The sequence below is a fragment of the Pleurodeles waltl genome, chromosome 9 (genome assembly GCF_031143425.1).
Source record: "Pleurodeles waltl isolate 20211129_DDA chromosome 9, aPleWal1.hap1.20221129, whole genome shotgun sequence".
NCBI classification, from domain to species: Eukaryota; Metazoa; Chordata; class Amphibia; order Caudata; family Salamandridae; genus Pleurodeles; species Pleurodeles waltl.
In genome coordinates, this window is record NC_090448.1 from 153430556 (window position 1) to 154583988 (window position 1153433).

The 1153433-nt window shown below is 46.5% G+C and overlaps 1 protein-coding gene across 2 annotated transcripts; it reads right to left on the minus strand.

Moving 5' to 3' along the window:
• Window positions 1-57321: 57321 nt before the first annotated feature.
• Window positions 57322-830989, minus strand: TASOR (transcription activation suppressor). 2 transcript variants are annotated; one of them, XM_069206459.1, is made up of 24 exons: window positions 830508-830981; window positions 821295-821440; window positions 796310-796402; window positions 742031-742103; window positions 710206-710297; window positions 709940-710098; window positions 671166-671293; window positions 630376-630407; window positions 619847-619952; window positions 598855-598958; window positions 571182-571285; window positions 538587-538659; window positions 475104-475178; window positions 429918-430607; window positions 380502-380935; window positions 322004-322145; window positions 305717-305776; window positions 293542-294482; window positions 242910-243032; window positions 176532-176691; window positions 141715-141823; window positions 99144-99322; window positions 98896-99057; window positions 57322-58392 (listed from the first exon to the last, which is right to left on the minus strand). In XM_069206459.1, the coding sequence occupies exons 1-24, from the start codon at window positions 830800-830802 to the stop codon at window positions 58004-58006; spliced, it is 4869 nt and encodes a 1622-aa protein (XP_069062560.1). In that variant the 5' UTR covers window positions 830803-830981; the 3' UTR covers window positions 57322-58003. The 2 variants fall into 2 exon arrangements, with proteins under 2 accessions (XP_069062560.1, XP_069062561.1); XM_069206460.1 differs by lacking the exon at window positions 305717-305776 and having other exon boundaries at window positions 830508-830989.
• Between the last annotated feature and the right edge of the window lie 322444 nt (window positions 830990-1153433).

Sequence of the window (1153433 nt, forward strand, 5' to 3'; positions counted from 1 at the left end):
GCTCTTATTCTAGTGCTCAAACATACTGAGCCAGGATGCCGGACTTTAATAGTCTGTGACTCTTATTACTGCGTTCAGTCCTACAATGAATATCTCAATCATTGGAAACTGAACAGGTTTAGCGATTCTAAAGGAATCACCAATAAACACAAAATATTGTGGGGGAGGGTGGCTGATCTTAAGGATAAGCTTCCGTGTGTCCATGTAGTACATACATTGGGACACCAACATGTAGGAGTACAGGTTACTGGTAATACATTGGCTGATGAAGCAGCCAAAGCAGCAGTAGCTACGGCTTCTGTGGCTGCAGTGACTCGTTCACAGACGAGATTGGATAATGAAATATTGACTGCCGTTAAAGCTTCGGCTGCAGGCAAGCCCCTTCCGAAAGGTTACCCTACAAACTATACTTATCATATCAGTGTGCAGAATGTTGCTTACACAACAATTCCTGGGTTGGAGATCGAGTGATCCCCAATGAAGATCAGAGATTAGACCTAATTAAAGCAGCGCATGAGGGTGGCGCTTCTGCACATGCTGGTATATCGGCCATGATAACACTCCTACAGAAACGCTTCTGGTGGCCTGGTCTATGCAGACGAACAAAACAGTATGTCCTTTGCTGTGACATTTGCAAGCAGATAAAGGGCTCTAATATCAAACGCCCACCGCAGACATCCCACTTGGTGTCCAACAGGCCACTATAGTGTGTGTACCTGGACCATTGTGGTTCCTTACAGCCTGATGGTGCATACAAATACATTTTAGTCGCTGTAGATTCTTCTTCTAGATTCCTGTGGGTATGGCCACAGCGGTCGGCTGACGCCTGGACTGTTATAAAAGACTTGCTGATCTTTATCGGTACATATGCGGTTGCAGCATTCCCTTCTGACCAGGGAGCTGCATTTGCCACTAAGGCATTCAGGGACACCATGGGGACGATGGGTGTTGAACTCCATTACTCCTCACCATACCATCCCGAGGGAAATTCGGTCGTGGAGAGGCGGAATCGTGATCTAAAGCAGTCCTTAACAGCTTGAATATTAGGTTCAGGCTGCAGCTGGTTACATCACCTATAGGGGGTCCAGAGAGCACTGAACAATCTGCCAAGATGGTCCTTAGGGGGATGCACTCCATATGAGGTTCTCTTTGGGATACCTATGTATGTCCCAGATCTTGATGCCCCTGGTACGGTGGTAGCAGATACACCAATTGACATAAATGAACGTCTCACTGTTTTACAGGAGCTTCAGCAATTTTGTGATGATAAATCATCTGCAAGTGCTGCCACCTTAGGAATAAGGGATTTAGTGAAAACTTCGACTGGCTGGATTCCTAAAGTTGGAGATCTGGTTCATGAGAAGATCGCAGTGAAGAAGGAGTTTGGTCCATCATACAAAGCACCAGTACCGGTCTTGGGAATTCAAGGCACCAGGACTGTCATCTTACCACCGCTGTCTGGCTCTAGAACGAACAGATTCATCTCCATTGATGACATCAAACTACACCATGTGGCCGATCCTTCACAGTAGACCAAAAGGTCTCTTGGGTGGTTCCCGATCCCCTCTCACTACCCAACAGGACATACATCTACACAGCAGGATGCACAACATTACTGCATACTATGCAATAATGTCCAACACTGTTCCCGTTACCTCCTGGACCCTGGGGAGGGCAGAACATGAGCTGTTGTTAGTTCCTGTCACCGCTTCAGTAACAACTCCAGTCCCAGATTTAGCTGTTTTGTACACAACCACATCACAGACTAATGAAACTGTCTACCAAGAGCCTCCACGTGAAGTGGACTAAAGTACAGATGGTACACTGGCTCCCGTGTTTGCAGAGACTGCCTCAGGCTATTTCATTGACATTGATGATTTTTCTTCAGACTCATCCACTACTGTGATTGACAATGTTTCCAAAAGAAGTAAGCTGTATCAATGGCTTAAAAAGAACTATTTGAAATACCCATGGAACTATTTATGGTTCTGTGTGACATTGTTTGCATTATTTTTATGGATTGGTTTTGTGACTTTTTGCTTATAAATGGTCACTATATTCCTGATCGCTCCTCTGTGGAGCCTGTTGATGAAGTTTTAACTCCATATAATTTCTCACATAAGGTCTGAAGAGACTTGTCCCCTGTAAATGTTACAGCAATACCGATTTCTGATGGGATTGTGTGGAACAAAGTTCCATTAGATATATACGGGCCTACAGAAATTATTCAAATACCATACGTGCTCAAAATTTCTATGACAGTTGATTCTATGCTAACTGAAATGAAGGACTATTCCGCTTTTGAAAGTGATGATGTATATGAACATAAAATGAATTATGGGGAAATGTTCTGCTATAACAATTGGGGACATTACTACCTACACTGTGCCACTAGATACAAGCCAGTATTAAACTACACACAGTAGGAACACTGTTCTACACCACCGGTGGGGAGCCCAAAGTACTATAGTGATAAATATACATACTTTTCTGGGCATGACACAAAAAAAAAGCAGAGTCGTATTATTTTAAAATACCCCTGGCACAAATTAGGAAACTTTTGCTAACTGATACAAAACTGATTTATTCAGATCCCTTTGTTTCCCAGCTCGCAGTTGAAGGTTACGAATACTGGAAGAGCACTATTGATTTGAAAAGTGTATGGGGAACACAAGCTTGGCAGATACAGGGTAGGGAAGCTTTATTTCGAGCATTCCTGATCCCTGTGCAAATGATTTTCCTAAATGACACAATTCAGCAGACATCCTGTCTGGGGTTAGCAAAAATTAAAGACTTGAACACAACCAATATCCCTACTCCGGCAAGGTTTAAAGATTGGCAATACTTCCTTAATATCACCGAGGATAGGCTAGATGCAATGGTTATGGCTGGTACCTAAAATTCTTTGTTTTCCAGTCCCGGCGGGTGGTTAATATGGCCCACAGACACAAATGAGTGTCAAGCGCGTTTTTTGAACTCTTCAGGGTTTTTTTCAATTAACAGGCCAGACCCTCGCTTTATATTGGGTCAACTTACAGGTATAGTTACAACATACAGTGTGGGTAAGCTGTGCCAGCAATGGGTACAGACCAATACATTAGCCGCAGTTAGGCAACACCTGAACACCCTTTCCGAAGATATAGATTTTCAGGATTTTCTGCTGGGTCCTAGAAAAAAGCACTCAAAACGGTTTTTATATGCTATGTATAATGAAATTTGGAAACTTTCACAGATTGAGGATGCTGCATTTTTAAGGCAATTAGATAAGGAAAATTTAGAAAAGGCTTTTAGCGGTTGTTGACAACGGCATGAACACTCTGTCCAACAGGATTTATTCACTATCAAATATAGTGTCGTCTGCTATTGATATCACTCAGACAGACTTGTCCCGGTTATATCATGGGCAAACACAGCTACGTTCCATCATGCAGCTGGGTTGGACTTTGCAGACACTGAAAAATGGCCGCATTCCATGGTAGTATATTAACGGGAGTGAATTCTTCACTGCTTTTAATATTTCCAGAGAACAACAGACAATGGCTAAAAGGGAGGCTAGTTTCACCATGCTTCATGTAGAAAAGTTAGATAAGTTGCCCTTCACGGTAGCAGAAAGTCCTTCAACTATCTGGCTCTTACATGGCATAATTAATTTGCCAAGCTCTCCAGGGTGGGATGTATTGTGGGGAAACTGAGGTCCCCGGGGGTGGGACGATGGCAGTGGGTAATCAATGCTTGTATAGGAGCCCTTGTGCTTGGACCAGGCCACAAGTAGGACATCCATTAGGGCTTTGTTAAATGGGAGAAGCGGTTCGGATTGAGTGACTACCATCTGAAGCGCCTCAGTCAAGACATTTGTCTGGACAGCCATGCAGGACAGCTGAAGGTTCAGGACCTCAGCACCATAGCAAATGAGGCCCCCTTCTCCGTAGCCATCGTAGGAGAGATAAAGCCAGTATCTGGGAAGGTGTCCAGTCTACAGATCCCCATACTAGATGTCCTCGTAAATATCAAGGGGCTTGTATTCATCAGGGTCCTTTAGCCCTTCACAGTCATCCTTAACCCCTTAGCTGCTGGGCCTTTTCCTCCCCCAGTGCTGAGCCCTTTTTTGGCTATTTGAAGTAGTTTGTGCTTATGCCTTCAAAACAGTTTGTCCACATAAGCTATCCACGCCAAATTTGCATCCTTTGTGTCCAACGTCCTAGGGATTCTAAAGGTACCCAGAGTCTGTAGGTTTCCCTGAAGGAGACAAAGAAATTAGCCAAAATACAGCTAAAAGTTGGTTTTTTTCAGAAAAATGGGAAAAAGGGATGCAGAAGAAAGCATATGTTTTTGTCCCTGAAAATGGCATCAACAAAGGGATTGTGGTGCTAAAATCACCATCTTCCCAGCTTACAGGAACAGGCAGACTTGAATCAGAAAACCACATTTTTCAACACAATTTTGGCATTTTACTTAGACATACCCCATTTTTACTATTTTTGTGCTTTCAGCCTCCTTCTAGTTAGTGACAGAAATGGGTGTGAAACCAATGCTGGATCCCGGACAGCTAAACATTTCTGAAAAGTAGACAAAACTCTAAATTCAGCAAGGGGTCATTTGTGTAGATCCTTCAAGGTTTTTCTACAGAAAGTAACAGCTAAAATAAAAATATATTGAACTTGGGGTGAAAAAAAAGAGGCATTTTCGGGCGTTTTCTTCTATAACTTTTTCCAGCTATGGCAGATTTTTAAAAACAATATACCGTTACGTCTGCTGGACTCTTCTGGTTGCGGCGATCTATAGGGCTTGTAGGTTCATCAAGAACCCTAGGTACCCAGAGCCAATAAATGAGCTGCACTTTGCAATGGCACAACAATTAATTTGGTGACATATACAAAGTGAAAATAGGTTTCAAGGAAACCTTTGTATTTCCAAAATGGGCACAAGTTAAGGTGTTGAGAAGCAGTGGTTATTTGCACATCTCTGAATTCCGGGGTCCCCATACTAGCATGTGAATTATAAGGCATTTCTCAAATAGACTTCTTTTTTACACACTGTCTTACATTTGGAAGGAAAAAATGTTGAGAAAGACAAGGGTCAATAACACTTCAAGTCTCCCGATAAAAATGGTGCGACAGGAAACGCCACATGGAAACATCACATTTTTACATTGAAATCTGACGTGTTTTTTGGAAAGTACCTATCTATGGATTTTGGCCTCTAGCTCAGCCGGCAAATAGGAAACCTACCAAACCTGTGCATTTTTTTAACTAGAGGAATCCATGATGGGGTGACTTGTGGGGCTTTTACCAGGTTCGATTACACAGAATCCTTTGCAAACCTCTACATTTGGCAAAAAAACACTTTACCCTCACATTTCGGTGACAGAAAGTTCTGGAATCTGAGAGGAGCCACACATTTCCTTCCACCCAGCATTCCCCCAAGTCTTCCGATAAAAATGGTACCTCACTTGTGTTGGTAGGCCTAGTGCCCGCAACAGGAAACGCCCCGAAATGCAACATGGACACATCAAATTTTTACATTGAAAACGGATGTGTTTTTTGGAAAGTGCCTAGCTGTGGATTTTGGTCTTTAGCTCAGCCGGTACCCAGGAAAACCTACCAAACCTGTGCATTTTTGAAAACTAGACACCTAGGGGAACCCAGGGTGGGGTAAGCTGTGGCGCTCTCACCAGGTTCTGTTACCTAGAATCCTTTGCAAACCTCACAATTTGACAAAAAAAACACATTTTCCTCACATTTCGGTGATAGAAAGTTCTGGAATCTGAGAGGAGCCACAAATTTCCTTCCACCTAGCATTCTACCAAATCTCCAGATAAAAATGGTAGCTCACTTGTGTGAGTAGGCCTAGTGCCCGTGTCAGGAATGGATCACACAATGGCCAATGTTAGTCCTTACATGAGGGTAACTGTTGACCCTGGGGTGATCCATTCCTGATGCAGGCACTAGGTGCAGGCACTCAAGTGGGGTAGCGTTTTTATCAGGACAGGTGGGCAAGAGTTTTGTGGATTCCAGCATATTCCTGTAGTTTGTGACAGAAGTTCAAGAAAAAATAGAGTTTTTATTCAACATTTCACATTTGCAGGGTATTTTGGGTAAGAAAACTTTGGGGAATCCACACAAGCCACACCTCTGTGGACTCCCCCGAGTGTCTAGTTTCCAGAAATGTCTCACTTTGGTAGGTTTCCCTACATGATCGCCGAGCCCAGTACCAAAAACGCAGGTCCTGCCTTACAAAGCCAGGTTGTTTTGTGATAGATAATTTTGATGTCTTCACAATACGATTTGGGCAGTGTAATTTGGGTCTGAACTAAATTGGGGAGCTCCCAAGAGAGCACTCTCTCTGTGCTTGCCTCCACATGCACCTGCTCTCTGGGTTGGGCTAACCCACTATTGTCCCGCTGCACAGATTGTGAAGGACTGTCCTCATCACCTCCCTCAGAATCACTGGAAGAATTATTGCCGGAAAAATCACTCCCAGAGTCTGCACCTTTGTCCTATCCCTCAGATGATGTCTCAGTCTCTGATCCTACATCAGAGCTGTTCGCTATAACCCAAGATAGGGCTTGAGCAGCAGTCATCTAACGAGACGCCATCTCTGCCACAGGCTAAACTCTCGCTCTAAAACACTACCCTATGTAAACAGTCACAACATGGGGGGGGGGGGGTGTATCCGCAAGCACTAGTCCCTGCCACATGGCCAACTATTACCAAGGTCCTGCGCTTTGTAACTTGCCAGTTTTGCAACAACTCTACTTAATGACTGTTCTGCTTACCACTGTATATGTTGTCAGCCTGCCCAGTGATTGTCTCTCTCCTACTCATTGGCAAATCCTGTCCCTCTGCACTGTCTGAAACATCAACCACAGCATGTCAAAAGCATTTCCGTAACCCCTGGTGTAGGATCACAATGTAAGATGTCACTATAATGGACTCACAATCATGGACAATGTACAGATAGCACTACAGCGCTTTTCAATAAATAGCACTTACACAACAAATCTGTCTCTGGGTAATGTGACATATCAACTGTGCAGTAGATAACTGAAATGTGCCTACTGTCAAATTACGTAGCTTGTCAATACAACTGTCCTGATATTATGTAGTCAGATAAATCTGCACAGTGCCCATGATTGCATCATACTCTGCCCATCCTGAGGGACATATCTGATGAAGTGAGAAATCATACACCATTATGCTGTGTTGGACAGAAGAATGCTTCCTCAAGGGATATCCAAGGGGGGGGGGGGGGGGGGGGGGGGGGGGGGGGTGTGTGTGTGTGTGTGTGTGTGTGTGTGTGTGTGTGTGTGTGTGTGTGTGTGTGTGTGTGAGAGAGAGAGAGAGAGAGAGAGAGAGAGAGAGAGAGAGAGAGAGAGAGAGAGATGCGTGCAACAGTAAAGGTCAGTCACCTTACCTTTAGCTTCTTCCATCAATTGGCACGTTTTCTCAAGACACTCAAAAAAACAAAAAAGACACACTATTACTTCACCTTGTCACATAGCAATTTTCACAGTCTTTATCGCCTCTGGCGCCCAGTCCAACAATCATTGTTGGTGCTCCCACGACCTCAGATTCCCTCAATACCACCCAGCAAAAATGCCCTTCATCTCTCCAAAGCGCCCCTCGCACATACATTTAATTTGTATTATAGCGCAGGTAATGGCTGGCCTTACTAATCCATTCAGCTATTTACATAAAATACATATTTGATCCTTGCAGTAGGCATATAAACCTTCTCTGCTACTTTATGGAATCAGAACTGCCACTAGACAAAAAAAAAAAAAATATATATATATATATATTAATAGCTGTATGGTTTTCAGCTGGACCATGTGATCCTGCCAGTTGGCGCTAAAGACAGCAATATCATCTAGATATGCTGCATTAAAGGACTCCAAGCCAGCAAGGACTTGATTCACCAACATTTGGAAGGTGGCAGGGGCATTCTTTAAGCTAGTGGTTCCCAACCTTTTGACTTCTGTGGACCCCCACTTTATCATTACTGAAACCCAGGGACCCCTACTGAATCATTATTGGGATCCGGGGACCCCCCTCTGAATCATTATCGAAAGCAGGGGGCCTAATCTGTTACTATTATTTCATTTTCTAAGCAGTCGCGGACCCCCTCAAGAGGTTTTATGCACCACTAGGGGTCCCCAGACCACAGGTTGGGAATCACTGCTTTAAGCCAAAGGGCATAACAGTAAACTGATAATGCCCATCAGGTGTTGAGAATGCTGTTTTCTCTTTTGCTCCAGGTGTCCTCCTAATTTGTTAGTACCCTGCAGTTACATCAAAGATACTCAGAAATTTGGCTGCACCTAACTTGTCAATCAGCTCTTCTGCTCTGGGTATGGGGTGAGCATCTGTCTTGGTGACAGAATTGAGTCCTCTGTAGTCCACACAAACCCTAATTTCTCTCTTTCCATCTTTTGTGTGAGGTTTGGAGACCAAGACAACTGGGCTAGCCCTGGGACTGTCAGAGTGCTCTATTACCCCTAACTCCAGCATCTTGTGGACTTCCACTGTGATGCATACTTTGACTTGGTCAGACTGACTGAATATTTTGTTTTTGACAGGTAGACTGTCTCATGTGTACACATTGTGGGTACTCAGGTGGGTCTGACCAGGGGTCAAAGAAAAGAGCTCAGCATATTGTTGCAGGACTTACCTACAGTCAGCTTGCTGTTGGGCAGAGAGGGTGTCTGAATATACCACATCATCTACCTTCCCATCTTTAGGGTCAGTTGAGAGGAGGTCAGGGAGAGGTTCACTCTCTGCTTCCTGATCCTCATCAGTAACCATCAACATTGTTATATCAGGTAAGTGACCTTACTCTTTTTCTCAAGCACTGGGTAAGGTTCACTCCATCTGTCCTGAAGTAACATGGGAGCCAGAGGTTCCAGAACACCTTCTGGAGTTGTTGGCTAGCCTGAAGGTTTTTGGATGCCTTTTCTATGTACTCAGCCATCCTTGAGCGGACGCCAAGCACATAGTCCACCACATCTTGTTTAGGCTCGGGAGAGGTCTCTTTTACAAGTGCTAGTGGTCCACTTACAGGATGGCCAAAAAGAAGCTCAAAGGGGGAAAACCCTACTCCCTTCTTTGGCACCTCTCTGTAGGCGAAAAGCAGGCATGGCAAGAGGACATCCCATTTCCTTTTGAGTGTTTCAGGGAGCCTCATGATCATGCCCTTCAATCTCTTGTTAAACCTTTCAACAAGGCCATTGGTTTGTGGGTAATAAGGTGTGATGGACTTCTAAGTCACCCCACACGCATTCCACATGTGCTTGAGGTAAGCTGACATGAAGTTGGTACCTCTGTCAGAAACCACCCCCTTAGGGAAACCCACTCTGGTAAAGATACCAATTCGGACCTTGGCTACTGCAGGGGCAATAGCTGACCTAAGGGGAATTGCTTCAGGGTATCTGGTAGCATGATCCACTACTACCAGTATGTACTGGTTCCCTAAGGCTGTGGGAGGTTCAAGTGGACCTACAATGTCCACACCAAACCTTTCAAAGTGGACCCCCACCACTGGAAGTGGAATAAGGGGGGCCTTTGGATGGCTACCTGTCTTGCCACTTGCTTGACAGGTGACACAGGATCTACAAAACTCTCTTACTTTCTGGGACATATTAGGCCAATAGAAATGGTTCACGAATCTGTCCCTTATCTTGGCTTGCCCCAAAGGCCCAGCTAGTGGGATGTCATGGGCTAAAGTGAGGATAAACTCTCTAAACTCCTGAGGCACTACCACTCTCCTAGTGGCACCAGGTTTGGGATCTCTTGCCTCAGTGTAAAGGAGTCCATCCTCCCAATAGACCCTGTGAGAGCCACTGACATCTCCTTTCTCCTGTTCAGCAGCTTGCTGTCTGAGGCCTATAAGGGTGGGACAAGTCTTTTGTCCCTGGCACAACTGTTCCCTTGATGGCCCCTCTGGGCCCAAGAGCTCTACCTGGTAAGGTTCCAGCTCCATGGACTCAGTTCCCTCAGGGGATATGACATCTTCCTGGGAAGAGAGGAGCTGTTTCTTGTGCTGCACAGAGGCTGGTCCCCCAGTCCTTTTACCTTTTCTCTTGGAGGGTGGGCCATTATTCCAGGGTCCAACACTTTTTCACCCTGTGCTCTGCGCTCTTGTTTTTACACACACCAGTTCAGGGATACCCAGCATGGCTGCATGGGTTTTGAGTTCTACCTCAGCTCATGCTGAGGACTCCAAATCATTCCCTAGCAAACATTCTACTGGGATTGCGGAAGAGACCACTACCTGTTTCAGGCCAGTAACCGCTCCCAATTTTAAAGCCACCATTGCCATGGGATGGACTTTAGTCACATTATCAGCACTAGTAACTGGATAACTTGTTCAGCCAAATACTGTCCTTGGGAAACCAGTTTCTCTGTCACCATGGTGACACTGGCACCTGTATCCCTCAGGGCTTCTACCTTTGTCCCATTTATCAAGAGCTGCTGCCTGTATTTTTGCATGTTAGCCGGCCAGGCAGCTAGTGTGGCTACATCCACCCCACCCTCAGAGACTAAAGTAGCTTCAGTATGAACCCTGATTTGCTCCGGGCACACTGTTGATCCCACTTGGAGACTGGCTATTCCAGTGCTAACTGGAGTAGAAGTTGAGGGACTTTTCTTGGGACAGGCCTTGTCTCCAGTTTGGTGTCCATGCTGTCTACAGGTGTGACACCAGGCCTTCTTGGGATCAAAGTTTTTACCCTTATACCCATTTGTGTACTGTGAAGATGCTCGGGGCCCACCCTCCTTGTCTTGGTCATCCTTGTCTTGACCCAGTGGTCTGCCTTCTTTCCCAATTCTTGGGGAGAAAGGACCTAGGTCTACCAGATGTTGATGCAACTTGTCATTGAAGCAGTTACTTGACAGATATTCTTTCATAAATAAATTATACAGCCCATCATAGTCACGCACTCCACTGCTAGTTATCCAACCATGTAGTGTTTTAACTGAGTAGAGTAGTCAACAAAATCTACCCTGGACTGGCTCGAGGTTTTGTGAGCCCCTCTGAATCTAATTCTGTACTCAGTTGAGAATCCAAAGCACTCAATCAGGGTAGCCTTCATGAGGTCATAGGATTCTGCGTCTTTACCAGCGAGTGTGAGGAGTCTATCCCTACACTTACCAGTAAACAGTTCCCAAAGGAGAGCTCCACCATGAGATCTGTTTAGCTTTCTGGTTGTACAAGCCCTCTCAAAAGCTGTGAACCATTTGGTGATATCATCATCTTCTTCATATATTGAAACAATCCCTTTGGGGATTTTTAGGATGTCAGTATTCTCTCTGACCCTATTTATGTTGCTGCCACCATTTATGGGTGCTAAACCAATTTCTGCTGTCTCCCTTTCTATAGCTAGGAGCTGTTTCTTCAAAGCTCATCTTTTGGCTATCCTTGCTAAAAGGATGTCCCCCTCATTGAGGCTGTCCTTAATGTTCCCAGAGGGATTGGACTCCCCTGTAGAAGAACCAGAATCTCAGAGTCTTATTTGTGGAGACAGGAGTCTTGGAACCCTGGTCTCCCTAGAAAGGGTAGGAGGGGGGAGTTCTATCTCCTGATTCCCAACTTCTTCCCCATCTGAAGGGAGGTCTTCCCCTTCAGTAGTGTGGTCCCTGCTGTACTCTGCCAAGAGCTCCTACAGCTTGACCTTGGTAGGGTTGGACCCAGTTTGAATCTTTCTTAGATTACAGAGGGACCTTAGCTCTGTCATCCCTAGATGAAGGTAAGAGGTGAGGTTGAGTTCCATCACCATATCCTCTGAGCTACTCATTATGGCCCTCCTTATGACAGTGGCGGTAAATGCCGCTTACCTCCGCACTGACAGCCGCCAACTTACCGCCACGCTGGTGAATATTTGTCCACCATATAATGACACACACACACACACACACACACACCAATCCGACAGAATACAGCCACGTACACAAATCCACCAGACCAAAGGTCAGTGATAAACTGGCAGTCCCAAAACCCACAATGTTACGCCAACAGAATAATGCCCATCACATTATGACCCACGAATCACCACTGTGGACATTCAACGGCGGTAAACCATTGGTGGTACATACCGCCGCGCTCACAATGGACACCCACATACAAAAAAACACTACATTGTCCATTCCCAAAATCACACACCTGACACTCATACGCACACCACACCCACACACTATCAAACACACACCCACATTACTCACAACCCTTTACCAACAGTTATTACCACCATGAGAGTGAGAAGAAGAGCAGAGAGACAACTAGACACACACGCCACTCACACCCATACACCCCTCACGCACTCCACATCACACACCCCACCACATTACCCAACACACCCTCACCAAAAAATATCACACAACAACCATGGCACCACAAAGGCACCCCCATTTCACCGAGGAGGAGTTATTGGTCATGGTGGAGGAAATCGTCAGGGTATAGCCACAGTCCTTTGTAGCACAGGTGCAGCAGATATCAATGGCAAGGAAGATGGAGCTATAGAGGAGAATCGTGGACAGGGTCAACGGTGTGGGACAGCACCCAAGAACAAGGGACGACATCAGGAAGAGGTGGAACGACCTATGGGTAAAGGTACGTTCCATTGCAGCAAGACACCAGCTCGCCATACAGAGGACTGGCGGTGGACCCCGACCTCCTCCCTCACAACTCACAGCATGGGAGGAGCAGGTGCTGGCAATACTGCATCTTTAGGAACTCGCCAGAGTTGGCGGAGGACAGGACACTGGTAAGTCAACTTTTAACAGTTATCACCCCTCATACCTGCATGCCATCACACACCCTCACCCTCACCCTATCATTCCACCAAATCCCACACACTCCACCAACACATCTCACTAATCCCATTGCCAGGCCCTGCATGCTGAACCAATGCATGGACACACCTCCCAGCCCTGCATGGACACCCATCACTAAAGTATGCACACCATAGCGAAACTAACAAACCCCGAATACACCAACATACACAAGCAAAAGCTTGCAGGAGAACAACCACCATAGAGTGGAAGCTACAGAAATACAAATGACACTTGAAGCATAATACATCATTTACATCCCCACACGTACCCCAGCCAATGTCACTGGAGAAGAGGTGCCACCACCATCCAGTCCCCCAACAGAAGAGGCCCACAGTGAGGACTAACTCTGGACTTCTAGATCTGGACAATCTACCTGGCCCATCAGGGACCACTGGACAGCTGGTCACCCAAGCCCACTCACAGACCATCACAGAGCCTCTCCCATCAGGAACCAATACCACACCACCCACCCAGCGTACCCACACCTCTGTCCCCAGGACACGTCAATCAGCAGTGTGCCCACCTGTACAGGGCCCCCAGGCCACACCTCGCACACAAGACAATCATGGACCTGGGGTCAGTGGCAGTGGGCACAATGTTCAGGGGACAGAGGCACAGGCCAACAGGTACACTGGAAGGACTGCTGTGCGCCAGGGGGAGGACAGGAGCAGGGAACCAACTCTCGAGGAGGCACTCTCCGAGATCCTGGGAGCCTACCAACATTCCCAGGACACAATGGGCCAGATCCTAGACAACGTGCAGGAGAGACAGTATCAGGAGACCAGGAAGGACTTGCAGGCCATTAACAGAACCCTGATCCCCATAGCAGGAGTGCTGGCAGACATGGCTAACATCATGAGAGAGGCAACAGCACCCCAGCGGGCCCCCGCTACTAGCCAGTCATCTGAACAGCCCTCCATTTCTGCTAGTGGTCAGGAGGCTCTGCCACAGGACCAACTGGCCACCAGCACCCCTCCCCCTGCAGAAGGTGAACCACCCCGCAAACGTTCCCTGCAAATCAGACAGAAACCAGAGACACTTGCCAAGACCACCGCCAAGAAATGAGACTCTCCTGATTGTTCCCCTTGTGTCCACACTGTCACATTGTCCACTTTGAACTGCCATAGCTCCCCTTCCTATGTCCCCATGGACAATGCACCTGTGCTACAAACAGACTGGAATAATACACCCTGGACTTTCCATCATCATCTCCCCATTCCACTGCACTTTCCCCTCTATATTTTAGCACAACGATAAACACCCTTGGATAAAACTCGACTACTAGTATTTTATGTATTGCAAATTTGTATTGATTGAAACAGCTACAAACATTACAAATTAACTGTAAATAGCATGAGCATAGAAAGAATGACCTGTGGCTGTTGTGATCACATCAGGCAAATGTTGTCATATCACCAACATCTGTAAAATGAATATCCATTGGCAACAGTAAATAGGGGAAAGAAGTGGGTAATGCCAGCATGCCAATGCCACACAGAATACACCAATACTCCTAGAAATGTGAAGCTGCACTGTCTCACCTGTGTGTCATTGGAAGTACTGACGTATCACCAATGTTCTGTTGTCCACATCCTCATCCTCACTGTCCTCAGGGTCCACTGCTGCCATTGGAGCATCTCCAGTCTCCTCCTCCTGCAGAAAAGGTACATAGAGTCTGAGGGCCAGGTTGTGCAACATGTAGCATGCCACAACTATCTGGCAGACCTTCTCGGGTTAGTAGCACAGGGATCCACCTGTCAGATGCAGGCCCTGAACCTGGTCTTCAGGAAGCCAATGATCCTTCTGGTTTGCCCATGTGCCTCATTATAACGTTCTTCAGCCCTTGTCCTGGCATTCCGCACAGGGGTCAGCAGCCATGATAGATTTGGGTAACCAGAGTCACCTGCAAATATTGAGGGACAGCATTTAGTCACACACTATCCTATATGGCCCACACCATAGGCATACACCAACATATACTGGGTGGGGACCAGGGCTCACCTATTAGCCACACCCTGAGCCTCTGTAGTTGGGACATTACATTTGGGATGCTGCTATTCCTTAGGACAAAGGCATCATGCACCGATCCAGGATACTTAGCATTGACGTGGGAGATGTACTGGTCAGCCAGGCACACCATCTCCACATTCATGGAGTAGAAACTCTTACGATTCCTGTACACCTGTTCATTCTGCCAGGGGTGGGTTGGGGGGGATGGGACAAATGCAATATGTGTTTCGTCAATCGCTCCAATAATATTGGGGATATGTCCCATGGCATAAAACCCGTCCTTCACAGTGGCCAAATCCTCCGCCTGGGGGGAAAGCAATGTAGCTGCACATGTGTTTTATCAGGGCAGACAAGACTCTTGCTAGCACAATTAAGAAGAACATTGGCTGTGACATTCCTGCTGCCAAGCCCACTGTCACTTGGAAAGAACCAGTTGCCAGGAAATGGAGCACTGGTAGAACCTGCACAAGAGGGGGGATTCCCAGTTGGATGACAGATACCTGGTCAGGTTCCAACTGGGCACACAGCTCTGTGATTGTGGCCCTGTCCAGTCTATAGGTGAGTATAATGTGCCTGGCCTCTAGTGTATCCATGTCCACCAGGGGTCTGTACACTGAGGTATGTCTCCATCTCCTATTCATCTGCAACAGTAGGTATCTAAGGTACACAAGAGTGAGTAAGCTGTCACAATTTGAACAACTATACCCCAACAGCAGTCCACACCGTGCAAACATGCTTTGGGACAGTGTGATTCATAATGTATGTGCCCATCTATCCTGTGACGCAGCAATTATCAATAGGCCTGTTCACCCCCCATGAAATGGCAACCTCCTGTACTGTGTGGAGGGACAGGTGGAAGTGAGGTAATTCCGCAGATGTTGTGGCCATGGCAGTAGGCGGTTGTGAGCCGCTGTGCAATTCCTCGTTGGTTTATCTTGGGCCCTATGGGGTACAGTGGCCAATGGGAATCTACACCGGAGGTGACGGTATGTACCACCGTGGACATGACTGCCATTTTCTATCTCAATCCTCACTTGTTTCCTGATCTTCCAGAGGAGAGGACCTACACTGCGTGTGCTGCTGTGACCTGTGTCTGGAACCTACCATGGCCTGTGTGACCGGGGAAAGGGCCCCAGCCTTCACTTCTGAGGAGTTGGAGCGACTGGTGGATGGGGTCCTACCCCAGTACAGACTGCTGTACGGGCCTCCAGACCAGTAGGTGAGTACACTGTGGGCATAATGCATGTGGCATGAATGCATGGAGTTGTGTGTGAAGGCATCGTGTAAGGAGGGTGGGTGGATATCCTCTTGGCGGTGTACATGTTATGCGCTGTGCTATGTGTGTGCCAGCGGTGATGAGATCGGGTATGTGGGGCCATTTGTGTGACAGGCTGGACTGTTTGTCTAATGGTGTTCTGTACTTATTGCCTCTGCGGGTCAGCGCCCATCATAAGAAGGGAATATGGCGTGCCATCGCCAAGGAACTGCGGAACCTGGGGGTCTATGGCAGGTGAAGCACCCACTGTCTGAAACGATGGGAAGACCCGAGACGCTGGGCACGGAAGACAGCGGAGGCACAGCTGGGGATGGCCTCCTAACAAGGAAGAGGTGCCCGTCAGACCCTGACCCCCCTGATGGACCTCATACTTGCTGTGGGCTACCCAGAGCTGGATGGGCGCTTGAGGGCATCACAGCAGCCACAAGGGGGTGAGTACAGTGACTATCATTACAACTTGCGGCTGGTGGGGTGGTATCTGGGTGGTGGTTGTGTGTCTTTGGGTGCCCCTAGGCTAGGCCAGGCCAGGCCAGGCCAGACATAGCAATTTAGATCCTCTGGTGGCAAAGGGTTTAACTGCAAAATACTGCTTACCCTACTTGTTAGTATTAACTTCTGGGCAGGGCTGCGTGGGTCCCAGATGTGCTGCAGTTGGCGGTGTATGTCCCTCATACCTTAGTGACTAGCCATTTCACTGGTAGTGCAATGCATAGTGCGTAGGCCTGTTGCATGTGTGTGAGGGGGCTGTGTATGCCAACTGTGGTATTGTTGCAGTCATTGACCCAATGTATCCTGTATGTCTCCCCCCCTTTCTTGTTTTGTCATCCTGCCCTTATGTGCATTAGCATCATCTGGCGGAGGAGTAGAGGCACCGGCCCTGGAGGCAGAGTCCACCGATGCTGACTAAACCAGTGAGACGGAGGGCAAGGGGAGCACCACAGTGGAGACTGGAGGGGACAACACAGACTCTGATACCTCCTCCCATGGGAGCTCCATGGTGGTGGTGGACACCTCTCTGGACACCCCAGCTGGAGGCACACCCCGTACCAGCACCACCCTCCCAATAGCCCCTCAGCGAGTTGCCCATGCCTGCTCACCCAGGCACCTCAGGCCCTGCCCCAGTGAGCCCTGCTGCCCTGAGTGAGGAGGCTATTGACCTCTGTAGGGCAGTCAACCATGATGCAAAGCATTCCTGGAGGGCATTCATTTTGAATTGGCGGCCCAACAGAGATCGATTCAGGCTCTGGCCTCCTCTCTGATGGCAGCCATTGTCCCTGTTTTTACCGCCCCCCCCCTCCAACTTCCACTTCCCAGTCCCATTCTCCTCAACCTCAACCCATCCCAAGCACACAGACAGATGCGCATGCACACAAGACAACACCCAAGAGTGGCACAGGCAAACACAAGCACCACACTTCATCCCATAGGCACTCACACAAACACCATTCAGTTGCAGGCACAACAACATCCACTGTCTCCCCCTCCTCCTCCACATCTCACCCAGTTACATCAACACTGACACCTGCATGCACTACATCAATATCCACTACCAGCATCATCACCACACCCAGCAGAACACATACCTCACTGCCAGACACCTCCACAACATCCATGCACCCGTCCCCTGTGTCCTCTCCCACTGTGTCTGTACCCCACTCCTAAAGTACACAAATGCAAGCACTCAGACACCAAACAGTCATCCACCTCACAACAGCATACAACCCAGGCACCTGCACCCAAATCCAGCAGACATACACCTCCGACACACACTCCCTTATCCTCCACTCCCATTACTCCTCCCTTCTCCCGCCCCAACATCCCTAAAAAGCTTTTCCTTGCCAACTTGACCTCCTCCCTACCCCTCCCCCGTCCTACACGTATGGGTAGGGTAGGGTAGCAAGCACACAGCCCAGCACCTCAGCCAAAACGTCAACGGGGAGAGTGGTAGCACCACCTACTCGTGGTGGTAGGGATACCAGAACCACAACACTGAAGGAGAAGGAGGCAGCACGGCCTGGGATGAAAGGGAGGAGTCCGGCACCAGCTGTGAGAAAGGGGAAGGAGCCTGCACCACCAGGCAGAGGGGGGGGAAGAGCCCATCCACCCTTGCCAGGAAGAGTAAGGGAGCTCCCACACTTGACCAGGAGGAGAAGAGGCACTCTACGCCAACAGAATCTGTCATCCAAACACCGCCACAACCAGCAGCTGTCACAGGGCCACCAGCACCAGCCATGGATGTGCTGCCATCACAGAGTGCAGGGGCTGCCCAGGAGCCTCCGACAACCTCCACCACCATGCAGCCATCACAGAGTGCAGGGGCTGCCCAGGAGCCTCCCACAACCACCACTAGCATGCAGCCATCACTGCTGGCGGATGCCATGTAGTCCACCCTCCAGGGGCTACTGTGCGGGCTACCCCCTCCAGAACCAGTGGGGATGACATCCACTCGAGAGACTGTGGCCTTGCACTTCCCAGGACAAAGAGCAATGGGCATGTTGTCCCCTCCAGAACCAGTAGGCTCGTTCCCGCATCTGGCTGAGGTGCCCTCCCCCTTCCCCCTTGAGGTGCCTGCCTATTTGACAACTGATGCCCCTGCAGTGTTCTATCCGGATTGGTGCAGGATTCGAGTTGGGCCTTGGACTGTGCCCTGTGGCCCCTTTGGACTGTGGACTGGGCAATGTCCCTTTCTTATACAAGTGTACATATCTGTTTCATGGCCAAATCGGATTATAGATTTTGATGTTGAACTGATTACAATCACTTCCGTAAATTCCTGTTGTCCTTGCATTAATCTACAGATTTTCGGGGTCAAATTATTTTTATAATGCAGCTGGTTGTGTGTATGGTTTGGGGTGCTAACCCCATAGCCCAGTATTTATCCCCCATGTTAAAATGACGCACAGGTGGGAGGAGGGGCTAAATAATGGTGCTAAGCTTGCTTGGCACGATTATTTCATGCCTGGGTCAGACCAGGCATTACGGGACCTGTGGACCCATTTCCATGGTTAAACACCATAGAATGGGTCCATACTTCAAGCCCCAGGAACACCCACACCAGAGGGACACTGGAGGATGGGGGACCCCATCCCGGGTAAGTAGGGTAAGTATTTAATTTTTTTAATTAAAGTACCATCGGGTGCCCAACCCTGCATGGCAGAGGGTGCAATGGCTATGCCCAGGGGACACTGGTCCTCTGTGCTGGCCATTGGGGTGGTGGGCATGACTCCTGTCTTTTCTAGGGCAGGAGTCATCTGGTATGAATGATTTTGTGTCAGAATAGGACGCTAGGCTGGTTTGAGACATTTGTTTTGCCTCTAACTAGCATAACGTCATTTTTTGGTGGAAAACCCCGTTCTCCTATACTGTCACCCCACCTGGCTAACGTCATTTTTTTACGTTAGCCCACCCTTTGCACCGGCTTGCGCAATTCCATAAATATAACGTCCGGCTGGCACTCAGGAATAGCGCAAGCTGGTGCTAAACTTTTTGATGCAAAACTGCATTATTGCAGTTTTGCATCAAAAAGTATAAATTTGCCCCTATATCTAGCTGCAGACTCCTTACCTTAGAATTATCCCTGGTGTCAGATTGGATCCGGATTTTTTATGAGCAGTACCCCTGCATGCTGGTAAGTGGCATCATTTGGCTACACTTGCATCATCGGTGTTGACCACGCAGTAAGTGACATCAGAAGTCCCTATTTAGGCACCACCCAGGCACGCTGCTGCCAGTTTCTTTTCACAAATTTCCACATCAGAAGCGCACAGCTTTGAAGAACACTGACCACTGTTGTGGATAACTAGAGCCCTGAAAGGAATACAGCCCTGTTTCTAGAAATCCATCCACAGAGTGGGGAGGATGGGTGGGCCAGTAAGGAATATGCAGCTAGATATTGGCCCTCATTATGGCATTGGCAGTAAAAAACGAATACCGCTGCGGTGACTGCCACCAACATACCGCTGCAGAGGCGAACATCCATCTGCCAGATTATGACACACACACACACAAAAGCAACAGAAAACAGCCACAACCACAAATCCGCCAGATCCACTGAACATGATAAACTGTTGGTACTACCACCCATACCGTTACGCCACCAAAACAAAGTCCTCCAAATAATGGCCCACCAATCACCATAGAGGACATTCAACGGAGGTAAACCATTGGTCAAGCCAAGGCGAATATGGCTATCCCCAAAACAAAACAACACAACATTGGCTAGAACCATACACCCACATCTGACATAAATACACACACCCACCAACGGCACTATAAAACGCCCTCCACATAACCCAAAATCCTTGGCAAACACGAAAAGACTGCTACACTTTGCCACGCCAATCCCAGAGAGAACTGCACACACATAGCACAACTACCCATTCATCCGTCACACACCCCACCACTTCGCACATCACACACTGCACAACACACTCCACACAACACCCATGTCCCCACAAAGGCACCCCCAGTTCACTGATAAGAAGATGGAGGAAATAGATAGGGTAGAGCCCCAGCTGACTGGAGCATAGGTACAGCAGATCTCCATTGCCAGGAAGATGACTCCCTCCTCCTCCCCCACAGCTGACAGCATGGGAGGAGCAAGTCTTAGCAATGCTGCATCCTGAAGGACTCACTGGAGTAGCTGGAGGACTGGACACTGGTGAGTCAACATTAACTACCTATCACCCCTCCATACCTGCATGCCACCACGACCCCTCACCCTGACTCCCATCACCCCACTCCATCCCACACAGTGCACCACCCCAATTAACAAACCAAAATGCCAAGCCCTGCATGCCTTACCCACTGCATGCACATCCCTTTCAGCTCTGCATGCACACCCACCATGACTGCATGCCCAGCATGGAGAACTAACAATTCCACACTCCATCACCATACTCAACCAAAGTTGGGAGGACAACAGCAATAACATTGGGAAAGCTTGCAATTTAGAATATGTCACTGACATGTAGCATAATACATCACTTACATCCCCACAGGTGCCCCAGCCAATGTAGGCGGTGAGGAGGTGCCGCGGCTACTCAGTCCCCCATCAGAAGATGCCCCCTGTGATGACAGCAACTCAGGAGCTCTGGATCTGGATGTACTCCTTGGCCCATGTGGGACCACTGGTTAGTCAGCTACCCCATCCCACAGCCAGTCCACCACCAAGCCCCCACTCACCCCCCCCAGAATCTAACACCACAGCAGCCGGCCAACACCCACACACCTCTGTCCCCAGGACACGTCAATCAGTAGTGTGCCCACGTGTACAGGGACCCGAGTCCATACCACACAAGCAAGACAATGAGGGTCCTGTATGTCAGTGGGCGTGGGCATACCGTTCAGGGCACACAGGCACAAGGGGCCAGGGACACTCGGAGGACAGGACCCAGGAACCGACTGCCCAGGAAGCACTTAAAAATGTCCTGGGGGCATACCAACAATCCCAGGACAGGATGGGTCAGGTGATCACCATCATGCAGGAAAACCAGCGGCTGCAGGGGGTACACCACCAGGAGGTCATGCAGCAGTTGCAGGGCCTAAATGCCAACATGGCCTCCATTGTAGGAGTGATGGGTGACATGGCCAACACCATGCAAGAGGACAGATCACACCAGCGGGCCACTTCCACTAGCCACTCCAACCAGAAGCCCTCCACATCTGCTACAGCAAGTGGACAGGAGGCCCTGCCACAGGACCCACAGGCCACGAGCACCCCTCCCCCTGCAGAAGGTGAACCACCCCGCAAAGGTTCCCTGCGACCCAGACCACCACCAGGAAATGAGCCCCTCCTGAATCAATCAATCAGAAATTTGTAAAGCGCACTACTCACCCATGAGGGTCTCAAGGCACTGAATGTCCTCCTTGTGTTCCACTGTGCCACCTTGTCCACTTTGAACTGCCATTGCTCCCCTTCCTATGGCCCCTTGGACACTGGACCTATGCTACAAACAAACTGGCCCACTACACAGGACTATTCCCAACCATTACCCCACTCTATTGCACTTTGCATAGTGTTAGAAATGGGTTCTTTGGTTGGTAGTCAGTTTACCCCCTGTCCAAGCACGGACCCTCACTCTAGTCAGGGTAAGTCACACACAATCCAAATAATCCTGTGCCCACCGTCTCGTAGATTGGCACTGAGCAGTCAGGCTTAACGTAAAAGGCAATGTGTAAAGTATTTGTGCAATAAATCATACAATAACACCACAAAAATACACCACACAGTGTTTAGAAAAATATGTAATATTTATCTGGTAAGATGCAGGTCAAAACGATTGAAATGCAATAAGTATATGTTCAGATATCACTGTAAAAGTGATATAAAGTGTCTTAAGTCTTTTAAAAGCAAACAAGGTCTCTCTCTCAAGCACAAAGCACCTGGTTTGCGTGAAAAATCTCCGCAAAGAACCACAGAGGAGGAGATGCATGGAAACAAAGGGGTGTGCATCGATTTCTCGGGCTACACACGGTGATGCATCGTTTAGTTTTCATGCAGGGACAGCTGTGCGTCGATTTACGGTGCTCGGTCATGGATCCTCTTCGGGTTGTGGGGTTTTCAGACACCCCGGGGACGATGCATGGGTTTCCTTCACTGGCAGGACGAAGTCACAGGAGCTGCGTTGATTCGGTGGGTGTTGCATTGAATTTTCTACCTCACAGCAGGCGCTGCGTCGATTCCTCTCTTGAAGTCGGGCTGCGTCGTTCCGGCTCATCTGTGTGTCGAATATCCGGTCGCTACACTGGCGCTGTGTTGATATTCTCGATGCGAAGTCGGGCTGCGTTGTTCCGGTTCGGCGTGCAGTGAAATTTTCACCACGGTGCAGGCTGTGCGTCGTTTCTGACAGGCTGTGCGCCGTACAAGGGCTCCTTCTTGTAGAGGTGAAGTCTTATTGGTCCTGAGACTTCAGGGAACAGGAGGCAAGCTGTAGCCAAGCCCTTGGAGAGCACTTCTTCACCACAGCCAGAGAGCAACAATGCAGCATGGCAACAGCAAGTCAGCAATCCTTCACAGAAAGCAGACAGGTGAGTCCTTTGGGCAGCCAGGCAGTTCTTCTTGGCAGGATGCAGGTTCTGGTTCCAGTTTCTTCTCCAGGAAGTGTCTGAGTTGGTAGGCCCTGTTTAAATTCCAAAATGTGCCTTTGAAATGGGGGAGACTTCAAAGAGTGGCTTAGAAGTGCACAAGGTTCCCTTTCAGTTCAATTCTGTCTGCCAGGGTCCTAGTAGGGGGTGTGGCAATCCTTTGTGTGAGGGCAAGCTACTGTTCTTTGACGTGCAAGTGTCAGGCCTTCCACCCTCCCAGCCTAGGAAGACTTATTCAAAATGCAGATGTATGCAAGTAAGGCCGAGTATCCTGTGTTTGGGGTGTGTCTGAGTGAATGCACAAAGGAGCTGTCAACTAAACCCAGCCAGACGTGGATTGTAAGGCACAGAAAGATTTAAGAGCAGAGAAATGCTCACTTTCTAAAAGTGGCATTTCTAAAATAGTAATTTTATATCTAACTTTACCAGTCAGCAGGATTTTGTGTCACCATTCTGGCCATACTAAATATGATCTTCCTACTCCTTTCAGATCAACAGCTACCACTCAAACAATGTTTGAGGGCAGCCCCAATGTAAACCTATGAAGGGAGCAGACCTCACAGCAGTGTAAAGACGAATTTAGGAGTTTTACACTACCAGGACGTGTAAACTACACAGGTACATGTCCTGCCTTTTTCCTACAGAGCACCCAGCCCCATGGGTTACCTAGGGCATACCTTAGGGGTGTCTTATATGTAGAAAAGGGGGAGTTTTAGGTTTGGCAAGTACTTTTAAATGCCAAGTCGAATTGGCAGTGAAACGGCACACACAGGCCTTGCAATGGCAGGCCTGAGACAAGGTTAAGGGGCTACATAAGTGGGTGGCACAATCAGTGCTGCAGTCCCACTAGTAGCATTTAATCCACAGGCCCTGGGCACATATAGTGCACTCTACTAGGGACTTATAAGTAAATTGAATAGTCCTATTGGGTATGTTACCATGTTTAAAGGGACAGAGAATATGCACTTTGGGCACTGGTTAGCAGTGGTAAAGTGCGCAGAGTCTTAAAACCAGCAAAAACACTATTTAAAAAGTGGAGGGAGGCAGGCAAAAAGTTAGGGGTGACCAACCTAAGGCTGTCAGGTCTAACACATAGTATACCAAATTTTTAAATAAACACCTTTGGATACAACTTGAGTAATAGTGCTTTATCTGAAGGAAATGTACAATGTATTGTACTGTTATTGAGCTGGTGCTACTAGATGCACCTGCGACTGTGTCAGTGATAAAGAGTTCCTCCAGTAGAGCTTCCCTATTGTCATCAAAACTAGACATATTGGAACATATAGATATAATCAAAGCAATTGATAATACTAGACTGATATAGTGCAGATAATGTGACTATTCCAGCGGAGGAGTGCGTCTCCCTACACAATTCGTAAACATAGAGATAGCCAGTGGCTGTGTACTAAGATGGTGCGCACTTTCCAAAAACAATTCTTCTTTGCTGGTATTAAAATCCAAAAAAGTACATATTATTGACAGTTAGACATATATAATATACGGAGTGCCAGAGTGGCTCCACACCCAGCCACAAGGTGTGTAGATTGTGATCCCGAAGGTCCACAATGAGTGAATTAAGTTGAAAGAACCACGGCACATCCAAGCATTCCAAATGTAAGTCCTTTATTCTTCTTGGGTATTCAATTAAAACAGCAAACGTTGTACCAATCCATGTATATACAGCCGACACATGTTTTGTCGTGAAAACGACTTTTTAAAGGCTGTGAAACAATATCCAAAACATATCATGGTCAGCCAATAGTTCCAATGTCTAGTGTACGATCTTTGCCATCACCAAAAAAATGTACCCCTCCTTTTGTGTTAGGTGGGTTAGCAAATAACCGATTGGTGCTCGCCTAGATTGCTAGAGAAAGGAATAATAGGCATGCTGAATGGATATAGCCCATAGATAAGAATTTTATAAAGTGAGTCGTTATATCACCCAGTGTACAAGATTACAAAAATGCATATCAGTGACCCTAGTGGTGAACAAACGAGAGGAAGAGAGAAGATATCTATATAGAAGCAATAAAAGAACCACCAAGGATTACACTAAAGAATCATACCTCATTAAAGACTGTAAGTTATTTGATCTGTGTCACAATATGGTCGTCTTGTAATATTCGGTGTAGAAGTTGCTTATCACAGGTGTGGATATATCAATATATATTTGAAGGTACACCTTGGTAATGAATCAAGGTTTGTACCAGGACCATGATAAGTCCAACTGAGAAAAGAAAATAATCAAAAGAAAAGCTCAGTGCCATATACTAGTAAGATGAGTAATGAAAATAGTGACATCATATACAGTAACGATCTAGAGGTGAGTGATATGTCCTTCTATATCTAGGGAAAAGGTATGTGTGTTCATACTACAAAAACATCCATCTCCTGATATGGTGGTAAAAATAAAGTAGACAATTTGCACTATCAGGATTCGATCTTTAAATGCAGCATAGCATATTGGTCCTATCTCCCAACTAGGGAATATTCAAAACAGATTGCCAAAGTGGAGAAAATCTCCTTCAGAACTCTGGATAGAAGTGGTATGGGCGGAAAGGCGTACAGGAGGCCTGAATTCCACTCGCGATGAAAAGCATCGCCGAGCGAGTGCCACCTTGGAAACTCCAACGCGCAAAACAGCTGACATTGCGCATTCTCAATGAAGGCGAACAAGTCCAACCAAGGTTCTCCCCACTGAAGGAAGAGACTTTGCGCCACCTCTTGATGGAGAAGCCATTCGTGATCGACCACGCATCATCAGCTGAGTTCGTCTGCTCTGGCATTCAAGGAGCCCGCCAGGTTTTGAACCACCAGGGAAGTGCCCTGATGTTCCAGCCAAGTCAAGAGGTGAGGAGCCTCTTGACAAAGGGTCCACAACCTCACTCTGCCTTGTTTGTTGCAATACCACATGGCGGTGGTGTTGTCTGTGAACACCTGCGCTGCTTTCCCCTTGAGCGAGGGAAGGAATGCTTTCAATGCTAGTCAAATCGCTCGGAGCTCCACATGATGGAGCCCGGTTTCCACCGGAGACCAGAGGCCTCTGATCTCCGCCTCACCCATGTGGCTGCCCCATCCCAGGAGTGACGCATCTGTCATGACTATAAGACGAAAGGAGAGGGATCTGCCCTTGATCCAATCCTGATTTGTTAGCCACCACTGCAGGTCTCTCAGTTCCTTCCGAGATCTGGACCTTGTCGGAGAGATTCCCCTGATGCTGCGCCCACTGGAACTTCAGGTCCCACTGCAGAGCCCGCATATGCCATCTGGAATTATGAACGAGCAGGATGCAGGAGACCATGAGGCCCAGCAGCCTCAGAGTCATTCTCACCGAAATCCAGGGCAGAGGCTGAAACATCAGTATCATAGCCCAAATATCCTGGACTCGCTTTTCGGGAGGATATGCCTGGAACTGCACTGTATCCAGAACAGCTCTGATGAAAGGGAGCGTCTGAGAAGGAGCCAGGTGTGACTTTGGCACGTTGATAGTCATGGGAAAAAGTCAGGAAAACACGGAGCTGACCCAGATGAAGGCTCCGATGACTGAGGCCTAGAGTGTTGACGCTCTTCCTGAATCACGTCGTCTGTGTGACAGGGTCAAGTCGAAGAACGCTTATCCTTCTTTGACTTCTTCTTCTTGTGACCCGAATGTCCCGATGAGGAGTGGTGATGACTCTGTGGCTGATCTCGAGACCTTCCTCTCAAACGAGAACCGGAGTGCCGCGGAGTCGAGTGGCCATGAGTTTAAGGGACTGCTCCCTTAAAGCTTTCGGGTTCATGGTCTGACAGTCTGAGCACGACTTTGGGTCGTGATCGCGCTCCAGGCAGCAAAGACACACAAGGTGCAGGTCCGTCACCAACATAGATTGGTGACCGGAGTCGCAGGGCTTGAATCCGGTCTTGCAGGAAATCCCTCGACGTATCAACAAACTTCAAAAATGTAGACAAAAGTGTTGACGTAGTCAAAAAATGACTGAGGTAGCTCTTCTCTGCGCGTAGGCTGGCGCGGAAAGAAAAGAACTGACGTCAGTGTGCCGGGGTGGTGCCTATATACGACCGCGACGTCATCACAGAGAATACGACGCTGCCAGCGACACCCGCGGAGTTGACCGACGCCTCCTGACGGCGCGCAGAGGTACTGCTCAAAGAAAAATCTCTGGATCCAGTCTGACTCCTGGGGAAATTCAAAGGTAAGGAATATGCAACTAGAAGTCTCAATCAGATCAAGATAATAAGGCGAATTGAGCTAAACGGTCACTAAAGTGGCAAGGGAAGCAAAATCAGTCATAGTTATTAAGTGCAAAGTCAAAAGGCTGTCTATGCATAAAAAACCTCAATATCAGCCCACTGGTGCGGAACGAAATGGGGAAAACCATCATAGGTCTCTACCAATCGGGTGGGCAACTTTTTAACATGCATTAGAAATTTGGTAGCCCTAGCCACCTAGTATGATATGTCCATTTAAGAGTGCCATCACGGCTGTGCAACAGGATCTAATTCGTAGAGCTTTTAATGAGGGACATAGCAATTTATTTTTCATGGGCACAACCGTTGGACAAATACACAAGACATGTAGAACGCTTTCGGTAGACAAACCACAAAGGCGTCGGGAAGGATCTGGCCAAGCTTGCTTCCACAATGGGACCAGATCCTTAGACACGAAAACTCTCATGCGGATTTGGAGAACAAAATGTTAGATGGTGCCTGCAAGGTGAGTCGTGAGATAAGGCTGGGGATGCCAGGAAGAGTAAGTCTAGCGGTCTGTGATGTTGTTGCCCCATGTCTGCTTTATCTGATGACCAAGATTAAAGTTTAGAAGCCTTGTTAATGATTTTGTTTTAGCAAAGGGAAAGCAATATCAGTGACCCATGCTTCATGTAAGTTTAGGTTGGTCAAAGCTTGCCAAAGTACTGATAACCAACATGATCTATCATCTGGTTGCAGCACCATTTCCATCCAACAGAGCGGCCAATGTGCCAGCAGTAGCGGCTCTTAATTTCTAGCACATTTTTATTATGGCCCCCGCAACAAATTGGAGCTTGCTAGAACAACCCAAATTCCAGCCTCACTTGAGCATGAGACAAGTGCTTCAGTAGATGGAAAATAGACTTAAACAGAACTGACTGAAGCCGGTTAAGCAGTGGGGCATCATGCCCTTTAAGTAACTCCAAGGCATAGGTGAGAGATGGAAGGAATTTAGCTCTGATAACCTGCAAAAGATAACTGATGTGCTGCCTAACTTTTTTCATAGGTGTAAAAAGGTAAAGCATAGTTTGTGAGCCACCCCTTGTGTTTGCAATAAGTGCTCTTTATATGATAAACTTGCATCCAGTGTTACTCCAAGATGTTTGTAGTACTTTATTTGTGCTATCAATTTGCCAGCAGCCTCCCATTTGAACTTAATGTGACTGGTGTTTTGTTTGCCCGAAAACCAGATCACTTTGTTTTTATTGTGATTTAGCTCAAGGCCCCACGTGGTGATATATTCCACCAATTTGGAATTTAAGTGCTGGAGATCCAGCTGCGTCTGGCTGAAGAGCACAATATCGTCTGCATATTGTAACACACACCAGTTTATTCGCTAATTTTGGGGGGTCACATGCCACTTCCATTAATCTAGAGTCAAGGTCTGCTGTACAGATGTTAAATAAAGTTGCAGCAAGCACGCACCCCTATTTTATTCCATTGTGCGTAGGGATCTTCTGAGTGATTCTATAGCCATTTCCAATTTTAACCTGAACCCAAGTATCTCTGTGTAGGTTTATAATCACATCTAGCAGTTTTGGGGGTATACCCCAGCAGGCTATTTTTGCCCATAATTTCTGATGTGCCACCTTATCAAAGGAAGCTTTTAAATCAACGATACAGGCATAAAGTGAAGTGTTTTCTCTTGGCTTTTTCAGCAAGAAGTGAGACCGCTAGAAGATAGATTGTGGTGTTCATTCCTGCCCTGAAGCCCGTCTGTGTTTTTGGAATTATGTTAGTTGCAGAAGTCCAAGCTTCCAAGTCCAATAATAAATGGGAGGAAAAAATCTTAGCTTCCACATCCATCAAGGCAATTAAACGCTAATTTGCTGGATCTGTTCTTGAACCAGCTTTATACATGGGATGCATGATACTGCCTTTCCATGATGGTGGTATAACATTGGTAATAAAGGCCTGATTGAACAATGGAGTAAGGATTGATGCCCAGAAAGGTTGGGCTTCGTTAAATAAACGGCTGGGGAGACCGTTGGCTCCAGGAGCCCCATCAGGTCTCGACTGCTTAAGGGTTAACCGAAGTTGTGCGTTGGACAGCAATTGGGTTTCCACAGAGGATTGCGGTTGGAGAGCTGAAAGAGAACATTTCACTTTAGGCGGAGCGGACAGGATGTTCATTACTTCCTGATCCCCTGAAAACACTGCCATAATGAAGGCTGACCATTCCGCTTCAGAAATTCCTGTGGTGGCTGATTCTCCAGTTTGCAAAGGAGTTAATTTCAGCCCAAAGGCGATGAATATTTTTCAATTTGCTTGCATGCAGAAGCTTCAACCAAACTTAGGTGTGATATGACCTCTTGCCAGACCAAATGTTGTTCTTGTATTGTTGCCTAGAATCAAAGCCGGCCATTGGGTCCTATAGCCGAAGCTTTCAAACGACCCTATTTAGTTTTCTTTTTTCCAACCGAAGTGAGTTGTTGAACCATGTGACCCCTTTCTAGTCGGTTGTAAATTTCTTAACGCCACTTGCAGCAAAGCGACCCAGGAGCGTTGTAGTCAGAGACTCCCAAAAGCACATCAGATGTATACCGTTTATAAGGCTGTACTGACGTACAAGTTTAGATATAAAAAGGATTATGGGCTCAATTTCCACTCCCTTCCATTTTAGACGCCTAACATTGTAAGCACTTGGTGTAATCAACAAATCATTCGCATAAGGTGCTTGAGGAGGGTTTCACACCAATTCAATGTGTTGGCTGAAACGGTCACTCTCCACTCTGTCACGAATACTGTAGTAGCTCCAAGTCAATAAATGTATCATTCAGGATGGAAGACAATTTGTTTGTGACTCTAGTAAAGGTTGCAGGTTGATCTTGTGGTAAACAGCAGTTTCCAAAGCCATGACACATTCCTTCCCGAGCCGGTCATTTTTATGGTAAGATGTTATTACCGGGGGAATTTATTTTATCCACACTTGACAGTGAAGGTTGTTTTTGGCCAGTATAGTTTCCTAATAGGTGCATGTTAAAATCCCCCGATACGATCAGCTATGCTTGGGGAAATGTATATTGTAAGGATTTAACTAATTCATTTAAGACTTCAAAGCTTCCCTGCTTTGCCTTTTTATTCGGGTGAATGTAGACATTACACAATAAGAGGCAGGACTCTTAATGTAAGGTAGTTGGAGCTGAAAATTTACCACACTGGGCCCATGAGAGGCACAAGTCAATCAGAGCATGTTGCCAAAGCAGATACGATCCAATGTATATTAATACTCCACCTGCTACTCTGCAAGTCTTTGTAATTTTCGTGGTAGCTAAGTGATATTCCTTAAAGCCAGTAATTGCGGTCTGCTTCTCCGACCATGTTCCTGCAACAACAAAATGTTGTATTTTGACAGGTGATTGATGAAATCTTCCTCTCCTACCTTGCTACTAAGGCAAATTACATTCCAGGAACACAAGGATAAGATGCTGGATCTATGGCTGCTTGAAATTCCCCCTACTGTATTATCCCCTCGCATGGCATGAGATTGAATGGCAAGAGATACTTGTCTCATATAACTGGGTGCACCAGAGGCCGTGGTTTGTTGAATCCTGAAAATCACAGGAGTTAAGGTGGCAGTTCGGGAGGGCCAATCGCGTCCCTTAGCATCTGTAGGAAAGTACCCTTTTTTGCCATGGTTATCTCCATTTTCTGCCTGATGTCAGTATGCTTGGCTGTGTTCACTGGGATCCTGCTAAGCAGGACCCCAGTGATTATGCTCTCTCTCCTCTAAATGTTGTTGCTGCATACTGTTAACTGTTTCACCCAAAATTGGCATTCTGGTGCCCTCTTATAAGTTTCTAGTATATGGTACCTAGGTACCCAGGGCTTTGGGGTTCCAGGGGATCCCTATGGGCTGCAGCATATCTTTTGCCACCCATAGGGAGCCCATGCAAAGGCTTTTACAGGACTGCCATTGCAGCCTGTGTGAAAAGGTGCATGCACCCTTTCACTGCCATTTACACTGCACCAGGTCACTTATAAGTCAACCCTAGAGCAGGCCCTCCAGCCCTGAGGGCAGGGTCAGAGTACCTGTGGGTGAGGGCACCCCTGCACTAGCAGAGGTGCCCCCACGACCATTTTACCCGACTTCATGAGTGCGGGAACACTGTTTTGCGCGTGTACTGGACATAGGTCACTATTTATGTCCAGCTACATAATGGTAACTCCGAACCTAGGCATGTTTGGAATCAAACATGTCGGAATCATACCCCAATACTGTTGCCAGTATTGGATGTATGATTCCATGCACCCTGGGGTCTCCTTAGAGGACCCTCAGCATTGCTCCTACCAGCCTTCTAGGGTTTTCCAGGCAGCCAATAGTGCTGCCACCCCTCAGACGGGTTTCTGTCCTCCTCCTGCTTGCACAGCTTAAGCCCAGGAAGGCAGAACACAGGATTTGCTTTGGGAGAGGGGGTAACACCCTTTCCCTTTAGAAATAGGTGTTACATGGCTTGGGATGGGTAGCCTCCCCAAGCCACTGGTATGCTTTGAAGGGCACATTTGGTGCGCTCTATGCATAAACCAGTCTACACCGGTTTAGGTACCCCAGGCCCTGCTCGGGTGCAAAACTGGAAAATGGTAAGGAGGGTGCCCACTCACCTGTCCATCACCACCCCAGTGGTGGTGCTCAGAGATCCTCCAGAGGGTCCCTGGATTCTGCCATCTTGAACCCAAGGTTAGCAGGGACCTCTGGGAGCATCTGAGTGGCCAGGCAGGTGACATCAGAGCCCCCTCCTGATAGGTGGTCACCTGGCTAGGTAACCAATCCCACTTTCAGGGCTATTTAGGGTCTTCCTCTGAGGTGGGTCCTGAGATTCATCTTGCAAGATTCCAGCAGGACTCCTTTGCAATCTCTACTTTGACTTCTATAAACTGGAACCTCAACTGGACCCTTCAGAAACCGACAATTGACAAAGACTGCTTGCAACTTTGTTTCCACGGCTCCTTCCAGCTTCTCCAACATTCCCCCATCTGTGCATCCTCTGAGAGCAACGAGTCTTATTTCTGCCCAAGAAGTAAGAAGGAACCACCCTTGGAGTGAAGGAGTCACTCCCCTCCATCCGCACGCACCAACTGCAACAATGACCGGCTGCATGGATCTCCTCTCATCCTGAGCTGCGTGGATCCTGCATCACGGGTGGTGGTCTGGAGTGGTTCCCTCAGTCCTCTCTACCAGCTGTCCAACTTTGGTGAAGGTAAGCCCTTACCTCCCCACGCAGGATACTACCCCCGTGCACCACGTCTCTTGCAGCTACCAAGGCTTGTTGGCAACTCCTCCAACATCTTCAGGCTCTGTGTAGTCCCAGCACTCCTTCCTGTGATGCACAGCCCTCTGTGTGGTTCTCATGCGGCGTGGAACTCTTCTCCAGTTGAGCTGCGTGGACTTCTCTGTGGCTCCTGTTTCCTCGTCCAGTGGGTCTCCTGTGGGGGCGGCCTTTTCTTCTGTGGACTCTATGCCTTGCTGAAGGTCCCCCCAGGATTGTCCCCATGGGTTGAGTCCTCCTCGACCTTGCTGGTCCCCGGCAGCTCCACTTTTGCTTCATTGGAACTTCTGCCTTTGCCAACGCTTGTGGGGTTTTTCCACACCTGTAACCAACTGAAATCTTCCATCTGGCATGGGACATCGACTGCATCCTTCAGGAACTCTTCTCCGGCTCCAATTCTGCCATCAACCAACTCCTGCAACCAGTCAGGTGGGTAGTGGCTCCTGACCCCACTAGACACTTCTGTGACTTCTGAACTTGGTCCCCTTCTTCCACAGGTCTTCCTCTCCAGGAATCCACTGCTGTCTCTTGTCTGGGTGTTGCAATATCTTTTTAGTCCTTTTGGGTGGTTTGGGGAAAATCCAGTAACTTACTCCTTTCTTCTTGGTGCTGGGGGGCACTGTGGTACTTACCTTTGGTGTTTCCTAGTTCCCCCTGCTCCCCTCTACACATTAACTTACCTAGGTGGGGGTCCTGTATTCGCATTCCATTTTTTTAGTACATGGTTTGGGCTCCCCCTAGGGTCACTATTTTCTATTGCTATATGCAGTTTTCTATTGTTTTTTTTATGCCTATTTCTGATTACTAGTGTACATATTTATTGTGTTACTTACCTCCTATTGGAGAGTTGCATCTCTGGTACGTTTGGGTAAATGTGTCACTGTAGGGAAATGCCTCCTTTGCAAGGTTACCCCCTAACCTTTTGCTTTTTGTGGATGCCAATTATGATTGAAAGTGTGCTGGGACCCTGCTAACCAGGCCCCAGCGTTCTTTCCCTAAACTGTACCTTTGTTCCCACAACTGGCACAGCCCTGACACACAGATAAGTCCCTTGTAAATGGTAGCCCTAGTACCCAGGGTCTTGTGGCCAGGGAAGGTACTTAAGGGCTGCAGCATGCATTATGCCACCCTGGGGACCCCTCACTCAGCACATGCACACTGCCTCACAGCTTGTGTGTGCAGGTGGGGTGGCTAAGTCGACATGGCATGCCCACATCCCACTGCCTGTGGCGTAGGTAAGTCACCCCTCTAGCAGGCCTTACAGCCCTTAGGCAGGGTGCACTATACCACAGGTGAGGGCATAGTTGCATGAGCACTATACCACTACAGTGTCTAAGCAAAACCTTAGACATTGTAAGTACAGGGTAGCCATAAAGAGTATATGGTCTGGAGTATGTCAATTACGAACTCCACAGTTCCATAACGCTACACTGAAATCTGGGAAGTTTGGTATCAAACTTCTCAGCACAATAAATGCACACTGATGCCAATGTGAGATTTATTGTAAAATAGACCCAGAGGGCATCTTAGAGATGCCCCCTGAATACCAGTCCGACTCCTAGTGCTAGGTTGACCAGCTTCTGCCAGCCTGCCACAACCAGATGTGTTTCTGGCCACATAGGGTGAGCGCCTTTGTCACTCTGTGGCCAGGAACAAAGCCTGTACTGGGTGGAGGTGCTTCTCCCCTCCCCCTGCAGAAACTGTAACACCTGGCGGTGAGCTTCAAAGGCTTCTGCCTGTTACAGCACCCCAGGATATCCCAGCTAGTAAAGCTGCCCGCCCCTCCGGACACATCCCCCACTTTTGGAGGATGTGTCCGGAGGAGATAATGAGAAAAACAAGGAAGATTTACCTACCAGTCAGGATAGCCCCTAAGGTGCCCTGAGCTGAGGTGACCCCTGCCTTTAGAAATCCTTCATCTCAAGTTTGGAGGATTCCCCCAATAGGAATAGGGATATGCCCCCCTCTCCTCTGGGAGGAGGCACAAGGAGGGTGTAGCCTCCCTCAAGGACAGTAGCCATTGGCTACTGCCCCCCTGACCTAAACACACCTGTAAATTTAGTATTTAGGGGTGACCCTGAACCGAGGAAAGGAGATTCCTGCAACCTGAAGAAAGAACAAGGACTGCTGACCTGAAAGCCCCACAGAGATGACGGAGACACCAACTGACTTGGCCCCAGCCCTACCGGCCTGTCTCCAGACTCAAAGAACTTGCACAGCGACGCAGCCAGTGGGACCAGCGACCTCTGAGGACTCAGGGGACTGCCCTGCACCTAGAGGACCAAGAAACTCCAGAGAACAGCAGCACTGTTCAGAAACTGCAACAACTTTGCAACTTTTAAGCAACTTTTAAAGAGACTCTCCCTTCTCGCCGGAAGCATGAGACTTCACACTCTGCACCCGATGCCTCCAGCTCGAGTCCAGAACAACAAACACCGCAGAGAGGACTCCCAGGTGACTCCAACAATGAAGACACCGAGTTAACCTCTGTGCACCCCCACAGCAATGCCTGCATAGAGGATCCAGAGGCTCCCCCGGACTGCGACTGCCTGGTAACAAAGGAACCCGACACCTGGGCCAAGCACTGCACCCGCAGCCCCCAGGACCGAGAGGAACCACCTACCAGTGCAGGAGTGACCAGCAGGCGGCCCTCATCCTAGCCCAGTCAGTGGCTGGCCCGAGAAGCCCCACTGTGCCCTGCCTGCATCGCCTAAGTGACCCCCCCGGTTCCTCCATTGCTTTCAATAGCAAACCCGACGCCTACTTTGACTACTGCACCTGGCCGCCCCTGTGCCACTGAGGGTGTGTTTTGTAGTCTTGTGTGTCCCCCCTCTACCTCCTCCCCCCCCCCCAGTGCTCTACAAAACCCCTCTGGTCTGCTCCCTAAAGACGCAGGTACTTATCTGTAAGCAGACTAGGACCGGAGCACCCCAGTTCTTCATAGGCACCTATGTGTTTTGGGCCCTCCTTTGACTTCTGCACCTGACCGGTCCTGAGTTGCTGGTGCTGTGGCTCTGGGGTTGCCGTGAACCCCCAATGTGGGCTGCCTGTGCCCAGGAGACTGACTGTGTAAGTGCTTTACTCACCTGAGGAAACTAACCAAACTTACCTTCCCCCAAGGAACTGTTGATTTTTGCAGTGTGCACTTTTAAAATAGCTTATTGCCATTTTAACCAAAACTGTGTGTACTACTGTTTTAAATCAAAGTTCTATACTTACCTGTGTGAAGTACCTTGCATATTATGTACTTACCTCAAATCTTGAATCTTGTGATTCTAAAATAAATTAAGAAAATATATTTTTCTATATAAAAACTATTAATCTGGAGTTAAGTCTTTGAGTGTGTGCTCCTCATTTATTACCTGTGTGTGTACAACAAATGTTTAACACTACCCTCTGATAAGCTTACTGCTCGACCACACTAACACAAAATAGAGCATTAGAATTATCTAATTTTGCCACTATCAACCTCTAAGGGGAACCCTTGGACTCTGTGCACACAATCTCATTTTAAGATAGTATATACAGAGCCAACTTCCTACAGTCACTATAATAAAGTACCTTTATTTTTGTAACACTGAGTGATTTATTTCATGTGTTTAAGTGCTGTGTGACTACAGTGGTATTGCATGAGCTTTGGATGTCTCCTAGATAAGCCTTGGCTGCTCTTCCAAAGCTACATTAAGAGAGCCTGGCTTCTAGACACTGCCTACACTTCACTAATAGGGGATACCTGGACCTGGTATAAGGTGTAAGTACCTTAGGTACCCACCACACACCAGGCCAGATTCCTCCAGGGATCAAAATGGGGATGGTGGCGCTGGCAGCCTCACAACCGGCACCAGGGACGGTCGAGGTGGCACGACTAGAGTAGGTCTAGATACAGAAGTGGATCCTTGGTACCCCACTGGGGCCGGAGCCCCAAGTGCAGAACCAGCAGTCGAAAAGTTCAGTCAAAAATTAATTGACCTCAGTGCGTCTTGGTGGCACCTATATTAATGCCGCTGCCGTCACTTTTGGCGTAGACGCTGCTGACCACACACAGAGCCGAACAACGCCATCTACCAGCACACAGGGCAACTGCTCACAAAAAATCTTTTGGATCCAGTTTGATGCCTGGGATAATTCTAAGGTAAGGAATCAGCAGCTATATAAGTCTATCAGATAATCAAATCACTAACTCATAGCAGAGGAGGGATGGCAGTGAAGAATCTATAGGAAGATCATGTATCTACCAGAAATATTGGTCCCAAAGCTAATTAACATTTTCTTCTGATCGATACATACTCCTTCAGATTCCTCACTCTATGAATGAACCCCAGAACAATACTTCCCAGAGAGGTGGTATTAAGTAGTACTGATTAACCAAGGAAGTCATGCAACACAGCCCAGGTAGAATACCCATTACTGCATACCCAAGACGTGAGGCAGTCATATTTGGCACATGTATGCAAGGATGATAACATGGCTGCCTAGCACGTGTCTGGAACGTTGTAATGCACCTGGGGAATTCCGCAGAGGCAGCCATAGCTTCAGTGGAATGAACATAACAGCCCTTCAGAAGATCTTACTTGGCCAAGACATAGCAGATCTTGAAAGGGGATGACCCATCACAAAATGATGTGTTTGGTCACTACCTTGCACTTCTATTCTATTCAATTGGATTGATTTCCTCCTTCTTGCAGAATCACTCCTTTCAGGTCCAGGATCAGTAATGTCTTTCAGCCAGCCTTCCATCTTGCTGTGGAGTGCTCTAGGATTTGTGTCTGAGCCCTACTTTGTTTAATCTTCATCCACGTCCCCTCACTGATATAGTTTGATCACATGGGTTAACATTAGTTTCTTATGCCAAAGACACCCAGATGGTATTGTGAATTTCCCCCGATTCAAGCTCTGCCCATCTATCTTTGACGCCCTGTCTTCAGGAAGTAGCCAGCTGGATGGCTGATTGCAAATTAAAACTCAGTGAAGACAAAACTTAAGTCATGCTGTTGGGCAACAATCTCTGCAACTCTGTTCTAAGTCCTCTCCCAGATAGTCCAGGAAAATTGCCCACTCCCAAAAATTCAATTAAGAATCGCTGGATTTGGCTTGAATCTGGCCTTACTATGGATCTTCAAACTAAAAAAACTTGCCTCCATCTGTTGCAGTATTCTGAGATTGCTGCAGAAGGTTGTTTTTACCTCCTTCCCTTTACCGCCAGAAGAGTGATAGTTCAGGCCCTCATGCTATCCTGTCTTGATTATGGGAATGCTTATTCTTAAGCTCACCCTGTTATGTCAGGAGGCTGCAGGTTGTGCAGAATGATGCCGCACATCTCCTGATGAACATTCCTAAATATCATTCAGCCATCAAGGCTTTGAGGGACCTAGACTGGCTTCCTGTGGAGTGTAGAGTGCAATTTAAGTCTCTGAAGCATGCATAGGGCAATTGGCAATATGGGCAAAAGCCTCCCCATATCTCCCTGGAAGAGCCCTCTGATTATAGTCAGCCCACCTACTGAGGGTTCCCAGGATTCACAGAGCCTGCTGGAGTGGCTGATCCAAGTCCTTTCTGTCCCCTAGACTCTATAACACTCTTCCACTGGAACTGCATCTTCTGGAGCATGAGCTTCCCTTCCAGAAGGCCTGGCTTTTTGGTGTCTGAATCTCCGTGTGAGCACTATTCTTACCACCCATTGTGTCTATGGCAGCACTGGGAGGTCTTCGGGTAGCCATGCACTACATAAGACCGCAATAATATAATATAATAGAAAGCAGACATAGGCCATAAGAACGAGTTACTTACCTTCGGTAACGCCGTTTCTGGTGGATACACTAGCTACCTGTAGATTCCTCACTCATTGAATTTTCCCCCTGGGCCAGCTTTCAACAGACATTTTTTTCCTAGCTTCTGCACGTTGACGAGGACGTCACAATTGCCCACGCGACGCCGTCTGACGTCATACAGGCAATAAGAGGTCCTCGCCGACGTCAGTACCAACATTTTTTACGTGCCTCTGAGACGAACAGGCAATTGAAACAAATATTTATACAACAATATTTAATTATACTAAATAGATAAAAACATCAGCTCAAAATGTAAATACGCAAAATTATATACATACATACTATGTATAGCAATCTCACAAATTCTTTTCGCTCTTTTTTTTTTAAACATGTACTTATATACATAAATATATACACTATATATGAAAGCCATAACTACCAAGAGGAACTCACCCAAGGATAACTTGGTAAGACCAGACAGGCAACGGGGAGGCGGGAGGGACCGTGAGGAATCCACAGGTAGCTAGTGTATCCACCAGAAAAGGCATACCGAAGGTAAGAAACTCGTTCTTCTGATGAATACAACTACCTGTGGATTCCTCACTCATTGAATAGAGTCCCAAAGCAGTACGCACTCGGTGGAGGGTGCCTGATTGGTCAAACCATGAAATCCTGCAGCACCGACCGTGCAAAATGGCCATCCCTCCTAACCTCCGAATCCAAGCAGTAATGCTTTGCAAAAGTGTGGAGGGATGACCAAGTTGCGGCCTTGCAGATGTCAACCACAGGAACACCCCTAGCCAAGGCCGAAGAGGTCGACTTAGCTCTGGTGGAATGAGCTCTTATTCCATCAGGGGGTTCTTTCTTTGCCAGAGAACAACACAGCTTAATGCAAAGAATGACCCACCTGGAGAGTGTTCTCTTGTGGACTCCCCTTCCTCTCCTCTTTCCCACGTACCCGATGAAGAGCTGATCCTCCAATCTAAACTCCTTAGTTCTGTCTATGAAGAAGCTCAGCACTCTTCACGGGTCCAAACGATGTAGTCTTTCTTCCTCTTTAGAAGGATGAGGTGGAGGATAAAAAGAGGAGAGAGTAATAGTCTGACCCATATGGAAGGGTGAAACAACCTTTGGCAAGAAAGCAGCCTTGGTCCTCAACACCAACTTATCTACATAGAAGGATGTATACGGGGGCTTAACAGAAAGAGCCTGCAGCTCACTCACTCTTCTAGCAGAAGTGGTCGCAACAAGGAAAACAGTCTAACACCAACAACCTTATGGGGCAAGAATGCATGGGCTCAAAAGGAGAACCCATAAGAAACGTTAAGACTAGGTTCAAATCCCACTGAGGCATAATGAAAGGCGTGGGAGGAAACTTATTAATGAGGCCTTTTAAAAATCTTAATGCTAAAGGAGATTTAAATAAAGAAGGTTGGTCTGGAAGACACAGAAAGGCTGACAGTGCCTACAAATAGCCCTTGACTGTAGCCACTGCACAACCCCTCTGTGCAAGGGACAACGCAACAGACAAGACATATGATAAGTGGGCACGTAAGGGATCAATTTGCCTCTCTCCAGACCAACACACAAATTTAGCCCATCTGCTAGCATAGATAGATTTAGTGGAGTGTCGCCTGGCCGATAAAATAACATCCACTACCTCAGGTGGGAGAGAAAAGGAACTCGGGTTGCCCCGTTCAATCTCCAGGCATGAAGGTGCAGGCTCTGGAGGTGAGGGTGTAAAACCTGCCCCTGCGATTGCGAGAGAAGGTCTGCCCTGAGAGGGAGACGGAGCGGGGGGCACAGAGAGAGTTGGAGAAGATCCGAATACCATACCCTCCTTGGCCAATCCAGAGCTATTAAGATGACTTGGGCCCGGTCTTGGCGAATTTTCCTCAGAACCCGAGAAATCAAAGGTATGGGGGGAAACGCGTAAAGCAACTGGCCGCACCAGGACATCTGAAACACGTCCCCCAACGTTCCTTGCACCGGATACTGGAGGCTGCAGAACAACGGGCAGTGCGAGTTCTCCCGAGTGGCAAAAAGATCTATCCGAGGGATTCCCCACATCTGGAAGATTTGACGGACTAGATCTGGATGAAGACACCACTCGTGATCGGTCGAGAAGTGCTGACTGAGACTGTCCGCACGCACGTTCAAGACTCCGGCCAGATGGTTTTCTACCAAGCAAATCCGATGGTCCCTTGCCCAGGACCATAGTCGCAGAGCTTCTCTGCAGAGAAGGTACGACCCTACTCCTCCCTGTTTGTTTATATACCACATCGCAGTAGTATTGTCCGTCAAGACCTGAACCGACTGACCGCGAAGGGAAGGGAGGAAGGCCTTGAGAGCCAGACGTATTGCCCGCAACTCTAACATATTTATGTGAAACATCTGTTCCACTGGAGACCAATGACCTTTGATCTCCAGGTCCCCCAGATGAGCTCCCCACCCTAGAGTGGAAGCATCCGTTATTACTGTGGTCACCTGCGAAGGGTGCGAGAACTGCCTTCCTTGGGAAAGATTGCCGTCCGCAATCCACCATCATAGATCCACTGCAGCGTCCATGGAGATCTTTACCGATCCCTCGAGATCTCCTTTGTGCTGAGACCATTGCTTTCGGAGGCACCACTGAAGAGCCCTCATGTGCCAGCGAGCGTGAGTGACCAACAGAATGCAAGAAGCAAACAGACCGAGCAGACGTAGGACCTTAAGGACTGGAATGACCGCTCCACTTTGAAACATTGGAACCAACGCCTGAATGTCCTGAATCCGCTGAGGCGGAGGGAAGGCGCGATTCAATGTTGTATCCAGTACTGCCCCTATGAACAGGAGGCGCTGAGAGGGCTCCAGGTGAGATTTGGGCACGTTCACCAAAAAACCAGGTCGAACAACAACTGGGTTGTCGACTGCAGGTGACGTAGCAGGAGCTCCGGAGACTTGGCTTTGATCAACCAATCGTCCAGGTAAGGAAATACCACTATCCCCTTCCTTCTGAGCTCTGCTGCAACCACCGCCATCACCTTTGTGAAGACTCGAGGTGCTGAAGTAAGACCAAACGGAAGGACCGCAAACTGATAGTGCTGCGATCCCACCACAAACAGGAGATACTTCCTGTGCGACTTGAGTATCGGGATATGAAAGTAAGCATCCTGCAAGTCAACAGACACCATCCAATTTCCTTTGTTCAACGCCAAAAGCACCTGAGCCAAGGTCAGCATCTTGAACTTTTCCTGTTTGAGGAACCAATTCAAAATCCTCAGGTCCAGGATTGGCCTTAACCGACCATCCTTCTTGGGGATCAGGAAGTATCTTGAGTAACAATCCTGACCCCTCTCCTGCTCCTGAACCAACTCCACTGCACCCTTTGAAAGGAAGACTAGAACCTCCTGTTCTAGTAACAGGAGATGCTCTTCTGAACAGTAGGACGGGCGGGGCGGGATGGGAGGAGGAAACTCCTGAAAGGGAAGGGCATAGCCTTTCCCCACAATGCTGGTGACCCAGGAGTCTGATGTTATATCCTCCCACTTGTGGAGAAAGTTCAATAACCTCCCCCCTACAGGAGTGGTATGTGAAGGAATTGGTGGAAGACTAAGGCTGCTTCCCATGCTGCACCCCTCCAGAGGAAGAGGCAGAGTGCTGCTGGGCGGCTCCTCTGGTTCAGACCCTACCCCTCCCCTGTATGATCTATAGGAGAGAGCAGTGGCGGGTTGCTGTTGAAATCTGCCTCGAAAGGAGGAGGATGAACCACGACCAAACCCCCTAAATCTTCTGAACAGTCTCGAAGAAGCAGAAGAGGAGGCCTGCAAGCCTAATGACTTCGCCGTGGCCCTACTCTCCCTAAATCTCTCAAAGGCAGAGTCCGCCTTGGATCCAAAAAGTTTATCTCCATCAAAGGGAAGATCCAGCAGGGCTGACTGGACATCAGATGACAATCCAGAGGAACGAAGCCAGGCCTGTCTCCTCGTAGCAACAGCAGTGCCCATAGCCCTGGCCACAGAATCAGTAGTGTCCAGTCCCGACTGGATTACTTGGGTTGCCGCAGCTTGGGCATCTGAAACCAGACTCAAAACCTCCTGAGGCACCTCCGTATGGGACGACTTTATCTCTTCCTTTAGGGCGTGGATGTATCTGCCTAAAATGCATGTGGCATTAGTAGACTTGAGAGCCATACTGCATGATGAGAAAGCTTTCTTGGAAGATTGGTCCATTTTCTTTAGGTCTCTGTCCAAAGGCACCCCCGGAAAAGAGCCTGGGGCAGTCCGAGATGAACATGAAGCCTGAACCACCAGGCTCTCTGGGGTCGGGTGCCTAGACAAAAAGCCTGGATCTGCAGGAGCCACACAATACCTGCGTGCCACGGATCTATTAACGGCCGAAGATGACACCGGCTTCTTCCAGATCTCCAAAATTGGTTCTAACAGAGCCTCATTAAATGGCAGAAGTGGCTCCACAAACGTCGAAGCAGGATGTAACACCTCAGTCAATATATTGGGTTTAGATTCAGACACCGGCAAGGGAAGGTCCAAAAAGTCAGCTGCTTTCCTTATTACAGAATGGAATGAAGCAGCCTCCTCTGTATATTCTCCAGGAGATGTTAAGTCCCATTCTGGAGAGGTCTCTAAGCCACTTGCCGTATCCAAACCCTGGAGATCTCCCAGAGGTTCTTCAATCTCCCCTTCCTCCAGGGCCTGCTTCCCATACTCCTGCCCCTCAAGGAGGCGAAGAGCAAGCCTTCTTGAATGTAGCCTAGCTTCAATCCTTGGCGTCGCCAGGGCGTCAGCCGACGTCGATGCCCGACGCCGATCCTTGGATCCGGCGTCAGACGGATCCATCGGTGCTGTGGACTTCTTCAGCACTGTATGAGGCAAAGGATGAACAGGAGAACTCTCCGGCGCCGGACCAGCAGATCTACTCGGCGTCACAGGCTGTGAAGTTGACGCCAAAGGAACCAGCGCCGAGCCAGCACCTCCCATTGGAAGGAAGGGCATGAAAGGTGCCGGTCGTAAAGGAGCCGGAGCACCCATATTGAAGGCCAATGGCCCCGAAGGACCAGCCGGCCCACCACCTGGAGGCATTTGTTGAAAAATGGCAAACATCGCATTTAAAAATGCAGAACTGTAAGCACCTGGGGCCGGGAAAGCCGGATACTGCGGAGCCTGAGCTCGAGGTGACATCGGCGCCAGCCCCGGCGTCTGAGAAGCCGGTGAGAACTCCTGACGTTTAGGAACCTCAAAAACAGATGGTGGATTCAAAGGCGAAGCCGGTGATGCAGGAGGCGTCTGCGGAGTGATGGTGGGACTAACCTCCCATGTCGTTCGGCGTCGAACCGAAGGCGACCTCAAGCGCGACCGCTCCCTACTCGACTGGCGGCGAGATTCGCGATGACGCCGGGAGTCACGATGACGCCGATGGGACTTAGGAGAAGATGACTTGAGTCGATGCCGCTTCTCCCTCTTCTTGGATTTCGCCAAAAAGAGTTTTGCCTCACGCTCCTTCAACGCCTTCGGGTTCATCCGTTGACAGGAGTCACATTTCTTCACGTCGTGGTCGGTGCTGAGACACCACAAGCAGTCTACATGTGGGTCTGTCACCGACATTTTGCCTCCTCACTCCCTGCAAGGCTTAAAACCCGACTTTCATTGCGACATGCTTTCTTTTCGAAGAAAGAAACAGTAACAGTAACTGTAACTACGCAGAGTAGAAACAGTAGCTCCCTCGAAGAATAACCGTCATTAGAAGGCACGGAAAAAAGGGAACTGACGTCGGCACGTCAGCGAGGACCTCTTATTGCCTGTATGACGTCAGACGGCGTCGCATGGGCAATTGTGACGTCCTTGTCGACGTGCAGAAGCTAGGAAGAAAATTTCCGTCGAAAGCTGGCGCAGGGGGGAAATTCAATGAGTGAGGAATCCACAGGTAGTTGTATCCATCAGAATACCTTCAGACTTGCACATGATGAATTTGTTCCAATGAACCTTGTGACTGAGTTTGATAGCAGGCTGTCGTTTGCAGACGCATCAGGAAGATGAATGCATTTTCCCTGCCACTGGTCAATCTAGATTCATGAATTTGTACCTTTTGAGGATAAGAGAGGAGGGCCCTACCATCTTACTATGAAAACTGGTCCCCCTGTACGGCAGAGGAAGAGACCGCCAAATGCTGAGTAACCATCTCCCAAATATCCTCGATCCTCTGAGGAGAAGTGGAGAAGCTTTCATGCAGTTCATGTCCAAACCCCCCCCCCCGAGGATAGTTAACCTCTGAGTGGGAGAGAAGTTGGACTTTTGAGCTTTGGCGGTAAAGCCAAAGTTGTGGAGGAGTGCATCATTCTACTCAATATGCTCCTTGACCAGCGATGGAGACTCCACTTTCATCATCCAGTCAATCTAGTAAGAAAATACAGAGAATGCTGATGCAAGGAAGTGAAGCAGCCACAGCTTTCATAAACTTGGGAGGAGCGACCGTCAGTCTGAACAATAAAATCATAGTGCTGACACCTCCCCATGAATCACAGATTTTGCCTTGAGTGGCGAGCATAGGAAGATAAAAGTAGGCATCCTTCAAGTCCACGGATGCCAACCAATCTCAATCATTCAAGGGCATCAAAATGTGGCTCAGGGATAGCATTCTGAACATAAGCGATCTTGAACGACTCAGAAGTTGAAGATCCAGGATAGGTCTCAGGCCTCTGTCTCAGCTGGAATCCAAGAAGTACCAGGAACAGCATCCCATACCCACTTCTCTCAGAGGCACCACCTCTATAGTCCCTTTGCTCCACATCGTAAGGAATCCTGCCTCAAAAAACTCATCATGTACCAGTAGTCACATCCTGGGGGAAGGAGGCTAATCCAGGGGAGTAACAGGAAAGATAGGGCGTACCAGCTGGAGTACCCAGCCACTCATTGTGATCTGGTGGCTTAAGGAGAAGTCTGAGGAAGGTGGGGGGATTAAGAGGTTCTGAGGCAGTATAACAAGTGAAACATGGTGGGGATGTGATCTGCTGCTTTGCTGACTGCTTTTGATATCCTCTAAATCTTCCATTCACCCCAAACGAGCGATACAGCTGCTGATGTGTCAACCAGCTGGGACTGCTGTCTTTAGTGAGACTGAATTACCCTGGACTATACTTGGAGCTTCCTCATTGTTGGTGAAATCGCTAAACTGGAGAGGTCCAGCACCTGCCGTGTCATGCTATTGTCTTTCAGCGCTCCAGCTAGGAGTTGGCTTTGTTCCCAAAATGCCTCTTGCCATCGAATGGCATCTCCATGAGTATGGCTTGACTCACTGATTAGAAGTCAGTGGAGTGTGTCCAAGCGTAGGGAAGAAATATATCAGCCTTGCCCATAGAGCGAGCAACAGTTACTTCAGAATCCAGACCACATTCAAAATCTCTTTTGACGCATTCAACCCCTCATTCACCAAGTCAGAAAAAGTGTTTTTTTTTCTCAAGTGGTCAGGCAAGCTGATCAAAGTGAGTTTTATGTTTGTGGGCATGGACTGGGCAGGGGATGATAGTTTTTAAAAACAGCTGGTACCACAGGTCAGGACTGAGGTGTAGTGGAGGAGTAGTTTTCTGGGACAGCAGGGGGTTGATACAGGTCAGGATTAAGGTATTTTAGCAAACTACATTTGGCACAAAACAACTATCCTAATAATTCACCAGAACAAAGTTAGAAAAAAGACATTCTATCTCATATGGAAATAAACTGACTATGAAGGATTTTCAGGAGGAAATGATCACAAATACATATATAATCAATTTAACAGTCCAAGTGTATCTCCTGCAGAATCCAGCTGTATTATTAAACACTGACGCTTCACGGCTGGTCTAGCAAGCAATGAGGCAGGTCAGAAGTGAGCTGCAAATGTGACCAAGTGAAGGATATAAAGGGGTTCCCGATACTGGTAAAGCAGGCAGGTAATGTGCTGCATGTCAAGGTTATGTGCATTAATCAGACTGTGTGGGTTCTAATACCAGAAACGCATGGAGTGTTGTGCTCAAGGTTTAGGGTGAAGATCACTGGAGGAGATCTGTGCCTTTCACAGCACACAAATTACTCAGAAATGACTTGAGTACAGCCCAGTAATGGAAACTCTGGAGGTGTTGCAAGTTATGAAGTCTGAATTTAGGTGCACTGGTTGGGGGAGCAGTGAGAGAAAAGATGAGTGATTTTAAGTCTTAAAGGGTCGTCTTCAAAGAATGGGTGGAGGTGGCAAAGCAGGGGAGCCTTAAGTGCAGAAAGAAAACAAGCATTGGCAATGGCACTAGGTCTCGCTTATACAAGAGCTATTGGCTTTGGCAATGTATTTTGACACGTTGTACACCAGTGTAGCTACGGTTCAGCATGGCTAAAAGTTACTGGTGTAGAGTGCCAGAGAGGAGTGGGGGAGTACAGTGTCAGAATGGATTTCTCGGAGTGTCTTAGAATGGAGAAGGGGAGTAGACTGTCGCAGAGTTGAGTAGAGTTCAGTGGCAAAGAGTGTTGTAGAGTGGAGAGGGGTGAAATGTGGTGGTGTGCAGTGCAATGGAAAAGGGTGGAGTGAGTTGGAGTGGACTGAGGTAGTGAAGTAGATTGTGGTGGAGTAGAGAGTGGTGGATTGGAGTCGAGTGGGGTAGACTGACTGGAGTGGGGTGGACTTAAATGGGGTGAGGTAGATTGGATTGGGGTGTATTCGAGTTGGGTGGATTAGACTGGGTTGGGGTGGGTTGAGTGGAGTAGAGTGGAAGGGTTGGGATGGACTGGAGTAAGATGGATTGGATTGGAGTAGGGTAGATTGGATTGGAATGGGGAGGGCTGGATTGGACTGGAGTGGACAGAGTTGGGTGAACTGAACTGGGATGCACTAGGTGGATTGGATTTGGAAAGAGTACAGTGGATTGGAGGAGAATGTGGTAGTTTGGAGTGAGTGGGTAGGATTGGAGTGAGTGGGTAGATTGGAGTGGTGAGGGGGATGGATTGGATTGCGTCACTGTGGGCTGCAGTGGGATGGATTGGAGTGAGGTGGATTGGGGTGGAGTGTGTTGGATTGAATTGTGGTTTGGAGGAGGGTGTGTTAGATTGGAGTGGATTGGAGTAGAGTGTAGTGAACTGGAGTAGTGTAATGAATTGGAGTGGGTGGACTGGAGTGGGGATGGGTGGACTGGATTGGGGTGTGGTGGGCTGTAGTGGAGCGATGGGGATTGGGGTGTGTTGGACAGAGGTGGATTGGAGTGGGGTAGATTGCAATGAGGTGGGGTAGATAGGAGTGGGGAGGATTGATTGGGGTGGGATCGACTGGAGTGGTTGGAGTGGGGTGGGAGTGGACTGGAGTGGTGTGTATTGGATGGAAGGGGGTTAGATTGTACTGGGGTGGATTAGATTAGTGTGAAGTGGATTGGAGTGGTGCAGGGTGAATTGTGGTGGGTTAAAATGGGATGAATTGGGATTAAGTGGGACAAATTGGAGTGGCACAGATTGTTTTGGATTGGAATGGGGGATTGGGATTGGAGTGGGGGAGGTTGTTTGGGATTGAAGTTGGGCAGATTAGAGAAGGGCAGATTGTTTTGGATTGGAGATGAGCAGGTTGGAGTGGGGCAGATTTTTTTGGACTGGAGTGAGGCATATTGTTTTGTATTGGAGTGGGGCACAGTATTTTGGACTAGACTGGGACAGATTGTTTTGGATTGGAGTGGGCAGACTGGCGTGGGGCAGATTGTATTAGGGTGGATTTGAGTGTGGTGGACTGGATGGGGTGGGCTGGACTGGAGGAGAGTCAGGTGGATTGGAGTGGGGAAAAGTGGAACAGAGTTGGGTGGAATGGATTGGGGCAGTTTGTTTCGGATTGGAGTGGGGCATATTGTTTTGGATTGGAGTGGGGCAGATTGGAATGGGGTAGATGGGAGTGGGGCATATTGTTTTGGACTGGAGTGAGGCATATTGTTTTGAATTAGGGTGGAGCAGACTGGAGTGGTACAGATTACTCTGAAGGGGGGCAGATTGTTTTGGATTTGAGAGTGGGGCAGACTGGAGTGGAGCAGATTGGATTGGGGTGGGTTGGAGTGGATTATGGTGAGTGGTTTGGACTGAAGTGGGGTCAGGATCGGTGTGGGGGTAGTGAGGCAGGATTGTAGTGGGGTGGATTGGGGTGTACTACATGATTATGGGGGTCATTACAACATTGGCAGTAAAAGCCCCTTACCTCCGTGCAGAAGACCGGCAACACACTGCCGCAGCCGCGGAATTCTACCACGGTCATTATGACCCACAGCTCGGAATCCGCCAAAATCCAGACACCCACACAAGTCCGCCACACCAAAGGTTAGTGATAAACTGCCGATAACAAAACCTCCACCGTCACGCCAACAGGAATACGGCCACACTATCACGACCCACCAATCCACGCGGTATTCCATTGGCGGTACACACCGCCGCGCTCAAAATACACACACTCTTACAAAACACTACCACATTGGACAAATCGAAATACACACACCTGAGACACATACACATACCACTCCCACACACCCAATACAATATAAAACACACACCCACACCACCCACAAACCCTTACGTCAACAATTGCAACAGAAGGCCAGAGAGAGACACCACCAGAAAGAACAATAGCATCCACAGGCACCCTACACCATCACTCACACAACATTCAAGCACCTCACACAACACACCTCTAAATATCACCCTACAATTCACAACACACACCACCCCACACATCACCCACACCACCCCATGGCCCTGCAAAGACAGCCCAGGGTCTCTGAGGAGGAGCTCAGGGTCATGGTGGAGGAAATCATCCGGATAGAGCCACAGCTATTCGGATCACAGGTGCAGCACACCACCATACCTAGGAAGGTGGAGCTATGGCGAAGAACAGTGGACAGGGTCAACGCATTGGGACAGCACCCGAGAACTAGGGATGACATCAGGAAGAGGTGGAACGACCTACGGGGGGAAGGTGCGTTCTGTGGTCTCAAGACACCACATCGCGGTTCAGAGGACTGGCGGCGGACCCCCACCTCCTCTCCCAGAACTAACAACATGGGAGGAGCAGGTCTTGGCTATACTGCATCCTGAGGGCCTCCCAGGAGTAGCTGGAGGAATGGACTCTGGTAAGGCAAATCTTTCACTACTTCATCCCCCACCCACCTGCATGCTATCACATACCCCCACCCTCGTCCTCACCCTCACCCCCATCACTCCAACACCTCATGTATGTCCCAATATCACAAACCACACATCCCAAACCCAAGCCCTGCGTGTAACACCAAAGCATGGACACCCATCACCAAAGCATGTCCACTGCACATACCTATACACCACCTTAAACGATTATCACACAAGGTCCTACACAGGAATGCAAGCACTGGGGTACAGGGTCACCCACCCATTGCACACCATGGCACACACAGATGCAATAATCATGCCTTTACACCCCTGCAGGACCCCTACCCAACGTCACTGGACAGGAGGGTCCAGACATGTCCACTCCACCCACAGAAGAGGCCCACAGTGATGACAGCAGCTCTGTCCAACTAGATCTAGATGACCAGCCCGGCCCATCTGGGACCTCGGGACAGTCGGTTCCCCTCACACTGGCACAGGCCACTACAGAGCTTCCCCCTCTGGAAACACCAGCACAGCACCCACCCAGCGGGCCCATACCTCTGTCCCCAGGACACGTCAATCAGCAGTGTGTCCACCACTACAGGGTACCCAGGCTAACCAACCACCCCAACACAGGGACCTGGGGGCAGTGGGCACACGGTTCATGGGACAGAGGCCCAGGAACACAAGGGAACTGAGAGGGCTGTTGTTCGACAGTAGGACGACAGGCCCAGGGAACCCATTCTCCACGAGGCCCTCTCCAACATCATGGGAGCCTACCACCATTCCCAGGAGACAATGACAATGGTACTGGCCAAGTTTCAGGAGGCCCAGCGGCTGCAGGAGGATCAGTATTTAGGGTTCAGGAAAGGAACTCAAATCCATCAATTCCACCCCGGGCACCATTGTAGGGGTGCTGAAGAAACTCGTCAACACCAGGAGGGACACTGTGGCACAACAAGGGGCCCCGGACACTAGCCTGGACGATGAACTGCCCACCACCTCCGCCGGCGCTAGTGGACAGGAGGCACCGCCACACGACCACAACACCAGCACCCCACCCACTGCAGATGGAGAACCATCCCACAAGCGGTCCCTGAGATCCAGGACAAAGACAGAGAACAATGCCAAGACCCCCGCCAAGAAATGAGACCACCCTGATTGTCATCCTTCTGTCCCACTTTGTCACCCTGTCCATCCTTAAACTGCCCTAGCTCCACTTCCTATGCCCCTTTGGACAATGCACCTGTGAGACTAAGACTGGGCTGTGCCATGGATATTCCTCCACTATCACCCCTGACCATTTTACAATCCCCTCCACTATTTAGCACTTAAATAAACACCCTTAAATCACAAAACAATCTGGAGTCAGTCTGTGCTTTCGAAAATGTGTATTAGCAATAACAGTGGCAAAATGCTATATCCAGTGTAATGTTAACATACCTATGTCACACAGCTCTAGTCCATGTGGAAACAAAGCAGATGTCGCACAGTGGGACCCACATCTGTGAAATCGTAAGAGAAAGTGACAACTCAGTGACCATACAGTGGGTGTAAATGACAGACAGATGAGAGGTAGTAGAATTAAATCAGATATAGCAGGCAGTGTTGTCTTCTTACCTGTGTCTCACTGGACGTATTGGTGGATCACTGTGTTCCTGTGGTCTATGTCCTCTTCTTCTGCTTCCTCGTCTTCACTGTCAACAGGCTCCACAGCTGCCACAACACCTCCATCTGGACCATCCTCCTGCAGAAAAGGCACCTGTCGTCGCAAAGCCAAGTTGTGAAGCATACAGCAGGCCACGATGATCTGGCACACCTTCTTTGGTGAGTAGTTTAGGGAACCACCTGTCATATGGAGGCACCGGAAGCTGGCCTTCAGGAGGCCGAAGGTTCGCTCTATAATCCGACTAGTTCGCCCATGGGCCTCACTGGAGCGTTCCTCTGCCCTTGTCCTGGGATTCCTCACAGGGGTCAGTAGTCATGACAGGGTGGGGTAACCAGCGTCACCTGCAAATGGCGAGTGACAACTGTTAGACACACACTAACTCATAGGGACATCCCCAGACCCACACACCTAGTTCACACTGTATTGGGTCCATGTCTTCACTTAATAGCCACACACGGTGCCTCTGGAGTTGCCCCATCACATAAGGGATGCTGCTATTCCGCAGAATATAAGCGTCATGCACCGAGCCAGGAAATTTGGCATTCACATGGGAGATGTACTGGTTGGCCAAACACACCATCTGCACATTCATAGAATGGTAACGCTTCCGGTTTCTGTACACCTGTTCACTCCTGCAGGGGGACCAAGGCCACATGTGTCCCATCAATGGCACCTATGATGTTGGGGATATGTCCCAGGGAATAGAAGTCACCTTTCATTGTAGGCAAATTCTCCACTTGAGGGAAAACGATGTAGCTCCGCATGTGTTTCAGCAGGGCAGACAACACTCTGGACAACACGTTGGAAAACATAGGCCGGGACATCCCTGATGCTATGGCCACTGTTTGAAAAGACCCACTTGCTAGGAAATGGAGTACTGACAGCACCTGCACTTGAGGGGGGATTCCTGTGGGATGGCGAATAGCTGACATCAGGTCTGGCTCCAACTGGGCACACAGTTTCAGGATTGTGGTACGATCAAGTCTGTAGGTGATGATCACATGTCACTCCTCCACTGTCAACAGGTCCACCAGAGGATGCCGCCATCTCCTCACTTGCCCCAGCGAACGTTGCCTATGGAGGAGAACAGCGAGCAGAGAGTCAACCAACTCTGAGGTACGTAAACACAACTTAATCGGAAAATGTTAGAAAATTGACATATGGCTGTATTAGTGTTTAAGCAAGGCATAGATATGTATGACGCAGTCCAAAATAATGCCATGTGGGCCCTGAAATGGCAGCTGCCTGACCTGTAAAGTGGGACAAGGGGATATGAGGTAACTGCGCTGGCTTTGTACACCGTCGCGGTAGGAGACCGCAGCGCAATCCTAGGGGTCCCAGGAGCCAATGACGATGTATCTGGGCGGTGACGGTACGCACCGCCGCGGACGTGACCGCCAATTCCTCTCTTTTCAATCACTTGATACCTGATCTTCGACAGGAGAGGACCTACACTGCAAGTGCTGCTGTGACCTCAGTCTGGAAGAGATAATGGCTCGTGCGTCTGGGGAAAGGGCCCCTGCCTTCAACACGGAGAAGCAAGTGGATGGGGTCCTCCCCCAGTACACGCTACTCCACGGTCCTCCAGACAAACAGGTGAGTACACTGTGAGCATGCTGTATGGGAAATGCCTATTTGGAGTGGTGTGGACGAAAGATAGGGGGGAGGGGTAGAATGAGGCATGCATGAAACGACGGTGAGTGCATGTGCGTCATTGCAAGGGTAGGGATGCAGGCCAATGACTGTGACGGTGTGGACGGTTATATCTTCTCCTTTTCCCCTGTACTATTCCTGTAGGTAGGCGCCCACCAGAAGAAGGATATTTGGCGTGCCATCGCCAAGGAAGTCCGGACCCTGGGGGTCTACCACAGACTGAGCACCCACTGCCGGAAAAGATGGGAGGACATTCGCCGCTGGAGCAAGACGACGGCGGAGACCCAGATAGGGATGGCCTCCCAACGTGGGAGGGGTGCCCGTCGCACCATGACCCCCCTGATGTTCAGGATCCTGGCGCTGGCGTACCCGGAGTTGGATGGGCACTTGAGGGCATCACAGCAGCCACAAGGGGGTGAGTACACTTTCATTCAGCTGATTCAGCGCGCATTGTAGGTGTCTGGGTGGGGGAGGTGGGCTGTGGGTTCCCCTAGGCCAAGGAGAGTTTAGTAGGCAAGGTCCCTTCTTAAGGCAGGCCCTGTGGCACCCCACCCCACCTGTGTACAGAGCCAACTACACCTAGCCAGGCTCCTGTGACATCCATGTGTGCAGCAATCGGGCATAGCCTTGTAACCCATGTCCCTGTGATTGATTAGGGAATTCCAAGTGCACGGCGTAGTGCAGGGGGCTTCTGTGTCTGTAGTGTCCGCCAACAGTAGCGGTATTGCATACACTCAACATGTCTTTCTTCTGCCCCCCCCCCCTTTTTGTGGTCTCACTGTTCTTGTGTGCATTTGCATCATCAGGCGGAGGAGCAGTGGCACAAGGGAGTCTGAATTCACCAGTGGGACGGAGGGCGAGGGGAGCTCCACGGCGGGGACAGGAGCTGAGACCAGCGATATTGACTCCTCTGATGGGAGCTCCCTTGCGGTGGTGGGCCCATCTGTGCCCCCCGCATCTATAGGTACAGCCGCCACCCCCCTACCAGCAGCCCCTCAGCGTTTGCCCTGTGCCCTCTCACCCAGGAGGGTGGGCATCTCCTTCGCCCCAGGCACACCAGGCCCTGCCCCTGTCACCCCTGCTGCCGTCAGTGAGGAGGCCATTGACCTCCTCAGGTCCCTCACTGTTGGGCAGTATACCATTTTGAATGCCATCCAGGGTGTAGAGAGGCAGTTACAACAAACCAATGCATACCTGGAGGGCATTCATTCTGGTCAGGCAGCCCAACATTGAGCTTTTCAGACTCTGGCCTCAGCACTGATGGCAACCATTGTCCCGGTCTCTAGCCTCCCCCCTCCAACTTCCTCCACCCAGACCCAAACCCCTGTACCTCAGCCTATCCCAAGCACACCATCAGACCAGCATGCACACACGTCAACACACAAGGGAAGCTCAGGCAAACATAAGCACCACACATCCCACAGGCACTCACACAAGCATCATACACATGCAGACATACCAACAGCCACTGCCACCACTGTGTCCCCCTCCTCCTCGTCTCCCTCCTCCCACCCTGTCTCGTCTCCACTCACATCTGCATGCACTACATCTTCATCCACTACCTCCATCACCAGCACACCCACCACCACACCCCACTCACCACCCCCACTACCATTCACACATCCCCTGTGTCCTCTACCAGTGTGTCTGTGAGCCCTCCTCCCAAGGTACACAAATGCAGCCACACATCCACCCAACAGCCATCCACCTCACGACAGCCTCCAGCCCATGCACCTTCACCGAAAGTCAGCAAACGTACACCTCCTATAACCACTACCTCTTCCTCCACTCCCAAACCCCCTCCATGAGGGAGACATCTGCGCCACCATCCAAGGTGGGGAAGGGGAACAGTAAAACTGGCAAGTCTGGGAAAACCTGCACCGTGGACAAGACCGCCACCAGCACTGCTGCCAAGGACACCGCCGCCACCAGCACCGCTGCCCAGGACACCGCCGCCACCAGCACCGCTGCCCAGTACACCGCCGCCACCAGCACCGCTGCCCAGGACACTGCTGCCACCAGCACTGCTGCCCAGGATACCGCTGCCATCAGCACTGCTGAACAGGACATTGCCGCAACAAGCACCGCAGGCCAGTGAGCGCCAAAGATTCTGACGCTACTGAGGCCGCCACGAGCAGGATGAAGCACTCTGGGCACCAAGCCCCTCCAGAACCAGTGGTGAATGACATCCACTACCTCTGTCCTTGGCAGGATGAAGCACTCCGGGCACAAAGCCCCCTCCAGAACCAGTGGAGAATGACATCCACTACCTCTGTCCTTGCAGGATGAAGCACTCTGGGCACCAAGCCCCTCCTGAACCAGTGGAGAATGACATCCACTATCGCTGTCCTTGGCAGGATGAAGCACTCTGGGCACAAAGCCCCCTCCAGAACCAGTGGAGAAATCCATCCACAACCTCTGTCCTTGACAGGATGAAGCACTCTGGGCACCAAGCCCCCTTCAGAACCAGTGGAGACTGTTATCCACTTGAGAGACTGTGGCTTTGCACTCCCCAGGATTGAACAGTGGGCAAACCACCCACTGGAGAGACTTGAGACTGTGGCTTTGCACTCCCCAGGATAAATCAGTGGGCAAACCACCCACTGTAGAGACATGAGACTGTTGCTTTGCACTCCCCAGGATAAAGCAGTGGGCAAACCACCCACTGTAGAGACTTGAGAGACTGTGGCTTTGCACTCCCCAGGATTAAACAGTGGGCAAACCACCCACTGGAGAGACTTGAGAGACTGTGGCTTTGAACTCCCCAGGATTAAACAGTGGGCAAACCACCCACTGGAGAGACTTGAGAGACTGTGGCTTTGCACTCCGCAGGATAAAGCAGTGGGCTTGGAGCCCCCTTGTGGATCTGGTGTCGTGCACTCATCCGGCTGAGGTGCCCCCCTTCCCTTCCCCCTGAGGTGCCTGTTTTATTTCTATCTGATGCCCCAGCAGTGTTCTTTCCGTCTTGTTCGGGTATTGAGTGTGGGCCTCGCCCATGCATTTTGGGCCCAGTGGTCCCTGGACTATGATGCTAGAATCCATTGGACTTGTATTCTTGGTGTATATATTTTTTTATAGTGTGAATATATTTATATATGTATATATATTTTTGATTCATGTCTTTGAATATATTACAATCATTCGACTCATTTCCTTTTGTCCTTGCATTCTTACAGGGGGGCTTGGGGGGTGTAACTGTAATGCATCATGATGTATTGGTGTGTGTGTTGTCGTGGGTGAGGGTGGGGGTGTTGCGTGTTGCATGTGTGTGTCACTCTTTTCCCTCCCCCCTCTCCTGTGTCGTAGGTGCAGTACTCACCGTGGTCTTCGCCGCCGGCATTCGTGCTCCTGGTAGAGGAGCAGGAAGATAAAGGCTGGAAGAATCTGGAGCTCGGGTTCCATGGCGTCCTGGTTCCTCGTGGGGTGTGTAGAGGTGAGCGTTTTCCCTTCCAAGTCCTGTTTCCGCCGTGTTTTTGTTTGCGGTGAATCCGCCCCGGAAAAGGTGCGGGTTGGACTGTTGTAATTCTTTGGGCGGTACATTGTCCTCTGCCTGTCTATTGGCGGTTACCGCCGCAGTGTTTGTTTGTACCGCCTTGGAGGTCGGAGTGTTAAAGCGGCTGTCTATGTTGCCGGTTTCCGCCACGGTCGTGAGTCCATTTTTTTTTTCTGCCGGGCTGTTGGCGATTTTACCACCGCTTTAACACCAACCGCCAGGTTTGTATTGAGGGCCTATGTGTTAAAGCATCATTTCAGAAATGACACATAAGAAAGAAACACTGTTGCTTTGCAATATTTAGAACAAGATAATCGTCATCCTTTGAAAACATTGCCCAAGAGCAGAAACAAAAGAAAACATGAGTGCAAAGTGAGAAAAGATGACATGGCAAAATAAATAAAGTTAGCTATAGAAAATACAACTTTGCAATGTTATTTGCCTTGCAGGGCCCATGTGCCACAATCCTTCTGTTTGCAGGGCACTAGCAAATAAAAATAACAAAATAGTGCCTCAATCACGTCGGGGACAGCGGACGGGCACTGATTAAATTGAATCAATCAGTGCTTGGTTCCTGGTCCACAGAGAGGGATGGAAATGATGCTTGGCCTGCAGTGATGAATTCCAAGGCTGTAACGAAGAGTGTCAGGCACACCAACAAACGGCAAGCAACGGGCGGGCTTTAAGCCCTTTCCTATACACAACAGAGTCTTGCAAGTGAAACGCATGCGCTAGCATATGCAGTTGCAGGCTCGACCGTAAAAACATAGCAGAGCTCATTGAGCATATGGTTGTCATGTTGCCAAACAGACCAGCAGTAGTCCTTTTCTTACAATTTATTTCCTGTCTATGTACAAACATGCAAGCTTTGCTTCCAGCTTTCGGATTTATCAGTCGGTCAAAAAAACAAACTACTAAGCTGTATGTGCAAGAACTGTTTATTTTTGCAATAAAGTATCTGCACTGTGGGTTTTTTCTAATTGTTCGAATAAGCCAAAATTGAGCAAATATTTAACATACCTACACTGAAATATTTACATTGATAAAGAAAAACACATTGTACAAATCTGCAGGTTTCAAATATAAACAATGTGATATTCTTTCATAGAACATCTGTGGTATTGACGGCAACAGTTTACTTAAAACAAATATGAAGGCCTAGCCTTGCACAATTCTGGAATACATTTAGATTTAGTTTCATATAAAAACACATTTCTGGATAGAGCGAATGCTAAAGTACAATTCATTTACAAATGCATAATAAAAGTGCCAAGGAAATATATTTTTTCAAATACAATACAACTTAAGAAATTGTGTGTGTATACACACACACAATATATACACACACACGCTTCAAATGTTACAGACCATCATGATTTACACAAGTTAGGAAGCAAGTTGAGAACGAAACGGCAACTATTCAATTTGGTGACTATGGTACAAATTGTTAATTAACGTATTTTAGAAAAGAAAGTAATGCATTCAGAAAATAACTCACAGAACTATTTTTATGTTTGGAACCTGACTGTGAACAATAAATTTTACACGTAATCCAAGCAGTAAAGTGTTGTTTATCCTTTTCGCTCTAGATCATAAGAGGACTTTTAATGATTGGCATCTTGGTTATTCTGGCTAGCTGTCACAGGATATGATGTTCCCAGAAAAGTCTGATGAGTAAGAACATTAAATTTACTTTCCTGGACACTGCTACAAGAAACTTGATCTGGAACAGCCGTCTGCTTTGCACTGTTGCCAAAGGTGGTGAGAACAGATTTCAACTCCTCTGAATGGTTCGGTGGCTCAGATTTCAAACCACTATTTGCCTTTGAGGTTAGTTGTTCATTTTCAGAAGTTAGTTTCAAATCTGATCTGTGAGTATGACTGCTCTCATTCGCCAATGCTTCATTTGTTGGAGGCTTGCTGCAAACCTCAATGTGAGGCATTTCATCACCAGAATCCAAAGACATGTCTTCTTCATCTTTCTGGTCGTTTCCTAAAGGAAATATATGGAAAAGAAATGAAAATTTTAAAGCAAATTATTCACACGAAAAAATGATTTGAAAGTCTGCAAATCTGACATAATATCAGGCCGAGGCTTGTCTTCTACCATTCCTGTTCCCCCCAGTCACACATTACAGTGAAAGTCAGGATTTTCAAATGCTAAAATCTTCTGCAAAATGAATATGTGCTTAGGTATGAGAGATCCCAAACTTCCAGTTTCTAATGAGATTGTATGAAAACAACCCGCAAGCTCTACTAACTCAGCTGTGCCTTCGATAAGGTAAATCGGTCCTTATTGTGGGAAAGGTTAAGTCAGTTAGGGATGGATCCTGATATTGTGGAGCTCCACTCAGGATCGGTTGCCAACGTGAGAGTGGGGGCAAATGGGGAATGTTCAGAGACTTTTGGGCTCACCAAGGGTGTTCGCCAGGGGTGTGTTGTTGGCCCCTACTCTGTTTCTCTTATATACTAATGGACTGTCTGATTTATTGGTGGAACACTGTAGGGATGTCCCAAAGGTGAATGGCACTAGTGTCCCGGTACTGACATATGCGGATGATGCGGTCCTTATGGGCCGCACTATGAACAGTCTCCGTAAAGCTGTTAGAGCCTATGCATCTTATATGTCAGGCTAGGGCCTAGAGATTAATTATAAGAAATCACATTTTATGGGATGTGGTAAATCTCTGAGCAGGGCTGGGGAGCTAAAGGTTGATGATCAAACTATCAGCAGGGTCAATGAATTCCCATATTTAGGGGTAATCTTTGACGATAAAGGCTCATGGAAACCTTCTATTGCTAGAAGAAGTATGCTCTTCCATGCCTCAATTGGTGCTACCTTTGATTTTGCTGTAAGAGTAGGAAGCAAACCCATTAAGCCCCTGCTTGAAATCTATAGGCGAAAATGTCTCCCTGTTCTGTTGTATGGTGCAGCACTTTGGGGGTATATGGATACTCGAGTGCCCATTATTGAAGAAAATCGTTTTTGCAGAAGACTATTGGGCGTTGGCTTCCCTTTTGCTATGGATTTCGATTTGGAGAAATGATTTTGCTATTTTTAATAGAGAGATTTTAAGGAATTGTTTGGCCTGTGATAATGTAAAATGCATTCCCTGGCTGATGTATATAAGAAAAGTAGCACAGGAGTTGGGGCGGCTGCATTTGTTTCACTCGCCCGAGGGTCTGACCAGCCAGGATAAGAATTGGGTGAAGGAGAATTCTTTAAGAATGCGGAGGGCTGAAAGAGAGGGAAAGGAATTAGGGAAACAATCGGTCAGGGATTTTATTATGTTAAAGATGGGGGTAGGTCCTGAGCCCTATCTTTTAGCAATAAATGACCTGAGGGAAAGGACTCTTATTACTCGATTCCGTTTGGGGGTCATTATGAATAACCTCTGCTTCCCGTTAGGTCAGTATGGTGTAAAATCTATTAGACCGTGTCCCTGTGACAGGGTGTCCCTGCAGACCTTGCCCCACTTTACTTTATTTTGTGTTTTTTATGCACCTTTTAGAAGACTTTTTTTTATTACCCCTGCTGAGGCCAAAGGGATTTGTGCAATTTCGCCCTGCTGTTATGTGGCTGCAAATGGCCTCAGATGCATTGGTATGGAGGGGTTTGGGATTGTTTTTGAGGGGAGCCATTACCTGGCGCAATAACCTAGAGTTTTTTTAAGGGATGTATTAGATTATTGTTCTTGAAAATTACGTTTGACCTGCTTTTAAATTATGATTATGCTGATATTACTGTTGTATTGATATTATGGTTATTTATTGTTGTCTATGTAAATCAAGGGTTAAATTATTTCAGACCGAATAAAGTTCTCTCTCTACTAACAATGTTTAAAAATACTTCGGTAACATTTATATGACTATTGTGTCCGTGGCACTTGGCAGTCTTAAAATCTATCAGGACGAACTCTCTCTGAAATTTTGAAGTGAACGCAAATTTTCTCCTTTCAATTTTCAAAACAATCAAGTTACCTATCTGTGGATCCACAATCCAACTGCAAAGTCCTCACCTTTTTCATTTCCTCAGGAACCAAACTGGATCCAGAGCATTTTATAGCAATAACTCCTGCGCATCAGCAGGTGGGGTGCCACTGAACTCTGTAATGGCATTGAACTATGTAGCAATCTCTCTCTGCCTCTGGAAGTGACGGTGCACCGCCGTTCTAACGCAATTACGTCAGTTTACCTTTTAACTATTTCGTGCATCAAAGATCATCCATGACAAACTGAAATAATGACAATGTGCACCATCTAATTTGGAAGCTTTTAATTATGTTGAAGGCCCACTCCATAGCATAGGTGTGAGGCAAATACACCCATCAGAAAAAGCGTTACCAAAGCTAAGTAATGTTCTTCTGAGAGACACTTGCAACTGCAGAGTCCTCACTTTGTGAACAGATACCAAACCAATACATCACAAAAGGTGGCGTATCTGAGGAGTAGACTTCTATCAGGAAATCGAGCAAGATCAAGTGGGCTAAATCACCTTCCCTGCAGAATTGATTTGAGAAACTGTACTGCCTGGTGAAGGTGTGTGTTCGGACATCCATGTGGAATCCTGACCGATGTACAACACCAGAATGCCTCTTGCTAATGCCGTCATGGCAGCCTTGGCTCTGAGGTAATGAGCCCGAAAGCTCTCAGGAGGTTTCTTTCTGGCCAGGACATACTATCCACCTGGACAATGTTGCTTCTGGACCACCACCTCCTTAGCACTGGCAATGCCATAAAAAGCGTTTTTGTGTTCGATGTGTGTGTACGGAGGTTGCACTGAAAGAACATTAACCTTACCATACAGTGTGCAGAAGCACATTCATTAAGAAATACTGTCTCATTGGCCAGTAATCTCGGGGAACAACTGTGCATGTTGTTGGATGGCATGCACATTAGGAATGAAAGGATCAAAATAAGGTCCCACTGAGACATAATGAAGAGCGCAGGAGAAAACATGCATGTGAACCCCTTCAAATAAACACATCACAACTGGTTGCTTGAATAATGTAGCTTGATCAGGCAAATACAAAAAGGTCAAAAGGGCCACACAAATAACCTAACCGTGCACATTGCAAAACCTTGCTGAGCCAGAGAGAACAAATACCAAAATATCTAACACTTTGGCCTTGGAAGTCTCATCACCAGGCCACAACACAGGCCACAATCTTCCCCCAACAACCATAATAACCAGATTTCGTGGGTGGGCACCTAGCCACCAAGGTAGCATCCTCTAGTTCAGCAGGCAAATAAAACCTGCTTAGCTGTTACCATTCAAATTTCACACATGGAGGTGTGAGGTGTAGGTTGTAGAGATTCAGGTGTAGGACACTGCCTTGTTGCACAGACAAGATGTTCTCCTGAAGAGGTAGTTAATCACAGAGGGAGGCAATAAATACTCAGGTTCAACAAATCAGGATACCAGACTCTTCTGACCGAAGCCAGAGCTACTTGGATGACCTAAGCCCAGTCTGTCCTGATCATCTTCAGAATTCCACGCAGGGGCATAGATAGGAAAGCATAGCGCAGGCTTCCTTCCCAATGCCTGCAGAATGCATCTCCAAGGGAACCACTTGGCTGAGTATGTAGTGTACAATAATGTAGACAGAGCAATTCCTCGTGGTGGTGAAAAGATACAATTAAAATTCAATGAGCCACTTGGGCTGAAAATGCCATAAGTGATCCATCAGGTGAGGTTTCTTGCGCTTGTCCGCACTGATGCTTCACAAATCTACCACATTTTTGGCCATCAGGGAGAGCCAGTGAAGGTCCAAGCATTTTCAGAGACAAAGTGTGTCCCAGCACAGTATCCATGACCTCATGCCACCCTGTTTGTTGCAGTACCACATGGCTGTTATGCTGTCAATTAAGACCTGAACTGGCTTCCCCTTGAAGGGAGGAAGGCCTTAAGACCTAATAGAATGGCAAAAAGCTCCAGCAGGTTGATCTGGCTAATCTGGTGTCACTACCTTTGCCCAGCTACATAATGATAGGTTCGAACCTAGGCATGTTTGGTATCAAACATGTTGGAATCATACCCCAATACTGTTGACAGCATTGGTTGTATGATTCCATGCACTCTGGGGGCTCCTTAGAGGGCCCCCAGCGTTGCTCCTACCAGTTTGCAGAGTTTATCCGGGCAGCCCGCGCTGCTGTCATCCTACAGATGGGTTTCTGCCCTCTTGCTGTTTGTTCTGCCTTCCTGGGCTTGAGCTGCTCAAAGGATTTCCTTTGGGAGAGGGAGGTAACACCCTCTCCCTTAGGAAATAAGTGCTACATGGCTTGGAGGGGTAGCCACCCAAGCCACGGGTATGCTTTTAAGGGCACATTTGGTGTCCTCTTTGCATAAACAAACCAGTCTTCACCAGTTCAGGGACCTCCAGTCCCTGCTCTGGCACGAAACTGGACAAAGGGAAGTGATCACTCCCCTGCCCATCACCACCGCCATCCTGAATCCAAAGTGGGCAGAGGCCCGGGGAGCATCTGAGTGGCCAGGACAGGCAGGTGAGGTCACAGTCCCCTCCTAATAGGTGGGCACCCCTGCTAGGTGACCAATACCCCTTTTAGGGCTATATAGGGTCACCCTCTTGGGTGGGTCCTTAGATTGGACGTACAAGATTCCAGCAAGACTCCTCTGCAACGTTTACTTCAACTTCTGCCCTGAGAAACCACAACTGGACTTCAAAGAAACCTACAATTTGCAGTTCCTGCGATGACTTCACTCTGCAGCATTGTTTCTCGGGCTCCTTCCAGCAACAGCAACTGCAACATTTCCCTGGCTGTGCATACTCTGTGGGTGGCAAGTCTTCACTCTGCATCAAGAAGCAAGAAGGAATCTCTCTTGGCATGAAGGAGTCACTCCCCTGCATCCGCAGGTACCAACTGCAATGACGGCCGGCAGCGTGGATTCTCTCTCCTGAAACTCTGTGTGAATCCTGTAACACAGGTTGTGGTCTTGAGTGGTCCCCTTGGTCCCCTCTACCAGGTGTCCAACTTTGGAGGTAGTGAGTCTTTGCCTCTCCTTGCAGGACAGTACCCCTGTGCACCGCAACTCTTGCAGCTACCAAAGTTTGTTGGGTCTTCTTCCAAGGGATCGTCACTTAGTGTAGCCCCTGTCTCCAGCACTCTTCCCTGCAATGTGTGGTCTCCTGCTTGCTGCTCCAGCAACTTCTTTCCAGGTGTGCTGAGTGGGCCTCACTGAGACTCCTGTGCTTGCTGCCTGTGAGTTGTCTGTGGGGGCTGCATACACAACTTCTTGCTCTTCTGATGCTGGGGGTAGCCTGGGACTCCGCTCCTTGGGTTGAGTCTCCCCCGTTCATTCCTGGTCCACAGCAGCTCTGCAACTTCACTTCTACTGCTCTTTTGCCTTTGCCATGGGTTGTTGGTGGTTTTTCCACACCACCGACAGAGTGCAACTCTTCTTCCAACTTGGGACATCGACTGCATCACTTCTGGATAACTTCCTCTGCTTCTGTGCTGCATAACCGACTCCTGGTCTTCAACGTCGACCTGGTCCTGCATCTCCAAAAGGGTGGGTAGTGGCTCCTGCCCCAACCGTACACTCCAACTCGAACTGGGCTTGGTCCCCTTCATTTGCAGGTCCTCTTCTGTCTCGATCCATCTCCTGTTTCTTGCAGTCTTGCTTGGGTCCTGCACAGCCCTTTCACAAACTTTCTCTGTGGGTTTGGGAAAAAACAGGTACTTACCTTTTCTCTCCTTGTCGCTGGGGGGCACCCTGGTACTTACCTTTTGGGGTTCCTACTTCATCCAGCTCCCCACTACAGATTGCACTTACCTGGGTGGGGGGGTCCATCATTCACATTCCATTTTTTTAGTATATGGTTTGGGCTCCCTCTGGGGTCACCACTGTTGTAAGGAAATGCCTCCTTGGCATGATTACCCCCTGACGTTTTGCCTTTGCTGATGCTAAGTTTTAATTGAAAGTGTGCTGGGACCCTGCTAACGAGGCCCCAGCACCAGTGTTCTTTCCCTAAACTATACCTTTGGTTCCACAACTGGCACAGCCCTGGCACTCAGATAAGTCCCTTGTAACTGGTACCCCTGAGAGAGAGTACTTAGAGATGCCCCCTGAATACCAATCCGACTACTAGTGTTAGGCTGACCAGTTCCTGCCAGCCTGCAACAAACCAGATGAGTTGCTGGCCACATGGGGAGAATGCCTTTGTCACTCTGTGGCCAGGAACAAAGCCCGTACTGGGTGGAGGTGCTTCTCACCTCCCCCTGCAGGAACTGTAACACCTGGCGGTGATCCTCAAAGGCTCAACCCTTTTGTTACAGCGCCCCAGGGCATCCCAGCTAGTAGAGATGCCCACCCCTTCGGCCACTGCCCCCACTTTTGGCAGCAAGGCTGGAGGAGATAATTAGAAAAACAAGGAGGAGTCACCCACCAGTCAGGACAGCCCCTAAGGTGCCCTGAGCTGAGGTGACCCCTGCCTTTAGAAATCCTCCATTTTAGTTTTGGAGGATTCCCCCAACAGATTAGGGATGTGCCCCCCTTCCCACAGGGAGGAGGCACAAAGAGGGTGTAGCCACCCTCCAGGACAGTAGCCATTGGCTACTGCCATCCCAGACCTGAACACCCCCCTAAATCTAGTATTTAGGGGCACCCCAGAACCCAGGAAATCAGATTCCTGCAACCTGAACTACAAAGAAGGACTGCTGGCCTACAAGCCTGCGACGGACTGTCTCCAGAGTCAAAAACCTGCAATCAGCGACGCATCCAACAGGGACCAGCGACCTTTGAAGCCTTAGAGACTGCCCTGAATCCCAGGACCAAGAAACTCCTGTGTGCAGCGGCTCTGCTCAAAAACAGCTACATCTCTGCAACAAAGAAGCAACTTTCAAAGAACTCACTCTTCCCGGCGGAACCAAAAGACTTCACACACTGCACCTGACGCCCCCGGCTCGAGATCCAGAGAACCAACATCACAGGGAGGACTCCAAGGCAACTGCGACCCCGTGAGTAGCCCGAGACGACCCCCCCCTGGGCCCCCACAGCAACGCCTGCAGAGAGAATCCAGAGGCTCCCCCTGGCCGTGACTCCCTGTAACAAGGGACCCGACCCCTGGACCAAACACTGCACCCGCAGCCCCCAGGACCTGAAGGAACCGAACCTCAGTGAAGGAGTGAATCCCAGGCGACCCTCTGCCTAGCCCAGGTGGTGGCTGTCCCGAGAAACCCCCCCCTGTGCCTGCCTGCACCGCTAGAGTGACCCCTGGGTCCCTCCATTGAATCCTATCTAAAACCCGACGCCTGCTTTGCACACTGCACCCGGCCGCCCCTGTGCCACTGAGGGTTTGTTTTGTGTGCCTACTTGTGTCCCCCCTCCCCCCCCCCCCCAGTGCTCTACAAAACCCCCTTGGTCTGCTCCCTGAGGACGCGGTTACTTACCTGCTAGCAGACTGGAACCGGAGCACCCCTGTTCTCCATAGGCGCCTATGTGTTTTGGGCACCTCTTTGACCTCTGCACCTGACCGGCCCGGAGCTGCTGGTGTGGTAACTTTGGGGTTGCCTTGAACCCCCAATGGTGGGCTGCCTATGCCCAGGAACTGAGACTTGGGTGTCTTACTTACCTCACAAACTAACCATTACCCATATCACCCAGGAACTGTTGATTTTTGCACTGTGTCCATTTTTAAAATAGCTTATTGCCATTTTAACAAAGACTGTATATGATATTGCTCTAATTCAAAGTTCCTAACTTACCTGTGAGGAGTACCTTGCATTTTATGCATTTACTTCAAATCTTGAACTTGTGGTTCTTAAAATAAACTAAGAAAATTTATTTTTCTATATAAAAACCTATTGGCCTTGAATATGTCTGAGTGTGTATTCCTCATTTATTGCCTGTGTGTACAACAAATGCTTAACATTACCCTCTGATAAGCCTACTGCTCGACCACACTACCACAAAATAGAGCATTAGAATTATCTAATTTTGCCACTATCTTACCTCTAAGGGGAACCCTTGGACTCTCTGCACACTATCTCTTACTTTGAGATAGTATATACAGAGCCAACGCCCTACAACTGTGTATTGTTATAGCACTGTTTTCTATTACTTTCTATGCACATTTCTGACAATTAAGGTGTATATAATAGTGTTTACTCACCTGCTAGTAGAGTATTGCCTATATGGTATTTTAGTATCTTTGTCACTAAAATAAAGTACTTTTTTTTGTACTGAGTGGTTCTTTCATGTGTATAAGTGCTGTGTGACTACAGTGGTATTGCATGAGCTTTGCATGTCTCCTAGATAAGCGTTGGCTGCTAATCCACAGCTACCTCTAGAGAGCCTGTTTTCCTGGACACCGACTACACCTCACTAATAGGGGATACCTGGACCTAGTATAGGGTGATAAAACCACAGGTGCTCACCACACACCACAGGCCAGCTTCCTACAACCACTTCACCCCAGACATGATGCATCTGTCACTACTGTGATCCCTGGGTTGGGAAGGTCAGAAGGTTGTTTAATCGCCACCACAGAAGGGCTTTGGCTGCCTCCTCTGACATGTGGCTGCTATCCATAAGGCAGACCAAATGCTGAACCAACTGCAGACAGAGGTTTGTAAAGCCTGGATGTGCCAGTGGGCATGTGGGACCAGCAACATGCACAAGGCTAAGAAGCCTCAGTACTGTACACACAGGAACAAACGAGTGTGCCCAAAACATTGGGATCACAGCCTGAATGTCCCAGTCTCGCTCTGCAGATGGAAAGGCCATCAACGCCACCATATGTAGGATGGCTTTGATAAAGGGGATCCTCTGAACATACTGCAAATGGAATTTCGGCTAGTTGATGGAAAAACCCAGGGATGACAGAAAGGTAACTATTGTCTGTAAGTGTTCCTGCTGTGGCAAGCCTGCGTTCTGCAGCCAGTGGGCGAGGTATGAGAATAAATATATCACTGACCTGCAAAGATAAGCCAGGGGCACCAACATCACCTTTATAAAGAAGGGTAGGGGTGAGGCTGAGGGGTAGAACGGCAAACTGGAAATGCCTGGACCCCACCATGAACCACAGAAAGCACCTATGCCCTGCAAGAAATGCACATGGAAGTATAAATCCTGCAAGTCAAAGGACCCCATTACCTGGATAAAGGGAAGACAGAAACTCGGCCAAAGACACCATCCTAAACAAGTCCTTCAAAGGAAGGTGTTCAAAGGTTTAGTATCAGCATGAGCTCTGTACCTTTTAAGAGCACCAAGGAATAATGGGTGTAGCACCAAATGCCTTTCTCTGCCTTAGGGACTATTTCTATGGCCCATTTCAACTTTGGATTCTACCCATCCTGCACAAGGATAGAGACATGATCAGCTGAAGTCTTCACAAAAAACAGGTGAGGGCGTGAATTTGAAGGGGACAGTGTAACAATTAGCAGCACCCACTGTATATGAGGAATGCCTATACGTCCCAAGACAAATGTGTGGCATGCATCCAGGCATAATGCCTGATCGTGACACTGGTACCCATGGTGCAGCCCAAACAGTCCATCATGTCTAGGCCAGCCTGCAAGACTTACTTGGCTGCATCCTGTCCATCCCGATTAGTCTGAGCAAAGGCATTCCTGAATTCATCAGGGATAGCCAGTAAGATCTCAATGGCCATATCCCACAGAGCATGCATGCAGTGTCCCAGAAGGCAGAATTTGTTCAGGACTTCAGTGTCACACTGGTGGAGGAAAAGAAGGTTTTGCAAAAAGCATCAATGTACTTCACCTCTGTCAGGAGGTACCGTCTGGAACACATTTGGATTTACGTTGCTGGGTGAAGACTGAATCACTAAACTCTTGGGAGTTGTGTGTCGAGTCAAAAAAACTGGATCTCCAGAGGCAGGCCTATGACATGTTTACATTGTAGAACATATTGACTGCAATGCAGGAAGTGTGAGGTCAAGGGATTAGGCGCACAAGGGTTATCGAAGTGCAGACAGTGAGGCCCACAGTAAAAGACTGTCCTTCAGTCAGAAGTCTGTCTTGTAAAAGCAAGGGCACGTACTGACTGCCTTTACCATACACTCTGGAAGAGGTGAAGCTTAGCCTTCTTTAAGGCAGCACAGTTGGCCCTTAGTGTGTACTAATGTTTAAGAAGGTGTTTCAGACAGCTTATCCAGCTCTCAGATTACACAGGTGTCAAACCTGCCTTCAAACTAGGTTGCAAATGCTGTCATTAGAAAGCATATATATCCCTTAAATAGACAGATATTACAGATGTGCACCTCAGGACAATACACTCTGGGTGCAGAGATGCTGCACGTGCATACATATGGTATTTCTAAAAGACAAACCTAGACAAAAGACAGTGCTGCGGTGTACATGGCCAAAGACAAAAGTCAACATATGTACAACTCAAATACTACGGATGTTACAGGTATGTTTGATGCCTGGAACCAAGTGAAGAGCATGAGTATGTAAACTGGGCTTCTCCAGAAGCTTGTCATTCTCTCTGCTTTTAAGACCCCGGGGTACTGGTAAGCTTCCCTCACAAGATCTGTGATCTCTGAGTCAGCCCCTCTCCTGAGTAATGAAACCCTGATACAATTGTGAGCTCCTATCATGAGCCTTATTAACTCCTACTTTGCCCCCTCTTTCTATGCACTTAAGCGCATACTACAAAAGTGAACTCACATGAGGACGGTGATCTGTCAATCACCTGCTCCCCAGTGCCTAGAAGTCCCAGAGTGCACGTGAGGTCTTTCACTCGGTTAACTCTCTTGTTCCTTGAAGACTCTAATGCAGTGGGGAGTTCCCCTTACACGGCCTCTGATTTCCCACTCAGCTCTCTCTCCTATGCCTTGAAGCCCCACAGTGCATATGCGAGAAACACTCAGTAGACGTGCAATTTCCCTTGCCTCGGACTCCCAGACCACTAGTGGATTCCACTAAGGAAGCATAAGATTTCCCACGTAGCCCTGTGGTGTCGTGTGGAATGAGGCTCTGCATGAACAAGTGAACTTCCCACACTTCACATGACTCCATTGGTGACTGCTAATTTCCACTCCTTTCACTCACAATGCGGTCACAGGCACTGTGCATGAAGGGAAAAAGCAGCACCATTGTGTCACCATACAGAAACATAACCAATGACCTTGTGGCCTTAAAATAAAGCCACACAGCCATTGGTAATGTCTTTAATTTTCCCTCCACTGTCCTCCCTTGAAAGCATGGACCCAGGGGGAGAAGCCCAAACCAATCCAGGCTTTGCTCTCATGATGATTATTCTTAAAACTGCATGACATCAAAGCAAGGATTGGCTGGGTAGGGTGTACCCAGCGCTCCAAGGGGAGACCAGGGGGGCTGTGCTGAGTTCCCCCGGACTCTGTAAAAAAAGCACTGGTATGTGTCCTGAAGTGCACGTCAAGTTGGCCACAGTCAGAAACCTGTCCAGTTTGACATGCACACTGGACTTCAGCTGATGCCAATCATTGCAATCACTTGGTTTAGCTCTCCCTCTCTGCCTTGTTACAACACCTCAACATCTCACATCATTAACCTTCGGTCGGAGCAAGCACTAGCAGGACTTGTAAGTTTCAAAATGATGCACTTGTGCCTCACACTGGCTGGTTGGCAGGTCAAATCCCCAACGCCCTAGAAAACAAACTGCCCCTGGGTGTGCACCGTGTCTATATAGATACTACTCCAGTGTGCTAACATCAATTACTTTTCGCAATCTTTCCATACCAGAAGCATGGAGCCACTAAGTTTGCTGATGTACCAATGTACAGACACTAAGGACATCAGAGATGGAAGGATGGGAGAGTAGGAAATATATCTAAAACTAGATACAGTCTCTACCAGAAAAGGCTTTAAGAAGGTCTTTAACTTGTTCATGTGATAGAGACTACTAGCAGCAGATTCCTTACCTTAGAATGGATACCCAAGCAGTATCTCCCTAGAGATGGGCACGCAAACAGATTGGACAAAAAATTCCTGCAGGACCCAGTGGGCAAAGTGGCCATAATGATGAAAGGACCCTCCAGGCAGTTGTGCTTGTATGAACGTGTGCAAAGATGCCCACGTTGTCCAGGACAGGGACTCTGTGAGATAACACCATGGCTGCAGCTTTGGCTCTGGTAGAATGAGCTCCCAAGCCATCAAGGGTTTGCTTCTTGGCCAGTGCTTAGCAGATTTTAGTGCAAAACACGATCCACAGTGATTTTGACAACTTCTGCACCGCCTTTTGATCCTTTGCCCCAACTTACCTAATGAAGAGTTTATCATCCACCTTGAACTCACTGGTACGATCAATGTAGACCGACAACACTCTTTTTGGGCTCAGACGGTAGAGTTTTTCCTCTTTCTCTAAGGATGAAGAGGAGCAAAGAAGGAAGGCAAGGTGATGGTCTGGCCTACGTGAAAAGGTGCAAAAACTTTGGATGAATGGAAGAACACCAGTTTGTCTCTGTAAAATGTTGTATAACGAGGCTGTACAGAAGAGTGCTTGCATTTCACGAACTCTACTTGCCGAATTAATGCCCATTGGAAAAGCTGTTTTGATGGTTAATAAGCATAGAGGACAATTGTGTAAGGGCTCAAAAGGTGCATACATCTGGATAGTTATAACCAGGTTCCAGACTCATTGAGGCATGATAAATGTTCTAGTCACAGGTGACTTGAAAGAGATTGTTGGTCCAGCAACTGCAAGAAAGCTAATATGGTTTGCTGGGCTAATGAATAACCAACCTCAGACAGGGGTGCAGAAAGGGGATCAACATCTTTGGAAGCACACTAAGCTATAAATTTGTCCCAGTGGAAGGCATATACTACTGTCTTGTGGGGTGCGGGATGCCTGGCTGCCAGAATGACATCGCAGACTTCGGCAGGGAGGGTGAAAACCATCAATTGCTACTGCTCAATCTCCAAGCATGAAGGCGGAGCGTGCACAGGTTCAGGTGCAGGGCCTTGCCCTAGTTCTATGACAGACGATCCTCTCTGAAGAGACAGCCTGATCTGAGGACTGGTGCTCAAGCTCAGGAGTTCAGGACACCAGACTTTCTTTGCCCAATCCAGAGCCACTAAGATGACATGGGCTCAGTCGTTCCTAATTTGCTTAAGAACTTTTGGCAGGAGTGGTATCCGAGGAAAGGCAAACAGGAGATCTGAGTTCGACTTGCGATGAAGAGCAAGTTATTTACCTTTTGTAACAATTTATCTGGTAGAGACATATTCTAGTTGAGGATTCCTTACCTTAGAATTTCCCCCAGGCGTCAGACTGGATCCGAAGATTTTTCTTTCACCAGTACCCTTCTGTGCAGTCAGGTGGCATCGGTCGACTTCGCGTCCGTCATTGGTGTCATGGTCGCCGTGATGATGTCGGGGGTCGTACACAGGCGTCGCCTTTGAGCAGTGACATCAGTTCTTTTCTTTCCATGCTACATGCTGATCCAGGGAGAGCTACCATGGTTGTTTTTTGACCAATTTCAACACTTTTGTCGAGTCTTTTGGTGACTTTTTGGTGCATCGAGGATGTCCCCGAAGACCGGTTTCAAACCATGCGAGGACAGTCACCGCATGCTGTTGGTGATGGATCCGCACCGGATCTGTTTGTGGTGTTTGGAGTGCGACCAAGACCTGAAGTCATGCTCCAAGTGCCGGGCCATGCACCGGAAGGCTTTGAGGGAGTGGTCCCTAAAGTTCATGGCGGCCCAGCGCTCGAATTTGCATCGCTCCTGGTCTTGCTCAAGAGGAAGGTCTTGAGATGGCTTGCGGAGTCACCACCACTGGTCGTCCTCCAAGCCTTCGGGTCACTTTGGTAAGACAAAGAAGAAGTCGAAGAAGGCTAGGCATTCTTAGACTTCACTGTGCCGCTCGGCTGATGCGACACGGGAGGAGCGTCAAACTCCAGGCCTCTGTCGGCACAGCCTAGTTCTGGGTCCGCTCCACACCTCGCCGAGTTTTCTGGAACCAGAGCGACCCCAAGCCAATTAAAAGAATTTCATGAGGCCATGTCCCATATTTGGGCATTCTGAACCCCCTGCGCGCCTTCAGATCATGGAGGTTTGGATGGGGGCCCTTTGGCTTTGGAGGACCCCTCAGGATCCGCTACCGGATCTGTGCAGACAACGGCTAGGTCGATGCTCCCAAAGTCAGTTGTGCCCACGACTGACGTCAACCCAATCCTGATCCCCGATGACTTAGAACGGCATCGGCCAACACCACTTTCGACTTCAATGGGCCTACTCACCCCCATGTCGAATCCAGACCCTTTCTCCAATGGGCACGAAAACAAGGAAGGATTGGAGGGGACGCTAGACGCTTATGAATACCAGCTGGACGGCCCTAACATGGACTGGGCACAGGAATTGGGCAAGGCCAATGGTCTGGATACTTCTCCAGACGCTGGCATGCTTTCTCATCCTACCGTGGCTACGGCAGAGGGAGCCTCCTACTCAATGGTGGTCAGTAGGGTGGCTGAGGTCCTTGGCCTCCAACTGCCCATTGTAGCAGTCAGGACTAATCTCCTGACGGAGGTGCTTCAGCCTAGGGCTTCCGCTTCTGAGCCTCTCCTACCTTTCAATGAAACCCTCACTGATGTCCTTCTGGGTATGTGGTCCAGACCCAGCACAGGGGCTCTTGTGAATAGGACAATCACTTGCTGCCATTGGCCCGCCTCGAACGACCCTAAATTCCTGTCCCAATACCCCATGCCTGAGAGCCTAGTTATCCAGGCATTCTCATTATCTTGCGCATTCCCTTCTGCCCCCCCGGATAGGGAATCAAAGAGGCTGGACCAAATTGGGAAGAAGATGGTTTCTTCTTCCAGTCTGGCACTGTGGTCAGTGAGCACCACATGCCTTTTGGGCCGTTTTAGCCATTCCTTGAGGATACAGTCAAGCAAGTCTTAGTGCGGATCCTGGAGGAGGGCAGAGCTATCGTCTTCCAAGCTGTTGCTGATGGGAGAGACTCAGTGAAGTTCACTATTCGATGTGGGCTGGGCACGACCGACTCTGTGTAGATCGGTTGTGCAGACAGTGGCCTTGAGGCGCCAAGCTTGGTTGAGGACATCTGGTTTTTCAACAGACCTTTATGGACATGCCTTTTGATGGCACCCATCTCTTCGGAGACAAGGTGGACTTGGCACTTAAGAGGTTCGAGTCCTGGGTTACGACTCGGTCCCTCTGCATTTCGACTGCCCTTCGCCCTAACAGTCCACCTTTTGTGGCCTCAGAAGGGGCTCCCAGTTGCGTCCCTTTCCCACCATGCCACTCTGGCTACTCAGCCCCTGCCTGTCCGGGGATGCAGAATCCCATGGGCTTGTGGGACAGGGAACCAGAGATCTGCTTCCCCTACCCCTGCTGCAGCCTCCAAACCTTCCTAGTTAATTGACCCATCTCAGACCAGTTGGCAGCAGGATTCGCCATCACCTGCCCCAATGGGAATCCATCACTACGGACAGGTGGGTTTTGCAGATCGTCTGAAGATGCTACTCCTTCCCCTTTGAGACTGCCCCTCTGGCCATGCCTCTATCCTACGGTTGCTTACCGGAGGATCATCTGCCACTTCTCCACGTGGAAGACGTGACTGTCTTGGTCAATGAGCCAGAAGTAGGTTGTGGTTGTTATTCCCGCTACTTTCTGGTGTCCAAAAAGGACAAGAGCTTACGTTCTATCCTAGACCTTTGGGCTCTCAATCTCTTCCTCAAGAAGGAGAAGTTCAAAATGCTCACTCTGGCTCAGGTTCTGTCTACCTTAGACCCTGGACGCTGGATGGTGGCGATGGACTTGCAGGCCACTTATTTCCATATCCTGTCTTGCCTGCCCACAGACGCTCCCTGGGATTCGTGGCAGGTCACGAGCACTTTCAATTTACCTTGCTCCCCTTCGGCCTTACCAGGCCCCTCGGGTGTTCGGGTAATGGCGGTGGTTGCAGCTCATCTATGCAGGTTAGGGGTTTCAGTCTTCCCCTACCTTGATGACTGGCTGTTGAAGGCGGACATGGCCCAAAAAGTCGTCTCCCACCTTTAGACTACGGCAAATTTTCTGCACACCCTGGTATCCACTAGAAACATGTCAAAATCACACCTGACTCCCTCTCAGACACTCTCTTTCATTGGAGCTGTTATGGACACAGTGCAGTTTTGGGCCTATCTTCCCAAAAAGCGAGTCCAGGATATTCAGGCTATGATTCAGATGTTTCAACCTCTATCCTGGGTGTCGGCGAGAATGACTGAGGCTGCTGGGCCTCATGGCCTCCTGCATCCTGCTAGTGGCACATGCCAGATGACATTTGTGGCCTCTGCAGTGGGACTTGGGGTTCCTGTGGGCGCAGCATCAGGGGAATCTCTCCGACATGGTCCAGATCTCGGATGGGACTGAGAAAGATCAGCAGTGGTGGCTTTCGAATCAGGACTGGGTCAACAGCAGATCCCTCTCCCTTCCCCAACCAGACAATGACAGTAGTGACAGACGCCACACTCCTGGGATGGGGCGGTCACACGGTAGAGGTGGAGATCAGAGCTTTCTGGCCGAGTCTGGACTCCACATCAATCTTCTGGAGCCCTAGTCAATCAGGCTTGCATTGAAAGCATTCCTTCCCTCTCTCAAAGGGAGAGTGGTGCAGGTGTTCACAGACAATAGTACAGCCATGTGGTACTGCAACAAACAGGGCGGAGTAGGGTCCTGGACCCTTTCTCAAGAGGCTATGCGCCTCTGGACATGGCTGGCACATCAGGGCATTACCCTGGTGGTTCAACATCTGGCGGGCTCTCTCAACGCCAGAGCAGACGAACTCACCCGTCGATGCTTAGCTGATCATGAATGGCTTCTCTATCTGGAAGTGGGGCAAAATCTCTTTCAGCAGTGGGGAGACCCTTGGTTAGATCTGTACGCCTCCACAGAGAACTTGCAATGTCAGCTGTTTTGCACTTTGGAGTTTCCAAGGCGGCACTCGCTCAGCGATGCTTTTCATCTCGAGTGGAACTCAGGCCTCCTTCTTTACGCCTTCCTGCCTATACCAGTTCTAGCCAGAGTTCTGAAGAAGATCAGGAACGACCGTTCCCAAGTAATCCTTATGGTTCCGGACTGGACACAGAGGTTATGGTATCCAGAGATACTGAGCATGAACACGATCTTCCAGTCAGACTGCCCCTTCGGAGGAGCTTCTGTCGCAGCAACAGGGGACGGTCCTTCACCCAAACCTATCTTCACCTTCATGCTTGGAGATTGAGTGGCAGCACTTGACAACATTTGACCTTCTGCCCGAAGTCTGTGATGTTATTTTGGCAGCCAGGCGTCCCTCCAACAAAAAGGTATACACTTGTAGTTGACATACATTGGGGGCATGGTGTTCCAACAAGTCTGTTAATCCCCTCTCTGCTCTTCTCTCTGAGGTTCTTTTGTTCATCCTTTATTTAGCCCAGCAGAGCTCTGCTTTGGGCACCCTCAAAGGTTACTTATCGGCTATCTGAGCCTTTCTTAGATTGCCAGAACAACCTTCCCTTTTTAAGTCTCCTATTGTTGGTAGATTCCTTAAGGGGTTCACCAATTTGTTTCCTCCCACTCCATTTATCATGCCTCAGTGGGACCTCAATCTTGTCCTTACTTACTTGATGTGTGCTCCTTTTGAGTCATTACACAATTGTCCTTTGCGGTTCCTTACTCTCAAAACTGCATTCCTTGTTGCCATCATCTCTGCTAGCAGAGTGAGTGAGCTTCAGGCTTTTTCTTCAAAGCCCCCATTTTTGTCTGTTTACCCTGACAAAGTGGTGCTATGTACGAGGGCCTTCTTCCTTCCCAAAGTAGTTACACCTTTTCATGTAGGCCAGTCCATCACTTCTGCCTACTTCTTACGCACCTCCACATCCTTCTCATGAAGAGGACAGACTTCATGGTCTAAATCCAAAAAGAGCGTTGGTGTTCGACTGCAATCGTACCAAAGATTTCTGGGTGGACAATCAACCCTTTGTTGGATATATGGCTGAGAAGAAAGGGAAGGTGGTGTACAAGCGTACCATCTCACAATGGTTACTACTTTGCATCAAAATGTTCTACGCCTTGGCAAAGAAGCAACCCCCTGAGGGCTTGCGCGCTCACTCCACCAGAGCAACTGCTGCAACCACAGCGTTAGCAAACGGAGTTCCTGTCCTGGATATCTGCCAGGCAGCAACGTGGGCATCCCTGCACACATTTACAAAGCATTACTACCTGGACAGTCATGTCCGAAGAGACGGCTACTTTGGTCGTTTGGTCCTGCAGGTCTTCCTATATGATCTTGGTTCACAGCCCACCACTGAGGATGGTATTGCTTGGGTATCTATTCCAAGGTAAGGAATCTGCAACTAGAAGTCTTTGTCAGATGAACAAGTTACTTACCTTTGGTAGCGATTTATCTGGTAGAGACATATTCTAGTTGCAGATTCCTTACGACCCCCCTATCCTCCCTGTTTGCAAACTGATTTCTAAGGGAAGTGATTCCCTTTACAGGGCCTTAGTTCTAGCATACCATTTTCAGTGTTCTTCAGGGCTCCGTCTGCGTGGAAAGTCATGAAAAGAAACTAACGTCTCTCTGCCGAAGCAGCACCTATGTACAACCCCAACATCATCACCGCAACCATGACGCCAACGACAGACGCAGAGTCTACCGACACCCACCTGATGGCGCGCAACGGTTCTGCTTGAAGAAAAATCTCTATATCCAGTCTGATGCCTGGGGGAAATTCTAAGGTAAGAAATCTGCAAATAGAAGTCTCTATCAAATAAGATTCTCCAAGCGAGAGTCGCCTTGGAAACTCTAACGTACAAAAGTGCTGACATTGTGCGTTCTCAGCAGTGGCAAGAAGATCTCACAAGGGGTCTCCCCAGTCTGTGAAGAGAGTTGAAGCACCTCCAGATGGAGACACCATTTGTGATCCATTAGGCTTTGACGGATAAATCAGTCTGCTCTTCTTTTTATAGAACTCCCTCAGATGTTGAACCACCAGGGAAACGTCCTAACGTTGCAGTTATGTCCGGAGGCGCAGGGCCTCTTGACACAGTCAACAACCCCACCCACCCTGCTTGTTGCAATACCCCATGCCAGTCGTGTTGTCCATGAACACCTGAATGAGCCTTCCCTTTCTAAAGGCTTTCTTTGCTAGCTGGATTGCTCTGAGCTCCAGCAAGATGATATAGGGCTGAGACTCCGCCAGAGAACAGTCTCTTCTGATCCCCACCTCTCCCACGTGGCTGCCCCAGTCCAGGAGTGATGCATCAGTCACAACAGTCCCCTCTGGTCGGGGGACAGGGTCTGCCGCAGATTCAATCGTAGTCCGTGGGCCACCATTGCAGTTCTCTCCGAGATCTGGACCAGGTCAGAGGGATTACCCATATGCCACTGCAGAGCCTGCATATACCAACAGGGATGCATCACCAACAGTAAGGACTTGCAGTAAGCAGGAGGCCATGAGGTCCAGCAACCTCAGAGTCAGTCTCACCGAAATTCCAGGATAGAGGCTGAAACATCAGCATCATAGCCTGGAATGTCCGAACTCGCCATTTGGAAGGATAGGCCTGAAGCTGCCCTGTATCCAGAAAAGCTCCAATGAAAGAGTGTCTGTTAGCGAGTCAGGTGTGACTTCAGCCAGCTGATAAAAAAAAGAATAAAAAACAGCAAATGCAGGAGGACAGCATAGTCTGGTGGTGGGAGATGATCACTTGGGGAAAGTTTACCTTTAACCACCAGTTATCGAGGTAGGAGAAGACTGGAACCCCCAACCTCTGCAGGTGTGCTGCAACCATCGCTATAACCTTGATTAACACTCAATGGGTGCTGGTGAGGCCAAAGGGGAGAACAGCAAACTGATGATGCTCATGGCCAAACATGAACCAGAGGTAAAGCCTTTGGGCAGGCAGGACTAGGATGTGTAGGTAGGCGTCCTGCAAGTCCAGCACTAACATTCAGTCTCCAGGGTCGAGGGCAGACAGAAACTTACAAAAACATGAGCATCTTGAACTTCTCTGTCTTGAGGAACAAGTTGAGAGGGTGCAGGTCTAGGGCAGAATAGGACTAGAATCTATCCTTTTTGGGCACCAGAGAGTGACAGGAATAGCAACCACAACCTGTAGGAAAGCACCCCTTTTGGCATGGTTACCCCACCACATTTTGCTTGATATTGATGCTGACTTGAGTGAGTGTGCTGGAATCCTCCTAACCAGGCCCCAGCATCTGTGTTCTTTCCCTAAACTGTACAGTTGTTCCCACAATTGTCACACACCTGGCACAATTGTATAAAGTACAGGTGGTACCAAGGGGTCTGTGACCAGGGCTGCAGCATGTATTGTGCCACCCTAAGGGACTGAGGTGCTTGGTGAGGACCAAGTACGGGCACACTGCCATTGCAGATTATGGCCCTGATTTTAACCTTGGCGGACGGCGGAGGCCGTCCGCCAAGGTTCCGCCGCCAAATGACCGCACCGCGGTCACAAGACTGCGGCGGCCAGTCCAACATTTCCTCTGGGCCGGCGGGCGCTCTCCAAAAGAGCGCCCGCCGGCCCAGAGGAAATGCCCCTGCAACGAGGACGCCGGCTCAGAATTGAGCCGGCGTAGTTGCAGGGGTGCGACGGGTGCAGTTTGCACCCGTCGCGTATTTCAGTGTCTGCATGGCAGACACTGAAATACTTTGCGGGCCCTCTTACGGGGGCCCCTGCCGTGCCCATGCCATTGGCATGGGCACGGCAGGGGCCCCCAGGGGCCCCGCGGCACCCCCTACCGCCATCCTGTTCATGGCGGGTTTCCCACCATGAACAGGATGGCGGTAGGGGCTGTCAGAATCCTCATGGCGGCGGAGCGCGCTCCGCCGCCATGAAGGATTCCCCCGAGCAGCGGTAAGTCGGCGGGAGCCCGCCGACTTGCCGCTTCTGACCGCGGCTGAACCGCCGCGGTCAGAATGCTCGTGGGAGCACCGCCAGCCTGTTGGCGGTGCTCCCGTGGTCGGTGGCCTGTGCTGGTGGGGAGAAAAAGGTAACGTTGACATGGCATCCCTCTCAGGGTGCCATGCCCACCAACCACTGCCTGTGGCATAGGTAAGACACCCCTCTAGCAAGGCCTTACAGTCGTAAGGCACGGTGCACTACACCATAGGTGAGGGAATGGCTGAATGAGCAATGGGGCCATACAGTGTCCAAGTTAATTCTTACACATTTTAAGTGCAGTGTGGCCATGTTAAGTACATGGGCTGGGAGGTTTCCATTACAAACACCACAGCTCATGATGGCTTCGCTGAAAGCTGGGAAGTTTGGTATTAAACGTCTCAGCACAATAAACCCACACTGATGCCAGTGTTGGATTTATTGTACAATGCACCTAGAGGGCATCTTAGAGATGCCCCCTGTATTTTAAGCAACTCTTTAGTGTAAGGCTGACCAGTCTGTGCCAGCCTGCCATTAAAAGACAAGTGTCTGACCCCATGGCATGAGAGCCTTTGTGCTCTCCGGAGTCAGAAACAAAGCCTGCTCTGGGTGGAGGTGCTTCACACCTCCTCCCTGCAGGAACTGAAACACTTGGGGGTGAGCCTCAAAGGCTCAGGCCTCCTGTTACAGTGCCCCAGTGCACTCCAGCTAGTGGAGATGCCCACCCCCGGACAAAGCCCCACTTTTGGCACCAAGTCCAGCAGGAAAATTAGGTTAAACAGGGAGGAGTGACCACTCCAGCTACGACCATTCCTTAGATGTCAAGAGCAGAAGTGACCCCCTCCCCCGCAGAATACTCTATCTTGGTTTGGAGAACAGGGACCAATAGGTTTAGGAATGTGCCCCCCTCCCAAAAGGGAGTGGGCACAGGAAGGGTGTAGCCACCCTCTGGGACAGTAGCCATTGGTTACTGCCCTTAGACACCTGTAACGCCCCTAAACGTAGAATTTAAGGGCACCCCAGAACCTAGCTCACCAGATTCCTGGCGACCTCAAGAAGAAAAGAAGAAAGAAGCAAGAAGGCGGACTAATAAGCCGACCCCAGCAGAGAAGACTCCTTCACCAAACTGACTTTGCCCCAGCCCTCCCGGCATGTCTCTAGCTTCAAAGACTCCACCAAAAAGGTGACATCCTGCAGGCCCAGCAACCTCTACAAGCCCCCCGTGGTCTGCCTGCCCAGCAGAGGGCCAAGAACTCCTGAGGACAACGGCCTTGTCCACAAGAATCTCCAAAAAGGACTCCAGAACCGCCCGAGATCCCTGAGCCCTGCCCACTGTGCACCAGACGCTCATGGCCCACTGGTCCAGAGCAGGTCCCCAGGCGATCCTGACCTTGTGTGCACCTGGACTGACCTCTGCTGGCCAACATTCTGACTCCTGCAGCCTGAAACCAGAAGACCTTCCTGACCGTGACCAGATCCGACAAAGATTCCTGACACCTAAATGTACCCCTGCACCGCGCCTTGGGGAATCCGACAGACGGTCCAGCAACATTCAGCAGGGAGCCGCCCTCCTTCTCCAGCCTGTGATTTCCGGATACAACCTCATGGACCCAGCCTGCAGCATCTTTTCTGACCACTTGGATCCCCCTATTGAAACCTGGCTGCCCCTGTGCCACTGAGGTTGTGTGATTGGTGGCTACCTGTGACTCCCTCGGTGCTCACCTAAACCTGCAGGTCTACTCTTCAAAGACACGGGTACTTACCTGCAAGCAGATCTTTTCCAAGCATGCCCAAACCTCATAGGATTCTGCTGCAAACCAGATGCTAAATTTGACCTCTGCACCCAGCCGGGGTGTGTTACTGGTGGTGCACTTTTGAGGCCATCCTAAACTTCGACCTATGGACATCCTAACCTCCGAAGTCAGAAGTTGTAGGTTTTGTACTTATCTGTTAACTATACTAATACTCCCCTCCCTCCACCCCCCAAGACTCCTATGGAAAATTGCACTGACAACTTTTGAAATAGAAAAATGCTACTTACTTCTAAACTGCTTTATCTGCTAAAACCAACCAAAGTACATTTCATACATATGCTTGATACCTACTTACAAATGTATTTACCTGCAACAAAGTTCTTCTGGTTCTAGTAATAAAGTAATGAACTATATGTTTGCTACATAAAACAATTGGCCTGGAGTTAGTCATTGAGTGTCTGCCTCATTTCCTGACTGTGTGTATGTACAACAAATGCTTTGCACTACCCTCTGGTAAGCCTTACTCAACCACACTACCACAAAAGAGAGCATTAGTATTATCTACTTTAGGCTCTGTTAAGCCTCTGGGGAACACCTGGGCTCTGTACACATGTAGGAAGCTGGCCTGGTGTGTGGTGGGTACCCAAGGTACTTACAACTGATACCAGGTCCCCGTATCCCCTATTAGTGTAGTGTAGTCAGTGTCTAGAAGCCACGCTCTCTAGAGGTAGCTGTGGATGACATGCAAACCTCATGCAATACCACTGTAGTCACACAGCACTTACACACATGAAAGAAAACACTCACTCAGTGTTACAAGAATAAAGGTACTTTATTTTAGTGACACAATATCAAAAAGTACTAGAGAGGCAATCCTCCAATAGGAGGTAAGTAACACACTACATAAATACACTAGTTATCAGCAATAGGCATAGAAAGTAATAGAAAACAGTGCAAATGAAATTAGACAATATTGACCCTAGGGGGAGACCAAACCATATACTTAAAAAATGGAATGCGAACACAGGACCCCCACCTAGGTAAGTGGAATGTGTAGAGGAAAGCTGGGGGTACTATGAAATCCCAAAGCTAAGTACCACAGTGCCCCATAGCGACCAGGAGAAAAGGAGTAAGTTAGTGGATTTTCCACAAACCACCCAAAAGGAAGGAAAATAAGAAAATGCAACACCCAGACAAGACTGCAAGAAACCAGTGGTGGATTCCCGAAGAAGGGGACCAAGTCCAGAAGTCACATAAGAGTCCAGGAGGAGTAGGAGCTACTACCCACACAGATGTGGATGCAGGAGTTGGTCGACAGTGATGTGAAGAAGGTCAGCACTGCAAACCTGGAGTTGGGGAAGAGTTCGTGAGGGATGTAGTCGACGTCCCACGCCAGAAGAAGTATTGCAGTCAGGTATTGGTGCAGTAATTCCACCAACAAGCCCTGGCAAAGGCAAATTTTGCGGCTGGGTAAAAGTGGAGCTGTCTGGGACCAGCAAGGCCCAGGAGGACTTAACCCAGGAGGGGGAGTAAGAGGGGACCCTCAGCGACACAGAGAGTCCACAGAAGCAAAGGCAGCACCCATAGGAGGGGAACACAGGAGTCACAGAAAAGCCCACGAAGCACACCGGAAGAAGGCCCCACACCGCAAGAGAACCACGCAGAGGGCTGTGTGTCGCAGAAAGGAGTGCTGGTGACTGGAGCTACACATAGCCTGAAGATCCCTTAGAGGAGATGCAAACAAGCCTTGGCAGCTGCAATAGACTCAGTGCACGGGGTACTGTCCTGCGTGGGACAAAGTTGGACAGCTGTCAGAGAGGACCAACGGGACTACACCAGACTACCACCCGTGATGAAGGATCCACACAGCTCAGGATGAGAGGAGATCCACGCAGTCGGTCGTCGCTGCAGTAGGTGCCTGTAAATGCAGGAGAGTGACTTCTTCACTCCAAGGGAGATTCCTTCTACCTTCTTGTGCACACTGAAGCCTTGCCAGCCTCAGAGGATGCACAGCCAGGGAAATGTTGCAGAAACTGGAAGGAGCCATGGAAACAATGCTGCAAGAAGAGTCTTCTTTGTGGAAGCAGATTGCCAGTTCCCGGAGGGTCCAATCGCAGTTCTAGTGGCTAGAAGTCAAAGTATGGTCACAGAGGAGTCCTGCTGGAATCTTGCAAGCCGAATCGGAGGACCCACCCAAGAGAGAAAACCTAAATAGCCCTGAAAGGGGGACCACTTATCAGGAGGGGGCTCCGACGTCACCTGCCTGGCCACTCAGATGCTCCCAGAGGTCCCTGCTAACCTTGGATTCAAGATGGCAGAACCCAGGGACCCTCGGGAGAAGCTCGGAGCACCACCCCTGGGGGTGGTGATGGACAGGGGAGTGGTCACTCCCCTTTCCATTGTCCAGTTTCGCGCCAGAGCAAGGACTGGAGGTCCCTGAACCAGTGTTGACTGGTTTATGCACTGAGGGCACCAAATGTGCCCTTCAAAGCATACCAGTGGCTTGGGGAGGCTACCCCTCCCAAGCCATGTAATACCCATTTCCAAAGGGAGAGGGTTTTATCTCCCTCTCTCAAAGGAAACCTTTTGTTTTGCCTTCCTGAGCTTGAGCTGTTCAAGCAGCAGGAGGGCAGAAACCTGCCTGATGGGTGACAGCAGCTTGGGTTGCCTGGAAAACCCTGGAAGACTGGTAGGAGAAATGCTGTGGGTCCTCTAAGGAGCTCCCAGAGTGCATGGAATCATATTTCCAATACTGGCAACAGTATTGGGGTATAATTCCAACATGTTTGATACTATGGTTTGGAGTTACCATTATGTAGCTGGACCTAGGTAGTGACCTATGTCCAGAACACACATAAAATGTCGTCCCCGCACTCACGAAGTCCAAGAAAATCACACTGGAATTCGTGGGAGCATCTCTGCTAGTGTAGGGGTGCCCTCACACACAGGTACTTGCACCCTGCCCTCTGCGCTAGGAGGGCCTGCCATAAGGGTGGCTTACGGTAACCTGGTGCAGTGACGTCTGGTGAAAAAGGGTGCATGCACCCTTTCACACAGGCTGCAATGGCAGGCCTGCAGAACACTTTGCATGGGGCTCCCCACGTGTGGCATAATACATGCTGCAGTCCATGAGGATTCCCCTGGTACCCCAATGCCCTGGGTACCTGTGTACCATATACTAGGGACTTACAAGGGGGCATCAGTATGCCAAATGTGGGGTGAAAATGGTACAAGTTACCAAGTTAGACAGGAGAGGGCATACTCACTGGGGTCCTGGTTAGCAGGATCCCAGTGAACACACAAACTGACGAGAGGCAGAAAATGAAAATGTCACTTACCCAGTGTACATCTGTTCGTGGCATCAGTCGCAGTAGATTCGCATGTTTTGCAATAGCTCGCCATCTGGTGTTGGGCCGGAGTGTTACAAGTTGTTTTTCTTCGAAGAAGTCTTTCGAGTCACGGGACCGAGTGACTCCTCCTTTTGTCTCCATTGCGCATGGGCGTCGACTCCATCTTCGATTGTTTTTCCCCGCAGAGGGTGAGGTAGGAGTTGAATTGTAGTAATAGTGCCCATGCAATGGAGTGACTAAGTATGCACCTATTTAAGGTTGAGATGATACATACATAAATAATTGAAGGTAACTTCCAAACTGCTACAGGCTCCCGGGGAGGCGGGTGGGCACATGCGAATCTACTGCGACTGATGCCACGAACAGATGTACACTGGGTAAGTGACATTTTCAGTTCGATGGCATCTGTCGCTGTAGATACGCATGTTTTGCATAGACTAGTAAGCAGTTATCTCCCCAAAAGCGGTGGATCAGCCTGTAGGAGTGGAAGTAGTCTGAAATAATGTTCTTAATACGGCTTGACCTACTGTGGCTTGTTGTGTGGATAACACATCTACACAGTAGTGCTTGGTGAATGTGTGAGGCGTAGACCATGTGGCTGCCTTACATATTTCTTGCATTGGGATGTTTCCTAGAAAGGCCATGGTAGCACCCTTCTTTCTGGTTGAGTGTGCCCTTGGTGTAATGGGCAGCTGTCGTTTAGCTTTAAGGTAGCAGATTTGGATGCATTTAACTATCCATCTGGCTATACCTTCTTTTGATATTGGGTTTCCTGCATGAGGTTTTTGAAATGCAATAAATAGTTGTTTAGTCTTTCTGATGTTTTTTGTTCTGTCAATGTAATACATCAATGCTCTTTTGACATCTAATGTATGTAGTGCCCTTTCAGCTACGGTATCTGGCTGTGGAAAGAACACTGGAAGTTCCACTGTTTGATTTAGATGGAACGGTGAAATAACCTTTGGCAAAAATTTAGGATTGGTCCTTAGGACGACCTTATTCTTGTGTAGTTGTATAAAAGGTTCCTGTATTGTAAACGCCTGAATCTCGCTTACTCTTCTTAGGGAAGTAATGGCGATGAGAAATGCCACCTTGCAGGTTAGGAACTGTATGTCGCAGGAGTGCATGGGTTCAAAAGGTGGACCCATAAGTCTAGTTAGGACAACATTTAGGTTCCATGAAGGAACAGGTGGTGTTCTTGGTGGTATAATTCTCCTAAGGCCCTCCATGAATGCTTTAATGACTGGTATCTTATATAGGGAAGTTGAATAGGTAGTCTGCAGGTATGCAGATATTGCTGCAAGGTGTATTTTAATGGAAGAGAAAGCCAGGTTAGATTTTTGTAAGTGAAGCAAGTAACCCACTACATGTTCTGGAGTTGTGTGTAATGGTTGTATTTGATTAATATGGCAGTAGCAAACAAACCTCTTCCATTTACTTGCATAGCAGTGCCTGGTGGATGGCCTTCTGGCTTGTTTTATGACTTCCATACATTCTTGGGTAAGTTGTAAGTGCCCGAATTCTAGGATTTCAGGAGCCAGATTGCTAGATTCAGCGATGCTGGATCTGGGTGTCTGATCTTTTGGTTGTGCTGTGTCAACAGATCTGGCCTGTTGGGCAATTTGATGCAGGGTACTACTGATAGGTCTAGTAGCGTTGTGTACCAGGGTTGCCTTGCCCAAGTTGGTGCTATCAATATGAGTTTGAGTTTGTTTTGACTGAGTTTGTTTACCAGGTAAGGAAGGAGAGGGAGAGGAGGAAAAGCGTAAGCAAATATCCCTGACCAGTTCATCCATAGGGCATTGCCTTGGGACTGTTTGTGTGGGTATCTGGATGCGAAGTTTTGGCATTTTGCGTTCTCCCTTGTCGCAAACAAGTCTATCTGAGGTGTTCCCCAGAGTTTGAAATAAGTGTTCAGAATTTGGGGGTGAATTTCCCATTCGTGGACCTGTTGGTGATCTCGAGAGAGATTGTCTGCGAGTTGATTTTGGATCCCTGGTATAAATTGTGCTATTAGGCGAATTTGGTTGTGAATTGCCCAACGCCAAATCTTTTGTGCTAGCAGGCTTAACTGCATGGAGTGCGTCCCCCCTTGCTTGTTTAGATAATACATTGTTGTCATGTTGTCTGTTTTGACGAGGATGTATTTGTGAACTATTATTGGTTGGAATGCTTTTAGTGCTTGAAAAACTGCTAGAAGTTCTAGGTGATTTATATGCAGTTTTGTTTGATGTATGTTCCATTGTCCTTGTATGCTGTGTTGATCGAGGTGTGCTCCCCACCCTGTCATGGAAGCATCTGTTGTTATTACGTATTGTGGCACTGGGTCTTGGAAAGGCCGCCCTTTGTTTAAATTTATGTTGTTCCACCACAGAAGCGAGAGGTAAGTTTGGCGGTCTATTAACACCAGACCTAGAAGGTGACCCTGTGCTTGCGACCATTGTGATGCTAGGCACTGTTGTAAGGGCCTCATGTGCAGTCTTGCGTTTGGGACAATGGCTATGCATGAAGACATCATGCCTAGGAGTTGTAGTACCATCTTTGCGTGTATCCTTTGTGTTGGATACATGCGTTGTATGATGGTGTTGAAATTTAGAATTCTTTGTGGACTTGGAGTGGCTACTCCTTTTGATGTGTCTATTATGGCTCCCAGGTATTGTTGTACCTTGCGCGGCAGAATTTTGGATTTTGTGAAATTGACGGTGAACCCTAGTTTGAAGAGGGTTTGTATGATATGATTTGTGTGATTTGAGCACTGTATTAACGAATGGGCCTTGATTAGCCAGTCGTCTAGATATGGGAACACATGTATTTGCTGCCTTCTTATGTGTGCAGCGACTACCGCTAGACATTTGGTAAAGACTCTTGGTGCGGTTGTTAATCCGAAAGGCAGTACCCTGAATTGGTAATGTATTCCCTTGAATACAAACCTTAGGTATTTCCTGTGCGATGGGTGTATTGGTATATGGAAATAAGCATCCTTGAGGTCTAAAGTTGCCATGTAGTCGTGTAGTTTTAGCAATGGCAATACTTCTTGTAGTGTGACCATGTGAAAGTGGTCTGATTTGATGAAAGTGTTAACTACTCTGAGGTCTAGGATTGGTCTCAGCGTTTTGTCCTTCTTTGGTATCAGAAAGTACAGTGAGTAAACTCCTGTGTTTATTTGTGTGTTTGGCACTAATTCGATTGCATTCTTTTTCAATAGTGCCTGCACTTCTATCTCCAGGAGATTGGAATGGTGTGTTGTCAAATTTTGTGCTTTTGGTGGTATGTTTGGAGGGAATTGTAGAAATTCTATGCAATAACCATGTTGGATAATTGCTAGAACCCAAGTGTCTGTAGTGATTTCCTCCCATGCTTTGTAATAATGACTTATTCTTCCCCCCACTGGTGTTGTGTGGAGGGGGTGAGTGACATGTGAGTCACTGTTTAGTAGTAGGGGTTTTGGGGCTCTGAAATCTTCCTCTATTTCTAGGGAATTGCCCTCCTCTATATTGTCCCCTAAAACCTCCTCTATACTGTCCCTGGTAACTGGACGGTGTTGCTTGTGAGGTGCTGGCTTGTGTGCTCTGACCCCGAAACCCCCCTCGAAAGGGTGTTTTACGGAATGTGCTGAAATTCCCTCTGCTCTGCGGGGAGTAGAGTGCGCCCATGGCTTTGGCAGTGTCCGTATCTTTTTTGAGTTTCTCAATCGCTGTGTCCACTTCTGGACCGAACAGTTCTTTTTCATTAAAAGGCATATTGAGAACTGCTTGTTGAATCTCTGGTTTAAATCCAGACGTTCGGAGCCATGCATGCCTTCTGATAGTTACGGATGTATTAATTGTCCGTGCAGCTGTATCTGCAGCTTTCATGGAGGAGCGGATCTGGTTGTTGGAAATGGTCTGTCCCTCCTCAACCACTTGTTTTGCCCTATTTTGTAAGTCCTTGGGCAGATGTTCAATGAGATGTTGCATCTCGTCCCAGTGGGCTCTGTCATAGCGCGCAAGTAGTGCCTGGGAGTTCGCGATGCGCCACTGGTTTGCAGCTTGTGCTGCGACTCTTTTACCAGCTGCATCGAACTTGCGGCTTTCTTTATCTGGGGGTGGTGCATCTCCAGATGTGTGAGAGTTGGCCCTTTTCCTAGCTGCTCCTACAACGACAGAGTCTGGTGGCAGCTGTGTAGTGATGAAAACCGGGTCTGTAGGAGGCGCCTTATACTTTTTTTCCACCCTTGGTGTGATTGCCCTACTTTTGACCGGCTCCTTAAAGATTTCTTTCGCGTGCCGGAGCATACCAGGGAGCATAGGCAGGCTTTGGTATGAGCTGTGGGTGGAGGAGAGTGTGTTGAATAAAAAATCATCCTCGACCTGTTCTGAGTGGAGGCTTACGTTGTGAAATTGTGCTGCTCTAGCCACCACTTGAGAATACGCGGTGCTGTCTTCTGGTGGAGATGGCTTCGTAGGGTATGCCTCCGGACTGTTATCTGACACTGGGGCGTCGTATAGGTCCCATGCGTCTTGATCCTGGTCACCCTGGCTTATGGTGGTGTGAGCTGGGGAGTGTGATGGAGTTCGTGCTGGTGAGACGTTAATCACGGGCGGAGGAGAGGGTGGTGGGGTAACACTTTTTACCACTTTTGGTTGTGGTGTCTCTTCAGTTTGGAACTCCAACCTTCTCTTTCTTCTAATGGGGGGAAGGGTGCTTATTTTTCCTGTCCCCTGCTGTATGAAGATACGCTTTTGCGTATGGTCCACATCAGTTGATTGTAGCTCTTCCTCAAACCTATGCTTTTGCATTTGGGAGGTTAGCGAGTGCTCTTCTGTATAAGAGCCTGAAGCTGGGTCGCTTGCAGTTTGTTTCGGCACCGAAACCCTGTCTGCGTGTTTTTTCGGCTCCGAGGTGACTTTTTTCTTTTTCGGGGCCGAAACCTCTCGGCGTCGATCTTCTTCGGTGCCGCTGTCTCGGCGTCGAGCCGTGTCCACACCGGCATCTCGGTGTCGAGGCTTGTCTCCAGCACTTTCTCGGTCCCGAGAAGGCTGCGTGCCGGTGTCTCGACCGGAGTCGGACGATCTCGGCACTGTTTGGGCCTTTTTCGGTGCCGACGGTCGGTCACCGAATTTATGGGTGGAGCCATGGCCTGATGGCAGTGGCATCCCCTGGGCCTTGTAAATTTTCCTCTGTGTGGTTTTCGACGTCCTACTCACGGTTTGTGTATCGTCGAATCCTTCGGAGTCCGATTCTTGGATCGAGAAGGTACCTTCCTCTTCCTGCTCCTCGAACTCTCGGTGGGCTGTCGGCGCGGACGCCATCTGAAGTCTTCTGGCTCGACGGTCTCGGAGTGTCTTTCGGGACCGGAACGCACGACAGGCCTCACACAGGTGTCTTCACTGTGCTCAGGTGACAGGCACAGGTTACAGACCAAGTGTAGGTCTGTATAGGGGTATTTATTGTGGCATTTGGGGCAGAAACGGAACGGGGTCCGTTCCATCGGCGTTCTTCAGCACGCGGTCGGGCCGACCAGGCCCCGACGGGGGATCGAAAAAACTACCCCGAAGGGCACCGGAGCTCTTCGATCTTCGATGCGGTGTTGAATCTAAGTACGCCGATCCCGAACGCAACAATACCGGCGAAAATCTTCCGAAATTAGCTAATTTTCCGTTCCGAAACTCGGAGCGACAGGAACACGTCCGAACCCGATGGCGGAAAAAAAAACAATCGAAGATGGAGTCGACGCCCATGCGCAATGGAGACAAAAGGAGGAGTCACTCGGTCCCGTGACTCGAAAGACTTCTTCGAAGAAAAACAACTTGTAACACTCCGGCCCAACACCAGATGGCGAGCTATTGCAAAACATGCGTATCTACAGCGACAGATGCCATCGAACTGGGGTTAACCATGCCAGGAAAGGGGGTACTTTTGTACATCACACCATACCTCATTTTGGTATAGTAAATACACAGCCAGCTTCCTACACAACCTACTTCTGATGCTCACACCCTCTTGATGACACCTTTGGCCAAAAGAGCCTGTACTTCCTAACAGAGCAAGGAGAGGTAGTCCTTTGTCAGCCAGTAGGAAGATGGTGGCATTGTTGGCAGAGCCTTCAGAAAGGGGATGGAGTAACCTCGCTGAACAACCAGTAATCCCCACTCGTTCAATGTTATAGACTGTCAGTAGAGCAGACGATGGCGTAACCTGCTACCAACTGGGTGCCAGTGATGGTTTAAGTGTATGTCACACTACGTCACACTGTTTGCGATTCCCACCAATGAGGTCACAAATGACTTACCTCATTATTATTCATGAGGTAGGTCGCAATTTGCGACCCCATTGGGAATGGCTGCCCTCACAGGGATGGTGACCCGGGGGGGACAGCACATCACCATGTCTGTGACCGCTTTTAAATAAAGCAGTTATTTTTTTTTTTAATGCATCCCATTTTCCAGAAAGGAAAACGGGATGTATTTCAAAGCAAAAAAAACTTTTTTCCCCCATTTTATTTTTTATTTTTCCACCCATTCATAAAAGGGAAATGGGTGGTAACTACGATTGTTTTGGGACCGCAATTGCAGCCGCAAAACAATCATACATCCCCCAGCGACTCGCAATTAGGAAGGGACAGCCCTTCCTAATTGTGAGTCACAAATCCCTATTTTGCGGGTCAGTAATTGTGACCGACTCGCAAAATAGGGGCGATACATCGTACCTGTCAATTTTATGGTTACGAACTGCGATTTTTGCAGTTTGTGTGAGAAACTGGCACCTTGCTGCAGGACCCACCCACTTTTTGCCTGGTTTCTGAATGCAAATTGGACTGGAGTGCACTGGGATCCTGCTAACCAGGTTCCCACTGGCAGGGTTCTTTTCTTAACACATTGTAAAGGTAATTAGATACACCTTTTGTTACCACTATAAGTCCATAGTAAAAGGTACTTAGATACCCAGGACACGGGGTACTATGGGTAGCAGCACTGATTGTGCCACCCTCTAGGGCCATGCATCCAGATGCACCCAGAACTGCCACAGCAGGCTGAGTGTCCTGGTGCAAACCTAACACGCAAGGTCGACTTGGCATACTACCTCTGTGCCCTGTCCACCATACAGTGCATTTACTGACACCCCTATAGCCTTAAAGCAGAGTGCTCCATAGTATATGTGAGGGCATAGCTGCATGAGTAATATGCCCCTACTGTGTCCCTGCCAAGCCTGGGACATAGTGAGTGAACAGAGCAGCCGTTTTAATTTATGTGCTGGACACTGGTCAACACAAGTTTCCCAGCTACATAATGGCTACTCTGAACTCTGGGTTGTTTGGTATCAAACAACTCAGAATTATATTTCCAAATTGGTACCAGTACTGGGGTTTCCAGCCAGCCTGCCACATCCAGACAGCCAACATATGATTTGTAAAACAATGCCCTTCCTGGGTGGAGGAGCTAACACCCCCCCCCCCTCAAGAATGTGCACTGCCCTGGCAGTGAGCTTCAAAGGGCTACCGCCTCTGAAACTAGATCCCCAGGCCTGCTGCTAGCAGCAGATGGCCTCTCCCTTAGCAAACCCCCACTTCTAGAGGGAGCAAAGGCGGGAAACCCACACAAAGGGTAGGAGGAGTGGCCTCACCTAGCCTGCACCACCCCTAAGGTGCTGCCTTTGAAGTGCTCCTCAAATTAAGTTTCCTCCATCTTGGAATGGAGGAAAATAGCCAATCAGGTTTAGGGTAGTGACCATTCCCACAGGAAGTGGTCATTGTAGTGGGTGTAGCCACCAAAAGGTAAGTGTCCCATTGGACAATACCAGGTTCCCCCTAAAATGCCCACTAAATTTAGTATTTAGTGGGCTCCCCTATACCAAGAAATCAGATTCATCTGGAAGAAAAGAAGACAGCACCAAAGAACCCGACAGGACAAGAACAGAGGACCTGCTGCACCAGATGAGGCTCCAAGACCCCTGCTTGCTGCACCAGAGTCCCGACAATTGCTGCTGTGGAGGAGGCCATCTGTATCCACTCTTGGAGGAGAGACAAATCCAGTGTCTGGTGAGGAATCCAGACCACTGGCATCTTCCAGTTCCTCATACCATTTGTCTTTGGCCTCCTAAAAGGGGTTAATAACATTAGAGATCCTCAGATGACCCCAATACCACTCCTCTCAAAGCCTGTCAAAGAATGGAGGCACTGGCTCTAACTCGGAGGGCCTACATCCAGGATCAGCTTTGGGCAACGCCACTCTGGCTCTGCATCGGAGTTGGGTATGATGATGGAGTCGTAGCTGCCCAGAACGACATTGCTGGAATGGGCTCCAGGCAAATTTTTGGTCTCACTGGCAGAGCCATTCTGGATCCAACACAGGATCCAAGGGGCCCAACTGATGCCAAAGACAGACTCACTGGTGAATATCCAGTAGGACCAACCGCCTGAACATAAGAGCACAAAGGCACAGCAGAGGGGTTAGCCCAGCCAAAAAAGTGGTGCATGGCCTCATAAAATTAACAGAGTAGGGTGAATGTCACTCCAACTCCAGGGAGGTGTGGAGCGGGCCCAAACACAAGCTGTGTAGGAAAGCAGGGCCTAGCGCCTGTCATACCCATGCCTCTTTCAATGACTTGGACCGGCACAGTTAAGTCGAAGAATCCTTTGACTTCTTCGATTTTTTGTGGGACTTAACCAACAAAATTTTGAGAGTGATGACGAGCACCTGCACCAATTCTGCGAATGGGCCTGGGATCGTCTGCGCGACCAGGACCTGGAGTGCTTCAGAGGCAACTGGCATCAAGCAACAAGGAGCTTCAGGGAGTCCCTCTCAGTGACTTTGGACTCATGGCATGGCAGCCATCTCAGGTCTTGGAGTAGTGGTCAAGTTACAAGCACCAAGGCAGACCAGATGTGGGTCTGTCAGAGGCATTTGCATTACCAAAGGTAAGTAACTTGTACTTCTGGTGGATACTTCAAATCACAAATTCCTCACCATTAAAATATACGCCAAAGGTGAAAGGTCTTTGGGGTGGATTCAATCTAAAACGTCCTGCAAAACTGCAGTTTGGGCTGGATTGTTCCCATTGGAGTAGGGTCAAAACTGATTTGCATAAGTCTGGGTCCAATGTTTAATGGCACGGTGTGAAAAATAACGACAGACTGAAATGTGGCCTGATGAGATAAATTTAAGCATTCCATCCCTCACTTTTTTGGATACTTCAGTGGAACGCCCTAAGCGGGGTTGGTATGCCCAGACGCAAGTCCAATAAACACTGTCACTGGAACCACGCTATATCCAAACTGATGAGCCCTAATAAGGGTGAAACTGGTCATGAGTTGCCTGTGTTCCATTTCAGGAAGGAACTAGCATGGCAGTTCAGCCTAAATTGTTCCTATCAGAAAAGGGTCATGACTGAGTTGTATATGAATGGATCCAAACTGAGGCAGCACGGCGACCAAAAGAACAATGTGTTAGAATGCTACACCTAGCGATTGTCTGTGATTAGACTTATTGCAAGCATTCCTTTCATCCATCACCTTTTCTGTGTGTTGATACTTTCCTAATACAGCATTATCAAAGGTGTTGTCCACAATTGCTTTGGTGATGGAGGTGTCTTACTGTCTTCAAAAGGGTATTTATGTGCCTTTTTCACCTCATGAGTTGGGATTTTGTTTGGACTTCACATCTGAGGAGGCCTGCTCACTGACTGTAGGAAGCTGGCTCTGTATACACTATCTCAAAGTGAGAGAGAGCGTGCATAGAGTCCAAGGGCTCCCCAAATTAGATAATTCTAATGCTCTATTTTGTGATAGTGTGGTCGAGCAGTAGGCTTATCAGAGGGTAGTGTTAAGCATTTGTTGTACACACACAGGCAATAAATGAGGAACACACACTCAAAGACTTAACTCCAGGCCAATTGGTTTTTATATAAAAAAATATATTTTCTTAACTTATTTTAGAACCACATGAGTCAAGATTTGAAGCAAATACATAAAATGCAAGGTACCCCACACAGGTAAGTAGGGAACTTTGAAATTAAGCAGTAATATACACAGTATAGGTTAAAATTGTAATAAGCTATTTGAAAAGTGGACACTGCACAAATAAACAGTTCCTGGGGAGGTAAGTTTGGTTAGGTTTTGCAGGTAAGTAAAAGCACTTACACAGTCAGTCTCCTGGGCATAGGCAGCCCACCGTTGGGGGTTCAAGGCAACCCCAAAGTCACTGCACCAGCAACACAGGTGCAGAGGTCAAAGGAGGGCCCAAAACAATATGGAGAACAGGGGTGCTCCGGTTCCTGTCTGCTGGTAGGTAAGTACCTGCGTCCGGGTGGAGCAAACCAGGGGGGTTTTGTAGAGCACTTGGGGGGTGGGGGGGGGGGTTGGGGGGGATGAGACACAAACAGGCACACAAAACACCCCCCAGCGGCACAGGGGCGGCCGGGTGCAGTGTGCAAAGTTGGCGTTGGGTTTGCTATAGGAAGCAATGGAGGGACCTGGGGTCACTTAGGCGATGCAGGCGGAGCACAGGGGGGCTTCTCGGGCCAGCCACCAACTGGGCTAGGAAGAGGGCTGCCTGCTGGTCACTCCTGCGCTGGAAGTTGGTTCCTCTCGGTCTTAGGGGCTGCGGGTACAGTGCTTGGTCTTGGCGTCAGGTTCCTTGTTACCAGGCAGTCGCGGTCAGGGGGAGCCTCTCGATCCTCTGCAGGCGTTGCTGTGAGGGTGCAGGGGGGTCAACTCAGGTTACTCACGTCATCGCAATCGCCTCGGAGTCCTCTCTGCAGTGTTAGTTTTCTGGAGCTCGAGCTGCGGGCGTCAGGTGCAGAGTGAGAAGTCTCACGCTTCCGGCAGGAAGGGAGAATTATTTCAAAGTTGTTTCAAAGTTGCAAAAATGTTGCAGGTTGTGTACAGTGCCACTGTTTTCGGGTACTCTTGGTCCTTTGGTTTCAGGGCAGTCCTCTGAGTCCTCAGAGGTCGCTGGTCCCTGTCGGATGCGTTGCTGTGCAGGTTCTTTGAGTCTGGAGACAGGCCGGTAGGGCTGGGGCCAAGTCAGTTGATGTCTCTGTCGTCTCTGCGGGGTATCCAGGTCAGCAGTCCTTCTTCTTTGTGTAGGTTGAAGGAATCTGATTTCCTGGGTTCTGGGTCACCCCTAAAAACTAAATTTAGGGGTGTGTTTAGGTCTGGGGGGCAGCAGCCAATGGCTTCTGTCCTGGAGGGTGGCTACACCCTCTTTGTGCCTCCTCCCTGAGGGGAAGGGGGGCACATCCCTAATCCTATTGGGGGAATCCTCCAATCTCAAGATGGAGGATATCTAAAGGCAGGAGTCACCTCAGCTTGGGGCACCTTAGGGGCTCCTGGTTTTTCTCATTATCCTCTCCTGCCTTGCTGCCAAAAGTGGGGGCAATGATCGGAGGGGCTGGCATCTCCACTAGTTTGGATGCCCTGGGGTGCTGTAACAAAAGGCATGAGCCTTTGAGTCTCACTGCCAGGTGTTACAGTTCCTGCAGGAGGAGGTGAAAAGCACCTCCACCCAGTGCAGGCTTTGTTTCTGTCCTCAGAGAGCACAAAGGCTCTCACCCCAGGGAGGCAGAAACTCATCTCAGTGGCAGTCTGGCACAGACCAGTCAGTCCTGCACTGAAGGATTGGGTAATATACAGGGGGCATCTTCTAAGATGTCCTCTGTGTGCATTTTGTAATAAATCCAACACTGGCATCAGTGTGGGTATATTATTCTGAGAAGTTTGAAACCAAACCTCCCAGTATTCAGTGTAGCCATTATGGAGCTTGTTTTGAAAAACTCCCAGACCATATACTTAATATGGCCGCAATGTCTAAGAATAGACTTAGACACTGTAGGGGCATATTGCTCATGCAGCTATGCCCTCACCTGTGGTATGGTGCACCATGCTAGAGGGGTGGCTTACCTATGCCACAGGCAGTATTTTATGTGCATGGCATCCTGAGGGGGATGCCATGTCGACTTTGCCTTTTTCTCCCCACCAGCACACACAATCTGCAATGGCAGTGTGCATGTGTTAAGTGAGGGGCACAACACATGATGCAGCCATTAGGGGCCTTCCCTGGTCACAAGCGAATTATCTGTGTGCCAGGGGTGTGTCAATTGTGGAAACAATGGTACATTTTTAGTGAAAAAATACTGGTGCTGGGGCCTGGTTAGCAGGGTCCCAGCACACTTCTCAGTCAAGTCAGCATCAATATCAGGCAAAAAGTGGGGGGTTAACTGCAACAGGGAACCATTTTCCTACCCTGACCCTTTCCTTCTGGAGTCATCTCAGGAGGAGGCAGTCATTTATGGTCTGGGAAGAAAATATCCAGCAGATAAACAGCAGCTAAGCTCCAAAGGCAACAATCATCTGCACGAAAAAGGCAAAGAAGATGGATGATTCAGGGAAGATAACAAGAGAAATCATGTTTGCGTAATAATGAGAAGGCCCCTAGAAAAGCTCTGACAAGCCACATTCCACATGTGGTGGAAATATGAAGTATGATGGCTTCTAGAGGAGATGACGTTCAGAGCACTGCAACCTAGCTGGCTGGAGTTTGGATATTTATCAATGAAGTTGTTGTGCTATTAAGTGAAGCCTATTTAGGTCTTCTTCCTGCTATTTGTATTTACAGTGGGGACTTTCAGCGAGATGATGGAGAAATGATTCAAGCATGTGAAACTATAAAAGAACCAGTGCTGGAGAAATTATGAGATGCTCAGCTCAGAGGCCTGCAAGGGGAACTGGCAGGGGAGGACATCAGAGCAGTATATTGTGGGTGCATGGGATGCCAAGAAGGCATGTGGATCACGGACAGGCTTTCTCTAATCTTGAGTATGCAGCTAATGTGTAGTACGCTGCAGTGTAGAAGCAAAAGACATCTAGAATTGTGTGTGAAAAAAAGAAGTGGTGTGAGCCGTGTTTCAATGACGAAGAATCCCTCAAGCAGGTGCATGGTCTTAGCTTCTGGAAAGAAGGCAACATGCCCTACTAAAACTTGAGCGTTGATGAGTAGTGGGTAAATGGGATATGGTTGGACTCAAATCACATATAAATACCCTGCTGTATTACCGGATTCTGAAGCAATGTATTCATTTTGCCCAAGGAAAAGGTTCTGGTCTAGGACTTTGAGATTAAGTGATAATATATGCCTGTATCGGGTAGGTAACAGTCTTACTAATTAAGGAGGATTACGACTGCCCAGGTATATGGCACATTTTTTCAAAAACACTGAAATGGAAATATTTTATTTGTACAATTGATTAAAATCCATTGCAAACAACTACTAAAAAGAAGTAAAAAAATATAGTTAGTACTGCAACAATAGAAAGAGAGAAAAGTTATAGAGTTAAGATCGTAAAAGTGGACAAAAAAAGGTCCTGGACTAAAATAAAAAGAGTGCTGCAGTGTCATGCTTCCACTTGAGATGGTATGCAATGGAGGGGTGTATGCTACTAAGACCAATCGGTAAGCGTTCTAAAATCGCCCCTTAGTTTTTTTGCAATGCCCAAAGTGCATATTCTTTGACATGCTTAATGTACGATGAGTTGTTAAAGTGCAGTGCATTTTGGCATTTGTAACGTTTTGATTCAGTAATAAATAGGGATGGGAAGTCAGCCAGTCATAAAAGTGGGTTACATGCGTGCTCCGTTCTGATGCCCTCGGATATGGTTGTGGACTGTTTGATTAGAGTCTGCCTTTGAAAGAAATTTGCAAAGCATGCCATGGTTTGTGGTGTTGGACCATTTATGCAGAACAAAATTGCTTGGCATCAAGATCTGATGGTGTTTAAATTGAAGGTGTTTTGAAGATAGATTTTGCGCCGTGGTAATAAAACTGTGCAGATGCATAGTATGTGCTAGAAGTCTTCTCGAGTATATTGGCAAAGCCTACATTCAGTCATCTATAGGTTGGCGTCATTTTGGAAGGCCATCGAGTGAAGGTAGAAGCCCGAATCCTGAGCACATTTATTTGTACATGCTTATGTTGGCATTCACGTAAGGCTGCACAGTTGATGCCTAGTATGTATTGATGGTCATCCATGCAAGACTGTGCAGTTTAAACTTCGCTTTGTCTTTGTGCAGGAGAGCTGCTTGATTTGTTTGTTCGGTGCTAGCTTGAAAGCCTGGTGAGGTAGTTTTTTTTTGCCAAAGTTGTTCCGCCAACGGGTGTTTAACTGACTGCGTTATTTTCTCATACCAAGAATTTAGATTTGGGGGCATGTTTAATGAAATTTCTTGCCATAACACTGCTCTTAGTGAGTTTGGGTGTGCCTGTCTCAGCACTTCAAGGCCCCTTAAAGATTCACATATTTTCTGAATGTTAGGTGCGAACAGCATGTGACTTCTAGCTTGGAATTGTTTTCTACCAAGACATAGTCATCAATTTCCAAAACAATACTAAGCCAGCTTAATATTTTACAACACTTGAAGGGGCCAAATGATTCATGTTCTCAGCAAAATAAACAAGCTTGGAACAGCATGAAGCTATACATATTTGGATTTTACATGACTTATCAGATCCGCACACATGCCTTAACTAACTGCAAATCACCAAAAATATGAAGAACACCTAATCTTGCATTACCTGAATGAGTCTCCTGTCCTGCTGCTAACTGAGTGAGGCAGTTTTCTTCTGTAGCTGAGTTGTAGTGGCCAACAAGGGTTTCAAAATTCTTCATAAACTCTTCAACTGTTGTGACAATTACTCCATTATCATTATAGCTATAGAACATTTTGACATTCTTTTCTGTAGGAATGATAAACATTATTAGGAGCTGCAGATGTTAAGTACACATTGCCTGCTTTACCACAGACGTTGAAGGGTCATTTTACCTGTCAAGAAAACAACATGCCTCTGGTGTATATTTTGAACCTGAAGTCTAATAAGACAATCCAGTTCCGGAGCATTTCGTGTTTGCGAGTCACAGCTATGATATGACAGAATCTCAACCAAGTGCTTCTTCTGATAGGTATTCAGAAGTGTAAGTACACTTAGGGCTTTGGCATTCATCCTAAAAAAGAAAGAAAAAATAAAGATGGACAAACTGAACTAAAAGGTTGACAATATATTGGGATAAACTAGAAATGTCAAACAAATCAACTGTAATTCTACATCTACTCTTTGGACATCACCAGACGAATAAATAAGGAAAGAACAAAGCGTGTGTGTTATGGGGGGCTGAATCAACACAATTTTGTAAATTAAAGCAGGTTAAAAAAAAATATATATATCCACTGACGGTTCTGCCTTCCTGATGTCATAAAACAAAACATTTCACTGACCTGTAACTCTAAATTCCCAGGGTGTACAATTGTTAACAAATGGTCCTCTCTGAAGGGTCACCGCAAGCTTTTTATCTGCTTACCTCCTCTTTTTGCCAGCTTTAGGACTCTGTGCACTTTACCACTGATAAACAGTGCTAAAATGCTCGTGCTCTCTCCTTAAAACGTGGTGACACTGGCCTATCCACAAATATCATTTAATTTACTTATTAGTCCCTAGGAAAATGGTATACCATATACCTAAGGCCTGTAAATTAAAGGCTACTGGTAAACCTGCAACACTGATAGTGCCACCCATCGAAGTAGTCATTTAAACATGTGTCAGGCCTGCCACTGCAGAGCCTGTGTGTAAAGTTTGACTGCCACTTCAACTTGGCATTAAAAACCCTTTGCCTATCCTTAAACTCCCATTTTATTACACATAAGTAACTCTTAAGGTAGGCCCAAAGACAGTGTGCTGTGGAAGTAAAAAGTGAAAAAATGCAAAAAGAACAAGTGATGGACAAAAGGCTGAACAATTTCAAACATTCACCCCCAGTACAGAGATCTGGACCTAAATCCATCGTTTTTTTTGCTACCCATGCCGTTCCAGTTTGGACCCAGCCATATGCAAATCAGTCTTGACCTTGTTCCCCATGGGAACACTCCAGCCCGAACTGCCAAGCCAGGTCCTCCCTGGACTGGAAACAAGCATCCTAGGGCCGGTTTCAGGGTATCACCCTTTATCAGCCAGGCTAGCTTGATTCCAGTGGCATGGGAAGAACAGGAGTGTTTGCATTGTTCAGCACTCCGTCCATCATCTTTTTGTGTTGCTGAAGTAAAAAGTGGGACACGTACTTTTTAGTTTTGCACGCCCTGGTAGCAAAAAACACCTACATTTGTTTTTCACCAGTACTGTGAGGCCTACTCCTCTCATAGGATTACAGTTTGAATTCCTTAACACATCTTTAAACTGTAATTCCTGATTAGAAAGGATTAGCTGTATCATATCTTTGGAATGGTAATGATAAATTCTCTTTACTGGTAAAGTCTGAATTGAACTTACTATTTTAGAAATGCCACTTTTAGAAAGTGGACATTTCTCTGCTTTACAGCTCTGTGTGCCTGCAGCCTGTCTAAAATACACGTCTGGGGTGGGTGACAACTACACTTTGTGCATTCACTCTAGACAGCCACAAACACAGGAAAGTTAGGGGAGCCTGGGTGCTCATCTGCATTCATCTGAATTTTGATGGCTCTTCCTGGGTAGGAGGGAGTGACACTTACAACTGAATAGGCAATGCATGTCCCCACACAAAGGGCTGATTACCCCTACAGATAATCTGAAGACAAGGCTGGGAAGAAAAGGCCTCTGTGCACTTCAAAGACCCTTCTTAGAAGGCATCCCAACTTCAAAGGCACAACTGGGTGTCCAACCACACCAGATTAGACACTTCTAGACCGATAACTGGACTCTGTCAGAAGAAGTGCTGTGCTGCTGACCAGGAGGACCGCTTTCGTTCTGTGCTGCCCTGCTGTCTACTGCTCTGACCTTGCTGAGGGACACCTGGAGTCTGCACTGCACCTCAAAGTGATATCCAAGGGCTCGTTGGCTTGCCTCCTGCTGCTATAGACTCAGGGATATCTAAGTCTCAACCCCTGCTCCTATGCATTGTTCACTGGAAGTGGACCCAGATACTTGGACGAGCGAAATCAATGCATATCCTGCCTGATGGAAGCGGCAACCGATGCATCAATCCTGTTGCAGAAGTAAAACCGCCACATCTCACTTGGGGCTCGAGCAGCACCTCTGGAATCGATGCATCGACCAATGCATTCATTGCCTGCTGGAAGCAACACCTGGCACATTAGCATCAACACAGCACTGAAGCCACCACATTGCCACCATTTGGAGTTTTTTTTAATCCCACTAAACTGACAGACATTTGGAGGTTATTTAATCCACAGGCAGCAAGTTTACATTCTACTCCCACTAAAGGACAGACTACATTTCAGCCAACAAACACCCTTACTCCATCCTGTCCCAATCCCAAGACAGAGCCAATTACCATCTTGGACCATGCTTGTATTTCTTCAGATATTAACCTATCAGTTCAGTTCATAATCTTTATTCGGCTATACCATTAGTAAGCCATAAACGTACATGATGTATACAATAAAAAACATAAAACAATAAACACACAAGAATAAAATCAGTTTGAGTAATTAAAAAATGACTGGTACTTAAAGCCAGATTTTAGGGTGTGATAAAACTTTTCCTAATATACACGGCTTTTATGATAAAATTTGCTACCCTATTGCATATAAGCAGGGAGTCTAAGGCCAACAGGAGTTTCAGTGCTTCCTGATGTGATCTTATATTGAATAGGTGAAAAACAGGTTTAAGATAATTGGCTCTGATATAATCATAAAATCTACAGAATATAATGAAGTGTAAAGTGCTTTGCATGCTCACTGTGTCACAGGGGCATCTATCTGACTCTAAAGGGCAATGCCTAATGAGGGGGTATGCAACTAGGTGGTGAGCTATGCCCAGCCTAAGTCTGGTTAGGACAAACCTGTGTTGCAGGTTGGTGACCATGGAAAGATAGCCAAATCTACCTACATTCGTAGAAAAGGATAGGTAAAAACCAACAGTGGTTTTGGTAGATTCATCTAGCTTCCTTGAGTCTGCCTTGGCTTTCATAAAGGTGTCTTTGATGGATTTTTTAAGGGAAATGACAGTGCGTCCTCTGGATTGTGTATAATAGATTTATTAAAAACGGTTTTAAAAGAGGATTCAATAAAAGCTATCCAGGGTATGCACATGGCATTGTCCATTTCCAAACAGTCCAGTATAAGGTCTTTCGTGAAACCAGTCACTTCCTTAGACCATATACTATGCCATAAGAGCAGGGGTCTCACCTGTAGCACATCTTCCAGGTATTGGAGGCCCACTTCTTGGTGCGTAGGCCAATTAGAGGCTGAAGTGGGTAGACAAAGCATATGTTTTAGGAAGCAATTCTCTTCTATTTGTAGGGGGGTCATTTTAGTGTGGCTCCATACCCCAGCTTCATATGCAACTGTCGAGATTACTCTGGCCTTGTAGATTTCCAACATGGTGTCTATGGGGAGACTCCCCAGTTTGCTCGCAAATCTAAATATAGCTCCTGAGCTATTTCTAAGTTTGTTTTTACCTGAACATATCTGTTGGTCCCGTTACTAGCGAATAACACTCCCAGATAGTTAAAACAGTCAACTGTACTAATCTCCATATTCTGGATGGGGAAGCTTTTGCATTTCTTAAGTTTCTTGCCACAGACCATAGTGAATGTTTTGGATTTGTTAATAATCATACCTTAGCTGACAAACTGTTCAAAACCACTCATTAACTTTTGGAGCCCCACGGGGGTTCTGGAGATCATGACAACATCGTCTGCATAGAGTAGGGCGGGTACTGGGCGACCGGTCACATATGGGGTGTCCGCCTGTTGGCTCTGCAGTTGTTTGCCTACCCCATTGATGTATAGGGAAAACAGTAACAGGGCAAGGACGCAGGCTTGGCGGATGCCACCACCTATCTTAAAAGAGGGGGTACATTCGCCAAGTTGGCAGAATCAAACTCTACATTTCAGATCGCTATATTGATCAGCCAAAAAGTTAATATCCATAGGGGCACCTATCTCTATTAGGGTGGACCACTGAAGTGCATGTTCGACAGGGTCAAAGGCACTACTAAGGTCTGCAAAGCACAGGTATAGAGCGCCTTGCTTAGCCTTGGTATATTTTCCTATAATTAGGTCCAGGTTAACACACTGCTCTATAGTTCCTAGGCCTTTCCTAAAACCATACTGAACTGGTGACAGGATGTTATTTTCCTCCACCCAGTCAGTTAATCTTTCCAGAATTATTCTGCTACATGTTTTTAAGGAGGGGTCCAGCAGTGAGATTGTTCGATAGTTTTTTGGGTCTGACTTATCCCCCTTCTTATAAATAGGTATTATAATGGATGTATACCAAGATGGCGCAAAGTTGCCAGATGGGGCCAGATTGAAGATTCTAGTCAAAACTGGTGCCCACAGGGGAGTATTATGTTTAAAGACATCCAAAGGGACACCGTCTTGTCCTGGCGCTTTGCCTTCTGCACCTGCATGGATAGCAGAACGGACCTCATCAATCGTGATCTCTGGAAAGTTAGGTTGGCCCTGGTTGTTCTGCCTGGCTAGATCTAGTGGCCCAATCCCTTCCCTAAAGAACTCTGAGAAATGGGCCACCCAAGAAGCGCAGTCTACACTACTACCCAAATCTGAGGGCATCCATTCTGAGAGAAAGGGGGCATTAATTGTTTCCCAAAACAATTTAGTATGGTTAGCCTCTGTCGCCTGGGCTAGTTTAGACCATGTGTCTTCCCTTAATTCCTGTTTCCTACGTTCTAGTGTCTTCTTATAGTTTAATCTCAGAGACTTAATACCTGCCGGGTCTCTAGGTGATGACAGCAAAGCCAATTTAAGGTTCCTCCTTGCTTTTGTGCAGGCCTGCTCGAACCACCCCTTTTTATGCAAGGATTGTTTATGAGGTGGTCTATATGTCAACAGCCCCTGTATATAGGCGGTAATAGTCCCAAAACATTTTAATAACCTGCTGACTTCAATCTCCTCTTTTAGACAATAACCTACTTCCTGATGGCAACCACATATAACGTCCCGTAGGATATCAGCAGACACGATGTCCTCCCATTTCCATCTCACCCCCATGGATCTATATACTTCAATCTGGTTCGGGATAGTATAGTATATATCCCTTGGGCCCCAAAAGGATAAAGGAAGAACAATTGTGTCATGATCACTAGGGAGGGACAACACCTTATATGGTGTGTCTATGCTAATAAGTGCAAAGGATGACAGGATATTGTGGTCAATGACTGAGGTAGAATTTGGGCCCCTGTGAGTTGGGATGATTTCATCGGAAGCACTGGTCTTGCGTTCCAGGAGCGTTAGATTATAGGTAGACAACATCAAATTAAGGGCTTCTCCATACTCATTATGTGATAAATTATAATAACCTGTCCCATAAGGGTTAGTAAACCTGCAGCACCTGGGGAAGGTGCGGGTGCAGGGCTGGATATTGAAATCCCCGGCCCAAATGATAATGGGATTGGGGCCGACGGTTCTTAAAAACTTAGCCAGACTTTGTTTCAGGGCGCGGACAACCCTATATCTGGTGGTGTCAAAGACGTTATTGTAAAAGTTAATAATGACCATATCAGCCTTATTCTTGGACCTCACCCACAAGAGTTGAAAATGTGTGGTCTCCATTGAGATCTTGTTAACCACTACTGGGAGTTTATTAGAAATAAGCACCATGATCCACCCCTTAGCCCCCCCAGATGGAGATGGTGTAGCTAGCAATGAGTATGAGGTAAATGCATGTACATGGGTAGGTGTAGTGCACCATGTTTCTTGGATGCAAAGCACATCCAGCTTATTAAGAAGTGAGCCCCACTCTTCTGCCACGCTTTTGCCCCATAGACCCTGTACATTCCATGTAGCAAAATAATGACGGCCAGTTGGGTTCCTGACAGGGTCCTGGGCCCGCAAGTCTTCCCTATCAAGACTACCTACAAATGGGGTGGCCCCCCAACCCCCTTCCAATGGTGTATTATAATCCTGGCCTCCATCTCATCCCGATACTAAGGGACTAATATTAGCCTATCACATTTCCAGAGTACCAATAAGATTTGGCATCTAAATGACGAAACAATCAATGACCCATTATGGAGGGAAGAAATTGCTAATATAATCGCAAATTATTTTGCCGAAAACTCATCTGTGTCACTTTCACCAGAAACAATTTGGGAAGCGATGAAAGCCACAATCACAGACCGTGTCACTAGCATTATGTTGAATAAAAATAGGAAATCCAACATGAGACTGGGAGATCTGGAGTGCGATGTAAAACATTATGAGCCCTTCCTAACCTCAAACCCATCCTTAAAACCCAAACTTAAAACCCTGAAATACAATTAAAATAGGCTAGTCAGCGAGCAGGCACGTCTGGTTAAACGCAAATAAAGCCAGCCAGGAAGATCTATGAGTTCAATAAGGCAGGCTAATTCCTGACTAATTACTGAATTAAAAATATATATATATATCTTGACTACTGAAATCAAAAAGAAACTAGGGAAAATAGAGACTGATATTAAACGAATACCCGATGCTTCTCTTAACACTACAAAGAACTCTAAAACCCCATCATACGAACTGATAATACAGACTGCGAAAACTACTTTAAAGACATCAAACTCTCACAGATAAGTGACAGAGACCAACTCCTACTAAATAAACCAATCGACAAACAAGAAATAGAGATAGCTATCGTAACACTTAAAAGAGGGAAAGCACCAGGACCCAACGGGTTCTCAACAAACTTTTACAAAATAGTTGTACCCCAAAACAGTCACCAATTTAAAAGCCCTGTTTGATCTCTACTCTACACTAGGTAAGACAGACCCAAATTTTACGAAGGAAACAATCATAAATATCCCTCTAGAGACAAACAATTACAGGTCCATTTCTCTACTGAACATAGACATCAAAGTCTATGCAAACATCTTAGCATCAAGACTAGAAAAGCTGCTTCTCCTGAACATTCATCCCTCCCAAACGGGCTTCATGAAGGAGAAACTGGCTTAGGATAGCATAAGGCTCTGCACATCTAATGGAGAAAGCCCTCCTCCTGTAATCAGCATCTATGACTGTGACCCTAGACTGGGTCAAGGCCTTTGATAAGGTGTCCTTGCCCTTTCTTAGGTCTGTTCACAATTTCAATCTGGGGCCTTCCTTTGAATGTATGGTATGGTCTTTATCCTATATAATAACCCATTTGCTAGAGTTAGAGTAAATAGTTCACTCAGAAAAATGTAAGCTCTTCCAAGGAACCAGGCAGGGCTGCCCCTTATCTCCATTATTGTACCTCCTTGCCACTGAACCCCTATTTCTTGACCTATGCCAGAACAAAAATATCAAAGGTATTTCCTTCAACTCTAAACCCCAGAATGTTGCTGCCTATGTGGACAATGTTCTCATCTTCTCAGAAGAAGCAGACAACGCTGCATCTTAAATTTTCAATCTGATCAACTGCTATGCAAAGTCCCCCAACAAAGAGAGACAAAGAGAAAACAGAGATCTTCCTCTTAAATCCTCTTTGTACCCCTTCAATTCTCAACAATAGCAATTTCAAATGGCAAACTCTCAATTGTACTTATTTGGGGCTACATTTCAGTGGGACTCCATACAAATCGAGTTCACAAGTACAGGACCTCCTTGACACAAGGTCACCAAAAACAGATGATGTGGTAGGGAAGGCCAGAATGCACTAAAATGATAGCCACCCAAGTAAATTTCATCATAAGCATGTTCCCTATATACCCCTCTACACATTTCTTACAGCACTTAACAAGCTTATTATACAATTCATATGGCGTAATAACAAAATCTAGGATACCTACCAAAACATTAGACTAAATAAAGAGAAAGATGGGGTTGGACTTTATGACTTTAGCAAATACAAATCAGCATACTTCATAAAACAATACATGCATTGGACACAGTCCAACACAAAGTCTCCCCTCCCATAGGAGCAGACATAAACAACGGCCTTACACAACCCTTCACACCACTTGCCATTATCTCTATGAAAAAATTCAGAGTCCTACACTTCTCAAACATCATTAAAGATACAATAGAGGCCATCAAACAATTAGACAACAAAAAGCACAGTTATATTACAGTTCTCCTCCTACTCTTCATTATGGCACAACCCTCATTAAAATTAATGGCAAAACACTAGATTGTCCGACATGGACGAACCACAACATATTCTATATAAAAGATCTAAAAAACAGAGACAACCCTGTCTCCTTTGCATCAATACAACAAAAATTCACTATCCGCAGCGGGGAGTTCTATAACTTCCACAAACTCAGAATGGCCTTTGAAAGAAAGTGTTTTCTCAAATCCGCTCCACTCAGGTGTTGTGGACACGCTGAAACTAATATCTTCGCAAGACCATCAAGTCTCAAAATTATACAATCCTCTACAGAGAGATGACCTAAAAATTAACCTCCAAATTCAGGCAAATGATCCGTATCTTGCTTCACACTAGTCACTGACAACCCACCGATAGTAGCTTGACTCTCATAGAAATTCATTACCAAATGAAAAATTTCACCCACCATTGCACAATGCAAATATTGCTGATGCACATGCTTCTGGGTCCCTGAGAAACTCTGTAAATCAGGTGTGATGGAATGAGATAAAAGTTGGAATTGTTGAGATGAAACTGTAAATCTAGATCTTCGTCCATTATAAGAAGGAATCCAGGGGCCCATCAATGCTATCTTTCACTGCAACATGAACCTAAATCCAGACCTCATTGCACTGGGCCCTTGGATTTTTACCCTTCCTTTCCGATAAGTTGCGCGCAGCACCTTTTACTACACATACTACTCGTGCTGGGTGCAAAAATGATATGACTGGAAGAATAAAAAAATCTATTACCAAACTTGTTGGCTTTAGGTATATTTCCTTAGACAAGTGTCTCCATCAAGTAGCTCATGAGCTACCAGTAGCTCTCCAGCTTCCTGTGAGTAGCTCTCCGGTGTACAGCTGGCCTACTTCGAAAGAGGCTTTTGCTTGGTTGAATTATTATTTGTATGCCAAAATTAAAAAGTATATATTCAAATTGAAAAATGTGTGTATTTTCAGTACTCACAAGATAGTGTTTGGAGAGAAATGGCTGAATTTTTCAAAATGTATTTAACTCTCTTATTTGAGTTGGAGAGATTTATTATTCACATTAATACTTTGGTGCCAGGGAGCTGCAGCTATGGCTGTTATGTAATACGTATTTAGAAGCATTCAACCTTTCCTAATACACTGATGTGGTCACTACTTCATCACTAATAGTAGCTAAGGATGATTTTCACTGAACATAAGTAGCTCTTGTTACAGGACAACATGGAGACGCTCAGACAATATCACCTTCACCAGATAACATATTCTTAATGCCTCCAGACAGCTGTAATCATCCATACTACAGAAATTAAACCCCCCATGGTCCTCAACTATGCAGCACATAAACAATGACATCCCCTGCCCAGTCCCTTTCCCCCCATGATGGATCACCTCTCAAACCCAGAGACTCACCGCTCTCACACCCTTTTACCATGGACTATCCAGGCTAGACCCTCCCTTCCTCCCTCCCTCTACCTCATCTCTGTCCTCCCCACCTCTCCTTTATACCCTGCTTCTTAATCCTAGTCCTCTTCCTCTTTTCTTTCTCTCACACAGCAGAGTTCATACTTATTACTGGGAGCTCGCTTTGGCAACACTTTCACAACAGCTCCCTTGGAAACAAAGCTCAAATTATCGTGTAGCTTGATAGAGCTGTGCACTTTTCAATGCTTCCAACCCAACACAATGTATAATGTCACTACACGTTTGTTGTGGCTCATGCTGTCCCTAAAGCTGTACTTTACTGCTGAAAATCCTTAATAAAACATTTGAAAATAAAAAAAATACTATAAAATGAGTCGGAGCTCTATGTCAATGGAATATCAATTCAACCAAAATTGAAAGGTATGGTAGAAGTAAGCAGGAAAATAGAGTTTGGTCACGTATATTTACAACTTACTAAGCAGATTCTTATAATATGCATGGTAGTATTTTGTAAAGTGGTTGTTGACATTCCACATGGCTGAATGGCAGATCTCTGAATATAGATCTGCTAGTGAGACTGGTTTCTAATAAAGAAACTAGTACAATGATATCTCAAACCTTGGGGTGATGGATCTCAAACCTTAAGGGACTGAAAACGTGCCATCTGTACAGAAAAATTTACCTGTCTTTAAAAAACATCCATTATAGCACCACAGTAATTTCTAACTTGTACACTTACCCAAACAAAGCTGTAGTCCTTGTGAAACAATCTGGAAGAGAACAGAAGTGTCCACAGACTTATGGGCCCTATTTATATTTTGAATCAGAATGCGTAGGGTAAATTATGCCAAATGAAATCATTGAAATCATGCAATTGATGGTTTACTTTGGAGCTCAAAAAACTTTTTAAAAAATCTACAAAACTGTCAAAATGTGTAGCAAACAAATCCTTCTGAGCCCACTCAAATAGGAGCAAGGAGAGTGGGGAGACACTTGCTTTTCCCTCTATGCAAATAAAGTATATATTTCTGAGAAAAGGCATGTCAGCACACTGTTCTATGGAGTGTTTAAGCACTCAAATGTTTGACTGATCTTACTGTAGGACCTCACTCTGCAGAGATTTGATGCACTCAGATACAGGGGACGGCCTCATCAAGAAGGTGAATTTTACAGAAAAAGAAGACTGAGCTTGCTGAACTACACTTCAACAGTCCAGGCACAGAGGACATAACCTACATATATACAACATAGCACCTATTCGAGTTTCAATTCATGTCAGAGGATTATGCTCAATCTATGGTTTTGTTTGTTAGAGACACACAACAGCATCGCCCTACCATTACTGCTTTTGTAAAGAACAAGTTACTTACCATTGGTAACGCCTTAGCTGGTAGAGATGCTATCAAGCTGCAGATTCCTTACCAAAAATTAGTCCCCAGTCATCAGACTGGATCCATAAATTTCATGCCGGAAGCAGGACTGCTAGGCTCCACAATGGGGTCATCTGTGCTGAATGTCAGTTCTTTTTCATGACTTTCCAAACCAGGAGCGGGGAGCCAGGAGGAACACTGACAAACAAGTTACTTACCTTCGGTAACACGTTAACTGGTAAAGATATATTCTAGAAGCAGATTCCTTACCTTAGAATTCCCCCAGGGTGTGTGTTTGGTGCTGACCTGTGGCTCCCCTGGTGCTCCTCTAAACCCCCCAAGCCTGCCCTCCGAAGACGCAGGTACTTACCAGCAAGAAGGTCTGATTCTGAGTGTCTCCGGTCTCCTTAGGAGCCCATGTTAAATCGACCTCAACTTTGACCTTTGCACCCAGCCGGTCCCGTGTTGCTGGTGGTGGGTGTTTGGCGTTAACCTGTACCCAAACCTGTGGACCTCCTAACCTCCAGAGAGTGAAACTGAAAGTCTTGTACTTACCTTGAAAGTGTGCTAACGTTTCTTCTGGCAATTTGCACTGTTTGGTTTATGTGAAAAGGTGATACAACCTTTGACAGAAATTTAGGATTAGTTCTAAGTACAACTTTATGTTTGTGTACTTGGAAAAAAGGTTCCTCAAGAGGGAATGCTTGTATTTCACTAACTCGTCTTAATGAAGTAATCGCTGCTAGGAAAGCACCTATCCAGGTTAAAAATTGAATCTCACAGGAATGCATGGGTTCCAAAGGTGGGCCTACTACTCTTGTGAGTATAATATTGATATTCCAAGCAGGAACAGGTGGTGTTCTAGGTGGAATAATACATTTTAGCCCATCCATGAATGCTTTCATAACTGGGACTCTTAAGAGAGAAGTACGCTGATATTACAGTAAGATGAATTCTAATAGATGAGAAAGCGAAGTTTGATTTTTGTAAATGAAGTAGGTAGCATACAATATCTTGTATTGATGCTGTAAGTGGGTTAGTATGTTTAGATTGACAATAATAAACAAATTCTTCTCATTTGTTAGCATAGCATTGTCTAGCTGTAGGCTTGCGTGCTTGTTTGAGAACTTCCATGCATTCTAATGGGAGTTGCAAGTATCCAAATTCTATGACTTCAGGAGCCAAATCGCTAAGTTGAGAGCACTGGGGTTTGGGTGGCTGATTTGTCCTTTGTTTTGTGTTAGCAAATCCGGTCTGTTTGGAAGTTTGTAGTGAGGTACTACTGACAGATCTAGGAGTGTTGTGTACCAATGTTGTCGTGCCCACATGGGGGCTATGAGTATCATGGTGGGAGAGGTCTGACATAGTTTGTTGACCAGAAATGGAAGTAGTGGGAGAGAGGGGAAAAGCGTAAGCAAACATCCCTGACCAGTTGATCCGTAGAGCATTGCCCTTGGACAGAGGGTGTGGGTGTCTGGATGCGAAGTTTTGCCATTTTGCATTTTCACTTGTTGTGAATAGGTCTATTTCTGGTGTTCCCCACTTTTGAAAGTACTGATGAAGTACCTGAGAATGAATCTCCCATTCGTGTATCTGTTGGTGTGTTCTGCTTAGGAGATCAGCCAGCTGATTGTGTATTCCTGGGATTTATTCTGCTAGTAGATAAATGTGATTATGAATTGCCCATTTCCATATTGTTTGGGCTAGAAGGGACAGTTGAGATGAATGTGTCCGCCTTGTTTCTTTAGGTAATACGTGGTCGTCATATTGCCTGTCTTTTACAAGACAGTCTTGTGTTTGAGAAGTGGTTGAAACACTTTTAGGGCAAGGAACACAGCTAATAATTCTAAATGGTTTATGTTATAATTTAGCTTCTTTGAATCCCATTTCCCTTGAATGGTAAGGTTGTTGAGATGAGCTCCCCAACCTATCATGGATGCATCTGTTGTTAATGTGGTCTGAGGCACAGGGTCCTCAAATGACCGCCCTTTGATTAAATTGCTGTGATTCCACGACTGAAGGGACATGTGTTTGGAGGTCTATCAACACTAGATCTTGAAGTTGACCGTGGGTCTGTGACCATTGTTGTGCAAGGCACTGTTGTAAGGCCTCATGTTTAATCTTGCGTGTGGAACTATTGCAATGCAAGATGCCATCATTCCTAGGATTTTCATGACAAATCTTACAGTGTATTGTTGATTTGGTTGCATAAGTGGAATTAGATTTTGGAAAGCTTGCATCCTTTGTGTATTTGGATACGCTAGAGCTAGTTTAGTTTTTAGGATAGCACCTAAATACGGTTGTACTTGTGCTGGTTGAAGGTGTGACTTTTGGTAGAAAAACCTAGGGTGTGCAGGGTTTCTATTACATAATGTGTATGATTTTAGCATTGTGTACGACTTCATTTTATTAGCCATTCGTCTAGATATCGAAAGACATGGATATGTTGTCTTCTTGGGTATGCTGCTACTACTGCTAAGCACTTTGTGAATACCCTTGGTGCTGAAAGGTAACACTTTGAACTGGTAGTACTTTCCTTGTATCACAAACCTGAGGTATTTTTTGTGAGCTGGATGGGTGGGTATGTGGAAATACGCATCCTTGAGGTCCAAGGCTGTCATAAAATCTTGTTTTTGTAGCAGTGGGATAACATCTTGCAGAGTTACCATGTGAAAATGTTCTGATAGGATGTAAAAATTGAGGGGTCTGAGATCTAATATTGGTCTGAGGGTGCCATATTTCTTGGGAATTAGAAAGTATAGTGAATAAACTCCTGTTCCTAGTTGAGACTGTGGAATTAACTCTATTGCTTGTTTGAGTAGTGGAGATTGAACCTCCTGTAAAAATTGTATGTTCTGGGGTTAACTTGTGATACCTTGGTGGAATATTTGGAGGAGGGTTTATCAATTCTAGGCAATAACCATTGCGGATAATTGATAACACCCAGTTGTCTGTGGTGATATTTTTGTAATGTGTGTGGAACTGCTGTAGTCTTCCCCCACAGGAGATTTGTGGAGTGGAAGGGAGTGAGGGAAGTCACTGTTCTGGCTGTGTTGCAGGCTGTTTGGAGGTTTGGAATTTACCTCTATTTCTAGAGTATTGCCCTCTATATGTGCCTCTAAACCCACCTTGCTGGTACTGGATTTGGTAAGTTGGTTTTGCTTGGGAAGTTGATGCCGCTGAAGGTTGTGGGTCTGAAACCTCCTCGAAACGTAGGCTTACGAAATGAACCTCTATATGGTGTTGAATAGAGAGCACCTATTGCCTTGGCTGTGTCTGAGTCTTTTCGTAGTTTTTCTATTGTTGTGTCTACCTATGGCCCAAAAACATGTTTCTTATCAAAGGGCATGTTTAATACAGCCTGTTGTATTTCTGGTTTAAAACCAGTGGAGCACAGCCATGCATGTCTACGGATAGTGACTGCTGTGTTCACACTCCTTGCAGTGGAATCAGCTGCATCAAGGGCAGACCTTATTTGGTTGTTACTAATAGCTTGCCCTTCCTCTACAACCGGTTGCACCCTCTTCTGGTGCTCCTTTGGGAGATGCTGTATGATATCTCATCCCAATGGGCTCTATTGTAACGAGCTAGCAGTGCCTGGGAATTAGCTATCCTCCATTGGTTTGCTGCTTGGGACGCAACTCTCTTTCTGCAGCATAACATTTTCTGCTCTCCTTATCAAGAGGGGGTGCATCTCCTGAGGACTGACTATTTGCTCTTTTTCTTGCAGCACTAACCACTACTGAATCGGGTGGAACCTGATGGGTGATGTAATCAGGGTCGGAAGGTGCAGGTTTATATTTTTTCTCTATTTTAGCCGTTATTATTCTTGCTTTCACAGGCTCATTCAAAATTTGGTCTGCGTGCTTCACCATGCCTGGTAGCATTGGGAGGCATTGGTACCTAGAATGAGTTGAGGATAATGTATTAAACAAAAAGTCTTCCTCTAGTGGTTCTGTGTGCATGGTAACCCCATGATAGGCTGCAACCCTGGCTATCACCTGATTATATACTGTAGTATCTTCAGGTGGAAATGGTTTAGAGGGGTAGGTGTCTGGGTAGTTGCTTGGGATGGGTTCAGGGTCGTAAAGGTACCATGGATCAACAGTGTCTTGTTGTGAGTCAAAAGAATGTGTTGGAGAATGCATTGGTGTAGGACTTGTTTGAGGAGAGGTAGGCAGGTGCGGAGAATGAGGAGGAGAAGACTGAGGAGGTGCCGGCTTTTCTTTTTGTTTTGGCACTTTAGCTGGTGGCTGTGCAGTGTCCAATTCCTCCTGAAATGCCAGCTTTCTCTTTGTTTTCAAAGGAGGTGCTGTGATGATTCTTCTTGTTTCTTTATGGATGTGTATCCTAGTCTGCCTCTCATCCATAATTTGAAGGATTGGTTCAATTTCTGTCTCTTCCTCAGAGGTTTTAACGCTTTCTCGCGGTCTTTTGGAAAGTCCTTGTTCCTCTGGATAACCTGCCTTTTTCGGTTCCGAAGTTTGATGTTTTTTTCGGGATCAAAAATGATGAGGAAGGTCTCAGCTCCGAAACGGTTCTTCTTATTTTCGGCTCCGAAAATGTTTGTTTCCTATTGGAGTCTGACATGGAGCTTTTAATAGTTTTTGTCAACTCCAAAGTCGTTGGAGGTGTGGCCTTTTTTGATGCCGAACCCGAGGGTCGTCACCGACAGCCTTTTTTCGGGCCGAACAATGGCCTTCCGGCAGTGGTGTACCCATGGCCTTCTGTTTTTTATGTGGGGGTGCAAGGGCATTCTGGCCGGCTGTTATGGGTCTGTCTTCCTCCGATTCCTGCTCCGACTCTGTGTCTCAGATAGAGACTGCTGTTTGCATCTGTTCCTCCTCTGTAACGTCGAAATGTTCTCCGCTCTTTGACGCCATTTCCAACCTTCTTCCTCTTCGGCCTCAAAGTTTTTTTCGGTCAGAACAATCAACAGGCCTTGCAGTTTTCCTCCCGATGGTCTGGTGAAAGGCAGAGGTTGCAAACTAGATGTTGATCTGTGTAAGGATAATTAGCGTGGCACCGAGGGCAGAATCGGAATGGAGTCTGATCCATGAGGCTCTCTACTCGGTCGGCCAGAGTAGGCCCGAGTTGGGTGTGCACGCCCGAAGGGCGAACAAAGTTTTTTCCCGACGGTACTGCTGCTTCGACGTTAGATGAATAACGCAATCGATACAATACCGACGAAAAAGAAAAAAAAATTTAAACGTTTTCCGAACCGAAATCTCGGAGCGAGAGAAAACACGTCTGAACCCGACAGCAAAAAGAAAACAATCTAACAATGGAGTCGATGACCATGTGCAATTGAACCGAAGAGGAGGAAGAGTCACTCAATCCTGTGACTCAAAGACTTCTTCGAAGAAAAACAAACTGTAACACTCCGAGCCCAACAGTAGATGTCGGAATCGATATGCGTAGCATGTGTATCTTCTAATACACTGTGTTACTATAATAAAATACCTTTAGTTTTGTGATAAGTTGCTGTGTGACTATTGTGGTACTGCATAAGCTTTGCATGTCTCCTAGATATGTCCAGGCTGCTCATCCACAGCTACCTCTAGAGAGCTGTGGCTTCCTAGAAACTGCCAACATACACTAACAGGGGTCACCTGGATCTGGTATAAGGTGCCAACACCATAGGGGTCTACCACACACCAGGCCATCTTCCTACATTGGTGGTGCAGCGGGGGGATAAGACACTTGCAATTGCCTTAACAATTTCTCACTAGTCACTTTCCACAGAAATGTCCATTACTAGTCTTTAGGACACACTGCACTTAGTGATTAGGATCACTAGCCTCTTAGTGTGGGTAAGTTGGGGGTCTGGTATAGCTCCTTTTCCAAACGTTTTAGGGAGTCTAGTTACTTAGAGTAGATAGGTGCACCCACACTACTCTAGGTAGAATGTTGTCAGTGGAAAACACCTCAGGTCCCAAACTCTCAATACGAGAGCTGCACTTTTCAGGAGTCGAGGGAGATGTGTGCTTCCAGGAAGCTGAAGGCAGGGAGAAATCCCAACAAGAATCTACTTCTGGGATTACTACTCCAAGCTGACCAGGAAAACTCAGGCAGCCAGGAGGAGAAGGAAGTAAAGACTGACCCTCCAATCTTAGACAGGGTAGATTGAGGCTACACTGAGGAGGGTCTGAAAGAAACTGAGGAACACCACAGCCCTGTTAGGAACACTGCAGGTAGTGACAAGGGGGGTCACTCAATCAGGCCCACTTTTACTCCTAGAAGTTTGGTACAGAGGGTCTCCAGGAGGAGGGACAGGTCCTCCTCATCTGTCAATTCCCATGTCTGATCAGTATCTGATGTGACACATCACTCTAATTCAGGGGGGAAGTCCCTAGATAAGGAATTCCATAGATTAAAATTAGATCAAGACAGACTGCAACAGCAGCAGTTAGTCCTAGAAAGGGAGGCTCTGGCAGTGGACAGGTTTTGGGACTAGCTCCCCATGGTTGCAACAACAGTAACTTTAGGGAGACCAGGGTCAGGGAGGGCTCCAATGACTCAAGGAACCTGAATAAGATAGTCCCACCTTACAAGGTGGGAGATGATATACACAAGTGGTTCACTGCCTTGGAGAGGACCTGTAAAGTACAAAGGGTCCCTCAAAGACAGTGGACAACAATCTTGTGGCTCTCCTTCTCTGACAAAAGCAGAGACAAACTCATCACTGTCAGAGAGAAAGATGCAGATGATTACTGTAGGAAGTTGGCTCTGTATGTACTGTTTCAAAGTAAGAAATAGCATGCACAGCCCAAGGATTCCCCTTAGAGGTAAGATAGTGGCAAAAAGAGATAATTCTAATGCTCTATTTTGTGGTAGTGTGGTCGAGCAGTAGGCTTATCAGAGGGTAGTGTTAAGCATTTGTTGGACACACACAGGCAATAAATGAGGAACACACACTCAAAGACAATTCCAGGCCAATAGGTTTTTATATAGAAAAATATATTTTCTTAGTTTATTTTAAGAACCACAGGTTCAAGATTTACAAACAATACTGTAAATGAAAGGTATTTCACTCAGGTATCTTATGAACTTTGAATCAACACAATAGCATGTACAGTTTTGGCAAAAATTGCAATAAGCTATTTTAGAATTTGGACAGTGCAAAAATCAACAGTTCCTGGGGGAGGTAAGTATGTGTTAGTTTCACAGGTAAGTAAAGCACTTACAGGGTTCAAAGTTGGGTCCAAGGTAGCCCACTGTTGGGGGTTCAGGGCAACCCCAAAGTTACCACACCAGCAGCTCAGGGCCAGTCAGGTGCAGAGGTCAAAGTGGTGCCCAAAACACATAGGCTTCAATGGTGGTAGGGGTGCCCCGGTTCTAGTCTGCCAGCAGGTAAGTACCCGCGACTTCGGAGGGCAGACCAGGAGGGTTTTGTAGGGCAAACGGGGGGGACACAAGCAGGCACAGAAAGTACACCTTCAGCGGCACATGGGCGGACGGGTGCAGTGTGCAAACAGGAGCCGGGTTTGCAATAGGTTTCAATGGGAGACCCAGGGGTTTCTTCAGCGATGCAGGCAGGCAAGGGTGGGGGGGCTCCTTGGGGTAGCCACCACCTGGGCTAGGGAGAGGGCCTCCTGGGGGTCACTCCTGCACTGGAAGTTAGATCCTTCAGGTCCTAAAGGCTGCTGGTGCAGTGTGTTTACCAGGCGTCAGGTTCTTTGAACCAGGCAGTCGCGGTCAGGGGGAGCCTCTGGATTTCCTCTGCAGGCGTCGCTGTGGGGGTTCAGGGGGGTCAACTCTGGCTACTCACTGGCTCACAGTCGCTGGGGAGTCCTCCCTGTAGAGTTCGTTTTCCACAGGTCGAGCCGAGGGTGTCAGGTGCAGAGTGGAAAGTCTCACGCTTCAGGCGGGAAACGTGTGGTCTTTAAAAGTTGCTTCTTTGTTGCAAAGTTGCAGGTTTGTTGAACAGGGCCGTTGTTCTTGGGAGCTTCTTGGTCCTTTTAGATGCAGGGTAGTCCTCTGAGGCTTCAGAGGTCGCTGGACCCTGTGGGATGAGTCGCTGTTGCAGTTTTTCTCGAAGTGGGGAGACAGGCCGGTAGGGCTGGGGCCAAAGCAGTTGGTGTCTCCTTCTTCTCTGCAGGGCTTCAGGTCAGCAGTCCTTCATCTTCAGGTTGCAGGAATCTAGTTTCCTAGGTTCTGGGGAGCCCCTAAATACTGAATTTAGGGGTGTGTTTAGGTCTGTGAGGGCAGTAGCCAATGGCTACTGTCCTTGTGCCTCCTTCCCTGAGCGGAGGGGGGGCACATCCCTATTCCTATTGGGGGAATCCTCCAAAAACAAGATGGACGATTTCTAAAGGCAGGGGTCACCTCAGCTCAGGACACCTTAGGGGCTGTCCTGACTGGTGGGTGACTCCTTGTTTTTCTCATTATCTCCCCTGGACTTGCCGCCAAAAGTGGGGGCTGTGTCCAGGGGGTGACCATCTCCACTAGCTGGAGTGCCCTGGGGCATTGTAACACGAAGCCTGAGCCTTTGAGGCTCACTGCTAGGTGTTACAGTACCTGCAGGGGGGAGGTGTGAAGCACTTCCACCCAGAGCAGGCTTTTGTTTCTGTCCTCAGAGAGCACAAAGGCCCTCACCACATGGGGTCAGAAACTCATCTCTCAGCAGCAGGCTGGCACAGACCAGTCAGTCCTGCACTGAACAATTGGGTAAAATGCAGGGAGCATCTCTAAGAGGCCCTCTGTGTGCATTTTTTAATAAATCCAACACTGGCATCAGTGTGGGTTTATTATTCTGAGAACTTTGATACCAAACTTCCCAATATTCAGTGTAGCCATTATGGAGCTGTGGAGTTCATTTATGACAAACTCCCAGACCATATATTTAATATGGCCACAACTGTACTTACAATGTCTAAGAATAGACTTAGACACTGTAGGGGCATATTGCTCAAGCAGCAATGCCCTCACCTGTGGTATAGTGCACCCTGCCTTAGGGCTGTAAGGCCTGCTAGAGGGGTGACTTACCTGTGCCACAGGCAGCATTTTGTGTGCATGGCATCCTGAGGGGGATGCCATGTTGACTTTGCCTTTTTCTCCCCACCAACACCCACAATATGCAATGGCAGTGTGCATGTGTTAGTTGAGGGGTCCCTTAGGGTGGCACAACATATGCTGCAGCCCTTAGGGGCCTTCCCTGGTCACAGGGCCCTTGGTACCACTGGTACCTTTTACAAGGGACTTATATGTGTGCCAGGGGTGTGCCAATTGTGGAACAATGGTACATTGTAGGTGAAAGAACACTGGTGCTGGGGCCTGGTTAGCAGGGTCCCAGCACACTTCTCAGTCAAGTCAGCATCAGTATCAGGCAAAAAGTGGGGGGTTACTGCAACAGGGAGCCATTTCCTTACACAAGCCCCCCCCCCAGCCCACAGGCCAGGAGACTCAGCCAAAGCTGGGAGAGTCTTCCTAGTCTGTCAGGCGAGGAAGAGTAGAGGAAATAGGCTGGTTTGTTGCAGGACCTACTCTGCCTTACATCCTACTGTTTAGGTCATTCCCTCTGGGGAACTGACCCACTTCCACAGTGATAGGACCTAGTCTGAATTGCCTCTTGTCTGTGCTTTTAACGTCTTCACCCATTCTCTCTATTTTGGTGTTAGAGGTATCCACCTCTGCTAATCTTATCTTAGCCAGGGTCACCCCTAGTTTACCCAAAGAGGTTACCCAGAGCTGAAGTAACCCCACCATGACGATCAGGGTCAGGGGGCCTAACTTTCTATTTGGCATGGGGTCAGACCACCATGCCAAGGATAGTGCAGCCATAAAGGCTAACACCCAGCAGAGGCCACTGACAGCTGTCAGTGCCCAGAACCACACCTTTAGCTCTTCACCTGCAAGGGAAGGAGCTAAGTTACAGGCTTCTTTGGGTTCAGGGTGTCTGTCTGCTGTGTAAGAGTGGTGGGTTACTACATCTTGTAGCAAACACCCTTCTTCCACTCTTTCTTCAGTTAACTGAGGAGCCACACACTCAGGTTTAACAGTTGCCTGACTAGCCAGGACTTCTTGTGGGTCAGGTTGGACTTTACCAGTGCTATTTTGGAGTTCTCCCCTACTGGAGCAGAATTCTTCTTGGCTTTCTGGAACCTTGGCTAAAAGGTTGTCCACCTTTCCTACTCTGTTTTAATGTCTTTTTCTTTTGGGGCCTACTTGCAGTTACTGCAGGGGTAGCACCTCCAGAATCCTTGGGAGAGGACTGGCACGGGATTAGTTCCTCTCTTGGGCTCTGACTAACCTCTGGGTAGTCATTTCCAAGGAGACAATCAAGGGGGAGGTCTGTACTGACTACCACCCTTCTCCAGCTAAACGTCCCACCCACTTCTATGGGCATAAAAGCCACAGGCCTATCAGTGACCCTGTCTGGGCTAACTCTTACTCTGGCAGTCTCACCTGGGATGTACTGGTTTGAGAACACCAGCCTGTCATGCACAATAGTGTGGCTGGCACAAGTGTCTCATGTCAGTGGCTGGGATTTCATTCACCAGTAGGTGGTGGAAGTGTCTACTTCCCTCTGGAATCTCCAACTCACCTGTTGGACCCTTTTTCCAGTTGAAGGCTATGAAGACCTCCTCATCTGAGGAGTCATCCCCAATGGCTACACTGGCCACCCCTGGGATTTTGCTAGGGGGTTTGTTTTTGGGACAAGAAGTGTCCTTGGTGTGGTGCCCTGTCTGTCTACAGTTTCGGCACCATGCCTTAGTGGCATCCCAGTTCTTACCCTGGTACCCACCTTTGTTTTGGGTTGCGTCTTGGGGCCCCACCCACCTGGTCTGGTTTTTGGGGGCCTACAGAGGACTCTTTTTCTTTATTTCTAGTGTCACCCACTTTCTCCTGGGGAGGCTTTGTAACCCCTTACTTTTGGGCACCCCCAGTGGAAGTTTTGGTTAGCCTAGCCTTGACACAGTGGTCTGCCTTCTTTCCCAATTCTTGGGGAGAAATTGGACCTAGGTCTACCAGATACTGATGCAACTTTTCATTGAAGCAGTTACTTAAAATGTGTTCTTTCATAAACAAATTATAAAGCCCAACATAGCCATGCACTTCATTTCCAGTTACCCAACCATCCAGTGTTTTCTCTGAGTAGTCTACAAAATCATCCCAGGTCTGGCTCGAGGATATTTGAGCCCCCCTGAACCTAATCCTGTACTCATCAGTGGAGAATCCAAAGCCCTCAATCAGGGTAGCCTTCATGAGGTCATAGGATTCTGCATCTTTACCAGAGAGTGTGAGGAGTCTATCTCTACACTTTCCAGTGAACATTTCCCAAAGGAGAGCTCCCAAGTGAGATCTGTTTACTTTTCTGGTTGCACAAGCCCTCTCAAAAGCTGTGAACCATTTGGTGATGTCATCACCAGCTTCATATTGTGTTACGATCCCTTTGGGGATTTTTAGCATGTCAGTAGTTTCTCTGACCCTATTTAAGTTGCTGCCACCATTGATGGGAGCTAAACCCATCTCTTTTCTTTCCCTTTCTATGGCTAGGAGCTGTTTCTACAAAGCCAATCTTTTGGCAATCCTGGCTAACAGGAGGTCATCTTCATTGAGACTGCTCTCAATGCTTCTAGAGCTGTTGGACTCTCCTGTGAGAGAAGCAACATCTCTGACTATCACTTCTGGAGTCAGGGTTGGAGAAACCCTGGGCTCCCTATCTAGGACTGGAGGTGGGAAGTCCTCCAAATTACTAGTGTCCCCCTCTGAAAGGGTATCTTCAGAGGGGTTGTCTCTAGCAATCTCTGCCAAAAGCTCCTGGAGCTGTACTTTGGTAGGGTTTGATCCAGTTTTTATCTTTTTGATTTTGCAGAGAGTCCTTAGCTCTGACATCCTAAGATGCAGGTAAGGGGTGAGGCTAAGCTCCACCACTATCTCTTCTGCAGTAGACATTATTTCTCTAAAAGTTGGGATACTTTTTAAGAATCTAAAACTATCTCTAGAACTTAATCCAAAGTTTTACAAAACTTGTAAACTCTAAAAGAAATGCTAACAGGGACTAACACAAGGCCCTAGCAGGACTTTTAAAAAATTTAGAAAAATAGCTCAAATTTCAAAAATCTGTTTCTAATGACAATTTTTGGAATGTACTTGTGTGATCAAGTATTGGCTGAGTAGTCCAGCAAATGCAAAGTCTTGTACCCCACCGCTGATCCACCAGCGTAGGAAGTTGGCTCTGTATGTACTATTTCAAAGTAAGAAATAGCATGCACAGAGTCCAAGGGTTCCCCTTAGAAGTAATATAGTGGCAAAAAGAGATAATTCTAATGCTCTATTTTGTGGTAGTGTGGTCGAGCAGCAGGCTTATCAGTGGGTAGTGTTAAGCATTTGTTGTACACACACAGGCAATAAATGAGGAACACACACTCAGACAATTCCAGGCCAATAGGTTTTTATATAGAAAATGAAAATGTCACTTACCCAGTGTACATCTGTTCGTGGCATCAGTCGCAGTAGATTCGCATGTTCTGCAATAGCTCGCCATCTGGTGTTGGGCCGGAGTGTTTCAAGTTGTTTTTCTTCGAAGAAGTCTTTCGAGTCACGGGACCGAGTGACTCCTCCTTTTGTCTCCATTGCGCATGGGCGTCGACTCCATCTTCGATTGTTTTTCCCCGCAGAGGGTGAGGTAGGAGTTGAATTGTAGTAATAGTGCCCATGCAATGGAGTGACTAAGTATGCACCTATTTAAGGTTGAGATGATACATATATAAATAATTGAAGGTAACTTCCGAACTGCTACAGGCTCCCGGGGAGGCGGGTGGGCACATGCGAATCTACTGCGACTGATGCCACGAACAGATGTACACTGGGTAAGTGACATTTTCAGTTCGATGGCATCTGTCGCTGTAGATACGCATGTTCTGCATAGACTAGTAAGCAGTTATCTCCCCAAAAGCGGTGGATCAGCCTGTAGGAGTGGAAGTAGTTTGAAATAATGTTCTTAATACGGCTTGACCTACTGTGGCTTGTTGTGCGGATAACACGTCTACACAGTAGTGCTTGGTGAATGTGTGAGGCGTAGACCATGTGGCTGCCTTACATATTTCTTGCATTGGGATGTTTCCTAGAAAGGCCATGGTAGCACCTTTCTTTCTGGTTGAGTGTGCCCTTGGTGTAATGGGCAGCTGTCGTTTAGCTTTAAGGTAGCAGATTTGGATGCATTTAACTATCCATCTGGCTATACCTTGTTTTGATATTGGGTTTCCTGCATGAGGTTTTTGAAATGCAATAAATAGTTGTTTAGTCTTTCTGATGTTTTTTGTTCTGTCAATGTAATACATCAATGCTCTTTTGACATCTAATGTATGTAGTGCCCTTTCAGCTACGGTATCTGGCTGTGGAAAGAACACTGGAAGTTCCACTGTTTGATTTAGATGGAACGGTGAAATAACCTTTGGCAAAAATTTAGGATTGGTCCTTAGGACGACCTTATTCTTGTGTAGTTGTATAAAAGGTTCCTGTATTGTAAACGCCTGAATCTCGCTTACTCTTCTTAGGGAAGTAATGGCGATGAGAAATGCCACCTTCCAGGTTAGGAACTGTATGTCGCAGGAGTGCATGGGTTCAAAAGGTGGACCCATAAGTCTAGTTAGGACAACATTTAGGTTCCATGAAGGAACAGGTGGTGTTCTTGGTGGTATAATTCTCCTAAGGCCCTCCATGAATGCTTTAATGACTGGTATCTTATATAGGGAAGTTGAATAGGTAGTCTGCAGGTATGCAGATATTGCTGCAAGGTGTATTTTAATGGAAGAGAAAGCCAGGTTAGATTTTTGTAAGTGAAGCAAGTAACCCACTACATGTTCTGGAGTTGTGTGTAATGGTTGTATTTGATTAATATGGCAGTAGCAAACAAACCTCTTCCATTTACTTGCATAGCAGTGCCTGGTGGATGGCCTTCTGGCTTGTTTTATGACTTCCATACATTCTTGGGTAAGTTGTAAGTGCCCGAATTCTAGGATTTCAGGAGCCAGATTGCTAGATTCAGCGATGCTGGATCTGGGTGTCTGATCTTTTGGTTGTGCTGTGTCAACAGATCTGGCCTGTTGGGCAATTTGATGCAGGGTACTACTGATAGGTCTAGTAGCGTTGTGTACCAGGGTTGCCTTGCCCAAGTTGGTGCTATCAATATGAGTTTGAGTTTGCTTTGACTGAGTTTGTTTACCAGGTAAGGAAGGAGAGGGAGAGGAGGAAAAGCGTAAGCAAATATCCCTGACCAGTTCATCCATAGGGCATTGCCTTGGGATTGTTCGTGTGGGTATCTGGATGCGAAGTTTTGGCATTTTGCGTTCTCCCTTGTCGCAAACAAGTCTATCTGAGGTGTTCCCCAGAGTTTGAAATAAGTGTTCAGAATTTGGGGGTGAATTTCCCATTCGTGGACCTGTTGGTGATCTCGAGAGAGATTGTCTGCGAGTTGATTTTGGATCCCTGGTATAAATTGTGCTATTAGGCGAATTTGGTTGTGAATTGCCCAACGCCAAATCTTTTGTGCTAGCAGGCTTAACTGCGTGGAGTGCGTCCCCCCCTGCTTGTTTAGATAATACATTGTTGTCATGTTGTCTGTTTTGACGAGAATGTATTTGTGAACTATTATTGGTTGGAAAGCTTTTAGTGCTTGAAAAACTGCTAGAAGTTCTAGGTGATTTATATGCAGTTTTGTTTGATGTACGTTCCATTGTCCTTGTATGCTGTGTTGATCGAGGTGTGCTCCCCACCCTGTCATGGAAGCATCTGTTGTTATTACGTATTGTGGCACTGGGTCTTGGAAAGGCCGCCCTTTGATTAAATTTATGTTGTTCCACCATAGAAGCGAGAGGTAAGTTTGGCGGTCTATTAACACCAGATCTAGAAGGTGACCCTGTGCTTGTGACCATTGTGATGCTAGGCACTGTTGTAAGGGCCTCATGTGCAGTCTTGCGTTTGGGACAATGGCTATGCATGAAGACATCATGCCTAGGAGTTGTAGTACCATCTTTGCGTGTATCCTTTGTGTTGGATACATGCGTTGTATGATGGTGTTGAAATTTCGAATTCTTTGTGGACTTGGAGTGGCTACTCCTTTTGATGTGTCTATTATGGCTCCTAGGTATTGTTGTACCTTGCGCGGCAGAATTTTGGATTTTGTGAAATTGACGGTGAACCCTAGTTTGAAGAGGGTTTGTATGATATGGTTTGTGTGATTTGAGCACTGTATTAACGAATGGGCCTTGATTAGCCAGTCGTCTAGATATGGGAACACATGTATTTGCTGCCTTCTTATGTGTGCAGCGACTACCGCTAGGCATTTGGTAAAGACTCTTGGTGCGGTTGTTAATCCGAAAGGCAGTACCTTGAATTGGTAATGTATTCCTTTGAATACAAACCTTAGGTATTTCCTGTGCGATGGGTGTATTGGTATATGGAAATAAGCATCCTTGAGGTCTAAAGTTGCCATGTAGTCGTGTAGTTTTAGCAATGGCAATACTTCTTGTAGTGTGACCATGTGAAAGTGGTCTGATTTGATGAAAGTGTTCACTACTCTGAGGTCTAGGATTGGTCTCAGCGTTTTGTCCTTCTTTGGTATCAGAAAGTACAGTGAGTAAACTCCTGTGTTTATCTGTGTGTTTGGCACTAATTCGATTGCATTCTTTTGCAATAGTGCCTGCACTTCTATCTCCAGGAGATTGGAATGGTGTGTTGTCAAATTTTGTGCTTTTGGTGGTATGTTTGGAGGGAATTGTAGAAATTCTATGCAATAACCATGTTGGATAATTGCTAGAACCCAAGTGTCTGTAGTGATTTCCTCCCATGCTTTGTAATAATGACTTATTCTTCCCCCCACTGGTGTTGTGTGGAGGGGGTGAGTGACATGTGAGTCACTGTTTAGTAGTAGGGGTTTTGGGGCTCTGAAATCTTCCTCTATTTCTAGGGAATTGCCCTCCTCTATATTGTCCCCGAAAACCTCCTCTATACTGTCCCTGGTAACTGGACGGTGTTGCTTGTGAGGTGCTGGCTTGTGTGCTTTGACCCCGAAACCCCCCTCGAAAGGGCGTTTTACGGAATGTGCTGTAATTCCCTCTGCTCTGCGGGGAGTAGAGTGCGCCCATGGCTTTGGCAGTGTCCGTATCTTTTTTGAGTTTCTCAATCGCTGTGTCCACTTCTGGACCGAACAGTTCTTTTTCATTAAAAGGCATATTGAGAACTGCTTGTTGAATCTCTGGTTTAAATCCAGACGTTCGGAGCCATGCATGCCTTCTGATAGTTACAGATGTATTAATTGTCCGTGCAGCTGTATCTGCAGCGTCCATGGAGGAGCGGATCTGGTTGTTGGAAATGGTCTGTCCCTCCTCAACCACTTGTTTTGCCCTATTTTGTAAGTCCTTGGGCAGATGTTCAATGAGATGTTGCATCTCGTCCCAGTGGGCTCTGTCATAGCGCGCAAGTAGTGCCTGGGAGTTCGCGATGCGCCACTGGTTTGCAGCTTGTGCTGCGACTCTTTTACCAGCTGCATCGAACTTGCGGCTTTCTTTATCTGGGGGTGGTGCATCTCCGGATGTGTGGGAATTGGCCCTTTTCCTAGCTGCTCCTACAACGACAGAGTCTGGTGGCAGCTGTGTAGTGATGAAAACCGGGTCTGTAGGAGGCGCCTTATACTTTTTTTCCACCCTTGGTGTGATTGCCCTACTTTTGACCAGCTCCTTAAAGATTTCTTTCGCGTGCCGGAGCATACCAGGGAGCATAGGCAGGCTTTGGTATGAGCTGTGGGTGGAGGAGAGTGTGTTGAATAAAAAATCATCCTCGACCTGTTCTGAGTGGAGGCTTACGTTGTGAAATTGTGCTGCTCTAGCCACCACTTGAGAATACGCGGTGCTGTCTTCTGGTGGAGATGGCTTCGTAGGGTATGCCTCCGGACTGTTATCTGACACTGGGGCGTCGTATAGGTCCCATGCGTCTTGATCTTGGTCACCCTGGCTCATGGTGGTGTGAGCTGGGGAATGTGAAGGAGTTTGTGCTGGTGAGACGTTAATCACAGGTGGAGGAGAGGGTGGTGGGGTATCTCTTTTCACCACTTTTGGTTGTGGTGTCTGTTCAGTCTGGAACTCCAACCTTCTCTTTCTCCTAATGGGGGGAAGGGTGCTTATTTTTCCTGTCCCCTGCTGTATGAAGATACGCTTTTGCGTATGGTCCACATCAGTTGCTTGTAGCTCTTCCTCAAACCTATGCTTTTGCATCTGGGAGGTTAGCGAGTGCTCTTCTGTATAAGAGCCTGAAGCTGGGTCGCTTGCAGTTTGTTTCGGCATCGAAACCCTGTCTGCGTGTTTTTTCGGCTCCGAGGTGACTTTTTTCTTTTTCGGGGCCGAAACCTCTCGGCGTCGATCTTCTTCGGTGCCGCTGTCTCGGCGTCGAGCCGTGTCCACACCGGTAACTCGGTGTCGAGGCTTGTCTCCAGCACTTTCTCGGTCCCGAGAAGGCTGCGTGCCGGTGTCTCGACCGGAGTCGGACGACCTCGGCGCTGTTTGGGCCTTTTTCGGTGCCGACGGTCGGTCACCGAATTTATGGGTGGAGCCATGGCCGGATGGCAGTGGCGTCCCCTGGGCCTTGTAAATGTTTTTCTGTGTGGTTTTCGACGTCTTACTCACGGTTTGTGTATCGTCGAATCCTTCGGAGTCCGATTCTTGGATCGAGAAGGTACCTTCCTCTTCCTGCTCCTCGAACTCTCGGTGGGCTGTCGGCGCGGACGCCATCTGAAGTCTTCTGGCTCGACGGTCTCGGAGTGTCTTTCGGGACCGGAACGCACGACAGGCCTCACAGGTGTCTTCACTGTGCTCAGGTGACAGGCACAGGTTACAGACCAAGTGTTGGTCTGTATAGGGGTATTTATTGTGGCATTTGGGGCAGAAACGGAACGGGGTCCGTTCCATCGGCGTTCTTCAGCACGCGGTCGGGCCGACCAGGCCCCGACGGGGGATCGAAAAAACTACCCCAAAGGGCACCGGAGCTCTTCGATCTTCGATGCGGTGTGGAATCGAAGTACGCCGATCCCGAACGCAACAATACCGACGAAAATCTTCCGAAATTAGCTAATTTTCCGTTCCGAAACTCCACCATTGATGCGACAGGAACACGTCCGAACCCGATGGCGGAAAAAAAACAATCGAAGATGGAGTCGACGCCCATGCGCAATGGAGACAAAAGGAGGAGTCACTCGGTCCCGTGACTCGAAAGACTTCTTCGAAGAAAAACAACTTGTAACACTCCGGCCCAACACCAGATGGCGAGCTATTGCAGAACATGCGTATCGACAGCGACAGATGCCATCGAACATATATTTTCTTAGTTTATTTTAAGAACCACAGGTCCAAGATTTACAAACATTACTTTAAATGAAAGGTATTTCACTCAGGTATCTTAGGAACTTTGAATCAACAAAATAGCATGTACAGTTTTGTCAAAAATGACAATAAGCTATTTTAAAATTGGACACTGCAAAAATCAACAGTTCCTGGGGGAGGTAAGTATTTGTTAGTTTCACAGGTAAGTAAAGCACTTACAGGGTTCAAAGTTGGGTCCAAGGTAGCCCACCTTTGGGGGTTCAGGGCAACCCCAAAGTTACCACACCAGCAGCTTAGGGCCGGTCAGGTGCAGAGGTCAAAGTGGTGCCCAAAAACGCATAGGCTACAATGGAGAGAGGGGTGCCCCGGTTCTAGTCTGCCAGCAGGTAAGTACCCGCAACTTCGGAGGGCAGACCGGGGGGGTTTTGTTGGGCCCAGGGTTAGTTGGGGAGGCCACTGAGGCTGTCTTGGTCTCTGAGAGTGTTATTGACCTTGCCACTCTAGCTGCTTGTCCCCTTATTATGCATAAGTACAGGCAGCATCCACTGTTAAATGGTGTTGAGGCCGAGGCCTACAGGGACACAGGTGCCAGGGACACAGGTGCCAGTGTCACAACGGTGACTGAAAAACTAGTGTCACCTGACCAAGACGTACTTGGTTCGCCGTACCAAGTGACTGATGCTCACACCTACACTCATGCCACCCAAAGGCAGTTGCTGACTTTAATTGGAGGAGGGTAAAGGGGGTTACTGGCCCAAAGAAAGTTGTAGTGTCCTCTGATCTACCTGTAGGATGTCTGCTAGGCAATGACTTGGAGACTTCAGCTTGGGCTTAAGTGGAGTTGGAGGCCCATGCAGCAATGCTTTGCATCCCTGGGCCACAGCACATGCCCAAAAGCAAAGAGAACAGGAAGCCCTGGAGCCTGGAACAATGGCTCTGGAGGCTCCTAAAAAGAAGAGCAGACAGGGTAAAAGGTTACCCCCTGCTCCAGCTTAAAGTGATGATTCTACTCCTGAGGGAGATGAATCTACTCTTTGGGTGGAATCTACACCAGGGGAGCTCATAGCTGACACAGCTGAGTTCTTGGGAGCAGAGGGGTAACTCAGTACGGATCAGAAAACCTGTCCCACACTGGAAAGCTTAAGGCAGCAAGCTGCAGCACAAGAGACAGGGAATGTCAGTGGCACCCATAAGGTGTACTAGGATAACAGCTTCTGTTACTCAGAAGCAAGGTACCCTAAACCTGGTGCCACCAGGAGACTGGTCATCCCTCTGACCAGAGCACGGACTAAAAAGCAAAGGGAGCAAGGAACACTGAAGTCTGGAACAATATCCCAGGAGGCTCCTAAAAAGAGAGGTAGGCAGGGTAAAATGTTTCACCCTGTTCAAACTAATAGTGAGGATCCCACTCCTGAGGGAGAGGAACCCACTCCTTGGGTGAAACCTACACCAGAAGAGCTTAAAGCTGACACAGTTGAGGTCTTGGGTGCAGGAGGCCAACCAGGGAAGAACTCTGTTTAGAACAGCAAGCCTGCCCTACTTTGGAAAGTTTGAGACAGCAAGCTGCAGCACAAGAAGCAGGGAATATGAGTGGACTCCATAGGGTCTACTGGGACAACAGCCTCCTCTATTCAGAAGCAAGGAGCCCTAAACCTGGTGCCACCTGGCAATTGGTCATCCTTCTGAAATTTAGTGCGTTCCTGTTAACATTGGCCCATGACATTCCCCTTGCAGGCCATTTGGGGCAAAGCAAAAAACTTAGGCCAGACTTGTCTCACTTTCACTGGCCCCACATGTCTGAAGACACAAAGGTGTTTTGTCACTCCTGTGTGTCCTGTCAAGCCAGTGGCAAGACATGTGGCACCCAAAAAGCCCCTTAATTCCACTACCAGTGGTTTAGGTACCCACTGAGAGGGCTGGGGTGGATATTGTTGGCCTCCTGGTCCTTCCAAAAGCCTTTGGGAACAGGTTTATACTGGTGGTGGTGGACCATTCCACCAGGGCCCCAGAAGCCATCCCTCTTAGGACCACTACAGCCCCTCCTGGGAATCTTCTCCAGGGTGGGTTTTCCTAAAGAGGTGGAATCAGACAAAAGGGCAAACTTCATGTCTGCATATCTTAAAGCCATGTGGAATGAGTGTGGTGTCCCTTACAAATTCAACACCCCTTACACCCCACAAACAAATGGACTAGTTGAAAGATTCAACAAAATCCTCAAAGGCATTATCATGGGACTCTCAGAAAAAAAAAAAAATCAGAATGCGGTGGGATGTCCTATTACCTTGCCTCCTCTTCGCCTACAGAGAGGTTCCTTAAAAGTGAGCCCGCTACAGTCCCTCTGAACTTTTGTTTGGACACCCTGTGAGGGGTCCCCTTGCCCTTGGTAAGGAAATATTGGAGCAACCTCTTAAGCCTCTCAAACAGGACATTGTGGATTATGTATTGGGCCTAAGATTCAGAATGGCCGAATACATGAAGAGGGCATCAAAAAAATCTTCAGGCCAGCCAAGAAATGCAGAAGCAGTGGCATGACCAGAAGGCTGTACTGACTGCGTACCAGCTAGGACAGAAGGTGTGGGTCCTGGAGTCTGTGGCTCCCAGGGCACTCCAAGATAAATGGAGTGGTTCCCACACTATTGTAGAGGGAAAGGTGAAGTCACCTCTCTGGTTGACCTGGGCACTGCCAGAAGTCCCCACAGGGTGCTTCATGTGAAATGTCTGAAGGCTTACTGTAAGGAAATGCCTCCTTGGCATGGTTACCCCCTGACTTTTTGCCTTTGCTGATGCCAAGTTATGATTTGAAAGTGTGCTGAGGCCTGCTAACCAGGCCCCAGCACCAGTGTTCTTTCCCTAACCTGTACCTTTGTCTCCACAATTGGCACAGTCCCTTGTAACTGGTACAACTGGTACCAAGGGCCCTGATGCCAGGGAAGGTCTCTAAGGGCTGCAGCATGTCTTATGCCACCCTGGGGACCCCTCACTCAGCACATGCATACTGCCTCACAGCTTGTGTTTGCTGATGGGGAGAAAATTACTAAGTCGACATGGCACTCCCCTCAGGGTGCCATGCCAAACTCACACTACCCATGGCATAGATAAGTCACCCCTCTAGCAGGCCTTACAGCCCTAAGGCAGGGTGCACTATACCATAGGTGAGGGCATAGGTGCATGAGCACTATGCCCCTACAGAGTCTAAGCAAAACCTTAGACATTGTAAGTGCAGGGTAGCCAAAAGAGTATATGGTCTGGGAGTCTGTCAGTCACGAACTCCACAGAACCACAATGGCTACACTGAAAACTGGGAAGTTTGGTATCAAACTTCTCAGCACAATAAATGCACACTGATGCCAGTGTACATTTTATTGTGAAATACACCCAGAGGGCATCTTAGAGATGCCCCCTGAAAACATACCGACTTCCAGTGTGGGCTGACTAGTTTTACCAGCCTGCCACACACCAGACATGTTGCTGGCCACATGGGGAGAGTGCCTTTGTCACTCTGTTGCCAGGAACAAAGCCTGTACTGGGTGGAGGTGCTTCTCACCTCCCCCTGCAGGAGCTGTAACACCTCAAAGGCTCACCCCCTTTGTTACAGCGCCACAGGGCATTCCAGCTAGTGGAGATGCCCACCCCCTCCGGCCACGGCCCCACTTTTGGCGGCAAGGCCGGAGGAGATAATGAGAAAAACAAGGAGGAGTCACTGGCCAGTCAGGACAACCCCTAAGGTGTCCTGAGCTGAGGTGACTCTGACTTTTAGAAATCCTCCATCTTGCAGATGGAGGATTCCCCCAATAGGATTAGGATGTGCCCCTCTCCCCTCAGGGAGGAGGCACAAAGAGGGTGTAGCCACCCTCAGGGATAGTAGCCATTGGCTACTAACCCCCCAGACCTAAACACACCCCTAAATTGAGTATTTGGGGGCTCCCAGAACCGAGGAAGATAGATTCCTGCAACCTAAGACGAAGAAGGACTGCTGACCTGAAGCCCTGCAGAGAAGTCGTAGACACCAACTGCTTTGGCCCCAGCCCTACCGGCCTGTCTCCCCACTTCGAGAGAAACTGCAACAGCGACGCACTCCCCAGGGTCCAGCAACCTCTGAAGCCTCAGAGGACTACCCTGCATCTAAAAGGACCAAGAACTCCAGAGGACAGCGGCCCTGTTCCAAAGAAACCAAAACGTGAGACTTTCCACTCTGCACCCGACGCCCCCGGCTCGACCTGCAGAGAAACAACACTACAGGGAGGACTCCTCGGCGACTGCAAGCCCGTGAGTAGCCAGAGTTGACCCCCCTGAGCCCCCACAGCGACGCCTGCAGAGTGAATCCAGAGGCTCCCCCTGACCGCTACTGCCTGCTTCAAAGAACCAGACGCCTGGTAAAGACACTGCACCCGCAGCCCCCAGGACCTGAAGGATCCGACCTCCAGTACAGAAGCGACCCCCAGGTGGCCCTCTCCCTTGCCCAGGTGGTGGCTACCCAGAGGAGCCCCCCCCCTTGCCTGCCTGCTTCGCTGAAGAGACCCCTGGGTCTCCACTGAAACCTATTGCAAACCTGACGCCTGTTTGCACTCTGCACCCGGCCGCCCCCGTGCCACTGAGGGTGTACTTTTTGTGCTGACTTGTGTCCCCCCCGGTGCCCTACAAAACCCCCCTGGTCTGCCCTCCGAAGTCGCGGGTACTTACCTGCTGGCAGACTGGAAATGGGGCGCCCCCTTCTCCATTGAAGCCTATGCGTTTTGGGCACCACTTTGACCTCTGCACCTGACTGGCCCTGAGCTGCTGGTGTGGTAACTTTGGGGTTTCCCTGAACCCCCAACAGTGGGCTACCTTGGACCCAACTTTGAACCCTGTAGGTGGTTTACTTACCTGTAAAACTAACAAATACTTACCTCCCCCAGGAACTGTTGAAATTTGCACTGTCTAGTTTTAAAATAGCTTATTGCCATTTTTGCCCAAACTGTACATGCTATTTTGCTGATTCAAAGTTCCTATGATACCTAAGTGAAGTACCTTTCATTTGAAGTATTGATTGTAAATCTTGAACCTGTGGTTCTTAAAATAACCTAAGAAAATATATTTTTCTATATAAAAACCTATTGGCCTGGAGTAAGTCTTTGAGTGTGTGTTCCTCATTTATTGCCTGTGTGTGTACAACAAATGCTTAACACTACCCTCTGATAAGCCTACTGCTCGACCACACTACCACAAAATAGAGCATTAGAATTATCTCTTTTTGCCACTATCTTACCTCTAAGGGGAACCCTTGGACTCTGGGCATGCTATTTCTTACTTTGAAATAGTACATACAGAGCCAACTTCCTACACTTACTATCACAGGGCTAACATGACTGTGCTCCTAGCTACTGATCAAGGTCAGGAGGAAGAGTGACCCTCTTTCTGACCTTTTCTCTCACAATACAGTGGGGATGGTTCAGTAGAGGGAGTTGTTCTTGCTGACTGCCTCTCCAACCAACAGAAAGATGATTGCAAACATTTCCTTGGTCAGGTCTCTGAACTGTTCTCTTTGACCCTGGTCAAAGAACATGGTGTGAACACACCACTGACATTGGTGACAGCCTGCCAGTCAAAAGTAAAATATATAGGCAGCCTGAACATTAGGGAATGCATCAAGGTAGAAGTGCAGAATAGGCTTGACCTAGGTGTTACTGATCTTTCAGACAGGCCCTGGGCTACTCCTGTAGTCCTAGTACCAAAACTTGTCTCTCAAATGGCAAAAGGGAAATTAAGTTCTGTGTGGATTACAGAGGCCTCAATACCGTAACAAAAATTGATGGTCATCCAATCGCTAGGGCAGATGAGCTAATAGACACTCTAGCTGCTGCCAAGTATCTTAGTACCTTTGACTTAACTGCTGAATACTGGCAGATCAAATTATCTGAGGATGCTGAACCCAAAACAGCATTCTCCACTCCTAGTGGCCACTATCACTTTACAGTAATGCCCTTTGGATTGAAGAATGCCCCAGCCACATTTTGAAGGTTGGTAAACAGAGTTCTCTAAGGCCTGGAAAGCGTAATTGCAGCTTATCTTGATGACATAGGTGTATTTAGCTCCACCTGGAAGGATCACCTGGTCCACCTTGGAAATATATTGGAGGCTCTGCAAAAAGCAGGCCTCACTATCAAGGCATCAAAATGCCAGGTAGGGCAGGGAAAAGTGGTTTATCTGGCCACCTGGTGGGTGGAGGTCAGATCCAGCCACTCCAGGGCAAAATCCAAACCATCATGTAGTCGACTGCCCCTACAACTCAGACCCAAGCCAGAGCGCCTTTCTAGGCCTGACTGGGTACTATAGGAGGATCATTAAGAACTATGGCTCCATTGCAGCCCACTTAAATGTCCTCACATCCAAAAGGATGCCCAAGAAAGTTTTATGGACAGCTAGCTGCCAAAACGCTATTGATGACCTAAAACAGACAATGTGTTCTGCTCCCGTACTAAGAAGACCTGACTACGCCAAGCAGTTAATTGTACAAACAGATGCTTCTGAGGTAGGGATAGGGGCAGTACTCTCTCAACTAAATGATCAGGGCCAGGACCAACCTGTAGCTTTCATAAGCAGGAGATTGAGCCCCCCAGGGAAAACCGTTGGTCCGTCATTGAGAGGGAAGCCTTTGCTGTGGTCTGGGCCTTGAAGAAGCTGGGGCCATATTTATTTGGCACTCACTTCCTTGTTCAGACAGACCACAAGCCTGAGGAGCCCACTAAACCCAGGATTAAGGTGCAAAACGGCTGCCTCCGGATGGAAGAAGCTGAAGATTCTGCAACAACGGAAGGTACTAGGAACTTCTCCTTCATGCAGAAGATGTCCCACAGAGTGCTGGAGGATGCAGAGTTCTTTCTTTGACAAAAGACCGCAAACAAGCCTTGCTAGCTGCAAGAGTAGCGGTTGAAGAAAAAGGGTGCTGCCCGGGCCCAGGAAGGACCAGGATGTCACCACTTGGGATAGGAGACAGAGAGGGCACTCAGCAACGTAGAGAGCCCACGCACAAGAAGGTAGCACCCGCAGAAGTACTTGAACACGGGTTCAAGAAGTCTGAACATGGCGGTCGTCTCAACACTACAAAAGAGAGTTCCATGAAGCCGGAGATCAACTCAGGGAGCTGAGCATCGCAGGACAGAGTGCTGGGGACCTAGGCTTGGCTGTGCTTGAAGGTTTTTGTGGAAATGTGCACAGAAGACCTAGTAGCAGCAGTTCACGCGGTGCACAGGATTACTGTCAGGAGAGGGGAGGCAAGAACTTACCTCCTCCAAATTTGGACAGTTGGTCCACTGGACAGTCTGGGTCACTTGGGTCCACCACCTGTGTTCCAGGGGCCACGCTCATCAGGATGAGAGGGGTCCCAGAGTACCGGTGACACTGAAGTTTGGTGCCTGCTGAAGCAGGGGGAACATTCCGTCAACCCACAGGAGATTTCTTTGTGGCTTCCAGTGCAGGATGAAGGCAGGCAGCCCCCAAAGCATGCACCACCAGGAAACAGTCGAGAAAGCCGGCAGGATTAGGTGCTACAATGTCGCTGGTAGTCTTCTTGCTAGTTTGTTGCAGTTTTGCAGGCGTCCTGGAGCAGTCAGCGGTCGACCCTTGGCAGAAGTCGAAGAGAGAGGTGCAGAGGAACTCTGGTGAATTCTTGCAAGTCATTATCTGAGGAAAAGCCCACTGGAGAGACCCTAAATAGCCCTCAGAGGAGGATTGGCCACCTAGTCAGGTAAGCATCTATCAGGAGGGGTCTCTGACGTCACCTGTTGGCACTGGCCACTCAGAGGCCTCCAGAGTGCCCTCACACCTCTGGATCCAAGATGGCAGAGGTCTGGGACACACTGGAGGAGCTCTAGGTACCACCCCTGGGGTGGTGATGGACAGGGGAGTGGTCACTCCCCTTTCCTTTGTCCAGTTTCGCACCAGAGCAGGGACTGGGGGTTCCCTAAACCGGTGTAGCTTATGCAAGGAGGGCACCATTTGTGCCCTTCAAAGCATTTCCAGAGGCTGGGAGAGGCTACCCCCCCCAGCCTTTAACACCTATTCCCAAAGGGAGAAGGTGTAACACCCTCTCTCAGAGGAAATTCTTTGTCTGCCTTCCTGAGACAGGGCTGCCCAGACCACAGGAAGGCAGAACCCGGTTAGTGGAGTGGCAGCAGCGGTAGCTGCAGAGAAAACCCCAGAAAGCGGATTTGGCAGTACCCGGGGTCCATAGTGGAGCCCCGGGGATGCATGGGATTGGCACCCCAATTTGGCATGGGGGGGAAAATTCTTAGACATGTTACATGGCCATATTCGGAGTTACCACTGTGAAGCTACATATAGGTATTGACCTATATGGAGTGCACGCATGTAATGGTGTCCCCGCACTCACAAAATCCGGGAAAATTGCCCTGAGCTATGTGGGGGCACCTTTGCTAGTGCAAGAGAGCCCTCACACTTAGTAACTTTGCACCTAACCTTCAGCAAGTGAAGGTTAGACATATAGGTGACTTATAAGTTACTTAAGTGCAGTGAAAATGGCTGTGAAATAACGTGTGTGTTATTTCACTCAGGCTGCAGTGGCAGTCCTGTGTCTGAGCTCCCTAAAGAAACTGTCTGAGGGCTAGGAGGGCCTACGATAGGGGTGACTTACAGTGATCTGGTGCACTGCCCTGTTGTGAAAGGGTGCCTGCACCTTTTCACGCAGGCTGAAATGGCAGGCCTGCAGACACATTTTGCATGGGCTCCCCTGGGTGGTGCAATACATGCTGCAGCCCATGGGGAACCCCTGGTGCCCCAATGCCCTGGGTACCTAAGTACCATATACTAGGGACATATCTGGGGGCACCAGTATGCCAATTGTCGGATGTGCAAAGTCTTAAGCAACCAAATTCAGAGGGAGAGAGCACAAACTCTGGGGTCCTGGTTAGCAGGATTCCAGTGAAAACGGGCCAAGGATACTGCAAGCAGGCAAAAAGTGGGGGTAACGAGGACAAAAAGAGGGTACTATCCTACAACGATGACTTTCCCTTTAAAGATAAAGACAGTGATGGAAATGTCATTATAGATTGCTTTGTTTTTGGATCTGCGTGTTGCATCATTGGAGGTTTCTTCAACAGCAAGTAGTATTGTCAACAGTAGTTTAGTTGACAGTTCCATTGTTGGAGTCATCGTCAACGGTATCATTGTCGACTAGTTCGTCGATGGTATGGTCGTCAATGGGTTTGTCGTCGACGGGGACATCGACGGTATCATCGCCAACAAGCTTTTCATAGTTGATAGTATCATCGGTGATGAGTCCTTCAATGGTGTCATCGAGGAGTCCATCGTTGGTGAGTATTGTGACGTCAACAGGATCTTCCCCACTGATAGAAAGTTGTGAAAGGGTGTTGTCGACAGTGTCTCCGTCGACTGGCATTTCAGGATCCTGGCAGTTACAATCGCCATGGATGACATTGGTGATGATGAGACGATCCTCGGCGACACTGCAATGGTAAAGGTGTATGTTGCTGTCGTTGTTACCGTCTAGGCGGTTGTCAATGAGCACATCATCAATGGGGTCTTCGTCAACGATGGTACAGTCTTCTTGGATTTTGTTGTTGATGGCACAGATTGTGAAGCACGCTTTGGCAGTGCTTCTTTCAGGGAAGGAGTAGTAGGCTCAGATTGAGTCATTTGTGAGGTATATTTATCCTTTTTAGAGGCTGAAGGACGGTCCTTCTGTTTCCTCTCGTGCCCAATGTCAGCCGCAGGTGATAATTTTTATCTCCTGCTTTAGATCTTTTGATAGTAGATGACGTCTGCAACAAACCATCACTCTCTTCTCAGATAAAGAGCATTTTCATTTTTGGAGCCACAGTAAAAGTCTGCCTTCCTTTTCCTTTAGAGTTTTTTGGGAAAAGGTGCAACATATTTTAAGTGTCTCACCTTCTGCTCTGGATAAATGCAACATATGCATTTTTTGTGTGGGTCCTTTTGTAGGAAGTTGGCTCTGATTATACTATTTCAAAGTAAGAAATAGTGTGCACAGAGTCCAAGGGTTCCTCTTGGAGGTAAGATAGTGGCAAAAATAGATAATTCTAATGCTCTATTTTGTGGTAGTGTGGTCGAGCAGTAGGCTTATCAGTGGGTCGTGTTAAGCATTTGTTGTACACACACAGGCAATAAATGAGGAAAACACACTCAAAGACTTATTCCAGGCCAATAGGTTTTTATATTGAAAAATATCTTTCTTAGTTTATTTTAAGAACCACAGGTTCAAGATTTACATTAAACACTTTAAACGTAAGGTCCTTCACTTAGATACTTAAGAAACTTTGAATAAAAGCAATATCATATACAGTCTTTGTAAAAATGGCAATAAGCTATTTTCAAAGTGGACACTGTGCAAAAATCAACAGTTCCTGGGGGTGGTAAGTAAAGGTTAGTTTTGAAGGTAAGTAAAACACTTACAAGTCTCAAGTTTGGGGCATAGGCAGCCCACCGTTGGGGATTCAAGGCAACCCCAAAGTTACCACACCAGCAGCTCAGGGCCTGTCAGGTGCAGAGGTCAAAGAGGTACCCAAAACACATAGGTGCCTATGGGGAACAGGGGTGCTCCGGTTCCAGTCTGCCAGCAGGTAAGTACTTGCATCCTCGGGGGGAAGACCTGGGAGGGTGAGGGGACACAAGAAGGCATAGAAATTATACCTTCAGCCGCACAGGTTGTAGTATGCAAACAGGGGTCGGGTTTTAGATTGAAAACAATGGAGAGACCCGGGGGTCACTTCCGCGATGCAGGCAGGAACAGGGGGGGGGGGGGGGGGGGGGGGGGGGGGGGGGTGCTCCTTGGGGCAGCCACCACCTGGGCTAGGCAGAGGGTCGCCTGGGGGTCGCTCTTGCACTGGAGTTCGGTTCCTTCAGGTCCTGGGGGCTGCGGATGCAGTGTTGGTTCCAGGCGTCGGGTCCCTTGTTACAGGCAGTCGCGGTCAGGGGGAGCCTCTGGATTCTCCCTGCAGGCGTCGCTGTGGGGGCTCAGGGGGGGTCGTCTCTGGTTACTCACAGGCTTGCAGTCGCCGGGGAGTCCTCCCTGAGGTGTTGGTTTTCTGCAGGTCAAGCCGGGGGCGTCGAGTGTCGAGTCTCACGCTTCCGGCGGGAAATGTGAAGTCCTTGGAAGTTGCTTTTTTGTTGCAAAGAAGTAGCTGGTTTTGAACAGGGCTGCTGTTCACGGGAGTTTCTTGGTCCTGTAGTCCAGGGCAGTCCTCTCAGGCTACAGAGGTCGCTGGTCCCTGTCGGATGCATCGCTAGAGCAGGTTTTCGAAGTTGGAGACAGGCCGGTAGGGCTGGGTCAATTCAGTTGTCGTCTTCCTCCTTCTCTGCAGGCTTGTAGTCAGCAGTCCTCCTTCTTTCTTCAGGTTGCAGGAATCTGATTTCCGGGGATCTGGGGAGCCCCTAAATACTGAATTTAGGGGTGTGTTTAGGTCTGGGAGGGCAGTAGCCAATGGCTACTGTCCTTGAGGGTGGCTACACCCTCTTTGTGCCTCCTCCCTGTGGGGCAGGGGGCACATCCCTAATCCTATTGGGGGAAGCCTCCAAACTCAAGATGGAGGATTTCTCAAGGCAGGGGTCACCTCAGCTCAGGACACCTTAGGGGCTGTCCTGACTGGTGGGTGACTCCTCCTTGTTTTTCTCATTATCTCATCCAGCCTTGCAGCCAAAAGTGGGGGCAGTGGCCGGAGGGCCGGGCATCTCCACTAGCAGGGATGCCCTGGGGTGCTGTAACAAAAGGGGTGAGCCTTTGAGGCTCACCACCAGGTGTTACAGTTCCTGCAGGGGGAGGAGAGAAGCACCTCCACCCAGTACAGGCTTTGTTCCTGGCCACAGAGTGACAAAGGCACTCTCCCCATGTGGCCAGCAACATGTCTGGTGTGTGGCAGGCTGGCAGGAACTGGTCAGCCTACACTAGAAGTCAGGTATGTTTTCAGGGGGCATCTCTAAGATGCCCTCTGGGTGTATTTTACAATAAATAGCACACTGGCATCAGTGTAGCCATTATGGAACTGTGGAGTTCGTTTTTGACAAACTCCCAGACCATATACTCTTATGGCTACCCTGCACTCTGCACTTACAATGTCTAAGGTTTTGCTGAGACACTGTAGGGGCATAGTGCACATGCACATGCACATATGCCCTCATCTGTGGGATAGTGCACCCTGCCTTGGGGCTGTAAGGCCTGCTAGAGGGGTGACTTACCCATGCCACAAGCAGTGTGAGGTTGGCATGGCACTCTGAGGGGAGTGCCATGTCGACCTAGTCATATTCTCCCCACCAGCACACACAAGCTGTGAGGCAGTGTGCATGTGCTAAGAGAGGGGTCCCTAAGGTGGCATAAGACATGCTGCAGCCCTTAGAGACCTTCCCTGGCATCAGGGCCCATGGTACCAGTTACAAGGGACTTACCTGAGTGCCAGGGTTGTGCCAATTGTGGAGACAAAAGTACAGTTTAGGGAAAGAACACTGGTGCTGGGGCCTGGTTTGCAGGGTCCCAGCACACTTTCAAATCATAACTTAGCATCAGCAAAGGCAAAAAGTTAGGGGGCAACCATGCCAAGGAGGCATTTCCTTACACCTTTGAATTCAGTCTTTTCTTCCCACATGTCACAGGCTCTGAAAAGTCCTTTCTTGGAGATATGGGACACAGGGTCCAGTCAAAAATCAATATGCAGAAGAAAAGATGACATGCTGAAAGTAACTTCCTTTGATTAAACTGGGAGGAAACAGGTAGTATGAGCAGAGATCAAGGAGACTCCTACCACATGAAGTGCTGTAGAAAATGTGAGAAAATCAGCCTCTGCTGGGAATGTTCTAGAGGGTGCGGTCGTCTGACTGGTTATAGTTCAAGTTTGGTCCTTTTAAAAAAAGGACATAGATAGGTTGTTAAATTGACTTTTTCACTGCCATTATAGCCTATGATAGTGATATATACTGCTTTATTAAGGTACCGTGGGACTCACACTTCGACGTCTGGGAATGATTCAAGCATGTGAATCTATGAACGATCCAATGATGGAGAAATTCCCATCCATTGAGGACATTTCTTCTCTAATTTTCAGACACAAACCCCAATTGTAGGGTTTCTTGCTGAATGTGCAGCCTTGTACATGGGAGACAGGGCCTCTGCCACTCCACCAGCATGGCTGCCAACCTACTATAAGCTAAATGAGAATGTCAACACCAAACAAAACCCTAAAACATTTAAGTTTGAGTTTGTGGGAAATCTTACCTGGCCAGTTCTTTGAGCTTCTTTTGCATTTTACAGTGGATTTTCCACTGCCACTTTCCTTCTGGAGAGCTCAGTTCTTCAAGGAACTTGAGGAAGTGTTTCAATTTGTCTGTTGTAAAAGAAATAGAACATTATTTTCTATAAAAATAAACTGCCTTACCATAACAAAACAGTGTTCAACCATGAAGTTTGTTATCTTAAATATTAAGACTTCAATGATGTCCCAATGTAGCAATTTAGCTTAAAAGAGACAATGAAAATTCCAACCAGTCACCCAAAACCAGTCTCAACCATAAGTGAATTTGCTTAACTTAATTAAGGAAAGAAAACTGGTATTATGCTCTCCCAAAAAGCAGATGAAAAATCAATGAAGAAACTACTACTGCAAGACTTACAAACAATCATCAGCTGTTTCAACAAAACAGCAAAGGGAATCTAGACTCCACAAATCACAGCTGGAAGTCAGCAGGGCTGTAATGCCTTCCATGTTTCCAAGATGTAAATATGTTGAATTGTAAACTCAAAGGGAAAAGCAGCTATTGGAAAATAAGGGAGCAATACCCATTAGTACCTAAACAAGCTAAAATACAGTACTAGGGACTGCAGAATATTCTACATCTTTTCACACAAGTATCTGTACTGCAAAACGAGGACTAATACTTCCCCTGATTTACAATCAATGCACTTTTTACAAGATTGAGCATGCACTTGTGTACAGAGACTGGACAGCTTTCTCACAGAAAGCACTTTAAATTAAAGACAGTCTACATTAGAGTAAGGAAAGCACATGCTCTACTATCTATTGTTGGATTTAGGGCCCAATGTGCAAACGATTTGTGAATTGCTAACCAATTGCAAACTATTTAGCAGACGCAAAAACATCACATCCAAATGTACCAAGAACAAGAAATAGTCAGCTCGGGAAAACTGCACAACAAACCCATAAATAAAAAAAAGAAATCACAAAAAAGTTAAAGATGTGCCAATTGTCAAGCTGTAATTACCTAACTGCAATTCACTAATGCAATACAGGAAAACATTTGGCATTTGTGACTATTTCTGAGGAATAAGTTACTCACCGTCAGTAACAAATTATCTGGTAGAGACATATTCTAGTTGCAGATTACTTACCTTAGAATTTCCCCAGACGTCAGACTGGATCTAGAGATTTTTTTGAGCAGTACTCTTGCACGCTGTCAGGTGGCGTTGGTCGACTACACGTCTTTCACTGGCATTGTGGATGTTGCAATGACGTCACAGCCCTATATAGGTGTCACCACAGCAAACTGACATCAGCTTTTTTTCACAACTTTCAACGCCAGAAGCGCGGAGCCATGAAGAACACTGAGATTGGTGCACCAGAACTAGGGCCATGAAGGGGAGTCGTCGACCCTAAAAATCAGTTCGCAGAGCAGGGAGGATGGGTGGGTCGGTAAGGAATTATGAAGAGGCTCAAAAGGAGCACACATGAGGAAGTACCAGGTTTAAATCCCACTGGGGCGTTATGAACGGGGTAGGCGGGGACATGTGGGTAAGCCCTCAAAGGAATCTCACCACAATGGTAAATTTAAACAAGGAGGGTTGATCATGAAGTCGGAGGAAAGCATATTGCAGACAGATAACCCCTAAGGGTGCCCAAAGCAGAGCCCTGCTGGGCAAGAGAGAGAATAAACAAGAGGACCTCAGACAAAGGTGCAGAAAGGGGATCAACGGTTTTGTTGGTACACCATGCCACAAATTTATGCAGACAGGCATATACCATTTTCGTGGAGGGATACCTGGCTGCCAAGATAACACCACAGACTTCAGGCGGAAGGTTGAAAGCTGTCAACTGCTGCCGCTCAGTCTCCACGCAAGAAAACGGAGACTGGACAGGTGCGGGTTGTAAGGAAATGCCTCCTTGGCATGGTTACCCCCTGACTTTTTGCCTTTGCTGATGCTATGTTTTGAATTGAAAGTGTGCTGAGGCCTGCTAACCAGGCCCCAGCACCAGTGTTCTTTCCCTAACCTGTACTTTTGTATCCACAATTGGCACACCCTGGCATCCAGGTAAGTCCCTTACAACTGGTACCCGTGGTACCAAGGGCCCTGATGCCAGGGAAGGTCTCTAAGGGCTGCAGCATGTCTTATGCCACCCTGGAGACCCCTCACTCAGCACAGACACACTGCTTGCCAGCTTGTGTGTGCTGGTGAGAACAAAATGAGTAAGTCGACATGGCACTCCCCTCAGGGTGCCATGCCAGCCTCTCACTGCCTATGCAAGTATAGATAAGTCACCCCTCTAGCAGGCCTTACAACCCTAAGGCAGGGTGCACTATACCATAGGTGAGGGCACCAGTGCATGAACACTGTGCCCCTACAGTGTCTAAGCCAAACCTTAGACATTGTAAGTGCAGGGTAGCCATAAGAGTATATGGTCTGGGAGTTTGTCAAACACGAACTCCACAGGACCATAATGGCTACACTGAAAACTGGGAAGTTTGGTATCAAACTTCTCAGCACAATAAATGCACACTGATGCCAGTGTACATTTTATTGTAAAATACACCCCAGAGGGCACCTTACAGGTGCCCCCTGAAACCTTAACCGACTATCTGTGTAGGCGGACTGGTTCCAGCAGCCAGCCACACTAGAGACATGTTGCTGGCCCCATGGGGAGAGTGCCTTGAGGCCAGTAACAAAGCCTGCACTGGGTGGAGATGCTAACACCTCCCCCAGGCAGGAGCTGTAACACCTGGAGGCTTTGTTCCAGCACCGCAGGACACTCCAGCTAGTGGAGTTGCCCGCCCCCTCCGGCCACGGCCCCCACTTTTGGTGGCAAGGCCGGAGAAAATAATGAGAAAAACAAGGAGGAGTCACTGGCCAGTCAGGACAGCCCCTAAGGTGTCCTGAGCTGAAGTGACTCCAACATTTAGAAATCCTCCATCTTGCAGATGGAGGATTCCCCCAATAGGATTAGGGATGTGCCCCCCTCCCCTTGGGAGGAGGCACAAAGAGGGTGTACCCACCCTCAGGGCTAGTAGCCATTGGCTACTAACCCCCCAGACCTAAACACGCCCTTAAATTTAGTATTTAAGGGCTTCCCTGAACCTAGGAAAACAGATTCCTGAAACTACAAGAAGAAGAGGACTGCTGAGCTGAAAAACCCCTGCAGAGGAAGAACAGAAGACACCAACTGCTTTGGCCCCAGACTTACCGGCCTGTCTCCTGCCTTCCAAAGAAACCTGCTCCAGCGACGCTTTCCAAGGGACCAGCGACCTCTGAATCCTCGGAGGACTGCCCTGCTTCACGAAAGACAAGAAACTCCAGAGGACAGCGGCACTGCTCCAAAAGAACTGCAACTTTGTTTCAAGAAGCAGATTTAAAGACCCCTGCAACTCCCCGCAAGAAGCGTGTGAGACTTGCAACACTGCACCCGGCGACCCCGACTCGACTGGTGGAGAACCAACACCTCAGGGAGGACCCTCCGGCGACTCCAAGACCGTGAGTAACCAAAGTTGTCCCCCCTGAGCCCCCACAGCGACGCCTGCAGAGGGAATCCCGAGGCTCCCCCTGACCGCGACTGCCTGAACTCTATTTCCCGACGGCTGGAAAAGACCCTGCACCCGCAGCCCCCAGCACCTGAAGGAACGGAACTTCTGTGCAGGAGTGACCCCCAGGAGGCCCTCTCCCTTGCCCAGGTGGTGGCTACCCCGAGGAGCCCCCCCCCCTTGCCTGCATCGCTGAAGAGACCCCTTGGTCTCCCATAGGAAACTATTGAAAACCCGACGCGTGTTTACACACTGCACCCGGCCGCCCCCGCGCTGCTGAGGGTGTACTTTTTGTGCTGACTCGTGTCCCCCCCGGTGCCCTACAAAACCCCCCAGGGTCTGCCTTCTGAAGACACGGGTACTTACCTGCTGGCAGACTGGAACCGGGGCACCCCCTTCTCTCCATTGAAGCCTATGTGTTTTGGGCACCTCTTTGACCTTTGCACCTGACCGGCCCTGAGCTGCTGGTGTGATAACTTTGGGGTTGCTCTGAACCCCCAACGGTGGGCTACCTTGGACCCAAAACTGAGACCTGTAAGTGATTTACTTACCTGCTAAAAATAACAATACTTTACCTCCCCCAGGAACTGTGAAAATTGCACTGTGTCCACTTTTAAAACAGCTATTTGTGTTTTATGTGAAAAGTATATATGCTACTGTAATTATTAAAAGTTCCTAAAGTACTTACCTGCAATACCCTTCAAATGAGATATTACATGTAGAATTTGAACCTGTGGCTCTTAAAATAAACTAAGAAAATATATTTTTCTATAACAAAACCTATTGGCTGGATTTGTCTCTGAGTGTGTGTTCCTCATTTATTGCCTGTGTGTATGTACAACAAGTGCTTAACACTACTCCTTTGATAAGTCTACTGCTCGACCACACTACCACAAAATAGAGCATTGGTATTCTCTCTTTTTGCCACTATCTTACCTCTAAGGGGAACCCTTGGACTCTGTGCATGCTATTCCTTACTTTGAAATAGCACATACAGAGCCAACTTCCTACACGGGTGAAAAACCCTCCCTTGCTGCTGCTACAAAAGATACTCCTGAAGAGGTAGTCTGAGTGGAGGATCAATGGCCATGCTCAGAAGCTCCGAACACCATACTCTCGGTGCCCTGTCCGGAGCCACAAGAATTACCTGGGCCCGATCATTCTTGATAACTCTGGGTAGAAGTGGTAATGGCAGAAAGGTATACAGGAGGCCTGAGTTCCAGCCGAGATGAAAAGCATTGCCGAGCGAGTGCCATCTTGGAAACTCCAACGTGCAAAATGGCTGACACTGCGCGTTCTCTGCAGAGGCGAACAGATCTTACCAAAGCTCCCCCCACTGCTGAAAGAGACATTGTGCCACCTTTGGATTTAGACGCCATTCATGATTGACCACGCATTGACCACGCATCGACAGCTGAGTTTGTCTGCTCTGGCGTTCAGAGAGTCTGCCAGATTTTGAGCCACCAGGGATATCTCCCGATGTTCAGCCATGTCCAGAGGTGCCTCATGACAAAAGACCACCCCGCCTTGCTTGTTGCAGTACCACTCGGCTGTGGTGTTGTCCGTGAACACCTGCACTACTTTCCCTTTGAGAGAAGGAAGGAATGCTTTCAATGCAAGCCCGATCGCCCTGAGCTCCAGCAGGCTGATGTAGAGCCCGGATTCCGCCGGAGACCAGATGCCTCTGATCTACGTGTCTCCCATGTGGCTGATGTAGGAGGCTGGCTCAGTTTGTTGTAGTACACCTATGGTCTGGCACCCTATACTGAGTCAAGACAACCCATGGTGATAGCGAATAGATGCCCAGATAGCAAAAGTTCTCTAGGGGTAGCAGATGCAAGCAGCTAAAGCTTATCCAGGAGGAATGTAAAGCACTTGCAATACCACAGTAGCCAGACAGTAACTCACTCACAAGAAGGAACAACACAAGTGTTGCAAAAATAAAGGATACTTTATCACACCACTAAAACTAGACTAGCATTGGTATATCGTCCTTTGGAGATATCTACACACAATATATACACACACCAAACCACAAGTAGAAATAGCATGAAATGTAGGGGGCTCCAGACCATATACTAAGTAATTGGAATGAGAAATAATGAACCCAACCAAGTTAAGTGTCGTATTTAGCTAGAGGTTGGGGAAGGACGAAAATACCAGAGGTAAGTACATCAAGTGTCCCCTGTGACTGGGTGAAGAGTGGTTACCTACCTGGTCATCCCATAGGCTAACAAGGAAGTTGCAGTTGAAATTCTTGAGTTTCAGATCCCTTCCCAGTGGACCCAGAGGAAACCCCAAATCAGGAGGGAGGTTAGACAGTGTCCCTACCCAAGGCTGCCCAGAAGACCAGAGTACCTACAACACGGAGCCCGGGCGCAAAGGGTTGAAAGGACGTCGGAAACCCTCGCTGAAGTCAATAGAGGCCTCGGTTGCCCAGCTGATGTCGCGGCCCGTGGACCAGGCCAGTGGAATCCAAGGACAGATTCCAAATGTGGAAGTCCTGAAAAGGAAAGGAACAGAGTCCAACACCCTCAGAGGTGCCCAGGTGGTTCAGGTGGCAATGCCCACCCTCCTGTAGGTGAAGTTCCTGCAGGTTGGTGAAGGAAGAAGTCAAGCTGCGGGGTCCAGGAGCTGCAGAAGATCCTAGGAGTTGCCTACGAGCTGTCCCATGTTGGTCACCTGATTGCAGGAGGGTCAGTGACCAGAAGGCCACCAACAAGCACTGGCAAATGCAAGCAGACGCTGAAGATGGATTTGCAAGGGTTTGGGGACCAGCAATGTCTGAGCCGGAGTCAGACCTGGCCCTCAGCACACAGGGGGGCCAGCTGAAAACATTGGAGCCCCCACAACTGACCCACAGACAATGGACACAGTGAGTCACAAGAAGGCCTCAGCAGCACAACAAAACAGAAATCCCACGTCACAGGGTCTGCAGAATGGAGGCTGATATTCGAGATGCGTGGTGCTGGAGGCTGGGCTTCTTGAATCTTGAAGATATCCTGTAGGAAGCGTCAACAAGCCTTGGCAAGAGAAACAGTTGCGGTGCACAGGGTTTGCGGTCCAGTGGCAGGAGGAGGGGCACACCGTCTCTCAAGTAGGTCAGAAGACAAGCAGGACCCAGAAGGGGCCACAGATCTACCACTTGAGATCCAGAGCCTTTCGATGCCCGTGGGACAGCAGGACCCTCCATATGGTCGACGTTGTCCTGAGGTGAGTGACTCCTTCACTCCAAGGGAGATTCCTTCATGCTTCCAGGTGCAAACAGAGTCCTTGTGGCCCTGGAGGGTGCACAGCCTTCGGTGTTGCAGAATTCTTGCAGGATCTGGCAAAACCATTTTGCAGTGGGTAGCTTCCACCAGAAGCACACTTGTGTTGGTTCCAAAGCAGACCAGCAGCACTTCCGGAGGCCAGGAGCAGAAGATGTCTTGCAGATAGCTCCTTGTAGAGCCTTGTTCGACTAATATGAGGACACACCCACGGTGGAGCCATTAAGTAACCATAAAAGGGGGTTGGTCAATCATTGTAGTGACCCACCTATAAGAGGGGTAGTCAGGGTCATCAAATACCTGGCTTAATCAGTCAGATGCTCCCAGGGCCTCTGCACAAATATATTTCCAAGATGGCAGAGTCAACCGGCCAAGTGGCAGAGCTTCGTGTACCTCCCTAGGGGAGGAGCTGGACAGGGGAGTGGGTACTCCCCTGTCCTTTGTGTAGTTTTGCATCAGAGCAGGAACCAAGGGTCCCTGCACTGGTGGAAACCGGTTTATGCATGATGGGCACAAAATGTGCCCTTCAAAGCAGTCTGGAGGCGTGGAGAGGTCACCCCACCTCAGCCTAGCTCTAAAGAAGAGGAAGTCACACCTCCCTCCTACAGGAAACCCTTTGTTGTGCCTCCCCCCTGCTTGAGCTCGATGAGCAACAGGAAGGAAGAACAGTGTCTGGGGGTCTGCATCAGCGTGGGCTGTGAGGCAGACCCTGCAAGGTTTTACAGGCAGATCTGGGGATCCTCTAAGGAACCCCCAGAGTACATGTATCATTCAACTAACACTGGAATTGGTGTTGTTGCATGATTCCGTCATGTTTGATACCAAACACCCCTAGGTTCGGAGAAACCATTATGTACCTGGGCTACTAGTACTGAGTAGTGTCCACTGCATGTCTTAAAATGGCTTCCCCCCCTCAACTTACAAAGCACAGAGAATGGAGTATGGGATTTGTAGGGGCACTCTGCTCATGGAGGAATGCCCTCACGCTTAGGGACATGCACCCTGCCCTTGGGCTGAAGGGCCTTCCAGAGGGGTGACTTTCAGTGCTTAAGTACAGTAAAAGCGATGTCGGGCAAGGCTTACATCGGGAATGAAAGGGTGTTTGCACCATTTAACGCAGGCTGGAATTGCAGTCCTGCAGACACAGTTTGCAAGGTCTTCCATGGGTGACAATACATGCTGCACCCCATGGGAAACCTGCTGTACCAATGCCCGGGTTACCTAAGTACCATATACTAGGTACTTATATGGGTGCACCAGTATGCAAATGTGGAGCAAGAAAGTTACCAGGCAACCAAATTTAGAGGTGAGAGCACAGACACCAGGGTGCTGTTTAGTAGGACCCCAGTGAACTATAATATAAACATACTGACATCAGGCAAACAGTGGGGGTAACTATGCTAGAAGTACAAGTTACTTACCTTCGGTAACAAAATATCTGGTAGAGACATTCTAGTTGTAGATTCCTTACCTTAGAATTCCCCCAGGCATCAGACTGGATCTGGAGATTTTTCTTCGAGCAATACCCTTGCACGTCGGTAGGTGGCGTTGGTCGACTACGCAGGCGTCGTAGTCGCCGTGATGATGTCGGGAGTAGTACATAGACGCCGCCCTCGTGCAGTGACATCAATTTCTTTTAACGACTTTCCAAGCCAGAGCGCAGAGCCGCTAAGAACACTGAGATTGGTGCGCCAGAGCTAAGGACCTGAAAGGGGGTAATCCCTGTTCCTAGAAATCAGTTTGCAAGCGGGGAGGATGGGTGGGCGGTAAGGAATCTGCAACTAGAATATGTCTCTACCAGATATTTTGTTACCGAAGGTAAGTAACTTGTACCTCTGATAGAGACTTCTAGTTGCAGATTCCTTACCTTAGAATAGATACCGAAGCAATGCCATCCTCGGTGGTGGGCTGCAAACTAAGATCATACTAGAAAGTCCTGCAGGACCGAACAACCAAAGTAGCCGTCCTGACGGACCTGACTATCTAGGCAGTAATGCTTAGCAAACGTGTGCAGGGATGCCCACGTAGCTGCCTGACAGATATCCAGGACAGGAACTCCGCGTGCTAACGCAGTGAATGAAGCAGTGGCTCTGGTAGAATGAGCCCGCAAGCCGTCAGGAGGTTGCTTTTTTGCCAAAGCGTAGCACATTTTGATGCAAAGAAGCACCCATCGAGAGATGGTACGCTTCTGCACCGCCTTCCTTTTCTTTGCACCCACATAGCCAACGAAGAGTTGATCGTCCACCCGGAAATCTTTAGTACGATTGAGATAGAACGCCAATGCTCTTTTTATGTCCAGACAATGGAGTCTCTCCTCCTCATGGGAAGGATGTGGGGGGTGCGTAGAAGGTAGGCAAAATGATGGACTGGCCTACATGAAATGGTGTAACCACCATAGGAAGGAAGGAAGGAAGGAAGCTCTAGTACGCAAACACCACTTTATCAGGGTGCACAGACAAGCATGGAGGCTTTGAAGAAAGGGCCTGAAGCTCACTCACCCTGCGAGCAGAGGTGATAGCGATGAGAAAGACAGTTTTGAATGTGAGGAGCCGCAAGGGACAATTAATTATGCATTGGCTCAAAGGGGGTACACATCAAGTAAGCAAGTACAAGATTAAGATCCCACTGAGGCATGATGAAGGGAGTGGGAGAAAATAAGTGGGTGAGCCCCTTTAAGAACCTACTCACAAGAGGAGATTTTAAAGAGTGAGGGCTGATCAGGAAGCCTAAGAAAGGCGGAAATGGCAGACAGATACCCTTTAAGGGTGCCCAATGCAGAGCCCTGCTGGGCTAAAGAAAGAATGAACAGAAGAACCTCTGAAAGAGGGACAGAAAGGGGGTCAATAGATTTGTTGGTGCACAATGCCACAAATTTATTCCGACAGCGTGTACAGTTTTAGTCAATGGACGCCTGGCTGCCAAGTTAACATTGCAGACTTCGGGTGGAAGGGCAAATACCGTCAACTGTTGCCGCTTAATCTCCACGCATAAAGGCGGAGGTTGGACAGGTTCGGGTGGAGGACCGTCCGCTGCTGCTGCGACAGAAGATCCACCCGAAGAGGCAGTCTGAGTGGAGGATCGATGGACATGCTCAATAGCTCTGGATACCACACTCTTTGAGCCCAGTCCGGAGCCACCAAGATAACTTGGGCCCGGTCGCACTTGATTTTCTTGAGAACTCTGGGCAGAAGAGGGATAGGCGGGAAGGCGTAAAGGAGGCCGGAGTTCCACTCAAAACGAATAGCGTCTCCGATCGAGTGCCACCTTGGAAACTCCAACGTGCAACATAGCTGACATTGCGCGTTCTCTGCGGAGGCAAACAGATCTAACCACGGCTCTCCCCACTTGAGAAAGAGACCTTGCGCCACCTCCGGATGGAGATGACATTCGTGGTCGACAGTGCGTCGGCGGCTGAGTTTGTCTGCTCTGGCGTTGAGAGCGCCTGCCAGATGTTGAACCATCAGGGTAATGCTCTGATGTTCCAGCCATGTCCAGAGGCGTAGTGACTCCTGACAAAGGGTCCAGGACCCTACCCCGCCTTGTTTGTTGGAGTACCACATGGTGGTAGTGTTGTCCGTAAACACCTGCACCACTTTCCCTTTGAGAGAGGGAAGAAATGCTTTCAATGCAAGTCTGATTGCTCGGAGCTCCAGCATATTTATGTGGAGTCCCGACTCCACCGGAGACCAGAGGCCTCTGATCTCCGCCTCTCCCATGTGGCAGTCCCAACCCAGAAGCGACTCAGCTGTCACGATAGAGAGATCTGGGTGGGGAAGGGAGAGGGATCTGCCATTGACTCAATTGGGATTTGAAAGCCATCACTGCATTCTGGACCTTGTCGGAGAGATTCCACTGATGCTACGCCCACTGGAACTTCAAGTCCCACTGCAGAGCCTGCATATGCCACCTGGCATGTGTTACTAGCAGGATGCAGGAGGCCATGAGGTCCAGCAGCCCAGAGTCTGTCTCACCGAAACCCAAGACCATGGCTGAAAGATTGGAATCATAGCCTGAATGTCTTGGACTCGCTTTTTGGGAGGATAAGCCCAAAACAGCACTGTGTCCAGAACAGCTCCTATGAAAGGAAGCATCTGAGAGGGAGTCAGGTGACTTCGCCACGTTGATAGTGAACCCCAGCTGGCGCAGGAGGTCCGCCGTAGTCTGAAGGTGGGAGATCACTGTCAGGGACTAAGACGCCTTCAACAGCCAGTCGTCTAGGTAGGGGAAGACTGAGACCCCTAACCTGCGCAGATGAGCTGCAACCACCGCCATCCCTTTTGTGAACACCCGAGGGGCACTGATAAGGCCGAATGGGAGCACGGTAAACTGAAAGTGCTCGTGACCTACCACGAATCGTAGGTAACGTCTGTGGGCAGGCATGATGGGGATGTGGAATTAAGCGTCCTGCAAGTCCAACGCTACCATCCAGTCTCCTGGGTCCAACGCAGACAGAACCTGAGCCAGGGTGAGCATTTTGAACTTCTCCTTCTTGAGGAAGTAGTTCAGGTCCCGAAGATCTAGGATAGGACGCAAGCCTTTGTCCTTCTCTGGTATCAGAAAGTAGCGGGAATAACAACCACAACCTACTTCTGGCACAGGGACCTTTTTTCTATAGCTCCCTTGGCCAAGAGAGCCGCGCCTTCCTGGCAGAGAAGCACCAAATGATCCTCCGGAAGGTGATGGAAGGATGGTGGCATGTGTGGTGGTGCAGACTCGAAAGGGAGGGAGTAGCCCTTGCGAATTATTTGCAAAACCCACCCGTCCGTGGTTATATGTTCCCAGTGGGGCAGGTGACACCAGATTCTGCCACCAACTGGGCAGGAGTGAGGGGATGGACTAGGAAGGTTTGGAGGCTGCAGCAGGGGCAGAGGTGGACTGGACAGGCCTCTGGTTCCCTGTCCTACGGCCACGTGGGATTCCGCGCTCACGGCCACGCATAGGCTGTCCAGCGTGCATGGCGCGATGGCTGGGTTGAGAACACAACAGAGTTCCCCTTCATGGCCACGAAAGGGACGAAAAGCGTACTGTGGGGGGCGTGTGACGGAGGAAAGGCCAAGGGACCGAGCCATAGCCCAGGAATCCTTGAACCTCTCCAAGGCAGAGTCAGCTTTGTCTCCGAAGAGATGGGTGCCATCAAAGGGCATGTCCATGAGTGACTGTTGGACATCCCCGAGAAGCCAGAAGTACGTAACCAGGCATGGCGCCATAAGGCCACTGTCGTCGCAACCAATCTGCCCAGAGAGTCGGTCGTATCCAGCCCACGTCTCTCCCATCTTTCATTGCTTGGGAGACGATAGCACGGGCCTCCTCCAGTATCTGCGGCAGGACTTGCGCAACCGTATCCCACAGTAAGTGGGAATAACGTGCCAAAAGACATGCGGTGTTCACGGACCGCAGTGCGAGGCTGGAGGAAGAAAACAACTTCTTACCAAATTGTTCAAGCCTTTTGGATTCCCTATCCAGAGGTGCGGAAGGGAAAGCGCCAGAAGAAGAGGACGCCTGGATTACAAGACTCAGTGTAGGATGTTGGGACAGGAACTTTGGGTCATTCGGCGTGGGCCGATGGCGGCGAGCGATAGTCCTGTTCACAGGAGCCTCTGTGTTGGGTTTGGACCATGTACCCAAAAGGACATCAGTGAGGGCCTCATTAAATGGGAGAAGGGGTTCTGACGTAGAAGCCCCAGGCTGAAGCACCTCCGTCAGGAGATTAGACCTGACTTCAACAGTAGGTAGCTAAAGGCCAAGGACCTCAGCTGCCCTACTAACCACCATACTATAGGTAGCTCCCTCCGCCTTAGCCACAGTAGGAGGAGACAGCATGCCAGCGTCAGGAGAAGTATCCAGACCACTGGCTTTGTCCAAGTCCTGCGCCCAGTCCATAGTATGGTCTTTCTGGTATTCATAAGGGTCCAGGGACCCCTCCAATTCCTCCCTGTATTCGTACCCATAGGAAAATGGGTCAGAATCTGACCTCGGGTGAATAGGGCCCATCGAAGCCGTTGGCAGCGTCTCCCGACACGCTCCGACACCGAGTCGTCGGGTATGAGAATTGGGTCGACATCGATTGTGGGCACTACCAACGTCGGGAGCGTTGATAATCGACCCGGCGCCGTGGAAGGTCTCGATTGTGCGACCGGTGTCGGGCGGATCCGCGCACAGATTCGGAGGCGACCTCGGTGGCCGGGGCCGAAGCCGCCGGCGCAGAACCCGAAGGCACCTCAGCCAAGCCCTTTGGGCCCGAAGGCGCCGTATCGGGGTCGGCACGCCCAAAGATGAGGCGCATGGCCTCGTAAAACTCTGAGTTAGGCGGGGGTCGCTCAGGCTGTGGGAAACTCGGGGATGGGCTGAGTCAACCCAGACGTAGGCTCTGAGGACAGAGGCCTAGTGCGTGGACGCTCGTTCCGCGTCGGCCGAGCGACGGGGTGAAGTCGGAGAGCGATGGGACTTCTTCGACTTCTTCTTACCTTGACCCGAGGACTTCGAAGAAGACGAGTAGTGATGGCTCCGCGACCGAGCTCGAGACCTTCCTCTTGAGCGAGTCTGGGACCTACCGGGAGTCGAGTGCCAGGCCGTTATCAGCTTTAGGGACCGCTCCCTCAAAGCCTTCGTATGCATTGCCCGACACTCAGGGCACGACTTTAGGTCGTGGTCGCACTCGAGGCACCACAGGCAAACACGATGAGGATCCGTCACCAACATCATCCGATGACAGTCCTCCCACGGCTTGAACCCAGTCTTTGGGGACATCCTCGATGCACCAAGTGTCGCACCAAAAAAGTTCGACAAAACGGTCGAATTCGGCCAAAAAATAGCCTAAGGTAGCTCTCTACGGAACAGCGCGTGGCGCGGAAAGAAAAGAACTGTCACTGCGCGAGGGCGGCGTCTATGTACTACTCATGACGTCATCACGGCGACCATGACGCCTACGGAGTCGACCGACGCCACCTACCGACACGCAAGGGTATTTGTAGGAAGTTGGCTCTGTATATACTATTTCAAAGTAAGAAATAGTGTGCACAGAGTCCAAGGGTTCCCCTTAGAGGTAAGATAGTGGCAAAAGTAGATATTTCTAATGCTCTATTTTGTGGTAGTATGGTCGAGCAGTAGGCTTATCAGAGGGTAGTGTTAAGCATTTGTTGTACACACACTGGCAATAAATGAGGAACACACACTCAAAGACTTACTCCAGACCAATAGGTTTTTATTTTGAAAACTATCTTTTTTTAGTTTATTTTAAGAACCACAGGTTCCAGATTTACATTAAACACTTTAAATGTAAGGTCCTTCACTTAGATACTTTAGGAACTTTGAATGAACACAATATCATGTACAGTCTTTGTAAAAATGGCAATAAGCTATTTTCAAAGTGGACACTGCAAAAATCAACAGTTCCTGGGGGAGGTAAGTAAAGGTTAGATTAGGAGGTAAGTAAAACACTTACAAGTCTCAGTCCTGGGGCATAGGCAGCCCACCGTTGGGGGTTCAAGGCAACCCCAAAGTTACCGCACCAGCATCTCAGGGCCGGTCAGGTGTAGAGGTCAAAGAGGTGCCCAAAACACATAGGCGCCTATGGAGAACATGGGTGCTCCAGTTAAAGTCTGCCAGCAGGTAAGTACCTGCGTCCTCAGGGGGCAGACCAGGGGGGTTTTGTAGAGCACTGGGGGGACACAAGTAGGCACACAAAACACACCCTCCACAGGTGTGGCCGGGTGCAGTGTGCAGAGCAGGCGTCGGGTTTCAGGTAGGAAACAATGGAGGGACCTGGGGGTCACTCTAGTTGTGCAGGCAGATGCGGGGGGGGGTCTTCTCGGGACAGCCACCACCTGGGCAAGGCAGATGGTCACCTGGGGCTCACTCCTGCGTTGAAGTTCAATTCCTTCAGGTCCTGGGGGCTGCGGGTGCAGTGTTGGTTCCAGGCGTCGGGTCCCTTGTTACAGGCAGTCGCGGTCAGGGGGAGCCTCTGGATTCTCTCTGCAGGCGTCGCTGCGGGGGCTCGTCTCTGGTTACTCACGGGCTCGCAGTCGCCAGAGAGTCCTCCCTGAGGTGTTTGTTCTCTGGATCTCGAGCTGGGGGCGTCAGGTGCAGAGTGTGAAGTCTCACGCTTCTGGCGGGAAACGTGCAGTCTTTGAAAGTTGCTTCTTTGTTGCAAAGAAGTAGCTGGTTTTAAACAGGGCCGCTGTTCACTGGAGTTTCTTGGTCCTTTAGTCCAGGGCAGTCCTCTGAGGCTTCAGAGGTCGCTGGTCCCTGTCGGATGCGTCACTGGAGCAGGTTTTCGAAGTTGGAGACAGGCCGGTAGGGCTGGTGCCAAAGCAGTTGTCGTTTCCTCCTTCACTGCAGGCTTGTAGGTCAGCAGTGGTCCTTGTTTCTTCAGGTTGCAGGAATCTCCTTTCCTGGGTTCAGCGTCGCCCCTAAATAGTCAATTTAGGGGTGTGTTTAGGTCTGGGAGGGTAGTAGCCAATGGCTACTGTCCTTGAGGGTGGCTACACCCTCTTTGTGCCTCCTACCTGAGGGGAGGGGGGCACATCCCTATTCCTATTGGGGAATCCTCCAAAATCAAGATGGAGGATTTCTAAAGGCAGGGGTCACCTCAGCTCAGGACACCTTAGGGGCTGTCCTGACTGGTGGGTGACTACTCCTTGTTTTTCTCATTATCTCCCGTGGACTTGCCGCTAAAAGTGGGGCTGAGTCCAGGGGGCGGGCAGCTCCACTAGCTGGAGTGCCCTGGGGCATTGAAACACAAAGCCTGAGCCTTTGTGAGGCGCACTGCTACGTGTTACAGTTCCTGCAGGGAGTAGGTGTGAAGCATCTCCACCCAGAGCAGGCTTTGTTTCTGGCCCCAGAGGGCACAAAGGCCCTCACCGCAGGGGGTCAGAAACACATCTCTTAGCAGCAGGCTGGCACAGAAAAGTTAGTTTGATACAAACTTCCCAGTATTCAGTGTAGCCATTGTGGAGCTGTGGAGTTCGTTTTTGACAAACTCCCAGACCATATACTTAATATGGCCACACTGTACTTACAATGTCTAAGAATAGACTTGGACACTGTAGGGGCATATTGCTCATGCAGCTATGCCCTCACCTGTGGTATAGTGCACCCTGCCTTAGGGCTGCAAGGCCTCCTAGAGGGGTGACTTCCCAATGCCACAGGCAGTATTTTGTGTGCATAGCATCCTGAGGTGGATGCCATGTCGACTTTGCCTTTTTCTCCCCACCAACACACACAATCTGCAATGGCAGTGTGCATGTGTTAGGGGAGGGGTCCCTTAGGGTGGCACAACATATGCTTCAGCCCTTAGGGACCTTCTCTGGTCACAGGGCCCTTGGTACCACTGGTACCTTTTACAAGGGACTTATCTGTGTGCCAGGTGTGTGCCAATTGTGGAAACAATGGTACATTTTAGGTGAAAACACTGGTGCTGGGGCCTGGTTAGCAGGGTCCCAGCACACGTCTCAGTCAAGTCAGCATAAGTATCAGGCAAAAAGTGGGGGGGGTAACTGCAACAGGGAGCCATTTTCTTACACTTCCTCTTAAGTTTGTTTAAAGAATATAAGGTGGGGGGAAGCTTGACAGCTGAAACAGAAGAAACTCATCTCTGGGAATGGATGCATTGCCCAGAAAATAATCCCATTGAGAATGGTCTCCTTTGTACCGGTTGTGAAGGGTCCCACAACCGGACGTTGGCAGGCAAAGGATGATGCTGGATTCAAGCCCGACGGTGATGCATTTTGAATTCTTAATATTTCGCATTGCTGTGTCGATGCATGAATACGTTGTCACTGCATATATAGATATATATTCTTTGTTTGTTGATGTACTGCATATTTGTTTATCATTATTATTCTACTGCTGTGATTATTTTAAGAGTTGCACCTGTATGGCTGCATTCACAGTAAGTGCTCACGCTAATATCTTAGTGTAACCTGGTAAGTGCCTTAATAAATTAATTACTTTTGCTAAGAGTGCTGCATTCTTTGCATTCCTTTCACTTCGTTTCCTCTAAGTCTGAAGCAGAGCAGAACAAATTGGCATAGTCAGGCAGAAAGTTTTAAAGGTGAAAAATATTTGGCAAGAAGTCAAAAGCAGCGACTCAGGCAGCTTCCCACGTTTCACAAGAGATTCCCGGGTGGAATAAAGAGCCTTATGATGTTATTGTGAACAAATGGGTTTCGGGTGCTGGTCTGTGTGAGAGCTGGGATGGATGCTGAACCAAAAAATGTTTTATTGTGTTCACAAAAAGTACCTTTGGAACGGGGATGTGATTTATCTATTTTAGGCCAAAGAGGCTGGATTCTGATAACTGCTAGTAGAAAAATGCATGAAACATGTAAGCAACAGGAACAGGAAAACCAGCAATTAGAGAGGCAGCAGGTTGAAACTAAAATTAATGTAATCATGCTGTCTTGTCAGAATACGTTATTGCAAGATAAGGCAGATATGTATCAGTCTGTCGCAGAAAAGGCAGTTGTCAAAGTCGCTCAACACAGGTATCGGAAACGAAGGGGTAAAGTCAATCAAAAGAAAGTTCATTTAGCTATTGCTAAAGCAGGGTTGGATTGGGACCCCAAAAAATGGGGAATCAACATTTGGGAGACTACTGATTTTTTAAATTCCAGTGATGAAGAAGATAAAAAAGGTGGGGGCCGGTTTGAGCCAGACAAGCCGAAAGTGGTTGGCACACAGCTAATATTTAGACAGACGATCCAGGGCACTCCACAGAACCCGTGAGGAATTGCGATGCACTCCCTGGAAGATTACACCCAGCAAGAAGTTAATGATATTATAGACAGATACAAACAGAAATCTGGGGAAGCATTACTTACGTGGATGGTGAGGTTGTTTGACACAGGTACCTCTGGTGTGGCACTTGATGGGGATGATTCAAGAAAGTCTGGTACTTTTAGCACTGACCCCATAATACAGGAACAATTTAAAAGTTATGGGAATCAAGGAACAACTAATTTATTACAATTGGCAGTTATGGGATGTAGTCAGAAATATCAGACTGGCCGCCAATTGATGAGCCTTGGTATGCGTTGAGAGATGCTATATAAAGTATTAAAGAAGAAAGTATAAAAACTGCTATTCTCGTAGATTGGTGCAAAAGCCAAGAAAAACTGGTGTACGAATCTAGGGGTTGCCCTCGAAAATATAAGAAGGTATGGGGACGGTGGCTGGGAACGTTGCCATAGGCCAGGGCAGGGTTCTGACTCTCAATGTGATGTCAAGAATTGAAACAAAGTTTGTCTCCTGGAATGCTTTACTGTCAATTGTTAATGATGTTTTGGAGTTGGATCTCACTGTGCTATCTGTGCCAACTGTCTTGCACTTCTTCTTTGAAAATAATACAAATGTGTTTATAAAAAAATAAATAAAAATAAATACTATTCTCTTGGATGAAGCTCACAATTTGTTGGATGCTCCACTGACAATTTCAGTACAAAATAAAATAATTTGCCTTGCTCCTCCAGCTTACAAGCAAGTAATAATGACTCTCCTAATTAATCAGACAGGACAGGCATTGAAAGACATGCTGGAGGCAGTTGGCAAGCTAGGAGAGTTTGGTGACTGGACAAAACCTGAGAGAGCCTCAAGGTCTGAGGGTCGCACAGATAATGGAGTATCTAGGTGAGACATTTTTATGGCATTACTGAAGGATGGTGTCAACAAGGAGCAGATTGATGGGATAGATCTTAAAAGCTTGTGGGACATGTACCATAATAGTGTTGGACCGAAAGGAAGGTGGCAGGAAGGTTAACAAGCAAGATAATAAACGTGTGAATCTGGGCCAGCCACAGATGCAGGAGGACAAAACAGAGAGGGAAAAAAAAATTTCTTCACGAAGGGAAAGAGGAGGAAGATTTGGAAAGAGAGTGGTTAACTGCAGAGAACAGGGAACAAGAGGAATCTGCTCGCAAATATGAAAACATATATCCAGACTGACCTGGGCAAACGTTGACAGGTTTAAATCAGATTAGGAAATAGGCCAAGTTCCGGTACAGGGATGGGCCAGACCCCATGTTGAAAATGTTCAAAGGGCCCGGGCATTAGTCGACATCGGAGCGGAGACCTCTTTAATTTATGGAAATCCCAAAAAGTTTACCTGTCAGCACTACACCATCACAGGGTTGGGTGGAAAACAACCCCCTGTGGTGCAGACTACTGTTCAAATGAAAATAGTAAGAACACCAAAAAGAGAATATACTCTTGATTGTGCCCCTCCTAGAATATACACTGGAAATTGACATTCTAAAGGGGATGACTTTGTACTTGGATGATGGTTGTTATCAATTTGGATCAAAGAGATACATTTCAGTGGCAGCCATGAGGGTGGGCCATCTAAAGATACCCCCAGTGAAGGTGCTCCGGCAACCAAGGTATTCTGCTTAAAGGAATACCACATTCCAGGAGGGCATGAGGAATTAAGTAAAAATATACAAGAATTGATTGAGGCTGGTATGATAGCTCCAACCACCACTGAATGGTGGCCTGTTCGTCGACCTGATGGGCGCAATAGAATGACTGTTGATTAACGCGAGCTGAATAAATACACACCCCCTTTGACGGTCACGGTCCCCGACACCATCAGTTTGATTGAAAGAATACAGAAACATAAGGGGACATGGTATGCAACCATTGATATTGCCAATACCTTCTTTTCTATACTATTGGCCCCCGATTGTCAAGAGCAAGCTGCTTTCTCACATTGCAACAGACAATTTAAGATGTTATCTTTGCCTTTGGAGTATATACATAGACCCACCACCTGTCACCAGCTGGTGGCAGAACACCTGGATGAAGTATCTGTCATTCCAGGGGTGCAATTGACCTATTATATTGATGATGTGATGATTCAGGGAGAGACACAAGAACAAGTGTAGACTCAGTTGGAGCGGGTTGTGGAACTCTTGCAGAGTAAAGGGTGGATCCAGACAAGACACACGGTCCCTTTCAAAATGTGAAGGTTTCTAGGAATTCGGTGGAATCAGGGACATAAAGAGGTGTTGCCGCAGGCAAAACAAAAGATCTTAGAATTTGGCACTCCCCTCACGAAGCAGGAGACGCAGCGATTCATGGGATTGTTTGGTTTTTGGAGACAGCATATCCCTCACTTGAGTCAAATTTTGGCCCCTTTGTACAAAGTGACACGAAAGAAACATGAGTTTGAAAGGGGAAAACAACAGCAGTGTGTGTGTTTGACTTGGCAAAGGAGGCGATTCAACAGGCTTTAGATTTATGGCCAGAACAGGAAGGAGACATTGAGTTGCATGTAACTTTTCAGGGGCAATATGCAAATTGAAGCATGTGGAAAAAACAGAGAAGAACGAGGGTGCCCCTGGGTTTCTGGACTAAAAAGCTACCTGATGCTGGAGAGCGATGTCCTTCCTTTGAGAAACAGTTACTTGCTTGTTACTGGGCTGTAGTGGATACTGAGCAAATTACCCTAGGTCATAATGTGATTCTGAGACTAGAGATTCTTATAACGCAGTAGGTAATGAGTTCACCTAAAACTCAGTGAATCAGACACGCACAATGAGCTAGTATTATATGTTGGAAATGATACATACAAGATAGGGCCAGAGTGGGACCAGCAGCTCTACATGAACAGGCGTCACAAGCCCCTGTGTAGGATGATGAGAGGGTGCAGGTGGTGCCACAAATAAAAGACACCAGTGAGATGGGGTGAGCCATTTGAATCCGTGTCCCCTGAGGGTAGGAAGCACGCATGCTTTACCGATGGTTCAACCAAGTATGTGGGGGGGCCAAAAGACACTGGAAAGCAGGTCCATATAACCCAATCATCAAGACGTTAGCCACTACAAGAGAAGGGAAGAGTAGTCAATATGCAGAATAGTACACTGTGTATCAGACAATGGTTAGCCACTTGGTTTTCCACCTGGCATGCACATAACTGGAAAATACATTCAAAGGAGGTGTGGGGCAAAGAGTTATGGCAAGAAATGCTAGCGCAAAGTACTGTTACAGTGTATCATGTAGATGCCCACATTCCCACCAATTCACTGGAATGATGGTTCAATTCCATTGCAGACGACAAAGCCAAAATCTCAGAGGCAGAAGTGGTGACACAGGATTCTGACTTGGTGGGGATAGCTAAATGGGTGCACCAAAAATGTGAACATCTGGGTAAGAAAGCCACTTACAGGTGGGCATAGATTAGAGGGATGCACATTCCTCTAGACTTGATAAAAACTGTGATCATGCAATGTCGCACTTGTCAACACACACAACAGAAATCTGTCCCAAAAAATATTCAAAGGCCAGTTGGGTACAGGGAAATTACTGGGGCAGATATGGCAAATTGATTACACTGGGCCACTACCAACTAGTGGCGGGTGTCAAAATGCTTACACAGTAGTGGACACATATACTGGTTATCTGACTGCCATCCCTTGCAAACGTGCCACCCAACATAACACCATAAAGACTCTGTACTTGTTATTGCTATATTATGGAGTCCCACTCCAAGTCCAGAGTGATAACAGATCACATTTCAAAGGAAAATTGGTACAAGACTATTGTTTACAACCCAATATTGAGTGGATTTACCACATTCCATATTATCCACAAGTGGCAGGAGTGATTGAGAGAATGAACTGCATGCTAAAAGCCCAATTACAGAAACTATCAGATCGAACCTTGAAAAACTGGAGAGAGCATTCAAATGAAGCCCTTCAAATTTTGAATAACAGACCACTGACAAATGCAGAGAATTCTCTGATGAGTATGTTAACCCCAGCATTACAAATTCAACCCCATGTAGCGACCAACACCATCATATATTGATAAATAAAACCAGGAGCCTTAGCTCCTTACCGAGCCACACCAAAATCTGCAGGTCTTGATCTACATGCCTTAAAGGCTTACACACTGAAACCAAGAGACATGGCACTCTGTGAAACAGGTGTTCAAATACAGATTCCCCTGCAGCATTTCAGATTGATTGTTCCTTGATCTGGGTTGGCAATCAAAGGTATTCAGGTCTGGGGGGTGATCAATGCACACTATCAAGGAGAAATCAAAACCATTCTCCTGAATAGGGGAGACACTGACTTAATACAATCTGGAGACCGAATTGCTCAGATTGTGATTATACCAGTGTATTGAGGAATAGAGAAAAAGGGGTCTGCCCCAGCCCTTCTTACAGTGCGTGGAGAGGGAGGTTTTGGCTCAAATGACAAAAACACCTGGTGCTAAGGTGTAGGTAGAATCCCCCAATCATCCTCCAGAACCAGCAGAGATCATTGCCAAGGCAAATGATAATATTTTACTGATCATGAAACCTGGGAAGGAGAGATGGGAGCCTCTACCAGCTTATAAATGTTATTTGCGAGAACAATCATACTTGTCTCTTTTACAGATCATACCTCATGGTGTCTGTGTGCTAGCTGTGCTACGTGGTCTCCTTTAGGGCGGGTGTGTATGTGTGGGGGGTTGGGCCCCCAGCTCCGAAATGACTGACTGAACACGCCGATCTACACCTTTACTACACTTGACCGAAAATATTTGGACACATCTGGCGCAAGTCGTGCTTAACTGGTCGGATTTTTGCATGGCCCCCATGCAAAGTATGGTGGATGTTATATCCAACTGTCTGGTGGCCATTCCGACGCCCGCAAAGGTTTTACTTCTCATTTTTAATGTCACTAACAAAGATGGGGACGTTCAAGAAAGTGATGTGTTATCCCATTTTAGTCCTTACGAGTACTGTAGACCTTGCCAAGAAGTACTGGATAAAAAATGGGACAACTTGACTCTAGTGATTACTTACAATATTACCACCGGCAATGTATGCTACCAAATGACCTGTAATTCCCACAAAATAGGAAAATGTGTTTACCTACCCCTAGAGGCAACAACGGGGTCTCCGCAAGAGATCCTGTGGGAACAACAAACTCTGTTACTACTGAACCGATAAACATTGTAAAACGAATGGACAATGACATGTCTTGTCTTCACATGGTGTCTGCTACTAGTCACATCAAGCATGTCAAACCACCTGTGGGATGGTTATTCTCTTGTGGAAATACCACTTTTACATACATTCCTGCTAATATAACTGGTGGACTGTGTACCTTTACACGATTAGGACTCTTGATGTTTGCATTTCATTCTGTATATATTCGCTATCCAAGGGAAACAGTTCAATATACGAGGATTGTGATTCTGAAATTCAATTATTGTCTAAATCACAATATATGAGCTTGAGTCTTTCTATTGTAGGAGTTCGAGGATTAGCGGTTTATAATATTCAAGTTATTAACAAGTTAGCATGTTTAATGGTGAAGAACATCAACCATACTTCCATTGTTTAGTTATTTCTAGATATACAAGATACTAGAAAAGCTGCATTGCAGAACAAGGACGCTACTGATTAGTTACTGTTAAAGCTCGATCATGGTTGCTCAGAATTTGAAGGCCTATGCTGTTTTAATCTATCAGGCCACTCTAAATCCATCCAGGCACATAATGACACTTTACATGAATTGGTGACATGAGTAAAAGACTTAGACAAAGGATGGTGGGACTGGTCATTTTTTTTTTGCCCAATTTTAGGCCATTACACAATATTTTAGGCAAGATATTTGTAGTAATTACTATTTTAACAATGCTATGTTGCTGTGTACAATGCATACAAAACCTGCTTACAATGTTTAGACCAAAAAGGGTTACTTTTAGACCAGTATGTTATGAGAGTCACTGGTCAAAGGGTGGAGTGTAATGCTATCAGAATATAACCACCGGCTCCATCTTGACCGGAGTCTCCATTTTGTGCTTAACCTAGCTACAAATGCCATCACATTGGTGGCGCAGGTATGTTTTCATGCACACTTTGTTAACCAGTTTTTGCTCTTCTCACCACGGAAAGGAACAAAACGTGGGAAACATGTATATAACAAGGTACCAGGCTAAGAATGTTTATGGTAGAGCAGGGTACAGCTTGGTCTTGGAAAAGCACTGTGAGATTTGGCCAGTCTGATGCGTGTTTTCTCAACACTGACCTGATACAGTCAATGCATGAAATGCACAACTTACTCAAAGGACGGGGGGTTTCTAAAACCTTTCTCTTAAGTTTGTTTAAAGACTGTAAGGTGGGGAAGCTTGACAGCTGAAACAGAAGGAACTCAACTCTGAGAATGGATGCATTGCCCATAAAATAGTCCCATTGAGGGTGGTCTCCTTTGTTCCAGTTGTGAAGGATCCCACAACCTGACTTTGACAAGCAAAGGATGTTGTTGGATTCAAGCCCCATGGTGATGCATTTTTAATTCTTACTATTTCGTTTTGCTGTGTGCATGCATGAATACGTAGTCACTGCATATATAAAGATATTCATTGTTTGCTGTTGTATTGCATAGTTTTTGATCATTATTATTCTACTGGTGTGATTATTTTAAGAGTTGCACATGTATTGCTGCATTCACAGTAAGTGCTCACATTATCTTCGTGTAACCTGGGAAGTGCCTTAATAAATACATTACTCAGACTAAGAGTGCTGAATTCTTTGCATTCCTTTCACCTTATCCCTCTCAGTCTGAAGCAGAGCAGAACGCTGATGTGCAAATGGATGGATGTCTAGCACCAATACAATACTGTGACCTGATGCTGCCTCATGTTCATCATACTTGTAAAGTCTGCTGGTCTTCAAGGGCTGTCGTGACTTGCACTACAACTTATGCAACATTCTGGCTACATTGAGCCATTTCTGTCTATATGCTGATTGGATTTACTGAAAGGACATGTCACATTGACCAATTGCTCTACGGCCTTCACATGCTGGCCTATCCTTTCACGCTTGTGACAATAATGCCATTTTGAGTAGGACTATCTACGTGTATTGAAGGACAATGTTGTGACAGTTTCTCTCTGGGATTCTAAATAATGTGGCAAAGATTGGAAGTCCTACTGAACATATGTGATCAACACATCAGTCTTAGCCCTCCAAGGGATTGCATTGCCATAGCTTGCTGGCACCGTACAGACAGCATTGCTCCCTTCGAGCTGGCACATCCACCACAAACAACCAAAGATTGGCCTAGGTCCGACACCAAGTCTGCAGAGCATTATAGTGTTTGTTGATACAATTGTGACCTTGAAGTGTGATGGGTAAATGGTTGTGATCATGTCTCAGTAGGTGAATCATGTGGAGTTCTTGTAGGAGGCACTTTACAACATCTCACAGTTGGCTCAGTGGAAGAGGTGCTGGTGGTGGGGAATGTCACTGTGACCTATTGTATATTTAACAATGACCTCATCCTCATCTCCAGCCAGTTTTGTTTCCTGTGTTTTTACATCCATGGATTAAATGTATATAAACCTGTAATTTGTATATAGGGAGTTATAATTTTTACATAAATTTCATCACTATTTTTGTACGTTGTAACTTGTGAATAGATGTATGACTGTTATTGTAAGTTTCAAGTCTACATCTACAGTTGTAAAGGTTTTTTGTCCCGGTTTGACATATTAAAAGTCCAAGCATGCAATATCCTGAAATAAAGTGCTGCATGGACATGAATAGCACAGCTTTGATGTTTCTCATAAAATGTTTATTTGCCTTGACTTGGATCATTGTTATCAAATGCCTTCACATTAAATATTCTGTGACTCACCTGGTGGCTGTGTACACATGGACACATCAATATTGGACACTCTCGATATTGCTTCAGACAACATGGTACTTTCTTTGGTCTACTAATTTTGATTGGCATGTGGTGCAATGGACGGTCTCTTCCAGTAAGCATTCTAGTCATCTTTTCTTGAGTCAGAAGCATAGGTCTTTTCAATTTACCTTATTGAATTGGTGCTCTTGAAGTCACACCTATTGCACTGACGTATTCGGAATCATATTTCGCTTTGAGTGAAGTCTTGCTAAAAAATGCTGGTCAATGTGTGGCACACTTTTCCACTAATAAGGCACATTCTTATTCTTGCTCCCTTAACCTGGGTTTGCTCTTGGGTTGTTGTTTCGGGTGTTCTTCAAATTCTCTGACACTCAGCATCTTCACTCTGTTGCTTTCTGGACTAAAAAGTATGTTAGGACTGTCTTTCTGCTAGTTAGGTCATCAGGTTGCCACCCTGACATTCCCTTTTTACTGACTCAAAAATTGTGATTCGGTAAAGAGAGAAAGGTGATTTGGAAATGTTAATTGGAAATCAGTAAAGTCTGACTGACACAAATAACTTCAATTTGTTCTTTGTACATTGTGATTTACAATTCAGTAATTGAGATTTGTTACAATTTGCAAGTCACAATGATGGTACAGTGACCCTAGTTTGGGCTGCAATACATATTACACATAGATAATTTTAAGTGTGCTACTGTGGATATGCATGTGCCTCAATGGAGTAAAAGGTCATTTGTTTTCTTATGGCTGTGATAAGGCTATTGTTTACTCCTGCACAGAGATTGTTCCCTCAAAATATCATCCTGTGTGCATAATGGAGTGAATACCCAATAGTTTTCTTAAGCAATAAAAAGGCCTCTCCTATAAGCCTACTGTTTTCATAAACACAGAAATAGTTTCCTCAAAAAACTCTTCCAATGTACTTATCACATTGGAACCGGTTAAGCTCACAGGCTATCCAGCCATCCTATGAGTGATGGAAAAGTTTATAACCTTTGGTAACAATCGTTCTTCTGAACATCTCCAGGTGCAAGACTGGACCTGGAAAGGAAAATTTTACTTACCCTGTAAGCATCTGTTTGTGGCATGTAGTACTGTAGATTCACATGCTGTGCATACTCCTGCCATCTAGTGTTGGGCCCAGATGTGTGAAAATTGTTTTTTTTTTAAAGAAGACTTTTGAGTCACAAGGTAGTGTGACTCGTACTCTTGCTGGTAATACGCATTGTCATCGGCTGCCTTGTTAGAGTGTTTTACCGCATGGCGGGTGAGGATGGAATGAGAAGCGAAGTAATGAACAGAGAGATGTTGATACAAAAGAGGAAGAGAAGATAGCAAAGGTGACTGCATTAGCCACAGGTGTCCAGGGAGGGGGGTGGGCACATGTTTATCAACAGGACTACATGCCACAGACAGATACTTACAGGTTAAGTAACATTGTACATTCGAGGCATGTGTGGTTGTAGATGTACATGCTGTGCATAGACCGTAAAGCTGTTCTCCAAGAAGGGGTGGCTAGCCTGTAGGTGTTGCAGCATACTGAAAGAGTGTACAAAGTACTGCCTGTCTAACATTAGCTTGTTGGTTTGCTAGTACATCCACACAGTAATGCTTTGTGAAAGTATGTGGTGAGGCCCAAGTAGCTGCTTCGCATAATGTCAGCTATTGGGATGTTGCCCAGGAAGCCATAGAGGTTCCTTTCTTCTGCGTGGAGTGGGCTTTAGGAAAAGTTGGTAGAGTCCTTTCAGCTTTGCCATATGATGTCTGGATGCATTTGACGATCCATCTAGCAAGACCTGACTTGGATACAGCCTTTCCTTTGTGGGGTTTGGAGAAAGCAACACCATGATGCTGTGCCTTTCTAAATGGTTTAGTTCTGTCAATGTAGTGCAAAGGGTTTGCTTTATGTCCAAAGTACGGAGAGCCTGTTCTGCAACAGAATCAGGTTGCAGGAAAAACACAGGAATTTCAAAATGGAATGACCATTTTGACACCCTCCATGAAAACTTTAATGACTGGAATCTTGAAGAGAGAGATGTGCCATCTATTCTGAAGGTAGGTGGCCACGGAAGAAAGTGTAGAAGTATGGAGGCGAAGGCTAGACCAGAAACCTGGAGGTATAGTAGGAAATAAATAATGGCCTGCACTGTGCATTCAAAAGGATCTATGTGTTTTGAGTGACAGTAGCACACTGATATTTTCCCCTCTGCTGCATAGCAGGCCCAGGTGATAGGTTTGCATGCTTCTTTAAAAATTCTCATGCATTGCGGAGGAAAGTTGAGGTATCCAAATTCTGCCTGATTTCTCCATGGTTCTTAGTGAGAAGGTCAGGCCTGCTGAGGACCCTCTCATGTGGAACCAGAGAGAGTTCTGCAGGTTTGTGAAAGATGGTTGGCAAGCCCATTTGGAAGCCACCAGGATGAACGACATCTGCCGAAGCCTCCCTACTACAAATGGAAGGAGAGGGAGAATCAGAAAAGCATAGGCAAATAACCCTGACCAGTTCATCCATAGTGCACTGCTCATGGACTGTGTATGTAGGAACCTGGAGGCAAAGTTTGGGCAATTGGTGTTTTCTGCAGTTGCGAGCAGGTCCATTTCTGGAGAGCCCCAAATGCAGAAGTAGCAGAGAAGGACTTACGGATAGAGTTTCCACTTGTCGACTTGTTGCAGCATCCTGCTGAAGTCAGCAAAGTTGTTGTCAGTCCCCAGAAGGTACCCGGGCAGAAAATAAATTTTGCGACAGACAGCCTATCGCTTAGTGCTCTGGGATAACTGCAAGAGTTGTGAAGAGCATGTGCCACCCGTTTCTGAAGGTAATACATGGCTGTCCTATTATCAGTGTGGACAAGAAAACCCTGCCTATCAGGTGAGGTAGGAAAGCCTTCAATGGTAGAGAGATGCCTAGAAGTTCCAAGTAGTTGACATGGAGACTCTGTTGTGAGACTGCTTTCCCCGGGTGCGCTGGCAAGACAAGGAGTATTCAGGGGAGGTGGCCTTTGAGCCCCCATTCTTCTTGGTCCAGTGAAAGGAGCCACCACGAGGAGAAGGTGTCTGAAGTGCACCCATCACTTTAGCCTTCTATGTATCCTTTTTCATTTTTAATAACATTTGGTCTACTTTTGGGCCAAAGAGGTGCTGCCCATCAAAGGGCATGTTCAGCAAATGCTGTTGAACGTCTGGTTTGAAGTTGGAGAAACGGAGCCAGGTGTGTGTGTGTAAAAAAACACTAAAATTAACTCCCTTGGCAGCAGTGTCTGCAGCATCTAGGGCATAGCATTATGGTAGTGTTAAATATCTGCTCTCCCTCAGAGAGTATCTCATGTATCCGCTTCCTGCGTCCCTTTGGAATGTATTGGAGGAGCTCCACCATTTCTTCCTAGTGGGTCATACCGCAAGAAAAGACCGATTGAATTGGCAATGTGTCAGTGGTTGGCAGATTGCACGCCTACCCTTTTCCCTGAGGCCTCTATGCGCTTGCTACCTTTTTCCGCAGGCAGAGCAGCCCCACTTGCCTGGGAGGTGGACCGTTTAAGAGCAGCAGTGATTGCTACAGTCAGGCAAGAGTTGGTCTACCCTGAGTATTAAGACCCAGGCTTGGATGGGGCTCTTAAAGTTATCAGGCAGGTGCCATAGCATATCCTTAGGCACAGGGAGGTATTGAGTAAAGCGCTGAGTGGAGGAGAGGGCTTCAAAGTGGAAGTACTCCTCTAAGGGCTCTGTATGAAGGTCCACCTTGTGGAATAGGACCACTCTACCAGCATGCTCCAGATATGGTGTAGAATTGTCCGGAGGAGATGGCCTGGCAGGGTACAGCTTAGGGTCTGTGTCTCTGGGGGGCCTGCATCACAAGAGTCCCATGCATCACCCTGTGGAGGGATGTCATACTTATCGTCCCTCCACCCTGCCACCCAATGTCAGAATAAGGAAAACCTCAGGGTGTGATATCAAGGGGGTCCCCCTGGAGGAGTAGGTGTGGAAGGTGAAGGCTGACAAACAAGGTAAGGGGATGGTTGAGAGTGGGGCAAAGGGCTGGTCGCCCTATCCATCTACTTGCACTGCTTTGCTGCAACCGGAACATCCAAAGCATCCTCGATGGACAGCTCAGGTGCTTGGAAGCTGGGGCAGTTGAAGACCCCAGAGAACGGGCAAGGATCCGGCCCGTGTGGGGATGAGTGACCAGTTATTTCTTTCTGGAGTCTGTAGGAAAGTAGTACCATTCTGGCATAGTTACCCCCACTTTTTGGCTGGTGTCAGTGTGTTTAGACTGCCTGCACTTAGGAAAGCAAGAAGTAATCTCCCTTCGAATGAAGGAGTCACTCCCCTGCATTGGCAGGCACGTCAACACTGACAACCGGTTTGAGGATCCTGCTGTGTCACAGACTCTCTTTGGCGCTACAACACACGTGGTGGTTCTGTGGCTAAGAGGACTGACCTGTCTTCTTAGCAACTGAGAAGTCTGTGGACCCTCACTGGAGCTGCCTGGCTAGACCACCTGTGCAACGCATCTGTTCGTCATTGCCAAGCCTTGTTGGCTCTTCAGCCAGAGGACCTCCTAGCTCCAAGAAGTCCCAGCCTCCAGCACTACACAGTACCAAGAAGTAAGTCCTCTCTGCAACTCCTGCGACCTGGGCACCCCCCTCCTGGCTGTTTTGCAGAGGCCTCACTGTGACTCCCTGTGCCTGCTGTCAGAGGGTCCTTCTGGGAAGTCCAGTGATTCCTCCTGGCTTTCCTGCTTGCTGAGGGCTGGCCCTCTCTAACCTGCAATAGCTGAGTCTCCTAGGCCTTGCTGGCCCCTACAAATCCTGCAAAATCTGTGCAAAGCTTTCCTGCATTTGCCAAGGAATGTTGGTGGACCCGCTAACCACTGATCCCCCTGCAACTCGACAACCGGCTTAGGAGAGTTCGTGGACTACTCCCAAGATCCTACTGCATCGCCTGGACTCCACAGCTTTACTTCTTCGACCACAGTTCTACTGGAAAGCATCTCCTGCACCACTTGTCCCCTCTCTCCTTAGGTCCTCTTCTTCTGGAATCCACGCCTGGGTTCCACTGACCTGGTCCATGGGTTGCGACAGCAGCTGGACAACCAAGATCCCCAATGACTTCACAGGGAGGTTCTGACACAAATTCACCCCTATGCATCTGGGCACTCTGGTGTAGGTAGCCCACTGTTCTGGGTATCCACGGGTAGGGGCATTATGCAATTTCCCTTGTCCCAACCGGGTTTCTATGGGGTCCTCTGGGAAGGGTCCTAGAACATGAAAACTCCAACTGCGACTTTCCCATGTTAGCTTATAGACACTGACTGACTGACCGCCTGGGGATTCCTACCTACTTACCTTTGGAAATTCAGTACTTCCCCAGTCCTAAGGGTCCTTGGGTGGTAGTGTGGGTTGGGAGTGATTTAGTATTCCATTTTTTTTAGTATTTGGTTTGGTCCTCCCCTTACAGGGGCCATGTTATGTTATGCCTTTACTTACATTTTGCTAAGTATATCTTTGTGTGGCTATATCTTCGGTTAGTTCTGGAGTGTGTGTTATAATAAATCTGACATATTTTTCTAACACTGGTGTGGTTCTTTCCTGTGTGCACTACACTGGCTGATCTGTGTGGTATCTGCAACCGCTTAACACCCTCCTGGATAAGCCTTATCTGCTCTCCACAGCTACATCTAAGAGAGCTCTGGTTATCTAGCTAAGCCTAACTATCACTAAGGGGGTGCCTGGACTCGGTGTAGGGTGTCTCACCTATAGGTGTACACCTTATACTAAGCCAGCTTCCTACAGTGTCGATCGCCGCTTGTGGAGATTCGGTTTGGATCTGCTGGTCGATGCTGAAGGTCTCAGCTCCAAGGGAGTCTTCAGTTTTGGCGCTGAGAGTCTGGTAAGTGCAGAGGCAGAAGCAGTTAGTGCCGAAGGTCGTCTTAGTGCTGGCATCAGAATAGCCAGAGCTGAAGCGGTCGGCTTTGATGTTTTCTTCAGTGCTGTGTTAGAGCTGGGCAGAGCGTCCAAAGTATTTTGTTAGGGCCGACCATGGCGCAAAGGAAGTGGCGGTCCGTAGGCCTGACTGGTACACCAGAGTGGCTGTGTGCACTTTGGTGGCAGGCTGCTCAGTTTGAAAGCAGTGTCTAGGAGGAGAAGGTGCTGTACTCACAGACTGCAGGGCTGGTAGAAGATCTTAGATTTTCAGCACCGAGCTGGAGCTTTCCTCGGGGGCAGAAAGCTTCTTTATCGGTAGCTGAAGGTTATGGATGATGCTCCCCCTTCGATGTCCTCGGGACAGAAGATGTCTGAGGTGTCATTGCCACTTCTGCACAACATTTCTAGTCGACAAGCTCAACGGTCACGAACAGACTTCTTGCAACAGAATGAGTGACAGGCATTGCAGGCAGTCGCGTTGTGATCAGGTGAAATTCCAGACCTGGTCAAGGTCGCTTTTTGGATATTTCAAGTGCCAGTGAGGACAGTATCTGAATGGTGTCTGTTCCATCCCCGACGAGCCATGGTGGAGAGTCGTGGATGAGACGGAGGTAGGCCCTGAAGGGCAAGGCCCATCTGGAGTCATGGTCGATCTCAAACCCACTTAAGCGAATTAACAATCATTGACCCAACACTAAGAGTAAGGGGGAAGAGTTTGAAGAACAATAATGATGGAGGGGAGGAATCTGTGTAGGCTGAAATAAGCACCGCAGAGGTTTCAACCCAGAGCACTGAAGCACACATCCAATGCCGATAGCAGAAAGAAAACAATCTAAAAACTGAGCCGATGACCATGTGCATTACCAGCACAAGGAGGAGTCACACCAACTTGTGAATCAAAAAACTTCATCGAACAAAAACAACTTGCACACATCTGGACCCAACACTATATGGCAAAAGTATGCACAGCATATATATCTACACTCACACGTCTTAAACATATTGTTATAGTTCTCCTCTGCTGGTAGGTGGATTTGGATACACCTCTACTCAAAATGCAACCCGAGTGTGAAGTCTGCTGAGCCATAAAACACCATCCTGGTTCACAAAGTCAATTCTTCATCCATTTTTTTCAGAGAGCTTTGAGCTAGAGATGAGAACAGATTCAGACTGAATGTGAGTGCCTAGTGCAATAAACTATGTTAAAACGTTATCAATTTCAGAAGTCTATGACTATTCTTCAGAATGCGGCAGTGAATAGGCGAGGAAACTGCTAGTAGAGTATGCACCAAAAAGATTGCTAGCAAAAATAAGTAACTTTGTCTTCTGATGGATCCTTCTACCTCCATATTCCTAACTTTTTTAAATAGATACTGCTAGAGTACCCTGTCCTAGGTGGTGGGCCTTAAATAGAGCAGCCAGACAAGCAATCCTGTAGAAGGGAATGAGCGAAGTAGCCATTCCTTTGCACTACAGAGTCAAAGTAATAGTGCCCTGTAAAAGTGCAAAGGGAAGCCTATGCTGCTGCACGTCAAATCTCAGGCATGGTTACACCCATGGCTACTGCAGACGTTGAAGCCTAGTGAAGATTATGGATTCACTCTGGTGGTTCCTTCTTATCTCTTAGCAAATGTACAACAGATTTTATTATAGAATATAATCCACTGTGACAAGGTCCTCTCCCTTTCTGCAGCCTACATACGCAACAAAGAGTTGGCAATTAGACTTGATCTCCTTCGTCTGATCAGTGTGAAAACTGACTGCGTTACAAGGGTCCAGTCGAAGTTGTCTCTCCTCCTCCTTGTCAAGTTTGGGGGTGGGGGGATTGTAGGTGTGACAGTAGTGAATTGCCCCATCTGGAATTGGGCAACTACCTTGTACAGGCAAGACACTTTAGTTTAGGAACCAGTTTGGTTAGAAACAAGTAAAGGGTGAACAAAAACACAGCGCCTGCAACTTGCTTAATTTATGTGCTCAAGTGATGGCCACCGTTTTCAGGGTCAACTGGCAACTGAAGGGGTTCAAAGGAGGGTCCCATCAAGAAAATCAAAACCAGATTTAGGTACTACTGGAGCATGATGAAGGAAAAAACTCAATGGGCTGACCAGGGAGGCAGAGGAACATCAAAAAGGATGAAATGTAACCTTGATCTTTGCCCAGTGCAGAACCTTCCTGGGCTAGAGAAAGAGATAAACATAATAAATCTGAGAGGTGTGCTTTCAAAGGATGTACGTTTTCACTGGCACACTGTTGTATAATGAGCTACTCAAATGTTATGAAGACATTCTATTTCAGAAAGTGTACAAATGTAAAGTGTGGACAGTTAATAGGCAACTTTGGGCAAATCTGCGGCTGTGGTGAGTGGAATAAAACTTGGCCTACATACAGCGTGAAGTTCCAGTGGCCATTTTTCACAATTGTGACAAGTGTGTTGACAAGTCACCAAAACATGACATTTGTGAGTTGTTGTCGGCAGGCCATAGTACAGCTCAGGAGGTATATAGGGCAGTGAGGATTGCTGTTGGACAAAAACACAACAGCGATGGAAGGAGTCTGTTGAGAAGGACCACATTAGTGCACAGAAACTGACCTGGAGTCTTTTGAGAAGGACAAGTTAGTATGATGACTTTGCAAGTGTGTTGGTGCACTGCTGAGACTTAATCATCAAGATAGGAGTACGTCACAAGATGTCTATTTCTTCCATTTTGAAGCCTCACACAAGAGAAACGGAGATCTCTTTACAGTTGGCATATTAGTGATGGGGGTCAAGTGTGAATAAGCTTGTACATCATCATGTAGGTCATCCATCTTGATACCTTACGCAAGTGGAATGGATACCACTTTGAAGTTGGCATACTAGCGTTGGAGGCTATACATGAGTAAACTTGTAAGTCCTCATATAGGTGGTAGCTATTGTGTACTGCTGAGTTCCAGCTTTTTGTCATCACTGATGTGGGTATTTTGTCAGCACATTCAGTGAAGACGTTTGTATGACTCACTGTGATGCTGACTTCACTAGTGTGTCACAGTCTATTGGATAAAAAGCTTTGAGCTGCGGCAGCTTCAACATTTGGTAGTAAATTATAAATGATTTGGTTGGGAGGTAAGCATCGGAATGAAGCATGTCTATTGTGCGCATTCAAATGCACAATTGAGACCTTACTTAATTTTTTTGTTATTAAAGAAAATTGCATATCCACACAATGCAACTTCATTTTTTCTATAATCTTGAATATCTTAAAAGCATAGAGTAACTCAAGCAAAGATTGAACATTATGCAAGTTAAAAAACACAGGGCTATGACTGAGTAATGCATGTGTAAAATCCCCTTCTGCACAGATAGTGAGCATATTGGTTTAGATACTGGCATCGTTATCACTTTAGAAAAAGAAATAGAATACACTGTTAAATTTCAATCTTAAATTATTATGAGAAAATTAAAGAATGTCTCACCCGCTGGTACAGATTCAGGATCAAGTACTGATTCATCAGAAACAACAAAGCCACCAGACACAAACAGTTCATTATATGTGTGGTTCTTTACATCATCAAGGCTATCAACACCAGCAAAACTGACACACGAAAGCTTCTTTAAATTCACTAATCCAGTTATCTAGAAATAAAAAACAATATAAACTACTAAAGATCTAATCATTTTGATAAGATTAAAATACATAAAAATAAACTTACCACATTTTTATAAAATTAATATATTCTTATGCCATGATAGTAAAAATTAACCTGGCCCAATAACATGCTATTTAGGACATCTGTAACAAAAGTGTATTGACACATTTACTCGAACTACGGTTTATTATCACAATAGAGTGGAGGTGGCATAAGAAAAGACTGTTTACTGCCTCTGAGATCCCCTTACAATAATGTTGCACTGGGAAACTACTCTGTTAATAGTGATAGTTCCTCTTCAAAGTGATTGTAGGAAAGCACCCTTTTTGACATGGTTAGGCCCCCCATTTGCCTGGTTCCTCATGTGGCTTTGACTCTTTGCTAGATTTCTTTCCTCAAAACTGCATAGTAGTTTTGCACAATTGACAGACTCATTACGCCCTAGACGATGGTATCCCTGGTACCCAGGGCCTGGGGTACTAAGGTAGGTCTCTGAGAGCTGCAGCACTAATTGCCATTGCAGACTGCGTGTGTTGTGCAGGCTATTGTTGTGCAGGCTAAATGGAAAATACGACAGGTCCCCTATCACTGCATGTGCTAGGAGTAAGTCACCCCTAAAGCTGGATGCATCCAGACTCATGATGGCATATATGCATGAACAGATATGCCCATGCTGTGTCAATTCTGAGACATAGCAAGTGCACAGAGAAGCCATTTTAAATGCATCTGCGGGACATTGGTCATTACGATTTACAAAGATAATCGATGGCTTCTCTGAAACCTGGGATGTTTGGTATCAAACACATCATAATAATAAACCCCCACTGACCTCAGTGATGGGTTTAGTAATAAATGCACACAGAGGGCACCACCTACCCAGCTACTGGCGTGTTCATTGACTAGTGCAGCCACCCTAGACTGACCTCGTCCAGAGCTGGATGGAAGGCCTTGCCGCCTTTGAAATGCAACCCAGGTCTCTCTAGATGGCAGAGATGACCGACCCCCTGGTCCTGACCCACTTTTAGGAGGGAGCACAGGCGGGAAAATTTGTTAAGTACGGAGGAGTGCCCACTGCATGCCAGTTACACCCCCTAAGGTGGACAAGATAAAGAAAATAAGTTACTTACCTGTAACTATAGTTCTCCAGTATTGGAATCTTTCATAGATTCACATGCTTGAATCATTCCCCGTCGTCGAGATGGGATTCCCCTGTGCCTTAGAAAAGACAATGTCCCCAAAGACATAACAGCAATAACATAAGAAAACTCTACATTTTAGTAATCTAGCCAAGTCCTTATGTAAAAAGGACCAAACTTGAGCCTCAGCCAATCAGACTGCCCCACCCTCTAGCACTCTCCTGAGAGAAGCTCCTGTACCTCAGATTTTCTAAGTACTAGAGCGTATCTTAAAGGTTGATAAAGAAAATAATGAAGGTGAGTTTCCCCCGGGAGGTGGATGGGTCGCATGTGAATCTATGAAAGATTCCAATACTGGAGAACTATAGTTACAGGTAAGTAACTTATTTTCTTACTCCAGTATTGGAACGTTCATAGATTCACATGCTTGAATCAGACCATAAAGCAGTACTCTGAGCACACTGCATTGACTATATATCATTTGAATTAGTGACAGATCGCTGAGTTATCTGTAAAGACATGATAGCATTATATTCTATAAAGATACTGTAACCTACTAGCATACCTATTTAAGTGAGATCAGAACTATATGCAAATGGAAAACAATAATTAAACCATGCAATGTGCGTATCAGAGAAGAAGGATGGTGGTAGGTAAAATGAGCTTACCTTTACTGAAACAGATGTCGCAGGACCGCCTGACCAACCGCTACATCTCCTTTATGGATTACATCCAGACAGTAGTACTTCATTAACGTGTGAGTACTTTTCCAGGTGGCTGCTCTGCAGATGTCCCTGCAGGGGTACACCTGCAAACAGTGCCATGGACGCTGATACAGATCTCGTGGAGTGTGCCCTTACTGAAGAATGTAAAGGCTTACCAGCTGCTTGGTTACAAACGTTTATAGCAGCTACTATCCACCTGGCTATACTCTGCTTGGAAAGGGCCTGTCCCTTCCACAGGGCACTCTATGTGACAAACAATTGTGTAGTCTTTCGAAAATGTCTGGTTCTCACCAAATACAATTTGAGATTCCTTTTGATGTCCGAGTGAAGAGCTCTTTCCACCAGAGATGACGGATTCGGAAAGAAAGATCTGAAAATCAAAGGTTCATTAGTATGGAAGTCTGATGGCACCTTTGGAACAAATTTCGGGTTAGTACGAAGTATCACTCTATCATGTTTAACTTGAAGGAAAGGCTCTTGAATGGTCAATGCCTGGGTCTCGCTGACCCGTCTAGAAGAATTAAGGGCTAGCAAAAGAGCTACTTTCCATGATAAGTGCTTCAAATCCGCTCTGTGAATTGGTTCAAATGGGTGTCTCATAAGCTGAGAGAGAACCGTGTTGAGCTGCCAAGACGGAGAATGAGGCCTTACTGGTGGAAAAACTCGGAAGAGCCCTTTGAGAAATTGTTTGACCAATCTAGAAGACCAGAGAGATGGCGATGTCGGCGAACATATGAAGCGAGATATGGCCGCCAAGTGAACCCTTATCGATACAAGCGCCAAGCCCGTGGACGCTAGATGGAGGAGATAGGGCAATATTCGCTCTGGTGGCAACAGCAGTGCATCAATCTGCTCCTTAAGACACCACAAACAAAATCTTTTCCATTTTAAAAGAGTATGATTTGTTGGTGCTATCTGCTCTGGCTTTTGAAAGAATATCCCGACATTTGGGGTGAATATTTAAATGGGCAAACTCTTTGTGTTCAGGAGCCAAGCTGATAACTTTAGTGATTTGGAGTCCTGATGCAAAACTTGACCCTCGTTCCTTGTCAAGAGCTGTGGTGAAACTTTCAGCTGAATGTGGTCTGTCTCTGAGAGCAGCAGGAGTTCTGAAAACCAATGTTGGCGAGGCCAATACGGAGCTATCAGGATCTGTCTGCAATGTTCACTTTTGATCTTTGCAAGTACTCTTCAGATCTGGGGAATGGGTGGAAAAGTGTAGGCAAATATTCCACACCATGCCATCGAAAATGCATTCCCCCCATGAGCCCGGATGGTGAACCCAACTTGCATAAGAGCGGCATTTGGTGTTCTGTGGAGTTGCAAAGAGATCCAGTTTGGGTTTCTCCCACCTCCTGAAAACTTGGTCGACCACCTCTGCGTTCAGCTCCCATTCGTGACATGAGGACGTCAGCCTGCTGAGGGTGTCTGCTGTTTCGTTCTGTCTTCCTGGCAGTTCCGCTCGTAAACTGATGCCATTTTAAATGGCCCAGTTCCAAATAGTGTGCGATTCTCGAGATAGAAGAAGAGATTTCGTTCCCCCTTGTTTGTTTAAATAATGCATTGTTGCAGTATTGTCTGTTCTCATGAGAACCGCCGAGTGCCTTATCCTGGGAAGGAAAGCCTGCCGGGCCAGGAAAACCGCTCTCAACTCCAGGAAAATGATGTGATATTTCCGGAAAGAGTTGCTCCACCTTGCGCTGATCTGAAAGTCCTGAAGATATGCTCCCCATCCCTTCAGAGAGGCATCCGTGGTAATGACCAGCAGAGGTCGAGGAGGCAGAAAAGGAAGACCAACTGTGATGTTTAGTTGGTCTGCCCACCAATGGAGTGTTTCGATCATTCGAGGAGTTATTGTGATTAAGTCGTTGAATGAGCCTTCTTTCTGAATCCATTGAAGATCTAGTTTCTCTTACAGGGGATTTATTCTCAGTCGACAAAAAGGGACTAGCTGAATGCAAGAAGACGTCATCCCCAGAAGCGACTTGTAGCTGCGCACTGAAAGAGACTTGCTTCTTTGTACTCTGTTAGATAAATGAGCCTCTATTGTCTCTCGACCGAAGGAAACGATTTGCCTGATGGTGTTGATTTTCGCCCCTAAGAAGGTCGTCACTCTTGTTGGCAATATCTTTGACTTGTTCCAATTTAGAGTGAGGCCCAGATCGTCAAATAATCCCATGCAAGCCCTCGTTGAGTCGTGAACGTCCTGATACGACCATGCTTTAATTAGCCAATCGTCTAACTAGGGAAAAATTTGAAGTTTTTTCTTTCTTAGAGAAGCAGCTACCGGAGCTAGACATAATTTGTAAAGATTCTTGGGGTGGATTTCAGGTCAAATGGAAGAACCGTGAATTGGAAATGGCTGCCGGCTACCTTGAAATGCAGATATTTTCTGTGAGCAGGTGAAATCCGAATATGAAAGTAAGCATCCTTCAGATCCACGGTGGTCATAAAATCTCTGTGATTCATGCGGAGAAGAATGTCTTGCAATGTGACCATGCAAAAGGTTTGACGTTTGAGGTATTTGTTTAAGTCCCTGAGATCGAGGATGGGACGCCAAGACTCCCAGTTTTTGCACACCAGAAAGAAACAGGAGTAAAAACCTCTGCCTTGTTACGAAGAAGGAACTCTCTTGATCACTCCCTTCTTGAGCATGGTCACCACCTCCAGCCTGAGTTGTTTTAGATCCTTTTGAAAGAAGTTATAAGGAGGGCGAGAAGGTGGGTGCTGAATGAACTCTAAAGTATGGCCAAATTGAACAATCTTTAAAACCCACTGATCAGACGTTATTTGTTGCCACTTCCGAATAAAGTGTGATATCCTTCCTCCTATCCTTTGAAATTGTGGTTGGGTTGAAGCCCGAGCCTGAATCTTGTCATTGGCGTCTAACCGCCTCTTTAGAGGTCTAGAATAGGACGCCTGAGGTGGTTGCCTCTGAGAATATTGAGGTCGGAACTGCTGCGAAGTATAGGAGGGGTAACAAAAGGTTTGATGGAACTCCTCGACCCCTGGAGGCACGAAAAAGCATCTTTTTGAATTGAAGGGTTCCTAAGGACCTTGCAGTGTCTGTATCTGTTTTGATGGCTTGCAGGGCTTCAGCCACGTGCTTACCGAAAAGAGCCTCCCCATCAAACGGGAGGTCCAATACTTTATTCTGGACTTCTGGACGAAAGGAAGTCGCTCTAAGTCAGCCCAGACGTCGCAGCACCGCCCCACCAACTAACTGCTGAATAGAAGTGGTGACAATATACAATGCGCAATCTATTGATCTTCTTCACTTCACCTTAAAGTCTTCCGAAAGGTGCTCCAGATAAGGAGCAATATTTTTTAACACCTCTGCGCTGCCTGGGTTATGATCAAGTCTGGCTTTGGGTGACCAATGAGACAGGCTGGGGCGCCTTCTGGGCCTTACATTTTTGGTCTAACTTAGGTAAGACTGCTGTCCCCGTAGTTGGATTCCTCATTACCTTGAGACCTTTCTCCAAAATGTAGCCCACTATGGGTATTAAGCGGATACTCTTTTGAAAAGGCTCCTTGAAGTCGTATAAAAAACAATCCATCTGCTTAGATGGCATAAGCAATGCAAATCTCTTTGCTCTTCAAACTGATTATGGAAACACCCAATGTCTCCTGGGGGAGAATCCACGGGGTAGGCGATGGTGATGAAGGGGTCGGCAATATATAGTTGTCCCAATCCGAATGCGCACCCTGCAGCTCTCCTTCCTCCCTCTCCTCATCCGAGGAGTTAGTAACCTGCATGAAAGTCCTTCGCAGGGTACTTCTCGCCGATCTAGGAGACAACCTAGGCTGTGGCACTGGAGTGGCAGGCACAGAGGGAGGAGGCGATGTTTGTATGCCCGATTATGGCGCCAATGGAAACCTCTTTTTATATTCTGATAACATCAGTTGTAAATCAGGGATAAGGGAACTCGGTATACAGACCATATCCTCTGGCACATTTGGTTGCTGTCCTTGAGGAGAATAATACTGGTGATAATATTCTTCTTCATCCTCCTGACATTAAACATGAAGCTGGGAAGGACTATGGGCTGCCCCAAACGGCCCATCATCATCAGAATCTTCTTCCAAAATATGAGTTGGAATTAAAGGGGTGACCTTACTTGGGGATGTGGCTCTCGGAGTTATATCTCCTCTCCCAGTCAGGGCCTGTATTTTTCTCCGTCAACAAAGTCGTCTCCAATTGCCAAGTCGCACAAGTCCCCGTCAACGGTGCCGCCACTGATAGCGTAGTCATCAGAATCCTTGTCGTTGACGGTGCTGTCAACAGTGTCATCGTCAGAATCATCATCAACGACAACATTTTTATCTTCAACATCGACGGTCTAGATTTCGACGCAGGTGTTGTCAACGAACAGGAAGCCATAGTCGAGAGGCTGATAACTGTCACCGTCGATGCAGCTGCTGTATATGTTATTGTTGATGACCGAGTCGTCGTCGACGGTCTGTTGTCAGGAGCTGAGGAAGGCTTTCTGAACGTAGTTAGAACCTTTTGGTGGAGGTGTAGAAGGTTTAGACACCTCCTTTGACGTTGAAGATCTTTTCTCTTGAGGCGATGAGACAGCGGCCTTCACCAGCCCCCTGTGAGGTCTTTTTGAAAGTTTTTGAGGGTTGTTTTGAACCCTTTTCAGAGTGAGGCGATCTTTGCCTGTTTTGGGATCTTTTAGAAGACCATGAAGACTCCTCACTGTCTGAAACAGGGTTTTTCCTTGATTTAAGCTTCTGGAGCCATACTAACAGTCTTCCCTCTCTATCCTTCAAAGTTTTTGAAGAAAAGGTACAACGCACCTTACAATCAGTAGCAGAATGGTCAGGATAGATGCAATATATGCAATCTCTATGAGGATCCTCAGAATGGAGCCTTTTCTTCCCACAAGTACTGCAGGCTCTAAAGAGACTTTTCCTCTTTCTGTAAGACATTGTGCTGGTAAAGCCAGGCTCCAGAAAAGTGGGAGGGTAAATCAGAAATACTCAATAACAAAGAAGAAATTAAGATGCAGTGAACAAATCTTCTCCAACAGGAACAAAATGAGCAAAGCTCAGAGGAGACTCCCTAGCACGATGTGCAGTAGAAAATCACAGGTACTGGAGCTTCTCTCAGGAGGGTTCTAGAGGGTGGGGCAGTCTGATTGGCCGAGGCTCAAGTTTGGTCCTTTTTACATAAGGACTTGGATAGATTACTAAAATGTAGAGTTTTTTATGTTACTGCTGTTATGTCTTTGGGGACATTGTCTTTTCTAAGGTACCGGTGACTCCCATCTCGACGACGGGGAATGATTTAAGCATGTGAATCTATGAAAGTTCCAATACTGGAGTAAGAGGACACTACTTTTCAAATTTCTCCCTGTAAGGAAATGCCTCCTGACCTTTTGCCTTTGCTGATGCTAAGTTTTGATTGAAGTGTGCTGGGACCTTGCTAACCAGGCCCCAGCACCAGTGTTCTTTCCCTAAACTGTACATTTGCTTCCACAATTGGCACAACCCTGGCAATCAGATAAGTCCCTTGTAACTGGTACCCCTGGTACCAAGGGCCCTGATGCCAGGGAAGTTATCTAAGGGCTGCAGCATGTCTTATGCCACTCTGGGGACCCCTCACTCAGCACATGCACACCGCCTCTCAGCTTGTGTGTGCTGGTGGGGAGGAAAAGACTAAGTCGACATGGCACTCCCCTCAGAGTGCCATGCCAACCTCACACTGCCTGTGGCATAGGTAAGTCACCCCTCTAGCAGGCCTTACAACCCTATGGCAGGGTGCACTATACCACAGGTGAGAGCATGTGTGCATGAGCACTATGCTCCTACAGTGTCTAAGCAAAACCTTAGACATTATAAGTGCAGGGTATCCATAAGAGTATATGGCCTGGGAGTTTGTCAAACACGAACTCCACAGTTCCATAATGGCTACACTGAAAATCTGGGAAGTTTGGTATCAAACTTCTCAGCACAATAAATGCACACTGATGCCAGTGTGCAATTTATTGTAACACACAAGCAGAGGCCATCTTAGAGATGCCCCCTGAATACCAACCCGACTTCTAGTGTGGGGCTGACCAATTTCTGCCAGCCTGCCACAACCAGACGAGTTGCTAGCAACATGGGGAGAGTTCCTTTGTCACTCTGTGGCCAGGAACAAAGCCTGCACTGGGTGGAGGTGCTTCACATCTCCCACTGCAGGAACTGTAACACCTGGCGGTGAGCCTAAAAAAAAGCCTCAAAGGCTCACCCCCTTTGTTACAGCACCCCAGGGCATCCCAGCTAGTGGAGATGCCCGCCCCTCCTGCCACTGCCCCCACTTTTGGCGGCAAGGCTGGAGGAGATAATTATAAAAACAAAGAGGAATCACCCAGCCCCTAAGGTGCCCTGAGCTGAGGTGACCCCTGCCTTCAGAAATCCTCCATCTTAGTTTTGGAAGATTCCCCCAATAGGATTAGGGATGTGTCCCCCTCCACGCAGGGAGGAGGCACAAAGAGGGTGTAACCACCCTCCAGGACAGTAGCCATTGGCACTGCCCTCCCAGACCTAAACACCCCCCTAAATTTAGTATTTAGGGGCAACCCAGAACGCAGGAAATCAGATTCCTACAACCTGAACTACAAAGAAGGACTGCTGACCTACAAGCCTGCAGAGACGACGAACTACGACAACTGCTTTGGCCCCAGCCCTACCGGCCTGTTTCCTGAGTCGAAAACCTGCAACGAGTGATGCATCCAACACGGACCAGATACCTCTGAAGCCTCAGAGGACTGCCCTGACAATCAGGACCAAGAAACTCCAGTGAGCAGCGGCTCTGCTCAACAACAGCAACATCTTTGCAACAAAGAAGCAACTTTCCAAGAACTCACTCTTCCGGCCGGAGGCGTGAGACTTCACTCTCTGCACCCAACGCCCCGGGCTCGAGATCCAGAGAACCAACACCACAGAGAGGACTCCCTGGCGACTGCGACCCCGTGAGTAGCCCGAGACGACCCTCCTGGACCCCAACAGCTAAGCCTGCAGGGAGAATCCAGAGGCTCCCACAGAACGCGACTACCTGTAACAAGGGACCCGACGCCTGGACCAAGCACAGCACCTGCAGCCCCCCGGACCAGAAGGAACCAAACCTCAGTGCAGGAGGGTCCCCCAGGCGACCCTCTCCCTAGCCCAGGTGGTGGCTGTCCCGAGAAGCCCCCGTGCCTGCCTGCACCGCTAGAGTGATCCCCGGGTCCCTCCATTGAAACTTATACAAAACACGACACCTGCTTTGCACACTGCACCCAGCCGCCCCTGTGCTGCTGAGGGTGTGTTTTGTGTGCCTACTTGTGTCCCCCCCAGTGCTCTACAAAACCCCCCTGGTCTGCCCCCCGAGGACGCGGGTACTTACCTGCTGGCAGACTGGAACCGAAGCCCCCAGGACCACAAGGAACCGAACCTCAGTGCAGGAGTGACCATCAGGCGACCCTCTGCCTAGCCCAGTTGGTGGCTGGCCCAAGAAGCCCCCCCTGTGCCCTTCCTCCACCGCTAGATTGACCCCCGGGTCCCTCCATTGATTCTAATAGAAAACCAGACGCCTGCTTTGCACACTGCACCCCTGTCCTGCTGAGGGTGTGTGCTTAGTTGTGTCCCCCGAGTGCTCTACAAAACCCCCCTGGTCTGCCCTCTGAGGACTCGGGTAGTTACCTGCTGGCAGACTGGAACCAGAGCACCCCTGTTCTTCATAGGTGCCTATGTGTTTTGGGCACCTCTTTGACCTCTGCACCTGACCGGACCTGAGCTGCTGGTGTGGTAACTTTGGGGTTGCCCTGAACCCCCTACGGTGGGCTGCCTATGCCCAGGAACTGAGACTTGTAAGTGTCTTACTTACCTCACAATCTAACCAATACTTACCTCCCCCAGGAACTGTTAATTTTTGCATTGTGTCCACTTTTAAAATAGCTTATTGCCATTTTAACAAAAACTGTATATGTTATTGCTCTAATTCAAAGTTCCTAACTTACCTGTGTGGAATACCTTGCATTTTATGAATTTACTTCAAATCTTGAACTTGTGGTCCTAAAAATAAATTAAGAAAAGATATTTTTCTATATAAAAACCTATTGGCCTAAAGTAAGTCTTTGAGTGTGTGTTCCTCATTTATTGCCTGTGTGTGTGCAACAAATGCTTACCACCACCCTCTGATAAGCCTACTGCTCGACCACACTACCACAAAATAGAGCATTAGAAGTATCTAATTTTGCCACTATCTTACCTCTAAGGGGAACCCTTGGACTTTGTGCACACTATCTCTTACTTTGAGATAGCATATACAGAGCCCAACTTCCTATTGCTTGGAAGGAATTAGGCCACTAGGATCAGGGTTATGCCCACTTCCCAGCAGAAGTGGTCATAAGAAGGGCTTAGCCACCCTAAAGGTGGTCCGCCCATTGGCTATCGGCTGGCACTCCCTACAACTCCCCTAAATTGAGAATTTAGGTGGCACCCCTGAACCCTAGAACTCAGATCCTGACTACCTACGAAGAAGGACAAAGAAGAGTTGACCCCGCAGAAGAAGAGGAAGAAGAAGCAGCTGACCCAGTACCAGTCCTTCCGGCCTGCCTGCTAACCTCACCGGCCTCTGCACAAATAGACTCGCCCTGCAGCTGCACCTTCAAAAACACCAGGAAGCCTGCCAGCCTGCTACAAAAGACTTAGATTCCCGGGAGCAGCGGACCTGCTCAGCAACAAAGTATTCAACAAGAACTCCGCAGTCTGGAAACCTGACACCTTAAATGACCTCTGCACCTGATGTCCTCGATCTGGTGTGAAGCTGACTAACAGTACCAGCAGGGCTCCCCAGCTGTCTTGAACACAAGTCGACCCAAGTGTCATCCTTCCTGGGCTCATCCAAATCGACAGCAGCTCTTGCATGCAGGCCCCCTCCCTTCTTGCCTAGTGGTGAGAGAAAACCCAACACCTACAGCAACCACTGCACCAATTACCCCAGCTGAGGTCAGTTATCAGTGCTAAGAGCTCGAGTCCATCCTGGGTCTACCCCTGCCAGACTTCCCCACAACGCCTGCAGCCTTAAATCACAGGACCCCCTAACGCGAGTGCTCCAGAACGAGAAAGGCTGTTGCCAAAAGACACCTCTGCATCCGTAGCCCCTGGTAAGAAGAGTACCAAAGGTGAACCTACGTCCTGAGCACCCCAAGTCTACCACCTACCAGTTTGTTGTCCCTGACTGGCTTTCCAGTCAGAGCCTGCAGCCTTTTTTTCACTGGGCCAATCTCCCACAGAAAACAATTGGACACCCAGTCCCTTACTGCACCATGTGCACCCGGCCGCCCCAGTGCCCCCTGTTGTGACCTGTTGGTGAGGTTCTGATCAGTGCCTGGTACTTACTGTAGCTCCCGGAGATTGGCCTTGTAAGTCGTTTTGAGCCCTGTGTTTGCTGGACATTGTTTTTACTCCATGGGATAACATTGAGAGAACTTTGAAAATAGCTCTGTCTATTTTTGAAGCTGCAAAGAATTTATGCTTGAAAGTCTACTCACCTGATTTTGTAGCTCTTGGGTTTAAAACATAAATAAAAAGAATTGCTAGTTTTCTAAATTGGTCTTGGTTTTATCCTTTGAGTGTTTTATTTATTGCCTCTGTGAGTCAATAGCACTACCCACTGATAAGCCTAATTGATCACCCACGCTACCACAAACACAGCATTAGTCCTATCTACTTTTGCCTCTGCAATACCAATTGGGGATCCAGGCACACTCTGCACAGTGTACTTCATTTTTGTACACTATATAGAGAACCAGTATCAAACAGTAACTTTACCTCAGTACACAAATTTAGGTCCTTGCGTCATAGTGCGAGTTAAGTATCTTTTTTAAAACATTTACATATTTACTATATATTAAGAATGTAACGTCCTATTGGATGGACTATCCGAGGATGACAGTTGTGAAATGGATGCTGGATTTCGGGCTAGTAGACCCAAGACACCAGAAAGGCAGCATACTCTTGATTTAATGATATTTATGTAGGAAGCCGGTCTGGTGTGTGGTCAGCACCTATGGTGTTATCACCTAATATCAGGGCCAGGTATCCCCTGTTAGTGAAGTGTAGACAGTGTCTATGAAGCCAGGGTTCTCTAGAGGTAGCTGTGGATGAGCAGCCAATACTTATCTAGGAGACATGCAAAGCTTAAGCAAAACCACTACATTCACACAGCTCTTACACACATGAAAGAACCACACAGTGTTACTATAATAAAGTCTTTATTTTTGTAACACTATACAGGCAATAACCCAACTAGAGGTAAGTAAACACACTTTGATATGCACAGTAGCAGTCAGTAAATAGCATAGAAAGCAATAGGCACTGGTAAAAGCAATAGCAAACAGTCAGGGTCCTAAGGGAGGGCCAAACCCTACACTAAAAAGGTGGAATGTGAAAGACAGTCCCCCACCCAAGAAAGTGGAATCAGTAGAAGGAAGCTTGAGGAACTAGGAACCCCAAGAGGTGAGTACCAGAGTGACCGCCAGCGACCAGGAGAGCAGAAGTAAGTACCTGGTTTTCCCCAAAACCAACACAATCACTTTGGAAGAATGTTGTGCAAGACCCAGACAAGACTGGAAGAACCAAAAGGTGGATCCTGACAGAAGAGGACTTGCAACGGAAGGGGGCCAAGTCCAGTTCAAAATGGAGTGTCCGGTTGTGGCAGGAGCCACTACCCACCCTTCTGTGGATGCTGGACCAGGTCGAAGATGGATGAAGAAAGGTCAGCAGTGCAGCACAGAAGCAGAAGAGGAGTTCCAGAAGAGATGCAGGTGATGTCCCAGGCTGGCAGTCGTGATGCAGTCGGTCAGTGGTGCTGGAAAACCACCAACAAGCCATGGTAAATGCAAGAGTTGGAGAAGAAGGTTTTGCGAGGCTGAAGAGGACCAGCAAGGTCCAGGGGATTCAACCCAAGGAGGGGAGTCTGGGATGACCCTCAGCAACAGAGAGTCACAAAAAGAGGAGGCAGCCCCCACAGGCAGCAGGCACAGAAGTCGCAGTGAGTTCCACTTGAAGTGTTCCACGTCGTTGGTGCAGCAGGCAGGAGGCTGTTCATTGCAGGAAGAGTTGCTGGGGGCTGGGACTAAACGGAGCCTGAAGATCCCTTGGAGGAAGAACCAGCAAGCCTTGGTAGCTGCACGAGTTGCGGTGCACAGGGGTACTGTCCTGCAAGGAGAGGCAAGGGCTTATGTCTCCCAAGTTAGACAGCTGGTAGAGAGGACCAAGGAGTCCACTCCAGACCACCTCCTATGATGCAGGATCCACGCAGCTCCGGAGGAGAGAAGATCCACGCAGCCGGTCGCTGTTGCAGTTGGTGCCTGCAGATGCAGGGGAGAGCTGCCTTCACTCCAAGGGAGATTCCTTTTTACTTCTTGGGCAGACATAAGACTCGTCGCTCTCAGAGGATGCACAGACAGGGGAAATGTTGCAGTTGCTGGAAGGAGCCAAAGAAACAATGTTGCATAGCGGAGTCATCGCTGAAGTTGCAGATTGTCAGTTCCTGGAGGGTCCAGTTGCAGTCCAGAAGATGAAGTAAATGATGCAGAGGAGTCCTGCTGGAATCCTACATGTCGAATCTGAGGACCCCACCCAAGAGGGAGATCCTAAAAAGCCCAGGAAGGGGGATTTGTCACCTAGCAGGGTGACCACCTATAAGGAGGGGGCTGTGACATCACTGGCCTGACCTGGCCACTCAGATGCTCCCAGGGACCTCTGCTCACCTTGGACTCAAGATGGCAGAATCTAGTGGCCACCTGGAGGAGCTCTGGGCATCCCCCTGGGGTGGTGATGGACCGTGGAGCGGTCACTCCACTTTCCTTTGTCCAGTTTCACGCCAGAGCAGGGACCTGCGACCTGTGTCCAGTACACGGGTAAAATAGCTTCCCCGCACTTACGAAGTCCAGAGCAATGGAGCTGGAGTTTGTAGGGGCACCTCTGCTCATACAGCGGTACCCTCACACACAGGTACCTGCACCCTGTCCTCTGGGCTAGTAGGGTCTACCACAGGGGTGACATAGTGACCTGGGGCAGTGACCTGTAGTGAAAGGGTGTATGCACCTCTTCATGAAGGCTGCAATGGCAGGCCTGTAGACACATTTTGCATGGGCTCCAATGGGTGGCATAATAAATGCTGCAAACCCTGGTGCCCCAATGCTCTGGGTACCGAAGTATCATACACCAGGGACTTATATGGGGGTGCCACTATGCAAACTGTGGGGTGTGCAAAGTCCTAAGCAACCAAATATAGAATGCAAGAGCACAATCACTGGAGTTCTGGTTAGCAAGATCCCAGTGAAAACAGTCAAAACACACTGACAGCAGGCAAAAACTGGAGGTAACCCTGCCAAAAAGAGCGTACTTTCCTACAAGGGGTAGTTGTGGTGAGCAACTGAAGCTTATCTAAGAGGAGTGTAAAGCACTTGCAATACCACAATAGTAAGTCAGTAACTAATCACAAGAAAGAACCACAACAGGTGTTGCAAAATTAAAGTTTTCTTTATTACAACACTTTAGCTAAACTAACATTGGTATATATCCAACGGGAGACATCAAACAAAAATATACGCTTAGTAACAGTCAGCAAAGGCATAAAAATACATGGAGCCCTATTGGGATTGGATAAGGAATGGTGGTGCCTAACCAAGGTAGCTGTGTTAGGATCCCAGCGGCTGGGGGAGTAGGAAATCACCAGAGGTAACTACTACAAATCCCACAGGAGCACGGATGCAGAGCTGTTATTGAGTTGAGTGCCCCATAGGCTAACACAGGACCGTCGCTGTTGGATTTTCATAGATTCAGGACCCTTACCAGTGGACCCCGAGGAAACCAGTTGGCACAAAGAAGATTGGAGAGTGCCCCCACTCGTGGATACCCAGAAGACAGGAGTACCTACACCAGGGAGTCCAGGTGCATAGGGGTGAAGTGGCATCAGAAACCCTCACTGGGGTCAAAGGAAGCCTCCGTTGTCCAGCTGCTGTCGCAACCCGTGGACCAGGCCAGTGGAACCATGTAGGAAAGTAGCCTCTTTCTAGCTTGGTTACCCCCACTTTTTGCCTGTTTGTCAGTGTGTTTGACTGTGTTCACTGGGGTCCTGCTAACCAGGACTCCAGTGACTGGGCTCTCTTCTCTAAATTTGGTTGCTGGTAACTTTTTCTTCCCACAATTGGCATACTAGTCCCCCCATGTAAGTCCCTAGTATATGGTACCTAGGGCACTGGGGTTCCAGGGGATCCCTATGGGCTGCAGCAATGATTCTGCCACCCATAGGGAGCCCATGCAAAAGGTTCTGCAGGCCTGCCATTGCAGCCCGCGTGAAACGGCTGCATGCACACATTTTCACTACAGGTCACTGCACCAGCTCCCTATAAGTCACCCCTATGGTAGCCCTTCTCAGCCAAGAGGGCAGGGTGCAGGTACCTGTGTTTGAGGGCACCCCTGCACTAGCAGAGGTGCCCCACAAACTCCACATCCATTTTCCTGGACTTTGTGAACTCGAGGATGCCATTTTAAGCATGTACTGGACATAGGTCACTACCTATGTCCAGCTACATAATGGTAACTTCGAACCAGGGAATGTTTGGTATCAAACATGTAAGAATCATGCCTCAATGATGTTGCAAGTATTAGAAGTATGATTCCATGCACTCTGAGGGCTCCTTAGAGGACCTGCAGCATTGCTTCCGGGCAGTCCAGCTGCTGCCACCCCTGTGACAGGTTTCTGCCCTCCTGCTGCTTGATCTGATCAAGCCCAGTAAGGCAGAAGAAAGGATTTCCTTTGTGAGAGGGAGCTAACACTCTATCCCTTTGGAAATAGGTGTAACTGGCTTGGGAGGGGTAGCCTCCCTAAGCCAATGGTTTGCTTTGAAGGGCACATTTGGTGCCCTCCATGTGTAAACCAGTCTACACCCATTCAGGGCCCCCTAGACCCGGCTCTGGACAATGGAAAGAGATTGACCACTCCCCTGTCCATCACCACCCCAGGGGTGGTGCCCAGAGCTCCTCCAAAGGGTCCCTAGGTTCTGCCACCCTGTTTCAGAAGTTGGCAGGGAACTCTGGGAGCATCTGAGTGGCCAGGCCAGGCAGGTGACATCAGTCCAACTTTGGTGGAGGTAAGCCTTTGCCTTCCTACGCAGGACAGTAGCCCCATGCAACACGTCTCTTGCAGCTGCCAAAGCTCGTTTGCATCTCCTCCAAGGGATCCTCAGGCGATGTGTAGCTCCATCCCCCAGCACTCAACCCTGCAAAGCACAGCCTTCTGCGTGGTTCTCCTGCGGCGGTGGATCCACATTTGTACTGCTGCGTCAGCCTCTTCTGTGGCTCTTGTGTCCCCGTCCTGTGGATCTCCTGTGGGTGCTGCCTCTTCTCCTGTGGGCTCTCTGCGATGCTGAGGGGCCCTTGTGAATCCCCCTCCGGGGTTGAGTCCTCCTGGGCCTTGCTGGTCCCTGGCAGCACCTCTTTTCCACAAACCACAAGTTTGCCTTTGCCAAGGCTTGTTGGTGGAAATCCTACACCAACACCTCTCTGTAATTTTCCTTCCGGTGTGGGACATCTTCTGCATCCATTAGGAACTCTTTTCCAGCTCCAGGGCTGCAGTGCTGACCTGTTTTTCAGTACCATCGACCGACTCCTGAATCCACAGCTGTGTAGATAGTGCCTCCTACTCCTCTTTGACTCTTGGACTTGGTTCCCTCTCTCCACAGGTATTCTTTCTTCAGGAATCCACCGCTGGTTTCCTTACAGTCTTATCTAGGTGTCCTCTTTTTCTTCCTTTCCCCCCTTTGGGTGGTTTGGGGAAAATCCAGTGTTTTACCCCTGCATTCCTGTTCGCTGTGGGCCAGTGTTACTTACCTCTGTGGTTTTCTAGTACTCCCAGCTCCCCTCAACACATTTTACTTATGTAGGTAGGGTACCTTGTTCGCATTCCATTTTTTTTTAGTATATGGTTTGTGCTCCCCCTAGGGTCACTATTGGTTATGACTATTTTCACTGTATTCTAACCTTTTCTATGTCTATTTCTGATTACTAGTGTATATATTTAGTGTATTACTTACCTCCCAAGGGTGGGTTAACTGTCTAGTATTTTGTGGTGAGTTGTGCCAAAAGTAAAGTACCTTTATTTTTGTACAACTGAGTATTTTCTTTCATGTGCTGTGTGACTTCAGTGGTATTGCATGAGTTTAGCATGTCTCCTAGATAAGCCTTGGCTGCTCATCCACAGCTACCTCTAGAAAGCCTGGCTTCTAGACACTGTCTACACTACAGTAAGAGGGGATACCTGGACCTGGAATAAGGCGTAAGTACCATAGGTACCCACCACACACCAGGCCAGCTTCCTACAAACCAAAAGATGGAGTTTGGACGGAAGAACCTGAAAAAGAATGGGACAGTGGCCAGACCACTCGGAGATGTCCAGGCAGTGCAGGCAGGCAAGGCCCACTCACTTGGAGGTGAAGTTCCTGCAGGACAGTGAAAGGAGAAGTGCAGCTGTGGAGTACAGGGGGATGCAGGAGGTCCTTAGAGTCGCTCATGAGCTATCACACGTTAGTTGCCGGATTGCAGAGGAGTCAGTAACCAGCAGGACGACCACAAACAAGCTATGGCAATTGCAAATTGCTGTTGGGTGGAAGTTTGCAGATTTTGGAGGACCAGCAAGGTCCTAGTGACTCGGCCTGTGGTGGGGAGTCAAGGTAGGCCTTCAGCAGGAAGGAAGGAAGTTGGAGGAGCTCCCACGAGTAACCCACTGGCAGTAGGCAAAGGCATTCGCAAGGAGACCTCCGCAGCACAACAGGAGTCCCACGTTGCATGGGCTGCTGAGTGGAAGCTGAATCTGGAGTTGCAGAGCGCTGGATGCTGGGGCTTCTAGGAGCTTCAAGATCTTCTTGGAGGAAGAGCCAACAAGTCTTGGCAAGTGCAACAGTTGCAGCGTGCAGGGGTTCCGTTCCAGCAGCTTCAGCAAGGGTCCACAGTCTCCCAAGTTGATTAGAAGACAAGTTGGACCCCGGAGAGAATCACCACCTGTGAGCAGAGCCCTTACAGTGTCCATGGTACAGCAGGATCCACCAGGCTATCGTTGTTGTCTTGAGATGCCTGCGGATGCAGGGGAGTGACTCCTTCACTCCATAGGAGATTCCTTCTTGCTTCTTGGATGCAGGCAGAGTACCTGTGACTCTGGAGGATGCACAGCCATAGACATTGCAGAAATCTTGCAGCAGCCAGAGAAATAATGTTGCAGTTGGATCCCTCCTAACTGGATAGTCTTGTTTTAGTTCCAAAAGCAGAACAGCAGCAGTTCTAGAGGCCAGGAGCAGATGATGTCTTTCGGAGAGTTCCTTGAAGAGTCTTACTCAATGAATCTGAGGACTCACCCTCGGTGGAGCCCTTCAGTAACCCTAAAAGGAGGTTGGTCACTCTCTGTAGTGACCTACCTGTCAGAGAGGGACAGAGACGTCATCCACCAGTCAGATGCTACCAGGGGCCTCTGCACATCTTATTTTTTCAAGATGGCAGAATCAAGTGGCGACCTTGGCATCTCCCTTGGGGAGGAGCTGGACAAGGGGTGGTCACTCTCCTGTCCTATGTGTGGTTTTGCCCAATAGTGAATACCAGGGGTTCCTGAACTGGTGCAAACCAGATTATGCAAGGACAGAACCAAATGTGCCCTACAAAGCAGTCTAGTGGCGCTCAGAGGCCACCCCATCCCAGCCCAGACACCTAATTCAAAGGAAGAGGTGGTCTACCTTGCAGGAAACCCATTGTTCTGCCTTTCCCACTTGAGCTAGGCTCACCAGCAGGAGGGCAGAACAGTGTCTGGGGTCGGCAGCAGCATGGGCAGGCAGCCAGCTCCTGTAAGGATGCACAGGAGGAACTGGGCTATCTTCTAAGTGATCACACATCTGTCAATGAAATCGGTGTAGTTGCATGATTCTAACATGTTTGATACCAACAATGCCTAGGTTTAAAGAACTCATACAGCTGGACCACACGTGTTGACTAGTGTCCACTACATACCATCAAGATGGCTCCCCCCCACTTACAAAGCCCAGCGATTGGAGTCTGTTTTTTTTTTAGGGACATGCACCCTGCCCTTGTGCTGACTGGCCTACCAGAGGGGTGACTTACAGTGTCTAAGTGCAGTGACCATTATATAAGGCAAGCCTTATATGTGAAGTGAAAGATGCATGCACCATTTCACACATGCTGCAATAGCAAGCCTGCAGGCACAGTTAGCATGGGCAGCCATGGGAGACAATGCATGCTGCAGCCCATGGGGGTCTCCTGGCGTACCAGTGCCCTGGGTACCTAAGTACCATATACTAGGGACTTACCTGAGTGCACCAGTTTGCCAACTGTGGGTGTAAAAACTTTACCAGCAACCAAATTTAGAGGAAAGAGCACAGACACTGGGGTCCTGATTAGCAGGATCCCAGTGCACTACAGTCTAAACACTCTGACACCACCAGGCACAAAGTGGTGGTAACTATGTCAGAAAGATGCTACTTACTTTCCTACAGGAGGGAGTAGCCCTTCAGACTATTTACAAAACCCACCTCTGTGATGTGGTGGACTGCCAGAGGGGCAGGTAATGGCAAATCCTGCCTCTGACCAGTCCCTGGTGTGGAAGCGGCAGACTAGGAAGGTTTGGAGTCTGCAGAGGCGGGGCGGTGGATTGGCTAGACCGCTGTCTCCCTGATCCATGCAGACACTGGATCCCACGTCCCCGGCCACGAAGAGGCTGGGCAGCATGCACAGCAGCATGGTGGCTGGAAGAGAACCGACGTGATTGGGTGCCCCTTCTGCAGCCACAAAAGGAGCAAAAAGCAGACTGAGGGGGCAAGGGGCAGCTGCAAGCCCTAAGGACCTGGCCGTAGCCCAGGACTCCTTAATGCGCTCGAGCTCAGTCTGCTTTGTCTCCAATGAGACAGGTGCCACCAAAGAGTGAGTCTATAAGGGTGGATTGGACATCCCCCTGAACAGCCGCATGTCCTCAATCAGGCGTGGTGCTTCAAGGCCATAATCGATGTGACCGATCTGCCTAGTGAGTCAGTCATATCAGCTTGGGGGTGAATGGGCCGGACCTGTGGCAGCACCTGCACAACCATGCCCCATAAAGTATGGGTGTAACAGCCAAAAAGGCAAGTTGTGTTTACAGAACATATTCAGCCTCTTGGATTCTCTAATCGGGGGTGCAGAAGGGAATGCACCCAGGGACATGGAGGCTTGGATAACTAAGTTCTCTAGGGTGGGGTGTTAGGAGTACTGGGTCATTTGGAGCAGTTCTACGGCGGCAGACAATTGTCCTGTTCACAGGAGCCAGTCTCCTGGGTTTGGACCACGTCCTCAGCAGAACACCAGTGAGGGCTTCATTAAAGGGCAAAAGGGACTCAGAAGTAGAAGCCCCAGGCTGACGAACCTCTGTCAGAATGTTAGTCCTGACTGCCAGAGAAGGCAGTTTGAGGCCCAGGACCTTGGCCGCACTCTGCACCACCATTGAGTAGGACGCTCCATCCTCCATAGCCACACTAGGGGAAGAAAGCATGACAGTGTCAGGGAAGTGTCCAGACCACTGGCCTCACCCACGTCTGCCAGTGCATGGGATTTTGTAGCTGGTATTCAATGGGTCCAACGACACCTCCCACTTCTCACCGTTCCCCAACCCAAAAGAATACGGGTCAAGATTCGAACTAGGGTGTTCTGACTCTGCTCCGACTCCCGTGCCAGGGTCGACGCCGACCGTGGGCACGGGCGCGTCAACGTTGGAACCATCATTGGGGAAGTTGAGATGGTACGACCAATGCCGGTCTGGATCCAGGAATGGATCCATGGGTGCTACCCGGAGCGGAGACCAAAGCTGCCAGCTCAGAATCTGAGGGGCCCCCTGCCGACTCCACAGGGCCCAAAGGTGCTCGGGTGAAGTCAGACTGCCCAAATATGAGACCAATGGCCTCATAAAATTAGCCTACTTGGGCAGGGGCTCGCTCTGGCTCCTGGAAATTCAGGGCCGCATGGAATCGACCCAGATGCAGGCTCCGAGGACAGAAGCCTGGAACAACAACGCTCCTTGTCCCTCGTCAAGTCGGCCGACGGACAGGGTAAAGTTGAAGAACATTTGTTCTTCCTCAACTGCTTTTTGTGCCTCAACTTACTCGACCGTGCAGAGGACCTGGTGTTGGACGATGGAGAATGGGGGCACCGCAGCCATTCTCAGATCCTTCCTCTGGACAGAGATCAGGAGCGTCACAGAGCTGAGCACAAGGCCGCAATGAGTTTTACGGACCACTCTCACAAAGCTTTTTGATTCATGGCCTAACACTCAGAGCATGACATTTGTTTGTGGTTGCGCTTTAAACACCACAAGCGCACGATGTGCGGATCCGTCACAGATATCGTCCGATGAGAGGATCCACAGGGCTTGAACCAGGTCTTGCATGACAACATCCTTGATGCACCAGGAGAGTAGACACTTACAATCTTCTACAAAAAGTTGAAAAAAGTGACTGAGGGGTAGCTCTTCTTCAGATCTGTGCTGACTTGTGCGGAAAGAAAAGAACGGAAAATATAGCGTGGCACCTATATAGGCTTTGCGACGTCCTATCTGGCACGCCCGACGAGGACGATGGATGTGGAGACAGCCGACGACACCTGACGGAATGCAGGGGTACTACTTGAGAAAACTCTCCGGATCCTGAGGGAAAATCAAAGGAAAGGAATCTGCAACCAGAAATCTCTATCAGATTGCTTTTTTATGGTCCAAGAGTTGTCTCTCCTTTTCAGAGGGGTGAGGTAGATAAAAGAACAGTGAAAGAGTGATAGACTGTTCAACGCAGAGTTACAACTTTCAGAAGAAAGGCTACTATTGTCAGCAGCAGCATTTTGTACATATAGAAGGTGTAGTCAGAAGGCCGTTCTGTCGAAGCTCGCTAATGTAAAGGGCTGAGGTGATATTGATGAGAAGAAAGTCTTCAGGATTAGGATACAGTTCTGGTCAAACAGGGAACACACAGAAAAGTGTGGACCAAATTAAGGACCCACTGTGATAGTACGCAAGGCTTTGTGAATGAACCATTGAGAAAAAACAAGACATCACAACAGATGATTTCAACAAGGGCTGCTGGTCTAGTAAATGAAAAAGGCCAAAAGGGCAGACAGGTAACCTTTAACTGTGTCCACTGCAAGTCCTTGCGGGGCCAAAGACAAAATAAATAGTAATACATCAAAAAGACTGGCTGCAACAGTTCTGTGCTACCATGCGACACCAAGCCACAACTTGTTCCATCGCCTTTTTTAAATAGGCTGGCCATCAGGATCACATCCACTACTTTTGGAGGGAGAACGAATGTAGTCAACTGCTACCGCTCAATATCCACACATGGAGTTGCAGGTATGAATTCTTCTCACACGGCAGGCTGATCAGAGGACATGTTCATGCAGAGAAGCTCCAGGTGCCACGCTTTCCTGGTGCCATCTAAAGCCACTAGCAAGACTTAGGCATAGTCGTTCCCAACCTTCTTCAGAACTCCGGGGCAAGAGAGGTTGCAATGGGAAGGCATAAAGAAGTCCTGTACTCCACTCTAGGTGGAAACTGCTGATGTGAGAGCACCTACTTGGGGACTTTAACTTGCAAAAGCGTTGGCACTGCAAATTCTCAGCAGTGCTAAATAGATCAAGAAAAGGCTATCCCCATTGCTGGTAGACACTCTGCACCATCTCCATGTGTAGCTGCTGTTCGCTATCCATCAGGAGTTGGGGGCAGGGTTTGTCAACCCCCGAGTTTAAAGATATCACCAGATGGTATATGATCAAGGAAACACTGCCAAATCACCAAGGTCCAGAGGCACAGGGCCTCCCGATACAGAGTCCAGGCCCCACCTAACCCTGCTTGTTTCAATACTACCTGGTGATGGTATTGTCCAAGAGGACCTCGATGGACGACAAGAAGGTGTTCAACACGCCAAGGAAATGGCCCACAATCTCAATCAATTGATGTGGAGGTGGAGCACGACTAGAGACCAGAGTCTTCTAATCACCTCCCCATAGGACTTCACCTGTCCAGCAGTGAGGCTTCCGTCAGCTGTCGAGGGGTAGGAAGAGGGGTCTGTTGCTGGTCTAATTCCAACCGAGTAGCAACCACTGCAGATGTTTTAGAGTTTCCTTCAAAACCTAGAAGGAAACTGAAATATTCCCTTAGTGCTGAATGCATTGATTCTTCAGATCCCACTGCACAGACTGCATACGCCATCTGGCAAGCAAGAGGAGCACAATGCACAATGACAGCAGACCAAGAAGCCTCAGAACCGTTCTCACACTGAGGTTAAACCACTGGAATCAGTTGATCTGAAGAGAGGGCCCAAAAGTGTACCATACCCCGGGTGGCTCCTGTAGGAAAGTGGATTATTATTTTTGGTGGACAACTGTCCACCTTAAAGAATAAGACTACCACCTGCTTCATGTCACAGAAGAAAATAAGTTAGTTACCTGTAACTGTAGTTCTTCAGTATTGGAATCTTTCATAGATTCACATGCTTGAATCCTTCCCCGTCGTCGAGATGGGAGTCCCCGGTACATTATAACAGCAATATATATAAGCTATTGCAATGAAAAAAGGCCCAAAGGCTTTCATTTTAGTAGCCTATCTATCTCTATGAGTAAAAAGGACCAAAGCAAGCCCCAGCCAATCAGGCTTCCCCTCCCTCTAGAACCCTCCTGAGAGAAGCTCCATTCCCTCAGATTTTCTCAAGCACAATTGTCAGAGTAAATGAAGAAAAACAGGAAACGGTGAGCTTCCCAGGACAGGAGGGAGGGTTGCATGTGAATCTATGAAATATTCCAATACTGGAGAACTACAGTTACAGGTAAGTAACTTATTTTCTTACTCCAGTATTGGAACTTTCATAGATTCACATGCTTCAATCAGAATAGCAAACAATAATGGAGCACATTGTATAGCATCAATCCATACCTGTACATGTACTTATATACATATATGCATAAAGTCCCAGAAAATACATATTAGCAGAATCATTGAAAAAGATCATGTAGGAAAAATACAATATTAGATAAGCAGTAAATTAGATAAAAGAACGTCACCTTGCCTAGAAAAATAAGAAATATCACAACCTTAAAGGAAGAGACAAACCTATACAATGTGCGCAAAGTAAACTGGACTGGCGAGATAAAGGGAATAAAGAAATACATAAGCTCACTGTTACTGGAAAAGATATTGTAAAACCGCTTGTCCTACCGCCATATCACCTTGCTGAGTTTCTTCTAAACAGTAGTCTTGCAAAAGTATGCGTTGACTTCCACGTGGCTGCCCTGCAGATGTCCTGGTTGGGCACTCCTGCAAAAAGCACCATGGATGCAGCAATTTTCCTTGTTGAATGTGCACACGCTGAATTCTGCAAGGGTTTTCCTGCCTCTGTATGACAATAGTTAATCGCAGAGGCTATCCACCTTGCAATCCCCTGCTTGGATAATGCTCGGCCTTTACGCAGAGCACTAAATGCAACAAAAAGCTGGTTCGATTGTCTCAATTGCTTAGTTCTATCGAGATAGAACTTCAGGCACCTCTGAACGTCCAATGAATGCAAGGCTTGCGCAGCTGGCGTCGATGGATTTGGAAAGTATGACTTCAGTACCACAGGCTGGTTTATATGAAAATACGACATTCGTAAAATCACCTTGTCTCTCTTGAACTGCAAGAAAGGATCTTGCATAGTGAATGCCTGAATCTCGCTCATTCTTCTGGCTGAGGTACGAGCGAGAAGGAGAGAGACCTTCCAGGATAGAAACTTCAAATCCGCCTTGTAAATTGGCTCAAACGGAGGTTTCATTAATTGAGAAAAGACCAAATTAAGGTGCCACGATGGAGGAGGAGGCCGAACTGGAGGGAAAGACCTGAACAGACCCTTAAGAAACAGCTTTATAACCCTTGCAGACCACAAAGGAGGTACGTTCTCTGTACGCCTATGGCGGGAAATCACTGCTAAGTGGACCTTAATCGAGGAAATGGCCACACCTGATCTGGCCAGGAGGAGAGGATAAGGCAGTATCTGCTGTGGCGATGAATAAAAAGGATGCACCTGAGCTTGTGCACACCATGAGCAAAAACTCCTCCACTTCAGATGATAACATTTGCTGGAACTCTCAGCAGCAGCTCTGGCGAAGATGACTCCACAATCTGAAGGTATATCTAAATGCGCAAACTCATGATGTTCAGGAGCCAGGCTGTCAAGTGAAGTGAAGTCGGATCCGGGTGGAGAACCTGGCCCTGGTTCATTGTTAGCAGGGAGGGCAACACTGGTAGAGGGATGTTGTGGTTCTGTGAGAGGTGAAGGAGCTCTGTATAGCACAACTGGCGAGACAATGCCGGAGCAATCAGAAGGAGCTTGCAGCGTTCGATCTTGATCTTCGCCAGAACTCTTATTAGGGGAATGGGAGGAAAAGCGTAAGCATAAATTCCTGACCATGCCATGGAAAATGCATTCCCCCAAGAGCCCCGATGGTGACCCTGACTTGCGAAGAATCGGCATTTCGCAGTCTGCGGGGTGGCAAAGAGATCCAGGTTTGGTTTTCCCCATAGGGAGAAGACTTGATTCAAGACTCCTTGATCCAACTCCTATTCGTGGTTGGACGATCGGGACCTGCTCAGAGAATCCACAATGATGTTCTGTACGCCCGGGACATGTTCCGCTCGAAGGTTTATCTGGTGGCTGATAGACCATTCCCAAATGCGCTGAGATTCTCTCGATAAGAGCAAAGACCTGGTTCCTCCCTGCTTGTTGATATAATGCATCGTTGTAGTGTTGGCCGTCCAAATGAGTACTGATGAACCTTTTATTTTTGGAAGAAAAGCACAAAGCGCCAATCGAACAGCTTTCAATTTGAGGTAATTGATGTGAATGACCTGAGGAGGTTTCCATTTGCCCCCGACTCCTAGGTGCTGGAGGAAGGCACCCCAACCCTTGAGAGAATCGTCTGTAGTTATCACCCATGGAGCTTTTTGGGGGGAGAAAAGAAAGTCCCCTCGATATGTGAGACTCCTCAGTCCACCAAGCTAGAGGTGATATCATGGGCTTCGTTGTTCTGATGACATCGTCAGAAGACCCCCTGGATTGTGTCCACTGAAGATCTAGCTGCTCCTGTAGGGGCCTCATTCGGAGACGACAGAAAGGTACCAGTGGAATGCAGGAGGACATCATCCCTAACAGGGACTTGAAGAGGCGAACTGAAATATACTTTCTTTTTTGTAAGCGCCTCGCGAGGGATATGAGCTTTCTCCGGTTGTCCTCTGTAGGAGTTGCATCATTGGTGGCAGTGTCCAATATTGCCCCTAAAAAAGTTCTCCTTTTTAAGGGCTGGAAGGCTAACTTCTTGCGGTTCACTGTTGAGCCCAGGTTTGTGAATAACTCTATGCAAGCGCATATGGACTTCTGTGCCGGAGACCTGGATCTGGCCTTGACCAGACAATCATCCAGATACAGGAAGATTCTGCCTCCTGAGGAAGGCTGCTACTGGAGCCAAGCACTTGTTAAAGATTATGGGGGCTTATTTCAGACCGAAGGATAACACTTTGAACTGGAAATGGTCTCCGGCTACTACAAATCTGAGGTACTTCCTGAGGGAAGGGTGTATAGGGATATGGAAATATGCGTCATGAAAATCGAGGGTGGACATGTAATCTCCCGGGTTTAGTAGGTACAGGATGTCTGTTAGGGTGATCATACGGAATTATTGTTTCTTGAGATAAGTATTGAGATCCCACCAACTTTTCCGATTCTTTCGAACCAGGAAGAATCAACAGTAGTAACCCTTTGTTTTGTCCTGATTTGGCACTCTCTCTATAGCGCCCTTGAGGAGCATCGGCTCGACTTCCTGCTTGAGCAGATGCAAGTGCTTTACCCTTCGAGGGAGGGGAGGTCTTGTACGAGGGTACTGCAAAAATTCCAAAGTATTGGCAAATTGAATGAGGTTTAGGACTCACTGGTCTGATGTTATCTTTTGCCAATTGTGAAAGTAAAGGGAAATCCTTTCCCCTATCTGTTGGAACTGGGAACGAAAGGACTGAGAAGCCGCAGAGACAGGGGGGTCTCTATACTGTTGGAAGCCACCTCTATATGATGAATACCCCGACCTCAAGCTCCCCGAAAGGGCTGTCTTTTAAACTGTAGCGTGCCAAAGGACATGGCTGTGTCAGTACCCGTCTTTATTGACTAAAGCGCATAATCAATGTGCTTCCCGAATAGGGCTTCACCATCAAAAGAAAGGTCCAGAATTTTGTTTTGAACTTCGCGTCTAAATGAAGTCGCCCGGAGCCAACCCTGCCTTCTGAGAACCGCAGCACCTTCCATTTGTCGGAATGCCGAGGTGGCGATATTCATCGCACAGTCTATGACTTCGGCAGAAAACCTCTCCCCTTCTTGCAAGACTTTCTTGGCTTCCAATTTAGAGTCCTCTGGCAGCTGATCCAGATAGGGCGCAACGTCCACCCATAGCGGTCTATCATATCTGCCTATGAGAGCCAAAGAATTAGAAGCTCTTATTATAAGCAAAGCTATCAAAGAAAAACGCTTCCCTATATTATCAAGCCTCCTACCCTCCTTGTCCAGCGGAGTAGAGATTGGTGCTGAAGGGTTCCTGGATCTACGTTGCGCCACCTGGGCAATGACTGAGTCTGTTTTGGGATGGCCCATGAGGCAGGCCGGAGAGTCTTCAGGGGCCTTATATTTCTTGTCGAGGTGAGGCAGAACCGGGGTGACGGTTGTCGGGTTCTTCATTACCATGATGCCCTCATCCCAAATATAGTCTACAATTGGCATGTATTTCACACTTTTCTAAATGGTTCCTTGAATTCATACAAGAAGCAGTCCATCTGCTTCGTGGGCATTGGCAGCTCAAATCTCTTCGCAGCTCTTTCCAGCAAGCTGTGAAAACCTCTGATGTCACCAGGAGGGGATCTGGGGAAGGTGAGGACGGAGTAGGAATCTGATAATCCTCCCACTCTGTTATGGCTTCCGGCAACTCTCCCTCCTCTCTGTCATCATCAGAGGAGGAGATATCCTGCGTGGAGAGTGAAGCTGGCGTCTGTGGTGGTGCATACAATGGCTGAACCCCTGGATGAACCGGAGTAGAAGGAAGTGGCACAGAGGGTGTCATAGAAGGTTGTTGTACTTCCGAGCCAGATGGTGGAAACCGCCTTCTATAGTCATCCAACATCAGCTGCAAGTCAGGTATGAGTGATCCTGGCTAAGAAATCATCTGTTCTTGATAAGGATACTGGTGCAGTTGTGGATAAAATGAGTGTGGATCATGCTGTATGTCCTCCTCTAGATCCTGGCACCTGACATGCAATTCTGATGGGCTATGAGCAATCCCAAAAAGGCCTTCGTCTTCCGAATCTTCTTGTTCCAAGAGATGTGTAGGTACCAACGTTGATACCCTACTTGGAGATGTCACCAAAGGGGAAAGAAAATCAGACTTCCTATGTCTTAACTTCCGTCAACGTGGATGGCATCATCAACGGCATCGCCATCATCGACGGGCAGTGCCTATGGGATCGCTGACAGACAGCACTGACGACGGAGAAACTCTCGTCGACGAGGAAACCGACGACAGTAGCATCATCGTAGACGGTCTCACTGGCAGCATCGTCGACAGAGGAGAGGCGATGGGTGAAGTGACCACAAACGCCGTCGACAAGGACGTTGTTGAAATGAGCGCTATTGAAGAGGAAGCAGCTGTAGAGACAGTAGATGTTGTCGTAGTCAACGACCAGGCTGTAAAGACACCTTTAGACACTGCCGTCGACGGTGCTCTCGTAGAGTTTTCAGACGGCTTCTTAAAGACATGTTTTACCACAGGAGAAGGCGTTGGAGGCTCAGAAAAGGCTCTTTTGCTGCGTTCTGAGGAGACAGAACGTTCTTTAGAGCGTCTTTTAGATGAAACAGAACTCCTGTGTGGAGAACTGGAAGGACTGCCAGCTTTAGAAGACACCTGTTTGGTCTTTTTATGAGCTTTTCTAGGCGGATCCTCAGAATGGTGGGCTTGAGGAGATCTGCCTCTTTTTTGTAACTCTCTTGAGAAGGAGTAGGACTCCTCACTGTCAGAACCAGACACTGGGTTTGATCTGGATTTCAACTTCTGGAGCCAAATCAGTAGCCTACCCTCTCTGTCCTTGAGGGTTTTGTTGGAAACAGTCCTACAAACCTTGCAGCCTTTGGCTACATGATAAGGATAGAGACAATAAATGCAGTCCTTGTGTGGGTCTTCAAAGTGAAGTCTTTTCTTCCCACAGGTTTTACAGGCTCTAAAGAGACCTTTCTTTTCCTTATCTGATATGCTGAATTTTGTCAAAATAAAACTCCTTTAGAAATCCACTTTCTTTGAAGAAAAAACAGTAGAGATAGACTTCTCTGGAGATTTGACTGAGCAGAGCTCAATGGAGACTCCCTAGCACGACGTGCAGTAGAAAATCTGAGGGAATGGATCTTCTCTCAGGAGGGTTCTAGAGGGAGGGGAAGTCTGATTGTCTGGGGCTTGCTTTGGTCCTTTTTACTCATAGAGATAAAGATAGGCTACTAAAGTCAAAGCATTTGGGCCTTTTTTCATTGCAGTAGCTTATATATATTGCTGTTTTAATGTACCGGGGGCTCCCATCTCGACGCTGGGGAAGGATTCAAGCATGTGAATCTCAAAGTTCCAATACTGGAGTAAAGTAAATAAAATAAATGTGTGTTCAATCCCTGGTAATGTGACATAAAACATTCAGCCCTAAATCAAGGGCAATGTGTAAAGTTATTGAGCAGTGCATAAACAGTAGAAAACCACATAAAACAACAACAAATTATGAAATAAAGGGAGAAAATGTATGAGTAAAATAAGATCATGACAACAATAATCCAACAAGTGAAAGCAAAGATCTGAATTATTAAAGCTTTAGGATGAAAAAGTGCTAAGAAAAATAAAGCACCCAATTTAAATCAATGGTCATGGTAGACCAGGACCAAGGTGCAATTTTCAGCTGACCACGATGGAGCACAGGTTGGATACACCAAGTGGACTAGTCCCGGTGAAACTCAAAGTCAAAAAGTCCCACTTCAGAAAGTGATTTTGAAGAAATGTTTTTCTTTAGAAAAGTGATAAAGTCCCATCACAAAAATTAATGTCCCGTTTTGCATGCAAGCTGCTATGGCTGCTAAAAGACAGTGGCACCAAAAGGAAGAGCCAGAACTACCGTCATGTAGCCGGCAGGAAAGTATAAAGTAAGTGCTAGGACTGGAATCCTGCGCACAAAATGCTGAAACACAGAGAAAAGACGACCAAGGTCACACAAAAAGAAAGGAAGGGGGTAGAAACAGTCCGAGAGGGCAGGTCCAGAAGACTTTAATAAAAACAAAAACCCATACTCAGAGAAATGAAGCCCCTAACCTTTGCAGAACAGGGTAAGGTGAAGAAAGGTGTAAGCATGCTGACCTCGTTGTACAACTGGAGCAGCAAGGTAAGAAAATACCTTCAGAACACACACACACACACATATATATATATACACATATGGAAAATGTCACTTACCCAGTGTACATCTGTTCGTGGCATTAGTCGCTGCAGATTCACATGCTGTGCACATCCCGCCATCTGGTGTTGGGCTCGGAGTGTTACAAGTTGTTTTTCTTCGAAGAAGTCTTTTCGAGTCACGAGACCGAGGGACTCCTCCCATTTCGACTCCATTGCGCATGGGCGTCGACTCCATCTTAGATTGTTTTCCCCGCAGAGGGTGAGGTAGGAGTTGTGTATGCTAGTAATAGTGCCCATGCAATGAAGTGAATACGTATGTACATAATGAAGTTTAAAGTAATATATTTACAAATTTACAAATGTTCAAGATCAACTTCTAAACGGCTATAGGCTCCCGGGGAGGCGTGTGGGCGCATGTGAATCTGCAGCGACTAATGCCATGAACAGATGTACACTGGGTAAGTGACATTTTCCGTTCGATGGCATGTGTAGCTGCAGATACACATGCTGTGCATAGACTAGTAAGCAGTTATCTCCCCAAAAGCGGTGGTTCAGCCTGTAGGAGTTGAAGTTGTTTGAAACAATGTTCGTAGTACCGCTTGACCTACTGTGGCTTGTTGTGATGTTAACACATCTACACAGTAGTGCTTGGTAAATGTATGAGGCGTAGACCATGTTGCTGCCTTACATATTTCGTTCATTGGAATATTTCCTAGAAAGGCCATGGTAGCACCTTTCTTTCTGGTTGAGTGTGCCTTTGGTGTAATAGGCAGCTCTCTTTTAGCTTTAAGATAGCAGGTTTGAATGCACTTAACTATCCATCTAGCAATGGCTTGTTTTGAAATAGGATTTCCTGTATGAGGTTTTTGAAAGGCAATAAATAGTTGTTTTGTTTTTCGAATTAGTTTTGTTCTGTCAATGTAGTACATTAGTGCTCTTTTGATGTCTAATGTATGTAGTGCTCTTTCAGCTACAGAATCTGGCTGTGGGAAGAACACTGGTAATTCTACTGTTTGATTCAAGTGGAACGGTGAGATTACTTTGGGTAAAAATTTAGGATTTGTCCGTAGAACTACTTTATTTTTGTGTATTTGAATAAATGGTTCTTGTATGGTAAATGCTTGAATTTTACTCACTCTTCTTAGAGATGTGATGGCAATTAAAAATGCAACTTTCCACATTAAGTATTGCATTTCACAAGAGTGCATGGGCTCAAAAGGTGGAACCATGAGTCGTGTTAAGACAATGTTGAGGTTCCATGAAGGAACTGGTGGTGTTCTTGGTGGTATAATTCTCTTTAGGCCTTCCATAAATGCTTTTATGACTGGTATCCTAAATAATGAAGTTGAGTGCTTAATTTGCAGGTAAGCTGAAATTGCAGTAAGATGTATTTTTATGGAAGAGAAAGCTAGTTTTGACTTTTGCAAATGTAGTAAGTATCCTACTATATCTTTTGCAGATGCCTGTAAGGGTTGAATTTGATTATTATGGCAGTAATAAGCAAATCTTTTCCACTTATTTGCATAGCAGTGTCTAGTGGTTGGCTTTCTAGCTTGTCTTATGACTTCCATACATTCTTGTGTGGTCTAAGTGTCCGAATTCTAGGATTTCAGGAGCCAAATTGCTAGATTCAGCGATGCTGGATTTGGATGTCTGATTTGTCGTTTGTGTTGTGTTAACAGAGCTGGTCTGTTTGGTAGTTTGACATGAGGTACTACTGAAAGGTCTAGTAGTGTTGTGTACCAAGGTTGTCTTGCCCATGTTGGTGCTATTAGTATGAGTTTGAGTTTGTTTTGACTCAACTTGTTTACTAGATATGGAAGGAGTGGGAGAGGGGGAAAAGCGTACGCAAATATCCCTGACCAGTTCATCCATAGCACATTGCCCTGAGACTGATGTTGTGGGTACCTGGATGCGAAGTTTTGGCATTTTGAAATTTCCTTTGTTGCAAATAGATCTATTTGTGGTGTTCCCCAAACTCGGAAGTAAGTGTTTAGTATTTGGGAGTGAATCTCCCATTCGTGGATCTGTTGGTGATCCCGAGAGAGATTGTCTGCTAACTGATTCTGAATTCCTGGAATAAATTGTGCTATTAGGCGAATGTGGTTGTGAATCGCCCAATGCCATATTTTCTGTGTCAGGAGACACAACTGTGTCGAGCGTGTCCCGCCCTGTTTGTTTACGTAATACATTGTTGTCATGTTGTCTGTTTTGACAAGAATGTATTTGCGGGTTATTATGGGTTGAAATGCTTTCAGCGCTAGAAATACCGCTAACAGTTCTAAGTGATTTATGTGAAACTGTTTTTGCTGTATGTCCCATTGTCCTTGGATGCTGTGCTGATTGAGGTGTGCTCCCCACCCTGTCATGGATGCCTCTGTCGTTATCACGTATTGTGGCACTGGGTCTTGGAAAGGCCGCCCTTGGTTTAAATTTATACTGTTCCACCATTGAAGCGAGATGTATGTTTGGCGGTCTATCAACACCAGATCTAGAAGCTGACCCTGTGCTTGTGACCATTGTGATGCTAGGCACTGTTGTAAGGGCCACATGTGCAACTTTGCATTTGAGACAATGGCTATGCATGAAGACATCATGCCTAGTAGTTTCATTACTATTTTGACTTGTATCCTTTGTTTTGGATACATGGCCTGTATTACATTGTGAAATGTTTGAACTCTTTGTGGACTTGGAGTGGCAATCCCTTTTGCTGTGTTGATTGTTGCTCCCAAGTATTGCTGTGTTTGACACGGCAGAAGGTGTGACTTTGTGTAGTTGATTGAGAAACCTAGTTTGTGTAGGGTTTCTATGACATATTTTGTGTGTTGTGAACACCGTTTTAGCGTGTTGGTTTTGATTAACCAATCGTCCAGGTACGGGAACACATGTATTTGCTGCCTTCTGATATGTGCAGCTACTACTGCCACGCATTTTGTAAAAACTCTTGGCGCAGTTGTTATTCCGAATGGCAACACTTTGAATTGGTAATGTATCCCTTGGAATACAAACCTTAGGTACTTTCTGTGTGAAGGATGTATTGGTATATGGAAATATGCATCCTTTAAGTCTAGTGTTGTCATGTAGTCTTGTTGTTTGAGCAGTGGGATTACGTCTTGTAAAGTAACCATGTGAAAGTGGTCTGATTTGATGTAGGTATTTAATGTTCTGAGATCTAGTATAGGTCTGAGAGTTTTGTCTTTTTTGGGTATCAGAAAGTACAGTGAGTAAACTCCTGTGTTTAATTGTTGTTTTGGTACTAATTCTATTGCTTCTTTCTGTAGCAATGCTTTAACTTCTAGACCTAGAAGATCTATATGTTGTTTTGACATACTGTGTGTTTTCGGTGGGACGTTTGGAGGGAATTTGAGAAATTCTATGCAATAACCATGCTGGATAATTGCTAAGACCCAAGTGTCTGTTGTTATTTCCTCCCAATGTGTGTAAAACCTGGTTAGTCTCCCCCCCACAGGTGTTATGTGTTGGGGATTTGTGACCTTGAAGTCACTGTTTGTTTGGAGGAGTTTTGGGACTTTGGAATTTTCCTCTATTTTTTTGAAATTGTCCTCCTCTATATGGTCCCCGAAAACCTCCCCGCTGATACTGGCTCTGGTAAGTGGGCTTTGTTTGTGAGGTTGTGGCTTCTGTGGTCTGCCCTCGAAACCCCCCTCGAAATTGTGTCTTTCTAAATGTGCCTCTGCTCTGCGGGGAGTAGAGTGCGCCCATGGCTTTGGCCGTCTCAGTGTCTTTCTTAAGTTTTTCTATTGCAGTGTCCACCTCCGGCCCAAACAACTGCTGTCCGTTGAATGGCATATTTAGCACAGCTTGCTGCATCTCTGGTTTAAATCCTGATGTACGCAGCCATGCATGTCTCCTTATTGTTACTGCTGTGTTGACAGTTCTAGCAGCTGTGTCTGCAGCATCCATTGCTGACCGTATCTGATTATTAGAGATACTCTGTCCCTCTTCTACCACTTGCTGCGCTCTTTTTTGGAACTCTTTTGGTAAATGTTCAATAAAGTGTTGCATCTCATCCCAATGGGCCCTATCATATCTGGCTAACAAAACTTGGGAATTTGCAATGCGCCACTGGTTTGCTGCCTGTGCCGCCACCCTTTTGCCTGCAGCATCGAATATTCTACTTTCTTTATCTGGAGGTGGTGCATCTCCTGAAGAATGTGAGTTGGCTCTTTTGCGCGCTGCTCCCACTACTACAGAGTCTGGTGTTAGCTGTTGTGTGATGTACACTGGGTCTGTTGGTGGCGGTATATATTTTTTATCTACTCTTGGAGTAATGGCTCTCCCCTTGACAGGCTCTTCAAACACTTGTTTGGAGTGTTTGAGCATTCCGGGTAACATCGGAAGACTTTGATACTGACTGTGTGTAGACAGTGTATTAAAAAGAAAGTCGTCTTCAATGGGTTCTGAATGAAGGCTGACATTGTGAAATGCTGCAGCTCTCGATACCACTTGAGCGTAGCCTGTACTATCCTCTGGTGGCGATGGTCTTGCTGGATAGCATTCAGGGCTATTATCTGACACTGGTGCGTCATAAAGGTCCCATGCGTCAGGGTCATCTTGACTCATTCCTGTATGAGTTGGGGATTGCATCATTGGTGTAGTGGCTACAGGTGATGGTGGCGGAGAGTGATGTGGGGATGGTGGTGGTGTTACTTGTTTAGCCACGTTTGCGTGTGGCTGTTTGTCCTTGTCTTGGAAGGCAAGTTTACGTTTCATTTTGATTGGAGGAAGAGTGCTGATCTTCCCCGTATCTTTTTGAATAAAGAGCCGCCTTTGTGTGTGATCTGGCTCTATTGTCTCTATTGTCTCCAATTCTTGTTCAAATCTGTGTGTCTTCATTTGTGAGGACAGTCCTTGTTCCTCTGAATAGGAACTTCTTTTCGGTTCCGAGGCCGGATGTTTCGGTACCGAAACTTTTTCGGCTGCCTTTTTTGGCTCGGACGAAACCTTTTTTACTTTCGCGTCGTGCCTTCTCGATGCCGACCCATTTCGATGCCGCTGTCTTGATGCCGAATCTTCTCGGAGCCACTATCTCGGGCCCGAGATTGCTGTGTGCCGGTATCTCGACCGGGGTCGGATGACTTCGACACCAGCTCGCCCTTTTTCGGTGCCGATGGACGGTCAACTATTTTTCGGGTTAAGCCATGGCCTGTTGGCGGTGGCGTCCCCTGGGCTTTAGCGGTCTTCTCGTGAGTTCTCTGCTTCGACGTCTTACTCACGGTTTTCAGCGTTTCTTCGGTATCGATCTCCTCTGAGTCCGATTCCTGGGTGGAGAATGTTTCTTCCTCCTCCTCGAAACGCCCTTGTCCTGTCGGCGCCGACGCCATTTGCAGTCTTCTGGCCCTTCGGTCCCTGAGTGTCTTCCTGGACCGAAACGCTCGACAGGCCTCACAAGTATCCTCCTTGTGTTCTGGTGACAAACACAAGTTACAAACCAGGTGTTGATCTGTATATGGAAGCTTGTTATGGCATTTTGGACAGAAGCGGAATGGGGTCCGTTCCATCAGCCTTGAAGAGACACGTGGCCGGGCCGACCATGCCCCGACGGGGATCGAAAAAAAAAAAACCCGAAGGGCCACCGGAGCTCTTCTTAATTCGGTGTCGATCTGTTGTAACTAACCCGATACCGAACACAAACAATACCGACGATTTTTCCGAGATTCTAACTAACTTTCCGACCCGAAATCCGGAGCGAAAAGGAACACGTCCGAACCCGATGGCGGAATAAAAACAATCTAAGATGGAGTTGACGCCCATGCGCAATGGAGTCGAAATGGGAGGAGTCCCTCGGTCTTGTGACTCGAAAAGACTTCTTCGAAGAAAAACAACTTGTAACACTCCGAGCCCAACACCAGATGGCGGGATGTGCACAGCATGTGTATCTGCAGCTTCACATGCCATCGAACATATATATACATATACACACACACACACACACACGAAGGAGGAATATATAGACTGAGGACTACTATCTCCATGTGACATAGGGTCAAGCAAAAATAATATTTCAGTCCGTGAGAAAATCTGAAATGGAATAGGTGCACCATAAGGGTGACATAGTGTACCTTCTGCATAGTAGAAAAGCATAAAGGACGTAATAACAAGGAATAATAATGTGGGGCACTTCCTATGGTTGATGTACCATGAATTTGAAAGCAGAACACCTGCTGGCAGCCATTGGGAAAGGATAGGACCCAAAACAGAGGTTTCCCCCCTTTACCTCTAAAAATTATGGGGAAGACCAAACATACCAGCTGAGTCCTTACTTATGCAAGGACCCATAGAGTAACTACTCCCAAGAGAAGTACCTAACAAGGTCCCTATAGGGAACAGCCAACATAAAAAGATGACCAAAAGCCTACAGTAATTACTCTCAAGTACAGGGAACTGAAAGCTACTCTCACACGAGGAAGGACCCAGTAGACAGCAAATCTTAGGGGAAAGGCCCTTAAGCAGAGACAACAGAAAACCCCTCTCTAAGAGGAATGAGACCAAAACAGGCTCAGTAGAAATAATGGAATATCTCAACAAGTAGAAAAAGAGCGTACACCTGCAGGAACACAAACTAGGGCCCTAGGTAGTTCATAATATAATAATAAGAAAAAGTACCTGCGAGGAGCAGGAACACCACACCAGGTGTCACACCGGAAGCATGAAGCACACCACTCATAAAGGTGTCAGAAACACACAACAAGGGCATCAAACTGCCCCTAAACAAGGAAAGAAACCAATATGGAGGAGGACCCTGTACCACCAGAAGGCTTTAAGACTGAGTGCCACCATGAGTGTCTCTAAAGCAGTGTAAAGCCAAGTTAGCATGTTCACCAAAAAATGAGGTGCCAACAAAAGGCATGTCAAGTAAAGATGCCTGCACAGCTTCCGGAAAATTGGAATGCCTGCCGACGCAGAGCCACGGAAGTGGAATGGTGTAAAAAATGAGAGGCTGACATTCCAAACCATGCCCCTCCATTTGAGGAATTGGAGGGTTGTTCCCAGAAGACATGGGGCAAGAATTGGATATAATCTACTCCATCGGCGCCGCACCCAGCATTGGGGTCGACCAACGTTGAGACTGTGAGACCTCAATATTGAAAGGTTCAACTCCAGCGACATGACAATAGGGGTGTTGAGCAAAGTCGAGGGTGCCACCATCACCGGAGACAGCAAATCAGAACTCAATGCTGATAATGGAGCAGGTAGAGAAGAATCAGGAACAGAAGGTGGAAGCCACAGGAGGCAGTGCATTGGCGCCGAACCGACTCCGTAGACAGAGCCAGGGCCCAACGCGCACCGAGGAGGAAGCCGCCAGTGAAGATCCCATCAGGGCACCCTCCACCTCCTTAGGGGCTGAAGGCACTCCAGAGGGAGGGGTAGGCCCAAAAAAGGCATGCAGGGATGAATAATAGTCCCGCACCTGGGCCAGAGTTGCACCAGCGCCAGGAAAAACCAAGAGACATGGGGAGGTCTTCTGCGCAGACTCGCCCTCAGAAGAATGGGAGGAGCCACGTAGGGGCAGTGAAGCCGGGGGAGGATGCGACTCCGACCATGGACAGCGATTATCTTGAGATGTTGATGGAGCCAAACGTGAATGATTCCTAGAGCATGGGCGGGCTTTGGAAGGAGAAGGACTACGGGAGTTCTGGGAACACTGTGACAACAGTGCCAGCAGGACCTTCATTTACCACTCCCTCAACATTTTAGGCCTCAACTGTTGACAGGCATCACAGTCTTTGTTGTGGGTGACTAAACACCAATACAGACAGAATGGGGGTACATGACCGACATCTGTCAAGCAAAGAGCCCACAAGGCTGAAAAAGCCAGAAGGCATACACACTTTCCAACCGATGATAAACTGTCGAAACAAAGAGGCCCAAAAATGGCCAGAGGAACCGGTTTTCCAGATCTGCGTTGCAAGGCGGAAAAGAAGATACCAACAGCGCGTTAGAGGAGGGATTATATGGACTCCGTTGACATTATATCCAGTGGACGCCATTGATATGGGGTCGCATGGCGCCCTCTACCGACGCATAGTGGTACTGCTGAAAAGTTTTTCCGGATCTAGTCTGGGGGGGAACTCAAAGGTAAAGAAGATGCGGCTAGTTGTCTCTATCAGATAAGCACATTTAGCAGCCCTGCTGTGCAGGATGCCCCTGAACAAAGACTGGGCTAACAGCCGTCCCATCTGCAGCCCGAGAAGGTTGCACTGGGCCACTCCCTGTGGTCTTCCTAGTTTATTTTAAGTATTATCCACGGCAAAAGGGAAGCTTCCAGGGGGGCAGTTAAACAAGCCAAGACAAACGATTGAAGGTTTTCTAAATTGTGCAGTTCGGGTGATTTCTAAGGAACAAGCAGTTGCTGAATGAAATCCATTCAGTTAAAACATCTGACTCTATTGTCTCAGTTGCTTCACATGTGCTAACAACAAATGCAGATTCACTATGCTACTTCCACTGAAGCACTAGCCAACCCTCAATCTTCACCTGAGTCCTCCAATTTGGGGCCTGCCCTGTAGTGGTAGAAAAGGCAGAGAAGACAGAAGACACAGGTAGAAAGACCAAAAGTATTTTACCTGAACAAGCAGATAATGCGTCTGTGCTGCTTTTGTGCGTTACAAATGCCCTGACAGACATGTTGTGGTGCACAATAAAATCTCTTTGAGAGATCCTACAGCCTTTATATGAATGCCTGAGAACCACTGATGTAGCGCTTGGTAAAGTGAGAACTAAAACTGTTGAATCTCATACTGGGTCAATTGGTTCAGACGTACATGAAGTACCACTGTTGGCCCCTACCGTTTAACCTTCCTGGGACTCCTCCTGTCCTAGTAAGGCTGCAAGCTTTAATTAGAATATCTAGCCAGGGGATGTTCAACCTTATTTGCAAAACAGAGTCTATGGGTCTTCTCTTATTATCGAGGGGAAAGCCAATTTGAAGGCACATGTGCCAATTACAGGTTTCGCTGCTGTTGGTCGTCTCCCCTCCTCCTGCCCTTATGTGATAATATTAACTGATGCCCCTCTCTAGCCCCTCGGGTTCTGGAATCATCAGAACAATTAAAGAACAGAGTTTTTCATTAGCTGAGGTGCTCAGTTAAATGTAGTTATTATGATTATAGAGACTGTAGGAAAGTGCCCCCAACCTGCTTTATACCTGGTACTGATGCAAACTTGACGTATGTGTGCTGGGATCCTGTTAACCAGGCCCAAGCACCAGTGTTATTTCCCTAAACTGTACTATTGGTCCCACAACTGGTACAACCCTGGCTCACAGCTACGTTCCTTGTAAAAGTTAGCAGTGGTACCAAGGGCTCTGTAACCAGGGAGGGTCTCTAGGGGCTTGTACTGTGCCACCCTAAGGCGCCCCTCACCAAGCACATGCACACTGCCATTGCAGGCTGTGTGTGATGGTGGGGAGAAAAAGGGAAAGTCAACATGGCATCCCTCTCAGGGTGTCATGTCCACAAACCACTGCTTGTGGCATAGGTAAGTCACACCTCTAGCAGGCCATAGAGCCCTAAGGCAGGGTGCACTATACCACAGATGAAGGAATAGCCGCATGAGCAAGATGCCCCTACAGTGTCTAAGTCCATTCTTTGACATTGTAAGTGCAGTGTGGCCCTATTGAGTACATAGGTCTGTGAGTTTGTCATTACGAACTCCACAGCTCCATGATGGCTTCACTGAAGGCTGGGAAGTTTGGTATCAAACCTCTCAGCACAATAAACCCACACTGATGCCAATGTTGGATTTATTGTACAATGAACCCAGAGGGCATCTTAGAGATGCCCCCTGTACTTTAAGCAACTATTTAATGTAAGGTTGACCAGTCTGTGCCAGCCTGACAATAAAAGATTTCTGGCCCTATGGGGTGAGAGCCTGTAAGGAAATGCCTCCTTGGCATGGTTATCCCCTGACTTTTTTCCTTTGCTGATGCTAAGTTATGAGTTGAAAGTGTGCTGGGACCCTGCTAACCAAGCCCCAGCACCAGTGTTCTTTCCCTAAACTGTACCTTTTTCTACACAATTGGCACAACCCTGGCACTCAGGTAAGTCCTTTGTAACTGGTACCCCTGGTACCAAGGGCCCTGATGCCAGGGAAGGTCTCTAAGGGCTGCAGCATGTCTTATGCCACCCTGGGGACCCTATCTCAGCACATGCACACTGCCTCTCAGCTTGTGTGTGCTGGTGGGGAGAAAATTACTAAGTCGACATGGTACTCCCCTCAGAGTGCCATGCCAACCTCACACTGGCATAGGTAAGTCACCCCTCTAGCAGGCCTTACAGCCCTAAGGCAGGGTGCACTATACCACAGGTGAGGGCATATGTGCATGAGCACTATGCCCCTACAGTGTCTAAGCAAAACCTTAGACATTGTAAGTGGAGGGTAGCCATAAGAGTATATGGTCTGGGAGTTTGTCAAACACAATCTCCACAGTGCCATAATGGCTACACTGAAAACGGGGAAGTTTGGTATCAAACTTCTCAGCATAATAAATGTACACTGATGCCAGTGTGGAATTTATTGTAACATACACCCAGAAGGCATCTTAGAGATGCCCCCTGAATACCTACCCGACTTCTAGTGTAGGCTGACCAGTTTCTGCCAGCCTGCCACACACCAGACATGTTGCTGGCCACATGGGGAGAGTGCCTTTGTCACTCTGTGGCCAGGAACAAAGCCTGTACTGGGTGGAGGTGCTTCTCACCGCCCCCTGCAGGAACTGTAACACCTGGCGGTGAGCCTCAAAGGCTCACCCCTTTTGTTACAGCGCCCCAGGGCATCCCAGCTAGTGGAGATGCCCACCCCTCCGGCCACAGCCCCCACTTTTGGAGGCAAGGATGGAGGAGATGATGAGAAAAACAAGGAGGAGTCACCCACCAGTCAGGACAGCCCCTAAGGTGTCCTGAGCTGAGGTGACCCCTGCCTTGAGAAATCCTCCATCTTGAGTTTGGAGGATTCCCCCAGTAAGATTAGGTATATGCTCCCCTCCCCAAAGGGAGGAGGCACAAAGAGGGTGTAGCCACCCTCAAGGACAGTAGCCATTGGCTACTGCCCTCCCAGACCTAAACACACCCCTAAATTCAGTATTTAGGGGCTCCCCTGATCCCAGGAAATCAGATTCCTGCAACCTGAAGAAACAAGAAGGACTGCTGACCTACAAGCCTGAGGAGAAGGAGGAAGACGACAACTGCTTTGGCCCCAGCCCTACCGGCCTGTCTCCAACTTCAAAAACCTGCTCCAGCGACGCATTGGACAGGGACCAGCGACCTCTGAAGCCTCAGAGGACTGCCCTGGACTAAAGGACCAAGAAACTCCCGTGAACAGCGGCCCTGTTCAAAACTAGCTACTTCTTTGCAACAAAGAAGCAACTTTCAAAGACTGCACGTTTCCTGCCGGAAGCGTGAGACTTCACACTCTGCACCAGATGCCCCGGCTCGGGATCCAGAGAACAAACACCTCAGGGAGGACTCCCCGGCGACTGCGAGCCCGTGAGTAACAAGAGACAACTCCCCTGAGCCCCCACAGCGACGCCTGCAGAGAAAATCCAGAAGCTCCCCCTGACCGCGACTGCTTGTAACAAGGGACCCGACTCCTGGAACCAACACTGCACCCGCAGCCCCCAGGACCTGAAGGAACCGAACTTCGACGCAGGAGTGACCCCCAGGTGCCCCTCTGCCTTGTCCAAGTGGTGGCTGTCCCGAGAAGCCCCCCCTGTGCCTGCCTGCACCACTAGAGTGACCTATGGGTCCCTCCTTTGTTTCCTTCCTAAAACCCGACACCTGCTTTGCACACTGCACCCGGCCGCCCCTGTGCCGCTTTGGGTGTGTTTTGTGTGCCTACTTGTGTCCCCCAAGTGCTTTACAAAACACCCCTGGTCTGCCGCCGAGGACGCAGGTACTTACCTACTGGCAGACTGGAACCGGAGCACCCCTGTTCTCCATAGGCACCTATGTGTTTTGGGCACCTCTTTGACCTCTGCACCTGACCAGCCCTGAGCTGCTGGTGTGGTAACTTTGGGGTTGCCTTGAACCCCCAACGGTGGGCTGCCTATGCCCTAGGACTGATATTTGTAAGTGTTTTACTTACCTCCTAATCTAACCTTTACTTACCTCCCCCAAGAACTGTTGATTTTTGCACAGTGTCCACTTCGAAAATAGCTTATTGCCATTTTTACAAAGACTGTACATGATATTGTTTCCCTTCCAAGTTCCTAAAGTATCTAAGTGAAGTACCTTAAATTTCAAGTGTTTAATGTAAATCTTGAATCTGTGGTTCTTAAAATAAACTAAGAAAATATATTTTTCAATATAAAAATCTATTGGCCTGGAGTAAGTCTTTGAGTGTGTATCCCTCATTTATTGCCTGTGTGTGTGTATACAAAAAATGCTTAACACTACCCTCTGATAAGCCTACTGCTCGACCACACTTCCACAAAATAGAGCATTAGAATTATCTACTTTTGCCACTATCTTACCTCTAAGGGGAACCCTTGGACTCCGTGCACACTATTTCTTACTTTGAAATAGTATATACAGAGCCAACTTCCTACAGAGCCTTTCTGGAGTCAGAAACAAAGCCTGGTCTGGGTGGGTGTGTTTCACGCCTCCCCCTTCAGGAAATGCAACACTTGGCGGTGAGCCTCAAAGGGTCAGGCATCATGTTACAGTGTCCCAGGGCACTCCAGCTAGTGGAGATGCCCGCCCCCCCAGACAAAGTCCCACTTTCGGCCACAAGTCCAGCAGGAAAATTAGGTAAAACAGGGAGGAGTGACCACTCCGGCTAGGATGACCCCTAAAGTGTCCAGAGCTGAAGTGAAACCCACTCTGCAGAATCCTCCATCTTGGTTTGGAGGACAGGGACCAATAGGGTTAGGAGTGGGCATAGGAGGGTGTAGCCACCCTCAGGGACAGTAGCCATTGGCTACTGCCCTCTGACCCCAGTAATGCCCCTAAATCTAGAATTTAAGGGCTCCCCTGAACCTAGCTCACCAGACTCCTGGGGATCTCAAGAAGAGAAGAAGAAAGAAGGAGGACTGCTAAGCAGACTGCAGCAGAGAAGACTCCAGACACCAAATAACTTGGCCCCAGCCCTACCGGCCACTTTGCAGCTTTAGAAGCCCTGCTACCAGAAGGCAACGCATCCTGCAGGACATGCGACCTCTCCAAACCCCAGAGGACTACCTGCCCCCCAGAGGACCAAGAACTCCTGAGGACAGCGGCTTTGTCCACAAAAAACTTCAAGAAGGACTCCAGAACTGCCAGAATCTGCAAGTCTTGCCCACTCTGCACCCGACGCCTAAGGCCCGTGTCTAGGTGGCCCACTGGTCATGAGCAGGTCCCTCAGGCGATTCTGACCTTGTGTCCACCCCCTGTGTGACCCCTCCTGGCCAACATGACGACGGCTGCAGCCTAAATCCGGAGGGCCACCCTGACCGCGAGAAAACTGGACAAAGATTCCAGATGCCTAAAGGTACCCCTGCACCTGCAGCCCCCTGGCCTTGGGGAATCCAGCTCTCACTGGCTCCTTAAAGATTTTATCAGCATGCTGGAGCATGGGAAGAAATTGACTGTATTGTGCCAAGGGTATCAAATAGAAAGTCTTTCTCAGTAGGATCAGTATACATGTGTACATTATGGAATGCTGCTGCCTTAGCTATGACTTGTTGATATGAGGTGGAATTCTCAGGTGGTGATGGTCTAGCTGGGCAGAGATCCGGATAATTTGGTATAATAGGATCCTGATCATATGTGTCCCTGGGTCTGGGTCATCCAATGTGTCTTTTAAGTCCTGAGCCCCACTTGTGGGTGAATTTAGTGGTGTAAACCCCAACGGTAGGGGGAGATGCTGGTGGAGGAGAAGGAGAGAAGAGGATTGAGGAGAAGGCTGTGGAAGAGATGGAGCCTTGGCCTTGATGGGCTTCTTTGGAGGCAGTGAGGAATCAAGCGCCTCTTGAAAGTTCAATTTCCTCTTTAAAGGGATAGGGGATGATGTTATAATATGCCCTGTTCCCTCCTGAATGTGAAGTAGATTGTGTTGAGTGTCCATTATTTGCAAAATTGGATCCAACGGTGAAGGAGTGGTCGAAGACTGTTTAGAATCCAATAGAGTCTTTTTCAAAGTTTTCAGTTCTGAAGTCTTTGTCGTGTGAGATAGTTTCGGCACAGAAACAGAGGATGAAAGTTTTTTTTCCTAAGCCCTGAAATGGTCGGTATCAAAGTATCAGTGCTGAGCCCGAGGGCGGGACATCCAAAGCAGTTTCTCGGCTCCGACCATGGCCAGAAGTCAGGGGTCTTTTTACTCACAGTCGGCGCGAACTGCAAAGGTTGGCTTTCGGACTGCACATCCAAGTCGGATACTCCGAAGGAAAAGGCCTGTTCTTGGTGTGACTCTTCTTGTGCGACCTCATTACTGAAGATGTGCTGTGTGTCACCTGGAGTCCGAGACGCCATTTCCATTCGACGATCTCTTTTGTCTCGTGTGTTTTCTTCGACCGAAACGTTTGACACGCGTCGTATGTTTTCTGGTTGTGGTCAGGGAAAAGACACAAATTACACACCTGGCGGTGATCGGTGTGTGGAAATTTGGAATGGCATCAAGATAAAAGCAAAATTGAGTCAGTTCCATCAGGTCTGCGTAGTTGGATGCCACACAGTAGGGTATATGCCCGAAGAGGGTCGCAGATACCCCAAAGGGCAGAGAGTAGACTTCGGGTTGAGAGTTGGTACTGAAGACCGATTGTGAGAAAGAAAATGCGATCAAGACAATACCAATGCAGAAAGAAGACTGTTTTAGACTGTACTGAGCAGAGAACTCAGAGCCAGAGGAACACACGTCCGAACCAGACAGCGGAGAGAAAGAATCTAACAAAGGACTTGATGCCCATGCGCAGTATTACCGAGAGGAGGAGTCACTCGATCCCGTGACTAAAAAAGCTTCTTCGAAGAAAAACAAGTTGTACCACTCCAAACCCAACACTAGGTGGCGAGGTTATACATAACCTGTATTTACAGCCACACATGCCATTGAACGTCTTTACTCCTCACTGCAAGCAACAGCAGGCATTGCAGCATCAAGTAGAAGTAGGAAGAATTAAGAGATAGCAAAGCTGGACCATGTGGTTAAAAGCCACAATGTTTAGAAGGCAGGTGACAGGGTCCACACTGGCTGGCAATAGAAGGGAGAAAAATGTCATCTTTAGAGGCTTTTGACAAGGTACACTGAGGTGCTTTGGCATATAAAAGCCACCTCAGGGAATTGGACAGGACCTTGAAGGCCTGAGGGAGATAGCATTTTCACTGTACATATGGAGCAGTCTGGCATTCTGGTGGAAGCAAGCTTCAAGATAGCAAGGTTACCCAGGGTGCGCCACAGATCAGAACACCCTCTTGAGAACAAGAGGCAGTGCTGGGATGTGGCCTCTTTTAGAAGCAAGCAGTAGTGCTGCTAGAAATATTTCCCCTACAAGGTGCCTGTCCCCTGGTATTCTTGATCTTGGAATGTGCACACTGGCTGTGAATTCACTGGAATCTGCAGCACTCTGATGCCCTAGAGAGTGTGGTGTCTGACACATTATGTGGTGAGTCACTGGTGGTGAGGTCAGCCCAACCACCCATCTCCCTTGTCCTTGACAGTCCTCATATGGGTCCTCAGAGGCACCCTGGGAAGAACAACGTTTGTGGTGTTTAGGACAGACTAGTGAAGGACGACACCACACAGAAAGTACTTATTCATGGCACTCTTTATTTAGCCCATATCCAGTATTTGCTCTGGGCTAGAATATGATATGGACAGCCTGTGAAAACTGTCAGTGTGTGCTGTGCCTAGAGACTGGCTAGCTGGACCCTGTCCCCTACTGTTAGGATGATGGAAGAAGAAACAGCCTGAGCAGACATGAAGGCAACGGGAAAGAAGAAACACTATTTAGAATGGAGGAAAATAAATAGGGGAAGAAGGACATAGGGAAGGGAGATAAGAAGTAGCATGTGGGGGAGTAAAGTCTAAGAGCAAATGAATGGGGTGTGTGAAGAGAAGACTGACTGGCAGGGGAAAGGAGAGCTTGAATCCAAACAGAGAGAATGGACAATGCCGGACAGGAAAAAAGAACAAGAGAGAGGTTGTGATCGACAGAGAGCGGAAGAGAGACAGCTAGCCTTTGGTGATGTAACAGCTGATGCAGAGTATACTTGTGAGTTACGAAAGACCAGATTAATAGAAGGCGCAGAAACCATGTGAAAAAGGTGGTGTGATGGGGGAGGAGGCGCAGAGGCTTCTCCGGGGTAGTGCAACAGACACTGAGATCTGGTAGATGAGGCAGCAGGAGGGGTGTGGCATGTTGAAAGTGAGTAAAGGAGCATAGGCATCTGGAAAAGTGAGTGAGCCCACTTTACCCATGCACTATTAGTAACTGCACAAAGCCCATGCACACTGTTCACATTTGCCTAACAATCTAATTCTTAAGTATGTAAATGCGATTAAAGGTAATTTTCAAAAGAACTGTATGCTATGTGTTGCATACTTCTCTCAACACATTACAGTTTCGCACACATTTAGGAGTACTACAAATTAATGCAGAGTACGACCCATCTAGAGATGGTTTTTGTAGGAGGCTGGCTCAGTTTATGGTGTACAGCTATGGATGGTGTGGCACCCTATACTGAGCCCAGGCAAACTTTAGTTATAGTGTTTACGTGTCCAGACAGAAAAAGGAGTAGCTGTGGTGAGCAGCTAAAGCTCATCTAGGAGGAGTGTAAAACACTTGTAATACCACAATAGTCAGTCAGTAACCGTTCACAACAAAGAACCACACCAGATTTTGCAAAGATAAAGGTTTCTTTATTACAACACTAAAGCTATTATAACATTGGTATGTCTCCACCTGGAGATATCAACACAAAAATATACACTTGGTAATAATCAGTAAAAACATAAAAATACATGGGCTGGGGGGGGGGGGGATGGGAGGCTGAAGGGTAGGCAAACCATATCCTAAGAAAGAGGTATAGGAATGGAGGTGCCCAACCAAGTTAAGTTTGTTAGGATCCCAGGGGCTGGAGGAGTAGGAAATCACCAGAGGCAAGTACTAGAAATCCCCAAAGGCACCTGGGTGCAGTGTTGTTATTGAGTTGTGTGTACCATAGGCTAACACAGGACTGTTGTGGTTGGATTTTTATGGTTTCAGGGTCCTTCCCAGTGGATCCGAAGGAAACTAGTTGGAACAAAGGAGGTTAGCGAGTGACCCCACTTGCGGATACCCAGAAGACTGGAGTACCTACACCAGGGAGCCCAGGTACAGAGGGGTGAAGTGGCGTTAGAAACTCTCGCTAAAATCAATGGAAGCCTTGGTTGTCCAGCTGCTGTTCCGACCTGTGGACCAGGCCGGTGGAATCAAAAGGGGGATTCTACATGTAAAAAAAACAGAAATAGAAGGGGACAGTGTCCAGATCACTCAGAGATGCCCAGGCGGAACAGGTAGGCAATGCCCAACTTTTTGGAGGTGAAGTTCCTGCAGGACAGTAAAGGAAGAAGTCCAGCTGCGGAGTCCAGAGGGATAGAGGAGATCACTGGAGTCACACACCAACAGTTCCACTTCGGTCACTGGATTGCAGAAGAGTCAGTGGCCAGCAGGACCACCAACACGCCTCGGCAAATGCAGGTAGCTGATGCAAGAAGATGGCAGGTTTTGGAGGACCAGCAAGGGCTTAGTGACTCGACCCTTGGAGGGGAGTCAGACCAGGTCTTCAGCAGAAAGGAAAGCCAGCCCGAGTCGGAGAAGCCCCCACGAAAGACCTACTGGCAGCAGGCACAGGGAGTCACAGGGGGGCCTCAGCAGCACAACAAAACAAGAGTCCTATGTCGGAGGAGCTGCAGAGTGGAAGATAAATCTTGAGTCTCAGAGTGCTGGAGGTTGGCACTTCTAGGAGCTCGAAGATCTTTTGTAAAAAGAGCCAACAAGCCTTGGCAACAGCACATGTCGCGGTGCACAGGGGTTCCATTCCAGTGGCTGCAGCAAGAGCCCACCGGCTCCCAAGTTGGTCAGAAGACAAGCTGGGCCCGGAGAAAACCACAGAACCACCACCTGTAAGCAGAGCCTTTACGTTGTCCCTGAGACAGCAGAATCCACCAACCAGTCGTTATGGTCTTGAGGTGCCTGTGAATGCAGGGGCTTTCACTCCAAGGGGGGATTCCTTCTTGATTCTTCAATACAGGCAGAGTCCTTGTAACCCTGCAGGATGCACAGCCACGGATGTTGCTGTAATCTTGCAGGAGCTGGAGAAATAATGTTGCAGTGGGATCCTCCCAAACCGATACAATCTTGTTTCAGTTCCCAAAGCAGACCAGCATAGGTTCTGAAGGCCAGGAGAAGAAGGTGTCTTGCAGAGAGTTTCTTGTAGAGTCTTGCTTGATGAATCTGAGGACCCACTCTCCGGGGAGCACTTACATAACCCTAAAAGAGGGTTGGTCACTCTCTGAAGCGACCCACCTATCAGAGGGAGTCAAGGACGTCATCTATCTGGCCTAACCAGATGCTACCAGGTGACTCTGCACATCTTATTTTCAAGGTGGAAGAATCAAGTGGCCACCTGGCAGAGCTCTGTGCACCTCCCTAGGGGAGGAGCTAGACAGGAGAGTGGCCGCTCTACTGTCCTTTGTGTTGTTTCGTGGCAGAGCAGGAACCAGGGGTTCCTGAACTGGTGCAAACTGTATAATGCAAGGGCACCAAATATGACCTGGTGGTGCTCAGAGGCCACCCCACCTCAGCCCAAAGACATATATTTCAAAAGGGAGAGGTGGAACAAATCCTTTGTTCTGCCTTCCTCTGCTTGAGTTAGGCTCAACAGCAGGAGGGCAGAACAGTGTTTTGGGCCGGCAGCAGCGTGGGCTGGCAGCCAGACCCTAAAAAGTAGACAGCAGAACTGGGGGATCCTTTAAGTATTCTCCAGAGTACATGGGATCATGCAACTAGCACTGGAATTGGTGTAGTTGCAGGATTCCAACATGTTTGATACCAAACATACCTAGGTTTGGAGAAGCCATTATGTAGTTGGACCACTCGTGTTGACCAGTGTCCACTACATACCTTAAGATGGCTTCCCCACACTTACAAAGCCCAGGAAATGGAGTCTGAGGTTTGAAGGGGCACCTCCACTCATGCAGGGGTGCCCTCACACTTAGAACCATGCACCCTGCCCTTGGGCTAAGGGGCCTACCTTAGGGGTGACTTACAGGGTCAGAGTGCAGTGGCCGTGATGTAGGGCAAACCTTATATCTGGAGTGAAAGGTGCATGCATTATTTCGCACAGGCTGCAGTGGCAGGCCTGTAGTCACAGTTTACATAGGCCCTCATGGGTGGCACAATACATGGCACAGCCCATGGGAGACCCTTGTTGTACCAGTGCCCTTAGTATCTAAGTACCATATACTAGGGACTTATATAGGCGCACCAGTATGCCAATTGCTGGGTGTAAAAGTTACCTTACAACTAAATTTAGGGAAGAGAGCACTGACAACAGAATCCCAGTGTACTACAGCCTAAACACACTGACACCAGGCAAGGTGCTACTTTCCTTCATAACCTCCCTTCCCCAAACGAAAGAGGATAAAACTAGCCTTACCCAGCTGAGTCTTCATTTTCTAAGTGGAAATATCTGGAAAGTCCATCCGGGCTGGCACAGCTACTCCCAGGTCTATGTTCCACTGAAAAGTCCATCCCCTGTAGGTAAATCGACCACCTCAAAAATTTTGGATTTTCACTCTTCATCTGTTTAAGCCACACGAGGAGCTTGTGGTCTGTCTGAACAATGAAGTGAGTGCCAAACAGGTATGGCCTCAACTTCTCCAGGGCCCAGACCACAGCAAAGGCTTCCCTCTCTATAGCTGACCAACGTTTCTCTCTAGGGGTCAACCTTCTGCTGATGAAAGCTACTGGTTGATCCTGGCCCTCTTCATTAAGTTGAGATAGTACTGCTCCTATTCCTAATTCTGAAGATCTGTCTGAACAATTAATTGTTTGGAGCAGTCGGGGATTTTAAGAACTAGAGCTGAGCACGCCCCTTTTCAGGACATCAACGGCCTCTTGACAGCTAACGGACCTTTGGACCTTTTTTGGCATCTTCTGGAGTATGAGATCATTCAAGGGGGTCACAATGGAGCCATACCCTTTTACAAATCTTCTGTAATACCCAGCCTTCCTGAAAAAGCTCTGACCTGAGTCAGAGTAGCTGGAGCAACCCAATCCACAATGGATTGGATTTTGCTCTTTAAAGGTTGAACGTGGCGTCCTGCTACTAGGTGGACCTAGTAACCAACTTTGTTATGCCCTATCTAGCATTTGGTAGCCTTGATAGTGAGGCCTGTCTTCTTTAAGGCCTCCAAGTACACGTGTGAGGTGGACCAGGTGATACTTTCAGGTAAAGTTAAAGACAACAATGTCATCTAGATATGCTGCACTAAAGTCTTCCAGGCCTGCCAGAATTTGATTCACCAAACTCTGGAATGTGGCAGGTGCATTCTTCAAACCAAATTGCATCACAGTGAAGTGATAATGCACACCAGGAGTGGAAAATGTTGTTTTAGGTTTGGCAGCGTCAGTTAATTTAATCTGCCAAAAGCCTGCAGTCAAATCAAAAGTTCTGAGATACTTGGCTGCAGCCACAGCATCAATCAACTCATCTGCCCTGGGGAAAGGATGTGCATACGTTTTAGTGACTGCATTGTGGCCTCTGTAGTCTACGCAAAACCTCATTTCTTTCTTTCTGCCCTGGGAATGAGGTTTGGGCACAAGTACTACAGGACTAGCCCAAGGACTGTCTAAAGGCTCAATAACCCCCAACTCAAGCATTTTTTGGACCTTTGCCCTGATGCAATCTCTGACATGGACAGGCTGCCTGTAAATTGTGCTCTTAACAGGCAGACTATCACCTGTGTCCACATCATGGGCACACCAGGTGGTCTGACTGGGTGTCAAGGAAAAGAGTTCTGAAAACTGACTAAGAACTTGTCTGCAGTCAGCTTGTTGTTGCTCAGAGAGGCAATCAGCAAGGAATACACCACCCACTGAATCATCAACAGGGTTGTCAGGGAAAGGGTCACTCTCTTCTTCTTGTCCCACATCAGTGGCCATGAGCAAGCTAATGTCAGCCCTGTTGAAATAATTCTTTAGGCAATTCACATGGAGCGCCCTGTGGTGGCTTCTTGGAGTGCCCAGGTCAACTAAATAGGTGACCTCACCCTTCCCCTCCACAACAGTGTAGGGGCCACTCCACTTGTCTAGGAGTGCTCATGGGGCCAAAAGCTCCAAAATCCACACTTTCCGCCCTGGCTGGTAAACAGTCAGCACAACCTTGAGGTCATGCCAACTCTTTAGCAGCCACTAGCTGGCCTCAAAGTTTTTAGTGGCCATCTGCATATATTCAGCCATACGTGACAGTAGGCCTAGTACATAATCTACAATGTCCTGTTTGGAGGATTTCAAAGGTTGCTCTCATCCCTCCTTCACAAGGCAAAGAGGACCCCTAACTGGGTGCCCAAACAAAAGCTCGAATGGGCTGTAACCCACTCCCTTCTGTGGAACCTCTCTGTAGGCAAAAAGAAGGCAAGGTAGAAGGACATCCCATCTCCTCCTGAGTTTTTCTAGAGGCCCATGATCATACATGTAATTGTTTGTTGAACCTCTCAGCTAACCCATTTCAACTATGGAAGGTAAGGGGTGGTGAATCTGTAAGTTACACCACACTCCTTCCACATTGCTTTCAGGTAGCCAGACATGATGTTTGTACCCAAACAACCCCAAAGGTAAGTAGGTAGGATTCCCCAGGTGCCGAGTAGAAATCTCGGGTCAGTGTCCATAGGCTATTGTGGAGGAAGTAAGGGTTGGAGTTTTCGTGTTCTAGGTCGCTTCCCAAAGGACCAAAAGGGCACCCAGTGGGACAATGGAGGTGGGATAGTGTCCCCACCCATGGATACCCAGAACAGTGGAGTACTTACTGCAGGGAGCCCAGGTGCATGGGGTGAAGTTGTGTTGGAACCTCCTGCTGAAGTCAATGGGGACCTCGGTTGTCCAGGTATTGTCACAACCACTGGACCAGGTCGGTTGGACCCAGGCGTGGATTCTAGAATAACAGGACACCAGGAGTAAGGAGACAGAGTCCAGACTACCCAGAGGTGCAGTAGGGCTTTGCTCACCCTTCTCGGTGATGCTTCCTGAAAGATGGTGATTTAAGAAGTGCAGCTGTGGAGTCCAGACGATGTAGGAGGATCCCAGGAGTCGTCCACGAGCTGTCCCACGTCACTCATCGAATTGCAGAGGGGTCAGCAGGACCACCAACAAGCCTTGCCAAATTCAGAGAAGTGTTGCAAGGAGTTTGCAGGAGTTGTGGGGACTAGCAAGGGCCAGATGGCCAAATCATGGCAGGTAGGTCAGACCCAGCCCTCAGCAAGCAGAAGAGCCAGCAGGAGTAATTGGAGGCCCCAGCACGACCCTCATGCAGCAGTCACTGGGAGGCCTCAGCAACACAGCAAAGAGGGATTCTCACGTCACAGGAGTTGCAGAGAAGACGTCGTTCTTGGAGCTAGAGAGTGCTGAAGGCTGGGGCTTCGTTGAGCTAGGAGGTCTTTGGACTGAAGAGCCAACAAGTCTTGGCAACGACAAGCAGACACAGTGCACAGGGATTCCAGATAAGCAGCTCCTGCAAGGGACCACAAACTAGTTGCAAGGAAGATAGGTCAGACGTCTGGAGAGTGACAGAACCAACCCTTATATTGCAGAGTCTTGGAGGGACCGTGGGGCAGCAGAATCCACAAGACGGTTTTTGTCGTTGAGGTGCCTGTGGATGTAGGGGAGCGACTCCTTCACTCCAAGGGAGATTCCTTCTTGCTTTCCTAAGTGCAGAGCCCGAGTGACTCTGGAGGATGCACGACCGTGGGGTTGCATAAGTCTTTGCAGAACAGTAGGAGCCCTCCTACTTCTTACATTCTTGCTTCTGGTTCAAGCAAAGAGCAGCAGCGGTTCTGCTGTCGAAGTTGCAGAAGTGCCTTGCAAAGAGGACTTGCAGATGAATCTAGGGTTCCACCCTCAGGGTGGTCCTAAAGTAATGCAGGAAGGGGGTTGGACACTTACTGCAGTGACCCACTTATAAGAGGGGGGTCAAGGACATCACCCAGCTGGACTAACCAGTCAGATGCTCCCAGGGGCCTCTGCTCATCTTATTTCCAAGATTCCAAGATGGCAGAATCCCATGGCCACCTGGCAGTGCTCTGGGCACCTCCCGAGGGGAGGAGCTGGAGAGGGGGGTGTCACTCCCCTGTCCTTTGTTTGGTTTCACGCTAGAGCAGGAACTGCGGATTTCTGCACTGGTACAAACCGGTTTATGCAATGAGGGCAACAAATGTGCCCTTCAAAGCTTTCTGGTGGCGCTCTGAGACAGAGGTCCTGCCGTCCAATGCCCGAGTTAGGCTCAGCATCAGTAGGGCAGAACAGAGTGGGTTGGATCGGCAGCAGCACAGGCTGGCATGCAGACCTGGCATGGCTGAACAAGGCAGACATGGGGCACCCCTAGGGAACCCCCCAGAGTACATGGTATCATGCAACTAGCACTGGAACCGGTATAGTTGCATGATTCCAACATGTTTGATATCCAAAATTGCCTATGTTTAGGGAAGAGATTATGTTGTTGGACCACTTGTGTTGACCAGTGTCCACTACATACCTTAGGATGGCTTCCCCGCACTTACAAAGCCCAGGGAATGGAGTCTGCATCACAAAGGCTGTTTGCAGGAACATGTTGATCAGCCCCGTCAAGAAACGCACCACAACCAGTGGTTTGAAAAGAGATGGCTGATCAGGCAACCATAGGAAGGGCGAAAGGGCCAGAAGAGAGCCTTAACTGTTGCCACAGCAAGGCCTTGCTAGGTTAGAAAGAGACAAAACAATAAAATGTCAAATGTATGAAGGCTGAATCTCACAGGAGGAATATCAGACAACAAACGTTTCCCAGCATTCTGCATATATACTTCTGGTGGAAGGACAACTGTCTGTCTGGCTGCCGGGTTGATACCAAGTAATTTGGGAGGGAGTTCGAGAGCCATCAACTGTCACTGTTAGTCTCCGCACATTAAATGTGTAGGCTGCGTAGACTCGGGTGAAAGACCAGGCCCCACTTTTGCGACAGAGGGCCCACCCAAACAGGCAGCCAAATCGGAGGACATATGCTCATGGTCAGAAGTTACATGTATGCTCTCCTCAACCAGCCTGAAACCATTAGCACGACCCAGTTGGGCCTTGGCCCAGTTTTTCATGCTCTTTTTCAATACTCTGGGCAGAAGCGGAACTGTGTATAGGAGTCACAAGCCCCAGTCCAGCAAAAGGTGTCTCAGACAAGGGAAAGCCGCTTTGAGAATTTCAGTGTGTAAAAGCTAGAACACTGTACTTTTCTGCAAATACTTCAAATACCAGAGCCTTCCCACTGTTGAAAGACATCTTGTGCCACATCAGAGTAGAACTGCAATTCCAACAACGCTGGCTGATTTAGTTCCTTCTGGCGTTTAGAGATCCTGCTAAGTGTTGTGTGTTCAGGGAGATGCCCAGAGCTTTAAGCCACTTCCACAGAATTAGAGCCACTTAGCACAGCACCTATGCCCCAACACTGCCCGGTTTGTTGCAGTACCATATGGTGGGCATACTGCCTGTCAGAACCTGCACCATTCCTGCCCGATGATCAGAAGAAACACCTTCAGTGCCAAGTGAACTGTCTGCAACTCCAACAAATGAATATGGAGGTGGGTCTCTGCCAGAGAGTCCTCTGATTTCCACTTCTCCCAAATGTCCTCCCCAAACCAGAAGCAATGCATCCATCATGACTGTTAGTTCTGGATGGGGTAGAGAGATAGGTCTGCCATTGGTCCAATTGCGGTTGAGCAGCCACCACTGTAGGTCTTTGGCAGTCTTCTCCTATACCTGCATGGAATCTGAAAGATTCACATGGTTCTGATTCTGGTTCTGATCGGAATGAGACTTCAGATATTACCGCATAGCCTGCATGTGCGCCTGACTCATTGAGGTGGAGGGAGGGCTCGGAAAAGCACTAACACAGAATGGCTGTAATGAAGGGGGGCTGTTGGGTAGGAGTCATGCATGACTTCGGGCCACACTGATGGAAAATTGCAACAATATCAGCACAACAACTGTTGTATGGAGGTGGTTTATGACTGTTTGAGGCAAGGCTGCCATCAGCAACCAGTCACCGAGGTATGGTAAGACTGATATGCCCGTACATGGGCTGCAACCACTGCCATCACCTATGTGAACACTAGAGGTGCACTAGTAAAACCAAAGAGGAGAAACAAGAACCGAACGTGCTCTTGGTCCACCTAAAACCGATGATAATGTCTGTGGAACTACAGGATAGGAATGCAGAAATAGGCCTCCTGCAGATCCAATGCAACCATCCAGTCTCTTCGCTCTAGGGCAGACAGAACTTGACAGGGTGTGCATTTTGAACTTGTCCTTCCAAAGCGAAAGTTTCAGAGGGTGAAGGATCTAGGATGGGACAAAGGTCTCTGTTCTTTTTCAGCAAGACTAACTAATGGGAATAACAGCCAGTTTCAATCGTTGATGCCGGCACACTCTCTGTGCTCCCTTAGCCAATAGGTGTTGTGGTGTGGCTGGCATATCGGAGGGATGTGACAGGGAGGGTAGGGAATAACCATGCTCCACAACCTTGAGCACCCATTTGCCAAATGTGATGCTCCTCCACCAAGAGGGATCAAAGGTGATGAAATCTTCCAATGGGAGAACATGTGCTGTTTAGGATGACAAAACGATTCATGGCATCTGTGGAGGAGGGGCCTCAAAAGAGGAGAAATTTTTGGGGGAACTGGCAAACTGACGGAGCAAGCCCAAGATGACGTGACATTACCTTGCTATCCCTATGCATGAGTGACTGCTGAGAATCACTGGAAAATCTGGTGGAGTGCCAACTAAGCACCACACTGTTGCCGACACTTCTATTCAGCTTTTCGGTCTTTTCCAGGACAGATCTAATAGAGTATTTTGCTGTGTCTTGTCTATATTGAATAAGGCAGTAGAAGTTTGGCTTAAAATCATCTGGGACAGTGGGCAAGATATCTACCACCATGTCCCACAAAGCGTGAATCTGAGCACAAGGCTTTGAGAGCAAGGCTTGCCAAAGAGAATATCTTTTTGGTAAATGTCTCATTTCCGCTCTGTGTCTGGCTGGGTGGTTCGAAACGCATTAGGGATCAGACAGCCTGTGGAGGCCTGTACCACGAGGCTTTCTGGTTACAGATGTGGAATGAAGAAGGCAGGGTCCGCCGGGGCAGGTCTCTATTGCCTCGCAATCTGTCTATGAACTGGTTTGGAATAGCAATAGAGGCTTCCTTTTTGGTTTGTCAGTGATGAAGCGCCTCTGTTAACACATTAGTCTTAACCTCTGTGGCGGGTAGTACGAGGATCAGGTTAATTCAAGCATTCCATCCATCACTCTTTTATATATTTCAGTGCGACATCCTAAGGAGGATGGGTACGCCCTGGATGTGGGTCCCTTGCACGCTGGAACCAAGCCTCCAAGTGTGTGATCTCAGACATGTTTTCTGTGGGTATAGTTGGGACACCATAGTGGAGAGGTTTCAATGCCACTGTCTGTAGCCGGTGGGAAAAGACTACATTCATAATTCATTATATTCCATTTTTTCCCATCCATTCCACTGTTGAACCAATGAGCGGATAAAATGGCGTGATAAAATAGTATATAACCCTTTTTATTTTTTGCATAAAACCTTTCTTTACTTAGCAGAGTTGTGCGCTTCTTCTTGTAAGTGACTAAAACTGTAAACAATCCTTATTCCCTTAACAAATAAACAAAGCACACCCATAGCTGTTTCGTGGGAAAAATTCAATATGTTCTTTTCAAATAGGATGACTTAAATCTTTTTATCAACAGTAAGTGTACATTTACTCTGCTAATTTACGCAATAACCGTGGCAGAGAGTAAACCAAAAAATAAACCCTCCTAGTCCATGAATGAACAAATCATTAATATGGAGACAATGTACTCTGATGAGCCATCAGTGTCAGGAAAGGTGAAGGAGAAAGAAGGAATGGTTTCTTACCTGTAACTCCAGTTCTCTCGTAGGGGTATTTCCATGATGGTCATAAGCACTGAATAGTTCTGCGCGCCTGCGGGGACCCCGGAGCACTGATGTGAAGTATATTCTTAAGTGCAAACACCAGCCGTTTGAAGAAAAGGTCTGTCAAAAAAACACTTAAGAATAACATTGTGCAGCCTATGTGAACAGCTACACAGGCCAAATTGTTGAAAAGAAAATCAATAGTAGTGTAAATTCATGTTCAAACACCTATTTATTCTAGAAATGTAATAACAAATACATTCTCATACTTTATTTACACCTCTGATGAGAATAAAACAATGCAGGGCAGTGTAGCCCATAGGCTGCCATTATACAGAATGTAAATAGAGCTGTGCCTTTAAGAAAGCAAAGTCTTCCTGTATCCCATCATGCACAGCAACAGGCAGTTGCCTTAGTTCTTTTTTAAGGCTTTTAACCTGGAACAAGCTTTGTTGGAGTACCAACATCAACCATATTTATGGCAACTTTTTCTATGTGAAACTCCACCGGGGAGGAGGGAGGGTTGCTTATGACTATCATGGAAATACCCCTACGAGAGAACTGGAGTTACAGGTAAGAAACCATTCCTTCTCTCGTAGGGGATTTCCATGTATAGTCATAAGCACTGAATAGAGTAGCAAGCCCATCCCCATAACCGCGGTGGAGCAGACAGAAAAAATAGTGCCAAAACACTAAAGTTATGCAAATAAGTTCTTAAGCAAGGCCTGTCCAACCTGTGCATCCGCCCTAGCGTCTGTATCAAGGCAGTAATGCTGAGTAAAGGTATGGACAGACTTCCAAGTGGCAGCCTTGCATATTTCTGCCAAAGGTATATTTCTCATTAAGGCTGTAGTAGCTGCCTTCCCTCTAGTAGAGTGGGCTTTTGGCCTACCACCGAGGGACTTGTTCGCTAACTGATAACATAACATTATACATGAAACAATCCACCTGGATAGTGATTGCTTAGACGTGCCCAACCCTGTTCTAAGTGGGCCATAGTTAACAAAAAGCTGTTGTGATTTACGTAAGCATTTTGTCCTGTCCAAGTAAAATTTCAAAACCCTCTTTACATCCAGAGAGTGCAGCGTTCTCTCAGCAGGAGTAGCTGGATTTTGAAAGAAAGTTGGAAGTGAAATGGTTTGATTCACATGAAAATCGGAGACGACTTTCGGTAAAAATTTTGGATGAGTTCTCATTACCACTTTCGCAGAATGAAAAACCGTGTAGGGTTCCTGAGAGCAAAGGGCTTGGATTTCACTGACCCTACGCGCTGAAGTGATTGCCACCAGAAAAGCAGTTTTCCATGTGAGATGTTGAAGCGATGCCTTATGTATTGGCTCGAATGGAGGTAGCATCAGGCGCGATAGGACAACATTCAATTCCCATGGAGGAGACGGCCTTCTAATGGGGGGAAAAACCTTTTTTAAACCCTCCAGGAAGTCTTTAATAATTGGGATTCGAAAAAAGGAAGGTTGTGATGGGCTCTTCCTGTATGCTGTTAGAGCCGCCAAATGTACCTTTATTGATGATAATTGTAAGCCCGATTTTGCCAATGTTAGGAGGTATGGCAGAATATACTCTTCTCCACAGGATATCGGGTCAATGTTATTGTCTAAACACCACACACAAAATCTCTTCCACTTGCTTGCATAAGTGGATCGTGTGGAAGGGCGCTTAGCTTCTCTCAGGATCTCCATACAGTCCTGAGGTAAGTTCAAGTGTCCATATTGCACTAGCTCAGGAGCCATGCTGCCAAACTCAGTGATGAGAGGTTGGGATGAGATATCTGCCCTCCGAACTTCGTGAGCAGGTCCGGACGATAAGGGAGCCTGATGTGTGGTTTGAGTGACCGGTGAAGAAGGTCTGGGAACCACCATTGTCGTGGCCATTCCGGAGCAATCAGGATCATTTTGGACTGAGCATTAGATAACTTCTGGAGGACCGCCGGAATCAGGGGAAGCGGTGGAAAGGCGTAAAGAAATGCTCCTGACCAGCTTATCCACAGGGCATTCCCCAGTGTCCCTGGATGGTAATATCTGGAGGCGAAGTTTTGGCATTTTTTGTTTTCTGGGGTTGCGAACAGGTCTATAGAGGGGGAACCCCATAGTGCGAAAATGGAATGAACGACGTCGTCGTGTAGAACCCACTCGTGGTTCTCGTCCATTACTCGGCTGAGAGCATCCGCTTGCACATTCTGGATGCCCGGCAGGTGAGTTGCTACTAGCGACATGTTCCTGGCTAGAAGCCAATGCCAGATTGTCTGAGCCTCCCTGGATAAAATCCTGGACCTGGTGCCTCCTTGTTTGTTTACATAGTACATGGTGGCCACGTTGTCCGTCTGAAGAAGGAGAGTTTCCGCTCTCAGAGAGGGAAGGAAAGCTTTGAGCGCAAGGTGGACCGCTCGAAGTTCCAGCAGGTTGATGTGATAGAGACTCTCTTTCTGTGACCACTTGCCTTGGACTCGAAGATGTCCCATGTGCGCTCCCCATCCGAGCAGTGACGCATCCGTTACGATGGTTTGAGCTGGAGGCTGTCGTTGGAACGGAATCCCCACCAAGAGATTGGCGGGTAGACACCACCACTTGAGGGACTGTAAGGCGTGGGGAGAAAGGAGGACTTTGTTCTCCCATTCGTTCATTAGTTGACTCCATTGATCCTCCAGGTTTTCCTGTAATGGTCTCATATGGAGGCGAGCATTGGGAACGAGATGGATACAAGACGCCATCGAGCCCAGTAGGGAAGCTATTACTCTTGCAGTGGTCTGTGGAGCCTCTTGCAGTTGTTTGCACTTTTGGAGAATCGATAATCGTCGTTCCTCCGAAGGAAACACCTTTCCTAGATTTGTATCTATAATGGCTCCTAAGTAATGCAACCTCTGAACCGGTGTTGCTGTGGATTTCAGGAGATTTACTTGAAGACCGAGTTTCTGTAACAGCTGTAGAGTCCATTTGAAATGTTGTTGCGTCTCTAGATAACTGGAGGCCTTTATGAGCCAATCGTCTAGATAGGGGTAGACAAAAATTCGATGCTTCCTCAAATGGGCGGCTACCACCGCCATGCATTTGGAAAAAGTCCTCGGCGCTGATTTTAGGCCGAAGGGCAGAACCGCAAATTGGTAATGATGTTTTCCGACGGTGAACCTTAAGAATTTTCGATGTTTCTTGGCCACCGGAATATGAAAATAAGCGTCGCAAAGGTCTACTGCACAGAGCCAGTCGCCCTGACGAAGATGTGGGTAAATTTGGTGCAAGGATAGTATCCTGAATTTCTCTTTGCGAATCCACTTGTTTGCTGTCCTTAGGTCTAAAATGGGACGAAACTCTTGCTTGTCTTTTTTTGGCACAAGGAAATACCTCGAATAAATCCCCTTCCCTTGCTGGCTGATCGTGACGGGTTCTATGGCTCTTTTTTGCAATAGGATGGTGACTTCTAACTGAAGAGCTTCGAGGTGTCGGTTGGTTGTTTTGGGTGGAACAGATGGTATAGGACTGGTGAATCTGAGAACGTAACCATGTCTCACAATATTCAAAACCCAGGCGTCTGATGTGATGCGTAGCCACTCGTCCAGATGATTTGAGATATTTCCCCCTACCGGAGTGGGTAACGGAGGAGGGGGAAGCGAAGATTCAGGGCTTAGACGCGGGCACCTGTCGAGGTGTCTGGGTCTGAGGTGTTGAACGACCCCTTGTCGACCTTCTGGAGAAGCCCCTCTGATGCTGCTGCTGCTGCTGTTGCTGAGGGCGTGAAGACGTCCAATGTGGAGTCTGATACCTGTGGGTGAACAGTCTTCTTTGATATGGGCGGAATCCTTTTCGCTGTTCTTTAGGTCGCTCCATGCCTACCGCTTTCAGGGTATCCAGCTCCGACTTCATTCTGGCCATCTCGTCATCGGCATGAGAGCCGAACAAAGTGGAGCCTGAGAAAGGTAGGTTCTGTATCCTCTGCTGTGCTTCGGGTTTAAGCGATGTAAGCCGCAGCCATGCATGTCTCCTGAGCGCTATACCATGAGCATAGTTATGTGCGGATAGTGTTGAAGAATCCGCCGCAGCACTTATAATCTGGTTAGAAACCATAGCTCCCTCGCTCACGACCTCTAGGAAATCTTCCCTTTTGTCCCTAGGGAGATGCTCCGCGAACTGCAGTATAGAGTCCCAGAGGGATCGATCATATCTCCCTAATAAAGCAGTGGCACTGGCTGCTTTCATGGTGATGGATGCCGTCGAGCATACTTTTCTTCCTGCAGCATCGATCTTTCTGATCTCTCTGTCAGGAGGAGCAGAGGAAGACGGTGACGTCGAATGCGATTTCTTCGCTGCCACTATAACTACCGAGTCTGGTACTGGGTCCGACCTCAAGAATAGAGGATCTTGCTCTGGTGGACGGTACTTTTTAATGAGTCTGGAAGGAGCAGACTTTGTTGTAGCCGGCGTGAGAAAAATGTCCATTGCTGGCTCAATAAGACCCGGAACCAGTGGAAGTAAAGGTCGTGAAGATGTCTTTTGATGCAAGGTCTCAAAGATCACTGATGTCGATGGGGCCGGAGCTGCTAGCGGGATATTCAGCTTGGTTGCCCCTCTCACTAAGACCTCCTGAAATGTGTTGACATCATCTATGGGGGACACTCTTGGGGACGGTGAGTCCGATAAGGTTGGAGAGTAGTCCCGTGTGGACGATGAAGAATGTCCATGATGTGATTCCTGACGACGGTGCCTAGAGGTAGATGTACGCCTCGACGAATATCCAGAACGCCCTGCAGATCGCGTTGGAGTCCTCGGAACAGGCTCTGGAGGAGGCGCCGGAAGAGGAGCCGTAGGTGTTACCGGCGACTGCCTTTGCGAGAGCTGTGGCGATGCTGGAAGTAGGATAAGCGAGGCCGAGGATTCCGAGGTTGTATAAATCCTTCTAGGCCTCTTAGATGGTCTTCTCGACGTCGAAGCACTCCTCGACGTCGAACTGCGGTGACGGCGAGTGCCTCTAGACGTCGACTCGTCTCGCCACTGAGAACCTCTCGACGACGACCCTCGACGTCGGTGCAGTGACGGTGAACGCCTCCGACGGCGAACACTCTCTCTCGACGGCGATCTCCCTCGCCGTGTCGACGGCGAGCCCGACTCGGATCTCCTTGGCGTGGACTGTGTTCGCCGTGTCGACGGCGACCCAGATCCTCTCGACGTCGGGTGTCTTCGCCGCCTCGACGGCGAAATAGCTGTCGACGGCGAACGATGTCTTTTTCTCGCCGGCGAACCACTCCTCGACGGCGAACATGTTGGCGCCGTTCCATGCTTCGACGTCGACGCTCTCGACGTCGTCGGAGATCTATGTCGTTTTTCAGCAGGTCTGGAAGGAGTCATGGAGGAAACAGGTTGAGCCCTGGTAGAAGCCTGACCTTCTCCTCGCTCTGTAGTGGAATGGCCACTTTTTCTCCTGTCCTCTCTCGCCTGAAGTCGGATCTTCTCTCTATCACGAAGGGTTCTTCTAGAGAAGGTTTTACAAATGTCACACAACTCCAGTTTGTGGCTGGATGGAAGACAAATTATACAGACCCTATGTGGATCTGTTTTAGCCTTCTTTCTGCCACAAGAAGGACATTTATCAAAAAGTGAAGGCATTTCTAACTAGAAAACCTCAAAATTCTGTCAGAATTTAACAGAAATCAGTAGAAAATGATCACTCAAAGGTAAAAACGTCGAGTGAAAATGAAATTCAGAAGATATTTCAATGAATTTCTGTCACAAAAAGCTTTGTGAGGTAGAGCTCAATGCTTCAGGGTCCTGTCAGCAGGAGCCGGAAAAAAGAACTGAGGCAACTGCCTGTTGCTGTGCATGATGGGATACAGGAAGACTTTGCTTTCTTAAAGGCACAGCTCTATTTACATTCTGTATAATGGCAGCCTATGGGCTACACTGCCCTGCATTGTTTTATTCTCATCAGAGGTGTAAATAAAGTATGAGAATGTATTTGTTATTACATTTCTAGAATAAATAGGTGTTTGAACATGAATTTACACTACTATTGATTTTCTTTTCAACAATTTGGCCTGTGTAGCTGTTCACATAGGCTGCACAATGTTATTCTTAAGTGTTTTTTTGACAGACCTTTTCTTCAAACGGCTGGTGTTTGCACTTAAGAATATACTTCACATCAGTGCTCCGGGGTCCCCGCAGGCGCGCGGAACTATTCAGTGCTTATGACTATACATGGAAATCCCCTACGAGAGAAGAGAGGCAACGAACACCATGCACATGCTGTTCTATTACTAAATCACACTGCAAATTCTGCAACACGTCTAGAGTACAACCATTTCTAGTGTCAAACGAAAGCGCCCACATTGCTCTCCATAGCGAAATAAAACAGTGCAGACTTTTACATTGTTTTATTGGTACTTTGTTACTTCTAGTCCTTGGGCTCCTTTTCGGAACAATATTCATGGGTGCCCTGTATATTGTGGTGTTAACTTAGAGTTGTGTGGTGATACTATGCATGTCTGAGTGTGTCATTAGAGGTATCTCCTCTCTTCTGCATGTACGAGTGTCCTCATAAAGAGGTTTGCAGAAGGGCGCCAATAATGGGAAAAGGGCAACAGATCAAGAGTAGCAATGTCATGAAGATGATGATATCCATTTTCTCTCTCTCGTTCCTTCTCATTCTCAAATTCGAAGACAGATTCCACAGCATCTGGGAAGGACAGGAGCTGGAAAAGCTGAAGGCAGAATGAAGCAGCTTATGCCTAGGCAGTATTTCTTTGTGAAACATAACTTTTGCTCTGAGGAATCCTCAGAACCAGAGTGTCTGTAGTAAGCATGAGGGGTAGTCCGCGCTGCCATCCAACATATGACTCTGCAAGGAGCATGCCTTGAGAGAGCCACCAAAGGCAACTTTAATTCACAGAAGCAAGCCTGGAAACTAGAGCATGCTTGAGCTCCAGGCAAAGTGTAGCAGTGAGTAATTGATTATGTAATCCGTCTGGTACTGGTGGCCTCAGAAGCAGATTGGCTGCTGGTCAATAGAAGGCAAGTACTTTGCTCAATCCTTGTGAAAACTCAGTGTCTGATGCAAAGGTTGCAAAGAATTTGCTTTGTCAAGGGAGGCATGGTTGACGTGGAAAAATGTTGTTAAAATCAACAGCCCCATTTAAAGGTGCTTCAAAAACACCTTTGGAACAAAGTTGAGATTAATCCTCAGAGCCACCTTGTCTTCTTGGTCTATGGTGAAAGGTTGAGATTTTTTTTTTTTTAAAAGCTCAATTATGCACCTGGAAAATGTTATGCACACCAACAACATATTCTTCAGCAAACAAAGCTTTGGATCACAAAGGTCAATTTGCTTAAAAGTATTTTTTTTATCAACCTCACTAAGAGCAGGATGAGAACAAAAAAACAATAAGGCGCCGGGCTGAGAACCAAAAAACAATAAGGCACCAAACAGGAGGGAAGTTACGCACTATGCACGTCTTTTGCCTTTCCCACCGTATGTGTAGATAGACTCTCAAGCATGTCCCAATAAACCCCAAAGGCCACAACTGAAGTGTTATAGTTATCCACTCACACCTTTTTCAGAGAGTTGTCACAGCAAGGACAAATCCACTGAGCAAATAAGCGGGTTGATATTCTCCACCAATGCCACACAGTAGATTCCCAACCTTTTGCTCTTGGGCAGAGGTGTGGTGGAACTCTTCCAAGCAGCCAAAGTGAAATTCAAGCATTAGAATGAGAGGTCTAGGTGCACAAAGGCTGGCTCTTTATTAACTATGCACTCAAATACAGCAAGTAAATTGGGCAGTAACCTACCTTGAACTGTGGACAGGTCTCCCCTTCTCTGGAATGGGGATGTGGTCTTTCTACAGAGGGTGAGTAGAAGCAAGAGCCACATACAGCATTCCAACAGGACTTAACAGTATAACTGAGCATGTTATTGCTCTCCATGAGGAGTAAGCGTTACGATATGCATGAATTCGCTGCCCAATCCAACATCAGGCTATCCCCAAAGAGTCAGGACTCCTTGTCACATTAGGAGGTGAACCAGTCTCTTTCCATGATATCAACGCACATGGCAAACATTTATATGTGTGTGTGGATCCACTCGTCACTTCTGGAGCGGAACATCATCAGTGCTGAGCTACACCATGCCACCTATTGGAATGCAGGTGTACTTCTTTAAAGTTTCCAGATTCAGTCTGACGGCTATGGAATATCGACAAGGTGAGGACTCGACTATGAGGTTGGCAGTACCCATCACAAGAGCCATGCATTCTGTAAAGTACCTAGCATGCATAGCACAGGTAAGGCAAAAGGCAGCAAAATACTGAGGGAGTGCGCAAAGAGAATAAAGGATCAGCGGATTAACATTGTCAACTTATTATATTTAACATTATGTATTAGACAGGCTGAATGTAAAGAAATGAAAGCTATCAGGGCATTTTGGCTTTCAAAACCTGACAGTATATTAATATCCTGAGGTCTAAAAAACACTTATTCAGCTTTTTACTTAGTAAAGAGACAAGCACACATAAATTAAGTAAATTACTATAAATACGTTTTTATCAAACAAAATATCAATATTGGAAGAAATGGTTTAATAGACAGTGTCGCCTATGTAAAGGAAGAAACAGCTTTCATGTGAGTCAAATATCAACGTTTACCGTATACCTTATGAATGGAGCTGTCGATATCTTCGTTTTGGATAATAATAAGGAGTTTATCTAAAGTTGCTTTTGTTTCCAAAAACTGCTTGGGGTTGCACTCTGTATTCCCCAATTTTGTAAGATATTCCTATAAAGAAAAATAGTTAAGTTGAAGCTCAGTCACCACACAAGGAAATCAAAGTAAAGAGTGTGTGTGTGTATATGCATGTTTCTGTACATGAGTTATATGTATGCCATACCAGTGCAAATAAATGTGGACCAATAAGATATTTAGAGCAACTATACTAATAAAAGATTTTCGCATATTTAGAATTACAGTGAAAAGATCATCGTTCATACTATTAGTGTACTACTGCGTATGCCAGATGATGAATGCACAAGTTACTATTTCATGTAATACTCTTTCTGACGGACACCTATCTAACCATAGATTCATCATCTTGTGAATACCCTCAGTATGTAGACCATACAACCAGGGAGTTTTCTCTCAATTCCTTTGCTCATTAATAGGTGGAGTCGTGTAGCTCTCTATTCCCCCCCGCAACTTTCCCCCCGGTATGACATCAGCAGCTACCTTTGCGCGCTGGTATCAGTTCCTTTCTAATATTGATGCGTGCCAACTGACATGGAGCCTGCAATCATCATTTCACAGAGCGGGGAGGTTGGTGGCTAGGTGAGGAATCTGATGTTAGAGAACCCACCAGAAAGAGAGTTACCGAAGGCAGGTAACTTGTTCTTCTTAGTTATATTTCTAATCGCAAAGTCCTCACCTTGTGAATAGATACCAAAGCAGTATCCTTCCCTCCCCTATCAAAAGAGGTAGTGAGTCTGTGGAAAGGCTCAGATCAGAAAATGCTACAGGCCAAAATGCTCTTCCTGCTGGACCTGGCTATCCAGCCAGTAGTGTGGAGGTGTGGAGTGATGTCCACTTAGCAGCCTAGCAAATATCCAATATTGGCACATAGTGCCAGCACGGTGGGAGCAGCCTTTTCTCTTGTGGAATGAGCACACAGACCTACTAGAGGCTGTTTCTTGGCCAGCTCATAACAGATCTTGATCATCTTCTTCACCCCAGAGAATCCTACATACAGCTGATAATCAATCCAATGTTCTTTGGTGTGACTGATGTTAAAGCTTTGGGCTCTCTTTGGGTCAAGGCGACAAAATCTTTCTTCCTCTTTAGATAAGGTGGAGCAAAGAGGGTTGGCGGGTGGTAGACTATCTGATGCAGAAAGACATTGAAACCTTTGGGAAAAATGCTGTTTTGCCCTGAACAAGGGTGTGTACTGCTGCTGGACCGACAGTGCTTGTAATTCACTCATGCAACGGACTGAGGTGATCGCAATGAAGAATTTTCTTTTCTGTGTGAGTAGGTGCAGAGAACGGCTGTGTATTGGTTCAAATGGGGCACACCTAAGGAAAGGGAGGACAAGAAAGGTGAAGGAGAATTAAGATTCTATTCAGGCACCACAAACGTCACTGGTAGAAACATGTGGGTAAACCTTTTCAAAAATATGTATCACAACAAGTGATTTGAATAAAGATGGTTGATTTAGTAAATGTAGAAAGGCAGAAGGGGCCAATAGATTAACTTTAACTGTTGCCACAGCAAGACCTTGCTGGGCTAGTGAAAATAAAATAATATCTTAGACGACTCTGCCAGAAAAGGCCAGATATTTCCGCAGGAACACCAGACAACAAACTCCACCCAGGATGGCAAGATGACACCTACTTCTTTAGGAGGAAGACCAAACACCATTAATTGTCACTGCTCAACTTCCATGCATGGAGGTTCTGCGACAGGAAGCCCTCCCGAAGAGGGATCCTGATCGGAAGACAGATGTTCATAACCAGAGGTTCCAGGGACAACACTCCTTGCCCAGTCTAGAGCCAGTAGGATGACTCTGGATCAGTCTTTCCCAATCTTCTACAGAACTGTGGGTAAGAAAGGTAGAGAGGGAAGGGGTAAAGGATTCCTGAGCTCCAATTGCAGGGAAAAGCTGCTTGAGAACTCCAGTGCACAAACGTTTGGACACTACAAGCTCTCTGTGGTGAAGAAAAGATTAAGTCAGGGTTTTCCCTGGAAGACCCCCTTTTGTCACTACAGAGTGTAGATGCCATTCGTGATCCCGTAGGCAATATTGGCTGAGCTAGTCCCCGTTGGAGTTTAAAGATCTTGCCAAGTGTTGTACGACCAGAGACATATCCTCATGATTCAACCACTTCCAAAAGCACAAAGCATCTGGGCACACACAACCTCTCTCTTCCCTGTTTGTAGTCAGATAATCAGAGGGATTCCGACCAGAGGACATCACCACCTTCAGTGATATCAGTGCTGCACGTCGTCTTGATGCTGACTCAGTCTTCGTGTCCCTGCGGAGTCTGAGATAGAGACCTCATTCCAAGGTAACGAGGGTTGGGGGTTCCTCTCATGGACATGGCATTGGCAAATTAGGTTTAACATACCCAGCTCTCCTTTAGGCAGGAGGTTAGGCCTATCGTGATAGGGTATCAGGACATATTACACACTTTATTTCTTTTCATGTTATCGCAAGATGGTGGGGGTATTTGTAATAATGACTCTTGTCTTTACAATTTTGTTCCTTGCACTGTTCATCATCCTAATCATTGCAGCCCATACGACTTATCGCAGATTGCAGTTGTGTTAAATAAAAACTATTGAAACTTCACTGCATCTTCGTTATTGTCTGTGTTTGGATGAGACATGATGTATCTGTGAGAAAGGGGTAATCTCCGTTTCGCCACAACACTTCCTGAGATTTCATAATCTCGAGTCCAAGCGTAAAGGCTGCCACAAATCACCTTTTACTATTGGGTTTTTGGTGAGGTGCTGCTAGTGAACCAGAAGAGTTGGGACAACAGCTGCGACTTGTTTAAGGATAGGCATAGTCGCCTACAAACATAAGTACTGTCATCCTTACACCAGCAGTCTTGCCTAGAGCAAGAGTCCAAGCTACGAAAGTGCCAAGCTTATCACTCATGGCTCCAACAAAGTGATGTGGAGACAGGTTTCTGCTGGAGACCAGAGTCCTCTGATCTCCTCTCCCAGGTGACCTCCTCAACCCAGCAACAAAGCATCCTTTGCAAACAGGTGGGGTAGGAACAGGGGTCTGCCACTGGTCCAAATGTGGTCTAGCAGCCTCCACTGCAAGTCTTTTGCAGTCTCCTCTGACACATGGATGGAATCAGCAAGGTCCCCTAGGTACTAAGCGTTGAGATCTCACTGCAGAGCCGGCATGTGCCACCTAGTGTGCTCTACGCATTAGGATGCAGAAGACCTAAAGAGCAAGAAACCTCAGAGCTGCTCTCACTAAGACCCAGATCAAAGGCTGAAACCTTGGCATCCGGCCCGAATGTCCCATACTCGTTGAGGCAGAGGTAAGGTTCAGAAGAGCAACATCTCCAAGATGGAACCCACTTTATGGGAGCCATTGTGGATGACTCAGGGGTGACTTTGGCACATTGATGGAAAATTCAACAGGTTTGCTGTCATCCAGAGTTGGTTTACAACTATGTCAAGCCAACATTAGCAGCCTGTCGAGGTGTGGGAGGGATTGGTAGAGTCCCTTCCCATCACTTGCGTGAACACCTGAAGTGCACTGGTGATGCCAAAGTGGATCACCGTCAAGTGAAAATCCTCGCTGCCTACCCAAATCCACAGGTAGCGTCTGTGGGACTGCAGAACAGGGATATGGAAGTAGGTGCCCTGCAAATCCAACACCACTATCCAGTCTTCTTGGTCCAACGCAGAAAAAACCCAGGCCAAGGTGAGCATTTGGAACTTGTCCTTCCAGAGGAAGATGATCAGGTGGCGAAGATGGAGTATAAGAAAGAGACCACCATTCATTTGTGGCACCAAAATGAAAACAACAAACAGTCCAGATTTCTATTGTTGGTACCCTCGCTATGGCTCCCTTGGCCAAATGAACTTGAACATCTCCTCGGAGTTGGCCATGTAATCCTCTGGGAGGCAATGTGGTATTAAGGCATGTCAGAGGAGTTGTCAGAAAGGGCAGGGAATAATCATTCTGGCCAATTTGCAGCACCCACTGGTCGGATGTGATGCTCCTCCACTCAGGATGACGCGACTTCCTACTAGGTGGTGGTGTGCTGTCAAGTTAAAACTAAAGCAGTTTTGTGGAGGCTGTTAAGGGAGGGGCTGGGGTTGGGCAGTTCGCAGCGCCTGGGAGCATAGACGCTGACAGTGGATCCCCAGTCTCTGCCTCGAAAGGCTTGGGAAGCCTCTTGCTGTTGAGACAAAGTGCGATGCCGACTCTGTTGGAACTCCCTTCGAAAGCCTTGAAAGGGGTGAAACAGCTGGAGAAACTGCACCTAAGATAACATGTTGCCACTTTCCTTTCACTAAAGCACTCCAGGGATGAATCTGCATTCTCCCAAGAGACGAGTCTGCCACTGCATAGTATGTCCATGAGGGAATGTTGGACATTGCTCAAAACACCTGTGCAGCGAATGCCAGCATTGCACCGAAACACCACGCTGGTCCAAACTGTTCTACCCATGCAGTCAGTAGTGTTCAGGTCTGAGCTGACGGAGTACTTTGTTACATCCTGGCCATCCTCAATAATGCACTGGAGATTAGGCCTAATATCACCTGAGATGGTTGTCAAGATGTCCTTCCCCCTGTCCAACAATGCATGAGCATATCTCCTTAGGAATCAGGTGGCAGTTACCGATCTAAGTGCAAGGCTAGCTGAGGAGAACACCTGTTTTGCAAATTCTTCTATGCATTTCGAATCTGTCAGGTGGCGTGCTCAGAAACATGTGGATGTACTCTACTTGTGGAGGCCTGGACCAGAGTAGGGTGATGGAGGAGGAAGGCAGGGTCCCTTAAAGCAGACGTGTTGCTTTGCAACCTGCCTATTAACTGAGAACATGATCCTGGCTTTGCCCAGGTGCTCAGCAGTGTACCTGTTAGAACTTCATTAAAAAGAAGCAGAGGCTCTTCAGGTGTCTGTCCTGGATGAAGAACATCTTAAAGATGTTAGTCTTTACCTCAGCAGTCGGCAGTGTAAGATCTAGTGCTTCTGCTACTCTCCTTATAACAGTGGCAAGGAAGGCACAGTCCTTTGTAACCAAAGCTGGTAGGGTGATAGGAGGCTCGTGTCAGGGGATGGGTCAATCCCAATGACATCTTGCAGGTCAAACATTGGTTCTCATTATCATAGATAAGGTTTTTTATTGTCACCAAGCATTTTGTATTTGTGCAGCAATGTCTCGTAAACAGAATGAGGATGTGGTAGTTGTTCTGGGTGCAACCTCGGTTAACGCTGGAGCTGCTGTTCCTCTGAGTCTGAATGGGCTAACGACTTCACTTCCAGCATTGCCTTTGTCAGCATCAACACTCAGGGTTCTGGCATCGGTCACGGCAAAGTAAACAGCATCAGGCTTGGTGTTGTGCCTGGAGACAGAATAGGCTCAGTAGTGGGGTCGAGTGGCATAGTCTTTGTTTGGGACTCCTCAGAATTTGAGCATTCCAGTTTCTCTACCATTTGCAGAATATATATCAAAACTATACACCAGAACATTATCAACTGCATTTCCTAGATAGAGAGGTGTGTGTGTGTCTGTGTGTGTGTGTGTGTGTGAGTGTGCGCAGCATGTGATATGCAAGAAAGGACAAAGGAGGACAGTAGCACACACAAAGTTACAAATATCAAACAGACCAATGGTATACTGACTTTCCATTGCATGCAACAATTGGATGCAACAAGACACTAAAGGATAGGTCAACTAACTGGGACTCCTCACCCTGCAAAATGCTTGGAGCCATGAAACCCCTGTTACACTTTGCAACTGGTCAAAAAAAAGACACCACCTGAATTATGCTTTAAACTGTTTCAATGAACTGAAACTGTAGCAATGGCACTCAAGATTTCAGTACATTGATCGAAAACACTATCTTGCATAGCAGGCTGCACATCACCTGCAAATATGGTGACATCCGGGAGTGAAAGCCCACCATTAGAGCAGTTCATGAGATGAGGTTGTACAGGCCATCCCTAGCTTGACAAATTTTGTGGAACTACCACCATCATCATCTTTAACACTCTTGGTGCAGAGCAGGTGTCATGGCAAAAGTAACTGCTATAACTGGTTGTGCTTCAGCAACAATTAAACTAGGGAAGTGAAAGAGACATCATCCTCTGGGTATACCTGACATAGGTACCCCAGAGATCCTAGGACATCAAGGCAATCCTGAAAGACATCGGCCAAAGTCACCATTTTCAACTTGTCCTTGAACAGGAGCTTGATAAGAAGCACAAGTTTAGGATGACATGGATGCTTCTTTGCTTTTCTTCTCCACCAGGAAGTACCTTGTTTAGCAACTTAAACACGTTTCTTCGGAAGGCAACATGTCAGTTTAATCGCCCATTTCTCAGGCAGAAGGAACAGGAGGAGGGTTACGACGGGAGGAGTAATGTAATTGAACAATCTGTACGATCTACCAAAGGGGTGCAGGTTGAGAAAGGTGGTGTTGTCTTTAAACTAGACTCAAGGAATTGCCCTTTTCATTTTTTGTATCAGTGGGAAAATTGTTTAGCTGGTGTCAATAGCACCAAAGATTGTGCTGTGAATGTTGTTGAATTGTTCTAGCACAGAATCAGCTTTTTCTCCAAGTAGCCTAGAGCCTTTAAAAGGCATGTCCATTAAGGGCACTTGCACATCTCCAGAAAACCCAGTTGATTGATCCAAGTGTGACTTGAGTATGACATGGGTGCCAATGGCTCTGCCGATGCAGTTTGAAGTGTTCAGGCCAGCTTGGAGTACATACATGGCTGTTTCCTGCCTACGATATAATGTTTTGGTTAGCGAGGCCCGAGGTTTTTTATCATGGTCAGCAAGACATTGCTTACAGTGTCCCCTTAGCGCATGGGTGTACCTCCCCAGAAGGCAAACTGTGTTAACAGTTCTGAGGTCCAAATTGGCTGAAGAAGAGATTCTCATAACAAAGGCATAACTTCTTTACAGATACCAATTGGGAGGATTTTTCAGAAAGGAATTTGGATTTACTTTGTTTTTTGAGGCTTGAACAATCAGGCTTTATGAGATAGGGTGCCTGGTGAGGAAGCAGGTAGTTGTCACCTAGCTACAGGCTGACCTACCGACGGTAAAACATGGCTTAGACCACGTATCCAGAAGGGTATGAGGAAAGGCTTTCATTATTAAGGGCTCTAATCAAGCGGACCATGGTTGATAAACCCCCACCTATATATTTGTTTTCATCTATATAGTGGGCTACTGCAAATCTAGTGCCCAGACTGCTCCCCTAGCTAACACTGTGATTGAAGCACTTTCCTCTGTTGGTGGCTCAGGTGGCGGGTTTAGATGTGCTTCAGGAGATGTGTCTAGACCATATGAATTTTGTATGTCAACATACACTGAATTATCAGCGCAATGATGGGGGAGAAATCCGTTTCCTTCCTCTTCGCCATGAGTGTCCTGAAAGATACACCATGTTTCTTACACCACGTCCAAACTTCAGACCAAAACAGTGTGAATCCTCTGCTTGTAACGAAATCAGGGCAGAGGAATTAGATATTGTAGGAAATTAGGTTGTTGATTGACCCAGCTTGGAGGCAATGTGTAAAGCATTTGTGCAACACATCGAACATCGAGACTATCCTGCCAGTGATGGCCTATCCAGGCACACCTAATTGTGTGTGGCTGTCTAGGAAGAATCAATAAAACACAACTATCAACTACACGTGACCAGGAGACAGTCTGCACGCACCAAACGACTAAAGCAGGAAAATGCCAACTTTGATGCTTTCAATACTGTAATTTAATCTGACTTCACCATAAGTTTCGATTTTTCATTATTAATCCAAAGACACCAATATGAACTGTTTACCTGCTCAGAGCTAAATTACAGCTTATTAAATGTAATAATGAACTTCCAATGTAGTCCTGTGGGAAAGGTAGGCCTTGCAATAGTGAAAAACAAATGTGGAGCTTTTCAGTGCCAAGACGTGTAAAACTTAAAAGTACATGTCCAACTTTTCAAATATACTACCCCGGAGGTGGCATATACATTAAAAACGAAAGGTTTTGGCCTGGCAAGGTTTATTTTGCCAGGTCGAAATGGTAGTTTAAAACTGTACACAGCCTGCAATAGCACGCCTGAGACATATGTGCACGGCTACTAAACTGAGTGGCACAATTGGTGGGGCAGGCTCACCAGTAGCGTTTAACTTACAGGCCTTGGGCACGGGTAGTGCCACTTTTCTAGGGGCTTACAAGTAAATTAAATACACCAATTGGGTTTAAGCCAAATCTACCATGTTTTAGGAGAGTGCACAAGCACTTTAGCACTATTAAATTGCACAGATTCCTAAAGTCAGCAAAAATGAACTCAGGAAAACAGGAGAGTTGAAGTCAAAACGTTAGGGCGAAAACTACACCAAGGATGCCAGGGGTAACAGATATGAATCTGTTTAAAAGACTACTAGTTGCGATTTTGTAATTTCATAGCACAACCTAGGCTTGAATCAGGTCGACATGTTTGGGGTCAGAGATTGGTATCAGTACTGGGTCTTTGACTGGCACTGAAGGAGTTGATGCTGGCATGGAAGGAACGGTGTGAACCTTAGCACCACAGTGAAGTCAGTACTGGGGTCGGCACAAGCCTGTTATCAGGCTTGGCAGTGGAATTCGTTGTCTGGGACAGCCCCACCTACAAGCATTGGTACACCCAATAGGTCTCGCCTTTGGGACTTTGTAAGTATTTAGCCACGCAGCACATTATCCTGGGTGCTCCACCATCTACAGTTCATGTTATTTTTGTACAACTGGTATTCTGAACTCGCATATCTGAAAGAGCATTAATATATGAAGATACCAGGCCGTGTGGAAGCGCTGCTGTTTGTAATCAATGGGGTGGGAGGACATGGTTGCTGATAAGGGGGCTGGCACTTGTTCATGATACATTCTCTGCAAATCTGAGCTCTTGCATTCTGAAAGCTGAGGGGAGCGAGAAGGTGAGAGAGAAAGAGGGAAGAAAGGAGGCTGCACAAGTACTGTAATGGCAGCCCGCGGTGGAGAATGAATAGCCTGGTTGAGTAGGTGGGGGGGGGAGAAAGGGGGTGGCTGGCTAAAAACAACTGAATAGTGGGAGTAGGGCAGGAATGAAGAAAACACCCCAAAAACGGGGATTTTATCATAACGGAGATGGAACTGGTGGGTTTAAAAACAACTAAGAGTTGAGGGTGGGTGGGCATGAAGAAAACAGGCCGCAAACTAAAACTAATAAAATATTGGCAGCTGAGGTGGCCGCTGCAGCCAATAATCTCGCTGGGACACAAGATAAACAAGTGGAAAAGAAAGTGAAATACCTGTTGCACCATACTGCTGCCTCTCCCCTCCATAAAATTAGCAGATGCTCCCCGGTCCGACCTATATGCCCAAAGCAGGTATCAATTATGGATGTGCATGCGCAAGGGCCAGCGGAACGGGAGGGCGGAGGGGCGGCGCTGCAGCGTAAAAAATGTATTTGCTCGCTTCTCAGCCTGCTGCCTGCCAAACTCACAGCTTTGAGGTGTCAACTGTGACAGCAGAGCATACGTGAGCAACAGCACACAGGCAGAGTGCTTACAGAAAACTGTTCAAATGAAACAGTTGGAAAGTGAATGAAGTTGTGTAAAGAAACGTGAAACACGAATTAGGAGTAACATTATGCAAGGAGAAAGCGGAAAGAAAAAAGTAGTGCGCCAAAACTAAAACATATGGCCAACAGCTAAAGGTTCTGTGTAGCAGGGGCAGTCTCCAGGGTGGAACAAAACAGCCAAAATGCGGGACAAATGTAACCTGATTACCAAAAAAACAACAAGAATTTTGAAAGGCAAGAGCTTGAACGAATGATCAGGGATGGGCGTGGTCAAAGCCCACAGTGGTTACAGCATGTTGACAGAGTGCATGCGCGCTACCTAGGCTTGACCTAAAAATCTGGCTGGAGACTCTTGCAGCTCCTCTGGGCTTGAAAGCATGCCAGAGGGAGCCGGAATCCCACCTAAGAATTGCAGCATGGCCTGTTTGAAGGCTGCTAATTTCTGATAGGTAGAGGATAGTCTAGGGAATTTGGGTCGAGCCAGGACCCACTGTAGGACTGGATCAGACTCAAGTGACATGGGAGGAATGCCATCTTTACCTTGACGCCTTCTTGCAAGACTTCTAGTGGCGGCATGGGGTTGAGTTTGCTGATTGGGGCTGGCGAAAGACCTGTGCATTGACTGCGACTGCTTCTTATATTCAACAATGTTTCTATTCCCTGTCACAGGCCTTTGGGTGCTTAAAGACACACTTGCCACACGACTTTGAAGCCCAAGAACCACAGGCATAAATAGCTCATGCGGGTCCATGACCGGTACCTGCTTTCTGAAGTCTCAGCACAGCTTGAATCTTATCATTTTCATTTCCTAGTATACTGTGCAAATTATTTGAAAGACCAGGGAAGGCTGTAATAGAGCTCATAATTCATGTTGAACGGTGCAGAAAGAAAGGAACGGACATCAGAGCACAGAGTGACACATATATGCTACGCTCTGCCACTTCTGAACCAGTATGGAGCCAACAAGGAATCACAAAGCCACCACTTACAACATGCAAGGGCATTGCTGAAGAATTCTCCAGATCCAGTCTGACTATAAATGAGGCTTACAAGCTTTATTCCATAGATTTATTTTAACATTTCTGCAGATTCTGCTGATGGATACGTTTAACTACAAATTCTACAATAAGGAATAACTACCAAAGCAGTACCTCCCCAAAGTGGCAGAATGGTGGAATGGGTTCAAACTAAAGTCTTGCAAGATTGAGCAGGTAAACCTGGGTATCATGACAGTACTGCTTTGTGAACAGTTACACAGACTGCAACATTGCAATTTGGCAGATGTTATGGACAGGCACTGCCCCTGCCAACAAAGTAATAGCAACTTTAGTCCTCGGGAGAGGGCTCTCAAACCTTTCTCAGGCCACTTCTCTGCCAGTGTGCATCAGATCTTAATGCAGAGGACTAGCCACCTTGACAAGGCCCTTTTTAGCATTGTCTTCTCTTTCTTTGCTCTAGAATAACCCACAACAAGCCGATAATACACTTTACGATCCTTAGTATGATCAATGTACCCATTTTATCCAGGAAACAGCGCTTAGGGAGGTTGCACTTAATGTGCCTGAAGTTCACTCACGTAATAAGCTGATGTAATCAAAGTGAGGAAGGCAGTCTTTAAGGTCGGGAGCGAGAATCTATGCATTTTCTCAAAGGGTGTACAGGCCATGTCAAGACCAAGTTAAGATCCCACTGTGGCAGCAGAGACTGCTTGGGAGGAATCGTGTGTCAGAGTACCTTAGTTCATTTTCCTCAGGAGCAGAAGATAAATCCTCAGTCCCAACCAAGATTACTCGCAACAAATTGAATCTCCGTTTTGAGCATCCTGGAGGGGGAAAGGGGAATGGGATTTAGAGAGACTGCCTCAGAGATGGTGTTTCTTCTAATACTCAGTCTGCCATTCACTTCTTCTCTTAACTGGATAACAGCACCTGCAAAATACCAATACCAGGGACACACTATGGTAACTACATCATTCATTTACATTTGCTAATAATTAGGTGCGCTTAACAATCATTTCTCACTCTCTTACCCTGAGGTACCTGAGGATTTTGCCTCTCTCATTCTCTATTACTGTTGAATAATAGAAGTTTTTAGCATACAGTTTTCTTAGAAGTTGTTCTCCATTTTCTGAAAGTGAAAATTAGCTTACTTCTCAACCTTCTTGCTGATATATAGATATTTTTGAGTTTGTTTGATTGCACATTCTTAAATAATTTTGAGTAGTTGCTATATATATATAAATATATTCTCCTGTAAACCTTTCAAACTTTGATAGATCATATTTTCATATTCTGTGAATGTTCACAAGAAATGTTTCCAGACGGAAACTCATTCATAAGCTGCGAAAACCTTCTGTCACTGCCTCTGCTTCTAAGCAATTAAAAATTATCTGTGGTTACTCAAATAGTCCGTGAAATGCATGAGAAGCCAAGTTTGCCTCAGAAAATGTTTCCCTCACAATGAGCGCTCTCTCAAAAAATCTGGATTCCTGTCAGGTCACAGTTGAAGTGCGAAGCTCTCTAGCGGCGCGCACGTATCATAGCAACAAAACTGAGTGCAACACTAGAATGACAACTTAATGTTTGAACTTCTCATCGGCCTTCCTTTCTTCTGCATTTTCCTTGCAACATGCGTAGCACGACTCAACAAACCTTTCTCATGTAAGGACATCGCTTTTTATACTGTGGATACTTCATTACCAGCATTCCTATAGCTTTTCCTGTAGGTTTTGCTGTTATTACATGGCAAGTCTGAGGGTTCTTGACAATGTGTCAAACTGTTACTAACGCGCGGGTGCTGGTAATTGCTGGGGCTGGAGGGTCCTCCCCTGCTGCTGGTGGCCTTGCACACCGCGGTCAGAGTTGCTCCAGATGCCTGAGCGGCAAAAATACTAGCGGGGTCTATGGGCCTCGCTGACGGACGTACTGCCTATCATCCGCAGCTGGGCCTGGTAGGCGGCTTAATCAGGCCACAGGCCCTTGCAGGGATGCCGGTCTGCCTGGGCTCCTCGGCTGGGGGCCTTGTTTTGGAAAGCTGCAGTGCTGCGAATTGCCTGATCGGGCTGCTGTGGATCTTGGGGTGCTGAAACCCCTGGGGACCCATTGCCTGTGTGGATCCCCTGGTGTGCAGCTTCTTCCTCCTGGTACAGCCTTTCACACTCCTCCTGGATCTCTACTTCTGCTGTGCGAACTACCGATGCCAATACTGCTACTGCGTGGCCTGTGCTTGGCGGGCCTGATGTGCTCGGACCCCTTAGGCTGGTTTATGTGACTGTAACCGGTTGCGTGCCACTCTCTGTAGGCCTGGCCTTGCTCCTTGCTCCCTCTCATCCTCCTCCTGTCTTGATACGGGGTGGGCTGCTGGCCGGGGAATGAGCCCCGCACGGGGCTTCTGTCTTCGTTGGGAGGATATGTGGGCCTGCATGTGCCGCTGGCTTAAGTGGTGGTGGGGAGAATGGGGATGGCCGATCAGAAGCAGGCTAAGTTAACTTTTGACAGTGGGAAAAAGAAGAGCGGCTCGACCAGCAGGCTGGTGGAGGACTCGCCACCCGTGGAGGAGCCACCTGTGTCATCTGTCAAAGCTATGTTCTTAGACCTTAAGTATACCCTGGCCAATAATGATGCCAAGCTTGACCATCTAACTGTACAGATGGATCGTTTGAAGGAAAGGGTGGAGACGGTCACGATTTGCGCTTTGTGCAGCTGGAGTCCTAAACTTCGGAGTTGGAGGACAATTGTCGTGGCAATGGGAACAAGTTGCTACCATGGAGCGTGTGCTAGAGATCATCAGGAACAAAAACGAGGACCTAGAGGCCCGGTCTCATCACAATAATGTCTGCATTTTGGGCCTCCCAGAGTTGATGGATATGGGGCGTATGGAGGACTACGTCGAGACTAGGCTCTCTGCGCTCTTTCCTTGGGAGCTCTCCCCGGATGTTGGTGGTGGAGAGGGTCCCTGGGGCCGCGGCCTCCACCAGGGGCTCCTGCGCACCCCATTACTGTAAGTTTACTTAATTACAGGGACAAAGACACTATACTTCGACTAGCCAGGGAATGCAGGCCGGTGGTATACAACATGGAACTGAACTTTTTCCCCGATTACACTCTGGGGGTACAGGCGCCCGCAAGGCCTTCCTGCCGGTGAAAGGCGTTTTAAGTCAGACTGAAGTGAAATATTCGCTCACCTATTCGGCAAAGCTGTGCGTACAATATAAGGGCAAGTTGCTATTTTTTTTAGAGACCCAAAACTGCCAGCAAAGTATGCTAAGTCTGTCCCCAGGAAGGCACTGTTGACCGGCCCGCGTTCCGCTGATGATGACGATGGCCCTCTAAGTGATGATGTCTCAATATGTTCTTCTACTCAGCCTCATGTGATCCTGTTTGAAGCCGCATGACCTTGACGTTGCGGCTGCTTTGTTTCTTGGGGTGGGCTGTTTTGCAATACTCCCCTTCAAAGTTGGTCCCCTTCCCCCTCATCCCATCTGGGATGAGTTTTGGTCAGCCTCGTTGACACTCCACTGGATGAGTCCTTTTCAATGTTTGCTATCATGTTGTGGGATTTGTTTTTGGGGAGGGGTGGGTTTAAGGCTCTGACCTGGTTGGGGGGGGGGGGGGGGGGGTCAGAGTGGGTGCGGTACGTTCTGTGTCTGGTTTGTCCCCTCTCTCTCTTCCTTTCTGCTCCTATCCCTTTTCCTGCATGCCGCGGACGCCTCTTCTGTGCTGCCTGGGGGATTTGTATGGTTGGTCGCAAGAAGCTATGGCGCAAAATAGTGTGACGCAGGTGCGCTGTCTCACCTGGAATGTGCGTGGGCTGTATGATGGGTGGATGATATCAGCGTATGTTCAGTGTCATACGGTAGACATTTGCATGCTTCAGGAGACCAATCTGGTGGAGGCCACCAACATCGGCTGAAGGCTGGTTGGATTGGCGAATAGCACGCTGTGATGTACTCGCGCTACTTGCGTGGCATGGCGCTTTTGATTAGGAGGGGGCTGCAGTGGAACAACGAGAAGGTCCTGGCAAATCCAAATGGTCGCTATGCCATGTTGTGGGGAACACTGCTTGATAGGCCGTGCAGATTGGTATTGCTGTATGGCCCAAATACGGATGATCCTGAATTTTTTTCAGAAGTGGGGAGATTGATAGACTTGTTGGTCCTGGGACTTTGCTGTGGGGGGCGATTTTAACGTGGTGCTGGACTTTGAGGCGGATCGCAAAAGCCAGGCTAGACCACGGCATGTAGTGGCCGCACGGGCTCGGTCTCGGGTAATGGCGGATGGGGCCGTGGTGGACTTATGGATAGAAAAGCATGGCGCTACTAGGGAAGTCACTTGCGTCAACTATGTGCTTGGTAGCTGGTCCCGCATTGATCGCTGGTTTGGTACACGGGATGTGGCACTTTGGGTGTGGTCCATTGAGCATAAGGCCCGCATTCGCCGATCCGGCTGGAACTGGGGGCCCGGGTCATGCTTTTACGTGGAGGCTTCCTTCTGGTGCACTGAAGGGCCAAGTATTCAGAGATGAGGTCTGTAACGCCATTGTGCAATACTCTGCAGGGAATCGGGGGTCGGTGGGCTCTGCCAGTACCGTGTGGGAGGCCTTCATGGTAGTGATATGTGGGGTTTGCCTCTCTAAACAGCATGGCGTGCTGAGGGTGCTGCAGCAGGAGTTGGTGGAGTTAGAGGCTCAGATTGCTGCTCTTGAACGACGCTTGGCCTCGGGCTAGTCGGCTAACCTGCTGGCGACCTTGAGGGAGAGGATGACACAGTTTGAGGAGGCTGCCCTCCAGGAGGTCTTCTTCCTAGGGAAACACGCTACGGCAAGGAGATATGGCGAGGGCAACAGAGCTGGCCACACACTTGCTGCTATGCTCTGCAAGCCGTGGGCAAGCAACTATATTGTGGTGCTGACTGACTCGTCTGGCACACGACACTCTGGTACTGGTGAGATCAAGAGTATCCTTACTGACTTTTACTCAACTCTCTATTCTGAACCTCCTGGGGCGAGCTTGCCAGCTGCAGCTAGCTATTTTGCTGATATCAGTCTTTTGCGGTATGAGAGTGCGCACAGACAATATTTAGATGCCCCCTTTTCGGTAGATGATATAGTTCAGGCAACAAGAGATCTACCTGGGGATAAAGCCCCCAGGTTGGATGGTCTGACGCTGGCCTTGTATTAGAAGTATGCTTCCATATTAGCTCCCCACCTCCTGGAGATGTCTGTGGAGGCTCTTGAGTCTGGGATCCTTCCACCCTCGCTGCGAAAGGCCCTCATTGTGATCATCTTGCTGCGAAAGGCCCTCATTGTGATCATCTTAAAACCTGGGAAGGATCCGTGCTCTTGCGATTCCTGTAGGCATCTCTCATTAATTAATACTCACAATAAGATCCTGACAAAACTCATCACGGCATGTCTGGAGCCCCTGCTTCCTACTCTGGTGCTACTGGATCAGTCAGGCTGTGTGCCAGGCCACTCCACCCTATATAACCTCCAGCTGTACTTTGCAATATCTCATATGGTTGATCCTGAGGACTGTGCGGCGGCGGTGTTCTTGGACGCCACTAAGGCCTCTGATTCTCTGACATGGTAACATATGTTTGCTTTGCTGGATCGGGTAGGGCTGAGCTCAAGATTCATTCAGCTGATTCGCCTGCTATATACGCAACAACAAGGCTGCAAGTTAATGGTACTATATCCGACCCTTTTCCGATTGCCAGAGGCACTCGTCGGGGATGCCCACTCTCTCCGCTATTGTTTGCTGTGGTGATGGAGCCACTGGCAGCTCACCTGCGCCAGCATGATAATCACAGGGGCTTGGCCCTTCGGCGATATCCATGCATGTGGATGCCGTCGCTCTCTATGTTCAAAACCCGCAGCTGCACCTCGATGCTCTGCTGGATGAGATAGTTGGATTTGGACAGATATCTGGGATCTCCATCAACTGGTCTAAATCTGTAGTGATGCCTCTCTCTGCGGCTACAGCACCATTCCCATCTAAATACCCCCTCTGTTGGACTGAGGGACTGGTGCAATATCTGGGTGTATGGCTGAGCAGAGACACAGACATGCTCTGGTTGGCTCATTAGGGCAAGGCCATTACTTGGTTTGAAGAGAAGATAGAGAGGTGGCGCTCTCTGCCACTTTCGCTGATGGGCCGCATAGCAATAGCGAAAATGGTTGTGCTGCCCATGTTTCTGTATCTTTTTTCTCAACCTATCGCTGTTTTTTACCGCTAGTTTTTTAAACGGCTTCGATCTGCTCTTAAAACCTTGGCCTCGGCAGGCAGGCGCCCCAGAGTATCCTGGGAAACATTAACTCTCCTGTTTGAGCGGGGCGGGCTGGCTGCCCCAGACTTGGCACTATATCACCAATGTGTCCAAGCCCACTTTGCGCATTATTGGATACACCCTATCCAATACTTACCTCACTTGGCACCTGAAAATGATGCTGTGTGGCCAGATAGGCTACCGAGGGTGCTGGTTGGACCGCCCCGGCCCAGACCTTGTGGGATTGACCGTGGCATGCACGGCGAGAGCTTTGATGGCGCTTCTGTGATGTGCAGTTGGGTGTGGGGTGATCTTCGCCCCCTCGATACCGCTGCTGGACATGGGTGACATGCGACTGTCAGAGGATGCTCGAATTTGTGAGTTCCTCCATGAGTTCAGTTTGACCAACCTGGGATCTTAGTTTCCGGACGGGAGATTTATCTTCTTGGTCGCCGCGTTTGGCGGCGAGACTGAATGCGCTGCACCAATTATTCTTCCTTAGGATTCGCGCTTTGCTATGCATGCACTACCCTGGCTTTCCTGCAATACCGGCGACATGTGAGAGGCTAGAGCTTCTGAATCAACTGGATTCCCTGCGTAGGCTCATCACCAGGTTATATGTCTGCATGCAGCACGAAGCGGCGGGGACAGAGTCAAATGTTAAAGCCAAATGGGAGGAGGAAATAGGGGAAACCGTCCCTGATTAAGGGTGGCGTCGCTGCTGCGTGCATATGCAAGAGCTGACCCCAAATTACAGGCTGCACCTCATACATTTCAACTTCCTACATCACTTGTATTACACACCTCTTAGGTTGAATGATATGGGCGTTCGGGCAGAAGCGCATTGTATACGTTGCATGGCCCCTGATGCTGACTTCTTGCATCCGGTGTGGAGCTGCCCGGCGTTGTGTGGTTATTGGACGGAGGTGCTGCGGGCGACTGAGGAGATGACGGAGGTTCGGCTGCCTCGCACCCCTAAGCTTGCCCTACTGGGATACGATGAGAAACTCCCGGCTGCGCATCGGCGATTGATAGGACTGCTGCTGGCCAAGCATAGAGTTGCGATGTGCTGGGGGTGTCGTCGAATTCCCCGCTGTACTGATTGGTTGAGTGATGCCTCGTATTGTCAGGAGCAGCTGATGATCTTTTCGGACCTTAGGCCGGAGTGATCTCGACCGCAGGATATATGTCCCGCCTTCACTCCTTTCTGGAGAACTGACCACTGACCAACACTCAGTAATTTCATACCCCAGGGGCTTGCACATAAGTCATACTCCCATAACATATTTGTACTATTGCATATCATCATATCACTGCTTGCATTTAGGTGTACGTCTTGACGGCTGCAATGTTCCTCTTTCCTCCCCTTCGGCTACATGTTTCCCTTTTTCCTCTCGACTTTCGGTTGCTTCTTTTTCTGATCCCTGTTTCTAGTATGTGATGGTCTCTTATGGCTCGCCTGCATCTCATTCCGGGAGGCGTGTTAATGAGAATTGGACTTTGAATTGAGCTCCATGTCTGTTGGATACTAGCTCTTAATGCTCCCTAATTAATATTGTATCGCTAGAGTGAATGGTTGACCTCACTGGATTGTATGTTTGTTGTAACTCTTTCTAAATGAAAATAAATAAATAAATAAAAAGATTCAGCCAGGGTCTTCCCACCTGTCTGAAGATGTCCTGCTCCACCTAGAGACTTAGACCCCACTTGTGATCCATGAGACACCACCTGCTAGGTTCATCTGCTCTGGGATTTAGGGGCCCTGCCAGGTTCCGGCCCTGCACTTTAATAACCTCCTGAGACACAAAGCCTTCTTGCACAGGACCCAAGACCCTGCTCTGCCTTTCCTGTTGCAGTACCACATGGTAGTGGTGTTGTCAGTGAGAACTTGCACCAGCCTACCCCTGGCAATTGGTGCCACACAAATAGCCTGCAGCACCAGCAGAACTATGTGTGGGCAGCCCTCCGTTGGATACCAGAGTCATCTGATCTCAACCCCTAAAGATGACCTCCACAGCCCAGCAGTGAGGCGTTTGTCACCACCATCAGCTCTGGGTGGGGAAGAAAGAGGGGTCTGCTGCTGGACCAATTGTGTATAAGGATCCATCAAAACAAACCCTGAGCAGTCTTCCTTCGAGACTAATTTGGTGTTGACAAGATTGCTTTGATGCTAGGCACACTGTAATCTTCAAGTTTGATTGCAGAGCAGGATTGTGTCACCCGACGATGAGGATGCTGCGGCCGCTGAAGGAAACTCAGAGCTGCTTTTACCATGATCCAGGACCAAGGGTGAAATTTGGAAATCAAAGCTCGAAACTCCTGGACCTTCCTTTGATGAAGGAAACACCCAAAACTCCACTAAATCAATAAACCACACCGATGTATGGAAGCCTCTGCAAAGGAATAAAGTGAGATTTCCATTCCTTTATAAGGAACCTCAATAATGTTAGGATGTGCGCCCTCGTCCAGAGGTGGTCCATGAATAACTGCAGTAAGTGCACCTTTTAAATCCAGTTATGGAAGTATGTGAATACAGGCATCCCCTACCTGTGAGGGTGGGCAGGGATGAACACCATCACTTCCGTGAACACCTAGGGAGAACTAGTGAGGCCGAAAGAGAGCACAGCAGGCTGAAAGTTGTTCTGGCCTACTTCGTACCACAGAAAATGTGTGAAAGTGCCAGACACCATCCAGCTACCTGGGTCCAGATCAGATACGGTATGGACCAAAGTGAGCACTCTAAATTTGACCTTTTTTTGCAACATGAAAACAGCAAGATTAACCCGCCTCTTATCAACTATTGTACTCTGTGGAAGTAACTCTAGGCCAGCAACAGGTGCACCTCCTGTAAGAGGATGAACATGTGCTCGTCAGAAATTCGTTCTGATGTGGGATAAAACGTGGACGGGGAAGAGAGAAAAGGCATGGGGCAGCCATATTGACCAGTCAGTACAATCCATCTGTTGGATGCAAGGAATCATGAACCTGGGACAAAATGTAAAATTCTGTTCCCACTGGCACTGCATGTGCCACTAAGAGAAAACAAAAGTGATTTGCTGGCTACTGTTCCAGGGGAGGAGGAATTGGGAGATGGATACCACTGTTGGCCTGCATGCTACCTGTCAGACCTGCCTACATAGCCTCAAAAGGAATGGTGGGTCTTCTGAATTACTGGCTGGGAAAGCTGTCTCTCTCAAGACACCAGTCCTCGAATAGCCTTTTAACTTCTGAAACTGATGCAAAAATTGTTAAGCAGCTGCCCCAAAAAGCAGGCTGTAGCCCTGCTGTCTTTAAAACATTCCAACACAGAGTCAGGCTTCTCTCCAAAGAGGGGGGAAACCATGAATGGACATGTCCATTTGGGAGGCCTGTATGTAACTGGAGAATCTCATGAAGCTCACCCACACACATCTACGAAGGACAACACTAGCACCAGCCACTGTACCCAAGCAAATAACAGAATCCAGACCTTTCCAGATAACATATTTGGATGTGTCCTGTACATTATATATCATACGAGACAAAGAGGCCTAAGATCTTCCAGGACCGCTCACAAGATCTCCCTGACCAGGTCTCAAAGGGCATGTGTGTAGTGGCCCAGCACGACAGATTGCATTTACGGACTGCAGTGCTAGACTGGTCGAAAACATGCCAAAAGCATCAATTTTCTTGGATTCCCTAATGAGAAGAATAGTGGGAAAAGATCCTGGATTCACTTTACTGATAAAGGCCAGCACAATAAGACTCTCTAGGTGAAGGTGCTTGGTGAGGTGGCAGTCTGTGATATTTGGCCACCTGCCTATTCAAACGTAGGCAAAAACAAGGCTTCAACCAAGTAGCCATCATGAAAGCTTCATTAAAAAGAAGTCAGGCCTTAGAGGTCTCTGCAATAAGCTAAATAATTTGTGAGAATATATGTTTTTGATCTCAGTGGAGGGTAGCTATAATTCTGATGCCTCAGCTGCCCTCGGAACTGCCATTGCAAATGGGGCACACACTTCTGTTGGTGGCCCAGTAGACAAGTTGAGCTCTATCTCAGGAGAAGTACCAAGCTCAAGGGTGTATATGGCATCATAGACATTATGAGGAGGAGCAAGCGATCATCATCAATATCCTGGGGTGCCTCTGGCATAGGATCAGAATCAAAACCAAAAAAGCAGAGAGACTCTTGCTGGTACTTGTAATGTGACAGAGGCACTGGGAGGGAATCAGGCTCCATGTTGACTGGGTAAGCTTTTGTAATTTAGTAGCGCAATATGACATAGGTTTGGCTCTAGCCTAGGGGTGGTTCTAGGTCTAACATTGGTGTCAGCATAGGATCATTTCTTGCACCTGGCTGTCAGCAGCAGCCTCAGGGTGGCAGAGACCAGCATGGACCTTGGGGCCGGAATAGAAGTCTGTAGTGGCTTAAGTACAGGTCGGGTAACAGATTTCAAAAGGACAGATAATGCCAGGGAGGGACCCATCAGCAGTTACCCACCTCAAGGACATTACCATTCCAAGGGGCCTGAATATGCTTCAGAGGGAGCCAGAAACACAAACAAATTTGCAGCATAGTCTCTGAAGGCCTCGACCTGCTGCATGGTCATACTTATCAAAGTACATAAAAGTTGTGCCTTCAGCGCAGACACCAAAGACAAACTTCAGGTCCCACTGTACAGCCCACATATGCCACCTAGCTTTCAGGTCAAGTAGGATGCTCAAGGCTAGGACTCCAAGAACCCTCCGAGCCAGACTCGCGGGTAAACAGGAAATATCTAGGTCACATCTTGAATGTCCAGGATTCCTGCAGCAGTGGAAAGGTCTTTAATGTCACCATGACCATTACAGCCCCAATGAAGGGAATGCTCTGTATTAGGCCAAGGTGGAACTTTGGCTTGTTAATGGAAAACAATATGTCCTCCAAAGGTGGCCCATGACTGACTACGGTGAACATGCCTTGAGCAACCAGTAGAGGCAATGCGGGAACACGTGTATCCCTGATCTCAGAAGATGGGCATGAACTGCCACCATGACTTTTGTAAACGCCCAAGCTGCTGAAGTAAGGCTGAAGGGGAGCACAGAAAATTGGAAGTGCTCTGACCCTAAAGTGAACCACAGAAAACACCTAGGGGACTGCAGGAAAGCTATATGAAAGATACACCATCTAGATTACTGGTACCAGAGCAGAAATAATTTGAGACAGTGTGACCATTTTCAATTTGTCTTTGTTCAAAAAGGCACTCATTGGAAAGAGGTCTAGAATAGGCCAGAGTCTTCGGTATGAGGAAATTACACAAAAAACAGCCCTCTTCTCTATTTCAGACTATGACATTCCCTTGATGGCACTGTTGGCATGCAGAAGAGTTGCTTTTTGTAGCAAGATTGTGGAATGGGAGAGAGAGAGAGTGTGTGTGTGTGTGGGGGGGGAGGGAGGGAGGGTGACAGGGCAGAAAGGAAATTAAAGGCTACTCTGAATGATAAGCAAGAGCCTTCTGATTGACTTAATGGAATTTCAGTTGGGGAAGAAATGTTATACACTGCCTCCTAATGTAAAGTTAAAGCAGCTTGGCAACTGCAACAGAAAGGAAGGAAGAGTTAGATGAGACTAATCCTTGCTGTCCACTGTCACTACTGCTGTCCTGAATGGACTGTCCGTTGTTGCTGAACAGGTTAAGAGAGTTGGCGTTGTTTGTAAGGCATCCTCTGGAATAATCTTTGAATTGTATGTACAGTTGGTGGAACTGCTTGGTTGGAGACAAGAGTTCCAGGGATCATGCTGTGGATGGACTGTTCTTAAATCATTTGAGCTTCGAATCAGCCTTCTCTCCAACAATCATGACAACCACTTACTGTACAGCTAAGGATTTCATAAGGAGTTTCGGAATTTGGGCCTCAGATACCTTTTTTCTTTTTTCATATTCAATTCTTAAAACGTGTTACAGGGTCTAAACAGTAATGCAGATCCCCCTTCCATAAAAACGTTCACCTATACAGTAGTTCATGTACAATTTGAAATGTTTATGGGGAAATAAATAGAATTGAATCATCATTATACCACTGCAGCACTGAAAATCTAAGTTGCAAAGTGGGAGAAGGATGTGTGACTAGAGCAGCTACTCACTGACAGCAGCTCAAGGCTTCAAATTACTGCAAACATTTATGAACAGACCCTAGGGAGTGAAGCAATAGAAGCATGTGTAAATCACTTATTAGCCAAAGCATTAGCAGAAAGGGGCACGGAGTGGAGTCAGGTGGATAGAAGATCATGTTGAGACCACACTCCGTTCTTTCTCAAGCACCATAAAGAATGGGCTAGCTCAAGCATGAGCCAACTCTGCCCATTCTCAGTTAGTATGTGTGCTTGTGCCTAATGCCTGGTTCCTCCTAAGTGCATCTCAGCTACTGGGCTACGAGGCTCAATAACCACTAACAGCCAAGTGGCTAATGTGACCAAATGGAACCAGCCTATTATGTTGCGTCTTTCACAGGTGCATCACAAGCGAGCCTGCTCCTCCAGAGCCCCACTATCTCTCTCTATCTCTCTCTCTCTCTCTCTCTCTCAATCACAGCATCTTTTTTCCTGACTCCCCACACGAACCACCTTCCCTTAACTCTACAGTCTGTATCTTTCTCTGTCTCTAGTCCCTCACCCATCCTCTTTTTTAACTCTCCCTTCACCCAATCTGCTTACTCTTGGCCTGCCTCCACAGCCTCTCCTGATCGCATAGATAGACCACTTGTTAGTTTTGCTCTTCAGCTTGACCGGACTGGCCAGCCTATATATTTTACCCTGTACCTATCCGTTAATTCCAACATTTTTGCCAGACTCGCAAATCTAACCCAGTTTCCTTGACTATCCACTCCAGCTTCATGCTCCCCTGTCTCCCAAGCATGTTTTCAACCTTTATGTTCGCTGTGTTAATCCCAAACACTTCTCTCTCTATCACTATGTCCATTTCACAGAAATCTCTTTTTATTTGTCCATCTCACCCCGTTTTCTGTGCCGTTCTCCTACCTCCCATCTCTGTCCATCCTCCTCCAGTGTCCAAATACGTCTGTGTGGGTAACTCTCAATAATAAATGCTCTACACGTACTAATCTTGCTCCTTTGAATATGTTTCTGATTTATCTTTTCAATCTGTTACCACACCTTCCCATTTTCTTTATTCCTTTGTGTATGGGGATCCATATTCTTCTGCTGCCCACATTTGTGCACATCACTTCTCTTGTCTCCCCATTTACACCAGTATCTCTAAGTTAAGTCTATACCACTCAACTGCCACTCCTGTCATCATTCCTCTTTTTCCATGTTTTCCCTAATTTTGGGTTCCTGTCTCGGTAGGTGTCATTCCCCATTCTTTTGACCTTTTCTGCAGAATAGTGTATGAAAAAGGCCATAACCAGTAATACTCATTCAAGATTGTTATCTTTGATTTCCTTGAAAAACAAACGAAAATTGGCACCAATTGAAACACTAGTTCTGGTATGCAAATTTAACACCACACTTTTCAAAATTCGTAGGATAACTATCGGAACCCATATACAGATGCAAAAGCAAGCATTTGACTTGTAAAGTGGCTTTCCTGATTACAACAGATGCAAGACTGGCAAATTAGTTTAGAAGCTACACTCTTCTTTTTGAGTAAAACAATGCCAGATTTAATATCAAGCAGTTTATCAATTTTCCTCCTGTATTACAAAGTCCATCAGTTCTAGCAGAACATAGCCTATACACACTTGATGTGCATGTAGGGTTGCGGTCCAAGGCATTATGTACTCAGACATTCTAAACAACTTTTACTGTGAAAAAAATATCACTCAACAATTCATGTAAATGGATACAGTTCTATTAACAAAGTTCCAATACCCTCCTCACAGAGTGTCAAAATACCACTCTACAAGATTTAATTGTGCGACTGCAGTTCTCATTCAAAGTGTTCCATCATTTGATAAATGTAGAAATGCTACACAGACTTTGGTCCATACACTTTGCCCTCATTACTGTTTTGTCAAGCATAATCAATTTGGCTACAACACTGTCAATTCCTACTTATCTATGGCAGGAGGTAGTACTTTTGTGATATTTAGTCTATAGTTAAGAATCTGTGAAATGGGGCACAAAGCTGAAAAAGAAAAATATCTCCATCAATGTGATCCTACCTAGAATCTTAACGCAATTTTTAATCTAAACCTCACTGGAGACTTACCCCCCAAACTTCTCCTCAGCTGACAGGTTAATTGCTGGGAGTTTCTCCTTGCATTTTTCATGTGCTTATCAGCAAAGTAAATCGGCGGGTGCTGAGGAAATGATTGCACATGTCATTTTGTTTACAACCTCCTCAGCAATGCCTTAGTAATGCTTACTTGTCAACTCTGACTGCTGCCGTTTTTGCTTCAAAGGAATTGATTAGCGCTGAAGACATAATCCCAATGGTAATTTGTGATTCAATAATCCAGTACACATCTTAATGCAGTATTACACGCTTTCCAGGGCGCTGTATATAATATAAAGAATAACCAGTGTTTTTCCAACATATTTGTTCACCTTGACCTATGACTTCATTGTACTACACATGGGAAGGTCCAGAGCTTTCCAGGTCTATAATAATAAATTACAAAATAAAGTTCTAACCAAAGTTCCTATATAATTTGTTTTCAGTACTGACAGACATGGAGAACATAGGGGATGCTTGTCGGAATGTAATTTCATCTTCTCCTACTTTATCAGACGCTACTATACCCGCTAATAATAAGCTGACCTCAAAACTCACTACAGCCTCCTCTATATCCAGTAATGAGAGCCAAAAAGACCCTCTGTCACCCATTAAAAATACTGCAGCAATTTCAATGGAAATGCTTCTTGAGGAAATATGAGCACTCAAACCATATGTGGAAGGAACTAATAAACAATTGCAAATACTAGATTATAAATGGTCACATGTGGAAGACAGGGTAAAAGCAGGTGGTAAGGAGAGTTGAGGTGCTTAAAAAATCTTCACTATCTGTTAAAATGTTACAATCTGAAGTGGCATCATTAAAAAAACATGTTAGGGACATGGAGAATCGCAATAGAAGGAACAATCTATATAGTTACATCATCGTTGAAGGAAGAGAAGGATCGGATCTTGTGTCATTCTTTCAAAATTTTTACCCAAAGTCCTGGCACCCCTTTAGAACAAACAAAGGGCTAACAGACTTGGCCTTCCTTCACATTTCTCTTCTTCTTCTCAGAAACCTAGCGGCATAACCAATTATTTTCTACAATATCTTGACCTTCTCAAAGGTCTTGAGCTGCTAAAGCCAGAGTTAATTTTTCCTGGTCTGGATCCAATCTCTTCCTCACACAAGATTTTGACAAATGTACAGCGGACATCGAAGAAATTCCTGGATATGCACCCAGCGCCTTGATCGCTAAATGCTAGATATGATCTTTTCCACCAATGCTTATTCAAGGTGACTTATAAAAATAATCCTTTTCTTTTGCAGAAATGTATTGACAACTGCAGGGATCAGACGATGGACAGCTCCAAAGGTCCTGCTGTTTGTTCTTCCTAAATTAAGGATTGTCAGCTGTTACAGTATTCCTGATGTGTTCATATGTTTTTAGCTCTCTCTTACATATGTCGTAATACATTTAGAATATTTATCAAATGAGTAAATGTTAATTTTGGTCATTTCTCACCCTCTTAGATGCGATCCAAGTACACACTCATCTATTGGATAATGTACTGTATGGTCTGGGCCTCCCTCTTGTGTCGGCTGCTTTAGAGTTTTAGATGTGTCATCTCCTTCATGTGGTTTCACCATCCTCACATTTGTGTTTGTTCCATAGGTATGTTTCCATTATTTGTTGCGTTCTTCCACATATCTATCTTTCTACCCTTAATGTTTCCGTATGTTTCTCCTCTACCTCTTCTTCTCTTCCTTCCTCCTGATATACTCTCATTCTTACTGTATTATTCTTGTATTACATCTCATCATTGCTTCTCTTATACAAATTTTCACTGTCTATGTCCTATCAATTTTTGAATTTCATTTGTATATACATGTTATAGATTTCTTATTACATTTTGGATGACATTAAGAATTGTTTCCTGGAATGTCAAAGGTGTGGGTTCTCCTATAAAACGTAAAGGAGTTTTAATGCATTTATCTACACCAAAAGGCAATATTGTTTTATTGCAAGTGACTCGTGTAACTGATACTGAAATAGTTAAACTTAAAAAAACAATGGGTTTAGCAGACCATTTCGCCGCCAGGTACAGGAAAATAGAATGCGGTAGCATACTCTGTCATAAATACTTAGATATTCAAGTTATTTCTCCAGATTCAAACACTATGGGTTGATGGCTGTCTCTCTTAATATTAAAAATATGTCTGTAACAATGTTTAATGTGTATGCACCCAGACAGTTAGATAAATCCTTTTGGCCTGAGATTTTATCTAATAAATCTTACTAATAACTATTTAATATTTGGGGGTGACTGCAACATGATTATGGATCCCTTTATCAACCGTAATTCCAAGACTAAATTTATCCCATCACCCATGTACTCACAATGTACTTCAACTATCAAACAAAGAAAACTGACGGATGCTTTGTAACCCTACCTTACATGAATATACATTTTTCTCGCCTGCTCAAGCCTCTAAATCACAACTCGATTATTTGTATCACATCTTGTACAACAGATTTTGATCCTATCAATTTCTGACCATGCTCCAGTTATTGTAGATTTAGACCTTTTACCCCATAACCCGTGAAACAGGAGATGAAGGTTCAATAATTGGTTACTTCTTGATTCTTATTTCAATCGCCTTTTTAAAACATCCACAACTCAATTATTTTAGAGATAATGATACGCCTGATGTGTCGACCCAGACTATTTGGGATACATTTAACACAGCAACCAGAGATTTCACCATTTCATATGTGGCTAATAATAAGTCAGCTTCCAAAAATTACTTCAAACCATGAATAATATTAAACAACTGGGTCACTTATACTATGCTTATAAATCTAAAGCTTGTCCTAGTGAACTAATTCAAGGCAAATGTACTTTCAATAGGAATTCAGCAGAAATTGCTAATTCTTACCTCCTTAAATGCAGTGCTAAATATTATGGAGGGCAAAAAAAAAATCAGGGAAACTTCTTGTAAATGATTTTAAAAATTAAAAAAGATTACATTAAAGCAGTCTATTTTTGATGTGTCTAATACTGTTATTCATAAAAATGAAGACATTTCTACATGAGTTTGCTTGGTTCTTCACTGAGCTTCCTACTCCTGAATCCCAAGCTACTCAGGAACATATTCTTCAATATTTAGCTCCCATCAAACCACCCCAGCATTAAGATATTAACTTTTCTTCTGTAGATAAAGATATTGAAATTAATGCTATCCTTATTGCAATGCATCGGATCAAAAAAGGCAGGGCCCCAGGTCTGGATGGATTTACTACAGAATTTTACATACACTTCTCTAAACTCTTAACTCTGAAATGACATCAATTTTCATATTTTATTTCATCTAACGGTGCCGGTGGTTCTTTTCAAGACGTGTTACTATGTCTTATACCCAAAGACAATAAAAATATAAAATAGTGTAAAAATTATAGCCTTATTTCACTTGTTAATTTAGATGATAAAATATTTGACAAAGTTTTAGCTCTTCGACTTGAGCCATTAGTTCCTCAATTAATAGAAAGAGTGCAATCTGGTTTTATTAAAGGGTGATTACTCTTGGATAACACTAGACTATTTGTTAATGTTCTGTGTAAATCCCAGACGTATGAACACTCCTTAGCAGCCATTGCACTGGATGCAGAAAAGCATTTGATCAAGTAGCTTGGCCTTTTACTTTCTCCACCATTTCTTGGTTTGGGTTTGTTAAGAAATTTGTAAAACTAATCTCTTTACTCTACTGTTAACCTGGAGGATCTGTTTTTGTAAATGGCTTTATATACTCCCCCTTTGCACTTCGCTGGGAAGTCCAACAAGGATGTCCTTTGTCACCCCTCCTATTTATTCTTGCTTTGGAGCCTTTTCTAATGAAACTTCATTTGAACCCTAATATTCATGGTTTATAGTATAGGAATGATCAAGTAAAATGTTCTGCTTATGCAGATATCATCTTGCTTTTCATGTCCAAACCACAAGATCCATTACCAGCTTTCCTGACAGAAGTCACTAATTTTGCTTCAGTCTTTGGAAAGAAAAATGAGAAAGTTTTCATTTACATAAACTTGTTACAACACTGTCGTCCCACTTCTAGGGGGTGCTGTAAGAGAACTGTCAGTAGCCTGGGAATCACCATCAACACTTATCTAGAGTCCCTTGCTGACTCCCGTTTGTTTCTCTTTTCGCCATGGTATGCTTTTGTAGTATTACATTTGCTTCCTGGGACTGCAAATCCCATAATGCACAGCCTGGTAGTCAGGAAAGCCTGGATTCTGTTTTACATTGTTTTCTATGGAAGAAGTCCAGTTGCTCCTCTTTACTGGATCCTCTCCTCCAGGACCTGCGAGTGTCTGAAACTACACACACCCGAGACCTCTCCTTGCAGCCCAGTCATGTGATTCCACCTGGGGTTTTCTGCAGCTTGGAACTGCTTATAAGCAACCATTTCCTCAAGATCCTCGTCGTGCATTGGAGTTCAATTCCTTTGAGTTAGAGACCCCTTATCGGACAGTGTTCCAGTCTTGTTCTGTTCCAGCTTGAACCCGTTTCCTGTTTCTCTGCCCCGCTCCTGATTGTTCCAGCCAGAGTCTGCTCCCGGTCTCTTAGCCTTGTACCGTTTGTTTCTTTCAGAGCCTGCTCCCTGTTTCTCTGTTCTGTTCCTGCCTTGTTTCAGCCTGAACCTGCTCTCTGTTTCCCAGTCCTGTTAACTGCTTATTCCTACTCCCTGTATTCCAGCCATGTCCTTGCTTGTTCCAGTCAGAGCCTGCTCTCTGTTTCCCATTCCTGTCTCTGTTTGTTCTAGCCAGAAGTTTGCGCACTGTTTTCCAGTCCTATTCCTGCCTTTGCTTCAGCCTGAGCCTGTTCCCAGTCCTTGCCTCTGTCTCTTAGTTTGTTCCTTCTGTTTCTGTTTCCTCTCGGGTATTTGTGTCTGGTAAGTGTTCTATCAGTCTTCACCAGTGTTTAAGTGCCTTCCTTTGTACTGGGGTTGGCTCCTGGTTTCCAGGAGGCAATTCCAGCCCCCATCCTTTGCCCAGTGTTCTACGTTGTTGTAAGGAAATGCCTCCTTGGCATGGTTGCCCCCTGACTTTTTGCCTTTGCTGATGCTATGTTTACAATTGAAAGTGTGCTGAGGCCTGCTAACCAGGCCCCAGCACCAGTGTTCTTTCCCTAACCTGTACTTTTGTATCCACAATTGGCAGACCCTGGCATCCAGATAAGTCCCTTGTAACTGGTACTTCTAGTACCAAGGGCCCTGATGCCAAGGAAGGTCTCTAAGGGCTGCAGCATGTCTTATGCCACCCTGGAGACCTCTCACTCAGCACAGACACACTGCTTGCCAGCTTGTGTGTGCTAGTGAGGACAAAACGAGTAAGTCGACATGGCACTCCCCTCAGGGTGCCTTGCCAGCCTCTCACTGCCTATGCAGTATAGGTAAGACACCCCTCTAGTAGGCCTTACAGCCCTAAGGCAGGGTGCACTATACCATAGGTGAGGGTACCAGTGCATGAGCATGGTACCCCTACAGTGTCTAAACAAAACCTTAGACATTGTAAGTGCAGGGTAGCCATAAGAGTATATGGTCTGGGAGTCTGTCAAACACGAACTCCACAGCACCATAATGGCTACACTGAAAACTGGGAAGTTTGGTATCAAACTTCTCAGCACAATAAATGCACACTGATGACAGTGTACATTTTATTGTAAAACACACCACAGAGGGCACCTTAGAGGTGCCCCCTGAAACTTAACCGACTGTCTGTGTAGGCTGACTAGTTCCAGCAGCCTGCCACACCAGAGACATGTTGCTGGCCCCATGGGGAGAGTGCCTTTGTCACTCTGAGGCCAGTAACAAAGCCTGCACTGGGTGGAGATGCTAACACCTCCCCCAGGCAGGAGCTGTGACACCTGGCGGTGAGCCTCAAAGGCTCACCCCTTTGTCACAGCCCAGCAGGGCACTCCAGCTTAGTGGAGTTGCCCGCCCCCTCCGGCCACGGCCCCCACTTTTGGCGGCAAGGCTGGAGGGAACAAAGAAAGCAACAAGGAGGAGTCACTGGCCAGTCAGGACAGCCCCTAAGGTGTCCTGAGCTGAGGTGACTCTGACTTTTAGAAATCCTCCATCTTGCAGATGGAGGATTCCCCCAATAGGGTTAGGATTGTGACCCCCTCCCCTTGGGAGGAGGCACAAAGAGGGTGTACCCACCCTCAGGGCTAGTAGCCATTGGCTACTAACCCCCCAGACCTAAACACGCCCTTAAATTTAGTATTTAAGGGCTGCCCTGAACCCTAGAAAATTAGATTCCTGCAACTACAAGAAGAAGGACTGCCTAGCTGAAAACCCCTGCAGAGGAAGACCAGAAGACGACAACTGCCTTGGCTCCAGAAACTCACCGGCCTGTCTCCTGCCTTCCAAAGATCCTGCTCCAGCGACGCCTTCCAAAGGGACCAGCGACCTCGACATCCTCTGAGGACTGCCCCTGCTTCGAAAAGACAAGAAACTCCCGAGGACAGCGGACCTGCTCCAAGAAAAGCTGCAACTTTGTTTCCAGCAGCTTTAAAGAACCCTGCAAGCTCCCCGCAAGAAGCGTGAGACTTGCAACACTGCACCCGGCGACCCCGACTCGGCTGGTGGCGATCCAACACTTCAGGAGGGACCCCAGGACTACTCTAAGACTGTGAGTACAAAAACCTGTCCCCCCTGAGCCCCCACAGCGCCGCCTGCAGAGGGAATCCCGAGGCTTCCCCTGACCGCGACTCTTTGAATCCTAAGTCCCGACGCCTGGGAGAGACCCTGCACCCGCAGCCCCCAGGACCTGAAGGACCGGACTTTCACTGGAGGAGTGACCCCCAGGAGTCCCTCTCCCTCGACCAAGTGGAGGTTTCCCCGAGGAACCCCCCCCTTGCCTGCCTGCAGCGCTGAAGAGATCCCTAGATCTCCCATTGACTTCCATTACAAACCCGACGCTTGTTTCTACACTGCACCCGGCCGCCCCCGCGCTGCTGAGGGTGAAATTTCTGTGTGGGCTTGTGTCCCCCCCGGTGCCCTACAAAACCCCCCTGGTCTGCCCTCCGAAGACGCGGGTACTTACCTGCAAGCAGACCGGAACCGGGACACCCCCTTCTCTCCATTCTAGCCTATGTGTTTTGGGCACCACTTTGAACTCTGCACCTGACCGGCCCTGAGCTGCTGGTGTGGTAACTTTGGGGTTGCTCTGAACCCCCAACGGTGGGCTACCTTGGACCAAGAACTAAGCCCTGTAAGTGTCTTACTTACCTGGTTAACCTAACAAATACTTACCTCCCCTAGGAACTGTGAAAATTGCACTAAGTGTCCACTTTAAAACAGCTATTTGTGAATAACTTGGAAAGTATACATGCAATTTTGATGATTTGAAGTTCCTAAAGTACTTACCTGCAATACCTTTCGAATGAGATATTACATGTAGAATTTGAACCTGTGGTTCTTAAAATAAACTAAGAAAAGATATTTTTCTATATAAAAACCTATTGGCTGGATTTGTCTCTGAGTGTGTGTACCTCATTTATTGTCTAGGTGTATGTACAACAAATGCTTAACACTACTCCTTGGATAAGCCTACTGCTCGACCACACTACCACAAAATAGAGCATTAGCATTATCTCTTTTTGCCACTATCTTACCTCTAAGGGGAACCCTTGGACTCTGTGCATGCTATTCCTTACTTTGAAATAGCACATACAGAGCCAACTTCCTACATTGGTGGATCAGCGGTGGGGTACAAGACTTTGCATTTGCTGGACTACTCAGCCAATACCTGATCACACGACAAATTCCAAAATTGTCATTAGAAATTCATTTTTGCAATTTGAAATTTTTCTAAATTCTTAAAAGTCCTGCTAGGGCCTTGTGTGTTAAGTCCCTGTTTAGCATTGTCTTTTAGAGTTTAAAAGTTTGTTAAAAGTTTGAAATTAGATTCTAGAAACAGTTTTAGATTCTTTAAAAAGTCTTCCAACTCTTAGCAAAATAATGTCTGATACAGAGATGAATGTGGTGGAACTCGACACCACACCTTACCTCCATCTTAAGATGAGGGAGCTAAGGTCTCTCTGTAATATCAAAAAAATAACCATTGGCTCCAGACCTACCAAAATTCAGCTCCAGGAGCTGTTGGCAGAGTTTGAAAAAGCCAACCCCTCTGATGATGACCTCACAGAGGAAGAAATTAGTGACTTGGAGGCCAATGTCCCTCCTCCAGTCCTAAATAGGGAGAACAGGACCCCTCAAGTCCTGGCTCCAACTGTGTTAGTCAGAAATAGTGAGTCCCTCACAGGAGGGTCCCACATTTCTGAAATCACTGAGGATGCTCTCAGTGAAGATGACCTCCTGTTAGCCAGGATGGCCAAAAGATTGGCTTTAGAGAGACAGCTCCTAGCCATAGAAAGGGAAAGACAAGAGATGGGCCTAGGACCCATCAATGGTGGCAGCAATATAAATAGGGTCAGAGATTCTCCTGACATGTTAAAAATCCCCAAAGGGATTGTGACAAAATTTGAAGATGGTGATGACATCACCAAGTGGTTCACAGCTTTTGAGAGGGCTTGTGTAACCAGAAAAGTGAACAGATCTCACTGGGGTGCTCTCCTTTGGGAAATGTTCACTGGAAAGTGTAGGGATAGACTCCTCACACTCTCTGGAAAAGATGCAGAATCTTATGACCTCATGAAGGGTACCCTGATTGAGGGCTTTGGATTCTCCACTGAGGAGTACAGGATTAGGTTCAGGGGGGCTCAAAAATCCTCGAGCCAGACCTGGGTTGACTTTGTTGACTACTCAGTGAAAACACTAGATGGTTGGATTCAAGGCAGTGGTGTAAGTAATTATGATGGGCTGTACAATTTATTTGTGAAAGAACACCTGTTAAGTAATTGTTTCAATGATAAACTGCATCAGCATCTGGTAGACCTAGGACCAATTTCTCCCCAAGAATTGGGAAAGAAGGCGGACCATTGGGTCAAGACAAGGGTGTCCAAGACTTCAACAGGGGGTGACCAAAAGAAAGGGGTCACAAAGACTCCCCAGGGGAAGGGTGATGAGACAACCAAAACTAAAAATAGTAAAGAGTCTTCTACAGGCCCCCAAAAACCTGCACAGGAGGGTGGGCCCAGAGCCTCTTCACAAAACAATGGGTACAAGGGTAAAAACTTTGATCCCAAAAAGGCCTGGTGTCATAGCTGTAAACAGCATGGACACCAAACTGGAGACAAGGCCTGTCCCAAGAAAGGTTCCACTCCAAACTCCCATCCAGGTAACACTGGTATGGCTAGTCTCCAAGTGGGATCAACAGTGTGCCCAGAGCAAATCAGGGTCCACACTGAAGCTACTCTAGTTTCTGAGGGTGGGGTGGATTTAGCCACACTAGCTGTCTGGCCGCCTAACATGCAAAAATACAGACAGCAACTCTTAATTAATGGGACTAGAATAGAGGGCCTGAGGGATACAGGTGCCAGTGTCACCATGGTGACAGAGAAACTGGTTTCCCCTGGCCAATACCTGACTGGAAAAACTTACACAGTCACCAACGCTGACAATCAGAGAAAAGTACATCCCATGGCAATGGTTACTTTAGAATGGGGAGGGGTCAATGGCCTGAAACAGGTGGTGGTCTCCTCAAATATCCCAGTGGACTGTCTGCTTGGAAATGACCTGGAGTCCTCAGCATGGGCTGAGGTAGAACTAAAAACCCATGCAGCAATGCTGGGTATCCCTGAACTGGTGTGTGTGAAAACAAGAGCACAGTGCAAGGCACAGGGTGAACAAGTAGAGCTGGAGTCTGGAAGAATGGCCCAGCCTACCAAGAGAACAGGAAAGTCAGTTGGGAAACCAACTGCAACACAGCAAAAGAAAGGGAACCTCTCTTCTCAGGAAGAAGTTCTGCCCTCTGAGGGAACTGAGCCTTTGGAGCTTGAACCTTATCAGGTTGAGCTCTTAGGCCCAGGGGGACCCTCAAGGGAGGAGCTGTGTAAGGGACAAGAAACCTGTCCCTCTCTTGAAGGCCTTAGGCAGCAAGCTGCTGAAGAGTCCAAAGGCAAGAAAAATGGAACGCATAGGGTCTATTGGGAAGATGGACTCCTGTACACTGAGGCCAGAGACCCCAAACCTGGTGCCACTAGGAGAGTGGTAGTGCCTCAGCTGTTCAGGAAGTTCATCCTAACATTGGCCCATGACATTCCCCTTGCTGGACATTTGGGACAAACCAAGACGTGGGAGAGGTTAGTCAACCACTTCTACTGGCCCAATATGTCCAACATGGTCAAGGAGTTTTGCCTCTCCTGCCCCACCTGTCAAGCCAGTGGTAAGACAGGTGGGCATCCAAAGGCCCCCCTCATTCCACTTCCAGTGGTGGGGGTTCCCTTTGAAAGAGTGGGTGTGGACATAGTTGGTCCACTGGAACCTCCCACAGCCTCAGGAAATATGTATATCCTGGTAGTAGTGGACCATGCTACCAGGTATCCTGAAGCTATTCCCCTTAGGTCGACTACTGCCCCTGCAGTAGCCAAGGCCCTCATTGGTATCTTTACCAGAGTGGGTTTCCCTAAGGAGGTGGTGTCTGACAGAGGTACCAACTTCATGTCAGCATACCTAAAGCACATGTGGAATGAGTGTGGGGTGACTTATAAATTCACTACACCATACCATCCACAAACTAATGGCTTAGTTGAGAGATTCAACAAGACATTAAAGGGCATGATCATGGGGCTCCCAGAAAAACTCAAAAGGAGATGGGATGTCCTCTTGCCATGTCTGCTTTTCGCTTACAGAGAGGTGCCACAGAAGGGAGTAGGATTCTCACCCTTTGAACTTCTGTTTGGTCATCCTGTAAGGGGACCACTTGCCCTTGTTAAAGAAGGCTGGGAGAGACCTCTCCATGAGCCTAAACAGGACATAGTGGACTATGTACTTGGCCTTCGCTCTAGAATGGCAGAGTACATGGAAAAGGCAACCAAAAACCTTGAGGCCAGCCAACAGCTCCAGAAGTTTTGGTATGACCAAAAGGCTGCACTGGTTGAGTTCCAACCAGGGCAGAAAGTCTGGGTTCTGGAGCCTGTGGCTCCCAGGGCACTCCAGGACAAATGGAGTGGCCCTTACCCAGTACTAGAGAGGAAGAGTCAGGTCACCTACTTGGTGGACCTGGGCACAAGCAGGAGCCCCAAGAGGGTGATCCATGTGAACCGCCTTAAGCTCTTCCACGACAGGGCTGATGTGAATCTGTTGATGGTAACAGATGAGGATCAGGAGGCAGAGAGTGAACCTCTCCCTGATCTTCTGTCATCAGACCCAAAAGATGGCACAGTAGATGGAGTGATCTACTCAGACACCCTCTCTGGCCAACAGCAAGCTGATTGTAGGAGAGTCCTACAACAGTTTCCTGAACTCTTCTCCTTAACCCCTGGTCAGACACACCTGTGTACCCATGATGTGGACACAGGAGACAGCATGCCTGTCAAGAACAAAATCTTTAGACAATCTGACCATGTTAAGGAAAGCATCAAGGTGGAAGTCCACAAGATGCTGGAATTGGGAGTAATTGAGCGCTCTGACAGCCCCTGGGCTAGCCCAGTGGTCTTAGTCCCCAAACCTCACACCAAAGATGGAAAGAAAGAGATGAGGTTTTGTGTGGACTACAGAGGGCTCAATTCTGTCACCAAGACAGATGCTCATCCAATTCCAAGAGCTGATGAGCTCATAGATAAATTAGGTGCTGCCAAATTCCTAAGTACCTTTGACTTGACAGCAGGGTACTGGCAAATAAAAATGGCACCTGGAGCAAAAGAGAAAACAGCATTCTCCACACCTGATGGGCATTATCAGTTTACTGTTATGCCCTTTGGTTTAAAGAATGCCCCTGCCACCTTCCAAAGGTTGGTGAATCAAGTCCTTGCTGGCTTGGAGTCCTTTAGCACAGCTTATCTTGATGATATTGCTGTCTTTAGCTCCACCTGGCAGGATCACCTGGTCCACCTGAAGAAGGTTTTGAAGGCTCTGCAATCTGCAGGCCTCTCTATCAAGGCATCCAAATGCCAGATAGGGCAGGGAACTGTGGTTTTTCTTGGGACACCTTGTAGGTGGAGGCCAAGTTCAGCCACTCCAACCCAAGATCCAGACTATTCTGGACTGGGTAGCTCCAAAAACCCAGACTCAAGTCAGGGCATTCCTTGGCTTGACTGGGTATTACAGGAGGTTTGTGAAGGGATATGGATCCATTGTGACAGCCCTCACTGAACTCACCTCCAAGAAAATGCCCAAGAAAGTGAACTGGACTGTGGAATGCCAACAGGCCTTTGACACCCTGAAACAAGCAATGTGCTCAGCACCAGTTCTAAAAGCTCCAGATTATTCTAAGCAGTTCATTGTGCAGACAGATGCCTCTGAACATGGGATAGGGGCAGTTTTGTCCCAAACAAATGATGATGGCCTTGACCAGCCTGTTGCTTTCATTAGCAGGAGGTTACTCCCCAGGGAGCAGCGTTGGAGTGCCATTGAGAGGGAGGCCTTTGCTGTGGTTTGGTCCCTGAAGAAGCTGAGACCATACCTCTTTGGGACTCACTTCCTAGTTCAAACTGACCACAGACCTCTCAAATGGCTGATGCAAATGAAAGGTGAAAATCCTAAACTGTTGAGGTGGTCCATCTCCCTACAGGGAATGGACTTTATAGTGGAACACAGACCTGGGACTGCCCATGCCAATGCAGATGGCCTTTCCAGGTTCTTCCACTTAGAAAATGAAGACTCTCTTGGGAAAGGTTAGTCTCATCCTCTTTCGTTTGGGGGGGGGGGTTGTGTAAGGAAATGCCTCCTTGGCATGGTTGCCCCCTGACTTTTTGCCTTTGCTGATGCTATGTTTACAATTGAAAGTGTGCTGAGGCCTGCTAACCAGGCCCCAGCACCAGTGTTCTTTCCCTAACCTGTACTTTTGTATCCACAATTGGCAGACCCTGGCATCCAGATAAGTCCCTTGTAACTGGTACTTCTAGTACCAAGGGCCCTGATGCCAAGGAAGGTCTCTAAGGGCTGCAGCATGTCTTATGCCACCCTGGAGACCTCTCACTCAGCACAGACACACTGCTTGCCAGCTTGTGTGTGCTAGTGAGGACAAAACGAGTAAGTCGACATGGCACTCCCCTCAGGGTGCCTTGCCAGCCTCTCACTGCGCCTTGCCAGCCTCTCACTGCCTATGCAGTATAGGTAAGACACCCCTCTAGCAGGCCTTACAGCCCTAAGGCAGGGTGCACTATACCATAGGTGAGGGTACCAGTGCATGAGCATGGTACCCCTACAGTGTCTAAACAAAACCTTAGACATTGTAAGTGCAGGGTAGCCATAAGAGTATATGGTCTGGGAGTCTGTCAAACACGAACTCCACAGCACCATAATGGCTACACTGAAAACTGGGAAGTTTGGTATCAAACTTCTCAGCACAATAAATGCACACTGATGACAGTGTACATTTTATTGTAAAACACACCACAGAGGGCACCTTAGAGGTGCCCCCTGAAACTTAACCGACTGTCTGTGTAGGCTGACTAGTTCCAGCAGCCTGCCACACCAGAGACATGTTGCTGGCCCCATGGGGAGAGTGCCTTTGTCACTCTGAGGCCAGTAACAAAGCCTGCACTGGGTGGAGATGCTAACACCTCCCCCAGGCAGGAGCTGTGACACCTGGCGGTGAGCCTCAAAGGCTCACCCCTTTGTCACAGCCCAGCAGGGCACTCCAGCTTAGTGGAGTTGCCCGCCCCCTCCGGCCACGGCCCCCACTTTTGGCGGCAAGGCTGGAGGGAACAAAGAAAGCAACAAGGAGGAGTCACTGGCCAGTCAGGACAGCCCCTAAGGTGTCCTGAGCTGAGGTGACTCTGACTTTTAGAAATCCTCCATCTTGCAGATGGAGGATTCCCCCAATAGGGTTAGGATTGTGACCCCCTCCCCTTGGGAGGAGGCACAAAGAGGGTGTACCCACCCTCAGGGCTAGTAGCCATTGGCTACTAACCCCCCAGACCTAAACACGCCCTTAAATTTAGTATTTAAGGGCTGCCCTGAACCCTAGAAAATTAGATTCCTGCAACTACAAGAAGAAGGACTGCCTAGCTGAAAACCCCTGCAGAGGAAGACCAGAAGACGACAACTGCCTTGGCTCCAGAAACTCACCGGCCTGTCTCCTGCCTTCCAAAGATCCTGCTCCAGCGACGCCTTCCAAAGGGACCAGCGACCTCGACATCCTCTGAGGACTGCCCCTGCTTCGAAAAGACAAGAAACTCCCGAGGACAGCAGACCTGCTCCAAGAAAAGCTGCAACTTTGTTTCCAGCAGCTTTAAAGAACCCTGCAAGCTCCCCGCAAGAAGCGTGAGACTTGCAACACTGCACCCGGCGACCCCGACTCGGCTGGTGGCGATCCAACACTTCAGGAGGGACCCCAGGACTACTCTAAGACTGTGAGTACAAAAACCTGTCCCCCCTGAGCCCCCACAGCGCCGCCTGCAGAGGGAATCCCGAGGCTTCCCCTGACCGCGACTCTTTGAATCCTAAGTCCCGACGCCTGGGAGAGACCCTGCACCCGCAGCCCCCAGGACCTGAAGGACCGGACTTTCACTGGAGGAGTGACCCCCAGGAGTCCCTCTCCCTCGACCAAGTGGAGGTTTCCCCGAGGAACCCCCCCCTTGCCTGCCTGCAGCGCTGAAGAGATCCCTAGATCTCCCATTGACTTCCATTACAAACCCGACGCTTGTTTCTACACTGCACCCGGCCGCCCCCGCGCTGCTGAGGGTGAAATTTCTGTGTGGGCTTGTGTCCCCCCCGGTGCCCTACAAAACCCCCCTGGTCTGCCCTCCGAAGACACGGGTACTTACCTGCAAGCAGACCGGAACCGGGACACCCCCTTCTCTCCATTCTAGCCTATGTGTTTTGGGCACCACTTTGAACTCTGCACCTGACCGGCCCTGAGCTGCTGGTGTGGTAACTTTGGGGTTGCTCTGAACCCCCAACGGTGGGCTACCTTGGACCAAGAACTAAGCCCTGTAAGTGTCTTACTTACCTGGTTAACCTAACAAATACTTACCTCCCCTAGGAACTGTGAAAATTGCACTAAGTGTCCACTTTAAAACAGCTATTTGTGAATAACTTGGAAAGTATACATGCAATTTTGATGATTTGAAGTTCCTAAAGTACTTACCTGCAATACCTTTCGAATGAGATATTACATGTAGAATTTGAACCTGTGGTTCTTAAAATAAACTAAGAAAAGATATTTTTCTATATAAAAACCTATTGGCTGGATTTGTCTCTGAGTGTGTGTACCTCATTTATTGTCTAGGTGTATGTACAACAAATGCTTAACACTACTCCTTGGATAAGCCTACTGCTCGACCACACTACCACAAAATAGAGCATTAGTATTATCTCTTTTTGCCACTATCTTACCTCTAAGGGGAACCCTTGGACTCTGTGCATGCTATTCCTTACTTTGAAATAGCACATACAGAGCCAACTTCCTACAGTTGTCTTTAGTGCCAGTGTGTTATTGCTGTTGTTCCAGGAATTGCCACTGTGTTTCCAGCTGGACCCACAAGAGCTTGTCTTGTGTATGTAAGTGCTATCCTTGTTTGTGCTCTAAGGGTCCAGAGACAGAATCACTTCTGCTACCTCCTTTCTATGGGGCCGGAGGGGTGACTATCTGTAAGAGCAAACTGCACAGAGGCATTGACATTCCCTGTTGCTGTGGAAGGTTCTGCGCCCTACCCTGTGTACAACCCCAGTGTGTTTGTCCATTAGTAATCCGCTTCCTATTGTTCACACAAGGGTTGCTCTGCTTTTACTTTCCTGTTTTCTGTGCCTGTTCATAGCTGTCCTTTTCCGTGTATTCCTTTAGCTGCCTTTCTGCCTCAGTACACTACCTCTTTGGGGTATTCTATTACCTCAAAGAGTGCCCCAACCAGAGTCCTGATCAGACCTGCCTGAAACCGTGACAAAACTATGTCTTCATGCTGATTTTAGTGCCTCCCACTTTCACTGGAATTATGACAATACTAAATACTTGGGTCTTTGGTTTAAAGCCTCCACCAAAGAAACAGTTTCCTCAAATATGATACAGGTTCTTACCACTATTACTTCTTTCATATCCAAATAGAATCTTCTCTTCTTATCCTGGTGGGGTAGATTAGACACCCTAAATATATGTGTACAATATTCCTATAAACATTCCTTGTCAATATTAAAAAATTAAAACAATTCAGTTCTATCTAAGTTCTTATGTAATAATAAACCTTGTATGTTCCTTCAGAAACTCAAAAGACCTAAACATCTAGGGGGAGTACATTTCCCATTTGTACCATACTGCACTTTTCCTCAAACAAGCTTCCTTTTCATTAAATGAAGATATCTCTATCACCTCACCCCTCTGGGTGGACAATGAAAATACTTTTCTTCATCTGTTCTCTCTCAGTGAATTTCTTACTTTTACACAAAAACCTCTCTATCTCTACCTATTTAAAAAAAAAGATTAGATTCTCTGTTCCATTTATACTATACATAAAAATATTAAGGATGTGTTCTTAAATTCTTCAGTTTGGGTACAATAAGTATATTAAGATCAATAATAAAACTATTTTTTTTTAGAAATCATGGCATACAAAATGTATAATTGGGTTAATCAACTTTTTGAAAATTATAATTTTCTTTCCTTTGAGCAAGCTCAACAATATTTACCCTTTCCCTCCTTGTTTTCAACTAAATACCTCACACTTATAAATATCATACAAACAGCTTTTGAAAAGTTTACACTTGACACTTCCCAATTGCAGACTTTATCCTTTCCTTCAGAATCTCACATTTACCACACAATCACATCTCCAGAGGCTAGAGATAAATATGAGGTGGAATTACAATGGGAACATGACTTAGATACATATTTCCCAATCTCATTATTGAATAAGAAATGGACCAAGATTTGAAAATCCTCAAGAGTGGCTACTGCAATTCAAACTCTATTTTTGTTTATAATAGGCTATTAATTACACCAAGCACCCTGCAAAAAATAAATTCATCATCCTCATCATCTTGTTGGTCTTGTAACGTTTCACCTGCAGACCGTAAACACATGCTTCTGATGGATACAAATACTTGTGGATTCCTCACCTTATGAATTTTCCCAATGCGCCAGCATTCAACAGAAATTTTCTTCCTAGCTCTTCACATCTACGAGGGCGTCACAATTGCATGGGTCCGCATGCGACTCCGTTTTACGTCATTGTAGCAATAAGAAGTCCTCGTTGGCGTGCTGACGTCAGTTCCCTTTCTTCTTCGCCTCCGACGCTAACGGTTTTTCCTGGTTCTTGAACAGATACTATTTTGAAGGTGGTGGTGTTGTTGTTGAGTTACGTCTCCACCGAAAAAAATCGGGCTTTAAGCCTTGTCATGAGTGCGGGGGTCGCATGACAATTCCAGATCCTCAAGCGGACTTGCTTGTGGTGCTTAAGCTCGGACCACGACATGGAGGGATGAGTGTCCTGCCAGCGGATGAACCCGAAGGCCTTGAAAGAGAGAGAGGCTAGGCTCTTCTTGGCAAAAGTTAAAAAGGAGCATAAGGGTCATCAAAGATCTAAGGCGAGGAACTTTTCTTCACATAAGTCCTCGAGGTCACATAAGAAGCGGCGCCAGCACGATTCTCGACACTGTTCTTCCAAGGACTGGTCTCGGTCCCCTCCGAGACAGCGCCATACGGCGTGGGAGGTCAGTCCAACAGTCACTCCTCAGAGTCAACAGGCTTCTCCAGCGCCATCGTTGATAGAGGTCTTCGAGTCATCCGGTTCACTTTTCTCCGGTGTCAACTCATGGCCAGGAGATGGTGGTAGAAGCTTTGGATTCGGATCAAGCGCCTCAGGACGAGCAAAGGTTTCCTGCCTTCCCGACTCCGGGGGCGGATCCAGCAGCGTTCCTTAATGCTATGTTTAGCATTTTCAACAGAGCTATGGCCCCTGCTGGTGCACCGGCTAGTCCCACAGGTCGTTTAGCTTTCACGCTGGGATCGCCGGCGCCGTGCAAACAGGCCCTGTTTGTACCCTTCTATCCAGCTGAAGGTGCTGGTTCGGCGCCAATGACGTCGTCATCCCAGATGATGTTGCCGACAGCACCGATGGAGTCGATGCCGGAGCTGGATGGGTCCCAATCGGGACGCAGTGTCTCTCCACCCTCTCCTCCGCCAGAGCGTTCATCTGCTTTGAAACCGTCATTGTCTACGTCGGCTAATTCTCTGTCGACTCTGCTGTTGGAGGCCAGACTGAGGTCAAAAAGGAGGGTCTTGAGGATCTTAGAGGAGCAGGAGTATTGGCAACAGGTGTTGGGGGAATGGGAGATTCCAGTGCCTATGGGTGAATTTCAGGGCCTGGATTCTGCAAGTGGCCTAGATAAATCCCTTGAGTGGGATCTTTCTGGCGAGCTCACAAAGGAGGCAGCATCTTACCACAGTGTGATAGGAAAGGCTGCTGAGTTCTTGGGGAACTTCCTTTATTAGCATCGGAGGTGAAGACGAACATACTGACTGAGGTGTTGCATCCTTCCTCTATGTTTTCTGAGTCCCTTCTTCTTTTTAATGATGCCCTTACTGAGCCCATTCTAGACATTTGGAGGAAACCGGTCACAACTCCAGCGGTTTCCAGGACTGTGGCTAGGAGGTACAGAGTTGCTCCATGGGATCTACAGTTTTTGTCTCCGCATCCAACACCTGAGAGCTTGGTAGTGCAAGCCTCTTGTTCTGCCCAGTCTGCACCTGGTTCGTTCCCTGCTACTCCATCAGATAGAGAGTCTAAGCGAACGGAGAAAACAGCAAAGAAGGGTTTCTCCTCGTGCAGTATGGCCTTGAAGTCCGTCAATGCTACCTTTGTGCTGGGGAGGAATATTCATGCCCTGATGGACAAGGCAAAAGCTGTGGTGCCAAGCTTGCCTCAGGATATGCAGGGGCAGATTGGTGAACTCCTGTTAGACACTTAATGGGTCGCCAAGCAGGTTATCCAGTCTGGTTGTATATGGCTGATTCAGTTGCCAGGGCAATGGGCACTTCGATGGTGACCAGGAGGCATGCGTGGCTTAGGTTTTTTGGCTTTTTTCACGGATGTTCAGACAACTTTGTTGGACCTTCCGTTTGATGGTGAGAAGATGTTTGGATCCAAGGCCGACTCAGCTTTGGAGCGTCTTAAAGACGGTAGGGTTACTGCAAAGTCCTTGGGACTCCAGGCTTCAGCGTCCACACCCTTTAGATCTTTTCGCAGATTCAGGGGTTTTGGCCGTGGGTTCTCTTTCCGTGGGAGGCCACAGTCCAGCATGCAGCAGCCTGCCAACCCTCTGGGCAGAGGAGGGTTAGAACGTGAGGAGCCACTCAGCAGCCTCCCGTCTCACCTTCTTCCTCTGGGGGAACCCATCAAGGAAAGCAGCCCTAGTTTTCTCTCCTCCTTGCATCAAACCTCTCCCATAGGGGGGAGGCTAATTCATTTTCGGACTCTTGGGTGCTGTATATTGTGGGGAAAGGTTATGCCCTTCCTTTTCGTGAGTTTCTTCCTCCCATACCTCCCTGTCATTCATTTTGCACGGAAGATCATCTCCTGTTGCTGCAGCAGGAGGTGCAAGTCCTTTTGTTAGAGGGTGCAGTGGAGTTGGTCCCAGAGCAGGAAAAGGGTCAGGGATGCTATTCGAGGTATTTCCTGATTCCCAAGAAGGATGGTCGATTGAGGCCTATCATGGACCTGAGGATTTTGAATAGGTTCCTCAAACAGGAGAAATTAAAAATGCAGATCCTAGCACAGGTGCCTATGGCGTTGAACAAGGAAGAATGGATGGTGTCTGTCGACTTGCAGGATGCTTATTTTCATATCCCCATTCTGAAGTCACACAGGAAGTATCTCCGGTTTGTGGTAGAGTCGCAACACTACCAGTTTGCGGTCCTTTCTTTTGGTCTTACATCCGCACCTCGAGTCTTCACGAAGGTGATGGTCATGGTTGCAGTGGACCTCAGAAAGAAGGGAGTATCTGTATTCCCTTACCTGGACAATTGGCTGATCAAAGCCAGGTCCCCAGAGCTTGTGCTGCATCACTTGCAAATGGCAACACAGTTGTTTTTCAAACTGGGCTTTACGGTAAACGTGCCCAAGTCTCACCTGGAGCCCTCTCAGTGCCTCCTGTTCATAGGGGGAGTACTGGATACAACATTGAATCGGGCCTACCCTCCACCTCAGAGGATTCAGGACATTCAGGCATTGATTCCAATGTTTCAAAAGGGAGTGGCTGTTCGGGTCCTCGAGGTCCTATGTCTGCTCGGTCTGTTTGCTTCCTGAATTCTGTTGGTTACTCATGCACGTTGGCACATGAAGGCTCTCCAGTGGTGCCTCCGCAAGCAGTGGTTTCAACACAAAGGGGATCTGGAGGAGTTGATAACGATCTCCAGAGACGCTGCAGTAGATCTAAGATGGTGGGCTGTGGATGGCAACCTTCCCCAAGGAAGGCTGTTTTGCCTCCCACCTCTGGTGGCCACGCTCATAACGGATGCTTTCACTCTAGGGTGGGGAGCTCATCAGGGGACTTGGAGATGAGGGGCCATTGGTCTCCAGCGGAACAGATATGCCACATCAATTTGTTAGAATTACGGGCAATACGTCTGGCTCTCAAGGCCTTCCTCCCATCCCTTCGCGGTCAGTCAGTTCAAGTCCTGACGGACAACACTACTGCGATGTGGTACGTCAACAAGAAAGGAGGTGTAGGGTCATACCTTCTCTGCAGAGATGCTCTGCGGCTCTAGTCCTGGGCGCAGGACCATCGGATTTGCATAGTTGCAAACCATCTGGCCGGAGTTCTCAACATACTTGCGGACAGTCTCAGTCGGCATTTCTCGCTGATCATGAGTGACGTCTCCATACAGACCTGGTTCTTCACATCTTCCGGATGTGGGGATTTTAACAGATAGACTTGTTTGCCACTCAGGAGAACGCACACTGCCCCTTGTTCTGCAGCATCCAGTATCCGGTGCAGGGAGTGTTAGGGGATGCGTTTCAGATGTCTTGGTGCGACCTGTTGCTTTATGCTTTTCCCCCCATACCCTTGATTCCTCAGGTTCTGAGGAAGATTCGCCAAGATCGGGCCCATGTCATTTTAATAGCTCCGGATTGGCCAAGAAGGGTGTGGTACTCAGACCATCTCCAACTCTCACTGTGCCCTCAGCTCCATCTCCCTCACGGGGAGACCTCCTCTCAGCAGGGGCAGGTTCTACACCCCACCTCCAGAGTCTGCACCTACATGCCTGGCGATTGAACGGGGCAATCTGAGTTCCTTTTCTCTCCCTCCAGAAGAGGTGGATGTTACCTTATTGGCTAGGCAACACTCCACCAAAACTATCTATGCTAACAGATGGGCAAAATTTGTTGCTTGGTGTGTAGAGAGGCAAATTGATCCCTTAAAGGCCCATTCGTCTGATGTTTTGCTTTTTGCCCTTTCCTTGGCACAGAAGGGATGTGCAATTGCGACTGTGAAGGGTTGTTGATCAGCCTTCCTTATTTAATTCCCCTATAGTTATTAGATTCCTGAAAGGTTTGACTAACAAGTTTCCTCCCACTCCATTTGTCATGCCTCAGTGGGATTTTAAGTTGGTTCTCATTTTCTTGATGGGTTCACCGTTTGAGCCTATGCATTCTTGCCCGTTGAGGCTTTTAGTTTTAAAAACAGTTTTCTTAACGGCTATCACGTCAGCCAGGCGTGTGAGTGAATTTCAAGCTCTCAGTGTGAAACCTCCTTTAACAACCTTTAATGCTGACAAGGTGGTGCTGAGAACCAGGGTGGCTTTCCTTCCTAAAGAAGTCACTCCCTTTCATATGGATCAGTCTTTAACACTCTCATCCTTTTACCCTCCTCCTCATCCATCAAAGGAGGAGGAAATACTTCATCGCTTGGAACCAAAAAGGGCTCTCAGATTCTATATTGAGAGGACAAGAGACTTTCAAGTTGATTATCAACTCTACATTGGATATGTGGGCAAGATGAGGGGCAAGGCCATGCACAAGAGAACCCTTGCCCGGTGGGTCATTCTTTCCATAAAGATTTTTATACACTGGCAAAGAAGTTTCCTTCTGAAGGTATTAGGGCCCATTCCACCAGGGCTAAGTCTGCTACTTCGGCCTTGGCTAGAAGTGTCCCAGTTGCTGAAATTTGTAAAGCCGCAACTTGGGCTTCCCTCCACACTTTCGTGAAGCATTACTGCTTAGACTCGGAAGTTAGGAGGGACAGCCATTTTGCACGCTCTGGTTTGCAGGATTTCTTGGTTTGAACGGTAAGGCACCCACCTCTGAGTGGGGGACTGCTTTGGGATTCTATTCATAAGGTGAGGAATCCACAGGTAGTTGTATCCATCAGAAGAACAAGTTACTTACCTTCGGTAACGCTTTTTCTGGTGGATCCAATAGCTACATGTGGATTCCTCACAGTCCCACCGACTCCCCGTTGCCTGTCTGGTCATACTAAGACTTATTTTATTATAAATGTATATGCGTTTTTGTTGTTTTTATATAAACAAATAGGTCGGTATTCAGCTGCTAGCCTCGAAGGCACGTAAAAAATTGTGAAACTGACGTCAGCACGCTGGTGAGGACTTCTTATTGCCACGATGATGACAGACGGAGTTGTGTGCGGAGCAGTGCAATTGTGTCGTCCTCGTTGACGTGAAGAGCTAGGAAGAAACGTTCAATCGAATGCTGGCGCATTGGGAGAATTCGTAAGGTGAGGAATCCACAGGCAGTTACTGTATCCACCAGAAAAAGTGTTACTGCAGGTAAGTTGTTCTTTTTGAATGCTCAGCCACACATCAATTTTGGGAAAGAGTCTGGCAACAAATAAATAATATGTTTAACACAAATGCTCCTTTTACTTTTACAAATTTGCTCTGAGATAGTCTTGCTGATGATTGGTCACCCCATCACAATCAAATCATTGTTTTGGATCTACTACTCACTGTTGCGTTTCAGCAGATCACCAAATCTTGGAAAGATTCTTATAAACCAGGCTTGTTGGTATGTTGTTTTCTACAGCCACAGATTGGACAAAGCTTATGTCACTCCATTATCTCTTGCTATCAAGACAGAAATTCTTTGGCTGCCTACCACACATTTCCTGGACTCTTCAGTACCCTCTACATTTACACATGATGTTATATCTTAGTAATTCTTACTGATGTACTTTAACTCTCTTACCTTTCTTTTCCATCCGTTATTGAGAAATTTTACATTTTTGTTTTTTATAATATTATGCTTGTTGAATGTATATTTGTTGATTGTTCTATTTTAAAAATGTTAATAAATTACCTTTAAACTTTAAAAAATCAATTTTTAACGGCAAAAAGTTGAAAATGTACCTTCAATGAAAAATGAAGGGTTGGGTATTACCAATGTCTTGTCTGATGGCGAGGAATCCTTTTAAGGTTATAAATCTGGGAAATTCTTGCTATAGAACTAGTAATAAAAGTAACTAACCTTTCATTACCAAGTATAAAGAGTGTTGTTGAAGATAAGATACAAAAAAAGAGAACCACTGGTGTCATCTGTGATTGAATCTTGAGAGCGCAATTGAGCCAACTGTGTTCATTTGCAGGCTGTACTTCAAAGTGGCTGATGCTGAGCATACTGAAGCCATTCAAATTTGCATGCCTTATAACATCCGCCCTTCTTTACTCAAGGAACGCAATAAACAAAAGTATGTTACCATAAAGTTACTAATATTCATTTTAAAGGGTGTTTGGATAATCGCGCAGAATAGTAGGCTCCACTGTTAGAGACAATCCTTTCAGCAGCCCATCTAATCCCCCAGATCAATTTGACTGAGTAACGCTTAGCAAACTGTGCAAAGTTGTAAAGTATATGGACTAAGGATAGCTGTTTGAAAAGTCTTCAACTTTCCCAACCTTGATTTAGCCTCACAAAAAGCACACCCCTCAGACAAATATACCAGGTGAGTAGCGCGCTTAAGAAATTTTAATTTGATATATCATGCTGTAGTATCATGGAATAGGGCATGATAGTCGGCAAACTGAAAGTGGCTATAGCTGTTGCTGCCATTCTATTGTAAGGTGAAGCAGGGAAAAGGGGAGCGCAGGAACACAAAAGGGACAAGGTTGAATTAGAAAAGGTGGATCTATAGACAGACTGATTTGAAGACAGCATTTTTTTTCCTTTTTTTAATTTCTGATCAAAATGCCCAAAACCACTCCTTGTTATACGATAAAGATGATGTCGGCAACAGTGAGTTAAAATACAGACAGCTAAAGTACTGCAACAAATGGAACGGCTTGGAAGATAGAATAGATGACAGTCCATTTGAGTTTGGAAGAAAATGATGCAAAAAAGTGATGAATATATGCTTGAATTAATATCAACCACTGGTAATTACTCGAGGCCGCCCATCCCAGCCCTTCATTATTTTGCACACCATGCCACCTCAGTTTGGACCAAGCCATATGCAAATCAGTCTTGTCCCAGCTTCAATGGGAACATCACAGCTCGAACATCCAGCTCCTCCCTGAACCAGAACACAAGCAAGGGCTCATTAGACAGGTACAGCTTGATTCTAGTGACACAGTATGCAAAAGACCCAGGTTTGGGCACACCTGTCCCATTTAGGGTGACGCACTAAGTTATACAAAAAAAGTGATGGTTGGAATGCTTGCATAAATCTTAGTCACTAGTAATTACTTTGAGCTGCAACCCAGACCATCATTACTTTGCACACCATGGCACCTCAGTGTGTACCCAACCATATGGAAATCATTTTTGACCCTGCTCCAATGGTAACAGTCCATCCCAAACTGCCAGACCCTCCATGACCCAGAACACAAGCAACCCAGGACTGGTTTTGCCCTTGTTAGGGCTCATCGGCAAGGTACATTTTGTCTCCAGTGACACAGTGTTAACAGGACAGACATCTGGGCATACCCGTTCCACTCACTATTGAAGAATTCCATCCATCACGTTTTTGCATACTTATATATTTAAAGTAAATGAGACCTAACCAAACTTAGCAGCCAAGAAACCAGAGGTAGGAGCCATACTAATCTTCCTTTATTTTAAGTTACTGGGACTGTTACTTGTGCTGCTTAATAGTTTGCAGAATATATATTCCATAGTGGTCAACAAGACATCTATTCTTTCACTTTGTCTCCATTTCATGTACTAAGAGTAGAATTTGGTCCCAGGCAATGACTTTTGAAACGCTGGTAAGTACCCACCAAACTTCAACTGGTGTATCAGTTTAAAGATGAAACTCCTTCTTACAGACAGGAAACAAGTCTCTTCTCTCGCCAGTTTTTACCTCAAGCTCAATGGAACACTGCATGGAACATAAACCCACTCCACAAATCACCAAGAATACCATGCAATTCCCTTAGCACAACAGATAACACACTCACCTGTAAAGGCAGTACCTAACTAACATATTAAACTTGTTTTAAATAAGCACACCAGAAACAATTATACAAAACACATGCAGTGAAACATCACTGCTGCAATTAATACGTTTACCTTAATTTCTCTGCAGACTGTGTTTTCTTCTTCTGTATGGATATAGAACTTGACAGTATTTTTCTGTACATCTTTAATAATCTTTACCAAACTATTAAAGACTTCTGGCTTTAACTGGTTAATAAAATCTGATAGGGCCGGCTGAGTCGATGAAATATTGAGGTTAGTTGCTGGGTTTGGGTTGGTCTGTGATAGGTCTTGTTGCTTGTCCATGTGCAATGTTTGATCTAATGGCAATACTGCTTCTTTGTTATTGATACCTAAACCAGTTTTATAACAGTCAGATACTATTAAAGATTGTTTCTCATTGCAAGAGCCATATGTTGCTTCCACCTCGCGGGGCAGTCCATGTCCATATGATGCATCCCTATTACCAGAACTCTCAGATAACGGAATGCTTATCATAGTCTCAATGTGGGAAACATCTTTGAGGGGAGTTACTGGACTGTGACGTTGAGACTGCACATGGTAATAAGGTAAGGAGGAAACAATACTGTTGAGCTTTTCACGAAGGGCATCGACGTAATGCTGGACTTGAATTTCTGAAGTTTGAATATGCAAATGGTGAGAAAGTTTTGCCACTCTTTCTTGTGTAGATAAAAGGGGAGTGGATGTTTGGCTAATATAGAGAATGTTATTTTGTTTTAAAAGCTGTTGAATCCTTTTTGAAAAATTACTGTATTCATCCAGCACAGTACTCTCTATAATTCCACCATGCGAATGTCTAGTTGCAAACATATGATGCCCTTCAAAGAGACTTTGGTGTTCAAATTGCTCTCCTGTATCATTAAATAATTTACTTTTACTAATTTTTTGCAGATCTAAAACAGGAGAGTAAGGAAAGTCGGGATCTATGCTCCGAAGTCTTGTCATTATCCGTGGATCATTAGGAAGTGCGTCTGCAGGCGGTAAATAAACCAGGTCTTCTGATGATTTCATGCCTGCACAAGACAAATGTATTACATTTTTGTTTAATGAGATGCAATCAGTACATTTTTAAACAGTAACATTCAATAAATGTAAAACTCATTGAAAAGTCACAGCTGCTAAATGAACAGGTTACTTACCTTCCATAAAGCTCTTTCTAGCGGTTATGCCATCTAACCACAGATTCCTCACCTTGAGAATATTCCCCAGTTGCCAGACTATGGGGCTCAGTATGAACCCGGCGGTTCAGAACACCATGCAGGTGGCGGCGGAAAAAAGCACCACCGGCATGGCGGTCTGAACCGCCATATTATAAACACTGGGAGGGCCGCCTGTGGCGGCCCCCGACCACTGCTAGGCTACCGCCAACAGGCAGCCTGACGATCAGCGCTGCCCTCCGGATAATGAACCCTGTTTGCCCCAGGCTTTCCCTGGCGGGTACCCTGCCAAAGAAAGGCTGGCGAAAGGGGTGCTCCGGGGCCCCTGCACTGCCCATGCACCTAGCATGGGCAGTGCAGGGGCCCCCCATGCAGTGCCCGTCGCGCAGGTTGGCAGTGCACCCGCCGCACTAAGGCTTTGACGACGGCTCCATGTGGAGCCGTCTGCAATGTCTGGGCCCAGCAGAATGTTTGTAATGAGGCCGGCGGGGTCTCAAGGGGGATGGCAGTCTATGAAAAGACCGCCAGCATGAATACGGCGGGGTTTCCCGCTGTGTTCATAATGAGCCCCTGTATCTGGAAGTTTTCACAGTGTGCTCCTGCGTGCCACTAGGTGGTGACATATGGCTCTGCAATCGCCTTGTTATGCCCCGGAAGTGACGGAGCACAGCCACACATAGGTGTCATTCCTGTGATCCCCACCTCAAAGAACGGGGAAGAGATGGGCAATGATAAATCTACAGTTAGAGCCACCAGAAGGAGCTTTAGAGAGGGTAAATAACTTTTTCTTCTGATGGATACTTCGAACTACAGATTCCTCACCTTTAGAACAGATACCAAAACAATACCTTTCAATGTGGAGGATCTGTGGTGCAGACTCAGACCAAAAAGTCCTGCGGGTACAAATGCCCATAATTCCCTTTCCGTTGGACCTGGATGTTAAGGCACTAGTGCTTCATCAACATGCACTGACAGGCTTGCGGAGAGCTGGCAGATGTCAAGAACAGGCACTCTGTGTGCCAATGCCGTGGTAGCAGACCTTTTTGGGTCCAGTCGATGGAGTCTCCGCCCTCTTTCAAGGGGTGAAGTACTGCAAAGAATGTTGGAAGGGTGACAGATTGTCCAACCTGAAAAAGCATCATGAGTTTAGGTAAAAAGCTGCCCTTGCCCTCAACACCACTTTGTCTGGAAAAAAAAAAAGTGGTGTGAGGCAGCTGCATCAAGGTAGCCTGGAGCTCACTTATGAAAAGAGCTGACGTGATTTCAATGAGGAAGATTACTGAGAGTCAAAAGATGCAAAATGCCTGTGTGTATTGGCTAAAAGAAGGTACACATAAGGAAAGTAAGGACTAAAATAAGATCCCACTGTTTTGGGAGGGAACATGTTTGTCCGATATTTAATAAACATCATCACAGCTGGTGATTTAAACGAGGGCGGTTGACCCTGCAAACGTAAAAAGGCCAAATGAACCAGCAAATAACCTTTAATTGAGCCAACTGCAAGACCATCCTGGGCCAGATTTAAAACCAAGAAAACATTGGACACTTTGGCTTATAAGGGATCTGTGTTGCAGACTCCACAGCAGGCTATAAATCTGTCCTAGTGTTTGGCGTAAGTAGTCTATAGGGACACCTGGCTGCAAGGATGAAATCAACCAAATAAGTAGGCGGATGAAACGCAGTCAACTGCCGCAATTAAATCTCTATTAATGGAGGTATAGACTGTGCAGGGGTAAGTGCAGAACAGTGTTGGCTGCTGCAACGTAAAATCCTTCTAAAGGGAAGCCTGATGAGAGAATACATGCTCATGCCCAAAAGATCCAGTTAGAACGCTCCACTGGCCCACACTGGAGCTACTAGGATGGCATGGGCCTGGTTGTTCCCATTTTTCTTCACGACTCTGGGCAGGAGAGACAGGGGAGGAAAGAAGTACAGGAGTTCCATGATCCACTCTAACCTGAATAAATCTCCTAGAGAGAACGTTCTTGAGAATTGCAATGCGCAGCAGTTTTGAAACTGCACATTCAACTGACTCGAAAAGATCCGGACACTGCTCTCTCCTTTGCCACAATGTGTCCAACTTCACCTTGGGATGTAACCATCATTTGTGATCCGCAAGATGTTGGCAGCTGAGCTCTTCCATCCTGGTGTTTAAAGATCCTGCCATGTAGTTCACAACTACGGAAACGCCTGACTCTCCAGTCAACTCCCGAGGCGTAACCTCTCTTGGCACAGGACCCAGAACTCCACCCTGCCCTACTTGCCATAATACCACCTGGCGGTGGAATTATCAATGAGAACCAATGTTGGATAGCAGGAAGGCCTTCAAAAATAGGTGGATGGCCGGCAACTCCAACAGATTTATGTGGAGCTGGAATTCTGCCACAGAACAAAGTCCTCTGATCTCCACCTTGCCTAGATGACCTCCACAGTCCATCGTCCGTCAACACCGTCAGCTCTGGGCAGGGAAAGGAATAGAGGTCTGCTACTGGTCAGGCTGTTGTCGAGCAGCATTGACTGCGGATCTTGTGCAGGCTCCTCTGAAACCTGGATGATACCCGACAGCTTCCTTGGTGCTGTGCAACCTGATTTTAGATCCCACTGCAGAGCCCACATATGCCCATTACTGAAGTGGATAAACAGGATGCATGAAGCCAATCGACCTAGAAGCCGCAGAGCCACTCTCACTGAGAGCCAGCACTGTCCTGGAACTGCACTCTGTCCAGAAAAGGCCTAGTTAAAGGAAGATTTTGTGAAGTAGTCCGGTGTGACTTCAGCTCGTTGATCCAGAGCCACAAAGAGGTCAAAAGTTTGCTGACTAAAGGTTGTCTTTGACAGACTGTGGCGAGCTCGCCCTCAACCGCCAGTCATCATGGTAGGGGAAATTGGTAACCCCCAACCTCTGAAGATGGACGCTGGTAGAAAAAGGGAGCAGGGCGAACTGAAAATGCTCCTCTCCTATCTTGAAACACAAGTAAAGTCTGTGGGACAGCATGACAGGCACATGAAAGTAAGCTTCCTGAAGGTCCAGGGTAACCATCAGATACACTTCCAAGGCCGGAACCCTCCCAATAGTCACTTTGGCCAGTAAGGCCTTCACCTCTTAGAGGAAGATGATAAGATGCTACTCTGAAAGCCGCTTTGATCTGGAAGGAAAGTGTGTTTAGCCAGAGAGAAATAGAAGGGCAACCCTGCTATATGATAGATCTGAAGGACCCATCATCTGTCAGATGTGATGGACTGCAACCATGGGAGTAAATGTCTGTTTCTGCCTCTCATCAGGTTGCTTTGTGCCGCTAAGAGCACACTAAAGAGATTTGGAGGCTGATGCCACAGGGGTGAGGGACTGAGAAGAGTGTGGCCTCTGGTAACCTGCATGATGCCTGCTTGATCCCTGCCCCGGGAACGAAAGGACACGGGTAGCGGGCCTGATGTGTTTACGCTAGACCCCTGGAGGAACCCCTGAAAGAGTGGGACTCACAGGGAAACTAAAGAGTAGGGCTGGAAAGTCCCAAGGAACGTGCAGTGGGCTCTACTTTCCTTAAAGAAGAAGGAGCCAGCCTTCTTGCTAAATAGCTGGAACCCATCAAAAGGCATGCAGAAGGGATGCCTGCATATTTCCAGAGAAGCCAGTGGGCTGGATGTCGGCGAACCACCACACTAGTGCCCATCACTTGCCCCAAGCAATCTGTAGAGTGAAAGCCAGCCCTATTTACATAATTGACAGCATCCTGAACAGTTTGAGCCAAAGAGGCCTTAACAGCCACTGAAACAGCCAAGATGTCCCAGAGGGCAAGCACATAACAGCCAACCAGCAGGCCACAATGATCAATCGTACTGGTAAGCTCGCCACAGAGAACATTCGCTTCGAAAACCTCAATCCTTTTTGGCTCACTGTTGGAATCAACAAATTAGAATTTACTGTGCTGGTAGTCCTGGGCCTCCAAACATTTAGTAGTAGGATGCTGTGTAAGAAAATATGGTTTGCCGGATGCCAGTCTGTGGCATCTTGCCTCTTCACTAGTGGCCAAGAAAGAGGCTTAATCAAAGTTCATTACATGAGTGTAAGGGCTTATATTAGGCTGGACCAGGGTGCAAAACATCAGTGAAGACTTTGACCTGAGTTCAACAGAAGGCAGCTGTAGGTCTAGGACCTCAGCTGCATATCTAAACACAATGGGAAACAAAACACTCTCCTTAGTTTGGAGTCAAAGGGGCAAAATCAACCCAGTATCAGGGGAAGTCTGTGCCCACTGGCTTCCTGCAAATCCCTGAGGAGGGGGGTGAAGGAGGTGGCAGATATTCCTCAGTATTAATGTAAGGTGGTGGCAAACTTTAGTCAGAGTCCGAGCCAAAAACATTATGGAGCTTCTGAGTAAGGCTCCACTGGAGAGGAAGCGTTTTGCATGAGCCAGAACATATAGGAAAACTGGATGTGTTGGAGTCGAGTCACAGCATTAACTCGGTCGGGGTCGAAACTGAATCGGTTCAGGGTCAGACACTGGGATCAGCTGGGACTCTATCTCCAGCCCATGCAATGTTGGGACTGGCATCAGTGAAGAAAGAACCAGCACATGGATTTGAGGTGGAGTGGAAGTTAGCTTCAGAGTCAGTGCGAAACCTGAGGCAGGTTTGAGGGACACAGATGGTGCAAGACTGGTAACCTGACTGGAGGTCCCTGCAGATCCTTGGGGCATAAAGGCACCCAAAAGGGAGCCAGGAAGAGTGCCAGAAATATGCAACATGGCCTCCTTAAAGGCTTCGACTTTCTGAGGCATCGCTGATGGCTCTAAAAATTTGTGGTAAGGTGGGACACTCTGTAGAATCGGTTATTGAGGGGGGAATCAGGAGGAACATCAATTTGCATCTTGATAACCCCCAGACTTCTCTTTAGACCAGGAGTGATGGGGTGAGGTTGAGTCCTATTTCAACTTCTTTTGCTTCTTTTTGATTTTGATTTTAATTTACTGGTCGTCTTCAACCAGGAAGAAGACCTGTTGCGGGAGTAGCCTCGAGAGTGGGAATAGGTCTGTGCTCTCAACATGGAATGAGAGCGTGTTTCCCAAAAGATCCGTGACTTATTTCAGTGTTGCTCAACCTACAGCTTCGCCTCACAGTCTAAGATCACTCTTGGGTGCATTATAGTACATTCTTTGCACGTCATGGTGATATGCCCTGATCCAAAGCTCCAGCGGCAGACTTCGTGCCAACTGGTCACGGACATCTATTTCCAACAGTCACAGCACGGTTTGAACCCTGTAGTCTTCAGCAGGGACATTGTTCCCTTGCATACTGAAAAAGAGAATTTGAAAGGATTTGTCAACTGATGAAAAAAGGGTGTGGGACTCCAGATCTGTGTACAAAGGCAAGGAAAGAAAGGAACTGACATCACTGCACAGGGGTGGCGCCTATATGCAGCTCTGCCACTTTCATAGTGGAGCCGGGCCAACACAGACTCATTACGTCACCTAGCAGCACATGGAGCACTACTGTGAAAACATCCAGATCTAGTCTGGCTCATGGGGAAGAAGTATCCATCAGAACTGACACTACTGCTGTGGACTTGTGCATTTTGTAGCTAGCATATGTGAAAATCTGAAATTCGAGATCCAACAATTCATCTCTCAGACTGTGTGACTTGAAAATTGTATCAACGGCCAGGATTTATTTAACAACATTTCATTCTACAACTGTCAATGTGAGGGAGTAAATGGGAGAATAAAAAATATTATGACTATCCTCACAAACATTACTGTGGAAACAGAAGTATTTAAAGGGTTTGTGGATTGCTTAGAGAAGAGGAAAAAATCAGACTGAAAAAGAACGTGAATCCATCAACATGGCGATCCTGAATGAATAATAATGGTAAGGCCACACTGGTCAACAGGGGAGTCTCAACTCAACTATCAGCCAGGGTGAAATAGATGCGCCAGATGAGGCAGTTGCTGTCAGATAAATCTAAATTTGAGTATGTATGACCAGGGATAACAAGAACCAGTTCCAGACAGACTATTTCAGGAATGTGTACTAATGACTGGATGAGATGTGTAGCTTATGTCTGGAGTCACTGGAAAATGATGTAGTCTGATCAAATAAGTTACTTACCTGCGGCAACACACTTTCTGGTGTATACTCTATCTAATCGCAGATTCCTCACCATTGGAATATTCCCCAAAAGTCAGACTGGATCTGGAAATACTTTAGCAGCATCCCACCACGGAGTTAGGTGGCTTTGTACTGCCCCTCGCCGTCGTTGTTCCACTCCAGAAGAGACATGCAGCATTAAGCACCACCCACACGTGCAGTTTAATTTCTATGCTGTCTGCGTCCCCAGTTGCATAGCTTAAAAGCAGACAGGCTGTGACCAGAATGCAGAACTCTAGACTTGGGACTTTTTAGATGGTGTAAAGAGACCAGTTCACACAATGAAGAGGATGGGATGATCAGTGAGGAATCTGCAGTTAGACATGGTATCCACCAGAAAGAGCATTACGGAAGATAAGTAACTTGTTATTCTGATGGATGCTTCTAACCACAGATTCCTCACCTACCGAATAGATACCAAAGCTGTACCTTTCAGGTGGTGGGAGGGTGGTATTTTGCCTAACATGAAAAGGAGTTATCACTTTTAGAAGAAAAGAGGCCTTAGTCATCAAGACCAATTTGTCTGGAAAGAAGGTTGTGCATGGAGGATGACAGAGAGGGTTTGCAGCTCATTCACATGTCACGCCGATGTTTTGACAAAAAGTAAAGCTGTCTTTAAGGTAAGAAGCTGTAATGGGCAGTTGGGTTCAAACAGTGTGCGAATGAGAAAAGCAAGGACTTTATTCAGGTCCCACTAATGAATAATGAAAGGAGTAGGCAGAGACGTATGTTGCAAACCTTGAGAAAAAGGAAAAAGGCATCACAATAGGTAATTTAAATAAAGAGGGCTGAACCAGCAACCAAAAGTGTAGACAAATAAAATGTAACTGTGCCAAAGAAAAGTCCTTGCTTGGCTGGGAACAACTCAAAAAGAAACACTTCAGAGAGTTTGGCCTGAAGTGGGTACATCTGCTCAACTGATAGGCATATATTGGATTTAGAGGAGGGATGCCTGGCTGCCAAGACAACATCAATAACTTCGGCAGGCTGATCAAATTGTGCTGACTATTACTGCGCACCCTCCAACCATGGAAGTAGATATTGTGCAGGCTTGGATGCAAGACCCTGTCCTGCTGTTGCGCAGAAGATCCTCCCAAAGCAGCAGCCTGACAGGAGGACAAATACTCATGCTCAGGAGTTCCAGGTACCACATATCCTGGTCCAAGCCGGCACTACTAGAATGACTGTGGTCTGATTGTTTCTGATATTCCTCAGAACTCTGGACAGGAGAGGTAGTGGCAGAAAGGCATACAGGAGGCTCGAGCTCCACTCTAAAGGGGAATATGCCCCCGAGAAAGGGCAGTCTGGGAAACTTCAACATGCAAATATGCTGAAATTGTACATACTCAGTGGTGGCGAAAAGACTGAGTTAGGCTGAGTTTGTCAGACCTGGCATTTAGAGATTCTGCCAGGTAGTGTACCAAAAGAAAGTCTCCTGGTGTTTTAGCCACTTCCTGAAGAATAGTGCCTCATGATAACAGATTCACAACCCCACCCCGCCTTGCTTGTTGCTGTACCAGTGTTCAGTGGTGTCATCTGTAAGCCCTGCACTAGCCTTCCAAGTGGATAGCCCACAACTCCAGGAGGTTGATAAGGATTCGGGCCTCCATGGAGACCAGATTTCTCTAACCTACACCTCTCCCAGATGGCTTTCCCAACCCAGAAGCAATGCATTGGTCACCATTGTGAGCTCTAGTTCGGGTAAGGGCAGAGTCCTGTTGCTGACCCAATATCTGTCCAGCAGCCACCACTAAGTCATTTGCAGTCTCCTCTGAAATCTGAAAAAACGCTGACAGACTTCCCTGATGCTATGTCCACTGGGACTTCAGATCCCACTACAGAGCCTGTATATGCACCCTAGAATGGTTGGCCAACAGGATGCAGCAGACTATCAGTCCCACCAGTCTCTAAGTCGACCTCACTGAGATACAGGACAGAGGCTGAAACATCCCACTCATAGCCCAAATGTCCTGGGCTCTCCGCTCCTAGGTGAAAGTCCAGAATGGATCTGATGAAAGGGAATCTCTGTGAAAGAGTCAGGTGTGAGTTTGGTACATTGATAGTGAACCCACAAGAGGTTCACCATAGTCTGGAGTCGGATGACGACTGCCTGGGTCAAGCCTGCCTTCAGCAGCCAGTTATTGAGGTAGAGTGAAACTGGCACCTCTCACTTCCATAAATGTGCTTTAACTACCACTAACATTTTTGTGAATACCAGAGGGCAGTGATGAGGCCAAAGGGGGCCAATGAGGCCTTGTGTCTTTTAAATACTCAAAAGCAGAGTCTGCTTCTCATCAAATCGTCGAGATTTGTCGAAGGGCATGTCCATTAGGGAATACAAGATATCTTCAGAGAAGCCCGTAGACCTTATCCAGGCCTCTCTTTTAAGTGTTACACTGATGCCCATTACCAGGCCATAGAACGAAGAATAGTTCCACTTGATATAAAGTTCACAAGCCAACCCTGCCCTGCTTGCTGCAATACCACCGGGAAGTGGTGTCATACGTAAGCACCTGTAGCAGCCTTCCTAGCAGATATCCCACAGCTTCAAGAGGATGATCTGCAGCTTTGTAGTCTGGCACCAAAGGCGCTGGCACTGCTGCTCCAGGGTCTGGTGTGGATTGTGGTGCAAAGTCCGACATAAGCACCGAAGCAGGTGCAGGCCCATTGTGGGTTTAACGTTTCCCACTGGTGTCTAGGGCAGACCAGCCTGCAGAGTTCTAGGTGTTGGTCTTTGCAGTTACTTCAGGCCCACAGGGTAAGTAGAGGTAGCTGACAGTGTGGCAAAGAAATGCAGCATAGCTCTGCAAAACTCATGACTTTGCTGCAGCATCGCAGAGTGGTGTAGAAATACAGACTGCCCTCACACAAGAGTCTATATTGACTCCCATGGAGATAGATTTCAGGAGCAATACCAAAAGACACATTTATGCCCTTCTCTGGAGTTCAAGAATCCACTTGGATTGCTTGTGCTTCTTTCTTGACTTTCCCGAGGACTTCAAGGACGAAGATCTGCTATGGTAATGACTTCAGTATCCAGAAATGAAACCATCCCTTCGATTAGGACCGTTCACGGGGTGGAGTCTTCTGGTGCTTAGCCATGTACAGATTTGCCTTGTGGTCCTGAAAGGCCTTGGAATATATCAAGGCTCGGTCACTACATGTCTTGGGCAGGTACTGACAGAGAGCACCAAAGAAAAATCTGATGAGGATTTGAGCCTTAGTTTTAGGGGGTGACACTTCCCTTGCAAACTGGCAGATTTCAGTAATTTTTGTACAAATGGCTTTATGATGGAGACTAGGGGTAGCTCTGGATCCACATCCGGTTGCACATAAATAAAGGAACTGAACTTTGCACACATGGGTGGCACTTAAATGAGGCTGCAGTCTTCTCTTGTGGAAAAGAACGGCATTAGTGTGGAGCTTCATGACTCCACATACCAGAGTGCAGGAGTGCTGCTAAAGATTTTCCGGGTCCACTTTGATGCCCAGGGAGTATTCAAGTAGGCGAGTAATCTGTGGTTTGAAGTATCCATCAGAAACAGAGGAACAGAAACGAAAGGCCTGTGAAATTCAGCGAGGGTGGAAATAGACAGCAAAAGTGAGGAAAACGTATGTCCTTGGGCAATTTCTGTTGGACCATTACCCAACGGGTTTTGAACAAGCAGGTGAAGAGGGATAAAGGTATGTCTTTTTGAGGCATATGCAGATCTTACAGGACAGATTCAGAGAGGAACACAGTGGATATTAGAGCCACACGGTGATATAGCTCCATTCAAGATCCTGCTTATACCAAGTCACTGGGCTGTAGCAAACAATTATTTAGATTCAACTGGAACAATCATTGTGATCGTGCTGCATCTAGGTCCATATGATTAAACTAATAGACCTTTACACATTTAATTGCACAAGTGGTACGACCATTGCCATGACCAGGGCATGAAATGACTAATGGTTGGTGGCAGCTGAATGGAAGTCATTTGGTAAATGCTTTTTCTCCTGCAAACAAGGGCAGAAATTGCTTACTGGGTCTTAATATGTATAGTCTGTTAAGACTGTGAATCCATGTTGACTGAGTGTGAGTAATATTTGGAGATAAGAGAAGAGGGTTTTGAGCTCTCAGTTTGCAGTCCCCTGTATGTAGGTAGCCACTAAGGCTATAGTGTGTTTTATAAAGGTATAGGTAGTCAGAGTTGCTTTTGCCCATTCCCTGCATGTCCCTGCAGACCAAGCTGCTCCATGTAGGTGTTAATTACATGTAACGAGATACAAAAAATGCATGGTCATTCTGGTTTCCTTGAGGATTGCAGGTAACCTATAATGCCCACTGAGTTTTATATACAGGAGTCAGACGAACAACTGGACAATCAGGGGCTTTAGTACTTGCATCTCTAGCAGCTCAGGACACAGGATGTGAGGGTGGGGCAGGTAGCAATTAGTGGAGCAGTGGGCTTTCCCTTGGCCACAGACAGTTGCACACTTTGGGAGAACTCTAAAATAGAAATTCATCAGCCTTTCCTCAATTTTTTATTTGTGGTACTTGTACTCTTGGGATAGCTTCTCACAAAATAGTGTAGAAAGTATTTATATTCATTTTATATGTAAACGTTATTTTAATTTTCCCTTGTAGAACTACAAAGTGGAGCCAATTCTACATTTTCACGCACACATTATGAAGCCCACGACATACAATTTAATCTAAACCCCAAATAATTTGGGAAATAACTCAACTAAATGATTTGCATCATTAATGGCAACTCATGCCAGAGTGCACCTGGAGAGTCTGGCTGAGAGAATTCATATTGAATATTTTGTGAATAAGGGATTTAGGGTGGCTGCAAAGCCTTGACCAAGTTCTGAAATTTCAGTTTAATTTATATCAGAAGCAAACTGTTTTGGTGAAACCACTGCGACTCCAGGATCAAATGACAAAAACTCCTCCTCACCTGCTGCTTCACCATCTCTAAGGTTTCCATAATGATCCTCAGGAACACGTCCATCCCCTCCTGAGGGAGAGTATCAGTTAGCAATTGTGGTTCTTTCACCAAATACTTTATATTTTAATGGCAGAGCAATAAGCATTACACAGTTCTCAGTAAGATTTCTAAAGCTCTGCTATATTTAATATTAGAGGTCTGAAGATTGATGAGGATTTATCTCCTTAATCTAAGAAGAAAGGTGCCAACCCACAATTTTCAGAAACGCTCCTAATCTCTTCTGTACTCAAGATATATATATATATATATATATATATATATATATATATATATACCTAAGGAATTTATAAGGCAATAGCAGCATAAAGAAATGATAAATTCCGAGAACATTAAAGCATAATAAGATTAATGCCAAACTCTAAATCGGGCCCTAAGTGTGTTCTTTTACTAAGCTAATGAATGTTGCTGTAAAATATGTGCGCCACCTCTTCAGCAATCATAGCAATTGTTGCAAGTTTATTGTATCTTATTACCAGTTTTGAAATTGTGTTGTGATACCTAAACAGTAGAGAATTGTTGGGTTGAACACTCAAAGGAAAAAAGAACACTTTCTAACGAGGAATGTATTTTTAGAGCCTGCATGTAAAAAACGAAAAGATAATAGGGAGACCCTTCATTCTGGCTGTCATTCCTTGCCCAGCATTGTAGTAAGGACTGCTTGTTCGCTTTTCCCCTGTATCAAGCCTCCAACGGATAGTCCAGCTACTGCACCACCTTCAGGACTGCCCTCAACCAGTACCACTGCCTCCTGAAAGAAACCAAGAAGAGCGCAATAGCAGACCGCATCAAAACCACTATTGAGAAGGAGTACCCCAATCCCGCAGCCACAGAGAACGACATAATTCCCTTCCAGGAACTGTGCGACAACCTCACAAACAGGATCAACCAGCTCATATGCACAAACAGGAACCCCAAACATCTTCTCACCCACTAGGAAGTCCTCAACACGCAAGACACTATCTCCATCATGAACTCCATACATTTGTAAGCATCCACAGATCCTTGCCCCACCCCATCGTTAACCTCAGAAGCAAGACAATCTGGTGACAAACTCAGGAAGGTCTTGAATACCTCCATCAGTGCAGTTTCCTTTCTGGAGGTCAGGAAACACAGTGAAGTGAGACAACTGCTGAAAAAAACATCAGCCAACCAAGCCGAATTGAAGAACCTCCGGTCCACCTCTCTGCTCTCCTAACCAGCAAAAATCCTTGAGAAAGCGATCAACCAGCAACTCACCCAACACCAAGAAAACCACAACCTCCTGGACACCTCCCAATCTGAATTTCAAGCTAACCACAGCACCAAGACAACCCTGATCGCAGCCACAGATGACATCAGAGCCCTCCTGGACCGTAGGGAAAAAGCAGCCCTAATCCTCCTGGACCTGTCCGCCGCGTTTGACACTCTCTCCCACCATATCCTGATCAACAGACTCCACCCATCGGGAATCAAGAAAAAGCCTTCAAATGGATCAACTCATACCTCACCAGCAGCAACCAAAAGATTAGTCTCCCACTGTTCACCTCAGAGCCCAAGAAGATCGTCTGTGGAGTCCCCCAGGGATTGTCCCTCAGCCCGACCCTCCTCAGCACCTACATGACCCCCTGGCTGTCACTGTAAGATCACACAGACTCAACATCATATCCTATGCCAACAACACACAAATCGTCCTCTCACTGTCCGAAGATCCAACCATCACAAAAGCTAACTTCCACAGATGCACGATGAACGTAGCAGTGAAGGACAACAGCCTCAAACTCAGCACCGAAAAACAGAAGTCTTCACCTTTGGGAACAACACTTGGCCATTGACTGAACATGGTGACCCCCTGAGCTTGGCACACCCCCAACCCCAACAGACCACACCCACAACCTCAGCATCATCCTGGATAGCAAGCTATCCAAGAAGAAACAAGTCAATGCAGTCTCATCCCCCTGCTTCCACACCCTTCGCATTCTCTGCAATATCTTCACGTGGCTCCCAGCAGACACCAGAAGGAGCATCACGCATACCCTCAACACCAGCAGACTGGACTACGGAAACACCCTACATGTAGAAATCATGGTAAGCCTCCTAAAGAGACTTCAGACAATACATAACTCAGCCGCAAGACTCGTAATCCACCTTCCCAGAAGGACCCATATCACACCCCAACTCAAAGAACTACACTGGCTCCCGATTCAGGAGAGATGCAAGTTCAAGGTGCTGACCTACTCCTATAAGGCCCTGCATAACGAAGGACCAGCATATATCAACAAATGCCTGACCTTCCACCAACCAATCAGACACCTCTGATCAGCTTCCCTCTCCCTCGTAGACATCCCACAGAGCCATCGAGCCAACACCAGAGGACGTTCCTTCTAACACCTGGCAACCAAGGCTTGGAACAAGCTCCCTCTGGACCTCAGCACTGTCCAACTCACTGCAGTTATCACTGATATGCTCAACAAGGACAGGGCTAAGTAGCTGCAAGAATGTAACACTGTTGCTGTAGATAGCATAATATAATATTCAAGTGAGCCATGTTGTCAAGGACAAATGTCTTTATAATATAGGGCAACATACAAGGGAAATATATAAACACACATCTTTATTGCACAAAGCTCTCTAAACGGTTCATTCTACTTAGGGTTTGCAACTGGGCAGAGATAAGGTGTTAAGCCCTAAGCCTGGGGGACATAAAAATTGTAAAGTGCAAGACAGGTGATATGGAACTCCTTTCTATCCAACTAGTACTGACCACAGGCTCCAGTTCTGTGGCTCTAATACAATATCTAGATTTTGCAGCCATTTTTTCCCTCAGGGGTTTATGTCTTTTTAAAGTCTATATAATATATGCAAAGTAAAATGGTGCTTCTGTGTCTGAACTTTCATTTCCATTTCCACAGACCAACTACATTATGACACTGCTATTGGGTGAAGACCAAAAAATGATAAACTTTGTTAAAATTATTTAATAGGAATGCATGACCAGGTTTGATCGTAAACCATTCCCTTCACCCCGATGCTCTTTCTCAGTCTTTAGATGCTTCAGTCACATGATGTGAGAAGCTGTCTGATTTGTCTGAGCGTAAGATCACTGGTATTGTTGATCATCTTAGGAAATTTGCCACTGATTGTAACTCTGATATCAACAACAATGAGATGTTACCAAAGTCCGTATTAAATCCCTGATTAATCATCTTCGGGAGTCTGCCACGTTTCTTTAGAAGTATCGGAACAGGCCATCCATGAGTGTAATTATGCCTAACCAGATGACATCTGACCCCCTCAAATTCTGGCCACCAGCCTGAAGGTTACCAGTCCTTTCCTGAACAATCCATTCAATAGCTCAATTCAATCTAGTACCGCACCTACCTGCTATAAACAGGCCAGTTTAGTGCCTCTTTCAAAAAGCCCTTGTCGGATAGATCTGTAGAGCAATTTCAGGCTCATCTCATTGTTAACAGCCCTGTCGGAGAAACTTATTAGTGGGCAGCATTCCAAAGTTTTGGAACAAGGTCAGTCTTTGCATCAATCCCAGTCAGGCTGCTGCCCTCCTTTTACTTCCGAATCAGCTCTAGTTGAGGGAACTAATTCCATCAATCTGGCTGTGGATCAAGGGACACAGAATGAGTTGATATTACTCAATCTGTCAACGGCCTTCGATATGGTGTCCCACTCTATGCTTCTCCAGGGAGCCAGTGGCTTCCCGCAGGCATGGATTAGCTCCTTTCTTGCTGACAGAAGTCATTCTGTTTGGGTGGCACCATTAGCACCTGACCCTTAACAGATGAAGTTTGGGGTCCCACAGGGCTCCGCCAAGCCAACCCTTGTAATATCTGCATGACCCCTCTGGCCTCACTTGTGGAGTCTTTTGGGTTTTTGATAGTGTCAGATGCTGGTGACACACAGCTTCTCCTCACTATGGATAACAGCTCAATTTACCAAACGCTTTAGGATGTTTAAGAACTGTCTGATTGCTGTCTTTCAGTGGATGCAGTTTAGCAATTTACAAAGCAATGCTAGCAAAACATATTCTGCAACTCAGCTCACCTCCTACTATTTAGGATAGGAAACGCTGGCCAAGTTATCTATCTCCAGCAACAGTAGTTCGTAATTTAGGAGTCAAGGTCAGAAAATAAGTTACTTACCTGTAACTATAGTTCTCCAGTATTGGAATCTTTCATAGATTCACATGCTTGAATCATTTCCTATCGTCAAGATGGGAGTCCCTGGTACCTTAGAAAAGACAATGTCCCCAAACACAACAACAATAACATATAGCTCTACTTTTAGTAATCTATTCGAGTCCTTATGTAAAAAAAAGGACCAAACTGCAGCATTAACCAATCAGATAGCTCCAGTACCTCAGATTTTCTAAGCACTAGTGCGTATTGTAACAGTTGATCGAGAAAGTTAAAAAGGTGAGCTTCCCCTGCGAGGTGGGTGGGTCGCATGTGAATCTATGAAAGATTCCAATACAGGAGAACTATAGTTACAGGTAAGTAACTTAGGGCCAGATGTAGGTAGCCTTTTGCACGTCGCAAACTGCGAAAAACGCAGTTTGCGACGTGCAAAAGGCCAAACGCGACGCACAACCGCAAATTGCGAGTCGGTACCGACTCACAAATTGAGGCTGCGACTTGCAAATAGGAAGGGGTGTTCCCTTCCTATTTGCGACCGCATCGCCATGCTGAGTTGCTTTGTGACCGCGAATGCGGTCGCAAACCAACTCGCAGTTACCATCCACTTGAAGTGGGTGGTAACTCATTCGCAAAAGGGAAGGGGTCCCCATGGGACCCCTTCCCCTTTGTGAATGCCAAAAAAAAGTATTTTTTCAGAGCAGGCAGTGGTCCTATGGACCAAATGGTCCAAATGACTGACTTCACAGGAGACCTCAACCTGCATCGTGATCAGTGTCAACTCACGCTCGTTGCGGACCATAGTTTGGTTTCATACTCTTTGATAGCCTTGAGTATATGAGACACCATTAGTCATGACCCTAATTTGTGCTTTGACCCCATGAATCACAGAGAAATCATGAGGGTCTGATGTGGACATATGTCTATTTCCGGCATGACAGGGTTTCACGCCTGATTTTCTTGGTGTTGAGATTTTCCTAGCACTTCACTTAATTCTTTTGAGGAGGAGAAAAAATACTGAAGGGAAGCAGCTAGTTTTGGATTCATGTTGAAGGGAGCACAAAAAGGAGAACTGATATCAGTGCAATCAGAAGGGTGCTGTAAAGCTCAGGAAAGTTATGGATAGGCATCAGAGCTGTAAATAGCCCCAATATGACACCAGGGGATATTCAGCACGTGAGGAATCGACATAAAAGGAATCTGCAAGTAAAAGTATTCATCAAAAAGAATACTTCAGTTCAACCAATGTGGAAGGTGAGGCCTGTTTAGTATCAAGTACGTGCCACCCCACCTCATCCATAGCGCATTTTCAAAAACAGCTTGCTTAGAAAAACTAAGTATAGAGAAACAAAGTATATGGAGACTTCACCTGCATTGCCTGAAGGTCAACTTTAACTACAACAAAAATTGTCGTTAATGTAAGAAGTGGCAAAGAACACAAATATATTGTTCCAAAATGCGATCTCATTACACAACGCAGTACCTGTTTTAAATTCTGTGATGGCATTATGAAAGGCAACAGAGGAAAAAGTCCCAATCACTTAGAAAAATGAGCTTATAATGATATTTAAAAAGGCAATTGACGGAGGAAAACAAAGCAATGCTGAGATTACTGCTAAATAAACTTTGACCATTCCTATGTTAAGTCTGTCTTTGACCAGGGCTAAAGCAAACTGAAATACAGCACTCACTCCTGGCACATGACGCCTGAAAGGCTGCACGTTTCAGCGAAAAAACTTCCATCCCTGTTGCAAGAAGAAATCCTTTAGGGATGAGTTTCAACAAATTTGCACACTAAATTCTTTTTGAAGTATGTAGTAATACAAGACTTACTTCTTCCTTGTTCAACTTGGTCTACTGGGGAATCTTGTAAAAAAACAAGTTACTAACTTTTGGTAATGCCCCTTATGGTAGAAACATTACCGTAATGGATTCCTTACCTTTCGAATGTTCCCTAGGTGCCAGACTGGATCTGGAAAGTTTTTTGCAGTATCACAAGTTGATGCCTTGCAGCTCCGCACAGATACTGTTTTGCTCCAGAAATGGCATGGAGAGCCTACGTAAGTGTCACTCCCACGCAATGATGTCAGTTGCTTTCAAGACTGTCTGCACCCCCAGATTCAGAGCCCCAAAAGCAAACTGATGTGACAAGCGTGCAGATTCCTTGACCTGGCATATTAATAATGGACAGTCAAATCACAGAATGGGGGCGTTGAAAGGGTCTCTGAGGAATCCGTGGCTAGAGTCTACCAGAAAGAGCATTACATTGGTAAGTAATGTATTCTTATGATAGAGACATATAGCTGCAGATTTCTCATCTTCTGAATAGATATCAAAGCAGGAAAACCGGCACCGGCACTGCATCAATAATGTGATACAATCGGTGTATATTGTAGTGTGCAGCTCTCTGAGGTATGAAACCACATTGGTCTGGGTGTACAAGTATTCCTAAAATCAGAAGCAGTCTGTTGGCAAGAATCCTGCTCAGTATCTTAAACTCAATGTTCAACACTGATAGTAGCCAGTATGAGCTTTCTTTAAGTGGATCACTACCTCGTTTGGGCAACACTACTATGAGGGCCTCACACAGGGAGCTAGGTAGTTCACTCCGGCGATGTGCACCGTTATACATTTCCAGCAGATGAGGAGCTAGGCTAGTCCGATAAATGGCATAGTAGTCCACCGGAAACCCATCTGTGCCGTTTTTTTTTTTTGCCACCAGCCATGTGACAGATCACTGTGTTGATCTCTATTTGAACAGGTTGCTCCAGGTCCAATATTTGGAGTGGAGTCAATCCAGGGAGTGTTAAATCCTCTAGGAATGCTCGGAGTCGCTCTGGGTCAAGTTCAGGAGATAGAGAGTACAATGCCTCATAGTAACAGGTGAAGACTTTGTTAATTCCTCATTGAGTGTTTATGACTTGGGTTGTGTCAGGCTGTATTGTTCAGATAATGGTTTAACGTGTTTCCTATCTCATAAGCCACACCAGTATACGTTCCGTTTTTTCACCCTCCATGTGCTGCACAGCAAGATGAGACTTATAGTCTAACTCGCAAAGGTGTTTCAGGGCATCACAATACTGGTGTTAAGTGGCAAGCAGGAGGGGTCGTGCCTCTGCTCTAAGTCTCCATGTCGGTATTGGGGTCTTATCTCTACCCCATTGAAACGTAAATTTAAGGGGATTATGATCCAATAAAGTCCTGCCCCGGAATTCAGAACTCTGCATGAAGTTCCAACAGTCTGTAGGGCAAAAAAAATAATTCTAGACATGTATGTCCCTGGTGCACAGTAGGAGTACTCCCTTTCCCCAGGATGGCCCAAGTGTCGGACATCATGAAGATTCAATGCTCTTGACCAAAGCTGGAACTGTTGAGTGGCATGTATGCCGGGGGTACTGGGAGAGGAGGTATCTATCGGTCCAGGTCCGTGTCCAGCATACAATTAGAATCCCCTCCCCAGATTCCGGGGGCTTGTGGATTATATAAAAGGGTAGGTGAAGGCGAATTCAGGAACGTGCTTTGAGCCAAATTGGTGGTGTATAATGAAATTAGTGTTAAGGGGCAACCATCCAGCGTGCCCTGTAGTAGGTCATAATGACCTTCCGTGTCAATCTGGGTCTTTAGTTTAATAAAGGGAACCTCTGGGGCAACCCAAATTAGGATTCCCCTGGCTCTGCCGAATAACCTATCCCCTATATCTGCACACTCCATTGTTTATTCAGCCTACTAAGTTCTCCGGATGTGAAGCGGATTTCCTGAAGACATGCAAAATGTACATGTCACTTCCTAGGAAAGAATATAACCTGTGTCCCTTTGCAGGGGTTGCCATACCCCAAATGTTCCAAGTTAAAGCGGTATACACAGTAGCCAAATTAGTCATATGTGAACCATCAGGCACTTTCGAGAAACCTTAGAGGATTCTGAGGTACCAGCGTCCGAGCCAGAGTCTGATAAGTGAGATTGCAGTGTCTGAGGAGAGGAGTGCCAAGTCAGCTATGATGTTTTGATTACTGCCTTGGCCTGTTCCGCAGTTACCCGAGCCTGAGAAGGTCTAGTCGTGGAGGCTTTATGCTTGTGCCGCAGTGTGTGAGGTGTCAGCAAGGCGTCCCCCGAAGGCAGATCCAGCAAACAAGTCCACATGTCTTCTGGACTAGAAAATACATGAACCATTTCGCCATCAGTCACATGAAGCTTAGCTGAAAATAAGAGTGCATATTTATAGCTTAAGTTTCTGAGGCGTTTCTTGACCATGCTGTAGAAGCTGGTAGTGTCTGTTTTTCTGCCGTGAAGTCTGGGTAGCTGGTAATCACAGTATCTTTAAACTGCCACGAGCCTTTCAAGTTTAACAACTGAAGTACTGGATAGCGGTCTCGAAAATCAAGAAGCTGTGCGATGATGAGTTGCTGCGGAGCACCCGGATTTGGTGGTTGCCTTGAATCCAGTGAGCTCATTCAACAGAAAAGACCTTGGTGGGTTCGCCTGATAGCACAGTATTTATCAGGCAGTTTGACAGAGCTCCACACTGGGGCCCTCCACTCGATCTGGGAATCCCAGCAGTCTGATATTGTTGATCCCTTAGGCATCCTCCACCCTCTTGTGCAGTGAGGCCACGTCCGTCTGGAGGTGTTGCATCTGTGATTGGAGTTCCTGCACAGTTAGGTCAAGAGAAGTGAGGGAGAATTCTGTAGTTTCTATCCGTTCTGTAAGGCTGCAACGATCAGCACCCAGTAGATTTACAGCAATAGAAATGGTGTCTAACCTGGAGTCCCGGGAGTTTTGGTTTCTGAAATAACCTGGAGGATCCTGTCGAACTGGGCCAAATGAGTCAGGAGAGTGGTTTAGAAGGGCCTTAAGGTCTCAGTGGTTCGATCTGGTAGGTCAACGTGCGTGTAATCCTATGGTAAGGACTTGGTAGATCAAGACTTTCCCATCATGGCAGGACAGTAGGGAACCAGGCCACAGGCTGTGGGTCCAAAAGTGTCTTCGGATGCACCAGCAACACACGGGGCTACGAGACAAACAGGTAGTCTGTAACAAATGGAGTGAGTCCGAGATGCCCTGGGAGTGGGACTGAAGTACCAGGTAAGACAGAGGGAGCATGTTAATATTGTGAGCAAGTGACACTGGATGGGAGAGTTCCATGTAGAATTCCTCTAAACAGAAGGGACAGTTCATTAACGTAAGTGCCCAGGCATGCTGTTACATCCAGATTCACAAAGGTTGTCTTGCAAGACAGGAGGTCCACAACCAGGGCAAAAAGAAGCTGAGACTTAGGAGGAGCTAGAACTTTCTTTAGCAAAGCACTGCTATGTAGGCAACAAACACTGTGAAAGTAATGCATGATCGTATATCAGGCAAGTGCTGGGAGTCCCTGAAAGAAAAGCAGATGGTGCGAGACTGCAGTTCCAGACTCTAATGTGGGTTCACAGCACAGGGCCGTTATTAAGGGTGGGTTCCTTCTTTGGTCTCACCTGCCCACCTGTCCAATCTCCTCACAGGGGGGCCAAGGGCAAAGTAGCACCATCCAGCGCAGGTATGTGACTCGATACTCCTATGGGCACTGTAATCGTGTCTCAGGAATCCCATCTTCTAGCAACTTTAGGCCCCTACCAGGAGCTATGCACGGTCTGCTGGCAAGTACACCCCTCGCCCGGTCCTCTCCCGGATACCAGCTTGCGCCAGGGAACCTCTCCGCACCGCCGTCCTGGGTCGTGGCACGCTGTAATCTTTCTTGTCGTGGTGCAGGTTCCTCTCGATTGCACAATCAAGTCCCCCTGGGTCCAATGCACGCTGTTGGGTCCTCCCGCGCCAGCCAGGACAGTGAACCTACTATGCATGCCGCTGTGTTCACTGGTGGTCTCTTCCTCCGGTGCAGGCCGGCCCCACCTCGGCTGCGGGCCAGGCCCCATGCTGCTCCAGAGTGCTCCCACCCATCCGGGGGCAGATCTCCAGCACCAGGTCAGGTGTCACAGGTTCCACTGGCCAACCAGTGCGTCTCCGCAGGTTAGGCTCCCCCATCACCCGGGTGTCACCAGCTTAGGCACAGCCACTACAGCGGTTAGCGAGGGCCACCTGGTTGAAAGGGCATGCCAGTCTCACCAGGTCATTCAGCGGCTTGCTCTGGCTATTTCAAAGTAGCCAGCAGCTATGCAAAGCACTCCCTCCACAGCTATCGGGAGGACAGGGGGACCTATGCCCCCACAGGGCTCCTGACGTGCATTATAAATGCAGGATTAATCACAGGCCTGCCCGGAGCACTCCCCTACACGTCTGGTCCAGTCGCCACCTTGGCTCTGCCCCTGGCTGAAAGATAACCCTTAAACTGTGCCCAGAAAAGAGTCCTACTGGGCCAAAGAAAGAATGAATAATAGGACCTGAGAAAGAGGAACAGATAAGGGAATCAATGCTTTTTCATACATTCCATGACACAATCTTTCCCCAGCAGCAGGCACATAGTGAGTTGATGAAGGGATGCTTGGCTACAAGAATAACATACTCTGGGAGGAAGGTCGAAGGCTATCGCATGTTGGTGCTCAATCTCCATGCATGAAGGAGGGTGTGCAGGTTCAGGTGAAGAACCCTCCTCTGTTGCTGCCTCCTCGGCAGACAGAACTTGAGAGAGCGTGAGCATTTTGATTTTCTCCTGTCTGAGGAAGAGAGGGTGCAGGTTTAGTATAGGACAAAGACCCATGTCCTTCTTGGACACCAAAAAGAAGCGGGAATAGCAACCCCAACCTACTTCTGATGCCAGCATCCTCTCTACAGCTCCCTTGGCCAACAGAGCCAACAGTTCCTGGTGGGGTATGGAAAGGTGGTCCTGCGTCAACTGATCCTAACTGGGTGGCATGGGTGGAGGGGCGCCATGAAGGGGTTTGAGTAGCACCTTTGTACAATATGTAGTACCCAACAGTCTGATGTTACTGACATCGAGTGAGGCAGGTGATAGTGTATCCTGCACCCCAATGGATGCCCATAATGATAGGAGGACAAACTAAAGGGGTTGTATGGCTGCTGGAGGAGTGGTAGAAGGGCCCGACCTCTGGCTACCAGACCCATGAGGTCTGTGAGAATCATGTCCTCGGACACGAAAAGCATGGAAGCTTGCTGGTCATGGTGGCTGGAAGGTAATGCTGTATTTGGAAATCCCTTCCAAGGCCATGAGAGGGGCGAAAGGTGGACTAGGGGAGGGTAGGGACCATAGAGAGGCCTAAGACCTGGAGTCCTTAAATTGTTCTAACACTGAGTCTGCCTTGCCTACGCAGAGACGGGAGCCATCAAAGGGCATGTCCAAAAGAGGTGCCTGGACATCCCCGGAAAAGCCAGTATTCCTCAGCTATGCACAGTGCCAAAGGCCCACCAATGAAGAAATCGCTCTGCCCAGTGAGTTGGTTGTGTCCAGATGACAACGAATGGCGAACTTTGCCCCTTCTCTCCCGTCATCAGTAGCCTGACAGAGTACGGTTCGGGCCTCCTGCGAGGCAACTGGCAGGACTTGTGCAACCAAGTCCCAGAATGTGTGGGAGTAACAGCCCAAAAGACTTGCGGTGTTTCCAGACCACAGTGCTAGGCTGCCGGAAGAGAACATTCTCTTTCCAAAGGTGTCCAGCCTCTTGCATTACCTATACAGTGGAGTAGATAGGAATGCGCTAAGGTTAATTCTGAAGGGGGAAGCCTGTACCACCAAGATTCGTGGAGCATCGGGAGAGAAAACTGGGGTCCCCTGAAGCGGGGCAGTGGGCAATCGTCCTTGGACCAGGCCTTGCAAAGATTATGGTGAGGGCTTCATTCAGGGGGTGCAAGAGTTCAAAGAAGGTAGTTTTCAGTTGAAGCATCTCCGTCACGATGTCAGTTGTGACTGCCACTGAGGGCAGCTGAGGGTATAAGACCTCACACCACCATAGCAAAAGAGGCTCCCTCCTCTGCAGGAGGGGAGACCAAGCCAGTGTCAGTCAAGGTGCTGAAACCACTGACATCCTACAGATCCTAATAGATGCCCTCAATACTATCCAAAAGGTGGCAATATTTATCAGGGTCACCATACCCTTCCCATTCATCTCCTGTACCAGACCTGTCATAGACAAAAGATGCTTGCTCCAACCCGGAAGCATGGCATGGCTCCGGATGGTGCCAGAACTGGTGTTGTGACACGCTGGTCCTGCTCCATGTCAGAGTTGAGGACGATGGGGATGGCAGTGTTGATGGTATTGTGGGCAACGGGCATGGGAGCTAATGCTGGAGGTGGTTTCGGTCTTCCTGGGAGCGCCACTCTGGATCCAGCACTGGAATCATTGGGCCCAACTGGCACCGAAGTCTCTAACTGAAGTGATGGCCACAACAAAACCAGTTTCAAAACTCAACTGGCATGAGTGATGGAGTTCACATGAAGAGCTCATGAGAGAGTCAAAAGTAAGTTTGCATCCCACTGGGGCATCACAAATGGTGTAAAATAAAACTGCAAATGACAATTGTAGATTTAGATAAAGACTGGCTAAGAAGGCAAATAAATGCTAAACTAGCAGCAATGGAACCTTTAGCATGCCCACCTCAAAACCCTGCTGACAGTGAAAGAGCATAGTGCAGAATACCTGACAGATGTACCGTCAGAGGATCCAAGTTATGCTCTCTATACCACAGAATAAAGACATTTCTTCTTCCCCAGTTGCTATAGTTTGAGGAGGGGGAACAAACTCCCACTAGGACGCCAACCTCCTCTGATGGCAGATAAAAGGAACTCAAGTTCCTTCAATCCCTAGACAGGAAGGTGTAGGCTTTGGAGGTTGTGGTGCAGACCCTGATCTTCCAACTGTGAGAAGAGGTCTACCCTGAGGGACAGCTGAGCAGAGGACAGTGTGTCTCGAGAGGTCTGCATACCACACCCTTGTTGGCTAGTTAGGGGCAATCAGAACGGTGGGAAATCATGCAGATCGTCTGCACGTGCTCAAGCTCAGAGTCTCAGAGCATCTGGGCAGAGAAGAGAAAACCACTTGCTTGTTGATATGTCACACTGCGGCTGTGATGTCTGTTAAGATCGTCCACAAAGAGTATGCAGGAAGGTCTTCATGGCCAGGCAAATTGCCCACAGTTTGAGGATGATGATGTCCAGGATCTGCTCTTTGTTGGAATGATCTCCAGTTGCTTCAGGTGAGCAAAGCTGATATATGCGTGGAGGCCTGTGCTGAAGGGAGAAAGAAGGGCAATCCTTATGTAAGGTGCTCCTCTAATGACCACCAGCCCATGTTGAGTCTAGTACTGCTCCTACGAAAAAGGATGTTCTCAGAGGGCTCTTGGAGAGACCAGGGACTGTTGATGAAAAAGCCCAAACTGAACAACCAGGATCTTGTTGCTCGTAGGTGGTGTGACAGCATCACTTGAGCAGACAATCGTCGAGGAAGGGGAACATTTGAACCCTGATCTACGAAGACGTGCCACAACCATCATCAATACTTTTATGAAGACTCCACTGCCTCTTTCACCAACAAGGCCACCACTTCCTGCTGCATGATTCAAGGGCAATCTTTCGACTAAAGGGACTGAGAGCGAGGGATCTGGGGAGGTACCTGTCGTAAAGAACCTTCTTTCTTTTCTTTGTATGATCTGTTAGTCTGCTGTATGGATTCCAGGCCTATAGGAAGGAGGACCCCCTCCCTCCAACTGGTTGAACATGGCTCCAAAAAGGGTGAGCTAAACTTTCTTTCCAGGTGGTGCTGGAGAACATGAGGACGGTTGCTGGGCTTGTCTGCTTCTTTCTTTATTGCTGCTGCCGAAATAGGTTCAAGCTGTTAGACAGAATAGGAGGGCTAATGCTGGTGAAAGGCAAACCCCTTTGAGAAACCACAAAGCTTCTGAAACTGTGTATAGTCCAGTACTGGGGATTGCAGCCACAAAAAATTAGGTAGTAGGTTTAGCTGCCCAGAACCTCTCCAGGACTAAGTAGACTGTCTCCAAACAGGCATGTACATGTCCTACCTTTAAAATACACTGCACCCTGCCCATTGGGCTGCCTTGGGACTACCTTAGGGGTGGCTTACCTGTAGCAGAAGGGAAGGTTTGGGCCTGGCAAGTGGGTACACAGGTCGAACTGGCAGTTCCAAACTGCCCACACAGACACTGCAGTGGCAGATCTGAGACATGTTTACAGGGCTACTCGTGGGTGGGACTTACTAGTAAATCAAATATGCCAATCATGGACAAACCAATTACCAATCCAATTTATAAAGGCAGCACTTGCACATTAGCACTGGCCAGCAATAGTAAAATACCCAGAGTCCTAACGCCAGCAAAAACTAGATTCAGTACAAGATCAAAACAGGTCAGAAGCCAAAAAGTCAGGGGAAACCATGCCAAGAGCTGACAGTCTAACATGAGCCATGCCTCCCCAATAATTAATTCCTTCTAATAACTAAAGAAATATTCTTGACAATGTGTGCCAGGGCTTAGAGGAACGCATGAGTGTAAACACAAAGGCCCTCATTTCAACCTCAGCGGTCTTTTCGTAAGACCGCCGAGGTTCCGCCAGGCCGAAGACCGCCAGTGTTGGCGGTCTTCGGCCAACCATATTATGACTGCTGGCAACCCTCCGCCCTTTTTTGGATGGAGAGCCACCAGCAGCCATACTGGCGGTCGGCGGTGTAGTGGAAGCTGCTCCACCATCACCGCCACGTCATCAGAACACCGCCCACCGAATTAAGTCTCACTATTCGGCGTGGCGGTGTTCTGGTGATGGGATGCTGGTGGCGGAGCAGCCCCCATGGATCCCGTTCCCTCCCAGAGGATCCCCGGAACAGGTAAGGTGATCATCCGTTAGGGGAGGGGGGTGGGGGGAGTGTTGTGTGGTGTGTGTGTGTGCATGAGGGTGTGCATGTGAGTGTGTAGAGGGGTTGTGAGAGTGCGTGTATGTATGCAGGGGTGTAATATATGTAGGGGAAATGTAACGTGTATGCATGTGTGCATGTATGTGCACGTGCATGTGTGTGAGTGGTGTGAGCGTGTGTGTGTAAGGGGTATGTTTGGGGGTTTCGATAGGGTTGGGGGTCCTACCACCTTTGGAGGGTGGTAGGGAGGGTTGTGGGTGTTGGGGGAGGACACGGGGAGACCCCTATCAGTGCCAGGGAACGTATTCCTTGGCACTGATGGTGCATACCGCCATGTTTTATGTGGCGGTTGAAATCCCCCCGAAATCCATGGCGATATGCAGGGTCCTGATACCTCCGGAAGACTAGTGACGGCTGCCAGGCTGGACACCGTTGTCTCCAGCCTGGCAGTCGTTACGGCTGTGGTGGACGGAGCAGGACACTGGCTGTTTGGCACATGCCAAACCGCCAATGTCACAATGGGGCGGTAATGACCGGCAGCCTGTTTGCGGTCTTACTACCCTTTTTGCAGTGACAGTCCTGCTTCAAATATTAACATGAACGTGTAAAAAAGCTTGCACACCTAGGTCAACAATGAAAGTGATTATTATTATTGTTGTATTAAAACACTTCATCGCATTTCTTTCATATCAAGTCTTAGTATAAGAAAAGACAGACGGTGAATGCCACCCTTATAATGTTGCTGAGTAAATATCTTTAGCTACAAAAGGAATTTCAAAACTGGACAGACATATAAGGGATGCAAAAACATGTCTAAGATTTGGCTGCATGGGGGGTTGTATATTAGAGATCTACTCTTTCTCAAAGAGACAAGGCAGCCTTGGGAAGTATATGAGGTGGCTTTTCAGCCGTATTCAGAATATATTAATTGCTACATGAAATAACATGATTGAACATCAGAGATGTGACAAGAGACATACTTCGAGAGCTACTTTTTTTATATAACTTTCTCAAATGATTCATGTTGATACTCTATGCAATTCCCCCTTTAAAAGATAAAATCAATAAATGTTTAAAATAAAGTTGTATCTCCCACAATGTACTTAACATTCTTTTTTATTTTCATGGAATCTTTTTACTATAAGTTAATATGTCATAAATTCCACAATCCCGCTGATTTTCCATTAAAAAAGGGTGCACTTAAAGTACTTACCTGCAGTAAACTAAAAACATATGAGTACATTTTTCAATTAAACTCAAATACATACATAAACTATTTGTTCAATTAAAATAACCTTTACCTGTAATTGGAATAAGCTTCCAACCTATTTCCAGATCACAATTGGCGGGGTTGGAATACTGTCTATGATATGGATGTTCAATTGGGGTGCTGGGACAGGGGCTAGAGTCATCAAAGCTACATATGCTGTCAGCCCTTTGTTCCTGGGTTAAAAAGTGTGCAGTTAGTGAATATTAAAGCTTTACAAAAGTTTTTGACTTTACAATATAAGCTGCTATTACAAGCAATTAAAATAATTCTTTGAAAAGGTTAACAAAATATAAAGACGGTATATGAAAACATTATATGAACCAATTAACTCTCCAGCCACATTTTAAATCACACTATTCTTACAAAATTTGTAACAGTTAAACACAATTTCTTTTTAGAATAAGCAACTCCTCACTTAAAAAACGAGTTCAGATTAGTACTGTGCCTTAAATCTGGGATACAGAAAAAAGTATTGGAAAGTATCCCTCATGTCAGTGGGCATACCATGGGCAATTAGCAACATTACCAGATTCAGTAACACCAAGGTTTAAATAGCACTCCCACAAGCATGCTCCTCAGTTCACATATACTTTAACACTAAAAGGAAGAAACAAATTACATACTTGTCACTACAGTTCTCCGGCGTTTGTATCTTTCATAGAATCACAAGCTTGAATCATTCCTTGAAGTCGATTTGGGAGTCCTGCATTTATAGTATAATAGCAGTAAAGCCATCTTCCACAGAAATACATACAAAAGCCATTCACTTAAGCACCCACTTCACATCATTAGAAATGACCTAAAGTTCACCCAATGAGGTGAAGGCACATTGATCTCCACTCCCTTTTTATGTCATTTTGGAAACACAGATTCTGCTCTTTAATAGTGAACGTCTGGACTTGTCTCTTGACCAATGTTCAGGCCAGTAACAGCCCCACGTTCCACTTAATATATTTAACCCCTGCCCTATATGTGTATGTTTCAAGTACACTTTCATCTGCTGCACAAGCACTGTGTTCATTTCCCATGTTGGTGTGGGCTGCATAGACAGAAATGCTCTGAAAAGCCCTCCAATTAACTGTTTGATGACTAGATGCTTATAATGAAGTGAATTATAAGCAGCACCAAAATCTTCATATGGACACAAAATAAACATGAAGGGAAGTAAATGTGAATCTAGATTTAGTTCACTCCAACAAGTAAGGATGTATCTTGTGTGGGTCCAAAGTCAACAGTTGCAAACATATACTGCAGCATCAGAAACAAAAACCTCAAATGTTTAGCCTAAACATTTTTGAATGTTGAGGGTGCTCCTTTTAGATATGAGATAGCACAGTGATCTAAACTAAATTCTCAAAAGGGGAAGTACAAGATTTCAGGATCTATGTTGTCAATTTTAGCGGATCACACGTTCTGATGGAAAATATGATATCTCTCTCTCTCCCTCTCCCTCTCCCTCTCCCTCTCTCTTCGAGATAAAAGGTCCCGATGGTTGCCAAAGTGAATACAAGGAGCAGCCAACAAATGAAAGAGATAAGTAAAGCAATACTGGGGAGTCCATGGAACAGAAACGAGGATCATATAGCATGGTTCCCTCTCGGTCTTCAGTACTATCCGCATGACGAGGGGAAGAGGTGGAAAGATCTATGGAAAAATCTTCGGCCATGACATTGAAAGTGCCTCTCCCTGGACTGAGATGGCACCATCTGCTTGCAAAGAACTCACATTTCTTTCTGTGGTTTTGCTAATAAACACCATGTTGAGTGCCACCCTGATGGAAAACCGTATTTACCAGTTCATGGTTAAACTCCCTCTCATGAGTGACAACAGGTGTCCTTCTGAGCGCACTCCTGGCAAATGCTCTGTTGTCAGGGAAAGGCTGTGATGTCCTAGTTCCAGAGATGTTGAAACTCTTCTGCAAGTTCTGGGGCTTCCATCTTTCCATCTTGCTTGGGTACATAGGACAGTTGGACAAGTTACTTACTTTCGGTAAAGCCTTATCTGGTAGAGACAATACATGGTTGCACATTTCTTAACTATTAATTTCCCCAGTCATCAGTCTGGATCCGGAGATTTTTCTCGAGCAGTACCCCTGTGTGCCGTTAGGTGGCGTAGATTGTCTCGGTTTGTCGCCACCCATGCCAGAAATTACTTCGCGGGTCCTGTTTAGGTGCCACCCCGGCATGCTTATGTCAGTTTCTTTTCTCAAAGTTCCACACCAGAAAAACAGAGCCATGGAGAACATTGACCACTGGTGCATCAAAACTAGGGCTCTGAAAGGGAGTCCCTGTCCCTAGAAATCAGTTTGCAGACTGGGGAGGACGGGTAGGTTGGTAAGAAATATGAAACTAAATATGGTCTCTACCAGATATGGCATTACCGAAGGTAAGAAACGTGTCCATCTGATGGAGATATCTAGTTGCAGATTCTTTCCCTTAGAATAGATGCCAAAGCAATACCATCCCCAGAGGTGGGTCTGTGAACTACGATCACACCAGAAAGTCCTGCAGGACCAACAGGGCCAAACACCAATTCCTAGGACCTGACTGTCCAGGTAGTAGTGCTTGGTAAATGTGTGCAGAGATGCCCACAACACTGCCTGACAGATTTCATGGATGGAACTCTGCATGCTAATGCAGTGGTCACACCTTTACCTCTGGTATAATCAACATGCAAACCCTTTGGGGTTGCTTCTTAGCCAGTGCATAGCATATTTTAATGCAGAGTGTGACCCATCAGGAGATGGTTCTTTTCATCACTGCCCACTTTTCTTCGCACCCAAATAACCAACAGAGTGCATCACCCACCCAGAACTCTTCTGTATAATAAAGATGGAACGCAATGCTCTTTTTGGGTCCAGGCGGTGGAGTCTCTCCTCTTTTGCAGAAGGATGCAAAGGTGCTTAAAAAGTAGGCAAGGTGATGGATTGACCTACATGGAAGGATGTAGCCACTTTTTGCAGAAAGGAGGCCTGAGTGCAAAGCACCACTTTGTCAGGATAGATGGGAAGAAAGGGAGGCTTAAATGACAATGCCTCAGCTCACTCAACCTGCGAGCAGGTGTTATGACCACGACAACGGCTGTTTTCAAAGTGAGAAGCCTGACAGGACAATTGTTGAGAGGCACAATCAGAAATGTCAAGACCAAATTCAAGTCCCATTGGGGCATAATGAATGGGAACGAAGGAAACATGCAAGTGAGGCCTTTACAGAATCTATTTCCAATAGGAGATTTAAACAAGGAAGGTTGATTAGGCAACCTTAAAAAGCAGAGATTGCAGACAAACAACCTTTGAGAGTGCCCACAAAGGAGCCTGCTAGGCAAAAGAAGGTATAACAACAGAACCTCAGAGAGAGAGACAGAAAGGGGGTCAACAGACTTGTCTGTACACCATGCCACATACTTCTTCCAACGACAGGCATCAACGGTTTTGGTGGAGGGACGCCTAGCTGCCAAGATCACGTTACAGACTTCGAAGGTCAAAAGCTGTCAACTACGGACGCTCAATCTCCATGCAAGGAGGCAGAGACTGGACAGGTTAGAGTGGAGCACCTTCCACATGCTACTCCAACAGAAGATCCTCCATAAGAGGGAGTATGATCGGAGGATCGATAGCCATGCTCAATAGCTCGAGATACCAAATCCTTCATGCCCAGTCAGGAGCCACAAGGATTACTTGGGCCCGGTTGTTCTTGATCTTCTTGAGAACTCTGGGCAGAAGTGGTATGGACGGAAAGGCGTACAGAAGGCCTGAGTTCCACTCGAGAAGAAAAACATTGCTGGCAATTGCTGCCTTGGAAACTCCAATGTGCAATACTGCTGACGTGTTCTCTGTGGAGGCGAGCAGATCTAACCAAGGCTCTCCCTACTGCTGATAGAGACCTTGCATCACCTCCGGATGGAGACGTCATTTGTGTTCAACTAAGCATTGTCAGCTGAGTTTGTCCGCTCTGGCGTTAAGAGAGCACGCCGGAAGTTGAACCGCCAGGGAAATGCCCTGTTGTTCCTGGAGTTCAAATAGGTTGATGTGGAGCCTTTACTCCACCGGAGACCAGATGCCTCTAATCTCCAGCCTCTCCCATATGGCCCCTGTAAGAAAGTGCCTCTTTTGACATGGTCACATCCCCCGCCCCACCCCCTCCCACTTTTTGCCTGGTTTCTGGTGTCATTTTGACTGTTAGAGCACTGGGTCTCTGATAACCAGGTCCCCATTGCCAGATCTCTTTCTCCAAAACTGCACAGTTGTTTTGCACAATTGGCAAATTATTTAGCTACCACTGTAAGTCCCAGGAAAATGGTACCACTGGTACCTAGGGTATTGGGTACTAAGGAAGGTCTCTGTCTGCTGCAGCACCAGTTGTGTTACCCCATGGACCCCTCACCAAAACCACACTGTGCTGCCATTGCAGACTGCGTGTGTTGAAGTAGGCTAAATTGACAATACAACCTGTTCCTGTTAGAAATGGGGTCTCTAGTTGGCTGTCAGTTTATACCCTGTCCAAGTAGGGACCATTACTCTAGTCAGGGTAAGGGAGTCACACTACTAAGATAACCCCAGCTCACCAACTTGGTAGCTTGGCACAAGCTGTCAGGCTTATCTGAGAGGCAATGCTTTAAGTATATGTACTCACACACAGAAACACAGTGAAAAGACTACAAATGGACACCACACCAGTTTAGAAAAATAGCTACATACATAAGCAAACATATGAATTTAAAAAAATTAAATCCCAGAAAAGCGCTTAGAAACACAATAGCTCCAACTGGTGCTATCACGGCGTTGTGAAGGAGTCGTCCAATGCCACTCGCGAGGGAGTGCAGTACCGGTCACGGAGTCACACGAACCCCAGACACACTACCTTAGAAACATGGCAGAGTCAAAGACGTGGCACGAAGTCAGGGAACTGAGGCATCACTGGAGCCAGTGCAGAGGCTGTTCCATACTGCTAGGCAAGAGGTGCGGTCTTGGTTCCTTACTGCTATAGAGGGGAGGTAAGGCGTTGCTTCCGTACGGAGGCAGCGGCGGCGAGATGGCAGTTCCTTACAATCCTGCAGAATCGATGAGTCCAGCGGGTCAAGACGTAATAGGGCGACCTCTTTGGGTCACGGTCACACCATGGGGCCACAGTTGCCAGAGCGGAGTTGAGGGTCACAGCTGTTGGTGGTACGGCACTTGGGACTAACGATGTTGCCAGACTTCAGAGGTGCTGCGGCGGCATCAGGCCAGCGGGGCTGGTCAAGGTCATCACACTTCAGCAGGGACCATGGCTTTGGATGCAGGCAGCGGAGTGGAGTAAGGCAGTGGCGCCCGTTCTGGAGTCGTCCAGAGTCAATGTGCCTGCTTCTTCATGTTTTATGTCAGATTTCACTCCAGAGGGCCCAGAAACTGGAGTGGGCACCTCTTGGCAAGTCAGGGTCCTCTGCAAGAGAACCCAGGGGCTGAAAGACCATTCTTTGTCCTCTCTAAAGCAGAAGCAGCACCTCTAGGTCAATACAGAAAAGCACACTCAGCAAAGTGGCAGTACTCCTTACAGCTCTTCAGTTTGTCTCTTTGGCAGAGTTTCCTCTTGATCCAGAAGTGCTTTAAAAGTCTGAGGTTTTGGGTCCAATACTTATACTCATTTCTGCCTATGAAGTAGGCAAGCATCAAAGGAAAGTCTTGTAAGTGCACAAGACCCTTCTTTTCCTGCCCTGGTGCCAGGCACTCTCTAGGATGTTGGATACCGCAGTGTGTAAGGACAGGCATAGCCCTATTCAGGTGTAACTGTCAGCTTCTAATACCACTCTAGCCCAGGAAGATCCATAAGGATATGCAGGGCACACCTCAGCTTCCTTTGTGTGACTGTCTAAAGGGAATTCACAACCAGCCCAACTGTCATCCTGACCCAGACATGTATTCCACAGCCAGGTGGAGGCATAGAAAGGTTATGCTGGAAAATGCCTACTTTCTAAAAGTGCAAAAACAACAGATGATGGACAGAATGCAGAGCAAATCAAACAGTTTTTTTTTTTTATATAGGCAAAAAGTCCAGCCCGAACTGCCAAACCAGGTCCTCGCTGGACCAAAAAAAAAAGCATCCTGGGACCGGTTTCACGGTATTACCCTTTATCAGCCAGGCTAGCTTGAATCTGGTGGCATAGCAAGCATGGGACCTACTTCTGTGCATACCCTTCCCACTTGGGGTGACAAATGCAAAAACTACAGATGATGGTCAAGACTGATTTGCATATGGCTGGGTCCAAACTGGGGTGACGTGGCGAGCGAAATAATGATGGATTAAACCCAGATCTGTGACTGGGGGTGAGTTTTTGAAAAGTTTCAAAACTCAGTCTATCATTTTATTTTGTTTTGTGATGTTGCATTTTGCGCCCTAAGTGGCAGGGGTATGCCCAGACGTGGGTCCCTTGCTCGCTGTGCCACTGGATTCAAGCTAGCCTGGCTGATGAAGGGTGATACCCGGAAACCGGTCCCAGGATGCTCGTTTCCTGTCCAGGGAGGACCTGGCCTAGCAGTTCAGGCTGGACTGTTCCTATGGGGAACAGAGTCAAGACTGATTTGCATATGGCTGGGTACAAACTGGGGTGACATGGCGAGAAAAATAACGATGGATTAAACCAAGATCTGTGACTGGGGTTGGGTGTTTTAAATGTTTCAACATGCCGTCCATCATTTTATTTTGTTTTGTGATGTTACTTTCTAAAAGTGGCATTTTCAAACACAAGTGAAAAACCACCTGCACTAAAAGATGTATTTTTAAATTTAGAGTTCAGAGATCCCAAACTACACATCTCTATCTGCTAATTACACTTAAAATATATTTCAAGGCAATCCCCATATGTTAAGCAATGGAAGGGATAGGTCTTGCAATAATGAAAAACAAATTTGGCAGTATTTCACTATCAGGACATGTATACACACACACACACCAATAGATGTCCTACCTTTTAAATACAATGCACCCTGCGCATGAGGCTACCTTAGGGGTGCCTTACATGCACTAGAAGGGAAGGTTTGGGCCTGGCAAAAGGGTGCAATTGCCAAATTGACATGGCAGTTTAAAACTAAACACACAGACACTGCAATGGCAGTTCTGAGACATGTTTACAGGGCTACTCATGTGGTTGGCACAATCACTGCTGCCGGAGCACTAGTAGCATTCAACTTACACGCCTAGGGCACACAGGGTGCACTATACTAGGGACCATCTAGTGAATCAAATAAGTCAATCATGGATAACCAATTACAATCCAATTTACGAAGGGAGTGTAAGGAAATGCCTCCTTGGCATGGTTACCCCCTGACTTTTTGCCTTTGCTGATGCCAAGTTATGATTTGAAAGTGTGCTGAGGCCTGCTAACCAGGCCCCAGCACCAGTGTTCTTTCCCTAACCTGTACTTTTGTTTCCACTTTTGGCACACCCTGGCATCCAGGTAAGTCCCTTGTAACTGGTACCCCTGGTACCAAGGGCCCTGATGCCAGGGAAGGTCTCTAAGGGCTGCAGCATATCTTGTGCCACCCTGGGGACCCATCACTCATCACAGACACACTGCTTGCCAGCTTGTGTGTGATAGTGGGGATAAAATGACTAAGTCGACATGGCACTCCCCTCAGGGTGCCATGCCAACCTCACACTGCCTATAGGTGGTATAGATAAGTCACCCCTCTAGCAGGCCTTACAGCCCTAAGGCAGGGTGCACTATACCATAGGTGAGGGCATAAGTGCATGAGCACTATGCCCCTACAGTGTCTAAGCAAAACCTTAGACATTGTAATTGCAGGGTAGCCATAAGAGTATATGGTCTGGGAGTCTGTCATGCACGAACTCCACAGCACCATAATGGCTACACTGAAAACTGTGAAGTTTGGTATCAAACTTCTCAGCACAATAATTGCACACTGATGCCAGTGTACATTTTAATGTAACATACATCTTAGAGATGCCCCCTGAAACCTTAACCGACTACCAGTGTGGGCTGACTAGTTTTAGCAGCCTGCCACACACCAGACATGTTGCTGGCCACATGTGGAGAGTGCCTTTGTCACTCTGTGGCTAGTAACAAAGCCTGTACTGGGTGGAGGTGCTTCTCACCTCCCCCTGCAGGCACTGTAACACCTGGCGGTGAGTCTCAAAGGCTCACCCCCTTTGTTACAGAACCTCAGGGCACTCCAGCTAGTGGAGTTGCCCGCCCCCAGCCCCACTTTTAGTGGCAAGGCCGGAGGAGATAATGAGAAAAACAAGGAGGGGTCACTGGCCAGTCAGGACAGCCCCTAAGGTGTCCTGAGCTGAGGTGACTGACTTTTAGAAATCCTCCATCTTGCAGATGGAGGATTCCCCCAATAGGGATAGGAATGTGCCCCCCTCCCCTCAGGGATGAGGCACAAAGAGGGTGTAGCCACCCTCAGGGCTAGTAGCCATTGGCTACTAACCCCCCAGACCTAAACACACCCCTAAATCGAGTATTTAGGGGATCCCAGAACACAGCAAGAGAGATTCCTGCAACCTAAGACGAAGAAGGACTGCTGAGCTGAAAAACCTGCAGAGAAGACGGAGACACCAACTGCCTTGGCCCCAGCTCTACCGGCCTATCTCCCCACTTCTAAAGAACTGCTCCAGTGACGCGTTCCACAGAGTCAGGCGACAAATGAAAGGTGAAAATCCAAAACTGTTGAGGTGGTCCATCTCCTTACAGGGAATGGAGTTTATAGTGGAACGCAGACCTGGGACTGCCCATGCCAATGCAGATGGCCTTTCCAGGTTCTTCCACTTAGAAAATGAAGACTCTCTTTGGAAAGGTTAGTCCCATCCTCTTTCGTTTGAGAGGGGGGAGGGGGGGGGGGGTTGTGTAAGGAAATGCCTCCTTGGCATGGTTACCCCCTGACCTTTTGCCTTTGCTGATGGCAAGTTATGATTTGAAAGTGTGCTGAGGCCTGCTAACCAGGCCCCAGCACCAGTGTTCTTTCCCTAACCTGTACTTTTGTTTCCATAATTGACACACCCTGGCATCCAGGTAAGTCTCTTGTAACTGGTACCCCTGGTACCAAGGGTCCTGATGCCAGGGAAGGTCTCTAAGGGCTGCAGCATATCTTATGCCACCCTGGGGACCCCTCACTCAGCACAGACACACTGATTGCCAGCTTGTGTGTGCTAGTGGGGATAAAATGACTAAGCCGACATGGCACTCCCCTCAGGGTGCCATGCCAACCTCACACTGCCTATAGGTATAGATAAGTCACCCCTCTAGCAGGCCTTACAGCCCTAAGGCAGGGTGCACTATACCATAGGTGAGGGCATAAGTGCATGAGCACTATGCCCCTACAGTGTCTAAGCAAAACCTTAGACATTGTAAGTGTAGGGTAGCCATAAGAGTATATGGTCTGGGAGTCTGTCATGCACGAACTCCACAGCACCATAATGGCTACACTGAAAACTGTGAAGTTTGGTATCCAACTTCTCAGCACAATAAATGCACACTGATGCCAGTGTACATTTTAATGTAACACACACCCCAGAGGGCATCTTAGAGATGCCCCCTGAAACCTTCACCGACTACCAGACATGTTGCTGGCCACATGGGGAGAGTGCCTTTGTCACTCTGTGGCTAGTAACAAAGCCTGTACTGGGTGGAGGTGCTTCTCACATCCCCCTGCAGACACTAACACCTGGCGGTGTGCCTCAAAGGCTCACCCCCCTTTGCTACAGCACCCCAGGGCACTCCAGCTAGTGGAGTTGCCCGCCCCCTCCGGCCACGGACCCACTTTTGGCGGCAAGGCCGGAGGAGATAATGAGAAAAACAAGGAGGGGTCACTGGTCAGTCAGGACAGCCCCTAAGGTGTCCTGAGCTGAGGTGACTCTGACTTTTAGAAATCCTCCATCTTGCAGATGGAGGATTCCCCCAATAGGGATAGGAATGTGCCCCACTCCCCTCAGGGAGGAGGCACAAAGAGGGTGTAGCCACCCTCAGGGCTAGTAGCCAATGGCTACTAACCCCCCAGACCTAAACACACCCCTAAATCAAGTATTTAGGGGCTCCCAGAACAAGGCAAGAGAGATTCCTGCAACCTAAGACGAAGAAGGACTGCTGAGCTGAAAAACCTGCAGAGAAGACGGAGACACCAACTGCCTTGGCCCCAGCTCTACCGGCCTGTCTCCCCACTTCTAAAGAACTGCTCCAGCGACGCGTTCCACAGGGTCCAGCGACCTCTGAAGCCTCAGAGGACTACCCTGCATGTAAAAGGACCAAGAACTCCAGAGGACAGCGGCTCTGCTCCACAAAGACTGCAACTTTGCAACAAAGAAGCAACTTTGAAAGAACACACATTTCCCGCCGGAAGCGTGAAACTTTGCACTCTGCACCCGACACCCTTGGCTCGACTTGTGGAGAACAAACACTATAGGGAGGACTCCCCGGCGACTGCGAGCCCGTGAGTAGCCCCAGTTGACCCCCCTGAGCCCCCACAGCGATGCCTGCAGAGGGAATCCAGAGGCTCCCCCTGACCGCGACTGCCTGCTTCAAAGACCCGACGCCTGGTAAGGACACTGCACCCGCAGCCCCCAGGACCTGAAGGATTCGACCTCCAGTGCAGGAGCGAACCCCAGGTGGCCCTCTCCCTTGCCCAGGTGGTGGCTACCCCGAAGAGCCACCCCCTTGCCTACATAGCTGAAGAGACCCCTTGGTCTCCTATTGGATTACATTGCGAACCAGACGCCTGTTTGCACATTGCACCCGGCCGCCCCTGTGCCGCTGAGGGTGTACTTTTTATGCTGACTTGTGTCCCCCCCGGTGCCCTACAAAACCCCCCTGGTCTGCCCTCCGAAGACGCAGGTACTTACCTGCTGGCAGACTGGAACCGGGGCACCCCCTTCTCCATTGAAGCCTATTCGTTTTGGGCACCACTTTGACCTCTGCACTTGACCGGCCCTGAGCTGCTGGTGTGGTAACTTTGAGGTTGCCCTGAACCCCCAACGGTGGGCTACCTTGGACCCAACTTTGAACCCTGCAGGTGGTTTACTTACCTGCAAAACTAACAAACACTTACCTCCCCCAGGAACTGTTGAAAATTGCACTGTTTAGTTTTAAAATAGCTTATTGCCATTTGTATGAAAACTGTATATGCTATTTTGCTAATTCAAAGTTCCTAAAGTTCCTAAGTGAAATACCTTTCATTTAAAGTATTGTTTGTAAATCTTGAACCTGTGGTTCTTAAAATAAACTAAGAAAATATATTTTTCTACATAAAAACCTATTGGCCTGGAATTGTCTTTGAGTGTGTGTTCCTCATGTATTGCCTGTGTGTGTACAACAAATGCTTAACACTACCCTCTGATAAGTCTACTGCTCGACCACACTACCACAAAATAGAGCATTAGAATTATCTCTTTTTGCCACTAGCTTACCTCTAAGGGGAACCCTTGGACTCTGTGCATGCTATTTCTTACTTTGAAATAGTACATACAGAGCCAACTTCCTACAGGGAGCACTTGCACTCTAGCAGTGATCAGCAGTGGTAAAGTGCCTAGAGTACCAAAACCAGGAAAAACGAAATCCAGTAAGTCAAAAATAGAGGAGGCAGAGGGAAAAAGGCAGGAGAAACCACACCAAGGATGCCAGATCTAACAGTCGCACAACACTGAATGCCAGGCCCCATAACATTGCATGTGCCAGGTGCAAGCCATCCCTAAGGCTGGCTGCATCCAGGTACAAGTGAGGACATATACGCATGAGCAAATATGCCCTTACTATGTCTGTCAATTCTGAGACATAGTAACTGTACAGAGATGCCATTTTAAATGAATATGTTGGACACTGGTCATTGCGAGTTCCCCAGCTATATGATGGCTTCTCTGAATCCTGGGATCAACCACCTCAGAATAATATACCCTCACTGACCCCACTGATGGAATTATTTTTCAAAATCCACACTGAGGTCACCTTAGAGGTGACCTATGAAAACCTAACCAGCTACTGATGTGTGTTCACTTACTAGTCTAAACCAGTGCAGCCACCCTAGACCGCGTTTTGGCCCCCTGAGGTCAGAGCCAGCACTCTCAGAGGCCAAGAAGAAAGGCCTTCTCTAGGCGGAGGTGATAATATCTCATCCAGAGCATGATGGATATTCCAGGGCGGGGAGCTGCGATGGCCTTGCCTCCTTTGAAATGCAACCCAGGTATTTCCAAATGGCAGAGAATACCAACCCCCCTGCCCTGACCCCACTTGTGGTGACAGCAAAGGTGGGAAAATTAGTTAAAGTAGGAGGTGTGCCCACTCCATGCGAGTCCCACCCCTAAGGTGGATGAGATGATTTGGACACTACTTTATAAATTCCTCTAGTTTGGAAGGAATTAGGTCACTAGGGTTAGGGTTGTGCTCACTTCCCCAGCGTAAGTGGTCACAGAGAGGGTGTAGTCACCCTAAAAGTGGGCAGCTCATTGGCTACCACCTGGCACTCCCTCTAATGCCCCTAAATTGAGCATTTAGGTGGCACCCCGAACCCTTGAACTCAGATCTGCTCAGAAAGAAAGTATCCAACAAGGACTCTGCAGCCTGGAAACCAGACACCTGAAGTGACCTCTGCACATGACGACCTCGGCCTGGTGAGAAGCCCACCAATGGTGCCAGCAGGGCTCCCCAGCTGTCCTGAGCCTGAGACCACCTGTGTCACCCCTCCTGGACTCAACCAGGTCACCAGCAGCCTCTGCACGCAGGCCCCCTCACTCCCAGCCTGGTGGTGAGAGGAAAACCCGGTGCCTACAGCAACCACAGACCTGTGACCCCAGCTGAGGTGGGTCATCGGTGCCAACGACGACCCCAGATCCTGAGAGCTCAAGTCCATCCTGGGTCCACCCCTGCCTGCAACCTCAAACTCACAGGACCTGCAGACAGCAAGTGCTCCCGGATGAGAAAACACAAGCCCAAAAGACTACCCCTGCACTCATTGCTCCTGGGCACAGGAGAAGAGGACCAAAGGTGCACCAACATCCCCGCACACCCCAGGTCTACCACCTACCTGTTTTGTTGTCCCCGACTGGCTTTCCAGCCAGAGCCTACAGCCAGTTTTACACGGGGTTCAATCTCCCATAGGAAACCATTGGGCACCCAAAGCCTTACTGCACCTGTGCACCCGGGCATCCCGATTCCTGGTGGCTCTCCTGCTTGCTAAGGCCCGGCCCTGACTCCCCTCCAAGGGACGAGTCATTTCAACTTTGCTGGTCCCCAAAATCCTGCAGAATTCCCTGTAGCTACTTCCTGCTTTTGCCAGGGCTTGTTAGTGGCTCTGCTGACTGCTGACCTTTCTGCAATCTGACAACCGACGTGGGACAGCTCGTGGGCGACTCCAAGGATCTTCCTGCATCACCTGGACTCTGCAGCTGTGCTCCTTCCATCACCATCCTGCAGGAACTTCTTCCCAAGAAGGGTGGCATTGCCCACCTGCACCGTCTGCACTGCCTGGACATTTCCAAGTGGTCTGGACTCTTTCCCCTTCTTTTTCAGGTTCTGCATGTCCGGAATCCACCCTTTGGTTCCATCGACGTGGTACATGGGTCATGACAGCAGCTGGGCAACCGAGGCCCCCCTGACTCCAACGAAGGTTTCCGACGTCACTTCCTGTCTTCTAGGTATCCTTGGGTGGGGACGCTCTCCAACCTTCCTCCTGTCTTTGGGTCTCCTTGGGGTCCACTGGAAAGGGTCCTGAATCTCGCAAATTTCAACTGCGACTGCCCTGTGTTAGTCTATGGGACGACCAGGTAGGTAACCACTCTGCACCCAGCCACTGGGGACACTTGATGTACTTACCTCTGGTGCTTTCATTCTTCCCTAGTCCCTAGCAAACTACCACACTTACCTTGGTTGGGTTCACTATTTCGCATTCCACTTAGTATATGGTTTGGCCCCCATATAGGGCCCTGTACATTTTATGCTATATCTGCGTGATCTTTGGTGTATATGTTGTGTGTTGATATCTCCAAAGAGATATACCAATGCTAGTCTAGTATTTAGTGCTGTAATAAATAATCTTTTATTTTTGCAACACTTGTGTGGTTATTTTTTGAGTGGGGGTTACTATCCGACTACTGTGGTATTGCAAGTGCTTTACATTCCTCCTGGATAAGCTTCAGCTGCTTGCCTCAGCTACCCCTAGAGAACATTTTCTATCCTGACATCTAAACATTATCACTAAGGATTGCCTAGACTTAGTATAGGGTGTCACAACATAAGTGTACACCATAAACTGAGTAGCCACCTACACCCTACGCTCCCTTAAACAGCCTTACATTTAGTATTTAGGCGGCCCCCAGACACGCCTTTCAGAGGTATCAGACCCAAAATGGGTCACAAGAATAATGAAACCTGTCCACGATAATAAAAAAATAAATGCCACACCTGCAACCGCAGGGACGCCCTCTTGGGTGCTAGGCAATGTGAACATAAGAAGAAAAACCACCTGCAGCGAAGAGGAACACCACACCGAGTGTCGCGCTGGAAGAAAAAAGCACTCTAATCCTAGAGGCAGGGAAAAAGCAACAGGGGAATAAAAATCCCCCTTGAACTATGGTAGGAAACTAATACAGAATGAGACCCTGTATTACCAGGAGGTGTTAAGACTGTGTACCATTAGCATCTCTAAATCGGCATAAAGCCGAGGTGACATGCACAGCAAAAAGTGAGGTGCCATCAAAATGCATTTCTTTTAAAGTTGCCTGCAAAGCCTCCAGAAAAGTGGAGGGACGTAACCACTGAAGAGGCCATAACACTTCCAACAGAATTGGTGGTATCCATACCACATCGGATTCTAAGCTTGGAGGCTTGTGACAAGGGAACAAGATTATTCCGAGCCTCCTCAGGGAGAGAAGGCAAAATGTGTTCTATCGAGTCCACAAGACATGGGGGAAGCGATCAGGATACAAGAAGTGTTGATTGAACGCAGGGCAGAGCTAGATAAAGTGAAAATATGCCTACCAGAAGCATCAAGCTGCCTGGCTTCTCGCTCTGGACGGACAGGAGGGACATGAGTAAGAGACTGTTCAGCCAAAGCAGCCTGCATCACAAAGCTTTGACTAGTTGGATGCTGATGGAAGCAATATGGGTCCTCGGGGTGGTCTATGTAAAATAGAGCATTCCACAGGAGGGCCAGATTCCGGCTGGTGCCAAACACTCAAGAGGAAATTGCAAAGAGTCCCACAATAAGGAAGGACAGGCTCAACAGAAGACTGGTCAGGATAAAACACATCAAGCAAAGGGTCCGTTGATAATTGAACAGTAGGAAGTTTAAATTCAACACTTCCGAAACACATTTCAATATATCTGCTAGAGCAGAACTTGCCTCTGTAACCAACTCAGGGGGCGACAGGAGGCTAGAGGCCAGGGAGGAATCCAGGCCACTAGCATTGCCCAATTCAAATACCCAATCTGATTGTGTATTTGGAATGGTGTCGGAAAGAAGAGGTCGATAATATAAACCATGCCCCTCCAATTGGGGAACTGGAGAATGGCCTCCAGAAGACATAAGGCAAGAATCAGAGAAAGCCCACTTCGTCAGCACCACTCCCGCGTCTGGATCAATATCGACCAACGTCTTGAGGGTGAGACCTCATCATCAGAAGGTGCGTCGGTCAACTTCGGTGAGACCACAACCGGAGCATTCAGCGACGTCGACAGCACCACCGGAGTTGGCAAAGCAAAGCTTGATGCTGACAATGGAGCCTGCAGGGAAGAGTCAGGAACGGGATGTGGAAGCCGCAGAGGGCTGTGCCCCAGCGCCGAAACTACTCTGGAGACAGAGTCACGGGGCCCAAAAGACACCGAAGGCAAACCTGCCAGTGAAGATCCCATCAGGACACCCTCCACCTCCTTGGGCCCCATAGGTGTTCCAGGGGAAGGTGTAGGCTTAAAAATAGCAAGCAGGGAAAAGTAGTAGTCCCAAATCTAGGCCAGAGTCGCCCAGATGCCAGGAAAAGAAGGAAGGCATGGGTCGGACTCCTGCAATGTCTCTTCCTCAGAAGAACGAGAAGAGCCACATGGAGGCGGTGGAGATGGAGGATGGCGCAACTTCGACCACAGACAACGCTTACCTTGAAATGTTGATGGAGCCACATGCTAAAGGCTCCTGGAGCGTTTGCATCGCGGAACCTTGGATGGAGAAGGACTCCAACGCCTACATGAGTCCTGGGGAGACCGCAACAACAGCACTGCCAGGAGCTTTATCCGCACTCCCTCAACGTTTTGGACTTTGGATGTTGGCTGGTGTCGCAATCCTCTAAGTCGTGGTGGGCACCTAAGCACCATATACATACAGAACGAGGGTCCGTTACCAACATCTGTCGAGCACAGGACCCACAAGGCTTAAAGCCAGAAGGCATACACACTGTTCCAAACAAAGGAAACCTGTTGAAAAATTAAGCTAAAAAACGGCCAGAGGAACCACTGCTCTGGATTCGCATTGGAGCATGGAATACTGACTTCAGCGCGTCAGAGTAGAGATTATATGGACTCCCTCAACATCATATCTGTTGGATAAGGAGTCGCCCAGCACCCTCTACGACACGCAGAGGTACTGCTGAAAAGTCTTTCCGGATCTAGTCTGGTGTCTGGGGAGAATTCTAAGGTAAGTAATCTGTGGCTAGTTGTCTCTATTAGATGAACAGATTCTTCTGATCCAAGAAGTAGATGACAAAGAGCAGAAGGAGTAAGAACTGCGAACTGCTGGTAGACTTTTGTCACGAAACCCTGGCTGGCCTGTCCTGCCCTGACAATTGCAACATCCCGACTCTCCCTGCAGCTGTGCATCCTCCAAAATCCTTGGAGGGCCTCCAGCACTTCGCCAAGTCCTCAGCATCTCCCATAAAGCGAAGCAGCCACTTCCCTGGAGCCTGCAGGCACCAACCGCAATGTCCAGCACTCCATTCTGCTGACCATCGGGCTCCACCAATTCAGCAGTTGCCCAGGAGGAGGTCAAAGTGATCCAGGAGGTTGAACTTGGCTCCCCACCAAGTGTGAAGACCCTAGGGCCCACCATAGCCGTCCTGCAGATACCCAGGGTACAGGACCTCTTAGCAGCAACCAGAGCTTGTTTGCAGTCCAAACCAGACTCCAACGACCTAACCCAGTACTAGCCATCGAGGAATGTCAGCAACACAGAGGACATCACAGTGATTAAACTAGCTGTCCCATTCTGTCCCTCTCTTGTCAGTCCAACAAAGTACCATGGGTGCCTTGACGCAGGAGCGCCCGAAGACCAAAATCCACTGCATCCAAGCTCCATGGCCTGGGTTCACAACAACTGACAGTGTTCCCTTGCTCCCAGGACCCGCACACTTGTCCTCAAGTCACCTTTTGCAGTCTCTTTCTAGGTGGCCTGCCTTGTCGACAACTATGCAGTGCACAAAGCACCTGACCAGCTCCACTGCACCCGGAGGCCCCAGTGCAAGTAAAACTGTATTGCTGGTGTTTTTAGTGATCCTGTTCCCCTAGCACCCTACAAACTTCAGTGGACACTCAAGAGCAGTCTGCAAAGACCCTTTTGCAGTAAAAGCACTTTCAAGTCTTTACTGCATGAAAGCACACCTGAGTAAAAATGTAAATACCTGCAAAACACAAACACTGCACTGTACTTACCTTCTTTGACATTTTCTGGTGTTGAAACATCTTCTAAACAACAAATCTATTTTTCTAAACAATGGTCTTGAGTTTCTTCTTGAGTGTGTGTCTTATTTGTTGACTGTGTGTTTTCAACAAATGCTTAGCACTACCCTCTGATGAGCCTAAACTGCTTGCTCACTGTACTACAAAAGAGAGCATCTGGGATTATTACTTTTAACCCCTGTAAACTAATAAGGGTCACCTACACTACCTGCAGTGTCCCCTTACGATGGTACAATACATAGTCAGTCTGCTTCCTATACCTCTGAGATTTGGACCATGTTAGAGAGATTCCCCTGATGCTGCACCCCTTGCAACTTCAGGTCCCACTACTGAGCCCTCCAGGAGGGAGGCTGAAACATAGGTATCATAACCTAAATATCCTGGACTTGCCGTTTTGGAGGAGAAGCCCAAAACTGCTCTGTGTCGGAAACAGCTCAGATGAAAGGGAGCATTAGAGAGGGAGTTGGTTGTTAATTCATTAAGTTGATAGTGACCCCCAGCAAACGCAGGAAGTCCGCCGCAGTCTGGACGTGGGAGACGACAGACTGGTGAGAGCCCGCCTTCAACAACCTGTCATCTAGTTAGGGGAAACCTGGCAGGCCTGATCTCTCCAGATGAGCTGCAAACACCGCCATCACCTTTGTGAACACCCGAGGAGCACTGGTAAAGCCAAAGGGGAGCACAACAAACCGATATTATTCTTGTCCCACAGTGAAACGCTGGCAAAATCTGTGGTCAGGCAGAATGGGGATGTGAAAATAGGCACCCTGTAAGTCCAACACTACCATGCAGTCTCCAGGGTGGAGGGCAGAGAGAATCTGAGCCAGTATGAGCATCTTGAATTTCTCTTTTTTTCAAAAGGAAATTGACAGGGAGCAGATCTTATATCGAATTGAGACCTCCAGCTTTCTGTGGCACCAGAAAGTAGCGGGACTGGCAACCATGACCTACATCTGAGCTGGCACCCTCTCAATGACTCCTATGGCAAGAAGGGATAGAATTTCCTATTGCAAGGGCATAAAGTAGTTGTCTGTCAGTCGACCTGTGAATGGAGGCTGTGGTATTTTTATGAAAGGGGAGGGCATAACCCCGGTGGACAATCTTTAGCAGTCTGTCATGATATTCTGCCATCGGGCACATGGTGTGGGATTTTGCTGCCAACCAAGTGTTCATGCTGTATTAAGGGCATGCTAAATGCGCCTGACTGTGTGGATGCCTGTGGAGTTGAGGGGGTTTGAGGGTGAGGATTGGGCAGGCCTCTAGCTTTTGGCCAACAAGGCTTGGGGAGCCATATCTGCAGCCACAAAAAGGCTGAGACTGCTTGCCACGGGGGCAAGGGGAAATGGACACAGACAAATTCAGAACGGCCATGTTAACAAGCACTGGCAAAGCCAATAGGTCATGCTTATGCAAGCGCTATTAGCATTTTCAATATGTTTTAGCCATGCTGTACACCAGGGTGGCTGCTGTTCAGCATGGCTAAAAGTAAGTGGCATGGAGAAGATTCAAGGGAAGTGCTGTAGAATGGAATGGCAAAGAGTAGAGTACAGTGAAGTGACAGTGTTGTGTATTGGTGTTGCATTGAGTAGAGTGGACTGGTGTAGAGTGCATTTGCGTAGAGTGTTGGAGAGTATAGTGGCGTAGAGTGCAGTGGCATTGAATTCAGCGGCATACAATGCAGTGTCGTAGAATGCAGTGGCGTAGATTAGAGTGCTGCATAGTACAGTGGAGTGGTGCAAAGTGGAGTGGCACAGAGTGGAATGGAACAGAGTGGAGACTAGAATTTAGTGGCTGAGTGCAGTGGTTTAGAGTGGCGTAGAGCAGCACAGAGTGGTGCAGAGTACAGTACAATGACGTAGATTAGTGACAGAATGCAGAGGCATACAGTGAAGTGGTGTAGAGTGGAGCAATGCAGATTAGAGTAGCGTAGAGTTCAGTGGCAGGCAGTGTTGCAGAGTAGAGTGTCAGAGCGCAGTGGTGTAGAGTGGAGTGTCAGACTAGAGTGGTGCAGAGTAGAGTGGCGTAGAGAGCAGTGTTGTACAGTAGATTGCTTCACAGTAAAGTGAAGTACAGTGCAGTTGTGCAGAATCACAGAGTACAATGGTGTAGAGTAAAGTGGTGTGGAGTAAAGTGGTGTGGAGTAAAGTGGTGTGGAGTAAAGTGGTGTGGAGTGCAGATTAGAGCGGCTTACAGTGGAGTGGCCTAAAGTGCAAGGACATATAGATGAGTGTCACAGAGTAAGGTGCATTAGTGTAGAGTGCATTGGGACAGAGTGGAGTGCCTCAGAGTGCCGAGTTGCATAGTGCACAATGGCATAGGGTGGAGTTATGCAGAGTAGACTGGTGTGGCCTAGATTGGAGAGGTGTAGAAAAGTGTAGCAAAGAGTGTACTGGCATAGAGTACAGTGGTACAGGATAAAGAAGACCGGCTTAGCGTGAAGTGGCATAAAGTGCAGTCACTGAGTGGTGCAGAGTGCAGTGACATGAAGTGGTGTAAAGTGGAGTGGTGCACAGTAGAATGCAGTGGTGTGGAGTGGTGCAGAGCGGTGTATGAAAGATACGATAGCGCGCTGCCATTACAGAAAACACATTTTCAATTGACACTACCATTACATTTGCAAATAAAGTTTTACTAATAAAACCTAAAGTGCACAACAAAAATGTGTGGAAACTGCATCACCTAGTGTAATGATTTGTTTTGATCATATTAAATTATTTGATTCTAACACACATCAGAAATAACAAAAAATTGTTTTATTTGTGTTCCTAATTCGGATATATTCTGAAATACTTACACAGTTCATTTAAATGTTGTTGCACAGTTCATTTAAATGTTGTTGCAGGCTAGAAAAAAAACTCTTTTCTACTCCCAGTATCCAGCAAGATTGTCACATAAATTCTCTCACTTTGAAGTTCTAGAAAGAAAAGTAAACAAGAGCCCTCGGAAGACAGAGCCTGACATTTGATCTGTGTTTGAATGCACAGCAAATGTAACAAGATGAGATCAAGGTTTAAAGGCTTGTTTATAGAAAGGGAGTGTGTGGAAGAATACAGTGAATGCTGTTTAGGCAACAAGATGGGAGAACTGAACCTGGAGAGCCTAACAAACAAAGCCAGCAAACTGAAAGCCAGACAATGTGAGCTACAAACCCAGTGGTAATCAACGGGGTGAATGCATTCCCAGGTCAATTTTTGAAAGTCCCCAGGGTGCCTGGTAGGCTGTGACCTAAAAAATGGTCAAGGTATAATGGGTATTTCTATGCGGCCATTATGGAAGAAGACAGTCGAAAGCACCACAGAGGATTAGAAGTAATGAAGACGACCAAAACCTAAGCACCAAGAATGGAAGGACATCACCTCCAAATAAATGAAATAAGAAATTAATGTTTATACCTATTCCATTTATTACATGGCTGCTGTAAATTTGTCTATGTTATATTTCTATGGACATGACATGTACTCCCTTTGTGCGTCTATTTACGGTGTCAGATTTTCAGAAGGGTATACTGCTCCCACACACTCTACTCGAATACGGACAGATTTTATGGAAATATCATAGCCCACTTTTCTGCCAATACACATATCAGAAAAGGTTGGAGCTATCTAACTTGAAGCATTCCTACATACATCTATTGGTCTGAAAATCAGCAACAAGCCTCTTTTCAATTTTGTTTTGGATCTAGTGTATTTGCAGGACTTCATGGCCATGGATGCACAGAACTAGTATGAGTAACGGTGTCTTACAGAGACAGGAGCCATATGAAGGCATATTGAACTGATGATTTACCAGTAAGTTGTGGCAGTGACTGCTACCCTCTTGTCAGCTGCGTCAATACGCTTACTCTCCATCTCAGGAGAAGGGGCGTCGCCAGTGGTTTGTGCTGCCGCTCTTTTCTGGGCAGTGAAAACTACCAGGGAGCCTAGTGGGACGTGGCTCCTGATGTACAGTGTCTCTAAGGGTGTCAGCTTGAACTTCTTTTTCACACTGGGTGTTACCACCCGGGATCTGACTGGATCAAAGGTTTCAGGGCCAGATTTTACTATCCCATTAAGCATGGGCAAATACAGGAGAAAGCACTCAGTACTGGATAGCGTCTTCACCAACTAGTCATCCTATAAGGTGATCTATATAGGTGATCTATATAACCACCTTGTGATAGGCAGCTGTGCTGGATAACACTGCAATGTCGTCTGGAGGGGAGCGCCTAACGTGGACATTGCAAAAGTCTAAGACCCCGGGAAGATTCACGTCATAATCCTCCAAAGGATTACGAGGATCATCAGTGGGGTGCGAGCAGGCTGGTGCACCCCAGTTCTCTGCCTTGGACTGCCTGGGTCTAAGTACAACTCCTGAGGGGACATTGTAGGAATGGAGTTAGGATGTGGTGGTGCGGTTGGAGGTGGCAGAGGGGGGAAGAGGATGGAGGAGGAGTATGGTGATGGTCACAGTGAAATGTCCGAAGATGCAGCTTCCACCAAGGAGAGTGTGGTTCTTAGGCAAAGACTTTTCAGAGGCAGAGAACTTGCCTGTGCGTCAAAGGGTGATGATACACCCCTGCCTTACATTCAACTCCTGATGGAGCTTTATGAGGCTTGACCCAGCCTCAGAGTTCGCTATTGATGGCCTCATAGCCACTGGAGTTTGTGTTGACACCTGGGCTCAGACTTGTAGGCCACTGGGGCTTGAGGTGCGAGGCTAGATCCCGTTACGGCTTTGACACCTTGCTTCACTGTTGACCAGAGCCCAAGGGCTATGGCACACTTGAGATGGCAATGGCTTATGCATGGGGCTTGACTTTGATTTGCAGTTGCTTATGTGTTTTAGAAGAGATTTCAGTGCTGACCGTGCTCCCGCATTTCAGCGTATTGTTCAGATGAAATCAGGGGAAGATGGGACGTTCCTAGGCACCTCTTCCTCCTCTTAACCTTCTTCCTCCGTGGGCTCCAAGTTGTCAGAGCCGATGATCTCAGCACTGGGTTGGTGGGCCGGAAGATCATATGCCTCGCCAGATTCTTCGTCTTTGGTGCCTAGTAAGTCGGCCTCGCCAAAGATATCCGCGTCTCCGAGGATGACCGATACACTTTGTTGTGGGCAAAATGCTTCTATCAAAGGTACAGGATAATGACAACATGGAAGTTGGCTCAAAGGTACTTTGAGTGGCACTGGGGACATATTTTCAAAGGCATCCGTGCCATTATTTTTTGTACGTCCTCTAACTCCCGCACTTGTCTCACTCCCGTCCTTTTACATAGACCATGTTTTGAGGACATCTTTTCAAGGGCATCCGTTCCATTATCTTTTGTAAGTCCTCATGCTCCGCATCAGTAAGGAAGATGCACTTCCCTGAAGGACAACAGTGCCCTGGGGATATATGACGACGACTTCGTCAGCTGGAGCCGAGGAGGTCAAAGGAACAATAGACACGTTGATAAGTCTTCTCGGTAACAAGAAAACAAATGGCTGTAGGGCTGCGACGGTCAAGGTTAAACACGTCACGACCAGAAACCAATGGCAGAGAAAAACAATGGCCTTGGTGCGAATGTAGTCTCTTCCGAAGCAATAGTCACCAACATTGTAAGGCGTCGTCTTTGAAGAAAAATAAGTTGCAACAGTCAGAGCCCATCACTAGACGGCAGGAGTACGCAGAGCATGAGTATCTACCGGAACATGCTGTAAGGTAAGGGACTTGCTCTTCAGAGCCTGAGACAGAAGCCATTCCAGCAACAGGATATCACCAATCTATATTTTATTATATTTTGCCATACTTCAATCATTTGCTTTTTGATGCGCTGTCCCCTGGGAGTGGACAAGCCTGAAGACGTGCGTCATTGCTTGAGAATAGTTGGCAGTTTTCCTGCAGATGCTAAAGACAGCTGTTCTCCTCTTCCTCTCAAAAGCGTCCGATGGTCCGATGGAGGAATGTGTGTATTTACTAAATAACTTGTAAAGCGCGGACCAAATCACATGGGCAAGGAATTGGTAGGGTGCCTTTGGTGCTGCTCTTAATGTTATTGGGGTGCCTGCAGCCAAGAAGTCTGGTAAATCTGTTGATAGTGATGACAGTTCTACAACATGTAGTGCCTTTAATACTCTCCTAGACTTCCTAAGCCAACAAGGTTTGAAACATTTGCTTCTGTTTTCAAGCAGTACATTTCCTCTCCGTCATGTCTGTTAGGAATCCGACTTTAAACTCATTAGGATTAATGATAATGTCTTCACAGATATAAAGGATTATAGAAGCCATGAGTTGCCAAACGTGTTGTCTCCGAAGGTGAACTGATTATCTGGTTTGCAACCACCAAACCCTCGTTCATTACTTTTTTCTTTGCAGAGGTGTTCCACAAACCTACCGATTCGCTCCCATCATGAGCATTCGTAATAACCCAATAATGCCTCTATCAGAATACTGCGAAGTCTCAAATCCTGAGAGTGGGAGATATTAGTCTTATGTTTCGCTAGCTGAGTGTTTTGGCCTCTACAACAACTCTTTCTTAAGTGATACACCTACGTGCATGGGTCAAAGTTATCATTCTTTTGATGACAGCATCTTTGAGGTAGTTAAAACAACAGTTTCTACAATATATGAAGGATATTAAGATGATCCTTCCACTGATGCAGGCAGTTCACTGAACTAAACTGACCTTAGCTCTACTGTTACTGAAACATGACTACTGAAAAATATTTATGCCATGGCCCACGAGAAAGTGATTGCAAACTTATAGTCTATAAAATCAAGCAGCCAGACGCTGCCTGAGCCTAAAGAAAGCAAGCCAGATTTCATCAGCCCACAAATAACAGAATTGGCTTCCAGTAATAGAGGAAATATAACTCCAATTTCTTTTTACTGTCTTAAGATCACTGGAGGGTCAAGGTCCCAAATATTTACTGTATTTTACCCCACTATGCACACTAAACTAAAACCTGAGATTGAATAAGGCGAACATGATTGCAAAAGCCAGTTACAATTACATAAAACACAGGGAACAATCCATCTAGGTAGCAGGTATTTATCTCTGGAACATACTGAGCCAACAACATAGCATCCTCCTTAACCTGGCTGTGTTCAAGACTGATAACTCATCTATTCAAAGAGTATTTCCCAACCTTCCACGAAGCTTCCAAGGCATCCACATTCTCCTTTGTCAAGGGGCAGGGCACAAACCACTACAAAATTATCACAGCTGAGCTATCCAGTGGTGACTTGGAACACTCCACAATCACTACTCATCATTCTCTGAAGTACGGTGCAGGGCTACTCAAGACCTCATCTACCTTCAACAGCGCTATGAAGAGACTCCACTTACAAGTCAGCATATAAAAAATGTTTAAAAAAAGCTGTAAAAGTTTCCCAAGTAGTAATGCTCTAAAGAGTCTATCTTCTTGTTTTCTTTGTGCGATGGAAATGAGGAAATACGGCTATGATAACTTCTCTTCACAGCAGAGTCCAATGGAGCATTCGCTGTCTGGAGTAATCCGCTTCCATGTAGGTGATTTAAAAGTATGCTTTAATCCAAGTTACATGGTAAATACAAGCTCCATCCCAGCCAGCAGATCAGCACCCTCTCATCCTACAATGTCGTCTAATAAACTGTCATGCCGCACACTCTAGTATGATTTCTCAGTATGCTATAGACACTTCATCAATTGGAACACATCTATAATGGAAACAGAAACTTACATTTAAATGCTGTACCTTAGTTACCACATTACCTCCATCGCCCAACATAACAACAACATAACTTTTAAATAAGAAACCATGCTATAAAATAAACAATTCTAGAAGATTAAACTATAATTATTTACATTAAAATGATTACAACATTTTCCAACGTCCAGATTTGTGCTTTATCACTGCTGATGTTTCATAAAAGCTCTGAGAACGTAACTTACACATAGCCTTGTAGATGAGCTGGCTTCATTACGTTTCGTTTTGGTCTCACATTCACATTGTGTCCAACTTTTAATTCTGAGTGACCCTCTCCTTTGGGGAAACCAGGGTAACATTTAGCAACTCTATCATGGTTCCAGATCCTGTGATCATTTGTTTTTACTGCATTTGTTAGGTAATTTTATGACCTTATAAGGCCCTTTGTATTTTGACAACCTTCCTTCTTTTCTAGGAAACTTGATGTTAATCCAGTCACCCACTTTCACTGACGTATTTTTCACAGCTTTAAGTTCATCATAAATTGCTTTCCTTTTCTCTTTCTGTAGCCTTTTTTTTCTCTCCAACCCACTATATCTTCCACATGATAATTTGTAACTTTTCTTTTTTCCTGTACCCATTTAGGAGCAACTTCACAATTAGGTAATCTACACCTGAATAGCTGGAAAGGCGAAAACGCTGTGTTAGAATGTGGTGTCAAATGATATTCACGAACCTTTTTTCTCATACCTTCTTCCCATCTCATACCATGCATTGAAGACAACTGTAAACATCCCTTGAGGACTTTGATAAAACGCTCAACACCATTATTAGATTCTGGATGGTACAATGCAGCTTTTTTGTGTTTGATACCTCTGCCTCTCAAAAACATCTCCACTAACTCCGAGGTTAGTTGGACTCCACTGTCTGTGAGGATAGAGGAAGAAAAACTTTCCCTCTCAAACAGCTCTTCCAGGAAACATATAACATCTTTAGATTCCACAGAATTCACTACTTTCATCTCAGACCATCTTGAATACATTTCAATGCAGACAATAACATACTGATCATGTGACTTCATTCTCCCTGGACCAATTATATCGAATGCTATATACATCCATGGCCCTGCAGTTTCTTCCCTTATGATCATTGGTTGTATCCTATATTTTAATACTTTATCAGATCTTGAACATTCATGACAATTTCTGACCTTCTTTCCACTAACCTATCCATCGCAGGCCACCAGTAGTTAGCCCTTACTCTCTTCTTAGTCTTGGAAATTCCCATATGACTAGCAGGGGCATGACTGACTAGTTTGTTTCTCAATGCAAACGGAGGAATCAGCTTACTGCCCCTTACTAAGACCCCATCATCTGCTAATAAGCCAACATATTGTTACTACCCTCCTGTTTTGTACACCACTCATCTTGTGTTAACTAGATCACCTTTTGGAAAACTTCATCAGCCAGAAATTCATTTCTCCAGTCTGATTCATGTATCACTTCATTTGTAACCAAACACGCCTTTATTTCCTCATCGAAGTCTTCTCCAGCAAAATACTCTCCACTTTCTATAACCTCTCCCTCATGTGGTTCACAATCTAAAGAAACAATGAGCTTACACATTTAAAACACCAGGCATGTAGGATACTTCAAATTCAACCTCTTGTAGGGCCACCACCCACTTCCTGATCTGATGTGAAACCATATCAATGCCCTTCTTCATAAATACTTCCTTGAGAGGCGTGTGATCCGTTACTTTAAATTTGTGCCCCCACAGAAATTTCCTTAATTTTCTCACAGCCCAGTATACGCTTAGAGCCTCTTTCTCTACAACTGAATCGTTATATTCCGCTCCTCTCAGTCCGCTTGAAATGAAAAATATAGTCTATAACTGCACCTAACCCTTTAGGACTTGCATCAGACATTATTATAGTTTCATCTTTTGAATTGAAACTTCCTAATTCCAATGTTTTTTCCAAGCTCTCTTTGATGTCATGAAATTCATTGTCACAGTCTACACCCCAATTATATTCTTTAACTTTACACAATAGACTTATCATTCGCTGTTCTTTCAGCAAACCTAGGAATAAACCTATTGTACAACTGTGCCATCCCTAAAAACTTTATCAGCTCTTCTTTATTCTGAGGAACCCGAAGATTTTTAATAGTGTTCACTAACTCCCCTTTTGGTCGAATACCCTTTTCTGAGATTTAATGACCCAGGTACTCAATATTACCAACATCAATTTTAACATTTTCTAACTTCAATGTTAAGCCATTTTCTTGTACAGACGTCAATACCTCCATCAATGTTAGATCATGCTGTTGCAAATTAGATCCAAATACCAGAAGATCGTCTTGATACACCTTTACTCCTTTTATACCTTTCAACACATTTTACATAGCTCTCTGAAACACAGAGGCAGCAGATATTAAACCGAACAGCATTCTAAGAATTGTTTACGTAACAAAAGGGGTGATAAATGTTGTGAGAGCCTGAGATGAGGGGCTCAACATTATCTGATGGTACGCTGATGTCCGGTCAAGTGTTGAAAAGTGTTTAGCTCCATCAAAAGAACTTTGCATTTTATTTATGTTAGAAAGGGGATAATGACAGACTTATTAAGTTATCTTACATCAATGCACAATCTTGCATCACCATTGGTCTTGTGTGCCATCACAACGGGCGCCACCCATTCTGAGGCCTCTACTCTTCTATGATGCAATTCTTAATTAGTTTGTCAATCTCTTTCTCCATTTTCTCTTTTACTACTAATGGGACCCCTCATGTCTTAGCAACTTTAGGTTGAACATTTGGTTTGAGCCTGATTTCATGCACACAATTCCTTAGACAACCTAATTCTTCCTTGAATACTTCCAGAAATCCGTCAACCCAGCGACTGGTGCTCTCTGTTACTCTCTCTACCTTTGGAAATTCTCTAAGCCTGACTGGCGAACAGTCATTCGGATCAAGGAAAACATACAAATCGCGTTGGTGAAACCAATGGATCAATGAATAACCTTTTATTAAAATATAAACTTTTGCAGGTACTTTAAATTCAGTAGTTCCCCAGAAATAACCCAACAGTTTGACTGGTTCATACCCATACCCCCTTGGGCTTTATATGTGGTTTCATTAACTTAACATTCCCTTTTAAGTGATGTTCATTAAATGTTTTTGTAATGAGTGTAATCTTTGCCCCAGAATCAAACATAATTTTTACTGCTTCTCCATTTACCAATATACTTTCAATTGGACCGCTAGTGGAGCCATAACTAGTTTGAAAAATCTCAATTTTGCCTACTAAATCTACATCACATTCCTCGTATTCACATTGAACGTCCCTTACTTTCTTTGTGTCACTTCTTGATCTACAGCACTTGGCTAGATGACCTTTCTTCCCACAATTTTTACAATTTACCCCCATATGGGCAGTTTTCCTACAACAAAAGCATTTTCCAGTAAATATTTTACTAGACTCCAAAGAACTCTTGTTTCTTGTTCTAATAATATCTGTAGACTCATTAAATACTCTTTATCTCAATATTTTCATCCTGGTCTTCTCCGGTATGCTGATCTCCAACTGTGCTGGCACTGCGAAAGACTTCTACACATTTTCTCGAGAGATCATTCATTTTCGTAATCAGTAATACCTCATCTAGTGAAGGATGTTCTTTTTGCCACAAGTTCCCTTTAGCCTTTTCAAGGGAACACCCTAACATGAATGACCAAATATACAAGTAGAATCACGTCTACGTAACTCAGTTATGTATTGTTCTACTGATTCACCTTGGCATTGTATTCTTTTGCCAAATTGATACCTCTCCAACACCATGCTGATTTTGGGAAGATAATGCAGGTCTGAAATTTTTATAATGCAAACTTCATATTAATTTAAACCCACTGCTTCATTATCAGAAAGATCTGGAAGAATTGCAAACATTTCTTGCCCTTCGGTACCAAGGCAGTACATTAGTAAGGACATTTTTCTTTCTGCACTGAAAGATGTACCACAGACCTTGGCATTAATGATGAAAACCTTCTTCCATTTCTGCCAACAAACGGGTGGATCACCTGGTAAAACTAGAAAGAACGGTGCTGCCGGTACGTTCTGCATCACACCTTTAAATCTGTTTCAACTTAGGTACCTGAAGATCAATTTTGTAAGTGTTGTGTACTCCCTCATTTACTGCTGTATAGACCAGCGAAAATACGAACTCATTACAGTGGGAGCGATGCACACCTATGTAGCTGTGCGCATCAGCGATGAGCATAGTGTTGATTTTATGTGAACCCAGTTTTGTTTCTCTGTGAGCTTTTGTTTCTCGGTGTGATGAGTACTTGTATTAGCTTGTCAGAATGAGAGCAAGTGATTCACTCCTCTGTAGCTGTGCGCCTCAGGGACGAGTATGGTACTGTTTCTACGGTGCGCACTGCCCTCTTGCAGCCTTACGTACGACGCAATGCCTTGAGCTGCTAAGTAACTGATGCGTTTGCGCATGGACACTAAGTTGCTAAGCAACTGACGTGTTAACGTGAAGATGATGTGGACGCTCAGCTTGCTCGGAACATAGAATGCCTGCTTCGACAAAATTCCACAGGTGGGCTCAAGCTTATGAATCTTCTTTCAGTAAACTATATTTAAAATGTATTTTTGATGTTTGAGATGAAATAGTAATTTAGAGTCTCTCACAAGACTTTACCTTCTGTCTTTTAAAAGCTGAGTTGCTGTGTTAGAGTTTGTGTTGTATACTCTGTTTTACACCTCATTGAATTTCACTTTCCGTACCTCATAAACGCATGGCACCTCACTCATCGTCAAAATGGAGTAATCTGCTTCCACGTAGGTGATTTAAAAGTATGCTTTAATCCAAGTTGCACAGTTAATACAAGCTCCATCCCAGCCAGCAGATCAGCACCCTCTCATCCTACAATGTTGTCTCTCCAACTGTCACTCCGCACATTCTAGTGATGATGTCTCAGTATTCTATTTACGCATGTTCACTTGGAACACATGTATAACGGGAACAGAAACTTACTTTTAGTTGCTATAATACCTTAGTTACCACACTTTCACAAAGGTTCAATCCTGTTCAGGCATTTTGTAAATTAATTTTGCACCCCTGATGTTTGTCATCTTGCTGATGAGGTTTGAAAAAGTTTTATTAAATCTAAGGTCAATGAAAACATCTTGGCTAAATCTCTGTTCTTCAACATGTTGACGATTATGAAGGACTACGTGTGTATCATTTCCTAGGGAATGTAGAACCTGGTGGCACGCCTTGCAACAATCTGTAGGAAAGTCACAATGTTATCATTAGCAATACGAGATATTTTGTTGGTGAGGTAGATGTAAGCAACAAATTACTGGTCCACATAGATGTTATCCCTTTAGCTGTGATGCCCTCTTGATAGAATGGGTGTTGTACTATCAGATGAACACTGCGAAACAAAACCAGTTTCCCTTTTGTTGGAGCCTGAAGGATGGGGTGGTTATGCATTGTCTTTTGGATGTCACATGAGAAGGGGGATGAGGAGCCTTGAACTTTCTTTGTTACTGTTTTCTGAGGTGGTAGGTCCCTATGACAATGTTCTCCTCTTGCCAGATATAAGAAGAAATGCCTTTCTTCTAGTGGGCCTTTTCCAAGTGTTCCAATAAGACAGACACTGATCCAATTGATGTTGCATATCTAATATGTGTCATTTGTCTTGAAAGAGAGCCTTTTAACTTTAGAAACCACTTCTGTGGTACTGACTATCTAACTGCAGATTAGTCACCCTTTGAATTTTCCCAGGCATCAGAACGGATCTGGAAGCTTTTGCACAGCAATTCTCCCTCACGTCAACAGGCGGTGCAGAGTGGCATCAGTCTATCTTATGCAGCATCATTCTATCTTATGCGGCTTAATCCAGCGTATATGCGAGTCAGGACTAGCATGGAAAATGTCACTTACCCAGTGTACATCTGTTTGTGGCATGTAGTGCTGCAGATTCACAAGCTATGCATAGCTCTCCCGACATCTAGTGTTGGACTCTGAGTGTTACAAGCTGTTTTTCTTCGAATAAGTCTTTTCAGAGTCACTTGATCAAGTGACTCCTCCTCTCGGTTACAGTGCGCATGGGCATCGACTCAATTGTTAGATTGTTTTCCCGCAAAGGGTGAAGGAAGGAGTGACAGGGTATAAGAATACAAAGAGATGTCCATGCAAATGTAAATGTATATACATATGTACAAATAATAAACTTAAACAACTACAGGCTTCCAGGGGAGGAGGGAGGGTGCATGTGAATCTGCAGGACTACATGCCACAAACAGATGTACACAAGGTAAGTGACATTTTCCATTCAATGGCAAGTGTAGCTGCAGATACACATGCTATGCTTAGACTACAAAGCAGTTAGTCCTCCCAAAAAAGTGGTGGCTAGTCTGTAGGAGTTGAAGTTGTTTGATAGTGTTCTTAAGGTAAGGCCTGGCCTACAGTGGCTTGTTGCGTGAAAAAACATCAACACAGCAGTGTTTTGTAAATATATGAGGAGTTGACCATGTGGCTGCTTCACATATATCAACCATTGGTATGTTCCCTAAGAATGCCATTGACACTTTTCTTTCTTGTAGAATGTGATCCAGGAGTGATCAAAAGTTGTTTTTTTTTGCTTTGATGTAGCATGTTTGTATGCTTGTAACAATCCATCTTGCTAAACCTTGTTTTGACATGGGATTGCCTTTATGTGGTTGTTGGAAAGCAACAAAAAGTTGTTTTGTTTTCCTAAAATCTTTGGTTCTGTCTAAAAAGTAGATAAGAGCTCTTTTGAGATCTAGGGTATGAAGAGCTCTTTCTACCACAGTCTGGCTGTGGAAAAAAACCTGGCAAGTCCACTGTTTGGTTGATGTGAAAAGGAGACTTTTGCAAATGAAGTAAATAGCATACAATATAATGTACGGATGCTGTAAGAGGGTCAGTGTTTTTAGATTGACAGTAGTATACAAATCTTTTCCACTTGTTTGCATAGCATTGTCTAGGAGTAGGTTTACGTGCTTGTTTAATTACTTCCATACATTCTGTTGGACGTTTTAGGGAACCAAATTATATCACTTCAGGAGCAAAATCGCTAGATTGAGAGCATTGGGATTTGGATGCCTGATTTAACCTTTGTTCTGGGTTAACAAATCTGGTCTGTTTGGGAGTTTGTAATGGGGTACTACAGGCAGATCTAGGAGTGCTGTGTACCAATGCTCACATGCCCATGTTGGTGCTATTAGAATCATGGTGAGTGATGTTTGACGTAGTTTGCTGACCAGAAAGGGAAGGAGTGGGTGAGGGGGAAAAGAGTAAACATATATCCCTGACCAATTGATCCCTAGAGCACTGCCCTTGGATAGAGGATGTGGGTGTCTGGATGCGAAGTTTAGGCATTTTGCGTTTTCGCTTGTTGCGAATAGATCTATTTCTGGAGTTCCCCACTTTTGAAGTACTTGGGAATGAATCTCCCATTCGTGTGTTTGTGGTGATTTCTGCGTAGGAGATCTGCCAGCTGATTGTCTATCCCTGGAATGTACTGTGCTAATAGATAAATGTGATTGTGAATTGCCCAGTTCCATATTGTTTGGGCTAGCAGGGACAGTTGAGATGAGTGTGTCTCGCCCTGTTTGTTGAGGTAAAACATGGTTGTCATGTTGTCTGTTTTTATGAGAACAGTCTTCTGTTTGAGAAGAGGTTGAAATGCTTTTAGAGCAAGAAATACAGCTAATAGTTCTAGGTGGTTTATATGAAACTGTTTCTGTTGGGCATCCCATTGCCCTTGAATGGTCTGATTGTTGAGGTGAGCTCCCCAACCGATCACTGATGCGTCTGTTGTGATTATGGTCTGAGACACAGGGTCTTGGAAAGACCGCCCCTTCATTAGATTGCTGTGATTCCACCATTGAAGGGACATATGTGTTTGGCGGTCTATCAACACTAGATCTTGAAGTTGACCGTGTGCCTGAGACCATTGTCGTGAAAGGCACTACTGTAAGGGCCTCATGTTTAGTCTTGCATGTGGAACTATGGCTATGCAAGATGCCATCATTCCTAGAATCTTCATGATAAATTTTACAGTATATTGTTGATATGGCTGTATGTGTGGTATGAGATTTTGGAAAGCTTGTATCCTATGTGCATTTGGACAAGCTAGGGCTTTTTGAGTATTTAGGATAGCACTTAGCTAAGGTTGTACTTGTGCTGGTTGAAGATGTGATTTTTGATAATTGAAAATGAACCCTAGTGTATGCAAGGTTTCTATCACATAACAAGTGTGTTGTTGGCATTGTGTAAAATTGCTTGATTTTATTAGCCAATTGTCTTGATATGGAAAGACATGGATGTGTTGTCTTCTTAAGTAGGCTGCTACTACTGCCAGACATTTTGTGAACACTTTTGGAGCTGTTGTTATGTCGAATGGCAACACCTTGAACTGGTAATGTTTTCCTGCTATGACAACCCTGAGGTATGTTCTGTGGGCTGGATGGATGGGTATGTGGAAATACGCATCCTTGAGGTCTAAAGCAGGCATGTAATCTTGTTTTTGTAGTGGTGGAATGACATCTTTAAGAGTTACCATGTGAAAATGTTCTGACAGGATGCATAGATTGAGGGGCTGGAGGTCCAAGATCGGCCTGAGAGAGACGTCTTTTTTGGGAATGAGGAAGTATATTGAGTATACTCCTGTTCCCTGTTGAGAATGTGGAACCGATTCTATTGCTTGTTTTAATAGTAGAGACTGTACCTCTTGTTGCAACAGAACGGTGTGTTCTGGGGACAACTTGTGGTATCGTGGTGGATTGTTTGGAGGGGTGGAGATTAATTCTAGGCAATAGCCATTGTGGATAATTGATAATACCCAATTGTCTGTGGTGATATTTTGCTGTAGTCTTCCCCCCCACAGGAGAAGTGTGGAGTGGAAGGATAGGAAGGAAGTCACTGTTTAGGTTGTGTTGTGGTTTGCTTTGAGGTTTGGAATTTACCTCCGCTCCTGAAATATTGTCCTCCATAGGACCTGCTAAACCCCCTTCTTTGATATTGGGTTTGTTGTCCCTGCTTTGTTTGGGATGTGGAAGCATCAGAGGATTGCGGCTCAAAACCTCCTCTAAACTGGGGTCTGCGAAAGGAGACCCTATATGGTGTGGTGTGTAAAGCCCCCATTGCTTTCGCAGTATCTGAGTCTTTTCTCAGTTTCTCAATAGTGGTGTCTGGGCCAAATAGATGTTTCTTGTCAAAAGGCATATTAAGAATTGCCTGTTGAATTTCTTGTTTAAACCTAGAGGAGCACATCCATGCATGTCTCCTAATTGTGATGGCAGTATGGACAATCCTTGAGGCTGTATCAGCAGCATCAAGGGCAGACCTTGTCTGGTTATTGTTGATAGCTTGTCCCTCTTCCACAACCTGTTGTGCTCTCTTTTGATGCTCCTTTGGGAGGGCCTGTATAAGATCTTGCATCTTGTCCCAATGGGCCCTGTCATATCTAGCTAGAAGTGCCTGAGAATTGGCAATTCTCCATTGGTTAGCTGCTTATGTGGCAACTTTTTCCCTCATCCATAACCTCTAGTATTGGCTCAATCTCAGTCTCTTCTACAGATATTTTATGAGATTGCAGTATGGGCTTTGAGATTTGCTTTAATTTCCTCGAAAGTCCCTGTTCCTCTGTGTATGAGGATTTTTTCGGCTCCGAAGTGTGTATCTTTTTCGGTCCCGAAAAAGTAGTTGGTTGTCTCAGCTCCGAAACCGACTTCCGAATTTTCGACTCCGAGGAATGAGGTCTTCTATCGGAGTTTGAAGTTGAGGTTTTAGCTGATTTACTCTACTCTACTCTGAGGTGGACAGAGAAGTGGCCTTTTTCGGCGCCGACCCCTAAGGTCGGTTGCCAACAGTCTTTTTTTGGGCCAAACCATGGCCTTCCGACAGTGGTGTACAAAGGCCTTCGAATGTTTTTTCTGTAGGGTAGTAGGGGCAGACGTACTCACATACTGGCCAGCTGTGATGGGTCTATCGTCTTCAGATTCTTGTTTCGGAGTCGGTGTCTCGGATGTAGACTGCTGTCTGCGCCTGCTCTTCCTCAATGACGTCGAGATGTTTGGTGCTTTTCAACGCCATTTCAAGTCTTTGGGCTCTGCGATCTCTCAGAGTCTTCTTTGATCGAAATGATCAACAGGCCTCACAATCTTCCTCCCGATGGTCTGGAGAAAGGCACAAATTACAAACCAGGTGTTGGTCTGTATAGGGGTAATTCGCATGGCACCGAGAGCAGAATCGGAATGGCGTCCGATCCATCAGGCTTTCCACTCAGTAGGCCCGAACAGGCCAGAGTTGCGCGTACACGCGTGCCCCGAAGGGTGAGATGAAGGTTTCAACGGTGCTACCGGTTCGGTACGTGATGGGAAATGCAATCGAAACAATACCGACGAATAAGTACATTTTCTGAAGTTTTCCAATTCGAAATCTAGGAGTGAGAGGAAACACATCTGAACCCGACCGCGAAAGGAAACAAACTAACAATGGAGTCGATGCCTATGCGCACTGTAACCGAGAGGAGGAGTCACTTGATCCCGTGACTCCGAAAAGACTTGTAACACTCCAAGCCCAACACTAGATGTCGGAAGACCTATACATAGTATGGGTATCTGCAGCTACACATGCCATTGAACATATATAATATATATATATATATATGTAGATAGATATATATATATAGATATATATGGTGTCGATGTGCTAGCACTAACCCGGTACCAAGCGCAAACAATACCGTCAAATTTTCCGATGGATAACTATCTTTTCCGAACCGAAACACGGAGTGAAGAGGAACACGTCCGAACCCTATGGCGGAAAGAAAACAATCTAAGATGGAGTCGACGCCCATGCACAATAGAGCCGAAAGGGAGGAGTCCATCGGTCTCGTGACTCGAAAAGACTTCTTAGAAGAAAAACAACTTGTAACACTCCGAGCCCAACACTAGATGGCAAGATAATGCACAGCATGTGTATCTGCAGCTACACATGCCATCAAACACATATATATATATATATATATATAGAAAATGTTACTTACCCAGTGCACATTTGTTTGTGGCATGTTCCGCTGCAGATTCACATGCTGTGCACTGTTTCTGCCATCTAGTGTTGGGCTTGGAGTGTTACAAGTTGTTTTTCTTCTAAGAAGTCTTTTTGAGTCACGGGACCGAGTGACTCCTCCCTTTCGGCTCCATTGCGCATGGGCATCGACTCCATCTTAGATTGTTTTCCCGCAGAGGGTAAGGTAGGAGTCGTAGAGTGAGAATAGTAAAGATGTCCATGCAATGGAATAGATATGTATGTACAAAGTTTGAGGTAAAGGAATGTTTATTTACATATGTACAATTTCTAATAGCAACTTAAACGGCTACAGGCTTCCGGGGAGGTGGGAGGGCGCATGTGAATCTGCAGCGGAACATGCCACGAACAGATGTACACTGGGTAAGTGACATTTTCCGTTCGGTGGCATGTGTAGCTGCAGATACATATGCTGTGCATAGACTACAAAGCAGTAATCCTCCCCAAAGCGGTGGTCAGCCTGTAGGAGTTGAAGTTGTTTGAAATAACGTTCTTAGTACAGCCTGTCCTACTGTGGCTTGTTGTGTTGCTAACACATATACACAGTAGTGTTTGGTAAAAGTATGAGGTGTGGAAAATCTCTTTCTCTGGTATGTTACCTAGAAAGGCAATTGCTGCTCCTTTCTTTCTAGTGGAGTGTGCCTTTGGTGTAATGAGTAGTTCTCTTTTAGCTTTTAGGTAGCAAGTTTGTATATATTTAACTATCCATCTGCCTATGCCTTGTTTGGATATAGGGTTACCAGCATGGGGTTTATGGAATGCGACAAACAATTGTTTAGTTTTACGAAATGGTTTTGTTCTGTCTATATAGTACATTAGAGCTCTTTTTATATCTAATGTATGCAGTGCTCTTTCTGCAACTGAGTCTGGCTGTGGGAAGAAGACTGGGAGTTCCACTGTTTGGTTTAAATGAAACAGTGAATTGACTTTTGGTAGAAATCTTGGATTTGTACGGAGAACAACTTTATGTTTGTGTACTTGTATAAAGGGTTCCTCAATAGTGAAAGCCTGTATTTCACGAACTCTTTGTAATGAAGTGATAGCTACTAGAAATGCCACTTTCCAAGTTAAGAATTGGATCTGACAAGAATGTATGGGTTCAAAAGGTGGACCCATGAGTTGTGCAAGTACAATATTAATATTCCACGAGGGTACTTGTGGAGTTCTTGGAGGTATGATCCGCTTTAGTCATTCCATGAAGGCTTTAATGATTGGTATTCTGAATAGGGATTTTGTGTGTTTAGTTTGCAAATAAGCCGAAATTGCAGTGAGGTGTATTTTGATGGATGAAAAGGAAAGATTTGCTTTTTGTAGGTGTAGTAAATAACCTGTATGGACGCATCCAACGGTGTGATGTGTTTTGTTTGGCATTAGAAGACAAATCTTTTCCATTTGTTAGCCTAACAATGCCTGGTGGTAGGTTTTCTTGCCTGTTTAATGACTTCCCTACACTCGTATGGCAGATTTAGATAGCCAAACTCTAGGATTTCAGGAGCCAGATTGCTAGATTGAGCATTGCTGGATTGGGGTGTATGATCTGTTGTTTGTGTTGCGTTAACAGGTCTGGTCTGTTTAGAAGTCCGATGTGAGGTACTACTGAGAGGTCCAACAGTGTGGTGTACCACGGTTGACGTGCCCATGTTGGTGCTATAAGTATTAGTTTGAGTTTGTTTTGACGCAGTTTGTTGACTAGAAAAGGAATGAGTGGGAGAGGGGGAAAAGAGTAAGCAAATATCCTTGACCAATTGATCCACAGAGCATTGCCCTTGGACTGAGGGTGTGGGTACCTGGACGCGAAGTTTGGGCATTTTGCGTTTTGGTTTGTGGCGAACAGATCTATGTCTGGTGTCCCCCACTGGCAAAAGCATTTTTGTAGTACCTGGGGATGTATTTCCCACTCGTGAGTTTGCTGGTGATTCCGACTAAGATTGTCAGCTAATTGATTGTGAATGACTGGGATGTATTGCGCTGAGGCGAATATTGTTGTGAATTGCCCAATGCCAAATTTTTTGTGCTAGGAGGCAAAATTGTGATGACTGTGTCCCCCCCTGTTTGTTTAAATAGTACATTGTTGTCATATTGTCTGTTTTGACAAGAATGTGTTTATGAGCTAGAAGAGGTTGAAAAGCTTTTAGTGCTAGAAAGACTGCTAGCAGCTCTAAGTGTTTTATGTGTAGCTGTTTTTGCTTGTTGTCCCAAGGTTTTGCTTAGACACTGTAGGGGCATAGTGCTCATGCATCTATGCCCTCACCTATGGTATAGTGCACCCTGCCTTAGGGCTGTAAGGCCTGCTAGAGGGGTGACTTATCTATGCAATAGGCAGTGTGAGGTTGGCATGGCACCCTGAGGGGAGTGCCATGTCGCCTTAGTCATTTTCTCCCCACCAGCACACACAAGCTGGCAAGCAGTGTGTCTGTGCTGTGTGAGGGGTCTCCAGGGTGGCATAAGACATGCTGCAGCCCTTAGAGACCTTCCCTGGCATCAGGGCCCTTGGTACCAGTTACAAGGGACTTACCTGGACGCCAGGGTGTGCCAATTGTGGAAACAAAGGTACAGGTTAGGGAAAGAACACTGGTGCTGGGGCCTGGATAGCAGGCCTCAGCACACTTTCAAATCATAACTTGGCATCAGCAAAGGCAAAAAGTCAGGGGGTAACCATACCAAGGAGGCATTTCCTTACAATGGGTATATGAAAATACGCGTCTTTCAAGTCCAGTGTTGGCATGTATTCTCCCTGTTTTAGTAATGGGACTACGTCTTGTAGTGTCACCATGTGAAAGTGTTCTGATTTGATGTAGAAGTTGAGAGTCCTGAGATCTAATATTGGTCTTAGTGTTTTGTCCTTTTTGGGAATAAAGAAGTACAGGGAATAGACCCCTGTTCCTTTTTGTTGATGAGGTACTAGTTCTATAGCCTGTTTTGTTAATAGTGCCTGCACCTCTGTTTGTAACAATGTTAGATGTTGCGACGATAGTTTGTGTGCTCTTTGGGGAATATTTGGAGGAAAATGTGTGAATTCTATGCAGTAACCATGTTGGATAATTGATAGAACCCATGTGTCCGTTGTTATGTTTGACTACTGATTGTGGATCATTTTTAGTCTTCCTCCCACAGGGGATGTGTGTTGGGGGAAGGTGATGGCAAAGTCACTGCTTGGTGTTAGTGCCTTGCTTTGTAGGCTGGAATTTCCCTTGGATCTTGGAAATTGCCCTCTGAAGGACCCCTGAAACCTCCCTCTCTGATATGGTATGAGGGCTTTGTCTGTGAGGTGGATGTTTCGGATGGCTGTGGCCTGAAACCCCCCCAATACTGCGGTTTTCTAAATGTCCCTCTGTATTGGGATGAGTAAATCGCTCCCATCGCTTTGGCTGTATCAGTGTCCTTCTTCATCTTCTCTATGGCCAAGTCCACTTGTGTGCCAAATAGCTGTTGCTGGTTGAATGGCATGTTGAGGACCGCCTGCTGAATCTCCGGTTTGAAACCTGACGATCTAAGCCATGCATGGCGTCTAATTGTCACTGCAGTGTTTACTGTTCTTGCAGCAGTATCGGCTGAATCCAATACAGGCCTGATTTGATTACTGGTTATTGCTTGTCCCTCCTCTACCACTTGCTGAGCTCTTTTTTGGTACTCTTTGGGGAGATGTTGAATGATGTCGCTCATCTCGTCCCAATGAGCTCTGTCATATCTTGCGAGGAGGGCCTGGGAGTTTGCTATGCACCACTGATTGGATGCTTGTACCGCAACTCTCTTTCCTGCCGCGTCAAACTTTTTACTCTCCTTATCTGGAGAGGGTGCATCTCCAGATGACTGGGAGTTGGCCCGTTTTCTCGCTGCGCTGACCACTACCGAGTCAGGGGGCAGCTGCTGGGTGATAAATACTGGGCCTGATGGTGGTGCTTTATATTTCTTCTCCACCCTTGGCGTTAAGGGCCTTCCCTTCACGGGCTCCTGAAAAATCTGTTGGGCATGTTTAAGCATGCCTGGGAGCATGGGTATGGTTTGATACGATGTATGCGTAGAGGACAAGGTATTAAAAAGAAAGTCCTCCTCCAGTGGTTCGGTGTGCATACTCACATTATGGTAAGCAGCAGCCCTAGCCAAGACCACCTGTGTGTAGGAGGTGCCATCTTCAGGTGGAGAGGGTTTAGAAGGATAGCACTCCAGGCTATTGTCCGACACAGGGTCATCATAAATGTCCCACGGGTCTGTATCGTGTTGCGACTGCACAGTGTGTGTGGGTGACTGTGCAGTGGTTGTGGCAAGAGGAGAAACAGTTCTTTGAGGAGAATGCAGAGGAGAATGTGCTGGGGAAAACTGGTGTGGCGGAGACTGTTTTCTGGGCACTTTAGCCTTTGGCTGCTCAGTGTCTGAACATCCTTGGAAAGCCAGTTTCCTTTTAAATTTGAGAGGTGCTGCTGTTTGGATTTTTCCAGTATCCTTGTGGATCTGTATCCTTGCTTGCGTCTCATCAAACTCTTCCATTTGGTGAAGTTCCTCCGCAAATCTGTGTCTTTCTTTCATTTGGTCTGAAAGTCCATGTTCCTCAGTATATGAGGCTTTTTTCGGCTCCGAAGCTGGTTTTTTCGGCACCGAAATGCCCATGCTGATAGTAGGCCTCGGTTACGAAAGACTCTTTCGAGGTTTCGACTTGATGATTCGATGTCGAGTTTTCTCAGACACGGTTTCTCGGCTCGAGTCCGAAGACTTTGGCACGGATTTGGCCTTTTTCGGTGCCGAAGGTGTTGCTTGGTCACCGCTTGATTTCTTGTGGGTTGAGCCATGGCCTTCCGGCAGTGGCACCCCTGAGGCCTTTTGTTTTGTCTTGGACTGACCCTGGGCTTGGGTAGGGGCAGGCGTATTCACGTGTTGGCCTGCTGTGGGTGGTCGGTCTGCGACAGAGTCGTCTGAATCGGAACCTTGGATGGAGATGGCCATCTCCTCTTCTTCGACGTCGAGGTGCTCGGTACTCTTCGACGCCATCTGCAGTCGTCTCGCCCTTCGATCCCTCAAGGTCTTCTTCGAACGGAAGGACCTGCAGGCCTCACAAGTATCCTCTCGGTGGTCCGGTGACAAACAGAGATTACAGACCCGGTGCTGACCTGTGTAGGGATACTTGGCATGGCACTGTGGGCAAAATCGGAATGGGGTCCGGTCCATGAGGCTTAGACGCTTCCTGTGATCGGGCCGACCAGGCCTTGGATGGGTGCGGGAGCCCCGAAAGGCAACCGAAATTTTCGGTGAATTTAGTCTTTTTCCGAATCGAATAACTGGAGCGAAGAGGAACACGTCCGAACCCGACAGTGGAAAGAAAACAATCTAAGATGAAGTTGATGCCCATGCGCAATGGAGCCAAAAGGGAGGAGTCACTCGGTCCCGTGACTCGAAAAGACTTCTTCGAAGAAAGACAACTTGTAACACTCCAAGCCCAACAACACTAGATGGCAGGAACAGTGCACAGCATGTGTATCTGCAGCTACACATGCCACCGAACACATTTATATATATATATATATATCTGCACACCCTGGAGTCAGTTTCTCTCTGAACTCCGTCTGTGTCAACAGACATGGAAACTACTGAAATCAATATTCAACAGTGTGAAGAACCATTTGAGATTTGATCTTTATTAATATCGGACTGAACGTGAATATTTGACAGAACAGGAACGAGAGAGGGCAGGTGAGGAACCTGCAGGTAAATAGAGTCTCTACCAGGAAAGGCGTTATCAAAGGTAAGTAACTTGTTCTTCTGATTGAGACTTCTAACTACAGATTCCCCACCTTTTGAAAAGATACCCAATCAGTACCTTTCAGGTAGTGGGTCTGCGGAATAACTCAGATTATGACGGTATATGGAAGAAATCAGGCAAAATGCCCTTCCCTCTGGACCTGGCTATCTAGACATTAGTGCTGGGTAAACGTGTGTAGCAGCCTGGCAAATGTCTAAGGTTGGCACATGGTATGCTCACCCCACAGAAGAAGTCTTTGACTTAGTGAAGTGAGCATGCAAACCCCCTAGTGGTTAATTTTGGCTAGTCTATATACAATTTTAATACACAAGATAACCCATATAAACATGTGTAAGGAAATGCCTCCTTGGCATGGTTACCCCCTAACCTTTTGCCTTTGCTGATGCTAGGTTTTGATTGAAAGTGTGCTGGGACCCTGCTAACCAGGCCCCAGCACCAGTGTTCTTTCCCTAAACTGTACCTTTGTCTCCACAATTGGCACAACCCTGGCATCCAGGCAAGTCCCTTGTAACTGGTACCCCTGGTACCAAGGGCCCTGATGCCAGGGAAGGTCTCAAAGGGCTGCAGCATGTCTTATGCCAACCTGGGGACCCCTCACTCAGCATGGACACACTGCTTGCCAGCTTGTGTGTGCTGGTGGGGAGAAAATGACTAAGTTGACATGGCACTCCCCTCAGAGTGCCATGCCAACCTCACACTGCCTATGGCAGGGTGCACTATACCACAGATGAGGGCATAGGTGCATGAACACTATGCCCCTACAGTGTCTAAGCAAAACCTTAGACATTGTAAGTGCAGGGTAGCCATAAGAGTATATGGTCTGGGAGTTTGTCAAACACAAATTCCACAGCACGATAACGGCTATACTGAAAACTGGGAAGTTTGGTATCAAACTTCTCAGCACAATAAATGCACACTGAAGCCAGAGTACATTTTATTGTGAAATACACCCAGAGGGCATCTTAGAGATGCCCCCTGAAAACATACCCGACTTCCAGTGTGGGCTGACTAGTTTTGCCAGCCTGCCACACACCAGACATGTTGCTGGCCACACGGGGAGAGTGCCTTTGTCACTCTGTGGCTAGTAACAAAACCTGTACTGGGTGGAGGTGCTTCTTACCTCCCCCTGCAGGAACTGTAACACCTGGCGGTGAGCCTCAAAGGCTCACCCCCATTGTTACAGTGCCACAGGGCTCCCAGCTAGTGGAGATGCCCGCTCCCTCCGGCCACGGCCCCACTTTTGGCGGCAAGGCCGGAGGAGATAATGAGAGTCACTGGCCAGTCAGGACTTTTAGAAACCCTCCATCTTGAAGATGGAGGATTCCCCCAATAGGATTGGGGATGTGCCCCCCTTCTCTCAGGGAGGAGGCACAAAGAGGGTGTAGCCACCCTCAGGGCTAGTAGCCATTGGCTATTAACCTCCCAGACCTAAACACACCCCTAAATTGAGTATTTAGGGACCCCCAGAACCTAGGAATATAGATTCCTGCATCCTGAAGACGAAGAAGGACTACTGACCTGAAGCCCTGCAGAGAAGACGGAGACACCAACTGCTTTGGCCCCAGCCCTACCGGCCTGTCTCCCCACTTCAAGAAAACCTGCAACAGCGACGCGTCCCCCTAGGGTCCAGCGACCTCTGAAGCCTCAGAGGACTACCCTGCATCTAAAAGGACCAAGAACTCCCAAGGACAGCAGCCCTGTTCCAAAGAAACTGCAACTTTGCAACAAAGAAGCAACTTTTAAAGACCACGCGTTTCCCGCCGGAAGCGTGAGACTTTCCACTCCCCAGCGACTGCGAGCCCGTGAGTAGCCAGAGTTGACCCCCCCTGAGCCCCCACAGCGATGCCTGCAGAGGGAATCCAGAGGCTCCCCCTCACCTCGACTGGCTGCTTCAAGGAACCCGACTCCTGGTAAAACCACTGCACCCGCAGGCCCCAGGACCCGAAGGATCCAACTTCTAGTGCAGGAGTGACCCCCAGGAGGCCCTCTCCCTAGCCCAGGTGGTGGCTACACCGAGGAGCCCCCCCCCTTGCCTGCATCGCTGAAGAGACCCCCGGGTCTCCCATTCAAACCTATTGCAAACCCGACACCTGTTTGCACTCTGCACCTGGCCGCTGAGGGTGTACTTTCTGTGCTGACTTGTGTCCCCCCCGGTGCCCTACAAAACCCCCCTGGGCTGCCCTTCGAAGTCGCGGGTACTTACCTGCTGGCAGACTGGAACCGGGGCACCCCTATTTCCATTGAAGCCTATGCGTTCTGGGCACCACTTTGACCTCTGCACCTGACCGGCCCTGAGCTGCTGGTGTGGTAACTTTGGGGTTGCCCTGAACCCCCAATGGTGGGCTACCTTGGACCAAACTTAGAACTCTGTAAGTGCTTTACTTACTTTTGAAACTAACAAATACTTACCTCCCCCAGGAACTGTTGAATTTTGCAGTGTCCAATTTTAAAATAGCTTATTGCCATTTTTGCCAAAACTGTACATGCTATTGTGATGATTCTAAGATACCTGAGTGAAATACATTTCATTTAAAGTATTGTTTGTAAATCTTGAACCTGTGGATCTTAAAATAAACTAAGAAAATATATTTTTCAATATAAAAACCTATTGGCCTGGAGTAAGTCTTTGAGTGTGTGTTCCTCATTTATTGCCTGTGTGTGTACAACAAATGCTTAACACTACTCTCTGATAAGCCTACTGCTCGACCATACTACCACAAAATAGAGCATTAGAATTTTGCCACTATCTTACCTCTAAGGGGAACCCTTGGACTCTGTGCACACTATTTCTTACTTTGAAATAGTATATACACAGAGCCACCTTCCTACAACATTTTTTTTTTTTTTGTTGTTTTTTTTTTTTTAACTATCCTGTCCTTCTTTGTTCCACAAAATCCCACAAACAGTTGGTCATCCAGCCTATGAGGAAATGGTGTGTGTTATACAATGTGGTTGTGGAACCTCACCGTGTAATATGCTTAGCAATCGCTCTGCACCCGACGCCCCCGGCTTGACTTGTGGAGAACAAACCCCACAGGGAGGACTCCCCGGCGACTAAGAGACCGTGAGTAGCCAGAGTTGACCCCCTGAGCCCCCACAGCGACGCCTGCAGAGGGACTCCCTCTGCGGAAAACCAACACTACAGGGAGGCCTCCCCGCCCACTGCGAGCCCGTGAGTAGCCAGAGACGACCCCCCTGAGCCTCCACAGCGACGCCTGCAGAGGAAATCCAGACGCTCCCCCTGACCGCGACTGCCTGTAACAAGGGACCCGACGCCTGGAACCAACACTGCACCCGCCGCCCCCAGGACCTGACGGAACTAAACTCCAGTGCAGGAGCGACCCCCAGGCGACCCTCTGCCTAGCCCAGGTGGTGGCTACCCCGAAGTGCCTCCCCTGTGCCTGCCTGCATTGTTGAAGAGACCCCTGGGTCTCCCCATTACTTCCTATACGAAACCCGACACCTGTTTGCACTCTGCACCCGGCCGCCCCAGTGCCGCTGAGGGTGTACTTTCTGTGCCTGCTTGGGTCCCCCCTGGTGCCCTACAAAACCCCCCTGGTCTGCCCCCCCCGAGGACGTGGGTACTTACCTGCTGGCAGACTGGAACCGGGGCCCCCCTGTTCTCCATTGAAGCCTATGTGTTTTGGGCACCTCTTTGACCTCTGCACCTGACTGGCCCTGAGCTGCTGGTGTGGTAACTTTGGGGTTGCCTTGAACCCCCAACGGTGGGCTACCTATGCCCCAACTTTGAGACTTGGAAGTGTTTTACTTACCTGCAAAACTAACCTTTACTTACCTCCCCCAGGAACTGTTGATTTTTGCAGTGTCCACTTTTAAAATAGCTTATTGCCATTTTTTCAAAGACTGTACATGATATTGTGATTATTCAAGGTTTCTAGAGTACCTAAGTGAAATACCTTTCATTTGAAATATTACTTGTAAATCTTGAACCTGTGGTTCTTAAAATAAACTAAGAAAATATATTTTGCTATATAAAAACCTATTGGCCTGGAGTAAGTCTTTGAGTGTGTGTTCCTCATTTATTGCCTGTGTGTGTACAACAAATGCTTAACACTACTCTCTGATAAGCCTACTGCTCGACCATACTACCACAAAATAGAGCATTCGAATTTTGCCACTATCTTACCTCTAAGGGGAACCCTTGGACTTTGTGCACACTATTTCTTACTTTGAAATAGTATATACAGAGCCACCTTCCTACAACATTTTTTTTTTTTTTTAAACTATCCTGTCCTTCTTTGTTCCACAAAATCCCACAAACAGTTGGTCATCCAGCCTATGAGGAAATGGTGTGTGTTATACAATGTGGTTGTGGAACCTCACCGTGTAATATGCTTAGCAATCGCTTGAGGCCCCTTAGGTTTCTTTTGTCAAACTTTCTGCTCAACCCTGGTTGGCTGTGACTCTGTGCAGCAAGGGTTATACAAAGGAACAAGTGTAAAACATTTAAACAGCACCATAACATTTGAAGAAGAAATCAACACGACACTCAAGAAATCCGACACCAATTTATAAAAACAGACTGCGTTTTTATAAGAATTTAGACATCAAAATAAAAAAGATCCATCAGAGTGTCCTGGAGACATGGAATTTACAAGTAATAATAACTTAGGTCTTTTCACTCAATTCTGAACACGCACTGTCAAATTCAACTAATTTGACACTTAGAAACCTTTTCAGGGAAAACTTAGGCAAGTTTCAGTGCGGCTGGGTAGTCCCTTAGGGCAATCAACTCCAGCAGGGAGCTAGTCAGGGGGACCAGCCAGGTCCTTAGAAACAGTTATATCCATAGAAGAAGCAGTTTTCAAGCAGTTCCAGGCACTTTATCCATGTTGCAATGGATTCATATTGAGTGGTCATGATGCAAGGGATGAAGGATGCTTAAGATGCTCCAGACCTACTGTGGATGCGAAGAGGTCGATAGGGGTCTTTCTGCAGGCCCACAAAGATGGTGAGGGGGTCCTGGTTGCACGGTTGTACCACAAGGTCCTCTCCAGCCTGGCCGAAGTCCAAGCGCCACTGGACTATCAGGCGCCTGGTGTTGTGCTCACAGGCCAATGCTTCCTGGATCAAAAACTCATCCTCTGAGGGTCCCAGCAGCTCTCCCACAGCACTCCCACAGCACTCCCGAGCTCAAGGAACTCTGGTTCACCTCTGTAAGTCAGGTCTTGGGCCATGGTGCAGCATGGCAATGGTGGCAGTGGTTTTAAGACTTTGGACTACCAGCTTGCCCCAACAGTCTTCTTCAGCTGTTGTGTTCCTATGCTGAGAACAGGAAGCCAGTCTGCTGGCCTTTGGAGTCACTTGGCTTTGCTAGGCTCTGGAGGCATTCTCCTTCAGCAGGATAGTGCAAGCACAGTCTTCATTTGCTAGGTAGCAGGTGCAGTTCTCGATGTTCCAGCCTCTCTTTGCTGGGCCCTTGGTGCAGCAGGGCAATCTTCCTTTGGTCATCATTCCAGTTGGTAGATATCGGAGGTCTAGGTGCTAGGGGTGCCCACTTTAAGCTCAGAAAATGCCCCCAGGCCTGGATTCAGTTGGAAGCCAAACAGCTACAGGTTCCCTCACAACTGGTGACCACTTCCTGGATTGTGTGGCATCTAGCTATCCCACAATGCCCACTTCTGCCCACTGCCAAGATGGCGAGACCTCTCTGTTGTTGCTCAGATCTTACTAGCCCACCCCTGGGGTGCGGCCAAATCAAGCTACACGCCCCTAGGGAAACGTGTGGCAACTGGTTTACCATCTCTCAGCCTGTTTGCCTGAACAATGGGGGAGCTCTCCTCCCTAGTATTACACATCTGCCCTTCAAAGGTGGCTTCTCCTTTGAAGCCCGCCTTTTGAAGTTTACACCCAAGTGGCTTCTCTGCAGGAATGAGGCAAAACCTCTACCCTGTAATCAATCACTGTTTCCCTTCCTGAAAGCCTCTGACACGTCTCCCTAGAAGAGCAGAAAGCTTTCTCGTGGAATAAGCTGCATGTGTGCCCGTGAAAGGACAGGAGTTTTAAAGGCACCAAGTAGCAGCTTTGTAAGAGCTGCACACTACAACAAGTTACATTAATTTCGAACTGAGATTCAAGTTGCGCTCAATGTAGCAAGTTCTTTGATACCTTAGAGTGCCCTCTTTCGTCGAACCGTTCAGGAGTTAGCTCAGCTTCGGGGTCAGGTGTAGTCCTGTACTTGCTAACTGGGTGACCAAGTCCTTCCACAGTAAAAACAGTAGTTTTGAGTGTTTACTGCCACAACATGTACAAAAACATGTCCTGCCCATGTCATGACCATCCTTAAAAACACGGTAAGCCTGCCAGATGGGTGACTTACACAGATTTACCGGGGAAGTAGTGGCTTTGCCATTGCTTTTAATGGCAAAGTCAGGCTAGCAGTGCATGACTGCTCTTCCAGTTTTCAATGGTGGACTGGGGAATTCACTTTACATGGTGAACCTCCAAGGTGGCACAAACAGTGCTAAAAGCCCAAGGACACCCCTCTAACTTATATGCCACGGGCATCAGGATACCATATACTCAGGATTTGCAGGTAAGTCAGCCATTTCCCTTTGCGTACAGCCAATCGACATAAATTTTGGGGTCAGGGCACTGAGGACTGGTTAGAAGACCTCAGTGCACTCTGATTCGAAAAGACCAGCAGCATCAATTGAAAAAACTTGGCGGAGCCAATGCAAAAAGGGGCATTTCCTTACACTGCAGCAATTCCTTTGTCCTCTGTAAGAAGTTGGCTCTGTATATACTATTTCAAAGTGAGAAATAGTGTGCACAGAGTCCAAGGGTTTCCCTTAGAGGTAAGATGGTGGCAAAAAGAGATAATTCTAATGCTCTGTTTTGTGGTAGTGTGGTCGAGCAGTAGGCTTATCAGAGGGTGGTGTTAAGCATTTGTTATACACACACACAGGCAATAAATGAGGGACACACACTCAAGGACTTACTCCAGGCCAATAGGTTTTTATATAGAAAAATATATTTTCTTAGTTTATTTTAAGAACCACAGGTTCAAGATTTACAAGTAATATTTCAAATGAAAGGTATTTCACTTAGGTACTCTAGAAACCTTGAATAATCACAATATCATGTACAGTCTTTGTAAAAATGGCAATAAGCTATTTTAAAAGTGAACACTGCAAAAATCAACAGTTCCTGGGGGAGGTAAGTAAAGGTTAGTTTTGCAGGTAAGTAAAACACTTCCAAGTCTCAAAGTTGGGGCATAGGTAGCCCACCGTTGGGGGTTCAAGGCAACCCCAAAGTTACCACACCAGCAGCTCAGGGCCAGTCAGGTGCAGAGGTCAAAGAGGTGCCCAAAACACATAGGCTTCAATGGAGAACAGGGGGTCCCCGGTTCCAGTCTGCCAGCAGGTAAGTACCCACGTCCTCGGGGGGGCAGACCAGGGGGGTTTTGTAGGGCACCAGGGGGGACCCAAGCAGGCACAGAAAGTACACCCTCAGTGGCACTGGGGCGGCCGGGTGCAGAGTGCAAACAGGTGTCGGGTTTCGTATAGGAAGTAATGGGGAGACCCAGGGGTCTCTTCAACAATGCAGGCAGGAACAGGGGAGGCACTTCGGGGTAGCCACCACCTGGGCTAGGCAGAGGGTCGCCTGGGGGTCGCTCCTGCACTGGAGTTCAGTTCCGTCAGGTCGTGGGGGCTGCGGGTGCAGTGTTGGTTCCAGGCGTCGGGTCCCTTGTTACAGGCAGTCGCGGTCAGGGGGAGCGTCTGGATTTCCTCTGCAGGCGTCGCTGTGGAGGCTCAGGGGGGTCGTCTCTGGCTACTCACGGGCTCGCAGTGGGCGGGGAGGCCTCCCTGTAGTGTTGGTTTTCCGCAGAGGGAGTCCCTCTGCAGGCGTCGCTGTGGGGGCTCAGGGGGTCAACTCTGGCTACTCACGGTCTCGTAGTCGCCGGGGAGTCCTCCCTGTGGGGTTTGTTCTCCAAAAGTCAAGCCGGGGGCGTTGGGTGCAGAGTGAAAAGTCTCACGCTTTCGGCGGGAAACGTGTGTTCTTTCAAAGTTGCTTCTTTGTTGCAAAGTTGCAGTCTTTGTGGAGCAGAGCCGCTGTCCTCTGGAGTTCTTGGTCCTTTTAGATGCAGGGTAGTCCTCTGAGGCTTCAGAGGTCGCTGGACCCTGTGGAACGCGTCCCTGGAGCAGTTCTTTAGAAGTGGGGAGACAGGCCGGTAGAGCTGGGGCCAAAGCAGTTGGTGTCTCCATCTTCTCTGCAGGTTTTTCAGCTCAGCAGTCCTTCTTCGTCTTAGGTTGCAGGAATCTATCTTGGTGTGTTCTGGGAGCCCGTAAATACTCGATTTAGGGGTGTGTTTAGGTCTGGGGGATTAGTAGCCAATGGCTACTAGCCCTGAGGGTGGCTACACCCTCTTTGTGCCTCCTCCCTGAGGGGAGGGGGGCACATCCCTAATTCTATTGGGGGAATCCTCCATCTGCAAGATGGAGGATTTCGAAAAGTCAGAGTCACCTCAGCTCAGGACACCTTAGGGGCTGTCCTGACTGGCCAGTGACTCCTCCTTGTTTTTCTCATTATCTCCTCCAGCCTTGCCGCCAAAAGTGGGGCTGTGGCCGGAGGGGGCGGGCAACTCCACTAGCTGGAGTGCCCTGGGGTGCTGTAACAAAGGGGATGAGCCTTTGAGGCTCACCGCCAGGTGTTACAGTTCCTGCAGGGGGAGGTGAGAAGCACCTCCACCCAGTACAGGCTTTGTTACTAGCCACAGAGTGACAAAGGCAACTCTCCCCATGTGGCCAGCAACATGTCTGGTGTGTGGTAGGCTGCTAAAACTAGTCAGCCCACACTGGTAGTCGGTAAAGGTTTCAGGGGGCACCTCTAAGGTGCCCTCTGGCGTTTATGTTACAATAAAATGTACACTGGCATCAGTGTGCATTTATTGTGCTGAGAAGTTTGATACCAAACTTCACAGTTTTCAGTGGAGGCATTATGGTGCTGTGGAGTTCGTGCATGACAGACTCCCAGACCATATACTCTTATGGCTACCCTGCACTTACAATGTCTAAGATTTTGCTTAGACACTGTAGGGGCATAGTGCTCATGCACTTATGCCCTCACCTATGGTATAGTGCGCCCTGCCTTAGGGCTGTAAGGCCTGCTAGGGGGGTGACTTATCTATACCTTTAGGCAGTGTGAGGTTGGCATGGCACCCTGAGGGGAGTGCCATGTCGACTTAGTCTTCTTATCCTCACTAGCACACCCAAGCTGGCAAGCAGTGTTTCTGTGCTGAGAGAGGGGTCCCCAGGGTGGCATAAGACATGCTGCAGCCCTTAGAGACCTTCCCTGGCACCAGGGCCCTTGGTACCAGGGGTACCAGTTACAAGGGAAATACCTGGATGCCAAGGTGTGCCAATTGTGGAAACAAAGGTACAGGTTAGGGAAAGAACATTGGTGCTGGGGCCTGGTTAGCAGGCCTCAGCACACTTTCAAATCATAACTTGGCACCAGCAAAGGCAAAAAGTCAGGGGGTAACCATGCCAAGGAGTCATTTCCTTACATCCTGCACTTACAATGTCTAAGGTTTTGCTCAGATACTGTAGGGGCATTGTGCTCATGCACATATGCCCTCATCTGTGGTATAGTGCGCCCTGCCTTAGGGCTGTAAGGCCTGCTATAGGGGTGACTTACCTATGCCACAGGCAGTGTGAGGTTGGCATGGCACTCTGAGGGGAGTGCCATGTCGACAGTCATTTTCTCCCCACCAGCACACACAAGCTGTGAGGCAGTGTGCATGTGCTGAGTGAGGGTCCTGAGGGTGGCAAAAGACATGCTGTAGCCCTTAGCGACCTTCCCTGGCATCAGAGCACTTGGTACCAGGGGTACCAGTTACAAGGGACTTACCTGAGTGCCAGGGTTGTGCCAATTGTGGAGACAAAGGTACAGTTTATGGAAAGAAAACTGGTGCTGGGGCCTGGTTAGCAGGGTCCCAGCACACTTTCAAGTCATAACTTAGCATCAGCAAAGGCAAAAAGTCAGGGGGTAACCATGCCAAGGAGTCATTTCCTTACATCCTCTCAATGTAAAAACTAGGGGCCCTCTGGGGATCAAGTCAATGTAACCGTTTATCCTCTTTAGATCAATGAGATGGTGCATAAAATGTTGACAATATGATGGACTAACCTACATAAGGGTGTAACAATTTTTGGCAAAAATGCTGTCTTTTTTCAAAGGACTTGTTTGTGCAGAAAAAAATGAAAGGAATAGTGGAACAGAAGACAAGGCCTGAAGTTCACTCAACCATTCGGTAGATGTTATGGCTATGAGGAACACCAATACCGGTTTAAGCAGGAGTGGGCTTAAAGGACAAGTGTGCATGGGCTCAAAGGGCAAGCACATCAGGTAGATCAATACAAGATTTAGATTCTACTGTGGCATTATAAAATGACTAGCTGGAGATATGTGTCAGCCTGTTGAAAAACATATCACAACAGGTGACCTGAAGAGGTATGGTTGATCTGGTCAAAAAAAGGCCAAATGGGTAGAAAAGTAACTTTTAACTGTGGTTACAGCAAGGACTTACGTGCCAGTGATAAAATATCAAAATATCTGCTAGACCATTGTAGGAAGTTGGCTCTGTATATACTATCTCAAAGTGAGAGATAGAGTCCAAGGGTTACGCTTAGAGGTTGATAGTGGCAAAATTAGATAATACTAATGCTGTATTTTGTGGTACTGTGGTTCAGCAGTAGGCTTACCAGAGGGTAGTGTTAACTATTTGTTGTACACACACAGGCAATACATGAGGAACACACACTCAAAGACTTAACTCCAGACCAAAGGTTTTTATATAGAAAAATATATTTTCTTAATTTCTATTAGAACCACAATATTCAAGATTTGAGGTAAGTAGTACACACAGTTTAGGTTAAAATGGCAACAAGCAATTTAAAAGTAGACAGTGCAAAAATCAACAGTTCCTGGGGGAGGTAAGTAGGTTAGGTTTCTCAGGTAAGTAAAGCACTTACATAGTCAGTCTCCTGGGCATAGGCAGCCCACCGTTGGAGGTTCAAGGAAACCCCAAAGTCACTGCACCAGCAACACAGGGCCGGTCAGGTGCAGAGGTCAAAGGAGGGCCCAAAAACACATAGGCGCCCATGGAGAACAGGGGTGCTCCGGTTCCAATCTGCTAGCAGGTAAGTACCTGCGTCCTCAGGGAGCAGACCAGGGGGGTTTTGTAAAGCACGGGGGACATACACAAGCCAACAAAACACACCCTCAGCGGCAGAGGGGCGGCCGGGTGCAGTAGGCAAAGTAGGTGTCGGGTTTGCTATTGAAAGCAATGGAGGGTCCCGGGGGTCACTTAGGTGAGACAGGTAGGGCACAGGGGGCTTCTCGGGCCAGCCACCAACTGGGCTAGGAAGAGGGCCGCCTGCTGGTCACACCTGCACTGGAAGGTGGTTCCTCTCAGTCCTGGGGGCTGCGGGTGCAGTGCTTGTTCCAGGCGTCGGGTTCCTTGTTACCAGACAGTCGCAGTCAGGGGGAGCCTTTGGATCCTCTGTCACGGTGCAGGGGGGGTCGACACAGGGTACCCATCTTATGTCGTCGTAGTCACCTGGGAGTCCTCTCTGCGGTGTTGGTTCTCTGGAGCTCGAGCCGGGGCGTCGGGTGCAGAGTGTGAAGTCTCACGCTTTAGGCGGTTAGAAAGAGTTCTTTGAAAGTTGCTTTAAAGTTGCAAAGTTGTTGCAGTTTTTGAATAGTGCAGCTGTTCTCGGGAGTTTCTTGGTCCTTCAGATCAGGGCAATCCTCTGAGTCCTCAGAGGTCGCTGGTCCTTGTCGGAAGGGTCGCTGTGCAGGTTCTTTGAGTCTGGAGGCAGGCTGGTAGGGCTGGGCCAAGTCAATTGTCTCAGTCGTCTCTGTGGGGCTTTCAGGTCAGCAGTCCTTCTTGTTGTAGGTTGCAGGAATCTGATTTCCTGGGTTCAGGGTTGCCCCTAAATACTACATTTAGAGGTATGTTTAGGTCTGGGGGGGGGGCAGTAGCCAATGGCTACGGTCCTGGAGGGTGGCTACACCCTCTTTGTGCCTCCTCCCTGAGGGCAGGGGGGGCACATCCCTATTCCTATTGGGGGAATCCTCCAAACTCAAGATGGAGGATTTCTAAAGGCAGGGGTCATCTTAGCTCAGGGCACCTTAGGGGCTGTCCTGACTGGTAGGTGACTCATCCTTGTTTTCCTCATTATCTCCTCCAGCCTTGCCGCCAAAAGTGGGGGCAGTGGCCGGAGGGGTGGGCATCTCCACTAGATGGGGTGCCCAGGGGGGCTGTAACAAAAAGGCATGAGCCTTTGAGGCTCACTGCGAGGTATCACAGTTCCTGCATGGGGAGGTGAGAAGCACCTCCACCCAGTACAGGCTTTGTTCCTGGCCACAGAGTGACAAAGGCACTCTCCCCATGTGGCCAGAAACTCATCTGGTTGTGGCAGGCTGGCAGAAACTGGTCAGCCTAGAACTAGGAGTCGGACTGGTATTCAGGGGGCATCTCTAAGATGCCCTCTGGGTTTATTTTTACAATAAAGTGCACACTGGCATCAGTGTGCATATATTGTGCTGAGAAGGTTGATACCAAACTTCCCAGATTTCAGTGTAGCCATTATGGAACTGTGGAGTTCGTATCTGACAGACTACCAGACCATATACTCTTTATGGCTAGCCTGCACTTACAATGTCTAAGGTTTTGCTTAGACACTGTAGGGGCATAGTGCTCATGCATGTATGCCCTCATCTGTGGTATAGTGCACCCTGCCTTAGGGCTGTAAAGCCTGATAGAGAGGTGACTTACCTATGCCACAGGCAGTGAGAGGATGGCATGGCACTCGGAGGGGAGTGCCATGTCAACTTAGTCATTTTCTTCCTACTAGCACACACAAGCTGGCAAGCAGTGTGTATGTGCTGAGTGAGGGGTCCCCAGGGTGGCATAAGACATGCTGCAGCCTTTAGAGACCTTCCCTGGCATCAGGGACTTTGGTACCAGGGATACCAGTTACAAGGGACTTACCTGGGTGCCAGGGTTGTTCCAATTGTGGAGACAAAGGTACAGTTTAGGGAAAGAACACTGATGCTGGTGCCTGGTTAGCAGGGTTCCAGCACACTTTAAAATCATAACTTGGCATCAGCAAAGGCAAAAAGTCAGGGGGTAACCATGCCAAGGAGGCATTCCCTTACACTGAGCACCTCCAGTATCCCACCATGCCTCAGGGGTGAGAGTGAGGTGACAGTGGGTTCACAGTTGGGTCAGTTTTTTTCCCCGGCTTCTTCTGTGAGGATCCTGGAGCATTGAGCTTTCATTTGTCTGGTTATTTGCCCAGAAAAATTACCTAGACTGTGTTTTCCTCTGATTTATTCGACGATTTTACATTTTTCCTCAGTGAGAGACAAGTTTTTTCTCACAAAAATGCCTTCATTGTTCGTGAAATGTCCTTCCTGTGGGAAGAACATGGCCCAGTCAGACCCACACTCTGTGTGCATAGTCTGTTTGCTTCAGAGTCACTCTCCTGACACCTACAGACATTGCAAAAATCTGTCCAAAAGGACTCTCAAGGACAGAGAGAGGATTCAATTTCATGGTCTGCATAAAAGAGAGGAAGTTTCCAAGGAATCTACACAACGGCGAGCCAGATCGACGTCGGCAGGTCCCTGTCTGTTCACCGCCGACGCACCACTAGGTCTCAAAGAGCACACCGCCGTCTACTGCAACTCAAGCGACGTTGAAAGAAAAGACGTCAGAGCTTTTACCTACTAATCGGGGTAGTTCTCCGTCAACGGTCACACACTGATCGACGTCGAGCAAGTACATCAGCACTCACACACCGTCAAAGACTAGTTATCAGCCGATGACGACGAGGCATCTGCCGTCGAAGCCGACCTCAAGAACTAGGTCGAGGTCCCCCCGCATCGTGCGACGTCGAGGCACTCGTCTCCGTCAGCGCACCGCTCAATGTCAAGGCATTCAATGTCGAGGCACATTGCTGCTGCGGATCACCACTCGTCGTTGAAGCATACAGCATCAGCGTCGAGACCTGAGAAGACCGGAAGGTCTCGTTCGACGGCGACAACCCAGGGATCCCTGTCGACAGCAACACAACAGCGATTGACGTCCAGACAACCATCTCCTGCACCATCTGTCTCGCACAGGGTTTCTCTGCATACCAGCCCTCATCAAAGGTCTCCTACAAATCCTGAGACGGGTTTTCTACACCAAGACCCAGTAGTCCCGGTTCAGAGTGATTCTTCAGTGGCATCTAGAGCTTCATCAGCACTTATATCGCCTATAAACCTGTCTCCAAGGTGGTTAGAAAGCCTGAATAAAACACCGGCTTCTCCAAATTCTCAGTACTCAAAACTCTACTCACCCTTGGCTTCTTTGCCCCGTACACCCTCGCCAACAGCTCTATTTGAATGTGTAAGACCTGCTGCTGGCCAGCCCGCTCCTAGACGTCAACGCAGTCAGTCAAGGGCATCCACAAGAAGTAGGACACGGATCCAGAAGAAGGTATAGATCTAGATCCTCTAGATCAAGGCAAAGACGACAAAGATCTCCTTCATGGTCTACAGCTTCTGAGTCCTCCATAAGAGACTATTCACCTACTTTGACTAACTCCCCTCCAGCAAGAGTTTCACCAATTGATGATATTACTACCTTCAATGAGGATTTGGTCAGAGGGGCCCAAAAACTGAACACATAAATTCCACAGCCGACTACGTCATCGTCAGTGATCTTTGAAACCCTACATCAATGTGCCTCCTCCAGACAATTACTGCCTCTGGTTCCTGGTCTTTTACAAAGGGCTATGGACACATTTCTTACTCCAGCTAGCCTTCGTTCAGCTCCGGCTCGGATACTAAAAAAATATAAAGCCCCAGACCAGGTTCCTTAGAGTTGATCCTCCTTCCGACTCTGTAATTTTGGCTGCTGCCCGTAAGACTCTCAGTGGCGTCGACATCTACGGTCCCTCCGGACAAGGAGAGTAAACCTTTAGACTCTTTGGGCAGGAAAATGTGTGGCACTTCAGCAGCATGCATGAAGGTCTCCAGTGCCTCTGCGCTGCTGGGGAGATACAACTGTTCCTTGTGGGACTCCTCAAACAGATTTGTTGACAAGTTGCCTAGGGAGGATAGGCAAGATTTTAAGGAGATCATAGAAGAGGGGAGTTTGGTATCCAACCAGGTGATTAGTGCTGCTGCAGACAGAGTGGGTTTTGCTGCTCATGGCTATGCACATGGTATTTGTGCAAGGAGGTCCTCATGGGGTCTGACGGTACCACAACCACATCCTGTTCCGGGATGCTGTGAAGCTGGAGGACAGTGGCTGAATTGTGGCTGGCATGGTACCGCGCTCCTTCCGAAGCCTCGAAAGGGATGGAAGACAGACTGCTGTCGAGCTGGTGCGGAGAGGTCCAAGGATCTGGCCATAGCTCGAGAATCCTTGAACCTCTCAAGCAGTAAGTCTGCCTTTTCACCAAAAAGGCGAAAGCCATCAAATGGCATGTCCATCAAACTCGACTGGACATCCCCTAAAAAGCCAGTCGAACGTAGCCAGGAGTGGCAACGTAGGGTCGAAGAAAAAGGGTAGATCTTTCCGGATCTGCGCTTAACTGCCGCAGAAGGAAAAGAACTGACGTACGCGTGCTGGGGTGGTGCCTATATAGAAGCCCCTGATGTCACTTGGGTACATGGGTTTAAGTACCTCACACTTTCTACCCACTTCATGGGGGACGTTTTGAGGAAAAAAAAAATCTGTTTGGGATCGGCAGAAAAAGCTTGGTAGTCCTGAACAGAAAACACCCCCACCCCAATTCCCCTCTCCTGGGACTAAATGTCTAGGGCGCCAGGGTCATTCATTTTTTTGTTTTATAAAAGTAAACTCCAAATTTAGGAGTTAGTTTTGTTGTTAAAGATAAAAGTTTGCTGAGTGGCCCCATGAACAATGGCTCAACAAACGTTCAGTGGCTTCAGAGGAGCTGTATTGCCACCAGCTCCTCTGAAGGCATTGAGATCTGTCACGCAGGCGGAGGTCTTTCAATATGGTGGGCTGTACGACTACATCCCTCTGCTTCCTTGGCAGAGTGGAGGACAGCCTGCCAGGGTCTAAATGAACCCCTAAGTCAGAATTATAAATTAACAGCCCTAGAAGCACACAGCTTATTATCTGTCTGCTAGAAAGATTTAAGAAACTAAGACACTGACAATATGGGTTAGAAGTAGTGATACACTTTTCTCTGTGCAGTTAACTGTAAAGTCGCAGTTTGATCTGTAAACATTAAACTTCTACATATGGTTTGAAACAATACTTGTAAAACATTTTGTAAAAAGACAAGGTATTTAATAATATACTTACTTCATGCAGGCGTACAGTGTTCTCAGTAACTACGGTAGGTCTAACTCTGAAGTCATTATCAATAGGATAAGACAAGCATGAAATCTCGCTCCCCAAATTATGTGGGGCTGGTGGTTCCTTAAAAGAAACAAAATCATCCTGTGAAGGATGCTCATTTTCTAATAGATCCCGTCCAGGAATTTCACCATAGTCTTGGATTTGCCTTAAATCCTCATCAGTGGTATTGGATTGCAGTCCTAATGCACTGTTTACAGATTGAGCCAATGAAGCATCCAAATGTCCAGCACCAGCTAATGTTTCTAAAAGCAATTTTATCAAGCCATGTGAATCAGGAGCTGTAGGAGTGGATAACTCATGCTGTCGCAAATCAGAGTCTTGCCCACCGAGTCCACTGATAAGTGACAAAACTGAATTGGAATCTGTCAAATTTCCCCCTTTAAAAAAGAAAAAAAAAAAAAGCAGTAAGCACAAAGCATGAAAGAAATACAACATGAATACTGATATCTAAACTAATATCCATTATTTCATAATTACTTCACATATTATTGTGATGGTGCTGTTTGTGCCAGGAACATTTGGTGAGTGTGCCGGGAAGGATATGTTACTTACCTGTAAATCCTAGTTCTCTTCCAGGGGTATCCTCATCAAAGTCATAAACATTGAATATTCCCGCCCTTGTGCAGGGACCCCGGAGCATATATAAAAATACAAACATATAAAGTATGAAATATGCACAAAAAAATATATATAGCATTTTTAGTAGACAAATTGTTCATACTCAACTCATATATACATGTGTAAAACAGCAATGCAGGCTATAATCATAAACGGGCTAAAATGCTTTATTTCTATGGAGTTTTTTTAAAAAAATCTTTACAAAATGACAATAAGGGAATAAATATCTACCAAAGCCCCAAAACTGGGCTTAGGGAAATAAGCAGCAGTAATCATTAGAGAAAAAAAAAGGAGAAAAAACTACATTGAGAAACAGTGGAGCATTCTTAGCCAATAGGCTGCATGCAGCTTAACACAGGAGAACCATAAAAACTTTGGCATCGTGCCTTTAAGACCCTGAGCACCTCCAGTGTCCCACCATGCCTCAGGGGTGAAGGAGAGGCGACAGTTGGTTCAGTTAGGTCAGTACTTTTTTACGGTGACAATCTGTGTAGCCGATTCGAAAGATAGTCTGTCCTGCACTTCTAGGAGACGTGCGTCCGGGGAGGAGGGTGGGTTGTTTATGACTTTGATGAGGATACCCCTGGAAGAGAACTAGGATTTACAGGTAAGTAACTTATCCTTCTCTTCTAGGGGACCTTCATCAATAGTCATAAACATTGAATAGATTAGCAAGCCCATCCCTTCACTCTACGGACTTTCAATAGAAGTGCAGGAATAGATATGTATCATGCAAACAAATTTCTTAGAGAGGCTTGCCCAACTTGGGCGTCTGCTCTTGCATCTGATTCCAAACAGTAATGTCTAGTAAATGTATGTACAGACTTCCATGTAGCAGCCTTACAAATTTCAGATATTGGAACATTATTGAGGAGGGCAGCAGTAGCCGCTTTTCCTCTTGTGGAATGCGCTTTAGGTCTAGCAAGTAGTTGTTTGTTAGCCAACTGGCATGCATTAACAATACAAGAAACTATCCATCTTGATATAGTTCGTTTAGATGCTGCCTCTCCTGTTCTCAAATGACCATAATTTATAAACAAGTGGTTGGAATGTCTAATCAATTTTGTTTTATCCAAATAAAATTTGAGCACTCTTTTCAGATCTAGGGAGTGCAACGCTTTCTCCGCCGGAGTCTCCGGATTAGGGAAGAAAGTTTGTAGAGAAATAGTCTGATTGATGTAAAAGTCTGACACCACCTTCGGTAGGAATGATGGGTGAGTTCGCAGAACTACTCTATTGTCATGAAAGACTGTGTACGGTTCTTTGGAGGACAAAGCCTGAATTTCACTGACCCTCCTTGCGGAAGTAATGGCTACCAAAAAAGCCGTCTTCCACGTAAGGTGTTGCAAAGAGGCTTTGTGTATGGGTTCGAAAGGAGGGCCCATAAGTTTTGACAGCACTATGTTCAGTTCCCATGGAGGGGAGGGTTTCTGAATGGGCGGAAAAACTTTTCTCAAACCTTCCAAGAAATCCTTGACTACTGGTTTCGTAAAGAAGGATTCCTGAGAAGGTGACTTACGATAGGCTGTAATGGCAGACAAATGTACCTTAATAGATGATACCTGCAGACCGGACTTTGCCAGATGGAGTAAGACAGACAGTATGACGTCCTCTTGAGACCGTATAGGATTCTGACCTTGCTGACAGCACCATATGTAGAATCTCTTCCACTTAAACGCGCAAGAACGCAACGTGGAAGGTCGTCTTGACTCTTTCAAGATGTTCATGCACTCCTGCGAGAGTCCTAGATGCCCATACTGCAGGAATTCAGGAGCCATGCTGTCAAGCTCAGAGAGGGTAGGTTGGGGTGCAGGACCCTGCCCTCCATCCTGCTCAGAAGATCCGGTCTGCACGGCAGCCTCCTGTGAGGTTGTTCCGATAGGTTGAGGAGATCTGTGTACTAGAATTGACGGGCCATTGTGGAGCTATGAGAATCATTCTGGTGCTGGACCTGTAAAGTTTGTTGATCACTGCCGGTATGAGGGGAATCGGTGGAAAGGCGTAGAGAAATATCCCTGACCAGTCGATCAACAGGGCATTCCCTCGAGATCCCAGATGGTAGAACCTGGATGCGAAGTCTGGGCATTTCTTGTTTACCTCGTCTGCGAAGAGATCCAATTGAGGCCGACCCCATTGAGCGAAGATGTCTTCGACGACTTCGCCGTGTAGGACCCAATCGTGGGTGTCCTCTAGTTGTCTGCTCAGAAAATCTGCTTCCACGTTTTGTTGACCTGGTAGGTGAATCGCTGTAAGCGACATTCCTCTGGCCAGGAGCCAATGCAAGATTGTTTGGGACTCCTGAGATAGGGGTAGGGATCTCGTTCCCCCTTGTCTGTTCAAGTAATACATTGTGGTTGTATTGTCCGTTTGTATTAGGAGAGATTTCCCCTGAATCGATGGAGCAAAAGACTTGAGAGCCAGATGGACCGCTCTGAGCTCCAGCAGATTGATGTGGTACTTCCTTTCGTTGTCGGACCACAGGCCCTGAGCTTGAAGGGGACCTAGATGAGCCCCCCATCCTTGAAGAGACGCATCCGTTACCAGAGTGTCAGATGGAATTGCCTGGTGAAATGGAGCCCCTACTGATAGGTGAGGTTTGTGCATCCACCATTGCAATGACTGACGTGCTGCTATCGGTAATCGCACTCTGTCCTCCCAGCGACCTGTCCTTTGGTTCCAGTTGTTTTCCAACGCCTCTTGGAGGGGCCTCATATGGAGCCTGGTATTCGGGACAATGAAAATGCATGATGCCATGGAGCCCAGCAGAGATGTCACCTGACGGGCCGTAGGTGTGTCGGCTCTTAACAGGTCTTGACACTTTTTCTTTATTGAGAATTGTCGTTCCTCCGAAGGATACACTCTTTGGAGCTCTGTGTCTAGTATTGCTCCCAGGTAGTGGAGGTTCTGCGTTGGAATCAAGGTGGACTTTTGGTAGTTGACTTGAAGACCTAGAGACTCGAAAACCTTGAGCACAATGTCCCGATGGGTTCTCGCCTGCTCCGGAGAGAAGGCTATCAGTAGCTAGTCGTCTAGGTATGGGTAAATGAAGATTTTTTGTTTTCGAAGATGTGCTGCTACCACTGCCACGCATTTCGAGAAGACGCGGGGGGCAGATTTCAGGCCGAATGGTAGCACTTTGAACTGATAGTGCTGCGAGGCTATCTGGAAGCGCAGGAATTTCCGATGCTTGGGAACTATCGGGATGTGAAAGTATGCATCCTGCAGGTCGATGGAGCACATCCAGTCTCCTTGATGTAGCTGAGGGAAAATCTGGTGAAGAGCCAGCATCCTGAACTTTTGCTTTCTTATGTACTTGTTCAGAAGCCGTAAGTCCAGAATCGGTCTGAAAACACCCTCTCGGCCTTTTTTCGCCACCAGAAAATAACGGGAGTAAACCCCCTTTCCTCCGTGCGCAAGTGGAACTTTTTCTATTGCCTTCTTTCGTAAAAGGGCGAGAGCCTCTTTGCGCAATAGGCTGACGTGAGACGGATTGCATTTGGTTGGTGGCAAGTGTGGTGGAGGTTGCCGGAAAAGAAGAGAGTAGCCATTTTCGACAATGTTGAGAACCCATTTGTCTTTTGTGATAGAGCGCCACTCGTGAAGAAAATCTGTGATACTTCCCCCCACCGGAGTGGTGCACAGTATTGAGGGAAGCGAGTTTTCATTGCTTGGCCGGCGCTTTGGGAGTGGACTGTTGTGGTCTACTTGACCTTTGTTCCCTTGTGGCCTTACGAGCCTGAAAAAGAGGGCGTCCCTGTCTTTGCTGTGGCCTCTGGGACCAGTGAGGGTTTTGAACCCTCTGCTGGAAAGGGCGCCTGTCATAAGGCCTATACCTCCGTCTGAAATCCTTCTTTCTTTCCAGGCCTACTGCCCTCATGGTGTCCACTTCAGTTTTCATGCGCGCCATTTCTTCGTCCGTATGGGTACCAAACAGCGGGTTCCCATTGAATGGAAGATTTAGGATGCGCTGTTGTGCTTCCTGTTTCAAACCAGTTAACCTCAACCAGGAAGACCTTCTTGCACAGATTCCATGTGCGTACCCATGTGCAGCTAAGTCTGCCCCATCTGCCGCTGCGCTGATGACTTGGTTGGATACCAGACATCCCTCTTGAAGGATCTCTTGGAAGTCCTGTCTGTCTTCCCTAGGTAATTGTTCTGTGAACCTGTTGAGAGAGTCCCACAGAGAACGGTCATATCTGCCTAGGAGTGCAGACGCGCTGGAGACCTTCATCATAGATGCCGCCGTGCCGCACATTTTTCTCCCCAGAGAGTCTAGATGTCTGCTCTCTTTGTCCGGCGGGACCGTGGAGGATGATGCCACTGAGTGAGTTTTTCGGGCTGCGGCCAATATGACAGAGTCCGGCGGCGGATCCGTTCTTAGGAATAAAGGATCTTGTTCAGGCGCTTTATATTTTTTCAAAATCCTAGCAGGAGCAAATTTGAGGGTGGCTGGTGCCAAAAAGGTGTCCATGGTTGGCTGCAACAGACCAGGCACTAGCAGCAGTAGCTTTTTCGAAACTGCTCTATGCTGTAGAGTCTCAAAAATGACTGATGAGGAGGTTGATGGTTCTGGAACCTCTATATTTAACTTCTGTGCTCCCCTGAAAAGCACCTCATTAAAAGTAGTGATGTCATCCACCGGTGAAACTCTAGCTGGTGGAGATTCTATTAAGGTGGGGGAGTATCGTCTGACGGATGACCCTGACGATGACCAAGAGGGCCATCTTCTGTGTCTTGATCGTGACCTAGATCGTCGCTGGGAACGTGACCTGCTGCGAGACGCTGTAACAGAGCGCCCAGGCCTCGTGGTCGGTAGCCGAGAAGCAGAACGAGCCCGTCCTGCCCGGCCTGTTGGTGATGGCGTTCTCGGGAGAGAGGCAGTAGGAGAGTACATCCAAGAATACTACGAATCCGGGGAGGCCTTTGGTCTGTGAAGGCTCTCCAACCATCTTGGTGACAAATTGATGGGTGAGACATGCCCCGACGATGCCGCTCTCGAACGAGATGAACCACTCCGTATGGAGACCACTGGAGATGGAGCAGCCTTATCTGCTGGCGGAAGCCAATGTTCTGCTCCCTGCAAGACAGGTAAAACCTGTGTCGACGTCGACAACCGTAATGACGTCGAAGGGAGCGCCGCTGGTTGTTCCTGCCTCAACGTTGAGCGCCTCGACGTTGAGTGCCTCGACGTTGAATGTCTTGACGTCGAACGGCGATCTCTGGACCTCGACCTGCTCGCCGTCGTGTGTCTCGACGTGGAGCGGTGGGCGCCCGACAGCGGATGTCCTCGCTCTCACCGCTGTGGCGATTTCGACGTCGTCTCTCTTGACATCGAGGAGTGTGAGGCCTTCGGCGGCGAATGGGCGCGCCGGTGATGGCTCAACGTCGATCGGCGGGCTGCCGTCGACGGAGCTATGCCCCTGCGATGGCCATGTTCTCTCGACGCCGTATCCTTCGACGACGGTCGGGTCGCCGTCGATCCATGGCGGTGAGATGGTGGTAGCGACGACGTCGACGGTGAACAAACAGGTACTTTCCTACCTGTTGATGTCGACCTAGCCACTCTCTTCTGAGAGTGGCTTGTTGGCTGCCTGGGAAGCGAAGAGGTTGATGTTTTCTGCCTCTCGTGAAGCCCATGAAGCCTGATCTTTTCTCTGTCCTTCAGAGTCCTCTTTGACATCTTCTTGCAGTGTTTGCAAGTGTCAGGGCAGTGACTCTGAGGCAGGCACACAATACAAATAGTGTGTGGATCTGACTGGGCCTTCTTCTTCCCACAGGAAGGGCATTTCACAAAAAGTGAAGGCATTTTTCTGTCAGGAAAAAACTTCCAAACTCAGACAATGATGTTAGATGTCGAGTAAAGTAGGAAAAAACGCTGTTCTAAAGTATTTTTCTGAGAAAAACCCAGAAAAACTGAGAACTCAATGCTCCAGGATCCTCCAGAAGAAGCCGGAAAAAAGAACTGACCTAACTGTGAACCAACTGTCACCTCTCCTTCACCCGAGGCATGGTGGGATACTGGAGGTGCTCAGGGTCTTAAAGGCACGGTGCCAAAGTTTTTAAGGTTCTCCTGTGTTAACCTGCATGCAGCCTATTGGCTAAGAATGCTCCATTGTTTTTCAATGTAGTTTTTTCTCCTTTTTTTTCTCTAATGATTACTGCTGCTTATTTCCCTAAGCCCAGTTCTGGGGCTTTGGTAGATATTTATTCCCTTATTGTAATTTTGTAAAGATTTAAAAAAAAAAAAAAAAAAAAAACTCCATAGAAATAACGCATTTTTGCCTGTTTATGATTATAGCCTGCATTGCTGTTTTACACATGTATATATGAGTTGAGTATGAAAAATCTACCTACTAAAAATGCTATATATATATATTTTTCATGCATATTTCATACTTTATATGTGTGTATTTTTATATATGCTCCGGGGTCCCCGCACAAGGACGGGAATATTCAATGTTTATGACTTTGATGAGGATCCCCTGGAAGAGAACATTTGGTTACTATTAAAGGTATCTTAGAAGGGGACATCAACGCTATATAGCAGATTTAACAACTGATGGCTGCCACCTTAATCTATGCCTTAAGGAGTGTTACAAGTAATTCCGGTAAATTTAAACCATGCCAATCAATCTAGTATTATATGTAAAATGTAAAAAATAGATTTTATCCTTAATGGCATTTTTCCTTTAGATACCTTTTGGAGGAGAATGCAACACAAATCAATAAGAATAACATTTCCAATGCAAGCAAAAGTTAATTCTCAATACATTTGAGGCATTTCTTTACAGAGCTTCCAAGGTATGAAATACTAACCAACTAAAAATTCTTTGAGTTTTAATTTATTTTTTCAAAATGACTGGCTTAATAGTTTTGATGTATTTTTGATAGACTTGGACAACGTTAGTGTGACAGAGATCGTATGACCAAACTGGAAGGAGTTTCCGATTTTTCTACTTGTTATGTTTGTAGAAATCACAAATTATTTTTTAACCAGAGGTGTGCCTATATTAGATACAACTTTACGCTATTTTGGAATTAGAAGCTAACTCTTGGTGATCCTTTACTTGTTTAATTGTGGCAGTGAGATTAACAAGTCTTGATATTCATATGATGTGAAACGAAAAGGTGAAAGGTTAAGCAGTGATTGACCTCAATTTATTTAAAATATTAGAATCTGTTAATTTTGCATGGAGAGATGGTCACTAAATACCTAACGAAAATATTGCATGAAGTTTCGTTATTTGGGTGTTCGATTCTGATCATGTAAATTCTATTGGAAAAGCTCTGAGAGTTCATGAAGGATAAGTTAATTACCTGCAAATCCTAGTTCTTTTCCAGGGGAATCCTCATCAAAGTCAAACACTGAATATTCCAGCCCACGTGTGGGGACTCTGGAGCATATATAAACACTCATGTATATACCTTAAATGTATATGTAAAAGTACAATTGTGTAGAAAATTTTGGTATATATATATATATATATATATATATATATATATATATATATATATATATATATATATATATATATATATATATGGAAAATGTCACTTACTCAGTGTACACCTGTACGTGGCATTAGTCGCTGCAGATTCACATGCTGTGCACATCCCGCCATCTGGTGTTGGGCTCGGAGTGTTACAAGTTGTTTTTCTTCGAAGAAGTCTTTTCGAGTCACGAGACCGAGGGACTCCTACCATTTCGACTCCATTACGCATGGGCATCGACTCCATCTTAGATTGTTTTCCCCGCAGAGGGTGAGATAGGAGTTGTGTATGCTAGTAATAGTAATGGAGTGAATATGTATGTACATAATGAAGTTTAAAGTAATATATTTACAAATTTACAAATGTTCAAGATCAACTTCTAAACGGCTACAGGCTCCCGGGGAGGCGGGTGGGCGCATGTGAATCTGCAGCGACTAATGCCACGAACAGATGTACACTGGGTAAGTTAAATTTTCCGTTCAATGGCATGTGTAGCTGCAGATACACATGCTGTGCATTGACTAGTAAGCAGTTATCTCCCCAAAAGCGGTGGTTCAGCCTGTAGGAGTTGAAGTTGTTTGAAACAATGTTCGTAGTACAGCTTGACCTACTGTGGCTTGTTGTGAAGTTAACACATCTACACAGTAGTGTTTGGTAAATGTATGAGGCGAAGACCATGTTGCTGCCTTACATATTTCGTTCATTGGAATATTTCGTAGAAAGGCCATGGTAGCACCTTTCTTTCTGGTTGAGTGTGCCTTTGGTGTAATAGGCAGCTCTCTCTTTGCTTTAAGATAGCAGGTTTGAATACACTTAACTATCCATCTAGCAATGCCTTGTTTTGAAATTGGATTTCCTGTATGAGACTTTTGAAAGGCAATAAATAGTTGTTTTGTTTTTCGAATTAGTTTTGTTCTGTCAATGTAGTACATTAGCGCTCTTTTGATGTCTAATGTATGTAGTGCTCTTTCAGCTACAGAATCTGGCTGTGGGAAGAACACTGGTAATTCTACTGTTTGATTCAAGTGGAACGGTGAGATTACTTTTGGTAAAAATTTTGGATTTGTCCGTAGAACTACTTTATTCTTGTGTATTTGAATAAATGGTTCTTGTATGGTAAATGCTTGAATTTCACTCACCCTTCTTAGAGATGTGATGGCAATCAAAAATGCAACTTTCCACGTTAAGTATTGCATTTCACAAGAATGCATGGGCTCGAAAGGCGGACCCATGAGTCGTGTTAAGACAATGTTGAGGTTCCACGAAGGAACTGGTGGTGTTCTTGGTGGTATAATACTCTTTAGGCCTTCCATAAATGCTTTTATGACTGGTATCCTAAATAATGAAGTTGAGTGCGTAATTTGCAGATAAGCTAAAATTGCAGTAAGATGTATCTTTATGGAAGAGAAAGCTAGTTTTGACTTTTGCAAATGTAGTAAGTATCCTACTATATCTTTTGCAGATGCGTGTAAGGGTTGAATTTGATTATTATGGCAGTAATAAACAAATCTTTTCCACTTATTTGCATAGCAGTGTCTGGTGGTAGGCTTCCTAGCTTGTCTTATGACCTCCATACATTCTTGTGTGAGGTCTAAGTGTCCGAATTCTAGGATTTCAGGAGCCAAATTGCTAGATTCAGCGATGCTGGATTTGGATGTCTGATTTGTTGTTTGTGTTGTGTTAACAGATCTGGTCTGTTTGGTAGTTTGACATGAGGTACTACTGAAAGGTCTAGTAGTGTTGTGTACCAAGGTTGTCTTGCCCATGTTGGTGCTATTAGTAGGAGTTTGAGTTTGTTTTGACTCAACTTGTTTACTAGATATGGAAGGAGTGGGAGAGGGGGAAAAGCGTACGCAAATATCCCTGACCAGTTCATACATAGCGCATTGCCCTGAGACTGATGTTGTGGGTACCTGGATGCGAAGTTTTGGCATTTTGACTTTTCCTTTGTTGCAAATAGATCTATTTGTGGTGTTCCCCAAATTTGGAAGTAAGTGTTCAGTATTTGGGGGTGAATCTCCCATTCGTGGATCTGTTGGTGATCCCGAGAGAGATTGTCTGCTAACTGATTCTGAATTCCTGGAATAAATTGTGCTATTAGGCGAATGTGGTTGTAAATCGCCCAATGCCATATTTTCTGTGTCAGGAGACACAACTGTGTCGAGTGTGTTCCTCCCTGTTTGTTTAGGTAATACATTGTTGTCATGTTGTCTGTTTTGACAAGAATGTATTTGTGGGTTATTATGGGTTGAATTGCTTTCAGCGCTAGAAATACCGCTAACAGTTCCAAGTGATTTATGTGAAACTGTCTTTGCTGTATGTCCCATTGTCCTTGGATGCTGTGTTGATTGAGGTGTGCACCCCACCCTGTCATGGAAGCATTTGTCGTTATCACGTATTGTGGCACTGGGTCTTGGAAAGGCCGCCCTTGGTTTAAATTTATACTGTTCCACCATTGAAGCGAGATGTATGTTTGGCGGTCTATCAACACCAGATCTAGAAGCTGACCCTGTGCTTGTGACCATTGTGATGCTAGGCACTGTTGTAAGGGCCGCATGTGCAACCTTGCATTTGGGACAATGGCTATGCATGAAGACATCATTCCTAGTAGTTTCATTACCATTTTGACTTGTATCCTTTGTTTTGGATACATGGCCTGTATTACATTGTAAAATGTTTGAACTCTTTGTGGACTTGGAGTGGCAATCCCTTTTGCTGTGTTGATTGTTGCTCCTAAGTATTGCTGTGTTTGACACGGCAGAAGGTGTGACTTTGCGTAGTTGATTGAGAAACCTAGTTTGTGTAGGATTTCTATGACATATTTTGTGTGTTGTGAACACCGTTTTAGCGTGTTGGTTTTGATTAACCAATCGTCCAGGTACGGGAACACATGTATTTGCTGCCTTCTGATATGTGCAGCTATTACTGCCAGGCATTTTGTAAAAACTCTTGGCGCAGTTGTTATTCCGAATGGCAACACTTTGAATTGGTAATGTATCCCTTGGAATACAAACCTTAGGTACTTTCTGTGTGAAGGATGTATTGGTATATGGAAATATGCATCCTTTAAGTCTAGTGTTGTCATGTAGTCTTGTTGTTTGAGCAGTGGGATTACGTCTTGTAAAGTAACCATGTGAAAGTGGTCTGATTTGATGTAGGTATTTAATGTTCTGAGATCTAGTATAGGTCTGAGACTATTGTCTTTTTTGGGGATCAGAAAGTACAGTGAGTAAACTCCTGTGTTTAATTGTTGTCTTGGTACTAATTCTATTGCTTCTTTTTGTAGCAATGCCTGAACTTCTAGTCCTAGAAGATCTATATGTTGTTTTGACATACTGTGTGTTTTCGGTGGGACGTTTGGAGGGAATTTGAGAAAATCTATGCAATAACCATGCTGGATAATTGCTAAGACCCAAGTGTCTGTTGTTATTTCCTCCCAATGTGTGTAAAACTTGGTTAGTCTCCCCCCCACAGGTGATATGTGTTGGGGATTTGTGACCTTGAAGTCACTGTTTGTTTTGAGGAGTTTTGGGACTTTGGAACTTTCCTCTATTTTTTTGAAATTGTCCTCCTCTATTTTGTCCCCGAAAACCTCCCCGCTGATACTGGCTCTGGTAAGTGGGCTTTGTTTGTGAGGTTGTGGCTTCTGTGGTCTGCCCTCGAAACCCCCCTCGAAATTGTGTCTTTCGAAATGTGCCTCTGCTCTGCGGGGAGTAGAGTGCGCCCATGGCTTTGGCCGTCTGTGTCTTTTTTAAGTTTTTCTACCGCGGTGTCCACCTCCGGCCCAAACAACTGCTGTCCGTTGAATGGCATATTCAGCACAGCTTGCTGTATCTCTGGTTTAAATCCTGATGTACGCAGCCATGCATGTCTCCTTATTGTTACTGCTGTGTTGACAGTTCTAGTAGCTGTGTCTGCAGCATCCATTGCTGAACGTATCTGATTATTAGAGATACTCTGTCCCTCTTCTACCACTTGCTGCGCTCTTTTTTGGAACTCCTTTGGTAAATGTTCAATAAAGTGTTGCATCTGATCCCAATGGGCCCTATCATATCTGGCTAACAAAGCTTGCGAATTTGCAATGCGCCACTGGTTTGCTGCCTGTGCCGCCACCCTTTTGCCTGCAGCATCGAATTTTCTACTTTCTTTATCTGGAGGTGGTGCATCTCCTGAAGTATGTGAATTGGCTCTTTTGCGCGCTTCTCCCACTACAACAGTCTGGTGTTAGCTGTTGTGTGATGTACACTGGGTCTGTTGGTGGCGGTTTATATTTTTTATCTACTCTTGGAGTAATGGCTCTCCCTTTGACAGGTTCCTCAAACACTTGTTTGGAGTGTTTGAGCATTCCGGGTAACATCGGAAGACTCTGATATTGACTGTGTGTAGACGACAGTGTATTAAAAAGAAAGTCGTCTTCAATGGGTTCTGAATGAAGGCTGACATTGTGAAATGCCGCAGCTCTCGATACCACTTGAGCGTAGCCTGTACTATCCTCTGGTGGCGATGGTCTTGCTGGATAGCATTCAGGGCTATTATCTGACACTGGTGCGTCATAAAGGTCCCATGCGTCAGGGTCATCTTGACTCATTCCCGTATGAGTTGGGGATTGCATCATTGGTGGAGTGGCTACAGGTGATGGTTGCGGAGAGTGATGTGGGGATGGTGGTGGTGTTACTTGTTTAGCCACCTTTGCGTGTGGCTGTTTGTCCTTGTCTTGGAAGGCAAGTTTACGTTTCATTTTGATTGGAGGAAGAGTGCTGATCTTCCCCGTATCTTTTTGAATAAAGAGCCGCCTTTGTGTGTGATCTGGCTCTATTGTCTCTAATTCTTGTTCAAATCTGTGTGTCTTCAGTTGTTTGGACAGTCCTTGTTCCTCTGAATAGGAACTTATTTTCGGTTCCGATGCCGGATGTTTCGGTACCGAAACCTTTTTGGCTGCTTTTTTCGGCTCGGACAAAACCTTCTTTACTTTCGGCGTTGTGCCCTCTCGGTGCTGACCCATTTCGGTGCGCTGTCTCGATGCTGAATCTTCTCGGAGCCACTATTTCGGGCCCGAGATTGCTGTGTGCCGGTATCTCGACCGGGGTCGGATGACTTCGACACCAGCTCGCCCTTTTTCGGTGCCGATGGACGGTCACCTATTTTTCGGGTTAAGCCATGGCCTGTTGGCGGTGGCGTCCCTTGGGCTTTAGCGGTCTTCTCGTGAGTTCTTTGCTTCGACATCTTACTCACGGTTTTCGGCGTTTTTTCGGGATCGATCTCCTCCGAGTCCGATTCCTGGGTGGAGAATGTTTCTTCCTCCTCCTCTAAACGCCCTTGTCCTGTCGGCGCCGACGCCATTTGCAGTTTTCTTGCTCTTCGGTCCCTGAGTGTCTTCCTGGACCGAAACGCTCGAAAGGCCTCACAAGTATCCTCCTTGTGTTCTGGTGACAAACACAAGTTACAGACCAGGTGTTGATCTGTATATGGATACTTGTTTTGGCATTTTGGACAGAAGCGGAATGGGGTCCGTTCCATCAGCCTTGAAGAGACACGTGGCCGGGCCGACCAGGCCCCGACGGGGATCGAAAAAAAACCCTGAAGGGCCACCGGAGCTCTTCTTAATTCGGTGTCGATCTGTTGTAACTAACCCAATACCGAACGCAAACAATACCGACGATTTTTCCGAGATTCTAACTAACTTTCCGACCCGAAACTCGGAGCGAAAAGGAACACGTCCGAACCCGATGGCGGAAAAAAAACAATCTAAGATGGAGTCGACGCCCATGCGCAATGGAGTCGAAATGGGAGGAGTCCATCGGTCTCGTGACTCGAAAAGACTTCTTCGAAGAAAAACAACTTGTAACACTCCGAGCCCAACACCAGATGGCGGGATGTGCACAGCATGTGTATCTGCAGCTACACATGCCATCGAACATATATATATATACACACCATATGCATGTGTAAGCAATCATTGACAAACAGGCCAAAAATGTCTTAATGTTGTGAAGTTTTTCCTTTAATAAAACTCTTCAACTAGAGTTAGCAGCTTTCATCCCATCCTTCCCTCGCTGAGCTTGACAGCATGGCTCCTGAATTCCTGCAGTATGGCCATCTTGGCCTCTCACAGGAATGCATCAATAGCCTAAAGGAGTCCAAAATCCACTCAACACAGTGCTCTTATTCATTCAAGTCAAAAAGATTCTACATGACTACTGATGAGGATCCCCCGGAAGAGAAATTTAAATGCATTATAATTTAGTCTACTTCTACTATTCTGTACAACCCTGGGCCTATTTTTAGCTTATTTCCATAGAGATGTATTCCAAAGAGGCATACCATTTGAACTGCATATGTAAAAAGCTAACCATTTTTTGATATTAAGCCCACACACTCAGACAGGAATATCCTTATATTAAGTCAACTGAAATAGGACCAGACTAAAAAGATTAATAGGATCTGGCTAAGAGGGAGATGTGGATGTATTTTATACAGTGTTTTAACTGTTTCCAATATGTACATAAGCAATTTTTGTACAGAAGTGACAATATTTTTGCTGTCATGTTTGCAACCCCAGGTGAAGCGAGTCGCCACAAAACATTTGTTGGCTGCGTTTGGCTACAAATGTTGGACACTTTGTTGAAAACTGATCAATACAAAAACTGAAGCTATTTGGATACATTTATATTGATTGACTTTTGCAAAAAGAATTAAGAAGATTAGGAAAAGGGTTTGGGATTTTTATTTATTTTTTAAATGAGTGCAGATTTGAATGGATGACATTTTTGAGCTTCCCCAAGCATTTTTTGCGTTTTAGAAATTACTGATATCGAGGGGTGTTGACGTCTTTTGATGTAGTAGCGCTGGGCTTTTTCTTAGATACCCATTTGTTTGACATACAGAACAGCAATGTAGATTGTATATTCCTTTAGTGAATAACTGACTATGATGCATTTATATTCACAGTTTACAACCCTGCTTAACACTGTATTTTCCATTGCAATGAACTGCTCCAGGAGAGTGCATGGGTAATATCAGACAGAGAAATGTAGACTGGAAACCTCAATAGGGAAGAAGAGAAATAAATAAAGGATTCTGACCACACAATAAGAGTACTTCAGGGTTAAAGTTTTATTTGGAACGTATAACAAGTACTTTTTAGTGTTTATCAAAAATTCACAGGTTCAGGTGGCTAGATTCAAGTGTTTGCTACAACTGCAAGTAGGACAAGGGTTCTTTGAAATGTGTGTCTTTAGAAGAGAGAGTAAAACAATGTAAGTGATTCTGGGCAAGCACACAAAGACAAATATGTGCTTAGCTATTTTAGGATGTACAGGTAAGTTCTTAGATGAGAAATGAGATGCTGAGTGCAGTGGCACAAACCTGAACAAAACATCTTAGGCACTGGAAATCCATTAATCCATAACTACCCTGATAATATCAGACATATAAGAAAATGAATTACACTGAAGATGGACTGATCCAAACTCAGAGTGCAACTAAACATCTCACTGGAATAGAAACAAAAATGACCTGTGTTTTGGGCGGCAGCTGTACCAATGTCTGAAGAAAAGACTACCAATATTATCTCTTGTGTGCTAAGCAGCATGCAAGCACACATTACTCCCAACAGGACACTACAATAAGACACTACGAGAGAGCTCCATATTGCTTGACAAATTAAATTATTCTTTTCAGAGCAAGCATAAATGAAAATTTGCTAGAAGCAAGTAGGAGCACTCTAGAGCAGCGGTTCCAAACTGCAGAGGAATGAACTTCACCAGCTGGGGCCTCTGACAAACATGTGCCTATTTTTATATGTATTACTTCCTTTGTAAAGCAGTTTTAAAAGTACTGCAAAGTTTCTTCTATATCCAGCAGCTTTCAGGCAAAAATAAAAGTGTCAATTTAACTCTAGTGATTAATATATCTGCTGGAGAGAGATGGGAGTTTTGTCTAGTGGCAGTTTTGACTCAAAGATCGTGCACATGGTTAATACGCCTGCTGCAAAGAACGACTATCATGCGCATAGCACAGTGGGTTACTGCTTTTGTCACAGAGATTAATTTGTTACTGTGCAGTTCACAAGTTACAATAGTAATCTAGCACCCTGTGCTATGAACTGCCATTAAAAAGCTGCATGCAAACTGCCTGGCACAAATTAGAAAGTTTTTCTTTTTCTTCCCAGTCTTTTATTTTCATTATGCTGTTAAAAAATGTTGCTTGTGTCCAAATACATTCTTATTGTACAAGTTACTAACCTTCGGTAATTAAATATCTGGTAGAGACATATTCTAGTTGCAGATTCCTTACCTTAGAATTTCCCCCCAGGCGTCAGACTGGATCCAGAGATTTTTTCTCTTCAAGCAATACCCTTGTGCTTCGGTAGGTGGCATCGGTTGACTCCGCAGGCGTCGTAGTCGTCCCAATGACATCGGGAGTAGTACATAGATGCCGCCCTCGCGCAGTGACATCAGTTTCTTTTAACGACTTTACACGTCAGAGACGCTAAGAACACGTGATTGGTGCGCCAGATCTACGGACCTGAAAGGTGGAATCCCTGTCCCTAGAAATCAGTTCCAAGCAGGGAGGATAGATGGGCGGTAAGGAATCTGCAACTAGAATATGTCTCTACCAGATATTTCGTTACCGAAAGTAAGTAACTTGTACATCTGATAGAGACTTCTAGTTGCAGATTCCTTACCATAGAATAGATACCCAAGCAATGCCATCAGTGGTGGGCTGCAAACTAAGATCATACTATAAAGTCCTGCAGGATCAAAAGACCAAAGTAATCGTCTCGACGGACCTGACTATCCAGGCAGTAATGCTTAGCAAACGTGTGCAGGGATGCCCACGTAACTGCCTGACAGATATCCAGGAAAGGAACTCCGCATGCTAACGCAGTGGAACCAGCAGTAGCTCTGGTGGAATGAGCATGCAAGCCTTCAAGAGGTTGCTTCTTGGTCAAAGCGTAGCAGATTTTGATGCAAAGAAGCACCCATCGAGAGATGGTACGCTTTTGCACCGCCTTCCCTTTTGTCGCACCCACATAGACAACGAAGAGTTGATCGCCCACCCGGAAATCTTTAGTACGACTGAAGTGGAGTCTCTCTTCCTCATGGGAAGGGTGTGGAGGTGCGTAGAAGGTAGGCAAAGTAATGGACTGGCCTACATGAAATGGTGTAACCATCTTAGGAAGGAAGGAAGCTCTAGTGCGTAGCACTACTTTGTCAGGGTGTACAGACAAGTATGGAGGTTTTGAAGAAAGTGCCTGAAGCTCACTCACCCTGCGAGCAGAGGTGAAAGCGACCAGAAAGACAGTTTTGAAGGTGAGGAGCAGCAAGGGACAATTATGCATTGGCTCAAAGGTGGTACACATCAAATAAGTAAGTACAAGATTAAGATCCCACTGAGGCATGATAAATGGAGTGGGAGGAAATAAGTGGGTGAGCCCTTTTAGGAACCTACTCACAATACAAGATTTAAAGAGTGAGGGCTGATCCGGTAGCCTAAGAAAGGCGGAAATGGCAGATAAATACCCTGTAAGGGTGCCCAAAGCAGAGCTACGCTGGGCTAAAGAAAGAATGAACAGAAGAACCTCTGACAAAGGGGATCAACAGATTTGTTGGTACACCATGCCACAAATTTATTCCAACGACAGGCGTATAGTTTTAGTCAATGGACGCCTGTCTGCCAAGATAACATTGCAGACTTCGGGTGGAAGGGCAAAAGCCGTCTACTGTTGCCGCTCAATCTCCATGCATGAAGACGGAGGTTGGACAGGTTTGGGTGGAGAACCGTTCCCTGTTGCTGTGACAGAAGATCTGCCCGAAGAGGCAGTATGAGTGAAGGATCGAGGGACATGCTCAACAGCTCTGGATACCACACTCTTCGAGCCCAGTCCGGAGCCACCAAGATGACTTGGGCCCGGTCGTTTCCCATTTTCTTGAGAACTCTGGGCAGAAGAGGGATAGGCGGGAAGGCATACAGGAGGCCGGATCTCCACTCGAGACGAAAAGCGTCTCAGAGCGAGTGCCGCCTTGGAAACTCCAATGCGCAAAACAGCTGACATTTGCGTTCTTTGCAGAGGCAAACAGATCTAACCATGCTCTCCCCACTTGTGAAAGAGACCTTGTGCCACCTCTGGATGGAGACGCCATTCGTGATCGACTGTGCATTGACGGCTGAGTTTGTTCGCTCTGGCGTTGAGAGAGCCCGCCAGATGTTGAACCATCAGGGTAATGCCCTGATATTCCAGCCATGTTCAGAGGCGTAGTGCCTTCAGCCAAAGGGTCCAGGACCCTACCCGCCCTGTTTGTTGGGAGTACCACATGGCAGTAGTATTGTTCATGAACACCTGCACCACTTTCCCTTTGAGAGAGGGAAGGAATGCTTTCAACGCAAGCATAATCGCCCGGAGCACCTGCAGATTTATATGGAGCCCGACTCCGCCAGAGACCAGAGGCCTCTGATCTCCGCCTCTCCCATGTGGCTGCCCCAACCCAGAAGTGACGCATCTATCACTATAGAGAAATCTGATTGGGGAAGGGAGAGAGATCTGGTTGGAGAAGGGAGAGGGATCTGCCGTTGACCCAATTTGGATTCGAAAGCCACCAATGCAAGTCTTTCGCAGTCCCCTCTGAGATCTGGACCATGTCAAAGCGATTCTCCTGATGCTGCGCCCATTGGAACTTCAGGTCCCACTGCAGAGCCCGCATATGCCATCTAGCATGTGTTACTAGCAGGATGCAGGAGGGCATGAGGCCCAGCAGCCTCAGAGTCAGTCTCACTGAAACCAAAGACCGAGGCTGAAAGATCGGAATCATAGCCTGAATGTAAGGAAATGCCTCCTTGGCATGGTTGCCCCCTGACTTTTTGCCTTTGCTGATGCTATGTTTACAATTGAAAGTGTGCTGAGGCCTGCTAACCAGGCCCCAGCACCAGTGTTCTTTCCCTAACCTGTACTTTTGTATCCACAATTGGCAGACCCTGGCATCCAGATAAGTCCCTTGTAACTGGTACTTCTAGTACCAAGGGCCCTGATGCCAAGGAAGGTCTCTAAGGGCTGCAGCATGTCTTATGCCACCCTGGAGACCTCTCACTCAGCACAGACACCCTGCTTGCCAGCTTGTGTGTGCTAGTGAGGACAAAACGAGTAAGTCGACATGGCACTCCCCTCAGGGTGCCATGCCAGCCTCTCACTGCCTATGCAGTATAGGTAAGACACCCCTCTAGCAGGCCTTACAGCCCTAAGGCAGGGTGCACTATACCATAGGTGAGGGTACCAGTGCATGAGCATGGTACCCCTACAGTGTCTAAAACAAAACCTTAGACATTGTAAGTGCAGGGTAGCCATAAGAGTATATGGTCTGGGAGTTTGTCAAACACGAACTCCACAGCACCATAATGGCTACACTGAAAACTGGGAAGTTTGGTATCAAACTTCTCAGCACAATAAATGCACACTGATGCCAGTGTACATTTTATTGTCAAATACACCCCAGAGGGCACCTTAGAGGTGCCCCCTGAAACTTAACCGACTATCTGTGTAGGCTGACTAGTTTTAGCAGCCTGCCACAAACCGAGACATGTTGCTGGCCCCATGGGGAGAGTGCCTTTGTCACTCTGAGGCCAGTAACAAAGCCTGCACTGGGTGGAGATGCTAACACCTCCCCCAGGCAGGAATTGTCACACCTGGCGGTGAGCCTCAAAGGCTCACCTCCTTTGTGCCAACCCAGCAGGACACTCCAGCTAGTGGAGTTGCCCGCCCCCTCCGGCCAGGCCCCACTTTTGGCGGCAAGGCCGGAGAAAATAATGAGAAAAACAAGGAGGAGTCACTGGCCAGTCAGGACAGCCCCTAAGGTGTCCTGAGCTGAAGTGACTCTAACTTTTAGAAATCCTCCATCTTGCAGATGGAGGATTCCCCCAATAGGGTTAGGATTGTGACCCCCTCCCCTTGGGAGGAGGCACAAAGAGGGTGTACCCACCCTCAGGGCTAGTAGCCATTGGCTACTAACCCCCCAGACCTAAACACGCCCTTAAATTTAGTATTTAAGGGCTACCCTGAACCCTAGAAAATTAGATTCCTGCAACTACAAGAAGAAGGACTGCCCAGCTGAAAACCCCTGCAGCGGAAGACCAGAAGACGACAACTGCCTTGGCTCCAGAAACTCACCGGCCTGTCTCCTGCCTTCCAAAGATCCTGCTCCAGCGACGCCTTCCAAAGGGACCAGCGACCTCGACATCCTCTGAGGACTGCCCCTGCTTCGAAAAGACAAGAAACTCCTGAGGACAGCGGACCTGCTCCAAGAAAAGCTGCAACTTTGTTTCCAGCAGCTTTAAAGAACCCTGCAAGCTCCCCGCAAGAAGCGTGAGACTTGCAACACTGCACCCGGCGACCCCGACTCGGCTGGTGGCGATCCAACACCTCAGGAGGGACCCCAGGACTACTCTGATACTGTGAGTACCAAAACCTGTCCCCCCTGAGCCCCCACAGCGCCGCCTGCAGAGGGAATCCCGAGGCTTCCCCTGACCGCGACTCTTTGAACCTAAAGTCCCGACGCCTGGGAGAGACCCTGCACCCGCAGCCCCCAGGACCTGAAGGACCGGACTTTCACTGGAGAAGTGACCCCCAGGAGTCCCTCTCCCTTGCCCAAGTGGAGGTTTCCCCGAGGAATCCCCCCCTTGCCTGCCTGCAGCGCTGAAGAGATCCCGAGATCTCTCATAGACTAACATTGCGAACCCGACGCTTGTTTCTACACTGCACCCGGCCGCCCCCGCGCCGCTGAGGGTGAAATTTCTGTGTGGACTTGTGTCCCCCCCGGTGCCCTACAAAACCCCCCTGGTCTGCCCTCCGAAGACGCGGGTACTTACCTGCAAGCAGACCGGAACCGGGGCACCCCCTTCTCTCCATTCTAGCCTATGTGTTTTGGGCACCACTTTGAACTCTGCACCTGACCGGCCCTGAGCTGCTGGTGTGGTGACTTTGGGGTTGCTCTGAACCCCCAACGGTGGGCTACCTTGGACCAAGAACTAAGCCCTGTAAGTGTCTTACTTACCTGGTTAACCTAACAAATACTTACCTCCCCTAGGAACTGTGAAAATTGCACTGTGTCCACTTTTAAAACAGCTATTTGCGAATAACTTGAAAAGTATACATGCAATTTTGATGATTTGAAGTTCCTAAAGTACTTACCTGCAATACCTTTCGAATGAGATATTACATGTAGAATTTGAACCTGTGGTTCCTAAAATAAACTAAGAAAAGATATTTTTCTATATAAAAACCTATTGGCTGGATTTGTCTCTGAGTGTGTGTACCTCATTTATTGTCTATGTGTATGTACAACAAATGCTTAACACTACTCCTTGGATAAGCCTACTGCTCGACCACACTACCACAAAATAGAGCATTAGTATTATCTATTTTTACCACTATTTTACCTCTAAGGGGAACCCTTGGACTCTGTGCATGCTATTCCTTACTTTGAAATAGCACATACAGAGCCAACTTCCTACATTGGTGGATCAGCGGTGGGGTACAAGACTTTGCATTTGCTGGACTACTCAGCCAATACCTGATCACACGACAAATTCCAAAATTGTCATTAGAAATTCATTTTTGCAATTTGAAATTTTTCTAAATTCTTAAAAGTCCTGCTAGGGCCTTGTGTGTTAAGTCCCTGTTTAGCATTTTCTTTTAGAGTTTAAAAATTTGTTAAAAGTTTGAAATTAGATTCTAGAAACAGTTTTAGATTCTTTAAAAAGTCTTCCAACTTTTAGCAAAATAATGTCTGATACAGAGATGAATGTGGTGGAACTCGACACCACACCTTACCTCCATCTTAAGATGAGGGAGCTAAGGTCTCTCTGTAATATCAAAAAAATAACCATTGGCTCCAGACCTACCAAAATTCAGCTCCAGGAGCTGTTGGCAGAGTTTGAAAAAGCCAACCCCTCTGATGATGACATCACAGAGGAAGAAATTAGTGACTTGGAGGCCAATGTCCCTCCTCCAGTCCTAAATAGGGAGAACAGGACCCCTCAAGTCCTGTCTCCAACTGTGTTAGTCAGAAATGGTGAGTCCCTCACAGGAGGGTCCCACATTTCTGAAATCACTGAGGATGCTCTCAGTGAAGATGACCTCCTGTTAGCCAGGATGGCCAAAAGATTGGCTTTAGAGAGACAGCTCCTAGCCATAGAAAGGGAAAGACAAGAGATGGGCCTAGGACCCATCAATGGTGGCAGCAATATAAATAGGGTCAGAGATTCTCCTGACATGTTAAAAATCCCCAAAGGGATTGTGACAAAATATGAAGATGGTGATGACATCACCAAATGGTTCACAGCTTTTGAGAGGGCTTGTGTAACCAGAAAAGTGAACAGATCTCACTGGGGTGCTCTCCTTTGGGAAATGTTCACTGGAAAGTGTAGGGATAGACTCCTCACACTCTCTGGAAAAGATGCAGAATCTTATGACCTCATGAAGGGTACCCTGATTGAGGGCTTTGGATTCTCCACTGAGGAGTACAGGATTAGGTTCAGGGGGGCTCAAAAATCCTCGAGCCAGACCTGGGTTGACTTTGTTGACTACTCAGTGAAAACACTAGATGGTTGGATTCAAGGCAGTGGTGTAAGTAATTATGATGGGCTGTACAATTTATTTGTGAAAGAACACCTATTGAGTAATTGTTTCAATGATAAACTGCATCAGCATCTGGTAGACCTAGGACCAATTTCTCCCCAAGAATTGGGAAAGAAGGCGGACCATTGGGTCAAGACAAGGGTGTCCAAGACTTCAACAGGGGGTGACCAAAAGAAAGGGGTCACAAAGACTCCCCAGGGGAAGGGTGATGAGACAACCAAAACTAAAAATAGTAAAGAGTCTTCTACAGGCCCCCAAAAACCTGCACAGGAGGGTGGGCCCAGAGCCTCTTCACAAAACAATGGGTACAAGGGTAAGAACTTTGATCCCAAAAAGGCCTGGTGTCATAGCTGTAAACAGCATGGACACCAAACTGGAGACAAGGCCTGTCCCAAGAAAGGTTCCACTCCAAACTCCCATCCAGGTAACACTGGTATGGCTAGTCTCCAAGTGGGATCAACAGTGTGCCCAGAGCAAATCAGGGTCCACACTGAAGCTACTCTAGTTTCTGAGGGTGGGGTGGATTTAGCCACACTAGCTGTCTGGCCGCCTAACATGCAAAAATACAGACAGCAACTCTTAATTAATGGGACTAGAATAGAGGGCCTGAGGGATACAGGTGCCAGTGTCACCATGGTGACAGAGAAACTGGTTTCCCCTGGCCAATACCTGACTGGAAAAACTTACACAGTCACCAACGCTGACAATCAGAGAAAAGTACATCCCATGGCAATGGTTACTTTAGAATGGGGAGGGGTCAATGGCCTGAAACAGGTGGTGGTCTCCTCAAATATCCCAGTGGACTGTCTGCTTGGAAATGACCTGGAGTCCTCAGCATGGGCTGAGGTAGAACTAAAAACCCATGCAGCAATGCTGGGTATCCCTGAACTGGTGTGTGTGAAAACAAGAGCACAGTGCAAGGCACAGGGTGAACAAGTAGAGCTGGAGTCTGGAAGAATGGCCCAGCCTACCAAGAGAACAGGAAAGTCAGTTGGGAAACCAACTGCAACACAGCAAAAGAAAGGGAACCTCTCTTCTCAGGAAGAAGTTCTGCCCTCTGAGGGAACTGAGCCTTTGGAGCTTGAACCTTATCAGGTTGAGCTCTTAGGCCCAGGGGGACCCTCAAGGGAGGAGCTGTGTAAGGGACAAGAAACCTGTCCCTCTCTTGAAGGCCTTAGGCAGCAAGCTGCTGAAGAGTCCAAAGGCAAGAAAAATGGAACGCATAGGGTCTATTGGGAAGATGGACTCCTGTACACTGAGGCCAGAGACCCCAAACCTGGTGCCACTAGGAGAGTGGTAGTGCCTCAGCTGTTCAGGAAGTTCATCCTAACATTGGCCCATGACATTCCCCTTGCTGGACATTTGGGACAAACCAAGACGTGGGAGAGGTTAGTCAACCACTTCTACTGGCCCAATATGTCCAACATGGTTAAGGAGTTTTGCCTCTCCTGCCCCACCTGTCAAGCCAGTGGTAAGACAGGTGGACATCCAAAGGCCCCCCTCATTCCACTTCCAGTGGTGGGGGTCCCCTTTGAAAGAGTGGGTGTGGACATAGTTGGTCCACTGGAACCTCCCACAGCCTCAGGAAATATGTATATCCTGGTAGTAGTGGATCATGCTACCAGGTATCCTGAAGCTATTCCCCTTAGGTCGACTACTGCCCCTGCAGTAGCCAAGGCCCTCATTGGTATCTTTACCAGAGTGGGTTTCCCTAAGGAGGTGGTGTCTGACAGAGGTACCAACTTCATGTCAGCATACCTAAAGCACATGTGGAATGAGTGTGGAGTGACTTATAAATTCACTACACCATACCATCCACAAACTAATGGCTTGGTTGAGAGATTCAACAAGACATTAAAAGGCATGATCATGGGGCTCCCAGAAAAACTCAAAAGGAGATGGGATGTCCTCTTGCCATGTCTGCTTTTCGCTTACAGAGAGGTGCCACAGAAGGGAGTAGGATTCTCACCCTTTGAACTTCTGTTTGGTCATCCTGTAAGGGGACCACTTGCCCTTGTTAAAGAAGGCTGGGAGAGACCTCTCCATGAGCCTAAACAGGACATAGTGGACTATGTACTTGGCCTTCGCTCTAGAATGGCAGAGTACATGGAAAAGGCAACCAAAAACCTTGAGGCCAGCCAACAGCTCCAGAAGTTTTGGTATGACCAAAAGGCTGCACTGGTTGAGTTCCAACCAGGGCAGAAAGTCTGGGTTCTGGAGCCTGTGGCTCCCAGGGCACTCCAGGACAAATGGAGTGGCCCTTACCCAGTACTAGAAAGGAAGAGTCAGGTCACCTACCTGGTGGACCTGGGCACAAGCAGGAGCCCCAAGAGGGTGATCCATGTGAACCGCCTTAAGCTCTTCCATGACAGGGCTGATGTCAATCTGTTGATGGTAACAGATGAGGATCAGGAGGCAGAGAGTGAACCTCTCCCTGATCTTCTGTCATCAGACCCAAAGGATGGCACAGTAGATGGAGTGATCTACTCAGACACCCTCTCTGGCCAACAGCAAGCTGATTGTAGGAGAGTCCTACAACAGTTTCCTGAACTCTTCTCCTTAACCCCTGGTCAGACACACCTGTGTACCCATGATGTGGACACAGGAGACAGCATGCCTGTCAAAAACAAAATCTTTAGACAGTCTGACCATGTTAAGGAAAGCATCAAGGTGGTAGTCCACAAGATGCTGGAATTGGGAGTAATTGAGCGCTCTGACAGCCCCTGGGCTAGCCCAGTGGTCTTAGTCCCCAAACCTCACACCAAAGATGGAAAGAAAGAGATGAGGTTTTGTGTGGACTACAGAGGGCTCAATTCTGTCACCAAGACAGATGCCCATCCAATTCCAAGAGCTGATGAGCTCATTGATAAATTAGGTGCTGCCAAATTTCTAAGTACCTTTGACTTGACAGCAGGGTACTGGCAAATAAAAATGGCACCTGGAGCAAAAGAAAAGACAGCATTCTCCACACCTGATGGGCATTATCAGTTTACTGTTATGCCCTTTGGTTTAAAGAATGCCCCTGCCACCTTCCAAAGGTTGGTGAATCAAGTCCTTGCTGGCTTGGAGTCCTTTAGCACAGCTTATCTTGATGATATTGCTGTCTTTAGCTCCACCTGGCAGGATCACCTGGTCCACCTGAAGAAGGTTTTGAAGGCTCTGCAATCTGCAGGCCTCTCTATCAAGGCATCCAAATGCCAGATAGGGCAGGGAACTGTGGTTTACTTGGGCCACCTTGTAGGTGGAGGCCAAGTTCAGCCACTCCAACCCAAGATCCAGACTATTCTGGACTGGGTAGCTCCAAAAACCCAGACTCAAGTCAGGGCATTCCTTGGCTTGACTGGGTACTATAGGAGGTTTGTGAAGGGATATGGATCCATTGTGACAGCCCTCACTGAACTCACCTCCAAGAAAATGCCCAAGAAAGTGAACTGGACTGTGGAATGCCAACAGGCCTTTGACACCCTGAAACAAGCAATGTGCTCAGCACCAGTTCTAAAAGCTCCAGATTATTCTAAGCAGTTCATTGTGCAGACTGATGCCTCTGAACATGGGATAGGGGGGCAGTTTTGTCCCAAACAAATGATGATGGCCTTGACCAGCCTGTTGCTTTCATTAGCAGGAGGTTACTCCCCAGGGAGCAGCGTTGGAGTGCCATTGAGAGGGAGGCCTTTGCTGTGGTTTGGTCCCTGAAGAAGCTGAGACCATACCTCTTTGGGACTCACTTCCTAGTTCAAACTGACCACAGACCTCTCAAATGGCTGATGCAAATGAAAGGTGAAAATCCTAAACTGTTGAGGTGGTCCATCTCCCTACAGGGAATGGACTTTATAGTGGAACACAGACCTGGGACTGCCCATGCCAATGCAGATGGCCTTTCCAGGTTCTTCCACTTAGAAAATGAAGACTCTCTTGGGAAAGGTTAGTCTCATCCTCTTTCGTTTGGGGGGGGGTTGTGTAAGGAAATGCCTCCTTGGCATGGTTGCCCCCTGACTTTTTGCCTTTGCTGATGCTATGTTTACAATTGAAAGTGTGCTGAGGCCTGCTAACCAGGCCCCAGCACCAGTGTTCTTTCCCTAACCTGTACTTTTGTATCCACAATTGGCAGACCCTGGCATCCAGATAAGTCCCTTGTAAGTGGTACTTCTAGTACCAAGGGCCCTGATGCCAAGGAAGGTCTCTAAGGGCTGCAGCATGTCTTATGCCACCCTGGAGACCTCTCACTCAGCACAGACACCCTGCTTGCCAGCTTGTGTGTGCTAGTGAGGACAAAACGAGTAAGTCGACATGGCACTCCCCTCAGGGTGCCATGCCAGCCTCTCACTGCCTATGCAGTATAGGTAAGACACCCCTCTAGCAGGCCTTACAGCCCTAAGGCAGGGTGCACTATACCATAGGTGAGGGTACCAGTGCATGAGCATGGTACCCCTACAGTGTCTAAAACAAAACCTTAGACATTGTAAGTGCAGGGTAGCCATAAGAGTATATGGTCTGGGAGTTTGTCAAACACGAACTCCACAGCACCATAATGGCTACACTGAAAACTGGGAAGTTTGGTATCAAACTTCTCAGCACAATAAATGCACACTGATGCCAGTGTACATTTTATTGTCAAATACACCCCAGAGGGCACCTTAGAGGTGCCCCCTGAAACTTAACCGACTATCTGTGTAGGCTGACTAGTTTTAGCAGCCTGCCACAAACCGAGACATGTTGCTGGCCCCATGGGGAGAGTGCCTTTGTCACTCTGAGGCCAGTAACAAAGCCTGCACTGGGTGGAGATGCTAACACCTCCCCCAGGCAGGAATTGTCACACCTGGCGGTGAGCCTCAAAGGCTCACCTCCTTTGTGCCAACCCAGCAGGACACTCCAGCTAGTGGAGTTGCCCGCCCCCTCCGGCCAGGCCCCACTTTTGGCGGCAAGGCCGGAGAAAATAATGAGAAAAACAAGGAGGAGTCACTGGCCAGTCAGGACAGCCCCTAAGGTGTCCTGAGCTGAAGTGACTCTAACTTTTAGAAATCCTCCATCTTGCAGATGGAGGATTCCCCCAATAGGGTTAGGATTGTGACCCCCTCCCCTTGGGAGGAGGCACAAAGAGGGTGTACCCACCCTCAGGGCTAGTAGCCATTGGCTACTAACCCCCCAGACCTAAACACGCCCTTAAATTTAGTATTTAAGGGCTACCCTGAACCCTAGAAAATTAGATTCCTGCAACTACAAGAAGAAGGACTGCCCAGCTGAAAACCCCTGCAGCGGAAGACCAGAAGACGACAACTGCCTTGGCTCCAGAAACTCACCGGCCTGTCTCCTGCCTTCCAAAGATCCTGCTCCAGCGACGCCTTCCAAAGGGACCAGCGACCTCGACATCCTCTGAGGACTGCCCCTGCTTCGAAAAGACAAGAAACTCCCGAGGACAGCGGACCTGCTCCAAGAAAAGCTGCAACTTTGTTTCCAGCAGCTTTAAAGAACCCTGCAAGCTCCCCGCAAGAAGCGTGAGACTTGCAACACTGCACCCGGCGACCCCGACTCGGCTGGTGGCGATCCAACACCTCAGGAGGGACCCCAGGACTACTCTGATACTGTGAGTACCAAAACCTGTCCCCCCTGAGCCCCCACAGCGCCGCCTGCAGAGGGAATCCCGAGGCTTCCCCTGACCGCGACTCTTTGAACCTAAAGTCCCGACGCCTGGGAGAGACCCTGCACCCGCAGCCCCCAGGACCTGAAGGACCGGACTTTCACTGGAGAAGTGACCCCCAGGAGTCCCTCTCCCTTGCCCAAGTGGAGGTTTCCCCGAGGAATCCCCCCCTTGCCTGCCTGCAGCGCTGAAGAGATCCCGAGATCTCTCATAGACTAACATTGCGAACCCGACGCTTGTTTCTACACTGCACCCGGCCGCCCCCGCGCCGCTGAGGGTGAAATTTCTGTGTGGACTTGTGTCCCCCCCGGTGCCCTACAAAACCCCCCTGGTCTGCCCTCCGAAGACGCGGGTACTTACCTGCAAGCAGACCGGAACCGGGCCACCCCCTTCTCTCCATTCTAGCCTATGTGTTTTGGGCACCACTTTGAACTCTGCACCTGACCGGCCCTGAGCTGCTGGTGTGGTGACTTTGGGGTTGCTCTGAACCCCCAACGGTGGGCTACCTTGGACCAAGAACTAAGCCCTGTAAGTGTCTTACTTACCTGGTTAACCTAACAAATACTTACCTCCCCTAGGAACTGTGAAAATTGCACTAAGTGTCCACTTTTAAAACAGCTATTTGCGAATAACTTGAAAAGTATACATGCAATTTTGATGATTTGAAGTTCCTAAAGTACTTACCTGCAATACCTTTCGAATGAGATATTACATGTAGAATTTGAACCTGTGGTTCCTAAAATAAACTAAGAAAAGATATTTTTCTATAACAAAACCTATTGGCTGGATTTGTCTCTGAGTGTGTGTACCTCATTTATTGTCTATGTGTATGTACAACAAATGCTTAACACTACTCCTTGGATAAGCCTACTGCTCGACCACACTACCACAAAATAGAGCATTAGTATTATCTATTTTTACCACTATTTTACCTTTAAGGGGAACCCTTGGACTCTGTGCATGCTATTCCTTACTTTGAAATAGCACATACAGAGCCAACTTCCTACACTGAATGTCTTGGACTTGCTTTTCAGGAAGATAAGCCCAAAACTGTACTGTGTCCAGAACAGCTCCAATGAAATGGAGCGTCTTAAAGGGAGTCAGGTGTGACTTCAGCACGTTTATAGAGAACCCCAGCGTATGCAGGAGGATCGCCATAGTCTGAAGGTGGGAGACGACTGTCAGCCAGTCGTCAAGGTAGGGGAAGACTGAGACCCCTAACCGGTGCAGATGAGCTGCAACCACCGCCATCACTTTCGTGAACACCTGAGGGATGTTGGTAAGGCCGAAGGGGAGCACGGTAAACTGAAAGTGCTCGTGACCTACCACGAATCGTAGGTAACGTCTGTGGGCAGGGAGGATGGGGATGTGGAAATAAGCGCCCTGCAAGTCCAGTGCTACCATCCAGTCTCCTGGGTCTAAGGCAGACAGAACCTCAGCCAGGGTAAGCATCTTGAATTTCTTCTTCTTGAGGAAGTAGTTCAGGTCCTAAAGGCCTGGGATAGGACGTAAGCCCTTGTCCTTTGATATCAGAAAGTAGCGGGAATAACAACCACGACCTACTTCTGCCACAGGGACCTTTTCTATAGCTCCCTTGGCCAAGAGAGCCGTGACTTCCTGACAGAGGAGAGCCAAATATTCCTCCTAATGGAAGGATGGTGGCATGTGTGGTGGAGTACATTCGAAAGGGATGGAGTAGCCCTTCTGAATGATCTGCAAAACGCACCTGTCCGTGGTGATATGTTCCCAGTGGGGCAGGTGATGGCGAATCCTGCCACCAACTGGGTGGGAGCGAGGGGACAGACTGGGAGGGTTTGGAGGCAGCAGCGGGGGCAGAGGAGGACTGGACAGACCTCTGGTTCCCTGTCCCACGGCCACAGCCACGCATAGGCTGACCAGCGTGCGTGGCACGGTGGCTGTGTGGAGGATGCGACAGGGCGTCCCTTCTGTGGCCACGAAAGGGGTGAAAAGCAGACTGTGGTGGGCGAGGGGCCGAGGAAAGACCGAGGGACCGAGCCGTAGCCTGGGAATCCTTGAATCTCTCCAAGGCCGAGTCCGCTTTGTCTCCGAAAAGACGGGTGCCATCAAAGGACACGTCCATGAGTGACTGTTGGACATCACCCGAGAAACCAGAAGTGCGTAACCAGGAGTGGCGCCATAAGGCCACTGTCGTTGCAACTGATCTGGCCAGAGACTTTGCAGCGTCTCTCCCATCGTTCACTGCTTGGGAGACAATAGCACGGGCCTCCTCCGGTATCTGCGGCAGGACTTGCGCAACTGTATCCCAGAGGGAGTGGGTATAGCGGCCCAAAAGGCATGCAGTGTTCACAGACCGCAGCACTAGACTGAAGGAAGAAAACAACTTCTTGCCAAACTGTTCCAGCCTTTTGGATTCCCTATCCGGAGGTGCAGAAGGGAAAGCGCCTGAAGAAGAGGAACCCTGGATAACTAGACTCTCAGGCGTGGGGTGTTGGGATAGGAATTTAGGGTTATTCAGAGTGGGCCAATGGCATGTGCGATAGTCCTATTCACAGGAGCCCTTGTGTTGGGTTTGGACCATGTACCCAAGGGACATCGGTGAGGGACTCATTGAATGGTAAAAGGGGTTCTGAAGTAGAAGCCCCAGGCTGAAGCACCTCCGTCAGGAGATTAGACCTGATCTCTACAGTAGGAAGCTCAAGGCCGAGGACCTCAGGAGCCCTACTGACCACCATACCATAGGTTGCTCCCTCCGCCGTAGCCACGGTAGGAGGAGACAGCATGCCAGCGTCAGGAGAAGTATCCAGACCACTGACTTCGCCTAAACCCTGTGCCCAGTCCACAGCAGGGTCATCCTGGTATTCATAAGGGTCCAGGGACCCCTCCACTTCCTCCCCATATTCGTAACCATAGGAAAAAGGGTCCGAATCTGAACTGGGGCGAATAGGCCCCACCGAAGCCGCAGGCACCGTCGGCCGACACCGCTCTGACTCCGAGTTGTCGGGGATAAGAATTGGGTCGACGTCGATAGTGGGCACCACTGACGTCGGGAGTGTCGATAATCGACCGCCGCTGGGGAAGGTCTCGAGGGTGCGACCAGCGCCGGTGCAGATCTGCACACGGATCCGGAGGCAACCTCGGTGGCCGGGGCCAAAGCCGCCGGCACGGAACCCAAAGGCCTCTCTGCTGAACCCCTTGGGCCCGAAATCACCGTATCTGGGTCAACCAGCCCAAATATGAGGCGCATGGCCTCGTAAAACTCTTAGTTGGGCGGGGGTCGCTCTGGGAAACTCGGGGAAGAGTGGAGCTGACCCAGACGCAGGCTCCGAGGAACGGAGCCTTAGTGCATGGACACTCTTCCCGCGTCGGGGCGAAGTCGGAGAGCGATGGGACTTCTTTGACTTCTTCTTACCTCGACCCGAGGATTTAGAAAAAGAGTGGTGATGACGTTGCAACTGATCTCGAGACCTTCCTCTCGAGCGAGACCGGGACCTATGCGTAGTCGAGTGCCGGGCCGCCATTAGCTTTTAGGGACCACTCCTTCAAAGCCTTCGGGTGCATGGTCCGACACTCGAAGCATGACTTGGGGTTCTGGTCGCTCTCGAGGCACCACAGACAAACCCGATGAGGATCCGTCACCGACATCGTCCGATGGCAGTCCTCACAAGGCTTCAACCCAGTCTTCGGGGACATCCTCAACGCACCAAAAACTCAACAAAACGGTCGAATTCGGCGACAGTAGCTCTTCTCCGGATCAGCGCATGGCGCGGAAAGAAAAGAACTGACGTCACTGCAGGAGGGCGGCGTCCATGTACTACTCCCGACATCATCAACGTGACCACAACACCTGTGGAGTTGACCGACACCACCTACCGACGTGCAAGGGTATTGCTCGAAGAGAAAAAAATCTCCGGATCCAGTCTGATGCTTGGGGGAAAATTCTAAAGTAAGGAATCTGCAACTAGAAGTCTCTATCAGATATTAAAGTCAACGCTAACTATTTTGTTGTGAATCCTGAGTTTGTGCGTCTCCAGACCAAGCACTGTAGGAAAATACCTACCAGTGTGGAAGACATGTGAATCCTACACCTTGGAGTCCCCTGTAAATGCTCTGACACCCTACAGTGGTACGAGAGGTGCTATAAAACAAATTCATTACATGTGACAGACAGGCTATGGAGAAGATGAGTGGCCCTTATGGATTTATTTCCTTTCTCCACCACACATGTATGTGAAAAAGCTTTCTGAGATCTTATGTACCTACAAAATAAAAACAGAAATTGCTTGGGAAATGTAAAATCTGACCTAAGGATTCAACTTTCCTAAATAAAATCAAACATTGAAAAGTTAGTCGCTGAGATGTATCACCAATCTTCCCATTAATTTTTTTTTGATTTTTGCATATTTTTCAATATAAAATAATCATATCTTCAGTAATTTGAGTATTTGTTTGATGTGTACTTGTTTGTGTATTTTTGTTTTGTGCTAATTACACTTTTAATCTTTGAAATTCAAATGGTACAAATTGCTTTGGAGTCCCCAGCTTCCAGTAATGATTCATTAGGGGTCCTAAGGAGTAAAAATGTTGTGAACCACAGTTCTAGAGAACTAACATAGGTGGGCCATCAATATGAGTGACCTATTAATTCGATGGGGCTGAAACAAACCTTACCATCTCCTTTGGAATGAGATCCACAGGAAACCATTCTTGGTAAGGAATACTCCTCTGCATTTGTGGACATTTGTGGGATTTACTTCTGGTATTTTTCAGTAATCTTTTATACCAACAGAAAGATGTTTCTTTTAATCCATTACCCCATTAAAATAAAACTGAGGCTTTGAGGCAAACTGGCAGTACAGTGCATCCTGGGAAAGAAAGCTGCTGGTTTCTTAAAGTAACATTGTATTTTCCTTGCAATCTTGACATGAAGCTGCTTTTTTCTTTCATTTTTTAGGTTCAGCATGCAAGCGCTCTGACGTGTTGTAATCCATCTGTGGGCTTTTAACCACGCCCACCGCACGCCCATCACTATCACTCCTTCATGGGCTTGCCTTTAAAAAATCCCCTGTTATCTTTGGTAAATGCTTTACGTTTGTCGCTCCTTGGGGCAGTTTTGTTACCGCCTTGGCCACCAACCCTGTTACATGGATCACTGCACGTCTGCCAATACGTTTGACTGCAGGCTAATGTCTTTCTTTCCTTTTGTGCTTCTCTTTCATGCTCATGGCGGCAGTGGCGCTTCGAATTGGCTTGCTTATGCCAACTGTTTTACGTTTCCTTTTCAAATTTAGCAACAAGGAAAGTCCAGTTAGGAATTTACAAACCTAATAGCTCTAACTCAAGCAAACGCGAGACCCATAGCATTGCAAATGCTTCTCTTTTTTGCTCAACAGGTTTTTTATAACTAAACTTGGGGCTGTCTCTTGTCAGATGCTATAACATGGTCAAATTATATTGATTTGATGTCTTTATAAGGTCCAGAAAATTCAGAAAAAAGCAGGCCAGGAATGTTTTTTTTTTTTTTTTAAACGGAGGTAACCCTTATCTATGGACAATGCTTTGGTTACCTCAATGTTATGACTGACTTTCAATAATTTACAAAACGTGTTCCAGGGTCCTGGGTCCAAAGACAGCTGGCTTAGCAAGCACAAAGGTCAAGAGGGATGACACACAACCCTTAATTGTGTGTGAGTGTGTGTGTCTGTGGGGGTGAGGATGGCCTGCCAAGATGGCCGCCTAGATGTGATTCTCTGCTGCTCCCGCTGTGAAGCTCGCAATCTTTCATCATCCTGTGTACCCTACCCGACACTGCTTACCCAGGGGGTGGCAGAGTGGCCCTGAAGTCACTGGCATTCAGTGGCGCTAAAAACACGGGCAGAGCTGTTGAGACGCAGGGTTGAGCTGACGAGACTGCGCCCGAAGACTGCTGCGTGGTGGCCACAGGGATGAAGGAGCAGCAGAGCCAAGCTATGATACTAAAACTAGGGGCCCCGGGTTGAGAGCAGCCCCCGTAGACACCAAGTAAGAGGAGCTTAGCGGCACGGGGAATGAGCAGAGCCCAGCAGTGATGCTGACCTGACAACTCTGAGGCCGGACCGGACAGGCAGCCGAATGAGAAAGTAGCAGCCGGCACCGACTGGGCAGTGCAACACTGGGGGACAGTCTCCTCCCCAGAGGTGGAGGCGACTTCGAAATTGAGACCCTGGAAGATGCATGACCAGGTGCCCCTGTGGCTCGTGGAGACGCCCTGCTACGCGGAGAGGCCCTTGGCCCAGCGCCCACACAGCAGCGCTCCTGGTGGCCATCTAGGACTACCATTCGGTGTTGGAGGGAAAAATGGATTCAATGGTTTTTAAAATGAATGACTTCTAAATGGACTTGTGGAAGGTAGCAGATGGTACTACAGCTGTAAACAGAAATTTAAGTCACTAAGGGCCACGCTTGCTGGACTGAAATGTAGTACCATGAAAAGGGAGGAGCGTCTAGAGGGTGCCAAGGGGTGATTGAGAGGGAAGAACATGAGCATGGTGGAGTTCCCTGAGCAAATGTAGGGCCCCTTGGTGGAACTCTTTTTGGAGGACTGGATCATAAACGCTCAACCCTCCGCACCTAACGAACATTTTCATGATTGAGAGGACACATAGGACATTAGTGGCAGCTCGACTATTCATTTACTGCAACCGTGACGCCATCCTGCAGCATGTGCGCACAGACATAGCCTCACACCCACCTGGATTTGAAGACAAGCAAACATTTATGTATTCTGACTATACCTTTAGGGTTCAAGACTTGTGCAAAAACAAAGAAAAAATTGAGAGATTGCAATATCAAGTATAGTCTACTGTTTCCCGCTAAATTAAGAATTCAATATAATAGCAGCATACACTTTTATGAGTCCCCTCAGGAGGTCTTGGACTGGCTTGACAACCTGGGACAGGAACGCACTACTGATCCACGGGGTCGGGGAAGGCCCATGTTCATCTTGTGCAACGATCCGGCAGGAACAGAAAGACAGAGCTGAGGACCTCTAGGGAACCAGAGACTTGTGAAGAAAAATGCATTCTGGTGTGCCTGGATGGAATTGTGGGGTCACAAATCCTGTGGTCAATGGAACAAAGTGCTTTTTCACAAATCAGACAAGTGTCAGACATTATGAGTGACAGTACACACGCTGGTTATGCACCTCAGGCCTTCTTAAAAGGCCGGGTGCAGTTCCAGAAGGTCCAGCTGAAGGCACCTGTAGGAAGTTGGCTCTGTATATACTATCTCAAAGTGAGAGATAGTGTGCACAGAGTCCAAGGGTTCCCCTTAGAGGTTGATAGTGGCAAAATTAGATAATACCAATGCTCTATTTTGTGGTAGTGGGGTCGAGCAGCAGGCTTATCAGAGGGTAGTGTTAAGCATGTGTTGTACACACACAGGCAATAAATGAGAACACACACTCAAAGACTTAACTCCAGGCCAATGGGTTTTTATATAGAAAAATATTATTTTCTTGATTTATTTTAGAATCACAAGATTCAGAATTCAAATAAGTACATAAATTGTAAGGTACTTGGCATAGGTAAATATGGAACTTTGAATTAAAACAGTAATGTACACTTTTTTGGCAAAAATGGCAATAAGCTATTTTAAAAGTGGACATAGTGTAAAAATCAACAGTTCCTGTGGGAGGTAAGTATTGGTTAGTTTTTCAGGTAAGTAAAGTTCAATCTCTGGGACATAGGCAGCCCACTGTTGGGGGTTCAAGTTAACCCCAAACACTCAACACCAGCAACACAGGGCCGGTTGGGTGCAGAGGTCAAAGTAGCGCCCAATAGCATAGGCACCTATGGAGACCAGGGGTGCTCTGGTTCCAGTCGGCTAGCCAGATAAGTACCTGCGTCCTCAGGGAGCAGACCAGGGGGGTTTTGTAGAGCACTTGGGGGTTGGGAGTCACAAACAGGCAAACAAAATGAAACCTCAACGGCACAGGGGTGGCCGGGTGCAATGTGTGAAGTAGGTGTTGGGTTTTAGGTAGAAATCAACGGACAGACCCGAGGGTCACTCTGGCGATGCAGGCAGGGCACAGGGGGGCTTCTCGGGCCAGCCACCGACTGGGCTAGGATGAGGGCTGCCTGTGGGTCACTCTTGCACTGGTAGGTGGTTTCTCTCGGGCCTAGGGGCTGCGGGTGCAGTGCCTCTTCCAGGAGTCGGTGTGAGGAAATGCCTCCTTGGCATGGTTACCCCCTAACTTTTTGCCTTTGCTGATGCTAAGTTATGATTTGAAAGTGTGCTGGGACCCTGCTAACCAGGCCCCAGCGTTCTTTCCCTAAACTGTACCTTTGTCTCCACAATTGGCACAACCCTGGCACTCAGGTAAGTCCCTTGTAACTGGTACTCCTGGTACCAAGGGCCCTGATGCCAGGGATGGTCTCTAAGGGCTGCAGCATGTTTTATGCCTCCCTAGGGACACCTCACTCGGCACATGCACACTGCTTCACAGCTTGTGTGTGCTGGTGGGGACAAAACGAGTAAGTCGACATGGCACTCCCCTCAGGGTGCCATGCCAACCTCACACTGCCTATGCAGTATAGATAAGTCAGCCCTCTAGCAGGCCTTACAGCCCTAAGGCAGGGTGCACTATACCATAGGTGAGGGCACCAGTGCATGAGCACTGTGTCCCTACAGTGTCTAAACCAAACCTTAGACAGTGCAGGGTAGCCATAAGAGTATATGGCCTGGGAGTCTGTCAAACACGAACTCCACAGCACCAAGTTTGGTAACAAACTTCTCAGCACAATAAATGCATACTGATGCCAGTGTACATTTTATTGTGAAATACACCCCAGAGGGCACCTTAGAGGTGCCCCCTGAAACCTTAACCAACTACCTGTGTAGGCTGACTGGTTTTAGCAGTCTGCCACACTCGAGACATGTTGCTGGCCACTTGGGGAGAGTGCCTTTGTCACTCTGTGGCCAGTAACAAAGCCTGCACTGGGTGGAGATGCTATCACCTCCCCCAGGCAGGAGCTGAAACACCTGGCGGTGAGCCTCAAAGGCTCACCCCCTTTGTTCCAGCACCACAGTGCACTCCAGCTAGTGGAGTTGCCCGCCCCCTCCGGCCACGGCCCCACTTTTGGCGGCAAGGCCGGAGGAAAATAAAGAGAATAACAAGGAGTCACTGGCGAGTCAGGATAGCCCCTAAGGTGTCCTGGGCTGAAGTGACTCTAACTTTTAGAAATCCTCCATCTTGCAGATGGAGGATTCCCCCAATAGGGATAGGAATGTGACCCCCTCCCCTTGGGAGGAGGCACAAAGAGGGTGTACCCACCCTCAGGGCTAGTAGCCATTGGCTACTAACCCCCCAGACCTAATCACGCCCTTAAATTTAGTATTTAAGGGCTCCCCTGAACCTAAGAATTTAGATTCCTGCAACTTACGAAGAAGAGGACTGTTGAGCTGAAAAACCCCTGCAGAGAAGACGGAGACACCAACTGCTTTGGCCCCAGCCCTACCAGCCTGTCTCCCTCCTTCAGAAGAAAACTGCTCCAGCGACGCTTTCCCCAGGACCAGCTACCTCTGAATCCTCAGAGGACTGCCCTGCTTCCAAAAGACCAAGAAACTCCAGAGGACAGCGGCCCTGTTCAACAAAGACTGCAACTTTGTTTCCAGAGGAGCCGATTTAAAGACCCCTGCAATCCCCGCAAGAAGTGTGAGACTTGCAACACTGCACCCGGCGACCCGACTCGACTGGAAGAAACAACACTACAGGGAGGACCCCCCCCGCGACTCCGAGACTGTGAGTAACCAAAGTTGTCCCCCCTGAGCCCCCACAGCGACGCCTGCAGAGGGAATCCCGAGGCTCCCCCTGACCGCGACTGCCTGACTCTGAAATCCCGACACCTGGAAAAGACCCTGCACCCGCAGCCCCCAGGACCTGAAGGATCGGAACTCCAGTGCAGGAGTGACCCCCAGGAGGCCCTCTCTCTTGCCCAGGTGGTGGCTACTCCGAGGAGCCCCCCCTTGCCTGCCTGCAACGCTGAAGAGACCCCTTGGTCTCTCATTGAAACCTATTGAAAACCCGACGCATGTTTGCACACTGCACCCGGCCGCCCCCGCGCTGCTGAGGGTGTACTTTTTGTGCTGACTTGTGTCCCCCCCGGTGCCCTACAAAACCCCCCTGGTCTGCCCTCCGAAGACGCGGGTACTTACCTGCTGGCAGACTGGAACCGGGGCACCCCCTTCTCCATTGAAGCCTATGTGTTTTGGGCACCTCTTTGACCTCTGCACCTGACCGGCCCTGAGCTGCTTGTGTGGTGACTTTGGGGTTGCTCTGAACCCCCAACGGTGGGCTACCTTGGACCCCAATTTGAACCCCGTAGGTGGTTTACTTACCTGCAAGAACTAACAATAACTTACTTCCCCCAGGAACTGTTGAAAATTGCACTGTGTCCACTTTTAAAATAGCTATATGTGTTTTATGTGAAAAGTATATATGCTATTGTGATTATTCAAAGTTCCTAAAGTACTTACCTGCAATACCTTTCAAATGAGATATGACATGTAGAATTTGAACCTGTGGTTCTTAAAATAAACTAAGAAAATATATTTTTCTATACAAAAACCTATTGGCCTGGAATTGTCTTTGAGTGTGTGTTCCTCATTTATTGCCTGTGTGTATGTACAACAAATGCTTAACACTACTCCTTTGATAAGCCTACTGCTCGACCACACTACCACAAAATGGAGCATTAGTATTATCTCTTTTTGCCACTATCTTACCTCTAAGGGGAACCCTTGGACTCTGTGCATGCTATTCCTTACTTTGAAATAGCACATACAGAGCCAATTTCCTACACATGGATAAAGATATTGTACGTAAGACTGATGGCGCAAGTATGAACTGAGAACCTTGTGCCTGCGGAGTTCCAATTGCAGAGGGGTATACAGCAGGGGTGCCCATAGTTTCCCTTGCTGTTCACCCTGGCAATGGAATCAGTGGCGTGTCAACTACACCAGATGTCGAAGAGATGGGGGATACCGGTGGGTCAGATGACACACAGGGTCACTGTATGCGGATGATGCAATGATTTACTTGTGCCGACCGGCCACTTCAGTTCAGATCCTTTTAAATGTCATGAGAGTTTGGGGAGCTGTCAGGACTTCATGCTAAACTGTCAAAGTCTGCGCTGTTCCAGGTGAGACAGCTGAAGGGAGTAGATGTGGCTTTGCTAACAGAGAAAGGGATATCCTGAAAAACAGACTGTGTCCTATACCTTGGAATGCATGTCGCACACGGGGACAGCAGTATTATACGCTGAACATGGGACTAGTGGTTGCAAACCACTGTCCTATCAAATTATGGAATACTTTGAAGCTATCCCTGATGGGGAAAATAGCTCTGATCAAATTGGTGGTGCAGCCCGCTGCTTTTATACAGTACAAGGAACCATGTATGAGATACCCAAGAGTATTTTCAGGGAACTAGACTAACTCTTGGTTTAACTACTGTGGGCTGAGAAAAGATGTAGAGTGGAACTTACCATGCTCAAGCTAGACTGGGATAAAGGGGGATGGAGGTGCCAGACCTTGAATTGTGTTGTCCTGTGGCTCAGCTGCAGTCCATTCGTTTTAATGAGGAAAACAACTGGGAGAAGTCCCTGCTGGCAGACACTTATGGGGATTATGAGCTGGGGGCTCTGTTGCTGTGTGGCAACAGAGTACCTGGGACTCTGCCACATGTGATATGCAGACTTTGGGAGAGAGCAGTATGCAGAGTGACCAGTAGGGTTTCATATGTGCCAGAATTCAGGATCTGGAAGGTTCGACCATTTGCGCAGCTAGCTCAGTACATGGCCAAAGACCAGTGGCGTGCTGGGGGATAGTTATATTGAGCAAGCTATATATATGCAGAAGCTTGAATTATTACAATGCAGAGTGCTTTTGAGACAATCGGCCTGGGACAGGGATAGTTCTTTTAATATGCAAAATAGCTGCCACTGCAATAGAAATATGGCCTACGTTTCCTGGGCCCCAGCACTCACACAGACACTGGTAACACTATTCTCCATGGTGGGAGGCCAGAGACTCATCACACACTTGTACCGGGCCCTAAGGACTGATACACAAAAGCCACCATTGAAGACTGAGAAAACTTAGCAGCAGGCAAGAAAGGTCCTTATTTAAGCCCCAGAGTGGACTAGGGTATATAGAGGAGTGTGAACGGTATCAGTTAATGTGAGGTTTAAACTCATTCAATTTAACATTGTCCACTTTGCTTATCTCTCCCCCAAACAGCTGCACGTAAACACCACTCTAGGGACCTGGGGTTGCACATGCTGTGCGAGCACACTAGCAGATTTATTCCATGTGGTGTGGAGATGCCCTCGAATAGTGCACTATTGGGAGGAGGCACTGGAGCACCTCCATCAGGTTACAGGCTTGGTGATCCCCAGAGAGATGTAGTGCCCCCTCTTGGGTCTGGTGCCTGAAAGGAAAGATAGGAAAGATAGCAGGAAATCTGCATTGCTCAGCATGATCCTGGCTAAGTGGTGCATAGCCATTATATTATCGAGCCAAAGACCCCCTAGCGTCTGACTGGCAGAGGGACTTGATGAACAAGTAACTTACCTTTGGTAACAAATTATCTGGTAGAGACTATCTAGCTGCAGATTCCTTACATCAGAATTCCCTGGCATCCGCTTCGAATCCGGAATTTTTCTGCTGAGCAGCACCTTGTGTGCACCATCGGGTGGTGGTGTTCAGATCCGATTGCATCGTCCGGCTCCACGTGGCGACGGCTGCGTGGTTGGAGCAGTCTCAGACGTCACGGTCTTCTATATAGGCACCACCCCGGGATGCGTACATCAGTTCTTTTACACAACTTCCCACGCCAGAAGCGCAGTCATGGAAGACCCAACTTTTTTTTTTTTAATTGTCTGAGCAAAATGACATGTCCTGGAGAAAGGGTAAAAATCTGAAAAGACATAGAATATATCCACAGAGTGGGGAGGCCTGGTTGGGTGCAAGGAATCTGCAGCTAGATAGAGTCTCTACCAGATAATTTGTTACCGAAGGTAAGTACTTTGTTCATCTGATAGAGACTTCTAGCTGCAGATTCCTTACCTTAGAATAGACACCCAAGTCATAACCCCCTTGCGGTGGGATGCAAACATACTTTACACAAGGAAGTCCTGCAGGACCGAGCGAGCAAAATGTCCCTTCTTCTAACCTGGCTATCCAGGCAGTAGTGTCTTGCAAACGTGTGCAAGGAAGCCTACGTTGCTGCCTTGCAGATCTCTAGAACCAGCACACCTCGAGCTAACGCCGTGGTAGCAACTTTCCCCCTTGTAGAGTGAGCTCTCAAGCCCTCAGGAGGCTGCTTCTTAGCCAATGTGTAGCAGATTTTAATACAGAGAATGACCCAGCGAGAAATGATTTGTTTCTGGACTGCCCGACCCTTCTTTGCTCCAAAGTACCCCACAAAGAGTTGGTCATCCACCCAGAACTCTCTTGTGCGGTCAAGGTAGAACAACAACGCTCTTTTTGGGATCAGACGGTGGAGACGCTCCTCTTCTTCAGAGGGATGCGGCAGAGCAAAGAAGGTGGGCAGGGTGATGTTCTGACCCAGATGGAAAGGGGTCACCACCTTGGGGAGGAAAGAGGCACAAGTTCTGAGGACTACCTAATCAGGATATATCGTGAGATACAGCGGTTTTTGATGATAAAGCCTGCATCTCACTTACTCTTCTGGCAGATGTGATCGCCACTAAGAAGGCTGTTTTCATAGTGAGCAGCCGGAGAGCACAATTATGTAACTGCTCAAAAGGAGCACACATAAGAAAAGTGAGCACCGGATTAAGGTCCCACTGGGTCAAAACAAAATGCATAGGTGGAAACATATGTACAAGCCCTTTCAAGAATCTCTGTACAATAGGAGACTTAAACAAATACTGTTGATCAGGCAATCGAAGAAAAGCAGATAAGGCAGAAAGATAGCCCTTAAGGGCACTCTAAGGAGGAACCCTGCTGGGCGAGTGTCGGAATGAAAAGGAGGATATGAGAAAGAGAAGAAGAAAGAGGAACAATAGACCTCTCTGTACAATATAATACAAAATATTTCCAATGGCAGGCATAAACCATACTAGTAGAGGGACGCCTGGCTGCCAGAATGACAATTCACACTTCCGGAGGGAGGTCATAAACCATCAAATGTCGCCGCTCAATCTCCACGCATGAAGCCGCAGAGTTGACAAGTATCGGGTGGAGAACCTTCCCCTGCTGCTGCGACAGAAGATCCTCCAGAAGAGGCAACCTGATTAAGGGATTGATGCTCTTTTTTAGAAGCTCTGGATACCAGACTCTTCGTGCCCAATCCGGAGCCAATAGGATTACTTGGCCCCAGTCGTTCTTGATTTTTTTGACAACTCTGGGCAGAACTCCAATGCGCAATACTGCTGACATTGCGTGTTCTCTTCGGAGGCAAATTGATCTAATCAAGGCTCTCCCCACTGCTGAGAGAGTCCTTGCGCCACCTCCGAATGGAGACACCATTCCTGATCCGCTAAGCATTGCCAGCTGAGTTAGTCTGTTCTAGCGTTCAGAGAACCTGTCAGGTGTTAAACCACCAGGGTTATGCCCTAGTGTTCCAGCCAAGTCTACAGACAGAGCCTCTTGACAAGGGGGCCACGACCCCACACCGCCCTGTTTGTTGCAGTACCACAACGCAGTAGTATCATCCGTGAACAGCTGCACTATCTTTGCTTTCACAACAGGAAGAAATGTCTGTAATGCTAGCCGGTTCTACCGGAGCTCCAATAGGTTGATATGGAGGCCAGATTCCGCAGGAGACCAGGGGCCTCTGATCTCCACCTCTCCCAGATGGCCGCACCATCCCAAAAGTGATTCATCTGTCAATACTGTAAGATCTGATTGGGGAAGGGAGAGGAGTCTGCCTTTGACCCAACTGCAGTTCACTAACCACCACTTCAGATCCTTTGCAGTTCCCTCCGAGATCTCCATGTCTGTAAGATTTCCCTGATGCTGTGCGCATTGGGACTTCAGGTCCCACTGCAGAGCCCTAATATGCCATCTGGCATGTTTGACCAATAGGATGCAGGAAGCCATGAGTCCCAACAGCCTCAGAGTCTGTCTCACCGAAATCCAGGATAGAGGCATAAACATTGGTATCATAACCTGAATATCCTGGACTCGCTGTTCGGGAGGACAGGCCCAAAACTGCACTGTGTCCATACCAGCCTGATGAAAGGGACTGTAGGGAAATGGCTCCTTGTTGCAGTTACCCCCCCCCACTTTTTGCCTGATATTGATGCTGACTTGACAGTGTGCGCTGGGACCATGCTAACCAGGCCCCATAACCAGTGTTCTTTCACTAAAAATTTATCATTGTTTCCACAATTGGCACACCCCTGGCACGCAGATAAGTCCCTTGTAAAAGGTACCAGTTTAACAAAGTGCCCTGTGACCAGGGAAGGACCCTAAGGGCTGCAGCATGTGTTGTGCCACCCTAAGGGACTCCTCACCTAACACATGCACACTGCCACTGCAGATTGTGTGTGTTGATGGGGAGAGAAAGGAAAAGTCGACATAGCATCCCCTCTGGATGCCATGCAAACAAAATACTGTCTGTGGGATAGGTAAGTCACCCTTCTAGCAGGCCTTAAAGCCCTAAGGCAGGGTGCACTATACCACAGGTGAGGGCATAGCTGCCGCGGTGTCTAAGTCCATTCTTAGACATTGTAAATTCAGGGTGGCCATATTAAGTATATGGTCTGGGAGTTTGTCAAAACGAACTCCATAGCTCCATAATGGCTACAATGAATACTGGGAAGTTTGGTATCAAACTTCTCAGAATAATAAAACCAAACTGATGCCAGTGCTGGATTTATAAAAGAAAAATGCACACAGAGGTTTACCAATCCTTCAGTGCAGGACTGACTTGACTGTGCTAGCCTGCTACTGAGACGAGTTTCTGACCCCATGGGGTGAGAGCCATTGTGCTCAGAGGCCAGAAACAAAGCCTGCACTGGGTGGAAGTGCGTAACACCTTTCCCCTGCAGGAACTGTAACACTTAATAGTGAGCATCAAAGGCTCAGGCATCGTGTTACAATGCCACCAGAGCACTCCATCTAGAGGAGATGCCTACCCACTGGACACAGCCCCCACTTTTGGCAGCAAGTCCAGAGGAGATAATGAGAAAAACAAGGAGGTGTCACCTACCAGTCAGGACAGCCCCTAAGGTGCCCTGAGCTGAGGTGACCCCTGCCTTTAGAAATCCTCCATCTTGGTTTTGGAAGATTCCCCCAACAGGAATAGGGATGTGCTCCCCTCCTCTCGCGACCATGAACCCAGGAAATCAGATTCCTGCAACCTGAAGAAAGAAGGACTGCTGACCTGAAAGCCCCGCAGAGACGACGGAGAAACCAACTGACTTGGCCCCAGCCCTACTGGCCTGTCTCCAAACTCCAAGAACCTGCACAGCGATGCATCCAGCAGGACTCAAAGGACTCAGAGGACTGCCCTGCACTTAAAGGACCAAGAAACTCCAGAGAACAGAGGCACTGTTCAGAAACTGCAACAACTTTGCAACTCTGAAACAACTTTAAAGAGACTCTCACTTCTGCCAGAAGCATGAATTTACACACACTGCACCCAAATCCTCCGGCTCGAGTCCAGGACAACCAACACCGCAGAGAGGACTCCCAGGCGACCCCAACGATGTGGACACCCTGAGTCGACCTCCCTGCACCCCTACAGCGACACCTGCAGATAGGATCCAGAGGCTCGCCCTGACCGCGACTGCCTGGTAACAAAGGAACTCAACGCCTGGACCAAGCGCTGCACCAGTAGCCCCCAGGACCGAGAGGCACCACCTACCAGTGCAGGAGTGATCCCTCATCCTAGCCCAGTCGGTGGCTGACCCAAGAAGCCCCCCTGTGCCCTGCCTGCATCGCCTAAGTGACCCCCGGGTCCCTCCATTGCTTTCTATAGCAAACCCAACACCTACTTTGCCTACTGCACCCAGCCGCCCCGTGCCGCTAAGGGTGTGTTTTGTGTGCTTGTGTGTCTCCCCCAGTGCTCTACAAAACCCCCCTGGTCTGCTCCCCGAGGACGCAGGTACTTACTTGTAAGCAGACTAGGACCGGGGCACCCCTGTTAATCATAGGCACCTATGCGTTTAGGGCTCTGCTTTGACCTCTGCACCTGACCGGCCCTGTGTTGCTGGTGCTGTGGCTTTGGGCTTGCCTTGAACCACCAACAGTGGGCTGCCTATGCCCAGGAGACTGACTGTGTAAGTGCTTTACTTACCTGAGAAACCTAACCAAAGTTACTTCCCCCAGGAACTGTTGATTTTTGCAGTGTCCACTTTTAAAATAGCTTATTGACATTTTAGCCAAAACTGTTGTACTACTGTTTTAAATCAAAGTTCTATACTTACCTGTGTGAAGTACCTTGCATTTTATGTACTTACCTCAAATCTTGAATCTTGTGGTTCTAAAATAAATTAAGAAAATATATTTTTCTATATAAAACCTATTGGCCTGGAGTTAAGTCTGTGAGTGTGTAGTTCCTCATTTATTGCTTGTGTGTACAACAAATTCTTAACTCTACCCTCTGATAAGCCCACTGCTCGACCACACTGCCCCAAAATAGAGCATTAGTATTATCTAATTTTGCCACTATCAACCTCTAAGGGGAACCCTTGGACTCTGTGCACACTATCTCTCACTTTGCGATAGTATATACAGAGCCAACTTCCTACACTGAGCCTACTGAGACTTCAAATCCTACTACAGAGTCTGCCTGTGAACCTGGCGTGGTCCACCAACAAAATATAGGAGGCGAAGAGGCCAAGACGTCTCAGAGCCGCTCTCACAGAGACCCAGGACTGGGGACGAAGCATCATGATTACATCCCAAATGTCCTGGACTTGCTAAACATGACAGAAGGCTTGAACTGCACCCTATCCAGCACAGCTCACATGAATTGGAGCCTCTGTGAAGGAGTCAAGTGTGACTGTCACGTTGACTGAGAAACCCAAAGATGTCAGAAGGTTTCGCTCTCCACTGTTTGGATGTCATATATGATGGACTGTGGCAAGCTTGTCTTCAACAGTCAGTTGTCAAGGTAGGGAAAGGCTGGTATCTCCAACCTTCGAGAAAGTGTTGCAAACACTGCAATCTCCTTTTGGAAACACCCGATGAGCACCGCAGGTTCAGTGTTGCACAGAATCTTCTGGATCCAGGGCAAATTGAACTTGGGTCAATGTGTACATCTTGAATTTGTCCTTTCTCAGTAAGAAATTAAGAGGGTGAAGATCTAAAACAGGATGAAAGACTCCGCCCTTTTTCAATATCAGAAAATAGCGAGAGTGAAAGTCAGTCCATATTTTCGATGGCAGGACAGTCTCTATGTCTCCTTTGTCCAGGACTTCCTTCCACAAAATCGACAAATGGTCCTCTGTTAACCACTATGATGTAGGTGGAATATACAGCGTACTGGGGAGGAATTGCATCCTTGTTGGTCTATCTGAAGTACCCATCTGACAGATGAAATGGTCTGCCACCCATGGAGGCAATAAACCTTATCCTGCCTCTAACGGAATAGCCATGCGTCACCGAGGACAAGCTAAAATAGCTTGGTGGTGCTACTGAGGGAGAGAGGGGATGGGGTGTGGGGTGTGGCGCAGTGAGCTACCACCCTACCCCATAGCCCAAGGGCCTGGACATTGTCAGCTGCATTCCCAACCCAGGAAGGACTGGGTGTGTCTTGTCGTTGTCTTTGAGCCTAGCCCCTTCCAAAACCTCAAAAGTAGTGAAACTGGCGGCGGTGCTGCCACACAGGTGCAGAAAGGCAGAGGGAGCATACTGTAGTCCTGCTTTATTTGAAGCACTTTAGGGCCGACCATGCTCCAAAGAGATGGATGACATTAAATGCCACGTCCATTAGTGGAACCTGAATTTCACCCAAGAAGCTTGTGGCTCTCATCCATGCCTAGGGTGGAAAAACTCTGCTGGTACTGATTACCCTGCCTCAGGAGTGTTCAGCCCACAACAGACACACTTCATTATGTCCTGACGATCGTGAATGGTCTGAGCTAGATTACCTCTGAACTTATCAGGGACTGCCATAAAATTTCAGTGACAAAGTCGTATTAATCATGGGAGTGCATCCTCTTGTGTTTTTTTAGTATTGAAAAGCAGTCTTTCGGCAAAAGCATTCATTGTATTTTTCAAATCAGAAGGAATGGCAGCTGGGTGCTTAGGGACTGAACTTGCATGCAGCTTTATTTGATTTCAGTATTAGGTAGAACTATGGATTAGGTGTCCTCCTCCAGGATCAGCGATGTTGGTGCTGGAGTCCACATGGCAGGCCTGGGATTGGACCATGGCTCCCGGAATGGAATCTGCTTCGGAGTTAGAACTGATATATATATATATATATATATATATATATAGTGCTAAAGGTTGACCCAGCTGTGGCAAGGTCTTTATGGATTCTAAAGGCACACCAGGGTTTAAAGGCACACCAGGAGGAACTGGCAAAGTGCAGAAGCTTTGAAGCATCTTCAAACCTCTAAATTTGCAGCAGCGTCACTGATGGACCCTAAAACTCAGAAGCATCGTAATTACCTGCAAAATCGGTTCCTCAGCAGGGGACCAAGAACAAGGACTTGGGGCACCTTGACATCCTTGCAACTTCTAAGAAGAATGGCTAGGCAGGGGATGATGCCCACTTAGCCTTGTGCTTCTTCTTCGATTCAAACTTACCTTAAGACTTAGAGTGCGACAAGGAGCTGTCAGGAACCGGCCTCAAGAATGGGAAATGGGTCTGAGCCCTTAAGTTCAAGTGGGAGTAGCCTTTTCATGTTTCACAATGATGGTCGATGACATACAGCTTAGCTTTGTGGTTCTGGGTTAGCTTCAGGTTTATCAGGATATACTCGCTGGCTTACCAGGAGTTGTGACCCGACTATAGATACCAGTGGTATGTTGTGGGGATCCTTTACAGACATTTGTTTGTGGCAATCCTGCAAGGTTTAAAGCCTGTGGTTTTAGATGGTGACATTTCCCTTGTGCACTGGACAAAGAATTTGAGGAAAAAAACAACTGATCTAAGAAGAGCTAGTTCCACATCAGTGTAGGAAAGTGCATAAGGAAAGGAACTAAGCATGCTAGAGTGGTGCTTATATGGGGCCTTGACATCACTTCTGGGGTGGGATTAAGTTAAGGTGGAGCTGTATGACACCACCTGCTGATAACTGGGGGTGCTCACAGGGGGAGGAAACTGGGATTAGAAGGATCCAGAGACAAGAGTATGACAGGGTGGAGATGTGGTCCACTGGCAAAGGTGCTATTAGGATTGTGATAGTGCTGTCGGCACACATACATGTGTGTTTACATATGCTTCGGGATCCTCGCACATGGGCGGGAATATTCAATGTTTATGACTATTGATGAGGATTCCCTGGAAGAGAATTAAAAGATACATCCTTTCTCCGGACCTTGCGTTGTTTCCCAACACCCCCATAATATACAGCATTCCGTAGCTCCCCAGCATTATTAAGGACACATGTATGGTCCTTAAAACAAGTAAATGGTATTTAAGCACCCGTCCTTAGAAGAGCTGCCTTTCGTAGTACAGAAGAGCATGTATTTTAGCTTGTTCATAAATATTTTTTTCTGCTATAGACCCATTGTTAACATAAGGTTTGCGCCACATAAATACCTATATACATAAAAAGAACACAGAACTGTCAAAGAAAGCAGAGAGAAAGAAAAACAAATTACTAAATCATATTTCAAAACATGGCCTTATTCAAGGCCAGTGTTCACGGTTCACACCCATGAGAAGTGAGAAAGTAGAAACAATATGGTCCCATGCAGGCACTGCAATAGAGTGAGGTCCTTAAATGTGCAGCATCTGAGCTTCCTATTGAAGGCATTATCGTGTTAAGAGCATTAACATTTAATTCAATAATTTTATAACCAAAATCTTCCTTACCTTCGTAATGACCACCTTCTGTATATTCACTCCTTAGATGTTTATGTACATTTTCTGAGTCACTTTCCAGTTTTCTTTTCAGTCCAGTATTGTTTGTACTGCTGCCAGTCTCAGGTTCCTCATCAACTTGCTTCCTGCTCTGAATTAAGTCAATCAGATCTTTCACCTTAACTGGGTCGTAGTCTGCATTCTGGAACGGTTTTCGCTGTACCGCAGGAGTACTATCAAGCATTGTGGGAATTTCATTGCTAGCACCATTATTTTTGTCAGTGATTGAGTTTTCGGCTTCCTCTTCTAAGACTTCATAATCAGAAACTGGACTAAACTGTTGAGGCTTATGATTTTCTGTAATAAATTCTTTGGCTTTTTGTACTTCCACTGCATATGCATTAGGACCAAATACATAACTCTGTAAGGAACTATGTATATTCTGTCTGTTCCTTGGAGTAGAATATAGGTATTTTTTCTCATCTAAACGGGATTCGTATGGGTACAGGACAAATTCTCGAAATTTTGCACAATTGGTTGCACGACGCTTGAGGTATTCACGTGCATGCTTTTCTACAACAACATTGAAGTCTCCTGTGGTGTCTTTACGGGACTGAATTATTCCAAAGTGAAGAGAGGGGATAAAGGTCATAATGTCTGGCATGATCTCATGATTTTCCTGAATCGCTGTACATTTATGTGCTAAAAGGAAAGGGAAAATTATACTTTATTAAACATTTCTCACATATCTACAGCCAGCAATAACAAACATCACAATGTATTAAGCACATGAGAGGCTAACAAAGATTAAACATATAAATTAGTTTGACAATGTATCATTAATTGCAAAGAGACTAGAAACATATTACTCACTGGAATGTCAACATCCTTATTTTCCCTTCTTCTTTCATATAAACTATGTGGTGAAATCGCTCAGTGAGTCAAGGCCTCATTGTGAAAATCCAGACAGAAGCAACACAGGCCTTTATCATCTTGAAGTTGATATACTGAATTTGTAAACTGAGTAATAAAAAATTATACATAAACAGAATCTGAAAAGGCATCTGCATATCCAGGAGCACCACAAAGAAATCTCATTGTCTCCTCATCTTATTCCTCGTCCCATTCCTTACATGATGAGATTTATCTCATGCATTCTAAATACCCATCAGGGGCGACTCCTCTCTTAGGGTGGAGGAGCGCCACCACCCCCACCAGCAGCGGCAGCTGCAAAACCTTTAAAATAAACTGATAATAAACTTAGTTTATTATTGTTTTCTTTTAGAGGGGGGTATGGGTGTGACAAGTGTGAGGGGGAGTACTCAGCACTCCCCCTCAAAGCGAATGTGTGTCTGGACGGCCATCTCCGGCCAGCCAAACACACACGTGCACAGGGCTCTCTCTAGCCCAGCAACACAGCTGCCGGGCTGGAGAGAGCCTGCACAGGCTCCCAGTCTGCCTGGGAGTGCCCTGGCTGGGTGCTCCTAGCTAAACCTGACGCCAACCTGAGTAGCATGAGGATTGGCCGTAGGGCAGGCTGGTTTATTTTTTTATTGTATTAATATCCCCCGCCGCCCCTCCCTGCTGTCCCCCCGCGCTCCACGCCATCCCGCCCCATGTAAGACCTGCAAGCCGTGACCGACATCCACAAACCCCAAAGCTGATTTCTATTTTTACTGACTACTCCCATAAATGCTACCTTCTCCCTCTGCACTTCCTATTCTTCAATGTGCAGCTCGTTCACAATCTACGGTTAATTAAAGTTGCTTTGGCACTCTTTTACTTCTCTTTTTAATTATATTTTACATGCATGCTAACCCTCCCAATTTAGGCCGGAAACTACTGATATCAAGGCTAGTCTCCCACCTCCCAATGCTTGCATGTAAAACCCTTTTGCTCTCTGGGCTTCAGATGACAGGTCCTGGTCTTGTGTGACTCAGAGTATGCACGGACAATGACCTTCTACTTCAGGCCGGTACACAGCCCCCTGTTTGCCATAGCGCTTTCTCCGTGCTCATGAAAGGCAAGGAAAAAAAACCTTGCATTTGCATATCTAATGTCCAATCCGCAGCAGCAGACTTGCAAATCCCATACATAACAGTAACCCGATTCAGGGCCAAATAGAAGTCAATGGGGGAAATATATTCTCCTGATTATTTTCTAGAAATCTTCCACTTTTCTCTTCTGAAATGTTGGCATGTGTGTTTTAGTAACTAGTTTTGATGTCTGATGCCTGGGCTCAGGTTCTTTATCACAACTTTATTTTTCGAAAAAGAGTGTGTCACATGGGCACTCGTTCCCCGGGCTCACTGAATCGCCCAATTTCCTGCGCATGCAGGAGAGGCATCGCTCTTCTAAAGAAATCAGGGGGTTCTTTTGTTTAGACGTGACATAACCCTAATGCTGTGCAGGAAGCCCATGTTCAGTTGATAAAGGCGGTTACTGAATCGAGTATGTGGCGGAGCTGCTCTACTCAAAGGATTAAAAGCCACCTTATTAATTGGTGTGTTTGCCCAATTTACAATTAACGTTTATTACAGTTCTAATTTAGATTATCGCTATTGTCCTTTGCATAATTGTAATGGGACTAAAGGTTAAAAAATACGTTTTAATGCTTCCATACTCACATGTCTGTCTGCAGCGTACTGTGGGACCTGTGGTCCTTGATCCTTCAAACAAAACAAAAAAAAAAAAAAAAAAAAAACACAAAAGTGACCTTATCTTTTTTCATCTGTTTGAGGGTGTCCTCTTTTCTGCCAGGAAAACTGCTAAGGAAGTGGAGATTTCTTTTTTTACTTTTTTTTTAAAATAATCAACTAGGGCAGTATATGATTTCTCGTCTCTAAATATTTATTACTTATGTCTTAAGTTGTAAATTGTGATGAATACTTGTATATTACTCACCCTCAGAGCAATCCAAGGCATCAGCATGTATGAGAAAACTACAAAGCTCTCTCTTTGCTGGGAGGGGTGCTGGCTTCGGTCGATGCTGGAAGTGATGTTAGATGATGACAACGAAGCTATATAGCCCCCACCCTAGCACAATGATGTCAGTTCCCTTCTTTTCAATGTAGCTTCCTCTCTCCTGGGAGTATACCTCATACAAGATTTTTTTCTTTGTTTTAGTGCCAGCTCTCCATTCAAGCGTTCAGGCTTCAAACCCTTTAGGAACTGGGAGGGACAGATGTCCATCACTGACCCTCACATTATTTGTTTTAGGTACTTAGGTTCTGATCAGTATTCTAGTCGCTGCAACTCCTGTCTCAGTATGAATCCAAAGGCCATCAAGAAGAGCGAGGCCAATCTCTTTATGGTGAGAGGTCATGAAGACAGAAGTCACCACTGATCTCAACTCCACTCAAGATCCCTTTCCTCTTCCAAGACTAGAAGAAAAAAACAGAAGAAGTGCTTGGAGAGAGGTAAGTCTCCCTGACGGCTCTTGGCTCACACAGGATCTTCATTCTCTGAGTTGAGGTTACATCCAGTGGAGTGCAACAAATCCAGGACATCTTTGTCCAGTGTCAGGTGGACTTGTTTGACACCTCAGAAAAAGCTAAATGCCGGCAGTTCCACACCCTTCATTGTCCATTAGGAAGAGCCTTGGGAGACATGTTTCAGTTGAGGTGGAACTTTCAGCTGCATTACTCATTTCTTTCCATACCTTTGATTCCGAATGTTCTGAACAAGCTTCCCATGACTAAGCCAAAGCCATTCTCATCACCCTGGATTTGCAAGAAGGGTGTAGTATGCAGACCTTATGCGCTACTCCATATACCCCACCAGCTTTGACTTCCATCCGGGCCGGATCTCCTCTCCAAGTCGGGAGGAAATGATTCACCACCCCAATCTCAGAAGCATCCATTTACATGCTTGGAAACTGTGCAGGGATATCTGAATTCCTTTCAGCTGCCACCAGAGGCGGTAGATGTTATCTTGTCAGAGCGATGCCCCTCCACCAAATCTGCCAGGATGTCTCAGGTCCTGCAATGCGCACTTTCTCTTGCCCAGAGGGGCACTGTCAGGGGCTATTTAACAGACTTGCCTGCGTTCATCTGTCTGTCACAGCAGCCACCTGTTCTCAAATCTCCCATTGTTATGTGTTTTCAAAGGGGATGACGAATATGAATCCTCCAACTACCTTTGTTGTGTCTCAGTGGGATTTTAACTTAGTCTTGAATTTTCTTATGGGGACTCCATTTGAGCCCTTATATAGCTGTCACTTGAAAATGTTAACTCTCTAAACTATGTTTTGGTGGCTTTTACCTCTGCCAGACAGGTAAACAAGTGGCAAGCTCTCAGTTCTCATCCTTTTATCTATTTGTAGCCCACCAACAAATTGGTATTGAGAAGTAAGGCTGCTTTTCTGCCAAACGTGATGCCTCATTTCCGTCTAAGTCCATCGGCCTCCCAACCTTTTACCCCATCCCTCATGGGAGGAAGAGCAGCTGAACTGGTTGGTTTGTAGGCGGGTGGTCAACTTCTATCTGGACAGGACCAAGAATGGTCAGCTCTTCGTACAATACTGTGGTGCTAAGAAGGGTAAAGCAGGGCGGAAAAAGACTCAAGATGGATCATCCTTTGTATTAAAACCTGGTATGCTTAGCTAAGAAAGTCCCCCTAGAATGCTCAATGACTTCTACACTTGTCAGAGGTGTCCCTATCTTAGAAATCTGCAAGGCAGTGACCTGGGCATCCCTACATACTTTTGCCAAACATTACTGCCTGTATTCTGAGGCCCATAGGGACAGACACCTGACCAGGTCATTTCAACAGGATTTCCTTGTCTAATCATCGATGAACCCACATCCAGGAGCAGAGTATTGCTCTGAAAACCGTTCTATATGTGAGGAATCCACAGGTATAAGTATCAATCAGAAGAAAAAGTTAATTACATGCAGTAACAATTTTTTGGGTGGATACTCTGCCTGGTGATTCCTCACTGACTTGCCCGCATTCCCATTTGAAGGATGAGTTATTCGGAATGTTAGTAAGATCCCAATTTGTCTTTTGGTAATGCAGTACTCTGTTGATGTCAAATCTGTTGTCTTGCCTCAGCAGCTTTGTAAAAAAAAGGATAGAAACCAATGCATTGCGCCGGGGCAGGAGCTATATGGCTTCCAGCACTCATCGAAGCGAGAGCCCTCTACTGGCAACGTGAGAGCTTTGAAGTTTCCAGATCAAGTCTGACATCTGATATCATTCTAAAAGTGAGGAATCTGTAGATAGATGGAGTATCCACCAGAAAGATTGTTACAGTAGGTAAGGAACTTTTTTTCCCAGTGGCACCAATGATTCAGGTTTTGTTAAGGCCATCTATTTAATGACCCTGTATACTTATTTAACCTCTCTCAGTATGGTGTTCAGTATGCTTTTGGCTGCTTTGGTTGCTATGGTATCATGATGGGTACGCATTCAGAATAGAAACATCATCATTCCCCTCTTCAGTATCCAGTGTAAAACATTTAGCAAGAGGTTAGAGTCCATTCACATGACAGGTCTTGTGCTTTCACAGTTGCAGATAAGAAGTTGCAGGAGATGGTCCGCTCGCTCACAGAAGCTAATGAGCAATACATAGGAACAGCGGTCCCTCAATCACCACCTTCTTCGGTATCTGCTCAGTTTTGTGTTTCCTTGTCATCATCAGCTTCTTTCTGGGCTTCTCCGGAATATGAAATAGTGGACCTGTCGGTTTCCTGATAGCACATCTGCCCTCACAGGAAAGTATATCCAAAAGGATGAGATGAAGCCTATTATTTCTTCTCTTTTCTAATCATCATCTGCCAGTGGATTCTGAGCAGCCTCCACCTGTAGTGATTGATTTGGCAGTGCCAGTGTTCAGCTGTGCCTAAGCTTCCTGTTCTTTTGGCTATTTAGTGTTTCTTACTAAGAGAATGGAGAAAATTGAGTAGACTATATTTAGCAATAGGCAACTTGGAACTTCCACAGTCTTTATCTACTGATGTTCTCCTGGCTAATCTGGTAGACCAGCATTCACTTTTAATCAAGGGCACTTCTGTATCAGACATTGTGCATAAAAGGCCGACGGTGCTCTAAAAAGTGCTTATGCAGGGCTGAATCATTCTATGCGATCCAAAATCTATTCAGTCTATACATCTCCCAATCTTTAGATTTCCACAGCTAATCGGAAGGGGTGGAGGGTTTTTTCTGAGCTGCTGACATGCATGGACATACAGGATAAATGTTTGTTAGACCAGTTTTTTTGACAGTCTCAGAGCTCTGCTGTGGCATCAGCTAGGGTGGCTAGATCACACTTACACTCGAGGGGATGGAAGGCAAATTCATCGCAAGTGGACTGTTTGATTTGTATGCCCTTTTCAGGCAACAAGCTACTTGAAGAGGAATTACAAGAAGATTTATGCACATCTTTTAAAAACCCTTTAAATATAGAAATGAGGATACTGACAGTGAAAAAATGGTTTCACAAGTACAAGAATAAGACCTAATTTCCCCTTTAACATTTTGAGATTTTAGCTTAAATCTTGGGGTACGGATTCATCTCATCAACCCTCTGGAGGGAAGGGTAGCTCCAAACAACACTCATGGGTGTTTTGAAAGCCTTGGTCCAGGAGGTAACAGGCTTTTGTAAACAAAAAAAAACAATGGGTCACCATGATACAGGACAAAAGGGCTAACAGATTGTCTCCATATGATATCAAATATTTTTTCTCCCATAGCGCCCAACCCCAGGTTTGTGTGTACTTTTTTACCTTCAAGCCTAAAAAAAGATGAAGACATTGATGGACAGTGTTTTCGAATTTGTTCTAAAAAATGCAATAATTAATGTTCCCACAGAACAACAGAGGTCGGGTGGTACTCAAGAGTTTTTCTGGTGCAGAAGTTGTCAGGGGAGTTCAGGATGATTAAAGATTTAAAGGAGCTCAAATACTGCACTTTATTTCAAGATTAGTTCTCTACACTCGGTAATCTCCTTGATGCCTCAAGGAGATTTCCTGAGCAAAATAGACTTGCAGGATACCTACCTATAAATCGAGGTTGTTCTGTCACGCTAACTATTTTCCAGATTCTGTGTGGGAGAATAACATTGGCAATTTTGGGTTCTTCTTTTTGGGTTGAAAAATGTTGTAAGAGTGCTTGTGAAAGTCCTGCTCATGTGATTACTACCTTCCACAACAGGGGAATCACAATTTACCCTTATCTTGGCAAACTGTTCATTCAGGCACAATCACACTGTCAGTCAATAACCATACACAGGAGGTCTACTGAGATTCTGAGAAATTTAAGTGCCTAATCGACATGAAGAAATATCTCCCTACATTCAGGACAGATGTGGGGAAAGGGTTCCTTCCAAAGAGAATTAAGTTATGCAGCCACTTGGAACAATCCTGAGTAAACAGGCAGCTCTGTTGAGAGAATGGCGGAGTCCGGGAAGATATAGTAAGTATTATATATGGTTACATTCCTTGTATTCAAGCATAAGTAGAGGGAATTACTTGATGTATATTCTCTTTTCTTGCACTCAGTGAAAGTGGTCTTCATACCTGGGCATGGTTTTACCTGGTCAGGTGGTTGTTCACATTCTAGAACACTGGTATCGGACTTTAGGTGATTATGAAATCGGCATTCCTGTGACTCCAGATATAACTGCCCTTGTGGATAGACATGTTGGCACCATCTCAGAGGATAATTTTTGTTCTCCCAAAACCAAAAGTTTCCACCACAGAGGCCAGAAGCTTGGTTCTGGAGCAGTTATGGATAATATATCAGCGCAGGGTCTTTGGTCAAACTGAGAGTCAAAACAGTCATCAAATTGGAGAGAGGTGACTGTGGTGTAGAGGGCCTTACATGCCTTTCCTCCACTGATCAAGCTTGAGCCCTAGTAATCAGGACGAACAATCTAACAGCAGAAGTTTATATGAAACTCCAGTCTGGGACAAAATGGCAGTCTCTAAACCACACGGCTCTAGATGTAATGTCCTGGAAAGAGAGGAATCTTTTATCCTTAAGAGCAGACCATAGCCTTGGATGTCACACCTGTCCAATTTATCAGGCTTTCATTCTCAATCCTTCTGCCTTTAAGTCTCAATGTTCAGAAGGAAAGGATAGGTGTCATCCTAGATGTTCCATTCTGGCAGAGAAAAACTTAGTTTTCGTTGCTTCGATTGATGATGATAGAGTAATGTCCCCATTTCACTAGTGCTTCAGGTTTTAACCTTCCTGGCCCATCTTCGTCTGTTGGCTTGAAAGCTGAAATGAAGGGCCTTCTGAAAAAAGACCTCTCATTACCAGTCCCTCAATCATTTCAGATTCCAGGAAGGGAATCCTCTGAGGAAAACAAAAATACAACCACCATTGGGCCTCTCTTAGAAAATGATGTAAATTAAATGCATTTTCTCTTTTAGCAAAACTCTGAAAGCAAATCTAGAAATTTTGCAAGACGGCTTTGATAAGAATTGATTTATCTCTTCTTTAAAGGTTCAATGGTTAGCTAGCAGAGCTTTCAGGGCTCCTTTTAGTTGTATTTCAACATTTGAAGATTTGGTATCCACACTTTTTAAAGGGGTTCTTTTGATTAGGCCAAGGCTGACAAAGGTTTAACCACTTGGGACCTTTCAAACTGGTACCTTCTGCTAGGAGGTTAGGATAGTTGGGTTCAATGCAATGTTATCCGTACTTGAAAATAAAAATAAAAGATAGGACAGCCTCGTCTTTGGTCTCAATTTCCTTCCCAAGATAAATACTACTTTTCTGAAGAATCAGGAAATAGTTCTTACGTCCTTCTAGGGTTCTTATTCTACAAATTCCTGTCTGTCTTCTTTAGATGTAGTAACATTTATTACCATTCACCTAATGCAAGCTTATGATTTCAGGAAGTCAGAGTGTTTGTTCAATAATTCTGGTCACACACAGAGGTTGCATGCCTTTTAAATCTACTCTAGCTAGATGGATTAAGTTAGTGATATATTTAGTCTATCAACATGCATATAGAGTTTTCCCAGGACAGTTGTAGGAAGTTGGATCTGTATATACTATCTCAAAGTGAGAGAGAGTGTGCAGAGTCCAAGGGTTCCGCTTAGAGGTTGATCGTGGCAAAATTAGATAATACTAATGCTCTATTTGTGGTAGTGTGGTCGAGCAGTACGCTTATCAGAGGGTAGTGTTAAGCATTTGTTGTACACACACAGAGAATAAATGAGAACACACACTCAAAGACTTAACTCCAGGCCAATAGGTTTTTATATAGAAAAATATATTTTCTTTATTTTTAGAACCACAAGATTCAAATTTGAGCTAAGTACAAAACATGCAAGGTACTTCATGCAAGTAAGTATAGAACTCGAATTTAAAACAGTAGTACACACAGTTTTGGTTAAAATAGCAATAAGCTATTTTAAAAGTGGACACTGCAAATATCAACAGTTTCTAGGGTAGGTAAGTAAAGGTTAGTTTGGCAGGTAAGTAAAGCACTTACAAGTTCAGTCTCCAGGCGTACGTTCAGGTCAACCCCAACACCCAACACCAGCAACACAGGGCCGGTCAGGTGCAGAGGTCAAAGGGGGGCCCAAATAGCATAGGCGCCTATAGAGACTAGGGGTGCTCTGGTTCCACTCTGCTAGCAGGTAAGAACATGCGTCCTCGGGGAGCAGACCAGGTGGGTTTTGTAGAGCACTGGGGGGTCACAAACAGGCACACACAATACACCCTCAGTGGCACAGGGGCGGCCGGGAGCAGTGTGCAAAGTAGATGTCGGATTTTAGATCGGAATCAATGGAGGGACCTGGGGGTCACTCTGGCGATGCAGGCAGGGCACAGGGAGGCTTCTCAGGCCAGCAACCGACTGGGCAACGATGAGGGCCGCCTGCTGGTCACTACTGCACCAGTAGTTGGTTTCTCTCAGGCCTGGCTTCTTCCAGGCGTCAGGTTCTTTGTTACCAGGAAGTCGCGGTCAGGGGGAGCCTCTGGATTCTCTCTGCAGGAGTCGCCATGGGGGTGCAGGAAGGTCGCCTCGGGGTGTCCATGTAGGAAGTTGGCTCTGTATATAATATCTAAAAGTAAGAGATAGTGTGCACAGAGTCCAAGGGTTCCCCTTAGAGGTAAGATAGTGGCAAAATGATATCATTCTAATGCTCTCTTTTGTGGTAGCGGGGTCGAGCAGTAAGCTTATCAGAAGGTAGTGTTAAGCGCTTGTTGTACACACACAGGCAATAAATGAGGAACACACACTCAAAGACTTAACTCCAGGCCAACAGTTTTTATATAGAAAAATATATTTTCATAATTTATTTTTAGAACCACAAGTTCAAGATTTGAAGTAAATACATAAAATGCAAGGTACTCCACACAGGTAAGTTAGGAACTTTGAATCAGAGCAACACCGTACACAGTTTTGGTTAAAATGGCAATAACCTATTAGTGGACACAGTGCAAAAATCAACAGTTCCCAGGGGAGGTAAGTAATGGTTAGTTTGTCAAGTAAGTAAAACACTTACAAGTTCAAGTTCCTGGGCATAGGCAGCCCACCGTTGGGGGTTCAAGGCAACCCCAAAGTTACCACACCAACAGCACACGGCCGGTCAGGTGCAGAGGTCAAACAGGTGCCCAAAACACACATGCACCTATGAAGAACAGGGGTGCTCTGGTTCCAGTCTGCCAGCAGGTAACTACCCGAGTCCTCAGAGGGCAGACCGGGGGGGGTTTTGTAGAGCACTCGGGGGACACAACTAAGCACACAAAACACACCCTCAGCAGGACAGGGGTGCAGTGTGCAAAGCAGGCGTCTGGGGGGAGGGGTTGTCTCTGGTTACTCACGAGGTCTCAGTCACCTGGGAGTCCTTCCTGTAGTGTTGGTTCTCTGGAGCTCGAGCCGGGGGCGTCGGGTGCAGAGGGTGAAGTCTCACGCTTCCAGCAGGAAGAGTGAGTTCTTGGAAAGTTGCAAAAATGTTGCTGTAGGTGAACAGTGCCACTATTCTCAGGAGTTTCTTGGTCCTTTGGTTCAGGGTAGTCCTCTGAGGCTTCAGAGGTCGCTGGTCCCTGTCGGGTGCGTCGCTGTTGCAGTTTTCTTCTAGTCAAAAGACAGGCCGGTAGGGCTGGGGCCAAAGCAGTTGTCGTCTCCGTCATTTCTGCAGGGCTTTCAGGTCAGCAGTCCTCCTTCTTGTTTCAGGTTGCAGGAATATGATTTTCTGGGTTCTGGGGTGCCCCTAAATACTAAATATAGGGGGGTGTTTAGGTCTGGGGGCCAGTAGCCAATGGCTACTGTCCTGGAGGGTGGCTACACCCTCTTTGTGCCTCCTCCCTGAGGGGAGGGAGGCACATCTCTAATCCTATTGGGGAAATCCTCCAATCTCAAGATGGAGGATTTCTAAAGGCAGGGGTCACCTCAGCTCAGGACTTTTTCTCATTATCTCATTATCTCCTCCAGCCTTGACGCCAAAAGTGGGGGCAGTGGCCGGAGGGGTGGGCATCTCCACTAGCTGGGATGCCCTGGGGTGCTGTAACAAAAGGCATGAGCCTTTGAGGCTCACCGCCAGGTGTTACAGTTTCTGCAGGGGGAGGTGAGAAGCACCTCCACCCAGTACAGGCTTTGTTCCTGGCCACAGAGTGACAAAGGCACTCTCCCCATGTGGCCAGCAACTCGTCTGGTTGTGGCAGGCTGGCAAAAACTGGTCAGCCTAGCACTAGGAGTCTGACCTGTATTCAGTGGGCATCTCTAAGATGCCCTCTGGGTGCATTTTACAATAAATTCCACATTGGCTTCAGTGTGCATTTATTGTGCTGAGAAGTTTGATACCAAACCTCCCAGATTTCAGTGTAGCCATTATGGAACTGTGGAGTTCGTCTTTGAAAAACTCCTAGACCATATACTCTTTATGGCTACCCTACACTTACAATGTCTAAGGTTTTGCTTAGACACTGTAGGGGTATAGTGCTCATGCACATATGCCCTCACCTGTGGTATAGTGCACCCTGCCTTAGGGCTGTAAGGCCTGCTAGAGGGGTGACTTACCTATGCCACAGGCAGTGTGAGGTTGGCATGGCACTCTGAGGGGAGTGCCATGTCGACTTAGTCATTTTCTCCCCACCAGAACACACAAGCTGTAAGGCAGTGTGCATGTGCTGAGTGAGGGGTCCCCAGGGTGGCATAAGACATGCTGCAGCCCTTAGAGACCTTCCCTGGCATCAGGGCACTTGGTACCAGGGGTACCATTTACAAGGGACTTATCTGGGTGCAGGACTGTGCCAATTGTGGAAGCAAAGGTACAGTTTAGGGAAAGAACACTGGTGCTGGGGCCTGGTTAGCAGGGTCCCAGCACACTTTCAATCATAACTGGCATCAGCAAAAGGCAAAAAGTCAGGGGGTAACCATGCCAAGGAGGCATTTCCTTACAGTCCACGTCCTGGGAGTCGCATGGGGGTCCTCGCTGCAGTGTTGGTTCCTCTGGACACGAGCCCGGGGCGTCAGGTGCATAGTATTGGGGACTCATATTTCTGGAGTGAGGCTGGAGTCCCTTTAAAGATGTTTTTTTTCTTGGATGTTCAGACAGAGCCGCTGTCCTCAGGAGTTTCTTGGTCCTTAGGGCTGCAGGGAAGTCCTCTGAGTAAGCAGATGTTGCTGGTCCCGCTGGGAGCGTCGCTGTTGCAGTTTCTTTGAGTCTGGAGACAAGCTGGTAGGGCTGGGGCCAAGTCAGTTGTTGTCTCCGTCATCTCTGCTGGGCTTTCAGGTCAGCAGTCCTTTTTCAGGTTGTCAGGAAATCTGTTTTCCTCGGTTCAGGGTTGCTCCTAAATACTCAATTTAGGGGTGTGTTTAGGGCTGGAGGGCAGTAGTCAATGGCTAGTGTCCCCGACGGTAGTTATACCCTCCTTGTGCCTCCTCACTTTGGGGAGAGGGGCACATCCCTAATCCTATTGGAGGAAATCCTCCAAAGCAAGATGGAAGATTTTCTAAGGCAGGGGTCGTCTCAGCTCAGAACACCTTAGAGGCTGTCCTAGCTGGAAAGTGACTCCTACTTGTTTTTCTCATTTCCTCCTCTGGACTTGCCGCCAAAAGTGGGGGCTGTGTCTGGGGGCAGGCATCTCCACTAGCTGGAGTGCCCTGGGGCGCTGTAAAACCAGGCTTGAGCCTTTGAGGCTCACCACCAGTTGTTAAAGTTCCTGCAGGGGGAGGTGTGATGCCCCTCTACCCAGTACAGGCTTTGTTCCTGGTCAAAGAGTGCACAAAGACACTCACTCCATGTGGCCAGAAACCCGTCTGGATGTGGCAGGCTGGCAGAAACCGGTCAGCCTATCACTAGTAGTTGGGCTGTTATGCAAGGGGCATCTCTAAGATGCCCCAAGTGTGCATTTCTTAATAAATCCCACACTGGCATCAGTGTGGATTTATTGTGCTGAGAAGTTTGATACCCAACTTTCCAGTATTCAGTGTAGCCATTACGGAACTGTGGAGTTAGTGTTTGACAAACTCCCGACCATGTACTCTAAATGGCTACCATGCACTTACAATGTCTAAGAATTGTCTTAGACACTGTAGGGGCATAGTGCTTATGCAGCTATGCCCTCACCTGTGGTATAGTGCACCATACCTTAGGGCTGTAAGGCCTGCTAGAGGGGTGACTTACCCATACCACAGGCAGTGGGTTGTGGGTATATCACTCTGAGGGGAGTGCCATGTTGACTTAGTCATTTTCTCCCCACCAGCACACACAAGCTGTGAGGCAGTGTGCATGTGCTGAGTGAGGGGTCACCAGGGTGGCATAATACATGCTGCAGCCCTTAGAGACCTTCCCTGGTCACAGGGCCCTTGGTACAGGGGTACCATTTACAAGGGACTTATCTGTGTGCCAGGGCTGTGCCAATTGTGGAGACAAAGGCACAGTTTTAGGGAAAGGACACTGGTGCTGGGGCCTGGTTAGCAGGGTCCCAGCACACTTTCAATCATAACTAGCATCAACAAAAGGCAAACAGTTAGTGGGTAACCATCCCAACAGTGGCATTTTCCTACAACAATGTTCTAGCTAATTCCACTGGGGGCATGGCTACATCTTGGGCTGAGTGGGCTGGGCATTCTGCTGGGGAAATCAGTTCTGTAGCAACATGGACCTGTCCATCCACATTTATTTCCCATTAAAGGCTCTCTGTGGCTCAGAATACTGAGATTAATTTCGGCTCTACTGTACTTTGCCAAGCCGTTTCCTAAAACCTAGTGTCATTATTAGGGCTATTATCATGATAGTCTTCCCCTTTATTTTTGAATAAAACACCAAGGTGTTTTTTTTTTTTAACAAAAAGAAGAAGTTTCTTACCTGTATCTCCAGTTCTCTTGTAGGGTTATTTTCAGATAGTCATAAGTGCTGAATAGTTCCGCCCGCCTGCAGGGACCCCGGAGCACTTTTCTGAAAATGTCTTGTTAGGTGTTTATGTTCTTCAGGAAGGCCTGCAAAGTCACTTAAGAATGTCATTATGCAGCCTAAAGGAGAGGCTACAAGGGCCAAAATTCTTCATCCTGATTGGTTGAAAAAAGTCCTGTAAGGTAGCTATGCATTCTAATGCAGAAATATTTTGAATATGTCACAGTAAAAAATCTTTCACAAACCTTTTTGCAATATTATATAAGGATGAAGGAGTGCAGGGCATAGTAGCCCATAGGCTGCCATTATATAGACTAAAAAGTAAAGCTGTGCCTTTAAGAGCAGGTGGTCCTTTCATATCCCATCATGCTCAGCAAGAGGCAGTTACCTCAGTTCTTTTGTAGGCTTTGCTAGGTGAGATGGAAATGACTTTGAACTATTATTCTATCTACTCCACTGGGGAGGAGGGAGGGATGCTTATGACTATCATGGAAATACCCCTACAAAAGAACTGGAGTTACAGGTAAGAAACTATTCCTTCTCTCGTAGGGGATTTCAATGTATGGTCATAAGCACTGAATAGAGTAACAAGCCCATCCCGAGAGCCGTGGAGTAGACACAACAATAGAGTGATCTGTATTTATGCAAAGAGATTTCTAAGAGAAGCCTGTCCTATTTGAGCATCTGTCCTAGCATCAGAATCAAGACAGTAGTTTTTAGTAAAGGTGTGAACAGACCTCCATGTAGCAGCTTTGCAAATATCTGCTAAGGGAATGTTTCTCATCAAAACAGTCGTGGCTGCTTTGCCCTTGGTAGAATGTGCTTTAGGTCTGCCAACAAGGGACTTATTGGCTAGCTGGTAACAGCTAAATGCACGAAACAATCCACCTGGAAAGAGATTGCTAGGAGGTTGCAAGGCCTGTTCGAGCTGGACCATAGTTAATGAACAGTTGCTGTGACTTGTGAAATGATTTAGTTTTGTCTAAGTAACATTTTAAAACCCGCTTCACATCTAGAGAGTGAAGTGTTCTCTCTGCAGGAGTAGATGGGTTTTGAAAAAGGCTTGCAAAGAAATAGTCTGGTTTACATGAAAGTCAGAGATAACTTTTGGTAGGAATTTTGGATGTGTTCTCATTACAACATTGGAAGAATGAAAAACAGTGTATGGTTCCTGAGCACAAAGGGTCTGGATCTCACTGACCCTGCAAGCTGATGTAATTGCTATAAGGAAGGCAGTTTTCCAAGTGAGATGTTGAAGAGATGCCTTGTGTATGGGCTGAAAAGGATGCTGCATTAGACGTGAGAGGACTACATTAAGCTCCAATGGCGGAGATGGACACCTAGTAGGAGGAAAAACCTTCTTAACCCTTCTAGGAAATCTTTAATGACTGGAATTTTAAAGAAAGAGGTTTGTGATTGACTTTTCCTATATGCAGTGAGAGCTGCCAGGTGTACTTTGATGGTTGAGAATTGCAAGCCAGATTTTGCTAGCTGCAATAGGTATGGAAGAATAACATCTTCTCCACATGCTGTGGGATCTATGTTCTTGTCCAAACATCAAATACAGAATCTTTTCCATTTTAAGGCATATTCTGATTTGGTAGATGGTCATTCTGTTTCTCTTAGAACATCCATGCAATCTTGCGGCAAGTTAAGGTGACCATACTGCACTAGCTCAGGAGCCATGCTGCCAAATTCAACGACGAGAGGTTGAATGTCTCATCTGCCGTCCGAATTTCATCAGGTCTGGCCTGCATGGCAGCCCGAGATGTGGACTGAGTGACCGGTGAAGAAGGTCTGGAAACAACCATTGTCGGGCCATTCCTGAGCAATGAGGATCATCCTCGTTTTGGAGCTGGACAGTTTCATCATTACTGCTGGGATCAGGGGAAGTGGAGGAAAGGCGAAAGAAATTTGTTTGAGCACTCTATCCTTAGGGCATTCCCGTTTTGTCCCTGGATAGGAGTACCTGGAGGCTAAGTTTAGGCATTAGTTGTCTGCGTTGCGAACAGATCTATAGAAGAGGTGCCCCACATGGAGAAGATGTATTGTACGATGTCGTCGTGCAGCACCCACTCATGATTTTCATCTAACGCTCTGCTGAAAGCGTCTGAGGGAACATTCTCTATGCCAGGGAGGTGAGTCACTGTTACTGTTAGGTTCCTGGCCAGACGCCAGTTCCATATTGTTTGTGCCTCCAGTGACAGAGTTCGGGATGTGGTGCCCCCTGCTCGTTCAGGTAATACATGGTGACTGTACTGCCTTTCTGAACAAGTAGAGTGTTTGTGGTGAATGCTGGGAAAAAGGCTTTGAGTGCCAGATGAACTGCCCGTAACTCTAGGAGATTGATGTAACATGATTTCTCCTTCTGAGACCAAGAGCCTTGAATCTGCAGATGATCGATATGGGCACCCCATCCTTGCAACAATGCGTTTGTGACTATTGTCTGTGTGGGGACTTGCAGGTGGAAGGGCATCCCTTTCAGAAGATTGTTCGGAGACCACCACCACTTAAGGGACCGTGTTGCATGTGGGGAGAGAGTAATCCTGCCCTCCCAATTGTTTATCATCTGATTTCATTGATTTTCTAGACACTCCTGCAAGGGTCTCATGTGGAGGCGAGGGTTGAGAGTGAGGTGGATGCATGAAGCCATCGATCCTAGGAGAGATGAGACTATTCTTGCTGTTGAATGAGACGCTTTCTCAAGAGCGTGACATTTCAGAAGGATCGATAAACGTCGCTCCGCCAAAGAAAACACCTTTGCTTGAATGGTGTCGATTGCAGCGACTAAGTAGTGCAGCCTCTGGACAGGTGATGACGTTGACTTGACGAGGTTGACCTGGAGCCCTAACTGTTGAAGTTGGTAAGTCCAATTGAAATGTGGTTGGGCTTCTTAAGATGTGGATGCCTTTATGAGCCAATCGCCTAGATAGGGATACACAAAGATTCAATGCTTTCTTAGATGGGCTGCCACCACAGCCACACAGTTGGAGAACGTTCTGGGTGCTGACTTGAGGCGGAATGGGAGCACTGCAAATCGGTAATGGTCTTGTCCCACAAGAAACCTTAAGAACTTTGAAGGCTTCCTGGCAATGGGAATGTGGACGTATGCATTGTGAAGATCGATAGAACAGAGCCAATCTCCCTGCTGAAGCTTGGGATATATCTAATGCAAAGCCAGCATTCAGAATCAAGATTGAGAATAGGTCTTTCTTTGGTCCCAGGAAATACCTTGAGTAAATTCCTTTTCCACGTTGATCGGTAGGAACTGGTTCTATCACCTTCTTTTGCAATATTATGTTGACCTCTGCCCTGAGAGAATCAGGATGGGACATGTAAGGCTTCGGTGGAATAGAAGGAGGAGGGTTGGTAAACCTGAGACAATAACCATTTTGAATAATAATCAGAACCCAGGCGTCTGATGTGATGGGTTGCCACTCTGTCAGGTAAGGCAAGAAACTTCCCCCTAACGGAGTGGTTAATGGAAGAGGGGGAAGGAAAGGCTCAGGGTTTAGAAGCAGATGGTTGATGTCTTCCTTGGGCGGTTTGTTGAGGGGAACGACCACACATTTGTTTGTGCTGAGATTGGTATCATCTCTGGTGGTGTTGTTGAGATGTAGGTGGCACCCACTGCGGAGTTTGGAATCTCTGTGAAAAAAACATGCAGTGATAAGGACGGAACCACTTATGCTGTTCTCTAGGTTTTTCAATGCCTACAGCTTTAAGAGTGTTTGGTTCTGATTTCTTTCTAGACATCTCATTATCAGTGTGAGAAAAAAAACAGAGTAGAACCCGAAAATGGATGGTTCTGTATTCTTTGTTGTGCTTCTGGCTTCAGAGAGGTAAGAAGGAGCTATGAGTGCCTTCTCAGGAATTCAATGACAATATCCATTCGCTGCTAAAAAGAATTGCATGCTGCGCTAATTATGTGATTAGAAACCATAGCACCTTCATTGATGATTTCAAGGAAATCTTTTTTTATCTTTGGGAAGATGATCAACAAATTGTAGAATGGAATCCCAACGAGCATGGTCATATCTGCCCAAGAGGGCTGTGGCACTGGCTGTCTTCATGGAAATGTCAGATGTTGAGCAAACTTTGCAGCCTGCTGTGTCTAGCTTTTTGTTCTCCTGGTCTGGTGGAGGAGGGTGAAGGAGAAGTAGCATGCACCTTCTTAGTGGCTACAATAACCACAGAATCTGGTGATGGGTCTGCCCTAGAAATAAAGGATCCTGCTCTGGAGGACGATATTTCTTTTGGAGCATAGAAGGCATGGGCTTTTCTTGTGTCAGAAATAAGTCCATCGCCACTTCTAGGAGACCTGGAAGCAAGGGCCTTGCGAAAGAACGTTGGTGTAAGGTCTCAAAGATTACAAATGTTGTCGTTGTAGGTGCTGCCATGGGAATATTACGTTTTGTAGCACCTCGGACAAGAACTTCCTGAAAGGTGTTTACGTCATCAATTGGAGAGACTCAGGTGTTGGAGGGTCAGACAAAGTTGGAGTATAGTCTCTGGTAGACAAGGAGGAATGACATAGATGGGATCAAGATCTTGATCTATTGGTAGAGCCATGACGGTGGTGATGTCTCGAACTAGAAGAACCATGATGCAAATGTCTTGAGGAGCCGATACGAGTCATAGGAGCCGGTTCAGAGGGTGGTACCGGAGGAGGTGCTACTTGAGGGAGAGGATCCGGTGGAGGCGGTGAAAGCGATGAAGGCATTGTCATATGTGGAGGAGGAGATGGTTGAGAAGTTGATGGAACCATCACGAGAGAAGGAGAAGATTCAGATGTGGAGTAAATCCTCCTCCTCTGTGACCTCCTCGACAAGCTCTTGGACGTCGATTTGTTCCTCTCAACGTCGATCCTTCATGACGATGACAGAGAAGTACTTCTCAACATCGGATGTCCATGTCTCCTCGACAGCGTGTTAACGTTAGACATCGAGAAGCGTTGAGATGCCACGACGGCGAACATGTCGGCCCTGTTGCTTTCCTGCCCCAGGACCTGCGTAGTTTCTGGCCAGAACTACGTTTCTGGGACGTTCCTGGTCCACTGGCCGATGAAGTGAGAGCCCTGGTGGAAGACTGGCCTTTCCCTCGCTCTAAGGTCCTAGTGGTAGGCTGCTTTCTTCTTCTGCTGTCCTCTCTGGCCTAGAGACTAATTTTCTCTCTGTCATGCAGTGTGTGCCTGGATACGTTTTTACATATATCACAGGCATCAGGTATATGAGTAGACGGAAGGCAGATAATACAGACCTCATGTGGGTTTGTTTTAGCCTTCTTCCTGCCACAACGAAAGCACATGTCAAAAAGTGAACATATTTGGATGGAAAAATACCTTAAATTTCTGTCAGTATTTTACAAAAAAAATGACGGAAAATTGTCAGGCAAGACCTCTAAATAGGTGGAGCTCAATGCTTCAGGGTCCTGTCAGCAGGAGCCTTAAAAATAAACTGAGGTAACTGCCTCTTGCTGAGCATGATGGGATAGGGGAGGACCAGCTGCTCTTAAAGGCACAGCTTTACTTTTTAGTCTGTATAATGGCAGCATATGGGCTACTCTGCCCTGCACGCCTTCATCCTTATATAATACTGCAAAAAGGTTTGTGAAAGATTTTTTCTGTGAAATCTTAAAAATATTCATGCATTTGAATGCATATCTGCCTTACAGGACCTTTTTCAACAAAACAGGATGAACAATTTTGGCCTTTGTAGCCTCGCCCTTAGGCTGCATAATGACATTCTTAAGTGACTTTGAAGGCCTTCCTGAAGAAAAGCGAATATCAACACTTATGAAGACATTTTCAGAAAAAGTGCTCCAGGGTCCCCCCGCAGGCGAGCAGAACTATTGAGAGCTTATGACTATACATGGAAATGAGAGAACCTAGGTTACACTTCCTTTTTGTTCACTGCTTTCTTTCTTTTTTATGATAAGACATGCTCAAGCATATCCTCATAAGGAATGAGACAAGGAAGGAGATGATGATGAGGTAATGCTATTACTACTTTCTGAAAATCTCAAATTCATTGATTATTCCTTGTTCCAGTACTTATAAATCTCCCAACCTCCCTCCGTTCTTCCGGGTATTCTTATAGTTTGAAAGGGCTTTGGTAAATGGTGAGGAAGTGCGAAGGGAGGTTTCAAGGGAGTGGCCAGAGGTCAATGGGGTAAAAAGGGAAAACAGCTTTGGAGGCTGTGTAATAGGGGTGCATGAGATAAACTTTACAATGTCAGCACTGGGATGAGGAAGAGAATAGGAGTGATGAATATTACCGATAAATAACTCAGGCATTGTTTACTATCAAGTACCTGGAAGTTCACCTCTTGCATTGGAAGAGATAAGAGCTACTAGCGTTGAAGTGGTGATAGACCTTGTGTATCAAAGCCCTGCAAACAGCCAATTTCCCAAATGACATACTCGGAGGACAAACGTTATGACAACTTTAGAACAGGCAGGTTCTAAGGAAAGGCCAAGAAGTACATAGAGAAGGACTTGATTAGCGCATAGAGGAAACAGAATCTACTGCTGCTAGAACGTAAAGATAATTAAAAAACTCTAACAGGGACACATCAACCATTATGATGAGTGCCTTTGAATATATGGAATAATATAATCATGTAACAATTAATTATGGCCTCTAGTGAAGGTAAGCGATGCACATTCTAGTACAAGGCTGTGTTGCACCAGGCCTCTGTGTGTAATCTACTCTCAAGGTATCGGAGAGGAGTCAGAGGGAGTATGAGGATGGCTAAGATGCATACGTTTGAGCGTGTCCTGGAAATACTGCATCATGTAGTAGGGCCAGAATCAGGGCCCTAAAAAATGCTGCATACCAGAAGAGTAAAACTATGATGTGCAAAAATGGCCAATATTTAATTAGCTCATATGTGACACATACTGGTTTACATCCCTTGTAGTTGTTCAAATACTAAAGAGACTGGTTTATAGATGAAAAATACTGCATGTGTCTTGGTATACACTGCACTGGCTCACACAAGTTGTATTGGTTTACATGCACTGTACTGGTTGAGGAATCAGTATGCTTGTTAATACATAGGTAAACTACTGCTATGCTAATTAAGCACATTTGTTTGCATTACAAAGCAGATGGTTAATGGTGTACATGTTTTATTTAAACACAACATATTTGTTTATGTTCTCAATACACCAGCTTATATCACCAGCACACTGCAGTGTCTGGTTAGTGCATTAGTGTATTCACAGTAAATACTGGACTACTTAGAACACAAAGGGTTGCATGCACAATATACCAATTTGCAGGCATACTGAGTGTGTTTGCCTTCATAATGAACTGGTTTATAGGCATAATTCTGCAGTTTCCATGCATACTCTAGTGTTGTGCATGGGTAACACAATGATCCACATGTTTAACATATTAGCTGAGATGCATAATATATTCATTGTCTTCATATTGTACTGGTAGTATTCATAGCACCCCGACGTGCATATCATGTTGACCTGGGAGAGTAACACATGGGTGTCAATGTTTAATGTAGGGAGGATTCATATATATATTTATTTACACACACTATACTGCTTTACTCCTGTAAGGTTTTGGCTTGCAAGTGCAATTTTCTACCAACTTTGGAGGTAGACTTGCATTGCAGCATGGTTTGTACACATAATACATTGCTTCATAAATTGTGATTGATTGGTTGATTTGTGCATGTAAGATTCTGGGAGTAATGTACAATATATTGGTTTGAAACCATTAGGTGTTGGTTGGCATGCATGTCATACTAGTTCCCATGCATGAATAGTGGTTTGTATAAACACCACACTTATTTGCATGTGTAATTTACTAGTTGACACACAGTTCTATGGCTCTTATACAGTATACGTTGGTTCATTCTTGTAATGTTCTCGTTGTGTGTCATATATTGGTTAAAATGTTAAACCATTTGTTGTAAAGCATTACATGCTGATTTGCTTGCATGATGGTACTAGTGCTCAAAAGTAACCTATGGGTTTGCAGGTTTACCATGTAAGCTGTCATGTGTAAATTACTGGTAGGCATGTATCACTGTATAGTTCACATGAATAACACCGTGGTTTGCAAGTACGATTTATGTGCATGTAAAAACAAGGCCCTATTTTCTAAAATAACAGTAATTTGTGTGCACTATGTAAATGAAAAACTTTTGATGTGCCCTCTACATATCATATATCTGCACTACACCTCTGCTTGGATGGCTCTTACATTGAAGCCTGTGCTTCATGAATTGGCTTGACTCAGCAGATTAGAGGGGACAGACAATGAGAAGAGTCACAAGGAGTTGGGAAGCTGGAGACTCCGTATTCTCAAGTTCTGGGAGAAGCCACTTCTTGTGAGGCTGAGAAAAACTTGCTGTTATTCCACAGAAGTAAATGCTTTGCTTCTTTTGTTCATGTTCACTATTCACAACTGCAAGGCTATGCTTTTAAAAGTAATATTTAACATTTTAAACTGTGTTGGATTTTTTTCCATTTTAATTTTTATTCAGCAGATTATCAAAAACATTTGAACGTTATTTTAAAGGGTGTGCTCATAGCTGACATGTTTTCAGTTTTCTCATGTATGACATGCCCATGTTACCGTTGTGTTTGAATGTGGGATTTCAATCCTGTGACCTTTTTTCAAGAGTGAAACAAGGCAGTTATATCTGTTATTAACTGACCACTTTTTCTGAAATGTAATAGACTCAAAGAAACTTTAAAAAGCTGTAGTAGCCTGGGGCAGTTGGGATTAAAAGGACTTTGAGGGTCATTATGACCCTGCAGGTCACCAAACCGCCAGGGTCACGGTGGCAGTCAGACCGCCGCAGTCGTGGCGGTTCAACTGTCGCATTATGACAGTGACGGAGCCGCCACGGTCAAACCACCGACACCACCGGCTGCCGCCAGCCTGCAGCCTGGGGGCTGTAATCACCAGGTCAGTGCTGCAAGCATTGTTGCCCTGGGGAATACGAGTCCCCATTTGCCAGCCTGTCCATGGTGGTTTACACTGCCATGAAAGGCTCGTGGAATGGGGGGACTCGGGGTCCCTGCACTTGGCATGGGCAGTGCAGGGGCCCCCATGCACAGACATATTGCACATTCCACTTCCCGAATTACGGGCAGTGGAATGCACGACGAGTGCTGCTGCACCCGCTTCACAGCTACATTGCCGCTGGCTCCATTAGAAGCCGGCTGCAATGTTAAGGCCCTGTTCCCTGCTGGGTTGGCGGGCAAAAACACTGTTTCTACTTGCCGGCCAAGCGGGGAACTCAAATTAGGGCTGGCGGGGTTCAGGCCGCCCGTGTGGCCTGATGGTGATAGGACACTGGTGGCAATGAAGGCCTATACTGGCACACCAGACCTCTGTCATGAGCTAGACCCTGCTATTCACAGGCAGAGTATGTACAAGCTTAAATCTGCAGCTTTTGCTGCAGCATCTCAAGTGTGTCAAATGTGCCATACGGAAAGTGCACAGAGGCAGTGCAGAGCACCAGGGCTCAACAGTCTGACTCCTAACACCATGGGCAGTCAAAGGCTGACACAGACTTCACTGGTAGTATTGTCTCCATGAAAATAGTCCTGTGGGAAAGAAATCCACCAGTGAAGTCACTAACATTGCAGCCTGCTTCCAGAAATTGTAGGACACTCTATGACAATCCATCTTTAGGATCAAGTGCCTAGACTTCTGTACCACAAGAAAACTAAGGTGCTAGCCATCATGCACTACCCATCCTTCACTTATCACTCATCAGGAAACGCCTACCATCCTTCCTCTTCTTCCTGTGCAGTTCAATATTCCCTTTCTCTTCTCCTTCCTCTGCAGTTTTGCTGGTCATCCTTTTATTCTCAGTCTCTGCCCCACCATGGTCTTCTCAGTGTCTCACCCTGTCCCAATTGTTCCACGTTTGTTTTAATAACTGTTACTAACCTTCGTCTTTCCTCCATATGCTCCATTGTATCACTCATCTACCAGTCATTCTTTTTTCTCCCTCATGTCTCTGCTTCTCTAAATATCTTCCCCTCCTTTTATGTTTTCTTTCTCTTACCTTTCCAGCTCTTTCTGTATCCCTTGTCTCACTTTCCCAGCACACACTTCCTGTTAGTTTACCCTCTGTTCTCCCCATTTCCTTTTGTCTATTATCACCTTTAGTTTCACCACATATCACCTCTCTTTATCCTACCTTCACTCTCCCATACCCTGTCTTTCACTACTCTTTCTCTCTCTCTCTCCTCACACGTCCTCCTCATTTCATCTCACCACTTTCTCGTCCTCCTCCCCTACTGGTTAGGCCCCTTTCCTTACTTTTTCAAACACTCTCCTCGACACTCCCTGGAAATGGTGTTTCAATATCCTGTAAAGTGAAAGGGGCTCTGTCATGCAGTCTGTCATACAGTGTTTCGTTTCCATGTGACTCTTTACATTGTAACACATTCTCTTATGACTTTCTATACAACATCATGCTGCATTCTGGCTGTTGTAATTAGAATCTTTAGATTACCAGTCTATATGCTCAATGGGCAAGTGCTGCTGTCTAAAATGGTATGCTTATGACTAACAAAAGGTCTCAGACTTGACAAAACCACTTAGCAGCTACGATAGCTCACTAGTATTGTGGAAACTCCCTACAGGTGCAAGAGGTCAGAGTTCCTTGCAGGTACAAGACAGGTCAGTGGATTGTTGACTGATAACGTAGTTCAGTGTTCTGGACACCTAACCTAGACCTGCAAGACAGCATGTTTGAATTTTAAACTAACAAAGTGACTGGAGAAACTTTGACTTTAATAGGTTCTCTAGAATATATCTGTCAGCCATGATCCTCAGAGTGCATATTCTCCACATAGCACCAACTTCACAGGCAATGAGCTGCTGTGAAAGTGTAAGAAAATAAGTTACTTACCTGTAACTGTAGTTCTCCAGTATTGGAATCTTTCATAGATTCACATGCTTGAATCCTTCCCCGTCGTCGAGATGGAAGCCCCCGGTACATCAAAACATCTATACATACAGGTTACTGCAATGAAAAAAGGTCCAAGGCCTTCACTTTAGCAGCCCATCCTCATCATTATGAGAAAAATGTCCAAAGTAAGGCCCTGCCAATCAGGCTTCCTCTCCCTCTAGAACCCACAGGATTGGAGCTCCCTTCCCTCAGATTTTCTACCGCATGTCATGCTAGGGAGTATCCATTGAGCTCTGCCCAGTCAACACTTCAGAAAACTTCATTTTTGCTATTTTTCCTCAGAAAAAGGATTTCCTACAGCAAGTAAGGTGTCTTCTTCTTACTTTACTAAAGGAAACTCTATTTTGGAACGAATTCACCATGTCAGATAAAGAGAAGAAACGCCTTTTCAGAGCCTGTAAGACCTGTGGGAAGAAGAGGTGGCACTCTGAGGACCCACACAGAGACTGTATTTACTGCCTCTACCCTGACCATGTGGCCATAGACTGCAAGGTTTGCAGGACCTTTTCTAATAAAACACTTAATCAGGAGCAGATGGTTTCTTTGCCAGGATCACTTATAGCTGATCTACAGCTTTTGTTGGACGATTACTGAAGGTGGTTTCCACCAGCTGGCTTGGAAGTTCAGCAGCCTGTTGCGCCCTCTATACCTTCTATTCCTGTCCATCCAGGAATCCAACCATCCCATGTACCGCCACAGACACCGATTTCCATCCCTACACAAGATTTGTCCTTGTCTGAATATGATGATGACAGAGAGAAGGGAGAATTACCGGACACAATAACAGAATGGGATGACTATCAAATTCCTACTCCGTCTTCTCCCTCTCCGTTTCCTGTAGATTCCCCTCCGGGTGACATCAGCGGTTTCCACAACCTGCTTGAAAGAGCTGCTAAACGATTTGAGTTGCCCATGCCCACAAAGCAGATGGACTGCTTTTTGTATGATTTTAAGGAGCCTTTTCAGAAGAGTGTTAGATCTATGCCGATTGTGGACTATATATGGAATAAGGGCATTAAAGTTATGAAGTACCCGGCCACGGTCACCCCGGTTCTACCTCGCTTTGACAAACGCCTCTGAGGATAACCTTACAGAGGGGGAAACTAGTGACCTGGAGGATAATTCCCTCCCTCCTGTCATAGTTAGGGAGGCCAGTATCCCTTAAACCCTGACTCCACAAGTGATAGTCAGAGATGCTCGTTCTCCCACAGGGGATTCCAGTAACTCTGGAAGCATTGAGGGCAGCCTCAATGAAGGTGACCTCCTGTTAGCCAGGCTGGCCAAAATATTGGCTTTGGAGAGACAGCTCCTAGCCATAGAGAGGGAAAGACAAGAGATGGGTCTAGCTCCCATCAATGGTGGCAGCAACTTAAATAGGGTCAGAGAAAATACTGACATGCTAAAAATCCCCAAAGGGATTGTAACAAAATATGAAGATGGTGATGACATCACCAAATGGTTCACAGCTTTTGAGAGGGCTTGTGCAACCAGAAAAGTAAACCGATCTCACTGGGGTGCTCTCCTTTGGGAAATGTTCACTGGAAAGTGTAGGGATAGACTCCTCACACTCTCTGGTAAAGATGCAGAATCCTATGATCTCATGAAGGCTACCCTGATTGAGGGCTTTGGATTCTCAACTGAGGAGTACAGGATTAAGTTCAGGGGGGCTCAAAAATCCTCGAGCCAGACCTGGGTTGATTTTGTTGTCTTCTCAGTCAAAACACTAGATGGGTGGATTAATGGCAGTGGTGTAAATGATTATGAAGGGCTGTATAATGTTTATGAAGGAACACCTTTTCAGTAATTGTTTCAATGATAAACTGCATCAGCATCTGGTAGACCTAGGTCCAATTTCTCCCCAAGAACTGGGAAAGAAGGCAGACCACTGAGTCAGGACAAGGGTGACCAAGACTTCCACAGGGGGTGACCAAAAGAAAAGGGTCACAAAGCCTCCCCAGGGGAAGAGTGTTGAGACATCCAAGGGAAAAAGTAAAGAGTCTTCTACAGGGCTCCAAAAACTTGCAGAGGAGGGTGGGTTCAAAGCCTCTTCACAACCCTCATTTGGGTACAAGGGTAAAAACGTTGATCCCAAAAAGGCCTGGTGTCACAGCTGTAGACAGCATGTACACTAAACTGGAGACAAGTCCTGTCCCAAGAAAGGTTCCACTTCAACTACTACTCCAGTTAGCACTGGAATAGCCAGTCTCCCGGTGGGATCAACAGTGTGCCCAGAACAAATCAGCGTCCACACTAAAGCTACATTAGTCTCTGAGGGTGGGGTGGACTTAACCACACTAGCTGCCTGGCTGCCTAACATGCAAAAATACAGGCAGCAGCTCTTTATTAATGGGACTAGAGTAGAGGGCCTGAGGGATACAGGTGCCAGTGTCACTATGGTGACAGACAAACTGGTTTCCCCAGGACAATACCTGAATGGACAAACTTATCCAGTCCCCAATGCTGACAATCAGACTAAAGTACATCCCATGGCTATGGTAACTTTAGAATGGGGAGGGGTCACTGGCCTGAAACAGGTGGTAGTCTCTTCTGCTATACTAGTAGAATGTCTGCTTGCAAATTATATGGAGTCCTCAGCATGGGCTGAGGTAGAACTCAAAACCCATGCAGCCATGCTGGGTATCCCTGAACTGGTGAGTGTCAAGACTTGGGCACAGTGCAGAGCTCAGGGTGAAAAAGAAGTGCAGGAGCCTGGAATAATGGCCCAACCTTCCAAGAGAAAAGGAAAGAAGACTGGGGAACCAGCTTCAGCACAGAAAAAGAAACAGAACCTCTCTTCTCAGGAAGAAGTTCTATCCTCTGAGGGAACTGAGCCTATGGAGTTAGAACCTTACAACGTTGAGCTCTTGGGCCCAGGGGGACCCACAAGGGAACAGCTGTGCAAGGGGCAAGAAACTTGTCCATCTCTTGAAGACCTAAGGCAGCAAGCTGCTGAACAAGAAAAAGGAATTGTCAGTGGAACACACAGAGTCTTATGGGAAGATGGACTCCTTTACACTGAGGCAAGATATCCCGAACATGGTGCCATTAGGAGAGTGGCAGTGCCTCAGGAGTTTAGGAAGTTCATTCTGATCTTAGCCCATGACATTCCCCTTGCTGGGCATTTGGGACAAACCAAGACATGGGAGAGGTTAGTCAACCATTTCTATTGGCCCAATATGTCCCAGAAGGTAAAGGAGTTTTGTGCCTCCTGTGCCACCTGTCAAGCCAGTGGTAAGACAGGTGGCCATTCAAAGGCCCCCCTCGTTCCACTTCCAATGGTGGGGGTCCCCTTTGAAAGAGTGGGAGTGGATATAGTGGGTCCACTTGAACCCCCCACAGCATCAGGGAATCAGTATATCCTAGTAGTAGTAAATCATGCTACTAGGTACCCTGAAGCAATTCCCCTTAGGTCCTCTACTGCCCCTGCAGTAGCCAAAGCGCTCATTGGTATTTTTTACCAGAGTGGGATTTCCTAAGGAGGTGGTTTCTGACAGAGGTACCAACTTCATATCAGCTTACCTAAAACATGTGTGGAATGAGTGTGGGGTGACTTACAAATTCACCACACCATACCATCCACAAACCAATGGTCTTGTTGAGAGATTTAACAAGACATTGAAGGGCATGATCAGGGGGCTCCCTGAAAAACTCAAAAGGAGATGGGATGTCCTCCTGCCATGCCTGCTTTTCACCTACAAAGAGGTGCCTCAGAAGGGAGTAGGGTTTTCCCCCTTTGAAATTCTGTTTGGCCATCCTGTTAGGGGACCACTAGCTCTTGTGAAAGAAGGCTGGGAGAGACCTCTCCATGAGCCTAAGCAAGATATAGTGGACTATGTACTAGGCCTACCTTCCAGGATGGCAGAGTACATGGAAAAGGCAAGTAAAAACCTTGAGGCCAGCCAACAGCTCCAGAGGATGTGGTATGACCAAAAGGCTGCTATGGTTGAGTTTCAGGCAGGGCAGAAAGTCTGGGTTCTGGAGCCTGTGGCTCCCAGGGCACTTCACGACAAATGGAGTCGCCCTTACCCAGTACTAGAGAAAAAGAGTCCGGTCACCTACCTGGTGGACCTAGGCACTAACAGGACCCCCAAAAGGGTGATCCATGTTGACCTCCTAAAATTCTTCCATGACAGGGAAGATGTAAACATGTTAATGGTTACAGATGAGGACCAGGAAGCAGAGAGTGAACGTCTCCCTGATCTCCTCTCCACTGACCCTAAAGATGGCACAGTAGATGGAGTGCTCTATTCAGACACCCTCTCTGGCCAACAGCAAGCTGACTGCAGGCAACTTCTCCAGAAGTTTGCCGAGCTCTTTTCCCTAACCCCTGGTAAGACACACCTCTGTACCCATGATGTGGACACAGGAGACAGCATGCCTGTCAAAAACAAAATATTCAGACAGTCTGACCAAGTTAAGGAAAGCATCAAAGTGGAAGTCCACAAGATGCTGGGGTTAGTCCCTGGGCTAGCCCAGTGGTCTTGATCCCCAAACCTCACACAAAAGATGGCAAGAGAGAGATGAGGTTCTGTGTGGAGTACAGAGGGCTTAATTTTGTCACCAAGACAGATGCTCACCCCATTCCAAGGGCAGATGAGCTGATTGATAAATTGGGTGCTGCCAAATACCTGAGTACCTTTGACTTGACAGCAGGGTACTGGCAAATAAGAATGGCACCAGGAAAGAGAAAACAGCACTCTCTACACCTGATGGGCACTACCAGTTTACTGTGATGCCCTTTGGCTTAAAGAATGCCCCTGCCACCTTCCAAAGGTTGGTGAATCAAGTCCTTGCTGGCTTGGAGTCCTTTAGTGCAGCTTATCTTGATGATATTGCTGTCTTTAGCTCCAGCTGGAAGGATCATCTGGTCCACCTGAAGAAGGTTTTGCAGGCCCTGCAAGCAGCAGGCCTCCCTATCAAGGCATCTAAATGTCAGATAGGGCAGGGTACTGTGGTTTACTTGGGACACCTTGTAGGTGGAGGCCAAGTTCAGCCACTCCAACCCAAGATCCAGACTATTCTGGACTGGGTAGCTCTAAAAGACCAGACTCAAGGCTTGACTGGTTACTATAGGAGGTTTGTGAAGGATTATGGATCAATAGTGACACCTCACACAGAACTTACCTCCATGAAAATGCCCAAGAACGTTAACTGGACCTTGGACTGTCAAAAGGCCTTTGACACCCTGAAGCAAGCAATGTGCACAGCACTAGTTTTGAAAGCTCCAGATTACTCTAAGCAGTTCATTGTGCCGACAGATGCCTCTGAACATGGGATAGGAGCAGTCCTGTCCCAAACAAATGAGGATGGCCTTGACCAGCCTGTTGCTTTTATTAGCAGGAGGTTACTCCCCAGGGAGCAGCGTTAGAGTGCCATTGAGAGGGAGGCCTTTGCTGTGGTCTGGTCCCTGAAGAAGTTGAGCATACCTTTTTGGTACTCACTTCATAGTTCAAACTGACCACAGACCTCAGAGATGGCTAATGCAAATGAAAGGAGATCCCTACAGGGAATGGACTTTATGGTGGAACACAGACCTGGGACTGCCCATGCCAATGCAGATGGCCTTTCCAGGTTCTTCCACTTAGAAAATAAAGACTCTCTTGGAAAAGGTTAGTCTCATCCTCTTTTGTTTTTTTTTGGGGGGGGGGGGAGGGGGGGAAACGGGGGGACAGGGTGGAGGTTGTGTAAGGAGGAGGCACAAAGAGGGTATAGCCACACTCCAGGACAGTAGCCATTGGCTACTGCCCTCCTGATCTAAACACACCCCTAAATCTAGTATTTAGGGGCGACCCAGGAAATCAGATTCCTGCAACCTACACAAAGAAGGACTGCTGACCTGAAAGCCCTGCAGAGACGACAACTGACGTGGGCCCAGCTCTATCGGCCTGTCTCCAGACTTAAAGAACCTGCACAGCGACACACCCGACAGGGACCAGGGGACTGCCCTGAACCGAAGGAGCAAAAAACTCCAGAGAACAGCGGCACTGTTCAAAAACAGCAACAACTTTCTTTCAACTTTCAAAGACTTCACTCTTCCCGCCGGAAACGTGAGACTTCACACACTGCACCAGACGCCCCCGGGCTCAAGCTCCAGAGAAGAACAAGTTACTTACCTTCGGTAACGAAGTATCCGGTAGAGACTATCTAGCTGCAGATTCCTTACCTTAGAATTCCCTGGCGTCAGCTTCGAATTCGGAGTTTTTTGTGAGTAGTACCCTGCGCGCGCGCCGTCGGACGGCGTCGTTCGGATCTGCGTGCGTCGATCAGCTCCGCGTGCGTCGTCAGCGTCGTTGGAGTCGTCTATGATGTCACGGTTGTCTATACAGGTGCCGTATCGGCGCGCGTACATCAGTGCTTTTCCACAACTTCCCGCGCCAGAAGCACAGAGTCATGGAAGAACCAACTAATACACTTTTAACCTCTTGGACTGTTTGGAGAAAAACACTATCATGCCTGTAAGAAAGGCAAAAGTTGCCAAAATGATACATATATATATATATATATATATATACACATATATATATATACACACACATATGCACATGAGAAAAAATTTCCCCAGAGCGGGGAGGCTTGGGTGGGTGTTAGGAATCTGCAGCTAGATAGAGTCTCAACCAGATACTTAGTTACCGAAGGTAAGTAACTTGTTCATCTGATAGACTTCTAGCTGCAGCTTCCTTACCTTAGAATAGATACCCAAGCTAAAACCCATGGTGGTGGGTCTGAAGGAATTTTTTTTTTTTTATATATTTTTTTTAATATAAGGAAGTCCTGCAAGACAGAACAGGCAAAATGCCCCTCTCTCCTCACCTGGCTATCCAGGCAATAGTGCTTCGCAAACGTGTGTAAAGAAGCCCACGTTGCAGCCTGACATATGTCCACCACCGGTACGCCACGTGCTAACGCAGTGGTAGCAGTTTTCCCCCTAGTGGAATGAGCTCTCAAGCCCTTGGGAGGCTGCTTCTTTGCCAAAGCGTAGCAGATCTTTATACAGAGAACGACCCAGCGCGAAATGGATTGTTTCTGTACTGCCCGACCCTTCTTTTCACCAACGTACCCCACAAAGAGTTGGTCGTCCACCCGGAACTCTTTAGTGCGGTCAAGGTAGAACGATAATGCTCTTTTTGGGTCCAGTCGATGGAGACGCTCCTCTTCCTTAGAGGGATGCGGTGGTGCAAAGAAGGTGGGCAGGGTGATACTTTGACCCAGATGGAAAGGGGTCACCACCTTGGGGAGAAAAGAGGCACGAGTTCTTAACACCACCTTGTCAAGTTATATCAATAGATAAGGAGGTTTAGAAGATAAAGCCTGCAGCTCGCTCACTCACTCTCCTGGCAGATGTAATTGCCACCAAAAAGGCTGTCGTAATAGTGAGCAGCCGGAGAGGACAGTTATGCAAGGGCTCGAAAGGAGCACACATAAGGAAGGTAGGAACCAGATTAAGATCCCACAGGGGCATAACGAAAGGCACAGGCGGGAACAGATGTACAAGCCCTTTCAAAAATCTCTGTACTATAGGTGATTTAAACAGAGATGGTTGATCAGGCAACTGAAGAAAAGCCGATAAGGCTGCAAGATAGCCCTTGAGAGTGCCCAAGGAGGAACCCTGCTGGGCTAGAGACAAAATAAACAAAAGGATGTTAGACAGAGAAGAAGAAAGAGGATCAACAGACCTCTCTGAACAATAAGAAACAAAACGTTTCCAACGGCAGGCGTATATTGACTTAGTAGAGGGACGCCTGGCTGCCAGAATGACATCACAGACCTCTGGAGGGAGGTCATAAACCATCAACTGTCGCCGCTCCATCTCCACGCATGAAGGCGCAGAGTTGACAGGTTCGGGTGGAGAACCTTCCCCTGCTGCTGCGACAGAAGATCCTCCAGAAGAGGCAGCCTCATTGGAGGACCAATGCTCATTTTGAGAAGCTCTGGATACCAAACTCTCCGTGCCCAATCTGGAGCCACAAGGATTTCTTGGGCCCGGTAGTTCTTGATTTTCTTGAGAACTCTGGGCAGAAGTGGTATAGGCGGAAAAGCGTACATGAGGCCTGAACTTCACTTGCGACGAAAAGCGTCACCTAGCGATAGCCCCCTTGGAAACTCCAACGCGCAAAACTGCTGACATTGCGCATTCTCTGCAGAGGCGAACAGATCTAACCAAGGCTCTCCCCACTGCTGAAAGAGTCCTTGCGCCACCTCCGGATGAAGACGCCATTCGTGATCCTCTAAGCATTTTCGGTTGAGTTCGTCTGCTCTGGCGTTCAGAGAACGTGCCAGGTGTTGAACCACCAGGGTCATGCCCTGCTGTTCCAGCCATGTCCAGAGGCGTAAAGCCTCTTGACAAAGGGTCCATGACCCCACACCGCCCTGCTTGTTGTAGTACCACATTGCGGTAGTGTTGTCCGTGAACACCTGCACCACATTCCCTTTCACAACAGGAAGAAATGCTTTTAATGCTAGCCGGATCGCCTGAAGCACCAACAAGTTGATGTGGAGCCCGGATTCCGCCGGAGACCAATGACCTCTGATCTCCACCTCCCCCAGATGGCCGCCCCATCCCAGAAGTGACGCATCTGTCACTACCTTTAGATCTGGTTGGGGAAGGGAGAGGGGTCTGCCCTTGACCCACTCGCAGTTCACTAACCACCACTGCAGATCTTCCGCAGTCCTCTCCGAGATCTGAACCACGTCGGTAAGATTTCCCTGATGCTGTGCCCATTGGAACTTCAGGTCCCACTGCAGAGCCCTCATGCGCCATCTGGTATGCTTGACCAACAGGATGCAGGAAGCCATGAGTCCCAGCAGCCTCAGAGTCTGTCTCACCAAGATCCAGGATAGAGGCCGAAACATCGGAATCATAACCTGAATATCCTGAACCCACTGAGCCGGAGGATAAGCCCGATACTGCACTGTGTCCAGAACAGCTCCGATGAAAGAGCTTCTGAGAGGGAGTCAGGTGTGACTTCGGCACATTTATAGTGAACCCCAGCGAATGCAAGAGGTCCGCCGTCGTCTGGAGGTGGGTGACGAGAGCCTGGGGCGTAGGAGCCTTCAATAGCCAATCGTCCAGGTAGGGGAAGACTGAAATCCCTGACCTGCGCAAATGAGCTGCCACCACTGCCATCACCTTTGTGAACACCCCAGGGGCACTGGTGAGACCGAAAGGAAGCACGGTAAACTGAAAGTGCTCGTGGCCCACCTTGAACCGCAGGTAACGCCTGTGGCTTGGCAGGATAGGAATATGAAAATACGCATCCTGCAAATCCAACGCTACCATCCAGCCTCCTTGGTCTAGGGCAGACAAAACCTGAGCAAGAGTGAGCATCTTGAATTTCTCCTTCTTGAGGAAGAGATTGACGTCCCTTAAATCCAAAATAGGGCGAAGGCCTTTTTTCTTTTTGGGAATCAGAAAGTAGCGGGAATAACAACCACTGTCTACTTCTGATATCGGGACTCTTTCTATGGCTCCCTTGGCCAAAAGAGCCGAAACTTCCTTGCGGAGCAAAGCTAAATGGTCCTCCATCAGCCATTCCTTTGTCGGAGGGATAGAAGGAGGGGAAGACTGGAAGGGAAGGGAGTAGCCATTCCGTATGATCTGCAGGACCCACTTGTCCGTGGTGATGGAAAGCCAGTGAGGGAGATGAAAACGAATCCTCCCTCCAACTGGACGGACGTGATCCTGCAGAACCACACAAGGAGGGCTTGGGCGCAGTGGAGGGGGGCTGTGTGGCGGTCGACCTCTGGCCAGACCCTCTGGGTCTGATGGTACCACGACCTCTTCCGGGATGCTGTGAAGCCTGAGGACGGTGGCTAAATTGTGGCTGGCGTGGCACCACGCCCCTCCCGAAGCCTCGGAAGGGGCGAAAGACAGACTGCTGTTGTGCCGGCGTTGAAAGGCCCAAGGATCTGGCCGTGGCTCGAGAATCCTTGAACCTCTCAAGCGCGGAGTCTTCCTTTTCACCAAAAAGGCGAGAGCCATCAAAGGGCATGTCCATCAAGCTGGACTGGACATCCCCTGAAAAACCAGTAGAACGTAGCCAGGCGTGGCGACGAAGGGCCACTGACTATGAAATCGCTCTGCCCAGTGAGTCGGTCGTATCCAAGCCACACCGGATTGTAAACTCGGCTGCATCTCTCCCATCCTTTACAGCCTGGGTGAGACTGTCCCGTACGCCCTACAGGACCTGGGGCAGCACTTGCGCCACCGTATCCCATAAAGTATGGGAATAACGGCCCAATAGGCAAGAGGTGTTTACAGACCTCAATGCCAGGCTGGAGGAAGAAAACATCTTCTTCCCAAGCTGATCCAGCCTCTTGGATTCCCTATCCGGGGGAGCGGAAGGGAAGGCACCACGTAAAGTAGAGGCTTGGACAACCAAGCTCTCAGGAGTGGGGTGTTGTGTCAGGAAACTAGGGTCGCTGGGAGTGGGTCTATGGCGGCGGCCGACCATCCTATTCACAGGAGCCCCTGTGCTGGGTTTGGACCACGTACCCAGAAGGACGTCTGTAAGAGCCTCATTGAAGGGCAACAACGGTTCCGATGTTGACACCCCCGGCTGAAGCACTTCTGTCAGGATATTTGTCCTGACTGGCACCGTAGGCAAATCTAGGCCCAAGACCTCAGCTGCCCTACGCACCACCAGAGCGAAAGAAGCCCCCTCCTCCGTAGCCACATTAGGAGGAGAGAGCATACCAGTATCTGGAGATGTGTCCAGTTCACTGGCTTCCCCGAGATCCACATACCAGTCCTGCTGCAATCCTGATTCTAAAGGGTCCTCAGACCCCTCCCATTCCTCTCCTGCGTCTGGCTGTTCCAAATAATGCTCAGACAATGATCTGGGCTGAATCGGCTCCGTCAGAGTCAACATCGTACGACGTCGCTCAGGATTATCCGGAATAACGATGGGGCTGCCACCGGTGAGCGCCGGTGGCCGAATCGTCGATGAATCCGAAGGGGCCGCTGCTGACCCCGCGGGGCCCAAAGACCCACCGAGGGTACAGCCCGCTCAAGGACGAGACGCATGGCCTCGTAAAATTCTTTAATTTGAGCGGGGGTCGATCCGGTCCCCGGAAAGGGGGGAAGACGCGGAGTCGACCCTGGCGACGGCTCCGCAGAACCGTGCTCGGAACGTCAACGTTCCCTAGACGCCTCGTCGGCCGACGGGCATGGTGAAGACGAAGTCCGCTTGGACTTCTTCTTCTTCTTGTGCCTTTTACCTTCCGATGACCTCGAATGCGAGGAAGAGGACTTGGGGCTCCGGGAGAGGTGCCACGACCTCCTCCTACTGCGAGACCGTGACCTCCGCGGAGTCGCGCCGACCGAAGACGAATGTCGGGGCGCAAGAAGCTTAAGGGATCTCTCCCTCAAGGCCTTCGGCGCCATGGCCCGACAATCGGAGCACGAGGTGAAATTGTGGTCCTTGTCCAAGCACCAAAGACAAACTCGGTGCGGATCCGTCACCGACATGGTGCGATGACACGCACCACACGGCTTGAATCCTGTCTTTCTCAAAGACATGACTCCAAACAGTCAAAAAAGCATCGACAAACCGTCGAAGCAGGGTAGCTCTTTCCAAAACAGCGCTTAACCGGCGCGGAAGGAAATTAACTGACGTACGCGCACCGTGACGGCGTCTATATAGACAACCGTGACATCATAGACGACTCCAATGACGCCGACGACGCACGCCGAGCTGGTCGACGAACTGGATCCGAACGACACCGTCCGACGGCGCGCGCGCAGGGTACTGCTCACAAAAAACTCCGGATTCGAAGCTTACGCCAGGGAATTCTAAGGTAAGGAAGCTGCAGCTAGAAGTCTCTATCAGATTCAACATTGCAGGGAGGACTTCCAGGCAACTGCAACCTCTTGAGTAACCTGAGACGACCCCCTGGAAGCCCACAGCGACACATGCAGAGAGGATCCAGAGGCTCCCCCCGACTGTGACTGCCTGGAACAAAGAACCCGTCCAATGCCTGGACCGAGCACTGCACCCGCAGCCCCCAGGACCAGAGGGAATCGAACTCCAGTGCAGGAGTGACCATCAGGCAACCCTCTGCCTAGCCCAGTCGTGGCTGGCCGGAGAAGCCCCCCAGTGCCCTGCCTGCACTGCTAGAGTGACCCCCGGGTCCCTCCATTGATTCCTACTGAAAACCCGATGCCTGCTAAGCACACTGCACCCAGGCGCCCCTATGCCGCTGAGGGTGTGTTTTGTGTGCCTTCTTGTGTCCCCCCAGTACTCTACAAAACCCCCTTGGCCAGCCTTCCGAAGACACAGGTACTTACCTGTTGGCAGACTGGAACCTGAGCACCCCTGTTCTCCATAGGCACCTATGTGTTTTGGGCCCTCCTTTGACCTCTGCACCTGACCAGCCCTGTGTTGCTGGTGCAGTGACTTTGGGGTTGCCTTGAACCCCCCAACGGTGGGCTGCCTATGCCCAGGAACTTGAACTTTTAAGTGCCTACTTACCTGAAAAATTAACCAATACTTACCTCCCCCAGGAACTGTTGATTTTTGCAGTGTCCACTTTTAAAAAAGCTTATTGCCATTTTAACTAAAACTGTATGTTACTGCTCTAATTCAAAGTTCCTTACTTACCTCTGTGGAGTACCTTGCAAATTATGTATGTACTTCAAATCTTGAATCTTGTAGTTCTAAAATAAATTAAGAAAATATATTTTTCTATACATAAACTATTGGCCTGGAGCTAAGCCTTTGAGTGTGTGTTCTTCATTTATTGCCTGTGTGTGTACAACAAATGCTTAACACTACCCTCTGATAAGGCTACTGCTCGACCACACTACCACACAATAGAGCATTAGAATTATTTAATTTTGCCACTATCTTACCTCTAAGGGGAACCCTTGGACTCTATGCACACTACTTTGAGGTAGTATATACAGAGCCAACTACCTACAGGTATTTACTGATGTACTGAATGAATCTGAATCGTCATTGCCCCGTCATCATGAATATATGCTCCTGTGACCCCACAGTCTAAAATAACCTGGAATATATACAGCTTTTTCATCACTGGAAAGAACAGTGACTTGAGATAGGAACAAGTGCAAATTAGAGTCTTTGGAAGATAATCCAACATATGGAAGCCAATGATTACCCATCTCTTTCTACATTGGAACAAATAGGCTGTGGTGTTTCCTGAATTCCTGATAGGATGAATGAGGCACAGGCTAACTACATGTATATCAAGACCATATAATAGACAGAAAGCTAGCTTTATGCCTGTGGTCATTTTCAGCCTCATACCAAATACCCTTTTACGGTACCTATTTCCACAAGCTTATCCTGCTAAAATGTGGAATCAGTGGAGTTAGTCTCAGTATTTTGGCGAGTGTATATCTGAGACTTATGAGGAAATCAAAAATTACGCTCAAGTTCAAAATGTGAAACTTTCCTGTAGATTATGATTGATATGAAGAGCGGATTCTAATCCAAAAGGGATGTAGATTGAAGGACGGTACAAATTTGTCTTTAATGCCCTCTTCTGAACCTCTCCTGAATAATTCAATTGCGTTCTCTCCGAGGTAATGTCAGATGGCGAAATGAGTAACATAATACAGAATATAATATAGCAAATAAAGCTTTTTCTGTTGAAAATACACAAGCCGGTCTTTCAAACATACTAAACAATATTTGGAAATGTACAATGCCATTCAGAAAGGAACTTGATTCAGACATCAAAGGAGATGCTAAAGCCAAAGCAAGCTCCTTATAAAAAGATGATCAGATAGCTCATCTTAGAGCGAGGTGAAAAGCAAAACGAACTGACAAGGTGTCAAGAAATTTGTTTAGCTTAGGTGAGTCAGAATGGCGAAGAGCACTGGGGCTAACTAACAGAAGGTCTAAAGCAGCAAATTTTTGTCTGGGCACACCACTGCTACTACATAATTGTTTAATTCTTGAGCTTGCTGCCAAAGTTCTGTAGCCAGGCCCTACGATAGATATATTGCAGAATAAGTGCTAAAAAAAAGTTGTTGGTGTCGCCATCAGCCACCTGATGTTCGCTATAGTTGCACTTTTTTCACTTGTCGAAGCTGTCGGAAGTTTGGGCAACTCCTTCCTGTAGCCAGTAGGTTGACTAACAATTTTGAAAAACAAATGGAATTAAAACATGTCCCTTTGAGGAGTTACTAACTGGAGGAAAAAGACAAGCAGCATAAAAAATCATCTCAGGGTAGTCAGAAAAGTTTGAGAACTTTAGAGGAGCGTTGCACTCACAAACTCAAAACAACAGAAGGCGAGGAACAATCCTACATATGTAGAATTTCAGAAGAAGGAACAAAAGAACAGATTTAAAATTAAGGAAAAAGTTCAGTGGCAAAAATGTGTAGCTAGGGAGAGGCGTAGTGTCCATTGACCAAACGTTGCCAGTGCACCATGCATGGTGCTGATGGTTCAAAACAAGTCACATCCTGTTGTGAAAGAACAAGAAAAATGAGAGACTGGAAAATATACCATCTTGGACAAGGCCTGTTGACTCTTAAAGGGATCAGGAATTATGTAAGGGTAAGTAAGTTAACAACTGCCCACCGGACCCCCAAACGATTCACTTGCAGAACATGATGAATATAAGGGCCTAACTAAGCACAAGACTGGACTTGCACATCAGTGTCCCTTTCCAGAAAGTCGTGCAGGAAGGAACATGGGCTCTCTCTTCTGAAAGGATGTGCAGGTGAGGAGACAAGGCACAGAGCAGCTAGGAACCCAGACACGACAGATGCACCTCGGAGAGGTAGGTCCACACACCAACAAGCTGTCTGAGCAGCACAATATGGAAGGGGATAACCTACTTTGACAATCTTAACAACCCAGTGATCAGACAGTGTCAGAAGGCAATCAATGTTGAATTCAGCTCCCTACTTGACCCAGATTCGTGTTTGAGAGCACACTAACAATACTTGAAAGTGGTGCCTGAAGAAGACGAGAAGGTGATTCATGATGCTGCTGGAGTCCTCGTCCTTTGACACCACCCCTACCCTATTGTCATAAAAAAGCTGTGGAATGGGTGGAGTAGGCAGACACAGGTGGAAAACGAGGCCCACAGTTATTTTCCTGCTGGAGCGCAAGAAGCTGCTCTGCTCTTTTTAAAATGCTCCAAGGCCACATCAGGCGCCTTGCCAAGGAGTTTGGCCCCAATAAAAGGCATGTAAATCGAAGAAGCTTGGAATTCAGCAGAAAATCTAGTGAAGCTTATCAAGAATTGTACAAGCAGCTACTTCAGTGATGTAGTGCAGCGGTCAGAGAAACCGCCTCGAGAGCTAGAGATCCGGGTTCGATTCTCGGTGTCGGCAAACTGTCCTGTGACATTGGGCAAATCACTTAATCTCCTCATGCTCATGGACAGCGCCTTCAGACCGTCACAGGTGATAAGTTGCACTATATAAATCTACATTATATTTACAACCACTATTTGAGAGTATCATGCTAGAGATGAAGATTCAAATTACAAACTTTATGGATGCTTTTGGATAGAAACTCGATTTTCAAATTGAAAATGGCTTGAAACTGGTCTTCTTGGATGACATCCTGCCACACTAGGAGAAAATCCACAAAAACATCTCGACAAAGCGTCAAAAAAGCTCAGTCAAAAAGTGACTGAAGGGGTAGTTCCTCCCAGACCTGCACTGGCTGGCGTGGAAAGAAAAGAACTGACGCCTGGGTGATGCCTATATAGGTGCCACAGATGTCACTTCGAAAGCAGAAAATGTCAAGGATGCATGCGGAGCCACCTACTGGCGCACAGTGGTACCACTCAAAAAATCTTCCAGATCCAGTCTGACGCCTGGGATCATTCTAAGGTAAGGAATCTGCAGGTAGATGTAGGTCCTGATTTGGAAGAATGAATACTCTGCCACAAATGTGATGGATATCCCATTCATCGTGTTATGATCCCCACAGGATAGAATAGGATCGTATTATGGGGAATGGGATATCTGTCATGTTTGTGAAAGAGTATTTCCCTCCGCCGACTTCTAAATCAGGCCCTCAGTCTCTACCAGATAAGGCATTACTGAAGGTAAGCAACTAGTTCTTCAATTATTACAATATTCCAAGTGTAATAAGGGAGATTCAGTATTGGTCTGGGCAAACTTGATTGTCTCAACAATGAGGAATGTCTCCTGCAAATTCTTTTTTTTATTTTATTTACTTTATGTGAATACAAAATAAAAAAAACAAGAAAGTTAACTTAAAAGGGCGTAACAGCAAATCTACCATACATGTGTAAACCCTATTTTTTATTTTCTAACATTGTTTCTAATATGTTCTCAAACAGCTCTTTAAAAAACATACCATAAAAATCAACAACATTTTGTCTTTACTTCTAAATTGTTTTGCTTATATTAAATGGAAAAGCTTCTTCTCTTGTTTTTAAAAGTGAACAGGGTTCTTACGCATGACTGGAATATTTATTGGTCATAGATTTCAACAAAGATTTAACTACAGAGAACAGTAAATGCCAAAACCTGTTTAATCACGGAATGATAAATGCTTGCTTGACGTGTACAAGGACTGGCATCCTTCTCTGGTACCATCCATTCTTTCTTCGAGCACATGTTAAAATCAACAAATTTAAAGTCAAGGTAAGAACTGATCTAATTGGGGACTAGTGCACTTTACAAATCCATGATTGATTGATCTGTACCCTTGAGGGTCCACTGTTTCTCAAGAATGTTATAAAAACACTAAAGGGTAATGAAGGACTTGTGGCTGAGGAGATAGTCTCACAATCACAGGCAAAGGCCTGTGAAGACCAACCACAATATAAACCTCTCACCATATCAGCATTGTTGCATTACCCAACAATGGCTTCTGTCTCTGGAAGGATCATATCATTGACCCACTGTTGAATATGATTCAGCCAACACTGGGAGAAGCAAGCAGACAATCCTTCAGCAGCTCCCCTGGACCTATCTTGTGTATAGAGTGCACTGCCCTGGTCTGCCCTGTGACATGCTTAGGTGTGCTGGGGGCAAACCAGGTCAATGTGCCTGTAGGAAGTTGGCTCTGTATTTACTACCTCAAAGTGAGAGATAGTGTGCACAGAGTCCAAGGGTTCCCCTTAGTGGTTGATAGTGGCAAAATTAGATAATTCTAATGCTCTGTTTTGAGGTAGTGTGGTCGAGCAGTAGGCTTATCAGAGAGTAGTGTTAAGCATTTGTTGACACACACAGGCAATAAATGAGGCACACACACTCAAAGACTTAACTCCAGGCAAATAGTTTTTTTATATAGAAAAATGTATTTTCTTAATTTATTTTAGAACCACAAGATTCAAGATAAGTACATAAAATGCAGCACTTCACACAGGTAAGTATACAACTTTGGTTTAAAACAGTAGTACACACAGTTTTGGTTAAAATGGCAATAAGCTATTTTAAAAGTGGACACTGTGCAAAAATCAACAGTTCCTGGGGGAGGTAAGTTTGGTTAGGTTTCTCAGGTAAGTAAAGCACTTACACAGTCAATCTCTTGGGCATACGCAGCCCACCGTTGGGGGTTCAAGGCAACCCCAAAGCCACAGCACCAGCAACACAGGGCTGGTCAGGTGAGTAGGTCAAAGGAGAGCCAAAAACACATAGGCACCTATGAAGAACAGGGGTGCTCTGGTCCTAGTCTGCTTACAGGTAAGTACCTGTGTCCTCTGGGAGCAGACCAGGGGGGTTTTGTAGAGCACCAGGGGTGAGGGGGGGGGACACACAAGCCCACAAAGCACACCCTCAGCGGCACAGGGGCAGCTGGGTGAAGTGCACAAAGTAGGCATCAGGTTTGCTATTGAAAGCAATGGAGGGAGCTGGGGGTCACTTAGGTGATGCAGGCAGGGCACGGGGGGATTCTTGGGCCAGCCATTGTCAGGGCTAGGATGCTGGTGACTCATCACTGGTAGGTGGTTCCTCTAGGGCCTGGAAGCTGCGGGTGCAGTGCTTGGTCCAGGCGTTAGGTTCCTTTGTTACCAGGCAGTCGCGGTCAGGGGGAGCCTCTGGATTCTCTCTGCAGGCGTCGCTGTGGGGATGTAGGGGGTCGACTCAGGGTGTCCACGTCGTTTGAGTCACCTGGGAGTCCTCTATGCGGTGTTGGTTTCTCCAAACTCAAGCTGGGGGCGTCGGCTGCAGAGTGTGAAGTCTCACGCTTCTGGCAGGAAGTGGAGTCTCTTTAAAAGTTGCTTTAAAGATGCCACGTTGTTGCCGTTTCTTAACAGTGTCGCTGTTCTCAGGAGTTTCTTGGTCCTTTAGGTGCAGGGCAGTCCTCTGAGTCCTCAGAGGTCGATGGTCCCGTCGGATGCATCGCTGTGCAGGTTCCTTGAGCCTGGAGACAGGACAGAAGGGCTGGGGCCAAGTCAGTTGGTGTCTCCGTCGTCTCTGCGGGGCTTTCAGGTCAGCAGACCTCCTTCTTTCTTCAGGTAGCCGGAATCTGATTTCCTGGCTTCAGGGTCGCCCCCAAATACTGAATTCAGGTGTGTGCTTAGGTCTGGGGGCCAGTAGCCAACGGCTACTGTCCTTGAGGATGGTAACACCCTCCTTGTGCCTCCTCCCTGAGGGGAGGGGGATACATCCCTATTCCTATTGGGGGAATCCTCCAAAACCAAGATGGAGGATTTCTAAAGGCAGGGGTCACCTCAGCTCAGGGCACCTTTGGGGCTGTCCTGACTGGTAGGGGACTCCTCCTTGTTTTTCTCATATTCCCCTGTGGATTTGCCACCAAACGTGGGGGCTGTGTCCAGGGGCGGGAGTCTCCAGTAGCTGCTAGAGAGGTGACTTACCTATGCCACAGGCAGTATTTTGTGTGCATGGAATCCTGAGGGGGATGCCATGTCGACTTTGCCTTTTTCTCCCCGCTAACACACACAATCTGCAATGCAGTGTGCATGTGTTAGGTGAGGGGTCCCTTAGGGTGGAACAACACATGCTGCAGCCATTAGGGACCTTTCCTGGTCGCAGGGCCCTTGGTACCACTGGTACCTTTTACAAGGGACTTATCTGTGTGCCAGGGATGTGCCAATTGTGGAACAATGGTACATTTTTAAGTGAAAGAACACTGGTGTTGGGGCCTGGTTAGCAGGGTCCCAGCACAGGCAACAAGTGGGGGGTAACTGCAACAGGGAACCATTTTCCTACAGTGCCTTATTACAGCAAATGCACTGCCCCAGTGCAGCTTTTGTCCCTGCTCTGGGGCAGTACATTAGTGAAAGGCGGAACGGTTGTTTGAAGCAACTAGTCCGTTCTGCCTTTCGAAAGGAAGATGGAGATCCCCCTGCAAGGGTATTTCTAGGGGTACATAGGAGCCATTTTCTCTGCTTTCAGGGTGTGAACCAATTGTGCGCCACCTTGTACTTTGCGCACAATCAGTTCACTCTCTGAAAGCTCCTTTGCTACAATGGGCAAATCTAGTGCAGAGGCAAAGTGTTCCCTCACATACATGGGATCACACCCTCGAGATCACTCTGGTGCTACATATGTGTCAGCATGACCTGTACTACAGAAGGTGCTACACAAGCTTTTGCAGCCCCTTTCGTGATGCCAAGGTGCTCAGACAGAGCAGAAAGCAGGTGCACATATCTCTTCAGCCCCAAATGAACATTTCATACATATGGCCCAGGTGCTTGTTTCCTAAGCAAGTGACAAAGTCATGTTTGTCAACTGCTGAAAAGCAACACCTCCAGACCAAGACAACTACAGCACAATACTGAATGGAGGCAGATGTTGGACTTGTCATTTAAAAAATGAATGAATAATTTCAGGAAGAGCTCCTCAGTACACCATCTCACCTACCATGTGGACTGGTGGGGATAGACCTGTGTGGGGATGTGCATGTGTGCCTACTGCTCCGTACAGAATGTTCTGGCGCTATCAGTAGCAAACAAGGGCTTTAGAAAAAAAGCATAAAATAAAAGCACTTACCAAAATTGACAACTCCTCGAGGCTCCTGAAACAAAAATATGGCATGAAGAGCACGCGACTTCCCAAACTGAGAATCTGTGGAAGGAACAAGACAAGTTAATTTCTTATAAATGTTAATAATGAACAGTTGATTCACATGTATAATTTTAGTTAGTCTCCACAAACCTATAAAAAGTACTGCCTCTGCCTGGTGGGGAAAACCAATTTAAATATATTTCAGTAGACCACTGGCTTCCCATGAAGGCTACATGCTCCAATGCAACCAGTAGGGAGTACCCAGCTTAAAAAAAGGAAATATCTGGGGATACTTGAGTGAGGTGTGAGCATACATCTTGAACACAAAAATTTGACAAAAATATGCAAATGGTCACCCAGTTCTTCTGCAGACTGACTATGTTTAATAGGAATCTATTATCAGTGAGATTAGGGTTGGTCCATACTCCAGGGTACCTTCCCCTTATTTCTTCATTAATAGTTTGTGTTAAGGGCCAAACAGTGAGAAAGTGTTAAAAGGACTTTAAACGCTGTGAGAGCCTTTGTAAATGTTTTACTTGTTTAGAAATTACTGCTTGTATAGGACCCTTCGTATAGGATATGAAATAAAATTCTTAAAGAGAGTTGTAAGTGATGGATCTTCTGCAACTGCATATCTGATTGCAAATTGATATATGTTAATGAACAAGTTACTTATATTTGGTAATGCCTTATCTGGTAGAGACTATCTAGCTGAAGATTTCATACCTCAGAATATTCCCCAGGTGTCAACCTGGATCTGGAAACTCTTGACAAGCAGTACTTCTGTGTGCCGGTTGGTGGAGTCTTTCCGCTCCGAGGGTGTTGTTGGCGTCCTCCGCGCCACAAATGATGTGCGCCGGATCTATATAGGCACCACCCCAGCGCAGACATCAGTTTATTCTTGCAACTTTCCACAACAGAAGCAGTGAGCCATGAGGAACACTTACCACTGGTGTGCTAAACTAAGTCCCTTTAATCCTCCCCTTCGGTGCCAGGGACGAGCTGGGCTCGTCCTCTGCCACGGTTGCCGTGAGCCGAGGACGAGCCCAGCTCGTCCTGCACCCGGCACCAGTGGGCCTCCCACCCACACCCCCAGTCAGGGATGGAAGGGGAATCGCTTCCCCTTCCACCGCTGACCGCCCCCAGTGACATCTGATCACGTCAGCACGCATTTGCGTGCTGACCTAATCAGAGGTCACATCTCATCGCGCTGGAATGCGGAAGAGAAATGCTAAGCATTTCTCTTTTGCTCTGGAGCAGGGGGCAGGCAGAGGCATGAAAGGAAAGTAAAGGCCTGTCCTTTCATGTCTCTGTAAGCATTTCTGGTGCCCGATCGCGATGGGGCAGCAGGTACCAAGGGCCCTGATACCAGGGAAAGTGTCTAAGGGCTGTAGCATGTCTTATGCTACCCTGTGGACCCGTCACTCAGCACATACACACTGCTTGCCAGCTTGTGTGTGCTGGTGGGGACAAAATGACTAAGTCGACATGGCACTCCCCTCAGAGTGCCATGCGTACCTCACACTGCCTATGGCATAGATAAGTCACCCCTCTAGCAGGCCTTACAGCCCTAAGGCAGGGTGCACTATACCACAGGTGAGGGCATAGGTGCATGAGCACTATGCCCCTTCAGTGTCTAAGCAAAACCTTAGTCATTGTAAGTGCAGGGTAGCCATAAGAGTATATGGTCTGGGAGTCTGTCAAACACGAACTCCACAGCACCATAATGGCTACACTGAAACTGTGAAGTTTGGTATCAAACTTCTCAGCACACTAAATGCACACTGATGCCAGTGTGCACTTTATTGTAAATATACACCCAGAGGGCATCTTAGAGATGCCCCCTGAAAACATACCCGACTCCAGTGTGGGCTGACTAGTTTTTGCAAGCCTGCCACACACCAGACATGTTGCTGGCCACATGGGGAGAGTGCCTTTGTCACTCTGTGGCCAGGAACAAAGCCTGTACTGGGTGGAGATGCTTCTCACCTCCCCCTGCAGGAACTGTAACACCTGGCGGTGAGCCTCAAAGGCTCACCACCTTTGTTACAGCACCACAGGGCATCCCAGCTAGTGGAGATGCCCGCCCCTCCGGCCACTGCCCCCACTTTTGGCGGCAAGGCTGGAGGAGACAATGAGAACAACAAGGAGGAGTCACTCCCCAGTCAGGACAGCCCCTAAGGTGTCTTGAGCTGAGGTGACTCTTACTTTTAGAAATCCTCCATCTTGCAGATGGAGGATTCCCCCAATAGGATTAGGGATGTGCCCCCTCCCCACATGGAGGAGGCACAAAGAGGGTATAGCCACACTCCAGGACAGTAGCCATTGGCTACTGCCCTCCTGATCTAAACACACCCCTAAATCTAGTATTTAGGGGTGACCCAGGAAATCAGATTCCTGCAACCTACACAAAGAAGGACTGCTGACCTGAAAGCCCTGCAGAGACGACAACTGACGTGGCCCCAGCTCTATCGGCCTGTCTCCAGACTTAAAGAACCTGCACAGCGACACACCCGACAGGGACCAGGGGACTGCCCTGAACCGAAGGACCAAGAAACTCCAGAGAACAGCGGCACTGTTAAAAAACAGCAACAACTTTCTTGCAACTTTCAAAGACTTCACTCTTCCCGCCGGAAGCGTGAGACTTCAGACACTGCACCAGACGCCCTCCCAGACCTAAACACACCCCTAAATTGAGTATTTAGGGGCTCCCAGAACCGAGGAAGATAGATTCCTGCAACCTAAAGAAGAAGGACTGCTGACCTGAAGCCCTGCAGTGAAGACGGAGGCGACAACTGATTTGGCCCCAGCCCCACCGGCCTGTCTCCCCACTTCGAAGAAAACTGCAACAGGAACGCATCCAACAGGGTCCAGCGACATCTGAAGCCTCAGAGGACTACCCTGCATCTAAAAGACCAAGAAGCGCCAGAGAACAGCGGCCCTGTTCAAGAAACTGCAACTTTTGGAAACAAAGAAGCAACTTTTAAAGATCACACGTTTCCTGCCGGAAGCGTGAGACTTTCCACTCTGCACCCGACGCCCCCGGCTCGACCTGCGGAAAATTAACACTACAGGGAGGACTCCCCGCCGACTACGAGCCCGTGAGTAGCCAGAGTTGACCCCCCCCCCCCGAGCCCTCACAGCGATGCCTGAAGAGGGAATCCAGAGGCTCCCCCTGACCACGACTGCCTGCTTCAAGGAACCTGACGCCTGGAAACCACACTGCCCCCGCAGCCCCCAGGACCTGAAGGAACCGAACTCCAGTGCAGGAGCGACCCCCAAGCGACCCTCTGCCTAGCCCAGGTGGTGGCTACCCCGAGGAGCCCCCCCTGTGCCTGCCTGCATCATTGAAGAGACCCACGGTTCTCCCCATTGATTACTATTGAAAACCAGACGCCTGTTTGCACTCTGCACCCGGCCGCCCCTGTGCCGCTGAGGGTGTACTTTCTGTGTCTGCTTGTGTCCCCCCCGGTGCCCTACAAAACCACCCTGGTCTGCCGACTCTGTGCACACTATTTCTTACTTTGAAATAGTATATACACAGCCAACTTCCTACAGTAGTGCAAAGCATTTGTAGTACACACACAGTCAAGAAATGAGGCACACACTCAATGGCTAACTCCAGGCCAATTGTTTTATAGAGCAAAAATATGGTACTGGTGCACATCGAACACACACCCTCAGCGGCTCTGGGGTGGTCAGGTGCAGGACGCAAACAGAGCTGGGCGCCCAATGATTTTCAATAGGGGGACCCCAGAGGTCACAAAGGTTACTGCAGGTTGGGTCCAAGGCGTCTGTTCCGGGAAACCAAATGCTGGACAGGTAGGGGAAGTGCCCGCTGGACGTTGCTGGACTGTCGGTCAGGGGGCTGCGGGTACAGGGACTCCGGATTCAGGCTGCAAGCATCATGAGAGGCCAAGAGGGGTCAATCCAGAGGTCAGAATCACCTGGGGACCATCTCTGGACCGGTGGGCCACCTGGACTGGGGCCTTGGGTATCAGGTGCAGAGTGGGCGGGGCTCACGGACACGGGGCGGTTCTGTAGTCTTTTTATGTGGTTTCTTCTGGACAGGGCTGCTGTCCTCTGGAGTTTGTTCTTCTGCTGGGCAGGCAATCCTCTGGGGGTTTGTAGAGGTATGTTGTGGGTGAATGTATGTTTTTTTTTGTTTGCTAGATATAGTTATAGGAAAGAAAAGAAAAGAGGTCATACGATTCTTGTAGTTAGTATAACTATATCTCCTTTTTATTGACTATAGTTTGTTCGATTATTTCTGGGTTCCTTTTTAGGGTCGAGCCTGCGTTGCATGCGCTCGTGCATGCGTTTCGCAGGGAGACTCTTTTGTATTTATAAAAGGGCTCGGAGCCCTGTTAACTTCACATCAGTGTTTTTCATTGGTTGGTGGGCTTCCCTAATAAAATCCGCTTGCTTTCATTAGTTGAAGGCACGCATATGGCATGCCTTTTCCGGTGGCTAGCCCTCCTTCAGCGCAGCGACCAAGTACAGAAAACATGCGAGGCTCGCTGTTTTCCATCGGGCTCGTGGACCTTTTTTTTCTCTAATTTACGAGCCCGATCTCGCTTGGCAGAAGTCGAGTGCTTTACGTACTTGGTTTCACTTTTTCGGGTTATGTACATAAATGCACTTTTGCCCGATAGGTGAAAAGTCGGGTTAGGAGTTTACAACGCGATCAGCTCTAACATGAGCAAACGCGAGACCCGATGCATTGTAAATGCTTGTTCTTCTTGTTTCTCTCTCCTTTATTCTTATTCTGTTTACTTCTCTTTTCATGGTAGCTCTTCTCTGGGAATATTTGTATGGACTTTTTATTATTCTCTTCTCTTTTCATTCTTGTAGATGTCTCCGGTTTCCGAGGCACCTTTCACCAGAAGCATAGACGTCAGCGGAAAAAGGAAAAGAGTAGGGAGTAGGTAAGTACAATTTCTCTTTTAGGGGAAATTAATCACACCAGGTGGAGGGGGAAAGGGGAAAGGAGGAGTCGGGCCGGTGAGGTCTGTGCCTAAAAATGTAGGTCCTAGTTCTCTTAAGTGCCCAAGTCCTCTTGGTGTATATAGGAAAGAAGAAATATCATTAAATATTTCCCCACTTCTCCCTATGTTTATGCTGGGCTTCTCCCTCCCTCCCCCTCCTTTCCAAGTCTAAAATAGGTACACGGTTTTGGCAAATAAGCCTGTACCTGTACTAGCCACGTCCCTCCTGGGACGTGGCGGGTCGTTACGGTGTCCTTCTTTGTCGACTTGGCTTCGGCTAGGAAATGAGCCCTTTCCGTTTCCTCTTCTTCTGGGTTGGCGCGTCCCACGAAACAGCAGTCACTTTCCAAAATGCCCCCGGGGTACACGTCTATCGTCCCCACTTGAGTAGTTGGGCCGGCTGTAACAGCTATCCTGTTACAAGGTCTCTGGTCCTGCAGGAAGCGTCACCTTCTTGGAGCAGGGGGTCAAGCTGCAGACAGGCCGGTAGAGCTGGGGCCAAGTCAGTTATCTGGAGTCTTCGCTGCTGGGGTCGGCTTAGAAGTACTTCTTTCTTGTTGCTTCTTCCTTTAGAGGTCACCTGGAATATGGTATGTAAAGTCCAGGGGAGCCTCTAAATACTAGATGTAGAAGCATTACAGGGGTCAGAAGACAATGGTTACTGTTCCTGAGGGTGGCTGCACCCTTCCTGTGCCCACTCTCTTTGGGGAAGGAGGCACATTCCTAACCCTACTGGTCCCTATACTCCAAAACAATATGGAGGATTCTGCCTCCACTGCGTCAGAAACTTGTATTTCAGTGGCAGGCTAGCACAGATTGGTCAAACATACACTAAAGGGTTGGGTTAAATACAGGGGACATCTCTAAGATACCCTCTGGGTGCACTTGGCAATAAATCCAACACTGGCATCAGTGTGGGTTTATTGTGCTGAGAAGTTGATACCAAATTTTCCAGTCTTCAGTGAAGCCAACATGAAACTGTAGAGTTTGTACTGACAATCTCCCAGCCCATGTACTTATTATGGTCACACTGTACTTATTATGGTCACACTGCACTTACAATGTTTAAGAAGAGACTAAATGACGAGGCGCAAGCCCCATGATGCAGCATGATATCCACTTGGATGTGTGAGGGCATTTGCTTCTACATAGAGGAGTGCCTGGTGGATTAACTTTTCTTTCTGGAACAATGTATTCTTGTGTATCAGTTTTATTATTTGGGAGGCTGTACACTGCACCATTAATCTCCCTGTCTCTCTAAATTTTTTGTAGCTTAGCACAGCGGTTCAGCTGTGGGACTTTATCTTCCCTGTTGTTGGATTAGTTCTTCATCCCTGAGATGGATGATTTCCAGGGTTTAAGCTTTGACGAGTATGTGGTTTCTGTCATACTGCAGACCCCACCTCCATTCTTGGTGGTGAGGGGTCTGGACCTTCAGGTAGCCTTAAGGAAGACTGGGATAAACTGTCCGCTCCAAAACGGTACCTTATCAAAACAATAGTACATGGAACCATCCTGACACAATACCTTAGGGCTAACATCACTCCTAATGGTCTGATTGAGTCAAATGTACTCAGAATCTTTCTACAAGATTTGATTTTCAGAAAAGATTGAGCCCAGATCGCCTGGAAATGTACCAGGCACTGGTTGGTCCTTATAATCAATAATCAATACATCCAAAAGATTAGCTGATTCCATTACAATCCAGATTAATTTGGTGGAAAGCACAGTAATAACAACAGTTTCTTTATCAGCATTTAAAAGTTGGTTAGCCAAAATTAATACAGAGTTGAATGAAACAAAAGAATTTCTGACTCAACAAAAGATTACCAAATTACAGCAGGACATCAACAAATTCAGTAGAGAAAAGGTTTACCCTTACATAAAAGAAGACTTTGAGGCTGACATACAGTCACGCTCTTCGGAGGAATCAGTTTCTTCTTTTAAGAAATCACGCACTTACAGTCATAGCTCCTCCTCTGATGGATGGAGCACTGATGACAACATGCCACAACCTTTTTAGAATTTACCACAATTCCTGGTACACCAACCTTTATCATGGCAACCCCCATACCTCTTCTACCATGCACGCCAAATGATGCCTTTTATGCCTTTTTTAGGCCGAGGCCAGGGCATAGGAAGAGGCAGGCGCACAGGAAGAGGCAGGCGCACAGGAAGAGGCAGGTGTGTACATTGGGCAAAGGAAGAACCTCAGATGGTGACCAGGAGCCAGGGCAAAAACCAACCAGCGAGAACTTAGTGGTTAACCTATCCACCAGACCACATTCGACAGATGAGATTAACGCCTTGAACAAAGGGCTTAGGTTTGTGCCAACCCCTAAAGAAGACTTTTTTTCAACTTAACTGTGAACTTACTCAATTTTTCAGGAAGATCCGGTTACAGGTTTTCTTTCAAGACAGACCTGGTGATCCATTAAAGGAGGATTCTGGACTAAAAAATCCATCCTCTTTTGTGCTTCCATCTGCAGCCATGTCCTGCGAGTTACTTGCTTTTGAAAAACCAGCGATGACTGATGCAAATAAATTACGTCCAAAACAAACCTTTGTTGACATTCCTACTAATGAATGGGCTGCTCTAGAGTTTTGGCATCTGACCAAACTATTGTAATAAAACTAGCAGACTAGAGTGGGACAATTGTTGTCATGAATGCACATAAATATAGACAGGAATGCATACGCCTCTTGAGTGATTCCACTTATTATGCCCTCATTAAGAGAGACCCCACGGAGAGATTACAGATTTAGATACGTACTATGATCCATGAAGCATGAACCAATGACTGGATATCCCATAAAGAGGCTGAATTTTTGGATACTTCCCAAACTCGTACTCCTTACTTCTACTGTCTAACTAAAATACATAAGGGGAGATTACCACCTCCGGGACGTCCGATCATCTCGGGTATAGGGTTGGTTTTGGAGCCCCTCTCCACTTTCTGTGAACACTTTTTGCAGCCCATTGTCAGAGAATCCTCCACATACCTGAAAGACTTTAAAGATGTCTTGAACTTGATTGCCTCCATCAATGCCACTGTGAAGGTCCATGCACTTATAACTCTCGATGCTGAAGCCTTATATACCAACATACCCCAGAAGGCCACACTACGAGTAGTTAAGAATGCTCTTCTGAATAGGACATGGACTTCATCCACCCCAGTCCATTTTGTCATGCAGTGTGCTACTATAGCCTTGACTGAAATTGTTTTTCAATTTGAGGATTATCTCTTTCATCAGATGCGCAGAACATCTATGGGCACTACCTTTGCTCCTAGTTTGGCCTGTTTATATATCTATGACTCTAAAAAAAAAAAGTTTAATACTTCAGAGTACTAATCCTTTTTCTGACAATATCAAATTATGGCGTCGATATACCAACGACATTCTGATTATATGGCAAGGCCAGACACTGTATGTGGATTTGTTCACCACTTGGATCAATAATCTTGACCCATATTTGAAGTTTACTTCTACTGTCTCCTAAACTAAGATTCCTTTTTTGGACCTTATTATTACTATTGACTAGGGCAAACTGAAAACCTGTACCTATCTGTAGGATGTTGGCTCTGTATATTCTATCTCAAAATGAGGGATAGTGTGCACAGAGTCCAAGGGTTCCCCTTAGAGGCTGATAGTGGCAAAATTAGATAACACTAATGCACTATTTTGTGGTAGTGTGGTCTAGCAGCAGACTTATCAGAGGGTAGTGTTAAGCATTTGTTGTACACACACAGGCAATAAATGAGGAACACACAGTCAAAGACTTAACTCCAGGCCAGTAGGTTTTTATACAGAAATATTTATTTTTAGAACCACAAGATTCACATTTGAGGTAACAGCACACTTTCAATCACAACTAGCATCAACAAAAGAAAAAAAGGTAGGGGGTAACCATGCCAAGGGAGGCATTTCCCTATACAACTCCCCTCCTCCCAAACAAAAGAGGATGAGATTAACCTTTACCAAGAGAGTCTTCATTTTCTAAATGGAAGAACCTGGAAAGGACATCAGCATTGGCATGGGCGTTCCCAGGTCTGTGTTTCACTACAAAGTCCATTCCCTGTAGAGATATGGACCACCTAAACAGTTTATGGTTCTCTCCTTTCATTTGCATAAGCCATCTGAGAGGTCTGTGATCAGTTTGAACTGTGAAGTGAGTACCAAACAGGTATGGTCTCCACTTCTTCAGGGACCAAACCACAGCAAAGGCCTCCCTCTCAATGGCACTCTAACGCTGCTCCCTGGGGAGTCACCTCCTGCTAATAAAAGCAACAGCCTGGTCAAGGCCATCATCATTAGTTTGGGATAGAACTGCTCCTATCCCATGCTCAAAGGCATTACTCAGCACAATGAACTGCTTTGAATAATCTGGAGCTTTCAAAACTGGTGCTGAACACACAGCTTCTTTCAGGGTGTCAAAGGTCTTTTGACAGTCCAAGGTCCAGTTAACGTTTCTGGGCATTTTTTAGGAGGTAAGTTCTGTGAGGGGTGTCACTATGGATTCATATCCCTTCACAAACCTCCTATAGTACCCAGTCAAGCCAAGGAATGCCCTGACTTGAGTCTGGGTTTTTGGAGCTACCCAGTCCAGAATAGTCTGGATCTTGGGTTGGAGTGGCTGAACTTGGCCCAAGTAAACCACAGTATCCTGCCCGGACATTTAGATGCCTTGATAGAGAGGCTTGCTGCTTGCAGGACCAGTTGATCCTGGCAGTTGGAGCTAAAGACAGCAATATCATCTAGATCTGCTGCACTGAAGGACTCCAAGCCAGCAAGGACTTGATGAACCAACCTTTGGAAGGTGGCAGGGACATACTTTAACCCCTTTAATGCGCACTACCTCCCTGGTGCGGGTCACGACCAGTGGCCAACACCAGAGAGGATTTTCTTTTTTTTTTTTTTCTTTACCCCTAGGAGACACGGAAGAGCTTCAGTGTCTACCCCACCCACCCCTTTGTGATGTCAGCGCGGGACGTCACTGTGTTGTTTTCCCCATCGGAGCAGGAAGCGGCCGTAGGGCTGTTTCCTGCTCCGATGGGGAAAACGGCCCCAAACGGCCTTCCCCGCGTTCGGGAAGACCTCGTATGAAAGGGGAGACTCTGCCATTTCATACGAGGCCTTCCTGAACGCGTTTCCTGGCCCCCGATGGCAGCACAGCGCCATCCCCAGGGGCAATTTATTATTATTTTTTTTTTAAATAAGGACATTGACAGGGGGTCGTCCGTAGGCAGGGCGACCCCCTGTGGGTTCATATTTTTAAATGTTGATGTTGGGGCCCCCTGGGGGGGGGAGGGGGGGGAGGCGCGATCACACCACCCCCAGGGGCTAATATAAAAAAAATTAAAAAAAGGAAATTGGCAGGGCGACCCCCTGTGGGGGCAATTTCTTTTTTTTTTTTTTTTTTTAGTTGTAGGGTTTCCCTGGGGGCCATTATGGCCCCAAGGAAGCCCTACAACTACCAAAAAAAAAATACAGATATATATATATATATATATATATAAATATATATATATATAAAAGAAGCTATATCAATCCATGTAGATAGATATGTCTATCTACATGGATATATCTATATATATATATATATATATATATATATATATATATATATCACATATAAAAGTGATATATATATATATACATTTATATCTCTCTCTCTCTCTCTCTCTATATATATATATATATATATATATATATATATATATTTGCCACCAGTTGTCTTGCAGTTGCAGCTCGTGTCTTCAAAGCAGTACACATACTTCAACTGACGCATTTCAACTGTAGCTTTTAGGCAGCAATAAAGAAGTCAAGTAAGTCTTGTGATTATGTTTCTGCTACAAAAGGATCAGACTTATCTAGTGACAGTTTTAGTGCCATAAAGAAGCGCAGAAGGTTTTTATGACTACTGCAAAGAGCAAATCTGTATTTTAAGTAAATAGCTGAGTACGTTAGTAAAGTCAGCCACTACCTGCACTATAATACAAATGAAATGTATGTGCGGGGTGGCTATGGAGAGATGAAGAGCACGTTTGCTGGGAGGTAATGAGGGGATCCGAGGAGGAGGACATGGGAGTGGGAGCACCAATAATGATTGTTGGACTGGGCGCAGGAGGTGCTAAAGACTGTGACGAACGGTATGGGACAATGTGTTTGAGTGTCTTGAAAGAACGTGCTGATTGAGGGAAGAAGCGCAGGTAAGGTGGCCTCTACTGTTGCACGTATCACACACACACACCAGCAATTTTGTGACTGTCTGTGTAGGCTAGTGTTTTAGAGCAACAGTTTACCCAATAGCAGAGATGGCATCTTGATGGATGACTGCTGCTGACGTCACACTGGTTATAGAGGACAGCTCTGACATAGGATCAGCGACAGACAGCAGATACTGAGACAGCATCTGAGGGATAGGACAATGGCGCAGACTCTGGGAGTGATTTTTCAGTTGGAGTCCCATTGGATAACTCCTTCCAGTAAATTGTGAGGGAGGTGATGAGGGCAGTCCTGTTGTCCCTTCGCAAGCACAGTCTGTGCAACAGGGCAATAGTGGGTTAGCCCAACCCAGAGAGCAGGTGAATGCGGGGGCAAGCACAGAGAGGGTGCTTTCTTGGGAGCTCCCCAATTTAGTTCAGCCCCAAATTCCACTGCCCAAATTGTATTGTGGAAAAATCTAAATTATCTTTCACAAAACAAGCTGGTTTTGTAAGGCAGGCACCTGTGTTTTTGGTCCTAGGTTCGGCAGCTATATAGGGAAACATACTAAACCCAAACATTTCTGGAAACTAGACATCCTGGGTAGTCCACAGAGATGTGACTTGTGTGGATTCCCCAAAGTTTTCTTACCCAGAATACCCTGCAAAGCTGAAAGGTTGAATAAAAACTCTATTTTTCTTGCATTTCTGTCACACAAACTACAGGAATATGCTGTGATCCACACAGTTCCTACCACCCAGTGATTCCTCACCTGTCCTGATAAAAACACTACCCCACTTGAGTGCCTATACCTAGTACCTGCGTAAGGAATGGATCACCCCAGGGTCAACAGTTGCCTCATGCAAGTAACAACATTGACCGTTGTGTGATCTATGCCTGTCGCGGGCACTAGGCCTACCCACACAAGTGAAGTACCATTTTTATCAGGAGACTTGGGGGAATGGTGGGTGGAAGGACATTTGTGGCTCCTCTCAGATTCCAGAACTTTCTGTCACCGAAATGTGAGGAAAAAGTGTTTTTTTGGCCACATTTTGAGGTTTGCAAAGGATTCTGGGTAACAGAACCTGATCACAGCCCCACAAGTCACCCCATCATGGATTCCCCTAGGTGTCTAGTTTTCAAAAATGTGCAGGTTTTGTAGGTTCCCCTAGGTGCCGGCTGAGCTAGAGGCCAAAATCTACAGCTAGGCACTTTGCAAAAAACACGTCAGATTTAAATGTAAAAATGTGATGTATCCATGTTGCCTTTCCTGTCGCATGCATTAGGCCTACCCACGCAAGTGAGGTACCATGTGTATCGGGAGACTTGGGGGGGACACAGAATAGCACAAAAAGTGTTATTGCCCTTTGTCTTTCTCTACATTTTTTCCTTCCATATGTAAGCTAGTGTGTAAAAAAGACGTCTATTTGAGAAATGGCCTGTAATTCTCATGCTAGTATGGACACCCCGGAATTCAGAGATGGGCAAATAACCACTGCTGCTCAATACCTTATCTTATGCCCATTTTGGAAATACAAAGGTTTTCTTGATAGCTATATTTACTCTTTATATTTCAGCAAATTAATTGCTGTATACCCGGTATAGAATGAAAACTCCCTGCAAGGTGCAGCTCATTTATTGGCTCCGGACACCTAGGGATCTTGATGAACCTACAAGCCATATATATCCCTGCAACCAGAAGAGTCCAGCTCACGTAACAGTATAATGCTTTAAAAAAATCTGACATTGCAGGAAAAAGTTACAGAGTAAAACACTGAGAAAAATGGCTGTTTTTTTCAGCTCAATTTCAATTTTTTTTTTTCCAGCTGTTATTTTCTGTAGGAAAACCTTGTAGGATCTACCTACACAAATGATCCCTTGCTGAATTCAGAATTTTGTCTACTTTTCAGAAATGCTTAGCTTTCCGAGATCCAGTATTGGCTTCACACCCATTCCTGTCACTAACTGGAAGGAGGCTGAAAGCACAAAAAATAGTAAAAATGGGGTATGTCCCAGTAAAATGCCAAAATTGTGTTGAAAAATGTGTTTTTCTGATTCAAGTCTGCCTGTTCCTGAAAGCTGGGAAGCTGCTGAGTTTAGCACCGCAAACCCTTTATTGATGCCATTTTCAGGGAAAAAACCACAAGCCTTCTTCTGCAGCCACTTTTTCAATTTTTTTTTAAAAAAACGAAATTTTCACTGTATTTTGGCTAATTTCTTGGCCTCCTTCAGGGGAACCCACAAAGTCTGGGTACCTCTACAATCCCTAGGATGTTGGAAAAAAAGGACGCAAATTTGGCTTGGTTAGCTTATGTGGACAAACAGTTATGAGGGCCTAAGCGCGAACTGCCTCAAATAGGCAAAAAAAGGCCTGGCACAGGAGGGGGAAAAGGCCTGGCAGCGAAGGGGTTAAAGTTGGTTTCTTGTTGCTGTTTTGTAGTTGTTTCTGGACAGAGCTGCTGTCTTTGGGAGGTTCTTGGTCCTTTAGGTCCAGGTCAGTCCTCAGTCCTCAAAGGTCACTGGTCCAGCTGGATGCGTCGCTGTGCAGGTTCTTTGAATCTGCAGACAGGCCGGTAGAACCATCGTCTCTGCGGGGCTTTCAGGTCAGCAGTCTATGCTGTAGGTTGCAGGAATCTGATTTCCTGGGTTCAGGGTCTCCCCTCAATTTAGGGGTGTGTTTCGGTCTGGGGGGCAGTAGCCAACGGCTACTGCCCTGGAGGATGGCTATACCCTCTTTGTGACTCTTCCCTGAGGGAAGGAGGGTACATCCCTATTTCTATTGGGGGAATCCTCGAAAACCAAGATGGAGGATTTCTTAAGGCAGGGGTCACCTCGGCTCAGGACACCTTAGGGGCTGTCCTGACTTGTGGGTGGCTCCTCTTTGTTTTCCTAATTATCGCCTCCGGACTTGTCGCCAAAAGTGAGGGCTGTATCCGGAGTGGCAGGCATCTCCACTAGCTGGGATACCCTGGGGCACTGTAACAACAGACATGAGCCTTTGAGACTCACCGCGAGGTGTTACAGTTCCTACAGGGGGAGGTGAGAAGCACCTCCACCCAGTGCAGGTTTTGTTCCTGGCCACAGAGTGACAAAGGCACTCACCACATGTGGCCAGAAATCTGTCTGGTTGTGGCAGTTTGGCAGGAACTGGTCTGCCTAACACTGGTGTTTGGACTGCTATACAGGGGGCATCTCTAAGATGCCCATTGTGTGCATTTTTCAATAAATACCATACTGGCATCAATGTGGATTTATTGTGCTAAGAAGTTTGATACCAAACTTCCCAGATTTCAGTGTAGCCATTATGGAACTGTGGAGTTCGTGATTGACAGACTCCCAGACCATGTACTCTTTATGGCTACCCTGCACTTACAATGTCTAAGGTTTGGCTTAGACACTGTAGGGGCATAGTGCTCATGCAACTATGCCCTCACCTGTGGTATACTGCACCCTGCCTTAGGGCTGTAAGGCCTGCTAGAGGGGTGACTTACCTATGCCACAGGAAGTGGGTTGTGGGCATGGCACTCTGAGGGGAGTGCCATGTCGACGTAGTCATTTTCTACCCACCAGCAGACACAAAATTTGAGGCAGTGTGCATGTGCTGAGTGAGGGGTCCAAAGGGTGGCATAGTACATGCTGCAGCCCTTATAAACCTTACCTGGCCAGGGCCCTTGGTACTAGGGGTACCAGTTACAAGGGACTTATCAGTGTGCCTGGGCTGTGCCAATTGTGGGAACAAAGGTACAGTTTAGGGAAAGAACACTGCTGCTGGGGCATGGTTAGCAGGATCCCAGCACACTTTCAATCATAACTAGCATCAACAAAAGGCAAAGAGTTAGGGGGTAACCATGCCAAGGAAGGAATTTCTCTACACTATCAAAAGTCCACAGATCACAACAGTTTACTGCTTTATGAGAGTCACCATCCCAGAGCATTATGGGATAATTTACCATATGGACAGTTCTTGCGACTATGTCCCAATTGTAGTAGTGTCCAGTCTTTTGACACACAAGCTATCGATCTATCAGCCAAGCTGAATGAAAGACACTATCCATGTCATGTTATCAACATAGCCCGTAAACAGGCATGAAACAACCATAGACAGGCACTGCTGACAACAACTCTCAAGGAGCCTGACACTCGTCTTACTTGTGGCTTCACATACACTCCATTGTCCAACACCATAAAGAAACCTATTAACAAGAGAGGGTCTATTCTTGTGAGTGGTGGGTTATTGAGTCCCAAGCCTCTGTTTGCCTTCAGAAGGAAAACTAATATAAAAGATATGGTGGTACACACTCGACCTACCCAGAGTCATCCAGAACCCAAACAGACGGGTAACTGTAATGTGTGCGCACTGACTAAATGACTGGACGTTCTGTAACTGGAACCTATAGGGACATGGCGTCTTGTGAAACATACTATTTGCAATACCCGTAGAACAAGTTACGTACCTTCGGTAACGGTTTATCTGGTAGAGACTATCTGTAGGAGGTTGGCTCTGTATGTGCTATTTCAAAGTAAGGAATAGCATGCACAGAGTCCAAGGGTTCCCCTTAGAGGTAAAATAGTGGTAAAAATAGATAATACTAATGCTCTATTTTGTGGTAGAGTGGTCGAGCAGTAGGCTTATCCAAGGAGTAGTGTTAAGCATTTGTTGCACATACACATAGACAATAAATGAGGTACACACACTCAGAGACAAATCCAGCCAATAGGTTTTGTATAGAAAAATATCTTTTCTTAGTTTATTTTAAGAACCACAGGTTCAAATTTAACATGTAATATCTTGTTTGAAAGGTATTGCAGGTAAGTACATTAGGAACTTTGAATCATTTCAATTGCATGTATACTTTTCAAGTTATTGACAAATAGCTACTTTAAAAGTGGACACTTAGTGCAATTTTCACAGTTCCTGGGGGAGGTAAGTTTTTGTTAGTTTTACCAGGTAAGTAAGACACTTACAGGGTTCAGTTCTTGGTCCAAGGTAGCCCACCGTTGGGGGTTCAGAGCAACCCCAAAGTCACCACACCAGCAGCTCAGGGCCGGTCAGGTGCAGAGTTCAAAGTGGTGCCCAAAACGCATAGGCTAGAATGGAGAGAAGGGGGTGCCCCGGTTCCGGTCTGTTTGCAGGTAAGTACCCGCGTCTTCGGAGGGCAGACCAGGGGGGTTTTGTAGGGCACCGGGGGGGACACAAGCCCACACAGAAATTTCACCCTCAGCAGCGCGGGGGCGGCCGGGTGCAGTGTAGAAACAAGCGTCGGGTTTGCAATGTTAGTCTATGAGAGATCAACGGATCTCTTCAGCGCTGCAGGCAGGCAAGGGGGGGCTTCCTCGGGGAAACCTCCACTTGGGCAAGGGAGAGGGACTCCTGGGGGTCACTTCTCCAGTGAAAGTCCGGTCCTTCAGGTCCTGGGGGCTGCGGGTGCAGGGTCTTTTCCAGGCGTCGGGACTTAGGGTTCAGAGAGTCGCGGTCAGGGGAAGCCTCGGGATTCCCTCTGCAGGCGGCGCTGTGGGGGCTCAGGGGGGACAGGTTTTGGTACTCACAGTCGTAGAGTAGTCCGGGGGTCCTCCCTGAGGTGTTGGTTCTCCACCAGCCGAGTCGGGGTCGCCGGGTGCAGTGTTGCAAGTCTCACGCTTCTTGCGGGGAGTTGCAGGGTTCTTTAAAGCTGCTTCTTGAAACAAAGTTGCAGTCTTTTTGGAGCAGGTCCGCTGTCCTCGGGAGTTTCTTGTCGTCGTCGAAGCAGGGCAGTCCTCAGAGGATTCAGAGGTCGCTGGTCCCTTTGGAAGGCGTCGCTGGAGCAGAGTTCTTTGGAAGGCAGGAGACAGGCCGGTGAGTTTCTGGAGCCAAGGCAGTTGTTGTCTTCTGGTCTTCCTCTGCAGGGGGTTTTCAGCTGGGCAGTCCTTCTTCTTGTTGTTGCAGGAATCTAATTTTCTAGGGTTCAGGGTAGCCCTTAAATACAAAATTTAAGGGCGTGTTTAGGTCTGGGGGGTTAGTAGCCAATGGCTACTAGCCCTGAGGGTGGGTACACCCTCTTTGTGCCTCCTCCCAAGGGGAGGGGGTCACAATCCTAACCCTATTGGGGGAATCCTCCATCTGCAAGATGGAGGATTTCTAAAAGTTAGAGTCACCTCAGCTCAGGACACCTTAGGGGCTGTCCTGACTGGCCAGTGACTCCTCCTTGTTGCTTTCTTTGTTCCCTCCAGCCTTGCCGCCAAAAGTGGGGGCCGTGGCCGGAGGGGGCGGGCAACTCCACTAAGCTGGAGTGCCCTGCTGGGCTGTGACAAAGGGGTGAGCCTTTGAGGCTCACCGCCAGGTGTTACAGCTCCTGCCTGGGGGAGGTGTTAGCATCTCCACCCAGTGCAGGCTTTGTTACTGGCCTCAGAGTGACAAAGGCACTCTCCCCATGGGGCCAGCAACATGTCTCTAGTGTGGTAGGCTGCTAGAACTAGTCAGCCTACACAGACAGTCGGTTAAGTTTCAGGGGGCACCTCTAAGGTGCCCTCTGGGGTGTATTTTGCAATAAAATGTACACTGGCATCCGTGTGCATTTATTGTGCTGAGAAGTTTGATACCAAACTTCCCAGTTTTCGGTGTAGCCATTATGGTGCTGTGGAGTTCGTGTTTGACAAACTCCCAGACCATATACTCTTATGGCTACCCTGCACTTACAATGTCTAAGGTTTTGTTTAGACACTGTAGGGGTACCATGCTCATGCACTGGTACCCTCACCTATGGTATAGTGCACCCTGCCTTAGGGCTGTAAGGCCTGCTAGAGGGGTGGCTGACCTATACTTGCATAGGCAGTGAGAGGCTGGCATGGCACCCTGAGGGGAGTGCCATGTCGACTTACTCGTTTTGTTCTCACTAGCACACACAAGCTGGCAAGCAGTGTGTCTGTGCTGAGTGAGAGGTCTCCAGGGTGGCATAAGACATGCTGCAGCCCTTAGAGACCTTCCTTGGCATCAGGGCCCTTGGTACTAGAAGTACCAGTTACAAGGGACTTATCTGGATGCCAGGGTCTGCCAATTGTGGATACAAAAGTACAGGTTAGGGAAAGAACACTGGTGCTGGGGCCTGGTTAGCAGGCCTCAGCACACTTTCAATTGTAAACATAGCATCAGCAAAGGCAAAAAGTCAGGGGGCAACCATGCCAAGGAGGCATTTCCTTACACTATCTATCTGCAGATTCCTTACCTTAGAATTCTCTGGCATCAGCTTCGAATCTGGAATTTTTCCATTGGGTGGCGTCGCTCCGCTTGGCGTCGTCAGCATCGTTGGAGCCGTCTGTGATGTCATGGTCTCCCATATAAGCACCATCCTGGTGCGCGTACGTCAGTTCTTTTCCACAACTTTCCACGCCAGCAGCGCAGAGTCATGGTAGAACCAACAATTATTTATTTAGTTTTACGTTTGATTGTTTGAGAAAAAAGACATGCCCTTGAGAAAGGCACAAATATGAAAACATGATGTATATATCCGCAGACCGGGGAGGCCTGGATGAGTGTAAGGAATATGCAGCTAGATAGAGTCTCTACCAGATAATTTGCTACCAAAGGTAAGTAACTTGTTCATCTTTAAGAGACCTCCGGCTGCAGATTCCTTACCTTAGAACAGATACCCAAGCTATAACTCCTAGTGGTGGGTTGCAAGGATAAATATCACACCAGGAAGTCCTGCAGGACCGAGCAGGCAAAATGCCCCTCTCTCCTCACCTGGCTATCCAGGCAGTGGTGTCTTGCAAATGTGTGCAAGGAAGCCCACGTTGCTGCTTGGCAGATGTCAAGTACAGGCATGCCACGAGCCAACGCAGTGGTTGCAGCTTTCCCTCTAGTAGAGTGAGCCCTCAAGTCCTCTGGAGGCTGCTTCTTAGCCAAAGCGTAGCAAATCTTTATACAGAGAACGACCCAGTGCGAAATGGATAGTTTCTGTTCTTCTTTGCATCAACGTACCCCACAAAGAGTTGGTCGTCAACCTGGAACTCTTTTGTGCGTTCAAGGTAGAACGATAACGCTCTTTTTGGGTCCTGCCAATGGAGACGCTCCTCTTCCTTAGAGAGATGCGGTGGCACAAGGAAGGTGGCCAGGGGGATATTTTGACCCAGATGGAAAGGGGTCACCATCTTGGGAAGGAAAAAGGCAAGAGTTCTGAGGACTACTTTATCAGGATATATTGTGAGATACGGCTGTTTCGATGATAAAGCCTGCAGCTCACTTAGGGTCAGATGTAGCAAGCAGTTTTGCCCATTCTGTGTCTATGGGAAAATGTGTTCGTACATATGGCCCTTACTCTCCTGGCAGATGTAATTGCACCAAAAAGGCTGTTTTGATAGTAAGTAGCCGGAGAAGGCAGTTATATAGAGGCTCAAAAGGAGCACACATTAAAAAAGTACAGGATTAAGATCCCACTGGGGCATGACAAAAGGCACATGTGGAAACATATGCACAAGCCATTCTAAGAAGCTCTGTACAATCAGAGACTTGAACAAAGATGGTTGATCGGGCAAGCGTACAAAAGACGATAAGGCAGCAAGATAGCCCTTAAGAGTCCCAAAGGAGGAACCCTGTTGGGCGAGTGATAGAATGAACAAAAGGACATTAGGCAGAGAAGAAGAAAAAGGATTGATAGACCTCTCTGTACAATATGAACTAAAACGTTTCCACTGGCAGGCATAAATCGACTTAGTAGAGTGATGCCTGGCTGCCAGAATGACATTACAGACTTCGGGAGGGAGGTTATAAACCATCAACTGTCTCCGCTCAACCTCCACGCATGAAGCCGCAAAGTTGACAGGTTCGGGTGGAAAACCTTCCCCTGCTGGTGCGACAGAAGATCCTCCGAAGAGGCAACCTGATTGGAGGAATGATGCTAATTTTGAGAAGCACTGGATACCAGACTCTCCATGCCCAATCCAGAGCCACTAGGATTACTTGGGCCCAATCGTTCTTGATTCTCTTGAGAACTCTGGGCAGAAGTGGTATGGGCGGAAAGGCATACAGGAGACCTGAACTCGCGACGAAATGCGTCACCTAGCGATTGCCCCCTTGGACACTACAGCGCGCAAAGCTGCTGACATTGCGCGTTCTCTGTGGAGGCGAACAGATCTAACCAAGGCTCTCACCATTGCTGATCGGAGGGCCCTTGCACCACCTCCTGATGGAGGAACCACTCGTGATCCGCTAAGCATAGTCGGCTGAATTCATCCGCCTGGCGTTCAGGAACCTGCCAGGTGTTGAACCACCAGGGTTATGCCCTGCTGTTCCAGCCATGTCCAGGGATGCAGAGCCTCTTGACAAAGGGTCCACGAACCCACACAACCCTGCTTGTTGCAGTACCACATCACAGTAGTGTTGTCCGTGAACATCTGCACTACCTTCCCTTTCAAAACAGGAAGAAATGCTTTTAATGCTAGTCGGATCGTTCGGAGCTCCAACAAGTTGATATGGAGCCTGGATTCCGCCGGAGACCAGCAACCCCTGATCTCCACCTCTCCCAGATGGCTACCCCATCCCAGAAGTGATGCATCCGTCACTACTGTGAGATCTGCTTGGGGAAGAGAGGAGTCTGCCTTTGACCCAACTGCAGTTCACTAACCACCACTGCAGATCCTTTGCAGTTCCCTCCGAGATCTGAACCACGTCGGTAAGATTTCCCTGATGCTGTGCCCATTGGAACTTCAGGTCCCACTGCAGAGCCCTCGTATGCCATCAGGCATGCTTGACCAATAGGATGCAGGAAGCCATGAGTCCCAGCAGCCTCAGAGTCTGGCTCACCGAGATCCAGGATAGAGGCCGAAACATCGGGATCATAACCTGAATATCCTGAACCCGCTGATCGGGAGGATAAGCCCGATACTGCACTGTGTCCAGAACAGCTCCGATGAAAGAGAGCTTCTGAGAGGGAGTCAGGTGTGACTTCGGCACATTTATAGTGAACCCCAGCGAATGCAAGAGGTCCGACCTCGTCTGGAGGTGGGTGACGAGAGCCTGGGGCGTAGGAGCCTTCAACAGCCAATCGTCCAGGGAGGGGAAAACTGAAATCCCGGACGTGCGCAAATGAGCTGCCACCACCGCCATCACCTTTGTGAACACCCGATGGGCACTGGTGAGACCGAAAGGAAGCACGGTAAACGGAAAGTGCTCGTGGCCCACCTTGAACCGCAGGTAACGCCTGTGGCTTGGCAGGATAGGAATATGGAAATATGCATCCTGCAAATCCAACGCTACCATCCAGTCTCCTTGGTCTAGAGCAAGAGTGAGCATCTTGAATTTCTCCTTCTTGAGGAAGAGATTGACGTCCCTTAAATCCAAGATAGGGCGATGGCCTTTGTTTTTTTTGGGAATCAGAAAGTAGTGGGAATAACAACCACTGCCTACTTCTGATATCGTGACTCTTTCTATGGCTCCCTTGGCCAAGAGAGCTGTCACTTCCTCGCGGAACAAAGCCAGATGGTCCATCATCAGCCATTCCTTTGTCGGAGGGATAGAAGGAGGAAAAGTCTGGAAGGGAAGGGAGTAGCCCTTCCGTATGATCTGCAGGACCCACTTGTCCGTGGTGATGGAAAGCCAGTGAGGGAGATGAAAACGAATCCTCCCTCCAACTGGACGGACATGATCCCGCAGAACCACACTAGGAGGGCTTGGGCACAGTGGAGGGGGGCTGTGTGGTGGCCGACCTTTGGTCAGACCCTCTGGATATGATGGTACCACGTCCTCTTCCGGGATGCGGTGAAGCCTGAGGACGGTGGCTAAACTGTGGCTGGCGTGGTACCACGCCCCTCCCGAAGTCTCGGAAGGGGCGAAAGAGAGACTGCTGTCGTGACGGCACTGAAAGGCCCAAGGATCTGGCCGTGGCTTGAGAATCCTTGAACCTCTCAAGCGCGGAGTCTGCCTTTTCGCCAAAAAGGCGAGAGCCATCAAAGGGCATGTCCATCAAGCTGGACTGGACATCCACTGAAAAACCAGTAGAACGTAGCCAGGCGTGGCGACGTAGGGCCACTGACAATGAAATCGCTCTGCCCAGCGAGTCGGTCGTGTCCAAGCTACACCGGATTGTAAACTTGGCTGCATCTCTCCCATCCTTTTCAGCATGGGTGAGTGTCCTGTACGCCCTCCGTGACCTGGGGCAGCACTTGCGCCACCGTATCCCATAAAGTATGGGAATAACGGCCCAATAGGCAAGAGGTGTTTACAGACCTCAATGCCAGGCTGGTGGAAGAAAACATCTTCTTCCCAAGCTGATCCAGCCTCTTGGATTCCCTATCCGGGGGAGCGGAAGGGAAGGCACCACGGGAAGTAGAGGCTTGGACAACCAAGCTCTCAGGAATGGGGTATTGTGTCAGGAAACTAGGGTCGCTGGGAGCGGGTCTATGGCGGAGGCCGACCGTCCTATTCACAGGAACCCCTGTGCTGGGTTTGGACCACGTACCCAGAAGGACGTCTGTAAGAGCCTCATTGAAGGGCAACAACGGCTCCAATGTTGACACCCCCGGCTGAAGCACTTCTGTCAGGATATTCGTCCTGACTGGCACTGTAGGCAAATCTAGGTCCAAGACCTCAGCTTTCCAACGCACCACCATAGCGAAAGAAGCCCCCTCCTCAGTAGCCACATTAGGCGGAGAGAACATACTAGTATCTGGAGACGTGTCCAGTCCACTGGCCTCCCCTAGATCCTCATACCAGTCCTGCTGAAATCCTGATTCGAAAGGGTCCTCAGACCCCTCCCATTCCTCTCCTGCGTCCAGCTGTTCTAAATAATGCTCAGACAATGATCTGGGCCGAATCGGCTCAGTTGAAGTCGGAGTCGACGTCGGTCCAGCTCCGGATCATCCGGAATAAGGATGGGGCTGCCACCGGTGGGCGCCGGTGGCGGAATCATCGACATCGGACCCGGTGCCGAAGGAGGCCAACTGTGAGAGACCGGTGCTGGTCCAGATCCAGTATCGGATCCGGAGGTCCCCTACGGCGCCGAAGCCGGCGGTGTCGAATCCGAAGGGGCCCCTGCTGGCCCCGCAGGGCCCGAAGACCCACCCGAGGGTACAGCCCGCTCAAAAACGAGACACATGGCCTTGTAGAATTATTTTATTTGAGCGGGGGTCGATCCGGTCCCCAGAAAGGGGGGGAAGACGCGGAGTCGACCCTGGCGACGGTTCTGCAGAACCACGCTCGGAACATCGACGTTCCCTAGATGCCTCGTCGGCCACGGGCGTGTCGAAGACTAAGTCCGCTTGGACTTCTTCTTCTTGTGTCTCTTACCTTCAAATGACCTCGAATGCAAGGAAGAGGACTTGGGCTCCGGGAGCGGTGCCGCGACCTCCTCCTACTGCGAGACCATGACCTCCGCGGAGTCGCGCCGACCGAAGACGAATGTCAGGCCGCAAGAAGCTTAAGGGATCTCTCCCTCAAGGCCTTCGGCGCCATGGCCCGACAGTCGGAGCACGAGGTGGAATCGTGGTCCTTGTCCAGGCACCAAAGACAAACTCTGTGCGGATCCGTCACAGACATGGTGCGATGACACGCACCACACGGCTTGAATCCTGTCTTTCTTGAAGACATGACTCCAAACAGCCAAAAAAGTGTCGACAAACCGTCCAAGCAGGGTAGCTCTTTCCAAAACTGCGCTTAACCGGCGCGGAAGGAAAATAACTGATGTACGAATGCGAGTCGGCATCTATATAGACAACCGTGACGTCAGACGGCTCCAACGACGCTCGCGGAGCTGGTCGACACACGCGGATCCGAACGTCACCGCCTGACGGCGCGCGCGCAGGATACTGCTCAGAAAAAACTACGGATTCGAAGCTGACGCCAGGGAATTCTAAGGTAAGGAAGCTGCAGCTAGAAGTCTCTATCAGATAGTAGGTGCCCTTCAGGTCTAGCGGTCATATAATTGCCATCCTGACCTAGGGAAATTACAAACTGTAGGGTTGTCATGTGGAAATGCTCTGAGAGGATGCAGCGATTGAGGGGACTGACCTCCAAGATCAGCCTCCTGGTTAGAGGCCACCAGGTCACTCCGGGTACCGGGCAGAGACATATTCCACTAACCACAAGCTTTGCGTGTGGCAAGGATTGTTGGCGAAATCCAGCGACGCAAACTAGACTGCATTCATCCATCCAGAGTGGGACATCTTCGGTACCAACCAGGAACCCACATCTGTCTTCTTTGGTGCAATACTGACTGTCTTCTCACAGGTGGTTCTTCTTTTGCACCTTCATCTGGGTTGGCAGGGGCTCCTGTTCTACCTGGACTCCTCAGTGCTTCTTGGACCTGGTCCCCTTCTTCCACAGGTCTTCAGGTCCAGGAATGCATTGTTGGCGTCTTGCAGTCTCCTCTGGTTCTTGCACTATCACAACAGTGTATTTTAGGAAACTTGCTGTGTTTTACTCCTGCTTTCTTGGGCGGGGTATTTTACTTACCTTTAGTGTTTTCTTACACTCCCAGTGCCCCTCTACACACTACACTTGCCTAGGTGGAAAACAGACTTTCATATTCCACTATTTTAGTAGATGATTTGTGTTCCCCCTAGGCCCATTGCAACCTATTCTGATTTTCACTGTTTACACTATTTTCTGACTATTTACTTACCTGTTTTTGGTTACTAGTGTATATACTGTGTAATTTACTTACCTCCTAAGGGAGTATAGTCTCCAAAGTATTTGTGACATTGTGTCACTAAAATAAAGTACCTTTATTTTTGGTAACACTGAGTATTGTCTTTCATGTGTATGGGTACTGTGTGACTACAGTGGTATTGCAAGAGCTTTGCATCTCTCCTAATTCAGCCTTGGCTGCTCTGCCTACAGCTACCTCTAGACAGCCTGACTACTAGACACTGACTACATTTCACTAATAAGGGATAACTGGACTTGGTATAAGGTGTAGGTACCTTTGGTACCCACTACAAACCAGGCCAGCCTCCTACATTGGTGGTGCAGGGGCTGGACAAGTACTTGCAATTGCCTCATCACTCTGTCACTGTTGCTTTCCACAGGAAAGTATACGCTGTACTTGGGGCTATACAAAAGTATACCTACTTGTTGCACTTGCATTCTAAAATTCAAAAAGTTAGAAAAAATAGGTATTTTCTTTCCTTTCACTTTACTCTAACATTTCTATTACTATGTCTTCCTCTGAGGCCATCCCCAGGGTTATCAAAACCACTTATGAGAACCAACACTTTAAAAGTTTGAGGGGCTTTGCTTAGAGAGAAGCCTAGGGATTGGGAAGAACCCTAAAAAAGATTTCCTTTCAAATCTCCTTCTCCAGGATATCCAAGAACAGTCTGGTCACCATGTAGAGGAGGTAGAGGGAGACTGTAACCAGGTAGAATCAGGAGGGGGTCCTGAGGATGCAGGGGAGGGTCCTTCCCAAGATCTTACCCCTGGTAAACCATCTAGTGTAGCTGACAGTGGGTGGGGGGGGGGCTCACATACAAGTAGAGCTCCCTTCACACCTAGAGGTCAGGTTACTAGGGTCACACAAGCCAGGTAAAGATCTGCCTCTGCTCATTCCCATGTCGCTTCAGTCTCAGAAGTGTCCCCACATCCAATCCTGAGGACAACTACCTACACATAGGGAACCTCAGAAAGATGAGGTTGGAGAAGGCCAGACTGAGGCTGCAACAGCAACAGTTGGCCTTAGCTAGGGAAGCCCTAGCTGTGGGAAGGGTAAGACAGGGGTTGGGGTTAGTTCCCCATGGTGGCAGCAGCAATAGCAATTTCAGGAGCTATGGTGTTAGGGAGAGCACATTTGACTCTAGAAACATGCACAAGCTTTCCCCCCCCCCCCTTACAAGGAGTGGGATGACATCTACAAGTCATTTGCTGCACTTGAAAGGGTCTGTAAAGTTCAGAGGGTACCTCAGATGCAGTGGGCTGCTATTCTGTGGTTGCCCTTCTCTGGCAAGGGGAGAGATAGACTCCTTAATGTCAGAGAGGCTGATTCTGATAATTGCAATGTTTTGAAGACGGCACTCTTGGATGGATTTGGCTTAACCACTGAACAGTATAGGAAGTTCAGACAAACCAGAAAAGAGTCTTCACAAGTTTGGATAGACTTTGTGGACTGTTCAGTGAAGTCTTTAGAAGGTTGGTTACATGGCAGCAAAGTGTCCGATTAGGAGGGTCTATATAATCTAATCCTGAGAGAGCATATTCTTAACAATTGTGTCTGATTTGTTGTACCAGTACATGGTAGACTCAGATCTGACCTCTTCCCAAGAATTGGGAAAGAAGGCAGACAAATGGGTCAGTACAAGGGTGAGCAGAAAAGCAGGGGGTGACAAAGACAAGAAGGATGATAAGTCTCATGATAAGGGTGGGGACAAAGATAAAAAAATAAAATAAAAAAAAAAAAGTCTTCTTCATGTCCCCAAAATTCATCTGGTGGTGGGCTCAAATCATCTTCAAACCAACAAAAAAAAAGCCATGGTGTTACCTATGTAAACTCAAAGGCCCCTGGGCAAGTGATCCCACTTGTCCCAAGAGGAACACCAAAACTCACACCACCACATCCCCCACTGCTTCCACTAGTACCCCTAGCAATAGCAATGGTGGTGGGAAAACACTACTAATAGCCAATTTAAGGTGTAGCTGGGATCACTTTTGATAATGTAGTAAGGGTTGGTCTAGTTAGGAAGACCACGGAGGCTGTTTTAGTCTTAGATGGTGGCACTGACCTTGCCATTCCTGGTTGCTTGTCCCCTTAATATGGATAAATACAAGCAACTACCTGTAATAAATGGTGTTCAGGTTGAGGCCTACGGGGACACAGGTGCCAGTGTCACTGTGGTGATGGAAAAATTGGTAGTCCCTGAGCAACACCTACTTGGTCATCAGTACCAAGTTACTGACGCCCATAACAACACTGCTAGCCACCACATGGCTGTTGTGAATCTCAACAGGGGGCCGGGGGTGTTATTGGTGCAAAGAAAGTTGTGGTATCCACTAACCTACCCGTAGAATGTCATCTGGGCAATAATTTGGAGACTGCAGCTTGGGCTGAAGTGGAATTGGAGGCTCATGCAGCAATGCTGAGAATTCCTGGGCACATCTTTGCTCTCACTAGAGCTCAGGCCAAGAGACAAAGAGGACAGAGAAACTTGGATCCTGGAACAATGGACCAAGTGTTCCCAAAAACTAAGGGTTGAAAGGGCAAACTCTTGTCCACTATCCCCCCCTATCCAGAAGATTCCCCTTTTAATGAGGAGTCAACTCCTTGTGCAGAACCTACACCAGAGGCGCTTCAGTCTGACACAGCTGAACTCTCGGGTGCAGGGGGGCCTGTCAGGGAGTAACTGAGTGTGGCACAGCAGACCTGACCCACACTAGAGGGTTTAAGACAGCAAGCTGTCAAACAGGAAGGAGGGGAAGTCAGTGACTCTCACATAGTTTACTGGGAGAACAATTGCCTTTACACTGAGGCAAGGAATCCAAAACCTGGTGCATCCAGGAGACTGGTCATTCCCTTGCAGTATAGGGAATTCCTCCTTACACTGGCACATGACATTCCCCTTGCTGGACATCTGGGGCAAAGTAAGACCTGGGACAGACTGGTCCCTCACTTTCACTGACCTTACATGTCAGAGGACACAAAAGAGCATTGTCCCTTGTGTCACTTCCCAAGCCAGTGGCAAGACTGGTAGCACTTCAAAGGCCGGCTTAATCCCACTACCTGTGGTTGGGGTGCCCTTTGAGAGGACTAAGGTTGATATTGTTGGTCCCCTTGACCCTCCAACTGCTTCTGGAAACAGATTCATCTTAGTGGTAGTGGACCATGCCACAAGATATCCAGAAGCCATCCCCTTAAGGACCACTACAGCTCCTGCAGTGGCAAAGACCCTCCTGGGAATATTTTCCAGGGTGGGCTTCCCTAAGGAGGTAGTATCAGGGGTAGCAACTTCATGTCTGCATACTTAAAAGCAATGTGGACGGAATGTGGTGTAACCTATAAATGTGCCACGCCCTATCATCCACAAACAAATGGATTGGTTGAGAGAGTTAACAAAACTCTCAAAGGCATGATCAAGGAACTCTGAAAAACTCAGGAGGAGATGTGATGTCCTACTGCCATGCCTCTTTTTTGCCTACAGGGAGGTACCCCAGAAGGGAGTAGGCTACAGCCCCATTGAACTCCTTTTTGGCCACCCTCTTAAAGGTCCACTTGCACTTGTCAAAGATGGGTGGGAGCAACCCTTGAAGCCCCCTAAACAAGACATTGTGGATTATGTGCTTGGCCTAAGATCAAGAATGGCTGAGTACATGAAAAAGGCAATTTAAAGCTTTCAGACAAGCCAAGAGCTCCAGAAGCAATGGCATGACCAAAAGGATGTCCTGACTGAGTAACATTCAGGGCAGGAGGTGTGGGTATTGGAGCCTGTGACACCAAGAGCAGTCCGGGACAAATGGAGTGGACCACATCTCATAGTGGAGAAAAAGGGTGAGGTCACCTATCTGGTGGACCTAGGCACTCCCAAAAGCCCTCTAAGAGTAATTCATGTGAACCGCCTAAAACCCTACGACAGAGCAGACTTGACCCTACTCATGGCCACGGATGAGGGGCAGGAAGAAGAGAGTGACCCTCCCCCTGGCCTCTTCTCCAACCCTGCAGCTGATGGCTCAGTGGAGGAAGCTTTCTTTGCAGACTGCCTTACAGCAGAGCAAAAGGAAGACTGCAGGAACATCCTAGGCCAATTCTCTGAACTCTTTTCACTTACACCTGGTCAGACCGCTTGGTGTGAGCATGCCATTGATACTGGAGACAGTGTACCTGTCAAAGATTTATAGGCAGCCTGACCATGTCAGAGACTGTATTAAGACTGAGGTTCAGAAGATGTTGGACCTAGGAGTGATTAAGCACTCAGACAGCCCCTGGGCTAGCCCAGTGGTGCTAGTGCCTGTGCTTTTCACAATGAGAAAACTGAAATTAGGTTTTGTGTGGATTATAGTGGGCTCAACACAGTCACCAAGACTGATGTTCACCCTATACCCAGGGCGATGAGCTGATAGATATTTTAGCCTCTGCCAAGTATCTGATCACTTTTGACATGACTGCAGGGTGTTGGCAGATCAAGCTATAAGATGTTAAACCTAAAACTGCATTCTCAACCATTGGAGGGCATTCCCAATTTACACTTATCCCTTTGGCCTGAATAAGGCACCTGCCACCTTCTAAAGGCTGGTGTATACAGTCCTCCAACGTCTGGAAGCTTTCAGTAAAACATTATCTAGATGATATTGATGTATTTAGCTCCACCTGGGATGGCCACCTGGTCCACCTGTGGAAGGTTTTAGAGGCCCTGCAAAAGGCAGGCCTCGCTGTTGAGGCTTCAACATGCCAGATATGGCAGGGGGAGGTGGTTTATCTGGACACCTAATTGTTGGGGAACAGATTCAACCATTACAGGGGAAGATCCAGACTATTTTAGACTGGTCTCCCCCTACTACTCAGACCCAGGTCAGAGCCTTTCATGGTCTCACTGGGTAATACAGGAGGTTCATTAAGAACTATGGCTCCATTGTTGCCCCACTTAATGACTTCACTTCAAAGAAAATGCCCAAGAAGGTATTATGGACAGCCAGCTGCCAAAATGCTTTTGAGCAGCTTAAGCAGGCTATGTGTGCTGCTCCTGTCCTGAAAAGCCCAAACTATTCTAAGAAGCTCATTGTCCAGAGAGATGCTTGTGAAGTAGGGGTTGGAGCAGTGTTATCACAACTTAATTCAGAGGCCCAGGCTCAACCGGTTGCTTTTATTAGTAGAAGGTTGGCCCCTAGACAAAAGTGTTGGTCAGCCATAGAGAGGGATGCCTTTGCTGTGGCCTGGGCCCTGAAGAAGGTAAGACCCTACTTGTTTGGGACTCACTTCATAGCTCAGACAGACCACAAACCTCTCATAGTTAAAACAGATGAAAGGAGAAAACCCTAAACTGCTGAGAGGGACAATTTCCCTACAGAGTATGGACTTTACAATGGAACTTAGACCTGGGAGTAACCACTCCAGTGCAGATGGACTCTCTCCAGATATTTCCACTCAGACAATGAACACTCATCTGTACAAGGTTAGCCTTACTGTCCCTCGTGTTTTTTTTCTGGGGGGGGGGGGGGGGGGGGGGGGGGCTGGTGTATGGGTGTAGGAAAGTACTATCTTTTTGGCATGTGACCCCCAATTTCTACCTGATGTCAGTGTGTTTTTGACTATCACTGGGATCCTGCTAGCCAGGAATCCAGTGCTTGTGGTTTATGGCCTGCTTGTCAGTGTGTTTCACTGTTTTCTAAATTGTCACTGGAGTCTTGCTAATCAGAACTCCACTGCTCATGCTCTCTGTTTCTAAATTTACTAGTGACTCTATTTCACTCCAAATTCGCATACTGGACGCCCCTTACATGTCCCTAGTATATGGTACATAGGTAGCTAGAAAATTGGTGTTACAGGGAATCCTTATGAGCTGCAGTATTTCTTTTGCCACCCATAAGGCGACCATGCAAGGCCTGGTGAATGCACTATTTTACAGCCATTTTTACTGCACCAGGTCACTTATAAGTCACCTATTTTCCTAACTTTCAGACCCTAAAGGCTAGGTGCATAGTACCTGTGTGTCAGGGCACCCCTGCACTACCAGAGGTGCCCCCACGTCGTCCAGGCCCATTTTTCCAGACTTCGTGAGTGAGGGGATGCCATTATAAGTGTGCACTATATATAGGTCAATACCTATATATAGCTTCACAGTGGTAACTTCGAATATGGGTATGTAAGGTGTCTAAGAACTGGGAATTGTTCCCAATACTGATTCCAGTATTGGTTGCACAATCCCATGCACTCTGGGGGCTCCCTACTGAGGTTTTCATTGCAGCCTCAGCTGCTGCCACCTGCGTTTCCGTTAGGAGAGGGGTGTTACACCCTCTCCCTTTGGAAATAGGTGTTATTGGCATAGGAGGGGTATCCTCCCAGAGCCTCTGGAAATGCTTTGAAGGGCACAGATGGTGCCCTCCTTGCATAATCCAGCCTACACGGGTTCAGGGACCCCCAGTCCCTGCTCTGGAGCGACACTGGACAAAGGAAAGGGGAGTGACCACTCCCCTGTCCACCACCACCCCAGGATTGGTGCCCAGAGCTCCTCCAGAGTGTCCCTGAGTTCTGCCATCTTGTTTTCAGAATGGTCAGGGAACGCTGGGAGTTATCTGACTGGCCAGTGACAGCAGGTGACGTCAGAGACCCCTCCTGATAGGTGGTTACCTGGTTAGGTGACCAATCCTCCTCTCAGGGCTATTTAGGATCTCTCCTCTGGGTGCTTCTTCAGATTCAGATTGCAAGACTCCAGCAGGAATCCTCTGCATCCTTTACTTCATCTTCTACCGTCGGATCAACCGCTTACTGCTCCAGGAACCCTACAAACTGCAACAAAGAAGCTAAGACGACTCCTGCAACATTGAATCTTCAGCTCCTGCCAGCAACTGCAACTGTTTTCATGTCATGCATCCTCTGAGGACTGCCTGCACCAGAAGACCCAAAGGAATCTCCCTTGGAGTGACAGAGTCACTTCCCTGTTCCAGCAGGCACCTCTCTGCAGCGACGACCGGTGGCTTGGGTCCCCTCTCCAGACAGGAGTGGATCCAGTAACACGGGTGGTGGAGCATAGTGACTCAGACAGTCCTGACATCCAGCTGTCCAACTTTGGTGGAGGTAAGAGCTTGCAAGACAATACCCCCATGCACCAAGTGACTTGCAGCTGCCAAGGCTTGTGTGCGACCTTCCAAGAAGTTCTTCGTGCACAGCACAGCTTAGGCCCTCAGCACTCCATCCTGCAACGCACAGCTTCCTGAGTGGTTCTCTGGCCACGTGGTAATCCTTTGTCTCATGCTGCATGGGCCTCCATTTGCACCTTCTTTGTCCCCAGGCTGTGGGACTCCTGTGCGGGTTGTCTGGTCTTCTGTTGGCTCTCTGAGTTGCTAACAGCCCCCTCTGACTCTCACTCCTGGGTAGAGGCCACCAGGTCCCTCCTGGTCCCAAGCACCCCATTTTCTGATAACTGTGAGCTTTGCATGTCCCAAGGCTTGTTGGCTGAATCCAGTGACGCAAACCAGACTGTATTCATCCATCCGGCGTGGGACATCTTCGGCACCAACTAGGAACCTGCATCTGTCTTCTTTGGTGCAATACTGACTGTCTTCTCACAGGTGGTTCTTCTTTTGCACCTTCATCCGTGTTAGTAGGAACTCCTGTTCTCCCTGGACTCTTCAGTGCTTCTTGGACTTGGTCCCCTTCTTCCACAGGTCTTCAGGTCCAGGAATCCATTGTTAGTGTCTTGCAGTCTCTTCTGGTTCTTGCACTATCTTCTATCACAGGAAACTTGCTGAGTTTTACTCCTGCTTTCTTGGCTCTGGGGGGGGGTGTTTTACTTACCTTTAGTGTTTTCTTACACTCCCAGTGCCCCTCTACACACTACACTTGCCTAGGTGGCAAACAGACTTTCGCATTCCACTATTTTAATATGTGGTTTGTGTTCCCATTAGGCCCATTGCAACCTATTCTGATTTTCACAGTTTGCACTATTTTCTGACTATTTACTTACCTGTTTTTGGTTACTAGTGTATATATTGTGTAATTTACTTACCTCCTAAGGGAGTATAGTCTCCAAAGTATTTTGGCATTGTGTCACTAAAATAAAGTACCTTTATTTTTGGTAACACTGAGTATTGTCTTTCATGTGTGTGAGTACTGTGTGACTACAGTGGTATTGCAAGAGCTTTGCATGTCTCCTAGTTCAGCCTTGGCTGCTCTCTCTACAGCTCCATCTAGACAACCTAGATTCTAGACACTGACTACATTTTACTAATAAGGGATAACTGGACCTGGTATAAGGTCTAAGTATCTTTCGTACCCACTACAAGCCAGACCAGCCTTCTACAATAACTGTAGGAAAGTTGCATCCTTTTGACATAGTTACCCCCACTTTTTGTCTGGTGTCACTATGTTTAGGAAGTAGTACACTAGGGTCCTGCTAATCCGGACCCCAATGACTGTGCTCTTTCCTCTAAATTTGGTTGCTGGTAAACTTTTACACCCACAATTCCTATACTGGTGCACCCATGTAAGTCCCTAGTATATGGTACCTAGGCACCCGGGGCATTGGTACACCAGTGGTCTCCCATAAGCTGCAGCATGTATTATGCCACCCATGGGAGCCCATTCTAACTGTATCAGCAGGCCTGCCATTGCAGACTGCGTGAAATGGTGCATGTACATTTCACTTCAAATATAAGACTTGCTTTCTACTGCGGTCACTGCACTTGGAACTGTTAAGTCATCCCTCTAGTAGGCCCTTCCGCCCAAGGGCAGGGTGCATGTCCTTAAGTGTGAGAGTCCTTCTGCATGAACAGGGTACACTTACAATTCCCAGACTCCATTCTCTGGGCTTTGTAAGTGTGGAAAGCAATCTTAAGGAATGTAGTGGACACGTCAACACGAGTGGTCCAACCATATAATGGCTTCTCTGAACCTAGGCATGTTTGGTATCAAACATGTTGTAATTATGCAACTACACCAATAACAGTGCTAGTTGCATGATCCCCTGTACTCTGAGGGTTCCTTAGAGGATCCCCAGTTCTGCCTGTGCAGCCTGACAGGGTCTGACTGCCAGCCCATGCTGCTGCTGACCCCAGACACTGTTCTGCACTCCTGCTGGTGAGCCTGGCTCAAGCAGAGGAAGGCAGAACAAAGGATTTCCTGCAAAGGAGAGTTGGGACCACCTCCCCCTGTGTATTAGGTGTCAAAGGGCTGGGGTGGGGTGGCCTCTGCGCTCCACCAGACTGCTATGAAAACAAGGTGGACAAAGGCCCCTGAGAGCATCTGACTGGTTAGGCCAGGCAGATGACGTCTCTGACCTCCTCTGATAGGTGTGTCACTACAGAGAGTGACCAACCCCTTCTTAGGGTTACTTAAGGGCCAAAGTGGGTCCTTAGATTCATCAAGCAAGAACTTTCAAGGATCTCTCTGCAAGACATCTTCTGCTCTTGGCCTCTGGAACCACTGTTGGTCTGCTTTTGGAACTGAAACAAGACTGTGTCCAGTTGGGAGGGCTCCCACTGCAACTTTGGCTCTCCAGCTACTGTAAGAATTCTGCAACATCCATGGCTGTGCATCCCTCCAGGGACACAAGGCCTCTGCCTGCATCCAAGAAGCAACAAAGCATCTCACTTGGAGTGAAAGAGTCACTCCCTGCATCCGCAGGCACCTCAAGACAATGACCAGATGGATCCGGCTGTCCCACGGCCAATGAAAAGGCTCCGCTCACAGACGGTGGTTCTGTGGTCCTCTATGGGTCCATCTTATCTGCTGACCAACTTGGGAGACCGTGGACAATTGCTGCAGTCACTGGAACAGAATCACTGTGCACCGCAACTGTTGCTCTTGCAAAGGCTTCTTGGCTCTTCCTCCAAAAGATCTTCAAGCTCCAAGAAGCCCAGGCCTCCAGCACTCTGCAACTCCAAGATCAGCTCCCACTCTGCAGCTCCTGCGGTGTGGGACTCCTGTACTGTTGTGCTGCTGAGGCATCTCTGTCTCCCTGTGCCGGCTGCCAGTGGGTCACTCATGGCTGGCTTTCCTTCCTCCTGCTGAAGGCCACCCCGGACTAACTTTCAAGGGTTGAGTCACTAGGACCTTGCTGGCCCTCCAAAACCTGCAATCTTCCTTGCATGAGCTAATTGCGTTTGCCAAGGCTTGTTGGTGGTTCTGCTTGCCACTGAGCATCTTTGTGCCAACTGGTTTCCTTGGGGTCCACTGGGAGGGGTTATGAATCTATAAATATTCAAACATGATGGTCGTGTTTTAGCCTATGGACCAGCCGGCTCAATAAAAACTCCCTGGCTCCCAGGCACCTGTGGGATTTAAGGTACTTACCTCTGGTAATTTCTTAATCTCCCAGCCCCTGGGGATCTAACACACAACTTGGGTTGGGCACCTCCATTCTTATACCACTTTCTTAGTATATGGTTTGGTCCTCCCATAGGGCCCCATGTACTTCTGTGCTATTCCTGTTTGTTTCTAAGTGTACATCTTGTGTGTTGATATTGCCAAGTGGATATACAGAAGTGGAGATTATAGAACCACCAATGTTAGTGTAGCAGTAGTGCTGTAATAAAGAATACTTTGTTTTGCAGCACCTGGTGGGTTTTTTTCTTGGGTGAGCGTTACTGACTTTTGTGGTAAGTGCTTTACAGTCCTCCTAGATAAGCTTTACCTGCTCACCACAGCTACCTCTGCTATCTGGACACCTAAGCACTATCACAAAGGGTTGCCTCGACTCAGTGTGACCCACTGTAGGAAGTTGGCTCTGTATGCACTATTTCAAAGTAAGTAATAGTATGCACAGAGTCCAAGGGTTCCCCTTAGAGGTAAGATAGTGGCAAAAAGAGATAATGCTAATGCTCTATTTTGTGGTAGTGTGGTCGAGCAGTAGGCTTATCAAAGGAGTAGTGTTAAGCATTTGTTGTACATACACACAGGCAATAAGGATAAGTTACTTACCTGTAAATCCTAGTTCTCTTCCAGGGGTATCCTCATCAAAGTCATAAACATTGAATATTCCCGCCCTTGTGCGGGGACCCCGGAGCATATATCAAATATACACATATTATACATGTGTAATAAATAATCATGCAGGCTATCATGTTAAAAACAGGCTAAAAATGCTTTATTTCTATGAAGTTTTTTTTTGTTTTTTTTTATATTAAATACTACAGTAGAGCATAAATATGTGCCCAAGCTCCTAAAACTAGGATTAGTGAAGTGAGCAGTAGCAAACTCTAGAGAAGAAATAGAAAAAACTGCATTGAAAAACACTGAAGCATTCTTAGCCAATAGGCTGCATGCAGGTTAACACAGGAGAACCATACTAGGATTTACAGGTAAGTAACTTATCCTTCTCTTCCAGGGGATCCTCATCAATAGTCATAAACATTGAATAGATTAGCAAGCCCATCCCTAAACCCAGCGGACTGTCCGATAGAAGTGCAGGAATAGATAGGTATTACGCAAATAGATTTCTTAGAGAGGCCTGCCCCACTTGGGCATCCGCTCTTGCATCTGAGTCTAAACAATAATGTCTTGTAAACGTATGGACAGACTTCCATGTAGCAGCCTTACAAATCTCAGATATTGGAACATTGTTAAGGAGAGCAGCAGTAGCCGCTTTACCCCTTGTGGAATGCGCTTTAGGCCGCGCTAGCAATTGTCTATTGGCTAGCTGATAAGTATTAACAATGCAAGAAACTATCCATCTTGATATTGTACGTTTAGATGCTGCCTCTCCTGTCCTTAAATGACCATATTTTACAAACAAACGGTTAGAGTGTCTAATCGACTTCGTCTTGTCCAGATAAAATTTTAGCACTCTTTTCAAGTCTAATGAGTGCAATGCTTTCTCTGCCGGAGTCTCCGGATTGGGAAAGAACGTCGGTAAAGTTATGGTCTGATTAATATGGAATTCTGACACCACCTTCGGAAGGAAAGATGGGTGAGTTCGTAGAACCACTCTAATGTCATGAAAAACCGTGTACGGTTCTTTTGCAGACAAGGCCTGGATTTCACTGACCCTCCTCGCTGAAGTAATGGCCACTAGAAAAGCCGCCTTCCACGTAAGGTGTTGTAAAGAGACCTTATGGATAGGCTCGAAAGGAGGGCCCATAAGTTTTGCCAGGACTATGTTCAGTTCCCACGGAGGAGAAGGCCTCCGAATTGGCGGAAAAACTTTCTTCAAACCTTCTAAGAAATCCTTGACTACAGGTTTTGTAAAGCAGGATTCCTCAGAAGGCGATTTGCGATAGGCAGTAATAGCAGACAAATGTACCTTAATAGATGATACCTGCAGACCGGACTTCGCTAGATGAAGCAAATAGGATAGTATGACATCCTCCTGCGCCCGTATGGGATTATGACCTTGCTGACAGCACCATATGTAGAATCTCTTCCACTTAAAAGCGTAGGAACGCCGCGTGGAAGGTCGTTTGGACTCTTTCAAGATGCTCATGCACTCCTGTGAGAGCCCTATGTGCCCATACTGCAGGAATTCAGGAGCCATGCTGTTAAGCTCAGAGAGGGTAGGTTGGGATGTAGAATCCTGCCCTCCATTCTGCTCAGAAGATCCGGTCTGCACGGCAGCCTCCTGTGAGGTTCTTCCGACAGGTTGAAGAGATCCGTGTACCAGAATTGTCGGGGCCATTGCGGCGCTATAAGAATCATTCTGGTCCTGGATCTGTAAAGTTTGCTAATCACTGCCTGAATGAGGGGAATCGGCGGAAAGGCCAAAAGAAATATCCCTGACCAGTCTATCAACAGGGCATTCCCTCGAGATCCCGGACGGTAGAACCTGGATGCGAAGTCTGGGCATTTCTTGTTTACTTCGTCTGCGAAGAGGTCCAGTTGAGGCCGACCCCATTGCGCGAAGATGTATTCTGCGACTTCGCCGTGCAGGACCCAATCGTGAACATCCTCCAGGTGTCTGCTTAGAAAGTCTGCTTCCACGTTCTGCTGACCTGGCAGGTGAACTGCTGTAATTGACATTCCTCTGGCCAGGAGCCAATGCCATATCGCTTGGGACTCTCGCGATAGGGGTAGGGACCTCGTTCCCCCCTGTTTGTTCAAGTAATACATCGTGGTTGTATTGTCCATCTGTATCAAGAGAGTTTTCCCCTGAATTAGCGGTATGAAAGACTTGAGAGCGAGATGGACCGCTCTGAGTTCTAGCAGATTGATGTGGTACTGCTTTTCCTTGTCTGACCACAGACCCTGCGCTTGAAAAGGACCCAGATGAGCCCCCCATCCCTGAAGAGATGCATCCGTTACTAGGGTGTCGGATGGAAGCACCTGGTGAAACGGAGCACCCACTGACAGGTGAGGTCTGTGCATCCACCATCTCAATGACTGAAGTGCTACCTCCGGTAGCCGCACCGTGTCCTCCCAGCGACCTGTTCTTTGGCTCCAGTTGGTCTCCAATGCCTCTTGGAGGGGTCTCATGTGAAGTCTGGCATTTGGGACAATAAAAATGCACGATGCCATGGAGCCTAGTAGTGATGTCACCTGACGTGCCGTAGGTGCGCTGGTTCTCAACAAGTCCTGGCACTTCTTGTTTATTGAGGATAGTCGTTCCTCCGAAGGATACACTTTTTGTATTTCTGTGTTTATGATAGCTCCTAGGTAGTGAAGATTCTGCGTTGGAGTCAAGGTTGACTTCTGGTAATTGACCTGAAGACCTAGGGCTTCGCAAACTCTTAGTACAATGTCCCGATGGCTTCTCGCCTGCTCCGGAGAAGAAGCCTTTAGAAGCCAGTCGTCTAGGTATGGATATATGTATATCCTTTGTCTTCGGAGATGCGCCGCCACCACTGCCATACATTTCGAGAAAACTCTTGGGGCAGATTTCAGGCCAAAGGGTAGAACTCTGAACTGGTAATGCTGTAACGCTACTCGGAAGCGCAGGAATTTCCGATGCTTTGGAGCTATTGGGATGTGAAAGTACGCATCCTGCAGGTCGATGGAGCACATCCAGTCTCCCTGATGCAGTTGAGGGAAAATCTGGTGAAGCGCTAGCATTCTGAACCTCTGCTTCCTTATGCATTTGTTCAGCAGCCGTAGATCCAGAATTGGCCTGAAAACGCCCTCTCGACCCTTCTTTGCCACTAGAAAGTAACGGGAGTAGACCCCCTGTCCTCTTTGTGCAGGTGGAACCTTTTCTATGGCGTTCTTTCTCAGGAGGGCGAGAGCCTCCTTGCGTAGCAAGCTGAGATGAGATGGATTGCCCTTGGTTGGTGGCAAGCGTGGTAGAGGCTGTTTGAAAAGAAGAGAATAGCCATGTTCGACAATATTGAGCACCCATTTGTCTCTCGTGATAGAGTGCCACTCGTGAAGATAAGCCGTAATACTTCCCCCCACCGGAGTGGTGTACAGTGTCGAGGGAAGCGAGATCTCATTGCTTGGTGGGTGCTTTCGGAGTGGACTGTTGAGGTCTGCTTGACCCTCGCTCCCTTGTGTTTCTTCGTTGAAAAAGAGGGCGTCCCTGTCGCTGCTGTGACCTTTGCGACCAATGAGGGGTTTGAACCCTCTGCTGGAAAGGGCGCCTATCATACGGCCTGTACCTCCACCTGAAATCTTTCTTTCTTTCGAGGCCCACCGCCTTCAAGGTATCCACCTCGGTCTTCATGCGGGCCATCTCTTCGTCTGCATGGGCACCGAATAGAGAGTTCCCGGCAAATGGGAGATTCAGGATGCGTTGTTGTGCTTCCTGTTTCAAGCCTGTGAGCCTCAGCCAGGAAGATCTCCTCGCACAGATACCATGTGCGTACCCATGTGCAGCCAAATCCGCCCCATCCGCTGCCGCGCTGATAACCTGGTTGGATACCAGGCATCCTTCTTGTAGTATCTCCTGGAAATCTTGCCTGTCTTCTCTGGACAAATTTTCTGTAAATCTACTGAGGGAATCCCACAGAGAACGATCGTACCTGCCCAGGAGCGCAGACGCACTGGAGACCTTCATTGCTGAAGCCGCCGTCCCGCATATCTTTCTCCCTAGAGAGTCTAAATGCCTGCTCTCTTTATCCGGGGGTACCGTGGATGAAGAAGCCACCGAGTGGGTCTTTCGGGCGGCAGCTATGATCACCGAGTCCGGTGGCGGATCTTTTCTAAGGAATAAAGGGTCTTGTTCTGGAGCCTTGTATTTCTTGAGAATCCTAGCCGGTGCAGACTTAAGCGAGGCTGGGGCCAGAAAAGTGTCCATAGTTGGCTGCAGCAAGCCAGGCACCAGAGGCAGCAACTTTTTCGACGCTGATCTCTGTTGTAGAGTCTCAAAGATGATCGATGAGGAGGTAGATGGTTCTGGAACCTCTATGTTGAGTTTCTGCGCTCCTCTTAGCAACACCTCGTTGAATGTGGTAATATCATCCACCGGTGAGACTCTGGCAGGTGGTGAATCTGTAAGGGTGGGTGATTAACGCCCGACAGAAGAACCTGATGAAGACCAAGAGGGTGATCTTCTTCTTGACCGCGACCTGGATCTCCGTTGAGAGCGAGATCTGCTGCGAGACGCTGTAGCAGAGCGTCTAGGCCTCGCGGTCGGTTGGCGAGGAGCTGAACGAGCCCGTTCTGCCCTGGCTGTCGGTGATGGCGTTCTTGGCAGGGAGGCAGTAGGTGAATACTTTCGCGAATACTGCGAATCTGGGGATGCCGCTGGTCTGTTGAGGCTCTCCAGCCATCTCGGAGATAGATTGATGGGCGAGACATGCCCAGATGATGCCGCTCTAGACCGAGAAGAGCCGCTCGGTATGGAGACCACTGGAGATGGTGCCTTGTCTGGCGTGGGGCGATGTTCTGCTCCCTGTGGGACAGGTAAAACCTGCTTCGACGTCGATGGCTGTTTTGACGTCGAGGGGCGCCCAGCCGTTTGTTCCTGTCTCGCCGTTGAGTGCCTCGACGTAGAGTGCCTTGACGTCGAACGGCGATCCTTGGACCTCGACCTGCTCGCCGTCGTGTGCCTCGACGGGGAGCGATGGGAGGTTGACGGCGGATGTTTCTCGTGCCGTCGTGGTGATGACGACGCCGTGTGTCCTGACGTCGGGGGGCGTACAGCCTTTGGCGGCGACCGGGCACGCCGGCGATGGCTCGACATCGATCGGCGTGCTGCCGTCGACGGAGACCTGCCCCTGCTCTGATGTTCCCTCGACGCCGTTCCCTTCGACGTCGGGTGTGTCGCCGTCGACGGCGATCTATGCCGGTGAGACGTGGTAGCGACGACGTCGACGGTGAACAAACAGGTACTTTCCTACCTGTCGACGTCGACCGGGCCATTCTCTCCTGAGAATGGCCTTCTGGATGTCTGAGAAGTGAGGACGACGATGTTCTTTTCCTCTCCTGAAGCCCATGAAGCCGGATCTTCTCTCTGTCTTTCAGAGTCCTCCTAGACATGTTCTTGCAGTACTTACAAGTGTCAGGGCAGTGACTCTGAGGCAGGCACACTATGCACAGAGAGTGGGTATCTGACTGGGCCTTCTTCTTCCCACAAGCAGGGCATTTGACAAAAAGAGAAGGCATTTTTCTGTCAGAAAAAACCTTCCTAGCTCAGACAAAGATGTTATTTGTCGAGTGAAAAATGAAAAAACGCTTTTAAATAATTTTTTCTGAGAAAAACTCAGAAAAACTGAGAGCTCAATGCTCCAGGATCCTCTCAGAAGAAGCCGGAAAAAAGAACTGACCTAACTGTGAACCAACTGTCACCTTTCCTTCACCCCTGAGGCATGGTGGGATACTGGAGGTGCTCAGGGTCTTAAAGGCACGGTGCCAAAGTTTTTATGGTTCTCCTGTGTTAACCTGCATGCAGCCTATTGGCTAAGAATGCTTCAGTGTTTTTCAATGCAGTTTTTTCTATTTCTTCTCTAGAGTTTGCTACTGCTCACTTCACTAATCCTAGTTTTAGGAGCTTGGACACACATTTATGCTCTATTGTAGTATTTAATAAAAAAAAAAAATAAAAAAAAAATTCATAGAAATAAAGCATTTTTAGCCTGTTTTTAACATGATAGCCTGCATGATTATTTATTACACATGTATAATATGTGTATATTTGATATATGCTCCGGGGTCCCCGCACAAGGGCGGGAATATTCAATGTTTATGACTATTGATGAGGATCCCCTGGAAGAGAAATGAGGAACACACACTCAGAGACAAATCCAGCCAATAGGTTTTGTTATAGAAAAATATATTTTCTTAGTTTATTTTAAGAACCACAGGTTCAAATTCTACATGTAATATCTCATTTGAAAGGTATTGCAGGTAAGTACTTTAGGAACTTTGAATCATTACATTAGCATGTATACTTTTTACATAAAACACAAATAGCTGTTTTAAAAGTGGACACAGTGCAATTTTCACAGTTCCTGGGGGAGGTAAAGTATTGTTAGTTTTAACAGGTAAGTAAGTCACTTACAGGTTTCAGTTTTTGGTCCAAGGTAGCCCACCGTTGGGGGTTCAGAGCAACCCCAAAGTTACCACACCAGCAGCTCAGGGCCGGTCAGGTGCAAAGGTCAAAGAGGTGCCCAAAACACATAGGCTTCAATGGAGAGAAGGGGGTGCCCCGGTTCCAGTCTGCCAGCAGGTAAGTACCCGCGTCTTCGGAGGGCAGACCAGGGGGGTTTTGTAGGGCACCGGGGGGGGACACAAGTCAGCACAAAAAGTACACCCTCAGCAGCGCGGGGGCGGCCGGGTGCAGTGTGCAAACACGCGTCGGGTTTTCAATGGTTTTCAATGAGAGACCAAGGGGTCTCTTCAGCGATGCAGGCAGGCAAGGGGGGGGGCTCCTCGGGGTAGCCACCACCTGGGCAAGGGAGAGGGCCTCCTGGGGGTCACTCCTGCACAGGAGTTCCGTTCCTTTAGGTGCTGGGGGCTGCGGGTGCAGGGTCTTTTCCAGCCGTCGGGAAATGGAGTTCAGGCAGTCGCGGTCAGGGGGAGCCTTGGGATTCCCTCTGCAGGCGTCGCTGTGGGGGCTCAGGGGGGACAACTTTGGTTACTCACAGTCTTGGAGTCGCCGGAGGGTCCTCCCTGAGGTGTTGGTTCTCCACCAGTCGAGTCGGGGTCGCCGGGTGCAGTGTTGCAAGTCTCACGCTTCTTGCGGGGAGTTGCAGGGGTCTTTAAATCTGCTACTTGAAACAAAGTTGCAGTTCTTTTGGAGCAGGGCCGCTGTCCTCGGGAGTTTCTTGTCTTTCTCGAAGCAGGGCAGTCCTCAGAGGATTCAGAGGTCGCTGGTCCCTTGGAAAGCGTCGCTGGAGCAGGTTTCTTTTGGAAGGCAGGAGACAGGCCGGTAAGTCTGGGGCCAAAGCAGTTGGTGTCTTCTGTTCTTCCTCTGCAGGGGGTTTTCAGCTCAGCAGTCCTCTTCTTCTTGTAGTTTCAGGAATCTATTTTCCTAGGTTCAGGGAAGCCCTTAAATACTAAATTTAAGGGCGTGTTTAGGTCTGGGGGGTTAGTAGCCAATGGCTACTAGCCCTGAGGGTGAGTACACACTCTTTGTGCCTCCTCCCAAGGGGAGGGGGTCACATCCCTAATCCTATTGGGGGAATCCTCCATCTGCAAGATGGAGGATTTCTAAAAGTTAGAGTCACTTCAGCTCAGGACACCTTAGGGGCTGTCCTGACTGGCCAGTGACTCCTCCTTGTTGTTTTCTTTGTTTCCTCCGGTCTTGCCGCCAAAAGTGGGGGCCGTGGCCGGAGGGGGCGGGCAACTCCACTAGCTGGAGTGTCCTGCGGTGCTGTGACAAAGGGGTGAGCCTTTGAGGCTCACCGCCAGGTGTTACAGCTCCTGCCTGGGGGAGGTGTTAGCATCTCCACCCAGTGCAGGCTTTGTTACTGGCCTCAGAGTGACAAAGGCACTCTCCCCATGGGGCCAGCAACATGTCTCTAGTGTGGCAGGCTGCTGGAACCAGTCAGCCTACACAGATAGTTGGTTAAGGTTTCAGGGGGTACCTCTAAGGTGCCCTCTGGGGTGTATTTCACAATAAAATGTACACTGGCATCAGTGTGCATTTATTGTGCTGAGAAGTTTGATACCAAACTTCCCAGTTTTCAGTGTAGCCATTATGGTGCTGTGGAGTTTGTGTTTGACAGACTCCCAGACCATATACTCTTATGGCTACCCTGCACTTACAATGTCTAAGGTTTGGCTTAGACAGTGTAGGGGCACAGTGCTCATGCACTGGTGCCCTCACCTATGGTATAGTGCACCCTGCCTTAGGGCTGTAAGGCCTGCTAGAGGGGTGTCTTACCTATACTGCATAGGCAGTGAGAGGCTGGCATGGCACCCTGAGGGGAGTGCCATGTCGACTTACTCATTTTGTTCTCACTAGCACCCACAAGCTGGTAAGCAGTGTGTCTGTGCTGAGTGAGGGGTCTCCAGGGTGGCCTAAGACATGCTGCAGCCCTTAGAGACCTTCCCTGGCATCAGGGCCCTTGGTACCAGTTACAAGGGACTTACCTGGATGCCAGGGTGTGCCAATTGTGGATACAAAAGTACAGGTTAGGGAAAGAACACTGGTGCTGGGGCCTGGTTAGCAGGCCTCAGCACACTTTCAATTCAAAACATAGCATCAGCAAAGGCAAAAAGTCAGGGGGTAACCATGCCAAGGAGGCATTTCCTTACACCCACCATAAGTGTACACCATAACCTAAGCCAGCCTCCTACAGTAACAATGGCAAACCACTGCTAACCTGGTGCAATTTCCTCCCAGTGAGAGGAAGAGCCGCAGTCTCTCCTTGATAGGCAATGTGTGATCCGGAGGAGGGGGTGATTAAGTCAAGGCTTGAAGAGCAGGCTGTCTTGCTGGAGGCGCCTCCACTTCAGGTCTTATTGTTGACTTGTAGGCACCCTTTGTGTACCCTCTTACTGTCTGCTGGTGGAAAGGCTGTCTCTGGTATGGGGGGATGGGGTCTGGGAAGGTGTCCTTGGAGTCTTCTCTGGGCTGCTGGGAGTGGTGGTGGAAGTGGAGGTTCAAGAGGAGGAATTGGAACATTCGGGGGGTTGGGAGCTGGTGACTTTATTTCTGTTTCCAGTGACTGTGCAGGGGCTCTGCTGCAAGTTCCTCCTCAAAGGAGCTGTGAGGATCCAGGTTTTTTACAAGTTTCACCCACCTTTACTTTTCACCCCATTAGTGACTATTAGACACTGGTGTAATGACTCTAAAATGCCCTGAGCCCTATTTGTGCTCTGACCCTTAATAAGGTGCATGCTTGATTGGCTTATTCCCAATTTACTTAGCCTAACTTACTTGTAAGTCCCCAGTATATGGTACGAAGGTACCCTGGACTTGTACGAGTGTCCCATTCAGTGATTGCAGCACTTAATGCAATAAGTTAAAAATGGCTCCCAATCTGCCACTGCAGTTGGAGGGGCAGTTTTGAACTGTTAACTCGAAGTTGCCATTTTAAACAATGGCACAGCCCAAACCCCCTTTCTCATTGTGCAAGTCAACCCTAAAGCAGGACTATCAAGTCCTAAGGCAAGGTGTAGCATATTAGTAAAGAAGATTGTGTGTTTAACATGTTCAAGCAGTAAAAACCTAAAACTGTTGTTTCTACTGAGATAGAGATTGGTAGTCCCTTTAGCAATAGAGTTAAACGCTGCCAACGCAGCTGTGTTAACCTCTGAATGAGACTCCCAAAGTTGGTACTTCAAGGTTGCAAACTGGTTACATGAAGCCCAACCTGAAGATGAAATTATTGTAACTTGTTGCCACATGGAACTTTTATAAAGGTGCCACTCTTTCCAGCCTTCAAGTGGCCATTTGCTGAGGCTGGCCACGAGACAATATTCTCGACTCCTGGGGAGACATTTGAACAACTCTCAGGAGAGGTAACAGTAGAGGCCTGCCACTGGAGGAGAGGTTACTTTCTAGCACAGTGGTTCCAAATCTGTGGTCCAGGGACCCCTGGGGGTCCGTGAAGCCTACTCTGGGGGTCCGCAACTGCTCAGAAAATTAGATAATATCAACAGTTTAGGTCCCCAATGACTCATTGGGGGGTCCCTGGATTCCAGTAATGATTCAGTGGGGGTCCCCAGGTTCTAGTAATGATAAAATGGGGGTCCATAGAAGTCAAAAGGTTGGGAAGGATAAGTTACCTGTAAATCCTAGTTCTCTTCCAGGGGTATCCTCATCAAAGTCATAAACATTGAATATTCCCGCCCTTGTGCGGGGACCCCGGAGCATATATAAAATACACACATATTATACATGTGTAAAACAGCAATGCAGGCTATAATGTTAAAACAGGCTAAAATGCTTTATTTCTATGAAGTTTTTTTTTTTTTTTTTTAATATTATAAAATTACAATAGAGAATGAATATCTACTCAAGCCCCCAAAACTGGGCTTAGGGAAGTAAGCAGCAGTAAACTCTAGAGAAAAAGAGAAAAAACTGCATTGAAAAACAATGGGGCATTCTTAGTCAATAGGCTGCATGCAGGTTAACACAGGAGAACCATAAAAAATTTGGCACCGTGCCTTTAAGACCCTGAGCACCTCCAGTATCCCACCATGCCTCAGGGGTGAAGGAAAGGTGACAGTTGGTTCACAGTTAGGTCAGTTCTTTTTTACGGTGACAATCTGTGTAACTGATTCAAGATACAGTCTGTCCTGCACTTCTAGGAGACGTGCGTCCGGGGAGGAGGGTTCTTTGTTTATGACTTTGATGAGGATACCCCTGGAAGAGAACTAGGATTTACAGGTAAGTAACTTATCCTTCTCTTCCAGGGGATCCTCATCAATAGTCATAGACATTGAATAGATTAGCAAGCCCATCCCTAAACTCTGCGGACTGTCCGATAGAAGTGCAGGAATAGATACGTATTATGCAAATAAATTTCTTAGAGAGGCCTGCCCCACTTGGGCATCCGCTCTTGCATCTGAGTCTAAACAGTAATGTCTAGTAAACGTATGTACAGACTTCCATGTAGCAGCCTTACAAATCTCAGATATTGGAACATTGTTAAGGAGGGCAGCAGTAGCCGCTTTTCCCCTTGTGGAATGCGCTTTAGGCCTCGCTATTAATTGTTTATTAGCCAGCTGGTAAGTATTAACAATACAAGAAACTATCCATCTTGATATCGTTCGTTTAGATGCTGCCTCTCCTGTCCTCAAATGACCATAATTTACAAACAAGCGGTTAGAGTGTCTAATCGATTTTGTCTTATCCAGATAAAATTTCAGCACTCTTTTCAAGTCTAAGGAGTGCAAAGCTTTCTCTGCCGGAGTCTCCGGATTTTGAAAGAAAGTCGGTAAAGATTTTGAGGGTCATTCTGACCCTGGCGGCCACCACCGACCACGGGAGCACCGCCAACAGGCTGGCGGTGCTCCAATGAGCATTCTGACCGCGGCGGTTCAGCCGCGGTCAGAAGCGGAAAGTCAGCGGTCTCCCGCTGACTTTCCGCTGCTCATTGGAATCCTCCATGGCTGCAGAGCGCGCTCCGCAGCCATGAGGATTCTGACCCCCCTACCGCCATCCAGTTCATGGCGGGAAAGCCGCCATGAACAGGATGGCGGTAGGGGGGGTCGCGGGGCCCCTGGGGGCCCCTGCCGTGCCCATGCCAATGGCATGGGCACGGCAGGGGCCCCTGTAAGAGGGCCCCAAAATGTATTTCACTGTCTGCCTTGCAGACAGTGAAATACGCGCCGGGTGCAGTAGCACCCGTCGCACCTTCCCACTCCGCCGGCTCGATTACGAGCCGGCATCCTCGTGGGAAGGTCGTTTTCCCCTGGGCTGGCGGGCGGTTTAACTGGAACCGCCCGCCAGCCCAGGGGAAAACTCGTAATACCCGCCGCGGTCTTTTGACCGCGGCGCGGTAATTTGGAGGGCGGGATCCTGGCGGGCGGCCTCCGCCGCCCGCCAGGGTCATAATGAGGCCCATAGTCTGATTGATATGGAATTCTGACACCACCTTCGGAAGGAAAGATGGGTGAGTTCGCAGAACCACTCTATTGTCATGAAAAACCGTGTACGGTTCTTTGGAAGACAAAGCCTGGATTTCGCTGACCCTCCTCGCTGAAGTAATGGCCACTAAAAAAGCCGTCTTCCACGTAAGGTGTTGTAAAGAGGCCTTATGTATAGGTTCAAAAGGAGAGCCCATAAGTTTTGCCAATACTATGTTCAGTTCCCATGGAGGAGAAGGTCTCCGAATGGGCGGAAAAACTTTCTTCAAACCTTCTAAGAAATCCTTGACTACAGGTTTTGTAAAGAAGGATTCCTGAGAGGGTGACTTGCGATAGGCTGTAATAGCAGACAAATGTACCTTAATAGATGATACCTGCAGACCGGACTTTGCCAGATGAAGCAAATAGGACAGTATGACATCCTCCTGAGCCCGTATGGGATTCTGACCTTGTTGACAGCACCATATGTAGAATCTCTTCCACTTAAAAGCGTAAGAACGCCGCGTGGAAAGCCGTTTGGACTCTTTCAAGATGTTCATGCACTCCTGCGAGAGCCCTAGGTGCCCATACTGCAGGAATTCAGGAGCCATGCTGTCAAGCTCAGAGAGGGTAGGTTGGGATGCAGAACCCTGCCCTCCATCCTGCTCAGAAGATCCGGTCTGCACGGCAGCCTCCTGTGAGGTTGTTCCGATAGGTTGAGGAGATCTGTGTACCAGAATTGACGGGGCCATTGTGGCGCTATGAGAATCATTCTGGTTCCGGATCTGTAAAGTTTGTTGATCACTGCCGGTATGAGGGGAATCGGCGGAAAAGCGTAGAGAAATATCCCTGACCAGTCGATCAACAGGGCATTCCCTCGAGATCCCGGACGGTAGAACCTGGATGCGAAGTCTGGGCATTTCTTGTTTACTTCGTCTGCGAAGAGGTCCAGTTGAGGCCGACCCCATTGAGCGAAGATGTATTCTGCGACTTCGGCGTGTAGAACCCAATCGTGAGCGTCCTCTAGGTGTCTGCTCAGAAAATCTGCTTCCACGTTTTGTTGACCTGGCAGGTGAACTGCTGTAAGTGACATTCCTCTGGCCAGGAGCCAATGCCATATCGCTTGGGACTCTCGAGATAGGGGTAGGGATCTCGTTCCCCCCTGTTTGTTCAAATAATACATCGTGGTTGTATTGTCCGTTTGTATTAGGAGAGTTTTCCCTTGAATTAGTGGTATGAAAGACTTGAGAGCCAGATGGACCGCTCTGAGTTCTAGCAGATTGATGTGGTACTGCTTTTCCTTGTCTGACCACAGGCCCTGAGCTTGAAAGGGACCCAGATGAGCCCCCCATCCCTGAAGAGACGCATCCGTTACCAGAGTGTCGGATGGAACTACCTGGTGAAACGGAGCACCCACTGACAGGTGAGGTCTGTGCATCCACCATCTCAATGACTGAAGTGCTACTGCCGGTAGTCGCACTCTGTCCTCCCAGCGACCTGTCCTTTGGCTCCAGTTGCTCTCCAATGCCTCTTGGAGGGGCCTCATGTGGAGTCTGGCATTTGGGACAATAAAAATGCATGATGCCATGGAGCCCAGCAGCGATGTCACCTGACGTGCTGTAGGTGCGTTGGCTCTCAACAGGTCCTGACACTTCCTGTCTATTGAGGATAGTCGTTCCTCCGAAGGATACACTCTTTGGAGTTCTGTGTTTATGATAGCTCCCAGGTAGTGAAGGTTCTGTGTTGGAATCAAGGTTGACTTTTGGTAATTGACCTGAAGACCTAGAGACTCGCAAACTCCGAGCACAATGTCCCGATGGCTTCTCGCCTGCTCCGGAGAAGAAGCCTTCAGTAACCAGTCGTCTAGGTATGGATATATGAATATCTTTTGTTTTCGAAGATGCGCTGCTACCACTGCCATACATTTCGAGAAGACGCGTGGGGCAGATTTCAGGCCAAATGGCAGAACTCTGAACTGGTAATGCTGTAACACTACTTGGAAGCGCAGGAATTTTCGATGTTTTGGAGCTATTGGGATGTGAAAATATGCATCCTGCAGGTCGATGGAGCACATCCAGTCTCCCTGATGTAGCTGAGGGAAAATCTGGTGAAGCACTAGCATCCTGAACTTCTGTTTCCTTATGTATTTGTTCAGCAGCCGTAGGTCCAGAATTGGCCTGAAAACGCCCTCTCGACCCTTCTTCGCTACCAGAAAGTAACGGGAGTAAACCCCCTTTCCTCTGTGCGCAGGTGGAACCTTTTCTATGGCATTCTTTTGTAGGAGGGCGAGAGCCTCTTTGCGCAGCAGGCTGAGATGAGATGGATTGCCTTTGGTTGGTGGCAAGTGTGGTGGAGGCTGTTTGAAAAGAAGAGAGTAGCCATGTTCGACAATATTGAGCACCCATTTGTCTCTTGTGATAGAGTGCCACTCGTGAAGATAAGCTGTAATACTTCCCCCCACCGGAGTGGTGTACAGTGTCGAGGGAAGCGAGATCTCATTGTTTGGCCGGCGCTTTCGGAGTGGACTGTTGAGGTCTACTTGACCCTCGCTCCCTTGTGTTTCTTCGCTGAAAAAGAGGGCGTCCCTGCCGTTGCTGTGATCTTTGGGACCAGTGAGGGGTTTGAACCCTCTGCTGGAAAGGGCGCCTGTCATAAGGCCTATACCTCCACCTGAAATCAATCTTTCTTTCCAGGCCCACTGCCCTCATGGTATCCACCTCGGTCTTCATGCGGGCCATTTCCTCGTCTGCATGGGCACCAAATAGAGAGTTCCCAGCGAATGGGAGATTCAGGATGCGTTGTTGTGCTTCCTGCTTTAAACCAGTGAGCCTCAGCCAGGAAGACCTCCTTGCACAGATTCCATGCGCGTACCCATGTGCAGCTAAATCCGCCCCATCTGCTGCCGCACTAATAACCTGGTTGGATACCAGGCATCCTTCTTGCAGGATCTCTTGAAAATCTTGTCTGTCCTCTCTGGGCAATTTCTCTGTGAATCTATTGAGAGAGTCCCACAGAGAACGATCATACCTGCCCAGGAGTGCAGAAGCACTGGAGGCTTTCATTGCCGAAGCCGCCGTCCCGCATATCTTTCTCCCCAGAGAGTCTAGATGCCTGCTCTCTTTATCCGGGGGGACCGTGGATGATGATGCCACCGAGTGGGTCTTTCGGGCTGCGGCTAATATTACCGAGTCCGGTGGCGGATCCTTCCTGAGGAACAAAGGGTCCTGTACGGGAGCCTTGTATTTTTTGAGAATCCTAGCCGGGGCAGATTTGAGCGAGGCTGGGGCCAGAAAAGTGTCCATGGTTGGCTGCAACAAACCAGGCACTAGAGGCAGCAGCTTTTTTGATGCTGATCTCTGTTGTAGAGTCTCAAAGATGACTGACGAGGAGGTAGATGGCTCTGGAACCTCTATGTTTAGTTTCTGCGCTCCTCTTAACAGCACCTCGTTAAACGTGGTAATGTCATCCACCGGTGAGACCCTAGCAGGTGGAGAATCTGTTAGGGTGGGGGAGTAACGCCAGACAGATGATCCTGACGACGACCAAGAGGGTGATCTTCTTCGTGAACGAGACCTGGATCGTCGTTGAGAACGAGACCTGCTGCGAGACGCTGTAGCAGAGCGCCCAGGCCTCGCAGCCGGTTGACGAGGAGTAGAACGAGCCCGTCCTGCCCTTGCTGTCGGTGATGGCGTTCTTGGCAGAGAGGCAGTAGGCGAGTACATTCGCGAGTATTGCGAATCCGGGGAGGCCGCTGGTCTGTTAAGGCTTTCTAGCCATCTTGGAGATAGATTGATGGGCGAGACATGCCCAGATGATGCTGCTCTTGACCGAGATGAGTCGCTCGGTATGGAGACCACTGGAGATGGTGCGGCCTTGTCTGGAGTGGGGCGATGTTCTACTTTCTGCGGGACAGGTAAAACCTGTGTTGACGTCGACGGCTGTGTCGACGTCGAAGGGCGCCCCACCGGTTGCTCTTGTCTCGACGTCGAACGGCGATCCTTGGACCTCGACCTGCTCGCCGTCGTGTGCCTCGACGTGGAGCGGTGGGAAACCGACGGCGGATGTCTCTCATGCCGTTGTGGCGATTTCGACGCCGTGTCTCTTGACGTCGGGGGGCGCACAGCCTTTGGCGGCGACCGGGCACACCGGCGATGGCTCGACGTCGATCGGCGGGCTGCCGTCGACGGAGACCTGCCCCTGTGATGGTGTTCCCTCGACGCCGTCTCCTTTGGCGTCGGGTGTGTCGCCGTCGACGGCGATCTATGCCGGTGAGACGGTGGTAGCGACGACGTCGACGGGGAACAAACAGGTACTTTCCTACCTGCTGACGTCGACCTAGCCATTCTCTCCTGAGAATGGCCTGCTGGTTGTCTGGGAAGTGAAGAGGACGATGTTTTCTGCCTTTCCTGAAGCCCATGTAGCCTGATCTTTTCTCTGTCCTTCAGAGTCCTCTTTGACATATTCTTGCAGTGCTTACAAGTGTCAGGGCAGTGACTCTGAGGCAGGCACACTATACATAGAGAGTGTGGGTCTGACTGGGCCTTCTTCTTCCCACAAGCAGGGCATTTGACAAAAAGTGAAGGCATGTTTCTGTCAGGAAAAAACTGCCAAGCTCAGACAAAGATGTTATCTGTCGAATGAAAAAGGAAAAAACGCTTTTTTAAAGGATTTTTCTGAGAAAAACTCAGAAAAACTGAGAGCTCAATGCTCCAGGATCCTCTCAGAAGAAGCCGGAAAAAAGAACTGACCTAACTGTGAACCAACTGTCACCTTTCCTTCACCCCTGAGGCATGGTGGGATACTGGAGGTGCTCAGGGTCTTAAAGGCACGGTGCCAAAGTTTTTATGGTTCTCCTGTGTTAACCTGCATGCAGCCTATTGGCTAAGAATGCCCCATTGTTTTTCAATGCAGTTTTTTCTCTTTTTCTCTAGAGTTTACTGCTGCTTACTTCCCTAAGCCCAGTTTTGGGGGCTTGAGTAGATATTCATTCTCTATTGTAATTTTATAATATTAAAAAAAAAAAAAAAAAACTTCATAGAAATAAAGCATTTTAGCCTGTTTTAACATTATAGCCTGCATTGCTGTTTTACACATGTATAATATGTGTGTATTTTATATATGCTCCGGGGTCCCCGCACAAGGGCGGGAATATTCAATGTTTATGACTATTGATGAGGATCCCCTGGAAGAGAACCACTGTTCTAGCAGGAAGCCACGCAGGGTGTTGGCTCAAAAGACAAGCTTCAAACGGGAAGCCACCTTTGGAGGGCAAGCAGAAAGCACGTGGTATGGGGGTTGTGGGGGGGGGGGGGAGCTCTACTGTGTAGTTAGACACGCTGGCAGAAGGATAGAGAGGGGAAACCAGTTACCAAGCCGTTATTTTGTGTGCGCGTGTAGCCCACAGGCAGTCACACCCAATGGAGGGCTACCAAGTTCTTGAAACTGATAAAGGGGTTCTGCCATTTTGCGTGTGAGAAGAATACAGCACTCTGGGATAGCTAGATGCCACACTTCATAGGAAGTTGTCATCAGGCTGGTGGGACCCTGGTAGTCCATTGGCTAGTGACTGCAACCTTTCCTAGGGGCACTTTCTTGCCATAAAAGAAGCACCCCTAGAACTCAGATCTCTCAGATGGGAAGAAGACAGAAGGACTGCCCTGCTGGCCTTCCAAGCAGCAAAGAAGAGGTTGCACCAAAGTTGGACTGCACCTACTGCTCCTTGGGAAGGGAAGGACTATGCCGGCTAGCGAAGGGAAGGACTATGCCGGCTAGCAAAGGGAAGGACTATGCCAGCTGTGTCCTGCTCATGGAGAAGTCATCCCTCAAGCCCAGCTTGATGCAGAGACTCCAAGCGTCAGATGACTGACTTCCTATTTGCAGCACAGGGCCACAATAGCTTAAGAATCCTGTTGGGGCGAGTCAGTAGCCCTGACAACTGGATTGCCGCTCCTCACCACTGTGCAGCGCAAGAGACCGTGACCAGACACTCAAAAGATGCACGAAGTCTGCTGGACCTGGGAGAGTACAGCTTGGTCACCCAGGACGAGAACTAGTGCCAAAAGAAGGAAACCACTGTGCCGGGTGTCTGGCAATTGTAGGAAGCTGGCCTGTTGTGTGGTGGGTACCTATGGTACTTACACCTTATACCAGGTCCAGGTATCCCCTCATAGTAAACTGTAGGCAGTATCTAGAAGCCAGGCTCTCTAGAGGTAGCTGTCGATGAGCAGCCAAGGCTTATCTAGGACACATGCAAAGCTCATGCAATACCACTGTAGTCACACAGCACTTACACACATGAAAGAAAACACTCATTTGTACAAACATAAAGGTACTTTATTTTTGGGACAAATTACCACAAAATACTAGACAGGTAACCCAACCTTAGGAAGTAAGTAATACACTAAATATATACACTAGTAATCAGAAACAGGCATAGAAAAGTTTAGAAAACAGTGCAAATAGCAATAACCAATAGTGACCTTAGGGGGAGCACAAACCATATTTTTTTTTAAAATGGAATGTGAATAAGGTACCCCCACCTAGGTAAGTAAAATGTGTAGCGGGGAGCTGGGAGTACTATAAAACCACAGAGGTAAGTAACAGTGCCCCCAGCAACCAGGAATGCAGGAGTAAAACACTGGATTTTCCCCAAACCACCCAAAAGGAGGAAAAGAAGAAAAAGAAGACACCCAGACAAACCTGCAAGAAAACCAGCGATGGATTCCTGAGGAAAGAAGCCCTGTGGAGAGAGGGGACCAAGCCCAAGAGTCACAGAGGAGTTCAGGAAGAGTAGAAGCTACTACCCACCCAGCTGTGGATGAAGAACAGGTCAGCACTGCAGGCCTGGAGCTGGAGAAGAGTTCCTGATGGATGCAGATGGAGTCCCACCCTGGAAGGAAGATTTCAGACAGGTATCGATGCAGGAATTCCACCAACAAGCATTGGCAAAGGCAAACATGTGGTTAGTGGAAAAGAGGGGCTGCCAGGGACTAGCAAGGCCAAGGACGATTCAACCCATCAATCGGGGGCGGGGGGGGGGTGATGGGGGAGAGTCACAGGGGACCCTCAGCATCGCAGAAAGTCCACAGGAGCAGAGGCAGCGCCCACCGAAGACCCACAGGATGGGGACACGGGACGCAGAAGAAGCCCAAGCAGCACTACAAAAGAGGATCCCATGCTGCAGGAGGACCACGCAGGAGGCTGTGCTTTGCAGAATGGAGTTCTGGGGGATGGAGCCACACGTCGCCTGAAGATCTCTTGGAGGAGATGCAAACAAGCCTTGGCAGCTGCAAGAGATATGGTGCACAGGGGTACTGTCCTGCGTGGGAAGGCAAGGGCTTACCTCCACCAAAGTTGGACAGCTGGCAGAGAGGACCAAGAGGACTACTCAGGACCACCACCCATGATGCAGGATTCACGCTTCTCAGCAGGAAATGGGTTACACGCAGCCGGTCTTCGCTCGTTGTAGGTGCCTGCGGTTGCAGGGGAGTGACTCCATCACTCCAAGGGAGATTCCTTCTTCTTCTTCTTCTTGTACAGGCTGAAGAGCTGCAGGCTTCTGAGGATGCATGGAGAAGGTAATGTTGCAAATATGGCAGGAGCCCTGGTACGATGTTGCTGAAGAATCCTTTCTTCTTGGAAGCAGATTTTGGGTCCTGGAGGTTCCAGTAGTGGTCCCGGAGGTCAAAAGTCAAAGCAGAGTTTGCAGAGGAATCCTGCTGGAAACTTGCAAGCTGAATCTGAAGACCCAACCAAGAGAGACCCTAAACAGCCCTGAAAGGGGGATTTGGTCACCTAGCCAGGTAAGCACTTATCAGGAGGGGGCTTTGACGTCACCTCCAAGGCTATCTAAGATGCTCCCAGAGTTGCCTTCCAACTTTGGAAACAAGATGGCAGAACCCAGGGACCCTCTGGAGGAGCTCTGGGCACCACCCCTGTGGTGGTGATGGACAGGTGGTCACTCACCTTTCCATTGTCTAATTTCGCGCCAGAGCAGAGACTGGGGGCTCCCTGAACTGGTGTGGATTGGTTTATGCACAGAGGGCACCAAATGTGCCATTCAAAACAAACCAGTGGCTTGGGGAGGCTAACCCTACCAAGCCAGTCACACTTATTTCCAAAGTGAGAGGGCGTTACCTTCCTCTCCCAAAGAAAATCCTTTGTTCTGACTTCCTGGGCTTGATATAGCAGCAGGAGGGCAGAAACCTGTCTGAGGGGTGGCAGCAGCTGGGCTGCCTGGAAAACCCAGTAAGACTGGTGGTAGCAAATCTGGGGTCCGCTAAGGAGCCCCCAGAGTGCATGGAATCATACTTCCAAAACTTGCAACAGTATTGGGGTGTGATTCTGACATGTCTGACTTGACTAGGCTTTAGGGATGAACTGGAGGGAGGCGCAGGACCCTTTAGAATGCCAGCCCCATGAAGAATTGGACTGGCATGAAGACCTCGGTGAGGTCAGCGGACTGGACACTTCCCCGGATAATGGCATGCTTTTCTCCCCCTACCGTGAGTATAGAGGAAAGAGCTTCTTACGCTATGGTGGTGAGGACGGCAGCTGAGTTCTTGGACCTTCATCTGACCCTCGGTAGCTGTCAAGACTAACCTCTTGACAGAGGTGCTGCAACCATGTGCTTCCTCCTCAGAACCCCTGCTCCCATTCAATGATGCCCTCAATAATTTCCTACAGGGTACCTGGTCCAAACCCCGCACAGGAGTTCCTGTGAACAGGAAGTTTGCTTGCCACCATTGCCCCACACTTAGGGACCCCAGTTTCTTGACGCAACACCACACCCTTGAGAGCTTGGTGGTCCAAGCCTCTACCTCTGATGGCACGTTCCCTTCCGCTCCACCAGACAGGGAATCAAAAACTTGACTCATTTGGGAAGAATATGTTTTCTACCGCCAGCCTTGCCAACGGTAAACACAGAATGCCTTTTGGCTCGTAATTCTCATACTCTGTGGGACACAGATGCACAAATGCTGCCACAGGTCCCAGAGAAGACCCAGGTCATACTCTCTGTTGCAGTTGAAAGAGAAGCAGCAAAGTTCACAATTTGTTGTGGACTTGACATGATCGAATCGTTAGGCACAGCTGTTTCTTCAATAGTGGCCCTAAAAAAAAAAAACTAAAAAAAAAAGTTATGCGAGAATCACTATCAACCCCAACAACCACCCAAGGACCCACAGGACTGGGGAAGCACTACTTTTCCCCAGGTGCCCGGGTGCAGAGATGTTACCCCAGGTTAGGTGTCCATAGGATAATGTGGGGAAGTTACAGCTAGAGTTTTCGAGTTTGAGGACCCTGAGGAAACCCGTTGGGACAAGGGAGGTTCAAGAGTGCCCCCACCTGTGGATACCCAGAGAAGTGGAGTACCTACACCAGGGAGCCCAGGTACATTGGGGTGAAGCTGTGTTGGAACCTCCAGTTGAAGTCAATGGGAACCTCGGTTGACCAGCTGATGTCGCGACCCGTGGACCAGGTCGGTGGAACCCAGGCGTGGAATCCAGAAGAAGAGCACCTAAGGAAATAAATGACAGTCCAGACCACCCCTGGCTGCCCAGGTGGTGCAGGAGGGCAATACCCACCCTTCTAGGAGATGCATTCCTGTCAGACAGTGGTCAAAGAAGTGCAGAAGTGGAGTCCAGGCAATGCAATAGGATCCCAGGGGTCATCTACGAGCAGTCCCACACTGGTCGTTGGATTGCAGAGGGGCCAGTGGTCAGCAGAACCACCAACAAGCCTGGGCAAATGTAAGAAAACAGTGCACAGAATGTTGCAGAATTGTGGAGAACAGCAAGGTCCAGGAGACTCAGCCTTTGCAGGTAAGACAAGGCCAGCTCTCAGCAAGGAGGAGAGTCCGCAGGAATCAGTGGAGCCCCCAGCAGGACCCTCTGGCAGCAGGCACAGGGAGTTGAAGCGAGGCCTCAGCAACACAGCAAAGAGGGGTGCCCATGTCCCTGGATTCTAGGGCTTCTTAGAGCTAGGTCATCTTCAGACTGAAGACGGGGCACAGGGGTTCCAGCCAGGAAGCTCCAGTGAGGTACCACAGACTTCTCAGATGCAAAGAAGACAGATCAGTCCTCTGGAATGCCACAGAACCACCACCTGTGTTGTAGAACCAACGAGAGTCCATAGGACAGCAGGATCCACAAACAGGTCATCAACGCTGATGTGCCTGCGGATGCAGGAGAGTGACTCCTTCACTCCAAGGGAGATTACGTCTTGCTTTCCTTAGTGCAGACAGGGTCCTTGTGACACTGGAGGATGTACGGCCATAGAGGCTGCGGAGTCATTGCAATGCACAAAGTGGCCGTAGGAGCTCTTGTACTAGATGCAGTCTTGTCTTGGGTCACAACAAAGTCCAGCAGTGGTTCCTGGTTGCAGTTGTTTTGCAAAAGAGTCTTCAGACGGTTTCAGAGACAAATCCACAAATTAATCTAAGGTCCCACCCTCAGGAAAGGCCTTATGTAACCCAGAAAGGGTGTTGGACAGGTACTGCATTGACCCTCCTATCGGGGATCAGGAACATCAAATCCGATGCTTCCAGGGTCCTTTGCTCATCTTATTTCCAAGATGGCAGAATCAAGCGGCCACGTGGCAGAGATCTGGACACCTCACTATGGGAGGAGCTGGACAGGGAGGTGGTCACTCCCCTGTCCTTTGTGTGGTTGTGCAGCAAAGCAAGAGCTGGGCGCTCCTGCACTGGAGTAAATCAGCTTATGAAAAGAGGGAACCAAATGTGCCCTTCAAAGCAGTCAGGTTGTGCTCAGAGGCACCCCCACCCTAGCCCAGAAGGAGAGATGGTAAATCCTTTCTTCTGTCTTCCCCTGCTCGAGTTAGCCTCAGCAGCAGGAGGGCAGAACAGTGTTGAGGGTCGGCAGCAACGCAGGCTGGCATGCAGACCCTGCAAGACTGTAGAGGCAGACATGGGGGATCCCCTAGGGCACACCCAGAGTACATGGTATCATGCAACTAGCACTGAAATCGGTGTAGTTGTATGATTCCAACATGTTTGATACCAAACGTTATTAGGTTTGGTGAAGGCACTATGTAGTTGGACATCCTGTGTTGACAAGTGTCCAACACACCTTAAAATGGCTTCCCCATACTTACAAAGCCCAGAAAAATGGAGTATGGGGTTTGCTGGGGTGCCCTCACACTTAGGACCATGCACCCTGCCCTTGGGATGAAGGGCCTAACTTAGGGGTGACTTATAGGGTCAGAGTGCAGGGTTCAGCTCCCAGACCTGTCCACTCTCCACCTTCTTACTTGGAGATTGAGGGGCGGCCGTTCACAGTCTTTGACCTTGCTCCCAATGTCTAACGTAATCTTGGCAGCCAGATGTCCCTCCACCAAAATAGTTTACACCTGTCGGAAAAAATGTATGGCATGGTGCACAGACAAGTCTGTTGACCCTCTTTTCTGCCCCTCTCTCTGAGGCCCTGTTTATTCTGTCCTTTGCCCAGCAGGGCTCTGCTCTAGGCATTCTTAAGGGATATTTGTCTGCTATTTAATTTTTTTTTTTTTGTAGTTCCCTGATCAACATTTATTGTTGAAGTCTCCTTATTGTACATAGGTTCCTCAAAGGTCTTGCACATTTTTTTCCTCCACCCCATTCATTATGCCCCAATAGGATTTGAATTTGTTTGTGAGTATTTTGACGTGAGCTCCTTTCGAGACTCTACACAACTGTCCTCTCAGGCTTTGCTTGTTAAAAACAGCCTTTCTTGTGGCAATTACATCTGCCCGCAGAGTCAGTGAGCTGCAGGCATTGTCATCTAAGCCACCCTACACTTCTGTCTATCCTGACAGTGGTGCTTAGCAATAGGGCCTCTTTTCTGCCAAAAGTGGTCACACCCTATTATGTAGGCCAATCCATCGCCTTACCTACTTTTCAGGCATCCCCACATCCTTCCAATGAAGAGGAGAGATTCCACTGCCTGGAACCAAAAAGAGCTTTGACGTTTTACCTTGACCGTACAATAGAGTTCTGGGTGGATGACCAAATCTTTGTAAGGGTATGTGGGTGTGAAGAGAGGTCGGGCAGTGTAGAAGCATGCCATCTATTGATGGGTTGTACTCTGCATTAAGATCTGCTATGCACTGGCCAAAAAGCAACACCTGCCCCCAGGGGTTGGCACACTCATTCTACCTAAGCTAAAGCTGCGAGCACTGCATTAGTCCATAGTGTACGAGTCTGGGACATCTGCCAGGCAGCAATATGGGCATCTCTGCACACATTTACCAAACACTACTGCCTAGACATTCGGGTCCATAGGGACTAGCACTTTGCCCATTCGGCCCTGCAGGACTTTCTAGTTTGAACTTGGTTTGCAGACCCATCTCCGGGGATGGTATTACTTGGGTGTCTATTCAAAGGTATGGAATCTGCATCTAGAAGTCTCTTTCAGAGGCAGACATTCCTTACCTTCCGTAACGCCTTATCTGGTAGAGACTAGAGCTGAAGATTCCTTACCGGCCCACCCATTCTCCCCCCTCTGCAAACTGATTTCTAAGGGCAGGGACACCCCTTTTAGGGCCTTTGTTTTGACACACCGGTAGTCAGTGTTCTTCATGGCTCTGCACTTCAGGTGTGGAAAGTTGTGAAAAAAAAACTAATGCCGGAGCGCCTAGGTGGTGCCTATATTAGACCTGCAACGTCATACCTGGTGTGGACAATACCAATGGCAGACACGGAGCTGATCAACACTACATACTGGCGTGCAGGGGTACTGCTCACAGAAACCTTCCCTATCCAGTCTGACACCTGGGGAGAATGCAAAGGTAAGGCATCTGCAGCTAGATATAGTCTCTACCAGATAGGGATGTTCTGCTGGTGCATCTTCTGGTGCGCCCAATGCCTGTCCTGTCTGTATAGGCAAGAATTCTTTGACCAACAGAGAGGCAAGTTTTACATGCTGGGTGGTCAGAGAAGAGAGGAAGAATTTATGTAACCCATGCCTGTTACTCCACAGATACATCACGTGGCACTCGACATTGTTTGAAGGGTGTCAGTTCTGTCCCCCTGTGCATTCTTCTCTTAGAAGTTGAAGAGGGGTGTGTGCACAGCCCTGAGTGGGGCGTGAGCCTCGAGTGGTTGTGAGTCGATCTAAAGGCATCAAAGGGCGACTTAGGCCCCAGCACCCTTGGATTTGCATTACTCAATTGGGAAATGCAAACCCAGCAAAACCATTCGCCCCTATGGGCCTTTATGAATAGACCCTGATTCCCTAATTGCGATTTTTAAGAAATCTCTATTTAGAAAATGAAAATCGGTACATTGATACATCTGACCCTTGATATCTCCCATGTAAGAAATTGGGTTATTAGTTGGTTGGCATAAGTCCGCTTCTCAAGTAATAATCACAATCCTTGTCAGGGTACTACTAAAAGTGGAAATAGTGCCAAGAAGCACAATGTGCTAATGGTAGTTAAAGCTTGAAAATGTACAGGACATAGGCACAATTTAATGCTGACCTTAGTGGAGGGGGGAGTTCTGCTACACTAACCAGGTTTGTTCTGGTGAAAGATTTTACCTGTAACTTTAGTCCTTTACATTCCAGTAGTAGGCTTCAAAAGGCCACTAGGACCTCAGAGGAGACACTTAAAGACCCATAGTGTGGCACGCAGAGGCCACCAGGAGAGGCCAGTCCAGGTCCTGTTGCCACTGGTCAACTCTGAAACTGCAGGAAAAGGCCTCTTGTAGCAGGAGGTTAGCCTTATGACTCTTGGGAGTCCACTCTTTTGTCCTGGGTACAAGAGACAGCAAGTCCAGTCCTCTAGGGTTCTTCTCAGGATGCAAACAGCAGGTTTAGTCCTCTTTAACATTCTTCAGGTTGAAAAATTGTTCTGAGCCTCCTTGAGCCTGGAGAAGCCACATTTATGCCGGACACAAGCTGGTGGGTGAGAATGACCCCTCTGGATGCCCTAACCAATGGGGTAAAGGTTCCCTGGGCTAACACTACACACTTTGGGCATTTTCAAGATGGCCAATGTCTTTGGCCACAATGAACTTTGGCTCAGAAGGCTGGTGGTGTGCGTAGGGAGTGTCTTATGGTAATTCTAGTGTCCTCCCACATCTAACACCGAAATTGAGCTTTAGACAATTGCTGTGACCACAAGAACCTCAGAAACAGAAGTCTGATAGAAGTAACCAGACATATTAAACACAAGAATTGTTTTGGCTTCCGGCATGCACCCTTTAGAGTGTACCCCAAATATTACATGTAAATCCACCAGTTCTGTCGAACATGCTCTGACACTGTAATGTGACAAAGAGGCCCACTGCGGATTGGGGTCTGTCTGGCCGGGCACACAAAAGGAGAGTCCTCCCTAATTGTCATCTAACAGTAACTAGTAACAGATAGGACCTCTTTGAAGGGCGTGCTAAAGTGTCATTTGAAAAACCAAAGGTGACCTGTCAAGCATGACGTGACAATCAAGCTGGACTTGACACTTTAATGTAAATAATGATCCTTACCCCGCATAGTCTGTCAGGTTCAGGTGGGCCATCTCTTTCCATCCAGGTCAGCCTGTTTGCTCCTTGCAGCAAGTTCTTACCTCATTCATGCCTATTTAAATGCTAGTTATTGACTGGCTAAGGTGGGAGACACAAATGCAGATTCAGCTTTCAGGGGCTTCAGTCAGTACTGTGCACCCTACCTTATGGGCAACACGGTCTACTTAGGGGCAACTTATTACAATTTTAAAAGGAAGGTTTAGTCCTGTCAACCAGGATTATTTTGACAGGTTGGGTCTGCAGTTAAAACCTGCACAGCCAGGCTACTGGTGGCAGGCATGCAGTCATGTTTACATTGTCATTGTGCTGAATGGCACAATGGGTGCTGCAGTCCACTTGTGACATTGAACTTAGAGGTCCGTGGTATACCTTGGTATATATACTAAGGACTTATAGGTATGTTAATATGCAAATCAGGTTAATACTAATTCCATCATGTTGAAAGAAGGAGCACAAACACTTTAAAACTGATTAGTAAAGTTCAATAGTTTAATAGCCAGTAAAAATAGATTTGAATAAAAGCACCAGCTACAGAAAGGGAAACATTTTCAACAATGACCACCAAAAAGGTTTCAAGCCTGGAGAGACAACCAAAATATGTTAGTGAAGCCACAACATTGTGACAACTTCTGAATATCAATGAAAGGCAGTGGTCTAACATTCATAATCTCTGCTCCACAGACAGAAAATTACAGTGAAATAGGCATTGCAATATGACCTTCTGGAATAGCATGGCTGAGGTTTGGTTCAATTCATTATTTGTAAAGGTATTACCCATCTACTTTAATTTCCTTCTTTTAACACTACTGATATCATGAATTACAGAAAGACAAACTAAACCTGCCTCCATGCTTGGTTAGGCTACGTTATATACTGATTTAGTTGAATACAAATGTTTTTCAGATAGAATATTCACAAACAGCTCGAAATAAGCAACCCTGGCAAAAAACAATAAGTATATCTCACCGCTGACAAAGCAAACATGAAAAAGACAAGACAGGTGGTTACAGATTGGGGATAATACAATACACTGAAAAAGAGCACCAGAGGCAACTTAAATGCAAATTCCAATACACCTGGACAAGAAAACTGGATGTTTTAAGTATTGTAAGTAAAAATTCCGGCTTTCTAGGATTGGTTCTCAATTATTATTTTTCCACTGTTCTAGACAGAGGATTCATTGAAAGATGTTTTAAAGGGTGATGTTAAAAAACATAAAGGGGTGGAAGTATATCCAACTGCATATAAGATGGAATTCACACATTAGGGTTTGAATACTATAAAAACGGAGTCTTGTGCACCAACCACTAGTAATACATACCATAGGGGGAAACCATTTGCAAAGGTGAAAGCAGGAAAAGAAATCCTTTATCGCCCAGTGGCTTAACAAGAACCTGGAATAAAATGAATAACTATTTTTACTAACTTGCAAATTAGGTTTTATTGGAACCATCAGCAAACACCACATTTATTTTATAAAAGTACACACTTATGTATTTGATAAAAGCACAGAAAAATAAATATTTAAAATTAAATATATTTTAGTTTAGCTAGATTAGCTTACAGCCTTTGGTTTTGATTTTACACAAAATCTGTCTGTTAAGAAAATAATTACAGCTGTGCTGTGTAAGTTGTGAAGCCATAAATGAAAACATATAAATACCAGAACTAGGAGCTGGTGGAAAATGCTATGCGGGATAAAACGCTTGGATACTCAGTGGGTCAACCTCAAACAACTTTAAAACGGAGTGTAAAGTGCTAATTTCAACCCAAAGCATAAGAAGCAGAACCTATACACAACTAGTCAATTTCCGAAAATTACCATTATTGCAAACCCTGTTCTTCTGACAGATACTTCTCTCGCAGATTCATCATGTCTTGAAAGTCTGCCTTAAAAGTATGCCACAAAGCTAACATGTCTGGGAATCCTCCACACAGAAGGAATGGAGGACCCAGCTACAACCATAAATATTAAACAACAGCTAAAACCAACTGCATCACCAATGCTTTGTGGAAATATTAAAGGTCACCTTGGTACCTGCCTAACAAATATTGGGTATGCCCACTTCTCTCACACAGGCAGAGTCTGGCTCTACGCCGTGTAAAACAAAAGTTTGCACAGGTACTCATCAGAAATATTAATTGATAAAAATTCACCTAACTTACTCGGAGTGTAGGAAGATGGTTCTGTATATACTATCTCAAAGTGAGAGATAGTGTGCACAGAGTGCAAGGGTTCCGCTTAGAGGCTGATAGTGGCAAAATTAGATAATACTAATGCTCTATTTTGTGGTACTGTGGTCGAGCAGTAGGCTTATCAGAGGGTAGTGTTAAGCATTTGTTGTACACACACACAGGCAATAAATGAGGAGAACACACTCAAAGACGTAACTACAGGCCAATGGGTTTTCATATAGAAAAATATATTTTCTTAATTTTTTGAACCACAAGATTCAAAATTGAGGTAAGTACATAAAATGCAAGGTACTTCACACAGCAAAGTATAGAAATGTAATTTAAAAACAGTAGTACACAGAGTTTTGGTTAAAATGTCAACAGGCTATTTTAAAAGTGGACACACTGCAAAAATCAACAATTCCTGTGGGAGGTAAGTTTTGGTTAGTTTCTCAGATAAGTAAAGCACTTACACAGTCAATCTCCTGGGCATAGGCAGCCCACCGTTGGGGGTTCAAGGCAACCCCAAAGCCACAGCACCAGCAACACAGGGCCAGTCAGGTGCAGAGGTCAAAGGAGGGCCCAAAACACATAGGTGCCTATAGAGAAAAGGGGTGCTCTGGTTTCAGTCTGCTAGCAGGTAAGTACCTGCGTCCTCAGGGAGCACACAAGGGGGGTTTGAAGAGCAGGGGGTGGGGGAACACAAGCACACAAAACACACCCTCAGTGGCACAGGGGCAGCCGGGTGCAGTGTACAAAGTAGGTGTTGGATTTGCTGTAGAAAACAATGGAGGGGCCCGGGGGTCACTCTGGCGATGCAGGCAGGCCACGGAAGGGTTCTCGGGCCAGCCGCCGACTGGGCTAGGATGAGAGCCGCCTGCTGGTCACTCCTGCACTGGTAGGTGGTTCCTCTCGCTCCTGGAGGCTGCGGGTGCAGTGCTTGGTCCAGGCGTCAGGTTCCTTTGTTACCAGGCAGTCGCGGTCATGGGCAGACTGTGGATCCTCTCTGCAGGCGCCGCTGTGCGGTTGCAGAGATGTCGACTCAGGGTGTCCACGTGTTGGAGTCACCTGGGAGTCCTCCCTGCGATGTTGGTTGTCCAGAACTCGAGCTGGGGGCGTTGGGTGCAGAGTGTGAAGTCTCACGCTTCTGGCGGGAAGTGAGAGTCTCTTTAAAGTTGCTTCTATGTTGCAACTTTGTTGCTGTTTCTAAACAGTGATGCTGTTCTCGGGAGGTTCTTGGTCCTTTGAGTGCAGGGCAGTCCTCCGAGTCCTCAGAGGTTGCTGGTCCCACTAGATGCATTGCTGTGCAGGTTCTTTGAGTTTGGAGACAGGTTGGTAGGGCTGGGGCCAAGTCAGTTGTTGTCTGTCGTCTCTGCGGGGCTTTCAGGTCAGCAGTCCTTCTTGTTGTAGGTTGCAGGAATTGGATTTCCTGGGTTCAGGGTCGCCTCTAAATACTAAATTTAGGGGTGTGTTTAGGTCCGGGGGCAGTAGCCAACGGCTACTGCCCTGGAGGGTGGCTACACCCTCTTCGTGCCTCCTCCCTGAGGAGAGGGGGCACATCCCTATTCCTATTGGGGGAATCCTCCAAAATCAAGATGGAGGATTTCTAAAGGCAGGGGCACCTCAGCTCAGGGCACCTTAGGGGCTGTCCTGACTGGTAGGTGACTCCTCCTTGTTTGCCTCATTATCTCCTCCAGACATGCAACCAAAATTGGGGGCTGTGTCCGGAGGGGCGGGCATCTCCACTAGCTGGGATGCCCTGGGGCACTGTAACAACAACAGGCATGAGCCTTTGAGGCTCACCGCCAGGTGTTACAGTTTCTGCAGGGGAGGTGAGAAGCACCTTCACCCAGTACAGGCTTTGTTCCTGGCCACAGAGTGACAAAGGCACTCACCCCATGTGGCAAAGAAACTCGTCTGGTTATGGCAGGAACTGGTCAGCCTAACTCTAGGAGTCAAACTGGCAGGCAGGGGGCATCTCTAAGATGCCCTCTGTGCGCATTTTGCAAGAAATCCCACACTGGCATCAGTATGCATTTATTGTGTTGAGAAATTTGATACCAAACTTCCCAGATTTCAGTGTAGCCATTATGGAACTGTGGAGTTCGTATTTGAAAAGACTCCCAGACCATATACTCTTTATGGCTACCAGGTACTTACAATGTCTAAGGTTTTTCTTAGACATTGTAGGGGCAAAGTGTTCATGCAACTATGCCCTCACCTGTGGTATAGTGCACCCTGCCTTAGGGCTCTAAGGCCTGCTAGAGGGGTGACTTGCTTATGCCACAGGACGTGGGTTAAGGGCATGGCACTCTGAGGGGAGTGCCATGTCGACTTAGTCATTTTCTCCCCACCAGCACACACAAGCTGTGAGGCAGTGTGCATGTGCTGAGTGAGGGGTCTCCAGGGTGGCATAATACATGCTGCAGCCCTTACAGACCTTCCTTGGTCACAGGGCCCTGGGTACCAGGGGTACCATTTACAAGGGACTTATCTGTGTGTCAGGGCTGTGCCAATTGTGGGAACATAGGTACAGTTTAGGGCAATAACACTGGTGCTGGGGCCTGGTTAGCAGGGTCCCAAGCACACTTTCAATCATATCTGGCATCAAAAAAAGGCAAAAAGTTAGGGGGTAACCATGCCAAGGGAGACATTTCCCTACACTGAGCATTTAACCTCTTAAGAATATATCCATCTAATCTTGCTCTACCTTTTCTTGGTTTAGCCAACACCCTTTCATTGATTCAATTTCCAAAGTCCAATTATAGGGTATGCAGTAGGCAGAGATAATCTATTCTGCATCTCAATAATTATGAGCAAATAAAATCATGTTTGTATACTGATGCTCTTGTGTACACCTGAAAAAAGTTGGTATTGTTTTCCTCTCTGTATATCGAATCATAGGAAGATTCATGAAGTAACATACAACCCAGTAAACTGGTGAACAACACTAAGAACAATAATAGGCTCTGAGCTATTGATACACACTCAATGGTGATGTAAAGCAAATTATGATAACAAATGAGTTACTTGCCTGTAACTGTTGTTATACAGGATTGGGGGCTTTCCTGAAGTCACATGATTGAATTGTTCCCTATTGTCGAATTGGGAGTCTTTTGGTAACTTGGAAATAGCAGAATAAAGCACTGGCAGCTTTTACAGCCATAGGCAGGGCTCAATTTACGTGCACAATCACCTCCTTTTATAACACGTAAACTACAGCCAATGAGATGGAAGTGCTCTCTGACTCACCTTTCCCAGAGGAGTTCACATCTTGGATTTCTGAGTACAAGCTGTGGAAATGCTAAACCATAGATGAAATGACTGTGGTGAGCCTCTTTTTAGGGAGGATGACGGATCACATCAATCTATTAAAGATATCAATGCTTGAGAACCACAGTTACAGGTAACTCGATTTTGCTCCAGCATTGGATCTTTCATATATGCACACGCTTGAATCAGAATGGCAAACCGTATCACCATTTTTAAACATTATAAACATTACATGAGAATGACAGGAATGAATACAGGCTCAACCTTCACTTGAACAGATGACAAAAATCCACCAGCTTCACCACTGCACCTGTGTTTGCAAATGCTTCAAGCCAGCAATACTTTGTGAAGGTATGTGTGATCTTCCACCTTACTGCTCAGCAAATGTTTAGAAGTGGGGCTCCAGAATAGAGTGCTAATCAAGTAGCCGTGCTTCTTGTGGACGTTACTGTCTGTGTCAAAGGTCTTCCACCTATTGTGTCACAGTAGGTTATGGTAGCAGCCACCCATCTTGAAACACCACGTTTTATTAGAGGCAAACCTTTATGTGATGCTGAGAAAGATACTAACAGATGATTGTACTTTTGAATATGTTTGGTTCTGTACAGATAAAACCTAAGGCATGTTTTAACATCCACTGAAGAGTCCTTTCAGTTGTAGTAGTTGGGGTTTTGAAAAAAATGTTTTAGGAAAACTGGTTTGTTCAGATAAAAACTCAATATTTTGGAATAAATTTGAGATTGGTCCTAAGGATGATTTTGTTCTTTGAGAATTGTATGAAGGGTTCAATTATAGTCAACGCCAGAAACTCACTAACTTAACTCACTCAAGTTGTAGCCAAAAGAAATGTCGTTTCCAAATAAGGAACTGTGAGGTCACTTTATGAATAGGTTCAAAAGAAGGTGACATTTGCTGCAAAATTACTGGATTTAGCTCCCAGGTTGCTAGAGACGTTTGAGACAGAACTTTCTCAATTTTAACAAATCTGCATGACCAAATTGATAATTCATCCGATGTACATTTGAAGCAGGAGATAACTGCCAAATGAACTCTGATTGTACTTTGACTTAAAAAATGTGCCAAACGGCGGAGTGGCAAACATATATCCTGTACTGGGAAGATACATAGATGTTTTATGATTTGGACAGGCAGTCTGGAAGAACTGAAGACATTTTGTGACTATTTAAACAACAATGAGGTTAACTTAAGATTTACATATCAATACAGCATGACACGTATAGAATTCCTTGATTTAGAACTCTATATAGAGAATGAGAAGATAGAGAGTAAATTGTATCGGTAACCAACATGTTGCAATTCAATTTTGCACGCTACGAGTGCACATCCAATTAGCCAGATACAAGCCATACCTTATGGAGAAATGGGAAGAGCTAGACGGATTTGTAGTAGGGATAGGGACTTTGCTGAATGCATACAAGATATGGGTAGATGCTTTATAAAGAAAGGATATAATATATAACAAGTGAAGAAGTCACAGGAGAAGGCTATTCGAACACCCCGACAACAGACCTTAAGGACAAGAACCAAGATTAAAAATAGAGAAGAGAAAATCAGAATCATATTGGATTATACAGTAAACTCATCCGCATTAATAAAATGTATAAGACGACATTGGGATATTCTATTACAAGACCAGACAATAAGCAATTATATTGGGTCAAAATCACAGGTGTGCTATCATAGAGGGAAAACGTTGAGTAATATTCTTTCTCCTAGCTATCCCATCAGAAGAAAGGTAACACATTGATTAGATAGCTATAATAAAGGTTTCTACAAATGTGAAAGGTGCGGAATGTGTAGCTGGGCGTGGCAAGCTAAGAAAGAATTCTATGGCTATAGAGAGAATAAATACATGATCCAGACATACATTAAATGTAATACAACGTATGTAATATACATGTTGGTCTGTAAATGTGAACAAATATACGTATCACTATTCGATCACTCAGAGTTAGAATTGCAGAACACTGGAGGGCTATCAGACAAGGAGACAATAGGTTTCCCATTGCAATGCATATGATGACATGTACTGCACAGGATGTACACAAAGAGTTTAAATTTTTTGGTTTTAATCACGTAGGGGTGAACCCCTGAGGAAGTAATAGAGAACTAGCACTGAGAAGAAAAGAATCTTTGTGGATTATGCGTCTAAGAGCAGTTGAAAACGGATTGAACACTGACTATGAACTAGAGTATTTCCTGGGGCGGTAGATAAATAAAAGGAGATTAATTAGGTTATGATTTGGAAGCTATAACACAAGTAAGATATGCTGGGTACACAACTGGATAAAGAAATAATATACATATGAGGGTAATGTAAATAGTAAAATAATGAGACACATGGAGAGTCACATATGTAGACTATATGGAATAACTACTAGTCAGTATGAGTGTGGAGTCGGTGGGGTGCAATTTACCCTAGCTACCTGTAGTTAGACTGAGAGAGGACTTATTATCCAATATTAACATAACAATCAATACCTCGGATTCATGCAATTAATAATTGAGGGCTGAATAATATGTGATCAATTAACATAGAGTTGTTCTATCGTGTATGTTAGACATACACAAATTATATGTATTTAGTTATAGACACATTGAGCTGTGTTATTACTTTATATCAAGGAATTGCTTACGAGCAAATATTCTGTAATAATTATCATTATATGGCGATAATCACAGATAGTACGTTTTGCTATTTAAATTTGTAACACTTAGTTCTATATAATAATAATTACATTAATGCCTGTCCTATTTCTCTTTTTAATACTCTTGGTGTCAGGAGTAAAGTAACTAAGAAAGGACTAAAAAATGCGTAAGAAAGGTTAGCCAATTTTGCGGATATGACAGCATACAGCCCACTTTCTATTTCTGTGGATGGAAAGGGAACGCTATTTGTATAACGCGATCGAAAACAGACTCTGTTTGGGAGCCACTTCGCATACACGCGTACCAAATAATGACACAAACTTTGCAGAGGTGACAGAATATTACTTGTACAGAGAACGGAGAGTTAGAAATTGATTAGTTATCCCGCAAGGGTCGCGGAGATACTAATAGAGTGAAATTTTACAATTTAGGAACACACTGACAATATGAAGTTAGGACTCTGAAATGATACAGAGACAAGATTCGAATGAGAGGTGAGTAAGAGTCACGAGTGGGATAGTTAAGGATACTAATATCCCGTGAAGGTTAAAATTGCATTAAATATTATTTAATTTATTTAAGATACATGTAATTTTGAAGACGGAAAGCAATTTTCCAAAGAATACACATTTGAAAACAGTAGAATTAACGAGTACACAGACTATCACTAACAAGTAACCACTGGAGGAAAGTGATATATTCAGGATTATTGGAGAGGGCAGGTAATCAATATAGATAGGTGGAAGGGTGGGTTGTACAGCACAGACGCTGCACGTTTACTTACAATAGACCATGCAATTTGATTGCAAGTTTACTTAAGAATGCATGCAACCATCACCATGAGTGAGGTTTTAAATACATGGTGTAGTTGAAATTGTTTGGTCTCCACACATGACACAAATTCAACAATTTGTTTGACAGCACAACACTGGTTGATGGCACATGGTAATAAGTAATTTATTTTGAAAATTAAAACTGAGAACAAATATTATGTATTGTTTACAGCCACAAAAGCCATGAGGAAGTCGTGCGGCGACACACCCCCAGATGAAACACTTGTTGGCTTGGCTGGAGTGATACTACTAAGGAGGAATAAAGAAGAAATTTGGAATTCTTTGGGACTGAATTTTTGATAGTATAAATGTATTATAGCAGACCTGTGCTTAGATGTAATTCATTCTAAGTACAAATGGTACTGTAATTTTGGACTTGGATTTGACATGAACGGAATCCAGTTCCACTACACCACATACACAATCTTTTCCATTTAGCAGCATATCTTTTATACGGTGACATAGCCCTGGTTTGTGCTAAGACTTCCTTGCAGTCTTGTGGGATGTCTTAATGCCCAACTTCATGATGCTCAGAAGCCAGGCTGCTACTTAGAGCAACTGTGGTCTGGTATGAAGCATGTGACCTCTGCACCTGGATAGGTGGCCAGTTGGCAATTTCAGTAGAACTGGCCAATCCTGTGCCAGTTGCATCCTATTTGAGACCAATATTATCTTATCCGTACGGAGGTATGAGAATCAGTCTTCAGGGTTCCATCTTCATTTATTTATGCTATTTGTTTGGGTAGCGGGGAAACAACTCCATCCAATGCTTCTACCCCAGATCCCCGACTGGTCCAGGTGAAAGAAATGCAAATTGTTGTCCAACTTTCTAGATCGTACTGAGAGATGCCGTTCCCTTCATCTAGACATTGCACCCGATGATCACAATTGCAAATTCAGCCCATCTTTGTTGTGGTGTTTTACATTTTCAATTAGCATTATTTATAACATGACACCTGTGATCCTTACTCTCTGGTGCACCAAGATCAATTCAGCAAGTACTAATTAATACTGTGAAAGTTTTTGATGGTTCATTGTGATTGTCACTCCCCTGCATATACAATATATGAATATAAATTAATCGCATTCACATTTTGTCATTAGATGTATTCAGGAATACCCTGTGAAAGCATAAAACTGCTTTGTCACATGTAATCAGATTTACCATTTTTGCAAGCATCAAAGCTGTGTCCTGACTGATGAGGAAAGTAAAAAGTACACTTATGTTTGAAGAAAGAAAGTGTGCAAAACCAGTGTTTTAGTTGATGTGGAAGGACTAATTGTTTCCAGGGGACACTATGCTGGCCAACTGAGCATGAGCACTGAATACCGACTCCACAAAGGGTGCATTCATCATCTCTGACTTGGGGACCTTTATGAATAGAATTGATGGTTTACATTTATAGTGAATTTGCAGAAACTCAATTGCAAGCTCTTGCTAGCCCATGATAAATATAACGTTTTTACTCTGCATTTAAACTTGTTAATAAACAGTTGAATGTTTTACTAATTTTACTACCTTGTTATGGTCTCAGTTATTGTCAAATAAAGACTAGAAAAATAAATAATCATGGCCGTCTTTGCCTTCCCAAAACAAAGAGCTCCACCCAACATATCTGACATTCATTGCATATTCTACAGAATGCCTGAGATAGCATTCCTACGGAAATATAAATGTCGAAGTATGCTGTATTTCTGTAGATTCAAATGCTCTGCGTACCCCTGCCACCTAGTGTTAGGCTTGGACATTGAAATTGTTTTTTTTTTTTCTTCCAAACAAATCTTTTTGAGTCACAAGTTACCCTGTGAGCCCTCCATTAGTTAACAATGCACAGACACTGGCTCATTGCCAGATTATTTCTTGCACAGTGGGTATCTTAAGTATGTAGCCAAATGATGACCATGCAAATGATGTATCGACATATGGAGATCATGCAAATTATGTTATTAAGATACATCACAAGGCACTATCTTCGGGGAGGAGGGTTGGCTCATGTAAATCTACAGTACTTAAAGTTACAAAAAGATGCTTACAGGGTAAGCAACATTTTCCATTCATAGAATGCTTGGTAGTAGATACATATGCTCTGCACAGATTGTAAAACAGTACTTCCCAAAGTGTTGTCTTGTCAGTGGATGATGATGTCCAAAATAGAGTTCTTAATATTGTTTGTCCAACTTCAGTCTGTTAGCTAGATTAGACACACAGTAGTGATTAGTAAGGGTATGTAAAATTGACCAAGTAGCTATTTTACAGATGTTAGCTATAGAAATATTCTGTAAAAATGCCATGTTTTCCCCCTTCTTCCTAGCAAAGAATGGCCTAGGGGAAGTATGGAAAATCCTTTTGGCTTTAAGGTAGCACGTCTGAATACATTTAACTATCCATAGAGCTATGGCAGCTTTTGATATTGGGTGATCAGCAAAAGTGACAAAAAGTTATTGAGTTTTATAGAGGTTTTGTTCCTTCAATGTAGTACATTAAGGCTCTTAACATCTTGTTTATGGATGGGCTTTTCTATCTAGGGTATGAAGGGGCCCTTCTGTAATGTGTCTAGATAAGGAAAAAAGACAAGTAGGTCAACTGCTTGGATGAGGCAGAAAGGAGAAAAAAACACCTTATGAAGAAATTTTAAGGTTAATTTAAAAAATATTCTATCCACATGAACCTCGATAAAAGATTCATGAAAAGTGAGGGCATGTAACTCAATTATACATCCTAATGAGCTAAGAGCCATGAGGAAATGTACTTTCCAAGAGAGAAACTGCATGGGATAGGAATGCAGTGGCTCAAATGAAGCACCCATAAGTACTGGCAGTACTATATTGATGTTCCAGAAAGGGGCAGATGGAACTCTGGGTAGCATTATCCTTTTAAGGCCTTTTAATGAAGGCTTTCATCATTGGAATTTCGGAGAGAGAAAATTATTCTCTATTTTGTATGTATGAACCGATAGCAGATGGAAGTGTATGCTTACTCTGATTTCTGTAGGTGTAACAGATAGCAGACAATGTCTTTGACTGCTAATTTGAGGCAATTCAAATTCTTAGGGTTATAGAAGTGGATAAATTGTTTCCACTTTACTGCATAGAAGACTCTAGTAATAGGTGTACAAGCTTCTTTTAGGATAACCATGCATTCTTGCTCAAGACGTCCATACCAAATTCTAAGACCTAAAGTTCAAGACTGAGTTGCCTTGAGTCCAAATGTTTGATGCTGCCCTGTTCCTGGGTGAGAAGATCTAGCCTGTTCGAGAGTCTCTTGTAAGGGGTAACAGACATTTGAGAAGGGTTGAGAACCATAGTTGTCTGCTCACATGGGAGCCACCAAGATGAGGTGGAGGACATTTGCCTTAGCTTCCTTACCACATTTAGAAGGCAACAGAGAGGTGGAATTCCTTGACGAGTCCATTCTTTTAGCATTGCACACAGACTGTGGGTGCAGAAACAGGGAGATAAAGTTTTGGCATTTCACATTTTCATAAGTGGGTAAATGTCTATTTGTGGAAATGCCCAATGTTGCAAGTAGGTGAGCAGGACTTCTGGGGAGCTCCCACTCATGGCTTGTCAATGTGTCCTGCTGAGCAGGTCTACAACGCCATTTTCTACTCCTAGAAGGTACTCTGCTAGACAGTGTATCTGAAGGTGAATTACTTAATGCCATATCTTTTGCACCAGTGTTGAAAGGTGTGGAGAGTCTGTGACACTCTGGTTCTTCAAGTAATACATGGTGGTCTTATTGTCTGTTTTTATCAATACCACCTTGCTTTGAAAGTTCTGAGAGAAGGCTATGAGGGCTAGGTGAATGGCAAAAAGCTTGAAGTAGTTGATGTGAAACTCCTGTTAGGGTGACCAGAAAACTCTGTAATGCCATGCTGTGAAGATGTGCCCCCCAGCCAGAGAGAGGGTTGCCCTTGGTGATGGCCACTTATGAAAATGGGTCTGTGAAGGGCCTGCCCTGCAACAGCTTGTTGCTGTTCCACCAAAGCAATGAGAGATGAGTAATGGCTTTTACCAACTTTACAGCCTGTTGATGACACTTGGCTTGTGACCATTATCCTGAGCGAAATTCTTCCAATGGGTGTGTCTGTAATCTGGCATGGGGAACAATGACAATGTAGGAGGCCATCATCCCTAATCTCTTCACTGATCTCACTGAAAGTAAACATTTTGGCTGAAAATGTGGCATAAGTTGATGGAATGCTAGCACTTGAGCATTGGGATAAGCCTTACCAGTGGCAGCACTGAGCACTGCCACTCGGATAGACTGAATTTGTCAGGGCTGGACGAGGGATCTGGTGACATCTGTTGAGAAGACAAACCTTTGGAAAAAGGAGATGGTAGTCTGAGTGTGTGACAGACACTGGTGTCTTGTTCAGCCAATCATCTGAATAGGGAGAGAGATGAATGCCCCCTTTCTGAAGTGGGTTGCTAGGGATGCAGTAAACACCCCAGGGGCTGTAGTAACCCTGAAGTGTAGCTTCTTAAATTGGTAGTGTTGTCCACTTACCATTAAGTGAAGTTAGCGATGATGAGTGAAATGGATGAGTATGTGGGAGTAGGCATCTTCCGGATCTTGAGTAGCCATTAAGTCACCTTGATGCAGCAAGGGAATAATGTCCTGTAGTGTTGTCATATGGAATTGTTCTGATAGGAGGTTTTAATTAAGGGACCTGAGGTTGAAGATTGGTCTGAGTAAGCTGCCATTTTGGGGAATTGAAAGTACAGGGCGTAAACACCTCTACCTTGGTGTTGCAAGGATACTGGTTCTATAGCCCCACCAAGCAGAAGTGGGTGTACCCATTCTTGGAGAAGGCAGAGGTGCTCAGTGCTTGGGTGTGTGCACAGGGTGGAATGTTTGGTGGAACTCAAACAAGCTGGACGCTAGTGATTCTTAACCTGTGGTCCTGGGGTCCCCAACTGGTTAGAAAATTAAATAATGTTACTAGATGAATAAAGTGTACATAAAGACAGAAACAAAATATAAAATTAAAAAATGTTAAACGTTCTGTAAATGTGAATGAATTTGAAACTGGAGGCTAAAAATTAAGTTAATATCCACAGATTGATTTGAAAGGCAGTGCAAGTGCATCCATTAGAAGATAGTATGGACGATGCATTGCTTTAACTGAATTTCGAAAAGCCCCAAACTTTCCATTAAAATTATGATTTTTTTTTATATTTTTGAATTAAATTAAATATTTCATCGTTTTGCATTGTTTGTGATCAAAACATCAAAATTTCTTAGTCCGAAGTCCCTGACTTCCAGTAAGGACTCATTGCGGGTCCCTGGGTTCTAATAATTATTCAGTGGGGATCCACAGAAGTCAAAAGATTAAGAACCACTGCTCTAGGCAACACCCTTACTGGATTATGCTTAGAAACCAAGGATCTGAGGTGATTTCTTTGGGGAAGAATCATTGTAACTAATGTATGTGATTGGGGTAGAGGTGGGGGGAGGGGTTCTGGGGGTACGTGGTAAATCTGTGTTTTGAGATGGAGATTCCTTTACTGGGAGTACCTCTACCTTTTTCCCTATTGAAGCTGTTGTCCCGGTATGTCCCACATGGTTAGCTGCTACCTCCTTGTTGGTGAGAAGGCATTGTTGTTATGGCTTAGGCTGCTCCAGGGAAGTGGTCTTTGCTCCACCCCTATATAGCTGCCTATGAGGAGCTCCAACTGAATGGGGTTTGAAGGGCCTCCATACTTTCAGCTATCTCTGTATCCTTAACTTTTCCAAGATTTGGTCTACTTGGGGGCAGAAGAGGTGTTTGGCAGAATAATGAGGTGCAAAACACCTCTGGTTTAAAACTAGAGATACAGTGCCATGAATGTTGTTGATGGCTGACAGAGGTGTTTACATACCGTGAGAGGAGGCCCACAAGGTTAGTGATCCAATCTTTTTGCCTGCAGCATCAATTCTTATGCATAATTACCACTGTCCTCACCTTTGTGAACACCCGAGGAGCACTTGGGAGGCTGTACGCATCACTGCTGGGTTAAAGAGGCTAATTGGGAGAGGTGGAGCATCCCCTGTGGCTTGTTAAGCAGCCTATTTATGGGCAGTGTGTACCACCAAAGAGACTGGAGAAACTTGTCCCTTAATGCAAATAGGGTCTGATGTGAGAGATTTATACTTTTTCTCCACCCTGGGAGTAACCACCCAGATCCTGATAACAGGAGCAAGCCAAGTTTTTTGTATACTATAGTGGCTCTTCAATAGTTGGCAGGAGGGCTTTCAATGCCAATCAATTACCCGCAGGCCGCAACTTGATGTGCAAGCATGTTTCTGTTCGAGTGCATGTGAACTGCAAGGTACTGCAAGTGGGCCTCCAGTACAGGAAGATAAAAGTAGGTGTCCTGCAGGTCCAACGTTACCATCCAGTCTCCAGAGTCCAGGGCAGATAAAACTTGGCGTATCGTGAGCAGCCTGAAACCATCCTTTCATTGAAAGCCATTGAGAGAGTGAAGATCCAAAATAGGATGAAGGTGTCCATCCTTCTTCGGCACAGGGTAGTTTGAGGAATATCATCAAGTCCCCACTTTCGAGGCCAGTACGCCCTCTTTGGCTCAAAAGAGCCTGCATCGCCTGATTGATGTCCATTGTAGCCAAAGCCCAACCTTTTGAGGTCTGAGAGGCCTGTTGTCCAGCTGCTGGGGCCTCAAAATGTTGAAACACAAAGGCCCGGGCATATCCCGAAAAGACCAACACTGTTGGAGGATTGCTGAACTGGTGCTGAAAGGTCCACATTTTCACCATCAAAGGGCATTTCCATTAGGGATGTCTGGACGTTCCCGGAGAAGACTGTGCATCTCATCCCTACAGGGTACCGAAGCACCACTGCTTGTCCCAGCACCCAGAGGTGTGTAGAACAAGTTGCATTACAAACTTAGCCAAATCCCAGCCATCCTCAACAGTTTAGGGCAATGAAGCTCGCCAACAACGTGCCAGAGTGCCTGGATGTAGCGAGCCAAAAAGACAGCTAGCGTTGAAGGATCTCTAGGCAATGCTGCCCAACGAAAACAACCTGCTATCAAACAGTTCTATACGGATGGATACTCTGGCTGGAGTAGTGGGAAAGGCATTAGGGTTCACTTTACTGTTGGACGCCTGCACAACCAAACTCTCAGGGGTTGGATGCAGAGTTAAAAAAAAAAAAAGCAAATTGGGGTCACCAGAAGCAGCTCTAAGGCAACATGTGACTTGGCAATTGACTGAAAGGCCAAAACATGGCTTAGTGTAAGTGCCCAAGACCATATCAGTGAGAGTCTCATTGAAGGGAAGGTGAGGTTCCTTGCCAGGGTAAAGGACCTCAGAAAAGACATTAATTATTAGCGTCATACTGGGAAGGTGGAGGTCAAGGATATCAGCAGCTTTCCTAGTGACTGTGGCAAAGTATGTGTTTTCCTAAGTTGGGAGGGGAGGGGAAACCAACCCAGTATCCAGTGAGGTATCCAATTCACTGGCTTCTTGCAGATCTATGTACCAGTATCCTCATCATAGGATGGGGAAAACATGTCCTCTTTACCTCTAGTGTCAGCTCCGGTCGGAGGCAGAGCCAAAAAGCTGATGCACTGCCTGACTGCACAGCAATGGTATAGTGCCTCAATCTGGGGAACTGAGTATTGGCTGTGGGATCAGGGTTGAGACGAATTTGGCTCAGAGTCAGAACTCAATAGACTGTGGATTCTCTTAAGGTGCCAGACTAAATGTCCTAGGAATTGGTGCAGATTTCGGCACTGAATCTGAAGTCAGCACGAACATTGGTGTGGCACCAAAAGTGGGTTCAAGGGGCACAGACTGCACTGAGGATGAATATGCTGTCAGTAACCTGACTGATAAACATGGGGACACAAGTGGCCTGATGGCACACCAGAGGTATGCCTAAGATGTGCAGCATTTCCTCTGTAAAGGCTTCAATCTGCTGAATATTAAAGACCTAGAAACTCCAGGAGTATTTTGACCAAGATAAGAATCGGCTTTTGGAGGAACGACAAAGAACTAGAAGCAAAGTGATGCTCCTGTGCCTCTTCTGGAGAATGAGAGCAGTGCGAAAACACTTAGTCCTACTTGGACCTCCTATGTTTCTCTTTCAACTTACCTGAAGACTTTGGCCACGAAGAACATCTGCCACTCGAACTACTTCAGGAGTAGGAGCAGTCTGCACTCTTGACTTCAACCGAGACCTGCGTAGAGCCTTGCATTTTTTGCCATTCAGGGCTTCGCTTCATGTTCTTGGGTGGCTTTTGGATTTATCTGGACAAAGACGTTTCAGGTCTTGAAGTCGTGTGCTGAACCCAAATACCACAGGCACACAACTTGGGGATCTGTCACAGGCATCTGCTTTCGATAGCCCGTACAGGATTTAAATCCTTTAGGCTTAAGGGGTGACATGTTTCCTTGCATGCTGATAAACGGTAAGAGAAAAAAGGTATGAAAAGAATGAGCTGAGCTACAGATCTGCATCTGAAGGCGCAGTTGTCAGTGCGCATGGATGGCACTTATATCCCGGTATGCTCATCACTACAGGAGTGGAACAAAGTGAAAGAAGAGTTGCACAGCTCCATCTATTGGCGCACAGGAGCACTGTTTTTTTGAGTTTTGTGTCTAGTGTGGAGTCTGGGGCTATACTTTAAGTGAGGAATGGTTAGAAGCATCCATCAGAAAATTCTATTTCTACATCAAACCATTCTCTGTGATACAGTTTTGTAGTAAAAGCTTGGTAAAGAAATTCTTATTTTATATAGAGAAAGTTACCAAATTTATTTGCCACGCCAACTTAACACCTTTCAACAAAATGGTGTTGAATATCCATAACACACTTTGTAATGGACAATAGCTCTTGGAGCACCCACGCATGAGCATTCTTTAGTTGGGATAAGTACTGACATTTTGCATATTAAGCACACATATACATGTAATAACAGTAACATGTTATCCTAATGGAAATATAAAACTATTTTCGTTGATACTTGTATATGATGAAAACAGCTGATGAGACTGACCATTTGAGGTGCAAAACAAAGATATGTGGCAGAAATAACACTCATGTTGTGAAAAGATGTTACCGGTAGGGGAATGCCCTCAGTCAGTTAGCCACTGGGCATATAACCAGATGGAAGCAGTTCACATAACACGAAGGCCTTGGTTTATTTCAGAGTTGAGATTCTGGCATTTATTTATCAAGTTGGTTAATTTAATGAAGCAATCGTGGCAAATGCTTATAAAGGTCTGTGCATCCTTGTTAAGGTGAAGAATAATCTAAGTGTTGTTAGCACTGCATATGATTAAAAAGTGTAGCTTGCAGGGTGCAGAGGAATATAAAAGTTAAGCTAATGCTAGGACACAGTTTATTTGCTTGAGGTCAGCTGCTTAGAAAATGTTATGACCAGTTCAGGAGCCACGCAGCAGGCAGGGGCTCCGAGGTCATGCAAAAGGGGCACAACAGCACAGATGAGCAGACGCACAGATGAGCCGACACACTGGCGGATCCACCTCTGTATCTTTGGGCAGACTGAGTAGGGCAGCAGTTGAGGATGAAAGACTGTTTCGATCAGGATGGTCCAAGCACTCTGGTAAGTGGTGCTGGCTTCACTCTTGGATGTCCTTCTCTGCTGGCAGTCACTGGAGAGGGCATGCTGGGAGAGGCAGTGGACGTGAGCTGGTTCGGCTCATGTTGCTTGCAAGCAGAAATACTTAAGGTGGCAGGCTGATTTTTGGAAGGACTCTGGTGAACTTTGTTTACTCTCTTGCAAATAGCTCATTCTTCTGGACTGCTCTCTTTCAGGCTGAGCAGCTACAGTTCTCTTTCCTCTGAAGACAGCTAATATAAGGTCAAACAAGCTTCTCTCCTTCTCAGCAGGGCGGACAAGCTCCTAGTTCATAAGATGACCTGCTGCTCTTTCAGAAAATTCAGGTGATGCCCCCTCAACTCTTGTAGACTGGTTGTTCAATAGACACAAGCCATAGATTTCAGCAGTTCTGCAAATACTCTCCACAGGCTTAAAGCAACTGGAACCCAATGGGCTAGTTTGGGTCCACCTTTATACACACTTATAGGCAGGGGATGTCCTATTGTAAACAGTCAAGAACCTAACTATGGTGGTTCCTTTTCAAACTTAATCTTCTTTCTGGAGTGTAGGCACAATCTCTGTAAAAGATAATGCCTTTCACAACTGGTAGTAAGGAAGATGACTCTGGGGAGGAGTACCCACAGCATAAGTGTAGGAAGCTTGCTCAGTATATACTATATCAAAATGAGCTATAGTGTGCACAGGGACCAGGGGTTCCCAAGGGGCTTAATAGAGGCTAAAGTAGATATTACTAATGCTCTCTTTTGTTTCAGTCTCCGGGTTTTAGGGAGTCCACCGGTTGGGGTTCAAGTTTATCCCAAACACCCACAACCAGCAACACGGGGCCGGCCGGGTGCAGAGGTCAAAGATGAGCTAATTTAACGGGGGCTCCTATGGAGACGGCGGGGTGGGGGTGGCGGGGGGGAGGGAGGGGAAGCCGCAGTAACTACCTGCAGCTCGGAGGCCAGACCAGGGGGATTAGAAGAGCAGTGGAGGGGCCACAAATAGGCACCAAACACACACCTTCAGCAGCACAGGGGAGGCCGGGTGCAGGGTGCAAACAGGACATCGGGTTTCCAATGCTGGTCTATGAGGGGACCCCGAGGTCACTTAGAAGCTGCAGGCGTAGTCCAGGGGTCGACTCGGGCAAACCTCAGGCTGGACAGAGAGGAGGGACACCTGCTGAACGCTGCTGCACCAGAGGTCGGGTTCTCGAAGGCCTGGGGTCTGTGGGCGCAGTGTGTCTTTAGGCGTCAGATATCTTTGTCCGGAACTCCACAGTCAGGGTGGTCCTTGGGAATCCCTCTGCAGGCATTGTCGTGGAGGGGTAGAGAGGTAAACCCAGGGTGGTCACTTGCTCGCAATGGCCTGGGGACCCTATCTAGCTGGGTGGACCACCTGGACACGGGCCGTGGGCGTCGGGTGCAAAGTGGTCAGGACTCACGCATCCGGAGTGAGGTGGGAGTCCTTAGTTGTTGGTTTTTCTTGGACAAGGCTGCTGTCCTTGGGAGTTCTGGGTCCTTTTGGGTGCAGGGCAGTCCTCTGGAGCTTGGCAGAGGTCGCTGGTCCTGCTGGACGCGTCACTGTTTTATTGCAGGTTCTTTGAAGCAGGAGACAGGCCAGTAGGGCTGGGGCCAAAGCGGTCGCCTTCCTTCTTCTCTGCTGGGGGGTTAAGCTAAGCAGTATTTCTTGTCAGGTGACCAGCAATCTGGTGAGCTGGGTTCAGTGAAGCCCTTAAATACAAGATTTAGTGGCGTAACAGGGGTCATAGGGCAGCAGTCAATGGCTACTGCCCCTGAGGGTGGCTACACCCTCCTTGTGTCCACTCCCTTTGGGGAGGAGGGCACATTCCTATCCTTATTGGTCCTTGTCCTCCAAACCAACATGGAGGATTCTGCAGGGAGGAGGGGGCACTTCACCTCTGGAAACCTTAGGGGTGGTCCCAGCTGAAGGGGTCACTCCTTGTTTTTCTTAAGTTTCCCGCTGAACTGCTCGCCAAAAGTGGAGCTTTGTCTGGGGTCGGGCATCTCCACTAGCTTGAGTGCCCTGGGGCACTGCAACACGAGGCCTGAGCCTTTGAGGCTCACTGCCAGGTGTTACAGTTCCTGCAGGGGGAGGCGTGAAGCATCTCTACCTAGAACAGGATTTGTTTCTGGCCTCAGTGAGCACAAAGGCCCTCACCCCATGGGGTCAGAAACTTGCCTGCTGCTGGCAGGCTGGCACAGACCAGTTAGTCCTACACTAGAGGATTGGGTAAAATACAGGGGGCATCTCTAAGATGCCTTCTGTGTGCATTTTTAAATAAATCCAACACTGGCATCAGTGGAGGTTTATTGTGCTGAGACGTTCGATTCCAAACTTCCCAGTATTCAGTGAAGACATTATGGCGCTGTGGAGCTCAAAGTGTCAAACTCCCAGCCCATGTACTTAATATGGCCACGCTGCACTTACAATGTCTAAGAATGGACTTAGACACTGTAGAGGCATATTGCTCATGCAGCTATGCCCTCACCTGGGGTATAGTGCACCCTGCCTTAGGGCTGTAAGGCCTGCTAGAGGGGTGACTTACTTTGTCTTTTCTTCCCACCAGAACACACAAGCTGCAAAGCCCTGTGCATATACTCAGTGAGGTGTCCCTGAGGGTGGCATAGTACATGCTGCAACCCTTAGGTACCTTCCCTAGCCACAGGGCCCATGGTACCAGGGATAACTTTTACAAGGGACTTATCTATGTGCCAGGGCTTTGCTAATTGTGGAAACAAAGGTAGAGTTTTAGGGAAAGAGCGCTGGTTCTGGGGCCTGGTTAGCAGGGTCCCATCACACTTCCAATCAAAGCTGGAATCAAGCCTAGGCAAAATGTTGGGAGCGACCATGCCAATAGTGGCATTTTCCTACACAACCCCCCCCCCCCAAACAAAAGAGGAAGAGACTAACCTTTCCCAAGAGAGTCTTTATTTTCTAAGTGGAAGAACCTGGAAAGGCCCTCTGCATTGGCATGGGCAGTCCCAGGTCTGTGTTTCACTACAAGGTCTATTCCCTGTAGGGATACGGACCACCTCAACAGTTTGGGGTTCTCTCCATTCATCTGCATGAACCATCTGAGAGGTCAGTTTGAACTATAAAGTGAGTGCCAAACAGGTATGGTCTCAACTTCTCCAGGGACCAAACCACAGCAAAGGCCTCCCTCTCAATGGCACTCCAATGCTGCTCCCTGGGGAGTAACCTCCTGCTAATGAAAGCAACAGGCTGGTCAAGGCTATCATCATTGGTTTGGGGTAGGACTGCTCCTATCCCATGTTCAGAGGCATCTGTATGCACAATGAATTGTTTAGAATAATCTGGAGCTTTTACAACTGGTGCTGAACACACAGCTTCTTTTAGGGTGTCAAATGCCTTTTGACAGTCTAGGGTCCAGTTTACCTTCTTGGGCATTTTCTTAGAGGTCACAGTGGACCCATATCCCTTCACAAACCTCCTGTAATACCCAGTCAAACCAAGGTATGCCCTGACTTGAGTCTGGGTTTTTGGAGCTTCCCAGTCCAGAATTGTCTGGACCTTGGGTTGTAAAGGTTGCACTTGGCCTCCACCTACAAGGTAGCCCAAGTATACAACTGTTCCCTGCCCTATCTGACATTTGGATGCCTTCATAGAGAGGCCAGCTGCTTGAAAGACCTGCAAAACCTTCTCCAGGTGGACCAGGTGATCCTGCCAGTTGGAACTAAAGACAGCAGTATCATCTAGATATGCTGCACTAAAGGATTCCAAACCAGCAAGGACTTGATTCACCAACCTTTGGAAGGTTGCAGGGGCATTCTTTAAGCCAAAGGGCATAACAGTAAACAGATAATGGCCATCAGGTGTGTAAAATGCTGTTTTCTCTTTTGCTCCAGGTGCCATCCTAATTTGCCAGTACCCCGCGGTTAAGTCAAAGGTACTCAGAAATTTGGCTGCACCTAACTTGTCAATCAGTCATCCGCTCTGGGTATGGGGTGAGCATCTGTCTTGGTGACAGAATTGAGCCCTCTGTAATCCACACAAAACCTAATTTCTCTCTTTCCATCTTTGGTATGAGGTTTGGGGACTAAGACCACTGGACTAGCCCAGGGGCTGTCAGAGTGCTTTAGCACCCGTAACTGCAGCATCTTATGGACTTCCACTTTGATGCTCTCTGACTTGGTCAGACTGTCTGAATATTTTGTTTTTGACACGTAAGCTGTGTCCACATCATGGGTACACAGATGTGTCTGACCAGGGGTCAAAAAGAAGAGCTCAGCATACTGTTGAAGGACTTCACAGTCAGCTTGCTGTTGGGCAGAGAGGGTGTCTGAATACACCACTCCACCTACTGTCCCATCTTTGCGGTCAGTTGAGAGGAGGTCAGGGAGAGGTTCACACTCTGCTTCCTGAGCCTCATCAGTAACCATCAGCATAGTTATATCTGCCCTATCGTTATAGAGCTTAAGGCAGTTAACATGGATCACCCTCTTGGGTGTCCTATTAGTGCCCAGGTCCACCAAGTAAGTGACCTGACTCTTTTTCTCAAGTAGTGGGTGAGGGCCACTCCATTTGTCCTGGAGTGCCCTAGGAGCCACAGGCTCCAGAACTCAGACTTTCTGCCCTGGTTTGAATTCAACCATTGCAGCCTTTTGGTCATACCACAACGTCTGGAGTTGTTGGCTGGCCTCAAGGTTTTTGGATGCCTTTTCCATGTACTCAGCAATCCTTGAGCAGAGGCCAAGCACATAGTCCACTACATCTTGTTTAGGTTCATGGAGAGGTCTCTCCCAGCCTTCTTTTACAAGTACCAGTGGTCCCCTTACAGGATGGCCAACCAGAAGCTCAAAGAGGGAAAACCCTACTCCCTTCTGTGGCACCTCTCTGTAGGCAAAATGAAAGCATGGCAGGAGGACATCACATCTCCTTTTGAGTTTTTCAGGGAGCCCCATGATCATGCCCTTCAATGTCTTGTTAAACCTTTCAACAAGGCCATTGGTTTGTGGACGATAAGGTGTGGTGAACTTTAAGTCCACACACACTCTTTCCACATGTGTTAGAGGTACCAACGTCATGCTAGCTTACAGCAGCCAGAAACCACCTCCTTAGGGAAACCCACTCTGGTAAAGATAACAATTAGGGTCTTGGCTACTGCAGGGGCAGTAGTTAACCTAAGGGAATTGCTTCAGGGTATCTGGTAGCATTATTCACTACTACCAGTATGTATTGGTTCCCTAGGCCTGTGGGAGGTTCAAGTTGACCCACAATGTCCACACCAACCCTTTCAAAGGGGACCCCCATCACTGGAAGTGGAATTAAGGGGGGGCTTTGGATGGTCACATGTCTTGCCACTTGCTTGACTGGTGACACAGGAGCTACAAAACTCCCTTATTTTCTGGGACATATTGGGCCAATAGAAATAGTTCACTAATCTCTCCCATGTCATGGTTTGTCCCAAATGCCCAGCTAAGTGGATGGCATCGGCCAAAGTGAGGATAAACTCTCTAAACTCCTGAGGCACTACCACTCTTAGTGGCACTAGGTTTGGGATCTCTTGCCTCAGTGCAAATGAGTCCATCCTCCCAATAGACCCTGTAAGGGCCACCAACATCTCCCTTCTCCTGTTCAGCAGCTTGCTGTCTAAGGCCTTCAAGAGTGGGGAAAGTATTTTGCCCCTGGTACAGCTGTTCCCTTGAGGGTCCCCCTGGGCCCAAGAGCTCTACCTGGTAAGGCTCCAGCTCCAGCGACTCAGTTCCCTCTGGGGATAGGACATCTTCCTGGGAAGAGAGGTCCTGTTTCTTGTGCTGTACAGAGGCTAGTCCCTCTGTCCTCCTACCTTTTCTCTTGGAAGGCGGGGCCATTATTCCAGGCTCCAACACTTCTTTTTCACCCCGTGCTATGCTCTGTGCTCTTGTGTTTACACACACCAGTACAGGGATACCCAGCATGATTGCATGGGTTTTGAGTTCTACCTCAGCCCACGATGAGGACTCCAAATCATTCCCTGGCAAACACTTTACTCGGACTGCAGAACAGACCACTACCTGCTTCAGGCCAGTAACCCTTCCCCTTCCTAAAGTTACCATAGCCATGGGATGGACTTTAGTGTCATTGTCAGCATTGGTAACTGGATATGTTTGTCCAGCCAAATACTGTCCTGGGGAAACCATGGTGACACTAGTACCTGCATCCCTCCTGACTTCTACTTTTGTCCCATTTATCAGGAGCTGCTGCCTGTATTTGTGCACGTTTGGCGGCCAGGCAGCTAGTGTGGCTATATCCACCCCACCCTCAGAGACTAAAGTAGCTTCAGTGTGAACCCTGATTTGCTCTGGGCTCACTTTACATCCCACCTGGAGACTGGCTATTCCAGTGCTAACTGGAGTAGAAGTTGAGGGACTTTTCTTGGGACAAGCCTTGTCTCCAGTTTGGTGTCCATGCTGTCTACAGGTGTGACACCAGGCCTTCTTGGTTTCAAAGTTTGTACCCTTATACCCATTTGTGGACTATGTAGAGGCTCAGGCCCACCCTCCTGAGCAGGTTTTGTGGGGTCCTTGGATGTCTCACCACCCTTCTACTGGGGAGGCTTTGAGACCCCTTGCTTTTGACCACCCCCTGTGGAAGTCTTGGTCACCCTTGTATTGCCCAGTGGTCTGCCTTCTTTTCCAATCCTTAGGGAGAAATTGGACCTAGGTCTACTAGATGTTGATGAAACTTGTCATTGAAGCAGTTACTTAACAGATGTTCTTTCATAAATAAATTAAACAGCCCATCATAGTCATGCAGTCCACTGCCAGTTATCCAACAACCAGGTGTTTTGACTGAGTAGTCCACAAAATCAACCAAGGACTGGCTCGAGATTTTGTAAGCCCCCCTGAACCTAATCCTGTACTCCTCAGTTGAGAATCCAAAGCCCTCAATCAGGGTAGCCTTCATGAGGTCATAGGATTCTGTATCTTTACCAGAGAGTGTGAGGAGTCTATCCCCTACACGTACCCGTGAGGAGTCTATCCCCTACACATACCCGTAAAGAGTTCCCAAACAAGAGCTTCCCAGTGAGCTCTGTTTAACTTTCTGGTTGCCCAAGCCCTCTGAAAAGCTGTGAACCATTTGGTGATGTCATCACCTTCTTCATACTTTGAGACAATCCCTTTGGGGATTTCATTGGTCTGGGACAGACTGTTACTATCCCATGTTCAGAAGCATCTCTCTGCACAATGAACTGCTTAGAGTAGTCTGGAGCTTTCATAACTGCTGCTGAGCACATTGCCTCCTTCAGGGTGTCAAAGGAGTCCAGTTTACCTTTTTGGGCCTTTTTGTTTTAGAAGTCAGTTCTGTGAGGGGGTCACAATGGACCCATGCCCCTTCACAAACCTCCTCTAATAACCAGTCAAGCCAAGGAACGTCTTGACATGAGTCTGGGTTTTTGGAGCTTCCCAGTCCAGAACTGCCTGGATCTTCAGCTGTAAAGGTTGCACTTGGCCCCCACCTTCAAGTTGGCACAAGTATACAACAGTGCCCTGTCCTATCTGGCATTTTGATGCCTTGATAGTGAGGCTTGCTGAATGCAGAGCCTGCAAGACATTCTCCAGGTGGATCAGGTGATCCTGCCAGGAGGGGCTAAAGACAGAAATATCATCTAGATATGCTGCACTAAAGGATTCCAGCAAGGATTTGATTCACCAACCTTTGGAATGTGACAAGGACATTCTTTAAACCAAAGGGCAAAACAGTGAACTGATGATGCCCATCATGTGTAGATAATGCAATATTTTTCTTTGCTCCTGGTGCCATGCGAATTTGGCAGTACCCTGCTAAGTCAAAGGTACTGAGGAATTTTGATGCCCCTAACTTATCTATCAACTCATCTGCCCTTGGAATAGGGTAAGCATATGTCTTGGTGACAGAGGTGAGACCTCTGAAGTCCACACAGAACTTCATCGCTTTCATTCCATCCTTGGAATGAGGTTTGGGGACCAAGGCCACAGGGCTAGCCCAGGGACTGTCAGAGGATTCAATAACGCCTAACACCAGCATCTTGTTGACTTCAACTTTGATGCTCTCCTTCACTTGGTCAAAATGCTGATGTACAAGCTACTTACCTACGGTAACGTTATATCTGGTAGAGACATATTCTAGTTGCAGATTCCTTACCTTAGAATCTTCCCCTAGATGTCAGACTGGATCTGGAGATTTTTTCTTCTAGCAATACCCCTGCACATCGGTCGACTCCACGGGCGTCGCTATCGCTGTGATGACGTTGGGAGTAGTACACAGACGCTGCCTCAGCGCAATGACGTCAGTTTCTTTTAACGACTTTCCACGTTAAAGCCCAGAGCAGCGAAGAGCACGGAGATTGGTGTGCCAGAGCTAAGGTCCTGAATGGGGAATCCCTGTCCCTAGAAATCAGTTTGCAAGCGGGGAGGAAGGGTGGGCCGGTAAGGAAACTGCAACTAGAATATGTCTCTTCCTAATACATCATTACCGAAGGTAACTAACTTGTACATCTGATAGAGACGTCTAATTCCAAATTCTTCACATTAGAATAAATACCCAAGCAATGCCATCCTCAGAGGTGGGCTGCGAACCAAGATCATACTAGAAAGTCCTGCAGGACCAAACGACCAAAGTAGCTGTCCTGACAGATCTGACTGTCCAGGTAGTAATGGTTAGCAAAAGTGTGAAGGGATGCCCACGTAGCGGTCTGGCAGATATCCGGGACAGGAACTCCACGTGCTAACGCAGTGGAAGTAGCAGCAGCTCTGGTGGAATGAGTGCGCGAGCCCTCAGGGGGTTGCTTCTTGGCCAAAGCGTAGCACATCTTGATGCAAAGAAGTATCCATTGAGAGATGGTACGTTTCTGCATCGCCTTCCCTTTCTTCGCACCCACAGATCCAACAAAGAGTTGATCGTCCACCCGGAAATCTTTAATACAATTTAGATAGAACACCAACCCTCTTTTTTGGTTCCAGACGGTGGAGTCTCTCTTAATGAGAAGGATGTGGGGGTGCGTAAAAAGTAGGCAAGGTGAGGGACTGGCCTACATGAAAAGATGTAACAACCTTGGGAAGGAAGGAAGCCTTAGTGCGCAACACAACTGAACAGACATGTATTTGAAGAAAGATTCTGAAGCTCACTCACTCTGTGAGCAGAAGTGATGGCAACAAGAAAAACAGTCTTGAAAGTGAGGAGCTGTAAAGGGCAATTGTGCATCGGCTCGAAAGGAATAAACATTAAGAAAGTAAGTAAAAGACAGACGTCCCACTGAGGCAAGATAAATGGAGTGGGAGGAAATAAATGAGTGAGACCTTTAAGGACTTGATTGACAATATGAGACTTAAAACGTGAAGGCTGATCAGGGACCCTGAGAAAGGCCAAAATAGCCGATATATACCCTTTAAGGGTGCCCAAAGCAGAGCCCTGCTGGGCTAAAGAAAGAATGAACAAAAGAACCTCAGAAAGAGGAGCAAAGAGGGGATCAACAGATTTGTTGGTACACCATCCCACCGTTTTGGTGGAGGGATGCCTGGCTGTCAAGATAACGTGTCAGACTTCTCGTGGGAGGTCAAAAGTCGTCAATTGCCGCCGCTCAATCTCCACGAATGAAGGCGGGGATTGGACAGGTTCGGGTGGAGAATCATCCCCTGATGCTGCAACAAAAGATCCTCCCGAAGAGGTAGTCTGAGTGGAGGATCCGTGGCCATGCTCAATAGCTCAGGACATCATACTCTTTGTGCCCAGTCTGGAGCCACCAAGATAACTTTGGCCCGGTCATTTCTAATCTTCTTGAGAACTCTGGACACAAGTGGTATAGGCAGAAACGAGGCTGGAATTTCACTCTAGACGAAAAGCGTCTCCCAGTGATTGTCGCCTTGGAAACTCCAATGTGCAAAACAGCTGACATTGCGCGTTCTCTTCAGAGGCGAACAGATCTAACCCAGTCTCTCTCTACTGCTGAAAGATAACTTGCACCACCTCAGGATGGAGATGCCATTGGTAATCGGCTATGCATCGACGGCTGAGTTTGTTTGCTCTGGCGTTCAGAAGCCCGCCAGATGTTGAACCACCAGGGTAATGTCCTGATGTTCCAGTCATGTAGTGCTTCCTGACAAAGGGTCCAGGACCCTACTCCCCGCAGTTTATTGCAGTACAACATGGCGGTAGAATGGTTTGTGGACACTTGCACTACTTTCCCTTTGAGAGAGGGAAGAAATACTTTCAACGCAAGCCTGATCGCCTGGAGCTTCAGAAGACTGATATGGAGCCCAGACTCAAAGTTCCCTGCTGGAGACCAGAGGCCTACGATCTCCGCCTCTCCAATATGGTCGCACCATCCCAGAAGTGACACATCTGTCACTATGGATAGATCTGGATGGGAAGGAAGAGGGATCTGCCGTGGTCCCAATGCAGATTTGAAAGCCACTACTGCAGGTCTTTTGCAGTCCCCTCCAAGATCTGAACCATTTTGGAGGGATTTCCCTGATGCTGCGCCCACTGGGACTTCAAGCCCGAAACTGCACTGTGTCCAGAACAGCTCCAATGAAAGGGAGCGTCTGAGAGGGAGTCAGGTGTGACTTCGGCATGTTTAAAGTGAACCCCAGCGTGTGCAGGAGGTTCACCGTAGTCTGAAGGTGGGTGACGACTTTCTGGGGCGAGTCCGCCTTAAAGCCAGTAGTCAAGACCAGGGAAGACTAAAACCCTCAACCTGCATAGATGAACTGCAACCACCGCCATCACTTTCGTGAACACCCAAGAGATGCTGGTAATGCCGAAGGGGAGTATGGTAAAGTGCTCGTAACCTACCACAAATCGTAGGTAACGTCTGTGGGCAGGCAGAATGGGAATGTGAAAATAAGCGTCCTGCAAGTCCAACGCTACCATCCAGTCTCCTGGGTCCAAGGCAGGCAGGACCTGAGCCAGGGTGAGCATTTTAAATTTCTCCTTCTTGAGCAAGTCATTGAGGTCCTTAAAGTCTAGGATAGGATGTAAGTCATTGTCCTTTTTGGGCACCAGAAAGTAGCGAGAATAACCTGTAGGAAAGTGCCCTCTTTCTTGGCATGGTAATCCACTTTTTCTGCCTGTTGTCAGAGTGGCTGACTGTGTTTACTGGGATCCTGCTAACCAGGACCCCAGTGATTATGCTCCCTCCTCTAAATTTGGTTGTTACTAACCTTTTCTGCCCAAACTTGGCATACTGGGGCCTCATATAAGTCCCTAGTATATGGTACCCAGGGCATTGGGGTTCCAGGGGATCCCTATGGGCTGCAGCAGTTATTCTGCCACCAACAGGGAGCCCATGCAAAGGGTACTGCAGGCCTGCCACTGCAGTCTGTGTGAACTGGGTGCACACACATGGTTTCACTACAGGTCACTGTAAGTCTCCCCTATGGTAGGCCCTCTCAGCCCAGAGGGCCTACCATAGGGACCTGTGTGTGGGGGTGCCCGGAACTCCTCCAGAGCGTCCATAGGTTCTGCCATCTTGATTCTAAGGTTGGCAGGGAACTCTGGGATCATCTGAGTGGTCAGGCCAGGTAGGTCACATCAGAGCCCCCTCCTGATAGGTGCTTACCTGGTTAGGTGATCAATTCCCCTTTCAGGGCTATTTAGGGTCTCTGTTTTGGGTGGGTCCTCAGATTTGGCTTGGAAGATTCCAGTAGGACTCCTCTGCAACCTTTACTTCAACTTCTGGGCTCCGGAACCTCGACTGGACCCCCCAGGCACCTACAAGCTGCAGATCCACGAGGAAGACTCTTCTGCAACATAGTATCCAGAGTTCCTGACATCTTTGCAACAGTTTCTTCGCCGTGCATCCTCAAAAGACTGCAACTCTTCATTCTGCACAGGAAGAAGAAGGAATCTCCCTTGGAGTGAAGGAGTCACCTCCCTGCAACCGCAGGCACCTACAACAAGCGACGACTGTCTGTGTGGATCCCCTCTCCTGCTGAGCTTTGTGGATCCTGCATAATGGGTGGTGGTCCAGAGTAGTCCTCTTGGTCCTCTCTGCCTGCTGTCTAACTTTGGTGGTGGTATGCCTTTGCCTTCCACACACAGGACAGAACCCCGTGCACTGCATCTCTTGCAGCTGCCAAGGCTTGTCTGTGTCTCCTCCAAGTGATCTTCAGATGACATGCAGCTCCAGTCCCCAGCACTCTTTCCTGCAAATCTCAGCCTCCTGCCCCTCTCCTGCTGAGCTGCCTACCCTTCACTAAGAGGGGACACCTGGCCCTGGTATAAGGTTTAAGTGCCATAGGTACCCACTACACACCAGTCCAGCTTCCTCCACAACCATGACCTACTTCTGGTGCAGGGACCTTCTCTATGGCTCCCTTGGCCAAGAGAACCGCAAATTCCTGGTGGAGAAGTGCCAAATGATCCTCTGGAATATGGCTGACTGATGGAGGCATTGCTGGTGGGGCAGAATCGAAGGGGAGGGAGTAGCACATTCGAACGATCTGCAAAACCCACCTGTCCGTAGTGATGGATTCCCAGTGGGGCAGGTGATGGAGAATCCTGCCGCCAACTGGACCGGAGTGAGGGGACTGACTAGGTGGGTTTGGAGGCTGCAGCAGGGGTAGGGGTGGACTAGACAGACCTCTGGTTCCCTGTCCCACGTGGGATTCTGCGTCCCTGGCCACGCAGTGGCTGAACTGCATGGGTGGCATGGTGGCTGGGGAGGCAACAGGGAGCTCCTTCCGTGGCAACGAAAGAAGCGAAAGGCAGACTGCTGGGGGCAAAGGGCAGTTGAAAGGCCGAGGGACCGAGCCGTAGCCCTGAAGACCTTGAACCTCTCCAAATCCGAGTCCTCCTTATCTCCAAAGAGACGGGAGCCATTAAAGGGAATGTCCATAAGAGTCTTTTGGACATCCTCCGAAAATCCAGATGTACGCAACCAGGCGTGGCGCATCAAGGCCACCATCGTCACGACCGATCTACCTAGAGAGTCGGTTGTGTCCAGCCCACATCTGATCACGAACTTTGCCACATCTCTCTCATCGGTGACAGCTTAGGAGACTAAAGCACTGGCCTCCTCCGGTATCTGCGGCAGAAGGAATGGTTTCTTACCTGTAACTCCAGTTGTCTCGTAGAAATATTTCCATGATAGTCATAAGCGCTGAATAGTTCTGCCCGTCTGCGGGGACCACAGAGCACTGCTCTGAAATTTTATCTAGACAAAACTAAATCCTTTCGAAAGGCACAACAGCTGTTTATTAACTATGGGCAAGTTCGAACAGGCCTGGCCACCTCCAAGCAATCCGTGTCCAGATTGATTGTCTCATGTATTTTGCTCTGTTACCAGCTAGCCGATAAGTCACTTGTTGGCAGACCTAAGGCACATTCCAACAGGGGCAAGGCAGCCGCGGCTGCATTAATGAGAAACAATCTGTTAGCAGATATTTGTGAAGCGGCTACATGGAGGTCTGTCCACACCTTTACTAAGCACTACTGTCTTGATTCTGATGCTAGGACAGATGCTCGAGTAGGATAGGCTTCTCTTAGAAATCGCTTTGCATGAATTAATATTACTCTATTGCTCTGTCTACTCCACCGCTCTCAGGGAGGATGGGCTTGCTAATCTATTCAGAGTTTATGACTATACATGGAAATCCCCTACGAGAGAAGGAATAGTTTCTTAACTGTAAATCCAGTTCTCTCGTAGGGGTATTTCCATGATAGTCATAGGTGCTCTTCCCCCCTCCCCGGTGGAATAGACATAATAATATTAATAAGGATTGATCAATCAGACTCCTTCAACTCAGCTAGCAAAGCCTGCAAAAAGAACTGAGGCAACTGCCTCTTGCTAAGCATGAAGCGATACAGGAGGACCATCTGCTCTTGAAGGCACAGCTTAATTTTCATTGTGTATAACGGCAGCCTATGGGCTACACTGCCCTGCAGTCATTCCTTCGTCCTTATGTAACATTGCAAAAAGGTTTGTGAAAGATTTTTCTGCAAAATCTTTAAAATATCTATGCATATCTTTTTTGCAGTACCCTTTTTTTTTTTTTTTAAACCAAGTAGGATGAAGAATTGGCCTTTGTAGCCTCTCCTTTAGGCTGCATATTGACATTCTTAAGTGACTTTGCAGGCCTTCCTGAAGAAAGGTGAACATCTACACTTAAGAAGACAATTTCAGAACAGTGCCCCGGGGTCCCCGCAGGCAGGCGGAATTATTCAGCGCTTAGGACTATACGTGGAAATCCCCTACGAGAGAACATGCATGACCATATCCCACAGAAAGTGGGTATAGTGGCCCAAAAGGCATGCAGTGTTCACAGACCGCAGCGTGAGACTGGAGGAAGAAAACATCTTCCCAAATTGTTCCAGTCTTTTTGATTCCCTATCCGGGGGTGCGGAAGGGAATTCGCCTGAGGAAGAGGATGCCTGGATGACAAGGCTCTCAGGTGCGGGGTGTTAGGAAAGGGTAGAGCGGACCGATGGCGGCGTGCAATAGTCCTTTTGGTCTGGACCAAGTACCCAGTAGTACAATGGTGATGGCTCAGATGTGGTTGCCCCTGGCTGAAGCACTTCCGTCAGGAGATTTGACCTGACCTGAACAGTACGCAGCTCAAGGCCAAGGACCTCAGCCACCCTACTGACCACCATAGAATAAGTTGATCCCTCTGCCGTAGCATCTGGAGAAGTGTCCAGGCCACTGGCCTCGCCCCAACTCCTGTGCTCAGTACAAATTGGGGTCATCCTGGTATTCATAAGGGTCCAGGGACCCCTCCAATCCTTTCCCGAATTCAAACCCATAAGAAAAAGGGTCAGAATCCGACCTGGGTGAATAGGCCCCATCGAAGACAGCATCGGCCGACGTCGTTCCAACTCCGAGTCGACGGGAATGAGGAGTGGGTCGACGTCGATTGTGGGCACCACCGACGTCGGAAGCGTCAACGATTGAACAGGTAGGTCTCAATGGTACGACCGGCATCAGACATCAATGTCGTCCTAGCTTCAAAAGCAATCTCACTCTTTCTTTCACTCCTATGCATAAAATAATCTAAAATGGTGGTCATGTATTGGGGTATTGTGGGATTACAGTCGACGTTATAGTGGACCACCAGAACTCCACCTACAGTCAACACTCAGTTAAAACTTTAAATACAGTTCTGGGCCCAGCCACTCAACAGTGAAATAACGCACAGAATTCAAATTTAGAATAGGTTCATGCTGCAATAGTACAGACATAAAAAATACAACTAAAACATCATAAGAGTGGCAACAGATTTTTACGTTTTCTCTTTGGGAAAAATAGTTAACAGCTTATACAAAACAAAAAAACCTGCCATTGCATATGGTTGACAGAACACCAGAATGATACAAAATTCCTTCAAATGAATAACATATGGTGTATGAGGAGTAATATTTCATCAACCAAAAAAGCATGATCCACTTACTATTTTTTCCTTCTCTAGCTTTTGCAGTATACTCTCCAAATTACTTCCAGTCCTCGACTTTTCCACAACTTCATAAAGGCTACAATACATTCCACCCTTCACAACTGTAAACAAGGAAGAAAGAAATATGCAATTATCTATGGTTAAAGTTTTTACAAATTTACATGCAGTTTGAGTAGGATGCACCAGAAACACTGCACATTGTTTTCCAGCTTTGTCTTTAGGTATTAGATAACCAACCTCAGAACTAGTGACTGGAATCTATCACATTGCTTCCTATTATGCTCCCAACATGTTGGCCAACTATATGTTATGTCTGTTTTTCACATTAGTGCTACAAATCACAAAAAATTAAGTCACTTGTTCCTTAGATGGGAGACTGCTGCTGAGGGTCAAAGCAGCAATTTCCAGGGTTTGCTACCAGAAGGGTCTATAGTTTTCATCACCTTGTCACAATCGTTTCTTTGCCATAGTCTGCCCTCTGAAAGCAAGTGAAAGTTCGTCTTCCCTCATATTATGTCCAAGAAAATGTCTTTCAAGCAAGCTTCACATGTTAAGAGTTACAGGCAGGTCCCCCTATATAACTTGGGAAGAACAACAACACGAGGAAGTGACTACTGTTTAACAGTAACCATCTGCTTAGAAAAGATTATAGCACAAGCTTAGATCCAAAAAGACAGATATCCTAATGCAAACAATCACCACAATAATGGCAACATTTTCCTCTATTTCCCTGCAGTCTCATTCTTCCCTACATCAGATGTGAGACCGCTCTCAGCAAACTATGCTCTGCCTGACGTTTGCTATTATCCCACAGGACCGTACCATATGAATGAATCACCACATCCTGGGAAGGGGTTAGGCTCACTGTATAGGTCCTTCCCAGTTTCAATAGATTAATATTAACTCAAATTAATAAAACACAGCTTTACTACAGACGTATTTCCCTCTGTAGAAAGCCACCTGAGCTCTCCTATACTTTGTTGCCTCTCGGCCGAGAGACTGAGCTTTGGCCCAAAAGGTTATAAAATAAAGGAGCCGGCGACCCTCGTGGTCTTTCCGGCATACCGTTGAGAAGTGCACAGTGTCTTCTTTTGTAGCCGGTCCTGCCCAACGCCGCACAGGGCTGGGCCACGCCGTGAGGCCCACTGCCCATCACCACATTGGTGACGAGGATGGAGCGTGACCCTTGCCTCCCAGCGCACCCTTCATACCTGGGACTGCACCAGTGCACGGCAGCCCGTACACGCTCCAGCGAGCCCAAAGGCGCGGCTGCTTCACCCAACCACTTCCTCGACGGAGGGTGGACTTCGCACCTCAGCACGCACGCCGGGTTGGTGCCTCGTGGGCCCTGCCACATTAGAGAAGGCCCTGGCCCTGCCCCGTGGGACAACTGAGGTAGAAGAGGTGGCTGAGGGCTACATCGTTGCCAAAAGCATTGTCGTGTTTCACACACGCGACAGAGGAAGGTTAGTGGCTGCCCGGCTCCCCCAGGGGTGTGGAATTTATTAAAATATCTACTTGTCCAGGGGACAGGTTGATTCTCAAATCTACTTGTCCTGTAAAAAGATCTACTTGTCCCTTTGGTGCCATGTAGTGTGGCGACAAATTATGGCAGCAATTAATAGCCTCTCTGATTATGCCAGGGCTACTACCATAGTAGGGCTTGAATACTTGGAGTTTCAATCCCTACTATAGCAATTTCCTTATTTTGCCACCTTTCTGCAGATCTGCATACTGGGGCTGGAGGAAGCAGTAAGCAATAGTTCCAGGGCTGGAATGCCTTTGAGTCTGCAAACCTACTAACCTGCATGTTTTAAAGATTTTTACCAGCTTCTCTCTAATATTTTCCCATAATAAGAAAGGTTGGACATTTACTCCTGACAATGGCAGAATTATAACTTCTTCCAGGGTTGGGAAGAAAGTGGCTGGAGGGAAAATGAACTTGCAAATGCTCAATAGATTTTCACATGAGCAAATCTACACATCGTATTTACCCATGCTAAAATACAGTTCACAAATATTTTATAGGGGTACGACATATACCATGGGTGCACTTTTGTGACTTTCTTTAAGAATTTGGGGCCACATGTAGGTAGGCTCAGATTTGTGACCTGCAAATTGCGAGTCGCAAATCGGAATGTAGGATGGTGTCCTTGACACCATCTGTGATTCGCAAGGGCTTCGCAAATGCCCACCTCATGAATAATCATGAGGTGGGTTGCAATTTGCGACCCCCTCGTGAATGGTGGCCTGCTGGAGACAGCAGACCACCATGTCTGTGACTGCTTTTCAATAAAGCATTTTTTTTTGTTTTTTTTTTGTAATGCAGCCCGTTTTCCTTAAAGGAAAACGAGATGCATAACAAAAACGAAAAATGAAACATTTTCATTTCATTTTTTCAGAGCAGGCAGTGGTCCACAGGACCACTGCCTGCTCTGAAAAAATGTTTACAGTGACATTCACAATGGGGAAGGGGTCCCATGGGGATCCCTTCCCTTTTGCGAAAGTGTTAGCAACCATTTGAAATGGGTGCAAACTGCGATTGGTTTGCGCCCGCGTTCGCGGTCACAAAACAATCCTACATTGCACTGCGAGTTGCAATTAGGAAGGGAACACCCCTTACTAATTGCGAGTCGCAAACCCGTTTTGTGATTCGGTAACCAGGTTACTGAATCGCAAAACTGGGTTTGTGCATCGCAATGTGCTTTTTGCACATCGCAAACAGCGAAAGTCGCTGTTTGCGACATGCAAAAATCTACCTACATGTGGGTCTTGGTCCCTAATTAGGTCTGGTGTTAACAAAGACATTTTGTTTTTATTAAACTTCTATTTCTCTCTCTTTCGGCTGGCTTTACTGTGAGTGATCGCATTCTGTTCTTCCACAAGGAGCATATTGCCACACAAAGTAGTTTTGTTCAGTGTCAGGAACTACAGTGGCAATCAGTGACGTAACGAAATTGGAGGGTGCCCCTTTGCAAAGAACATGGAGGAGCCCCCTCTCCAGACTCACTCAGGGCAGGTGCTGTGCTGAAGGGGCCCTCTGGAGGGCGGCTCTGGGCCTTTGTTATGCCGCTGGTGGCAACGTGTGCTTTAAGAGTTCAAAAACATTTTGGGGGGATTTTGTCAATGTTTGTTACAATGTTGAGGGCCTGGAAGCTCCCACAACAATAAAGTGTTATAAAAGCCATGTCAAAACAAGACACGCATTGATGAAACTAAAAGACTTATAAAAATATGTCAGATCAGTTGGCTTTGTCAGTGTTTGTTTATTTTCATGCTTCCCATAATCGTGTTGAAAATGGTTACACTGATTTTCCATTAGAAATATTTTTGGGAAATACTAGCATGCATCAACACATTTTACTAAATGACACTTCATTTGCATATAATCAGAGAGCATTCTGGGAGAATTATACTTAGCCTCTTAGCCTAAACTTTTCAAACATGTGTGTACACGTTTTTTTTTTTTTGTACTGGAACCAACGTCAGTAGTGAAGTGTGACCTTAAAACATTTATTTACAGCACTCACCCTAATAATGAAGGCTTTCAAATAATGAACCATAAATACAAGTTCGAACAGCATTATCTTTTGGAAACACATTACCTCAACTGCAGAGAATTCCACTCTCTGTAAACAGGCAGCCAAAGGGTTTGTGCTGCAGGGGGTTGGGCCCACTTGGCCCAAGGACAAAGTAAACATAAAAACTTGTTGCCCTTGACCCCAAACAACATGTCCCGGGCGTCGGGCGATAGGAATTCCACATCCCTGTCCCCCTCCCGGCAAGGACCCAAAGGCTGCCTCCTATGGTGCTGGTTGCTGTGAAAGGATGCCACTGCCCCACACATCAGCCCTTGACAGCAAAACTGAGCCTATGTATGCTACACAGCGCATCTCCAAAAGTCTTGCAGCAGAGGTACAAAACAAAAAATATGGAAAATGTCACTTACCCAGTGTACATCTGTTCGTGGCATTAGTCGCTGCAGATTCACATGCTGTGCACATCCCGCCATCTGGTGTTGGGCTCGGAGTGTTACAAGTTGTTTTTCTTCGAAGAAGTCTTTTCCAGTCACGGGACCGAGGGACTCTTCCCATTTCGACTCCATTGCGCATGGGCGTCGACTCCATCTTAGATTGTTTTCCCCACAGAGGGTGAGGTAGGAGTTGTGTATGCTAGTAATAGTGCCCATGCAATGGAGTGAATACGTATGTATATAATTAATTTTAAAGTAATATATTTACAAATGTACAAATGTTCAAGATCTACTTCTAAACGGCTACAGGCTCCCGGGGAGGCGGGTGGGCGCATGTGACTCTGCAGCGACTAATGCCATGAACAGATGTACACTGGGTAAGTGACATTTTCCGTTCGATGGCATGTGTAGCTGCAGATACACATGCTGTGCATAGACTAGTAAGCAGTTATCTCCCCAAAAGCGGTGGTTCAGCCTGTAGGAGTTGAAGTAGTTTGAAATAATGTTCTTAGTACAGCTTGACCTACTGTTGCCTGTTGTGCAGTTAACACATCTACACAGTAGTGCTTAGTAAATGTATGAGGCGTAGACCATGTTGCTGCCTTACATATTTCGTTCATTGGAATATTTCCTAGAAAGGCCATGGTAGCACCTTTCTTTCTGGTTGAGTGTGCCTTTGGTGTAATAGGTAGCTCTCTTTTAGCTTTAAGATAGCAGGTTTGAATGCACTTAACTATCCATCTAGCAATGCCTTGTTTTGAAATAGGATTTCCTGTATGAGGTTTTTGAAAGGCAATAAATAGTTGTTTTGTTTTTCGAATTAGTTTTGTTCTGTCAATGTAGTACATTAGTGCTCTTTTGATGTCTAATGTATGTAGTGCTCTTTCAGCTACAGAATCTGGCTGTGGGAAGAACACTGGTAATTCTACCGTTTGATTCAAGTGGAACGGTGAGATTACTTTTGGTAAAGATTTAGGATTTGTCCGTAGAACTACTTTATTTTTGTGTATTTGAATAAATGGTTCTTGTATGGTAAATACTTGAATTTCACTCACTCTTCTTAGAGATGTGATGGCAATTAAAAATGCAACCTTCCACGTTAAGTATTGCATTTCACAAGAGTGCATGGGCTCAAAAGGTGGACCCATGAGTCGTGTTAAGACAATGTTGAGGTTCCATGAAGGAACTGGTGGTGTTCTTGGTGGTATAATTCTCTTTAGGCCTTCCATGAACGCTTTTATGACTGGTATCCTAAATAATGAAGTTGAATGCGTAATTTGCAGGTAAGCTGAAATTGCGGTAAGATGTATCTTTATGGAAGAGAAGGCTAGCTTTGACTTTTGTAAATGTAGTAAATATCCTACTATATCTTTTGGAGATGCGTGTAAGGGCTGAATTTGCTTATTATGGCAGTAATAAACAAATCTTTTCCACTTATTTGCATAGCAGTGTCTAGTGGTAGGTTTCCTAGCTTGTTTTATGACCTCCATACATTCTTGTGTGAGGTGTAGGTGCCCGAATTCTAGGATTTCAGGAGCCAAATTGCTAGATTCAACGATGCTGGATTTGGATGTCTGATCTGTTGTTTGTGTTGTGTTAACAGATCTGGTCTGTTTGGTAGTTTGTCATGAGGTACTACTGAAAGGTCTAGTAGTGTTGTGTACCAAGGTTGCCTTGCCCATGTTGGTGCTATTAGTACGAGTTTGAGTTTGTTTTGACTCAACTTGTTTACTAGATATGGAAGGAGCGGGAGAGGGGGAAAAGCGTACGCAAATATCCCTGACCAGTTCATCCATAGCGCATTGCCCTGAGACTGATGTTGTGGGTATCTGGATGCGAGGTTTTGGCATTTTGAGTTGTTTTTTGTTGCAAATAGATCTATTTGTGGTGTACCCCAAATTTTGAAGTAAGTGTTTATTATTTGGGGGTGAATCTCCCATTCGTGGATTTGTTGGTGATCCCGAGAAAGATTGTCTGCTAGTTGATTCTGAATCCCTGGAATAAATTGTGCTATTAGGCAAATGTGGTTGTGAATCGCCCAATGCCATATTTTTTGTGTGAGGAGGCACAACTGTGTCGAGTGTGTCCCTCCCTGTTTGTTTAGGTAATACATTGTTGTCATGTTGTCTGTTTTGACAAGAATGTATTTGTGGGTTATTATGGGTTGAAATGCTTTTAGCGCTAGAAATACTGCTAACAGTTCTAAGTGGTTTATGTGAAACCGTCTTTGCTGTATGTTCCATTGTCCTTGGATGCTGTGTTGATTGAGGTGTGCCCCCCACCCTGTCATGGAAGCATCTGTCGTTATCACGTATTGTGGCACTGGGTCTTGAAAAGGCCGCCCTTGGTTTAAATTTATACTGTTCCACCATTGAAGCGAGATGTACGTTTGGCAGTCTATCAACATCAGATCTAGAAGTTGACCCTGTGCTTGTGACCATTGTGATGCTAGGCACTGTTGTAAGGGCCGCATGTGCAGCCTTGCATTTGGGACAATGGCTATGCATGAAGACATCATGCCTAGCAGTTTCATTACCATTTTGACCTGTATCTTTTGTTTTGGATACATGGCTTGTATTACATTGTGAAATGTTTGGACTCTTTGTGGACTTGGAGTGGCAATCCCTTTTGCTGTGTTGATTGTTGCCCCTAGGTATTGCTGTGTTTGACACGGCAGAAGGTGTGACTTTGGGTAGTTGATCGAGAAACCTAGTTTGTGTAGGGTTTCTCTGACATATTTTGTATGTTGTGAACACTGTATTTGCGTGTTGGTTTTGATTAACCAATCGTCTAGGTACGGGAACACATGTATTTGCTGCCTTCTGATATGTGCAGCTACTACTGCCAGGCATTTTGTAAAAACTCTTGGCGCAGTTGTTATTCCGAATGGCAACACTTTGAATTGGTAATGTATCCCTTGGAATACAAACCTTAGGTACTTTCTGTGTGAAGGATGTATTGGTATATGGAAATATGCATCCTTTAGATCCAGTGTTGTCATGTAGTCTTGTTGTTTGAGCAGTGGGATTACGTCTTGTAATGTAACCATGTGAAAGTGGTCTGATTTGATGTATGTATTTAATGTTCTGAGATCTAGTATAGGTCTTAGACTCTTGTCTTTTTTGGGTATTAGAAAGTACAGTGAGTAAACTCCTGTGTTTAATTGTTGTTTTGGTACTAATTCTATTGCTTCTTTTTGTAGCAATGCTTGAACTTATAATCCTAGAAGATCTAGATGTTGTTTTGACATACTGTGTGTTTTCGTTGGGACTCTTGGACGGAATTTGAGAAATTCTATGCAATAACCACGCTGGATAATTGCTAGTACCCAAGTATCTGTTGTTATCTCCTCCCAATGTTTGTAAAATTGGCTTAGTCTCCCCCCCACAGGTGTTATGTGATGGGGATGTGTGACTTGTAAGTCACTGCTTATTTTGAGGAGTTTTGGGGCTTTGGAACTTTCCTCTATTTTTCTGGAATTGTCCCCCTCTATATTGCCCCCGAAAACCTCCCCGCTGATATTGGCTTTGGTAAGTGGGCCTTGTTTGTGATGTTGTGGTTTCTGTAGGTTGCCCTCGAAACCCTCCCCTAAAAGGTGTTTTGCGAAATGTGCCTCTGCTCTGCGGGGAGTAGAGTGCGCCCATGGCTTTTGCTGTATCAGTGTCTTTCTTGAGTTTATCAATAGCAGTGTCGACTTCCAGCCCAAACAACTGCTGTTCATTAAATGGCATATTTAGCAAGGCTTGTTGAATTTCCGGCTTGAACCCTGACGTACGCAGCCATGCGTGCCTTCTTATTGTTATTGCAGTATTTACTGTCCTTGCAGCCGTATCTGCTGCATCCATTGAAGACCGTATCTGATTATTAGAGATACTTTGTCCTTCTTCCACCACTTGTTGTGCTCTTTTCTGGAACTCTTTGGGTAAGTGTTCTATGAAATGTTGCATCTCATCCCAGTGAGCTCTATCGTATCTTGCCAAAAGTGCTTGTGAATTGGCAATGCGCCATTGGTTTGCTGCTTGTGCTGCAACCCTTTTGCCCGCAGCATCAAATTTGCGACTCTCCTTGTCTGGAGGTGGTGTGTCCCCCGAGGTATGAGAGTTCGCTCTCTTACGAGCTGCCCCGATAATTACTGAGCGTAAGTGTAAAGAAATGGCTCCCTGTTGCAGTTACCCCCCACTTTTTGCCTGATACTGATGCTGACTTGACTGAGAAGTGTGCTGGGACCCTGCTAACCAGGCCCCAGCACCAGTGTTCTTTCACCTAAAATGAACCATTGTTTCCACAATTGGCACAACCCTGGCACCTAGGTAAGTCCCTTGTAACTGGTACCCCTGGTACCAAGGGCCCTGATGCCAGGGAAGGTCTCCAAGGGCTGCAGCATGTCTTATGCCACCCTAGGGACCCCTCACTCAGCACAGACACACTGCTTGCCAGCTTGTGTGTGCTGATGGGGAGAAAATGACTAAGTCGACATGGCACTCCCCTCAGGGTGCCATGCCAACCTCCCACTGCCTGTGGCATAGGTAAGTCACCCCTCTAGTAGGCCTTACAGCCCTAAGGCAGGGTGCACTATACCACAGGTGAGGGCATATGTGCATGAGCACTATGCCCCTACAGTGTCTAAGCAAAACCTTAGACATTGTAAGTGCAGGGTAGCCATAAGAGTATATGGGCTGGGAGTCTGTCAAAAACGAACTCCACAGCTCCATAATGGCTACACTGAATACTGGGAAGTTTAGTATCAAACTTCTCAGAATAATAAACCCACACTGATGCCAGTGTTGGATTTATTAAAAAATGCACACAGAGGGCATCTTAGAGATACCCCCTGTATTTTACCCAATTGTTCAGTGCAGGACTGACTGGTCTGTGCCAGCCTGCTGCTGAGAGACGAGTGTCTGACCTCATGCGGTGAGAGCCTTTGTGCTCTCTGAGGACAGAAACAAAGCCTGCTGTGGGTGGAGGTGCTTCACACCTCCCCCCTGCAGGAACTGTAACACCTAGCAGTGAGCTTCAAAGGCTCAAGCTTCGTGTTACAATGCCCCAGGGCACTCCAGCTAGTGGAGATGCCCGCCCCCTGGACCCAGCCCCCACTTTTGGCGGCAAGTCCAGGAGAGATAATGAGAAAAACAAGGAAGAGTCACTGGCCAGTCAGGACAGCCCCTAAGGTGTCCTGAGCTGAGGTGACTCTGACTTTTAGAAATCCTCCATCTTGTAGAAGGAGGATTCCCCCAATAGGGATAGGAATGTGACCCCCTCCCCTTGGGAGGAGGCACAAAGAGGGTGTATCCACCCTCAGGGCTAGTAGCCATTGGCTACTAACCCCCCAGACCTAAACACGCCCTTAAATTTAGTATTTAAGGGCTTCCCTGAACCTAAGATTTTAGATTCCTGCAACAACAACAAGAAGGACTGCCCAGCTGAAAACCCCTGCAGAGGAAGACCAGAAGACAACAACTGCCTTGGCTCCAGAAACTCACCGGCCTGTCTCCTGCCTTCCAAAGAACTCTGCTCCAGCGACTCCTTCCAAAGGGACCAGCGACCTCTGAATCCTCTGAGGACTGCCCTGCTTCGACGACGACAAGAAACTCCCGAGGACAGCGGACCTGCTCCAAAAAGACTGCAACTTTGTCTCAAGAAGCAGCTTTAAAGAACCCTGCAACTCCCCGCAAGAAGCGTGAGACTTGCAACACTGCACCCGGCGACCCCGACTCGGCTGGTGGAGAACCAACACCTCAGGGAGGACCCCCGGACTACTCTACGACTGTGAGTACCAAAACCTGTCCCCCCTGAGCCCCCACAGCGCCGCCTGCAGAGGGAATCCCGAGGCTTCCCCTGACCGCGACTCTCTGAAACCTAAGTCCCGACGCCTGGAAAAGACCCTGCACCCGCAGCCCCCAGGACCTGAAGGACCGGACTTTCACTGCAGAAGTGACCCCCAGGAGTCCCTCTCCCTTGCCCAAGTGGAGGTTTCCCCGAGGAAGCCCCCCCTTGCCTGCCTGCAGCGCTGAAGAGATCCCTTGATCTCTCATAGACTAACATTGAAAACCCGACGCTTGTTTCTACACTGCACCCGGCCGCCCCCGCGCTGCTGAGGGTGAAATTTCTGTGTGGGCTTGTGTCCCCCCCGGTGCCCTACAAAACCCCCCTGGTCTGCCCTCCGAAGACGCGGGTACTTACCTGCAAGCAGACCGGAACCGGGGCACCTCCTTCTCTCCATTCTAGCCTATGCGTTTTGGGCACCACTTTGAACTCTGCACCTGACCGGCCCTGAGCTGCTGGTGTGGTGACTTTGGGGTTGCTCTGAACCCCCAACGGTGGGCTACCTTGGACCAAGAACTGAACCCTGTAAGTATCTTACTTACCTGGTAAAACTAACAAAAACTTACCTCCCCCAGGAACTGTGAAAATTGCACTAAGTGTCCACTTTTAAAGTAGCTATTTGTGAATAACTTGAAAAGTATACATGCAATTGAAATGATTCAAAGTTCCTAATGTACTTACCTGCAATACCTTTCAAACAAGATATTACATGTTAAATTTGAACCTGTGGTTCTTAAAATAAACTAAGAAAAGATATTTTTCTATAACAAAACCTATTGGCTGGATTTGTCTCTGAGTGTGTGCACCTCATTTTTTGTCTATGTGTATGTACAACAGATGCTTAACACTACTCCTTGGATAAGCCTACTGCTCGACCACACTACCACAAAATAGAGCATTAGTATTATCTATTTTTACCACTATTTTACCTCTAAGGGGAACCCTTGGACTCTGTGCATGCTATTCCTTACTTTGAAATAGCACATACAGAGCCAACTTCCTACATTGGTGTATCAGCGGTGGGGTACAAGACTTTGCATTTGCTGGACTACTCAGCCAATACCTGATCACACGACAAATTCCAAAATTGTCATTAGAAATTGATTTTTGCAATTTGAAATTTTTCTAAATTCTTTAAAGTCCTGCTAGGGCCTTGTGTTAGTCCCTGTTAGCATTGCTTTTAGAGTTTAAAAGTTTGGTAAAAGTTTGAATTAGATTCTAGAACCAGTTTTAGTTTCTTAAAAAGTATTCCAACTTTTAGAAGCATAATGTCTAGTACAGATGTGAATGTGGTGGAACTCGACACCACACCTTACCTCCATCTTAAGATGAGGGAGCTAAGGTCACTCTGTAAAATAAAGAAAATAACAATGGGCCCCAGACCTTCCAAACTACAGCTCCAGGAGCTGTTGGCAGAGTTTGCAAAGGCCAACCCCTCTGAGGATGGCAACACAGAGGATGAAGATAGTGACTTGGAGGAAAATTCCCCCCTACCAGTCCTATTTAGGGAGAACAGGGTCTCTCAAACCCTGACTCCAAAAATAGTAGTCAGAAATGCTGGCTCCCTCACAGGAGGGTCCAGCCTCTCTGAAATCACTGAAGGTAACTCCAGTGAAGAGGACATCCAGTTAGCCAGGATGGCCAAAAGATTGGCTTTGGAAAAACAGATCCGAGCCATAGAAAGGGAAAGACAAGAGATGGGCCTAGGACCCATCAATGGTGGCAGCAACATAAATAGGGTCAGAGATTCTCTTGACATGTTGAAAATCCCTAAAGGGATTGTAACAAAATATGAAGATGGTGATGACATCACCAAATGGTTCACAGCTTTTGAGAGGGCTTGTGTAACCAGAAAAGTGAACAAATCTCACTGGGGTGCTCTCCTTTGGGAAATGTTCACAGGAAAGTGTAGGGATAGACTCCTCACACTCTCTAAAAAAGATGCAGAATCTTATGACCTCATGAAGGGTACCTTGATTGAGGGCTTTGGATTCTCCACTGAGGAGTATAGAATTAAATTCAGGGGGGCTCAAAAATCCTCGAGCCAGACCTGGGTTGATTATGTTGACTACTCAGTGAAAACACTGGATGGTTGGGTAACTGGAAATGAAGTGTATGACTATGTTGGGCTTTATAATTTGTTTATGAAAGAACACATTTTAAGTAACTGCTTCAATGAAAAGTTGCATCAGTATCTGGTAGACCTAGGTCCAATTTCTCCCCAAGAATTGGGAAAGAAGGCAGACCACTGGGTCAAGACTAGGGTAACCAAAACTTCCACTGGGGGTGACCAAAAGAAAGGGGTTACAAAGCCTCCCCAGGAGAAAGTGGGTGACACTAGAAACAAAGAAAAAGAGTCCCCTGTGGGCCCCCAAAAACCAGACCAGGTGGGTGGGCCCAGAGACACAACCCAAAACAAAGGTGGGTACCAGGGTAAGAGCTGGGATGCCACTAAGGCATGGTGCCATAACTGTAAACAGACAGGGCACCACACCAAGGACACTTCTTGTCCCAAAAACAAACCCCCTAGCAAAATCCCAGGGGTGACCAGTGTAGCCATTGGGGATGACTCCTCAGATGAGGAGGTCTTCATAGCCTTCAACTGGAAAAAGGGCCCAACAGGTGAGTTGGAGATTCCAGAGGGAAGTAGACACTTCCACCACCTACAGGTGAATGGAATCCCAGCCACTGCCCTGAGAGACACTTGTGCCAGTCACACTATTGTGCATGACAGGCTGGTGTTCTCAAACCAGTACATCCCAGGTGAGATGGCCAGAGTAAGAGTTAGCCCAGACAGGGTCACTAATAGGCCTGTGGCTTTTGTGCCCATAGAAGTGGGTGGAACTTTTAGCTGGAGAAGGGTGGTAGTCAGTACAGACCTCCCCCTTGATTGTCTCCTTGGAAATGACTACCCAGAGGTTAGTCAGAGCCTAAGAGAAGAACTGGTCCAGGGCCAGTCCTCTCCCAAGGATTCTGGAGTGCCTGCCTCTGCAGTAAATGCAAGTAGGCCCCAGAAGAAAAAGAAAAGGAAACAGAATAGGAAAGGTGGACAACCTTTAGCCAAGGTTCCAGCAAGCCAAGGAGATTCTGCTCCAGTAGGGGAGAACTCCAAAAATGGTTTTGATAAAGTCCAACCTGACCCACAAGAAGTCCTGGCTAGTCAGGCAACTGTTAAGCCTGAGTGGGTGGCTCCTCAGCTAACAGAAGAAAGAGTGGAAGAAGGGTGTTTACTACAAGATGTGGTAACCCCCCCCTCTAATACAGCAGACAGGCACCCTGAACCCAAAGAAGCCTGTAACTTAGCCCCTTCCCTTGTAGGTGAAGAGCTAAAGGTGTGGTTCTGGGCACTGACAGCTGTCAGTGGCCTCTGCTGGGTGTTAGCCTTTATGGCTGCACTATCCTTGGCATGGTGGTCTGACCCCATGCCAAATAACAAGTTAGGCCCCCTGACCCTGTTGGTCATGGTGGGGTTACTCCAGCTCTGGGTAACCTCTTTGGGTAAGCTAGGGGTGACCCTGGCTAAGATAAGATTAGCAGAGGTGGATACCTCTGACCTCAAAATAGAGAGAATGGGTGAAGACATAAAAAGCACAGACAAGAGGCAGTTCAGACTAGGTCCTATCACTGTGGAAGTGGGTCAGTTCCCCAGAGGGAATGACCTGAACAGGAGGATGTAAGGCAGAGTAGGCCCTGCAACAAACCAGCCTATTTCCTCTACTCTTCCTCGCCTGACAGACTAGGAAGACTCTCCCAGCTTTGGCTGAGTCTCCTGGCCTGTGGGCTGGGGGGGGCTTGTGTAAAGAAATGGCTCCCTGTTGCAGTTACCCCCCACTTTTTGCCTGATACTGATGCTGACTTGACTGAGAAGTGTGCTGGGACCCTGCTAACCAGGCCCCAGCACCAGTGTTCTTTCACCTAAAATGTACCATTGTTTCCACAATTGGCACAACCCTGGCACCTAGGTAAGTCCCTTGTAACTGGTACCCCTGGTACCAAGGGCCCTGATGCCAGGGAAGGTCTCTAAGGGCTGCAGCATGTCTTATGCCACCCTAGGGACCCCTCACTCAGCACAGACACACTGCTTGCCAGCTTGTGTGTGCTGATGGGGAGAAAATGACTAAGTCGACATGGCACTCCCCTCAGGGTGCCATGCCAACCTCCCACTGCCTGTGGCATAGGTAAGTCACCCCTCTAGTAGGCCTTACAGCCCTAAGGCAGGGTGCACTATACCACAGGTGAGGGCATATGTGCATGAGCACTATGCCCCTACAGTGTCTAAGCAAAACCTTAGACATTGTAAGTGCAGGGTAGCCATAAGAGTATATGGGCTGGGAGTCTGTCAAAAACGAACTCCACAGCTCCATAATGGCTACACTGAATACTGGGAAGTTTAGTATCAAACTTCTCAGAATAATAAACCCACACTGATGCCAGTGTTGGATTTATTAAAAAATGCACACAGAGGGCATCTTAGAGATACCCCCTGTATTTTACCCAATTGTTCAGTGCAGGACTGACTGGTCTGTGCCAGCCTGCTGCTGAGAGACGAGTGTCTGACCTCATGCGGTGAGAGCCTTTGTGCTCTCTGAGGACAGAAACAAAGCCTGCTCTGGGTGGAGGTGCTTCACACCTCCCCCCTGCAGGAACTGTAACACCTAGCAGTGAGCTTCAAAGGCTCAAGCTTCGTGTTACAATGCCCCAGGGCACTCCAGCTAGTGGAGATGCCCGCCCCCTGGACCCAGCCCCCACTTTTGGCGGCAAGTCCAGGAGAGATAATGAGAAAAACAAGGAGGAGTCACTGGCCAGTCAGGACAGCCCCTAAGGTGTCCTGAGCTGAGGTGACTCTGACTTTTAGAAATCCTCCATCTTGTAGAAGGAGGATTCCCCCAATAGGGATAGGAATGTGATCCCCTCCCCTTGGGAGGAGGCACAAAGAGGGTGTATCCACCCTCAGGGCTAGTAGCCATTGGCTACTAACCCCCCAGACCTAAACACGCCCTTAAATTTTGTATTTAAGGGCTTCCCTGAACCTAAGATTTTAGATTCCTCCAACAACAACAAGAAGGACTGCCCAGCTGAAAACCCCTGCAGAGGAAGACCAGAAGACAACAACTGCCTTGGCTCCAGAAACTCACCGGCCTGTCTCCTGCCTTCCAAAGAACTCTGCTCCAGCGACGCCTTCCAAAGGGACCAGCGACCTCTGAATCCTCTGAGGACTGCCCTGCTTCGACGACGACAAGAAACTCCCGAGGACAGCGGACCTGCTCCAAAAAGACTGCAACTTTGTCTCAAGAAGCAGCTTTAAAGAACCCTGCAACTCCCCGCAAGAAGCGTGAGACTTGCAACACTGCACCCGGCGACCCCGACTCGGCTGGTGGAGAACCAACACCTCAGGGAGGACCCCCGGACTACTCTACGACTGTGAGTACCAAAACCTGTCCCCCCTGAGCCCCCACAGTGCCGCCTGCAGAGGGAATCCCGAGGCTTCCCCTGACCGCGACTCTCTGAAACCTAAGTCCCGACGCCTGGAAAAGACCCTGCACCCGCAGCCCCCAGGACCTGAAGGACCGGACTTTCACTGCAGAAGTGACCCCCAGGAGTCCCTCTCCCTTGCCCAAGTGGAGGTTTCCCCGAGGAAGCCCCCCCTTGCCTGCCTGCAGCGCTGAAGAGATCCCTTGATCTCTCATAGACTAACATTGAAAACCCGACGCTTGTTTCTACACTGCACCCGGCCGCCCCCGCGCTGCTGAGGGTGAAATTTCTGTGTGGGCTTGTGTCCCCCCCGGTGCCCTACAAAACCCCCCTGGTCTGCCCTCCGAAGACGCGGGTACTTACCTGCAAGCAGACCGGAACCGGGGCACCTCCTTCTCTCCATTCTAGCCTATGCGTTTTGGGCACCACTTTGAACTCTGCACCTGACCGGCCCTGAGCTGCTGGTGTGGTGACTTTGGGGTTGCTCTGAACCCCCAACGGTGGGCTACCTTGGACCAAGAACTGAACCCTGTAAGTGTCTTACTTACCTGGTAAAACTAACAAAAACTTACCTCCCCCAGGAACTGTGAAAATTGCACTAAGTGTCCACTTTTAAAGTAGCTATTTGTGAATAACTTGAAAAGTATACATGCAATTGAAATGATTCAAAGTTCCTAATGTACTTACCTGCAATACCTTTCAAACAAGATATTACATGTTAAATTTGAACCTGTGGTTCTTAAAATAAACTAAGAAAAGATATTTTTCTATAACAAAACCTATTGGCTGGATTTGTCTCTGAGTGTGTGTACCTCATTTATTGTCTATGTGTATGTACAACAGATGCTTAACACTACTCCTTGGATAAACCTACTGCTCGACCACACTACCACAAAATAGAGCATTAGTATTATCTATTTTTACCACTATTTTACCTCTAAGGGGAACCCTTGGACTCTGTGCATGCTATTCCTTACTTTGAAATAGCACATACAGAGCCAACTTCCTACAGTAAGGAAAAGCCTCCTTGGCATGGTTACCCCCTGACTTTTTGCCTTTGCTGATGCTACGTTTTGAATTGAAAGTGTGCTGAGGCCTGCTAACCAGGCCCCAGCACCAGTGTTCTTTCCCTAACCTGTACTTTTGTATCCACAATTGGCACACCCTGGCATCCAGGTAAGCCCTTTGTAACTGGTACCTCTGGTACCAAGGGCCCTGATGCCAGGGAAGGTCTCTAAGGGCTGCAGCATGTCTTATGCCACCCTGGAGACCCCTCACTCAGCACAGACACACTGCTTGCCAGCTTGTGTGTGCTGGTGAGAACAAAATGAGTAAGTCGACATGGCACTCCCCTCAGGGTGCCATGCCAGCCTCTCACTGCCTATGCAAGTATAGATAAGTCACCCCTCTAGCAGGCCTTACAGCCCTAAGGCAGGGTGCACTATACCATAGGTGAGGGCACCAGTGCATGAGCACTGTGCCCCTACAGTGTCTAAGCCAAACCTTAGACATTGTAAGTGCAGGGTAGCTTAAGATTATATGGACTGGGAGTTTGTCAAACACGAACTCCACAGCACCATAATGGCTACACTAAAAACTGAGAAGTTTGGTATCAAACTTCTCAGCACAATAAATGCACACTGATGCCAGTGTACATTTTATTGTGAAACACACCCCAGAGGGCACCTTAGAGGTGCCCCCTGAAACTTAACCGACTATCTGTGTAGGGTGACTGGTTCCAGCAGCCTGCCACACTAGAGACATGTTGCTGGCCCCATGGGGAGAGTGCCTTTGTCACTCTGAGGCCACTAACAAAGCCTGCACTGGGTGGAGATGCTAACACCTCCCCCAGGCAGGAGCTGTAACACCTGGCGGTGAGCCTCAAAGGCTCACCCCTTTGTTCCAGCACCGCAGGGCACTCCAGCTAGTGGAGTTGCCCGCCCCCTCCGGCCACGGCCCCCACTTTTGGCGGCAAGGCCGGAGGAAATAATGAGAATAACAAGGAGGAGTCACTGGCCAGTCAGGACAGCCCCTAAGGTGTCCTGAGCTGAAGTGACTAACTTTTAGAAATCCTCCATCTTGCAGATGGAGGATTCCCCCAATAGGATTAGGGATGTGACCCCCTCCCCTTGGGAGGAGGCACAAAGAGGGTGTACCCACCCTCAGGGCTAGTAGCCATTGGCTACTAACCCCCCAGACCTAAACACGCCCTTAAATTTAGTATTTAAGGGCTTCCCTGAACCTAAGATTTTAGATTCCTGAAACTACAAGAAGAAGAGGACTGCTGAGCTGAAAAACCCCTGCAGAAGAAGAACAGAAGACACCAACTGCTTTGGCCCCAGTCTTACCGGCCTGTCTCCTGCCTTCCAAAGAAACCTGCTCCAGCGACGCTTTCCAAAGGACCAGCGACCTCTGAATCCTCAGAGGACTGCCCTGCTTCAAGAAAGACAAGAAACTTCCGAGGACAGCGGCACTGCTCCAAAAGAACTGCAACTTTGTTTCAAAAGAGCAGATTTAAAGACCCCTGCAACTCCCCGCAAGAAGCGTGAGACTTGCAACACTGCACCCGGCGACCCCAACTCGACTGGTGGAGAACCAACACCTCAGGGAGGACCCTCCGGCGACTCCGAGACCGTGAGTAACCAAAGTTGTCCCCCCTGAGCCCCCACAGCGACGCCTGCAGAGGGAATCCCGAGGCTCCCCCTGACCGCGACTGCCTGAACTCTAATTTCCCGACGGCTGGAAAAGACCCGCAGCCCCCAGCACCTGAAGGATCGGAACTTCCGTGCAGGAGTGACCCCCAGGAGGCCCTCTCCCTTGCCCAGGTGGTGGCTACCCCGAGGAGCCCCCCCCTTGCCTGCCTGCACCGCTGAAGAGACCCCTTGGTCTCCCATTGAAACCTACAGAGAACCCGACGCTTGTTTGCACACTGCACCCGGCCGCCCCCACGCTGCTGAGGGTGTACTTTCTGTGTGGACTTGTGTCCCCCCCGGTGCCCTACAAAACCCCCCTGGTCTGCCCTCCGAAGACGCGGGTACTTACCTGCTGGCAGACTGGAACCGGGGCACACCCTTCTCTCCATTGAAGCCTATGTGTTTTGGGCACCTCTTTGACCTCTGCACCTGACCGGCCCTGAGCTGCTGGTGTGATAACTTTGGGGTTGCTCTGAACCCCCAACGGTGGGCTACTCTGGACCCAAAACTGAGACCTGTAAGTGATTTACTTACCTGCTAAAAATAACAATACTTTACCTCCCCCAGGAACTGTGAAAATTGCACTGTGTCCACTTTTAAAACAGCTATTTGTGTTTTATGTGAAAAGTATATATGCTACTGTAATTATTCAAAGTTCCTAAAGTACTTACCTGCAATACCTTTCAAATGAGATATTACATGTAGAATTTGAACCTGTGGTTCTTTAAATAAACTAAGAAAAAATATTTTTCTATAACAAAACCTATTGGCTGGATTTGTCTCTGAGTGTGTGTTCCTCATTTATTGCCTGTGTGTATGTGCAACAAATGCTTAACACTACTCCTTTGATAAGCCTACTGCTCGACCACACTACCACAAAATAGAGCATTAGTATTATCTCTTTTTGCCACTATCTTACCTCTAAGGGGAACCCTTGGACTCTATGCATGCTATTCCTTACTTTGAAATAGCACACACAGAGCCAACTTCCTACACTGAGTCTGGTGTTAACTGCGTTGTAATATAAACTGGATCTGTTGGTGGTGGCTTGTACTTTTTCTCCACCCTTGGAGTTATGGCTCGGCCTTTAACAGGATCCTGAAAGATTTGTTTTGAATGTTTTAGCATTCCTGGGAGCATAGGTAGGCTTTGGTATTGGCTATGAGTGGAGGATAGCGTGTTAAACAAAAAGTCATCCTCAATTGGTTCGGAACGCAAGGTGACGTTATGGAAAGCAGCTGCCCTTGCGACCACCTGTGTGTAAGATGTACTGTCCTCAGGTGGCGACGGACTCGCAGGGTACGAGTCTGGGCTGTTGTCCGATACTGGAGCATCGTAAAGGTCCCATGCATCGGGATCATCTTGACTCATTGTAGTATGAGTCGGGGAGTGCATCAGTGGAGGAGTTGTTACCGGTGATGTGTGAATTGATGGTGGTGGAGACGGTGGTGGAGTTGTTTTTCTTGCTACCTTTGCCTGTGGCTGCTTGTCCTTTTCTTGAAAGGCAAGTCTTCTTTTAATTTTAATTGGGGGAAGAGTGGTTATCTTCCCTGTGTCTTCTTGAATGTGGAGCCTTCTTTGAGTATAGTCTGGCTCTACTGCTTCAAGTTCCTCTCCGAATTTATGCTTTTGCACTTGGGAGGACAATCCTTGTTCCTCTGTATAGGAACCTGTTTTCGGCTCCGAGGCTGGATGTTTCAGAACCGAAACTTTTTCGGACGTCTTTTTAGGCTCCGAAGAAACCTTTTTTATTTTCGGCGTGGTGGTGGCTCGGTGCCGAACTTCTTCGGTGCCGCTGTCCCAGTGCCGAAATTTCTCGGAGCCGATGTCTTGGGCCCGAGATTGCTGTGTGGCGGTATTTGACCGGAGTCGGATGACTTCGACACAAGCGTGCCCTTTTTCGGTGCCTTGGATCGGTCACCTATTTTTTGGGTTAAGCCATGGCCTGTTGGCGGTGGCGTCCCCTGGGCTTTTATTGTCTTCTCGGGAGTCTTATGTTTCGACGTTTTACTCACGGTTTTCGGCATTTCTTCGGCCTCCAGCTCTTCCGAGTCCGACTCGTGGATGGAGAAAGCTTCTTCTTCCTCCTCGAAACACTCTTGTCCTGTCGGCATCGACGCCATCTGCAGTCTTCTGGCTCTTCGGTATCTTAATGTCTTCCTCGACCGAAACGCTCGACAGGCTTCACAAGTATCTTCCTTGTGCTCTGGAGACAAGCACAAGTTACAGACCAGATGCTGATCCGTATACGGATACTTGTTATGGCATTTTGGACAGAAGCGGAATGGGGTCCGTTCCATCAGCCTTGAAGTCACATGTGGCTGGGCCGACCAGGCCCCGATGGGGGACTGAAAAAAAAACCCCGAAGGGCCACCGGAGCTCTTCAAAATTCGGTGTCGATCTGTTGTAACTAACCTGATACCGAACGCAAACAATACTGAAGTTTTTTCCGAGATTCTAACTAACTTTCCGACCCGAAACACGGAGCGAAAAGGAACACGTCCGAACCCGATGGCGGAAAAAAAACAATCTAAGATGGAGTCGACGCCCATGCGCAATGGAGTCGAAATGGGAGGAGTCCCTCGGTCTCGTGACTCGAAAAGACTTCTTCGAAGAAAAACAACTTGTAACACTCCGAGCCCAACACCAGATGGCGGGATGTGCACAGCATGTGTATCTGCAGCTACACATGCCATCGAACATATATATATTTATATATACACAATATAAGAATCTGAGAAAGGAAAAGAAAAAAAAAAAAGAAGCACAGAGAACTTTTGAACATCAAGGCAGACAAAAAGAAATATATATATGTATATCAAGATGAGCACACCGCCCCATCCTGACCGCAAAACGCGCTGCACCCAGCATGGGGGCAGATGCTTCAGTCACCTTATTTGCCTCCCGTCAGCCAGTTGGCGGACCCAGCCACAGCAAGTTGGCGCCACTGGCTCGGCAGATTGAGACACTATTTCCAGGTCACCTGGGAAACAGAGGCTGCAATATACAGCTCCCTCATGCTACACTTTGGAGGCGATGAGCTCTACGAACTGTTTGAGACGCTACCCAACATGGAAGGCAACAATGATTTTGACGCCACTGTGGAAGCTCTCAATCAGTGGTTCGACCCCCAGCTCAACCCCAATTACAAGAGATTCAAGCTAAGACAGGCAAAGCAGACTGACACAGAGTCGGTGGGTGGGTTTTACGTGCGGCTGCGCAAACCCACAAACACGCGTACAGGCCTCAATCAGCACAACAAGATAAGGGCCCAAATAATCCATGGGTGTTGCTCCAACTGTAAGGAAATGCCTCCTTGGCATGGTTACCCCCTGACGTTTTGCCTTTGCTGATGCCAAGTGTTGATTGAAAGTGTGCTGGAACCCTGCTAATCACGCCCCAGCACCAGTGTTCTTTCCCTAAACTGTACCTTTGCTTCCACAATTGGCACACCCCTGGCACTCAGATAAGTCCCTTGTAACTGGTACCCCTGGTACCAAGGGCCCTGATGCCAGGGAAGGTCTCTAAGGACTGCAGCATGTCTAATGCCACCCTGGGGACCCCTCACTCAGCACATGCACACTGCCTCACAGCTTGTGTGTGCTGGTGGGGAGAAAAAGACTAAGTCGACATGGCACTCCCCTCAGAATGCCATGCCATCCTCACACTGCCTGTGGCATAGGTAAGTCACCCCTCAACAGGCCTTACAGCCCTAAGGCAGGGTGCACTATACCACAGGTGAAGGCATATGTGCATGACCACTATGCCTCTACAGTGTCTAAGCAAAACCTTAGACATTGTAAGTGTAGGGTAGCCATAAGAGTATATGGTCTGGAAGTTTGTCAAACATCAACTCCACAGTTCCATAATGGCTACACTGAAATCTGGGAAGTTTGGTATCAAACTTCTCAGCACAATACATGCACACTGATGCCAGTGTGGAATTTATTGTAACATACACCCAGAGGGCATCTTAGAGATGCCCCCTGAATACCAACCCGACTTCTAGTGTGGGGCTAACCAATTTCTGCCAGCCTGCCACAACCAGACGAGTTGCTGGCCACATTGGGAGAGTGCCTTTGTCACTCTGTGGCCAGGAACAAAGCCTGCACTGGGTGGAGGTGCTTCACACCTCCCCCTGCAGGAACTGTAATACCTGGCGGTGAGCCTCAGGACCCCAGAGCATCCCAGCTAGTGGAGGTGCCCGCCCCTCCGGCCACTGCCCCCACTTTTGGCAGCAAGGCTAGAGGAGATAATTAGAAAAACAAGGAGGAGTCACCCACCAGTCAGGACAGCCCCTAAGGTGCCCTGAGCTGAGGTGACCCCTGCCTTTAGAAATCCTTTATCTTAGTTTTGGAGGATTCCCCCAATAGGATTAGGGATGTGCCCCCCTCCCCACAGGGAGGAGGCACAAAGAGGGTGTAGCCACCCTCCAGGACAGTAGCCATTGACTACTGCCCTTACAGACCTAAACACCCCCCTAAATGTAGTATTTAGGGGCACCCCAGGAAATTAGATTCCTGCAACCTCAACTACAAAGAACGACTGCTGACCTACAAGGTTGCAGGGACGACGACAACTGCTTTGGCACCAGCCCTACCGGCCTGTCTCCCGAGTCGAAAACCTGCAACCAGCGACACATCCAACAGGGACCAGCAACCTCTGAAGCCTCAGAGGACTGCCCTGACCTCCAGGACCAAGAAACTCCAGTGAGCAGCAGCTCTGCTCAACAACCTGCAACTTTTCTTCAACTTTAAAGACTTCACTCTTCCCACCGGAAGCGTGAGACTTCACACTCTGCACCGGACGCCCCCGGCTCGAGATCCAGAGAACCAACACCACAGGGAGGACTACCCGGCGACTGCAACCCAGTGAGTAGCCTGAGATGACCCCCCTGGACCCCCACAGCGAAGCCTGCAGAGAGAATTCAGAGGCTCCCCCTGACCGCAACTGCCTGTAACAAGGGACCTGAAGCCTGGACAAAGCACTGCACCCGCAGCCCCCAGGACCAGAAGGAACCGAACTTCAGTGCAGGAGTGACCCCCAGGCGACCCTCTGCCTAGCCCAGGTGGTGGCTGACCCGAGAAGTCCCGCCTGTGCCTGCCTGCACCGCGAGAGTGACCCCCCGGGTCCCTCCATTGAAATCAATACAAAACCGGACGCCTGCTTTGAACAATGAACCCAGCCACCCCTGTGCTGCTGAGGGTGTGTTTTGTGTGCCTACTTTGTCGTAGTTTGGACTCTTGCTCTGAGCAAGACTGCTGGTTTAAGGATAACAGTACTTTTGTTTGTAGGCGACAGAGTCTTTCCTACAACAAGTTGCAACTGTTGTCCCAACCTTACCGGCTCACTAGCAGTACCTCACTAGAAACACAATAGTAAAAGGTGATTTAAGGCAGTCGCTTACGCATGGACTCAAAGTAAGATATCTCAGGGTATGTCGTGGTTAAACAGAGATTACCCTTTTCTCACAGATTTATTATGTCTCATACAAACACAGGCAATGACACAGATGCAGTAAAGTTATAATAGCTTTTTATTTAACATAACTGCAATTTGCGATAAGTTGCATGGACTGCAATGATTAGGATAATGAATATAGCAAGTAACAGTATTGTGAAGAAGAGAGTCATTATTATGAAGACCCCCACCAATTTGCAATATATAAAAAAGATATATAAGATGGAATATGCCCTATTACCCTCATGTGAATAGGCCTAACCTCCTAACTAAAGGAGAGCTGGGTTTGCTAAACCTAATCTGCCAAAGCCGTGTCCATGAGAGGAGCCCCCAACCCTTGTTACCTTGGAATGAGGTCTCTATCTCAGACTCCGTAGGGATACGAAGACTGGGTCAGCGTCAAGACGACTGCAGCATCGATATCAGCGATGCCCTCTGGTCGGAATCCCTCTGATTATCTGTCTAAAGTGTGATGTATTTATACAGATGTACAAGGTCCCCTGACGTAAGTGTATTCCTAAACAATAGATAACAGGCATGCTTGCGACAGCAATTAATATCAACAATCCCTCGAAAGTATAGAGAGGGAAAATCCCTAAGTGTGAACACCTACTGTTTGTTTGTCTTTGGTGCTTGATCTTGACTCCTTGGCGCGGTGACACTGATAATGAAACTCATAACAAGTGGCCTAACTATAAACAAGGCAGCCATCTTAGAAGAAATAAATAATTAAATGAGCTAAGACAGAGCAAGCTAAGTAGGTTAAAAGTCACTAGGTGACGGGGGCACGAGTCTACAAGCCAGCGGCTAAGCTAACTCCTGCTATCCCATTAAAACAAACTAGGATTCACTACAACTTGTGTCCCACCCCCCCCAGTGCTCTATAAAAAAACCCTGATCTGCCTCACGAGGACACGGGTACTTACCTGCTGGCAGACTGGAACCGGAGCATCCCTGTTCTCCATAGGCGCCTATGTGTTTTGGGCACCTCTTTGACCTCTGAACCTGACCAGCCCTGAGCTGCTGGTGTGGTAACTTTGGGGTTGCCTTGAACCCCCAACGGTGGGCTGCCTATGCCCAGGAACTGAGACTTGTAAGTGTCTTACTTACCTCACAATCTAACCATTACTTACCTCCCCCAGGAACTGTTGATTTTTGCACTGTCTACTTTTAAAATAACTTACTGCCATTTAAAAAAAAAAAAAAAAACTGCATATGTTATTGTTCTAATTCAAACCTTACCTGTGTGCAGTACCTTGCATTTTATGTATTTACTTCAAATCTTGAACTTGTGGTTCTAAAAATAAATTAAGAAAATATATTTTTCTATATAAAAACTATTGGCCTGGAGTTAAGTCTTTTGTGTGTGTTCCTCATTTATTGCCTGTGTGTGTACAACAAATTCTTAACATTACCCTCTGATAAGCCTACAGCTCGACCACACTACCACAAAATAGAGCATTAGAATTATCTAATTTTGCCACTATCTTACCTCTAAGGGGAACCCTTGGACTCTATGCACACTATTTCTTACTTTGAAATAGTATATACAGAGCCAACTTCCTACACCAACCTACTGCGCAAGCTCATGCTATGGCAACCCGGCATCTCACTGGATAAAATCCTAATCCTGGCACTGAGTTCAACAAAACTGACACCAGTGAAAGAGAAACAAATCTATCTCCTCCAAGGGTGCCCGGAAAACTGGTGGCTATTTTTGCCCCCAGAAGCCAGATGACGGGGGCTGTGGAAACTGCGGCTTTGACCACAAAACACCGGGGGGGGGGGGGGGGGGGGGTGCCCAGCGAAGGGGAAGGCCTGATCTAATTGGGGAAAGCCAAACCACTTCACCAAGGTCTGCCAATAGGGGCAGCCCAGGCCCAGAGCCGCAGCAGCGAGAAGAGCCACGATACGACAAGTGAAGCCTGTCAAAGACACTGGTACATTTGCCTCAGAGACATGCCAAGGGAGCAGGCAGTACAAGGACGAAGAGGACGAGGACATCATCTTCATTTAGTTCAGGGAGGCCAGAGCAGAAACAGAGGCCACAGCCCATGTGAACCGTGAACATCAATGGTGCCCCAGTAAAGGCGCTTATCGACACCGGCACCTCTGTAAATGTCATGGACATGGAGCAGTACCACAAGCTGTTGTCCCCATCTCCCCTCTCTCCTGCCGTGTCTCAGAAAATTCTACACCTGCGGGGGCCAAGACCCGATACCTTTGAGAGGGGCAATTGAGGTAGTCATCAGCCGTACCAGCCACTCAACAAGAGCGAGGTTCTATGTGGCCGATGGGAAGAAGGGGACTTTGCTGGGCTGCCACATGGCCAAAGACCTCGAGCTGGTCTTTGCGAGACAAATACATGACTCCCACACGGAGATGTGCTGGCAGAATTCCCGGGACTTTTCAGAGGGCTAGATAAGCTTAAAGGAAAACAGTTCCAGCTGCATGTCGACCCTACGATCAAGCCCACCGCTTTGAGACACTGGCGGCATTCCGTTCCATCTATAGCCTCTTGTGGAACAAGAACTTCGGACTCTTAAGGAACAGAAAAGGTCACGGGCCCGATACCCTGGGTGTAACCCCTCGTAATCGCCCCCAAAGCCGAAACATTCATGGACCATCCACCTGTGCATGGATATGCGACTACCCAACGAGGCCATCTAGCAAGAGCATCACATTACCCCTACTATGGATGACATCATTGCGGACCTAAACGGAGCCCAGTGGTTCTCCAAGTTAGACCTGAACTCTGGCTACCACCAGCTAGAGTAGGAAGGCTGTTTTTAAAGTCAGAAGCATGAGAGAACAATTATGAAGCGGCTCAAAAGAAGTGTACATTAGGAGGGTCAGAACGAAATTCAAATCCCATAGGGGCATGATGGAAAGGGGTGGAGAGAACATGTGGGTAAGACCCTAAAAGAACCTGCTAATAATAGGAGAATTAAACAAAGAGGGTTTAATCCTAGGGTTTAATCCTAAAGACTGCAACATTCACAGTGTTTTTACAGTCTGTTGTCATTGCTCATAATTTACAAGACTGCGATGGTGGACCAAGAATTAGGGCGTTATACCTCACAACCACTAGCCTCAATTCAGGTCTGTATGTTCCTTCTTCACGTTTAATTATGAGGTCTGGTCCCAACAGCCTTTGTCTATAATGGGCTAGTGGGTATTTCTAGCTCCTAATGTTTGAGGCTTCTGAGGTGCCATAAAGTTTCACTCAGTTTCCAAGTGCACCTCATGGATCTAGACTATGAACATTCAGATGAGGGTTATCTTTACAATTAAATAAAATATGTAGTGATTTGTCTTGTGACTTACTGACAACGTCTGCGAGTAAACAGAAATGAGGGATGCATATTATACTAATGACTTTGTCAATGGAATGTTGTATGATTTTCCATAGGCCAATTCCTGTGAGTTCAGACTTGCGCTATATAGAGGGTGTTTGTTGTCTCTATTTGATCTGTTAATTTCTCTCTGTCCCTATGGCAATCAGTTATGTCCTGTTTCAGTGTTGATGTGGAGCAATAACAGTGAACATGAAGGCTACAAAGCTCCAAGAACGCCCTTCTTCTGTGTTACTCATAAATACCTTTACTTGAACAGGACAAAGTTTCAGAGTTTGAATGGGGAGGACTGGGGAGCTACTAACACTTGCATTTACCTGAGAGCCCAGGCTTTTGGGAAAACAGGGTTTGCAGGGCAGGTTCCTGTTGAGGGCAGCAAGGCGAAGGCTACCAGAGCTTTTGTCTTGATCCTAGTCTGCTTGTGTGGCTCCTCCAGCTAGGCCTAGCCAGAGCTGTCAAAATGTTGGAAGAGAGATAAAGACTTCCTAAGAGAACATACAGGATGCCAGTATCAAAATGTTTTTTAAGAGGATGTCTGTGAAAATAAAAGCCCAAGTTATAAGGATGGTGGTAGGTGCTTTTCAAGGGAGCATTAAAGATAATTAGATGAGGTATGTTACTGAATTTGAATAGAGGTAAGGGCTGCAGCTAAAATGCTTATTTGTGTTTCTGTTAATAAAGAAGTACGGTCACAGCGTGCAAATCATAATACCAGAAGTAACCAGCAGTGTTAAAATAAAGATAGGTGGTTTGCAATTCAATGCTTCTTCATGTATTTCACAATGATAATAAGGACTGGAAGGTTTACAAAAGTAGGTTAGAACACAGTTTTTTTCATATGCTGGGCTGGTCATCAACACATCAATTGTGATATTGTGCCGAAGTATTACCTTCCTTCAACCCATTATAGGTCTCCTTACAGAATATTAAAGGTGGAACCTTTTTCTTCAATAGTTCAATGTTCATAGCGGTTTCCAAATCTAGCTTCTCGTTTCTGAAAAAAGAGCACATCCTCCTTTAAATATGTAATTTCTGTTTTGACATACAGTATTTCTCTAGAATTTACAACAGATACACAATCACTTTCAAAACATCTGTATAGGACAAGTTTCAAGGTGGGGTGCACTAGCCAAAGAATCTGGTAGAACCCAAAAAGTTATCCCAAATTTCCAGCACCAACCAGGAAAAAAAAAACTCTGGGCACATAGCAAGTAAGAGACCAGGACTCTCAGGGAATGCACTAGACCCACCTCTAAGAGACCAACTGCAGCACGTGCTAGCCTAGAAACATACTCCTTCAGAGCAGCAGTGCCAATTTTCAAGGGGAACCCGGGCCAAACACCTTTGAAATACTGCTGTGGAACTGCCCCACAGCTCCACTGGATATAAGTTGACAGTTCTTTGGACAGCTGTTGATGCAATACTCTATACTTACAAAACCAACTAGATGTCCCCCAGAGGTCTGCCTGCCCAGCAGAGGACCAGAAACTCCAGAGGACAGCAGTCCTGTCCAGAAGAACCCTCCAAAAAGGACTCGAGAACCACCCAGATCTGAGAGCCCTGCCCACCGGTCCAGAAAAGCTCAGTTTAACCTCTGGGGAGCCCCTGGACTCTGTGCACACTATACCTCATTTTGGTATAGTATACACAGAGCCAGTTTCATACATTGGTGGATCAGTGGTGGGATCTATGACTTTGCATTTGCTGGACTACTCAGCCAATACCTGATCACACAACTAAGTTCCAAAGTTGCCTTTAGATTCAACTGATTTTTGAATTGCCAATTTTTCTAAATTTTGCTTATGAAATAACATCTTTTAAGTAACTGCTCCAATGACAAGCTGAATCACTATCTGGTTTACCTAGGTCCAATTTCTCCCTAACAACTGGGAAAGAAGGAAGACAATTTGGTCAAGACTAGGATGACCAAGACTTTCACTGGGGTGATCAGAAGAAAGGGGTTACAAAGCCTCCCCAACGGAATGGTGGTGAGACACCTAAGGATAAAAGTAAAGAGTCTTCTTTAGGGCCCCCAAAAATCTGAACAGGAGGGTGGGACAATCTTCACGAGACATGCCTGTCTCAAAAAGAATCCCCCTAGTACCGCACCAGCTAGCAGAGGTATAGCCAGTCTCCAGGTGGGATCAACAGTGTGCCCAGAACACTGAAGCTAATTTAGTTTCTGAGGGTGGGGTTAGATGTTGCCACTCTTGCTGTGTGGGCTCCCTAATTTGAAGAAATACAGACAGAATCTCTTGATTAATGGGACTAAGTTAGACGCCCCAAGGGATACAGGTGCCAGTGTCACCATGGTGACAGTAAAACTGGTTTCCCCAGGACAGTATCTGGCTGGACAAACTTATTTAGTCGCCAATATTGACGATGTGACTAAGGTCCATCCCATGGCTATGGTGACCTTAAAATGGAAAGGGGTTACTGGCATGAAACAGGTAGTGGTCTCTTCTGCAATCCCAGTTGAATGTCTGCTAGGGAATGGCCAGGAGTACTTAGCTTTGGCTGAGGAGGAACTCAAAACCCATGCAACCATGCTGGGAATCCCTGAGATGGTGTGTGTGACAAATAAAGCACAAAGCCAAGCACAGGGTGAAAATGAAGTGTTGGAGCATGGAATAATGGCTCAACCTTCCAAGAGAAAAGGCAGGAAGACTGGGGGCAGCTTCTGTACAGCACAAAAAAAACGTTTTACCATCCTCTGAGGGAACTGAGCCCATGGAACTTGACCCCTACAAGGTAGAACTCTTGGACCCAGGGGGACCCCCTAGGGACCAGCTGTGCCAGGGACAGAGAACCTTTCCCACTCTTGAAGGCCTGAGACAGCAAGCATCTGCACAGGAGAAGGTAGATGTCAGTGGCTCCCAAACGGTCTATTCGGAGGAGGTACTCTTATGCACTGAGGCCAGATACCCCAAATCTAGTGCAATCAGGAGAGTCGTAGTACCTCAGCAGTTCAGGGAATTCCTCCTCACTTTAGCACATGACACCCCCCAACATGTCTCAAAAGATAAAAGAGTTTTGTAGCTCCAAGCCACTGGTAAGAAAGGTGGCCACCCCAAGGGCCCCCAAATTCTACCACCAGTGGTTTGGTTTCCATTTGAAAGGGCTGGTGTGGGCATAGTGGGTCCACGTGAACAACCCACAGCCTCAGAAGACTCTCTTGGGAATGGTTAGTCTCATCCTCTTTCGTTTGGGAGGGGGTTGTGTAGGACAGTACCCCTTTTGGAACGGTTATCCTCCCCACAATTTTTACCTGGTATTGATTCCAACGTGGCTGAGTGTGTGCTGGGATCCTGGTAAACAGGCCCCAGTACCACTGTTCTTTCCCTAAATGGTACCATTGTTTCCACCTTTGGGACACCCCTAGCACAAGGCTAAGTCCTTCTAAATGATGCCAATGGTACCAAGGGCTCTGTGACAAGGGAAGGTCCATAAGGGCTGCAAAGGACCCCTCACCAAGCACATGCATACTGCCATTGCAGATTGTGTGTGTGTGTCAGTGGGGAGAAAAAGGTTAAATCAATATGGCACTCCTTCCAGGGTGCCAGGCCCACCAACTACTGCCTGTGGCATAAGTAAGTCACTGCTCTAGCAGGCCTTACAGCCCCAGGGCAGGGTGCACTATACCACAGGTGAGGGCATAGCTGCATGATCTATATGCCCATACAGTGTCTTAGTTCATTCTTAGACATTGTAAGTGCAGCGTAACCATATCAAGTACATGGGCTGGAAGTCTGTCATTACGAACTCCACAGCTCCATGATGGCTTCACTGAAGGCTGAGAAGTTTGGTATCAAACTTCACAGCACAATAAACCCACAGTGATGCTAGTGTTTGATTATTGTACAAAATACACAGAGGGCATCTTAGCGATGTCCCCTGTATTCTCCCCAACCCTTTAGTGCAGGACTGACCAGTCGGTGCCAGCCTGCCACTAACAGACAAGTCTCTGACCCCATGGGATGACAGCCTCCTCACTCTCTGGGGTCAGAAACAAAGCCTTCTCTGAGTGGAGGTGCTTCACACTTCCCTCTTGCAGGAACTGTAACACTTGGGGTGAGTCTGAAAGGCTCAGGCCTCTTGTTACAGTGCCCCAGGGTACTACAGCTAGTGGAGATGCCTGCCCAAGGACCAAGCCCCACTTTTGACAGCAGGTAAGGATAAGTTACTTACCTGTAAATCTTAGTTCTCTTCCTCTTCAAAGTCATAAACACTGAATATTCCCACACACGTGCGGGGATCCCGGAGCATATACAAACACACATGTATATGTATGAAATAACTATGCAAAATAACATTTTAGTATATACTTTCAATACCAATACAACACAAACATGTGTAAACAGCAATGCAGTCTATGTTGAGAAACAGGCTAAAAATGCTTTATTTTTTGGAGCTTTTTTTTTCTAAACAAATTAAAACCTTCAATGAAAGTTAAAATGTTGTGTATTCAAAGTAGAAGGCACAGAAAATATAAGCAATCCATTTTAGAAGAGAAAAACTACATTGCAAATAAAGGAGCATTATTAGCCAATAGGCTGCATGCAGGTTAATACAGCAGAACCAAAAAATTGGCACCGTGCCTTTAAGACCCTGAGCACCTCCAGTATCCCTCCATGCCTCAGGGATGAGAGTGAGGTGACAGTTGGTTCACAGTTAGGTCAGTACTTTTTTTCAGTGATAATGAGCAATCGCCTAGACACATGAGTATCGATGCACTTCTAAAAATCGTGTCCGGGGAGGAGGGTGGGTTGTTTATGACTCTGATGAGGATATCCCTGGAAGAGAACTAGGATTTACAGGTAAGTAACTTATTCTTCTCTTCCAGGGGATCCTTATCAATAATCATAAACACTGAATAGATTAGCAAGCCTATCCCCGAACACTGCGGACAGAATGATAAAAGTGCAGGGAAAATCTACTATGCTATGCAAATCAATTTCTTAGAGAAGCTTGACCCACTTGAGTGTCTACTTTGCCATCTGAATCTATACAGTAGTGTCTGGTAAAAGTATGTACAGATCTCCATGTGGCAGCTTTGTAAATCTCGAGATGGGTACATTCTTAATAAGGGCTGCAGTAGCCGCCTTTCCTCTCGTTGAGTGAGCCTTAGGCCTAGCTGATAATTGCTTGTTAGCCAATTGATAAGTAGTCAAAATACATGAAACTATCCATCTGGAAATAGTTTGTTTTGAAGCAGCTTCCCCTGTCCTCATATGTCCATAGTTAACAAGCAGACAATCAGATTGTCTAACTGACCTAGTCGCATCCAGGTAAAATGTGAGCACCCTCTTAAGGTCTAGGGATTGCAAAGCTTTCTCCGCCGGAGTAACAGGATTAGGGAAAAATGTTGGAAGCGATGTTGTCTGATTAATGTGGAAGTCCGACACCACCTTAGGCAAGAACTATGAATGTGTTCTCGGAACCACTCTGTTATCATGGAAAACAGTGAAGGGTTCCCTCGAACAGAGCCTGAATTTCGCTGACCCTCCTAGCCAAAGTAATGGCTACCAGAAAAGCAGTCTTCCATGTAAGGTGTTGCAAAGAAGCTTTGTGGATGGGTTCGAACAGGAAGGCCATGAGTCTAGATAAGACCACATTCAATTCCCATGGGGGTGAAGGTTTCCGAATTGGGGGAAAGACTTTCTTCAAGCCCTCTAAGAAATCCTTAACTACTGGCATAGCAAAGAAGGATTTCTAAGAGGGCAATTTACGATGAGCTGTAATGGCAGATAAATGTACCTGAATAGAGGAGAACTGCAGTCCTGACCTCGCCAGATATAACAGGTAAGGCACAATAACCTCCTCCTCCTGAGCCAAAATAGGATTGTGATTGTGCTGCCGGCACCACATGTAGAACCTCTTCCACTTGAGGAGCATTGCGTAGACGGTCTTTTAGTGTCAACACCAGAGCAGTACGCGCTCTATTGGCGACAAAAATGCAAAAACCCAGCACTCTCAAAACAACGTAATTTATGCATTGTGCTGATATGTTGTGGTTTAACCTTTTTGCTTTGCAGAGTTCAATACTGAAAACGTATTTTTAATAGGCTTACAAATACTGTTCCTTTGCAATGTATTGCTGCAGGTTTTCAGAGTGTGTTAGGGTGTGGCCCCTTTCCAGGGCCTTCCAGAGACTTTCCCTGCAACATGCCTGGGCGTGGTTCTGGGCTGGGCCAAGACTATAAAAGAGAGCAAGCCCAACTCTCAGTGCTCACTATTCAGAGGTCCCGGTGCAGAGCAGCAGCTTCTTCCTGAGCTCCTGTCCCGGCGGCCTATTTGGATCTTCCAGTCTTCTGCCCTTCATCCTTCATTGGTGATCATTGTTCCAGGCGCTAAGACAGTGGTAGGACTGCTCCGACACCGTTATTGAGAATTTTCATATGCTTGGTTTAATTCTTAAATAAGTAACAGATTACTTGCACGCTACCATTTCTTGACATTTATATGGTAGTTTACAAATAGGCAAGACGTGCGATTTGTTTCATAAAGGTTTGTCTTTGTTATTCATTGCGTGCTACCATTTCTTGACATTGGCATGGTGGCTTAAGAATCGGCAAGACGCGCGATTCGTTTTATGGTGTTTAAACACTGTTGTCCATTGCGCGCTACTATTTCCTGACATTTACATGACGTTTTACGAATTGGCAAGATGCGCAACTCGTTTCATGAGGATTTAACTTTGTTGTTCATTGCGCGCTACCATTTCTTGACATTTACATGGTGGCTTAAGAATCGGCAAGACGGGCGATTAATGATGATTTGACTTTGATATTCATTGCGTGCTACCATTTCTTGGCATTTTACATGGTGACACTCGAATCGGCAAGACGCACGATTCTCTCCTCAAGTTTATTTCATGTTGTTTATTGCATGCCACTATTCTAAGAGATTTATGATGTAATATTCGAGTTGACAAGTTATGTGATTTGTTTCCTGAATCCATATTGTGTTATTCATGGTGCACAATCCTATCTGCAATATGCGCAATTTGTGTTGAAACATTTTAAGAGTACACAGAAGGCCAGAGTTTCTAGATGCAATATTGTATGGTCCAAGTATACATTCTCAAAACAGGATTTATATGACTGGTTTAAAATTTAGTCAGAATGTTTTTTTTCTGATTCTCATGTAAAGGAAAGTACTTGAATAAGAACGTTTTCATTTAATTCATCTTGATTGCCTTACAGGTATCCGGCCATCTTGAAACTTAGTCATTTTAAACTTAACTCTTAGATTGTTCATGTTTTCAGAGTGACTAGGCTTAGAATCATAGTCTAGTATTGATTCAGGAGATATAATTTTCATATCGTGTGTTCTAACCTTTTTCTTATTGCAGGTCTCCTTCCCAGCTGTTCCCTTCCTAATCCCCTCTTGAACTCTCTCAGTCTCTGTGATTTATCTATCAGGGTCTTGGAGCTGTTCAGTGGTGGACGTGTTGGGAACGTGCACAGACCCGGAGGATCTGGTGACTCTGACATTTAGACTCCTTTAAAATGTTCATACATTCCTGCGAGAGCCCTAGATGTCCATATTGCAGGATTTCAGGAGCCATGCTGCCAAGCTCAGCGAGGGAAGGTTGGGATGTAGAATTTCCCCCCCTAGTCTGTAGAGGAGATCCAGTCTGCACGGCAGCCTCCTGTGCTGTTGTTCTGACAACTGGAGGAGTTCTGTGTACCAGTATTGTCGAGGCCATTGTGGGGCTACAGCCGGTATCAGGGGAATCAGTGGAAAAGCGTAGAGGAATGTCCCTGACCAGTCTATAAACAGGGCAGTCCCCGAACGGTAGAACCTAGACGCGAAGTCTGGGCATTTCTTGTTGACATCGTCTGCAAATCCATCTAATAGAGGTTGACCCACCGCTGGAAGATGTCTGCTACAACCTCGTCATGAAGAACCCAATCGTGGGAGTCTACGAGACTTCAGCTTAGGAAATCTGCTTCGGAGTTTTGCTGTCCCGAGAGGTGGACCGCTGTGAGGAACATTCCCCTTGTTATCAGCCAGTGCCAGATGGTTTGAGATTCCCAAGACAGAGAACGGGACCTCGTGCCCCCCTACTTGTTTAGATAATACATCTAAGTTTTATTGTCCGCCTGGACTAGAAGTGACTTCCCCTTGATCGATGGGGCAAACGACTTGAGAGCAAGGTGAACCGCTCTCAGTTCCAGTAGGTTGATGTGGTAACTCTGTTCCTTGCTGGACCATAAGCCCTGAGCTTGGAGGGGGCCCAGGTGAGCCCCCCAGCCCTGTAGCGATGCATCCGTTACCAGGGTGTCGGAACGGAATGGACTGGTGAAAAGGAGCCGCGACCAACAGGTGGTGTCTGCGCATCCACCATTGCAATGATTGTAGAGCCCCGGTTGAAAGAGCTATCCTGACCTCCTATTGGGCTGTGTGTTGATTCCACTGATCCTCTAGAGCCTCTTGAAGAGGCCTCATGTGTAGCCTGGTATTCGGAACAATGAAAATGCAGGAGGCCATGGAGCCCAACAGAGATGCTACCTGACGGACCGTAGGTCTGAGAGTACGGGGAAGAGTGTGACACTTCTTCGTTATTGATGATAGTCGTTCCTCCGAAGGATACACCCTTTCTAGTTTGGTGTCTAGTATTGCCCCCAGATAATGGAGGGTCTGAGTTGGTATGAGAGTGGACTTCTGGAAATTGACCTGCAAACCCAGAGAGCTGAAAATGTTCAGAACCAGGTTGAGATGTTTTACAGCCTGTTCAGCGGTGGTGGCTTTGAGCAGCCAGTCTAGGTATGGATAAATAAAAAAAAATCTGTTTTCTCAAGTGCGCCGCTATAACACATTTGGAGAATGTCCGAGGGGCTGATTTTAGGCCGAAAGGCAGCACTCTGAACTGGTAGTCTGAGATGCGACTACGAACCAAAGAAATTTCCGACGTTTGGGAACTATTGGAATGTGAAAGTACGCATCCTGTATATCTATGGAGCACATCCAGTCTCCTCGATGTAGCTGAGGGAAAATCTGATGAAGAGCCAGCATTCTGAATTTTTGTCTTTGAATGTATTGGTTCAGAGGTCTCAGATCCAGAATGGGTCTGAAGGACCCTTCTTGGCCTTTCTTCCTAACCAGAAAATAGCGGGAATACACTCCTTTTCCTCGCTGAGCGAACAGAACCTTTTCTATCGCTCTTTTCTGCAACAGGATGCAAACTTCTTTTTGTAGTACTGAGTAATGAGCAGGCACTGACCTCGTTGGCGGTAGAGAAGGTGGAGGAGATTTGAACCGGAGAGAGTAACCATTCTCTACAATGTTTAGCACCCATTTGTCTTTTGTAACAGCGTGCCACTCGTGAGCGTTATTGGTAATACTTCCCCCCACTGGAGTGGCGGACAGGGTTAGGGGAAGCGAGTCCTCATTGTTTTCCTCGCTGCCCTGGGAGTAGACTGATGCGGTCTACTCGGAGCACGGTCTCACACGGTTTTGCGTTGCTGAAAGAAAGGCCTCCCCTGCTTCTGTTGAGGCCTCTGGGACCCGTGATGGGCTTGAACACTCTGTTGAAAGGGGTGCTTGTCATAGGGCCTGTAGCTCCTTCTATATTCTCTTCGCCTATCGAGGCCCACCGCCTTCATTGTGTCTACCTCCGATTTCATCCTCGCCATCTCATCTTCAGGGTGAGATCCAAATAACGAGGTTCCATTGAACGGAAGGTTCAAGATTTGGTGCTGTGCTTCTGCCTCAATCCTGTAAGGCGCAGCCATGAAGATCTCCTTGCACAAATGCCATGTGCATAGTCATGAGCTGCCAAATTCGCGCCGTCTGCAGCAGCACTAATGACTTGGTTGGAAACCAAACTCCCCTCTTGCAAGATCTCCTGAAAATCTTGCCTGTCTTCTCTAGGCAATTTGTCAACAAATCTGTTCAGAGAGTCCCACAAGGAACGGTCGTACCTTCAGAGAAGCGCAGAAGCACTGGGGACCTTCATGTATGCTGCTGCAGTACCACACATTTTCCTGCCCAATTAGTCCAAATGTTTACTCTCCTTATCTGGAGGGACCGCAGATGATGACACCACGGAATGAGTTTTCCGGGCAGCAGCCAGAATCACAGAGTCCAGAGGAGAATCGACTCTAAGGAACAAAGGATCCTGGTCTGGGGCTTTATATTTCTTTAGTATCCGAGCCGGAGCAGAACGAAGGCTAACCAGAGTAAGAAAAGTGTCCATAGCCGGTTGTAAAAGATCAGGAACCAGAGGCAGTAACTATCTGGAAGAGGCACGTTGATGCAGGGTCTCAAAGATCACGGATGATGACGTAGTCGGTTATGGAATATCTATGTTCAGCTTTTGGGCCCCTCTGACCAAAACCTCATTGAAGGTAGTAATATCGTCAATTGGTGATACCCAGGGGATAGAACTTCTTCCTGAGAAGAGAGGTTCTGTTTCTTTTTCCGTGCTGAAGCTGGTTCCCCAGTCTTCTTTCCTTTTCTCTTGGAAGGTTGGGCCATTATTCCAGGCTCCAACACTTCTTTTTCACCCTGAGCTCTGCACTGTGCTCTAGTCTTGACACACCAGTTCAGGGATACCCAGCATGGCAGCATGGGTTTTGAGTTCTACCTCAGCCCATGCTGAGGACTCCAGGTCATTTCCAAGCAGACATTCTCCTGGTATAGCAGAAGAGACTACCACCTGTTTCAGGACAGTGACCCCTCCCCATTCTAAAGTTACCATAGCCATGGGATGTACTTTAGTCTGATTGTCACCATTGGTGACTGGATAAGTTTGTCCAGTCAGGTATTGTCCTGGTGAAACCAGTTTGTCTGTCACCATAGTGACACTGGCACCTGTATCCCTCAGGGCCTCTAATCTAGTCCCATTAATTAAGAGCTGCTGCCTGTATTTTAGCATGTTAGGCGGCCAGGCAGCTAGTGTGGCTAAGTGCACCCCACCCTCAGAGACTAATGTAGCTTCAGTGTGAACCCTGATTTGCTCTGGGCACACTGTTAATCCCACCTGGAGACTGGCTATTCCAGTGCTAACTGGAGTAGTAGTTGAAGTGGAACCTTTCTTGGGACAAGCCTTTTCTCCAGTTTGGTGTCCATGCTGGCTACAGCTGCGACACCAGGCCTTTTTGGGATCAAAGTTTTTACCCTTGTATCCAAATGAGGATTGTGAAGAGGCTTTGGACCCGACTTCCTCCTTTGCAGGTTTTTTGGGGCCTGTAGAAGACTCTTTACATTTTCCCTTGGATGTCTCACCACTCTTCCCCTGGGGAGGCTTTGTGACCCCATTTCATTTGGTCACCCTTTTCTTGACCCAGTGCTCTGCCTTCTTTCCCAGTTCTTGGGGAGAAATTGGACCTAGGTCTACCAGATGCTGATGCAGTTTATCATTGAAACAATTACTTAAACGCTGTTCCTTCATAAACAAGTTATACAGCCCTTCATAATCATTTACACCCACTGCCATTAATCCAACCATCTAGTGTTTTGACTGAGAAGTCAACAAAATCAACCCACGTCTGGCTCAAGGATTTTTGAGCCCCCCTGAACCTAATCCTGTACTCCTCAGTTGAGAATCCAAAGCCCTCAATCAGGGTAGCCTTCATGAGGTCATAGGATTCTGCATCTCTACCAGAGAGTGTGATGAGTCTATCCCTACACTTTCCAGTGAACATTTCCCAAAGGAGAGCACCCCAGTGAGATCTGTTTACTTTTCTGGTTGCACAAGCCCTCTCAAAAGCTGCGAACCATTTGGTGATGTCATCACCATCTTCAAATTTTGTTACAATCCCTTTGGGGATTTTGAGTATGTCAATACTTTCTCTGACCCTATTTAGGTTGCTGCCACCACTGATGGGAGCTAAACCCATCTCTTGTCTTTCCCTCTCTATGGCTAGGAGCCGTCTCTCCAAAGCCAATCTTTTGGCCATCCTGGCTAACAGGAGGTCACCTTCATTGAGGCTGCCCTCAATGCTTCCAGAGTTACTGGACTCCCCTGTGGAAGAACCAGTATCTCTGACTACCACTTGTGGAGTCAGGGTTTGAGGGACCCTGGCCTCCCTAACTAGGACAGGAGGGAGGGAATCATCCTCCTGCTCACTAGCTGTAGGGTTATCCTCAGAGGGATGGTCTCTTGCAAACTCTGCCAAAAGCTCCTGGAGCTTAACTTTGGTACGGTTTGACCCAGTCTATCTTTTTTAGTTTACAGAGAGTCCTTAACTCTGACATCCCTAGAAGCAGGTAAGGGGTGAGGTTGAGTTCCATCACCATCTCATCTGTGCTAGACATTACTTTTCTAAAAGTTGGGATACTTTTTAAGAATCTAAAACTATTTCTAGAACTTAATCCAAACTTTTACAAAACTTTTAAACTCTAAAAGAAATGCTAACAGGGACTTACACAAGGCCCTAGCAGGACTTTAAAAAAATTTGAAAAATAGTTCAAATTGCAAAAATCTGGTTCTAATGACAATTTTTGGAATTTAGTCATGTGATCAGGTTCTGGCTGAGTGGTCCAGCAAATGCAAAGTCTTTGACCCACCGCTGATCCACCAATGTAGGTAGTTGGCTCTATATATACTATTTCAAAGTGAGAAATAGTGTGCACAGAGTCCAAGGGTTCCCCTTAGAGGTAAGATAGTGGCAAAAGTAGATAATTCTAATGCTCTATTTTGTGGTAGTGAGGTCGAGCAGTAGGCTTATCAGAGGGGAGTGTTAAGCATTGTTGTACACACACAGGCAATAATTGAGGAACACAAACTCAAAGACTTACTCCAGGCCAATAGGTTTTTATATTGAAAAATATATTGTCTTACTTTATTTTAAGAACCACAAGTTCAAGATTTACAGTCAACTGTTTTGGGGGGGGTGAGGTGGGGGGGGTAAGTAAAGTTTAGATTAGGAGTTAAGTAAAACACTTACAACTCGGGGGGCAAACCAGGGGGGATTTGTAAAACCCTTGGGGGTACACAAGTAGGCACACAAAACACACCCTCAGCAGCACAGGGGCGGCCGGGTGCAGTGTGCAAAGCAGGTGTCAGGTAGAAAATAATGGAGGGACCCGGGGATCACTCTAGCGCTGCAGGCAGGTACAGGGGGGGCTTCTCGGGACAGCCACCACCTGGGCTAGGCAGAGGGTCGCCTGGGGATCACTCCTGCGCTGAGGTTCAGTTCCTTCAGGTCCTGGGGGCTGCGGGTGCAGTGTTGGTTCCAGACATCGGGTCCCTTGTTACAGGCAGTCGCGGTCAGAGGGAGCCTCTGGATACTCTCTGCAGGCGTCGCTGTGGGGGTACAGGGGGGGGGGGCGCATCTGGTTACTCACGGGCTCGCAGTCGCCTCGGAGTCCTCCCTGAGGTGTTGGTTCTCTGAATCTCGAGCCGGGGGCGTCGGGTGCAGAGTGTGAAGTCTCACGCTTCCGGCGGGAAACGTGCAGTCTTTGAAAGTTGCTTCTTTGTTGCTAAGAAGTAGCTGGTTTTGAACAAGGCTGCTGTTCACGGATGTTTCTTGGTCCTTTAGTCCAGGGCAGTCCTCTGATGCTTCAGAGGTCGCTTGTCCCTGTCGGATGGGTCGCTGGTGCAGGCCAGTAAGGCTGGGGCCAAAGCAGTTGTCGTCTTCCTCCTTCTCTGCAGGCTTGTAGGTCAGCAGTCTTTGTTTCTTCAGGTTGCAGGAATCTAGTTTGCTAGGTTCTGGGGAGCCCCTAAATACTGAATTTAGTGGTGTGTTGAGGTCTGGGGAGGGCAGTAGCCAATGGTTACTGTCCTTGAGGGTGGCTACACCCTCTTTGTGCCTCCTCCCTGTGGGGAGGTGGGCACATCCATAATCCTATTGGGGGAATCCTCCAAACTCAAGATGGAGAATTTCTCAAGGCAGGGGTTACCTCAGCTCAGGACACCTTAGGGGCTGTCCTGACTGGTGGGTGACTCCTTGTTTTTCTCATTATCTCCTCCAGCCTTGCCGCCAAAAGTGGGGGCAGTGGCCGGAGGGGCGGGCATCTCCACTAGCTGGGATGCCCTGGGGCTCTGTAACAAAAGTGGTGTGCCTTTGAGGCTCACCTCCAGATGTTACAGTTCCTGCAGGGGGAGGTGAGAAGCATCCCCACCCAGTACATGCTTTGTTCCTGGCCACAGAGTGACAAAGACAGTCTCCCCATGTGGCCAGCAACATGTCTGGTGTGTGGCAGGCTGGCAGAAACTGGTCAACCTAGACTAGGAGTCAGACTGGTATTCAGGGGGCATCTCTAAGATGCCCTCTGGGTGTATGTTACAATAAACTGCACACTGGCATCAGTGTGCATTTATTGTGCTGAGAAGTTTGATACATAACTCCACAGTTTTCAGTGTAGCCATTGTGTAACTGTGGAGTTCGTGTTTGACAAACTCCCAGACCATATACTCTTATGGCTACCCTGCACTTACAAGGTCTAAGGTTTTGCTTAAGCATTGTAGGGGCATAGTGCTCATGCACATATGCCCTCACCTGTGGTATAGTGCACCCTGCCTTAGGGCTGTAAGGCCTGCTAGAGGGGTGACTTACCTATGCCACAGACAGTGTGAGGTTGGCATGACACTCTGAGGGGAGTGCCATGTCGACTTAGTCTTTTTCTCCCCACCAGCACACACAAGCTGTGAGGCAGTGTACATGTGCTAAGTGAGGGGTCCCCAGGGTGGCATAAGACATTCTGCAGCCCTTAGAGACCTTCCCTGGCATCAGGGCCCTTGGTACCAGGGGTACCAGTTACAAGGGACTTACCTGAGTGCCAGGGTTGTGCCAATTGTGGAGACAAAGGTATAGTTTAGGGAAAGAACACTGGTGCTGGGGCCTGGTTAGCAGGGTCCCAGCACACTTTCAAATCAAAACTTAGCATCAGCAAAGGCAAAAAGTTAGGGGGTAACCATGCCAAGGAGGCATTTCCTTACAGACGTAAGCAAAGATTCCGTACCATGGCATCGAAAACGCATTACTCCATGATCTCCGATGGTGATGCCAGCTTGACTAGTATCGGCATTTGGTGTTTGACAGACTGGCAAAGAGATTGAGGTTAGGCACCCCCCCACCCCCCTGAAAGAATATGTGGTTGATTGTTCACTGATCCAGTTCTCATTCGTGGCAGATTTTAATCTGCTTAGAAAATCCGTTATTTTGTTTTGTTTCCCCGGAAGTAACCCATGCGTTACGGCCCATTTCCAAATTTTGTGTGCTTCTCGTGAGAGGAGCAGGGATCTTGTGCCCCCTTGCTTGTTCAGGTAATACATTGTGGTGGTACTGTCTGTCCTTATTAGCATCTCGGAGTTGGCAATTCTGGGAAGGAACGCCTGCAAGGCTAGATGGACTGCCTTTAGCTCTAGGAGGTTTATATGTAGTCTCCAAAGACGTGGTGGCCAATTTCAGCTCATCTGTAGGCCTTGTAGAAATGCTCCCCAACCTTCTTACGAGGCATCCGTGGTAATGACCCTTGGAGATGGCTGATGTTGGAAAGAGAGGCCGATCAATAGGTGGTCCTCCTGAGACCACCAGTCCAGGGCTTTGATCATGAGCAGAGTAATCTTGACTTGATCATCGAAGCTATCTGTGGCTTGGATCCATTGTAGATTGAGCTGCTCTTGGAGGGGGCGCATTTTTACTCTGCAAAATGGTACTAGCGGGATGCATGAGGACATCATCCCCAATAACGACTTGTAAAGGCACACTGAAATGTATTTTCTTCTTTGAACGGTCTTTGCCAAGGCAATCAGCTTTTGCTGTCTTTCCATAGTGGGGCAGGCCATGTTGGATATGGTGTTCAGGTTGCCCCTAAGAAAGTTATTGTACCCAATGGGTGGGGATTGGACTTTTCCCAATTTATGGAAAACCAGAAAGGGAGCACCCTGCCTCACACTCCAGCATGCAGTCAGCCCCAATGCATCATGGTAATTGTGGTCAAAGTTTGTTTTATATCCATAAAGTAAACTGTAGTTTTTCACCTTAGTAGGTGCAGCAAGCGCTGTAAATCTCGGGACACATGTTTCTGGGTTCAGCCCTTCATCAGCAGAGAGCAGCTTTGTCTGTGAGGTTGCTGGAAATGCTGCCAAAAGCTCCCAATTTATTGTTTGGCCCAAGCTGACGAGCATGGAAATGTACTTCCTTGCTGACTTGCACGCTGCTAAGAGGGATTTTGCGTTTACATGCCAGTCGTCCAAGTAAGGGAATACATGGTGTCTGTCTTCTCAAAAATGGGGCCACCGGTGCTAGGCAATTCATAAATATCCTGAGGACTTATTTTAGACCGAATGGGAGAACTCAAAACTGGTAGTGGCTGCTGGCTACCGTGAATCTTAGGTACTGTCTGTGGAAGGGGTGGATTGGAATGTGAAAATATGCACCCTTCAAATCTAGGGTGGACAGATAGTCACCATGGTTTAAACAGAGGAGGAGGTACTACAGAGTTTGTTTTTTCAGATAGGTGTTCAAATCGGAGGTCGAGGATAGGTCTCCAGTCTTTCCATTTTTTTGTGAATGAGGAAGAATCTGAATTAGAATCCTTTCCCATGCTGAAAGAGTGGAACTTTCTCTATTGCCCCTTTGAGAATCATTTTGTTGACCTCCAGTTTGAGTTGTTGGAGATGCTTGGGAAAAGACTTGCGAAGCAGATTTCGAGGTGGCATTTGAAAAAACTCTATTGTATGTCCGAATTGAGCCAGTTGCAAGACCCATTGGTCTGATGTTATGGATTGCCACCGCAGGAGAAGTTACGAGATCTTGCCCCCTAGTTTGAAAGGTGAAGGAATGGGCATAGCCGTAGCCTTGGATTGAGCACTGTCTCCGAGCTGAGTCTTTCCCTTGGCGAGCCGCTTGTCCTCTCGAGGCAGTCCCACTGTAGGCCGATTGTGGTAGTTCCCTCTGATCGAATCGATGCCAAAAATTGTTGGGAGGTAGTGTACGAGGGGTATCTGTACTGTTTATAGCCTCCCCTATATGAAGGTATTCCACGTCCTCTTGTATCACAGAAGGAAGGCTTTCTGAATTGTAGCATTCCCAGTGGCTTGGCTGTCTCTGTATCAGTCTGGATTGCTTGAAGAGCTTCATCAACATGTTTCCCAAATAGGGCTTGTCCATGAAAAGGAAGATCTAGGATTTTATTCTGTACCGCTGGGTGCAAGGACGTGGCCTTTAGTCAGCCTTGCCTCCTAAGCACAGTAGCTCCTGCTAGCTGACGAAATGCAGTGGTGGCAATATCTATCGCGCAGTCAATTTCTGACGATGTGCTCTCTCCTTCCTGTAAGATTTTTCTTGTCTCCAGCTTAGTGTCCTCCGGTAGCTGGTCAATATATGGGGTGATGTCAGCCCATAGTTGCCTATCGTATCTTCCTAAGAAAGTAAGAGGATTAGCAGCTCTTACTGTTAGACTTGACATTGAGGAGAATAGCTTGTCCGTTTTATCTAACCGTCTCCCTTCCTTGTCAGGAGACGCTGAAATTGGAGTGGAAGGGTTCTTGGATCTCCTTTGGGCAGTTTGTGCTGTTACCGAATCTGGATAAGGGTGACCTGTTAAGCAGGCCGGGGCATCCTCTGTGCTTTATATTTTTTTATCCAGATGTGGGAGCACCGCTGTGACTGGATTCTGCATGGATTTCAATCCTTCTTCCCATGTAAAAGACTATAGGGATGGTGGGTGTAGACTTTTGAAATGGCTCCATGAAGGTGTATAAAAAAAACAATCCATTTGCTTGGATGGCATCAGAAGTGTTAACATTTTGCTTGAAAGGACTGCCAAAAGATTAATACCTTGATGTCCTCAGAAGGCGAGTCTACTTTTATGGGCGAAGGAGATGATGGGGTTGGGAGGACATAAAAATCCTATTCTGTGTGATCCTCTTGTAAGCTCACCTTCCTTATGCTCTTCTCTTGAGGTGTCCGTGTCCCGCAGCAGGACTGTAGAAGGTGTATGAATAGTAGCCATGGGTAAAGATGTAGGCCTATGGAGTGGGTTGGTCACTTGAGGCTTTGGAGACCTTGCAGGCATAGCTAACTGAGGTGCCGTTTCACCAGTGGGTGGTAATCTTTTCCTATAATCCGCCAACGTGACTTGTAAGTCTGAAATTAGGGAGCTTGTCATATAGACCATTCCCTCTCGATATGGCTGCCCCTGAGCTGTGGAACATTGTGCATCATAGTCATCGTAGTATTCTTCCTCATCATCCTGATATTTTACATTCAGTTGAGAAGGACTATGTGCTGTTCCATAGGGTCCCTCATCATCAGAATCATCATCTCCCTCCAACAGGCCAGCTGGTATCAATGGACATGTCTTGCTTGGGAAAGTATGCTCCGGGGTTAATTTCACCATTTCTTGTCTTTTTTCTCCCCTTTTTTTCACTTGTCGACGGGGTCATCAACAGTGTTGTCGACAACTATAGTTGCGGTATAGCAGGTGTTCTGGTCATCGGTGGAGTTGCTGTCGTCGACAGAGTAGAGATCTTTACCATCAACAGCTTAGTGGTTGAGGCCGCCGCCGATGACGTTGTCATCGGAAAAGAGGCTGATCTAGAGGCTATGGTCACCGTCCGCTTCGGCAATAATGGTGATGTGTATGTTTTTGTTGACGATGCCCTCGTCAACGGTGGATAGCTTGTCGTCACTGCCATCAGCAGTGGGGAAGTCATAGTTGGTGCCGCCGACGATGAAGCTGTTGACGGTGGGGAAAATGTCGTTGGTGCCGTTGACGACAAAGCTGTAGTCGATGGTGGGGTCCTCAGACAGGTGGAGAGGAGGAAAGCTTCTTGAATGCATGTAACATCTTAAGAGGTGGTGTAGGAGGCTCAGATGAGGATTTTTTTTAGCCCTTTCCGTACTGCTAGTACACTCTTTTTTGTCCTTGGATGAATGATAGCTGGTATGAGGCGATGAAGGGCTGCAGCCTTTGCAAGACCTGAGGTGGTCTTTTTGTAGGCCTTTCTTGGCTGCTCTGAGGAACATCTTCTCTTAGGTGACTGCTCTTTTTTGGGATGTTCTTGAAGAGGAAGAGGAGTTCTTACCTGTAGAATCGGAAACCTGGTGTTCTCTAGTTTTAAGTTTCTGCAGCCAAATTAACAGCCTGCCTACCCTGTCTTTCAGAGTTTTGGAGGAAAAGGTATGGCATACCTTGCAATTCTTTGCAGAGTGCTCCGAGTAGAAGCAATAGATACAATTCTGGTGTGAGTCTTCAGAATGTAACTTCTTTTTACCACAGGTTTTACAGGGTCCGAACAGGCTCTTCTTTTCCTTGTCAGACATGGTGACAATCGTTTGAGAAGGTGTAGCGGCAAGAACTAAAGGCAAAAAAACTTTTAGAACCCATATGAAGTGAGGAAAAAATCTTCTGAATATCCAGAAAACAGAGAAAAGCTGAGCAGAGCTTAATGCAGACTCCCTAGCACAACATGCAGATATCTGAGGGACTGGAGTTTCTCTCAGGAGCGTACGGGTGGAGTCGCCTGATTGGTGGACTCACAAATTTAGTCAATTTTCTCAAAATGACACTAATAGAATACTAAACTAATGGGCTTATGGTCTTTGGGTTTAGGCCTATTTTAGCACTGCTCTGTGAACGTACCGGGGGCTCCAGTCTTGACGACGGGGAATGATTCAAGCATGTGAATCTAAGAAAGTTTCAATACTGGAGTATCTTACACTTTTCAATGTTGCTTTTTTATATATGTGCTTTATTAATCTTCTAATAATAGTTAATTTTGTAAGAAGTTGAGGACACCTTGATTAGGTGTGGCGGATCCGCAGGGGTCCACAGACCACAGTTTAAGAACCACTGTCCTAGAGGATGGAAGTGAGCTGGTATGGTGTGCACTGAAGTGGTTTTGAGGCCAGGGCTTGAGGGGCGGACGACTGGGATGAACGGTGCCCCTGATGGTAAGGGCAAAATTGTTGGGAAGATTGCCAGACTGGAGCTGAAAGGTTGTTCTGCTTACCTTAAAACGCTCGAGGGCTAGGTTTAAAAAAACCTCAAATTGAGGCCCCATGGATGTCCCCCAAAAAAGCAGTGAGCCTTGTGTTGGTGGCGCTAAAGCATCAGGCTGGTTACCATAGCCCTACCAAGACACCTTTGGTGTCCAGGCCCAAGCAGTTGACGAATATGGCCACATGCGACAAGCCTGGATGGTTTGTGCTAATGAAGCATTTAGGTCATAAGCGACTGCAGGCAAGAACTCAGTCACCATGTCCCACAGTGCATGGGTGTAGCGATCCAGTAGACAACTTGCATTAACCCACCTCAAAGCAAGGCTGGCAGAGGAGAACATCTGCTTCGCAAATTTATCAACCCATTTTGACTCCCTCTCAAGGGAGAGGATGGGAAGGTCTGCTGGTGGAAGCCTGTATTCCAGCCTTTCGGGGTAGGCTGCGGAGTTAAGAAATCCAGGTCGCCTTGAGCAGATCTATAGTGAAGGACAACTTCATGGTTGACCGATGAGTCAGGGAGAACTTCATTGAAGTGCAAAAGAGGTTTGGTCTATGCCTTGCCAGGTTTCAAGACGTCTTAACAAATTTGGCTTTACCTCCATAGTGGAGGCCATGGACCTCAGCAGCCCGACTAGTCAACAGTGGCGGTGGAAGTACTCTCTTCCAGGCGTCGTCATCAAAGGGGAGTGCAAACTCCTACCCATCCTTACCACTGTTGCCTTCATATGGTTGACCCTTATCACAGTCGAAACCAAAATTTGGTGTTATGTCCGTCCAAGATCATGCATTAGTGGTATGGTGTCTGAAACCTGCAACAGTTTGCAGTAAATCAAGATTTAGAGGTCGCCTTGGCTGAGGATGAGAGTCAGCTTGAAGGTGGGCACCACAATGGGTTGTGGTTCCTCGTTCATCACAGGTGATGGCATTGCTGTTATTGGTGCCAGTGAAGACTGGGGCACTGATCTTGATACCAGTAAGGAACCCGAATTAGGAGGTAACTTGACTGGAGGTACCAGCGGATCCTTGGGGCATGAAGGGGTACTAGAGGGAACTGGAAGCCTGCCAAAGATGTGCAGAATGGCCTCTTGAAAGGCTCTTAAAAGGCTTCAACCTGATGCCACGTCTCAGATGGCCTGGGAACTTGGGGTGCTTTGGTATCAACAATGGAACAGGAGCGATACCAGGAGGCACAGTGACACCGTCGCACCTTCTCTGGAGAACCAGAATGGTAAGAAGGAGCAAAGTTTTGTGTCCCCTTCTTTTCTCTTCAACCTACCTGAAGACTTTGACTACGAGGAGGATGTGCTTAGGAATCACTTTGGAAGTGGGTTTGGACCTCTATTTTGACTTAAAGCGGGTCACATAAAATGCCACTTTGCGTTCTCGGATGGCCTTTAGTTCCACCTAAGCACAATTATTGCAGGCCTTACAGTTGTGTGTCAGACTCAACCACCAGAGGCACACCTTGCAGGTATCTGTCACAGACATCTGCTTGAGACAGTCTCTGCAAGGTTTACACTGTCGTTTTAGTCAGTGACAGGACTCTTGCACAACTGAAAATTTGGTGAATACCTTTCCACAATGTGAAGAGAGAAACAGAGCTTCGAATCCTCGTCTGAAGGGCCAGAAAGAAAGGAAATGACTTCAGCAAACTGGGTGGAGGTTATATGCAGAGTTGAAGCAAAGTGACACACCTCCACCTACTGGCTCACAGAACACTTCTTACAGTTTGGTGTTTGGGGAAATTCAAAAGGTGAGGAGTCTTCGGTTAAAAGTATCCATCAGAAAGAAATGCAATTTGCAAACTGCAATTCATTGTATCAGCTCTAATTTAAATACAGAATATTGTGTTTACGACTGAATGATGTGAAAGTTAATATTATATGTTAATTGGTGGCATGAAATGAAAAATGAAGTGTGGGTAAACTGAGTTTAGGATACATGATTTAGGAGAACAAAGTAACTGTAAAACACTTACAGTTTGTAAGGTAGAAAAGGACGGGTTGCTGACTTCATATAAGCATAACACAAATGCTTTCCTTTATTTAAAAGCTGTCCTCGCCACAATGTATAGTTCAAATGTTCTAGAAAAGAAATGAAAATATTTCTGTATCACACATCAAAATGTCATACCTGTCAATTTAAACTGTAGCCAATATTGAGATATATAAATTACAAAGACAATGATATCACCTGTTTTTACTATTTCATGAGACTGAGAACATTAATAGATAGCAGTTGACTTGAGTGGTTGTTCGTTAGCAGCAAGGAAAAGTTACTTACTTGAAACCTAGGGCCATACCTACAAGAAATCTGAGTAGCTATTTCATAATTGCGATTCTTACCAAATCACAAATAGGAAATCTCAAATCCTAATGTACAAAGTAAAGATTTCCAAAACAGAGATTGCAAATGGGTTCGCAAATAAACATGAATCTTAATGAGGTAGGTCGCCATATACTACTCACTAGGAATTGTAGCCATCACAGGGATGGTGACCTGCGCAGGTCAGCAGACCACCACGTCTGTGATTGCTTTTTAATAAAGCATATTTTTAATTTCTCTCTCTCTTCTTTTTTTTTTTTTTAAATAAATGCAGCCCAAATCCAGGATGTTTTCTTTTAAGGAACACAGGATGTGCTTAAAAAATAAATAAATGAAACTTATGTTTCATTTTTTAAGAGTAAGCAGCGGCACCGACTTCTTTAAAAAAAAAAATTGTTCCAACATTCACAAAGGGGAAGGGGGCCTCTTGGGGACCCCTATCCCATTTATGCATAATTACCATCACTCTTGAGGTGTCAGTAAAAAAAAAAAAAAAAATGTTTTGCGACTGTAATTCACTTGCAAAACATTCACACATACCACTGCGATTCTGTATTTTGAAGTGATGCCCTTAAAACGTCCCTCCCAAATAATGAACCGTAAACACAAACTCTGATTCAATAACATGCTCCTGAATCACAATTTGTGATATGTACATATGTAAAAGTCTTTTTTGGGGTCAAAAAATGGCCAGATTCTGCACAAAAATGATTTTTACATATGGCCCTGGTCAGCCTATACTAGAAGTCGGGTAGGTATTCAGGGGGCATCTCTAAGATGCCCTCTGGGTGTATTTTACTATAAATTGAACACTGGCATCAGTGTTCATTTATTGTGCTGAGAAGTTCGATACCAAACTTCCCAATTTTCAGTGTAGCCATTATGGAACTGTGGAGTTTGTGTTTGACAAACTCGCAGACCATATACTCTTATGGCTACCCTGCACTTACAATGTCTAAGGTTTTGCTTAGACACTGTAGGGGCATAGTGCTCCTGCACATATTCCCTCACCTGTGGTATAGTGTACCCTGCCTTAGGGTTGTAAGTCCTGCTAGAGGGGTGATTTACCTATGCCACAGGCAGTGTGAGGTTGGCATGGCACTCTGAGGGGAGTTCCATATCGACTTAGTCATTTTCTCCCCACCAGCACACAAAAGCTGTGAAGCAGTGGGCCTGTGCTGAGTGAGGGGTCCCTAGGGTGGCATAAGACATGCTGCAGCCCTTAGAGACCTTCCCTGGCATCAGGGCCCTTGGTACCAGGGGTACCAGTTACAAGGGACTTATCTGAGTGCCAGGGTTGTGCCAATTGTGGAGACAAAGGTACAGTTTAGGGAAAGAACACTGGTGTTGGGGCCTGGTTAGCAGGGTCCCAGCACACTTTCAAATTATAACTTAGCATCAGCAAAGGCAAAAAGTTAGGGGGTAACCATGCCAAGGAGGCATTTCCTCACAGCCCTTAGTTCTTTTCAGGGGACTCTTTCGCCCTGAAAGAGGGAGAGGAAGAGAGGGACAATGCACAACACAGAGAGTGAGAGAAAGAGAAAGAAAGAGCAACTAGATATCCGGGGACTACGGTAAATGGCCAATCGACCTTTGGACCGTCCTAGCCTACATTGTTCCCATTAGGCATACCAGGAATGAAAACTATCTGGGAGATTACGACCCTTCATCAGCAATCTTCTCAGGGGAACTGCATCGTGGGTGCCCTCTAATAACTCCTTTTCCCAGTTAGGCTCGTCATCAAGTCAGTGGACTGCATGTTGCAGCTGTGCTTCCAAGTAGTACAGTTCAAGATCAGGTATGTCACACAGTTTGAACCTGTTTGAATAGCAAGCCGGTGTGGCACCAAAGAGAAACAAAGTATTACACTGTTGCTATTTTGGACTGCAGGACACAGTTGAGATATTTCACCACCTCCTTCACCATGGACAATGAGCTAACATCTCCCTTGGAATTCTAGTTGAAGTACATGGCAATACAGGCCTCGAAAAATCTACCCACCCATTTGCTATGGCGAATCATATTTTATAAAGTCAGGCTAATTTCAGGACCTACTTGCCCCTTCTAGTGAGTTGACAAAGAACAGGAGTTCTGTTCAGTCAGAAAGCGAAGGAGTAATAAAGACACCTGTTCTTATTGTGTCAAATTTGTTCTGTGTTCAGACGTCAAAAGTCAGGTTGTCTTCTTACAATGATTTTTCCTTCTGACTGTAGATTACAGGATTTTGCAAGGTGACCTGTCTGACCTTCTGTAAAAAGTGTGAAATGAAAGGCTGTAGGGTGTCAGGTTTTTCCTGAAACACAGTATTTAAATAACTAAGTCAAATGTACAAACATTTAAAAATATATTCCAGTAGTTGTGAAAGCCCATTTTTTGTACTTCTGTGTGATGAAAAACAAATCAGAACGCTTTACTTGGTGATGTGCAAATGGTGAATATGTTTTCTGAAACCCAAATTCACAGATTATTGTTAATACATTATACAGTTTTATCAGTAAAGCTGCAAGTTGGTGGGAAGGTTTTTGGACATTTTTGGGAATTTTACTGTCTGCAAATGACAGTGTGCTACCATCATGCTTTAGCAATATAATTATTAAAAGTGGATGTTTAAACAAATTGAGAAACGCTCCTGCCCTGATGGCAATTCTATTAGTAAACAAAGAGGCAAGTCATGGGTCATGTGTACCCTTATATGTGGCCTAGATGGATTAGTTACTTACCTGTAAATCCTAGTTCTCTTCCAGGGGTATCCTCATCAAAGTCATAAACATTGAATATTCCCGCCCTTGTGCGGGGACCCCGGAGCATATATATATAAAATACATACATATTATCATGTGTAAAACAGCAATGCAGGCTATAATCATAAATAGGCTAAAATGCTTTATTTCTATGCAAGTTTTTTTTTTTTTTTTTTTTTTTTTTATATTATAAAATCACAATAGATCATAAATATCTACCTAAGCCCCAAAAGCTGGACTTAGGGAAGTAAACAGCAGTAAATATCAGAGAAAAATAGAAAAAACCACATTGAAAAACAATGAAGCATTCTTAGCCAATAGGCTGCATGCAGGTTAACACAGGAGAACCATAAAAACTTTGGCACCGTGCCTTTAAGACCCTGAGCACCTCCAGTATCCCACCATGCCTCAGGGGTGAAGGGAAGGTGACAGTTGGTTCACAGTTAGGTCAGTACTTTTTTACGGTGACAATCTGTGTAACTGATCAGAAAGATAATCTGTCCTGCACTTCTAGGAGACTTAAGTCCGGGGAGGAGGGTGGGTTGTTTATGACTTTGATGAGGATACCCCTGGAAGAGAACTAGGATTTACAGGTAAGTAACTAATCCTTCTCTTCCAGGGGATCCTCATCAATAGTCATAAACATTGAATAGATTAGCAAGCCCATCCCTAAACTCTGCGGACTGTCCGAAAGAAGTGCAGGAAAGAATACATATTCATGCAAATAGATTTCTAAGAGAGGCCTGCCCCACCTGGGCATCCGCTCTTGCATCCGAGTCTAAACAGTAATGCTTAGTAAAGGTATGCACAGACTTCCATGTAGCAGCCTTACAAATCTCGGAAATTGGTACATTGTTAAGGAGGGCAGCAGTAGCCGCTTTTCCCCTTGTGGAATGCGCTTTTGGCCTAGCCAGTAATTGCTTATTAGCCAGTTGGTAAGTGTTAACAATACAAGACACAATCCATCTTGATATAGTTCGTTTAGACGCTGCCTCTCCTGTTCTTAAATGACCATAATTCAGAAACAAATGGTTAGAATGTCTAATCGGTTTTGTTTTGTCCAAATAGAATTTCAGCACTCTTTTTAAGTCTAAAGAATGCAATGCTTTCTCAGCCGGAGTCTCCGGATTGGGAAAGAAAGTCGGTAAAGATATAGTCTGATTGATATGGAATTCTGACACCACTTTCGGAAGGAAAGATGGGTGAGTTCGCAGAACCACTCTATTATCGTGAAAAACCGTGTACGGTTCTCTGCAAGACAGAGCCTGAATTTCGCTGACCCTCCTCGCTGAAGTAATGGCCACCAAAAAAGCCGTCTTCCACGTAAGGTGCTGTAAAGAGGCCTTGTGGATAGGTTCAAAGGGAGGGCCCATAAGTTTTGACAGGACTACATTCAGTTCCCATGGAGGAGAAGGTCTCCGAATGGGAGGAAAAACCTTTTTCAAGCCTTCTAAAAAATCCTTGACTACAGGTATCGTAAAGAAGGATTCCTGAGAAGGCGACTTACGATACGCTGTAATTGCAGATAAATGAACCTTAATAGAAGATACCTGCAGACCAGACTTCGCCAGATGAAGTAAATAGGATAGTATGACGTCCTCCTGAGCTCGTATGGGATTTATACCTTGTTGAGAGCACCAGATGTAAAATCTCTTCCACTTAAAAGCGTAAGAACGCCGCGTGGAAGGTCGTTTTGACTCTTTCAAGATGCTCATGCACTCCTGTGAGAGCCCTAGGTGCCCATACTGTAGGAATTCAGGAGCCATGCTGTCAAGCTCAGAGAGGGAAGGTTGGGATGTAGGATTCTGCCTTCCATTCTGCTCAGGAGATCCGGTCTGCACGGCAACCTCCTGTGAGGTCTTTCCGATAAGTTGAGTAGGTCCGTGTACCAGAATTGGCGGGGCCATTGTGGCGCTATCAGAATCATTCTGGTTCTGGAGTTGTAAAATTTGTTGATTACTGTCGGTATGAGGGGAATCGGTGGAAAGGCGTAGAGAAATGTCCCTGACCAGTTGATCAACAGGGCATTCCCTTGAGATCCCGGACGGCAGAACCTGGACGCGAAGTCTGGGCATTTTTTGTTTGTTTCGTCTGCAAAGAGATCCAACTGAGGTCGACCCCATTGACCGAAGATGTCCTCGACGACTTCGTCGTGTAGCACCCAGTCGTGCGCGTCTTCCAGATGTCTGCTCAGGAAATCTGCCTCTACGTTTTGCTGACCTGGCAGGTGTACCGCTGTGATAGACATTCCCCTGGCCAGGAGCCAATGCCATATCGTTTGGGATTCTCGAGACAGAGGTAGTGATCTTGTTCCCCCCTGTTTGTTCAGGTAATACATTGTGGTTGTATTGTCTGTCTGAACTAGGATAGATTTCCCCTGAACCAATGGAGAGAAAGATTTGAGAGCCAGATGGACTGCTCTGAGTTCCAGTAGATTTATGTGATAGTTCTTTTCCTTGTCGGACCAAAGACCCTGAGCTTGGAAGGAACCCAGATGAGCACCCCAACCCTGAAGAGACGCATCCGTTACTAGAGTGTCGACTGGAATTGTCTGGTGAAACGGAGAACCTATCGACAGGTGAGGTCTGTGCATCCACCATTGTAGTGATTGAAAAGCCACTGCTGGTAGTCGAACTCTGTCCTCCCAGTGACCAGTCTTTTGGCTCCAATTGTTCTCTAATGCCTCCTGAAGGGGCCTCATGCGTAGCCTGGCATTCGGGACAATGAAGATGCATGAAGCCATGGAGCCCAGAAGCGATGTCACCTGACGAGCTGTAGGTGCATCGGCTGTTAATAGATGTTGACACTTCCTGTGGATTGATAAAAGTCGTTCCTCCGAAGGATACACTCTTTGGAGCTCTGTGTTTAGTATCGCTCCCAGGTAGTGGAGGTTTTGTGTTGGAATCAAGGTTGACTTGTCGTGGTTGATTTGAAGACCTAGAGACTCGAAAGTTCTTAGAACGATATCTCGATGTTTTCTCGCCTGATCCGGAGATGAGGCCTTCACTAGCCAGTCGTCCAGGTAGGGGTAGACGAATATTTTTTGTCTTCGAAGGTGTGCCGCTACCACTGCTACACATTTTGAAAAGACTCGGGGTGCAGACTTCAGGCCGAATGGAAGGACTCTGAATTGGTAGTGCTGTGACGCTATCTGGAAACGTAAAAATTTCCGATGTTTGGTTGCTATTGGGATGTGAAAATATGCATCCTGTAGGTCGATGGAGCACATCCAGTCTCCCTGATGCAGTTGCGGGACAATCTGGTGAAGGGCTAGCATCCTGAACTTTTGTTTTCTTATGTACTTGTTCAGGAGCCGTAAGTCCAGAATTGGTCTGAAGAGGCCCTGTTGACCTTTTTTCGCCACCAGAAAGTAACGGGAGTACACCCCTTTTCCTTTTTGTGCCGGAGGAACCTTTTCTACAGCTTTCTTTTGTAGGAGTGCGAGAACTTCCTTGCGTAGCAGGCTGAGATGAGAAGGAAAACACCTTGCTGGCGGCAAGTGTGGAGGAGGTTTTTTGAAAAGGAGAGAATAGCCATGTTCGACAATATTGAGCACCCATTTGTCTTTTGTGATTGAGTGCCACTCGCGAAGATGATGCGTAACACTTCCCCCCACCGGAGTGGTGCACAGTGCTGAGGGAAGCAATGCCTCATTGCTTTGATGGTGTCTTTGCTGTAGACTGTTGAGGTCTACTTGACCCTCTGTCTCTTGTGGGTCTACGTGCCTGAAACAGGGGACGTCCCTGTCGTTGTTGTGGCCTTTGAGACCAGTGAGGGGTTTGAACCCTCTGCTGGAATGGTCGTCTGTCATACGGCCTGTACCTCCGCCTGAAGTCTTTTTTACGTTCCAGGCCCACTGCCCTCATCGTGTCGACTTCCGTTTTCATTCGGGCCATCTCTTCATCCGCGTGGGTACCGAACAACGAACTCCCGCTGAATGGGAGGTTCAAAATGCGCTGCTGTGCTTCCTGTTTCAGACCCGTGAGCCGTAGCCAGGAAGACCTCCTAGCGCAGATTCCGTGCGCATACCCATGCGCAGCCAAATCCGCCCCGTCCGCCGCCGCGCTGATGACCTGGTTAGATACTAGGCCCCCTTCCTGCAAGATTTCCTGGAAGTCCTGCCTATCTTCCCTGGGCAACTTTTCTGTAAATCTGTGGAGTGAGTCCCACAGAGAGCGGTCATATCTGCCCAGAAGTGCTGAGGCGCTGGAGACCTTCATAGCAGATGCCGCCGTACCGCACATCTTTCTCCCCAGAGAGTCTAGGTGTCTGCTCTCCTTATCCGGGGGGACTGTGGAAGATGATGCCACAGAGTGTGTTTTTCTGGCTGCGGCTAAGATCACAGAGTCCGGTGGCGGATCCTTCCGCAGGAATAAAGGATCTTGTTCCGGAGCTTTGTATTTCTTTTGAATCCTAGCCGGGGCAGACTTGAGAGTGGCTGGAGACAGAAAAGTGTCCATAGTCGGTTGCAGCAAACCCGGTACTAGTGGCAGCAGTTTTCTCGAGACTGATCTGTGTTGTAGGGTCTCAAAGATAACTGAGGATGAGGTGGCCGGCTCTGGTACCTCAATATTTAGCTTCTGCGCTCCCCTTAGAAGAACCTCATTAAAAGTGGTGATATCATCCACCGGGGAAATCCTAGCAGGTGGAGAATCTGTGAGTGTGGGGGAGTAGCGCCCCACAGACGATCCTGAAGAAGACCAAGAAGGTGATCTTCTGCGTGGTGTTCGTGACCTGGTTCTCCTTCGGGAACGGGACCTGCTCCGAGAGGCTGTAGCAGAGTGTGCAGGTCTTGTGGTCGGCTGACGAGAAGCAGAACGAGCCCGTCCTGCTCTAGCTGTAGGCGATGGCGTTCTCGGTAATGAGGCAGTAGGAGAATACATCCTCGAGTATTGTGAATCCGGGGATGCTGTGATGGGAGAAACATGCCCCGATGCTCTGGAATGGGATGATGCACTCCTTATAGAGACCACCGGTGAGGGAGCTTTGTCCGCTGGCTCTACTGCCTGTGACACAGCTGAAGGTTGTATCGACGTCGATTGTATCCTCGACGTCGAAGGTTGCGATGGCTGGTCTGCTCTCGACGTCGAAGGTTTTGACGTCGGAGGTCTTGCCGTCGAGTGTCTTGACGCCGATCGCCTATCACGGGACCTGGACCTACTCGCCGTCGTGTGTCTCGACGTTGAGTGGCGAGTGGTCGACAGCGGATGTTCATGCCGTCGAGGTGTTTTTGGTGTCGTGTCCTTCGACGCCAAGGGGTGAGACGTTCTCAACGGCGAACGGGAGCGCCGGAGATGACTCGACGCCGAACGGCGGCCTGCCGTCGACGGAGATGTACCCCCGTGTCCATGCTTCGACGTTTTGTCCCTCGACGTCGGTCTGGTCGCCGTCGACGGCGATCTATGCCGGTGAGACGGTGGTGCCGATGACGTTGATGGAGAACAAACAGGTACAATCCTACCTGTCGACGTCGATCGGGCCATTCCTTCTGCTGTAGGTCTGGGAAGTGAAGAGGATGTTGACTTTTTCCTCTCCTGAAGCCCATGTAGCCTGATCTTCTCTCTGTCTTTGAGAGTCCTCCTTGACATGTTCTTACAATACTTGCAGGTGTCAGGACAGTGACTCTGTGGCAGGCAGACAATACACAGAGAGTGTGGGTCTGACTGGGCTTTCTTCTTCCCACAAGAGGGACATTTTACAAAAAGAGAAGGCATTTTTCTGTCAGAAAAAACCTTCCTAGCTCAGACAAAGATATTACTTGTCGAGTGAAAAGTGAAAAACGCTTTTTTAAAGAATTTTTCTGAGGAAAACTCAGAAAAACTGAGAGCTCAATGCTCCAGGATCCTCTCAGAAGAAGCCGGAAAAAAGAACTGACCTAACTGTGAACCAACTGTCACCTTCCCTTCACCCCTGAGGCATGGTGGGATACTGGAGGTGCTCAGGGTCTTAAAGGCACGGTGCCAAAGTTTTTATGGTTCTCCTGTGTTAACCTGCATGCAGCCTATTGGCTAAGAATGCTTCATTGTTTTTCAATGTGGTTTTTTCTATTTTTCTCTGATATTTACTGCTGTTTACTTCCCTAAGTCCAGCTTTTGGGGCTTAGGTAGATATTTATGATCTATTGTGATTTTATAATATAAAAAAAAAAAAAAAAAACTTGCATAGAAATAAAGCATTTTAGCCTATTTATGATTATAGCCTGCATTGCTGTTTTACACATGATAATATGTATGTATTTTATATATATATGCTCCGGGGTCCCCGCACAAGGGCGGGAATATTCAATGTTTATGACTATTGATGAGGATCCCCTGGAAGAGAATCTTATTATACATGGAGCAAATATTTAGTCTAATCAAACAAAAATGTTTTTTGTACAGCAGAAATGCTAAGCTATTTGAAGAAAAAGGCAACTGTAAACTCAAATATTTGCCTAGAATCACACAATTTGAGACCCGTTTACTGGTCAAGTACATTACAAATAGGTCAAGTAGATTTTTCAAGTTACTCGACCTACAGGTCTCGCAACGTTTTTATGATTTTTCGATGCTTGCAATAGTCAGTTTTCAGCTGAGTCTGTGAAGGAAGGGGGCTTAAAGTGGCTCTGAAGTCTCTGGTGTATTAGCGGGATATGTAATCTTGAAGGGTTAGAACAACAATGATTTCTGAAAAAAAGCCTGAGCTAATGTAGCTGGCCTTGTCTGAAGTGCTTCATTTGGATTCACAAGGGAGTGAACATGCAGATCACTGTTGATCATTCCATTGACCTCAGGCTCTCCTCAATTCATGGTATCAGAAGCCACGACATGTATTCTGCTCCCCATAGGTTATGGTGCTTCCTTAAATACTGGATTACAATGTTCAGCCTATCCCATCTGGGCTCCTGTGACATGAAGAGGAGTTACTAGTACTGTGGAGCTCAAGGTAAAACTCTTCAGCGAGAACCATTTATCTGTTTCGTTAAATGCTTTCATCAGCATCTTCACATCACTTTGCAGTCACTTACAGCACTCAAAGTTGCACAGAAAAAAACTTTCCTGCACATCTCAGTTGCTCAGTGTTTGTTTTTAGAGAAAATACACATTAACCTAGCTGCAACCCACTCTAATGTGGTGTTTCACTTTAGGAGACCCATAAATAAAATACTTAAAACTTAGTGTGTAAAACCAGTACAACTAAAACTTTAAATCACAATCAAAATGTTTGTGGACACTGAATATATACACATTACATTAAATAACTAATTTATTGACTAAGGAGATACAAGAGAGATGGTCAATTATGAATTCATAATTAGTAGAACAAATCTAAACTGAGTGACATTATAACCTGCTTTGACAAGGCCCAAAGGGTCCTGTGAATAAGGTCATAAAGATGAAAATTAACACTTAAAATATCTTGAACAGTTTAGAATGAACAGACTAATGTTGATATGGCTTACCCATGTTTCTTTCCAAATTAAAGCTGTTTGATCTGAAAAGTAGTAATGCAAGTATTGTTACTGAACTTTATACTTCAGAGAAAAGTTTTATCACAGTTCCAAATAATACCTATTCTGATAATAGAAAGTCTACTTTCGTATGACTGCTAAACCAAGCACAGGTGTCAAAACGTCTTTTTGAAGATATCACAGTAATACAGTTCTAACATCACCATTTTAACCAAAATAAAACCGAACACCAATGGTCTAGAAACTGTATAGACAACAGGCTTAAAAGCACTTTTTCCAGCTTGTCCTCTTTTCATTTTCTCTTCCTAGAAAACATTACTCACTTGTAATGCTAGTTCTGCATCACAGGAATATTGTTTGAAGTCATTAACAGAATATTCTCACCTGCATGTGGGGATCTTGGAACTCTTCAATTCAAAACTTAGAAAAAGCACTCATACAAGGTGAAAAAAACACCATTTGAATATACACGCCCAAACCTGATAACCCTATCATGCTAGCTTTTTTTGGCAGTTGTCTCACAGGCTTAGGCCCTCATTACAACCCTGGCGGTCGGTGAAGAGTCGGCGGTAATACCGGCAACAGGCCAGCGGGAAAAAAAATGGCATTACAAGCATTGCGGTGACCGCCATGCTAAACCGCCATTTCTCCACTCCAACCGCCAGGGTGGTAACGACTGCTCGGCTGGAGACTTTGGTCTCCAGACCGGCGGCTGTCACAACACCGCCGGCGGTATCACGACCCTGCCTACCGCCATGGATTTCGTGGGGTTTTGTACCGCCACAAAATCCATGGTGGTAGGCACTATCAGTGCCAGGGAAATCCTTCCTTGGCACTGATAGGGGTCTCCCCCACGGGTCTCCCCCACCCCCAGTCCTCCCCCCACATCCCTGACCCCCCCCTCCTCACACCTCCCAACATCATCACACACCCCCACACCCACACTACCACCACACATACCCGCAAACATACTAACAAACATTCCAACAGGCACACACAGTCATACATGCACACATACATACAGACATACACGCACACATACATACAGACATACAAACAGACATACAAACAGACATGCACACATTTCCAAACACACAACACCCCCCTTCATGCATACACGCACTCACACACTCCCTCTACACACTCCCACTCACACCCCCATGCACGCACACAACACCCCCTAAACCCTCTCCCCTAACGGACGATCACCTTACCTGTTCCGGTGATCCTCCAGGAGGGAACAGGATCCATGGGGGCTGCTCTGCGGCCACCCCGTCACCAGAACCACAACACTGCCATGCCAAGTCATGGGACGTGATTCGGTGTTCTGATGACGTGGCGGTGCAGCAGCCTCCACTTCCCCGCCGACCGCCAGTATGGCTGCTGGCGGCTTTCCATCCGAAAAAGGACAGAGGACTGCCAGCAGTCATAATACGCTGCGCGGAAAACCACCTGCACTGGTCTTCAGCACGGCGTATATCGGCGGTCTTTAAAAAAGACCACCGATGTCAAAATGAGGGGCCTTAGTTCGTTTTGGGGACCCTATCCAGAGCTTAAATATTAATTGAGTATTTATTTGCTGTGCAAACTTGGTAGGACCCAGGAGATGGGGGAGTTGTTTATGTCATGAAGACTCCTACAATGCAGAACAAGGATTACTAGTAAGTAACATTTCCTTCTGCATTGTAACCAATCATCATAAAAGGAAAATAAAATATTACCACCACCCCATAAAATACAGTCTTCAATGTGCAATGGTAAAACAATCAAGAAAATGTGCAGGTCAACTGAACCTCATATTAACAGATTCCTCACAACACCTTCGCCAAATTCAAGATAACATACATCTAGACAGAAAGCATAAACAGGCGTCTGTGTAGCTGCTCTACAAATGTCTAGAACAAATACCTAAAACATTTATCAACCAAACAGCTGAATAAGCTTTTGCTCATGTGAATGAGACTTGAGTTTTCCAGAAGGGACCTTCTGGGTAGTTTACAGCAGAAAAAAAACATAAGAAGGTACAGATCAGCAATTGGACTGCCAAGAAGAAGCAAAACACGATTGAAGCACACTAGTTAACAAAGAATTGCTTAGATTTCTCTTTTGTTCTGCTGAAATGAAACCGCAGGACTCCTGTAACATTTATGAAGCAAATGTAAGGATGTAGGAACTTTTATGAAGCAAATGTAGAGATATGGAAGAAATCTGGTTTAGAAATTGTTTGGTTAATGTTGAAGTCATAAACCACTTTCAGCCTGGACGGATGCTTTCTCGTAGCCACCCGCGTTCTTTGAAAGACAATGTAGAGTTCAACAGCAGATACAGCCTGAAGTTCGCGAATCCTACATTTAGGTGTAATGGCTTCCAGAAAAACAAACTCCCAAGCGACATGTTGCAATGAGGTCTTATTTACTGGCTCAAAAGGAGGAACCATCAACTATGATAATACTGGTTTGAGCTCTCATGGAGGCGGACTAATTGCTCTCGGAGGATAGATAATGTCAAAAAATCCCTTATGGCATGGATTGTGAATAGAAATCTTTGAGGAGAGCCTATCCTGTACGCTGTAATAGTTGCCAATGCACCTTAACGGAGGAGAACTTAAGATCAGATCGTACCAGCTGAAGTAGGTATGAAATGATGACATCCTCTGGGCAGAACACCAGCTCAGTGTCATGACTATAGTAAGTCCAAGTTCTAGGATATCACAGTAGGATTGTGTAGCTGCCCTCGCCATCCTCCTCAGTAAATTCAGTTTGCACTGTAGCCTCCTGTGTGGCTTTAGAGACAGTGAAGCAGTTCTAGAAACCACAATTGTCTTGATCATTCGGGAGAGATGCAAATTGTCTTTGTGTTGGCCGAATTTCACTAGTACTTAAGGAATCAGTGGGACTGGCAGGAAAACAGATGCATTTCTCATTTCAGTTTACCAAAAGGGGAGTGCCAAGTGATTCTAGTTCCTAAACCGTGGAGGAAAACTTTAGGTGTCTTGAAATTTGAGGTAGACACTAACCTGCTAAAAATGCAGTCTAGCATGTTATTGTCAGGGATCCGTTAAGTGGTTTTCTTTGAAGAATCTGCTGAGCAAGTCTGCTTGGAAGTTTTGAAGTCCCAGAAAATAAACTACCTTTATAATACGCCTTCTCAACAAACACCAATTTCAAATTGACTGGGCTTCCACAGGAAGAGTCCTGGATCTAGTGACCCCTTGTTTGTTGATGTAGTGCACTGAGTTTGTGCTGTCTGTCCAGATTAGAATCTTGTAGACGCCAAAATGTCAGGGCACTCATGCATATAGAGTTTGAAGTCAGTGATATGACGAATCTTCAGTGTGGAAAGTCAATCACACCATCCATAGTTCAAAATGGATTTATTTCTTGAAGCATACAGTTCATCATAATACTTGCAAATCGTCATTAAATTTCATAATTATGTAGCCACCACAGCCAACACGTGTTTCGTCCTATGAGAGATCCCTCTCACGGACTTCATCAGGGCTGCAAAAACGAGAACACAACTATATCTGAGATCTATATCCAAAAGGATTGTTAAGAGCAGAACATATCGTGATATTAGTGCAAGTCAAAAACATGCCATATGTGACTTGGTGTGCTAATAAGAAAAGAACATGTTTTGATGTCAATTAATTAAATAGAGAGTCCCCATCCTAAATATTATCAACAATATTATTATAAAGTAAAGCAATAAGAAATTACCACATTGTGACATCCCCTTGCGTGAGGGAAAACATAAAATCAGTATGCACGCCACCAATATGAAAAGAGAAATAATAAAAAGAGTACAAAATAGAGACAGTCCCATAGCCAAAAGTCTAAGAAAAGAACCCGGTAAAACGAGATAAGTTGACAACAGCCAATGTCTGTTATATCCCAAAAACCAAGTATTAAGTGAGAAACCTATAAATAGAGTCAACACTAGAACTCCCATCAGACACGGGACATACCTTGAATCAGGTACGTAAATATGTAAGCAAAAACGTAACCAACGACTTGTATAGTCTGCGGAAACAAACGTAGGTACAACTAAGTTAGAACTAATATTCATGGATATAACAGACATTGGCTGTTGTCAACTTATCTCGTTTTACCGGGTTCTTTTCTTAGACTCTTGGCTATGGGACTGTGTCTCTCTTTTGTACTCTTTTTATTATTTCTCTTTTCATATTGGTGGCGTGCATACTGATTTTATGTTTTCCCTCACGCAAGGGGATGTCACAATGTGGTATTTTCTTATCGTTTTACTTTATAATAATATTGTTGATAATATTTAGGATGGGGACTCTCTATTTAATTAATTGACATCAAAACATGTTCTTTTCTTATTAGCACACCAAGTCACATATGGCATGTTTTTGACTTGCACTAATATCACAATATGTTCTGCTCTTAACAGTCCTTTTGGATATAGATCTCAGATATAGTTGTGTTCTCGTTTTTGCAGCCCTGATGAAGTCCGTGAGAGGGATCTCTCATAGGACGAAACACGTGTTGGCTGTGGTGGCTACATGATTATGAAATTTAAGGACGATTTGCAATTATTATGATGAACTGTATGCTTCAAGAAATAAATCCATTTTGAACTATGGATGGTGTGATTGACTTTCCACACTGAAGATTCGTCATATCACTGACTTCAAACTCTATATGCATGAGTGCCCTGACATTTTGGCGTCTACACTGTTAGTTTCCTAGGAAACATTGGAGGACTAAGGAAGGTCCTTTTGCCAGGAGCACCGTGCCACAATTGAAACGTTAATACTACTATATGGACTTACTGTGAGCGCCCATTTTCCTATGTCTCTCTTCCTGGATGCTTTTGTCTTGAATCTTTGTTGTTGTACATAGGGGTGCTGCTCCAGACCATTTGTACTTTTTAACTATACTGTATTGATTTGTGTGCAATTTTTATTGTCATTATGGATCGTGATAAACTAGCTGCGGATATTTTTGGTAGTTTAGAGCAGACAGGAACTATACCCAAATCACATTCTATAGGTGCCCAACACTCTAAAATGGGGCTCCGTGACAAGTTCTTCAAACTAGAAAAACTGAAGAAACAGGAGGTGTCTAAATGGTGGGATGGGGCCACCTTAAAACAATATGTAAAGCTCAACAGGATACCTAGAGGGCTACGTTCACATATTTTTCCCACTTTTGACGACCTTGATCCAGATTTATTGGACAGTTGGGAACAGGAATTGGTGTCAAGTTCACTTAGATTAATGAACATCCTGATTGAAAATTCTGAGAGGAAAGTGACTAGACTGCAAACAGAAATTTCTGAATTAGAATTAGAGATCAAAAATATGAATTTGGAGGAACCAACCGCTAAGAACTATTTAATTTTGAATGAAATTATAGAGCATCATCAAAATGAGATCACACAAAGAAAAGCGCGTAAACTCAGGCGTGATGAGTTGGATTACAAAAATGGTAGGATTTTTACATTCTCCCGTAAATATGATCACCTAGTCAAAAGGTATGAATCCCCACAAAACTATGATGCTGGCTCCTCATCTTCACTGAGTAGTGTTTCTACCAACATCAGTGATACAAGTGCTAGTTCGAGTATTTCCAAACAAGATAAGACAGGACAACAGGGTATTCCCTCTTTTTTAGAAGAGGTCCAACGAATAAGACAGGGACAATGGGAAGTAAGTCGTCGCAGGGCAGAACCAGAAAAACCAGGCGGGGTGGTAGAGGAAGAACTTACAGACTCAAGAAAAGGAATGAGAACAAGATCGTGGAACAGGGGGAAATAGATATTTCTACTAGTGATTCTATCAATGTCATTAATCTCTCTAACTTGGAACTCACTACTCACAGTCATACACTTCTTAGTAAGGGACTGGGATTTTGCCCGGGGGAGTTTGGTGACTTTCAGAGAACTAAAATTGACTTTTTTAAATTTATTAGACGTTTAAAATTGAAAAAGTATTTTGCCAATCACCCTGATATCAGAGACACTAGTACCTTATTTGTTGGTCACAATGATGATCAACATTTGTCCATCATGGATGTCCACGATACGGCAACTCTACTGTCAATTGCGGATTTCGAACAAGATCCCAACACTGTAACACGCATTCTAACAGATCTTGATATCCCATCAGATTCACTTCCGAGTGGCCTGAGGAGAAAATCGGACTGGATACCAACACTAACAAAGGATAATTGTGTAGATACTTTCTTTAAAGTGGTCTGGCGTGACTTAAACAAATTAGAGTTAAAGAATAAATCTCGTCGACACGTCTGGCATCAGAACCTCACCCAAGCAGAAATGAGTAATTTGAGACTTTTACAGAAGAATGAGGAGATCACCATCAGAGAGGCAGACAAATGGGGGAATATCGTGATTATGAACACCTCAGACTATGATCGAGAGATATATTGACAACTAGAAGATGCTACCTGCTATGAAATGATCTCTTTTGATCCTATTCCTGCACTCGCTAATAAAATCAATAAATTCCTACACGATTGTTTGGATCACTTGCTTCTAAAAGATGAGGAATATATGTACTTACGTGTGCATAGACCCAGAAATCCCTGTATATACGTACTACCTAAAATCCATAAAAATCCTTCTTCCCCTCCAGGTAGGCCAATTGTTTCAGGGATTGGTGGGCCTACTGAGAAACTCTCAGAATATGTTGACATCTTTTTACAGCCTATTGTAGGGAACTTACCATCTTATATTAAGGATACTAAACATATTCTCAGTATATTAACGGACATCACCTGGGAACCAGGGATGATTTTAGTCACACTAGATGTGACCTCCCTATATACCAGTATTAACCATGAACAAGGAAAAGAAGCGTTACGTCATTTTCTTTATAGTAGATCCGCGAGCCTGTATGGCCATACTCAAATGTTAATAGACATGGTGGATTTGATCTTGAATAACAATGTTTTTCTTTTAAAAAATGACTGGTATCGCCAAAAACAAGGCGTGGCTATGGGTTCAAAATTTTCACCAGCTTATGCCAATTTATTTATGGGGTTTTTTGAACGTAACAAGATCTGGAGTAAAGAGGGGAGTAAGTGGGTTTCAGATATACTCTATTGGGGTAGATATATCGATGACTGTCTGATGATTTGGACAGGTGACTTACAAGAACTTGACAACTTCATAAACTATTTAAACAACAATGAATATAATATTCGTTTTACTTCAGAACACAGTGTGACCAATATTCCGTTTCTGGACGTGGAACTTTTTATTTGCAATAACAAAATTGAGAGTAGATTATACAGAAAGAGTACTTCCTGTAATTCTATTTTACATGCAAAAAGTGCACATCCAGTCCATCAAATTAACTCAATACCATATGGTGAGATGGTAAGGGCAAGACGTAACTGTAGTCTTGAAAAAGATTTCGGGCTATGTATAGAGGACATGAGCATAAGATTTAAGGCACGGGGATATTCCACTGGAGTAATAGACAGAGCCCGTACAAGGGCCATGCGTATGAAAAGATCTGATACATTGGGTAAAAAATCTAGAACAAGAGATTCTATTATTTGTTGTATCACCAATTACACGAAAACTGCTAGCCTACTACGTAAATGTATGTACAGACATTGGTACATTTTAACAGCAGATCCTGCTCTTAGAAAAGTGATTCCAGATGCCCCTGTTTTTACATATAGAAGGGGTAAAACCCTCAAGAATTTTCTATGTTCTAATTTTCGTAGTAAACCCAACCAAGTAAATTGGCTCACCAGCCGTGGTAAAGGCTTTTTCAAATGTGGACACTGTGGAATGTGTAGATGGGCCAGGTCAGGTATCACCACATTCACAAGTTCTACTGGTGTGCAATATAACAAACTATAATATCACATGTGAAAGTAACTATGTCATCTATATGGTTATTTGTAGATGTGGCCTATATTATATAGGAAGTACTATCAGACCACTAAGAACTAGAGCTAGCCAGCACTTCAGAGCCCTGAGACAAGAAGATGAGAGATACCCGATAGTCAACCATATTCGGCATTGCCCTAAACAAAACAACGCATGTAGCTTCAAATTTTTCGGTTTTGACCGCATCAATAAAGATCCTAGAGGAGGCAACAGAGAGTTAGCCCTCAGGAGAAGAGAATGCTATTGGATCTTAAAACTCAGAGCGGTAGAAGATGGTCTGAACACCAATTTCGAAATGGAATAATTTTTGGGATAATAGGAGTACATTTCTGGCTATTTACTATGCATATTCATTGTCGTGTGTATGAAGATCTCCATCTGTATTTACTTATGTGGTCAGTTCTTTGTAATTAATTCCCACTTTGTACTGTGCATTAGCTATGTTGTAGATACTATGTACTCTGTTAATTTGTGCTTATTTTATGTATTGATGCTTTACAATGAGTTAGATTACAGGTATATGGTCAATATACATACCTCCTTCTCTATGTATGAATGATTAATTCTCACAGCTTTTCATTAGTAATAACGTTATAATTTTATCTATGGAATTGCACATTCTGAGACCTGTTTCTCTATTGCTCTATACTTTTTGAGACCCGCCAATGTGGATACTTCACATGACATGATTGTGGCACATCACTTTTTCTCTCCTTATATTTTCTCTCACTATTTTCTACTATACTCTTCTCAATCACGGTTAAGTATCTTTTGATTTTCCTTGTTTTAACATAAGTAGCTGTTATTGCATCAGTACACATGTATACTGTGAGGTTATGCTCTTTGGGGGCATCAATAGGTATGTCTTTTTCTAGGGAGCCCGTATTCTCTTTATTTATTTGTTGGGCATTAGACTTTATTATTTCCTGTGGGGTCTTTACCCATTGTAATTATGGTTCGTTTGGAATGACTTTCTGATCAATAAGACTGAATGCCGTCTTACTTTCAATATGAAGAGACAGTGATTTATTACTCTGGTCATCGTTCGTGTTCTGTTATCTTTTTCTTGCCTCGTATTACGAAAACACTCTGTTTCAAGATGGCGGCCGTTGTTATTTTAGTCCGTTTTCTATGTCTTCAATTGACTACGTGAACAAATTTAAATGCATCTATTTTAGACGCTCGTCTTTCAGAAATGGCTCTCAGATACTAAAAACGCCGTGGAATTATCTGACCACGGTTGGTTTATCTGACTAGATATTGACATGTGTGAATTGAGGTGAGTGATCCGTTAGGGGGGTTTTCTAGCACATATTCGTACTCTGGGCTAACATTGAGATGGGCTTCTTATTAGTGGTTTTGTTCTAGTTTTTGCCGGATTATTATTCAGCATAACGATTACTTATTTCTCCGCATTTCAATTTCAGATAGTGATAGAGGACTTCTTCATTTGTTTATTTACACTGAGTTTTCCTTGCACCTTGACGAGGTCAGTTCTAAGACCTAGGATTATTCTTATATGATTTACATTGCTTAAATGGGTGTTTTCGGGCCGTACATGAATATTAGTTCTAACTTAGTTGTACCTACGTTTGTTTCCGCAGACTATACAAGTCGCTGGTTAAGTTTTTGCTTACATATTTACGTACCTGATTCAAGGTATGTCCCGTGTCTGATGGGAGTTCTAGTGTTGACTCTATTTATAGGTTTCTCACTTAATACTTGGTTTTTGGGATATAACAGACATTGGCTGTTGTCAACTTATCTCGTTTTACCGGGTTCTTTTCTTAGACTTTTGGCTATGGGACTGTTATCTTTTTTTTGTACTCTTTTTATTATTTCTCTTTTCATATTGGTGGCGTGCATACTGATTTTATGTTTTCCCTCACGCAAGGGGATGTCACAATGTGGTAATTTCTTATCGCTTTACTTTATAATAATATTGTTGATAATATTTAGGATGGGGACTCTCTATTTAATTAATTGACATCAAAACATGTTCTTTTCTTATTAGCACACCAAGTCACATATGGCATGTTTTTGACTTGCACTAATATCACGATATGTTCTGCTCTTAACAGTCCTTTTGGATAAAGATCTCAGATATAGTTGTGTTCTCGTTTTTGCAGCCCTGATGAAGTCCGTGAGAGGGATCTCTCATAGGACGAAACACGTGCTGGCTGTGGTGGCTACATGATTATGAAATTTAAAGACGATTTGCAATTATTATGATGAACTGTATGCTTCAAGAAATAAATCCATTTTGAACTATGGATGGTGTGATTGACTTTCCACACTGAAGATTCGTCATATCACTGACTTCAAACTCTATATGCATGAGTGCCCTGACATTTTGGCGTCTACACTGTTAGTTTCCTAGGAAACATTGGAGGACTAAGGAAGGTCCTTTTGCCAGGAGCACCGTGCCACAACTGAAACGTTAATACTACTATATGGACTTACTGTGAGCGCCCATTTTCCTAAGTCTCTCTTCCTGGATGCTTTCGTCTTGAATCTTTTTTCAGATTAGAATCTTGTTTGTTGTCAGAGATGGTAGGAAGGATTTGAGTAACAGAGGAACTGCTCTCAGCTCCAGCACAGTGATATGATACATAAAATATACAAAAGGTGAGGGAAGGAATGCCTGCAATAAGTCTAACCATTGGCAATCGCTCAGGATATCATCCCGACCTATTGTTCTTCTGCCCACCATGCCTATAAGTTTGAACCCAGCCATATGCAAGTCAGTCTTGACCCTGCTTCAATAGGAAGAGCCCAGTCCAAACTGCCAGGCCCTCCCTGAACTGAACACAGGAAACCTAAGACCAGTTTCTCCCTGATTGGGGCTCTTCAGTCCAGTGCAGCTTGGTTCTAGTAGCACAGTGAGGATGTGTAGGAAGTTGGCTCTGTATGTGCTATTTCAAAGTAAGGAATAGAATGCACAGAGTCCAAGGGTTCCCCTTAGAGGTAAGATAGTGGCAAAAAGAGATAATACTAATGCTCTATTTTGTGGTAGTGTGGTTGAGCAGTAGGCTTATCAAAGGAGTAGTGTTAAGCATTTGTTGTACATACACACAGGCAATAAATGAGGAACACACACTCAGAGACAATTCCATACCAATAGGTTTTTGTATAAAAACATATATTTTCTTAAGTTTATTTTAAGAACCACAGGTTCAAATTCTACATGTAATATCTCATTTGAAAGGTATTGCAGGTAAGTACTTTAGGAACTTTGAATAATCACAATAGCATATATACTTTTTACATAAAACACATATAGCTATTTTAAAAGTGGACACTGCAATTTTCACAGTTCCTGGGGGAGGTAAGTTATTGTTAGTTCTTGCAGGTAAGTAAACCACCTACGGGGTTCAAATTGGGGTCCAAGGTAGCCCATCGTTGGGGGTTCAGAGCAACCCCAAAGTTACCACACCAGCAGCTCAGGGCCGGTCAGGTGCAGAGGTCAAAGTGGTGCCCAAAACACATAGGCTTCAATGGAGAAGGGGGTGCCCCGGTTCCAGTCTGCCAGCAGGTAAGTACCCGCGTCTTCGGAGGGCAGACCAGGGGGATTTTGTAGGGCACCGGGGGGGACACAAGTCAGCACAGAAAGTACACCCTCAGCAGCACTGGGGCGGCCGGGTGCAGTGTGCAAACACGCGTCGGGTTTTCAATAGGTTTCAATGGGAGACCAAGGGGTCTCTTCAGTAATGCAGGCAGGAAAGGGGGGGGCTCCTCGGGGTAGCCACCACCTGGGCAAGGGAGAGGGCCTCCTGGGGGTCACTCCTGCACTGGAGTTCCGGTCCTTCAGGTCCTGGGGGCTGCGGGTTCAGGGTCTTTTCCAGGCATTGGGATTTTGGATTCAGACAGTCGCGGTCCGGGGGAGCCTCGGGATTCCCTCTGCAGGTGTCGCTGTGGGGGCTCAGGGGGGACAACTTTGGTTACTCACAGTCTTGGAGTCGCCGGGGGGTCCTCCCTGTAGTGTTGTTTCTCCACCAGTCGAGTCGGGGTCGCCGGGTGCAGTGTTGCAAGTCTCACGCTTCTGGCGGGGATTGCAGGGTCTTTAAAGCTGCTCCTCTGGAAACAAAGTTGCAGTCTTTGTTGAACAGGGCCGCTGTTCTCTGGAGTTTCTTGGTCTTTTCAAAGCAGGGCAGTCCTCTGAGGATTCAGAGGTCGCTGGTCCTGGGGAAAGCGTCGCTGGAGCAGTTTTCTTCTGAAGGAGGGAGACAGGCCGGTAGGGCTGGGGCCAGAGCAGTTGGTGTCTCCGTCTTCTCTGCAGGGTTTTTCAGCTCAGCAGTCCTCTTCTTCTTAAGTTGCAGGAATCTAAATTCTTAGGTTCAGGGGAGCCCTTAAATACTAAATTTAAGGGCGTGTTTAGGTCTGGGGGGTTAGTAGCCAATGGCTACTAGCCCTGAGGGTGGGTACACCCTCTTTGTGCCTCCTCCCAAGGGCAGGGGGTCACATTCCTATCCCTATTGGGGGAATCCTCCATCTGCAAGATGGAGGATTTCTAAAAGTTAGAGTCACTTCAGCTCAGGACATCTTAGGGGCTGTCCTGACTGGCCAGTGACTCCTCCTTGTTGTTCTCATTATTTCCTCTGGCATTGCTGCCAAAAGTGGGGCCGTGGCCGGAGGGGGCGGGCAACTCCGCTAGCTGGAGTGCCCTGTGGTGCTGGAACAAAGGGGGTGAGCCTTTGAGGCTCACCGCCAGGTGTTACAGCTCCTGCCTGGGGGAGGTGATAGCATCTCCACCCAGTGCAGGCTTTGTTACTGGCCACAGAGTGACAAAGGCACTCTCCCAATGTGGCCAGCAACATGTGTCGAGTGGGGCAGGCTGCTAAAACCAGTCAGCCTACACAGGTAGTTGGTTAAGGTTTCAGGGGGCACCTCTAAGGTGCCCTCTGGGGTGTATTTTACAATAAAATGTACACTGGCATCAGTGTGCATTTATTGTTCTGAGAAGTTTGATACCAAACTTCCCAGTTTTCAGTGTAGCCATTATGGTGCTGTGGAGTTCGTGTTTGACAGACTCCCAGACCATATACTCTTATGGCTACCCTGCACTTACAATGTCTAAGGTTTGGCTTAGACACTGTAGGGGCACAGTGCTCATGCACTGGTGCCCTCATCTATGGTATAGTGCACCCTGCCTTAGGGCTGTAAGGCCTGCTAGAGGGGTGACTTATCTATACTGCATAGGCAGTGTGAGGTTGGCATGGCACCCTGAGGGGAGTGCCATGTCGACATACTCGTTTTGTCCTCACCAGCACACACAAGCTGGCAAGCAGTGTGTCTGTGCTGAGTGAGGGGTCCCTAGGGTGGCACTAGATATGCTGCAGCCCTTAGAGACCTTCCCTGGCATCAGGGCCCTTGGTACCAGGGGTACCAGTTACAAGGGACTTACCTGGATGCCAGGGGGTGCCAATTGTGAAAAGCAAAAGTACAGGTTAGGGAAAGAACACTGGTGCTGGGGCCTGGTTAGCAGGCCTCAGCACACTTTCAATTGTAAACATAACATCAGCAAAGGCAAAAAGTCAGGGGGTAACCATGCCAAGGAGGCATTTCCTTACAGGATGGGACCAATTTTGAGGCATAACCTTGCCACTCTCAGGCCAGTATTTTGAACAAATGCCAGTGGCTGAGATTAATTCAATAATTTCAACCATCACCTTGTTGTTTTTGCAATTGATGCCCTAGGTGCAACCTATATGCCCAGATGTGGGTCCCATGCTCACTGTGCCATAGGCCTCGAGCTACACCCTACTGATGAGCCTCAAGTACATTGAAACTGGTCTGGGGTTTCCTGTGGCCTTGTCTGCAGGAGGTCTTGCCCGGCAGCTTGGGAAGAAAACAAGTTACTTCCCGGTAGCTACAGTTATCCAGTATTGGTATCTTTCATAAATTCACATGCTTGAATCATCCCCTTCGTCTGAGTGGGAGTCCCACGGTACATGAAAAAACAGTAAGCACAATATTTTTTCCCTTCCATAGGCTATAATGCTAGTAAAATCACTCAATAGCCTATCCATGTCCTTTTGTTAAAAAAAAAAAAACTTGGCTCATGACCAATCAGGCTCCAGCACCTTCTAGAATACTCCCCAGAGAGGCTCATTCCCTCGAATTTTCTAGCACAAGAGTGAGGAATATGCAATGAAAAGGAACTACAAACCTCAAAGGGGAGGAGGGTGGGTTGTGTGTGAATTTATGAAAGATACCAATACTGGGTAACTGTAGCTACAGGTAAGTAACTTGTTTTCTTATCCAGTACTGGTTTTTTCATAAATTCACATGCTTGAATCCGAATAGCCAGCAGTATTCTTAAACGTTATGCCCGCAGTGGATGGTGGGTGCGAGCATTGTAATCCTTCTAATGATAGTACTATACAACATATCTATATACTTTCCTCAACACATATAAGGTAAAATCATATCAAACAAAATGTGCATAGGAATTAAAGACTATTGCATATAGGATTAGTTATATACATTAAAGGAAAGATCTCACTCAGTAAAAAAGATGACGTAGGACCGCCTGTCCAAAAAGGGAATCAGTTCTTTGTGATGATTCCAAACAGTAGTGCTGCGTGAAAGAATGCGTAGTCTTCCATGTTGCAGCCTGACATATCTTATCCAAGGTGATCGCTTGAAACAAAGCAGCCGATGTAGAGACTGCTCTTGCTGAGTGCGCTCTCGGGAGGCTAGTTAATGGTTTTCCCGCTTTTGAGTGGCAAAATTGAATGGTGGATGCAATCCACTGAGCTATTGTAGCCTTAGTGACTCCTGTCCCGATGGCCTTGGGCATATGAGACTAGCAGCTGGTCTGTCTTCCGGAGCGGTTTAGTACGCTGAAGTTAGAACTTCAAACATCTTTTGATGTCCAGTGCGTGTGAAGAGTCCTTTCCGCCATCGATGACGGATTCGGGAAAGAAGTTCTTAATATAACTGGTTTGTTCAAATAAAAGGATGAAGGCACCTTAGGAATGTATCTCAGGTTTGTTCTGAGAAGAACAAAGTCTTCTGAAAACATAAAGTAGGGTTCCTTAGTGGTAAAGGCCTGTATATCGCTGACTCTTCTCGTGGACGTAAGAACAAGTAGAGTTGCCACCCTCCATGTGATGTATTTCAGCTGTGCTCTGTGAATAGGTTTGAACAGGGCTTTCATTAATTGTGAAAGAACTACGTTTAAATGCCATTGGGGCAGGGGTGGTCGTACCAGAGGAAAAGTATGAAAAAGGCCATTCATAAAGTGTTTGATAAGTCCGTATGAGCCAAGGGAGGGCATATCCGCAGAGCATCAATAAGATGATATAGCAGCCAAATGGACCTTAACAGATGCATGACTAAGCCCAGCCTTTGAAAGAGTAAGAAGGTATGAGAGAATTTGTTCTGGCACAACCTTTTATAGATGCAACTTGTTCTGAAGGCACCAGATACAAAACCGCTTCCATTTGAGTCTGTAAGTCCTATTTGTACTGTCAGCTCGTGCCCTGGACAACATTAGTTTGCATTCTTCATCAATGTTCATGCCCTAGAATTCATTGAACTCAGGAGCCATGCATGCAATTGTAGAGATGCGGGATCTGGATGAAATATCTGACCTTGACTCTTCGTAAGAAGGTCGTGCTTGCAGGGAAGTCGTAAGGGATTGGCCACTGCAGGAGAAGGAGCTCCGTGTACCAATACTGTCTGGGCCACTTGGGTGCTATGAGTATCATCTTGCAACCCTCTGACTTCCTCTTCTTCAGAAGCCTAGGAATTAAAGTGAAGGGGGAAAAGCGTATGCAAAGATCCCAGACCATCGCATCGAAAGAGCATTCCCTCACGACCACAGGAGTGGGTAACGACTGACGTAATATTGGCATTTGGCATTCTGATTGGGGGCAAATATATCCAAAGTTGGCCATCCCAACATAAAAAGATGCTGTCCAGTTCCCTCTGATCGAGTTCCCATTCGTGGCAGGTGTCGTCCGTCCTGCTGAGAGAGTCTGCTAGGGCGTTGTTGACACCTGGAAGGTGTTCCACTCTGAAGCAAATCTTGTGTAGTGTAAGCCAGTCCCACAGAGATTGAGCTTCTCTTGAGAGGGAAAGAGATCTTGTTACTCCCTGCTTGTTGATGTAGAACATGCTTGCTGTGATGTCTGTACGGACCAACACAGAAGATCCTGAAATCCGTGGAAGGAACGCTTTGAGCATAACAAATATTGCCTTTAACTCTAACAGATTTTTGTGCATTCTTCTCTGAGCATTCAACCATTTCGCTTGAATGACCATGTCCTGCAGATGACCTCCCCAGCCCTCCAGTGAAGCGTCCGTTGTGATAATTAAGTCTGTCATTGGAGTTAGAAAGGTCAACCCTTGAGAAAGATGGTTGGTCTGAGAACACCATCGTAGAGTCTCCACCATCCTTGGTGAAATATTTATTGAATCCTCGAAGGATCCTTGAGATTGGGTTCATTGTAGCTGCAATTCCTCTTGCAATGGTCTCATTTTCAACCTTGCTAGGTGGACTAGGGTGATTGATGAGGAGATCATGCCTAGGAGGGACTTGAACGTTCGTACTGAAAAGGACTTTCTTTTTGAGATCCTGATAGCCATGTTGGTTAGCTTCTGCTGCTCTGCGTTTGAGAGATAAGCCTTGTTTTTGATGGTGTCTAGTTCTGCACCCAAAAAGACTGTCCTGCGTGTAGGAAGACAGAACAATTTTTGGAAGATTACTGTTAGACCTAGATTTTGAAACAGTCCTATGCAGGCATTGGTAGCCTTGGAGGCCAGCTGAGATGTAGGGGCTTTTATCAGCCAGTCGTCCAGGTATGGGAAAACTTGAAAAACCCTGGTTGCGGAGGAAGCCGGGGCGAGACATGTTGTGAAGATTTTTGGCTCAGACTTTAAACAGAATGGGAGGACTTTGAATTGATAATGGGCACCGGCCACAGTGAAGCGGAGATATTTGTGATGCTCTACGTTTATCGGTATGTGGAAATAAGCATCCTGGAGATCCATCGTTGTCATGTAATCTCCAGAGTTCAGAAGGTGCTGGATATCCGACAGTGTGATCATACGAAAGGATTGCTTCCTTAGAAACTTGTTCAATTTTCTGAGGTCTAGGATTGGCCTCCATTCCCCTGACCTTTTCCTTATTAGAGAGAACCGGGAATAGAATCAGAGTCCCCTGTGTTGCACCGGGACCTCTTCTATCGCCCCTTTGGAGAGCATTAGGAAAACCTCTTGCTGAAGCAAGTGAAGATGAAGTGGTTGCGATCTTCCTGGTGGATGGTGTGGTGGTTTTTGTATAAATTTCAGCGTATGACCTTGAGCCACTATATCCAGCACCCATTTGTCCAATGTTATGCTTTTCCAATTCTGAAGGTAGTTGAAAATGTTCGCTCCCACTTGATGGAATTGTGGAAAATGTGGAAGCGTAGCCGGTGCCCGACAAGTATCATTGTTTGCGAGGTTGATCCCGGGCTTGGGAGCTCTGTTTTCTTCTCCCATCTTGTCTGGTGTAGGAAGCCATGGATGGTTGCCTGTAAAGCTGCGGATAGGCTGGTCTATATTGAGGCTGTTGGTACTGCCTATGCTAGGAGCCACGAAACGTTGAAAAACCCCTATCTCATGCTTCCCAAAAGGGTTGTTTTCTGTACTGCAAAGTACCCAGAGAACGAGCAGTGTCCGTATCAGCTTTGATGGCATGTAAGGCATCATCTATATGCTTGCCGAAGACCGACTCTCCGTCGTTTTGCATATCTAAAATCCCGAACTGTACCTCTGGTCTGAAAGAGGTTGCTTTTAACCATCCTTGGCGGCGCAATGCAGCTGCTCCCGCCAGCTGACGAAAACCTGTGGAGGCTATATCCAGAACGCAGTCAATTATCTCCTCTGAAGTACGTTCTCCTTCCTGGAGGATTTTTTGTGCCTCAGACTGTTTGTTCTCAGGAATGAGATCTATGAAGGCGTTCATGTCAGACCACATCTGGCGATCACAGCGACCCAAAATCGCTAGAGAGTTAGCTGCATGGACAGTTATAGCCGACATGGATGAGAATCTCTTGCCCACGTTGTCCAGGCGTCTGCTTTCCTTATCTGGAGGAGTAGATACAGGCATTGATGGATTCTTAGAATGCCTATGGGCAGCTTGGAAGATGACTGAATCTGGCCTTGGATGCCCTCTTAAACATCTCTGAGGGGGACAGCTATTGTAGACTGCGGTGTAAGCCTGGGAGTTGCTGGAGGTATACGCCTTGGTGTAGCAGGAGAGGTCGAAAGAGGGGGCTGCTTCTCAGCTGCGGTTGGGAACCCTCTCTTATAATCCTGTAACATGGACTGCAAGTCTTGAATCAAAGAGGCAGGAATTTGCACAGTCTCTATGGGATGATGGGAAGGTTCATTATAGCGTCTTTGATGAGTATAATAAGATTGATACTGTTGTTCGTACTCATCCTCATCTTCCTCCTCCTGATACTTGACATGCAACTGGGATGGGCTGTGTGCATCACCAAACGGGCTTTCATCTGACTCCTCCCAGTCAAGCAGATGACTAGAAGGTAAGGTTGTTACCTTATTTGATGAAGTATCTTGCGGATAGATTGTCGACCTAGACATTGCGGTAATTTTTACTGCAGTGGGAGGTTCAGGAGACCCAGAGGAAATGGGAATCACGTCTTGGCTTACAGCTACTAATGGCATTGTCGATGCCGATGGTCCAGTCGACGGAATTGGTGTCATGGACGATTTCTCCATCAACAACGGTCTCGTCGACGGTACGCTTGTTGATGGTGGTGCAGTCAACGGTACTCTTGTCAAGGATGTGATCAACGATGATGTTCGACGATAATGGTGTCGACGTTCCCTTCAGCAACTAAGTCTTTTCTGGATGAGCCTTCATCGACGGTGGTCTAACTAAAGAAAAAGGAGCCTTTACAACAGGTGTCGTCAACGAGGCGGTGGAGACGTAGATGTCGAAACCATCACTGTCGTTGACGGTTGTGTCGTCATCGACTTGTATTTAAGAGATACCTTTCTAGAGGTGGAAGGCTCTGATGAAGGAGAACGGTGACGGGACTCCTTTTTGCAACGAGGAGAGGATGGCTCAGATGAAATTGAGCTTTGTATGCCTTTAGCACCCTCCTTATGGTGCATTTTATGACGTTTCCTGGATTTCTCAGCCAGCCCCAGGTCCTCAGATCTGGACCTTTTATGAGACCTTTCTGAATCACTCTCCTCACATGAAGTACAGGATTTTGCCTGTAACCAGGTCAACAGTCCTCCTTCTTGGTCTCTAAGGGTCTCCGCAGAGAAAATGCTGCATATCTTGCAATCTTTTACCTGATGCACAGGATGTAAGCAATATAAACAGTCTTGATGTGGATCATCCACAGGCAGCCTCTTTTTGCCACAGGTCTGACAAGGGCGAAAAAGGCCTTTCCTGGAAGAATCTGAAATTCTGAGTTCTCTGAGAGAAAATCTTCCTGTCAGAAGAAGTAAACTGAGCAGAGCTCAGGGAGACTCCCTTCACACGACGTGAGGTAGAAAATCTGCGGGACTGAGCCTCTCTGGGGAGTATTCTAGAGGGTGCTGGAGCCTGATTGGTCATGAGTCACGTCTGGTTCTTTTTACAAAAGGACATGGATAGGCTACATGAGTGATTTGACTAGCATTATATAGCCTATTAAAAAAAAAAATGAGAAAAAACAAAAATTGTGCTTACTGCTTTTTCATGTACCGTGGGACTCCCACTTTGACGACGGGATGATTCAAGTATGTGAATTTATGAAAGATCCAATACTGGATAAAGACTGTTCCCAAGAGAAGCAGGGTCAGTACTGATCTGCGTAAGGTAGGGTTTTGTTTAAAGTGGCAGGGAAGGTGGAAAATGAAGGACTGGAATGCGGCCCTGAGGTATTACCAGTGGCTGAGATTAATTCAAGCATTCCATCCATCACCTTGTTGTTGTTGCAACTAACAAGAAACACATGTCTGACTACAAGGCTTCCACTGTTTGATTGAGCAATTCTCACTCTGTCGGGGAAACATGTCACAATGTTTTGAAATAGTAAGTCTAGATTAACTGCGGCTCCTTTCAAAAAGTTAGATTTCCTGCACCATCACATCAGAGGAGGCTTTGCTGGTATATAGGGGAGTATTCTGTCATCCCAGATGTCTTTCCATTAAGACCACTAATCTTCCAGGCATTGTTGAAGAGGTCATAGGTGGAGTCTTGCACTCATGACAATGAAAATGCAGGGGGACATTATCACTGCAAGTAAAGATATTTGATGAGAAGTCAGAGAAGGAGTGTTTTGAACTAGGAGACCTTTCTCATATTTTGTACATTGATATGAAGGGGTAGACTTTAAAGGTGAACAACAGTCGTATTGAAGTCTTGGAGGGTCTTCTGTGCATGAGACTTTATCAGCCAATCATCAAGATAATTGATATAAAGATTTTATGCCAGTAAAAGAAAGCGATCTCTTGAACATAGAATTCGAAAATGTCTCAATGGTGATTTCTTCTGACATAAAATGTGTCAATAATAATCTTCCTGATTTTAACTGTCTTGACAGTAACCTCAAGAGACACAGTGACTACTTCAGCATCTGCTGCCCAGGTGAAACGCCTCAACCCTAAGGTGGTGCTGGGTTTGAATGCTGAGCATATGCGTATGTGCAAGGTCAAGCAGGAGTGACAATGGCGGCAGAGGCAATATTTTTCTCCCTAGATCTACCTTTGTGGGAGTCATGGTGGAGTTGGACGAGTTGCAGTGGAAGAGCCACCTTCCCTCTCTGCCTGCAAAGTTTTTTTTTCCTCCTTGGCTTTTAGGTCTTCAAGCTTTCATTCTTTTCCTGGGGTTCCGACTTCTCTTTCACAATTTCAAACAAAATTAACATTCATGTACTGAATGTGAGGGTGAACGACAGAGCTCACATAATCATGAGAGTGAGCAGCCTTCTTCCCATACTGGGGACAAATAGTGAACACATACCAATAAAATCCCCCTTCACATGTTAAAAAAGTTGGAAAAACTTGTAAGATACTTTCAGTATGAGACAGGAATAAGGAATTAGCCTGTTCGGGAAACGCTAGTACAAGGCACATTCAGAGATAGAAGTTGCTGGTTTATTAAAGGGACTGCATATTTTCATGTGTGCACAAATACAGACTATTTGGTTGTAGGCTGAACATCCCAAAACGATTTTCTGCTTCACAGCTGGATGTTTACAACTGCACTGAACAGGTCCAGACTGGAAACTTAAATCAGAAATGGAAAAAAAAATTCAAACTAGCCTCAAACTGTAGGAGCCACGAGCTGGATTGAGCTATGGCTGGGATATAGCAGCCCATCTAGCTCAGAAAACTGTCCCCAAGCCCCAGCCTACCAGGGAAAGGCCAGAGTGGAAGAATGGCTAGTCCGGCCTTGCATATGAGGTGCAAATGCAAGGCCATAGAAGCTAGAAGAGGACACAGAATTTCAACCAAGGATCAGTTAACCTCTATTTAAAAGTTAGAGCTACAGAATGCCTGTGATGTAATGAAATGTCATACTCTGCAATCTTAATGTAGAGGCCATTATAAAATGTTACTGAGGGGTGAAGAGCTTAACTTCGAATAAAGAGCATTGAATCCATCTTCCCAGACACTTAGAGAAAGACCCCACTACGACCATATAAAGGTCAACTTAAATTGGATAGGGAACACAAACCTCACAGCACCATTAGCAATTTCAGAGAAAATGCAAATTTAAAGGCAAAAAGGCAGCTCACACGCATGCCAAAGTAGATATCAATTCATAAAGGTGCATGAAACCAGAACATCCTGAAAGGTATATCTTCAAATAACACTGACTGAGACACACAGATGTGGTCAGGCCAAAATCATCACAATGGCCCCCCAACTGGTTAAGATAATAAGCGTTCAAATGCAGTGTGGGAGAGTGGCCAATTATTAGGTAGTGTCTTTAGCGAAATGGTGTAGAAGTTAACAGCAGAGCTATAGCTTTAGGGGGGCAATTTGTCACTTGCAAGACCCAAACGTTTGGCATCAATTAAAGGTCTTGACATCATAGCAACCTACTGCCCTCCTTGTAGATATGTTTTGAGTCTTGCACAGGAGAGAGCCTAAATACACAGAAAAGAGCTGAGCCTGTATTTACCAATAGCATTAACATAAGGAAGGATAATCTTTCAAATGTGAGTTGTAACACACCTAGGCATGATCCCCAGGTCTCCGCAGTCAACACTGAGCATTCACAGCCACACAGTAGTTACTTCCCATTCTCTGGAACAAATTCCCCGACTGATGCCACATATGCCATGCCAGGAGTCTGAAAGAAAGGCTTGAGGAGAATATGGTATGTATATTTTCTTGCCCTACCAGATCTAACTAGATTCAGTTGGATTTCTTGTCTCATAACCTGACCAAATATAGCAAGGAGCAGTTTGGGTGGGGACCCAGATAACGGGAGATCACACAGATATCTCCATGAACAAAATTAAAATGTCACCACAATTAAAATGGACATTAAGCAAGTAACTCTCGCAAATGTCAACAAAGGTAGCTGAAATTGGAAAAAAAGCAATTGAGTTAGACAGTACACAGGAAGAACAGGCTGCCAAACTGGCTACAATTCAACAACAAGCTGCTCCTGCAACAGAAACACAGTTCTTTATCCGAATCACAACAACCCTGTCCTCCATGTGTTGAGATGGAGCAGAAACAGCTGAGTGATTTTGAAATACCTACAGAGGTGGTGGATGTCATCTTGGCTGCTCACTAACTGTCCACCATGTCTTAGGGATCTCATAATGAGGCATCAGTCAAGATTTAGCTGTTAGAGGTTCCAATTAAGAAATAGGCGTCCGGCTCAGATCTAGGGTAGCCAACAAAATGGATGAGATTGGATTGGGTTTGGCAGTTATAGCACTGGGATAGGTCCTAGTGTGGAAGTACAACTGAAGCCCCTGAGTGATCTAGGGACGAATGCACTTCAGGGAGACCTGAGAGACCTGGAATGATAAAAAACAGATGCATCATTGTCTTAAATGCCTCTACCTGATGCAGAATCAACAATGGTCTGGGAAATGTAGGCAACACTTCAGCTGGGGGGGGGATATACGCAGACGTTAGATGACTGACACAGAGAGTTGGGCCCTTAAAGTGCCAACGGTGCAATCTCTCACTTGAGTGGCAGGGAGAGGGACTTCTGCATGGACTTCTTGTTTTGCGTTGAGATTAGCCTGTAAACTCAGAGTTGGGCTTACCCGAGTATGGCAGTAAAACAGCAAAAACTGTTCTGGAGCGACACTCCAGAACGGCAAAAGGTGCAAAGAATACAGCTCTCTGCCTTCATTATTGGAGGGAAAGGAAACTACTAAGGACTCCCATGGCACCACCTATAGGAGCACAAAAGCAACTGCTGAAAGGTTTCCGGTTCCAGTCGCAAGCCTAGTTCAAAAGGTGATCACTCTAAGGTTTTTTATTTTGAGATAGGTTTACATGCTCAGAAGATACAAGCAATGTTCACTAATTTTTTGTGTGTGTGATGCAACAGTATGCTTGCATGCACAACCAAAAGTAGTGTGTCACTATGTGACTGATCATGGCATGTGAGCTATCAAGTCTGCTGGCTGTTGGAGAACAACAAGGTCACACAAAAGGCTGCAGATCACTACACATATGTTGAGTAACAATAACAAGATTTAACTGGAATTATGACAAAGATTCATTCAGAAACACCCCTGGTGTTCAACAGCCTGCAAGACTGCTCAGAGAGTAGAATGGTTGCCACAATATAAATGTTGATTAAGCAGGTCAAGAATTTGAATCACGGCAAGGCTGTCTTAGCTTTGTAGCCTATTGAAGGCAGTAAACTAAGTAACTTGAGAATGGGCACTTGCCACACCTGTTAATCCCAAAGATTAGAAATGTCAGTAATGTGGGATATAGTGCAATTATCAAAAACACATGGTAAAGTCAAATTAAACAGAATGACAAATCAAAAGAAATTAGGTACTTACCTGTAACTCCAGTTCTCAAACATTCATATCTTTTATTAATTCACATGCTTGAATCAATCCCAGTCGTCAGGACGGCAATCCCCAGTAAATTAGCATAGCAGTAAACAGTGTAAAGATATACAGCATACAGTGCTAAAAGGCCATGGGCCTTAAACAACAGTTTTTTGAGCAGCCTATCCATTTCATTTGAAAGAACCCAAACTTCGGCCAGAGAGGTGGAAGCTTAAGCTCTCCTCCTCCCCTTTGAGGCTTCCACAGCTCAGATTTCAAAGCGCAAGTGTAAGCAATAAAATACAATAAGCCTCTGACTGGGTATGAGGGAGGATCACATGTGAATATATAAAAGATGTCAAAGTTGGGGAACTAATCTCCTCCAACATTTGATCCTTTCTATATTTTCACATGCTTGAATCAGAACAGCAAGCAGAACACATTATAAAATACAACAAAGTGGGAAACAGGCTCCCCGTTAAATAAACATGTTTCTCAGAACTGCCTGTCCCACTGCAGCGCTAGTGTCTGCGTCCATGTCTAGGCAGTAGTGCTTTTTGAACGTACGTCCGCTCCTCCAAATGGCTGCACAGCAAATGTCATTCAAGGGTACCCCCCCAGCATAGAGTGCCACAGTTAAAGCCATGTCCCTGGTGGAATGCACCTCCTTTTCAATGGAGGGGGTCCTTGGCTTTGGTAGGACAGAAAGCCATGCAGGCTGACAGCCAATGAGCTATCCACTGTTTGGACACAGATCTTTTTGTGGTTGACTAAACAACACAAAGATAGAACTTGAGACACCTACGTACCAAGTCCAAGGAATGTTTCTGCTGCTGAAGATGGGTTTAAAAAGAAAGACTTAAGAATGACAGGTTCATTTAGGTGAATGTCAGATGGAACCTTTGGAATTAATTTTGGAATAATTCTGAGAATTACCCTGTCCTTCATGAACCAAAAAAAAGGTTCTCTGATGAAGAATGCTTGAATCTGTCCCACTATTCTGGCGGATGTTTTTTTATTTTTTTTTAAATAACCAATTTTTATTTATTTTATTTGACGTAACAGCTGTCACACCATAGAACTGATACAGCTTTACATGCAACTGCTCCCCCGGCATATCCAGCTTCCTCCAACATACAGTACAAGTGAGACTCTCGTCAATGATGCATATGTATAACAGAATCACAGCTCCTCTTCCACATCGGCCCCTTGACCACCTGTCCATTCTGACCAGATTTTAGTATGCTTCCGCAAGCATCGCCTTGCCTCGTATATGGGTTTCTCCATCTGGGCGCACCAGTCCACTCCCCTCCTCCATTTCAAAAACATCAGGGGAATGCTCGCTGACCAATGTCTTGCTTTGCAACCATAAGGGCCGTCCCCACCAATTGTCTATCCGCTAGGTAACCTCCCATCCCCTCCATCACTCCCAGTATAACCATTTTTGGAGACATCTCCAAGGTCTCCCCAACCCCATGGAGAGTTCTGTTAACACTTGTTCCAAGTAGTGTGCAATAATTGGACAAGACCAGGCCATATGAAAGAAGACCTTTGGGGAGCCATCACAGGGTCCACTTCGGTCATGGGCCGGAGCCCAGCATGGTGCAATCGAATCGGGGTTAGGTATGCACAGTGCAAGTAGTATGTACCAGTCGTAGTTTAGCCGAGATGGCAGTCATTCGTGGCGCAATTAAAGCATATCTCCAGACATCTTCATCCGTTGGTCCCACCCAAGCTTCCCAACTAGATCTCAGGGGGCAGAGTGTCTCAGATGCGTTTAAGACAACTGAACAATATTTCCTCCTTTGTCTAATGCCCCCCATCAGCACCTTTGCCTCCATGAGAACTGAACTCCAGAACTGAAATAGCCTTGGGTATGTGGGATTTCAGTGCATGTCCCAATTGTAAATAGTTAGGGAACTGTGTGTGTGACATCGAGTACCTTTGTTGGCGTTCCTGGAAGGATTGAATACGGCCCACGTCCACACATCACCAAGCTCAGTTATGCCAATCGCATCCCATCTTGAAAACCCCTCTAATGCACTAGCCTCTCCCAACCAGGTCCCTCTCCACAGCGGAGTCTGATATGTAAACTCCTTCCACCACCCAGTGTGCCGATGTGTCTCCCTACATCCCACAAACACCATTCTGGTAACCTCTGTAATGTTTTGTGATATCAGGCCACCCTACAGAAGATCCATAATGCGGGAAAAACCCAGACTTGAGAGTTCCAGCCGATAGGCCGGGTCTGCCCAACCCCCCATAAGCCAGTCGTGGAGCAAGAGGACGTGAGAAGCTAGATAATAGTAGTGTATGTTGGACTTCCCCAACCCTCCTACGTAGGTGCTTCGCTGGCATATCTTCTTACCAAGGCGTCTTCTTTGGTTCTGCCAGAGGAAGGCAGTGGCCATAGCGTATAACTCTCTGAACCACTAGGATGATAGCTGTATTGGTAAGTTTTGGAGAAGGTAGAGAAAGCGTGGCAAGACCAGCATCTTGAATAGGGCAATGGACCACCAGGATACTTAGGGGTAGTGTGTTCCATTTCTTCAAGTCTGCTTTGATTTTATGAACAAGCGGCGTGATGTTTAACGCCCACATAAGGGATGGTCCAGTGCTATTTTAATTCCCAAATAAGTGAAACTTAGTCTCCTTATGGGTAACTCAGATTGCCAATCAATTGCCTCCCAGGATCCAGTTAACGGAACCAAAAGAGATTTATTTGGATTAATCACCAATCCGGACGCTTTTGCAAACAAATGCAAGAGATAAAGCCATCTGGGCGCAATCCCTTTCAGGGTGGACAGATACAACAGCACATCATCTGCGTACATTGCTACACGGTCCGGCTCCTCCTGAGGCTAGCACCAGCCTGTCACCAGCGGGTCCTCTTGGAGAATGTACGTTAATGGTTCAATGAGCAAGGGCCCCAACCCCGTATTGTGGCTTTTCCAGCCTCCCAAAGCAGCACGTTCGTGCTCACCATCCCATCATTGAGCTTGAAGTAGTGAACAATCTCTTCTTTCAAGTTCGCAGCATATTCCCCATTTTAGAGAAGCTAGGCACTGAGGTGGCACATGGGGCGCTGCGTCAGAACAGTTGAACCAATGTTCGGAAGAACCAAAGCGTAATGTGATATGCCCGAGCCAGTATCTGAACTTGCCTAACCTTGGGTAAATCTGTCGCTGGCACAAAGCCCATGTCTTTGCGCGCTTGTGAATGATGCGCTGCGGACGTATGGGTAAATTGCTTGGAGTGTGGGTTCCAAGTATGCCACACCTTGCACAAACCCAAGTTTGACACCCATTGTCTCAGGGGCGCTGAGCGTCGACTTCTAACCTCTGAGGCTACACGGGTGGTGTCCACCGCTGGGTCCAAAACCGCGTACACGTCATTCCTAAAGACTGCGCACCCAGGAGGCATCTGAGCCACCACCGCCATCAACTCATCCTGAGAGCGATTAAAGGTCATGGGAGCTGCATAAATGCACATCAGGTTCAAGGGGCGTCACCCCTCCATACCTGCTAGCGCTATATATATCTGCCATGTGGGTCCAGTCATGTTTGATGTACCACCATAGAAAATCCCCTGCACAGCAGTATTGGGAGCCGCACGAGTCCTGCATGGTAGACCCGGTCAAATCCATTACAGGCCAGGAAGGGACAAGTCTCTCTTATAGAAACAGAATGGATTGATGAAGCCCTTGCATCTGACGGAGTACTGCTATTCGCTTAATTTTATCCAGTAACCATTCATATTCCAGGATACCGCTATAAAAGTATCCATGGGAGGAGTCTGTCTGATCTACCAACTGGGTCCATGGTCCATCCCAGACCTCAATCCCATCATAGATATCATTCCCCACTGGACTACCCGGGATTCCGTCAGACAGCTTTGAACAGTTCTGTCTGTGTGACACTGCAAACAGGAAAACATCATCAGTACGACGACAAACGTATTCAAATACTCCCCAACATTTCCCAACCTCCCCCCACCCTATATTTCCCCTCCCAAACAGAAGAAGCATCTGTTGCCCCATTTATTGCCCCAACCAGCAACTAAAGCAAACTTAACGTGGAGTGGTGGACCCCTCCATGTGCTAGGGTTAGATTATCACCTGTTCAGCCAGTACAGAGTTAATTGCTTTGATACCACTTATTTACACTAGTGGTGACTGGCTCAGTCTCTCTGCTTGCAGTTGTAGCTCCTTCTCGTGGGTTTGGTGACATATTTATGCGCTGTGTCGACTGTGGCGCCAGGTTGTTCAAGCTCGGTGAGTGGAATGCAGGGCCAACCTTTGTCAGCCGAATACGGGATCTCTTAAGTCAACCGGGCCTCTAGTCCTGGGGTCTGTTTGAACATGTTGTGAACTGCTCGAGTGAGGCAGTTGGACTTACGCTCCGCTGCAGGTGACGTTCCTCCGTCACCCATTCCCATGCTGCTTTAGGAGTCTCAAAGAAGCGTGCTTTAATACCATGCAGCACCTTGAGCCGGGGGGAAATATAAGCATGTAGGTGACTTGGAGCACCCTTAACTTTTGCTTGAATGACTCGGAGCGCCGGCGTGACTGCACCACAGTTTAATCTAGGGAGATCAACATCTTTGAATTTTGGTGCCTGAGTTCAGCTTGGTGGTGAGCTTCTTGCAGGATACAGTCTCAGAAATTGAAAAAAACATGCTAATTTGGCTTTAGGCGACGCTCCGGGACAGGGCCTAGACGACAGGGCCCTGTGGGCGCGCTCTACAGAGAACCATGGAGTCAGTTTGTCTACTTGCATCCACAACTTCAGCCAGGCCTCTAGGAAGTCCGCCGTCCGAAACCCTTTTGTCCTTTCGGGGAAGCCCACAAATCTCAAATTGTTGTGCTGTGACGGTTTTCTGCATCCTCAGCACGTTGTTGAAGTTTGTGTTTTCTGGTGAGGAGGTGGTATTACTTTAGTTTTCAACTTCACTACTTTATCTTCCACCACTGACACACTGTTCTTCGTTTTTGTTACATGGGCAATCGCGCCTTTCAAATCCTTACGAAGTAAGGTCATATCAATCCGTATTTCACCTATCTTGCTCTCTACAGCTGCCTGGGAGGTATGGATTGCATGTAGGGTTTTGTCTTTGTCCCCAGCACCAGCCGCAGAGAGTTCCTTATCGGTGTCTCCATGAGCACCCCCTGGAGTAGTATATTTGTCAATGCATGGCTGGGAGGGTGGCAACTACGGTTGTTTATCTTTCCCCATCGCAAACCCACTACCAGGTCCTGGTATGGCATTCCGTCCAGTGTTCCTGATGCCACACAACCCACTAGAGGTCTGCGCCATTCCCACGATCGGGTCACAGTCATCCCAGGAACTCGCTTGGAGATGGAGCCTGTCTGAAGAATATTCTACTCTATTCTTGGCTAAATTTAACAAATATGGAAGGGTCTTAATAGGTTTTATTTGAAGTGGATGATGACAATTATTTCAGCACCAGACACAGAAACGCTTGAATTTAGGTTTTAGACCTTATTAATCACTGAATCTCAAGCCTGCACCAGAACAGGTTTACATTTTTGCAGTCATTCTAAGTGGCCAAATTCTATGTGGTCAGGAAACACGCTGTCAAATTCAGCAACGTTGGGTCATGGTTGAGACGCCATGCTGTCTTAAAAGTATCCTGGTATACGCCTTCAGAGTAATGGCTGGACGTGCTGATGACTGCAGTGGTTCCCTGCACCAATACTGGGGAGGCTACGCAGGTGCAATGAGAATCGGAGTGCAATGGCCTAATTTCAACTTCCTCAATACCCTGGGGATCAGGGGAAAAGGAAGAAAGGCTAAGGCAATTATCTTGGGCCAACTGATCAAAGAGCATTGCTTAGCCCTGGATGCCAAAGCCTGGTTGCAATGCACAAGCAGTTCCAGTTGTTTAGAGTGGCAAACAGATCGACTGTGGAGCTAAACCACTGATTAAAAATGTAATAGACTGAATGCATCCATCTCATCGTTCTGGCGGTCTGGCAGAGGTGCCAAAGAAAAGTCTAACGCTGATCTGAGTCTAAAAGGGAGTGCCTTGAACTGGTAGTGCTCCCTGCTACTGAAAATCAAATGTATTTTCTGTGTTTTCAATGAATCGGTATGCAGAAGTATGTGTCCTGGAGGTCCAGGGAGTTCATAAAATCCCCTTCCTGCATCATCAGGAGGATGTCTCATAAAGCAATCAAACAAAATGACTGTTTCTTTAGAAACATATTCACCTGCCTCAAAGCCAATATTGGTCTCCATTGACCCGTCTTCTTTTGGTTTAGGAAGCACCTGGAACACAATCCCTGGTTTCTGTGCAATCTGGGAACAAACAGTATGGCTCTTGATAAGAAGCATGAGAATTTACATTTGAAGCTCAAATGAAAACGATTTACAAATTGATTAAATCCTCCTCTGAAATTTTGTGCTTTTCTGGAGTCACAAAAGCTAAACATACCAAATTTACGAGATGGCAAAAGTCCTAATGTGTTTGGGCTATCGGTTTTAAGATCTTGCAAAGCCTCATCTACACGTTTGCCAAAAAGTGAGGCCATCAAGAGGTATATTCAGAATCCTGGATTAGATATCAGTAGGACTGTAGACTAACTAGCCTTGACTTTAATACAATACATCCTGTCAGTTGGCAAAACCCTGCGTTTGAGACATCCTTTACTGGGTCAATAATGAAAGACGTAAGCTCCCCGTTCATCTAGTATAGCTCTTGCTGCTTCCCACTTATCTTCAGGAATAAGTTCTAGTAATGTAGTAATGAAGCAATGATATGCCAAGTCTCGTGATCAAAATAACCCAGAATTGCCAGGGCATTGGCTGCCTTAATTGAGGGTGCGGTCATTGATGAAATTCCTCAGCCCAGATTATCAATAAATTTGCGGTCCTTGTCTGGTTGACTATAGGATGATGTTAATGGGGTCTTGGTTTTCCTCTGAGCTGCCGAAAAAATGACCGAATCAGATTTTTTGTGACCAGTGAGACAAGCCAAAGCAGAATCGGAAGCCTTATACTTTTTCTCCAGACGAGTGATCAACACTGGAACTGTAGCCACTGTCTAAATTTCAAAACTTCTGACCAGGCATAATCATGAATGGGTATGGACTCAACAGATTTCTTAGGTTGCTCTTTAAAGTCATAAGGAAAATATGATTGATCTACAGATGTCATTGGTAGGTTGAATTTCTTGGTAGCTCTTTTTACAAAGGAATGACATTTAGAGATATCTGTAGAATACTGTCGATTCAGCCATCATCATTTCCACTTGGGACAATGAATTACCATCCGCTATCATCTTGTGCTCCATCGTCTTGTGGAATTTCACCTTCCTACTCATCATACCAAAATATACAGAACCATTAGAGCTAACCTCATTCATGCCTCTCTGTGACCAGATCTGGAAAATGGTTCTCTTGCTGGTAGTGGAGGAGGTAGTAGCGACGGTTTTTGAGGAGGCAACGCCGGTAAAAAAGTAGATGAAGGAGGTGTCAGAATAGATGTGGCAGGTAACACCATTTTAGGATTATCAGCCAGTTGGTGTGGAATAATTTACTGAAAGTATCAATAATCTGTTGGAACTATGAAAAAAGGCCATCGGTACTTGAACCACATCTGGTTCCTTATAATGTCTTGGTGTTTTCTCTCTCACACCGATTTGAGTAGTTTGAGACTCCTAATCTTGCTGATGAACATATTTGTTCTGTCACTCATCATTATTTGTTTCTTCTCCAAAATCTGGGACATACCTTACATCCAATTGTGTTGGACTGTAAGCTATCATGGAGCCATAATCACTAGCCTCCTCTTCTTGGTATGATTGCCTTATTTTGAGGTGGTGGTAAATTTGACATCTTTAGTGGTGAAAAAACATCTCCTCCTAAGTATACTGCTAGTCAACCGTATTGTCATCAACAGTATTACAGTCAATGACGACGTCATCTGAAACGTCGCTGATATGGTCATCTTCAGCGATATAGTCGATAGTATTGTTATCAACGGGAAGGTTCCTTTTAACTTAAATCTTTTGAGGATTTCTTCTTTATTTCTGGTTAATCTCCCTGTATATGCCTAGAGGCATCCTCATCCTGAAAATTACCAGAATGGGTGACTGCAAGCACTGTACCAAATAAATTATGTTCAGGAAACTGTACAAGTCTCCTCTTGTGAGCTGCCTTCGTGGGTGTACATGGAGGAGCACTTTTCACAGAATCCTTCCCTTAAGGGGGGGTATCTCCTTTAGAAGGAGGAAAATTCTCTTTATCCATAAGGAATAATGCAAACCTCCTTTTTGTGTCCTTAAGTGTTTTAGTTGTAAAAGTCTTACAAATAGTGCACTGTGATGCTTTCTGAATTGGATAAAGGCAATAAACGCACTGGGAATACAGGTCATCTGTGTAAATCTTCTTGTTATTAGAAGACGACCAGCGTTTAAATACAGACTTCTTTCTGTCAGCCATAGTGACACCTGGAGACAGTTGGTTGTCATCTCCCTGGTCCAGGAAATGTAATATTCTTCCCTAAAACCAACTCACAGGGACTCAGTGTTAAAGATAGGGCAGGTTCAAACTCAAGGCGGACCAAAATAGCAACACTTTAAGGTTCACTGAAGGGTCAGATCAGAGCCCTGCCAGGGGACTAACTCACATTAGATGTGTGGTAGAAATCTGAATCTATGGTGGCTTCGATGGAGAGTAGGAGAATTAAAGGTTCCACCTCAATGGCTTAAGTTTGGGTTCTTTCAAACGAGGTGGATGTGTTACTAAAGACACTGTATTGTTTCAGGCCTCTGGCCTTTTTTACACTGTAAGCTATATATATTTACACTGTGTACTGATATGTTAATGTGCTGGGGATTCCCAGTCAGACGAACAAGGACTGATTCAAGCTTAGGAATATGCAAAAGATCAATGCTGGAGAAGGTAGTTCAGGACTTACTTCCATGTAACACAGATCTAAGCTTTCATGTCAGAGTGGGGGACTTCAATCCCTTTCTATTTCAAAATCAGTAGACTTCCTGCAAATGAGTAAATTATAAATATGGAGAACAGTACAGCAACCAAAACACATTTACAAATAATCAATAAATTAAATGTACAAATCTTCCTTAAACCCTCATAATGAAAACGGCCTGTAACATATATTAAGCAATGGCTCAAAAGGTATTATGATGTAGTAGGAGTTTTTCCTGAGCGGCAGAAGTATCACTGAATTGATCACTGGGAATCTCATATAGAGCACTATATATAAAAAAAAATAACCCAAAGTAAGACAGGTCTTGTTCTAGGGTCTACAACTTTTCAGGCGTTATGGTACTTGCAAGAGTTGCAGTTTGACAGAAGAGTACAGAAAATGAAGAAAAGGTCAGATGTGAGACATAAGCCATAGCCTTTTGTAATGACATTCAGGAGAATGCAAATTTATAACGATTAGGATATTACCACTTTCTAACTTTTGTAAAGATGAATTCAGAATATGGTACACTCCAATATGAGCTTTTTTTGTATGTATGCAAATATTAGATTTTTCTTTTTGTTTGTGTAATTTAAGGGAATGAGTTTTATGGCATTCTTGAAATATAAGCTGTGCGCATGTGTGGTGCAAATTATTTATGGCAAAGGGTAGAACATATAATTGTGTGGAAAGCAAGTAAGAAAATAAGTTACTTACCTGTAACTGTAGTTCTCCAGTATTGGAACTTTCATAGATTCACATGCTTGAATCATTCCCCGTCGTCAAGATGGGAGCCCCCGGTATAAATTTCACAAGTAGTGTTAAAATATATTAACAAAAAAAGGCCCTAGGCCTCTTCACTTCAACAGTCTATCAGAGTCATTTTAGGAAAAGGACCAAACTTGAGCATCCACCAATCAGACGACACCACCCTCTAGAATCCTCCTGAGAGAAGCTCCAGCACCTCAGATTTTCCAAGCACAAGTGAGTTAAAGATAGGAAAAGAGAGAGAGACAAAAAGGTGAAAGTGAGCTTCTCCGGGGAGGTGGGTGGGTAGCATGTGAATCTACGAAAGATTCCAATACTGGAGAACTACAGTTACAGGTAAGTAACTTATTTTCTTACTCCAGTATTGGAACTTTCATAGATTCACATGCTTGAATCAGAGTAGAGAGCAGTACTTATGCACATTGTACCATTGTAACCATATATGATACAAAACATGCGCATATATAAAACATAAGTATATACATGTATATAAATCTATATAACTATATACCTATATTAAGAAGTACTTCAAAGAACATATGGGATGTGAATACTATCATTAATTATGTCCACTTTTCTCTATGTTACAGTGTTCTCTTTTTTTTTATCATAACTCTGTAAACGAAAATAAGGGATATAAACAATGTGCATACCTGTTCTAGGATGGAGGGATGGAAAAGAAATGGCTCACCTTCACCTGAAGAGATTCCTGAGAACTGCTTGACCCACTGTTACCTCTCCCTGAGATAGAGATTCCAAGCAGTAGTGCTCTGTGAATGTATGACAGCTCTTCCATGTTGCTGCCCTACAAATGTCTTAGAGGGAAACTCCCGCGAACAGCACTGCTGACGAAGAGACTGCCCTTGTAGAATGAGCATGTACAGATGAGTGCAGAGGTTTACCCACTGCTTAATGGCAGAAACGAATGGCTGAGGCGATCCATCTGGAAATACTCTGCTTGGACAGTGGTTGGCCTTTTCTAGGTGCACTGTATGCTACGAATAGCTGATTTGTGCGTTGAAAAGATTTAGTTCTGTCCAAATAGAATTGAACACATCTTTTAACGTCTAAGGAGTGTAATGCCCTCTCCACCGGAGTAGAAGGATGAGGAAAAAAGGATTTGAAGATTAACGGCTCATTGATGTGAAAGTCTGAAGGAACCTTTGGGATGAAATGCGGATTAGTCCGCAGCAGCAGTCTGTCTCGTTTAAACTGCAAGAATGGCTCTTGAATAGAGAGGGCCTGCACTTCGCTGACACATCTGGCTGATGTGAGAGCCACAAATAAAGCAACCTTCCACGAAAGGAATTCGAGAGAGGCACGATGGATTGGCTCAAACTGATGCTTCATCAGCTGCGCTAAGACAATATTTAGGTTCCACGAAGGAGGTGGTGGTCTGAATGGAGGGAAAACCCTGAAAAGCCCTTTCAAAAACCTCTTGATCAGACGAGAGGAGGTGAAGCATCCGAACCTCTGTATGCTGCTATTGCCGCTAGATGTACTTTAATGGAAGAATGTGCCAAGCCTGCTTGAGCTAATAAGTATGGCAATATTTGCTCTGGCGGTGAAGACAGTGGGTCAACCTGCAGCTGATGACACCAGACACAAAAACGTTTCCATTTGCAAGAATATGCCTTATTAGTGCTATCCGCTCTAGCTTTGGACAAGATATCCCTACACTCCTGTGGAATGTTCAGATGTGCGAACTCCCTGTGCCCAGGAGCCATGCTGACAAACGCATCGACTGCGGATCCGGGTGCCATACTAGCCCTTTGCCCATTGTTAACAATTGTGGAAACGGTTTCAGCAGAATGTGAGGTTTGATTGACAGAAGAAGGATTTCCGCAAACCAGTGTCAACGCAGCCAATACGGGGCTATTAATATTAGAGTGCACAGCTCTGCCTTCATCTTCGTGAGGACTCTTGGGATCAATGGAACTGGAGGAAAGGCGTAAGCAAAGATGTCTGACCAGACTATCGAAAACGCATTCCCCCAAGATCCCTTTTGGTGATGCCAACTTGCGAAGAACTGGCATTTGGCGTTGTTTTTGTTGCAAACAGGTCTATTGTTGGTGTTCCCCACTGGGAAAAGATGTAGTCCAGTACCGACTGGTCCAACTCCCACTCGTGGAAACTTGATTTTTGCCTGCTGAGTGCATCCGCTGTCTTGTTCTCTATTCCCAGCAAATACACAGCTGAGAGCATGATGCCCTGCTGTGAGTCCCAATTCCAAATTCTCTGGGCTTCTCTGGAGAGAGTGAGAGATCTTGTGCCTCCTTGTTTGTTAAGGTAATGCATCGTACGTGCGATCCTGAGATTTTCGGGAGAAAGGCCTTTAAAGCAAGGTACACTGCTCTGAGCTCTAGCCAATTGATATGCATCGCTGTCAATTGCGGTGGACACTTGCCAATTACTTGAAGATTCTGTAGCACGGCTCCCCAGCCTTCAGGAGATGCGTCCGTAGTGATGGTCCACGGAGCCGGATGATGTAGGAACAAAAGGCCTATTGATAGATGATGCCTTTGAGACCACCATGTCAATGCTCTGAGTATTGCTGGGGTTATGTGTATCTGATCCTCAAAGCTTTCTGAAACCTGGAGCCATGGACAATTTAGTTGCTCCTGTAACGGGCGCATCTTTAGTCGGCGTAGAGGAACTAGAGGAATGCATGACAACATCATGCCCAACAGAAACTTGAATACGCGGACAGAAACACAGTTTCTTTTTTGTATAGATCTTGTCAGTAACCTTAGTTGCCTGTCTAATGTGGGACATGCCATGGTGAATTGCGTGTCCAGGTTTGCCCCTAAGAAAGTGATACTGCGTGCTGGCAGAGGTTTGGACTTCTCCCAGTTGATGGTGAGTCCCAGATTGGTTAGTAAGGAAACGCACTTTCTTGTTGATTTGCGCGCTCCTGCGTAGGTATTTGCTTTTATCAGCCAATCGTCTAAATACGGAAACATTTGTTGTTTCCTCCTTCTGAGGAAGGCTGCGATTGGTGCTAGACATTTGGTAAATATTCTGGGAGCTGATTCTAGGCCGAAGGGAAGGACACGAAATTGAAAATGGCTGCCAGCTACGGCGAATCTCAGATAATTTCTGTGGGCAGGGTGGATGGGAATGTGGAAGTATCCGTCTTTCAGGTCTAGTGTAGACATGAAATCTCCCTGGTTGAGGCACAGGAGGACATCTTGTAGGCTGATCATAGGGAATGATTGCTTTTTTAAGTAGGTGTTCAGTTCCCATAAGTCGAGGATCGGCCTCCAATCTTCCCACTTTTTTCAAATGAGGAAGAACCTGGAATAAAATCCTCGTCCCTGCTGTGCTTGAGGTACCTTCTCTATAGCTCCTTTGAGAAGCATTTTGTTGATCTCCTTCTTGAGTTGTTGTGAGTATCTTGAAGGAGTCCTGCGAGGAGGATTGGAGGGAGGCAGTTGGGTGAATTCTAGAGTGTGGCCCCATTTCACTAATTGGAGGATCCACTTGTCTGATGTGATGATTTGCCATTGTTTGAGGAATAGGGATATCCTTCCACCTAAAACCAAAGGAGGAGAGTTGGATGTAGCAGGCGCCTCTGATGCATCAGGCTCTCCGAGCCGAGTCTTTAGCCGGGCAAGTTGAGAGTCCTCCACCACCAGATCTACCGTAAGCCGGTTGCGGCGGCTGCCTCTGAGGGTAGTACTGACGGTACTGTTGAGAAGAGGAAGGATAGGTGGAATATCTGTACTGCTGATATTCTCCTCTGTATGAGGGTTGGCCACGCCCTCTAGCATGAAAGGAGGGCTTTTGATATTGTAGGGTCCCTAATGACTTTGCAGTGTCTGTTTCCGATTTAATGGATTGCAAAGCCTCATCGATGTGTTTTCCAAATAACGCCTGGCCATCAAAAGGTAAGTCCAGAATTTTGTTCTGCACCTCAGGATGGAAAGAGGTAGCCTTAAGCCAACCTTGTCTTCTAAGAACAGCTGCCCCGGCGAGCTGTCGAAATGCAGTGGTTGCTATGTCCATTGCACAGTCAATAAGTTCTGCTGATGTGCGTTGACCCTCCTGCAAAGTCTTGTTTGCGTCTGATTTTCCATCTTCCGGCAACTGGCTAATATATGGGGCCATATCCGCCCACAGCTGCCTGTCAAACCTAGCCAATACAGCTAATGAGTTGCCAGCTCTTACCACTAGGCTAGACATAGAAGAAAACCTTTTCCCGATATTATCTATTCGCCTACTCCCCTTGTCTGGGGGTGCGGAAATCGGGGCAGAAGGATTTTTGGACTTTCTCTGTGCCGCTTGAGCCACCACTGAGTCCGGGTGAGGGTGTCCAGTTTGACATGCTGGTGCATCGTCCGGTGCCTTGTACTTTTTGTCTAAACGAGGCAGTACTGCTGTGACTGTAGCAGGATTGTGCATGACCTTTAGACCTTCTTCCCACAGATAGCTAACCATCGGAATAGAGCGTAAGGATTTTTGGAAAGGCTGTTTAAAGTCATAGAGAAAACAGTCTGTTTGCTTAGATGGCATTGGCAAAGCAAAACAATTGGCAGCTCTTTCTAGGAGATTGTGACATCCTCCGATGTCGTCTGGTGGGGACTCCACCTTTGATTGAGAAGGAGGAGCAGGGATGATGTATTCATTCCACTCGGAATGAGTGTCCAGGAGCTCCCCTTCTTCATGATCTCCCTCTGACATGTCTGTATCCTGAGGAAGTGTCATATCCAGAGTAGCCACGTTCGTGAGAGATAAAGAAGCTGGTCTCTGACTTGGAGTGGTAACCCCAGAGACGGGCGACGGAGGAGGTTGCTCCCCTTGAGGAGGAAAACGCCTGCTGTAATCAGCTAACATTGCTCTGAGGTCAGACAATAAGGAGGATGGAATATATGCCCCTTGTTGGTATTGCTGTTCTTCTCCATAAATTTGAGGGTCATAGGATTCATCATATTCATCCTCTTCTTGATATTTCACGTTCAATTGGGATGGAGTATGGGCTGCTCCGAATGGCTCCTTGTCGTATAAGTCTTCATCTCCCTCTAATAGGTGTACTGGGATAAGGGAGGTTACCTTACTAGGTGAGGTATGTTTTGGCGTTAGTTTTTCCGGAGTTTTTTGGTGTTTCTCTCGTCGACGATGTTGTCGATGGCGCATACATGGCCTTCGTCGGCGGCGGTGTCTTAGACGCTGAACGCATGGAGATCTTGATGGAAGAAAGCCTCACCGACGAGTCTACCGTCGACGAGGTCGTCAACGACAGTAGAGCTCATACTGTCATAAGCGCCGTCGATGATGATGATGTGTAGACGTTCGTCAACGATGACGTTGTCGATGCAGTTCTCGTTGACCGTGGGGTACCCGTCATCGACGTCGTCGTCGGAGCTGTCGTTGACGGTGAAAATGTAGAAGTCGTTGTCGCCGTCGGAAAAACACTCACCGACTGTGCTTTTTTCGCAGAAACAGAGGATGGTTTCTTAAAAGGCACAGATGGGACAGAGGAGGATTTTTTGTGCCTCTCTGAGCTGCTAGTATGACCTCTCTCCCCTTTGCTGGAAGATTTCTGAGGAGAAGAAGATGGGCTGCGGCCCTTGTAAGACCCTGAAGCAGTCTTTTTGTGGGATTTCCTGGAGTGTTGTGAGGGGGATCTTGTGTCTGATCTCGCCCTCTTTGATGACCTTTTAGATGTTGAAGAGTCATCCCTCTCAGAGTCATCCCTCTCAGAGTCAGAAACTGGATTTTCCCTGTATTTTAGTTTCTGCAGCCATATCAATAATCTGCCTTCCCTATCCTTTAAAGTCTTAGAGGAAAAGGTACAACAAACCTTACAGTCCTTGGCTGAATGGTCTGGGTAAAGGCAGTAAATGCAATCTTGGTGAGGGTCTTCAGAATGAAGTCTTTTCTTTCCACAAGTTTTGCAATTCCTGAAAAGACCCTTCTTCCTCTTATCAGACATGTTAAAGATAGTTTTCCAATCAGGTCAGATAAGTTTTTCTGAGAGAAAATGTTGTTGAAAAGGTGTGAAGAAAGAGCAGATCTCTGAGGAGACTCCCTAGCACGACGTGCGGTAGAAAATCTGAGGTGCTAGAGCTTCTCTCAGGAGGATTCTACAGGGTGGTGTCGCCTGATTGGTCCTTTTCCTAAAATGACTCTGATAGACTGTTGAAGTGAAGAGGCCTAGGGCCTTTTTTTGTTAATATATTTTAACACTACTTGTGAAATTTATACCGGGGGCTCCCATCTTGACGACGGGGAATAATTCAAGCATGTGAATCTATGAAAGTTCCAATACTGGAGTAAACATTTTTACATACATAAAATGTAGCATTTCTAAAATTAGAAGCAGTATGTCTTCAATTAGGACAGAAAGTGAACATGTGAATTATATTGAACTATATTGTGGCATAATGGTGTGTTTCTTATAATGGCCTATGCATGAAAATATGTAGGCGGTGTACTAAGCTGAAAAAAATAAGGAAGGGTCCAGATTAGTCTCAATGTGTCAGGTAGCAAAGGGGACAGACACTGAAGGATAGAGGCTGGAGACTGAATGATGAAAGAAATAGAAATTTATAATGAGAGAGACAGGAAAAATGAGGAAAGAGATTATATTTAGCATTAAGCTATTTGCTTGAAAACAGAATAAAAATGTGTCACAATTAACATTTTTTATAAAAACAAATCTTCAAGGGGATTTCTTCCAGGATGAAGAGCGGAGTGGACGCGTGTGCATTTCTGACTCTTATGAAGACATTATGAAGTGAGATGGATGTCTTTTGAGAGGCCTGGATTTGTTTAGAGTTGGGACAGGACATACGTCACAGACTTAAAACCGATTATTTTTGTTGATGTTGATAAGAAGTGTGAGTGGGAACAGAACCAGGAGAGGGCTAATGCAGTGGTCCTCAAGTCCTTACCCTGGCAAGTTAAACGGTCAATCTATGGAAAGACATTTTAGGCTCGGACTCTCAGACTTTCTGTGTGCAACAGGAAGGCAGAACCTGGGCAGACACCCACGTGCTTATAGTAACAGAAGAGCTGAAAGCAGACAAACAACAGCTCAAGATAAGATAGCAACCGTATCAATGTATGCACACTGCACACTTTTAGACAATAGTCAATAAAATAAAAAATAAAACATGTAAGATATTCTATTTTGATTTACTAAAGGTGTGGCCCTTACCGTGATGATGGAACAGCCTTTGGAACCTGGGACATTTCATCTTTGTAGCCAAACGAAATAACTGCATATGGACACACATGTCTTGGCCTTCGTCTAATCTCATCAAAGCCATACTCATACAGATAATACTGTAATTAAGGTGAGAAAGATGGCAACATTAGCTACATCTGAAGCTACACTAAGAACAGAATAATTTCATAATGCTTGTGAGCATAATCTCACTAAGATGAAACAAATTACAAAAGTTAGTGATGTATCTTGTTGTAGGTATGTGTTTCGATAGTAAAATGGCTGTATAAAAGTATTCCCCCTGGGAAGGATACTTGCTACTCTACAATAAGCTGTAAAACAAAAGTTAGAGATATTTAACCTTTTCTGTTTTTAGCATGTGCCTGCTCTACATCCACATTGTAGGAATTGATAGTACAGCAATACTCTCACCATCCCTAAGGAGGTGTTTTGTGAAGCTGGGAAAGAAGGGTAAGAAAATAAGTTACTTACCTGTAACTGTAGTTCTTGAGTATTGTAATCTTTCATAGATTCACATGCTTGAATCCTTCCCTGTCATCGAGATGGGAGCCCCAGGTACATTAAAACAGCAATATATAAGCTACTGCAATGAAAAAAGGCCTAAAGGCTTTCACTTTAGTAGCCTATCTTTATCTCTATGAGTAAAAAGGACCAAAGCAAGCCCCAGCCAATCAGGCTTCCCCTCCCTCTAGAACCCTCCTGAGATAAGCTCCATTCCCTCAGATGTTCTCAAGCACGAGTGTCAGAGTATCTGAAGAAAAACAGGAAACGGTGAGCTTCCCAGGGGAGGAGGGAGGGTCGCATATAAATCTATGGAAGATTCCAATACTGGAGAACTACAGTTACAGGTAAGTAACTTACTTTCTTACTCCAGTATTGGAACTTTCATAGATTCACATGCTTGAATTAGAATAGCAAGCAGTAATGGGGCACATTGTATAGTATCAATCCATACCTGTACATAAACTTATATACATAAAGTCCTGGAACTTATATATATTAGCAGAATCATTGAAGAAAAAGATCATGTATGTAAGATACAATATTAAACCAGCAATAAATATGATAAAAGAATGTCACCTTGACTAGAAAAATAAGAAATATCACAACCTTAAAAGGAAGAGACAATCCTATACAATGTGCGCGAAGAAAACTGGGCTGGCGGGAAAAGGGAATAAAGAAATACAACAGCTCACCGTTACTGGAAAATATGTCGTAAAACAGCTTGTCCTACTGCCATATCACCTTGCTGAGTTTCTTCTAAACAGTAATGTTTCGCAAAAGTATGCGTTGACTTCCATGTGGCTGCCCTGCAGATGTCCTGGATGGGCATGGCTGCAAAAAGCGCCATGGATGCAGCCATTTTCCTTGTTGAATGTGCAAACGCTGGATTCTGTAAGGGTTTTCCTGCCGCTGCATGACAATAGTTAATCGCAGAGGCTATCCACCTTGCAATCCCCTGCTTGGATAATGCTCGGCCTTTACGCGGCCACTAAATGCCACAAAAAGCTGATTTGATTGTTTAAATTGCTTAGTTCTATCAAGATAAAACCTCAGGCACTTCTGAACTTCCAATGAATGCAGAGCTTACTCTGCTGGCGTCGATGGATTTGGAAAGTATGATTTTAGTACCACCAGCTGGTTTATATGAAAATCCGACTGGACTTTAGGTATAAATTTTGGGATTGTTCGTAAAATCACCTTGTCTCTCTTGAACTGCAAGAAAGGATCCTGGATAGTGAAAGCCTGAATCTTGCTCACTCTTCTGGCTGAGGTAAGAGCGAGAAGGAGAGAGACCTTCCAGGATAGAAACTTCAAATCCGCCTTATGAATTGGCTCAAACGGTGGTTTCATTAATAGAGACAAGACCAAATTAAGGTGCCACGATGGAGGAGGAGGCCGAACTGGAGGGAAAGACCTGAACAGACCCTTAAGAAACAGCTTTAGGACCCTTGCAGACAACAAAGGAAGTACGTTCTCTGTACACCTATAGCGGGAAATCGCTGCTAAGTGGACCTTAATCGAGGAAATAGTCAAACCCGATCTGGCCAGGAGGAGAAGATAAAGCAGTATCTGCTGTGGCGATGAGTAAAAAGGATGCACCTGAGCTTGTGCAAACCATGAGCAAAACCTCCTCCACTTCAGATGATAACATTTGCTGGTACTCTCAGCTGCAGCCCTGGCGAGGATGGCTCTACAATCCGAAGTTATATCAAGATGCGCAAACTCATGGTGTTCAGGAGCCAGGCTGTCAAGTGAAGTGAAGCCGGACCCGGGTGGAGAACTTGGCCCTCGTTCATTGTTAGCATGGAGGGCATCACTGGTAGAGGGATGCTGTGGTTCTGTGAGAGGTGAACGAGCACTGTATACCAAAACTGGCAAGGCCATGCCGGAGCAATCAGAAGGAGCTTGCAGCGTTCAATTTTGATCTTTGCCAGAACTCTTGGTATTAGGGGAATGGGAGGAAAAGCATAAATCCGTGACCATGCTATGGAAAACGCATTCCCCCAAAAGCCCAGATGGTGATCCCGACTTGCGAAGAATCAGCATTTCGCATTCTGCGGTGTGGTGAAGAGATCCAGGTTTGGTTTTCCCCATAGGGAGAAGACTTGATTCAAGACTCCATTCGTGGTTGGACGATCAGGACCTGCTCAGAGAATCCACAATTATGTTCTGTACGCCTGGGACATGTTCCGCTCGAAGGCTTATCTGCTGGCTGATAGACCATTCCCAAATGCGCTGAGATTCTCTCGTTAAAAGCAGAGATCTGGTTCCTCCCGGCTTGTTGATATAATGCATCGTTGTAGTGTTGTCCGTCCAAATGAGTATTGATGAACCTTTTATTTTTGGAAGAAAAGCGCAAAGCGCCAATCGAACAGCTTTCAATTCGAGGTAATTGATGTGAAAGACCTTCTCATGAGGTTTCCATTTGCCCCTGACTTGTTGGTGTTGGAGGAAGGCACCCCAACCCTCGAGAGAAGTATCTGTAGTTATCACCCATGGAGCTTGTTGGGGGAGAAAAGAACGTCCCCTCGATAAGTGAGACTCCTGAGTCCACCAAGCTAAAGGTGATATTATGGGATTCATTATTCTGATGACATCATCGAAAGACCCCCTGGATTGCGTCCACAGAAGATCTAGCTGCTCCTGTAGGGGCCTCAATCTGAGATGACAGAAAGGTACCAGTGGAACGCAGGAGGACATCATCCCTAACGGGGACTTGAAGAGGTGAACTGAAACATACTTTCTTCTTTGTAAGCGCCTCGCGAGGGATATGAGCTTTCTCCGTCTGTCCTCTGTAGGAGTTGCATTGTTGGTGGAAGTGTCCAATATTGCCCATAGCAAAGTTCTCCTTTTAAATCGGCCGATTTGCCCCCAAGGGGAAGAGAAAATGGTCTAAATACAATTTGCCCCCCAGGGGAGCGACCCTTGCCTAATGGGTCGCTCCCCATCTCTAAAAAACAAACAAACAAAAAAAACACAAAAAAAAAAATCGCCCTGGCGCCTAGAGGTTTCTGCCCCCCCCACACCCCCGGGGGCAGATCGGACTAATAACAATGGGGATTGCAGATATGGTCTAAAATAAATTCCCCCCCCCATCATCCCTCCCCCCCCGCGGAGCAACCCTTGCCTACGGGGTTGCTCCCCTTGCGTGACGGCGAAAAAAAAAAAAAAAGATCCCTGGTGCCTAGTGGTTTCTGCCCCCCTTGGGGGCAGATTGACCTAAAATCGTCCGATCTGCCCCCAAAGCGGGCAGAAATGGCCTAAATACAATTTGCCCCTCCAGGGGAGCGACCCTTGCCTAAGGGGTCGCTCCCTCATGCCAGTTTCATTTTTTTAAAACTAAATCCCTGGTGTCTAGTGGGCTTTTCAAAAGCCCCTTGGGACCTAAAATCGGCTGATCTGCCCCCAAAGCGGGCAGAAATGGGCTTAAAAAAAATGCCCCCCTCCCGGAGCGACCCTTGCCCAAGGGGTCGCTCCCTCATGCCATTTTCATTTTTAAAAATAAATCCCTGGTGTCTATTGGGCGATTTCAAAAGCCGGATTGCTTTAAGAAACTGAAATAACTTTACTTCCCTTTGAAGCCTCTCTCGGCCTCGACCACGTGATCGGAAGAGAAATGCTTTGCATTTCTCTTCTGATCGCGCTGGAAGCAAAATGCTTTGCATTTCTCTTCCGATCGCGCAGGAAGGTGAGCGGGAAGGGCTTGGGGTGGTTGGGGGGAACCCAGGGCTCCCTCTGAGCTCTGTGCCCAGGACGTAATGGTTACATCCTGGGCACAGCAGCACTGTGCCTCAGGACGTAACCATTACGTCCTGGGCACAGAAGGGGATATGATCTGAGAGTCTGTCAAACACATATTTCCATAATGGCTACACTGAAATCTGGGAAGTTTAGTATCAAACTCCCCCTGCAGGAACTGAACACCTGGCAGTGAGCCTCAAAGGCTCATGCTTTTTGTTTTGTAGTGGAGATCCCCACCACTCCAGCCACTGGTCCCACTTTTGGTGGCAAGGCTGGAGGAGATAATGAGAAAAACAAGGAGGAGTCACCCACCAGTCAGGACAGCCCCTAAGGTGACCCCTGCCTTTAGAAATCCTCCATTCTGATTTTGGAGGATTCCCCCAATTGGAATAGGGATGTGCCCCCCTCCCCTCAGGGAGGAGGCACAAAGAGGCTGCAGCCACCCTCCAGGACATTAGCCATTGGCTACTGCTCCCTAACCTAAACACACCCCTAAATTTAGTATTTAGGGGCAAACCTGAACCCAGGAAATCAGATTCCAGCAACCTACAACAAGAAGGAGGACTGCTGAACTGAAAGCCCCGCAGAGACGACAACTGACTTGGCCCCAGCCCTACCGGTCTGTCTCCAGACTCAAAGAACCTGCACAGCGATGCATCCGACGGGGACCAGCGACCTCTGAGGACTCAGAGGACTGCCATGAACCCGAAGGACCAAGAAACTCCTGAGAACAGCGGCACTGTTCAAAAACTGCAACAACTTTGCAACTTTAAAGCAACTTTTAAAGAACTCTCTCTTCCCGCCAGAAGCGTGAGACTTCTCACTCTGCACCTGATGCCGCCGGCTCAGGTTCAGGAGAACTAACACCGCAGAGAGGACTCCCAGGCGACTACGACGACGTGAGTACCCTGAGTCAACCCCCCTGCACCCCCGCCTGCAGAGAGGATCCAGAGGCTTCCCCTGACCTCGAGTGTCTGGTAACAAGGCAGAGAGGATCCAGAGGCTTCCCCTGACCGCGACTGTCTGGTAACAAGGAACCCGACATCTGGACCAAGCACTACACCAGCAGCCCCCAGGACCGAGAGGAACCACCCACCAGTGCAGGAGTGACCAGCAGGCGGCCCTCTTCCTAGTCCAATTGGTGGCTGGCTCGAGAAGCATCCCTGTGCCCTGCCTGCATCGCCTAAGTGACCCCGGGGTCCCTCCATTGCTTTCAATAGCAAACCTGACGCCTACTTTGCCTACTGCACCCAGCTGCCCTTGTGCCGCTGAGGGTGTGTTTTGTGGGCTTGTGTGTGTGTCCCAGTGGTCTACAAAACCCCCCGGTCTGCTCCCCGAGGACGCAGGTACCTGTAAGCAGACTAGGACCGGAGCAACCCGGGGGCAACCCGGGAGCACCCATAGGCGCCTATGTGTTCTGGGCCCCCCTTTGACTTCTGCACCAGACCGGCCCTGTGTTGCTGGTGTGGTGACTTTGGGGTTGCCTTGAACCCCCAATGGTGGGCTGCCTATACCCAGGAGACTGACTGTGTAAGTGCTTTACTTAACTGCAAAACCTAACTAAACTTACCTCCCCCAGGAACTGCTGATTTTTGCAGCGTCTACTTTTAAAATAGCTTATTGCCATGTTAACCTAAACTGTGTGTACTACTGATTTAAATCAAAGTTCTATACTTACCTGTGTGAAGTACCTTGCATTGTATGTACTTACCTCAAATCTTGAATCTTGTAGTTCCAAAATAAAATAAGAAAATATATTTTTCTATATAAAACCTATTGGCCTGGAGTTAAGTCTTTGATTGTGTGTTCCTCATTTAATGCCTGTTTGTGTACAACAAATGCTTAACACTACCCTCTGATAAGCCTACTGCTCTACCACAAAATAGAGCATTAGTATTATTTAATTTTGCCACTATCAACCTCTAAGGGGAACCCTTGGACTCTGTGCACTCTCACTATATATATATATATGGAAAATGTAACTTACCCAGTGTACATCTGTTCGTGGCAGGTTGCGCTGCAGATTCACATGCTGTGCACTGTTCCTGCCATCTAGTGTTGGGCTCGGAGTGTTACAAGTTGCTTTTCTTCGAAGAAGTCTTTTCGAGTCACGGGACCGAGTGACTCCTCCCTTTCGGCTCCATTGCGCATGGGCGTCGACTCCATCTTAGATTGTTTCCCCCGCAAAGGGTGAGGCAGGAGTTGTTGAAGTAAGGATAATAGAGGTGCCCATGCAATGGAGCAGATGTGTATGTACATAGTGTGTAGTAAAGTAATATTTATTTACATATTTACAATTTATATGCAACTAAAACGGCTACAGGCTCCCGGGGAGGTGGGAGGGCGCATGTGAATCTGCAGCGCAACATGCCATGAACAGATGTACACTGGGTAAGTGACATTTTACGTTCGATGGCATGTGTAGCTGCAGATACACATGCTGTGCATAGACTACAATGCAGTAATCTCCCCAAAAGCGGTGGTTAGCCTGTAGGAGTTGAAGTTGTCTTAAATAATGTTCTTAATACAGCCTGTCCTACTGTGGCTTATTGTGTTGCTAACACATTTCCACAGTAATGCTTAGTAAATGTATGGGGCGTAGACCAGGTAGCTGCCTTACAAATCTCTGTCATTGGTGTATTACCAAGAAAAGTCATTGTGGCACCTTTCTTTCTAGTGGAGTGTGCCCTTGGAGTAATGGGTAATTCTTTTTTAGTTTTAGGGTAGCAGGTCTGAATGCATTTGACTATCCATCTGGCAATGCCCTGTTTGGATATAGGGTTACCTGCATGCGGTTTTTGGAAAGCTACAAACAATTGTTTTGTTTTACAAAATTGTTTTGTTCTGTCAATGTAATATATTAGTGCTCTTTTTATGTCTAATGTATACAATGCCCTTTCTGCTATGGAGTCTGGCTGTGGAAAGAAGACTGGGAGTTCCACAGTTTGGTTTAGGTGAAACGGTGATATGATCTTTGTTAAGAATTGTGGATTTGTACGGAGAACCACCTTATGTTTATGTATTTGTATAAAGGGTTCTTGAATAGTAAACACCTGTATTTCGCTAACTCTTCAAAGTGAAGTGATGGCTATTAGAAAGGCTACTTTCCAAGTCAAAAATTGTATTTGACAAGAATGCATGGGTTCAAATGGTGGGCCCACGAGTTGTGTTAATACAATGTTAAGATTCCACGAAGATACTGGTGGTGTCCTTGGGGGTATGATTCTTTTTAGTCCTTCCATAAAGGCTTTAATAACTGGGATTATAAAAAGCGATTTTGAATGTTTAATCTGCAGATAAGCAGATATTGCAGTGAGATGGATTTTAATGGAAGAGAAGGCTAGATTGAACTTTTGTAAGTGTAGTAAATAACTTACAATGTTTTGTGTGGAGGCGTGTAATGGCATAATTTGATTAGCCTGGCAGTAGAAGACAAAAGTTTTCCATTTGTTTGCGTAAAAATGTCTTGTTGTGGGTTTTCTTGCTTGTTTAATGACCTCCATACACTCTTTGGAAAGGTTTAGATATCCAAATTCTAAGACTTCAGGAGCCAGATTGTTAGGTTGAGCGATGCTGGATTGGGGTGTCTGATCTGTTGATTGTGTTGTGTTGTGTTAACAGATCTGGTCTGTTTGCTAGTTTGATGTGGGATACCACAGACAGGTCCAACAGTGTGGTGTACCAGGGTTGGTGTACCCACGTTGGTGCTGTAAGTATTAGTTTGAGTTTGTTTTGACTCAGTTTGTTGACCAGATAAGGAATGAGCGGGAGAGGGGGAAAAGCATAAGCAAATATCCCTGACCAGCTGATCCATAGAGCACTGCCCTTGGACTGAGGGTGTGGTTATCTGGATGCGAAGTTTGGACATTTTGCGTTTTCTTTTGTCGCAAACAGATCTATGCTTGGTGTCCCCCAGTGCTGGAAGTGATGTTTTAGAATCTGGGGATGTATTTCCCACTCGTGAGTTTGCTGGTGATCTCGACTGAGACTGTCGGCTAACTGATTGTGAATTCCTGGTATATATTGGGCTATTAGGCGAATGCTGTTGTGAATTGCCCAATGCCAATTTTTTGTGCTAAGAGACACAGCTGTGACGAGTGTGTGTCCCCCTGTTTGTTTAGATAATACATTGTTGTCATATTGTCTGTTTTGACAAGAATGTGTTTGTGGGCTAGAAGGGGTTGAAAGGCTTTTAGTGCTAGAAAGACTGCTAACAGTTCTAAGTGATTTATGTGGAGTTGTTATTGCTGATTGTCCCACTAACCTTGTATGCTGTGATTGTTGAGGTGTGCTCCCCACCCAACCATGGATGCCTCTGTTGTGATGATGGCGTGAGGCACTGGGTCTTGAAAAGGCCGCCCTTTGTTTAAATTTACAGGGTTCCACCATTGAAGCGAAGAGTGTGTTTGGTGGTCTATCAACACTAGATCTTCGAGTTGACCCTGTGCCTGCATCCATTGTTTTGCTAGGCACTGTTGTAAGGGCCGCATGTGTAGCCTTGCGCTTTGGGACAATAGCTATGCATGAGGACATCATGCCTAGTAGTTTCATTACAAACCTGACCGTGTAGTGTTGGTTTGGGTGCATGCTTTATTTTATATTTTGAAACGACTGCACTCTTTGTGGACTTGGAGTGGCAGTTGCTCTTTGTGTGTTGAGTGTTGTTCCCAAATATTGTTGTACTTGGGAAGGTTGTAAATTAGATTTTTGGTAATTTATAGAAAACCCTAGTGTAGGAAGTTGGCGCTTTATGTACTATTTCAAAGTAAGAAATAGCATGCACAGAATCCAAGGGTTCCCCTGAGAGGTAAGATAGTGGGAAAAAGAGATAATTATAATGCTCTATTTTGTGGTAGTGTGGTCGAGCAGTAGGCTTATCAGAGGGTAGTGTTAAGCATTTGTTGTATATACACAGGCAATAAATGAGGAACACACACTCAAAGACAATTCCAGGCCAATAGGTTTTTGTATAGAAAAATATATTTTCTTAGTTTATTTTAAGAACCTCAGGTTCAAGATTTACAAGTAATACTTCAAATGAAAGGTATTTCACTTAGGTACTTTAGGAACTTTGAATTAGCAAAATAGCATGTACAGTTTTCACAAAAATGGCAATAAGCTATTTTAAACCTAGACAGTGCAATTTTTAACAGTTCCTGGGGGAGTTAAGTGTTTGTTAGTTTTGCAGGTAAGTAAACCACCTACAGGGTTCAAAGTTGGGTCCAAGGTAGCCCACCGTTGGGGGTTCAGAGCAACCCCAAAGTTACCACACCAGCAGCTCAGGGCCGGTCAGGTCCAGAGGTAAAAGTGGTGCCCAAAACACATGGGCTTCAATGGAGAAGGGGGTGCCCCGGTTCCAGTCTGCCAGCAGGTAACTGCCGCGACTTCAGAGGGCAGACCAGGGGGGTTTTGTAGGGCACCGGGGGGGACACAAGTCAGCACAAAAAGTACACCCTAAGCGGCACGGGGTGGCCGGGTGCAGAGTGCAAACTGGCGTCGGGTTTGCAATAGGTTTCAATGGGAGACCAAGGGGTCTCTTCAGCAAAGCAGGCAGGAAGGCAAGGGGGGGGCTCCTCGGGGTAGCCACCACCTGGGCAAGGGAGAGGGCCACCTGGGGGTTGCTTCTGCACTGGAGGTCGGATCCTTCAGGTCCTGGGGGCTGCGGGTGCAGTGCCTTTACCAGGCGTCAGGTTCTTTGAATCAGGCAGTTGCGGTCAGGGGGAGCCTCTGGATTCCCTCTGCAGGCGTCGCTGGGGGGGGGGGGGGCTCAGGGGGGTCAACTCTGGCTACTCACAGGGTCGCAGTCGCCGGGGAGTCCTCCCTGTGGTGTTGTTTCTCCGCAGGTCGAGCCGGGGGCGTTGGGTGCAGAGTGCAAAGTCTCACGCTTCTGGTGGGAAACGTGTTGTCTTTAAAAGTTGCTTCTTTGTTGCAAAGATGTTTCTTCTTTGGAGCAGAGCCGCTGTCTTCAGGAGTTCTTGGTCCTTTTAGATGCAGGGTAGTCCACTGAGGCTTCAGAGGTCGCTGGACCCTGTGGAACGCGTCGCTGTTGCAGTTTTTCTTGAAGTGGGGAGACAGGCCGGTAGAGCTGGGGCCAAAACAGTTGGTGTCTCTGTCTTCTCTGCAGGGCTTTCAGGTCAGCAGTCCTTCTTCATCTTAGGTTGCAGGAATCTATCTTGCTTGGTTCTGGGAGCCCCTAAATACTCAATTTAGGGGTGTGTTTAGGTCTGGGGGTTAGTAGCCAATGGCTACTAGCCCTGAGGGTGGCTACACCCTCTTTGTGCCTCCTCCCTGAGGGGAGGGGGGCACATCCCTAATCCTATTGGGGGAGTCCTCCATCTGCAAGATGGAGGATTTCTAAAAGTCAAGAGTCACCTCAGCTCAGGACACCTTAGGGGCTGTCCTGACTGGCCAGTGACCCCTCCTTGTTTTTCTAATTATCTCCTCCGGCCTTGCCGCCAAAAGTGGGGCCCTGGCCGGAGGGGGCAGACATCTCCACTAGCTGGAGTGCCCTGGGGTGCTGTAACAAAGGGGGTGAGCCTTTGAGGCTCACCGCCAGGTGTTACAGTTCCTGCAGGGGGAGGTGAGAAGCACCTCCACCCAGTACAGGCTTTGTTACTAGCCACAGAGTGACAAAGGCACTCTCCCAATGTGGCCAGCAACATGTCTGGTGTGTGGCAGGTTGGTAAAACTAGTCAGCCCACACTGGAAGTCGGGGTATGTTTTCAGGGGCATCTCTAAGATGCGCTCTGGGGTGTATTTCACAATACAATATACACTGGCATCAGTGTGCATTTATTGTGCTGAGAAGTTTGATGCCAAACTTCCCAGTTTTCAGTGCAGCCATTATGGTGCTGTGGAGTTTGTGTTTGACAGACTCCCAGACCATATACTCTTATGGCTACCCTGCACTAACAATGTCTAAGGTTTTGCTTAGACACTGTAGGGGCATAGTGCTCATGCACCTATGCCCTCACCTATAGTATAGTGCACCCTGCCTTAGGGCTGTAAGGCCTGCTAGAGGGGTGACTTATCTATGCCATAGGCAGTGCGAGGTTGGCAAGGCACCCTGAGGGGAGTGCCATGTCGAATTAATAATTTTCTCCCCACCAGCACACACAAGCTGGCAAGCAGTGTGCCTGTGCTGAGTGAGGGGTCTCCAGGGTGGCATAAGACATGCTGCAGCCCTTAGAGACCTTCCCTGGCATCAGGGCCCTTGGTACCAGTTACAAGGGACTTACCTGGATGCCAGGGTGTGCCAATTGTGGAAACAAAGGTACAGGTTAGGGAAAGAACACTGGTGCTGGGGCCTGGTTAGCAGGCCTCAGCACACTTTCAAATCATAACTTGGCATCACCAAACGCAAAAAGTCAGGGGGTAACTATGCCAAGGAGGCATTTCCTTACACCTAGTTTGTGTAGAGTATCTATTACATATTGCGTGTGAACGTGACATTGTTGAGTGTATCCCCCTTGTTTTCGTAAGGGGACTACATCCTGAAGTGTTACAATGTGGAAAGGATCTGATTTGATGAAGAGATTCAGTGTTCTGAGATCTAAGATAGGCCTTAACGTTTTGTCTTTTTTCGGGATAAGGAAATACAGGGAGTAAACGTCTGTTCCTTTCTGGTGATAGGGTACTAGCGCTATGGCTTGTTTTGCTAGCAGTGCTTGGACCTCTATTTGTAATAGGTCTATGTGTTGTTGAGACATTTTGTGCGGTTTTGGGGGAACATCTGGAGGGAATGTTGTGAACTCTATGCAGTAACCATGTTGGATAATTGATAGGACCCCCGTGTCTGTGGTAATGTGTGTCCAATTGTGGTTGTATTTGGTTAATCTCCCCCGTGATATGTGTTGGGGAAGTGTGACACTGAAGTCACTGCTTGCTAGGGCTGGGCTTGGAAGGCTGGAATTTCCCTCTTCCTCTTGGGAACTGTCCTCTGTAGGAACCACGAAACCCCCCCTCTCTGGTACTGAGACTGGTAGGTGGGTTTTGTTTGGGAGGTGGATGGTTCTAATGGCTGTTGTGTAAACCCTCCCCTAAACTGTGGTTTCCTAAATGTTCCTCTGTATTGTGAGGAGTGGAGCGCGGCCATGGCTTTGGCCTTGTCCGTGTCTTTTTGCATTTTTTCGATTGCGGTATCCACTTCCGAACCAAATAGCGGATGTTGATTAAACGGCATATTCAATATCGCCTGTTGTATCTCTGGTTTAAACCCAGGACTTCGCAGCCATGCATGCCTTCTAATTGTTACTGCTGTATTGACAGTCTGTGCCGCTGTATCAGCAGAGTCTAGGGCAGACCGGATTTGGTTGTTTGATATGGCCTGTTCTTCTTCAACCACTTGTTGGGCACGTTTTTGGTGTTCTTTGGGCAAGTGCTGGATGATGTCTTGCATCTCGTCCCAGTGCGCCCTGTCGTAGCGGGCAAGTAGGGCTTGTGAGTTGGCAATTCGCCACTGATTGGCTGCTTGCGATGCCACTTTTCCCAGCCGCATCAAATTTTCGACTTTCCTTATCAGGGGGTGGTGCATCCCCTGATGATTGTTAATTTGCCAGTTTCCTTGCAGCCCCGACAACCACTGAGTCCGGAGGGAGCTGTTGAGTAATAAACATTGGGTCTGACGGGGGCAGTTTATATTTCTTTTCAACCCTTGGCATGATGGCTCTCCCTTTTACAGGTTCTTGGAAGACCTGTTGTGCATGTTTAAGCATGCCCGGTAACATTGGTAAACTTTGGTACGATGCATGCGTGGATGCCAGAGTGTTAAACAGGAAGTCATCATCTACCGGTTCCGAGTGCATTTTTACGTTGTGGAATGTTGCAGCTCTGGCCAGTAACTGCGTGTAGGATGTACTGTCCTCTGGCGGTGAAGGTTTTGTTGGATAACATTCTGGGCTGTTGTCCGATATAGGTGGGTCATATAGATCCCAGGGGTCCGCATCGTCTTGAGTCATCCCAGTATGTGTGGGTGACTGTGCCATTGGTGTACCCACTGGTGACAACTGTGGTGATTGCAGTGGGGATGTTTGTGGTGAGAAATGTGGTGGTGGTGACTTTTCTCTAACCACTTTGGCTTTTGGTTGCATCTCAGTCTCGTGAAAAGCCAGTTTTCTTTTTGACTTGATCGGAGGGATGGTTTGTATCTTCCTTGTGTCTTTCTTATTTCTAACCTTTGCTGTGTTTGGTCATGTTCTTCTAAATCCAGTTCCTGCTCAAATCTGTGCCTTTCTTTGAGCTGCAGAGAAAGCCCTTGCTCTTCAGTGTAGGAAGAACGTTTCGGCTCCGAAGGCGTTTGTTTCGGTTCCGAAATTCCCATCGAAATTGTCTTTTTCGGTTCCGATAAGCTCTTTCTAGGCTTGCTCGACTCGATTACTCGATGCCGACTCTTTTTCGTGCCGGTTTCTCGACCGGAGTCGAAAGTCGTCGGCAAATCTTTGGCCTTTTTAGGTGCCGATGTTACTTGGTCACCTTCTTTTCTGTGGGTTGAGCCATGGCCTTCCGGTAGTGGTGTCCCTGTGGCCTTTAGTTTTTTGCTGTGACCTTGGGTGTGGGATGGGGCAGGTGTACTCACTTTTTGCACCGCCGAAGGTCGATCACTGTCGGATTCATCAGAGTCCGATCCTTGAATAGATATCCGCATCTCTTCTGCCTCGACGTCGAGATGTTGTTTCGGCTTAAATGCCATCTGTAGTCGTCTTGCGCGTCGATCCCTTAAGGTCTTCTTGGATCCAAACGCTCGGCAGGCCTCACAATTATCCTCTCTGTGTTTGGGGCGATAAACAAAGGTTACAGACCCGGTGCTGGTCTGTATAAGGATACTTGGCGTGACACTTGGGACAGAAACGGAAAGGGGTCCGGCCCATTAGTCTTTGACGACGGGTGTGGTCAGGCCGACCAGGCCTTGGTGAAGTGTGGAAGGTCCGAAGGGCCGCCGAAGCGGTCTTGTTGTCGGTGCCGATGTGATGAAACTAAACCGGTGCCGAACGTAAACAATACCGACGAATTTCGATGATTTTCTAAGTTTCCCGATTCGAATTACGGAGCGAAGAGGAACACGTCCGAACCCGATGGCGGAAAGAAAACAATCTAAGATGGAGTCGACGCCCATGCGCAATGGAGCCGAAAGGGAGGAGTCATACATATAGTGTACATCTGTTTGTGGCATGAGACGCTGCAGATTCACATGCTCTGCATATCCCGCCATCTAGTGTTGGGCTCGGAGTGTTACAAGTTGTTTTTCTTCGAAGAAGTCTTTTCGAGTCACAAGATTGAGGGACTCCTCCCATTTCGGCTCCATTGCGCATGGGCATCGACTCCATCTTAGATTGTTTTCCCCGCAGAGGGTGCGGTAGGAGTTGTGTATATAGTAATAATGCCCATGCAATGGAGTAAGTATGTATGTACATAATGTGACTAAAAGTGTTATATTTACAAATTTTCAATTGTTTAAGTTTAATTTTAGTCAACTTATAACGGCTACAGGTTCCCGGGGAGGTGGGAGGGCCCATATGAATCTGCAGCATCTCATGCCACGAACAGATGTACACTGGGTAAGTGACATTTTCTGTTTGATAGCATGTGTAGCTGCGGATACACATGCTGTGCATAGACTAGTAAGCAGTTATCTCCCCCAAAGCGGTGGTTTAGCCTGTAGGAGTTGAAGTTGTCTGAAATAATGTTCTTAGTACTGCTTGTCCTACTGTGGCTTGTTGTGTTCTTAACACATCCATGCAGTAATGTTTAGTAAATGTATGAGGCGTAGACCATGTGGCTGCCTTACATATTTCTGTCATTTGTATATTTCCTAGAAAGGCCACTGTGGCGCCTTTCTTTCTAGTGGAGTGTGCCTTCGGTGTAATAGGCAGTTCTCTTTTAGCTTTAACATAACAGGTTTGAATACATTTAACTATCCATCTGGCAATGCCTTGTTTGGATATTGGATTCCCTGTATGAGGTTTTTGGTAAGCTACAAACAATTGTTTTGCGAAACTGTTTAGTTCTATCAATGTAGTACATTAGAGCTCTTTTTATGTCTAATGTATGTAATGCTCTTTCAGCTACAGAGTCTGGTTGTGGAAAAAACACTGGGAGTTCCACAGTTTGGTTTAAGTGGAACGGTGATATAACTTTTGGCAAAAATTTAGGATTTTGGATTTGTGCGTAGAACCACTTTATGTTTGTGTATTTGTATAAAGGGTTCTTGTATGGTAAAGGCTTGTATTTCACTCACTCTTCTGAGGGATGTGATAGCTATTAGAAAGGCTACTTTCCAGGTTAAGTATTGCATTTCACAAGAGTGCATGGGTTCGAATGGTGGACCCATGAGTCACGTTAATACAATATTGAGGTTCCACGAAGGAACTGGTGGTGTTCTTGGTGGAATGATCCTTTTTAGACCCTCCATAAATGCTTTTATGACTGGGATTCTAAATAGTGAAGTTGAATGTGTAATTTGCAGATATGCTGAAATTGCCTTGAGATGTATTTTAATGGATGAAAACGCTAAGTTAGATTTTTGTAAGTGTAGTAAGTAGCTTACAATGTCTTTTGCGGACGCGTGTAATGGTTGAATTTGATTATTTTGACAGTAATAAACAAATCGTTTCCATTTATTTGCGTAGCAATGTCTTGTAGTAGGTTTTCTAGCCTGTTTGATGACCGCCATACAATCTTGTGTAAGGTCTAGGTGTCCTTATTTTAAGACTTCAGGAGCCAGATCGCTAGATTGAGCGATGCTGGACTCTGGTGTCTGATCTGCTGTTTGTGTTGAGTTAACAAATCTGGTCTGTTTGGTAGTTTGATATGAGGCACTACTGACAGGTCTAGTAATGTTGTGTACCAAGGTTGTTGTGCCCAAGTTGGTGCTATTAGTATTAGTTTGAGTTTGTTTTGACTCAATTTGTTTACAAGATACGGAAGGAGTGGGAGAAGGGGAAAAGCGTAAGCAAATATCCCTGACCAACTCATCCATAACGCATTGCCTTTGGAGTGAGGCTGTGGGTACCTGGATGCGAAGTTTTGGCATTTTGCGTTTTCTTTTGTTGCGAATAGGTCTATTTGCGGTGTTCCCCACTTTTGGAAGTAGGTTTGCAGTATCTGTGGATGAATCTCCCATTCGTGGATCTGTTGGTGATCTCAACTGAGATTGTCTGCCAATTGGTTTTGAATTCCTGGGATGTATTGCGCTATTAGGCGAATGTGATTGTGAATCGCCCAATGTCAAATCTTCTGTGCTAAGAGACACAGTTGTGATGAGTGTGTGCCTCCCTGTTTGTTTAAGTAATACATTGTTGTCATGTTGTCTGTTTTGACAAGAATGTGTTTGTGGGTTATTAGCGGTTGAAATGCTTTCAACGCTAGAAACACTGCTAGTAGTTATAGCTGATTTATGTGAAGTTGTTTCTGCTGAGTGTCCCATTGTCCCTGGATGCCATGTTGGTTGAGATGTGCTCCCCACCCTACCATGGATGCATCTGTTGTGATTACGTATTGAGGCACTGGGTCTTGGAAAGGCCGTCCTTGGTTTAAATTTACAGGATTCCACCTTTGAAGCGAGGTGTGTGTTTGGCGGTCTATCAACACTAGATCTTGAAGTTGACCCTGTGCTTGTGTCCATTGTGTTGCTAGGCACTGTTGTAAGGGCCGCAAGTGTAATCTTGCTTTTGGGACAATGGCTATGCATGAGGACATCATGCCTAGTAGTTTCATCACTAATTTTACCTGATACTTTTGGTTTGGGTGCATGCTTTGTATTACGTTTTGGAATGCTTGTACCCTTTGTGGACTTGGAGTGGCAATCCCTTTTTTTGTGTTGATTGTTGCTCCTAAGTATTGTTGTATTTGACACGGCTGTAAGTGTGATTTTTGGTAGTTTAGTGAGAACCCTAGTTTGTGAAGGGTTTCTATGATGTATTTTGTGTGTTGAAGACACTGTTTCTGGGTGTTGGTTTTGATTAACCAATCATCTAGATACGGGAATACGTGTATGTGCTGTCTTCTGATATGTGCCGCTACTACTGCAAGGCATTTTGTAAATACCCTTGGTGCTGTTGTTATTCCGAATGGTAACACTTTGAACTGGTAATGTACTCCTTGGAATACAAACCTTAAGTATTTCCTGTGTGAAGGATGTATGGGTATATGAAAGTACGCATTTTTGAGATCTAATGTCATCATGTAGTCTTGTTGTTTGAGCAAGGGGATTACGTCTTGAAGTGTTACCATGTGAAAGTGATCTGACTTGATGTAAAGATTTAGTGTTCTGAGATCTAATATAGGTCTTAGAGTTTTGTCCTTTTTGGGTATGAGAAAGTACAGGGAGTAAACCCCTGTCCCTTTTTGATGACTGGGTACTAGTTCTATTGCCTCTTTTTGTAACAACGCTTGGACTTCTATCTGTAATAGATCCATGTGTTGTTTGGACATGATGTGTGTTGGTGGTAATTGTAGGAATTCTATGCAATAGCCATGTTGGATGATGGCTAGGACCCACAAGTCCGTTGTTATTTCCTCCCAATTTTGGTAAAAATCTGTTAGTCTCCCCCCCCCCCACTGGTGTTACGTGTTAGGGATTTGTGACACTGAAGTCACTGTTTGTTTTGAGGGGTTTTGGGACTTTGGGACTTTGGAACTTCCCTCTAGTCTTAGGGAACTGTCCCCCTCTGTATTGTCCCCGAAAGACTCCTCTCTGATACTGGCTCTGGTATGTGGGCCTGGTTTGTGAAGTTGAGGGTTCTGTTGTTTGAGCCCGAAACCCCCCTCTAAATTGTGTTTTCCTAAAAGTGCCTCTGCTCTGTGGGGAGTAGAGCGCGCCCATGGCCTTGGCCGTATCTGTATCTTTTTTCAACTTCTCGATAGCAGTGTCCACTTCCGGCCCAAACAACTGCTGTCCATTAAAAGACATATTAAGCACAGCCTGTTGGATTTCGGGCTTGAATCCTGAGGTGCGCAGCCATGCATGTCTCCGAATTGTCACAGCTGTATTTACAGTTCTTGCAGCTGTGTCTGCTGCGTCCATTGCTGAACGCATCTGGTTAATTGAGATACTTTGGCCTTCTTCTACCACCTGTTGTGCACGTTTTTGGAATTCTTTGGGCAGATGTTCAATAAAGTGTTGCATTTCATCCCAGTGGGCTCTGTCGTATCTTGACAGCAAAGCCTGTGAATTCGCAATGCGCCATTGATTGGCTGCTTGTGCTGCCACTCTTTTTCCCGCTGCGTCGAACTTGCAACTTTTTGTCGGGTGGTGGTGCATCTCCGGAGGTGTGTGAATTCGCCCTTTTACGTGCTGCGCCAACTACTACTGAGTCCGGTGTCAGTTGCTGCGTAATGTACATAGGGTCTGTTGGTGGAGGCTTGTACTTTTTCTCCACCTTGGAGTAATAGCCCAGCCTTTCACAGGTTCTTGAAATATTTCCTTTGCGTGTTTCAACATTCCCGGTAGCATTGGAAGACTCTGGTACTGACTAGGTGTGGATGACAAGAGTATTAAATAAAAAGTCATCTTCGATAGGTTCAGCGTGCAGTGTGACGTTGTGAAAAGCAGCTGCTCTGGACACCACCTGCGTGTAAGCAGTACTGTCCTCAGGTAGTGATGGTCTTTCTGGGTAAAAGTCAGGACTGTTATCTGACACAGGCGCATCATAAAGATCCCATGCATCTGGGTCATCTTGGCTCATGCTTGTGTGTGTTGGAGACTGCACCATCGGTGGGCTAGCGATTGGTGATGATTGTGTTGAATGTTGAGGTGATGGTGGCGGAGTTACTTGTTTTGCCACCTTTGCTTGTGGTGGTTTATCCTTCTCTTGGAAAGCCAGTTTCCTTTTCATCCTTAGAGGAGGGAGAGTTCTTATCTTCCCTGTCTCCTTTCGGATATGGAGCCTTCTCTGTGTATAATCTGGCTCCCCTGCCTCTAGTTCCTGTCCGAATTTATGGCTTTGCATTTGTGTGGAAAGCCCTTGCTCCTCAGTGTAGGAACTTGTTTTCAGCTCCGAAGCCGGATGTTTCGGGATCGAAACCTTTTCCACCATCTTTTTCGGCTCCGAAGCCACTTTTTTGTGTTTCGGTGTTCCGATCTCTCGGTGCCGGTATCTCGATGTCGAGATTGTTCTGACCCAGTGTCTCGGGGTCGAGTCTTTTCTGTGCCGGTATCTCGACCGGAGTCAGATGACTTCGACACATGCGTGCCCTTTTTCGGTGCCGATGGACGGTCACCGATTTTTGGGGTTAAGCCATGGCCTGCCGGCGGTGGCGTCCCCTGGGCTCTGATGAATTTACCGTGAGTTTTGGCTGGGGCGGTTTTCGGCGTCTGTTCTGTTTCGGCCTCGTCCGAGTAGAAGTCAGCAATGGAGAAGGTTTCTTCTTCCTCCAAGTCTTGGTGTCCTGGCGGCGCCGACGCCATTTGAAGTCTTCTCGCTCTCCGGTCCCTCACCGTTTTCCTCGATCGAAACGCTCGACAGGCCTCACAGGTATCCTCTTTGTGTTCGGGAGACAAACACAAGTTACAGACCAAATGTTGATCTGTGTAAGGATAATTGTTGTGGCATTCGGGGCAGAAGCGGAATGGGGTCCATTCCATTAGTCTTGTCGACGCACGTGGTCGGGCCGACCAGGCCCCGCCGGGGAACCGAAACCCCGAAGGGCCACCGGAGCTCTTCAAAATTCGGTGTCTATCTGTGTTAACTAACCCGATACCGAACGCAAACAGTACCGTCAAATTTTTCCAATATCTAACTAATTTTTCCGAACGGAAACACAGAGCATAGAGGAACACGTCCGAACCCGATGGCGGAAAGAAAACAATCAAAGATGGAGTCGACGCCCATGCGCAATGGAGCCGAAATGGGAGGAGCCCTCGATCTTGTGACTCGAAAAGACTTCTTAGAAGAAAAACAACTTGTAACCCTCTGAGCCCAACACTAGATGGTGGGATATGCACAGCATGTGTATCTGCAGCTACACATGCCATCGAACATATATATATATATATATATAGTGGACGGTGGGAAAAGAAAAACTGTCTCACCTTATGTAAATATATTTCGTAGAACTACTTGTCCTACTGCTGCGTCCGTCCTGTATGCGGCATCTAGGTAGTAGTGCTGAGTGAAGGTGTGGCTACTATACCATGTTGCCACTCTACATATTTGCTGTATAGGCACCCCTGCGAAGAGAGCTGCAGAGGTGGAGACAGCTCTGGCGGAGTGAGCTTTGATGTTGGCTGTCAGGGGTTTTCCTGCTAGCTGGTGACATATTGTATGGCAGTGACGATCCACCGAGCTATAGTCTGTTTGGTAATGGGATATCCCTTTCTTAGTTGTCCATAGCCTACAAACAATTGATCAGCTTTGCAAAAGCTGCTATTCTTTTGTATGTAGAATTTGAGACATCTCTCGATATTTAAGGAATCTAGCACTCTTTCTGCTGGAGTTTGGGGGTTTGGGAAGAAAGTTTTCAATACCACTAGTTCATTCTGATGAAAGTTCGAGGGAAATTTGGGGATACATTTAGGATTAGTTCTAAGGATGACAATGTCAGACTTAAATTGGAGAAAAGGTTGAGATTGCAAATGCCTGAATGTCACTGACCATCTTTGCTGAAGAAAGAGCTAGGAGAAGCATTGTCTTCCAGGAAATGCATTTCAAGTGTTCTGTGTATAGGCTCAAATGGATGTTTCATCACTTGTGAAAGTACTATATTGAGGTGCCTGGGGGGAGGAGGGATTTTAACTGGAGGAAACAAACAATCTGAAAAGTCCGTTTAGGAATTGTTTTACTTACTTGGAGGACCATAAAGATGGTTGTTGGACCTGGCCCTTTCACAGGGTCATTCCCCAGACTTTTTGCTTTTTGCCTCCTTATTTTTCTGACCTTTGTTGGCTGACGTTTTGACCCTGAGCACTTTTTCACTGCTAACCAGTGCTAAAGTGCATGTGCTCTCTTACAAATTTGGTATGATTGAATTATACCTAATTGGCATATTTAATTTACCTATAAGTCCCTTGTAAAGTGGTACCCCTATACCCAGGGCCTGTAAATTAAATGCTACTAGAGGGCCTGCAGGGCTGCTTGCGCCACCCACTAAAGTAGCCTGTCAAACCTATCTAAGGCCTGCTAGCGCAGAGCCTGTGTGCGCAGTTTTCGGTTACAGGGACCTGGCATCTAAATTTACTTGCCCGGCCCAGAACTCCCCTTTTACTACATGTAAGTCAGCCATAAGGTACGCCCTAGCTAGCCCTTTGGGTAGGGTGCCATGTATGTAGAAGGAAGTACATGTGCCATGTTGCGTGGCCTGTCCTGGTAGTGACAAACAGCCTAACTTGGTGTCTCACTGCTGTGAGTGCTGCATCCTCATAGGATTCAATTGGAGATGCCCTGCCTTATGTTTAAGGGGTATTGTCTGATTTATGAGGGGTAGCGTAGTAATGTTTGGTATGGTTGTGATAGTGGTGAGAAATGCTGCTTACTGGTTTAAGTGTATTTTTTATTACTATCACAGAAATGCCACTTCTAGAAAGTGCACATTTATCTGTGCTTATGACTTTGGTGTTTTACAGCTTGTCTCCAATCAACGTCTGGGCAGACTGACATTTGGGGCTTTGTGCATACTTCTCAGACAGCCTGAACACAGGGAGGGTGGAGGTGACACAGAGGTGCATCTACATATTGTAAAGCCTTCCTGGGCTGAGAGAAGGGAGAGGCGGGGCACACCTGCATTTGTAAAGACTGTGCCCTGGCCTCACACAATAGGGCCATTAACCCCCCACTGATGTTTGGAGCCTGTGCTGAAAGGAGAGAGGGGGCACTCCCAGAACCAGTTGTAACTGGCTGGAACCTCCTCTCCCTACCATTGTGAAACACTGTAAGAACTGACTATAAGTACAGGGGAATTTTTCCCCACAATTTGAACAGTCTTGGAACTTGAAACTGGACACAGAAAGCTGATGAATGGACTCACCAGGAAATCACCTTGGACTGCTGCTGTTGTGCTGACCTGTGACCTGCCTGGTCACTAGGAGGAACTGCCACCATCTGCACCCCTTGTGCTGGTCTGAAGTTGGGCCCACCAGTCCTGTGCTCCTTGGGCTCCTGATTGCTCCCAGGGGCAGGGTGCTGTGCCCCTGACCCCTGCACCAATTTCTCCAGGGTTGTCTTAGCGCTTTGGAATACCGCTCCTCTATTGAAATTGCTGGAACCTATCACAGCTGCAGCCTGGGCTTTAATTTTGTCCTAAGCGCTCTAAAAAGCGCTTTACCTTTTCCCCAGAACACTGCCGCAACCCGGGGCTCAAAACTTATCTCAGCGCTTGGGAAGCGCTTTATTTATTCCCCAGAAATCACCGTCGCAGCCCGGGTTGCTGGGCTCTACTCAGCGCAAGATCTGCACTACTCCCAATGCCCCCGGGGCACAAAGACATTTCACTTGGAGCTGGCGCGCTCCTAGCGGCGCCCCCAGGGCACGGTCCGCTCCCAGGTGCGCCCCTGTGTTCGTTGTTAGGCACTGGAAGTGCCTCTCCTACCAAAACCCAGGTACTCTTTAGGAAATCTAGGCTCTAGGAGCCTAATACAGACTTGTAGATGCTTGTTATTTCCTACCTGTCTATTGGTTCTACATATATGAGCTTATGTTCTTTTTATGGCCATGTTTAGCTGATATGTATTTATATGACTTGGGAGATATTCACTAATGTTCCTTTTATGGGTATTTAGGAATTTTTCATGACAAGTGCATATATCTTTTATTCTAATACCGGACTACTGCTTATGTTGCAGAATCCGGAGTACTTAAGTGTTCTAATGTGACAACTGCATATTCTTGCTGAGTATTAGTAACTTGTGTAACATTCTGACAACTGCTAAGGTAGCAGGGTATTATTTACATGTAATGTTGGTCTAATTATGTTTTGTGCAATACAGATTATTTTTACATAGTTCAGTGTTGTGTTTACTTTGTGGTGTATATTTAGCGTCACGTGTGTTGTGCAAACGCTTCACACATTGCCTCCAGGTTAAGCCTGACTGCTCGTGCCAAGCTACCAAGGGGGTGAGCAGGGGTAATCTTGGACTTGTAACTCCCTAGCCCTGACTAGAGTGGGTAAGTTCTGTCTGGCTGAGGTAACACCCTAGCCAACCGGAAACCCCATTTCTAACAATGGTGAATTAGCGGTACAGCGAAATCTAGAAATCTAGAAATGGCTGCCAGGTGAACCTTGATGGATGAGTGAGAGAGACCTGATTTTGCCAAGTGAAGAAGATACAGAAGTATCTGTTCTGGAGAAGATGTCAGAAGGTGGACATTGTAATCCTTACACCACATACAGAATCTTTTCCATTTGAGTTTGCATGGTTTATTTGTAGTCTGGGCTCTAGCATTAGAGTGCACTTTGTGACAAATAGTTGGAATGTTTAGGTCAGCAAATTCATTGAATTCAGGAGCCAGGCCGGTAACTGAAGAGAAGTTTGGCTGGGATGACGGACCTGGTCTCGATTCATCGTTAGCAAGTTCGGTATTGGTTCCAACAGAATGTAAGGTTGTTCCGAGAGGAGCAGGAGCTACATCAACCAAAACTGGCGTGGCCATCTGGGAGCTACCAGTAACAGCCGGCAAGGCTCTCTCTTTATCTTCCTTAGAACTCTCAGGATTCGCGGATGAGGAAAAGCATTAGCATAGATTCCTGACCATTTAATCCTCTCTGCGGTTGTCAGCTTGCCAGCTTGTTTTCCTTTGTCGCAAAGAAGTCCAAATTGGGTTTGCCCCAGGGGAGAAAAATATGATTGAGAGTTGCCTGGTTGAGCTCCCACTTGTGGCACATTGTTGAGGTCCTGCTTAATGAGTCCGCCGGGGTGTTTGATAAATCCCCATCCGTCTAGGGACACATGTGTGGTCAGAACATGTTCCGGGTTTCGATTCAGAAAGGAGAGACCTTCGGAGTTGTGGTGCGTCTTCGACCACCATTCCATGGCCTGCTTCATTGGTGGAGTTATTTGGACAATGTTGTAGAAAGATCCGTTTATTGTGTCCATTGGCTGTCTAACTGTTGTTGAAGTGGTCTCCTGTGGAGATGGCAGCTTGGTATCAACAGAATGCAGGAGGAGAGCATTCCCAGAAAAGATTTGTAGATCCGGACAGAAGTGGACTTTCTTTTGCCGAGGCGGAGCGCTAGATCTCAAATTTTCTTCTGCCTGTCTTGGGATGCGAAGGCGTTTGCTTGTTCAGTAACTAATACGGCTCCTAGAAAGGTGATGTTGGTTGACGCCATCAGGTGTGATTTTTGGTAGTTGACCGAGAGGCCTAACGTCTGGAAGAGTGAAAGGCATGTTGCTGTGTCTCTGGCTGCCTTGGACGCTGTGTTCGCTTTTAATAGCCAATCGTCCAAGTATGAAAACACTTGAACTCTTTTTTGTCAGAGAGACGCTGCCACCGAAGCTAAGACCTTGGTGAACACTTGAGGAGCTGATCTCAGACCGAATGGTAACACTCTGAATTGGAAGTGGATGCCTGCTACTTTGAAGCATAAGAATTTCCTGTGGCTGGGGTGAATAGGGATATGAAAATAGGCATCTTGGAGATCTAAGGCCATCATGTGATTCCCCTTGTTGAGCAACTGTAATACAGCCTAAAGAGTGACCATCCAAAATGATTGTTTTTTCAGGAATTTGTTTAGTCGTCAAAGATCTAAGAAGGGGCCAGTCTGCTGTCTTTTTCAGGATGAGGAAGAAGCATGAGTAGAAGCCGGTTCCCTACTGAGACTTCGGTACGATCTCTATTGCTACCTTGTCTATTATTGTGGTAATTTGTAAAAGGAGGTCTTTTAAGTGGGCAGGTGGAGGTCCTCGCGCTGGACATCTGGGGGAGCTTGCTGAAACTTAAGGGTATGCCCCCTGGTGATAATATCAAGAACCCATTGGTCTGAGGTGATCTGGGACCAATGGTGGGACAAGCTGGAAATTCTGCCCCCTATCTGAGTGTTAGAATAGGGGTTGGAGGCAGGCACCTGGTGGAGATCAGTGTTTTCTGGACGTATCCTTGCCCCTATAAGTAGGGCTTCCACTGGTGGCATGTCTATAGGCTGCAGATGGTGGCTGCCTATAGGGCTATTGTTGATTGGCGGCTGAACGAAACTGGCCCTGATAAGGTTGGTACTGTCTACACCGGTGCAGGCCACCTCTGTAGGAGTACAGTCCTCTTGCTCTTTCCCCTCGAAAGGGCTGCTTTCTGAATTGTAGAGTACCCAACGATCTAGCTATGCCTGTGTCCGTCTTTATTGCTCGTAGCGCATCATCAACATGATTGCCAAACAGTAGTTCCCCATCATATGGCATGTCCAGAACTTTCATCTGAACCTCCGGGCGGAAGGAAGTGGCTTTTAATCAACACTGATGTCTTAGTAATGCAGCTCCGGCTAGCTGGCAAAAAACCTGTGGACGACACATCTTTTGCACAGTCTATGATCTCAGTGTAGGTTTTTTCTCCCTCTTGCAATGTCTTCTGTGCTTCAGCTCTAGCATCCTCTGGAAGGAGATCAATGTACTGAAGATGTCCGACCACATGGGGCGGTCATATCGACCTAGAATTGCTAACAAGTTTGCTGCCCTGACCACTGTAGGCACCTCCTGGAGAATTTCTTCCCTATTGTATATAAGTGTCGTCCTTCCTTAGGGGCGAGGAAAGCGGGGAGGATGGGTTTCTGGACCTGCGGTGGGCTGCCCGAGTTATCACGGAGTCAGGTTTGGGTTAACCAATCAAAGAAGCTGGTGAGTTTTCCAGCGCCTTGTATTTTTTTGCCTAATCTGGGAAATACCCCTGGTATGGAGGATGGGGTCTGCATCACTTTAAGGCCTTCTTCCCAAATTAAATCTACAATCGGGATCGCACAAACTGACTTTCTGGTGCCTTCTTTAAAGTCATAATCAATCAATCAAGGATTTATAGACCGCACTAATCACCCGTTAGGGTTTTAAGGCGCTGGGAAAGAGGGGGTGGGGGGCTATTGGTCGAAGAGCCATGTCTTGAGGCGTTTCCTGAATGTCAAGAGGTCTTGGGTCTGGCGAAGGTGGAGAGGTAGGGAGTTCCAGGTCTTGGCGGCTAGGTGAGAGAAGGATCTTCCTCCGGCGGTGGTGCGGCGGATGCGGGGATGAGGGCGAGGCTGGAGGAGCGCAGATTGCGGGTGGGGGTGTGGAAGGTGAGTCCGTCATTGAGGTAGGCTGGGCCTGTGTTGTGGAGGGCCTTGTGTGCGTGGATGAGGAGTTTGAAGGTGATCCTCTTTGATACTAGTAGCCAGTGAAGGTCTCTGAGGTGGGGGGAAATGTAGTTGCGGCGTGGGATGTCCAGAATGAGGCGGGCAGATGCGTTCTGGATTCTTTGCAGTTTTGTTAGGAGTTTGGTTGTTATTCCTGCATATAGAGCGTTTCCGTAGTCCAATCGGCTGCTGACCAGGGCGTGGGTAACAGTTTTCCTGGTTTCGACGGGAATCCAGTTGAAGATTTTGCAGAGCATGCAGAGAGTGTTGTAGCAGGAAGAGGAGATGGCATTTACCTGCTGAGTCATGCTGAGTGTGGAGTCCAAGATGAAGCCTAGGTTGCGTGTGTGGGTGAGGGCGCGGTTCCTAGGGAGGGCCACCAGGAGTCATTCCAAGCTGAGGGGTTGGTGCCAAAGATGAGGATTTCGGTCTTGTCTGTGTTTAACTTGAGGTGGCTTGATTCCATCCAGCTGGCAATGACGTGAAGTCCGTTGTGGAGGTTGTTCTTTGCAGTTGTAGGGTCTTTTGTGAGGGAGAGGATGAGCTGAGTGTCGTCTGCGTAGTAAACTATGTTGATGTGGTGGGTTCGTGCTGTGTTGGCGAGGAGGGCCATGTAAATTTTGAAGAGCGTGGGGCTGAGCGGAGATCTTTGGGGGATGCCACAGATGATTCTGGAGGCTTCTGACAGGAACGGTGGGAGGCGGACTCTCTGGGTTCTGCCTGAGAGAAATTAAGAGATCCAGTCGAGTGCCTTGTCGCGGATTCCAGCGTTGTGGAGGCATCTGCAGAGAGTGTGATGACATACCGTGTCGAAAGCTGCGGAGACGTCCAGGAGGATGAGTGCTGCTGTTTCTCCTTCGTCGAGCATGGTCCTAATGACATCTGTGGCAGCAATGAGTGCAGTCTCGGTGCTGTGGTTTCTGCGGAATCCGGATTGGGAGGTGTCAAGTACCTTGCGGTCTTCCAGGAACCGGGATAGTTGGCTGTTTACGATTTTTTCGATGAGCTTGGCTGGGAAGGGGAGGAGGGAGATCGGCCAGTAGTTCTTGGGGTCGTCTGGGTCTGCCTTTGGTTTCTTCCGCAGGGCGTTGATTTCTGCGTTCTTTCAATCTTTCTGGGAAGGTGGCTGACTCGAAGGAGCTGTTGATGGTTTTGCAGAGGTGGGGGGCGATGTTTGCCTTATTGAAGAAATGGTGTGGTCAGGGGTCCGATGGTGATCCGGAGTGGATGGAGGCCATGGTGGTGGCGGTGTCCTCTATGTTGACGGGGGTCCATGTGTGGAGGAGGTGGGTGTTGCTTGGAGCGGTGGGTTCTTGGGTGTTTGTAGTCAGCTGGTGGGTCTGGGGTTTGAAGCTATTGTGGATTTCTTCTATCTTTCGACGGAAGTGGGTTGCCAGTGAGTTGCAGAACTCCTGTGATGGCGGTGGTTCGCTAGAGTAGGTCCTGGGGGTGGAGAGCTCATTGATGATGCCGAAGAGCTCTTTACTGTTGTAAGCGTTGGCGTTGATGCGGTTTTTGAAGTGGGTCCTTTTGGTGGTGCGGATCAGCTGGTGATGTTTGCGTAGGGCATCCTTGAAAGCCTCAAGAAGCAACCCGACTGTTTTGTTACAATGGGAAGCTGGAATATCTTGGCTGATCTTTCCATTACACTATGGAACCCTCCTATGTCTTGTGGCGGAGCATCTACTGGTGGTGAAGTAGAGGGGAATGGCATTTGCGTCTGATAGTCATCCTAGTCATTAGGGAGTGAGGCAGTTTCCTGAATTTCCCCTTCTTCTTGATCCTCTTAAGAGAAAGCGGATCATTTTCGAGAGGTGAAGATGGAGGTGGTAACAGTATTGTAGGTACCTGAAACTCTGAGGATTGGTCTCTGGAAGAAGGACTTAATGGTAATTGTGGATGCTGAAGCGGAGTTCTTGATCCTGGTGGTGGTAATCTATTGTAGTAATCTTGCATATGCTGCAAATTGGCAATTACTGACACTGGCAACTGGAATGTTGGCTCACGCAGTTCTTGTTAACGTGTGCGGTGTTGATCATCAAACGATTGTTGAACATACAACTGTTCACACTTCCTCATCCTCTTCCTGGCATTTAATTCGTAGGTCAGAAGGACTACGAGCCACTGGAAACAGACCATCATCGGAATAATCATCTCCATAGACTTCTTCATCTTCATTCAAGAACATGTTCTGGAGGTACAGGCGATACCTTACTGGGTGACGTATGTGACGGTAGTATTGTCTCCTGAGGGGAATTATGTCTTATTGTTATCACCCTTAAGGGTAAAAAGGAAGATGCAGCTGAATCAACTGTCAACGGCGTTGGCGTGTCTGGAGGAAAGAAATGGGCCACCAACGGTGTCGTCGACGACGGTGCCCCGGTCGACGGTGTTGTCATTCTCGAAGTTGCTGTCAACGCAGCTGTCATTGACAGAGCTGGTGTCATCGGAGCTGCCGTTGACGGAGCGGTCTTTGACAGAGCTATTGTTTTTGGTATGTATGTCGCCATTGATGGAGCCGTCGACGGTATCCGTGTTGATGATGTAGAAGCCTTTGTGGAAGCCGAATTCTTAATGGTCGACAATAGAGGGGACATTGGGGAGTGAAACCTCTTCATCGATGGTTCTATGATGGTTGATTTGTAAGAGGTTTTCTTACGATAGGGTGTAGTCGACAGTAAGGAAGACCCATACTTTATGCTCACCGATGTTACTGTTGATGATAACGGCGACGACGTTATCATGGGTGAAGGTAGTGCTGTAAACGTTGCCATCGCTGTGGTAGTAGTGGTATCAAACCTGTCGTCGACAATGTGCTCGTCGACAGTGTCATCGACAAGGCTGACATTTTTTAAGTCGATCGGGGCAGAGAACTGGACGACTTTTTAATTTTTATTCTAGTGGCAGTTGGAGTGGAAGGTTCGGAGTGAACTTTCTCCCCAGGTTTCTTTGAAGTTGAAGGAACTTCCTGCATTTTTTCCTTCATAAGATGCATTTTCTTGGCTGACTTACCTCATCTTGGAGAGAAACTCTCCACAGATCTTTTCCTCTTTCTCGATGCCACTGAGGTATCGCTGTCATCATTATCAGAGAAGTTTTCATTGGATTTAAGCTTTTGAAACCAAAGCAGGAGTCTAGCCTCTCTGTCTCAAAGTCTTGTGAGTAAAGGTTTGTAGGAAAGTGCCCTCTTTCTTCGCATGGCTCCCCCGTATTCTGCCTGTTCACTGGGATTTTTCTAACCAGGACCCCAGTGGTTATGCTCTCTCCTCTAAATTTGGTTGCTACTAACCTTTTATCCCCACAACTGGCATACTGGTCCACCCATGTAAGTCTCTAATATATGGTACCTAGGCACCCAGGGCACTGTGTTTCCAGGGGATCCCTAAGGGCTGCAGCAGTTATTCTGCCACTCATAGGGAGCCCATGCAAAGGGTTCTGCAGGCCTGCCACTGCAGTCTGCATGAACTGGGTGCACGCAACCGGTTTCAGTACAGGTCACTGCACCAGGTCACTGCAAGTCACCCCCAAGGCAGGTCCTCTCAGCCCAGAGGGCAGGGTCCAGGTACCTGAGTGTGAGGGCATCCCTGCACTAGCAGAGGTGCCCCCACGAACTCCAGCTTCATTTTACTGGACTTCGTGAGTGCGGGACGCCATTTTATACATATATTTACTGGACATAGGTCACTACCTATGTCCAGGTACATAATGGTAACTCAGAATCATACCCCAATACTGTTGCAAGTATTGGAAGTATGATTCCATGTACTTTGTGGGCTCCTTAGAGGACCCCCCGCATTGCCACCACCAGTCTTACAGGGTTTTCAAGGGTCGCCTAGCTGCTGCCACCCCTCAGACGTGTTTCAGCCCTCCTGCTGATTGATCTGATCAAGACAAGGAAGGCAGAACAAAGGCTTTCCTATGGGAGAGGAGGTAACACCCTCTCCCTTTGGAAATAGGTGTGACTGGTTTGGGAGTGGTAGCCTCCCCAATCCACTGATTTTGCTTTGAACAGCACATTTGGAGCCCTCAGTGAATAAAACCAGTCCACACCAGTTTAGGCCCCCCACCCCCAGTCCCAGCACTGGTGCGAAATTGGACAATGGAAAACGAAGCGACCACTCCCCTGTCCATCACCACCCCACGGGTGGTGCCCAGAGCTCCTCCAGAGGGTCCCTGGGTTCATCCATCTTGATTTCAAGGTTGGTAGGGAACTCTGGGAACATCTGAGAGGCCAGGCCAGACAGGTGATGTCAGAGGCACCCTCGGATAGGTAGTTACCTGGTTAGGTGACCAAGCCCCCTGTTTGGGCTTTATAGGATCTTCCTCTGGGATGGGTCCTCAGACTTGGCTTGCAAGACTCCTGCAGGACTCCTCTGCAACCTTTACTTCGACTTCTGGCCTCAGAAACCGTGACTGGACCCCCCAGAAACCTACAAGCTGCAGATTCGAGAGGAAGACTCTTCTGCAACATTGTATCCTGAACTCCTGCCAGCTTTGCAACATTTCACCAGCTGTATATCCTAAGAAGACTGCAACACTTCAGCCTGCACGAGAAGAAGGAATCGCCCTTGGGTGAAGGCATCCCTCCCCTGTAACTACAGGCACCTGGCTCATCGATAATCGGCTGCGTGGATCTCCCCTCATCCTGAGTGGCATGGGTCCTGCATCACAGGTGGTGGTCCGGAGATTCGCCGTTGGTCCTCTCTACCAACTGTCGCACTTTGGTAGGGGTAAGTCCTTCCACTCCACGCAAGACAGTACCCCTGTGCACCACGTCCTTTGCAGTTGCCAAGGCTTGTTGCTTCACCTCCAAGGGGAACTTCAGGCGCCATGTAGCTCCAGCCCCCAGCACTCCCTCCTGCAACTTATGGACCTCTGCTTGGTCCTCCGGCGACATGGGAGCAACTTCTGTGGTGCTGCCTGGGCTGCTTCAGCAACTTCTGTGGCCATGTCCTGTGGGACACCTGTGGGAGATTCCTCTGCTCCTGTGGGCCTTCTGTGACACGGAGGAACCCCTGTGACTCCCCCACCTGAGTAGATTCCTCCTGGACCTTGCTGGTCCCCGGCAGCACCTCATTTCCTTCAACCGCAAGTTGGCCTTTGCCAAGGCTTGTTGGTGGAAATCCTTCACCAACACCCATCTGCAATTCAGCTTCCAGCATGGGACACCTTTAGCATGTGTCAGGAACTCTTCTCCGGTTTCTGTGCTGCAGTGCTGACCTGTCTTCCTTCTTTGTCGACCAACTCCAAAAGGTACCTCTGGGTGGGCAGTATCTCCTACTCCACCTGGACTCCACAGACACTTCTGGACTTGGTCCCCTCTCTCCACATGTCTCCATCTTTGGTTTTCCACTGCTGGTTCCTTTCAGGCTGCTCTGGGTGTCTTCATTTTCTTCTTTTGATCTTCTGGGGTGCTTTTGGGGAAATCCAGTGTTTTACTCTTGCATTCCTGGTCACTGGGGTGTACTCCATTACTTACCTGTGTGGTTTCCTAGTACTCCCAGCTCCCCTCTACACGATTCAGTTACCTAGGTGGAGGCCCAGTGTTTGCATTCTACTTTCTTAGTATATGGTTTGCCCTTCCTATAGGGTTACTACTGAATATTGCTATTTTACACAGTTTTGTAACCTTGTTATGCCTCTTACTGTTTAATAGTGTGTGTGTGTGTGTGTGTGTACATATGGAAAATGTCACTTACCCAGTGTACATCTGTTCATGGCATGTTCCGCTGCAGATTCACATGCTGTGCATATACTTCTGCCATCTAGTGTTGGGCTTGGAGTGTTACAAGTTGTTTTTCTTCAAAAAAGTGTTTTCGAGTCACAGGATCGAGTGACTCCTCCTCTTCAGTTCCACTGCGCATGGGCATTGACTCCATGTTAGATTGTTTTCCCGCAGAGGGTAAGGTAGGGGTGATGGATTATAAAGAAAAAAAATGTCCATGCTAATGGAATGTTAAATATATATATATATATATATATATATATACACACATATGTACAAATGCTGTTAACTTAAACGACTACAGGCTGCCGGAGAGGTGGGAGGGTGCATGTGAATCTGCAGCAGAACATGCCACCAACAGATGTGAGGAAATGCATCCTTGGCATGGTTACCCCCTAACTTTTTGCCTTTGCTGATGCTAAGTTCTGATTTGAAAGTGTGCTGGGACCCTGTTAACCAGGCCCCAGCACCAGTGTTCTTTCCCTAAACTATACCTTTGTCTCCACAACTGGCACAACCCTGGCACTCAGGTAAGTCCCTTGTAACTGGTACCCCTGGTACCAAGGGCCCTGATGCCAGGGAAGGTCTCTAAGGGATGCAGCATGTCTTATGCCACCCTGAGGACCCCTCACTCAGCACAAGCACACTGCCTCACAGCTTGTGTGTGCTGGTGAGGAGAAAATGATTAAGTCGACATGGCACTCTCCCCTCAGGGTGCCATGCCAACCTCACACTGCCTGTGGCATAGGGAAGTCACCCCTCTAGCAGGCCTTACAACCCTAATGCAGGGTGCACTATACCACAGATGAGGGAATATGTGCATGAGCACTATGCTCCTACAGTGTCTAAGCAAAACCCTAGACATTGTAAGTGCCGGGTAGCCATAAGAGTATATGGTCTGGGAGTTTGTCAAACACGAACTCCACAGTTTCATAATGGCTACACTGAAAACTGGGAAGTTTGGTATCAATCTTTTCAGCACAATAAATGCACACTGATGCCAGTGTGCAATTTATTGTAACATACACCCAGAGGGCATCTCAGAGCTGCCCCCTGAATACCTACCCGACTTCTAGTTTAGGCTGACCAGTTTCTGCCAGCCTACCACATACCAGACATGTTGCTGGCCACATGGGGAGAGTGCCTTTGTCACTCTGTGGCCAGGAACAAAGCCTGTACTGGGTGGAGGTGCTTCTCACCCCCCCCTGCAGGAACTGTAACACCTGGCGGTGAGCCTCAAAGGTTCACCCCTTTTGTTACAGCGCCCCAGGGCATTCCAACTAGTGGAGATGCCCGACCCACCGGCCACTGCCCCCACTTTTGGCAGCAAGGCTGATGAGATAATAAGAAAAACAAGGAGGAGTCACCCACCAGTCAGGACAGCCCCTAAGGTGTCCTGAGCTGAGGTGACCTCTGCCTTGAGAAATCCTCCATCTTGAGTTTGGAGGATTCCCTCAATAGGATTAGGGATGTGCCCCCCCCTCCCCACAGGGAGGAGGCACAAAGAGGGTGTAGCCACCCTCAAGGACAGTAGCCATTGGCTACTGCCCTCCCAGACCTAAACACACCCCTAAATTCTGTATTTAGGGGCTCCCCAGATCCCAGGAAATCAGATTCCTGCAACCTGAAGAAAGAAGGACTGCTGACCTACAAGCCTGCAGGGAAGGAGGAAGACGACAACTGCTTTGGCCCCAGCCCTACCGGCCTGTCTCCAACTTCGAAAATCTGCTCCAGCAAAGCATCAGACAGGGACCAGCGACCTCTGAAACCTCTATCTTTCGCTCAGTATCACAGGAGCAACAACTGCAAGGTCTAAGTGAACTCCAGGCCGAAGATTCTGAAGGAAAGGGATAAGAAGAAGCAGGCACATTACACCATACAGGAGCAGAAGGAGACTACATGGCTAAGAGACCAACGACGAGGAAAACATCGCCCAAGGGGCAGAAGAACGATTCTCGAATGCCAAAATTAGACTCATCGAGGACAAGGACAGTGCAAGCACAAAGAGAAACGACCCAAGTTAACACCGAAAAAACGTACAGACTCTAAATCGCAGAGGTCTGACTGGGGGGTCAAAAATGTTGCCAACCGAAAACCTAGCAGAGACTGAAAGAACCCCTCGGGAGGCAAAGAAATGACACATCAAGTGGGTGCACACACGAAAAGTTGATGTCAAAAGACTATCTAAATTTAAAAGTTTGGGCGTCAACAGACAAAGGGGGGAAGTGCCGAGAAAAGGGATGTTATTAACCAGGAAACGAAGCCTCAACATTGAAGTGAAAATTGCAGCCGCCCGACGTCAAAGACCCCTCTGCCATAACTGAGCAGAAGAAAAAGCGTCTCGAGGCCGAGAAGGCAGCGATTTTGCATAAGGAGAGGGAGTTTGACACATCCCTTTGAGAAATGTTCATCCCTTTACAGACTTCGACGGACAAAGGTCCAATTGACAGACGCCGAAGAACTAGAACCCCCGCCCCCCTCACCAGTCTCACCAGAGCCACAGGAGGAGGAAGAAGAACAGAAATACTTATTCTACCAAGATGATCCTGATAACATGGGTATGTTTCAGGAGACGAAAGGGCCGGAGTATATGGAGACTCAGGGGCAAGACGGTGAAACGGATTCCCATGAGGAGGGAATTGACACGTATCGCCCTATGACATTGCAATGTACGGTCAGCTGATAATAAGAGCGCCTGCAAATATGGGGTGCATCTAGAGGAGGATAAAACACAATCATGCTTCCTCCTAGAGACATTGCTGCCTTTTCAAACTAGGAACCAGTTCCTACCAATGCTACAAAACACTCTAGATTAAAGAAGAGAAGGCTTCAAGAAACCTACAACATGAAGGGCAGTAAGACAGGGCAGAGAAAAAAGTGCAAACACTTTTCCAAAGACCCTTTATATAGGAGGAACAGTCCCAAGCTGACTCATCGTCATTCCTGTTACAGCCAGGAAATGGGCAAATATACCAACAATATCTGGATCACCACCGGATAAAGAAAGCAAAAAGATGGATTTGGTGGTGAGAAATTTTGAGAGAGGTGCAGCAAATCAATGATTAATAGCCAATTCAAGCTTTCTGCTAAATAGATATGCATAACAATACTGGGAATGGATGGCGTCAGGAGAGGCTGGATTAAACACCAAACGTTGGGATAGTCAACACCAAACAACAACGAGAAAAAAAACCGAAAGAAAGAGGATGGACTACTAGTACGCTGGAAAATTCAGAACCCAACCACTAGATGGCGGAATAATGCACAGCTTGTGAATCCTGAAAAGATAAAATGATATAAAAAGTTATTTTTGAAAAGAATCGGCCAAATATTCCGTTTTACAGCACCATTTCTCAGGAATGGGCTACAAAGCCATGGATTCTGAAGGGGAATTCGTGAAATAGTTAACTTACAAAGTGTGCTTAGCAATGCTTTCCTTCCCCAGGGTGGCAGGGGTTACCAGACCAAAGAAACATTTGGAAGCATTGTGGAATAATGCTGCACCTGCACCAAAATTCCCTTAAAATAGATCTAAAAAGCCACAGGTGACACATGTAGCACAGAAACCTCAATTATTTTTCACACAATCTAAGTTCTCATAACTCGTATCCCAGTTTCTACATTTTGCCTAATGTCATGTTTCATATGGAACCTTTCAAGTAGATTCTCAATTATATTTTATGAATGACTACTTGAAAGAAGTATGGTAGAAAAATAAAATAAAACACACAAATGGAAAGGAGCCTAAGACTCTACAGGAAATGTTTAATCACTGGAATAGTGGAAAGGAAGCCTGAGGAGAATTACAGTAAGCAGTGATAGAAGCCAAATGGACTATTAGAAGAGTACTGTAAACCAGATTTTGCCAAGTAAAGACGATTATGTAATACTAGGGCAACCTAGCATGTTTCTGGATCTACTCCTCTCTCTTCCACTTCAACGCATAAGGCAACTTTGTGAAACAGCACTTCCTTCCCTCTCTCAAGATATCCATGCAGTCAATAGGTAACATCAGATGTCCATACTGAAAAACCTCAGGTACCATGCAACCAGGTTTAGCAACAGAAGATTGATATGGAAGATTGTGCCCAACAACCGTGACGGAAGATCCGACTTGATTCTTCTGCTTCTTGCACAGAAGAAGATATGCCCTAATGGTGCACCCAATCAAGAGTGATGAGAATCATCTTGCTTTGCTGAGCATCCTCTTGGTAATCACCTTTGGAAGAAGTGTGACTGGAGTAGAAGTGTATAGAAACCCTCCTTACTAAACCACTGAAAGTGCATTCCCCAGATATAAAAAGGTTTTCAAAATTCTATTGGTGTAAAAAGTGGCATTTCACGTTTTTAATCAGTTGCAAAAATGTTACATTTTGGATGGCCTTAGCAGAATTATGCCTTCCAGCACTCAGTCACCTTGCTACTCTGACAAGTGATGATCCAGCTCATCTGCTTATGTGTTTCACAACAATGGAAGATGTGTGGCAGGCAACTAAATGCCTCTTGCTAATATCTAGGGCCAAATCGCTTGAGCTTCCCAAGAAAGCACCCTTGACTTTGTACCGCCCTTGCTTTTTTAGATAATACTTGGTTGACATATTGTCTGTGTGAAGCAAAAGAGAGGTCTGGAGCACCAGCAGTTAAAACGTGTCCTAGATGAACCATCCTCAACGTCAACAATATTTGAGAACCCTTCTCTGAAGAAGATCATTGCCTCCAAGTTGTCAGATTCTTGATGTGGACTCCTCAGCCCTCCAGAGAGGCATCTGATATGACCCTCTGTGCGAAGAGTGGAGCACAGAAAGGTGTACTAGAAAGAAGGTTCTTCTTGCACCACTATTGCAGAGCATGTGACAGATGTACATTGCTGTCCCAATTTCATGATTTCTGACTTTGTTGATCGTTCTATACCTCATACAAACCGTGACTGTTACATGCAGCAGAACCAGGACTCATATCTAACTGCACTGCTGAAGAGGCAGGAAGATTTTAAGAAGAGTCATCTTCATTAATTTTCCTCTCCTGACCCTTCCATTCACTTTTCTAGGTTCAAAATAGGAAGGATATCTTGTTTGGGACTTTTTTTTACTTGTTTTGAAAACGTGTACTGTTTTTCTTTAGCACACAACATGAACCGCACCCTTTAAAACTCCTCATTATTTTCCAGGACAAAAAGCATTACAATTTCTACTTCAGTTTTCATTTTTTGGATTCATTTAGAAGGCTGAGGGACAAAAAAAGATGTTCACTGGAGGGCAACTCTGCTATGATTTTCTGGGCATAAGTAGACAAAGGAGTCTAAGCCCAGGGGAGCATCTCATTGAGCTGCCATAGCAAATGTCTGCTATAGGCAGGTTAGTGGTGTCGGTTGATAAACTGACAAATGTCTGAAGTCAACACACTTACCTGTTTTCAAAAATGTTTTTTTTTTTTCGCTTGGAAGCTAGTCCAACAATTGACTCATTGAGGCCACAGAGAGTGTCATAGTGACTTAAAAAAGAATAACTGGCTGCAGTATGACATACTTTCCTACCCTTAAAGTTCCACTACTAAGAACTCGGAAGATATCACTGCCTTCAAGAATTAGGATCCAAGTCAGCTGATCTAAACTTCTTCTCCAGGTAACTTTTTACTGCCCGAAAAAGAGGACAGATTTACAAAAGGTGTCCATCATTGACTTCTGCAGTCCAAGAACAAGTTGAACAATAGAACAAGCCTGTGGTTTTGACTGGGCCGCCTAAAAAATAACTGGAGTTACTCACCTTCTGGTTTTGTCTGCAGATTAAGCTATCTTTCTGCAATGTTTGATAGCACAAGAAAAGCCAGCTCACCATTAAGCGGGATTTAATTTGCAATTAGCTCTGTAGATACAGGTGGGAGAGCAAGTCAAACAAATTACAATCCATTCAAATACGAATTCTTATGATACCACCAGACATATCTCTATTTTGGGCTCGGGAGTCTCACAACAGGAGTCGGTACATCATTAAAAAAAAATGTTTTTTTAAAATGGTGCTTGTAGTAAGAGCTATAGTCACCATCTGACTCAGAGAGGCAAACGTAACTGCTGGACACTGCTTGGAATGATGGGATAAGTCTAGTCTTCCAACGTTCTTTCATGAGCAGGATTAGTTAGCACTAAGTTAAAGCACTTTACTTTAGGCCACCATTTTCAGCTTTAATTTAATTTAGCACACTGTTTCTAACTGGTGTTTTTAAACAAATGCACACTTGATGTGCAATTTTGCTAACAAAAAGAATGTAAACGTTGCTGGCTGGTTTCTGTTTATGTGGTTAATTTACAAACATGGGCATTTTTGTGTTGCTAAATCTCTCACATGCGGAGAGATATTCTACTTTTATGATTATTAAAGAGACTCTGATGGTGAAGAATAAAAAAAGCTATGTACGTGCTAAACGTACCATGGGCAAGGACGCAGTATGTAGTACAGAAGTCTCAAAATTAAATACACAAGTAGTCAATTCAAATGCAAAACACAATGTAAAGACTAGTCAGATTTTGGGAAAAAAATACCTGAGTAAGCTCAAAAGCTCTGTAAGCCAGCAAGGAGTTCACTCTGTTGACATTCTTTGAGACATGGCATTCATGCTTAGGAGTAGGATCGAGTGATCTTTTGTTTGCTGAATCCATTTGACTTTTCCCAGGCTGATCAAAAACGCTTTTCATTTTTCCCTAAAAGATATTAATGTACACATACACTGAATCGATAAGCTTTTAGAGAATTCATCCATGCAAAAACATTACTATTTACAGAAAAATCAAATTAATAAAAAATGTACCTTCATTATTTTGAATATAATAACATCTCCAGTTGCCCCTGGATCTAACGGGTTCGCTTGTAATAAATCTGCATACCTGGAAAGATAGACACCTAAAGAACAAGTACAGGATTAAAGACACAAGCGGCTAGGATTTCGCAGTCCACTTATGATCTGACAATCTGAAGTGTTTCACATAACAAAAGAAGGAGCAGGGCATGGCATCTTCACAGCGTCATTCGAAAAAAAAAAATCTTACCCGTAACAGTAGCTTTCAACCATGCGTGCTCATTTTATTATTGAATATCGGGCCACGACTCCACCAGCTTCCACCAGAGAAAAGTAGGTTTTCTCTCCAGAAATAACACTAATCACCAGAGTTATTTTAACATTTGAAGACTGAATGCAATCTGTGATCTGCCTACAACACATTCCTTGCAGCAGCCACTTTAACCCTCTGCACTGCCTCATAATAATTTTAACCTCCATCTCTTGCTTACATCGCTGCATTTATTATGACCAAAAGAGACACTTGGGAAAGTCATAAAGCCAAATCAATTAAAAATGTGCTTCTTTGCAATTTCAAAGTAGCCTGCTTTAGTATTCAGTAGTCGTAAAAGTACATGCAGCAATTAGCGTGCGGTGTAAAGTGACAGATGAACCCAGAAAAAACATACTTCTTGTGTATGCTAACAAGTCAATTGTGGGTCGTGTAAGCTAAAAACAAAGCTTATGGCTTCGCTATCAAGGAAAGATAAATCAGCCTTCTATGTAGAGTAACAGCTGGATCTAAAAGAAGGCACACTTATTATGTGCGCAGTGCTTAATTTGAGCAGGTGTGTTCAGATGCAGGGCATAAACATATTTTGTTAAAGGGCCATCAGTTATTTTTCTGCCTCACTGATTTACTGTGGGCAAAAAAAAAGGATAATTTATTAGAAATGCAAACTCGAACATCTGAAAATGTCCTTCCGCTTCAAACTATAAACATGCTGCCAGGTTGGAAGTTTAAACAGCAAGATGTTATGTTGTAGAAAACATTTTGAACACAAGGACATCAATCTCTTTTTAGTTGTAAACACTGTGAAATACAGCAAATTAGCGTAAAAAAAAGACTGCTGGAGAGACAAAAGTTTAACGTGAAAAACAAAAACGCAGAGCAGAAACCTTAGCATGTGTTAGTAAAAAGGGCAGCATCATTCAGATAAAAGAGTGTAAATGACTGGCTGGCTTGTTCTGTAGACAGCAGCGATGTTATCAGATGCTATAAAACTCTCTGGAGTGAATCACACCCAAACAGTGTAAATTGCAGCCAAAAACCATATGGGATACACCAGTAAAACCACAAGTAAACAAATATTAAAAGACACAACTGTATTAACATGCAGGCATTAGCTTTTAAAAAATATTTATTTTCCGTGTGACCAATGTTCTGTGGTTCGACTATAGTTTTTAAGTGGAAATCGTGTATTTTGTAAGCGCATATTTGCCTTTAGTAAACACAGCGTTGGCGTGCTTCAATTAAGCTTTGACCAATTAAACACTGCTAAGTAGCAAAAATTTTTTTTTTGCTGCAGAAAGAGGAATAAGATACATGGAAGTGCTTTAGTTTTATGCAGGGCCGCTGGAATTATATGGGAGGAAAAGACAAAATTATGAGGCAGGGTTGACCAATTTATGTGGCAAGAAAAGTCCGGTTATGAATTTACATGTGCCTCCAGAGACAAAAGCATGGTGATAGAATGTTGGTTGGTCATCTCAGCTGCCTGTTCCTCCCTCTCCTGGATTTCTAAAGACCCTAGTAGGATAGGAGAATTCAGGTGGCACTAACCCTGCACCAGCAGCCTCCTCCACTGTTAGCCCGGGTGTTTGCAGAACAGCACTGAAAGAGGAAGGGTAAATTGCTAACCTGTAATCCTAGTTCTCTGTCAGGGGAATCCTCATCAAAGTCATAAGCACTGAATAGGCCCGCACCTGTGCAGGGACCCCCCCCCCCGGAGCACTTCGTAAACATATAAATGTATAACATAGTGGCAGTCACCACCCACAGGTAGTTATAGTTAGTTAGGATTCCCTCTGCAGGTGTCGTTGTGGGGGTGCAGAGAGGTTGGCTCAGGGAGGACACGTTGTCTGAGTCGCCTGGGGGTCCTCTCTGCGGCGTTGGTTTCTCTGGACACGGGCCAAGGGTGTCGGGTGCAGAGTGGTGGGGACTCACGCTTCTGGAGTGAGGTGAGAGTCCCTTTGAAGATGGTTGCATCTTGTTGCTTTAGACAGGGCCGCTGTCCACAGGAGATTCTTGGTCCTTTGGAGTAGCAGGGCAGTCCACTGAGTCAGCATGGGTCGCTGGGCCCACAGGATGCGTCGCTGTTGCAGGTTCTTTGAATCAGGAAGCAGGCGGGTAGGAATGGGGCCAAAGCAGTTGTCGTCTCCTTCTCTGCGGGGTTTTCAGGTCAGCAGTCCTTCTTGTTCGGTCGCCAGGAATCTGATTTCCTGGGTTCAGGCTCGCCCCAGAATACTAAATTTAGGGGGGTGTTTAGGGCTGGAGGGCAGTAGCCAATGGTTAATGTCCCTGGGGGCACATCCCTAATCCTATTGGGCTAAATCTTCCAAAGCAAGACGGAGGATTTTCTAAGGAGGGGGGGTCACATCAGCTCTGGTCACCTTAGGCGTGGACCTGGCTGAGGGGGTGACTCCTCCTTGTTTTTCTCATTATCTCTTCGAACTTGCTGCCAAAAGTGGGGGCTGTGTCCGGGGGGCAGGCACCTCCACTAGCTGGAGTGCCCTGGGGTGTTGTAACACCAGGCTTGAGCCTCTGAAGTTCACCGCCAGGTGTTACAGTTCCTGCAGGGGGAGTTGTGAAGCACCTTCACCCAGGACTGGATTTGTTCCTGGTCACAGAGTGCACAAAGGCACTCACACCATGTGGCCAGAAACTAGTCTGGAAGTGGCAGGCTGGCAAAGACCAGTCAGCCTAGCACTCGCAGTTGGGCTGGCATGCAGGGGGCGTGGCATTTCTCAATAAAACCCACACTGGCGTCAGTGTGGATTTATTGTGCTGAGAAGTTTGATACCAAACTTCCCAGTATTCTGTGTAGCCATTATAGAACTCTGGCGTTTGTGTTTGACAAACTCCCAGACAATATACTCAATATGGTTACCAGAATTGACTTAGACACTGAAGGGGTATAGTGCTTATGCAGCTGTGCCCTCACCTGTGGTATAGTGCACCATTGCCTTAGGGCTGTAAGGGGACTTACCTATGCCACAGGCAGTGGGTTGTGGGCATGGCACTCTGAGGGAAGTGCCATGCTGACTTAGGGGGTCATTCCGACCCTGGCGGCCGCGAATGACGGAAGCACCGCCAACAGGCTGGCGGTGCTTCCATGCCCATTCTGACCGCGGCTCAGAAAACCGGGACCGGCGGTTTACCGCCAGTTTACCCCCGGCTGGGCGAATCCGCCAGGGCATCGCTGCAAGCACCGCTGCCTTGGGGATTCTGACCCCCTTCCCGCCAGCCTGTTTCTGGCAGTTTTCACCGCCAGGAAGAGGCTGGCGGGAACGGGTGTCCTGGGGCCACCTAACAGGGCCCCAGCCTGCTTTTCACGGTCTGCCTAGCAGACAGTGAAAAGCGTGACAGGTGCAACTGCACCCGTCGCACACCCGCAACACCGGCGGCTCCATTCGGAGCCGGCTTCAGTGTTGCAGGCCCCCTTCCCGCTGGGCCGGCGGGCGCTAACATTGTTAGCGCCCGCCGGCCCAGCGGGAAAGTCGGAATGCCGCCAGCGGTCTTTTGACCGCAGAGCGGCCAAATGGCGGTTCCCGCCAGGCGGGCGGCAACCGCCGCCCGCCGGGGTCTGAATGACCCCCTTAGTCTTTTTCTCCGCACCAGCACACACAAGCTGTGAGGCAGTGTGCATGTGCTGAGTGAGGGGTCCCTAGGGTGGCATAATGCATGCTGCAGCCCTTGGGGACCTTCCCTGGCCACAGGGCCCTTGGTACCAGGGGTACCTTTTACAAGGGACTTATCTGTGTGCCAGGGCTGTGCCATTTGTGGAGACAAAGGTACAGTTTTAGGGAAAGAACACTGGTGCTGGGACCTGGTTAGCAGGGTCCCAGCACACTTTCAATCTTAGCTGGCATCAACAAAATGCAAAAAGTTAGGGGTAACCATGCCAACAGTCGCATTTTCCAACAACGTGTGCCCAACTATGACATGGTGCTTTGGAACTAATTTATGTATATCCTGAATATCTCAGTCTCTCACACAGCAGGTACCCTAAGTACCTTTATACAGAGACGTCCTCAGCTGAATAAGGAGCACTTAATTAGGCTGCAGGTTGTTCAAGCTTGAAGCCTTTTAAAGATTTTTCCCCAATTGGCAGTGACAGTGTCCCTACAGTATCTAAGTCCATTCTTAGACATTGTAAGTACAGGGTGGCCATATTAAGTATATGATCTGGGAGTTTGTCATTACGAACTCCACAGCTCCATAATGGCTTCTCTGAATACTGGGCAGTTTGGTATCAAACTTCCTAGCACAATAAACCCACACTGATGCCAGTTTTGGATTTATTGAACAATGCAACCAGAGGGCATCTTAGAGATGTCCCCTGTATTTCACCCAATCCTTTAGTGCAGGACTGGCTGGTCTGTGTCAGACTGCCACGAAGAGACAACTTTCTGACCGCATGGGGTGACAGCTTTTGTGCTCTCGGTGGCCAGACACACAGCCTGCACTGAGTGGAGGTGCTTCACACCTCCCCCCTGCAGGAACTGTAACACCTGGCGGTGAGCCTCAAAGGCTCACACGTCTTGTTACATTGCCCGAGGGACTCCAGCCAGTGGAGATGCCCACCCCCTTGATAAAGCCCCACTTCTGGCGGCAAGTCCGGTGGGGAAACTAGGGAAAACAAGGAGGAGTGACCACCTCAGCAGGGATCACCCCTAAGGTGTCCAGAGCTGAGGTGCCCCCTCCTTGGAAAATTATCCATCTTAGTTTGAAGGACAGGGACCAATAGGGTTAGGTTTGTGTTCCCCTCCCCAAGGGGAGTGGACACAGGAAGGGTGTAGCCACCCTCTGGGACAGTAGCCATTGGCTACTGCCATCCGACCCCCTGTTACGCCCCTAAATCCAGGATTTAAAGGCTCTCCTGTACCTAGCTCATCAGATTCCTGGCGAGCTCACAAGAAGGAAGGACTGCTAAGCTGAAACCCCAGCAGAGAAGACAGAAGGCAAAAATGGACTTGGCCCCTGCCCTACTGGCCTGTCTCCTACTTCAAAAAGCCCTGCAAAAGAAAGTGACGCAACCTGCGGGTCCAGCGACCTCCGAGAACCCTCCAGAGCACTGCCTGCATCACAGAGGACCACGAACTCCTGTGGACAGCAGCCCTGTCATAGAAGAAACTCCATCTGAGGACTCTAAAACCACCCCAGATCTGCAAATCCGGACTACTCCGCAGAAAAAGCCCATGGCCTAAGTCCAGGTAGTCGAACCGACTAGAGCTGGTCCACAAGAGATTCTGAGCAAGTGCCCACCCCTCCAGTGCACCACAATGCCTGTAGACTGAGTCCGGAGGGCCCCTCTGACCGCAACAGAATGGATGAAGATTCCCAAAGCCAGAAGGTACTCCTGTACCCACAGCCCCCTGGCCTTGGGGAATCAGACATTCAGTGCAGCAACTTCCTGCAGGCGGCTCCCCTCCTTGTCCAGCCTTTGGTTTCCCAGAACTGCCCCCCTGGAGTTCACCTACAGCATCTTTGTGGCTTCCCGGGTCTCCCTATAGGAAAGCATTGGGAGCCCGACACTTTGTTTGCACCCTGCACAGGGACGTCCCTGAGCCTCTGAGGGTGTGTGTTTGGTGCTGACCAGTGGCCCCCCAGTGCTCCTCTAAATCCTGCAGGTTTGCCCTCCGAAGACGCGGGTACTTACCTGCAAGCAGGCCCAGTCTCCATAGGAGCCCATAAATTTGCCTCATCTTTGACCTCTGTACCCAGCCAGCCCTATGTTGCTGGTGGTGGGTGTTAAGGGTTAACTTGAACCCCAACCTATGGACTTCCTAACCCCCAGAGACTGGGACTGTAGGTCTTGTACTTACCTGCAAATCATGCTAACTTTTCTTCCCCTCAGGAACTGTTTCTGAAAATTGCACTGTCAACTTTTAAAACATATTTTTGCCATTTATTAAAAAACTGTACAACTTGCCAATTCTAATCAAAGTGGTTTTGATGCATATGTGGAATGCTTATTCATTCATGTAGTTACCTGCAACTTGAATACTGTGGTTCTAGAAATAACAAAATATATTTTTGCTATATAAAAACCATTGGTCTGGAGTTAGTCACTGAGTGTGTGCTTCACTTATTGTCTGTGTGTGTGCAACAAATGTTTGCACTACCCTCTAATAAGCCTTACTGCTCTACCACACTACCACATAAGAGAGCATTAGCATTATCTACTTTAGTCTCTGTTAAGCCTCTGGGGAACCCCTGGACTCTGTGCACACTATGGGGGTCATTACAACCCTGGCGGACGGTGTTAAAGCGGCGGTAATACCGCAAACAGGCCAGCGGGAAAAAAAGGGAATTATGACCGTGGCGGAAACCGCCAAACAAAGACAGCCACTTTAACACTCCGACCGCCACGGCGGTACAGACAAGCAGCGCGGCGGTCACCGCCAACAGACAGGCGGAAGACAAAGTACCGCCCACAGTATTACAACAGGCCAATCCGCCACCTTTTCCGGGGCGGATTCACCGTGGATAAAAACACGGCGGAAACAGCCATTTCAATGGGAAAACGCTCACCTTAACACACTCCACGAGGAAGGAGGGCACCATGGAGCCGGAACTCGAAATACTCCCTGCAATAGTCTTCCTGCTCCTCTACAAACATCAGCAACGCCAGCGCCGAAGACAACTGTGAGTACTGCACCTACGACATAGGGGAGGCAAAAGTCAGGGACACACACACGCAACACCCCCACCCCGACCCTCACACACTACAACACACACACCAATGCATTTCCAAACATCACAGTAACAACCCCCAACCCCCCCAGAAGAATGCAAAGACAAAAGGAAATTAGTTCAACCATTGTAATGAATCAAAATACAGTAAGCTAATATATACAGATATATATATACACATTAAAAAAATATACATCACGATTAGTAGTGCAGGTATGCACCATTCAATGTCCGTGGACCACTGGGCCCAAAATGCATGGGCGAGGCCCACACACGATACCTGTCCAGAAACGGAGAGAACACTGCAGGGGCATCAGATAGAAATACAACAGGCACCTCAGGGAGAAGGGAAGAGGGGGGCACCTCAGCCGGTTGAGTGCACAATGCCAAATCCACGAGGGGGCCCCATGCCCACTGTTCAATCCTGGGGAGTGCAAAGCCACAGTCTCTCAAGTCTCTACAGTGGGTGGGTTGCCCACTGTACCATCCTGGGGAGTGCAAAGCCACAGTCTCACAAGTCTCTACAGTGGGTGGGTTGCCCACTGTACCATCCTGGGGAGTGCAAAGCCACAGTCTCACAAGTCTTTGCACTGGGTGGTTTGCCCACTGTACCATCCTGGGGAGTGCAAAGCCACAGTCTCTCAAGTGGATAACAATCTCCACTGGTTCTGGAGGGGGACTGGTGCCCAGAGTGCTTCATCCTGGTAAGGACTGAGGTAGTGGATGCTGTTCTCCACTGGTTCTGGAGGGGGACTGGTGCCCAGAGTGCATCACTCTCCCCGAGACTGTCCAAGTTCCGTCACTGCCCCTGCCGCACATGGGCTAGCGGTGCTTGAGTTGGCGGTGCTTGCCCTGTTCAGCGGTGCTTGCCATGGTGGTCTTTGCCCTGTTCAGCGGTGCTTGCCCTGTTCAGCAGTGCATGCCCTGTTCAGCGGTGCTTGCCATGGCGGTGTTTGCCCTGTTCCGCAGTGCTTGCCCTGTTCAGCGGTGCTTGCCATGGCGGTCTTTGCCCTGTTCAGCGGTGCTTGCCCTGTTCAGCGGTGCTTGACTTTGCTGTCTCTGACCTGTGCAGCTGTATGTGCCATGGCGGTCCCTCCTTGCCCAGCGGGCTGTGGCTGCCGGGGCCCTCCTGGGCACTGACTCTGGCGGTGGTCTCCTGGCCGGTGACGATTGGGCTGCCCTTCTGGGCACTGACTCTGGCGGTGGTATCCTGACCGGTGACAACTGGGCTGCCCTCCTAGGCACGGACTCTGGCGGTGGTCTCCTGACCGGTGACGATTGGGCCGCCCTCCTGGGCACTGACTCTGGCGGTGGTCTCCTGACCAGTGACGACTGGGCCGCCCTCCTGGGCACTGACTCTGGCGGTGGTCTCCTGACCAGTGACGATGGGGCTGGCGGTGGCATCCTGGGCAGCGGGGATGATGGCGGCCTTCTCCACTGTGCTGCTCTTCCCAGACATTGGCGCTTTCTTCTGCCCCTTCCCCACCTTGGGAGGAGTCACAGCTGACTCGACACTCCCCCCGGGACCCTTGTGAGCGGCTTTGCCGGCAGGAGTCTTCCCCCTCTCCCGTCGGGCACTGTCCAACTTCTGGTGCTTCACGGGGGGGACTGGGTGCGCTTTGGCTCCGTGTCACACTGGCTTCCCTGGTGCCCGGTGCACTCCACATACCTCTAACAGGCACCACTGGTACCAGAGTTTTTTGGGCTGAGGTGCTACTACGGGACCTATGAATTGGAGGGTGGGGTTGGTGGGAAAGAGGTCAACGTTGCTCAGGAAAAGTTTGACGAACACTGGGACGGGTAGCTGGAGGGGGTCTGGGAGTGGAGGAAGAGGAGGTGGTTGTAGGAGGTGTAACTTTTGATGATTTGGGTGCAGGTGAATGTTCTGGAGGCTGCCGTGAGGTGGATGGATGTTGGGTGTGTGTGTGCCCGCGTTTGTGTACTTTGGGAGGGGGCGTCACAGACACACTGGGAGAGGACACGGGACGTGTAAATGGTAGTGGGGGTGGTGTGTGCAGGTGAGCGGGGTGTGGTGGTGGGTGTTCTGGTGCAAGTCCTAGTGGCTGTAGTGGTAGTGCATGTAGGTGAGAGGGTAGACGACACTGGGAGGGAGGAGGGAGACGACGAGGAGGGGGACACAGTGGAGGCAGATGATGTTGCTGTGTCTGTATGTGGGTGATGCTTGTGTGAGTGCCTGTGGGATGTGTGGTGCCTATGTTTGCCTGAGCTGCCCTTGTGTGTTGAGGTGTGTGCAGGCTGGTCTGATGGTGTGCTTGGGATAGGCAGAGGTACAGAGGATTGGGTCTGGGTGGAGGAAGTTGGAGGGGGGAGGCTAGACACAGGGACAATGGTTGCCATCAGAGCTGAGGCCAGAGATTACAGGGTTCGATGATGGGCAGCCTGACCAGAATGAATGCCCTCCAGGAATGCATTAGTGTGTTGCAACTCCCTTTCTACACCCTGGATGGCATTCACAATGGTAGACTGCCCAACAGTGAGTGACCTGAGGAGGTCAATGGCCTCCTCACTGAGGGCAGCAGGGGTGACTGGGGCAGGGGCTGAGGTGCCTGGGGCGAAGGTGATGCCCACCCTCCTGGGTGAGCGGGCACGGGGCGAAGGCTGAGGGGCTGCTGGTAAGGGGGGGGGGTGGCGGCTGTACCTGTAGAAGTGGGGGGGCACAGATGTTGTCGCCACCACAAGGGAGCTCCCATCGGAGGACGAGTCCGTGTCGCTGGTTGCTGATCCGGTGACCACTGTGAAGCTCCCCTCGCCCTCCGTCCCACTGGTGTATTCTGAGTCCGTGTTGTGGCCATCCATGGCCATGTGGGATGCAGCCCCCTCGTGCTCCGGTGCCACTGTACCTCCGCCTGATGATGCTGATGCACAAAAAAACAGGGAGAGCACAAAAAGGGGTGGGGAAACAGAAGAAAGACAGGTTGAGTGCATAGCTTACCGCTAACGTTGGCGGACAATACAGACACAGCAGGCCCCTGCACTACGCCGCGCTCTTGGCCTCTACAGATGCAGTTCCTGGGATATGGCCTACATGGCTATGGTGGACATCTGCACACATAGATGACACAGGGGCATGTATACCTGTACTTGACACTCTACAGAGGTGGGGTGGAGTGCCACATGGTCTGCATTACGGAGGGGCCTAGCCTACGCAACTCGCCCTGGCCTAGGTAAACCCACAGCCCTCCTCCCCCACCCAGACCCCTCCACTGCGCGCAAAGCCAGCAGAATGAGAGTGTACTCACCCCCTTGTGTCTGCTGTGATGCCCTCATGCGCCCATCCAACTCAGGGTAGGCCACCGCCAGGATCCGGAACATCAGGGGGGTCATGGTGCGACGGGCACCCCTCCCACTTTGGGAGGACATCCCCAGCTGAGCCTCTGCCGTCTTCTTGCTCCAGCTGCAAATGTCCTCCCATCTTTTACGACAGTGGGTGCTCCGTCTCTGGTTGACACGCCAAATATCCTTCTTCTGGTGGGCGCTGACCTACATGACATGTACAGGGGAAGAAGAGAAGTCATTACCAAATGCACCGTCGAAGTGAGTGGCCCACATCCCTACCCTTGCCATGTGGCACATGCATTCACAGTCCTTCATGCTCGCAGAACTCTGCCCCCTTCCTTCTTACAACCAGCCCTCTCCACCCAGGCATAGCCCATACAACTAGCACCCTATGTACTCACCTGTTGGTCTGGAGGACCGTAGAGTAGCGTGTACTGGGGGAAGACCCCCTCCACGAGCTTCTCCAACTCCTGTGCAGTGAAGGCAGGGGCCCTTTCCCCAGACGCATGTGACATTGTCTCTTCCAGACCGAGGTCACAGCAGCACTTGCAGTGTAGGTCCTCTCCTGTCGAAGATCAGGTATCGAGTGATTGAACAGATAGAAAATGGCGGTGACGTCCGCGGCGGTGCGTATCATCACCGCCGGCGCACTTCGTCATTGGCTCCTGGGACCCATAGGGTCCAATGTTAACCAATGCAGCATTGCACCGTGGTCTTCGACCACCTACCGCAAAGGTGTATACAACACCAGCGCAGTTACCTCACATCCCATTGTCCCACTTTAGAGGTCAGGCAGCCGCCATTTCAGGGGGCCACATGGCTTCATTTTCAACTGCGTCACACATACCTAGGCCGGGACTCAACACACATACAGACAACTTTTTGGATTTTGTTTCGTGTTCTGTGTAGCTGTGGGTACATGCCTCTGAGTTGCTTGACTCTGTGGTCGCTGTTGTCTTTCCTAGGCACTGTCAGCTGGGACATGCGAGGAGATGGCAGAATCCTCCGGTGGACCGACCGCTGGTGGACCTGGTGACAATGGAGGAGCGACATTTAATCATCACCTACAGGTTTGACCGTGCCACAATCCAGGAACTGTGTACCCAGCTGGAGCCAGACCTGATGTCACCAATCCGCCATCCCACAGGAATCCCCCCTCAAGTGCAGGTGCTATCAGTGCTCCATTTCCTAGCAAGTGGGTCATTTCAAACAACAGTGGCCATGGCATCAGGGATGTCCCAGCCTATGTTTTCCAACATGTTGTCCAGAGTGTTGTCTGCCCTGCTGAAACACATGAGGAGCTACATTGTTTTCCCTCAGGTGGAGGGTTTGGCTACTGTTAAAGGTGACTTCTATGCCCTTGGGCATATTCCTAACGTCATCAGTGCCATTGATGGGACCCATGTAGCTCTGGTCCCCCCCCACAGGAGTGAACAGGTGTACAGGAACAGGAAGAGTTATCATTCCATGAATGTACAGATGGTATGTTTGGCAGACCAGTACATCTCGCAGGTAAATGCTATGTTCCCTGGCTCAGTGCATGACGCCTACATCCTGCGGAATAGCAGCATCCCTTATGTGATGGGTCAACTCCAGAGGCACCGTGTGTGGCTATTAGAGGACTCTGGTTACCCCAACCTGTGATGGCTATTGACCCCCAGTGAGGAATCCCAGGACCAGGGCAGAGGAACGCTACAATGAGGCCCATGGGCAGACTAGGAGGGTGATCGAACGCACCTTCGGCCTCCTGAAGGCCAGGTTCAGGTGCCTCCATATGACAGGTGGTTCCCTATTCTACTCACCAGATCATCATCGCCTGCTCTATGCTTCACAATCTTGCTTTGCGACGCCAGGTGCCTTTTCTGCAGGAGGATGGTCCAGATGACGGTGTTGTGGCAGCTGTGGAACATGTGGACAGTGATAAGGAGGAAGCAGAGGAAGAAGACATTGACAACAGGGACTCCGTCATACAGCAATATTTCCAATGACACACAGGTGAGAACACTTTCTTTACTAATACATTTACTTTCACACTTCTACCTCTATCCTGTCTGTCAATTTCAAGCAGTATTTGGTAACTGAGTTGTACCTTTCCATTACGGTTTCACAGGTGTGGTAACCAACGTGTGTCATCTGCTTGCATCCTTCATGGACTTGTGATGTGTGACATAGGTATGTTGACATTACATTTTCGAACTGATTTTGTCTTTGTCATTACTAATACACATTTTCAAAATCACAGACTGACTCCAGATTGTTTTGTGGTTCAAGGGTGTTTATTGAAGTGCTAATTATTGGAGGGGGTGGTAAAATGGTGATGGGTGATGGTGGAGGAATGTCCATGGCAGAGTCCAGTCTATTAGTCTCACAGGTGCACTGCCCATATGGGCATAGGAAGTGGAGCTGGGGCAGTTACAATATGGACAGGGTTACAAAGTGGGACAGTTGGATGACAATCAGGGTGGTCTCATTTCTTGGCGGGGGTCTTGCCATCGTGCTCTGTCCTGTTCCTGGATCTCAGGGTCTGCTTGTGGGGTGGTTCTCTGTCTGCAGGGGGTGGGGTGCTGGGGTGGTGGTCCTGTGGTGGGGCCTCCTGTCCACTAGCGCCGGAGGAGGTTGTGACCAGTTCATCGTCCATGCTAGTGTCAGGGGCCCCTTGGAGTGCCACGGTATCCCTCATGGTGTTCTGTATGTCCTTCAGCACCCCTACGATGCTGCCCAGGGTGGAGCTGATGGTTCCGAGTTCCTCCCTGAAGCCCAAATACTGTTCCTCCTGCAGGCGCTGGGTCTCCTGAAACTTGGCCAGGACCGTAGCCATCGTCTCCTGGGAGTGGTGGTATGCTCCCATGATGGAGGAGAGGGCCTCGTGGAAAGTGGGTTCCCATGGCCTGTCCGCCCCCTGTCGCACAGCAGCCCGCCCAGTTCCCCTGTGTTCCTGGGCCACCGTCCCCTGGACTGTGTGCCACTACCACTGCCCCCAGGTCCCTGTTGCTGTTGGGGTGGTGGGTTATCCTGGGTTCCCTGTAGTGGTGGACACACAGCTGATTGACGTGTCCTGGGGACGGAGGTATGGGCCCGCTGGGTGGGTGCTGTACTGGTGTTTCCAGAGGGTGGAAGGTCAGTGTTGGGCTGTGCCTGTGCGAGGGGAACCGACTGTCCCGAGGCCCACGATGGTCCGGGCTGGTTATCTGGATCCAGTTGGCCAGAGCTGCTGTCATCACTGTGGGCCTCTTCTGTGGGTGGGGTAGAGATGTCTGGACCCTCCTGTCTGGTGACGTTAGGTAGTGGTCCTGCAGGGGTGTAAGAGCATGATTATTGCATCTGTGTGTGTCATGGTGTGCAATGGGTGGGTGAGCGTGTACCCCAGTGCTAGCATTCATGTGTGGGGGCTTGTGTGATGATGGTTAGGGGGTGTTATGGGAATGTGCAGTGGGCATGCTTTAGTATTGGGTCTCCATGCTTTGTTGTGTCATGCAGGGCTTGGAGTTGGGATGGGTGGTTCTTGTTATTAGTACATTAGTGAGGAGTTGGAGTGACAGGGGAGGGGGTGGGGGGGTGTGATAGCATGCAGGTAGGGTGGGGGATATGATAGGTAAGATTTGACTTACCAGTGTCCATTCCTCCACCGACTCCTCCGAGGTCCTCAGGATGCATAATGGTCAAGACCTGCTCCTCCCATGTTGTTAGTTGTGGGGGAGGAGGTGGGGGTCCGCCACCAGTCCGCTGAACCGTGATGTTGTGCCTGGAGACCACGGAACGCACCTTCCCCGTAGGTCGTTCCACCTCTTCCTGATGTCCTCCCGATTTCTTGGGTGCTGTCCCACTGCGTTGACCCTGTCCACGATTCTTCGCCATAGCTCCATCTTCCTAGCTATGGAGGTGTGCTGCACCTGTGATCCAAATAGCTGTGGCTCTACCCATACGATTTCCTCCACCATGACCCTGAGCTCCTCCTCCGAAAACCTGGGGTGTCTTTGGCGTGCCATGGGGTGGTGTAGGTGATGTATGGGGTGGTGTATGTGGTGATGAGTGTGGTGATGTGTAGTGGTGTAGGGTGTTTTTTGCGTGGATGCTGTGTGGGTGATGGTGTTGTGTGCCTGTGTGGTGGGGTTGTCTATTGCTGTGCTCTCTCTCTCACCTTCGTCTATTATTTTTGGTCGTAGGGGTTTGTGGGTGATGTGGGTGTGTGTTTTATATTGTGTTGACTGTGTGGGAGTGGTGTTTGTATGTGTATCAGGTGTGTGTATTTTGAATTGTCCAATGTGGCGGTGTTTTGGAGATGTGTGTGTATTTTGAGTGCTGCGGTGTGTACCGCCAATGGAATACCGCGATTGAAAAACCTCAGCGTGGATTCGTGGATCGTAATAGCATGGGCGTGTTTCTGTTGGCGTGACGGTGGAGGTTTTGTTTTCGCCAGTTTATTACTGACCTTTGGTGTGGCGGACTTGTGTGGGTGTCTGAATTTCGGCGGATTCCGAGATGTGGGTCATAATAGCTGTGGCGGATTTCCACGGCGGTGTATTGGCGGTCTTCTGCACGGCGGCAAGCGGCTTTTACCGCCAATGTTGTAATGACCCCATATCTCATTTTGATATAGTATATACAGAGCCAGCTTCCTACAATCAGTATAAATACATCTCACACAGACAAGGTCATTATTTGTGTGGCGGGGAGGGGGGGGAGGGGTCCTTCCAGATGCCATCTATGCTGCACGTCACCTTGCAGCAGAAATCAGCCTTTGCGTCTTCACAGAGTCTGACCTAGGGTCCTTATTCCAAGGTAAAAAGGGTTGGAGGGGAGTAGGGCACTTCTCATGGACATAGTACTGGCAGATTAGCTTTATCATACCCAGCTCTCATTAGGGTAGAGATTAGGCTTTCTTGGTTAGGAATGTTATATCATGTTTATTGCAAGAAGGTAGTTTTTTTTTTTTATTCACAACTCTCGCCTTCGCAACTCTGCTTTTGTACCTCATTATCCTAATCATTGCAGCACATGCATTTTTTTTGATCATAGATTGCAGTCTTTACAATAAAGCTATTGAAAACTCTCTTCCATCTCCTTCATTGCCTATGTGTGTATGAGACTTGTTGCTAACGAGAGAAAAGGGCAACTTCCATTCCACCACAACTTCACTGAGCACTCTTATCTAGAGTCCATGCTTAAGGCTGCCAGAAATCCCCTTTGCTGTCTGAGTTTTGGTGAGGTACTGCTTGTGAGCCAGGAGGGATGGGCCGACAGTTGAGACTTGTTGTAGGAGTGACTTAGTCACCTACAAACAGAAGTGCGGTCACCCCTAAACCACTAGTCTTGCTAAGGAGCTAGAATCCAACGACAACAATATATATATATATATATATATTTATGGAAAATGTCACTTACCCAGTGTACATCTGTTCGTGGCATGAGACGCTGCAGATTCACATGCTGTGCACATCCCACCATCTAGTGTTGGGCTCGGAGTGTTACAAGTTGTTTTTCTTCGAAGAAGTCTTTTCGAGTCACGAGATCGAGGGACTCCTCCCCTTTCGGCTCCATTGCGCATGGGCGTCGACTCCATCTTAGATTGTTTTCCCCGCAGAGGGTGAGGTAGGAGTTGTGTATTATAGTAATAGTGCCCATGCAATGGAGTAAATATGTATGTACATAATATGGTTTAAAGTAATATATTTACAAATTTATAAATGTTCAAGATCAACTTAAAAACGGCTACAGGCTCCCGGGGAGGCGGGAGGGCGCATGTGAATCTGCAGCGTCTCATGCCACGAACTGATGAACACTGGGTAAGTGGCATTTTCCGTTCAATAGCATGTGTAGCTGCAGATACACATGCTGTGCATAGACTAGTAAGCAGTTATCTCCCCAAAAAGCGGTGGCTCAGCCTGTAGGAGTTGAAGTTGTTTGAAATAAAGTTCGTAATACTGCTTGTCCTACTGTGGCTTGCTGTGTTATTAACACATCCACGCAGTAATGCTTGGTAAACGTATGAGGCGTAGACCATGTGGCTGCCTTACATATTTCAGTCATTGGTATGTTTCCTAGAAATGCCATGGTAGCACCTTTCTTTCTAGTTGAGTGTGCCTTTGGTGTTATAGGCAGTTCTCTTTTTGCTTTGATATAACAGGTTTGAATGCATTTAACTATCCATCTGGCAATGCCTTGTTTGGATATTGGATTCCCTGTATGAGGTTTTTGGAAAGCAACAAACAATTGTTTGGTTTTGAGAATTTGTTTTGTTCTATCAATGTAGTACATTAATGCCCTTTTGATGTCTAATGTATGTAATGCTCTCTCAGCTACAGAATCTGGTTCTGGAAAGAACACTGGTAGTTCCACTGTTTAATTTAAGTGGAACGGTGATATGACTTTCGGTAAGAACTCAGGATTTGTGCGCAGAACTACTTTATGTTTGTGTATCTCAATAAAGGGTTCTTGTATGGTAAATGCTTATATTGCACTTACTCTTCTTAGAGATGTGATGGCAATTAGAAATGCCACTTTCCATGTTAAATATTGTATCTCACATGAGTGCATGGGTTCAAAAGGTGGACCCATGAGTCGTGTTAAGACTATGTTGAGGTTCCACGAAGGAACTGGTGGTGTTCTTGGTGGTAAAATTATTTTCAGACCCTCCATAAATGCCTTTATGACTGGGATCCTGAATAATGAAGTTGAGTGCGTAATTTGCAAATAAGCTGAAATTGCGGTGAGATGTATTTTAATGGATGAAAAAGCTAGCTTTGGCTTTTGTAAGTGTAGTAGGTAGCTTACGATGTGTTTAGCAGATGCGTGTAATGGTTGGATTTGATTATTATGGCAATAACAAACACATTTTTTCCACTTATTTGCATAGCAATGTCTTGTGGTTGGTTTTCTAGCTTGTTTTATGACCTCCATACAGTCCTGTGTAAGGTCTAGATGTCCGAATTCTAAGACTTCAGGAGCCAAATTGCTAGATTCAGTGATGCTGGATTTGGGTGCCTGATCTGTTGTTTGTGTTGAGTTAACAGATCTGGTCTGTTTGGCAGCTTGATATGAGGCACTACTGAGAGGTCTAATAGTGTTGTGTACCAAGGTTGTCCTGCCCAAGTTGGTGCTATTAGTATGAGTTTGAGTTTGTTTTGACTCAATTTGTTTACTAGATATGGAAGGTGTGGGAGAGGGGGAAAAGCGTATGCAAATATCCCTGACCAACTCATCCATAACGCATTGCCCCGAGACTGAGCCTGTGGGTACCTGGATGCGAAGTTTTGGCATTTTGCATTTTCTTTTGTTGCAAATAGGTCTATTTGCGGTGTTCCCCACCTTTGGAAGTAAGTCTTTAGTATTTGGGGGTGAAATTCCCATTCGTGGATCTGTTGGTGATCCCGAGAGAGATTGTCTGCTAACTGGTTTTGAATTCCTGGTATGAACTGCGCTATTAGGCGAATGTGGTTGTGAATCGCCCAATGCCATAGTTTCTGTGCCAAGAGACACAACTGCGTCGAGTGTGTCCCTCCTTGTTTGTTCAGATAATACATTGTTGTCATGTTGTCTGTTTTGTCAAGAATGCGTTTGTGGGTTATTATAGGTTGAAATGCTTTCTGCGCTAGAAATACTGCTAGTAGTTCTAAGTGATTTATGTGAAGCTGTCTCTGCTGATTGTCCCATTGTCCTTGGATGCTGTGTTGGTTGAGGTGTGCACCCCACCCTATCATGGAAGCATCCGTTGTGATTACGTACTGAGGCACTGGGTCTTGAAAAGGCCGCCCTATGTTTAAATTTATATTGTTCCACCATTGAAGCGAGGTGTATGTTTGGCGGTCTATCAACACTAGATTTAGAAGTTGACCCTGTGCTTGTGACCATTGTGATGCTAGGCACTGTTGTAAGGGCCGCATGTGTAATCTTGCGTTTGGGACAATGGCTATGCATGATGACATCATGCCTAGTAGTTTCATCACTAATTTTACCTGTATCTTTTGTTTTGGGTGCATGGCTTGTATTACGTTTTGAAATGCCTGTACCCTTTGTGGACTTGGAGTGGCAATCCCTTTGGTTGTGTTGATTGTTGCTCCTAAGTATTGTTGTATTTGACACGGCTGTAGGTGTGACTTGTTGTAGTTGAGTGAGAAACCTAGCTTGTGAAGGGTTTCTATGACGTACTTTGTGTGTTGTGAACACCGTTCTTGCGTATTGGTCTTGATTAACCAATCGTCTAGGTACGGGAACACATGTATTTACTGCCTTCTGATATGAGCAGCCACTACTGCCAGGCATTTTGTAAAAACTCTTGGCGCTGTTGTTATCCCGAATGGCAACACTTTGAACTGGTAATGTACCCCTTGGAATACAAACCTTAACCCCTTAGCTGCTGGGCCTTTTCCCCCCCAATGCTGAGCCCTTTTTTGGCTATTTGGGGTAGTTCGTGCTTAGGGCTTCATAACTTTTTGTCCACATAAGCTAACCACGCCAAATTTGCGTCCTTTTTTCCCAACATCCCAGGGATTCTAATGGTACCCGGAGTTTGTGGTTTCCCCTGGAGGAGACCAAGAAAATAGCCAAAATACAGTGAAAATTTAGTTTTTTCCAAAAAAATGGGAAAAAAGGGCTGCCGAAGAAGGCTTGTGGTTTTTTCCCTGAAAATGCCATTAACAAAGGGTTTCTGGTGCTGAAATCACTATCTTCCCACCTTTCAGGAACGGGCAGACTTGAATCAGAAAACCACATTTTTCAACACAAATTTGGCATTTTACTGGGACATACCCCATTTTTACTATATTTGGTGCTTTCAGCCTCCTTCCAGTTAGTGACAGGAATGGGTGTGAAACCAATGCTGGATCCCGGAATGCTGAACATTTCTGAAAACTAGACATAATTCTGAATTCAGCAAGGGGTCATTTGTGTAGATCCTACAAGGTTTTCCTACAGAAAATAACAGCTGAAATAAAAAAATATTGAAATTGAGCTGAAAACAACAGCCATTTTTCTTTATGTTTTACTCTGTAACTTTTTCCTGCGATGTCAGATTTCTGAAAGCAATATACAGTTTTGTCTGCTGGACTCTTCTGGTTGTGGGGATATAAAGGGCTTGTAGGTTCATCAAGAACCCTAGGTACCCAGACCCAATAAATGAGCTGCACCCTGCAGTTGGTTTTCATTCTATACTGGGTATACAGCAATTCAGTTGCTGAAATATGAAGAGTGAAAAAGAGGTATCAAGAAAACCTTTGCATTTCCAAAATGGGATCAAGATAAGGTTTTGAGGAGCAGTGGTTATTTGCACATCGCTGAATTCCGAGGTGCCCATACTAGCATGTGAATTGCAGGGCATTTCTCAAATAGACGTCTTTTTTACACACTCTCTTATATTTGGAAGGAAAAAATGTAGAGAAAGATAAGGGGCAATGTAAGGAAATGCCTCCTTGGCATGGTTACCCCCTGACTTTTTGCCTTGGCTGATGCTATGTTTTGAATTGAAAGTGTGCTGAGGCCTGCTAACCAGGCCCCAGCACCAGTGTTCTTTCCCTAACCTGTACTTTTGTATCCACAATTGGCACACCCTGGCATCCAGGTAAGTCCCTTGTAACCGGTACCTCTGGTACCAAGGGCCCTGATGCCAGGGAAGGTCTCTAAGGGCTGCAGCATGTCTTATGCCACCCTGGAGACCCCTCACTCAGCACAGACACACTGCTTACCAGCTTGTGTGTGCTAGTGAGAACAAAATGAGTAAGTCGACATGGCACTCCCCTCAGGGTGCCATGCCAGCCTCTCACTGCCTATGCAGTATAGGTAAGACACCCCTCTAGCAGGCCTTACAGCCCTAAGGCAGGGTGCACTATACCATAGGTGAGGGCACCAGTGCATGAGCACTATGCCCCTACAGTGTCTAAGCCAAACCTTAGACATTGTAAGTGCAGGGTAGCCATAAGAGTATATGGTCTAGGAGTCTGTCAAACACGAACTCCACAGCACCATAATGGCTACACTGAAAACTGGGAAGTTTGGTATCAAACTTCTCAGCACAATAAATGCACACTGATGCCAGTGTACATTTTATTGTGAAACACACCCCAGAGGGCACCTTAGAGGTGCCCCCTGAAACTGTATCCAACTATCCGTGTAGGCTGACTGGTTCCAGCAGCCTGCCACACTAGAGACATGTTGCTGGCCTCATGGGGAGAGTGCCTTTGTCACTCTGAGGCCAGTAACAAAGCCTGCACTGGGTGGAGATGCTAACACCTCCCCCAGGCAGGAGCTGTAACACCTGGCGGTGAGCCTCAAAGGCTCACCCCTTTGTTCCAGCACTGCAGGACACTCCAGCTAGTGGAGTTGCCCGCCCCCTCCGGCCACGGCCCCCACTTTTGGCGGCAAGGCCGGAGAAAATAATGAGAAAAATAAGGAGGAGTCACTGACCAGTCAGGACAGCCCCTAAGGTGTCCTGAGCTGAAGTGACTAACTTTTAGAAATCCTCCATCTTGCAGATGGAGGATTCCCCCCAATAGGATTAGGGATGTGACCCCCCTCCCCTTGGGAGGAGGCACAAAGAGGGTGTACTCACCCTCAGGGCTAGTAGCCATTGGCTACTAACCCCCCAGACCTAAACACGCCCTTAAATTTAGTATTTAAGGGCTTCCCTGAACCTAAGAATTTAGGTTCCTGAAACTACAAGAAGAAGAGGACTGCTGAGCTGAAAAACCCCTGCAGAGGAAGAACAGAAGACACCAACTGCTTTGGCCCAAGACTCACCGGCCTGTCTCCTGCCTTCCAAAGAAACCTGCTCCAGCGACGCTTTCCAAGGGACCAGCGACCTCTAAATCCTCTGAGGACTGCCCTGCTTCAAGAAAGACAAGAAACTCCCGAGGACAGCGGCACTGCTCCAAAAGAACTGCAACTTTGTTTCAAGGAGCAGATTTAAAGACCCCTGCAACTCCCCGCAAGAAGCGTGAGACTTGCAACACTGCACCCGGCGACCCAGACTCGACTGGTGGAGAACCAACACCTCAGGGAGGACCCTCCGGCGACTCCGAGACCGCGAGTAACCAAAGTTGTCCCCCCTGAGCCCCCACAGCGACGCCTGCAGAGGGAATCCCGAGGCTCCCCCTGACCGCGACTGCCTGAACTCCATTTCCCGACGGCTGGAAAAGACCCTGCACCCGCAGCCCCCAGCACCTAAAGGAACGGAACTCCTGTGCAGGAGTGACCCCCAGGAGGCCCTCTCCCTTGCCCAGGTGGTGGCTACCCCGAGGAGCCCCCCCTTGCCTGCCTGCAACGCTGAAGAGATCCCTTGATCTCTCATTGAAAACCATTGAAAACCCGACGCGTGTTTGCACACTGCACCCGGCCGCCCCCGCGCTGCTGAGGGTGTACTTTTTTGTGCTGACTCGTGTCCCCCCCGGTGCCCTACAAAACCCCCCTGGTCTGCCCTCCGAAGACGCGGGTACTTACCTGCTGGCAGACCGGAACCGGGGCACCCCCTTCTCTCCATTGAAGCCTATGTGTTTTGGGCACCTCTTTGACCTCTGCACCTGACCGGCCCTGAGCTGCTGGTGTGATAACTTTGGGGTTGCTCTGAACCCCCAACGGTGGGCTACCTTGGACCAAGAACTGAAACCTGTAAGTGACTTACTTACCTGTGAAACCTAACAATACTTTACCTCCCCCAGGAACTGTGAAAATTGCACTAAGTGTCCACTTTTAAAACAGCTTATTGTGTTTTATGTAAAAAGTATACATGCTAATGTAATGATTCAAAGTTCCTAAAGTACTTACCTGCAATACCTTTCAAATGAGATATTACATGTAGAATTTGAACCTGTGGTTCTTAAAATAAACTAAGAAAATATATTTTTCTATAACAAAACCTATTGGCTGGATTTGTCCCCGAGTGTGTGTTCCTCATTTATTGCCTGTGTGTATGTACAACAAATGCTTAACACTACTCCTTTGATAAGCCTACTGCTCGACCACACTACCACAAAATAGAGCATTAGTATTATCTCTTTTTGCCACTATCTTACCTCTAAGGGGAACCCTTGGACTCTGTGCATGCTATTCCTTACTTTGAAATAGCACATACAGAGCCAACTTCCTACAGGCAATAACACTTGTTTTGCTATTCTATGTTCCCCCAAGTCTCCCGATAAAAATGATACCTCACTTGTGTGGGTAGGCCTAGTGCCCGCGACAGGAAATGCCCCAAAACACAACATGGACACATCCTATTTTTTTTATAGAAAACACAGCTGTTTTTTCCAAAGTGCCTACCTGTAGATTTTGGCTTCTAGCTCAGCCGGCACATAGGGAAACCTACCAAACCTGTGCATTTTTGAAAACTAGAGACCTAGGGGAATCCAAGATGGGGTGACTCGTGGGGCTCTGACCAGGTTATGTTACCCAGAATCCTTTGCTAACCTCAAAAAGTGGCTAAAAAAAACAAGTTTTCCTCACATTTCGGTGACAGAAAGTTCTGGAATCTGAGAGGAGCCACAAATTTCCTTCCACCCAGCGTTCCCCCAAGTCTCCCGATAAAAATGATACCTCACTTGTGTGGGTAGGCCTAGCGCCTGCGACAGGAAACGCCCCAAAGCGCAACGTGGACACATCCAAATTTTTGGAAGAAAACAGAGGTGTTTTTTGCGAAGTGCCTACCTGTAGATTTTGGCCTCTAGCTCAGCCGGCACCTAGGGAAACCTACCAAACCTGTGCATTTCTGAAAACTAGAGACCTAGGGGAATCCAAGGAGGGGTGACTTGCGGGGCTCGGACCAGGTTCTGTTACCCAGAATCCTTTGCAAACCTCAAAAAGTGGCTAAAAAAACAAGTTTTCCTCACATTTCGGTGACAGAAAGTTCTGGAATCTGAGAGGAGCCACAAATTTCCTTCCACCCAGCGTTCCCCCAAGTCTCCCGATAAAAATGATACCTCACTTGCGTGGGTAGGCCTAGCGCCCGCGACAGGAAATGCCCCAAAACACAACGTGGACACATCACATTTTTTCATAGAAAACAGTACCTACCTGTGGATTTTGGCCTCTAGCTCAGCCGGCACCTGGGGAAACCTAGCAAACCAGCACATTTTTGAAAACTAGAAACCCAGGGGAATCCAAGATGAGGTGACTTGTGGGGCTCGGACCAGGTTCTGTTACCCAGAATCCTTTGCAAACCTCAAAATGTGGCTAAAATAACACGTTTTCCTCACATTTCGGTGATGGAAAGTTCTGGAATCTGAGAGGAGCCACAAATTTCCTTCCACCCAGCGTTCCCCCAAGTCTCCCGATAAAAATGATACCTCACTTGCGTGGGTAGGCCTAGCGCCCGCGACAGGAAATGCCCCAAAACACAACGTGGACACATCACATTTTTTCATAGAAAACAGTACCTACCTGTGGATTTTGGCCTCTAGCTCAGCCGGCACCTGGGGAAACTTAGCAAACCAGCACATTTTTGAAAACTAGAAACCCAGGGGAATCCAAGATGAGGTGACTTGTGGGGCTCGGACCAGGTTCTGTTACCCAGAATCCTTTGCAAACCTCAAAATGTGGCTAAAATAACACGTTTTCCTCACATTTCGGTGATAGAAAGTTCTGGAATCTGAGAGGAGCCACAAATTTCCTTCCACCCAGCGTTCCCCCAAGTCTCCCGATAAATATGATACCTCACTTGTGTGGTTAGGCCTGGTGCCTGCGACTGGAATAGATCACACAACGGTCAATGTTGGTCCTTACGTGAGGCAGCTGTTGACCCTGGGGTGATCCATTCCTGACACAGGCACTAGGTGTAGGCACTCAAGTGGGGTAGTGTTTTTATCAGGACAGGTGAGGAGTCACTGGGTGGTAGGAATGTTGTGGATCCCAGCATATTCCTGTAGTTTGTGTGACAGAAATGCGAGAAAAATTGAGGTTTTTTTCAACATTTCAGCTTTGCAGGGTATTCTGGGTAAGAAAACTTTGGGGAATCCACACAAGTCACACCTCTGTGGACTCCCCTGAATGTCTAGTTTCCAGAAATGTTTGGGTTTAGTGTGTTTCTCTATATGGCCGCCGAATCCAGGAACAAAAACACATTTGCCTGCCTTACAAAACCAGTTTGTTTTGCCATAGACAATTTTGATGTCTCCACAATATGATTTGGGTGGTGGAATTTGGGGCTGAACTAAATTGGGGAGCTCCCAAGAGAGCACTCTCTCTCTGCTTGCCGCCGCATTCACCTGCTCTCTGGGTTGGCCTAACCCACTATTACCCAGTTGCACGAACAGCTTGCGAAGGGACAGCAGGACTGTCCTCATCACCTCCCTCATAATGTACTGGAAGAGGAGTTATCGAATGGGACTCCTCTGACTGAAAAATCACTCCCAGAGTCTGCGCCATTGTCCTATCCCTCAGATGCTGTCTCAGTATCTGATGTCTCAGTCTCTGATCCTATGTCAGAGCGGTCCTCTATAACCTGAGTGCAGGCAGCAGTCATCCATCAAGATGCCATCTCTGCTATTGGCTAAACTGTTGCTCTAAAACACTAGCCTACGTAGACAGTCACAAAATCGATGGTGTGTGTGAGATACGTGCAACAGTAGAGGCCACCTTACCTGCGCTTCTTCCCTCAATCAGCACGTACTTTCAAGACACTCAAAAAACACCTTGTCACATACCATTCGTCACAGTCTTTAGCACCTCCTGCGCCCAGTCCAACAATCATTATTGGTGCTCCCACTCCCTCCTCCTCGGATTCCCTCATTACCACCCAGCAAAAGTGCCCTTCATCTCTCCATAGACTTTACTAATGTACTCAGCTATTTACATAAAATACAGATTTGCTCTTTATCGCGATCGGGGGCCAGGAAACACTTTCAGAAGGCCTCGTAAGAAAGGGGAGAGTCTCCCCTTTCTTACAAGGCCTTTTCAAAGTGTTTCCTGGCCCCCCGATCGCAGCTGTGCTGCGATCGGGGGGCCAGGAAACCTGAAAGTGTTTCCTGGCCCCCGATCGCAGCACAGCTGCGACAGGGGGCCAGGAAACACTTTCAGGAAGGCCTCGTAAGAAAGGGGAGTGTCTCCCCTTTCTTACGAGGCCTTCCCGAATGTGGGAAAGGCCGTTTTCCCCATCAAAGCAGGAAGCGGCCGCAAGGCTGCTTCCTGCTTTGATGGGGAAAACACCTTTGAAACGTCGGCGTGCTGACGTCACAAAGGGGCGGGTGGGGGGCGGGGGAGACACGGAAGCTTCCGTGTCTCCTGGGGGAAGTTTAAAAAAAATAAAAAATCCTCGGGTGCAACGCACCCGAGGATTTATTAATACCCTTCCTGGTGTCAGCCACTGGTCGTGACCCGCACCAGGGAGGGTGTGTGGGCGTCGCCCAGTGGCCGACGCCCGCACCGAAAAGGTGAAGTACTTTCTGTGCGAAGGATGAATAGGTACATGGAAATATGCATCCTTTAGGTCTAGTGTTGTCATGTAGTCTTGTTGTTTGAGCAATGGGATCACGTCTTGCAGTGTCACCATGTGAAAGTGATCTGATTTGATGTAGATGTTTAATGTTCTGAGATCTAATATAGGTCTTAGAGTTTTGTCTTTTTTGGGTATGAGAAAGTACAGGGAGTAGACTCCTGTTCCTTTCTGATGAATTGGTACTATCTCTATTGCATCTTTTTGCACAGCGCTTGGACCTCCAGTTGTAAAAGATCCATGTGTTGTTTGGACATGTTGTGTGTTTTCGGTGGGACATTTGGAGGGAATTGTAGAAATTCTATGCAATAACCATGCTGGATAATGGCTAGGACCCACGTGTCTGTTGTTATTTCTTCCCAGTGTTTGTAGAACTGGGTTAGTCTCCCCCCACTGGTGTTATGTGTTGGGGATTTGTGACGTTGAAGTCACTGTTTATTTTGTGGAGTTTTGGGACTCTGGAACTTCCCTCTACTCTTTGGGAACTGTCCCCCTCTATATTGTCCCCGAAAACTTCCCCGCTGATATTGGCTCTGATAAGTGGGCCTTGTTTGTGAGGTTGAGGGTTCTGTGCTCTGTCCCGAAACCCTCCTCAAAACTGTTTTTCGAAAAGTGCCTGTGCTCTGTGGGGAGTAGAGTGCGCCCGTGGCTTTTGCCGTATCTGTGTCCTTTTTTAGTTTTTCGATAGCAGTGTCCACCTCCGGCCCAAACAGCTGCTGTCCGTTAAATGGTATATTCAGCACAGCTTGTTGTATTTCCGGCTTGAACCCTGATGTACGCCGCCATGCGTGTCTCTGTATGGTCACTGCTGTATTTACAGTCCTAGCTGCTGTGTCCGCTGCATCCATTGCTGACCGTATCTGTTTGTTAGAGATACTCTGTCCTTCACCACTTGTTGTGCTCTCTTTTGGAACTCTTTGGGCAGGTGTTCTATGAAATGTTGCATCTCGTCCCAATGAGCCCTATCATATCTAGCCAGCAATGCTTGTGAGTTGGCAATGTGCCATTGGTTGGCTGCTTGAGCCGCAACCCTTTTCCCCGCAGCGTCGAACTTGCGACTCTCCTTGTCTGTAGGTGGTGCGTCTCCTGAGGTTTTTGAGTTCCCCCTCTTGCGAGCTGCCCCTACTACGTAGTATGGGTTAATTGCTGCGGCTTGTACTTTTTCTCCACCCTTGGAGTAATGGCCCTGCCCTTCACAGGCTCCTGAAACACTTGTTTGGAATGTTTCAGCATTCCAGGTAGCATGGGGAGACTCTGGTACTGGCTATGTGTGGACGACAGTGTGTTAAATAGAAAGTCATCTTCTATAGGTTCTGCGTGCAGGGTGACATTATGAAAAGCAGCTGCTCTTGACACCACTTGTGTGTAGGCAGTACTGTCCTCAGGTGGTGACGGTCTCGCTGGATAACAGTCAGGGCTGTTATCTGATACAAGCGCATCATAAAGATCCCATTCGTCGGGATCATCTTGACTCATTCCTGTATGAGTTGGAGACTGCATCGTTGTGGAGTGGCTACCGGTGATGGTTGTGGTAAGCATTGTGGAGATGGTGGCGGAGTTACTTGTCTTGCCACCTTTGCTTGTGGCTGCTTGTCTTTCTCTTGGAAGCAAGATTCCTTTTAATTCGAATTGGAGGGAGAGTACTGATCTTCCCTGTGTCTTTTTGAATGTGGAGCCTCCTTTGAGTGTAATCTGGCTCCCCTGCCTATATTTCCTGTCTAAATCTGTGTCCTTGCATCTGTGAGGACAGGCCCTGTTCCTTGGTGTAGGAACTCGATTTCGGCTCCGAGGCCGAATGTTTCGGTATGGAAACCTGGTCAGTCTTTTTCGGCTCCGAAGACACTTTTTTGCTTTTCGGCATACTGCCCTCTCGGTGCCGCCCTCTCGGTGTCGAGAGTGCTCTGACCCTGTGTCTCCGGTCTAGAGTCTGTTCTGTGCCGGTATCTCGACCGGAGTCGGATGACTTCGACACATACATGCCCTTTTTCGGTGCCGATGTGCGGTCACCTATTTTCCGGGTTAAGCCATGGCCTGCTGGCGGTGGCGTCCCCTGGGCTTTAGTGTTTTTTCAGTGAGTTTTGTGTGACGTCTTACTCACGGTTTTCGGCGTCTGTTCGGGTTCGACCTCGTCCGAGTCCGAATCCGCGATGGAGAAAGTTTCTTCTTCTTCTTCCAGGTGTTGTTGTCCTGCCGGCGCTGACGCCATTTGTAGTCTTCTTGCTCTTCGGTCTCTTAACGTCTTCCTCGACCGAAACGCTCGGCAGGCCTCACAGATGCTGATCTGTATAAGGATACTTGTTGTGACATTCGGGGCAGAAGTGGAATGGGGTCCGTTCCATTAGCCTTGAAGACGCACACGGTCGGGCCGACCAGGCCCCGCCGGGGAATCAAAAAACCCCGACGGGTCACCGAAGGGCTTCAAAATTCGGTGTCGATTCTGTTGTAACTAACCCGATACCGAACGCAGACAATACCGTCGAATTTTCAGAGATTTTACTAACTTTCCGAACCGAAACGCAGAGCGAAAAGGAACACATCCGAACCCGATGGCGGAAAGAAAACAATCTAAGATGGAGTCAACGCCCATGTGCAATGGAGCCGAAAGGGGAGGAGTCCCTCGATCTCGTGACTCGAAAAGACTTCTTCGAAGAAAAACAACTTGTAACTCTCCGAGCCCAACACTAGATGGCGGGATGTGCACAGCACGTGTATCTGCAGCTACACATGCCATGGAACATATATATATATATATATATATATATATATAGAGAGAGAGAGAGAGAGAGACAGACAGACAGAGACCTTGTCCGTAGCACATGATATAGTGCCCATAGAAAGGGTAAAAAATGGCCAGATTACATTTACTTCTCTTTTAAAATCATAACAATCAATAACATTCATGTTATCCAAGAAAATGGCTTACTATAGGAAGCCTTCCACAAACCTTTATTTAAAAGCAAAAAAGCAAAAGGAAAGGGAATATGAGTCATTGTAATCAATAGGCTGCATTCAAAGAGTAAGCATAAAACTGGAGCTGCGCATTTAAGAACCTCACAGTACCCCCTGTATCCCATCAGGCTCCACAGGTAACAGTTAGGTCAGGTTATTTTTTATCGAAAAAGTAAGGAATTCTGTATACAGAACTTGTTGACAGCTGTAATGGCTTCAGTCCAGGGAGATGGGTGGGTTGCTTATGACTTTGTTGTTGATTCCCCTGGAAGAGAACTAGGATTACAGGTAAGCAATATATTGTACCCACCCAGGGATCCTCATCAATAGTCGTAAGCACTGAAAAAAGAATAGCAAGACCATCCCACGACAAGCAGACTTAAAAGTTCAAAAAAAAAAAAAATAGGTACCAACATTTTAGGCAAAAAGATTTCTCAAAGAAGCCGGTCATATTTGAGTGTCTGCCTTAGCATCTGCATCCAGTCAGTAATCCTAGTAAAAGTATGAGAAGACTTCCAGATAGTAGCTTTACAGATCTCAGAAATGTGTGCAATTATCAACCAAGTAGTAGCTTTTCCCTTAGTAAAGTGCACTGTAGGTCTAACAGGTAATGACCTTCTAGAAAGTTGGTAAGAAACAAGTATACACTAAACAATCCATCTTCTAAACGACTGTTTAAACCCAGTGCTTAATTTGTAAATACAAATGTGCCGTGCCCAAAGCCCTCCTCTTAAACACGCTGCTGCAATTAAATGTGTGAGCACAGAATACTGAGGCAGCATAATCCTGAAGCCTCTTCGATCCATTTACAGCCACTCCCCGAACATTCAGTTCACTTTTGCAGCTTTTTACTTCGTCCTTTGTGACGCTTTATCGCTTTTCCCTTGCTCCATCTTTCCCATATGTGTCTTTTACTCACAGTAAATACTTGAGGCAGAAAAATAAGTGCCGGACCTCAAAAATAAGTGACAAGTGATAAGAAACAACAAGCACAAATTACGCACTCTTCAAACCTGTCCGCACAAGAACATAGTTAAACAGGTGATCCGATTTCCTAATAGTCTTAGTCTTGTGGGTCAAGGACTGTCTCGACTTCAATGGGTGATCCCTTTCTGGCAGTGATGTGGCTTTCGACATTGAGTGCTGGGTGTGCTCCGATGTCTAGTGGTGTACTGACCTCACTTTCGACGGCGTTCTCGATGTCAAAGATAAACAGACAGGTATTTTCTTCACCATCCTACCTCTCAACGTCAACCTGGACCTGTGTTTTGGCTTTTTTTATCTAGACCTACCCCTCTAATCTTTTTGGGGATAAGAGGAGGGCTTTTTGGAGGGTGTTCGATGTTCCTAAAGGCCTCTTATGGATGATCCTCTCTCCTGGAGTCTTATTTTCTCCCTGTCCTTCAGAGTACACCTTACAAGTTTCTGGCAGTGAGGACAGGAGTCAGGTTGGTGGGACACAGGCAGATAATGCAGACCATACGAAGATCAGGAAGGCAATTTGATGAACAGTGAAGGCACATTTTTGCAAGAATTGAAAAAATGTTATCGGAACAAAAGTCTGTCGGTATAGTGCATACTGTCAGCTATCAAGAATAATGGTTTTAAAGCTTTTGGAAAAGATGTTTCGACTATTTTAGTCAAAACACAGCTCAGTACTCCAGGATCCTAACTGAAGGAGACGGAAAAATGAACTGAACTGTCACCTGTGGGGCGGGACGGGATACAGGGGGTTAATGTGAGGTTCTTAAAGCACAGTGCCAGTTATATGCTTACTCTTTGACTGCAGCCTATTGGTTAACAATATTGCCTTTCCTTTTAAATAAAGGTTTTTAGAAGGCTCCCTGTAGTCAGTTTTTTCTTGGATAACATGAATTGTATTGTTATGATTTTAAAAGAAAAGTAAATGTCATCTGGCCATTTGTTAACCTTTCTTTTACATACATATAGAGAGAGAAATGAAGCTAAACTGACCAGTGTAGAGGTCTACATACTTTTGATGCAACTCCATTTAGTGGAACAATAAACTAAGCTGGATGATCATTCAAAGCGCATTATGGCTCAACTATTCTTGTTTCTGTAACTGCAATGTCAGGCATATTATTGTAATGTCTTGGTAGGATACCACTTCCCTTTGCCCCATCTGCATCTCACTGTCACCACCAAACCATTTAGTTATGTGTCTCAGAGGGCATATTGTCCAGCAGTGCCTTGTATAACACATCACTCAGTACATACATGCTCAAGAATAGGTTAGACCTGAAGGTGATCTCCTTAGTTCTTAAAGACTTACTACAGTAGTGTGATCAAGAGTGGTAATGAACCAGACATGCAAAAATCACTACCGCATGAGAACATCCACTTACCACAGCTCTGCTAGCTGGCAGTGACCCTGGAAGTCGGTGCCACAACTCAGCAACCAAGCCCAGTCAGTCCTTCTTTCACCCAGGGAGAGATCTCTGATCACTGGTTGAGTGGCATTCTGTCTCTCAAATGCATAGCAGAGGTGCTGGGTTCAACCTGGGGGTGGTGCAGAGGAGTGTCTACATGGGCCTGCCTAGTCAGGCAGGAACTGTGACCAAGACTGCCCAAAGGAAATGTTGTATTTCATTTATTGGCGAAAGTCACCGATTCACATGCTTATGAGAACTACTCAGTCTTCATGTGGAACTACAGTGACAGCAGTGCTGTGATTTGTCACTACAATGAGATCTACCCCTTCATGGCTGACCTTTATAACTCTGTTGATACTGCCAAAGACGATACTGGAAGAATCAGAGTGAATGCCATAGGTCCAGTAGTGGTAGCGTAGGTGCAGGAAGAGAGACAGCATGGTGTCTAAAAAAGGAAACTAAAAAGAATTCCTGAAAAAAAAAAAAAGTTAAAATATACGTCCTACCTCCAGAAAAAAAGCATTGAACAGGCAATGCGGCTCACCTTTTGGCTGACATTGCTAATGTCTGTGCAGTATCTGCAAAAAAAACAAAAAAAACAGGAGGAACAAAAAAAAGAGCAAGGACATATATGCATGCATGAATACGTTTGCCTGCATATACGTCCTGAAGTTATGGCAGAAAAGTGTCATGAAAGACCAAAGGACCCGTTCGGTAAAAAGATATACAAAGCATACACAATCCTACACACTGTATCCAATAACTACAAATATACCAAAATTTGATGACATCATATATACACAAGTGGTCTGAAGAAAGATACATTACCCAAAGAAGGATTTCCAAGAATTGATATTTTGGAGTGCCCAACATGTAATCCCTTTTCACATATATTTTGAACCTAATGAATGAACAAAAACATTTTTTTAAAAATTACCGAAGGACAAAATAATGTACAAACGAACAAGTGCAAATATAATCGGCATGAAATATTTATTTCAAGTTAATCACAGTCAAGACTTTTGTACTGGTGCCTCCTAGTCCATGACCTTACTTGTGAAATGCAAGGAGAGGCAAACAAACATAAGCTTGAAGTCAATATGTTCGATGATGGGCACACACAGCAGCTTCCACACTCCAAAAGGCCGCCGCCCTACTGTTTAGACTCAGTCAAAGGAAAAATAATCTGGAAGTATTAACTACTAAATCTACAACAGTCACTACACTGAGAACATTTTATTTTTAATGGGACTTGGAATTTTCCAACAGAAAATAAGTGAGTTGAGAATATATATTAAAATGTTTAATCAGAAGGTGTCATGCTCACCTGTAAAACACTGGTCATATGGTAAATACACATGAAGAGCCAAACAATAAAACACAAATGCAGTCCGTGTTCTCGCAAGTATGTACACTGAACAAGTTTAACATTAGTGAGCAAATTGGAGTCCCGATCAATTTTTCACAATGGAGCACAAAGTACATTTTATGAAATAAGCTAGGTATTCGTTGCTGGGTGGGAAATGTGATCGTGGTGAGGAGCAGTCTTCATCTATAGAGCTGATATTCTGGTATAACTCACGGATTTATTAAGCTAGAAAGAGGTGCAAGTGGGCAGGCGTGGCCAGGTGTGCAGTAATCTGTATATAAAAATGGCAGATACACTCACCACCCAATTCACTCAGTACGAGTTCCTCTTCAATTATTATTCTTGCTGAGTCTCCAAAGCCTAGCAGCCCCAGTAACCTCAGTCAAGCTGAAACCAGCATAAAAAGTGACCTCCCAATAAGCTAACATACTAGCTACTGCCCAGTATGGTGCAAAAACGGTGCTGTTCTAAGAACTTTAAGCACCATTCAGTTAAGGAGATAATCTTGTATCTCCCAAGTGAAACTCTAATGAATCTATTTAACCTTGAATTGGGTCTAAATGGCGTGAGTTACTATGTGAAATGGAACCAGCTCTGCTCTAGAACAAAGGTTTGGGCCCATGAGTCCGTAACATGCAATAAAGGAACACATAATGAAGTCCCCCTCCCAGCGATCAGGGTTCACACTTGCTGCAGTGAGTCAAACATGTTAAATGATTGTCTATTATTATTGATATGTTTATAAAGAACACTATTACCCAAGGGCGCCCTGGCTCTAGATTAGAGACCTATATTTTTATTTCACCAGAAACCCAATATTACCCATTACTGCCTGAAAAGCCAGGTCTTTAACCGTTTCCTGCAGCCTAAGAAGTTGTAAGAGGCTCCAATCTCCAAAGGCAGAGCGTTCTATGGCACATGCACCTTATGGGAAAAAGCACTGCATCCTAGCCTTCTAAACTTTGGGTCCCTGGAAGTGAAGCAGAAGGAGATTGTAAAGCTTGAGTGGAGCGATACCAATGAAAACTTTGCCTGATAAAATCTTGGGCATTGCCTCACAGTGACTTAAAGCAGATACAAAGACTTTTGGAAAGCACTCTTTTCTTCACCGTTGATGCACAGATAATGGAGCCCAAGAAGAAAGACTCAGAACCAGACATACAGCCACGTTATGATTTAGCTGAAGATGGTAAATTGTGCAGGCCCGTATGTCAAGAAAGCATTGGCGTAGTGAATTTGGGGCCGCACTACAAACCTGCATGATTATTACATGTAAATCATCTGGTAAAAATTCTCCTGAGCATATGGTTATGGAAAAAACACATGATCAGTACTTTAGCCAGCTTTATCATAAACCTTCTCAATGGATAGGAGGCCTCAGTTTTTACACAGTGTTGGTGGGTGAAGGCCAGTTCCTGAAGGTGCTCTACCACAATCAGAAGTCCAAACCAAAGGTGTGTCACCATACCACCATCACCCCCACCTTGTCAGAGTTTAATTTCAGGCAGTTTCTTTACAGCCAATCTGCTACTTCATTAAGGCAAGAAGTGAAGTAGCGATAAGCTGCCATATTTTTACCATTAAGCTTAATAATAAGCTGGACTAAGTGAAGAGCCTGGGGAACGCTCCAAAAAGGGTTCAAGAGTTGGACCTGAAAGATGTCAAAAAGACAGTCTGACACAGACTGGTTAGGAAGAAGCAGATCCAGTCTAGGCCCTTCTTTCCAATTCATTTTTTAAGCTTTCGAACAAAATGGACCAAGTCTAAGGCACCTGACAGGTCGAGTACAATCAGTGATGCAATACCTCCGTGATCCAAGAGCATCCGAAGTTAGTTGAGACTAGCACCCAACTTTTGTAATGTAGAATGGCTGAAACCCTGCTTGAAAAGAGTTTTGACCTTGATGAATTGCAAATGGTATACATTCACTTATTTTCTCCTTCCTTTGCACAGTAAGGTAGAGTTAAATAAGTTGATAATTATTTGAGGAGGGGGTCTGACTTGTAGTGAGGCCCTCTTGGATCTAAGTTGGTTCCCTATTTCAGCTTCATTTTATAATTTTCATTTTATAATTTACATTTTACACATTTTAGCTGCAGGGCTTTTTGGCAGTGACATTTTACACACTTTGCTGGAATAATATTACTCTAGGAATATATTGTACGAGTTGGGTTTTTTTAGGCAGCCTTTCCTTAACATATAATCAGTGCATTCTGTTCAAGGCTAGGAACACAATACATAATATCCTAGTGCTTGAGATGCCCATTCGGAGAAAGCTTCTAACACCTAGACATATCATTGCATTACAGCTGTGCCTCCAATACAGTGTCGCTTTGATTATATAAACAATGCACTGACCCGAAAGGGGCAGAGTGGCACTTCAGCTGCGACCATCCTGGGACAAATGCTGCGTTCGACAGGCAGCTCTGCTGCCGCTAACCTACCAACTTCCTGAAAGGGCTGCCATTCATATTACAGGCAAACTCCTGATGCTGTTCTACAGATCTGGGGGATAACGCTAACCTTAAAAGCAGAGGGTACACCAACTATGCTTTCAGTTTAAGTTTAGGATTATGTAGGAATGTCTAGAAATCATTTAGCATGGTTGGATTGTTCATTCTCCTTACCATGTTCATAATGCTGTTTATTTTGCTTTGTTTCATCTGACTAATAATGAAGCGCATTATTTCTATGCAAGACTACGAAGGTTTCAATAAATTGTCTCGTCTCTCTCTTGTTTTTTCACCTGAGCATGCAGAAGTAATACAAAAAAAGGCTAAGATCTGTTTCCACAACTTCCTTGGGAGCCAGAGTGTCATGTTTAGGTTGCCACAATCACCTTTTACCCCGGTAAAGGGGTGTAGGTGAGAGAGTGTGAGCTAGCCAGGAATTTGGCCATCAGTTCCTTATGGTGTGTACCCCACATTATGAAATTCTGTGATCCTAATACGCCGCTATTTAGCTTACAGGGAAACGTATAACATGTATGCCTTCTTTCAATATGAAATGCACAAGCTGAAGCAAAAGAGAAATTCACCAGAATACAGAACACTAGGGACGGAATAGAATCAAAAGACTTAAATATGTGTGCTAAGTTAGGATCATCCAGAGAAACTGATTTAATACTCGCAATTATCCTTGCTGTGCAGTCAAGCTTTGGAAATCTAAATTTTGTCAAAAAAGGTTTAATTGGTTTAAATAGCTCAAATAGTCTTGCCCTTTCTGATATCAAAGACTCAAGATCTATGTCCGGATGAGCAGGGAATAACTGACAGATATAAACAATCTTATTGGCAAAAAAGAAGAAAGTGTTACAAGGCGCCAATGACTATGCCTCAGCATGGTTACTTAATGCACACATGAGACATTAACCTTTGTTCTCAAACTATTCACCTGGTGATACTCTGTCACTATATATATATATATATATATATATATATATATATATACACATACATATACACATACATATACACACACACACACGCTTTACATATACACAGTTTGATTTTCATGTTAAAAGTATACCGCAGTTATAGATGCTCACACTAAGTCAGTCAAAATTAATTAATTAATGTAGGCCAAATGACTTATGCTAATATATCAATGTACTTTGGGGAACTGTGATTCTGTCTTCCTTTTCTCTCGTTTCAGGAGCCAAGCTACAGAAGTTTGGGTTTATTAAATGGTGCAACTGTTTTGGTTTCAGTGAGAAATGTTATCAGTATGTGTTCTAGAGAAACTGAATAGTAAATTTCCACACCTGTGCTTGGGACAAGCTGACTGAAATGTATCATCCAGCTACAAGATATCTCTTGAAGGCTGTGCAGCTTTACGTCCAGTTGTGCAATGGCTGGGAAAAAGGGTGAAGTAGCCTTATCATGAAATGGCAGTTCAGACTGGTTAACTCTCCCTGAGAACCGTGGTGAGTGTCACAAACTGTTGAGCACTGCATATTTTAATTGTGCGTTGCTGAGCAAATTAGATTCTCAAGAACAGATCTCTCAAGAAAACAGCTAATAAAGTCATTGTGTTTAGGTTGAGTGTGCAAGCGCTTTTCGAACTGTTGTAAGTATTCGCTGGGCTTTTAACCACACCCATATCACGCCCATCACTTTCTCATTCCTGGGCTTAAAAAATCCCTTGATGTCATTGGTAAATGCTTTACGTTTCTACTGCCTTGCAGACTGACCCTGTTACATGTGTTATTGCACGACTTTCGATATACTTCAGCATGGGCGAACTATTTTTTTTCTTTTGTCTCTCCCCTTCATACTCCTTGGCACTCACAGGACAGAACAGCAGCGTCAACTCCTTCGGCGTTATTGAAGTATTGGTCACATAGTTCACACTGTTAACTAACCAGAGTCATTTCTTTTGCCTCTCACCTTCACGCTCCACAGCTTTCACAAAAATGTTTGTAATTAATAAATGCTTTACGTAAATAACACAGAAATCCTCACAGCGGCTCTTCCGACACAGCAGGAGAGCCGATACTTAAATATTCACTGCTGCAGGAAACTCGCCCCATAATGCTCTGCAAGCATTCTTTTACAAAACATTTTTGCCCATAACTCAGCCTGTGATTGGCCTAGGACAATGTGATCGCCACAAAAAGGAATGGTTTCTTACCTGTAACTCCAGTTCTCTCATAGGGGTATTTCCATGATAGTCATAAGCTTTGAATAGTCCCGCCTGCCTGCGGGGACCCCAGAGCACTTTTTCCAATATAACTTCTTAAAGTGTTCGTGTTACTTCAGGAAGGCCTGTATAGTCACTTAAGTAATGTCCATATGCAGCCTAGAGGAAAGGCTACAGTGTCCAAAATTCTTCATCCAGTTTGCTTTAAAAAGGACAAAATTAAGGATCATGCCTTCAAACGCATGAAAGAGTTGAAAATACAGAAGAAAAAGACTATCATAAACATTTTTACAATGCAAAATAATGATGGAGTGCAGGGCAGTGTAGCCCATAGGCTGCCAATATAAATGAGAAAAAGGAGACTGTGACTTTAAGAACAGCCAGTCCTCCAGTATCGCATCATGCCTAGAGTGATGCAATTACCTCAGTACTTTTTGTAGGCAGTCATTGCTGAGAGTGAAGGTATATCCAAGATATTATTCTGTCTACTCCGCTGGGGAGGAGGGAGGGTTGCTTATGACTATCATGGAAATACCCCTACAGGAGAACTGGAGTTACAGGTAAGAACCCATTCCTTCTCTCGTAGGGGATTCCCATGTAGAGTTCTAAACGGTGAACAGAATAGCAAACCCATCCCAGAAACCGCGGGGGAAGTAGACCACACAATATAGGAAAGTGTAATACAGCAATTAGGTTCCTGACAGATGCTTGTCCCACTTGAGCATCTGTCCTGGCATCTGCGTCAATGCAGTAATGTTTAGTGAAAGTGTGAACAGACTTCTAGGTTGCAGCCCTGCAGATATTTGCCAGAAGAACATTTCTCAACAAGGCAGTTGTGGCCGACTTGCCTCTAGTAGAATGCGCTCTTGGTTTTCCAGCTAGAGATCTGTTAGCCAGCTGGCAGCAGTAAAGAATACAGGAGACAATTCACAGAGAGATGGACTGTTTAGAAGTGGCCAAGCCAGTACGAACGGGCCCTTAATTGACAAATAAGTGCTGAGATTTTCTAATAGATTTGGTTTTGTCTAACTAGAATTTTAAAACCCTCTTTACATCTAGGGAGTGTAGTGCCCTCAGCTGGGGTGGCAGGATTTCCAAAGAAAGTTGGTACGGAAATTGTTTGGTTGACATGAAAATCAGAGATAAGCTTGGTTAAGAATTTAGGATGTGCACGCATCACTACTTTGGAGGAGTGGAACACTGTGTAGGGCTCATGAGCATTGAGAGCCTGATTGTCGCTAACTCTGCGTGTTGATGTCACTGCCACAAGGAAAGCAGTTTTCCAAGTGAGGTGCTGGAGAGATGAATTGTGTATGAGTTCTAATGGATGCTGCATGAGGCATGAAAGAACCACGTTCAGTTCTCATGGTGGGGAAGGACGCCTGAGTGGAGGGAAAACTTTCTTTAGACCTACTAGAAAATCTTTTATGACTGGCAACTGAAAGAAAGAGGTTTGTGAAGGACCTTTTCTGTATGCAGTCAAAGCTGCCAGATTGAATTTAGTAGAAGAGAATTGTAAACCAGACTTTGCTAAGTGTAACAAATACGGCAGGATGACATCCTCCTGGCAAGATGATGGGTCTCTCTTCTTGGAGGAACACCAGATACAAAATCTCTTCCATTTGGAGGCATAAGCAGCTCAGTGGAAGGCCGTTTTGCCTCCTTGAGAATCTCCATACAGTCCTGCGGAAGATGTAAGTGCCCAGACTGCACTAGCTCAGGATCTGTGCTGCCAAATTCAAGGAGGAGAGATTGGGGTGTGTCAGCTGACCTCTGAACTTCAAGAGGGGGTCTGATCTGCATGGAAGCCTGAGATGTAGTCGGAGTGACCGGTGAAGGAGGTCCGGGAACCACCATTGCCTCGGCCATTCCAGAACAATGAGGATCACACTGGCTGAGGTAATTGAGAGTTTGTTTAGGACTGCTGGAATCGGGGGAATTGGTGGAAAGGCGTACAGAAATTTGTTGGACCAATCTATTCAAAGAGCATTCCCCAGTGATTCTAGGTGGTAATATCTGGCGGCGAAGCCTCTGCATTTTTTGTTGTCGACATTGGCGAAAAGGTCGATAGAAGGTGTGCCCCATAAGCGGAATATATCGTAAACGACGTCTTTGTTCAGAACACACTTGTGGTTCTCATCTAAAACCCTGCTGAGGGCATCCGCTTGTACATTCTGAACCCCTGGAAGATGAGTTGCTATTATCTTTATATTCCTGGCCAGGAGCCAGTGCCATAATGTCTGGGCCTCTTGAGACAAGACTCTGGATTTGGTCCCCTCCCCCTGCTTGTTCAGGTAATACATGGTGGTTGTATTGTCTGTCTGGACAAGCAGGGTGTCGGTGTTGAACAAAGGGAGAAGGCTTTGAGAGCAAGGTGAACCGTACGTAGCTAGAGGAGACTGATGTAGTAAGACTTTTCCCTTGGAGACCAGAGACCTTGAATATGCAGGTGATCCATATGAGCTCCCCACCAGAGGAGAGAAGCATCCATCACAATGGTCTGAGACCGAGCATGTGGGTGAAAAGGCATTCCTTGTTGCAGACTGAATGGAGAGCACCACCAACTGAGGGATTGGAGTGCATGGATAGATAGACTGACTGTCTTCCCAGTTTTCTGTCCATTGATTCCATTGGTCCTCCAGGCACTCCTGGAGAGGTCGCATGTGGAGGCGATCGTTGGGAGTTAGGCAAATGCAAGAGGCCATGTAGCCTAGAAGTGAGGAAACTGTGCGACTGTAGGACGAAGAATAGTGCTGAGCACGCGGCACTTCCGCAGGATAGATAAACATTTTTCCTCTGAAGGATACACTTTTCCCTGCAGCATATGTATGGACTTGGGAAAATTGACATGAAGACCTAGGCGATATAGAAGATCGCATGTCCAATTGAAGTGCTGCTGGGCTTCTGGAAAGGGGGCTGCCTTGATAAGCCAGTCGTCCAGATATGGGTAAATAAATGTTCGGTGCTTTCGAAGATGCGCTGCTAAGACAGCCATGCATTTGGAAACATTTCTGGGTGCTGATTTGAGTCCAAACGGGACAACAGTGTATTGGTAGTGTTGTTTCCCCACCACAGGAACTTTTGATGTTTTTTTGCAATTGGGATATGAAAGTAGGCGCCGTGTAGATCGACTGAGCAAAGCCAGTCCACTTGGTGAATTTGGGGATATATTTGGTGAAAGGCCGGCATCCTGAACTTTTCCTTTCGGATCCAATGGTTAGCAGCTTTCAGGGTTAGAATGGGTCTGAACTCTTTTTTTTGTCCTTTTTTGGGAACAGAAAGTATCTGGAATAAATGCCTTTTCCTCTCTGGTTGAAAGGAACTTGTTCTACCGCTTTCTTTTCTAGCTAAATGGAAACCTCTGCCTTTAAGAGGATGAGAAGTGGTTGCCTTTGGCAGAATACTTTGCGGTGGAGTGGAAAATCTGAGACAATACCCATTCAGCACAATGTTTAAGACCCAAGAATCTGCTGTAATTTGTTGCCACTCTTAAGTGATTGGTGACGCTTCCCCCACCCCTCCATCCCCCCCCACTGGAGCGGATAACAGCCTCGGGGGAAGAAAGGGTTTTGCTGCTCGTTGCGGACTAGTACCCGGAGTAGACTGGTGAGCCGCTCGTCCTCAATGTTGTTTCCTTTGAGGTTGATAGATTCTTTGGAACCGCTGCTGCGATCTATTAGATGGCCACTGAGGGGGTTGAATCCCCTGAGAAGGGTAACAGTGCTGGAAGGGACAGAAAGATCTTCGGTCTTTAGACCTACCGCTTTCAAAGTGACCAGAGGAAGTAAATGCATTGATGTCACCTCGTTGGTGAAGCGTTTAAAAAATGACCTAAGTAGTTCATGTCGGGACAGCCATTGGAATGTTAAGTTTTGCTGCGCCTCAAAGTAAGACTTCCGAAAAGGTATTAACGTCATCCTCCCGTGACATACGAAGTTGAGGCAAGTCAGATTTAGTAGGTGAATAGTCTCTGGTAGACGATGATGAGTCTCCGTGGTAGCGGCGAAAGAGCGTGACCTTGACCTTTGTCACGATCTGTGACAAGAGTGCCTTGATCTTGTTGTAGAACGCCAGATGTATGATAGCTATAGTGTGACCGGTGGCGCGATCTTGAGCGCGTTCGAGTGACGCTCTTTGCTTGAGGCAAAGGAAGTGGCGTAGGTGTCTGGAGCAGCAGAGAAACCAGCAGTGAGGCAGGCAGCTCTTGAGGATAAGGAGTTGCAGCTGCAGGTGGAGCGGTAGTGGGAGGTGGCGACAGAGATAAAGGGAGGAGAATGAGCGAAGGCTAAACTTCCCTGGAACGTTGCAACTCAGACGAGGAATAAATCCTCCTCCTTTTAGAAGACTTCGGTCTCTTCAATGTCGAGGGGCTCTTCGACGTAGACCTCTCCGTACGTCGATATATCAACGGCGACCTAGACCTCGGCGTCGGACTGTGACAGCAACGTTTCCTTCCTCTCGACGTTGAATTCACTCTTCGACATCGCGCACCGTGCCTCCTGAGTCCTCAACGTCATGCTGTAATGTGCGGTATCTCGACGTCGTGCGCCATCAATCCAGACTTCGATGGTGAACATGTGGGCGCCGTATCTGCTCTTGACATCGATCTCCTCAACATAGACGGGGACCGAAAGTGTTTTCTGCACGAAAAATGCCTCTCAGACCTTCCATGTCCGCTGGAGGCTGAGGAAAGAGCTCTGGTGGAAGACTGACTTTCACCTCGCTCAGAGGTCCCACTTGCTTCTTGCTGGTGTCGCCTTTCTGCTTTTCCTTGAAGGCAAATCTTCTTCCTATCGCACAGGGTGCGTCTGGAAAATGTCCTCATGAGGGTCAGTTTTGGCTTTTTTCCTGCCACGTCTTGGGTATTTGTCGAATAGAGAGGCATTTTTTCCCAGAAAAAAACTAATTCCATTTAGATGTTAAGTGAAACAGTTGTCAATGAAAATTTCACTGATTTTTTTAAAGAAAAAAATCTAAAAAGGTCGAGCTCAGTGCCCCAGGATCCTGTCAGGTGGTGCTGGAAAAAAGAACTGAGGTAACTGCCTCACTCTAGGCATGATAGGATACTGGAGGACTGGCTGTTCTTAAAGTCACAGTCTCCTTTTTCTAATTTATAATGGCAGCCTATGGGCTACACTGCCCTGCACTCCATCATTATTTTGCATAGTAAAAAGGTTTGTGGAAGACTTTTTCTCCTGTATTTTCAACTCTCATGCATTTGAAGTCATGGTCCTTAACTTTGTCCCTTTTAAAGCAAACTGAATGAAGAATTTTGGACACTGTAGTCTTTCCTCTAGGCTGCATATGGACATTCTAAAGTGACTTTACAGGCCTTCCTGAATTTAGACGAACATGAACACTTAAGAAGTTATATTGAAAAAAGTGCTCCAGGGTCCCCGCAGGTGGGCTGGACTATTCACCTCTTATGACTATACATGGAAATCCCCTTTGAGAGAACCTTCACTTTCTGTCTGGTCAACTCTGGGTCCCCACAATAGGTTAGTGGGGACCCCAAAATAATAAGCCCTCCCACCATTCAGTGTCTCTTTAAACTCTCTCTTGGCTGGAACTTTTGTTTTACAGATGAGAGCAGTTTGCGTTTTAAGGGTCTTGTTTGTAATACCGTTACAATAGGCCTGCTATCCTTGAAAATTTGTAATGCACTGCGCCCTCTAGGGGATAAATATATGGTTGCACAGCATAATTTTCTGCCATTCGGCTTTCATGAGGTTATGCCCTATAGGCTTCAACTATATGGTTACACGACCATGTTTATTAGAAATGCTATTTTTATTGTGTAGTTCTCTGTGGGCTGTTTCGAGCATTGCAGTCAACATACTACAATATATGCTGCACTCTGAAACTTGCCCCATAATGCTTTGCAGGGCATTACTGTTTTCACAAACATTTTGCTCATAACTCAGCCTATGGTGGTCCTAGGACAATGGGCCCACCTTCAAAACGTGTTCACCATAATGTGCTCTTTCTCTTGACTAGACTCCTTGACTCCTCACACTAGACTAGTGGGGACCCCAAAATAACCCATTCTACCATTTAGTGTATTTGTATGTTCTCTTATAGCTGCAACCTTTGTTCTGCACCTGGGAGAAGTTTGGGTTTTAAGGTCCCTGTTGTAGTGAAATATGCGTTTTTGACCACTGACTTTGTGTTGCATTACTTTGCACATGGATTAGTTGGTCAGTGTTCACAAGTTGCAGATTACATTTTGTATTCAGTTTAGCTGCCTATTGACTTTATCGTAGTGTCAGACACTGCCATGTTAAATGTGTTAGGAATATTCCACATTGTAAACTGTGCTTGTTTTCGTATTCTTTCTCACCAAAGAGCTAGGACATATCACCAAAACATAATATGAAGGAGGTAGGCAGTCAGCATGATGAGAATGTACCAGACTTCTGTTTTTTGTAAAAGCAGGGAATGGTTTGGCCTAGAGAGACAATTTGGGAGACCGGCCAGTTCCAACCGGTTTCTTTCAACTCTGACCTGCATTAGCCAGCATGTTTGAATATTTCTTGTTTATGGGAGGGTTTTCTTCCAGAAAGCCCTCTACGGTTCTTTAAGATTTAAAAAGGTGGCCCTGCTCAGTAGCGGTGAAATTTCCAAGACCTCGGTCAGGATTAGACGTCAAATGCCTGATATATCTGTCCCATGAGGGTGGAGATCTTTCTCGCAGTTGAACGGGGTCATCTTGCTGGTATGAGAAATATGAGGGGCTTTGCAGGCCCTACGGTGATTAATTTTTACTTTATTCTTTGCTTTGCATAATCATAACTACATATATTTGCCGTGTACATTGCAGTTGAGAATCATTTTGGTATATTTTCCTTTCACTGCTGTGTCTATTGTTAAACGTGTGCTTTCAACCTACTAACCTCCTTCTTTAGGAACCTTGTGGTGAAATAATAATAAATGTCTTCTTTGAACTGAGAAGTGCATTCCAGAGATTTTTGTCAGCTCGGTCATTAGTGTAATCAAAACACCTGTTTGAAAAAAATATTCCAGTAGGCCTACTAGCCCTTTAGTTATATGCAGGACCATTGGAATTATGTGGCAAAAAGGACCAGAAAATGTGGCAGGGTTGACCAATTAATGTGGCAAAAGAAGTCCAGTTATAAATTTACAATGCCAATAACTCCAACTCAAGTAAATGTGATACCTATTGCATTGCAAATGCGTGTTTCCATGGTGACGGTTGATCTGACCTTTAGAGTTTATAACTGTTGCTATCCAATTACAATCGTCTATTTTCAGTACGGTGTTTTCATTGCTATTCCTATAGATGAATCTTCCCTGAGTAGTTTTTGTTATAACAATTCGCTCACTTTCCCCAGATTCATGTTTCTCACTAGCCCGATCTCCGACTGTAGTCAATACTTTCCCTCAATAGTTAATTTTAACCTAAAACATTTATATTTCTGGTTTACTTTTAACTGAGAAATAAAATCGGTATTTTAATTACTTCCATAAGTATCATAGCCAGTAGGTCATAAAACCTTTTCTGCAAGTATTCTCGAATGAAAGTGAATCAATGCAACTTGACCTTTATAATTTTGAACAGTTTGAGCATTGTGACCAAGGTTATATCTTTGGATGTTATTTTCTATAGCTTCGGAAGCGAGCTAAAAAACGTCAAAATCCTTGATTGATTTAAAGATTTGTGGCCTTTATCTGAGAAGATATCCACTAGCAGCATTATTATGTTGTCTCTTTTGTACCAATTGTGATTCCTCATTTATTTTAAGTATTCCAAAACACAACTGTCTTGTCATCTGGGCATCTCTCCTAGGGGGTTATCCTCCAAAGTTCTCATAGTTACATGCTTTAGTGGACCAAAGACTAGGATTTTTTTTCAGTGATTTGACCAGGTCTTCTAATAATATATCATCTAGCTTACCCTCAACTGTTGCAACATTTACACACTTTTTTGTGGTTCAGCCTAATATTTTATTTTCTTCCTGCGTTTCCACTGACATTGTTTTTTTAATTAGTCAATGCCGGTTCTTACTTCCTTGAACTTAGCTTTTTCCAGGGGGCTTTCATATTCCTTTTCTAACTTAGGTGCAAACCTGAGGATTCTCACATCTTTCTTTGCTACTTTTTTTCTTAGACATTTTGAGACAAGTCTTTTTTTTGGCATTTCTTTCAGCCACTATTGTTTTGAAAAATTTAGAACACATTCTTCTGTTCCATTTGTTACTGTGCCTCTTTTTCTCAGATTTAAGAGCTTCAAAAGCACCCTCAATGTTCTTATAAATCTCCTTTTTAGTTGATTCTACTTGACGTGGTGGTTTATCCTCTGCTTGGGCATGGTCCAGGGGCAGAAACTATCTCACCCTTTCCCCAAACCTCCCACTGGGTCACTGAAATTAGGAGGGTTCTGAGAGGTTAGGAACACACCCTTATTCCAAGTCGATGGTTTGTGCATCTATCTGGCAGGGTATATACCCTTCATCCTCTTGTTGCTCTGCATGAGTATCAGGCTCATTATTATTTAACAGCTAATGCAAATTTCATGAAATGTTAAAACCTTAGCATAATTGTGTCTCACTTATAGTCAATATCATTAACAAGTCTCATCAGCAGTAGAGTTATGGATTCTAGTTATTACTTATTGAATGCAGGCATTTAGTGTTTATTAGGACTTTGCCCCCTTGCAGGTATTTTCATGTGGTGAGAAGATTCCTCCTTTTGTGAGTTTCAAAATTTCTCCACGGTCCTATTTTGGTTTCCAATCCAAATTCTTCTTTCTTTTGCATAGAGGACACGTCTATCAGAAAAATAAGAATCTTCGATTATTTTGCCTATCACTTTGCCTCAAAATATGATTAGCATCCTTTTTTTATTTTATTTTTTATAGGGCTACAGGATCTTTCCCACTATTGGAATATTCACGGATAACAGAGCACAATGGCATCTTATACTGGCCAATTAATTCCTCACTCTCATTCATGCCCGTAAACACCGACTTATCACTCACCACATTATTAAACTTATTGATGATTTCCTCTGTATCGGTTTATATTCAAAGACGAATCACTAAACATGGCATGAAGTACTTTTGCCTGCATTTGTACATCAACCCTAGGTGATTTTTGATTTACTAAGCTTTTACCCTAGGACATGTTATACTCTTCAATCTCAATACACTCGCCTTTTGAGTCAGGTTTAATATTGTTCTTTAATATACCAATTTCTTTCTGGAAGCGACCATTTTGATTCCCTATCAGTATCTCATCAAATCCAACCAAATCTTTAGTCAATGTTTGATCAAATACTAAATTAGTCGATAATATGAATGGTACACACGGTTCAGGCTGGATGTTCAAATGGATCAAAAGAAGAGGGACCGGGAGATTGCAGGTCCAGTGTACAGCCTCCCAATATAGTCGTTTATCAATCTAAGAGTACACTGTTCCTATCTAATTAGACCATTAACGTGAGTTAGATATCTACAGGAGCAAGGACCCTCATGCATCACAGTGGATGACTAGCCTCATCATTGGGACAGCTCCTCGTTAGGCTGGTGCTGCAATGCCTAACGGGCTCCCCACAAAGGGGAGCTCTTAACCAGAGTGCTTAGTTAATTGCACATTCAGACCAATTGTTTTGAAATGGTGCCCAATTTGAAGAGCCCAAATGTAAGTAGGGGCAGCTGCCGGCGTGTAGGGGCAGTGTAGGGGCAGCTGCCGGCGTGTGGCAAAGCAATCAGAGAGTGCGAACACAATGTGCTCAGTACTTCACATCTGAGTTACCAGCTTTATGGAATTTCCAACAAGGGGAAAACAAAACTTACTCGATTCGCATAGGACAACTTTAAATAGTCTAGCTTTGTATTGGTGTTTTGAATCATTTTGAAATATATGATCATTAATTTATGACGAACATGATTTGAATTTGTAACTTTGCGATTCTGCTAATAAACCTTTAGGACTTGAAGTCTACTACTCTCTGTACCTTTATGGGGCCTAATGTGCTTCACTGTAAATGATGCATTAAAGATGTCAACCTCAGCCCGGGACTAAACTTCCATCTGCTCAACTGCAGCTTGTACTTGAGTTTGCAACAACAATTTGCTTAGTGCAAATTCCGCTGGAACACACCTTTTACTGGATATCTTAACAGAATTAAACTTTACATCCTGACCACCTTAAAGTACTGGATCAGTGCCCATAGACTTAGGAAGATACTCTCTGTCCAAGGTTAATCATTCTAGTTCTCTTTTAGGTACTCACACAGACTTCTCTTCTTTTATTGCAAAATTAGCGGTTTCTCTTTCCATCCAGTCACTGCCAGTTAATCTTCCATTCATCGGCATGCTTCACCACTTTTATTGTGTCGGTTGTACAACTGCCACATCTCTCTTAATGACTCAATAATTTTATGTTTGTTCAGTCACATTCCATGTAGACTCGCTGCAAGGTTGGTAGATGCAAATGAGGACAAGAAATGCCAACATTACCTTGAAGAACAATTATTATAATGTTCCCAGCTTTCCTGGGAACAGTCAATGCTGCTGCACAGGAGACTGCGGCTCTGACCTCATCACACACAGTCTTGGTGAATTCAATAGAAAAGTGCTGAGGACTGAACTTATACGAACTGGTGGCTCGAGGTTACATAATGGTTTAAGAAACTCTTCTGCCGCAAAGTACTGTAAGCCTTGGCAATCTGGAACTCTTCCACTAAGACTGTGCCAGGTGGTGTAGTGGGCCCTGAGGAAACTGGCCCACTCCCGGTGGGGTGCAGCAGGGCTGTGCTGTTCAGGGTATTTGGTCATTAGTCTGTTATTGTTTCTTACCGTTTCTGGATGGGCTTGGGTTGGGCTAGGTAGTGCTGCCTGGCTGCGAGTCTGACTGGGCTCCTCACAGGACATTTATATGCGGGTATTGACAACTGTCTTTCAATGACATTTGTGCGCTGGTCTATACCCTTGAAGATGGGGTATTTTGCAGTTCTTGAGATGGAAGTATTAGTACTGATGTTTGGATAGAAGCGTGAGGGAATAGCAGAGGAAAATGAGTTATGGCGAAGACGTGGGATAGCAGTGAATGGACTAGCATTGTACTCATTAACCTTACTGGATAATCGCACAACACTCATTGAAGCTGGTATTGTGGAATGTCTGCGGCGTCCGTGATTTCAATTTTGCAGAGGCAGAATGTTAAAATTATTTTTTAGAAGAGACATATCTTATTGACAAACAGAGCAGCGTAGTCGTGGAGGGGGCACATGTTTTTATCATGCTATGGATCCTTCTCTGGAGATGGAAGTCCCACGGATGTTAATCTGGACTGCAAGGTCCCTTTGACACCTACACTTACACAATAAAACCTTGAACGAGATACATATTGGTCTGAGAAGAACGGGATGTTCAGGAAGTCAGTTTTATGAATGTTCTGACCCAAACGTAATAGACATGTTTTTTTACAAGCCGCAACAACTGGTAATTCGGAAAGTTGGTTTACCAATGACCTGGGCAGATGACTTGAACTATGTGATGTCAAACGCTAAGGACAGACAATCCCTTCACCGCCCCCTCAAACCTAGGCTCAGAGCACAGATTTAGCACACAACTGTCGCCGTTAGACACAATTTAAACCTGATTAATGTGTAGCAAGAATGTTTTCCCGGGAAGGTGATGTACTCATTTTACCCTTCCTACACTGATCATATAGAAAATCAAATTATGTCTTTCTTAGCTCTGAATTGTAGGATGAACGTACTGCAATAGTGTAAGGAAATGCCTCCTTGGCATGGTTGCCCCCTGACTTTTTGCCTTTGCTGATGCTATGTTTACAATTGAAAGTGTGCCGAGGCCTGCTAACCAGGCCCCAGCACCAGTGTTCTTTCCCTAACCTGTACTTTTGTATCCACAATTGGCAGACCCTGGCATCCAGATAAGTCCCTTGTAACTGGTACTTCTAGTACCAAGGGCCCTGATGCCAAGGAAGGTCTCTAAGGGCTGCAGCATGTCTTATTCCAATTCCTAGAGCAGATGAGCTCATAGACAAATTAGGTGCTGCCAAATTCTTAAGTACCTTTGACTTGACAGCAGGGTACTGGCAAATAAAAATGGCACCTGGAGCAAAAGAGAAAACAGCATTCTCCACACCTGATGGGCATTATCAGTTTACTGTTATGCCCTTTGGTTTAAAGAATGCCCCTGCCACCTTCCAAAGGTTGGTGAATCAAGTCCTTGCTGGTTTGGAGGCCTTTAGCACAGCTTATCTTGATGATATTGCTGTCTTTAGCTCCACCTGGCAGGATCACCTGGTCCACCTGAAGAAGGTTTTGAAGGCTCTGCAATCTGCAGGCCTCTCTATCAAGGCATCCAAATGCCAGATAGGGCAGGGAACTGTGGTTTACTTGGGCCACCTTGTAGGTGGAGGCCAAGTTCAGCCACTCCAACCCAAGATCCAGACTATTCTGGACTGGGTAGCTCCAAAAACCCAGACTCAAGTCAGGGCATTCCTTGGCTTGACTGGGTATTACAGGAGGTTTGTGAAGGGATATGGATCCATTGTGACAGCCCTCACTGAACTCACCTCCAAGAAAATGCCCAAGAAAGTGAACTGGACTGTGGAATGCCAACAGGCCTTTGACACCCTGAAACAAGCAATGTGCTCAGCACCAGTTCTAAAAGCTCCAGATTATTCTAAGCAGTTCATTGTGCAGACAGATGCCTCTGAACATGGGATAGGGGCAGTTTTGTCCCAAACAAATGATGATGGCCTTGACCAGCCTGTTGCTTTCATTAGCAGGAGGTTACTCCCCAGGGAGCAGCGTTGGAGTGCCATTGAGAGGGAGGCCTTTGCTGTGGTTTGGTCCCTGAAGAAGCTGAGACCATACCTCTTTGGGACTCACTTCCTAGTTCAAACTGACCACAGACCTCTCAAATGGCTGATGCAAATGAAAGGTGAAAATCCTAAACTGTTGAGGTGGTCCATCTCCCTACAGGGAATGGACTTTATAGTGGAACACAGACCTGGGACTGCCCATGCCAATGCAGATGGCCTTTCCAGGTTCTTCCACTTAGAAAATGAAGACTCTCTTGGGAAAGGTTAGTCTCATCCTCTTTCGTTTGGGGGGGGGGTTGTGTAAGGAAATGCCTCCTTGGCATGGTTGCCCCCTGACTTTTTGCCTTTGCTGATGCTATGTTTACAATTGAAAGTGTGCTGAGGCCTGCTAACCAGGCCCCAGCACCAGTGTTCTTTCCCTAACCTGTACTTTTGTATCCACAATTGGCAGACCCTTGCATCCAGATAAGTCCCTTGTAACTGGTACTTCTAGTACCAAGGGCCCTGATGCCAAGGAAGGTCTCTAAGGGCTGCAGCATGTCTTATGCCACCCTGGAGACCTCTCACTCAGCACAGACACACTGCTTGCCAGCTTGTGTGTGCTAGTGAGAACAAAACGAGTAAGTCGACATGGCACTCCCCTCAGGGTGCCATGCCAGCCTCTCACTGCCTATGCAAGTATAGGTCAGTCACCCCTCTAGCAGGCCTTACAGCCCTAAGGCAGGGTGCACTATACCATAGGTGAGGGTACCAGTGCATGAGCATGGTACCCCTACAGTGTCTAAACAAAACCTTAGACATTGTAAGTGCAGGGTAGCCATAAGAGTATATGGTCTGGGAGTTTGTCAAACACGAACTCCACAGCACCATAATGGCTACACTGAAAACTGGGAAGTTTGGTATCAAACTTCTCAGCACAATAAATGCACACTGATGCCAGTGTACATTTTATTGCAAAATACACCCCAGTGGGCACCTTAGAGGTGCCCCCTGAAACTTAACCGACTGTCTGTGTAGGCTGACTAGTTCCAGCAGCCTGCCACACTAGAGACATGTTGCTGGCCCCATGGGGAGAGTGCCTTTGTCACTCTGAGGCCAGTAACAAAGCCTGCACTGGGTGGAGATGCTAACACCTCCCCCAGGCAGGAGCTGTAACACCTGGCGGTGAGCCTCAAAGGCTCACCCCTTTGTCACAGCACCGCAGGACACTCCAGCTAGTGGAGTTGCCCGCCCCCTCCGGCCCCGGCCCCCACTTTTGGCGGCAAGGCCGGAGAAAATAATGAGAATAACAAGGAGGAGTCACTGGCCAGTCAGGACAGCCCCTAAGGTGTCCTGAGCTGAGGTGACTAACTTTTAGAAATCCTCCATCTTGCAGATGGAGGATTCCCCCAATAGGGTTAGGATTGTGACCCCCCTCCCCTTGGGAGGAGGCACAAAGAGGGTGTACCCACCCTCAGGGCTAGTAGCCATTGGCTACTAACCCCCCAGACCTAAACACGCCCTTAAATTTAGTATTTAAGGGCTACCCTGAACCCTAGAAAATTAGATTCCTGCAACAACAACAAGAAGGACTGCCTAGCTGAAAACCCCTGCAGAGGAAGACCAGAAGACAACAACTGCCTTGGCTCCAGAAACTCACCGGCCTGTCTCCTGCCTTCCAAAGAACTCTGCTCCAGCGACGCCTTCCAAAGGGACCAGCGACCTCTGAATCCTCTGAGGACTGCCCTGCTTCGACGACGACAAGAAACTCCCGAGGACAGCGGACCTGCTCCAAAAAGACTGCAACTTTATCCAAAGGAGCAGCTTTAAAGACCCCTGCAATCTCCCCGCAAGAAGCGTGAGACTTGCAACACTGCACCCGGCGACCCCGACTCGGCTGGTGGAGAACCAACACCTCAGGGAGGACCCCCGGACTACTCTACGACTGGGAGTACCAAAACCTGTCCCCCCCTGAGCCCCCACAGCGCCGCCTGCAGAGGGAATCCCGAGGCTTCCCCTGACCACGACTCTCTGAAACCTAAGTCCCGACGCCTGGAAAAGACCCTGCACCCGCAGCCCCCAGGACCTGAAGGACCGGACTTTCACTGCAGAAGTGACCCCCAGGAGTCCCTCTCCCTTTCCCAAGTGGAGGTTTCCCCGAGGAAGCCCCCCCTTGCCTGCCTGCAGCGCTGAAGAGATCCCTTGATCTCTCATTGACTTACATTGCGAACCCAACGCTTGTTCTAACACTGCACCCGGCCGCCCCCGCGCCGCTGAGGGTGAAATTTCTGTGTGGGCTTGTGTCCCCCCCGGTGCCCTACAAAACCCCCCTGGTCTGCCCTCCGAAGACGCGGGTACTTACCTGCTGGCAGACTGGAACCGGGGCACCCCCTTCTCTCCATTGGAGCCTATGCGTTTTGGGCACCACTTTGAACTCTGCACCTGACCGGCCCTGAGCTGCTGGTGTGGTGACTTTGGGGTTGCTCTGAACCCCCAACGGTGGGCTACCTTGGACCAAGAACTGAACCCTGTAAGTGGCTTACTTACCTGGTAAAACTAACAAATACTTACCTCCCCCAGGAACTGTGAAAATTGCACTAAGTGTCCACTTTTGAAATAGCTATTTGTGAATAACTTGAAAAGTATACATGCAATTGAAATGATTCAAAGTTCCTAATGTACTTACCTGCAATACCTTTCAAACAAGATATTACATGTTAAATTTGAACCTGTGGTTCTTAAAATAAACTAAGAAAAGATATTTTTCTATAACAAAACCTATTGGCTGGATTTGTCTCTGAGTGTGTGTACCTCATTTATTGTCTATGTGTATGTACAACAAATGCTTAACACTACTCCTTGGATAAGCCTACTGCTCGACCACACTACCACAAAATAGAGCATTAGTATTATCTCTTTTTACCACTATTTTACCTCTAAGGGGAACCCTTGGACTCTGTGCATGCTATTCCTTACTTTGAAATAGCACACACAGAGCCAACTTCCTACAAATAGTCTACCTGGGCAGTAGAATACAGAACACACTCTGCTGATACTTTCATAGACTACCTACGGATGTAGACTCCCACGTTCTCATTCGGTGTCTCGGTGCTGGGTTCCTCCCGGATGTGGTATTCGAGCCAATGATTAAGGTGTACTTATGACTAACTTTGACTTGAACTGGGGACTGGCTGACACCAGAGTGAATGAATGGGATGTGCTTAAAGTTGTAATATGGGGAAGGGGAAGAAGTGACTGTTAAGGCCTGGGGAGTGGTCAACACCTGCAACGAGAGATTACAGACACCAAAAATAAGATAGCTTTAAAAATGCAGCTTAAGAGAGTAGTACGTTCAGCTCGACAAATTCTTAACATGTCCCCTTTCCCTCTGGAGTCTTCTTCCCCATGTGGCAAGTTGTGAAAAATGTTGACATGGCTACTGAAGAATGAAACTTACAAGGGAGAAAATTATACTGATACAAGAGATAACTGCCCTGCATTGTTTCATCCTTATTTTGAAGTTGTAAAAAGGTTTGTGAAAGATGTTTTCTACTTCATCTCTAGAATAAACATGTTTTTAAATGTATATCTATACTACGGTATCCTTTTTTCAACCAAAAGAATGAACAATTTGGCCTTTGTAGCCGTTCCTTTAGGCTGCACATGAACATTCTTAACTGACTTAGCAGGCCTCCCTCAAGAATGGCGAACATCTACACTTAAGGACACACTTCAGAACAGTGCTCCGGGGTCCCCGCAGGCGTGCGGAACTATTCAGTGCTTATGACTATACATGGAAATCCCCGACGAGAGAACTTTCAGGAATCCATGTATAGTCGAGGATTTGAAAAGGGATGGCTGATCTGGCAAACCCAGATATGCTGAAATGGCTGAAAGATAACCTTTAAACATGTCAACGCAGAGTCATGCTGGACTAGGGAAAGAATAAACAAAATAATCTGGGAAAGGGGTAAGGTGGGTGGTCATCTGCACACCATGCCATGTATTTGTTCCAATAGCAGCCATATAAAAAGTAGAAAAAAAGGGGTAGCTAAATTACTGTGAAACTTTAGGTGCTTTTTCTCTGAAGCATCATTTAGTAAAATGTGTTGATGCATGCTAGTATTCCAAAACATATTCATAATGGAAAATCAGTTTAACCATTTTCAACAAGATTATGGGAAACATGAAAATAAACTAGCACTGGCACGGCTAACCGATCTAGCATTGGTTGTCAGTCTTTTGGTTTTGTCAGTGCATGTCTTGTTTTGACATGGCTTTTGTGCCACTTTATTGTTGTGGGAGCTGCCAGACCCTCACCATTGTAAATAACATTGGCAAAAAGCAAAAAACGTTTTTTGGTCTCAAATGGCACACACTGCCACAGTAGGTCCTGGCACAGAACAAAACTACAGTGTGTGCCAATATGCTCCTTGTGGAAGAGCAGACTGCTATCATTCACAGTAAAGCCAGACGTGAGATGATTAGAGAGAGAAATATAATTTTAATAAAAACAAAATGCTTTGGTCAACACCAGATATAATTAGGGGCGCAATTCTTAAAGTGACAAAAGTGCACCGATGGTATATGTCTTTGCAATTGCGGCTTTTAGGAATTCACAAGATTTTACAGAAGTAGACAAGGAAATTGTATTCTGCCTTGTCAAGAGTAAATTTCCAACCTTTCTCAGTATGGGAAAAGGTTAGAGAAGAGCTGTAAGTTAGTAGATTTGCACAGATTCAAAGGCATTCCAGCCCTGGAGTTATTACTTACTGCTTCCTCCAGCCCAAGTATGTAGCTCTGAGGAAAGGAAGGAAAATAAGTAAATTGCTATACCAGGGCTTGGAATTGCTAGTATTCAGGCTCTACTATAGTACTAGCCCTGGCATAAGCAGAGAGGCTATTATCAGAGCTCTTACATAATGAGATTGCTGCCATAATATGGCGTTACACAACATGGCACCAAAGGGACAAGTCGATTTTTTTTTTTTACAAGACAAGTAGATTTACGAAGCAACCTGCCCCATGGACAAGTAGATATTTTATTAAGTTCCACACCCCTGTAGAGATATTATTCACCCAAGATTCTAGAAGAGACAATCTCATCTACTGCCAGCGTACTTCACACTTTGCAGGTGACATCTCGCCTGAAGCTGATATAGTCTAGCCCAAGAGAAAGACCGCTTGACTGCTACCGCAGTGGGTGTTTGCACTTTGCGGGGAACACTGTCTTCCCAACTCTGCCACCAACAACAGCTTTTATTGTCAATAAGGTTTATTGTCAATAAGGTAAACAGTGCATCCCTTCTACCTAAGAAACTCTATAATGCAAGTTTCTTTGCCACAAGGTATTGCGCACAGAAATAGGCAAAGGGGGTTTAGACATTATTTTTAATCACATCTTAGCAATACTGGAAATGTTTGCTTTATTCCCATTACTTGTAACATGTATCCTAGTTGTTTTCATAATATTCTTTGTGATTGCTTAAGATGTACTGAGAAACAGATTCTTTCTGTGGTAATAAATACTTTTAACATTAAAGCATTTCATTCTTCTTCGTACAATGTAGATGGTAGAATGATTAGCAAAATGAAGAGGCTGTTGTTGTTCCCAAAGTGCCCCTGATCCCTTTAATCGGACTGTTAGTAAACGAAAAGCAATACTTCTATATCAATTACACACTAAATCGTGTCTTGCGGGACTACAATGATTTCTCTGTCGCATTCGCTGCTGGGGTACTGAACGGAGTTTACTAGTATCAACCGTGGGTAGCAGGGGGACACCTTGTAGAGTAACACCAAAGTTGTAACTTATCGAACGGCTGTGCCCAATGTGGGGCACATATCTTGTGGCTAAACCTTGAGCAGTTCTTCCTTCTCACACATTTTGAACCAATATTACACCATTGAGGAGACGTCGGTAGTAATCATGGTCCCCTCCTATTAAGAACGAGTGAGCACTTATTTCCGTAAATTTGTCCGTTTTGATTAATAAAGTATTTCCCAACCTGTGGGTTTTCTAGTTCTTGGATTACAATCACAAATTGAATGCTTTCATCATGGGAAACCCTACTGTTATAGTTGTCAATTGCAGGGAAACCATTACTCTGCATGTCAAGATGCGAGGTGTCTGTTATGAAGGGGCAGTTACTTTTGTAATAGCTGCACATCCAGCATATGCCTTTGAGACTTTTTACTCTTAGGAGGAGTTTGAGCCCATCAATGCTGCTTCAGGGACATTTCAAGAATATACAATTGTAGATCCACCTGTACAATATAGGACTTACCAAGAGTTGGAAATTCCTTTCACCTATCAAGAGCACCAAAATTAGTTTGGTGGTCGTTTGCTACATACACACAAAAATGTTTGTTTGGGCCTCTCAGCAACAAGGGAGCTACATCGCCAGTATTGGCTGGCTACACTCCAGTTCCCCACCCTGAAAATCTGCCCCAGGAAGAGGTAGTAGGGGTTTTAACTACGCAGTCACTTTCTATAGGCGACTAGTATGATTTATGCGACGCATTCTAAGCTCCCAACCTACTATAGTATCAGGACCCATTTCTTCAGCAAAAATACAAACCATTAGTCCATAGACTATCAATGCCATCATGGGCAAAGTGCCCACAAAACGTGAAGAAATTGCTTTCTAGACTGCTTGCAAGACCAACCAGTTAGAAACAGTATATCCATACACTAACCCCAAGACAAACATAGAACTTACTATGCGTTTACCTCTCGGGATGGTGCGCAAGTAGAAGAGTAACTCCTGGGGAAGCATTTTTGCATGCATCTATGCTAGTATGCATGGTGCGCCTTCACTGGCAGTCCACCCTAACATACTTCAAGAAGCGTAAATGAGCAGGGAGTTGCACTTGCACTAGATTTAGGATTTAAATTAATGGGAAACTTCTCTACAGTTTCCATCATCATTCTGAGAAACATTAAGGGAGATGCTTCCGTTGTGGCTATACATCAGAGACTGAAAGCTGTTTCCATCGAGGATTATGAACGGCAACAACCAAAAATAAACAGGGAAGTCTACACCTCTGCAAGTAGAAACACCTTAGGTACTGGACCCGTTAAGCCACATTTAACACGTAGAACTAAAAACAAGCGTCCTGTTAAGGCGAACTCCATAATGGAAGGAAGAAACCCGCTTCTTGGGAATGCAGGGATGGTTATAACTTAAGAGATCACGGACAAATAAAAAACCTGATAAGTATTCTGGTAGCGGTTCGTCACGTTGTTTTCAGGACATTAAAGCTAAAAGAACAAAGGGGGAGCTGATCCGAATACTGAAGAAAGAAGGAGTAAAGTAGAAAAGGAGAAGGATGATCTGAGACTGATATTAGCGTTTAAAGGGAAGAGAAAGCACAGGACTCTAAAACCCTGATAAAAAAATAGGAAAGTTGCACAACGTTCTAAGTAACATGGCAATACAACTATGGGTCATTTTGAAAAGCAGGACTTTGGCAAGAGCGCTTCTAAACAGAGCCGCAGAAGTCAAGATAGTACATCAGACACATTAGAGATTTCTGGAGGCAAATCCAACTTATGACTACACAAATCAAGACTCCAGATCAACACTTAAATCCTCCTGAAACGGTTTCTAATTTAAAAATACAAATTGAAGGGGGCCCACCAAGTGAAATTAAAAGCAGTCTTCTAGACTCAATTATTAGATGATTATGACATCATCTCAGAAGAAGAAGAAGAAGAATAAGACTGGCCTCCACCCTTCAATAGGGAAGCACCCCAGGAGCAGGAAATCATAAAGGTAGCCTTCTCTCCCATAGCTCTTTAACCCCTTGGGCGCAGTGGGTGAGCTGGCCTCGTCCAGGCACATGGTTTCCATGTGCCTGGGACGAGACAAGGGCGTTGTGCACCCGACCCACGGCTAGCGCTCCCCGTGGGCCTCCCTCCCACACCACCCAGACAAAGATGGAAGGGGAATCGCTTCCCCTTCCAACCCTGACTCCCCCCAGCCCCACAGTGACGCCTGATGATGTCAGCGCGGAAATCGCGTGCTGAGCTCATCAGAAGTCACCTCGGATCACGCCCCCGGAAGAAAAATGCTTTTGCATTTCTCTTGCAACCGGGCGGTGGGGCAGGATAGACAAGAAAGGAAAGACCTTTCCTTTCTTGTCTCTCACAGCATTTCTGCTGCCCGATCGCCAGCAGACATGCCCCCTAGACACCAGGGATTTTTTTTTGGGTGGGGGGGGGGGGATTATCAATAAAGGGAGCGGCCCCTTGGGCAAGGGTCACTCCCTTGGGGGCCATATTATTTTTAGGCCATTTCTGCCCCCGGGGGAGATCGGCCTAGTATAATTAGGCGATCTGCTCCCCGGGCGGGGGGGGGGGGGGGGGCTGAAAACTCCTAGACACCAGGGATAATTTTTATTATTTTTTTAATGTATGGGGAGCGACCCATTAGGCAAGGGTCGCTCCCCAGGGGGCCAAATTATTTTTAGGCCATGTCTGCCCCCCCCGGGGGCAGAAACAACTAGACACCAGGGATTTTTTGAGATACTTATGCATAAGGGGAGTGATCCCTTGGGCAAGGGCAGCTCCCCAGAGGGGGCAAAATATTTTTAGGCCTTTTTGATCCCCCCGGAGGCTGATCGGTCTAATATAATTAGGCCAATCTGCCTCAGGGGGGGCAGAAACCTATAGACACCAGGGATCTATATATATTTTTATTTACTTTATGTTTTTATGTATGGGAAGTGACCCCTTAGGCAAGGGTCGCTCCTCTGGTGCGCAAATTGTATTTAGGCCATTTCTGCCTCCCTTGGAGGCAGATCGGCCTATTTTTGTTAGGCCAATCTGCCCCCAAGGGGGGCAGAAACCACTAGACACCAGGGATTGGTGTGTGTTGACGTGTGTGTTTTGTTTGGGGGGGCAGCCCCTTGGGCAAGGGTCTCTCCCCATGGGGGAACTTTACTGTTGGCCATATCTGCCCCCAAGCAGATCGCCCTATTTTTGGAAGGCCCATCTGCCCCAAGGGGGGCAGAAAGCTCACCAGGGAAGATTTTTTTTCAAAATAAGAAGGTGGGGGGTATGGCTATACCCCCACCCCAAATAAATGGGACCAAAGTTGGCAGATGATGCAATTACCCCTGATCCACACCCCGGGGGCAAAACGTCTACTAGATGTCATGGAATTAAAAAAAATAATAATAATAATGGGATGGTGGCTACCAACCAGTATGGGTCTGGTTATGCCCCCAACCCAACTAAAGGGGGTAACAGTCTTTCAGCTCTCCCCCGCACACTAAAACATCTTATCCCACGGCAAGCAAGAGGACATTGGATTATTCTGGGTTTTGGTTTTACATTTGGGGTGTGAGAGCTTGGTAACTCTCAAAATCGTCCCACTAGGAACGGAGAGGGTGGCACTTTTTTGACTTTGGGATGCTGCAATGTAGAAAAATCCACAAGACCTAGACACATCTGAAAACTAAACATCTGGTTGATTCCAGGGTGGTGTGCTTCACATGCACCCCACACCATTTTCTTACCCACGATGCCCTGCAAACCTCCAACATGGCTGGAAATCACACATTTTCCCACATTTCTGTGATGGAACCTTCCGGAATCTGCAGGAACCCACAAAATTCCTACCACCCAGCACTGTCTCATCTATACCGATAAAAATTCTGCTGCACTTGTCAGCCTAAAAGTGTTTTTTTTTTCTCAAACTGCCCCTTTGGACCAGCTTTGGTTTCCCCTCAATTACAACATGTTTTTGGCTCTTCCCTGTCACAGGCACTTAGCCCACCTAGACAAGTGAGGTATCATTTTTACAGGGAGACTAAGGGGAACATTGGGTGGTAGGAAATGTGTCTTGGTGCAGTGATCTCACACAGAAATGTGGGAAAAAGTGATTTTTTTAGCTAAATTTGATATGTGCTGAGGATTCTGGGTAACAAACCATTGGGGGATCCACGCAAGTCACACCTCCCTGGACTCCCCTGGGTGAAATATCTGGGTTTGGTAGGTTTCCCTAGATCGCTGCTGAGCCCAGGACTAAAAACGCAGGTCGCAGGTGCCTCCCCCCCCCCCCCACACACACACAAACAGGTAGTTTTGTATTTGATAATTTTGATGTGCCCAGATAGTGTTTTTGGACATTTCCTTTCGAGAGCACTAGGCCTAACCACACAAGTAAGGTACCATTTCTATCAGGAGACTTGGGGGGAACGCTGGGTGGAAGGAAATTTGTGCCTCCTCTCAGATTCCAGAACTTTCTGTCACCAAAATGAGAGGGAAAAAAAAGTGTTTTTGGGCAAAATTTTGAGGTTTGCAAAGGATTCTGCGTTACAGAACCTGAAGAGAGCCCCACAAGTCACTCCATCTTAGATTCCGCTAGGTGTCTAGTTTTAAAAAATTTACAGGTTTGCTGGGTTTCCCTAAGTGCCAGCTGAGCTGGAGGCCAAAATCCACAGCTAGGTACTTTGCAAAAAAAAAAAAAACAGCTCTGTTTTCTTTGGAAAAATGTGATGTGCCCACGTTGTGTTTTGGGGCATTTCCTGTCGCGGGCGCTAGGCCTACCCGCACAAGTGAGGTACCATTTTTATCTGGAGACTTTGGGGAATGCTCGGTGGAAGGACATTTGTGGCTCCTCTCAGATTCCAGAACTTTCTGTTATCGAAACGAGAGAAAAAAGTTTTTTTTCTGGGCAACAGATCCCCTAGGTGACTAGTTTTCAAACATACGCAGGTTTGGTAGGTTTCCCTAGGTGCCGGTTGAGTTAGAGGCCAAACTCCACAGCTAGGCACTTTGCAAAAAACCATGTAAGATTTCAATGTAAAAATGTGATGTGTCCATGTTGGGTTTTCTGTCACTAACATTAGGCCTACCCACGCCAGTGAGGTACCATTTTTATCGGGAGACTTGGTGGAACACAGAATAGCAAAACAAGTGTTATTGCCTCTTGTCCTTATCTACTTTTTTTCCTTCCAAATGTAAGACAGTGTGTAAAAAAGATGTCTCTTTGAGAAATGCCCTGTAATTCACATGCTAGTACGGGCACACCGGAATTCAGAGATGTGCAAATAAACACTGCTTCTCAACACCTTATCTTGTGGCCATTTTGGAAATATAAAGAGTGAAAAATAGGTATCAAGAAAACCTTTGTATTTCAGCAAATGAACTGCCGTATACCCGGTACAGAATGAAAACCCACTGCAAGGAGCAGTGCATTTATTGGCTCTGGGTACCTAGGGTTCTTGATGAACCTACAAGCCCTATATGTCCCCGCAACCAGAAGAGTCCAGCAGACGTAACGGTATATTGCTTTCAAAAATCTGACATCGCAGGAAAAAGTTAGAGAGTAAAACGTGGAGAAAAATGGCTGTTTTTTTCACCTCAATTTCAATATCTTTTATTTCAGCCATTATTTGGAAATCACACATGTATTTTGACAGAAGCATGGTTTGCTTCCAATGATAAGATACTAACAGCTGTACAGACAGCCATTTTGAAGGAGCACCCTTTGGCACACGGAAAAAAGTAAATATTGAAATATTGTTTCTCCTGTACCAGCCCAAGAAGCGACCACTAAGGCAAGCATTCCTAATGCTTGCGCCCTACACCCGAGATGGATGCAGTGGGCCTCTTCCGTAAGTGCAGCAGACGTAAAGTTTCAGTGTGATCCTCCTCATCATATGAAAGCCTTTCTCCAATATGAACAAGAGATTGTTGCCACTCTAAACATGTTGCCTGTTGAGTCTTTACAGAGCATGTTATCCACAGATGGGTCTGGAACCAAAAGTAAGTATTGTGCAGCATGTGCAGCAGTACAAGGCATAATGAACAATGGTGAGTTCTTTCTACAACACACACACACTATGCTTTTGAATGACAGCACAACATGCAGAATTACATGGCCTGGTAATTGTATTACGAAAGGCTAATTCATCAGTTCCCACGCGCCTATAACTCAGCTTTCTGTGTGCAAGGTTACAATGTTGACTTAACACACTGGCGACTGAATGGATTCAAGGATTGAGAGGGAAAGCCTATAAAAATTAACAGCTTTGGGGGAAAGACAAGACAAGCTGCCACTGGTCCATGTGAGGCACACTTTGGGCCACCAGCATAGTGGTATACACGCTAAAGGGAACTGTGCAGCTGAACAAGTGGCAAAAGCTGCAATCCAGACCACCAGAGTAGCAGTCTTAACCAGAGCTCAAACGAAGATGAACACAGGGATATTAACAGCCATAAATGCAACTAAGCAAGTTGTGAAACCTCCCATAGGTTTTACTTCGAAATACTCCTACACCTTTAATTCAGAAAACGTTTCTGTATTTGCCATACTGAGAGTGGGAGACAGAATATTACCTAATAATCTGTCCAGAATTGAATTAATCAAAGAGGCACACGAGCGGCTGGCCTCTGAACATGGAGGAATACCCTCAACCGTACCAATGCTAAAGCAACGATATTGGTGGCCTAATATATTCAGACTAGGGACTATGTTAATGTGATATTTGACAGCAGATCAAACCCTCTACGATCAAAAGACCTTCGCCAACTCCCCTCATGACCTCCAACATCCCTTTCCAGGTGATTCACCTGAACCATGTTGGTACCCTAATTTCAGCTCCCCAAAATAAATACATATTGGTAGCTGCTGATTTATGTTCTCGATTCCTATAGGTTTGACCATAGAGAAATGTAAACGCTTAAGCAGCCGTAAAAGATTTGCAATGCCTTGGGTCAATGGGAGCAGTATATTGGTTTCACTCAGTTAATGGTCCTGCATTTGTCTCTAGGCCTTTCAGGGATTCAATGTCTGCTCTGGAACTTTGTCTGCAGTTCAGCAAAGCATTCAATGCTGAATTGAACAGCATTATAGAAAGGGCCAGTGGCATGATTAAACAAGCTTTGAGTGCTAGGTTGTTAAGTTTAGGTCTTAGTTGGTACTATAATCTGTATAGAGTTCAGAGAGCATTCAATAACTTGCGGAGACGAGTAATGGGAAGGGGAGGGTACACTCTTTACCAAGTACTCTCTAGAGTACTTACGTATGTGCCTGGCTTAGATAATTCTGGGACGGTGGCAGATGAAGATAAATTTGACTTGGAGAAAGGTTTGACTGTTCTAGGGAGTGCCCAAAAAGTCAGCAACAGGCTGTTACACATGAAAGACTCCAATGCTGCTACCTGTGAAGAGAAGGTTATCACTGCTGGCAGCGAGTAGGTTGCCAACACCAGGAAGCTAGTCCAGGATAAAACCCACAACATGCAAGCTTTCAAGCCATCCTACAGACCACCCATTGCTATTAGGATAAAAAGCAACAGAAATGTTATCCTGCCTCCGCTGCCTGGATCAATAGGAAATAGACAGGTGTCTATTAATCACATTAAAAAGCATTATAAGGCAAGTTCTACACAGCCGTACACCGGAGACAACATCAAGAAGGAGTCAGTAGTGCCTCACCATCTTTCCCTACACTGGCCTGATTACCTCATCAACAAAGCAGTAACTTTCTTAGTCTTTCCAGCCAGGGATAGCTGAGCTTACCACTCCGCATGGAACCTTAAGTGAAACACACACAGATGATGCTGCGGACATGGCAGTGGCTACTGTCCAACATAACTGCATGGTATTATATGAAATACCACCTGATGCTACACCATTTGAACTGCCACCATTTCGAGAGAACCGAGAAACCAACAATGCAGTAAATGACTCCGGCTACTTCTCAGAAGAATTTCGATTCCTACTAAAGCCACTTATCGTCAGAGACTGCTTTATGCCGTCAGTAGTTTTGTGGCAAGTATACAATTCCTCTGTGGTTCTATGCCTGGATCACTTTGACAACCACATGAGGATGAAAAAGTTCCCAATGATATCTGTCGTTCTAGTATTCAAATGATATTATGTTCCCGCAAGGACAATTGCCTCACCAGTGGTTCATGAACTACAGCCTACCTCTTCATCCCACAGAGCCCGAAGATGTTTCTACACTGTCATTACAGTGTATCCTGTGCCCAAATGAAAAGCCAGGGAGAAGATCCCATACCAAATTATGGGTCTTATAGAGACTTTGCAATTATCTTTTGTAATAAAGGTTTCAATGAATGATGTTATAATACCCAATTCTCTTTCAGATGAATTGGGGCATTGAAACTGTTAAAAGAAAGTTGGACGTGCAGGCATATGCTACTTTGAATAATGAAGATTCTTATTTGAATTCAGCATATTACAAAGAATTGTATTGTTGGCGCTATGCACACTGCTTCATACACAGGACTAATTATCCTAGAGATGTTCACAATTATACAGAATGGGACCATTGTGAGGCTTCTCCGCCAGAGAGAGACACTTTAATTTGTTAAATAAATTCCCTTACTTTCAGAGTGTTGACAGGTCACATTTTTTTGCGCTTTACTTTACACAAAAGCCATATCAGCTTCCAAAAAATCTAATCACTACCAACAAGCTGATTTACTCAACCAAGTATAGTCAAAACGTGGCTAGGAGTATTGGAAAGCAAACATTGAAGAGAAAAGCATTTCAGAACCCACATTTTGGCAGAATCAAGGCAAGGAAGCCTCATTTGCAGCCTGTATAATGAAAAATTTTAAGAAACCTTCCATTTCAAAAGTTAATCTGACCATGCTCAATAACTGGCAATTTTGTCTGAAACAGACATAAATGTTAGGATACAAAATTGAACCTACAATTCCATACAAATTCCTCTAAAGGGTTTGGCCCTATGGCTCTATAGTCCAAAAACATGCATGCAGCGTTACCTATACAGCACTCCTGGCCCTACATTTAATCATCCTGATTCCTGCTACAATACACAAACATCTGTAGTAGTCACCACATAGTTTAGGCAAACTATGCCAAAAATGATTAAAACATTCTAGTCTATCAGTCGTAAAGGAACACTTCACCTCCATAAATGAAACAATAGATTTTCCTGATTTGCTACTGAGAACTTGTCCTCAGAGCCATAAGAGATTCCTGGATACATGGATATATGCTTTATACAACAAAAAGTAAATAAATATTCTCAAAAGAAGCAGCTGAAAGAATTTGACAAACAGACCAAGAAAACATGCAAATAGTTTTTAAGGTTATGGACAATGGAATGAACACACTTTCCAAAAGAGCGTACTCACCAAGACACATTCTCTCCTCAGCCCTAGACCTCATGAAAGGTGACTTGAACTGTTACAAGAGGAATGTCAATTAAGACCAACAATACAACTAAATTGGGCATAAAAAAAACACTTCGCTCAGGTTTTGTGCCTTGGCAACTTTTAAATGAAACCACCTTATCTGAACCTCATAATTTGACACTTACACAAAAAACAAAAAACAAAAAAAGTACAGTTATACTCTATTAAATATATAGCAGGTTGACGAACCATTTGCAGTCAGTGACACCCCACCTATTACTTAGTTAATACATAGTATTATATCCTTACCTATAACCACTTTTTATTTTCATGACTGTCAAGAATATTAATCTATTGGATGGTAGGAAAATTCACAATTGTTCTATTCATGGAAATTCTCTTTCACCCACATGTCTTTGAAAACGAGGATGACCTGGTGTACATTAGTACAGCTAATTGCAGGACTCCACTGGGACAATCCCTTCTGAGTGACAGCATATTTCTGCGCGTAATGTGTAGCGCTTTAATGCCAGGGTTAAGTTGTACCTTATCTGTTTACCCCCCCTTGCAGTAATTACCCTTTGAAAATGGCTCCTATTTATTTTTAGCGAACACTACTTGATCTGGGTTTGAACCTGCCTGCCATACTTGATAACAGTGTCAAAAATAATAGTGTTGTAGAAAGACCGTGTATCATCCGCTTAGAAATGTTATTAGAAACATCCCTTGACCTAGTATTCATATGAAATCCATGTATATTGGTGATTTGAACTACAAAAAAGTCCCTTTGTCTTCAGCGGTTCAAGTTTATGACTTACAGGCAGTCCGGACTGCTTCCGAAATTCAACAGCTGTTACATACACAATCCCTCTTTTTGCAGATATGATGCAAAACATTTTTAATTCATCTGCAAGAACCAGAGTTGTGCATTTTTTAAAGAATATTTGGACTGGTAACAGGATTTAAAGCAGTATTTTGACTAATTCCGTCATTTTTCCATTATTTAATCTCCATCCTTTTTGGAGAATTTCTTAACACAATACTAATAGGCTGTAGTATTATCTTCCTTCTGCTTCTCCATGGAAGTCAACAACATGAAAGAGCTGTATCCGACTTAACAAAGCTGCAGAATCTGACTGAACAAAGCTGCAGAGAGACTGGCAGTCTACAAGGAACATGCTTGGCTATACAAACTCAGTGAGCACTGGACACCAACCATTTGCAAAACAAATAAAATACACATGAAACCTGTTTTCTAGTGCATTAATTGTCCAACAGATATCATCTTGGAACTACATCTGGGACAGCCACCAGTAGCAAGAGTATCTTAACATGGAATTGATGCTACATCCTCTATATGAGCACCAGAAACAATGTCATGCAATGCACTTGACCCTTTTACGGGTGGCTACATATCAAAGTTCAGCATCACCAATGGCACTATTGGACTCCGCTTTTAATGAACAGTTTGAACGGTTATTCTTTTAGCTTTCTGATGGAGCAGTGCCACTCCACTTAGGTGTGTCAAATGAACAAACAAGTGCTAGTCCATCCGGCACTTCAGCTGCTGAGAATGAACATGTTCTGAATGGATTCCGCAAAGATCACACATATGTTGCCCGTGCACCAGAAAATGATGAGTGAGCTCAACAAATAAGCCTACCAATGAAACATAACAGTCTTGATCCTGTCTTACAACAAAAGCCAATGTGAACTGAACCAGAAGAGAATTTTATCTTTTCTTTTTATGGACTGACATTTTTCCTTTTTATACCACTTATTTTTAATCTGGCCTATCTATACCTATTATCCCTGGTATATCTTCTCACGAAAATGCATACTGTGTACCCTCCAAGTTTAACTGCTGTAACTCAAGAACTATATACGTGCTTTTGCTACAAATATTGTTATCCATCTTTTATAAATCAAGTCATATTATTTTTCATGTTGCATAGAAATGTAGCTCCCTTAACATAACTGTAGATTGACAATAACTTGAGAGCATATATCCTCTACACATTAGCCACGCCTTAATACATCACATTAAGATGTAGATAAGGGGTGGTAGTATGATCGACTTAATGAGGCTGTTGCTGTTTCCACGGTGCCCTGATCCCTTTATGGGATTACTGGTAACTCAAAAGCATCACTTCTATGTCAATTACTCCTTGAATAGTTCCTTGAGGAGCTAGAGTGATTTGTCCTTCACACTCAGGGCTGGTGTATTGAATGGAGTTCACTACTCTCACCCGTAGGTGGAGGGCACCCTTTGTAGAGATATGCCAAAGTCATAACTATGCAACAGTTTCACAGTCAGTCTCACCAAAATCCAGGACGGAGGTTGAAACATCAAAACCATAACCTGAATATCCCATATTTGCTGCTCCAGAGGACAAGTCTGCCTTTAACAGCTAATCATCGAGACACAGGAAGACTGGAATCCCTGACCTCCAGAGGTGTGTTGCCACCACCGCCATCTCCTTGGTGAACACCCACCTGTAGGGTGCTAGTAAGATGAAGGTGAGCATCACAAACTGAAAGTGCTCCTGGCCCATTGTGAACCAGAGGTAACATCCGAGTCCAAGCAGGACAGGGATGTAAAAACAAATGCCCTTCAAGGCCAATGCTATCATCCAGTCTCTTGGGTCCAAGGCAGGCAGGACTTGTGCAAGCATCTAGAATTTCTCGTTTTTTAGGAAGAGGTTAAGAAGGCGCAGGTCTAGAATAGGACGAGGGCATTTGTCCTTTTTGGACACCAGAGTATTGGAAATAGCAAGCACAACATATGTCTGATGCCAGCACCCTATCTATAGCTCTCTTGGGGGACAGCAAACACTTCCTGACAGTGCAAGGAGAGGTGGTCCTCTGTCAGGTTGTCGTAAGAGGGTGGCACAGTGAGCAAGTAGTAGCCCTTTTGGACACCCTACAACAGTCAGATACTACCGACCTCCAGTGGTGCAAGTGATGGAGAATCCTGGCCCCATCACCCCGATGCCATGATGGTCGGAGGGCAAATAAAGAGTTTGGGGACTGTAGCTGCTGGGGAAGGGGGGAGGGTGGGCAGAGGGGGTGAATGCCCCCACTTATGCTTCTTGTCCCACATGATTTGTGGGGGGGGAGGGGGAAATGTGAAACTTGTTAGCCATGGTGGCTCAGGGTGCAGAGGTGACATTGGAAAACCCTTTCCTGGGCCAAAAGAGGGGTAAGAAGGTGAAATGGGATTCATAAGGGGCCAGCTCCAGCGCTGAGTGCGTCCTCTCACTAAACAGATGTGGACAACGCCATGATAAGCCGAATGACGCCACCTACTTGCGTGCAGGAGCACTACTCACCAAATGTTTCCAGATCCATTTTGACACCTTGGGAATATTCAAAGGTAAGGAATCTATGCCTAGAAGTCTCTATAGGTCTCTCTCTGCACCAGGAAGTCATCACTTGAACCCTTTCGTAATATATACAATATGTTTTGTTTGGTGCTTTCCTCATTGATTATTCTTTCACTCCAAATGTAAGGAGGTTGCCAACCAAACCCTTGACTGCTTGCCAAAGACGCACAGCCATCACATTCCAGTTGAGGTTTCTGTCAACCAACCGGCAAGAGGGAGTGCCTCTCTGTCTCTCCCTTGTCCCCAACTCTCCTTATACTGGGGACTTTGTCACAAGCCTTGCAACAACTATAGGAGGTTTGGACAGTAGTAGGGATTGGCCTTGTCAGAACCTCTTTCGAACTGAGAAGAGGAGCAGGTGTTACCAGGTCCAACCATAGTGGTTGAGGCCTTTTACTCCTGATGTCCGAAGGCCCTACCTACTATTGGCACTGAGCAAGTGGGACGAGTACCTCTTTAGCCCTTGACTCTCAGTGTTAGCTGTGGATGAGCCGTCAAAAGTTCTCTCGGAGGAAAGAGTGGATACCGATTAGTGAACAGGACTCAAAACTCAAAGAGCGCATAGCAGTATCAATAAATTGATGTTAAGTCAAATACTTATTTTTATAATAAAAATAAGTATTTTATGTCTAACTCTGCACATTCAAAGGTAGGGTATGTGATTTAAAGACAACAATACATTTACCCCCCGAGGTCGTGGCTCTAGTGTCTATGGCAAATCCCTGTCCCATCCGCTCCTCACAATGTGGTTGGGGTTACATACAGGAAATGCTCAGTGATAGGCCTCACCTCAAGAGTGGACTCCAGTTCTGGGTGACATGACTTGGAGTAACTGACGGAGGGTGTAAATTCCTCCCAAACAGTCACATAATAGAGGGATTGTGTGTGACGAATTGAACATCTGCTGGCAGGATGGGGGCGAACTGAGCACAGTCCCACCTACTCTACTTTGAGCATTTGCAGTTGTCTCCGGCAGTGATCAGAGCTGGTCCTGTGCTCCTCCTGAGGGGGAGTAGGGTGTCCTCAGTCAGTCCAGAGAGTCAAGTGGTGCAGTCTTCGATTTTCCTTATAACCAAGGTCATCACAGCTTCACAGCTCTCAGGCTCCGATTTGATCCCCACAGAACAATTATTTCTGACAGCCCCTCCTCGCATACAGGGTTGCCGCACCACTGTCACCCAGGCACCAGCTGTCACTGCACGCCTGTCTGTACCACAGCAGCCCCTACTGGCACACAGGGTGTCCACTATGATCTCACACAGGCTTTGGCACACATTACTGTAAGTAACTTCCACAGCGGACCCTCCTAGCATACAGGGTCACCGCAACAGTGCTGTACTGGATTTACTCTCACTACAAGGCACACTTTTCATGGTTATGATCGAGGTGGATCTCTTCTGGCACACTGGGGTCACCAACTTGAATCTGCACATGGGCAACAACCCGATCGGTGCAGCAGCTGTCTCCTCAGACCTTGCACCGGGAGGCCACTCAACAGGGTTCCCCCGTGAACCTGGCTCCCTCCAGTGCTCTCCTAATCCGCACAGGAAACACTGGTCTTGGCAAGCAGCAGGCACTCGTGCTCCAGAGTAGATGATCTTGGGGTCCCTGGGTAAAATCCTCTCACCTGGCAGGGAGATTAGCAGGCCTTTGCCCCTATTCCTGGTCACACGCAGAAGTCTTGCAGAGCTTCCCCTCCTCATACAGCCAGTCTGGAAGCGTGACAGGTGACATTATGTGGGGTCACAACCTCTCCTTCTTATAGTCCATTTTCAGACACCAAATATGATTTAGAGTCTGGGTCTTTGAAGTTTTACATTGGGATTCTGCTTCGCTTGAAGTACACATTTCTCCTCTCACTCTTGAAAGTCTGTCTGTCACAGCAGGAGAGATTCTGAATCCGATAGTTCCACAAACCAGGCCACGGGAGTGACTAAAGTTCATAAGTGGATGTCAGTCACATTGAAATGTGCATCACAGAGTTAATCTTGGGCTCCCAGCCATACTCTTTAGGATTCCTTTCTCAGCTCAATCTCCTTCAAGAGATGTGTCCAGGCCCCTTCCTCGTGATTTTAAACTGAATCAAAGAGCACCCTTTTGAAATGTATTCAGGAGATAGGGGAGGGTGGCGGATTCCCTCTCCTTTCTTCTGTGTGTCCTACCCAACTCACAGATTATGCAGCAATACACTAATCTGTCTCAGAGGATTCTTCTACTGCCTCATGTCTTCATCAGACTGGCTTGGGCTTTCAAAAATGTAACCCAGGATATTCCATGTAATGTATCATTACATGCACACTTGCACTCAGTGTATATATACACAGCACACACACTGTCCAGCACTGTTCCCTCCATGTATTGTGCACCCGAAGACTCGAAGTGGAAACGCATCAAACTCGATGGGTTTTGCAATTTACAAAGTAACATTGCAGAAACCTAACAAGTTTGATTTATTTTCAATGGGATTCTTTCTCTTTCATACTACTGCACGGCTCCGTTCTAAACATAACATGGCTTTGGAATGGTGCCGTGCATTAGTATGAAAGAGAAAGAACCAAAGTGAAAATAAATCAAACTTGTTAAGGTTTTGCAATGTTACGCAGTAAACTGTAAAACCCATCATGGTTCATTTTTTTCCACTACGAGTTTTGCTTTCACAAAGTGAAAGCATTTTCAATGTTCCCAGGGTGTGCGCAGCACCCCTGGCGAGTTCGGACGGCGCACCCTTTGGGAAACACTGACTTAGAGGATTACAGAACTTACCATACACCAACAGCTACGTCTAGTTCTGGTAGACCAAAGGGTGCCTATTCACTTATGTTTCTAGTCAATTGTTTTTCACCAATATAACACTGACTGTGTCCAATCAGTACTAACAGACTATTACTTTTGAAGTATCATCATCTATTTTGTTAGTGGTGGTTATTTTTTTACAAAGCCTGTCCTTCAGCAGCTTGACTGCGATTTCAAGGGCATACGCAATGGTATCTCCAGGGGACAGGTTTTCTTGTGGAGTGAGGACTTCAACACATACCTATGTCAAGCCTCATCGAAAAAAGTATGTGGAATAATAACTCCTGACAACTGTGAGCAAACTCACTTGCTACATAATTGTTATGGAGATAAATTGCATGAGGTACTGTATAAAATGATTTGGGCTTTTGCAATGAATTATCTATCCCACACGCATCTTTCACATGTACTTTTAATGGTAAAGGAGAAAATATTGTTACAGATGTTGTGCTGCCCTCATATGGGCATTCTATCAGGGCCTCTAATTTTACCACCCATACAATATCAATTAGTGATAATTTCCCACAGAAGGTTTATCTTAATACCAGCCAGCATGGGAAGCGGTCTAAGCTACATACACTCACTACAGTTAACAACATTGAGATTGCATCATTAAATGAATATTTCTGAGGTGGAGCCCAGCACGTTTTAGAACACCTAATCATAGCCCATAGAAATGCTTTTGAATCCTAGTTAGATGATACAGCTGGCCCTAATGCAGTTATAGAAGCCTTTCTATCCATCAAGAAAGGTATTAAGGCTGGTCTTGCTATTACCAAGAGGCGTATAAGCTCTAAGAGAAAAGGGTGGTTTGATCCTCTATGCTCGAAAGCGCACAAGAGACTAAAGGAAGCTTTGCATATATCACCTAGATGTAAATATGACACATAAGTGGCCAGACACGAATAAGTCAGCCTTTCAGCAACATAAGAAAGAGCTAAAGTAGGAAGCATAGGAGACTCTGCATGAGGCAAGCCTCTATAATGATACTTCAATGTTCTGGTGTATAATTAATTCGCAATACCCCCTACTTAAAAGCAGAAGATCGTCTTCGGAAGTTGCCATTCCCGAGGCCGAATGGATAGCCCGTTTTTCCACTATTTATTCAAATGCTATGGGAAAGGGGATAGAAACAAGGGTCTTTTTAAAAGCCCTGCAGTCTGATGTGTCTTTACATAATAATAGCAGCCTTTGATTCACATTAGAGGAGGTCAACAGGGCCTTAAATGAGAGTGGACGGGGGCAGAGCACTGCTCCTGATGGGATCCTTGTGGATCTTTTGAAATCTTACACACATACTTCAGAGTACAACTTCTGCAAACTTGGTCGCTGTCACTTATTGTCCCAATTTACACAAAGGGCAACCCCCACAGTCCTTTTTGCTATCGCCCTATTTTGCTACTTAAGATTGCTGGACGCATCATACTGAATAGACTCCAGGAATGGGGAGAATCTAATGAAGTTCTTTCAGATTTATAATATGGATTTCGGTCAGGGTTAGGGACGACTGATCAAGTAGTTCATCTTTTAATTGGGAAGTACACTCAGGTCAGATGGGGTAATATGTTTTTAGCTTTTGTTGATCTATAGCCTCCAGAAGTTGTGGACTATTATGACTGATTTTGGCGTGGATCCTCCTATCACTCATTTTATTAGGGAGCTGTATGCAGGTAGCAGGACCAGAGTACGGTATGGTGCTAATGGAGAATGCACTCACAAAATTAGCATTGAGAGGAGGGGTCAGGCAAGGCTGTGTCCTTGCACCCTTCTTGTGTACATTATTATATATTAACAACTTGGGTAGGGTGCTAGCAAATAAATGGAAAGATCTCCCCCAAATTGGTCAATGCCCGATCCCGGCTCTCTTTGCTGATGATGCCGTGCTCACGTCCCATACTCATTTGGACTTTCAGCTCTTGTAGACCCATTTTGTCCCTTTCATGCAAGATTCCGAATTATCAGTGAATCGAAGTAAAACCTTTATCATGAAGTGTGGGATTTGGTCGGCAAAATGTTGCAACGCAACTATAGGTGACACCAAGATCTGTTTCACTGCAATCTCTTCCTATTTGGCAATTCAATTTGATAAGGGGGGTACATGGAGACAAACCATCAACACTAGAAACTCAAGTTCCTGAAATCCACAACAGCCCAACGTCTCCTCTATAGGAAATCGGGTAGGAATACTCCTGACGAGATGCTATCCATCAATAAAGCTAAATGCGTGCCTACTCCTTCATATGGGGTGGGAGTCTGGGGGCATATTAATTGTCAATCTCTACAACTGGTGGAAAATGCTTTTCTAATGTACCTTCTTTCAGTCCCAAGTGGTAACTCCACAGTCATATGCCATATTGAATTAGAAATACAATTTTTAACAGATACAGTTAGGTTGCAGACGATTTTACTCTGGCACAAGATCTGGACCTCTGAGCACTAAGTTTGGGAAAACAAATATGCAGGCTGAAACTTTACAAAATTACAAGACTTCAACAATGGATTAATTGAACACTTCCTCTGGGGGGGGGGGGGGGCTCAAAACACGATATGTATAGTGCTTTGAGTCGACAAATCATTCACGTTGTGTAGACTGGTGAGGCGGTGAAATGTGTCCATTCTGAATCAAGTTAGCACAAATCTTTGTTTATCACTATGTACAAATTCTAAGTAAGGTTGGATGCTAAACATGACCAGCATCATTTGATATTTCAATAAGCTAGGCTTCAGCAGTTCTGTAGACAATTTTGAGTTGTCAAACAATGTCATGCTTTCCCCCTTTTTACTCCCTGCGACTGATGTGCACCAGAATGTCAGGCTGATCAAAATATTCTGGGTGTCCCAGATCCCCGAAGAGATTTTTAATGCATTTCAGCCAATGAAGTCTAAGAACAAAAGGAGAATTGAGATAATTCTCAATAAGGTCACAATTGAGCCTGGAATGTTATGTTACATTTTTTATGGGATATGATAAATCGTAGAAAAATGTTAAAATCTTGCAACTCTGCCTCGATGACCAGTAGTACTTTCTTTTTTAATTCTAATCATTATTCATATGGAGTCTGTAATATACTTAATGCATATGTGGTGTTAGGTTTTTAATCGAACTGGTTGTTTTTACTTGTTTTATAATGATTTTCTGAAAAGAAATCAAATAGAGCTTCTATGACTGAATGACACTCACCATTCACGCCCTGCCTAGCACTACATCTCTCATGTACCATATTCCTCACAGGTATATATCCAGTACATCTATTCACCATGGACGCACTGTCTAGCACTACATCTCACTTACTGTACTCCTCACAGATACACATACACCCAGTACATGCATTTTACTCTTCCCAGGCTTACATACATTCAAGTGAAGTCACCACTCCTGCACTGAGCAGAACTTCACATTTGATGTAGGCCAAGGGTGATTTAAGCACACAGTAGCAGAAAATTAAAAAGGTTAGTAAAACTGAAGGTTTCACTCAAGTAACACCAGTTGAAAGGAACCTGTTCACACCTACTGATCACTACACAGTATGCTGCCACCACCGCACTAGTGCTGTGTAACTTCTGGTGAAGGCACTAGCCTTCCACTACGAGGGTAGCACTCTGGGCGACCCTTCCAGCCAACAAGATCGTACTCTGCGAGACAGGTCTGTATTATGGCGCAAAGGCATGTTCATGCTTCCCTATGGAACAAAAATCAATATTAGGTATCCAGAAAACAGTACTTTTGGGCACGAGTACCGGTCCATTACCATGCAGAGGAATTTACCGTCCCAACAAGCCTCAACATAATCAGTGCTGACTGAGCTCAAGTCATGACAATGACATAGGATTTGGTTAACATGCAACACCCCTGTCTGAATTTACCCACTTGCTAGATCTTATGTCAGGACTGAGCCAAGCTCCCAGTAGTGGACTATTGATGACAATTGCATTAAATTTATGCATTACTCTTTAGTTCCATTCTTTTCATCACTCTCCTGTCCTAATCCCCTGCTCATGCTGTATAATGTCATACTTCAAGCATAAGGACATTAGTGTGTAAGTATATAGCATTTTTGTTTGGATAATACAGTCAATGATTTCCTGAATATGAGATAGACAATGATGTACGCAGACAGTTTTTCAAACTGTTTACATATAATAATTTTCTATACTTTTTTTTAAAAACATTTGATTGGGTTGTTGCAGAAAAACAGTGACACATCGAGTACAGATTACACATTTAGCTTTACATTCAGTGTGTCTAACAACATAAACTTTCACAGTCTATCCCCTGCCCTTTTCATCCCTACCCTACATCCCAAACATTTTTGCACTCAATGATTTGTCATCCTTCCCGTGTGCCATGTCATAACATTTTGTTACTATTGCTCCGGATCTTTTTGTCTAAGCTGAGGTTGGTGTGATGGATGGGCTCCAGTATGATCCCCCCCATCATCAGACAATCTTTGCCATATTTTTGCATGCTTTTGAGGACACCCCCTGGCAAGGTACACCGCCACTTCCATCCCCATGCAGTGATCATTTCCAGGTTAGAAAGAAAGGCAGAGGTGTCTCGGCCTTCCTCGCCCTGTCAATGTCTCTTTTAGAAATGGTGAGCCCAAGAAAAAGAAGTGACCTTTTGTATCTATTGCCCCCGTATGTCTATACAGTGGAGGAGCACCAGCTTCGGGTCCATGGGGATTGGCTATTACAGGATCTTCCAGAGGAAAGAGGTCAGCCCTCCTCCAAAACTGGTTTGGGGCCATACAGCTCCACACAGTATGTATAAATGTACCATCAGCCTCACCACATCCAAGGCATGTCGGTGATGCAATAGCGCCCATTCTCCACAAGCGTTGTCTCGTAATAGTAAGCTCCATGTAGATATTTAAGTTGTATCAAGCAGAGGTGGGCTGAAGTGGCAGCTTCACGAGGAGAGCTAGAGCCTTCACCCAATCATCATTGTCTCATGATCCCAGGTCTGCATGCAATGCAAACCGAACTACCCCAGATCCTCCTTAAGAAACTTGCCCGCTAGGGGACTGATCAGTTACGTATCTAATATATGGAGTGATGGCGTGTCTCAACTGAAGATAGCAATGAATTTGGCTGCGATGTAGCATATACTCAGTCTGCATTTCCTGAAAATATTTTAAAGTCCCTTGCATGACGTCTCCCTGGGTGGAGATCCAAATGAGGTCCCATGTCTGGAATCCCACCACTTGGTGTAGTAACCTATTCGTTCTTACTGGAGGCTGCTCTGTAAACCTCCCCCACCACCCAATCTGCTTCAAGGAGCACCACCATATTTGGAGGACTACCTGAGTGGTTGGTGGAAGAGAAAACAGCTTTCTCCTGTCATATAAGTAATGTAGTATGGGGCGGATCCCACTGCCCACTTCTCCACCGCACAGGCCGGGGCACCCCGCAGGCCATACCACCAATCATTAACGACAAAAAGGTGGGAAGCTGAATAGTGCGAGAAGATATCAGCTTCTGCTATACGCCACAGTGGTGGATTGAAAGTAGATTTGGTGTGCAATCCGAGCAGTTTCACCTTATCTCCCTTCCACCCCCACACCAAGAAGGAACGGACCTGGCTGAACCACTTGGGAATAACGTATGGGTAATTTTGTATCTGGTATAATAAGCAGGCAGGAAGACCATATTAAAGATGGCCAATCTTCCAGCCAAGAACAACTGCAACTACAACCAAAGCTGCACCTCCTCCCTTACCCGGGCCAATGTGGCCCTTCCGTTCCAAACCCAGGGTACACCCATGCTGGGTGAAACTAAAACATCTAAGTTATGAAAGCCTCTCCCCTTGCCAGTGGGAGTCATGGTGCACAATTAATGGGCCCTGTATAGCCATAAATAGGAAAGATGAACGAGTTACTTACCTTCGGTAACGACTTTTCTGGTGGATACATTAGCTACCTGTGGATTCCTCACCTAATGAATACTCCCATGGCGCCAGCATTTGACGGAAATCTTCTTACTAGTCTCTGCACGTCGACGAGGACGTCACTCTAGCCCACGCGACGCCGTCTGACGTCATACAGGCAATAAGAAGTCCTCGCCGACGTGCCGATGACAGTACCAACATTTTTTACGTGCATGAGAATAATAATAATAACCCAATGCAATGAAAGAGCAAAGCAACATCTCTTAATATTGTAAATCACACAACATTGCAATAAAATAGCTGTAGATTTAATATAACCTTTTTTTTTTTTTTTTTTTTTAAACAAATAAATATATTTATACATACGAATCATGTATATACCCAATATATATATAGATTTATATATAAATATACACATATATACAAATATCATACATGCAAAATGTATTGCAACTTTGAAGACCAAAAGGAGCACACTCAAGGATTGCTTGGAGAGACCAAAAAGGCAACGGGGAGGCGGGTGGGACCGTGAGGAATCCACAGGTAGCTAATGTATCCACCAGAAAAGTCGTTACCGAAGGTAAGTAACTCGTTCTTCTGATGGATACAACTACCTGTGGATTCCTCACCTAATGAATAGAGTCCCAAAGCAGTACCACGCCCGGCGGTGGGTGCCTAAATGGTCAAACCAAGAAATCCTGCAGCACTGACCGTGCAAAATGACCGTCCCTTCTGACCTCAGAGTCCAAACAGTAATGTTTCACAAAAGTGTGAAGGGACGACCAAGTTGCGGCCTTGCAGATGTCAACCACAGGAACACCCCTGGCCAAGGCCGAAGAGGCCGACTTAGCTCTGGTGGAGTGAGCTCTAATGCCCTCAGGCGGATCCTTCTTTGCCAAAGAGTAACAGATTTTAATGCAAAGAACAACCCACCTGGAGAGTGTTCTCTTGTGGACTGCCTTTCCTCTCCTCTTGCCCACGTATCCGACAAACAGCTGATCCTCCAGCCTGATATCCTTCATTCTGTCGATATAGAAGCTCAACGCCCTTTTTGGGTCCAGGCGATGTAGTCTTTCTTCCTCCTTTGAAGGATGAGGCGGAGGATAAAACGTGGACAAAGTGATTGTCTGAGCCAAATGGAAGGGTGAAACAACCTTCGGAAGGAAAGCAGCCTTGGTCCTCAACACCACCTTATCCCCATAAAACGTTATATAAGGGGGTTTAACCGATAAGGCCTGCAACTCACTCACTCTCCTTGCAGATGTTATAGCTACCAGGAATACTGTTTTAATAACCAAATACCTTAAGGGGCAAGAATGCATAGGCTCAAAAGGGGACCCCATAAGGAAAGTCAGGACCAAGGACAAATCCCATTGAGGCATAACGAATGGTTTTGGAGGATATTGATTCAGAAGACCTTTCAAGAATCTGAGAACAATAGGGGATTTAAATAACGATGGTTGGTCTGGAAGACAAATGAAGGCTGACAAGGCCGACAAATAACCCTTAATGGTAGCTACTGCACAACCTTTCTGCGCTAGAGACAGTGCAAAAGACAAAACATGTGACAGATGAGCATGTAAGGGATCAATCTGTCTCTCTCCACACCACATAACAAATTTAGACCACCTATTAGCGTAGATAGATTTAGTGGAGTGTCGCCTGGCCGCTAAGATAACATCCACTACATCAGGCGGGAGAGAGAAGGAACTCAGGTTGCCCCGTTCAATCTCCAAGCATGTAGGTGCAGACTCTGGAGGTTGGGGTGTAAAACCTGCCCCTGCGACTGCGAGAGGAGGTCTGCCCTGAGAGGGAGACGGAGCGGAGGGCACAGTGAGAGTTGGAGAAGGTCGGAGTACCATACCCTCCTTGGCCAATCCGGAGCTATTAAGATGACTTGGGCCCGGTCTTGGCGAATTTTCCTCAACACTCGAGGAATCAAGGGTATGGGGGGAAACGCGTAAAGCAACTGGTCGCACCAGGTTATCTGAAACGCGTCCCCCAACGCTCCCTGCATCGGATACTGGAGGCTGCAGAATAACGGGCAATGCGCGTTCTCCCGAGTGGCAAACAGATCTATCCGAGGAAACCCCCACATCTGGAAGATTAAACAGACTTGATCTGGATGGAGACGCCACTCGTGGTCTGCCGAGAATTGGCGACTGAGACTGTCCGCACGTACATTCAAGACCCCGGCCAGATGATTTGCCACCAAGCAAATCTGATGGTCCTTTGCCCAGGACCATAGCCGAAGAGCTTCTCTGCAGAGAAGGTACGACCCTACTCCTCCCTGTTTGTTTATGTACCACATCGTGGTAGTATTGTCCGTCAGGACCTGTACCGACTGACCACGAAGGGATGGGAGGAAGGCCTTGAGAGCCAAACGTACAGCCCGTAACTCCAACAGATTGATATGAAACACCTGTTCCTCTGGAGACCAAAGCCCTTTGATCTCCAGATCCCCCAGATGAGCTCCCCATCCTAGGGTGGAGGCATCCGTTATTACCGTGGCCACTGGTGGCGACTGCGCGAACGGCTTCCCCTGTGAAAGATTGTTGCCCGCAATCCACCACTTCAATTCCACAGCAGCATCTCTGGAGATCTTGACAGTACCTTCTAAATCTCCCTTGTGTTGAGACCACTGCCTTCGGAGGCACCACTGAAGAGCCCTCATGTGCCAGCGAGCATGCGTGACCAACAGAATGCAGGAGGCGAACAGACCGAGCAGACGAAGGACCTTGAGGACTGGAACTACCGCTCCATTTCGAAACATTGGAACCAATTCCTGAATATCTTGAATCCGCTGAGGCGGAGGAAAGGCTCGACTCAATGTTGTATCCAGTACTGCCCCTATGAACAGGAGGCGCTGAGAGGGCTCCAGGTGAGATTTGGGCACGTTCACCGAAAAGCCCAGGTCGAACAACAACTGGGTTGTTGACTGCAGATGATGCGACACAAGCTCCGGGGACTTGGCTTTGATCAACCAGTCGTCCAAGTAAGGGAATACTGCTATCCCCTTCCTTCTGAGCTCCGCCGCAACCACTGACATCACCTTTGTGAAGACTCGAGGTGCTGAAGTAAGACCAAACGGGAGGACCGCAAACTGATAGTGCTGCGACCCTACCACAAACCGGAGATACTTCCTGTGCGACTTGAGTATCGGGATATGAAAGTAAGCATCCTGCAAGTCGACAGACACCATCCAATCTTCCTTGTTCAACGCCAAAAGCACCTGTGCTAGGGTCAGCATCTTGAACTTTTCCTGTTTGAGGAACCAATTCAAGATCCTCAGATCCAGGATTGGTCTCAACTGACCATCCTTTTTGGGAATCAGGAAGTATCTTGAGTAACAACCTCGACCCTTTTCCTGCTCTGGGACCAACTCTACCGCGCCCTTTGAAAGGAGGACTTGAACCTCCTGTTCTAGCAACAGGAGGTGTTCTTCTGAACAATAAGATGGGCGGGGCGGGATGAGGGGCGGGAACTCCCGAAAGGGAAGGGCGTAGCCTTTTCCCACAATGCCGAGAACCCAAGTGTCCATTGTGATAGACTTCCACTTGTGGAGAAAACGCTGTAATCTTCCCCCTACAGGAGAGGAGTGAGTGGGAAACGGTGGAAGCCTAAGGCTGCTTCCCCTGCTGCACCCCTCCAGAGGACGAGGAAGAGGCAGAGTGCTGTTGAGAGGCTCCTCTGGTACGGACCCCACCCCTCCCCCTCCCTCTAAATGACCTATAGGGGAGGGAAGAGGCGGGTTGCTGGAACCTCCCCCGAAAGGAAGAGGAATAAGAGCCACGCCCAAATCCCCGAAACCTCCTGAAAATTCTAGAAGAGGCAGAGGAAGAAGGAGCTTGCAGTCCTAACGATTTGGCTGTGGCTCTGCTCTCCTTAAATCGTTCCAAGGCTGAATCTGCCTTGGCTCCAAACAGTCTGTCCCCATCAAACGGGAGGTCCAGCAGGGTCGACTGCACATCCGCAGAGAACCCTGAGTTTCGGAGCCAGGCCTGTCTTCTTGCCACCACAGCCGTGCCCATCGCCCTGGCCACCGAGTCGGTCGTGTCCAGCCCAGACTGGATAATCTGGGTCGCGGCAGCCTGGGCGTCCGAGACCACATCCAAAAGACCCTGGGGAAGCTCCGTGAATGAAGACGAAATATCATCCATCAGCGCATGGATGTACCTCCCCAGAATGCACGTGGCGTTGGTGGCCTTCAACGCCAAACTGCATGACGAAAATATTTTCTTGGACTGCGCATCCAGTTTCTTGGAGTCTCTGTCTCCAGGCACCGTCGGGAAGGAACCAGGCGCTGACTTTGAGGAACAGGAGGCTTGCACCACCAAGCTCTCCGGCGTAGGGTGTCTAGAGAGAAAGCCAGGGTCAGATGGTGCAGCTCGATACCTCCTGGCCACAGCCCTATGAACGGCCGAGGAAGACACCGGCTTCTTCCACACCTCCAACACCGGATCCAGCAAAGCCTCATTAAATGGCAAGAGAGGCTCAGCTGCAGCAGAGGCCGGATGCAATACCTCTGTCAGCAAATTCTGCTTTGCCTCTGCCACCGGCAAAGGCAGGTCCAAAAAGCTCGCTGCCTTCCTCACCACAGCATGAAAGGAAGCAGCCTCCTCCGTATATTCCCCTGGAGATGAAAGGTCCCACTCAGGGGAAGTGTCCAGCCCACTGGCTGTATCCAGACCATGCAGTCCGTCAGAGTCCTCAATCTCTCCCTCCTCTAGGACTCGCTGGTACTCTTGCTCTTCTTAAAGACGGAGAGCACGCCTCCTCGAATGAAGTCTCTCCTCGATACGCGGAGTCGACATGGCCTCCGCCGACGTCGAAGAACGGCGCCGATCTCCAGAAGCATGTGACGCCGCGTCCGGCGCCACAGGCAGCTTCGGCGCCGAGGCAGGAGCCGGAGGACGAGGTCTTGGAGCCGATGGACCAACCGGAGTCACAGGGCAAAATCCTGACTTCGACGGAGGGGCAACCTCCGGGGCCGAAACATCCGAAGCCACCGGAGCGGCCACCGACGCCGGCACCGGCGCCGAGCCCACATTCCCAAAAGGGAGAAAGGGCATAAAGGGTGCCGGCCGAAGAGGCGCAGGATCACCCAACGAAAAGGCCAAGGGCCCCGAAGGACCAGCCGGAGCAGCTCCTGGAGCCATCTGCTGAAAGATGGTATACATCGCATTAAGAAACGCGGTACTATCGGCTCCAGGAGTGGGAAAAGCCGGATACTGGGGTGCATGGATCGAGGGCGACCCCGACGCCGGCCTCGACGTCTGCGACGCCGGAGAAAACACAAGAGGCTGCACCACCTCAATCACTGACGCCTGACCAGGTGAAGTCGGTGACGCCGGAGAGGGCAACGCCGTCGATGGATGCGGCGTGACCGTGGGGCTGACCTCCCAAGTCCTCCGACGCCGAGCCGAAGGTGACCTCGAACGAGACTCCTTGCTGGAGTGACGTCGTGAGTCTCTACGGCGCCGGGAGTCTCGATGACGCCGGTGAGACCTTGGCGAAGAAGACTTCTTATGATGTTTCTCCTTCTTCTTTGACTTTGCCATGAATAACTTGGCCTCGCGCTCTTTGAGGGCCTTCGGATTCATGTGTTGACATGAATCGCAAGTCGAGACGTCGTGGTCGGAGCTCAAACACCATAGACAGTCGGAGTGAGGATCTGTAACTGACATCTTGCCCCCACACTCTCGACAGGGCTTGAAACCCGACTTCCTCTGAGACATTGTTACCGCAGAGAAGACTACGCAGCAGACAATACACTGTAACCACGAAGGTAACAGTAACTCCCTCGAAGATAACCGTTTCGAATGCACGGAAAAAAGGGAACTGTCATCGGCACGTCGGCGAGGACTTCTTATTGCCTGTATGACGTCAGACGGCGTCGCGTGGGCTAGAGTGACGTCCTCGTCGACGTGCAGAGACTAGTAAGAAGATTTCCGTCAAATGCTGGCGCCATGGGAGTATTCATTAGGTGAGGAATCCACAGGTAGTTGTATCCATCAGAACTTGGATTTTGTGGCGTTCGTGTAGAGGCCAGAGGTCTGCCCAAATATGCACAAAACTTGCACTGTGTGCGGTACCGGGGTCTCTGGCTGAGTGAGAAAGAACACAGTTGTCCATATAGAGAGCAATTCTGTCTGAGACCCCTGTTTCCCCACTCAAACCTTGCTCAACATATTTTATCTAATACGTTGAGCACTGTAAAGCAGAACTAGGTGCTATGTGTCAATTTCTATCATGCATTATAAGTCACTTCTCCAATGTATTTGGTTCTGCAAACTATTAATCAATTGTGTCATGTTAGTATTATTGAGTATATCATAAAACAATATTTTTCTATGGTTTTAAGTGTATGTTTCTTTTTCATCTCACTTCTTATTTGTTTTTTGTCTTGCCTATAGATAGCTTTTTGCCGTCTATTTGCGAAAGACCTCTTGTGAACCATGCAAAATCTTACAGTGAGCTTTGAGCAGCCTATTGCTCAACACCCTGCTTTCTTGCCACTCTCATTTGCTTGATTCTTATTCACTGGCTTCCCCTACTCTTCTTGTCCCGCCAATGAGGCACAGGTTCCTTCCCATCTTTTTGATTGGGTGACTTTTATTCTTCCACTGCTCACATTTAGGGCACAATTTTCTATTATTCAGGCACTTATGAGAATGAAAGTGTTTTCTTGCTCTCACTTGTGTGCTGCTTCCCTCTCTAATATCCAGTCCCACACACAGTTATGCAAACACTTACTCTCTCAATTGTGTGCTACTTCTCCGGTTCAATAGCCCCATCCCCAGAATGTGTTTTGTGTAGTTCCCTTCTCACCCCACCTTACCAACTCCTTCCACCACCCTGTTTTTTTTTAAATGTATTCCCTTCTCAAGTTTAATTGCTCCCGTCAGCCACTCCCTGTGGCATGGCCCCACCCGCTCCTCTGTTACTCCACCCCCACTTGCAACCCTTAAAATGAGTTTTTTATTTGACATCATTTGAGGGCAGAGCAACTCCCATTTCAAAGAGAAGAGGCCTACTGACTTTATGAAGGCTTGTCATCTTGATGAAAATGGATTTAAAAAGCCTTGAAACAGAACAACTGTGAAATGCATATTTTTTTCTTCAGGGTTAAATAAAAAAAAATAAAAAAAAAACACTAGTGTCAAAAGTTTAGTTTAGAAGCCAACAGCTGGCACTATCAATGGCCCGAGGTGCTTAATATCAAAGCTATTAATCTTGAAACCACCAGATGCCTCTTTAGTTTCCTCTTCATCCCTCCTTTTACCGTTTTGTCACAGTTTTCCATATTTCTCTTCCTCCTCCTTTCCACCTTTTGTGTTTTTTTCTCTCCAATGTCCTGGACCATTGTTTGTTGAGAAAAAGTAAGTGCTGGTCGCCAAAAATCGGTTCAATCAACAACTTAAATTAAGCACCGGTTGCATCTGTTGTGACTTTGTGATTAGGAATAATTCATGCATATGTCTCTTTAGTTTTTTCTGCAGTGAATCCTAGTTTGTTTTAATGGGATACAGGAGTTAGCTTAGCCTTTGGCTTGCAGATTTGTGCCCCGTCACCTAGTGACTTTCCCCCCACTTAGCTTACTCTGTTTTAGTGCATTTATTTAATTAAATCTTTTAAGATGGCTGCCTTGTTTTTAGTTAGGACCATGTTTTAGTTTTGCGTTATCAGCGCCACCGCGCTAAGGTGTCAATATCAAGCGACAAAGATAAACAAACTGCAGGTGTTCACATTAGGTACTTTCCCTCTTCACGCTTTCGATGGAATTGTTTATATAAACTACCATCCCAAGCATGTCTCGCTATCTATTATTTGGGAACAGACCTACATCAGGGGTCCAAGCAGATCTGTATAAATACTCCTCACTTAAACAGATAGACGGATTCCGACCAGATGCCATCACTGCTATCGATGCTGCACATCGCCTTGACGCTGACCCAGCCTTCGTGTCCCTATGGAGTCTGAGCTAGAGACCTCATTCCATGGAAACTAGGGTGGGGAGCTCTTCTCATGGACATGGAATTTGCAGATTAGGTTTATCACACCTAGCTCTCTTTTAGGTTAGAGATCAGGTTCATATTATTAGGACACTTATCATATCTCATGTCACTGCAAGATGGTGGGGGTATTTGTATTAATGACTGTTGTCTTTACCATTCTGTTTCTTGCATCCTTCATTATCCTAATTATTGCAGCCCATGCAATTTATTGCAGATTGCAGTTTTGCTAAATAAAACCTAATGAAACTTTACTGCATCTTCTTCATGGCCTGTGTTTGATGGAGAGATGTTGTTCATGTGAGAAAGGGGTCATCTACGTTTAACCACGACACTCCCTGAGAGGTCACATTCTTGCATCCATGCGTAAAGGCTGCCACAAATCACTTTTTACTGTTTGGGTTTATGGTGAGGTGCTGCTTGTGAGCCGGGAGGGTTGGGACGACAGTTGCAACTTGCTGTAGGACTGGCATAGTCGCCTACAAACATAAGTACTGTCATCCTTAAACCAGCAGGCTTGCCTACAGCAAGAGTCAAACTACGACAGTTCTTCATCCCTTCTTTCACTGTTTTGTCACAGTTCTCCATTTTTCTCTTCCTCCTTCTTTCCACCTTTTGTGTTTTTCTCTCTCTTGTTCTAGACCAATGTCTGTTGAGGAACAGTAAGTGCTGGTCCCAAAAAAGGGTCGCAACTACAACTTAAATCTTGTATCAATTGTGACTTTGCGATTAGGAATAATCCATGTACATGATTCCTGTTTTGTATAACTTATTGTCTGATTTATTACATCTGTACATGAACTATGAATGCATACAGAGTTATCTCATGAGATTTTTGGTGCTACCAATGCTATTTTTTGCTACAAACCTACTATTACACTAGGGCAGTCCGTGGCGTTTTGAGATAAACCAGCCTGTCAGCATTTACAGTTATAACTCTCATTAGCAGGTAAACACTATTCTTTTATGCTTTAACATTTACATGAAAATACATATAATAAAAATTACAAAAAGCCACCACACCAAATTATAAATATACAAAGGAGTGAAAAGTTTAATATTTGGTTCTTACCTGTTGACGCTCCACCAGTAAATAGGCATAGGCTTCAACAAGTTCTTTATCCATGCGGCCTTCAAATTTTAACTCTCTGCGTTTTTCTGTGAACTGAGGTAACAATCACTCTTTAAATAAAGAGGGTCCAATAAACAGGTAGAATGCACAATTTGGCATCACAGCATATGAAGGAGCACTGTCCTTGAAGATTTGACTTCTCAAATTAGACATGCTGCACGCTGATATTGATTTCAATGATCTTATGTGACTTAGTATTTTATTATTAATTATAGGACAATACCATTGCAATAATCCCTTTCATGCAAACCTTGTATTCATTCACTTTAAAAATACGGACAGCTACAATGTATTTGCCAACATTAACCAAATGCATTAAGTAACTTGTTCATGACACTCCAGTATTGCTCTAATTATTCACAAAAGGTCAAGAATGAGCCATACAGACAACTCAAATCCCACACTCAACTTGATATGGGTGGATTTCAAACATTCTAGCATAAAAGCTTTCCCCAAAATAAGTAATTATTAGCAATAGTTGGCAGGCTTAGATATCGGAATTGAATTGTCACCAGGCAGGTCGCTCCCCCCCATCTGCCACGCAGCCCCCTGTGGGTTGAACCTCCGTTGCCACTTTTGCCGCCTGACTACTCGCTCCCTTTTTTCTATTCCCCTGAGCTTGTGCTTCTGTGCCACTTGTTTTTTCCATTCTGTGTCCCTGTGTTTTGCTTTCTGTACCCCTGTGCTCTGTTGTCCCTCTCCCGACGTCTTTTCCCGCCGTTTTTTCCCCGGGTTTTTCCCTTGCTGCTGAGCCCCTGCTGCCCCGCCCCCCTTCACTTCCATTGGCCGCCCGCTCCCACCTCCCAGCTGCTCCTCCCTCCCTCTGCCCTCATATGGAGGCCGCGAAGCGGTGGTAGAGCGCGACCTTTGACCCGGTCACCAGGCAGGTCGCTCCCCCTATCTGCCACGCAGCCCCCTGTGGGTTGAACTACCGTTGCCACTTTTGCCGCCTGACTACTCGCTCTCTTTTTTCTATTCCCCTGAGCTTGTGCTTCTGTGCCACTTGTTTTTTCCATTCTGTGCCCCTGTGTTTTGCTTTCTGTACCCCTGAGCTCTGTTGTCCCTCTTCCCGCTGTCTTTTCCCGCAGTTTTTTCCCCGGGTTTTCCCCTTGCTGCTGAGCCCCTGCATCCCCGCCCCCTTCACTCCCATTGGCCGCCCCGCTCCCACCTCCCAGCTGCTCCTCCCTCCCTCTGCCCTCATATGGAGGCCGCGAAGGCTAAGACAAGCCCGTCTGCGCCCGTCCGCGCTTGGACCGCACCCAGCACCAGAACCCCTGGAACCCGCACCCCCCGCAACGCCAGACTGCACTACGACGCAAGAACCCTGCACGCACTCAACACCAGACGAGACCACCCCTGCTACCGGGCCACCCCGAAACGCACCCAGGGGCCCCTTTCACCTGCCGGAACTGCAGATTCACCAGCATCCAACTCTCCACACCACCAGCCAGAGAACCCAACCACCTCCGCTGCATCCTCCTCAACACCCGCTCCGCTCGCAAGCACGGCATCAAACTTTGGGACCTCCTAGACTCCACTACCCCTGACGTTGCCTTCCTGACGGAGACCTGGCTGAACGCCACCTCAGCACCAGACATTGCCATAGCCATCCCACAGGGCTACAAGATCTCCCGCAGAGACCGCACCAACGGAGTGGGAGGAGGAATCGCCATCATCCACAAAGACTCCATCAAAATCTCAACGAACACCGATGACACCCTCACCACCGCCGAGCACATGCACTTCCAGATCCACACCGACCCCAACACCACCCTCAGAGGAACTCTCATCTACAGACCTCCCGGACCCCGCCCACAGTTCAGTGACACCATCGCTGACCTCATCAGCACCCACGCCCTCGCTTCCACGGACTACATCCTCCTCGGGGACCTGAACTTCCACCTCGAGAACAACAACGACGCCAACTCCACCGCCCTGATCGACAACCTCGCCAACCTCGGACTCAAACAGCTAGTAACGACACCCACTCATGCCGCTGGACACACGCTTGACCCCATCTTCTCCGCAAGCCCCCACGTCTCCTTCAACCACACCACCGAACCACACTGGACCGACCACAGATGCGTCCACTTCACCTTCAGAAAACCCACCACACACCACCACACCCAACAGCTACCACGCCGCTGCTGGGGCAAGGTCACCGGGGACCAACTGACTACCGCCCTCGCCCTGAGACCACCCACCGACCCCACCGACCCAGACACTGCCGCGACCAACCTCACACAGTGGATCAACGACTGCGCCAACACCCTCGCCCCTCTCAAGACCTTTACAACCAACCACACCAACAAGAAAGCCTCCTGGTTTACCGAGGACCTCCGTATCTCCAAGCACACCTGTCGGAAGCTGGAGAAGAAATGGCTCCACGACCGAACACCAGACAACCACACAGCCCTCAAGAGTGCCACCCGCAGACATCACCAACTCATCAGGACCGCCAAGAAGACCGCCTTTAAGGACCGCCTAGACAACAACGCACACAACACCAAAGAGCTCTTCAGCATTGTGAAAGAACTCTCCAACCCCAGCTCCATCACCAACGACATCCCGCCATCTCAAGACCTGTGCGACTCCCTGGCCACCTTCTTCCACCTCAAGATCACCGACATCCATGACAGCTTCAACCCCGACCCCCCCTCACCCACCACCGAGTCCACCACCCCTGCGACTACCACTCGCACCAGTCGCCTGACCGTCTGGTCCAGCGTCAGCGACGAAGACACCATCAAAACCATGAACTCCATCCACTCCGGATCCCCATCGGACCCCTGCCCTCACCACGTCTTCAACAAAGCCAGCGCAGCCATCGCGCCCCACCTCCGGAAAACAATCAACTGTTCCTTCGAGACAGCAACCTTCCCAGAAAGCTGTAAGCACGCCGAGATCAACGCCCTTCTGAAGAAGCCCAAGGCGGACCCCAAGGACCTCAAGAACTTCCGTCCCATCTCCCTGCTCCCTTTCCCGGCAAAAGTGACCGAGAAGATTGTCAACAAACAGCTGACCTGCTACCTCGAACTCAACAACATCCTGGACCCGTCCCAATCTGGTTTTCACAGTAACCACAGCACCGAGACCGCCCTCATCGCCGCCACTGACGACATCCGGACCCTGATGGACAAAGGAGAAACAGCTGCCCTCATCCTCCTGAACCTATCAGCAGCCTTTGACACGGTCTGCCACCGCACCCTATCAGCACGCCTCCATGACGCCGGTATCCAAGAGAAGGCCCTGGCCTGGACCACATCCTTCCTCTCCGGCAGAACCCAGAGCGTCCGCCTCCCACCCTTCCGCTCCAAAACCACTGAGATCATCTGCAGCGTCCCACAGGGATCCTCCCTCAGCCCGACACTGTTCAATATCTACATGGCCCCCCTCGCCCACGTCGCACGACAACACAACCTCAACATCATCTCCTACGCCGACGACACCCAGCTGATCATATCCCTAACCGAAGATCCCCACACCGCCAAAGCTAACCTCCACCGAGGAATGAAGGCCATAACCGACTGGATGAAGGACAGCAGACTGAAGCTGAACTCAGACAAGACGGAGGTCCTCATTCTCTGACCCACCCCATCAGCCTGGGACGACTCTTGGTGGCCCACGTCACTAGGCACAGCCCCGGAACCCACGGACCACGCACGCAACCTGGGGGTCATCCTCGACTCCACTCTCTCCATGACCAGGCAAGTCAACGCCGTCTCCGCGTCCTGCTTCAACACCCTCCGTATGCTCCACAGGATCTTCAAATGGATCCCCCTCGACACGAGAAAAAACGTTACCCAGGCCCTCATCACCAACAGACTCGACTACGGGAACGCCCTCTACTCAGGAACTACAAACAAGCTCCTGAGACGACTCCAACGCATCCAGAACGCCTCGGCCCGACTCATCCTCGATGTCCCCCGCCGCAGCCACATCACACTCCACCTGAGAGGCCTGCACTGGCTCCCCATCAACAAAAGGATCACCTTCAAGCTCCTGATCCACGCACACAAAGCACTGCACAACACCGGACCCACCTACCTCAACAACCGACTCAGCTTCCACACCCCCACCCGAAGCCTCCGCTCAGCCAACCTCGCCCTCGCCACAGTCCCCTGCATCCGAAAAACCACCGCCGGCGGCAGATCCTTCTCCTACCTCGCCGCCAAGACCTGGAACACTCTCCCCATCATCCTACGACAGACCCAGGACCTGCTGGCCTTCAGAAGACTCCTCAAGACCTGGCTCTTCGACCAGTAGCACCCCCCCTCCCCAGCGCCTTGAGACCCTTGCGGGTATGTAGCGCGCTTTACAAATGCAGTGATTGATTGATTGATTGATTGTGGCTTCACAAAAGAGTACAAAAATTACTTTTACTTAGTAGGGCCTTGTCGGAAAAACTATAATACGTGTTTGTTAATTTCTTTTTTTAACTTCATTGTTTTCAAAGTGGAACAAGAACAGATCCAGAAACACGTAGCCAGGCAACACGGCCATGATATATTAGGCTTCACATGTATAAATAACGATAATAAAAGAACCAGAAAAATGCTCAAATGGTGATAAAGGGCAATTCACATAATAAAAGGTTCACAGGTGGGGTTTTACACATTCACACGTAGTTGGCATAGCAGTAGAGAGCTAATATTAAGGCCCAATGTATGTGGCAATTTCACGCAGAAGCAACGGACACAATCCATGAAACACATTTTGCAGCAAGTCTATAGAAGATGCCAAAGGTGAAAGGGCATTTATTTATGGGACAGCCCATGGTACAAAAAAGGACAGGAACCACGTCTGATAATACTTCGGACAAACCATCAAAATATATTACATCTCGTATCTGGGCACCTTATTCAGCAGGGAAGTTCACCTAAATGAAAGCTACTCTTCCAATAAGGGAATAGTAAAGCCATATATTTTCTATACCTTTTAGGTATGCTCATATCCCAGAAAGGTTAACAAGTGTGCTAAACTGCAGATCTATTCCAATGATTTCCTTTGTCCCAAATGTTTGCATTCCCCACCCGAAAAGAAACACCACCAGCTGTAGAATTAAATTTTTCACTCATCCCTATAATTCTGTACAGCCTTCCTTGCACAATTTTGAACTCCCCAAGGTGTTTTTGAGAACACGTACCTGCAATTCTGGACTTTGACACATATATCTCCATTATGCCTACAAAACATTCTGGGGTCAGGTCGTCTGGCCCTGAATTGAGACCCCCCCCCCACACTCTGTGGGCTGACTAATGTACAGTTAACTACAGTGCTGAGTCCTGCCAAGTCCAAGCCACATGGTGCAGCAAATGGGAACCTGTGATACTGCCTCAAAACATCAAAACGTAGACTTATAAAAATAATTCTTTTCAATTATTAGTGCTGAAAATAAATACTTTGACAAACACTTCCCAAGGTAATTGTTTCCAAAATATACAAGGACAGTGTAAAAGGGGTGAAGGCTACAGTCTAGAAGGACCAAGGTTAAGGGATTAAGATGGGGGGTTAGGGATATAGGGTCTACGATATAGAGTTCAGGGCGTGTGTGTATGGTTAAGGGCTCCTGAATAGGGTTAGAGTGTGGTGTATATAAATTCAGGGTGTGGAGTTAGGGTTGACGGTATACAGTTAAGGTTGTGAGGAACAAAATATAGAATATGAGGTTAGGGATTATGGATATAGGTTTAAGGGTTAAACGCGTAGGATTAAGGGCATTTGATTAAAAGTATGGGGTAATGGTTAGGGGTTACGGTTAAGCGGTAGGCGTTTGAGATATAGGTGTGTTATAGGTAATGGGCTAATGGTTAGGGGTACAGGGCTAAAGGTATCGGCACAATGCATAGAAGTTGAAAGTATGGGGTTTAGATTAAGGGGACTCACTCAGGAGTTGAGGGTATGCAGTGTAGGGGTTAAGGATATAGGTGCATATTTACGAAGTTATAGATAAGTGTAAAGTTTTAAAGACACAGGATCAAAGGTAAAGAGCTGACCACTAGGATTACATTGGTTTAGTGTCACCATTGTAAATGTGTTTAAGGTGCACTGATCAATGTGAGTTATTTTCAGTCTATTGTCTCAAAATAAAAAAATAAAGAAATTATGCTTTCCACATTAACACTTCACTTGCCTGTGTGATCCCAGGTTAACTCCGTAAGTGTTATGGTGTATGTAGGGGTCTGGCTAGTGCTGTTGAACAGATTACTAGTATTGAGTGGGCAGTTATTGCAACTCTAACTACTCAAAAGCTTTCATACTGCAGTCTTCAAACTACAGGTAGCTTGTAACAGCAAGGTTAAATGATGTCATAGCAGTGCTTAACTTGTAAAATAAAAAAAATAAAAAAATTGCGGGGGCCCAACTTTTTGTTTAGTGTCCTAAAATAGGTGCCAGCTTGCTCCACCTGCAACCACCAGTTGCAACCACCAGCTCTAATTGAAAGCAGTGCCCCAGTGAGATAAACTTCAGAGAAAGAAAGTGTTACACAAGTTACTTCATACACAGTACTTGAAAAGCATACAGGAGACTGTCAATGTGAATGTGTTTGAGAAATTTGCCCAAAAGGAATTTCTGAAGCTGGATCTTTCACTGTGATCAAATACTCGTTAATGCATCTAGCAAGAGCTTACAAATCCAAGGTGTCTGCAAAGCAAAACAAATGTAAACTAAAGGAAGCTGATCCAAATTCTGAAAAATTCAATGAACCCCCTTGTGGCAATGATGAGGAAACTAACTGGCTTCATTCATACTTGGTGAACCTGCAAATCCTCAGAAAAGCTAACCGCGCAGGCAAGAAAACAAATAGATGGTGGTTAGTTGCGTTTCTAAGTGTAATCAGGCACTGACGGGGGACCACTTCCAGTTCATACGCCTCTGGTCTTTATATCTGAACTTTGGTAAAAGAAAACTGGCACCCATTCATGAGCAGGAATGCATCTGTGATACAAATACTAACAAGTTCTTGAGCAGCAATACATTTGTAAGCCAAACACTATTATGTTTTATCTTCTGGGTCACCTGGATCCACAGGTAACTGATGACAGCAAACTATATAGTAAAAGCTTGCAAGATAAGAATTATCTGGGAGGGAGTAGAAAACACATGCTGACTGAATGCATAATTTTCAGCATTTTTCTTTTAGAAGCAGGGATGTGGAATTCCTATCGCCCGACGCCCGGGACATCTGGTTTGGGGTCAAGGGCAACAAGTTTTTATGTTTACTTTGTCCTTGGGACAAGTAGGCCCAACCCCCTGCAGCACAAACCCTTTGGCTGCCTGTTTACAGAGAGTAGAACTCTCTGTAGTTGAGGTAATGTGTTTCCAAAAGATAATGCTGTTCGAACTTGTATTTATGGTTCATTATTTGAAAGCCTTCATTATTAGGGTGAGTGCTGTAAATAAATGTTTTAAGGTCACACTTCACTACTGACGTTGGTTCCAGTACAAAAAAAAAAAAAAAAAGTGTACACACATGTTTGAAAGGTTTAGACTAAGAGGCTAAGTATAATGCTCCCAGAATGCTCTCTGGTTATATGCAAATGAAGTGTCATTTAGTAAAATGTGTTGATGCATGCTAGTATTTCCCAAAAATATTTCTAATGGAAAATCAGTGTAACCATTTTCAACACGATTATGGGAAGCATGAAAATAAACAAACACTGACAAAGCCAACTGATCTGACATATTTTTATAAGTCTTTTAGTTTCATCAATCCGTGTCTTGTTTTGACATGGCTTTTGTAATACTTTATTGTTGTGGGAGCTACCAGCCCTCAACATTGTAACAAACACTGGCAAAACCCCCTAAAATGTTTTTGAACGCTAAAAGCACAAGTTGCCACCAGCGGCATAACAAAGGCCCCACAGCCGCCCTCCAGGTGGCCCCTTCAGCACAGCATCTGCTCTGAGTGAGTCTGGAGAGGGGGCTCCTCCATGTTCTTTGCAAAAGGGCACCCTCCAGTTTCGTTACGTCACTGATTGCCACTGTAGTTCCCGACACTGAACAAAACTACTTTGTGTGGCAATATGCTCCTTGTGGAAGAGCAGAATGCGATCACTCACAGTAAAGCCAGCCGAAAGAGAGAGAAATAGAAGTTTAATAAAAACAAAATGTCTTTGTTAACACCAGACCTAATTAGGGACCAAGACCCACATGTAGGTAGCTTTTTGCATGTCGCAAACAGCGACTTTCGCTGTTTGCGACGTGCAAAAAGCACATTGCGATGCTCAAGCCCAGTTTTGCGATTCAGTAACCTGGTTACCGAATCACTAAACGGGTTTGCGACTCGCAATTAGTAAGGGGTGTTCCCTTCCTAATTGCGACTCGCAGTGCAATGTAGGATTGTTTTGTGACCGCGAACGTGGGCGCAAACCAATCGCAGTTTGCACCCATTTCAAATGGGTGCTAACACTTTCGCAAAAGGGAAGGGATCCCCATGGGACCCCTTCCCCATTGTGAATGTCACTGCAAACATTTTCTCAGAGCAGGCAGTGGTCCTGTGGACCACTGCCTGCTCTGAAAAAGTTAAACGAAAACGTTTCATTTTTCGTTTTTGTTATGCATCTCGTTTTCCTTTAAGGAAAACGGGCTGCATTACAAAAAAAAAAAAACTGCTTTATTGAAAAGCAGTCACAGACATGGTGGTCTGCTGTCTCCAGCAGGCCACCATTCGCGAAGGGGTCGCAAATTGCGACCCACCTCATGATTATTCATGAGATGGGCATTTGTGAAGCCCTTGCGAATCACAGATGGTGTCAAGGACACCATCCTACATTCAGATTTGCGACTCGCAATTTGCAGGTCACAAATCTGAACCTACCTACATGTGGCCCCAAATTCTTAAAGAAAGTCACAAAAGTGCACCCATGGTATATGTCGTACCCCTGTAAAATATTTGTGAACTGTATTTTAGCATGGGTAAATACGATGTGTAGATTTGCTCAATCTATTGAGCATTTGCAAGTTCATTTTCCCTCCAGCCACTTTCTTCCCAACCATGGAAGAAGTTCTAATTCTGCCATTGTCAGGAGTAAATGTCCAACCTTTCTTATTATGGGAAAATATTAGAGAGAAGCTGGTAAAAATCTTTAAAACATGCAGGTTAGTAGGTTTGCAGACTCAAAGGCATTCCAGCCCTGGAACTATTGCTTACTGCTTCCTCCAGCCCCAGTATGCAGATCTGCAGAAAGGTGGCAAAATAAGGAAATTGCTACAGTAGGGATTGAAACTGCAAGTATTCAAGCCCTACTATGGTAGTAGCCCTGGCATAATCAGAGAGGCTATTAATTGCGGCCATAATTTGTCACCACACTACATGGCACCAAAGGGACAAGTAGATCTTTTTACAGGACAAGTAGATTTGAGAAGCAACCTGTCCCCTGGACAAGTAGATATTTTAATAAATTCCACACCCCTGTAGAAGTACGCAGTTCTGTATCAAGTCCAGAAAAATGCATCTGGGGGTATGTTCTCTGTTAGCTAAGGTACTATGCTGAAGTTAATCAATACTAAGTGTATTTTACATACATCACACATACCACTTTGGTCAACTGAGGAGTGTTTGCTTCTTTTATGGTTAACCATTATTTTCTCAAGCTGCTCTTTAATAATATTCCATTTCTGCTGTACATTCCAATGTTTGGCAACTTTAGAGCCATATTCTTTATATGGAGAAGTTGCTTTTGTTCTCAGAGAGAGCATTTCAGCTCAAACACCCAAATGATGTTGCTTTGCATGCGTTGCCTTGGATCCACCACAAACTCTTTGGTTCTCAAGTTGCCAATTTAAATCTTTTGGGAGGTCTCTTTATTCTCCACAAGACTTGTAGTGAGCCAACCTTTGTATCAGCTGCACTTCGATCCTGTTGCTAGTCAATGTAGGTCTTCAGAACCTTTCCTTAATATACAGATGCCTCAGAGTAATCAGTTTGTGTTAAAGGAGAAATGTATGGCTTGTATATTTCAGTATTTTTAACGATTTATTTTGGACAGAGAGGTTAAAGAGGAGGGGCACAGCAGCTTATGGAACTCCTTGAGAAACAGGGAAGGGGGGACAATAGGACGTTATTGGTCTGACTTATTTGACTGAAAAAATAATACATCATTTAGGAACTGTTCCTTTTAAGCTTTTATGATACTTAGAAGGATATGGTGATTAAGAGCGGTGAAGGCTGACTGTAGAAAAATCATGTTTTCAAAGTATTTACCTTACATTAGTTGATTTCCGGGACCATGCACAGCAGGTGTTTTTGCACTCTGGGCAATTCTGACCTCCGGAATAGGCCATAAGTGAGGTTTCCTTTCCTAAAATAGGTTAGCCATTTTGGCTATTTAACTGTCAAATTTTAAAATAGAACTGAAAATTGCAGACACATAGTTCAAGTGACTTAAAATTTCAATTCCCATATTTGAGATTGTAGCATAGCTTTTACAATTCAAATTAGACCAAACCCTATGCAACAGGCTGGGAGACAGCTATTTCACACCTCAGACTGGGCCTGGAAGTTGAAAGGAAACATGGAAACATGCCTGCAACTGGAATGCTCAACTTAACACTATGCAAGTTAACTTACTGTAGGAAGTTGGCTCTGTATGCACTATTTCAAAGTAAGGAATAGTATGCACAGAGTCCAAGGGTTCCCCTTAGAGGTAAGATAGTGGCAAAAAGAGATAATACTAATGCTCTATTTTGTGGTAGTGTGGTCGAACAGTAGGCTTATCAAAGGAGTAGTGTTAAGCATTTGTTGTACACACACAGGCAATAAATGAGGAACACACACTCAAAGACAATTCCAGGCCAATAGGTTTTTGTATAGAAAAAAATATTTTCTTAGTTTATTTTAAGAACCAAAGGTTCACATTTTACATGTAATACTTTAAATGAAAGGTATTGCAGGTAGGTACTTTAGGAACTTTGAATAATCAAAATAGCATATACACTTTTCACATAAATCACATATAGCTATTTTAAAACTAGACAGTGCAATTTTCACAGTTCCTGGGGGGAGTAAGAGTTTGTTAGTTCTTGCAGGTAAGTAAACCACCTACGGGGTTCAAGTTTGGGTCCAAGGTAGCCCACCGTTGGGGGTTCAGAGCAACCCCAAAGTTACCACACCAGCAGCTCAGGGCCGGTCAGGTGCAGAGGTCAAAGAGGTGCCCAAAACGCATAGGCATAGGAGAAGGGGGTGCCCGGGTTCCAGTCTGCCAGCAGGTAAGTACCCGCGTCTTCGGAGGGCAGACCAGGGGGGTTTTGTAGGGCACCGGGGGGGACACAAGTCAGCACAGAAAGTACACCCTCAGCAGCACGGGGCGGCCGGGTGCAGTGTGCAAACACGCATCGGATTTCCAATAGGTTTCAATGAGAGACCAAGGGATCTCTTCAGCGAAGCAGGCAGGCAAGGGGGGGGGGCTCCTCAGGGTAGCCACCACCTGGGCAAGGGAGAGGGCCTCCTGGGGGTCACTCCTTCAGTGGAGTTCCGATCTTTCAGGTCCTGGGGGCTGCGGGTGCAGAGTCTTTACCAGGCATCGGGATCTGGGAGTCAGGCAGTCGCGGTCAGGGGGAGCCTCGGGATTCCCTCTGCAGGCGTCGCTGTGGGGGCTGATGGGGGACAACTCTGGCTACTCACAGTCTCCGGGGAGTCCTCCCTGAAGTGTTGTTTCTCCACAAGTTGAGCCGGGGGCGTCGGGTGCAGAGTTGCAGGTCTCACGCTTCCGGCGGGAAACGCAGTTGTTTTAAAGTTGCTCCTTTGAAACAAAGTTGCAGTCCTGGATGAACAGAGCCGCTGTCCTCTGGAGTTTCTTGGTCCTTCTAGAGCAGGGCAGTCCTCTGAGGATTCAGAGGTCGCTGGTCCCTGGGGAGAGCGTCGCTGGAGCAGTGTCTTTAGAAGGGGGGGGGGGGGGGGGGAAAGACAGGCCGGTAGAGCGGAGGCCAAAGCAGTTGGTGTCTCCGTCTTCTCTGCAGGGTTTTTCAGCTTGGCAATCCTCTTCTTCTTAGGTTGCAGGAATCTGAGTTCCTAGGTTCAGGGGAGCACCTAAATACAGAATTTAGGGGTGTGTTTAGGTCTGGGAGGGCAGTAGCCAATGGCTACTAGCCCAGAGGGTGGCTACACTCTCTTTGTGCCTCCTCCCAAGGGGAGGAGGTCACATTCCTATCCCTATTGGGGGAATCCTCCATCTACAAGATGGAGGATTTCTAAAAGTCAGAGTCACCTCAGCTCAGGTTGCCTTAGGGGCTGTCCTGACTGGCCAGTGACTCCTCCTTGTTTTTCTCATTATCTCCTCCGGCCTTGCCACCAAAAGTGGGGCCGTGGCCGGAGGGGGCGGGCAACTCCACTAGCTGGAATGCCCTGGGGTGCTGTAACAAAGGGGGTGAGCCTTTGAGGCTCACCGCCAGGTGTTACAGTTCCTGCAAGGGGGAGGTGATAAGCATCTCCACCCAGTACAGGCTTTGTTACTAGCCACAGAGTGACAAAGGCACTCTCCCCATGTGGCCAGCAACATGTCTCGAGTGTGGCAGGCTGCTAAAACCAGTCAGCCTACACGGGTAGTTGGTTAAGGTTTCAGGGGGCACCCCTAAGGTGCCCTCTGGGGTGTATGTTACAATAAAATGTACACTGGCATCAGTGTGCATTTATTGTGCTGAGAAGTTTGATACCAAACTTCCCAGTTTTCAGTGTAGCCATTATGGTGCTGTGGAGCTCGTGTATGACAGACTCCCAGACCATATACTCTTATGGCTACCCTGCACTTACAATGTCTAAGGTTTTGCTTAGACACTGTAGGGGCACAGTGCTCATGCACTGGTGCCCTCACCTATGGTATAGTGCACCCTGCCTTAGGGCTGTAAGGCCTGCTAGAGAGGTGACTTATCTATACTGCATAGGCAGTGTGAGGTTGGCATGGCACCCTGAGGGGAGTGCCATGTCGACTTACTCATTTTGTCTTCACCAGCACACACAAGCTGGCAAGCAGTGTGTCTGTGCTGAGTGAGGGGTCCCCAGGGTGGCATAAGATATGCCGCAGCCCTTAGAGACCTTCCCTGGCATCAGGGCCCTTGGTACCAGGGGTACCAGTTACAAGGGACTTACCTGGATGCCAGGGTGTGCCAATTGTGGAAACAAAAGTACAGGTTAGGGAAAGAACACTGGTGCTGGGGCCTGGTTAGCAGGCCTCAGCACACTTTCAAATCAAAACTTAGGATCAGCAAAGGCAAAAAGTCAGGGGGTAACCATGCCAAGGAGGCATTTCCTTACAATTACTGTTAAAAGTTACATCTAGGTGCATAGCATAAAGTCAAGTGTGGATGCTTTCACAAGTGTATTCAGAGTAGTATTTAGTTCGGTCACAGCTGTGCAGAAAGGTAGAACAATGAGACAAGGCTGTAGTGTTGTACCACTGTAATCCAAGTGAGGAAGGTGTTTCAGGTTATGAATTACTTTTTAAGAGTTGACAGTAAGGAGCTGATTTACTTAGTGACAATGAACTCAACTTTGTTGAAGGAAGCTATGGGATGATTCCTTTAGGATGACAGCAAGGGTCTAGATCATCATCAATTCCTAACTAAGCAACAGTGAACCTTTGAATGGAACCAGTTCAAAGAAAAAACTTAGGCATCTGGGTTTTTGGTTGGATTTTAGCAGGGATACGGGGGGAGTGGGGACGTGGGGCGCAAACACACACACATACACCCATGTATTCACACACAAACCCATTAACAATACTCACAAATACCCATATGTACATTCACACACCAAACATTAAAAAAAAAACATAAAAGTTACCTTCACTGCAACTCTCTGGGAGGGAAGCCTAGAAGAGTCCAGGAGGGTTGGTTCGGCTGTCTCCAGTCACTGAATGACCTTAGATCAGCCAATGAGGGAAGACAGCAGTCTCTCACTCATCAGAGTGGGATGGGGTCAGTGAGACTGCTGAACGTACCCCCCCACCAATAGGAAAGTAGCCTATTTTTAGCATAGTTACCCCCCCAATGTTTGCCTGTTTGTCAGTGTGTTTAAATGTGTTCAACGGGATCCAGCTAAACAGGACCCCAGTGATTACGCTCTCTCCCTTCTAACTTGTTAACTTTCACCCCACATTTGGCATACTGGTGACCTCATGTAAGTCCCTGGAGTATGGTGCCCGGGCATTGGGGTAAAAAGGGGATCCCCCATGGGCTGCAGCATATATTATGCCACCCATGGGTAGCTCATGCAATGTGTTCTGCAGGCCTGCCACTGCATCCTGCATAAAAGGGGGCATGCACCATTTTCACTAAACGTCACCCCTATGGCAGGCCCTCCTAGCCCAGAGGGCATGGTGAAAGTACCTGTGAGTGAGGGCACCCCTGCACTAGCAGAGGTTTCCCCACGAACTCCAGTGCAATTTTCATGGACTTCGTGAGTGCAGGGATGCCAATTTATGCGTGTACTGGACATAGGTCACATGCTGCACTTCCGGAAAGGCTGTTTAGAAAATAAACAAATTGAAATGTTAAAAATAATATAATTTGGTGCAAAGGAGGGTGTGATTGCCAAGTCACCGCTGTTTCGACAACTTTCACAATTGATTTTCCAGGCAGTGGTCTCAGTCGCTGGTGTGGATGTTCGTGACCATCTCTTTTCAGATGTACAGGCTGCCTCAGTCCCATTGTGAGGGGCTCAATAGGTTCAAGAAACTGAAGACTCTCTGAACATACCAGATTCCTTGGGGCTGTATAAGGCAAGCTCAGCAACTGCAGGATAGGGAAGTCAGCAGACCACTGCCTAGCTTCAATGGCGTTGGGGGTCACTCGGGCTGTCTAGATCTTCAACAAGGAGATTCTACAACTACCTGTCAAGGGAATTTGATCATCAGGTTACGTTCACAATCGGGTCGGACAGAATAGAGTCAATCCCACCCCGATGCACTTTAAAATTCAATGGAGGAAGCCAATCAGGCAGGGATCACTTTCTTTCATCTGGATAGCTGAAGTCTCTGCATACATGCAGGGGCTCAGACTAAAACTTCTAGATGCAGTTATAGTGGGAATCAATTTGTTTCCTCTCCACAATGCTGATACAGAGGCAAAAGCAGGAAGAAGGTAAGGGCCAGGGGTTGAACCTTGGCGGGCTGCACTCATGCTCCAACTCCATTCTTACATCATGACAAATGTTCACAGACATCTACAAGAATCATACTTTAGGTATACTGCCGATGTCAGTGGTCCCTCAGCGCTACTCAAAAACATTAATGTTCACAAATATGCATAAAGCAACACTTGCATATGAACATTTACATTTCATTAATAAAAATGTATACATAAGCACAAATGACCCAGTAGCCTCAAGCCTTTGAACTTCAGTTTACACAGGGAGGCAGCTCCCCTGGGCACCCTAAAAACGGTATATAAAATGCCACCAGCAAGGGCTTCGATAAGCTCAGCTATCTCCCTCCGGACAAAAGTGGGGAGTTCACGGTGAGCTCCCCTTTAAGGGCTCACACAAAGAATGGCAATGAAGCACTTATTCTCCAAATTTGGGATTAGGTGATAATCCTTATGGATCAGGTGTCCACCCATTAAACTGCAGCCAGACAAAAAAAAAAAACTGTGGAACCTGACCGAGCGAGGTAAACCAATGAGGGGAATACCAGTGGCATAATATGTTGAGGACTTTTGTACATACAGTGTGGGAGTCAAATATGCCAGAATTATTCAATAGTTTTGCTTCAATTTTACCTAGACATCTCATCAGGAAAAAAAGACCTAGATTCTCTACTTCCCGACCACATTTGGCTAGAGAACACAAGAGTTTTTATAAAAATCCTTTTTTTGAGATCGATCGGAATTCTGATTCGGTAGCGTCGGAAGCCTTTATGGTCGCATTACGGGGTCAGGTTATTGCCTTTCAGGCCCATAAAAGCAGGGAACATCAAACCAAAGTTTGCACATTATAAGGAGCTTTGGACTGCGCTACAAATGCATATTTGGCTTCAGGGAAGGGGGACTCGTGGAGGAACAGCTCGAAATATCTAAGCAGGAGCTGCAGGATTTCTTCTTGACCAAAGAGATCAGTGGTCATCCAGCCTATCAACAAAAAAAAAAAAATACAAAGAAAGCCAACATACTGGTAAATAACTTTCATGCTCCACAAAACAGTGAAACACCATGCTGGAAATTAGGGGAATTGAGAACACCAATACCCAGACAGTGCTGGAAGAGAGTAGTGAGATTACTACGGTCTTTGTACATCACTAAATAAATTTCTATGAGACAAAAGATGTAGTTTTGAAAGTTACGTCTGACCAGTTTTTAACATCCTTAATCTACTGCAGGTAAAGAGGGAGCAAAGAGACAAAATAGCAGAGAATATACAGGTCTCAGACATGGCAAGTGCGCTTAAAAATATGCCCAATGCAAAAGCTTGTGGAAGTGATGGTATCCCCACTGAGGTCTAAAAACTGTCTTTACAGGGCTGCCTCCTTATTTAGCTGATTTGTTTAATCAATACAGAATTAGATTCAAGCATCCCTAAGTCATGTAAAGAATCAATTATAGACAGTTTCAAGAGAGAAGATAAATCTTTCACCTCTCAAAGACCCATTAGCTTACTGAATTCTGACTACAAGTTATTCATTAAAGTTTGGGCATCACATATAATTCCACTGTCCCAAAGCGAAATCCATAAGGATTCAAGAGGTTTCTTACAAAAAAAACAGAGATCTCTGCTAATACGCAATTTTTTAATACAAGAAATAGATTATTTTTCTAATAAGTAAGAAAAGGCAGCTATTTTAATGATGGATGTGAGGAAAGCCTTAATCTTGGTCAATTTGGAGGCTTTGTTTTTCAATTTAAGGAAATTCAGTTTTCCTGATCAATTTCTTATTATGTTAAAAAATCTTTATGACGAAGGAAAGCCAGAGTTATTGCCAATTGTAAAGAGGCAGGGGTGGTGGAAATCAATAGACGTATCAGCCAGGGATGCCCGATGACCCCATTACTTTTTACCTTATTTTTTTGATCCCCTAACAGGGAGGAGAGGAAATGAAGAACTAGTTGTCCCATCATTAGAGGGGATGTCAAAATTCAAGTTTTTTTTGCTGATTACATACTTTATTTAAAAGCTGATCAGGATAAAATTCAGGGGATGCTGAATCGGATTGCAGAATATACTGGGATCAGGGATTATAAGGTGAGTCAAACAAAAATGGAAATGTTATTGTTTAATTCCTCCTTTGTGGATCTACCCTGTGACTTACGGCCTTAGTATATACCCAAACATCCTATTAGATATTTAGCAATTTATGTTCCCATTGACTATTCTCAATTATTCCAATAAAATTACCGAACTACATTGTTTAAGGTGAAAGGTATATTGGATAGATTGGCCTCACTTCCTCTTTCTTTGATTTGCAAAATGACAATTCTCCCATTTGTAATACTTCATTTGGCAAATCTCTCAATCAAAATGAAAGCATCATAATTTAAATAACCAGATCAGCTTTTTAAGAAGTTCATATGGAATAATAAACAGTCAAGGATTTGATTAGTTTAATTTTGATGTCTTACAAGTAGATAAATTACAGGGAGGACACGCCTTACCCCACTGTCAGACTTCTTATCAAGTCGCCCTGCTGGACAATATAATTCAAATGCCAGTAGACACAGACGTGTTCAACACCTTTACTGTAACACGGATGGCTAATGAATCTCCAACAGATTTACCTATCTGTTTAAGAACAGCAAAGTTCCCCCTAAAAGAGTATAGAAGACTCTTCAGGCATTTGAGGACCATGTTAAGACTTTTTGTGGTATACTGCAGATTCCACAATGCAATGAGTTTACAGTGATTCAAGATTGTAGATTGTTTGGTCTTGCTTTACCTAAATCCATCTCGGAGGTTTGGAAGTTTAAAGGGTTCATAAGGTTGGGAGACTTGTATTTGCTGATGGGGGCATCTAAAATGAGAGGAGGTAACTCTACGTCTTGAGGAAGAAGCCCACCAGTTATTGTTTAGCTATAGGAGATGAGTAAGGAAGCAGATGCAGTGATTTGTCTACTTTATCAAGAGTAAATTAATAGGTGTAGTCAACTGGTACCGGGCATTGCTTAAAATATAGTCTAATTTAGTCCCTGAATTTCTGGATAGGATTTATAGTACAACCAGCTGTAAGATAACTCAGGAGGAATGGGAATATACTTCTGAGATGGAGCACAAATCTTTGCCAGCTGCAAATGATAAAAGAATGGTTTTCATGCCTAGGTGGTTGGCATATTATACCCCCCACACTATGCATAAGATGGTAGACACAATTCCTGGTCAATTATTCTGATCTCAGTCCAAAGTTCCGGGAGACTGGGTCCACATTTTTTTAGTTGCCCAATACTTACAAATTGTGGAGCACAATATTCTATGAAATAAGCAAGTGGGTCCAATTTTGAATACTGTCCAAGCCTAAGTTAGCTCTATTGTTCGCTCCATTTGGTGCAACTCATGCCGTCAGACACATTAATAAATATCTGCAATACTAGCGTTAATTGGCATATCAGTTGTTTGCAGTTTAATCCTGCAAAAACATAGAGGATGCTAGATAGTCCAAATATAGAACAGTGGAATGAGAAAATTAAGAAGATTAAATCATTTAAGGAAGCCTATACACGACATGTGGTGTGCCTCTGAAGGTTTTTAGCAGTTTGGACTACATTTGAATCATGTAAACTGGGCGATACGTGATAATTAGGATATGCTGCTTGGTTTAAAAGCAATACTTGAGGATATAGGGAACCTTTAGGTTAGTTTACAAGAAACCGTATTGATGAACTTTGAAAAACATCTAAGCTACAGCACGATGCACTTTATTGTTTAGGTTCTGTTAGAATGACGTTTTTTTTTTTTTTTTTTTTAGTACTGAAGCACTGTTTTGATTCTTTATTTGTATATTTGAAAGGGTATGCAAAGGGGTTCATATAGTTTATAATGTTTGCACTGGGAGCACTTTATTAGAGACAGTCAGCCTTCTCTCTATATTGGATCGTGTTTATATATATATATATATCTCGGATCACAGTATTTGAAGATTCATATATGTTTGGTTTAATGCATGTTATATGTTATTTAGGCCCTTCCTGCACTATTTGTAGTGTACTTTATGATGACAAGTGAACTTTGTTTCTGATCTAGTGAAGTTACTAGCTAGAATGCGTGAGCTTCTATTTGTAAATAGGCAAAGTCATGCAAGTGGTTTTATAAAGTTTGCAACAGGCACTGGAAGCACTTTAGTAGAGTGTAATGCATAATGTTTTGTACCTATGCACTTTCCATACTATCTTTGCTTTTGTCTCATCATGTGTTGTAGTATCCTTATCTCCAGAAGATATATGCACTAGCTATAACATAGTTCCATAGGTTTCTACAACTGAGTCATGCATTACAAATACACATTGCCACAGATACCGCCATACCTGAAATTAGCCCTCTGGAGGCCAAGGCACTGAAGGGGGTGTTGGGTGCGGGAGGGATCTCACAGGAATACTGTTCCCTTATATTGAACGCCTCTCCTTCACTCCAACCTCTACGGTCTCGCTGGGAGGCCTGGATTGGTCCAATAGATGATGAAGACTGGCGGAATGGACGATGGCATCGCATACTAGCACAGTCTCTGCCAGGTTTTACGCTTGGTGCTTTCACTTCACCTATCTAACACCCGAAAGGCTTCATCAAGATGGGTTATGATCTAACTCGCAGTGTAATAGATGTCCAATCTCACCAGCTGACTTTTTCCACGTAGCATGGTCCTGCCCTAGCATCATGAGATAATGGATGCAAATTCTGAATGAACTTTCCGGGGTGTTGGGTCTCGTCCTGGAGCCCTCACCACTGAATGGTACTGCTGGGTGTGATGGAAGGAGTCACGGGCACGCCAAACATTTATGGGTACTGCGTTACTTCTAGCAAAGAGAGACATAGCCATATGTTGGGTGACGAATGCCCGCCCTCGCTGCCCCACTGGAGACGGGGGACTGGTGTGCCCGATGGAAGAGGCCTGTGTATCAAGCGAGGGGCTGCCTGAAAAAGTACAATAAGGTGTGGGCTGGATGGTTAGGAGCTACACGATAATGACTAGCTTGTATATTTTGGGTTGTTGAAATGGCACTATGTTGTGATGTCACGAATTGCCTTCTCCTGTAATGTGACAAGTTGCTATGCACATAAATCAATAAAGTTGGTTGTCAAAAAAAAAAAAAAAAAAAAAGCATCCAGGTGTAAGCCAAGCAGCTGGAGCATGATAACCTCAGAGATGTCACAGAAGTAGACAACGGACCTAGAGACAAACTGAGTCTCGGAGTCAGGTTCCTGCATCCAGTGATTTACAATCCATACAAAAACTGTGTCAAACAGGAAGCTACCAGGGCCTCTGGCCAGGTTAGCAAATAGTAACTCTGACAACTAACAAAGACTGTAATTCAGTACTAAAACAGGAAAGCAGAGACAAATTCATATGCTCCAGACACTCAAATAGTGATGTCCCCACAATGTTCAATAGAAATGGAAACCGCCAGGCTCTATTTGTATAGAAATATATTTCTTTACTTTCCGAAATCACTTTGAGTCCTCTTCCAAATTGGATACTGTATTTGAAAGTCTAGGTTTAATGAAAATATTCCTTTAAAAGCAGAACACAACCCCTCATTCCATGATAGGATGGGGTCCTGATCTTTCAGTGGTCTGTCACATAGGATAATTCGTTCAGGTGAGGTATATTGTGCATAAACATTTGCCTCACCAGTTCCCTTCAATACAATTGTGGTGATGTTATTAGGAGGATAAAATAAGAATAGATAGTGCCACATAATCAACCTCATCCAGAACATAAGTAACTTGTTTTACCACATGCATTGTTTCCCTTCTCTGCCTTTTCAGTACTGATTCCAGAAATTAGGACGGTGCTGATAGACAGGTCACTTCTTTGTTGTCCCTACAACTGACACAGATAGGTAAAGAGTAGGGAACAGTTTAGGGAGGAATCATGCAGGTACTGATTGATGAAAGCCCAAAGATGTAGACACAAGTAATAAGGGACAGAAACATATCAGCCTTTTACTAAGAGATAAGGCGACATCATAATTTGTATGATGCACTGAACTCTCCCAACAACATTTTTAAATTTGTAAAGGGGCTCACCTTCAATAAAATGTTAAGTCTGACCCTTTCTTTATGAAATGTTAATCCTTCTAATGACCCTTCCGCCTTCAGACATCCAAAGGACACAATCATCCAATTAAAAGCTCAGGATGAGACCATCTAGCATCAGTTCCGCTGGTGAATTAGGACTGCCATGAAGAAGCATGCCACCTAGAATAAGTGAAGGGTTGTATCTTTTTTTAAAGTATATTTTCCATACATCTAAGCTTTTGAATGGAACATCAGATTTGGGGAGAACCGTAAGGGGTTTCCGAAACTAAATAAATATTTTTTCTTCACAAATAGATCCTGTCAGTCTAGTTTCATCAAAGATATCTATAAGCAGGGAGATTGTAGCGACCGTGGCTCTCTCGAAATCCTCCAACCCTGTGCTTCTTAACCTGGGGGTCCACAACTGCTTAGAACATAAAAATAACATTGACAGTGAAACTGGAGTCAAACAATTAAGTTAGTATTCTTAGACTGATTCATGGGAGCTGTGCAACTGCATAAAACAGAATTTATTATGGACGATGGGTGGCCTCAAATGAATTTAGGAAAGCCCAAACCTTCCCTTTATAATTAAAATGTTGATTTTGATTGATGAGTTTGTGAATTTAATAAAATATTTCATTTTTGTTTTTTAGGATTGCTTGTTTATGTACTTTTGAGTACTGTGTTGCAGGTCAAATCATAAAATGGCTTAGATTGTGGGCCCTGGCTTCCAGCAACAACTGAGTGGAAGTCCTCGGATTCTAACAATGGTTCAGTGAGTGGAGATCCATAGAGGGTAAAACGTTAAGAACCACTGCTCTAACTCATTGCCTTGTGCTGCAGCAGGCTATACCCCGAAGCACTTCAGGATTTGGAGGGACTGAGCAGATTATAGGAGGGATACAGTTAGAGCACTGCCCCAATAAGCATGGGCACAAACAGGTGAATTGGGGGACGGGATACGGCACACACAACAACATGGCTGAAAGAAACATGCCCTACTATACTGTTCTGCGGGGAAGTGGGGAGCGCCTTGCTATGAAGAGACAATGAACCAAGGGAGGGTTGATGTGTGATTCTGTGGTTATATCACTGATATTATTTGGTGCATTTCCTTGCTCCTGTGCTGCCAAAAAAAAATAACGTTTTTTTCTAAAAAAAAAAAAAAACATGTAAATGAGAAATGATAGACCAAAGGATGAAGATAGTTGATAGTAAGCCACTAAGTATAATACACACATAATTTTGCCAAAACAAAAACATCTTGGCTAACGTCAGACCTATAAAAATATAACAGGAGTCCAATTAAACTGTTTATTTCATGTTTTTGCTGCACATCTTATGATCTATTATATTCACAGATTGTGTTTGACCACTAGCTCGTGCTCCACCACCGATCAAAGCTGCTTTAACTGTTCTGTTTATCCTTGATGGACATTTCATGCCAGTTAGTAACAAGGACTGTCGGACAATCTTCAGACTTGCAAAGTCAGATACTGGGACTGCTTTGTGCCCCTTAAGTGCAACTTCTGCTTCATTTCTTCCACAATTGACCCTAAACAGGACACATCAAAGCCACCAATAGGTGGCACAATGGACAGCTAACTGTCCAGGTAGTGGAAGATCTGATTGGTTCAAAAGTGAAAGGAATCATGTTACATATTTTGATGTGGGGTGTCTCCTTCCCACAGACAGACCACGGAAAACAAAGTCACATGAACTATTACATACACAAAAGAAATACAGAACAAACGCATTAAGTAGTCAGCTCGGTTATCAGGAATAAGTGAGTCTTTGAGGAGATGCAGGAATCAAGATTACAAATACAATAACAAAGAATACTGAAATAGTTGATGTAATCATTGTTGGACTTGGCCATTTCTGGAGGGATACCCCCAAACGTTCTGCCTTCAGCCTCCTTTTTTCTGAACCCATGTTTGTTGGCTTTTAGGACTCTGCACAATTTACCACTGCTAACCAGTGCTAAAGTGCTTGTGCTCTCCCCTTTAAACAAGGTAAAAATTGACATATACCCAATTGGCATATTTGATTTGCTTCTACGTCCCCAGTAAAATGGTACTACGTGTACCCAGAGCCTGTAAATGAAATGACTGGGCCACACACCTAAGTAGCCTTTTAAACATGTCTTAAGCCTGCCATTGCAGCCTATGTGCGCAGTTTTAAACTACCATTTTGACCTAGCAAAGTAAACGTCTTGCCAGGACCAAACTTTCCTCTACAGGCCACCCACAGGGTAGGCCCTAAATAGCCCATAAGGCAGAGAGCAGTATATATAAAAGATTCAGCATGTACTTTTTAGATTTTACATATCCTGGTAGTGAAAAACTCTTAAATTTGTGTTTCACCACTGCAAGGCCTGCCTCTCCTATAGGATAACATTGGTTTGACATTTAACAAGTTCTGTTAATTGAGAGCTCACAGGAATGTCATGTTCTAGGTCTGAGAAATTGTAATTAAAAATCCTTCTTAATGGCAAAGTCAGATTTTAACTTACAATTTTGAAAATGACCCTTTTAGACAGTTGACATTTTCCTGCCCTAACTTTTTTGGGGTCTGCTGAAAGTTCCTGGGTCACATGGCAAGGTGTAGTTGTCAGTTGGACTTTTATTTTTTGTAATTTCTCCCGGACAGCCACACAACAGAGGGATTAGGTTTGCCTAAATGGGCCATCAGCTGGCAGGACGGGGGCGGAACTGGGCACGCCACATGCACATGAATCAGCTGTGCTCTACCTTCACACAAAGAACTTGTCACCACTGCATCATTTGCGGAGCCAAGAAAGGCAGGAAACTTTAAAGACATCAAAGGGAATTCTCTAGAGAAACTGCTAGTAGTTCAAAGTGGACACAAGTTATTGTCCACTTACCTACATGTGGACTTTTGAAAGCTAATAAAAGCTTATGTTACACATTTTAGACTGCATTTATGTTTTATTGGGCTGACATTACCTTCATATTCTTCACAATTTTTCATAGTGATGCATTTTACTTATTTTTCCTTAATCCTAAACTTTGTGCATTCTCCAATTCCTACTAATTGTATATGTTCTAAAATTCTTATACAACATTATTGTACTAACATATGGTACATTTCCCATGATGCATTGATCTATTGCTGAGTGTAACACTATGCCTCTTTCAAAAAAGATTCTCTGCTTCCTATAGATAATGTACCACAAATTCAAATGTTTCACTCTAAACATAGATCTAAGCCTTCAAAATAGAGAATCAAGGTGTTCAAAAACTTGCCCAGCATTCCAGAAAGATTAAAGATGACGCATGCTGACAAGCAGCAAAAAATAATTTCAGCATCATTTTATTAAATAAAAGTTTAAAGGAGTGGTTCTACAAATCACTTATTAAGAAATCACACTACTGTAGGGTTAATAAGGACTGGGTTACTCCATTCCCTTTAATCTCATACCAAAAGGTATCCATCCCAGTAGTTGACTTCTACCTCACATTGCGAAAATGATAATATCGGAAATGACACTAAGGCACAGCCTTTTTTTCCTTTTCAAAAAAAGGTAAATCATTTCTGCAGACATCAGTCTTTTAATGTTGCAACACATGCTGTCTTTTGTTGTGCTTCTGCCTAAGATTTCCAAAGTACTTGTACATGGTAGAGGGCAAAAGGCTGCTTAGTTGTGGCATACGGTTCTCAAGACTGTCCCTCGCCAATTACCACCATGGCAACATGATTAATTACTTAGAGGATTACATTACTATTACAAGTTTTGTTTACACTAACCTCCTTTTCCAAGAGTTCACTATGAATCAAGCTGGCTTTTTTGTAAGTGAAATTAGCCACAGAATTTGGCTCCAAATAGGATGAATGCAGAATTTTCAAAACGTCTTCAAATTCTCGAGATCCTGAAATAATTGGCTGGAAAAGGGCTGAAAGTGAAATAAAAATAATTATTATTAAGATCTTGAAGACAACATAACTGCATGTTTTAACATATGGGCACATTGCAGCTAATGAAACTCCACCACACTGCACGATGTAAAGAAGGGGGAAGGAGCAAAAAAAGACAAATGAAGAAAGCAGCTCTACTTTGGAGATGGCAGAGGGTTAAGCTGTATTGTATATTTCAGTGGTGGAGGAGGCTCTATGGGGTGAAATTATGATAGTTTAGGTAAGATCCCTGAAAGCCATTAATGAAGTGTGGTGGAAGTATGAAAGTGCTAAATATTAATTTTAGCAAACAAACTGAAGCACACGGCAATGTCTGAGGAAATCAACACAAAATATTACTAAACAATCTCAATACTACTTAAATCAAGGAACAATCTAGTAGGGCACTTCGCCATGCACAAGCACAATTCCTTGCAGGAAAAAGTAACAATTAGACCTATCAATTTGGTGACCAGATAAAAAGAAAATGGAAAAGAGGACAAAGTCTTGAGATTATCAAAACATGGCTAAATTGGTTATGCCGAACTTTGATCATAAATATTTTTACAAGCAAAACGTTATTGCAAAAGATCTGGCAGTGGCATTTGAACATAGAGATCTGTACTGTAACTGTTTTCTCTGGAATCCCTTACATAAACAATCATGTTTTTTTATAAAGCTTTCTATTCATATAAAATGTGTTGACCTATGAAACGGAAAAACAAAAAAATCAGGGATGGTCAAATAAATGGACAACAAATTTATTAGGATTCTCAAGACCATATCAAAAATTGTAAATAATAATTTCCCCAAGCCTTCAATTGCCACTGTGGACTAGGGACAGAAGGCATAATACAAGACAGAAGCACATCATATTCTAGTACAACATTTTATATTTGTTTCAAAGGAATAGAGCATATTATCTTACATGGCGGCATTGTAGTACAGCCAGCAAGTTACAATTCTTAAAAGTGTATATGTCTCAAGATGCATGTATATATGCAAAGAGAAAGTGGAGGACTGTTCACGGCTTGATCCCAAGAAAACAGTCAGCGCAAGTTTTTGGGGAGGTAACAGAAGGGAGAGTTGCTCAGTTCAAGAGAAAAGAACAGATTACAATGTTCACTTTATGAGGACTATCTGGTTAGGACTTTAGTCTACACAATCTACTGGACCAAGGAAGGCAAATAACAGCAATGCCAACTATAGCGCTGTTAGCCTAGCTAGTCGAAGACCAGAGGTTTAGCAAGTCATTGCTACTAAACTGCCATTTCAGAATTGGCACCTTCGATATAAATTACAGTACTTTAGAAAGTTTAAAGAATGTGTACAAATTTCAACAGTTATGGAAAGTTGCAATGTTTACAAAGAGAATTTAAAAGTCTGACCAACGGATGCTTTCATATCTCTTTGAAGTATATAGTAAGTTGAAATAAGACAATGTGGGGATACAACCTGTTAAAAAAGCTGAATTGTCAAAATGTGACCAGTGGCACTTGCTCAAAAATAAAGATGGGCATGAGACAGTCTCAACGTCTCATCCTTACCACAGGAATACATATGAGCTGCATGACTTATGTAAAATGTATAACCAGTGGGTTCCAAGGCATCATCAATCTGCTGAACACATGCTTCTGACAGTTGTCCAGGATCCAATTAAGAATACACAATCCTTTTTAAAGAAACCTATTGCAGATGCCAACAAGTTTATCACCAACTGTACCATGTCCAACCAACCAGATCAAAATCATGGAAAACAAGGTAGCCAGACCAAACACAAAAATATGGATAATTTACTATTTACTTTAAAACCAAGAGCCAGGCTTCGTACCCACCAATCAAACAGATTGCATTTGCCAACACTAGAAAGGACACTGAACAAGAAGCAGTCAGCAGTACTAATCGCTTTCTTCAGAAGTCCACAAAGGGTACTCCAAAGAAAAAAACATCTTTCACATTGGCTGAACTCCAGGAACAGCCCCAAAATGGATTTAACTCTTGAACGTTCACATTGTTGAGCCTCATCGCCATAGGTATCACTTCGCTTCAGGATGAAATAAAGACGCACATTGCTGAAATGAGCAAAAACTGATGCTCTAATGGTAGGCAACAGAGAAGAACAGACAGCTTTTCATATTGACATGCTCAATGGGGAAAGTGTAACCCCAGTACAAAACATCATAAATTCTGCCTTTCTCTTCACCTCTGAGCAATCCTACCAGCAGACCAGTCCTGTAAATAAGGGCTCAGTCTTTTATTATCAACCTACTCATATATGTAAATACTTTGCTCAAAAACCTATCCTAAACAAAGGAGACAACCCCAAATAATACAAAATCGAGCAGCAAGATAGTGATTCGAATTGGGGGAAAAGTGCAAATAACCTATGCTATGAAGGAACTTTCTTGGTCGTAAGTGGAACACTGAGAATCTCACAATGCACAAGGTCTTCTGCAAGCCCACACAACAATAAGTAAAGCACCAGATGCTGTAGATACAACTGCCAGCTTATATTTTCCAAACCAAGTTTAGACGTAATGGATATGATCAAAAATCCCTACAGTGCTCCTGAATATTCATCGCTTGACCAAGCAATAAACAAGCAAGTTATTCATTCTTCAAGGACCTAAAAATGCATCCTCTTCATGCAGGAATTCAGGATCTAGCAAGCCAGAGAAAAGGATTGCCACTCAGGAATACAATGTATAGCAACATTTATTCCCCAGTTTGGCTAATTGGGATCTTTCTGTCATACTCAATGAGGGCCTGAAATCATTCCCATGCTTTTTCCATGTACTGCAGCTTGTGAACCTAAAGCCCAACCCAGGAAGAGACTCTTCCTTCTTTGAGCTTCATCAACAGCAGAAGTGTTCTGTAAAAGTGACCATGTCAGCACATTACAAAACTCAAAAAACATGACCAATTCAAATACTACTGCTAAGATTAGTATTTTTACTGGTTATGTTATTGGATGATTATCACCTAGCCAGACTACTGACAAGATTAGCATTTTGATTGGCTGTGTTATCGGAAACCTGTATGAGATTACAAATTTCTGAATTACAATATACAAGTTGTAAAATCTGAATACTGATTTGCAATCACCCCCAAAACGTTTCAGGGTAAACAGAAATCGTCAATATATGGTCACTTGAAAGATGAAGACAAAAGTATGGGATTAGTTGTGAACAAAGAACCTGATTGATAAACTCCCAACAAATACAGATTTTAACTTCTACTTCAAAGAAGCAGTTACTCTATTCTTTCCACATGCATTTAATGTAGTCACCTTAAGAAATTAGTGACTAAAATTCAAGAAATTAAATAATTTACCTGTTAAGAATAGAAATTGTGTAATTCCGAGAGAATAAAGAATTTAAATTTGTCATGCTTTGAATGTTACCCCCATAAGGAATAAAATAGTAAATCAAAAGGCCTGAAACAACAACATCCAAAAAAGGATGTGCAGGAAAAAAGGAGAAAAAAAAAAAAATAAAAAAATAAGATCCTCCATTTATTGTCAAGGGTACCAAGCAACCTATCCAAAACAAAAAAACTACCAACAAAGCTAGGCAAGGAATATTTTCTTGCAAACAAATGGATCCTCCAAGGAAACAAAAATGGCCATGGGTGGAGGATGGTTAAAGAAGTCCTCCACACATGAAGAATACAAAGAGGAAAGGAAGGGAAGTGCATAAAAAGACTATGGCTCACTTAGTCAGGAAACTTAGAAACATCTGCTACCATGAGGAGAAATTCCATCATGAGGCGCAATCTATAGATCAGCCAAGTTCTTCATCACTCAATGGCCTTTCCAAACTAATCACTAAGAACTGTACAGAAAAATGGAATGGGAGGACATACCCTTGCTGACTATATATAAACTACCTTCTTTCCTTTTGCTGGACGTACCCACATTAGTCTAGATCCGAAGAAAGTCATACATCTCAACAGCTAATCGTTTGAAGCTACAAATTAACAGCCACACACCATTACATACCAAGAGATTGATACAACTGAAAATGATAAGTCAATGACTAACTTAGTGGACTTTGATCAACGTTTGACACAGTAAACCATTCATGTGGATCAACTCACTCCTTCATTCTAGCCCAGCATAGTTGCCTAATCCTTGACTAGATTATCAACATCTGTCCAACCTATGTTCAGTCATTAACCATCCCAATAATTAACACAAAGGAATTATTTATGGCCTTAACAGAGGCTTTTATATAAACAAGTCGGCAAACAAGAAAGTTGCTCAAACAGCACTACACGAGATGAAAAATCTTCCAACCTTTGGTCCTCCACCACCTACACAGCACTTGGCCCTTTCCTGGCCTTAGGCACCTGAAAAACTTAACAACCAGGGTCATATGCCAAGTGCTATCTCTGACCGTCTGGCAACAGTCGCCAAGAGACACCCCTCTCCCAAACACACAAAGCTTCACAGAAGGGACAATAACTTTACCACTTCTTTCACAGCCTCTTGCATGTACGCACTCTCTTAAAGCAAAGTCTGTCATCAAGAATCAAGTGTTATCGCAGGAAACTCCTCACTGCCTCTTGTTATTCACCAAGAGATTCTTTATAGGCACATCCATGATAGTGGATCCCTGAACTGATAAAGTCTTAAAAAGATCCAATGCACAGTAATAATTGATATGAGTAATATGGAACTCAAAGATTATTTCCATCTGCCTACATCTCTGAACAATGACGACCATAGCAACAAATAAATATCAACCCAACTATTACAGATTCTGACTAGCTAAATTCTATAGAGGGAGAGCCAAGCATGAAGTTTAAAGCGGCAACCAAACAAGTGTCAATCCTCCCAATGGAAACTGAAAAAATAAAAACAGATGCCTAGCCATAGAATACCCGCTATTACTTACTCACTCAAAAAGTAAAGTTCCATTTCCCTAGATAACCTATTTCCCTATCCTCAGGCCACACAAACACAAGTCCATCAACATAAGTAAAATAGCTAGTTTACAACAAGGCTCAGCCTTACAAAATGTAAAGACGGCTAAAATCCCAAGCACCCAATAACTACAGCATGGGCCAAAAACAGTCCAGGGATTCCAACCAAGGACACATCCTGCAAGGACACAAGCATGCAAGAAGAATGCAGAAAAAAATCAATGAAAGCATTGTTCTGATCTACAATGAACACACTGCACCAAAATCACTAGAGAATGATGTGAAAACCGAATATCCTTTTTCTACAACAAAGTCCTGGTTATCTGTTAACGCCCATAGCCACATGACTGCAGTGGAACAGATGTGACAGTTATAGTGGATATTCAACACAAAAAAATAATCCACATTTACAGTGTGCAACTCATAGCTTTTCAACTGAGGCATTTCCATTTTTGCTCATATAACCTGGTGAATGACTCCCTATTTACACACATCACCTTCAAACACTGTGCTGGTCATGAAAGGTTTCCAGCATTCGTTAAACCTTTTTGGTCCCTCTTCTGACCAACAATGCAAATAAAAACAAATAAACCTATGATCACTGTCAGACAGTATCTGTAGACCGTGAATTACAGTTACATCTTTTCATTTTACTAGTCCACTTAGCGGCTTTTGGTACTAATCACAAAATATCGGTCATTCACCTGGCTGTGCCTGCTGATATTTTTAGGAACTATCTTTCCCGGTTTAAATGTCCCAAAAAAGCCACACTGCAGTAGTGAGACAAGTTATTTCTTATCCGAAATTGACAGCATAAACTGCTCCGGTCTCAAAAATGTATTATAACAACTGTATTCACCATTCCAAGAGGGCAACCACCACCTAAGCCAACTTCAAAATGGCATAAGAACTGCACTCTATAGAAAAGGCAGGCTTTTTGTCCCTCTTCTCAAAATGTTTCACTGACTTCAGTGTCATAAGGACCTACTCTCTCGTAGATCTGTTGGATCATCTATAGTCCCATTGATCAACATCATGAGAGAAGTATACACTGGCTATCACCTTTGTGGGCAACACCTGCTTCACCTTCAAAATGGAGAAACAGCTAGCACTACTTCAAGTTAAACAATATTCTTTCTTCTCAAAGCACTGCTATAAAATTGCATTATCCCACATGGGAAAACCATCTCATATCTATTTTCAGAGGCCCCGCTAACTTGATTATAGAAGCTCACATCCGCTGACATATGCATTGTGCAAATGCAACCCAGATCAATCCCAACACTAGAAAAATTGGGTAACACCATTGAAAGACAAACTACCTGCCAAAAGTGCAGTGTCTGATGAAGCCCACCGTGCGCTCCGGGCTCCATTGTACAAAGACTGATACTGCTTATGGCCACAGTGGAATGCATAGCCTTCCATTTAATCGGGCCCAAATTGAAAAAAGATCCTGCTACACACTATCCTGGCCACATAAAGAGATAATATTTTCCTGGACCTATGTTTGCCCATTCGAGAACACTTCAAATTGTAAAAATTCCTTCATGAAACTACAGGATGTTCAACGTTTGCACTTAAAAAAAAATAAAAAAAAATAACACACATCTGAACTGCAACAATTTGCGTCATATCAAAAAGCGTGATACTTCCAATAAAGAATACTGCGTTTTCCCATGGGTAAACCAAAAATGAGACGATAACAAGCCCTCTTGCAAAACATACTGTGTATACCATTGCCCTACTACAGAATTACAGATAACCCACTTAACTGAAAGTTCCATATCCGGACAAACTGCTTCCTGTAAGAACATGCTTGTTGGTGTAGTTTTTGTAACACCATATCAAGCAGACAAAGAATATATCTGCATGTTCCAAAGAAGTGCAGAGCTCTTCTTTCTACACTTTAACTATTATCTGAATTATATAAAGTCCAATAAGTAAATATCTCCAAAATGTATTGTTAATTTTTGGAGTCGCCAGGTCGCAGCCTAAATCCTTCCACTGAGTGCTTGGTTCTATCAACCAGTCTTCAATGCACAAGTCACCACATTGGTTTCGTTGAATACATTTGTCCGAGAAGAGAGATGGCAAAAAAATGCAAAAAATATGGAATTGCCATTTTCGTCCAAATACAAGGAATGCTGTGGCATAAAGCAAATAGACAGGGAGCACTGCAAAATATGGTCTTGGACTTCTGGGAATCCGAAAAGTAGAGGAAGTGCCAAGATATCGGCAGCAGTCACGTTACCTGAGAGATAGATAAGGACAAAAAAATGCCACTGCATCTCTCAAACTAAAGTTAATATTTGCAAACATTGCAAAAACACAGCTCAGCATTCAAAACAGCTGATGGTAATGCAAATAAGAACAGTTAGTATGCACAAAGTTAATTGGGTAGGCTGGCTTCAATTCACAGTGGGCGGATACAATGTGGAAGGTAAATCCAAGGTTGCATCAATTTCAAACACTGATGTGGATTGTTCTAAAATTCTCCAACAAAAAAAAAAAATGATTGTTTTTGATGAATTTCAAGCAAAAATAGGAGCTTACTTTTCAGTCATGTGCGAATGCATATCAGGAACACTGTTGAGACTTAAATCAGAGGAGTCCACATCAGGCCACAGGTGACCTTCTTAAATATTCCTTTGGGAAGGCATGGTTTCCATCCAGATGTTTCTCAATTGGCTAAATCAGTGGTTCGCAACCTGTGGTCCGGGGACCACTGGGGGTCCGCGAAGCCTCCTGAGGGGGTCCACGACTGGCTAGGAAATTAAGTAGTAACAGATTAGGTCCATAGCTTTCAGTAAGGACTCATTGGTGGTCCCCGGTTTCCAACAATGATAAAGTGGGGGTCCACCGATTTCAAAAGGTTGGGAACCATTGGGTTAAGTCATCCACAAAGCAAATACCTTTAACTGTTTTAAATGTTGAAAAGGAGAAAAAAAAAATCTTAAAATGGAATCCAGTGGCGCACTATTAGAAAGGAACAGCAGCAAGAATTTGGCAAAATCCTTTACGAAAGTTAGCACTTTGGAGTTTTGTAGCATACCATTTTCATTCCATGCACAATATTTAAGTATGTTAACAAACTCAACTGCTTACAATGCAGTCCATCAGGCAGATATATTCGACACTTCCAAAAACGTCAGTCTGTAGCCTGTGAAGTGCTAATAGTAGCTACGTTTATAGATCCAGACTTGGACTCAAGGATGAGTGCTGTAGGTCGAGTAGGAGGCCTATGACGGAAAAGGAGTCCTTCAATGTATATTTTGCATTCTTCTTTATTTGGTTTTCCAAACTAAATGTTAAACAAGAGGACAAATACACTGGATGCAGACACCGGCTTAATTTTGTATCCAATTTGTTTTATTTATTATTGTATACTGTAGTTCCATGGTCACTATGATTGGTTGTGGCATAAAAGCTCAAAAAACAATTATAAATCTTATGAAGTAAACATCACAAAAGCGTACTGCAACAACACAAAGAATACAAGTCATTTTTTTTTATTTGACCTGGCCAGATTGTCAACATGTCAAGGTGAAAAATAATGCAGCATTGCTCAGAAAACCCAATGACATCCAACAGTGCCACTGCGTTTTCCAATCCAAGGAAAAAAACATAGGAAGACACACACCTACTATTATTGCATATAGACAGGTGGAAATCAAAGTTTAGGCTTTTTTTTACAATACAGGCCTCAGCTGCACAAGTTTGAGAATGCACAACTTATATATCGTCCATCCATTCTAATAATAAAATGGCTAAGTTTGCATTTAATAAAAAGTCAAATAAAAAAAGAAACCTGATAACTACTGGGCGTTTTACACTCTTCTAATATTATTATGGTTATATCTAGCACTATGATACAGATCGGAATAAAGTTTCCGCAGTGGGAGTGTGCTGTTTGAAAATTGGGCAACTACTAGCCTCAACATCTTCTGAGGCGCATTCAACAGCACCTCTGGTCTGGTCTACACCACGTTATCTCAGAGACCACCTGCCTGCCTCTCCCGTTGCTGCTTCCCTTACTGCCGCCTAGCTACCTCTGAAGAACGCATGCAGCTGATGTAACGGGTGGTAAGAGATTCAAGTGAAAGCACGAAAAAGGGGAGGAGGGGTGAGAGTTTGAACAACCTTTCTTTTCTCTGTTTTTCCGGGGGATCTGAAAATTTCTCCGAGGCGCGGGCTCATCCGGTGTCTTCTGAGCTTCATGTTCCTCTCTGAGTCGGTCTATCGTGCTGATCCTAGTTTGCTGCGTGCTGCCATCAGCGGGCGGGGGTTCGTCTGTTTCGGCGCGTTCGCCATTTTGGCTGGCCGGGATCACTTCCTCGGCTAGCTGAAACACGTTTGCTGTGCTTTCCTCAAAGGCATGGCCGTCAAGCTGTTCCTCCGCTTCTTGAGAAGATTCTTTCTCTATGTCGGTGGACATGGTTCAGAAAAGCAAGAGTGGGGAATAGAGAAGCGAGCGTTGTCCCTCTGTGCTGAAGTTTTTTTTTTTTTCAAATATAATTTTCACAGTTTGAGCCGCACTCCGAACCCCACGGCGCCATCTCACAGTGGCGTCCTTCTCCTCTCCGGACGGGCTTTCTAATAGCGAATGACTACAGTGACGCGGCGGTGGGAGTGTAGAGAAAGCGGCCTTTCTTCCAATCACCGGGCGACTCGTTCCCGTCACTCACGGAAAGTATTACGCACTTCAGTGTTTTTTCCAGTCTGTCAGGCGCTAAGGTCGTGAAGGAGGGCGATGTTCTCTTGTAATGTACAGTATTTTTTTTTCTTGAATGAAGGAGTGTTTTCGAAGGAACTTTTTAAGTAGCAACTTTCCGTCGGCTTTGATTGTTAAACAACGTCGCTAAGAATTCTAGCGATGACTACTGTTACCGCACGTTTGGCGAGTCATAAAATGGCCGTGGGAATATTTCATTGTAGGTTGTTTTCCTAACTATGTTGTTACCAAAGTACGGTGTAACACATTAGGCGTCGGGGGCATCTGGTTTATGTACAAATTTATGATTTTCCCGTGCGAGGTATTTTTCGACCGTTTCGTGGACAGTTAAACGGCAAGGGCAACCGTTTTTACTGCGACACGAGGTCTACATGTGGCCCGCACGTTCGTAACTGCCGTTGCACAGTGAAAACCAACGTTGCTGTTATACCACTGACTTCGGGACGAGTGGACAGCCGTCAGATTCGTTTACGTCTTGGGTGAAAGCGCCCGTTGAGACGGAACATCAGCACGAGAGGGCGGGGCTAATATATTGAGATTACGTATGTAGTGTTGTAAATGACATCATAATGGATTTTATCCATGGCTATACAGAGCTCCTATAAATTTGCCCAAACCCAGAAATTACTGTTAGAAGTAAGGTTCTATTTGATTTAATTCTTTGTTGTGGAACACCTGATCATTCTAAGATGACTGTCCAAACAGTTATGTCTTTAGGAAATGGTGGCAGACTTTTACCAAATGCCACTTTATGCTCTTTGGCTATTGTGGGACTGTAGGCTGCCATTTGTCCCAGGATAAGACAGGATGTGGAATGGCCGTCACTCATGCTTTCTTCCAGATGTGGACATTCATTTTTTTTTTTTAGCATCGGTGAGCACGATGTTGGGCCCTCTTCAGGCTTTGGCGTATGTGATTCTCACAGAGCTGAGGTTGAAAGCTGTGTTCTGCAAGGCTCCATTGTCACAGCTGCAGCCGAGATTAACTTAGCTGTAAAACTTGTGATCTCAGTATCATAGGAGGGGAACACACCTCTTTGGCAGAGCCTTCCCCAAGGAGACATGTGCCACCTGTCCAGGAGCAAACTGGATAACAAACGTTCAAGGCAGAGCTTAAAACAAATCAACAATTAGGCAGCCAGGAGCTCTTTCGTTCAGACATGGAGACTTCTTTTCCCTTAAGTTTTCAGTAGACATGCCAAATACTGTAGGTCATGCAGGGTATTTTAGATGGTAACCTAAGTAGTCCATCAAGACCTTAGGCAATCCTATTAAAATTACCTGATTTAATGCTCCTTGTTATACAGCATTGTCGTCCAATGCCTGTCCTGTTATACATCTTGCATTGGCAAAACAATCCCTTTGCTACATGCATCGAATTTCAAAACTGGAATTTCATGCCTCAACTGTGTTAACCTCTCTTTTTCCAACTACTCTTTTGCCCCTTCCAGTTCAATCCTCTGGGCTCCAAATGGGAGCTACCATCTGGTACGTGGCGTCGTTTCCGATGCTGCAGAGCCGAGGCATCAGTGCGAAGTGTCGGTTCCTTGCTGTGAAGCAGTGGAGACGAGGCGGCGTTTGTGCAAAACGTGGTTCCATACACACTGACAGGGCTGAAGTCTGGTGGTCAAGACGCGGTGGGGTGACCTCACCGGGTCGTGGTCACGCCACAGGGCTACAGGCGCCGCAGCAGAGTTGGGTGTCATGGACGTCGGTGACACGGTACTTGGAACTCACGGTACCCCAGAGGCTGCTGCAGCGTCAGGTCTGCGATGTCGGTCGGGGTTGTCACACTTCAGCGGGGACCACTGCTTCAGTTGCAGGCAGTGGCACGGGATCAGGCAGCGGTGTCAGTCCAGGTGGCGTCCGAAGCCGGTGCACTTGGTTTTTCACCAGCTTTCACTCCCAGAGGCCCAGAACTGGAATAGGCACCACCTGACAAGTTAGTCCACAGCAGGTGAACCCAGAGGCTGGTAGGTAAAGTCTTTGCTGTTCCTGAGACTTCTTAAGAGGCAAGTTCAGTCCAAGCCATTGAAGAAACTTCACAAGCAGGATACACAGCAAAGTCCAGTCTTTGTCCCCTCTATGGCAGAAGCAGCAAGTGCATGCCAACCCAGCGAAGCACACACAGCAATGGGACAGTATTCCTCCTCCAGCTCTTCAGCTCTTCTCCTTGGCAGAGATTCCTCTTGACCCAGAAGAGTTCTAAAAATCTGGGGTTTTGGGTCCACTACTTATACCTCTTTCTGCCTTTGAAGTAGGCAAACTTCAAACAAAACTCTCTGTTGTTGGCAAGATCCTACCTGCCCAGGCCTGGCCCCAGACACAAACCAGGGGGTTGGAGACTGCATTTGTGGGAGGACAGGCACAGAGCTTTCAAGTGTAAGTGCCATCTCCTCCCTCCCCACCCTAGCCCGGGAGATTCATCAGGATATGCAGGCTACACCCCCCAGCTGCCTTTCTGTCGCTGTCTAGAGGGAATTCACAACAGCCCAACTGTCAGTCTGACCTAGACGTGGAATACACAAGCAGGAGGAGACACAGAATGGTTAAGCAGGAAAATGCCAACTTTCTAAAAGTGACATTTTCAAACTGGCAATCTAAAAAACAACTTTACCAAAAGAATTAGTTTTAAATTGGGAGTTCAGAGACCAAAAACTCAATTTCTGGCTATGCTCCCAATGGAAAACTGCACTTAAAATATATGAAAAGGTAGTCCCCATATTAACCTATGAGAGAGACCGGCCTTGCAACAGTGAAAAACGAATTTGGCAGAAGTTCATTGTCAGGACATGTAAAACACATCAGTACATGTCCTACCTTTAACAGCACTGCACTCTGCCCATGGGGCTACCTAGAGCCGACCTTAGGGGTGCCTTTCATTTAAAAAAGGGAAGGTTTGGGCCTGGCAAGTGGGCACACTTGCCAGGTCGAATTGGCAGTTTAAAACTGCACACACTGACACTGCAGTGGCAGGTCTGAGTCATGTTTACAGAGCTACTCATGTGCATGGCACAATCAGTGATGCAGGCCCACTAGTAGTATTTGATTTACAGGCCCTGGGCACATCTAGTGCACTTTTCTAGGGACTTACTAGTAAATCAAATATGCCAATCATGGAAAAGCCCATTACTCATACAGTTTACACAGAGAGCACTTGCACTTTAGCATTGGTCAGCAGTGGTAAAGCACCCAGAGTACCAAAAACCAGCACATATTCAAAACATAGGAAGCAAAGGCAAAAAGACGGGAGACTATGCCAAGGATGCCAGGTCTAACAATTGGCTTCCCGGGAGGGGAGTCAAGAAGGGCTGGAACAATGGCACAGCCAGCTGCTAAAAAGGGAACAGCATAGGGCGTGGCAAACCAGCCCCTGAGCGTACCCCCAGTGAAAATTATGGGGTGCCTTTGATGGCCGCCCCTTAGTCGACTGAGGAGGGCACTGCTTCCCTTGGTGACCTGCCTACACCTGCTGATTGTCAGGAAAAAGGAGGACCCACCAAAGAGGAGTTCTGTAGGACACAGAGGGAGTGCCCAACCCTTGAGGGCATGAAGAAACAGGCCAAAGCCCAAGCAGCAGATGATATCTCTGAGAGCTATCACATTTACTGGGAATGAAATCGCCTTTACTGTGAGCCTAAAATTTCTGTGCATAAGACAAGAGCCCTGGTGGGCCCCAAATGCTGCAGAGCCTTCCTACTGGAGCTGGTGCACAACATTCCCCTGGCAGGACACTTCGGTTCAGACAAGACCTTTGCAAGGCTTGTCCTCTACTTTTATTGGCCTAAGATCAGGACTTTGTCAGACAGGTTCTGTGGACCTATGTGACCTGCCAGGCCAGTGGGAAGATAGTAAAAAAAGTTAAAAGCTCCCCTGGAACCACTACTGATCATTAGCACCCGCTTTGAAAGGGTGGGCATCAACATTGTTGGGCTTATGGATCCTTAGCCCACTTCTTGGGCCAGATGTATCATTGTTTTTAATAGAGATTATGTAATTGCGATTCTCTGCGAATCGCAATTAGGTAAACTCTATTTGAAGGCATGGAGCTCCATGAGTTTCTTTTAGCATTTCCTAATGGGTCACAAATCGACCTACCTCATTAATATTAATGAGTCAGGTCGCACTTTGCTACCCATTAGGAAACACTAAAATCACAGGAATTATTTTTTTAAATGCAGTCCGTTTTCCGTAAAGGAATACGGAATGCATTTAAAAAAGAAAAATTAAACATTTTGGTCGGCCCGCTCTTAAAAATAATTTTTGCTGCCATTCTCAAAGAGGAAGGGGTCCCTTGGGAACCCCTTTGCATTTGTGAATGAGTTACGGTAAAATGTGAATGTTTTGCGACACATTTCAGTCACAAAACATTCCTACATATTGCTGCGATTCTGTATGAGTAAGGGGCACCCTGAACATGCCACTTCTAATATTGAAGCAGTATGCATTCGCAGTTCCAAATTGCAATTCGGTAACATCTTACTGAATCGCAAATTGTAATACATACAAAAACCTTTGCAGTCGCAAAAGGCCCACTCGGGATCTTCTGTATGGGTACTCTGTCAGAGGACCTTTCAGTGTGGTGAAGGAGGGGTGGGAGCAAGCTCCCAGAAAAGTTTCCCAGGATGTTGTAAGCTACATGCTGGCCTTCAAGAGCCAAATGGCTAAGTTGTGGAAGCAAGCTTCTGACAACTTTGAAGCCATCCAGGCTGTGATGAAGGTGGATTATGGAATCTGGGGCCCTCCAGGACCCTGGACTGGACTCTATGAAGTGGTAGAGAAGAAGAGTAAGGCCACCTAAGTGTTGGACCTGAAGACCACCAGTGAACCCCATGGGGCGCTTCATATCAGTTGCCTCAAACCATACTTTGAGAGGTCTGAACTTACCATGCTTTTGGTGACTGATAGAGTGGAGGAAGAGGTGAGTGAACCTCTCCCTGAACTCTTAACCTCCAAGGAGAAGGATGGTTCTGTGGATGGAGTAATCTTTTCCCCCACTCCAACTCCTGAACAGCAGAGGGACTGTTGTCAAGTGTTAGAACAGTACTCCTCTCTTTTCTCCATTACTCCTGGGATTACCCACCTATGTAACAATGATGTGGACACAGGGGACAACCTCTCTGTCACCAATAAATCTTACAGGTTGTCGGATAAGGTGAGGGCCACTATCAAGAAGATTCTAAGATGCTGGAAATGGAGGTGATAGAACCCTCCAGTAGCCCTAGTCCAATCCTGTGGTTCTGGTACCAAAAGCAGCCCCATGGGGCTTCACACCTGAACAGACCCTCTGTGTGAGTGATAGAGGACTAAACTCTGTAACCAAGATGGATGTTCACCTCATTCCCCAGGCAGATGAGCTCACTGACAGGTTAGGGGCTGCTCAGTACTTAAGTACCTTTGATTTTACATTTGTATTCTGGCAGATCACCCTAACAGAAAGAGCTAAGGATATGTCGGCCTTCTCCACTCCAGAGGGCCACTACCAGTTTAGAGTGATGCCTTTTGAGTTAATGAATGTTCCTGCCACCTTGCAGAGGCTGGTGGACCAGGTCCTTGCTGGGTTGGGGGCCTTCTCTGCTGCCTATCTGGTTGACATAGCTGTCTTCAGTAGCAGCTGGGAAGACCACAACTTTCACCTCCGGGAAGTGCTCAGGCCCTGCAACAGCAGGCCTGACTATCAAGGCCTGTAAGTGACATATAGGACAGGGGTCGGTGGTGTACTTAGGGTACCTGGTGGGCAGGGGTAAGGTGCAGGCCCTCCAGGCCAATATTGAAACTATTATGGGCCTAGAAGCGCCCCCCAACCCAGTCTGAGGTCAGAGCATTCTTGGGCCTCACTGGGTACTATAGGAAGTTTGTCAAGTATATGGCACAATTATTGCCCCCTTCACTGAGCTGACTTCTAAGACGCACCCCAGGAATGTGATTTGGGCGGAGGCATGCCAAATGACGTTTGACTCCCTTATGCAAGCCATGTGCACAGCCCCTGTGCTCAAGGCCATTGACTTCTCCACATAGTTTACTGTTGAAACAGATGCCTCAGAGCATGGCATGGGGCAGTTTTATCACAGCTCAGTGAAGGCAGCCTGCACCAACCTGTAGCCTTCATCTCTAGGTTACTTTCCCGGGAATGAAGGTGTAGTGTTATTGAAAAAGAAGCTTTTGATGTAGTTTGGCCCAGAAGAAATTGAGGCCATAGCTGTTTGGCACTCACTTCCTGATTCAGACTGCCCACAGGCCCTCGGGTGGCTCATGCAAATGAGTGGAAATCCAAAACTGTTGAGGTTGTCCATTTTCCTACAGGATGTTGGACTTCAGGGTGGCACGCAGACCTGCGGTAGACCATGCCAATGCGGATGGTCTATCTAGGTTTTTCCACCTTAGTGATGAGAACTCCCTGGAGGTTGGATAGCTCTCCCACTTTCAGCTGGGGGACACATGTTAGAGCTGGCATCCTTAGGGTGGTCTTACACCAGACTTTTTGGTTTTCACCCTCCTGTTTTGGTGTATCTTTTTCTTGGCATTAGGACTCTGAGCATTTTACCACTGCTAACCAGTGCTAAAGAGCACATGATTCTCCCCTAAACATGCTAACATCGGCGTATCCGCAACTGGCATATTTAATTTATATGTAAGTCCCATGTAAAGTGGTATACCATATACCCAGGGCATAAAAATTAAATTTCTACTAGTGGGCCTGCAGCACCAATTGTGCCACCCACTCCAGTAGCCCTGTAAACATACCTCAGGCCTGCCATTCACTGCCACTTCGACTTGGCATTTAAAACCTCTTGCCAAGCCTTACACCCTCCTTTTATTACATATAAGTCACCCCTAAAGTAGGTCTTAAGGAGCCAATAGGGCAGGATGATGTGTAAGTAAAAGGTCGGACATTTACTTTTAAGTTTTTCATGTCCTAGTAATGAAAAAATCCCAAAGTAGTTTTTGATTACTACTCCTCTCACTGGCCAGCATTGGGATTTCGTTAATTTACTTTTAATCTATAATTCCTGATCAAAACGGAGTAGCTACGTCATGTTTCATATCATTAGAATGGTGATGACAAATCATCTTTACTGTTGTGAGTGGGCATTTCTCAGCGCTCTGTGCCTCGCAGCCTGTCTTCAATACACACCTGGGCTGGGTGACAGCCACATTTGTCCATTTCCTCCAGTCAGCCACAACACAGGACAGTCCACTGCACCTGCATTCATCTGCATACTGATGGGTCTTCCTGGGCAGGGAGGATGCGAAGGGCTCACACTTACACTTCAAATGGTAGTGGCCTGAGTCCCACACAAGGTGCAGATTACCCTCAACTGATAATCTGTAGCCATGTCTGGGACGAAAAAGGGACCTGTGTACTTCATGGCGCTGCTTTGAAGTCACTCTCACTTCAAATGCACTTTTTGGTATAAGTGCTGGGGCTCTAACCCCCTGAAATCTGACCACTACAGGACATGGGAAGAACTCTTCTGTAAGGATTGCCACTATACCTGGACTGACTGTTCCAAGGAACTGTTTCTCTGCATTGCTGAGATGCACTGCTGCCTGCTGATCTTTGCCTTGCTGAGGACAAGGACTGGATCCATATTGCTGACCCAGTGTCACCATGGGCTTGCTAGCTTGCCCACTGTTCTTTTACAGTCTTGGGAACATCAAAGACTGCTTGCTACTCTTCTGATACTGCTGGACTTTGCTATCTGTGATTCCTACCCTCGCCTGAGGTGCCTTTCTCCATTTCTGGGCCTCAGAGGTGGGTTCTGCAGCAGAATCCTGCAAAAACCATTGCATTGCCTCAAGTGTGTGTAAAATTTTGTTGCATCGCTCTTTCGATGCAGAGGCTGGTCAACGACATTGGCTCCACAGCCTGCGCGGCTCTACAAAGACGCTCTATGCAGCTCAACAACGTATCCCATTCAATTCATCAGTATTCTCTGCTGATGCAAGACTTGACTGGCAGGATCGAAACTGATGCATCGTGCCCTCGACGTCGATGCTCCATCAAAGGTACTGTTTCTATCACAACCTACTCGTTGTTTATGTCTGTGGCCCACTGGAAATGTGGTGAGGTCTTGGTTCCTATAGGTTCTACTTTGACCCAAGTAGGGGCGACCCTTTCTGGTAGCCACGGTGCTGCTGCCAGAGGGAACGCCAAAGACAGTCTGTGCCCTCCAGAAGGAGTCCTGGAGGAGAAAAACCCCAAAAAGGGGAAAAACCTCAAACAGGAACTCCTGGAACAAAAAGAGCGCAACAGTAGGTCTCCCACCTGCCCCCTGGAGCCCTGGGTTTGTCTGGAAACAGCCGAACAAATGCACAAATCAGAAGAAGGTTTTGAACAGAAGAGGCATCTTCCCAAGAACATTCACTAAGAGGATAGCCTTTCCAATGAATAAGATACTGGAGATGGTTCCGGAATATACAAGAGTCACATATTTCTTGTACTTCATATTAAGGTTCATTATCCACCAATAAAGGAGGAGGACATGTGAAATGTTGGGAAAAAGGATCAGGTGTATATGGTTTTAACTGAGAGACATGAAAGACTGGAAGGATCTTCCAGGTTTGAGGTAAACGGTGATGGAAGGTTACAGGATTAATTTTCTGATGAATACAAAAGGGTCCGTAGTAACGGGGCTTAAACTTATTTTGGGAAAGACGCAGTGGCAAAAATCTTGAAGAAAGCCAGACTTTATCTTGGACGTGATAACCTGGAGCCTCACTTCGTTTCCTATCAGCCAGTCTTTTCATGTATCTTTTAGTGACTAGTAGATTAGATCGAATAAGCCATTGAATTCTATGTAATATTTTGGAAAGAGAAGTTATAGCAGGAAGTGTAGAGGAGGTCTTGGGAGTAGTAGGAAAAGATGTGGGATGGAATCCATATGAGCAGAAAAAAGGAGTGTTTTGGAAGCACTATGGATGGTATTATTGTAAGAAAACTCTACAATGGGAAGGTAAGTGCTCCAGTTGCTCTGAGTGGAGTTAGAAAAACAAGTAAGGTATTGCTCCAGTCCTTGGTTAAGACGTTCGGTCTGCCCATTGGTTTGGGGATGAAATCCAGATGACAAAGCTACATTGATATTCAGGATCTTACAAAAGTGTTTCCAGAACCGTGATATGTATTGAGGTACCCTGTCAGACACAATACTTTGTGGGAGACCATCAGGACGAAAAATGTTTGGGATAAAGATCCGACTCAATTGTTGTGAGTTGGGTAATTTCTTCAAAGTAGTAAAATGAGCCATCTTAGTAAATGAATCTATTGTCACCATTATAACTCAGTTTCCCACTGATGGAGGCAATGAGCACATAAAATCAGTTGATATCGTTTGCCAGGGGGCTGGTGGAACTGGTAATGGTTGAAGTAGCCCTGCGGGCCTAGTACGGGGTACTTTCACTTGGGCACTAATGGGACAAGATTCCACGTATCTTTCTGCATCGTGTTTCAAGGTAGGCCAGCAAAAAGAGCAACAGAGTAATTCCTGTGTGACTTTAATACCCCGATGACCGGCTACAGGGGAATCATGACACACCTGAAGTGCCTTTTCTTGCACTCTTTTAGTGGGTAGAAATAAGGTGTCCTTGTAATAGTAGTATTCTTTATGTTTGCATATTTTGGGACATAGATCTTTTAATTCTTGTTCTGAAAGGGTTGAGTATTCAGATTGTACTTCATCTAGGAATGATTGGACTACACCAATTATTTTATCTGGTTCAAGTAGATATTGGGAAGGGGTACTAGAACTGTCAGGATAACGGTGAGATAGAGCATCAGCCAAAATATTTTGAGATCCTGGAATATAGGTAATATAGAAATTGTATTGACTAAAGAAAAAGGCCCAACAAGCTTGTCAACTGTTTTGTCACTGAAAATTGTATAAGCATTGCAGATTACGATGGTCTGTTCTTACTTCAAAAGGTTCTTTTGAACCCATGAGGAATTGTCTCCACTCTTGACAGACAGTTTTTAGAGCCAACAGTTCTCTTTCTTGCACTGAATAATTTTGTTCAGAATCAGAGAGCACACAGGATAGATAAAAGATCGGATGTTCTAATCCATCGTCGTCTTGTTGTTGTAGTAATGCTGCCCAATAGCTCTTTCTGAGGCGTCAGTAACCACTATGAATTGTTTATTGGTGTCCCGATGTCTCAGTATGGGTGCTTGAGTGAAGGCCTGTTTTAGGTTTTGGTAAGCAGTCTCAGCCATGTCCGTCCAGATGAAACCATTTCGCAAACTCTCTTTTTTGAGAGTTTGTGTAATTTGACTGGTTTCTTTAGCAAAGTCCAGGATAAATTGATGGTAGAAGTTGGCCAGCCCTAAGAAACATTGAGTTTCCTTGATTGACGAAGGGGATGGCCAATCTAGAATGGCTTGAACTTTTTCCGAGTCCCTAGAGATACCAATTTTATTAATGTGATAGGCTAAATATTTTACCTCAGTCTTAGCAAACTCGCATTTCTCCGGCTTACAGTGGAGTTGATGTTGCCTAGGTCTATTTAAGACTTGCTTAACATGTTTAGGATGAAGTTCAGGGCGTCTGGAATAAATGAGGATATTGTCTAAATAAATCACTACAGTGTGATTTAATAAGTCAGAGAATATTGAATCCATAAATCTTTGAAACACTGAGGGGGGCATTTGTTAAGCCAAAAGGCATTACTTTATATTCATAATGTCCAAGAGGTGTCCGAAAGGCAGTTTTTCACTCATCTCCCTCCTTAATTCGCAAGAGATGGTATGCTCTACGAAGATCTAATTTTGTGAACATTTGTGCCCCTCTGACAGCCTCCAAAATGTCTTTGATGAGGGGAAGTGGATATCGATCTTTTATAGTGATTTTATTTCATCCACGGAAGTCTATACAGGGACGAAGATCTTTCGTCTTTTTAGGTACGAAGAAGAGGGGAGCCCCATAGGAGAAAAAGATGGTGTAATAAGACCACTCTGTAGATTTTCTTGAAGATAGTCCTTGAGAATCTTTTTTTCTGGTTCAGTGAGAGAATACATCCTTCCAAAAGGAACAATCGCTCCAGGTTCCAGGAGAATGGCACTATCGTAGTCTCTGTGTGGAGGTAGTACAGGCTTTGATGTTTTTTTAAATATATCTATACATTCTAGATATTAACTTGGGATCTCTTGGACTCAATTTATGGAACTTCGTACATTTGGTTCTGAGGTTATTATTTTTCTGGGAGACCAGTAGGTGTCAGAAGCATAGCGATGATCGTGACAGAACTTCGAAGACAGAGAAATGGTTCTGGTTTCCCAGTTAATATACAGGTTGTATCTCATGAACCATGGTGTTCCTAGGAATATAGATTGATTGGGAGAGGAAATTAAATCAGAAGAGACATGTTCCTGATGTTTCCTAAAGTGTAGACCTAGAATTGAAGTGGTATTAATAACAGGACCGGATTATAATAAGGACGCGTCTACAGTATGCACTTGTTCTGGAACGTCTTTAGGCAGTACTGGAATTTGTAGTTTTTTAGCCCAGGTCATATCCATATAAATGCCACTAGCTCCACAATCTAATAAAGCCAGGGTCCTTTCTTCACGACCATCAGGTAATTGAAGGATAACAGGTAACATAAATAGAATAGTGGCATCTTCCTTGGAAGAACTGATGGAAGGTATTGCAGAAGATCCCGTCCCCTACCTTCTCACAGAGGACAGGAAGTTGTGTTTCCCGATGTCTTCATAGGACGAACTGGACAAGTGCGAAGCAAATGACCAGCTGCACCACAATATAGGCACAATCCTTATCTCTGTCTGTCTTCACGTTCGCTAGTAGAGAGTGGACCTCAAGCAATATCTACCTGCCTAGGTTCTCCTTCTCTCTCCCTAGATACAGTCCGAGGTTCTTCAGAACGATGTACAAAGATACTTGGGTTGCTTGACTGGGAAGGTCCATGATTCTTTCTTTTTTCTAGGCGACATTCTTGGAGATGATATTCTATAGAGAGCGCTAAATCCATCAAACCTCGAAGATCATCTACTCTGGCAGAGTGTACTAATTAGTCTTTTATGTCTTCTCTTAAACCTCTGCGAAAAAGAGTTACCAGAGTACGCTCTACCCATGTTGTCTCAGCAGCCAATTGTCTGAAGCGTGTGATGTATTGGAGAACATCTTGAGTGCCTTGTTGAATACCATAGTGCGCTTCTTTTGCTGTTGCTTCCAATCCTGGGCATTCAAACATCTGTTTAAATCTTCTCACAAAGGCTGAATAATCAGACAGCACCGGGTCGTTGGAGACTACTTTTGGAGTCGCCCAGTCCAAGGCAGGATCTGACAAGACACTGATGAGATAACCCACTTTTGTTTTATTTTGTGAAAATTGTCTGGGTCTAAAGGCAAAATAGACAGTCAGGGCATCAAGGAATTCTCGCAGCTTGTTGAAAAAATCAAGGTGTAGTAGCAGAGACAGTAGGAACACCGGTACTTTGGGATGCCAAGGCTTGTCGTGAAGCCACATTTTCATTTCTTAGTTGTTGCAATTCCTGGGCTTGTTGTTGAATAGTTATTAGTACGGACTGGTTAGGGTCTGCAGGAGCTGTTGCAGTATCTTCCATTCTGCCCGACGACGTCTGGTTCGTTTGGCGCTGCAATCTGTCACAACCTACTCGTTGTCTATGTCTGTGGCCCACTGGAGATGTGGCGAGGTCTTGGTTCCTATAGGTTCTGCCTTGACCCAAGTAGGGGTGACCCTTTCTGGTAGCCACGGTGCTGCTGACGGAGGGAACGCCAAAGGCAGTCTGTGCCCTCCAGAAGGAGTCCCCGAGGGAAAAACCCCAAAAAGGGGAAAAACCTCAACACAGAAACTCCTGGAACAAAAACAAAAAGTAAAAAGTAAATCTGAACAAAAAACAAAAAATAACAATGAAAAAGCTGGAAAAGGCTCAAAAAACATATAACTGATGCAGAAGAACAGGAGCAAAGATCACCACCCAAAGGAAGTGTTGCAGCGCAATGAGAACTGGAATCACACACCTTTTTTACCCAAAGAACAGGAAGTGACAGGCAGGAAGTAAAAGACACCATATTAGATTGGGAACATAGCATAGAAACCTATAGAAAAAGTCACCATGTTAAGTAAGGTTCCAAAGGCATGCAGGGAGAAGGAAGGCATGCTGGGAAAGAGAAAGGATCATGGAAATTAAAGAAAGGCATAAATTCAGGAAGAAACTAGAAAAATAGAAAAGAATGAAAGAAAAAGAAGCAGAAGGCAAGTCGGGGTGAAGGAGTGTGAGGAAGGTATAACTTAGCAGGGGCCCGCCATGCCCTGAACATTTCGAGGCCCCATGCCCTATTTGGGGCCTCGATAAAAATAGGAAATGGCAGGGGCGCAGCACGTTCTGCTGCCGGGGCCCGAGCCGAATGTTTGGCTCGCGGCACAACGGTTTCAGGGGACACTGCAAGGGTTCTGTAGCCAGCCTACCCACCATCTCGTTTGGCTTGTACTATGAATTTGCACAAGTTCCTCATGACCTCAAGTATCCTTTTGATTGATAGTGACTTCTAAGCACTATTTTACATGCAATCATTAAAATGTATAGCTCAACTTCTACCAATCGGATTTTGTTGTTTTGCTCTTGTTTTACTCTAAAAATATCTATTGTTCTAAACTGGTAAGGAGTCCTTTTTGTGGTATTTTGATTGTGTTATTGTGTGGGTGTGTTTTGCACAAATGCTTTACACATTGCCTCTTAAGGTAAACCTGACTGCCCTGTGCCAGACTGTCAGAGGGCAAGCACAGGTTAATTTAGGATGTGTATCTGACTTATCCTACCTAGGATTGTCTTCCCTACTTCAACGGAGTGCATGCCGCTGCCAACTACAGACCCAGTTTCTAACAGGAACTATCAGCACCTTTACACATTTTAAAAGATTTATTCTTGATAACTTGTACTTCCCCCACCAAATATAGAATCCCTTGTTGATTTCTGTTGAACTGCTATCTTACCCACAAGCCTGCCTAAAGTCCAACGGCAAACCAAGGATAGGCCCTAGCCACAGCACATCACTCGCCTGTAGCACGGTCTCCACCACCTGCTTCACACCTGCTACCTGTCCCACACTACCCAAAGGCAAGGTAGTTATTACCACTATGAATAATAACTTGCTAATGCATGACCCGATTGTGTCACCCACTGACATAGGCATTACCAATTCAGTCCCAGAAACTCATTCGACTGGGCTGATTTTTGTGCCTCTTCAGGTAATATGTTAGCATTTGCTTGACTGTTCCCAAAGCCAAGCCTGATAGGGCTGGAGTGACCACCCACCCCACTGAGCACCCCTTCTGCCCCCAAACTTCCTCGGCTTCTTTGGTCATGGGTAAATTTGTACTAGCCACTTTAGGTTCCTTTCTATTGACAGTTGAAGGTCTCAATAATGCCAACACCAACAGTTCCTCAGTTGAGTCCAACCTGCCCCTCACATATTCCCTGTCATGATTCCTGTTGGAATCATGACAGGGCTCACAACCCTTTTAGTTGCCTGGGGAAGCATACTAGCTGATAAGACTGACCACTTAAAATCAAGCCTGAGACAAACTGAGATTTTAATTATACCCCAGGACAATTATTTATGATTTGTACCAAAAGTTATTAAACCAAGCACTACAGTCCTTGTTAGAGGTGTAAACTGCCTGTGCTGCCTCAAATGCAGGCCACTACAATCCGCCTACCTCCGAATTACAGCTCTCGCTTCTCTTCACTGTCCAGGCATGGGCCACAGGCAACAGAAGACAAGACAATCTCGTAAGACAGGGATTGAAATCAGATTGAGCTGCAGCCCCCAGTCAGGCAAAGCTCGAAGAAGGGGGAGGGGACTGCAGTCCAAAAGTGGAAGCCCCTAGATGCCACCGCCCACTGCAAGAGTAATCTTCACCCTCACTGATCGAATTAGGGGGCGTGGTGTGAGGCGAAGGTTGGGGCAGAACCTACCACAGCGCTGAAGGAGGGGCTGCCATTGAAACTGAGGCAGCAGTCCCACAGCTATTCTCTGGAGCAGAAGCACTGGTCCACAAAAGAGAATGAGCAGCAGGCCAGACTGCTTTGCTGGAATATGTGACTGGTGAATACAAGGACTGGATGCAGTGGCAGCACTATAAGGTGAGAGCAGGCACAGGGAGACCGTGGCCTAGGCCTTGTGAGCAAACCACGTGACACGGGCACTGGATGCAAGGTGACAATCAAATCAAAGGGTCCTGCTATCTTGCGTCCCCCAGCCCTTTTTCTGGGGAGTGTCTTGGGACATTCTTTTTGTCATCTGGTGTAGGAAGTTGGCTCTGTATGTACTATTTCAAAGTAAGAAATAGCATGCACAGAGTCCAAGGGTTCCCCTTAGAGGTAGGATAGTGGCAAAAAGAGATAATTCTAATGCTCTATTTTGTGGTAGTGTGGTTGAGCAGTAGGCTTATCAGAGGGTAGTGTTAAGCATTTGTTGTACCACACAGGCAATAAATGAGGAACACACACTCAAAGACAATTCCAGGTCAATAGGTTTTTGTATAGAAAAATATATTTTCTTAGTTTATTTTAAGAACCACAGGTTCAGATTTACAATCAATACTTTAAATGAAAGGTACTTCACTCAGGTATCATAGGAACTTTGAATCAGCAAAATAGCATGTACAGTTTTGGCAAAAATGGCAATAAGCTATTTTAAAACTAGACAGTGCAAATTTCAACAGTTCCTGGGGGAGGTAAGTATTTGTTAGTTGTGCAGGTAAGTAAACCACCTACAGGGTTCAAAGTTGGGTCCAAGGTAGCCCACCATTGGGGGTTCAGGGCAACCCCAAAGTTACCACACCAGCATCTCAGGGCCGGTCAGGTGCAGAGGTCAAAGTGGTGCCCAAAACACATAGGCTTCAATGGAGAAGGGGGTGCCCCCGGTTCCAGTCTGCCAGCAGGTAGGTACCCACCGACTTCGGAGGGAAGACCAGGGGGGTTTTGTAGGGCACCGGGGGGGACACAAGTCAGCACAAAAAGTACACACTCAGCGGCACGGGGGCGGCCGGGTGCAGAGTGCAAACAGGCGTCGTGTTTGCAATGGAGTTCAGTGGGAGACCTAGGGGTCTCTTCAGTGAAGCAGGCAGGCAACGGGGGGGGGGCTCCTCAGGGTAGCCACCACGTGGGCAAGGGAGAGGGCCACCTGGGGGCCGCTCCTGCACTGGAGGTCGGATCCTTCAGGTCCTGGGGGCTGCGGGTGCAGTGTCTTTACCAGGCGTCGGGTTCTTAGAAGGAGGCAGTCGCGGTCAGGGGAAGGCTCTGGATTCCCTCTGAGGCGTCGCTGGGGGTGCTCACGGGGGTCAACTCTGGCTACTCACAGGGTCGCAGTCGCTGGGGAGTCCTCCCTGTAGTGTTGTTTCTCCGCAGGTCGAGCCGGGGGCATTGGGTGCAGAGTGGAAAGTCTCACGCTTCCAGAGGGAAACGTGCAGTCCTTTAAAAGTTGTTTCTTTGTTGCAAAGTTGTTTCTTCTTTGGAGCAGAGCTGCTGTCCTCTGGAGTTCTTGGTCCTTTTAGATGCAGGGTAGTCCTCTGAGGCTTCAGAGGTCGCTGGACCCTGGGGAACGCGTCGCTGTTGCAGTTTTTCTTGAAGTGGGGAGACAGGCCGGTAGGGCTGGGGCCAAGGCAGTTGGTGTCTCCGTCTTCTCTGCAGGGCTTTCAGGTCAGCAGTTCTTCTTCGTCTTCAGGTTGCAGGAATCTCTCTTGCTAGGTTCTTGGAGCCCCTAAATACTCAATTTATGGGTGTGTTTAGGTCTGGGGGGTTGGCTACACCCTCTTTGTGCCTCCTCCCTGAGGGGAGGGGGGCACATCCCTAATCCTATTGGGGGAATCCTCCATCTACAAGATGGAGGATTTCTAAAAGTCAGAGTCACCTCAGCTCAGGACACCTTAGGGTCTGTCCTGACTGGCCAGTGACGACTCCTTGTTTTTCTCATTATCTCCTCCGACCTTGCCGGCAAAAGTGGGGCCGTGGCAGGAGGGGGCGGGCATCTCCACTAGCTGGAGTGCCCTGGGGCGCTGTAACAAAGGGGGTGAGCCTTTGAGGCTCACCGCCAGGTGTTACAGTTCCTGCAGGGGGAGGTGAGAAGCACCTCCACCCAGTACAGGCTTTGTTACTAGCCACAGAGTGACAAAGGCACTCTCCCCATGTGGCCAGCAACATGTCTGGTGTGTGGCAGGCTGGCAAAACTAGTCAGCCCACACTGGAAGTTGGGTATGTTTTCAGGGGGCATCTCTAAGATGCCCTCTGGGGTGTATTTCACAATAAAATGTACACTTGCATCAGTGTGCATTTATTGTGCTGAGAAGTTTGATACCAAACTTCCCAGTTTTCAGTGTAGCCATTATGGTGCTGTGGAGTTCGTGTTTGACAGACTCCCAGACCATATACTCTTATGGCTACCCTGCACTTACAATGTCTAAGGTTTTTCTTAGACACTGTAGGGGCATAGGGCTCATGCACCTATGCCCTCACCTATGGTATAGTGCACCCTGCCTTAGGGCTGTAAGGCCTGCTAGAGGGGTGACTTATCTATGCCATGTGCAGTGAGAGGTTGGCATGGCACCCTGAGGGGAGTGCCATGTCGACTTAGTCATTTTCTCCTCACCAGCACACACAAGCTGGCAAGCAGTGTGTCTGTGCTGAGTGAGGGGTCCCCAGGGTGGCACAATACATGCTGCAGCCCTTAGAGACCTTCCCTGGCATCAGGCCCTTGGCACCAGGGGTACCAGTTATAAGGGACCTACCTGGATGCCAGGGTGTGCCAATTGTGGAAACAAAGGTACAGTTTTAGGGAAAGAACACTGGTGCTGGGGCCTGGTTAGCAGGCCTCAGCACACTTTCGAATCATAACTTGGCATCAGCAAAGGCAAAAAGTCAGGGGGTAACCATGCCAAGGAGGCATTTCCTTACATCTGGTTACTGTTGATCATGGGAAAGTCACCCATCATAGTTGATCTACTGGTATACTAGACAGGACCATTAGGTGACAGCTCCTGTGTATCTGCCTTAGTAAGCCATTGGAGGTTAAAAAGTTAGAGATGGCCTGAGATCTTGTTCAGCTATGACTCTTATTTTGCCATATCAATGTTTAGTCATATTTTGAGCAAAGCCCCTATGAATTCTCTTAGGTGCCACCTACTTAGAGAATTTACTAGTCAGTCCCTCCAACACTTTGCACTTTTCTGATTTCTTTATAAATTGTGCATTTGGCACTTTTGTATAAAGCTCACACTTTTTACCAAAGCTCCTACCCAGTGAACAAAAATGCTGCCTCTTTTTATTATTCCCTGAGCTGCTCTTTGGGACCAATAAAAGGATGGCGCAAGCAGCAGTCAGGACAGGTGTTATCTTTGTTTCGTACCTCCAGAGTATTACCACATGATGATGCACTAATCAAAGGCTGCTCCTATGGATGCTCCTCCCTCTCACCAGCTCACACCTTGCCTTCTGGAATAGCACTGCAATTGTTATGCTGACAGAGACTGCACACGATAACACTTTACACCGACCCAAAAGAAAGCTGCCTTATTTTGCACTCATCCTCAAGTATAATGTTCTGCAATATGTTGCGCTCTTAAGTTCTTGAGATTTTTGTTTGTAAGGGAGATGACATATGTTAGTCTTCCTCCCTTCACTGACATAATTACATAATTGATTCATGAAGCCTTGAATCTCCATGCCTCTCTATCAAAAACCCAGACTAGTCTTTATAAGTTAAGGCCGGAGTACACAAGTGCACTCCTTAGATTCCACTGAGACCTATTGTCCTTTAATGGCAATATATCAGACCACAAATGAAGGATATTGTGAATATGGTGCTGAGATTGTTGCGGAAGTGACGGGAAACTGTCCAAAAATAAAGCAATAAATGTCCATCGAACATCTGTTAGTTGGTTCTGTTCACAAAAATGTTTCATGGTTGTTCACTGGGGAAATCTGTTTCTGGAAAGTAATGCTGCTTTTTCTCTGGTGAAAAAGTAGACATTACTCCCTTAATTTCCAGAACAAAACACACCTTTATAAATGCCCTCGACATAGCACAAAACAATAATAGCTCTGAAATTCAGGTGGGGGCCAAAATAACTTTGTGTGGACTTGTTGTTTAGCAAGTGTTTCATGAAATCTACACATTGGCATAGAGTACTCCAGGTCACAGCTCACTCAATGAATAGGAACGTGCCTCAAGGAAACACCATATGCACATAATTGCTGTGAATGTTAGTGAATGACATTAAAAATAGGAAGCTTATACAGTTGAGCAAGGCTGCAGCTAATATGCTGTCCAGGAGAATGTGATTCAATAAAACAAATGGAATCAACACTTTTGTGAAAAACGTGCACATTTTAGTTTCACTTAGAGTCATGCTCTAGCTTTCTGTTAATAAGACCTATTATGGACGAATACTTACAGTGGGTTTTTGGTCAGCCTATTGTTTCCCATTGGTTGGCTTTGTTGGCAATCTCATTTGCTATCTTCTTACTCAACACTTTTTCTTTCTCTTCTTGTGTTAGTTCTTCCACTGGTGCAGAGTTTCTTTGCGATCCTTTTGATTAGATGAATTGTGTCTTCCACAGTTCCTCATCTGGGAACTACTTATTTCTTGTTCTTGCAGCACTCCCTGTAAGTGCATGTGTTTCCTTTTTCTCCCCCACGTGCGCTGCATCAAATGAAAACCCTGTATGCTTCTTGTTGCACTAAGCATATAGATTATTAGTTGCATCCCCCACCACTTCATGCTCAATTTTGCTTGTTTTTAAATTTACAGTCTGTATCCCCACCAAGGCCCCCCGTGCTGAATAGCATCAGAAAAAAGCATAGGAAATTCTACAGGCGAGACCCATTAGCTTTTCAAATGCTTGTTTACAACCCCCCTCATGTTTAAGTCACAAAATGTGCATCTAAAGTTTTCTAAACTTTTTAATGTTCGTAAAAAAGTCCACAAAATTACCGAAAAAATACAATTGTGTGCAACATTATTTCCATTGTGTATGCTGCAGCATTTGCTGTTCCATCCAGTGTACCCTGAGGTCTTGTTCTTGTATGTATCTGAATTCAATCCCAATAGAAGTTTAACTAGAAATCTCAGATGTGTTAATGATATGTTCTGCAGGAAGGAACCTTTTGGAATGTGTTGATCAAGGATTTCAGGAACATTTGTGCCAGGTGTAGGGTCCACACCATCACTATATAACCTGCTTCACTTCAGGTGCCAAGAAAGCAATCCAAACACAAGGTACCCACATATTTAAATTATTTGGAAAGCACACACTAGTGGTAAAAGCCCCTTTGAATCACTTTTACTCTTCAAAGTGAATGTTTTGTTATAGAGTCTGCGCTTAGTCTCCATTTTAGATTTCAGTCTTAGCTTGACATCTTTTTCTAATGGTGACATTTTACAAATTTTCCACTGACACAAGAATGTGCTGTAAACACATTTATTCTTGGTAGGCATTGTTGCCCTGTAGTCAACATATTTAGTCCAGGGACGTACAGTCTAAATGTAGTGCCCTTGTTTTCTCTTTCTTTGCTCATTAGGAGACAACCCGTTGACACTAGACAAATCAAAGTATCTGTTCTGCACCTCTGTCACAGTGCGATAAGGAAAGTGTTTTATCATATGAATAGCATCCATGGTACGCTCAGTGAGAGGAGTACTTCATGCTGAGATTATCATGGAAGAGCTGTGACTGAGATGTACCACTGCTCACTCTGACCTTCATCCTGCGAAGGAAGATAGTCTGCACACGTAGGCCCGCTTTCTGACATCTAAGACCAAGGTATGGGAGTTAGACTATCCCAATTGATGTAGCAGAGGGTAGTCCCATTATGCTCTCTTTACTATAGTATTAGTAACAAATAGGAGTAAGGTAACATTAGTAATAACTAACATGGTTGAATTGTTTGGATTTTCCGCCATTCTAGTAATGCTGATTACTGTAATATGTTTAATCTTTCAAATAATCCACCTTATGCTTTTTTTTCAGAAATACAATTATTTCAATAAATGTTTTGAAAATGCTTTTTCGCATTGTTCTTGAGTGTACCTTGGATGTGTGAGAGTGACAAAATGAAAGGGTTAGATCGTTTTTCATGAATTCCTTGGGAATCAAGGTGGTCATGTTCAAGGTTACCAATAACAACTATTACCTTGGTCAGGGTAGGGGTTTAGATATGGTACAGGGAGCTAGCCAAATCAAACCAACATTTATTGATGATATATGGAGACTAAGCGCCTGATTTAGAGTTTGGCTGGTGGATTACTCTGTCACAAATGTGACAGATATCCCATCTGCCATATTATGATGTCCACAGGATATAATAGAATCGTAATACGGTGGACAGGATATCTTTCACGTTTGTGACGGAGTAACCCTATCCGCCAAACTCTAAATCAGGCCCTAAGTCTCTATATTGTGAAGTTCATGTTGTTTTATACACAGTCCTTCTAAATTTGTAGGAACCATATGACATGGCAACCAACAGTTTCTACAGAAAACCAACTACACAACCTCAAAAGAGATGTGGAGTAGTCGGTAGTTGGTAAGGGTCAACTGAATTACTTAAAAGTAGAGTTTTAAGTTCAAGTGTCCTTGCAGCTGGCATGGAGAATGTTCATTTTAGAATTCCATGGCCTTCAGTATTAAAGAAGATCCAGGGCCAAAAGCATCCAAACAATGTACATAGCTTTCGTGAAGGATATAATGAGATAAAGAGACCTTTGATCACAGAAGAAACCTGTATACTTTGGTAATGTGCCTTTCAGAAGAGGCACTAGAAAAAGATGACCCAGCTGCTTTACAATAGCATACTAAGAAGTATAACAAGTTTATTCAGGCAAAGTCACCCAAGGTGATACTTAAAGCACAGATAAAGTATTAACAGTAACAGAAATGCCATGCAGCACATTTAACATAGGCATGTGGAAATTCACATCATCTTACTGATCATGTACACTAATTAACCATAAATCACTAGGGATTGCTTGAAAAGTCAGGCAGATGTTAAATGTATCTAGATTGTTGCCAAAAAAGAAATATTATTTATTGTAATAAAATCATTAAAATAATGCAAAATCTAAAACAAGGTGTACATTGAAATACATGATCACTTACCAAGATAGCCAATGTCTGGTGTAGATAATACACTTTTGAGGAGTTAATGATCCAAGTCAGAATCAAATAATAGAGAAGAAACAACAAAATAAGCAATGTTCTGTAAATAAAGGTAGGACATTCAGGGGGTCATTCCAACCCTGGCGGTCGGTGTTAAAGCGGCGGCCAACCCGCCAACAGATGGGCGGTAAAAAAAACGGAATTCCGACCCTGGCGGAAACCGCCAACAGAGACCGCCACTTTAACACTCCTACCGCCACGGCGGGACAGACATACAGCGCGGCGGTCACCGCCAACAGACAGGCGGGAGTCAATGTACCGCCCACCCTATCACAACCCACCAATCCGCCACCTTTTCCGGGGCGGTAGCCCCGCCGATAAAAACACGGCGGAAACAGCCATTTCAAACGGAAAACGCTCACCTCTACACACTCCACGAGGAATCTGGACAGCATGGAACCAGAACTACACATACTGCCAGCTATTGTATTTCTGCTCCTCTACCAGGAGCACGAACGCCGGTGCAGAAGACAACGGTGAGTACTGCACCTACAACACAGGGGAAGGGGGAGGAGAAAAGATTACGGGCACACACATACGCGACACATCCACCCTCACCCACCACTACACACACATCAATGCATAGCAACAACTCAGAGTGACACCCCCAAACCCCACGGAAGAATGCAAAGACAAAAGGAAAATATGATGAAATGTGAATTATATTGTACGGTTGAGTTAAAAAAAATCTAAAACATCTATAACTATATATATATATATATATATATATATATATATATATATATATATATATATATATATATATATATATATATATATATATATATATATACATAAAAAGTCCAGTCCGAATTGTGTAACAGCCATTGTTCGTGGGCCACTGGGCCAAAACACATGGGCAAAACCCACACAGGATACCCGAGTCCAAAGGAGAGAACACTGCAGGGGCATCAGATAGGAAAACTACAGGCACCTCAGGGGGAAGGGAAGGGAAGGGGGGGCACCTCAGCCAGATGAGTCCATGACGCCAGATCCACAAGGGGCCACTGTTCAATCCTGGGCAGTGCAAAGCCACATTCTCTCAAGTCTCTACAGTGGGTGGTTTGCCCACTGATCAATCCTGGGGCGTGCAAAGCCACAGTCTCTCAAGTCTATACAGTGGGTGGCTTGCCCACTGTGCCATCCTGGGGAGTGCAAAGCCACAGTCTCTCAAGTCTATACAGTGGGTGGTTTGCCCACTGATCAATCCTGGGGAGTGCAAAGCCACAGTCTCTCAAGTCTATACAGTGGGTGGCTTGCCCACTGTGCCATCCTGGGGAGTGCAAAGCCACAGTCTCTCAAGTCTATACAGTGGGTGGCTTGCCCACTGGACCATCCTGGGGAGTGCAAAGCCACAGTCTCTCAAGTCTATACAGTGGGTGGTTTGCCCACTGATCAATCCTGGGGAGTGCAAAGCCACAGTCTCTCAAGTGGAGTACAGACTCCACTGGTTCTGGAGGAGGCATGGTGCCCAGAGTGCTTCGTGCAGCCCTGCCCGACATAGATGTGGGCCTGCCCCTTCTGCCAATGGGCCAGCGGTGCTTGAGACGGCGGTGCCCAGCGGAGCGGTGCTTGAGACGGCGGTGCCAGCGGAGCGGTGCTTGAGATGAAGGGCCCAGCGGAGCGGTGCTTGAGAAGGCGGTGCCCAGCGGAGCGGTGCTTGAGACGGCGGTGCCCAGCGGAGCGGTGCTTGAGATGAAGGGCCCAGCGGAGCGGTGCTTGAGATGAAGGGCCCCGCGGAGCGGTGCTTGAGACGGCGGTGCCCAGCGGAGCGGTGCTTGAGACGGCGGTGCCCAGCGGAGCGGTGCTTGAGATGAAGGGCCCAGCGGAGCGGTGCTTGAGACGGCGGTGCCCAGCGGAGCGGTGCTTGAGACGGCGGTGCCCAGCGGAGCGGTGCTTGAGATGAAGGGCCCAGCGGAGCGGTGCTTGAGATGAAGGGCCCAGCGGAGCAGTGCTTGAGATGAAGGGCCCAGCAGAGCGGTGCTTGAGATGAAGGGCCCTGTTCAGCGGTTCTTGACTTGAAGGGCCCTGTTCAGCGGTTCTTGACTTGAAGGGCCCTGTTCAGCGGTGCTTGAGACGGCAGTGCACTGTTCAGCGGTGCTTGACTTGAAGGGCCCTGTTCAGCGGTTCTTGACTTGAAGGGCCCTGTTCAGCGGTTCTTGACTTGAAGGGCCCTGTTCAGCGGTGCATGAGACGGCGGTGCACTGTTCAGCGGTGCTTGACTTGAAGGGCCCTGTTCAGCGGTTCTTGACTTGAAGGGCCCTGTTCAGCGGTTCTTGACTTGAAGGGCCCTGTTCAGCGGTTCTTCACTTGAAGGGCCATGTTCAGCGGTTCTTCACTTGAAGGGCCCTGTTCAGCGGTTCTTCACTTGAAGGGCCCTGTTCAGCGGTTCTTCACTTGAAGGGCCATGTTCAGCGGTGCTTGACATGAGTGTCCAGGTCACCAGATCCGGCCATGCCATGGATTTCACTCGCCACCTGACATGTGGCTTCCGGGCCCTTCCTGTCCATCTGTCTCTTCGCTTGCGGGGCCCTCCTGTGCTGCCGTACCAGGCCTGTGGGTGTCCTCCTGCACACCTGGAATGGGGCTGGTGGGGCCCTCCTGGGCAGCTGGCCTGCTGCCGGACTTGTCGGGCGTGCTGCCCTTGCCACCCTTCCCTGCTCGTCTGTGGCCCTTTCCTCCCTTTGGCGGTGTGCCAGGTGGCACCCCACTTCCTGACGGAGCCAGGGTAGGGATTTTGGAGGCTGCTGTCTTTGGCCTCTCGCGCCGGGCACTGCCTTTCTTGTTTTTTTTTTCAGGGGGTGGGATGGCCGTCTCTTTGCTCCTAGCCGAACTAGCTGGCCTTGAAGGTGGGGGACTCCAAAATCCTTGGACTATGGTCTTTGTTGGTCCAGGTTTTGTGGTGGCTGAGGTGCTGATTGGAGTCTTATGAGATGGACGGGGTGGGTGAGTTGTTGGAAAGAGGTCAAGTTTGGAAAGGAAAAGCAATTTCTTAAGAGAGGGACGGGTAGGTGTAGGGGGTATGGGAGTGGAGGAAGAGGATGTGGTTGTAGAAGAGTGAAGTCTGGTGTCTTTGGGTGCAGGTGCTGGTGCTGGAGGCTGTCGTGAGGTGGATGGCTGTTGGGTGGGTGGCTGCCTGCCTGCGTTTGTGTGCTTTGGAAGAGGGGGTGACAAACACACTGGGAGAGGACACAGGAGACGTGTAAATGGTAGTGGGGGTGGTGACTGCATGTGTGCCGAGTGTTCTGGTGGGTGTGCTGGTGATGGACGTAGTGGCTGAAGATGTAGTGCATGCAAGTGTGAGTGGAGATGTCACAGGGAGGGAGGAGGGAGACGAGGAGGAGGGGGACACAGAGGAGGCAGTGGCTGTTGGTATGTCTGCATGTGGATGTTGCTTGGGTGAATGCTTGTGTGATGTGTGGTGCTTATGTCTGGATGAGCTTCCCTTGGGTGTTGAGGTGTGTGCAGGCTGGTCTGTAGGTGTGCCTGGGATAGGCAGAGGTACAGGGGAGTGGGACTGGGTGGAGGTAGTTGGAGGAGTGAGGCAGGAGACAGGGACAATGGCTGCCGTCAGTGCTGAGGCCAGAGCGTTGAACGATCGCTGATGGGCAGCCTGACCAGAATGAATGCCCTCCAGGTATGCATTACTCCGGTGCACCTCCCTTTCTACACCCTGGATGGCATTCAAAAGGGTAGACTGCCCAACAATGAGCGTCCTCAGGAGGTCAATGACCTCCTCACTGAGGGCAGCAGGGGTAACTGGGGCAGGGCCTGAGGTGCCTGGGGCGAAGGAGATGCCCACCTTCCTGGGTGAGCGGGCAGGGGGCGAAGGCTGAGGGGCTGCTGGGAGGGCGGGGCTGGTGCGCTGGGTGGCGGCTGTACCTGTTGTTGCGGGGGGCACGGATGTTGCCGCCACCACAAGGGAGCTCCCTTCCGAGGACGAGTCTGTGTCGCTGGTGTCACCACGTGTCCCCGCTGTGGAGCTCCCCTCGCCCTCCGTCTCACTGGTGAATTCTGAGTCAGTTGCATGGCCCTCCATGGCCATGTGAGATGCAGCTCCCTCGTGCTACGATGCCACTTCTCCTCCGCCTGATGATGCTAATGCACACATGAACAGGAAGACCACCAAAAAAGGGGGGGGGGAGAAATAAAGACATGTTGAGTGCATGCATTGGCGACACCGTTGGCGGAGAGGACAGACACAGAAGCCACCTGCACTACGCCGCGCACTTGGGGTACACTACTCAATCAGTGGGACATGGCCTACAACCCTATGGACGACAACTCCACACATAGGTGACACAGGGCCATGAATAGCTGTACTAGGCAACCTACAGAGGTGGGGTGCGGGGGCACAGGGCCATGCCTAACGGAGGGGCCTAGCCTACAGAAATCGCCCTGGCCTATGGTGACCCACAGCCCTCCTCCCCCACCCAGACACCTCCAATGTGCGCAAAATCAGCAGAATGTGCTTGTACTCACCCCCTTGTGTCTGCTGTGATGTCCTCACGTGCCCATCCAAATCGGGGTAAGCCACCGCCAGGATCCGGGACATCAGGGGGGTCAATTGACGACTGGCACCCCTCCTACGTTGGGAGGCCATCCCTAGCAGAGCCTCCGTGTCTTCCTTCTCCCGCGGCGGATGTCCTCCCACCTCTTCCGGCAGTGGGTGCCCCGTCTGTTGTGGACCCCCAGGGTCCGGACGTCCTTGGCGATGGCACGCCAAATGTCGATTTTCTGATGGGCGCTGACCTATGTGACATGTACAGGGGAAGAAAAAAAATCATCACCTTCTGCATGCTCGATGTGAGTGGCCCCCCATCCCCACCCTTGCCATGTGGCACATTCTCTCATCTGTCGTTTGATGCATGCCTCATTCGCTCCCCTCCCCACCATCTTTCATTCACTCCACTCAACCCAGGCATTGGCCACAAAGCATGGTCCCAGTGTACTTACCTGTTGGTGTGGAGGACCGTAGAGTAGCGCATACTGGGGGAGGACCCCATCCACGAGTTTCTCCAATTCTTCAGGAGTGAAGGCAGGGGCCCTTTCCCCAGTCACAGCAGTCACTGTCTCTTCCAGACCGAGGTCACAGCAGCACTTGCAGTATAGGTCCTCTCCTGTGGATGATCAGGTATCGAGTGACAAAGCAGATAGAAAATGGCGGTCACTCCCGCGGCGGTGCGTACCGCAGCGGTGCGTACTGCGATCGCCGGCGCACATCGTCATTGGCTCCTGAAACCCATAGGGTTTCATGTTAACCAATGCGGATTTGCGCCGCGGTCTTCGACCGCCTACCGCCACGGTGTGCCACGCCAGCGCATTGACCTCACATCCCATTGTCACACTTCACAGGTCAGGCAGCCGCCATTTCAAGGTCCCACATGGCTTAAATTCTACTGCGTCACACATACCTAGGCCTTGCATCAACACTCATACAAGCCATTCAATGCATTGAGAATCGTGTTCTGTGCAAGCTGTGGGAACGTACCTGTGGGTTGATTGACTCTGTGCTCCATGTTGTCCTTCCTAGGCACCGTCCACTGGGACATGCGAGGAGATGGAGGAATCTTCCCGTGTACAGACCGCTGGTGGACCTGTCGACAATGGAGGAACGACATGTCATACTGACATACAGGCTTGACCGAGCCACTATACGGGAACTATGTACCCAGTTGGAGCCCGACCTGATGTCACCCATCCGCCAACCCACAGGGATCCCCCCTCTAGTGCAGGTGCTGTCAGTGCTTCATTTCTTTGCAAGTGGGTCATTTCAAACAACGGTGGCCATATCATCAGGGATGTCCCAGCCTATGTTTTCGAAGGTGTTGTCCAGAGTGTTGTCAGCCCTGCTCAAACACATGCGGAGCTACATAGTTTTCCCTGAGGTGGGGGATTTGCCTACCGTGAAGGGTGATTTCTATGCCCTTGGACATATCCCCAACATCATTGGTGCCATTGATGGGACACATGTTGCTTTGGTCCCCCCCAGCAGGAGTGAACAGGTGTACAGGAACAGGAAGAGTTATTATTCCATGAATATCCAGGTGGTCTGTTTGGCAGACCAGTACATCTCCCATGTGGAATGGGTATGTGCAGTGGGCATGCTTTGGTGATGGGTGTCCATGCTTTGTGGTCGGATGCAGGGCCAGGTTTTGGGATGGGTGGGTTGTGATGGTGAGACATTTGCTAGGAGTAGGTGTGATGGGGGTGGGGGTGAGGGTGGGGATATGATTTGGCATGCTGGTGGGCTGGGGGGGGATGAAGTAGTGAAGATGAGACTTACCAGAGTCCATTCCTCCAGATACTCCTGCGAGGCCCTCAGGATGCAGGATGTTCAAGACTTGCTCCTCCCATGCTGTAAATTCTGGGGGAGGAGGTGGGGGTCCGCCGCCAGTCTTCTGCACCGCGATGTTGTGCCTGGATACCATGGAACGCACCTTCCCCCGTAGGTCGTTCCACCTCTTCCTGATGTCGTCCCTATTTCTTGGGTGCTCTCCTACAGCGTTGACCCTGTCCACTATTCTTTGCCATAGCTCTATCTTCCTGGCAATGGTGGTGTGCTGCACCTGTGTCCCGAACAGCTGGGGCTCTACTCGTACAATTTCCTCCACCATGACCCTTAGTTCATCATCTGAGAACCTGGGGTGTCTTTGAGGTGCCATGGGGTGGTGTGGGTGATGTGTGGGGTTGTGTGTATGGTGATTAGTGTGGTGATATGTGGTGGTGTGTGGTGTTTTGTGCGTGGGAGATGTGTGGGTGATGGTGTTGTGTGCCTGTGGCTGCTAGTTTGTTGATGGTGGTGTCTCTCTCTGGCTTTTGTTCGTGAATTGTTGTCGTAAGGGTTTGTGGGTGATGTGGGTGTGTGTTTTATATTGTCTTGGGTGTGTGGGTGTGGTGTGTGTATGTGTATCAGGTGTGTGTATTTGGAATAGTCCAATGTGATAGTGTTTTGTACAGGTATGTGTATTTTGAGCGCGGCGGTGTGTACCGCCAATGGAATACCGCGGTTGAAAGACCGCTGCGTGGATTCGTGGGTCATAATGGCGTGGGCGTATTTCTGTTGGCGTGACGGTGGAGGTTTGGTCATCACCAGTTTATCGCTGCCCTTTGGTGTGGCGGACTTTTGTGGATGTCTGTATTTTGGCGGTTTGCCTGTTGTGGGTCAGAATGACCGTGGCGGTTAACCGCGACCGCGGCGGTGTTATGGCGGTCTTCTGTCTGGCGGTAAGCGACTTTTACCGCCGAGGTTGGAATGACCCTCTCAGTATTTTATTGATATCAACAGATGAGGGATAGTCAGGAAAAACTCCAAAAGGAATACTAGAAGTTGGCCTTTTAGGCCTTTCGAGTAGAGATTTTAGCTTCAGGACTTACTTCACATTGAGCAAACATGAAATAATTTGTCTTCCTGGATCATCATCTATTAAAGTATCATGGCTTCATAGAGGCAATTTACTTTGTCACCATTAAAATATAAAATCTGCAGGGCCCTTCTTGTGTTTTAGTGCTCCTAGAGTTAATGGCATCTCTTCACTATTAGTGTTTCAGACACTTTCTCCAGCTGATTAATATTCTCCAAAAGAAATATTTAAAAGGGTTCAGACTGAATGCCTATTAGAGACTCCGAACCTAACAAAACATCTGATTTATCATTCTTTACTTCAAAATTAAAGAAGAACTATATCATGCAAAGAACATCACCCACAAAGCTTATCTCTGATTCATACCCCTTATCATTTTCAAACCAGACACATTGGTCGGATTTTTTAAAGTAGAAACTATGGCCCTCATTATGACATTGGCGGTAAATCCTGCTTACAGCCACGCTGACGGCCGCCAACTTACTGCAGTGGCGGCAGATATCCGTTTACCATATTATGACACACACACCAATCCGACAGAATACAGCCACAGACACAAATCCGCCAGCTCAAAGGTCAGTGATAAAGTGGCGGTGTCAAAACCTACACCGTTACGCCAACAGAAAAACGCCCACCACATTATGACCCACAAATCGCCATGGAGGACATTCAACAGCAGTAAACCATTGGTGGTACATACCGCTGCGCTCAGAATGGACACCCACTGACAAAACAACACCACATTGGACAATTTAAGCAACACAGACCTGACACCCACACCACTATAAAAAACACACCCACATTACCCACAAACCTTTACGAATACAAATCATAGGCACAAGACTGACACCAACACTACTGCCACAACTACATACACACACCACATACACCCATACATCCATCACGTACCCCACTTCACACACCCCAACACATTACCAAACACACTCTCACCAACACACATTAAATAACACCCACGGCACCACAAAGGCACCCTTGTTTCACTGAGGAGGAGTTAAGGGTCATGGTGGAGGAAATTGTCAGGGTAGAGCCACAGCTATTTGGAGCACAGGTGCAGCAGATATCAATATCGAGGAAGATGGAGCTATGGTGGGGAATCGTGGACAGGGTCAACGCTGTGGGGCAGCACCCCAGAACTACATCAGGAAGAGGTGGAATGACCTATGGGAGAAGGTACGTTCCATAGCAGCAAGACACCAGCTCGCTACCCAGAGGACTGGCGGTGGACCCCCACCTCCTCCTGGGAGGAGCAAGTCTTGGCAATACTGCATCCTGAGGGTCTGGCCAGAGTCAGAGGAGGACTGGACTCTGGTAAGTCAACTTTCAACAATTATCACCCCCCTACCTGCATGCCATCACATACCCTCACTCCCACTCCCATCACTCCACTACATCCCACACACTCCATCATCACATCTCAATAATCCCAGTGCCAAGCCCTGCATGCTGTACCAATGCATGGACACCCTTCACAGCCCTGCATGGACACCCATCACTAAAGCATGCACGGCATAGGGAAACTAACAATCCCACCATACACCAATATACATAAGTAAAAGCTGGCAGGGCAACAACAACCATAGAGGGGAAGCCAGGGATGTACAATATGTCATACGCATGAAGCATAATACATCATTTACATCCCCACAGGTACCCAAGCCAATGTCACCGGAGAGGAGGTGCCGCACTATCCATTCCCCCAACTGAAGAGGCCCACATTGATGACAATAACTCTTGTCTTCAGGATCTGGATGATCTACCTGGCCCATCAGGGACCACTGGACAGCCGTTTACCCAAGCCCAGTCACAGACCACCACAGAGCCTCCCCCATCAGGAAACAACACCACAGCACCCACCCAGCATAACCAAACCTCTGTCCCCAGGACACATCAATCAGCAGTGTGCCCACCTGTACAGGGACCCCAGGCCACACATCGTACACAAGACAATCAGGGACCTGGGGTCAGTGGCAGTGGGCACACGGTTCAGGAGACATGCCAACAGGGACACTGGGAGGATTGCTGTGTGCCAGGGTGAGGGCAGGACCAGGGAACTGACTCTCCAGGAGGCGCTCTCTGTAATCCTGGGAGCCTATCAACATTCCTAGGACACAATGGGTCAGATCCTAGACAATGTGCAGGAGAACAGGCAGCTGAAGGAGGGACAGTATCGGGGGATCAGGGAGGATTTGCAGGCCATCAACAACACCCTGATCTCCATAGGAGGGGTGCTGGCAGACATGGCCAACTTTATGAGGGAGGCAGTGTCACACCAGCGGGCCCCTGCCACTAGCCAGTCATCTGATCAGCCTTCCACTTCCGCTGCCGCTAGTGGCCAGGAAGCCCTGCCACAAGGCTCAGAGGCCACCAGCACCCCTCCCCCTGCAGAAGGTGAACCACCCCGCAAACGTTCCCTGCGATCCAGAAAGAAGCCAGAGACACTTGCCAAGACCCCCGCCAGGAAATGAGACTATCCTGATTGTCCCGTTGTGTCTCACTCAATCACCCTGTCCACCTTGAACTGCCATTGCTCCCTTTCCTATGTCCCCTTGGACACTGCACCTGTGCTACAAACAGATTGGAACAATACCCTGGACTTTCCTCCATCATCACCCCATCCCATTGCACTTCCCCCTCTATATATTAGCACTACAATAAACACCCTTTGATATAAATCAATGTTGAGTATGTAATGTATTTCAAATATTTATTGATTGAAACAGGTACAAGCAGTGCAACTGAATTGTACATAGAACTTGCATAGAACCAATGACCTGTAGCTGGCTGCTTTGATCACACCAGGAGTATTTGTCAAATCATCAACATCTGCAAAATGTATAGCCAGAGGTAACAGTAAGTGGACATAGAAGTGGGAAATACCAGCATGCCAGTGCCACACAGAATACAACCAAAGTCATTGAAATGTAAAGTTGCACTGTCTCACCTGTGTGTCATTGGAAGTACTGACGGATTACAGTTGTTCTGTTGTCCACATCCTCATCCTCTACCTCCTCATCTTCACTATCCACAGGGTCCACTGCTGCCACAGGGGCACCTCCAGTCTCCTCCTCCTGCAGAAAAGGGACATGGCGTCTGAGGGCCAGGTTGTGCAACATGCAGCATGCCACCACTAGCTGGCAGACCTTCTTGGGTGAGTAGCACAGGGATCCACCTGTCAGATGGAGGCACTAGAACCTAGCCTTCAGGAGGCCAAAGGTCCTTTCAATGATCCTTCTGGTTTGCCCATGTGCCTCATTATAATATTCTTCTGCCCTTGTCCTGGGATTCCTCACAGCGGTCAGCAGCCATGATAGGTTTGGGTAACCAGAGTCACCTGCAAGTATTGAGGGACATCATTTAGCCACACACTATCCTATATGGCCAACAGCATAGGCATACACCAACATATACTGGCTGGGAACCAGGGCTCACTTATTAGCCACACCCTATGCCTCTGCAGTTGGCCCATCACATTTGGGATGCCGCTATTCCTCAGGCATCATGCACTGACCCAGGATACTTAGCATTGACGTGGGAGATATACTTGTCTGCCAAGCACACCATCTGCACATTCATAGAGTGGAAACTCTTACGATTCCTGAACACCTATTCATTCTGGCGGGGGGGACAAATGCAAAATGTGTTCCATCAATTGCCCCAATTATATCGGGGATATGTCCCATTTCATAAAACCCAGCCTTCACAGTGGCCAAATCCTTAACCTGGGTGAATGCAATGTAGCTGCACATGTATAGTAGCAGGGCAGACAACACTCTTGTCAGCACTATTGAGAACATTGGCTTTGACATTCCTGCTACCAAGCCCACTGTTACTTGAAAAGAACCAGTTGCCAGGAAATGGAGCACTGATAGCACTTGCACAAGAGGGGGGATCCCAGTGGGGTGACGGATAGCAGATATCAGATCAGGCTCCAGTTGTGCACACAGTGATTGTGGCCCTGTCCAGTCTATAAGTGAGGATAATGTGCCTGTCCTCCAGTGTAGCCAAGTCCACCAGGCGTCTGTACACGGGGATGTCTGCTTCTCCTATTCATCCGCAGCGGTAGGTATCTAAGGGACAAAAGAGTGAGGAGCCTGTCACAAACTGAACAATGGAACCACAGCAGTAGTTCGCAATCTATAAACATGTTATGGGACAGTGTAATTTGTCAAGTATGTGCCTATTTATCCTGTGATGCAGCATTATTCCATAGGTCTGCCCCTCTCCTCACTGAAATGGTGTCAGCCTGTCCTGTGTGGAGGGACAGGTGGAAGTGAAGTAATGCCGCTGACGTGCGCTGTGGCGGGAGGCAGTCGGGAATCACCGTGCAATTCCTCATTGGTTATAATTGGGCCCTATGGGGTATAGTGGCCAATGGTGATCTCCACGGCGGTGACGGTATGCACCGCCGCGGACGTGACCGCCAATCTCCATCTGATTCCTCACTTGTTTCCTGACCTTCCATAGGAGAAAACCTACACTGCATGTGCTGCTGTGACCTGTGTCTGGAACCTACCATGGCCCGTGTGACAGGGAAAAGGGCCCCAGCCTTCACTTCAGAGGAATTGGAGAGACTGGTGGATGGGGTCCTACCCCAGTACGGACTGCTGTATGGGCCTCCAGTCCAACAGGTGAGTACACTGTGGGTACGATGCATGTGGCATGAATGCATGGAGGTGTGTGTGAAGGCATTGTGTAAGGGGGGAGGGATGGCCTCTTGGCTGGGTACACATTGAATGCTGGGCTATGTGTGTGCCAATAGTGATGGAAACAGGTATGGTGGGCCATTTGCGTTACTGGCTGGACTGTTTGTTTAATGGTGTTCTCCTGTCTGTATTGCCTCTGCAGGTCAGTTCCCCTTCAAAATAAGGGTATGTGGTGTGCCATTGCCAAGAAGGTGCGAATTCTGGGGGTCTATGGCAGGTGGGACACCCACTGTCGCAAATGGTGGGAGGACCTGAGACACTGGACATGGAAGACTGCGGAGGGCCAGCTCGGGATGGCCTCCCAACGAGGAAGGGGAGCCCGTTGGACCCTGACCCCCCTGATGGCCCGCATACTGGCGGTGGCCTATCCAGAGCTGGATGAGCACTTGAGGGCATCACAGCAGCCACAAAGTGGGGGGGTGAATACAGTGGCCATCATTGAAGGAAATAGCTGGCGGGGTGGTATCTGGGCGGTGGCCCTAAGCCAGGCCAGACACAGCAGTGTAGGTCCTCTGGTGGCTAAGGGTCTGAAGAGAAAATACTGCCTACCTAGCTTGTTAGCACCCACTACTGGTCAGGGCTGTGTGGGTCCCATGTGTGCTGCAGTTGGCGGTGTGTGCTCCTCCTCATGCCTTCGTGCCTAGCAATATCACTGGTAGTACAATGCATAGTGCATAGGCCTGTTCCCTGTGTGGGAGGGTGTTGTATACGCCAATGGTGGTTTTGGTGCAGTCATTGACCCCGTGTATCCTTTGTCTCTCTCTCTCCCCCTTTCATGTTTCGCATCCTGTCCTTATGTGCATTAGCATCATCTGGTGGAAGAGCAGAGGCACCAGCGATGGAGGGAGCTGCATCCCACAGGACCCAGGAGGCAGAGTCCACCGATGCTGAGGGCACCAGTGGGACGGAGGGCAAGGGGAGCAACATGGCGGAGACTGGAGGGGACAATACAGTCAGATACCTCCTCTGATGGGAGCTCCCAGGTGGTGGTGGACACTTCTGTGACCACCCTAACTACAGGCACAGCCGCCATCCCCTGTACCATCATCGCCCTCCCAGCAGCCCCTCAGCGAGTTCCCTGTGCCTGCTCACCCAGGAGTGTGGGCATCTCCTTCACTCCAGGCACCTCAGGCCCTGCCCCAGTGAGCCCTGCTGCCCTGAGTGATGAGGCTATTGACCTCCTGAGATCCATCTCTGTAGGGCAGTCAACCATTGTGAATGCCATCCAGGGGCTGGCAGCCCAGATGCAGCAATCTAATGCATTCCTGCAGGCCATTCACAGTGGATTGGTGGCCCAACAGAGAACAATCCAGGCTCTGGCCTCCTCTCTGATGGCAGCCATTGTCCCTGTTTCTACTGTCCGCCCTCCAACTTCCACTTCCCAGTCCCATTCTCCTCAACCCCAACCCATCCCAAGTACACAGCCAGACGAGCATGCACACAAGACAACACCCAAGAGTGTCACAGGCAAACACACGCACCACACTTCATCCCACTGGCACTCACACAAACCATTCAGTTGCAGACACAACAACATCCACTATTTCCATTGTCACCCCCTCCTCCACCTCCCACCCAGTTACGTCCACACTCACACCTGCATGCACTATATCATCATCCACTACCTGCATCATCACCACACCAAGCAGAACACACCTCACTGGCAGACACCTCCACAACATCCATGCGCACATCCCCTGTGTCCTCTCCCACCCTGTCTGTCCCCCCCTAAAGTACACAAACGCAAGCACTCAGACACCCAACAGCCATCCACCTCACAACAGCATACAACTCATGCACCTGCACCCAAATCCAGCAGACAAACACCTCCAACAACCACTCCCTCATCCTCCACTGCCATTACTTCTAACTCTTCCTGCCCCAATGTCCCTGAAAAGCTTTTCCTTTCCCAGATTGACCTCTTCCCTACCCCCCGTCCTGCACATATGGCCAGGGTATCAAGGTCCCAGCCAAGCACCTCAACCAATTTCAGCAGCACCTACTCGTGGTGGAACGTATTCCAGGCCATAAATACTGAAGGGGAAGGAGCCTGCACTAGCCAGCAAGAAGGGGAAGGAGCATGCACCAGCCAGCAAGAAGGGGAAGGGCCCTTCACCAGCAGCTGTCACAGAGACCACACCGCCATCCGTGGTTGTGCATCTGTCAAAGAATGCAGGAGTTGAGCAGAAGCCTTCCACAACCACCACCACCGCAGTGCAGCCATCAGAGGGTGCAGGGGCTATGCCGGAGCCTCCCACAACCACCACCCCCACAGTGCAGCCATCGGAGAGTGCAGGGGCTGAGCAGGAGCCTCCCTCGACCACCAACACAGTGCAGCCATCGGAGGGTGCAGGGGCTGAGCAGGAGCCTCCCACAACCACCACCACAGTGCAGCCATCGGAGGGTGTAGGGGCTGAGCAGGAGCCTCCCACAACCACCACAGTGCAGCTGTCACTGCCGGTGGATGCCATTTGATCCAGCCTCAATGGGAGGCTGTGCGGCCTGCCCCCACCAGAACCAGTTGGGTATTCACCCACCTGAGAGACTGTGGCTTTGCACTCCCCAGGACCAAGCACAGGGCATATTGCCCCCTCCAGAACCAGTGGGTAAGACACCCACTCGAGAGACTGTGGCCTTTCACTCCCCAGGACCAAGCACAGGGCATGTAGCCCCTTCCAGAACCAGTGGGAAAGACACCCACTTGAGAGACTGTGGCCTTGCACTCCCCAGGGCAAAGCAATGGGCATGTTTCCCCCCCCCAGGACCAGTGGTCTTGTTTCCGCACCTGGTTGAGGTGCCCCTCCTCCCACTGAGGTGCTTGCCTCTTTGCCAACTGATGCCCCCGCAGTGCTCTCTCCATATTGGTGCAGGGATTGAGTGGGATCTTGGACTTTGCCATGTGGCCCCTGTGAACTGTGGACTGGGCAGTGTCCCTTTTTTTTTGTACATTTGTACATATCTGTTGTATTGCCACATCGATTTATTATTTTTGATGTTGATCTTATTAAAATCACTTTTGTCAATTCCTGTTGTCCTTGCATTATTCAGCCAATTATCGGGGACAAATTGATTATCTTGTGCAGCTGGTTGTGTGTATCGTGTGTGTGTGTGGTGTGTGTTGTGCATGTGTGTGTGTGTGTGTCACTGTCATTTTCCTCCCCCTCTCCATTGTGTGCTAGGCGGCTGTACTCACCTTCGCCGGCGTTAGTGTTCGTGGTGGAGCATGACGTAGAAGATCATTGGAAAGACTTGCAGTTCTGGTTCCATAGCGGCGTGATTCTTCCCTGTGTCTCCAATGGTGAGTCCTTTGTGTTTTGTGTTCTGTTTCCGCCAGGCTTTTGATGGCGTTGGTGCCGCCCGGGAAAAGGTGGCGGTTTGCTATGTCATAATATGGTGGGCAGAACTTTGTCTTCCGCCTGGCTGTAGGCAGCTACCTCCGTGGTGGCTGGTGTTTCCGCTCTGGTGGTCAGTGTGGTACATTGGCTGTCTTTCGGAGATATCACCGCCATTGTCATAATTTGGCGGTACGTACCGCCAGCCTGTTGGCGGTATTACCGCCACTTTATCACCAACCGCCAGGGTCGTAATGAGGGCGTATGTGTTTTCTAAATACTGCTCTCTGGGGGAATGAGCTAGAAGACCTCTATTGTGGTCACTAGTCACTGGAGTTCCGGTGTAAACCCTCCTAGATAACTTTCTGGGGCTGATCACTGTTGACCGTAGCTTTATTGAGGTCCAAAATTAGATTTTCTCACATCCTTGAATAGTGGTCCATCAAGCTGGGGGCCCTCTCAAGACTAACACCCCTTTTCCAGACCCCTCTCTAGACAAAGTTCTACAATTACTCCCCTTACTGAAGTGTTTTCTAAGATGGTTGCACCCATGTTAAGTGTATCCAGATTCCCCCAGTTTGACTGGGAATCAGTGGAGATAATTCTGCAAATTGTGGAAGCTTGGGCACTGAGACATATACCCTCATTTTGAGTTTGGCAGACGCAAAAGGCCGCCAGCCAAACTCCTGCGGTCAGGTCACTGCCAGTGCGGTGACCTTCGCGCAGCCCTTATTACGAGTTTCCCGCTGGCCCAGCAGGAAACAGCCCACAACATTGATACTGGCATGTAATTGAGCCGGCGGCAATGTTGCGGTGCGTAGGGTGCAACAGCACCTGTTGTGCTTTTCACAGTCTGCTTAGCAGAACAGGGCTGTCCATGGGGGCCCCTGCATTGTCCATGCCAAGTGCAGGGGCCCCCGCACTCCATCTCTGCCATCTTTTACATGGAAGTGCAAATGCCATGTAAAAGCTGGCAGAGAGGGGACTGGTAATTAAGACTGCTGGCACTGCCAGGCCATCAGCTGATGAAAAAGTGGAGGTGCCGGCGGCCCAACACTGGCGTGTTCACCATGGTCATATTGTGTATAGGCCGGACTGCTGCATTTGCGGCGGTCCGACCGCCACTGCGAGTCTGGCGTTCCTAGGACCGCCAGACTTGTAATGAGGGCCATAGTCATTTGAACAATGTGACGTATTTCGAGACCAGTTCTTCAGTTTAACATGACATATTTTAAAAACTGTGCAAACAACACAAAGATACCAGTTCGATGGAGGTGGATATGATGCATGCAACACAAATGAGGTCGCTCCCTTGGGGGGCATTTTTTCTTAAGGCCTTTTCTGCTCCCCCACCCCCGGGAGGGGCAGAAACATCTAGACTCCAGGGATCTTTTTTTTTTTGTGATGTCTTTTAACACGTGGGGAGTGACCCCTTAGGCAAGGGTCGCTCCCCGGGGAGGGCAAAATTTCTTTAGGCCATTTCTGCCCCCAGGAGGGGACAGAAGCCTCTAGGCACCAGGGATAATTTTATTTTTTAATTATTTTTCAGACGTGGGGAGCAACCCCTTATGCAAGGTTTGCTCACCTGAGGGGAAAACCCTTTTTAGGCCAGGATCAGCTTATTTTTATTAGGCCAATCTGCCCCCAAGGGGAACAGAAACCACTAGACTCCAGGGATTTTTATTTTTTTGCGTCAGTTTCTCACAAGGGGAGCAACCCCTTAGGCCATTTCGGGCAGATTGGCATATTTTTATTAGCCCAATCTGCCCCCAGGGGGGCAGAAACCACTAGGCACCAGGGTTTTTTCTTTTTGCGCCAATTTCACACAAGGGGACCGACCCTTAGGCAAGGGTTGCTTCCCAGAGGGGGCAAATTTGCTTTAGGCCATTTCTGTCCCCCTTGGGGGCAGATCAGGCTATTTCTATTAGGCTGATCTGTCCCCAGGGGGTGGGTGGGGGGGGCAGAAACCACATAGACACTAGGGATTGGTGGTGTGCATATGTGTGTTTTGTTTGGGCAAGGGTCGCTCCCCACGGGCGGGGGCACATTACTGTTGGCCATATCTGATTGGCCTATTTTTGTAAGGCCCATCTGCCCGAAGTGGGGCAGAAAGCCCAGCAGAGACCAGGGAAGATTTAAAAAAAAAAAATAACAGGGTTGGGGTATGGCCATACCCCCACCCCAAATAAATGGGGACAAAGTTGTTCTGCCCACTAGGGGGCAGATTGGGCAATTACCCCGATCCACTCCCCGGGGAGCAAAAAGCCCTCTAGATGCCAGGGAATTAAAAAGAAAATAGTGGGTTGGTAGCTACTAACCAGTATGAGCATGGTTATGCCCCCACCCCAACTGAAGGGGAAATAGTCTTTCAGCTCTCCACTACACACTAAAACATCTTATCCCACGGCAAGCAAGAAGACATTTGATTATTTTGGGTTTTGGTTTTACATTTGGGACATGAGAGCTTGTCTAACTCTCAAAATCGTCCCACTTGTAAGGGTGAGGACTGCACTTTTTGGACTTTGGGACGCTGTCATGTAGAAACATCCACAAGACCTAGACACATCTGAAAACTAAACATCTGGGTGAGTCCAGGGTGGTGTGCTTCAAATGCTCCCGACCATTTTCTTACCCGCAACGCCTTGCTGGAAATCAATAATTGTTTTCAACATTTTTGTGTTTTAACCTTCCAGAATCTGCAGGAATCAACAGAATTCTTACCACCCAGCATTGTCACATCTATACCGATAAAAACTCGGCCCCACTTGTCAGCCTAAAAATTTTTTTTTTCAAACTGCCCTTTTGAACCCGCTTTGGTTCCCCCTCAATTTCGACGTGTTTTTGACCCTTCCCTGTCAGAGGCATTTGGCTCACCTACACAAGTGAGATATCATTTTTACCGGGTGACTGAGGGGAAAGTTGGGTGGTAGGAAATTTGTCCCGGTGCCGTGATCCCACACAGAAATGTGGGAAAAACGTGATTTTTTAAAACTGAATTTGAGGTTTGCTGATGATTCAGGGTAAGAAAACACTGGGGGATCCACGCAAGTCACACCTCCTTGGACTCCCTCGGGTGTCTAGTTTTCAGAAATGTTTGGGTTTGGTACGTTTCCCTGTATGGCTACTGAGCCCAGGACCAAAAACGCAGGTGCCCCCAGCATAAACTGGTAGTTTTGTATTTGATAATTTTGATGTGTCCACACATTGTTTTGAGGCATTTCCTTTTGCGGTCAGTAGGCCTATCCACACAAGTGAGGTACCATTTTTATCAGGAGACTTGGGGGAACGCTGGGTGGAAGGAAATTTGTGTCTCCTTTCAGATTCCACAACTTACTGTCACCAAAATGTGAGGAAAAAGTGTTTTTTTTTTGCCAAACTTTGAGGTTTGCAAAGAATTCGTGGTAACAGAACCCAGTAAGAGCCTCACAAGTCACCCCATCCTGGATTCCTCTAGGTGTCCACTTTTCAAAAATGCACAGGTTTTAAAAAATGCACAGGTTTGGTAGGTGTCCCTAGATTCCAGCTGAGCTAGAGGCCAAAATCCAGAACTAGGCACTTTGCACAAAACAGCTCTGTTTTCTTTGGGAAAATGTGATGTGTCCATGTTGTGTTTTGGGGCATTTCCTGTCGCGGGCACTAGGTCTAACCACACAAGTAAGGTACCATTTTTATCGGGAGACTCGGGGAACGCTGGGTAGAAGAAAGTTTGTAGCTCCTCTCAGATTCCAGTACTTTCTGCCACGAATGTTAGGAAAAGGTGTTTTTTGGCCAAATTTTAAGGTTTGCAAAGGATTCTGGGTAACAGAACCTGGTAAGACCCCCACAAATGACCCCATCTTGGATTCCCATAGGTGTCTAGTTTTCAAAAATGCACAGGATTGGTAGGTTTCCTTAGGTGCCGGCTGAGCAAAAGGCCAAACTCCACAGCTAGGCACTTTGGAAAAAAAACACATCAGATTTCAATGTAAAAATGTGATGTGTCCATGTTGTGTTTCCTGTCGCAGGCGCTAGGATTACCCACACAAGTGAGGTACCATTTTTATCGGGAGACTTTGAGGAACATAGACTAGAAGAACAAGTGCTATTGCCCCTTATCTTTCTCTACATTTGTTCTTCCAGATGTAAGACAGTGTGTAAAAAAAATATGTCTATTTGAGAAATGCCCTGTAATTCACATGCTAGTATGGGCACCCCGGAATTCAGAGATGTGCAAATAACCTCTGCTTCTCAACACCTTATCTTGTGCCCATTTTGGAAATACAAAGGTTTGCTTGATGCCTGTTTTTCACTCATTATATTTCAGAAAATGAATTGCTGTATAACCGGTAGAGAATGAACACCCATTTCAAGGTGCAGCTCATTTATTTACTCTCGGTACCTAGGGTTGATGAGCCTACAAGCCCTATATATTCCCGCAACCAGAAGAGTCCAGCAGACGTAACGGTATATTGCTTTCAAGAATCTGACATGGCAGGAAAAAGTTACAGAGTAAAATGGGGAGGAAAATTGCTTTTTTTTTCAACTCAATTTCTATATTTTTTTATTTTAGCTGTTATTTTCTGTAGGAAAACCTTGTAGGATCTACACAAATGACCTCTTGCTGAATTCAGAATGTTGTCTACTTTGCAGAAACGTTTAGCTTTCCAGGATCCAGCATTGTTTTCACACCCATTTCTGTCATTAACTGGAAGGACACTAAAAGCACAAAAAATTGTAAAAAATGGGGTATGTCCCAGTGAAATGCCAAAATTGTGTTGAAAAATGTGTTTTTCTGATTCAAGTCTGCCTGTTCTTGAAAGCTGGGAAGATGGTGATTTTAGCACCACAAACTCTTTGTTGATGCCATTTTCAGGAGAGAAAAAACAGAAGTCTTCTTCTGCAGCCTTTTTTTCCCCATTAAAAAAAAAAAAATCTTTGCTGTATTTTGGCTAATTTCTTGGTCTCCTCCAGGGGAACCCACAAACTCTGGGTACCTCTAGAATCCCTAGGACGTTTGGAAAAAAGGACGCACATTTGGTGTGGGTAGCTTATGTGGACAAAAGTTATGAGGGTCTAAATGCAAACTGCCCCAAATAGCCCAAAAAGGCCTTGCACCTGAGGGGGAATAGGCCTGGCACCGAAGAGGTTAGATTTGACATCGAGTGACTGTTCTTTAATTCTAAACCTTTTGCTTTCCAGACTGCAGTTCGGCAAAATGTCACTTTTCTACAGACTGCCTGTTGATAGGTTATATGACCTATTCTCTTCAAAAGGTGAGGTTACCCACTATTGCCCACTCTTAGCCATGGTCATTAGGAGAAAACTTTGCATTCTAAGTGGGATAAAATCTAGGCTTTTTCCACAAGCCTTCCCATCCCGTATTTAGCTCCATTCACGTTTAAATCATCTTGGTCTTTTTTTGTGAATAATTAATCTCTTCAATTACAATGTCCTTTAATTCATTGTGTGACATGCTAGAATGCTGTAAGCAGAGATTGTTATGAGCAGTTTACTTCAGTGTTGAGTACACACAGTAACGCCTCCAGTAATTTTAATTATAGTGAATAATTCTCTTTACATAAGGTTTTACAATGGTGTATATTCTTGGTGTGTCGTTAGACTCTCGAACCACAAAATGTTGGTTTGGCCTAAGTGTGAACATTCATACCCAATTACAGGTTGTGTGAAGCTGAGTTTCCTTGTGGAATTCCGCCCAGCATATTATAAATGGTCCGGTAACCCTGCATTGAGATTTCACAGGTGTAGGAACAGTGGGCTCCATTGGAAAAATGCTGCATAGAAGCCCAGACCCGTTCTCTGCTCCCTCACCCTCATATTCTCCCTTCTGCAGTGCCTTGCGCAGAAGTCCTTGAAGGCATGTATCCCCTGTCTAGAGAACGTGATAAAGGTACATATTTTAAGAGCAAATAGACCTAACTTTTTTACACTCCTTAGGGATGTTTTAGAGGGAGCAAAGACATGGTTAGAAGAAGCCCCTTTTACATGAGAGAGAGACTTGTAATGGAAGAGACTCTGAAACAGACGAAAACAGAGAAACACAAAATTAGAAGAAGAAGGTCCAACTCAAAGTGCCCTCGTCACTCTAGAGCCATGGGAAATGAATGAACATTTTAGGGCCTCTGAGTTGTATGGCCCTACCCTGCAGCTTATATGGAAAAAGTGAAAGGAACGCACCATAGGTCTATTTTCAAAGACAAAAGGTGGTTATGATAGGGGGTGGGGAAAGCAGGGAACTACCCACAGTTATTAGTTCCCTTTTCTTTTATGGGTACAATACTTTTCTGCGCCAATTCCCACTTGTTAGTGGACTTTTTGGCTTAGAAAAAGCACCCCAGGCTGTTTTAGAACTGTTTTATTAGCCCGCTGTTTTTTTCTCAAATGAACGAGTATCCAAAGTGCCAGAAGAAGAATCCCCGTCTATCTCTGCAGGTTCCCTGACAAAAATGCCTGTTAGGAACCCCCTTTGAATGTTTTGGGCTATACTTAATGGGGCCTCTTGTCCCTTCTACCAAGGGCTACAAATAGATTTTAGTTATGATTGACACGCACATTTTGTTATCAGAAATCAAGTCTAGTCTCGGTTGTTCCTCCTTTAAACTCCTACTTGGTCGAAAACCTAGAAACTTACTAGAGATCTCACAAGCGGTTTGAGAGAAAGATTGCCAGGAAGAACAACCCCATTTCGATTGTGTCATTCAGTTGGCATCCCACCTAGAGAAGTGCAGCCTAGAAAAATTATGGGAGTTAACCAAAGCTAACTTGGAGAAAGAGTAGCAATACCAGCAAAGTTATTATAATCAAAACACTATGTGAAGGGAATTAGAACTAGCTGATTGGTTTTAAGTTCTGCTTCCTATATCAATAATAAGTTATGCTCCAAATGGTAAAGACCTTATAAAGTTATGACGAAGGTGGGTGAAGAAACCCAACGCCTGGAAGAAGCACTGCACCCGCAGCCCCCAGGCCCATGAAGAACCAACCACCAGTGCAGCAGTGACCAGCAGGCAGCCCTCACCCTTGCCCAGTCCGTGGCTGGCCCGAGAAGCCCTTCTGTGCCCTACCTGCAACGTCTGAGTGACCCCCGGGTCCCTCCATTGATTTTTATAAGAAACCCGACACCTTGTGCTGCTGAGGGTGTACCACCCCCGAGTGCTCTACAAACCCGCCCGCCACCCCCGTCTGCTCTCTGAGGACGCATGTACTTACCTGCTAGCAGACTGGAACCGGAGCACCCTCTGGCTCCATAGGCGCCTATGTTATTTGGGCCCCTCTTTGACCTCTTCACCTGACCGGCCCAGTGTTGCTGGTGCTGGGTGTTTAGGGTTGACTTGAACCCCCAACGGTGGGCTGCCTATGTCCCGGAGATTCAACTTGTAAGTGCTTTACTTACCTCAAAAACTAACCTGTACTTACCTCCCCCAAGAGTTGAATTTTGCACTGTGTCCACTTTTAAAATAGCTTATTGCCATTTTATGGCAATCTGTGTACATTACTGTTTTGATTCAAGGTCCTATCTATACCTATGCAAAGTACCTTACATTTAATGTACTTGTTACCTGCAATTTTAATCTTGTGGTTCTAAAATAAATTAAGAAAGAATATTTTCTATATAAAAACCTATTGGCCTGGAGTTAAGTCATTGAGTATGTGTACTCATTTATTGCCTGTGTGTGTGCAACAAATGCTTAACACTACCCTCTGATAAGCCTAACTGCTCGACCACACTACCACAAATAGGGCATTAGTATTATCTACTATTGCCTCTGTCAAGCCTCTTGGGGAACCCCTGGACTCTGTGCACACTATCTCTCACTTTGAGATAGTATATACATCACCAGCTTCCTACACAATGGAACAATAAGGTTTTGTATTTACTTCACAGCTGTAAATAACATTTCAAAATGTGATAGCTACCCTTAACTAAGAGTGGTCAAACATATATCATTTGTGAAACTCAAAATATATCACCGCTATTGACCTCACAAAGGAGTATTGGCAGATCCCAGTACACCTTGAGGATAAGTAGAACACCACATTTGCTACCCCTTATGGCTCTTTCAGTTTACTGTACTTCCCTTTGGTTTGCATGGCACATTTGGTAAGCTTCAACTCCTTATAAACCAAATCCTTGAGCCTCATTGGGGTATGCATCGGTATACTTGGATGATATTGCGTTTTTTAGTAAAACCTGGGAAGACCATGCTGGTCTACACATAAATGGAAAGAAGTCTTGAGTAGCCCATAATAAAGTTCAATTTCTTGGGTACCTCTTGGGGAATTGCTTGATAGAACCCCAGGAAGAAATATTGAAAGCAATAACTTTTGTTCCCTTTCTCCAAAATAAAAGGAATATGCAGGCTTTCTTAGAACTCCTATACTATTATAAAAGATTTATCCCTGATTATTCGAAAGTAACAGCTCCCTTAACAGACATATGAAAAAGAACAACCTTCAAAAATTGCTCTTCCAGGCCTCTCTGGCCACAGTCCATGCATTAACACCCTGAAAAACATAATTTCATCCAACTCTGTAGTACAATCTCCCAATCTTAAAAATAATTAATCCTTCAGACTGATGCTTCTGATGTATGCATCAGAGCAGTTTTGTCTCTGCTGGATACTCAGAATGAAGAAAAAACTATATTGTTCATCAATCAAAAACTGTACCATAGAAAGCAAAAAGAACATCCATAGAGAAAGAGTGCCTGGTGATCAAGATGGCTACAGAGAAAAGATGCTCCTATCTAGGCCATTTTACTTTTACACTCTGTACTGATCACACACCCATCAGTTGGATGAGTTCTAATAAAGAGAACAACCCCAGAATTTTAAGATGTTTTTTGTCCCTACAAGCCTATCAATTTGGACCTCAAGCACAAAAAATGGACAGAACAGGATAATACTGATTTTTTCTCAAGCCATTTCTCAGTTTTTCCCAACCGAAAAAATGTTAGAGAGGAGCTAAGGACCATGGTGGATGAGATACTCAGGGTCGAGCCACAGCTATTTGGGGCACAGGTGCAGCAGATGCCCTTGGCCAGGAAGATGGCACTCTGGCAGAGGATCGTCAACAAGGTCAACGCAGGGGGAACCCATCCACACAGAGGGGATGACATGAGGAAGAGATGGAACGACCTGCAGGGGAAGGTGCTCTCCATGGCATCACGACACAACATCGCGGTACAGAAGACTGGCTGTGCTCCCCCGCCTCCTTCCCCCGAATACAACGACTGGGAGGAGAAGGTCTTGGCTATCCTGCACCTGGAGGGCCTCACTTTACTCCCTGGAGGACTGGACTCGGGTAAGTCAACGACAATACCCTGACGGTCACCACACCTGTAATGCATGTATTACCCCATCCCTCTCACTACCACCATGCCCCCATCCCCTACCCAGACCACAACACTCAGAAACTCCTATCCATGTTTCCAGCATGCCCACAACCCCCCATACAAATCACTATCCAGCCCCCTGTGCACAGTCACCAACCCATCCATGTAATGTCAGGAGCACTACAACACCCAGAAAGCACCCTCCGTCACTAAATGCTTCAAAAAGAACACAAAGGGACCCTGCATGCTACTACATGGGACTGTAACCACCAATCACTGCTGAGCAGTGCTGCAAGGGACAAGAAAGTGCAGGACACCCACATCTCTATTCTCGCACACACAGGTACCACCACCTATGCCCCCTGGACAGAGACATCAAGGAGTGCCAGTCCTCCACCTGAAGACGAAAGCCCCACTCAGGAGAATGCAGAGGGATGTCTAGACACAGAGGAAATCCCTGGTCCATCGCACAGTCCTGGACAGTCACCTTCCTCTTTGTTTTACTGACGTCTTCTTTCTTCTTCAAAACATGCCGTCTTCTGTCGTCTTTCTTCACTGCCATCTTCTTTCTTCTTTACCACATGCTGTCTCATGTCGTCTCTCTTCACTGCCGTCTTCTTACTACTTCTCCACATGCTGTCTTCTTTCTTCACTGTCCTCTTCTTTCTTCTTCTTCACCGCATGCCGTCTTCTGTCTTCTTTCTTTACTGCTGTCTTCTTTCTTCTTTACCGAATGCCATCTTCTTTCTTCAATGCCATCTTCCCTCTTCGTTGCTGCATGCCGTCTTCAGTCTTCTTTCTTTACTGCTGTCTTCTTTCTTCTTTACTGCATGCCATCTTCTTTCTTCACTGCGGTCTTTTTTCTTCCTGTCTTCTTTCTTCACTGCCGTCTTCCTTCTTCTTCATCGCATGCTGTAATCCCAATAGGTTTCGCCTTTGTTTCTTCTATCTATCTGGATTACAAATATTAGAAAAATGTTATAATAAGGTTTGTTTTAAATTTGATAAACCATTAACAATTTATCAAATTTAAAACAAACTTTCTTATAGCATTTTTCTAATATTTTAGAATCCAGTTAGAAAGAAAAAACAAAGGTGAAATCTATTAGCTTTGCCGATGCTTTTGGTTGTCACCCTTAAACCAGCTCCAGACCACCAATCTGCCTTCGACTGGCTGACTTAGAAGTAAGAGGACAGAGTTTTCTTCTTTTTTGTGGAAAATCTAGAGTTTTCTCGTAACAATCTCCAATTCCTTGATAAGCCTAAAAGGTGAGGAAACCATAGTTCACAGGAGTTTATGGAGAAGAAGTTTTCTTTCTCAGGAGAGAGTGAACGTTAGATGGAGACTAAAAAGAAGAATCTTATATTTGAACAAAACACTTTGCTGTGCACATCTTTGTGTCTTTCAAGGGGGTTCCGGTCTGTAGCAGTGCGAATCTGCAGAAGAACGAGAGGAAAGGATCAGCGCCACTACTTCATACAGACTGATTCCATCAACACAGATACTACTGGAACTAAAAAACTTCAACCTAGATCTTTTGTTTTCATTTGCCTTCTTACCAACCTTTCAACAGAAAGGAACAAAGTAAGTCTAAAATAAAAGCTTGATGTATGTTACATAGGTCTTAAACCAGAAACAGATAAGGAAAGAGTTTCCCAAGTTGTTGCAGGTAAAAGAAAGCAGTCCTTGCCATCAAGCAAATAAAGTCGGAAAACTACAGGGACCCCTGGTTAAAACGTCCCTCAGCTTGACTGGGACAAGGATGGGCAGCCAGATGTACTGAACAGGAGGTGCACAACCAAATTTGCTTTTCACTTAGATTTTATTTAGAAAAAAATAGCATCTGTCAAATTTATAATGAAACCCAAAAAAGATTGTACAAGGAAGACCGTAGTTTCATAGTTCCTTTCTGTGTTAAACCCTACAGTACATTGTCTTGATGTAGATTCATCAGGACATTGGATGCCTTGCAATTTGTCTAACAGAAAAGACTGACCCCATTTGAAAATTGTGCTACCCATTGCATTTCCCTCACTTGTTGTGGGAGAGAGGTGTGCCTGACGGTTTTTAATTCTGCTCATAGGTTTAATAAGATTAGAGGATAGATCAACAGATTTCAGAAGATTATCCAGCACATACATCTTCAGAGAATCTGTTACCTAACGTGGGTGAAACCCAGCTTAGAAACTTTCCAAGCTAATCTGTAGTTAGATAACAATTGCCCCATCCAAAGTTTTTATTGAAAGAAACATTGGAGATAGAACAGAAACTGTTTTGTTAAGGGGACTATTATAATATTTTTCCAGTACAATGGAACTCCTTCTGGCTCAACTGATGTGTTAATAATCTTTGTATGATAGATGCTTATGCCCATTGTGACAGTTGTTTGAATAAAGTGATTGGTAATTAACCATTGGTGGCACCTGATATTTGACATTGTTTAAGTAGCTAGACAGCTTGTTCAGCTCTCAGAGATAAAAAGTTACAGGACATGTTGAGGAGGGATGAACATGTTCTTTTAGAACCTTGGGGCATTTGTCCTATCAGATCTCATCATGGAGATTATAGCTTAGTTTCAGAGTAGTGAGCAGCAATGTCAGCAAGCCTTTTGTCGATCTTAAGATACAACATGCCTAACATTGAAGAAACATTGGCTAGATTGATCCAATTTCGCTTTAGTAATAATTATTTTCCAGCTGTCTATTTTAGGGGGTACTCGTAAGTCTTTCCTGATGCACCGAAAACAGTTTGGTGATTGGCACAGGGCCACAGAGCACTAGAACTGGTCACCAACAAAAAATAGTTATTTCTTTTTATTGACAGTTGGTTTACAAACATGTATTCTGCGAGAAAGTAGGAGCAGGTGTGTTAAAAAACTCATTCAAGAATTTAAAAAGGGTGTTGTGGGTCCTCACGATGGAATCTGTGGACCGAATAGAACCAAACTGCATAAGATGTACAGATAACCTTACAGGAGTGATTCAGGATTTTACACATTTGAAAACTCGATGAGTACGAGACACAAAGGAATACAGAAAAATGTACCTTTCTGTATTTTACAACCCTAGGCATTGAACACCAGGTCCTTATTTTCTAGCTACGGAAGCCTCATCCACATAACGTGACATGCTTCTGTGTAGGCTTCCTCACCCAACTCTGGCAAGGCGGTACTACTAGGGCGGACTCAATGGCAAAGATATGAGGGAGTTCTTGATAAATTACGATAACTGAATAGAGCAGGATCCAGATGTAAAAATACCTTGGGTTAAACCCGTGGAATTTCTCTTTATTGGTAGGTACTCTAGGTATAATTAAAAACTAATAAATGGTGCTATAGCCTTCTCATCCTGTTTCCTACTGACATGTTTCTGCCCATTATCTAGCCTACTACAAGGTCTCGAGCATTCCTCAGGGATAATCAAAATAGAGGACCTCTACTTAACTAAAAAAATACACCCTTATACACATAACAAGGGACTTCATACCTTCACCTTGTAGTAATAACAACCTAGGAAAAATGGAGAATCAAATATCAGAGTTCCTTTATTAGTAAAATTGAGGAGTCAGCACACATCATCCTGTTTGTGTCATTGCAAGTCAAATGTACACTGCACACGTGAGGTTGAGGCTGTGTGGAGAAAAAAGAAAACATGCATATACATTCATCCATCATGACTTACCCAGCTGTGGGCTGGTGTCAGGTACTAACGAGGACAGCTTCTGTAGTCATCCGCTCAAAAGATCATAGTTGTTAGAACGTACTTAAGTCATTTACAATTTTTTTTTTAAATCACACATAATTTGCTGTTTTTACTTAAAAGACACAGAGTTTACGAGAGGTGGGAGATTTAATAAAAAAAAGACACGGAGGTGGAAGATTTTTAAAAAAGTCTTGAAGGGAAGCATCTAGTAGTGCTCCTGAAACGAGATGTAGTGTTTATACTCATGAGCCCATTTCACATTTATTTTGTAATTCATATGCACGTCTCAATACAAAATGTCCCAATGTTGAGCCCCTAGAGGGGAAAGGAACAGTGAGCAAAAACTTACATGTGCCCAGTAGAGGTCCAGTACAGGATGGCTGGGAGCACTTCGTCAAGGAGCGGCGTATGCCAGTAAAGCTCCACAAATTCCTTTGCCTCAGGAATAAAGGCAGAGGCTGAAGGAGATGCTTCTGAATGCACAATAGGTGCCATATTGGGACATGGTGACACATGTGCAATGAACCCGTGAGATCTGGAAACATGACGCAGAGACATTAATTTGGATGTCCGCCCAAAAGGATAGGGTGAATCAAGAGTAATGTAGTTTTGATATCAGCATCCACTCGAATGCATGGCAAAAGAACCATAGTATTCCTGGCTACTGTAGTTTGTTACAGGTAAGCCCTGAAAACAGTTGAACGGAGGAGGTAAAAGATTGATGGAAGAGGCAAAAGAATCTAAAACACACCCCAGGCAAACAAATCGTTGCAGCCTTTAGTAAAGGAAGGGTCGTGCTTCAAAAATAGATTAAAGGTATGTTGATGAACTTCACATCAAGTCACTGTAAATACACCTATCTCATACATTTAGTTGTATATAATTTTTGGAGAAAAGAAGTACATAGAGTTGACAGATTCCCCAGAGCTTATCACATAATACAAATGGATATATTTCCATAATCCGAGTCAGACAATGGAATACCGCTTTATCTGGAGCAAAGGTTTTTTTCTTTGTCATGTTTCTTCTTTTCTTTTCCCGGAACTAAGTTAGTATACCACTTAGTGAGGTCCACTTTAAGAGTGAATAAAATTGTTCAGGTGCTCAAAAATGTGTTTTATATAGAAACATCAGAGGAAAAGAATTTGCTATACAGTAGTTAAGGGTAAAAATCCATATTACTCCACCAAACCATCAGATTATAAAACATGTTCCGCACAGAAAAATGGCTCCCTTGTTCATGAGGTGACTCTATTTAATTGGGCCCAGGGAATGTTCTCATTGAAGCCATTCTAATCAATTTTCATATAATATAATATTAATATAATATAAATCTGCAGTTGCTCATATCGTAAGAGTGGTGCAGCCATAGCTTGGTGGCACGACTGCAGGCTTTCAACGATGTACAGCTCAATTTTATCCACAGAATGTTTCTTGTTGGAAAGAGTCTAATGCGATTAGTATTATCTCTTTTACATCTTATTGTGCTCTGTTGCTTGCTGATCCTGTTCTTATATTTTGTGTGGTCATCCCAATATAAATGGGGTTCAGGAGCGCTTGTGTGTCGGGGGCAGGGGCGGGGGGGTGTTGAGGCGTGCTGGAGAAAATTCATAAAAACATTTTTTTAAAATCACTTACCTGCCCCACTCCCACGCCACTCCTCTGCCGTCGCTGCTGCAGGCACAGGCTCCCAGCCTGCCCTGCATCCAATGACGCTGCTCAGAGCAGCACCAGGATTGGCTGGGAGCCCCAAGTCCGGGCGCTCCCAGGGAGACTGGGAGCCTGTGCAGGCGCTCTCCAGCCCAGCACCTGTGTTGCTGGGCTGGAGAGAGCGCTGTGCGCATGTGTGTTTGGCCGGTCTGAGACAGCCGGCCACACACACATGCTCTCTGCTGATCACCCCTAATGCCCCACCCCTTTCACAAGGAAAGGATAATGAGCAGAGTTTATTATCCTTTCCTTGTGAAAAGATTTGCAGCGGTTGCTGCTGGTGGGGGGTACGGGGTTTGAGGGGGGGCAGACGCTCCTCCTCCCAAATGGAGGTGCCACACCTGATGGGGTTACAAGGACATTTGATAATATAAAGCTCATTACTTGAATTTCAGTTGGTAAACCCTTTGAGTTGCCATGTTGTTGTGAGTCCTGGTAATGCGTCTGACCTTAATAAGTAAACTTACAAGGGGACGCAAATAGGTCGATGAACCTTTGGACTTGCAATTAATATGATCCCACCATAACTCCTGTACATGCAGGTCAATAATCAATAATTAATCAGTAACATCAATAATCAATAATAATTGACATTAATAATCAATTGGAGTCAGTAATTGTCACACACCATGACCTTTCAGTCATGAATAACCACACCTTTTAGTAAAAGTTTGAATATTTATTACCCTATATTAACAATGCCAACAACATATAAATTAATCTCAAAATCAAATGATAAACATACCGAAACAACACTGGCTGTCCAAATCTGCAGAAGAAACGTAATCTAATCAAAGCTTGAACTATTACACATTCTAAGGTTACGGTGCAAATTAATAACAAGAACAATTGTGCAAACAATATCACATACATTTAGATTCAGCAAGAAATTCATCAAACATTATTTGCTATCGGCAGACTTTAATTAGTGAGAATCCTTATCAAACCTCAGATTCGCATCAGCATGTTGTGTTTCATGCAAAACAATTTAGTAACACAAATTTGGAAAAACATCTAACTATGGCTCCATCAAAACAGTACGGTTGGTACCTAGAAAGGAAAAGCAAATAGGCATAACAAACACATCTGGACATCAGTTCGGTCAGCAAGGCGTCAGGATTCAGCATCATAGTTCAAAAAAACACAAAGGCCCTCATTACAACCCTGGCGGTCGGTGATAAATCGGCGGTAATACTGCCAACAGGCCGGCGGTAACAAAAATGGTATTATGACCACGGCGGAAACCTCTCACAAAGACAGCCACTATAACACACCGACCACCACGGCGGTAGCAACAAGCACCACGGCGGTAACAATGTACCGCCCACTGTATTAAGACAGGCCTATCCGCCACCTTTTCCAGGGCGGTACCAATGACATCAAAAGCACGGCGGAAACAGAACACAGAAGTCAAAGGACTCGTCTTTGGAGACTCAGGGAACAACCCCGACACTATGGAGCCTGAGTTGCACATCTTCCCCATGCTTGTATACCTTTTCCTGCATTACGAACGTCAACGCCGGCGAAGATGACCACGGTGAGTACTGCCGCCTAGCAAACAAGGGAGGGGAAGGGAAAAAGAGAGCGACACGCACACCAACACGCAACACCCCCACCCCCAACACCATACACACAACCAGATGCACCAACATTACATATCCACCCCGTACCCCTCAAGAATAATGCAAGGACAAAAGGAATTGATTAAAGTGAGTGTTATAAGACAAAATAGCATAAATACGTGCTTCAAATTCGAAATGTATATACATATTTACAAATGGAGGGACACTGCCCAGTCCTCAATGTCCCTGGGTCACAGGGCCACTACACATAGGCCAAAGCCTCACGTCACTCCTGAAACAACACGGAAAGAACACTGCAAGGGCATCAGGTCGAAAATACAGAGGCACTTCAGGGGGACAGGGAATGGGGTGGGCACCTCAGCTGGAAGATGGTACAATGCCACTGATCTTGGAGGTGGCTACATGCCCTGTGCGATATCCTGGGGAGTGCAAAGCCACAGTCTCTCAAGTGGGTGGTTTGCCCATTGCTTGGTCCTGGGGAGCGCAAAGCCACAGTCTCTCTAGTGGATGGCTTTTTCCACTGGTTCTGGAGGGGGCCTTGTGCCCAGTGTGCTTCATCCTGGCAAGGATGGGGTGAGTGGATGGCTTCTTCTTCTGGTTCTTGAGGGGGCCTTGTGTCCAGTGTGCTTCATCCTGGCAAGGATGGGGTGAGTGGATGGCTTCTTCCACTGGTTCTGGAGGGGGCCTTGTGCCCTGTGATGCAGCACGTGGGGAGTGCAAGGTCAGTCTCTCACCTGGTTGTCACACCCACAGGATTTCCAGGGTCCAGGACGCACTACAGCACATGGAGGCAGGACTACACACTACCCGCCGGCGGTGATGGCTGCTCAATGGTGGCAGTGGCGGGGCTGGTGTCGGGGCTGGCAGTGGTGGGGGGATGCTCCAGCCCATCCCCTGCAGCCTCGGATGGCTGCCTGTTGGGGCTGCTGCTGCTGGTGGCGCTGCTGGTGGCAGTGCTGGCAGTAGTGGAGGGAGGCTCCAGCCCATCCCCTGCAGCCTCAGGCGGCTGCCCACTGGGGCTGCTGCTGCTGGCAGTGGTGCTGGTGGTGGTGCTGGCTGTGGTGGAGGGAGGCTCCAGCCCATCCCCTACAGCCTCGGATGGCTGCCCACTTGGGCTGCTGCTGCTGGCAGTGGTGCTGGTTGTGGTGGGGGAGGCTCCAGCCCATCCTCTGCAGCCTTGGACGGCTAAACCGCCATGGTGGGTGGTGGGGGCTCAGTATCAGTCCCAACACCAGGCCTCCTGCCCTTCCTGCCTGCTGGTGCGAACCCCTTGCCCTTCCCTTTGGCAGCTGGTGGTGTCTCCTTGCCCTTCCTTGACACACCTGGTGCAGGCACTCTTTTAGTGCTGCCACGTGGTTCCCTAGAGCCTCTCCCACCTGCAGTAGCTGTCGACACTACTGTGGTCGTGGACTGGGTGGCTGAAGTGCTCACCTGGGTTCTGACCACCCTGGCCTGACGTGAAGGATGGGGGTAGGGGTAGGGAAGAGGTCAACGGTGAAGAGGAAAAGCTTCTTAGGGACATTGGGGCGGGAAGAGGGTGAAGGTTTGGGAGTGGAGGAAGAGAGAGTGGTTGTAGGAGGTGTCTGCTGAGTTTGGGCGCAGGTGCAAGGGCTGGATGCTATTGTGAGGTGGATGGCTGTTGGGTGTATGAGTGCTTGCGTTTTGGTACTTTGGGAGGAGGGGGCACAGGCACAGTGGGAGAGGACACAGGGGACGTGTGCATGGATGTGGGAGTGGTGACTGCCAGTGAGGGCTGTGTAATGATAGGCGTGATGGTGATGGAGGTAGTGGATGAGGATGTAGTGCATGCAGGTGTGAGTGGAGACACTACTGGGAGGGAGGTGGACGAGGAAGAGGAGGGGGACACAGTGGAGGCAGTGGATGTTGGTATGTCTGCATCTGGATGGTGTTTGTGTGAGTGCCTGTGCGATGATGTCTGGTGCTTGTGTTTGCCTGAGCCACTCCTGTGTGTGGTCTGGTGTGCATGCTGGTCTGCCTGTGTGCTTGGGATAGGTTGGGGTTGAGGGGAATGGGACTGGGTAGAGGAAGTTGGAGGGGGAGGCTAGAAACAGGGACAATGGCTGCCATCAGAGAGGAGGCCAGAGCCTGGATTGATCTCTGTTGGGCCGCCATGCCAGAGTGAATGCCCTCCAGGAATGCATTAGTTTGTTGCAAATGGGCTGCCAGCCCCTGGATGGCATTCACAACGGTTGACTGCCCAACAGAGATGGATTGCAAGAGGTCAATAACCTCCTCACTCAGGGCAGCAGGGCTAACTGGGGCAGGGCCTGAGGTGCCTGGGGCAGGGCCTGAGGTGCCTGGGGCAAAGGAGATGCCCACCCTCCTGGGTGAGCGGGCATGGGAAACACGCTGAGGGGCTGCTGAGAGGGCGGTGCTGGTATGGGGTGGCGGATGTACCTGTAGTTGGGGTGGGCACAGAGGTACCCACCACCACCAGGGAGCTTCCATCGGAGGAGGAATCACTGTCAGACCTGTCCCCTCCTGTCTCTGCCGTGGTGCTCCCTTCGCCCTCCGTCCCACTGGTGCCCTCACCGTCGGTGGATTTTGCCTCAAGGGCCCTGTGAGATGCAGCTCCCTCCGTCGCTGGTGCTTCTGCTCCTCCGCCAGATGATGCTAATGCACATAAGGACAGGGTGACAAAAACAAAAAGGGGGGGAGACAAAGGATACACTTGGCAACAACACCACCGCTGGCGTACACATACACACACACACACACACACACAAGCACTACGCACTAGGCAATGCACTAATAGTCACAATGCTAGTCACCAGCCCATGGACAGGGATACCTAACGCCTATTGTAGCATACCTGAGACCCACAGACCCCAGCCCAGTAGTTGATGCCTACTAGCTTGGTAGGAGGTGGTGTACATCAGACCCTGCCCAACATGGACCTACCCTGCAATGTCCGGCCTGGCCTAGGGGCACCCACAGACCCACATCCCCAACCTGGAAACCACCCACCACGTGCAAGTAGTATATTGTGAAACTGTACTCACCCCCTTGTGGCTGCTGTGATACCCTCAAGCGCCCATCCAGCTCCACATAGCCCACTGCCAGTATGTGGGCCATCAGGGGAGTCAGGGTTCGATTGGCACCCCTTCCTCATTGGGAGGCCATCCCCAGCTGTGCCTCCGCCGCCTTCCTTGCCCAGCGTCTCAGGTCGTCCCACCGTTTGCGACAGTGGGTGCTCTGCCTGCCATAGACCCCCAGGTTCCGTACTTTCTTGGCGATGGCATGCCATATACCCTTTTTCTGATGGGCGCTGACCTGCAGAAAAATACACATAGAAAAAAGGTATCAGTCACACCATCTAGCTTGTTACACTCATGTCCCACCATAACCCTCACATCCCCATTAGCACAAACATTGCCCACCATACATGCAGCCGCTACCCAGGGCCCTTCCACCAACCCCCCCACACGAGGCCCTCACACACAGCACTCCATACATTCATGCCCCATGCATCGTGCTCACAGTGTACTCACCTGTTGTTCTGGAGGCCCATACAGCATACGGTACTGGTGTAGCACCCCATCCACCAGTCTCTCCAAATCCGCAGTGGTGAAGGCAGGGGCCCTTTCCCCAGTGACACGAGCCATGGTCGGTTCCAAACACAGGTCACAGCAGCACTTGCAGTGTAGGTCCTCTCCTGTTGAAGGTCAGGTAGCAAGTGAGTGAACAGATAGAAAATGGCGGTCACGGCCGCGGCGGTGTGTATCGTCACCACCAGTGTACATCACCATTGGCCACTGTAACCCATAGGGCCCAATGACAACCAATGAGGAGTTGCAGGGCGGTACTCAACCGCCTCCAGCAACGGCGCACAACGTCACCGACCTTACCTCATTTCCACATGTCCATTCACACAGGACAGGCAGATGCCATTTCAGGGAAGGTAGACCATGGCACCTAACTGCGTCACAGTACACATAGGCACCATTTGGGCCTATTCAACAATATACTGTTACAGTCCCAACATGCAATACAGTGTAGTGTTTGGTAATGTGGAATACTGACCAGCTGCTCCCCGTTTTGCCCCCTAGATTTCAACTGCTGCGGATGAATAGGAGATGGAGACATCCCCCGTGTACAAACCCCTGGTGGACTTGGCAACAATGGAGGACAGGCACATTATCCTCACCTATAGACTGGACAGGGCCACAATCACAGAGATGTGTGCCCAATTGGAGCCTGACCAGATATCTGCTATCCGTCAGCTCACCGGGATCCCCCCTCTTGTGCATGTCCTATCTGTGCTCCATTTCTTGGCAACTGGCTCCTTCCAAGTGACAGTGGGCTTGGCAGCAGGAGGGTCACACCTATGTTCTCAATAGTGCTGACAAGAGTGTTGTCTGCACTGATTAAACACATGTGCAGCTACATAGTTTTCCCCCAGGTGGAGGATTTGGCCACAGTGAAGGCTGACTTCTATGCAATGGGACACATCCCCAACATAATTTGGGCTATTGATGGTACACATATTGCATTTGTCCCCCCCGGAGAAATAAACAGGTGTTCAGAAGTCGAAAGAGCTTTCAATCCATGAATGTGGAGATAGTGTGCCTGGCGGACCATTACATCTCCCATGTCAATGCAAAGTATCCTGGGTCTATGCATGATGCCTTTATCCTGAGGAATAGCAGCATCCCATTAGTGATGGCTCAACTCCAGAGGCATGGGGTTTGGCTAATAGGTGAGCCCTGGTCCCCACCCAGTGGATGTTGGTGTATGGGTTTGGTGTTGGCCATAAGGGTTAGTGTGTGTCTAACAGGTATCCCTCGATATTTGCAGGTGACTCTGGTTACCCCAACCACTCATGGCTACTGACCCCAGTGAGGAATGCCAGGACAAGGGCAGAGGAACGTTACAATGAGGCACATGGGCGGACCAGAAGGATTATCAAGAGGATCTTTGGGCTCCTGAAGGCCAGGTTTCGTTGCCTCCATCTAACTGGTGGATCCCTGTACTACTCACCCAAGGAGGTCTGCCAGATAATCATGGCATGCTGCATGTTGCCTTGAGAAGCCAGGTGCCTTTCTGCAGGAGGATGAGGCTGGAGATGAGGGTGTGGCAGCAGTGGACCCTGTGGACAGTGAAGATGAGGAGACAGAGGATGAGGATGAGGACAACAGAATAGTAATAATACAACAGTACTTCCAGTGACACACAGGTAAAACACTGTAATTTCACTTCACATTGACAGTTTTGTGTTTGACATTGTACATGGCAGGCAGATTCTTAGGGGCCACTTACTGTACCCTTTGGCATCTCTATTTTCAGATATATGTGCCCACTCTGGCACCTGATGTGTTGACTGCAGCCTACTACAGGTCATTCCTATGTATACATTACTGTACAGTTGTATTGCAGTGTTTAAAGCTTGTTATACAAATACATAGTTCATTCATTTAACAGACTCCATACTTGTATTTTTTTAAAGGGTGTTTATTTAAGTGCTAATAAGTAGAGGGGTATGTGCAATGGGCTGGGGTGATGGTGGAGAAAAGTCCCGGATAGAGTCCAGTCTATTTGTATCTCAGGTGCATTGTCCAAGGGGGCATAGGAAGTGGAGCAATGGCAGTTCAAGTTGGACATGGTGACAGACTGGGACACAAGGGTGACAATCAGGGGAGTCCTATTTCCTGGTGGGGGTCTTGGCAATGTTCTCTGGGTTCTGCCTGGATCGCAGGGATTGTTTGCGGGTAGTTCTCCTTCTGCAGGGGGAGGGGTGCTGGTGGCCTGTTGTTCCTGTGGCAGGGCATCCTGTCCACTAATGGCAGCGGAGGTGGAGGGCTGTTCATCGGTGTGGCTAGTGTCAGGGGCCCGGTGGTGTGCCACTGCCTCCCTCATGGTGTTGGCCATGTCTGCCAGCACCCCTGCAATGGTGACCAGGGTGGTGTGTATGTCCTTCAGGTCCTCCCTGATCCCCAGGTACAGTCCCTCCTGCAGTCGCTGGGTCTTCCGCAACTTGTCCAGTATCTGGCCCATTGTCTCCTGGGAATGGTGGTATGATCCCCAGATGTTGGTGAGTGCCTCCTCGAGAGTCGGTTCCCTGGGTCTGTCCTCCCCTGTTGCACAGCAGCCCTCCCAGCTTCCCTGTTTTCCTGTGCCTGTGTCCCCGGAACCATGTTCCCACTGCCACTGACCCCAGGTCTCTGATCGTCCTGTGTTTGTGGGGTGTCCTGAGGTCCCTGTAGTGGTGGACACACTGATGATTGACGTGTCACAGGGACAGAGGTATGGACCCGCAGGATGGGTGCTGTGGTGGTGTTTCCTGAGGGAGAAGGCTCTGTAGTGGTATGGGACTGTGCCTGGGTAATCGACTGTGCGGAGATCTCTGATGGGCCAGGTTGGTCATCCAGGACCAGGTGTCCAGAGCTGCTGTCATCACTGTGGGCCTCTTCTGTGGGGTGACTGAATGTTGCTGGCACCTTCTCTCCTGTGACGTTGGCTGGGTGACCTGTGGGGATGTCAATGCAGTGTTATTGTTTCTGCATGTGACATCTTGTGCATGGGTGTGTTGCCCACTATGGTTGTGATTGCCCTGGCAGCTTTGCCTTGTGTGAGTAGTGATTTTGTTGGCTAGGTAATTCTTTATAATGTACATGCTTTAGTGATGTGTGTCCATGCAGGTCTGTGATGGGGGTCCGTGCATTGGTGTTACGTGCAGGGCTTGATATTGGGATGGGTGGGTTGTGATGGTGGGGTGTATGTGAGGTGGTGGAGTGTTGGGGTGAGGGTATGTGATGGCATTCAGGTAGGAGGGTGAAGGTAGTGAAGAGTTGACTTACCAGAGTCCAGTCCTCCTGCTACTCCTGCCAGGCCCTCAGGATGCATGATTGCCAAGATTTGCTCCTCCCATGTTGTTAGTTGTGGGGGAGGAGCTGGGGTCCACCGCCAGTCCTTTACTGCTATCTGGTGTCTGGAATTCACCTTCCCACGTAGGTCGTTCCACCTCTTCCTGATGTCATCCCTTGTTCTGGGGTGCTGTCCCACGGTGTTGACCCTGTCCACGATTCTCCGCCATAGCTCCATCTTCCTAGAATTGGATGTCTGCTGCACATGTGATCCGAACAGCTGTGGCTCTACCCTGATGATTTCCCCCACCATGACCCTTAGCTCCTCCTCTGAGAACCTGGGGTGTCTTTGTGGTGTCTTGGGTGTAGTGTGAGTGGTGTGTGTGAGGGTGTGTGCTGTAAGGTGGGTGAATGGTGTATGGGTGATGGTGTTATATTGCTCTGGTTCTGTGGGTGATCTTGGTGTCTCTCTCAGTTGTCAATTCTTTTTGTCTTAAAGGGTTGTGGGTGGGTGTTTTATAGTGGTGTGGGTGTGGTTTGTGTATGTGTGTAAGGTGTGTGTAGTTTGAATTGTCCAATATAGTGTTGTTTTGTATGTGTGTGTGTATTTTGAGCGCAGCGGTATGTACCGCCAATGGTTTACAGCGGTGATTTGTGAGTCATAATGCTGTGGGCGTAGTTCTGTTGGCGTAACAGTGTGGGTTTTGTTACTGCCAGTTTATCACTGCCCTTTGGGCTGGCGGAGTTGTGTGTGTGGCTGTATAGTGACGGATTGCTATGTGTGTGTCATAATATGGGTAGTGGTAATCCGCCGCGCCGGCTATATGTTGGCAGTCAGCATGGTGGTAAGTAGGACTTACCGCCAATGTCATAATGAGGTCCAAAGTCTTTAAGCATTAAAGTTAAGCATGTCTCTTGTCAAGACACACAAGAAAGGCCAGCAAGAAAATGGGCAATGGCTCTCTTCTCTCAGTGCAGTCTCGTTAAGTTAAGTCCCTAAAACTACTTCCCAAATCCCTATTAGTCAAGTGGTCGCATGTTCACACTTTGTCCAATAAAACTATAACTCCAAATCTATGAATTCTACCACTACTCTGTTCACATGTCGCTGATTGTTTTTTCCTGCAATGTCCTCATCATCCGGCTCCTCAGGTAACAATGTTGTTGCAGCTTCTACTCCAGTCAGTATCTCCATTATTCTCCTGAGAAAGACAGTCTTACACACATTACACACGTATTGTTACATTTAACAAGTACAGCATCTTCTAGCACTCGGTTCTCATGAGAAAAGATTCTCAGCTACGAGCACATTCACACAATACAATGGAAAATCACAGTTTAACTCTCTAGGATAGCCATTTTATTAAATGCTGAGAAATACAGCTTGACAAGAGGCCGGGCAACAAGGCCAAGACCTTCCCTAAGTTAAGGCATACAATTAATAAAGCTAATACATAGTGCATAACTCTTAATATGACATAATACTACACTAATTTAACGTATACTAAACATTTTGTATTAATGCGTACACTTCTTGAACATTGGCAGCCTCTCATCGTGAGTACATTTTCAAATGCGTGCATTATTTTTCTACGTTATTATATTTTCTACACAAATCCATTACTCTTAATACACGAACTCTGTTAATAACTTTTATTCAAATACCTGCGTGAACAGTCTTAAATCCAATTTTTCAGTCTACACAGTCTACAATTACCACTCTGATGACAGCCATAATTGAATGGAGTTAATGGCATGATGGTCTTCTTTGTTTGTTTAGAGCATGTATGGACCAGGAAGTCACGTAAACTATATCCTTTGTGGAACAAGAATATGGGTTTATCAAGTTTTATACTCCCTGAATTGAGTATTTTCCAGTGTTAGTTAACTGCTTTTCTAAGTTTGAGGGAGCTGGGGCAGAATTGTGTCACACAAATTAGTTTAACACTTTCCTTTCTTGTCTGGAGAATGAGTAAATGTTTTCTATTATTATTATCCCCCATCTTAGCTCTGCTGATAATTGGGTCTGGGTATTTTTTTTCAATCATGAGTTTTTCAGCATATCTATTCAGTTCCATCAGAGACATAGAAAGTAACCCACTGAGTGATTCTCCCTCAGTGAGCGGGGAAGAAACCTTTCAAACTGCAGTAGGCTATTTCTGCCTGTAGCGTTATAAAATATAAAATATAAAATACTTCTGTTTTCAATGAGCCACCACCTGGGTATATTCTCAGGTCAAGGAAACCCAGATCCGTTGCCTAATTGTTACAGTGAATTTCAGATAAGAATCAAGACCTTTCAATCAGTCTGGAAATGTTTCCACTTCCGTGCTTGTGGTATTTAAATTGTTGTTGTTATAAAAGAATTCTGTCTCAAATGAATGTACCCATGAGCAAGCAAGGCTGGGAGCGAAGGTACTACCCATGGAAGTTCCATGGGTTTGTAGGAAGTATTACCCCGTTAGCGCGCCTTGTCCTTACAACAAAACGTACAAGGGGACCCGTATAGGTCGATTAATCTTTTGGATCGCATAGGGTATCCTAGTGAAGTATAGTGAGCAAAAGACATCCACGACAAATCAAATGATCAACTTAAATTTCCATGAACTAATCTAATCAGAAACCACCATCACTCATATGGAAGTTAGTTAGTTTTTTTCCCTTTTAGTTACAATTCTAATCAAAAACCTTTATTCAGCAATATCATGATTTTCACATTTTATTAGCAACATAAGCAATGAATTTCTCAGCACTTTATTAATATGCAACCAACGTTAAGCAAAGCATAGCAATTCATGAGCAAGTGAATAATTCAGCAATATGAGTCAGTCAGTGAAAGTCACCCTAAGTCGCCCTTGTCAGCCCACCTATCTCCAATTAGCATCAGCATGTGGGTCTTCATGCAAAAATAATTTAGTCAAAATCATCAATTTGAAAAAAATCTAACTAGAAGAGAAAAACATTTTAAAACAGCACAGTTGGTACCTGGAAAGAAAAAGCATTAGTCAGTCAGGTTATAGCTACCTATCCAAGTTAGATCAGCAGCTAGTCAGTCTTCGTCTCCAGGTCATCAGTCATCAGCAAGGTTTGGGCTCACAGAGAGCAAGCCCAAGTTTCAGCACTTCGGACAGCGTCTCCTGACGTCACCAACTTTCGCCTCTCCGTTCTGATTTCTCCCCTCATGTCATGACTTTTTATTAGGGTCTCTCAGTCCGTCCCACAATTTGCCCATTGGTCAACCTTATCAGGGGTTATGACTCTAACCTATAGTTTTGTTTACCATTTGTCTACATTATTTTGAGAGTAAAGTTCCATTAACATGATTGGTACTCTTGTCGAAGAGTACATCATCCGGTTTCTTCAGGTAACAAAATTGTTGCCCCCAGCTCTCAGTCTGTAGCTCCACTGTTCAAGTCCAGGGAAAGTACATTTAGCCTACTCTACACATAATTGTATCAATTTGATCTGATCGTCTCCTGTCCGCTGGTGAGTTTGCAGATGTTTCTAGCAGTGTTTCATGGTGATCTCTGTACAGTTCAAGGTCCCTTTTCTCCAGTTCCAGTCTGCGGCAGCTCATCGCGTCTCCACGTTTAAGCAAGCAAGGCCCAGCGCCGACTAGACCTCTGGTATAGCTAATTTAAGAATATGAAGCATCATAACATACATTTATATCTCTCATTGTAGCACATTAGTACAATTATTAAACTTTCACATTATTTAATACTGTTAACACGGATGGTGACCACTCCCTGTGGGCACATTTTGCACATTACACGTTATTTTCAATTACTGTTAATCAAATATAAAATTTTCTCATTAGTAAATATACACAACTCATTAGCATATTCTCATATTAGCATATCAGCTGCAACAGTCCCTCCTCTGATGACTAAATATGTCATCACACCTTTCTTTGTCAAACATTAAAAGTTACTTTCAGTTACATTCTGATCTTTTCTGTTTCGAATTTCCCTATAGATTCTTCTTCTAGGTGGCTCTTCCCTCCTCTGATTATTCTTAGCTCTTTTTAATTGAATTTTGTGCCATAATTTGCATGCCCTCCATAATCCTAATATAATAACAATTACAATCAGTATCCCTTGAACAATTTTCCACAATATTCCACCCCAAATTTGACTATACCAATTGCCTAGTATTTCAAATCCATTTCCTACTTTTTCCCAAACTCCTGGTTCCTTTAACTCTTTCAAATCCTTACTTGCATTAGTTAAATTAGTAAGCAATTCTTTTACTTCTTTTTCATTTGCATGGATATATAAACAACAATGCTTTTTGTTAATTTATTTTGCAAACTCCTCCATCTTTCGCTAATATTATGTCTAAAGCAAGCCTGTTTTGAAGCGTCATAGCTCTATCCACAGCTAACTCAGTGTTTAGTAATAAGATAGCTCCTGTAAAGTTAGTTAACATATTATCTACTATAGTTGACAACTTTTGTATCTTGTTTGCATTGAATATAACTCCTACTGAAGGAATTAATGCTCCAAAAATATCCCCTACTATTCCAGAGGCTGTTTCTCTTCTTTGTCTCATTCGGTGTAACTCAATCATTTTCGGTATCTTTTTCAAATCATCTATTTGATAGATGTTAGGGAATACTATTCCCAAATAACATGTCCCATACCATCCCTTATGGAGTCTGTAACAAGCATTAAGTCCACAAATGTAATAGATCCCAGGAATCACAGGGTCAGCACCATTAAACATGAACGTTCATTTCCTCTGAAACAAAAACACATGCCTACATTCACTTGTTCCCACAAATAAAGTGTCACTGCGTGATTTTGGCCTATATATACAAAGCTTCCTTACATGTAATGCATTTATAGCTAGCTTCCCTTGTGTTTTAATAGCAATATAAGCTTTCTCTAATCCTTTTTCTAAACTTTCTTTCAATGCTTTTCTCCTATCATCAGTATGCCCAATAAAGCTCTTTTCCATGGGAGTTAATAAGCAAGTCAAATTGTTACGATGCGCATAAGCTGTGCCAAACGTTAGTGTAGGCTCACAAAATCCTCTAACTAATACTATATCATGCTCTTTAGCTATCTTACCTAAATATCTAATTATAGGAATAAAAGAAAACATTAAGTTGTAATTAGGATAAAAATACTGAATATACTCCTGGTTATAGAAACGAGTTAGTAGCAAACTACAAGTTATACCGTAAGTCAGAGGTAGACTGATAGGTAACCCCTTCTTCCACAGATGAAGGAATTTGCGTGCACACAAGACAATCCTTTGCCTCCATCATTTCCACATACTCACTCAATAGACGATAGTAGACTTTTGAAGACAATTCTCCCCTTGCGTTAGTATAATAATGTAAATATCGCTCATCTAATTTAAACTTCTCTATAGCTGTTAATGTAGTAGCTTCATGCACAAATGTAACCCTTGTTTCATTCATCTCATGAACTGACATAGCCACAATCATTATCACAAACAATATTCCACACACAATTGCCATTCCTATACTCAAATATCTACAATACTTAATATGCCTCACGTTATTATCTAATTTAGCCATGATCTGTAAAGAATGAGAAAGCAGAGTCTTCAACTCTTAATTAATATGCAACACAAAAATCAAAAATAAAAAAATATATATCTATTTCTTTCTTCACACTTTTAACTTCACATGACAAGGCCCCCTCTTCCTCTGTCAAAATCGGTTAGCAGCTGGTCAACTCCAAGTTTTAAATGTCTCTTTAGGCTATCAATATCTTCTCCGATAAATCAGTAATCTTAATCTCTTTCCTTATTCAGCAACATAGTCTGTTGTTTCTTTCCTGCAAGTTGCATCAAAATACTGATTTGGAACTTCTCTGTCAAAACAAAAGGACATAAACTCGTTCTGCCAATCACTTGTTGTAGCGTATGCCCACTCTGGTCCTGTGTATTTTCGACTTGCCACTCTCTTTCTTTTCAATCTCCTTTCCCCTGTCAGTTCTCCATCACTCACTTCATCTTTCTTTGTAGTATCTTGTTCTTCCTTTATGGTCTCATTTATTACCAAGTCCTTTTTCTTGCCTATTTGAGGTTCAGGCCAATTGTCCCCTTTTCTTACACCTTCTGTCAGCAATCTCTTTAAGATAGGACTTTTTTCCTTTACCTTGTCTGAAGTGCCCTCTTTTGATGGGCCTACAACGGGTTCAGGAGGAGTCAGATCACTTTTGCTTTGACCTGGCTCAACTCTTTCCCCCCTCAGGCTCTGGCACTGAATCTCCTTGTTTTTCAGTCCCTTTTGTTTGCGTTAGCACTTCTCCTGTGCAGGGATTACTTAACGCCTCTTTTGCCTTGTCTGCACGTTCTGTCTCTTGATTTTCCACACCCTCATCTCTTTCTGGGGTGATTGATCCTTCTTCTGTTAGTTCTGGGTCTATTTCCGGCTCGACTTGTTCTGGCTCTGGTTCAAGCAGAATTACTCGCTTCACTGCTGCTGGTGTTCTCAGCAACACTTCTTCATGATCCTGGGGACTCACCACCTTTTTGGTATGGCTTGCATGTATCCAATTGGGCAATTCTGCACACTTTACAGCTGTGGTAGTCGTCAACACCACTTGATATGGACCTCTCCAACGTGGCTCTAAGCAGGTTTTTCGCACATGCTTTTTTATCACGACCCAGTCTCCGGTTCTCAGGTTGTGACCTGGATTATGGATAGGTGGCAGAGTATCAGCTTGTACCTGCTGGGATAAAGATCGAACCACATCAGCTAGACCTTTGCAGTAGTCTAACACCATATCATCTGTGATATTGACAAGAGCATTGGCTGGTATTGCTGGCAGTCTCATTGCTCTTCCCATGAGAATCTCGTGTGGAGACAATCCTGTCTTCCTGTCAGGTACATTTCTCATTGACATCAACACTAAAGGTAATGCATCTGGCGATTTCAGATTTGTGGCTGCACACATTTTGGCGATTCTTGATTTCAGGGTACCATTCATTTGTTCTACCAATCCTGATGCTTCTGGACGATAGCTGCAATGTAGCTTCTGTTCAATATTCAGTGCAGCACATAAGAGTTTAATCACTTCGTTATTGAAGTGCGTTCCCCTATCTGATTCTAAAGAGATCAGAAATCCGAACCTTAGTATCAGCTCTCTAAGAAGTAGCTTTGCAACTGTGAGACTGTCATTTCTATGTGTGGGGTATGCTTCAATCCAATGACTAAACACACATACAATCACCAACACGTACTTCAGTCCAACACATGCAGGCATTTCAATGAAATCCAATTGCATTCTGCTGAAATATCCTCCTGCTCTTCCAATGTGGCTCAAATTTACCACTGTCCCTTTTCCTACGTTCAACTTCTGGCAAATCACACATGTATGGCACACTGTCTCAGCTGCTTGTCTAAATTTCGGATTGAACCAATCAACCTTGAACAACCTAATTATGGCATCCATTCCAATGTGTGCCTGACCATAGTAATACCGAGCCATCTGAGACAACAGACAGTTCGGTAACACCATCTGGCCCTCCTCAGATACCCAGATTTCATCTGATCTTTGTATACATTTCAGTTTTGCCCACAGCTTTTTCCCTTCCTTATCTGCATTTTCTTGCAACGTTTTCACTTCCTCTAAGGTGTCAATTACTTTTAGAGCAAAATTTGCACAACTGGTCTCTTCTTCTTGCATTAGTTCCGACTTATCCTTGAATGATATACAGTTCAGGGCACAAAATATTTCTACCTGATCCGCATATCCATTTCCTAAGGAAATGTAGTCTGGTGTTTTCTGATGTGCACTGCATTTTACTACAGCGATTTCTTCAGGTAACTGTATTGTGTACAATAACTCTTTTATCCTGTCACCATTTCGTACTGAGGTTCCGCTGGAAGTCATGAACCCTCTTTGAGACCACAATTGACCAAAATCATGAACAATTCCAAATCCGTATTGGCTATCTGTGTATATTGTCACTCTCAGCCTGGTAGAGACGTACCATGCCCTAGTGAGAGCCACCAATTCTGCCACTTGTGCTGAATATACACCAGGGAGCCAAGATGCTTCCAGGGTCCCTGTAATTGTACACACAGCATACCCTGCTCTCAATGTGCCTGTCCCATCTCTAAGGCATGAACCATCAACAAAAACAATTTGATCATTTTCTTCCAGTCGAGTGTCTCTAAAATCAGGTCTAGGCTTTGTACAGAGATCTGTAACTTCAAGACAATCATGCTCTATATCTTCCTCTTTTTCGAGTTCAACTGTATCACTTGGCAATAATGTTGCTGGATTCAACACTGTACATCTTTTCAAAGTAACATTTGGAGCTCCCAATATACTCATCTCTTACCTTGTCAGTCGGGCCCCCGTCAAATGTTGAGTCTTTGTTCTTGTCAGCAAAATTTCAACTGAATGTGGCACCATTACCACCAATGGTACCACCATTACCACTACCTCTTCACATTGGGAAAGACTTTGACCAACTGCGGCTACTGCTCGCAGACAACCTGGTAAAGCTGCTGTAACCGGGTCCAAGGTAGATGAAAAATAGGCTACTGGGCGATAAGCACCTCCATGGACCTGTGTCAAGACAGACAAAGAACAAGCATCACGTTCATGACAAAACAGTGTGAAAGGCTTTGTGTAATCAGGCATTCCCAATGCCGGAGCTCTGCACAAACTCTCTCTTAATTCAGTGAAGGCCCTCGTCTGATCTTCATCTAACGTGATGGGGTCTGTAACTCCCTTGTGTGTCAATTGTTGTAAAGGTTTGGCAATCTCTGCAAAATTCGGGATCCATCGTCTACACTATCCTACCATTCCCAAAAACATGCGTACATCCTTCTGGGAAGTCGGTGGATTCCTCTGCAAAATCAATGTAATTCTTTCTCGGGAAATTTTGCTCAACCCTTTCTCAATCTGATATCCCAAATATTTGACAGATTTCTGACAGTATTGCAGTTTGGCAGGTGAAACCTTATGATCAAAGTCTCCCAGATGATTCCGTAGGACAATCTTATCATGTTTACACTCGTCCCTTGTTCTGGATGCAGTCAATAAGTCATCAATGTACTGTACAAGTGTCGATTGGCAAGGTAATTCCAATGACTCCAGGTTATTTTTCAGGATCTGATTAAACAAGGATGGTGACACCGTATACCCTTGTGGAAGCCTGCACTAGCTGTAGACTTTATCTAAGAATTTGAAACTGAAGAGAAACTGACTATCCTCGTGAAGTGGTACTGAAAAGAAAGCTTGTGACAGATCGACTACTTTGAACCACTCTGCCTCGCATGGAATCTGAAACAGTATCACTGCTGGATTGGGCACAATCGGGCAACACTTAACCACCATGTCATTCACTTTTCGCAAATCCTGCACAATTCGCACTTTCCCACAGGGCTTTTTCAATCCCATTATCGGTAAATTGCATGGACTACTCAATACTTCCTTCAAAACACCCTGCTTCAAGAAATCCCCAATTATTTGTGCCACCTTCATCAACACATCCTGTGGCATATTGTACTGTGGAAGTTTTGGAAGCTCAACATTCGGTTTCGGGGTGATTTTAATTGGCTCCACGTCTTTGATCAAATCCACTTCTTTCCCTGTCAAATCCCAAACCTTCTCCTTCACCGTTCCCTGTAAATCTGCGTGCAATTCCTTCAAAGTGAACATTGGAAAAACCTCGATCAAAGGATATTCTTCAAATGCTTCATTAAGAACCAGGACTTCTATTCCTGCATCTGTACAATTTATGGAACATTTGGTCTTGCATAATAAGTCTCTGCCTAACAAAGATAGGGGACCAGAGTCGCATACCACAATTCTATGCAGTCCTGTATAGTTCGCAATTTCAATCTGTACTGGTTCCGTGATGGGATTTGTTAATTGCCTATTCTCCACTCCTACAACCTGCACTGTTCTTCCGGAAAGGGGCAAATCTGGTACTTCTACACTCCTTACTGTGGAGCACATAGCTCCAGTGTCAACCAAGAATGAAACTTTATGTCCCATTACCTTTCCCTTCAAAAAAGGCCCTCTTTGATCTACCTCTAAGGATGCGGCAAGTATACAGGCTCCTTCATCAGAACTGTCACTCATCCATTCATCGTTTATTTCATCCTCACTGTGAAATGGGAATTGGTGTACTGTATTGTTACTGTTTTCTGATCTCTGACCATTGACCTGCTGAGTAAGCATAACTTGTTGCTGCTGCATCGGGGCTTGAGGTATGTGCATTTGCTGTCTAGGCACCATAGAAATCTGCTGCTGTACCAGTGCTAAAGGAGTAAATTCTGCATCTGTTATACTTGTAAAAAGTTTTGACCTCAAGTTTGGACATTCAGGACTTGGCCCGTCACTCTGGGGACTCTTACTGTTTTTGCTGTACTGACATCACCTTGCTCAATTATTCCTTCCTGCACCATCAACAGGCACTCCCGTTTCCAGTGTCCCACGTTTCCGCAGAGGTGACATGGCAACATCCTTTTCATCCCCTGCATGTCATTCTGAAGAACCACTGTATTCAGATCCGGACCACGCATCACGTCCATACCACGTCCTCTACCCCTCACTTGAGGCTGAAACGCAATAGCTCTCTGTTGCGCTGGCATTGGCGGCACTAAAGCTCCTTGCACTCCTGATTGTGCTGCCTTAATCTGCATCACCATTGGCTTTTCCTTCAACTTCTTTTGCTTAAATTCAATCTAATTACTACAATATTTAGCATACTGCAGCACCTCATCAATCGGCTTTGCTTGCCAACAAATCAAATGATTCTTAATCATCTGACCTACTTCAGATCTCAGCCCTTCAACAAATCTAAACACAAAATGAAACATGTCCTTTGGTTTAACTGCTTCCTTACCACTGTACTCCTTGAAAGCCTTTAACAATCTTTCGTAATAAGTGTGTATTGACTCTGGTTTCCTGAACCGTCCTGTCAATTCTCTGCCAATCAATGTTTTTCGGTGAAATCCTAGTTTTCAAAAACTCAATCACCTTGTAATAATTTTTTATTACTGCAGGTGACGGTGCGCCTGTAATTTTGTGCCTCTCAGGTTCGCTTGTTGGCCAATCTAGTGCCCTTTTGCACTCGACCCATAAGTCAGCTGGCACAACTATCTCAAAGAAGGTGTTCAAATCTTCCCACAAACATTTGGAAAGTTTCACAAACTTCTTTGTCTGCTGGTACCAATCAACTGGCTTCTCTCTCAATTTAGGATAATCATTGGTAAAAGACAGCATGTCACTTCTATGCTAAGGAACATGAACAAACTGTCCTCCTGGAATTTCCCTCATCTTTTGACTGCTTCTCCCTTCTCTGCTCCTTCTGTTTCCCCTTCTGAATCTCGTTTTCGTTTATCTTTTCTTTTCGCCCATCGGCCGTCCCACTCCTCTAATGCTCGCCAAATCTGCGCACTCTGCAGCAAATCTCTCAGATGTGCTTTCATTCCTGCTGACCTCATGTGTTCAAAATCTTTTGCCTCGAAATCTAATCTGTAGCTTCGTCTCAAATGTTTCGTTGTCTTAAAATCAATGTCATGCTTCTCCGCTAATCTATGGTGTATTTTCCCAACTTCCTTTATAATCCTCGGACACAGATACCTCAGCTCTTCTTCAGTATAGGATTCTAACCTGTTCAATCCCATTGTTCCTTCAACCAATTCATTTGCTTTGAAATGTAATCCTACTCGATTCAGTTGCTCTTCCCCCTTCGAGGCACCTTGCGAAGAACTCAAACTGTCCAGCCAACTATTTAACTGCTGTGCCGTTAACCCTTGTAATGAGATGTTACTCGCATTAGTCGCTGGCAGCTGCTGTATCCCTGTTCCTGAAACTTGTGGAGTCAACAGTCACAGACTTTGATTAGCATCTGGCAATGCCACAAGAGGACTAAATCCCACAGGAGATTTAAGCTCACCCGGGCGAGCACTTGATGATGATGTCGACTGTACTAAGTCTCCCGTTCCCCTTCTCACCAGACTCGGTGACATCTCTGCCTGGCCTCCTGTTTCTGCTTTCTTCTGGGCATATAAAGGTACCGCTGGACCAACATTAATCGGTAGTGATATTGCATCTGGAGCTGCACTAGAACCTGAACTTTGTGTAAGTGATACTCCCATTGCCTTATTCATAACTGGTGCGTGATCCACTGATGTCCCTGTTATCTGACTAAACTTTGGCATATTCTGTATCTGTGCTGGCAGCAGTAACATTGGTGTTGGGTCAGTGTGAACTAGTATTGGCTGCGGATGCACCTGCTCCCTCGGCACCACAATATTTGAAACAGTCTCAAGAGTTGGTACATTCGGGTAAATCGCTGGTGTAGGCACCTACACTTGAGCTTCCGCTCTCGTTCCTGCAACTGGCGTACTCTGCACTACCCCTGGTATCTGTCCTCTTTCTGTTTGTTCAGCACCCACGGCTCCCTGGGGTGTCCCAAGAGTAGCAGGAGGTGCTGTAGCAATATTCCCTGGACCCCCTGCATAAGTCGTCATAGGTGGAGGTCTATCTCTCAGTAACTGTGTAATATAATCCTGAACATCAGAATCGTCATCATCTACATAGAACTTCTTCCCTTTTCTTTTTTTTCCATTCTCCCTTTTCATTGTTATCGTCTCCCTTGTCTGAATCGTCATCTTCCGTGATTGCAGGGAACATCTTAATCTCCTTCATGGTTGCCATTCTCCATCTTTTTTGTTCCCAGTCCCACCTAGCTTCGGCTAGTGATTTTTCTATCTTCTTTATCCTTCTATTAGTCTTTAGCTCATGCTGCTGTCTGGCCACTAGCTCCCAAACTGCTAAAGCCTCGAACTGTGCTGGTCTCGGTAATGGTCTCATGTCATACAATGATAATCGCAATTGGTCTAGAACTCTTAAATGAAACATTCCATGCTCTGGAAATGCTAGGGTTCCTTGATTCTTAGTCAATGCCCTCCATTGCTTCAACCAAAGACAAGAAGCTATGCCTTTTTCTGTCATTATGAGATGTGCTGGACTATCCTCCGGGGGGGTTGGTTCCCCTACTGAAGCCTTAATGTAAGATTCACCCTTCATCGCACTCCTAAATGCCTTGAAAAATTTCATTTTGCCTGTTTTATGTATTACAATTCAATAAATGAAATGACTTTCACTCCCAAGATTCCCTTCACCCGTTCACTCAACCATTTGCCTTTCACGGACAGCTGCCAATCCGGTCGCGGTTTTTCTCGGTAACAGACCTATCCCAGCATGGCACACGCTGACAAAGTCTTGCGGCTTCGCCTCCGTCAATTCAAATCCATTCAACTAATGCAATTATGTTGCGAGCGTCTTCACCAAATAATAACTAAAACAAATCCGCTGGTTTACTACAGGAAGGGACACAATCGCTTCAGGGACCTTACAGATTTTCACTAAAGGGCACTCTCTGGGACCTTAGCTATTCTTCTTTCTCAGTCCCCCACGTCCGCAAGTAAAATTAGACACACAAATTTTACTCTCAACTGATCTTTGGGTCTGTCCTGGTGCACATAGGACTCACCAAATTTCAGTCAAAGCCTCTTTTATTCAACGTATGTAAGGAAATGCCTCCTTGGCATGGTTACCCCCTGACGTTTTGCCTTTGCTGATGCCAAGTTATAATTTGAAAGTGTGCTGAGGCCTGCTAACCAGGCCCCAGCACCAGTGTTCTTTCCCTAACCTGTACCTTTTGTCTCCACAATTGGCACACCCTGGCATCCAGTTAAGTCCCTTGTAACTGGTACCCCTGGTACCAAGGGCCCTGATGCCAGGGAAGGTCTCTAAGGGCTGCAGCATGTATTATGCCACCCTGGGGACCCCTCACTCAGCACAGACACACTGCTTGCCAGCTTGTGTGTGCTGGTGGGGAGAAAATGACTAAGTCGACATGGCACTCCCCTCAGGGTGCCATGCCAACCTCTCACTGCCTATGCAATAGATAAGACACCCCTCTAGCAGGCCTTACAGCCCTAAGGCAGGGTGCCCTATACCATAGGTGAGGGCATAGGTGCATGAGCACTATGCCCCTACAGTGTCTAAGCAAAACCTTAGACATTGTAAGTGCAGGGTAGCCATAAGAGTATATGGTCTGGGAGTCTGTCATACACGAACTCAACAGCACCATAATGGCTACACTGAAAACTGGTAAGTTTGGTATCGAACTTCTCTGCACAATAAATGCACACTGATGCCAGTGTACATTTTATTGTGAAATACACCCCAGAGGGCATCTTAGAGATGCCCACTGAAAACATACCTGACTTCCAGTGTGGGCTGACTAGTGTTTCCAGCCTGCCACACACCAGACATGTTGCTGGCCACATGGGGAGAGTGCCTTTGTCACTCTGTGGCTAGTACCAAAGCCTGTACTGGGTGGAGGTGCTTCTCACCTCCCCCTGCAGGAACTGTAACACCTGGCGGTGAGCCTCCAAGGCTCACCCCCTTTGTTACAGCGCCACAGGGCATTCCAGCTAATGGAGATGCCCGCCCCCTCCGGCCATGGCCCCACTTTTGGCGGCAAGGCCGGAGGAGGTAATGAGAAAAACAAGGAGGAGTCACTGGCCAGTCAGGACAACCCCTAAGGTGTCCTGAGCTGAGGTGTCTCTGACTTTTAGAAATCCTCCATCTTGTAGATGGAGGATTCCCCCAATAGGATTAGGGATGTGCCCTCCTCCCCTCAGGGAGGAGAGACAAAGAGGGTGTAGCTACCCTCAGGGCTGGTAGCCATTGGCTACTAAACCCCAGACCTAAACACACCCCTAAATTGAGTATTTAGGGGCTCCCAGAACCTAGGAAAACATATTCCTGCAACCTGAAGACGAAGAAGGACTGCTGACCTGAAGCCCTGCAGAGAAGACGGAGACACCAACTGCTTTGGCCCCAGCCCTACCGGCCTGTCTCCCCACTTCAAGAAAAACTGCAACCGCAACGCGTCCCCCAGGGTCCAGCAACCTCTGAAGCTTGAGAGGAATACCCTGCATCTAAAAGGACCAAGAACTCCCAAGGACATCGGCCCTGTTCCAAAGAAACTGCAGCTTTGCAACAAAGAAGCAACTTTTAAAGACCACATGTTTCCCGCTGGAAGTGTGAGACTTTCCACTCTGCACCCGACGTCCCCGGCTCGACCTGCGGAGAACCAACACTACAGGGAGGACTCCCCGGCGACTGCGACCATGTGAGTAGCCAGAGTTGACCCCCCCTGAGTCCCCCCAGCGACGCCTGCAGAGGGAATCTAGAGGCTCCCCCAGACCGCGACTGCCTGCTCCAAAGAACCCGACACTGCACCCGCAGCCCCCAGGACCTCAAGGATCCGACCTCCAGTGCAGAAGCGACCCCCAGGTGGCCCTCTCCCTTGCCCAGGTGGTGGCTACCCCGAGGAGCCCCCCTTGCCTGCCTACATCGCTGAAGAGACCTCTGGGTCTCTCATTGAAACCTATTGCGAACCCAATGCCTGTTTGCACACTGCACCCGGCTGCCCCGTGCTGCTGAGGGTGTAATTTCTGTGCTGACTTGTGTCCCCCCGGTGCCCTACAAAACCCCCCTGGTCTGCCCTCCGAAGTCGCGGGTACTTACCTGCTGGCAGACTGGAACCGGGGCACCCCCTTCTCCGTTGAAGCCCATGCGTTTTGGGCACTTTGACCTCTGCTCCTGACTGGCCCTGAGCTGCTGGTGTGGTAACTTTGGGGTTGCCCTGAACCCCCAACGGTGGGCTACCTTGGACCCAACTTTGAACCCTGTAGGTGTTTTACTTACCTGCAAAACTAACCAAAACTTACCTCCCCCAGGAACTGTTGAAAACTGCTCTGTCTAGTTTTAAAATAGCTTATTGCCATTTTTTTGCTAAAACTGTACATGATATTGTATTGATTCAAAGTTCCTAAAGTACCTGAGTGAAATACCTTTCATTTGAAGTATTACTTGTAAATCTTGAACTAAGAATAAATATTTTCCTATATAAAAACCTATTGGCCTGGAATTGTCTTTGAGTATGTGTGTTCCTCATTTATTGCCTGTGTGTGTACAACAAATGCTTAACACTACCCTCTGATAAGCCTACTGCTCGACCACACTACCACAAAATAGAGCATTAGAATTATCTCTTTTTGCCACTATCTTACCTCTAAGGGGAACCCTTGGACTCTGTGCACACTATTTCTTACTTTGAAATAGTATATACAGAGCCAACTTCCTACAACGTACATTCATTCAGACTTGTTGACCACGCCCGATCAACCTATTAAACCAGACAGATTACAACATATACCCAAGTGTCTCCTACACTTGTCAATATACTCCGGAGTCTTAGACTACGCAGGGTCCGTACATCACCAACAACCACGTGGACAATTTTTTAGCACAAAGCGCCACACACATATAAAGTTCGACGACTTCCCTACTCTTACACCATTTAGGAGTACTCACACTCCTACTAACTTTAAACTGGAGTACGCAAACTCCCTACTGTTACCTCACATACATCACAATTCACCTGCGATCTGCTTAAGCTTATGCAAGTGCAATTCTACCACTCTCATACTATCTCAAATACGCCGGGAACATACCCAACCTTATTTACGGGATCCAGGATCTGGGAAAGTCATTTCTGGTCTTAAGGAAACATCTTCTTTGCTACCATTATCATTTCAGAAAAACAAAATTCAAACCTCATAATCTAAACAACTATACTCAAATTTAAACTACCTCCATAACCTTTACTCAGCACTAAGGAAACTAACCATCAAGCTGCTACCAAAAACTGTTAGTGCGCCTTGTCCTTAGTAAGTAAACTTACAAGGGGATGCGTATAGGTCGATGAATCGTTTGGATCGCATAGGGTATCCTAGTCAAGTATAGTGAGTAAAAGACATCGACAACAAATCAAATGATCAACTTAAATTTCCATGAACTAATCTAATCAGAAACCACCATCACTCATATGGAAGTTAGTTCGTTTTATTCCCTATTAGTTACAATTCTAATCAAAAACCTTTATTCAGAAATATCATGATTTCCAAACTTTATTAGCAACATAAGCAATGAATTTCTCAGCACTTTATTAATATGCAACCAACGTTAAGCAAAGCATAGCAATTCGTGAGCAAGTGAATAATTCAGCAATATGAGTCAGTCAGTCAAAGTCACCCTAAGTCGCCCTTGTCAGCCTACCTATCTTCAGTTAGCATAAGCACGTGGGTCTTCATGCAAAAATAATTTAGTCAAAATCATCATTTAAAAAAAAAATCTAACTAGAAGAGAAAATCATTTTAAAACAGCGCAGTTGGTACCTCGAAATAAAAATCATTCATTAGTCAGTCAGGTTATAGCTACCTATCCAAGATAGATCAGTCTTCGTCTCCAGGTCATCAGTCATCAGCAAGGTTCGGGCTCACAGAGAGCAAGCCCAAGTTTCAGCACTTCGGACAGCGTCACCAACTTTCGCCTCTCCGTTCTGATTTCTCCCCTCATGTCATGACTTTTTATTAAGGCCTCTCAGTCCGTCCCACAATTTGCCCATTGGTCAACCTTATCAGGGGTTATGACTCTAACCTATAGTTTTGTTTACCACTTGTCTACATTATTTTGAGAGTCAAGTTCCATTAACATGATTGGTCCTCTTGTCGATGAGTACATCATCCGGTTTCTTCAGGTAACAAAATTGTTGCCCCCAGCTCTTAGTCTGTAGCTCCATTGTTCAAGTCCTGGGAAAGTACATTTAGCCTACTCTACACATAATTGTATCAATTTGTTCTGATCGTCTCCTGTCCGCTGGTGAGTTTGCAGATATTTCTAGCAGTGTTTCATGGTGATCTCTGTACAGTTCAACGTCCCTTTTCTCCAGTTCCAGTCTGCGGCAGCTCATCGCGTCTCCACGTTTAAGCAAGCAAGTCCCAGCGCCGACTAGGCCTCTGGTATAGCTAATTTAAGAATATGAAGGATCATAACATAAATTTATATCTCTCATTATAGCACATTAGTACAATTATTAAACTTTCACATTATTTAGTACTGTTAACACAGATGGTGACCACTCCCCATGGGCACATTACACGTTATTTTCAATTACTGTTAATCAAATATTAAATTTTCTCATTAGTAAATATACGCAACTCATTAGCATATTCTCATATTAGCATATCAGCTGCAACACCCCTCATATTCAAAAATGTTTCTGCTTAAAGCCAGATGAGCACAATCAAGTAGAAATCCTGGAGGAGGAGTAGAATCCCAGTAGGTGTCACTAAGAAGTCTCTCAATCACTTGTAAAGTCGATTACAGAGGAAACCTGGTATGCAGGGACTCGATATCCAGGCTTACCAATAGTTCTTTGTCACGGTCAAACTCAAAGTTGTTAAGGAGGTTAAGTACATCCCTTGTATTTTTTAATATGATGGCATGCTGGTTCCAATGCTGTATCTATGCCAGAGACTTGGACATTCCAAAGTCGGATACTTGTTCTTGTGGACTTTGGAGAATATGTAAAAACACAGAACTCTAGGTTGCTTCCTGACCAGGAAATCTGCTTCCCCCTTGGTAATCCAGTGATTATCTAATCTACCATTTACCAAGAAGGCCATCTCCTTACTACTGTCGAGGGTAGGCTCTCTTCTAAGGCGTTTATGGTTACGTTCATCATTTAGAAGGCATAAACATTTAGTATAGTACATGGCCCTGTGAAGAATAAGCTCAGCACCACCCTTATTGGCTGGTTTGATTACGACAGAGGGGTCATGTGACAGTCTCTGTAGGCCTTCTTCTTCATCTTTCTTTTTTTCTTTATATTTTCAAGCTGCAGATTTACTGCCTGTTCTAATGCAAGTACTTCAGAAGGCTTCTTAAGTGTTGCTGGTGTAAATGTTTTCTTGCTGTACTTTCATCAAGTGCATCATCGATCTCATCCGCATTTGGTTTGCTAAAAAAATACTCTGGGTCTGATTTTCTTTAGAAATGTTGCCATTTGTACTTTCAGTTGGAAGAACTCATCCTTAGGTGTAGGAACAACCTCTAGATGTCTGTTAAGAATCTTGCTTTGGCCTTATCATAACTTTCACTCAGTTTGATCACAGTGTCACCGTCAGGTTTTAAGATTTTCTTGTTGCTGTTCTCAGTTCCCTCTGAGTTAGTCAGTTTGGATCCTGATCCCTTTCTTCCAGGAGACCCCTCAGTCTTTTCGTCTTCTTCTCCCATGCCCCTATCTCTTTTTAAAAAGTGGGGTTCTGAACAGCATTAAGCATGACCGTGCCCCACATGCTCAGCAATACATGTAGGAGGCTGACCTGGCTTGTAGTGGGTACCAGAGGTACTTACACCTTGTGCCAGGCCCAGTTATCCCTTATTAGTGTAGAAGAGGTGTTTCTAGCAGCTTAGGCTGATAGAAGGTAGCTATAGCAGAGAAGCTTAGGCTGAACTAGGAGACATGCAAAGCTCCTACTATACCACTGGTGTCATATGCACAATATCATAAGAAAACACAATACACAGGTATACTAAAAATAAAGGTACTTTATTTTTATGACAATATGCCAAAAGTATCTCAGTGAGTACCCTCAGTATGAGGATGCCAAATATACACAAGATATATGTACACAATACCAAAATTATGCAGTAATAGCAAAAGGAAGTAATGCAAGCAGTGTAAAGTTACAATAGATTCCAATAGGAGCACATAGGTATAGGGGCAACACAAACCATATACTCCAAAAGTGGAATGCGAACCACGAATGGACCCCAAACCTATGTGAGCTTGTAGAGGGTCGCTGGGACTGTAAGAAAACAGTGAGGGTTAGAAAAATAGCCCACCCCAAGACCCTGTAAGGTAGGTGTAAAGTGCACCTACAACCCCCAGAGAGCACAGAAGTCGTGATAGGGGGATTCTGCAAGGAAAACCAACACCAGCAATGCAACAACAGTGGATTTCTGGACCTGAGTACCTGTAGGACAAGGGGACCAAGTCCAAGAGTCGCGACAGTGTCGAGAGTGGGCAGGAGCCCAGGAAATGCCAGCTGAGGGTGCAAGGAAGCTGCCACTGGATGGAAGAAGCTTGGTGTTCTGCAAGAACAAAGAGGACTAGGAACTTCCCCTTTGGAAGATGGATGTCCCACGTCGTGAAGAAGCTTGCAGAGGTGTTCCCACGCAGAAAGACCGCAAACAAGCCTTGCTAGCTGCAAGGGTCGCGGTTAGGGTTTGTGGTTGCTGCTGTGGCCCAGGAGGGACCAGGATGTCCCCACTTGAATGAGGAGACAGAGGGGGCGCCCAGCAAGTCAGGGAGCCATCACAGAAGCAGGCAGCACCCGCAGAAGTACCGGAACAGGCACTTAGAAGAGGAGTGAACTGGAGTCCACCCGAAGTCAGAAAAGGGAGTCCCACGATGCTGGAGGACAACTCAGAAGGTTGTGCACTGCAGGTTAGAGTGTCAGGGACCCAGGCTTGGCTGTGCACAAAGGAAATCCTGGAAGAGTGCACAGGAGCCAGAGCAGCTGCAAATCACTTGGTACCCAGCAATGCAGTCTAGCGTGGGGAGGCAAGGACTTACCTCCACCAAACTTGGACTGAAGTGTCACTGGACTGTGGGAGTCACTTGGACAGAGTTGTTGAGTTCCACGGACCACGCTCGTTGTGCTGAGAGGGGACCCAGATGACCGGTGATGCAGTCTTTTGTTGCCTGCACTTGCAGGGGGGAAGATTCCGTCGACCCACTGGAGATTTCTTCAGAGCTCCTGGTGCAAGAAGGAGGCAGGCTACCCCCAGAGCATGCACCACCAGGAAACAGGCGAGAAAGCCGGCAGGATGAAGCGATACAAGGTTGCAGTAGTCGTCTTAGCTACTTTATTGCAGTTTTTCAGGCGTCCTGAGCAGTCAGCGGTCGATCCTTTGGCAGAAGGTGAAGAGGGAGATGCAGAGGAACTCTGGTGAGCTCTTGCATTCGGTATCTGAAGAATTCCCCAAAGCAGAGACCCTAAATAGCCAGAAAAGGAGGTTTGGCTACCTAGGAAGGAGGATAGGCTAGCAAGAAAGGTAAGAGCCTATCACCTGCTGGCCCTGGCCACTCAGAGCAGTCCAGTGTGCCAGCACACCTCTGAATCCAAGATGGCAGAGGTCTGGGGCACGCTGGAGGAGCTCTGGGCACCTCCCCTGGGAGGTGCAGGTCAGGGGAGTGGTCACTCCCCTTTCCTTTGTCCAGTTTCGTGCCAGAGCAGGGCTGGGGGATCCCTGAACCGGTGTAGACTGGCTTATGCAGAGATGGGCACCATCTGTGCCCATCAAAGCATTTCCAGAGGCTGGGGGAGACTACTCCTCCCCAGCCCTGACACCTATTTCCAAAGGGAGAGGGTGTAACACCCTCTCTCAGAGGAAGTCCTTTGTTCTGCCTTCCTGGGCCAGGCCTGGCTGGACCCCAGGAGGGCAGAAACCTGTCTGAGGGGTTGGCAGCAGCAGTAGCTGCAGTGAAAACCCCGGAAAGGCAGTTTGGCAGTACCCGGGTTCTGTGCTACAGAGCCGGGGGATCATGGAATTGTCATCCCAATGCCAGAATGGCATTGGGGTGACAATTCCATGATCCTAGACATATTACATGGCCATGTTCGGAGTTACCATTGTGACGCTGTACATAGGTATAGACCTATGTACAGTGCACGCGTGTAATGGTGTCCCCGCACTCACAAAGTCCGGGGAATTTGCCCTGAACGATGTGGGGGCACCTTGGCTAGTGCCAGGGTGCCCTCACACTACGTAACTTTGCACCCAACCTTCACCAGGTGAAGGTTAGACATATAGGTGACTTATAAGTTACTTAAGTGGAGTGGTAAATGGCTGTGAAATAACGTGGACGTTATTTCACTCAGGCTGCACTGGCTGGCCTGTGTAAGACTTGTCAGTTCTCCCTATGGGTGGCAAAAGAAATGCTGCAGCCCATAGGGATCTCCTGGAACCCCAATAACCTGGGTACCTCAGTACCATATACTAGGGAATTATAAGGGTGTTCCAGTATGCCAATGTGAATTGGTGAAATTGGTCACTAGCCTGTTAGTGACAATTTGGAAAGCAGAGAGAGCATAACCACTGAGGTTCTGGTTAGCAGAGCCTCAGTGAGACAGTTAGTCATCACACAGGGAACACATACAGGGCACATACTTATGAGCACTGGGGCCCTGCCTGGCAGGGTCCCAGTGACAGACTAAAACAACATATATACAGTGAAATATGGGGGTAACATGCCAGGCAAGATGGTACTTTCCTACAATACATCACCATTTTCCACGTATTTTGTCCCCATCATCTGCCCCACTGCCTCATTCTCTCTCCTTTGTCACTACCCACAACACCTAATAGAAGATCTTTGGGTGAATAGATGTGTGAGGAAGGTTGTGGTATGTATGCAAACTAGCTCCAGTGAACAACTCAAACTCTCTTGGTGTGCTGAGGTAAGGAGGAATAGACAGGCTTTTCATGTTGCCGATATGTGGGGATTGCAAATGTTTTTCACTACAAATTTGATTTGGTTTTCGTAAATACACATGACATAATTGGCCAGGAATGACCGATCAGATAATGGAATAACCATACAAAATATCATAAATAACAACTTACACAGACTGTCCCACCCGTCTTGACCCAACCCCAACAGCGAGCCATCATTTTCACAATATCATTAGTCTCTTTCTTTAGTGCCATTGCCTCTATCATCAGAGCCATACCACTGCTTTTCATCAGTGATACAAGAGTCAGTAAGGCGGTTTGGTTCTAGTACAATACCACTATAATTTGCCCATCTTTGCCAGATTTTGAAGTGTTTTTGAGGGCAGCCCCTTCCTGATAAACAGCAATTTCCAACCTCATGCAGTGATCCAGTCCCCTTTTCAACACAGCTAACGGAAGGGGGGACTCTGCCTTTCACGTCCTGGTGAGATCACGTTTGGCCCCATACCATCTGTGCTGTGAAAAATAATAAATTTGTGGTCCCTTAGGACAATCCACAAGAGGACGTCACCCAGGCAGGTGATTACATTCCTCCAGAAACTGTCCAGGGCTGTGCAGCTCCATACTGAGTAAAAGATGGTGCCCTCTGCCACTCCACAACGAAAGCAAATAGGGGAGGCAACAAGGCGCATGTGCCACAGATGGTGCCTTGTAAAGTAGGCCCTGTGTAGGTATTTCAATTTTATCAAACGGAGGTGGGCCGAAATTCCCTAGGTGTCCCCAGTCCTTTTGTACAGTCCTCATTATATAATTTTCCCAGATCTGCCTCCCATACCGCCACGGGCGGGTAAGGTGTTGGTGTTGTTAGTGACCAGTGATTGAATTAGTTTGGTTATTTTATCAGACTGTAGCTGTCCCTTGAGGAGATTACCCTCAAGAGGGCATGGTATAGTTGGAGTTAGCAGTGGAATTGGCTACGGTGAAGTTGATGTTCCAATTTCATTTCTTGAAATGATTTCAGTGTTGTGTCCTGCATCACGTCACCCAGGGTGGTGATCCCTATGATGTCCCATGTCCAGATGTCCTTGAGCTGGGTTACCTGGTGAAGCATATGACCCTGCAAAAGTGGGGTCTGCTGCAGCTAAATCCCCACAATATGTGGATTTGAAACACTTCTTGAGGGCAACACAAGCATCTCACCCCGGCCTCTCCCCACAGAGAAAGCCCCCAAGAATGGCATTGATCTGCCTGAACCAGGATTGGGGAATGTAATATGGGTAATTCTGTAGTTGGTACAGTAATCTGGACAGGGACACTATTTTCAAGATCAACACTCTACCCGTCAAGGACAACAGAAGATGCAACAAGATCCTCGTTTCTCACCCTGGTCAGGACTGACGACGAATTCCTATCCCATGACAGAGTCGAGTCTGGGGAGACAAATACTCCTAAATACTTAAAACCACTGTCTGCAAGAGACTGGCCCGGCTCCCACTCTATGGGTCCTTCATAGCGATTTAAGGGAAAGGCCTTGGATTTGGCAGCATGTCTTCCCAAAGACATGCATAATTTGCGTAATTCATGGCCCTGTGGTCTCTGGCTTGATAAGGAAGAATAGGACATTGTCCACATACAGAGCAATTCTGTCAGAGAGCCCAGGACTCCACTTGAATCCCCACACCTGGGCATCCATTCTGAACCACACTGCAAGGGGCTCCACGGCCAATGCAAACAGGAGCTGGGAGAAGGGGGACCCCATAGATTGCATTCTTGGTGATATTTCTGACATATGGATAACTGTTGCTTGAAGACTAATCCTTTGAAATCAGTAACCTGAAGGTAAAAAGTAAACTCAGCAATCCTTCCTTCGTTTAAAGCCTGGGCAGCCTTAGAACTTGACTGGCACAGTGTAGAGCCTCACAGAATAGCTCAAAGCTCCTTGGAGGTACAATACCTTGCACTAGCCTATCCACGCATCAGTGAACACATTTGGAAGGGTGTTGGCAACACCCAGTGCTGGATGACATGCACACCTTCAAATTATTTAGCACCACTGTATTAGACAGGACCGCACCCTAAAATATTTGAGCCGTACTTGTATATATTGGAGGTTTGTTGACATATGACGTGAGCACTCCATCAAATAATAAGAATGAATTATATTTACTGAACTCCTAACTGACAAAGCAACAATGATAGGCAGAGTGTCCTGGATATAGTAAAAATTTATTTCTCATGGTATGTGATTTTTGTTTCATGGGAATATTTTTTAGAAACACATATAATATTAGATGAACACTTTTATATTATATTGCTGTGAAGCCAGTTTATGGTACCTTGTACATATCTTTGTTGTAGACAAATAGATAGAAAAATATCCCTTAGGAATGTGGCAGGCCATTACATTATAGAATATGTTAATAGTTTTCTTTCAGAATGGCCTGCAAAACCCAACACTTTTACCCTAAATATTTAAAAACTGGAGCTGTAATTGTAGTGTTTAACCTATTCATAAAATAAAAAATAAACATTGTTTGTTAAACTTTACAGGATTTAGAAATCCTATCTATTGAGTTCAAGGCTACTTAAAAGCAGCCTCCCACTACTAGTGGAGCCGATCAAATATGGCAATAACAACAAAAGTTCCTGGGGTATCTGAGGGTTGTCTGTTAAAGTGCCAAAAAAACTACAAGGGATACAGTTCCTTGCCCTTGGTTATAAATGAGGGCAACACACATACCTGCCTGATCTTTGTGTTCTGATTGCTAATTCTGTATTTTTTTCCAATTATAATAACCATTTCCCAAGCAATCACTATATTACATTGTGTCCTGTATCCAAGAATATCAGTTTCACACCTGCCTGTTTTTACTTGTGAGATGTGTCTCCTGTAATGAAATAACTCCAGCTTGAGTCTGCTTCTTTAAAACTCATAATTGTAGTGCTTTTTTCTCTCTCTAATATCCTAGTATGATTTAAAGCCAATGTCTTCACTTGGCTAACATAGAAAAACACAAACCCTTTCCTTCCCTTTTTAGACAATAGATGATCACTTTTCTTTTTCGTCTTTGCTCCTCCCTCCTTTCAATAAACCATCTCCACCATCAGCTTCACCTTCTCTGCTTCTTGTCCACCATCCACCTTAGGCTCCCTGTTCTTCCTCCAATCCCAGTGGAGCACTTTGGATCAGGTGCTTCCCTGGTGGTTGATATACCATACCGTCAGACCATTGTCAGTGTTCTGTAACATTCAGCATGTGACTTTTTCTCTGGTTGTATATTTTAGTGCAAAGCATCCTGCAGGGTCTTCTAGGCAGTTGATGTGAAGATCTGTCTCTTGTTCTCACCGCTGTACTCTGGTTGTAACATCCCTAAATCAAGCCCATAGCCTAGTGATCTGGAACCCACCTCTGATCAGCTTTGAGATGGCACCGAAGATGTTGAGGTGACACCAAAGATGGTTGAAGATGTTGAGGGTGGCACCGAAATGACTGTGCTGTTCAAGGCTTACATTTGATCCCATCACTATTGGATCCTATTCCTGGTTTCTTCTGATAGCCAGATCCTCTTTGAATAAGTAATGTCTTTTCTCAAGTGGGAATCCTTGAGTCTTTGGAGGGCCCAGTAGTGGAGCTGTCCCTGAAAGATTGCTTGATTCGAAAAGGCCAATATATCAACCAGTCTGGCATGCTGCCTTTGAGAGGGAGATTATATCCTTCAGATGGTTCCCCTTCAGTTCCTTCCTGATGTTCGTCATCTTTTTCTGGAGAATACTCACTGTTACCAACATTGAGTCCACTGTAAACCCCAATGAGGTCATTATTTCTGCCAGAGAGAGCTGTCACTTGTCCCTATTGACGACGAATTCCATTCCCTTCCAGTTTGATATGGCTTTTGAGTTTCTCAGGACACTGCTCCATCAGGAGGCTATCTTTCAGGCACACAATGAACTAGAGCTCTTTGGACCTCATCAATTTCACGGACGGCATCATCACTTTGGTAAAGTACAATTAGACTTTAGGAAAGGTCAAAGGGATGGGGCACAAACTCAAATTGTTATTGCTTCCATATTAAAGAAAGTGCTGATGAGTTTTGAAGACTGGAACCTTGAATCACATCCTTCAGGTCTAGCCTGACCATCCTGTCGCCCCGGACAAGTATACCTTCAAAAGATGAATCCCTTCCATTTCAAAGTGGTAATATACCAACCATTCATTAAACTCCTAAAGGTTGATGGCTGGACTGTCTCATTTGCTCTTTTCACCATGAGAATATGTTGCTCAAGAATCTTCCTTTGTGAAGGTTAATTTGTCCCACTGCACCTATGCCATGTAAGGGCTCCACTTATTGATCAATAAGGGAGCACTGCTCTAGAGAAATGGTAAGTGGCTGATGACTCCTTCTCTTTTTGAGTGTCCTGTAAAACCCTCTGTGGAAACCCATGATGGTATGAAGGACCAATGCATCCCTCATTATCTCTTGCAATATGTGAACAAATAGTGCTAGTCTCCCTCCCACTCTTGGTTGGGAAAAGAAAGTAATCTGTACTGCAAAATTAATGTGGCATGCTGGCTGCATTCTGGAATCTGCCTTGTGCAGCCCAGGTGTGTGTGCCATCTCTATTGTGGAAGACATCTCTAAACCATTTCTGGTCCTGCTACAGGTTGCTAGATCAGGATACCAACCTCTTTGAGCGGCTGAGAAGTTTGGGCAACCGATCAAGACCTGGCTGCCTCTAATGGCCCACCAAAAACCGTCTGCCAAACGCCTATTTCATTGACATCTGGACCTTATTTAGTGAGGAAAATGTGGTAAACTTACTGAGGTGCTTTTTCAATGACCCTCCAAAGAAACCTCTCTCCGCTACAGGATCTGCCTCAGAAGTCACAAGACTCCGTAGCTTGGGGTCTACTTTAATCAAAGAAGAGCATCCTAAGAGTCCAATGTTTCAGGTTCCCTTTTGTTGGCTGAGTCTCTTGGGCCAGTTTGTACCCAGATTGAGGTGCCAAGGTCTGCTTGGGACCAGTTCTTCCCTCAAGCCTTCATCATGATCACCACCTGATCCTTCCTCATCTTCGGATACCTCCTTTGGGAAGGGGATATCCCTTCTGTCAGGGACGGCATCTGGTTATTCCTCCAGTAAAGAGGAGAGGTGCTAAGTAATGCACGCTCTCTTTGAGAATTACTTTTACCCCATTTGTTAGAAATTGGGTCTTTAGTTGGCAGAGGTGTCTATGTAGGGACCGCAATCCTAGTCAGAGTAAGTTACAACACAATCCAAATTATCCCGTGCTCACCCTCTGGTAGCTTGGCACAGAGTAGGCACGCTTAACTTATATATGTAACATATTTGTGCAATAACTCATACAGTAACACAGTAAAAACACCACAAAAATACACCACACAGGTTTAGAAAAATAGATAATATATATCTGAATGAAATAAGATGAAAATGACAAAAATCCAATGTGCACAAGGTGACATGTCACTTTTTAAAGGTTTAACAGAGTTTGAATCCTTAAGAATCAGTGGCTCTGTCCTTGTAATACACAGTACCTGGGATGCATAAAAGTTAATGATGCAAGGGGGCTTCAGAGGAGGAGATGTGTTGAAAAATAAGGCACTGTGTCGAATCTTACTGTGCGGCACCGACGATACGTTGTTTCTTTCCACGCTGGAAGGTGATGCGTCGATTTCCAGGAGCGCGGCTTTGGTTCCTCACTGCGATGCAGGGATATTTAGATACCCAGGGACGATGCATTGAAAATCCTTGACGTGCTGTTAAGAAGGAGGCTGCGTCAATCCGGCAGGCGATGCAGCAAATTCTCAGACGCAAGCCAGGGGCTGCATTGATTTCTGCAGGCGTTGCGTCCATTTTCTGATGCACGGGGATTTTCTTCTCTGGGGTGAAGTCTTTGTGGACCTGAGACTTCAGAACAGGAGGTAAGGTCAGCCCAAGCCCTTAGAGAGCACTTGTGGGGAAGGCAGAAGGGCAACAAGCAGGGAAGCAGTCCTTCTCAGCAAAGCAGTCCAGATGAGTCCTTTGGGCTGTCAGGCAGTCCCTCTGACAGAGTCTAGGTGTAGATCCAGAAGTGTGTGATTTGGTGGGGTCAGAGACCCAGTTTACATACTCAAAAATGCCTATGAAGTGGTGGAAACTTCAAAGAGTGGTTTTGAAGTGCACAGTCTCTCCTTTCAGCCCAGTCCTGTCTGACAGGATCCCTGTGGGGGGTTATCAGTCCTTTTTGTGAATGCAGGCCATTGGTCTTTGAACTGTAAGAGAAAGCCTCTCTGCCCCTACTGCCCAGGGAGACTCATTCAGTGTGCAGATGAATGCAGATGTGACTGTGTGTCCTGTGTTTATGGCTGTCTGAGTGAATGCACAAGAGGAGCTGTCAACCAGCATAGACCAGACGTGGATTGGAGACAGACTGTAAGGCACAGATGGCAGTAAGTGAAGAGAAATGCCCACTTTCTAAAAGTGGCATTTCTAAAATAGTAATATTAAATCCAACTTCACTAGTAAGCAGGATTTTCTATTACCATTCTGGTCATACTAAACATGACAAGGCTACTCCTTCCAGCTCAGAATCTAGCACTTAAAAGTATATGATGAGAGCTCTAACGCTAGTCTATGAGAGAGGCAGGCCTCACAGTAGTGGGAAACAAATGTGTGAGAATTTCACTACCAGGACATGTAAAACACATAAGTACATGTCCTGCCCTTTACCTACGTAGCACCCTTCCCTATGGGTTACCTAGGGCCTACCTTAGGGATGACTTATATGTAGAAAAAGGAGAGGTTAAGGCTTGGCAAGTAGAATTAAATGCCAAGTCAAAGTGGCAGTGAAACTGCACACACAGGCCTTGCAGTGGCGACCTGAGACATGGTTAAGGGGCTACTTATGTGAGTGGCACAATCAGTACTGCAAGCCCACTAGTAGCATTTAATTTACTGGCCCTGGGCACATGTAGTGCACTTTACTAGGGCCTTACAGGTAAATAAGTATGCCAATTGGGTAGGAAACAATGTTACCATGTTTAGGGGAGCGAGCCTATGTACTTTAGCACTGGTCAGCAGTGGTAAAGTGTGTAGAGTCCTAAACCCAGCAAAAACAGGGTCAGACAAATAGAGGGAGGCAGGGAAGAAAGTTGGAGGATGATCACCCTAAGGCTGTCAGGTCTAACACCATTCAAAGGATATGTAAAATTTGAGGAATCGTGCTTTATCTTGGCCTTGTTGGGCAAGAGTTGTAAAGGCGACCACTGGGGCTCTCTGGTCCTAAAAGGGTGTTGTTCTTCCCTGTCACTGAAGGGTATGCTCTAGGCCTCAGCAAAGGACAGAAGCTTCCTTCGTAGTCGCTTCAAAGCATACCAAAAGCTTGCTGGCCACTAAAAGATCTCCCAGTGGGGAAGAACCAATGCTTGTCATACATGTACTCCAGGAGATGCTGGTCTCCAGACCCTACCATAGTGCTCATGAGCTGTCTGTGGAGTGGAGTGCAGTGCCCTACCCGTTCAGTACTGAAGGAGGACTTCGACACCCTAGAGATTTATGACTGTAGTCACCAATAAATACTACCTGCTCAAGTAAGTGATGTTGATATGGACCCTGCTGAGCTTCACAGTTCATGAAGATGGAGCACAATTGAGTTGTATTCTTAATCCGTAATTAAATTTATGAACCTCCCGAAGGCTCCAAGTTAGGATGAGGCACCCGTCAAAAATATTCAGGGCAAGTATGTGCTTTCAGCCCTCCACCATGGCCATTTCCAACCTTGGAGCAATAAGACAAGATTGTATGTGTACCACCTGCAGTGCCACCTGTTCCTGCAGCATACAACTGCTTGCCTTACGGGCCATTGGAGGCTCTGTTGTGCCTGATGCCAAAGTGGGACCACAACTGTGCACTGAGAAGCACGCCTACAGAACTCCTCCTGTACTGTTTGTGCACGCTAGTCTGACCGGAGGCGTTAGGCCTACTGGGTGAAGAACTTGCTGCTGCCAATTATATGCCCCACTTCTCTATCTTACTGAGGTGTGGCTGGTAGGCCATTCAATGGCCTTGCAAGCACGCCTAGTCCTTAGTAAGTAAACTTACAAGGGGACGCGTATAGGCCGATGAACCTTTTGAATCCCATGGAGTATCCTAGTTATGCAGTGAACATTGGACCAATAATCAACATCAATAATCAAGAAACATCTATTATGAAATCCAACAGCTCTAAACCATCTACTCATGAATAACCACAACTCGGAAAGGAGTTAATAATTTTTATTTCCCTATTGATTACAACTGTTAGATAAATCTTTATTCAAAACCACTTTTTTATGAAGCTGTTAATAGAAAACATCATCACTTGAAAGGAACATATACAACAATGTAATTTTATAAGCTAAGAATACCAGCATTAATAGCAAAGTTCAGCAGAGTAAGTTGTCAGTCATTTGTCACTGTCAACGTCACCCTTACCAGCCTGCCTAACAAAGATTAGCATCAGCATGTGGGATTTCATGCGAAAACCTTTTTTAGAGAAAACTTTAATTTGGAAAAAATCTATCTAAGTAAGAATATCTATAATCAGCGCAGTTGGTACCTAGAAGAAAAGGCATAAAAATCATCAGTCACATTTTCATAGATACTTATCCAGGATGGATCAGCAACAAATCAGTCTTCGTCTTCAGGTCATCAATTAGTCAGTTACGGATCAGGCTCGCGGGCTATGAGCCAATATCAGCACCTCGGACAGCGTCTCCTGACGTCATCAATTCGCCTCTTGCAACTCTGATTTTAGCCCCTTGTCACGACTTTTTATTAGGGTCTCCCAGTCCATCCCCTTAATTGCTAATTGTTCAGTCAGCCAACAGATATGACTTTAACCTATAGTTATCCAGTATTGGATTTTTCATAAATTCACATGCTTGAATCATCCCCGTCGTCGAAGTGGGAGTCCCACGGTACATAAAATAGCAATAATTAACAAATATTATTTTTTTGCTATAGGCTATAATGGAAATACCAGTCACTCATACAGCCTATCCAGGTGCTTTTGTGAAGAGGACCCAAACTTGCCTGCTGGCCAATCAGACACCAGCACCCTCTAGAACACTCTCCAGAGAAGCTCCTTCCCTCAGATTTTCTACCGCACGTTGTGTGAAGGGAGTCTCCCTGAGCTCTGCTCAGTTTTCTATTTCTTCAGAAGCTTTTTTCTCTCAGAGAACTTAAAAGATGTTGGATTCTTCTAGAAAAGGCCTTTTCCATCCTTGCAAGACCTGTGGAAAGAAAAGGCTCCATGTGGATGATCCACTTAAAGACTGCTTGTATTGCCCCTACCCACAACACCAGGTGAAGGACTGCAAGATGTGTCGTACTTTCTCCACAAAAACCCTCAGAGACCGTGAGGGTAGACTCCTGATATGGTTACAGGCAAAATCCTGTACTTCAGGTGAGGAGAGTGGGTCAGAAAGGCCACACAAAAGGTCCAAATCTGAGGACCTGGGGCCAGACGGAAAAATCTAGGAAGAGGCAGAAATTACATCATGGAAAAGGCTTACAGACTTCAATTTCCTCTGAGCCTTCCTCTCCTCTTCAAAAGAAGGAGTCCTACCGTATTTCTCCTTCCTCAGAGCCTTCTTCTTCTAGAAAGGTAACCAATAAAATCAAGTCGACGACGACACCACTGTCGACGACCGTGACGACGACGACGTTTACAGCTACTGTCTCCACTACCTCGTCGATGAGACCATCGTCGGCGACGACTACATTGACGTCAACGGTAAGGGCTCCTATCCCTTCAATCAAACATCCGTCTACGAGGATTCCAGAACGGAGTGCGTCGTTAACAACATCGACTCTGTCGTCAACGACAACATCGTCGCTGATAACACCGTCGACAAAAGCCCCATCGACTATAACATCACCTACGACAGCGCCGTCGGCCGTCTCACTGTCGACGAAGACACCGTCGAAGAAGCCATCGGCGACGAGACCACCGTCGACGACACCATCGGCGACGAGACCACATTCGACGAGACCACTGTCGTCGACACCATCGTTGGCACCATCGTCGACGAGACCGTCGTCGATGGAAAAATCATCCATGATCACAGTAACGTCGACAGCATCTTCAACATTCACACCATCTACTATGCCACTGGTGCCTGTCAGACAAATAGAGGCTACTCCTACCTCTTCCAGGTCTCTGGATCTTTGAGCCATGGTCAGGATCACATCTCTGCCCAGATCAGAGATTTATCCCACAGACACGTCTCCAAGCAAGGTGTCAACTTTAGTACCCAGTCATCCACTTGACTGGGAGGAATCCGATGAGGGTCCATTCGGAGATGCCCACAGCCCACCACAGCTCCACGTTCAATACCAGGAAGAGGACGACGATGATGAGTATGACCAATACCAACCATATTACTCACATCAAGAACGCTATTACCAACCGAGAGAGTCTCAGCCAAGAGACTCTATTCAGATGCCTTCCTCCTTAATCCAGGACTTACAATCTATGCTACAGGATTATAGGAGGAGGTTCCCAGTTACAGCAGAAGATCAGCCACCACCGCCAGCTTCTCCTGCTACACCAAGAAACGTCCCTCCGCATCCAGCTACTCCCAGGATGACACCTCACTCTGTTTTAGCCGCACCCCCTGGAGATGAAGGTTCCACTTCAGGGGAAGAAGAGGAAGAAGGAGAGATTTCTACCCTGCAACATCCCACTAAGGAATGGGATGACTACTTAGCCCCAACTCCTTCTCCACCACCACCTCGCCCTTCTGATTCTCCACCCGAGGATATAGGTGGTTTCCACAACCTAATGGACAGGGCTGCTGCACGTTTTCACCTTCCAACATCTGTCTCTCAGTCGGAATGTTTCCTGCATGATTTTAAAGAGCAGTCAAGGAAGTCCGTACGGTCCATTCCCATTATTGACTTTATATGGAGCGAGGGTACAAAGATCATGCGCAACCCGGCAACAGTCCCGCCAGTACCGCAAAAATTGGACAAGAAATACAAGGCAACCCAAGACTCTCCGGCATGTCTCACTGGCCACCCAAAGCCTGACTCTGTGATTTCGCAAGCAGCTCAAAGGCGTTCTAAGAACCTGTCAACGCCTATCTCTACTCCTCCAGACAGAGAAGGAAGGAGATTGGATAATGTGGGCAAAAGATTCTCCTCCATGTCAGCAATCACTGTCAGAGCGGCAAATTCATTAGCAATCCTGGGTTGTTATGACCGGCAAATGTGGTCGGATATGCAACCTTTCATCGATCTCATCCCTGAAAGCAAGCAAGCAGAGGCACGAAAGATCCTCCAAGAAGGTGAGCGTACGTTGGAGGAGACAATCGAATGCGCTCTAGATATAGCCTCCACTGGCTTTCGTCAGCTGGCTGGTGCTGCGGTCTTACGCCGCCAGGGTTGGCTCAAACCCACATCTTTCAGGCCAGAAGTGCAGTCAAGAATCCTCGACATGCCCTACGATGGCGAATCTCTCTTTGGCAAGCATATAGATGACGCGCTCCATGCCATCAAGACCAACACAGACACTGCCAGGTCCCTAGGTACCCTACAGGACTGGGGACAGCCCTTTTGGGGTGCTAGAGGAAAAGGATTTACCTCATTTCGAGGTTCCTTTCACAGACAGTACCAGCAACCCCAATATAGGCAGTCCTATCATCAACAGTATAGGCAACCATCTATGGCTTCTTACGCCAGACAAGGAGGAAAGAGAAGACAGGGTTCACAAAACAGAGATCAACCCAGAAACCAATGATCTTCTCCAGGCACCGGCTATGCTTCCCCAATGTTCACACCATCAACAAATAGGAGCAAACATCTCCAACTAGATCCAGGAGTGGAAGAAAATAACATCAGACAAATGGGTGCTGGATATAGTGACAAGAGGTCATACCCTGGAATTCATACAAAAACCACTGCATCATCCACCAAGAACAGGCAGACCGCTCCATCTTCGTCTGCTTCAACAGGAGATATTCCTTATGCTTGCCAAGGGAGCTATAGAAAGAGTTCCAGTTCAGCAACGAGGTCTCGGATTTTACTCCCGTTTCTTCTTGAGAAGGAAAAAGTCAGGGGAATGGCAACCGATACTAGATCTCAGGAAACTCAACAAGTTCCTTCAGAAGCAATCCTTTTGGATGATCACGCTGTCGGATATCCTGCACCTGCTCAATCCTGGAGATTTTATGACAACATTGGATCTCCAGGATGCTTACTTCCACATACCAATACATCAGAAACATCGCAAATACCTCCGCTTTACTGTAGCCGGTGCCCATTATCAGTTCAAAGTTCTACCATTCGGCCTGAAGTCAGCTCCAAGAATCTTCACAAAATGCCTTGCCTCAGTCGCAGGTTTCCTCCGCAGCAAGGGCTTCCAGGTGTTTCCATACCTGGACGACTGGTTCATAAAAGCTCTGTCTCCGCTACTAGCCTCCAAGGCTACAAACGCTTGCCTGAAATTATTCTGCAGTCTGGGGCTAACAGTAAATCTACAGAAGTCAGTCACACTTCCCTCATGCAGAAGAGTCTTTCTGGGTGCAGAATTAGACACCATCTAGAACAAAGCATATCTCTCTCCGGCACGGCAGCAGAAGCTAACCAACTTAGCTGTCAGAATTTCCACAAAAGAGTTTGTTTCAGTACAACTGTTCAAGTCGCTTCTGGGCATGATTTCCTCAGCCATCGGCCTAGTTTGACTAGCAAGGCTGAGAATGAGACCGTTACAAGAAGAACTACAACTCCAATGGACCCAGTCGCAAGGGTCCTTTGACGACTTAATAACTGTCACACCAACATTTCGGCAGGTGTTGCAGTGGTAGTCTCAGACTAACCATCTCTCCCAAGGTCTTACTTTTCTAACACCAATGACAGACTTTATCATCACCACAGACGCTTCCTTGCAAGGCTGGGGAGGCCATTTACAAGACATGCGCATTCAGGGAAGATGGTCCAATCTCCAGAAAGGAATGCACATGAACCTGCTGGAATTGAAGGCGATCCATCTCACGCTCAAGGCTTTTCTTCCACGCATCGCAGGGTCCTCAATGTTGGTCAGGACGGACAACACAACAAGTATGTTTTACATCAACAAGCAGGGAGGAACAAGATCCCTCTCCCTCTCAAGGAAAGCTCAGTCTCTTTGGGACTGGCTCACGCTGCACAATATTCACCTCAGGGTGGAGCACCTGCCAGGAGTCAACAATGCCCTAGCGGACTCTCTCAGCAGGACGGACGACAACTGCCACGAGTGGGAACTCAACCAGAACATACTCAACGGCATCTTCCAATGATGGGGTCAGCCGATCCTAGACTTGTTTGCCACCAACCTGAATGGCAAATGCCAGTCTTACGCCAGTCGATACCCACTCCCGGGGTCGTGGGGAAATGCTCTTTTGATGAGATGGTCTGGAATCTTTGCCTACGCTTTTCCCCCCATCCTGTTGATACCCAGGCTCCTCAGGAAAATGAAGTCCGAATGCTGCAAGATCATTCTCATAGCCCCCAGATGGCCCAGACAGTACTGGTACACGGAGCTCATACTCCGGTCCGTGGCCAATCCAGTCCGCCTTCCTTGCAACCACGACCTTCTCACAAAGAATCAGGGTCTAATCCTTCATCCCGATCCAACTTCTCTTCAATTGCATGCTTGGCTCCTGAGTTCAGAGAGTTTCATGGTATGAATATCGATCAGGAATGCAGACTGATATTATCTAGGGCACGAACAGAGAGCACAAATAAGACCTATAAACTCAAGTGGAAGAGATTTTGTGTTTGGTGCTCTCAGAACAATTTCCACTTGTTACAAATTAAGCCTGAACAAATTATTTTGTATCTTCTCACACTCTCTAAGGCTGGTCTTTGCCATGCATCAGTCAAGATTCACCTAGCAGCTATAGCCTCCTGTAGGCGATCATCTGAGATGCCTTCAATCGGTTCATCCAGAATCATTAAGCAGTTCATGAAAGGACTCTTCCACACTTTCCCTCCGGTACGGTTACCTCCGCCAGAGTGGCACCTCAATATAGTCCTGTCTCAGCTCATGAAAGCCCCTTTCGAACCTATTCACAGGGCGGAACTCAAGTACATCACATGGAAAGTGGCAACCCTGCTTGCTCTCACTTCCACTAGGAGAGTCAGTGATATACAGGCTTTTACGACTAAAGAACCTTTTCTGTTTTTTTCTGATGACTTTGTTATGCTCAGGACCAACCCCAGATACATTCCAAAGGTGCCATCTTCATTCCATCTCAATGAGCCCGTGATACTATGAACCTTTTTTCCAAATCCAACTACAATCTCAGAAAAAACTCTACATTCTTTGGACATAAAACGATGCCTCAGATTTTACCTTCAAAGTACCAGACAGGTCAGGAAATCAGATCAACTCTTTGTATCTTATTCTCTTGGATGACAAGGAACAGGGGTCACCAAGACTCAGTTCAGTTCTGTCACACCAAAGCAGGAAAACCGTTGACTAGGCACCAGAGAGCCCACTCCACGAGAGCATTCTCCACATTGGCTGCTTTGTTTCAGGGTATTGCCCTGGATAAGATATGTCAAGCTGTGACATGAAAGACTACGCACTCCTTTACGCAGCACTATTGTTTGGAGTCCTCGCAGAGAACTGACTCTCTAATTGCACAAGCTGTTCTACGTCATCTCTTTCACTAAGGTGAGACCTTTCCTTGGTTATATAGAAACTGTTTGATGTGCAAATAGCCCATGATTGCTATACAATATATACTTTGACATGCTTCTACATAAGTTTTTAGTTGGTTATGTATGGGTGTATATATATATATATATATATATATATATATACTTGGATTTCAGTATATGTGTATTTGTACTTAGAATTATCTATTTTTGTTTGAAGTTCATAATACAAGATTTATGAGATAACTATTTCATATAGGTTGTGAAGAATTTCCATGCTCGCACCCTCCATCCTCTGCGAGTATAATGTTTATCAACAGTACTGCTGGCTATTCAGATTCAAGCATGTGAATTTATGAAAGATCCAATACTGGATAAGAAAACAAGTTACTTACCTGTAACTACAGTTATCCAGTATTACTAGCTTTTTATCTTTCATAAATTCACATGCGACCCACCCTCCTCCCCTTAGACGCTCGCATTTCCTCTCAGGTTATAATCTTTTCACTCTTGTGCTGGAAAATCTGAGGGAAGGAGCTTCTCTGGAGAGTGTTCTAGAGGGTGCTGGTGCCTGATTGGCCACCAGGCAAGTTTGGGTCCTTTTCACAAAAGGACCTGGATAGGCTATATGAGTAACTGGTATTTCCATTATAGCCTATGGCAAAAAAATTTTTTTTAAAATTATTGCTATTTTATGTACCGTGGGACTCCCACTTCGACAACGGGGATGATTCAAGCATGTGAATTTATGAAAGATACCAATACTGGATAACTGTAGTTACAGGTAAGTAACTTGTTTTCTTTTTGTTTACCGAATCTACTAATATGAGTCTGTTCACAAGATGCGGATTAGTTCCCCATGCGATGTTCTCATCATCTGGCTCTTCAGGTATCAAAATTGTTGCATGTTTCTCTTCAGTCAGTGGCTCAAGAACTGGGAAAGTACATTTAGCCTACTCTACACATAATTGTATCAAATTGTCTTCATCATCTCCTGTCCGCCTGGACATTGCAGAGAATTCTAGCTAAGTAACTTTAACATCGTCCGGGTCATGGCCAGTGTGTGCCTCCAGTTCTTTGCAAAGTGCTCAGTGATTTCAGCTTCTTGTGTGTGTGAGGCTCAGGAAACTAGGCCTTTAGTTCGTCTAACCTAGCACTACAAATTAATGCAAAACATAGATTATACATCTCATTATGACATATTATTACATTTTCACCCCCGAGGGCACATTTTCAAACGTGCACATTATTTTCTCTATGATTAATTTCCCTATGCATTTCTTATTAGTAAACACATATATATCATTAATAATTTACTCAATTAGCATATCTGCAGCAACAGTCCCTCCTCTGATGACTAAATATGTCATCACACCTCTCTTTGCCATCATCTTTTACAACTGAGTCTCTAATGTACTTTGCCTTCTTCTTGAATTATCTCTATAGATTCTTCTGCTGGGTTGTTCTTCCCTCCTCTTATCATTTTAGACCTTCTCAATTTTATCTTTTGCCATAATTTACATGTACCCCATAGTCCTAATATGCAAGTAAGCACTGTTAATATTCCCTGTACAATTTTCTGTAATACCCCATTCCAAATTTTACTAAACCAATTGCCTACTGAAGCAAATCCGTTTCCAACTTTTCCCCAAACTCCTGGTTCCTTCAATTCTTTCAAATCCTTACTTGAATTAGTTAAGTTAGTAAGTAAGTCTCTTATCTCCTTATCACTACCAGGTATGTAAGAACAACAATGCCTAACGCTAATCATCCTACAGACTTCGCCGTCTTTCGCTAAAATTATGTCTAAAGCAAGCCTATTTTGAAGCATCATAGCTCTATCCGCAGCTAATTCAGTATCTAACAGTAGTATTGCCCGTATAAAATGTGTCAGCATATTATCCACAATAGTAGACAACTTTCATATCTTGATTGCATTCAAAATAACTGCTACAGAAGGAATTACTGCACCAAAAATATCTTCCACAATTGCAGACGAGGTTTCCCTCCTCTGTCTCTCATGATGTAATTCAGTCACTTTCGGAAGCTTCTTTAAATCATTTATCTGATAAACTTCAGGGAAAACTATCCCCAAATAGCATGTCCCATACCATCCTCTAGGAAGACGGTAATAAGCATTAAGTCAACAAATATAGTAGATTCCAGGAATTGCAGAGTCTTGACCATTCAGCATAAAAGTCCATTTACTCTGAAACAAAAACACATGCCTACATTCACTCGTTCCCACAAATAAATTGTCAGTATGTAATTTTGGCCTATATATACAAAGCTTCCCTACATGTAATGCATCTAAAGCTAATTTCCCTTGCGTTTTAATAGCGGTGTAAGCATAATCATTCTTATAAGTTCTCTTCTCTAATCCTTTCTCTAATTTCTCCTTCAATGCCTTCCTCCTGTCATCAGTATGCCCTATAAAGCTCTTTTCTAATGGGGTTAGTAAGCAGGTTAGATTATTTTTATGAGCGTATGAGGTACAAAAAGTTAATGTTGGTTCAAAGAAGCCTCTAACTAATACTATATCATGCTCCTTAGCTACCTTACTCAAATATCTAATAATAGAAACAAAAGAGAACACCAAATCATAATTCAAGTGAAAATCATGAATATACTCTTGGTAATAGAATCTTGTTAGTAGCAGGCTACAGCTTACGCCATAGGTTAAAGGCAGACTATGGTACGTAACCCCTTCTTCCACAGAGGAAGGAATTTGCGTACACACAAGACAATTCCTTGCATCCATTGTCTCAACATAGTCACTCAACTAGCGATAGAATACATTAGAAGAAAGCTCTCCTTGAGCATTAGTATAGCCATGCAAGTATTTCTCATCCAACTTAAACCTTTCTAAAGCTGTTAGTGTAATAGTTTCAGGAACAGAAACAATAGTAGCCTCCTTCATTTCATGAACAGACATTCCCACAATCATTATTATAAACATTATTCCACACATAATTGCCACTCCAACACTCAAATACTTACAATATCTAATATTCCTAATGCAGTTACCTAACTCAGCCATGATCTGTAAAGAATCAGAAAGTAGAAGTAACTCTTAAATAAAGTGCAACAGAAAAATTCAAAATCAAAAATGAAGGAAAATATTTATTTCTTACAATTAAGTTTCACACGTAGGAACCTTTTCTCCCGTGTCAACAATCGATAAGCAGCTTGTCACATCCGGGTTTCAATTGTCACATCAGGTTATCAATGTCTTTTCCGGTTTTATTTTTAATGGTCTCTCTTTTTCAGGTTTCTTCAGATTGACTCAACAACTCAGTCTATTGATCAATCACCTTCAGGTTGCATCAAAGTACTGATTCGGAACTCCTCTATCAAAGCAAAAGGACATAAACTTGTTTTGCCATTCACTTGTTGCTGCATATGCCCACTCAGGACCTGCATATCTTCGACTTGCTACTCTCTTTCTTTTCAACCTTCGTTCACCACCTAATTCTCCTATACTCAGTTCTTTCTTTCTTGTAGTATCCACTTCTTCCTCTAATGTTTCATTTATGACCAATTCTTTCTTCTTTCCAATTTGCGATTCAGGCCAATTATCTCCTTTTCTCATTCCTTCTGTCAATATACTCCTCAGGATTGGACTCTTTTCCTTTTCTTTCTCTATGGTGTTTTCTCTTGATGGACCTGCAACGGGTTCAGGGGGAGACGGATCACCTTGACTTTGATCTGTCTCAACTCTTTCCCCTTCTTGATCTGGCACTTACTCTGTTTGCTTTTCAGCACCATCTGCTTCTGGGAGAACCCCTGCTGTGCTCGGTTTTCCTGCTGTATCCGTTGAGTTAAGTTCTTTCTCACCCTCCTGTAATTCTTCACTCTCATCTCTTACAGGGGTGATTGACCCATCTTCCACAAGCTCAGGTTCAACTCCAGGTTCAGCTTGCTCTTGTTCCGGCTCAGGTATAGCCACTTGTTTCGCTGCTGTTGGTGCTCTCAACAACACTTCTTCAAGGTCTTGCGGACTCACCGCTCTCTTTGTATGGCTTGCATGTATTCAGTTTGGCAGTCCTGCACACTTTACAGCTGTCGTAGTTGTTAGCACCACCTGGTATGGACCTTTCCAGCGCGGTTCCAAACAGGTTTTGCGAACTTGCTTTTTGATGACGACCCAATCTCTAGCTCTCAGATTGTGACCTGGGTCATGGATGGGTGGCAGGGTAGCAGCCTGCACCTGCTGAGAGAAAGAGCAAACCACATCAGCCAGACCATTGCAATAGTCCAACACCATAATGTAATATTGACAAGTGCATTGGCTGGAATTGCTGTCAATCTCATTGCTCTGCCCAGGAGGATCTCATGGGGCGACAGTCCTGTCTTTCTGTCAGGTATGTTTTGCATTGACACCAACACCAAAGGTAATGCGTCTGGCCATTTCTCGATTTCAAGGTACCATTCATTTGTTCCACTAGTCCTGAAGCTTCTGGGCGATAGCTACAATGCAACTTCTGCTCAATGTTTAGTGCTGCACATAAGAGTTTGATAACTACGTTATTGAAGTGAGGTCCCCTATCCGATCCTAAAGAGATCGGAAATCTGAACCATGGTATTAACTCTCTAAGCAACAGCTTTGCTACTGTGAGACTGTCATTTCTTTGTGAGGGGTATGCTTTAATCCAATGACTAAAGACATACACAATCACCAACACGTACTTCAAACCACCACACGCAGGCATTTCAATGAAATCAAATTGCATCCTGCTGAATGGACCTCCTGCTCTTCCAATGTGGCTCAAATTCACCACTGTCCCTTTTCCCACATTTAGTTGCTGACAAATCACACATCAATGACACACTGCCTCTGTTGCTTGCCTGCATTTTAGATTGAACCAATCAACTTTGAACAACCTGACCATGGCATCCCTTCCAAAATGCACCTAGCCTTGGTATTACCTGGCCATCTGAGTCAACAAACTATTTGACAACACCATCAGGCCCTCCTCAGAAACTCAAATTTCATCAGATCTTTAAATACATTTCAGCTTGAACCAAAGTCATTTATCTTCCTTATTTGCATTTTCTTGCAATGTTTTCAATTCTTTTAGAGTATCAATCACCTTTAGGGCAAAACTTGTGCAATTGTTCTTTACTTTAGGCATCAATTCCCATTTGTCTTTAAACGATATACAGTTCAATACGCAAAACCTTGCAACATGATCTGCATATCCATTGCCCAATGAAATGTAATCCTGTGTCTTTTGATGTGCACTGCATTTTACCACTGCAATTTCTTCAGGTAACTGTATTGCGTACAACTCTTTTATTCGGTCACCATTTCTCACTGGTGTTCCAGTAGAGGTCATGAAACCTCGTTGTGACCATAGCTGACCAAAATCATGAACAATTCCAAATCCATATTGACTGTCTGTATAGATTGTGACTCTTAGACTCGCAGAAAAATAGAATGCTCTAGTAAGAGCTACTAATTCTGCTACTTGTGCTGAATATAACCCTGGAAGCCATGAAACTTCTAACGTGCCTGTAATTGTGCATACTGCGTATCCTTCTCTCAATGTCCCTGTTCCATCACTGAGACATGAACCATCAACAAAGACAATTTGATCATTTTCCTCTAAAAGCGTGTCTCTGATATCAGGTCTTGGTTTTGTACACAGCTCAGTTACTTCAAGACCATCATGATCAATGTCTTCTTCTTTTTCAATTTCAACAATATCACTTGGAAGCAATGTTGCTGGATTCAGCACTGTACGTCTCTTCAATGTTACATTTGGAGCACCCAATATGCTTGTCTCATACCTTGTCAGTCTTGCACCCATCAAGCATTACATTTTCGTCCTTGCCAATAAAATTTCAACAGTGTGGTACCATTACTGTCAAAGGGTATCCCATGACTACCCCTTCACATTGGGAAAGACTTTGACCCACTGTGGCTACTCCACGCAGGCAACCTGATAAAGTTGCTGAGACCGGGTCCAAAGTAGCTGAAAAGTAGGCTACTGGGCAATAAGCACCTCCATGAACCTGTGTCAAAACAGACAAAGAACAAGCATCACGTTCATGACAAAACAATGTGAAAGGCTTTGTGTAATCAGGCATTCCCAACCCCGGAGCTCTGCACAAACTCTCTCTCAATTCAGAGAATGCCTTCATATGTTCTTTATCTAAGGTAATGGGATCCATAACTTCCTTGTGTGTCAATTGCTGCAATAATTTGGCAATTTCAACAAAATTTGGAATCCACTGTCTACAGTACCCCACCATTCCCAGAAACATCCTGAAATCTCTCTGCGAAGTCGGAGGACCTCTCTGCAGTATCATGGTAGTTCTTTCTCTGGAAATTATCCTTAACCCCTTCTCGATCTAGTGTCCCTGGTATTTCACTGATTTTTGGCAATACAGTAATTTTGCAGGTGAAACCTTATGTCCAAATTCTCCCAAATGATTCAACAGGGCAATCGAGTCGTACTTACACTCATCCCTTGTTCTGGATGCGATCAGCAAATCAACAACGTACTGCACTAGAGTTGATTGGTATGGTAATTCTGATGACTCCAGGTTATTTTTCAAGATCTGATTAAACAGTGATGGTGACTCCGTATGCCCTTGTGGAAGACTGCACCAGCTATAGACTCTGTCTAGGAATCTGAAAGTAAAAAGAAACTGACTATCCTCATGAAGAGGCACAGAAAAGAAAGCTTGTGACAAGTCTACCACTGTGAACCACTCTGCATCACGAGGAATCTAAAACAGTGTCACTGCTGGATTTGGCACCACTGGACAACACTTGACCACCAAATCATTAACTTTTCGCAAGTCCTGAACAACACGCACTTTCCCACATGGCTTCTTTAAGCCTGTTATTGGTGAATTGCATGGACTGCTTAACACTTCTTTCAAAAGTCCTTGCTTTAGGAAATCTCCAATTATTTGCGCCACTTTCATCAAAACATCTTGCGGCATGTTATACTGTGGAAGCTGCGGAAATACTGCATTAGGCCTCAAAATAATCTTAATCGTCTCCACTCCCTTAATCAGACCTACTTCTTTACCCGTCAGATCCCAGACTTCTTCTTTCACCATTCCCTGCAAGTCTGCATGTCATTCCTTCACAGTAAACATTGGTAAAAAATCAATCAACGGGTATTCTTCACTGGCACTGTTAATCACCATTTCAGCCACCTGCTCTTCTTCGTCATCGCTATTTGTTTGCACTTCTATTCCAGTGTCCGAACAATGAATGGAACATCTTGTCTTACACAGTAAATCTCTTCCCAGTAGAGATACTGGACTCGAGTCACACACTACAAACCTATGTAGTCCCTGATAATTACCGATCTCAACCTGCACTGGTTCTATGATTGGGTTTGTCAACTGTCTATTCTCCTCTCCCACAACTTGAACTGTTCTGCCTGAAAGAGGTAAATTCGGGACTTCCGGCAAATCAAAGGACGGTTTATCATCTGTCTTACTTCTGGTCTCAAACCTTCGACGAACCTAAACACAAAATGCAACATGTGTTTCGGCTCAATTGCTTCCTTGCCACTGTACTCACTGAACACTTTTAACAATGTTTCATAATAGGTATGTATTGACTCTTTAGACTGTTGAACCGTTCTGTCGATTCTCTGTCAGTCAATATTTTTGGGAGAAATTCTTGTCTTCAGGAACTCGATCACCTTATAGTAATTTTTCATTACCTCAGGTGAAGGTGCACCCGTTACTTGATCCCTTTCCGATTCACTTGTTGGCCTATCCACTGTTCTCTTACATTCAACCCTTAAGTCGACTGGAACCACTATCTCCAACAATGTGTTTAAGTCCTCCCACAAACATTTGCAAAGTTTTACAAATCTGTCTGTCTGCTGATACCACTCGACTGGTTTCTCCCTCAGCTTTGGGTAATCGTTTGTGAATGACAATATATCACTCCTGTGCCATGGGACATGAACAAACTGCCCCCATGGAATCTCTCTCATCGGAAGCATCTTTACTGATTCCCTTTCTTTCTGAATATCTTCAGACTCCTCTTGTGAATCTCGCTTTTGCTTATCCTTTTTCTTTGTCCATCTACCTTCCCACTTCTCTAATGCTCCCCAGATCTGAGCACTCTGCAGCAATTCCCTCAAGTGAGCCTTCATTCCTGCTGATCTCATGTTTTCAAAATCCTTTGCCTCGAAATCTAATCTATAACTGCATTTTAAATGCTTTGTTTTCTTAATCTCGATGTCATGTTTCTCTGCTAGCTCTGCCAATTTCTGATGTATTTTACTCACTTTTCTTGGAATCTTTGGGCACAAATACTTCAGAGCTCCTTCTGTGTAGGACTCTAATCCATTCACACCCATTGTTCCCTCAACTAACTCGGTTGCTTCTATATTTAACCTCACACAATTTATCTGCCCTTCACCCATGGTGAATTTAAACTGTCCAACCATTCACTTAGTTGCTGTGCTGACAATCCCTGTAATGAGATGTTACTTGCATTTGGCACTGGTATCTGATGCATCACTGCACCTGAAGCTTGCGACGTCAAGAGTTTCAAACCTTGACTCACATTCGGACCATTTGCTGCATCTGGAAGTTCTACAAGTGGACTAAGATCCATTAAAGGTCTAGATCAATTGAAAGTCTGACCTGCGGATGACATCATCTGCACGGGATCACTCACTCCCCTTCTCACAAGACTCTGTGACATTTCACTCTGATCTCCTGCACTCGCTTTCTTTTGCGCATATAAGGGTACCGCTGGACCAACAGTAATCGGTAGTGGTAGTGCAGCTGGAGCTGCCCTGACACTCGCACCTTGTGGAAAAGTTACCCCCATCGCCTGGTTCATGACCGGTGTCATTTCTGACTGTGTTCCTGTCGTTGGTGTAAACTTTGGCAAACCCTGGGGCTGTGCTGCAGGCATTAACATTGGAGTTGGCTCGGTCTGAACCAGCATTGGCCTCGGGAGTACTTGCTCCGTTGGCACCACTATGTTCGAAACTTTCTCAAGGACTGGCACATCTGGATAAATTCTCTGTACTGATGGTGGATGCATCTGCGCTTGGACCACAGTAAAAGTCCCTACATTTGGTGTACTCTGTACTGCCCCTGGTATCTGTCCACTGTCTGTCTGTCCTGCACCCTCAGTTCCTGAGGCTTGTGCTGGAGCAGTTGTAGCGGAACTAGTACTTGGACCCCCCTGAAAAGGTCGCAAAGGGAGGAGGTCGATCCCTCAACAACTGTGTAATGAGGTCCTCAACATCAGAATCTTCATCGTCTACATAAGACTTTCTCTTTTTCTTTTCCCCTGCGCTCTCATTCTCTTTAGCACTATCTTCTTTCTCCGTCTCGTCTTCCTCTGTAATTGCAGGAAACAATTTGACACCCTGTAGCGTCTCTGCTCTCCATCTTTTCTGTTCCCAATCCCTTCTAGCTTCAGCTAAGGATTTTTCTACTTGTTTCATTCTCTTCTTAAATTTAATCTCTTGTTGCTGTCTGGCCACCAGCTCCCAAACCGATAAAGCCTCAAACTGCGCTGGTCTCGGTAACGGCTTCATCTCATATAATGCCATTTGCAATTTGTCCAAAATTCTCAAATTAAATGTTCCATGCTCTGGAAATGCTAAGGACCCTCGCTTCTTTGTTAGCTTACACCACTGCTTAAACCAAAGACTCAGTACTACACCTCGCTCCTCCATTACAATATAAGCCGAATAATTTTCCGGTGGGGTTGGCTCCCCCACTGACTGCTTAATGTAAGAATCACCCTTCATTGCACTTCTGAAAGTTTTGAAAAACTTCGTTTTGTCTGTTTTATTTATTTTGATTCAATAATGAAATGACTTTTGCTCCCAAGATTCCCTCCACCCGCTTACTCAACCAATTGCCTCTTACAGATGGCTGCCAATCTGCTTGCGACTCTTCTCACTAACCAACCTATCCCAGCGCAGCACACTCTGACATCACACCCACATACATTGGCTGACAAAGTCTTGCGGCTTGCCCTCCTGAACTCAACTCACACAACTAGTGCAGATTAATTACGAGCACTTATCGAAAACCAACAACTAAAACAAACCTGCTGGTTAACTACAGGAAGGGGACACAATCGCTTCAGAAACCTTACGGATGGTTAATTTTTTAGCACAAAACACCAAACACATGTGAACTTCGACGACTTCCCTGCTCTCATACTGTGGAGTACGCACACTCCTACTAACCTCAACTGGAGTATGCAGACTCCCTACTTTACCTCACATTCATCACAAATCACCTGCGGTTTGCTTTAAGCCTGTGCAATCATAACCTACCACTTTCACACTATCTCAAAATACGCCAGGAACATACCCAACTTTACTAGTGGGATCCAGGATCTGGGAAAGTCATTTCTGGGCTTAAGGAGACATCATCTTTGCTACAGTTGCCATTTCAGAAAAACAAAATTCAAATCTCATAAAATAAAAACAACTAACCCTAACTTAAACTACTACCATAACCAATAACCACCACATAACTAGTTCTCCAAGGAAACTAACCATCAAGCTGCTACCAAAAACTGCAAGCGCGCATAGTCCTTAGTAAGTAAGCTTACAAGGGGACGCATATAGGCCGAGGAACCTTTTGAATCGCATGGAGTATCCTAGTTATGCAGTGTCCATTGGACCAATTATCAACATCAATAATCAAGAAACATCTTATATGAAATCCAACAGCTCTAAACCATCTACTCATGAATAGCCACAACTTGGAAAGGCGTTAATAATTTTTATTTCCCTATTGATTACAACTCTAAAGCATTTGTTAGATAAATCTTTATTCAAAACCACTTCTTTATTAATCTGTTAATAGAAAACATCATCATTGAAAGGAACATATACAACAATGCAATTTCATAAGCTAAGAATACCAAAATTAATAGCAAAGTTCAGCAGAGTAAGTTTGTCAGTCATTTGTCACTGTCACTCTTAACAGCCTGCCTAACCAAGATTAGCATCAGCATGTGGGACTTCATGCGAAAACCTTTTTAGAGAAAACATTAATTTGGAAAAAATCTAAGTAAGAATATCTATAATCAGCGCAGTTGGTACCTAGAAGAAAAGGCATAAAAATCGTGAGTCACATTTTCATAGCTACCTATCAAGGATGGATCAGCAACAAGTCAGTCTTCGTCTTCAGGTCATCAATTAGTCAGCTATGGATCAGGCTCACAGGGTATGAGCCAATATCAGCACCTCGGACAGCGTCTCCTGACGTCATCAATTCTCCTCTCGCAACTCTGATTTGAGCCCATTGTCACAACTTTTTATTAGGGTCTCCCAGTCATCCCCCTAATTGCTAATTGGCCAGTCAGTCAGCAGATATAACTTTAACCTATAGTTTTTGTTTACTGAATCTACTAATTTTAATATGAGTCTGTTCACAAGATGCAGATTGGTTTCCCATGCGGCTCTTCAGGTATCAAACTTTTTGCATGTTCCTCTTCAGTCAGTGGCTCTATTGTTCAAGTCCTGGGAAAGTACATTTAGCCTACTCTACACATAATTGTATCAAATTGTCTTCATCATCTCCTGTATGCCGGTACATTGCAGAAAATTCTAGCTAAGTAACTTTAACATCGTCCGGGTCATGGCCGGTGCGTGCCTCCAGTTCTTTCCAAAGGGCTTAGTGATTTCAGCTTCTCGAGTGTGTGAGGCCCAGAAAAACTAGGCCTTTAGTTCGGCTAAATTAGCACTACAAATTAATGCAAAACATAGATAATACATCTCATTATGACATATTATTACATTTTCTTGTATATTTTCATCATTTTCATACAACTTTAGTTCTATTAGTACACATAGGCCCTCATTCGGACCTCCGCCGCCCGCCAAAGTCCCGCCGTCAGGTTACAGTTCCGCGGTCGAAAGACCGCAGCGGTAATTCTGACTTTCCCGCTGGGCTGGCGGGCGGCCGCCTTCAGGCCGCCCGCCAGCCCAGCGGGAAAGAGGCTTCCACGATGAAGCCGGCTCGGAATCGAGCCGGCGGAGTGGAAGCTGTGCGACGGGTGCAGTTGCACCCGTCGCGTATTTCACTGTCTGTCAGCTAGCTGCGCCGCCTTGGAGGATTCCAATGGGTGGCGGTACACTGGCGGGAGCCCGCCAGTGTTGCCGGTCCGACCGCGGCTTTACCGCCGCGGTCGGAATGCCCATTGGAGCACCGCCGGCCTGTCGGCGGTGCTCCCGCGGTCCTCCAACCCGGCGGTCATGGACCGCCAGGGTTGGAATGACCACCATAGTGATCCCACCCCGAGGGCACATTTTCAAACGTGTATGTTATTTTCTCTATGATTAATTTCTCTATGCATTTCTTATTAGTAAACACATATATCTTTAATAATGTTCTCAATTAGCATATCTGATTCAACAGCCTAAAGGAGCCAGGCTCCTATGGTGATGTGACTTCCTAGCTGAATTTTTCACACAGAGCATTCTAAGTATCGTCATCAACTGTTATCATAACTATATAATAGCAAGCAGTCTTCATAACTTGCGAAGACAAACGCTACTAGGAGAAAGCACGATGGCTGATGGGCAGCAAAAAAAGAGCAGTGTGGTGTATGTGCTTATGTCTTTGGGCAGCATTCTTCCAGAATGAAAGTTTAGTGAATAAAACCCACCTCTAGGTGATGAAGCAGAAAAAGAAAGACTAACAAACTTTCACATATCATGTAACAAAATCGTATAAGACAATGTGTGTTTTAGCAAAGAAAAATAATGTATGTAGAAAATGTGCCCACGAAGTAGGTCGACATTTAGTATAAAGAAGCTTAATTAATCATGAAAATCAACAAATGCATGAATATGTCATAATTGCAGCTATGTGTTATGATTTTCTTGTTGAAACTGTTATATGCTTAGCTTAAATTTAGTAGAGGCTTTGGCCTAGTTGCCTCGTCTCAATTTTAACTGCGTAGTTTTCACTTGTATTAACAAAGACGTGTATTAAACTTTAAAAGCTGTATTTTTCCAGTAGAATGACTAATACCCTTATCTCAAGGTTGCGTGCTAGGCAACTTTCATCCCCTTTGAAGCAAGGTCAGCTTCTGCAGGTGCAGACAATAAAGACACGGATGCAGAATTAATTGGCATCTTTGTTGCTACTTGTGTTCCAAAACTCCAAGGACACCTTACACGTAGATGAGTATTAAGAGAAAATACACTATTCATTGGTCAAAGAAGGAATCACCCCATGGACCCTCCAATGGAAGAACCTGAAGAATTTGGAACTTTTCTTACTTAACCCCACCGGACAAAGAGAAGACAGACATTTTATTCACGCCACTTTTTGAGACGCCATTTTGATGCCATTTGCCACTTTTATTTGATGACCCTTTGATGTTTTTCTCTATTCCAGAGAGAGAGAGACTTTAAAGAATTCTCACCCTAGAGACTTTAACTTTAACTTTATCCCGTCTTGCCCATACGATAACTTTTGCCCCTGTATTCCTTGCTGCTGCAAGGAAAACTTGCCTTTAACTTTGCCCCCTTTGGAGAAGCCCCATGCTGATCGAACCGGTACCTTAAGGACGAAGGCTTATCTTGAATGCTGATTGTATTTGGTAATTATGAAAGGATAAATCTATTATTCATTGTATTTTCCTTCTTAGGTACCAACTGCTTGACAGAGCCCAAGTTAGACGTTTTCTAAATTTATGTTGATTAAATTCATTTTTGGATGAAGCCCCACATGCCAATGTTAATCAGAGGTTAGTTGAGGTATTCATTTGATTCACCATGCTGAATTGAAATCTTGTTATGCTGACCAATGTATGCAATTAGTCAAATTCAGTTACTTTTATTAGTGATTTGCATTGCTATAGCCGAGTGCATTATAATCCAAGTTTTGCGTAGATTGCGTTTCTTCCGTCATTATGGACACCCAGTAATGTTTGTATACGTATATCATTTGATTTTGAGACTTACTTATATTGTGTTAGCTTTGTTAATATAGGGAAATAAACTCATTAACTTTTAATAAACAGGTGTGGTTATTCATGACTGAAAGGTCATGGCGTGTCTAATTACTGATTTTCTGTTTAACTAATTTGTTGATTGATTACTAATTGAGTATTGGTTATTGATTATAAATGATTATTGATTATTGATTTGAGAGATCTGACAATTCTTTGGATGAGGAGAACTCAACCCGGTCAAAAGGTTCACAAGGTTCACCGACCTCCGGTGTGTCCAAGCATAAGTAACTTATAAGGACTGGACGCGCTATCAGTAGATGGTAGCAGAGTTTGATGGTTTGGCCCTTTGGGGCCCCATCCGAACAATAGACAAGTTAACATTTTCTTTAATAAAACAAGTTGGAGAGATGATGATGCCCTAAATCCCCAATGACTTTCCTGGAATCTCGGAGCTTGCGAATGGAGGAAATGGAGGTGTGAGGATGTTTTCGGCGTTTCTAGTGACGGTATGAGTGAAGTTAGGGTTTTGCGCTTGCACAGCTTATGCCGCAGATGAATTGTGAAGTTTGTGAGGATTTTAGGGGGTTACAAACAAATTAAAATTTCAGATGAGTGGTGCTCCAAAGTGTGAAAGTAGGGAAGTCGAACTTCATATGTGTGTAGCGCTTTGTGCAGGAAAAATTGTCCACGTGGTTGTTGATGTTGAGACGGGCCCTGCGAGGTCAAGAGACTCCGGAGTATGTTGAAAAGTGTATGAGACACTTGAGAGATGTTGTAATTTGTTTGGTTGAATAGGTTGATCGGGCGTGGTCAACAAGTCAGTACGAATGTTGAGGAATAAAAGAACATTTTTGACTTTGAGATTTGACGAATTCTAAGGTGCACTAGAATAGTTCATTGATCAGTTGAGAGTAAAGTTTGCAGGTCAAATTTTGCTTGCGAAAGTGGGAAACCGAGAAAGATGGAATAACTGCAGAGGCTAGTGAAAAATCCCTAAGGTTTCTGAAGCAATTGTATTACCTTTTCCTGTAGTAAACCGACAGATTTGTTTTCTTTTTTGATTAGTGCTCATGATATATTGCAGAAATTAGTTTTGAGTGAAGCTGAATGAAGGAGGACAAGCCACAAGACTTTGTCAGTCGCAGTGTGTGAGTGTGACGTCACTAGGAGCCGCGCTGGGATAGGTTGGTTGGTGAGAAGGGTCGCGCACGGATTGGACGCAGTCTGTGAAGAGCAATTGGTGGGGAAAGGCAAGAGAAGAGTATTCTGGAAATTAAAATCACTTATTGATTACATTTTGAGAAAATAAAGGACGGAAAGATTACATTTTTCAAATCATTTAAGAGTGCTTTGAGGGGAGATGTATATATTAAAGCAAATGTAGGAGAAGAAACACTACCTGAGGGTACACCAGCTTACATCGTAATGGAAAAAAAGGGTGTCGCACCATGTCTTTGGTTAAAGCAATGGTGTAAATTAACAGAAAAGCATGGAAGTGTAGCGTTTCCTATCCATGGGACGTTTAATCTAAGAGTCTTGGAGAATTTAAGATTTGCGCTGTATGACATGAAAATACCTCCAAGACCAGCAGAGTTTGAAGCATTAGCAATTTGGGAACAAATGGCTAGAAGGCAATTCCAAAAGAAATTTGAGACAAGAGTGAGAAAAGCAGAAAAGATACTAGCGGATGCTAGATGGGATAGTGCTCAAAAGGTGTGGAGATCAGATATATTGCAGGGGGTTAAATTGTTTCCAGCAATTACTGACGAAGCAGAGATGGAAGGAAAGAAAGCTACCCATAAAACAAACAGGAGTCAGTCCAAAGATAGAGAAAATAAAAGAACCTCGAAAATGTCAGACGAATCAGACGATGAGGAATTCATTCTGCAATTGTTAAATGACCGTCCACCACCATAAGTGGAAAGTGAAAATGGCCCAAGCACTAGTACTGCCCCTCCAGAACCAATACAGGGTACTGTAGCCCCGAATTTGAGAATATTGCAGAGGCAAAGTAGTCACGATATGCCTTTTACACCAGAAATACCACAAGTTCAGAGAATATATCCTGACATGACTAAACTGAAACCTGTTAATGATTATCAGCCACAGGCCCAAAGACGCTATTATGATGAGAATAATTTGGAAATGACCTCTAATTTAATGGTGCAGGGAGGACAGAATTACCAAAGACCGACATTGATTCAAACCGAATCAACACAAATTTTGATGCCTCAAAAGCAGACGCAAGAAGTGCCAAAGTACATTCAAACAACAGAAACACAGTTAGACATGCCAGCAATGATGAACCATAATGTGGGAATTAACATGCCACAGAATTTGGGTAACAGACAGAATCCGGACGCAATATCTTTGCCTCTCACTGTAGGTCCGCCAGTACCATTATATATACACAAGCAAAGCCAAGTGTATGCGATCAAGGTGTAATGACACAGAATGAGACAGGAAGAAGATACATAGAAAATACCCAAGTAGCAACTCCCGTAGGAACACTGTCAAACAGATCTGGGTCTTTGTTGGAATTTAGTCCAATTCCAATTTGTGTTCCGTCAACTGTGGTAAGGTCAAGTCCACCACTAATAGTACCGCTAACTTCAAAACCAGAAATATTACAGAAACCATCAGTAGCAGTAGACGTAGATGTCACATTAATGGGACTAAACACACCACAGTTAACACAATGGTTGAACAGTCTGAATTTCCCACACAGTACATCCAAGGGGAAAGGAGAGGAATATTTGAATCAAATAAGATTGGGCATGGAAGCAGGTGAACTCGTAGATGGAACAATGGGTTTGAACAGGTTAGAATCATACACAGAAGAAGAGCTGAGATACATTTGCCGTAGAATTACAAGAGAAGTAAGCAGCATACATAAGAGGTTACAAGAAATTGCAGACAGACACAAAATAGACATAAATAAAACCAAGCATTTGAGCAGAAGTTACAGGTTAGATTTTGAGACAAAAGATTTTGAACACATGAGGTCTGCAGGAATGAAAACACACCTTAAAGAAATATTGCAAAGCGCGCAGGTTTGGAGGTGTTTAGACAAATGGGAGAGTAGGTGGGTTAAGAAAAAGGATAAGAAGAAAGAAAGTACCCCAGATCGGAATGAGAAACTACAACAGAATGATGATCTTATAACCATGTTACCAATGAGAGAAACAGGAGGGGGAAAACGTATCCATGTACCATGGCACAGGTGTGACATTCACTCTTTTACGGATGATTACCCTAAATTAAGAGAGAAACCGATCAAATGGTATCAACAAACAGATAGATTCGTAAAACTCGCAAAATGTCTTTGGGAAGACCTGAATACTTTTTTCGAAATTGTAGTTCCAGCAGATTTGTGGGAAGATTGTAAAAGGGCTGTAGATTGGCCAACAAGTGAACCGGAAAGAGATAAGGACACAGGTGCACCATCGTGATTGAGTATTTGAAAACAAAAGTTGCGTCGAAAAATGTGGATTGGCAGAAAATTGACAGAGCAGCACAGGAGGTTAAGGAGTCAATACATGCATACTATGAGAGATTGTTAAAAGCATTTAAGAATTACAGTGGCACGGAAACGATTGAGGCAAAGGACATGCTCCATTTTGTATTCAGATTTGTGGAAGGATTGAGACCAGAAATTAGCCAGATGATTCAAATGCATTTGATTTGTTGGCAGTCAAAATCGATCGATGAAGTGTTGAACTATGCAAAATACTGCAGTGATGAGATTGAGACAAAGCAGAAAAGGTTGAAAGAAAAAGTGATGGTGATGCAGATTAAAGCATCTCAGACAGGTTTGCAAGGTTTCCAACAACAGTTGCCGCAGCAGCAACAGCAGGGAAATGCTGTGTTTCAGCCACAGATGAGAGGCAGAGGCCGAGGAGGTTTTGTGAATAATGGTCCTGATTTGAATACTGTTGTGATTCCTAATGGTATACAGGCAATGATGAAAGTGATGCCATGTCACACGTGCGGAATCTTCGGACATTGGAAACGGGAGTGCCCAATGTTGGTGCAGGAAGGTGTAGGTCAGCAAAACAATGATGTCAATAACATTTCAGAATATGAGAGGACCAAAATTGAGAGGTCCAAATCCAAATTTCCAAAATAATGTAAATCAGATGCAGGGTCTACAACCTATACAACAACAGCAGGTGCAAATGCCCCGTGTACAAATGACACAGTTGCAGCCGATGCAACAGCAGTTTCCTATGGTACCTAATCAGCAAATGCAAGTACCCTTAGCACCAATGAATCAGCAACAAGTAATGCTTCCTCAACAGGTAACAGGTCAAGGAATGAATCAAAGTAACACAGTGCACCAATTCCCGTTACACAGTGAGAATGGAATAAACAATGAATGGGAGAATGAAAGTTCAGATGAGGAGGGAAATTGTATGCTTGCAGCATCTTTGGAAGTTGATCAAAAGGGACTATATGTGGAAGGAAGAGTTATGGGTCACAGCGTTTCATTTTTGGTTGACACAGGAGCTACACGCTCTACAGTTAGAAGTATTGAAGTACCAAATTTGCCACTTTCAGGGAAAACAGTTCAAGTAGTAGGAGTAGCAAATCGGTATCTGAAAATCCCAATTACAGATCCAGTGCAAGTCAAAATTGGTAACTTTACAGGGTTACATAGATTTGTGGTGTGTGACTAGAGTCCAATATCCCTATTAGGAAGAGATTTATTATGCAAACTAGGATGCTCAATTATGTGCTCACATAATGGAATTAAAATTCCGACAAACAGTGATGAGGAAGAAGAGGACAGTTTGGAAGAAGAAGAAATGGAAACTGTTGATGAAGAGTATCCCCTGATTACTCTTTATCCTATGCTCACTGAAGCAGATATTCCAGTTGATTTACAAGAAACTGTTGGAAAGGAAGTGTCGGATATGACAGGGAAAGAAATAGGATTGATTAAAGGAGCAGAACCAGTGAAAGTGACTGTAAAACCTAATGTAAATTTTCCTCAGACTCCGCAATACCATATGCCACAAGATACTCTCATGAAGGTCGCCCAACTCATTGACGAATTTGTGAAACGGAGTATTGAAAGAAGTACTGAGTAGTCCACGTAATTCACCAATCATGGGACTAATAAAACCAAGTGGAAAGGTCCGAATTGTTCAGGATTTAAGAAAAATAAATGACATAATAGTCAAATGTTGTCCCGTAGTACCAAATCCAGCTGTAATAATGTTTCAAATTCCCTGTGATGCAGAGTGGTTCTCTGTCATTGATTTGTCACAAGCATTCTTTTCTGTGCCTCTTCATGAGGACAGCCAATTTCTCTTTTGTTTCAAATTCTTGGACAGGGTCTACAGTTGGTGTCAAATTCCTCAAGGGTTTTCAGAGTCTCCATCAATTTTCAATCAGGTTCTAAAGAAAAATCTGGAATCATTGGAATTACCTTTTGAATTAACCTTAGTACAGTATATTGATGATTTACTGATTGCATCCAAAACAGAAAATAACTGTACAGTTGACACTATCGCCTTACTGAACCATTTGGGAAGGAATGGACACAAAGTGTCTCCTTCAAATTTGCAATACTGCCAAAAGAAAGTGAAATATTTGGGTCACCAAATTGAAAAAGGGTCGAGAAAAATAATGAAAGAAAGAATAACGAGTGTACTTCAAATGAGTCCACCCAAAACGAGAAAAGAGGTGAGAAGGTTTTTGGGAATGGTGGGCTACTATCGCCAATGGATTCCCAATTTCTCAACTTTAGCCAAACCCTTGCTGAAACTGACCCAAAAGGATGCGCAGGATGAAATAGTGTTGAAAAGAGATTAAATGGATGCCTTCATTGAATTAAAGGAATGCATGTACAGAGCTCCAGCTTTAGGTATGCCTGATTACAGAAAGCATTTCACATTGTTTTGTCATGAACGTGATGCATGTTCCTTGTCTGTCTTGACTCAAGCCCATGGGGGCTTAAACAGACCAGTAGCATATTTTTCAGCTACTTTGGATCCAGTCGCAGCAGCCTTACCAGGATGCTTGCGTGTTGTAGCAGCAGTTGGTATGAGCCTAAATCAGAGTGAAGGAATAGTGATGGGACATCCTTTAACAGTTATGGTCCCTCACTCAGTAGAAATACTTTTGACACGTTCCCGAACACAGCACATGACTGGTGCTAGGCTTACAAGGTACGAGACAATAATTTTGGGATCACCTAATGTGCAGTTGAAAAGGTGCACTACGTTGAATCCAGCAACTTTGTTTCCCAGTGAAAATGTTGAAATTGAAAACGTTGATGATATCGTGCATGATTGTCTTCAAGTGACTGAATTTTGTACTAAGCCAAGACCTGATATCAAAGATACCCGATTGGAAGAAAATGATTAGATTATTTTTGTTGATGGTTCTTGTTTAAGAGATGCACTAGGAATATTGAAAGCAGGATATGATGTATGTACAATAACTGGTGTTCTAGAAGCATCTTGGCTTCAATGAGTTTATTCTGCACAGTTTATTCTGCACAGGTTTCCACATTAATGAGAGTCACCATTTACACTGACAGTCAGTACGGATTTGGAACAGTGCATGATTTTGGACAATTGTGGTCACAAAGAGGCTTTATGACCTCTTCAGGATCAACAGTGAAAAATGTTGAAAGAATAAGAGAATTGTTACATGCTATCCAGTTACCAGGAGAAGTAGCAGTGGTAAAATGCAGTGCTCACTTGAAATCACAAGACTTTGTTTCTTTGGGAAATGGATATGCAGATCAAGTCGCAAGGTTTTGCGCATTGAAATACATATTGCTCAGAGACGAATGGAATTTGATAAGTGAGCCAGAACTTGAACCAAGTGAAGCCTTTGCTCTAAAAGTTGTAGACACAATAGAAGAATTGAAAATCCTACAAAATAATGTTAGTAAGGATGAAAAGCTCTCATGGAGTAAATTACAATGCGTAAAAAAACCAGATGATTTGTGGGTTTCAAGTGAAGGGAAATTGGTCTTGCCAGACAGTCTTTTGACACAAATAGCTAGGTTATATCAAGGACAAGCACACATTGGAAGAGATGCCGTGATTAGATTATTCAAAATTGATTGGTTTAATCCCAAATTTCGCCAAGTTGCTGAAGCAGTTTGCCATTGTTGCGTCATTTGCCAACAGATGAATGCAGGGAAGGGAACCGTAGTAAATTTGAGCCACATTGGAAGAGCAGGTGGGCCGTTAAGCAGAATGCAAATGGATTTCATTGAGATGCCTATGCATGCAGGCTTGAAATATGTGTTGGTGATTGTGTGTATTTTTAGTCACTGGATTGAAGCATACCCTACACGCAGAAATGACAGTTTCACAGTTGGAAAACTGCTATTGAGAGAACTAATACCACGTTTCGATTTCTGATCTCTTTAGAATCAGATAGGGGAAGTCACTTCAATAATGAAGTAATCAAATTACTATGTGCAACATTGAACAAAAATTGCATTGTAGGTACCGCCCTGTAGCATAAGGACTAGTGGAGCAAATAAATGGCACACTGAAATCAAGAATGGTGAAAATATGCACGTCCACAAACTTGAAATTGCCTGACGCGTTGCCTTTGGTGTTGATGTCAATGAGAAACACACCTGATAGAAAATCTGGACTATCACCACATGAAATTCTCATGGGCAGAGCCATGAGATTTCCAGTAGTTCATGTGAATGCTGTTGTAAATGTTACAGATGATATGGTATTGGACTACTGCAAAGGTCTGGCTGATGTGGTCTGCTCTTTTTCTCCCCAGGTGGAGGCAACCACCTTGCCACCAATCCAAGGTCCAGGACACGCCCTGAAAGCAGGAGACTGGGTGGTGATAAAGAAGCACGTGAGAAAGTCGTGTTTGGAACCCCGTTGGAAAGGACCTTTTCAAGTGATTCTGACGACTACCACTGCTGTGAAGTGTGTGGGAGTTCCCAATTGGATTCACGCCAGTCACACGAAAAGGGTGACGTGTCCCACAGAAGAGGAAATTGAAGCTCTGAAATCATCAATAGCTGACAGGAAAGTACCAGGCACTGAGACAGAACGAAGAGAGCCTGAAAGCGAACAAGAAGAAATTGAGACAGAAGAAATATTCTCTGAGGAAGACGCAGTCGATCCTTTTGAGGACAACAGAGAAGAAACCTCAGGAGGTGACAAAGATCTTGTCTCAGGTGAAGAAGCAGGAGAGCCTAATAAGAGGAGGGCTTTCCCAGAATTAGACGATACAGGAAAAGAAGGAGAAAACCAGACTGACCTCCCAGGTGAAGGAGACAAGACAGAGCAAAGTGAAGTTGTTCCAATTCTTCCAGAACCGGTTGCAGGTCCATCAGGTGAAAACAACGCGAAACGGAGACAAAGCCAATCACCAGTGAAATCAAAGACTAAAGAAACATTAAACGAAAACAAATAGCCAAAATTGAAGGAGAAAAGAAAGGAAGTGTCTATCATAACCACATCGAATGAAGAAAAAGACACAGCCAATAAACAAGACATAAGCGAAAGGGAATCGAAAGGAGATGCAAAATTGAAAAGGAAAAGAATACCGAGCAGAAGATATTCTGGTCCAGAATGGGCATACACAGCCACTAATGATTGGTCAGACAAATTTCTATCTCTTAGTCTTGAAAATGAAGAAGCAGAACAACACTTTAGGTACTTGAAAAGTAGATTACCGAATGAGACATTGATAACCTGATTGACTTTTGAAACCAATTTCGAGACAAAGCTGCTAAACCGATAAGAGACTAAGGGGGTGATTCTGACCGCGGCGGACGGCGGTCGCCGCCCGCCACACGGTTCCCGCCGAAAGACCGCTCCGCGGTCAAAAGACCGCGGCGGTCATTCTGGCTTTCCCACTGGGCTGGCGGGCGACCGCCGAAAGTCCGCCCGCCAGCCCAGCGGGAAACACCCTTCCCACGAGGACGCCGGCTCAGAATTGAGCCGGCGGTGTGGGAAGGTGCGACGGGTGCAGTTGCACCCGTCGCGAATTTAAGTGTCTGCTAGGCAGACACTGAAATTATTTTTGGGGCCCTCTTACGGGGCCCCCTGCAGTGCCCATGCCATTGGCATGGGCACTGCAGGGGCCCCCAGGGGCCCCGTGGCACCCCCTACCGCCATCCTGTTCCCGGCGGGAGAACCGCCAGGAACTGGATGGCGGTAGGGGGTGTCAGAATCCCCATGGCGGCGGAGCGCGCTCCGCCGCCATGGAGGATTCTCAAGGGCAGCGGAAAGTCGGCGGGACACTGCCGACTTTCCGTTTCTGGCCGCGTCTGAACCGCCGCGGTCAGAATGCCCAGCGGTGCACCGCCAGCCTGTTGGCGGTGCTACCGCCGACCTCCGCCATGGCGGTAATTACCGCCAGGGTCAGAATGACCCCCTAAGCTGCTAAAGAAAACCTTGTGAACTTTGACCTCGTTCATCCTTTATATATATATATCTGCAAATTTTATTTGATAAAGTGTCTCCAACTTTCTGATTCTATATAGATCATGGCAGACAATACTACACAAAGACATAAAATGAAATATTGTAAATATATGTGTATAGGTCTAATAATTACATGTGTACTAATAATTATGGCAATAATTCTTGGAATGCACGGAGGGAATGAAAGAGACGCAAATGATGCTTCTACTTTTAAAACTACTACTGAATTAACTCCTTTGAAGAAACTCGAACAAGACGAAAAATATTTACACAACAAGAGAGAACTCTCCTCTAATGTCTTCTATCGCTTGCTGAATGAGTACGTTGAGACAATGGACGTGAAAGACTGTTATGTATGTACACAAATACCTACCTCAGTAATAGAAGGGGTAACATATCATAGCATGCCCCTTACGTATGGAATAACATGTAGTTTGTTACTAACCAGATTTTATGGCCAAGAGTATATTCAATACTTCTATTCCAATCATGATGTTGTATTTTCATATGTCCCCATAATAGAGTACTTGAGTAAAGTAGCGATAGATTATTATATAAAATTAGTTAGGGGTTTCTTTGAACCATTATCACCTTTTTCCACAGTTCACACTCATAAAGAAAACCTTACATGCTTGTTTTCACCCGTAGAGAAGAGTTTTTTAGATCACACTGAAGATAGAAGGAAAATGGTAAAGGAAAAATTTGAAAAAGAATTACATAAAAGGACATCTGTAGATAACTATGCTTTTGCCGCAATAAAGACACAAGGGAAACTAGCTTTAGATGCAATACATATAGGGAAACTTTGTATATATATAGACCTAAATCATACTATGACACAATCTTTGTAGGAACGAGTGAATGTAAACATGTGTTTTTATTCCAGAGTAAATGTACGTTCATGTTAAATGGCCTAGATCCAGCTACTCCAGGGGTATGTTATATTTGTGGACTTAATGCCTATTATCGTCTTCCAAAGGGATGGTATGGGATATGTTATTTGGGAATAGTATTTCCAAAGATTTATCAACTAGAAGACTTGAAGAAATTTCCAAAGCTGTCTGAATTACATCGTATTCAGAAAAGGGAGACAGCTTCTGGTGTGGTAGGAGACATATCTGGAGCAATAATTCCTTCAGTAGGAGTTATATTGAATTCAATCAAAATACGAAAGTTGTCTACTATTGTGTATAACATGATAACAAATTTTTCAGGAGCAATGATCCTGATGGATACTGAACTTGCTGCAGAAAGAGCTGACTCTTCAAAACCGGATTGCTCTAGACATTCTTTTAGCAAAGAATGGCAGCGTTTGCAAAATGCTTAGTGCACGTCACTGTTGCTCATATATACCAGACAAAAGTAGACAAATTAGAAATATGCTTACAAATTTAACCAACGATAGTACAGATTTGAAAGAATTAGAACAAGGAGTATGGGAAAAGGATTTGCTTCCGTGGAAAATTGGCTGAGCAACATTTGGAACAGAATATTACTGAAAATAGTAAAAGGATTATTAATAATACTAATTTGCTTAATAGGTATTTGGGGAATATGGAAAGCTATTAAAATATTGAAATCAAGAAACAAGAGAAGAATTGAAAAGACAGAACAAAAGGAAATGGTAAAATTATACAGGAAAAAATCAAAGGGAGTAAAAAGGAAGAGGGAAATAACTGAAATGCAAGATTATTAAACAGAATTTTAATGAAATAAAATTTGGGGTGGAAGATTTAATGTGATGACATAATTAGTCATCAGAGGACGGATTGATGAAGCAGAAAAAGAAAGACTAAGAAACATTCACATATCATGTAACAAAATCGTATAAGACAATGTGTGTTTTAGCAAAGAAAAATAATGTATGTAGAAAATGTGCCCACGAAGTAGGTCTCCATTTAGTATAAACAAGCTTAATTAATCATGAAAATCGACCAATGCATGAATATGTCATAATTGCAGCTATATTTTATGATTTTCTTGTTGAAACTGTTATATGCTTAGCTTAAATTTAGTAGAGGCTTTGGCCTAGTTGCCTGGTCTCAATTTTAACTGCGTAGTTTTCACTTGTATTAACAAAGACGTGTTTTAAACTTTAAAAGCTGTATTTTTCCAGTAGAATGACTAATACCCTTATCTCAAGGTTGCGTGCTAGGCAACTTTCATCCCCTTTGAAGCAAGGTCAGCTTCTGCAGGTGCAGACAATAAAGACACTGATGCAGAATTAATTGGCAACTTTGTTGCTACTTGTGTTCCAAAACTCCAAGGACACCTTACACGTAGATGAGTATTAAGACAAAAGACACTATTCATTGGTCAAAGAAGGAATCACACCATGGACCCTCCAATGGAAGAACCTGAAGAATTCGGAACTTTTCTTACTTAAACCCACCGGATAAAGAGAAGACAGCCATTTTATTCATGCCACTTTTTGAGACGCCATTTTGATGCCATTTGCCACTTTTATTTGATTACCCTTTGATGTTTTTCTCTATTCCAGAGGGAGAGAGAGACCTTAAAGAATTCTCACCCTAGAGACTTTAACTTTAACTTTATCCCGTCTTGCCCATACGATAACTTTTGCCCCTGTATTCCTTGCTGCTGCAAGGAAAACTTGCCTTTAACTTTGCCCCCCTTTGGAGAAGCCCCATGCTGATCGAACCGATACCTTAAGGACGAAGACTTATCTTGAATGCTGATTGTATTTGGTAAACATGAAAGGATAAATATATTATTCATTGTATTTTCCTTCTTAGGTACCAACTGCTTATTTTGACAGAGCCCAAGCTAGAAGTTTTCTAAATTTATGTTGATTAAATTCATTTTTGGATGAAGCCCCACATGCCAATGTTAATCAGAGGTTAGTTGAGGTATTCATTTGATGCTCCATGCTGAATTGAAATCTTGTTATGCTGACCAATGTATGGAATTAGTCAAATTCAGTTACTTTTATTAGTGATTTGCATTGCTATAGCCGAGTGCATTATAATCCAAGTTTTGCGTAGATTGTGTTTCTTCCGTCATTATGGACAGCCAGTAAGGTTCGTATACGTATATCATTTGATTTTGAGACTTACTTATATTGTGTTAGCTTTGTTTATATAGGGAAATAAACTCATTAACTTTTAATAAACAGGTGTGGTTATTCATGACTGAAAGGTCATGGCGTGTCTAATTACTGATTTTCTGTTTAACTAATTTGTTGATTGATTATTAATCGAGTATTGGTTATTGATTATAAATGATTATTGATTTGAGAGATCTGACAATTCTTTGGATGAGGAGAACTCAACCCGGTCAAAAGGTTCACCGACCTCCGGCGTGTCCAAGCATAAGTAATTTATAAGGACTGGACGCGCTATCACAGGCCCGCCATAGATTTTACTGCCACTCGCAAGATTTAAAGGTAGATTTTGCTGTGCCAGGTTTCAAGCTTGAGACGTGCAGATCACACTAGTAGCAAGATGGTGACTTGATAGGACTTCGTGTCTGTTTATAAAAATCGTTATTTTTTGCATCTTCAGTTGTATGCAGTCATTGAGACCATATGCTCTGCCTTGCAAAGGAACATTAACAATTTCAGTGAAAGAGCATGTTTAGCACACGATCTTATTACCTGGCATGCGCCTTCAATAACATTGATGCATGTTCCACAGTTTAGTTATAATAATCTAAAACCGTACACTTCTTTTTTGCTTACATCAAATACAGAATGCAGGTGCGCAGGGTAAATCTTTCTAGATATTGCGGCAATAGACAGGAGTGAATGAAAGGAAAAATGACGCTACTCAGTGAGAAGGGTGTCAGCCAAAAAAGCTCGATGCACGCTCTCACAACTCTTCAGAGTTATCTGTGTTCATATGTGTAAGGGGAAATATTAGATTTTGCTGTTCATTTGATAAAGACATTAAGAACGAATTTGTGATTGCAAACCCTTACCTGTTTTTTCCTGTCTCAGACAATATTTATACCACAATACTGATACAAGAGTTACCCTTATTCACAGCAAAAACAACTTGTGTTTTATTGTCTTGGTGTGGTAAAGGCATTACCACGGTGGCCACAGAAAATGATCTTTGGGGCCCTTTGTGAGCAGTGAGCTGTAATGAGCACTGCTTACCTGTATCAACCTGCGAGACGTCATTGCTGATCTTCTTTAATGACTAGCAGTAGGAAGGGACTTCATTTATGAGCCACTGGAAAGTTTCGTTTCATATCGTAAGTGTCCAAAGAAGCTTTGGAGACCTAGTACTTATTTGTTGACAGATTCAAAACCCTGTCTAAATTATTTGAGGGCTTACTAGAGAGGGACGAATCTACTAACATACAGGGTGGAATATTGGAGCTATTGAAGCACAGAGCAGGAAAACTAAGCAATTATTTACAAAGGTTGTTAAGTACAAAAATATTGATATAAAAATAATGTTGAAAATTATTGGATTACTAAAGCTTCCAATTAAAGAGTATTTTGTGATGGGTCACACGGTCTATCCAGCTGGAACTGAGGACTGGCATGTCTCCCCAGTAGGCAACACAGAAATCCTCTAGCAATGTGAGAACACCATTCACCAACTGGTAAAAGATAGATGACGTTCTTCATTCATTATGGCATGACCTGAAACTGACAAAGTCACATCTGGATTCTAAACTACATTTTCACCTTTGCGCTAGGTGTAAGTGCAAACTTACAGTGGCTGCTAGCGATGTCTTCAAGAACTATGCTGCACCTAACTTGTTCACTAGCTCTTTCACTAGGGTTATCAGATGTGCATTCATCCTCGTGACCATGCTAGTCCACATAAACCTTCAAAACTGTGGTACTAACACCACTGCTCTTGCCCATGGACTTCGCAATTTCTGAATCACTTTGAGATCAGCATTGTAGCCACTTCTACTTTGATGCAGCTTTGGATAGGTATGGTTAACTACAGATGCAACTTTCCATAAGAAGGTTGTCTTTAGTGTTGATGTTGTGAATACACGCCTGTTCAAATCTGTAATCAGCGAAAAAAGGCATTAGAATTGTCTCAGGAAAATATAGGACCATGTGTCCATCCTATCCCGTTCTCCACCTTGCAAACAACTTTTGAGCTACAGAACGTTTACATCTACAAATTCCTATGACTCAAAAGTGTTTTGAGTAAACTAAAATCCTAATTTGACCCAGACCTTCCCGGACTGTTTGGCACCCTCAAAAGAAGAGGCTATACCCCCTCTCATCTATACAACCTCCTTGATACACCAAATGAACAGGCCCTGAGGCTCTTTAACTATATGTGGGTACACTATATACACTGTACAGGCACCCCCAACACCAACGAAATGACATGGCAAAAGATCTAGAACTCCCCATTCAAGTCCAAATTTACCCCCGCTCTGGCACAATCTAGATTTTGGTCCATTCGCAAGACCCCGGACAGACTTCATAAGCTGGGACAGAGCAATTCGAGTACCTGTTGGCATTGTGGAGAGGGTATAGGGGATCTGCAGCACGTTTTTCACATGCAAATTGGCATTTCCACTATGAATTAAGATCCAAGACCTACTACCCCAGATCACTGGAGTTACATTAGAGATTAATTTCTTAACAATGGTTTTGGGATTACATGTCAACCCCATGCGGTGGTGTTCGACCCCAATGTCGCATCTCTAGTAGACCTTCGCCTTTCCTTAGGCACTAAAACAGTTCTTTCCAACTGGAAATCCACTTCCCTTAGTGCCTTTGATAAATGGTCAAAATTACGATACACCATCACAACCTCTGATAATGCTCTATGTGCTAAACTCCATGGCTCCTCTGGCCCCAGACGGCTTGTGGATTCCTTTGATAAGTATCTACAGGAGAACAAACTGCCATAAACGCCCTCCTTCAGAGCCTTCCATGTTTAAAGGTATCGCCTGGATCTTACTCCACAGCGACTCCAACTTGGCCTTTTGCACCCCTTCCTTACTTGCCTCCCCTCCTCTCCAACCCTCTTCCTCTTTCTCCTCCTCTTCCCTCCTGCTTTGAGCCAGCAGACTCCTCTACATAGTACATTATGGACAGACATCTTGTTTGACATGTTAGGCCTACCAGTCGCTAGATATAACTATTACACAATTTGTTCTCTGATAAGAAATATTGTATGACTCTTGTTTGATATGACATGCCGTAGATTATTTGTACACTTTCATCATCCACATTGTATAATCAGTGCCCTTGTGTTTCTCTTTCCTCTGGCAACTGGAGTGTACCACTCACCACTGTATTGTTGCGTTTTGCTTTTATTTCCTACTTTTGCGTCAAAAGAAATATAAATATCTGAAATAAATAAATAAAATTGTTTCAGGACAATTCTGCATTCATCTAACTGCATATGTGTCAGAACCTGAGCCAAATTTACTTACCCCACTGAGCCACTTGAGGGATGTCCGTAGTGCAAATCTGTCAGGGTGCTTTCTGTCCTCCGTATTCTTCTCTCTAGTCACCAGAATCACTGCCTTCTTTGCGCAATAGCCTAGTAATTAACACAACCCTAATCCTTAAACCCAACAGGAACTTTAGTATTAACTAGAATGTTTGCACTATTGTTCTTTGGGTTCATTTTGTGAAAAGCTTATCAAACTGATTACATCTTTAGACCTTATCTGATTATCAAAAGTACACATATAAATGGATCAAAATCTGACAAAGTACTGCAGAGGAGACACCCTTTTGTTGCACAAGATGTAACAACATTTCTGATGGCTACAACTACCTGTGGATTCCTCACCTTATGAATTCTCCCAATGCGCCAGCATTCAACTGAAAATCTTCTTCCCAGCTCTGCACGTTGACGAGGATGTCACAATTGCACGGCTCCACGCGACTCCGTCTGACGTCACCGTGCCAATAAGAGGTCCTTGCCGGCATGCTGACGTCAGTTCCCTTTTTTCAGTGCCTTCGACGCTAACGATTTTCTCCTAGCTCTTGCTACTATTGAAGGTGTTCCATCTTGTGTCTGGTTACAATCTTGTTTCTGGTTACAATGTCTCCTCCTAGGAAGTTGGGGTTTAAGTTAAGTCTTGTCAGGAGTGCGGGTGTCGCATGTCAGTTACTGGCCCTCATGATGATTGCTTTTGGTGTTTAAGTTCTGAGCATGATGTCGAGGAGTGTGTATCCTGCTAGAGCATGAATTCAAAGACGCTGAAGGAAAGAGAAGCCAAACTCTTTTTGGCTAAGGCAAACAAAGGACATAAGAGCCATCACAGATCGTCTTCTCACACTTCGTCGAAAAAACATAGGAAGCAATGTCATCAAGACTCTCGGCGTCGTTCGGCTCGGAGCCGTCCAAGGTCCAGGTCTCCATCTAGACGGGGCCGTGCGACGTGGGAGGTTAGTCCTACTGTGACTCCACAGCCTCAAAGCCCTTAGGCTTCTCCGGCGACGTCAGTCTTCGAGGTGGTCGCGCCTTCAGTGTCTCCTCGCTTTTCACCTGCGGCGCAGGATTCAGATGCTCAGACAGCACAAGTGCCACATGAAGACAAGCGGTATCCTGACTTCCCGGCTCCGGGAGCGGATCCGGCGGCATTTTTAAATGCCATTTTTAGTATGTTTAATGCTATGGCCTCTGCTGGTGCACCGGCTGCTCCCACGGGTCCTTTGGCATGGACGTTGGGCTCCCCGGCTCCTTGGAAGGCGGCACTGTTTATGCCCTTTTATCCAGCTGAGAGTGCCGGTTCGGCGCCAATGACATCACCTCAAAGACCTGTAGCGCCGATGACATCGCCTTATAGACCTGCGGCGCCAATGACATCACCTTATCAGTCGACGGCGATGACGGAGCCTCAGGTGATCATGGCGCCGATGGGATCCGCTCCGGCGCCGGATGGCTCCGGATTGGACCGTAGTCAACCTTCTTCTACTGGTCCGCATCTTTCAGTCCTGAAGACTTTTTATTCCTGTAGTATAGACCTCAAAGCAGCAAATGCTACCTGTGTACTGGGTAGATATGTGCACTCCCTGATGGACACAGCTAAGGCTATGGTTCCAGACCTGCCGCAAGAGATGCAAGGACAATTTGGTGAACTCCTGTTAGATGCTCAGGTGGCAGCTAAACAGATTTTCCAGTCTGGCCTGGATTCTACAGATTCGGTGGCCAGGGCGATGGGTACCTCTATCGCTACCAGGAGGCATGCATGGCTGAGTTCCTCTGGCTTTTCTTCGGATGTCCAGGCTACTCTCTTGGACTTGCCTTTTGATGGGGAAAAGCTTTTTGGTGCTAAAGCTGACTCTGTCTTAGAGCGCTTTAAGGTCAGTAGGGCCACAGCAAAGTCTTTGGGTCTGCAGGCTTCCACTACTACCCCTTTCAGGTCCTTTTGGAGGTTCAGGGGGTTTGGGTGTTGAGCCGTTTACCGTGGGAGACCCCAGTCCACAGTCCAACAGCCTACCACCTCCCATATAGGTCCTTTAGAGGGCGGGGAGGGTTCGGACAAGAGGGGCCACCCAGCAGCACCTGCATCATCCTCTTCCTCTGGAGGACAACAACAAGGGAAGCAGCCCTAGTTTTCAATCATTTTCAGCCATACTTCTCCTGTAGGGGAAGATTACGTCTTTTTCTCTGCGAGTGGGAGTTAATCACATCAGACTCCTGGGTTCTAAATATTATGCAGAAAGAATATGCTCTTCCTTTTCTGGAGTTCCCCCCTCCCGTCCCTCGTTTTGTTCCGAAGACCATCTCCTGTTGTTGCAGCAGGAGGTTCAAATCCTGTTATCAAAAGGTGCAGTGGAGTTGGTTCCAGAGCAGGAAAGGGGTCAGGGTTGTTATTCCAGATATTTCCTGATTCCCAAGAAGGATGGTCGATTGAGACCAATCCTGGACCTGAGGATTTTGAATTGGTTACTCTAGCGCAGGTACTTCTGGCATTGAACAAAGAGGATTGGATGGTGTCTGTCGACTTGCAGGATGCTTACTTTCATATCCCTATTCTCAAGTCACACAGGAGGTATCTCCGGTTTGTAGTGGGGTCACAACACTACCAGTTTGTGGTCCTTCCATTAGTCTTACCTCGAGTCTTCACGAAGGTGATGGCGGTGGTTTCAGCAAGTCTCAGAAGGAAGGGAATATCGGTATTCCCTTACCTGGATGATTGGTTGATCAAAGCCAAGTTTCCAGAGCTTGTGCATCACTTGCAGATGACAACTCAGTTGTTGTTCAGTCTGGGTTTTTTGATAAACGTGCCCAAGTCTCACCTGGAGCCCTCGCAGTGCCTCCTGTTCATAGGGACAGTACTGGATATAGCATTAAATCGGGCCTATCCTCTGCCTCAGTGGATTCAGGACATCCAGGCGTTGATTCCAATGTTTCAAAATTGAGTGGTTGTTCCAGTCCTCAAGGTCCTACGCCTGCTCCGTCTGTTCGCTTCTTGCATTCTGTTGGTCACTCATGCACATTGGCACATGAGGGCTCTCCAATGGTGCCTCCGCAGGAAGTGGTTTCAACAAGAAGGGGATCTCAAGGAGTCGATATCGATCTCCAGAGATGCTGCAGCGGATCTACGATGGTGGGCTGTGGACGGCAACCTCTCTCTAGGAAGGCCATTTTCACTGCCACCTCTGGTGGCCACAGTCATAACGGATGCTTCCACTCTAGGGTGGGGAGCTCATCTGGGGGACCTGGACATCAAAGGTCTTTGGTCTCCAGTGGAACAGATGTTTCATATTAATCTGTTAGAAGTGCAGGTGATACGTTTGGCTCTCAAGGCCTTCCTCCCATCCCTTCGCGGTCAGTCAGTTCAAGTCTTGACAGACAACACTACAGCAATGTGGTACATCAACAAGCAGGGAGGAGTAGGGTCGTACCTTCTCTGCAGAGAGGCTCTGCGGCTCTGGTCTTGGGTTCAGGACCATCGGATTTGCTTGGTAGCGAATCATCTGGCCGGAGTGCTCAAGGTACGTGCAGAAACTCAGTCGACATTTCTCGGCCAATCACGAGTGGCGTCTCCATCCGGATCTAGTCCATCACAACTTTCTGACGTGGGGTTCTCCGCAGATAGATCTGTTTGCCACCCGGGAGAACGTGCACTGCCTGTCGTTCTGCACCCTCCAGTATCTGGTGCAAGGAGCTTTGGGGGATGCATTTCAGATGTCTTGGTGCGACTAGTTGCTTTACGCATTTCCCCCCATACCCTTGATTCTTCGGGTTCTGAGGAAGATTCGCCAAGATTGGGCTCAAGTCATTTTAATAGCTCCGGATTGGCCGAGAAGGGTGTGGTACATGGCCCTTCTCCAACTCTCACTGTGCCCTCCGCTTCGTGTCCCTCTCAGGGCAGATTTCCTCTTGCAGTCGCAGGGGCAGGTTCTACACCCCCACCTCCAGAGCTTGCACCTACATGCCTGGAGATTGAACGTGGCAATCGGAGTGCTTTCTCTCTCCCACCAGAGGTATTGGATGTTATTTTATCAGCCAGGCGACACTCCACTAAGACTGTTTATGCCGGCAGGTGGGCAACATTTGTAGTTTGGTGTGGAGAGAAACAAATTGATCCCTTGAGGGCCCATCTGTCTGATGTTCTGTTGTTTGCATTAGCTTTAGCACAGAAGGGTTGTGCTGTTGCTACTGTTAAAGACTATTTGGCAGCACTGTCAGCCTTTCTTTGCCTTCCGGATCAACTCGCCTTGTTTAAATCACCCATTGTTATTAGGTTCTTAAAGGGTTTAACGAATAAGTTTCCTCCCACTCCTTTTCTTATGCCTCAGTGGGTTTTGAATCTGGTTTTAACTTTTTTAATGAGTTGAGCATTTGAACCCATGTATTCTTGTCCGTTAAAATTTTTAGTTCTTAAGACAGTTTTCCTGATAGCTATTACGTCGGCTAGGCGTGTCGGTGAGCTTCAGGCCCTTAGTGTTAAACCTCCCTTTACTTTATTCTTTCCTGACAAAGTGATGCTGAAAACCAGGGCGGCTTTCCTACCTAAAGTGGTCACTCCTTTCCATATGGGGCAGACCATTACCCTTCCATCTTTCTACACTCCTCCTCATCCCTCAAAGGAGGAAGAGAGACTCCATCGTTTGGACCCCAGAAGGGCTCTCAGTTTTTATATTGAGAGGACAAAGGACTTTCGGTTGGAAGACCAGCTATTCGTGGGATATGTAGGAAAGATGAAGGGCAGAGTGGTCCATAAAAGAACTATATCCAGGTAGGTCATTCTTTGTATCAAGTTCTGTTACTCGTTGGCAAAGAAGGTTCCCCCTGAGGGTATTAGAGCTCATTCGACCAGGGCTAAGTCTGCCACTTCGGCCCTGGCTAGAGGGGTTCTGTGGTGGATATTTGCAAGGCAGCAACTTGGGGCGTCCCTCCACACCTTCGCAAAGCATTATTGCTTGGACTTGGAGGTTAGGAGGGACGGCCATTTTGCATGTTCTGTATTGCAGGATTTCTTGGTGTGACCAGTCAGGCATCCACCTCCAAGTGTGGTACTGCTTTGGGACTCTATTCATAAGGTGAGGAATCCACAGGTAGTTGTATCCATCAGAAGAACAAGTTACTTATCTTCGGTAATGCTTTTTCTGGTGGATACATTAGCTACCTGTGGATTCCTCACAGTCCCATCCACCTCCCCGTTGCCTGTCTGGTCATACATACCAAGGCTTTTGTTTTACAAGTGTATATATGTTTTGGTAATTTTATGTATATATAAATGATGGTTATAATTGTATTACATCATTATGGTTTTATGGGTGTATTCGTTTGAGGTATTGTGAGGTTGGTTTTCACCTGTTCGCCTCAAAGGCACATAAAAAATGGGTGAAACTGACGCCAGCACGCCAGCAAGGACCTCTTTTGGCACAGTGACATCAGACGGAGTCGCGTGGAGCCGTGCAGTTGTGACGTCCTCGTCGACGTGGAGAGCTGGGAAGATTTTCCGTTCGAATGCTGGTGCACTGGTAGAATTCATAAGGTGAGGAATGCACAGGCAGCTAATTTATCCACCAGAAAAAGCGTTACCAAAGTTAAGTAACTTGTTCATTTATCCATTAGTTACTAAGTAGATAATGGTCAAACATGTGGTGAGGTGTCCCAGTATGTGCTATCACTTTTTAACATCATGCCGCCCATCTGTATTAGATACAAGAAGGGCAGGTCAAATAATTCATGTGCATATCCCTAGCTAAGATTTGCGCGAATTCCTACATCACCTACTGGTTTAAGGGGTCACATACTGATGAGACCCCTTGACACTTGCCCCGGGCAAAACATCGACATAACACTGGGACTTTATTTGATTATGACATACAAAATCAGAATATAGATGACATTTGCACTTCTAAATGACTGAAGCCAAGTGTTTTCACTTACTGAATCTGTACCATCTATATATGTATTTGACATGTTACGGAATACCGCACCGTTTGCACCGTTTGCACCGTTTGCACCGTTTCAATAAGTGCTAACTTATAATACAGTATTTGATGCAAATATAACCACATGAGTTTATGTAGCAAAACTAGGTCCACATTGAATTCCTTTATGTGATTTGGTATATTTAGATGAGTATTATTAATAATATCTTAAAAGTGTGAAGATGTAATCCCTTGATATACATCTTCAAAAAGGGCAAAACATCTTGTCCTAGACAGTGCGATATACAGATTACATCCAGAGAAATTATAAGAGGCCCAAGCAGATATGGTAGCCAATGCAAGGTTAACTAAATCAAAGCTGGGGGCGTGGTTAAGATGGCGGCAGGAGCGGACGCTTAGTTTGAGCTCCACTCGCGGCCCACCACTGATTCGGATACATCGCCGTCCCTGAGACCGCCTGGACGATCACCTCGGCGGTGCGAAGCCCCCGGGAGTCACCAGCAACCACCGGTGTCGCTCCTGATGCGCAGTGAGACCTGTAAAAGGAGCATTGAGCCCTTGCGGGGCCCGTGCATCGGACGGGAGTGGAGCGAGCTTCCCCCTCATTGGAGACCGCAGAGTCCGCAGAGGGGAAGAGAGCTGGGCCCCTAGACTTTCTATGGCCAGAGAAAGAGAAGCGCGGCTGGGCAAAAGCAGGGGCAGGTCTTGACCCCCCCGAAGGACTTGTGGGGGCTGGAGACGGTCCTCACGCGTTTGCGCTACGAAGACCACAAAAGTGAAGGCGGTCTTATCGCCCGACCGCACAGAGAAGTAGTGGAGCAGCTGGGCGGCCTCGTTAAAGGAACACCCTGCTAGCACCCCCGTATAATAAATCACTCGGCGCGACGGCAAGCAGCAAATAAAATCGAGGCTGACACCGAGGGAAACCAGCAAAGTAATTAAGACCAATTGCGGAGAAACAAGACTAACAAGAATACCCCCAAGTAAGTCAAATGGGACCTTTTCTGTGATGGCAAAGGTGGGCTGAGATTTCTCCTCTCCCCCCCTTCTTGTCCTATCTATAACCTGCTGAACACGGCCCCACTAGAAGAGATCCGGGCTTCACCCCTGCCTCCCCACACCTTAATCAAACTCCAGCGAAAAGGATTGGGGGACCCAACGACACCAGCTATTGAATGGGCGGTTAACCCCTGATGGCACAGCGATGCGAAGGTACGCCGAATAAACTGCAGATTGGATTGAGAGCTTATAATTCTAAAATACGACAAGCATAACAGTCCCCCCGACCATTGCTGTCTAACAATGCAGGAATAGTCGCCCCTAATCTTTCCAGGGGGGCAACAGCACCAGCAACTAGCACACGAGGACCCCTAGCGGGGGTGAGAGGAGAGGAGGACAGACACTGCAGGAACAAATCTGGACGAGAGCACCTGAGGGGGGCCCTACACTGCGACGTGCAACCTGAGCGGACCACGACATACGACAGGACCTGGGCAGCTGACGCTCTATTCAGCAGACAACACGGATACGCCAAGGGCAACCATGGTTAAACCAAAGCCACTGAGGGCACACACTAACGCTGAGTCTGGGACCTCTCCCTCTGAGGGGGAACCAGGACTTCAAGCTGGCGCTCTACACAGGATGTCCAAAACCCTGGCCACTCACGCGGCGCAATTTGATAAGGTGCTGCAGGCGATACTGGACACTAAGGCCTCATTGGCAGGGAAAATAGACTCAGTGGTACTGGAAGTTAATCTCCTCCGTGCGGATCACCGAAAACTGATGGTCAGAGTCACTATTACTGAATCGACGCTTGAAACGACCCAACCTGTAATATTTTAAATGAAAGCTCAAATCAGACGAATGGAAGCTGAAAAGACGCTACTACAGTGCAGAGCTGAGGATGCTGAAGTCCGATCATGCAGGAACAATGACAGGTTCCTAGGTGTTCCGGAACGAGCAGAGTTTCCCAATGTTGAACTTTTCCTGAAGCGATGACTAAAGGACACAGTGTTAACCCAGAATGTATCACCGATGCTGGTAGTGGAGCGAGCCCACCAGATCCCGGGCTGACCACCCCTGCCGGGTGCTCTGCCCTGACCGCTGATTGCAAGATTCCTAAACTATCGAGACAGAGATCAAGTTTTACAAAGCTTCCGGACTCAATGTCTTATCCGCATGGAGAACACAGAGATAACAGCATATCTAGACTACACAGTGGAAGTTCAGCATAGGCGTGCCACCTTCACTAAAGTGAAAAAGGTGCTTCGAGACAAGAACATCACTTATTCACTCTTATTCCCAGCCCGATTAAGAGTGATAGATGGAGACAGAACTCTCTTTTTCCCGTCGGCGGAGAATGCATGGACACGGCTACACGCCAAGGGTCTAGTGGACCCTGTGGAGGAGCCCGATGGAAATGGGGAATGCCTGGAACAAAGTCCCCGACAGAAGAAGAAAATAAACACCAGGATCAAAACACGCCCATCAAAGCTACAGGCTGCGGACGCACAGGAACAAGCCCTAAAAGAGGCAAACAGGTTTGCGACCACGTAAGCACTGTCCAGAAATGAAAACAGGGACGCAGATTCGAATTCTTCACGAGGCCTACCCTCGTCGCCACTTATATCCGGTCCAGCCCTGACACTCGCACGGCGGATGACATATGGAACAAAGCATGTGGACTTGGAAACACTGAAACTTTGAGCCCTCAGAGACATAAATGAACACCATGAGACATAAACGGCTCTGACAAACTAGCGCTGAGATGGAGACCTGAGAACAATGATTCGGATGTGCTATGCCCCCCTGGCCGGGAGGGTGCCAGTCCAGGACCCGGAAATGGAAACCGGATCAGTTCTCACTCTAGGGGGCCGAGCGCAGCCCGGAGACCGGGCGGCCGAGACTATCAGGGAAAAATTATTATCCGTGTGGGCCACGAGCACTCGTCAACCCAGATTTTCACCGACCCCGCCTCCGTGCCCATATGGGCTACCGAATGGACCTTGACTGGAGTAACGTATTTGTTGGCACCGGTTGTGCTACACAGTTTATTGCTGTTTTGGTTATTGTACGTTTTGTTACCCCCTTACACCTTTCTCTACATGCGCCATATACTTCATGCTCAAAGAAGGGGTGGGGGAGGCCTTGGGGGGGGGGGTTTGACTGACGGGGGATGCCACGACGCAAAGTAAATCTAATGCCATGGCTATATATAATATTTTAACCTGGAATATGAGAGGAATGGCTAACACCTCCAAATGCAGCAGAATATACAATTACCTTAAACGCCATGCAATACACATAGAAATACTCCAACAGACACACCTCACAGATGTCGAACTGGGCAGTGTTGACAGGAAGTGGTCGGGAACAACATATGGCACTAAAACATCAGCATACGCAAGAGGGGTGTTTGTATGGATAGCCCCTGGGGTCCCCTATACAATCAAGCGCACACAAATAGACAAGGATGGCAGATATGTTCACTTGATGGGAGAATTAGATGGGAAACAATTGACCATATCAGATATATATGCATCCAATACTAAACAGGGAGATTTCTTACTGTCCACCTATGCAGCTCTGTCATGGGATCCGTCAATACCCAGCATTTGGGGCGGGGGGACTTCAACTGTGTTCCAGATAGATCCCACCCTCTGCTTGAGGGCGCCCATAGTAGAAGACTCTCCCAAGCGCTGCAAACTTGGCTGATAGAGAGGAGACTCCACGATGTTTGGAGGAGCTTACATCCCACAGACAGGGAATATTCCTTCTTCTCCGCAGTGCACCAACTTCACACCCAGATAGATTTGCTATTATGCTCAAGCGAACTTACCCAACTCATGGACAAGGCATCATACCTGGCTAAAACTATATCAGACCACTGCCCACTAGTTGCCGTAATGCAATGGGGCAGGTTGGTTGCAGGCGTCCCTACCTGGCGCTTGCAGCCTTCTCTGCTACGGGATCCCCCCTTCCGACCCGAGTTAGCAGAAGGAATAGACTCATACTTCAAAATAAATACAAAGTCGGCATCATCGAGGGCAGTTGAGTGCTGACTGCAGAGCTGCACAGTGTTGAGAAGAGGTTGCGGGAGGCGGAGAGGGTGGTGGAGAAGAGCGGGGGAGACATGAGAGAGGTGACTTAACTACAAAAACAATGGGCCGAGACTGGTGCGCGCTTGAGGAAATTTGACTACCGACACTATGCGGCACGAATGCATGCCGAGGGGGACCATTCCAGCAGATTATTGTCCTGGCTGGTGAAAGGTGAACAACAACACTCCACCATAAACGCCATTTGTTCAGATGCGGGAAACATAGTCAATACACAGCAGAAGATCAATGAGGCCTTTAGACAATACTATGCCACTCCGTACAAAGCCCCCCCCCCCCCCCCCACCCGGGGAACAGATAAGGGAATTTCTCCAGACATCCCAATTAAGTCGCTTGACGGAAACACAATTTTTAGATTTGGAGAAACCAATAGCAATGGACGAGATCCAGCAAGCCCTGAAACAAATGGCCCACAATAAAGCCCCGGGTGGCGACGGTCTCCCGGCAGAGTATTATCAAATTTTCTCAACACAGACGGTACAACCATACCTAGAAATGCTGCAAGAGGCATATGAAAAGGGTCGCCTCCCAGAATCACAATGGGAAGCAATCATTGTGGTCCTCCACAAAAAAGGCAGAAACCCTCTAGATGTCCGGTCCTATCGACCCCTCTCTCTACTGAACTCTGACTGCAAATTGTTGGGGAAGGTGTTAGCAAGTCGCCTCCTCCCACTGATGCCGATATTAATCCACCCAGATCAATCCGGTTTCATACCCGGCCGCAGCACCTACACAAATATCAGGTGCCCCTTAAGATTAATAGATGAGACCCCGGAATTAGACCACTCACGAACGGTGGTTTCACTAGATGTAGAAAAAGCATTCGACACACTGGGCTGGCCATACTTGATGGAAGCCTTAAAATACATGGGTTTCGGAAACACATTTATACGATGGGTAGCAACGCTGTAGGCAGACCCAAAGCAAGAGTGAAGACAGGCGGGATCATATCAGAGGGGTTTGCGATTGGTAGAGGCACCAGACTAGGTTGCCCCCTATCACCACTCCAGTTTGCACTGGCAATTGAGCCACTCGCGACGCGGTTGCGATCCGAGGCTCCGCACTGGGGTATTCTTGACGGGAGTGAACACAAAATCATCTCCCTATATGCAGATAACGCACTAATATACTTACGCAACCGATCTGAATCCCTACCAGACCTACTACAATTATTAGATACATTTGGGGACATATCAGGCTTTCGAGTAAATTGGTCGAAATCATGTCTGTTCCCGATGCAACAGATTGCGAACCCCCAGAGAGAAACCCTCCCAGCGCACAATTTACAGTGGTGTCACATCACCCTCAAATACTTAGGGGTGCAAATATACAACAATGAACTAGACCTTAGAGAGGGGAACTTAGACCGGACAATCAGATCTATAAGAGGCTCGATGCCCTTCTGGTGTTCACTTCCACTCTCACCCTTGGGGAGAGTAGCAGTAGCTAAAACAATCATATTACCTCAGCTGTTATATTATTTTTCGGACTTGCCACTAAAGCTCCCCAAGAATTACTTTGCGCCTCTATCCAGCCTGTTGACGGACTTGATATGGAGCGGGGGACGCCGCCGAGTGGCTCTAGCCAAGACTTATATGCCGTTGGAAAAGGGAGGGATGGGTGTGCTGCATTTTGAATTGTACTACGCAGCGGCACAAATACACTGGATCATGGACTGGATGGGTAATCCAAACGGCTTGGGGGGGCAAATGGTGAACACTTTGCTAGGACACTCGGACATACTTAGGTGGCTCATCTGCCAAGAATATCTACCACCCCACAGTAATATTCTGATGGCAGTGGCGGAATGGGGTGGCGCCAATACGTGATGATAAAAGGACAGACACCACTGTACTCACCCAAGATCCCATTGCTCGCCACCCCTGGAACAAACAAAATAAAAGGGCAGTTTAAATTAACTGCCTGGGTTTCTAAGGGTGTGCAAACCATTGGAGAAATATTTGGGGAGGGACACCTCCTACCATATGAGACACTGGCAAACACTTTTGAGTTATGCAGGGGCGAATTTCTCACACACGGGGCACTGCAACAGGTAGTGCGCAACACATGGGGGAATGGCAATAGCGAGCCACATACATCAACGGTGCATCATGAATTATTGCTGGGCACGGGCGCGCAATTGGATATATCCTGGATATATAAGATATTACAGGATTACCCAGAGGAGGCTCAGACACAGGCAAAAATCAGGTGGGAGACGGCCTTGCTCTCACCTTTATCCACGCAAACGTGGAACACAGCGCTTGCAACTACACAAGAAGTATTGTGAAATGCCCGTTTCAGATACACTCAATTCAATTACCTACACCAGATATATCTTACTCCAGCTAGGATAAAGCGCATGTTCCCACAATCAACCCCAGATTGCCTGATATGCGGGTCCCCGGAAGCTGACTTTCAATCAATCAATCAATCATTCGCATTTATAAAGCGCGCTACTCACCCATAAAGGGTCTCAAGGCGCTGGGGGGGGGGGGGGGCCGGGGCTTGAAGAGCCAGGTCTTGAGCTGCCTTCTGAAGGAGAGGTGTTCAGGTATGGCGCGAAGGTGGCTGGGCAGAGAGTTCCAGGTCTTCGCTGCCAGGAAAGAGAAGGATCTTCCTCCGGCGGTGGCTTTGCGGATGCGGGGTACGGCTGCCAGGGCCTGTCCGGCGGATCGTAGAGTGCGCGGAGGAGTGTAGAAGGAGACGCGGTTGTTGATGAGTTTGGGTCCGAGGTTGTGAAGGGCTTTGTGTGCGTGGGTGAGGAGTCGGAAGGTGATCCTCTTGTTGACGGGGAGCCAATGGAGTTTTTTCAAGTGTCCTGAGATGTGGTGGTGGCGAGGGATGTCCAGGATGAGTCTTGCGGCAGCGTTCTGGATCCGTTGGAGTTTCCTCAGCAGCTTGGTGGTGATGCCCGCGTACAGGGTGTTCCCGTAGTCCAAGCGACTGGTGACGAGGGCGTGGGTGACAGTCTTCCTGGTGTCGGTGGGGATCCAGCGGAAGATGTTGCGGAGCATGCATAGGGTGTTGAAGCATGCTGAGGTCACCGAGTTCACCTGTCTGGTCATGGGGAGGGATGAGTCCAGGATGAAGCCGAGGTTGCGTGCGTGGTCGGTGGGTTGGGGAGTGCTGCCTAGGGCGGGGGGCCACCAGGAGTCGTCCCATGCGGTGGGGGTGGGGCCGAGGATGAGGACCTCCGTCTTGTCGGCGTTCAGTTTCAGGCGGCTGTCTGTCATCCAGTTCGCCACTTCCTTCATTCCTTCATGAAATCTGGTCCTAGCTGAGGTGGGGTTGTTTGTGAGGGATAAGATGAGCTGGGTGTCGTCGGCGTATGATATTAGGTCGAGTCCGTGTTTGCGTGCGATGTTCGCCAGGGGGGTCATGTAGATGTTGAAGAGAGTGGGGCTGAGGGAGGATCCTTGAGGTACGCCGCAGATGATCTCCGTGGCTGTGGATCTGAAGGGGGGCAGGCGGACTCTCTGAGTCCTTCCGGAGAGGAAGGAGATGATCCATTCGAGGGCCTTGCCTCTGATGCCGGCGTTGCTGAGGCGTCGTATCAGGGTGCGGTGGCAGACCGTGTCGAAGGCTGCGGAGAGGTCCAGGAGTACGAGGGCCACGGTCTCACCCTTGTCGGTCAGGGCTCTGATGTTGTCCGTGGCTGCGATGAGGGCAGTTTCGGTGCTGTGGTTGGTCCTGAAACCGAACTGTGTGGGGTCGAGGGAGTCGTTGGTTTCCAGGGCGTTGGTGAGTTGAGTGTTGACAATTTTCTCAATCACTTTTGGCGGGGAACGGCAGGAGAGAGATGGGCCGGAAGTTTTTGAGTTCGGTGGGGTCTGCTGTGGGTTTCTTTAAGAGGGCGTTGAGCTCTGCGTGTTTCCAGCTCTCCGGGAAGGTGGCGGTGGTGAGGGAGGCGTTGATGACATCTCGGAGGTGCGGTGCGATGATGTCGTCGGCTTTGTTGTAGATGTGGTGCGGGCAGGGGTCCGATGGGGATCCGGAGTGGATCGAGTTCATGACGCGGGTGGTCTCCTCAGTGGTGGTTGGGCTCCAGGTGAGGATGGTGGCGATGTCGGTAGCGGGTTCCGGGGGGGGGTTCGCGTCGGTGGTTGGGAAGCTGTTGCATATGTCGGTGATCTTGTGGTGGAAGAAGGTCGAGAGGGAGTCGCAGAGGTCCTGTGATGGAGGGATGGAGTTGTTTTCTGCGTCCGGGTTGGAGAGCTCTTTGACGATGCCAAATAGTTCCTTGCTGTTGTGGGCGTTGTTGTCAAGTCTGATCCGGTAGGCTGTTTTTCGTGCGGCGCGGAGGCGTTGGTGGTGTTGGCGGGTGGCGTCCTTGAGAGCTGACATGTTCTCTTCGGTCTGGTTGAGGCGCCACGTCTTCTCGCGGGCGCGGCATTCTTTCTTGGAGTCCTTGAGGTCGGGGGTGAACCAGGAGTTTTTCTTGTGGTTGTTGGTGCTGGCTTGAGATTTCAGGGGGGCCAGGAGGTTGGCGCAGTCGGAGATCCAGTTGGTGAGGTTGTTGGCGGCTTCGTTTGGGTCGGTGGTGCTGGTGGGTCGGTTCTGGGAGAGGGTTGATGCGAGCTGATCCGTGGTGATACGATTCCAGTGTCTTCTTGGTGGTTGCTGGGTGTGGTGGTGCACAGTGGTCTTCTTGAAGATGAAGTGGATGCAGCTGTGGTCCGACCAGGTGAGTTCGGTGGTGTGGCTGAAGGTGATGTGTTTGCTGGAGGAGAAGATGGGGTCGAGCGTGTGTCCGGCGTAGTGGGTGGGGGTGTTGACTAGCTGATTCAGTCCCAGGTTGGTGAGATTGTCCAGTAAGGCGGTGGTGTTTTTTGTCGGTGAGGTTCTCCAGGTGAAAGTTGAGGTCTCCTAGGAGGATGTAGTCGGTGGACGAGAGTGCGTGAGGGTTGACGAAGTCTGCGATGTCTTCGCTGAACTTGGTGCGGGGTCCTGGTGGTCTGTACATGAGCGTGCCTCTGAGGGTGGTCTTGGGGTCGCTGTGGATCGTGAAGTGGAGATGTTCGGCGTCGGGGAGTGAGTTGTCGGTGTCGGTTGAGATGCGGATGGAGTTTTTGTGTGCGATGGCGATGCCTCCTCCGATGCGGTTGGTGCGGTCTTTCCGGATGATTTTGTAGCCGTCGGGGATGGCTATGGCGATGTCGGGTGCCGAGGAGGGATTCATCCAGGTCTCGGTGAGGAAGGCGATGTCCGGGTTCGTAGAGTTGATGAGGTTCCACAGTTCGATGGCGTGCCTGTGGACGGATCGGGTGTTGACCAGGATGCAGTGGAGATTGCTTCCGGGGGAGTCGTTCTTGACGGGAGCGGTGTTGGTCCGTAGGCAGGTGAAGTGACAGTTGCTGCAGGTGAAAGGTCCGTGGGTCCGTTTGGGGGGGGCGCGGTAGCAGCCCGGAGTGCGGCCGGGGTTGAGGTTGACGAGGGTGGCGGAGTCGTAGGTCAGGCGGGGGGTGCGGGGGCCAGGGGTTCGGGCGCTGTGCGCGGTCCAGGCGCGGACGGGCGCAGACGGGCTTGCCTTAGGCGCGGCCTCGCCGCGGCCGCCATTTAAGGGGTAGCCGGGGAGGCGGGGTCAGCTGGGAGGCGGGAGGAGGGCGGGTAGGGCGAAAAAGCGGCAAAAAAGCGGCGGGAAAAAGGCTCCGAAGGCGAGGAGGCCTAGAAAAATGGCGAAGTGCCGAAAGGCGCAGAAAAACAGGAAAAACAAGGGGGAGACGGCGGGAGGGCAAAGGGGACGGCACTCAGAAGATGCAGGCACTCGGGGATACAGAAGAAAACCAGGGGAGCGCGATCACACAACACAGGCACTCGGGGATACAGAAGGAAAAAAGGGGAGCGCGATCACACAGCACAGGCACTCGGGGATACAGAAGGAAAAAAAGGGGAGCACGAACGCAGACACACGGCAACACAGACACTCGGGGCACAGGCAGCGATGCAGGCAAAAGAGAAGGCAGAACAGGGGATCTGGATCTGGTGGCGCTGTGAGGACAGAGGAGCGACCTACCCTGGGGTCAAGGGTCGCTACTACTGCCTCGCAGTGGCCGCCATTTAAGGGGTAGCCGGGGAGGCGGGGTCAGCTGGGAGGCGGGAGGAGGGCGGGTAGGGCGAAAAAGCAGCAAAAAAGCGGCGGGAAAAAGGCTCCGAAGGCGAGGAGGCCTAGAAAAATGGCGAAGTGCTGAAAGGCGCAGAAAAACAGGAAAAACAAGGGGGAGACGGCGGGAGGGCAAGGGGGACGGCACTCAGAAGATGCAGGCACTCGGGGATACAGAAGAAAACCAGGGGAGCGCGATCACACAACACAGGCACTCGGGGATACAGAAGGAAAAAAGGGGAGCGCGATCACACAGCACAGGCACTCGGGGATACAGAAGGAAAAAAAGGGGAGCGCGAACGCAGACACACGGCAACACAGACACTCGGGGCACAGGCAGCGATGCAGGCAAAAGAGAAGGCAGAACAGGGGATCTGGATCTGGTGGCGCTGTGAGGACAGGGGAGCGACCTACCCTGGGGTCAAGGGTCGCTACTACTGCCTCACAGCGGCCGCCATTTAAGGGGTAGCCGGGGAGGCGGGGTCAGCTGGGAGGCGGGAGGAGGGCGGGTAGGGCGAAAAACGCAGCAAAAAAGTGGCGGGAAAAAGGCTCCGAAGGCGAGGAGGCCTAGAAAAATGGCGAAGTGCCGAAAGGCGCAGAAAAACAGGAAAAACAAGGGGGAGACGGCGGGAGGGCAAGGGGGACGGCACTCAGAAGATGCAGGCACTCGGGGATACAGAAGAAAACCAGGGGAGCGCGATCACACAACACAGGCACTCGGGGACACAGAAGGAAAAAAGGGGAGCGCGATCACACAGCACAGGCACTCGGGGATACAGAAAAAAAAAGGGGAGCGCGAACGCAGACACACGGCAACACAGACACTCGGGGCACAGGCAGCGATGCAGGCAAAAGAGAAGGCAGAACAGGGGATCTGGATCTGGTGGCGCTGTGAGGACAGGGGAGCGACCTACCCTGGGGTCGACTTTCTACATACGACATGGAGTTGCCCACTGGTACTCTGCATATGGCAGGATGTAACAGCGCAGACGGCTACCTGGTCGGGATTACCCTTACTCCCAACTCTGTTATCCTGCCTATTGGGGGTGCGCCCACGTCGAGGAAAGGACAGACAGAAACATTGATGCACCGACCTTGCATTTGTTTTACTCAAACGTTTAATAGTGATACAATGGAAATCACCCAGCGCACCAGATATACACCGTTGGCCTTTGCGTCCTGACTATCTTCCCCTTCCGGCCTACTCACTTCTCTAACCACTAGCCACTTGGGATCAGTGAGATGTAAATTATCTACTGTTTCATCTAATCAGAGCAAATTAAGTTTCTCAAATAGTCACAGATTCATTAATCCTTCAAAGGTTAGTACCTCCTTCCTCTTCATATGCTCAGTAAAACTTTTGCCAGTGTCATACATGAATGTTTCTAAGTTCATATTCGTCAATTTCTCTGCATTCGTCAAGATTTTAATTTCTTCCCCGAGGTCAGCTCAAAACTCCCGTTGACTATATTTTTCATACATTCGTACTTGGTTACTTGGTTGTCTTACTGTCTTTCAGTTCCATCATAACTTCAGCCACTAACTGCTTTACACAAACTGACAAAGTTGATCTTCATGATTCTACAAGCGGCTCTCAAGTCATCATCTGTAGTAATTGCCGTAAAGCTCAGGTTCTCTACCATATTTAGAAAGCACTTACTAAAAATGACATTGCTTTGTGTAAAGTGCATCTTGTGGGCTAGATCCTAGATCACTCATTGCTTGCTACAAGTGTCAGGCTAAATCTCCAAGGTCTGTAAGACCCATTGGTAGTCAGACAATCAGACAAGAGCTGTACTTGGAAACACAGGAACCTGATACTGCTGCATGATCGCTCTCAACTGCAAAATACCTCCTCTTCAGCCCTTTGGCATTCAGGTGCCATACGAATTGCAGTAGATTGGAGTTCACTGCTATGTAAATACACATTTGTACCACATTCAAAAACTTGTGTAAGTGAATTATGCTAAATTCGTATTTAAGTTAGTTTTACAATGGGCGCAAATGCAGTTTAAACCAATGTTAGCAGTAACTTTTGGGTCTAAATTGACACCTTAGTATCACGTTTTAAAAATTAGATTTTAGAAGCATGCATTCAGAAACGTACTTTATTACGCCGTCCCTCCCAGGAATACATTATACAGTGTTACAATACAAATAAATATGCACTGAGTTCTCCCCGACCTTTCTAATAAAAAATCATGTTTACCAGCTGAATCCGCAATTTTGCTTCTTCAGAAGTCCTCTAGACAAACTATATACATTTAAGCACAAACATTTTTTTACTGGTTCTCCTCCTGCAAAGAGTAGTCCAAGAGCTTCCTTGAGAGATACGTTTTCATGATAGCTTTGGTAGTTCTATTCCCCATGCTAAGCAGGTATATTATTGATTACAAAGCAACATCCCTGACCTCCATCTTAGATATTCATCCACCAACACACCTATTCAAGAAGGCTCATGTCACTACATCCAGTGTGTGGGAGTACTACTCCAGCATGTGGCTAGGGAAAATAGTAACCTACCTGTACAAAATTGTACTGCAAACTAAGGGCCAGATGTAAGTAGCTAAAAAATAGCGAGTCGGAAATTGCGATTCACTGCGACTCGCAATTTCCGACTCGCAAACTGGTATCCAATAAGCAAAAGCGACTTCATTTTGCGACTCGCAAATGAAGTCGCACTGCAGATTGCGAGTCCGATGTTTGTGAAGTCGCTTTTTGCGACCTCGCTAAAAACGGACACGCAAATTGCGAGTGGGTGTCGCAAATTGCGATGGTGCCGCAAATTGCATGCAGGTGCAGCAGAACTGTCTGGAAAACACTTCCTGGCTCTTGCTGATGACATCACAGCCAGGAAGTTTACAAATACACATGGGAGGAGGGAGGACCACACCCTGTTCAAACTGCTGAGCAACCATCTTGAGGAACAGCAGCAAGAATGGAAGACTCTGGCAGGAAGAGAAAACTGAAGTTTTCAGAAAAGGAACTAGAAGTGCTGACAGATGAATGCTGCCAGCACCATGACTAGCTATTCGGAAGTGCTGCCCTGAGTGTGCCAGAGACTGAAAAAAGGCAGATCTGGAATGACATCCAGGAGAAGGTCAATGCCATAGGGGTGAGCCACAGGAGTACTGAGGAGATAAAAAAGAGATGGTATGACCTGCGCTCCAGGACCAAGGAGAGGGTGGCAGAGCGCCTCCGGGAGATGAGGGGCACAGGAGGAGGCCCATCCACAGTCCCACCACCCACACCCATGGAGGAACTTGTGGAACAGACCCTTGAGCCTGAGGCAGTGGCTGGAATGGGAGAGCTGGACACGTCAGCGCCAGGAAAATCAACAAGTGAGTACCATGAAACATGCATGTACACCCATATCTGCCATACCCCCACCCACCCAGTACACAGCAACATGCACAACCAAATTAGCTCCATTCCAGACTTGCAACCACCAGAATGGTGCATTATGGACAATGTAGTTCAGGAGTCAGCTGATAGGCAACAGTTTATTAGTAGGCATACAACAGATGTTAGATACTGACAGTGTGTTCCCTATGCCCCACAGGTCTCCCACAAGACATCCCCACCAGCCAGTCCGTCCAGGGTGCAGAGGGCAGCCAACAGGCAGCACAGGAGTCAGAAGCAGCCACTACAGGGCCCAGCACCACCCAACCACAGTCCCCTCCAGCTGCACCAATGGACATTGGGGAGATCGACACACCACCCGGTCCCAGCCACAGTGCCATACAGCAGGACCCTGATGCTCCACTGCATCGCAGACGCCGAGTCCATGTCCCTGCAGTGTCCCAGGAGGATGTAGGTGACTCTTCCATGTCCACCGCGGAGGCAGCCCTCATAAGTGGTCAGCGCCTGCAAACAAGGCAGATGAGGGTAATATCAGGGGCAATGCAACGTATGGAGCAGAATTTCACCACAGGGCTCGCACAGGTGCACACAGAGTTCCAACGCCTGAACAATAATGTCGGTGACCTTGCACTCTCCATCCGTCAACTCGTAACTAAACTAGTGTCAGAGAGAGAGAAAGTGCAAGGCGCCGTGAGCGGCAACTCATACACCGGTTGGACTGCATGGCTGCATCAATCGTCCGCCTGGCAGTCAACACCACAGGGCTGTCACGCCGTACAGTCAGTTTGCAGGTTGACTTGGGCCACTTTGCAGGGGATGTGGCTCGGGGACTGGGTCGGATTAGCCACGCTGTGGACATGATGGAGGCAAGACAGGTGGCTAGGGGCACGGCAGACACACCTCAAGATAGTGAGGAGGGCTCCACCGTCAGTAGTGCATCTGCCACGGACACAAGGGTATTGAGGAGTGGAAGTTCACGTCAGGGATCTGCTGACACTCCAAGCACTAGCCATGCTGGGCGTCCCAGGCGGAGGAGTTGAGCCTATGCCCTGCAGGACACCCGAGGCACATGAGGTGAATGTGTCCTCATTGCAGGTGGACATTTACAGCCCCTTCCCCAAAGTTCAGTTCATAATTACTTGGGTGCACTTAATAAAAGTTCTTGTTCTAGGCTCTTTGTGTGTGACATTGGTGTGTGTGTGGTGACCGTTAGCACGTACCTTCCAAAGTATTGGTTTGCAATGTGGTCCCGTCTCGGTCTGCCTTGATTTGCAATGCTCCCATCCCCATGATGGTGTTGCTGTAGCTCTTGCTCGTCATCCTCCAAATCTGGTTCTTCAGGGGTGAGATGTAGCCCACGTCTGGTGGCAATGTTGTGCAGTATAGCGCATGCGCCAACTATCTTGAATGCCTTTATTGGGGCATACTGGAGCGCACCTCCACTTCTGTGGAGGAATCGGAATCTTGCCTTCAACAGTCCAAAGGTCCTCTCTATGACGTTTCGGGTCCTCCTATGTGCACTGTTGTATCGCCTCTCATTCTTATTGCTCAGTGTTAAGTACGGGGTAAGTATCCATGGTCGTAGCGCATATACACTGTCACCTGTTTGGCATAAATGGACAATGTTAGCAGGGCATGGATGGTTTCTACAGTGACCTGTGTGTATGGCTTCAGGCTGTATTCAGCAATACCTAAGAGTTATCCGTCTCCAAACTCCCCACGTTCTAGGCATTGGTGTATCCCACTGTGCCTGAAAATGTAAGAGTCATGTGTACTCCCTGGAAATTTGGCTACCATGTCAGTGATGACATAATGGGCGTCACATACCACCTGGATGTTCAGTGAGTGTGTACACTTCCGGTTGCGGAACAGATATTCCAGATTTGCAGGCAGGCATATTTGTATATGTGTCCCGTCTACACACCCTATTACATGAGGGAAGTTGGCAATCCTGTAGAATTCCAACTTGGTGCTGTTGATTTCTGCCTCATTCCTGGGTAGGTATATGTATCTGGACATGTGTGTGAGTATGACATCTAAGAAACATCTGAAGAACCGTGAGAGTGCACTTTGGGATACCCCACCTGCCACAGCAATGACCCCCTGATAGCTACCCGAGGCCAAGAGGTGCAGTGAGCATAGCACTTCCACATGTGTGGGGATGGCGTTGCAGCGCACAGTCTGGCATTGCAGCTGCGGATTGAGTAGATCTATTAATTCTAATATTGCTGCACTGCTGAGTCTGTATTTCTCATATATCTCCTCCTCTGTTTGTTGGAAACGTGTCTGCCTGGTTCTGTATATCCTCTCCTGTCTCTGGCTCCTCCTCCTCCTCTGCTGTGCGGCGTGGACTCTCCTCCTCCTTGCTATCACATATATCTCCGCCATCTTGAGTAACCCAGGTGCCTTCTGGGTCTCCTTTTATACTTTGGTTCTGGTTACCACCTGCTCTGAGTTAGTGGTAAATTGGGTGTGCAAAATGAGCTTTTTGCAACTAGTCGCAATTTTCATATGGTTTGCGACTTGCAAATTGCGACTATCGGGTCGCAAATTTTGCGAGTCGGTAATGGCTTGCGTCGCAATTTGCGATTCGGAAATGGGGTTTTTGCATCCCATTTCCGATTTTGCAGGGAATTGCGATTCGGGCCATTTGCGACTCGCAAAATTTTGCTACATCAGGCCCTAAGTGTATCTTCTGTAGGCTTATCCACAACCCTGGCAGTAATCTTTGATGGTAAAGTATTTGCTTTTTTCCCAGCTTTCATTGCATGGGGCACCCTCGCTAATTGAATGAGAGGTATAGAAGAACTCCTTATGTTAAGGGATCTGTCAAGACTCTACTGTTACAGGGCGTGTAACCCCTCAGTGTTCTGTTGAAATTTTTTGGTTTTGAGCGCTGAATAAATGTGTGTGATTGATCAAAGTAACTGTTGCCTAGCAAAAGCTACAGTTACTGAAGTGAACAAGATTCCTACAGATTACATATTCCCTCTGACATCCAGGTTCATCTCCGGGAAGGGCTCCGTCTTCCTGTTAAGGTCAAACCTAAACTGAGGCACACCAGTGATGCCTGGTAAAGTGGAAATGTAGAGACACAGTAGTGCCCTTACATTTACAGTACCTTATGGCCTTCATTATGAGTGGTGTGTTCAGTCATGTAAAAACAGTCAAATAAAAACCTTCCTGCAATCAGTCGTGAAACATTATTTACTATGGAGACTCTGGTCAGTTATGGTAATTTTTCTAAATAATCAAATATTCTGTAAGCATTTGAATGTATCCAATATTAACATGGCACAACCCTTTTATAACTTGCAGTCTGAAATAGTTCATCGTCAACAACACAGCGAATATATAACAATTTAAAAATACACATCGAATCAGTTGAAAACACTCTTTAAATCGTTTGATAATTTCCAAACCCCTTCACTGTGAAACAAACATTGGCAAAGCCAATAGGACACGTCTACACAAGAGCCATCGGCTTTGCCAATGTCTTATAGCTATGTTTTACAGCAGCATGGCTAAAAGTTTGAAAAAAAGCACTATGACACGGTCAGTGTTTTTTTTTTTCTTATGGCGGGTGTGGATGGGCAACACAGGCAAAGAGAGGGAGGGTGTTAGGAAACGGGCAACATGGACAGTGGAAGGGAGGGTGTGCAAGAACGGGATGATAAAAAAGTGTTATAAACCGGGCAGCGTTGGCCACATCATAGCATTTGTGTTGTTAAGTCAGGTGTGGGCGGAAGGGGTTAAAAGCAACATTGACAATGGAAGTAGGGTGTTAAAAGCAACACAGACAAGGTAGGGGAGGGCGTTAAAAGCAACATAAAGAAGGGAGGGTGATAAAAAAGAGGAACACAGATAAGTAAGGAAAAGACTGGTTAAAAGCAACATGCACAAAGGAGGTTAAAAGCAACATGGAGAAGGGAGGGCAGTGGGATTAAAAGCAACATGGACAAGGAGGGCCAGAGGGGTAAAAAGCAAGACGGACAAGGTGGATGAAAATCAACATGGACCTCAAGGGGAATTGAGGAGGTTTAAAACCTAACACAGACACTGAGGTGGAGACAGGCGGTTCAAATGCGACACAGACAAGGGAGAGAAGGTCAAAAGGAACACCAACAATGGGGGTAAGAGGGAAGAAGCAGCAAGAGATGAAGAATAAAGAAGATTAAAAGATAAAAAAATAGTAACTCAATCACAGTGCAAGCGGAAGGACACTAAGCAAGGTGAAGCAATCAGTGCTCCGCACAAAAGGAAAGGAAGTGAAGTCCACATAAATTGGCCAATTTGGAGACAGCAAAGGAGAGAAGCAATGAAGCCAATGAATGGTAAGCAATGGGAGGGCTCCAAGTCCTTTGTTGTATACAGTATTTCTTGCAACGCATGAGCTATCAAAGGCGACAACCAAGAAGAGATCAAACCTGAGGCATGCAAGTAAGTGAACATATCCAAAACCGCCAAAAGACCTTGCATTTGACAGTGCGATATAAGAGCTACAACCATTACAATTATAAGAGACCCAAATAGATATGGTGGCCTGTGCAGAGAATTAATAAAGTTAGGAACTGTCAGGAGTATGTTGTTTGCAGTGGTATAGTCCAACCAGGGGACCTGTAGAGAAGGATAGGTAGTGACAATAAAGCCTTTATTGGTCTCTGTTTTTTCTTGTATACTACTGGTCATTCTGAGTGAAAAAGTCTACGCAAATGTTTTGACCCAGGGGACTTCTTTCTCAGGTCTTCGGCAGGACTGGATCTCAGGGACTCTGTTGGATTGAAAGGGAAGAATAATGTGAGAGTATTACAGGTAAATGGATTGACAAAGGTTATCTATAGTGGTTTATTTCCCACCTTGTATATAGTCACGTGACTTGCAGCTGTGGTAGAAGGGACGACGAGTTAAAAGCAAGTTAAGGAAGGTGGAAGTGTGTCTGGCACATCTATGTCAAAAGAAGGGTGCAATGATCTTACTCATGCACTCTTGAAATCCTGGACAGTAGCTGAGGAAAAATTTAAGAATTTTTGTAAAAGTGACCTTTAGTGAATCAGTTGTATTGTGGCATGGAAAAATGTGGTTGGGGGATTACCCTCCGTCTTTACTGTGACTTGTGTGGGGCTGTAATATTAGCAAAAATGTGGAACGGGGTTGAGTCAATGCGAGCAGACATGAGAGGCAAAATGTCTAAACTATGTTATGCAAAGAAAGAGGAGACCCAATAACCACAACCTAACCTGGGTCAAAGCACTGTATATCAACAACGAAATGGTCTGAAGGTGGGGATAGATTAAATATCTATTTTAGAAAAACAGTGCTCAATACTGTCTTTGTGGGTTATTTACTTCCCAATATTTATTCCAACTAATTAAATGCAAGGCAAACAAATGACTCACTGTTAAATAATTCAAAATGTCAATAAATATCAAAAAATATTTACAACAACCAACATTACATTACACACATGAAAACAAATTCACATTTATTTACATAGTTAAACTAAGACCAGCGTCTAGCTACTTCAAGCTTCGAGACTGACCATGACGTCAGTAGAGGGTTGTGCCCATCAACTTTTCTTTACAGGAAACTGGTGGTCACGCTTGCAACATTATGCTTGTAATCCACTCTCTTGCGATGATTGATAGTTCCCGTCTAAGCAACTATTCGATACCTATCTATATTTCTTTTAAGGTATTCTGTAGTGCATTTAGACCATTATTTAGTGTTGATTTCCATTAGAGAACACAATCTCGCCGGTGTATCTTTCAACGCGTTTCGGCCTCTTCACTTGGGGCCTCATTAGGACTATCGAGGGGGCAACGTCACCTCTACAAAAATTAAAAACACGGACACTATCTGAAAATATATTTACACAATCACTAACGGAAGCGAGCTATACTATATACCACAGTGCTAGATTAGTGTCCCTGCACACAACTATTAGTTCAAGTGGGGTGCCCAAAACCTATTAAAATCTAGTGTCTGAGATAGCAAGATTGTGTGCATAAGCACAGGTGTGGCCTTCCAAAATTATAGACCCATGCGACGTGCAAGCATGCACATGCATCTGCCGTCAGGGTCCAGAATAAATGCCTTTAAACAATAGTGTCTATTTGTACAATTGGAAAGGAACGCGTCTTCACAAGTTCCAAAAATCTCTAGAGCTATTGACCCATGTGACATGCAGGTATGCACATGCATATATGATCAGAGGCCTTAAAAAATACCTTTAAACGGTAGTGCCTCTTTATTCAATTAGAAGGCAATGAATCTTCTCGGATTATGGGGATCAAATGAGAGAGCACAAATCTCTCTTAGACGTGTGTTGGAATTACAGAAAAAAGAAAGTGCTAAGAGCTGGTAAGAATCAAAACTCACTTTATCATATCGTGAAGACACTGTACTCCTTGCCATCAATCAAGCGCACATCCGTGGCCCTTACAGACCATGGGTCAAAGCAGCGTATACACAAAACAGAAGAGAAAAATTTGAGGTCGATGTTACAATTGCCAACTTTGAAAGGTCACTATAGGTGTGCTAAATGTGTTGTATGTCAATACACACAAGATTCTAAAGAAATAACTCTAAATGGAAAGGTACATATACAACATGATTTTTCTAACTGCAATACCAACATTTTTATTTATTGTATAAAATGCCCTTGTGATAAAATCTACATAGGACAAACCTCACAAGCAGTTAAAGTTCGCATTCTGCAGCATCGGTCAAGAATTAAATGTGCCATAAAGGGAGCCCCCCTGGTTGAACATTGTTTGGAGCACAAACATGGAGCAGAAGACATTCAATGGACAGAATTGGCTGTGATTCAATTAAAAGCAGATGGACTGCCAACAATAAATAAACTTTTGAAATTGGAGGCCAGACTAATAGAAAAATACCAAACAGCCCGGGATGGACTTAATGACCTTGATGAAATGTGGACATTAATTAGATGATGGTGGAAACTCCGGTAGGAACAATAAGTACTTTAATGGGTGTGATACAGTTAAAGGAACTGGTAACTTGTACCAATTGTTTTCAATATGTAAGCAGTGACAGAGGGCGTAGACTGTAACTTGCGTTAGATCAATTTAGTGGTTGTAACCTGTTTGTCTCTAGGCGACAAAGAAACCTCATATTTTCGAGAAAAACCTGACCAAGGAGAACGAGGACCTGAACGCGAGAAATTTGTTGTATCTTGCAACACTCCAATTGAAATGTGTGATAGCGGTACTTTTAGCCACTTACATAAATTAAGTTTGTTTTGCTGACAGATAGGTGTGACCTTGTAATACAAAATCCCTCTTTGATACCTTGCTCTGTAAGCAATTTTAGGCGCAAAGAGTTTAGAGGAACATTCCCGTCCGCCCCAAGATGGCTGCCGTTTTGCCGTTTACATGTATTTAGACTTGCCGGTCTAGCAGTCGACATGTTCTTAATACACACGAGTCACCGTGTACGGCTTGTGAACGAAAACAAGGATCTCGAGTTGAAACGAGGTTAAATACGGGCGAGGCAGAGACGGGAGCACAAGTTTTGCAGCACCGCTGAGCCAGGAGCATTTTTTCCAGTCGGAGCAGGAGATAGACAAATTAATTGAGTAAGTGCGAGACAGAGCCGGTTTAGTACCACGTTTCCTTGTGGTTTGAGTAACGTTCGCCTAGTTGAGTGGTCTGATGTCTTTATTTTGGCAGCCCGCCCTGTAAGCACCACGGATGTGCGCTTGATTGATGGCAAGGAGTACAGTGTCTTCACAATATGATAAAGTGAGTTTCGATTCTTACCAGCTCTTAGCACTTTATTTTTTCTGTAATTCCAACACACGTCTAAGAGAGATTTGTGCTCTCTCATTTGATCCCCATAATCCGAGAAGATTCATTGCCTTCTAATTGAATAAAGGGGGGAGGTGAGGGAAAGAGGTCAAGGTTCGCCAGGAAAAGTTTCTTCGGAACACTGGGACTAGTAGCTGGAGGGGGTTTGGGAGTGGAGGAAGAGGTAGTGGTTATAGGAGATGTACGTTTGCTGACTTTGGGTGAAGGTGCATGGGCTGGAGGCTGTCGTGAGGTGGATGGCTGTTGGGTGGGTGTGTGGCTTCGTTTGTGTACCTTGGGAGGTGGCCCCACAGACACACTGGGAGAGGACACAGGGGACGTGTGAATGGTAGTGGGGGTGGTGACTGCACGTAAGCGGGGTGTGGTGGTGGGTGTGCTGGTGATGGATGTAGTGGCTGAGGATATAGTGCATGCAGGTGTGAGTGGAGACGAGACAGGGAGGGAGGAGGGAGACGAGGCGGAGGGGGACACAGTGGAGGCAGTGGATGTTGGTGTGTCTGCATGGGTCTGATGCTTGCGTGAGTGCCTGTGGGATATGTGATGCTTATGTTTGCCTGAGCCACCCTTGTGTGTTGAGGTGTGTGCATGCTGGTCTGATGGTGTGCTTGGGATAGGCTGAGGTACAGGGGTGTGGGTCTGGGTGGAGGAAGTTGGGGGAAGTTGGAGGGGGGAGGCTAGAGACAGGGACAATGGCTGCCATCAGTGCTGAGGCCAGAGTCTGAAATGCTCGCTGAAGGGCTGCCTGACCAGAGTGAATGCCCTCCAGGTATGCATTGGTTTGTTGCAACTGCCTCTCTACACCCTGGATGGCATTCAAAATGGTAGACTGCCCAACAGTGAGGGCCCTGAGGAGGTCAATGGCCTCGTCACTGAGGGCAGCAGGGGTGACTGGGGCAGGGCCTGAGGTGCCTGGGGCGAAGGTGATGCCCACCCTCTTGGGTGAGTGGGCACGGGGCAAAAGCTGAGGGGCTGCTGGGAGGGCGGTGCTGGTAGGTAGGGGTGGCGGCTGTACCTGTAGATGCGGGGGCCACAGATGGGCCCGCCACCGCAAGGGAGCTCACATCAGAAGAGGAGTCCTTATCGCTGGGGTCAGCTCCTGTCCCCGCCGTGGAGCTCCCCTCGCCCTCCGTCCCACTGGTGGCTTCAGACTCCATAGTGTTGCCCTCCAATGCCATGTGGGATGCAGCTCCCTCCTGATCCGGTGCCACTTCTCCTACGCCTGATGATGCTAATGCACAAAAGAACAGGGAGACCACAAAAAGGGGGGGGAAGACAGAAGAAAGACATGTCGAGTGCATGCCATACCGCTACCATTGGCGGACACGACAGACACAGAAGCCCCCCTGCACTACGCCGCGCACTTGGAGTCCACTATTCAATCCCAGGGACATGGGTTACAGGGCTATGGCCGATTTCTGCACACATGGATGTCACAGAAGCCTGACTAGGTGTAGTTGCCACTTTACACAGGTGGGGTGGGGTGCCACAGGGCCTGCCTTAAGTAGGGCCCTTGCCTACTAAACTCGCCCTGGCCTAGGGGAACCTACAGCCCACCTCCCCCACCCAGACACCTACAATGCATGCTGAATCAGCAGAATGAGAGTGTACTCACCCCCTTGTTGCTGCTGTGATGCCCTCATGTGCCCATCCAACTCCGGGTATGCCACCGCCAGGATCCTGAACATCAGGGGGGTCATGGTGCGACGGGCACCCCTCCCACGTTGGGAGGCCATCCCCAGCTGAGCCTCCGCTGTCTTCTTGCTCCAGCGGCGAATGTCCTCCCATCTTTTCCAGCAGTGGGTGCTCTGTCTGTGGTAGACCCCCAGGGTCCAGACTTCCTTGGCGATGGCACGCCACATGTCCTTCTTCTGGTGGGCGCTGACCTACAGGAATAGTACAGGGGAAAAGGAGAAGATATTACCGCCCCTATCTTTCATCCAACCCACTCCACACAGGCATTGCCCATTCAGCATGCTCACAGTGTACTTACCTGTTTGTTTGGAGGACCGTAGAGCACTGTGTACTGGGGGAGGACGACATCCACGAGTTTCTCCAACTCCTCCGTGCTAAAGGCAGGGGCTCTTTTCCCAGACACACGACCCATTGTCTCTTCTGGACTGAGGTCACAGCAGCACTTGCAGTGTAGGTCCTCTCCTGTTGAAGATCAGGTATCAAGTGATTAAACAGAGAGAAAATGGCGGTCATGTCCGCGGCGGTGCGTACCGTCACGGCCGCCGTACATCATCATTGGCTCCTGGGACCCATAGGGTCCAATGTTAACCAATGCAGGATTGCGCCGCAGTCTTCGACCGCCTACCACGACGGTGTACAACGCCAGCGCAGTTACCTCATATCCCCTTGTCCCACTTTACAGGTCAGGCAGCCACCATTTCATGGGCCCACATGGCATTATTTTTGACTGTGTCACACATATGTAGGCCTTGCCTAAACACTCATACAGGCTAATTTCGATTGCTAATATAAGTAAGCTGTGTTTACGTACCTCAGGGTTGGTTGACTCCCTGCTCGCTGTTCTCCTCCATAGGCACCGTCCGCTGGGGCATGTGAGGAGATGGCGGCATCCTCCTGTGTACAGACCGCTGGTGGACCGGTCTACAATGGAGGAGCGACATGTGATCATCACCTACAGGCTTGATCGTGCCAAAATCCAGGAACTGTGTGCCCAGTTGGAGCCAGACCTGATGTCAGCTATCCGCCATCCCACAGGAATCCCCCCTCAAGTGCAGGTGCTGTAAGTACTGCATTTCCTAGCAAGTGGGTCATTTCAAACAACAGTGGCCATAGCATCAGGGATGTCCCAGCCTATGTTTTCCAACGTGTTGTCCAGAGTGTTGTCTGCCCTGCTGAAACACATGCGGAGCTAGATCGTTTTCCCTCAGGTGGAGGATTTGCCTACAGTGAAAGGTGATTTCTATGCCCTGGGACATATCCCCAACATCATAGCTGCCATTGATGGGACACATGTGGCCTTGGTACCCCCTGCAGGAGTGAACAGGTGTACAGAAACCGGAAGAGTTACCATTCCATGAATGTGCAGATGGTGTGTTTGGCCGACCAGTACATCTCCCATGTTAATGCCAAATTCCCTGGCTCAGTGCATGACGCTTACATGCTGCGGAATAGCTGCATCCCTTATGTGATGGGGCAACTCCAGAGGCACCGGGTATGGCTATTAGGTGAGCACGTGGACCCAATACAGTGGGAATAGTTGTCTGGGTCTGTGGATGTCCCTATGAGTTTGTGTGTGTCTAACAGTTGTCCCTCACCATTTGCAGGTGACTCTGGTTACCCCAACCTGTCATGGCTACTGACCCCAGTGAGGAATCCCAGGACAAGAGCAGAGGAATGCTACAATAAGGCCCATGGGCGGACTAGGAGGATTATAGAGCGGACCTTCGTCCTCCTGAAGGCCAAGTTCCGGTGCCTCCATTTGACAGGTGGTTCCCTATTCTACTCACCAAAGAAGGTATGCCAGATCATCGTGGCCTGCTGTATGCTTCACAACTTGGCTTTGCGACGACAGGTGCCTTTTCTGCAGGAGGATGGTCCGGATGGAGGTCTTGTGGCAGCTGTGAACCCTGTGGACAGTGAAGACGAGGAAGCAGAAGAAGAGGAAATCGACAACAGGAACACGGTGATCCTGCAATACTTGCAGTGAGACACAGGTAAGAAGACAACACTGCCTGCTACAACTGATTTAAATGTACTACCTCTCTACTGTCTGTCATTTTCACCCAGTGAATGGTCACTGAGTTGTCACTTTCCCTTACGATTTCACAGATGTGGGTCCCACTGTGTGACATCTGCTTTGTTTCCTCATGGACTATAGCTGTGTGACATAGGTATGTTGGCATTACATTTGAATGAGCATTTTGCTACTGTAATTGCTAATACACTATTTCGAAATCACAGACAGACTCCTGATTGTTTTGTGCTTTAAGGGTGTTTATTGAAGTGCTCAATATTGGAGGGGGGTGTAAAATGGTGAGGGGTGATGGTAGAGGAATGTCCATGGCAGAGTCCAGTCTATTAGTCTCACAGATGCATTGTCCAAAGGGGCAAAGGAAGTGGAGCTGGGGCAGTTTAAGAATGGACAGGGTTGACAAGGTGGGAAAAAAGGATGACAATCAGGGTGGTCTCATTTCTTGGTGGGGATCTTGGCATCGTTCTCTGTCTTTTTCCTGGATCTCAGGGACCGTTTGCGGGGCGGTTCTACCTCTGCAGGGGGCAGGGTACTGGTGTGGTGGTCCTGTGGCGGTGCCTCCTGTCCACTAGCGCCAGCGGAGGTGGTGGGCAGTTCATCGTCCAGGCTAGTGTCAGGGGCCCCTTGTTGTGCCACATTGTCCCTCCTGGTGTTGACGAGTTCCTTCAGCACCCCTACCATGGTGCCCAGGGTGGAACTGATGGATTTGAGTTCCTCCCTGAAGCCCAAATACTGTTCCTCCTGCAGCCGCTGGGTCTCCTGAAGCTTGGCCAGTACCGTTGCCATGTCTCCTGGGAATGGTGGTAGGCTCCCATGATGTTGGAGAGGGCCTCGTGGAGACTGGGTTCCCTGGGCCTGTCCTCCCCCTGTCGCACAGCAGCCCTCCCAGTTCCCCTGTGTTCCTGTGCCTCTGTCCCCTGAACTGTGTGCCCACTGCCCCCAGTTCCCTGGTGTTGTTGGGGTGGTGGGTTAGCCTGGGTTCTCTGTAGTGGTGGACACACTGCTGCTTGACATGTCCTGGGGACAGAGGTATGGGCCCGCTGGGTGGGTGCTGTGCTGGTGTTTCCAGAGGGGGAAGGTCTGTAGTGGCTTGTGCCAGTGTGAGGGGAACCGACTGTCCCGAGGTCCCAGATGGGCCGGGCTGGTCATCTAGATCCAGTACAGAGCTGCTGTCATCACTGTGGGCCTCTTCTGTGGGTGGAGTGGACATATCTGGACCCTCCTGTCCGGTGACGTTGGGTATGGGTCCTACAGGGGTGTAAAAGCATGATTATTGCATCTGTGTGTGCCATGGTGTGCAATGGGTGGATGACCGTGTACCCCAGTGCTTGCATTCCTGTGTAGGACCTTGTGTGATAATGGTTTAGGGGGGTGTATGGGTATGTGCAGTGGCCATGCTTTGGTGATGGGTGTTCATGCTTTGGTGTTGCATGCAGGGCTTGGGTTTGGAATGTGTGGTTTGTGATATTGGGACATGTGTGAGGAGTTGGAGTGATGGGGGTGAGGGCGAGGGTGGGGGTATGTGATGGCATGCAGGTAGGGTGGGGGATGAAGTAGTAAAGATTTGTCTTACCAGAGTCCATTCCTCCAGCTACTCCTGCGAGGCCCTCAGAATGCAGTATAGCCAAGACCTGCTCCTCCCATGTTGTTAGTTGTGGGGGAGGAGGTTGGGGTCCGCCGCCAGTCCTCTGTACTGCGATGTGGTGTCTTGAGACCACGGAACGCACCTTCCCCCATAGGTCGTTCCACCTCTTCCTGATGTCATCCCTAGTTCTTGGGTGCTGTCCCACTGCGTTGACCCTGTCCACGATTCTTCGCCATAGCTCCTTCTTCCTAGCAATGGAGGTGTGCTGCACCTGTGATCCGAATAGCTGTGGCTCTACCCGGACGATTTCCTCCACCATGAGCCTGAGCTCCTCCTCAGAAAACCTGGGGTGTCTTTGCGGTGGCATGGGGTGGTGTGGGTGATGTGTGGGGTGGTGAGTGTTGTGATGTGTGGGGTGATATTTAGAGGTGTGTTGTGTGAGGTGCGTGGATGTTATGTGGGTGATAGTGTTGAGTGCCTGTGGATTCAAGTTTGTAGATGGTGGTGTCTCTCTCTGGCCTTCAGTCAAAATTCTGGTTGTAAGGGTTTGTGGGTGATGTGGGTGTATGTTTTACATTGTATTGGGTGTGTGGGAGTGGTGTGTGTATGTGTATCAGGTGTGTGTTTTTCGAATTGTCCAATGTGATAGTGTTTTGTAAGTGTGTGTGTATTTTGAGTGCAGTGGTGTGTACCACCAACGGATTACCGCGGTTGAAAAACCGCTGCGTGGATTCGTGGGTCATGATAGTGTGGGCATTTTCCTGTTGGCGTGATGGTGGAAGTTTTGTTATCGGCAGTTTATCACTGACCTTTTGTGTGGCGGACTTGTGTGGGTGTCTAGATTTTGGCGGATTCCGGGCTGTGGGTCATAATGACCGTGGCAGAATTCCACGGCTGCGGTGGTGTGTTGGCGGTCTTCTGCACAGCGGTAAGCGGCTTTTACCGCCAATGTTGTAATGACCCCCTATGTGTTAAGAGATAACATAATATCAGGTTTATAAACACTAATGCATCAGGACTGCACATCCCATGATGCCTGGTTCTTTTGTAGGCACGGTCAGCATCAGGCAAACGTCTTGCAGCCAAATGGGGAGGGACATTGATATAAAAGCAGCCCAAGCCACTTGCATGATGGCTATTATTGACTCGTCTCCGTATGCTGAGGATCTGTGCAGCTGTGCAGATTAGTTTTGAAAAATAGATATGCTTCAGGTCCATTCTGACTGTGCAGTAAAAGTGCACTTGTACCTCTTCTGAATTGTTTATTATTTGAGAAGTGGCACCATTTGCTCAGTTGCGGCTGGCGACTGAGTAAAGTGACGGGTGGGAGCAGGGGGAAAAAAACTATATAAAAATATATATAATGAAAAAACTTATCTTAAGCACACCGCCGCACTGCCACTCTTCACTGCATTTCAGGCATAGGCTCCCAGCTTGCCCTGCGGCCAATCATGATGCTGCCCAGAGCAACATTATGATTGGCTGGAGTGGGCTCTCCAAGTCAGATTGGGAGCCTGGACCTGCTCTCTCCAACTAAGCAACACAGTGGTGGGTTAGGGAGAGCCCTGTGTGCATGTGTGTTTGGCCGGCCAAAGACGGCTGCCCAAACATACATGCGCACTGAGAGTAGTGCTCTCTGCACTCCCTTCCATGGCTGTCACCCCCCCATAGCCCTGCCCCTTTAAAAATAAAATGATTATTATTGTTTTATTTTTAAAGGCTTGCAGCTGCTGCTGCTACTGCTGCTGGCGGGGGTAGGTGACGCTCCTCTGCAACAGCAGAGGAGCTGCCCCTGCATTTGCTGCTTATTGACAAAGCTGGCGCCCTTAGTGGAGATGTGCTCAGCTTTCGGACACGAGTGCATGGTAAGTATGATGTGGGTGGACTCCGCCTACAGAGAAAGCTTTTGTGCGCGTATTTGCTTATAGTGAGATTGTGATATCAGGAGGGCTCAGATTTTTGACACATTTTTTATATTTGGTATACAGTGAGCCTGCGTACAATGAAGAGCGAAGGAACTCTTCATATTTGGCACTGTGAACTCTGCCACTGTGAACTCTGCATATGAATCAAAGAGAGAAGGAACTCTTCATATTGTCGTTGTGAAACTTGCATATTAAACAGTTCAAGATATACCTCACCTGTAGGATTGAACTGATTGAAATGATTACACACTCCATATATAATTGTTCTTGGTGATTAAGGCCCATATGTACGAACACATTTTCCCATACACAGGATGGATAAAACCCTTTGGTACATCTGGCCCTAAGTTCTCTTTATTCTGCATGTCGCTTAACAGGGGAAGGCGTGCATACGAACATCCCCTGTGAAGTAAAAGCGATTTCTGCATAGGTAGGTAGGTAGGGTGTTAAGAGTTAATATATCCTCTGAGGTTGGGACCAAGCTAGAGCAGTATACATAATGCTATTTTTCCATTATAGATATTGCACAGTTCCATTCAAGCAAAGAATGTAAAGAAAATATTATGTTTATTTCCTTACAGATGGGGTATAGTATGAAAAGGGAGAAAAAAAGATAAAAAGAAAGAGAAGCTTAGGTTAATGACTAAATTGTGTTTTTGTCTCTTCAGGTCTTCCTCCCTACTGTTCGCTTCCTGTCCTCCCCTGCCCTCACCTCCTTTAACTGTGCTATAACAGCATTCAGCAGTTAGGGATATCGAGAGGTGGAATTATATAGTATTGTGCTGATCCTGGGAAGTTCGCCTGGCTGACACTCAAATGGTGTTATGACACATTTAAATACCTCAGTGTTCAAATATACCACACTGACAGGGCTCTCAGAGAGGGCAACATGGATTGGGCAGTGTGATAGGTGCGTGGATCACTTCCTTTTTGGTGCTTTCTACCCCTTTCTCCACTAGGGCGGGTAGTAAAAGCCAAGATGCTGGTGCTCCCCAGGCTTTCTAGCCACACAGCCAATTGTACTTGCCAAGTGCTTCTTTTGATTTGAACAGTCTACTGTTACCTTGATATTAGAGCGGGCACCGGTAGGTAGCTCTAACCATTGCGCAGCAACTACTCCTTGAGGCGGGGAATGGGTGGACCTAATTTCGAGCTATACTATGCAATGGCGCAGCTTCAGTGTCTGATGCGCTGGTTGAATATAACACCGAGGACTGAGCAGACGCCTGTACGAACTAGACTCGGCAAGCCGAGTGTCTACCCCTGGCTGACCAATGTCCTCCATAAAGAGGATGAGGCCTGATTATGACAGCGCAAATATGTTGGTGCTGGTTTGTGCCTGGCTGCAGCTCCACTATCTCTTATTCAAAATTAGTTATTTTGGAACAACTGCCGGATATGAGGTAGCTGTCTATCCAGCATGACCTGATGAAAATGGAAAATGGCAGGACTGAACATCTTGAGAGATCTATTTCATAACAGAACCCACTTATCATTTGTGAACATCATGGACAGTTACACCTTGGGCTCGGTTCACTTTCTAACCGATCACACCATCCAACACACAGTGAGGACTACAGGGAGAACTGGGGAGGTGCAACGGGCTCAATCACGTGTCATACATATGCTCCTTATGTGTAGTGGGACATGCCGGGCCATTTCAACATTATGGCCCTCATTTCGACCTTGGCAGCCATTTTTAATGATCGCTGAGGTACCACCGTGCTGAAGAGCGCCAATGCAGGTGGTTTTCCGCACAGCATATTATGACTGCTGGCAGCCCTCCGTCCTTTTTCGGACGGAGAGCTGCCAGCAGCCATACTGGTGGTCGGAGGGGAAGTGGAGGCTGCTCCACCTTCACCGCCCCGTCATCAGAACACCACTCACCGGTTCACGTCCCATGATTCGGTGTGGCGGTGTTCTGGTGACGGGGAGCTGGCGGCGGAGCAGCCCCCATAGATCCCGTCTCCTCCCGGAGGATCAACGGACAAGGTAAGTTGATCGTCCGTTAGGGGAGGGTGATGGGGGGTGTTGTGTGCATGCATGGGGGTGTGAGTATGTAGAGTTGGTGTGTGAGTGCGTGTATGCATGCAGGGGTGTGTTGTGTGTATGGGAAATGTGTGCGGTCTGTGTGCATGTCTGTATGTGTGCGGATATGTGTTGTTGTAGTGTATGTGTGCGTGTAGGGGTGTGTGTATGTGCATGTTGGGGGTGTGTGTATGTGTATGTTGGTAGGGGGGTCCTGCCACCTTTGTAGGGTGGCAGGGGGGGTCAGGAGTGTGGGGGGGGAGGACTTGGGGTGGGGGAGGAGGGAGGGGAAGGCCCCTATCAGTGCCAGAGTAGGAATTCCCTGGCACTGATAGTGCCTACAGCCATGAATTTCGTGGCGTTTCCAAACCACCCGAAATCTATGGTGGTCTGCAGGGTCCTGATACAGCCGGCTGTCTGGTGATGGAGCCATTGGAGTGGAGAAGTGGCGGTAACCGCCATGGTCATAATTCCATTTTTTTTTTCGCCGGCCTGTTGCCGATTTTACCGCTACTTCTCCCCCATCCGCCAGGGTCGTAATGAGGGCTTATATGTAGCACTGATGACTGATGCTTTGGCGAATGTGGGTAAGGCGCTGACCCGGTGGAATGTAGTTCTTCCTCAGTCATTGACAAAAAAAAGACTGCATGCAGTCTGCAGCATGCAAAGGAGGTATCCAGAAATCCCAGATTCCGCTTTACACAAATTAATTACACACACCATGCATATCTCTTCCCCAAGACCACACTGGAATGCCCAGTATGCAAGCTTGTAGAACCTTGCGTTTACCATGTGGTTTGGAAATGCCCGTAATTGCAACTAACTTGGATGGAAATCACAGCCACCACAGCAGAATTTGCAGGCCACACTGGCACCTACCCCTGCATCCTGCCTCCTATGCCTCCGACCCAAAGCTAAAGGAGATAAACACGTACAATGCTTCGTTGAACTTACATTTGTTCTCTTCAAATGACAGATTGCTATGTAATGGTAAGCACCCACGACCTCTGACACTGGTAAATGGTTCATACGCTTCTACAATGAGTATGAGGCGAATTCAATGTGCTGAGAAGCGTGCATGCCAAGGGAATGGGGCGTGCAGGGAGTAAAAATTGGGACACTTACGTTGTGAACACTTAAGCCAAGAATCACACGCCCACCTTAAAGGGTACACACTGCAACTACAACATCAATAGTGCACCAGGGTGACACGAATGACCTACAGGCCCCTACACTGTTGGAACCCAGTGGCGATGGATGTCAAACACATAGGCGGGACCCCGCAGTTTGGGAATGCTGCTACTTGAATTTATGTTCACAGCTCACCAGTGTCTGATGCACCACAGGCCCCAAGTTCTGCCTGACGTAAGGCCCCCCCACTCCTCCCCCTTCCAACACTGCTTCTGTATTTGAGCTAATGTGGGCATTATTTGTATATCCTTTTCATTGTTTTTTGGAAGTGAATAACAATATGACCATGCACAGTATACACAGGAAAATGTGTGCGTAATGTTACTGGCTTCACTTTTGTTGTTGTTGCGAAATAGTAAAAACAATTTAAAAAAATAATACTTGGATTAGTTGTTTTGCACCTGCAAAAAAATGATCTGGAAATTTTGTGTATAATTCACGGCCAGTTTGATTTAAATCATGTGTTGATTTCTTTGTTTTACTTAATGGTATTTTAGGCGCCATGCGCACCAAGAGGTGATTTTCAAAGTTTCCATTATTCTATATTATATATGATTATGACCTAAATGTTTCTCAACGCAGACCTTACAGCAAGAGCTGACAATCATGCAACGTAATTATGTATTCATGCCGGTAATGGATCATACATCATTTTGGCATCTGTGATATTATATGTATTGCAATAATACTTTATTCACAAACTGCCCTGACTTACCAAATACAATAACTCAGTATTCTGTTGTAGTTACCCTCCAACTAATTACTGTATATCAGGCAATACCAAGCAATTATATAACAATCCTATATTAATTTAATTTAGTCCTGGAAGTCTTTCGGGAACAAACCCGGTTTAAAGAGTGTAATTTCTGTCTCTTTACCTGTAATTGACTGTAATTCTAGAAGTATAACACCAGCCTTATTTATCCAATTAAGGAAAACGTTGTTTTACATTGTATAGAGGGCTTCTATTTGTGGTTTATGGCTGAGCACTACTGTTTAGTTTAGAAATTTGATCAGTCACATCGAATCATTTCATGTTTATCTTTCCCACCTGTGGCAGGTTATTGTGTTGCAGATGATTTAAGCTTTATAATACTGCAAAATGGCAAATTTGTTGTGGTAAAAACCTTTCCTTTAAAAATCATAATTACATATTTGAAATGGGTAAACAGAATTAAACATCATATAAAACGTTCAAACGAATACGATAGAGGTTTGCATGTAAAAAGCAAAGCCAAAAAACAAATACATTAATATGCATAAAATTAAAACATCTTGTTTTCCCTCTCAAGAATGGCTTCCACAGTACTTGGTTCTGGAACTTTTAGTTTTGTTGTGGTTTAATGGAACCATCTTAGCTCTCAAAGCTGAAAACAATTTTTACAATGGTAAAGTCCAGGGCTTTAAAAGTTGTTTTCATGTGACACTCAATAATGTGTGTAAAACAAGGTCATAAATGTAGGAAGCTGGCTCTGTATATGCTATATCAAAATGACATATAGCGTGCACAGAGTACATGTGTTACCCAGAGGCTTAACACAGGCTAATGTAGATAATACTAATGCTCTCTTTTGTGGTAGTGTGGTCAAGCAGTTAGGCTTATCAGAGAGTAGTGCAAAAACATTTGTTGTACACACACAGATAATAGAAGAAGCACACACTCAATGACTTAACTCAGGACCAATGGTTTTTATATAGCAAAAATATATTTTCTTATTTTTTTTCTAGAACCACAAGATTCAAATTGCAGGTAAGTACTTCAATACATTCGTATTTCACACCTATATCAATAGTACTTTGTTTGAAATCGATAACGTATACAGTCTTTGAAAATATTGGTAATTATCTGTTTTAAAAGTTAACACTGCAATTTTCAGAAACCGTTCCTGGGGGGAAGAAAAGTTAGTACGATTTACAGATAAGTATGTGACTTACAGTTCCAGTCTCCAGGGGTTAGGAAGTCCACAGGTTGGTATTCAAGTTAACCTCAAACACCCACCACCACCAACACGGGGTCGGCCGGGTGAAGAGGTCAAAGTTGAGGCAAAATAACAGGGGCTCCTATAGAGTCTAGGGGCACTCAGAATCAAGCCTGCTTGCAAGTAAGAGTACCTGTGACTTCAGAGGGCAGGCCTGGGGTGTTTAGAGGAGCCCTGGGAGGGGTGGGTACATGTAGGCACCAAACATATACCCTAAGTGGCACTGGGGCAGCCAGGTGAAGGGTGCAAACAAGGCGTCAGGTCTCAAATGATTCTCTATGAGGGGACCCCAGGCGTCACTCAGATGCTGCAGGGGAGGACCAGAGGGGTCGACTCGGGCAAACCACAGGCTGGAAAGGTAGGAGCGCCTCCTGTTGAACATAGCTGCACTGGAGGTTAGGTTCTGCAAGGCTTGGGGGGCTGCGGTGCAGTGATCTTTTAGGCGTCAGATATCTTGATTTGGAGCTTTTGTGGTCAGTGGGGTCCTTCGGATTCCCTCTGCAGGCGTCGTCGTGGAGGGGTGGAGAGGTCAACCCAGGGTGGGCACTTGCTCGCAATTGCTTGGGGATCCTCGCTAGTTAGTTGGGCCACCTGGACACAGGCCGTCAGGTGCAGAGGACTCACGCTTTCGGAGTGGCGCGGATGTCCTTGAGTGCTATTTCTTCTTGGACACGGCTGCTGTCCTTGGGAGTTCTTGGTTCTTTTGGTTGCAGGGCAGTCTTCTGGAGCTTAGCATATGTCACTGGTCCTGCCAGATGCATCGCTGTTCTTGTGCAGGTTCTTTGAAACATGAGACAGGCCAGTAGGGCTGGGGCCAAGTCAGTTGTCGGCTTCCTTCTTCTCTTCTGGGGGTTCAGCTAAGCAGGCCTTCATCTTTCTTGTCAGGTTGCCAGACATCTGGTGAGCTGGGTTCAGGGAGGCCCTTAAATCCTGGAGTGTTTCAGAGATCGGAGGGCAGTAGCCAATGGCTACTGTCCCTGAGGGTGGCTACCCCCTTCTTGTGTCCACTCCCTTTGTGGAGGGGTATGCAAACCTAATCCTATTGGTCCCTGTCCTCCAAGTCAAGATGGAGGATTCTGCAGGGAGGGGGTCACCTCAGCTTCTGACACCTTAGGGGTGGTGCTAGCTGGGGTGGTCACTCCTCCCTGTTTTCCCTAATTTTCCCTCCAGACTTCTGCCAAAAGTATGGCTTTGTCCGGGGGTGGGCAACTCCACTAGCTGAAGTGCCCTGGTGCACTGTAACACGAGGCTTGAACCTTTGAGGCTCTTTGGCAGGTGTTGCAGTTCCTGCAGGGGGGAGGCGTGAAGCACCTGCACCCTGGACAAGCCTTGTTTCTGACCACAAAGAACACAAAGGCTCTCACCCAATGTGGTCAGAAACGTGTATGAAAGTGGCAGGATGGCACAGTCTGGTCAGTCCTGCACTAGCAGTTTGGCTAACATACAGGGGGGATCACTAAGATGCCATCTAGGTGCATTTTTCAATAAATCCCACACTGGCATCAGTGTGGGTTTATTGTGCTGAGAAGTTTGATACCAAACTTCCCAGTATTCAGTGGAGCTGTGGAGTTCGTAATGACAAACTTCCAGACCATATACTCAATATGGCTATACTGCACTTACAATGTCTAAGAATGGACTTATACATTAAAGGGGGATTTTGCATATGCAGCTATTCCTTCACCTGTGGTATAGTGCACCCTGCTTTAGGGCTGTAAGGCCTGCTAGAGGGGTGACTTACCCATGCCACAGGCAGTGGTTTGTGGGCATGGCACCCTGAGAGGGGTGTCATGTCTGCTTTGCCTTTTTGTCCCATCAGCACACACAAGCTGCAAAGGTAGTGTACATGTGCTTGGGGAGGGGTCCCCCAAGGGTGGGATAATATATGCTGCGGCCCTTGGGGACCTTTCCTGGCTACAGGGCCCTTGGTACCATGGGTACCCTTTACAAGGGACTTAACTATGTGCCATGGGTGTGCCAATTACAGAAACAAAGATGCAGATTTTGGGAAAGAACACTGATGCTGGGGCCTGGTTAGCAGGATCCCAACACACTTTCAATCAAAGTTGGCATCAACACCAGGCAAAAAGTGGGAGTAACCATGCCAACAGTGGCACTTTCCTACAGACCCCCCCACCCAAATGAAAGAGGATGAGAATAACCTTAATGAAGAGAGTCTTCATTATCTAAGTGGAAGAACCTGGAAAATGCATCTGCATTGGCATGAGCAGTCCCAGGTCTGTGTTCCACTGAACAGTCCTTTCCCTGTAGGGATATGGACCACCTCAAAAGTTTGGGGTTCTCATCTTTCACTTGCATTAGCCATCTGAGCGATCTGTGGTCAGTTTGAACAGTAAAGTGAGTACCAAATAAGTATGGTATCAGCATTTTCAGGCACCACACCACAGCAAAGGCCTCCATCTCAATGGCACTCCAACGCGGCTCCCTGGGGAGTAACCTCCTTATAATGAAAGCAACAGGCTGGTCAAGGCCATCATCATTGATTTGGGACAGGACTGTTCCTATCCCATGTTCAGAGGCATCTGTCTGCAAAATGAACTGCCTAGAATAATCTGGAGCTTTGAGAACTGGTGCTCAGCACATTGCCTCCTTCGGGGTGCCAAAGGTCTTTTGACAGTCAAGAGTCCAATGTACCTTTTTGGGCATCTTTTTGAAGGACGTGTTCTGTGAGGGGAGTCACAATGGATCCATACCCCTTCACAAACCTCCTGTAATAACCAGTCAAGCCAAGGAATGCCCTGACTTGATGGAGTCAGGGCTTTTGGAGGTTCCCAGTCCAGAATTGTCTGGATCGTGTGCTTTAAGGGTTGCACTTGGCCTCCACCTACCAGGTGGCCCAAGTATACAACTGTGCCCTGCCCTATTTGGCACTTTGATGCTTTATTAGTGAGGCCTGCTGGTTGCAAGGCCTGCAAAACCTTCCCCAGGCAGATCAGGTGATCCTGCCAGGTGGAGCTAAAGACAGCAATATCATCTAGATATGATGCACTGAAGGACTCCAAGCCAGCAAGGACTTGATTCACCAACCTTTGGAAGGTGCCAGGGGCATCTTCTAAGCCAAAGGGCATAACAATAAATTGAGAATACCCATCAGGTGTAGAGAATGCTGTCTTTTCTTTTGCTCCAGGTGCCATCCTAATTTGCCAGCACCCTGTAGTTAAGTCAAAGGTACTTAAGAATTTGCCTGCACCCAACTTGTCAATCAATGCATCTGTTCTGGGTATAGGGTATGCATCTGTCTTAGTGACAGAGTTGAGACCTCTATAGTCCACACAGGACCTAATTTCTCTCTTTCCATCTTTGGTATGAGGTTTGGGGACTAAGGCCACTAGGCTAGCCTAGGGCCTGTCAGAGTGCTCAATTACCCCTAATTGCAGCATCTTGTGGACTTCCAATTTGATGCTCTCTTTGACTTGGTCAGACTGTCTGTAAATGTTGGTTTTGACAGGTAACCTGTATACTTTGTCCACATCATGGCTACACAGGTGTGTCTGACCAGGGGTCGAAGAGAGGAGCTCAGCGTATTGCTGTAGGACTTGTTTGCAGTCAGCTTGCTGTTGGGCAGAGAGGGTATCTTAATAGACAACTCCATCTACCGACCCATCCTTAGGGTCAGTTGAGAGGTTCACTCTCTGCTTCCTGATCCTCATCAGTAACCATCAGCATGGTTATGTCTGCCCTATCGTTGTAGAGTTTCAGGCAATTAACATGGATCACCCTCTTGGGTGTCCTCCTAATGCACATGTCCACCAAGTAGGTGACCTGACTCTTCTTTTCTAGGATTGGGTAAGGGCCACTCCATTTATTGTTAAGTGCCCTGGGAGCCACAGGTTCCAGAACCCAAACTTTCTGCCCTGGTTAGAATTTTACCAGTGCAGCCTTTGGGTTTTTCCACAACTTCTAGAGGTGTTGGCTGGCCTTAAGGTTTTTGGATGCCTTTTCTATGTACTCAGCCATCCTAGAGCTGAAGCCAAGTACATAGTCCACCACATCTTGTTTAGGCTTATGGAGCGGTCTCTCCCAGTCTTCTTTTACAAGTGCTAGTGGTCCTCTTACAGGACGGCTAAACAGAAGTTCAAAAGGGGAAAACCCTACTCCCTTCTGAGGCACCTCTCTGTAAGAAAAAAGCAGGCATGGAAGAAGGACATCCCATCTCCTTTTGAGTTTTTCAGGAAGCCCCATTATCATGCCCTTAAATGTCTTGTTGTATCTTTCAACAAGTCCATTGGTTTGTGGCTGGTATTGTGTGGTGAATTTATAAGCCCCCCCACACTCATTCCACATGTGTTTTATTTAAGCTGACATGAAGTTTGTACTTCTGTAAGAAACCAGCTCCTTAGGAAACCCACTCTGGTAAAAATACCAATCAGGGCCTTGGCTACTGCAGGGACTGTAGTAGACCTAAGGGGAATTGCTTCAGGGTATCTGGTAGCATGATCCTCTACTAACAGTATGTGCTGGTGCCCTCAGGCTGTGGGTGCCTCAAGTGGACTCACAATGTCCACACCAACCCTTTCAAAGGGGACCCCCACCACAGGAAGTGGAATGAGAGGGGCCTTTGGGTGGCCACCTGTCTTGCCACTTGCTTGACAGGTGACACAGGAGCTATAAAACCCCTTAACTTTCCGGGACCTATTGGGCCAATAGAAGTGGTTGACAGGCCTACTTCATGTTCTTGTTTATCCCAAATGCCCAGCTAGGGGGTGTCATGGGCCAAAGTTAGGATAAACTCTCTAAACTCCTGAGGCACTACCATTCACTTGGTTGCACCAGGTTTAGGATATATTACCTCAGTGTAAAGGTCTCTCCCCAATAGACCCTGTGGGAGCCAGTGACATCTCCCTTCTCCTGTGCAGCAGCTTGCTGCCTCGGGCCTTAAGAGTGGGACAAGTCTTTTGTCCCTGGAACAGCTGTTCCCTTGAGGGTCGCCCTGGGCCCAGGAGCTGTACCTGGTAAGGCTCAAGCTCCATGGACTCAGTTCCCTCAGGGGATAAGACATATTCCTGCGAAGAGAGGTCTTGTTTCTTGTACTGTTCAGAGGGTGGGGCCCCAGCCCTCTTACCTTTTCTCTTGGAAGTGTGAGCCATTATTCCAGGCTTTACCACTTTTGTTTGCCCTGTGCTCTGCTTTGTGCTCTAGTTTTCACACACAGCAGTTCAGGGATTCCCAGCATGGCTGTATGGGTATGTGCAGTGGGCATGCTTTGGTGATGGGTGTCCATGCTTTGGTGTTGCATGTAGGGCTTGGTGTTGGGATGTGTGGGTTGTGATAGCGGGACATTTGTGAGGTGTTGGAGTGATAGGGTGAGGGTGGGGTATGTGATAGCATGATGGTAGGGTGGGGGGTGTAATAGTTAAGATTTGACTTACCAGAGTCCATTCCTCCTGCTACACCTGCGAGGCCCTCAGGATGCAGTATAGCCAAGACCTGCTCCACCCATGTTGTTAGTTGTGGGGGAGGAGGTGGGGGACTGCCGCCAGTCCTCTGAACTGCAATCTGGTGTCTTGAGACCACGGAACACACCTTCCCCCGTAGGTCGTTCCACCTCTTCCTGAGGTCATCCCGTGTTCTTGGATGCTGTCCAACTGCGTTGACCCTGTCGACGATTCTGCGCCATAGCTCCATCTTCCTAGCTATGGAGGTGTGCTGCACCTGTGATCCGAATAGCTGTGGCTCTACCTGGACGATTTCCTCCACCAGGACCCTAAGCTCCTCCTCAGAGAACCTGGGGTGTCTTTGCGATGCCATGGTGTGGTGTGTTGTGATGTGTGAGGGGATGTGTTTGTGTGTGTTGTCTGAGGTGCGTGGATGTTGTGTGAGTGATGGTGTTGTGTACCTGTGGATGCTAGTGTTGTTGATGGTGGTGTCTCTCTCTAGGCTTCTTTCTCAATTTTTGTCGTAGGGGTTTGTGGGTGATGTGGGTGTGTGTTTTATATTGTATTGAGTGTGTGGGAGTGGTGTGTGTATGTGTATCAGGTGTTTGTATTTCGATTTGTCCAATGTGGTTGTGTTTTGTAAATGTGTGTGTATTTTGAGCGCAGCGGTGTGTACCGCCAATGGAATACCGCGGTTGAAAGACCGCTGTGTGGATTAGTTAGTCCTGATAGTGTGGGCGTATTCCTGTTGGCTTGACGGTGGAGGTTTTGTTATCACCAGTTTATCACTGACCTTTGGTGTGGCGGACTTGTGTGGGTGTCTGGATTTTGGCAGATTCCGGGCTGTGGGTCGTAATAGCTGTAGCGGAATTCCGCCGCCGCAGCGGTGTGTTGGCGGTCTTCTGGACGGCGGTAAGCGGGATTTACCGCCAATGTTGTAATGAGGGCCGTAGTGTGCACAGAGTCCAGGGATTCTCCAGATGCTTAACAGAGACTAAAGTAGATAATACTAATGTTCTCTTTTGTGGTAGTGTGGTCAAACAGTTAGGCTTATCAGAGGGTAGTGCAAAGCATTTGTTGTACACACAGACAATAGAAGAAGCACATACTCAATGACAACTCCAGACAATGGTTTTTATATAGCAGAAATATCTTTCCTTAATTTATTCCTAGGACCACAAGATTCATGTTGCAGGTAAGTACTACAATAGATTCAAATTTCACACATATATCAATAGTAATTTGTTTGAATACAGTTTTTGAAATATTGCCAATTATCTGTTTTAAAAGGTGACACTGCAATTTTCAGAAACCATTCCTGGTGGGAAGAAAATTTTGTACGATTTACAGGTCTGTACTTGACTTACAGTTCCAGTGTTGGGGGTTAGGAAGTCCACAGGTTGGGGTTCAAGTTAATCCCAAACACCCACCACCAGCAACACGGGGCCGGCCGGGTGCAGAGGTCAAAGTTGAGGCAAAATTAACATGGGCTGCTATGGAGACTGGGGGCACTCGGAATCAAGCCTGCCTGGAGGTAAGTACCCACAGCTTTGGAAGGAAGACCTGAGGGGTGTAGGGAAGCACTGGGGGAGGGGGGGCACACATAGGCACCAAACATACACTCTCAGCGGCACTGGGGCAGCCGGGTGCAACCAAGTCGTCGGGTTTCCAATCATTCTCTGTAAGGGGAACCCAGAGGTCACTCAGATGCTGAAGGCGAGGTACAGGGGTTCGACTCGGGCAAACCACAGGCTAGACAGGGAGGAGGGCCGTCTGCTGAACGTAGCTGCACTGGAGGTCGGGTTCTCCAAACCCTGGGGGCTGAGGGTGCAGTGGTCTTTTAGGTGTCGAATATCTTTGTCTGGAGCTTTCGCGGTCGGGGGGTCTGTTGGATTCCATCTGCAGGCGTCATCGTGGAGGGTTGGAGAGGCCAACCCAGAGTGGACACTTGCTTGCAATCGCCTGGGGATCCTCTCTAGTTGGTTGGGCGTCCTGGACACGGGCCGTGGGCGTTGGGTGCAGAGTGGTCAGGACTCAGACATTCGGAGCGGTGCTGTAGTATTTGGGTATTGTTTCTTCTTGGACAGGGCCACTGTTCTTGGTCCTTTTGGGTGCAGGGCAGTGCTCTGGAGCTTGGCAAAGGTTGCTGGTCCTGCTGGATGCGTCGCTGTTCTTGTGCAGGTTCTCTGAAGCATGAGACAGGCCGGTAGGGCTGGAGCCAAGTCAGTTGTCGCCTTCCTTCTTCTCTGCTAGGGGTTCATCTAAGCAGTCCTTCTTCTTTCTGTTGTCAGGTGCCAGGAATCTGGTGAGCTAGGTTCAGGGAGACCCTTAAATCCTGGATGTAGGGGTATTTCAGGGGTCAGAGGGCAGTAGCCAATGGCTACTGTCCCTGAGGGTGGCTACACCCTTCTTGTGTTCACTCTCTTTGAGGAGGGGGACACAATCCTAACTCTATTGGTCGCTGTCCTCCAAACCAAGAAGAAAGATTCTGCAGGGAGGGTCTCACCTCAGCTCTGGGCACCTTAGGGGTGGTCTTAGTTGGGGTGATCACTCCTCCCTGTTTTCCCTAATTTTCCCGCCGTACCTGCTGCCAAAAGTGAGGCTTTGTCCGGGGGCGGGCAACTCCACTAGCTGGAATGCTCTGGGGCACTGTAACCCGACGCTTGAGCCTTTGAGGATCACCATTAGGTGTTTCAGTTCCTGCAGGGGGGAGGCCCCCCCCCAAAACAAGCTTTGTTTCTGACCACAGACAGCACAAAGGCTCTCAGCCCATGTGGTCAGAAACTTGTCTGAAAGTGGCAGGCTGGCACAGACCGGTCAGTCCTGCAATAGCAGTTTGGCTATGCCATCACCTTTCTTATAGTGCACCCTGCCTTATAGCTGTAATGCCTGTTAGAGGGGTGACTTACCTATGCCACAGGCAGTGGTTTGTGGGCATTGCACCCTGAGAGGGGTGTCATGTCGACTTTGCCTTTTTCTCCCCACCAACACACACAAGCTGCAAAGGCAGTGTACATGTGATTGGTGAGGGGTCCCCCAGTGTGGCATAATGCAAGCTGCAGCCCTTGGGGACCTTCCCTGGCCACAGGGCCCTTGGTACCATGGGTACCTTTTACAAGGGACTTAACTGTGTGTCATGGGTGTGCCATTTGCAGAAACAATGGTACAGATTTTGCGAAAGGACACTGGTGCTGGGGCCTGGATAGCAGGATCCCAGCACACTTTCAATCAAAGTTGGCATCAACATCAGACAAATTATGGGGGGGGTAACCATGCCAACAGTGGCACTTCGCTACAATCATCATCACGAAGAACTTTCATTCGGTTAAGTTGTGTGACCACAAAAGCACAGTTAAAATACAATATGAGTAAAAAAATTCAAAACATAGTAAGAAACAGTTCATTCATTCCATACACAAGCTAAACATACTAAAAGAATGCATGAAAATGTCATAATAAATCTAGAAAAGAGGCAAGATATTAGTATTTTGTTTTCCAGGAGTGTTATGTCATGTAAAACCCCACACATCTGAAATTAAAATGATTACTTCTTATTTTATTTTAGGATGTTTACATGGCAAGGGCTACTCAATAAACACAATTTTCTCAAATTACCCCTTACAGTAATAATTTGAAAATTACAGTGCATATCTGGCTCTTATGTCCAGGGCGGTTCTTATAAAATTAAATACTGCAAAACATACCTCTGGCAATTCCAATTGTTAAAGGAAAATAAGGGCATTTTGGAATTGCCAACACTGGTAATAAAAACCTTCTTCTTGGGTTGGTATGTAATGGGCATGTAAGAATAAAGTGCAATAGTGCTCTGTACAGTACAACTATCACAGGGGCAGTTGAGCAATGCTTTAACCAGGTTCCTGGGTTACGAAATGCACATAGAAAATGACTAGTGCTCAACCTAAACCTGGTCAAATAAAATCTGTATTGTGGGTTCCTAATGGGCACAAGATACGGCTCCACGGCACCAGATGGGGCTAGCTCTTGATAGGCCCTTATCGTCTAATCCAAGGCAATCTGTCAGAATCAATCTAAAAAAAGCTGCTTCTGGCATGGACCGAACCTTGGTCCACAAAAGTAAAGGTGCCAAGCGAATCACATCTGTCAAAAAGCCTAAGCACAGTTCCTGATGACCAATGGAGGCACCTAATGAAGGGAGGGGTGTGAATAAGACGATTGATAAATCTATTTTCAATGGTCTGTAAGCCATATATTTTTACATATCCCCAGTGCCTTGCTTCATAGAGCCCCACCGGGATACATTTGCTCTTGTATAAGAGTAGTGTTTCTTTAACCAATTTTGCACCCAACCTGGATGTGAAGCAAGAAATTGCTTCCACATCGCCCTGGAAATGGTGCATCCTGGTCTTCAGTAGATGTGACCAGTTTAGGGCAACATCAGACAGAATACCCAAATAGTTAAAATTCATAACTCTGTTAATGGTCACCCCTTCTACCATATGAAGTGTCAACTTGGTCATTCTTGGACTCATACCCATCCTTAATGAGTTTGCAAAATTTACCCTAAGGTCCAAATTTTGCATACATTCAGTGAAAGATTCCAGGAGTCGCTGTAGTCCGTTTGCTGTCTGAGCAATGAGTAGTGCATCGCCTGGATAAAGCAGACACAAAACCTAACGCCCCCCACAGGTATGTCTTTGCCTTTTTTAATTAAGTAGCTATCCAGCCCATTGATATATAACATGATGTGAAATGGGGCCAAAATGCAACCCTGACTGACCCCTCTAGTTGATTTAATTGGGTCAGTGCAGTCTCAGTGTGTGCCAAAGCAAACTGTAATATTGGTGTTTGCATGCATTCTCTCCAGCAGATCTAATAAAGATGGCTCTACCACTATGGAATCCAATATGGACCACAATTTTGTACAGTTGACCTTATCGAAGGCACAGGAGAAGTCCATAAACGCTAAATATAATGCCCCTCCCCTGGCATTAACATGCTTCCTTGTCAAGACTGCCAAATTTAAACTCTGTCCTACTGCGCCTACTCCTGGCCGGAAACCATATGGTGTTGGTGAGTGAATGATATTTGAATCTGTCCATGCCTCTAGGCTTGCAAGGAGACCTTGGCCTAAAATTTTGGAAGTAGTGTCCAACAAAGAAATCGGCCTATAATAGCCCGGGTCAGCCCTTTCGCCCCTTTCAAAAATGGGAACAATTATAGACTCTTTCCAAGACGGGAGCAAATATCCGCTCGCTGCAGCATGAAGAACATTTGTGAAAAGGGGAGCCCATAGTTTTATATTAGCCTTGAAGAGGTCCATAGGCCCTCCATCTGGGCGTTGTGCTTTATGGAAAGGGCTTTTTTATAGCAAGTCCTACCTCCCTAAGGGTGATAGTATTGCTCCGAGTCGTCCGGCAACTTTGTTCTACAGTATCCGGCCCAGGGTCATCCATACCATTTCTCTCCACTCCATCTCCATGCCCAAATAATTTGTCATAGTGTGCTACCCAGGTTTCTGCCGGGATTACACAATCAAGTCTAACTGAACTCTGGGACGAAAACAAAGGACGATTTACTATTTCCCAAAAGTGGCTCTGATCCCTCTGATTTAACACAATTTCTAGCTCACCCCAAGCTGCTTTCTGAATATCTTCCTTCCTTTTAGTTAGGGTTTCTGATATGATTTCCTGACAAGCAAAACCTGCGCTTCCCTCTGAGAAGACTTAAGTGCCCTTTGCATATTTCGGTGCGCCGCTCTGCATGCCATATCAAACCAACTATAGCCACGATTGCCCCCCTTACCCTCCTTTACCACTAATAACGTGGATACCTTAGCACAGATGGAGGAAAATTGCCCCCCCTCCCTTTAAACAAATGGCATAGAAGATTCTCACTGTTTACTCTCTCCCACTTCCTTTTGGGAGCAAAAGCTAATCTGCCTTCCCATTTTAGTGGATTTTTTTCAAGATCCACTCCAGCACCATTACTAACGGGCTGTGATCACTCATACAATTTTTCACAATCGAGAGATCCCTGACTAGCGAGACTAGATCGGGTGCAGCAATAATGTGGTCAATATAGCTGCGCTCACCATGGCCATGACAAAACAGGGGGCTGAACAGGGTTTAAAGAAAAAGTTTGAAACAAAAACCGAATCAAATCTTAGCAGAATCTTATTTAGAGCCTCCCCATAAGCGGTATGCAGTAAGTGCGTGATTTGTTCCCCATTTAAGGCAGTAAAACCGCCTACTAGGCTGTGACTAAATTCACAAGGTTTTACATTAAAATCCCCCGCCCATAAAAGTTGAATTTGCTTATTTGTTTGAAAAAATATTTTTGAAAGAGACTTATCTAAGTCTTCCTCTACGTCAGTCATACTATTATCAAAAATATTGTGATGGTAATTAGCTATTGCCAAATCCCTAGGGGCCAGATGTATCATACAACCGATTTGAGATTCTCAAATAGCGATTTTTAAGAAATCGCTATTTCAGAAATGCAAAAAGGTATGTATGATTTTTGCGATTTGGTAATAGCGATTGCTTAAAAATCGCAAATGCTATTACTGAATGGCAAATAGAGAATCTGTCCCCATTCGCACCTATGGGCCTGTTAACCCATAGCTGCAATTTTTTTGCATTTCCAAAATTGCGATTTCTTAACCAGAAATTGCAATTTTGGAAATGCAAAACCTCTGGGTGCTGGGGGCCTAAGGCCCCCTCTGCTGCACCCCCAAAAAGATTTTTGGGACATGTATGGTGCACACGTGCCAAAAGGGCATGTGTGCTTTACATGTACATTTTAAAAATGCATTTTAAGTGCATTTTTAAATTTTGCACATGGTTACCACCAGGTTCAACCTGGTGGTAAATAGCGATTCCTAAATGCCCAAATCGCATTTAGGAATGGCTTGATACATGTGCTAAGAAATCGCAAATAAGGAATCCTTATTTGCGATTTCTTAATTAGAGAGTCGCAATTTGCGACTCTCTAAACAGGGTCGCAATTTTAAGGAATCGCTATTTTTGCGATTCCTTAAAATTGCGTTCAGAATGTCTTTCATACATTCTGAACTGGCTTTTTGCATTCGCAAACGGGCATTCGCACCATTTGCGAATGCAAAAAACCTTGATACATCTGGCCCTAAATCCTCTGACTGACAACCACAAACTCTGGAACCACGGAGATTTACAAATCTCAGTTACTTTTACCAATGGAAATTTTACAGAACATAAAACAACCAGCCCTTCTCTAGCACGGCCTCTAACTAACTACAATACATGTGAAATCCATCGTTATGAAAGGGGTTTATTATCCAGGTTTCCAATAAAAAATCTAATTGTATTCACCAACATAAGTAAGCCAATCAGGGTTATTCAACTTTTCCTGCACACCTGCTGTATTCCTAGATAAAACTCTAATAGAACCCCCAAAATTGCTCAAACTTCCCGTACAATCAACCACAATGTTACCATTCCTTTTCCTCTGTGTGTCTAATTCACATTATCTCATCTCCATCACCCCCCCAGGAATCGAAGGGGCCTGTCTCCCGAGTTTTCAGTCTATGTTCTCCAGATCTGTAAGGGGCTCGAAGCGATTTTGGGTTGGAATAGTAATCCACCCCACCCTGTGCCTGGCTTGAGGGCCTATTAACGGGGCCTAAAGGATTGTAGAAAAAGCCTAATGGTATAGCTTGTACTTCCATTGTAAAAGCTTGCGTGGTACACCCATCGTAAAAGCTTGCATGAGGTAGAAGGGTTAGTAATGCAGACACTACTTTTTGGAGATCTAAAATTTACCACCACACAATCTGAATGAGGGCTATCCAGCGCATGTCCCAATTTCTTATCCCTTGTTGCTAAAATAATCTCGTTATACAACTATTCCCCTCCCTGAGTTTTTCCTTAACCAATGAGTCACTTTGGCTTTCAAGTCTAGAGCGCGCTCATACTTTCCTGGTGGTAATGATGGAACAATCCCTGGAATAACTACATACGGGGAATAGGCTGGGGGCAAATGGAGAAGCTTTACCAGGAAGGCACCAGGTGATACACTGTCAAAATGTCCACTTGCATTCAATTGACTCCCTGCTGAACCCTTATTTCTTTCTGTTAACAAAGGGGAATCTACTTTTCCTGTACATAATGTTCCCTGCTTAGTTTTTTCCATCGGGGCAGGGGCAGATCTTTCCATTACATGTTGGATTCATAGATGCTCTTACTCATTGAACCATTTGAGGGAAAGGCTCCCCAGACAGCAATTTGTCTTCAATTGCTTTTAAGTGTCTGCAAAAGTTTTCAGAAACATTTTTTATTTTTAAATATAAACTATCAAGGAAGTCTGAGCACAACGTATGAAAATATCCCCAAACAGGACCTCAACCAGTGCCAAATGCAGTGTTGTACCATCCACTACATTGCACCTCTTGGGCTTGCTTTCGTTTTTTCCAAGGCATGGCACTGAAACTCAGGAGGCTCCTTCCTGGTTCCCACAAAGATTTCTTGCACCTAATTTCTCTTCCTTTCAAGAGGAGGTGAGTTAACGGTCCCTGAGCCTATATCAGCTATTTCAGGTTTTTCCGATGCTTCAATGAGTTCTAGCTGTGAAGCTACACTAACACAGGGATTTTGTTTGACGGGAACTATGCTTGGTAATATCCTGGAGGCCCTGTCGGTCTCTGAGGGGGCTACTCCATCAACAGTACTCACAACAGCTTATTTAATTGTTTGTACAGGCCTCCTCAGGCCAGCAATTTTCGTTGTATTTCCTCTATTTGTTCCTCCACCAATCCCAAATCTGCATTTATTACCCCCACTGCAGAAGTCAAATAAGATGTGATCGATGGTGCCGCCTGGGATACTTTGTGGGGAATGCCTTTCCCACTTCCTGTTTTCTGCTTCTCTATGTCTACTCACTTTTTAGCTACCACGGACTTACGAATACAGCCATTAGAGCAGCCAAAGTATAAAGTACGTACCAGGGTGAAGAGGGGTAGCCCACCCCAGCCTCCTCTGGGCTCTCGTCCCAATCTGTCCGGGCGTGTTCGATGCACGTCCCGTGCAATGGGACAAAGCAATGCCTGAAGTAGCACCTCTGGGCGCGAAACAGGTGTGGAGGCGTCGGCGGCCCTTGCTGCGGTAGCTCCTGGGGTAGTTAGTCCAAAGATGACAGCCCCCACTAAGCTCCAAAACGAGTCCCACGCGCAGGAATTATCAATACCTGAAGTAGCGCCTCTGGGTGCGAACAGGTGTTCCGACGTTGGCGGCCCTTGCAGCGGTAGTTCCTGGGGCAGGTAGTCCAAAGATGTCAGCCCCCACCATGTTACAAACGCATAAACCAAGGTAAATAATTAAGTGACAAATAGCTTTACCTGGAGTTTGCCAGACAGAATATTCTTTCACAAATGTGGCAGATGTCCCATCCTTTACAAGTGAATTATAGCCTGTGGCACCTTTCATACGGCGTATGGGACATTCTTCATGTTTTGATGGAGTATACCATCGTCAAAACTCCAGATAAGGCCTCGTGGGTCCTATCGATTTACTGCTCATAAAGTACTGCTCAGAATGTGTGACCAGTAAATAATTTTCTGAATCAACGTATGAATAGGTCAGGTCTGATAAATGAGATTCAGAGTGGGTCGCAGTCCCACCTATCTCATTAATGTTCATGAGGAAAGTCGCAAATTGCAACTCACTCTTATCGGATGGTATCAGAGGGATAGTGGTCTGCGCGGTCAGCAGACCACCAGGTCTTTGCTTGCCTTTGAATAAAGTATATGTTTTTTTTTTTAATGCAGCCTCTTTTGCTTAAAGAAAACAGAACTGATTTAAAAATAAAAGTTTATTTGTTTGAGAGTTGGCAGAAGTCCTTCAGACAACTGCCTATTCCCTAAAAGCCTTTTTTTTTTTTAACATTCACACTACTTCAATCCTAAACCACTGATACATATGTACAAAATTCGCTATTGAAAGGAGATAACTACAACACGCCTCTATCTATTTTAAACCCATTTTAGGAGCCAGAAAAAAAAGTTTCTGATTCCTAAAATGGGTTTAGTACATCTCAAAAATCAGTTTATGAGTCGCAAACTCAAAATCAGAGCTTTTGCGACAACAAAAATGCTTTGTACATCTGGGCCACAATATCTGTATTAAATTGGTGCGCTCTTGTTTTTCCTTCTATGTTAGAAAAATATGTATAGATAAGGAACAAGCTAATTATTGTTACTAGTCATGCAACAGTGATTTGCATTGAAAAGGACAAACACCCCCAAAATAGATGTGCTGTTCTCTGCATCCATAACCATGTTATATAAAGTCCACCAACAATTCAAAAAATAAATAAACTGGACACCAGCTTCTTGGAGACTTAATAAAGTGGCTGGAATGCTTATACCTCTTCTGTTGACTTTTCACTTTCTCCAATGATCTTGCTGTTTCCTTTTCCTCCTCATTTGTTCACCACACTGACTACCTGAAGTTTGCTGGTCTCATTCATAATATAATCGTAAACCAAATTTGGTTTGTACCAATCCCATAACAGGGGGAATATTCTTCGCTGTCATCAGTGAAGGGCTGATGTACCCAAGAGGGTCAGGAAACTAAGCTTAGCGGCAGTAAGAAATAAAGGGGGTCATTCAGGGCCAATGACCGCCGAAGCACCGCCAACAGGCTGGCAGTGCTTCTGGGGCCATTCTGACCGCGGCGGTACAGCCGCAGTCAGAAAAGGGAAACCGGCGGTTTCCCGCAGCCCCAGGGAATCCTCCACGGCGGCGCTGCAAGCAGCGCCGCCATGGGGATTCCGACCCCCTTCCCGCCAGAAACAGGATGGCGGGAACGGGTGTCGTGGGGCCCCTGGGGGCCCCTGCAGTGCCCATGCCATTGGCATGGGCACTGCAGGGGCCCCCTAACAGGGCTCCATTAAGATTTTCAGTGTCTGCTTGGCAGACACTGAAAATCGCGACGGGTGCAACTGCACCCGTCGCACACCAGCAACTCCGCCGGCTCCATTCGGAGCCGGCTTCCTCGTTGCTGGGGCTTTCCCGCTGGGCGGGCGGGCGGCCTTTTGGTGGTCGCCCGCCAGCCCAGCGGGAAAGTCAGAATGAAGCTGCACCCTCATTTCCCCAGGACAACACAGCAACTTCACCAGCACAATCCTGGATCTCCTCATGTGCTCAAGCACCTTCCTCTGCCTCGGAGACCTAGAAGTCTATCTGGGCCTCTTACTGCTTGAAGTACTGCTTGGAGATCTGCAACTTCATCTGAGGAGTATTGCAGGGATCATCTCTCAGTCTGAACCCTTTTATAAAATACATAATCCTGCTTCCCAGTATCATCTATGTCCATGGAATCAACATCCTATCTTGCACAGAAGATACAGAGCTGATACTCTGTCTCGTGGTCAAGACAACTGTTAGAAATTGGGTTACTGGCTGACTGTGGGGGTGAGCCCTGGTCAAGCAGCAATCACAATCTTGTCAGGGTGAGGCACAAGTAAACCCCAAATTAACCTGTGCTCAACCCCCTGGTAGCTTGGCACAGAGCAGTCAAGTTTAACTTAGAGGCAACGTGTAAAGTATTTGTGCATGTTTTCAAACAGTAATAAAGTGAAAACCTCACACAAAAAGAAACCCAGAATGACAAAAATCCAATCAGTAGAACCACAGTTAGAGATTTCTAAAGAATTTAGGGGGTCATTCTGACGCCCGCCGGCGGCTGAAGCCGCCGGCCTGGCGGGAACCGCCAGAAGACCATACCGCGGTCAAAAGACCGCGGCGGTCATTCTGACTTTCCCGCTGGGCTGGCAGGCGACCGCCAAAAGGCCGCCCGCCCAGCGGGAAAGCACAAGCAACGAGGATGCCGGCTCCAAATGGAGCCGGCGGAGTTGCTGGTGTGCGACGGGTGCAGTTGCACCCGTCGCGATTTTCAGTGTCTGCCAAGCAGACACTGAAAATCTCAATGGGGCCCTGTTAGGGGGCCCCTGCAGTGCCCATGCCAGTGGCATGGGCACTGCAGGGGCCCCCAGGGGCCCCACGACACCCGTTCCCGCCATCCTGTTTCTGGCAGTAAAAACAGAAACAGGATGGCGGGAAGGGGGTCGGAATCCCCATGGCGGCGCTGCTTGCAGCACCGCCTTGGAGGATTCCCTGGGGCAGCCGGCTTCCCTTTTCTGACTGCGGCTTTACCACCGCGGTCAGAATACCCCCAGAAGCACCGCCAGCCTGTTGGCGGTGCTTCCGCGGTCGTTGGTCCTGGCGGTCCATGACCGCCAGGGTCAGAATGACCCCCTTAGTGTTTATTATGCCAATAAGCACACAGCGCCAACTCAGAATATCTGGTCACGCTGGGGTCAAAGTCACACTTTTAACCCAAACATGATGGAACGCAGGTTGGATCCAGTCACCAGGTTAGGCCAGCTGAATTCTACCTTCTCAAGTCTGTGCTAAGAGCTCTGTTTACATTGAAGAGGGCCCCAATGAGCAGGGTGAGTGTTGTGGGAGGCTGTCAGGTTAGCGCAAACAGCAGGCCAGGCATCGCAGAAGGGCATTGCTGGAGATTTACTTTGGCATCCCCGCAAGCAGTCGCCGCTTGAGTGTGAGGAATCTGGCTGATAAAGCTTTGCGCTAAAACACAGTGAGAGGGGCAAGGTCTTGGTGTGTTACCAGTGGTATAAAGTGCACAGTCCTAAGGACAGACAAAGAAAAAATCAGCAAAAAGTTGGAGGGCAAAGACAAAAACGTTTGGCCCTGCAGAGATTGCCAGGTACAACAACACGTAACAGCTGGACCAAGTTTGCCATCTACATGACCAAAGACACCAACTGGATGAAAACCAGCTGCCTAAAACTAAACACCAACAGACAGAAGCTGTGATTTTTAGGTTGAAAATCTTCACCATGGGTCAACCTCATGGCCAACAGAACTCAGTTCTACACCCACGCCAGGAACCTCAGAATTATCGACAACCAAATCACCATGATAGCCCAAGTCAATGCTGTCACTGCCTCCTTCTTACACATCCTGAAGATGCTGAAGAAAATCGTTATACAACTATTCCCCTCCCTGAGTTTTTCCTTAACCAATGAGTCACTTTGGCTTTCAAGTCTAGAGCGCGCTCATACTTTCCTGGTGGTAATGATGGAACAATCCCTAGAATAACTACATACGGGGAATAGGCTGGGGGCAAATGGAGAAGCTTTACCAGGAAGGCACCAGGTGATACACTGTCAAAATGTCCACTTGCATTCAATTCACTCCCTGCTGAACCCTTATTTCTTTCTGTTAACAAAGGGGAATCTACTTTTCCTGTACATAATGTTCCCTGCTTAGTTTTTTCCATCGGGCAGGGGCAGATCTTTTTATTACATGTTGGATTCATAGATGCTCTTACTCATTGAACCATTTGAGGGAAAGGCTCCCCAGACAGCAATTTGTCTTCAATTGCTTTTAAGTGTCTGCAAAAGTTTTCAGAAACATTTTTTATTTTTAAATATAAACTATCAAGGAAGTCTGAGCACAACGTATGAAAATATCCCCAAACAGGACCTCAACCAGTGCCAAATGCAGTGTTGTACCATCCACTAAATTGCACCTCTTGGGCTTGCTTTCGTTTTTTCCAAGGCATGGCACTGAAACTCAGGAGGCTCCTTCCTGGTTCCCACAAAGATTTCTTGCACCTAATTTCTCTTCCTTTCAAGAGGAGGTGAGTTAACGGTCCCTGAGCCTATATCAGCTATTTCAGGTTTTTCCGATGCTTCAATGAGTTCTAGCTGTGAAGCTACACTAACACAGGGATTTTGTTTGACGGGAACTATGCTTGGTAATATCCTGGAGGCCCTGTCGGTCTCTGAGGGGGCTACTCCATCAACAGTACTCACAACAGCTTATTTAATTGTTTGTACAGGCCTCCTCAGGCCAGCAATTTTCGTTGTATTTCCTCTATTTGTTCCTCCACCAAACCCAAATCTGCATTTATTACCCCCACTGCAGAAGTCAAATAAGATGTGATCGATGGTGCCGCCTGGGATACTTTGTGGGGAATGCCTTTCCCACTTCCTGTTTTCTGCTTCTCTATGTCTACTCACTTTTTAGCTACCACGGACTTACGAATACAGCCATTAGAGCAGCCAAAGTATAAAGTACGTACCAGGGTGAAGAGGGGTAGCCCACCCCAGCCTCCTCTGGGCTCTCGTCCCAATCTGTCCGGGCGTGTTCGATGCACGTCCCGTGCAATGGGACAAAGCAATGCCTGAAGTAGCACCTCTGGGCGCGAAACAGGTGTGGAGGCGTCGGCGGCCCTTGCTGCGGTAGCTCCTGGGGCAGTTAGTCCAAAGATGACAGCCCCCACTAAGCTCCAAAACGAGTCCCACACGCAGGAATTATCAATACCTGAAGTAGCGCCTCTGGGTGCGAACAGGTGTTCCGACGTTGGCGGCCCTTGCAGCGGTAGTTCCTGGGGCAGGTAGTCCAAAGATGTCAGCCCCCACCATGTTACAAACGCATAAACCAAGGTAAATAATTAAGTGACAAATAGCTTTACCTGGAGTTTGCCAGACAGAATATTCTTTCACAAATGTGGCAGATGTCCCATCCTTTACAAGTGAATTATAGCCTGTGGCACCTTTCATACGGCGTATGGGACATTCTTCATGTTTTGATGGAGTATACCATCGTCAAAACTCCAGATAAGGCCTCGTGGGTCATATCGATTTACTGCTCATAAAGTACTGCTCAGAATGTGTGACCAGTAAATCATTTTCTGAATCGACGTATGAATAGGTCAGGTCTGATAAATGAGATTCAGAGTGGGTCGCAGTCCCACCTATCTCATTAATGTTCATGAGGAAAGTCGCAAATTGCAACTCACTCTGATCGGATGGTATCAGAGGGATAGTGGTCTGCGCGGTCAGCAGACCACCAGGTCTTTGCTTGCCTTTGAATAAAGTATATGTTTTTTTTTTAATGCAGCCTCTTTTGCTTAAAGAAAACAGAACTGATTTAAAAATAAAAGTTTATTTGTTTGAGAGTTGGCAGAAGTCCTTCAGACAACTGCCTATTCCCTAAAAGCCTTTTTTTTTTAACATTCACACTACTTCAATCCTAAACCACTGATACATATGTACAAAATTCGCTATTGAAAGGAGATAACTACAACACGCCTCTATCTATTTTAAACCCATTTTAGGAGCCAGAAAAAAAAGTTTCTGATTCCTAAAATGGGTTTAGTACATCTCAAAAATCAGTTTATGAGTCGCAAACTCAAAATCAGAGCTTTTGCGACAACCAAAATGCTTTGTACATCTGGGCCACAATATCTGTATTAAATTGGTGCGCTCTTGTTTTTCCTTCTATGTTAGAAAAATATGTATAGATAAGGAACAAGCTAATTATTGTTACTAGTCATGCAACAGTGATTTGCATTGAAAAGGACAAACACCCCCAAAATAGATGTGCTGTTCCCTGCATCCATAACCATGTTATATAAAGTCCACCAACAATTCAAAAAATAAATAAACTGGACACCAGCTTCTTGGAGACTTAATAAAGTGGCTGGAATGCTTATACCTCTTCTGTTGACTTTTCATTTTCTCCAATGATCTTGCTGTTTCCTTTTCCTCCTCATTTGTTCACCACACTGACTACCTGAAGTTTGCTGGTCTCATTCATAATATAATCGTAAACCAAATTTGGTTTGTACCAATCCCATAACAGGGGGAATATTCTTCGCTGTCATCAGTGAAGGGCTGATGTACCCAAGAGGGTCAGGAAACTAAGCTTAGCGGCAGTAAGAAATAAAGGGGGTCATTCAGGGCCAATGACCGCCGAAGCACCGCCAACAGGCTGGCAGTGCTTCTGGGGCCATTCTGACCGCGGCGGTACAGCCGCGGTCAGAAAAGGGAAACCGGCGGTTTCCCGCAGCCCCAGGGAATCCTCCACGGCGGCGCTGCAAGCAGCGCCACCATGGGGATTCCGACCCCCTTCCTGCCAGAAACAGGATGGCGGGAACGGGTGTCGTGGGGCCCCTGGGGGCCCTTGCAGTGCCCATGCCATTGGCATGGGCACTGCAGGGGCCCCCTAACAGGGCTCCATTAAGATTTTCAGTGTCTGCTTGGCAGACACTGAAAATCGCGACGGGTGCAACTGCACCCGTCGCACACCAGCAACTCCGCCGGCTCCATTCGGAGCCGGCTTCCTCGTTGCTGGGGCTTTCCCGCTGGGCGGGCGGGCGGCCTTTTGGTGGTCGCCCGCCAGCCCAGCGGGAAAGTCAGAATGACCGCTGCGGTCTTTTGACCGCGGCACGGTCTTCTGGCGGTTCCCGCCAGGCGGGCGGCTTCCGCCGCCCGCGGGGTTCAGAATGACCCCCAAAGTTAGCACATCTTGGCTAGTTTGATTAGGATCCCTAACCAGTTTAAGTGCTTTCTAACCCACCCTAGGACTTAATGGCACCAGGTCCACTGACCAGGCAAGGTCATTTTAGACTCCCCTGCAGTCCTTGTGAGATGCCCAGCCTCGCTATCCAGGTGGTCGCCACTGTTCAGTGATCTCTCTATTTTACTCTCACTCTTGCTCCACCCTCTCTCATAGTATGCTTAATTGCAGTTTTTTTTTATATCTCAGTTTGCTTTCTTTTCTGCCTCTGTCTTTGGGCTGTTTCCGTTCTTGCCTGTTTCCCTTGTTTTTTCCTTGTTATTGCCCTTGTTTGGCCTTCTTGTTGACTTTGTTTTGCCTTGTTATTGCTCCTGTCTTTCCCCCGCTTTTCTACCAATATCACTTGTTTCTTTTCACACTCTCATTCTGTCCTTTTTTGCTCCTCACACACTCTTCTCACTCTCACTTTCTCTCTTTAACTATTGCCTTTTCTTGTGTTTCATTAGATCTCATTGGTTTTCTAGCTTTTTTTCCTATTCTTCTGGTGCTCTTTTGTGGCTATCCCCATGCCTTTTCTGCTTTTATGTTCTCCCCTTGGCCCAACAGTCAGCTCTTTATATACTACTGCACTCTCCCGTGTCCCCTCCCAGCCATGGCCACTACCTACTTCTGTTCTCCCCCCCTTCAAGAGCTACTCAAAGTGGGCTGAGTGCAGATTTGCACAACAGGCAGGTGCATTAAAAGCAAGACTATCAGCACCTATCTTTGTCCTGACTACACCCAGTGCCAGGAAACCATTTCCTTACCGTTGCGACCCTGCTGCAACCATCCACGCACAAAAAACCAGACACCCCTTGTGCCGCTTCTGTTTAATCGCACCACACAACACCAAAGAATTGTTCTTCTGTCACCTAAAAGTTCTCCTGCACCATCCCACTCCTGCTGCCCACCACACCCGCACCAACAGCACACAACACCTGGCTCACTCACACTTAACAGCGATTCCACCACTCCCCACACTATCCTGCATACTCCTCAACACCCACTCTCTCATGCCTCAGAAGTCTAGGACCTACTTCTGAAACACTCACCGGAACTGCTCTTCCTCATAAAAACCTTGCTGACCCCTGCATGTGTCCCCAACATGTTTGGGCCCATCACTCCTGGCTACAAGACTGTGAGACAACACAAGCGTGGAGGTGGAATCACTATCATTTTCAAGGACTGCATTAGCTGCACCACCCCCTCAGAAACAACCACCAACAACATGGAGAACCTGACCTTCAAAACCTTACCCTAAGCTGCACCCTCATTTCCCCAGGACAACACAGCAACTTCACCAGCACAATCCTGGATCTCCTCATGTGCTCAAGCACCTTCCTCTGCCTCGGAGACCTAGAAGTCTATCTGGGCCTCTTACTGCTTGAAGTACTGCTTGGAGATCTGCAACTTCATCTGAGGAGTATTGCAGGGATCATCTCTCAGTCTGAACCCTTTTATAAAATACATAATCCTGCTTCCCAGTATCATCTATGTCCATGGAATCAACATCCTACCTTGCACAGAAGATACAGAGCTGATACTCTGTGTCGTGGACAAGACAACTGTTAGAAATTGGGTTACTGGCTGACTGTGGGGGTGAGCCCTGGTCAAGCAGCAATCACAATCTTGTCAGGGTGAGGCACAAGTAAACCCCAAATTAACCTGTGCTCAACCCCCTGGTAGCTTGGCACAGAGCAGTCAAGTTTAACTTAGAGGCAACGTGTAAAGTATTTGTGCAAGTTTTCAAACAGTAATAAAGTGAAAACCTCACACAAAAAGAAACCCAGAATGACAAAAATCCAATCAGTAGAACCACAGTTAGAGATTTCTAAAGAATTTAGGGGGTCATTCTGACGCCCGCCGGCGGCTGAAGCCGCCGGCCTGGCGGGAACCGCCAGAAGACCATACCGCGGTCAAAAGACCGCGGCGGTCATTCTGACTTTCCCGCTGGGCTGACGGGCGACCGCCAAAAGGCCGCCCGCCCGCCCAGCGGGAAAGCACAAGCAACGAGGATGCCGGCTCCGAATGGAGCCGGCGGAGTTGCTGGTGTGCGACGGGTGCAGTTGCACCCGTCGCGATTTTCAGTGTCTGCCAAGCAGACACTGAAAATCTCAATGGGGCCCTGTTAGGGGGCCCCTGCAGTGCCCATGCCAGTGGCATGGGCACTGCAGGGGCCCCCAGGGGCCCCACGACGCCCGTTCCCGCCATCCTGTTTCTGGCAGTAAAAACAGAAACAGGATGGCGGGAAGGGGGTCGGAATCCCCATGGCGGCGCTGCTTGCAGCACCGCCTTGGAGGATTCCCTGGGGCAGCCGGCTTCCCTTTTCTGACTGCGGCTTTACCACCGCGGTCAGAATACCCCCAGAAGCACCGCCAGCCTGTTGGCGGTGCTTCCGCGGTCGTTGGTCCTGGCGGTCCATGACCGCCAGGGTCAGAATGACCCCCTTAGTGTTTATTATGCCAATAAGCACACAGCGCCAACTCAGAATATCTGGTCACTCTGGGGTCAAAGACACACTTTTAACCCAAACATGATGGAACGCAGGTTGGATCCAGTCACCAGGTTAGGCCAGCTGAATTCTACCTTCTCAAGTCTGTGCTAAGAGCTCTGTTTACATTGAAGAGGGCCCCAATGAGCAGGGTGAGTGTTGTAGGAGGCTGTCAGGTTAGCGCAAACAGCAGGCCAGGCATCGCAGAAGGGCATTGCTGGAGATTTACTTTGGCGTCCCCGCAAGCAGTCGCCGCTTGAGTGTGAGGAATCTGGCTGATAAAGCTTTGCGCTAAAACACAGTGAGAGGGGCAAGGTCTTGGTGTGTTACCAGTGGTATAAAGTGCACAGTCCTAAGGACAGACAAAGAAAAAATCAGCAAAAAGTTGGAGGGCAAAGACAAAAACGTTTGGCCCTGCAGAGATTGCCAGGTACAACAACACGTAACAGCTGGACCAAGTTTGCCATCTACATGACCAAAGACACCAAATGGATGAAAACCAGCTGCCTAAAACTAAACACCAACAGACAGAAGCTGTGATTTTTGGGTTGAAAATCTTCACCATGGGTCAACCTCATGGCCAACAGAACTCAGTTCTACACCCACGCCAGGAACCTCAGAATTATCGACAACCAAATCACCATGATAGCCCAAGTCAATGCTGTCACTGCCTCCTTCTTCCACATCCTGAAGATGCTGAAGAAAATCATCAAATGGTTCCCCAGCAGCACCAGCAGAACCATCACACAAGCCCTCATCACAGGCAAGCTGGACTACGAGAACACCCCCTGGCCAGAGTCAGCACACTCTGGTCAGACGTCTCCAAATCATACAGAACTCAGCAGAAGGTATCACACACTCCCTACCATGTTGCATGCGCTTTTACTCTGCTCCTTGCAGAGCTCCACTGGCTTCCCATACACAAAAGAACACTTTTCAAACTACTCATACACACACACCTTCAGAGCCTTAAGCCACACAAGCTCAGCCTATGTCGCACAAGCCCAGCCTACATCAACAACTGCATCACATTCCACAAACCCACCAGACACTGCCTATCCTACAGCCAGCTCCTTACATTTTCTTCTAACAGATTAAGTGCGAAAGGCACTGAGAAATACATTGTGAACCTTTGCAAAATTCAGGACTGCTACCTGCCTTCTATTTTAAAACTCCTTTTTGTGGGCTTTACTTTATGCAATCACAGTTCATATGACTGTAGATTGCCTACTATTTGAATTTGGTGGACAAAAATGCTTAGTAGAGCAGAGCTGTAATTTACAAGTTTAATCTGTTTCTATGATCAGCAATACAGACAGCACCAATTCTGGCAGAGGTACTGGTGGGGATGAATAAAAGGACTGATGCCTCATGTCAAAGAGAGCTACCTCTTTCTTCAGGTTATTTCTAGCCGTTTGAAGGGTTTCATGCCTGTCTTGAAACTTTTACAAGTAGATATACAATAGAATATTCATCTTCTCTTCTGCTTTACTGGGCAGTGATCTAGAGTGCTTAACATGATATGGCCCATCCCATGTTACTTAGCTTTTATGTTGTCCTTGCCTGCCAAAAGGCAGATGCAGGGCAACGCAAACTCTTATTTTTAATTTACAAAGCCACACAAGGCTTGATTTGTGTGGCCTTGCGCAGCCTTGTAAAGAAATTGTGTTAAATTTTTTTGTGGTAGGTGTTCCATGGGTGGAGAATGGGTATTCCCATGCATTCACCTATGGATTTCATGGAATTCAAAATTTACTGTTTGTAAAGCTGGAATTGCATAAAATCAGTACGCTTGCCACAGAAAGGTGTGATGAGGAGAAATATGTTTATTCTGGATGACGCATAGAAAGATAAAAATGGCTCTAGGACTGTTTTTGTGCAGGAAGATACAATGGTGCCTGTCTAGGCACTAGGCAGTCACAAGTGTGTCAGTGCTGGGACAGAGCTGAAAAGTGTCATATCTTTGTAACTATGCTTGCTCCCATTCACACAAATCAGCACAACAACTTGCATTGTTGCTCTATGCGTGAATTCTTAAAAAACGTTTTTAGTTATCATTTTGAATATAAACAAACCATTGAAACAACAACCAGTTTTGTGGGTGAAGAAGCCTGTTCGGTAATCAAAATCAGCAGTGTGGGAAGGACCATATTAAACTGAAAAACGGAACAGCACATAAATCATAACAGATACTGAGCTCACAGGATTAGCTCCAGAGGGGATGCATCAGGCTGTGCGTTCCTTACAACAATAAAACTCAATTCGACTCCCGTTGTCCATGTTTCAATAGATAGTCTCAAAAGAGTTGCTAAATGTCCTATGATCTCACAGAGGGGGGGTTAGTACTGCGACATAGATCTCACTAGTGGTATTGCAGAAAGTCAGACTTGTAAGCCAATCAGATACTGTCAGAGTTTGTTTGTGCCCGAGCACAAAGCGACTTCGCATTTTGCTAACAGCAGCGCTATTGCAGCAAATCTGTGGACCCCCTAAGCAGTTGTCCCTCACTCCTCAAGTCCCCCTCCAACCTTCCCAGTACAGTTTAAGGACTCACATTAGTTGTGAAAATTCCCAAGCATGGAGCATCTTCACCAATGTTTTCCAGTGGAGCACAGAGACCACCCCAGTAGTCATTCCACCCGTTCCATATTTTAGCCCATTTTTTGGACAGCCTCTACTTTCGTAGACTGTCCTCTTTGCAACCATGTACCAATCCATATTTTTTCCAGTCACACAGCCATGGCGCCATCTCAGCCCTCCACCATCTTGCTATGTTGCTTTTGGCTACTTTTAATCCCAATGGCATCCAGATCTGAACCATCGGGTTAGGTTTGTATCCTCCTGAACATTTAGGATACGCTATGGCAGAGGCCGCCATGTCACTCCCACTCACTCTATTTAAGCAGGTCCCCACTGACTCCCAGTATTCCTGGATGGCAGGACTACCCCAGAGCATATGAAAACATGTTCCCACTTGACTGCATTTTCAATGACACATTTCATTTGGGACCTGTAGGAAAGTACCCTATTTTTGGCATGGAAGCCCCTACTTTTTGCCTTTTGTCAGTGTGTTTTGACTGTGTTCACTAGGATCCTGCTAACCAGGACTCCAGTGACTGTGCTCTCTTCCTCTAAATGTTGTTGCTTGGGACTTAGCACACCCCACAATTAGCATCCTGGTGCCCCCATATAAGTCCCTAGTATATGGTACCTAAGTCCCCAGGGCATTGGGGCACCCATGGGAGCCCATGCAAAATGTGTCTGCAGGCCTGCCATTGCAGTCTGCCTGAAAAGGTGCATGCACCCTTTCACTACAGGTCACTGCACCAGGTGCACCCCTATGGTGGGCCCTCCTAGCCCAGAGGGCAGGTGCAGGTACCTGTGTGTGAGGGCACCCAGCATGAGTAGAGGTGCCCCTATGAACTCCAGCTCCATTACACTGGACTTCATAAGTGCGGGGAAGCCATTTTACCTGTGTACTGGACACGGGTCACTACCTGTGTCCAGCTACATAATGGTAACTATGAACCTGGGCATGTTTGGTATCAAACATGTCAGAATCATACCCCAATACTCTTGCCAGTACTAGTTGTATGATTCCATACATTCTGGCGGCTCCTTAGAGGACCCCCAGCATTGCTCTCACTAGTCTTCTGGGGTTTTCTGGGCAGCTCGTGCTGCTGCCACCCTTCAGACAGGTTTCTGCCCTCCTGTTGCCTAACCAGCTCAGGCAGAGGAAGGCAGAACCAAGGATTTCCTGTGTGGAGAGGGATGGGCAGCCTCCTCAAGCCACCAGTATACTTTGAAGGGCACATTTGGTGCCCTCCTTGCATAAATTGGTTTGCCCCAGCCCAGGAACCCCTGGTCCCTATTCTGGTGCGAAACTGGACAATGAAAAGGGGAGTAACTGTTCACCTTTCCATCACCACCCCATGGGTGGTGCCTTGAGCTCCTTCAGGTGGCCACTTGATTCTGCCATCTTGAATCCCAGGTGAGCAGAGGCCCTTGGGAGCATCTGAGTGGCCAGGTCAGACAGGTGATGTCCCAGACCCCTCCTGATAGGTGGTCACCCTGCTGGCTGACCAGTCATCCTTCCTGGGCTATTCAGGGTCTCCCGCTCAGGTGGGTCCTCTGATTCGACATGCAAGATTCCAACAGGACTCCTCTGCATCGTTTCCTAGATCTTATGGCCACCGGGACTGCAAATAGACCCTCCAGGAACCGACAATCTGCAACTCCAACGACGACTCTGCTTTGCAACATTGTTTCCCCAGCTCCTTCCAGCAACTGCAGCATTTCCCTGTCTGTGCTTCCTCTTCAGCCTGCACAAGAAGTAAGAAGGAATCTCCCTTGGAGTGAAGGAGTCAGTTCCTGAATCCGCAGGCACCAACTGCAATGACGACCTGCTGCATGGACACTCTCTCTTTTGGAACTGCGTTGATCCTGCTTACACAGGTGGTGGTCTGGTTAGTACTCTTGGTCTTCTCTACCAGCTATCCAACTTGGGAGATGGTAAGCCCTTGGACAGTACACCTTTGCACCATGGGTCTTGCAGCTACCAAGGCTTGTTTGTTCCTCCTCTAAGGGAGCTTCAGGCTCTGTGTAGCCATGGCCCCAGCACTCCTTCCTGCAAAGCACAGATTCCTGTCTGCTGCTTCAGGGATGTGGAACTCCTCTTCTGGTGTGCTGAGTGGGCGTCACTGGGACTCCTGTGCCTGCTGCCTGTGGGTCACCTGTGGGGGCTGCCTCCTTTTCTTGTGACTCTCCCAGCTACTGAGGGTCACTTCGGACTCCCCTCCTTGGGTCGAGTACGCTGGACCTTGCTGGTCCTCTTCAGCCTTGCAAAACCTTCTTCTCTGACTCTTGCATTTGCCGAGGCTTGTTGGTGGTTTTCCAGCATCACTGACTGCCTACATCATGACTGCAGATATGGGACATCACTTGCATCATTTCTGGAACTCCTCTTCTGCTCCTGTGCTGCACTGCTGACTTCTTCATCCACCATTGACCTGGTCCTGCTTCCACAGAAGGGTGGCTGGAGGCTCCTGCCACAGTCAGACACTCCATCACAAACTGGACTTGGTCCCCTTCTTCGGCAGGTCCTCTTATGTCAGGATCCCCTTTTAGCTTCTTCCAGTCTTGTCTGGGTCTTGCACATTTCTTTTCCAAAGTCCTCCTGTTGGTTTTGGGGAAAACCAGGTAATTACCTCTTCTCTCCTGGTCGCTGGGGGGCACCCTGGTACGTACCTCTTGGGGTTCCTAGTTCTTCCCTCTCCACTCTACTGATTCCATTTCCTTGGGCGGGGGACTGCCTTTCACATTCCACTTTTTTAGTATATGGTTTGGCCCTCCCCTAGGGCCCTCACTGTTTGCTATTGCTTTTACCAATGCCTATTGATTTCTATGCTATTTCCAGATTGCTTATGTGTATATAATAGTGTGTTTACTTATCTCCAGTTAGGGTATTACCTATACAGTATTTTAGTATTTATGTTACCATAATAAAGTACCTTTATTTTTGTAACACTCTGTGGTTCTTTCATGTGTGTAAGTGCTATGTGACTATAGTGGTATTGCATAAGCTTTGCATGTCTCCTAGATAAGTCTTGGCTGCTTATCCATAGCCACCTCTAGAGAGCCCTGGCTTCCTAGACACTGCCTACGCTTCACTAATAGGGAATACTTGGCCCTGGTATTGGGTGATAACACCATAGGTGCTCACCACACACCAGGCCAGCTTCCTACAGTGGTGGCAGCGGTGGAATAAGACACTTGCAATTACCTTACCACTGTGTCACTAGTCCCTTTCCACAGGAAAGACCAGTACTAGTTAGGTACACACTGCACCTAGTTGTCAGGGTTTCTAGTTTCCTAAGTTTGGGTAAGCTAGGGGTCTAGCATAGCCCTTGCTCCAAACTTTACTAGGGGCCTAGTTGTTAGGTAGTTAGGTACACCTACACCACTCTAGCAAGAATGTCCTCAATAGAGCACAACTCTCAGGCCCCAGACTCTCACTATGAGGGTCTTACCCTCCAAGAGCTGAGGGAGATGTGTGCCTCTACAAAACTGAAGGCAGGGAGAAATCCTAATAAGAGCCTGCTTCTACGGTTACCCCTCCAGGCTGACCAGGACAATGCAGGCAGCCAGCAGGAGGAAGAATTAGGAACTGACCCTCCAGTCCTAGATAGGGTAGATTTAGGCTACACTGTGGATGGTCAGGAAGAACCTGCGGAACGCTCTGAACCAACCCTCAAGTTTGAGCTGCACCAGCCAGAAACTATATAGTATTGCCACCTACTGAGGTAGCGCCAGATCAGACAGCCATTCATCATCTTCTAGATCCCTAAGATCACGTTCCCACAGCAGCTGAAGTGTTCCCGGACTGTTGAAATTATCCAGTAGTTAACTGTAGGTAAGGAAGGTAGCTTTTTGGGACTTCAAGCCCTCCATTTACATGTCTTCCAAGGAGGACACCTAAGGGAGGTCATCTCCCCTTGGAATCACCCTCAGCAAGGTCTGTCGTATTTGCAGGTATCGATATTTTTTGGATGAAGCCAACTGGTATTCTTTCTGGAGTTCCAAGAAGGGAATTGCCTCTGTCTCCTTCCAGTGGTCCCCCACCAATGAGGTCTCATTTATCGAAACCCCTCTGCTTCCTCAGTGCCCCCAGTCCTGCGGCATTCTCACAGGGGAGTGCCCTACGTGATTTTATCCTTCCACCTCAATGCATTTGCTGCCATATGCCAAACTGATATAGTGATTGCTGTAGGGGTTGGAAGGGGCTTGCTGTGTTTCTCTTCATATATGACTCTGATATAGCCCCCGGGTCTCATGATGTGTTGTTCGGCTCTTCTGGGGGTTCCTCTTGGTTGATTAGTTCCCACTAGTTGGGCTGCCGAGTAATATTTCTGTACATGAGGTAGGGCTAACCCGCCATCGTACCAGTTTAGTGTCAATTTTTTTAGGGCAATCCCAGGCATCCCCCCATCTCAGAGCAATGTGCGAATTTCCCTGCCTAACTTGTGAAAGTAATATGTCAGGATTGGAATAGGTGTAATTTGTAGTATATATAAAAAACGTGTCATTCTGAATAATGCAGCTTTCCCTAAAAGCATCAGCAGAAGGAGTCACCAGTGGTGGACGTATTGTTTTAAGCGTAAGAGCGGGGTTCTATATTACATACCAGAAAGTTGCCTGGATCCATTGTAGCATAGAGAGCAGGTAGCAGAAACCATCAGTTACAACACTGGCATCGCAGTCACGGAGAAGTCGCAGAACATGGCCGGAGAGTAGGTAAATCTGGGACTTGTTCCAGTTAATCCTGTATCCCGAGTGTTGACTGCATAGTGTGAAAGTATGCATTATCCTGTCAAGGGTGTTCACAGAGTCGGTGATATATAGCAGAATGCTGTCTGCGTATACGGATATCCTGTCTTCATAGTCCTATCTCCACTGCATCCCCCTGATAAGTGTCTCCCTCCTAATTCAGGTTGCCAGCGGCACTAACACCAATATAGAAATTAAAGGGAAGAGAGGGCAGCCCTGTCTCATGACACATTGGAGATGGAACGTTGAGGATGTGCCACCATTCACTATCACCCTTGGTAGGAGCTTTGCATATAAGAGTTGTATTAATTTCAGGAAGCCCGGGCCAAAGCCCAATCAGTCAAGGACAGGAAATAGGAATGGCCACTCGATTGTGTCAAAAGCCATTTTCGCATCTAAGGATAGAACCAGTGCATCTTCCCGAATTTCAGAAGCTGTTCCCAGGACGCTATGAAGGCACAGTAGGTGGAGCTCAGTGCTTCACCCGAGCTTAAAGCCAGATGGGTCTGGATGAATTGGAGTCGTGATGACCTGGAGCAAACGTGAGGCCAATAATTTATCAATGATTTTGCACTCTGTGTTTAGCAGGGAAATCCACCTATGGGGGCACAGTCATCAGGAGGTTTACCCTCTTTGGGTAGCACTACTCTGCTAGCTAACCTGTGATCTGCCGGCAGAGAACCTGCCTTGCAGCTCTCCTGAAACGTGCAGTAGGTGTGGTGCTATCTCAGCTGCAGTGAGGTTGTAGAGCTCTATTAGTATGCCATTTGGACCAACAGCCTTACCTGATGTTAGGTTCTGAAATGCTTGGATTATTTCAGCCTTTGTAAGGTTTTGGTCTAACAGGCCTCTTTCCTCCTAGGAGAGGCCCGGGAGCTGAATGCCTGCTACTAAGTCCTGTGCCTTGTCTGCCGTGACATGCATGTCGGTGAATAGATATGCTTGTAGTATGTTGCAAAGGCCTCAGCCACCTCTTGTTGCCCTTTCACTCGATCCCCCGCCCCAGTCAATATTTCTGGATCCCAGTGGTTAGTACTCTCCATTTCATGTAGCCAGGCCAAGAGCTTCCTTGCCTTGTCTCCAACCTCATGGAGGAGGTGTTGGGCAGCCCAATAATGTGCCTTAGCGGCTTCGTCTCCAATGTCTTTGTATACTTTTTGCCTGAGGGTTAAGTTGTTGTTCGGGGCTTCGTCTTCTGAGTGCATGAGGTTTGACTTTGATTCCAAAATCTCTCTTTCTAGCTTTTCAAGACGAGCCCTTTTGTCCTTTGTATGTCCTACTATCAATGAGAGTCTGTGGCCCCTTATGACTGTCTTGTATACCTGACTCAGGTTTTGCATCGAGTCTACCGATCCTTCATTTTCCTTGAACTATCTCTTAGTCGCTTTGTGCAGGTTAGTACACATGTGTGGGATTTTTAGATGCCAAGGGCTTAACATTATGCGTCTATAGGCTTGGCTGTCTGTTAAACTGTGTACCGCCCAGACAGAGGAGTGGTAGGAGATTCCCCTTGTCAAATGTCAGACCTCTTGGAAGTGTGAGAGGTAATTGGAGAGGGCAAGGATTTTGTCAATGCTTGAAAGGCTGCTGTGGACACCTGAGTGGAACGTGAACTGCAATGTCATAGGATTCAGGATTCGCCAGACCCAGGGTTGCCATAAAGCCTGTCAGAGGGCTGCAGGTGGCTGCAGCCTACCTATGTGGCCACCGATCCTGCGCCTAACAGTGAGCAGTGTTGAAGTCCCCATCCAGCACTAGTCCACCCTCTCGGAGATTAAGACGTAAGGTCCTTAAATTCAAAAACATTGCCTCGTGTAGTTTGGGGGGGGCATATATCAAAATTATCTTTAGTGTCCTGCCCTCCCATGTCCGGGGGGCCGCCACATACTTCCTGTGTGTATGAGGCCGAGTATGGTGTATGATGAGATGTAATGTCTTGCATGTGAGAATTACCACCCCTTGGAGTCTGTGGTGTAGCCCATGTGTGCTACTAATTAAGACCCTCCACGTGTCCAGCACCCTGTAATTATTTACTTCGAGGTGCCTTTCCTGGAGGAGTATATCTGGGGAGGGCCTCTTGAAGAACTGTAGTACTATCCCTATCTTGATCTTCTCCCCCAGCCCATTAACTTTCCAGGAGAGAACCCTGAAGGTGATTGTGTTAGTTTGGGGTCTATAGGCCCGTTAGGTAGTGAGCCCCTTCTGGGCCCGATTCATGGCAATAAGGGCACCGGGCAATGTGGCGAGGAAATGAGGTGGAGGCGGTATAAATGGGGAACTGCTACACACAAAACATCTCAACAAAAATCATTGCAACTCAAAAACTGCCTCTCCCTCCCGGCATCCCTGCATGGCAGACCTAAATACGTCTTCTTCCCCAACTCAGCAGAGCATCGGTCACCCTAAAAGAACATGTCAAAACTATGGGTAACTGGGGCCATCACCTGTTACCCACCATCTGTCCCCTTAAAAAAAAAAAAAGGTAATGTTACCGATGCTGTATACATTCGCATGGCATCTTTCTATTGGCATTACATCAAACACCTCAACATGAGCTTGCTGCCTTAACTTAAAACTGGTCAAGACTGGTTCTGGTGGTCTCACCCTGCACCTCTTCAAGTAGTGTTTTCATTTTTAAAGTGGGCCAGGGGACAATAACCGTATCAGGCCCTGAAGAAGCCAAAAGCACAGAGGGCCAATGCGTCCTCTTGGACGGGCATCTCTGCTCTTCAGTTTCGGTGAGTAAGAGGTTTGTCTCTGTCTCTCAGTGTGCATCCGGACTTTGGGACCCGGAACCTTTCTCCAGCGCTTCAGTCAGTCCTGTGCCTCTTCAGGCGTTTCAAAGTAGTACGTTTTACCCTCGGCCACCACTCGCAGTTTTGCAGGGAAGATCATAGAGTATTTGATCTCACAGTCTTGCAGGGCTATTTCAAGGAAGCTGCGGCGCATCTTTTGGATTTTAAGTGTAAAGTCCCAGAAGAAGGTGGTAGTGGCATTTTTCATGGGTGAGTGGCGAGGTGGTTCATGCCATCTGCAAAATTATATTGCGGTCCCTCTAATTGAAGATGCATGCAATTATAGGTCTGGGTTGCACCTGGTTTTGGTGGCATACCAGGAACCCTATGGGCACATTCCACTGAGAACATTTTGACAGGCCATGCAGTGCCGTTTGTCTAGGATCAAAGCTTCTACAAATAGACCCACCGCGGGCCCTCGGATTGCTCGGGCGCTCCTATTATGCGTAGGTTATTACGTCATGATTGGCCTTTGTAGTCTTCCAGTTGTGAACCATGCTTTTGGTTTCTTTTGTGAGATACTTTCCTGGTATTGATCCCCATTGAGGCTGCAAAGCAAAACCATCTGTGCATCGTGGAAGACGTGGAACCGTGTTTGAATGAAAATAGATATGCTTATGTATATGATTTAAAATTTTTAAATGTTGAACTAATTTAATTAATTCAACAGTAGTTCCTGTGAGGTGGTCTTTTATTTTCTTGCTCATGTTGATTTCTGTGGGAGTGTGTTTCAGTATCACTGGCTGGCATTTTGTTTTGCTTAGATGACTCTAGGCTACCCTAGAGTACATTTAGATCTGTATTAAAATATGTAAGACTGTAGTAACTTTAGAAGAGTATATTGTGAATTGCAAATATCTTACTCTTCTGGGTGTGTATTTTGTATTACCATGCCCCTCCCAATTGTTTAACTCAGTCCCAGGCTGTACATTTGCATCTGTTTAAAAAAAAAAAAAAATGTAGTAACTTTAGAAGAGTATATTGTGAATTGCAGATGTCTTATTCTTGCAGGTGTGTATTTTGTGTTAGCATGTCCCCCCAAGCCCGTCCTTAAAATTCACTGAACCCCTGCCATTTAGTAGTAAGTAGTCCCAATATGCCTGCCACTCCCTGTAACTCTCCCATGTGCTCTGGCCATAGGAATGTCATCTGCATTTTGTAGAATATGAGTAGCACAAATGTAGCACTATTTTGTGTACTACAGAAAACAGTTTGTGAATTGTGTCAACTGTACCTAAAAGTATGCCATGCAATGTAATGCAAATATTAATGTGTGTAATGAACATATGTAATTTAAATATGTAAAATATTCACTTAATGTACATTATTTGGTACCATCTCCTAAACCTCCAATTAATTTTCAGAACTCCAATGCTTCCCAGCTATGTTATCACTATATATATATATATATATATATATATATATATATATATATATATACACACATATGTATAGTTAACTGAATATGTCAGTGACAACATTAAGGTTTTGGACTTAAAAAAACATCACTGGTTATAGTTAGCAGAGCTAACTATAACGTGCGCACTTGTTATACACTGCTTATGACCTCTCATATTACGTCACTCATGACGTTTTCTGTGACTTCATTGATGACCTTACTAACTTCACCTAACAATAATATTACTTAAACCTATGTTTTTTCCCAGTCAATATCTAGTTTTCTTTTGTTTAAGTCACATAATATTTTATTTCTGTATGTAAGACAACTCCTGGCACACTTGGCCTTTGCTGTGTGCAGTATAAGGTTGGCTATCAGACCCCTGGGACACCTACCAGGGCCAAATACAACAAAAAAGGGGAGGGACCTGCTTCCCCCTGATTCTTATTAGGCCCTGTCATCCTACCTCCCTAGGGTCATACCAATTAAAAAGGGGGTTGTGGCCCCCCTCCCTTAGCCTTATTAAACCCTGCAGACCCTCTCCCCTAGGGCTGTATTTCTTTTAAAAGCAGAAGAGGGCTGCGTGGCCCCACTTCCTGTACCCTTAAAATAACTCTGGGGACCCCTTTTGTTTTTTGGCCTCTGCTTGTGGATCAACCTGAAACATTCCATGCACAAATTAGCCAAAGAGTAGCACCTTTTTGAAAAGCTTTGTGGAGATATATATACACACACACCAATATATCTATACATATATATATATGTATAGATATATATATATATATATATATGTCAAACTCACCAGCATGGTGCTGGTATGCACCGAGGCTGAAACGCTGCTGTTTGAGCAGGGCTCCGGCACACAACTTCCCCTCTCAAGTAAAAGAAGCTCAAACACTTCTGAACGTGCCCACTTCAATTTATTGTGGTCTCTCCTGGCGCGTTTTGGTCCCTCCAGACCTTTTTCACAGGTAACAGGAGTAAAGTGACTATATATTACAAGCAAACTGAAAAGATTGTGAAAGGACTAACTCAGTGATGTGACTGTGGCCGTCATATTGAAACTGTGTTTTCAGTATGGTCCACCCAAGTAGCAGTGTATCTTCACAGATTGTTTAAGTCAATTGCTGTAAGCAACATTAAGGTGGTCATTACAACCCTGGCGGACGGTGTTAAAACCGCAAACAGGCCGTCGGAATTTTTTGGGGAATTACGACCGTGGCGGAAACCGCCAACAAAGACAGCCACTTTAACACTCCGACCGCCATGGCGGTACAGACAAGCAGCGCGGCGGTCACCGCCAACAGACAGGCGGGAGACAATGTACTGCCCACAGTATCACAACCTACCAATCCGCCACCTTTTCCGGGGAGGATTCTCAGTGGATAAAAATACGGCGGAAACAGCCTTTTCAATGGGAAAACGCTCACCTCTACACACTCCACGAGGAACGAGGGCACCATAGAGCCAGAACTCCATATTCTTCCTGCACTAGTCTTCCTGCTCCTGTAAGATCATCAGCAATGCCGGTGCCGAAGACAACGGTGAGTACTGCACCTACGACATAGGGGAGGGGGGAGGCAAAAGTCAGGGACACACACATGAAACACCCCCACCCCCACCCTCACCCACTACAACACACACACCAATGTATATCCAAACATTACAGTAACAACCCCAAACCCCCCCGGAAGAATGCAAAGACAAAAGAAAATGAGTGCAACCATTGTAATGTACCAAAATACAGTAACCAAATATATACAGATATATATACAAATCCAACAAAAAGATACATAACGATTAGTAGTGCAGGTATGCACCATTCAATGTCCGTGGACCACTGGGCCCAAAATGCATGGGCGAGGCCCACACATAATACCTGAGCAAAACGGAGAGAACACTGCTGGGGCATCAGATCGAAATACAACAGCCACCTCAGGGGAAAGGGAAGGAGGGGCACCTCAGCCGGATGACAGCACCACGCCAGATCCATGAGGGGGCTCCATGCCCATTGATGTATCCTGGGGAGTGCAAAGCCACAGTCTCTCAAGTCTCTACAGTGGGTGGCTTGCCCACTGTACCATCCTGGGGAGTGCAAAGCCACAGTCTCTCAAGTCTCTACAGTGGGTGGCTTGCCCACTGTACCATCCTGGGGAGTGCAAAGCCACAGTCTCTCAAGTCTATACAGTGGGTGGCTTGCCCACTGTACCATCCTGGGGAGTGCAAAGCCACAGTCTCTCAAGTGGATGACAGTCTCCACTGGTTCTGGAGGGGCCATGGTGCCCAGAGTGCTTCATCCTGCCAAGGACTGAGGTAGTGGATGCATGTCTCCACTGTTTCTGGAGGGGGACTGGTGCCCAGAGTGCATCACTCTCACCGTGACGGTCCCAGTTCCGTCACTGCCCCTGCCGCACATGGGCTAGCGGTGCTTGAGTTGGCGGTCTTTACCCTGTTCAGCTGTGCTTGCCCTGTTCAGCAGTGCTTGCCATTTGCCCTGTTCAGCGGTGCTTGCCCTGTTCAGCGTTGCTTGCCATGGCGGTCTTTGCCCTGTTCAGCTGTGCTTGCCCTGTTCATCGGTGCTTGCCATTTGCTCTGTTCAGCGGTGCTTGCCCTGTTCAGCGGAGATTGACTTTGCAGTCTCTGACCTGTGCAGCGGTGTTTGCCATGGCGGTCCCTTATTGCCCAGCGGGGCTGTGGCTGCCGGTGCCCTCCTGGGCACTGACTCTGGTGGTGGTCTCCTGACCAGTGACGATGGGACTGCCCTCCTGGGCACTGACTCTGGCGATGGTCTCCTGACCAGTGACAAGGGGACTGCCCTCCTGGGCACTGATTCTGGCGGTGGTCTCCTGACCAGTGACGATCGGGCTGGCAGTGGCCTCCTGAGCAGTGGGGATGATGGCGCCTTCTCCGCCGTGCTGCTCTTCCCAGACTTTGGCGCTTTCTTCTGCCCCTTCCCCACCTTGGGAGGAGTCACAGCTAACTCGACACTCCCCCCGGGACCCTTGTGAGCGGCTTTGCCGGCTGGAGTCTTCCCCCTATCCCGTCGGGCACTGTCCAACTTCTGCTGCTTCACGGGGGGACTGGCTGTGCTTTGGCTCCGTGTCACACTGGCTGCCCTGGTGCCCGGTGCACTCCACATACCTCTAACAGGCACAACTGGTACCGGAGATTTTTTGGCTGAGGTGCTAGTACGGGACCTATGAATAGGAGGGGGGGGTGGCGGGAAAGAGGTCAACATTGCTCAGGAAAAGTTTCTGACGAACACTGGGACGGGTAGCTGGAGGGGGCCTGGGAGTGGAGGAAGAGGAGGTGGTTGTAGGAGGTGTAACTTTTGATGATTTGGGTGCAGGTGCATGTTCTGGAGGCTGTCGTGAGGTGGATGGATGTTGGGTGTGTGTGTGCCCGCGTTTGTGTACTTTGGGAGGGGGCGTCACAGACACACTGGGAGAGGACATAGGGGACGTGTAAATGGTAGTGGGGGTGGTGAGTGCAGGTGAGCGGGGTGTGTTGGTGGGTGTGCTGGTGCGGGTCCTAGTGGCTGTAGTGGTAGTGCATGCAGGTGAGTGTGTAGACGATACTGGGAGGGAGGAGGGAGACGACGAATAGGGGACACAGTGGAGGCAGTGGATGTTGCTGTGTCTGTATGTGTGTGATGCTTGTGTGAGTGCCTGTGGGATGTGTGGTGCCTATGTTTGGGACAAACTTTCTGCTTTAAAGAAAGAATTGATAAAAACTGTCATGCATGGTACCATCATGACTGAATACTTACGTGCAAACATCACACTAAATGGCCTCTTAGTTTCTAATATTCCTCGTATATTTTTACAGGATTTGGCTTTCAGAAAAGACTGGGCACAAATAGCCTGGAAGTGTACGAGGGATTGGCTGATACTAATTATAAACACTTCTAAACGTCTAGCGGATACCCTTACTATTCAAATTAACACCATAGAAAATGGTTTAAAAACGACGGTAACTGTGACATCTTTTAAAAGCCGTCTTTCTGAAATTAATGTTGAACTTAATGAGAATAAGGAGTTCTTAACACAACAAAAGATTACAAAACTCCAAAAAGATATCACAAGATTCAGCAGGGAAAAGGTCTACCCGTATATTAAAGATGATTATGAAGGGGACAACCAATCTCGATCATCTGATGATTCTACCTCATCGTAAAAGAAATTTCGGAGATTCAGTAGTGGCTCATCATCAGATGGATGGAGCACTGATGAAAATCCACCCCAGCCTTTTTATAATTATCCTCCATACCCGGTACAACATCCTATGCCTTGGTAAACACCATTTCCCTTCTTCCAACCCCGCCCGATGATGCCATATGGGCCTTTTTTAGGCCGAGGCCGGGGCAGAGGCAGAGGCAGAAGGAGAGGAAGAGGCAGACATGTCCAGTGGTCCAGAGAGGAACCACAGATGATCACGAGAAGTCAAACAAAGAACCCTCCAACGAGAACCTAGTTGTTAATTTATCAACTAGAACTCTCACAGAAGCAGAAACAAATGTACTCAACAAGGGTCTGGGGTTTGTCCCTACCCCTGAGGAAGATTCCTTCCATTTACATATTGAAATTTCTCAACTGTTTCGAAAAATCCGTTTACATTTTTTCTTTAAAGACAGACCTGCTGAATCATCACTTACTGATTCAGGCCTTAAGAGACCATCCAGTTTTGTGCCTCCATTGGCTTCAATGCCCAGCGAAGTTGTGACCTTTGAAAATTCTGTGTTAGCCGATCTAAAAAAATTATGTCCAAAACATCCATATAATAATACATCCACCATTGAGAGAAAAGCATTGTTATCTTTAGCTTCTGATTCCAACATTACTATTAAATAGGCTGATAAAGGGGTGCAATTGTGATCATGAATTCCACTGACTACAGAGATGAATGTCTACGTTTGCTAAGTGATTCGACTTATTATGCACCAATAAGAAATGATCCTACTGATAGATTAAAAACACAGATCAGCATTCTTGTTGAAGAAGCCAAGAATAATTTATGGATATCATCAAAGGAGGCAGAATTTCTGGATACACCCCATCCACGAGTTCCATACTTTTACTGCCTACCCAAGATTCATAAGGGCATTACTCCGCCACCCGGACGCCCAATTGTCTCGGGAATAGGCTCTGTCCTAGAACCCCTTTCAACCTTCTGTGATCATTTCCTACAACCGATAGTGAGGAACTCTGCCACCTATCTGAAAGACACAAAAGATGTCCTTAACTTAATTGAGACCTTAAATGATTTAGGAACAGTACAAGGTATCATTACTTTGGACGTCGAAGCACTTTATACAAACATCCCGCAAGAAGCCACTTTAGATGTTATTGAATCTTCCCTATTGGAAATATCGGATTCCTTGACCACACCGGTTCCCTTTATCATGCACTGTGCTAGACTGGCCCTGACAGAATTTTTTTTTCAGTTTGAGGACCAACTCTATCATCAAATCCGAGGGACATCTATGGGGAGCACTTTTGCCCCCAGTCTAGCTTGTTTGTACATGTATGATTTTGAGAAGAAGTTCATCCTTTCTCCGATGAACGTTTATCAGGATCACATAAAATTGTGGCGTCGTTATATCGACGATATTTTGATAATTTGGCAAGGGCCTTTGTCCGTGACTGATCATTTCACGGCTTGGATTAATACACTTGACCCTTTTTTGAAATTCACGACATCTGTATCAGCTACTCAGTTACCCTTTTTGGATTTATTGATTTCAATTGGTAATGGTAAATTAACCACCACAGTTTACCACAAACCTACTGACCGTAATTCACTTTTGTTGTATGAAAGTCATCACCCAAAAGCTCTACGAGATAACCTTCCGGTAGGACAATGTTTACGACTCAGACGGAATTGTAGCTCACCCAATGAATTTAATCAACAGGCAGATTCACTTCAGGAGAAACTCCTGGAACGTCACTATCCTGCTAAAATAATCAAACAAGCACAGAAAAGAGCAAGGAATAATAACAGGAATGCCTTATTAATGACTATTGAGAAGAACCCCAATCTCGGATAACGTGTGTGTCTACGTTCACACCATTATCCAATTCTATTAAGAAATTGATTAATAAACGTTGGCCTATTTTGACCAGCATTGAGAGCAACAACTCCAAACCTCTTTTTGCATTCAAACGCACATCAAACATCAAAGATCTTGTGATACATACCCGTCCACGACGTACGCTTGATGTCCCTAAACAAAAAACATTATGGGACCTTCCTCCTGTCCAGGGTCACCACCCCTGTGGCAACTGTAATGTCTCTACCCTTACCAAACATTTTACATCTCTAGTTCTAAATCCTATAGGCACTTGGCATCTTAAGAAACATACCAATTGTAACACCAGGAACTGTATTTATATGATTACCTGTCCCTGTGATTTACGTTACATTGGTATGACTACAAGACCAGTAAAAACTCGTATCAACGAACACAGGAGTAACATTCGTTGTAACAGAATCACTACCAAACTGAGTGAGCACTATTTGGTGACAAAACATACGCCTGATGACATGTGGTGGGTGATCATAGAGGCACCCAAAAACCGCCCTTGTGACATTGGTCATCTTTTCAGAATTGAACAAAGATGGATTTTTAAATTGGGCACTAATTTACATGGGCTGAACGATGACATACCTTGGACTTCGTTGGCCTAATTTGACCATTCATTAAGTAGATGTTTATTTCTTCGGTCTCATTTGTAACCCAGCTGATATTAGGTTTATGGTATTACTAATCTGAGACCACTGCTTCAACGAGAATTACTCATTTTTATGTGTCATTCTGAGTACTGATGCAGGAGATACGCGTCTCTGAACAATAACGGGTGTTTTTATTTTTATTTCTGATACCCGTCTGTCCCGTTTTTGTCTGTGAAACCTGTGGGACATTGACACCAAATCCATTTAAATAAGATTCCTCTGAGGACTGTTTAAATCAACGGCTTTTTCAATGAGCTTGCAAATATTTGTTGACATCGACAGTCCCTTTATTATGTCGATGAGCCAATGGGAGTCCTTCCTCCCTTTCTACTGTGGTAGACGCGCGAGCCCGTTGGAAACAGAGGTGTTTCCGGGTCGTCGGCGTCTTTTAGAGCTCCGACGGCGCGCGCACTTCACATGTGCGAGACGCCGCGTCGGAGGGTAGGTCCTTAGTAACGGACCTGGAGAACAACTGTGAGTAGAATGGTCGTTTCGCATCTAGTTGCGATACGACTGCCCAGCGCATTATTTTTAGTGGGGCACAAGGGGCGCCTCATTCTTGTTCGAAGCGACATTAATAATATTTTGCTATAACGGACGTCCTGTTGCTTAGAACCGTATCAGTTAATTTTTGGACACTTTGGTGTGAGCACTTCACTTGGCTATCTGCTTTTATCTGTGTGGCACTTTTTGCGGTTTGCACTGACTTGCATTAACTTGTATGGAGCATCCATTTTTAATGTATTTTTTGACTAACAGAATCCAAGCACTTTACTGTGTATCATGTATGTTATCAGCACCAACTAAGTACCACTATATTTGCGCACCCACAACAGAACGCATGGTGCTTCCGATATGATTATTGTATTTTATTTACATGATAATTCTGTGCTGGTTGTCAATTTATATTTACCAATAGGTAGTGTTTCCAAGTCCCCGATACGTGCCTCTTAAGGAGCCTTTTCCCGATTGGGGGATGGTAAGCCCATTTTCTACATAATGACTGCTTGATCCACGTTATAAGAATAGCACACCTACACCATGATATTCAGAACTATAGATATTATCAGGTGTATGTAATATATTTATTTTTGTTGTGAATACATTTTTTTCTGTCCCCTAGGGCGACTTGACAGTGACGTAGCCAGTTTACTTGTAGTGTAAGTGACCGGTATACATATTCATTTTTCGTCACTTTTTTCGTTTTAATGGGAGAAGAAATGATATAAAAAATTTCTTTTGGTCCTGATGAAGCGTCACTGGATCCTGTTGGACCATACGACGCGAAACATGTCGACCCCAACTTGTGGGTGCTGTTAAAATTGCAGACCCCTTTCATCTTGTTGCTATTTGAAAGTAAGTGAGCATCAACACTCAATTTTTACTTCCTTTTGATTTTAATCTTGATCTTCATCCTACTATATTGATTAAAGGTTTGATATAAATTTTTGGATGAATAATCAATTTTAGCTTCACATTCTTTCTCTCCGAGCGTTTGCTGATGCCTGAATAGAGGCATAACTGTCTGACTAATTATTATCAGAACAGTACGGCTGAGTGCTCCTCTTTCTAAGGGGAGCCCGTCGGGCGTTGCAGCGCCGGCCTGGTGAGGAGCAATTCCCGATGATGATGCTGGTCATCCATTGTGATGCTTGAGGGTTTTCGCTCCTGACACCTATGGTGCCCTAGGCTACTTGAGTATTTATGGAACAGTGTACCTACTATGTATTAGTTTATTTGGGAGACTGTACACTGGACCAAATAATCTCCCGGTCCCTCTTTTTCTTGTTTCAGATTGGTGCCTATGTTTGCCTGAGCTTCCCTTGTGTCTTGAGGTGTGTGCAGGCTGGTCTGATGGTGTGCTTGGGATAGGCAGAGGTACTGGGGATTGGGTCTGGGTGGAGGAAGTTGGAGGGGGGAGGCTAGACACAGGGACAATGGCTGCCATCAGTGCTGAGGCCAGAGATTGCATGGTTTGATGATGGGCAGCCTGCCCAGAATGAATACCCTCCAGGAATGCATTAGTGTGTTGCAACTCCCTTTCTACACCCTGGATGGCATTCACAATGGTAGACTGCCCAACAGTGAGTGACCTGAGGAGGTCAATGGCCTCCTCACTGAGGGCAGCAGAGGTGACAGGGGCAGGGGCTGAGGTGCCTGGGGCGAACGTGATGCCCACCCTCCTGGGTGAGCGGGCACGGGGCGAACGCTGAGGGGCTGCTGGGAGGGCGGTGCTGGTAGGGGGGGTGGTGGCTGTACCTGTAGAAGTGGGGGGCACAGATTTTGCCGCCATCACAAGGGAGCTGCCATCGGAGGACGAGTCCGTGTCGCTGGTTGCTGATCCGGTGAACGCCGTGAAGCTCCCCTCGCCCTCCGTCCCACTGGTGCATTCAGAGTCCGTGGTGTGGCCGTCCATGGCCATGTGGGATGCAGCTCCCTCGTGTTCCGGTGCCACTGTACCTCCGCCTGATGATGCTGATGCACAAAATAACATGGAGAGCACAAAAAGGGGGGGGAGGGACGACAGAAGAAAGACAGGTTGAGTGCATGGCTTACCGCTAACGTTGGCGGACAATACAGACACAGCAGCCCCCTGCACTACGCCGCACTCTTGGGCTATACTGATGCAGTACCTGGGATATGTCCTACATGGCTATGGTGGACATCAGCACACATAGATGACACAGGGGCATGTATACCTGTATTTGGCGCTCTACAGAGGTAGGATGGAGTGCCACATGGCCTGCATTATGGAGGGGCATAGCCTACGGAACTCGCCCTGGCCTAGGGGAACCCACAGCCCTCCTCCCCCACCCAGACACCTTCACTGTGCGCAAATTCCACAGAATGATGTTGTACTCACTCCCTTGTGTCTGCTGTGATGCCCTCAAGCGCCCATCCAACTCAGGGTAGGCCACCACCAGGATCCTGAACATCAGGGGGGTCATAGTCCGACGGGCACCCCTCCCACGTTGGGAGGCCATTCCCAGCTGAGCCTCCGCCATCTTCTTGCTCCAGCGGCGAATGTCCTCCCATCTTTTCCGGCAGTGGGTGCTCCATCTCTGGTGGACCCAGAGGGTCCGGACATTCTTGGCGATGGCACACCAAATATCTTTCTTCTGGTGGGCGCTGACCTACATGACGTGTACAGGGGGAGAAGAGAAGTCATTACCAACTGCACCGTGGAAGTGAGTGGCCCCCATCCCTACCCTTGCCATGTGGCACATGCATTCACAGTCCTTCATGCTCGCAGAACTGTGCCCCCTTCCTTCTTACAACCAGCCCTCTCCACCCAGGCATATCCCATACAACTTTCTCCCTGTGTACTCACCTGTTGGTCTGGAGGACCGTAGAGTAGCGTGTACTGGGGGAGGACCGCGTCCACGAGCTTCTCCAACTCCTGTGCAGCGAAGGCAGGGGCCCTTTCCCCAGACGCACGAGCCATTGTCTCTTCCAGACCGAGGTCACAGCAGCACTTGCGTCGAAGATCAGGTATCGAGTGATTGAACAGATAGAAAATGGCGGTCACGTCCGCAGTGGTGACGTCCGCGGCGGTGCGTATCATCACCGCCAGCTCACTTCGTCATTGGCTCCTGGGACCCATAGGGTCCAATGTTAACCAATGCAGCATTGCGCCGCGGTATTCGACCGCCTACCGCAACGGTGTACAACGCCAGCGCAGTTACCTCACATCCCATTGTCCCAGTTTACAGGTCAGGCAGCCGCCATTTCAGGGGCCCATATGGCTTCATTTTCAACTGCGTCACACATACCCAGGCCTGGACTCAACACACTTACAGACAACTGTTTGGATTATGTTTTGTGTTCTGTGTAGACTGTGGGTACACACCTCTGAACAGCTTGACTCTGTGGTCGCTGTTGTCCTTCCTAGACACCGTCAGCTGGGACATGTGAGGAGATGGCTGAATCCTCCGGTGTACCGACCACTGGTGGACCTGTTGACAATGGAGGAGCGACATTTAATCATCACCTACAGGTTTGACCGTGCCACAATCTAGGAACTGTGTACCCAGTTGGAGCCTGACCTGATGTCAGCAATCCGCCATCCCACAGGAATCCCCTCTCAAGTGCAGGTGCTGTCAGTGCTCCATTTCCTTGCAAGTGGGTCATTTCAAACAACAGTGGCCATGGCATCAGGGATGTCCCAGCCTATGTTTTCCAACGTGTTGTCCAGAGTGTTGTCTGCCCTGCTGAAACACATGAGGAGCTACATTGTTTTCCCTCAGGTGGAGGATTTGGCTACTGTTAAAGGTGACTTCTGTGCCCTTGGACATATCCCCAACATCATAGGTGCCATTGATGGGACCCATGTGGCTTTGGTCCCCCCGCAGGAGTGAACAGGTGTACAGAAACCGGAAGAGTTATCATTCCATGAATGTACAGATGGTATGCTTGGCAGACCAGTACATCTCCCAGGTAAATGCTAAGTTCCCTGGCTCTGTGCATGACGCCTACATCCTGCGGAATAGCAGCATCCCTTATGTGATGGGTCAACTCCAGAGGCACCGTGTGTGGCTATTAGGGGACTCTGGTTACCCCAACCTGTCATGGCTACTGACCCCAGTGAGGAATCCCAGGACCAGGGCAGAGGAACGCTACAGTGAGGCCTATGGGCGGACTAGGAGGGTGATCAAATGCACCTTCGGCCTCCTGAAGGCCAGGTTCAGGTGCCTCCATATGACAGGTGGTTCCCTATTCTACTCACCAAGGAAGGTGTGCCAGATCGTTATCGACTGCTGTATGCTTCACAATCTTGCTTTGCGACGCCAGGTGCCTTTTCTGCAGGAGGATGGTCCAGATGACGGTGTTGTGGCAGCTGTGGAGCCTGTGGACAGTGATGAGGAGGAAGCAGAGGAAGAAGACATTGACAACAGGGACTCAGTCATCCAGCAATATTTCCAATGACACACAGGTGAGAACACATTCCTTTCTACTACAAGTACTTTCACACTTCTACCTTTATCCTGTCTGTCTGTTTCAAGCAGTATTTGGTAACTGAGTTGTACATGTCCATTACGGTTTCACAGGTGTGGTTACCAACATGTGTCATCTGCTTGCATCCTTCATGGACTTGTGATGTGTGACATACGTATGTTGACATTACATTTGAAAACGCTTTTTGTCACTGTCATTGCTAATACACATTTTCAAAATCACAGACTGACTCCAGATTGTTTTGTGCTTCAAGGGTGTTTATTGAAGTGCTAATTATTGGAGGTGGTGGTAAAATGGTGAGGGGGGATGGTGGAGGAATGTCCATGGCAGAGTCCAGTCTATTAGTCTCACAGGTGCACTGCCCATATGGGCATAGGAAGTGGAGCTGGGGCAGTTCCAATATGGACAGGGTTACAAAGTGGGACAGTGGGGTGACAATCAGGGTGGTCTCATTTCTTGGCGGGGGTCTTGCCATCGTGCTCTGTTCTATTCCTGGTTCCCAGGGACCGCTTGCGGGGTGGTTCTCCATCTGCAGGGGGTGGGGTGCTGGTGTGGTGGTCCTGTGGCGGGGCTTCCTGTCCACTAGTGCCGGCAGAGGTGGTGGGCAGTTCATCATCCATGCTAGTGTCAGGGGCCCCTTGGAGTGCCACGGTGTCCCTCATGGTGTTCTGTATGTCCTTCAGCACCCCTACGATGGTGCCCAGGGCGGAGCTGATGGTTCTGAGTTCCTCCCTGAACCCCAAATACTGTTCCTCCTGCATGCGCTGGGTCTCCTGAAACTTGGCCAGGACCGTCGCCATCGTCTCCTGGGAGTGGTGGTATGCTCCCATGATGGAGGAGAGGGCCTCATGGAGGGTGGGTTCCCTTGGCCTGTCCGCCCCCTGTCGCACAGCAGCCCTCCAAGTTCCCTGTGTTCCTGGGCCTCCGTCCCCTGGACCGTGTGCCCACTGCCACTGCCCCCAGGTCCCTGTTTTTGTTGGGGTGGTGGGTTATCCTGGGTTCCCTGTAGTGGTGGACACACAGCTGATTGACGTGTCCTGGGTACGGAGGTATAGGCCCGCTGGGTGGGTGCTGTGCTGGTGTTTCCAGAGGGTGGAAGGTCAGTGTTGGGCTGTGCCTGTGCGAGGGGAACCGACTGTCCCGAGGCCCACGATGGTCCGGGCTGGTCATCTGGATCCGGTTGGACAGAGCTGCTGTCATCACTGTGGGCCTCTTCTGTGGGTGGGGTAGAGATGTCTGGACACTCCTGTCTGGTGACGTTGGGTAGGGGTCCTGCAGGGGTATAAAAGCATGATTATTGCATCTGTGTGTGTCATGGTGTGCAATGGGTGGGTGAGCGTGTACCCCAGTGCTAGCATTTCAGTATGGGGGCTTGTGTGATGATGGTTGGGGGGGTGTTATGGGTATGTGCTGTGGGCATGCTTTAGTGAGGGGTGACCATGCTTTGTTGTGTCATGCAGGGCTTGGTGTTGGGATGTGTGGTTTGTGTTATTAGTACATTAGGAGGAGTTGGAGTGATAGGGGAGGGGTTGAGGGTGGGGGTGTGTGATAGCATGCAGGTAGGGTGGGGGATATGATAGTTAAGATTTGACTTACCAGTGTCCATTCCTCCATCGACTCCTCCGAGGCCCTTAGGATGCATGATGGTCAAGACCTGCTCCTCCCATGTTGTTAGTTGTGGGGGAGGAGGTGGGGGTCCGCCGCCAGTCCGCTGTACCGCGATGTTGTGCCTGGATATCACAGAACACACCTTCCCCCGTAGGTCGTTCCACCTCTTCCTGATGTCGTCCCGATTTCTTGGGTGCTGTCCCACTGCGTTGACCCTGTCGACTATTCTTCGCCATAGCTCCATCTTCCTAGCTATGGAGGTGTGCTGCACCTGTGAGCCAAATAGCTGTGGCTCTACCCGTATGATTTCCTCCACCATGACCCTGAGCTCCTCCTCAGAGAACCTGGGGTGTCTTTGCCGTGCCATGGGGTGGTGTAGGTGATGTGTGGGGTGGTGTGTGTGGTGATGAATGTGGTGATGTGTAGTGGTGTGTCGTGTTTTGTGCGTGGATGTTGTGTGGGTGATGGTGTTGTGTGCCTCTGTGTGGTGGGGTTGTCTATGCTGTGCAGTCTCTCTGGCCTTCGTCAATAATTTTTGGTCGTAGGGGTTTGTGGGTGATGTGGGTGTGTGTTTTATATTGTGTTGGGTTTGTGGGAGTGGTGTTTGTATGTGTATCAGCTGTGTGTATTTTGAATTGTCCATTGTGGCAGTGTTTTGGAGATGTGTGTGTATTTTGAGCGCGGCGGTGTGTACCGCCAATGGAATACCGCGGTTGAAAGACCGCCGCGTGGATTTGTGGGTCGTGATAGTATGGGCGTGTTTCTGTTGGCGTGACAGTGGAGGTTTAGTTTTCGCCAGTTTATCACTGACCTTTGGTGTGGCGGAGTTGTGTGGGTGTCTGAATTTCGGCGGATTCCGAGATGTGGGTCATAATAGCTGTGTCGGTTTTCCGCGGCCGCAGCAGTGTATTGGCGGTCTTCTGCACGGCGGTAAGCGGCTTTTACCGCCAATGTTGTAATGACCTCCTAAGTATGTTAATGCTGCATACATAACAATAATTATTACACACATATGGACTGGTCCACCAATGATGAGGATTGTAGTGTCCCCATCGGCCATGTTCATCAATAGTTTGTTGCCTTATCAGACAATACTACATAACATACACATCACAATTGAGCAGAACTACAATCAAGTGAGCAGGGAAAGCAGTTGAGAGAATATACCCATACATGTCTAAATATATTGTATGTTCAGCATCCCTTCATCGAGTTATACAGCAAAAAAAACATAATCCAAAAGAACATGATACATCAAAGTAAAGACCAAGTGGGCAAAGTATCAAACAAAATTGTTCAGACAATCTCACTGACAGGAGCTGTGTCTCGAGGCAGTGAAAATCCAGCCCAAGTGGGCATGCTGAAACAACATACTTCCCCACGAACATTGTCGCCCGTCCACGGTATCATGCACTTACCTGAACGAAAATAAAAATAAAATTGATTAAAACCATGGCTACTGAACAACCTAAGAAGCAAAGGCTGGAGTGATACCCCTATATACCCCACTACTGTAAATGTACTGCCATCTAAAATCAATCCCTGGGGTATAAGAGTATCAAAATACAGAATATATATATGTATATATATATTGATAGATAGATAGATAGATAGATAGATAGATAGATAGATAGATAGATAGATAGATAGATAGATAGATAGATAGATAGATAGATAGTGATGATGCCACACCTTCATTTTTTCCTTATTGCACCAGACGGTAAAACAGTGAGAACGGGATGGGTAAAAAATACTACTTATTCATAAATAAATATGAACTTCTTCTTCGTAGCTCTTAGATTTGTTTGTGGTGAGAGAAATCATTGTGATAAATATGAATTATAGTGCCCCACTTGAAAAAGTTACAGATAGAACCATTTCTCTGTCAAGGGTATTTTCTTTAATTACTATGCACTAAATAGTACCACTCATGTGTGGGATCCCGAAACACCTTTAAAAGGGGAGCAAAAAACGTGTTGATGGCAAAAAAAAATGGAAATACCTTCAGACATTAAGGGCAGATGTACGGATCCCTTTTGCAGTTGTAATCCCCTTTCTGCACTCCATGTGTTGGCCTCACTCCCACTGCTGTAATGCTCCCTCTGTTGCTGTATGTTCCCCTGATGGCCACGCTCAGGCCATTTACCAGCACTTTTAACCTACTCCTAATCTCTTCCAAAAGTCTGGGGTCCTCTTCTTTGTCATTCCAGTTAAAACTTGCTCCCCTGCTGCCTCACAGTGGCCTGGTTTCCAGAAGGTCTGTCAACGTCTGCACCAGCATTGCCTACTCAACTAGATCTTTGGTTAAATTATCATCCCTTCTAGTAACCTTTATTTAATCCTCCTCCACTAATGCCCGTTCTGTCCTATCCTCATTCAGCCCTTGAGCTACCGGCCCCTGGCTCTAATCCAGTGAATCGCTTTGTACCTTTTTGCCAAGAAGGGTTCTCAATAAGGTGTACTTTTATCCTAATTTGCATTGTTTGGGTCTAGATAAAATTCGTAACAACCACTACTTTGGAGTGTGAGAAGTGGTGCCCCGAGTTAGAGGGTTTAGAGAAACGTTGCATAAATGAGACAGTCCAGAATACATGTAGCAATTAGCACTGCTTTCACCCTTTTGGCAAGATAAAAAATGTGTCGAACATACACTGAGACGGATAAAGTTCTGTGAGGCAATTTTACCGATAAAGTTCTCTGAGGCAATTCCTTAGCCCCTCACAAGAGGGGAAAAGAGCGCAATTGCTTCTCAAACTCCTCATGGGATTCTGTCTTTCCCTTAATTTCAGTGATAGGTGAATCGTCTTTTTTGCTTCTACTCTGTTAGTAAAAGTTAACAGTGTGCTAATTATATGGCATTCACCAAAACAATATAAGTTAAACATAGGTTGTCCACCAGCTGTCAGGTAATTCTCACACTGTTGACTTGGATACTCAGGTCTATCAAAGATAGAAGATGATAATCAAATCCAGAAGGGACTACAGGCCAGATGTATGAAAACTGGAGCTTGCAAATCGCAAATAGCGATTTTTAAGAAATCGCTATTTCCGAGTCGCAATTGGTCATGTAACAAAATTGCGATTCGGAATTAGCGATTTCATAAAAATCGCTATTTGTGGTTTGCGAGGCCCATTTACCGAATCGCAATTTGCATTCTCGCAATTTGCGTTTTTTTTGCGATTCGGTAAAAAATCGCAAATTGCGAGAAAGTTCGAGAATGCACACCTGGAGGAGCCTGATGACATCACCAGCAGGAAATAAGTCATCCCAGGCAGTTTCAGGTGCCACACCCAAACCAGCACCCTGAGAGAGAGCAGCCCAGCCACCCAGAGCAGCACTCAGCAGGAGCAGACACACCTGAGCCAGGATGGAGACCCCAGGAACATCACAGAAGAAGCAAGAGAGGAAGCGCAAGCTTAAATTTAGTGAACAGGAGCTGGAGGTCCTGACTGAAGAGGTTGTGAGGAGCCATGACCGCCTGTTTGGGAAATCTTCCCTCCAGGTTCCTGAGAGCGAAAAAAGAAGGTTATGGCTGGACATTCAAGGAAAAATCTGCGCCATTGGAGTGGCACAGCGCTCCATAGAGGAGATAAAGAAAAGGTGGTACGACCTGCCCTCCCGTGCTAAGGAGAGGGTGGCAAGGAGACTTGCGGAGGCCAGGGGTACAGGTGGCGGACCACCAACCGAAGCACCATCCACACCATTGGAGGACCTGGTGGAATCCACACTCCTCCCTGAAGCTGTGACAGGGGTCACAGACATCGACACCTCTGGTACACCGAGTACCAGCCAAGGTAAGTGCAATGTTGTTTGTGAACCCATTATGTGTATGCACAAAAGCCCCTTAGGAATTAGCATGTAATGTGAAGTAGTGTGTGAAGTAGTCCAGTCCACATCTTAGAAGCAGCACAACAATGCATTATGGGAGTTGCGGTCCACAAACTAGTACAGACAGTACCATAACAATGTAATGAAGCATAGTGACACCCAAGGTAACACAACACACACAACACTGTGTAGAGCAGTACCTTTAACTTTATTGCCATTTTCAGACAGATAATGTAACATACAGAACTGACATGCTGCTTATTGTTGTTGCAGGTGGGCCAGGCCCAGCAGCCACACACAGTCCATGTGTAGGGGAGATGGACACCCAGCAGCCCTCTGACACCAACACCAGTGGGTCCCTCCACATCTCCACTGTCCAACGCAGGCCCAGGGCACTACCACTGCCAGACTTCAGCGGCGACTTGGATGTGCAGCAGGAAGGGCCAAGCACACCGTCTGCACCAGACAGGCGCAGCCAGATTCTGGAGGGCAGGGGTCAGCCACCACAACGCTGGAGTGCCAAAGAGTCCCAGCAGCAACCTCATGAGGCAGGTGAGGGTCCGTCCTTGTTCGGGGCCTTGAGGCTGCTATGTTGCAGCAACAGCGCCTGCAAAACAAGTGCATACTTAGTTTGGACCGGAACCTGCGAGCCCACAACAGACACATGATGGGCCTGCATCGGCAACTGGACGCACTGAATAGCAACATTACACAGCTGCGTGAGGGACAGGTGCAGGCTTCTGCGGACACTAGGGACCTAACTAGTGCAGTCCGTGACCTCTGCCAGGAGCTGCGCCATGAAAGGGTTAGCCGGCGCAGACAGGAACACAGATTCCGGACAATGTTTGGCAGCTACTGCAGGTCCTCCAACAGGATGGCGAACTCAACAGCACTAATCGCCTGTCGTGCAGTGGCGGCACAAGTGGAGTCTGCACACACCAGCAGGGACATTGTCCAGAGCCTTGTGCACATCACAAATGTGATTGAACATGTGATGGACAGAGATCTGCCACTCCCAGTGAGGTAGCCTTGGGGGACACTGAGGACAGTTCAAGCCTCATAGTGTGGCCGTACCAGCAGCAGACACCAAACGCCGCAGGGCCAGGCGCAGCACTGCCACTGAAGGTGACATTCAAGGTGCCAGTGAGTTAACTGGGCACCCGAGTGGTGTGCGCGGGAGGAGAAAGTGACTCTTGCCGCCAGTACACTGCTGTTGCCACTATGACGGAATAGTGCGTGACTCAGTTCATTTGTTATTTTGAGTTTCTTACATCACCTGTTTACTTTATTCATCACTCATTCATTACCTGACGTAAGGTAATAAATTTCTATCACTACAGGTACAGTTGTCAGTGGTTTTTTGTCATTCCTACTCACGTCTGAAATGGTTGTGTGTGATGTCGGCACGCCTTTGCCTTCCCTCTGCTGCACTGGTCCTGTCTGCTGGCTGTAGGGGTGGTATGGGATTGTCATCCTCATCTGATTCAGTGTCACTGATTTCTATAGGTATGCCCCTGGTTGTAGCTATATTGTGCAAGATTGCACAAGTAGCCACTATTCTACATGTGGTTTCTGGACTGTACTGTAGTGCCCCTCCCTCCACTTTTGTGGAGGCAACGGAAGCGACTCTTCAGCAGTCCAATTGTGTGCTCCACAACGTTGCGGGTTGCCCTGTGTGCTGCATTGTATCTCCGTTCTGCTGGTGTTGTGGGATTGAGGTAGGGCGTCATCATGTAGGTGCGCATTGCGTAGGCACTGTCTCCTGGAAGGGACAGAAGGTGTGATGAGTAACTGAGCCATCTGACATGGGTTCGCCATCAATGCACCAGTGTACAGAGTGACATTACCTAGTAGATATCCTTCACCAAACTCCGCAGCTAGCAGTCTTGTGTGAATGCCACTGTGGCGAAAGATGTACAAATCATGTGTGCTCCCTGGGTACCTGGCCAAGAGATCAGTTATGATATAGGACGCATTGCATATCACCTGTATATTCATTGAATGTTGGTATTTACGGTTTCAGTACACATACTCTGTGGCTGATGGTGGACAGATTGCCACATGTGTGCCATCTATGGCACCTAGGACGTGGGGGAACTGTGCCATCTGGTAAAACTCTATTTTTGTCTGCTGTATTTCTGTGGGGTGTGGGGGAATCTGATGTACTGTTGGAATTTGCTTAGCATGGTGTTGATAAATGCATTGAAAAATCTGGAGAGAGTACTCTGTGACACCCCCCCAGCCGCTGCTATGACCCCTTGATAGCTCCCTGAGGCGAGTAGGTGTAGGGAGCATAATACCTGCATATGGGTGGGTATGCTGTGAGTTCTTAGTGTTCTGTGCTGCAGTATGGGTTGTAGCTCAGCTATCAGATCAAGTATCATGGCTGAGTTCAACCTATACCTATCAAATATTTCCTCCTCTGTCAGGTCAAAAAGTGTAATGCGCACTCTGAAAATGTGCTCCTGTCTCCTCCTTCCTCTCCTCAAACCTGGCAAGATCCTCATCCTCCTCACCATGACGTAGAGTGCAGCCATTGTGGAAAAGAGTCTGAGGCATTCTGGGCCTCTTTATATAGGTTGCACCTGGTTACCACCTGGTTTCACTTAGTGGTATTTTGCATGTGCAAAATGCCATTCTGCGAAAAATCGCTAATTGCGATTTTTTTATGCATCTATTTGTGACTTGGATTTTGCGAATCGCATTTTGCGCCTCGCAATTTCCTACTGGAAATACTGAATTGCAAAATGCGACTCGCAAAACCAGGTCACAAGCCAAAAATCGAAATTTTTGCGATTTCTTATTTTTGGTCTGCGAATGCCTTTCATGCATAGCAGACCACGTTTTTGCACTCGCAAATGGGCGAATTTTGCGATTCGCACCGTTTGCGAGTGCAAAAACTTTTCATACATCTGGCCCTAAAGCGAAAAACAGCCCTGACTACTATGAGAGTATTGAAAGAAATAGTATACTTTGAAAAACTGTGATAAGCGAAAAGGTTGACCGACCACTCATACATCCAAACTCTTTGTAAAGAGATGCACAAAGTATATTACAAAACACTAGACATATACAGATAATTGTCCCCACATGCTAACAGATTGTCTCAGCTAGAAAAACATATATTGCAGGGTTACTAATATTTCACTCAACGCATTGCAGCAAGGCATCGTGCTCTGCCACGTTTGGTGAAAGGGAGAGAAAAGAGGTGCACCGCATCTTTTAACATATGCCACGCTTCTGCTCTCTTCTAGTGCTGGCACACTTGTGCCATGCTGCAAGGGTGCCTGCCTTACAGGCAGGGTTATTTTTGTGCAGGAAGGAATGTCTTCCTGCACAAAAACAATCCGACAGGGCACATTCCTTTGCAAAATGCATCATTCTTAGAAAGAGGAAGAAATGAGGAGAATGCCTCTCTGAGCTAGGCGTACCATTAAGGTGCAATCACACACCCATCCTCCACCCATGTAATGCTTACCGCGATGAAATATAATGCAACGCAGCATAAGCTGCATCATTGTGTAACATTTCTTTACATATTCACATATGGTGGCAAAAATAGCCCCATGCGTGGCTTTGTAAATCCCATTTAAGGACATGCGCCACCTTGTGACAACTTGCGTCAAGCAAGGACAATGGAAGTCCTTAGTAAATCTGCCCTATAATGATACTAAATTTCTATATGCATTATTTGGAATCTTCACCATATCAGAACAAGTCAGGAGTAACAATTATATGACCAGTCTTGCAGGACTCATTCTAATACTGCTTACCAGAACCATTCTCCCTAGTCAAAGACATTCAGTGAGACAAAATGGGTACATTTTTACACAGGTCTAGATTTCTGGAAACAAAGACAATATGATTCTCTTGTGGACTTGCTGAGCATAGCTGGATCCAGCTGTAATGATATATTTCTGTTTGAGGTTAAACCTACCAATTGAAAGAAATGGAGGATGATTGATGAGAAAATAATATTTTGCTCCATTAGTTCAAACTCCAGGCTAACAATAATAGAGGGACCTTCAGTCATATTAGGGACTTGCTTAAATAGTTAAACTGGGGAGATTAAAATGTTAAGGATTAACAAATCCACCAGAATTAATTCCAAAATAGGTCCTGACAATCATATGTATTAGGTTGTCTGTTTTTATTAATGACCATCATAGGAGCTGGAAGTAGGGGCTAAGGGTTGCTGCAGCACCCATAAAATAACTATGTTGGAGTTCTGAAAATGAATGAGCAAATAAGATGCCTCTAAATTCTGTGTTTATCTTATCATATTTGGTGTTTATGCAAAGATAGAGGTCAAAAGTTAGGCTGCCTTTTGACAAATTGCTGCTTAGTCTTTTAGCATGGGGATTGGTACTGTTCATTGTCTGACTGTGGGGAACTATGTGAGTATCATGGTGGCATACCTGCAGTACGAAGGGATGGTCTGTAGGATTTCTACATTTTTCTAACATACAACATAATGTAAATACCTGTAAATGAACTGCACAAATATTTCAAATATGTCACCAGTTAGGAAAGAGCAAATTAAGCAAATGTTTTGTAATTCCGAAGTGTGAAGGGAACAAAAATGTGAATATTATAAAGACATCTGGTGGTTCGCAAATGATAATATTTGCTGATACCCAACAATGTACCTATTGTTTGTCCCTTATATAGTTTTATCAGTAAAACTGCATGTCTTTGCATATTTAGTGTCCAGTTCAACGGAAAATGTATTGTCTGGAAATGACACAACCACACCATTCTTCAGTAATATATAGCTGGCGAAGTGCTTCCGAATGCTCCACTGCTTACATACCACACCCTTACCAATCTCCAACTGAATTGGCATGGCTCATTTGTTCTCTGTGTGTCACTTGGATTTTCACAATCCCTATGACTTCAGTGGTGTAACATTGATGGCAATACCCCCACTCTACAAGTTGGTCCAGCACCACTGATGGCCACTCTCTAATGAACATTTTAGTTTTGAGCAAGTGAAACTTTGTCAGTGGTGAGAAAGTTAATACTCAAAGCATGATCAATTTGTTCAGAAGAGAATTAAAAGTAACAGGTAAAAACATTATTAGCCACTTCTTATTAAAAAAGGAGAGTGTCAATTCTACATTTGAGGAAGAGGAACATTACCAAAAATAAATGAGAGGGGAGGGGTTTGTTATGTGGGTTAGGCCCTCACTTTAATAAATACACACATAAACCAAATGTGGAGGGTGTCTCCCAAAACAAGCAGTCACTATGCCCTGCTTCTTAGTGCTCACCAGTCACAGTACATGTATTCTTTAAGAAACCTCACCCATATGCTAATCATGTAGCATGCTTCATCATCGGGTCCTCACCTGGTGATGTACTCACCACTAGCTGGGCTTAACCTCGCAGTGGGAAGGAGCACTTTAATATTATCTATGTTCTTAATGGGATCGTAGAACAGAAAATGTTAAAAGTATCTCATGGAACCCATCCCAATTCTTTAATAACAGGGGCCCTATGATATGGTCAAAAACATAGTATGACACAATGAGGCACGTACAGAGCCAATGTGTCTATTCTAGCTCAACATTTTGTATCTGCTTTACAAGATGTGCAGATTTCATCAGGACCTCTAAGACCTATACTGAGCAGGAGTTATGCATCTGCATGCATTCCATGCAAGATCAAGATATAGTTACCATTGTTCTATACAGGATGATTTGTTTGAGAGCTGGATATTATCCACTTCTAGAATCCTAAAAAAAAAAGATAGAACATAGAAATGAAAATACATCTGTATAACAATATGGGTAGTTTTAAAAAAGAAACTCGCAAAGTCTAAAACTGTGAGGTTTCTAAACTTAACCTATAAGCCAAGCTAAGTGGACTGGTGTGGTTTAAGTACCTGTTCAAAATACCATGCAGTCATTTCAGTATCCAAGTGTATTTACCCAGTGCATCACATATCCACATACAACAAGAAGAATAAATTCAAGAATGTAAGCCATCAGGTTCCTAGTGTTTTAGGTGGGAGAAATATGTTGCACCGGTGTTTATCTAGGCCTCATGGGAGCAAACAAGGGGGCTTCCTGGGATCAAAGATCACACTCAGTGAAAACATGGGAGAGAAAATCCTACATTAGTAGCAAAGAAGAATAAATATACCAACAAATGACCCAGAAGGATTACTTACTGCACCAGTGCTCAGCGGGACTTGCCAACCGAGCTCTTTAATGGAAAGGAAGCTCAAGCTAGTCTTTGTGCAATGTGTGCTCTGATGATCAGTTACACGTGGAGTCTTTTGTGAAAAATGGCTCCTATTCAGCGTGGCTCATGGTGGCCATCTCATAATAGGTTTAACTGCTAAATACACTCATTTTTCTATCCCAATTCCTACGTCCAGGCATGGTTTTTATTGCTACTGATAGATAAAATTAATTGCCTGATCCTTCAAATCTTGGCCTAGAGATGGAATCACTAAAGCATGCGGAGATAAATGCCATATGTATACACGTAAACAAGAAGAAGCGTGTCAAGGCTAGACCACTGTGTTTACTGGATCGGCTTAATGAGTGGCAATGGGGTGACCATCCTGAAATTCTCAGAAGATCTGAATAGATGCATGTCAGACTGGATTGCTGTTGTAACTAGTCTGCTGTGAAACGTGGGAACATGTCAGCCATCTTGAAATTCTCAAAGAGGCATTTAGTACTGCTCAGTGCAGTAATCTTTAATTTTTGGAAGCAGCATAGTAGTCATTTAAAAGATTATCAATACACTCATCATCAAAAATAGATGAAAATATGCCAATGTGAGGTTTGTTAATTCCATGTATCCCCAGGAAAAAGTTAAAAAAATTAAATTGGGAATGTGAGTTCATGTGCCAATGGAATGTCCGTGTGTCTCTGATATGTCCCCTTGTATACTGTGAATCATTACCTATCAGTATGCCATCATGTGAGTCTTGGGTGGATATTATAGGGACTCCTTACCTAGAAACCCATATGTGTTACTTCAACTGGATCCATGGGATGTTATTGTTCAGACTGCGGATATGTGTGCCCAAGCTGCATATTTACCATTGGTCTTTTTCTAGAAGTAGTTTGCTCAAGTCAGTATTGGTTTGGTGAGGCTGTATTTGCCATAACAGTCTAATGAAAATCATTGGCGGTGTGTATTTTATTTATGTAATGTGTGGCCATCTTGGTGGTTGCTCTTCTACATCGGAGGTTACTCCTATGCTCACTGATCCTCAGATTTACTTTCCATGTGGTCATGCTCACATATTTCTCATTACACAGGCATGTGATCAGATATACTACATCTGTGGTGTTGTAGTTGGTGTGTCTCTTCTGTAGCCACTTGCAAGTTAATCCCAATTCCATTTCTGGGCTCTCTTCTTTGTCAAACAGCAGACACTACACCCACTGCATGGATGATGTCCCATGACAGGTGGGAGGTGCCACAAAGTTGTATTTGTGTTCATTTTAGTGACTGGTATTTGTGTGAACTGTGTGTGTACTGAGGCATAACGCAAATTTCTGTTGTTTGTTCACAAACACAGGTTTAGCAAGTTGCAGTTCCTGGTAAAAATATTTTTGACCTTATTCGTGGCCTGACTATATGTGGTCATTCATACAAGTTGTTTGGTCTCATTTTTGTTGTTGACATGCTCTTTGAGGGCATACCTGTTGTTGTTGCCAGCACTTTTCAATGACTTCTAGATGATAATATCTGGATACTTCTGTTCCCTAGGTTTTGTACAGAGATCACAGCCTGTCATTTGAAACCTCTTGTCTTAGCACAGTTCCTGTGAAGTCTTAACAATTGCCCATGTGGCAGGTTCTCCAGTGATGGGTGGTGGTGAAAACTCGGGAATCTCAGGAGGCTATTCTTGTGTGTTGGGTTGTGCTAGTTGTCAGTTATAATGTGCCTGTGATGGGCTGGACGGAGAGGTAGACATTGGCCAGGCACTAGAGTACTTTCCCTCATGTCCCGGGGGTATGGGCTGGAGTCAGCAGGCGCTGACGCTGCCACATGCTTGTGACGCTGGAACACGTACAAAAGTGGAGTGGCCATGATGCAGAGAGAGAGAAGCAGAACACGGAAGGAGTGGGACTCTGGGAACAAAGGAAACGGAGACCGACGCCGGGAGGCCCGGATCCGGACAGCCAGGAGATACAGAGATGGAATGGACCCTGACGAGAGTGACACAGAGGCAGGACATGCACTCCAGCCACTGCCCAGGAGGGACGTGGCTAGACAAGGTACTCGGCCCGTATACAGGGCCATTGGGGTAGCAGGAGAAGTGGTGCACTAAGTCAGGAACGTGATATGTAGAGCGGCAGGCAGGCGGGGTCGCACAGATGAGACCTCTCTGCTGTCTCTGAACCACATGCCCCAAATCTCCCAAACTAAAACACCTTCTCTCACAATTGGCTCCTGCATGGTGTTTGGAGCTACATTATTCTTGCATGTGTGATGCATCACTGGAAAAGAGTGTCCCTGGTCCCTTCACTGGCACTTCCTCACCCTTCCCTTGGATTCTCAGGTATAAACATTATCTGATGTTTGTCTCCTGCCTGTCTCTCGAGGTCCGATGTTATGGAGCAGATCCATAAATACGCCACCAAAGGAGTCCGGTAAAATGGAATAAAGAAGAGGAGTTTACGACACTATAAGGACAGGGTGTGCCGTAACACCAAGGATTAACAAATAGAACCTTTGTGTTAATCATAAAAAAATACCTAAGAAGCACCAGAATACATTTGTATATATGAAACAATATGTATTGTCTAGATTATTTCACCTGGATGACGGTCTGTACCCATATATGCCACAGTGCCCATTCTCATGGATGATGACATCTAGAAAGAGGATGTCATCATCCTCAATGCTCAAGAATGTGTGTGAATTTTAAGTAGTTGTTCTGATTGTTAAGCCAGGTCATGAAAGACATGGTCGACTCATAGTCCCCTTCCCAGATGAACAGCACGTCATTAATGTTATCTCTTCCACAACCTTGTTTTCTCTGAATGCGTTTTGTTCAAACAGGATCCTATTTTCTTTTAAATGGTGCACATATAGGCATGCCATATTGCCCACAGATGCCCTATGTGACAGAACCAGGCATGCCGGAACAACGCATGCCTTAACAACGCGATCAGAACCACAACTGCGTCATTTCCATGCATGACTTTACAACAAATTTCGTTGTAAAAGCATGCCTAGTGAAGAAATATGTGGAAATGGTAACATCTTTCTGTCATACAAACCACCCACCCGCCCTGAGGCCCCAAACTTCTCCCACCCCTGATACCTAAGCTACCCTGAGCCCCCCACCCACCCTATGCCCTAAATAAAAACTACCCTGACCCCTCAACCCCGCCCCTAAAATCTAAACTACCCTAACACCCCCCTCCTGCCCTGAGCCCTAAGAACGACCTCCACCCCTAATAGCTAACCTACCCTGACCCCCCACCCACCCTAAGCCCAAAAATTAAAACTACCCTGACACCCCACCTCACCCCTAAAAAGTAAACTACCCCACCCCCACCCTAAGCCTTAAATAAAACAAAATACCCAAACACCCCCACTCCTGCCCCTATATAAAAAAAATAGCCCCATTCCCAAGCACAGAAAGAGGCAGTTGTTTTTCCGGCAAGCATGGTTACGCTTACATGGTAAACGTCCTGGTTGTTTACAACATGTGGTTGAGGGCGTTTCCCTGTATGTGACTATAGGTATAATGTCCCATCATATTCAAAGTAATTCCTAGTGAGGACAAGAGTAATGCATTCTAACACAACATGTTGCGAAGCCATGGGTGAGAAAATCCTCTCAATCAGTTCCTCAACCACCCACAGTGTCTCTGTTTGGGGCAGGCTGGTATAGAGACTTTCTACAACTAGTCTAATCAGGAAATTCCTAGAGGGATCAAATGTGATATCTCAAATCTGCACAATGTGGTCCTTTGTATCCATGATGTAAGTGGCAGTGTCTAGTGAAGAGGGACATTATACTCTTTATACAGCCAGGTAACCTGTGTGCAAATGAATGAGTAAATCACAGTACGTAGGATAAACCAAAGTATACAAAAAGTGATGGATGGAATGCTTGAATGAATCTCAGCTACTGCTAATCAGTTGGTGCAGCCTCCCAGTCCATCGTTATTTTGCACACCATGCCACCTCAGTTTGAAACCAGCTATATGCAAACCAGTCTTGACTCTGCTCCAATAGAGCAGTCCAGCCTGAACTGCAAAACCAGGTCTTCCTTGAACTTGAACTAAAGTGCCCCAGGACCAGTTCCACCCTTGTTAAGGGCTCATCAACCAGGTATAGCTTGGTTCCAGTGACACACTGTGCACGGGACCCACGACTGTCATACCCGTCCCATTTAGGGTGACATACTAAAATATACAAAAACTGATGGATAGAATGCTTGAATTATTCTCAGGCACTGGAAATTACTCGGGTCATATCCCAGTACATCATTATTTTTCACACCATGCTAATTCAGTTTGAACACAGCTATAAGCAATTCAGTCTTGACCCTGCTCCAATAGGAACAGTCCAGCCGGACCTACCAAGCCAGGTCCTCCCTGAACTGGAACACAAGCAACCCAGGACTAGTTTCCACTTTATTAAGGGCTCATCCACGAGGTATACCTTGGTTCCAGTGACGCAGTGTGCATGGGACCCACTTCTTGGCATACCAGTCCCACTTTAGGCGGCATACTAAAGCAGTGGCTGCCAAACCTGTGGTCTGAGGACCCCTGGGGCTGTGGAGCATCCATAGGGGGTCCACGACTGCTTAGAAAATTAAATATTAACAAAATAATAAAGTGTATATAAAGTGGCTAAATGTACAGTTGAACACTTTAAAGCATACTGTAAATGTCAAGGAATTTGAAATTAGAAGCTGCAAATTTAAATTAATATTGATTAATATTGATTCATGGGAGCAGGCAGGTGCCTCAGACAGAATATAGTATGAACGATGTGTGGCTTCAATTGAACTTAGAAAAGCTCCAACCCTCCTATTACAATTATTAAAAAAATATATATATTTATATTTATTTGCAAATTAAATAAAATGTTATCATTTATGTATGTGTTCGATGAATGCTTGTTTCTGTGTTTTTTGTGTATTGTTTTTCATTTCAAGTCATCAACAATGTTTAGGCCGAGGTCCCCAGCTTCCAGTAATGACTCAGTGGGGGTCCCGGGTTCCAGTAATGATAAAGTGGGGGTTCACAGAAGTCAGAAGGTTGGAAACCACTGTATTCAAGTATACAAAAAGTGATGGATGGAATGCTTGAGTTGATCTCAACCACTTGCTGGTTCCCAATCCACTGTTATTTTGCACACCATGACACCTCAGTTTGGGACTATTTGTATGGAAATCAGTGTTGACCTTGTTCCATTGGGAACAGTCTAGCCCAAACTGCCAAACCAGGTCCTCCCAGAACCAAAACAAAAGCAACCCAGTACCATTTTCAACCTTTTTATGGGCTTATTAGATGGGCATAGATTGGTTCCAATGACACAGTGTGCACAGGATCCACGACTGGGCATACCTGTCCCACTTAGGACTACATACTAAAGTATATAAAAAGTGATGTTTGGAATACCTGAATTAATTATTTTGCACTCCATGCAAACTAAGTATGGACCTAGCTATGTGCAACTAAATCTTGACCCTTTTCCAGTGGAAACAGTCAAGCCCAAACTGCCAACCCAAATCCTCCCTGAACTGAAACACAAGCAACCCAGGACTGGTGTCACCCTTGTTAAGGGCTCATCCACAAGGTATTCCTTGGTTCCAGTGACACAGTGTGCATGGGACCCACATCTGGGCATACCCGTCCCACTTAGGACGACATACTAAAGCAGTGGCTCGCTACCTGTGGTCTGAGGACCCCTGGGGGTCCGCAAAGCGTCCATAGGGGGTCCACAACTGCTTAGAAAATTAAATATTAACAGAATAATAAAGTGTATATAAAGTTGCTAAATGTACAGTTGAACATTTTAAAGCATAGTGTAAATGTCAAGGAATTTGCAATTAGAAGCTACAAACTTAAATTAGTATCCTCAGATTTTTTTGTGGGAGCAGGCAGGTGCCTCAAACAGAATATAGTATAGACGCTGTGTGGCTTCAATTGAATTTAGAAAAGCTCCAACCTTCCTGATAAAATTATTATTTTTTTAAAATTATATTTGTTTCCAAATTAAATAAAATGTTATAAATTATGTATGTGTTTGATGAATGCTTGTTTCTATGTTTTTTGTGTATTGTTTTACATTTCAAGCCATCAACTATGTTTAGGCCGAGGTCCCCGGCTTCCAGTGATTTTTCAGTGGGGGTCCCAGGGTTCCAGTAATGATAAAGTGGGGGTCCACAGAAGTCAAAAGGTTGGGAACCACTGTACTCAAGTATACAAAAAGTGATGGATGAAATGCTTCAATTAATCTTAGCCACTTGTAATTACTCAGGCTCATCCCAGTCCATCATTATTTTGCACATGATGCTATCTCAGTTTTGACACACCTATATGCATATCAGTCTTGGCCCTGCTCTACTAGGAACAGTCCAGCTGGATCTGCCAGTCAGATCGTCCCTGAAGCAGAACACAAGCAACCCAGGACTGGTTTCACTCTTGTTGGAGAGCCATCAGCCAAGCATAGCTTGGTTCCAATGACACAGTGTTCATGGGGCCCACATCTTGGCATACCCATCCCACTAAGGGCGACGTACTAAAGTATACAAAAATTGATGGATAGAATGCTTCAATTAATTCCAGCCACTGGTAATTAATGGTCTGCATCCCAGTCCATTGTTATTTTGCTCACTATGTCACCTCAGTTTGGATCCAGCTATATGCAAATCAGACTTGACGCTGCTTCAGTGGGAGCAGTCCAGCTTGAAACGCCAAGTCAGGTCTTCCCTGAAATCTTGGAGTTTCATCCCTGAACCATTCCTAGTAGACTGAAGTATTGCTGATGTGTAAATGGATTATCCTGTTTTACTCTAAAATATCTTTGCTATATATCTGTATTTAATATCAACATGTGCTAATAGACCTTCTACTCGGAAGCTGCTGTGAATTTTAGTCTAGTCAGCTTTCCTTCACATCAGCTGGAAGGAGATGACCAGCATCAATAGAGTACGAGTACTTGAAATTATTTAGAACAGCCTTGTCAGAATTATTCTACTCTCACTGCTTTCTATTTCTTTATTACATATTTTATTGGTTTTCCAACATTACAACATACCTATGCATACAAAAACACTCTGCTTTCTGTTGTTCCAAAAATGTAGGTGAATCTTTTTGACTTGCCTACTTCAAAACTCATTTTTAGAATTATTTTAATTGTATGGATCTTTGTGTTCGGTAAAGAGGCCACTTCGCCACCAGATTTTCAGGATACCCCCCTTAAGATAGCTATATCTACAGCTACTCCTTATGTACTAAATTGACATACCAGTGTCTGTGCTGTAATTGTTGCATGGACCCAACTCTCCTAGGCCTGTTTTGTAGTATACAGTAGTACACAGACCAACAACATAAAAGGTCTAGCAGAATCCCCTTATTTATTTCTAATGATGTTATGCCTTGCATTTAATATTGTTAGTATAGTGTATATTGTTTCACAATTGGAAGTGATATATAAATCAACTGTTTCGTTTGAGAAATTAATGTTAGTCTTCTGTGAGTGAAAAGTCTGGAAATATTTGTTCTGTTACTTATAATATGTCTGATTACATGATGTGTGTGTGTGTGTGTATATATATATATATATATATATATATAAACATGCATTTTAAATGATGTTTTCAGCATAGTAAGACTGCACATGTCAGCAAAACACTACGTCTATTGGAGACAAGAAATTATATTGAAACATGGTACGTTAGCTATAAGTAAGTACCGGCAAATTATGACCCTGGCGGTTAGATCTCCAAAAAGACAGCCAATGTACCACACCGACCGCCAGGGCAGAAACAACAGTCGCCACAGCGGTAGCCGGCTACAGCCAGGCGGATATGACAACCCAATCTGCCACCTTTTCCGGGATGGTACCAGCACCATCAAAAGCCTGGCAGAAACACATTACAGAAGTGAAAGGACTCACCATTGGAGACACAGGGAAGAACCACGCCGCCATGGAACCAGAACTGAAAGTATTTCTGATGATCTTCTATGTTATGCTCCACCACGAACCCCAACGTCATCAAAGACGATGACGGTGAGTACAGCCGCCTAGCACACAAGGGAGGGGGAGGAAAAGTGACACACACATGCACCACACATGACCCAAACACACACACACCTTACACACAACCAGCTGCACAAGAAAACAATTTATCCCCGTAAGTCGACTGAATAATGCAAAGACAACAGGAATTGACTAAAGTGATTGTAATAAGATCAACACAAAAGTAATAATACGATTTGCCAATGCAACAGATATGTACAAATGTACAAAAAAGGGACACTGCCCAGTCCTCAGTTCACAGGGGCCAAATGGCCACAGGTCAAAGTCCAGGGTCCCACTCGTTACCTGTACCAATATGGAGAGAACACTGCAGGGGCATCAGTTGGCAAATAGGCAGGCACCTCAGAGGGGGGGGCACCTCAGCCGGATGCAGAAACAAGACCACTGGTTCTGGAGGGGGGAACAAGCCCTATGCTTGGTCCTGGGGAGTGCAAGGACACAGTCTCTCAAGTGGGTGTCTCCCACACTGGTTCTCGAGGGGGCAACAAACCCTGTACTTGGTCCAGGGTAGTGCAAGGTCACAGTCTCTTAAGTGGGTGTCTTCCACACTGGTTCTTGAGAGGGAAACAAGCCCTGTGCTTGGTCCTGGGGAGTGCAAGGCCACAGTCTCTCAAGTGGGTGTCTCCCACACTGGTTCTCGAGGGGGCAACAAGCCCTGTACTTGGTCCTGGGGAGTGCAAGGTCAGTCTCTCCAGTGGGTGTCTCCCACACTGGTTCTGGAGGGGGCAACCAGCCCTATGCTTTGTCCTGGGGGAGTGCAAGGCCACAGTCTCTCAAGTGGGTGTCTCCCACACTGGTTCTCGAGGGGGCAAGAAGCCCTGTACTTGGTCCTGGGAAGTGCAAGGTCACAGTCTCTCAAGTGGGTGTCTTCCACACTGGTTCTGGAGGGGGCAAAATGCCCTGTGCTTGGTCCTGGGGAGTGCAAGGCCACAGTCTCTCGATTGGGTGAATACCCAACTGGTCCTGGAGGGGGCAACATGCCCTGTGCTTGGTCCTGGTGGAGTGCAACGCCACAGTCTCTTGACTGGGTGAATTCCCCACTGGTTCTGGAGGGGACAGGCCGCACAGCGCCCATGGAGGCTGGATCACATGGTGTCCGCCGGCAGTGACGGCTGCACTGTGGCGGTGGTGGTAGTGGGAGGCTCCTGCTCAGCCCCTGCACCCTGCGATGGCTGCACTTTGGTGGATGTGGTAGTGGGAGGCACCTGCCCAGCCCCTGCACCATCCGATGGCTGCACTGTGGTGGTGGTGGTAGTGGGAGGCTCCTGTCCAGCCCCTGCACCCTCCAACGGCTGCACTGTGGTGGTGGTGGTAGTGGGAGGCTCGTGCTTAGCCCCTGCACCCTGCAATGGCTGCACTGTGGGGGTGGTGGTACTGGGAGGCTTATGCTCAGCCCCTGCACTCACTGATGGCTGCACAACCACGGCTGGTGGTGGGGGCTCTGTGGCAGCTGCTGGTGGAGGCTCCTTCCCCGTCTTGCTTGTTGGTGCAGGCTCCTTTCCCTTCTTGCTTGCTCGTACAGACTCTTTTTCCTTCTTGCTTGCTGGTGCAGGCTTCTCCCCTTTCTGCTGCCTGGTGCAGTGTCCTTCCCCTTCTTGCTTGCTGGTGCAGGCTCCTTCCCCTTCCTGCTGGCTGGTGCAGACTCCTTCCCCTTTTTGCTGGCTGGTGCAGGCTCCTTCCCCTTTCTGCTGGCTGGTGCAGGCTCCTTCCCCTTTTTGATGGCTGGTGCAGGCTCCTTCCCCCTTTAGTATTTGTGGCCTGGAATCCTTTCCACCACTAGTAGGTGCTGATGGAACTGGGCCCATGAATTGTTTGCCTGAGGTGCTTGGCTCGGTTCTTGATATCCTGGCCATATGTGCAGCGCAGGGGGGTAGGGGTAGGAAAGAGGTCAATGGTGGAAAGGGAAAGCTTTTTAGGGACATTGGGGCGGGAAGAGGGAGAAGTAATGAGAGTGGAGGATGAGGGAGTGGTTGTAGGAGGTGTTTGTGTGCTGGATTTGGGTGCAGGTGCATGGGCTGTATGTTGTTGTGAGGTGGATGGATGTTGACTGTCTGAGTGCTTGCGTTTGTGTACCTTGGGGGGACAGACACGGTGGGAGAGGACACAGGGGACGTGTGCATGGATGTTGTGGAGGTGTCTGCCAGTGAGGTGTGTGTTCTGCTTGGTGTGGTGATGATGCAGGTAGTGGATGATGATGTAGTGCATGGAGGTGTGAGTGTGGATGTAACTGGGTGGGAGGTGGAGGAGATCAGGAGGAGGGGGAGACAGTGGAAATAGTGGATGTTGTTGTGTCTGCAACTGGATGGTGTTTGTGTGAGTGCCTGTGGGATGAAGTGTGGTGCTAGTGTTTGCCTGTGACACTCTTGGGTGTTGTCCTGTGTTCATGCTCATCTGGCTGTGTGCTTGGGATGGGTTGGGGTTGAGGAGAATGGGACTGGGAAATGGAAGTTGGAGGGGGGACGGTAGAAACAAGGACAATGGCTACCATCGATCTCTGTTGGGCCACCAATCCAGAGTGAATGCCCTCCAGGAATTCATTAGATTGTTGCATCTGGGCTGCCAGCCCTGGATGGCATTCACATTGGTTGATTGCCCCACAGAGATGGATCTCAGGAGGTCAATAGCCTCCTCACTCAGGGCAGTAGGGCTCACTGGTGCAGGGCATGAGGCGCCTGGGAGATGCCCACACTCCTGGGTGAGCGGGCATGGGCAACTCACTGAGGGGCTGCTTGGACGGTGGTGCTGATAAGGGGGGGGCAGCTGTACCTGTAGCTGGGGTGGTCACAGAGGTGTCCGCCACCACCAGGGAGCTCCCATTGGAGGAGGTATCAGAGTCTGTATTGTCCCCTCCAGTCTCCACCATATCCCACTGATGCCCTCAGCGTTGGTGGACTCTACCTCCAGGGTCCTATGGGATGCAGCTCCCTCCGTCGCTGGTGACTCTGCTCCTCCACCAGATGATGCTAATACACATAAGGACAGGATGACAAAACAAGAAAGGGAGGGGGAGAGAAAAAGGATACACTGGGTCAATGACTGCACCAACACCACCATTGGCATACACAGCACCCTCACACACGGGGTACAGGCCTACGCACTATGCATTGCACTACCAGTGATATTGCTAGCTACCAAGGCATGAGGAGGAGCACACACCACCAACTGCAGCACACCTGGGACCCACGCAGCCCTGGCCAGTAGTGGATGCTAACAAGCTAGGTAGGCAGTATTTTCCATTCAGACCCTTAGCCACCAGAGGACCTACGCTGCTATGTCTGGTCTGGCCTAGGAGCACCCACTGACACACAACCACCACCCAGATACCACCCCACCAGGTGTAAGTTGTAATGATAGTCACTGTACTCACCCCCTTGTGGCTGCTGTGTTGACCTCAAGAGCCCATCCACCTCTGGATAGGCCACTGCCAGTATGCGGGCCATCAGGGGGGTCAGGGTTCGACGGGCACCCCTTCCTTGTTGGGAGGCCATCCCCAGCTTGGCCTCCGCTGTATTCCGTGCCCAGCGTCTCAGGTCCTCCCACCGTGTGCGACAGTGGGTGCTCCGCCTGCCATAGACCCCCAGGGTCCGCACCTCCTTGGCGATGGCACGCCATATAGCTTTCTTTTTATGGGCGCTGACCTGCAGAGACAATACAGACAGGAGAACACCATTAGACAAACAGTCCAGCCAGTTACACAAATTGCCTACCATACCCGTTTACAGCACTATTGGCACAGACATAGCCCAGCACTCAATGTGTACCCATCCAGGAGGACATCCCTCCCCTCTTACACGATGCCTTCACACACACCTCCGTACATGCATGGCACATGCATCGTGCCCACAGTGTACTCACCTGTTGGTCTGGAGGCCCATACAGCAGTCCGTACTGGGGTAGGACCCCATTCATCAGTCTCTCCAACTCCTCCAAAGTGAAGGCTGGGGCCCTTTCCCTAGTCACACGGGCCATGGTAGGTTCCAGACACAGATCACAGCAGCACATGCAGTGTAGGTCCTCTCCTATGGAAGGTCAGGAAACAAGTGGGGAATATGATAGAAAATGGCAGTCACGTCCGCGGCGGTGCATACCATTGGCCACTGTATCCCAGAGGGCCCCAATATTAACCAATGAGGAATTGCACGGTGGTTCCTGACTGCCTCCTGCCACGGCACACAACATCAGCAGAATTACCTCACTTCCACCTGTCTCTCCACACAGGACAGGTGGACACCATTTCAGGGGGTCGCAGGCCTATGGAATAATGCTATGTCACAGGAGAAATATGTGCATACTGGACAGATCACACTGATCCATTTCATGTATACAGGTTGCAAACTACTGTTGTAGCTCCATTGTTCAGTTTGTGAGAGGCTCCTCACTATTTTGTCCCTTAGATTCCTACCGCTGTGGATTAATAGGAGATGGAGACATACCCCCGTGTACAGACCCCTGGTGGACTTGGCTACACTGGAGGACAGGCACATAATACTCACCTATAGACTGGATAGGGCCACAATCACACAGCTGTGTGCTCAATTATAGCCTGACCTGATATTTGCTATCCGTCACCCCACTGGGATCCCCCTTCTTGTGCAAGTTCAATCAGTGCTCCATTTCCTGGCAACTGGTTCTTTCCAAGTGACAGTGGGCTTGACAGCAGGAATGTCACAGCCAATGTTCTCAATAGTGCTGACAAGAGTATTGTCTGCCCTGATAAAAACACATGTGCTGTGCAGCTACATTGCATTCCCCCAGGTTGAGGATTTGGCCACTGTGAAGGCTGAGTTTTATGCAATGGGACACATCGCCAATTTAATTGGGGCGATTGACGTAACAGGTGTTCAGGAATCATAAGAATTTCCACTCCATGAATGTGCAAAGGGTGTGCTTGGCAGACCAGTGCATCTCCCACGTTAATGCTAAGTATCCTAGGTCGGTGCATGATGCCTTTGTCCTGAGGAAAAGCAGCATCCCAAATGTGATGGCCCACTACAGAGGCATAGGGTGTGGCTAATAGGTGAGTCCTGGTTCCCACCCAGTAAATGTTGGTGTATGGGTATGGTGTGGGCCATGTAAGATAGTTTGTGGCTAAATGTTGTCCCTCAGTATTTGCAGGTGACTCTGGTTACCCAAACCTATCATGGCTGCTGACCCCTGTAAGGCATGCCAGGACAAGGGCAGAAGAATGTTATAATGAGGCACATGGGCGAACCAGAAGGATTATTGAGAGAACCTTTGGCCTCCTGAAGGCCAGGTTCCGGTGCCTCCATCTAACAGGTGGATCCCTGTGCTACTCACCCAAGAAGGTCTGCCAGATAGTAGTGCCATGTTGCATATTGCACAACCTGGCCCTCAGACGCTGTGTCCCTTTTCTGCAGGAGGAGGAGAATGGAGATGCCCCTGTGGCAGCAGTTGGCCCTGTGGACAGTGAGGATGAGGAGGCAGAGGATGAGGACAACAAAACAACTGTAATCTGTCAGTACTTCTAATGACACACATGTGAGACAGTGTAACTCTACATTTCCATGACTCTGGTTATATTCTGTGTGGCATTGGCATGCTGGTATTTCCCAGTTCTATGCCCACTTACTGTTCCCTCTGGCTATTCAGTTTGCAGATGTTGGTGATATGACAAATACTCCTGGTGTGGTCACAACAGCCAGCTACAGCCAGCTATAGCCAGCTACAGGTAATTCTAAGCTCATTCTCTGTACGTTCATTTGCACTGTTTGTACCTGTTTCAATTAATACATATTTGAAATACATGACATACTCGAAATCGATTTTTATCAAAGGGTGTTTATTGAAGTCTAACATATAGGTGGAAAGTGCAATAGGAGGGGGTGATGATGGAGGAAAGTCCAGGGTATTGTTCCAGTCTGTTTGTAGCACAGGTGCATTGTCCAGGGGGGCATGGGAAGGGGAGCAATGGCAGTTCAAGGTGGACAGGGTGACTGTGTGGGACAAAAGGGTGACAATCAGGAGAGTATCATTTCCTGGCGGGGGTCTTGGCAAGTGTCTCTGGCTTCTGTCTGGATCGCAGGGAACATTTGCAGGGTGGTTCACCTTCTGCAGGGGGAGGGGTGCTGGTGGCCTGTTGGTCATGTGGTGGGGCCTCCTGGCCACTAGCGGCAGTGGAAGTGGAAGGCTGTTCAGATATCTTGCTCGGGGCAGGGGGCGGCTGGTGTGAGACTGCCTCCCTCATAATGTTGGCCATGTCTGCCAGCACCCCTGCAATGGAGATCAGGGTGTTGTTGATGGCCTGCAATTCCTCCCTGATCCCCTGGTATTGTCCCTCCTGCAGCCGCCTGTTCTCCTGCACGTTGTCCAGGATCTGGCCCATCATGTCCTGAGAATGTTGGCAGGCTCCCAGGATCTCAGAGAGTGCCTCCTGAAGAGTTGGTTCCCTAGGCCTGTCCTCCCCCTGGCGCATAGCAGTCCTCCCAGTGTCCCTGGTGGCCTGTGCCTCTGTCCCATGAACCATGTGCCCACTGACCCCAGGTCCCTGATTGTCTTGGGTGCGAGGTGTAGCCTGGGGTCCCTGCACAGGTGGGCACACTGCTGATTGACGTGTCCTGGGAACAGAGGTTTGGGGACGCTGGGTGGGTACTGTGGTGCTGTTTCCTGATGAGGGAGGCTCTGTGGTGGTCTGTGACTGGGCTTGGGTAACCAGCTGTCCAGTGGTCCCTGATGGACCAGGTAGATCATTTAGATCCTGAAGTCCAGAGTTACTGTCATCACTGTGGCCCTCTTCTGTTGTGGGACTGGATAGGGCTGGCACCTCCTCTCTAGTGACATTGGCTGGGGTACTTGTGGGGATGTAAATGATGTGTTATGGTTAATGTGTATGACATATTGTACATCCCTGGCTTCCCCTCTATGGTTGGTGTTGCCCTGCCCGCTTTTACTTGTGTATGTTGGTGTATGGTGGGATTGTTAGTTCTCTCTGCTATGCATGCTTTAGTGAAGAGTGTCCATGCAGGGCTGCGAGTGGTGTCCATGCATTAGTACAGCATGCAGGGCTTGGCATTAAGATTGAAGAGATGTGATGGTGGAGTGTGTGGGATGGAGTGGAGTGATCGGAGTGAGGGTGAGGGTATGTGATGGCATGCAGATATGGGGGGTGATAATTGTTGAAAGTTGACTTGCCAGAGTCCAGTCCTCCTCCGACTCCGGCCAGGCCCTCAGGATGCAGTATTGCCAAGACTTGCTCCTCCCATGCTGTGAGTTGTGGGGGAGAAGGTGGGTGTCCACCATCAGTCCGCTGGATAGCGAGCTGGTGTCTTGCTGCTATGGAACGTACCTTCCCCCGTAGGTCATTCCACCTCTTCCTGATGTCGTCCCTTGTTCTTGGGTGCTGCCCCACGGCGTTGACCCTGTCCACGATTCTCCGTCATAGCTCCATCTTCCTTGCAATGGATATCTGCTGCACCTGTGCTCCAAATAGCTGTGGCTCTACCCTGACAATTTCCTCCACCATGACCCTTACCTCCTCCTCTGTGATACGTGGGTGTCTTTGTGGTGCCATAGGTGTTATGTGAGGTGTGTTGGTGAGGGTGTGTTAGGTAATGTTTTGGGGTGTGTGATGTGTAGTGCATGAGTGGTGTATGGGTGTGAGTGGTGTGTGGCTCTAGTTGGCTAAGTGGTCTTGGTGTCAGTCTTGTGGCAATGAATTGTAATCATAAAGGGTTTTGAGTAATGTGGGTGTGTATTTTATAGTGGTGTGGGTGTGTGGGTGTGTGGGTGTGGTGTGTGTATGGGTGTCAGGTGTGTGTTGTTTGAATTGTCCAATATGTTGGTGTTTTGTCCGTGGGTGTCCATTGTGAGCGCGGCAGTATGTACCGCCAATGGTTTACCGCTGTTGAATGTCCGCTTGGCGATTCGTGAGTCATCATGTGGTGGGCGTTGCTCTGTTGGTGTAACGATGTGGGTTTTGATACCAAGTAAGTTGGCGGCCGTCAGCATGGCAATAAGTGGGATTTACTGCCAATGTCATAATAAGGGCCTAAGCCTTCTTTTCCAGTTTTCTGCATTGGTCCACCCTGTACTATTTTAAGTTCAACTGTGTTCAAGTGTGTGCACAAGAGAAAATTAGCAAAATTGCAGCCTATGCTATCACAGACTCCCCAAACTTCAATCTGCACATGCTTTGATCCCCAACACACCATATCCTCAAACTTCCCTTGCTTTCATAGCCTCATTGGCAGGTGAAGGCAGAGGATGCAACTCTGATGAAGGTAATACTGATAACAGCCCATTCAACGTTTTTCTATTGCCAGTGACGAGGCTATGAAGATCATTCTGCACCAGACAGGCAATCGCTAAGGGCAAGAACAAGAAAGCCACAAGGATAAAAGATAAAGGTTCTGTGTTGGGATCCTGTGCCTGACAGAATTATGGCTGAATGGGACTAAGAGGATGAAATAGGCACATGGTACTGCCCAAAAGAAGTGATTCTTTTTCCAAAAATATTTTTTACTAAAATGTAAACATAGGATATTACAGAAAGCATAACACTGTTACCAAAGCAAAAGGAAAGTGTCACAGAGTACAAATAAACAACTTTCGCAGCTCACCATCCTCATCCCTCTCCACCCCCAGAAACACTTCTGGTCAAGAGTGAGATTTGGATGCAAGCAACAATGGGGGGACGCCATGACAGGTTTCCACGTTGTTTCAGTTCTATTGCCCATCTTCCAGTTTCAGCCTCAAAGGAAAAGCCTCATTTCCCTCCAGACCTTGGGGCATATATAACAAATATTGACGCAATGCAGCTAGCCACTTTGCTACGCTGTGTGAGAGGGACAGGGCAGAAATTACCATATTTAAGCATTATAAGTGAATTCCTGCACTCTGCTTGCACTGGTGCACCAACTGCTGCCTAGGCCAACACAGGTACCCTTGCACCATGGTGCAAGGGTTCCTGCGTTGTAGGCCAGATTGTTTTTGTGCAGGAAGGGAACTCTTCAGTGGCGTAACGAAACTTCACATCCACCTGCAGAAATTCACCATTTAACCTTTACATTCTGCCATCTAGTCATTCTTTTCCCCATCATTGTTTTTCATAATTCCACCATCCATTGGCCATTCCGACCATCCATCTGTTCGCAAATCCATCATCTATCCAGCTATTCATCATTTGACTTACCCATCTATCAATAAAGCCTGTAATCCATTAAATGATTCTTTTGTCCATCCATCCTCCCTCGCAGAATTCCATTTATTCTCAATTTTTTCATCCGTTCATTCACCTATCCATTCACCCACTCATCCATCCAGCCTTCCTATCAACCTACCTTTCTTTCATTCTTCCTTAATTTCAACTTTTCGTCCTTTCAACCTTCCATCCTTCTTTCTTCTTATAGCCTTACAGTAAATACAATTTTTGTCTGCAGCATTACCGACAGAAGCGGCCCATAAAGAGACCCTTCACTGCTGTAGCTTCTAAAGAAGCTGGGTCACAATACCCCTCTTCACTGGTGCATACTGCCAATGATATAGAACTCTGCAAGACTTCTCATCCATGTTTACTAATGTGTTTGTCCAGGAGTCTATACCATGTGTTCATGGACACCCACACAGAGTGAAGCAGACAGTTGATAAGCAGTGCACAAATTTTGGAATGACACCTCTAGAGCCCACAAGTTTAGATATCAACATTTCAAATAGGGGAATGGAAAAGTCAAGATGGCCGCCTGAATACACGTGGAACCCCGTAGCTCAGACAAAAACAGCCACATTAGGATTCTCCCTTAGTCCCATCCGCTGTAATCAGGGGTGCCTGGTGCCAGGGTCTGGGACCCTCCCTGGAGCATGAACTCAGGAGAAGTTACAATTATGTGGTGAAGTGCCTCGTTCATGAGAACCGTGGGGCGGGTGAGCTCACATCAGTCGAACATCGGAGCCAGGGATCTAGCGCAAGGAGTGGGATGCTTTGGGCGTCGCAAGACTGCGCCGGGCTTGGTGCCAGCACCACAGCTAAAATAATGCTCTGGGGCTGACTGACCAGCGTGGAGCACTTCAGAAGGGGTGCAGGGCCCATTCTGATGGATACCACTACCTTTGGATTCCTCACCTTATGAATTCATCCTTGCACCAGCATCTGACGGAAAATCTTCTTCCCAGCTCTCCACGTCGACAAGGACGTCACAATTGCACAGCTCCACGCTACTCCGTCTGACGTTACTGTGCCAATAAGAGGTCCTCTCCGGCATGCTGACATTAGTTCCCTTTTTTCCGTGCCTTCGACGCTAACGGTTTTCTCCTTGCTCTCGCTTCTGTTGGAGGGTTTCATCTTGTTGCGATCTGACTTTTTATTTACAATGTCTCCCCCTAGGAAGTCTGGTTTCAAGCCATGCAGAGAGTGCGGGGGTTGCATGTCAGTCACTGACCCTCATGATGATTGTCTTTGGTGCCTTAGCTCTGAGCATGACGTTGAGGAGTGTGTGTCTTGCCAGAGCATGAATCCAAAGGCATTAAAGGAAATGGAGGCCAAACTCTTTTTGGCCAAGGCGAAGAAGGGTAATAAGAGCCATCGTAGATCCTCTTCCCATACTTCTTCGAAGAACCATAAGAAAAGGTGCTGTCATGACTCTCGGGTTCTGTGAGTTTTATCAAACTTACATAGATCTATTGTGGGCACCTTTTCTAGCCATGTACATGGAAGCATTTGAGTCTGGGAATACTATAGCTAACACTGAGGGAGGCTAGTTTTTTAGCCCTGCCTAAACCAGGTAGATATCCCACTGATTGTGAGTCACAGAGTATCAGACAGCTGGCCAGTGGAGAGGGGGACTTGTCAGGGGTGTTCTCTCTCACCAATGATATTTGCTTTAGTCATCGAACCACTGGCTCAAATTATACGTGCCAGACACCAGGATAATGGCCTTCTACTGCAGCTGGTAATCTGGAAGCCATCTCCTTTTTTGCTGATGACATTCTACTGACCCTGAGGAACCCATTGATTACATGGCCAGTGGTACGTGGCACACTAGCTGTGGTGGGGGTACACTTGGGGTTCCGACTGAATGCTGACAAATCTATACTCTTCCCTATACAGGCAAATCAGGTAGTGGATGTGAACCAACCTAATATTTAGGTTCAGACACCTCTGGTTAAGTATATGGGGGTGGTTCTGAGCTCTGACAGAACTGAAACCTATGACCCCTATGTGGGAGCCTTGTTGGATGGCTTAGGCGGAGTGTACATCAATGGTTGCTGTTACCGATGTCCCTCATGGGGTGCATAGCTGTTAGCAAGATGATTATGCTATCACAAGTACTATATGTGTTGCAACACATGCCAAAGGTCATACTGGAGCCCTGCTTCCACCTGTTGAATGAGAACCTCAGAATACTATATTGGGGCACGGAAGGGCACAAACCAGCTTGGAAGTACTGAGGCTCCCATGGGATAGTGGAGGACTGCAGGTTTCGAACTTCAGGGCTCACTACTGGGCGGCTCATCTCCAACCTATGGTCTATGGTTTCAGAAGAGGGACACTGACCCAGTAGCTGTGATATTGAAGTGCTTGGTACGACCTCGAGATCTCCTGGCACCGCCCTTAGTTCCCCGTAAGGGAAGGGCAGTTATGCTGATGTAAGTTAAAACTTTGTTAAACATATGGGGGCAGACATCGAGGATATTCCTCTGGCACAGAGGTTAAGGAGGTGCCCCGTGGACTGTGGGTGACCTATACGAGGATGGCCGAATGATGGGGTATGCAGACTTTTGTACTAGCTGAGGTGTTGCAGGCAGATGCTTTCTAGTGTATGCAGGCCTAGCTGTGGCGATCTGTAGAGCTTGGGTGGGGTTTCCACAAGAACTGGAAATGCACATTTTAAATCAGACGCTGCCAGATATGGGGGAGAGAGCAAACTTATCACACAAATATATGCCTTATTGTTGCCATGTATGGCTACCCGCATCACAATGCTGAAACTGCAATGGGAAGATGATTTAGGTAACTGTAAAGCATGCTTGAAACTGATACACTACAAGAGCATCCACAGGGACTATATTACACCACAATGGTTGCAAAGACTAGACCACTCTAAATCAGACAACTGCCCCAAGTGCAGAGCAGCTGTGAGAACATATTTACATACGTGATGGGCATGCCCTGGTGTGGGTACCTTTTGAGGTGAGGTGGTTCAGGTGCTGGGGAACTGACTGAACTAATGCTATCATCCACAGTCCAATCATACCTATTGGGCCTGGTGACTCTGGCTAAACATACTAAATGTGTGTAAAAGGTGTTTGAGTATGGATTAACCCTAGCCAAGAAATGCATAGCATTGAGGTAGATGACCAGTCGTCTGCCCACCCCGGAAACAATGGCTGTCGGAATTTGCAAGATGGATGCGAGCTGAGTTTAGGGTGCGACATAGATTGGTGTATAATGAGGCAGGTCAAGGGGGGAGAATGGAGTGGGATTTGGTGGAAGTCTGATTACAGCAGGAAATGGAGGACCCTGTTATGAAACAGGAGGAGGACACTGCAGAGAACTGATAAAACATGTGAACATGATACTAGAAGGGTGTTCAATGGCTCACTGTTGATCTGCTATGTTTTCTACAATGCCTGGATGCCATCTCTGTACCACTGACAAAATACAGGGTTGTGGCATGCTTTCCACTCTCTGTTTGGAGATACGGGGAGAAGGAGGGGGGACCTGATGTTGAACTGTGATGTTGCTTAACTGTTAAACGCATTAAAAGAAATATAAACAAAATCATGTAGGGATTTCTCTTTAAAGGCCACATTTTTAATTTAGAGGCTGAGAACCTCCTCTGAACATAACATAGCTTTCTGTTTCATCCAGGGAAGGGAAATCAGCCTACACTGCAAATATGACTTAATCAAGCCAGACTGTTAAAAATCTATAATCATTCTTCAGATCCCTTCCATCCAGGTATCACTTTCACCCTTCTGTAATGACGAGGTAAAATTGCTACTAACATGGATTGAGGTAAATTGGGAGAGATATAATGTGATCCCAATCCACTCTGCCAGTATGTCCTAGATAAGAAGAGTCGTGGCTATCAGTGTGCTTAGATAGACAATCCCTGAACTCAGCCCCTTGACTAGCCAATTCAGGTTCCATAAGTGTCTGCAGACCACATTACGGAAACCATTTCTGCTTCTGAATAACATCAAACCACTACCATTTGTAGTTACACCACTGCATAATAGAAGTACAAATGTGTCAATTGCTAGCCCTCCTTTCATCCTAGACTGCTGCTACGTGCAAAACAGTATCCGACCTTAAGTTCCCCCACAGATCTGTTTCAGTTGCAGTGTTTCCATTTGTTAAAAAATCTGTTAGGTCTAAAGCTCGGAAGAACTTTAGGTGGATACAAAACCCTCAAGACCATTATTGCATTGATATGCTCCAACAAAGGGATACATGATGATAACCACCTAACCAAGTTTCCCATGGCATCCTTCTAATAAGGAGGGGAGATTAGCTGTATTCAGATCGAATATTTTGATGTAATTTTCACACTGAGGTAACTAATGTGTTGTCTTGCTTAGTTAAAGGGACACTTCTATTTTTTATATCCTGCTATTTCCCACAAATCCTGCAGGCACAGAATTACGTATGGTAAGGAAACTGCCAGGTTACCCAAAGTCAAGAGTATATGACATCAGTGCATAGGGCAAATATATAATTGACTTAGCCGCCAGAAGATATTCCCTGAGAAGCCAGTTATCAGTGGATGTGGCAAGCCAAAGGCTTTATAGTTTGGGCAAATAATAATGGAGAAAATGGGCACTCTTGTTGAATATCTGTATGGAAGTGGAAAGGTTGTGAGGAGCCTGCATTTAAAGCCTTTTGGCTGGTAAGAGAGTGATAATTTGCCATCACCATATTCGTGTATCTGTACCACATTCTACCTACCTTAAGCGATTTCCAGTCCACCAGATCAAAGACCTTCTCTGCTTCTAAATTTCAGAAAATAGCCTGCCCCAAATTTTCTGTATGTTCTTGATAAGATGGATTGTGTTTTATGTTGTCATGTGGCTATCTGTTCTTAATAAACCTACACTGATCTGCACGATTCAGGATGGGTAGAATTACTTCAAGCCTAAACAGTTTAGCATCCGCATTCAAGAGGACAGTGGGCAGGAATGAGGAGCACAGATGCGCATCTCTTCCAAGTTTACAATGATGTTTAAACCATGGAAGGTTTTCCCATGTCAGCCCCTATGAAATGGCTGAAAGGTGTCATGAATTTAGGAGCTAGTCCCAAATTGTCACAATTCATTAGGCCGTGGAGCCTTATTGCTCTTCACGGTGCGGACTGCCTTCTTTACCCCCTCTTCCAAAATATGCCCCTCTAGTTCCTCACGTCCTGTAGGTGAGAGCTTAGGTAGTTGTTCCACAGCTAAGTATTGTACTTGTTGGTCTGGAGAGTATTCGCACCTATAATATAAAGAAGCATAAAGTTTCTTAAACTGCTACAATTTGCCTCCCTCCATGCGCAAAGCTCCCCGTGAGTCCCCTTAATTTCTTTCACATACTCCTCTCTTTTACCCCTCTGTTGATGTGCCAACTTTATCCCTACTCTTATAGGAAAGGCAACATAAATGGTGCAACACCAAGTGCAGCCCTTCTGTCACACAGCTCAGTGCTATATAGGATTTTAAAGCAGCACTGACCTGTATATGTCATACCCTGCAGGAGCAATGTTTCAAAGTGCAATCCTCCAATGCCCAACTGTGCTAACCCTGATGAGCATAAGAACGACCCACCAGGAGAGAGCACCGAAGGGAGAGTGGGGAAGAAAACAAGGTAAGTGGGGGAAGAGAAACTTCTCGGGTGTTCGCCTTGGGTCTCCCACTGCCCACCCTCTGGAATGCTGGCTTGGGGATGCTGTGTCATGTACCAGTAGAAGGGTCAATACCCCTGGGATTCGTGTGGTTATGGAAAAGAGAGAGGTGAAATCATGACCAGTGCTACTGGCAGTGTTCTCTATAATGACCCATAACATATATATTCTATATCTGGAACAGTGTAAATAATCTGGTGTTCTGGAACTGAGTGGAAAGCGCTGCTTCATGACACCTTGTTGAAGAGTCCCAGTAAAGGCCCAGAGTTATTAAAGGTGTAGACAAGTAAGTCTTAAGCTTAAGGAAGCGCTTAAAATCAGAGCGTAGGAAATGAGGCTGGAACTCCTTAAGTCAGAGTCCAGCACAGCATACGTAGGTTTCTGGGGGAACACTTACTCACAATATAGCCCTTTCCACACACAATACTGCACACATTCCAAAATGAAAATAGATGCAATGCCACATGGCACACAGATTAACTGCTCGGTTTAGTATGGCCTTAAGGAGCGTTGAGGTCTGGTATACACAGGAATAGTAAGGCTCATTCATAAAGGCTCTTGTAGTAAGGCTCTTTCTCTCACTCAAAATCAGAGTGTGAAGCGACCCCCAATGTACAGCTGTGTGATATTTCCCAAACGCTAGCTTTGTAGCTGAAAAGTCTTGTAACTGCGCTTTACATGCAAGCCTTTGTTGTTGATATATGTCCCCAATTCATATGCTTTCTTTTTGGGGGATGGTATTCAGTGCCTCAGAGCGGCCGTTAACCAGAAAGGAGGCCAATGCTGCTATGATGCGGGGCTTGAAGGAAGTTCTGCCTTGAAACGAGAGTTGAGGGAAGCCGATGCTGCTGATTCAGAAGCCGGGGCTGGTTGTCAAGCGAGGCACTGGTCAGTGCGTGGCGCTAAGACGGCTGCCAAGACTTTGCGCGTCTTGTGCAACCAGGGAACCACCAATAAGGTGGTCCCTCGTCCTTGCCTGCCCGGAAGCGAGTCCAGCCCGCGCACGTGTGTGGGCGTGTCAGGGATGTACAGCTCTAGCCATAGGAGCCCCTGAGGGGCTGAATAGATGACAAGGAACAGGCGGCCTTTGTTTTCGGCCTTAATAGTGTGAAGAGTTCCCCCAACCACTCCAAAATATAAGACATAGGTCTTTCCTTTTCTATTGCCTGGGATCTACAGCAGTATATCTCTGTAGAGTTCTCACTCCTTTTAAGCTTTGGTCCTCCCCAGAATGCCAGTGTGTCCCCCATCCCCACATTATCCAGGTAGGAAAGTACCATCTTTCTTGGCATGTTACCCCCAGTTTCTGCCTGTTTGTCAGTGTGTTTTGCCTGTCTCACTGGGATCCTGCTGGCCAGGACCCCAGTGCTCATAGTTTGTGGCCTATGTGTGTGTTGTCAGTATGCTTAACTGTGTCACTGAAGTTCTGCTAACCAGAACTCCAGTGATCATGCTCTCTCTACCAAATTTGTCACTACACTTTAGTGACTCCATATTCCAATTCTGATTGGCACACCTGACCCCCTATATAAGTCCCTAGCATATGGTACCTAGGGCATTGAAGTTCCAGGAGATCCTTATGGGCTGCAGCATTTCTTTTGCCAGCCATAAGGAGCTCATACAAACCTTTCATCAGGGCTGCCACTGCAGCCTGAGTGAAATAGTGCACACACTATTTCACAGCCAATTTGCACTGCACTAAGGTAACTTAAAAGTCACCTATATGTCTAACCTTCATTTACTGAAGGCTAGGTGCAAAGTTACTGTGTTTGAAGGCACCCTTGCACTAGGCCCTCCTGATAGGTGCATACATGGGTGGGTAACCATTCCCCATCTCAGGGCTATTTAGGGTCTCTCCTCCGGGTGTTTCCTCAGATTCGGTTTGCAAGATTCCTCAAGGACTCCTCTGCATCCTCTGCTTCAGCTTCTGACCGTCGGATCAATCACCGACTGCTCCAGGAACCGCAGTAACTGCAACAAAGAATCCAGGACGACTCCTAACTTCAGCCAGCTTTTGCAACAGTTTCCAAGGTGTGCATGCTCTGAGGACTGCCTGTCTTTACCCTGCACCAGAACAACCAAAGGAATCTCCCGTGGAGTGACGGTGTCACTTCCCTGCTTCTGCAGGCACCCTTCTGCGATGGTGACTGGTACTCTGGGACTCCTCTCCTGACAACGAGCGTGCTCCCTGGAACACAGGTGGTGGACCAAAGTGACCCAGACTGTCCAAAGGACCAGCTGTCCAAATTTGGTGGAGGTAAGAGCTTGCCTCCCCGTGCTGCGACAGTACCCCTGTGCACTGTGTCTTCTGCAGCTCCTTGGGCTTCTGTCCACTTCTTCCAAGAATCCTTTGTGCACAGCATAGCCCATGTCCCCAGCACTCCATCCTGTGACGCACAGCTCCCTGAGTTGTTCTCCAGTGATGTGGGACCTTCCTGTGTAGGGCTGCGATGACCACGCTTTGCATCTTCTTTGTCCCTGTGTTCTGGGACTCCCGTGGGTGCTGCCTGGTCTTCTGAGGGCTCTCTGAAGTGCTGAGAACCCTCTCTGTCTCCTCAGTCTGAGTTGAGACCCCCAGGTCCCTCCTGGGTCCAGGCAGCTCCTTTTTGATGCAAACCACGTACTTGCTTGAACCAAGGCTTGTTAGCGAATCCAGCGACGCAAACAGCCTGCATCCAACAACTCGACTTGGGACATCACCTGCACCAAGCAGGAACCCGCAGCCATCTTCTGAGGTGCTCTTCTGTACTTTTCTTCTGACCAGAGAATACACTTTTGCACCTTCTTCTAGGTTGGCAGGGGCTCCTGCGCTTCCTGGACTCTTCTTCGACTTCTGGTCTTGGTCTCCTCTCTCCACAGGTGTTCTGGTCCTGGAATCCATCGTTTGTTGCTTGCAGTCTTGCTTGGTTCTTGCAAAATGTCTTAGCACAAGTGTGTCCTGAGAAAACTTGCTGTACTTTAGTCCTGCCTTCCTGGGCTCTGGGGTGGGGTACTGTACTTACCTCTGGTGTTTTCCTACACTCCAAGCGCCCCTCTACACACTAAACTTGCCTAGGGGGGGAATTCGTTATTCGCATTCCACTATTTTAGTATATGGTTTGTGTTGCCCCTAGGCCCATTCCAATCTATTGTATTTTCTACTGTTTGCACTATTCTATGACTGTTTACTTACCTGATTTTGGTTACTAGGGTATATATTGTATATGATACTTACTTCCAGAAGGAGTATTGCCTCTAAGATATCTTTGGCCTTGTGTCACTAAAGTAAAGTACCTTTATTTTTGGTAACACTGAGTATTGTCTTTTATTGTGTATAAATACTGTGTAGCTATAGTGGTATTGCAGGAGATTTGCATGTCTCCTAGTTCAGCCTAAGCTGCTCTGCTATAGCTACCTCTAGACACCCTAAGCTGCTAGCACACTGCCTACATTTCACTAATAAGGGATAACTGGACAAGGTATAAGGTGTAAGTACTTGGGTACCCACTACAAACCATGCCAGCCTCCTACATTCCACTCCAAGGTTATATAATTCAAACAAATAACGAAGAAACCAGGATTGTATGAACAAGTCCACCATCATCACAGAGGCCAGGAAACATTCAATACCCACATCCAGCAAAACCCAACACATATAAGTGCCAAGGTAACTCAGAATAACTGCAGCAGTATGACTTCAAGGAGATAGTGGCGTTCCCCCACCGCCCCTAGTTCTGCAAATCAATCTGACCTGACCACAGATCTCTAGATATCACTCTCCACACCAATTCTGCATAAATAGCATCATATCAATTGTGAACTCACTATCTGAAGCTTCTGGAGACGGTACCTGCCTCCAGGAGCATCAAAGGCTCACCAGTGATAGCAATTACCCAAGACCTCACTGATTCTCAGATTCATTCCATTCCAGAGGTTAGCAATTTGCAGATCAGGTACTGATAGTACTACCACCTTCTCTGCTTTAGTGCTGTCTGGTATGTTGCGTAGTTACTTTACAACTTCCTCCATCTCTCTGTGACTTCTGTCTTTGCCAAGTCTTCAAAAGTCTTTTGGCCATCTGGGCTAGTGCCATTCCCAATCCTAACCCGGCCTCTTTGTTCGATTGTTCTATGTTCTCCAGTCCCAGATTTTTCACCACCTCCATTTTTTCCTATCTCCAGATTATAACATTGTTCCAAAGTAGTGAGACAGACACTTTATAGCAAATTCTGTCAGACTACAGATTCTCTGTCATTGGCATGAAAGATTCTCATCTTATCTGAGTCGCATGCAATATGTCATGAAATATGGAGCAAGTGAAGCCTTGAAAGGTCACTACATTTACCTTCTTTGCAGCCTGGAGCACTCCATCCTTCTCAAAAGTATAGGGAGATTTAGTCAAGATGTTTAGAGACTGTGCATGTTTCAGAACCAAACAATGACCCTTGTCCAGCTGGACATCATCATTACATCAGATTTGCAGGGAGGAGAAGCGTTCCACCACATAGGCATTCAAGTCAGGTCACTCTGCGCCTTCCTATATACCTCTGATTCATGAATATTCCTTAGAGGACCTATTCTCCAAGTCTTTAATTTTCTGTGGAGTCATTTCCAGGCAAGCCTACATGTCTTACAGTTGGTGTTTGTCCTGTGCTCCAAAAGATTCAATTGTATCCACGTGGTTCTCAACCTCAGAGTTCCCACTGAGTCAACATCTTGCCACAGGTCTACAATCTTAAACTTTATGTCCAATTAGAGATCTATAACATACATGTCTATGTCACTTCTGAATTCTTCTCATAGTTCCTTTTTGAACACCTTAATCTGTCTTTGAGGACCTCCTTTCTTATGGACATTGCAGCAGCTTGTGTGATTCCTTTGCCGGGCATTGCTTGTGGGTTCTATGTCTCCGCTGCCACTGGGTTCTGTTGACAAATATGGCAACAAGCCTTTCTGCAAGTAATTTTAGGGAGCATTCACCCAGCTGTATGTGGGCCAAGTGGACATCTGTAGTCCAGCACCATCATCCAGAGGCTTTAAGAAAGATGAGGGTTTGCCCAAAAGCCGGTTTGTTAAACCCTCAGTGTACTAGATTCCCAACCATTCAGACCCTTATCATGTCTATTCTTAAGTTGATGCAAGAGTTTCACATCACCAATCCACAGAGTACCTGGTCATGTTGCACAGGTCCCAGGAAATTCAGCACCAACCCCAAAGGGGTTCTCATCTTCTCCACAAAGTGGTGCAACTTTCAATTGCATAAATTGCACACTTCCATAGGAGTCTTAGTCCCAGGTCGATTGCCTTGCCTTAATCTGTGGTCAAGAGTGACAGAATCCCATTTTATTTATGGTCATGGCTGCATGGGGATTGGAGACCATATTACACCTCCCAATCTCCTTCCAAAGCAGCTAACAATCGCTGTTAGTCACAGCCACAAACATTAAATTTATGGTGTTTGCGTCCTCCACTCACCTCTTCAGGCTTTCATGTTTGGGTTTGTATTTGCATGAGCTACCCAGGCAATCTGCACTGCCTTGTACAACCACATTGCTAAGTCAAAGTCCATGGAGCAGCACCAGCACAAGCCGGTCAAAAAGGCCATCTTGGCCTTGCTGCAGATAGGGAGGGCCCTGGTCAACTTCTGACTCCTGTCTGCAGCAGGTACACACTGTTGTCGGTCTTCAACAGTCATTTCAGCCCCACCAGTGCCCTGGTTGCCTCTGCCATCAGTTGAGTCATCATAGAGGGCAGATGAGGGGTCGAATACCTCGTGTTACACAGAGGCAGACATGGAGCAGCAGGTGAATGCATACCCTCCCACTGCCCTCTTGGTCAAAGGAAATTATATTTATTGTGCCCAGAGGAACAAGAAATGGGGGGAACTAGAACATTCACAGTCAGAACAACTGCTCCCCTGGCTGGGCCTAGTCCATGAAAACATGCAAGCTCAACTGAATAATTGGCTTGAGCACTGGATCCTGAAGGTGTTCAGCACCTGAAGACTACCAGGAACAAATTCTTCTGCATTTTGAAACAGTGATGGAGACCTAAGAACATGGTGGAATTTGGACAACTCACCTCTAAGTTGAAAAGCAATCCACTGTGCATTCCCTCTGGGATAGTTTTATACTGAATGACCCCTGCACTCTGACCCTACTTGACTTGTCAGCTGCCTTAGACACATTAAACCACTGGGGGTTAACCAACACCCTGAAGACACTAATGGGTGTAGCAGACACAGTCATGTAAAAGGTCCCTCTTATTCAACCTTCCCCATGTCATTCAAATGGGAACTCCAACATTACAGAAACATTGTTTTTAGGGCTGTTCCCCAGAGACCTATCCTCTCCCCCATCATCTTGAACTTCTAAAAGGGACCACTGGGTAGATTACTTGCATACAACACCAAGATATATAAATATGCTGATGATACACAAATCTACTTCATAATCTCCTCAGTGGGTGACACGCAATGACCTAATCTTGCATCATGGTAATTCAGAGCTAGATGCCAAGCACCTCTCTAAGACTAAACCTGACAAAGAAAGAATTTCTTCTATTCTGCAGTAATGAAAAAGAACCTCTGATTCAAGCCTTCCTATCAGACATCAACCTCAATGGTTTCACTCCCAGCTGACAGCAAATATGAAATCACTTTGATTTAACTAGGATCCCTCCTTCAACTAAGGAAAACTAAGATAGACTGTTATCATCACTGAAGCCTTTCTACCTGAAATTAACTTCCTTTTAAGATGTCAAACATAGGACCTTTACTCTCCAGAGAGATGCAGCACTCTCCTCAGAGATCTCTCATAGTCTCCATTGCCATCACTGAAAACATTCTACACATTGTGGCTCTTCTCATCAAGACCCAGAAGATTGATCTTCACAGGCTCTGCCTCCAAGCTTGCATCATGTTCAAGACCAATTGCATCAGCTATAATCATAAGAATCAACACCCCAGCATAGCTGGTGGAGAAACTCACATTCTCGACAGACAACACTGCATTATGAGCCAACTAGAAATAAGAAAATACAATAGAGAAAAAATCAGATGGCAAGATATTGAACAATGTCCCGATCAATATTAGGATTTTCCTTAACTTCTTAGAATTCAGAAGTAACCAAAGATACAACTGTTGACAGAACAGAATTACCCCCATACATAAGGTACCCATCTTCTCCCTGCCTCAGTGTTAGGCTTTCATTACGAGTTGTTAACTCGGGTGAAATAATGCAAGTCCACATTATAAGTGCGTCAAGGCCCAGAATTACCCTTGTTGGAAAACTCTGGGCATAATCATTTCATGCAGAGTCATTGGGGCTGGGAGAATCACTGTACTGGATCAACCTTGCCAGGCACCTGCCCACCAAATGTAGCATACATTCCCCATTTCTGGAGAAAAACAACTTGTAATGGCTGGACTTTGCAGCAGAGATACTAGTGGTAAATTTATTTTGGCCCTCCGGTATCTCTCCTGCAAAGTCCAGCCTATTAGTAATAAGGGCCTAAATGTTCTAATACAGTACTCAGGTCTCTCACCCTTCAGTGCTTCATTGCTCCCCACAAACTTACCTACATATTGAAAGGCCATTTTCTTCCAAGAAGCTTTGATGGCTAATTCTGGTAAACACATTTTACTAAACCTCCCTGAAGAGCTCTTTATATAGCTCCAAACAATGTGCCGAGTGAAGGGACGCTACCTTGCATGATTGAGAGCTGGGCAGCTGTGGTATCCACATAGTATTTAATTTAGTCTATTTTCTATTTTCTTTATTATGTAGAATGTTCATGCATATCACTGTGATGTTCATCTCATTCCTATGTGGAATCCTGGTTGTCAGGTTTTCCTCTGTCCTTCACTTGCAAGCAGCTGTTCTCCGTGGGTCCTTGTTTATTTACAAATAAACTTCCTTGAAACTTCCCTAATGTTTCCGGCATTCCTCCGTATGGATACTACAAATTGGTACCAGGAGGGGGGTGTTTCTTGACCCCTTTTGTTTATGGACCCACAGGTCTTACAGCCAATTTCTACGGTTTGGATTTCTTCTAACCAAAGGTCCTGTGTCTACATTATTTGAAAAAAAGGAGCATTTTTTATACCCTGGGATTTTCTGTCACCTACTAATTTGTGCGTTGCCTTGCTTACCGATCGTTTAGTAGCTCACGACGACTGCTCTCGTGTGCAACTGCATTCTTTTAGTGATGCTCTGGCGCACGCCTGTTTATGTTTAAAAAAACTGATTGAGTGCTGTTTTGCTGTCCCGTGCACTTCCGCAGTTACTAGGCAATGCTCTTGCACGCTTTTTACTTATTCACCGACACACGACGTGGCATACAATGTCTCTCATCCTTCTTGGAGTTTACTGTCCGCTTAAGAGCTCGGTGATGCGCACATCCTGATTCCTGTCAATTTCTTAAAGGCGAACTCTCAATTATGAGGTCGTGCACACCATTTGTTTAAAGGCAACCCCCTGACAAAGTTTGAGCGCAGTGACGCGCACAAAAATTTATTAAAAGGCGATCGTGCTTTCTGTAGATTTCTCAAAGGTGAACTCTCCATCTCCATTGCGGTGAAGGTGCATTTTCTCAGGTCAAAGACGATCCTTTTTATTCCTCTGGAGCGCGGTGACGCACACACCGTTGGTAATTCGGGCAAGATTTCTAAGATGTGCAACTAGTTAAGGTAGTGTAACTGGTTAATTTCACAGCCAGTAAATTCAGTGTTGATTCAGCAGTCGCTCCCCAGGGGGCAATTTGTTTATTAGGCCTTTTCTGCCCCCTCTGGAGACAGATTGGCCTATATTAATTTGGCCGATCTGCCAATCTGTAAAAAACAAATCCCTGGTGCCTGGTGGTTTCTGCCCCCCTTGGGAGCAGATCAGCCTATATTAATTAGGCGGGGGCAGAAACCACTAGACACCAGGGATTTTTTACATTGATAAGGGGAGCGACCCCTTAGGCAAGGGTTGCTCCCGAGGGGGCAATTTTTTTATTAGGCCTTTTCTGCCCCCGGGGGAGAACGCCTATATTAATTAGGCCAATCTGCCCCCAAGGTAGGCAGAAACCACCAGGCATCTGGGATTTTTTATTTGGTTACAGATGGAGAGCGACCCCTTAGGCAAGGGTCACGCCCCTGGGGAGCAATGTTATTTTAGGTCGTTAGGCAAATTTGCCTCCAAGGGGGGCAGAAACCACTAGACACCAGGGATTTTTTGTTTGTGTCAATTTCACGCAAGGGGAGCGACCCCTTAGACAAGAGTCGCTCCCCTGGGGGCAAATTTATTTTAGGCCATTTCTACCCCCACTGGGGGAAGATCGTCTATTTTTGTATGGCCCATCTGCAGCCCAGCAGAGACCAGGGAAGATTTTTTTTCTAAAAAAGAGGGTTGGGGTGTGGCCATACTCCCACCCCAAATAAATGGGGACAAAGTTGTTCTGCCCACCGGTGGGCAGATGGGCAGTTACCCCCGATCCACTCCCCAGGGGGGACAGAAAACCTACTAGATGCTAGGGAATAAAAAAAAAAAATAGTGGGGTGGTGGCTATCACCTAGTATGGGCATGCTTATGCCCCCACCCCAACTGAAGGGGGTAACAGTCTTTTAGCTCTCTCCACACAGTAAAACATCTTATCCCACGGCAAGCAAGAGGACATTTGATTATTTTGGGTTTTGGTTTTACATTTGGGCCATGATAGCTTGTCTAACTCTCAAAATCGTCCCACTTGGAGTGATGAGGGCTGCACTTTTTGGAATTAGGGATGCTGCCATGTAGAAAAATGTATGAGACCTAGACACATTTGAAAACTAAACATCTGATTGAGTCCAGGGTGGTGTGCTTCACATGCACCCACACCATTTTCTTACCCACAATGCTCTGCAAACCTCCAACTTTGCTTGAAATCATACTTTTTCCCACATTTTTGTGATGGAACCTTCCGAAATCTGCAGGAATGCACAAAATTCCTACTACCCAGCATTGTCGCATCTGTACCGACAAAAATTCTGCCCCACTTGTCAGCCTAAAAATGTTTTTTTTTAAACTGCCTTTTTGGACGTGTGTTAAATAAGACAAGTGCGAGGAAAGTATGAACAAAGTTTATTGGCACAACTCTGATGAAGTGTCCCACTCCCGGATCAACAGGAAACAAACTGCCGATCCAAGAGTAGAACCCCTCATGAATACAAATCGGAACAATGCACGCGATGCCACGAAACCATGGAAACAGCGCGTGCAAAACACAACAAATCCCCCTTCCTTTATAAACAATACACTCAAACACTTAAAAACAAAACAAAAAAAACAAAGATAATACAGATCTAAACCACATAGTCGGCAAGCTATTTCGGTTTACATCTATTCCTTTTACACTTGGTAACAGAGTTATTATCTGGAACTTCCAAGAATGGAGGGTTAGCTCCAGACACACGAGGCTCCCTGAATTTCTGGCCCTTGTTTGAAGTATTATTTTCATCATATGGTCCATGCGACTCAAAATCCAGTCCATCTTGTTCCACTACAAAATCTTGTACTTCCTGACCATCTTGACCACTCTCCTCATTGCTCTTCGACATTCCAGATTCAATTACGAGATCAAAATCCTGAGGAGTCTTGCGCTCTCCAGGTAGACTGTGATCATTAAGATACACCCATTCATTCCCCTTTACTATGGCAATACGTTTGAAATTCCAGACCTTTCCATACGATAATTTGACAGCAGTCTTCAACACTTCAATCACCTTGAAAGGTTTGGAAAACTGGCTTTCACCTTTCCTAACCTTCCAAGGTTTCTTAACCTTGACTAACATTCCTACCTTGACATTAATACTAGACTTGTTACCACTACATCGAATTTTTTTTGATAACGCTCATGAGTGACACTTAGTTTACGCCTTACAGCATCTAAATCCATGGTAACCAGAGGATTCTCAAACAACCATGAGTGATTACTTTTGGTTCTTGAAACTCTCCCTCCCATAATCTCAAAAGGGGTACATCCAGTCATCTCATTCAACGTAGTACGATACATCCACACAGTTTTATGTTTTATGTAATTCCCAATCATCATTGGCAACACCTTCGGATTGAATTGCTCCCTTAAGCACTCTATTAAATCGTTCAATAAAGCCATTACCACTGGAATTGTACAATGAGGTAGTACAATGTCTAACACCCACTCTACTGAAATAATCCTTAGCTTTTTTTTACGGAAATTGTACACCATTGTCAGTGACCAGCTTGGAGGGAATACCTTCATCAGTAAACATTTTGTCCAAAAACTTTAGAACAGTGTAAGATTCTACTTTATCCACAATTTCAATGACTGGCCACTTTGAAAAAATATCTATGGCAGCAATAATATATTTGCTTTTAACACCAATGGGGCCCATAACATCGAAAGCAATGATTTCCCAAGGATTCATGGGGTTACAAGAGACGTACTTGTTGGGTTTTAAAGTTCTTAAGGATTTGTCAGCATTAGCACACTTTATACAGTCTCTTACACATCTTTCAATGAAAATATCGTAACCAGGCCACCAAACATTTTTCTTAACAGATTGTTTGGTCCTAACAATTCCCCCATGACCCTCATGACACTGCAAAGTGATAGACCTCCTTAAGTTAGCTGGTGGAATAGCTCTATCACCCCTCCATAAAATACCTTTGAAATGGGACAATCCGTTTCTAACCTCCCAAAAGGTCTTCAAGTTAGGTTCCAAAACTTTCTTCTCTGGCCATCCCTTAACAATGTACTTCAAAACTTCCTGAACAATAACATCTTTGGAATACTCCTCATCCCATGTTTTCTTGACAATAAAAGGAATATCCTCATCATGTACCCAGGCAAAATGATAATTATCCCACTGAGACTCAGTTTCATTCTTACCTCACAACGGCATCCTGGAAAGGAAATCAAAGACACATTATCCTTACCAGGAACATAAGTTACATTGTAAAGAAAATCTTGGAGTCTCATAGATAATCTGGCAATGCGTGCAGAAGCCTTGGCCATACCCTTTGTAGTGAGCAATTTAACTAAAGGTTTGTGATCACTGCGAACCTCACAAGGTCTGCCCCAGACAAAGGCTCTAAAGTGCTCCAAAGCCCCCACACACGCTAACGTCTCTCTTTCTATAACGGAATATTTCACTTCTGCGTCAGTGAGAGATCTGGATGCATAAGCAATTAAAGATTCACTGCCATCACCCTTCTTCTGAGATAACATTGCGCCTAACGCATTTGAGCTGGCATCAGTAGTGACAATGCTGGGCAAAGTAGGATCAAACCCCGACAAAGGGGCAGCATTAGCAATGGCTGACTTTATGTTTCTGAACTCACAATCACACTCCGCAAGTGGTCCCCTTACAGGATGACCAAACAGAAGTTCAAAGGGTGAGAATCCTACTCCCTTCTGTGGCACCTCTCTGTAAGCGAAAAGCAGACATGGCAAGAGGACATCCCATCTCCTTTTCAGCTTTTCTGGGAGCCCCATGATCATGCCTTTTAATGTCTTGTTGAATCTCTCAACCAAGCCATTAGTTTGTGGATGGTATGGTGTAGTGAATTTATAAGTCACTCCACACTCATTCCACATGTGCTTTAGGTATGCTGACATGAAGTTGGTACCTCTGTCAGACACCACCTCCTTAGGGAAACCCACTCTGGTAAAGATACCAATGAGGGCCTTGGCTACTGCAGGGGCAGTAGTCGACCTAAGGGGAATAGCTTCAGGATACCTGGTAGCATGATCCACTACTACCAGGATATACATATTTCCTGAGGCTGTGGGAGGTTCTAGTGGACCAACTATGTCCACACCCACTCTTTCAAAGGGAACCCCCACCACTGGAAGTGGAATGAGGGGGGCCTTTGGATGCCCACCTGTCTTACCACTGGCTTGACAGGTGGGGCAGGAGAGGCAAAACTCCTTAACCATGTTGGACATATTGGGCCAGTAGAAGTGGTTGACTAACCTCTCCCACGTCTTGGTTTGTCCCAAATGTCCAGCAAGGGGAATGTCATGGGCCAATGTTAGGATGAACTTCCTGAACAGCTGAGGCACTACCACTCTCCTAGTGGCACCAGGTTTGGGGTCTCTGGCCTCAGTGTACAGGAGTCCATCTTCCCAATAGACCCTATGCGTTCCATTTTTCTTGCCTTTGGACTCTTCAGCAGCTTGCTGCCTAAGGCCTTCAAGAGAGGGACAGGTTTCTTGTCCCTTACACAGCTCCTCCCTTGAGGGTCCCCCTGGGCCTAAGAGCTCAACCTGATAAGGTTCAAGCTCCAAAGGCTCAGTTCCCTCAGAGGGCAGAACTTCTTCCTGAGAAGAGAGGTTCCCTTTCTTTTGCTGTGTTGTAGTTGGTTTCCCAACTGACTTTCCTGTTCTCTTGGTAGGCTGGGCCATTCTTCCAGACTCCAGCTCTACTTGTTCACCCTGTGCCTTGCATTGTGCTCTTGTTTTCACACACACCAGTTCAGGGATGCCCAGCATTGCTGCATGGGTTTTTAGTTCTACCTCAGCCCATGCTGAGGACTCCAGGTCATTTCCAAGCAGACAGTCCACTGGGATATTTGAGGAGACCACCACCTGTTTCAGGCCATTGACCCCTCCCCATTCTAAAGTAACCATTGCCATGGGATGTACTTTTCTCTGATTGTCAGCGTTGGTGACTGTGTAAGTTTTTCCAGTCAGGTATTGGCCAGGGGAAACCAGTTTCTCTGTCACCATGGTGACACTGGCACCTGTATCCCTCAGGCCCTCTATTCTAGTCCCATTAATTAAGAGTTGCTGTCTGTATTTTTGCATGTTAGGCGGCCAGACAGCTAGTGTGGCTAAATCCACCCCACCCTCAGAAACTAGAGTAGCTTCAGTGTGGACCCTGATTTGCTCTGGGCACACTGTTGATCCCACTTGGAGACTAGCCATACCAGTGTTACCTGGATGGGAGTTTGGAGTGGAACCTTTCTTGGGACAGGCCTTGTCTCCAGTTTGGTGTCCATGCTGTTTACAGCTATGACACCAGGCCTTTTTGGGATCAAAGTTTTTACCCTTGTACCCATTGTTTTGTGAAGAGGCTCTGGGCCCACCCTCCTGTGCAGGTTTTTGGGGGCCTGTAGAAGACTCTTTACTATTTTTAGTTTCGGTTGTCTCATCACCCTTCCCCTGGGGAGTCTTTGTGACCCCTTTCTTTTGGTCACCCCCTGTTGAAGTCTTGGACACCCTTGTCTTGACCCAATGGTCCGCCTTCTTTCCCAATTCTTGGGGAGAAATTGGTCCTAGGTCTACCAGATGCTGATGCAGTTTATCATTGAAACAATTACTTAACAGGTGTTCTTTCACAAATAAATTGTACAGCCCATCATAATTACTTACACCACTGCCTTGAATCCAACCATCTAGTGTTTTCACTGAGTAGTCAACAAAGTCAACCCAGGTCTGGCTCGAGGATTTTTGAGCCCCCCTGAACCTAATCCTGTACTCCTCAGTGGAGAATCCGAAGCCCTCAATCAGGGTACCCTTCATGAGGTCATAAGATTCTGCATCTTTTCCAGAGAGTGTGAGGAGTCTATCCCTACACTTTCCAGTGAACATTTCCCAAAGGAGAGCACCCCAGTGAGATCTGTTCACTTTTCTGGTTACACAAGCCCTCTCAAAAGCTGTGAACCACTTGGTGATGTCATCACCATCTTCAAATTTTGTCACAATCCCTTTGGGGATTTTTAACATGTCAGGAGAATCTCTGACCCTATTTATATTGCTGCCACCATTGATGGGTCCTAGGCCCATCTCTTGTCTTTCCCTTTCTATGGCTAGGAGCTGTCTCTCTAAAGCCAATCTTTTGGCTATCCTGGCTAACAGGAGGTCATCTTCACTGAGAGCATCCTCAGTGATTTCAGAAATGTGGGACCCTCCTGTGAGGGACTCACTATTTCTGACTAACACAGTTGGAGACAGGACTTGAGGGGTCCTGTTCTCCCTATTTAGGACTGGAGGAGGGACATTGGCCTCCAAGTCACTAATTTCTTCCTCTGTGAGGTCATCATCAGAGGGGTTGGCTTTTTCAAACTCTGCCAACAGCTCCTGGAGCTGAATTTTGGTAGGTCTGGAGCCAATGGTTATTTTTTTGATATTACAGAGAGACCTTAGCTCCCTCATCTTAAGATGGAGGTAAGGTGTGGTGTCGAGTTCCACCACATTCATCTCTGTATCAGACATTATTTTGCTAAGAGTTGGAAGACTTTTTAAAGAATCTAAAACTGTTTCTAGAATCTAATTTCAAACTTTTAACAAACTTTTAAACTCTAAAAGACAATGCTAAACAGGGACTTAACACACAAGGCCCTAGCAGGACTTTTAAGAATTTAGAAAAATTTCAAATTGCAAAAATGAATTTCTAATGACAATTTTGGAATTTGTCGTGTGATCAGGTATTGGCTGAGTAGTCCAGCAAATGCAAAGTTTTGTATCCCACCGCTGCCACCAATGTAGGAAGTTGGCTCTGTATGTGCTATTTCAAAGTAAGGAATAGCATGCACAGAGTCCAAGGGTTCCCCTTAGAGGTAAAATAGTGGTAAAAATAGATAATACTAATGCTCTTATTTTGTGGTAGTGTGGTCGAGCAGTAGGCTTATCCAAGGAGTAGTGTTAAGCATTTGTTGTACATACACATAGACAATAAATGAGGTACACACACTCAGAGACAAATCCAGCCAATAGGTTTTTGTATAGAAAAATATCTTTTCTTAGTTTATTTTAAGAACCACAGGTTCAAATTCTACATGTAATATCTCATTCGAAAGGTATTGCAGGTAAGTACTTTAGGAACTTCAAATCATCAAAATTGCATGTATACTTTTCAAGTTATTCACAAATAGCTGTTTTAAAAGTGGACACAGTGCAATTTTCACAGTTCCTAGGGGAGGTAAGTATTTGTTAGGTTAACCAGGTAAGTAAGACACTTACAGGGCTTAGTTCTTGGTCCAAGGTAGCCCACCGTTGGGGGTTCAGAGCAACCCCAAAGTCACCACACCAGCAGCTCAGGGCCGGTCAGGTGCAGAGTTCAAAGTGGTGCCCAAAACACATAGGCTAGAATGGAGAGAAGGGGGTGCCCCGGTTCCGGTCTGCTTGCAGGTAAGTACCCGCGTCTTCGGAGGGCAGACCAGGGGGGTTTTGTAGGGCACCGGGGGGGACACAAGCCCACACAGAAATTTCACCCTCAGCGGCGCGGGGGCGGCCGGGTGCAGTGTAGAAACAAGCGTCGGGTTCGCAATGTTAGTCTATGAGAGATCTCGGGATCTCTTCAGCGCTGCAGGCAGGCAAGGGGGCAGTTCCTCGGGGAAACCTCCACTTGATCAAGGGAGAGGGACTCCTGGGGGTCACTCCTCCAGTGAAAGTCCGGTCCTTCAGGTCCTGGGGGCTGCGGGTGCAGGGTCTCTCCCAGGTGTCGGGACTTAGGATTCAAAGAGTCGCGGTCAGGGGAAGCCTCGGGATTCCCTCTGCAGGCGGTGCTGTGGGGGCTCAGGGGGGACAGGTTTTTGTACTCACAGTCTTAGAGTAGTCCTGGGGTCCCTCCTGAGGTGTTGGATCGCCACCAGCCGAGTCGGGGTCGCCGGGTGCAGTGTTGCAAGTCTCACGCTTCTTGCGGGGAGCTTGCAGGGATCTTTAAAGCTGCTGGAAACAAAGTCGCAGCTTTTCTTGGAGCAGGTCCGCTGTCCTCGGGAGTTTCTTGTCTTTTCGAAGCAGGGGCAGTCCTCAGAGGATGTCGAGGTCGCTGGTCCCTTTGGAAGGCGTCGCTGGAGCAGGATCTTTGGAAGGCAGGAGACAGGCCGGTGAGTTTCTGGAGCCAAGGCAGTTGTCGTCTTCTGGTCTTCCGCTGCAGGGGTTTTCAGCTAGGCAGTCCTTCTTCTTGTAGTTGCAGGAATCTGATTTTCTAGGGTTCAGGGTAGCCCTTAAATACTAAATTTAAGGGCGTGTTTAGGTCTGGGGGGTTAGTAGCCAATGGCTACTAGCCCTGAGGGTGGGTACACCCTCTTTGTGCCTCCTCCCAAGGGGAGGGGGTCACAATCCTAACCCTATTGGGGGAATCCTCCATCTGCAAGATGGAGGATTTCTAAAAGTTAGAGTCACTTCAGCTCAGGACACCTTAGGGGCTGTCCTGACTGGTCAGTGACTCCTCCTTGTTTTTCTCATTATCTTCTCCGGCCTTGCCGCCAAAAGTGGGGCCTGGCCGGAGGGGGCGGGCAACTCCACTAGCTGGAGTGTCCTGCTGGGTTGGCACAAAGGAGGTGAGCCTTTGAGGCTCACCGCCAGGTGTGACAATTCCTGCCTGGGGGAGGTGTTAGCATCTCCACCCAGTGCAGGCTTTGTTACTGGCCTCAGAGTGACAAAGGCACTCTCCCCATGGGGCCAGCAACATGTCTCGGTTTGTGGCAGGCTGCTAAAACTAGTCAGCCTACACAGATAGTCGGTTAAGTTTCAGGGGGCACCTCTAAGGTGCCCTCTGTGGTGTATTTTACAATAAAATGTACACTGGCATCAGTGTGCATTTATTGTGCTGAGAAGTTTGATACCAAACTTCCCAGTTTTCAGTGTAGCCATTATGGTGCTGTGGAGTTCGTATTTGACAAACTCCCAGACCATATACTCTTATGGCTACCCTGCACTTACAATGTCTAAGGTTTTGTTTAGACACTGTAGGGGTACCATGCTCATGCACTGGTACCCTCACCTATGGTATAGTGCACCCTGCCTTAGGGCTGTAAGGCCTGCTAGAGGGGTGTCTTACCTATACTGCATAGGCAGTGAGAGGCTGGCATGGCACCCTGAGGGGAGAGCCATGTCGACTTACTCGTTTTGTCTTCACTAGCACACACAAGCTGGCAAGCAGTGTGTCTGTGCTGAGTGAGAGGTCTCCAGGGTGGCATAAGACATGCTGCAGCCCTTAGAGACCTTCCTTGGCATCAGGGCCCTTGGTACTAGAAGTACCAGTTACAAGGGACTTATCTGGATGCCAGGGTCTGCCAATTGTGGATACAAAAGTACAGGTTAGGGAAAGAACACTGGTGCTGGGGCCTGGTTAGCAGGCCTCAGCACACTTTCAATTGTAAACATAGCATCAGCAAAGGCAAAAAGTCAGGGGGCAACCATGCCAAGGAGGCATTTCCTTACATTAACCCAATTAAATTTGTTAGTGTTCTTGAGTAACTGTCTTATATGGAAAGTTTTGCAAGAAAAATTCATTATATATTTGGAATAAAACTCTGTGAGACCGAGGAAAGACCTCACATCATCCTTACAACTAGGTTCCGGGGCTAAACGTATTGCGTCAACCAAATCCGGTTTGGGCTAAATTCCCTCTTCACTCAGCATATGACCCAAGTACACAACACTTTTAACTGCAAATTAGCACTTTGAAAACTTGACTGTTAGACCTCTTTCACTTAGGGTACTTAAAACACGATCTAACAGTTGATCATGTTCAATTTTATCCTTACCATGAATTAGAATATCATCTTGAAAGCAGTGTACATTGGGCATGTTGCCAAATAAGGAATGCATAAGCCTCTGAAAGAAAGCGGCAGCGGAAGCCAAACCGAAAGGCATTCTGTTGTATTGGTAACATCCAAAAGGAGTAATGAATGCTGTATAGTTTTTTAAATCTTGGTGCAACACGATCTGGTGTTAAGCGGCTGAAAGATCTATGGTGGAGAAAAACTTTGCACCTTTAATGGTAGAAAGCATTTCTGAAATGCGTGGTAAAGGGACCTTGTCAACGAGAATATTGCCATTCAGATAACGCAAGTCAATACATAATCTAATCTTGCCATCTGAACGTCTAGCAACATTCACAAATGTTTGGGTTTGGTAGGTTTCCCTAGATGACTGCTGAGCCCAGGACCAAAAGCTCAGGTCCCCCCGCAAAAGCAGGTAGTTTTGCATTTGATAATTTTGATGTGTCCACATAGTGTTTTGGGGCATTTCCTTTCACAGGCACTAGGCCTACCCACACAAGTGAGGTACCATTTTTATTGGGAGACATGGGGGAACACTGGGTAGATAGAAGTTTGTGGCTCCCCTTCACCAAAATGTGAGGAAAAGATGTTTTTTTTGGTCAAATAAATGTTGAGGTTTGGAAAGGATTCTGGGTAACAGAAACTGGTGAGAGCACCACAAGTCACCCCATCTTGGATTCCCCTAGGTGTTTAGTTTTAAAAAATGCACAGGTTTGGTAGGTTTCCCTCGGTGCCGGCTGAGCTAGAGGCAAAAATCCACAGCTAGGCACTTACCAAAAAGCTGGTCTGTTTTCTTTGGGAAAATGTGATGTGTCCATGTTGTGTACTGGGGCATTTCCTGTTGTTGGCACCAGGTCTACCCACACAAGTGAGGTACCATTTGTATCGGGGGAATTGGAAAAATGCTGGGTGGAAGGAAATTTGTGGCTCCTCTCAGATTCCAAAACTTTCTATCACCGAAATGTGAGGAACAAGTTTTTTTTGGCCAAAGTTTGAGGTTTGCAAAGGATTCTGGGTAACAGGCCCTAGTGAGAGCCCCACAAGTCACCCCATCTTGGATTCCCCTAGGTGTCTAGTTTTGTAAAATGCACAGGTTTGGTAGGTTTCCCTAGGTGCCGGCTGAGCTAGAGGCCAAAATCCACAGCTAGGTACTTTCCCAAAAACATGTCAGATTTCAATGTAAAAATTTGATGTGTCCATGTTGTGTTTCCTGCTGCGGGCACTAGGCCTACCCACGCAAGTGAGGTATCATTTTTATTGGGAGACTTGGGGGAACACAGAATAGAAGTGTTATTGCCCCTTGTCTTTCTCTACATTTTTCATTCCAAATGTAAGACAGTGCGTAAAAAAGACTTCTATTTGAGAAATGCCCTGTAATTCACATGCTAGTATGGGGACCCCGGAATTCAGAGATGTGCAAATAACCATTGCTTCTCAACACCTTACCTTATGCCCATTTTGGAAATGCAAAGGTTTCCTTGATACCTATTTTTCACTCTTTATATTTCAGGAAATGAATTGCTGTATACCCGGTATACAATGAAAACCCATTGCAAGGTGCAGCTCCTTTATTGGCTCTGGGTGCCTAGGGGTCTTGATGAACCTACAAGCCCTATAAATCCCCGCAACCAGAAGAGTCCATCAGACAAAATGGTCTATTGCTTTTGAAGATCTGACATCGCAGGAAAAAGTTACAGAGTAAAACATGGAGAGAAATGACGTTTTTTTTTTACCTCAATTTCAATATTTTTTATTTTTAGCTGTTATTTTCTGTAGGAAAACCCTGTAGGATCTACACAAATGACCTCTTGCTAAATTCAGAATGCTGTCTACTTTTCAGAAATGTTAGGTGTCCAGGATCCAATATTGGTTTCAAACCCATTTCTGTCACTAACTGGAAGGAGGCTGCAAGCACAAAAAATAGTAAAAATGGGGTATATCCCAGTAAAATGTCAAAATTGTGTTGTAAAATGTGGTTTTATGATTCAAGTCTGTCAGTTAGTGAAAGCTGGGAAGATGGTGATTTTAGCACAGCAAACTCTATGTTGATGCCATTTTCAGGGAAACAACCGCAAGCCTTCTTCTGCAGCCCTTTTTTCCCATTTTTGTTTAAAACACAATTTTTACTATATTTTGGCTAATTTCGTGGGCTCCTCCAGCGGAACCCACAAACTCTGGGTACCACTAGGATCCCTAGGATGTTGGTAAAAAAGGACACAAATTTGGCATGGGTAGCTTATGTGGACAAAATGTTATGAGCGCCTAAGGGTGAACTGTCCCAAATAGCCAAAAAAACGCTTGGCACCTGAGGGGAAAAGGCCTGGCAGTGAAGAGGTTGAACAATAATATTGTCATCCTTTGCCTTGTATCTAGGAAATGTTAGGTAATATCGGAAATTCTAAATATTTTTCAGTGATTGATTTGCACTCAGCTTACCACTAAATAGCTTTAAGTACTGAGTCTCAGGAACTCACCACATTTGTAACACCTTTTGGAGCTTACAAGTGCCTAAGACTTCCTTTTGGGCCTGCCTCTGCCGCAAGCGTTTTTCAAAAGGCGATGGATGTCCTGTTCACAAACATGACCAACGTTCAGGCATCTCGGGATGATATATTTATTTTCACTGATACTAAAGAACAGCATTTAGAAATTTTGGAAAAGATGTTACATACATTAATAGAAGATATTGCTATAAATGTTAAGCCAGAAAAATGAACATTTCTAGTCCAACAATCGGATTGCTTAGAACATACCATCTCTGCCGATGGTATTAAACCTAAGTTTTGCAATTCAGAAGCTATACTTAAAGCACCAGCAGCAGAAAATAAGGATGCTCTCAGGTCCTTTTGGGGTTTATGTGAATACTCTGCTTGCTTTGTACCTGATTATGCTATGGTAGTGCAACCCTTAAGGAATTTAATAGGGTTTACTTGGACCTCTGAGGTTGACACAGCCTTCACTAAGCTCAAGGATCTTGTTAGTGGTGCCCCTGGTTTATGTCCTTTCATTACTGGAGGAAAATGCATCATCACTGTTGATCATAGTGTAAAAGGCATTGGAGCGGTTTTCAATCAATCACCACAGCTTTTGCTTCCAGAGCTCTGTTGGAAGCAGAAACTAACTACAGTACCATAGAGAGGGAATCGTTAGCATGTGTTTGGGCCGTTCAAAAATGTAAAACTTATCTATTGGGTAATTCTTTTGAGATATACACTGACGACAAACCTCTATCATTTTTGTTGAATGGTGGTGGGTTTGGCAAGGCTTCAGCTCGCCTTGTATGTTTACTTTCCAAGATGCAAGAATATGATTTCACTATTAAGTACATTCAAGAAGGGAAGAATTTGCAAGCTGACTGTCTCTCACGTATGCCTCTACCTATTTCAGAAGGCATGCCAGAAGAGTATGAATGTGCTGTTGCTGCTATTGATCAGATTTGTGATCTCAATGGATCTATTTCTGATACTGACTGGACAGATGCCACTATACAGGATGATATTTTAATGAAAGTTCTGGATTTTTATTTTTAAAAAGGCTGGCCTCCCATTCGTAATATATTCCAGATTATTTTAAACTGTTTGCTCACGTTTCGTCAGAATTTCCTTGTGAAAATAGTATTTGCATCCGTAATGGCTGCTTTATTCCACCTAATAGTTTAAGAGAAAAGATTATAAAGTTAGCTCATGAAGGCCATTTAGGCACTACTAAAACCTGCAAAAAATTGAGAGAGCATTATTGGTGGCCTTCAATGAATAAACAAGTTGAACATTTTATTAGTTTATATCCCCAATGTTTGGTTTCTGACAAACATTTCAAAACTGTACAGAAACCTCTCCAAAACTTGCCTTTGCCAGATCAGCCGTGACCTAAGGTAGCATTAGATTTTGCGGGTCCATTCACTTTGCTCCCTGCACCTAAAAGAGTTATAAAAGTTTTCATTGATTACTCTTTTGTAGAGTCGCTATCCACTATTTCAGATGTATCATTTATCGAAGATGTTTTTGCATTGGAAGGAGCTCCCAAAGAAATAGTAACTGAGAACTGCACCCACTTTGTTTCTAAAATGATGAAAACGTTTTTCACCAATCATAACACCACTTACATTCAATTTGCTTTGTATAGTCCTTCCACAAATGGTTTGGTGGAAAGAGCAAATCGTTTTATTAAAGAAGGAATACAGAGTGCTCTTTCCTCAGGTATTGTTGTTGAGGAATTCCTAAAAATGAAAATCTTAGGGTATCATAGGGTATCATTCAACTCCTCATTCCACTACGGGAATTACTCCTTTTGAATTACTGAGAGGAAGGAAATGTAGGTCAAGAATAATACCCGGCTGGCTAGACTTTTTGTACACTTCAAAGTTTAAACATGACAATTCCACAACCTTTGTAAGGGAAACAGTTGAGAAGAAAGAAGAAAAACAAAAACAATATTTAGATTTTTTTAAACATACTAATGAAAGGGAATTTTGTGTGGGAGTCTGTGTTCTTATTAAGAGACCTTTTAAAGGGAAAAATGGGGAACTCACATTCACCTTCCCTTTTAAGATTGAGTCACAAAAAATGCTGTATTAGTACATGACAAGGATTGGTGGAATATATCTAGGTTGCTTCCTATTTCTGATGTGCAGACACAAATATATAACAGAACCCATATTATTACTAATGAAGGTTCCATTTTATTTGAGCCTAATAAGGTTTGTATTGATAACAGTGTGTCTACAAACTCTAGTTGTTCTCCTGTCCCTTGTAACTCAAATGTAGCAGAGATTAATCCAGAGGCTGATTCTTTTAATGAACAAATCATTGAGGGCTCTCAACATATGCGTAATGATTGCTTCTACTTCATGCCAATCTAATGTAAATTGGAAAAGAATTTGCAAATTACCTGTACAATTTCAAGATTATGATTTAAGTTAATTGTTATATGGGAAGAAGGTGTTGTAGTATCCACATAGTATTTCATTTAGTCTATTTTCTATTTTCTTTATTATGTAGAATGTTTGTGCATGTCACTGTGATGTTCATCTCATTCCTATGTGGAATCCTGTTGCTAGGTGAGTTCAGATTTCCTCTGCCCTTCACCTGGCAGGCAGCGGTTCTCCGTGGGTACTTGTTTACAAATAAACTTCCTTGAAACCTCTCTACTGCTTCCGGCATTCCTCCGTTTGGATACTACAGCACCCGTGCATAAAGAAAAGGTTTTTAAAATGTTTGATTCTGTTGAATCATAACAGAGAATAATCCCTTGCAAAGTCTCTGTGTCATGTGGAGCAAACGTGGAAATCCAACTGAAAATGGATTGGCGTTAGAAGAATTCTGCTTCTGCTTTGGAAGGTCAGCCATCAACATTGATTGCTGTGGAGAAGACATCATGGAGCACTCTGAAATAGCTGAAGCATGAGTGAGACAGTGGGGTTTCTGGTAAAAATTGTCACACAGAAGCAATCATATGTTTTTTTACTCTTCTCTGTATGATCAATTGCATAGTGACTGATATGCAGTTTAAAGGGGCCTCATACTTCTGATAGTTAGATAACGCTATAGAGTTCACCCATCCATTTCCTATGTCCTGGGAGAGTTATAATTGGAAACATTGTGTTCACAAATGAATGTGATCATGCATGAAAATCTGTATATACTACTGAAAGCCTTTGCTTTTCTAGTACGGATTGGGTGGTATTCCAAATGTGAGTATTTATGCAAAATACTGCTTATTACTTAGCACAAGATTTTGATCAAAACAGGAGATAGAAATCAGAGTTTAACATTAAGATAGGGCAGTGGTTCCCAACCTTTTGACTTTTGCGGACCCCAACGTTATCATTACTGGATCCTGGGGATCCCCATTGAATCATTATTAGAATCTGGGGGCCCCCTCACTGAGTCAGTAATGAAAGCTGGGGATCTAACCTGTTAATCCTATTTTTAAGCAGTCGCAGACCCCCTGAGGAGGCTTTGCCAACCCCAAGGGGCCCCCGGACCACATGTTGGGAATCACTGAGATAGGGTTTGCAGCAGTGACTGGTGACAGGTGAATTTGGCTGTTCGTGGAAAAAAGATGGGTGTGTAAGAAGTTGGTATACATATGTTTCAATGAGACACAGGCCCCTATTCAGAGTTCTTCAGAAGGAAATTACTGCTTACAGAAATAACTATAACATTGGGTATGTCATTTATCGGGTTCGATACATAGCATCTAATATAAGGAATAACATGCAGATTTTAGTGCACCAAAATATGCATGGTATGGTAAATAAATACTGTACACTTTTATCCTGTTAATTTCCGGCAGGTTTGACATGCTGGAATTTAAAAAGGGTGATTACTGGATGTGGTAAATAACACCGCCATAACCCCAATCCGATCCCTGTGCAAACAAGGGTTTTCACAAAGTCTGGAAAATTCCAACCAACTCATAATCATGGCCGCAGTGGTGTACTTGAAGTTGAACAAAAGAGAACATTAGTTTACCACCTATAAGGCCAACATATTTAGGGCCTCTCTGCAGTGTCACCCCCCCAAGCCCCAAATATTTTTGCCTCGCCCCTCCTGTTGTGCTGAATTTACTTTTGTTGGCTTTATGACATTGTGAACTTTACCACTGCTAACCAGCTTAAAGTGTGTGTGCTCAGTCCTGTAAACACGGTAAAATTGGCTTACACCCAATTGACATATTTAGTTTTCTTGTATGTCCCTACAAAAGTGGTATCCCATATACCTGGGTCTTGTATGTTAAATGCTACTAGTGAGCCTGCAGCACATATTGTGCCACCCATTAAGTAGCTCTTTAAAAACATGCCTTAAGCCTGCCATTACGTCCTGTATGTGCAGTTTTAGACTACAATTTCTGGCTGAAAATAAACCTTTGCCAAAAGCTTCCTTTTTAATACGTCTAAGGCACCTCCAGGATAGGCCCTAAACAGTCCATTGGGCAGTGTGCGCTTTTTTTCAAAGTAGAACATGTACTTTTAAGTTTTACATGTCCGGGTAGTGAAAAACTCTATTGTTTTTCAGTATTACATGGCCTACCTCTTCCAAAGAATAACATTAGGTTACCTAATTACATTTAATAAGTGATAACCTTTTAGTGGGAACCGCTAGGAATGCCATGTTTGGTGCTGAGAAATTGTAATTTAAAACCCTCTTTAATTGTAAAGTTGGATTTCAAGGCACAATTCTGAAAATAACACTTTTAGAAAGTTGGGATTTTTTTGTCCTAACTATTTGGTGCCTTTAGCCAATTTCCTGGGTCACATAACATGGTGTAGCTGGCAGTTGATCCTTGTGTATTCCTCCCAGACAGTCACACAATAGAGGACCTGAGTGATGTTAGGATGGGCAAACTAAGGCAGGATGGGCGAGGCTGTGCACTTCAAAGACACTACCTCGGCTCATCCACAAAGAAGTTCACACTAACCTATTGTGAATGCACACAGACTAGGACAGTGCATGGAGGCAGAAAATTCTAAATAGACGGAGAGCCTGGGCGATGTTAGAAATTGGGTTATTGGATGACTGTGGTGTGAGCCCTGATCAAACAGCAAGCGCAATCTTAGTCAGGATAAGTCACAAGCAACCCCCAAATTAACCTTTTCTCAACCCCCTGATAGCTTGGCACAGAGCAATCAGGCTTAACTTAGAGGCAATGAGTAAAGTGTTTGTGCAGCAAAACAGTGAAACAACACACAAAAAGATCCCACACCAGATTACAAAGATGAGGCTTAATTTAATGAATAAAACAAGACTAACACAACAAAAATCCAATTAGTAGAACTGGGGATAACAAATTTTAAAGTTTTTTTTTAGTAAGTAGCATCGAAAGGTGTAATTCGTCAAAACGTGTAAAGCGCCAAATGTGGATATTTGGTCATGACGGACCGAAACAAAGTCACAAGTTCAGGTCGACTTTGATGGAGCACTGGCCGGCTACAGGGATCCAGTTAAGCTCGCTCAACAGTTTACTTTAAATCCTGGTTTGCGGAGTGTTGCGTGGATCTGCGTTGAAGGTGCTTTGCACAGCCAAGACGATTTGCCAGTTCTGAGATGTGGTGAGGCTGCGGTGCAAGATTCTGTTACTTTGTTGTCAAGGATCCTGGCGATGAGGACTTACGATGCGAAGTCTGGAGTCAGCAATGCATCACACATTTGGGGCAATGCCTTGGGTCCGAGCAGCTGCTGGGCTGCGATATGGAGTCTGGCATCGTCGGTGAGGCTGCCGCCGATGGGGGATGTGAGGGCCAGCACAGGGATTCTTTGGGCAGCGGCTGTTCCACTGTGGTGTGGGACTGCAATGCTATGCGGGTCTTTTGCTGCAGTTCAGATCCACGCAGTGCGGTGATGACTTGGTTCTACTCGGCTTTAAGCTGCACAGCAGAAGAGATGCGTCAGTTCCGCTGGATCCACAGAGGCTGGCAGAGCACCTTAGTCCCACTTCCAAGGGTCCAGTACTGGTGTGGCACCACTTGGCAGGGAGACTCACATATGGCACAGTCCAGGTGCAGATGCACCATTGTTGGAAGCGTGTTATGTCCTGGAGGCTTTAGATTAAGAGGCCAGCTAACTGGCCCTTGGAGTCACTCTGGGTTCAAGTGATGCAGATCCACTCCTTCTCACTCAGGCCAGAGAGCAGCAGGCAGCAGGTCAGCACAGCAGGACAGCAGTTCCTTCAGATCAGCAGTGCAGCAGAGTGACAGTCCATGTAGCAACACATCAGCCCTTCTTCCTGGCAGAGCACTCACAGGTCCAGAAGTGTACTGAAGTTGTGGTGTCTGAAGTCCTTTTCTGTTACACGGTAGTGCTTTTGAAATGCAGAGAAGCTTCTAGAAGCATGCTTTTCAAGTGCACAGATGATCTGCCTTTCCTACCCTGGTTCAAGGCTAACTACAGGGGGTATGCAGCCCTTTGTGTGGAGACAGGACTCAGCCTATCCAGGTGGAAGTGAGGCTGGGCCCAGCTCCTCCCTCCCATCATGCCAGTAATGGCCTATACAGACACACCTAACTCCCATTGTGTGTGGCTGTCTATGAGGAATATACAAAGTCCAATGACAACTTCAACCAGCCATGTAACCAGAGAGAGACTGCAGGCACCAAATGGCTATGGCAACAAAATGCCTACTTTCCAAAAGTGGCATTTTCAGAATTGTGATTTAAAATTCAACTTCACCATAAGTTAGGATTTAAATTAGGATTCCAGAGACCCCAAACATGAACTAGTTTTAATTTCCTATTTGGAAATTGTACTTATAAAATGTAGTTAGGCAACTCCAATGTCTCCAAGGCCTTGCAGTAGTGAAAAACAAATGTAAGAGTTTTAAACTACCAGGACATGTAAAACAAAAAAGTACATGTCTAACTTCTTAAATACACTGCACCCTGCCCTTGGGGCAGTCCTGGGCTACCTCAGGGGTGATTTATATGTATTAAAAAGAAAAGGTTGGGCCTGACAAAGGATTTATTTTGGAGGTAGAGGTGGCATTTTAAACTGCACACGCAGGCTCTGCAGTTGCAGGCTTGAGATATGTTTAAAGGGCTACCTACGTGGGTGGCACAGTCAGTGCAGTAGGCCCCCTAGTAGCATTTACTTTACAGGCCCTGGGCACATGTAGTACACTTTACTAAGGACTTATACATAAATTAAATATGCAAATTGGGTATTGGCCAATGTTATCAGGTTTTGAGCAGAGAGCACATGCACTTTAGCACTGATTAGCAATGGTAAAGTGTGCACAGTCCTAAGGCCAGCAAACAGGAAGTCAGCAGACACAATTATGATTCCTATGAGTTTAGTAGGACGGTGTATTATGTCAACAAGAACATCACAGTATAGAAACTTAGGGCCTGATTTAGAGTTTGGTGGAGGGGTTACTCCCTCACAAATGTGACGGATATCTGTCCTCCATATTAAAAGTTCCATAGGCTATAATGGAACTGTAATACGCAGACGGCATATCCGTTATGTTTGTCACAGAGTAACCCCCTCCGCCAAACCCTAAATCAGGCCTTTAGTCTACAAATATCACCAGTAAATGTTGTTTTGTTTTGTTAGGCTAGCTCGCAGTACCACATCTAAACCCCTAACCTGGCCAGGGTATTAGATGTTATTGATAACCTCGAAAATGACCACTCTGATCTTCAAGGAATTCGTTGAAACTGATCAAATCCTTTCTTTTGTTACCTCAGCATGCCTAAGGAGTAAACTAGAAGGATATGAAAATGTATTCAAAATATTGGCGTTTGCACCATTTTTTGGATGCGTGAACATACCTTGCGTCAATGAGATGCAAGGTAGGTGTTCCCATCCAAAAAATGGTGCTATCCCCATATGGCCCCATATTTACCCCTCTGTGCTAAAATGACGCACGGGTAGGTGGAGGGGCTAAATAATAGCGCTAAGCTTACTTAGCACTATTATTTAACACCTAGGTCAGACCAGGCTTTAGAGAACCTGTGGACACATTTCCATGGTTTAACACTATGGAATGGGTCCACAGGTGCCCTCCCCAAACGTCAGGAACATCCCCACGCCCACCAGAGGGACACCAGAGGATGGGGGACCCCATTCCAGGTAAGAATTTTTTTTATATTTGTTTTTGCCATCGGGGGTCCTAACTTGGGGCCCCCTGAATGGCACAGGGTGCAATGGCCATGCCCAGGGGATACTTGTCCCCTGCGCTGGCCATTGGGCTGGTGGGCTTGACTCCTGTCTTTCCTAAGACAGAAGTCATGTTTTTGTTGGTTGTGCGCCAGGAAATGACGCTAGTCTGGTTAGAGGCATTTCTTTTGCCTCTAACCAGGTTAGCGTCATTTTGTGAAGTACAACCTCCTCCTTCCCTACCGCCACCCCCACCTGGCTAGTGTCGTTTTTCAGGACGCTAGCTGGGCCTTACCGCTGGCTTGTGTCTTTCTATAAATATGACGCCTGGCATGCATTTGAGAATGACGCAAGCCAGCAGTAAAGTTGTTGATGCAAAACTGCATTAGCACAGTTTTGCACCCAAAATAATGAATATGGGCCCAAATTTCTCAAAGCCTGCATAAGAGTTCACATCAGCAGTAATGCCAGTATACTAAATTATGTTTCATTGTTGTTTTGTCTTTGCAGGCTTTACTGCAACATTGGTTTGTTTTAGTACTTAGGAAATAAATTTCTCAGTGTCCTTTTCTGTTCATTTGTCTGTGTTACAGATGTCTTTGGGTAGGGAATATTCTGGAGTTTTCTGAAGTGCCTTTGACGCTTTAAAAATAATTTTTATTGACATTTTCTTTTTCAAAGAAAGTAAGTACAATATGATTATTACAGCGTACATAGTCCGTGTACTGGTGATATTTCCATGAGAATTTACAGGAAAACCAATATAGCAACATGTAATCCTGTAGTCTATGCATGGGGGCAGCTGTGTATGGATAGCATAAATAGATGTGCACGATCTCATTAAGTGAGGTGGCAAGGAACATTCTACTCTTGAGGTTGTTTATTGTAAACAAATAACTCGATATAACATTAAAGGGTGACAAAAGGAGTTCTGAACAATAACTGAACTGTGTGAGAAAAGCAAAAAAACACAAGGAAAGCAAAAAAGAAAGAACCTAAAACAGTGAATGCCCTGGTTCGGGGTATTCAGGATAGTACAGTACAAGTGTTACAAAGTCAGAGGGGAGCAGAGGAGAGGAAAGTGGGATGTAGACGGGAGGAAGAGGAGGAACGGAGCATGTTCAGCATATATGGTTAGGGTTTGGTGGTGTGTTTGGAAACCTCTCACAGAAACTTAAGGGCATGATTTAAAGAAAAGTGGCGAAGTGCGGTGCTGCGCCAAAATTGGTAGCGCCGCGCTGCGTCACTTCAGAAACGCAGGGATGCGATGTATTTAAGGAATACGGAGCATCCCTTGGTTTCCCCCTGCGCTAGCGCTAAATTTAGCTGCCAACGCAGGCATCCTTGCACCATCGAGCAAGGATGTCTGCGTTGAAGGGTGTGATAGTTTATGTGTGGGAAGGTGTCCCTTCCTGCACATAAACAATCACTAATGGCGCTTTGGCACTTCTTTGTGTGCTGCACAATGCTGCACACACAGAAGTGCCAAAGCATCATTTTCAAATGATTGTTGATGTGCAGGAAAAGACACTTTCCTGCACATGAGCAATAATTTCTGGCATTTGCTTTTTCTATGCGTGCGGAACAATGCAGCATGCATAGAAAAAGCAAAAAACGAGGAGGAATAAAAGTATTCCTCCTCGTTGCACCCTTCCTCAGGTTTAGGAGATTTTATAAAATCTCAGGTAGCGTCAAAATGCAATGGGTGTTGCTGTGGCACGCCCACAGCAACACCCGTTGCACGCCCCTTCCGCGCACAGTGCTGTGTGGGAAGGGGCCGTATTTACAAGGTGGTGTTACGCCACAAAAAGTGACACTCCTGTGGCGCTAGGGGCCTATAAATAAGGCCCTAAGGCCCTAATTTATACTTTTTGACGCTGAACTGCGCTAACGCTGCACTAACGCAGTTCAGCGTCAAAAAGTTTACCGCTGGCTAGCGCCATACTAATACGCCGGCCGGGCGTCATCTTTATGGTATGACGCTAGCGAGCGGTAAGGTCGAGCTAGCATCATAGAAAAGGACGCTAGCCGGGTGCGGGAGGCATAGGGAGAACAGGGGGGTTAGCGTCAGAGGATGACACTAGTATGGGCAGAGGCAAAAAAATGCCTCTGCCCAGACTAGCATCATGTTTTGACATTAAAACCACATGGACATGACTCCTGGGCATGGGCACTGGGAACAGTGCCATGTAGGGGGGCCCAGGTTAGGCCCCCCTACATGGCACTTTGAACAACATTTTAAAATACTTACCAGAACTTACCTGGGATGGGTCCCCCCATCCTTAGGTGTCCTCCAGGTGTGGGTGCGGTGGGTGGGGGTGTCCCTGGGTTCAGGGAAAGGCACCTGTGGGCTGTTTCCATGGTCTGTGACCATGGAAAAAGTCCCACAGGTCCCCAAACGCCTGCCCTTACCCAGGCGTTAAATAATGGCGCTAAGCAGGCTTAGTGTCATTATTTCAGGCCCTTCTTAAGGTGTTCCTTCCTGCACATAAACAATCACTAATGGCGCTTTGGCACTACTGTGTGTGCTGCACAATGCAAAAGCATCATTTTCAAATGATTGTTTATGTGCAGGAAGGGACACCTTCCCGCACATAAACAATCATTTCTGGCATTTTGCTTTTTCTATGCGTGTGGCAGAATGCAGCACGCATAGAAAAAGCAAAAAACGCGGAGGAATAAAAGTATTCCTCCTCGTTGCGCCCTGCTAATGCCACCCCAGGGGGTGGCGTTAGATTTTAGCGGTTTACAAGATTTCATAAATCTGAGACAGCTGCAAAATGCAATGGGTGTTGCTGGCAGCAACACCCATTGCACGTCCCTTCCTCGAATAGTGCTGTGTGGGAAGGGACTTGTAAATACAGCGCTGTGCTTAGTGCCAGAGGAATGTCACTAAAAGTGACGCTCCTGTGGTGCTAGGGGCCTTTAAATGCGGCCCTATTTGCCTTTAATGTCATCGAAAGAATGATGGTGCTGAGGTGAAGCAAACGCGATGGAGTTGGTATTAAGAGATGGAACGTGGAAGAGATAAGAGTTGGGCGCCAAAGCTGAGAAGGGGTGAAGGCCAGGAGCCACACATACTACGCATAACTGACTGAATCCTACGTACAGATAGGCAAGTAGTACTTGATGAAATTTGTGTGATTGAAAATTGGCAGAAAGAGGGAAGGCATTCTTTTAGCAGTAACACAAAACTGCTTGTTATCCCTCATTCCAATTGCAGACATCTGTATTAGATGGGAAAATTCCGGGGGAAAATGGAAGTTGCAGTAATAGAATATTATTGTTAATACCTCTCGGTATAACGGGACCATTCTGATGGCCACATTAGTTTGAAAGTTTCTTGTATTAATAAAGACATTTAATTTCGATAAATGGTACCTTAATGCTTCATTAGTGTGTGTACATATATATATATATATATATATATATATATATATGAGAAACACAAATACCTTAGCAAAATTGAAGGAATAACCGCACTCCAGAGTTGTGCGTGTATAATGCTCCTTCATTTTCTGGGCTTAATTTCGATTACATTCAATACAATGCCGCCCTACGCGTTTCTGTCTCCAAGACCTTGTTCACAGGCATTTCTATATATATATATGTATATATATATATATATGTCGCCTGTGTTCCCTTTCTGCATTAACTGTGCACACTGTAGAAATACAGTGGTTGCTTTTGCTCAGTTTTAGTGCTTCAAGATATTTGCATACAGACTGAAATGTAAAGTCATTTTATTATTAAGTGTTTTCCATATATTTTGCATGGCAAAATGTCATAAAGTCACTGTGTCCTTTATATATTTGTTTAGCAACCATCCATGATATGTTTTTGTATCTTTTGCTTGAATGATTCTAATTTTCGTGCTCGTGTTTGGTTTCAGAGCACACTGTTTTCTCTTCCATTTCAGAATGCAAGCTGAAATTGATATTTTCTGTTTTGCCAAACTCTCTATTTAAGTCCAGGCGAAGTTTTTATCTGCTTTCAAAGGAGCTATGTCGTGAAGGAGGTTAAGGTTTAGGTATATTGAGCCTAACACTAAATCAATATTTCGATTTCCACATTTGGATTACAACTGCTGCTAACACATGGACTATGGGTAGCATGAATTTTTGGGATAGTGTTATTGAGATTGCGGGGCTCATCTGGATCAGGTGTAATTTAACATCAACACAGTACATAAGAACAGAGTTATGGATTAAGTGGTTAGATGGGCGTGACTACCAAAAAAATAAAAGTCTTTATTTTAAGATGGGTGTATGGGACGCACTGTCAACACGTGGCAGATATGCTGTCCTCAAGTGCCATTGGCTATAATGCATTTGTAATCTGGAAGGCAGGACCTCTGTCACAATTGTGATTGATTATTCTGTCTGCTAAACTCTTAATAAGGCATTTTATTCCTCTACACCCACATTCAGAATGTTCCCTCCACATTTCTATCCTTGAAATGGACTTACTCTTGCTGCTGACAGCACTGATAGTATATGCTGTGCTCTGACAAACGAGCGCAGTGCTGGCTCTCCACAACTGCTCGTGTTATACATATATATTTATAAGTACAGCGCTATGCCCTCCAAAAGGTCCTACCCCTCATGGATCCAAACCCACTCTTAAAGCAATTTTCCACAGTACAGGGAGCGCTAGCATATATCAATAAAACACTTGAGTCATTGCCGGCTTTAGCGCTAGTGGCACCCTGTGCGACAATCTTTTTTGGCACCCCCCACTCCATGACCACCTCCTCCGATTCACTCACTACCACACCACAAACGTGTCCATCATCTCTCCATAGCCTCCCTTTCACATACATTCATTTGTTTTAAAGTGCTTGTAAAGGGTGGCTTTACTAATCCACTCAGCTATCCACATAAAATATAGTTCTGTTCTTTGCAGCAGGCACATTAACCCCCTGCGCTACATTATTACGAGTCAAAGTTGTCGCTAGACAAAACTCCCATCTCTCTACCTAGCAGGAATGTTAATTAAAAGAGGTATCTTGACATTTTAATTGTTTCCTAAAGGCTGGACGCACATGGAACTTTTTGCACCGCTTGCACCGCTATTAGCCGGCCCTGACTTGAGTGATTCAATCAAATTCACATTCATTAGTCCGTCAAAATGAACAGTCCTTCATTTAATCCATGGTGACACAAGAGCCATAATGTTGATTTTTCATCAAATCTTTATTCTTCACATACAAAAATCCACCCTAGCCAACGTGTTTCGGCCCTTCACGAGGACTTCATCAGGGCTGTAAATTTAAAAACACAGAAAACATATAAAAACAACCACAGTTTCCACGCTCCTGAACCTACATCTTTCAAAGCAAATTGATGACTCTGAATCCATCTTGACCTGATCATATAACATGCTTAAGGACTAAGGCCCATATTTATCGGCTTTTGACGCAGGACAGAGAAGCAAGTCTCCTTGCTGTGCTGCCCTGTGTCAAAGGGAAATGGTAGGAATGCGCTGTATTTAAGCAATATGGCACATTCCTGTCCTTTCCCACTGCACTAGTGCTGTTTTGGCAGCCTTGCACCATGGTCCAAGGGTGTCTGTGTTGTAGGGAGAATTGTTTTTGTGCAGGAAGAGGCACCTTCCTGCACAAAATACAAATATTTCTCCTCCTTGTGCCTTTCCTAGGGAGGCATAAGGTGTTGGCGTATCTCCAGGTTTAGAAGCTCTAGTAAATCTGGGGCTGCTTCAAAATCCATGGTTGTGGCATGGGAACACCCACTGCAATGCCCATGGAACGTCTCCCTTGTGCAGAGAAAGGCATATCAGCAATTAGTGCTGCCTTGCCTTACTCTATATCTAAGAGGCCATTCAACGCCATGCAGAGTGATTTTGCGTGGCCTCAAGGATGTGAGTGCAAGGTTTGTGCTGCTGTTGCTCCACATAAAGTGATGCAACTGAAGCGCAAGGGGCTTATAAATATGCCTCTCAATCATATATCACTTTCATTGTATGACATCAACCAAGAATATCCAAGGTGTCACAGTATTAATAGTGCAATCTCCAAATTAAATACAAAACAAGAATACACTATTTTTTTCTTTTGTTGCATATTTTGGTTCCCCAATATTGATCAATTCAATTGACAAAAAACGGGTTCTTACCTACACATATTTCTGTCATTAATCTCAAACTCTCTCCTGCACATAAATGGAAAAGCTTCTACCAACCACTGTGCAGCTAACAGTCTACAATAGCTGTCCTGGAAGGGGGAGAGAATTCTTGAATTTTATTGCTCCCATGAGAAGATTCCCTATTCCTCAATAAATAACCATAAAAGAAAAAAGTACATTGCAACTTTTCAACAAACTCGCAATCACCCATCTATAGCCAACCCCAAGACACTCAAATAGCCAACTAAATATGCACAGAAGCTGTGAGTGACTCAACTCGCACAAAACTATAGAAATTCAGCAGTTATACTTATCTCAAGTAACAAAAGCTCGTGCTCTAAGGTAACGATAACTCGTGTCTCCGCCTTGCACAGTTTTCTCATTGATTATGTTACTGCAAACGTTACAGTGATATTATTAATTATGTTATAAAAGATGTCAAGCAGTGCTGTGATATCTGTGGTAATTAGCCCTGCGGCCAACCTCCTATTACTACCAACCCCGCCGGAGGGGGTTGGTTGCAGGGCCTGTGGCCAGACCCTGTGGCTAACCTCCAATAATCACCCAATGCCACTCATGGCCTTAGGCCGTGCGCAACATGGTTTGGCAGCATGGCCTTGTTATGCTGCGAGTCGGTAATCCGACAGTCATGCTCCATTTTTGTCCTGCGAGGAGGCGTGGTCCAATTTGAGGCACATCGGGCCTGCCACGAAATGCATAGCTGCCTGCAGCGTCCATTTCTTGTGCGACAGCAAGGTCGGGTGGCCCAGGGTCAGGCCGCAGATCTCGCCGTGTTCACGGCACGCTCTGTTCTTGCGTTGTGGGTGTTCCCGCGACGCATATATAGTACTTGTATGTTTCTTTGGTTCTCGACTGTCCATCCTTTTGGACATGGGGGGCATACTCTCCTTGTTCCAAAATGCTTGTCTTTCCCAGCATGCTCTGTTCTTTCCTGTTATTAGAGCCCTTTCCAAGATGGCGTTTTGCCTAGTTTGTACTATGACACTTTTCCAACTTACTATGGAGTTTTTCCTTTTTCCTGTTTGTTCACTTCCCGTTTCATAATATAGAAGGGGCTTGGGTTTCTTTCTGCTTTGCGTTGCAACACTCCAGGTTGGTGGTGGTCCTCACTCCTGTTTGTTCCTTTTGTGAATCATTCCTGCCTGATTTTTTTCATGAAGCTTCCTGTTGTTCCTGTCCTTGGAGTCCTGAGTTCTGCTGTGCCTTTCCTGATTCTCTGGAGCTTTTTCTTGGAGGTTTTTTCCCTGGTGGTTTTAACTCTGGAGCTCCTTCTGGGGGGCACGGACTGCTTTGGTTTTCATCATGTCAGCAGCACCGTGGCTACCGGAAGGGGTTGCCCCCATCTTGGCCAGACCAGAACATGCAAGATCCGAAGTCGTACTCCACCGACATCTGACAGAGGCGGTAAGAGAAAGGCGAATCGCGACAGGCCTGGCCTGTAACCAGGCCCTGGAACCTACCCAACAGCACTCATGAAGTGCTTCTTTGTTTGGTGAAGATGTGGTCATGTTCCTATGCTTCATGATCATGGGCCTGATTACAACTTTGGAGGAGGGTGTTAATCCGTCCCAACTGTGACGGATATACCACCCGCCGTATTACAAGTCCATTATATCCTATGGAACTCGTAATACGGTGGGCAGGATATCCGTCACATTTGGGACAGATTAACACCCTCCTCCAAAGTTGTAATCAGGCCCCATGTCTCCAAAATTGGTGGAAAACACACTTGGGTCCTTTTAGTAATCTGTCCATCTTCCTGGGAATATGGGGGGGATGTTGCATATCACGAATGTCAGTGGGTGCATGAGTGTCTGAGTGGGTCTGTGAATGGGTGCATCAGTTCCTGAGTGGGTCTGTGAGTGGGTGCATTGGTGGGTCTATGAGTGGGAGTATGAGTGCCTGGGTGGATCTAAGAGTGGGTGCATGAGTGCCTGAATGAGTCTGTGAGCAGGTGCATGAGTGTTTGAGTCGGTTTCTGATTTGGTGCAGGAGTGCCTGAGTGGGTCTGTGAATGAGTGCATGTGTGGGTCTGTGAGTGGGTGCATGAGTGTCTGTGTGGGTCTGAGTGGGCGCATGAGTGCCTGAGGGGGTCTGTGAGTGGATACATAAATGTCTGAGTGAGTCTGGAGTGGGTGCATTATTATCTGAGTGAGCCTGTCAGTGGGTGCATGAGTATATGAGTGGGTCTCTGAGTGGGTGTATGTGAATCTGAGTGGATCTGTCAGTGGGTGTATGAGTGTCTGAGTAGGTCTGTGAGTGGGTGCATGAGTGTCTGAGTAGGTCTGTGAGTGGGTGCATGAGTGCCTGAGTGAGTCTGTGAGTGGGTGCATGAGTGCCTTAGTGGATCTGTGAGTGGGTACATGAGTGCCTAAGTGGGTCTGTGAGTTGGTGCATGAGTGCCTGAGTGAGTCTTTGAGTGGGTGCATGAGTGCCTGAGTGGGTGTGTGAGTGGGTGCATGAGTGCCTGAGTGGGTCTGTGAGAAAGTGACCTTTTTTGTTTTGGTGTAAATCCATTCAGTAGTTTTTGAGAAATTAATGGAAAAAAATGTGTATATATAGCGACGCGAATGATTTGTGACCCCTCCTGATCTCGTGCTCAAATCTGATTGGCTGTCAACACTTCAACCAGGAAGTGTTGGTAGCCATCTATTGACTTGGCAGCCAAGTCCCAGAAAAAAATGTAACAAGAAAAAGAAAAAGGGCCAGTTTACAGACACCCTGACCCCTTAGCTCTGGTGTTGGGGTCCTAGAGAGACCCCCAAGGCCTAAAAATCAATTTTTTTCACATATTTGCCGGATTCGCAGCAGGATCTTTGGATCCAGTGAAAATTTACAAAAATAAAAATGAAACACAGGCTCCCACGCTTAGTCGTTTTTAAGCCCTCGGGTGGGCCAAGATCCAGGGGTATTCTTTTCTTGTAGTGCAGTGGACCGCCTGCTCTGCCGCAGCCCTAGGGACTGCCACCTCCCCGGGGGAAGCAGAAATTATGTGCGGAGGCCACCACCTCCCCAGGGCATTGATCGAATTGTGCGTGGGGGGGCCGTGCCGCCTCCTGCAGTCTGGGGACTACCACATCCCTGGGGCATTTGTTTAATTGTTTGTGGGGGCAGCATGTGCCCCCGCAGTCCCGGGGACCACCTCCCCAGGGCACTGATGAAATTGTGTGCGGGGGCTGTGAGGTCCCCACGCTGCCCCTGGGACCTCTACCTCCCCAGGGCAAAGATTAAAAAGAAGTGAAGGGGGTCCATTTCGGATCCCCTTAACCCCAGGGACCACCACCTCCCTGGGGCTATACTTGTTGGAGGGGGGCTGTGCGGCCCCCCTCAAGGAGTTAATGATGGCCTTCGGGACCAGCACCCTCCAGACCTGGTCCTGCTATGTCCCAGGGTGCCCACCCCCGGGAGCCTAGCTGTTTGCTGTGGCTTGGCTGCAGCTTTCACAGCTTCAGCCAAGTCACAGCAAACACTCAAGTTTCTGACAGCGGGCCTGTCATGCAGGTCCCGCTGCCAGAAAGTGGATTTTTCATCTCTGTTCCCTGCACTCAGGTATGGGTGCAGGGAACAGAGATGAAAGCTTTGCTTTACAAACCATGAAGCTGCTACTTAAAGCAGGTCCTTTCTTGCTGAAGGAATGGGACCTTCCCCCGCAGACCCAGATAGCCTCTAAAGGGCACATTATAAAATAAAAAAATCATGTAGGCACCGCTAGAAGCCCTCGAGGGATCCCCGTGGTACCAGGTAGCCCATAAAGGGCTAAAAAGACATATAAAAAAGAATAGCTCAAGTGTGAAGGTCACAGACCTTCACACAGAGCATTGAGTGTTCGAATCCAGTTGGGTGCGAGTTAATGTTACTTTAGGGCATAAGTTGTAGTTACTTGAGGTAACTCTAACAAGAACTGGTAAATATACCTTATATCTTTCAATACATTGTATATGAATTTGTTTTTGTTATGTCATTTTATGATGTAATTAGAGGAGGTAGGCTAGGGAGTAATTTTACATTTTTAATTTTAGAAGTCTGTATGTTTTCAATTGTTGCTTTTTTAACATTTCTAAATATTTTTCTAATAAATTATTTTTATTAAATTATAAAATTCATTTTTTCAAATCTGTTTTGTTTTTTAATTATGTCAAATTCAAACTCTTATATGTAATTTAAAAAAATATTTTGACAAATGTTTCAATATTGGTATATTTATTAAACTTTCTAATAATATAATAATTATATTATTTTAAATAATTGAATTTAGTTAGTTTTAATAAATGTATTTGTTGTAAATGGTGTTTTTGTATTTGTTTAATACATCAGAATTTTAAAAATTGTTATTTAATGTTTAATATTTATCATTTGTTCCTGTTTTTTTAATTTAATTATTTTTTAAATGTACTATAGTTATTAATTATGTTTTTTGTAGAAAATAATTGTTTTAAAAAATATTTTTGGTAGTTAACTCAATTCACTTTCTTATGTTTTTATTTATTTAGTATATTTAGGATATCTAGGATGGACTTATCTAATGTATTTTATTAGCGTAATATATATTATAAGTTGGTGGTATTAGTTAATTTTTCAAATTAAAACTGCAGCATTTTCCTTTATGGTTTTAAGTTCAAGTTGGGATAATATATTTAAACTCTCACAGTCCAGCACTTTTCCAAATGTGGTTACTTTCAGGGTTTGAATAGTAAATTTGACATCCCCAGCCCAAAGTGCAATACTTTCCCCAATGTGATTAGATTTGGAGTGGAAATAATAAATCTGAACCCGACAATGTTCAACTCTTTCCCCAATGTGGTGAAGTTTGGAATGGGAATAGGAAATCGTAACCCCTTAAAGTCCAACATTTTCCATAATGTGGTTAGGTTTGGAGTGGGAATAGTAAATCTATACTCACCAAAGGCCAATACTGTCCCTAATGTAGTTAAGTATGAAGTGGGTATACTAACATTTCCCTCCCCTCCAAAGTCCAACACTTTGTCCAATGTGGTTATGTTTTGGAGTTGGATTAGTAAATCTGAACTGTCCAAATCCACCACTTTCTCGAATGTGTTTAAGATTTGGAGTGGGAATAGGAAATATGACAGCTTCAAACTCTATCACTTTTGCCAAAGTGATTGTTTGTATTGGGATTAGGAAATATTAACCACCCCCTTTTCAATTCTGTGCTGCTCTTTGTTGACTTCAGCACCATGAAATACCAGTTTCTGAAACCGTAGATGTGCTGCCTGGCTTCTTTTGATTGTTTATATTGCTGGATTGTGCAGCACATAGGTGTTGTATCTCCTGTAACACTGTAAATGGTTGAAAAGCCAATAAAGATTATTCCCAAAAAATGTTAACCGCCCCGAAAAATCAAACATTTTCCACAACGTGGTTATATTGGGAATAGAAAAAGGAACTATTACCCCCCAAAGTCCAATACTTTCCTCCAATGTGGTTAGGTTTGGAGTGGAAATAATAAATCTGAACCCTTCTGTGTTCAACACTTCCCCAATGTGGTTAAGTTTGGAGGGGGAATAGGAAATCTGAACCTCTAAAATTCTAACATTTCCCCAATGTTGGTACATTTGTAGTGTGAATAATTATTCAAGCCCAAAAAGTCCAGATCTTTCTCCAGTATGGTTACTTTTGGAGTGTAGTGGGAATAGTGCATCTATACCTCCCACAGTACAACAGTTTCCCCAGTATGGTTAAGTCTATATTGGGAATAGTATATGTGATCCCCTCCCCCATGGAATAGTGAATATTAACTGCCCAGTAACTAACCCTTTCTCAATGTGACAATAGAACATTTGACCTTCCTACAGAAAACTTATTCCCTAATGTGGTTATATTTTGAGTGGTGATAGCAAATAAAGACCCCCTCAAAGTCCTGAAGTTTCCCAATGTGGCTACATTTGCAGTGGGTATAATAAATCTGGTAAATGTGCTGTCACAAAGTCCAACACTTCTCTAGTGTGATTACGATTGAAGTGGGAATAGTATGTTTGACTGCTTCCCCCATACCTCCTCCTCACCATTCAGGCTACTACATTTTCTCCAATGTAGTTATATTTGGATTTCGAATAGTACATCTGAATTGCTCAAAGTCGAACACTTTCTCCAGTGTTTTGGGGGTTTTAATGGGAATGGTGAATCTGAACAACTTCAATGTGGTTTTATTTGGAGTGAAAATATTAAATTTGAGCCCCTAAAATTCCAATACTTCTCTCATTGTGGTTAAGTTTGGAGTGGGAATAGTACATCTGAATTACCTTAAGGACAACACTTCACCAATAGAGTTGGGTTTAGAGTGTGAGTAGCATTTCTGAACCCAACAAAGGCCAGCACTTTCCAAAGTGTGGTTAAGTTTGGAGTGGGAATAGTATATCTGAACCACCAAAAAATCCAACCTTTTCCCCAATGTTATAAGTTTGGAGTTGGAAATGTAAAGTTAAACTCCTCAATGTCCAACACTTTCCACAATGTGTTTGAGTTTGAAGTGGAAATAACAAATCTACACCCCTCCAGAGAACAGTGAACTTGACCCACCTTCCACCCCCCCGAAATTCCAAAGCATTTACCAATATGACTAAGTTTGGATTTGGAATAGTAAATCTGAACTGCCAAAAGTCCAACTCTTCCCCCAATTTGGTTACGTTTTGAGTGGGAAGAGTACATTTGAACCCTCCAATGTCCAACACTTTCCCTAGTGTAGTTACGTTTGGAGTGTATTTAGTCAATGTCAATGCCCCAAAGTCCAAAATGTTCCCCAATATGGGTAAGTTTAGCGTGTAAATAGTACATCTGAACCCTCAGACTCCAACACTTTCCACAATATGGTTACCTTATTATTTTATACACATTAATAACTAAAATATATATTTTAACATTGATTTCTATGGTATAGAATATTTCTTTTTACTTTAAATTTTTTCCCAGTTTCTTTAATTTTGCAGTCTTTCTTCATCATTTTGGGCTGTTCCTGGAGTATGTAGTCACAACTTCCCTTTGGCTTTCTCGACTTTAGGCAAGACTATTTTATAAAGGGTTAGTTGGGTGTGGGGGTGTTTAGACGTAAGGGTTCATTAGGAGTTTGGTGGATGGAAACATCTGTCTGCCAAACTCCCAACGAGGAGATCACCGCAGTGCTGGCAGTCTCCCGACCAACCCCATTACACTTTCCCAATGGGCTGACCAATGGAAACCAAAATTTGCGCCAGTCAGCCCAGTGGGAAAGGTGCGACAGCATTGATCCCATCTCATAATTGAGCCGGCGGCAATGCTGCTGCACGCAGAGTGCCCCAGCACCTTTGAAATGCACACTGTCTGCACAGCATTTCAAGGGTGCTAGGCAGGGCGACCCTTACACTGTCCATGCAGGCGCCCACCAGTGGCCTCCTGCACTTGTTCTCCACCAGCCTTTTCATGGCAGTGAAACCATTCACCAAGATCCAAATGATATAACCAATCAAGCTCCCTAGGTTATTTTGTAACCAACATTTATTTTTTTCATGTGTTTTAGGTTTTGGATGGTTTCCTACGGTTATTGGACTCATATTCTTTGCTGTATTGTTGCCTGGTTTATTTGAGCATTTTTAAGCTCTTTTTATCGGTTTGTTTCAAGGGGTTGTATTTTTAGATTGTCATTGCGTTTCCCAGGACTTCAGCTATGAAACCATAAGTGTTATCATATTGTATTTATCTTATTGGGTGGGGGCAGTGTTTATTTTTTGATCTTAAGTTTCTTCATAAATAAGTATATATTCATATTGCTATTCTAAATTTGCTTGCATAAAATATAACATTAAATATTCATAAAGCATGAGTTTTGTGTTGTGGGGAGGTTAATTGGTATTGTTATTTAGTGTTTTTTTTTATTAGGGTTCTTGTTATATAGTTTAGAGATGGTAGGCTTAGATTGTTAGTATTCAGTCTTACTTTTAATGGTAGGAGTTCATGTGTTTATTTAGTTTTGAGACTTTTAGTATGATTTGGAACAGGAATTGTTCTTCTCTTAGCTCCTGATACTTTTGTTCCTTTTTAGGTATTTATAGGAATTGTTACAGCATAGGATGGCTTCTTCCAAGTGTTCCTTGGGAGAAATTAGGCTACCTTTCCACTGTGTCATGTGTCTTTGCTTCTTGTAAGATGGTGCTGTTATAGACATACAAACCCAAGTTTCACAGAATGGCATCTGTGGCCTGATCGTTGCAGGCAACCAACCCATCTATCCATTAAAGTCATCCATTAGTGGAGCTAGATTTGTTTCATAATGTTGGTAACAGGGTGATTCATGTAGCTTGGCATACCTTCTTAGGGACTGCTGCTACAGGGACATAAGCCAATGCTGTTAGCTATTTTATTTTGAGTCACATTGTAAATTAGTAGTATTTTCTATGGTCAGTGTCGAATTTTGTAGGTCCCTATACATGCCCTTGTTAAGTGATAGTAACACCCCTGAATTGCAGTGAGTAGGTAGATTTTTGGTATGACTTAAATCATTGTCTGTTGAAAATTTGCCATTTTTCATAGATTTCGTGGTTTATTTGTTGTTTTATATTTGTTAGAAATTAATTGTAATTTGCACTTTGTTTATTAGTAACCGTGCATATGCTACTGAGATGTTTGTATTTTGATATTAACTATGCATTGTGTATATTTGACTGAATGGTAGAGGGCACCGTTCAAAAGAGTTATTTATCATCCATGTGTTCCATTGAGTTAAAGTTAGCAAATTGTTACTGGTAGCATTGGTGTGGTAGCATTGTGGTTTTCATATTGTAAAAAGTTATCTATTTTATTTGTGATTAGTAAGTGCTGATGTATGTCTACATAATTTCATATTCTTTTAGGCCCTACTGGTGCTTCCTTGGTTATTCTATATGTTCTGGCAAGTTCATATTTTTATGGTTGGTATGCCAGTGAGCTGGCATGTTGCTTGGTTAGAATTGTTTGATATAATATTTTTAAGTATCATTTCAGTTGGTTCTTCTGAGCTCGTGCTGGCCTCTTTTAGGTCCTTTAAGACAGCTCTGAGTTCTTTTTCAGTAATATTAGGGGGATGGTTATGTTTCCTAATGATTTGAACCATTTTATTTTTTTGTGGTAGCTCTGCCACAGCATGCATTTGAATAATGTATTATGTATTGCCAGTGTCTTGTCTACCTTGTGGTGCTCTTTTTACTATCAGTATCCCCTTTATAATGTAACAATGTTCCTCTTTGAGGTTTGATATATTTTGCTGCGGATTTAGAATATGGAAAATGTACATTTATGTTATACAAAAAACAATGGTGGTCATTACAACCCTGGCGGTCGGTGTTTAAGCGGCGGTAAAACCGCGAACAGGCCGGTGGTAAAAAAAATGGAATCATGACTGTGGCGGAAACCGCCAACATAGACAGCCACTTTAACACTCCGACCGCTATGGCGGTACAAACAAACACCGCGGCGGTAACCGCCAACAGACAGGCGGAACACAATGTACCGCCCACAGTATTACAACAGTCCAATCCACCACCTTTTCCGGGGCAGATTCACCGCAAACAAAAACACTGCGGAAACAAGACTTGGAAGGGAAAACGCTCACCGCTACACACCCCACGAGGAACCGGAACTCCAGATACTCCCTGCCTTTGTCTTCCTGCTCCTCTACCAGGAGCACGAACGCCGGCGGCGAAGACCACGGTGAGTACTGCACTTACGACACAGAGGAGGGGGAGGGAAAAGAGAGTGACACACACACGCAACACCCCCACTGCCACCCCCACCCTCACCCACTACAACACACACACTAATACATCATGATACATTACAGTTACACACCCAACCCCCCCCCGGAAGAATGCAAAGTCAAAAGGAAATGATTTGAACATGTGTAATCGATTAAAATTACAAGTCCAAGGTATTGCACTCTAAAAGTCCGTGGACCACGGGGCCCAAAATGCATGGGCGAGGCCCACACAAGATACCCGGTCAAAACAGAGAGAATGCTGCAGGGGCATCATATAGAAATACAACAGGCACCTCAGGGGGAAGGGAAGGGGAAGCACCTCAGCCGCATGAGTGCACGACGCCAGATCCACGAGGGGGCTCCATGCCCACTGCTGTATCCTGGGAAGTGCAAAGCCACAGTCTCACTAGTCTCTCTGGTGGGTGGTTTGCCCACTGCTTTATCCTGGGGAGTGCAAAACCACAGTCTCTCTAGTGGATAACAGTTTCCACTGGATCTGGAGGGGGCTTTGTGCCCAGAGTGCTTCATCCTGCTTGTGGCGGCCTCAGTAGCGCCGGAGCTGTCGGTGCTCATTGGCCTGCGGTGCTGGTGGCGGCGGTGTCCTTGGCAGTGGTGATGGTGGCGGCGGTGTCCTTGGCAGTGGTGCTGGTGGCTGCGGTGTCCTTGGCAGCGGTGCTGGTGATGGCGGTGTCCTGTGAAGCGGTGCTTGTGGCGGCGGTGTCCTTGGCAGTGGTGCTGGTGGTGGCGGAGTCCTTAGCAGCGGTGCTTGTGGTGGCGGTGTCCTTGGCAGCGGTGCTGGTGGCTGCGGTGTCCTTGGCAGTGGTGCTGGTGGCAGCGGTGTCCTTGGCAGCGGTTCTTGTGACAGCGGTGTCCTTGGCAGCTGTGCTGGTGGCGCCGGTGTCTCTTGGCAGCGGTGCTGGTGGCGGTGGTGTCTGGTGAAGCGGTGCTTGTGGTGGCGGTGTCCGTGGCAGCGGTGCTGGTGGCGGCGGTGTCCTGTGAAGCGGTACTTGTGGTGGCGGTGTCCTTTGCAGCGGGGCTGGTTGCGGTCTTGTCCGCCGTGCAGGTTTTCAGCGACTTGGCTGTCTTTCTGTGCCCCTTCCCCACCTTGGATGGTGGCGCAGCTGTATTCCCACTCCCAACTGTACTCCTGGGAAAGCCTTTGGTGGTAGATGTTTTGCCTTTCTCCCGCCGGGCAGTGGCCAACTTTTTATGCTTCTGAGGTGGGGTACTGTCCGTGGTCTGGCTCCTTGGCACACTGGATGCCATGCTGCTTGGCACACTCCAGAAGCCGGTTACTGCTGGCACCACTGTTCCCGCTGATGTTGTGGCTGAGGTGCTTGGTTGGGACCTGGAAAGGCGGGCCCTAGGGGACTGAAGGGGTGGGGGAGGTGAGGGGAAGAGGTCAAGGTTGGACAGAAAAAGATTTTTTGACACACTGGGACGGGTAGATGGAGGGGGTTTGGGAGTGGAGGAAGAGGTAGTGGTTGTAGGAGGTGTACGTTTGCTGAATTTGGGTGAAGGTGCAATGGCCTCCTCACTGAGGGCAGCAGGGCTGACAGGGGCAGGGGCTGAGGTGCCTGGGGCGAAGGAGATGCCCACCCTCCATGGTGAGTGGCCAAGGGGCACTTACTGAGGGGCTGCTGGGAGGGTGGTGCTGGTGGGTGGGTGGCAGCTGTACCTGTAGATGCGGTGGGCACAGAGGGGCCCGCCACCGCAAGGGAGCTCCCATCAGAGGAGGAGTCCGTGTCGCTGGTCTCAGCTCCTGTCCCCGCCGTGGAGCTCCCCTCGCCCTCCGTCCCACTGGTGGCTTCAGACTCCATTGTGTCGCCCTCGAGGGCCATGTGGGATGCAGCTCCCTCCTGCTCCGGTGCCACTGCTCCTCCGCCTGATGATGCTAATGCACACAAGATCAGGGAGACCACAAAAAGGGGGGGGAAGACAAAAGAAAGACATGTTGAGTGCATGCAATACCGCTACCGTTGGCGGACACTACAGACACAGAAACCCCCTGCACTATGCTGTGCACTTTGAGTTCCCTAATTAATTACAGGGACATGGGGTACAAGGCCTATGCCCGATTGCTGCACACATGGAAGTCACAGGAGCCTGACTAGGTGTAGTTGGCTCTGAACACAGGTGGGGTGGGGTGCCACATGGCCTGCCTTACGAAGGGACCTTGCCTACTAGTATAGCCCTGGCCTAGGGGAACCCACAGCCCACCTCCCCCACCCAGACACCTCCAATGCGTGCTGAACCAGCTGAATGAGAGTGTACTCACCCCCTTGTGACTGCTGTGATGTCTCTTCCAGACTGAGGTCCCAGCAGTACTTGCAGTGTAGGTCCTCTCCTGTCGAAGATCAAGTATCAAGTGAGTGAACAGAGAGAAAATGGCGGTGACGTCCGCGGCGGTGCGTACCGTCACCGCCGGCGTACATCGTCATTGGCTCCTGGGACCATAGGGTCCAATGTTAACCAATGTAGTATTGCGCCGTGGTCTTCGACCGCCTACAGCAACGGTGTACAACGCCAGCGCAGTTACCTCATATCCCCTTGTCCCACATTACAGGCAGCCACATGGCATTAATTTTAAATGCGTCACACCTATCTAGACCTTGCATACACACTAATACAGGCACACAGCGGATTAAAAAAATTGTTGAATAAAGTTCTGTTTTCTTCCCTTAGTGTTGGCTGACTCTCTGCTCGCTGTTCTCCTCCATAGAGCATGTCCGCTGGGGCAGGTGAGGACATGGCGGCATCCTCCGGTGTACAGACCGCTGGTGGACCTGTCGACAATGGAGGAGCGACATGTAATTGTCACCTACAGACTGGACCGTGCCACAATCCAGGAACTGTGGTCCCAGTTGGAGCCAGACCTGATGTCAGATATCTGCCATCCCACAGGAATCCCCCTCTAGTGCAGGTGCTGTCAGTACTCCATTTCCTGGCCAGTGGGTCTTTTCAAACAACAGTGGCCATTGCATCAGGGATGTCCCAGCCTATGTTCTCAAACGTGTTGTCCAGAGTGTTGTCTGCCCTGCTGAAACACATGAGCAGCTACATCGTTTTCCCTTAGGTCGAGGATTTGCCTACAGTTAAAGGTGACTTCTATGCCCTGGGACATATCCCCAACATCATAGGTGCCATTGATGGGACACATGTGGCCTTGCCCCCCCCCGCAGGAGTGAACAGGTGTACAGAAACTGGAAGAGTTACCATTCTATGAATGTGCAGATGGTATGTTTGGCCGACCAGTACATCTCACATGTGAATGCCAAGTTTCCTGGCTCAGTACATGGCGCTTACATTCTGAGGAATAGCAGTATCCCTTATGTGATGGGGCAACTCCAGACAGAGGCACCGTGTGTGGCTATTAGGTGAGGACATGGACCCTATGCAGTGTGACTAGGTGTCTGGGTCTGGGTATGTCCCAAAGAGAGGTGTGTGTATAACAGTTGTCCCTCGACATTTGCAGGAGACTCTGGTTACCCCAACCTGTCATGGCTACTGACCCCAGTGAGGAATCCCAGGACAAGGGCAGAGGAACGCTACAATGAGGCCCATGGGCGAACTAGGAGGGTTATAGAGAGGACCTGCGGCCTCCTAAAGGCCAGGTTCCGGTGCCTCCATATGACAGGTGGTTCCCTATTCTACTCACCAAAGAAGGTGTGCCAGATCATCGTGGCCTGCTGCATACTTCACAATTTGGCTTTGCGACGACAGGTGCCTTTTCTGCAGGAGGATGGTCCAGATGGAGGTGTTGTGGCAGCTGTGGAGCCTGTGGACAGTGAAGACGAGAAAGCAGAAGAAGAGGATATCGACAACAGAAACACAGTGATCCATCAATACTTCCAGTGAGACACAGGTAAGAAGACATCACTGCCTGCTACATCTGATACCCTTGTTCTACCTCTCATCTGTCTGTCACTTCACCCAGTGTATAGAGTTGTCACTTTCCCTTTCAATTTCACAGATGTGGGTCCCATTGTGTGACATCTGCTTTGTTTCCGCATGGACTAGAGCTGTGTGACATAGGTATGTTGACAATAAAATGGATATAGCGTTTTTCCACATTTATTGCAAATACACATTTTCGAAAGCACAGACTGACTCCAGATTGTTTTGTGCTTTAAGGGTGTTTATTTAAGTGCTAAATATTGGATGGTGGTGTAAAATGGTCAGGGGTGATGGTGGAGGAATGTCCACGGCAGAGTCCAGTCTATTAGTCTCACAGGTGCATTGTCCAAAGGGGCATAGGAAGTGGAGCTGGGGCAGTTGATGAATGGACAGGGTAACAAAGCGGGACAGAAGGATGACAATCAGGGTGATCTCATATTTTGGTAGGGGTCTTGGCGTTGTTCTCTGTCTTTGTCCTGGATCTCAGGGACCGTTTGCGGGGTGGTTCTCCATCTGCAGGGGGTGGGATGCTGGTGTAGTGGTCCTGTGGCGGGGCCTCCTGTCCACTAGTGCCGGCAGAGGTGGTGGGCAGTTCATCGTCCAGGCTAGTGTCAGGTGCCCCTTGTTGTGCCACAGTGTCCCTCCTGGTGTTGACGAGTTCCTTCAGCACCCCTACAATGGTGCCCAGGGTGTTATTGATAGATTTGAGTTCCTCCCTGAACCCCAAATACTGTTCCTCCTGCAGCCGCTGGGTCTCCTGAAACTTGGCCAGTACCGTTGCCATCGTCTCCTCGGAATGGTGGTAGGCTCCCATGATGTTGAAGAGGGCCTCGTGGAGAGTGGGTTCCCTGGGCCTGTCCTCCCCCTGTTGCACAGCAGCCCGCCCAGTTCCCCTGTGTTCCTGGGCCTCTGTCCCCTGAACGGTGTGCCCACTGCCCCCAGGGCCCATGGTGTTGTTGGGGTGGAGGGTTAGCCTGGGTTCCCTGTAGTGGTGGCCACACTGCTGCTTGACGTGTCCTGGGAACAGAGGTATGGGCCCGCTGGGTGGGTGCTGTGCTGGTGTTTCCAGAGGGGGGAGGCTCTGTTGTGGCTTGTGCCAGTGTGAGGGGAACCGACTGTCCCGAGTTCCCAGATGGGCCGGGCTGGTCATCTAGATTCAGTTGGACAGAGCTGCTGTCATCACTGTGGGCCTCTTCTGTGGGGGGAGTGGACATGTCTGGCACCTCCTGTGTAGTGACGTTGGGTAGGGGTCCTGCAGGGGTGTAAAGGCATGATTATTGCATCTGTGTGTGCCATGGTGTGCAATGGGTGGGTGACCCTGTACCCCAGTGCTTGCATTCTTGGGTAGGACCTTGTGTGCTAAATGTTTAGGGGTCTGTGTGGGTATGTGCAGTGGCCATGCATTGGTGATGGGTGGCCATGCTTTGGTGTTGCATGCAGGGCTTGGTGTTGGGATGGGTGGGTTGGGATAGAGGGACATATGTGAGGAGTTGGAGTGATGGGGGTGAGGGTGGGGGTATGTGATAGCATGCAGGTAGGGTGGGAGATGAAGTAGTGAAAGATTTGCCTTACCAGAGTCCATTCCTCCAGCTACTCCTGCGAGGCCCTCAGGATGCAGTATAGCCAAGACCTGTTTCTCCCATGTTGTTAGTTGTGGGGTAGAAGGCGGGGGTCCGCCGCCAGTCCTCTGAACCACGATGTGGTGTCTTGAGACCACGGAAAGCACCTTCCCCCGTAGGTCATTCCACCTCCTCCTGATGTCACCTGTGTTCTTGGGTGCTGTCCTAGTGCGTTGACCCTGTCCACGATTCTGCGCCATAGCTCCATCTTCCTAGCTATGGTGGTGTGCTGCACCTGTGATCCAAATAGCTGTGGCTCTACCCGGATGATTTCCTCCACCATGACCCTAAGCTCCTCCTCAGAGAACCTGGGGTGTCTTTGCGGTGCCATGGGGAGGTGTGGGTGATTTGTGGGGTGGGGTGGTGTGTGTTGTGATGTGTGGGGTGATGTTTGGGGGGGTGTGGTGTTTTGTGCGTGGATGTTGTGTGAGTGATGGTGTTGAGTGCCTGTGGATGCTAGTTTGTAGATGGTGGTGTCTCTCTCTGGCTTTCAGTCGCAATTGTGGTCATAACGGTTTGTGGGTGATGTGGGTGTGTGTTTTATATTGTATTGGGTGTGTGGGAGTGGTGTGTGTATGTGTATCAGGTGTGTGTGTTTGGAATTGTCCAATGTGTTAGTGTTTTATAAATGTGTGTGTATTTTGAGCGTTGCGGTGTGTACCGCCAATGGAGTACCGCGGTTGAAAGACTGCTGCGTGGATTCGTGGGTCGTGATAGTGTGGGCGTATTCCTGTTGGCGTGATGGTGGAGGTTTTGTTATCGCCAGTTTATCACTGACCTTTGGTGTGGTGTACTTGTGTGGGTGTCTAAATTATGGCGGATTCCGAGCTGTGGGTCATAATAGCTGTGGCGGGAATCCGCGGCGGTGTGTTGGCGGTCTTCTGCACAGCGGTAAGCGGCATTTACCGCCAATGTTGTAATGACCCACAATATGTAATGTTATATTAATTTGAACATTTCTATATTGCAACTGCACATTTTAACTTACGTTCTGGATATTGTCTTTACTTCATTTTAGTTGTGGAATTCTGCTTAACAAGTCTGTTTAGTGTTGTTTTTGGCACTGCTTTCTTTTGTTACATTTTTTTGATAGCAAAAATTTGGTGTTGTGTTAAGTTATTTGTTAATTTAAATTCTAGGGTGCAGTTGTTTTGTGTTTTTTTTAAAACGTTTAATACCTTAAAGTGTTATTTTTACCTTAATTTACTTTTGGTTACTATACTTTCTTATGAGCATTTGTTAAAACCAAATGATTAATCTGGTATCTATGTCTTTCTTTCCTTTCCTTTCTTTTGTAGAGGATATACCCTGTAATTTGGAGAAAAAGTTAGTTTTAATTACTTGTTATTTCAATATACTTTTTTTTTTACATTTGTTGATTGATTGACTTACTTTGTAGTACTTAGTGGTACATTTAAGTATTACAGTGTTCTTTTGTAGTTTTGGAATCTAGCGGAATGCCACTATTCTGTTGTAATTCTTTTAGGAAGCATTTTGCTGTACATTTTTGTGACTTTTTTATATTGTTTGTTAATTTAAAAAGAGTTTTTATTTGTTAACTATTCTCAAGTTTCATTTGATCAGTTGGATGGAGACTGGTTTAAATGTTTTCAATCATTCATGATAAACACCGATTAGGGGGATAAACAGTACATATGTGGCCTATTTGCAGAGGACCTGATATTCTTTACCCATTAGAAGATGCTACAATTTGACTTTCTTGTACCAGCAACACTGGATAGTGATGAAGGAGATCTGAACGCTACATTACTGACCATTGTGTCTCACCTTTGCCAACAAACTACCTCGTGTAAATTGACAAGGCAGATCTTACAATAATAACTGGAGTCTATTCTGCCTTCAATGAGGAGCCTTTACATAGATGTCAGCTGGCCTTCCTGAACTGATCTCTGACTTTATCCATCACATATCCCCAGATCTCTCCTTGTCTACCATCATCTTGTAACAGATTGCAGCATGTCTCTTATGTTATTCAAATCTCCAACCAGCGGTCTCAATTTCCTTCTCACCTAGTCCAGGTTCTACTTTTCTCCTGTGCCAATCTTCCAGCAATGACATGTTCATAGCTGACTCCTCCAGAATATAAATGAATTTGTCTTGATCATCTGGTTCAAAACATTCTGGGCTTCATTACGAGTTTGGCGGTGGCTCTCATACCGCCAAAAGGCTGGCAGAGAAGGCCGCCAAATTATGGCCATGGCAGTATTCACAACAGAATACAGCCAAAGCACTGATGGCACTGTCACTGCGGTCTGGCCGCCAAGGACAACGGTTGCCGCCTGCAGGCAGGCAGAGACCATGCTTCCTGTGGACAGATTACGAAGTTGCACACTGCCAAGGTTTCTGCCGCAGTTGCACCTCCACGGAAACCCAGGCGGAAACCAACTGCATAAAAGAAGACACTCACCTTCAGGAAGCCATACTTATCCAGAGACGCCATGGAACCATTACTACATGTCTTCCCGTGGCTCCTGCTCGCCCAAAGACTTTGGAATCTGTGACGATGACAACAGCAAGCATAAGTGCACACTGGTACCTGTTACTGTTGTAGGTTGACAATTTTTGTACACTCACAACTTACATTCAGGAAGGGGGTGCGAAGGTGACGCCCACATGTAACTTCACACTCACATACACACTCACATACAGCCACACACACACTTGCATATAGACAACAAACACTCCAGGGCCTCCAAACACACACACACACACATACACATTTCACAAACGCACGGAAAAACTGCACAGGCCCACACTCACACAGTACCTCACAACACCACAACACACCAGAAACACAACACAACGGCACCATCTGCAATCACTTAGTAGGGACTGACAGGGAACACTACCCAAGTAAACATCACACATACATCACAATGTAACATCAACAGGCATAAAATACATATAAATACACAATCATACTACTTACCAATCGACTTACAAAGAACACTGTATCTAACATTTCAAACATGCACACAGTTAAAGCACACAAAGCCACACAGCACACCAACAGACACATCTCAACACAAACAACACATAATACCAACACAACAATACCTCTTGGACACACAAATGTCCATCACACAACACATACCCTACCACTTTCAGACAAAAGCCATGCACACAACGTCGTATACTGCCTAACCAACACACTTTGCCCAAGCAGAACACATGCACATACAGACACACAACTAATGTCAGTCAGAATCAACTCCATACTAGGTAAATAAATGCATTACAAAGATGTAACCAGGAAACCAACAAATGGTTGGTTCAATAAATTATTAGAACCATAACATTTGAAAAACAAAGGCCATAGGCCAGTCCATCAGAAAACAATCTCATGTACACAGAGCACATATGTGTGCCCCGAACTTGACTCCTAACTGCCATGTAACCTCCACAGGTAGGGACATCTATGGGGCAGGCATGCACCTCAGGGGTATCTGGGTGGGGGAACAGAGCGGGGGTTTGGGTTTTGGTCTTAGAGGGGGGCCTTTGGGATCTGGCTTGGGGGGGTTTGGGTTTGGTCCCAGGTTTAGGGCAGGGTTGACATTTAGGTGGAGGGGTTAACATTTTGGCAGGAGGGGCCATGTGAACTTACAGGGAGGCAGGGAGATCTTGGAGGTGAAAGAGCCGGACTTGGAGAGGGACACAGACCGTTTAGGGGTATCACAGGGTGGGAGAGGAATAGAAAAAAGTGCAAACTCTGAAAGGAAAGATGTCTTTAACACACGGGGACGGTCATAGCAAAAGGGTTTGAGTGTGGAGGGGGAGGGAGTGGTTGTCTGAGGTGTTGTTGTAGATGTCTTGGGTGTATGTTTGTGCAAGATAGGTTTGTGGGTGGTGGGTGTCTATTGGGTGGGTGAGTGAGGGCGTTTATGCGTCTTGGGAGGAGGGGGTGGAAGTGCTGGGGGGTGCCATTGTGGGTGAGTGTATGTTGGGGTGGTGACTGCAGGTATGGTAGATGTGCTGCATGTAGGCATGTCTGTGGTTGTGGTGTCTGTGGGTGTGGTGACTGAGGAAGATGTCTGAGTGTTTTCTATGGTACTGTCTGTGGGTGGGATAGGTGTAGTGGCTAGATCTGTGAATGTTGGTGTGGTGTCTGCAGGCGTGTCAGGTGTGCTGTTATTGATGCTGGAGGTGGTAGGGGTGTCAGGGCAGGTTGTGACTGTTGCTGTGTGTGCAGTTGTATGTTGCTTGTTTGAATGCTGGTGGTGTGTCTTGTGGTGCTTGTGTTTGTCTGAGCTAACCTTGGATGTTGAGGTGGATGCATGCTTGTCTGTCTGTGTGCTTTGGCTGGGTCAGGAAAGAGGGGTTTGTAATTGGAAGAGGAAGGTGGAGGGAGGACAGGAGACAAAGGATGACTTGTTGCCGTAATTGTGGAGGATAGAGACTGAAAGAATCTCTGCAGGCCAGCCAGTGCATCGTCAACTAGGAACACAATTTTGTGTTGGACTTGAGTTGCCAGTCTCTGGATGGCATTCACAATGGTTGACTGATCCACAGAGATGGAACTCGAGTCAATAGGCTCCTTACTGAAGGCAGCAGGGCTGATAGGGGCAGGGCAGAGGTGCCTCAAGCCAAGGAGATGCCCACCTTCTTGGGTGTGCGGGCATGGCCAACTGGGTGGGGAGCAACAGGGAGAGCGGTGGTAGTAAGAAGGGTGGCAAACTGAGAAGGTGCTGGGGTGGTCCCAGATAGGTCCGCCACTGCCAGGAAATACCCACTGGAGGAGGATTCCGAAGATGCCGAACTGGATCCTGTCTCCCCTGTGGCACTCCCCTCACCTTCCGGACCAATGGGTCCCTCGGTGTCAGTGGTATCAGCAGTCTGGGTACCTTGGCCAGCAGCTTCCCCACTTGGCTGTGCCCCGTCTCCTTCACCTGCCGATGCTTATGCAGAGAAGCAGAGAGAGAGGGTCATCACATTCCTAACATACACATGCATTACATCATACACAACAGTAACATCACATCTTAGTCTTAAAAAGCCCCAGGTAGGAACCATTTAGAGCCTACATCATGTCAGAAATACATACTTCCAACAATCCTATGTGACAACAGTCTCACCCACAACATAAGCCAACCATCTGACCACTACATCACCATCCCATCAATTCAGCTGTAACACAAACTATTCATGCACTAGATCGATTGACGGCATCAAAAGTCTCTCCCTATACAGATCATCACTGTGTATAAACAAGTCATCCTTAGCAATTGGTGTTACTTGACATCACAACATCATGTCTACCCCTAATCCACAGTTGCCCTGTCCATCACCGGTACTCATGTTTCATGAAAGTAAACTCATCTGACTTCAACTACAACAAAGCATGTTCCTTTGCACTCACATACCTAACCTGTCCATAACATTACATTCACATTGTCAAATACCTCAGATGAAATCACAACATATGGCATACCCAAGTAGTGAGGCTCATATAATTGCACAGCATGGCAGTAAAACATCTATCAAAAGTCATTAAAAAATGTTTAGATAGAGTTTCTGGACCCATTATATCATCCATTGGCACAATAGACAATAAGGTCATGTCCATCAATAGGGGCCTACTTAGCACACAGGATAAAGCCACAGACAACCACAGGGAGCATACCAACAGCTCCAACTCAATGGACATTAATCATGAGGATTAAGACCACATACTATTTCTCTATTCAGGCTGAGTAGAAACCTCTACATGACTATATCAAAAAACCTACATCACTAACATCTGTCCAGACATGTGTAACCTAACATTTTAGGACTGAAGTAACACTGACATAACCCACTTTTAATGCAACCATGATGGACACATACACCTAGAGTTACGCAAATTGACTGACAACTTATCCAATTCCACCAACATGTCCATGTCATATAGAACACCTGCTACACTATTAAGACAGACTGGAATGAGCTGATCCATTACAAAATCCGCCTCAACAGCCTCCGATTAGCAAAGGTAAGCATGGCAAAGTAGAGGCCTCAACATTACAAAAGGCACAAAATACCGATTGACACATGATGTAGGCACAAAACATTGTGGGCCATATTTATACTTTTTGACGCAAAACTGCGCTAACGCAGTTTTGCGTCAAAAAAATTAGCGCCGGCTAACGCCATTTCGATGCGCTGTGCGGGCGTCAAATTTATACTTCGACGCACGGCAGCGCAACAAACAGGTGGGAGTCATTATTTCGTGACGCACACAGCGGCGTCAAGTCGTAAAGGAAACCAACGTTAACGCGACGCAAATGACTGTGGGTCCATTTACGACAGCGCAACCCGGAAAGCGCTGTTTATTTTGACGCAATTGCGTCAAATTTACCCGCGGAAACAGCCCTTTCAGCAGAGGAGAGCCAAAATGGATCCCAGATGCCACAACAGACCCCAGGAAGATGACAGCAGACCAGGAACCAGCCAGGATGATCCATACAGGAACCAGGACATGTTCAGAAAAAAAGAAAGTGTCGCTTCAGTGCAGAGGAGCAGGAAATCCTGGTGAAAGAGGTGACGGAACACCAGCACCAATTGTTCATCACCTCTAAATTGCCTATCAGTAGGAGAGAGGCCATATGGAAACAAATTGTGGACAAGATCAACAGTGTGGCTGAAGAACGCAGAACAGTCACCGAGTGTAAGAAACGCTGGCATGACTGCAAACGTAGGACAAAAGAAAAAATGGCCAGGAACAGGAAGGCAGCACTGCAGACTGGAGGGGGGAGTCCAGCACACCAGGAGGCCCTGGACCACATGGAGGAGATGGTCGCAGCCGTCATCCCTGAGGAGATCGTCACAGGGATTCAAGGACAGGACAGCGCAGACTACCACGACACAATGCACATGCAGGGTAAGTCGCATGGGGAATCATAATACAATAATGATAACTGCAACCGGGGGGGGAATACCTACTACACAATGCATGTAACTCAGCATATATATGAAGTGGCATGGGTAAAGGGGCACGGCAGGGGGGCATGGCCAGCACAGACTGAAGGTGGGGCACGGCAATATACAGCACCAGCAACAGTCCCATGGGGCCATCCTGTAATCACAACAATGGAGCCAAGGGAAGGCAGCGACAGGTGGGAAGGCCACTACGTCAAACTTAGATCCAGGCACTCGTCAGTCAAAATGTATCCTACATAAACTAGGTCCCCATCTGTAATCCAGTAGCCAAAACAACAACTGCAATGTAACTGCGACAACAGTTGACAATAACACCTCTGATCTCTGTGCAGCTATAGTAGCAAATGGCAGGAACCTCCCCATGGAACATACATACCTAAATTAGGGGGTGAGGATGACATCTGCAACTATTTATAGAAATAAGACAAAGGCGCCAGTACACTCAAATGCCAATGTCCATACTTGACACATACATCAGCCAAAATAAATAGCAATAGGAGCCACACAGCACTAAGGACACACACATGCTGCATACGTCAGGGTCCCTCACGTGCCTGGCTAACAAGGCAACATCACTAATGTCATACTGCTCAGACAACAACATTGAGGAGGGGACACATGCAACTGGTCACTGAAACACACCTGCACAGTCTGAGAACCAAATAGGACCTTGATACGATAAACAGGGCAATACAATTAAACACACATTACCCAACATCATCTCGAAACATCAACAATGTGTACATCCATACCACATCCTAACATTGCCATGCATAGGTTATGCCACATAACATGTACATTTAGGTCAATGTGAATAAAAAAAATTTGGGGCAGGTCCTGAGAGGCAAGTGTGCTGCCAGTGCATTCACAACACCCACAGCCAGTCAAAGTGTAGTGTGGTAAGTTTTACGTATACTTTGCGCATTAGCTTCAGGCTTTAGGCCTTTGTGCACCTTGCCCTGAATGTACTTTTACTCATTTGCTAACAGCTTAGAGTCTCTGTGCACTTTGCACTAAATGCTATTTATTAGGCTTCGTATCAGTAATTTTGTAAATAGCCAGTTCTACGGTGTTGTTTTTTAGTCATATCAGACTGTTTTGCCTACTTCAGCACTGCAGTTCTCCAGAACATATTCACTCTGTGCTCCAGTCAAGGATACAGTCTGGTACATTGCCGATAGACGTGGTAGGAGTTCAGATTTGGCGTTCCTGCGTAGGGACACTTTGTCATCACGATGACATGTTAGTTATAAAATCACTTCCTTGTCACAATACACGCAAGAGGGAGTTTCCGAACAGTGAACCACAACTAGACGCTGCCCGCCTTGCTGCAGATGCTGAACCAGATCACAGGCCTTTGCTCAGATATGAGGGCTGATGTCTCCCCAGTGATTCAGACAGGCAAGCTCCAACCTAAACATGCTGTGCTCTAAATAGAACAAGCAGAGGGAGAGTAGAAACAGTTAGGCACCATGATAGCTTTGTTCAAATGTGTTACACTCCTGGTGACTATTTCAATTCTACCATGTTGTATTGTTTGGGTTATTGTGGCTCACACCTAATTATCTAAAAGTCAGTTGTTTTATGAAATCATCATATAAAACCAATATGGTCTTTGTCATTTGAATATGAGATCATACTGGAAAAGAGAGAATTGGTTTGGATCTGAGTGACCACGACTTCCCAGAGAAGTTCCAAAGATGTCATGCGCTCGGCTGTCTAATCATTTCTTTGCCGTGGGAGACATGAGGCACTGCTAGTTAGCCAGAGCAACAAGAAAGAATTAGGGTGACAGAGTTATTTACAAGTGGGTCAGACTCAGTCCCCCACACCATTAGCTATCCTGCTGCCTAGAAATCCAGTAATCTCATGTAGGATAATGAGATCCCACGCGACAAAATGTCTCTCCATAAGAATAGATATACACGGAGGGACGAGTAGGACAAAAAGATGGCTATTCCCACATTTGGACAAAGCAACACCTAGAGGCAATTAGGCAGACAAGTCTGATAAGTCAATATCATACATGTGACACACAGGTGGGCCATAGGCTTATAACAATGCCCATATGAAGGACAGCAGATACCAATACCAAACCAGAGCACAAAGTTAAGTCATCCAAAGGCTTGCATCTTATGGCAAAATTGTCACAACACAGACACACTAATTGTACCCTCTTTCATTGCAGAGGAACATGGATCTCCTGCAGATATGCCAGTCCCTGATTTCACTGATGACATGGATGACGAGCCCATAAATATGTCCCAGGAAACCATCCAAAAGGTCCTTGAAAGCCTCCAGACCCCACCTTCAGTCACAAGGAGGAGCACAGAAGAAGCACCCACCACCCCAATTGTGAAACCTGCCAGCTCCAACACAGCTGAGGAGTCTGACGACACTGGCACCAGCTTTGAAAGAACTGTAGTTGGTGTCCAGCGGGAGCTGGCCAAGGAGGTGCGGGTGGGGATGCAAAACATGGCAGCCAGCCTTGAGGGGGTGCGTTCGTGCTTGACGTCATTTGCAGATCAGGCAGCTGCTACGGAAGCCCGAACATCTCTCTTGCAGGAACTTGCCAAAACACAGAAGGAAATCAGCACAGCTGTCATCCAGTTGACACAACACCTACAACTGCAATCCAGTCAAAGTGTGCACGAATGCAACATTGAACCCCTCAGGGCCGACCTGGCTGCCTACCATCGTGATGTGGCTGCCATTCTCAAAAACCAGCAGGCCCTCCTTGCTGCAGTACTGCCCTTAATAACTCCACAGGGAGCAGCCCCCGGGGTGTCTGCCTCCACGTCTTCTAACACTGAGGTGTGTGTTGCCCCTTCACAACCAACAACAAGGACAAACCAGGCAACACACACATCAGAAGAAGAAGACATGGAACAGATCACATTCACACGGAAGAGTACCCGGAAGCATTAGTCCCTGCACCAACCAAGGTCCTACGTTTTGACAAATGCCAGTCTTACTACAACTACACTCAATGACTGTTCTGCAATCCACTGTATGACTTGTCAGCATTGCCAGTGAATGTCTCTCTCCTACTATTTGCCAATTCCTGTCCCTCTGCACTGTCTGTGACATCACCCCAGCATGTCAGGAGCATCATCCACACCCCTTCTGTAGGATCACTATGTAAGAATGCACCAGAACGGACCCAGCAATCATGGACAATGGACATTTTGCACTACAGCACCTATAAATAAATAGCACTTGCACACCTAATATGTCTCTGTGTTATTTCACACTTCAACTGTGCAGTACATAACTCCAAAGTGCCTGTGTGGCAACCATGTAGCTTGTCAATACAACTGTCCTGACATCATGTAGTCTGATACATCTGTGCAGTGGCCAGGATTGCATCATAGCCTTACCATACTGAGGAGAATAACTGATGAAGGGACTAACCACACACAATCATGGTGTTTTGGACAGAATGATGCACCATCTATAGCAATTCTAGTCAACTAATGGTGGCTGAGATATGTAGGCACCATGCAATACTAAAACATGAAATTATGCTGCAAAATGTAAGCAAACCTAAACAAATAACACTGCATCATATTTTTTGACTCTGCATTCTGTGCACTCCTGTACGTGAAAAAATTATGACGCCCATGCTGTATGCGTGGAAATTTGACGCAACATGGACAATATGGTGGACATGTCATGTACCTTATTAATTTATTAATTTTCATATCATATTTTTTGACTCTGCATTCTGTGCACTCCTGTACATTAAAAAATTATGACGCCCATGCTGTATGCGTGGAATTTTGACGCATTTTTAAATTATGTCTTCATTTTTGTAAGTTGGGGAAGGAAATTTGTCATGGCCAAACGGTGCTATGTGATACACATTTGTGGTTAGCTATGACACATGTCCCTTATTGGATGTATAGAAGGCATTCACACTGTAAAATTTATGATACCTTACAAAAATGTATTAACCATATTTGTACACATATTTTGGGTAATTGCTGATGGCAATTTTGAAATGATGGATGGGATACCATGATGTATTCCTTCTCAAAAATGTGTCCACAATTATCATGGTAATGCATTTATCTATAGTCCAAACAGGGAGTGCAATAGTCACTTACAGTTTTTATGGGGCTAACCATGTCCTATTATGATTCTGTGTATCTGATTTGTGTTTGACTTTTGACATGTAGGCCACACATGCGCCTTATGCATGTGTTTAGTTCACAAGTACATGATTCTTTTATATTTGGGGGGCGGAAGAGGTGGACTTAGGCCCCCAGCACCCTAGGGTTTGCCCATCCAGATTTGCTAATTTATCAATGGCTTTTATTTATTCTGTTATGCAAAACCTGCAGCAGCAGGCTAATGTAAGGCCATAGGGTATGAATCACTGTTAGCCATTCATTCATCTCATTTGCCCATTTGACGTTTGCACTATTGATGATTTGGAGCAATCTGACATACCATTTTGCAATGACTATGTTTGCAAAATCTCAGCGTTCCTCATGTGCTGATGACAAATAGATTGTTGATGTATGTGGCCCTTTATGCATTACCTTGTTTAGTGGCATGTTAAATTCTTCCTGCTAGGTTCAAACTGGGACACTACTGTGATGGGCAGCTTGCAAATATTTGGTTGATTGGATGACATATGTTTATATGTGTGTGGGAATGTGGATCCACTATCACCTGTCTGGGTGTATGTTGTCACTGTAACTTCAAGGTCTCCTCATGAGTTAGTGGCAGCTAATGTTGTTCCAATTGGGTATTGTTCATATCAAAAACTTGAGAGAAGCCATTGAGGACATGGTCACGTACACATGGATGGTCCCACCCTGTCACTGAACACGTGTGATGAGACTTTCAAATGATCTACATTTTTGGGCTGAGTGAGAGACTGTCTCAGGTGTCTGGATCAGGCATGTGTAATTGCCACTTTTGTACTCCTGTTGGCCTCTGTGGATGGAAATGTATGATGTAACATCCTACCCTCTGTGAATACATTTGTGATGTTTTTTTTTTGTGTCATGATTGTTATATCATTATTGCTCAATGAGACGACATTCTTCTTCAGCAATTTCGTAGTAAAGGTGGGCAGAAATGAATAGGCCAAAGCATGATGTGGTGTTTGTTATCTGTGTTTATTTACAAATGTGCAATAATCACCTCTGTCTATGTATAGAGGCCGGACAAGCCCCAGTTAAGTGCCCCATTTAGTATGACTTTAGAACATCAGCCTCTGGTAACATATGGAGGTGGTGGCAAACGCAACCCACATTGAGAAACCAGTTCTGTGGTGGGGGGGAAATCATTCTCCGAGGCACTCCAGTGAGTCCTTTAAAAAGAGCACAGTATAGTTACTGACCTTAATGCTCCATCCCTGACTAGGGGAGAGTAGCTGCAGGCACCAGCATCTGATCGCCTACCTACATTGAAACTTGGGCCCATACTTATGCTTTTTTAGCTCCGCATTTGCGTCATTTTTTGATGCAAAAGCGGCGCAAACTTACAAAATACGATTGTATTTTGTAAGTTTGCGCCGCTTTTGCGTTAAAAAGCGGTGCAATTGCGGGGCAAAAAAAATACGGGCCTTGGTGTCTTGTCTTCACCACCAACGCAGCTACTGTTCCTCTCAGGGCTGCAGGCACCCAGGCTCGACTCCATCTTCTGGTGTGTCCATATACAGCTTACTAGCCCTGTGTCCTTACTGTGCTGTGGCCCACATATGTTGTCTCACCCTGCAGGATTTGAATGAATGAATAAGGCCTTTCTAAAGCGCACCGTCACTTGTAATTGAGCATTCTGGCGTTACACAATGGAGCATTGTATAAATTGGTTTAAAAAGGGCATGACAGAGTGTATCTGGTGCCCGGAAGATCCAAGCCTTCAAAGACTTCTAAAAATATTCCCTCAGTATCAATGAACCGCAGATGGTTAGCGAATTGGTTTCAGGCTTTGATGCCTAGAACCATGAAAGGCTTTCCACCACAGATTTTTTGTCTGAAGGGAGGAGGCCTTAACACATTTGCATTTGAAGATCTCAGTGCTCTCTAGGTCATATAATGACAAAATCTGGCCGTAAGATATTTGGGGCCAATAGACTTGAAAGCTGATGACCAACAGCACAGTTTTGAAAGTAATTCCTTTGTTGTGGCAACCAATGAAGTTTTTTTCATGACTGCTAATTCAGATCTCTTCTTAGGAAATTGTAGCACTATTCTGGCTGCCACATGTTGAATTATTTGAAGCCTATGAATTAGCTGTTAGGAGCAGCCAGCATGGAGACTGCTCCAATAGTTGAGTCACTATGTAAAGAAAACAAACGCTAGTTTTCCTAGCAGCGCGAGGAAGAACGTGAAGGAACGTTTTAAGGGATTTAATCAGGTTAACACACATCCCTGCAACCTAGCACTTTTGTTGAAAGAAGAGGTCAGTGTCAAATTTGAGCCTTAGATTCTTAGCCACTTTTACAGTGGCAGTTGGTGGAGGAACCGAATTCGGCCACCATTAAAGTGGGGGAAAATGGATGTGATTTTCCAGAAAGCAAAATTTCATTTTTCTTCTGAATTGCATATAAAGTAGTTGTTTTGCATCCACAGAATGGCATTTGAGAGGCAGTTTGTAGATTGAGTTCAGAAACTCTTATCTACAGAGAGAATCAACTGAGTATTGTCTGCATAAGAGGTAGTTGCGATACCATAGGAAGCAATGAGGGAAATGAGGTGAGCCATATAGATGTTAAAGGGGGCTGGACCAACGGATGAGGCCCGTGGTACACCGCTAGTAATCAATCTTTCTTTTGAGGAGAATTTTCCTAATACCACTGTTTGTGTCCTAGCAGTAAGAAATGATATGATCCCGCATAGGGCTTTTTGAGAGATCCCAATATCCTGGATACACTGGAGGAGAATATCACATGGAATGGTATTGAATACTGCAGAAAGGTCCCACAGTATCAATACCACATTGTTTCCGGCATCCAGAGTCATTTTGATGGTTTCTGAAACTTCCAATAGAGCTGTCTCAGAGGAATGTTTGGGTCTAAAACCTGATTGTTGTGGATGAAGTGAGTTATAATTTTCCAGAAAAGCTATAAGCTGCTGATTCACAATGTTTCCCAATATTTTGGATAGCAGGGAAATAGTCCTTAGATTAAACAGAACAGAAGGATCTGCCAAAGGCTATTTTGTATAGGTCTAACAACTGCTAGTTTCCAGACTGAGGGGCCTGTTGCTGTGGCTAATGAGGTGTTTAAAATATTGTTAATGAGAGGATTAACAACATCTATGGCCTCATGGAGAATAGCTGGTGGGAAGGAATCTTGAGGTGATCTGCAGCAGGAGATGATTTTTTGATGCAATTGTATTAAAGAAATACCTTCAAAAACAGTCAAAATTGCATTGATGGCACTGTGAGAAATAATAGGGGCAGGGCAACTTGTAGAGTTGCTCATTGGGAAGGAGTTGATTCCCTGTTGTATGGTCTGGTTCTTATCCCCGAAAAAAGGTAGAGATCCGGTCGCAAGGGCCTGTTATGGAGGATAGCTCTCGAGCGGCTTTAGGCTGGAGAAAGACTTTCGAAGTATTAAAGATGGTTTTTGGATCATGATTTAACGACTGCAATAGGCATTCGGTCCCCGGTAGCACTTGCTCCTTATTATCATTCACTTTGTTCCCTTTGCCAGCAGCATCTTTTCACATCCCCATATGGCTTTCAATACTCCATAAACTCCATATGGTGACAGGAGATTCTTAGAGAGCAGCCATTGAAGGTGATCCCAAGCCACCACTCATATGTGAAGGCCTTTTTATATATGTAGTCAGAACGTTTGTAAACTCCTTTTGCCCTGGTTACTTTCAATCTTTCATAAAGCAGCACAATTCATTAATTTCCTTATTAGCCAATTAAGCATTTTTTAAGGTATTAACCCTTGGACACAGCTTCTTGGAAACCACTTTTGTTTAACATCAGTTTACTTTTATCACAGTCTCTTTAAAATAGCTTGCTCCTCATTACAATTAGGGTTATTTAAAGTATGACAGGCAGGCCATCGAGCCTCTAAGTTGGCACAGGTCACAATGTCTACTGTGCTTGCAGTTCCCAAACTCTCCGGTTGTATATTTTTGACAAACGTGCTCCTGCCAATCGGTCAAACATGACAAGGAGCTGATTACCCTCAAGACAAGAACGGGAAATGCAAACATTCTTTCCTTTTTGTCTTCAACAGTTAGTGCCTTGGATAAGGAAATTATAACAGTGGAGGGCGAGCTGGCTCAATGTGGAGGGGGTGAAGGACAGATCATGGCCACGGAGGCTTTTGTACCTAGAGAAGGCCTACCTACTAAGCCAATCCTCACCACACAAGCACAAGTTCATTTCTCTGACCTTCCACCTTGTGCTGACCTATCTCATGCTACCGATAGTGACCCAGAGCTTGCTGCCGATTCCCTCCCACCGTCCTGCAAGCATAAGACGAAGGATGGAGCAGGATCGAATGGCCGTTGTGGCTCACCATGCCAAGGCAAGTATGCTCCCTTGAGCTCAGCAGTAGAGAATTTTGTTAATTTTAAATTACAAAACTGTATAGATTCTCTTTATGTGAGGCTGGAGCAACTAATCAAGGGACTGTTTCTCTCACTGCAGAAACATTGTGATGACATCGAACAAGCAACTGGGAAATTGAAGATGGGTATTGTGCAGGGCCTGCTCCATTATTGTTAGACTCAATGGGGGTAGGCATGATTGCAGGTGGGATAAGCAGGTGTGGGCCTGGTGCAGTGGATGTTGTCCCTAAAGCCGTTCCTGCTACTGCTTATGGTCCATCAGGGTGGCAGGTGTGGGCACAGGTCAATATGGACTCCTCTATTAGCAATAACCCCACAGGTGTGGTACCAGCAATAGAACCTATGGCTTCAAAGGCTAGACTGGGGAGTGGGGAGGACATCCAAGTTTGGCGCATGGGCCAATAGTTAATCCACCACCAGAATCTGTCCTCTATGTGTTAGTTTTCTGGTATGTACAGCCTTTAAGGGGTAACCATCAGGAATCATACACCAAGTTGAAAAACAAAGTGACCACTGGATGTATAATTGTATATATATGGTAAGGAGAGTGAGTTGGGTGGGCCCAGTCTCTAAGTTGTGGAAAGAAGATTGTATCTTATTTAACTTTAATTAATCTAACATAGTGGTCCATGTTATCGCGGCAGCCAGCCCCCCAGGCCATTAGCACCACCCTTGGTCCAGGCTTTTCTATTTTCCACTAGACCAAGGCCCCTAGCTGGCTTTCATACATTGACAGCCTACCTTGCAAATCTCTTCTCCCCGAGTGGTGACAGCAAACAGATTTGATCCGCTGAGTCATTTGGATTCATGTAACTGACTGGTGCCACATTGTTCTTCATCTACCTTAGCCACAGTCCATGCTAATCCTAATAACATTAGGGATTTCCCGGCATATGTTCAACCAGCAACCACTGTGGTGAACTGCGGATGTTGAGTTGGAGCATTGCCGGATTCGCTTCCAAGTTTTCAGACCACTTTTGGTTGAAATACGTTAAAGGTTTTCAACTGATTTGTTTGCAGGAGACATGGGAGGTCAGCAACAACTTTTTCCTGGAGGGTTATAAATCCTTCTTGGTTCCAGCCATTCGTCCTATATCTGGTAGGGCAAAAGGTGGGTTGAATATCTTCCTATCTTTGGATTTAGTGGGTAGAGTAGTGGGTTTGAACTTACGGGTCTCGACTATATAAGTCCTCAAGTTAACACTCATGGAGCGCTATCTCTTGTTGTGGTAAATTTTTCTAACGCAATAACGTTGTCTCAGAACACTCCTGACATCCATACCCTGGTGCTCTATGTGCAAAAATGGGCCACGAATAAGAAAGTGTAGGCAAACCTTGTTTTAGCAGGGATTTTAATATTCATTTGTGTGCAAAAGTGAAACAAGCTTCGATTCAGGTGTTCGTGGTCTGAAGGGTGGCATATGGAGCGCACTAAGGAGGGGACTAACCTGACTACCCTATTAATCTCGTTTTTGCCATGGGCAAAATGGTGAAATCACCAGGGCCGGATTTGGCCCAGACATATATGGGTAGGGGAAGCGGCTCTATCATAGATTTTATATTCGTCACAGGCCAGGTATATAGTTTGATTTCTGAATGTAGTATTTCCCACAAGTATTTAGTGGCCCTAACCCCTTGAGCTAAGTAATAAAAGTGATGTGTATGAGCCAGGGGCGTATTATGAGGTCACATAATGAGTTGCAACCACACTTTCAGGGAACACGAATAAGGTGGGCCATGATAGAATCAGTGCACTCTTTGTTTCATAGTTGTGAAGGGGAAATTACAATTTGTTTAGATCCTACCTCCCCCGATGATTTGCTTATTTCAGCATTTGGCCGCATCGCAGAGGAGGTTGCGGAACATTTACTTACACCACTGATAAAATCTGCCCCAGTAGTCCCTAGATGGTTTGACTGGATACTGTAAGGCCCTGCGCAACCTGAAACGTGCACTTAAAATCTTCCCAAAAATGTGTTGCTGATAGCAACCTGTGGGAGAGAATATAAATTAGAACTGACGCGTAGGAAGAAAACCTTGAGGAGGTCAGCCTGGGATGATTTGGCACAAGCTTGTACAGAGAAAAATAGCATAATATTCTGGTGTATTATCAATCTGCCTTATTTTGCTCAGGAAAATGCACCCTCTATGGGGTATCATATAGCAGCGTTCGAATGGGTCAACCATTTTGAGAGCATCTATAACAATGTGGGGTCTATAGCTTCTAAAAAATAGGGCAATGAAATTGATGGGAGATCTGAATGTGTCTTCACTTTAGAAGAGAAAATACAGGCTATAAAGAGCATCACAAAACAAAAAGCCCCAAGACCAGGTGGCATTCCCCCAGACTTGTTTGTTAGTAACATTGAGTTCTGGGCCCCGCTGTTGAACTTGACCCTTAATGTGGAGATGAGAGAAGGCCCTCCTCCATCATGGTCATCAGCTGTTATTGTGCCCATTTTTAAAAAGGGTGACAAAGAATCCTCAGTGCTAGAGGCCCATCTCATTTATAGATTTTAGTTGTTAAAGTCATGGGCTGTGTGATCTTAGTCTTAAAGGCTGGACAGAGGAGAATAATATCCTCTTTCATTCACAATATGGCTTCCAGTCCGGCAAATCCACCATTGACCAGTGCTTGAATCTATATATGATGGTTAGCAAATATGCTACTTCCCTCTCTGAGTCAGTCCAACTAGCCTTCATGGACCACACGGCTGTGTTTGATTGCATTAACCGTGACAAGCTGTGGAAGATTCTCCTGGAGCTGGGGGTGGATGCTGATATAGTCTATTTTCTACAAGACCTCCCTGCAATGGCATCTGTTAGCTTTATGAGTGACGCAGCATGTACTAAGTGCTTTAGGCAGAGTCAAGGGTCTGTTAAGGGTGCATCTTGGACCCATTTTTGTTTTACCTTTATATAAATGGTTTAGAACAAGCTTTAATCGCCACTAATTCTGATTGGCCTTCAATTGGTACACGTTGTGTCCCTGTTCTTTATGCGGACGATGCAGTCTTGATGGCAGGGACGGCCAACGGGTTGTAAAGCCTGCTGAACACCTCTGAGTCCTTCATGGGGGAACTGGATTTATCTGTGAACCTCTCTAAATCATATATTATGTTGGTGGGGCCAAAGTCAGTTAGAACTAAGACCTTTTTGTTGAATCGTCATCATCTCCTGACAAAAGTCTTTCTCTTATGTGGGGGTTCTGCTCGATAACAAGCTGAGCTGGAACCCACTGGCAGTGGACAAAAGGCAGGGCCTTAGGATGACCATAGGTGCCATCTTTAGTTTTGCAGCAAGATTGGGTAGCAGACCACTTAAGGCCCTAATAAATATTCACCAGCCTAAGTGTGTGCCAAAGTGCTGTATGGGCGTGACATTTGGGGCTACAGAGCGATCAAGGATTTACAGACAGAAGAAAATCAGTTTCTCAGGCTTGTCCTCTGTCCCACAAAGCACCCCTTCATTTAATGTACATAAGGAGCTTGGTCTTAAATACCAGGGGCGGCTCCTCCATAAAGGTGGAGGACCGTCACCGCCCCCCCCCACCAGCCGTGTCAGCTGCAAACCTTTTCCCAAAAAACAATAATAAACTGTGTTTATTATCATCTTTTGGGAAAAGGGGTGGGGCCACGGGGGTGATGAGCAATATGCACTCCCCCTCAGAGCACATGTGTGTTTGGCTGGCCGTCTCGGGCCGGCCAAACACACATGAGCAAAGGGCTCTCTCCAGCCCAGCAACAGAGTTGCTGGGCTGGAGAGAGCCTGCACTGGTGCTCCCAGCCAATCCTAACGCTGCTCTAAGCAGCATCAGGATTGGCGCAGGGAAGGTAAGGTAAGTGGTTTAAAAAAAATATATTTTTAATTTAATTTAATTCCCCCCTGCCCGTGCTTCACGCGAACCACGACTGTTAAATACATCAGCGACTTCATAGCTTTTCGGCCTTTATTGTCATGGGTCAGGATGTGATCTAAAGAAGAACTTAGCTTTAATCGGATAACCCTGAAGGATTGCTTGCCATTGGATGGCGCATTTAAAATACCATGGCTTAAATGTGTCAGGGATGCTCTTTCTTCTTTAGGACTCCTAAGTTATTTTCAAAGCCAGAGGGTGTTGGAAGAAGGGATTATAATTGGGTAAAGGAGTGTTTTATGGAGTGGGCGAGGATGCTCAAGGATTGTTGAAACCCCATATCAGGAATAATGTTTTGGCCACTACCACCCTGGGTATGGAGCCTTATTTATCGGTAGTGAAAAACAATAGGGACAGATTCCTGCTTGTGCGATTCAGACCCAACTTCCTTCACTTGGCCATTGCCTCTCCCAGAGTTTGTCATAATATTTGCAGTTTGGGTTCCTGCGGCTGTGACAAAAAGTCTCTGCAGGAGACCGTATATCTGGTAATGTTCTGTAAGTTTTATAGTGAACCTAGAAGCTCTTTTTAGTACCATTATTTAAAGGGAGAGGCTTTTAACAAGTTCGACCTGCCCTTTTATATATACAAAAGTCACCAGACTTGCTGGTTTTAACAAATGTCATGCAGTATTTAAGAGCAATGTATAATATAAGATGTTTGCCAGATGATTAATTCTTTTTTTTCAATTTGATGAGAAGTCTGTTTAAATAACGTTGATTAAAATTTGTGTGCTTTTATGGTTTCGCAATAAAAACCTAATAACGAAAATTTGAATTGAATTGAATTGAATCTGTCAAACATGTAATGCCTGGTGAACTGCATTGTTGTGGCAGCAACTTATAATTTTTTGTTCTGCAGAAACAAATCCCCAAATCAGGTTTTTTATTTTGCAAAACAAAAAAATCAATGACACATGACGTGCAGGAAGTTTTCTGCTCAACCCTGCATTTGTTTATCCTTTGATATACTAAAACAGCTTAGATCTAACCATCTATACACAGACTGTTCACTGTGGCAACCACATCCAGGGTGGATATTCCTAATCCTAATAGGTTGCCATTTGGTTTTTGTCTAAACATTCTGGGTCTCCAGACTTAGGTATCTCTACTGTAGTTACCACGTAACTTCTTGGAGAGAGAGAACCATTCTTCAAGCCCAGCCATAATTTGGAGTAGGCTGATTTTATCCCTCCCATTGTTAGCTAAAATGGCCATACCACCTTCTCATTGGCCATCTGTACTTTGGACATATCTAATTCACCCCAATACATCATGACAGTAGGTTTAATCCAAAGGAGGATTGTGTACTGTCCTTTTGATTTCACTTTTCTTAGGCACAATCCATTTCTGTCTAATTTACTGAATATGTTTTAATCATTCTTCTTAGTACATTCTTTCTTCCTCTAGGATGATGAAACCCATAAATTATAAAAGAAAACATGATCTAGGCTATGGAACTCAGGCCTAGTAAGGTTCACAATTATCTATCAGACGATAAGAATAGTCAAGAATGTCAGAAAGTTCTCCAATTTCAACTTGACAAGCAACTCTGAGATAACTTTATTACACATTAATATGTGAGCAGTTAAAGCATTACAGTTTTGGACTTACATCCCTGAAATTTGTCTTGAAACATTCATTTCATATCTCACTGTTTTGAAGAATCTGCATGTCCATAGGACAACATAGGAAACTTGTTCTGTCATAGAAAGTACACATTTGCTAATTCCATCAGGACCAACATGATCCACACAACAAAAAACACAAAGCTTATTTGAAGAGGTCTTCCAATCTCTGTGCTAAACCAAAAGGACCATCTTGGTGTGCTTCATTCTACCTCCACTGATGCTTACAATAAGATCTTGTCTGATCCACTTTCTCATGACTTTCTCAGTTTAACGTTTAAAAATGGTGTTAGACATGTCAACTTTAGGGTGGTCTTCCCCCAAACGTTTTGCCTGCTTGCCTCCATTTTATCGAGATTTTGGCTCTGCTGGCCATAGGACTCTGTGCACTTTACCACTGCTAACCAGTGCTGAAGTGCATGTTCTCACTCCCCTAAGCCTGGTTTGATTGGCATATACCTGATTGGCATATTTAATTTACATGTAATTTCCTTGTAGAGTGGTACACCATATACCCAGGGCCTGTAAATTAAATGCTACCAGTGGCCCTGCAGCACTTATTGTGCCACCCACTTAAGTGGCACCTTAAAACGTATTCCAGGCCTGCCATTGCAACCTGAAGGCAGTGTCTCACTGCCATATTGACTTGGCATTTAAAACCATTTGCCAATCCTTAAACCCCCCTTTTATTATATTTAAGTCACCTCTAAGGTAGGCCCTAAGTAGCCCATAGGGCAGGGTGCTGTATAATTAAAAGGTAGGACATGTACCTTTTAGTTTTACATGTCATAATAATGAAAAACTCACAAATTTGTTGTCTTACTTCTGAGAAGCCTACTCTTCCCATAGGGTAACATTGGGGCTTCATTATTAAAATTAAAAAGTTGTAATTCCTAAACCAGAGGTGGTAGATATGTCATGTTTGGTACCTATGAACTTGTAATAATAAACCCAAGTCGATTTATCATCACAAGTTTGAAAATGTAAATTTTTTCAAAGGTGGCATTTTTTAGCCCGCTGTGCCTGTAACCTGCCTTAGGTCACATGACTGAGTGTAACTTACAGTTGGGACTTTGTGAATTCAACCCAAACAGTCACACAAAAGGGCAATTAGCAGAACCTGAATGGGCCATTAACTGCCTTGATGGGCAGGTGGAGCTAAGCACAGCCCCACTTGCAACTGAATAGACTGAGCTCTGCCACCACCTAATAGACTTAACAACCATATATTGTCAGTACACCCAGCTAGGAGCCAAGGCAGGAGAGGCAAGAAATTCCTGGAACTTTAGAGAACCCTTCTGGAAACGTCTCCCAACTTCTAGGAGCAGGGCACTAGGGTATAAGAAGAGCGCTCTCAGACCTGCTCCTCAGTTCATTACTCAACCTGTAGAAGGACTTTC

Bases quoted from the DNA above. Each gene is read 5' to 3' on its own strand.
- TASOR (XM_069206459.1), bottom strand. From the start codon at position 830,802: ATGTCCACCGACATAGAGAAAGAATCTTCTCAAGAAGCGGAGGAACAG. The intron at 671,294-709,939 runs GTATTTTTTTCC...CCTTAATTACAG, and splicing joins GAGCTTTTGAGCTTACTCAG to TATTATCTGTATGAGTATGG. The intron at 571,286-598,854 runs GTAATACTTCGG...CCTTGTTTACAG, and splicing joins CTATAATGGGTTGAAGGAAG to TTGTGAAGGGTGGAATGTAT.